Below are 1113771 nucleotides of genomic sequence, written 5' to 3'. Positions count from 1 at the left end.
TATAAAGTTTACTTATGTCAGTGGATGCATTTCAGCTTCTCATGTCGCACTTAAAGTGTAAAGCTCTTACACCATTAGGATAGCAAAAACAATCAGCTTCCCTTCCCTGCCCTCCTGAGAACCTATTATTAAGGCAACATCCCAAGAACATGTAATATGGCAATATTATTATGTGATGACAGTAATATTGTTTTTGTAGTTATATAGGAAATTACATTTGAATGATCTCAAAGCACTTTACACTCATTAAACTTCAGGTGATCCAGTGATGTAAGTAAATGAGATTATCCCCATTTAACAGATATCAATATCACTATATTTAGTACCATTAGTGTGGTGTAATATACTTTCATAAATCAGAGAACATCTGCTTTGCCTTGCCTAAAGCACAGAGTAGGTCACTGCACACTCATGATCCTAATAGCATATTACATTACACTGTTTAAAAAAGAGTTTATTTTTTCCTTTATTTTCTAATTTATACAGTACCCACTACAATGTTTCTTAGTGCTAGTGCCAGCACAGGAACCCTACCTAGCCAAGGGGATGAAGTGATTACTTTTCCTCCCTTTCAAGGAGATTTATTATTTGCCACACACCAAAGGAATTGCACAAGATGTTAGCTTTCACACCCTTATTAAAGAAGTAAGCCTCAACAAAAAGGCTTGGCCCACAGGAAGAATTGTGGATATTGGGGGAAGAGATGGGGCCACAGTCTGCCTAGATACCAGCTGAGATGATCTTGCCTGTAGGACTGGGTGCTGAATAGTATGGCATGGAAGAGACCCAAATGTAAACTGACTGTTTTCTGTAGCTTTATATGGAGTCAGGGATGGTTTGTTTGGAGTTGAAATTAAGAGACTCTTACATGCTGCAATGGTTCTGTGCCTTAATGTCTGAACCCCAGTGAACCCACTGGGCCTACTGCACATGACACCAGAGTGGCATTTAAAAAAAAAATTCTATAGGTGAAGGTGAAAGTATTTGACACTGGCAGCCATAGAGCTGGAATAGCTACTACTATGCTTAGTTGAAAACCAAACTCAGCAGCAATAGAAACTCCTGCAACAACAATTCACTAGCAGTAACTGATAGAGGGTGCCATCCTGCAACAGCAGATAATGGCAGTGCTGGAACTTCCTATCCAGGCACCACCCCTGCCTTCAAGACACGCTGGTGTAGTCGCCAGAGTATCACTGATGACAGCATCGCTGACCAAAATGCTCCTGGAGGACAATCTGGAGTAATTTCTTGTTACCTTTTTAGAAGGTGACATTCAGAGGTACGTGCACTCATATTGGTGGGCTGCAGAGCATTTTTTCATAGAAGCTCATTAAGACTGGAATTCCTTCCTACTCTTCATCGGCTGGAGCTGAAGTGTGGTGGGTTTTTTAGAGGAGAGACTTAACTCTGAAATCTAGGTGGAATATCTGCCTGTGTTGTTGGGGGTCAAGTCTGGGCAGAGAGAACTATATTGGGGTGTGGATGGACATTTGTAGTAGGTCTGCCAGCTAAAACCACCTCTGTGAATACAGCACTATGAGAATGATTGTGACTTTGACTCTTGATGTTGGAAATCCCACTAGATCAGTGGAAGGGCATACAAGAGGGCATCAGAACACTGCAGAAGGAATATGTCCAGAAATGACTGGACACATACTGTCTCTGGAACTAAAGTTCTGACATTGACATTGGTGGTGAACATGTCTATCACTGGGGTTCCCATACACAGGAATACTGGCTCTGTGGTAGACTTCCACAAGGATCACTCATGTATGGCAATTGGCTCTCTGCTAAGGGAATCTGCCAGGTTCTTGCTGACACCTGGGAGGTAGAGAGCCATAGTTATCTTATGTAAATGGCACTGTCAAGATGCTGATGGCTTCCTGGCAGAGAAGAGACAAGCATGGTTTAACTTAGTAAGGAGAAAGCTCATCTTTCTGATGTGCCAACTCAGTGCAGTGGGAGACAGTTTGAAAGTGATGGTGCATTCCAAGTTTAATTTAAAAAGAGATGATTATGCTACTGATGTTGAATAGGGGAATGTGATGGAACTAAAAAAATCACTTTCAGATTTGTGTTTTCAAATGATTTGCTCACTAGAGCAGCAGTAGGATGAATTATTTCACATGTGAAGGAAAAATTTCATCTTAATGATTTGTGAAAATAACATTTCCTTTTAAAGAATAAATAGTGTTAGTGCAACTAGAGAGTTAACTGAATAGCTAGAATATATAAGAACATTCACCTTTGAGGAAAAACTTTCCTTTTTCAAGAAAAATAAAGCTATGCAAATCGTCAGTGTCCATTTTAAAATCTGAAAAACTTGCAGAAAGGTGCACTGTAAATATAGCAATGGGTTTTCAGAACCAGGGGGTAGCTGGATAAAAGAATCTTCAGGTAACCTTACCCTCATTCACCAACTGGAGCGGAGTTTCATGAGGCAGAGGAATTGGCTAGAGAAAGAGCTCTTCTAGTCATCCTACACTGCCATTTTTAGATCTCTGAATCTACCCTCTGGGGTAACCTGCTCATTTTTACTTCTCGTTTAAAATGCCTATCCCAGGGTCTAGGCTTTTTTGTTTGTTATGCAAGCGTTGCTCCTTGTCTTTTAACCAGCTCTCAGATAACGAAAGGCCATTTTGTTAGGTCTGCCTGCGTGCTCAGGAACTCATCTCCAGAGGTGGTTCTAGAGACAGGGTGTGGTGGTTTTGAGAGAGAGAAGTAGTCCCCAAAATTGCAATGGTTTCTCAGGGTGTACAATATATGACATTACACATCCTCAACTCCACAAGGGCATAGACCCACTATGAAGGATGACACAGCAGCAGCTCAATGCACACAAGAACTTTTAGTGTGCATCAGCAGGATCCAGACAGATAGCTGGCATGCAGCAAGCTGGAGTATTATAGATTTACACCCCCGTTTGCTGAGCAGAAAGTGCTTCTGTAGACATGCCTTCAATCCCTAAGCACAGTTGGGTGTTGGGCGGAGAGAAAAAGTGTACAGAAAGAATCTTAGGAGCCTGGAAACAAGTCTTTTGAGAGGTATTTCTAAGACATCCCTTTACTGAGAACCTTGTACATGGTCAGCTAAATTTATAGACAATCAGCATTCTTTCCCCCTCAAAAAAGGGTAGGGTGAGGGTGGGAGGACAAAGGAGTTGGAAGCATTTCTTCTGGAGTACAATAGTTACGCTATGGATTTATATGCCCCTGCCACTTATAACATCAGAGAATCTTCCAAATATTTAAAAATAGAAATTAAGCTGTTTCTGTCTCCCCCTGCCTGGCCTGTAGATTAGCTTAATTAGTTTATAAGGGTTTTGATTTTTTTTTCCCCTACACAAACAAAACAAAGAGGAAAAATCTATGTCAAAGACTTTTGCATTTAGTTCTTACGAGGCTAGTTCCATTGTTCTCTTCACTTGTGGGAGAGCATTGGGGTGGCATATCTAAATATTTAGACTGATATAACCCCCACCATTGAAAAAAATATTGGTTCTGTATGCTGTATAAGGTATAGTAGAACCTCAGAGTTACAAACATGTTGGGAATGGAGGTTATTTGTAATTCTGAAATGTTCATAACAGAACAAAACTTCATGGTTGTTCACTCAAAAGTTTACAACTGAAAATTGACTTAAAAAAAGAAAGGGCAAGTTTCAGAGCTGTATTTAGTAGTTTACCTTTAACACAGTACTGTTCTGTATTTGCTTTTTTTGTCTCTGCTGCTGCCTGATAGTATACTTCCAGTTCCAAATGAGGTGTGTGGCTGACTGGTCAATTCAGAACTCTGGTGTTCTGAACTCCGAGGTTCTATTGTAGACCTAACCATGTCCTGTCTCTGAACCAAGCTGCAGCCTTAGTTTGCCAACGCTGTTGCCTTGCTTGGGAAAAAGTTAGGTCCATATACACTACAAGATAAGTGTGTTTTAACTATGTTGGGGGACAATAATATTGTACAAGTCCCAAGTCCCCCAGTTATTATAGTGTAGATAGTTCCTGAGATGTATTGTACAATTGTTACCCTACACTGCTTGAGTCAATTAATTTTAGAATGAACTCTGCTCATGTAATTTTAAAAGTGAATGGCAATCTAGGGCAATTCCTTATTTGCTTTACATTAAAAATATGGAAGATACACAATGACATATACATTATGTCAAATCAACACATTTATTGTATTTTATAATCCACAAGTGCAAATCTAGCAACAAGTCAGTTTAGCAAATTACAACACAGCAAAGGAAATGTAATGTAAATACTAAGAACACTGACAAAGTAGCTTGAAGAGCAGCAAAAAAGGCTTCTCAAGTAAAAACAAAACCACCCTTTTTCTAACCCTAGCTAAAATGTACACCACCCACATGAGGAATGTTTCTGAACATATAGCCCGCTCTTCTGGAATTAATAGTTCGCATTATTCAGTGTGCAAATGGCTGGTCCATGCTCCTTATCAACTGATGGTATTTTGGTTTCTAAAGCAAATTCTGCCCATTTGCTCAAGGTTTAAGTGTAGTGCCAGTACCACAGTTTTAATGGGGTTGCTGTATTTGTATTACAAATTTAAGAATATATATATTTTAAATAAAGTCCAATTTCAGTGTATACAATTATAATGTACATAATTCTACCTGAATCCAAATAGGGTAGCATTATAGATACTTTAAAATTTTTAATAAAATTCTTGCAACAGATGATAAAAACTTTCAAGTCACCTATGTAATTTTTAAATTAATCTTTAAAGTTCTGCATATATACTTTAGAGTTGTGTATAAAATAGAAAAGCATTCCCACTAAGTAGATAATTACATTGTAGTAAGAATTTTCCCTACCACTTAGTAGCCAAGGGACAATGTATATGCTTAACTTTTGCTTTTAAGAAAAGCAAAATATTGCTTTAATTTGTGATCGGGTGTTAGTTACCAGTTTGAGCCCAAAAGAAAGATGGAAGCAGTTTGTCTGTAGGAGGTTAAATGTGATATTTAGTTGGACTTCTTTTCTGTTAACAGTTCTTGATTTTTCTCTTTCTCTTGGTATGAAACATATTGATAGTCTGTACCAAAGATTCTGTCCCACCATGTGAAGGTTGAAGCATAGTTGCCAATGAAGTTCATGTGATGGAAATCATGAAAACGAGCCCCGGCATAGAAGGGCACTAGATGCAGGGGGTTCAGAGGAATATCGTAACCACTAGAAAGAAAAAACAAACAAACAAAAAAATAAAAAATACTGACCTATAAAGCATTTAGCATTTTGTTTAGAAACAAACAATGCCAGGCACCACTGATTACTTCTTGGTTTTCAGTAGGCTGCTAAAATTAAAATATCAACTACAGTTAAAACTCTGAAGTAGTTGCATGAAGAAATTTATTCCACTGTAATACAGAGAGAAACCCATCTATTAGGGCCATAGCACTAAAACTAGAGATTGTAGAATACCTATGGACCTGGAATGCTTAAGATGCTGTATTGTCGGATGCCATTATCAGTCTACTCCATTTCCAAATCAATGCTTAATTCCAAAAAGGCAGACTGAAAAATGAAAGCCAAAACACCCCAAACATCAATACAATGATGAATATCGAACAAAGTCTTTTGTGTGGCATCTAAGCCAGAATGTACAGTACCAGATTGAGAAACACTTACTAAATGTAGCTAAAAACCTCAACATTTAAGAAGTACTACAGAAAGGGAAATGACATTAAAGGATTTAACATGTTCATATTTTGTTGGTACTAGAAAGCATCTTACACCACCTAGTGGCAAGATGGTGTTTAGATTTCATTTTTCTATAATATTCCTGTCATCCCACCCGTTAGTGTGACCACTTTGGGAAAAATATCCACTGACAGTTGTGGTTTCTATCTGCTGTTCACATTGAAATGCACTACTTCAATTTAGTTTTAGCCATTTTTATTTTATTTACGCTGCTGTAGTATTGCATTCCTCAGTTCATAAGGCTTCAACAACAGCTTCCTCAAATCACAGAAAATGTTAAAATTGATACGAAGAAGCTATTTGACCACCTGAAGAATGAGTCACTATTCTAACCTATAATATTTTATAACATTCTTGATCTTTTAATTTCTTTCCTATAAGTATGTTATAACTACATTGAGATTAGGTTAATTAAAAACAAGTAAACATTGTCCTCCAAGTCCCACAGAAGATGTAGAAAAATGTAGACTGTCATTATTGACCACCACCTACATACAATTTTTCTTGGGAGCCGAACTGGGGCCCCTTAGGTTAAGAAAGCATTGGTTCTCCAAGACAAGCCTCCCTGCGCAGGCAAGCCTATTGACAGAGAAGTTTAAGATATACTACCTTGAGGTCCTCCTCCATTTTAGTAAAATAAAACCTCATTTATTCCATATGTTAGCAAACATTAGGTAATTTGTGTACTAAATATCAGATACTCTCTCTCTCGCGCTCAGGCTCCAAGTTCACCAAAGTGACGTGTAAGAGCTTCACTGGTGTCTGAGATTTACCTTTTTGTGATCTGTTTTTAAGAATGTATAATCCTGCCACCAATCTCACAAGCTGTGTTTCTGGTAGATGCTTTATGAAGTTGTTTTAGTGAGTGCCCTATCCTCCCACCCAAGGAGTTTTGCTATTAACATTGCCAAAACAGAACAAGAATTATTATTTTGGAAAGGATAAATGGCCGACTACAATACTGAAATGAAAGAAGCACCACAATCCTCCTCTGGCTGGCCTACACTATGTGTGTATTTCTATTCATAGTGTGGTAAAGAGCCTCCTAGTATCATATATACTTGCACAAAGATAGATGGACGAGCCAAGTATGGAAAAATCACTAACACGGAATGAGAGGATTTTACCTGTGTACATCAATGGTTTCCATTAAGCGACATATTACCCAGGCCCACAGAAAAATCATATGGTTACAGAACACAATAATGCCAATGAAAAAACCAGCTCCAAGGATAAGCGTTTCCAGTGGATGTGCATACTCTGCTTGCATCCCAAATGGAGTCTGGGAGGAAAACAAAACATATACACACAGTAAGCACTTTTCTGTAGTATGCTAACACACTCAAGAGTCAGACCAGTTTAGAATAGAGGTAACTGTAAATAGGATGGTCTTGTGGACAGGACACTCAAGAGACCGGGGTTCAATCCCTGGTTCATCCACTGGCTAGAAGTGATTTGCCCAAAAAGGCACATGATCAAGTGCTTCAGTTTCCTAGGAGTGTTCCCCTACCTCAGTGGGAAGGACAAAAGCCACTGATGATTTTGAGTCACTCCAGTACTATGTAGTAAATCAAATGCTGTAATTGCCCTAATGAGATCAAGTTTTTGTAAAAGCCTTAACATTTTTAAATACCTTCCACAACACAGGAACACATATGAGAGTTTATAAAAGTTTGTATCTATTAATAGTGCTTCAGCTTGTAATATTAATAACATTATTCATAATGTATTGCTAGATCAAAACAGTACTTTGACTGCCAACCAGAATCAGTAAAGTAAAATCAAAGCAGTTCTCAAAGGAAGAGTGTGGGACCCCTTTTTGTCCCTTAGGGACCAACGAGGTCTAAAGTAAGGAAGTGAAACAGCAATTAGTAATCTTACCACAGGTAAAATGGTAAGGGCCTAAGAATATTTAATGGATCATATACATCACATATTAGATAGTAGCATACAAGCCTGGGGCAGTCAAACCTTTTGGCCTGAGGGCTGCATCGGGTTTCAGAAGTTGTATGGAGGGCCAGTTAGGGGAGGGGAGCGTGGGCCAGCCCCCACACCCATCCTGTTCCCTGCCCCCACCCCCGGACTCCTGGCCCATCCAGCCATCCCGTCTCCCTGTTCCCTGACTCCCCCACATCCAACCCCCCCTCCTGGGACTCCTGCCCCCATTGAACCCCCCTGTTCCCTACCCTCTGACCACCCCAACCCCTATCCACAGCCCCACCCCCTGACCAGCCCCCCCAAATTGCCCTGCCCTCTATCCAAACCCCCCGCTCCCTGCCCCCTTACCGCGCTCTCTGGAGCGCCAGTGGCTAGTGGTGCTACAGCCACGCCGCCTGCCTGGAGCCAGCCACGTCATCGCCACTGCACAGCACAGAGCACCGGGTCAGGCCGGGCTCTGCAGCTATGCTGTCCAGCCGCCCAGAGCACTGCACTGGCGGCGGCGTGAGCTGAGGCTGTCGGGGAGGGGTAACAGCAGGGGGAGAGGCCGGGGGTAGCGTCCCAGGCCAGGAACTCAGGGGCCAGGCAGGAGGGTCCCACGGGCCATAGTTTGCCCACCTCTGATATAAGCAGAAGAATTGTTGGCCTAGTGCAGTTAATAAGACCTTTGAAGAACCTTTTCAGAAATAAGAAGTGCAGAGAGAGCCTTTTTGGCTTGCTAGATATCCTGTTCAGTTTTTGGACTGTCTCGTGTTTGGGTACAGTAGACCTGCCAGATACACCTCTACCCCAATAGAATGTGATCCGATATAACATGAATTCGGATATAACGCGGTAAAGCAGTGGGGAGCCCGGGCCCTTTAAAGCACCACCCGAGCCCCGCTCCTTTACCACATTATATCCGAATTCGTGTGGAGCCCCGGGCCCTTTAAATCACCACCCGAGCCCAGCTACTGGAGCCCCAGGGTTCTGGCTGCCAGAGCCCCAGCGAGGATTTGAAGGGCCTGGTGCTCCAGCTGCTGTGTGGAGCCCCAGGCCCTCTAAATCCCTGCCTGAGCTCCGACGGTGATTTAAAGGGCCCAGAGCTCCACACAGCAGCTGGAGCACCAGGCCCTTTAAATCATCGACTGAGCCTGGCTGCCAGAGCTCTGGCGGGGATTTGAAGGGCCAGAGGCTCCAGCCACTGTGGGGAGCCCCAGACACTCCCCACCTGAACCCCAGCGGTGATTTAAAAGGGCCCGTAGCCCCCCCCCCACCCAGTGGCTGGAGCACTGGGCCCTTTAAATCACCTCAGGGGAAGCCGGTCCAGTCTGGCATGGCATACCAGCTCTTGCCAGTACGCCGTACCGGACCAAAACCAATATAACGCGGTCTCACCTATAAAGCGGTGAGATTTTTTGGTTCCCAAGGACCGCGTTATATCAGGGTAGAGGTGTATAATAAGGATAAAAAAGGAAAGTCCCCAAAGTCCCTCTCAAATAATAAGATTAATAGCTTTGTTATTGCTAATAAGTAGATAAATGTTATAATCTAGTGTGTAATGCAGAATTTCATATTTGGTCATAATTATATAACAAATCAGAATAGCATGTTCATAAAAGTAGGATGCCATTCTGGGTACACAAAAATGCACTGAGACTTAAGCATTTGCCTTGTTTATGTACAGCCTTGTGTTTGTGTACATGCAGCCAATTCATTGGCCTATCATCCCTATCTGATCACTGGGTGTGGCATTCTGTACCAATGCTGAAATAAACCTGTTCCTTGGATTTAAACCTGGAGTTCACAAGTGGCTATTGTCTGCTACACCAAGCAGTGGTTGTCTGTTTGCTAGGTTCATAAGGTAAACTGTGGACCTGGTTGGTAGTCCTGAAACATCCTTACAAAATAAGAATTATATATAAAATAGACTAATTCACCACATCTAAGTTCAGGAAATACAACACTAAAAACAGTTTTAAAAGGAGAACACTGTCAACTTGAATTTTTTAAGACTACTTTTGGACTTTTTTTTTTTTTTAATCCTTAAGAGCATATAGGGTTTTTTGCTGCCCTACTACTGTTTATTATAAGGGTCTTTTTAGGACTGTACAAGGCAAACATTTAAAGTGACTATATTTAGGATGTTAATTGCCCAAACCAACCTTGCAGCTATAAACTTTCAGCTCAGATTTCTATAATAATCTTAGAGTACAATAAAGATTATGGCATAGTAATTATAAAGTTTACTATAATCTTAGTGAAATTTATAGCAGGTTAAAAATCTTCTAACAAATGTGATTGTCAAACTGACAGTGTGCCATTAAATACAACAAATGAATAATCAAGTAGACAGTCACTATCCTGACAGTCAGATGATATAAGGTAGGTATCAGAATGCGGCTGCCATTTGAGTGAAAGGGAGAGAAGAGAGAGTTGTTACATGACACGTTTGGGTTAATTTAACAGTTATGGAAACCACCTTGCAGTGGTTTACCCCAGTACTTATAACTGTGCTTAATTGATATAAGAAAAAACAAGCTAGGTGTAAAAATATTTTATAAGATTGGCTGTTCTCCCAATTTCCAAATGGACATGATCTATTTAAATATGCTTTATTAATACAGTTTTTAATATAACCAGGACGCCTACAATAAACACATAAGGTTGAAATCATTAAAGTAGCACGTACTATGAACTCATGATGAACTTTATGGATGTACTTGTATATTCTCTTGTGATGCAAGAGTCTATGCAGGAAATAGTGCCAGGCATCCTCAATCACTGCACATCCAAAACACCGGGCAAGTAGCACGTACCTTTTAATAAAATATATATAGATATTGTTAGCTATAGCAAGATTAAAAAATATGAGAAAAAAACCCCCAGTATTTCTCTTTGCTAACAGGCCAAATCCTGAAACTTTTATTAAGGAACACACCATTCTTTCACCAGGATGTATGTGCAGGGAGAAGCTCTGCAAACTTGGGATGTACATTTAACTTTAAGTACAATTTTAACAACCAGATAACAGCATATGCATGTGCTCACACTGCACATGAGTAGCTCTTTTATTGATCTACTACTAACAAATACCGCTGAATATAGTACCTAAAATTGTACATATATTTCTTCACTAACAAAACATATGTTAAATTTTAAGGACTATACTCAGTGGTATTTGTCAGCAGATCAATGCAAATTGTTAAATGAGTTAACGTGCAATACAGCAAACTTCTTAATTTGGCTGTTGGCACGCATGTGTGCGCGCACACACACACACACACACACACCTGTATATATAGAAAAAGATAAAGCAGCATTAGCACTAGAAAGGAGATAACTTAGTACCCTGCAAAAAATTGTAAAAATTATATATATAAAAATAAAAGTTACTATATGTAATATTTCTCCTGACACTAAAACTAGGACAAGAGGCATTTAAAAAAACATAAGGGCTGCTATTTAAAAATGTATTGGTTTACAGACAGAAGGATGTGCACATGATACAGTCTCTTTCTTAAGGTACATAATGCAGTATGTGGGTAGCGCATCATCGTGTTATTTCTGGAAATGAGCCAGATGGCTCAAAAAACATTAGATACTTGCATATACAAGGGTGCTCACGAGCCCACAGATGGTGTTTTAACTTCCAGCCACACTGTATCCCTTTTTGGATTTAGTTTTTCAAATCCTATCCCTCCAGGATTTGAACAATGTTGCAGGCATTCGGCACAATATCAAATATAGGACCCCAGCCTGGTCCCATTATTGCAACGGGATAAACTTCAGGGAGAACAGGACTGGGTCTATGAACTACACATTCATTCAGTACAATCACATGAATGTGCAGCACACCAAATTCCCTAGCAGCTGGGAACATTTCACAGAAGAACAGATGACAGTACCTAACAGACAGTTGGAACAGAAGTACAAACAACTTTTCAACAGTTTCCACCTACCATCTTGGCATCCTTTCCCAGTCGTAAGGGATACTGAAGTACTCTATGAAATAGTAGGTACCACATATCAGAGGAAGCTGAACACAGAAGTGATTGAAGAGAAGTGTTTTTAAACACTTCCACTGCTTCTCCCATGTTTCTGGTTTATCCTAGGAAAAAGAAGTTTCCAATCATCAGTCCTACTATGCAATATCATTGCAGAAATAAGTGTTTATTAGCAGTTATTCGCATTGCAGTCATACCAAACTCATGGATGACTTTACCACTTGCAAGCCTCATTCAGATTAAAATCTATATCATGCCAACATATGCACTTCTCCACTTCATTATACACACCACACACTTAGATGAGTGCAAGGGTACAAATAGAAGCTGGGGATTAAAGTCTGTTGCAAGGATGTGTTGGACAGATCATCCCATTTAACAGTGACAGCTATGACATCTATTTTACACTTAATATTTTCCAACCACATTATTTAAGCATTTATATACTTAAGTTTCACAAGAATTTTTCAACACTCACTGTTTTAGAACAAGCTTGATTTTAAATCCAGTACTTAATATGAACGTGCAAGTCAGGCAAGCGGGGAAAAAACAATCACCAGGTTGCATTGGATGGGCAGATTACCTGTTGTTATGGAATGAAATTCACTCATATGTGGACAGCTTGCTCAATGTTTTCTGTATTACAGAAACATTGCATTGTCCCTTCAAGGGGATGTGGGTGGAGATGTCCCACAGGGAAGGCCAGAGGTGTGGCCCCCATCTTGGCACCAAGCCAACATACGGGAGTACTAGGAACAGGGGAGGGGAAGGGTTCACAACAGTGATATTTAGACAGAGCCATGCAAATGGCTCTTTAATATGTCTCCTGCAGTTCTTTGCAGCACATCATATTCAAGTTATTAGCCGATCAGGATGCTTTTACTGTTATTAACCAATTAAATTATCAACTTGCACTAAGTTATTAACTTATTTGCTATGAGACTATATATACATATTTTACATATAAAAACTAAATATTTCCTCTGTCATACTGTTTAAATCTATATACACTACAGTACTAGAGTAAATGAAACAATTCACAGTACTGTAGCTCTTTTGGGTAATGTTGATAGCTATTTTGGCTCCTGAACCACTTAAGTCTGAGTATCACTGGGCTACAGGATCCAGATTTATGCTTAGCCAAGAGCCCAAATCTTCCGCACACACGCATGTAGCCTCCATAACATAGATTGGAATAGAACAGTGATTGAAGAGGATGTGCTGCAAAGTTGCAATGGATCCCTTCCCCTCTCACAAAGCTGAAGGAGTTCCATCACTAAACCCAATAACCCATGGCTTCATATAGGTGGAAATGAGGTGTGTGAGCCTTCTATAAAATAGATGAGCATATCGAGAACAGATATTTCTACATTCTAAGATTCCTGACCACTTGTAAAATATCAAGTTAGAATATCAAAGCAACCAGAAACCTGTGAATTCACAATTCTTTGTCTTACCTGCTGAATTTTATACTTTCGCATATAAGGTATAAACTGAAATATAAATCCAGGTAGACAGAGCAAAAAGTAGGAAAGTTCATGAACTATGAGTGATCCCCATGTTGCAATCTGGAATGTGGTGTAATTGTCCAGCATATAGTTCCAAGCATTTTTAAATGGTTGCTGCAGTGGATTGTCAGGCAAGAAAGAGTCGATGTATTCCACAGCCAGATAAGCTGAATTCAGGATGTCAATACTCTCATTCACTGCCATTGTTCAAATGTAACACTTCACACTTGCAGTTTCTCTGCAGAATTCTAGAAACAGCCTATAAATTTTAAAAGGTAAAATTGAATTTGTTACTGGCAAATTGATGCTATTCAAACAGCCATATACTTAAATTTTACAAAGGTTAAATTCAAGGGTTAACAAGTACACTGTAAAAATACATTGTACTTTAGAAAAAGCACAAAACTATGATGTAAACAGAATCAACGGGTCCAATCCTACAGTTAATCTGAAATCAGCTCAAGTGAGTAGAGGGCTGAAGGATAAACTCGAACAGGGGAGTGCACAAGGGAGGGCAAGCAGAGGCATGGGCTCTCCCCAATAATTGGCAGGGGAGATCTCCTCCACAGATCTCCTCCACCTCCTCCAAAATGGTCAACATAAGAACAGCCATACTGGGTCAAAACAGGAGGTCCATAGCCCATTATTCTGTCTTCCAACAGCGGCCAATGCCAGGTGCCCCAGAGGGAATGAACAGAACAGGTAATCATCAACTGATCCATTCCCTGTTGCCCATTCCCAGCTTCTGGCAAACAGAGGCTAGGGATACTATCCCTGCCCATCCTGGCTAATAGCCATTGATAGACCTAGCCTCCATGAATTATCTAGTTCTTTTTTTAACTCTGTTGTAGTCTTGGCCTTCACAACATCCTCTGGCAAGGAGTTGCACAGGTTGATGGTGCATTGTGTAAAGAAACACTTTTGTTTGTTTGTTTTAAACCTGCTGCCTATTCATTTCTATTAGTGACCCCTAGTTCATGTGTTATGAGTAAATAACACTTCCTTATTTATTTTCTCCACTGATACCAGTCAGCTCTGTGTTTTGGGGGAACCAAGGCGCAGTGTCTGGCCTCTCTGACTCATGAGGGACACGCCCTTCCCTCCCCGCCAGTCTCTGCTTGAACCAAGACCAATCATAGAAAAGGCTTGCAGAGAGCAGTGAAGGGCATTGGGAGACACACCTAGATGTCTCCTGACAAGGGTGACAACATTAAGACATCTCCATTTGCATACAGAATGGAGAGCAGAGACAACTCCCCTAACCTCATCTGCATGAAAGATGGGACAGGGATTAGCATACAGAATGAAGAACAGAGAACCACACTGAACTCTGGGACCAGAAAAGCAGGGAAGTACTGCATCATGGGAATCTCTCTCCAGATGTTAATAAACCTATGCCTGCCCACACCCAGATGAGCAGTTATCAGGCCAGTTCTAGTAATGAATCCTTGATTGATATCCAAAACACTGAAGCAGCCTAGTTGCACTGTGAGTTCCCTGGAAATAAACAACCCATAGCCAAGAGTGCTCAGCTTCTATTGTCATAGCCTAAAGAAAACCCTTGAGTCATCAGTTTACCCATAACCTAATCTAGTGTTCTTCCTTGAACCATTGTTGTTTCTCTACAAAAACCCCTACCTATGTTCAAGTAAGTGTTCTGATGCGTAGATCCAAACTATGCATCAGTTCCACTGGGACTCCATCTTCCCCTGACTGATCATGCTGGGGGCTCTGTCCGTCTCCAGCACTCAGGACCCTGAGCTACCACCATCACCTGGGAACCCTGACCAGTTCAAGCCTCATGGAGAGGGTGAGATCCCCCCCTCTCTCTCTCTCTCGGTTTTCCTTTCTAACTTAGGTATTAATCTTTAATAATGTATGTTATGTTGATTTAGCCCTCCTTGTGTAGTTACCACTATTATTCAATAAATAACTTTTATGGTTAAACTGGTTGCTTCTCTCTCTTGCTGAACTTTACTCTTTTGTGTTTTTAGATTCCCCCATTTACTCTGCAACAATGCTTCTTTTACACAAGCAGTACATTGATAGAATTACAGAACCCTTCCCCACCAGAAGAGTAACCCAAATAAATGATCATACCCCAAAGTAATGGGCAAATCTGGTAACAAATTGGTGGAGCTACACAGGCAGCACATGACCCTAATCACGTGGTAATTGTTGATTAGTTGCTGTGGAGATGGAAAACTGAGGCACAGACCTGAGTAACCTTTCTTTCTTTTCCTTTTTCAGACCAAGCTCCTTTAGCACTCTCTCTCTGACTATTTGGTAACCTTCTGGTAAGAATCATGCTTAAAATACCTGTAGAACTGTGAAATAAGGAGTTAAGAGTAGTGCCTTAAAAATAAAGATTTTAGAATGAGCTGTTGGTGGGGACCATTAGTGAAATAAGGAAATAGAGATTGCTGAAAAAGATCTTTTTGCTGCTCACTTGAGACAGGAGAAAACTAACAGGTTAGAGACATGCGTAATGAAGAAGGGGATATGCCCCAGGGAAAGGGAATGTTTTAAGGGTGAGAATCTCCTGACTAAAGCTAGTCTGAGCTTTGAACGATATTGCATAACCTTTAAGTCATGTGGTAGTGCAAAGGATGCAGCTGCTGCATGGGCATTATTTTATGCATGCCTGGATATGGTTGAAATGGTAAAGCGAAGGCAGGAACTAGAGCTTGAGAAAAAGCAGTAACAACAGCATTTGAATAAATGTGAGACAGACGGGTGTGAACTGAGAGCAGAAAAGCTCAGAATGGTGACTGTACTTAGAGATCTACAAGAGGAGAGAGACAAGGCAAGCAGGAACGCAGAACAGTATAGAAAAGAGTTAACACACAGAGAAGTTCTGTTAGAAGAAGCCTGAGCAGCAACTCACTTCTTGGCAGAAGAGAACAGGGCAGCAAAGGAAGCAGCAGACCAGCAGGCATGTGAAACAAAGATTAGTAAATTGTGTGCCCAACTTAGTGCCCATAAGGGGGTGGTAGCAGCTGTAAGGTTAAGAGAGGCTTGTGATTTGCTCTGTTAATGTGTGTGTGTGTGTGCGCGCACATTCGGTTCTGGGGCTGGACGAACCCAGCCCTAGGGGACTTAGGTCCTGCAGGATAGCTCCACTGGGAGGGGACTTGCATAAGGGAGAAGTAGAGCTCCATATTAAAAGCCATGTAACACAAGCAGTACATTGATAGAATTACAGAAACACCCCCCCCATCCTCAGAAGAATAACCTGAATAAATGAGCATACCCCCAAAGTAATGGGCAAATATGGTACCACCACACTTGTCATGATTTTATAGACCTCTAGCATATCCCTACTTAGTCGTCTCTTTTCCAAGATGAAAAGTCCCAGTCTTATTAATCTCTCCTCATATGGAAGCCGTTCCATACCCCCAGTCATTTTTGTTGCCCTTTTCTGAACCTTTTCCAATTCCAATATATCTTTTTTGAGATGGGGCAACCACATCTGCATGTAGTAGTAGTATTCAAGATAGGGGCATATATGGATTTATACAGAGGCGATATGATATTTTCTATCTTATTATCCATCCCTTTCTTAATGATTCCCAGGATTCTGTTTGCTTTTTTGACTGCCGCTGCACATTGAGTGGATGTTTTCAGAGAACTATCCACAGTGATTCCAAGATCTCTTTCTTGAGTGGTAACAACTAATTTAGACCCCATCATTTTATATGTATAGTTGTATTAAATGCAAAGTAATACACAAAGTATCAACATTTAATTTCATCTGCCATTTCGTTGCCCAGTTTCGAGATATACTTTTTGTAGCTCTTCACAGTTTGACTGGGATTTAACTATTTTGAGTAGTTTTGTATCATCTACAAATTTTGCCACCTTACTGTTCACCCCTTTTTCAAATTTAAATTGCTATGCATGCCCCTGAATCCAAATGTTTCTAATAACTGGTTTGGTGGCAAGCCACTACAGAGAATCTGTACCTAAACTTCTATCATCATTAACTTTTAGTTCTTTTAGAAGTGTAACACTGATATCAATCACCATTATAAAATTCAGTTCATTCACTGAGCAAGGAGGCTTCTTTTCAAATGTTGAGTAAAGCAACTCTGATTATTGTTTCAACCTTAAACAATTCCTCTAAATAAACACACTGGTAAGTAAAATGGCAGTTAGGGAGACTGATATAAAAAATATTCACTACACTAAAAGTAGAACTTTTTGTGGCTAAGTACAGGTGAATTTCTTCAGACTATTCAGAAGTGTTGGTCAACAACTTCCCATTAAATTATTATTTTGGGAAAAAACTGGGGGTTTGATTAAATAAGAATTTTCATGGAAAGTACCTGGCCTCCTCAAGAACTTTTGATTTTGTTGGAAAGCCTTCCCCCGCCCCATTTTGGCCAAACTTTGTCAGTAAAAACTTGATATTTTAAACTAAAACAAAAAAACTAACGAAAAACTCCATGCAGCTTTTGGGTAATGTTTTGGGTAACCATTGCTCAAGTTTAAACATAGCATGTAACCGAAAATTTACTTGCTTAAAACTATTAAATATTTTGATTCCTAAACACAAGGATCTTATGTGTGTTACTGCGAACACAGTGTGTATATCCACAAAGCAGAACAAAATGATTCAAACTGCATGATTAATTACTTATCAGAAGCCAAACAATATATACAATTTAAAATCCAATGGCAAAACAACCCATATGTTAAGTTAGGATATACTCACTAGACCCCAAGGCATAATTTCTTTTCTTTTATAGTCAAGGAATAGAACAGTTTAGGGCAGATACTCAGACCCGAGTGGTTCAAGAGCCAAATTAACCATCAGCATTACCCAAAAGAGCCACAGTAGTGTGAATTCATTGTTTGATTTAGTACTATATATGCCAATGATGGGGGATTTATATACATATGTTATTCTCACAGTAAAAGGACTAACCAAATATTTTATCAACTACAACTGGTTAACAACATGGTAAAAACACCCTGATTGGTTAACAGCTAAAATCACACAGTGTTTTAATATCATGCACTAGAGAGAGCCTTGCAATGGGGTCACAGTAACGCTGGCTTAGGGATTACTTGTAAGGATGCTTTTCCCGCTCTCTTTTTAACTGCAGCATGGCTACAGGTCTGGTTGACTGGCTCGGTAGCTGGCCCTGACACTAGCAATTTTCACAATCAAATCTGCTCTGACTCGTGGACAAAATTAAAAGCTTGCCAGCCGCAGAGCAACGCACCCAGCCTCCGAACAGCGCGCAGCCCCGGGCGAGGGGTGCCGGGCACACTGAGCTGCTCCCGCTGCCAGGAGACCGGAGCAGCGAAGCCCAGCGCCGAGCCCCCAGCCCCGGGAAGCCCGCGCCCAGCCCCCCACTCACCTGCACAGCAACAGCACCTGCACCTCACTCACTCACACACCTCGGCCGCGGCACCAGCAGCACCGTCACCCGCTTCTCACTCATCAGCAGCAGCAGCAGCAGCTCGCGACTCCGGTTCCTGACGTGCGCTCTCCTATTGGCCGCACAACACCCCTGCGCCGCTGTGATTGGCTCTCCGGCGGGAACCGGTCCCCGTCAGGCGTGGGGCGGATGGGGGGGGACAGAACGGCTCACCAGATGATGATTGGCAGAAGGGATGGAGTGAGCATAGTGAGATCTCGGAGCGCAGCCAATGAGGAGCGAGGAAGCCCAGGTGACGACGCCATTAGAAGGAGACGGGCTGAGGGGTTCGCCCCAGGTGGGAAGGAGAGGCGGGGCCGTTACCATGGTTACTTTTTCCTCATAATCACTTTCCTAAGCGCCTCAGGGGATGGACGGGCTTGTGAGACGCTTCGCTTTCAACGTGGGAGACAATGGCGCTAGGAGAAGACAGCGCGTTTGGGGCGCGCGCCTTGTGGCTCGGGCAGGGGCCCGACCAGCCCGTAACGGCAGGGCCGCGAGAAGGCGGTGGGGGCAGAAAGGAACGGGCCCGGGCCCGGGTCCCGCCCCACGCGAGCCGAGCGCAAACCTTCCCGCTGCCCGGGAGCGGGGCCGTGGCGGGAGGACTCGTTCGGGAGCACCCGGCCGAGGTGATTTTCCCTACGCGCTGTGAGCGCCTGGGGTGGCGTGACTGCTTTCTACAGGCCAGCGGCTCCCCGACGTCATTGCATCACGAGCCCCGTATGACCAGCAACATACGGGGGGGACTGAAGTCTGAGCCTGCCCAAGCCTCCTTCCTCAGTACTGGGGGGAACAAAGCCTGAGCCCCATTGAGGGGGAAGGGGGGCAAAGGCCAAGAGCTTCAGCCCCAGATAGGGGGCTTGTAACCGGAGTCTTGCTGCCCAGGGCTGAAGCCCTCAGGCTTTGGCCCCAGGAAGTCTAAGCCAGCCCTGGTGACCCCATTAAAGCAGGGTCCTGACCCACAGTTTGGGAACAGCTGTTATAGGCTGTCCATAGAATATCAGGGTTGGAAGGGACCTCAGGTCAGAGCCATTGTATAAAATACCATTTGGACTGTGGGTTTAATAAAGGAATGTCTGCTTAAAATTAGTATCTGGTCTCCTCTATTAATATTATAGCCATCTACTGGCCCTATTAATATTTCTTTCAAATAATTCCAACAGGTTCAGTCCCCCATGGAGTAGGCACAGTGTGGTTCCACTCACTGCTATCCAGGCAAAACCTGGGTCCACTAGCTGAAGGGGGGAGAGCTATCTCTGCCTTATTGTAGGGCAACTGAGACCACACAGGAGGGGATATAGGCCTGGCCTGTTTCATACTTCTGACAAAGGAGTTAACACTATTCATGGGGTGTTACCACTTAGATTTTCTGCCTTGGTGGTTACTTCTCATGTCTTAAATTATACTCCTTTGAGAGTTAAGATGTACTTACCTGTAAAACAGGTTAGCTACCTCTGCTGATTACATTTCAAATTGTCACCATATAGGAAGTAGTATTACGTGTTATTTACCTTGGCATCTATTTACCAGTTACAAAACTACAAATAAGCACAATATTTAAAATGAGTTTCCCTCTTCCAATGCTAGGGATTGGCAACTAACACCTAAACCAATATGGCTATCTACAGGGTCTAAGATAAATAATTATAGAGAAAATATCAAGACACAGACACTGAATAGCTCTGGCTTACAACTGCAGCTGGTGAGACAGAAGTGAGTGGTGATTGGGCCACTCTGACATGCCCTCAATCTGAGGCATGAGGACACTGAGGGTGCATGCCAGGCCACAAATAACACTGCTACCTAAATGTCTCTGTTCAAGCATATGAGGTGCAGGTGTACCAAGAATGGAATATGAAAAAAGAGAGACACACACAAGCACTTGAAGAACTATGTTCTCTGAGGTGAATAATGCAGTTGAAATTAGAAAGGTCACATCCACTAGTTCTCTAAATCAACAACTTAGAGCACTGAGACACAGTAGTGACCAAAATATTTATTATGAGCTGACGGGTAGGCTGGTCAACAGAAGAGAAGACCTAGAAAAACAAAGGGAGGAGAGGTTTGATGAGAATCAAAGCAGCAACAACTGATGCAAAAGTTGGATGCACTACCTGTTGACTGAAGTCAAGAAGGAACTACCTGGAAGTTTCTAGATACTGAGATAGTGGCAGTTGATAGCACATGCTGAGTGGAAAGGTAGGCCTTACACTGAGGTAGGCAAACTTTTTGGCCTGGAGGCAGGGCCGTCCTTAGGATTTCTGGTGCCCTAGGCGAGATTATTAAACTGGTGCCCCTGTGCCTGATCTGCTCTTAGCAACACAAATATAAGCATACAGTATTGGAAAACTTGCCACATTCACGTTATTAAAACCAGTTTAACTTAATTAAGCACACTGTAATGCTGATGCACTAGCACTAAAGAAGTAGCACTATAGAAAAAATTCTGATTTGACAGAATGATGCAAATAATATAATTTTTTTAATTTGTCAAAATTTTATTGGAAATTTATATGAAGAGGTATTGAAACAAAGATTTGTTTTTAATTAAAAGCAATCTTTCTGGCTTTTTTGGCTGCAAAATCAGTTTAACAAGCTGGGTTTCCAAACAGTGGGAAAATATAACCCTAGTTTTACTGCTAGGTAAAGCACAAAGTGACCAAAATGAAGTCAGCACAGAATCATCTCATCTAGATTAAGGTAGCACAGATATGTTACAGAAGTCCTATTGTGCCTTATTTTTGTTTGGAAAGACATTAGCAATAGCAGCACATTCACATGATAAAATACATGATAAATCACTGCCTCTAAAGTTCCATCAAAAACTGACATTTTCACAGCTCTAGCATGATCTGCTGTACAGATTCTTCACAAGGAAGTGTCCCTGGCCTTTTTAACTCATATTAACTATGTATTTACTTTATGAAAGTTGGAGAAAACATTGTGAAAACGTAAAACATTGGCTGCCCAACTTCTGGGCTGGCAAAAGCTATACTGACTCACAGGAAAAAAAAAATGCAGGAGAATCTTATTACAACATATTGTCAGTCTATATCAGGGGTCGGCAACCTTTCAGAAGTGGTGTGCCAAGTTCACTGTAATTTAAGGTTTCTCTTGCCAGTAATACATTTTAACGTTTGTAGAAGGTATCTCTCTATGTCTATATTATATAAATAAACTATTGTTATTATCTGAGGTTCTGGCCACCGGTCCTGCTCAGGCCACTGCCAGCTGAGTAAATGAAACCCCAGACCGGCAGCGGGCTGAGCGGGACTGGTGACTGGAACCCTAGACAAGGATCCCAGGCCCTGCTCAGCCCGCTGCTGGTCTGGGGTTCTGACCAACAACTCCTGCCAGCCAGGATCCCGGCCGCCAACCCCCCTCAGCCCGCTACCAGCCTGGGATTCTGCTCACCCAGGCTGGCAGGAGGCAGAGTGGGGCCGGTGGCTGGGCTCCTGACTGGCAAGGGGCCGGCAGCCGGAACCCCGAAGTAGCAGTAGGCTGAGTGCTGCCGGCACCCCAGACTGAGCCACTCAACCCCCCACCAGCCCTGCTCAGCCCGCTGCCGGCTGAGTGAATGGAACCCCAGGCTGACAGCAGGTTGAGTGGTTCAGCCGGGGGCTCAGCCCGCTGCCAGCCTGGGGTTCCTTGGGGGTCCCCAGGCCAGCAGCAGGTGCTGAGTGGGGCCGACGGCTGGTATCCCAGCTGGCAATAGGGCAGCAGCCGGAACCCCAGAGCAGTGATGGGCTGAGCCGCTCAGCCTGCCGCTGCGTACCATCAAAAATCAGCTCACCTGCCACCTTTGGCACGTGTGCCGTAGGTTGCCGACCCCTGCTCTATACACTAGTAAGGAGATGAGCATATTACAGTTGTTGGAGGGCTCTTGTCAGGAGTAACAGGCTATAGGAAAGTCAGTCGACATTTTTTGTTTCTCTGATGAAAACTGGCCCACTCCCTGCCTCAAACCAAACCTGTCACTAATAATTGTCAACAACTTAATTTTCTGGTTTTGGCTAAGATATTGATTTTTTTTTTTTTAAATATTGAAATTGGATTCAGGATTGTTAGCAAGAATTTTTGGCAAACAAAGTTGTTAAATGACAATCTAAATGGCAACACAGTACTGCTTTCATGCTTGGCTCACCCCCCAGCCTGCTGGTCCAACAGCTGCAGTAGACCCCAAAATCCACCTCTTGGGGTGCAGAGTGGCAGCAGCAGCAGCAAACCCTCAGGTCCAATCACACGCCAATGGGCACCACCACCAGCCTTATGGACCATAGTGAAGTTAGCACAGCATCTGATCTCAGGGACAGGTCACCCATGGAGCCACAGCAGCTCATCCTGCCCTGTGTAGCTCCCCCCGGATGAGGTGGATCGCTGGCAGCTGCCAGCCCGGGGGAGAGGTGCTCCCCAGCTAGGGTGACCAGATCCAGATGTCCTGATTTTATAGGGCCAGTCCCGATATTTGGGGCTTTGTCTTATATAGGCACCAATTACCCCCACCTAGAGTGACCAGACAGCAAGTGTGAAAAATCAGGACAGGGGGTGGGGGGTAAAAGGAGCCTATATAAGAAAAAGACCCCAAAATTGGGACTGGCCCTATAAAATAGGGATATCTGCTCACCCTACCCCAATCCCCTGTCCTGATTTTTCACACATCTGGCTAACCCCAGCCCAGCCCTGTGTGACATTCCAATCCTGGCTCACTGCCGAGGAAGTGAGTTACTTTCACTTTCATTCCTCAGCAGGCAGCCAGCCTCCCCCCCACCTACCCCCCAGCACCTCACCCAACCCAGCCCTGACGGAGGGGAGGGAGGAGAGAGAGAGGGATGCTCCTGGGGAGGAGGGAGAAAGGAGGGGGTGCTCCATGGGGCATGGGGGAGAAGAATGGATGTTATGGGGGACAAGGATACTGGTTCCAGAGCCGCAGAGCCTGCCTCACCTCACCTCAGCCAGGGGGAAAGAGTCACACTCACAGGTGAGCTCCTTCCCCAACCCCAACCCCCTCCCCTTCCCAGAGACCCCAGCAGCCAATCCCCTCCCTCAGACTGTGCTGCGTTCGGCTCTCTCTAGGACCCAGCAGCCTGCTCTTACATGCTCCACTGCTTCCCCTCTGTCCCGGCTCCCGGCAGAGCGGTGCCCCCAGACCTAGTGGTGCCCTAGGCGGCTGCCTATTCTGCCTATGCCTAAGGACGGCCCTGCCTGGGGGCCACATCAGGGTTGTGCAACTGTATGGAGGACTGGGTAGGGAAGGCTGTGCCTCCCCAAACTGCCTGGCCCCTGCCCCCTATCCACCCCCTCCCCCCTTCAGCTGGGCCAGAGTCCCTCAGCTGGCACCGGGACCGGCACCGCGGGGCCCGACTCGCCGGGCCGGGCCGGAGCCGCTCGGCCGGCACCGCGGGGCCCGAATCGCCGGGCCGGGCCAGAGCCGCTCGGCCAAAGCCGCTCGGCCAGAACCGCGGTGCCGGCCGAGCGGGCCCGGCCCGGGGAGTCGGGCCCCATGGCGCCGGTCCCGGTGCCGGACGAGCGGCTCTGGCCCAGCCCAGCTTGGGGAGTTGGGCCCCGTGGCGCCGGTCGTGGTCCCAGCGGAGTGGACCCGGTCCCGGCCCCAGGCAGTGTGGTAAGGGGGCAGGGCGGGGGTGTTCGGTGGGTTGTGGGGGGGTGGATAGGGGTCAGGGCGGTCAGAGGGCAGGGAACAGGGGGATTGAATGGGGGCAAGGGTCCTGGGGGGCAGTCAGGAAGGAGCAGGGGTTGGATGAGGTGGTGGGGGGCAGTCAGGGACAGAGAGAAGGGGTGGTTGGATGAGGCAGAGGTCCTGGGGGGCCATCAAGAATGAGAGGAGGGGTTGGATGGGGTGGCAAGAGGCAGTCAGGGGACAGGGAAGGGGGGATGGGTCAGGAGTCCCGGGGGGTGTCAAGGAACATGGGGGGCTGGATGGGGCACGACCCCCCTCCAGGGGGGCACGACCCCCTCATGAGGTGAGGAGGAGGGAACCTGTTAATATTTTGGCAGCTCATCACTGGACGGAACCCATATCCCTATCTTGGCACCGGACCACCAGGACAGCCAGTACATAAACCGCAAGGGGTACTTTTCAGTGGTGAGCAAGCACTGGTGGATCACAAGGGACGTTTCACCAACATCAATGTGGGATGGCCGGGAAGGGTTCATGATGCTCGCGTCTTCAGGAACACTAGTCTGTTTAAACAGCTACAGCAAGGGATTTATTTCCCAGACCAGAAAATAACTGTTGGGCACTTTGGTCCACGCTAGTGTGGGGTAGATTCACACACCAGCTTTCTGTGAACTGAAGGTTCATGTAGACAAGCCCTTAGTAAGTGGTCTCTGTCCAGTTCCTAGTGAACAAGTATCCATGTCACAAAACCACCACCAGAGTTGGATCTATGATGTGAGTGGAATAACAGAGACTTGGTGGGATAACTCACATGACTGGAGTACTGTCATGGATGGATATAAACTGTTCAGGAAGGACAGGCAGGGCAGAAAAGGTCGGGGAGTCGCATTGTATGTAAGAGAGCAGTATGACTGCTCAGAGCTCTGGTATGAAACTGCAGAAAAACCTGAGTCTCTGAATTAAGTTTAGAAGTATGAGCAAAAGGGGTGATGATGTGGTGGGAGTCTGCTATAGACCACTAGACCAGGGGGATGAGGTGGCCGAGGCTTTCTTCCGGCAACTAACAGAAGTTACTACATCACAGGCCCTGGTTCTCATGGGAGACTTCAATCACCCTATCTGCTGGGAAAGCAATACAGCAGTGCACAGACAATCCAGGAAGTTTTTGGAAAGTGTAGGGGACAATTTCCTGATGCAAGTGCTGGAGGAACCAACTAGGGGCAGAGCTCTTCTTGACCTGCTGCTTACAAACCATGAAGAATTAGTAGGGGAAGCAAAAGTGGATGGGAACCTGGAAGGCAGTAACCATGAGATGGTTGACTTCAGGATCCTGACACAAGGAAGAAAGGAGAGCTGCAGAATATGGACCCTGGACTTCAGAAAAGCAGACTTTGATTCCCTCAGGGAACTGATGGGCAGGATCCCCTGGGAGAATAACATGAGGGGGGAAGGAGTCCAGGAGAGCTGGCTGTATTTTAAAGAATCCTTATTGAGGTTGCAGGAACAAACCATCCCGATGTGTAGAAAGAATAGTAAATACGGCAGGCGACCAGCGTGGCTTAACAGTGAAATCCTTGCTGATCTTAAAACACAAAAAAGAAGCTTACAAGAAGTGGAAGATTGGAGAAATGACCAGGGAAGAGTATAAAAATATTGCTCAGGTATGCAGGAGTGAAATCAGGAAGGCCAAATCACAATTGGAGTTGCAGCTAGCAAGGGATGTTAAGAGTAACAAGAAGGGTTTCTTCAGGTATATCAGCAACAAGAAGAAAGTGAAGGAAAGTGTGGGCCCTTTACTGAATGAGGGAGGCAACCTAGTGACAGAGGATGTGGAAAAAGCTAATGTACTCAGTGCTTTTTTTGCCTCTGTCTTCACGAACAAGGTCAGCTCCCAGACTCCTGCACTGGGCAGCACAGTATGGGGAGGAGGTGACCAGCCCTCTGTGGAGAAAGAAGTGGTTCAAGACTATTTAGAAAAGCTAGATGAACAGAATTCCATGGGTCCGGATGTGCTGCATCCGAGGGTGCTTAAGGAGTTGGTGGATGTGATTGCAGGGCCATTGGCCATTATCTTTGAAAACTCATGGCGATCCGGGGAGGTCCCAGATGACAGGAAAAAGGCTAATGTAGTGCCCATCTTTAAAAAAGGGAAGGAGGATCTGGGAAACTACGGGTAAGTCAGCCTCACCTCAGTCCCTGCAAAAATCATGGAGCAGGTCCTCAAGGAATCAATTCTGAAGCACTTAGAGGAGAGGAAAGTGATCAGGAACAGTCAGCATGGATTCACCAAGGGCAAGTCATGCCTGACTAACCTAATTGCCTTCTATGACGAGATAACTGGCTTTGTAGATGAAAGGAAAGCAGTGGATATGTTATTCCTTGACTTTAGCAAAGCTTTTGATACGGTCTCCTACAGTATTCTTCCCAGCAAGTTAAAGAAGTATGGGCTGGATGAATGGACTATAAGGTGGATAGAAAGCTGGCTGATCGCCAGGCTCAACGGGTAGTGAACAATGGCTCCACGTCTAGTTGGCAGCTGGTGTCAAGCGGAGTGCCCCAGCGGTCGGTCCTGGGGCCGGTTTTGTTCAATATTTTCATTGATGATTTGGAGGATGGCGTGGACTGCACCCTCAGCAAGTTTGCAGATGACACTAAACTGGGAGGAGTGTTAGATATGCTGCAGTGTTAGATAGCATACAGAGGGACCTAGACAAATTAGAGGACTGGGCAAAAAGAAATCTGATGAGGTTCAACAAGGACAAGCGCAGAGTCCTGCCCTTAGGACAGAGGAATCCTATTCACTGTTACAGACTAGGGACCGAATGGCTAGGCAGCAGTTCTGCAGAAAAGGACCTACGGGTTACAGTGGCTGAGAAGCTGGATATGAGTCAACAGTGTGCCCTTATATCAGAGGGGTAGCCGTGTTAGTCTGGATCTGTAAAAGCAGCAAAGAGTCCTGTGGCACCTTATAGACTAACAGACGTTGCCAAGAAGGCTAATGGCATTTTGGGCTGTATAAGTAGGAGCATTGCCAGCAGATCGAGGGATGTGATCATTCCCCTCTATTCGACATTGGTGAGGCCTCATCTGGAGTCTAGTTTTGGGCCCCACACTACAAGAAGGATGTGGAAAAATTGGAAAGAGTCCAGCAGAGGGCAACAAAAATGATTAGGGGGCTGCAGCACATGATTTATGAGGAGAGGCTGAGGGAACTGGGATTGTTTAGTCTGCAGAAGAGAAAAATGAGGGAGGGATTTGATAGCTGCTTTCAACTATCTGAAAGGGGGTTCCAAAGAGGATGGATCTAGACTATTCTCAGTGGTAGCAGATGACAGAACAAGGAGTAATGGTCTTAAGTTGCAGTGGGGGAGGTTTAGGTTGGATATTAGGAAAAACTTTTTCACTAGGAGGGTGGTGAAGCACTGGAATCGGTTACCTAGGGAGGTGGTGGAATCTCCTTCCTTAGAGGTTTTTAAGGTCAGGTTTGACAATGCCCTGGCTGGGATGGTTTAGTTGGGGACTGGTCCTGCTTTAAGCAGGGGGTTGGACTAGATGACCTCCTGAGGTCCCTTCCAACCCTGATATTCTATGATCCTATGAACTAATTAGCCTGATTTTTGGCAGTGTCAGTAGAGATTGTCAGTAGGATTTAATGGACCATGGAGGGAGAATTTCACCCTCTCACTCTTACACATGATTCCTTGTGAACTTAGCCTATAAACTCTGTGGGGGCAGATACATTATTTTGTGTCTGCACAGTGCTTAGTCCTGGTCAATAACTAGGGCTCGTAGGTGCTACAACAATAGAAATAATTAATGTAGTTGAGACACACTGGTGATATCATGGAAGAAAACTTGTACTTCTGGCTGTACTGTACATATTATATGAAGTTGAGGATTGCAGTGTCTACATTCTAGTTTTCACCAACACTAACATTTCCTATATTATTTTAAAAGAGAAGATAGAATAGAACACTGAAATGCCTCACAGTATAATAGAACCAATTTGATAAGGGTCAACCTGATACAATGGGACACTAACAATTGACCTGAAGAATGATTTCTTCTTTAAACTAACATTATAAAATTCTCACTCTTAAACTCTGATAGACTTGAATTCGCCTAGATTTTTTTACTTCAATGAGATGGTAGTGGCAGTGTCTTGATATTTTCTCTATAATTATTTATCTTAGACCCTGTAGATAGCCATATTGGTTTAGGTGTTAGTTGCCAATCCCCAGCATTGGAAGAGAGAAACTCATTTTAAATATTGTGCTTATTTGTAGTTTTGTAACTGGTAAATAGATGCCAAGGTAAATAACACGTAATACTACTTCCTATATGGTTGTTGCCGGCTCAAAGAGCCCGAGGCGGAGCAACAGCAGGTTCGTTGCCCGGTGTGCGTCGCACTAATTATCACACCAGGGTGGAGAAGCAAAACCAGGTTTATTTGAGCCCAAATAAGGTGCCAGGGAGAAAAAGCATTCTCAGATCCTGCACACCCGCGCGCAGGCGGGGTCCCAGCATTTATACCCCACTTGTTTGTGTAAGCCTTTTGTTAGGTTTTCCCCCTCACCCCTCCCTTCCCAACAGCAGTTACTTTAAACATTACATCTCAGCGTGTTAGAAAAGTTCCCATTCGCAAGCTTATCTATGGCCTTCACAGCACAAACGCATACAGATTTTCCTCCCCCCTCTCCCCCTCCTCCCCGCCGCTTCTGCTGTTTCAAACTCCTGCATTTGCAAGCTGAGACAGCTGACAGTTACACATTTTGCTTGCTGTCTGTTAGCATCTTAGGCTGGTTAAAGTTCACAGCATGGAAGACCTCTGGTTCACTCAGGCCTGTAGTCACAACTTTGGTTTACTTAGGCCTAGTGACACCAACATGGTGACAATTTGAAATGTAATCAACAGAGGTACCTATCCTGTTTTACAGGTAAGTACATCTTAACTCTCAAAGGAGTATAATTTAAGACATGAGAAGTAACCACCAAGGCAGAAAATCTAAGTGGTAACACCTCATGAATAGTGTTAACTCCCTTGTCAGAAGTATGAAACAGGCCAGGCCTATATCAAGCTACCAGCTGAGTCAGAATAAGAAAGTAGGCTAAATCCCCTCCTGTGTGGTCTCAGTTGCCCTAGAATAAGGCAGAGATAGCTCTCCCCCCTTCAGCTAGTGGACCCAGGTTTTGCCTGGATAGCAGTGAGTGGAACCACACTGTGCCTACTCCATGGGGGACTGAACCTGTTGGAATTATTTGAAAAAAATATTAATAGGGCCAGTAGATGGGGCCCGACTCTCCGGGACGGCACCGCGGCCAGAGCCGCTCGGCCGTGTCCGAAATAGATTGCGGTTTGATCAGCTTTATATTGGGAGAGGAAAATCAGGCAGGACCAGAATAAGGTGCAAAGCCAAGTGGCTGTGTTTATTTGGGGGAAAGTTACAACTTGGGCCAAGGGAGAGAGGCAATTTTTAGCTGGGATGTTGTTAGGCAATATAAACAACCCAAAAATCATTAACAGTACAATTCTATACTGCTCACTGCACCACACTGGATAGGCAGACACACCAATCACACAAGATGGGAATCGGGTTCATCAGGGCGGTGCCCGGTGCAACACAGGAAAGAGACCCACAGGCCACTGCCTCAACCGCCCTTGCTTTCACACTAAGGGTAAACCCAGAGTGTGGTGCGGCTGCAGTTGGGCAGATTCCACTCACACAGACCGCGGGGACAGGAACCCCTTGGTCAGCTAATCCCCAGGTGGAGACAGCTCCCAGACACAAACACTCCGGACAAAGACAGAGCAGTGACTTACACACTTAAAACAGTTTACAATAAACAATTTATTAAAACCTTAGAACAACTATACACCTAGGCAATTGTGCAATTATGAGCTCAATACTTTAATCCTTAACACTGTGTACACACTTGGTACTGGGTTAGGGAGGGGAAAAATAGGAGGCTAGATAAGCAAACTGCCAGAAATTAGAAAACAAATACCGCACTCTAGGCGCAGCTGACCAGCAGAGCAGACACCAGAAGCATGATGAGGTGCCAGGAACAGGTCCAAGGCGACAACGAAGACGACACGACACGAGCTAGCTATACCGGGAGGAGACCCTGGCCGAAAGGTTGATCAGGTCCTTCAGCTGACACGCGGATACTCCACACAGATTTTGGGGGGAAACCTAGTTTTATAGAAAGGGTCTCACTCACTCGTGTCAACATCTGATTGGTCCTTGGTTCCCCCTCCCTCCAGGCTCCGAGCTGTTGCCCCCCACGCCGGCAGGATTTGCACACGGCACACTGGGGTATCTGGGCAGAATTAGGTCTCTGCATACAGTACTCTGGAGTTGCTGGGCAGAACTAGCCTGACCTCCAGACGACCGGGCCCAAAAAGAGCGGGAAAATGCATACTACGGAGTTGCTGGGCAGAATCAGGTCTTTGCACACTGCACTAGCCTGACCTTTAGACGGACCAACAGAAAAAAAAAGCAGGAAAGTACACACAGCACTTTAGTGTTGCTGGGCAGGATTAGGTCTCTGCCCTTTCCTATGCAACAAGAACCTGGTCCAAGATGGAGACTGCCTTGTCCTTTTAACAGGACAAGATGGCCGTGGACCGACAATTGGCCATACAGAGCCATAACTGCGTATCAGGTTGCGACAGGCCAGAACCGCAGGGCCAGAGCCGCTCGGCTGGCACCGGGGCAGGAGCCGCGGGGCCCGACTCCCCGGGCCGGCACCGGGGCCAGAGCCGCTCGGCCAGCACCAGGGCTGGAGCCACGGGGCCCGACTCCCCGGGCTGGGCCGGAGCCGTTCAGCCAGCACCGGGACTGGTGCCGCGGGTCCCGAGCTGGGCCGGGTCGGAGCCGCTCGGCCGGGACCAGCCCGAGCTGGGGATGCTTGGCCGGGATCGGGCTGGGGCGCTCGGCCGGGGCCAGGGGGAGCCACTCAGGTAGAGCCGGACTGGGCCACACGCGCCATCCCCCCGCCCTCGGCTTACCTGCCTGCTTCTTGTTTCAGGCTTCCCGCAAACATTTGACTCGCGGGAAGCAGGGGAGGGGGAGGAGAAGGAGGGCGGAGCGTTCAGGAGAGAGGGGGAGGTGAGCTGGGGCTGGAGGCCGGGTGGACAGCTGCCCGAGCCTTTGTTAAATTTAAAAGCTTTTTAGAACTGGTTGTCCTGGAACAACCGGTTCTAAAAAGGCTTCTAAATTTAACAACCGGTTCGTGCGAACCAGTGCGAACCGGCTGGAGCTCACCACTGGTTCCGTCTATCGCCCCACCAGAGTTAGGGAATCCCATTGCAGCAAATCCATCTACTATGACCTGCACATTTCCCAGAGTCACTACTTTTGATAGCAGCAGCTCAGTGATTGCTTTGACTATTTGCATCACAGCAGCCCCCACAGTAGATTTGCCCACTCCAAATTGATTACTGACTGGCTGGTAGCTGTCTGGCATTGCAAGCTTCCACAGGGCTATCGCCACTCGCTTCTCAACTGTGAGGGCTGCTCTCATCTTGGTATTCTGGCACTTCAGGGCAGGGGAAAGCAAGTCACAAAGTTCCATGAAAGTGCCCTGATGCATGCGAAAGTTTTGCAGCCACTGGGAATCATCCCACACCTGCAACACTATGTGGTCCCACCAGTCTGTGCTTGTTTCCTGGGCCCAGAATTGGCGTTCCACAGCATGAACCTGCCCCATTAACACCAGGATCTCCAAAGCGCCAGGGCCCGCGCTTTGAGAGAATTCTGTGTCCATGTCCTCATCACTCTCGTCACAGCGCTGCCGTCGCCTCCTTCTCGCCTGGTTTTTCAGGTTCTGCATAAACTGCATGATAATGCGCGAGGTGTTTACAATGTTTATGACTGCTGCATTGGGATGAGCGGGCTCCATGCTTGCTGTGGTATGGCGTCTGCACTGAAAAAAGGCGCGAAATGATTGTCTGCTATTGCTCTGGGGAGGGGAGACTGACAACATGGCTTACAGGGAATTGAAATAAACAAAGGGGGTGGCTTTGCATCAAGGAGAAACACAAACAACTGTCACACAGAATGGCCGCCTCAAGGATTGAACTCAAAACTCTGGGTTTAGCAGGCCGTTGATTTCACAGAGGGAGGGGGGAGCAAATGAATACAAAACAAATCTGGTCTATTTCTTGTTTTGATCCACTCCATCTATCTTTTACATCTTAGGCTGGCAGCAGATGGTGCATTATGACTACTAGCCATCGTCATCTCCTGGATGTTCGCCAGGATACGGTGCAGTACAACCGCTAGCCGTTATCTCCTGGGTGCTCGGCAGAAGATGGGAATGACCTGGCTGAGTCACTCTCTCATGTCTGCCCAGGTGCCCCTGACCGACCTCACTAAGGTCGGCTAAAAGAGCACCCAGGAGTACGATGACAATGGCTACCAATCGTAATGCACCGTCAGCTGCCAAAAGGCAATGAGCTGCTGCCGTGTAGCAATGCAGTCCCAAGTCTGTCAGCACCCAGGAGACATACGGTGACAGTCAGCTGAGTGGGCTCCATGCTTGCTGTGGTATGACGTCTGCACAGGTAACCCAGGAAAAAAGGCACGAAACTATTGTCTGCCATTGCTTTCACGGAGGGAGGGAGGGAGGGAAGGAGAGGAGGGCCTGATGACATATACCCAGAATCACCCGCGACAATGTTTTTTGCCCCATCAGGCATTGGGATCTCAAACCCCAGAATTCCAATGGGCAGGGGAGACTGTGGGAACTATGGGATAGCTACCCACAGTGCAACGCTCCGGAAGTTGACGGTAGCCTCGGCACTGTGGACGTACACCGCTGGTTAATGTGCTTAGTGTGGACGTATGCACTCGACTTTATACAATCTGTTGCCAAAAATCGAATTCTGTAAAATCGGAGTAATTCCATAGTGTAGACATACCCTAATTGTGTAGACAAGCCCTTAGAGCTATCATGGGCCAAAAAAACCAGCCATCAGATGGTGGTAATTTTCAGTTACTTATCTGGGGTGGATTTGAATTGGTAACCTAGAAATGAAAGGTTCTATATTCCAGTACCTATTTCCTGAGCCTGTGTAACATTTTCATATTAAACTATGACCATGTAGATCATTGTTGATACCACTGTTATATAATGTGGCAAAGTACCTGCTTCTCCCCAGCTGGCTCAGTCCCTTTTTGCCTTGGGGACACAGGCTTGGGCAAAGTAAAAACCTTCCCAGTCACGCAGGGTCTGGCTGATCCTCCTCTCAGTCAGCCCCTTGCTGTTTTTCTCCCCTTCTGGGGACAGAGTGCAGTCTTCCTTGCTGGAAGAGGGCAGAGCCTTGCTGCACCTATTTGCTGGCAGCTTCTCTGCTTCTCTCACTCCCCCCGTTTCCCTGCCAGGGAGGGTTTAAAAAGGTCACCAGCAATTGGGGCCAGCTGAACCAAATTAGTTCCCTGGTAACCCTTGTTCCAGCTGAACCTAACGTCTCACAGCTGCCTCTCCTCAATGGATAGGGAGAAGCCTTTTAACCCCCCTGGGACTAATTCCTACCCCCCCCCCCTTTGTAGCCATTTGGCCTGGGTTTGCCACATATCCCCCACCCCTGCTCAACACTACGGGGTTGGGCTACTTGGGTCGGAAAGCAGTGCACCCTTGACAGGCCATCTGCATTGCCATGTTGGGTTCCAGACCTATGTCGTACTTTGAAGTGAAAGGGTTGAAGCGACAGAAACCATCTTGTTACCCTCGCATTTTTGTCCTTGTTTTGGTGCATCCACTGCAAAGGGGCATGGTCCGTCACCAGGGTAAACCGCCACCCAAGTAGATAGTAGCGGAGGCTTTCTATGGCCCACTTTACTGCCAGGCATTCCTTCTCCACTATGGCGTATTTCCGTTCCCTAGGTAGGAGCTTCCTACTGAGGAAGAGGATGGGGTGTTCGTCATCTCCAACCATTTGTGAAAGCACCGCCCCCAGCCCTACTTCTGAGGCATCCGTTTGTAGGATAAACTCCTTCCCCCAGTCCGGAGCTACTAGTACGGGGTCTGTGCAAAGGGCCGTCCTCAGATCGACAAAAGCGGCTTCTGCTGCAGCAGACCATTTTACTATGTCTGGGCCCCGAGCTTTGGTTAGGTCTGTTAATGGGCATGCCCTGGTGGCGAAGTGGGGAATGAACCGCCTATAGTACCCCACTAGTCCCAGGAACGCTCTGACCTGTTTTTTCCGGAGTGGTCGGGGCCACTTCTGTATAGCTTCCAACTTGTTGAGTTGGGGCTTCACCACGCCCCTCCCCACTACATACCCCAGGTACTTGGCCTCAGCTAACCCGAGTGAACATTTGGACGGATTTGCAGTCAGTCCTGCCTTCCTCAGGGTGTCCAGGACTGCCTCCACCTTCTCCATGTGTGTCTCCCAGTCGGGGCTATAGATAATGACGTCATCGAGATAGGCTGCCGCGTACTTTCCGTGGGGTCGTAACAGTTTGTCCATTAGCCGTTGGAAGGTAGCGGGAGCCCCATGCAACCCAAAGGGGAGAACAGTGTACTGATATAGTCCTTCTGGAGTTGCAAAGGCCGTCTTCTCCTTGTCGGCCTTGGCCAGGGGGATCTGCCAATAGCCCTTGGTAAGGTCAAGGGTAGACATAAACCGTGCCTTTCCCAATCGGTCAATCAGCTCGTCTATCCTGGGTATAGGGTATGCGTCGAATCGGGACACCTCATTCAGTTTGCGGAAGTCATTGCAGAACCTCGTACTGCCGTCCGGCTTAGGCACTAAAACCACGGGACTGGACCATTGACTATGAGATTCTTCGATGACTCCTAAGGCCAGCATCTTCCTGACCTCTCTCCTAATCTCTTCTCTCTTGGCCTCCGGGATCCGGTATGGCTTGATGTTCACCTTCACCCCGGGCTCTGTGAAGATGTGATGGTGAACCTCAGTCGTCCTGCCTGGTTTTTCTGAGAACACATCCTGGTTGCGTTCTATCAGGCTGATCACTTCTGACCGTTGTTCCGGAGTGAACTCCGAGGATATTCCCACCAGGTCGGGCTGGTTGCTTGTAGGGGATGGTGCCCCCAGCACCGGAGTTTCTCTATCCTGCCACGGTTTCAACAGATTTATATGGTAGATCTGCTCCAGCTTCCGGCGACCTGGCTGTCGGACCTTATAGTCGACTTCTCCTATAGCCTCTATTACCTCATATGGCCCCTGCCACCTGGCCAGGAGCTTGCTCTCCGCTGTGGGTATGAGCACCATCACCCGGTCCCCTACCTGGAACTTCCGGGTCCTCGCTTGACGATTGTAGTACGTCCGTTGTGCCCCTTGGGCCTTCTCCATGTGTTCGCGCACAAGGGGGGTGACTCGGGCTATTCTGTCTTTCATCTCCAGCACATGGTTCTACAACGTTTCTCCCCAGGTTCGGCTGTTCTTCCCAGTCTTCTTTAGCCAGGTCCAGTATGCCCCTGGGGTGGCGACCATATAACAGCTCGAAGGGGGAGAATCCAGTGGAAGCCTGAGGAACCTCCCGTACAGCAAACAGGACATAAGGCAGGAGGGCATCCCAGTCTTTCCCATCATGACTAATCACTTTCCGTAACATGTTTTTCAATGTCCTATTAAAACGTTCAACAAGGCCGTCGGTCTGGGGATGGTAGACCGACGTTCTAAGGGTCCGTATATGGAGCATGGTACATAGGTCCTTCATCAGTTTAGACACAAAGGGGGTCCCTTGGTCTGTCAGGATCTCCTTAGGTATTCCTACTCTGGAAAAAATTTGGACCAATTCTTTGGCTATGGTCTTGGACATGGTATTCCGTAGGGGTACGGCCTCGGGGTACCGGGTGGCATAATCTAGCACTACCAGAATGTACTGATGGCCCCGGGCTGACTTCTCCAATGGCCCTACAATGTCCATAGCTATTCGCTCAAATGGAACCTCGATAATTGGCAGAGGTACCAAAGGGGCCCTTAAGTATGGTCGGGGCCCATGTATTTGGCATTCCGGACAGGAGGTACAATATCGCCGGACGGCCGCATAAATGCCAGGCCAAAAAAACCTCTGTAGGATCCGATCAAGGGTCTTATCTACCCCTAGATGGGCCCCAAACAGATGACTGTAGGCCAGATCCATTACCGCCCTCTGATGCTTTCGGGGGACCAAGAGTTGTTCTATAACTTGGTCTTGGACCCGGACTACTCTATATAGCAGATCTTCCTTAATCATGTAATATGGCCCTGGGCCCTTAACTCTCCCCTCCACTGGGACCCCATTTACCTCGACTACTTCCTTGTGAATATTGTGGTATATGGGATCATTGGCCTGATCCTGACCAAAATTCCCGCGTGCGGTCCCCATTTGACCAAATTCTGGGGGGTCTACCTCCGTCTCCTCCTCGGGGACAGCCCCTGGGGAACCAGGCCCAACGATAGGGTTTTGGATGGCCGACCCAGTCCCGCTGTCAGCCGAGCCCCTTCTTTCCCCTGCCAGCGTAGACTTCTGGTACCGGGTCAGGATCCTCGTCCCCCTCCTTTTATCCGCCCTCCGTTCCCTCCGAGTCTTCCTGGGCTTCCCCGGCGGGGAGAACAAATCCTGGCTAAACTCATGGAAGGTTGGGGAAGGGTCATCTATCTGGACCACGCCTTGGGTCCCAGGGTCATTATTTTCTTCTACCTCGTCCCCGGGGAGTAGGCCATCAAACCCCGGGAAATCTCGTCCGATAAGGACAGGGTACGGGAGTTTCAGAACTACTCCCACTGTCAACTTAGTGGGGTTTCCGAGAACTTCTATGCTTACGGGGATGGTTGGATAATAGTTGACATCCCCATGCACACAGGATATTCCTGAGCGTTTGGCCCGGGATAGTTGGTCCTGCCTGACCAGCTTCCCCGAGACTAATGTGACTGCACTTCCCGAGTCAATTAATGCCGTGGTCTCTATACCGTTCATCTTAACAGGCCTAGTGTATCTATGCGGGACCATCGCAACCCCAACCAGACTTATTAGATCACATAGTCCCCTTATATCTCCCAGTTCACACTGCATAGGCTCTCCTAGATTTGGGCATTGGGCAGCAATATGCCCCAATTCGCCACAGGCATAGCATCGGTACCCCGCTTGGGGCAGCCCCCTATTTTTCGGGCTGCTGGGATTTATCCCCCGAGTCTTTCTCCCCCAGTCCTCCAGCCTCTCCGGGACTGCCGGCTGCTCTCTCGCCTCCTTCCTCCTCTCCATTGTCCGGCCTGGCGTTAGGGCAAACCGGGGCCTCGGCCCAGAGACTGGTCTCCGATTCTGGCGCCTCCCTTCCTCGGTGGTCCGAGAAAGTTCTTGGGCTGCCAAGTGTCTCTCTACGAGAGCAACTAGTTCATCACAAGAGGAGGGATCATTTTGGCAGACCCACCCTCGTATGTCTAGCGGTAACCCCCTCATGTACCTGTCCAATACCAGGATTTCCACTACCTTCTCTGGCCCATGGGTCTCAGGGCGGAGCCACTTCCGGGCGAGGTGTATCAGGTCAAATAGCTGGGACCTTGGTGCTTTGTCGTCCCGGTATTTCCACTCATGGAAGCGTTGGGCCCTTATGGCCGGCGTCACGCCTGTCCTCGCCAGGATTTCCGCCTTCAGCTGGGGGTAATCCATAGCTGCGTCTGCGGTCAAGTCAAAGTAGGCCTTCTGGGCCTCCCCACACAGGAATGGGGCCAGGAGGCCTGCCCACTGGTCTTGGGGCCAGGCCTCCCGCAGTGCCGTCCTCTCGAATGCGAGGAGATATGCCTCTATATCGTCATCTGTAGTCATCTTCTGTAAATAGTTGCTAGCCCGTAGCAGCCGGGTCCCCTGGGCCCCGTGCGTCAGCGTGGCCAGGGCTTTCAGCTGGTCCACTACTTCATTCAGGGTGGCTCGATCTTGGGCCGCCTGGTTCATCAGCAGCTGGTTGGTCTCCTGTTGGACACGTACTGCCTCTTGCTGGGCCGCCGCCTGTACCCTGGTAGCCTCTTGCTGGGCTGCAGTGGCCTGTAACAGCGCCTTCACAACGTCCTCCATTTTTTTTTTAAATTAATTATTATTATTATTTTTTTTTTTTTGTGATTTACCTTGCCCTGAGGTGGCTTGCCACAGAGCCACACTCACTAACACATCCCACCCCTGACACCACGTGTGGCAAAGTACCTGCTTCTCCCCAGCTGGCTCAGTCCCTTTTTGCCTTGGGGACACAGGCTTGGGCAAAGTAAAAACCTTCCCAGTCACGCAGGGTCTGGCTGATCCTCCTCTCAGTCAGCCCCTTGCTGTTTTTCTCCCCTTCTGGGGACAGAGTGCAGTCTTCCTTGCTGGAAGAGGGCAGAGCCTTGCTGCACCTATTTGCTGGCAGCTTCTCTGCTTCTCTCACTCCCCCCGTTTCCCTGCCAGGGAGGGTTTAAAAAGGTCACCAGCAATTGGGGCCAGCTGAACCAAATTAGTTCCCTGGTAACCCTTGTTCCAGCTGAACCTAATGTCTCACAGCTGCCTCTCCTCAATGGATAGGGAGAAGCCTTTTAACCCCCCTGGGACTAATTCCTACCCCCCCCTTTGTAGCCATTTGGCCTGGGTTTGCCACAATAATTACAACAAATTTTGTATAAATAATGTCAAATAAGGTGTCTATGAAAAGGTTATGATTTGCTGAATATGATTATGCTATTAGTATGCATGTCTCATTTTTGTATTTGACGTTATGAGTATTGGCTCTATACCTGGATTTCAAATGTTTGCTCCTGGGGTAACGCCCACAAGGTATTTAGCCTGCACATCTTGAAGGGACTGTTCAAATTAAGTGGCTCATCAAGGAGCACTTAACTCACAGTGGACCATGGGAAATGCCTATCTACACTTAATGGACTTCCTGCTATGACTAAGCAAAATCATGCATGGACATGTGACATGCCCCTGGGACCCCAAACACCATTTTTTACCTGTAATTTTCCACAGTGAGAACAATGGGATTCCCTTCACTTGAGAGAAGCTATAAAAGGTGCTGGAAACATCTCCATTTTGCCAATTTCCTGCTCAAACCTCTGGATTTTATGCTAATTGGAGCATTCTAACCGAGGGACTGAGGACCTTCCAATCATTTGGAAGCAACCAGAGACTTGACTTAAGCCAGCAGTTTATTCCATCACTGCTACAAGCCTGAACCAAGAATTTTGCATTTATTGTATATATTTGATTCCTTTAACCAATTTTAACTCTCACCTTTCTTTCTTTTTATAAATAAACCTTTAGATTTTAGATACTAAAGGATTGGCAACAGTGTGATTATTTGGTAAGATCCGAGTTGTATATTAACCTGGGTATGTGGCTGGTCCTTTGGGATCAGAAGAACCTTTTGTTTGATAAAACTGGCTTTAAATAACCACTCATCTTTAACTCTTGTGTCTGGGTGTTGAATCCAGGACTGGAATGCTTAAGGAAACTGCTTTTTTGACTTCTTGTTAGCCAGTGTGGTGAAACAGAAGTTTACTTTTGTTGCTGGTTTGGTATATCTGATGGGAGAATAACCACCAGTTCTGGGGGTTTTCTGCCCTATTTCTCAACAGTTTGTCCTGAATTTGGTATTCCCAGTTGTAACCCACAAAGGCACGGTTACAGCCTGGCAGTCCCCTCTTCAAATCACTTACATTTTATTCTTGTATTTAGGTTAATACATGTTTTTCCAAAGAACTTTTGACTGTTTGTTGATCTCAGAAACTTATTTGTTGTGAAGCTTGTGTTTCTCAAAACAAGTTTTAACCAACTCATTAGTATTATGAAACAAAAATACAAACTTTTATTATTTAAAGAAAATAGTTCAAAGATTACAATAGTTTTGGTCATATTTAAAAGGTCATCCATGAATAAAAAGGAGAGTTGCTCTACAAACATGGGCACATACAGTAAGTTTTCATATTTGTTAATAGCAGCTAAGTTACACACAGACAGTTTTTAATACCATGCAAGCTCAGTTGAGTTCCATACATTCATTATAAACTTGCAGTTATGTTCATGCCAAATAATCACCTTTTGATAAAAAGGTAATAAAGGAATTCACCTAAACATGACCAAGATTAAACAAAGAAAAATCATAAATAAATACAGGCAACTAAACTTTTTAATAGAAGATTTTGGCATTATACCATTCAAAAAATGCTGTGTCTTCTCCATTCTCTTTAAGTGGCATTTAGTAGTGTTAAGCATTGTTATAAAAAAAATACAACTCTGTTTTACAGCATAGTACTGGTATAATTCAAAGTACTTTGCCAATTATAAATAATATAATAAAGTTCTGAAGAGTATTACTGGAAAGCAACCTATACTCTCACACACACACAAATGCACACTATATTCATGTAATGAAAACTGTTATAAAAAAACATGTTTACTCCCATGCCAGCTTGTAATACTGAGGTGGGATTCAATACCCATACTGAAGACTTACAATTCATGGATCTACAGTCTCTGGGGAAAAAATAAGACAAAATTTACTTTCACCAGAATACACATCACTTTATCATTCTTCACTGAATAATCCATTTGTCAGTCACAACTGACATGAATTGGTCCTTTTGAAAGTGATTTTTTTGTTTAAAGGCCTTGCAAATAAAAACTGTGGTCCACCAGAATTTATAAAAATTCAGTCAGCTGCTGTTCAATGCAGAATAATCCTACACGTTGCTTCTACCTAGAATAATCTTCATTATCTGTCATACGTAATTGCAGACCGTCACATCTTCCACTGTGACTCAATGTGCAGCTACAAGTAGAGAAGTGCTTTGATTCTCAGTCACTTCAAAAATACTTGTTGAAGCTGGCCCTTAGTATATAATTAAGTTGAAAATCTTTTTGCTGTTCATAATGGTTTGTCAATAACTGTAACACCTATAGAATAAGAGAATCACAAGATTAAAGTGTAAGTTATTTGACCACGTCTTTTCAAAAAAGACAACTTCCAAAAGTATTAGAAGAAATACAAGACTTCATACAATGATTTACAGCTATCAAAAATATATATCTATATGTGCATTAATTTAAGGCAAATGTCCAAAAATGTTCAACCCGTGTTATTCAACACAAAGTTGTTCAAGTTTCCAAGGTCTAATTAACCTTTCACCATCAACTCAGTTTGATTATCAGTAGCATAACACCTCTATCATGCACTTGTTTATATTACACACGTTTTGTCTTCCCCAAAAATGTAAGCCAAGATCCTTAAAGGGGTCTTATTTTCAGTGGGTTGATGCCCAGCACATCTAATGATCAGGCTCATTTAAAGAGTGTCAGAGACTGGCTCCTTTAAAGAGAGTTCTGCTCCCCGCAAAGTCAGACCCTAAAGTAAGCTTCCAGCCGCTTTAATGTAAATTGTACTTCTTAGTGAATACCGAGGAGAAAATAAAGTGTGCTATCCAAAACAACCAGATTTTTCATACAGTTTTAGTACAATATTTTGCTTTTAAATGCATTTAAGAAATAATATTTATTGTTTATATTATGATAGTGCCTAGGAGTCCTAATCCTGGACCAGGATATACTTTAAAGAACAGGACTCTTAGTACAATAGATTTTTACCTGGGACATTTTACTCTTTGGATGTTTTGTCACACACCTCACTTGAGGTACTACTTTCAAATTAATTGTGAGCAGTTAAAAAAATCGTATACCCATTACCTGCATAGCTCCTTCCAGTACTCATACAAGAGGACACAACTGTCCATTTATCAGTTGTTGGGTTATAATATTCCACTGTTGACAAGTTACAGGAACCATCATCTCCTCCAACTACATACAACAGGCCATATACAGCACAAACCCCTATTAAAAAGGAAAATAGCTGCAATAAGATAGAAGTTTACAGAAAGTGCACACCTATTTGCTTGCTTACACAGTGAAATCATGCCTTCCATTTTGAGGCTTTAGTAAAGAAGCAGAAAATATTAAAGAGAGGTAGAAGCAGGTATAGAACAGATACATAGCCACATTAATAGCATTTTAAAGAACAATATTTCTAAACTACAGTATATACCTGCATTCCTTCTGCACATGTTCATATCTGCAACCTGCCTCCATGTATTGGTGGCAGGATCATATACTTCAACACTTTTTCTAACCAAAGGACCATCATGACCACCAACTGCATACAAGAAGTTGTTTAACACACCAACACCTGCAAAAATACAAAACCACTCAAATTCAGATAGAAGAATGGCTATGACCTGGATATCAGGGAGAGCCAGTACACAGTGTATTTACAAATGTAAATCCTATTTCACAGTCAGAGTTAGGAACCTTCTCAAAAGAAATTTGGGTCAGAACATGTTAAACTAAATAAATGATTACAAATTGGTAAAGGCAAGACATTGATTAGAGGCCTTGTGTAACTGGGCATATCACAGCATACAAAGATGAGAGCTGTTCTGCAACAGAAGATTTAGAATAAGCAAAGAATAAAAGTACTGAGTATATATGAAAATACAGAATATTGGAAGTAAGCACCAATTAGAAAGTATACTAAATTATGGGCTATGATCCAGTGGGCATAATGGAAACCAGGCAAGATGATCCCTATAAATGAATCTAAACAGAGCTGGGTACAATCTACACAGCAAAAAGAAAAGAGGTGCAAGAGTAGCACTACATATCCATCAGAAGTATGTTGAAACAAGCTGACAATGAAGTTATGGAATACTTTACTGGGCATGAACATACAATGAGCAAACTACAGTGGGCATCTGCTACAAACCACCAGGACTGGTGGAGAACACTAAAAATTCGTTGAACAAACTCTGAAAGTGCTCAAAAACCCAAAGGATTCCATACTCATGGGGTACAGAACCCAGTTCTGTGTTAAATAAACATTTTAGTGTATATTTAGCTTTACGTTAAGAACAACTTTATCAATCTATAAGGAAGGAATCAAGGAACTGGTGAAGTCAGACTGGATCTACTTCTTACTGATAAGTATAAACCAACTGAAAAGGTGAGAATCCTAGGAAACCCTGGAATCAGTGATAACAGCTGCTTATTCACCACTATAATAAGAAATGGGATAATAGAACATAACAGTATTAGCATAGTATATTTCAGAAAGGCAAGTTTTTGGAGTTAAGACACTAGTAAGTAATGTATGGCAAACAGAAATATTAAAATTCACCAGTACAGAAGTTGGTTGGGGAATCCCAGGAGACAATTATGGCACAGACTGCTAAACAAAGAAGTGTAAGCTATAAGAGTTGGCCAAATGTGGTTTCATAAAGAGCTTCACAAAAAGATTAAGAGTTTAAAATAAAACCTATACTGCAAAAAAGGGGAAGGGAATCAAATAAGAATACACAGGATCAGTTATGGCATTCAGAGAAAAGATATGGTTAGAAAAAGTTAATCATAGGACTGGAAGGGACCTTGAGAGGTCATCTAGTCCAGTCTCCTGCACTCATGGCAGGACTAAGTATTATCTAGACCAACCCTGACAAGTGTTTGTCTAACTGCTCTTAAAAATCTCCAATGATGGAGATTCCACAACCTTCCTAAGCCATTTATACCAGTGCTTAACCACTCTGACAGAAAGTTTTTCCTAATGTTCTATACCTCCCTTGCTGCAATTTAAGCCCATTGCTTCTTTTTCTATCCTCAGAGGTTAAGAACAATTTTTCTCCTTCCTCCTTGTAACATTCTTTTATGTACTTGAAAACTGTTATGTCCCCTTTCAGTCTTCTCTTTTCCACACTAAACAAACCCAATTTTTTCAATCTTCCCCCCTAAATCATGTTTTCTAGACTTTTAATCATTTTTGTTGCTCTTCTTTGGACTTTCTTCAATTTCTCCACATCTTTCCTGAAATGTGGCGCTTAGAACTGGACACAATACTCCAGCTGAGGCCTAATCAGTGCTGAGTAGAGTGGAAGAATTACTTCTGTGTCTTGCTTACAACATTCCTGCTAATATATCCCAGAATGATGTTAGCTTTTTTGCAACAGTGTTACACTGTTGACTCATATTTAGCTTGTGGTCCACGATGACCCCCAGATCCCTTTCCTCAGTACTCCTTCCTAGGCAGTCATTTCCCATTTTCTGTGTGTGCAACTGACTGTTCCTTCCTAAGTGGAATACTTTGCATTTATCCTTATTGAATTTCATCCTATTTACTTCAGACCATTTCTCCAGTTTGTCCAACCAAAGTGTGAGGTGAGTATCAAGGACTTTTAAAAATATACTTTGGGGAAAATATGTATTAATGGCCTTACTATATAATATAAAGAGGGACATGACCTCTGCTGAAATACCTAAATTTTCATGTTTGTCTTCAATAAGAAAACTAAAAAGGAGGGAGACTGGAGTAATTAGGGAGTAATAAAAGTCTAAAAAAAAAGCTACCATAAAACATCACTATACCAACATTATAAAATCACATTATCCATTGCTTTATCAGTGATACTCAATATGGACTATCATTCAGTTCAGCTAATGGGTATTTTGGTTGCTATTGTTTATGGCTGCAACATCGATCATAATGCAATATTGTGTCACTTTTCTTTCTACTGCTCTGTGATCTCACTTTAGTGTAGAGTATCACACAGCATACATGTTATAAAGCTTTCAATATGAGAGGGCTTGAGGAAGGATGAGATTTTTAGCACAAATTTGAGATGCGGTCATATAGCCAAAACAAATATATAAAAAGATTGGGTTTTGTTGCTATCTCTCTGACCTAACTCCACCCAACTGTAGCCGCTGGCCTTATTGTTTAGTATATTTACTTCTCAAAACCCAACCATTTAACATATTACTTTTTAATACCGCCTCCCACTCCCCTTTGGTCTATCCTTTATTACCCCCCACCATCCCCCATTTCCAAGTCATACCTCATTTCTTGCTGCTTCCATCTGTATCTTCTTGTTGTCGTCCTCTTGCATTTTCTGTTCTTTTGTTTTCTTCTCCTGCCCATTTTCCTGGTCCCTGTCTTACCCTTTATCCCTCCCAAAAGACCTGGCAGACATGGGATTTAAGATCCTCATCCCTATGTGATGCAGTGCACTCCTCTCAGCTGTAGCCAGGAGCAGATATGACTTCCGTCCCTATTCTGATCAGCTGAGAGGCAGGTGGCTCTAAAGGGGCCAGGCAGCTGAAAGTCAATCTTTGTGTGAAACCAACACAAGCATGCAGTGAGAATGGGCAGAAGTCCTTTGGGGTGACCATATATCCAGGAGGCTTAACTAAAACAAGATCAAACTACTACTTTAATAAAACCTACTGTGACAATAGGACAAATCCCAAAATGGAAACATTCTGGTAAGTCAGGATATCTGGTCACTATGATCATATTGAAATACAGCACACTAATGCAGGAAAAACTTACTTTTTTCCAAATTACTGATATAATTTTTACATGTATTTAACACTTCTTAATATATATAACCCATTGAATTATGTTAGTAAAAGTTTTACTTGAAGGGGATTAAGTAAAACCCTGAACCACTGCCTATTTCTAGAAGTCCTGGAGAACCGAAAAGGTAACAGAAGACTGGAAAAAAGACAGATGTGGTACAAAACTTGGAAAAAAGTGATCCTGGCAATTACCATCTAGTAAATTGAATTTCAGTCCTTGGTAAAATAATGGAATATAAGAGGGAAAAAAATCTGAAAATTTTTAGAGCTAGATTCACAAAAGGACTCTGGTGCCTAACTACAACTTTAGGTGCCTAAATCCTAGAACCAGGTTCCATTGGGATTCACAAAACCCCAACTCAACTGCTGCTGATCTGTGCAGGTGCCTATACTAGTTCAGCACCTAATTTTTTGCAGTAAAAGTTTCCTAGATGCCTACGTATCTGCCCCTGCTCATGCACACTGCAGTCCACTCTAGATATCTAGATGCCCAAGTCCCAGAGCGATGCTGTAACCTGGGTGAAGAGAGGTGTTCCTCTACCTAACTCACTAGCAAGGCCCAATCTAGTAGCTCCAAGCTTGTCTGCCAGATCGGGCCCCTATAAATGAGCTTCCACAAAACAGCCAGGGAGAGAAGAAGGAACTCCCTCTTAACTTTTAGTCCAGTGGTCAGGATACTCACCGGGAGGTGGCAGACCTCTGGTTCAAGTCCCTCCACCACCTGAGGGGAAGAAGGGATTTGAACAGGGATCTGTCATCTCTCAGATAAGTGCTCTAACCACTGGACATTGAGATATTTTGACATGGGCACCCTCAGTCTCTCCTGTTGAAGTTGTTCCATTGGGAATAAATTTAAAAAAATCATTGGTGTAAGGGACTGGATTCTAGGTCTTCCACATCATAAGAGTGCTCTAACCACCAGGCTACAGCATCAGTCTCATGCTCGTTCACTCTGGCTCCATTCCTTTAAGTGTTTATCCACAGTGGAGACACTCAGGAAACACCCCTCTCCTCAATATCTCCCACAGAAATATCTAGCATAAGAGACTCAACGTGCTGCCTTTTGTAAATCCCATTCTGAGGTGCCTCTCTCTATCCATTCATTGTATATGGTGCCAAACTCAGGCTTTTGGGAATCCCAGTAACTGTCTAAGCACCTAATAAAGTTAGGAGTGACAATGCTCGGTGTCAGCATTCTTATGTTTCTTTGTAATCTAGCCACTGTTGGGTAACTGGGCTATGGGCATTAAGCAACATTAGTTTGTAAAAGCAAATTCTAACTCCCTGTTGTACCATTGGATAAAATAGATATGGGAGCAGATTGAAAAGTGAAATTTTGCTGCAATTCATCAATTACTACTCTTGTTAATGACTCAAATAATTAGCCTGCTTATATGCAAACATTTCCAATCATAAAATTCAATTACAAACTAGTGTTAGCTATCACTAATATTTATTAGTGCCCTTTTTATAATCCTTTGGCCAGTTTTTAATCTACTTCTCATCTCCAAGCTAATATAAAAAACAGTTACCTACCTTTTGTAACTGGTGTTCTTCTAGATGTGTTGCTCATGTCCATTCCAAGTAGGTGTGTGCGTGCTGTGTGCACAGTCATCAGAAGGTTTTTCCCTTAGCAGTACCCGTTGGGTCAACTGTGGAGCTCCCTGGAGTGGCGCCCTCATGGCAGTGTATATAGGTCCCTGCCAACCCACCGCCTCTTCAGTTCCTTCTTGCCAGATACTCTGACAGAGGGGAGGCAGGTGGGTCTTGGAATGGACATGAGCAACACATCTCAAAGAACAACAGTTACGAAAGGTAGGTAACTGTTTTATTTCTTTGAGTGATTGCTTACGTCGATTCCAAGTAGGTGACTCCCAAGCAGTCCCCCAGAGGAGGGGTTGGAGTTCACTGAGTTGCAGACTGTAGCACAGCTCTACCAAATGAGACATTGTCTCTAGCCTGCTGTGTGATGGTGTAGTGTGATGTAAAGGTGTGAACAAATGACCACATTACTGCCCTGCAGATGTCATGAACAGGGACCTGCGCCAGGAAAGCTGCAGATGAAGCTTGCACTCTCATGGAGTGAGCTGTCCACAGTGGGGCCGGCATCTTTGCTAGGTCACAGCATGCCCTGATACAAGCCGTGATCCAAGAAGAGATCCTTTGGGATGACACTGGTAGCCTTCTCATCCTTTCTGCAATTGCTATGAAGAGCGGGCTGACTTCCTAAATGGCTTCGTCCACTCGCTGTAAAAGGCTAACACCCATTTGACATCCAGGGACTGGAGCACGCGTTCTCCGTTAGTGGCATGTAGCTTAGGGAAGAACACTGGTAGAAAAATGTCCTGATTCATATGAAATTGTGAAACCACCTTTGAGAGGAAAGCTGGGTGTTGCTGCAACTGCACCATGTCCTAATAAAACACAGTATAAGGGGGGCTCGTATATCAAGGACTTGAGCTCAGATACCCTCCTAGCCGAAGTCATAGCCACGAGGAATGCCACCTTCCAAGAGAGGTAAAGGAGAGAGCAAGTCGCCAGGGGCTCAAAGGGAGTGCCCATCAGTCTCGAGAGCACCAGATTAAGATCCCATGGGGGAATCGGCTTTCTTACTTGAGGGTACAGTCTGTCTAGCCCCTTGAGGAAGCGTCCAATCACAGGGTTAGCAAATACTGAATGGTCTACTGAGCCGGGATGGAAAGCTGAAATTGTGGCCGGGTGCATTTTCATTGACAATACTGCCAGCGCCTGCTGCTTTAAATGAAGTAAATAGTCCAAGATGAAGGGAATCAAGACCTGCAATGGACCAAATTGAAAATCTCCCACTTAGCTAGATAAGTGGTGTGCGTAGAAGGAGCTCCTGCCTAATGGAATCTGCGCACAGGAGTTCTAACAGGTTCAGCCATGGCACTTTCATGATGTGAGGTGGGGAGACTCTAGGGTGGGGTGCTGGAGGCGGCCGTGGTCCTGTGTGATCAACTCCGGAATAAGGGGCAGAGTTATAGGCGTATCCACCAACAGGTCCAGCAGCATGGTGAACCAGTGCTGACGTGGTCATGCTGGTGCTATCAAGGTTAACAACGCCTTGTCTCATCAGACCTTGATGTGGACCTTGTGGATGAGTGGGAATGGCGGGAATGCATACAACAGGCACCCTTTCCAGGACAGGAGAAAGGTGTCCGCAAGCCAGCCCTGGCTGTGATTCAGGAAGGAGCAGAACTGCTGCCACTTCCTGTTGTGCCATGTCATGAACAGGTCTATCTGGAAAATGTTGATGGTGACGTCTGAGGTTTGGAGGAGGGTATTCCCGCACATATTGTTTGTGGGTCGAGCCACCATCATAGGGACTTGAGAACCTGGGAAGTAAGAGTGACCAATCTGTCTAGGTGGTCTTGGTTCGGCTTGTAAACTCAGGCTAGCCATGCCTGAAAGGGACATAGCTGCAGTCTGGCATGCTGTACCACAGATGTGCAAGCCGCCATATGCCCAAGCAACTTTAAGCAATTCCACGCAGTCATGTTGGGAAATCTGTTGACATATTTTATGATGGCATTCATGGCAAGGAAACAAGCTTCCTGAAGAGAAGCCCTGGCCAGGGTGGAGTCTAGGAGGGCCCCAATGAACTCTATCCTCTGAGTGGGGGTTATGGTTGACTTTGCCATGTTCAGGATGAGGCCGAGTCTGAAGAAAGTCATGTGCACAACGCTCATGTGGTCCTCCACTTGGGCCTGAGAACGACCCTTGATTAGCCAGTTGTCCAGCTACGGGAATACTTGCACCTGTTATTTCCTCAGAAAGGCTGCCATGACTGCCATGCACTTGGTGAACACACAAGGGGCTGCCAATAGGCTGAAGAGGAGGACCGTGAACTGGTAGTCGATTTGTGGTCAACAACATCCAAGGAATCATCTGCCGGATGGGGTTATGGACACGTGAAAGTACGTGTCCTTCAAGTCGAGGGCAACGTACCAGTCCCCCGGATCCAGAGAGGGAATGATGGAAGCCAGGGAGATCATGTGGAACTTCAAGTTCTTCATGAATCTGTTGAAGTTTTGCAGGTCTAAAATGGGCCTGAGCCCACTCTTGGCCTTGGGGATTAGGAAATAATGGGAGTAGAACCCCTGCCCCTGAACTCCAGAGGAACCTCCTCTACCACCCCATGTTTCAAGAGCATTTGCATCTCCTGCACTAGAAGTTGCTTGTGAGAAGGGTCCCTGAAGAGGGACGTGGAGGGTGGGTGGGAAGGCGGGAGGGAACAGAATTGGTAGACTATCCCAATTCTACAGTGCGCAAGACCCATTGGTCTGAGGTTATTTGAGACCAGGCAGAGTATAAATGGGATAGATGATTCACAAAGAGAGGGGAAGGACCCGGGAGTTGGGCTGGTGCTCTATCCTCAGGTGCATCTTCAAAAGTTTGGTTTTGAGGCTGAGGGCTGTTCTGCCACCGCTTGGCTGTGGCCAGAGGAGGACTGACCAGGGCGCCATCCGCTACTCCTTCCCCGCTTCCTATTATAATCTTGTCTGGGAGGAACAGAGTAAAAGCATGGGGGCAAGCTGAGGTTTGAACAGCTTCTGCTGGGGGGTCAGCATGTGTATTCCCTGGGATTTAAGGGTTGCCTGCGAATCCCCGAGCCCAGAAGCCAAGAGTCTCTTTGCTCTGAAAAGAGCCCAGAGCAGTGAAAGGGTAGGTCCTGGATAGTATTCTGACCTCATGAGGGAGCCCTGAGACCTGAAGCCATGAGCTGCGCCTCACGGCTATGGCAGTAGTCATCGTGCGGGTAGTCGAATCTGCCGAGTCCAAGGCGGCCTGTGGCGAGGTCCTTGCGACTACCTTGCCTTCCTCCAAGACTGTGCCAAACTCGGAGCAGGAGTCTACAGGGAGCAATTCCTGGAACTTGGCCGAGGTATTCCAGGAGTTGTAGCAGTAACGGCCGAGGACCACCTGCTCATTTGCTATGCGAAGCTGGAGCCCCTCAGTGGAGTACACTTTCCAACCAAAGAGGTCCAGCTTCTTAGCGTCCTTGGATTTGGGGGTAGACCCCGGCTACCCCTGCCGCTCCTTGTGGTTAGCCGCCTCCACCACCAGCGTACCTGGCTGCGGGTGGGTAAAGAGCCACTCGTACCCTTTGGATGGCATAAAGTATTTGCATTCCACCCCCTTGGCCACATGGGGGGGGACAGAGGCGGGTGTGTGCCACAACACCTTAGTGGTGTTTTGGATAGTCTTGGGCAATCTTACCCTTGAAGGTCCTTTAGGGACCAGAATGTCTACCATCGGATCAGTCTCCTCAGAGACCTCCTCTGCCTGCATATTTAGGTTCTGGGCTACCCTGCTAAGCAGGTCCTGACATGCCCTGGAGCCTATAGCAGGCAGCATAATAGAAGTACCCGCCACCGCCTCATCTGGGGAGGAGGAGGACGACACCCTTGGGGGCACTGGGTCTTCTTGACCCTCTGGCTCACAAGGGTCGCCCTGAGTGGCGACACCTTGAGCGGCACAGGGGATAGCGTTGGTGCCCAGCGCTGACCTGGATGTCTGTGTCCTTCTAATGGGGAGACTCCTGGGTTACCAAGGTGGCTGAAGGAGGGATCCGAACCTCTGAGGCCATTGACAGGGATCTGGAGCCCAGCCCCTGGGATTGATGGTAGGCCCACGGTGTCCAAAAGGGCCACTGGGATGGCCCCTGCCACAGGCACCGCTTGCCCTTCATTCTGCCTCAGATGGTGCTGGGAACGGTACCGGCTAGCCTAGAGACATAGAAGTCTGCCTCCGACTCTGAAGAATAGTCCAATCTCAGTGACCAGGGCAGTGCAGACTGAAACAGTGCTGGGGAATGGTGCTGTGGCGAGGATGATCGGTGCCGCATCAATGCTGGCTTGCCTTGGATGGCACAGTTCTCCTCTGTAAAGCCAGTGCCAGTGCCAGAGCAGGGGACTGTGCATTTATGGCGATCAAGTCCCTGGCCGTTTCATATGTGTCTGGTGTGGACAGAAGGCCTATGTCGTCCTCCAGGTCCTCGTGCACTAGGGAGTCCACCAGGACCAGACTCGGCAGACCTCCCCGCAAAACTGAAGCCAACAGTGCCAGTATAGATGGGGCCGAGGCTGAGTGTCCCGATGTGGGACGCACCCCACTGGTGCCTGCTTGCTCCACTATTTTAGTGGGGGAGCATTCTGTCTGCTCTTTTCTTTTTGTACGGCACTGGCGAATGGGAATGGTGCCTTGTGCTGGCACTGGAGGCGGTCTTCGGTGCTGGGGAATTGTGGTGCCACCGAGATTCCTTAACTGAGTCCTTTCTTGGTGCTGAAGCCTCCCGCACCAAGGCCAGCGTGCTGTGCACCGAAGTACTGAGCACGGGGTCAGATGCTGCCTGGGCTGTCTGGGGACGAAGGGCCAATTCCATCAATAGGAGCTTCAGCCGAAAGTCCCACTCCTTTTTAGTTCTGGGCTTGAAGCCCCTGCAGATCTTGCACCTGTCGGCCTGGTGTGCCCCTCCCTGGCACTTCAGACAGGAGTCATGTGAGTCTCCCTTTAGCATGGGCTTCAGGCAGGATCCACACGGCTTGAAACCCGGAGGCCAAGACATGCCCCAGTCCCCGGCGAGAGCAAAGGGTGGTGTGGGGGGAAACCCGCAGCTAAAACCTAACTACTAACACTAATACTAACTACAACTTTTAAAATTATTTACAGAAAAACAGATAACAGTCCACTAGGAAATCGCTTGCTAAATGCAAGAGAGAGAGAGAAAGTGTTATAAGAACAGGAGTACTTGTGGCACCTCAGAGACTAACAAATTTATTTCCGCATAAGCTTTCGTGGGCTACAGCTCACTTCTTTGGATGCATAGAATGGAACACACAGACAGGAGATATTTATACATACAGAGTGTGTGTTCCATTCTATGCATCCGAAGAAGTGGGCTGTAGCCCACGAAAGCTTATGCGGAAATAAATTTGTTAGTCTCTTCTAAGGTGCCACAAGTACTCCTGTTCTTTTTGCGGATACAGACTAACACGGCTGCTACTCAGAAAGTGTTATGTAAAGCTGCTCAATCCAGTAGAATGTGATTGTAAGATTTGTAACTTTTCAGTCATTGCTAGTATGATCATTAAGTTCTGTAACCTTTTGGCAAACTTTATAACTTTAGTTATTGTTAGCATAGCCTTTTAAGTTTTGTAACTTTTGCAAGCTATGTAACCTTTTCAGTTACCACTTGTATAGACCTCCAAGCTTTGCAATATTCCATCACGCAATCAGAGAGTGTGTGAACAAGGGAGTGTGTGTGAGAGAAGAGTGTGTGTGTGGGACTGGGCAGAGAGGAACTGCAAGGAGAAAAGAGCCTGGAGCCAGGTGTGTCTGATGTAATCTGCCCTGAGAAGGCAATCATGGGGTGCTGTAAAGAAAAGAAAAACTTGGTATGCATAAAAGGAATAAGGCCTGGATATGCTTCTCAGTGATGGACACAGAAGGGAAACTCAGTGTACGTGACAGGAGCCGCTCAGTTCCAAAAAAGGAAGAAGGCATGCACATAAGCCCACTGTTTTCGTGACCTGCTGGCTGTCTCAGATCCGTGACCGCAGGCGGACACACCAGATCTATGCTCTGCTTCCTCTGCTGTCTCCGGTAACACTCCGCCTGTGAGAGTATGTGGGTGCATGAGGGTCTGAATGCAATGAATGTGTGCGTGCGTCAATAAGCTCCATCCTTTTTCTATTTGATCCAATAGCGGCATTTAATAAAACCAATGTAAGTGTAACCCTGGGTTGGTTTCTAGGGAAAGCTGCTCCAACGACCGTCACTAGCAGTAAGAAGAAACTGAAGAGGCAGTGGGTTGGAAAGGACCCATATACACCGCTATGAAGGCACCACTCCAGGGGCTCCACAGCTGTCCTGATGGGTACCGCTAGGGGAAAAACATTCCGAGGACTGCACACGTGGCGCACCCACACTTGGAATTTACATGAACAATCACTTGAAGAAGAAGTTTAGTTAGTAGTATTTTATGAGATACTAAAATGCTTTACTAGTAAGAATCCAGATATTACATATATAGTGATTCCTTGATGCACTAATTTTGTAATTTTAGGTAAAAAAAAAAAATCAAGTTACTTTAAGCAAGTATGATATAAACAAATCAAACTCTTGTTATTTTTTGGCTAGAATTACAAAATAGGTCTCTGAAGGGAACTCTGTAGATGAAGTATTTGGATTTTAGTAAATATTTTAATACAGTGTCATGAATTACTACTCAAAAATAATTAATTTGGATTGGACTTAAGTACTGCTACATAGATTAGAAACTTGATGGAGTTCAATAAATAATGATAGAATAAATGATAGAAGGCAAGGTGTAATATTGGAGAAGTGGTAGAAAATTTATTGGGGTGCACCTAGGAATCCAAGTTCCATTAGGTCTTATTTACAGCAGTATTTCTTCTGATCATCAGGAAAAGGAGAAAGCAGCACATTAATGCAAGTCCTGCTGGATACTAAATTGGGTATGCCTAGAAACACCATGGAAGACATCCAGAGTACAAAGGGACCTGAAGAAGCTAGAAATATAGGCAGAGAAATACCAAAATTAAATTTCATTTGGAAAAGACCACGTGAAAACATCTGGAGAAATAAACTACTATTCAATAAGTTGGAAAAACCTAGAATACCAAAAGACAGAGATGACAATGATCAGCAAACTAGACTTGAGTTCCCAATTTAACAAGGCCTTAGGAAATACTTCTACAGCCCCAAAATGGCATTAGTATCATCTAAATCAGGGGTCTCAAACATGCGGCCCGCGGGCCGCATGCGGCCCGCGGAGCTCTTCCCTGCGGCCCGCGGAGCTCCCCAGGGGAGCTCCGCAGGGCCCCCCAAGAGAAAAGCGGAGGCTCCCGCCTCCGCCCCTCTCCTGGAGCCTCGGCGCATAGAGCGCCGAGTCTCCGTCCGAGCGCCTGAGCCCCGCCCCGATCCGAGCCGCGTGGGGAGGGGGCGGGGCTGGGAGCTCTGGGCTGAGCGCTGCGCTCGGCGTGGAGCTCACAGCCCCGCCCCCTCACCACGCGGCTCTGAGCGGGACCGCCGGAGACGCGCTCGGGTAAGGGGGAAGGGGGAAGGGGGAAGGGGGCCGGGGCCGGAAGCGGGACCCGCCGGGCTGGGGGGGGGGGCAGGGAAGCGCTCAGGGCTGGGGCAGAGGATTAGGGTGCGGGGGGATGAGGGGTTCATGATGTGGGGGCGCTCAGGGCTGGGGCAGAGGATTAGGGTGTGGGGGGATGAGGGCTCTGGCTGGGGCTGAGGATTAGGGTGCAGGGTCCTAGTGCCTGCCCTCCGCCAGTACTGGCAAGGCAGGCTTCCCTTACCCTGAGCCTCTCCAACCCCAAACCCTCAGCCCCAGCCAGAGCCCTCATTCCCCCCGCACCCTAATCCTCAGCCCCAGCCCTGAGCACCCCCACATCATGAACCCCTCATCCCCCCGCACCCTAATCCTCAGCCCCAGCCAGAGCCCTCATCCCCCCACACCCTAATCCTCTGCCCCAGCCCTGAGCGCCCCCACATCATGAACCCCTCATTCCCCCGCACCTTAATCCTCTGCCCCAGCCCTGAGCGCCCCCACATCATGAACCCCTCATCCACAGCCCTCACCGCACATTCCAAACCTCTGCCCTAGCCCTGAGCCCCCTCCTGCATCATGAACCCCTCATCCACAGCCCTCACCCCACAGCCCAACCCTCTTCCCTAGCCCTGAGCCCCCTCGCATCATGAACCCCTCATCCACAGCCCTCACCCCACAGCCCAACCCTCTTCCCTAGCCCTGAGCCCCCTCGCATCATGAACCCCTCATCCACAGCCCTCACCCCACAGCCCAACCCTCTTCCCTAGCCCTGAGCCCCCTCCTGCATCATGTACCCCTCGCCCTCAGCCCCACAACCCTCACCCCTGCACTCCCTCCTATCCCCAAACTCCGTCCCAAAGCCTGCACCCCCACCCCCTGCCGCAGCCTGGAGCCTGCATCGAGCACAGAGCCTGCATCCAGACCCCCTCCCCCACCCAAACTCCCTCCCAGAGCCTTAGGCAGTAAATCTAAGTGCGTGTTTTGTCCTTTGAGTGAGGTGCATTACTGAGTGTATATATTTATTAAAACCGCGCGCTTAGGGGAGGAGGTGGAGAAGAGACAGGGCAGGGGTGGGGCCTCATGGAAGGGGTGGATTGGGGGTGGGGCCAGGGGCAGCAAGGGGGCGTGTCAGTGATGCGGCCCTCGGGCCAATGCACTAGTCCTCATGCGGCCCTCGGGGTCATTTGAGTTTGAGACCCCTGATCTAAATGAACAAGAAGTGGATGTCACTCTGGCATTTTGAGTTATATTTAAAATAAAAAACACACACATAGCTCTTTGCGAGATTACACTTAGATTACTATTTTAGATTCTGGGCACTTCAATACCAGAAAGAAAAACTGAACGGAGTTCAAAGAAGGATACAAGAGATTTACTTATGAAGAAAGATTAAGAGAGATAAAAGTGTATAGCATGACTAAATGGTAGGGGATGGCGGCACATGATAGCCTATACATATTTGAAGGGTGTAAACAACAGATAATCAGGGGGTTATTCAGGATAAAACAAAGGTTGTATAAGTAAAAGTAATGGGATTAAACTAAGGAATGAAATTTAAGGACAAATATAAGGAGAACACTTCCTAACAGCGAGATCAATTAGACTGCAGAACAAATCTTTCAAAGGAGGTGGTGGAAGTCCAATCACTTTGCACAGGTCAAGTTAGACTGAAATCCCTATTAGAGAAAGCAATCCTCCACTGACAAAGGAATGACCTAGATGACATAGGCATCTCTCATCTGATTTCTGTGATTCAATGAGCTGCTTAATGGAGTTTAGTTGGAAATGTAAAAGCACTGGATGTGACGTTCCATGTAGATTACTCCGTATGATGATATCAAGAAGCCTAAGAAGTCCGGTAGGTAAATATGAAAAGGTACAAAAAAAGGGGGAAGAAAATCCCTGCAGTTAACATTTGCCTAACCTTACTGTATGGGACACTTTTGCATTTGTAACCTGCAGTGCTTCTGTCAACCACACCATACAATAAAAGTAAATATTCTGAAGTGTCCTATTAAAGTGAGCCTGTATTTTATATTTTAAGGAATAACGTGTTTCTGTGGTTGCAATATAATAATTTGCTTTCATTTTGTTAATTCTGTTCACTCACCTGCTCCACTCCGTCTAGTGCTCATTTCTGCAACATAGGTCCATTCATTTGTACTAGAATTATAGCATTCCACCGTACTAAGGCACTGACGTGACGCCCCATCGTAGCCACCAACAGCATACAGCATACCTAGAAAGGCAATCGCCAAGCCCCCCGCCCCACAGTATACAGAGATTAATCTAAGTATTTTAATACACAGACACAGGTATATAGACTCTGATGTGCTATATATATGCAAACAGGCAAAACATCGATTCATTTACACTCTCTAAATCAGACTATGAAAAACAACAGTAGAGTGGTTAAGGGGGAGGTCCTACATAAAAACAATTAGCCAAAAGTACTAGTCTCTGGTCCCTGTTATTTTAAATTGATATGAGTTTCCATGATTCAGCAACTGTATGAACAAAAGATGTTGGGTTGCTCAACTGAAGCACCCGGTGCCACTCACTCTGATTTTAATCAAAAATTCAAAAAAGGCGAACCATTTCAGGTGTGTGCAGCACTGAAAACTAGCCAATTCCTTTCTTGGGAAATTACAGGGTGGGGAATTTTTCTATAGCTTAAATTTTCAGAACAGGGACAGCAGGAGGCTCCTGTGACAGTGCACTCCATATGATTTTATGAAAATATGCTAATGAGTGTGAATATAATGTAACTGGAATATGCTTCATGCAAAAGGTCTCTTGTAAGGTATCATTATAAAGTTTATAATCTGCTGAGTGTGGTCATACCATTTGTATAAATGTATCATTCTTGTATATGAAACTAGAAATATGAAATATAACTCTGAGGTCCTATTGTAATCATGCAAAGTGTGGGCCATTAATGGTGGTTTGGAATCTTGATGGCTCCCATTAACCAGGGCAATTGATTGTAGATGGCTCCATTTACTTGCAAGCTTTCCTGTGAATCAGACCAGGAAGAATGAAGGCTTGGGGTCTCACAGGACATGTGACCATGTCACCTGGTATTTGAATCCATCTTAAACCTGGTGCTTTTCCATTAAGAAAGAGGGGTGGGGACCCAGAGACAAAAGATTCCCACCTTGTGACAAAGCTATAACAGGGGGTTGAACAGAACAAAACAAGTGGCAGTCAGGAGAAATGTAGCTACGACCTGAGCTAACAAGAACTGTACTGGGGAAAGGATTGGCCCCAGACTAGGAAGGAGTCCAGCCTGTGAAAGAAGCTTATTGGAACATCTCTGAGGGTGAGATTTTATCTGTATTCAGTTTCCTACTGTATTAGACTTATACTTGTGTGTTTTATTTTATTTTGCTTGGGAACTTACTTTTTATATTTAATAAAATCACTTTTTGCTTATAAATTAACCCAGAGTAAGTAATTAATTCCTGGGGGAGCAAACAGCTGTGCATCTCTCTCTATCAGTGTTATAGAGGGCGAACAATTTATGAGTTTACCCTGTACAAGCTTTATACAGAGTAAAATGGATTTATTTGTGATTTGGATCCCATTGGGAACTGGGTATCTGGATGCTAGAGACAGGAGCACTTTCTAAGCCGTTTTCAGTTAAGTCTGCAGTTTTGGGGGATGTGGTTCAGTCCCTGGCTCTGTGTTGGAGCAGACTGGCCTGTCTGGCTCAACAAGGCAGGGTTCTGAAGTCCCAAGGTGCCAGGGAAAACAGGCTCAGAGGTAGTCTCAGCACATCAGGTGGCAGTCCCAACAGGGTTTCTGTGACCCAACCCGCCACAGCTCCCATACCATTAAAACCACACCTCTAACAGAGTAGCTCAAATTTCTGTGTTACATCAATGAAGAGTTATCAGAGAGATGACTATCTTATTGCATCAAACTTTGCTAGCTTTGTTTGGAAGCATCAAATTATAAATTTATGGAAATTTTTCAGTTTGCTTTAGGTGTACTAGGCCAACTATTTAACAGATTGTTTCCACATTACTTTGTACACACTTCTCGGCAGGCAAGTTTAAGTACTATCACTTGTGTACACAACAATGGTTTGACATGTCCAAATGAGAGTACACAAAGAAGCTCAACCGGAGGCTCAGTTGAAGTCCCTTTGAAAACGTGGCCCACAGTCTACCTTTTTATCAGCTTCAGAGCACAGAGCTTCTGGATAGCCCTCCAAGCCCTCCACTTCTGGGTTGTATCCTTATTAATTCCTCAATAGGCAGGGTACAAATCTGAGTTCATCTCAGGCCCGATCAACACTATTTTAAAAATGTATTCTAATATTTTGTTTTAAATAAAATAAACCATAATAAAAGCAGTTTCTACTAAAAGATGTGCCAGTGATAGTGGGTGAATATAATCATCTACATGTTTCTTAAAGGCCATCTAAGATGGGGTAATAAACTAATCTCCTAGTCTAATGACCAAAATATTTCCTATTCTCAGATGGCTTTTAAAAAGCAATTAAGAACAGTTATGTTCTGTCCACACGAGCTGAATAACGATGTTTACAGAGGAGTTTTGAAAAAATATAAACAAAGTTTAAAGTCTGCTCCCCAATGTGGCAGAAAATAGCATACATGGTTGTGCTAACTTTTTCCCTACTTGCAGACATAAGGTTTTCTCTACTTTGTCACTGACTGAATGTGCCACTAATCTATCGTTTTAGTTGAGAATGTCCCGTTCCCTACCCCACTTTTTGAACACTAGCAGAGAAAAAAGGCAGAAACTTTCAGAACTGTATTTGTCTTATTCTCAGTTAATTACAAGGACATTTGGATATCTGCCATCACTACTAGACTGGTATGCAAAAACCCTTCCATTCTATATATTTATTGTACATGTAGTATTTGATTGAGAAAAAAAATCCTACAAATGTATAGACAGCGACGCAGGCAGATGACTAACATTATCAGATGACACAAAAACTTACCTCCGACAACACCTACACCAACACTACTCCTTCTTGTGTTCATTGGAGCTACATGAAACCATTCATTAGTCTTCATATTATAAGCTTCTACGGATGATAAACCTGTTTAAACAGAACAAATCTGTGATTGACATCTTCACAGTATCCAGTCTTTAGAAATTCTCTGTGCTAAGATTTGCAGTCAAGTTTTTTTCTAAGAAAAATTAATGGCTATACATGTGGCCTGGGAAGTATTATTTGGATAGCCCACAACATACTGTGATGTTTGAAGAAGGAATGGTGAATAAAGTCTTTGTAGGGAGTCAGAAAAATGTCTTCCTTTCTTTTTTTAAATGATGAGCTATATGGTACAGTCTTCTGCTCACCAACACTTACATGTACATACATACATACATGTGCACATCGCTTGTGCGCGTGCACACACACTTCATATGTCACTAAGAGTTAGGAATAAGTGTGCATATTTACATTACAGAAAACATCCAGATAATCTATTCTATGTGCACACAGGAAGGGGGCTCCTAGGCTCAGTTCTATCATGAGGGAGTTGTCAGAGTACTGTAGTAGGACAGTGAGGAGGAAATTTGGCTCTGCAGTGGCTCAGATGCTGTTGAGTCCTTTTGAACCTGCACTCTAGCAAGTGGGGGTCCAGATCATTGCTCCCACTTAGTACATGGTTTGTGAATGTTCAACTACACAAAAGGCTAGTTGGCTTTCCTGGTCTTTTTCATTTGAAATGCCAGGAACAATATCGAGATGCATAAGTAAATCGGACAGGATTATTTCAATAGTAGCTAAAACTGTAATAACCAACACAGTAGTATTTAAAGATAAAATACCTGTACTCCCATCAAATCCTCCTACAGCATATAAGAGCCCATTTAATACAGCAGCTCCCAAGGTGCTTCTCCTATCTTGCATATTAGCAACACTGGTCCATTGGTCCTTCACTGGATCATAGGAATCGACTGTGCGAACTCTTAAGGAGCCATTGAAACCACCGACAGCAAAAACCAGTCCACCCATGTACACCATGCCTTGAAAAAACAAGAGTTTACTTTTCCTTACCACTGACTTTCTTTTGTGCTCAACACATCAGTGTTTAATAAGTAACAATTTATAATATAGATGCATTTTAGACCTCTACCTCGATATAACGCTGTCCTCGGGAGCCAAAAAAATCTTACCGTGTTATAAGTGAAACCGCGTTATATCAAACTTGATTTGATCTGCTGGAGTGTGCCACCCCCCCCCACCCCCCGCCGAGTGCTGCTTTACCGCGTTATATCCAAATTTGTGTTATAATGGGTGGGATTATAACAGGTAGAGGTGTATAACCAGATTTTTAGTGACAATTTATTCAGTTTAAATGTTAAATTTTACATGACATTAACGCAAAAATGCTCTGCAGTCTGGATTTATCTTTGCTTACAGCTCCTCAAGTGTATTACATTCAATGCTATTTTAAACAATATTTTTACATAATGGTTCTCTCCATATTCTTTAAACATAAAATGATGCTCATCACTGTAGTTTCTGAACATCCCATATACATTAATGGATTTATCCTCAGTATTATTGCAAGTTCTATTTTACAGATTGGGAACTGAAGCACAAAAGAGATAAAGACCAAATTTTCAAACCTGGGTGATCTAAAGTTAGGCATCTAAATCCATATTTAAAAAGTAATTTAAGTAAGTGGCCTGAATTTTAGAGGCAATGAGCACTTGCAGCTCCCATTGAAATCTATGCTCAGCACTTCTCAGGGCATGTAGAATAAGTAGTAAAGAAAGAAGAAGCATGGTTTCAAATATTGCTGTAGACAGAGCCCTTAGGTTACACGTCACATACCTGCTCTACATCTTCTGGAAGGCAATTCAGCCACCTGATGCCAGCGCTCTTCTTTAAAGTCATAGCATTCCACACTGCGGATGGCCTTTGGTGCTTGTCCTCCAACCACCATCATCAACTGCAAGGGGATCAACAACATTTACTGCTTATTTGCACATATGGGGATATTTGAAAGGCTTTAAGTGCTAAAGAAAAACATTTCTCTGTACAGCCAATAATCAAAAGATGTTTCATCCAAATATATGCCTAATATCATACAAGTTAGGAAAAAATAAAAAGATTTCTGAAACATGCAATTTGTGATCTTTCCAGTAAAGGCAGCATTTGAGGCAAGACAGAAAGGAATTCAGGCCTTTTTATACATGCTGTATGGGAAAGATTCAAATTGCCCTGGCCACATAGGAATAAAGATAAGATGCAATGGATGTAGTTTAATTAGGCCACAACTTTAGTCACTTAATATATTTGGAAATAAATCATATAGTGCAGGTCATCATTCTTTCCTTAATAATTTTCACCTATTTCGGAGGTCTGCTGTCAGCCATTCCCCTTTCCAAGCTGGTTCCAAACTTATTGCTGGGACCCTGCCATGCTTCTCTCATATGAAGGTTAAGAGATGGTGGGGGGTAGAAAAAGGTGGAGCTGTCTCCCCACTATACCAGGAATTAGGAGCCACTATCTCCCTTTTCCCAGTTTCCTTAGGTGGTGCCTTCCTCTAAATCCACTTCCAACTCCTGATCAGCGAATAAGAACATAAGAACAGCCATACTGGGTCAGACCAAAGGTCCATCTAGCCCAGTATCCTGTCTTCCGACAGTGGCCAATGCCAGGTGCCCCAGAGAGAATGAACAGAACAGGTAATCATCAAGTGATCCATCCCCTGTTGCCCATTCCCAGCTTCTGGCAAACAGAGGCTAGGGACACCATCCCTGCCAATCCTGGCTAATAGCCATTGATGGACCTATCCTCCATGAACTTATCTAGTTCTTTTTTAAACACTGTTCAGAGCCCCTCTGTAACAAATCCTGCACAGGACACCTGCTATATACTAAGTTGCAACATCCTGACCTAACCTTACCTACCCCACCAGACATGCTGCAGGGAAGGTGACAAAAATCCACCCTGCATTGGCCAATCTGGCAGTGAGGGCAAAATTCCTTACCAATCCCAAAAGAAAAAAAGTGTACTAGTGCAATGCCAACAGCAGATCATAAAAATCTGGTTAGACTCTGATCCCATGTGTGGGAGGGTAAATGATGTGGATCGGTGACTGATGGGAGAGTTCCTTCCAGAATGCATGGGGTATAAATATCTCCCCTCTCTCCACTGCACATAGTGGGTCACTGCTCCCACCTGGTCTGGCCACTTCCTATTCCCTTTGAGGCTCCACTTAGGTATGACCCCTTTTTCTCTCCCTCATAAGCCAAATGCAGTCAGGACTCTGGAAAGAGCCCCATCTCCTTTTCTTCCTCCCACCCAACCATCATATTCAGTTGCGGTAAGCACTTTCTGCAGGAAGCTGAAGGTAAAGATACTCTCGGAACTTTTGAGGGGGGATTCTGCCCTCAAGTGTGAGAATCCAGCTTCTAGATGAAGTCAGTGAGGATTGTTAATGTGCACCTGAGAGCAGAATCTAGCCTTTGATTTGGTCCTCTTGAGGGAAGACTAGTTGCAAAGCTTCACTGAATATGCAGAAGTCAGAGGAATGGCATTGACATCTAGCTCCTATTCTGCCACTGCTGAGTTGGAATAATAGTACTGTGATCAAACTTCTTCTGTATTTGGGTGAAAGAGGAGAGGAGCCTAGGTATTTAACACAAGTATTGTTAGTTGAAAACAAACAAGATTATTTAAAATACTCCAGAATTAGACACAACCACATAATTTTATCCAGGCTTACATTCCCCGCCCCCACCCCAGACCCATAACTTCAGTTCCTAAGATGCTACAGCAGCACCATAACTTCTGTGGGCTCAAAATAGTACAGTTCTATAACATATTTTCCTCCAAGAGCCAAAACAGAGACATTTATGAGTTTTATACTCCATAAGAAGTTTCTGTCAGTCAGTTTAGGATCTAAGCTGTTACCATGTTGCACCCTTGTCAATGGTGAACAATTCTAGTAGGAAGACTGTGTAATGGAGAACCCCAGTTACAGCCCGATCCAGTGTTACACTTTCATCCCAGACTTTAGACAAAACTAAATATGAAGAAGGCAGCAAGTTAGAAGTTAGAGAGAGGTCTTACCTTTGGAAGGCTTACAGGTGTTCTCAGTCTGGTTCGAGTACTTTTCATCAATGCTCGTTGCTCAGTTGGCAGCAAGTGATACTTCATAGCTTCAATGAGGTAATCTTTACATGCACTGCTGTTCTTTACCAGCGTCTCCTCTTCAACCCTCTGTGCATTAATGAAAGTTTGACAAGGTCTCAGCATTTTAAAGTAAAACACAAAACACAATTTGAAGTGAAATAAACCTACATTACAGGGGAAAAATAAAGCACTGAATTAGTAGATCATATCCCAGCCAGTTAAAGGCTGGAAACACCATGATGTTGATATGCCAAGTCCCTAGGGGAAAAAATGGGAGAATACAGACCCTTCTAATTATTAAATGGAAGATATAATTTTAGGCAATGGCAAGTGTTTTTTGTCATTTTCCTGATGGTCAAGCAGATTTCTAGTTTTTCCAAATCACAATGTGAGAGGCTCAGATAAAATGAACTATTTGAACAAGGGGATCCCATTAAACAGAAACTCAATACAGAAAAATAGCAAGAAACAGAGTGAACAAAATTTAGACCACCAAAGACTATATTTCCAACATAAATAACTATTAGTTGACCAAGATGCCAATTATCTGTGATAAGCATCCTAACACTAATCAAACCTTATGTTCAAAGTGATAACCTTACAAAATTGGCAAAACTGTGGTATATCTAAACTACATAAAATAGACTTCCTTTGACAATGAATTCTACATATTTAAAAATGATAGAACATTAGCTACCATGTACTAAAATATAAAACATTAACTTTTAACTATTAGTCATGAAAAGAATCACTAACAAAAAATGTGCTATATAAGGGATTACATTACAAAAGGAAGCCTAAATCTAAAGTCAGATTAATAATCACTTATTTACAATATGTATTAAGGAAGCATTCATTTGAAACTATTGGTATAGCATTACATTTAGACTAAAACACAATTAAACTACTCTGATGTAAATCTGGCTGCTGACAGACAGGATCATAGTAAAACCAGTGTGTGTAAATTCTCGCTAGAATTCTTCTTCTTTTTGCTTACCTGAACTAAATATTCTCGGGAAAGCAAAGGCAGCCGAACATGTTCCATCAAGCGTGCCATTAGCTCCTGCCTCACATCTTTGTCATGGTTTACCCATGCTATCACTGCTTCAAAAACCTTGCAGAAAACAAATACATGCAATGAGTCCCCACCTGTTTTACAAATTCATCAGTATGAAAGTACAAGTGTGACCCCAAAGCCAATTTTTACTTGAACTAAAGTTTCTGAAGCATAAAAATAGGAGGCCACATAAACTGGCCACTCCAATCCTTTCAGCATAGTTATCCTATATAACATCCCCCCTGCATATGTGAGCCAATCTCTTTTTGAATACGTACTCTACTGGTTCCTCAGTGAGAACTCCCAGTGGATTAGGACATTGTCAAATTACTCTCACTATTATGAAAGCTGTCAACAAATCTAATCTGAACTTTTTCAATAGGAACTAATTTAGTTAGTGCTGTAAACTCAATAAAAGCCTGCATCTAAGTAAAGATATTTCCCCACCCTACTTTTTCTTAAGGTCCTGAAGTCCATAACTACCATCCATAACTAATTCCCTTGCATCTTTGCTGGTGTCATCACACTTGACTCTCACTAAAGTCTTTAACCAACCAACTAGGGCAAGGCAAGTGTGATTTCTCTCCCACTGCACAATACTTAACTGTTTCTATAAAATCAGAGAATTAAAACTGCGTCTTTCTAGAGACAGACATTTATATATTAAAGTCAAGCACTTCTGTGTGGGAGAGAACTAGACTTTCATGATACCATAGGAATAACAACATGGCATCAGTTCTAAGAGGATGGCTGTACCTCCTATGCTCACAAGGGCTTCAAAATGTTTTTTAGTTTCTATAAAGCATGTGTGACCATTTGGCCATACATCTTGTGTTCAAATATGCTTATATGTGTTAAGTGCGCCTGAACAGGGGGATTTAGCCTTCTCTTGAAAATATTTTATGGGCTGGCCGCAGCTCTCCTTAGAGAGATAAGCACATTATTAATGGGAAAAAAACCATTGTATGTATATGTTCAAAATGAAAATACTTGTAAATCAAATTAGTTTGGTATTTGTTAAGGGCTAATTGTTGGTCCCACTGAAATTAGTGGGAGTTCTGCCTTTGACTCCAATGGAACCAAGACCTGGCTGCATGGGAAAACGTAAAGATACCTTAAAGATGTTTTGGTCATACACAGCTATCTAGCAATCTCTTTTGCAGCCCTTCCCCACTCTTTATTTTTTTTAATTGGGACACTTATCTCCTAAATCTGAAGACCAATCTAGCTTGACAGCTGTCCACTTTGGTACATCTTACATTAAAAGTATTAGGTATATAAAAACACTTCAAAAATACTATTTTGTCCAGCTAAATTAAAGCAAAACCCAATTTATTGTATGTCCCCTTGTTAGCCGATTACTACATACACGTTGCTGCATTAACATATGTATTGATTGGTTTGCCCCAAAGCTGGGAGCTTTAACTTTTTAACTGTGAGTCAACTGGTTAAATGCATTCTTAGAATCCTTAAGAGCTCAAATCTGTCAGGGGATTAATTTAAAGGTTTAACACCTTGACAGCATTTCTGTAAAAACTTCCTTAAGTGCAGAGAACACTATGTGTGTGTAACCAATTAAACCATTTTACTGAGGGATTAACAAAAAAATCCATCCAAAAAATTATGTAAGATCTGGGAAGAATGGATACTTTTTTTGTCTATCCAAAAGGAAGACAGGATAGATGTATCTTACCTTTTCCTCTGATGCAATTGTAAGTTTGTCACTGGATATTAAACTGCACACCTGTTCTACACCAAGGTTGAGGAATTCTTCACTAAGTATGACATCAGAAAAATGCTGTTCTGTTTAGAAAAAAGTTCTCTTTAGCATACACCACTGAGTTTAGTTTATAAACAGCAATAAAACAATAGCATGAAAAGCAAGATTGATTTAGCATACCGTACGTGATTAAGTCTATAAACAATACCTTATTTTACAATATTCTCTAGCACCTCAAGTTTTGATTGTTGCCTTCACACAAGCAGAGCTAGCAACTTGTATATACATTTTCAAAGAGGCAAAGGTTATTTTTAAAGTTAAATGTAAAAGTTTCATAAAAATAACTTTTCACGTTTTACAGTAATGACACTGAAAACTTGCATTAGAAGTAATTTTCATAGTGATTAAACAGATTTTTTTCACTTTAAGATATTCTTTGAAAGTCAAGTTAGCACACCACCTTCCCATAGGGGATGCCTTATTTTAAGATCCCTTGTTCATCTTTTACTAGTTTTATATTGGAAGGTGTACACCAATACTTCAAATACAACATGAATATGCATTTATAGATTATTTGGATACATACTTAGAGCCTGTAGTACAATCCTCAACATTAACAGTAATTTTGCCCAGTCAGCATTCTAGAACTGATCCCAGTGATCTGCATCTGAAGTGCACTTCAGCAAGCATAAATAATTGAATTACTTTACACATCTCTATTTCCTTTCAGAGCATCTCTAGACTCTTAAAAACATTAAATTAAGCATCACAGCCACCCCAGGAGCAACTCTTATAACCATTTTACAGATTGTGAACTGAGGCACAAAGAAGATAAGTGACTTGAGCAAGATCTACAGTGAATCAGTGGCAGAGCCAGATATTTTATTATTTATTATTTGTAATAGACGCCTGCCTCTCACTTTAACAATTAGAGCATGTTACATCTAAAAGCCTTCAGTCCTTCAGTTTAAGGAAGTACTTGACTGATGCTGGTTTATTCAGCCTCACTCTGGTCATAACTGTCACCTCTGGGTCTGAAGTGACATGCATGGACTGCTTAAGCAGATGCAGCTTAAGCTATGTGTCCCTTGACTTGTAAATCCTGGGAGAGAAAGTTTGGCACACAGAGCACTTATCCAGCATGTAGCACTTTCCTAAGCAGAAGAGGCATCAGCTGTGTCCCTCCTTCAGGATTTACACCCTGAGGGTTTAGACTCTGCCATGAGCTGTTGTGGTTGGTACTAAGTGCCTTGTGCCTGTATGGACTGGGGGGCTGATAGATTCTTTTGAAATATCCTTTAGAGCAAAAAAGTGTGAAGATTATATTCTTCACCAAATGGGTTGAAAGAACTGGTTTAGAGTCTTGGAAGTGACATGGTTGCTTATAAATAGGCATAAAAGGTAGCCTTGTGGTTATTAACTGGGTTTTTTTTCTCATCACCTGTCTCATCACAGACAAGAGACAGTTTGATGTTAGGAATTTAAAAATTTGCTTTGAAGTGACAGAAAATAAAAAGACCAGCCAGGAGTAGACAAAACAGATTAAAACCAAAGTTATATTTTTAAAGCCTTTTCCAGTATTATACTATATAGTACTTCATGCATGACATATACTACCACAGATAAAGATGTTTAAGACCAAGAGTTATAAAGAATGCTGAAGATTTCTAGGTTGAGAAGCCTGATTTTTCAGTAAAGCACATACATAAGTCTTCAGTAACTCCCTATGCGAAAACCTTTTGATGAATATTTAAACAGATTTTAACAAAAACAAGTGAGCATAAAACATAGGCAATGCCATACTGGATCAAGACATCTAGTCCATTATCGTGTCCCTGACTGTGGGAGCATCAGATGCTTCACAGAGAGGTTCAAGAAACCTCACAATAAGAAGATGTGAGATAATCTCTGCTCTCCCACTCCCTCCCTCACCCCACCACTCCCCACATTTGATGATCTCACCTAATCTCCAATGGTTAGAGACTGGTTTAAATCCAGCAGTATGCGATTTTACTTCCCTTCTATACTCTTTAGCATTGTATAGTCTTGTTATAGTTAGAGTTATCATCAATAACAGCATCCAATCCCTCTTGGAATCTTCCTAAATTCTTCACCTCAATGACATGCTGGGGCAATGAGTTCTGCAATCTAATTACAAATTGAGTAAAAAGTAGTATCTTTCAACATCTGAATTTGCCATCTCTCCATTTCATTGAATGTCCCCTAGTTCTTGTGATACAAGACAAGGAGAATAGACATTCCTGATCTACCTTCTCTATACCATTCATTATTTTATAAACTTTTTTCATGTCGCCTTTTATTCTTTCCCTAAGGTAATCAATGTCTCATTGTACCAGTGTTTCCATTCCCCTTATCATTCTCACCACCCTTCTCTAAACCTCCTCTAATTCTGCAATAGATTTCTGAGATGGGATAATCAATTATACATTACTCCAGACGGGGCAGTAACAATTTATATAATAACATTGCAATGTTATCTCTATTATTCTCCATCCTTTTCTATATGTAGCCTAACACGGTTTGCTTTCTTGACCACACCTGCACTTTGAGCAGAGGTCTTAGCTGAGGTGCCCAAAATGATGCCCTGGTCCCTATCCTGAGTTGATACAGTTAATTAGAATCCCGTAAGGTGTATGAGTATTGAAATAAGTGTATGTTCTCCACACACACAACCAATAAATAAGATGAACCAAAATAATTGCATGAGTTACCCTATATGAACAATGTGTGTCATTTAAAGCAGTAAGCATGACAAGGTGATTTGAAACAGCTCTTTTGCTTGCAAAATATCTTGTTTGGATTCAAGTAGATATTTCAGTGAAAGTTTCCACTCCCAAGAAAATCTAACCTGCAAATCTAGGAGTAGGCTCGAAAGCTAACTGATAGATTTACCTTCTAAGTAAAATAAGGGAATGGAGGAATTTCCCACCTCTTCTGTTCTCTTTTTAAGCCATGTAGGGATATGTTCAAAGTTTACAGAATCTAAAGACTTCCTAAGAGAATGAAAAGGGTTAGCAGCCAAGGCCAATTGAATGAACTGAGGCATAGGCCAGTTGTGGAGATATACATAAAAGAGGTAGGCAAGAAGCACTGGGATTTCAAGGGAGAGGAAGGAAGCAGAGCAGGATAAGTGACTATCCTTAAATTATAATAATCCAGTGGTTCTCAACTCACGGCCCAATCAGCACACAGCTGTGGCCCATGTGACATTCTCAGGGCCATACAGGTATCATTGGATGCTGACCACATAACACATCGTGGGGTGCATATATGGCCCACAATGATAACTAGGTTGAGAACCACTGATCTAATCCAATCCTCAAAGAAAGTTTAGGTACAGAAGCCCTGGTTTATACTTCCCTAATAAAACCAATCAAGATATTTAAGCATCCATGCAATTCAAGTACCCAATTTATTCTATAATCAATAGTAAACCATCAATTATGTAAACACCTTTTTAACAAGTGATTTGGAGTTATGCCGTACCATAGATTTACTTAGTACTTTACAGAATAGGAAGAGACATGTTCCTTGCTCAGAAGAGATTGCAATCGGAACAAAAGATAAGATACACAAGATGAGAACTCAGAAAATGTTATCTATCAGAAAAATCAATGTAGGAAGGAAGCTCAAGGACAGAAACAGATTTTAGAAAGGAGCTGCACAAAAAGAAAGCAGGGATTTGAAGGAGTGGAAGACTGTTTAAGCCAGGGGTAGGCAACCTATGGCACGCGTGCTGATTTTCAGTGGTACTCACACTGCCTGGGTCCTGGCCACCAGTCCGGGAGGCTCTGCATTTTAATTTAATTTTAAATGAAGCTTCTTAAACATTTTAAGAACCTTATTTATTTTACATACAACAAGAGTTTAGTTATATATTATAGACTTATAGAAAGAGACCTTCTAAAAACATTAAAATGTATGACTGGCACACGAGAACTTAAATTAGAGTGAATAAATGAAGACTCGGCACACCACTTCTGAAAGGTTGCTGACCCCTGATTTAAGCAAAGGGGTTGGCATGCGGTTAGGCACAAAATAAAGCATAAAGCCAAAAATGAGCAGGTGAAAGCCACAGTGAAGAAAGGAAAAATGAGAACAAACAACCCACAAGATAGTCAACAGCTACAAGGATTCAGTTTCTTGAGTGCTACTGGTAGCAGAGAAAACCTATGAACCTGCAGTCTGATGCACTAGGGACAAAGGAGAACTTCAGCACAGCAGGTGGAGTCTGAATAAATTCTAGTTACCCAAAAAGGCTAAGCTGTTATCTGCTGCCTCTTTAGAGTTAGATGGTTACCAAAGAGATCTTGTTAACTGTTTGATACATATCCTGTTAGCAGAAGACAAGTGAAATTGCAGCTAAATGAATTATTGTAATGAGAAACCAAAATAGGGAAGAACACAGTAACTGAACGGGATCACTTTTAATAGCTCATCAACAATAATTTATCTAAAGATGGTACAGTGTTGAAGGTAGAATACATAACTGCCTTCACACAGTATATAATGCTTAAGAAACCTCTTGTGTACTGCTACAACCAATCAGTCTGTATGCTTCACATTAACTAACAGAACCACAAGAGGGACAGCAGAATCTTAATTTGAAATTAAGTGAACAAGTATTTCTAACCCCATCCATTAAAAACTAATGATCCGTATTCCAAAAATGTGATTGGATTAAAGTTTGTGATTTAAACCAAATATTAAAGGTTGGGGTCTTTTGATTTGCCTTCTGGTTTTGAGCCCTTAGGATTCACATTTTCAAGCTTCTCTCCACAACCACAAGGGCTAGAAAAGCACCTTACTTTTTTTTTATGTTTTTATTTTTTTAATATAAAAGCTGAAGTTCTCATGTGAGCACATAACTTCAGGATCTGGGGCTTTTTAAACACCCAATATCACAAAACAGGCAATGCATCTGCAAGAGCTGGCAACACTAGTGGTTCTAATTTTACTTCAAAGTGATATTCTACACCTCTGTACCATTGCTGCATGAAACCACAACTTGATTGTGGTTTGGTTTTACCTGTTTCATGGTAAGGTTTACCTCAGTCTTCTACTCTTCCAGGTTTCCCAGAAATTACTCATTCTAGATAGAGTGGCAGATAGAAATGGCCAGAAATTTTCCAATGGAATGTTGTTCCATCTGAAAATGCTGACTTGTTGACATTGAAATGCTCCATAGAGATGAGCTGGTTTCAATGAATTTCCATTCAAAAACTGCTCTAGTTTCCTGCCAGCTTCCCTAGCTCTCTGACTTGCCTCAGAGCCATCTGGCCCAGGAGCTGGAGGAACCACGGCTCCCAAGTTCCCAGCTCCTCAGCAGCCTGTTTCATGGACTGCTACAGAGCCAGGGCTTCCAGCTGCCTGTCAGCTGTCAGGCAGAATTTTGTTTTGAAATTATTAAAATTAAATGTTTCGAATTTTTAATGAATTTTCTTCACATTTCTGTGTCTGAGAATTTTGAAATTTAGGGTTTTTATTCCAAATCAGAACGAACAAACAAAATCTGAAATCCTCTGCAAAATGGAATTGCTGTTCTCCACCCAGGTCTAGTGGCAGGTACTCTGCCGATATTCAAGAGGATAGCCTCCTCTGAAGTATTCCATTCAACTGGGATTCTTCAAGGAGATGCCTAAGAATCAGGGAAGATTTGAAGCTGATCAGATCCAGAGAGGAACCAAGAGGAAGGGAAAGAACAAGAAACTTCTAACAGAATGCAGAGGAGTAGCAGCTGAACAATTGGAAGTATAAAAGCCGAAGCTGGAGGGAGTGGAGCGGGGAACAAGGATGAGAAAAGAAAAGTCAGAGAGGAACTGAAGCTGCCACTAGGCTCCTGCCTCTTCCTCACATTATCTGCTGCAGATACTGCGATTTGCCCTGCATATTCTACATCCAGAAGCAGCAAACAGCTTTCCTGTTACTGTACCAGCCAGAAGCCACAGGTAGTAATGTCTGACCTGCTGTCCTTAGGAATGTGGACATCAGCAATCTCACTTCCCATGAGAAACTGTGTGTGTGAAATCTACACAAGAAACAGATTATGCATCAAATATTTGTATGCATAAATCAAGTATTAATAATGCATTCATTGTAAACATAAGGTTAGACCTTCTTGATTTTGCGGTACTAGCATTTTTTTTGCTTATGATTTGACTAACTACTTTTCTGTATGAATATTTAATTTAGTAAAGATCTACTGAAGTTCTCTTGGATGACAACTGATTTGCAGAATCTCTGTGGGAAGAGCGGTTTGGAGGCTAGCATAGCCCATCTGCTGCTTAGTTTATGAAAATTACTGTCTGTCCCCTAAATTTGTCTCCATCTGTGATCTGCTGTTCAGGACAGCATAGATACATGTTTTACCATTAATAGATTTCAACCATTTATGGCTATTTTATATGATTCTGTAGTTGCGTCTTAAAAATATATTTCAGAAATTGAAGGCATCAAGCTTATTTAAGATTTTGTAGATCTTCAGGAGACTTCACACAAAGGGTCTTCCCCTCACCCCATCCCTGCCTCACGTCTCGGCAAACTTGTCAGAAGAGGACTCCTCACATGCCAGGACATACTTCAGTTCTTCCAGAAGCATAACTTCTTACTAATAACAGTTTGCTTTATATATATTTGCATTAAGAGTTTAAGAGAATGCTATGTTAATGCTTCTCAAACTATAGGGTGTACTCTGTGCTGGGGATCCAAAGAATTGATCAGGTGGGCAAGGGCCAACCTCAATTATTCCCCAGAGCCTCAACTGTCATTTAAAATGAAGTCTCCAACTGTTATATGTATAAAGAAAACCTTCAAAATGTGAAATGAATATAGCTGATATTGTGGTGTCTCACTGTATTAGCAGAGAACATGAAATAATTGCTCAGAGGGCTGAATTATTAATTTCAATAGGTGCTAACTCAGATGTCAATGATTATATTTAATATCAATGTTTAAAATATGTAACTGCTCAAAGCATGTAGGAAAAAAGATCTACACGAGTGTTGCTGACAGAGTGTGCATGTGTGGGTGAGAGGCGTGCTGCACAGAAAATACAAAAAAAGCATATATTATCCTTTCCTATATCTCATACATCCCTTGGCCTGCACTGCTTCCCCCAGCCCCCATTGGCCTGGAATGGTGAACCACGGCCAGCGGGAGCTGCGACCGGCCAAACCTGCGGACACTGCAGGTAACAAACCGCCCCGGCCCGCCAGCAGATTTCCCTGATGGGCCGCATGCCAAAGGTTGCCAATTCCTTTATAGATCATGAATTAAATCAATTGAACCACATTGCTCTTCAGCAATCATATGGAATATCAATGGACTCCTTGCACCCACCTCTTCTAAAATGAAGATGTTGCCAATATCATGGGTAATACCACAGCTTTGATACCTCTGCCCTTTTTCATTTTGATAGAAGACCCTTTTTTAAAAATCCTAGATTTGAAGATTAAGCAGTATCTTCAGTTCTTAATATCAGTCACAGCAAATGAAGAGTACAAAAACTGGTGAAAGTTTGTCTTTAAAATAATTATCTGAATGTTAGGCTATTACCATAAAGGTATTAATGCCATTACCATAAAGGTACAAAAAGGTTTAGGTGATAAACTAGTGTATGGCCATCAGCTAGGCAAGCAATAATGTAATTTACTTGACTTTTATGTTTAAATAACTGCATTCTGGAACATACTACAAAATCATAGCAACAAGGATAAAAGAAGCATAGCAACAGAAATTACTGCTCAAAATAGAATTAGAAAAATGTTTTTGCTAAAAGGTGTCCTTTTAAGTGAAGTGTACCAGATTTTACACAAGAATACTGTATTGAGAAATACACTTTTTCAATTCCATTCAGTGATCACGAAAAATAGCAGATTGAGAGCACAGGAATCTGAAGTGTTTTGACCTAGAGAATTGGTACAAGACAGTATAGAACATGCTGCAACAATATAAGCTTCTCACATTGCCCTTCCAATCCACTTAATCCCTAACCTGGAATGGCCACTCTCTAGGTGAGAAAATCATTCAGTCTGAATAGGCATTCACTCCTTGATCTCCACTGAAAATGCCAGCTAGCTTCAGGAGACCATCTATTGAAATCTCCCATCAGCTACATTCTTTGATTAGCTAACTGGGCTGTTGAAGTATTTACTTCATAAAAGAGTGATGAGTTGTTTCCACAGAATTTACTCCCTAGCCCAGTGATGGTTATGAGAGTCTGAGTAGGAATATATTCTGGATCTCCAGCATGGCTGTGACCAACTAATGGTCAGATTTCTTTACTGGAGAGAAAATTTTGGTGCAACAGACATTAACTCTAAGTGGTTTATACCTAGGTCAGCTATTTTAAAAAAAATACCTCACCATATATGTCATTGTGTGAATAAAGCAATTTCCTGGGGGTGCCACTCAATTTTAGTCTTATTGTTAATATTGAAAATTTCTAAAACAATTCTACTTTTCAACCTCATCTCTCCTCTGCATTAGATCAGGGGGTGAAAAGAAACAACCTTAGTGTCTATAGTTGTAATATGTTATAAACCATGACAACTGTTAAACAAGAAATATGATAAGGAGCTTGATATTTCCCACTACAGTAAAGCCGCTGTGTGATATTAGTGTCTTTGCACTATTTTATTTTTAATCTGGATAATGGCTCCATTTCCTGTTAGATGGTTTAAAGAAAGGAATGTCAGAAATGCAGAATAATCAAAGGGCATAATACGAAGAACCGCATTAGCCATTTCGCTGCTATCAGTGTAGAGTATTTTCAGGCTCATAAAAATAATAGTATAAAATTTAAGTGAATTTTCATTTGTTGATATCAAACATTTGAATTTTTACCGGTGTATATTCTAATGAGCAATGAAAGTAAGAATTTAACTACTACAACGCACAGTTCTGCTACAAATACTCAATAGCTAACATCTAGGGCATTTCTGTGTATGGTTAAACATTTTTCTGTCAGTTAGCAACTTTTTTTGAAATGGCAAAGGCCTGGACTTCTTGAACTCATTGACACTGACCGGACTGTATATGAAATAGATCATCACTTAAAAGAGTGACTCTTCACTCTGCATCCCTATCTAATGCCATTCCCTGCTCCCTTAGAAAAACAACCACAAAGACTGCAATTTCTGTAAGGGTGGAAGAATAGGCAGTGTCTTTCAGGATGGCAAAATAGGTCTGGTGAGGCCTCAGCTGCATTACTGTGTCAAGCTCTAAGCATCACACTTTAGAATAGGGGTCAGCAACCTTTCTAAAGTGGTGTGCCAAGTCTTCATTTATTCACTCTAATTTAAGGTTTTGCATGCCAGTAATACATTTCAACATTTTTAGAAGGTCTTTTTCTATAAGTCTATAATATATAACTAAACTATTGTTGTATGTAAAGTAAATAAGGTTTTTAAAATATTTAAGAAGCTTCATTTAAAATTAAATTAAAATGCAGAGCCCCCCTCAGACCGGTGGCCAGGACCCGGGCAGTGTCCTGAGTGCCACTGAAAATCAGCTCCTGGGCCGCCCTCGTCAACCTGTGGAACTCCTTGCCTGAGGAGGTTGTGAAGGCTAGGACTATAACAGGGTTTAAAAGAGAACTAGATAAATTCATGGAGGTTAAGTCCATTAATGGCTATTAGCCAGGATGGGTAAGGAATGGTGTCCCTAGCCTCTGTTTGTTAGAGGGTGGGGATGGATGGCAGGAAAGAGGTCACTTGATCATTACTTGTTAGGTTCACTGACTCAGGGGCACCAGGCCCTGGCCACTATCAGCAGACAGGATACTGTGCTGGATGGACCTTTGATCTGACCCAGTAAGGCCATTCTTATGTTCTTATCCTTACATGCCACTGGAGCAGCCAGCAGGGTATAGGAACTACGCAATATGTCCTCAGTGTGCTTATAGCAATTTTAGTGGCAGTTGTAAAAAGAAAGTTCTACTTCACAGCTGATGCTATCATAGCAGTAGCAAGCACATCTGCAATGAGGCAGCTACTCAAGTGAGCAGCATTCGCCTTAATGTTAATTTCAGAGAAGGCCAGCAGAAAGTTTTGTTGTGCCCATCCCTGAACATAATAGATTCTTGTCCCCTTTTTCCCCACACCACTCTTAACCACACCTGGCTAAAAATTCTGGGGAGAGACAGTAAGATTATTATTTGGGAAACACCCCAAACTTATTTTCACTTATGACTAATTTTACATATACAGTGTATGTTTGGTGAAGGGGACCCTTTAAGTCCCTCCAAGCCTCCTCTTGCCAAAAGAGTGCCCATGTGTTTTTTTCCTTTTAGCTTTAGCAATTGACTTACATTGGTTTACACTGATTATGCTGTCAAGATTGTCTCCACAAGGAAGAGAACTAAAAGCTTAGTTTTTAAAAAAAATGGAAGATGATATTCTTCTTCATAGTGCCCCAAAACTGGCTCAGTTAACTAGGGACTTGGATGAGCCCAAAAATGTCCCCTCCAATTTATCAATCCAGTGCACAAGATAACCCTGAACTATAACAATTACAAGCTAAGCGAATCTCTTGCTGGGTCACATGTTTCAAGGTTCTGGTCCTGACAATTACAGAACATGAAGATGCACTTCCCCTTGTGCCCACATAACCAATGTTTTGGCCAGAAGACTTTTTCTTCCTGTGATAGATGTTATAGATCCCACTATACTTTTTCAGAAAAAGTACCTATCTCAAGCATCTTGGGTAAATGTTAGGGAGCAAACTAGAAAAAGCACCTTCCTAAAAAAACAAACCAACCAACCAACCAATTATAGAGCAGGTTATTTTTTGTACCATGTTAGACTTGCCTGCATACGTGTTGGCCTTGTTCAATAGATCTGTGCATGCATGCATGTCAGCAAAAGCACGAATCCCTAAGCAGTTGATAGGATGAAGCTGGGATTCTAAAAACTCACAACAAGTCCTCTTCACATCCTGCAACTGTAAGAGACCAGCTGCTGGGAGAAGTACCTGTAAGAAGCAAAAACTAGTTAATATTCCATCTGATTTTATGCTATAGTATTATGACAACATCTAAGACAAAGCAGAAAAATATAAAAATTTGACAACAATGGAGAAAGGAAAAATATCAGAACTACGAGAGTTACAGCTAGAAAAACCTACTAGGTTTAGTTTTAAGGGTCACAAGCAGTGGGGCTTTTGCCACTTCCCTTTGGAAATCATTCCACATACTAATCATGGTGTACGTAAACTCTTCATAACATTCAGTGTATGGGATTTTTTTCCTCTTACTCATCCTATTGCTCCTAGTTATATTCCTAATCCTTTTCACTAACCTAGACACTACTTTCCCCACAGGGTATTATACCCATTGAAATATTTGTTGACTTATGCCTCTTCTTAGTCATCATTTCACCTCATTACATATATTAACCTCCAATCTTTCTTCATCAGAAAGTTCTCCCCACTCCCAAGTAATTGTTTTTGTTCTCCTTCAGAGGAATTACAGTCAAATGTGCCTTATTTATGGTATTTTAGGCTTGCCAGTCTTCCATCTACAGTGGTGGATATTAATTCTGTCACTGAATGTCACTCATGAATTTCTCCATCTTTGTTTTCCTAAAAATTTAATACCACAGCACATATATGATGTAAAAAAAAAAACCCTTTAATATACTCAAGTCATACAAGACATAGCCATTAGTCCCAAATCTCTCTATTTCTCTCCTCTTATTCTTGATCAGTTGTTCCCCAACAATAAGTAGCTGATCCCAGATGGCTTTTCCGCTGATCTGAGTTTAAGTTTTGGATCACAAAACTGTCTTCTATTTAATTTAGGAATTTCTTTTATGATGCATGTTTTACTACATTTGTTACTCAGCTATCGCAGTAGTACAAATTACCCCACAAATTCTGTACACTGTGGTTCTGAGCATCTTGAAGTATCTTAGTACTTTAGATTTCTCACTCTCCCAAGTCCCAGTGATCGGATGACCACTGTTATTGTTTGTATGTTAATCTAAAGAATTTCAAACCCATTGTTCACTGCTGAATTGCTAGCATTGTAAATAATTATGAATCACTGTCTAGTGCCATATTTGTGTGTCTTTCTTTTCGCCAACACAAGCTGTTACCCTCTAAACTGTTCCAATTACAAGTGGCAACCCACCAGATCATAATTGAAGACTCCAGTAATAAATAAAAGTGCATTGTTAGCTTACATATACCATATTACAACTTTCTAGATCAAACTCTTTCAGTGACAATCTTTCAGCAGAGCTTGTGTAAGTTTGTTGAGTGAAACCATATAGGGCCAGGTAATTCTAAGTTTGGGCCTTGAAAACACTATCCTTTTAAAAAAATATTTAGCAATAAAAAATGAACTACTTGAAGACAAAAGGAGAAATGTTTTATGCTTTTCAGAGGCACAGCAGAGAAGAAATAACTTAATGCCATTACACATACATTGTTCTTCAACCTTAAAACTAAACATGAGACTATTCTGTCCTAGAATTGTGCCTTTGAGTGAAGTTTTCTTCTGCCATCTACCATTTCTTCATGAAGCATTTTTATTTTTATATATATTCTAAAATAGAAATCTCATTAAAACAAGTAAATGTGAAATGATTACTAAACCATGTCTATAGGCGACAACAGCAGCAGCAACAATTGGAAGGTAAGGAAGGTGCTAGTCACACTGCTCATACTGTTCCCTCATTATCTTAACAGATTCTGGAGAATGTATGCAGTGTTGCTGTAGCTGTGTTGGTCCCAGGATATGAGAGAGATAAGGTGGGTGACTTTTATTGGACCAATCTTGGAAAAGGAGGTAGACAGTGAGGTGGCAAATTTGCAAATGATACAAAACTACTCAAGTCAGTTAAGTCCAAAGCAGACTGCGAAGAGCTACAAAGGGATCTCACAAAACTGTGAGACTGGGCAAAAAAAATGGCACATGAAACTCAATGTTGATGCAAAGTAATGTACATTGGAAAACAATCTCAACTATACATATAAAATGATGAGGTCTAAATTAGCTGTTACCACTCAAGAGATAGATCTTGGAGTCATTGTGGATAGTTCTCTAAAAACATCCACTCAATGTGCAGTGGCAGTCAAAAAAGTGAACAGAATGTTGGGAATCATTAAGAAAGTGATAGATAAGAAGACAGAAAATATCATATTGCTGCTATATAAATACATGGTATGCCCACATCTTGAATACTACATGCAGATGTGGTTGACCCATCTCAAAAAAAGATTATGGAATTGGAAAAGGTTCAGAAAAGGGCAACAAAAATGATTAGGGGTATGGAACAGTTTCCTTATGAGGAGAGATTAATAAGATTGGGACTTTTCATCTTGGAAAAGAGATTAAGGGGGGGATATGATTGAGGTCTATAAAATCATGACAGGTGTGCAGAAATTAAATAAGGAAGTATTATTTACTCCTTCTCATAACACAAGAACTAGGGGTCACCAAATGAAATTAATAGGCAGCAGGTTTAAAACAAACAAAAGGAAGTATTTCTTCAAACAACGCACAGTCAACCTGTGGAACTCTTTGCCAGAGAATGTTGTGAAGGCCAAGACTATAACAGGGTTCATAAAAGAACTAGATAAATTCATGGAGGATAGGTCCATCAATGGCTATTAGCCAGGATGGGCAGCAATGGTATCCCTAGCCTCTGTCTGCCAGAAGCTGGGACTGGGCAACAGGGGATGGATCACTTGATGATTACCTGTTCTGTTCATTCCCTCTGGTGCACCGGGCATCGGCCCTGTTGGAAGAAGGGATACTAGACTAGATGGACCTTTAGTCTGACCCAGTATGGCCTTTCTTATGTTATGTTCAAACTATTTTAAAATATGTTGGAAAAGGAATTAAGAAACGTTTACCTTTGCCCAAAGTTCAGTTCTCACTACAGAACAGAAGATGTAGCAGCTGAGCTAAAAAAAAAAAAAGGAATTTCCATCCCACAAGAAATTCCAAATTTCAACAACTGTTTTCATCTCTAATCTAAATGAAAATTTGAAACCTTTAGGGAAATTAAAAGTTCCAAAATATTTCAGAAACGGCAAAATGTTTTGTTTGTTTTTATTGAAACAAAACATTAACATTCGTGAATTAAAGTGTTTCAGTTTGGTTTGTTGCTTTGACTCAAAACATTTCATTTTGAGTCAGTTCAACATCAATGTTGCGTCACGAGAGTTGTCATTTGGATTTCTGATGCCCCTGTTCTTCTTGAGGGTCTGCCTACAACTGGCAAGATGCAAGATGCTCTCCCTTATGGTCACAGATTATGTTGCTTCAAGCTCAATATAGTCCAGCCAGAAAGCCCAGCCCATAAAGAGGAACAGGGGCATCAGGAATCTAAACTACAATACCCATGAGACAATGTACCACGATAGGGAAACAGAGTTTAATGTTCAATTGACTTGAAATGAAACTTTTCAAATAACAACAAACCTAAATATTCTAGTTCGGGTCCTGAAATGAAGTATTTTGTTTTGGTTTGTATTGGCAAATGGAAATTTTCCCACAGAACATTTCAATTGTGTAGAAACTCCATTTTCCATCAAAATATATTGGGATGGAAGATTTCCTACCATCTGTATTAACGGCCACTGCAATTTTGGTACAATTACAGTGCTATGATAAAAATAAAAAAAAGGATGTGCTTGAGCTTGCCCTCTTCCTCTCTCAGGGGAGGAAAAAAAAAGTTTTATCATTGAGACAAGGGGAGGGAAATAACATCTTTTATTGGACCACTTCTGTTACTGAAAGGGACAAGCTGTTGAGCTGCTCAGAGGTCTTCTTCAAGTCTGGAGAAGGTAGGCAGTGTCAAAGCTAAACACAAGGTGGGACAGACTTGAGCATAAATGATTCACACATGTTCGAGGAGATCACTTAAAGTGAAGGGGGCAATTAACCTGTCTGAAGGACAAAGGAGGTTTAGTAGGCAGCAAGGTGTATTACAACTTTTTGTAATGAGCCATAAAATCAGTGTGTCTGTTAAGTTGATGGATTTAGTGCCCAGCAGTGTAATGAATTTAAGTTCCCAGCCTCCTCTTTTGAAGGTGTTATGCGGGTTTCCTTTGAGAATAAAGACTGAGAGGTTACATATGGAGTTATCCTTCTGTGAAAAGTGTTCACCCATGGGCGATAGGGTGTTTTTATCTCATCATTTCTCTGTGTGAGATCATTCGAGAGAATAGGGATTGTCTAGTTTCACCCACACAGTTGTCATTGGGGTGTTTAATGCACTGGGTGACGTAAACCACATTTTGTGACAGGCATGGGTAGGCTCATGTATCTTAAAAGGTTAATTGTTGTGGGGCAGGTATTAATCATTTTAGCAGTGGAGATATGTCCGCAGATTTTACATCTGTTATGGCAGGGTCTGCTCCCATTTGAGTTGTGTGTCCTTGACTGTGGCAGCTTGCTTTTGATGATGAGCAAGGTGAGGCGGGGAAGGGTGTTTGAAGGCCAGGAAGTGGGGGGGGGGGGCGGAAGAGGGTTGAGACTTTCTTTCAGGATGTGGTCCCCCCCGCATTCTTTGATACACTTTATGGATTCTAGTGTGGAGCTTTTTTTCCCCCCTGTAGAAAAACAAGTTCTCTTGGAGCATTTGGATGGGCCATTCCAGGATGTGATCTGCTTCCCTGGTGGAGTGTCCTTGTTTAGTGAAGTTGGTTTTAAGTGTGTATCCAGGACTTTCTCATTAGAGCATATTCTGTGGTATCGGAGAGCTTAACTGTAGATAACAGATTTCTTGGTGTGCCAGGTGTGGTTACTTGATTTGTGGAGGTAAGTGTGATTATACATAGGTCTCTTTTATATAGATGTCTGTAGAGTTCCATTGCTGAACCTGATCATGGTGTTCAGGAAGCTGATGCTGGTGTGGGAGTGTTCTAGAAAGTCTGTGGGATGGGTGGTGGTGGTGGCTGAAGTTATAGTGGAAACCTATGAAAGTTTAGGTCACCTGTCCAGAGGATGAAAATACCATTTATCTATACGAGGTATATCACTTGTTTTCTAGTGTGTTGTTTCCAGGAATTCTTCCTTGAGGTGGCCCATTAAGAGACTGGCATATGGCTTTTCCCGTGGTTTGGGCAAAACTGTTGTTCAGTGTAAAGTTGTTTAAGACCAGCCATACTGGGTCAGACCAATGGTCCATCTGGTCCATTATCCTGTCTTCCAACAGGGGTCAATGCTAGATGCTTCAGAGGTAATGAACAGAACAGGGCAATTATTCAGTAATCCATCCTGTCATCCAATCCCAGCATCTGGCAGTCAGAGGGGACACGCAGAGCATGGGATCATCTTGGCTAATAGCCATTTTGGCTATTCTCCATGATTTACCTAATTCTTTTTTTAATCCAGTTATAGTTTTGGACTTCATAACATCTCCTGGCAATGAGCTCCACAGGTTGACTGTGTGGTCTTTGAAGTACCTCCTTTTGTTTTAAACCTGCTGCCTACTAATTTCATTGAATGACTCCTGGTTCTTGTGTCATGTAAAGGGGTGAATAACACTTCTTTATTCACTTTCTCCACACCAGTCATGATTTTAATAGACCTTTATCCTATCCCCCAGCCCCTTAGTCATCTCTTTTCCAAGCTGAAATGTCTCAATTTTTAGAATCTCTCTTCATATGGAAGCTATTCCATACCTTTAATCATTTTTCTTGCCCTTCTCTGCACCTTTCCCAAGTCTAATATATCTTTTTGAGATGGGGTGATCAGAACTGCATACAGTATTCAAGATATAGGTGCATTATGATATTTACTATCTTGTCTGTCCTAACGATTCCTAACATGGTTAGCTTTTTTGATTGCTAACCATGTCTAATATATCTTTTTGAGATGGGGTGATCAGAACTGCATACAGTATTCAAGATATAGGTGCATTATGATATTTACTATCTTGTCTGTCCTAACAATTCCTAACATGGTTAGCTTTTTTGATTGCTGCTGCACATTGAGCAGATGTTTTCAGAGAACTATCCACAATGATTCCAAGACCTCTTTCTTGAGTGGGAACAGCTAATTTAGACCCCATCATTTTGTATGTATAGTTTTCCAATAAACATTACTTTACATTATCAACACTGAATTTCATCTGCCATTTTGTGGCCCAGTCACCTAGTTGTGAGAGATCCTTTTGTAATTCTTCACAGTCTACTTTGGATTTAATTATCTTGAGTAATTTTGTATCATCTGCAAACTTTGCCATCTCATTGTTTACTCCTTTTTCAAGATCATTTATGAATATTTTGAATAGCACTGGTCCCAGGTCAGATCCTTGGGGGGGAACACCTCTATTTACCTCTCTTCATTCTGAAAACTGACCATTTATTCCTATCCTTTGTTTCCTGTCTTTCAACCAGTTACTGATCCATGAGAGGACCTTACACCTTATCCCATGGATGCTTACTTTGCTTAAGAGTCTTTACTTAGGAACCTTGTCAAAGGCTTTCTGAAAGTCCAAGTATACTATATCTACTGGATCACCCTTGTCCACATGTTTGTTGACCCCATCACAGAATTCTAATAGATTGGGAGGCATGATTTCCTTTTACAACAGCTGCACTGATTCTTCCCCAACAAATCTTGTTAATCTATGTGTCTGATAATTTAGTTCTTTACTATGGCAGAGAATGAAATGGATGAGTTTGGTGATGTGTTTGGGGTGGATTTCTGAGTGTTTTCCATTGTCTTGTAGATATTTGAGGCAGGCAGCAATGCTTCATAATGAGGGATGTTGGTGTATAGAGAGATGATGTCCATGGTGGCAAGGGTATTGTTCTAAAGGTGGTTGTTACAGTTGGAGTTTCTGGAGGAAACTGGCTCTGTGTATGGTGAGTGGTTTGAAGATTGTTTCTATAGCCTGGTCTACACTAGGCGTTTAAATCGGTTTTAGGAGCGTAAAACCGATTTAACGCCACAACCGTCCACACTAGGAGGCACCTTATATCGATTTTAATGGCTCTTTAAACCGGTTTCTGTACTCCTCCCTAACGAGAGGAGTAGCGCTAGTATCGGTATTACCATATCGGATTAGGGTTAGTGTGGCCGCTGATCGACGGTATTGGCCTCCGGGCGGTATCCCACAGTGCACCACTGACCGCTCTGGACAGCAATCTGAACTCGGATGCAGTGGCCAGGTAGACAGGAAAAGCCCCGCGAACTTTTGAATATTTCCTGTTTGCCCAGCATGGAGCTCCGATCAGCACGTGTGGCGATGCAGTTAAAAATCAAAATAAAGAAAGAGCTCCCGCATGGACCATGCGGACGTGATCGCTGTAAGGGCAGGCAAATCTGTTCTATCAGCGCTCCGTTACAGAAGACGAAATTCAAAATCATTTTTTTAAAATCTCCAGACAGAGCTCCAAATGCTTCTAGGGTCAAACACCGTGTCCGCGGTGGGTCAGGGCATAGCTCGGCAATTTTTGCCCCATCAGGCACTGGGATCACAACCCGGTAGTTCCAAGGGGCGGGGGAGGCTGCGGGAACTATGGGATAGCTACGGAATAGCTACCCACAGTGCAACGCTCCAGAAATCGACACTAGCCTCGAACCGTGGACGCACACCACCGATTTAATGTGTTTAGTGTGGCCGCGCGCACTCGATTTTATAAAATCTGTTTTACAAAACCGGTTTATGCAAATTCGGAATAGTCCCGTAGTGTAGACGTACCCTATGAGTCGTGATACTCCTTCAGTAAGAGTGTTGTGGCCAAAGATGATGGTTCTGCCTTAGTTCCCTTGTTTGTGTATCTTGGGAAGCATGTAAAAGGTCCCTGTGGTGGGTTTGTGAGGGATGAAGTTGTAGAGTTTTTCTTGGGTTTGTTTGGGGAAGGATTTGATGATATCCTTAAACTCTTTTGTGAACTGTGGAGTGGGGTCTTTTATTGAGTTCTTTATAGTAGGTGGTATCAGAGATGTCAGTTGACTTTGTTTGTGTAGTCATTACAAATGAGGACTACAATGACACCTCCTGTGTGTGCTGGTTTGATCACTACTTGGTGGTTGGATTTCAGGGACTGCATAGCTTCCCTCTCAGTGGTGGAGATATTGTGGTGGAGGTAATGTTTATTAAGGATTTCACAGTTGATTTTTTTTCCCCTGCAGTGTTTAAATGATCAAATGTGTGGTTTTATCCGCTGAGGGGTGTCCAGTCAGGTGATTTTTTTTTTAATGTCTGTTGGTGGAGACAGGGTGGTTGTGGATGGTGGTGTCTTTGTGAAATAATTCTGTGAGGCAGAGTTGGCAAAATAATTATCCTAGTTCTCCACATGTTAGTATGGTATCAGGTTCTGTAGTAGGGCAGAAGTTCGGTCACTTGGACAGCACAGGTAATGCAGTTCCAGTCAGGAGTAATCTTGATAGGTTGATGTTGAGGTGTTGTGTAAATTCAATGCAGTGGGTCCTGTTTTTTTTTCCAGAGGCAGTGTTCTCTTGGTTGTGGTGGTGGTGTAGCTGATTCCACTTTTTGGTTTTGTGCTGGATGGCTGTCGTCAGGATTTTTTGATAGTTCTGGATTTCCTGCACAATCTCCAAGTTTCCTGATATTTTTTTTTCCAGTGTGTGGGAGCTGGATGTGATTTCTTATTAAAAGTGGTCCCTTCTGGAGTACATGAAGTGCAGGAGATGGGTCTTCAGTTGTCATTCTGAAGAGCTGTTCAGCATAAATGGAGCTCTACGTAGCGTTCAGAGTGTTATAGGTGGTGAGTCCTCTGGGGATGATGTTTTGAATCTTGCATTTGCTCAGGAAGTAGATGTCACTCTTTAGTTTGGCTTCCTTCTTCATGTTGCAGAATTTCCATTTTAAATTGTTTAAACATTATTACAAAGATTAAAATGTCTGTTTCTGGAGACAAATATTAAGACAATCACAAACATTTCCCAACCTGAATTTTACAGAGCTATTGCTAGTGTATTGTCTATTAGTGGGTTTTGGTTTGGATTGGTTTGTTTGAAGGCACAAAATAAGCTTAAGAAGATAAAGACTTCCGGTACTGTGGCCATTTAAGACAATTTTGGAACATCATTCACTTTCATTCCTTTAGAGTTACTGATGCCTTAGACAACTGAAGATTTGTTGTTTAGTCCTGCTTGAATTTCTTATTTCTTCTCTTCCTTGGTCTGTCAAAGACCAGATTATTGTTCCACATAATATTTATTTCTCATCTGAAGTTTTAATAACCCACTGTAGTATCAAAGTAAACACCTCAGCAACCAAGTGTTTAATCTGAGGACTATCATTATGAGTGTGAAATAAACCAAAGGCCAGATCTTGAACAGAAGTCTGGCTTCAAGCAGAATTAACAATTAAGGGGGGGGCAGAGGGAATTACTTACACTTTTGCTAAACATTATTTTTCAAAAATATATGAGAAATCACCATTTCTTTAAAACAAAACAACTGTTGAATCTAAGTAAAAAGACAAGAAGGTGTACACAGTCAGGTATAAAAATAATCTCATTTAAAGTCACACACCTCAGCTTCCTTAGAAAAATTCACTAATCACCAGATTAAGAGACTATAATGAGCTCATTTAAGTGAACATACAACATAAGTACATGAAAATGTGAAAATTATAGTAATTAGAATAAGGTTTGTAACCGTTTCTATTAATAGCAAAACCAAATTATAGTTCTCTATCATTTAGTGGCAAGAGATGGTTTGATGATGAATTTTAGGATAAGAGATGACACTGGACTTCTATGCTATTTAGGATTAAGGCCCTGCTTCTGCAAGCCTTTATACAGATGTTTAATTTCATGTGAGTTAAGCCCTGATACTACAAGCACTTCACATGTTTAATTTTGCAATATTCATAGGAAGTTCTGTGCAAGTTTATCAGTACAGCTGAGAAAATAATTCTGTGACTATTTCTTGGGATTTTAAAATAACTTGCTTTCGATCATGTTTGCTCTCCCTGTGTTTTCTTTCCACTAATACTTGAATGATTGTTAAAAGACAGTGAACATTAAGAGTTCTATACTGAAACAGAATTTTGAATTTGCATGCATAAATATTAATATTGAAATGCTTGCCCATTCATTAAAACAGAGAACAGATATGCTATGAAAGTTAGAAAACCAATCACAATTAAGCAATACCTATCAGATTTTGCATATCTGTAATGAGTTTGTACAGTAAAAGATTCAAAGACATTGTAGTTCTGTAGGAAATAAATGAAAGGAAGTTTCAATGTGCTCATGTATATTCCACTATTGGGGGAAAAGAAGAGGCTACATTCCATCAAATTTATCTAATTAGAATTACATGCTCAGCTCTAGTTACTAGGCAACATGAACAATGATTACATGTAGCTATTTGCAATTTTGCAACTGTAGAATTAATGGTCCTAAAGCAACAAAGTCCTAAATGTTTAAAATGTTCAAGATATAGATACAAATTCATCAGAAGAGAAAAAAATTAAGCTACTGCTCTGGTAAATCCATGAATAAAGGATACGAGTAGGGGGTAAAAAGTTTTATAGCCCTAACTATGATAAACTGGAGCCAGGATAACTTTCAGAGTAGACAGTTCTTGCCCAAACTGCTACTATCTCACTCCTTTGCAGGCTACTGCTCAGGATGCTATTCCAAGGGATTACCAGTAGAGGGCACACTAACTTTCTCTACAGATCACATAGTATACATCTTTTAATAAGCGAACTGCTCTGAAATTTGCTTGAAATTTTTGAGAAGATTATAATAAGGAAACATCTACTTCAGAGATATTTTTAATAACCCTTGTCATCCCAATATCTGAACACTGAGCACCACTGCAGATGGTTAAGTAGAAAATGCATATGCATTGTTTTATCTTGTAGTTCTGAAACTTGAAATTGCTCTAAGGTGTCCAGGGACATATTTGAATGAAAAAACATCTAGTCATAGTGCACTGAAGAAAACTACTTGGTTCCCTCCTTTTAATTCTCCCTCCTAAATGCCTCATTTTGCAGTTACACTCCTTCCAGAGTCCTTCCGACAACTAGAAGTATTTGCAAATAGGACACTGCTTTCCATTTGCAATTAGGGGCAGAGTGCTTCTATCCAGCAGAGTGGGGATTAAGTTAAGAATCTAAATTCTGTATTACACTACCACTAGGTACCCCATGGCATCCTTCACTCGCACTGTAATATCCTGTTTTATACTCTCTCCAAATAATTTATGCATACACAAAACTACATTAAAAGAACAGTATTAAAATTGCAAAAGTCAGACACTCAAAAGCTAGGAAAACACCAAAATAAAGGTTGCCTTTACAACCGTTATTCAGCCCCTTTGTGCATATGTATTGATGCAGCCTTTAATTACATTTTTCCACATACTGTACTATTTTCCCCTGTCTCATTCAGTGCACTGGATGTACCTGCTCTGGGGATGAATCAGGGTTATGCAATGAATGAGGCTGTTGGTCTGTAAGATTCCTTGTCTCATTTTTGCAGAAGCTAGAAGATGTGCCATAAACAAGGCAGGAGATGGATGAGAGAGGCAGGAGAGAAAGAATGGTCTTATGGTTAATGCAGTTGAATACCGCCTTGGAGAATTGGAGCCTGTGCCATGGAGTTGCTGTGTGATACTGGGCAAGTCTCTTAAACCCAACTTTTCACAGGTGGTCACTAATTACATGTTCCTCATTTTCTGGGTACCAAACTTGAGACCCTGAAGTTTGACATGCTGAAGTGCTGAGCACTCACAGCTGCAACTGAAGTCAATGGAAGCTGTGCTTTAAATGTATGAAGTGCTATATAATACTAACTATTCTGAAATATCAGTTTCTAGGCATCTCAAACTGGGCACCTAAAATTAGTTGATACTTTTGACCTTAATGTCTCCATGATTCAGTTCCCCATCTGTAAACTGGGGATAATATTGCCTTCTAATTTCAGAGATGTTGTGAAAATAATTTCGTTAGTGTTTGTGAAGCACTCTAGTGATGAACATCATAAAAATGCCCATGAGGAAATGAATAATTCTGTCTTCAAAGCAGGGTTTCAATAGCATGCAGTAATTAAGACCTGGGACCACACATTGAACAATGAAGACAAAACAAAACACTGAATGAGGCAGGAGTTCTGAAGAAAAAAATTTTATGTGATCATCTCATTAAAGCTATATCATAATACATGATATTATCTCACAAAACTAAGCGATTGGGCAACAAAATGGCAAATGAAATTTAATGTGGATAAATGTAAAGTAATGCACATTGGAAAAAATAACCCAAACTATACATACAATATGATAGGGGCTAATTTAGCTACAACAAATCAGGAAAAAGATCTTGGAGTCATTGTGGATAGTTCTCTGAAGATGTCCACGCAGTGTGCAGAGGCGGTCAAAAAAGCAAACACGATGTTAGGAATCATTAAAAAGGGGATAGAGAATAAAAAGGAGAATATATTATTGCCCTTATATAAATCCATGGTACGCCCACATCTTGAATACTGTGTACAGATGTGGTCTCCTCATCTCAAAAAAGATATACTGGCACTAGAAAAGGTTCAGAGAAGGGCAACTAAAACAATTAGGGGTTTGGAACATATGAGGAGAGATTAAAGAGGCTAGGACATTTCAGTTTGGAAAAAAGGAGACTAAGGGGGGATATGATAGAGGTCTATAAAATCATGAGTGATGTGGAGAAAGTGGATAAGGAAAAGTTATTTACTTATTCCCATAATACAAGAACTAGAGGTCACCAAATGAAATTAATGGGCAGCAGGTTTAAAACAAATAAAAGGAAGTTCTTCTTCACACAGCTTGTGGCACTCCTTACCTGAGGAGGTTGTGAAGACTAGGACTATAACAGGGTTTAAAAGAGAACTGGATAAATTCATGGAGGCTAAGTCCATTAATGGCTATTAGCCAGGATGGGGTAAGGAATGGTGTCCCTAGCCTCTGTTTGTCAGAGGGTGGAGATGGATGGCAGGAGAGAGATCACATATGCACCGGGGGGCTGAATTCAGATTGGACTACCTTAATTTTAGCATTTCCTAACTTTAGAGTGCCTAACTTTGCCACCTTAATATTGTTCTTTTAATGTATCTCATGTGTGCAACTTCCTAATTTAAAACGCTAACTTAGTAAATAGAAAATTCCATCATGTGGCATCACATTGACACCTACCTAAGTCATCAACAGGATTGGAATCTTTAAATCCATGACACAGTCCTATGAGACTTAAGCTAATGGACTAACGGTTAGCAGTAGTAAGTTAGTGCTATTTGGACCAGCACTAGAGGGGGAAAGGACTCTTTCCCAGGGGGTTTCACAGATATTTGCTGAGAGCAGAAAAATGGTGAGACTCAGATCTTGGGTTCCATTCCAGGCTCTGGAGGGGAGTGTATTCAAATGGGCATAGATTCCTCTTTCTGCCATTCTCTGCAAGCTTGACACCTTCTCCCCCATCCCCTCCAACTTGTTCATGTCCCAGCCCTGTCTCTTCCCCACCACTGAATCCTCATCCCAGGCCCATTTTCCTCAACTAGTCAGTCCCACTCTCCACTCCCTGCCCAATAAATCCTAGTCTCCCCCCTCCAGAATCCCAGTCTCCCCCACTTCCAAATCCACTCCCAATCTCTCTCCACCCTGCCAAACCTCCACTAACTCTCCTCCCTGCCCACTTTCCCCAACCTCACTAGTTCTAGCCCCAATCTCCCTTCCTGAGATTCTCATCCAGTCTCAGTGCTCTTGGCTCCCCTGTCTTAGTGCCAGTCTTTGACCAGCCAATCTCTGTTCTCTCCACACGCTACAGCTCCTTATTAGAACTGTGTCCCCTCACCCTCACTTCAGCCTCCCCATTTCCCAACCCACAGGCACCCAGTCCCAATTTCCTTGCCCTGCCTACCTCAGTCTTCCGCTCACCCAGCTCTTTCTACGATTTCAGTTCCCCCCTGCCCAAACCCATGGCTCCCTATCACTACCCTCTCCATTCCCTGGCTCCCAGACAATCCCAGTTTCCTTGTGCCAATACACACCTCCAGCCTTTCCCAACCATATCCTAGGTATGACTTGTTCCCTCTGCATTTGAATCAGATGGCTTCCTCCCACACTACCATGGATACCAGTAGGGAGGTTATTGAAAGCACAGAAGAGAGGTTCCCTGCTCTCAGTTTCAGTGCTGGCCCCAGCCTGGCTCACAGCAGCCATTACAGGGAAAGTCTGGCTTTGCCCCTATAATCCTGGGCTGAAGGGAGCATGCTTAGTCACTTTGCAGGAATGGCACATGTGCAATCCTGTTACATGCAAGAGGTGTGAGGGAGATGGAATATGCTCAGATGCTCTGCAAGGATGGCACATGTACAGTCTGGCCAGCACTAGGAGCTGAGACAGACTTAGCATGCTCAGCAAGGACACAACCTTTGGAGATTTTAGCTGTTACACTCAAGTAAGTCTCTACTGAACATGTGCAAATTGATTTTTTATAAGGTTTAGAACTTTGCCAAGCTTGGCTGGATCTTCACAGGGACAGCAAAAGGCTCAGCCCTGACAGAAGGCCACTGCCTCCCTGCCAAGTTTTAAGTCTTGACTACAAAACATGGGCGAGATAGAGCTTTAAAAGTAATTCTGGTGACTTTTTTTAAAACACTGTTTTTTTCCTAGCCTCATTCTTAGAAGTGGCTGAACAGTTTTGGCTGAAACTTCCCAGAAAAATGCAGCCCGAGTCATATACCTGCCATGGAAAAATTCAGCTGAAATAGTTGAAGTTTGGCAAAGCTTTAAGCAACTGAAAGCAGGGTCTTACAATGGAAAGTGTCTGGCAACCTTAACAATAGGTGCTGCAACCAGCTCCAAAAATAATACTTCAGTATTGACTCTCCATTTGAGTCCCGAAAGACTACCACCAGAGATGTTGCTCTGCCACAACCCGAACACTATTCATGTATGGGAAGGGGGCGAGAGAAGACCTTAAAAATGGATCTGACTGAAAGATTTGGGAAATTTTTGTGCACTACGAGACTTTCTCCTGAACTGCCATATCAGACAGGGCCAAAAAATGTAACTAATGCTTACCAATTAGTTTTCAGGTGTAAAGAAAGGTTTAACTTTAAAAAGAGCACTGTATGATTTGAGTCCTGTCTTATATTGTGATCTCCACCCTCCTGCATACAATACTGGCATCTGAGAATTCAACTAGAGCACTCAGTCACCACTGTATTGTTTGTCTTACTCTAGCACAGGGGTGGGCAAACTACAGCCCACGAGCTGTTTTAAGCTTCCCCGGGAGCTCCCACTGGGGAGTGGGGTCTGGGGCTTTCCACGCTCCGGCACAGGCACCGGGTTGGGGGCTGCACCATGAGGCACGGCCCCGCTCTAGCACTCCAGTCGGGGTGCTGGGTCAGAGGCCGCACCACATGACGCAGCCCCATTCTGGCCAGGGCGCTGGATTTTGGCCACACATCGCGGCTTGGCCCCACTCCAGCCAGGGCACAGGGTCGGGGGCCACTCCCAGAAGCTGCGGCATGGCTCTGCTGCAGCTCCTAAGCACTCCAATGGGAGCTACAGGGGCGGTGCCTGTCAATGGGGCAGTGTGCAGAGCCACTTGGCCGTGCCTCTGGGTAGAAGCCAGAGAAGAGACATGCCACTGCTTCCAGGAGCCACTTGAAGTAAGAGCTGCTCAGAGCCTGCACCCCTGAGCCTCTCCCAATTCTCCAACACCCTGCCCCAGCCCAGATCCCCTTCCCAGTCTCCAAGCCCCTTGATCCCATCCCAGATCACCCTCCTGCACTCCAAACTTCTCATGCCCATCCCCACCCCAGAGCCTGCACCCTGAGCCAGAACCGGCACCCTTTCCCGCACCCCTGATCCCCCTCCTGCTCTCCAAGCCCCTCTGTCCCAGCCCAGAGCACCCCCCTATACTCCAAACTCCTCATTCTCCGACACACCCCTAGAACCCTTGCCCCCTCCCACACCCCAACCACAATTTTGTGAGCATTCATGACCCGTCATACAATTTCTATTCCCCAATGTGGCCCTTAGGCCAAAAAGTTTCCCCATACCTGCTCTAGAGCCTAGCATTTGATTCAGTTTGGAGGGAAGCATTACGGAAAATAATATCATATGGAGTTCCAGATAGCATAACTGCAATTATAAAAGTTAAGTACCAAGACCCCTATAGCGTTGTAAGAATTAGTGGAAAATTAAGCAACTGGTTCAAGTCAAAGTTTGGTGTAGGACAAGGGGGCATGGAATTACTGTTACTTTTCATCATGTTCTTATACTGAAGTTAAGGGTGGTAGATGAGTTTGAGGTCATGATACTGGATGATCTACAGTTAAGCTCTTTAGCTTATGTAGATAATACACAACTGGAGACCTATTTGAATTAATGATACTCTTCACTACCTTGAAAAATTGTGTAGTCAATTTGGACTTAAAATAAATGCCAAGATGACAGCAGTTGAGTCTTGGAAAAGAGATAATAGATAAAATGTTGAAATGCAGCAGTGAAACCACAGAACAAATACAATCTTATGTGTATCTTGATCAGTGCCGATCTTTCCCTCAAGAACGAGGTTAAAAGGCGACGTGGTTTTACAAGCATTTCACAGAAGTTGATGAAATTATAGACTGAAAAACATTATGTTTGGTAATAAAGTGAAAATTTATCAAACCAGTGTACTAATAGTATTACTCTGTGGTCTGAAAGCAGTTGTTTTAAATACAGATATCAGAATGCTGGAGGTAGCAGAAGAGAGAGTTCTCTGGAAGGTGGCAGATAGAACGTGGAGTGATTTTAAGACAAATAAAAAAATCCGGGTATCGGCTGCAGTGTAAAGATTACGATGGTGGGGATACTGTAGAAGACAAACAGATGACAGGATGCTAAAGAAAACAACGCAAATACAACCCAAGTCAGTCAGATCAAGAAGCTGACCACCACCTACATAGCAGGCCATTATATGCCTGGACACAACCAGGCTGGGTTTAATGGAGGAACAAGCCTTGAACAGGAAAGAACGGTGATGTTGTATTTCTCCCGGTCTCTGTAAAGATGCTTTGAGATGAGTACAAGATGAAAAAGAAGATAGCAACTAGAAGTCTCATTAATGACCAGAACCCAGATTGTGCCAGATGCTGTACAAATTCAGAACAAGGAGACAGACCCTTCCCCAGAGAGCAACCATATCCTAATCTACCTCTAAGTACTCTAATTTCCAGGGTTCTTAATTACCCTTTACTTGCTTTAAGATTTTTTTTTCTGTGGATTCTGGTCCCACCCCAGGCTTACTCTGATTCTAAAGTTACTATATTTAATATTTCCACGCTCTAGTTCAAACAGGAATTATTTCAGGGAAGTTCTTAGTCTTAGAATCTATGAAGCCAATCAAAATGAATTTTAACTTTCGTATCATAGGAAAACACTCTCAAATATACTTGGGAAGTGGACACAGAAACTTAAGATCAGTAATGATTTTTTGGGGCCATTTCGTCAGCCTCTCACATGGAAGATGACAAAGTAAAATGCCACAGAGACTGGGAACAAGACTCTATTGTTTTCACAACTTAAATTCCTCCCATTTCTTGGCACATTTTACCTGCCCAGTTCTTTTACTTAAGACACTTTTTAAAAGTGCCTTACATACAAAACAGAGACCTTAAAATAATATAGCCAAAGCTAGGCTTCTTATTTACTTTAAAATGCTGACAAATTAATAGCATGGTAAGTGCCTAAAAAAATACAAACATGACATCCTTCCTTTTATCACCATGTGCAGGAGACAAGTCTGAATCAGCAACACTGGTGAAAGACTAAATAAGATGAGCTTTCTTATGAGTCCAAAACATGAGAGCCCTACATACAGGATCACATGCCTAGCAATCTCAGATGAAGAGATACTCATGATGACAATACTGTGGCTAGTGAGATATCATTCACCCTTAAGAAAGACATGGCTCCAGATAGAATTCAGATTAACTGATTAGTTTTTGTATGAATAGTTGATTGCACCACATCTGAACAATGAATCAATACAGAATTTTCCCACTGACTCCAGTCTTCACCTGAAAAGCTATTTAGGAGGAATTTTGATCTTTTGACCTCATTAGGCTGGTTAAATATTCTCAAGCTTTAGATATGTGTTTAACCTCTTAACCTCCAAAAGCCACATGTGGACTTGCAGTAGCAAAGAACTGGTAGCAAAGAGTTAGAAATGATGGGGTTAATAACATAGTGAGTAACAAAATAGAAGTGACTTTTTTGCCAGATATTTTCTTCCTATGTAAAAATAACTGTTTGGTCTGATCTTGAATTTCAAAGGAAATCCTTCTAAGTTTGAAGTACCACAGCATTCATGTACTGTTAAAATGAGACCCACTACAGAAAACAGTGGAAAAGTAATGTTAATGCCTACAAAATCTAATTCTTAAAATATTCAAACTCTGTACTTTCAATGGTTAAATAGTCACAAGTTCAGAAAACTGCTCTTTTTTTTTTTTTTAAAACCACACTAAACCTGAAATATAGGTTCATACTTCTGACATATGAAGAGAAGAAAAGAGCTGCACTAAGACCAGGAAGCGTTTGTCCAGATTACGAAAAGATGTTAAGGTTAGGCCAGGGTTAGCGAATACATTTAACCTGAGTTTTTAATCCAAATCTGGAGAAACCTGTAGTGAAACTTAACTTTTAGTGAAATGGGTGGTAAATACACATTCACATTTTGATATTGCAGTTAAATTACACTGCTGCCAAGTATATTTATGAAAACATTACAAAGCACTTAAAGTATTTAAGAACTACATCTGTGGGAATAATATAAGTGTTACAAACTTCGCAGTTCATCTCTTTCAGCATTTATGTCTCATAATTTGTTCTGGCATCTTTACTGAACATTTTCAGGGTACAACCCACGTGTTGGATGCACTGGTGTGGTTTTAAAAATACATGTATGAAAATGCAGCATTGGATTTAGAGCTGTGCAAGGAGCTCAAAGGTTAGAATATGTGAGCTAAAGGACACGTTTATAGAGTTGCATGGTGTCTAATTCATACTGCTCTCACTGATTTAATGGCAATTGGACAGTAGCCCTTAACACTACAAATGTATCCTGATGCTTCATGAGCCTTATGCAATTCAAAATGGACAACAGCCATATGAAGAGCAATCCATGAAAGTCTCAGATAACTGAACAAAATACAGTTCTAGGGCTTGTCTATCTGGCGACCTTTAATGCGCACTAGATACCTTTCAGTGCGCGTCAGCAGGATCTACATGGGGCAGTTAGAGCTCAACATGTTCTATCGCTCTACATTTCACACCCCTCTAATTGGCACTACAGTGATGTACAACACCTTATTTCCCAACAGTTTTGCTATACAGCAGCCACAGTATTCACAACATATTATTGTTTCAGATGTAAATAAGCATTCAGCAAAATACCAAAATAAAAGATAATTACAACCATATGAAATGCTGTAATAAACATTAAGATAGCGAGGACTTGGAGATAAATGTTCTCTGACTAAACTGGAAACTAGAAGCCATCATGGTATTAGGGAAAGCAGTGAGTGTAGATACTTGCCTTTTAGTTATTTCCTAAAATACATTTGTGTAACATTAACAGTTCATTGTAGGTCACCCAAAGCAAGAGTTTAGAGTTCTTGTTCATACTGTACTGCAATACTTGAAAGATTACAAAATATTGTAAAGCCCCTGCAATTCCTTAGGAACAACAGGGTGATTTAAGACTAAATTCACAGTTTGAATGGAGCTGGCAGGGTTTCTCCAACCAGAGATTATAACGGTTCCATTAAATCAATCCTATAAATACAGGACCTAAAATGCTGTGGGAAATTCACCTTCCCCTAGGTGCTAAAAATATAGTTCAGACAGAAAGGGTGCTAGCGTAAACCACACTAACAGTATGTATCTCTATCCTTCTCTAGAAGCTGTCCCACATTAGAGGTCTCTGAATCAGTTGAGGCTTCCATCTAATGGATTTAGTCATTTAGAAGCTCATGCTTTCAGTGCTATAGGTCCTAGTTTCAAACCCTTCTAATGGCCCAACTAGGGTTGATTATATTAACACTTATTGCTAACATCATATTTTTATGCATCGCTAATTACAGTATAACCCTTTCTAAGGGCTAGAAAATCTGACAAAGCAGCTAAAATGTTTATCATCTGTTTATGATAGCACCTACATTGTGTTAGGTGCTTCTCAGATGTTCGAGAACAGTAGTCCTTGCTCCAAGGACCTCACAGTCTAAGGACAAACAAAGATTAAGGGATAGTTTCAAATACAAATCAACACATTTCACAACTGATAGAATGATGCAAGTTTGTTTTTTAAGGATTTAAAATCTGAGAGGCCAAGTGATTTGCAACTCATCACAGGAAAAAAATAGCTCTATTTTTTCCATTTGGGCAAAAAGCCAACACAACACTGCAAGTCCACAAGCATGTCTAAAAGCATGTTTCAAACATGGTTATTTTTATAGTGTAGGCAGACTTGGCTGTAATTAACAAAACTTGTTTCACTATTATAATTGAGTATTTGCTATAAGCCTTTAAGTAAAAAAGCATCCACTATAGCCAGAAAACCCTAAAGTCTGGACTGAAAACACAAGGCATGCTTAATTCAGACAGCGGAGTACAACACCAACTCTAGCTGATGTACATTTCTCCCCCACCACACCCACAGGTGGATGAATCAGCTAAATCTCCCATTTTTATAGTAATACAGAGCCCAAATAGCAGGGTAGTAGAAGTGCTTAAAGCTAAAATACTTTGCGTGTATGCTGCTTGTCTTTCAATGCAGAAAGAATGAGTCAAGATCAACATCTGTAATAGTGGGTGGATGACATCTGAGCAGGCTAAAAATACATGTTGATAACCACAGCACACAAAGCTAAGACTAATACTTTACATTTCATCCACGAAAGCTTTTAGCTATCATTCATCTAATCTGCAGTGGATTGTCTAAATTCTTCTAGGAGACATTTCTTTGCAAAATTTCTAGAAAAAGGTTTATTTTTTTAATGACACTTCACTGACAGTAAAGGGTTGTTTAAAAATCAAGGTATTGTTACAACAATCTGATAACCAAGGCAGGGATTTTCAAAGGATTTGTGCCTTTGAAAATTCTCATAAGTACATGAAAATTCAAAATAGCGTAAGTTTATTATAATACATTTTCAAAGGTAGTGACCATTATGGTGAAGGGATTTCCTCTGATTCCTGTGAGCTTCATCCTTGGCACAGATAAGCATTGTTGATTAATACATGTGGTAAGGTGGGTCAGAGAAGAATACATGTTCTCTTATGTAAATGTAAGTTTACCATTCTAACAAAGCACCTTGAATTTCACCTGGAATTAGACAGTCAGTGCAGAATGAGAAACAGAGTTTTAATATGCACTCACTGGTATGGACACAGAAGACAGGAAAACACATTATGTATTTGAAATCTTCTAAGAGTGGCCCTTCAAGACTGGCCCCACGTAGAATTATTGCCAAGAATGAGATTAAAAGGTATAGATGCCCAGGACAAGGTTCACAGATGAGATGAAAGGACAATCTTTCAGCCAGCCACAGGGATGGGGCATTTCTGCCTACAATGCAACTTGGAAATGAGATGACTCTAGTAATATCTTAAGACTGAAGACTACCTGGACAATGGGTGAACTTAGTTGAGGAAGCAAATTACTCAACCAAGATGTCTTCTTCAACAGTATCTGGTTAAACAGCAACTGGGTAACAGGAAGGTGGCATGTCTAGTGGAGAGGGCACTGGACTGGGAGTCAAACTTCTGTTGGTATTCCTGACTCTACTACAGGATTTGCTGTGTGGGCAAGTCACTTGACCTCTGTGTCTCTGTCTCCCCACTCATCTTCTGTCTCGGTGGTCTATTTAGATCAGGAGTGGGCAAACTACAGCCCGTGGGCCGGATCCGGCCCCTCAGGGTTTTGGATCCGTCCCACAGGATTGCCCCCCGTAGCCCCGCAGGCCCCGCACCGCTCTCAGAAGCGGCCGGCACCACTTCCCCGCACCCTCCAGGGTGGGGGGGCAGAGGGCTTCATGCGTTGTCCTTGCCTCCAGGCACTTCCCCCCCCCGCCGCAGCTCCCATTGGCTGGCAACAGGGAACAGCAGCCAATGGGAAATTCAGGGGAGTTACCTGGAGGCACGGCAAGGGCAGCGCACACGGAGCCCTCTGTCCCCCCGCCCCAGGGGCCGCAACGCTTCCTGGAGTGGCACGGGGCCGGGGACCTGCGCCAGTCTGGAGCCCAAACCTCACCTGCACCCTGTCCCCCAACTCCCTGCCCTGAGCCCCCTTGTACACCCCACACCCCTCCTGCATTGCAACCCCTTGCCCTGAGCCCTCTGCTGCACCCTGCACCCCAGCTCCCTGCCCTGAGTCCCCTCGTACATCCCGCACCCCTCCTGCACCCAAACTCCCTTCCTTGAGCCCCCCTACATCCCGCACCTCTCCTCTGTCCCAATCCCTTGCCCTGAGCCACTTCCTGCACACCACACACCCCCATCCCCTCCCACACCCCACACCCAGCCCTTGCATACAATTTCCCCACCCAGATGTGGCCCTTGGCCCAAAAAGTTTGCCCATCCCTGATTTAGATTGATGATTCTTTGGGGCGGGGACTCTCTCTCACTAGTGTTGGTACAGCACATAGCCCAATAGCCTCCCAATCTTCGTTGGGGCCTTTAGGCATTACTGTCATACAAATAACAGTTATAAAAAGATTTTGCAAGCTATTCTATAATTTTAGTTTCAGTAAAAGATTCTCAAAAAATGGCTAAAATTTGCCTTTCATCTGACAATCAAAGCTGGTAAATTGCCTGGTGGAGCATTGTTCTGCTGAGAGGAAAGCTTCTTGTTGATGCGTTTTTGGGGAAAGCACCATTTCATGTGATCTGGAACTTCTTTTTACCCACTATTCCACTTACACCCACCTTTTAAATCACTGTTAGGTGGCTGACATCTGACTGTAGGAATTCAATGCTTCTTAATCAGTCTCAATAAAGCCATTACATCAAGATGTTACTAGACATCATACAAATAACCATACCCAATCAGACCAATGGTCCACTTAATCCAATATCCTGTAAGACATGCTTAAAAGGAAGATGCATGCAACTCCAAAGCCTGCCCATTGGAGAAGTTTTTTCCTAAACCAGCTGCTAGAGCTTGGCCTTGACGCATGAGAGCTCATAATACTTTTAAAAGAGTTTTCATTCTACCTAATGTAACAATAAATGGGGTCATTATCAATATGTTTACTACAGTTTTGAAACCCAAGCAGTTCTTGACCTGAATATCTTGCAGCAATAAGTTTCACAGGTTAATCAGACATTGTTTAAAAAAAAGTCAAGCTTTTAACTGGTTGCCTCTCTCTTTCGTTGAATGAAATGTTCTCATATCATGAGAGGGTAAATAGGAGTCCTCAGTTCACCTTTTCAATACTCGACATATACTAGATATTTTGCATAAATCTAGTCCATTCTTACTCATCTACTCTCTAATTTAAAAAGGTACTCATCTTAAATCTCTCTTTATTTTGAAGTCGTTCCATGCCTCTGATTATTTTAATCACCAATCTATAAACCTGCTATACTTTATTAACCTGCTATACTTTATGTGTGATCAGTTTACCACTACTGAATACAATATTCCAAGTGAGGGCATAACACTGATCTACTCAATAAATGTAAGTGTTTTCTATCCCACATTTTTTTACTTTTTTTTTTTTTTAAACCACCACTGCACATTGAGCAGAGGTTTTCACTAAGGTATCTGCAATGACACCCAGGCTTTATTCCTTAGTGGTGACAAGTTATTGCAATACACCTCCAAATAATTCAAATTATTGCTTTCAACAGTCATCATCTTGCATTTCTCAATATTGAATTTTATCTGCCATCCTGTTGCCCATACACCTTGCTTTAGGAGGTGCTTCTGAGTTTCTCTTTTGACTAACCTGAATAATTTTGTCATCTGCAAATGTTACCACCTCATGCGCACACCCTTTTTCAAATGTAATATATTAAAAAGTAGTCCTGCTTTGAAACCTCCTGGCACCACATCTTTTTGCTATGGTGAAAATGACCATTTATTCCTATGATCTCTTCCGTTTTAGACAATTTTTGATCTATGACAATACTTTACTTCTGACCCCAGGACAACTTATGAGAGACTGTGTCAAAAGCTTCATTGAAATTTTATCCACTATTTCAACAATATGCTCATAGAATTCTAGTAGATTTCAAAGACCATTTTCTGTACAGAAGTTGTCCCAGTTTGCTCCATCATAGCTTTTAGAGGGCTTTCCCTTCTCTCTCTCTCTCTCTCTCTCTCTCTCTCTCTCTCTCTCTCACACACACACGTTCTTGTGACACAGAAGCCCAGAAGTCCAAAGTGCAGACAATGCAATGTTTATTGGGATTAGTTCCAAGCAAATATATCCATAGCTCTACATGCCGGCAAGTCTGTTTTCCAGTATTTCATTTTAAGCTGTGACACTGCAGAGTGTTTACCCCCTATCCCCCTTTCCAGCTCTGATGCCGCAGAGACTTGCCCTGTGTTCCCGTTCTGCATTCCCCTCTCCCCATTCCCATTTCCCACCTCCTCCTCCTTAGCAGGCCCAAATATACCTGCAATACATGCCCACAGTCCACCCTTTTTGTACCCATGGGAGGGCTATGGAGTGAGGTTGCGCTACGGTCAGGGACAGGCGTTTTGTTGGTCTTTTAGTGTTTTATTCCTTCCCCCTAATCCTTCTTTGTCCCTCCCGACTGGTAGCTTGAGCATGCCTTGATATTTGAGGCAATCTTAAAGTGTGCTCATATATTACACTTCCACTGTATCTTGTAACACTGCTCTTATTTGTTTCATTGTACTAACAAACCCATCTAACTAGGAAAAAGCAACACACACAATGTCTTTTGTTCTTTGTTTACACATATTAATATAAAATATTAAAATATTAAAATGTAAAACCCAAAATTATATCCCAGGCTAACAAACAGACCTATATACTAACAGCCTGTTCATCTAGGGGTTTTACAGTTCTATTTTAAATTCTCTTCTCTACTAGTCTTTTCACAGTGAAAGAAGGCTCACTTGTCTAATTCCTAGGATCACCTGCAATGCCTTTCTTAAAGTTAGATACAAAAAAGGTTACTGTTAGTCCTTTATAGCACTATTAACAACAGCTTACATATTTCTGTTAGTATCTCAGACACTTCATTCTTACAAGTTTCTTCAGCAACTCAATGAATTCTCTAGAGATTGTTGCATGAAATATGAGGGGTTCATTGCATAATACAGGTTTTGTGCCACACTGCGCAAAAAGCCTTGATTATTTACTCTAACGGATAAAGCAGACCAACATTTCCATTGTTAGGAGACTTGCCCAAAACAATGTGGAAAAAATTCCAGCAATATGCGAGAGCATGTTAGGTTTCCTCATGTTAAATGCATATTTTTAAGTTTATTTCATCCTGTTACATGTCACTGGCAAAGCAAAAGTAAAAGGGTAATAGTTTTACTCACTCAAGTGAATCCCTTCCCATCAGCCAGCTGGGGTTTATTTTCTGCATTGGCATTCATCACCACACCAAAAAGGAGAGTGACAGTATTAATTATTTGTAGTCTACTTGTGCTGCTGTAATAACTGGGCCTATATATTTACCAAAGTTCTGAACCTGTCAGAAATTAGATAAAAGTTCATAAAGTGTCACAATAACCTGTAACAAATGTTGATGAGAAAAGGTGCACAAGGAAGTCAGAAAGACTGAGTTAGTCCAAACTAAAAGTCCTATTGCTATAACTCAAGAACTATTAAGACCATGCCTGGTAAGCAGGAGAAGTGAGAGACTGGAAATTAATGAACCAAAACTGCTGTGTTGGAAATTAGGCCTAATTGGTGGACAAAATAGTGAGAGAATTGGCTATACCACCATCATTCCCTAACTGAATGAAGGGGAAGGAGTGAGCTTCTCCATCATGGCTGCCAACCCAGCTATTCCATGGAACCCTGTGATCCAGTGCGACACCACTGTGCTTTCCTCTTTGTGACCCTAAGAGATATCCTAACCAGACTAGACCAAGAAGGGGTGGATAGCTCAGTGGTTTGAGCATTGGACTGCTAAACCCAGCATTGTGAGTTTAATCCTTGAGGGAGCCATTTAGGGAACTGGGGTTAAAAAAAAAAAGTCAGCAAATTTGCCCTGCTTTGAGCAGGGGATTGGACTAGATGATCTTCTGAGGTCCCTGATATTCTAAGAGAGGGACCCAGATGGCTCCAGCAGAATCCCAACCATCACCTGGCACATCAGTCTTTGTAAATCCCACTCCCTTATGTCCTTTCTCCCCCCACCTTCTCTTTTTTTTTTCCTCCTTATCTCTCTCCTTTTGCCTTCCGTTTAACAAAATTCTGGTTTAGCCAGCCAAGACTGCACATTTTATGAGATTCTGAAAGCCTAGGAGCAAAGAAGCAACTAAAAGTAAAGCCCTAACCAGCCCAATGCTGGCACAAGTTTACCATGTCTCAGAACAGCTGTTAAGACCACGTGCTGTGCCTATGTTTTTCTACCAGCGAGACTGTAAGTGAGTAAGCACCAGAGACAGAAACTGCATTTTCTCTCTTTTCTGTTTTCTTCTTTCCCCATGTGTGGGTTCGTATTGTTTTGCCTTCTAGGAAGTCGGACTGGTCTTTAATAGCAGCACAATGACAGCTGCAGCCCACCTCAACTAACTTCCCCTCTTTTCCCCATAAAGGATGGTTATTACCATTGTTGATACAGTAACTCCTCACTTAACGTTGTAGTTATGTTCCTGAAAAATGCGACTTTAAGCGAAACAATGTTAAGCAAATCCAATTTCCCCATAAGAATTAATGTAAATGGAAGGGGTTAGGTTCCAGGGAAATTTTTTTCACCAAACAAAAACCTATATTATAATATATATATATATATATATACACACACACACACATATATACACACACACACACACACAGAGTATAAGTTTTAAACAAACAATTTAATACTGTACATAGCAATGATGACTGTGTAGCTTGGTTGAGGTGGTGAAGTTAGAGGATGGGATATATCCCTGGGAATGCCTTACTGCTAAATGATGAACTAGCATTCAGCTTAGCCCTCAAGGGTTAACACATTGTTGTTAATGTAGCCTCACACTCTACAAGGCAGCATGAATGGAGGAAGGGGAGACAGCATGGCAGACAGAGACAGAGACAGAGACAGAGAGAAATGTGCATTGCCCCTTTAAGTATGCTGACCCCACTCTTAAGTACACTGCCTTTAAAAAAATTAGGAACTTGAGTGGCTAAGTGTTATAACTTGGGTTTGTCACATCAGAAACCCATGTTTTATTCCCAGCACTGTCTGGTGTGATCTTGTGCCTGCCTCCCAAGATAGAAATGAGGGCTTGGCCAGTATATAAGCATTTGGAATTGCTCATAAATATTAACAGCCGTCAATGGAATACGGGAGATCAAAATTCATGTCTCCTAGCTCCCAAGCCCTTTACACCTAGGCTAAATATTTTTAATTTTAGTGATGGGGGGGAGGGGTATGAGTCATTATGCAGGATATTTTACCTGATATGTGGGCAGGTATGACAAGGCAGATGTGAGTGTCATGCAACATGCATAACACTAAGCAAGTCTTAACATCTGCCAAACCACTAGCAGATTCTATTTATGCTAGATCATGGTGAAATGCACAGGGAACCTGGTGCAAGATCACTTTCATAGGTGCTATGAAATTGGCCAATTTTGGTAATTCAAATATCTGAAGTTATGTAAACTTAAAATGTAAAGCTGACTGATTCACCAATGTCACCAGTCAAAACTGTCCAGACTGCTAAGCTTAAAGCAGAATGTTATTTGTGTGTTAGAATTCCCTATCAGTGCAGATAAATAAGAGTGTAACAGCTTGAAACATTCTGTATGGTTTAATGAACATTTGGCCAAACAGTTCATTAAAAATATTACATGCTGTACCAGATATTTAGCTGAGAGTTTTTTTGGCAAGTCAAACCTAAAATCACAGGAAGTAAAAATTAACATATTTTAGCACAAAAGATCCTCATATCTTCATCGCTGCTATTTAAATTAAAACATTAAAATTGCTTCATTGTCATTTGCCAACTTTTTTTAAATAGAGCAACTAAGTTCTTGCACTCCAAGCAGTGCTTTCTGAAAAAATGTGAATTGATACGTTCTGCAGTAATCACTTTACTTAATAGCAAGTCATCTTTGAAATCCTTCATGGGTTAGAGAAACTCACCAGGAAAAGTGAACTGCTGCAGTCATATTAAAAATTGTTTGGATTCCAATCTGTGACCAAAAACGCTGTGAGAGTAGTTCTCTGATAGATATCCCATTATACAAAACACCGTGGTAGCATATGCACATGATTCCCCGGGGTGTAAATCAACTTTTCCAAAAGAAAAAATGTAATCACTGATTTAAGGACATATCAGGTGTACAGCATAAGCCCAATTCCAGAGAATGAGAAAGAACATGGTGAATGTGTTACTTTGAAAAGTAACTAGAACTGGCATTGTTGATTTCCATGTTTATTGCTTCTCACTGAGCAACTGTGGTCAGTTTACAAACAAATGGAAGATTTCTTTTTCTTGTTTTTTTTTTTAAATCACCACTTCTGCAAAGTCAACCTGGGACATGAAAGTTAATTGAGGATGTTTCCTTCTGCATCACTACCAGAGATTTTGTCAAAGCCAAATTATACCTTCCCTTATACCTGAATACCCTTTGTCTTCAATGACCTGCATAACTATAATTGATTGGTCCTGTAATGGGGACTTGGTCAGCATCCTCTTGACACTGCACCACCTATTTATAGAAACAGTCTTTACTAGTTATCAATGAAGGAGCAGATGACAAAACATTCAGGCCAAGTGGTATGAGATATACACGCATATGCCTAATCTTTCACTTTCATAGATGCACAAGCTTAGCACTGGGAAAAACCATGCACCAGACTGTAATTTTTTCATTTTATTTTTTATATTATACCAATGAGGACAATTACAAATGACCAGTTAGTATACCAACCAAGCAAACAAAACTAATTACCAAATCAATACCTATTACTACTAAACCAATTACCAATTAGAACACCAATTTCAAAACCAGTTACCAACTAAAATAAAAAATGTAAAATCAAAGTCAAAATCAAAGTGAAACGTTTCAGTTTACCTCAAATTAATTTGAGGGAAAATTCAGTTTCATGGAAAATTGCGAATTTTCACTTCTTGTGGTTCAGAATGAAAAATGTTTTACATGTCAGAATTTCCTGCAGAACAGAAATTCCAAGTTTTGACCAGGTCTCAAGAGAACTACTATTCTCTGAATCCATGAAATGCTATAGAAATGTTAAGCACTGTGACGGTATCTCAAGGTGCATGCCTAAAATTAATGGATACTTGACAATTTCTGTCTTAATCTGGGCCTCTGATCCTAGTGCATAAAATGTGCTTAGCACCTCACAAATGTGTTGTGAAGATACATTTGTTAAAGTTTGTGAAGCACTTCAACACTACTATTCCGAGCGCAAGGAAGTTACCTGTAGTCAGTGCGGGATTTGGATGGTATCTGATAAATAAGGCCTGGGGCTACACAATGAATGATGAGGCTGAAAAGTTATATTGAACTGCTACCCTTTCAGTGAGCTTCATCCATCCTAGGAACTCAGTGAGACAAGGATCCTGTGGGAATTACAGTTTATGATTGTGTATTGAATGCATACACACAAAAGGGCCAAATTAAGGTTACACAGGAAACCATTAATTCAGGCATCTACATTTTTAATGTTTGAACCTTAGTGTTCTTTTAATACAGTTTTTTGCATGTTATTTTGCATGTTTTTAAATAGCAAACTAAAAAACCCCCAGAAATTCTATCATGTGACATCACACTAACTCCCACATGACATGGTTCATCAGGAGGTTTACAACTTTCAGATTCACAACTTAAACCTCTGTCCCTTGAGCTAACAAAGTAACTGACAGCAGCAGTAGTCAGTCATTCTCTATGTCAGGGGTGGGCAAACTTTTTGGCCTGAGGGCCACATCGAGGTTGTGCAACTGTATGGAGGGCTGGGTAGGGAAGGCTGTGCCTCCCCAAACAGCCTGGCCCCTACCCCCTATCTGCCCCCTCCCACTTCCCGCCCCCTGACTGCCCCCTTCAGAATCCCTAACCCATCCAACCGCCCTCTGCTCCTCGCCCCCTGACCACACCCTCCCAGGGTCCCCCACCCCTAACTGCTCCCCGGGATCCCACCCCCTTATCTAACCCCACCTGCTCCCTGTCCCCTGACTGCCCTCCTGACCCCTATCCACATCCCTGCCCCTTGACAGGCCTCCCCAGGACTCCCACTCCCTCCCCGTTCTCCATCCCTGACTGCGCCCCCCAGAACCTCTGCCCCATCCAACCACCCCCTCCTCCCTGATTGCCCTCCAGGACCCTCCGCTCCTCGCCCCCTTGCCAGCAGCAGGAACTCGCAGCCGCGACACCCGGCCAAGCCAGCTGTGCTCCCCAAGCTGCCCAGCAGGAGCGGCAGGCCAGAGTGCAGCCTGAGCGATGGCATGGCTGCCGGGACAGTGGGGGAGGGGACTAGGCTCCCGGGTCAGGGGAAGGGGGTGGGAGAGGGAGGGGCAGGATGGTCCCACGGGCCATAGTTTGCCCATGTCTACTCTATGTGGACAAGCTGCTAGAGGGAGATGAAGCACACATTTTGCCAGTCAGTGTCAGAGCTATCTGCTGATAGTAAAGGAAAGGAATGTTGAGGCTCAGGAATTCTGACTTCTAGGTCAGGTTCTGAATGGAACATGTTACAGTGACTGATTATAGACCCATATGGCTCCTTCCCCCGCAATCCTAACTCCTTTCTGACCTTGCCAACCCTGCTTCTATTCCTCTCTGCTCCTTTTGCCTCCCAGTGTATCCTTGTTCTCCCTTCTATTCCCCCTAAGCCTGCATCCCCCAGCCCTTCTGTTCCTCACCCCCTTAGGCCTGGTCTATACCTAAAACTTAGGCCAACCTAACCCCCACTGTCGACACAGCTAGATTGATGGAAGAATTCTTCCATCAACCTAGCTACTGCCTCAGAGAGGTGGATTACCTACATCAACAGGAAAACCCCTTCCATACATGTAGAAAGCTTCTAAGCTACAGTGGCTCAGCTGCAGCACCAAAGCTGTGCCATTGTAGCACGGACATAGGGCTAGTTTACACTACAAGCACTACATTAGCACAGCTGCATAGATGCGAGAGCGTTCCCGTCAGTATAATTACTCCACTTCCACGAGCGTCTCCTGCCGACATAGCACCAGTGTAGGTCACTGCAACTTGTGTCACTCGGGGGGGTGGCTTTTTCACACCCCTGAACGATGTAAGTTATATCGACATGAGTGGTAGTGTAGACCAGCCGATAGTCTTTGGCAGCTTCTTCTTTCTCATCTATGCTTGCTGGGCATCAGCACTGGGAGCACTGAAAGTACAGGAGAGTCTCCCTCCTTGTTGTGTGAAAAAAGTGTTTGTCCACAGGTGATAGGGTGTTTTTCTCATTTATCATTTTTCCATGCGAGTTCATTCAAAAACATAGTGATTGCCTAGTTTCACCCAAATAGCTGTTGTTGGGGCATCTGATGCACTGGATGAGGCACTCCACCTATTGTAATAGGCACTGACGGGACCCATAGATTTTGAAAGGTATGTGTGCGGGGGGGTATTGATCATCTTAGCAGTGGAGATGTGTCTACAGGTTTTGCATCTGTTGTTATAGCAGGGTGTGGTGTCATTTGGATTGGCGTGTCCTGGTCTGTGGGGAGCTGCTTCTGATGATGAGCTTGGATAGGTTGGTGGGTTGTTTGAAGGCCAAAAGAGGAGGTTTGGGAAAGATTTCCTTCAGGATGTGGTCCCAATCAAATATGGGTTGCAATTGTCTGATGATATCCTGTATGGGTTCCAATATGGTATCTAGTTTTCCTCTACTGAAGCAGATTCTCTCCGGGCATTTGGGTGGCCCATTCCCATGATGAAATCTACTTCTCTGGTGGAATCTCCTTGTTGTGAAGGTTAGTTTTAAGTATATTAAGGTGTTTATCCTGGACTTCCTCCTCAGAGCATATTCTGTGGTACCCTAGTGTGTGGCTGTATATAAGATTTCTTGGTGTGTTTGGGATCTGTGGAGGTAAGTGTGGTGATCCATGGGTTTTTGTACATAGTTGTCTGTAGGGTTGCATTGTTGAAGCTGATTCTGATGTATGGGCATGTTCTCAACAAAGTTTGATGGATGAGTGGTGGTGGTTGACATTCTAGTGGAAATCTATAAGACAGTTTAGGTCCTCCTTCTGCATCACAGAACCAAATTACCTGATATACATTTTTCCAAAAATTCTTCCTCAACATAGCCCGTGAAGAGGCTGAGGTATTGCAGAGCCATTCTAGCATCCCTGGCTGTTCCTATGGCTTGGACAAAGTGTTTGTTGAATGTAAAATTGTTATGGGTGAGGATGAAATGGATGAGTTTGGCAATGTGTTTGGGGTTGATATCCCTGAGTGTTGTCCATTGTCTTGTAGATATTTGAGGCAAGCAGCAATTCTATCATTGTGAGGTATGTTGGTATATAGGGAGGCGATATCCATGATGGCACTGATGGTGTTCTGAAGGAATTTGTTAATGTTGCAGAGTTTCTGAAATAAGTCAGTTGTGTCCTGGAGGAAACTGGCTCTGTGTGCGGTGAGTAGTTTGAATATGCTGTTCTCTCAGCAGTGGAGATATTGTGATGGATTTGATGTTTGTTAAAGATTTCACAATCAAATTTTTTTCCGTAAGCAGTTAGTATAAGATCAAGTAAGTGGTTTCATCTGCTGTGGGGTATCCAGTGACACAATTCTTTTTTCTTATGACTGTCAGTGGGGAAGTGGGTGGTGTTGTTATTTCTATTGTGAAAGAATTATTTGAGGCAGAGGTGGCAAAAGAGTTTTTAGTTCTCCACATTAGTATAGGATCGGGTTCTCTGGTGGCAGAGAAGTTCAGTCCCTTGGAGAGTACAGATAATTCAGCTCCACTTAGAGGTCATCTTGATGAAGTTGATGATGATGGAATGTGACCATGTGGTGGGTTTTGGTGTCATGGTTACACAGCAAACCTGGTACTTGAGGCAATCAAGAGAGGACAGGATCCTACTCTGAGGCGGATGGAAGGATGAGGGGTGAGCGTTACAAAGCAAAAGGCAAAGATATACTTTTTATGTATACATGTGCTTGTTCACATTATTTAAATTATTGTATGACAAAGTTACAAAGTCTCAGTTGTGTGATTTGTGCAGGCTGTACCCTACAGTATCTTCCAATGATCACAAAACAGGAATACATCTTTGTGATCACTCAACTATTTGAGATTCTCTGTTCTAGCATATTCTCTTCTCTCGTTATAGTTAGTATGGCAACACCCATTTTTTTCATGTCGTGTGTGTGTGTATGTATATATCTATATATCTTCCTACTGTATTTTCCACTGCGTGCATCCGATGAAGTGGGTTTTAGCCCACGAAAGCTTATGCTCAAATAAATTTGTTAGTCTCTAAGGTGCCACAAGTACTCCTCGTTCTTTCTTCTAGCATTGTGTATGCTGCTTGCAAATTAATGATAAAGCAGTACAGCATGTTTGCCAATTGGTCCGAGTAGGTGTGTCCATATACCACTTACTCTACAGCCCCTTCCTACAAAGTGGCAGATAAGGCTTTGGGGAAAGAAAACAAACCCTAGGAGTAGTCCCTGGCTGTCTCCAAGACCACCTCCCTGAGCTCCTGTCCCGATTCATCCATGCTCAAGAGTCCATTAGGTACAGGCCTGACTAAATATGTACCTAAATGCATATGCTACAGTGTGGGTGAGTTAGTTACTCATAAGCTTCTTATAGTAACTAACTCTCCCACATCACACACTATGTATTTAGGTACATATTTAATAATCTGGGAATTGAAAAGTTGGATGTGAGAAAGTTAATTTCTTTGAGAACATTTAACTTTTGTATTCCCTGTCTTAAAACATGTAACCTTAATACTTCAATAACAGTTTGATATTTAATTTCCTGGTATTAAAAAAGAACATTCAGAAAGTTGAACATGTGGGGAAAGAAGCTGGTTATGACAGAAGTGCTAGAATAACCTGATACATAGTGACAGCTATTAGGAGATGCACAACAAAAGAGCGACTCATTCTAAGCACCATGAAAGTTGTGTTCTTCATTTCTATGTATCTCCTGCTCACACAATCGTCTTCTTTGCCTTGTCCCATCAATTGGTACTAGTGGCTCTTTCTGTTTTTCTCTAAGCATTCTTGTCAAGCACATATTCTAAGTTGACACCAATTTTCTTCATATCATCCTTCAGCATCTTGAACAGTCTTTTTCCTACGTCTTCCTCACAATCTTTGTCCTATGACTACCAGCTCTTGTACCCTGTGGCCACCATATACTCCAGCTGAGGCCTTATCAGCACGAGTAGAGCAGAAGAATTGCTTCTTGTGTCTTACTTACAACACGCCCGCTAATACATCCCAGAAAGATGTTTGCTTTTTTTTTTTTGTTAGTGTTGACAAAGGCTGTCAAACGATTAAAAAAAATTAATTGTGATTAACTGTGCTGTTAAACAATAATGGAATACCATTTATTTAAATCTTTTTGGATGTTTTCTACATTTTCAAATATATATTCATTTCATTTACAACACAATACAAAGAGTACAGTGCTCACTATTGTTATTACAAAAATTTGCACTGTAAAAAACAAAAAAAATAGTATTTTTCAATTCACCTAATACAAATAATGTAGTGCAATCTCTTTATCACGAGAGTTGAACTTACAAATGTAGAATTATGTACAAAAAATAACAATATTCAATAATAAAACAATGTAAAACTTTAGAGCCTACAAGTTCACTCAGTTCTACTTCAGCCAATCACTCAGACAAATAAGTCTGGTTACAATTTGCAGGAGATAATGCTGCCCGCTTCTTGTTTAGACTGTCACCTGAAAGTGAGAACAGGCGCTCACATCGCACTGTTGTAGCCAGTGTCACAAGATATTTATGTGCCAGCTGAGCTAAAGATTTATATGTCCCTTCATGCTTCAACACCATTCCAGAGGACAATTCTCCTCCAAGGGAGTTCAATAACAAATTTAATTAATGCATTTTTTAATGATCATCATCAGCATAGAATCGTAGGAATAGAAGGGACCTTGAAAGGTTATCTAGTCCAGTATTATGTAGACCATTCCAGACATGGAAACATGTCCTCTGGAATGGTGGCTGAAGCATGAAGGGGCGTATGAATGTTTAACATATCTGGCACATAAATACCTTGCAACACCAGCAAAAGTGCCCTGCGAACGCCTGTTCTCAGGTGACTCTGTAAAGAAGAAGCAGGCAGCAGTATCTCCCGTAAATGTACACAAACTTGTTTGTCTTAGTGACTGGCTGAACAAGAAGTAGGACTGAGTGGACATGTAGACTCTAAAGTTTTACGTTGTTTTGTTTTTGAGTGCAGTTATGTAACAAACAAACAAATCTATGTTTGTAAGTTACACTTTCACAATAAAGAGATTGCACTACAGTACCTGTATGAGGCGAATTGAAAAATACTATTTCTTTTGTTTATCATGTTTACAGTGCAAATATTTGTAATAAAAAAGAATATAAAGTGAGCACTGTACACTTTGTATTCTGTGTTGTAACAGAAATCAATATATTTGAGAATGTAGAAAAACATCCAAAAATATTTAATACATTTCAATTAGTATTCTATTATTTAACAGTGCAATTAATCGTGATTAATTTTTTTTAAGTAATCACATGAGTTGACTGCAATTAATCATTAAACCCTAGTGTTGACACATATTTAGCTTTGTGGTCCACTATGACCCCCATATCCTCTTTCACAGCACTATTTCCCAGGCAGTCATTTCCCAATTTGTGTGTGTGCAATTGATTTTTCCTTTCAAAGTGGAATCCTTCATATTTGTCCTTATTGAATTTCATGCTCTTTACTTCAGACCATTTCTCCAGTTTGTCCAGATCATTTTGAGTTTTAATCCTATCCTCCAGAGCACTTGCAACCCCTCCCAGCTTGGTATCATCCACAAGCTTTATAAGTGTATTCTCTATGCCATTATACAAACTACTGATGAATATATTGAACAGTACTGGAGCCAGGACTGATACCTGTGGGACACAACTCAATATGTTCTTCCAGCTTGACTGTGAACCATTGATAACTACTCTCTGGGAATGGTTTTACAACCAGTTATGCACCCACCTTATAGTAGCTCCATCTAGGTTGCATTTCCCTAATTTGTTTATAAGAGGGTTATGAGAAACAGTATCAAAAGCCTTACTGAAGACAGGATATACCACATTTATCATTCCTACCCTATCCACTAGGCTTGTTACCTGGTTTGACATGATTTGTTCTTGACAGATCCATGCTGACTGTTACTTATCACCTTATCTTCTGGTGCTTGCAAAATGATTGCTCCATTATCTTTCTGGGTACTGAAGTTAAGCTGATTCATCTGTAATTCCCTGGGTTGTCCTTATTCCTCTTTTTATAGATTGCCACTATATTTGCCCTTTTCCAGTCCTCTGGAATCAATCCCGTTTTCCATGACTTTTCAAAGATAATCGCTAATGGCTAGGACTGTCAAGCGATTAAAAAAATTTAAAAAATCGCACTGTTAATAATAGAATACCATTATTTAAATATTTTTGGATGTTTTCTACATTTTCAAATATATTGATTTCAATTACAACACAGAATACAAACTGTACAGTGCTCACTTTATATTTATTTTTTATTACAAGTATTTGCACTGTAAAAAAAAATAGTTTTTTTCAATTCACCTAATACAAGTGCTGCAATCTCTTTATCATGAAAGTTGAACTTACAAATGTAGAATTATGCACAAAAAAACTTCATACAAAAATAAAAAAAAAGTAACATTTTAGAGCCTGCAAGTCCACTCAATCTTACTTCCTGTTCAGCCAATCGCTCAAACAAAAAAGTCTGTTTACATTTGCAGAAAATAAATGCTGCCCACTTCTTGTTTAAAACCTCACCTGAAAGTGAGAACAGGTGTTTGCATGGCATTGTTGTAGCCAGCGTCTCAAGATACTTACGTGCCAGATACGCTAAAGATTCATATGTCCCTTCATGCTTCAACCACCATTCCAGGGGACATGCATCCATGCTGATGACGAGTTCTGCTAGATAACAATTCAAAGCGGTGCAGACCGACACATGTTCATTTTCATCATCTGAGTCAGATGTCACCGGCACAAGGTTGATTTTCTTTTTTGGTGGTTCAGGTTCTGTAGTTTCCACATCAGAGTGTTGCTTTTCTAAGACTTCTGAAAGCATGCTCCATACCCCGTCCCTCTCAGATTTTTAAAGTCACTTCAGATTCTTAAACCTTGGGTCAAGTGTTGTAGCTATCTTTAGAAATCTCACATTGGTACCTTCTACATGTTTTGTCAAAACTGCAGTGAAGGTGTTCTTAAAATGAACAACATTTGTTGGGTCATCATCTGAGACTGCTAATATGGCAGAATGCAGGTAAAACAGAGGAGAGGACATACAATTCTCTCCCAAGGAGTTGAGCCACAAATTTAATTAACGCATTATTTTTTTAAATGAGCATCACCACCATGGAGGCATGTCCTCTGGAATGGTGGCCGAAGCATGAAAGGGCATATGAGTATTTAGCATATCTGGCACGTAAATACCTACAAAAGTGCCATGCAAATGCCTGTTCTCACTTTCTGGTGAGACTGTAAATAAGAGGGTAGCATTATCTCCTATAAATGTAAACAAACTTGTTTGTCTTAGCGATTGGCTGAACAAAAAGTAAGACTGTGTGAATTTGTAAGCTCTAAAGTTTTATATTGTATTGTTTTTGAGTTCAGTTATGTAACAAAAAAAATCTGTATTTGTAAGTTGCACTTTTACGACAAGATTGCACTACAGTACTTGTATGAGGTGAATTGAAAAATACTATTTCTTTTGTTTATCATGTTTACAGTGCAAATATTTGTAATAAAAATAATATATACTCTGATTTCAATTTCAACATAGAATACAATATATATGAAAATGAAGAAAAACATTGAAAATATTTAATAAATTTCAACTGATATTCTATTAACAGTGTGATTAAAACTGCAATTAATTGACAGCCCCACTAATGGCTCAGATAGCTCCTCAGTCAGCTCCTTGAGTATTCTAGAATGTATTTCAAAAGGCCCTGGTGACTTGAAGACATCTAAATTGCACTGCTACAGACTAGGGACCGAATGGCCAGGCAACAGTTCTTCAGAAAAGGACCTAGGGGTTACAGTGGATGAGAAGCTGGATATGAGTCAACAGAGTGCCCTTGTTGCCAAGGCGGCTAATGGCATTTTGGGCTGTATAAGTAGGGGAATTGCCAGCAGATCGAGGGATGTGATCATTCCCCTCTATTTGACATTGGTGAGGCCTCATCTGGAGTACTGTGTCCAGTTTTGGGCCTCACACTACAAGAAGGATGTGGAAAAATTGGAAAGAGTCCAGTGGAGGGCAACAAAAATGATTAGGGGGCTGGAGCACATGACTTATGAGGAGAGGCTGACGGAACTGGGATTGTTTAATCTGCAGAAGAGAAGAATGAGGGGGGATTTGATAGCTGCTTTCAACCATCTGAAAGGGGGTTCCAAAGAGGATGGATCTAGACTGTTCAGTGGTACCAGATGACAGAACAAGGAGTAATGGTCTCAAGTTACAGTGGGGGAGGTTTAGGTTGGATATTAGGAAAAATGTTTTCACAAGGAGGCTGGTGAAACACTGGAATAGGTTACCTAGGGAGGTGGTGGAATCCTCTTCCTTAGAGGTTTTTAAGATCAGGCTTGACAAAGCCCTGGCTGGGATGATTTATTTGGGAATTGGTCCTGCTTTGAGCAGGAGGTTGGACTAGATGACCTCCTGAGGTCCCTTCCAACCCTGATATTCTAGGATTCTATGAACTTGTTTAAGTAATTTTTAACTTGTTCTTTCCATATTTTAGCCTCTGATCCTACCTCCTTTTCACTTCTGTTCACTATATTAGATGTCCGATTTCACCAAAAAGCTTAGTAGCAAATAGAAACAAAAAAGTTGTTCAGCACTTCTGCCTTTTCCACATTTTCTGTTATTGTTTTTCTCCTCTCATTGAGTAATGGGCCTATCATGTTCTTGGTCTTCCTCTTGCCTCTAATGTATTTGTTGAATGTTTTCTTGTTACCCCTTTTGTCTCTAGATAGTTTAATTGCATTTTGTGCCTTGGTCTTTCAAATTTTGTCCCTACATGTTTGCATTGTTTGTTTATATTTATCCTTGGTAAGTTGACCTAGTTTCCATTTTTTGTAGGACTCTTTTTTAGTTTCAGATCATTGAATATCTCCTGGTTAAGCCAGGGTGGTCTCTTGCCACACTTCCCATCTTTCCTGCGCAATGGGATAGTTTGCTCTTGTGTCCTTAATAATGTCTCGTTGAAAACTGCCAACTCTCTTGAACTGTTTTTCCCCTTAAACTTGCTCCCCTTGGGATCTTACCTACCTACTGCCTTCTTGAAATCCATTATCTTCTCTGTGCTGTTTTCCCTCCTACCATTTCTTAGAATCATGAACTATCATTTCATGATTCATTTCTTGTTTCTGTTTCACTCTTGAATTTGTCAAATAACATTTTAACTTTAAATAAGATCTACCACTGATGTTAAAATAAGAGACTAAGAAAAACCTAAGCAAGAGCCATCTTTTACCTTTAACTTACTAACTGAGGATAGGTCTACATTAGCGCAATAAATCGATCTAAGTTATGCAACTTCAGTTACATGAATAACTGAACTGAACTTGACATAGTTAGATCCACTTACTGCGGTGGCTACACTGCACTGTGTCGACGGGAAAGAATCTCCCGTTGACTTCCCTTACGCTTCTCATGGAGGTGGAGTACACAAATTGATGGGAGCATGCTCTCCCATCAATTTAGCATGTCTTCACCAGACCCGCTAAATCAGGGGTGGCCAACCTGTGGCTCCAGAGCCACATGCTGCTCTTCAGAAGTTAATATGCGACTCCTTGTATGGTCACCGACTCCAGGGCTGGAGCTACAGGCGCCAACTTTCCAATGTGCTGGGGGGTGCTCACTGCTCAACCCCAGGCTCTGCCACAGGCCCTGCCCCCACTCCACGCCTTCCCACCCTCTCCCCTCAGCCTGCCGTGCCCTTGCTCCTCCCCTTTCCCCCCAACCCCCTAGAACCTCCTGCATGCCACGAAACAGCTGATCGGGAGGTGCGGGGAGGTGCTGATCGGCAGGGCTGCCAGTGGGTGGGAGGCGCTGGGAGCAGGGTGGAGGAGCTGATGCGGGGCTGCTGATGTATTACTGTGGCTCTTTGACAATGTACATTGGTAAACTCTGGCTCCCTCTCAGGTTCAGGTTTGCCACCCCTGCGCTAAATCAACACTCGCTGCATTTACTGCGGCAGTGCCAATCTACCGGTAAGTGTAGACATGCCCTGAGTTTACCAGAGGAAATTTAGGAAGGCGAATGAAGTCTCACATTTGCATGCAGGAAACAGTCTATGAACAAGTGTACAAAATGTACCTGTTTTACTAGTTTCTTCAATCCACCAGCAATGCAAGCCTACAGGTGTTCGGTTTCCACACATTACAGGAAAATAAACTGATCCTTTTTTGGTTCACTTAATTACCAAGTCTGACCTTTAAAGGAGCATGTTCTCACAAAAAGATTTTTCTAAACCAGGCAAATGCTCTTTAACAAAGCCTAAAACACAAGTAATTCTTATAAAGAATTTTTAATAAAGGGATCTCCTGCTCATCACCATCTCTAAGTCAAAGTAAACAAGGCAGCTTAGCACAATATATATGAATAGCTAGTTAAAACTAACTTAATAGTGACTTAATACCAGCTCACACTGTTTATCCAGGCCCAAAAGACCACTACACTACAATAACTCCATTATAGTATTTTGTACCTATTTGCAAAAACAAGTAAAACTCAGTACGTTTGTTTCAAATGGAAAATACATCATGTTCATGTAACAGCTAACGGCAAATCATGGCTATTTCAACTTTTTTCTACTTGCCAAAGCAAATCAAGGAAGAAGCTCAAACTCATTTTCCTGTTAACAGATGGACTGAGAGGACAGTCAGTTAGCATAACAATAGTATATATAGAATGGTCCTTCTGCTATTAATCTATAATTATTTGCACATGTGCATAGCATAACCACATTAGTGCAGTTGTGTATAGCTATTCTGCATTGAAACTGCAAAACCACCCGCTTTTTGAATATTTGTTCATTTAATAGATTTGCTCATTTAGTAGACTAAGTTTCCTAACATGTGATCTGAATATACTGACCATAGCACTTCCAGTCCTATTAAATGTATTACATGTAAATATCATAAGAAGCTACCTGTAAGTGTGAGCCTCTCAGGTGATCAGTAAATCAGCCTGCAGACACAGTATAACAGGATCTATTATATTATATCTTTGGTATTTTACAACCCCCATGACCATGATACATGAGTATCTCACAATCATCAAGGTGTTTACCCTCACAAGACCTCTGTGCTATTTGCCCCATTTTACAGGCGGGGGAACTGAGACACAGAATGACTAAGACTGCCCCAAGGTCACACAGACGCCTGCAACAGAGCAGGAATTGAATACCGAATCTTCCACTGCCTAAATTAGGGATCTAACCACTGGATTATCCTTCCAAAAGATTCAGGGCAGCCTTTTTTCATCTTAGCTTTTAAATCTTTGGGGCAGGGACTGCACATGGTGTATTTGGACAGCACTTAATGTGAGTATTAGCAGAACACAAATAAAATAGATTTTTAGCTACAACAAACATGAGGGTGACAAAGGAATATATTTCCATTTATAGCCAGTTCCATGACACAAATGCATGTGATGACATTCAAAAGTGCAACTCTTATTTCAGTAGATCTAGTCCGAATCAAAGCTAGACTGTCTTTTCAATATACAAGTAACTACAAACTGTAAGATCACTCACCAGGTCACATTATATAAATTACCAACCCCAACATCATTAGATTCATCTTCAAACAGCCAGGTAATCTGGAGCTGTGAAAATGAAAGCTGCATCAGACTCAGAAGCATTAAACCTGTGGATATCTGGCCTTTAACATCCCTCATACTACTACTAAGATACAGGAATTTTACTTCTCATGCCCATAAACACAAGAGGAAGCCAACACTGTCAACATCAGACTAAAATATGTCATCTCAGACAGAACTAGCATCCAAAACACACAAGGCCGCTTGCAGAGTCAGAAAGAAAAAACTCTAAACAAAAGCCCTTACCAGAAGAACTTCATTTTTAATTGAAGTTTGGCCATCCATCCTAATGTTATGTACTGAAGGTTAGAAAGATATAGACTCATAGAAACACAGGGTTGGAAGGGATCTTGAGAAGTCATCAAGTCCAGTCCCCTGCACAAGTAGTCATCAAGGTATATATGGAGAAGCTTTGCCCTTGAGGAATCAAACTTTTCCTGAATGGGCAAAAAGGAGCTGCCATGAACACGTGAGAAGAGTATTAACAAAACCTCTGTCATTTTTGATAGTGCAAGAGCTCTCCACAATGAGATTAAGAGGTCTGTACCATTGCTAGTTTGGCAGGATACAGCACAGCATCATCAAAGACTTATTATGTGGCTGACAAAGCCCTCAGACAGTAACACCACAAGCCAACAATATCCAAAGAGAACTAGTTAGTAAGATGTGAAGTTACCATTTCAGAATGGGAACATGTGTGGCCTAGATTGCTGCAGGGGCTGGTAATGGAACATTTATTATGATTTGTAAAATGCAGTATGAAGCCTATCACTTCCAGGTCACTGATTCAAACTGGCTAAGACCAGTAGTGACTCCAACTGATGGCTATTCTGTGGCCAAGAAAGAGCTGATAATCTCAGCCCAATGCCCAGCAGTAAACTGTTCATTTCTGGCTGAAAGACTGAAGCGCAAGTATGTGGTGCATATAACACAGTGTTTTTCCCCTCAGGGTTTACTGTGTGTGAATGGCTAGTAATCTAATGCTCAGAGCAAGAAAAAGGGGGAGTGGAGAAACAAAGGCAGAGGGTAACAAGAGTAACCGGAGACCTAAATAATACAGCTTACCAAACAGCACCTCTTATTGAGCAACCAGCATTAACTCTCCAGAATAGCTACTTCAGATCTTAAGGCAGCAGAAGCAAAAGAAGAGGGAAGGGCTGAATCTGTTGATACATAGTAAGAAAATATTATAGTGGGAGAGATAAAATTTTAATCTGTATTTTTCATTGTTGATTAGACTCTTTCATTGTGACATTTCTAATCTCTTTGAAGTGTGTCTGCCATGAATCAGTCATAGGTAAGATCAGCTGATTGAGTGAGTGAGATGGGCAAAGTCCTTGAGCTAAATACTGATTGATATAAATATAGAGCTAACTAGCAAGAGTCCATCCTTGAGCTGAAAAAAAGCCAGACTTAGTAAGCCACTGACAAAGTGAGAACATAGAAGCTCAGACCAAGTGGTAGTAGCTGACAGTGGACTAACATAAAGGAAATGTTCAATAAACTAAATTTTAATATAAAGGGGGAGGTTTATTTTTGTTTGTTTTAAGACAAAACTCAGTGCAAACTAGCACTATCAGAGTGAAAACTCCAAGGTAGCCTTGCAGGTAGAACACTAGCAGCAAACTGAGGAGTGTGGGGGATACCCAGTTTACTGCACTAATGGTATTCTTCAAAGCCCACTGAAGTCTTTCCATTGACTTCAGTGATCTTTGGATTAGGCCCAGAGTACAGGATGTGTGAGTACTAGCCTTAGGAGCATGAACTACCCTTCCATCACAAAGGTGGGGAAACTTTCCACATCAGCATAGAAGCACATTAGTAGTGCAGAGGATCTTCTAGCTGGTGTAGCTATACTGTGAATAGAGGTCTTCACTTCGCAGTAATGGGGCTTTTCTCAAGCAGGGAACAGCCACATTTCAGAACACACACCCACACACACACGACTTTCACTAGAAAAGTTACATGATTTTAGTACAAAATCCCTTTATTTATTTAAGGGCTTGCTGATACTTACTCTACTAGACAGCAAGATTACTGTCAATCTATCATTTGTGAGAAATTACAAACTAGTGACTGGTGTTTTCTTTGCAGCACATGCAGTACTCAAGTTTTGAATGTAGGAAATCAATGTCTTGGGGAGCCTGATTTTGCACTTAAGAAAAAAGGACAATTCTGTGATCACACAATTTCTTTCTAATATTTTTCTCTCTTTAAGGTTAAGATTCTAGCAGTAAATCCTATTATCTTTGCAAGCGTAAGAAAAAAAATCACCTTATTTTGCAAGAGCAAAAGTGTCAGACACCACAGAAACACCACAGTTATTAGGAGAAGGTCTTACTCTCTTACCTGTACATTTTCTTCTGTAACCTGAATTTCAGCAGTGTAAACATAATCAATAAGCATTCTGAGCGTCCAGCCATCCACTTCCTTTATTCGAACTCTCTTTGCTCGACTCTCACTCATTTCACCTGCAATACAATTTTGTAGTCTGATTAATTTAGTCGCCAGAAGCTGCACTACTGACAATGAAGCTACTGTCCCTTGTTGGGGATGATTTTAATTTTGTCACTGGAAGAATTCTCTCCCAGCAATAAAGAGCGGCCACACAGCACACCTTACAACAGCTGTTGTAAGGTGCACAGAGTAGACATAGCCTAAAGGTAGAGTAACCCAGATTATCTGAAGTTACTAAAAGGCTCTCTAAGGTACTTATGTGGCTCCTATCACCATAGAATCTGACAGTCTCTTTATCAGGGCTCCTTGCTTCTGCAACTCATTTAGGTTCTATCTTTGGATGGAGGGGGACAGACCAGGGCTAGGAAGGGTGAAGCTTCTCCATTCCTGCCTCTTCTCTTGAGTTCCTCTGTCAGAACTTAGGTTCTAGAGCAGTGGTTCTCAACCAGGGGTCTGGGGCCCCCTAAGGGGCTGTGAGCTGGTTTCAGGGGGTCCGCCAAGCAGGGCCAGCATTAGACTTGCTGGGGCTCAGGGGAGAAAGCCGAAGCCCTACCGCATGGTGCTGAAGCTCTGGGGGTCCGAGCCCTGCCACCCAGGGCTGAAGCTGAATCCTGAGCAACTTAGCTTTGCAGGGCCCCCTGTGGCAAATCGCCCTGGACAACTGCACTGCTTGCTACCCCCTAACGGCGGCCCTGGCTTTTATATGCAGAAAAATAGTTGTGGCACAGGTGGGCCATGGAGTTTATATAGCATGTTGGGGGAGGAGGTGGCTCAAAGAAAATGGTTGAGAACCCCTGATCTAGAGGAAACACAGGAAATGCCAGACTGAATCAGATCTGTGGTCCATCTAACCCAGTATCGTGTCTCTGATTGTAGCCAGTGCCAGATGTTTGAGAGAATGGTGCATGCAACCTCACGTTATGAAAAGTGGGATAATCTGTCCTCCACATTATATCTCCTCCCAATCCCTAGTAGTTAGAGATTGATGGAAACCCTAAAATGTGAGGTTTAACATCTTTCAAAATGTTAGCAATTACAATTATAACTCTGGATGGAGAAAGAATGGAGAAAATGCCTCCATTCTTCCCTTTGGTTGTAACCAGTTAAGTGAGTGAAATTTGCAGGTCAACAGGTAGAAATGTGGATTATTAGAAGTGTAACATAAATAGGAATTAAAGATTAAATTTAGGACTTTGTCAGTGGAGAATGGCCACATAGCATACGCAGCGTGGTTGATTCTTATTGGAAGGAAACATTTGCACCTGTAGCACACAGTCTGCCAGTCCTTGAAGCAACACTGGGTGTTGGGTTTAAAACTCCCACCACACCGATTCACTGAATAAAAGGTTAGTCTGTTTACATAGAGATATTTTGTATGTGTGACATAATACTCAGCATTTAAAATACAGCTAACTTAAAGGGCTTGCATTTCTGCATTATCAACCAGATGGAAAAAATCATAAAAAAAAGTTGCTTTCACTTAACAGAAAACTAGGATAATTTTTTTTAATCTGATAAAAAATATCAATGCTCTCTGGTAATCAGAGCCAGAAGGGCACCCAGAAGTCACCTACTAAAAGACAGGCCCAACAAAGAAAGTAACAGAACGCCACTAGCCGTCACCTATAGCCCCCCCAACTAAAACCTCTCCAGCGCATCAAGAATCTACAACCTATCCTGAAGGATGATCCCTCACTCTCACAGACCTTGGGAGACAGGCCAGCCCTTGCTTATATACAGCCCCCCAACCTGAAGCAAATACTCATTAGCAACTACATACCACACAACAAAAACACTAACCCAGGAACCAAACCCTGCAACAAACCCCGGTGCCAACTATGTCTGCATATCTATTCAAGGGACACCGTCATAACCACATCAGCCACACCATCAGGGGCTCATTCACCTGCACATCTACCAATGTGATATATGCCATCATGTGCCAGCAATGCCCCTCTGCAATGTACATTGGCCAAACTGGACAGTCTCTACACAAAAGAATAAATGGACACAAATCTGACATCAGGAATTATAACATTCAAAAACCAGTAGGAGAACACTTCAATCTCCCTGGTCACTCAATAACAGATTTAAAAGTGGCAGTTCTTCACCAAAAAAACCTTAAAAAACAGACTTCAATGAGAAACTGCAGAACTGGAATTAATTTGAAAGTTGGACACCATCAAATTAGGCCTGAATAGAGACTGGGAGTAGAGGGTCACTACAGAAACTAAATCAATGTGTTAGTCTCTAAGGTGCCACAAGTACTCCTTGTTGTTTTTACTAAAACTAATTTCCCCTTGCTAAATTCTCACATCTTCTTGTCAACTGTTTGAAATGGGCCACCTTGTTTACACTGGCCTCTAACACTACAAAAGTGATTTCCACTCCTTGTCAACTGTTGAGAATTGCCTACTTCCAACTTAAACTGAATTGGCTCGTTAGCACTGACCTCCCACTTGGTAAGGCAACTCCCATCTTTTCATATGCTGTGTATTTATACCTCCCTACTGTGTGTTCCACTCCATGCATCTGATGAAGTGGGTTTTAGCCCACAAAAGCTTATGCCCAAATAAATGTGTTAGTCTCTAAAGCGCCACAAGGACTCCTCGTTGTTTTCACTGGTAATCTGTGCATCAACCATAAATGAACACTTAAGAATTAATAATTGGAGAATTATTTAAATGTCATTTCTATGTTGCACTACATGGGTATTCACAGTGGTGAGCTGGAGCCGGTTCCCACCGGTTCGCGGGAACCGGTTGTTAAATTTAGAAGCCCGTTTAGAACCGGTTGTCCCGCTAGGGACAACTGGTTCGAAAAGGGCTTTTAAATTTAACAAAAGCTCTAGCAGCTCCCTGCCCTTCCCCCAGCCCCAGCTCACCTCACTCCGCCTCTGCCTCCTCTTCTGAATGCTCCTCCAGCTTCTCCTCCTCCTCCCCAGCTTCCCGCGAATCAGCTGTTCGCGCGGGAAGCCTGGGAGGGCTGAGAAGGAAGCAGCGGCTTCCCCTAGGTGAGCTGGGGCAGAGGGGCGGGCGCGCGAGCAGGAGGAGGGCTCCAGGCGCTGCACGGCTCCGGCCTGACCTCCTGCCCGGCTCCGGCCGCGATCTCGCCTGGGCGGCATGGCTCCTGCCCGGCCCCCGGGTCCGGCCGCGACCTTGGCCGGGCTGCATGGCTCCTGCCCAGCCCCCAGGTCCGGCCACGACATCGGCCGGGCGGTGCGGCTCCTGCCCGGCCCCCGGGTCTGGCCCCGACCTCCAGGCAGCGCGGTAAGGGGGCAGGGAGGGTGTGTTGGATAGAGGGCAGGGGAGTTGGGGGGTGGATTAGTGTGTCGGGGCGGTCAGAGGGCAGGGAACAGGGGGATTGAATGGGGGCAAGGTTCCTGGGGTGGGCAGTCAAGGAAGGAGCAGGGGTTGGATGGGGCGGTGGGGGGCAGTCAGGGGTAGGGATTCCAGAGACAGTCAGGGGACAGAGCGAAGGGGTGGTTGGATGGGGCAGGGGTCCCGGGGTGCCATCAGGAATGAAAGAAGGGGTTGGATGGGGTGACAGGGGGCAGTCAGGGGACAGGGAAGGGGGTTGGATGGGGCAGGGGTCCCGGGGGGGGCTGTCAAGGAATGTGGGGGATTGGATGGGGCAGGAGTCCCGGGGAGGGGCATGACCCCCTCGTGGGGTGAGGAGGAGGGAACCGGTTGTTAATATTTTGGCAGCTCATCACTGGGTATTCAGCAAAAAATGTGGGGTGAAGGAGAGAAGAAAGCACAGAACGGAAGACGAGTCAGTCCTAGCAGAAAGAAAACGTTAACAGATTTCAGTCAATTCCATATCATAAGCAAATCCGGTCTATCCTAAATTTACAGTTTAATCTCAGTGAAGTGATCCCTGTTTCCCAATACACAGTTGTATATACAACTAGAACTTCTGATCCTAATTTGAAACTTAGTTGTCAAAATTTTATTTTTACTCTTTACCTGCATGCCCCATATCAGGAATGTAACTGAAGTTGTAAGATGCATATCACAGTGATTATTTCTGATGTCCCATGTCATCAACAAAAAATAAGGAAACATTAAGGACCAAAGTATATCGCAGGGTGGGAGGAAAGAGCCAAGCAATTTTAAAATAAAATTATAAAATACACATTTAATAATAATTTTTGTTTTGACAGCATCTTCCATGAGAGGGTTTCAAAGTAATTTACAACCTGTGAAGAAGTACATCTTCAACATTCAAAATCCACTGGGAGGCATTAAGGATCTAAACCTACGTTAGACCTACAAACCCTCTAACATGCCTGCTGTAACAATAAAACAGCAACTTATTAGCGTGGAGTGAAAAGAGGTAGAATCCAGCCTGCACAGAAAAGTTATGCCAACAATGAACAGCATCTCTGTCACTCAGTTATCCAAAGAACACCAAAATATGCACTCCAGCTGCCAAAGCCACTGAAAGCATTCATGTTTAACAGCTTACAACACTATGGGACTGAGGAATTTACTTAGGGGAAAGAAGAGATGTTAAAGGGACATCATCTACTTAAAGTCCAGAAAAAAGTGATTTAACCTACTGTTACACAGGATTATTACTATTGAAAAGGTTAGAGAATCTCTTTCTCCTTTACTTTGAACATGTGACAGCAATTTACATAGTCATTTTCTACTGTTTCCCCTGTTTGTGTGCATCTTTCACAAAGAAAAAGGAAGAGAAAAATAAAATAAATAAAACAAGATAGAAATACCAAGCATTGTCAGGAGGACTTAGAGAATCACCCAAACCTACTTTTAACTCCCTTTATACAGAGACACTGGATTTCAAGTTGACAGTTCCCTTTAAAGTTAGAACAAACTAACATAAAATATACAAGGTTCCTATAATTTTAATGTCTTAATATATAAATAAAGCATAGCAAAACAAAACTTTTTTGCCTGTGCACTTCAGCATAGTCTGATAATAGTTAAAGGTAACAAGTGTTAAAAATATTTAGTACCTGTAAACATGGCATGGAAGTAAGGGCTGCAAGCGGCTAGCACGACTCTATGAGCTGCAATTTCCATGTCTTCAGCTACTATTGTCACATCACACAACAAGTTTTGACTGTTTGAAAAAAAAAAAAAAAATCAGAGGAAGAGTAGTTTTACATAAGAAAAACCATAGTAGAAAAGCACATAACGTCTACCTTATAGTAAACATGACTTTTTACCCAACAAAAACAACATTGATAAACCAAAATTTTTAACTCTGTTTCAAAAAACACACAGCTGTATACTTACAGCTGGTGCTTGGGTTCATGCAGCTTCCTAGGCGCAAACTAATTAATTCTGCTTTCTTGCTTGGATAAAAGACTTGTATGCCAAATACAGAACAACTTATATCAGCCTGTCAGAGTTTGAGGCTACATACTCTGGAGGAATCCTCTTTCTATGCCATGTATCAATATGGACAAATACTAAAAGGTTACGATTCACTCCCATGTAGATCAGGGCTATGAGCTTCCTAGTCAGTAATGAGCCCAAACTTCAGAGTGGTTTTCTTTGTTGTATTACTTTGCAAGTTCATGCCTTGTTTACTATTCAAAATCACCATAAAGTCTTCTTTGTTATTACTACTTTTCAAGTAGATTTCATCACCAAAAATCTCTGAACCAAGAAAAATAGCTTAGGTTTTTCTAGGATGAAACATAGCATGCCTGAATTTCCAACTTCTTTAGTTGGTAGTGTTGTTGTTGTTGTTCGGGTTCACGATGAGAAGCAAGCTCCCACAGACCAGGCCACACCAAATCAAATGACAGCAGATCCTGCTATGACAGATGCAAAGTCTGTAGACATATCTCCACTGCTAAGTGGATCAATACCCTCCAATACCCTTCTTCCGAAGAAGTGGGTATTCACCCACGAAAGCTCATGCTGCAAAACGTCTGTTAGTCTATAAGGTGCAACAGGATTCTTTGCTGCTTCTACAGAACCAGACTAACACGGCTACCCCTCTGATACTGTTCCACCTGGTATTTAGCTGTGACACTCTGATTACCTTTCCCACATCTGAAGAGCTCGGTGTAGCTTAAAAAGCTTGTTTCTTTCACCAACAGAAGTTGGTCCAATAAAAGATATTACCTCACCCACCTTGTAACTTTTCTAGATCCATTTGTATTTCTCTCCTGAGTGTTTACAGTACACTGTTTCCTCCCTCTTCTTTCAGAGAGAAATTCTTTATTAACTTTTTCATTTAAAACCTGGCTTCATCCAGATCTTTGTAGCACACTCACTAGATACTTCTGTCCAGTCTGATCCATTGCAATTTACCATTATTCTTCATGGTCAAATCTCTCAAGATACAAGTTAAATATCTGGCTATTCTCAGCATTTCTGATAGGCTGGAGTGATCAGTTCCATACTTTACCTACTGCTGCCATCAATGGCGAGCTCCAGTCTCTCCCTGGCCTAGAGCAATATTTTGGCTCCAAGACAACAGAATGCAGCAGACAGTAGTCAGAAAAAAAGACAGCCATGTTTGTTTTGGGTATGGGAATGTGGAGTTCTAAGGGCCAATGCATACCAGGGCAGAGGGAATTACAAGAAGGTGTGAAGATAGAACCACATTTGCATAGGACAACTTCAGAGAGTTCAGTAGCTATATTCTGTGCTGATAAATTCTCTCAGCTTCAGATTTTAGCCCAGGATATGGCTGTTACTTCATAAATTGGATTTATCAATAAATCATTTAAATTAATCACCATGCCCAGAGGACACTCAGTGCTCAGAAGGAGCTGGAGAATACATGTAAATTTGTTATTAATAAGAGCTGGTACAGCAAGTCACTAACAAAGGGTCCTCCCGCATCGTACCCATTTTTTGGTAAGAGCTGCTAACGCTTATCCTGGGAGTTATAGAACAGTGGGCCTTACACTTTGGTACCAAGAAAAAGAGTCATTGAAGCTTTAAATATAGCCCCCATGTACACAGAGGCAAGCTGAACTTAAGTTCTTCAGCAAGGCCTGTGGGTTTCCATAGCAGTGCAGCAGACTAGAATTCTGCCTGTTCAGGACAATTAAAATGGAAGTTTGTAGTAAATTAAATATGAAAGAAGTAATACAATCAGAACGGTATCCCGTTTCATTACATTTTAAATATTCACTTTTACACTGCCATTACATTTGTTTTCAACATGCTGCAGATTTTGCATTAACACATAATTTAACACCTACATTGTGCTAGCTGCCACAAGGAGTAAGGGATAAGGTAGATTTTTTGGCAGTTTAATAGGAAACAACTGGGGTTTGGGGGACCTGAGAGATGGTTTGGTATGTGGAATAAGTACAGTAGCTGAATGCATCTGCTTCTCAGCAATTAAATAGTCAAAATGTGTCAATATTTAGGTTTCAGAATTAACTACCTACAAGTAGAGAGACCACTGGGGCAATTTACCCTTTGTAGAACTATTATTTCAGAATGTGTACAGACATCAGTGCATTGGTTATTTTCAGCTTATCTTTTGGAAGTTCACATCATGATCACAAAGACTAGAAACTTATATATATATATATATATATATAAATAAATAAATAAAATGAAAGAGTACACTGAAGCAATTCTGTGACAAGCTACTCAGTTGCAGAATCAGACGTCTACAAAGGGGCTCTGGCAGTAACATAGTTTGGTACATATAAGAAACCAGTCTAGATTTTGTAATATTAACCATTTTCCAATTAGAATTCTTTTGAAAGTCCTTGTTTATCAGCTATTAAAGCTGTTTGGGAAGCATGAGTAAGAGAAGTTCCATCACGATAAAAACAGATTATTATGAGGCATAAAGAGAGGGACTAAATGGACAATTTTCAGGGTTTGGGGGGGGGGGGACTTACATCTGCATAGCAGATCCACAAAATCCATAAAAGATCCACACCCCTGAGAGATGTAGCTATGCCATCCTAACCCCCCAGTGTAAATAGTGGTAGGTCAACAGAACAATTCTTCAACCTAGCTACGGCCTCTTAAGGATATGAATTAAGAACCCCTTCCCTTCAGTGTAAGTAGGGTCTACCAGGAAGCACTGCTGCAGCTGTACTGCTGTAGCGTTTTCAGTGAAGACATACCGTTGGTGTGTAAGAATTAGTAGATGGGTGTCCCAGTGATCAACACTAGCGTCAATGTTAAGCATAGTTGACATCTACTTAGAGGAGATTATGATTTATGAAGTGGTAAGATTTACCAAGGACAAAATTATTCAGATTAGTCAAGAACTGTAAGGATTGTGAAAACCTTTGATAAGATATAACAAAACTGGTAAATGGGTAACTTGATAGCAGCCAAGATTCAATGGTAGGCAAGTGAAAGGTTATACACACTGGAAAGAATTTAAGTGTTCGTGCTGAGGGATTCTTAAATAGTTATGACCTTACAGAAAATGTCTACTGAAACGCAAATATCCCAAAAGATATTTGCTTAGATTGCTGCCCAAATGAAAGAAAGTGAGCTGGGAGGCAGTATTAAAAAAATACTCAATAATACACAAAATAGCTATTTAAAGATACTGCCTTATTTTGAACAATATAATCTATTTTAGTCAACTCATTCTCAAAGCTGATACACAAGAACACAGGAGGACACTAACAGAAGTCAGAGGTATAAAGAAGGTTTCCATAGAAAGATTACAATGTTTAGGATAATTTCATTTGGAAAGACAAGCAAGGGAAAGCTAGAGGTATAGTAAACAATAATGAATACTTTCAAAGAGGATCAAATGCCTATTAAATAGTTCCCATAATATGAAAACTGATCTTAAGTTAAAAGGCAACAAATTTAAAACCAAAGGAAATTCATTATGCAACACAATCAAATTAAGATGCATTAATATGGAGGTTTTAATACTTTCTATTAGAGTTTAGAGGAAACAGTCAAATAAATCTAATTAAACCAATTGCTCTGAAGTCAAGCTTAAAATAATTCAGATTATTTCAAATCCAAAAGGAATGCAAATACAAATATCATGTGACTTGACAAGGTCCTAATATTTTGACTAAGTTTTACTCAAACTGAAGCCACCTTTCAGTATCATCAGTAAACATTTGTGGCAGCTACGCTACTAAATGCAACTATAGTTGAGGTTTGCTTGGGACCATTCCCATTTAAGCTTCTCAATTGTTTATAAATACAAAACAAAAAAACTGCTTGTACTCTCTCAACAGCAATCCTAACTTTAATAAATCCCAGAAATTTAAGTATATTTTTAAAATAATAATCCAGGGCCTTCAACAATGAACTCTGCTGGGAAGTAACCTCACTTTGTCTGCAATGCAACAACAAAACTGAAACTGGGTTTGTTACTTCTGGGCATGATACAACCTACGATTCATTCTTAGACATGACCTCTAATTCTACACTCTCTCTCATCTCCAAAAAATCACTCACTTGACCCTGCAGCTCTGCCACATTCCTTGAGATTGTGAATCTGGTTACCATAATCCTTGGAGGAGCAAGAAATGTGGTAGGGTGTAGCGTGACAGCCATTCAGTTTGGTCAGCAGTGTAAGGATGGGCAGGAACACTTAGAACGGCATAGCTTACTCTCAGGCTATGTATAAAGTCTTTAACTATACAGTCAGCGTGATGTAGATTGCAATCTCCATATTTGTCCAGAGTGGCACAAACTGTCAACGTTCAATAAATAAGTATAGCCACAGTGTCAGCAGCAGCAAGAAGACATAGCCACCTGCAACAAGTGAAGATCAAATATAGAGGCAAACTTTACTAAGAGATACAGATTATTGTTTTATGCCAAAAGAGGTTAATATTTTTAGGTAAGGTAGGGGGAAAGGTAGGGTATATGAAGTTTAAAATCTCAGGCTTTGTCTACACTAGGGAAATTCTGCAAAAATTTTGCATCATTGTCAACACCTATTCAGCTGAACCTGTTGTGGTACTCAAAACTGTTTATAGCTGGTCTTACATCACCTAATTCTCTTACTAAATAGTCTAATTGACATGATACTAAGAACAGTATCAACACAGGGCTTCCAGTGTTGTAATGGTGGGAAACTTGACAAAAACCTTTTCCTAGGGCATAAGAGGCCTATGTGAAAAGTGACCTCTTTACTGAACCTATTTGAAATACACTGTGCAACAGACAGTGTCACTGAAACACAAACAAAATCCTTCAAATGTCTTTCATACCCCATAAGCAGGTTTGGAAGAATTAGATTTTTATCAGTAAATGTTGGTAAGCATTCATTTCGCCGTACACACCCAAATTGACAAATGAATATCTCCATCAATAATAACTGAAATTTACAGATAGGCAAAGTAAAAAAAATACTGCTTGATATCTTTAAATCAAATTCAAATAATTACTTTGTATATTTTGATGTGATGTTAACAATTTGTTTTAATTATTATAAACTAACTTTCGAATACCAATATCTACTGTCATTAAATAATTGTCTGACTCCCATAATTTCATGCAACTGTGAAAATGTAAATATAGAAAAATAAAAAATGCTTAAAATCCATAATGTTGTGCAACTTTAAAAATGTATATCCAGAAAAAGAGAAAAATGCTTAGATATCAGTGTTTATTTTTGTTGAAATTATTAAAAAAACAACACTGAATTCTTCCAAGCCAACAAATAAGCAATAGCTCCGGCTAGCTTGTCAAGGGTGATATGAATATACAGTACAGATTCCATCAAATTACTTTTGAAGACCAATAAGTTATCACTTTTTATTTTATAATTCATCTTATTGGTTTACCTGGAAAGCTACGTTCATGGGATTCCACATCCTATTTACGGTAGAAACTTTAAAAAAAAAAAAAACCACTTGTGAACAACTGAAAATGGATGGACCCCATATATGTGCATAAATACAATATATACCTTCTTAATTCATTCATAACTTTGAAAGCTTTCTTCATATGCCAAGGATTCACTGTAACAGGGCAGTGTTTTTCAGTATTATCATCTTTCAGATCCACAGGCTTCTGATGGCAAAGTTTTGTACATCTGTAAACAAACAAGACAATCAAGTTTAGTTAACATTTCTGTCTACTTGAAAATCATGGTCCCAATTCTTTTTGCCAATCTTACTTTGTACTCAGAGTGATTTCAAATTCCACATTACCAACACCCAGTACATGTTTTGGAAAATATACCAGGCACCTAATAATATTAGTCAGAGGAATACATCCAATAGCCAGGTTGATGATAAAGGAGAATGTTAGCCTAGTAAGCTCCATGAGCAAAGGCACTAGTGAGGAGCCCATCCTCCCCCTTACCAATCCTCAGCTGCTGGGAAAGGAATGGGTCCTGGAATTTTTGCCTAGGTGCTGTCCCTGAGTCCTGTTAAGGCAAGGTAGAACATCTTTCATCTAAACCTATGATTAGTTGTTCCCTGATCATAGCTGAGGCCTGGCCTGACATGAGTGATTAACAAATGAGGGAGACCTCATTTCTTGCTTAGAATTAAGGAGGTAAACAGATTAGGCTGAAAACAGAACTTTTGTGCTAAATAAGATAAGTAAATAGGTCAGTAGACTAAAAAGACAACGGGTTTGGCTACACTTGCAGGTGTGCAGCGCTGGGAGTTAAAGCTGTCTTCATACAGCTGTGTAGGGAAAGTGCTGCAGTGTGGCCACACTGACAGCTACCAGTGCTGCAGTGTGGCCACATTTGCAGCGGTGTTGGGAGTTGTGCATTATGGGCAGCTATCCCACAGAGCACCTCTTCCCATTCTGGCGCCGTGGGTTGTGGGAAGGGGACGGAGGGTGCGGGTCATTCTGCTTCCTGTCCCAACGCCCCGTGATGCATCGCTTCACATCCCAGCAATCCCTGTGTTTCCCTCAACGTTTGGCGCCATCTTGCATCTTTCAACGGTTTCTGTGCAGCGCGATTCTGTGTTCCGTTTCAGTCTGTGGGAAATGGAGCCCGAACTGCTGAGGAATATGCTGACGAGTCTCGCCAGCACATCACGTTTGGCAGTTGAGCTATTCCTTAAGATCTAAAGTGACAATGAGGAGTCCGACGATGATAGCGAGTCGCATAATGCATACGACATGAAATTGCTTGTGGCATTCACAGACATGCTCAGCACCGTGGAACACCACTTTTGGGCTCGGGAAACAAGCACTGAGTGGTGGGATCATGTCGTCATGGAAGTCTGGGATGACGAGCAGTGGCTGCAGAACTTTCAGATGAGAAAAGCCACTTTCATGGGACTGTGTGAGGAGCTCACTCCCACCCTGCGGCGCAAGGACACGAGATTGAGAGCTGCCCTGCCGGTGGAGAAGCGGGTGGCTATTGCAATCTGGAAGCTGGCAACTCCAGACAGCTACCGATCGGTCGGGAACCAGTTTGGAGTGGGAAAGTCGACCGTTGGAATCGTGTTGATGCAAGTTTGCAGGGACATTAATCGCATCCTGCTAAGAAGAACCGTGACTCTGGGGAACGTGCAGGACATTGTGGATGGCTTTGCACAAATGGGTTTCCCTAACTGTGGAGGGGCGATAGATGGGACGCATATTCCTATTCTCGCACCACCCCACTTAGCATCCGAGTACGTTAATCGGAAGGGGTATTTCTCTATGGTTCTCCAGGCGCTTGTGGATCACCGTGGGCATTTCACTGACATTAACACAGGCTGGCCCAGAAAGGTGCATGATGCACGCATCTTTCGGAACACTGGACTGTTCAGGAAGATTCAGGCCGGGACTTTTTTCCCAGACCGGCAGATCACAGTAGGGGATGTCGAAATGCCCATTGTGATCCTTGGAGACCCTGCTTACCCGTTAATGCCATGGCTCATGAAACCGTACACAGGGAGCCTTGACAGCAGCAAGGAACGGTTCAACTACAGGCTGAGCCGGTGCCGAATGACTGTGGAGTGTGCTTTTGGCCGTTTAAAGAGACGCTGGCGATCTCTGTATGGGAAGCTGGACTTGGGGGAAAGCAGCATCCCCGCGGTTATATCCGCGTGCTGTACCCTCCATAATATTTGTGAAGGGAAGGGTGAAAGATTCAGTCAGGCATGGATCTCCAAGGTTCAACGCCTGGAGGCTGAATGTGCACAGCCAGAGAGCAGGGCTACTAGAGAGGCCCAGCACAGGGGTGCAAGGATTAGGGATGCCTTGAGGGAGAAATTTGAGGCTGAAAACCAACAGTAATGTTTGGTGCCTTGCACGGGAGTGAAGTGCAGTGGCTACAATGTTAGTAGGAATCTGCGTTTCCTAAGCTGATTTGCAGTGCCTGTTTCTTTTCTGGGCTAAGGTATCTTTGACTTTCTGCAATAATAAAGACTCTTTTCAAAGCCAAGAATTCATTTATTGAAAAGAAAATTACTTTATTGACAGAGACACAACTTTTTGGGAACCTAAAAGGGCAGGGGGGATTGGGTGGGGAACTGTACAGTCACAGGTTTGAATATGTCTTGTCTGGAGTGCTGTGCAACGACTGCTGCACTTCAGGATCGCTATACTGCATGGTGAGGGGGGTTGAGTGCAGAGGGTAAGGGTCGTAGTTCTCAGGGCTGGTTGGTGAAAGTACAGGTGTTGGAGGGAGCTGGTGGTGGTAAGAACCTGGATGCTGGGGAAGGGGGTTTTGAGCTGACATGAGGGGACAAGGGAAAGAGCTTTGGGACAAGAGCGGCAGGGGGGGGCGAGCACGGTAGTGCTCCGCCTGCATGGTTACGAGTGCCTGGATAGAGTCCGCTTGGCGCTCCAGGATCCTTATCAGCTGCTTCATGCTTCTTTTCCTCTGCGCTGCGTTTTTCTGGTGGATTCTGCTTTCCCTTTCCCTCCAGTCCTGCGCTTTTTGATTCTCTGTGAGAGATATGCTGCAAAAAGTTATGTTATGCAGGATGTCTTGTTTGCTTTTTCGCGGCTTCTTCCGGAGCTTTTGTAGTCTCTCAGCCGGTGATAACGCGGACAGCTGAGATCTCAAGGTTGCATCTGTAAAGCCAAAATGCAACACTTAACAGAGGCAGCATTGTTTATGCCAGACAGAGTTATTCCCCCACTGTAATAGTCTTCACAATAGCATAACTTTCCCATACCAAAGAGAGCGCACATAACTCACTGAGCCTCGAAATGGTGAGTAAGGGGGACTGGTTCAGGGCTGTACTGGGGTTTCTGTGCGTTGGGGAAAGCAAACAGCTGCAGGGGGCACCTACACTGAACACTATCCCAACATTTTCCACATAAGGTTATCCTGCAAGATATCTCGCTGCTGCGGGTCACCTGGGAAGCACGAGAGGGTCTTCTACTGCAATGCGGATTCCGCCCTGGCCCCTATGCAGCTTGCCTGTGTCTTGCAATGGTCCCCCCGCCCCTCGTGGCACAATGGCACGGCCGTGTTAGCCTGACTGGGACAAGGACCACAGTGGCTCTTCCAATAAACTTGCGCAAGCGCATTGCACACACTCTGGCTGAAACGTCTGAAGAGATTACCGAGGCCGATTACCGTGACGTGATAGACCACATCAATGCGCTGTTCCGCATCTAGGCATGCATGCATGCAGCCCTAACCCTCCCTCCTCTCCCGAAAAATTTCCATCCTGAAAATAAAAGCCACTTACCGGGAACCCGCTCCTCTGTTTGTCCTCCAAGTACCGGCTGTTGCGACTGGCTACCTTCCTCCTGGCTTGAGAAGAGCTCCTGGCTGCATGTCTCCTGGGTGTCTCCCCCTACCCCAGTACCCTCACTCTCGCTTTCCTCCTCCTCCTCCCCCACCCCGCTCTGAAGTGTCCATGGTGGTCCTCGGAGTGGAGGTGGGGTCACCCCCAAGTATCGCGTCCAGCTCTTTGTAAAAACGGCAGGTCGTTGGGGTAGCGCCGGAGAGGCGGTTTCCCTCGCGGGCTTTGCAGTAAGCACTCCGCAGCTCCTTCACTTTAACCCTGCACTGGAGCGCGTCCCGGTCATGGCCCCTTTCCAGCATGGCCTTTGATACCTGCCCAAAGGTATCATAATTCCTACAGCTGGAGCGCAGCTGGGACTGCACAGCTTCCTCCCCACAAACACTGATGAGGTCCAGCAACTCACCATTGTTCCATGCTGGGGCTCGTTTGCCGCGTGAAGGCATAGTCACCTGGAAAGATTCACTGACTGCACTCCACACCTGGTTGAGCAAACAGGAAGGGGATTTTTTAAATTCCCAGGGCATTTAAAGGGCGGGTCTGACGGTTGGTCACCTGAGGACAGGGCAGTAGAGTTCGAACTGATGAGCAGAGTGGCTGAACAGCCATTCTGGGATACCTCCGAATACCTCTGGAGGCCAATAACAGCGCTTTTGGTGGCCACACTGGCGGAGCAGCGCTGCATCAGCAGCGCTATAGTCGTTATTCCCCAGGTCGAGGTGGAGTACAGCCAGCGCTGTAGCCAGGGAGATACATCACTGTATGCGACTTGCAAGTGTGGACGGTGAGTGAGTTGCAGCGCTGTAAAGCCACCACTAGTGCTGCAACTCTCCAGTGTAGCCAAGCCCAACAAAACGTCTGAGCCAGCTAAGGTAAGAGGAAGAACACCCAGAGCACCATTTACTAACAATGGGTAAAATAAGTTAGAAATGAAGAGATGAGGTTGAGCATAGGCAATGCATGGACAGATCATGCTGCACAGGGATTGGTTCCTGCAAAGTAACCAAGCCAATCCAAAAACATCTGATGCAATGTAATATGTAAATATATATAAAGGAAGAGGCTTTCTGTGTAACTTTGGATGTGTGGTATTTTCTATACCCACCTACACTTGGGCCCGATCAACTCAGGGTAGCTTTGCTTTGTGACAAACAAAAAAAAAAAAAAAGAATCTGAGTGACAAAATCTGGAGTCAAACTGAGAATTAGATGAAGCATTCTCCCAGAACTGGACAAGGTGTTCCAGATAAGATGAGTGGAAAAGATCTCAGACGTAATCCCAGTATTGATAAATTTTCAATCTCCCATTCTTTTCCAACAGACAGATAAGGGTATCAGTTCATTCCCTCTCCCCCAGCCCTAACCTGCTGCATCACAGTATCTCCCACAGCTTCCAGGTCATCCTCCCCCTTTGAAAATTCCAGTATCTGCTCCTGTTCAGTTTTCCACATCAGCAACATGAAACTGACATGATTATGGGCAATTTCACCACTATCCACAAGACTCTTCTGAAGACAAGGTGAAACTGACCAGACTTTTTTTAATGAGTTACTGCTGCTTGAAAAGTCTCAGAGTAGCAGCAGAGACAACAAAGCTGTCTGAAGAACAGCATCACTTCTGTTTAGATTTGGCAAGTGATCTCACAACCATAAAGGTAAAAAAACTTAACTTTTTAAAGGAATGTTTAAATTCTACAAACATTACTTATACCAGCTCCTTTGCCCAGCTGAGCTAGCCAGTAATGAGTAGGCAAGTAGATTTTCAAGCTATGCTATTGCCTATAATGCCTAAATGCTGTGCTGCTATTCCCACAAAGGAGACAAATTACCATTTCACTCTGTTATACAATATTTACTAGCTCTCATATGTTCATCTGCACTACACAACTTTATTCCCTAAGCTTAAAATTTCCCAACAATCAAGCATGAGTATTTGGCATTCAAATCACTTGTCGGAGGCAATTCACTCTGACACAAATACTTTAAAAGTTTACAATATTTTATAGTGAAGATTAAATCACTGCTTATAGTTTGTCATGTTTACTTTTTTTTTTTAACCAAATAAGGAGGGTCAAATTCAACATAAAATTTAGGGACCTAGAACTCTCATCTGTTTTTTCCACTGCATCTACAAAAGCAGTGGTTCCCAAACTGGGGTTCGTGAAATGTTACAGGGGGTTCTTGGGAAAAAATTCCCTAATGGTGGACAGAGCTGTCCCTAGGAACCCTGGACAGCACGGGGCCAGCAGCCTGGAGCCCCTGCACTTCCAAGAGCTATGCAGATCAAAGCAAGCATATCTCTCACACTGAGGAGATTTAAACTTCAAGACTCCCTATAAGAAATGGAAAGGGAGGTGGATATTTTTTGCTGTTTTTAAAATTAAATGGGCAGCTAGTATTCTTTTTAAAATTATTATGAAGAACAAGTTTAAGCTTTGTTGTAACGTGCGTTGTTTGCCTGAACTGCTCAAGACTTAAATGCTCTTTGAGTTGGCTTCTAAAATACCTTCATGCTGTTTCACATTTGATACTCCTTGTTGAAACATAGGAGCCTTGTCTTATAACAGGCTTATTCAAAGTGATACAAGCTACAAGAGTGAGATCTTGGAAGAGTGTTGCCATTTTCATAATGTACTAAAAATACTATAATGATAAATAATTAATAATAGTGTGCAATAAGCACGTCATAAAAACAAATTTTATATTTCCAAGATCACTGCTTTTATAATTTATACTCAGGTAAAGGAGAAAATCCCTGGAAATATTCATTTTTAGGAGGGGGTTCATGAGACTTGCCATTTTAGTGAAAACGGTTCACAGGTTGTTAAAGTTTGGGAACCATTGTGCTAGAGTATTTTTCTGAGCATGTCTGAAGCAGCTGATACATGAAGATACCTATCTATCTATGTGGTCGCGCTAACGGCTACTTGAATTAAAGATTTAAACCTGTAATTCTAGATGCGCTGTATTCCCACAAATAGAAAAGCAAAGCAACCTTTACTATACCATTCAGGATTTTGGGTCTAGTAACATAACATTTTGGACCAAACTGCAAGAAAGACAAAAAGCACTGATCCACAAAGCAGGGTGGATAAAAATCAATGATTTAAAAGGGGGGGAAAAAATCAGATTTTTTTTATTTAAATCAGATTTTTTTGATAAAATGCTTGTTGAGGAAAAAACCTACCTAAAGATAGTTTTAATTAAGATACATTATAGCTCAAAGATATCTCATCACAGAATAGGAATTATAAATTCTAATTCTGTAGTATGAGACAATATATTCATGTAACGTTTAAGAAAAGTTTTGTAAATGAGTTCCAATAGTTCATGGATTAGGGACCCAATCTTATGGGGTTCCAAGGGCTTCTGTATAGATTATTTAAATTAATCTTTCTATCTACCCAATGGGACTCGGTGCTCACTCCAGAAGGTACCATCAGAGATGCTTAGTTTTGCGGTTCTCAAACTGTGGATTTGTGTCTCCAGAAGTAACGTGCTTATTAACAGCAAGGTGAGAAATAACAGACCTCAACTCTATTTTCCCTCTGCAAATTTGTGTACACAGAGTCAATCCCTTACCTCTCTCTAAAAGTGCAAAGTTTCAAAAAGTTCAATGAAAAGAAGATTATTAGGAGCGGAATAGATCTGAACAAGGAGAAGAAGCCTGGAGATAAATGTGAGAAGCGAGGGACATATGCTTGTTTTGTTAAAATGTTATATGTTTACTGTTGAAGAAAAAAAAATCCAGAATACTTAACGTTATTGTTTTAGTTAAATAAAACAATTTAAATGTCTGTCTGGTGATGTTCTCCTCCTAATACAACATGGCAAGAAAAACCTCCAAAAATTAATGATTAACCCATTGAATTGGAGATAGTTCACCTCCCAATGACTTCATAAATATCTGCTTCAATTGCCTTTGGTAAATGAAATAACCAAACAATCAATCATTCATTTTTTTATATAGCTGTAAAACTAATCTGAAAAGTTTTCAAAATAAGTCACTGTTTAAAAATGTATAATGTGTATCTTCTAAAAATGAAATCTACATCTATCTCTGAGTTGTGACTAGTATGTATTAAGGTTATAACCAACAAGAGTGCACTTTTATGTAGAAAACCATGATTAAATCGAGTCTTCCTGACTTTATTTAAATCAAATCCACCCTGCCACAAAGGAAGAAAGAATCATCAATAGAGAGAGGTCAGCAGAAAAATATGGTTGTCTACTTCAAACCCCTAGCAACTTAAACACTTGCTACATTCTAGAATTTAAAAGTTTGTTTTACAGCTAACTTTTGGGAAGTGTCCTAAACGAACAGATACAATTTAAATAAAAAGTGGTTCAGGGGATACTTAGTAGAAAAATTTTGAATCAATGTTTAAAAAAAACACACACATTAGGAAGTATTTCTTCCTTACATCTACCACTATACTACAAAACACCTAAATACAGCACCTGTAGTGCATTTCTTTTAGAGTAAACTTTAATTTTCCAATTTATATGTTGCATATAGCGATCATCATTCAGAAATAAAAGCAAGCAATCAAAATGATATACTGAAACTACAGGTATTAGGCAATATATATTGCACCATAAGATAATTAACGGTGAAGTAAACATTTACCCTTTTACATCTCTGCTTGCTTACAATACACATCCAAGTCAGCAATACCTCTTCTACCATAACTTCTCACACTCCAACGCAATACACCACACTCTAAAAACTTTAAGACTATGCCAAATACTGTCTTTGAGGGTTTCCAGACACACTGGCTAAGGTGGAGGGGTTGATTACATATGAACCATAGATTCGCAAGGAAGTCATGAAACTGTCAGATTCTAGGTTACAAAACAGCATTGTCATAAGTTGGCTATGATGTTATAAAGACCACAATGAATTAAAAAACCCTCCTTAATATGCATCCTATTTTGGGGGCTGCTTTACATACTTTAAATTACTTTGGATTTGTTTAGCGGTATCTCCAGCTGAGCTACAGTTGTTTGTGACAGCAACTCTATTTTAGTTGTTTCTAACGGTCCCATATCAGTGGCATCTGAGACTATACTGTAATGAGGAGAGTATGATGCATGTACATTAGACCACAGTGTAGACAGCCGGGGTGAACCTTAACCTAAGCATGGTGGAGGCACGTGGTTTGAATCTTCAATACATTGATGCTATAAAAGATCTTCCAGTTGTCCTGATTATCATGCTTAACCAAATAGGGTGAAAACAGTGTGGTTGGCTGAATCAGAGGAATGGTCAGACTCATACTAACTTTTCTCTGCCTATCCTATTCATGCAGCCCTCCCCATTTGATGATCCTTGCTCCTCCTGAAATTCTAGGACTACAATAGCTACACTTTGGCGCTCCTGAGAAGTAAGTAAAGTTTAAACATTCAGGGGTAATATATAACCTCACTTGCATGTCAGATTACAACACACATGATGATGTAGGGAGAAAAGATATAATGCAGGATCTCTCACATCATTCAATCCTGGATTGGTATAAAAAATGGGAGTCTAGATTTGTATATAGGCATGCAACACATTTATTGAATACCAGAAAACAACAGATGGGACCCAGTTGTCATTTCTAATTTCATATGTCAAAGTCTTCACCTGCCAGATCTTGGAAGAGCAGAAAGTGTTGCCATGTATACTGAGTAGAGTTTTCATAAGCATATTCACTTCCACTATCCCATACACACCACCCCATCACGGTTAATTCCTTCTGTCCTCAATCTTCTGCTAACTCCTCCAAAATCCAGGCTCCTACAAGCAGCAACGGCTGCAAGATTTGTTGCAGACAGGCTTCTTTTTGGAAGACAGCTTGGGAAAGCACAAATTTACCATAAGAGATAAAGAAAGGAACAGTGGGTGGTATATTTTTCCATTTATGCATAACAATGTGGGGAGAAGGTGCCTGTAGCAATTTTTTGGTCAACTGCCTAGGTAACCGCCAAACCATGGGTATTAGAGAGAAAAATAAGTGAGGTAATACACTCCAAATCCTGGGTACAAAGGAGATAATATGTTGCTTACCTTAATACAAAAAAAAATATGGTTGTTAGTTACAAAAGTAAAATTACTGTACCAAGGAGGAAAAGGGGTTTGCAAGTACCATGGGCAAGGAAGGAGTTACACACTTATACATAATACTATTGCTCAATCACTGGAACACTCATTGTGCTTCAAATCTGAGGAGGTTTGGAACTATGGAATTGGTAATGTGTTGTAAAATATTGAGAAGCAGAAAATATGCATACCTACATAAACCACTGATGTAACTGCTTACTGCTTAGCAACCCTGCTTTTAAAAAAAGCAACTACATCCACATGCCTTGAACACTCTACACATCTCTTAATGTAGTAATACATCTCAGTGCATGCTCTAACAGGTGTACATGCATATGTATGCATACACAAAGCCAGCAAATGAGTGTGGATGATGCAGACAATATGAAACATTTAAAGTAAAACCATTCTTCATAAAACAGATGCTATAAAGATGTCTATAGGTAATGCAAAAATGAGAGAATCTCAGTCAAGATGAGGGAAATCTAACAGGGTGGTTACATATTTCCCTTGAAGGCATCCTTAATGAGGGTGCTATTCCCCTCCTTGGGAAGAGATTTTAAGGGCATTCCTTAGCATCTCCTCTACTGGTCTTATGGGATGGGAGTGCATTTTATCATGTTTTCTGCTGACCATTTTTAATCTTGCTCACTTTCTGGGATCTCCCTCATTCGCCTGCCTCTGCTTGTGACAGCCCTTAAGAGTTATTTATAAAACACTGCCATGCTTGGCGCTGTACAAGGTACAACGAGACAGTCTGCCCCCTGAAGATCTTACAGTACTAGTGCAAAACAAGAAGTATTATTAAAATCCTGCCGACACCTTGCCCACTACCACGTTTTACCTGTTGGGTGCTCCTGTTTTCAGACCAATCCCGCTAACCCAGGCGGGGAATGGGATAGCAGCCTTCACACGATCCAGCAGGGCTGTAACTGTGCCAGGCTTTACCGTGTGCTAACGCCACCAGGGCAGATGGGACCCAGAGCCAGCCGGCAGGTGGGAGACGCGCTTTCTGCCGGGTCCCTGGCAGCGGGTCCGGGGCTCCCCTGCCAGGATCGCGCTGCCACAAGCGAGGGAGCGGGAGGAAGAAGGGGGACGAGCCTGAGCAATGGGCACTCAAGGCACCGCGGTACCTGGGCACCAGGAGGGGGACCCCGAGCCACAGCTGCCGCCTCCCTCCAGGCAGAGGCTACCGGAGACCAGGACGGGGGGGAAGGAGCCGCTCCCCAGCCCGGAGGCCACGGGGAGACACCGCCGGGGATTCCCCACGTCATCAGCAGGGCGCGCCCAGGGCATCCCCGAGGCCCCCCTCGCCCGCCCGCACTCACACCGGCGGCAGCAGCAGCATCTCCATCGCGGCTCCGCGCAGGCTGCCTCCTCAGAACGCAGGCACCGCACGCGGCCGCCAGCACCATGCCAGCCGCGCGCGCCCGGACACCCCGCGCCGGGCCCTACCGCCGCCCGGGAGGAGACGGGCTCCCGTCCATCTGCCCGCCAGAGCCGGGCTACGCTGCCCCTGCCGGGCGCCGCGAGCTCAGCCCACTTCCGGGTTCCAGCCAGAAGGGCGGCGATGGCGCAACGTCAGCACGCAGCCTCGCAGTGAACGTGAGCACTTCAGTCATGGCTCCCCACCCTGTGACGCCCTTCCCTGCCCATCCCGGCTAACAGCCCTTAATGGACCCGACCGCCCTGAACGTATCCGGTTCCCTTTTAAACCCCGTTATAGGCCTGGCCTTCACAGCCGCCTCAGGCGGGGAGTGCCACCGCTCGGCTGCGTGAAGAAGAACGTCCTTTTATTTGTTTTAAACCTGCTGCCCATTAATTTCATTTGGTGACCCCTAGTTCTTGTATTATGGGAATAAGTAAATAACTTTTCCTTATCCACTTTCTCCACATCACTCATGATTTTATAGACCTCTATCATATCCCCCCTTAGTCTCCTCTTTTCCAAGCTGAAAAGTCTCTTTAATCTTTCCTCATATGGGACCTGTTCCAAACCCCTAATTGTTTTAGTTGCCCTTCTCTGAACCTTTTCTAGTGCCAGTATATCCTTTTTGAGATGAGAAGACCACATCTGTACACGGTATTCAAGATGTGGGCGTACCCTCGATTTATATAAGGGCAATAAGATATTCTCCATCTTATTCTCTATCCCTTTTTTAATGATTCCTAACATCATGTTTGCTTTATTGAACGCTGCTGCACACTGCGTGGACGTCTTCAGAGAACTATCTACAATGACTCCAAGGTCTCTTTCCTGATCAGTTGTAGCTAAATTAGCCCCCATCATATTGTATATATAGTTGGGGTTATTTTTTCCATTGTGCATTACTTTAAATTTATCCACATTACATTTCATTTGTCATTTTGTTGCCCACTCACTTAGTTTTGTGAGATCTTTTTGAAGTTCGTCAGTCTGCTTTGGTCTGAACTATCTTGAGCAGTTTTGTATCGTCTGCAAACTTTGCCACCTCACTGTTTACCCCTTTCTCCAGATCATTTATGAATAAACTGAATAGGATTGGTCCTAGGACTGCCCCCTGGGGAACACCACTAGTTACCCCTCTCCATTCTGAAAATCTACCATTTATTCCTACCGTGTCTTTTAACCAGTTCTCCATCCATGAAAGGATCTTCCCTCTTATCCCCTTGTTGCCGGCCCAAAGGGCCTGAGGAGGAGCAACAGCGGGGTTCGTTTCCCGGTGTGCGTCGCACTAATTAACACACCAGGGTGGAGAAGCAAACCAAATTTATTTGAGCTCAAAAAAAAGGTGCAAGGGAGAAATTACAATCTCAAATCCTGCACACCCGCACGCAGGCGGGGTCCCAGCATTTATACCCCCCTTGTTTTTCCCCCTTTCTCCCTCCCCCTTGCAACAGTTACACTTAACACTATAATGTAGCTTGTTAGAACTGTTCTCATTCACATATTTATCTATGGCCTTCACAGCACAGACGCATGCAGACTTTCCTCCCCCTTCTCCCTCGTCTTACTGCCGCTTTTTGCTGTTTTAAGCTGTCCTACAGCTGCAAGCTAAGAAAGCTGACAGTTACACATTTTGCTTGCTGTTTATTAGCATCTTAGGCTGGTTAAAGTTCACAGCATGGAAGAACTTTGGTTCACTCAGGCCCAGAGTCACAACTTTGGTTCGCTTAGGCCTAGGGACACCAACACCCTGACAACTTAATTTACATAAGAGCCTTTGGTGAGGGACCTTGTCAAAGGCTTTCTGGAAATCTAAGTACACTATGTCCACTGGATCCCCCTTGTCCACATGTTTGTTGGCCCCTTCAGAGAACTGTAATAGATTTGTAAGACATGATTTCCCTTTACAGAAACCATGCTGACTTTTGCCCCACAAGTTATGTTTTTCTATGTGTCTGACAATTTTATTCTTCACTATTGTTTCAACTAATTTGCCCGGTACTTTGCCAGGATCACCTGTAGAGCTTTTTTTAAATATTGGCATTACATTAGCTATCTTCCAGTCACTGGCTACAGAAGCTGATTTAAAGGACAGGTTACAAACCTTAGTTAATAGTTCCACAATTTCACATTTGAGTTCTTTCAGAACTCTTGGGAGAATGCCATCTGGTCCCAGTGACTGGTTATTATTAAGTTTATCAATTAATTCCAAAACTTCCTCTAGTCACACTTCAATCTGTGACAATTCTTCAGATTTGTCACCTACAAAGGACGACTCAGGTTTGGGAATCTCCCTAACATCCTCAGCCGTGAAGACTGCAGCAAAGAATTTGTTTAGTTTCTCCGCAATGACTTTATCGTCTTTAAGTGCTCCTTTTGTATCTCAGTTGTCCAGGGGCCCCACTGGTTGTTTAGCAGGCTTCCTGCTTCTGATGTACTTTGGCTAGCTGTTCTTCAAACTCCTTTTTGGCATTTCTTATTACATTTTTACACTTATTTTGGTAGTGTTTATGCTCCTTTCTATTTACCTCACTAGGATTTGACTTCCACTTTTTAAAAGATGCCTTTTTATCTCTCACTACTTCTTTTACATGGTTAAGTGAGCAGGACGCCCACAAACCTCGTGCCCTCCCGTGCCATGTCCCAGCTAGAGCATGGGGCATGAGGCAGGCTGGGATGTGAGGGCCTGGGCTCTGCGGGGCCAGGCACAGTGGTGAGTCAGGAGGGCTTTGCGGGCATGGGCTAGTTGTGCAGGGGAAGGTGGAGCTGCAGGGTGACCCCCACCAAACGCTGCCTGGGCTCAGCCTGGGGTTTGTTGCTTTCCCCCTGGGAGACTCAGGTCTGGAGTCAAAGGAAGAAGGAAAAATGACCCTGCAACTGTGCTAATAGGTCTCCGCTTTCCCTGAGTCCTTCCCTCTGGTGTCACCACTGCTGGAATAGTGCGTCCAGTTCTAGAGCTCTCCATTCAAGAAGGATGTTTCTAAACTGGAAAGGGTTCAGAAAGGAGTCGCAAGAATAATGAAAGGGCTAGAAAACATGCCTCACGGTGATAGACTGGAGGAGCTCAGTCTATTTAGCTTAGCAATAAGAAGAGTAAAAAGTCTATAAGTACCTACCTGGGGAACAAATATTAACTAATGGACTCTTCACTCTAGCAGAGAAAAGTGTAACACAAGCCAACAGCTTGAAGTTGAAATTACAGGGATTCAGATTTGTAATAAGGTGTAATTTTTTAATAGTAATTAACCATTGGAACAGTTTACCAAAGGACATAGTGGACATCACTGGCAATTTTTAAATGAAGATGGGATGCTTTTCTAAAAGATATACTTTAGGAATTATTTAGGGAAGCTCTTTGGCCTGTGTATACCGGAGGTCAGACTAGATGATTACAATGGTCATAGGCAAAGGCTACCTCCGGGCCCAGGGGAGTACTTAACCCCAGGTCCCCATCACTGCCTCTTCCCGCCCCCACCCTGCCTCTTCCCCTCCTCTTACCGCTAGTTCTGCCCCCACTCTCCTGAGCGTGCCCTGTCCCTGCTCCTCCCTCTCCCCCTCCCAGAGCCTCCTGCATGCTGCAAAACAGCTAATTGCGGCAGGCAGGGGGTACTGGGAGAGAGCAGGAGGTGCTGATTGGAGGGGGCTGCTGGCAGGCAGGAGGCTCTGGGAGGGAGGGGGAAGCTGACTGCCAGTGAGTGCTAAGCACCTGCTAATTTTTTTCCGTGGGTGCTCCAAGAGTCAGCACCTATGACAATGGTCCCTTCTGGTCTTGGAAGCTCTGAGTCCTTCTGAGGGGCTCAGAGCACTCTACAAAAGATGGGTATTATCCCCATTTAAAAATAGTCATGATTTTTAAGTTGTATAATAAATAAGCATGTTCCAAGAGAACATAAGTGAACAGCCCAACTAATTTATCTCAACTATTACATATAAAAATCTTAACAACCTAACCAGCAACAATTAAGGCCACTAAGGATTTTGAGGAAGACAAATGTCACAGAAGAGAATTTTAAAATAAGCAAGACTCATTATTAACTACATTTTAAACCTACAAGACTAACTTATGAGTATTATTGGTCAAAAACAGGCCTCCCCTAGTTAAGATTGCAGCTGAGTTCACATTATTCTCTTGATTTTTGCACACCCCATTCCAAAATCTTGATTGCTTTGTGGCAAATGGGCCTCTGTGATACTGGCAATTATAATCTTAGAACGGGTACGTTTTTGACAAGAGCTCTCTTGCACCCAGTGCCATTCAGTATGAGAACGTTCCATAAAGGTCTGGTTTGGATTCCTAGGAAGTTGGGGTCATCAAGGCAGCACTTTCTGTAAACGGGGTTTGGGTCACATCCATCCTCACATGCAGAGCACACCTCTCCTGATGCTGTTGTTGTGGTGGGTCATGGCTGGTTGCCCTCCATTTCACTCTGCCCCCTTAAGTCTGGGGACACATAGAAGGGTTTTATTTTGAGGGATACCATTCCCCCTTCTCAGTAACTCTACCAGATCTTCTTGGTTCCTGAGGGTGTGGATGACCATTATGAAGTGCTAGCTCTTTCATCTGATATGGTCCATGCATCCACTCTTGGGGCTCATCCACCATCATCACTATTGGGGAACTTGGTCCTCATCCACAGTGACAGTTGTTGGCATTTGCTGATTACTCAGTAGGAGCCTTTATCAGGTATAGTCAGACACAAAGCTTGTGTGAGCATGGATGACCACATCCTGAAGAACAGCAGCTTATGTCACTACTACCCATTACTGTGGAGGCGCAACTTTCCATCCACACCAAACACTTGTTATTAGACAGCTCTAGTACTGACTTTAGCCACATGAAACCTCTGTTCTCTAGGCTTACTCTATACTTGACTCCAACATCATTGTGGACACATCTCTTGTTGTGTCTCACGCGCCAGCTGTGGAAAAGGACCCATTCTAGTACCACCTAGTAGAAACATTCCAGTAACACTGCCACATGACACACTGTTAGTGCTTGGCGATTTCAATGCTGCAACCGAGCTAAGTATTAAATCCAGCAACCCATAATAGGCCCCTTTGGTTTGGGTTCTCAAATGACAACACTACCTGGCTTTTCACATATACCACCTTGTCTGTGGGTCTTTGGTGGTTCAGAAGCACCAGCAAACTCAGAACGCAGACTGGTTGTCACTCAGCTCTCACTGCATCTTCCAACTTCTTGCAAACGAGATGTTTGCTACCAATAAAATGTCCAGAATCTTTCTGAGGATCTTGTTGAAGCCATGAAATACACTCAGGCCAGCATGGATCACATATGTAACCTCAGTACCAGTATGGACAATGTGGAGAGCACCTAGAATAGTATATGTAACACTGTATCATATTCCACTGCTGGAACAATCAGCGTCCGATGGTTAACCAAGACACTTCGGCTTTCTGAAGAAGTCTTTGTTATATTATCAAAAAAGGTAGAAGCACATAAGCAGACAGATGTCCAAGAATGTAAACTGCTGAAAGGCATTTTCTGGCCCCTGGCTAAATGTAACCATAAGATCTATGTCAATTTCCTCACTGATGAAGCAGAGGACAGCCTAAAGAACAATCTGCATCCTGCATATCAAGCCATAGCCCACCTGGCTGGCAGCCAAGAACAGCCTTCTAACATCTCTATTATGAAACAAGATGGCTCTCCCTGCTCATTGAGGAGGTGCTAAACCAGGGGTGGCCAACCTGAGCTTCAGAAGGAGCCAGAATTTACTCATGTTCATTGCCAAAGAGCCACAGTAATACGTCAGCAGCCCTCCAACAGCTTCCTCCACCCGCTCCCAGCGTCTCCCACCCACCAGCAGCCCCGCCAATCAGCACCTCCCAATCAGCTGTTTCCCGATCAGCAGGAGGCTTGGTGGGGGGAGGAGTGAGGGCACGGCAGGCTCAGAGGAGGGGGTGGGAAGGGGTGGAGTGTGGACAGGGCCTGTGGCAGAGCCAGGGGTTGAGCAGAGAGCACCCCTGGAACATTGGAAAGTTGGCACCTGTAGCTCCAGCCCCGGAGTCGGTGCCTATACAAGGAGATGCATATTAACTTCTGAAGAGCCGCATGTGGCTCCAGAGTCACAGGTTAGCCACCCCACCCAGATGGAAAACACATTAAAGCATGCTGAAGCACAGACCTGCTGATGACGGTCTAGAGCTACATGACTTGGCAAACCTCACAGCTGTAGATCCAGGAACAAACGTTGATCTTTGGTAACTCAAGGAAGTATGAAAGGCCAACCAACAGTTACACAATGGACATGCTGCTGGATCTGATGGTATGTCATTGCAGCTGCTCAAAGGTGCCTTGGAACCAGTGAGCACCAGCCTGCATCAACTGTTCTTAAAAGTGTGAACATCAGGCAAAGTACCAACAGACTGGAAAGACAGCATCATAGTGTCCCTATATAAGGGCAAGGAATCTTGCACTGATTGTGCCAGCTACAGGCCAATGTCATTTTTATTGGTCCCTGGAAAGATATTTGCACACATTCTCCTTGGTAGGATGCAGTCGTTCCTTAACAGACATTGTCATCCACAGCAGTCAGATTTCACTGCAGGGCAATCAACAGTGCTGGTTTTACCCTCTGGCTTCTGGCTGAGCTGCATCAAGAATTTAACAGTATGCTTCATGTGGCTTTTTGATTCACTTGACATGTCAGCTCTTTAGCTCGCACTGAAAGGAGTTCGTGTTCCAAATATTCTGCTAACTCTGATGCGATATCTTCATACCCGTATTGATCGGAAAGTAGGCACTGGTTCCTGGCCTTCACTGTGTTTCTGCACCACCTCAGGTGTGCAGCAGGGATGCATTCTTGTCCCAGTACTATTCTGTCAAGCTATCAACTGGATAGTAATACTTGCTGCTACATACATTACAATCAGGTTTGGTCAAGAAGAGTTTAGCATCATCAGCGAAGTTTTGGTCGGTGCCTTTTTCATGCAGAAGTCAGAAAATTTCAGCCCCACCCTCCAAAGCTTTCAAGACACGGCCTGCACTATGGCGTTGAACATCTCGTGGCAGAAGACCAAGGTCCAGAACTATGGAGCTGGGTCACCAGAATCCTAGTGCAGGTGGAGTTGCATACTGTGGAGAAAGTTGATGAGTTTATCTAATTAGACCGCAAGCAGAGTTCAAATGGTCACAGCAAAACAGATGGGCTTTGACAAATACGTCTCACCACTTCCTGCATGAAGTCCATATCTTACTTATGAACACAAAAAATATCTTTGCACTGAGATAAAGTTCAGGATCTATCAATCCTGTGTACTACCTGTGTTGTGTGACAAATTTCCTCCTCTGCCTTGGTGGGTCCTGCGCTTATTGGCAGATTTTGCTAGCCTCAGAGATCTTCCTGTGTTGGATCAGGAGTTGGGAGATTTTGGGGGGAACCCAGGCCCGCCCTCTCCTCTGGGTTCCAGCCCAGGGCCCTGTGGATTGCAGCTGTCTATAGACTAGTGCCTCCTGTAACAGCTGCATGACCGCTACAACTCCCTGGCTACTTCCCCATGGCCTCCTCCAAACACCTTCTTTATCCTCACCACAGGACTCCTGGTGTCTGATAATGCTTGTACTCCTCAGTCTTCCAGCAGCACACCTGCTCACTCTCAGCTCCTTGTGCCTCTTGCTCCCAGCTCCTCACACACACACACCACAAACTGAAGTGAGCTCCCTTTTAAACCCAGGTGCCCTGATGAGCCTGCCTTAATTGATTCTAGCAGCTTCTTGATTGGCTGCAGGTGTTCTAATAATCCTGTCTGCCTTAATTGTTTCCAGAAAGTTCCTGATTGTTCTGGAACCTTCCCTGTTACCTTGTCCAGGGAAAGAGGACCTACTTAACCTGGGGCTAATATATCTGCCTTCTGTCACTCTCCTGTAGCCATCTGGCCTGACCCTGTCACAATTGCTATATGGGTCAGAAACGTGAACCCTCTTCAGGCAGACTTACAGCAGCTAGAGGCATTTCATATGCATTGTCAGTGCCAAATCCTCAGCATAAAATGGTTTGACTTTGTGCGAAATGTCAGTCTTGCAAAGATCTGGCATTCCTTCAGTTGCTCACTATATGCAAAAGTGTCATTGCATGTTCTTCATCCATGTCACAAGGATGGACTAAAACACTACAGCACACTGTACCCTCAAACTCTCCATTAACGTGTGAAGGGGTGCCTTCCCTGAACCTACCTGGTGACACTCAGGGCCGTCCCAGAGATTCATGGCTTTGCAGGAGTGAGCTGGATCTGAGAACTTTATTACATGACACCTGGTGCGATACCATCAGCCATGGTCTCTCTCTGGATGGCACAACGGCTCTTAGTAGACTATTGGTGTTTGATCTGTCCCCACAAAGTCAGCTCTGTCTCAAAACTGGTGCATAACATCTGGGGTTAAGAGAGAAGTTTTCTACATTTGAAATGAACTAGATAAGAGGTTCTTGAATTATGACATCCTTAAAAAGTGTTCAAACAGAACTTTAAAAGGCTAATAGCCTGTTTGACTTGTTGCTGAGTGTTAGAGATCATGAGGAGTTCAGGAACTCTGACACTTGGTAACAGATTAGTCCACCAGAGGCTGAGTATCCTAGCCTAGTGAAACAGCTGCCTTTTGAAAATCCCTGAACCTGAGTACTCATCAAGCATCAGATCATGCAGATTCAGACAGCCAGAGAGCCCAGAGCTGAATTTTCAGAACTTCTCAAACACTCACCCTCGACTTTGAAAGCTTTTCTTGCTGTAACAGCATCCAAAACAGAGCACTCTAATTCCCTACTGTGTGCCTAAATGGCCACCTTTGAAACTGACTTACATGAGTCAGTGGTAGATCCAGAAATAAAACCAGAGCTACACACATATACCATTAGATCATGCAATAAGAAACAGCCAATAGCAAATCATTGGTATTATGTATTGTTTTAATGTGCATTTAGATTATGTCAGATGTGTATTGCTTTCACTTGCCTGTAAAGCATCGTGTACTTAAGTGGTGCTGTGTAAGTGAAAGAACGACAATGTTTGGGGAGAAATCCCTCTCAAAAGTTTGGAACAACAAAAGAAAAACACAAACCTTCTTCTCCTTTCTCCAAAGAATCAATCTCAGGATTTACACTGGAATTGGTGTATTCTAGAACAAGACTAAAGAAGATCAAATGGCGAAAGCACTAGCCTGGGACTCTGGAAACCTCAGTTCATTTTTCTGCTCTGCCACAGACATCCTGTGTGACCTTAAGACTTACTCTTTCTCTGCCTCAATTCTCTATCTGTAAAATGGGATAATCGCACCTTCCTACATCCTAGGGATGTTATGAGGATAAATATATTAAAAACCCGGTGGCATTCAGATACTACAGTATTGGGGATCATGTAAATACCATAGATAGTTGTACATGTCACCCCATAAGGCTTGATTTCCAAAGGTGCTGAGCATCATCCACACTTTGAGTTGGAAATCAATGGGAGATGTAAGTGGTCAGCTCCTAAGGAAAATCAGGCAACAGTCAGTTAATTCAGTATTGAGTTAGAGCCTGATTCTCAATTACACTAAGGGCACTTTACACCAATGTGGCAGAGTGGGGTAAAAGAATCTTAGTGTTGCTGAAAATCAGGCTTTTTGTGTTTTAAAAGTGTACTGAAAAGCGAAAATACTGGACTTATGCCCCTTTTTTGCTTTTTTATTATAAAGAAGGTCTGAAAAGATTTTCTCAACAACAAGGAGTTTCCTCTTTAGCTTAGAAAGTCATGTTTTGCCTATTCTAAAGGTCTCTGTGGAATCTGGAGAACTAGTGATCTGATCGCATTACAAGAGTTGAAAATGTAAATCAAGCATTTGAAAGGGTCAGGGACTTTTAGTCAGTCTATTTAAAACTTATTTTTGTTAACATTTATTTCATTTCAATGCCTAATTAACATTTTGGAGAAAGGAGGTCATTTAAAAATATTTAACACACCTGTCCTTCAATTAAGGTTATTTTTATTAATTATTGATATTGCTGTTACATCAATAAACTACATTAAAAGAATGTTATGGTTGCAAAAATCAAGCACTCAAAAGTTAGGAAATGCCATAATTAAGGGTTCCCTGGGCAATCTTCTTTGGCCTTCCTGTGTGTATGCAGTATGATAGTGTTTAATTATGTAATCACATACTATTTTCCCCGTAATGATAGCATTTCCTAATTTTTTGAATGCTTGACTTGCAACCTTAATGCTCTTTTAAAGTATTTTTTGATGTGATATATCATAAAGAAGCAAAAAAAGGCATAAATCTGTTTTAAAAAATCATACATAGGTTACTTTTAATTCAAACAGCTGTCAGAAACCCAAGATACTATGCATAGCTGCTTTCAACCTGGAGGATTCCAGGAGACTTTACCCTGCTTAAACCACTGTCATTTACCTCTAGGTCACACAGAGAAAAGAATGTAATGGAAATAATGCTGCATCTCAGAATGGACAAGATTAGGGAGGTTTTAAGAAGCCTGAGAGGTTTTAAGTGTGTCTGTAAAAACAAAATCCTTTAGAGTGAAAGAGTAATATCTGCTTTAAAATTAATCCAAAATGAATCATTATCCCACCAAATGACCAAGATTTACTAATTCTAAAACATCTTTTCATAAAAAAAGTGAATGGGTGCGTTAGAGGAACACATCCTAGGAAGAAAATGTTAGATGTCACTTGAGTGAAGAATAAATAAAGGGATACAACAATCTTTACCTATGTTTCTAATAACACCTGAGATTATTAAGACTAAAAGCAATTTAAAAATACAATTTACTTTTGACTATGTTTGTTAATCTTAAAAATTCCTCTCCACTTCAACAATGAAAGCCACTGGAATAATTTTTGCTTCCACTCTGTTACCATGCTGGGATAGTTAATTTGCTAACAGTGCAATGGAACATTTGAGGGAAAGGGATTAACAAATTTCCATTGGAGTTTAAAAAAAAATTGAAACATTTGTACTAATCAAGCTCCTTTTTTACTGTCTAAATTTTGAACACCACACAGTTTTGAAGCTACCCCTGCTCAGGAGGTACCCAGAAATGTTTGCATATTAGCAGAAGACAGGCTGCTTGCTACAGCTTTGAAAGAGCTGTTGCAAAATCTGCTTGCTAGGCAATCTGTAGCGAGTGGACTAGGAATAACGCTAGCAATAATGCTTTCTGAAGTGCAGATTTAACAGTGTTCCTTCCATTTTGTTCAGTATAGCATATATATATATATATATATATATATATATATATATATATATATATATATATATATCTGTTACATAAGCCACTCTTGCTTCAGTATATTAGATTAGTACAATTCCCTGTCACATCAGTCCTTCAGGTTTCCACATACAGAAGCGAACTGATATAGAACTCACTCTGCCAGGGAGAGCATTCTTAGTCTCACTGGGTCACATGACCTAATTGCATCCAGTCAATCCATAGTTAAAGGGGCCTCATCAGGCTACCTAATCATTGAATGATGTGTAGGAGCTTAAACTGCTGTCTTCTACATTGTTCTAAGACAGTGGTGACCCCCTCACTTTCATAACTCCTAAATGTACACACTAAAACTTTTCTACTTTGCCACTTTGTTAGAGTGTAGCAGAGTAGTCTGATTCTGCCCCTTATTAACAAGACGGAATTGAAACATTATATGAACCACTTCACATTTCCAGTTCAGCCACGTTTCATTCTTTTGCAGTGTTCATTTCCTTTTCACCCACTTCAGGCTCCATTTTTAATCTTTCATGTTAGTTTAACTTTTAGAAAGCTTGATTCTTTCTATAATGTTTTCTTTGAATATGAGCACATTTTGAAGGGCAGCATGCAGAACCAGGGCCACACAGAGGTTTATGGGGACCCGGGGCAAAATCTGAAATTGAGGCCTCCCCCACCCTTCCAAAAAAAATTACCACTGAAGAGGGGCCAGGGTGGGTCCACACTGCACTCACCCTGCAGTGGCAGATCCTGTCCCACAGGGTTGGGGCTGGCTCCCCGGTTGGCCGATTCACGGCCAACTGGAGTGTGGAGCCGCTGCTCGGGGCAGAGGCAGTGTGCAGAGCCTGTGCCCCCGCCCCACCTAGGAGCTGGATCTGCTGCTGGCCGCTTCCAGGTGCAGCGCGGTGTCAGAACAGGTGGGAACTAGCTTGCCTTAGCCTGACAGCATTGCCAACAGGACTTTTAACGGCCCGGTCAGCAGTGCTGACCAGAGCCACCACGACCCAGTGCCTTACATTCCGCAACCCAGTACTGGGTCACGATCCGCAGTTTGAAAACCACTGGACTAGTGAGACTCATGCAGAGGAGCAGGCAGAGAGAGAGAGAGACAGGACAGATAAGAAAGAGAGATGAAAATAGGGAATGGGAAAAAGTATGACTACATTTCTGCCCCTAAAACACTTATTTTGGTAAAAATACAATTTAAATCAATTGACACACAATTAAAAATATTACATTTCTGTCCTATTATTTTGCCATGTAAGTAATTGCTGTAGCACCATAAGGATGTTGTACTGTAAAGGGGTAGTCTACGTGACTGAAAATAGGAGGAGAGGCAGTCCACAAAACAATGTCTCAATTAAGATATGATTTATTCTCTGAAAAAGTTCAAAGACCCCTGTACTAAAGACATAAGATGAATAGGCATGAGCTGGGTTGCCAGTGAACCCTGGGCAGAGCTAGCCTAATCACCGAAAAAGTTGATATGACACACACTGAGCCTGACAAACAGGTTCTCACTCTGTGATCATGGTGATGGTAAGGCGAGGGTGTTTTAAAAAGCAGATGGAATGAGGCATGTGGGCACCATACAGTGGACTTGCAACAAGCAAGATAAAGGATGCTACAAGAGGTGACACGTAATTATAGTCGAGAACTGTATACTGAGCCAGGCTATTTATATACACTATCATGTTCATTGTTGGTCCCTCCCAAGTTCATTGCCTCTGTGAAAGAAAAAGATATCACAGTTCATTTTGTATGTATAGCTGGGATTATGTTTTCAATGTGCATCACTTCGCATTTATCAACATTGAATTTCATCTGCCATTTTGTTGCCCAGTCACCTAGTTTTGTGAGATCCCTTTGTAACTCTTCACAGTCTGCTTTGGACTTAACTATATTGAGTAAGTTTTTATCATCTGCAAATTTTGCCACCTCACTGTTTACCCCTTTTAGCAGACCATTTATGAATATGTTGAACAGCATTGGTTTCAGTACAGACCCCTGGGGGACATAGCTATTACTTCTCTCCATTCTGAAAAATGACCATTTATTCCAACCCTTTGTTTCCTGTCTTTTAACCAGTTACTGATACATACGAGGGCCTTCCCTCTTATCCTATGATTGCTTACTTTGCTTAAGAACCTGTGGTGAGGGACCTTGTCAAAGGATTTCTGAAAGTCCAAGTCACTATATCCACTGGATCACCTTTGTCCACATGTTTGTTGACCCCCTTGAAGAATTCTAATACACCTCTACCCCGATATAATACCACCCGATATCACAGAAATTCGGATTTAACGTGGTAAAGCAGTGCTCGGGGGGGGGGGGCTGCGCGCTCTGGCGGATCAAATCAAGTTCGATATAACGCGGTTTCACCTATAATGCGGTAAGATTTTTTGGCTTCTGAGGACAGCATTATATCGAGGTAGAAGTGTCGATTGTTGAGGCATGATTTCTCTTTACAAAAGCCATGTTGACTCTTCCCCAACAAAGCATGTTCATCTTTGGGCTTGTCTACACTGGCAATTAACAGCGCTGCAACTTTCTCGCTCAGGGATGTGAAAAAACACCCCCCTGAGCACAGCAAGTTGCAGTGCTGTAAAGTGTCAGTGTAAACAGTGCCCCAGCACTGGGAGCTATGCCACTCATTGAGATAGCAACAAAGAATCCTGTGGCACCTTATAGACTAACAGACGTTTTGCAGCATGAGCTTTCGTGGGTGAATACCCACTTCTTCAGATGCAAGATTCAGATTCTTCAGATTCACTTGCATCTGAAGAAGTGGGTATTCACCCACGAAAGCTCATGCTGCAAAACGTCTGTTAGTCTATAAGGTGCCACAGGATTCTTTGTTGCTTTTACAGATCCAGACTAACACGGCTACCCCTCTGATACTTGACTCATTGAGATGGTTTTTTAGAGCGCTGGGAGAGCTCTCTTTCACCGTTGTGCCGCGACCACACAAGGCACGTTAAAGCGCTGCCGCGGCAGCGCTTTAGCATTGCCAGTGTACGCTAGCCCTAAGTGTCTGGTAATTCTGTTCTTAACTAGTTTCAACCAATTTACCTGGTACTGAAGTTACACTTACTGGCCTGTCATTGCCAGGATCACCTCTGGAGCCTCTTTTATACATTGGTGTCTCATTAGCTATCCTCCAGTCATCTGGTTCAGAAGTTGATTTAAGTGATAGGTTACATACGACAGTTAGAAATTCTGCAATCTCACATTTGAGTTCCCTCAGAACTCCTGGGTGAATGCCATCTGGCCATGGTGACTTATTACTGTTTATCAGTTTGTTCCAAAACCTCCTCTATTGACACCTCAGTCTGGGACAATTCCTCAGATTTGTCACCTAAAAAAAATAGCTCAGGTGTGGGAATCTCCCTCAGATCCTCTGCAGTGAAGACCAGTGCAAAGAATTAATTTAGCTTCTCCACAATGGCCTTGTCTTCCTGGTCTTCCTTGAATGCCCCTTTAGCACCCTGATCATCCAGTGGCATCACTGATTGTTTGGAAGCCTTCCTGCTTCTGATGTACTTAAAAAGGAAATACTGTTAGTTTTTCTGTCCTTTGCTATTTGCTCTTTTTTGGCCTGCCTAATTGTACTTTTACACTTTGACTTGCCAGAGTATATGCTCCTTTCTATGTTCCTCAGTAGGATTTGACTTCCAATTTTTAAAGGATGCCTTTTTGCCTCTAACTGATTCTTTTACTTTGTTGTTTAGCCACGGTGGCACTTTTTTGGTCCTCTTACTATGTTTTTTAATTTGGGTTATACATTGATTTTGAGTCTCTATTATGGTGCTTTTTAAAAGTTTCCATGCAGCTTTCTTGCAATTTCACTCTTGTGACTGTAGCTTTTAATTTCCATTTAACTAACTTCCTTATTTTTGCGTAGTTCCCCTTTCTAAAGATAAATACTATGGTGGTGGGCTTCTTTAGTATTTCCTTTCCTGCCCTCTCCCAATGATGTTAAATATAATTATATTATGTAAAAGCAGCAAAGAGTCCTGTGGCACCTTATAGACTAACAGACGTATTGGAGCATGAGCTTTCGTGGGTGAATACCCACTTTGTCAGATGCTTTTTTTAATTGGCCTTAATTCAGAGAATGTTAGTCATCTGTATCTGGCTCTCACACTCCCTCTCTAAAACTGCCTTGCAAAACAACCCTGTTCGCTAGCTCCTCTGGAGTTTCATTAAGATAGCATTTTGTTAGCACTGTTTTAACCATCTTTGTTAGCAATGCAGAAAATAAATCTAACTTTCTGTACTATACTGAAGGTAAAAGAGTATGTACATATGTGTGTATGATTAAACTCAGTAATAAATAAGCGCAATCAATTAAAATTACTACTTTTCCCAAATCGTTATAGTGCCATCCAGTGGTCAGTGAATAAATGTTTGAAAGGAAATTTTGTTTAATTATAATAGTACTCTTGATAGCAGAATGTGGCATGTGACAATAAAGGGAGTACAAAGTCATCAGCAGAATGGACTCAAATGTGTAGTCAACTCATCTGAAAACAAAAATAATAATAATAAGTGGAAACTGCTAAAAATTATGAAAAGTGATGTGGAATGCTAAAGGATCAGTACTGGAGCTAATTTTGTTCTATTTACATATAATTTGGATTCAGGAAACACCATTTGCAGATGATATGATATTTGGGGATCAGTCAGTAGAGAAGGGAGGCAGCCAAATTTAGAAAGCTTTTGTGGGTCAGGAGCAATTGCTGGCATGCGGCATATACAATTCAGTGTACAAAGAGCAACAACAGGCAATGAACTTAGGGACAAAAATAGGAAAAGATAATATAGACAAATGATCTTGAGGGTGAACATTCAGCTGTGTGCTTAGTGAATATAATTTTGGAGTCTATGAACAGAGGTCTGAACACAAAAGGAACAGTAGATACATTAGAAAGAATTGGGTAAATGTGTGTTTGGAATAACCTGTTAGATTTTTAATCATATAAGAAGGATTTACCGAAGGATTATAGAGAGATCATAGTGAAGGTTAACAAGGTGACTCATGGGATCAGGAAGCTTAATTATGCAGAATGTCAAGAAAAACTAGATTTGTTATTATTAGAAAATGGAAAATAGAGGCAATCAAGGAGAAAATTAATTGAGATACATAAAATTCCAAACAGAATAGTAGCAGTACAACAGTGGTACAGCATATGCTAATAATATGAAAATTCTGTAGCTTTCCTGGAGTAATACTTTCACCAGCACAGAGAAAGTTTCTTGTCAATTCTCCTGTCGCAAAAGAAGAACATTGTGATCAGACTTGATATAGTTGAGAGGAAGTCTGAGATCCTCAGAGTCTAATACCTATAGGAATGCTAATATATATAATCCTATAGGCCAAGTTTTCTTCTGGCATAACTCCATTAAAGTCAATATTAGTATAGTGTGTATTGTAAAATTCCTCAAACTGGTTTATGCAAATTAGTCCATATCATGTTCATTTGATGGCTTTCAGACAAAACATTTAGAAATATGAAACAGGGTCCAATTTACTGCTGGATCCCCATTATCTAATTTCTGCTAGTTTCTGAGGCAAAGTATCCCAAACACTTATTATCTTCTAGTGTGTATATAATATAATCTATATTTAATTATTTCCAAGAGTGCCCATGTGTTTTCATGACATCATATAGTTGCTACCCAACTGTGATTCCCTTTTAAATGCAGTATGCACAGAAAACCAATTACGAAAAATGGCACAATCTGACTCCACACATCAGCTCTCCCTGTGTTAGCAAGTCATATCTGCACACTTTTCAGAGAACATATACCAGCTGAGAATCTCCCCCACTTCTGTGGGCGAGTGAGCTGTAATTTGTACTGGCTCATACAGCATCAGTAGAATTATTAACTGAAGTTCCAGTTGCTAAAGTTTATTTTTGATGATGCCACAGCCAAAAAGAACTTAGCTTGATTATCACATCTCAGGCTGCTTTTATAAAGTATGCAATGAGAAAACTCTTTTTATTTGTAAATTGAGCAAAGCTGATTTAGTAGTCACTGAAAGATATGGGACCTCTCAGCACCCCAATTTTAGTCAGTTATTAATAGAATGTCACTTTAAAATATTTATAAAATGCAGAAAAGATCCCCTCCATGTAGCTTGCTCTTCATCAACTGTTTAGGCATATAAACTTTTCTTCATAGCTAAGGTCCTCCATGTAATTACATGATTACAGTGAGGTAATTCTTTAAGAGGCTACATTCCTTTTCAACCTAAATTGTACACAGTTAAACCTGTGTAAACTTCAGTGCACAAAGTTATAGGAAAGATATAAGGTAACTGAGCAAGTGAAGTTGGTATAATACAAGATATTACCTCAAGCACCTTATCTCTCTTGTGTGCCACTGTCAGTTACACAGGGTATTTAACCTTGCATGTCACAAGGCATAATAATAGTAATAGCTTTGTATCATCAAGTGAATCTGTAAAATTATTTAACTGCTGTGCTATAGGTAGCAATGTGAGTGTGACATACCAGGGTACAATCCAGACTAATGAGTAGCTGTGTCATTCCTGCCCTGTAACCTGTGGTGCCCTTTACAATGCCTTGCTACTGTAGCCACCAACCTGGACTGCTCACAAACAGCCTCCAGCACATAAGTCACTCCCAACTTCGTCTGTGTGTGCTGCAGCCAGCCAGCCACACCTTGGCTCTTGCTAGCCTTAAAGACTATCACAGGATGACCCCAAACACATTCCCAGTTCCAGATTCCCCCCACCATAAATGTATGTGCTGTACTGCCCATCCCTCTCCTGGACAGTACAAATATACCGAATCATTATTCCTTTAAGGGAATAATATGCACACATTATGTTACCCCAAATGGATTTACCCAGTCACTTCAACTTGAGCACACTGGATTAAATAAAACAGTAAAACAAGTTATCTATTTAGACTGTAAGCTCTTTGGGGCAGGGACAGTATGTTGGGCAGGAACTATCAGGGCTCTAATCTCTGTTGGTGCCTCTAAGAGCTACTGTCATACAAATAATAACACCTCAACTGCTATAAACAAATTCTAATAGGAAAATAGGAGCTGCCATACTGGATCCATCTATCCTGTCTCTGGGTATGGCAGTACCAGATGCATCAGAAGAAGGCGACAAACTACAGAGGACTGGAAAAGGGCAAACATAGTACCTATCTTTTAAAACAGGAACAAAGAGAACCAAGGGAATTGTAGACCAGTCAGCCTAACTTTGATACCTGGAAAGATACTGGAATAAATTATTTAACAGTCAGTTTTTTAAGATCTAAGAGCAGTGGTGGGCAAACTACGGCACGGCCCACAGGACCCTCCTGCTCAGCCCCTGAGCTCCTGGCCCCGGAGGCTCGCTCCCGGCCCCTCTCCTGCTGTTTCCCCTCCTCTGCAGCCTCAGTTCTCTGCACGCTGGCACAATGCTCTGGGTGGCGTGGCTCTTGCAGAGCCACAGCCTGACCCGGTGCTCTGTGCTGCACGGTGGCGTGGCTGACTGCAGCCGGGCAACACAGCAGCCTGTCCTGGTGCTCTGGAGGGTGCGGTTGTAGTGCCACCAGCCATTGGTGCTCCAAGCAGCATGGTAAGGGGCAGAGAGCAGGTGGGGTTGGATAGAGGGCAGGAGAGTTCAGGATGGTCGTCAGGGGGTGGGAGTGTAGATGGGGTTGGGTGGGTCAGAGAGCAGGGAACAGGGGGGTTGAATCGGGGCAAGGGTCCCAGAGGTAGGGTGACCGGATGTCCCAATTTTATAGGGACAGTCCCAATTTTTGGGTCTTTTTCTTATATAGGCTCCTATTACCCCAACCCCATCCTGATTTTTCACACTTGCTGTCTGGTCACCCTACCCAGGGGGGCAGTCAGGAAGGAGGGGGGGGGGCTGGATGGGGCGGCAAGGGGCAGTCAGAGGCAGGGTTTGGGGGGGGCAGTCAGGAATGAGAGGAGGGGTTGGATGGAGCGGCAGGGTCAGTCAGGGGTGGGAGGTCCAGGGTCAGTCGGGGGACAGGGAGGGGTGGATGGGGCAGGGGTCCCGGGGGGGCCATCAGGGAACAGGGGGGTTGGATGGGACAGGAGTCCCAGGGGGCAAAAAGCAGGGTGGAGGGTGTCAGATAGGGGGTGGGGGCTGGGCCACACCTGTCTATTTGGGGAGGCATAGCTTCCCCTAACCAGCCCTCCATACAATTTCAGAAACCCGATGTGGCCCTCAAGCCAAAAAGTTTGCCTGCCCCTGTCCTAGAGGATAACAAGGTTATAAGGAATAGCCAGCATGGATTTATCAAAAATAAGCCAATCCAATTTCCAACTTTGACCCCTCCAGCCCTGCATATATAATGGACAATTTTGGAATAATCTACAAAAGGGGAAGTTTCTTCTGAACCCCAGATAGTTAGTGGTTGTCTTATTACCTGAAGCTTGAAGATTTATATCCCTAATTCTTTTTAAACTATCTAAAATAACTGTGAATATAAATATTAGATCTTTGTTTTGAATCACACTAAGCTTTGGCCTCAATATATTGTGGCATTGAGTTCCACAAATTAATTATACATTAGAAAATTATTTCCTTTCTTCAGTTTCAATTATTTTTACTTTGTATTTAATTGAATGGCCTCTTTTTGTACTATGAGAAAAAGTAAATAGGCATGCCTAATTCACAGTATCTTTATCATTCATTATTTATTTAATATACCTCCACTATACTGACTCTTATTTATATCCTCTCCAAATTAAACAGTCCAAATCTTTTCAAATTCTCTTGATATGGAAGTCTTTTCATGTGTAATAATTTTTGTCACCCATCTCTGGACTCTTTTAAACCTGAACAATGCACTTTGCTAATTATTTACACTAGTAAAGTAGCAGAGCAATAAAAATATATAAAACACCATGCTGAATGTCTGAGATTAGAATTTTACCCTGAAAATCTTGAAAGATTGTGGGAAGATTTTTTTAAACAGCATTACATTCTCTTCTTCTAAGTAGGTAACACTGAGTGTTAAGATAATCAATATATACACACACTTTCCTCTTTTCAATATTTTTTGTTTAAACAGATTCAAATTTTGGACAGCAGAATTCTCAGTAAAGTTATGCTATGAAACCAAAGTTTCTAGATATTTTTGTCAATCTTTTGTTTCAACATTAATATGAGTACTCCTGGTTATCAGTCCTGTGCTGCTCACCAGAGAGAAACTGACAAGAAATGAATTTGATTCTATGTAGCCATTAAGAGCTATATTAAAAAATAGGAGTTTTCCTTTATTTTAAATAAATACTTACCAGTAAATTGGTACTTAATTTCTGTAGAAATTTAAAACTATATAGAAGTTTAAACCCCCAAATGATAAACTGTCTCTAATTTGAGGCTAGATTACAGGCATAATTAACTGCACTGTATCTACTCTGACCATTATAACCACATATTTATTATTGTCTTTATTAATACCTTGACCCCCTCACCTCCCATTTGCCTGTTTATCCACATGTTGTGTTTTGTCATAATCCCATATTGTGAACTTGGGGCAGGGAATATCTTTATTATACAGAGCCTAGAACAATTGGGTCCAGACTGCAACTGCAACAGGGCAGGCTCCAAGCACCAGCGAAGGAAGTAGGTGCCTGGGGCGGCCAATAGAAAGGGGCAGCACGTCCGGGTCTTCGGCGGCAATTCGGCGGCAGGTCCTTCACTCCGTCTCTTCCTCTTTGGCGGCACTTCAGTGGCAGCTCAATCAGGTTTTCCTTTTTTTTTTTTCCTTCGCTGCTTGGGGCAGCAAAAAAGCTGGAGCCAACCCTGAACTGCAATCTGAACAATAAATAGTAGTAATAGTAATAACTACACACTTGAAGTCTTTAAATCGTGATTTGAAGACTTCAGTAACTCAGCCAGAGGTTATGGGTCTATGGGTCAGGAATGGTTGGGCAAGGTTCTGTGGCCTGCAATTTACAGGAGGTCAGACTACTAGATGATCATGATGGTCCCTTCTGGCATTAAAGTCTATGAGTCTATTACAGCCTGATAAAAAAGAGCCTGTGGGCCCAGTTCTGCTCCACTGAAGTCAAAGGGAACTTCATTGGGAGTAAGAGCAAGCCCTGTGGTGGTAAGAACGCTTTGTCAAGTGGCAATTATGAAATTTGGTCCCCAAATATTGGAATTATTGGTTATTTAGAAGAGGCCCTGGCCAGGGCAGACCCTGGGGGATTCTCTAACCTTTGTCAGTTGACAGCAGTCCCTAAAGAACTGTCTGCCGAGTGAGGATAGTCATAGTACAACACTCAGGCCACCTCTTTATTCTTCCTTGCCCTCAACAGACTCTTCACTATTACCGCTATTACCCCCGCACTGTAGTAAAGGCTGAAAGGGAGGTGGGTATAGGAGCTGGTTACACTGATTGTACAACTAATAGTTGACTCCCTAACACTGGGGCAATTCCTATTAGGGAAAATAGGCTACTAACATTCAGGTGACATTTGCAGGTGACATTTGTTAGAGTTGTACAACAGGGATGGAGCAGAAGAGAGAATCTGCCTAATTTATATCACTGTAGGCTGTCCCAGTTTAATTACCTAAAAGGCTGGTAAATCAGTAATTATACCTAGATACAATGGTGATGGGTGTGGCATAAGAACCAGAATAGAATAGGATAGATACTACAAAGATTGGTGCTTTAGATAAACTGATTGAAACAAACAAACCAACCCTGAACTGCTCTTAACAACAGTTGTAGTTTTTGGAAACACTAGATAACCTGTAGTATGTACAAGAAATGTTTACTTTTGTATGAAAAGTTTACAATAAACTTTTAATTCTATCTCCAAAAATATATTCTTTAATAACTGATTGAAAGAACTATTTCAGTTTACATTCAGTGGAAACATTACTTATTATATCATGTAATTTTGCATACTCAAGCCAATATTGATAGATGCACATTCACTAGGCTTTAGGACATCTTTTTTTATAACCCATGCAACCTAAGGGTATGTCTACATCAGGGGTTGGCAACCTTTCAGAAGTGGTGTGCCGAGTCTTCATTTATTCACTCTAATTTAAGGTTTTGCGTGCCAGTAATACATTAAAGTTTTTAGAAGGTCTCTTTCTATAAGTCTATAATATATAACTAAACTATTGTTGTATGTAAAGTAAATAAGGTTTTTTAAATGTTTAAGAAGCTTCATTTAAAATTAAATTAAAATGCAGAGCCCCCCGGACTGGTGGCCAGGACCTGGGCAGTGTGAGTGCCACTGAAAATCAGCTTGTGTGCCATCTTTGACACACATGCCATAGGTTGCCTACCCCGATCTACATCATGGCATTGCAGCAATGCCACTGTAATCCATAGTGTATATGTTTTCTGCAACAATGGAAAGGATATTTCTGTCAAAGTAAGTACTCCACTTCCCTGAGTGATGGTAGCTAGGTCAACAGAATAAATTTTCCCTCAATTTAGCCATTTCTACACCAGGGGTTAGGTCACCTTAACTACGGTACTCCAGAGTGTGATTTTTTCATACCTCTGAATGATATAACTAGGTAAATCTAAATTTTAACTGTAGACCAGGTCTCAGATAGGCAATTGCATAATAAGCTACACCATGTAAATTCTCTATTACATATCCCTGTGCAACCTCCTGAGTAGATTATTCAAATTATGCAGCAGTGTGTATTTGTAGATTAGAGAATAGACTCAAATTTTAACTATTTGACCATCTGGGGCTAGTATCACAAAATTTCCACTGAACTGGCATAGGAAAATAGACAGCTACTTAGCTACTGTATTAGCATATTTTAATTTGCTGGTGACATGAATCGCTATAAAAGAATTATAGGTATATTCTCATCTTAAAACATTGTAAAAGATACATGTAAATACTTACATTTTGGAATCAGAATATACCAAGTAAAAAGCAACATTTATTGAAGGAGGCAAGGATGAAAAGAAATGCTTCTATAACTATTATTGTAATTCTAATACAATTGGACTTACAAGGGGAAAAAAATTGTGTCACCTAGTGGTGAATCAGGCCCCAGGATTTCATCTTCTTTGTTCATAGCTTTTAGAACAACTGTGCTAAACCACTTAATCTCTTTGATTATCTTTCATATTTCTTCATTGGCATCAGCTCAAATGACACCTATACTAAATTCAAAATCCAAATCCAAGGCTGTTCAGCTGTGAGCTGTATGCTTTTACAAAACAAGTCCTAAATTTTTTCATAGGCATAGAAAACATAAAATTCACCTAAAGTGGCACCAGTTTCCTGCCCATAGTGGCTCACACTGACTATTAATGCTTCTGTTTAACTTGAACCACTGGTAGCAATGGTGGGGGTTTTTTTTGTTTTTTTTTTGGCAAAAAAGCCTGATACAGGCACCTACAAACGCTGCTTCTACCTGTGAACAAGCGAATCTGAAATGGTGATAGATCACTTGCTTAATGTAATAATAGTTTTTGTATTAATATACTATCTATCTGCACATATAAATCCCCAAAGCACTTTACAAATATTTATTAAGCCAAACTTTGGTTCTCACTTTTTGGCTATGATCAAGTAGAATTAAACCTCACAATGGTTTTAGGAGGTATGTATTATCCTCATTTTATAGATGGATAAACTGAGGCAGAGAGAGTTTAAGTGACAACCAAAGTGGCACAAGAAATTAGGGGCAAATCTAGAAGTAGTATCTCTCTGTTCCCTAGTCTAACTACTAGACACACTCCATCTGCAGACTCTCAGGCTCAGAATCTCAAAGATATTTAGGTGCCTAGTTCCCATTGATTTCAATAGGAGTTAGATGCCTAAATACCGATGAGGATGTCATAAGTAGTTAGTTAAGGGTTAAGGTCTACCTGTAAAGGGTTAACACAGACCTGGTGAAACACCTGACCAAAGGACCAATCAGGGAAGAGAATTTGAAAATCCCAGAGAGCGGGAACTTGGGTCTCACTAATTTCTTCTATTCAAGCTATATCTATTCATAGAGATTGTGTATTTTTTTTCTCTTCTTTCTTTTATTCTTTTGAGGATCTGGACTTACTCTGAATTTATCAATATAAGATTGAAATATTAAAAAGCCAGACTTCATTAATTAAAAAGAACAGTTCCAGCTACCAACGAATGTAAATACATTTCATACCTCCTTCATATGTTTGAATCTGACTCTCATTTTCACTAAGGCCACTGCTCTTACTTTCACTGCAAAAAGAGGCCTTAATGTAGATATAAATTACATTTACATGTACTATTCCCAGAGCAATGTTAGGGGGCTTTGGGTCTTATCTGCAAACAAAAGTTGTACCATTTTAACTAAATTAGTTTAGAAATGTTCGTCATTAAAATGCCCTATATTGATTTGACAAGTCAGTAATTAACTGACTTAAGCTAAACTAAAATAATGCATTCAAACCAATTTAAGAGTACCCACATTCCCAAGAACACCATAATAATTGGCACTAGTTGGAATCCTTATAGGGCTCCTTATTAGCTGCCTCATCTGAATGAATGGGTGTGGAAATGTAATGACATCTCAAACTAGTAGTTCTGGTTGCTCCAGAACAGGCATGTTGGCAGGGAAATGTGCACTACAGTTGCCTGTGTTGTAACTATCAATACCTTTCACATCCATGCCTATCAACCCAGGCAAGCATCATGCAGCGGAATTGTGTCATGGTCAGGAAGGATGGAGAAATCCCACAGTGGGTGACAGATCACCTGTGCAAGAGCTGCATGATTGGGGTTGTCAAGGAGTCTGCTGAGACAACCCCCCCACATTCAGTGAGTGGATTTGCATAGTCGCAGTCCCACTGGCCATGCCACACGTAGCAGATGGCCATCAATGGGATTTGCCCTCTAGCAAGGAGTGAGAAAGCATATCCCTTCTGTGGGTGACTGAGCTGGGCAAGGGTGGATATAGCCTCCTGATTCAATGTGTGCCCCATCCTGTAGTAAAGGGGAAACAGAGAAAACCTACAGAAGTACCCCCTGCACCTTTAATCCCAGCCTGGTATGGAGAGAAAGGGGTCAGGGTTGGACAACAAGCCCTCTACTGCAAGGCAGAGCTGGGCTTGGATCCCGCTACCAGGCTTTGCTACCTGGCACACAGGGTTGGAGCAGATCACCACTTGGGTTTGGCACCCTGGGTTTCATGATTTCCATGGGTGCACATGAACCCATGCTAAAGCCAGTCCTGGAGCTGAGCAATCTTGAGCAGGTTCCCCTAATGGGCTCATAGAACTCTGGGGTTTGCTTTGAATTTGTGGGGGTCAGGGACTGTCTCCCCTGTTTGTACAGCAAGTAGCACCCAGGCTTGAGCTGTGACCCGGTACTTCAATACAAAGCTTAGAGGTTTTTAAGGCCCAGCTTGACAAAGCCTTGGCTGGGATGATTTAGTTGGAACTGGTCCTGCTTTGAGCAGGGGTTGGACTCAATGACCTCCTGAGATCCCTTCCAACCCTAATCTTCTATGATGCTAATGCTATAATAGCTGGGTCAAACCAGCGGCAAAGCTCAAAGCCAGTTGGCTGGGTGTTGCACAGTAGCTTCCCAGCCAGCCGGGACACTGCAGCCCAGGGGTGCGTACCCGGCCGGCACCAGGGCCGAGCCCCGACCTCCCCGTGCGCTACCTATGACAGAGCCGCTGCTGCCTCGGCTAAAGCAGCCGGGAGCCGGCGCAGAAGAGGCAGGCGGGAGCCCGGTTGCCTAGAAATCACCGCCAGGGAGCGCGGGCCGGCCGGCGGGTGGGGCGAGGCTGGCGTGGGGGCGGGCTTAAGGCGGGTAGCGGCAGGCGGGGCAGGCTCAGGCCTGGGCTGCACCGGGGAGGCCGCGCCCGCCCGCCCGCTGCGGGAGGAGGAGTTGCCCGTTAATAGAGCTGGGGACTGCGGTGGGGGCGCTACAGCCGGGGAGCCCAGCCCGGCAGCTGGCGGAGATGGCGGCGGAAGCAGCTGCGGGGCCGCAGCGGGAGCTGGATAACGTGAGCACCGGGGCTCTGCCCGGCCGGCGCAGCACGCGGGGGTCCCCAGGGCTCGCGGGGGGCGTGGCTGTGCGATGTGCTGCGGGGGGTTGGGCCCCCGGGCTCGGGTGGCAGCCCCCTAGAGCGCGCTGTGGAGTTCTCCGTTCCGCAAATGCAGGCTTGGCGGCAATCGGTAGAGTCCCTGGGTCATAAGGAGGGAGGTTCACAGCGCAGATCCAAGTTTTCACTTTTGGCTGCGCCTCCCCTGTCTCTTAGGAGCGGGGGCCCGTGGATCCTGCACGGGAAGTCATGGGGCTGGGTCCTCTCTTGGCCAGCCCTGCACAGACTTCTCATCATGTGACATGTACCTCAGTTTCCCCAACTGCACAGTCAGACTAATGATTCTACTCTTGTAAAAGTGCTCTGGAGGCTTTTTAAAAAAGCAGGCGATAAGTGCCTATAACAACAAACTAGCATCCAGCAGGTAATCTTACTGTTGGTGGTTTACTCTTCCCCTCACTCCCCCTGCCCTGGTTTTTTAACTATTAGTTATTTTTAAATGACTTAGGAAATCTTCCTTACAAGGTAGGTCCAACGGCATACAAGTAACTTACACCTTCAAACTGTCTTTTAAACTGATGTGTTGGAAAACAAAAGGCAGCCTGAATTTGTTTATTAGAAAACCAAACAGATTTATTATATATACAAATTATAACAAAGTTTATTCAACAGAGGAGTCTTCTGTTTGTGGTTTTGTGTAGCTTCTCAGTTTTCAGAACGCTATATGAATGGGCTGAAGAGGCCTGTGGGGATGGATGCTAGTGGGGAACTCCCATAGTGAATTGAAATACATGTGGAGGGGTGAGTCAACAGGATTGAGAGCAGCTAAAAGATAATTGTAGGTGGAATCAAATGGGCTTTTGTAGGAAGGAGTTGTTGTTATGTTAAACTCCAAAACTAAACAATTTAAAACTCTTTCTGAAAAGGCTTTTAGGACAGAGGCTTTTTATTTATGTTCCTACATAATCTCTTCCTGTTTCATTTGGGCTCTAATACGGAACACTATTTGCTTTTTTTGGTAAGCATGTAAAATACTGACTGCTATTTTGATGCATGACTGATTTTTTCAAACAAATCACTTGTAGGATACCACTTCTGTGTGTGTGTATGTATGTGTATGTGTGTTTATATCTATCTATCTATCTATCTATCGTGTGTGTGTGTGTGTGTGTGTCTTTGTATATGAAAGACAAAGATACATCACAGAAACAACTTTGCTGCATAAATTTAAATAACAGCCCCAACCCCCACCCAAATTTTATCTATAGCAGTGGTCCCCAACCTTTTTCGTCTGGCGGGCACCAGACGAAGGACCATGGTGGTGGTCGAGTATCCGCCGAAATGCCGCCGAAATTCGGCAGCATTGCGGCAGCCATGCCTCTGGATGACGTCGCTTGTCGGCAGCAAGCAGCATCATCCAGAGGCGTCGCTGCTGAATTTCGGTGGATGCTTGACCACCGGTCAGGACGTGGGCGCATTTAGATGCCCCCGTGGTGCCCGTTGTCACCGTGTTGGGGACCCCTGATCTCAGTGATGAGCTGCCAAATTTTTAACAACCGGTTCCCTCCTCCCTCCAAAATTTTAACAACGGGTTCCCTCCTTCCCCCCCGCTCCGGGGGGGGGGTCATGCCCCATCCAACCCCTCATGTTCCTTGACACACACACTCCGAGACCCCTGACCCATCCCCCCCTTCCCTGTCCCCTGACTGCCCCTTGCCGCCCCACCCAACCCCTCCTCTCATTCTCAATGGCCCCCCAGAACCCCTACCCCATACAACTACCCCTTCTCTCTGTCCCTGAGTGCCCCCACCACCTCATCCAACCCTGCTCTTTCCTGACTGCTCCCCGGGACCCTTGCCCCCATTCAATCCCCCTGTTCCCTGCCCTCTGACCCCCCCACCCCCCACCCCCTCTCCAACACCCCCTCCCTGCCCCCTTACCGCGCTGCCTGGACGTGGCTGGGCCGGGACAGGAGTCGCGCGGCCGGAGGATTTGGCGGGAGCCCAGCGGCCGGAGCCAGGTGGCTGGCCGGGTGGAGCCAGGGAGGGCTGCGGCCAGAGCTGGAGCCGGGCAGCCGGGGCCGCCGCCACGCCCAGACCCGCGCTGCCGGAGCCCGGCCCCCTGGCAAAACAGCAGGGGCAGCTGGAGCCACAGGGCCAGGGCGGGCTGGAGGTGGGGGGCCGTGTCCAGAGCCGAGCATCCCGGTAGGTGGGGGCACGGCAGGGCCGGCGGGGGGTTGCAGCCGGAGCCGAGCGGCCGGGGAGGGGTTCGGGGGGGGTCGGGGACGCGGGGCCGTGCCGCAGCCGGTGAGGGTCGGGCGGGGACCCGGGGATGGGGGGGGGCCGGGCCAGGTCGCGGCCGGGAACGCGGGGGGCGCGCGGCCAGGGAGGGTTGGGCGGGGACCTGGGGACGGGGGGGGGGGGCCGGTCAGGGTCACGGCCGGGAACGCGGGGCCGGGAACGCGGGGAGGGGGGGGCGCAGCCAGGGAGGGTCGGGCGGGGACCCGGGGAGGGTGCGGCCGGAGCCCGGCGGCCGGGGAGGGGTTCGGGGGGGGGGTTCGGGGACGCAGGGCCGTGCCGCAGCCAGTGAGGGTCGGGCGGGGACCCGGGGCCGGGGGGGGCCGGTCAGGGTCGCGGCCGGGAACGCGGGGCCGGGAACGCGGGGGGGGAGCGCGGCCAGGGAGGGTCGGGCGGGGACCCGGGGACGGGGGGGGGGCGGTCAGGGGGCCGGCCGGGCCCGCGGGGCCGGGAACGCGGGGAGGGGGGGGGCGCGGCCAGGGAGGGTCGGGCGGGGACCCGGGGAGGGTGCGGCTGGAGCCGGGCGGCCGGGGAGGGGTTCGGGGGGAGTCGGGGACACGGGGCCAGGGAGGGTCGCGGCCGGGGACGGGGGGGGGGGGACGCGGGGCTGTGCCGCAGCCGGTGAGGGTCGGGCGGGGACCCAGGGACGGGGGCCGGGGCCGGGCAGGGTCGCGGCCGGGAACGCGGGGACGGGAACGCGGGGGGACCCGGGGCCGGGGGGCCGGGCATGGTCGCGGCCGGGGAGGCGGGGACGGGCCGCGGCCGAGGACCGGCCGGGGCACACGCCCCCCCCGTTTCCTACCTCAGCGTCCTCTTCCTGGGCCGGGGAAGCCTGCTTGCTTCTCAGCCCTCCCAGGCTTCCCGCGCGAACAGCTGATTCGTGGGAAGCCATGGGGGAGGAGAAGCAAGGAGGAGCTTCATGGCAGGAGGTGGAGGCAGAATTCGCAACGGTTCGCGCGAACCGTTTGCTAAAATTAGACGCCGGACAGAGAACTTTAGCATCCGGTTCTCTGTCCGGCGTCTAATTTTAGCAAACGGTTCGCGCGAACCGTTGCGAACCGTCTGCAGCTCACCCCTGCCTGATCTATAGTACCAAACTTGGTAATGCTGCTTCCTTAAGAAGGACGTGGAGGAAGTGGAATGGCCATGAAACTTAAGTTCTCTGTTTAATACACAAAAGACTCTGACCTTAAAATATATAAGCTGTTGATACAGTACAGTGCCCTTCGAGACCAGGACCCCGGTCTTCCACGATGCCTGAGCTCAAAAGGTAGACAAATATGCTCCTTTAGCTGAAACCTGGAGAGCTAAGGGTTACCAGGTCCAGACACCTGCACTGATTGTCAGAGCTTTAGGCTCATGGGACCCCAGTAATGAGCGAGTGCTGAGAGAATGTGGAATCGGTCAACACTCGGTTCAGCTGATGCAGCAACTCATAGTGTCGGACGCAGTCAGGTGGTCAAGGGACATCAATATAGTACACATCACTGGACATCAGCAATACCAGGAGGGATGAGCTGGAGTGCCAATGAGAAGTGCAGTCAGGAAAGTAACCAATACTTTCCTCATGTATTGTATTTTCTAAATAGACGACCAACCTACTCCTCAATTACTGAGGGACAATCTCCATTCATTGATATATTTTGCTTTTCACAACCAAATCTCTGTACAACTTTTCATGAGTGATGTACCCAAATATTCAGTTTCTAATATCTAAACTGTATTGTTAAATCTAGTCAACTAAATTTGGGTGATTGCTGATTATGTACTCTTATGTATCATATGACTTTTAAAAACTAACTTTATATTTGTGGATAATATAAGCACTATACCCAGATGTACAGACACTCTTCCCAACCTATATATTATATAATTTTTTTAACATTAGCTTTAATAAAATTTTAAAATCTGTGCATTTGGCTACCCAGATGCACAATCTCTACAAACAAAATGTAGATAACTTCTGATTCTGGCATGGAAATGTGGCTAGAGGGTTTTGGAAGCTGGGGATCTATGGTGTGAGAGTAACTAGAATTAGTATAAAGAGATGTTTTTGTACTCTTGAAACCATAACTGCAGTAGCAAGCCACAAATGTGATTTCCCTGCATCTTTCTCTTCCTGAGGGTGCCCCCCCTTGCTTTGACCTAGAAAGGTAGCCCAGGCCTCAATAAGTGAACTGCACTGTAATGATACCTGTTCTGACAGATCACTTGTCAATTAATTCTCATGCCATCAGGGTATCTTAGAAGCCATCAGATTTAGCCATTCATGTAAAACCGAAGAGTACTATGCTGACTACAGTAGCAAAGAGTAATGTCTGAAAACAGACTTGTCATGGGTTAGTAGTGCTGGTAAGAGGGGGAAGTGATACATACTTGTAGGTATTTTTTGCTGTTCACATGAAACTTGCAAAATTACACCCACATCTTGTACTCTTCAGTCAGTTGAAGGTGAATATTCACACTTCTGATTTCATTTGTATTATAGTAACATGGGAGCACAGTGTTAGTGCATTTTATTTGATGTAATGAGAGGCTAGGAAACAGGATGGTAGTTGGAAAGATCTTCAGAGTTGAGTATTGGTGTCTTGCAGTATAGTGTGACCAAAGCTCATTTTTCATGGAGTTTGATTGATGTGCTTCTCTGAAGGAGCATTGACTATTTGTTCTTCACTGGTTTTTGCCAGCTGGGAGATGCATAAATCAGTTCAGCAGGTTGAGGCTTTAATACTCTCTTCTTCCCCCCAGCTTCTTTAGCTTCAGCATGTGGGACAAACTCAGTTAGGAATGCTTGTTAGGATGGCATTTTCTATCCCAGTTGGCTCTCTATCTACTTCACTGACCATATCAATGAGGTATGTTACCCAAGCATCAGCCACAGTGAGAGAGGTTATGGGTTGACTTAGCGAGTTGACCAAGCAATATAGCTCTGCTTGTTGTGATTCTGCCATGTTAATTGCAGGGGCTAGTTTTGCCTCCTTTAAGGCAGTGATGCAGTCATGTAAGTGTCTGCACTATTGGCAGAGGAGTTCAGAGTTTTGTGTGGGGGTTTTCTTTCCTTTGCCCCAATGGCTTTCTAAACTACTTACTCTGCACTTCATCTCCCACAGGTCATCTGTGAACCTTGGTGATTTTCTTGGTTGATGTGGAAGGCTTGGGGTGAAGGTATCTGGATTAGCTTATTGTAACTTGGCCTTATATTTAGATGATGGCCTTATATTTAGAGCTGAAAACCTAGCGGGTTCTGGAGTCTTTAGGGCTTTGGTTGCTCACTGTCCTGATAGGATGGATTTTAACACTGCCTGGATGAGATGATCAGATGAACTATTGAACCATTGAAACTGTATGTGATGGGTGAGGTTACTGGGCCCAAGAAATCTGGGGGATTCTGGTACCATGTTGGGCTGCAGCTCCTAGGCCTTCCTGGAAAGTGACATGGTTTCCATTTGAAGGTCTGTTCACCCCTATAAGTGCTAGGTTCCTGTTATCTGTCACATCATAGCATATGTATGCACTCAGATCTCTTCTGTAGCAGAAATGGGGAAGGGGACCAGGACTGCTTCTCTGTATTTTATTTTATATTTAACATGACAGACTTCTAGTGTGGACAAGACATAACATTCTATTAACTTATCATAGGATGAGCATGCTAAAATGCAAATTCTAACCTCATCCAAAGTAGACAAGCTTAGTATATGGCAGCAGGCTACTTTGCTTTTCACTGTTCCCTGAGCTGGAAGCAGTAAAGTTACCTCTTGTGGTGGTGGTCTTTTCCTTGGTTGAGATTTCAGTGTGGTTGAAGAGGTGTTCCGCTGCTTCTTAAATGTGGAGGTGTCGAAGTCTCAATTACACTCAAATATTTGAAAAGTATTTTGAAGACTAAAGGTCCTCAATAGCAGTACAGCCATTCTTGAACTAGCCAAATGGCATGATATCTGCCATGTCAGTTCTTAATGACCTAATGATTAGTTTAAATTACTTAATTCCGTGTTCTCCCAGAAAGTTAAAGCTGTTTGAAATTTTGTGGTACAAGAAGATGGCCTGCCTTGGAAACACCCATTGAAAGATTAATGTGGGAAAATTAATCTGAAACTCATGATTAAATTTCAGGGTTCCTTGGAGATAACGCAGAGCACAGAAGATGATCCTCTACTTGATGCACCACTTCTTCCACCTCATGCATTACATTCCCAATTGAGACCGAGATTCCATGCTATTCCTACAGTCTTGGTTGCCAATTTTCTGTTGCTTATACATGTAAGTTTGGGGAAGAATCATCAGATTTTTTTTTTTAAATTAACTTGGATATGAGGAGATAATGGGAAATTCTGGTTCTCCAGCTGTGATATAAAGCAGGGATTGTGGGGATGGAGAGAAGTAACTTGTGTTGCATACTCCTCTTACCTTGTATTTTAAACATTCCATCCTAACACTACAAGCTTCTCACTCACATGGATATGGCAAGTAATTTCTAATCTAGTCAGATAAGAAGTAATTTAGCTTGAGTGTGTTGGATAATGTCAGTGCTGCAAAATGACATTTAAATTAGGATGTTGCCTCAGGACCAAGAAAACATTGCTGTACTTAAACTTGTGTAAAGTTGATTTAAAAGATTTAGTAATGTTAAACACTAATCCAATCTAAATTTTTGACTTGCTTCTTAGTTAGTTCTAGTAAATTTAGCCTTGTCTGTACTCAACTACTTCTAGTGCCTGATAAAGATTCCTGACTTGTTGTCCTAGCCCACCTTCCATCTGCTCAGGTTAGGAAAAAAAGTCTTAGGCCTCATCTGTAAGGAAACTTGGACTGATGTAACTATATCAGTGTGTTTAACAGAATTTGGGTAGATCTAATGTGGACAATGCATTAATGTCACATCTGCAGCACTCCTTCCCTTTTTTTGTTTGTTTTAAAGGCTCAGTCTACATATCAACTAAATCAGTTTCCTAAAATGGACTTCCCTAGATTTGAGCAACTCCCTTGTGTGGAAACTCTTAAACCAATTTAAGAGTGCATAATGTCAATTTAGAAATCAATGTAGTTGGTGTAACTTCTGTATGTAGACAAGCCCTAAACTCCCTGCATGTTGGTAACTAGAAACATTTAAAATATGGCTTCTCTCTGACAAGCTTTAACTGGTGTTCTCAAGCACAGCTCCATCTGAATTTTTCTCACTATCCCTTTCTCACACCATCCAGATACTCATCACTTGGGACAGAGGGGTCTTCTCAAGCTGGGGGGAGAATGGCAGGAGCCTACCTAGGTTGGCAAGGGTTTGGGGGAAAATGGTGGCAACCAAATGAGTGTCTTACGGATCATATCGTTGAGGCAGGAGGGAATAGGGAACATTCATTACCCAGTAACTTGTACATGTAGCTCTTAAACTGCTAAGTTTGGGGAGCAGAGAAGGCTGGGGAGTGGGAGGGAGGGAAAAGGAAGGAACACTCAATCATCTGGTTGTCTGAGGGAGTCCTGCTACTCCAAACCAGATGTCCAGAATGCTTTACCTCCTGTCAAACTCAAAGTCCTCTTGAAATCAATTTTCACAAATTTGCATGCTTAAAACCTCAGATTAACTCCCTTTGCAACCTTCTTTTTGCTTTCCAGAGACTCCAGCTCCATTCTCACCTATGCATCCATAAGCATTTAACTTTCCTTTACCTCAAAACTGAACCTTTACTGAGTATGTCAAATTGATCGGTTGACCTTCTGGAATATTGATCTATCTATTTCACTCCACTACCATATTATCCAAGTGTGATGGGTTAAATCACAGAAACCCCCTTGGGAGCTGACACCTGATGTGCCAAGACTACCTCTGCTCCTGCCTTCCCTGCCAGCTCGGAACCCCAGCACCCTGTCTTGCCGAGCCAGACACTCCCGTCTGCTCCAACAAAGACCCAGGGTCTGAATTACTTGCCCCAAAGCTGCAGGTTTGTCTGAAAGCAGCTCACAGAAGTGTGCTTGTCTTTAGCACTCAGATACCCAACTCCTAATGGGGTCTAAACCCAAATAAATCCGTTTTACCCTGTATCAAGCTTATGCAGGGTAAACGCATAAATTGTTCACCCTCTATAACACTGATAGATCCGCACAGCTGTTTTTCCCCCCCCCCCAGGTATTAATACATAATCTGAGTTAATTAATAAGTAAAAAGTGATTTTATTAAATACAGAAAGTAGGATTTAAGTGGTTCCAAGTAGTAACAGACAGAACAAAGTAAGTCACCAAGCAAAATAAAATAAAATGTGCAAATCTATGTCTAATCAAACTGAATACAGATCATCTCACCCTCAGAGATGCTTCAGTAAGTTTTTTTTTTTCCCTCAGACTGGACACTTTCCAGGCATGGGCACAATTATTTCCCCTGGTACAGCTCTTGTTCCAGCTCAGGTGGTAGCTAGAGGATTCTTCATGATGGCTCTCCTCTTTGTTCTGTTCCACCCCTTTTTAAATCTTTTGCATAAGGCGGGAATCCTTTGTGTCTCTCTTTGGGTTTCCACCACCCCTCACTGGAAAAGCACCAGGTTAAAGATGGATTCCAGTTCATGTGACATGATCACATGTCACTGTAAGACCCCAAGCCTTCATTCCTCCCAGCCTGACTCACAGGAAGGCTTGCTTGCAAACAGAGCCCTAGTCAATTGTCCTGGTTGATGGGAGCCATTAAGATTCCAAACTACCATTAATGGCCCACACTTTGCATAATTACAATAGGCCCTCAGAGTTCTATTTCATATTTCTAGTCCCAGATACAAGAGCGGTACATTTATACAAATAGGATGATCACACTCAGTAGATTATAAGCTTTGTAATGATACCTTACAAGAGACCTTTTGCATGAAGCATATTCCAGTTACATTACATTCACTCATTACCATATTTTTATAAAACCATATAGACTGCACAACGTCACACCAAGCACTTAACAATTTTTAATGCATTTGTCCTTGCAGCATTCATGGGAGATAGAGAAGTGCTATTATCCCCTTCTTTCTCATAGATGGGGAACTGAGCCCCAGAGAGACTTTGCAAAGCTCACACAGGAAGTTTGTGGCACAGTAGGGAATCAAACCCAGATCTCCCAAGTCTCATTACCATAAACATTAGGCCATCCTTCCCTCTCCAGTCAATTCTGAGGATGTACACACTGCATAATATTTGCTCAGTTTCCATCCTAATCCTGGTAATTTAAAATATACGTACCTATAGTTCCATGTTGGAATACTTGAGAAACAGCAAAGGTATTAAAAATACCACTTAAGTAACTGGACACAATAAAAATGAGTGGCATTCTAAATTACATGACTAGTGGACAAGACACTGGGCTGGAAGATGGAAAATCTGAATTTTATTCATGGCTTTCACACTGACAGGCTGTGACACCTTGGGTAAATCACTTAATCTTTTTCTATGTGCTTTTTAAATCTGTAAAATGGCAATGAAACTTTTTAGTATTCTGAAGTGTAAGGATGAATTTGGAAATGGAAGGATGAAGAGCTATGAGTATCGGTAATTATTATAATGGTAGTTTAGTGCCATAACTAACTTTCTCAAACAGATGCAGGGTGAGAAGTCATATCCACTCTCCAGACATAAAAACAATTTCTGGCTGATCTCCATTACAAGGGGTTCTTTTAATGAGTGGATCCAGTTCAAGTGTTGTATAAAACAAAGTATTGTCCAGAATTAATTACCTGGATTAAGGTAGTAGAGATGTAGTTATTGGACACTTCTTAATTAAATATCCCAGAAAAAAATAGCTAGCTGTTATCTCTCCCTCATGATTTCTAAACTGAAATCACTTGGATTATAAACTTAAATTAACTCTTGGCACCATCTCTTAGAAAAATGGGAATCCTTAACTGAGAGTTTTTTGGTGAGGAGGAAGACTAAACTACATGTTAAATCCACATGCTTTTAAATGTCAAAAATTTGCAGAAGTCTGTCCTGTTAGTTCTCTGTCTAGAATGCATGAGCTTATACTGTGGAGAATTATTGTAACAGGATATGGAAGATATAAATCATAGGAGGAGGGGAAAAATGTAAGGCATTTACTTTCTTCCCTACAAACTTAAGATCACTCTGAAGTGGACCTACTATTAAATGGCAGCTTAGTATTATAAGTACTTGCGGATAAAGGTTTGGAGAGCTTGGAGTCCAATTTTGTGTGTGTTTGGTCTCCTCAGAATTTAAAATGCTCTTGTTCAGGATTTTAGTAGATCAGGGAGGCTTAGAATCAAAACCTCTGTCACTTTTTTTTTTTTGGTTTTTAATTGTGTAGACTAGTTTTGTAGGTACCTGGTATATACTGTATAAACTAAAAACAAACCAACCTTGTTATCTCACAGGTTGATTATATTTGAGCACTCTTACGGGATTGTGGTCCCTACTGCTACAACTAGTTTACTGTTGACTGTGACAATCCCATAAGAGGATAAGGCAGTAAAATAATAATTTAAATGCCTCCTTTTAACTAGTCTGTTGTTTTTTTTAAAGCCCCTATACCTATCCTCTTCAGCTTCGTGAAAAAGCCTGAGTCACCAACTTAGTCTGCAAAAAACATCTTGTAGACAGTACAAGGAAGTATGTTTGACTAAAAAGCTGTGTCCTCTTATCTGATTCTTCAGCCACTCAAGGCCTTGGTCCACTAAGCTGCTTTCTGGTGGCTTTTTGCTTTTTAAAAATGGCACTAACAACAGGACTGGAAGTTGGTGGTTACCTACAGATCAGCCGTCATGACCTGATTACATTCAATATGGGCAACCAGAGGACAGTCCCAAACAGTAATGTATACTTGGTGTTCCAAAAGGGCTAGTTTCCCAAAGCTGAGGACAATTATGAGCAACGCTGATTGGGAGGAAAAAATTAGAAAAATGGGAGAGTCCTTTGAGTTTATTAGGTGGCCAAAAAGCCACAGCTTCACAAAGAGGACAGCTTGGCTAAAAGTATATCCTGGTGCAGTGAAGGCAGCAATTATAAATTACAAAAGCAATATAGCACATGTAAAGAGAAATAGATAGTAGTTGACATAAAGTAGAAATCATGAAATGTATAAAATAAGGGAAGCTAAAGACCTCTGGGAAAAATCCATCGCTGGTAAAGCGGAGGACAATACGTAGTCTTAGTCTTGTATACTAGGAACAACAACAACAACAAAAATCCTAGCAGTGTTATTGGTCCACGGGTAGATGGAGGTGGTAAAATTTAATGATGATGCAAAAAAGGCAGAACAAATATTTCAGTTCTGTATTCAGGAAGAAGCAACATAACGTACTTATTGTACAAGGATGAAGTATCTTCTAGAAAACTGCATTAGGGATTCTAGGGATTTCCCCTCCCCCCCTTTCATTTGAACTAGTCCAGAAAATAAGGCATAGTAGTTAAATTTTGGTAATATTGTTTATATTCTAACTATTAACCTTAAGGTCTTTCTTCTTTCTTTCCCTTCTTTCACAGGTTGCTTTTGTTGTCTTAGTATTTTTAGCAGGTATATATTGTTCTTATGTAAACCCAAATGAGGATGAATGCCCTGGAAACTACACCAACCCACTTAAGGTGCAAAGTGTCATAATCATTGCGAAGGTAATTCTGTGGATTCTGCATGTTGTCTTTGAACGATATGTTCAGCATCATCATAGTAAAGTCAGATGCAGAGGATACCTCCTGATCTACCGATCAACAAGACATCTTAAAAGGCTGCCACTCCTTATACATTCTGCAGGTGAGAAACCGATTTGAATTTTTCTCTTTTATGGATTCTGTATCAACAAATATTGTGAACTGAACTACTTTATCTATGCTTTATGAACTCATAATTTTTAAGGTGTGGCACACTAGTTTGTTTGTGAGTGCTGTGCTTAATAGTTTAATACAAACCTCCCTACTCTTGTTTTTATCACTAGAGCAGCAGGCCAGAATGCACCTGAGTTGAAATAGATTCAGAAATAATAGCCAGTGACTGGATGTCTTGTCCCATCAACTAAATGTGATAGCCATAATGTTCTTAGAGCAAACATGCGCTGCATTTGGTAATTTTAACCTGTTTCTGATGGACTGTTGGCTGTTAAAATGCTGACTTGCATGCATTCATAGGGCCCCAGGAATGCTCTTGGCTGACTTTACTTTCTGAAGCCATTGTAGGCTTCATATAGTAATAAGAGTCTGCACTACTTAGTCAGTGCACAGGCTTCTGATCTTGACTCTGCAGTCAAACTCCAGAACTGAAGAGCAAAGGGTGTTCAGGTTGGAGAAAAGCAGTCATGTACAAAAAGGGCTGGGGTGGGGAACAATTATGAGGTCTACTCTCTATCATTATGAAACAGCACAGACTTTTCCATTTGAATGTATGGAGAGATCATGTGTGGAGAGTGTTTCCAAGGGGTGCATTCCATAACTGCAAAATGGAAGAAAGTCTGAAGCGGTCTCATCCCCCTTTGCCATTTTCCACATACTCCAACTTCTAATATGTCTTAGGTCATATGTACACTGCTGGTGTGCTGCTGTAGCATAGATGCTTCCTATATTAGAGATAATGAAGCAAACCCTTTCCACCGAGGTGGTAACTAGGTCGATGGAAGAGTTCTTCCATCAATCTAGCCATGTATACACTGGGGTTAGGTTGACCTAACTGTGGCAGTCAAGGCATGATGATTTTTCACAGTCCTGAGTGATACAGTTAGATTGACCTGATTTTTTTTTTTTTTTTTTGAGTGTAGGCCAGGCCTAGATTGCATGTTGCTGAAGTTTCAAGCAAAATAAAACTCCTTAATTTGCAGCAGGATTCATGTTATGAATGCTACTTCATCCCTACTTTCCCTGAGGTGAAGACGATTCTTGGCAGCATTTTAACTCTGTACGTTCTTTATTTTTACTTTTTTCTTAGTGGCGGCAAGCATAGAAAGTGTTATAATAATAATAATTAATAACTAATTGGAGATATACCAATCTCCTAGAACTGGAAGAGACCTTGAAAGGTCATTGAGTCCAGCCCCCTGCCTTCACTAGCAGGACCAATTACTGATTTTTGCCCCAGATCCCTAAGTGGCCCCCTCAAGGATTGAGCTCACAATCCTGGGTTTAGCAGGCCAATGCTCAAACCACTGAGCTATCCCTCCCCACCTCAGTTTAACTACCAGCAGCTGTCCAGCTTTTTCCAGAAACTGAACTTAATTCTTGCCTAAAATCATATGGTCATGGCTCTTTTGAATACTGATCCTTTTTATAGGAATGCACTGATTGTGGAGAATAAAACCTAAGCTGAGTACACAGTGTGCTTCAAATAGCTGAAATGGAAACTTCTCTCAGTTATCTTCATAACGTGTGTGGTCTTGCAGTTTGATGTACTAATTTCCTTATGTTTAACTATATTCCTTTTGCAAGCTTAAGGCTTCTAGTATATGCAATGGTTAAAATTCCGAGTGTGTAAACACCCAAGACAAACTTCCTTGTTGGGGGTGAAGGTCAAGTTCCCTCAAACACTACTGAGAAGTGAAGGTGGAAATTAAATGTAATGCCACATGTCATAAAGTGGCAATTTGGCCTTGACAGTTCAGTCATCCAACATAGTATACTGTTCATGCTCTGCTTTAAAGTACACCTGTGACCCGATATAACACAAATTTGGATATAATGGGGTAAAGCAGTGCTCCGGGAGGGCGGGGCTGCGCACTCCGGCGGATCAAAGCAAGTTTGATATAACGCGATTTCACCTATAACACAGTAAGGTTTTATTTTTTGTGTGGGTTTTTTGGTTTTGTTTTTGTTTGGGTTTTTTTGGCTCCCGAGGACAGCGTTCTATTGAGGTAGAGGTGTAGTAAATGAGTTCTACACCTACCTCACAGCTGAAAGATTTCTTATGTTCCCTAGAATGTTGTTAGAACTCTACAGCACAAAAGAAGGACATGGTTCCTACTCTGAATAACTTAGTTTCTATTTTATATCTGACACAAGAAGTGTATGGGGATGGAAATGATGACACATGGGAGGGGAATGGGAATTCAAATGTCTCTTCTGCCTGGTTTTGGAACAGGGAGTGGATCTTGGTATCCCTCATCCTAGGTGAGTAGCCTAACCACTAAGCTACTAGATATTTTGGGGTGGGTCTCACAATTTCTCCTGTTGGAGCTGTTGCACTTTATATAAGTAAGAAGGATTTTAATTAAATGAAGCTAGTGCCTTGGTAGACTAGATTTGGGAAATAACTTCAAGCATCACTCAAGTAAAAATCATATTTAGATAATGGGCTCTAATGTGTACAGTTATACTCACTCAGCTGTAATGTATGTAAAACTTCTGATCTGCGTGTATGTCTTTAAAAATGTGCACATACTTAAGAATTAAATTCTCTTAAATATTTGCAACTGCTCTTAAAGTTAAACTGAAATGATGTGTTTGACCCATAATTGGAGTTCTATATTGGATATGTAGAATGAGATTGATGTACTGAAAGGTCAAATATTAGACAATAGGTCTAACATTCTTGTCCAACAATGACATACAATAAATCAGTAATGTTATCTGAATTTTGTGCATTCGCTTGAAGGCTTCAAGAACTATAGAATGAAGCAGTCTGGTCCAGTAGGACTTCTAACTTAACAGTTTCACAAATAACTGTAATTACGAATAGCTTTCTTTCTTTTATGCAATTTGAATCACACATCAGTTATGTTTTTCCATTCCATAGCTATAATCCATCTAGCCTAACAAACAAGGGTCCACTGGGATGTAGATATTGGAGGAGGGAATTTTTGAGCCATTTTTGGGTATTAGCTAGACTAAAATATGTAAATGTCATGTCTGGGTTTTTGTTTTGTTTTTTTTCCCCCCCCAAGGAAATGCAGCCCTGCTTCTGATACTGTCAGCTCAGCATTCCTTTCCTAACTATAGTAAGAAGTATCTCTACCTTATCCTTGGAGTCTTGTGTCTGGAGCTGATTTGTTCTTTGACGTGCATAGTCATTTACACAGGTAAAAACTGCAATTATTGCCTTGTTGTGTGACTGCCTTACCAGGCACTAAACTCTATTTTCTCTGTTCTCTTAACAGTACAAACTTTTCTCTGTTCTCTTGGCACCAGGAGACTTGTTTGCAGCTATGATTGTAAAACTGGCTTCTCAGTATCTATCCATTGCGGATAATCAGATGTTCTTGTTTAAAACAAACTGGAAAGTCATTGTCATGGCTTGAACTCTAAATGTTGCCAAATAAAAACTAGGCAGATTGTTAGAGTGTAAGGCACTTTCCCATGAAGTTAATGATATAGTGAAACTGCAGTAGTTAAAATAGAAGTAATTGTCTAACACAGATTGCTAGTGTGCTTTCATGACCATTTTGTCAAACAAAAAGATATGGTGTGTGAGTGTGTGGTTTTATACTGTGACTCGAAGAGAAGTAATATTTTTCTTGTCTAGTAAAAACCACTTTCCTTTGGCATGTGGAACTTATGTTTAAGCTGGTATATGGCATGTCTCCATCTTCAAACTTGCAATGTCCTTCCAGTTCCTCCTCTTCTCTACCTCTTCCCCCAATCTTATCTCCTGTAGTATTTGTTGAAGGATAGTAGTTGTAAAGTGACACTCAGACTCTTGGAGTCTCTACTTAATTATATGAAGCAATATGAATCTCTAGCCCACGTTCACTATAACACTAAGAGCTAATACAAAATAATTTTTAATGTAGAATACTATGTAGCATTACTGGCCTGATGGGTTTGGTCTAATCTTCCAGGGCCATGTTTTGTTTGTTTCTGTCTTGGCTCACTCTATTAAACCATCACAATAAAACATCAAATTTAGATGGCCAGATTGCTTGTATGTCAGGCTAAAAGATCATAGGAGTGACCTAGACAACATGAAATAAACTTCTACTCCTGGCTACCACTATTAAGGAAAACAACAGGTGTTTAAACACAACAAATCCAGATAAACTAGTGTTTGATTTTGAAAAGCAGAAATTAGGTCTCGTTCTCAAATAAGATTATGCACTTGGTTTAAACATCTGCTCTTGAGTCGTTGCACGTGGATTCTTTATTGCTACAGTGAAATACACAGACAAATACTACAAAGTGGTATCTATTTTTATATCTTGCTTGTAAACATCATTGTCCTTTAACTCCTGGGAATCTTCATTTTCTTTACACTTTTTTTTTTTTAAATTGGAGGGGTACTGATTGGTTTTATTTAAAAACCTAGTAGGCTTTCATCAGATGTACTTGCTTACTTCCTAATGGGCTGGTGTACACAGCTTAGTGTGAAGCGAGACAGACCAATTGACTTCAGCGGGAATTTAGCTGCCCCACTGTCTCCTACACAACAAAATGAATGCTGCCTGAAGTATCAGGTGGTTGCTAGTAGCTCAGCAAAACTACTGTGGTCGTGGAATTCAAGTTGTGGATCTCCTCCCAGTAGTTTGAAAAGAAACCAATTGCAAAAGTAGAAGTGTGGTGTTGACAAAAGAAGGAAAGGGATGAGAATAGGTTGAGTTGAAATGGGGAACAAAGTAATTTCAGGGAGGGAAGAGGAAACAGCTGCTGTAACATTATGCTGCTGATTCTCATGGGACAATGCTGAAAGCCAAAGCGACTTCTCAATAGCCAGTGTTTGTCAGTAACTGACCCATGAGGTGTCTGAACTTAAAACTCTACTCTAGGAGAAACTTCATGACCTGAGAAGCCTAGTTAGTGACTTGCTATAAAGTTGCAAAGTGTAGTTATTCCCAGTGTGATGGTATACTACCAAATTCTATTAATGCTTTGAATACACTGTTTCAAGATCTGATTTACTATTTTCTTTTTAACTTGTGCTTGTAGTAGTATTGAGACTACAGCCTCAAATGTACCAATCTACCTCTCTTGGCTATAATAGAGGCTCTGACACTAGGTTTGTCTATATGGTGAATTTGACCAACATAGCTGAAGCAAAGTATTCCTCTATAGCTATGCTGGTATAACGTCTTCAGGTGAACACTCTAGTCTGGAGCAAATGTGACTTTGGAAGTAGAGTAATTACTCCAAAATAAAATCACTCTTATAGCAGAATAGTTATTCTGCAGTAGTCAGTATATTTTCCATTCTGGATATCTACTTTTAATAAGTGGATATTGTTGAAATAGTTTTCTCCATTTGAGCACATTAAAGTAAATCAAAGATCCTAATGGAAAATAGTGAGAGTTGAGAGGGGGACACACACACACACACACACACACACACACACACACACACACACACACACACACACACACACACACACACACACACACACACACACACACACACACACACACACACACACACACACACACACACACACACACACGAGTCTGGAACATAGTTACAAAGACTTGCATGACAGAAACAGCCATCATTCACTGCCTCAAAAACTATAGCACAAATGGTGCACTAGCAATAAGATTTCTACCACAAGCCGAATAACCCAGTGGGATGCCATTGCTCCCCTCTCTATTACGCAACTTGCACCTTTCATCCTGGGAATGGGGGAAGGGAAGGTGATGAAAACACCTTACAGGTCCTGTTCTGAGGGTGGTTGCCTCCACTCTTTTGATTTAGGCTTTCCACAATAGCACTTGTTTTTTCTTAAACTGTCTTCTGAACTGTCACGTTCCTCAAACTTCTTCAAACTGCTCGATAGACCTAAGGGTTTCTTACTGCAAACGTTACATTCTAAACAAAGTACTCCATTGCGTCCCTTGCACACACTGCTGCTCAAAGAGCAAAGAATTAGGTATTTCTTTCTCAGCCTTGATCTGTTGTCCTATTCTAACTGGATAAACAACCAAGAAAAAGCTGGTCTCCATACTAGTGTTGGAAGCTGAGCTTCATTCTCTAAACCTTCATGTGCCTTAACACACTCGTTCATTGAAACTGAGCTTCACACCCCTTTAAAAGACAAGGAGTCTCTGTCATCCCATCTAATTGATGTCAGTTCAAGATATACTTCAAAATTGGAACAGCAAGTGAGGGCTTTTTGGGTGGGGGGAGCAGGAGAGACTTAAACTGATACGGAACCACAGATAGTAACTTCATGCACAAATTCTGTTAAAGGCCAAACTCCTGAAGTAAAACTAATTTGGGATGGGTTACAGCAATGAAAAGGCATAAACTAAATGGTGGGATAGGCCCTCAGTTTCTATCTTGGTATTTCTGACAGCAGAGCACTACCTGAGTGCAAGCATTAAGGCTCTCTGGCAAGATGTTTGGTTTCTTATCGCAGAACTTGGAGCATTTTTCTCTCAAATGCTTGAATTTCCCCCTCCAAAACAAACACTTGCCTGGCATTCTTTCTAATACAGAGATGTCTGTTAAAGTATGTGGCTCTAAGATGAAAGCAGTGTTGATGAACATTTTAAGTCAGTTTGAGGAGAGGTCTACATTAGAAACTTTTGCCAGTATAGTAACATAGGCTGGAGGCATAATTTTCTTACAACGGGTGTATACCAGCAAATCCTACTATGGAGATGCAGTTTTTACAAGCATACAAATATTTTTGCCAGTACAGCTTTTCCCTCAAACAAGTATAAGCTAGTATAAACTGTGTCTACACTAGGAGGGTTTGGTGGCAAAATGATACCTGTCACACTAGCTTCAAGTGTAGACCTGGCCTAAGGAACTCTGAAGCCTCTCAGGTTAGGTAATTCTGTTTATGATAAACTACTTTTGGTAAGCTTTTCTTCTCCCCTCCAGAAGTGTTATAGTTTAATCTATTCCTGATGTAGCCTTATTATTTGTTTTTAAACTAAAGCAATCTTTTCACTTACAAATTACATTAACTCAGCTGAAAGATCATAAACAATCTCAAACAGGGTTGTATGATATTTCCTCTTCTGGCACCAGAAAGTAAACTTTCTTATTCTCTAACATGTGTGAGCCAGAATGAGTTGGTAGATTTTTGTGTTGCTAGCAAACCACTTGCACTGTCACTTGAAATAGTCCCACAACATTGGTTAAGGATTATCTTGCAATTGTCCTCAAAACATATTGGGGACTGTACCAATCCCAAACATTCCCTGCCTTGAAGAGTTTACACACGTTTTATTCAGTGCTCAACTTAATTTAGTTCTTAATGGAGCATACAGTAACTATACTGGCTAGGCATAAATGTCTCTATTCTGCATCTTTTTTGTGTTCTGGAGTTCACTTAACTATATGGATCAGGAATGAAAACTGTCTGGAAAAAGGTGGGATGGGAAGAAGTCAATATGTTCATATAGCTTAAAAAAAATACAGCCCTGAAGCCAGAAAACCCCAGTACAGAAACAAACAGCACTGAGTCATAATTGTCCTGTTTCCTTGTATTTGTTAGCTGTAGAGTTCATTAGTATATTTAGTAATCTGTGAAGCATTGATGCATTTGTATGAACACAAACATTAAAATCCAGTTTGTAGAAGTACATGTAAAGTAAGTTTTACATAGGTACTTGAAGTCTGTGATATCCCATTTTTTGCTATTGGTCAAACATGTTGTTAAGGAATGAGTAGCTTTGTATTCCTAGTTGACCCACTGCCACTCTTGCTGCCATGGGAGACAATTGATATGGAATCAGTATTGACTATCATACACTGCATAGTAATCTCCAATATCAGAGAATCTCTTGGATTGAGATGTTCTTGATTTATGGGATACAGTGTAATGTAAAGAACTCTATAAAAACAGGCTAACTTTAATGGACTACTTTGGAGTCAAAATTCAGAAAGCTCATTTCCTTATCGCACCAGTATTAAATCCTTTTTTAAAACACTTCCTAAATGCAAGCATTAAAAGCTTCTGGTTACACCCTGTCCTACATACTTCTTGCTGCACTGTTGAATGTCTGTTCAGAGGCTTGCAGTGTCCTAGACCAACTTATCTTCCTGCAATGAATCTTTAAATTTCCTTGTATACAAAAGAGTAGACTGCCTACAAGCAATTGTCATGTAATTTCATGTCCAAGCAGAACAAACTGGGCTGTAATACTATTTTAATGCCTAATACCATAGGCCAAATCAAATTTGCCTACATGAAGCACTCCTTGTTCCCCTGTGACACTGACAAGATACTGTAAATCCTCTTTCTACAAACCAGGTATATCATGGGCACTGAATGCCAGCTTTCCCTTCTCCCCTGTCAGTCTGCCTCCCTCTTCTGGAGGAATCACCTCTGGAGGGTGTGACCAACTTTGTATCCAGTCCCACTAATTCCTTAGCTGCTGACTGGTGACTCATCTTGAAGGGTGCTAATAAGTACTAGTTGTAATGGGGGAACCTGTCCACCAAGGCCTTGTCTAAACACATAAGCTGTACCACTTCAACTACACTGGCAGAAAAATCACTCCCCCTAACCAAAATAGCTACTTACTTGTCTGCAGTTTTATGCTAATTTCAGTCCTTAATTAGGTCATTGAATGAAATGGTGGCAACTTACTGTCAATATAGAGCTGATGTAAAACGTAGTGACATATGTGAGACTTGATACCTGATCCTCCTGAGTTGGCGGGGGTGAGAGGAAATTTAAAAACTATATTTAACTAAAATGATTGGCTATTTTCTCTGCTCTTGGTAGCAATGGGAGGCACCTTATGACTTGTTTCTATTGTCAGCAGAGATATAATTCTTTAAACTCTATGCTACTGCCAAATAAAAGATTAATATTCTCACGGACAAGTCATGTTGGAAATTCCTGGTATCTCCTTAAGCTGGTTTTGTCTGTATAATACTATGATAGGTGTGATAACTTCCTAGCCTGAAATGGCTAATCTCTTGAGGGTCTTGTAGTATTCTAGCAAAGTGACCTTTTAATAAACCCTACAGCATTCTTGACTGGTAAAGGACAATTTCTTCCACATACTTAAGTGCCAAAGTAGCTTGACTCATTTTCATAGATCCAGATTGTGATAATCTTCCTCACAGTTAGGTAATGCCTTGCTCCAGATAATCCCAGTTACCCTAACATTACTCCACAAGCAGCCCTACTGAAGTATCTGTCTGGCCTGTAAACAATATGTTTTCCTAATGGTCTACCTCTGCTCAGAGAGTAATCACGCTAAGATCTTCACATCCCCAGCTCCCATTGATTTCAAAGAGGATTGAGGGTGCTTGGTACCTTGCAAGATTGGACCATATGTGGGGGATCAGAACAAAGCCTTCTATGTATCCAGTGTATATCTAACAGGCATGACAAATTCTACACTTTCCTCTCAATTCCATATTGTTCTATTCCCCCAATTAAATATAATGAAGATGACCATTTGAAGGACTTATATTTCCTTCCTCAGTGCTTGTGAACTTGCAATAGGTGTAAACTTCATTCCCACACTTGAATGACCCTTCTCAGATAAAGTTTTAGGTGGAAGCAGACCACTGAGTGACAGTCTGGTTTGATGACTTTACAACTTGCAGAGACACTTTAGCCTTAGTTATTCCTATGATCAGTCAGACAACCTGCTTCTATATAGCAGGTGGCCTAGTAAAATTTTGAGGGGTGAGAGAGAAACATCCTTTCCTCGCTAGAGAGGCTGGAATAGAAGAGAATGGACCATTACATAAAGTAGGTCATCCAAACTCATTTTAATGTTCCTCTTCTAACCAGATATACTATGTGATACATCTCTAGCTTAACCAGGGTCTGAGTCCACGCTAACCTGGATAGCCTAGAAAGGATCGGAGACTGGGACTCAGTTCACTTTCAAGGGGTAATATTTTCAGAAAGGTCTGTTACAATTATTAGCTTAGTTTTTAAAGCTGAATGTTTAAAGTCATTTTGATGTCTCTGTACTTGAGACTGTATCTTAGTAGAGATTACACTGCTTCACATGTATTTGCATGATACTGCAGTATTTGAGTTGCAGAACTGCTGGGGAATAATATTAAAAATGTCTTTTAAACTGTCATGGAAAAATTAGTACAATTTTTATACATGCTTATGGGGGACTATTCTTGCACTTGGACCAAATTTGTAAGCTAACTATTTCTGAATATGTTAGGAAGTATAGATTATGGACATGTTTTCAGTTTCCAGCTGGCACCATTAATGGCAGTCTTGTCAGCAAACTGAGTGTGAATTGATTTTAGGCATGAAGATTGAGCTAACGTGTTATCCCAGTAACTGGTCCTCTAAAATCAGATTGGGGCATACTGGCCCCAACTACACTACCCTTTCCTGTGTTTAGAAGTTATTGTTACGGCCAATGTGAAAAGGGTAAAGTGCATCAAGAACTGACTAAAATCTGCTTTTAGTTTAAAGCATATTCAGCATGGACTATGATGATGGAGACTCATTTAAGTGGTGTCCTATAAATGCACACATGGGGCGCACAATCATAACTCTTCAGGAATTGACACAATCTGAGTCCTTAAATAATGTATGTTAACAATACAGAGTTAAACACCACATAAATATCAGGACTTTCATGGGGAGTCTCTGAAATTTAATATAGTTATTAGGACTGGTTGATCATAACTATACAGCACTCCCACACAAGATGCTGTTGTACATGAGATTAGAATACTGCAAATAGAAAAGGAAAATGACCACTAATGATACAGACAATGTGGCTCCTAGCCTGCTCGCTAAAGAGTTGTTTTGTAAACTTGGCAGATTTGTACACAGTTAAGAACAAGACAGTACAGACAGGTGAGAGCAAGCGAGTTTTGTCATCTTCCTGTATCTTTTTTTTTTCCTTCCCTTTCAAAAGTACTCTTTCAAAGAGCCTCTTATCATTTCCTGAAATTATAACATTCCGCAGCTCTTGGGGTAGGGTGCCTGGTAACAGCCTTAGGTACAAGCGAGAGCCCCAAGCAGCACTCTGCAGCTAGTGCAAGCACCACAATTCTCAGGCATGACCTTATGGAATTTTGAGCAGCAGGACCAAAGGAAATGCCAATTCCTAACGTGTAACCTGACCCTCTTGTTGGGCTCCCTGGTTATCTCCCTTACTGCTACCTTTGAGGCAGGTTTTAACCCTGTGTAGGACTCTGAGTTGAGGAGCCAGACCATGCTATTAAAAACTGTCTGCATTAACTACCTCTTTTTTTATTTCAGTGAAAATAAGCAATTTCAACAAGGCAAGGCCAAGGCCTGATATAATTGAAGAAGAAAAGATGTATGCTTACCCTAGTCACATTACCTCAGAGATTGGATTCAGGTAACCTCTTCTGTTATCTTCAGTTAGTTTATCTGGGTAACTGTGTAAACACTTAGCATCAATTTCTGTCCAGAATGGTGTGTGAGACTTTAAAGCTGTAAGCAAAAGTAGAAAGGTGATATTAAAATTCTTAATGGACTTCAGTAGCATTTCAGCTGCTGTATTATAGACACAAAAACCAGAAACTGTAAAGATAGTCCCCCTCAGCAATGGTAACTTGATAAAATACCCTTTTCATGATTAAGTATTTTTGTATGTCATTGCCTTAAAAGGTACATAGGGACCATATGACCATTATTGGTGAAATTTTATATGAATCTCTACTATGATGTGCTAAACATAACTAGCTGTGCTTATTAAACTAACTGCACTTTAACATAGTTGGTTTTAAGCAATTTGTAGAGAAATACTGCTGTCTTGGATGTTATTTCAAATGTGTCTCTGTGTAAACCAAGAACCTCTTGCCCAGAAGGAGTTGGGTTGATACCTGGGGGAGAAGTGAATTGGGTGCTCTTTGCTAGAAGGTAAGATGTTTATTTGCAGCTTGAGGTCAGGGATTTCTCTTTTAGGCTGGGGTCAGGAGTATCTGGCAGCTGGTATAGGGTGGGAAGTATATTTCCACTTTTGGAGAGGAATTCTACAGATTACATATTTTGTGTGTGGTGGCAGAGGGCAGAGAGACCATGAATAAGCCTATTTGGAGAGACCAGTCATTCAGCCTGCTCATGTTAACCTGACAAACACCCTGACCCATGTACCCTTTTGACTACTACATATTTCAGCAAGTGGAAGGAGTTCAAATGTCTGTATTAAAAGATTAGTGTACTGGTTGTGGGGGAACTCCTCCTCCTCCTTGTGTCTAAGCTAGATTGCACATGTAGATCAAATCTGTGACTAAATACCCCATAGATCATGGCATACTAGCATGGAAACAGTCTGTTGGTGGGGTGCTGAGAAACCAGCAGAAAGATCTAACAATTCTGCTAGTCAGTCTCTTCTGAACCTTGATGTTCACAATTTCAAACTTCCATGCACTTTCTGGAGAAACTGATGTGCGGCCCCTCCCCCAAACAAAACTGAGCAGCGCAGAAACCCAGGATGTAGGGAAGGTTTTCAGTGGTGTTACCTTATCACAGTGTCTGCCTATCTGGGTATAAAACACGTGTGTGTGTACAAGAGATCACAACTCTTATTGATTCAACTCCCCTCTTGACTCAGTCTCAAACATTCTGAGAACATTTCTGCACCACTCTGTAGTAAGACCACCTGTGCTGAGCAAGAGACTTATTGACCCCTTGAGTAAATTGTTTAAAGAGCAGGACTACTGTGAAAAGTTCCGTAAAAGGAGGACAGATATTCGAGAATTCCACGCTTTCTTGTTCTCTAGATCAGATGTCTACTTAAGAATAACTTTTCAGGGCTGACAATCCAAGTTGGGATCTGAGAAGAGCTGTTCCCTCCTTCTCATACTTACCCAGTAGTAAAAGTCCTACAGGCCATCTTTTGCCCTCAATAACTTGTGCATCCCTGTTGGCTTAAGTGGATTTGTACTGGTGTAACTGATAGGCCTGGAACTGTAACTATTAAACAACTCTTGATGTATAGGAAGAGACTGCAGCTCCATTCTCAGGGCTGTGCTGGCTCTGTAGGGTTAACAAGAGTACAAACTAGAGAAGCTTCTTAAACGTGGCACCTTTTGTGCCAAGTCATTCTTCAGAGTAGAACTGCACTCTGGTACATGTAGTATTGTACTCGGAAGTCCACAAAAGTATGTATTTGGGTCTATGTGGACAAGACTATATGCATGTTCAGTCACCTGTTTCAAGCTTTTATTACATTTATTAGAGCACAAATTCTAGGATTTAAGTGTGAAGTGCTCCTCCTAATGTGTTCTAAATAAAAACAATCCTTTGGATTTCCAAAGAATTCTTCTCTAGGCCAACAAGAATGAAACTTCAGCCAGCATGTAATCTTGACTGTTACATGTCTGAAGAAAGGCCATTGGGTGGCACTACTAGCACCAATTATATTTAAGGTTGCACAACATTCTCTATTAAAGACCCTGTTTTCTGTTATATAACTACCAGACTTTTGCTGTTTGGGCTGAAATTTTCCAATTCAGATAGCTGCCTCTGAACTTCTGGAACATTTTCAGCAAACGTGGTTCAGCCATCTCAAAGAGAGAATGTGGGAAAGATTCTTCTTATCCATGGCTTATTTGTAGGAATTATTATTTTTTTTAATTTCGTGGCAGACCAGCTGTCATAAACAGATAGTTAAGGGTTAAAGTCTCTTTTACCTGTAAAGGGTTAACAAGCTCAGTAACCTGATGAACACCTGACCAGAGGACCAATCAAGGGACAAGATAATTTCAAATCTCTGTGGAGGGAAGCCTTTGTCTGTGTTCTTTGTTTGAGTTCGTTCTCTCTTTGGCTTTAAGAGAGGCCAGACACATCTTCAAGTTCTCCAAGTTTTCCTGAAGTATTTTCTTCTATTCAGTTTAGTGAGTATTAGAAAGGCGGACTAGTCTTATAATTTAATTTCTGCATTTGCAATTGTGTGTTTGCTGAAGGAATATCTTTATTTCTGTTTGCTGTTACTTTGATTATTCTGAGGAGGGAGGGGAAGTCTCTCCAGTTTTTATAAGTTAGACCCTGTATTTTTGCATCCTGGTAATACAGAGATAGAGAAAAAAAAGTACACTTTCTTTAATAAAATCTTTTCTTTTTAGAACTTGATTGATTTCTTCCCTTGTTGGATTTTCAGGGGAAGGGGAGGGGGGAAAAGTGAATCCCTCTTTGTTTGATTCAAGGAATTTGAATCCAGGTATCTCTCCTAAGGACTAGGAGAGGGGAGGTGGGAATGCTTTATTTCCCTTTGTGTTGAGATTCAAGGAGTTTGAATCTGTGTTCCCCAGGGAAAGTATTGGGGGAACAGGGAGTGTACCAGACACTGGAATCTCTAGTTGGTGGCAGCGAAAACCAGATCTAAACTAGGATTTTAGTTTAGAGGAGTCCATGCAGGTCCCCATCTTGTGGACGCTAAAGTTCAAAGTGGGGAATAAACCTATGACACCAGCTGTAGCATTTCCATACTCTGGAGCAGGGCCGGCTCCAGACCCCAGCGCGCCAAGCGCGCGCGTGGGGCGGCATTTTAACGGGAGGGCGGCAGGCGGCTCCGGCGGACCTTCCGCAGTCATGCCTGCGGCGGGTGCGCTGGTCCCGCGGCTCGTGTGGACCTCCCGCAGGCATGCCTGCGGAAGCTCCACCGTAGGCGCGGGACCAGCGGCACGTCTGCAGGAGGTCCCGCGAAGGCGCGGGACCGGCGCCCGGCAGCACGAGCGGCGCAGCGCGCCACCCTGCTTGGGGCGGCGGAATTCGTAGAGCCGCCCCTGCTCTGGAGGGACTCAAAACTTGGCACTTGACTGTCGGGTTTTGTTCAGGGGGTGGAAGGGAAATAATACTACATAAGCACAAGGAGTTGAATTAAATTTTACTAGGCCACCTGCTATATAGAAGCAGGTTGTCTGATCATAGGAATAACTAAGGCTGAACCAGGTAACCTTAAATCTGGCACTTGCTAATTCTAGAGTGCTTGACTTAGTAACTTTTAATGTTTAAATATAGTTCTTTTGGGTTTAATTATTAGCATAATGGTGTTTGGTGCTGAACTGCAAAGGAAAAACCGATCCAAGTAATCACTTAGTATGGAGGACACTGCTTCTTGAAGTCTCCTGTGAACTATTTTCAACTGCATCATACAAACAAGTGCTGTTCATTATAAGTTTAACTGTAAATTGGAATGCATTTTCCTGGGGGTCTAAGAGAGGCTAATGGGCTCTGGCAATGACCACTAAATTATAAGTCTTCCTATCTATTCTTCTTGACTCTTTTTATGGTAAGTAACTTCTTAATTCAGGGTATAGGAAGAAGCCATTACAGCATCCTTTAGTACAAGAGAACTGACTTAATTCTAGCCAACAGCGAAGCACTTTGCATTTGATACTTTTGTAGGGTGACCAGATGTCCCGATTTTTATAGGGACAGTCCCGATTTTGGGGTCTTTTTCTTATATAGGCTCCTATTTACCCCCTCCCCCCCACTTGCTGTCTGGTCACCCAATACTTTAGCCTTTTTACAGAACCTTTTCTTAACATCAGGCCATGTAGTGTATTTATATGCATGTTCTATTTTAGTTATGATTTGATAGCAAGATATTTGGAGGCATTTCAAAAACTTGCACTGAAATACTCTATTCTGGATATAAGTACACTACATGGCTTGAAGCTTAAAAAGTTCTATGCAAACTAGAGCAAACAATATTAAGCTAGCTACAACAAAATGAAACGAACTTGTTTACATACGCTATTGAGGCACCAAAGAAATCTTTGAATGATGAGTACAACACTAGCATAACTTTAAGTTTTATAACTTTTACCAAAACTCTTCTGAATATTATTGTAACGTTGTCACGTAACCATGTTGAGTTTGGCAGAAGTTAAACTATTTGCCTCTACAAACCAGGCCCTGGAAGAGGGCCTGTGTTTAATGGCTAACTCCCTACCCTTTCCCCTTAGGGTAATTCTGTTAAATTTGAGAGACCAGGTGGATTTTTGACCACTTTATTGGAAAACCACAGTAGAATCCAAATGAATGCTTACTTTACTTGCTGTATGGCGTCCTGGGATCAATTTCACTCCCTGTCTGGGCAGATGAACCTTCCTCTCTGTTCAGAGTCTCTTCTCTCCACTTAGAGAAGCTTTTAACTTGAGAGAGAGTGGGGTTATGCATGTGCCTTGTAATCATCATATGCATAGTCTTTCCAGACAGATCCAACCACAGCTTCCCCTGCTACCAAAGAATATGGAACTCCAACGTATACTACAACATTAAACAAAACACATGGTAAAATGCTGATGGGATGAACTAGAAGGGCAAAAGTGCCTTGCCTCAGGGACCCAGGAAGATCTAAGGGTGCTGCTTCTACCGGGCCTCTCCAATCCCCTAACACCCACATAGTTTTGCTAAAGGCTCAGATATTCCTCTTATGGCCCAAACTATTGTCTCAGAGTAGGAAAGTAATCAAGAGGAATTAAACAAAAGTCATGAGACGGGGTTTGTAGAAGTATCATCAGTTATCTCCAATCTCCTTTATGTGTAGTGATGATAAATTTGTAATATACTCCTTTAACACAAATTGTGAATGACTTTCCTCCTTTTCTTATGTCTTCAAGGGAAAGCTCAAGTTTGGAAGAAATAGTTGAAAAGCAAGGAGATGTGATAGACTATCTCCAGCGACACAATGCGCAGCTCAGCAAGAGACTACTAGCACTAACATCACAGCAAATCAGAGGTTAGAGATATCCAGGAAGCTGCTGCTGCATTTTAAGAGGAATCCAAAGCAATGTAATTTGATTTGGAGGACAGACAACTCCACTTGATTACTGTCTTTAATGGAAGTAGTATAGCTGTCAAGTTGGAAGTATGAATTCTATTAGAAGTGTAAAATCTGCAGCTGGAGATGCTGTCTATTTTGAACAAACACTCTTTATTTGAGGATGTTAACTTTTGCTGGGCTGAAGATGGACCTGAGCTCCCTGACTAAACTTTGTTTTAATGTTGTTCAATTGAGATTTTTTTGCACTGCTGTAACAAACTCCAAACTACCAAAGTCTTCTGTGCTTCTAGAACTCAAACATTTGTTTTCCAGAATGAAACATTACAGGGTATGGCCCCTCCTGACTTTCTGGGTTTCTTATAGTAGAGGTTGAGATGAACTCAAATATTGTAACATGCTATAACAACTGTGCTCATTGAGTTTTTAAAAGCTATTTATTTCAATATTCCCTAAACACGCTTCCACAGTTGGAGTGGAAGAGTCTATAGGGCAAATTGAAGAGACTCAGTTTCTGGATCAGTGTCTTTTGCTGTTGTGTGGGTGTGTGTTTGGGTTTTTTTTTTCTTTGCCCTAAAAAGGGTAACTACACAAATGTGGAAATGAAGCAAAGATGAAGAATCAGATGTTTGGTCTAAAACACATCCAAGTCTCTCCTTTGTATGCAGGAAAAGTAGGATTTCACTTCACTAAGCATAGTATGTAAAAACTAGGCTCACAGACATTTGATCAAATTGATGGCTGATCAAGCATCTAAACAGAATTTCAGTGTAGAATGTCTAAATCTGATTTTTAGAGCTGTCCTAAGTATTTGTGGCATTTTTGCTTAACTTTTGTCCCAAGAACTATAAATAGGAACTATTCTGCATTAAATATTTATATTTGGAGAGAGCTTTTTTGTAAACTACTCTCTAAACTTGTTGTTGACTCTTTAGTTCAATACATGAGAATTTACGGTTTTTGTTTTCCTTAGGATGGTGCACTGTTAAGTTAGATGCTGTAAAAGGTGCTACTATTGCAGTTGCAATGATAGCAGCTTATACAGTTTGACAACCTTTCTCTAAAGTGTCGTCATTTTGGCTCTGAAGCCAATGAGGTCATACCATGAATGGGAATTGAAAATTCTAATCCATTACTCAATGTCTGTAAACTTCCACCTATATGTACTTAGAGTGAATTCTCTAGAGAAGATAGTCCTTAAGCCTGAACGCTTGCCTGCTCAGATAGAAGTGGAGTATACCCAGACCACTCCTTGAAACTTATGTTAAAAGACAGAGAACCATTCTCTTCTGAGTTTCTGCTACCTTGTTTTCCAAACCTTACCCTACCCATTGTGTATCCTACTCAGTATTTCATGGGGAGACAGGCTAGCCTCTGAACAAAGTAGGAAGAATCTCAGTATAATGCTGGGAGTGGTGGTCATCTCAGAACACCAAAGGAAAATTACCCCATCCTGTCTTGGTTCTGGGACACAACTTGGTGTCCAATTCTATTGTAATCATTCAGAGTAATTAATAACATATGAGACTTGTAGTTGAGGGACAACAGGAAAATTGGAGACCTGCTGCTATCCAACATTATTCTTTTCTCCCTAGCTGTATTTTTCAAAATACAGCTGATTTTATACTGAATATTTGAGGGATATATGAATATCTTTGTTTTTAGAACACTCAGGTTTTGATGTAACTGCGTATAACCGTTTGTACATATATCTGTCTGAAAAGCTGAGAATGTGACTGAAGTTCATGCACAATAAATGCAATTAAGGAAAAGTTTAAAGCCTTTCATTACAATGATCATATCTACTCTTCAAATATTTAAAATGGGATCTCTTAAGGATTTTGGACCAGTCTGGAAAAGCAAGAGTTGGATATTGCCATTTAATCTGTAATACCAGACAGCAGCTTTTAGATGGAGAAGGCACTTTCCTAAACTGCTGATCGCAGTAAAACTCTGCAAAGAGGAAGAACAGGATCTACTCATTTTATGAATACTCCAGGTGCCTATGCTCTAAAGGTAACATGAGGGCTAGTAAAAACTTCTTAAGGGCACCTCTCTCCAGCAAGTTCCTACAAAGGTGGTGGCAGCCTTATCTATCATGGATAAGTTCCTCTAAACTCCTGCTGCCCGGAAAACAGTAAGTTTGGGTTAGCTTGATGCAGCTGGTTTCTACTGTAGCAAAGTATTTAGGTAATACCATTGTCACTTACTTGACTGTCCTTTAAAACAAACTTCTCCACTGCATCAGTGGAAGAAACTATTGCACATGGCCCATTAGAGTAATATTTGCTACTAAGCTATGTGGGAAACCTACCTAAGTGAGAGGATAGCCCAAGCAGAGCACCTGATGGCTTCGCTTACAGTGAATCCTCTAGCTCCACACCAATGGAGAAATTTTAAGATCTGAATGAAGTGCTCGCAGACTAGAATCTAGCACTTCTTCACAATCTCACTGGAACTAGGGCTTGGTCTACACTTGGAACCTATGTCGGTATAACTACATTGCTCAGGGGTGTGGAAAATCCACACTCCTGGGCAACGTAGTTACACCAATCTAACCCCCGATGTAAAGTGTGCTATGTCAATGGGAGGGCTGCTACCACCTCCTGGGGAAATTGAGTTCCTACACCAATGGAAGTAGCTCTCCCATTGGCATAGGTAGCATCCTCACTAAGTGCTGCAGTGGTGCAGCTTCACCACTGCAAGTGTAGACAAGCCCTCGATTTTGCTATTGCTGTGTAATAATAGGGGATAGAATCTTAAATTCAGATTTGGTTCAGCTATAGCTGCCTTCTGTGATCTCAGTTTCTTTTCAGTCCCATTCTGAGACTTAATTGCTCAATCTCTTAGAAGCTTCCTTTAGAGGATCCCAGGAAAACAAATCATAAGAGGTCTCTGAGCCTTGTTAGGGGTGAATCTGGTGGCTCAGACAATGGCAGAGGGCAAAAAGGGACAGGAGGGGCTAGCCCCCAAAGGATTTCCAGAGTGGGCTGGAAATCTTGTGAGATTTGGCAGGAGATTTGGAACCATGATAGGAGCTCTGTACTTAGGGCCACTTCCTGTTTTTTCTGGTAGATAGAGTATGCAGATAATCACATGGATTAGAGGCAGCAGTTTGGCAATGACCAAAACCAACTCACTTATGCAGGGCATGTGGCTGGCCAACTGCAGCACTGGGACCAAGAACCTGTGGGGTAGCAGATGGGCTAACAGACCTGGGGCAGCTGCTTGATGCAAGGGGCTGTGTTGCCTATCCCAGGTGGGAAAGCAATGGGGAAAAGTCAGGAAGGTGAGAGGAAACAGCAAAAGGCTAGGAAAGGAACCACATCCTAAGCAGCCAGGGTTAGGGCAACTCGTGGAGATAACGTGCAGCTGGAAAACAATGTGCAGGCACAATGCGACACCTCTGTCCTTGCAGCAAAGTGATTTCACAAACAATTGGGGCCCACTGTGAGGGCTGGGGGAGGCCCCAGGTTCCAGCCTCCTCAGTGGGTGTGTTTTGAGGTTCAGCATATTCCTTCAGTGTGGCCTTATGGTCTCAGGTGAATGCATCTGGTGGAAGTAATGGGAGGAGCTCCAGGTGGCTTCAGGGTCTGGCCTGTAGGGAACCATAAGAGGACTGAACAGCAGGTCACAGAACACACTGGCTGTCTTCAGGTATTGGGGATGGAGGAGGGGGAACCCATGGCCTGGGCTTTCCAGCATCTCAGCCAATGGCCTTACAGATTCCAGCCAACAGGCTCCCTCATTTCCAACCCTACAGCCTTGGGTTCTGTCTGTGTCTCTCTCTCCACTCCCTTCCCTCCCCCCATTGGCTCTCTACAGCAACCCATTGGGTCACAAGAATGGTCATACTGGGTTAGACCTAGTGGTCCATCTAGCTCATTATCCTGTCTTCCAACAGTGGCCAGTGCCATATGTTTCAAAGGGCATGAACAGAACAGGGCAATTATTGGGATGATCCAAGCCCAGCTTTTGGCAATTGGAGGTTTAGGGTCTACTAATATTGGTCTGAATCCAGTGTCTTATACAGCTGCCCCTGATCAGTTGGGGGCCCATCTTCTCCAGTCAATATGTGAAGATATGGCAGGCAGAGTATATGGACAGCAGCTCAAGTCCACTCACAGGGTGGCTGGGGCCACACAGCTGAAAAGAGCAACATATCCAATTAACTTGGGTGGTTTAGCCCCTTTTCAGGAATTACCCCAAGAAGAAGGATTCCATATACACCTCTACCCCCATATAACGTGACCCAATATAACCTGAACTCGGATATAATGCGGTAAAGCAGTACTCCGGAAATAAGGTGTACATTTTTAACAGAATAATTCGCTGTGGGAACAATTTACTAAAGGTCTTGGTGGATTCGGTATTACTGACATTTTAAAAACAAGAGTGGATGCTCTTTAAAAATATATGCTCCAAGAATTACTTTAGGGAAGTTATGGCCTGTATTATATGGGAGGTCAGACTAGATCAGGGGTAGGCAACCTGTGGCACGGGTGCCAAAGGTGGCAAGTGAGCTGATTTTCAGTGGTACTCACACTGCCTGGGTCCTGGCCACCAGTCTGGGGGGCTCTGCATTTTAATTTTTTTTAAATGAAACTTCTTAAACATTTAAAAAACCTGATTTACTTTACATACAACAATAGTTTAGTTATATATTACAGACTTAAAGAAAGAGACCTTCTAAAAAACATTAAAATGTATGACTGGCATGTGAAACCTTAAATTAGAGTGAATAAATGAAGACTCAGCACATCACTTCTGAAAGGCTGCTGACCCCTGGACTAGATGATCAGAATGGTCCCTTCTGGCCTTGGAATCTATGAATTTATAACACTGTTTTACAGATTAAGTAATCTGTTTATACTAACCTTTAACTATAAATGCTCATCACAGCAGCTTGATGTTTGTTTCCAGAATGAAGACTGCTCTGCATATATATTTATGCTAATATGAAGCACATTAGTGGAAGTGATTAGAGTACCCATATAACCTAGTACCAAAGTCTATGGGCTAGCATAGACTTCGCAATTTACACCAGCACTCAATGTCAGATGCATTCAAACACAATGTACACTGAATGAACAGGACCCATCTCTTTCTATAAGTAACATGTAATTGTTAGACTTGTTTTACAACATTTGTTCCAGTAACCATTACTTTTCTCAAATCTGAGTTACTCAAAACATATCTAACAATTGAAACAAGTTGTCCAAATTAATACAAGAGTTAAAGTAGCTGTTTTCCCTTTCAAGCAGTTTATTATGTGACCAGATACACAAATGTTGTGAATGTTACTGAATAAAGCCATATATGTCCAAGTTTTGCAGCGTCTCTTGTATTACTGTCCATTTCTGATTTTGGTGGTAGGCATTGTGCTGCTTTTTCTTCAGCTTCGTACTTCTTACTTTTCACTGAGAAGTCTATTTCTTTAAGAAAGATACGTTTAAAACTGCAGGAAGAGGGAAGCAATCTGTGTGCTACCCTAACTAAAAAAGGGTCCATGTGACAGTAACAAAGAAGAAAAATCCTCTGCAGAACAGAGCAGTCCAACTCAGGACATAAAATGTTCACCCAAAGCTAATCTAGCTCGAGTGCCAGATGAGTCAGTTCTTAGTTTTTTTTCCAGATCCTTTTCCTACTTGAAACAATTGCCATCTTTGGTGACCAACAGATATGTTGTTCAAAATCACCTACCACCACATTCCTATCCAAGTGCTGATCTGCCAGGGAAAAGAATGTTAGTCAGACCCTACCTCTGTGAAAAAGGCCCTGATCCTAGGCAGCATCAGCTCTTAATGAGGTCACGGGTTGGGGGAGAAAAATCTAAAATTCTCTTCCAATCCTCCAACTAGAAATTTAAATTCCTAATTGGATGAAGACCATCCAAGCAGAGACAGAGTACTTCAGGGGGAAGAAAGGCTCTAAAAATCAGACCTTAGTTGTGGCAGTGGGTACTTTGGCACATTTAGACTTTTACTAAACTACCCATTCAGGGAAACACCAATACATTTTTGAAAATCTTTGGGAAAATCTCAACAACCCATAGCCTCTTCTTTGCCATCTGATGAAGTGGTAATAACAGTCAATTTCTCCCCCTCCTGATGATTTCAGAACTCATCAAAACATATTGAGGCTGGCTGCTGCTCTGAATATTCAATCAGAAGAGGTGTAGGAAGAGTCTTTCAGACACATGGACATTTTAGCCTCTGCAGAAGCCTCTTGGGTAGCTTTCCCTGTTAGGGTATCCTGGAATCTGGGTTTTATGGCTGACCTCATCTTCCTTGCCTCCCTCTGCTAAAAGGATGGAGAAAAGAGATCTCTTCATGGGGATTTGAGCACTTCTCTAAGCACCCTTCTCCATGCTCCCTGCTAGTCACTGCTGCTAATGAAAGATAGAGATAGGGACACCAGGCTTCTACTTCCAAAAGGAAAGAAGCTAAAAAGCTAGATCTGGTCAGCAGGTAACTTTTTATTCCCAGGTTTACATTTTAGGATTGGGATTTGCAAACCAAGAGGCTGTGCTGGGTTGATATGATTGCAGCCTGTGGGATAATATCCTGAAGTTCACAGACAAGCTTCTTGATGAGGCAAAACATGAATTCAGTTGCTATGGTGTAAGAGGGCAAATTAGTAGCTAGAACAGTACTGCAAGTAAGCCTGGATAAAGTGGATTCTGCAGCTTGAGCTATGGTTTCTGTCATTGCAATGCAGTGTTCATCTTGGCTGCAGTCATCAAGTCTTCCCCTGATGTGCAACAAACCATTCAAGACCTCCCATCTGAAAGCCCCTTGCTGTTTTCCAAGATGGCTTTATATTAAAGATTCATAGGCGACCCCTAAGTCTCTGGAGATTTATATACTGTCGACAAAAAGAAAACTACAGCAGCCCCAACAGTTTCAGCCCTTCTTGTCACGTACCCAAAAAGAGGAGCAGAATTTACAAGAGGCATCTTCCTTCTTCCCCCTCTTCTGCAGCTGCCAGTTCTCCTAGTCAAACTGGGTCCTCAAGAGCAGTCTACCACTTATCAATGAGTACCATCTTTCCCCACCCCAATTTTTCCAACTGCCTTTCCCACTTCTTAAGTGCTTGGATCTGTTATGCCAAGAGGCAATTCTCCTCTAGATTTTCTGCTTCTCCAGTTCCATCAACCTGAAAGCTGCTTATGTTATGGGAATTCAAAACACTCTGGCAGACTGAGCACAGAGGTGAAGCATAACTCTTGATAGTGGGAGGGGGGCAAGGAGGACTTGTATTTTGAGCCAAGTCCCCACCCAAAAAAAAAAAAAAAAAGTATAAACCATGGCAGAAATCTGGGGGCTGCCCATCCCACATGTCACCTCTGCTTGATTGGGTCACCACTATGGGGTCATGTGCAGGTCACCATTGAGTGATCTCTTGACCTAGATGTATCCAGGGCCATTTTCCAGCAGTGGAGAATTTCCTAAATGGACCTATTTGTAACAAGAGGAAACAAAAGAATGTCTCTTTTGTTCCTGAGCAGGTCACGGCCCAAGTTCACTGATAGATACTTTCCTCATACCCTGGTCAAAAGGCCTGCTGTATGCCTTCCCTCCAGTTCTGCCAAAGTCAAGCAAGGGTCTGCTCACCTTATTCTAAGGGATGCAGGAAGCGCTGCTAAATCGTAGAAAACCTTCAACAAAGTTTACTTAACTTTCTAAATGGAGAAGATTCTTTGTCTCATACAAAAAAGTACCCCCCTCCAGCTCAGGCTCTGATTTGCCAAAACTTGAACTATCTTTTGTTTCTAAAACAGCAAGGATTAGCTCTTAGCTGCCAGATGAACTCTGATGGAACTATCTCAGCTTTCCACCCTCCTGTGGATAACTATCAATTTTTTTCAAAACCTATATCCATCAGATTTCTAAAAGGTTTTCTAAGATTATACTCTCAGGTTCATAGCCTGGTTCCACAGAGTTGTTTAAATTTAGGTTCTAGCAAAGCTGGTGGGTCCCCCTTTTGTGCTGCTAGTGACTTGTTCTCTGCTCTCCCTGTCTATGAAGGTGGCTTTCTTGGTTGCTATAACCTCAGCCAGAAGAGCAAGGGAGCTGGAAGCTTTAGTATGAGAGCCTCCCTATACAATTTTATTCAGGGACAAGATTTTCCTTTGACCCTAAATTCCCATCTGAAGTGGCTTCTGATTTTTCACATTAATCAAGCAATTTATTTACCAACTCTTTCCAAAGCCCCATTCAAGAAAAAGGGATAAAAAACTTCATACTCTAGCTGTTAAAAGAGCTTTGGCTTTTTACCTGGATCAGACTAAACCATTCAGGTCTTCACTGTGGTTTCAGACAGAGTAAGGGGCCACCCTAAACAACCCAGAGGATCTCTTCCTGGATTTCCACCTGTATTCATTTATGCTGATTGGCTGATGTGGCTCACTCAACCAGGTTGCAGGTAGTTTCCGCATCCTTTCTGTACCCATATTGGACATTTGTAGGTTGGCAATCTGGTCATCAGTCCATACGTTTGCCTCCTCTTATGCCATCTCATCAACCTAGACACAATAAAAGATGTTGACGCAGGGTCCTACAATCCCTGTTCAAATAGACTCTGAGCCGACCTCCAGTTCAAACTGCTTGTGAGTCACCTATAGGGGAATGCATATGTAAAATCACTTGAAGAAAAAAATTATCTACCTTTCCTTGTTTTCTTTGAGATGTGTTGCATGTGTCCATTCCATGTCCATGTCTTTCTGGGAGGAAAGAACTGGGGAGGGGGGGAGCATGGCCCTTTATATCCTTTATACTTTAGTGCATATTTAAATTGTGACCTTACTGCTGCTTTGATTTAGGGTTTTTTCCGTTTAGTTTCCTTTGGGGTGGGGGTGGGGGAAATCCATAAATAATGTCATAGCTTTCCTGTAGCTCCAAATCAGACTTAAAGATCCACACCTCATCCAGTAATGGAATGAGGAGGAATGAATCCTGGCAGAAGAGTATTCACATAGCAGTTTATACCAAAGTTACTACTCTGTAATAAGAACAGGAGTACTTGTGGCACCTTAAAGACTAACAAATTTATTGTAGCATGAGCTTTCGTGAGCTACAGCTCACTTCTTCGGATGCATTCCAGAATGGGCATTTTCATAAGCTTCCAACTGTTGACAGGCCCTAGTAGGCTACTTGGATACTCTTGCTTTTTTTTCTTTTTCAGTTTACCCTAAGCACAGAACTTTCTGTAATTTTTTTTGTTTGTTTGTTTTTGGGGGTCTTTTTGGGAGGAGGGAAGAGGAATGGTTGATGCTGTGAATGTCAGTCTGATTATGGTGAAACAGTTTTGTTAAAATTTCACTTGGAGGGACAAATTTTGCCCTCAGTTACATATGTATACAAACCTCCTAAAGATAACTGAACTGGATCTGTAATAGGATTATAATTTAATCTGCAGAATCTTTATTGATTATGCCTAAACAAAAGAGAACCCAGATTGATTGTCAGTGCTCAGATTGAGTCTGCAGGACTGACAAAAAAACAAAACAAAACCCAACCCATTTTATTAACTTCTAAACTGAGCAAATTTGGTCTAGAATTACTAAAACACATGAAAAACCATTATACCATTTGACGATCACCTGAAACTAATACCATGTTTTAGGGTAGAAAAAAGCCATTTTATCCCCAAGCTTCATAAGTTAAAAAACAAGTTGACAGATTTTCCTGAACTTTACACAAAAAAATCTTGAATATTTGAAAACAAGAACTTAAAGTTGTATTTAGGCTTCCACTATAACTGCCGTTTGCATTCCCAGCAAAAGTTAACATATACCATTCCACTAACAAAAAAGCCATAATAGCATCAGCGCATGTAACTTTCTATACATCAGTGTTGTTTATAAAACTTGCAATGTCATCTTGTATCAGTTTGCTCCTTGATAACGTGAATTCTCCCCTCCACTCTGGAGAAGGGGATATCTACCAGCAGTTAACAAGCCAATTCTTCCATTAGTTAAAAGAACACATGCCTTCGGTTTGTAGAAAGAAATTACTGTGAGAAGGTCAACAACTGTTCTAATGGTTTAGAACTCTCTTTTTTTAATTCAATGTGTGGGTAGTGGGTGGAGTTGGTGGCCTAGGATATACAGGAACTCAGCCTGGATGATCTGATGGTCCCTTCTGGCCTTAAGCTCTAGGATTAAACCACCAGGTCTTCAGTCTATTACTAGAAGTGAAGATGACCACTTTAAAATAAAATAAATTTAGGGAAGTAATGTCTTGATTTCATTATTCCCACTCTGTAACTGGTCGGATTATCAGAGGAGTTGTATGGACTCCGGGATAGAAAAAAGGACGGAGTTTCTCTGTAAAAGTTTCAGTGAAAGTGTAGATGTGAGAATGGTCATTCAGATTGTAAAATGAAATCTCTCCTAGTTCATAATCCAGGAAAATCCCTATCCGTTTAGGCTTCACTCTCAACAGTAAGGGTGTGGGACTGGATGTAAGAGCTGTGTAAACATCTTTATTCCACAGCCTGAGTCTCCAATATCCGTCCTCAGGTGATGGTGTAATCTTCCCTTTCCTAGTCACAGAGTCCCTACAAACTCCCAAAGTCCATTGAGTCTTATCTCCCACCTCCACCTCCCAGTAATGTCTTCCTGAGACAAATCCCTCTGAGCCCAGAACAAATGGGTAGTAAGTAAATCTCTCAGGATTGTCAGGCAGATCCTGCTTGGTCTCTCCGAACCTCACACTTTTGCGGTCTTCAGAGAGTATTAGATTAGGATGAGCTGTTTCTGGATCCAGAGTCACATCTGCTTTGAATTTCTTTATCATTTTCTTCAGGGCAAAGTGCTGCAATGGAAAACTGCAACTGTCCTTCTTCAGCTCAATGGAGATGGCCTTGGGGATCCTGATGTTTTCACACCTGTTCAGAGTGCTCCTGATGCCCTTCAGTAGGTCAATGGCTGGTTGCTGGCACCTCTCCTCAATCTCTGTGATGAGTTTAGTAAGGCTGGTGCTGTGGTCGGCAAGCTTGGCAGCGTTTTCACTCAGCTTCTGCAGAATCTCCTTCTCCTCATCCTCTAGCCGCCGAAGCACGGCCTGCTGCTCCTCCTGCAGGAATTGGTGCAGCCTCTCAAACTCGGATGCAATTTTCTGTCGCCGGCTCTCAACTTTCTCCCTCAGCTCAGCTGGCTTCTTCTGCTCACTGGAGAGAAATTTACGAGCATCTTCTACCTGCCTCTTCAGGGGACCCAGGTAGGCACGCAGCTTCTTCTTATGGGCCAGGGCGGCCCTGTCAAGGGGACCCACGGCATGGTCACGGTGGTGGCAGGAGATCCGGCAGGCTAGGCACACGGCCTCCTGGTCCTTCTCGCAGAAGAGACTGAGGACCTGCTGGTGCTTGTTGCAGAGAGCTCTGGCGGCATCGGGGCGAGGGCGCCGGTGGCGCTGGCTGCGCTTGGCACGGAGCTGCCTGGCGATCTCAGCCACATTGCCCAGCTGGCGGTTGGTACGGAAGCAGCGGAGGTGGAAGCGCCGGCGGCAGACTGGGCAGGGGAAGTGGCCTTCCAGCTCCTCCCAGCAGCGGGCAATGCAGCCCCGGCAGAAGTTGTGGCCACAGTCAATGGTGACGGGGTCACTCAGGTAGTCCAGGCAGATGGAGCAGCTGGCCTCCACCTGCAGGCTCTCCAGGGCCTGGGCCGTCGCCATGCTCAGCCCCGCCCAGCGCCCGCGCGCTCACCAACGGCCCTAGACCGACAGTTCCTGAGACAGGCCCTGCCACGTGACGCTGCCAGCGCGGGGCCCAGTCCCGGAGTTTCCCCGGTTTAGCTCGCGCCCGCCGCTCACGTCTCCTTGGGCCCAACACCTCTCCCCTCCCTTCCGGGAGACGCCGCAGCCAATAAGAAGAGGACTTTCCACCCCTGCATCCGCGTCGGCCTCGGGCCCTGTATCCAATCAAAATGGAGAGCGGCCGGGGTTAAGGGTCTTTCTTCCCGCCCCTCGCTTTCCTTTCAGCCAATCAGAGATACCCTCTGCCCTCCTCCGTGGCTTCCCAACGCAGCGGAAGTTGTGAAAGGCGGAGACGAGCCAAGCTGAGCCTTCGCGGCAGCGCCGAAGAACGGCCTCTCCGCTCGGGACTGGGACGGAGCCGCCCGTCACGAGGACTCCCCAGCCGTGCGCCTTTCCGCGGGGAGGAGATTACAACGGTGGCACTTCCGTGCGCCGGAGACTACAGGTCCCGGAATGCAACGGGCACGAGCCCCGGCCGGGCCCGTGGCAGAGCATTGCCTGCCGGGAGCTGCGCACGCTGGGAGTTGTAGTCTCAGCGGGGGCTGCCGGAGGAACGTTACGTTACGCTACGTGCCCGCCGCACGTCGCTGGTTGGCTGTTACTGAGCAGGTTTGGGCGGCGAGTGGAGCGTGCGCAGTAACGTCGGCTGAACGGGCCCCTGGGCGTTGCTGTGCGCGGGGCGGGCAGGGGGCAGAGCGGCCAGGCGGCGGCGTGCGTGCGGCTGCCCAGGAGACGGGCAGGCAGTGGGGACTGTGAACGAGGCACTGGGGCGGCAGAGGGGATGAGTTACCCAGCTGGCGAGGCGAGCTCGCTGCGGTGGTTGCGAACGTAAGAGGATGAGGCCCAGAGGCGTCTTTTCACCCTAGCAGGCTGGTACAGCTCAGCCCCCCTTCCCCAGGCTGTGTGCACCCCCGTGCCTAGACAAGGCAGCTCTTCCCTGTCAGAGGTGCTGCTGGAGCTGTTCAAGGAGACCAGTGAAATAGTTACATGCAGTCTCCCTCCCCGTCCAAACATTTTCACATTTATACACGGTGTTAGTGTTTACAACAATCCTTTATCAGCTCCCATGACTGCACAGACCTCACAGCAATTCCCAAATGCGTTTGAGCTGCTGTTCTGATTGCCTTTTTCTTGTGATGTGCTGTAAATGTGGTTTTGCTCCTTTAACTTGTTTACTTTTTAAAATGCATTTCTTACTCTTAGCACTTCATCATTTACATTTTTTACTCGTGGGTGGATATAATTGTGTATAGGTTTAGTAAGAATCCTTGAAGTTACTGGGAGCTTCAGCAATCATATTTCACAGTAGTTCTGATATAACACTTCCTGTTTATATTACTATATCAGTTTTTAATTCTAAATGCTTGGTGGTTTTCCTCATGTGTGTTGGGTTGTCCCCTCTTCTAGGGTGCCACCTGACATACAGGGGTTCCACTGAGCCTGCCCATTCCACCAGCCTGGGCTCCCGCACCCTGTCCTGCTGCTTACACATAGGTGGGGACACTCTCCATTGTAGCATCGTACAGAGTCTGTGTGGGAAGACAGCTCAGGGATTGCCTTGCACTCAAGTGCCCACACCCTCTGGAGTGTAAACCCCAAATTATATTGTCTTGTGCTTGTAAGCTCATTAAATTTGCTCCCTCCCTCAATTTGGAGTAAGATATGCACAGTTTCCCCCACCCTCATTATGAATTACCCAAACTAGTTATAGAATAAACGAAGTTTGTTAACTACAAAAGGTAGTTTTTAAGTTATTATAAGGGATAGCAAACAGAACAAAGCAGATTACTGAGCCAATAAAACAAAACACACAAACTAAGCTTATTACACTAAATTAAGTGCTTAATAGTAGCAAATTCTTATCCTACATGTTGTTTTATGCAGGTTACAGTGTTTCTCAAAGGTAAACTACACTGCTTGCAGCTTAAATCTCCAGGTTTTCCTTTCACAGGCTAGATCTTTTTTTGCCTGGGCTCAGCCCCTGCCTCCCGTTTAGTTCCTTTGTTTCTTCAGATGTTTTCAGCAGTCTTCCTATTTAAGGCGGGGGACTGAGTTAATCTTGGTTCTTCTCCACTGCCTCCCTACCCAAGAAGGATTTGCATATGGCAGAAATCCTTTGTTTCCCAGTTTGACCTCCCACCCTCTCTTAATGGAAAAACTAGAAGTCCAAGATGGTGTTCAGTACCAGATGACATGATCACCTGACACTGCACTGTTCAAGCAGCATCTCCGGAAACTTCTCAGGAAGGAGGGAGATTAGCATCTTCAAAGTCCTATTGTCCTTCCTAATGGCCCATCCAGGCTGATTGCATACTGTCTGGTAGGCATTCCCCAAGTGTAAACAGTTGTAAATTGTTACATAGTCAATACCTAACTTCAGATACAGAAATGATACCTGCATACAAATAGGATAATTCTATTCAGTAAATCATAGCCTTTCCAATGATACCTTACATGACCCATCTTGCATAAAACATATCTTAGTTATGCCATATTCATATCAGAAGCATATGTCTATGAAGAATATGGGGTATAGGGTCACACCATGCACAGGTTTATTCTTTGGGATGGTGTGAGTTATACCTGAAAGTCACTAAATTAAAAAAAAAATGTTTTTGGTTTCTTTTAATTTGCCTTTTTGTTTCTGAACCTTTAGGGTACATCAACTTCATACTTCTGTTACCTCTAGAACAACTGTATATTCCTACAATAGTTAATATCATTTTGGATATCCAGTAATGTGATTTCCCTGCCACCCCTCCCTTTGTCAGTTGAGCAGGGGAATTAGTTTTAAGTGCAGTATACTACCCCAATGAGCCACATGATAGAATAATGGCTGTAAAAGTATTCTTTTGTCTGGTGTTCTTCAGTGAAAGGGGAAATTCCACCTTTCCCCATCCACCAGCACAAACCCAGATGACTTTCTCAAAGTATAAAACAAGATGTCTGGTCATCTTTAGTTTGGCCACCAAATGAGGGACTAAAAAGAAAACAATCTAAAATACTGTAGTGGAGAAATACTAATTATACTGAATCACTGCTTTATAAACCCCACAGTTCCTGGCTTTGCTGAATCAGCTGGTTCATTTCTTTTTGTTTCTCTTGCATTTTACATTTAGATAGAACTCTTCATTCCAGAATGCTCTGCTCATTTAAACTAAACTCATTTCATCTGCTATTGAAGTGCCGGCAGTTTTGGGTCCAGACATGCCAGCTGTTTAACAGTGCATAATTGAAAACACAGGAAGTATTTGGTTAGGCAAAATGTCATTAGAGTTTATTCAGAACAGCCAGGTGAACACCTGTGCTCTTGTGAAACATGCACTAGAATAATTAATGACTGCAGTGGTCATGCTCTGGGTTTAATATTTTAGCCAAGACAGAAAAACCTCCAACAAAAAAGTGTGGGGGCATAGTTTCCATGCTTAAGGCATGGGCAAGAAGAGTGGCATCTAATGAATTACTCCTTTTGCACTCTACTTGTTACTTAGAAATCTATTTAGCCCAACTCTACTTGGCATGATCCTGCCAGCACTTACACACAAGTAACTTTATGCACACGAGTAGCTACAGAACTCATTGGCACTAGTTTTGTGTATGCAGCTACTCACATGCATAAATGTTTGCAGGTCTGAGGCCTTAAATTGTGTGATCTGTAGGATCACAGCCAGAATAGTATGAACATAAACATTAAGAATTAATCATTAACACTGAAGTGGTGGCTATGAAGTAAATTACAAAGTATGTATTTTGGTTTGCAGTTAATAAAAGCTTTGTGTCTTTCACGATTTTTTATTGTTTTTTAAAATGTCTATTTCTCCAGAAAAAATAGTGCTATAAAAACCATGCTAAAAGTACATACAAAATCTAGTTGCACCAAAATGCACATTTTATTAATATTGTTGGTTGTTATTTTATTTTAGTTTGAGGTGCTGCTCAGATATGTTAAGCACTTTCTAAACATTCAACAAGGGATATTCACTGCCCAAAGGAGCTCTCATGTATGCATGCTAGGTAAAGCAAAACAAATCCCCCCCGTAGACATTAGTGTACAGTTATGTCTTTGTGAAGAGTGCATACATTTTTCTATCTAAACAGTTATTAATGTATCTTGAATGATCTCTTGCAATAAATGATCTATTTTACCAAATCTCTACTATTTCAAGACTCTGTAATCTGTTCAGGACTAACCCAATTTAATGAACAGTAATCAAGGAATAAAGCCATTCAGCTGACAAGTCCATCAACAGCCTAACTCTGAGAGTTAGGCAAAAAAGCACCATCATTACTGGATTTAGCTAAGCACTTAGGCATTGCTCCTGAATAAAAAGGTATGTTACAATTTTTTTTTGTATCAGAATTGTGCCATGGTTGACAAAAAATATATTGATTGCTGTTACTAGAAAGAAATAAGATAAATATTTGCAGGAGATCAGTTACAAAGTACTGGTCTATCAGTTTGTTTCACTTGTGCTATGGAGTTAAAATATTTGAGTTTCGCTTACTACACCTAGCATTTGTGGGTCAAATTCTGCTCTAGGTTACACTGGGGTAAATGTACTGTGACCGAGAGCAGAATTTGTCTGTGTATAGCTTTAGGATGTTTGGGGGAGGGGTGTGTGTGTGTGTGTGTGTGTGTAAAAGAGAAGCATTACCAGACTTATTCTTCTATAATTTCCTTTTTCTATGCTGGAAAGGGAAGAGGTGAATTGTTTATCATTTGTGAACATACCGCTCTGCTGTTTCTCACCACAGCCTATTTCCTGCTAACCTGGTTTTATATCATTTTGTATTTCACTCTAAATAGCTAATGTAATTTAAAGAGTTGATGAAAGGGAGTTGGAGATAAAATTTGTTAAATAGTCCCACATAATCTCAGATTCCTTCTCTATTTTGGGGTTTTTATTTAGGTTTCAAAAACCCACATTTTGACTGCGGCAGCTTGAGAACTAAATACTACTTAATTAAGGATTTTTAAAATTCAAGTTAGGTTAGTTCCTTATGTAACTGAGTTCTGATTTTTTCAGCAGCTTCCATTTGTATGTGTGCAACCCTGCAGGTGTATACACACACAGTGGCTCTAATCCTGTTAACACCCAGGCAAATGAATAATTTGATTCAGTTAAGTCGGATTACTCATGTGGGTTTGTTGTGGCAGGATTGGGGTCCAAATGTCCCCTATTTTTGTGGGTGATATCAGATTCTCACATGTAAAAGCTCATTGGTTTAAATGGGCTTGCATGTGTATATTCTACACTCCAAGTGAAAGTGCACCTTAAACAAAACAAACAAACAAAACCACAAAAAAAAAAACCCTGTACATAAGTCAAGAGCGATTTGAGGTTCAATTGACTATGGGGCCTGTTAGTTCCAATTCTGCTGTCACTAATGTTGATGGCAAAATTCCTGTTGACTTCAATGGCTACTACCACTTTTTTCCATTTTAGAGTCAATTAAGCACCATATTATTTACTTGTAGTATTCATCCTTTCTAGGAATGAGTTAATGCTGATTTTGGCTTTTGATCTCCATTTGGAAATAGGACCACCTCTTTTACTGCTTGAGTTGCTGCTTGCCCTAAAACAGGGCAATGACATTTCATTTTATTTGCAGGAAAATTTCAGTTTTCAAGGTCCAGAGTAGTTTATAGGACAGTTAAAAGACTCACATTTATTTCAGACTTAGAGATGTGGAATTATGTCTGCATCCCAATGCAAATCACATTGTTTTATCATATCAAGGGATATGATGCAGTATAATGCTTTGACTATACTGTCCTATAGGTTAAATGCAAGAATCTCATAATAATTCTAGTAATGTTGATACACATAAACAACTTATTTTAATACTTTCAGAATGCAAAGAAAAAATGGGGGAAAAAATCTGCTGAAAATGTAACATCAAGTGAATAACTGATTTTTATTTAACTATGTCAGAAATTGAGTAGGAAAAGTTTTACATTGATCCCTTATGAAATTTACAAAAGAAATGAGGTAAATTCTTATTTTTTCTTTGGGTGCAGGACCCTTTACACATAAGGAATATAAAATTAAAAACAAAAATTGTACAAAGTTTATTTAAAATGAGACATTAATTGAAGAGCATAATTATTTTTTTACAAAATATACAGCCACATAGGTATTTTATAAACATAAATAACCATCAAAGATCATGACCTATGTGTTTGTCGTATGCAACATGACTTAAAACAGAGCTAAGACATTCAGCATTCTTTTCTAAAGTCTAGATTGAAGATTTTTGCTTCCTAAGAGAGTTTAGCACTTACAACTTTCTGATAGATACATAATGTTTTTCTTGAGAATATAGTAAAGTTAATTGCATAATTATGGCTACATATAAACATCCAGTACTACCATAAACATTAAAACCCATATATTTGTCCATAAAATGTAACTATTAAATATTTATTTTTCACCATTCTTTTTCATGTTCTTTACTAGGTATTATATCTAAATAGAAATACACAGACATATGTGAATGGTAAATAATAACTATATTAGCTCTTTCAGTGGTATAATGTTGGTCTAATTTTTGAAAATGTTCAAAGTTACAGTGCTTTGCTGTTACCCACATGGCTATTTGTTGGTATGTAGAAAAGAATGACTTATCTTTTTATGGCACTCTTGATTTTCCCAAGTTCCTGAAAGGGGTCCTTTGTGATTTCATTGTTTTTCCCAATTTAGAGAAATCTGAAACTCCTGTGAAGTTGTTCCAGAAGGAGTCTGATAAGGTTCTGAATGTGGTGATGGCATTTACATGGACACCTGCACTGATTAGAATGCTGCGGCTATCACATCGCATTTTCTTGACTGGTTTCCTCTTTCATTCTTCTTTCTGTTAGAAAGAATGGTTTGGGAAGGCAAAAATCATACTTGATTTAAAATCATTGCACTGTCAATTCCATTAATCTTTAAAGAGGTTCATGGATGTTCACTGGCTCCCTACATTTTGACACAGAGAAAGTGTATTGACTTTACAAGGCCACCATAGTTTTTGTTTTTGTTTGTAATAGTTACCAGAATTTCATCTCATTATTTTGATTGCATGAATTAGGCACCTCACCTCTGCTGATGTGTGGTTGCAAGGAGCTGTGAAGTGTGTGGATTTAAAAAAAATCAAATGCATTCTTGACCTCTGGCCCAGGAAGGAATGGCTTTCTTTTTATTTAAGTTTCTCTTTCACTATGGTTCCACATTCCCAATAGTGTTTTCCTTTTAATTAGAAGACGTGATTACTACAGAAAATCAAGGTTAATCAAACAATGATTTTCTTTGGTGGGTTGTTTTTTATTTGTACTGGTTGAACAGGGTGTTTGTAGTGGAAGCCAATATCCTTAAATGCAGTGGTCATAGTTTGCTTATTCTGCTTCATTTGAATCGGGTAAACAGTAGATATTCACCCAGTGGGCCTCATTTTGTTTAAATCTGTTAAATAAGTAAATCATTCAACAGCTATCCTGTTTGTGTAGGCTTGGAGGAGCCTGTGAGTCTCATAATTTTGTTTCAAGTGGTCTGCTAGGAAGGGCTAATAGATCCCAACTACTGAATTCCCAGATACATTACAACTGTCTCCTGTGACAGCTCAGATTCCAGAAAACAAATGGTAAGCTTTGCAATAACAGCTCATTAGATAGAAGGAAATATGGTCTTGTGCTTAAGGCACTGGAGTGGGACTTGGAAGATCTTGAGTTCTGCCCCAGATTTTTGTACCACAATGGACAACTCGCTTAGGGCCAGATCTACAGAATGATTCAGGTACCTAACTTCTACTTTTAGGCACCACTGTGAGCCACAAAATCCCCACTTGGCTGCCACCTAACTCTGTAGGGATCTAAACTCACACAGGCCTAACTTTTGCTGTAAAAAAGTCTCCTAGGTGCCTAAGTTTCTGCCTCTGGGCATGCACGTTGCTGCCTCAGGCATCCTGGTGCCTGTCTATCTCCCATCTAAGCCCCAGTGCGATTCTCAAATTAGGGAAGATAGGTTCCCATCCTTCTAGCTCGCCTGCAGGGCCTGATCTGGTGGTTTACTTAGAGCACACCAAAGGGCTGGTCTGCACTGGAAACTTACATTGGCATAGCTATGTATCTCAGGGATATAAAAAAATCCACACCCCTGAGAAATGTAGCTATGCTGTCCTAACCCCCGGTATAGACCGTGCTAGGTCAACAGAAGAATTCTTTTGTCAACTTCATTTCTGCCTCTTGGGGAGGTGGATCACCTATAGCAATGGGAGAACCCCTTCTGTCACAGTAGTGAGTGTACATTGAAGTGCTCCAACGGTGCAGCTGCAGCATTTTAAGTGTAGCTGATAGCGACGGCCCTACCAAATTCACAGCCATGAAAAACATGTCAAACCATGAAATCTGGTGTCCTCTCCCCCGTGAAATCTGGTCTTTTGTGTGCTTTTACCCTATACTATACAGATTTCACTGGGAAGACAAGCATTTCTCAAATTGGGGGTCCTGACCCAAAAGGGAGTTGTAGGGGGGCTAAAGTTATTTTAGGGGGTCACAGTATTACCACCCTTACTTCTGCGCTGCCTTCAGAGCTGGGTGGCTGCAGAGTGGCAGCTTTTGGCTGGGTGCCCAGCTCTGAAGGCAGTGTCCTGCCAGCAGCAGTGCAGGAGTAAGGAGGGCAATCCCATACCATGCCACCCTTACTTCTGCGCTGCTGCCTTCAGAGCTGAGTGACTGGAGAGTGGCAGCTGCTGACTGAGGGCCCAGTTCTGCAGGCAGCAGCACAGAAGTAAGGGTAGCAATACCATACCATGCCATCTTTACCTCTGTGCTGCTGCTGCTGGCGATAGCTCCACCTTCAGAGCTGGGCTCCCAGCCAGCAGCCGCCACTGTCCAGCTGCCCACCTCTGAAGGTAGTGCTGCTGCCAGCAGTGGCACAGAAGTAAGGATAACAGTACCACAACCCCCCTACAATAACCTTGTGACCCCCTCATAACTCCTTTTTGGGCCAGGAGTCCCATAATTACAACACTGAAATTTCAGATTTAAATAGCTGAAATCATGAAATTCATGATTTTTCAAATCCCTTGACTGGGAAATTGACCAAAGTGGATCATGAATTTGGTAGGGCCCTAATGATAGCCTAACTCTGTGCAAAAAGGTGGGGGGAGGAGGCAACAGCAGTGGCTTCCCTTAAAACTGTTAGTCCAGTGGTTAGGGCACTCACCTGGGCTGTGGGAGACCATGGTTTAATTCCCGCTTCTGCTTGATGAGGAAAAAGGATTTGAACAAGGATCTCTCAGGAGAATGCCCTAACCACTAAACTATGGGATATTCTGATGTGGGTCTCTCTTGTTAAAGCCTGTCCATTGAAATTAAATATTAACTGGGCCAGAGAGAGAGAGTGTGAAGCATTCTGCAGGCCAGTGGTTACAGTATTCACCTCCTCATCAAGCATAGATGAGAATTGAAAGTGGGGTCTTCCACATCTTGGTTGAGTCACTGGCTTGTGTAGAGGCAGGCAGGTGCCTAAGCTGGGTGTTGCAAGAACTGGCTGTTTCAAGGCCTAACATGCCTGATTCCAGGAAGGAGGTTTCCAGCTGTGGATCACTAGCTAGATTCCTCCCTGCAGCTGGACTTAGGTGCCTAACATTGTCTGGGGCAGGGCTTAGGATACACCCCTCTTGTCACCACCTCCCATTGGCTAGCTTAGGCAACCACTGCCCAGCATGCTGGCTTTTATGGATCCCATTCTAAAGCAACTCTCTCCCTCTCCCACTTCCTTGTATAGGGAGCCTAGGTGCCTCACTTCAACTTGTATATCCCAATGATTTTCAAGACCCCTAAAGTTAGATTTTGCAACTCACCACATTGTATCACTTCAGTCTCTCTGTGGATCCAGGCCTCAATTCTCTGTCTGTAAAATGGGAAGAATAATACTTGCTTTGTCTCTCATGTCTGTTTAGACCGGGGGCAACCTGTGGCTCTTCAGAAGTTAATATGCGGCTCCTTTTATAGGCACAGACTCCGGTGCTGGAGCTACAGGCACCAACTTTCCAATGTGCCAGGGGGTGTTCACTGCTCAATCCCTGGCTCTGCTACAGGCCCTGCCCCCCCACTCCACCCCTTCTCCTCCCACCCCCTCCCCCAGACAGCTGATCAGGAGGTGGGGGGGAGGGAGAGGTGCTGATCAGTGGGGTTGCCAGTGGGCTGAAGGTGCTGGGAATGGCGGGGTGGGGGAGCTGCTGATGTATTACTGTGGCTCTTTGGCAATGCACATTGGTAAATTCTGGCTCCTTCTCAGGCTCAAGTTGGCCACCCCTGGTTTAGACTGTGAACTCTTTGGGGTTGGAACTGTCTCTTACTATAGGTATATCCAGCTACAATGTGGTCCTGATTGTGGTTGGGGTCTCTAGATGCCACTGTAAATAAATAAAGATGCTAAATTACAATTGTGGTAAATACACAAAAAATAAATTTCCAGTTTAAAACTGGAAAGGAAATGGAACTCAACGGTAAAGCCCACTTAGGATATAAGGCCTGATCTTTTTCAAAAGCACAGAGTACCTACAGCTCCAGCTGAAATCAGTAAGAGCTGCAGATGCTAAATCCCTCCTCCTCCCAAAATCAAGCCCTGTAGACTTCTAAACAGCTTGACAGAACAGGATTATAACAATCTTTAGCTAAACGCCTATAAAATTGGGTATGCATTAATGAATACCTTTTTTGCTATGTCACTGACTTTTTGTTACTAGAAATAAGCTCCCTGAACGAAAGCAGATAACTTTGAAAATATCTTTTAGTCTGGCAAATTGATATACTGTACAGGGAAGAAGGGAAGAAAAAACCAGAGTAAGTGCATATTTATCACCCAGACGGTGCAATCTGAAGCCAAATGTATGATATACTATTTCGGGGGCAAATTAGAGAAAATGTAGATAGTCTGTGCACAGACTCTCTCTAGCCTATAGATTCAGGGTTGGGGGGAAGGGGTGTTGAGTCCACTGTCTTAATCAGAATTGAAGCAAGTCATTCAGGAGTGACTCAACAAACCCCCTGCTCCTCAACTAAATTCCACTATCCCTCTCTACATTGAGCTCACTTAGCGCCTGCCTGCCTGCTGAGTGAGCTGATCTGATTGCTTAGCTGTTTATGTTTATGCTGATACTGATGAGGGATCTTGTCTCAGACTGTGTCCTTTGAAATGAGCAGGCAGGTTGGCCTTGGCGCTCAATACTGAAGCACCAGTTAGGCAGATCTCTCTTTAAACGCTTTAATATGAGCATGTTTTTTAAACCTGCACCCTGAAAATATTCTAGTTACTGCCTCAATGTAGCGTTGGAGTAAATCTGGGGTTATGCTGAAGATATCTCTTAATCATTCCTTAGGCTTGCAGTTTTCCAGCTTCCTGTGCTTTTCCTATGTATGTCATATACACGTACCATTGTGTTTATAGACCAGTGTAGCCAGTTGCTACTTGGTCGTGGTAGCAGCAGGGAAACAAAGATGCCCTTAGATAGGTAGTTTTGGGAGTGGTGTGTGTTTGCTTTATGCAAAATAGAAATTATATTCATGGCATTGTCAGAAGCTCTGCTTTGGTCTTTGTTTTATACAGTCAAATGCTTACTTAGCAAATTGAAACGTCTTGGCTTCTCCTAGTATAGATTCTGTCATTTATTTATTAATTATGCTGACGTGCCTGGGGCTAGCACATTATCTTGACTATAACAAAGAGTTTAAAAGATGCAAAACTATTTACTGCATGTTTTATTCATTCTTAAATTCCATGCTTCCCTGAAAGGGAGTCTTGGTATCCTTTTGATGCCTACCCTACTATATTTACATATGCTACCTGTATGCTTCTGGAGTCACAGGAATGCGTTTGAATAGGCACGTATTTGAATGCATATTCTGTAATCTGCTATAGAGCATTAATGTTTTTCCCATGCATAGTCTTTCATCCAAGGATCTCAAAGCCCCTTGCTGACATTAATTAAGTGTCACAATCCTCTTTGAAGTACGTAAGTGGTATCTCCATTTTTAGTGATGGGGGAACATAGGGCAAAAAGTAAGCGAGATCAAGTGACTTGTGCCACCTCACACAGCAAATCAGTTACAGCTATAACTGAGTACTCCTGGTGCCTAGTCTAAAGTTCTCATCACTGGCCCGCACTTCCTTTTTAAACATTGGGGATTAGCTTTTCATACATAGAGAAATGTACTCAGACCTACAATAGTCTAGCCCAGCAACGTTTCAGATATAACAGATTCAAGAATTTTCAGCCTGTGTAAGGAGGGGAGGGAGTTTGAATTTGCCTAGAGGAGAAGTATAAGGGAATGCTAATGTGGGACAGTACGTTATCCAAACGAGCTAATTTCTTGTGCAGAATCTGCCATACTGAAAACACTGTAATCAAGTCTAATAATCCTAGCACATCTGGGATCCTGCCATGGAGTTTAAATAAAGCATACCCTCCCCCTTCCTTCCCCACTGCTTTTTCAAAGCCCTGTTTTCAGAACAAAGAAATCGCAAGGACTGGAGACCAAATGAAATCATGTCTGTGGTTTGGTTAGTAAAATGCAGCGTAAACTGTTTTGAAATGTAAGCAGAATTTGGAAAAGTGCTTATTCTGGAGAGCATGTTCAGCAGTGTTTCCAAAGAAATGTATTGGGAAGCTTTGATAATTACATCCTCCTTGGCGCCTGGTTTTATTACCAGACTCTCCTGACTTTAGCAAAGTAAGGTTGGATTTCAGATACCTCAGGGAAAGGGCACTCTGGAGTGGAGAGGCATACAGCGCCTGTGGGAGCAGTTGTGTCTGTGCAGCTTTCTGCGCAGGGCCAGGTTAGCTGAAAGGCAGAAGCGGGCATTGAAACCACACGGTTTGAATCGAAAACTTCAGCAATCAGACAACTACACTTGTGTGTCCTCAGCACACAGCATGCAAAAGAACCTGCTATTCAGGCATCACCGCGGGCATTGATGTCCTACACCAACCTGTTTGGTTTTGCATTTTTCCCCTTCTGAATTTCTGGCAAGTGCTATTGGATATTAAGCAGCAAAGCAACGGAAAGAAAGACCAAAAGTCTTTGCACTGAACCATACCGCGTCTTCCATATTCGCCCTAGTTGTCCTCACAGCCTTTCGCTCCCCTCCCCCCACACCTTTTTGGGTTAAAAACATCCCTTAAAATTAGATTTCTTCCTATTTCAGAAATAGCGCCCCCCATGTGCCATAAGCTTGTTGACAGAGCATATTCAAAAATTGCAGCCACCATTCCTGGAGCAGAAGGTATATCACCCTCAAACATTTTGAACAGTTGCGTAAAATAAATGCATTTCTGAATCGGGGCCATAGTGCTCTCTACCTTACAGGATGAATCCCTTCCTTATATACTTTGTATATCAAGCCCCCTTTCTATGCGCCCTAACTTGAAATTAGATACAATCTGGCTCTACAGCGGGCGTAGTAGTCGTGAAGTTTGCGTTGATTTCTGCACCGATGAAGACAGACATAGGGTCACATTTGAGATGCTCCCCCCTCCCCGATAAAACTTGCCCTTAACCAAAAAGAAGAGTCAGAAATGCAACCAGTAGTGGGGCGCGTTGTTACCTTCTCTGCTCCTGCTGACAACTTTATTTTTCCTTAATCACAAAATAGAGTGAAAGTTTATTTTGCTGTAGTTACTACAACTGCCTAACTTAAAGACTATAATTATACTGCTTGGAATTTTGCTTCCATATTTTGTTCATTCAAAAACCTCCTGGTGTTTTCTTAAATAGGTGTGTGAAAGTTTTGAATGGCTGGTTGTTTCAGATCCGTCTAACAATAATTGTACAGAAAACAAGCTGCTGCTTTTTTTACTACCGCTTTTTATGATAGATATGATCAAAGCACTGCTTTAAAGCCATCATAGGAAACACTAAAATTGCAATCAACATAGATACCCGATTTGAATTATAGGTTACCGTCAATGCTAAGTAGTAAACAAAATTGCATCGCAGCAAGTGTAGAACTCTTTTCCCCCCCCCCCAGCCAATATTCGTAAAGATGCTACTTACACCCTTTTAAACATATGTATTGCTCCGTAAGTGTCCGAATTCATCTGTATCACCACAGTGATTATAGCTGTTGACGTCTTAACAGCTTCATTTTGTTTCACCGTGATTTTTATCAGGGCGTAAACTCAACCTAGTCAAGTCAATCATCAAAGCTAAGTGCTGTGGATGCTGCATACCAAGGCACGTTTGATGTAGCTGATATAGCATTTGTCTGAGCGTGTTTTCTCATGAGCAGGCATGGAAATGCAACATCTTTAGATCTAGTTTAAATTAATTTCTTTAGACCTTTTAGTAGTTACACTATATACTTGTATATCTTTATTACTATTCATATGTCTGTAGACCCAGGGCTTTAAAAATTCTGCAAAACAATAGCAATGAAAGTATAACTAAGAATTCATAAGTGGAACAAAGTCATAGCAATAATCTTAAACTGTATAGTCGGTACTCATATAAAATATACATATTAACATGTAATGTGAAGACACAATTCCTACCTGGCCTCTGTCCATTGATAAGGAGTAGACTCATCAAGAAAAAAAATAAGATATAAAGGAGCTGTTGGAATCTCATTTTGCAGTCACACAAAATAGGTGAAATATTTATAATACTTGCAGCAAATCAAAAAATCCTTGAAATGCCTCTGCAGTATCTGTGTCTCTGCTCACATTCTAATGACAAGCTCCAGAGTGAACTGCCAGCTGCATTTTCTAGCAAGGTTAATGATCACATAAGACAAGGTTATTGGGTGGTTCTGCACTGTGGTCAGTGCCTCCCTCTTTTCTCTCTCCCTTTCCCTTCTCTTTTTTGTCACTCCCCCTTATTTTCCATAAGCAAACAATGAAGGAATGAAAAGTCCATGTAAACAGTAGCTTCTGTCAATGTATATGGGGCAGGGAGCCATGTGAACAATGGAGCAACTTCATGTTAAATTCAACCCAGTCGGGGAGAAATATGTAAAACAAGGAACGATGTTCCCTCCTTCCATTTGCAACTGTTTAAACTCCGCATTGCCCATGTTGGTCCCACATGCAGAAAGCAATGGAAATGACAGGAAGTCCCCCCCTCCCCCGGCCTTTTGTCCTTCTGAAAATTCTGAAGCACAAACTTAAGCTCCCCCAAAGCATTGTGGTCCTTGTTGCTGCCCAAATGCTTTCTCTTCTAAACTAGCTGCAAAGTAGTGTCTATTCAAAGTGAAACTGTAACCTGTTAAACCTAACCTGTGGCTTTTGTAACATCGTGTTCCTAGAAGCTCAGAATATCCTGGAGTGAATATATAAGACTTTTGACACTTCTTTTGGTAAAATGAAAAGGTAGAGGTATGGCTTTGTTAAATGATATTATTAACTGTGCTGCAATAATTTGAATATGGGGAAGAGATTAAAAAGGATTTAGTATTTATAAAACCCACCTAGATATTCATTACATCCTTTACTCAAATAAGGTGATAAACTACCTTTAACAAAACTGTGCTGAAACAACCTGATATACAATAAAAACACAGCTATATAGAGCTCAGAGAAAAGAGACAGTCCTAAGGACTAACCCCGCAAAACCCTTATTGAGGCACATAGTGTCTTTGAAATACTGGCATGAGTTAAAATTTTATTAAAGTGATCCTTATTATTTATTCTCAACCTGCTGATTTGCTGGAGGAATACAGACTAGTACCATAGAAAATGGGGAAAATATCCTGTAGAATTTATAGAGAGACTTTTCTACAGAAAAGTTTACCCCATCCTATTACATTTAATAGAGCATTAAATCCCTGTTAAATAATTCTCTAAGAGTCTTTAAAAACTGTATTCTGTTTTCCCCCTATTAAATTCTATAGAACTTTTCTACAAGAGAAAGGACATTGTTATGGGACTAGTGATCTGATATGAATAAGAGATGTGTATGTAAACCACATCAAATAATAAAACTGTAACTTGCAACTTGATCCAAATAATGATTTGAAGGTTGAAACTTATTGAGGAAGGTGCTAGACTCACAGCACTAGAAAATGAAGTCCTTTGTTGATGGATAGAATCATAGAACTGGTGTAGTACAGACATTGTTAACTTCCCCAGATTGCTCTTTAAAAGTTAGGGTATATTTATGCTATGGAAATGATGCCCACTATGGCAGTGTGGTATAGACTCAGCCTACACTGCCAAAAGGAGTTTTTCTATTGGTGTTTGAACACCACCTTCCCCAGTTGATGGAATACTTCTGTTGAAATAGCTACATTGATACTGGAGCTTGTCAGCATTGGTCAGTGGTGTGTTTTTCCCCCCTCCTCCCAACCCTGACCAATATATCTGTCTTTTAGGTATAGACCAGGTCTTAGAGGTTAGTTCATTCTCTCTGTCCATTCAGTCCTTAACCCTTTAGATTAGACTTCCAATTATTATTCTAGTGCCTAGAAATATCAACTGAAATCAGGGCCACTTCTGCTAAATGCTGTATAAATCCCTATTGGCAGATACTCCTTGCCCAAGGGTTTACACTCTCTAAAAAGACAGAGCTGAGTGGGAAACTGATTTGCCCAAGATCACACAGCAAATGAGTGGCAGAACAAGGATTAGAAACCAAATCTTCTAAATCTCAGTTCAGTACTCCATCCACAGGACCACCTTTTTGGTGGTGTGGATATCTGCTCACTAGGAACTAGAACATTGTGTCTGATTCCTTTCATACAGGCTCCTAAAGGATAAAGACTTTTAATCAACACTGACCTGTCTTTGATTCAAACCAATAACTTAGAGGTGAAAAGCGCTTAAATTCCAGGGTGATAGGTACTTTGTAAATACTTAAAAAGATAGACCATTGCCAATTTCCCCAAGCTATGCAGTCCTTTCAGGCTATAGAACCTACAAATATTTTGAGCAGAAGTACTTAAAGATACAACTGAAATATTTGAGGCATAAAGATAATATACTGCATTCTAGGCTCGATATTCTCTACCTTTTCTGACTGCGTTATTTATTCAGTATACTATCAAAGTATACAAAAAATAATTTACATGTCTGGTCCATGCCATTAGATTAGAGAGTTCCTTGACGTGCTCCTGCTGTAGAAATTGCTGACAAACCGATAGTTTCACTTTTGATGTACAATTCTTTTGAAATTTAGATTTATTTCAAATCTACGCTTAATTCTTTTTAAGTGCTTGAACAGACACAAATAAAGAATTAGTGCTTTAACAGACACAAATAAAACAAAAACATGATGGTGTATTTCTTCTCCCCATCTTTTTTTTTTTTAATTGGCCCAAAAGAAATGGGAAAGCAAGCAAAGGTCCATTGGAGATCTGGACAAGAGTAGGGTATGTTGCTGGCAGATGCCCTGTGCTGTAGGGATGGTTCCCTGGATCAATGGATTTCTACCCTCAACCCCCTTAGTTGTTGAGAAACAACAGCAGCAAAAGGAGCAGAGGTTGACTTTGTTGTTCATTACCTGGGTTATTGCTGCTGCTGCTACTCCAGCCCAGGGTTCTCTCATGTGAAAAAATGGGTGGAGTTATCTGCTCACAATCAATCAGGAAGTAAAAGTGCAGATAGTGTTAAAATAGTGGAGACTAGAATAGGTAATTTTTTATTTATTTTAAAGAAAAGAGCAAGGCTTGTCTCTTACTTCCCTTCTCTGATCTTCCTTAATATCAATATCATTATAGACAGTGCAGGTAGCAATGCCTAAAGTTAAGGATGCCTGACTTTTTCCAGTATAAGACCCTGTTTCAGTTGTTTAAAGCTTTCCCAAACTTAAACCATTCTGGAAGAAATTTTTCTATGCTTGGCTGCCAGCCTAAGACTGATTATTTTTTTTCTCCTCCCAAAATGTTTCTAAAATCTAAAATGATTCAGCCATTTCTGAGAGCAAGATTAGAGGAAAATATATTAATTTGCCTATATTTTAAAAAATTACAAGCATTTCATTGAGAAGCTCTGGCAACTCATACTTTGGAGCAAGAACTTAAAATTTGGTGGCGGGGGAGAATCTCCCTACTGTTAGATAATTGCCTCTCTTGTAAGAGCTTTTGAACTCTACTGATGAAAAGTGCTATATAAGAGATAGGTATCATCATTATTTATTATTTTACCATTTGCAAGAACATACGCCCACATTTTGCCAAGTTATCAGCCTCTGAAGAAATCTCAGTTCACCTACGCAGTAGAGACTTAGTTTTTGGTGGCTACATTTTCTGAATATTTTTACTGCACTGTGATGACCAGATTGAACATGAACCATCCCTACTGTGCAAGAGTTTCATCTCAGATCTGCAGGGGCTGAGCAGGACAGTGGAACTGGAGCAAGAAGACTGTTTTCTGTTTTCACTGCTCCCCCTGCTGGCACCCAGAGTATGCTGAAAAGAAGTATGAGGTAGCCTGACATGAATGCAGAGGTATGATGAATGGTGCCATGCATAGGTGGGTGGGTGGGGGACTAGGAGTAGGACATGTAGAGTGAGGGGTGGGAGCAGAAGCCATGGAGAGTGAGATTATAGGAGCTGGGGAGAACAAAGGTGTGGGGTGGGGGAACAGACGAGTTGAGGGAAGAGCAGTAGCGAAGGGATAGAAGTGGAGAGGAAGAGAAGATGGACATGGACTAGGGGAGGATAGGAGTAGGAGGAAGCAGGGATGCAGCGTGGGGGAATGGACTGTAGTTGGGAGGGGATAATAGTGGGAAAGGGAGGGAACAGGAGTAGGAGCTGAAGAAACAGGGATTAGGAGCAGAAGGGAACTGGGAGAAGGTGGGTGGATGGGGCAGACGGGTCTGTAACTGTTAGAGAACACTCCTATGGTGTTGAACCCTATTCCTGAGTTTCAACATTCCTTTACTAGCTAGAAAATAGCTGTGAAACCCACTAGCAAAGGGATTCCTTCCCCTTAAAGGCAGGTCCACATAGAAGATAACAACCTTCTATTGCTACCAGTTATTCTGTTTGTTCAAGTGATAAAGGACTGTTCTGTGGGGATCAATATGATTCTACATGATGTAATTTTTAATTTAATTTACTGTGTTAAAGAATGTTAAGGTTGCAACTTGTGTAAATCAAACTTTTGAACGATAACCATTATGTGTTCCTTATTTTCTGGTGCCTAACTTCTGGGGTTTGCTTTGCAGAATTGCTGTGCACTCACAACAGCAAATAAGATCAATGGGAGCTCAATTCTGGACATCTGAGATGCTATAATGCTTCAGTTCCCTATGTGTAAAATGGGAATAATATCGCCTTGCCTCAGAGGTGTTGTGAAGATACACTCATTAGTGTTTGTAAAGATCCAAGATACTATGTTGAGAATACCATAATTCTGCTCCAAAGAGTCACTGTACAAATGGAGGTCCATATTTATTTTGTCTCATTGTCTTCAGATCAGTTTACATTAAAACTGGTTTTTCTAATTCTCAGCCTAGGAAGTGAAAGACTAAAGTTCTTCTTTGAGTGCTTGCTCATATCGATTCCAATTAGGTGTGCACGCGCCGCGTGCACGTTCGTCGGAAGATTTTTACCCTAGCAACACTCGGTAGGTTGGCTGGGCACCCCCTGGAGTGGCGCCGCTATGGCACCGGATATATACCCCTGCCGACCCATCCGCCCCTCAGTTCCTTCTTACCGCTTGTGTCGGTCGTTGGAACAGTGGAGCGCGGCTTAGCTGACCTCCACTTCCCTAGCTACTCGTAGTTCTTGTTCCTTGTTGTGTATATAGTTAAAAAACTTTTTATATAGTTCAACTTAGTTTATCACTTGGTAATATATTTAGTATAATATAGTTAAGAGGGGTTTGGGGAATAGCCCCTTCCCCGCACCCGGTGCCGGGGCCCATGCCCGGTTCACCGGGTTTCAAACCGTGCTTGGCCTGCCGCAGGCCGATGCTGACAGGAGACCCGCACGACTCCTGTCTGAAGTGCCTCGGAGAATCGCACCTGACAGCTAAGTACCACATTTGCAAGGCTTTTAAGCCAAGAACAAAAAAGGAGTGGGACATTAGGCTAAAGCAGCTCCTCATGGAGGCGGCTCTCACCCCTCCGCCTTCGGCACCGAGCGCTGGTCACTCTTCAAGCAGGAGCACCTCCTCGGCACCGGACCACGCCGGTACGGCCAAGGCTCCTCGGCACCACCCATCACTGGCACTGAGGCCGGCTTGATGCCGCTCCCTCTCCCTGAGGTCGAGAAAGACTAAGACTCCTGCTGCTTCTGTGCCACCTGCACCGCAGCCAGAGAGCTCGTCCAAGTCGAACCGCCTGGCGCCGACACCTGCTGCGGCACCGACGAAGTCAGCACCGTCAATTCCGGTCCCACAAGGGCCATCGAGTCCGGTGCCTGTCAGCTCCCCGGCTGGACCCATGGTAGAGCTTACTATCCCGTCTATTCCGGAGACGTTCTCAATGGCGAGGGATCTGATTTCGATGACAGAGTCAACGCTGCCTCCGCCCCCAGCACCGCCGGTGTGGGCGATACAGTCTATAGGCAAGACAGCCTTGATTCGGCCACCCTCTGTTGACACAGCAGACCGGCACTGTTCAAGATCACGGTCCCGCAGACGTTCCAGGTCCCTACAGTGCTCCCGCTCCCATCACCGCTCGCAGTCCCGGCACCGTTCTCCTCTCCGGTACCGGTCGCACTCGCAGCTCCGGTTGGCATCCCGGTCGCCGGCCCACTATTCTCAGCACTGCTTCAGCTCCCGGCACTGCTCCAGGCACCGTGACTCCCATAGCCGCTCCCGACGCCGAGCCTCGAGATCGCGGTCGACCTCCCGGCACTGTTCCGGTCGCAGGTCCCAATCTCGTTCCCGGTACCGGTATGCCTCCCGGTACCAGTATCTGGTGCCGAGTAGAGCTGGGCCAGCTAGAGACATGGATTCTGCTCAGGGCCTCTCCGCTCCTCCATGGCCATCCAGGCACACTTCAGAGTCGTCCCGCGTGGACAGATATTATGCGCAGGACTGCGAGTCTGATGTGCCCACCAGGGTCTTCCAAGAGGCACAGGCCCAGGACTTAGGCCCACACCAGTGGTCCTTCTGGACGCCTTGGGCGTACCACCAGGACCAAGGGGCACCAGTAGTCCCGTCCTGCTCAGCACCATCAGAGCACCGGGTGCCAGAGGTGACAATCAGCCGTCCCCCTCCGGCTGGTACGGATGAAGCTCCAGTCCACTCACCGGACTCCCCAGTCCCACTGGAGCAGGAGGTTGCTCAGGAGCAAGAGGCCACGCAGGACCCTCTCGTCCCAGGTGTCTCCTCTTCCTCTTCTCCCGACGAGGCGATGGCAGGGTCATCCTCCTCGGGACCTTCTCCAATCGACCTGAGGGCACACCAGGACCTCCTCAGGAGGGTAGCACTCAACATGAACCTCCAGGTGGAGGAGGTCCCAGCGGTGGAGCGACCCACCGAGTGTTGCTAGGGTAAAAATCTTCCGGCGAATGTGCACACGGCGCGCGCACACCTAATTGGAATCGATATGAGCAACACCTCTCGAAGAACAACAGTTACAAAGGTGAGTAACCGTCTTATTTTGCAGTTGGAATTTACTTAAGAATTCTGTTGATGTGGAAGCCAGGCCAGAATTCACCTCATTGACCAACAGACGTATTTGGCTCTACAATGCTAGCAGGTGTGAAAATTGGTGGTTAATAAAATATTCAACCAAATAATTAGATCTGATGCTGAGTATTCTCCAGGAGAAGCTCTGAATAAGGAGGTGCCTGTTTGACATAGCAAGAGGGCATATGAATTGTGCAACAAGGGACCAAAAATGCAGTGAGCCTTTCTGTGGGTTACTGTTTTGGGATGTTTGAGAGAAAATGTCAGCAAAAAATGTCTGAACAGATGAGATTTAAAAATGGTGCTTGGGCATATAAAGTGTGTATGTAGTTTGTGTGTAGTTTTTCTCTTCCCCCAAGCACAAATTTCATGCTTTTACTGGCTATTGTGCCAATTGGAATGATATGATATGAGGGCATAAGGGCTACTTCAGCTAGAAAACAGGGCCAAAATACATATTCCTGCAATAGTCTGTAACACTAAGACCCTTCTACAGTGGAATTTTAACTCTAGGGACCTAGTCTAGGGTATTTCTTAAAGATGTGGTTTTGAAATGGTTTGGGCCTCATCCATACTGTGGGCCCAAACCTCATTAGAAAGCATTTTAGCAAGAACTGTCCTTTAACCGAGTTTAAGCATGGTCCTAAAATATAGTTAAAGCCCAGGGCATATTAGGCCTAAAAGAACCATGTGTTGAAGTCTGTGTACTAACATATGTTGTACTCCTAAGCATTCACTTGACTGATATTCTGGTGTGTGCTTTCTTTTTTGGGGAAGAAGATGCATTTTCAGAATTAGGAGGCAATAAAAATTAAGGGCCAGATTCCATATAAAATCTACACCACAGAAAAGCCGAGGCAAGTCTGAAAAGTTGGCTTTTGGTTTGTACATGGCATGGATGGACTATTTAACTGTGATAGTTCTTTAGGGTAACCAGATGTCCCGATTTTATAGGGACAGTCCCGATTTTTGGATCTTTTTCTTATATAGGCTCCTATTACCCCCAACCCCGTCCTGATTTTTCACACTTGCTGTCTGGTCACCCTATAGTTCTTGCACATATGTAGAAAGTTAAACTGATGGCCACATTTCAGGTTAGGAAGTAATTTTCTTTCCAGGCCTTACCAGCAGGGGCTCCAAGGTGTACTGGAGGGGATCTCAAAAGGCCTTTATTAAAAATTCCACTACCAATTTGAAAGGAAAGTTAGGGATATTTTCTACCCTCTGATGAAGTCTCTCTCTCCATCCAGAAGAGAGCATCATCAAATCATGACTAAATCAACTCTGCCAGAGATGACCTCATAAAAATACTTATAAAATTCAGTGGTGTTCTTTGGAATAGCTCAGGTTGCTCCAAATATCAGGTAATTAAAAATATGTCCCTGAAGGGGGGTGGGTGGGTGGAATTTTGCCCTCCTCTCACACACAGAATTTTACACAACACCAAATTATACAAGCGGAATGCTATTCTATCAATATATGCAATGTATGTTTCAGGAGCAAAGTATAAATGTTGCATCAAAATACAGCAAAGGTTGCCTCCTTTCTTGGTTATAATTCTGGAGGGTCTTTTGTACCTAAAAGGTGATCATCAACTTGAAAATCGCACTTCCATCAGAAATGTTGTACTGTATCTACAAGTGCCAACTAAGACTACTTCTACATTTCGAGCTAGCAGTGTGCTTTCTAGCTCACTTAGACATATTTGTGCTAGTTCTCATCTGAGCTAGCACTCTAAAAATAGTAGTGTAGCCATGTAGCACAGGAAGCAGCAGTGGTGGCATGGGCTAGCCATCACACATACAAACCCACCTGAACCCTGTGAGTATATACTTCTGACAGCTATCCCATGCTACTGCAGGAATGCTACTATTTTAGTGTGCTAGTTCAGATGAGAGCTATCATGAGTATATGTATGTGATCTGGGAATCACACCCCCAGTTTACAGTGTACATATAGCTTAAGGTGACTATAACCAAAGATGATTAGGGGGAAAAAAAATCTCTTTCCTGCTCCCTTTTCTTGTTTTTCTTAGCTTTGTGCATTTGGAAGCATTTTGTATAAAATCAATTTCACTGTCTGGTGGTCAGCTGCACTTCCTATCTCAACATGACCTAGCATCATGACATCATGCTCAGGTGCTACTCTGGGGAAAATTCATTTTCATAGTGTTCCCAAGGCCCTCAACGTAACAGCAGTAACAAAGCTGAAACTGAAGATGCAGTAGCAGAGTAGCAATTGCGGGGATGACTCAAGCATGGGGTGAAACCTCTGGGTTTCCCCTTTCCTTTGGAGCACTGAGAAGATACCAGTGTAAGGTATAGGCAGGTACAAACTACACATAGTACATGTCCTGCAGTTGTGGATTGTAAACTCTTTGGAGCAGGGACTGCTCCCCCCCCCCCCAAAAAAAAAAACCAGGAAGAGACTAAAGAGGAGAGTAGTTATCTGAGACAATTTCAAATGACTCTCTCAGGTTCTTTGCTTGTTTACAATTCTGACTTTGGAGACTAATTTGGTTTGCAGATTTAATTGAAACCTTTAAGTATTGCTACAAATTATCATAGGGAATATTTTTGTCATAAAGCAACATTGTAGTAACATATAGACATTTAGTTTCCCTACTGAGTCAAGCATGGTGTACTCATATTAATATTTTGACCAAGGACTTTAAATCTATAAAAGTCTATGCCAGTCAATTTGAAATATTAACCCTTCCAAAATCCTGCAAACAGTTGCCACCTCTGCACCAAGGTGCTATATGTATTTTACATATGAATCTTCTTCCTGGGTTGTACTAGGAGCATCCTGATGTTTTCCTTTAACCTCTTCTTCCTCCTGACAAAGAGGGGATTGAATCTTTGGCTTTAGTCCTCTTGAATCAACTGCTAAACATCTTTCTTTTCTTTTCCTGTTTGATTCATTTATTTAGCTGCCATGGGCAAGAAGGTTAGTCTTTTTACTGGTGACACAGCAAGAGAGAAGAAAATTGCAAAGGCAGAAGAGAGGTGTATGATATTTTTCACGTTGGTGACCTCTCCGCTCACTGAAAAGCAGACCCTTCTCATTCCTTAGAAAGTATAAAGAAAGGAGGATCCAGGTTTAGATCCAAATAAAATAAATATCTAAGAGCGAGGGCACAGGCAAAAACTGCAGTTCTGTGTCGTAAAGTGTTTCATTCCTTAAGAATTACTGAGTTCCGCTTACCCTTTGTTCTGTGTGTATGCATATGCAGTTAGGCTATGACTACACTACAGCCTATGTTGGCAAAACATATGTCGCTCAGGGGTGTAAATAGTCCACCCCTCGAGCAACATAAGTTACACTGACATAAGCATTTGTGCACACAGCGCTATGTCAGCGGGAGAAGCTCTCCCACTGACATAGCTTCTGCTGCTCGCAGAGGTGGATTTTTTTTATGCCGACAGGAGAGCTTCCTCCTGTTGGCATAGAGCGTCTTCACCAGACATGCTGCAATAGCAGAGCTATATCACTACCGCTGTGCTGCTGCAGCACTGTATGTATAGACATAGCCTTGTTATGGAAAGGGACAGTACCTTAAAGGTAACATATTAAATATCCTTGTTTAGTGAAATGAGTCAGATTGTCCACTCTTAATTTGGTTAGTAGCAAAGGCATGGTAACAGCTCCCAAGTGTGCAGGGGTTTTGTTAGCTGGTGTGGATATTTCCTGTTTCTAAATAATTATGGATACAGCCTTAACTTCTGTGTATCCAGTTCAAATGGATTCCAGGTAAATAGTGACTGAAAGATGTTAACACCAGAGGCCTTGGGTGGGCTAGACTATTCTGCTTCATTTTGGTTTTTCCTTAAAATTGCTTACAGCTGCTAACACTGGGATGATCCACCAGTGGTAGCAGGTGGCTACACTATTGTAGACTGCCCACCAGCAGCTGTCAGTGTTTTAACTTCCGGACTGTCTAGACCTGCTGGGAGCAACAGTGCTGGAGCGGTACTAATAGTAGCAATGGAAGGAAATCTTGAGGAGGGAGGGGAGTCTAGTGCAGACAGAACCTTATAACCTGCTGAGCCCTCCTGTGAGGTGCTGAGCTCCTTTAAAGGTGATAAGAACTGAGCCAATCAGGACTCTGTAATCAAGCTCCAGTGGCTTTTGACACTAATGGGTATCCATGTTAGCTGCTTCCATTGAGAGGCAAAAGATTGAATCAGCATGGGCATTGAGCTAGATACTGCTAAAATGCCATATTGATGGGCACAATACAAGAGCATGAATAGAATTGGCTTTCACATATTTTAGGAGTGGTGCCTCCAGAGTTGAGGCATGGCAGGAAGCATTGGCAGGCAAAAGTTTGTTTCTGGAAGGGTAGGGGCAGCTCTATGTATTTTGCCGCCCCAAGCAGGGCAGGCAGGCGGCTTTTGGAGGCATGCCTGTAGGAGGTCCACTGGTAACATGGATTCAACAGCTTGCCTGTGGGAGGTCCGCCAGTCCTCCGCCTTCGGTGTACCCACCGCCGAATTGCCGCCAAAACCGCGGGACTGGTGGACCTCCCACAGGCAAGCCGCCGAAGGCAGCCTGACTGTCACCCTGACAGCGACTGGCAGGTCTTCCCCCCCCCCCCCGCCCCGTGGCTTGCCACCCCAGGCACGCACTTGCTGTGCTGGTTCCTGGAGCTGCCCTGGTGGAAGGGGAAGGGTGGCATTTCTACTGCTACTGCTCATGCTGTACCTGTTCTATGGATGAAGGGCCCATTCAAAGGCCATTGAAATCAATGGGAGTCTTTCTATTGACTGCAAAGAGGTTTGTGTCTGGCCCCAACAGAGGACTTCAGTCTCCATGCTAGTCAAAGATTTTTTTATGGGCATTACAAAATAAACAACTAAATACAGGGATAAAAATCTGATGCACTGGGGACCATGAGTGTGTGTGGAGGGGAAAAGCGGTGGGAGTTAAATTAGGTTACACTGCAAAATTTGACCTAGCATTAGGAAATGCAGTTCACAAGACATATTGCATCACATTTTTAGAGAGACTGTTGAATTTGGCAGTTACCCAGTGGTGTTCTGTTTGGTTTTTGTGGTTAGTAAATACTCTTAAATTGCAGATTTCTAGTAAATAGTCAGCAAATTGTGTGGCCTGAGGCCCTGATAAATTCTACCTTATAGAGTCCCACTTTTTTTTTTAAGTATATTTTTGCAAAGGAGATGCAGTCCCTTCCCCTTTCAGCTTGTCCACTTTTGTGGCTTCTGCATCTTTTGAGAAATACAAGGATGTTTGCTATTAGTACAAAAGATAACTCTGATGTACACCAGATCTGCAGGCTTTACTATTTTTTTTTAAATGAATTATTCAATTAGGTAGTAAAAGTCTCTGAATAGATGTGTGTCCCATTCATACACCAAGTCCTTACTATACTTTTTGGAGTCTAAGGAGCACCCTCCTGCACTCCAAACCCCTCATCCCCGGCCCCAACAGCTATTGGGAAGGTTTAAATATATGTGAAGAGGCCGTTGAAAATTTTCATTATCCAGCATACTAAGTTGTGGCTCGTTGATTTGTATGATCAACATTTCATTTTAAAACTGTCTTTTGATTTGACTGCAGCATACAATAGCACCAGAAAACCATATTTAATGCTATCCTTGTTATACCCTTGCCTAAAAATTATGCCTTGAGCTGATATGATGCATGCAATGCCAAGAAAGAAATGAGATTTGCCCAATAAACATATTTCTTCTCATGTTAGCTTCTTAATAGAAAAGCACCCCTGCATTTCAGTAATCATGAAGGGATATTTTGCATTCATCCTGCATTGTCTCTGGTAGTTTTGATATAATTTGGATTGACAGCTACTACTGCATTGCAGTGGTTGCTGCCAGGAAAGCAGGAAGATGCTGCCCATAAAAGAAAGGAAATACAATCTTAAATGAGAATTTATAGGAGAAATATCTTCTTCTGGACCACTTAATTGGGGGACAATGGAGGAGAGTTGCTGTCTGGAATATTTTTTGAGGGCAGTCTTGGTACTGAGAGTTTAGGATTTCAAAGCCTTAACACTTTGATGCTGGGACACCAATCACCCATGCATTACACAGGACAACATATTTAATGGAAATGGAAGTTACTTAGACATAGTATGCAGACCCTGCACCCAGTGAATGGTAATAGGCCACCAAGAAATACTGGATTTAGAGAAATGATTGAATCCTCCTTCAGAGATTACCAGCCTATTAGGTATCTCGCTCTCACTTCTTTAGTCAGCTGGAAGAAATGCCTTTGCTGTAGTGGCCCCTAAGGTGTGATCCTCTCTTGACCCTTCGTATCAATCTCATCTTATCTATTCCAACTTCTAGGGCCTGACACAGAAGTTAGCCTTGAAGGAAGCAAGCTGTATCTGTTTAGCATGCATATAGAACATTGGGAACACAAGGGGTGAATTCTTGATTCCACTGAAGTCAATGGCATAACTCCTGTTAACTTCATTGGGGCTGGATATCACCCAAGATATGTTATAAGCGTGCTAGGGGACTATGTTGTGGTTAGTACAGGAAATTTCTCTAGTATAGACAAGCTATTATGTTGTAAGCTCTTCTGGGCAGGGACTTCACCCTCCTAAGGGTCTGAACAGTGGAAAGCACACTAGGCTGTACTATAACAGATTATACTAGTGCAGCATAGATTGAATGTTGAGCACCTAAAACTAGTCACAAAATGGATTTTATTTTCCATTAAAAATTTGTTTTATTCCAAAGTTTTTTGTTTATCAGGAAAAAAGCTGGGTGGTTTTACAATTATAATGTTTTATTTTTATTTATTCTGTCCCCTGTTGCTGTGAAAGACCTATACAAACAGGAGAAATTGACTAAATATGGGTGAGATACTGTAAACACTTAGTCCCATTGATTTCAATGTATATTTTGTTACATAAAGTTAAGCATGTGCATAACTGTTTGAGGTTTAGGGCCTAGATACAAGGGAAACTATAGAGAACAGTCACAAACAAAATGAAAAAAAAATCACTGACTTTTTTTCAGTTCAGTCCTAGGTATTCAATTAGTAATAATGGATGGAGCATTTTCAGACAGAACTGTGATTTTTTTTTTAAGTTATTAGTTTAAGAGCATGGTTTTATTTCTCAGTATTTCTGTGGGTTTTTTTAAACGTTCTATCCTGAGTTCATGTACAGTATCATGTCCATGTGTGACATAGGCTATGGAACTGTTTATATAAATAGGTTTATTATCATCAGGAAAGAAAAAGAAATACATGCAACATATGTGTATTTTTATTTTTACCCTGGGGAAGTTATAATGGGTCCTATTTTTGCAGGACCATATCAGACTGGAAAGCCTTGCAGAGAAAAACATAATTTCAGAATGGTTTCATGTATTATGTATAGATATTTGTGCCATGAATATGGCAACCAAGGTATAGCTCATTTAGGGATCTAAACAGCACAGTGAAGATGTTCATTTGAATTGTACTTAGATAGATTTTGAAGTCATTCTACTCCCTCTCTAAAAGCATTAGCTTCTCTTGATTGTGCAAGATTTCTTAGCCCTTTCCACCCATAAGCCCATTGGGCATATATTCAGATAACCTTGTGGCGTTGCCTCTGTTTTCAATTTACTCTGCAGACATTTCCAGCTAATAACAGAGCAGCCAGTAGTAACCTTTTGAACACTGTGTGTACTCCTTCTGTGTTCATAGATCCAAAACACACTCCAAAGCTGACAGAGCCTGCCTTTGTCCCATTGACATGTATGTTTAATTTATGCAGCCTTATAAATCTTGACTTTATGGGACTATGTGCTTTACAACCTAGAGTAGACAAAGAGTGTCCCCTTTCAGAGCTGATTTTGTAAATGCTGAGAAACAATGAAGTTCTCTCCCCCTAACTTCTACCCCTCCCCAGTAAAATACCCTGCTTTAAAGCTAATGAATTATCACATCAGTGCCAAATATCTTCATTTTACAAGTCAATACAACTTGCCACCTACATTGTTTTTCAGAAAATAGCACGGTACTTCAGTACAAGTGGCTGGGAGGAGCAAGGAAGAAAATTGTGGCATGGTAACCTTTATGGAAAGTCCTGTAGAATTTTTAATAGAAAATAATAGCCTTTGTATAAGTGCTGGGATGTTTTGTTTTAAGCCCTTATGTAGAATTAAACAGATTTATATCCCTAAGAGAGTGTCAATCCCTAGTATATTCAGTAGGTTTCTATATAGGACCAGAAGTTCTCATATGTATTAGTGGTGCTAACATTTATCATTTTTTATGTATACTATGTACTAACACAGTTAGGCCTTGTCTATACTACAGAGTTTTGTTGACAAAAGTCATGTCAACACTCAAAAAGCTCTATAATAAAAATTGCTATTCCATGTTCACACTTGCTCCCACACGTCCACAGTTGGGGCACTATGATAGACAGTGTGAGCAATGCATGGTGGGTGCCTATCCCACAGTATAGCTCGACATCTTCTGCCAGTAGGTCTTGTGGGAAGGCAGAGCGCATCACGGAGCATGTCGGCACTGGGCTCAATGTACCATGAGGCATTGCTCTCTGTCCCAGCATTTCAGGAGCTTCCAGCTTTCTTTTGTGGCATTTTTCAATGGCCCTTGTTTGTTGTGCACCCCAGCATCTTTGTGAGATGGGATGGATCCCACACTGCTCTCCTATGTATTGCGGATGGCAGTACAGTTAATCCCGAAGTTCCTAACTGAAGAAGACTCCCATTTGCCTGTATGGATAGGAGCAACTTTAGATTGCTTTTGGCATTCACAGAACTGCTGCAGATGGTGGACTGTCACTTTTGAGCTCAGGAAATAAGCACTGAACGGTGGGATTGTATCGTCATGCGGGTCTAGGATGATGAGCAGTGGCTACTGTTACCAGCTTTACCCGTTACTTTGGGGTATGTTCATTTATTAGGGTTACTCTTCCGGGGTGTGTGGCTGTACATCTATCAATGTACTGCTTCCGTCACTTGTGTTCCCATATGGAGCGCTACTTCTCCCTTCTGCAACTTTCCTTGCAATGCAGCTATCCTGCAGGACCTAGGTTCCCCAGGGCTGGGTTTCTTCTAGTCCCAGAATCAGACTAATACACACACATATACACACACACACACATTAACAGAGCGTGTCTGAGAGGACCGGGTTAATCTGCACTCCCACGCTGACCCCTTATATGTCCCTGGACTCAATAGGCTGGGTCGAGCGCACCTCCAAGCTGTCACCCTCATATGCCATCAGTACCGCACCAGAATAGAGCACGCCTGAGGAGGCTGGGATGAGCAGCACTTTCAATCTGCCACTCTCCTATGTCCCTGGTTCAGCGTGTCTCTATCCCCACTTTCATGTTACAATTGTTCTGGTAGTAACCCACTTGATGAGCAAACCCCACAGGATTTCTGGGTGCTGCAGGGATCTTTTAGCTTAGATATGAGGAGCATTGCTGCAGAGCGAATGAGGAAACCAAAAAATACTCATGGCGGGGGAGAGGAAGGGAGAGAAGCAACCAGCTTAATCATGAAAGTTATCTATTACCAGGTAATAACCACAGGGGAGCCAAACAAACAAAACAGTTCGAATATTAAATCTAACTTAAAATTGATTATAAAAGTCAGGTTTAGAAAACTATAACTATCAACTGAGGGCTTGGCTACACTTACAAATTTGCAGCGCTGCAGCAGGGTGTGAAAACACACCCTCTCCAGCGCTGCAAATTGCGGCGCTGCAAAGCGCCAGTGTGGTCAAAGCCCCAGCGCTGGGAGCGCGGCTCCCAGCGCTGTCCGTTATTCCCCACAGGGAGGTGGAGTACGGACAGCGCTGGGAGAGCTTTCTCCCAGCGCTGGCGCTTTGACTACACTTAGCGCTTCAAAGCGCTGCCGCGGCAGCGCTTTGAAGTGTAAGTGTAGCCAAAGCCTTAGTTGCATCCGACGAAGTGGGTATTCACCCACGAAAGCTCATGCTGCAAAACGTCTGTTAGTCTATAAGGTGCCACAGGATTCTTTGCTGCTATAACTATCAAACAAGTCAGGGTCAGAAGGCTATACCTGGAAAGAGAGAGAGCAGGGTTCTCATCACTCCATGAAGCTTGAATCGATCAGGGGTCTCCGGTGGTGGTAGCTGAGGGAGACAGGCAGAGACCCCAGCATGATCAGTCAGGAGAAGTCCCAATGGAACTGATGCAGATTTTGGATCCAGGCTTCAGAACACTTACCTGAGCATGGGTAGGAGTTTTTGTAGAGAAACAACACTGGTTCAAGGGAGAACACTAGATTTGCGTATGTGTAAACAAGGGAGAATACTAAAGTTGTTTTGTTCAGGCTAGACCATGGGAACTGATCATTCCTGGCTTTCGGTGGTGTTTCTTGGAGGGAGCTCACAATGCAATTAGGGAGCTTCACAATTTTGGATACCAATAAAAGATTTATTACTAGAATTGGTCTGATAATTACTGAGCTGGGTGTGTGCAACCGTAGGTTCATTAACATCTGGAGCAGAGATTCCCCCATCATGCAGTGCCTCCCTGCTTTTCTGGTCCCAGAGTTCCATGTGGTTCTTGCCTTGGAATTTCTGTTCTCTGTTTTGTATGCTAATGGAGATGCCTCCTTGTCCCATCTTCGATGTAAATGAGGCTAGGGGAGTTTCCTTAATCCTGTCATCCTTATCCTGGGAGGGATGGGGGTGTCCCACTGCCTTTTCATTGCTTTTTTGTAAGTCTTTCTTCAGATGCAGATTTGGTTCAAGCAGGGCTGAGGGGAGGGGGGCCTTTCATGAGTCAGACAGACTGGGTACTGCGCCCCGGTTCCCCAAGAACACAGAGCTGCTAGGTAACACTACAGAACTTTCGGATGCAGAAAGCCACCTTCCTGGAACTGTGTGCGGCACTTGTCCCAGCACTACGATGCAAGGACACCAGAATGAGAGCTGCCCTATTGGTAGAAAAGCATGTGGCAATCGCTGCGTGGAAGCTGGCAACTCCAAACTGCTACCAGTTGGTCATGAATCAATATGGAGCGGGGAAGTTGACTGTTGGTGCTGCATTAATGCAAGTGTGCAGGGCAATTAGTCACATCCTGCTATGGAGGACCATTACTTTGAGAAATATGTGAAATAGTGGACAGCTTTGCAGAAATGGATTTCCCTAACTGTGGAGGGGCAATAGATAGCACACACATTCCAATTTTTGGCACCAGACCACCTTGCGATGGAGTACATCAATAGGAAAGGGTATTTCTCCATGGTGTTGCAGGCGCTTGCGGATTACCATGGGCATTTCACTGACATCAACGTGGGGTGGTTAAGGAAGATGTATGATGCACACACCTTCAGGAACACCAGCCTGTATAGAAAGATACAAGTGGGGACTTTCTTTCCAGACCAGAAGATTACAGTGGGGGATGTTGAAATGCCCATAGTGATATTGGGAGACCCAGCATACTCATTACAGCCATGGCTCATGAAAACTTAAACGGGAAACCTGGAAAGCAGTAAGGAGTGGTCAACAACAGGCTGAGTAGGTGCCGGATGACAGTGGAATGTGCATTTGGCATATTAGAGGCACGCTGGCGATGCCTTTATGGCAGGTTAGACCTCAATGAGGATAATATTCCCATGGTCATAGCCACGTGTTGTGCATTGCATAATCTTTAGGAAGCTAAGCAGGGGTAGTGTGTTGACTGAGGCAGACCACTTGGCTGCTGATTTTGAGCAGCCAGATATCAGGGCTATCAGAGGGACCAGAGAGGGGCAATTCAAATCAGGGAGGCTTTGAGGCAACATTTTTTGAAAATGAGAACCAGTAATGTATAGCTCTGTGATTGATGCTGCACTGTTACATTATGTGTAGTTTTCCTAGGAAGTGATGGAGAAATTTGGGGCCTTACATTCCAGTAAGCAAATGATTAAACTGGCTGTGTATGTCTTTGGTAGTGCCTGCTATCTCAGTCTGTAGGGAACAAATAAAGATGAGTTACTGTTCAAAAACTTTACACACACACACACACACACACACACTCTCTCTCTCTCTCTCTCTCTCCCAACCAATGAACGAAGGGCAGACTTTCAGAGCTGTTTGTAGGTCCAGTTATCATTATGAAAGTTGTCCAATGGTGTGGTGTGAAGGGGAAACCGAGAAGTCCTGGAAAGTGGAAAGGAATGGGTGGGCAGAGTTGGGGGGGGCACAGAAAAGAGTTCTGAATGTGCTGCAGGGGAGAATGGGCATGCATCTGCTCAGTGTGCAGCATTATTAAGGACTTCAGCATCTGTTTGCTCCTCCATGACTTTAATAATCCGCTCAGTAGCATCCTTAACAAACTCTTCATTTTCTTTTCTGTCCTGCCTTTCTACTTCCCTCTATTCCTTGCATTCCCTTTTCTCCGCATTGGAGAAGTGCGGTATCTCCCGGAACATGTCTTGTTTGTTCCATCTTTGGCGTTTTCTTATCTAGCAGAGATGCTTGGCCGGTGTGTGTGGCGTGCTCCTCAAGGCCACAGCTGCTGAAGCACAAGGAACAATGCATAGAAGCATGATTGTTAAGTTCATGCACAGCAATGAAACATTTCAGTAAAATATACTCTGATAACATAGCAATCACTTTCTCACTGACTCTTGGCAAGCACGCATCTTGGCGAACACCCAAAGCATGGTGGATGTTGGCTGGGGGTGGGAGTGGGGCGCTCTATATGGGAAAAAGAGCACTCTGCAAGGGTTGTGGTGCAGCCAACTAGGGAAAAAAATATAAAATTCTCCCACACTTTTCCATGGGCAGGGTCATTGTAGCAGATATCTCATTGCTGAGTGTAAGCAGGGAAACTGACGGTACATCTACTACGTGGTTGTAGCTTCTGCTCTGGTCCCTGTGCTGCTCACCTGTGTACTGCTTTGGTCCCTGCACAAGTGATTGCCGAATGGCACAGGAAAGTTTCCTACCATGGGGGAAGGAACAAAACAGCTCTGGGAAGGAACTTTCAGCAGAGGATTGCCAAGAACCTCCAGGAAACTTTCCTAGAGATCTCTCTGGAGGATTCCCATGAGATCTCAGCTTGCATCAGCACCCTGTTCTGCTGTACCGATTAGTGCACAGGGAAATGTCCAGCTCACAGAAACACAGCCAGCCTTGTACACTTCTATACCCTGAACCCACCTCTGTACTACACAAACCACAGCCACTTACCAGGCATCTCCTCTCCTGCTTTTTGCTCGCCGGAGAGTGACTGTTGAGACTGGCTAGACACCTCTAGAGCGGTGAACAGTTCCTGGCTGCTTGTCCCCCTGAGTGACCCTCCTGGGAGCTCCACACTGTGGTCTAACTCCACCTCTTCATCAAAATGACTTTGTCCTTCAGGTTGGGTCCTCTTTCTGCTGCCTCCAGGCCCACCGAAGTATCCATGGAGCTCTTGGTGGTGGAGGTGAGGTCGCCACCGAGGATAGCATCCAGCTCCTTATAGAACCGGCAGGTCTTAGGTGCAGCACCGGAGCAACATTTTGCTTCCCTTGCCTTATGGTACGCCTGCCTCAGCTCCTTTATCTTCGCTCTGTAGTGCAGTGTGTCTTGATCATAGCCCTTTTGCACAAGCCTCGAGAAATCTGCCCGTAGCCTTTCTATGGCTCAAGCGCAGCTGAGACTGCACAGCCTCCTCTTTCCATATACTGAGCAGATCCAGCAGCTCCTCAGTGGTTCAAGCGGGAGAGTGTTTGCTGCAATAAGCCACCATGGTCACCTGGGAAGATGCAATGAGACCTTTCCACGCCGAGCCAACAGGAAATGGAATTAAAAAAATTCCCAGGGCTTCTAAGGGGGAGGGGTGAATGGTTGTTTGCCTGGTTGCATGGCAGTGGAGTTCAAACTGCTGACTAGAGAGGTCAGGATGGGCATTGTGGGACACCTCCTGTAGGCCAACTAAAGGTATAAAATCAAGTGTGGTGTCTACACTGGTACTTGTTGACAAATCTTTTGCACAAAAAGTCTTACGTCTCTCATTGGGATGGTTTTATTTTGTTGCCAAAACGGCATTTTTGCTGCCAAAAGTCGTATCACAGCGTGTACATGTTCACTGTTTTGTTTACAAAAGCTGCCTTTTTGTCAACAAAACTCTGTAGACAAGGCCTTACTTTATCCTCCTTCCCCCATTTCCCCAGATCGTTTGTTAAACCTACTTTTTTCCTTTTGTCATTAGGTCCTGCCCTTAAAAGAATTACGCACATACATAACTTCATATTCCATGGAACTATTTGCAATGTGTAAAGTTAAACATGTGCATAAATCTTTACAGGACTGGGGCATCAGATTGTAAATATTTTGGGGCTGAGACAATCCTTTAATACATATTTGTGTAGCTTCTAGCACAATGGCAACCCAATCCTGACAATTTAAAAGACATGCTTGTCTCCCCAGCCAATGCAAAACTCAATTTGTCTCCCTTTTCTTTGATGTAAAACGAAGTCCAGAGAGAGAGAGAGAGAGGGAGTATTCTACTTGGTTTCTACTCTAGAAATTCAGATTTTGTCTGTCCTGGAAGGCACTATGGATAGGTAGCACATTTGGAAGGATAACTTCAGATACCAAGAAAGTGAAGCCTGATTAACTGAAAAGGGTATTAAATTTTTCATTGAGAATGTTAAAAACCGATTTTTGTTATCACTTTAACTTTACCTCTTGGCAGAAAATGCCCTTTCACCATCCGCACCCTTTTAACTAAGGTATGACAGAGTGTCCAGTACACTTTTCTAGTCATCCAAGAAGTCTTATAGCCAAAAAGGTGAGGACCAGTTTTACTATTCCTATGTCAATGAAAAATAAGCAAGGGGAAAAAACCTCTAAATTACATGAAGTAAAAACAACAATAACCTCTTAAGCAGTCTTCATAACTCATAAAGAAGCAAAAAAGAGACAAACATAAATTATTTCTTCATTTTTCAGGTCACCTTTTAAAAACAAGTTTGTGGCTGTATGTCTCCTGGTTCCACTCCTTCCTTTACTAATTTACAAAACTCTACAGTGTTACCCATCTTGACAACTGAGCTCAGTCTCTGAAGAGAATAAAGAGTGTTAAGTGGTTGTTTTTTTTTTGCAATAAGCCTGGTCTCTAAACAAGAGTTGTACTGATTTAATTAATTGATTTGGAAACAGATGTAGTTAAATTGGTACCACCCCCTCCCTGGACACCCTTAAATCAATTTTGATGTCAGATTAGAATTTCCAGCCGCGAAGGAAGGTCCCTCCACTGAAATGCCACTGAAGGCACCGGTAGCCAATTGAGCTGCCACCGCCGCCAATTCCAGGACTACTTAGGGGCACGGGGCCTGATTCCGGGGAATTGGCTGAATCGCCCTAAAGCCGGCCCTGGCTGTACTTAGCTCAGAAATCATTCATTATTATCAGAAGACATCTTACTTCACAGCTATCATAGGAGTTACCTAATGAGAACAAATCTGTGGTCTGTCTAGTCTTGTTTTCCACAGAGTCCTAGCCTGGATCCAGAAAAACCATAGAAAATTGAGATAGAAAAGATCTATTACATCATCTAATCTAGTGTCTTGCAAGAATTTCTAGGTCTTTATTCAGTCTGTTTCAGAAAAACACAAAACCAGCCTCACCTGCCAATTGAGCCACTAGGGTGTGGAGTAAAGATTTATTCTTGATCGCAGCTGGTAATCATTTATACTGTGATACATATCCTGTGTTCTTTTTAGTTTCGCTAGTGTAAATGTAGATGTGATTCTTATTCCTGTCAGTGTTTAATCTTACTAGATCTTCATTTCCATAATATTCTAGAACTGTGTATGTATTTCCATGTCTGCATCTTAGCTCCCTAGATTCTTAAAATATCAGTAGAAAATTGTGGAGTGGAGATCCACAAAGGGGATTCATTTCTGAAATCCAGCTCTTGGAATTTGCTAGATAATGGGCATTGTGGCCCCAGGCTTACTGTTCAGCCAATGAAAGTTTATTCAGAATAATATTAATTATTCACACAGCAACTGCAACTTGCTTGGCACATTATAAAACAAACACACACTGACCCAGCCCAAATTGCTTACATTCCATTGGTTTTATCTACATTAGAAAAGTTAGTACCTGTACTACAGCAGTGGACATCAATAGTACAGCTGAACTCATGGTAACAATTGTTTAAGCACTAATGTGGACAGGACTCAGGTATTTTTACCATTGTGACATGAAACTGAGTTCAGAACAGGCATTTATGACATGGTAAAAATGCCTGAGCCCTATTTATTTTATCAGCCTAACACCAGTGCAGCTTCACCTTTACTGGCTGATATTGTAATATGGCTTCTGTTTTTTCTAGTATAGATGCATTCACTCATCTACAAGCAAAGCAAAACAGAGCAGACACATAGCATGCAGGCTGGTATGAGCTGGAGCTAATGGAAAATCTGGCAGTGGTCACTCATGAAAGGTTTGCAGAAGAGTTGTGTTTGAAGGAGAAGAGCGCTGGTTTGGTATTCCAGAGGATAGAGGATGTTTCAACACATGAATGTGGTAGAAGGATACATAAGGGAAGATAGGAAGGGAAGATATTGATACCATTTTATGACTATTTGTGTGGTTCGATCTTGTAGTGCTTTACATGCAGAAAGTACAACAGAAAATTGCCTCTTGTGCTGCAGCTCAAAAGAGCTTAATTAAACAGTATACTGTAATTACTGTACCGTGACTACCTAATCCAGGCGTATTCTGCATTTTTTTGTATATTTGATGTTCTTCGTTTATCAGCTCTGAGCTCGTCAATTCTGGTGCATAAACACCATGAACTCTCTTCTCTTTCGTGTATTCCATTTTTAACCTCTAGTGTTATGGATGCAATGGTGAAATAAATTACACTGAGTAAATAAAGCCAAACTGCAATAAATTAACAACAAGGATAGTCTCGCTGAATGTAAGAATGCAATGGGACATTATTATAATTCCCTAAACAGACCCAGTTCCTTTCTGCCTCTTTAATACATTCTGACATTTACTAGAGCACAATGCCATCTGGTTATTTTAAAAGTAAAATGTTAAATTTTCTGCCAGATGGCTTACTGAATACATCAATGTCATAGATTACATTCACCTTCATCCACTTTTCTGTGTCTCTTGCTTTGGACATGTATTTCATTAATGCTTTCCCCTCCCATTTGTGTTGTTTCACATGTCTTCATTATGCTTCTGTTAAGCTGGAGGATTCTCTGCAGCTTGAGGTCTTCAAACCGCAATTTGGGGACTTCAATAACTCAGACATAGGCTAGGGGTTTGTTATAGAAGTGGATGGGTGAGATTCTGTGGCCTGTGTTGTGCAGGAGGTCAGACTTGATGATCATAATGGTCCCTTCTGACCTTAAAGTCTATGAATCTATGAGAAGCTATGAAATGAGTGTCATTAATAAATGGCTATATAGAAATTTGCTATGAAGTTGACATATAGGTCTTTTGTTAACAAAAGATTTTTATTTTTTTTTAAACAGTAACCTGAAATGAAATGCCAAGACATTTCATTTGTACTGTTGCATTTTAGAATAAATGGAAGCAAAGAAATGTGGTGCTTGTGTAGTGCCAACCATGGGGTCTGGGTCAGGGATCTATGTGTTCATATCTGCTGTAAAGAGGGTAAATTCTAACTGGACAACAAAAAAGGGAAGACAGTGAAGGGAAACAATAAAAGCAATGTGACTAAAGGTTTGGGGGGTGGGGTGGTTAACTTAGAATGCATTTTGTTAGTTCTGTGGATGTTTGACATTTGTGCCTGAGCACATTCATGCTCGTTTTTGCTTCATAAGCTTTGCTAAAGTGTGTTTACAGGATATACTGGAAGGAGAAGGTAGATGTTTGTTGGACCAGGTCAGGGAGTGGATTTCAGGGTCCTGTGTGAATATAAACATGGGAGAAAGTCACAAAGGGAGATGTTAATCCTGCAGCTTCAGCAGGCAAGTGAGAGGCATGTAAAAGTCGGGCTGTAGAGAGTGCTGAAGCCAAGGACAAAGAGCTTAAATTTGAAGTACAAGCCATGGACAAGCCAGTGTAGGGATTTGAAGAGGATCCCTACAGCCTGAACAGACCAGATGGGGACAGCCCAGAATAAAATGCAAAAACTTGGGTCTCATGATCAGTGTATATCATTAACAGGCAAAGCAGGGCACCAATGTGATTGGCAAACTTGCTTGGAATCACAGCAAGCAGGGGCGGCTCCAGGCCCCAGCACGCCAAGCGTGTGCTTGGGGCGGCATGCCGCGGGGGGCGCTCTGCTGGTCGCCGGGAGGGCGGCAGGCAGCTCCGGTAGACCTCCCGCAGGCGTCCCTGTGGCGGGTCCGCTGGTCCCACGGCTGGGGTGGAGCATCCGCAGGCACGCCTGCGGGAGGTCCACCGGAGCCGCGGGACCGGTGACCGCCAGAGCGCCCCCTGCGGCATGACGCTGTGCCTGGGGCGGCGAAATCGCTAGAGCCGACCCTGACAGCAAGCAAGTGTCTTTGAGCATATCAGTCACGAGAACTTCAGATTTAAAGTTGGCAGTTTTTAATATATTGTTGTTGGCCATGCAAGTTATTAGTAGTCATTGTTGCACTTTTTTTTTTTTTTTAAAAGCTATCGGGCTGGATTTTCATCCAGGAAAATCATGTATTGATCAGAGTTTCATTCTTAGTATGATCATTGAAAGGCAACAAACACTGATTTTATGAAATTATGTCATGATTCATTTTGGAACATCTTTAGTGTTATGGTATGTTAACAAAAATATTTAACATAACCAAGTCTTTATATCAATGTGTTGTTTGCCCAGGTAAAGTAAACACAGATTTGAGTGGATGGTTTAATGTAGGCACTGGTGTCAAAGATGTAGTCTCTCTCCTCTCCTTTGGCGTGGCCATTGATTTTTATTATAAGAAAAAAGTGTAAATGGCTATAATGCAGGCATCATATGGTTTATCAACTGTGAACTAGAAGATTTAGATTTAGCTGACAACATAGCTCTTCTAAAGTGACAGCTCAGCCAACATGCAAGCAATGACTGAAAGACTGTCCACCACAGCAAAAAAAAGACTGAGTTAATAATCAATTATTTAAAAAAAAAAATCTCATTAAATTTTTTTTATCCCCCTTGGCAGTTTGGCTTGGAGTCCGAGCAAAAAAAATTTTTTTTTCCTTTGACAGTTCAGCCGGGAGCAGGGGGTGCATGCTCAAATTTTTTTACTGATGGGGTGCACGATTAAAAAAGTTTGGAGACCACTGCATTAGAAGACAAACAAATACAAGAAGTGAGTGAAGTCACATACTTTACAGCAACAAGCAGGCAAATGGGGACATCCAGAAGGAAATTTGTCACAAATTGGCAAGGTGGCAGCTGCATTTGCCAGATTAAACACTGAAAATCTATAACCTAAAGACCAACCTACAAACCTTCAACTCTTATGTTTTATTTCCACTTTAACACTGTGATGCTGGCAGGCCAGGTGCCAGCTCATGCCTAGGCCTAATTGAACACTGACAAATGCATAGCTGGAAACCAGTCTGACTCACCCATGTGTTAGTACTGTTAAAATAGATATTAGAGTTATTAGAATGTTTAGACTTTATGAAATGCTTGTAGGATGCTGCATGTGTTAATCTTACATATAATATCTCTGTCATGTTTTTAGATAATATTTAAGTATTTGCTCTGTAACTATAAACATATTTTCTAAGACTGTAAACCCCACAGTCAGGAGAGAGGCATTACCAATTGTGAAATACTAGTTTACCACAAGAGATGTCATCTCCTGCCCAACAAAAGGTCTACAGACACCAGACAAGCCATTGTGGAACATCAGTGAACAAAAGAAAGACTTTGTTGATTGCACCCCAGATGCCCATGAAGTGGAGACATGCACAGACCCTCGTCCCATCAGCTTGAGCTCTGGGGGGCAGGAGATCAAAATCCTTGTCAAGAAAAGTTATCACTATGCTGCTTGGAATTCTGAGATGGCAATATTTCTAAGCATAAGCAGGGGACCCCCAAGCTGTTTATTTTGGGTTAGCCCTAAAGGACATATAGAACTTGCATATATAGCAGTTACTGTCACCTTTTGGAACCTAAGACTATAACTCTATGTATGTATGTGTACCTGCTTTATGTAAATAACTTTCATTTCTTTTTCATAGTTAATCTTTAGTTAATTATAGGGTTGTCTACAAGCGTCTTTGGTGAGAGATCTAGGATGCAATTTACCTGGCATAAGTGAGTGGCCCTTTGGGACTGGGAGTAACCTGCGTATTATTTTTGGTGCAAGGGATCATCTATCACAAAGGCAGGCTTGCCTGGGTGGCAACATAGACTGAAGTTCCCAAGGGGACTGTCTGTGACTCCATGTTAAGGCTGTTTATAGTGCTCTAAGAGTTCACACCGATTTGGTGAAATCTAATTATAGAACATAGAGCCAGTTTGAGGTTTGTGCCCTGTTCCTTGACAGTCTGCCCTGAGGTTGGCATTCACAGCTGTGAACCACTTCAGACAGTTTGACAAACATATAGCTGGGAAAGGTGGAAATTCACTAAAGGTGTTTAAATGTCTTTGCAAGCAAATGCCTCTGGAAAATACTAGGTATTAAATTGAATGAATTTATAACAAATACTGAAATTCATCAGAATTCAAAAACTTACAGATGTTATCCAGAAAGGAAGATGGAAATATCTGAGATGTGTTAAGAATGAAGCCGAAGTGTCTGCCATGACAGGCATGCTACTGAGAAGCTGAAAGAATGCACAAAAACAGCTAACCACAAGAATAAATGCCCTAATAGCAACTATGTGGGAGAAACCAGACAGTAACTGAACTCTTGAATGTACTTACACAGGAAATTAATAAGACGGAGAACACCCTATCACCTGTAGGTGAGCACTTTTCACAAAGTGATCACTCTATATCTGACCTATCAGTTCTCATCCTCAAAGAAAACCTGCACAACACTTTCTAAAGATGAGCCTGGGAGCTTAAATTCTTTGCAAGACACTAAAAATCATGGACTGAATAGAGACACTGGATTTATGGCTTATTACAACAATCTATATAACCCACTAACATCTCCTCCACCCCAGCTGTTCCCCAGACCTTCCTTTACTTCTTGTGACTTGAGAGGCGACTTCATCTTGAATGGTACCTTGAAATACATGTTGACTACTTATGCTAACAATCAGTTCCACCCTGTACTCAGTGCTCCACAGCTAAATACATTTCCTAGACCTGAAGAAAAGCTCTGTGTAAGCTGGAAAGCTTCTCTCTCTCTCTCTCTCTCATATCAACAGAAGTTGGTCCAATAAAAGACATTACCTCACCTATCTTGTCTCACTAATATCCTGGGACTGACAGGGCTACAACAACACTACATATTTCTATTTCAGCAGAGTGGAAGATAGTTTAGTCCCTCAATGTGTCCATTACTACATTTATAAGTAAAGTGTGTTCCAGATTTGAGTATCATGTTTATATTAAAAATATTGGCATCCTCTTGATTTCAGTATGCTTACAATATGTTACCTGTGTGGCTTTTGGCAATATTTGGGATGACAAGAGGTCACTACTGTCTGCAGTGGAAACTTTACACCCATGATGTTGGTGTTCAGAAGCAGACGGTGGATACAGTGTGCAAAGTATTTTGAGGATATTGTAGAGGGTTACACCCTCAACTGAACAGCACTTGCTAGGAAGGGGACATGTGTTCCAAAGCCTAATGAGTTGAGAGAGGGTGGGGATTTGTACTTGGTTGTGTGGGCCAGCCCTACACACCATTTGACTTTGGGAGACTTCCTCTCTCCATGGTATAATAAAAGAGCTAATTTAGACTCAATTGAGAGTCTTGTTACATGCTGCAGAGCTGAAATCACTCATACCTAGGTCTAATATTGACCTGATTTGGGACAGTGTTTCTATTGCAAGAGACTGCCCAGTCTACACCAGCAGTGATGCTCCCCCACTAACAATCACTGAGAGCTGTGTTAAGTGGTGGGGCCCTGAAGACATCTTGGCGAGTGGCCAGCTGGGTGGAGAGGCACAGCAAGCAGCCGTCAGGGTGATGAGCGAGTGCCCAAAGCAGAGGAGCATGTAAGGTGCCTCCTTACCTTCTCTTCCACCCAGGGTGAGAGGTGAACTCTGTGCATGAACCTCTAAACTCTGGGGCTGCACTGGCCCAGGACAGCAACTGTGAGTGGAGTGCAGAGAAGGGCTGGGCATGTTGAAGGGACTTTTGGGTTGCTGAATTAAGAACCTGCGGGGAAAAGGACACTGCCCAACTTACTTGGAGGTGGGTCTTTTGTTTGTGGTTTATGATTATGAACCCTAGTTGGTGTGTTTTCCCACATTAATGCTGAGTTACTTTTAATAAAAGTTTTTGCTACACTCAGACTCTGTTCTTGCGACAGGGTAAGTATTGCCTCTTGGAGGCGCCCAGGGGGTGGTGTGTAATTGTCCCAGGTCACTGGGTGGGGGCTCAAGCCAGTTTTGTGTTGTGTTGTTGAAAAGGAACCCCCAGATATTGAACCCAGCCCTGGTTGCTGCTGGCTCCACCTGGCAGAAGGGGTACAGACACTTACTGCAGTGATGGAAGGGTTTTTTCCATCGCTGTAATCAGGGCTGCCGAGAGTGGGTTTGGACCCCAGTGAAATTTTTTTTTCGGGCCCCCCAGCAAGGGCGGACTGGCTAAACAAGGCCGGGGAAGCCGGGCCCCGGGCCCCCTTCCAGACCACCGGGTCCTGGTAATTTGTACCAGCTTTCCCCTCCTCCCCCCCGTCGGCCCTGGCTGTAATAAATCCACCTCCTTGATGGGCAGTTGATAGATTGACATGTCTACACTATTACTTATGTCAGCAAAATTTATGTCACTCGGGGTGTGAAAAAACTTCTCCCTCAGTGACATAAGTTTCACCAGCATAAGTGGTAGTGTGCAGAATGCTGTGTTGGTGGGACAGCTTCTCCCACCAACATAGCTACCACCATTTGTTGAGATGGTTTAATTATGTCAATGGGAGAGCTCTCTCCCGTCAGCATAGAGCGGCTATATGAGCAATCTTACAGTGGCATAGCTGCATCGGTACAGCTGTGCCCCTGTAAGCTCACTAGTGTAGACGTGGCCTTTGTGATGTCTAGGGTGGACATCGATCAGCGTTCATGTTGCGCTCCCCATCAGTACCCAGCCTAAGGGTACGTCTACACTACAGGATTATTCCGATTTTACATAAAACGGTTTAGTAAAACAGATTGTATAAAATCGAGTGCACGCGGCCACACTAAGCACATTAATTCGGTGGTGTGCGTCCACGGTCCGAGGCTAGCATCGATTTCCGGAGCGTTGCACTGTGGGTAGCTATTCCGTAGCTATCCCATAGTTCCCGCAGTCTCCCCTGCCCCTTGGAATTCTGGGTTGAGATCCCAGTGCCTGATGGGGCAAAAATCATTGTCGTGGGTGGTTCTGGGTAAATGTCGTCACTCATTCCTTCCTCTGGGAAAGCAACGGCAGACAATCATTTCGCGCCCTTTTTCCCTGGATTGCCCTGGCAGACGCCATAGCATGGCAACCATGGAGCGTGTTTTGCCTCTTGTCACTGTCACCGTATGTGTAATAGATGCCGCTGACAGAGGCGATTCAGCAGCGCTACACAGCAGCATTCATTTGCTTTTGCATGATAGCAGAGATGGTTATCAGCTGTTCTGTACCATCTACCATACCCTTGTAAATTGGCTATGAGATGACGGTTACCAATCCTTTTGTGCTGTATCCTCTGCTGCTGTCATAGGTGCCCCTGGCTGAGATCGGCCGGGGGCGCAAAAGACAAGCAGAGATGGTTACCAGTCATATTGCACAGTCTGCTGCTATCATGGGTGCCCCTGGCTGAGATCGGCCGGGGGCGCAAAAGACAAAAATGGGAATGACTTCCTGAGTCAATCCCTCCTTTATGGTATCTAAAAATAGAATCAATCCTGCCTAGAATATGGGGCAAGTGTACTAGAGAAGCAGTGTATCAGAGAACCAGAGAGCACAGCCCCTCCATGTCAGATCCTGCCGAAATGATGAGCTGCATGCCATTCACAGGGGGTGCCCCTGCAACAACCCCACCTGTTGATTCCCTCCTCCCCCAGCCTTCCTGGGCTACCATTGCAGTGTCCCCCCATTTGTGTGATGAAGTAATAAAGAATGCAGGAATAAGAAACAGTGACTTGTTAGTGAGATAAAATGAGGGGAAGGCAGCCTCCAGCTGCTCTGATAGTCCAGACAGGACATTAAGCAGTGTGGGGGAGAGGAGCCCAGCATCCCGCTGCTATGATAGTCCAGGCAGTACAGAATCTTTTCTTTACACATTAAGGGCGGGGGCTGATGGAGCTCAGCCCCCTATTGCTATGATGAAGTTGGTTACCAGCCGTTCTGTACCATCTACTGGGAATGACCAGGAGTTTTTTACCCAGGCGCCCCCGGCCGACCTCACCTGAGGCCAGCCAGGAGCACTCACGGGCTGATGATGAGGACAGGTACCAGTCCTATTGTGCAGCACCATCTGCCACAAGGCTGATGATGAGGATGGTTACCAGTCATATTGCACCATCTACCACCAGTGGGGGGGAAAGAGGATACTGCAATTGAGTGCCGCAGCATCACGTCTACCAGCAGCATTCAGTAGACATAGGGTGACATTTAGAAGACTCAAGAGACAATTTTTTTCCCTTTTACTTCTGGGGGTGGGTGGGGGCTGTAAATTGACGAGCTGTGCCCTGAACCACCGCGGACAATGTGTTTGACCCTACAGGCATTTGGAGCTCAGCCAAGGATGCAAATGCTTTTCGGAGACTGCAGGAACTGTGGGATAGCTTGAGTCCTCAGTCCCCCCTCCCTCCATGAGCATCCATTTGATTCTTTGGCTTTCCGTTACGCTTGTCACGCAGCAGTGCGCTGAGTCCCTGCTATGGCGTCTGTCTGGAGATTTTTTTAAAATGCTTTGGAATTTCGTCTTCTGTAACGGAGCTCTGATGGAACAGATTTGCCTGCCCATACAGCGATCACATCCGTACGTCCATGCTGGAGCTCTTTTTGGATTTTGATTTCGGACTGCATCGCCACCCGGGCTGATCGGAGCTCCACGCTGGGCAAACAGGAAATTATATTCAAAAGTTCGCGGGGCTTTTCCTGTCTACCTGGCCACTGCATCCGAGTTCAGATTGCTGTCCAGAGCGGTCAGTGGTGCACTGTGGGATACCGCCCGGAGGCCAATACCGTCGATTTGCAGCCACACTAACCCTAAACCGATATGGTAATACCGATATTAGCGCTACTCCTCTCGTTAGGGAGGAGTACAGAAACCGGTTTAAAGAGCCCTTTATATCGATATAAAGGGCCTCTTAGTGTGGACGGGTGTGGCATTAAATCGGTTTAACGCTCCTAAAACCGGTTTAAACGCGTAGTGTAGACCAGGCCTAAGCCAGGGAAGTTAATGATCCAACCAATGGACCAAATTCAGTGACAAATCCTGGTCATGTGCCACCTGAGGCATGTTGCACATATACTAAGTGGTGCCTACACTAGGCCTTAGGTTGGCGTAACTGTCTCCCATGGGTGTGCTTGAATAATTAACTGCAAATAATATTTATTGCTAATTTAGGCCTCTTTTTTGACTATTTTTTCACAATCAAATGTTTCCATGTTTTATTGGGTCAATGCAGGGATTTTGTAGTTTTTTTGTTACACCTGGAATGTATAAAGTTTTTTATTTATAGATTGCTTCTGTCATATTATGGACACAAATTTGTGTACTATGTGTAGTTGTATTCCAGGGTCACTTTTATAATACGACCTTTTATAATAACACCCCTTTCTTAAAATTGGAAAAGAACAGTAGCCTGTTAAATAACTGGCAAATACTGACTGCAAATTATTGGCTAATTTGCTCCCTGGATGTACCCATCCCAGGTAACAATACTTTTGGTGTAAACAGTTCCTGACAACAACAGCCTGTGAAGAATTTGCTTTGTGAATGCCAAATAGTTCTCTTACTCATGTAAAAAGAGCTGGATGGCAGCAGAAAGGCTGATCCATATCTCCCGGTGACAAGGTATCTATAAAAGATTAATCCTTAAGGAAAAGTATGTTCTTTCATCTTAGAAGTGCTTCTTTTTTATCTTAAAAGCTGCCTACTCCTCCAACAGATAGATTCTGATCTTGACCCTCTGTTTGGTCACTTTTATCACCCTGCTTTCAAAACCTGACAGCTTCTAAAGTGTTTTATTTCAGAAGGAGGGACAAATCAACAACCTTTCTGCTGAGTTCATGCAGATAAACAGCAGTTTCCATCAGATCTTGCTCATGTTAAGCCCTTGAGATGCAGAGCCTGCATGAAAAATGAGACTGGTTTTCCAGACCGCTTGTGCATCAAGCTATGCTGTATGTAGCCTCACCTGTGGAATCCTGGATAGGATCTAGATAAAACATTTATCTTGGATAAGCCATTGTTGGATAAATTAATGAACACAGCAGATACAGTCTTTCATTCCTAGTACTTTTCCATGGCATCAATATTGTTATAGCTTATACCAATTGTTAGGGCCAGACTCTGCCACTCTTATCCCTGGTCTACACTGGGTTGGGGGGCACTACAAGATAGCGTAGTTGAAGTCGATGTATCTTAGATTGACTTAGAATCACTTAGTTTGCGTCCTTGTGGCGCGGGATCGACGGCCGCTGCTTCCCCGTCGACTCCGCTTCCGCCTCTAGTCCTAGTGGAGTTCAGGAGTCGACAGGGAGTGTGTTCGGGGATACATCGATCCCCGATAGATCGATCACTACCCACCGATCCGGCAGGTAGTGTAGAAATACCCTCACCCATGAGGTGTAGCATCTTCCTTTATGAGTTATAAGGCACTAGGTACTGTGGAATAAGACTAGCAGAATCTGGCTCTTGTGAATTATGTTTTAAATAGCTTTCACTTTCTTTATTACTTAATCCTTCAGGGTAAATTTCCATTAAAGTCAGTGGGAGTTTTGTCTTCATAGAGACAACAGTGTCAAGACTTCAGATTCTGACTGTTTTTGTGCAGTTCTTAATCTTTAACTATTTTGAATGCACCAGGAAAAAAAGTACACAAAATGCACAGACTATATGCAAATTTTTTGCCTTACAGTGCTTTTCCTAAATTCATATTGTAGGCCAACGGTGTCAAACATACAGTCCTTAGACCTGTTGTGGTCCACATGATGTGTTTATGGGCCTGCATGACCTATTGAGATTTTCTAGAATCTTAACTTTCATTTTTAAATGAGGAAGTTTCTAGCCCTCACGACTGCAGAGATTATTAGTTGTTGTTTTGTTCTGTGATCGCTCCTAGGAACCCCAGTCATGGACCAGGATCCATCACTGTAAAAACACAGAACAGAACATGGTCTCTGCTCCAAAAACCATACAGTCAAATATGAAGTGAATTTAACTGTCTGTCTGAGTCTGCAGACTGCCTGAAACAGTGACTCACAGGCATACACTCCTTTGTTCACTACTAATGTGAGTGGAGTATCAACTTTATAACCCAATGATGGTCTTTCAGTGTCAAAACCAACTGTTTCAATCAATAATCATTATAGTGAATGGAATGAGGAAGGAGGTTGGAGAGGAAAGTCAATGGGTGTGGAATTGCTACATCGAAGGAAGCGCAGATAAAATAAAAGAAGATACTCTTAAAGACAGGGAAGGGGACAGAAGAGAAAGAAGGGTGGGAAAGGGTTAGAAACAAAGGGCAAAAATAGCAGAGAGCCCAAAGGGGAGCATGTTTTCTCATATAAGACACTGAACAAATAATAACAAAGTGTTTAGTTGCTACATCACAGCCATATTCTCCTCTTGATTTTTATGCAGACCTCCTACTGACAGCTGTGGCCATTCCCCTGTTCATTGTGAGGAGTCGATAGTCTAGAATTTATACCCCAGCCCACAGGTCATGACTGTACATACAATTTGGCTCTCTCCTCTGAATGAATTTGACATCCCTGTTTTGTTGTAGGCCCTTTGATGCATGCGCCTAATAGAGATGAGGGGATGGGGTAGAGAGAAACGAGCAACAGTTAACTTACATTTTATTTCTTTAGCAATGAAGAAAATAAATCTTCTGCAGACTGTCAACTCTTCAGCTCTCTAACTCTCATATAAGGGCAATGCCTTGTAAACGGAGAGATTTATAGCACTATGCTGCTTAAAGTTACATCAGCTTTACAAGATAGTGAAAAGAACTATTCAGGAGACAGAGGAAACAACAGTAAGGGGCAGTAATTTATCAGAGGAAGACAAAACCAGTCCAAGGTGGTGTTCTCAGTAGACCTGAACAAACCCATTAAACTGGATATTATAGACAGCACCAGTCTGATGTCTCTAATAGTCATGAAACACGAATGTTCAGCATGGGCAGGAAATCATGTGCTTTTGGAGAGCCCATACTTTCTGTAGGCATTGCAAAACTTGGCTAATTTATTAGGCAAATTTAGTCATTGAAAGAAAGACTAAGCGTTTGTATAACACTTTTTTGCCACAAAATGAATGAAAATGCCCATTAAATTACATTTGAGTCACCATTTATTTTAAACATGTATGAGTTTTTACCACCTCAGGATCTTGAATTTAGAACCCAATGGGAGAAGGTGAAAATGTAAGTGCTGGTTATTTGAGAATTTAACTTAATTCTACTGTCCATCATTCATGATCACACAGTTCAAATCCAAGTTTTAATTGGACTGTATGTATTTTCTTCTTAGTCTATAAGGTGCCACAGGCCTCTTTGCTGCTTTTATGTGACTAAAAGTGTTAATGGCCCAATTAGGGTTGCCAACTCTGACTGAAGCCATTCCAGGATACTTTTTTTCCCCCAACATGACATAATTTCATTTTCTTAAAATATCTTATTAAAATCTCCTGGATGGCTTCAATAGCCACTGGGAGATTGATGCCAATTCTGGGAGACTCCAGTCCACTCCTGGAGAGTTGGTTTAAAAAAAAAACAAAACAAAAAAAAACCCACCACAGCGATTGCTGTAGCTGTACACATACCATAGAGTCCCCTCTTCAGGAAGATACTCATGCAATGGCACTACTTACCTATTTAAAGCTATGCACAGGCTTAAGTACCTTCCTGAGCTAAAGCCAGTTTGCTAGTACTTAGGGGTATGGCAAGCTGTAGATATGTGCAGTATTATTAGTCTATTTGCATGAAGCAGCTTCATCTCCTTGGCATCCTATTTGTTCTCCCCCACCACAGGAGCTCCCAGTCCTCATAACCTCTCATGGTTTCACCCTACTGGCTTCTACAGCACCATGTGATCCCTTCAGCACTACCACAAAATGTGTCACCATTCTCCAGCACTGCCTCTCTAACACCCAGCCCCAATGGCCAGGCAGTTGTGATCTACTTATTAAAATGCTTGGTTTCTTTTGTTGTTTACTTTATCCTCCCTCACTTATTTGTTTTATCCTCTTCTTGAATTGTTACATGTATAGAATGTGAGAACTTTAGGGGAGGGATTTTCTTTATCTGTGTCTCCACAGTATCTAGTACAGTTGGTGTCTCTAAGAACTGTTGCAATAGAAATATGTACTTAGAAGAATGAGAATGTAAATCTTATTGACAACTAGCACGACTCCTGTTTCCTAATTATGGGTCCCATCCTGTAATCTGACCTAAAAAATACTTAGTGAGGGCTCTTTTTCACAGTGCTGACAATATATTCTGGATTTATTAAAATTGGTGGAAAAAATGCTAAACAATTGAAGAGCTCGAAAGCTTGTCATTTCATGAACAACTGTCGTATCCAATCAATTTGTCAAAAATACCCTGCTTGGTATAATCCTCTTTGATGTCATCATAATTCTAATCATCCAGTTGGATAGCTGTCCTATCAATTGCCTGAAAATCAAATGTAAGGGTAAGGTATCTTGGATTCCTCTTATAACTGCAAATCTACATCAACAGTATCTCAGACAACAAGATATTAAATATTAAAATTGTACATGAAGTTCCTTGTTAAATAATTTAGTGCTGTCAGTTGGCTTGGCATTGTGGAAACATAAAGATGCAATCTAGGCCCCACAGAGCTTCACTCTACATTGGATACATAAAATCCAATTCTCACACAGACCATGAAAATGTAAAAACACGTTCTCAAAAAGACTGTTCTGTGATACCATCAGAACTCTGAGCTGCCTATGGCCTTACGGGGGATGGTGATCTGCATTGCTTCCCCATCTCTGGAACTCTCAAGAGGACCATTTTAACTCCCTCCTCTATAACTTCAAAGTCTGATTTCTCCAGACTCCTGCTCATCCCCTTCCCTGCCTCAGGAAATACTTCTGCCCTCCTCCACTGACTTTCAGTGTATTTTAAGTTCCTGTTCTAATTTGACCTCTGTTATAAAAGCTCTCCCATGACTTGTTCATGGCTCTTTGCTCTCTCACATGAACTCTGTCCTCCCAGCTCCACTCACCTTTCCTTTGTGTCTCTGTATAATTTGTCTCCTTTATCCCAAAATGGTTTACAGTGTTAAATATTAAATAAGAGAGGGCAAGCCTTCTCCTCTGTGTCTCCTGTCATCTGGAACAGCCTTCCTGTGTCCATCCTGCCCTTCCCATATCTCTGCTGAAGAAGATACTTTTTCCTTGCCTTTCCCTCTTCTTCTGTTACTTATATCTGTCATTGATTTATTTAATGCTGTAAAGCCATTTTGGATAAAACTCCACTTTTTGTGTAGTCATCTACATTATGCAAAAAAAACAACAACAAAAAACCAAAATTCTTTGAATAATGCTGGTGAAATTAAAAGGTTTGTCATTAGCTCAAATATTTACTGTATTGAAAAGCTATCTTTACAAGTGAAAATGAAGCTCCGTTTCCACACATGAATCACCCCACCCAGTAAGCACTGTTCTGCTCTCTTGCTATAGAGAAGAGACAGAACTCTCTTGTAATGTGTGTAAATGTAACTTTTCACTGTGGCTGCTGGACACACACTTTATAGTTCTCTCTGGCTTTCTTGCTCCAAGGCTATGGTTCTTAGTGTCACTGCATAAGGTGGTCTTAAGTTCTTGCCTGGATGGAGCAGTTCTTATACAGAAACATTAAATAAGACTAGGGCTAGTAGACCTCATAAGCCTGAACCAGGCAAAACTATTAAAACCCCTCTTTTTGGGAACATGGTATTGCCTCCTGGGCTCTATCTAGCCATTTTAGCGACTCTCTCGTTTTCCTGGGTGGGCTACCTGTGGTAGCTGATAGCTGACGACTATTTCTGCTATTCATTGTATTTAAAGAAGATCTGTTTGTCCCTCTCTGTCCCTCACACGCCAAAAAATTATTTTGGTGGGGTTACTGAGAGAAGGCCAGGCTGAAGTCTTGTTTGCAAAGGAGGTCTATGAACCCCCTTGAGTGGTATTGTCTTGCTTCCAAGCTCAATGGTGAGCTGGGAATTTGCAGATACACAATTTTGCTAAGTACCAGATTCTCTTTTCCTCCCCGAGGAGGTATGGGGCTCCATGTGGTGGCCCTAGAGTAGCCAGTGGGCTGCGGGAATCATTTGCTTGACTCATCCCTGGAAGCACTCCTGCCCCATATGGTGCTATTGGAAAACAGGGGATGGGAGGGTGGGTCCCATGTGCTAGGTCTGTGGCGGGGGAAGGGAAATGTGGAGGGCAGGCAATGTCAGAAGACATCTTTCTCCCCCACCAAATCCCTAGTTCACTTGCTCTGGCAGCTCTGAGCTACTCCCAGCATAGTAGCTGCTGATGTTGCTTTGGTGGCTGCAGGGCTGGGCTTGGGCTCCTTAGAATAGCCAGTGATTTTTAGTGAGAGAAAGAAAATGGTGATTTTAATACTGTACAGCTCAGCTAAATCTGAATGGAATTTCACAGCACCAAAAAAGAGGCATTTCTATATAGCCTAAGGGTTCTCCTTGCTGAATATCAAAGGCCTGATGCAAACAATGGAGGAGTTTAAGGCTTTTCTGAGAACAGGTGATAAGAATCCTTTATAATGGAAAGAGTTAGGCAAGCTGCTACCAGCTTCCCCTATCATTTAATAACAAACACTGTGTTTTTGTTGTAAAGTCATTGCTGGTGAGTAAATATATGCTTGAAGATCTTGGCTACCTACTTCCCTTCTTCTGCAAGCTGAACTGTGTGAGCACAAGGGTCTGAATACAGGAATGAGTTTGCAGGATCAGGGCCAAGTTTCTCACCTATGCCATTTTAAGATGTTACTATGCAGATAAGAACAAGTTAGTCACGTTGTCCTCGCTGAGATCAATAAAGACAAATGAAGCAAAACTTTTAAAGAATTTTTTTTCTCCCTGATTTTTAACTTGTTTCACAGGAGACCCTGAGATTCTAAGACTCCTTAGACTCTCATTTATTTATTTTAGTAATAATTTACATTGAGTCTGACACACTTTGCATCTGGGGGTTGATATTTTAAAAATAGTCGAGGTTAGATTTATCAGACTCAGGGCCGGCCCTAGACCAAATTGTGCCCCGGGGAGGAGCGTCTTTGGCGCCCCCTCCTTCCATTTGTTAAACTTTTTAATACCTTATTTTTTATTGCATTTGTAGCCCATTTCATGACTTTGATGCACAATTTGCATGCATAATTTATCCCTGTCATATAAGATGATAAATGTGGGCACCCTAGGATCTGTACAACAAAAACAGCACCCCAAACCAAGCCTTGCACCTCAGGCAGTGGCCTGGGTCACCTTCCCCCTAAATCCGGCCCTGATCAGGCTGAAGCCACTTTGAACTGGATGGTTGTCATTGGAGATACTTAAAAACAACCAACCTTTTATTCTACTCCCAACCACTGCAAGTCAGAACTTAGCTTAAGATAGAACAGATAGTTGAACATGCTGAACGTGCTCAATTACTTAAGCAAAATGATGCAAAAAACCCTTCTTTTCACTGCAGGCAGTTTGAATGGCATTAATTTTTGTGAGCTGTCATTTCACTGCAGCTTTTTATACATTTACATTTTTTCTCTTATGTAACTCAGTGAAGTGTCATTTCTTCAGCCTCAACACAGGCTACTAGTCTGGAACAAAGGACAGTTGCAGATGAAGGATTTTTTTTTAAGGGGTTGGAGGTGCAGAGAGGAAGTCAATAAAGAAAATAAATGGCCCTAATCTGACACTGTAGAACGTTACCCAGATTTCAAGGAGAGAAATGCAATATTATTACTACATCCTTCCTTGCTGCCATTGTCACTGAGGAACTGTGCAGCAAAAGAACAGTTGTGACTGACTGACAATGTTTTGAACAAACTTTGAGTTTAATTAAATCTCACTGAATTAGGGTTAACACCTTTCTGGTACAGTGTAAAAATGCAATTGTGTGTGTATTGTTGTCATTTTATGTACCTTCTTTAGTAGCAAGGGGAATGCTATCTGGGTAGATATGCATATATTAGTTCAAATTGAATTCTCCAGAGACCAACAGATAAAGAAAAGACTTTGGGATAAATGTCTTTAAATGTTTTAAACTGACTCAGGGCCATCTTCCAGATCCAGCAAATGGACCAGATCCCTGGTCCATGGAGGACCCCAATCCTTAAGGGAGGACTGGAAGAACTTGGTCTACTGACACCTTATAAGACTGGGTGCTAGTTCTGAGCTGAAGCTCTGAACTTGTCAACACAAAGAAACCCCTAATGTGGGGTAATGACTGGTAAACTTACTAGCATGTGTGTAGGTTCTTTTATTGTTTGTTTTTAATGTATTTTCTCTATCATACTTACCTTAAGAACAAAGGAGTCTTGCATAGGAAGTGCTGGATGGTAACTTATATCTGTAGCGATCACTCTGTTATCAGTCTCTGGCCTGGTCTACACTACACGTTTATACCGAATTTAGCAGCGTTAAACCGATTTAACCCTGCTCCCGTCCACACAACGAAGCCCTTTATATCGATATAAAGGGCTCTTAAAACTGATTTCTGTACTCCTCCCCGATGAGGGGAGTAGCACTGAAATAGGTATTGCCATGTCGGATTAGGGTTAGTGTGGCTGCAATTCGACGGTATTGGCCTCTGGGCGGTATCCCACAGTGTACCGTTGTGACCGCTCTGGAAAGCAATCTGAACTCGGATGCACTGGCCAGGTAGACAGGAAAAGCCCCGCGAACTTTTGAATTTCATTTCCTGCTTGCCCAGTGTGGAGTGCTGATCAGCACGGGTGGCTATGCAGTCCCAAATCCAAAAAGAGCTCCAGCATGGACCGTACGGGAGATACTGGATCTGATCGCTGTATGGGGAGACAAATCTGTTCTATCACAGCTCCGTTCCAGAAGACGAAATGACAAAGCATTTGAAAAAATCTCCAGGCTATGATAGACAGAGGCCACAGCAGGGACTCAACACAGTGCTGTGTGACAACCGTAACGGAAAGCCAAAGAATCAAATGGATGCTCGTGGAGGGAGGGAGGGGGGACTGAGGACTTGAGCTATCCCACAGTTCCTGCAGTCTCCGAAAAGCATTTGCATTCTTGGCTGAGCTCCCAATGCCTGAAGGGTCAAAAACATTGTTGCCAGTGGTTCAGGGAATATGTCGTCAATTTACTCCCCCTCCTCCCCTCAAAAAAAAGGGAAAAAATCGTTTCTTGCCTCTTTTCAATGTCACCGTATGTCTACTGGATGCTGCTGGTAGATGGGGTGCTGCAGCGCTAAACAGCAGCATCCTCTCCCCTTCCCTCCCTGGTGGCAGACGTTACAGTACAAAATGACTGATAGCCGTCCTCGTCATCATTCTGTGAGTGCTCCTGGCTGGCCTCGGTGAGGTCGGCCGGGAACGCCTGGGCAGAAATGGGAATGACTCCCAGTCAGTCCCTTCTTTACGCTTTGTGTCCTGGAGATTCAGTCCTGGCAGATGGTGCAATAGGGCTGGTAACCATCCTCATCATAGCGGCTGGAGGCTGAGCTCCTCTCCCCCCCTTTCATGTCTAATGGAGATTCTGGACTATCATAGCAGCGGGAGGCTGTGCTCCTTTCCTCCCCTCCCCCCCTTAATGAGTAATGGAGATTCAGTCCTGCCTGGACTATCATAGCAGCGGGAGGCTGCCTCCCCCTCATTTTATCTCACTAACAAGTCAGTGTTTCTTATTCCTGCATTCTTTATTACTTCATCACACAAATGGGCGGACACTGCCACGGTAGCCCAGGAGGAGTGTGGGAGGAGGGAAGCAACGGGTGGGGTTGTTGCAGAGGCACCCCCTAGAATGGCATGCAGCTCATCATTTCTGCGGGGTATCTGGGGCTCTGACACGGAGCTGCTGTGCTCTCTGGTTCTCTAGTACACTTGCCCCATATTCTAGGCAGGACTGACTCTATTTTTAGACAAAACATAAAGAAGAGAATGACCTAGGAAGTCATTCCCATTTTTGTCCATACGCCCCCGGCCGACCTCAGCGAGGCCAGCCAGGAGCACTCATGACAGCAGCAGACGGTACAATATGACTGGTAACCGTCATCACCAATTTCCAAAGCAGCAGACGGTGCAATAGGGCTGGTAACTGTCTCTGCTACCTTGCAAAGGCAAATGAATGCTGCTGTGTAGCACTGCAGTACCGCATCTGTCAGCAGCATCCAGTACACATACGGTGACAGTGAAAAAAGGCTAAACGGGCTCCATGGTTACCATGCTATGACGTCTGCCAGGGCAATCCAGAGAAAAAGGGGGCGAAATGATTGTCGGCCGTTGCTTTCCCGGAGGAAGGATTGAGTGACGACATTTACCCAGAATCACCCGCGACACTGTTTTTGCTCCATCATGCATTGTCATCTCAACCCAGAATTCCAATGGGCAGGGGAGACTGCGGGAACTATGGGATAGCTACAGGATAGCTACCCACAGTGCAACGCTCTGGAAATCGACGCTAGCCACGGTACATGGACGCACACTGCCGAATTAATGTGCTTAGTGTGGCCGCGTGCACTCGACTTTATACAATCTGTTTTACAAAACCAGTTTATGTAAAATTGTAATAATCCCGTAGTGTAGACATACTCTCTGAAGACAAAGCAAACAGATCTGGTTAGGCAGACTGTCTTGGTTGGAAAATACACAGTGAAGGCAGGAAACTGTTCAGTATGAACATACCCTGGAAGGGAGTGAGATGTGGGTCTTCACCAAAGAGAGGCAACAGCAAGGGAGCTGGAAACCAGGGAGTGGGGGACCTTGCTGGGTCATTAAGGGGAAATGCAGGTTGCCCTGAACTGTGGCACCTAGGCCCCAGTTCTGCAGTCCACCCCGATTCAGCAAAGCACTTAAGCACTTGACTTCAATGGAACTTACATTTAGGCTCAAAATGAAGCATGTGCTGAAGTTCTTTGTTGAATAGCAATCAATTTAAACATGCTTAAATACTTTGTTGAATTGGGGCCTTATGGTCTGATCCTGCGAGGCTGATTGAACTTCTCATGAAAGTTGCTGAGCGCTCTTAACTTCCATTGGTGGCAGGTTTGGTCCCTTTTGCTCAGTGAGGCAAAGGGGTGGTACATAACTCCTTGGAATGCACTAACAGGTTCTCAGGGAAGACCTGTTTTGAAGTCCATCTGCCTTCCTGGTGATTGAGTGGCTGGCCAGTAATGTTGTGAGGAGAAGGAGTGGGATTAATGGTAGGCAGCCTAAAATGAAGGCGTGGGTGTATTTTTATTGGCCAGCTCTTCATCTTTTCTTAACTGATTCCTGAGTTTGGGGAGGGTAGTTCCGTATATACAATGTTGTCCAGGCTATCAGAGCAAATGCATACCCACACTCTAGATATCCAGGGCCATCTGTCTTCACAACTTCAAAAACTATCTTAATACAATGATAATGCTACTTATAATCCCTTGGTATCTGGACATACTAATTTAAGATGCCCACAATAGCCTGCACGAACAGGATATCAATACTGTAATACAAGATAAGAAAACAGTGCAGCTGAATAATGCCATAAGCTCATTGGGGTTTTCCCTTCCCCATACACTAAACAAATAGGGGAGAACACAAGAGATGTCATGGAGGTAATAACTAAAGACTTTGCAGTGGTGGTTATATGCGGAAACAATTGGCATTATGATACTCCTATACACATATATACCTGAAGCGTTCGCCCAAACAATTTCCTTTACAAAAGTAGAGCAACTAAGAAGGACCAAAGGTTGAAGGGAGAGTAGTATAATTGGTCCAAGCACTAAGCCCGATGTGGATGAGTGGAAGTGGCACTCTTCTTTCTCTGCTGCATCTATGGATCATACCTTCCCCAGGCATGCAGAATGCCACATGCAATTTGCTCTACTTGGGATGAGTTGAGGGGCTTCATTAGAAATTAAATCCTCCATACCAGTGACATGCCCCCTTCTCTCTGCTCAACTTTTTCTTTCTCCTTTCTGTTTTTTTCTTCTCTAGTTTCTTATTGTCAGTGTTTCTGTTGATTTTAATGATGCTCTGCTTAGGCGCATGACTATGCTAAGCTTGTTTTTATTCACATGAAAAAAGGAAAGCAAGTTTGCTTTCCAGTTGTTTTTCCTCAATGCTGACAGCTCCCGATAATAATGGCACCAACTGTCAGGGAAGTGTTATGCCTGGCTGGAATTAGTGAAAAGCAGAGCATGGAAGCATGACATTTTTTACTGTTGCATTTGTTTAGTGAGCAGAGAAGCCCTTGTTTTAGAAATCCAAGAAACTGAGGAGGAAAGCATAAGAATGGAGACAAATTGGAAAAAAACCTGGAGTAAATTTGGGAGATTAATTAAAATGATACAATGCAGCACTAATTCTTGTTCAAAGTAGTTGAGAAACTCCTCCCTTCCCCCTCCCATCATCAACTCTTTCTGCAGAGACCACAGTTAACTAGTGAAACAGAAAGGGCTGGACAGGTAGGTAGAAAGCAGCCTGGGCCCAAATCTCTCCTCGTCTCTATTTTGCCTTTTTCTTTGCCCATTTTTCCATCTCCATACTCTCCATTCCCTCCGTCCATCATTACCTTTCTATCTTTATTTCCTCTTCCTAGTTTTCTCCTTCCCCTCATTCTCCCACACTTCACCTCTCTTACTATCCTTCCACACTTGCATCCGAAGAAGTGGGTATTCACCCACGAAAGCTCATGCTGCAAAACGTCTGTTAGTCTATAAGGTGCCACAGGATTCTTTGCTGCTTCTACAGAACCAGACTAACACGGCTACCCCTCTGATACTATCCTTCCACATTATTTATATTCCTTCCCTTCATTCCCTATCACCAGGGCTCTGTGTGTTTGGGCCAGGAGCAACAGCAGGAAAGGGAGGCTACTCAGGACCTAGCGCTGGCTCCATTAGCTGCAGCATCAGGATGGTGAAGGAATAACTAGGAAGCCAATCCAGGCCCTATGCCAGTTTTAGCTGTGCCGGCAGCAGCATTTGGTCATGGTATGTACATACTGGACACTAACCCCAGGCTCTGACTCAGGTTTGAGCCCAAGTCCCCCGTCCATTCACGCACACAATCAGTCTGGCTCTTGTCAGCAAGCACTTAGGACCCAGGTCTTAGGACAATGGGTCATTGTAAGGGACCAGTCCAAGTAGAGTAGCCCGTTAACACCTCTGCTCTCATAGGACAAAAAGAAGGGTTAGTGGGTTACAGATGGCTGTAATAAACCATAAATCCAGTGTCTCTGTTCAGTCCATGATTTTTAGTGTCAAGGAGAGTAATGAATTTAAGCTCTCAGACGCATCTTCTGAAACTGTTTGTGCAGATTTCGTTTGAGGATGAGGATTGATAAGTCAGTTGTAAAGAGATCACTTTGTGAAAAGTGTTCATCCATAGGTGATAGGGTTTTTGTCTTTTGTCATTTTCATCTGTGAGCTCCTTTGAGAGTGTAGTGACAATCTGTGATTGTCCCTTACAATGTGTGCTAACTATTTATCCCAAACAATCTGTTCCACTTTGCATTTTGCTGTGACACTGGGAATACCTTTCCCAGACCTGAAGAAGAGCTGGTGTAGCTCGAAAGTTTGTCTCTCACCAATAGAAGTTGGTCCAATAATAGATATTACCTTACCCACCTTGTCTCTCTTTTTACTTTTATGTCTGTAAGCCAGCAAGTGGCATGTTTATTAAATAAACTCTATGGCCCAGACTATAAGAGTTCCCAAATAAGTAACACTCAATGAATACATAACAAACTGAAGCCTCTAAGGGTATGGCTACACTGGCGAGTTGCAGCGCTGGTAGATTGCAGCGCTGGTCGTCCAGCTGTGCAGGGCCAGCGCTGCAGTGTGGCCACACTGACAGCTACCAGCGCTGCAGTGTGGCCACATTTGCAGCATTTGCAGTGCTGTACTGAGAGGTGCATTGTGGGCAGCTATCCCACAGAGCACCTCGTCCCGTTTTGGCACTGAGTATTGTGGGAAGGGGAAGGAAGTGTGTGGGTCATTCCGCTTCCTGTTCCAACGCCCCGTGGTGCATCGCTTCACTTCCCAGCAGTCACAGTTTCGCCGTCCACGTTTCTTGCCATTGTGAGTGCAGCACGCTTTCTGTGTGAAATGGAGCCTGAGCTGCTGAGGACTTTGCTGATGACTGTCGCCAGCACATCACGTTTGGCAGTTGAGCTATTCCTTCAGCTCCAAAGTGACAGTGAGGAGTCCGACGATGATATGGATTTGCCTAATGCGGGTGACATGAAATTGCTTGTGGCGGTAACGGAAATGCTCAGCACCGTGGAACGCCGCTTTTGGGCTCGTGAAACAAGCAGTGAGTGGTGGGATCACATTGTCATGGAAGTCTGGGATGACGAGCAGTGGCTGCAGAACTTTCGTATGAGAAAAGCCACTTTCATGGGACTGTGTGGTGAGCTCGCCCCCACCCTGCGGCGCAAGGACACAAGATTGAGAGCTGCCCTGACGGTGGAAAAGCGGGTGGCTATTGCAATCTGGAAGCTGGCAACTCCAGACAGCTACCAGTTGGTCGGGAACCAGTTTGGAGTGGGAAAATCGACCGTTGGAATCGTGTTGATGCAAGTTTGCAGGGCCATTAATCGCATCCAGCTAAGGAGAACCGTGACTGTGGGGAACGTGCAGGACATTGTGGATGGCTTTGCAGAAATGGGTTTCCCTAACTGTGGAGGGTCAATAGATGGGACGCATATTCCTATTCTGGCACCATCCCACCTAGCCTATGAGTACATTAATCGCAAGGGGTATTTCTCTATGGTTCTCCAGGCGCTTGTGGATCACCGTGGGCGTTTCATTGACATTTACACCGGCTGGCCTGGAAAAGTGCATGATGCACACATCTTTCGGAACAGTGGCCTGTTCAGGAAGATGCAGGAAGGGACATTTTTCCCAGACCGAAAGATCACAGTAGGGGACGTTGAAATGCCCATTGTGATCCTTGGGGACCCCGCTTACCCATTAATGCCTTGGCTCTTGAAACCCTATACAGGGAAGCTGGACAGGAGCCAGGACCGTTTCAACTACAGGCTGAGCCAATGCCGAATGACTGTGGAGTGTGCTTTCGGCCGTTTAAAGGGGTGCTGGCGGGCGCTTTATGGAAAGCTAGACTTGGGGGAAAGCAGCATCCCTGCGGTTATATCCGCGTGCTGTACCCTCCATAATATTTTGTGAAGGGAAGGGTGAAACATTCAGCCAGGCATGGACCAACGAGGTGCAAGTCCTGGAGGCTGAATTTGCACAGCCAGACAGCAGGGCTACTAGAGACGCCCAGCACAGGGGTGCAAGGATTAGGTATGCCTTGAGGGAGGAATTTGAGGCTGAAAGCCAACAGTAATGTTTTTTGCCTTGACCAGGAGTGACGTGCACTGGTTACAGTGCTTTTAAGTGCCTGTGTTTTCCTTGCTGTTTGTTACCTGTGTTTTCCTTGGGGTTTGTTATCTTTCACTTTATGCAATAATAAAAACTGTTTCATAATCAAAGAAATCATTTATTTTAAAAAAAGGAAGTAAACGGGCAGGGGGGTTGGTTGTTGAACTGTACATTCATAGGTTTGCATATGTACTGCCAGGAGTGCTGTGCACCTCAGGATTGTACTGTTGCATGGTGATGGGGGTTGAGTGCAGAGGGTAAGGGTCGTTGTTCTCTGGGCTCATAGGTGACCATACAGGTGTCGGGGGCAGCTGGTGATGGTGTAGGTAAGAACCTGGATGCTGGGGAACGGGACTTGGAGCTGACATTGGTAAATAGGGGAAAGAGGTTTGGGAGGGTGGGGGTTTGGCACGGTAGTGCTCTGCCTGCATTGCTACCAGTGACTGCATACAGTCTGTTTGGCGCGCCATGAGGTTTATAAGCTGCCTCGTGGTTTTCTTCAGCATCAACGCCTTTCTCCTGCTTTCTGTTTCCTTCTAGTGCTGCATCTTTTCTCTCCATTCCTGCGCAGTTTTATTCTCTGTTGCACACTGGTTCATAACTGCCTTCACCAAATCTTCCTTGCTTTTGTTAGGCTTCCTTCTCAGGTTCTGAAGCTTTCTTTCAGTCACTGATAAGACCGGTCCAGGACTAGTCAAGGTCACTATAAAAATACAGCAAATGATACATTTTAAGAGAGCCTGCATTGTGTATAATCTGAAGTTAGTTTCAAGTCTCACACTGTAGCATTCCTCAGACATTTCAGACACAGCTAGAGAATTCACAGCCTCCCAGAAATGGTAAGTGAGGATATCGCATAGTAGAAGTAGAAGTCAATAAAACATGGGAGACATGCTGGGAAACACTCCCTCCATGTCCCTCAGGAATTACACCTGGGGTTCCTGCCGTGGTTTGCCTGGGCAGGCAGGGTGCTTTTTGCTTCATGGGTGCACTGCTTTTTTTGGGCTTTGGTAAAGGCAGGAAGCAAGCAGCAGTTGGGAGACCTGCACTGCCATATCCCTCAGGAATTAACCCTAGGGTTCCTGCCGCGGTTTGCCTGGGCAGGCAGGGTGCTTTTTGCTTCATGGGTGCACTGCTTTTTTTGGGCTTTGGTAAAGGCAGGAAGCAAGCAGCAGTTGGGAGACCTGCACTGAAACACTCCCTCCATTTCCCACAGGAGTTAATACTTGAAGATATCTCCCTGCTGCGGGTTACCTGGGAAGCAAGGGAGGGTCTCCTACAACAATGCGGATTCTGCCCTGGCCCCTATGCAGCTTGCCTGTGTGCAGCCATGGTCCCTCCACCCCTCCTGGAACAGTGGCGCGGACGCGTTAGCCTGACTGGGACAGGGACCACACTGGCTCTCCCTTTAAACTTGGTCATGCGAATTGCCTATGCTCTTGCAGAAACTTTTGAAGAGATTACAGAGGCAGATTACCGCGACGTGATAGACCACATCAATGGGATATTCCATGTCTAGGCATGCAAGCATGCAGCCATACCACCCCCCCTCCTCTCCCAAAACCTTTGCATTGCAATAAAAGCTGCTTACCTGGGACCTGCTCCTGTGATTCTTCTGCACCAAGTCCCAGGGGCTGCAACTGGCTAGCTTCCTCCTGGCTTGAGAAGAGCTCCTGACTGCATGCCTCCTGGGACTCCGGGGTGTCTTCCCCCACCACAGTAGCCTCACTGTCTGCCTCCCCCTCCCCCTCCTCTACCGGCTCTGAACTGTCCATCGTGGTCCTTGGATTTACAGAGGGGTCACCCCCATAAATCGCATCCAGCTCCTTGTAAAACTGGCAGGTTGTGGGGGCAGCGCCGGATCGGCGGTTTCCCTCGCGTGCTTTGCAATAGGCACTCCGCAGCTCCTTTACTTTAACCCTGCACTGCAGCGTGTCCCGCTCATGGCCCCTTTCCAGCATGGCTCTTGATACCTGGGCAAAGGTATCATAATTCTTACAGCTAGAGCGCAGCTGTGCCTGCACAGATTCCTCCCCCCAAACACTGATGAGGTCCATCAGCTCGCCATTGCTCCATGCTGGGGCTCGTTTGCCACGTGGAGGCATGGTCACCTGTAAAGATTCACTGATTACACTCCACACCTGGATGAGCAAACAGGAAGGGGATTTTTAAAATTCCTGGGGCATTTAAAGGGTGGGTCACCTGAGGCCAGGGCAGTAGAGTCTGACCTGATGAGCAGAGTGGCTGAACAGGCATTCTGGGATACATCCTTATACCCTGGAGGCCAATCACAGCGCTGGTGTGTGGCCACACTTGATGACCAGTGCTGCAGCACCAGCGCTGGAAACCTTATTCCCCATGCTGAGTGAGGTGTACGGCCAGCGCTGCAGCCAGGGAGTTGCAGCGCTGGAAGTGCCCTGCAGGTGTGGCCACTTACTAATTGCAGCGCTGGTGGAGGCTTTCCAGCGCTGCAAATCGCCAGTGTAGCCATACCCTAATAAACAATTTATGAAGTATATAAAAACTACACAGCCACAGGATTTGAACTCCTAAGGTGTAAGGCAAATAATGTATATTACATTCTTTTGTTATCAGGTTGTTAGGTGCTAGTGTCCTGCACAGAGATGAAGATCTACTTTGCTGATTCATCTTAGCACCCAGACTACCTAGATAATGTTGGCTCCAATGTAAATGGATTTAAAAGGGTTTGAGTGTTTCACTGAGGCAGAGGGAACTACAAGTAAATTGAGGAAATATTTTCTTTAGTGTATGTGATGATGTTCGTCCATCGTTTTCGAAGAAGACCTTAACATCTATCAGGTTGTGAGCTGTCCACAGTGCGTCCGCAAATGGCTGGTAAGGCCAATACGGGCACGGAATGTTCTGCCACATGTCGGGCAGACATGCGTGGGCACCACTGTTACAACATTTGCAGCTCTGGCTTTACGGAGTGCTCGCTTCTCTTGTGCTAGTGTTATCCTTCTAGCTTCAGATGTCTGGCAGCCTTGGTGGATCAGCGTACGCCATGTCGATCGGTCTTGTGCCAGGGTTTCCCAGGAGGTGATGTCGATATCCAGGGACTTAAGAGAGGCTTTCAGCGTATCTTTGTATCGCTTCTTTTGTCCCCCGTGCGATCGCTTTCCTTGAGACAGCTCACCATAGAAGAGCTGTTTGGGGATGCGGTGGTCTGGCATCCTCACAACATGGCCTGCCCAGCGTGTCTGGGCTTTCATAAGCAGAGTGTAAACTGATGGCAGGCCTGCTCTGGAAAGGACTTCTGTGTCAGGCACCTTATCCTGCCACCGAATCCTCAGAAGTCTGCGGAGGCAAGTCGTGTGGAAGTGGTTCAATTGCCTAGCGTGCCTCCTGTATACAGTCCAGGTCTCACTGGCATACATCAAGGTAGTTAGCACTACTGCTCGGTAGACTTTAAGCTTTGTAGCAAGGCTTATTCCACGGCGGTCCCACACGTTGGTCAGCAGTCCGCCAAATGCAGAGCTTGCCTTGGCGATTCTGCAGTTGACCTCGATGTCAATTGTCACTGCACGGGAGAGGGTGCTGCCAAGGTATGTAAATTGGTCCACTGCTTGCAGCTTTTGCCCCTTCACTGTGATGATGGGCTCTTGGTGTTGGGCTTTCGGAGCTGGCTGGTGCATCACTTCGGTTTTCTTTATGTTGATAAGAAGGCCAAAGTTATCGCATGCTGCTGCGAATTTGTCCATGCTGGCTTGCATTTCCTGCTCTGATCCAGCATTCAGGGCACAATCGTCAGCAAAAAGGAGGTCTCGTAGCACAGTCTCCTTTATCTTGGTGACAGCCTGGAGTCTTCGCAGGTTGAACAGTTTCCCATCAGTCCTGTATCTCAGGCTGACTCCCAAGGAACTGTTCTGAAAGGCGTCTGACAGCATGGCTGAAAACATCATGCTGAACAGGGTCGGTGCCAACACACACCCTTGCTTGACGCCATTTGTGACGGGAAAGGCCTCTGAAGCTTCTCCGTCGTCCTATAGGCAAACTGTGGAATTCATTGCTGCGGAAGGTTAATGAGTCACAGATATTGCCTAGGTTGAAAAGATCTTTAGATTAGTTATGCAAACTAAATCTATAAACGTAATCAGAATTCAGAGTGCAGGTCAATCACCTGCAGGTTCAGAAAGGAATTTCTCCCACATTTGCATGCATAATTGTCTCAGTGCATTATGAGGTTAATTGCCTCCTTCAGGTTATTGTCTCTGTGGGTGTGCCACTTCAGGTATATGCGTGTGCTCATGTGCTGTTAAGTGGAGATTTTTGTTATCAGTGTCCCTGAGTCTGTGCCTCAGCCCTACACCTCCTTGTGCTCAGTCTAGATAGAAAGTGTACATAGGAAGGGGTGGCCCAACCACCACTCCAGTTCCTTTTCAACCACCTGCAGCTAGAGCCAGAACACTATGGTTTCCACTAACTAGGTTTTGTAGCTCACCTGTTTTTATCCTTTTTATTTTATTAGTTTTATCCTTTCTTTTCCAGCACACTTCTCTTAACCCTCAGGAAAAGTCCTTTGGCTTCCATTTCTTCTTGCCCTAAGTAAGGAAAGAAATGTACTCTTTTCCTATCCACCCTTTTAAAGTTCAGACATCTCAGATGATGTACTTCTAGCTAAAGAGTTCATAGTGAAGTACTGTTTCCTAAGTAAAATTCATTTAACAGATATGCAGAGCATGATGCACAACAGGCTGGAAGATTAGGGTCAGATAAGGATCCAAACATCAGAGTCTTCAGTAACGATCCTGGAAGTATCATGTGAACAGCCCCTTGGTACTTCAGCATATCTGCTTCCAGATCTAGTTGAAATCACCTAGTGTAGGGTTGAGGAAGTAGAATGAAATATCCATTAAAAATAGAACAGATTTTTTTTTCCAACCTCAAAAAAGGTTCATGTAGAGTTTGGTTGACTTCCGGGAAAAGTCTTGGGCCACTTCTTATTTCATACCCCTATGGTACATTATGGGATTGTTTCTGAAAATCCTTAATCTTTTGAGCAGTGCCACTGAATTTAGATGAGTGTAAGTAGCATTTTGGTACAACACAAAGTGTCTTCAAAACAAATAAACAAAAAGCTCAATAAAGAAAACAAAGGGAATGAATCATCATTCATCTCCACCTCCAATATCAACTAGTTACACGTAAACGTAGAGCAAACAAGAAGATCGTAGTCATTCGGTTGACTTTTATGCTTTGGGGTTCAATCCTGCAAATTGCTGAGAACTTTGAGCCCAGTTCAACACTGAACTTGAGCATATGCTTAACTTTAAGCATATACATGGTACCGTGGAAGTCAATGTGACTACATACATGCTTAAAATTAAGCGTGTGCACATGCGCTTTGCTGGATTGAGGCCAGAGTGCTCAGCACCTTGCAAGATTATGACCTATACAAGTCTAAGAATGATTGATTGCCAAATGGAATCATACTCATCCATTGTATCCTTTCTCACAAACAAAGCGTCCTACTAAGTGCCCCTTTTCAATAATGCACTAATCTGCAATTCTGGGGTTGACTGGCTTTCCTGGGTCACGAGGGTGTCTTTTTCCTGTCATTGTGGTTCTCAGTAACTCTCTCTCCTTTTTCTTATGCATCCAAGAATACAGCTGTCTACATTCCTTTATGGAAGGTTAACTCTCAGGGAAATTTAGAAAATGACAAAACACATCCTCATAATAGAAGGAGACAAAGTCCAGCAGAGGTGACTTTTTTTTTCTTTATCAAATATAAGTATCCATGTGTTTATATATCCTAAGGGGAGATGTGGGTGGACAGGTAGTGTCCTCAGAATCTAAGGATCTAAGGTGTTTGGAATGTGGATAACCTTTGTAGAAGCAGATCTGGAAAGCTCTTGGTACAGACTGTACTGAATCTATCAAGAGCCAACTGGGAAAGCTCTGGGTAGTGCTTGAAATTTTTAAAGATAGTCTGTTACTGGTTAAGGGCTCAGTTGGTGTAAGATGTCATAGTTCTATTGACTTTAATGGAGCTATGTAATTTCACAAGCTGGGGATCTGCCCCATTGCATTTAAACACCTTCTGGATGCTCCAATTTATCAATATACTCAGCTTGCAAACACACACTATTCATTTGTGCACTCTTTAGCACAAGGCCATATGAGACTAGCTGGAGGAATGAAAACACTCAGGCTTTGTCTGAACACTAACCTGTTAAACTAAAGCTGTATATTTAAACTCATTTATGTAAACCAAGTAACTTTATGTATAGATGCTTATTTTCATTTAAGATTGGTTTATTTTATTTCTTCTTTTTCTTAAGAGGCAGGATGGACCAGGGACTAGGGCACTAGTTTAGGCGTTGGAAGACCTGGGTGTTAATCTCTGCTCTGCTACAGACTTTCTGTAACTTCAGGCAAGTTATTTAGTTTCTCTGGGTCTCTCTTGCCTCATCTATAATATTGGGATAATAACATTTCCCTTCCTCATAGGAGTGTTGTGAAGATAGATATATTATTAATTAATTAAACCAGTTTAAATTTGTGTGTAGACAAGACTTCAGTGTGGGTTTGAGCCTACATTGCTGAAAGCCAGGGGATTTATAATATTGCCTTCTTCAGGAGAAGACCCAGATATTCAAATGTATTGAGCTGTTTGATTTCGATGGGAGTTAGGTGTCTAAGGCCTTGTCTACACTACAAGACTATTTCGAATCAACTTAGTTCGAATTTGTGGATTCGACCTTATGAAGTCGAATTTGTGTATCCATACTAAATACACTAATTCGAATTTCTGAGTCCACATTCACGGGGCCAGCGTCGACTTTGGAAGCGGTGCACTGTGGGAAGCTATCCCACAGTTCCCGCACTCCCCGCTGCCCATTGGAATGCTGGGTAGAGCCCCCAATGCCTGCTGGGGGGAAAAATGTGTCGAGGGTGGTTCTGGGTAACTGTCATTATTGAACCGTCACTCCCGCCCTCTCTCCTTGAAAGCGCCTGCGGGAAATCTGTTTGCGCCCTTCTCTGGTCGGTTACAGCTCGGACGCCACAGCACTGCGAGCATGGAGCCCGCTGCGATCATCGCTGCACTTATGGCCGTTGTCAACTCCTCGCACCTTATCGTCCACCTCTTCCACAGTCAGCTGCTGAGAAATTGGGCGAGGAGGCTCCGGCAGCGCGGTGAGGACAGGAATTCACAGAGTGGCGCAGACCTCTCACAAAGCAGGTTATGCCGCGCCGTGGAGATCATGGTGGCAATGGGTCAAGTTCATGGTGTGGAACGGCGATTCTGGGCCCGGGAAACAAGCACGGACTGGTGGGACCGCATAGTGCTGCAGGTCTGGGATGAATCACAGTGGCTGCGAAACTTCAGGATGCGTAAGGGCACTTTCCTTGAACTCTGTGACTTGCTGGCCCCTGCCCTGAAGCGCCAGGACACCCGGATGCGAGCAGCCCTGAGTGTGCAGAAGCGAGTGGCCATAGCCCTCTGGAAACTTGCAACGCCAGACAGCTACCGGTCAGTAGTGAACCACTTTGGCGTGGGCAAATCTACCGTGGGGGTTGCTGTGATTCAAGTAGCCCACGCAATCGTTGAGCAACTCCTCTCAAAGGTAGTGACTCTGGGAAACGTCCAGGTCGTCATAGATGGCTTCGCCGCGATGGGATTCCCAAACTGCGGTGGGGCTATAGATGGGACTCACATCCCTATCCTGGCACCGGCCCACCAGGCCAGCGAGTACATTAACCGAAAGGGCTACTTTTCAATGGTGCTGCAAGCACTGGTGGACCATAGGGGACGTTTTACCAACATCTTCGTCGGGTGGGCGGGCAAGGTTCATGACGCGCGTGTGTTCAGGAATTCTGGTCTGTTTAGACGCCTCCAGGCAGGAACTTTCTTCCCGGACCACAAAATAACGGTTGGGGATGTGCAGATGCCTACAGTGATCCTCGGGGACACAGCCTACCCGCTAATGCCCTGGCTCATGAAGCCCTATACAGGCGCCTTGGACAGTGAGAAGGAACTCTTTAACTACCGGCTGAGCAAGTGCAGAATGGTGGTGGAGTGTGCTTTCGGACGTCTTAAGGGGAGGTGGCGGAGCTTATTGACTCGCTCGGACATCAGCGAAAAGAATATCCCCGTAGTTATTGCTGCTTGCTGTGTGCTCCACAATCTCTGTGAGAGCAAGGGCGAGACCTTTTTGGCCGGATGGGAGGTTGAGGCAAATCGCCTGGCTGCTGTTTACGCTCAGCCAGACACCCGTGCCGAGAGAATATCCCAGCGGGAAGCGCTGTGTATCCGGGAGGCTTTGAAAGCAAGTTTCCTCGGAGAGCAGGGTTAGCTATGACTCTCCACTTGATTTTAAGAGAAGCTGATCCTGGGCCTGTGTCTCTATGTGTTGAGTGAGATCTGCGGTTACATACCTCGTTCTCCAAGTTTCCCCCACTTCCAAAGCACGTTTTAAAGCAAATTAATTGTAACAGTCATTATTAATAAATCTTTTTTTTACTTTGTATTTCTGTTCAGGTGTTGAAACATGGACGCATACTGTGCTGGGCACGGTGTGCACTGATGTACAGACCGCTTGTTCCATAGAGGAATGACATCCTCCTGCTCCTACATAGGTCTCTGGGGTGGGGGACGGTTGCAAGTGGTTGTGCATGAAGGGGAGGGTTTGCAGGAAGGGGTGGGTTGCAGGAAGGGGCGAGTGGTGCCGTCTTTGGATAGGGATTTGGATGCAGGCTCTGGGCTGCGGGTTTGGGCGTAGGAAGGGGTGAGGGGTGTGGGGGAAGGGTGAGTATCTGTCCGTGGATGAGGGCTCTTGTTGGGGCTCAGGGCAGCGGAGAGGATCGCGCCTACGGTGGAAGTGCATGGTAAGGGCAGCATGCCTTAACATTAGGGGGTGTCAGGCGCTAGGACCGTGGACAAGCGTACACATCACAGAATGACCCGGGGCAGCATACACCACACAGAGTGACCCTGGTGACTACTGACTGCAGTCTGTGTGTGCCCTGCAGTTGATCCTGCCCCCAATAGTCTGTACCCTGCTAATGTAGGCTATCCCGTGCAATTATAAATCCCCTGCCCCCCCTCCCTACATACAGTCTTCTGACACGAAAGACGTGACGGAAAGAGTGAACAACAGCAAACAGCTTTTATTAATCTACTACATAGTGGGGTGATGAAACTTGGATTTGGGACTGGGTGATCCTGTAAGGGAAGCGCTTCTCCACAGTTATAGCGTCAGAGGTGTGTGGTACATTAGCGCTCAGCTGTGGTGCAGTGACAGTTCTCACGGCCCCTACCGCCCCTCCGTCTTGTAATTTTCGGTGAGGGGGGGACAGGACTTCTTGGCGTTGGAGGGTGGTTGCAGATACAGTGCAGGGGGGCTCTCTCCTCCTGCCTGCGGTCCTGCAGAACATCAACAAGGCACCGGAGCGTGTCCGTTTGCTCCCTCATTAGCCCAAGCAGCGTTTGAGTCGCCTGCTGGTCTTCCTGCCGCCACCTGTCCTCCCGTTCGCTCTGTGAGCGCTGCTGCTGAGAGAGGGTCTCCCTCCACTGGCTCTGCTGGGCCGCCTCGGCTCTGGAGCATGCCATCAGTTCCGCGAACATCTCGTCCCGAGTCTTTTTCTTTCGCCGCCTAATCTGAGCCAGCCTCTGCGAGGGGGATGCCGGGGCAGTCCGGGAAAGAGCAGAAGCTGTGTGATGGGAAACAGTAAGTGATTTCCTTGAACAGATACATGTTTGCGAACAGTGAACACAGTCTAGTCAGTTTCTCTGAACAACACCATACAGGGCACCAAGTCTCACGAGATCTCAGGACAAGTTCGAGATTTCGGAATACGCTCTCATTGGCGGCGCCATTGCACAGGAGAGCGGACAAGCGGGGAGAGACAGCTGAATCCGTCTTGCAGACAGTCCTGGTAAGCCTTAAAGTAGATCATGCTTATCAGTTAGTGGATAGCTGTGCTCTCCTGCTATAGGCAATCTGGAAAGCAGAAAGGCTGAGCCTTTTCCAGCCCCTCCCGCCAGTGCACGGGAAAGATCAATGTATGCTTGTTCTCTGTGGCCTCCAGCACGTGGCTGTTAAGCGAGGGTCGTTGTTATGCAACCTAATTTTAAACCATTAACAATAGTAACAATACACTAATTGCCCTACTTAGATGCAGCCTGTCCAGAACGACATCACCCTGAGGCGGGTCACTCGGAGTCAGAGAGAGCGGATGCTAATGGAAGCCCTGCACAGACCAGGACCATATGCAGCAATGCTGGTGGAGGCGATGACTCCTCTCTACATTAGGATGTCCTGGCGCGGAAGAGTGTGCTTCCATGGAGCACCGAATAAGGCACCTCTCCCCAGGAACCTCCTGTGGAGGCTTTTCGAGCAGCTCTCTGAGAGCTTTGTTGAACTGTCACAAGAGGATTATTGTTCAATCCCTATATGTGTGGACCTACTATTTATATAGTTTGACATTTAAAATTTTGTATATAGTATTTCTATTTTTTCTATACCTGTTTTTTAAAAAATAAAAGTTTCCATGTTTATAGCACTTACCGCCTGATCCTTCCCCTGATTCTGAGTCCGGGTTAACGGGCGGGGACGGTTGGTAGGGGATCTCTGTGAGGGTGATGAAGAGATCCTGGCTGTCAGGGCAAGCGGTATTGTGTTCGCTGTCGCCTGCGCCGTCCTCCACAAACCCTTCCTCATCTTCCCCATCGGCGAACATTGCCGAGGAACTGTCCAGGTACACTATGCCATCCTCAGAGTCCACGGTCACTGGTGGGGCAGTGGTGGCAGACCCACCGAGAATAGCATGCAGTGCCTCGTAGAAGCGGCATGTCTGGGGCTGTGCTCCGGAGCGTCCGTTTGCCGCTCTGACTTTTTGGTAACCTTGTCTCAGGTCCTTGACTTTCACGCGGCACTGCATCGCATCCCGGCTGTATCCTTTGTCTATCATGGCTTTGGAGACCTTCTCGAAGGTCTTTGCATTCCGCTTGTTGGAGCGCAGCTCCGAGAGCACAGACTCCTCGCCCCACACAGCGATCAGATCCATGACTTCCCGGTCAGTCCATGCTGGGGACCTCTTTCTATTCTTGGATTGCCCGGACTCCTCTGCTGGAGAGCTCTGCATCGTTGCAGGTGCTGCGGAGCTCGCCCCGATGTCCAACCAGGACGTCAGATTCAAAGTGCCCAGACAGAAAAAGGAATTCAAATTTTCCCGGGTCGTTTCCTGTGTGGCTGGTCAGAGCATCCAAGCTCCGATTGCTGTCCAGAGCGTCAACAGAGTGGTGCACTGTGGGATAGCTCCCGGAGCTACTAAGTTTGATTAGCATCCACACCTAGCCTAATTCGAGCTAGCCATGTCGAATTTAGCGTTACTCCACCTGTCGGGGTGGAGTACCAAATTCGAACTAAAGAGCCCTCTAGTTCGAATTAAATTGCTTCCTGGTGTGGACGGTTGAGCGGTTAGTTCGAATTAACGCTGCTAAATTCGACTTAAAGTCCTAGTGTAGACCAGGCCTAAATGCCTTAGAGGGTGTGGACCTAAATCCTTTCCTTATGGAGACAGTGTGGACTTTTTAAATAGCACCTTTCTTTGGCTAGTTGAAATAGATATTCTCATAAATTTACCTGAGTCAATTACATCATAATAAATACAAGATTTACATATGTTATAATATAGAGCAAAAGTTACATTACAGACCAGACAAAAATATAATTGAATGGTTTAAATGAACACATTATATATAAAAGAGTCTTAAGGACATAGACTAAAAACTTCCTGTCATGGAACTATTTCAAGAAATATTATAAATAAAAGAAACAAGTAGCATATTCAGGACTATCACAGGGAGTCAAAGCTGTCTCTACATTTCATTTGTCACCTCTTTCTGGTAAGCATGAACTCAGCTCAGGCTCTGTGTTACATTGTAAAATTACCATTGAAGATGCTATTGATGGAATTAATCAATTCTCTATATACCAGTGTTCTGACATCCTGAATTTGTTACATCAAAGGGTCTCGCTTGAGAAGACAAATAATTAAATGACCTGTAATACACATAAATGGTACTTGTGGGGTCAAAGGAATTCCCTATGAATACTTTGAGTGTTCTGTGTACCGGACATAAAGATGGTCTGTTATCTGCCATAGGTATAGTATAGCAATTGTCAGTTCCGAGTCTGAGACAATATAAATCTATTACTAACTATACAGGGAAAGTATGAAGATAGGTACAGTACTCTGTCATATCCATTCATGTTGCTTGGTCACATTGGCAGTTTCATGCTAGGGCTATGAACCATTTTGGAATTAAGTGGGAACCAACCACCAGTAGACTATTTTCAGTACTGGCAGAAGTGGATTTTGGAGAGGTGCTACCATAACCATGTTTGTAAGCAATGGATGTGTCTGTCATTTCATAATATCAGACTTCAGCTGTATTCATTCCACTTTAATTCATTGTCACTTTCCTTTTGGAAAGTATGGGGTACTTAATTCAGTTGTACACAATAATACCTTAAATACCAAAAGCAAATGAACTTTGTTTGATGCATTTTATTGATGCATCAAATTAGTTGGGATCTAGGAATCCAAGAGAAAAAGAGCAAACTAGGAACTGTATCAATGTTATGAAGTAGTTCTGCCTAGTGATTATTGGCTTCATTGAGACTGACAGCTATGAGAGTCACTCTCCTAATTTGAAATCGTTCAGAGGCACCAAAAGAGGATCAAAAGGACAGCTCCCTCACCAATTGATCTGGTTCAGAGAAATATTACTACCCCTTTTGAAATTTGGGGGCTAGTAGGTTGTTCCAGTTAGGAAAAGAAATTGGTGATAGTCAGGTATTTCTTTGATGCAGTTTTATTTTATTTACACAGAATGTACAAGTCCTGTGTTTCGAATACAGAGGGAATCCAATACAAGGACAGAGCTTCTTTTTCTCACATTACCAAGAACACTCTTTTCTGTTTGCACTCCTGACCCAAAAACCTCTCCCCAGGATTCTGTGCTTTGGCTGCTCCTTCAGGCTGTAACTCTGTCTCACAGTCTTTCCCATTTCTTTGTCTGTTCAGCCTTCTCTCTCTCTCTATCTCTCATGAGTCATACATACACCCTGCCCAAAACAATACTCACCCAAAGCTCCTGAGTGGGTTCACATACTCCTTTTGCTGTAGATAGGGGATTAGCTTTAGAGTTATGTTAATTCAAGAGTGAGTTCACACCTATTTATCTCAGTAAGGTTTTAACTCAACTCATAACAAGGTTTCATTTAACTCATGACAACATAAAGGGTTATCAGGGATGAGCAAACTCTCTTGCTGCAGGATCATAAATGCCTGATGTAGAAAAAGACAAGTAGGAAGAATGAAAGAAAATCAGTATCAATGTAAAAAGAAAGGAAAGGAGCAAAAAGGGGAAAGATAAGAAAGAAACTCTAAAGTATAATAGTGTAAAATAAATGATAAGAACGTTACTTAGAAATTCAGGGCTAAATCCCCAGTGGCGCAAATTGATGTACTGCTATTGAAAATCATGGTACGATATCAATTTTACATTAGCTAAGAAATGAATCCTGAATATATATATATATTATATGTTGTTATCACACATGAAAAAATCCAGAATTTGGAGGAAATTTTGGACAATTTATTAAATACCTTTTATAATATTCAAACACATATTCAGTTATACAAATGGATAATACTACATAGTCTGCTATATACACATTCCATATTGCTGTAAAATAAACCTGTTATGTTTTGTTCTTAGGTAATTTATATTTATTGTGCATATACATTATTTAATTTCTTGTTAGTTTGTTTAATATTGTTATCACAGTTGGTGGTTTAATTCCATATTTTCTTTGTCAGACTACAATTTGTTATATTCTCAGTTAATTAATAATATTCATTCTTTCCTCTCATTTTCAATTAATAAACTATTTAAACTTAAGAAAGGGATCAGCAAGAGCAGCGCAATTAATATATGCAGAAATTGTGTATTTTATTAGTTTACTGGGTAGTACAGAAAAGCAACAGCCACTGAATCTTGGAAAAACAGTATTTATTTTACCTGGACAGCATTTGTGTTTTGAATGCATTAATCCTTCTCTGTAGCCACTTTTATGGGAAATTTAATTTAAAACAGGTGTAATTCACCCCAGAGTAGAAGGCCCATACAAAGACCTTACAATAGGGTGACTAGATTTACTGATTTTATAGGGATTTGCTTGGGCCCTCTGCATCTGGAAGAACTTGGCCATGTGTGATATAAAATAACCACAGAGTTAATGGCAAGGAGAAAATCAATATGGAGCAACAATATAAGATAGATTCAGAACTCTTCAGGGTTAAAGATAATTATATTGTCTCATTATGGAACACTGGCATCATAATTTAGACCTGTGGTTAATAATAGAACAGAGCATAGAATTTTAATCATGTAAGGTAATATTCCATGTCATTAATAAAATATACATCCTCTATGCTATAATATATGGTTGGTTGCTTCCTGTGTCTCCTAATGGTTAGGTGATTCATTATTTGATGATTGCATGGCACTTTTAATCTTCAATGTACTTTATAACTGCAAAGCACTAAAATGCATATATGTGGGAGCAGACTAATAATCTGGGTCACAGTTGTGCCCCTCTGCAGTAATACCTGGCAGTATTTGCCTGAAACACTCAGGCCTTGACTGCACAGGATAGTCAGACCGATTTAACTTAAGTCAGGTTTTAAACCAATGCAAAGCCCTGTGTGGACACTCTTATTTGAGTATAAGAGTGGATGTTTCCATTTTAGCTTACCTCTGTTCTCAATCAATTTAGGGTAGAACAAAAAAGCCACTCTTATACCAAAATAAGAGTGTACACAACAGGGGTTTTGCACTGGTTTAGCTCTAGTGGTTTAAATTCATACCTTAGAACAGGGGTTCCCAAACTTGGTTCACGGCTTGCTCAGGGTAAGCCCCTGGTGGGCTGAGAGATGCTTTGTTTACCTGAGCATCCGCAGGTAAGGCCGCTCGCAGCTCCCAGTGGCTGCGGCTCGCCGTTCCCAGCCAATGGGAGCTGCGGGAAACGGTGGCCAGGGATGGGATGGGATGGGATAACTTATTTTGCTTAAATTTAGAATTCATGCAGAAACTTTGGGCTGCAAATTTAGAATAAAATGTGAAGCTTTTGAGATACAGTTTCCATTTGAATCTGGCTAAATGAGCATTCTGGGTTGCTGCATGTTCTCTTGTCTTTATGCCATTGCTGCATGCTTTTCTCTTGGTTATCCCTAGCTAGAAGCATTGCAAGAATTGATTTCAAACAATAATCTTTGTGGTTTCATAACACTGTTTTCCCTTTTGTTTAAAATAAGTGCTTTGTAGATTGAATTTTCTCAAAGCATCATTTAAATTTTTTTAAAATAAAAGATCATGCCCTAATAACATTTTTTTAAAGTGCTAGAGGTTTTGTGAATCCCCAAGTCCCATCAGGTTTACCCGCTCCAGGGCTCCTTGGCCTCTGAAAACACAAACATTTAGTAGAACACTTTTCTCAAGAATACCTCTACTATTCTGGAGACTTCAAATGTTCCTGGAGGAACTGTGGGAGGTGCTAGCTACACTCTGGGTATGGCTACACTTACAAATCTGCAGCGCTGGTAGTTGCAGCGCTGGTCGTCCAGCTGTGCAGGGCCAGTGCTGGTGTGTGGCTACACTCACAGCTACCAGCGCTGGTGTGTGGCCACATTTGCAGTATTTGCAGCACTGTTGGGAGTGATGCATTATGGGCAGCTATCCCAGCATTCAAGTGGCAGCAACGGTGCTTTTCAAAAGAGGGGGGTGGGGTGGGGCGTAGTGTGACAGGGAGCGGGGGGAGAGAGAGAGTGGATTTTTGGAGCCAACACTGTGTGTTAGCTTCCTGACTTGAAAAATCAGAACATGTTCCCGATCCCTTACCCTTAACTCTTAACTGCAAACAGCCTGCAGCCAACACGACTCCCTTTCTCCCCTCTGCCCCCGCTGTTTCTGTCAAGCAAACACTCACTCCCTGCCTGCCTCATTATCTCATTTGATTATTCACAGATTGATCACAGCAAACAGGAGCTGTGTTTGTAGATAAACAGCTCCGGGATCAACAGAGCTACGGAGCTCGGAGTTCACAACAAAACAAAGAGAGGCTGCATAACAAAACAAAGAGAGTAATTTATAAAAGCATTCTGGGATATCTGCTAATACCCTGGAGGCCAATCACAGCGCTGGTGTGTGGCCACACTTGATGACCAGCGCTGGAATCCTTATTCCCCATGCTGAGTGAGGTGTACGGCCAGCGCTGCAGCCAGGGAGTTGCAGCGCTGGAAGTGCCCTGCAGGTGTGGCCACTTACTAATTGCAGTGCTGGTGGAGGCTTTCCAGCGCTGCAACTCGCCAGTGTAGCCATACCCTCTGTCTCCAATTTAAATCTCTGCAGAGTGATTTTAAGTGCAACCAATTATTTCTTCTGGCAAATATTTTTGGGTGACGTCTGAAATTCTTTTTTCATAGATTGTTTTCTTTTCTAATGCACTATTGTCATTTTAAAAGCAGTTTTAAAAATAATGAATCTCTAAAATGTGACTGTCCTGACTCTGGATGATTTATTCACACTGAGATGAGCTGCGAATCCTACCTACTCTTACATGTTGCAGACTCCTCTAAATCCTGTTTTTTAAACAGTTTTGGTGTAAGTAAGTAGAAGAGATTTCCAGATGTTGTTACATATTTTTAAATGTATTTTCTTAAACCTCCCATTTGTCTTTTCCTTGACATACTGACTTCACCTGATTGATTTTTGCTTGGAGATCACTAAGCTGCCTTGTTTGCTCTAGAAAATTAAAACCCATGGTATGGCAATAGTGCAGCTGCACTAGTGGTAACAATGGGCTAAGTGCTTGTGGAGATGGGGCTTGGGTATTTTTAATACTAAGTCATTTAAATGTAGTCTGAATCTTTCATGTCCAACAGGTAGGAAGTAAAATGAAGTGCTTTGCTCTTTAATGTGCTAATCAATATTTGGAGAAATGACAAATAGCATTCCTTTAGGCCTCAGCCTATTGAATAGTGAATCAAAATGCGTACACAACTAGAATACAATGCTTTTGTTTCCCTTGCTCTTCTCCTATAATCTTTTCTCAATTTCCTTGAGGGAATCCTTTTCCTATCTGAGATTTTTTAATAGTGATGCTGTCCTCTTTAGCATAACATGAAAGTAGTCCATTACATGCATTGTAAGGAAATAGACCCTAAGACTATAAAGTGGGTGGACACTTGTATTTCTGTGCAGCTCACATGTACTGAGAGAATATTTTTTTAATGGGATTTCTATATTTCTTTTGGCCCAAACTAGTTAGTATAGCAGCATCTTTCACTTTATATGAATTGTAAACATCCTTGAACTGAGATTTGAGTTGGCTTTAAATTTAGTCACACTGGTTTGCCCATACCTAAAGTGTATAGGACAGTACTGTCTCTTGTTTAGTGAAAAGTAACTTCACTGTAAGAGAGGAAATAAACTCAGAGGATGGTATGTTAACTGAGATGGACCATGAAGGGTCCTGTTTCAATTTGGTATATGGAAAGGTCAGGGCTAAATTCATGTATTCGTGATGAGTGCTTTGCCTCACCTGGTGGGACACTGGGCCAGGTCTACACTAGCCAATGTTTGCTGGTGTATCCTGTATATGCTTTCCCCCCTAAAAATAAAAAATCACACATTGAACCAACATTGTCATACCAGCAAATATTTCTAGTGTAGACCTGGCCTTGGTTAATGTATCATCTTGGTCTTTCACTCTCCCGGCTGGGAGTGCTGCCAGTTGATTAACCCTTAGCATACTGGTTAATCCCCGGGGGGTTAGCAGTTTAGGGAACGGCCAATTTTTGAGGGGTTCAGTGAAGCTATTGGGCTGGGAGGAGAGAGGGGATTTGGCTTCTCATAGACGGAATTTTTTGGGGGGGGGTGGCTTGCTTGAGTGGATAGAGAGGGAAGACAGCATATTCTTGGTGGTCTTTGGCAGGGAGACTAATAGATGCTGTGGAGGAAAGTGGAAGAAAGGATGGGTGTGGTGGAGAGGGGCGAAAGTCAAATTCATCTGTCTCCATTCCTTATTAAAGATGAGGATGCTTATGCTCCAATAGTTAAGGAATAATTCTAACAGACTTTGAATGGATGTCTGCTCAGTCCCCTTTAGCTAGAAAAAAAATGGTGAAGAGAGGGTACGGATATAAAATAGGGAATTTGGGACAGCCTCAGCTGCTTCATGGCACTCATAGACTTTAAGGTCAGAAGGGACCATTGTGATCATCTGACCTGCACATTGCAGGCCACAGAATCTCACCCACCCACTCCTGTAATAGACCCTAATCTTTGGCTGAGTTACTGAAGTCCTCAAATCGTGGATTAAAGACTTCAAGTTACAGAGAATTCACCATTTACACTAGTTTAAACCTGCAAGTGACCTGCACCCCATACTGCAGATGAAGGCAAAGAAACCCCAGGGTCTCTGACAATCTGACCCGGGGGAAGATTCCTTCCCAACCCTGATCAGTTAGACCCTGAGCATGTGGGCATTCCCCCCATTCTCCTGAAATACATTGACAGTTTCAGGGCTTGGATGCTGTTTAGGCCAATTTATGATTTTATACTCTGGGGTGCAACCAGGCCAGTTAATTTGTCTCTGTGTTGGACACCATATTAATGCTATGGTATCTTGCAAGATGGTCCATGGGGAGAAATGTTCTGATTTCAGCTCGGTATATCGAAGTATAGATTATATTAGAACCTTCTTTAGTTGAATGCATATTCAGTGTAAAATATAAACTTTAGTGCTGTGTGGTTCAGGGAACCGGTAATGAAATACAGAACCTTTCACTATAAATGCTGATCTAATCCAGGTTGGTACCAGGGGCGGCTCTAGACATTTTGCCGCCCCAAGCAGGGCGGCATGCCGCTGGGGGCGCTCTGCCGGTCGCCGGGAGGGCGGCAGGCAACTCCGGTGGACCTCCCGCAGGCATGCCTGTGAAGGGTCTGCTGGTCCCGCGGTCCGCTGGTCCCGCAGCTTTGGTGGACCTCCCGCAGGCACTGGACCAGCAGACCCGCCACAGGCACACCTGCGGGAGGTCCACCGGAGCCGCCTGCCGCCTTCCCGGCGACTGGCAGAGCGCCCCCCACAGCATGCCGCCCCAAGCACGCGCTTGGGGTGCTGAGGCCTGGAGCCGCCCCTGGTTGGTACTAAGAAAAAGTTATTAACATCTAAAAACTCTTTAGTGGCCTGTATGCATGTTGCTATCATCAGTCCAATTTCCACCATCACAGTTGACATTATCTGGGAACCAAATTGGCATTCTCAGCAAAAGGACTCAATACTGAATGGATATGGAGACTGAATTGCCCTTCCAGAACTGTTCCTTCCAGGTCAGGGTTGAGGTACACAGTTGTGGGTCACGCCCAGTTTGGGGAAGGTTTTATTCTTGCATTAGCTATACCTATTATAAACAGAAGACCTCATTCTCCAGGCTTGTTAGTCAGGCATCTTTCACAAGCAACAAATCAGCGTCATATTTTTTTCAATGTAAGATGTAAACTTACAAGTTATCTGAAATCAAAAGCAGTACCTTGTGTTAAGACCAGACATCTCACCGAAGAGAAGGTTTTTTTAAAGGATTTGCTTATTACTCTTCAATCAGCTTCAGCTGCTACTTAAAATAAATATAAATTAAATATTTAATTTCTGTAATAATGCAAAATCCATTAGAGAGATGGAATTCTGGTCTTTTCTGTGCATATTATAGATATAAAAGTAAACAGATTATAATGAAATATACTCTAAACATAATAGGCATAAAGAGTGAAAAATTGGGAAGGAATCAAATGTACCTTCTGCAGTTAAAGTTTTATCCCTTCAGAAGCCAGAGGAGATGTGGTCTGTAAAAAGCCCTGATGGTTTTATTATTATTAAGGCCATGAAGTGGGGTTATAAAGAAGGTGCTGAAGTGGCTTCATAGGTCACGGTTCATTAACTATTATTATTGTCATGTCTGGATTCCATTTGATCAATGAACAGCTCCTTCCTCTCTCAATCACATCCTTTATTTCACTGTCTCCAGGTGCCCAGCTTCCACATCTACCTTTATCAGAAGTATTTCCAGCAATGGGTCCGAGAAGTACTTATCCTAAATCACTTCGACCACACTTGCACATGTTGTCTTTTTCTTGTTGGACTTTCTCCTTTTCCTTTTTTCTTCCTGTTGGTGGCATTCCATGTCTGGAAAGCATGGGAACAACATTAATAGGAAAAGCATTCATCTGTATATTTTTAGGGGTTAGATTACATCAAAGGTTTTCCTGTAAAGAAGCTTGCTTATTTATTTTGGCTAATAAAATTGTCACACGAGGGGAAAAAAGTGTAAAAGTCTGACCAAGTACTTGGTACATTGTGGGTTCAGGCTTGACATGAGAGAGTGAAGAATTACTGTGTTAAAGGCCACCCTCATAATTTATAATACATTGGCCATCTCTGAATTTTCCAAATTCTGGCTTACTTAGTTAATGGTGTGTCAGAAGCAGAGTGTTTTCTTATACAGAGGTAGACAAAAAATGGTAGAGGACTAGATGGGGAAATGAGATAAAGAGCTTGCTGGACTTTAATACAGGTTGTCTGGGACTGAAAGTTATCTCGTGGCAGTTTGGTGTCCTATGAAAATGAGTTAGTGCTCTCAAACCACTGTCTAGGGAGACCATTGCTTGAGTGATAATCAACTGAATTGGCATAAATACTGAATTACTCTCCGATTAGTGATCCCTCCCACTCAAATTCTAAAGATTTTCAGTCACCCCTTAACCTTCTCTTTGTTAAGTTTAATAGATTGAGCTCTTTATATAATTATATAATTATAATTAGTGATATAATCACTATTAGATCTTTTCTAATCTTTTTCTAATCTAATCTTTTCTTATCCTTTAATCATTCTTGTGGCTCTTCTATGAAACCTGTCCAATTTATCAGCATCCTTGAATTGAGGGGACCAGAGCTGGATAAACTATTCCAGCAGCAGTCATGCCAGTGCTAAATATACAAGTAATATTATCTCTCTACTCCGACTCAAGATTCCCCTGTTTCTGCTTTCCAGGATCGCATTAGCTCTTTTGGCCAGTGGCTCACTGGATGCTCATGTTCACCTGATTATCCACCATGCCTCCCAAATCCTTTCCAGAGTCACTGCTTCCTAAGATAGTCTCCCATCCTGTAAGTATGGCCTAGGTTCTTTGTTCCTAGATGTCTACATTTACATGCAGCCATATAAAAACATATTTTTTGCTTGTGCCCAGTTTACCAAAAGATCCAGATCATTCTGAATCAGTGACCTGTCCTCTTCATTATTTACCACTCCCACAATTTTTGTGTCATCTGCAAACTTTATTTTGCAAAACCCAGAATTCTTTTGGAGTCTCTTATCCATAATTTTAACCAATAAACTGTATCAACATAATTTAAGGAATAATCATTCATTACCTGCCATTATGTATGCATGTTTTCTGGTGTGAATAAAGTGTCATGACATCTGAAGGATAGTTGGTTTGCTAGTTGGGTGGCAAAAAATCTACTACAAAGCTAAGTGGGTCTACATTTCAAGTCTTCCATATTATATGATGAACCATATTTCCTGCTGACAAGAATTTCTATTCTCCTCCTCTTCCCCACAAATTTTACTAAAAAATTCTCTCTTTTTGAAATAATAATAAAAATACGATGTTAAAACATTAATCTGATTAGCTCAATGAGTGGCTGGAAGATGGAATGAAGTGCTGAAGTCAGCAATAGCAGTAAGAAGCATAAATCACTGCAAGAAGAAGCTGGACACATTTAGGGAATTAGGATAATGAAATACAGGTTTAATGGTATTTGAGTTTATAAGGGCAAGCCTTTATGTACCATATGGTCACCTTCCACTGGCTCTTAATGTTGTTATGAGAGTTGTCAAAAATCTTTCATTTTAACTCTCAGATTAAATTATACCATAGTAAAAAAAAGTAAATTAATAACAAATTGAAAAGTAAAACAGTCAAAATAGCCTATCATTACAAGTTTTAAAACCTACTCAATTTTATTTTTAGATCCAAAAGTTTTGTATTAAACCCTTCCTTTATTTTTTTAATTTATTTTGTCACTATTAAAATACATGAAGTTTCCATCAAGTATTAATCTTATTCATAACGTGCATTTGCTAACTTTAAAAGACCCATTTGTGTTTGGCAATGCCATATCATTGTCAGTGTATTTATTTTGTTCAGATTCCAAATATGGTAACCTTCCAGGCCTTAATCACAGACCATGAGCACTCCAGGTCTCCTTCACTACCACTGTGTATTGTATTCTTCCAGCAGACCACAACCTGTAATGTTATTTACATATAGGTACAGTCAGGCCCTCTCAGAGGTCCAGAAAGGCCCAGGCCATTTCTAGCTTTTGAGGCCCCTAGTCATAATAAAAATAAAAAATGATGACACATGGAAACAAAATAAGGCACCAAAAAAAGAGTGAGGCATAATTTGAATATTTTTTTATTTAACAAATGCGTTTCTAGCCTTTTTCTGTGCAAATGCACTAATTATTGAGGAAAAAATTAGCTTTCGTGCAATGTCACAGTTGATATTAAGCATAGCGAGCTCATTCAAATGCTCTTGTCCCATAGTTGAATGGTGATAGTTCTTTACCTGCTTCAACATGTTGAAGGTGCATTCACCTGAAGCCACTGATGCAGGCAAACTGACGAAAATACGCAATGCAATTGTGATATTAGGAAACACCCCAGAGAGTCCAAGTTCGAGTATTTCTTGAAGCAATTCCTTTGGCTTGCAATCCAATTTAAAGTTCATGGAATATATTCATTTGAGGAAGATGACCTAGTCACTGAGATCCTTTGAGATTTCTTTGTTTTACTGTTGTTGAAATTGTTCAGTTGCAGAAAGTAGATCTTTATTACTCAGTCTGTTGAACTGCCAAAGAAACCCCAAAAGGATACAAATTAGTCACAGTGACTCAAATCAATGTGTAAGACCTGATTGAATAGAGTCAATGATGACAAGGAAGACATTGACCCTATAATGCTGCTCGGCATCGGATTCAGTAGATAAGTTGCGATTGGTGGAGAACTCAGATGAAATGCCAATATTCTGTGCTACTAATTTGGACTCAGTCAGGATTGCATCCCATTGTTCACGAATCTGTTGAATGTCATTGATAAGACTTTCAATGTTATCCCTCTCAACATCAAGTGCAGCATTGCATGCTTCAATTATCAGATTAGTTTGGTGGATCATTGTAAGTAGCTTCATCCACAAAGATGACATCAGAATGAATTCAAATTTGGACATGTGCTTCTGAATAGACTGAAGTTCAGTTCAAGCCTGTGCAGTGAGATTGAGTGATTCAAGCTCATTTATCACTGAATTCAAATGCTGCGCAACTGGTTGAATACCATCAATCTGTGCAGACCATCTAGTTTTGGACATCCCATGTAGTGAAAGAGGAAGATATTGCTTCAGAATTTCCCACCTTTGTGGACTGGTACTGAAGAGATTGTGCATTTGCTAAACAGTTCCAAAGTCAGTAATTGCCTCCTTGCATGATTCAGCACAGTCAACACTTCCAAGGTTTAGTGTGCGGTTTCCACAGCTGGAGAAAATACACTTTGAACTATGTTCAAGCAGAATTATGCTCAAGCAGTACTTCCCAGTCATATTAGATCCATTGTCATAGGCTTGACTAATGCAGACTTGAAAATCTAACTTAAAACCTTCTAGAATTGCTGGTACTCGAGCAGCCATTTCTTTTCCAGTTTTTCTCATGAATTATCAAACAAAATAAACCTTTCTTTAATTGAAAATTTTGAGCTGTCTACAATCTTAATGTATCGAATAACCATAGTAGTCTATTCCTTGTGAGAACAATCTGGAGTGGCATCAACAATGATTGAAAAATACTTGGCATTTCAAATCTCATCAAGAATTGTTGTTTGTATGAATGATTCACATAGCTCAATATGCTCGTTTCGTATGCGTGTGGAGAGATAATGGACTTGCATGCGCTTTTGACTCTCTCTTGTGATTCTCTAACATGTTTAACATACTCTGATAAAAGTGGGTCATATTTGCTGAGGAGCTCAACTATGCCTAGAAAGTTTCCATTTGCACGATGACCAGTATGTTGACTGGAACCAAAGAAAGCCAATCCTTGCTCAGAAAGAAAAAGGATGACATTCAGGATGGCTCAAGGAGTTTTTTCCAGTTATTAGTTTCTGTAGAGAGTTCAGTCAGGAGTAAATTCTCAGTGAAGGAATATTAATTAAGAACACAAAATGAAATAGTCAGACAGGTTATTATCCTTATCACTGAATCAAAACTCAAGCACGCAAGGTATAATATAACAGCCTGAGCTGAAGACAAAGGGATGATATATATATTGTAAAGACAGACACAGATACAGACAGAGGAATAATGTCCAGAAATTTCAAACATGTGTCCTCATGAAACTCACTATACAAGACTGTCCTCACAAATGTTCACCTTGAATCTGGGCCTATAGACTATGAAGGCCTATGATGATAGCCAAGCTACCAAGCTAGGGCTCAACCAACCAACAAGTCACCTCTTTTAGATACCATATGAAGATAATAATGAGGAATTCGCACACACAAATAATTCCTTAGTCAACTAGATGTAAAACTATAAAGACACTAAAAAGTAACAATTCTCTACCTTTCAACACGCACTTGATCCAGCACCAGCTACTAGTAGTGGTTTGGTTATATAATCAGCTGATCTGAGAAGACACATTAATCACTGTCTAATCTTGTGCCATCAGAACCGATATATTTTTATTAATATTTACGAACATTTTAAACTCTTTAATATGACAATCTATATCTGTTAAAAAAAATTGTCTTTTCCAAATCATATCTCTTATTTGCTTACATTTGCAGCTCTAAACTGAGAGTGTGTGTCACATTTTGGTCCGATAGGAATACACATAAAAACAAGTTGCAAAACTTGTCAAATGCCAAAAAATTAACAGGTGTCTAAATTTGAGGCCTCCTTTGAGCTTGGGACCCAGGCCAAATGGCCATCCTGCCCCCCACCCCCTCTGATTAGCCCTGGGTACAGTTCACAGCCAGCTTCCCACTTGCTTCTAAGGCAGGGAACAGTACTAGCAGCATCTAGTCCTGCCAACTTCAGCCGTCTTTCAGGCTCCTAACTCTTCTCCACCACTCCCTTCCTGTCTTTTTATATAATCCCAGTTGCTGGGGTTACCTGCGCCTCAATTAGCCCTTCCGTTGTAGTTCTACTCAGTTAGTGGACATCCTCTGTCGACTACCTGTCTTCCAATCATTTCCCAATTAATATATAATGGTGGGTAGTAGAGTGAAAGGTTCTAAGTTAGCTCCAGACTCAGCACACCTTGTTCCACATACATTATAAAATCTACTTGATCTTGAGATATATAATATAGAAACCCCTTTATTTACAGTTTAAACTGATTTTTACCAAAAAATTCCTGGGTTTTACAAAATATTCATTTTTTTTCTGATTTTTCACTCCACTTTTGTATCATTCAAATAAATAGATTAAAAATAACTTGTTTTATGAGGAAAATACAATACATTTCATGAGATATATGTATTATGATAATACTTTAGTCTGTGTATATATGCAAAGCTATATACATAAGGCTATGTATTAGTCTAGAAAATACACACAAGAAACAAACAGGGTATGCATGCAAGCTCTGAAGTGCATGAGCATCTGAACGTACTGATAAATCTCACACCCACCACGTACCCATTTCAAGCTGTTAGCAGATAATGGTCTAAAGATTTGACACAGTACAATGAGAAGAAAATGAAAATCTGTATCTGAATACGTTTCAGAACACAAGGAAGTATTTGAAAGTTTTAAAAAAAGAAAAACAGGAGAAAAGGATGAAGTTGAGTGTATGTGCTGCAACTGGTGTGGTCCAATTATTAAATGTAAATATTTATAAGCTAATAGTTCTAGGTCTACAACAGTAAACTGCTTATTCAAATGAAAGTTTTATTTGGGGATTTGAGATGTATTGTTTTCTTAAACTCCAAAACCCTCCTCCAGTAGCAGTGTTTTTATGAAGGGCCACTTTGCTTTAGCAAAGACCTTCTCAGAGTCTAAAGATAGTGGTAGATCTCTGACTATTATTCTGAATATTCTGAATTACTACTATGATTCATCCAATGTTATCACTCAGTTATCTGTTATGTAGGAAACTTGTTAGATCAAATGTATATTAACTGAAGAAGAACTGTTTCTGGTCTTCTGGAAAGAGTCTCTGAAAGTATTTTCATGTCTACATTAAGAAGTGAGAATGCCCACGTGAGCCAGATAGCACCTTGTCTTTTTGTAACTTTCTGTTATTTCTACTGTATCTACTTCTTTAATTGTATTGGGAATCTCATTGCTCTTTTAAAAAAACAAACAAACAATTCAGTAGAGTGGCTAGTTTACCAGCAATTATATCTGATGTCCTCTTATAAAACTCTGAGAACCCATCTGGTCCTGGAGATTTTTGTGTCGGTGCAGATTTATTCACCTTTATGAACTCCCCTTCCTCTCTTGGTCTTTCTAAGTATTCCTGTTCATGGGTTAACAGGCATGAATATATTCTATAATTTTCTCCATTGGGTCTTTCGAGGCATACAGATTTGTATGAAGCCTCCTGAATTCTTCAACAATCTCCCTGGTCTTTTACTTATTTTACTTCTGATTTTGAATTTGCATTGCCGGAATTGACTCTTTTCATTCCTTTTTTTTCTTAATCTGCAGGCAAGGAGTTTATTAGCCTTATTGCCCCCTCCTAAAATCTCTGTGTCAGCTAGTTGAGGGCTTTTTTAGTGTTCTTTAGAAATATGGCATTTAGTTGCTTTCTGAGGAAGGAGAGGCATTTAAATATACTTCTAGACCTCATTATTTTATGCAAAGCTTGCAGTTTTTTAATCTCCATTAGTAATTTGCTTCTGTTTCCCCTTCTTTTTTCCTTTGGGATGTGAGGCTAATTTCTCTGCTATTACTGCTTTCATATGCATTCTAGGCAATGTTTATAGAGGTTTGACCTTTATCATTAGTATAAAAAACCCTTGGTTTCTGTCTTGATAACATCAAGCAACCAACCAATCAAAAACCAAAACCAACAAAACAAAAATAAATAAAAAAATCCAAATGCTTTATTAGGGAACCATTCAATTTCTAAGCCTTTTATATAGGATCACCACTATTAATGTTAAATTGGGTCACATCTATTGTGGCCATACTTGGGATATGATTTCTGAGGTATGATATTTCAATCTATATTATCTGCTACCAACTGATGATGACTGGATGTAGCTGGGTGTATAAATTTGTAGGGTTAGAAAAAAAAAAAGCTATATTCTTTCTGTGAAGGTGTCGGTGCCTCTATGTGTCACGAAGCCCAGTTTGATTTATATTTTTCCTTCACTTCTGGCTTTCTGTTCCCATTCCCACTTCTTTCTTCCTTCCCCTATTATTGGCTGGTCCCCACTGTCCATGGGAACCTGAGCTCTCTTCTCTTCCTATAGGTGTGTGCTGGATCCCTGCTGAAGGGATCTATATACTTAACAAAAACCATGCTTTATCAAATGTTCTTTTAATGCACAGCATTATAAGATTGTGGTATAATCTTGAGCTCATGTATTCTTAAAATTTTCACTGTAAAATGACCTCTTTTCAATGACTATCACAAACATTCTCATATTTTGATAACTCTAACATCAAATATACTTCATTAGGGGAAGGAGAACTAGGTCCCCAGCTAAATCACTGTTCTCTTTGTCTATTAAATTCTATGAACCACAGCATTAATTTAGCGATAAATGTGTATCTATTAAGTACACTGCTTCCTGGGTGCTAGACAGCCCATTATCCATATTGCTATAAAAATATAATATCTATTACTTAGAATAATGACTTAACCCATATTCTAATCTTGTTCTTCTATGTCTAGTCTACTACCATTCTCAGGTCTGTCCTGTTGTCTTGTTGCATCTTCTTATATTGTTTTCTTTCTCTTTGGTCTCATGATTCCCAGTTGTTTCTTGGTGACATGTAGGTCCAATTGCTTTTTTCCTATTCAGTTTGTTGTTCCCTAGTTGAGTTGCCTCTTCCCACTTCCATTAGTATCTCTTTCCCTTACTTTGGCTCTGAAAAGAGACACACACTTCTCCATTTAAAGGACAGTCTAATGCAGTCATGGGCAACCTGCGGCCTGCGGGCTGAGAGACATTTTGCTGACATTAACCAGCAGCAGGCTCGGCCCCCCTCAGATCCCAGTCGCCACGATTTGCCGTTCACGGCCAATGGGAGCTGTGGGGAGGAGCATAGCGGTCATGCCTGCTGACGGTCAATGTCAGGAAAATGTTTCGCGGCCCGCAATCAGATTACCCTGATGGGCTGCCCGCGGGCCACAGGTTACCCACCACTAGTCTAATGGGAACCCCTATTTTCTGAGAATTGTGGTTACCTGGTGCAGTTCCTTTTATTTTCTAAGGGCTGAGGTTACCAGATCTTGAAAGATTTTTATGAGTTGGTGAAAGTATGATCCGTGTTTCAGATCTCTCCCTCATAGCTCTTAGTATGTTTTTCCTACCTTAGTAGTAATGTAGACAGATAATCATGTCTGTCTTGATCCTAATAGAGACTAGAGAAAAAGGGACCTTTGTACCCCTTCACTAATGCATACCTGGCTGTCCAATTTTAATATACCTTGAAAAATCTCATTTGGCATTTCCAGATGATTTCTTCCTCCAGAATACCTTTAATCCTTACTTGGTTTCCGTGGTCCCTATTCTACATGTCCTGTAATTTTAATTCTCTCTTTACAAATATATTATTTGCAGTCTTTGACCTAGATTGGTAATAATTTTCAGTTGCTGTTTTATCCTATTTCAACCTCTCTTTTTTTTTTAATTAACCTCACTGATTTCACTTTTGATGTCCATAATATTGGCCTGTAGTTCTTTCATCTCCTTATTCAGCTTCTTATTTTCTGCTCCAGGTCCTTCAGGATAGCCTTAGTGATTGGTGCTTCTCTCTCTACCTCTAAGATTAAACCTTTAAGCAACCACCTTGTTTGCTGGCTTAGCCACCAAATCCTTTATTTTAACTCCCAGATGAATTATTTAAACTATACCACATGACTGACTGTGCTAATTGTGTTAAACTGTGTGGTGCTGACTGAGCTAAGAATGCATGGAAGGTGACAACTCTGCTAAGGGTATTTAGGCTGGGGGCTTGATCCCTAATAGGTGGAGTAATATTTGCAGATTAATAGCATTAGAAAGCACTGCACTCAGATGCAGGAGACCTGGGTTCTTTTTCTGGCTCTCCCACTGACCTGCTGGCCAAGTCACTTCACCTTTCTAAGGAAAATATCTTACAGTGAAAGGCTGTTTGAGAGGTTTGAGAAAAGTTTGAGAGGTGACTTGATAACAGTGTAGAAATGTCTTCATGGGGAGAAAATACTAAAAGACTATTTAATCTGTTTTAGAAAGGCATAACAAGAATCAATGTCTGGAAGCTGAAGCCAGGCAATTTCAAACCAGAAGTGAGGCACATGTTTTTAACTGTAGGGCTAATTACACATTGGAACAAATTACCAAGGGAAGAGGTGGATTCTCTATCTCTTGATGCCTTCATATTAAGACTGGATCCCTTTCTTGAAGATATGTTTTCATCAAAAACAATTTATTGGGCTCAATACAGGATAAATGTAATAGCCTTGATATACAGGAAGTCAGATCTAATATTCCCTTCTGGCTTTAAAATCTACTACTCTAAGATTTCCAGCTGAGTAAAGCTTAGCATAGTTCCAACTGGTTTTGGCTGCTGAAGTCTTCCTTTGTTTAGCTCATCTAGTAAACTTCCTGTTATAGCTGATGGTCTTGGTTTGAGTCTCACCTGCATCGGTAAATATGTGGTGTATTCCATACACAGGCAGATATCCATGGGCTTTACCAATTGGCTTCAAATTCTCCAGTGTGCCTATGGACATAACACTTATTTCTCCCATATCCTTTACCATCCCATTTCACGTGTGTCTGCTCTCTTGCATATGAAGTATTTATTTCTGCATTTGAGTATTTGTGTGAGCAACTGCCTCTCTCAATCTGCTCTAAAACCAGGGTTCACATGCTGTGCAGAGTTCAATACTCTCTCCTGCCCTCATTTCCCTTCCCCAAGTATGGTATTTAAAGAGAAACTCTATAGGGTTGGCCGCTTCCTTCCTCAGAACGGCTCAGCCATCACCCTAAGTTCTTTCTCTGTAGACAGTGTCTGCCATCTCTTTATATCTAGGTGGGGGGTAATGAACCATCTGCCTCAGTGGGTCAGTAGAAACCATTTAACTCTTTCCAAGCCGGCTCACCACCTGTGGACAGTGACATGTTAAGACGAATCTTGCCAGTCCATTATAGTTTGTAATACTAATTTTTATACCTAGATTCTCAGAAGACTGAGAGATCCCTTAATCTTGGAATGTGAAAATGGTCTAAAAATAAAGATATAACTGGTGACATGTTGAACAGAAAAGTCTTTTTAAGTCTGGGCTAACGTTGCTAGCTCCTTTCATGAAAAAAATAGTTTCTGAACAGGATAAATAATAAAACTATGAAATTCAAGACTTAATCTCCAAAGGAATCCTAGTGTTTTTAAAATTATGCTCAAAGTGTACTTGATGGTCACAAAAATGTTTCTTTACAGATTATTATTCAGACAGAATTGCAATTTCCTTGTCATTATTTGTTTCCCATTCCAAGCTCTCATAAGCATGTAGGACATTACCAGTGTCTCTTGGAGAAGACAAAACCATTTATACACCTTTTATGTTGATCCTATTTGAAATATTCTTTGTATGTACTGACCTGATAATGGTGTTTTAAGGCCTGCTTAATTAATGTTTCAAAGCACACTGAGAAGCTCTGATGAAGGGAGCTGTGTAAGTGCAACAAATTATTATTTTATTTCCTGAGAGACTTAAGTAAACTAGGTCACTGTAAAGAAATAAGAATAACAGGCAAAGCTGTAAACTTGCTTTGAGCACAGGGTCGCCTGGGGGTGGGGGGAGCAAGTGGGGCTATTTGCCCCAGGCCTCCACGAGAATATAGTATTTTATAGTATTGCAACCTTTTTTTATGGAAGGGGCCCCCAAAATTGCTTTGCCCAGGCCCCCTGAATCCTCTGGGCGGCCCTGGGTAATCAGTCGTCTATATGCAGAACACAGAATAAGAGCCAGGCTTGCTTTGTACTCAGCATATCCTGAAAGGAGAGTTAAGAGCTCTTTATTTTTTTTTTTATAAACCAAGAGTTTTCCAAATCTCACCGTTGCAGATCAGGTACTAATGTTGTTGGTACAGAAATCTGGGGCATAATTTGTAATGCCCTTACAGCTCCCTGTTCAACCAACCAAAACTAAACCATAGTATACAGCGAACTAAAAAGAAACACTTTCATTCTGAGCCATATTTCTGCAGTTCCAACCAGGTCAAAAAAGGAATGTTGCTGATGAAGTCACCAGCCAAGCACTTCAAGGCAGAGGCAGACAGTTGGAGCAATGGCGGTAGTGATATTACTGGAAGTCTAATTAAGTGTTCTTTAAAAACCCCAAACAAACCTTGTATTAGCATATGTTGTGTGCTAGTTTCATTGCAATTTTTCGAAGTGCGCTACCACAGAATGTATCCAAGAAGAGCAAGCATATAGCTCCGTTACAGTTCAAACTCACTTATTTAAAAGATAAACTACTTAATAACCAGCATAGTTCCACAATGGAAATAGGCTGCAAAAGCTAATACAAGGGATGACTCACAACAGAGTTGCTGCCTTTCATAGCAGGCTATACGTGCCTATAATATAGCTGTGGAATATTTTATTAAACATGATCACATATAGTAGCTGCAATACCAGATCAGAACTGATCTCATGCTAGGCACATGTGATTTCTAACAAATGATTCTAGATAGCATTGTCAAAGAGAAAACAGTATATAGAATCTTAAAAAGTATAAAGTGATCTAACCTCATCCATCAATTGCAGCTGGAACAAAACCACAGAGCTGATTTTATTCTTATAAACACAGAGGAACTCAGCTACAGGGTAGTAAAATAGTCATGCTGTTCTCTAAAATGCATGCCACTATTTGAAAGGATTTTTAGCAGCAGAGGAAACTGACATAGCATACACAGCATCTAACAAACTGGTATATCCAGGCAAAGGGGAAAAAGCTGGCTTTCATTAATGTTAATTCACCCTTATTGATTTGCAAATATCTACTCTAAAATCTGTTGTTTTTGTGTCATAATGATTACCAGTCAAATTGTCTCAGATTATACATTTACTGTTTTCAGTTTCTAGTGGTTCACCTTATCTAAACATGCAAAATTTCTGTGCTAGGATAGTTATTTATACTCATTGTCATTATAGTCAGTGACAGTAGAAATGTAGGAACTGTTTTGTAATAAGGATATGACACTTCATTTCTAGGCTGTAGATTAATGTAAAGCTTATGCTACTATTAACATTTATTAATGTTAATTTTTGATTTATTAACACTGTATTGAGGGTACTAATGATGTTGAATTGAAAGTGAGCATGAGAGAAGACATTAGATGCTAGTGGGCTAATGCTTGGAGCTTGATGGGTGTTGCCTGAATGTATTTCATTAATTTTGAGTGTTGGTGTAATTCCTAAAAAAAATCAAATTTGCTTTAATTCTAAATTAACCTCAGTGAGGGATCTTGTTTCTTTCTACAGTAATATATTCTAGCTCAGTACAGACCATAAAAGCTAAATACTGCTCTCTTTCTTCAGTTCTAATTCTACTCTGGCCTCTTTTGTATTCACAGTTGCACCAGGTTAACTTTGTTGGTTAACAAACTGATTTAGTTAAATGGGTGCGGAACCATGTCTGAATACTCTTAATTTGATTTAAAACCGGTTTATATTAATTTCACTTCACAAGAAATAAGGTTAGACTGCACAGATATAAGGCATGTTTAAATCAAATTAAAACCTGCCTTGTATCAAGGGTTTTCCACCAGTTTAATTAAATCAGTTTAAAATCACAGTGTTAGTTAAACTAATGCCATTTTGATTATAAATAAGGCATCAGATGCTGATTAAAGAGTTTTGTCTAATTCTGAATCTAAATATATTCTTCCTTTACATAAATACAATTATTTAGTAACATTTATACTCAATGTTAATTTCATTTTGTAAAACATAATGCCTTTTAACAGTCTGTGTATATTTATAATATATGTTCACATGGCATAGAGAGGCAGTCACCAGAATTTTGAGCTGACCTATATATTTTGGGATACAAGATCATCATAAAAACTTTCATTTTTCCCCTTTCAAAAATGCAATTTCCTATTGTACAGAAATCGTGCATAATTGAATTCCAGCTGAATTTGGGTTTAACCTAACTGTTATTCCCTCACCATTAGTAAAAATGAAAACTATTTCTCAGTCATACTGTATTGTTTTCTAAGACTTTTGATTTATTGTTCACATGTACACTTTCCATTAATATGGGATCTGTTCCACATGGGAGAATAAATGATGAGGTGTCATTTCAATATTCAGCAATTAGGCTCCAAAACATTTAAAAAAACCCAAAAACCCAAACCTTAAGACCAAATGCAAGACTACAGAATTAATGCAGTTTTATAATCTAACCCATGATAATAGAACTAGGGTTACCAATTTTCTACTCGCACAAAACCAAACACCCTTGCCCCACCCCTTCTCTGAGACCCTGTCCTTCTCTGAGGCCCCACCCCTGGTCACTCCATCCCCCCCCCCCACTCTGTCACTCACTCTCTCCATCCTCACTCGCTCATTTTCACCAGGCTGGCTCAGGGAGGTGGGGTGCAGAAGAGGGTGTGGGCTCCAGCTGGGGGTGCAGGCTCCGAGATGGAGCCAGAAATGAGGAATTCAGGGTGCCAGAGGGGGATCCAGGCTGAGGTATTGGGTTGGGATGTGGGAGGGGGTGCGGGCTCCGGCTGCAGGTGCAGGAGGGGGCTCAGGGCTGGGGTAGCGGGTTGGGCTGTGAGGACTTCAGCTGCAGGATGCAGGCTCAGGGGTGGGGCTGGGGCTGAGGGATTTGGGGTGTAGGAATATGCTCCAGGCTGTGATCGAGGGATTTGGAGTGCGGGAGGGGGCTCCGGGCTGGCTCAAGGGGTTGGAGTTGGGGGGGCGCTGGGGGCTCCAGCCAGGGGTGCAGACTCTGGGGTGGGGCTGGGGACGAGGGGTTTGGGGTGTAGGAGGGTGCTCTGGGCTGGGATCGAGGGGTTTGGAGGGCAGGAGGGGGACCAGGGCTGGGGCGGGCAGGGCATGGGAGAGGATCAGGGCTGCAGGCTCCGGGTGGCTCTTACCTCAGGCAGCTCCCGGAAGCAGCAGCATGTTCCCACTCCAGCTTCTAGGCGGAGGCGTGGCCAGGTGGCTCTGCACCCTGCTCCATGCACAGGCCCACCCTGAAGCTCCCATTGGCTGTGGTTCCTGGCCAATGGGAGCTGCAGACCTGGTGCTTGGGGTGGGGGCAATGCGCATAGCCCCCTGGCTGCCCCTACTCCTAGGATCTGGAGGGGGGACATGCTGCTGCTTCTGGGAGCCGTGTGGAGCCATGGCGGACAGGGAGCCTGCCTTAGCCCTTTGGCACCGCCAACCAGACTTTTAATGGCCCAGTCAGAGGTGCTGTCCGGTGCCACCAGGATCCCTTTTTGACCGGGAGTTCTGGTCAAAACCAGACACTTGGCAACCCTAAATGGAACTTTCTACCATAAGGGGTAAAAAGGACAGAGCTTTCTCAGAGGCCAGTTTGAGATGGTGGAACAAATTCCCACAGGAACTAAGGACCATAACAAACCTCACCACCTTCTCCTCCAAAAATGGAGGTGCCAGGTGCCTTTCTTCAACCTTGCCTTCTCTAATATAAATACATAGCAGCATGTACCTTTAAAAAAACAAACACTTCACTGTACACACAATTGTGTAGATGAAAGAATGAACCATATATGACAGATGTTAGTCATGTCACTTAATGCACTACTGGAAGGTGCTCACATACTTTTTGGTGATCAGGGTGGAATGAGATTCTATATAGATTCATAGACTTTAAGGTCAGAAGGGACCATCATGATAATCTAGTCTGACCTCCTGCACATTGCAGGCCACAGAACTTTATCCATCCACTCCTGTAATAGACTCCCATAATAGTTATTGAGGTCCTCAAATCATGGCTTAGAGACTTCAAATTATAGAGAAGCCACCATTTGCACTAGTCTAGCTTATCATACCATACTCTCCATAAATTTATCAAGCTCAGTCTTGAAGCCAGTCAGGCTTTTTTTGTCCCCGCTATTCGCCTTGGAAGGCTGTTCCAGAACTTTGAATAGAATAGAATGATATGACAAAGTGAATGCAGTGGACTGGTTCTGGGCACCTAACTTTCAAAGGTTCCAAATGGTCCCCTCAAGGAGGATTAGTGTGAATCTAAGCACACACTCATACAGGTGGGCATAAAAAGTTTTAATCTTGCTGCTAGAATTAGGATGAAAGATATAGAATTAGGACAGAGAAGGAGAAGGAGCTAACTTATCATTGTCCTTATTTGCTGCCTCCTCCCAAGCCTAAGAAGTTAGCTTTTTAATTCATTCCTGAATTTCTCTGTCACCTATTCTACTATGTATTTAACTTACAGCAGTTACCTCCCAGAGAGAGCAAAGCAGCGGAATACTTCTGAGTTCGATGAGGGAGTCATCCACTCTAGGGTTATTGTCCTATAATTCAGAAGCACTCCTATGAGTCCAATATGGAATGACTTTAGTCCTATAATCATATTTTACACCTCTCTGGGGAAAGACTTCCTGGGAAAGACTTGATATTCAGCTCCAGCTCCCACGTTGTTAGTCTGACAACCGATGGCTGTTTCTCTCTCTCTCCCCTGCTCTTGTAGTCATTTTCAAAGGCCACTTATCTTCCCTGTTTCTGACACAAAAGGGAAGTAGCAGACTTTAAAAATCACCTGTTGGGGAGGAGAAGGAGAGGTATGAGAACTCCTTAGTGACTTTCAGTTCTCTTCTCTTAGGGAAAAAGCTCTGACTGATCAGGTCTCCCCAGGTTTCTCAGAAAAGTGACAAGATTTATCTTGCTAGTAGTGACTAAGGCCTGGATCCATAAAAGACGTTAGGCACCTAAGGTCCTGTTTCAGGCCCCTAAGTCCCAGTTTTGGGACCACTGCAATGCACAAAACTCCCGCTGAACCCTGTGGGCACCTAAACTCACTTGGTGCCTAAAGGTTTTGGAGTAAAAGTTCCCTAAGGACAATGTTTCTGCCTCTTGGCATACGCACTGCTGCTGCAGTCTAGGATTCCAGACACCTGTCTCCTGCCTAAGCTTCAAAGTGGTTCATAAACCAGGGGAAAATAGGTGTTTGGCTGCCTCAGTTGCATGCAAGTCCCGATCCTGTAGATGGCCTCTGAGCATGGCTACTGGATTGGGCCCCTCTGGAGAGTTCACACAAAACATCTAGGAGGGGGAGAAGGGGCTCTCTCATAACTTTAGGGTGGCTATGGGTACTCACTTGGAATGTGGGAGACACCCCAGATCAAATCCCCCTCTCCACGTAAGGGGACAAAAGGATTTGAAGAGGGATTTGTTTTCTGTTAGAAAAGTGCTTTAGCCACTGAGCTATGGGATGTTTGGATATGGGGCTCCCTCAGTCTCTCCTGTTGAAGCTGTTCCACCATGGATAAATAATGAAAGAATGGTTGGAGCAGGGAAACTGGATCCTGGGTTTTACAACATCCTGGGTGAGCACTCTATCCACCAGGCAATAGAGTCTTTCTCACGCTTGTGCTCTTGCCCAATGGGCTTCATATGTTTTTCCAGTGTGAAACAGCATCAACAGCAGAGACTGAGAGCCCACATCAGAATATCCCATAGACCAGTGATTAGGACCCTCACCTAAGAAGTGGCAGAGCCCTGTTCAAATTCCATTTTCCCCTCAAGCAGAGGGGGGACTTGAACTGGGTGTCTCTTGCTCCCAGGTGACACTCTAACCACTGGGTTGAAAGTTCTAGGAACCTGCTGCTCCTGCTCTGCACACCCACCCCAGCATTTTGTTAAAATGGCATAGGGGCCTAACTCCAGGAGAAGATTCACAGCTGAGAGTTGCTACCAGAGATAGGCACCTCCTTGCAGCCTGGACTTAGATGCCTATCTCTGTGAGAGGGGTGGGGTTTACCAAGCACCCCTCTGGTCAGCATCTCCCATTGCCTAATTTAGGCAGCTCCCTAGAATGTGGCTTTTGTGAATTGCTGTCTATGGCATCTATCTCTCCCTATTCATTATGCACGAGCCAAGGCACCTCACTCAGGCTTTGTGAATCATAGTGATTTTTCTAAGCACCGTGACAGTCAGTGTCACAAAGTCTAACTGCTTTTGTGCATCCAGGCCTAAGCTTTTTATAAAGTTTTCAATTTGACATTATGACTTTATTTTAATAAAATCATTTGCAGTGCATTCCTTTTAATGGTCCAATGATTATGCAACATTACAGCTGAAATCCACCTTCAGTGATGTAGTTATTCTTGGCAGAACAGTGTTGGCAGCATGTTTGACAATAGAACCATGCTGCTGGTGCAGGGAAGCACAGCTCAGAGTGAGTTGGAGGGTGGGGCACAAAGCACTGATGAATGCTGTTTGGTGCTGTGCCAAGGTAAAATAGCACACTGGCTGGGTTCCACGTGGCCTGCCAGATGTGTACTAGCCAGCTTGAGCCTTGGCCACACCTCCAGCAATGATCTAATAAAGCCCAGGGGTGCAATAGAAAGGCCTCCATCCTGTCTTGATGCTTCATTAATGTATTAGTGTGTGTGTATGCGTCTCTATCCCTGCCATCCCACCCCAAAGCCCTCTAGCACTTCTGTGCAACAGAGGACAGAATTTGGCTCTATGTAAATAGATTACATTATATCCATTCTGTATTTCTGCCTGGAAGAGTTGATGGATAATCCAAATCTAGATGCTAATTTTGGCAATAGGGAAATATGAAGACTCAAATGATTTATAACCTTCCTTCCTTATCCTCTGTCATCTTCTCACTCTTGCTCGCTCTTCCTGATTCCTTCCATTTCCTTCACTAATTCAGACAGCTCCAGTATCAAAGTCTGTAAAGTCAAGACTAAATTTTGTATTATATTAGAACCAAGCAGTGGCATTATTGAAACTGTTTCAGGTAGAATAAATTGCCTTAGGTCATTTAGCTGTTCAACTGTTTCTTGCAACTACTGTGTGTATTTGCATCTGTGTCACTGTCCCCATTATGCAGCCTGATTTTTCAGGGATTTCTATTTCACCTGTGAAATCCACTGCAAACTGTAATATCCCAAATAAGATGACCATGAAGAAGGAATTTCTTACAAACAAATTTGAAAGGCCATTCTGTTTGGTCATTTATATAAGTAATACAAATTCTCCCAGCTTGGAAGTGTTAGCATTTTAATAATTGTACATGACTTTGTTTTTTAATATAAATTTAGGGATGTGATTGGATTATAATATGGACTAGTTCCTTTAGATACTGGTTAACATGCAAATGCCTGAGATATAATATATGGAGATATACCTATTACATAGAACTGGAAGGGACCCTGAAATGTCATTGAGTCTAGGACCCTGCCTTTGCTAGCAGGACCAAGTACTGATTTTTGCCCCAGATCCCTAAGTGGCCCCCTCAAGGATTGAACTCACAACCCTGGATTTAGCAGGCCAATGCTCAAACCACTGTGCTATCCCTCCCACCTGCATTTTAATTATAGCCACTGTGAATGTTGGAGATGGACTTTCAGTTTTACTATGTGTAAAGTTAATCTTAAATATGTATTTGCCCAAGCTAGTCATAATGGCCTTTGCATTAAAAGTGGTCCTTCTAAACAAGTATCACACAACCCTTGATATTTATACTGGAGTCAATGCAATTTTGATGCTTGTATACAATGGTGATGGTTGCCATAGCAATGCCTAAAAATAAATATATTACATTTACTGTTGCCATTCACTTTACTAGAGCTAGGGTTTAATCCATAAGCAGAAAGAGAAAATCATGAAATGATTCTGTGGAATATTGCAGTCTGACACAGTGACTTATGCCCTCCAAAAAGGCAAAAAAGTTCTATTTTAACCTGACTAAAACTGGTTGTAATGCTGCTTTAAAATTGGAAATGCAGGTGTTTTCTAAACCTATATAGAACATTGCATTATTCATAGAAATTCTGATATTGTGCCTCCTGAGGGAGATAGAGATATTAAACTTTCAGATGAAACTAGGTCACTCTAAATGTTATTACAAAGGCAGTGAAAGGGAGTCTCTTGTCGGTTAAGGAAGGTTAAGCATTCATTCCCTAGGGTTTCCTTTTGCAGATCTATCCTAGCTACCTGCTTTGATTTTCTACAGTATGTGTATTGCCAAGTCTTTGTCCCTGAAAACGTACTGAGGTTGTTTGCAGGTAACACAGGATTTAGCATAAAACAGTGTGGCTGTAGGTATGTTTTCAGCTGGGAAGGCTCATATTAGGATACTTAATTCTTTCTTTCCTTTTCCTCGGTGTGATTGGATTTAATCAGTGGTGGAAAGCAGATCAAATCCCTCCAAATGCTGTTTCATTTTTCTTTCATGCTAGGTTCAGGACCTTGTCCTTATCACATTCTTCCTATAAAGCATTCATCTGATGAAGTGGGTATTCACCCACAAAAGCTCATGCTCCAACACGCCGGTTAGTCTATAAGGTACCACAGGACTCTTCATTGCTTTTTACAGATCCAGACTAACATGGCTACCCCTCTGATACTTGACTTCCTATAAAGCAGTAATTGCTATGCTGCCTTTCTTGTCTCTTTTGGGTTGGATTTTGGAGGAGTTGCTTTATACCACTTTTCTAGTTATAATGCATGCTCTGTAAGCCTAGGGCCATTTAACTAGTGTGAACATTTCCTTATAATAAACATAAACTGGTCAGGGACTTGCCTGCCTGCCAGGATATCTAATACCCAGACATTCTGTGACCTCACAAGGTTTTGTAGAAGCTCTAATTGATGGTCTGTATGACCCTAGCAATAATTTTGCAACTCTTCAGACACTGTCTGTGTTAGCTTTCAGATGTTACACTTTGGATTCATTTAAGTGCAAATGATTCTCAGCTTTGTGCATCCCTTTCATCAAGGTTAAACCACAACATCTATAGTTTCAGTTTGCCCTTTGCAGCAAACCCTGCTGCTAACATGTCTTTTTTTTTTATTGTGTAGAGATTATGGGACTGATTTACCACTGCATTATTCTAGCTGTATTCCAGTGTAACTCCATTGATTTAAAGCAGCTACAAATCATTGATCAGAGCTTCTACGAAACCTTGCAAGGTCACAGAATATTTGAATATTGGGCATCCCAAAGGGCAAACGAGACTCTGATCCATTTCTCTTTAGTGCATAAAATGCTCATTCTGACACTTATTCTGTGGCTAAAAATTGGGCTCCCGGGGCTGTTCATTTAGCCCCTTTAGCTCTCAATTGAGAGGAAAAAAAGGAGGGGCCAGTATTTCTTCAGGGATTTTTATGGCATCACATTGTGACACAGAGGCCTGTTGGTATTTCACTTTTCTGTGTCAGCAACTCTTGTCAGCCCTGACATGCACACTACAGCTAATACACTGTTGCTATGCTATATACTCAAAAGATGGCATGTAATATATCATTGGAAAACTTTAATAACTCGCTCATCATTACTATTCTTGCTGGTAATTACATTCTGATCTAGACAAAGGAATGTGGATTTGCTTGTCTGACTAGCCTGGTTATCAGGAGATGACAATGAAGGTACATTTACCTATAAGGTAAATAAAGCAATCAAGCTAACAAGCAGTTGAGAAGACAGCATGGCATCTATACTCCAGAAGGAGAGAGAAACACTTTAGAAGAACACGTTTCAAAGGTTTACAGGGCTATAAAGATAGGGAGTCTGGACCTCAAATGATGAGCAATTGAATCAACTAATTGTATACAATATTACTGTATTAAAAAGTGTATTGATAAAGGTCCCTTATGAAAGCCTGTGACTCAGTGGTGATTAATATCACTGTGAAATGGTTGCACTAACACTATATAAGGAATTATGGATACTGATATTATGCTTTAAAGGCTATGACCAAACACAGGGAGACAAAGGTTTTATCCCAGAGAGGAGGAAAGGCAACTATTTATCTGTCTCCAATGTAAATTACCCATTATGGAATCAAAACAATGGAAGCTCCATTTACATACAAATCAGCCGGGGGATGGGAAGTCAACAGGATGGGAAGAGCAATGGGAAGCCACCCTGACTCTTGTAACAGGATCAAAGAACTTTGGGAGATGTAAACAGAAACAGAAAACCATTTTGGTATCCATCACTTTGGGAATTAAAGAGGCTAGAGCTCTTGAAATCACAGAACTTCGGATCCTTCAGCCAAGCAGGTGAAAGTCTCTGGGAACTGAATATAGGTAAGAAACCTGTTTAAGCAAAGATTGTAACTTGCTGAAGTTAAGTTTTAGGCTATATTTACACTATAGATCTTACAGCAGCACAGCTGTACCACTACTGTATGTGTAGCCTTTTTTTGCCGGTGAGAGAGAGATTTCCTGCTGGCATAATTGAACCACACCCAACAGGTGGTGTTAGCTATGTCAGCGGGAGAGCATCTCCCGCTGACACAGCACTGTCCACACCAACACTTTTGTTGGTGAAACTTATGTTGGTCAGGGGGGTGTTAGCCTGCCGGTACTGCCCTGCAGCTTCCATTGGCCGCGGTTCCTGGCCAATGGGAGCTGCAGAGCCAGAGCTCAGGGTGGGGTGGGGTGGGGTGGGGTGGGGGCAGCAAGCAGAGCTGCCTGCCACGCCTCTGCCTAGGAACAGTTAGGACAGGTCACTGCTTGCTGGGAGCTGCCCAAGATGAGCAGCCCCCAGATCTGGCACCCTGACCCCCTCCCGCACCCAAATTCCCTCCTAGTGCCCGCACCCTCTCCTGCATCCAAATTCCCTCTCTCTTAGTTAACGGGCGTTTTTCACTTACTGGCACCCCCCATTTCCACAACATGCCGGATAAAACAGCTTTTACTATACCTGATATCAGTTAAACCTATGCCCTTTTGTTTAATAAGCTCAGGACCCTGCCACAAATGCACAGTGCCCTGCACAACACCACCCCGCCCAGCGCACCCCTACCCATAGCCCCACCATAACTGCCCAACACCGAACATCCACTCCCTAGTGCCCCAAAATACACACAACTTCCCCGCCCCCTCACAGCCAGCAATCCGCCCCTCCCATGTTCCCCAGAGACCCACTCACCCATGTCCTGCCTCCTGGCCGCACTCACCAGCCCTGCTGGTAGGTGACTGTATCTGCCAGGCCGAGCCGCCAGTGCAGCCAGGGCTGGTACTGGGGCGGGGAATCGCTCCAGCCCCTTGGGAGTGGCGCTATCAGCCAGGCCAGGGCCTGTTCTGGCTGGGCTCCCTCAGGAGCTGCTTGCCTGGAGAGGCCCAGCCAAGCCCTCCCCCCCACTGTCCCACCCCTCCCACCAACTGGCTGAGACTGGCCAGGCTTCTGCACCAGTCCCAGGTGGCTCAGCTCCAGAGAGACAGGTGGGACCCCACATGTGGTGGGAAGGAGAGACTGCCCGGAGCCAGAGGTGCACTGGGGTCTGGCCAGGGGGCAGAGAAGAGCCAGTGGGTGAGGCCAGTGGTTGGAGAGGAACTGTTGGCCGGCCGGCTGGCAGGCTGAGAGGAGCAAGTGGTGGGTGAGGTGGGGAGGAGATCCAGTGGGCTGGCGAGGTCTCAGGGCACAATGCAAACTGAGCAGGCCGGGGCCCCCTTCTGAGCATGAGCCCAGCTCCATGGCGCCACTGGCACCATTGTAAACCCGGCACTGGTTGCCCCGCTGATGTCTTCTAGATGGTCTGGAGGGACTATCTCTACTGTGAGAAGATGGTACAGTCTACATTCCCATTCAATGCTTGGCTTCTTTGTCAACCAGGATGCCAATTAGTGCCCATGATGGCAATGTTTTTTGTGATGCAGAAAACTGTCCATTTTCCATGTATGAAAAAGAAGAAAAATATACTTTGAAAACCTCTGTAGGGTTCCGTAATCAGCAAATATTTCTCCTCTGTAGCTTCGTTGAGGAGGCATTAGGTAAGGTAGGAGGTGTGATGTTGCCAACCACAAGGAGCCCAGGATCATGGAGGGAACGCTAACAATATGGATCATAGAACATCTACTGGTAGCAGTTGTTGCTGAAATCATCCTCCAGTCTCTAGCGGTGTGTCGGATTTAAGTGCCATGCTAATATTGACTCCCCAGCTGCTGCTGTGCGCTGCCTTTCCCACCAGCAGGAACTGAAACATGGAAAGGGAGTTAATGCTGAACGACAGAACATTTCCTAATGTGGCAATTTGCCACATCAGGTATGTTAATTTGGAAAGGGTGCATGGCGCACTGGCTACTCCCTAATTATCTTCTAGTCTGTCATAGTCCACCAAAGTCATATATTCCTAATCATGAGGAGAGGCTTTGGGTAGCTGGCGTCTGGGGAAGTTTTCCTTTTTTTAAAGTCTATAATGTCTGAATTTCATACAATCAATACATGTTTGTTCCCCTCCAGGCTTTCAGCAGAAGGAGACTTCTGGCCCCAGAAGAACACAACGCCCTAAAAAACTGAACAGGGGAAACAATAAATTAATTTTATGCAAAACATTGCACATTCCAAGCAGCCTCTTTAAAAGGGAGCCTGGCTTTGTCTGAAAGGAGGTTTTCCAGAGTCCTTCCAGTTTGGCAATTTATTAGTGTTTTATCTGTGACCCAGAATTATACAGTCATAGGAAAGTGCAATTAGGTTTGGCTCACTTTTTAATAACAATAATTAATTTATATTTTATTATTTAACATGTACAAGAATACTAGCCACTTGAACCTCTTAAACTGGCTTGAGAATAGTGATAAATTTAGAGACCTGAACAGGTGTGTGTATCTTGGAATTAGCAGAATGTTAAGCTCTTCTATTGCTTTTGATTAAAACAAAAGAATAGAAGATTGTGTGACATCTATATGGACTTTAAAGACAACTTGATGAAAAGCTTAAGTCAAGATGCCAAATGAATCAGTCTACAATCTAGTCTTTAAACACTTTGGCCTTAATGCTCCCTTTTGTTCAAGCATAGTCCAGGTGGAGTAGGGAAGAGGGCGAGGGTGGAATGCCACAAGGAGCTGGTTGTAGTTCCCTGTTTCAGAGCTACTGGGTCCCGCATCAGCTTGTGGGTGCTCTTTCCATTAATGTCTGAAGCTTTCAAATATATGGTCCAGGGTCCATAAGAGAATGACCCTGAGAGGATTAAATTTAAAATGCGAGTGCCCTTACAAACTTGTATTTACCTCATTTAATGGTTTAAATACTTACTGGGATATTTGCTACAATTCCCCATTCTAAATATAGAGAATTTCTCAAATACTGTAAGTATCCTAAACAATGCAGCAAATAGTAAGTTTGTAAGGGAGCTAGTGTATATACTTAGCTCACTTGTATCACATTCTGTCAGTGTTTGGGATATATAGAGGCATTTTTTTAAAGCGGCAGATAAGACAATCTGAATTTTTAATGCCACTTTTAGTTTTTGTTAAATATCAAGTATCGAATATGTGTTAGAAGTAAATGGCATATTCTCTTGTTTTCTAAAAATGGCTTATGTAAGCAGTTCTTTCTTTCCTTGCCCCAGTGTGAGTTGTTTTTTCTCTCTGAAGATAAAGAACACACTTTTGTAGATGGAGGGGAACTGAGGTCACAGAGCAAACTGAGTTTCATGCTGCTTGTTTCTTTACTATCTTGCCACTTGGATTTTTGTGTGGAAGAGGAGCAAGAATTCCACTGAAATTCAACCCATGCATGAGAAATCAAGTTTCCTTGAGGCAAAAATCTACAACTGAATAAAAGTACACCTTTGCCATTGTCTGAATTCAGTGTGGCTTGTCACACATACGGAGATGTGGATTGCAAGAAATGCATTTTAATTTTCAAACTTATCATTTCAATTCAGAGTGAGACTGCTGGAAACAAGGCTGCCAGTGAAATCACGGATTGCTTCTGGAGTCTGCAAAAGAATTTTTCTATAAATAGAGCAGATAACGGGTCATGATGACTAGAGAACTCCCTCCAGTGGGAGATTTATTGCATGAACTCTATTTGAAACTATGCTCTTCTCACAAGTGTGTTCCTTGGCAGCAAATGCAGTCATAATCTATGAATGTGTTCTGCTCCCTAGCAGACACCTTTTGCCCTTTTACAATAAATTCACAAGCGTTTTTCACTTAAAATAAAACTCTCTAAAGCACCCTGTGTTTTGCCTCTAGGAGCTGACCTCTGTAAAAGGAGGTAGAAGGGACATTAACTAGGAACAAAGGGCTGGATTCAGGAAAGGGATAAAGGTTAAACATTTAGAACTGGGAGGTGTCTGGCCCTATCTAGTGTGTATGAGAGAGGAGGGATAAAAAGAGGACAGGACGCCTTCCTCTCACAGGACAGCTGTGATGTGGCTAGCAAGCGGAGACACTGTTCCATGTTAGTTCTGACAGTGGTACTACTAGCATCCCCCAAAAGAGTGTCTGGGTGGCTAGGGAAGGGAGAGCGTGCTGCACCCTCATCCAGAGTGGCAGAGATACCATAGCAGTACATACTCCCTGGAAGCAGTCTGTATTTTTGGCAGCTCTTGCTATAATGTGCCCCTCCCCCGCCACGCCCCTCCTGCAGTGTACCTAGTGCTGTTTGCTAGCATGCTAGATTTGTGATCCAACATGATCAGAGTGTCAGGACATACATAGAACAGTGTATTTCACAGTAAAGAAGGGAGTATCCTGTAAAACATGTCAGGTATATTCTAGCTTTTATAGCTCTTCTTTCATCTGCAACACTCAAGTAGCTACCATACAGCATGGTTCCAGTGACAATTTCCTTTTTATTTTAAATGTATTTTCTTCGTTCAATGTTGTGCCCATTAAGAGTGATGGCTTGACAGCTCTGAGGACTGAAATTCTCTCTTTAGGTGCAGAACAGGTATATTAAAGGTAGTGGCAGTAGCAGTTTACCCACAATGCTCTAACTGTGGGTTGGACTGACACCATCAACTCATTCTACTTAGGCTGTGCTACACAGTTTTCTCTGGGTCAGTTTGCATCACAAGTGATGAGGTCTGGATTTTGAATAGTGGCATAGAGGTGAAAAGCTCCATATCTCATTCCTCTATGCCATCTGTGGTGTATTTCTGTATATCACTGAAAGGAAATTTAATTCTGTTTTCTGTTCATCGCACCTTTAAATACAGATGATCCTTGCTTCGTGTTGCAAGGCAGCAGCCATTTTGTTTCAGTTCAGAGGTAATTATTTAAAAGGGGTTGTTGTGTTTGCGCTCTCATGGAGAATTATACTTCAATTTGTTGTCTTTTCTTTAATCTGAAATAAATCACCTAAACTGAAAAATATATGTTTTGTTCTATGTGTATGGGAAAAACATAGCAACATCCAGACCATCTTGTCCAGTGTCCTTTGTGCAAAAACCAAACTCTGTCCCCCTAAAGACTACCTGCTGAGCTGGAAAATACATGATGATTTCTTCCATATCTGTTTTTTCCCCCCTATTTTTAAAATTATATATACATATAATTTAACCTGGAGATGAAGGGAGATTCTGATGCTGTTTAGTGGAGGATGCCTGCCCTCAATATAAGATAGAAGAGAGACTAAAATGCCCCAAGGGGAGTGTAGGGTTCTTGAACCCACATTTTATGTATGTGTCAGCAAGCTAGCTCTGAAGCAAAACATTTATTTCTCTTCTTCTTCCTTGCATTAATCCCATTAAATGGAGTTCATGCTACGAGTCCTCTCCCTCCAGATTACTTTGTTCAATGCCCTATACTTTATCTATTTATTTATTTCCAATGTAATAATAATAAAATTAGTAGTGGGAAGGCACAAGGCTCACATTCTTTGATTGAATGTCACTGTCGCTTAGATAGCTGGCCTTTCTTTTAAGTCCCTGGCGTCTGAAGGGTTGTGTGTGCATGTGTTTCTGTATAGACTGAGCACGTTATAAATTACTCAACACTCAACTAATGGAAAGATAATTGCCTGGCTCTGTTGGCCGTTGCTGGCCTTCCTTTGAATTTAGAGTTATGCAGGGAAACAAGAGTTAGTGGCTGAATGAGGCAGGAGACATTCAGTGAATATTACATTGGCATAGTATTACATTATATTACATTGGATTTACTTCCGTGGGGGTTCAGTCAAGATAGATGGAGTAAAATGTCTTGAGTACAGCCTTTGCCTGAGATATGAGCACTAGCCCTGTGGTGTATGCCAGGAGTAACAGTATTTTTGGCACCTGGGAAACCCCATGGAAGTGAGATTGTTCTAATTCAGAATTTTATTAACAAAGAAGTCAGTTTCTCATTCCAAGCTGATGATATTATTTTGAGGTTGATGAAATCCTGGCAAACAATTTTCATGCAGTTTCTACACTGACAAGACAGTGGCAGCAAATCAGCACTGATAAATACTACATCATAATAAACAGATTCTTTGGGAAGCAGTGGGGCTCATCTTTTCATCTCACCACTTTAGAGCCCACATACTCACTGTCAGAGTCTACTCTCACTTGAAACTGGGGGGTTTCAAAGTGAGGACCCGCATGTCTTCCCCCACCCCAAAATCCTAGGGTAGGTCCCCTTTGCACCACCTCGGTCAATTACGTGGGCCGGGACACCCCTGTTTTCCCCCTGTCTCCCTTCAAAGACACTCCCTGGGAACACAGATCAACTCACAGAGGAGGAACCTTCCCCCTCCCCTCTCTCCAGCCTGCTCCGGAGAGAGAGATACCTTGATTCAAACTCCTTGAATCTTACACACACAGGGAAGCAGCCCACTTCCCCCCATCCCTCTCTCCTAGCCACTCTGGAGAGATATACACCGATTCAACTCTGTGAATCACCGAGAGAGAATGTCTTAGCCCCTTCCCCTATATCCACAGTAGAAGGGATTTAATCAAATCTTTATAGAAAGAATTTATTAAAAGAAAAACAAGAAAATACAGAATCTCTATGAGTCCAAGCTGGATACTCATAGGGTATAACCTTGCTAAGTTCTGGAGAGAATCCTCTCTCTTCTCAGTACAACCAGTACAAGCAGAATTAAGAATAATCAATAACAAACACACAGAATTGCAAGCATAGGATTATTAGGTGAGGACACCAAGTATCTTCTAATACTCACTATATTGACTAGAAGAAATTAGTTCAGAAAGGTAGAAACTTGTAGACTTGATTAAAACATCTGGACTCTTGTAACTCCAGACGGCTAAAGACAAAACACACAGGATCAGAGGGAAAAAGTTCCCTCCTAGAAATTTCAAATTCTCTTCCCTGATTGGTCCTCAGGTCAGGTGCCTACCAGGTACTATTTTTAACCCTTTACTAACTATTCATGACACTCACCACCTCAGAATCCGAAAGGTTCAACAAACTTCCCTTTTTAACCTTTTAAGGCACACACAAGACTTAAAAGCATTAGCACATATCCATGCATGCACTTCTGCACATACAGCAGAGATGCTAAATTTCCTATACCTGTAGCCCTCTCAAATTTTCCTCTTGTTCCTTCATCTGTGGGGAGGGACAATGTTTTTGTGCATGCAGTGTTGCTGTACTCTTAGGCCTGGTCTACACTAGGCGTTTAAACCGGTTTTAGGAGCGTAAAACCGATTTAACACCACACCCGTCCACACTGAGAGACCCTTTATATCGATATAAAGGGCTCTTTAAACCAGTTTCTGTACTCCTCCCTAACGAGAGGAGTAGCGCTAGTATCGGAATTACCATATCGGATTAGGGTTACTGTGGCCGCAGATCGACGGTATTGGCCTCCGGGTGGTATCCCACAGTGCACCACTGACCGCTCTGGACAGCAATCTGAACTCGGATGCAGTGGCCAGGTAGACAGGAAAAGCCCCGCGAACTTTTGAATATTTCCTGTTTGCCCAGCGTGGAGCTCCGATCACACGTGTGGCGATGCAGTTAAAAATCAAAATAAAGAAAGAGCTCCAGCATGGACCATGTGGATGTGCTCGCTGTAAGGGCAGGCAAATCTGTTCTATCAGCGCTCCGTTACAGAAGACGAAATTCAAAATCATTTTTAAAAAATCTCCAGACAGACGCCATAGCAGGGATTCAGCGCACTGCTGTGTGACAAGCGTAACGGAAAGCCAAAGAATCAAATGGACGCTCATGGACTGGAGGACTCAAGCTATCCCACAGTTCCTGCAGTCTCTGAAAAGCATTTGCATTCTTGACTGAGCTCCAAATGCTTCTAGGGTCAAACACAGTGTCTGCGGTGGGTCAGGGCATAGCTCGGCAATTTACGCACCCCCCCACCCACCCCCAGAAGTGAAAGGGAAAACAATCCTCTCTTGACTCTTTTACATGTCACCCTATCTTTACTGAATGCTGCAGATAGACGCGATGCTGCAGCACTCAACACCAACATCCTTGCTCCCCCCCCCCCGCCATGGGTGGCTGATGGTGCAATATGGCTGATATCCATCCTCATCATCAGCCTATTGGCACATGGGGCAGTGCAAAAGGACTGGTAACCATGCCGACTAGCATCCGTGAGGTCGATCAAGGGCGCCTGGCCCTAATTTTTCCTGGTAGATGGTGCAGTATGGCTGGTAACCGTCCTCATCATAGCAACAGGGGGCTGAGCTCCATCAGCCCCCACCCTTCATGTGTAAAGAAAAGATTCAATTGCCCCTGGAGTAGCAGCGGGATGCTGGGCTCCTCTCCTCCACACTGCTTAATGTCCTGTCTGGACTATCATAGCAGCTGGAGGCTGCCTTCCACTCATTTCTCACTAACAAGTCACTGTGTCTTATTCCTGCATTCTTTATTACTTCATCACACAAGTGGGGGGACAATGCTACGGTAGCCCAGGAAGGCTGGGGGAAGAACGGAATCAACAGGTGGGGTTGTTGCAGGAGCACCCCCTGTGAATAGCATACAGCTCATAATTTCTGCGGGATCTGACACAGAGCAGCTGTGCTCTCTGGTTCTATGATACAGTGGTTCTCTAGTACACTTGCCCATATTCTAGGCAGGACTGATTCTATTTTTAAATACCAAAAAGGAGGAATTGACTCAGGGAGTCATTCCCAATTTTGGCTTTTGCGCCCCTGGCTGATCTCAGCCAGGGGCACTTATGACAGCAGCAAATGGTACAGTGCAAAAGGACTGGTAACCATGATCATCTTATTACCAATTTATGGTATGGTAGATGGTACAGTATGGCTGGTAACCATCTCTGCTGTCATGCAAAAGCAAAAGCATGCTGCTGTGTAGCGCTGCTGAATCGCCTCTGTGAGCGGCATCTAGTACACATACGGTGACAGTCACAAAAGGCAAAACAGGCTCCATGATTGCCATGCTATGGCATCTGCCAGGGCAATCCAGGGAAAAAAGGCGCGAAATGCTTGTCTGCCGTTGCTTTCCCAGAGGAAGGAGTGACTGACGACATTTACCCAGAACCACCCGCGACAATGATTTTTGCCCCATCAGGCACTGGGATCTCAACCCCGAAATTCCAAGGGGCAGGGGAGGCTGCGGGAACTATGGGATAGCTACGGAATAGCTACCCACAGTGCAACGCTCCAGAAATTGATGCTAGCCTCGGACCGTGGACGCACACCACCGATTTAATGTGTTTAGTGTGGCCGCGCGCACTCGATTTTATACAATCTGTTTTGCTAAACCGGTTTATGTAAATTCGGAATAATCCCGTAGTGTAGACGTACCCTTAGATCATTACATGCTCATCCCAGGAAAAGTTGTTTATGTCCATGCTCTCTAATTGAGGTGAGTTCTCATGGCAACCACATTTTCCCTACAGAAATGTCTATCGTTTTTCCACACTTTCCACAATTATATAAAACCCAGTGGAGCAGAATGGATTTAAAAAAAAACCCAACAGTTGGAATGCAAATAGCAAACCCTTGCACATTTATTTACTTTTCATGCTGATTAATATTGTTACACAAATACAGTGAGACCTATGCAAGGATCACTCTTATTAAGCTGCTTGCTACTATACGAGACCACACCACAGGTTTTCCCAAATCCTTGTTGCCAAACAACATATTAAAATGATAAAAGATTATTTTTTAAACAATACAAAGTTAACCTGTAGAACTCATTGCCATAATATATTGTAGAGACCAAGGGTTAGATCACCTGGTGCAGCAGAGCACAATGGGTAACTTTCTAATACCTTTGAAATCATCTCTCGTTCCCAAGAGGCTGTCAAGGGTCAAACTGGCTCCTTGCACAATTTAAAGTATTTAAAGGAGCTGCTTTGGTGATCAGGATTGCTGGAACTCTTCATGCTCCGACTCTGCTCTCAGGCCAACCCACAATATTTCTTATAGTAGCGAGTGGGGAAAAGAATGGCAGATGTCTAACTACGCCCACCCTGCACTATAAAAAGGGTGTCCTTTCACCCATTCATAGAGCTGGTAGAAATCTTTTAATTTAAAAATTTTCAACCAAAAAAAAGGACAACATTTTCATTAACGTTTGCACAACATTTGCACACCATCCTACAATTTTCAATCAGATCCACCTCTTTGGGCTGCTACAGCAGTACAAACGAGATCTGGCTTGAAGAGCTTGGCAGGTTCAAAAGGGGAATTATACACTTATATGTGTAATAACATCATTTCTGTCAGGCTAAACATTTATAAGTGATATAAAGCCTCCTACTTGAGCATGAGCCAGCTGCCTATGGCTCCACTATCCATTATGGGATTACTTGCATTTTACTCTGAACTTTCGGTATTGCTTGTTCTTTGAGTCAGGAGATCGGACTAGAAGGGCTTTTGATCTGATCCAGTATGACAGTTTCTATGCTCCTGACTTTTGTTTGTCCCTTGACTGGTTGCTGTTCTATTTTGTACGAAATTTAACAATGTTGCAGGCCCATTTGCTACAATGGTCTAATGACGAGATCCAGAAAATAACGTATAGCAAGAACATCAGGCACTAGATTTCTAAGAATTGTAGAACACTATCTCTACATTGGATTATTTTATTTACCTGCCTTATTTTCATCAGGTTCGCTGTAGATGGAAGCCAGGATAAACAAGGAGAAAATGACAAAAGCCAATAAGATGAAAACTGTTTCAAGGTTTGTGAATGGTAGCTCCATGAACTGTTAATGCCGCTTCACCTACAATGAAATGGAAACATTTACTTGACATACTGTAGAAAAGGCATGATCTGATCAGTATAGTAACCTAGTTTTCAGTCAAGAGGATATATATCCTGGTCAAACTGGCTGAGTGACTTTAGCTGACAAGGAAATAATACTGTTTACTCTCAAGAAGAAGGCAAATCCCATCCCACTCCACGTAATATGCAGTAAATGGTGTCATTCTTCCTCTCACTATGGCACATCTGAAGCCTGGCTCATGTTATTTTGAGAGCAGCACTTATAACTCCCCATAACTGATAATAAATATAATGTATAAGGTAATTCAGGGTCCCATACACTAATTAGTAAAACCCAGCTAGGACAGAAAAATATCTTGGTAGAGATCTACAGGAAAGCATTTCCTAAGAGTAGGGCAGAAAGTTTAATATGTAAGAGGAAAAACCTCAGCCCCATGAACAGTGGAATCAAATCCAAACCAATGGCCTGCTCCTGAAGTCAATGGGAATTTAAGATGCTCAGTACCTCACTGGATTTAGTCTCAAAAGGCAATCCCATGCCATCAAAAGCCAAAGACTTCAATTAATTTGTATTATACATGCTCAAAAACTCTGAGACATATTTTTAAGAAAGCCAAGGGAGAATCAGAATAAAGAAAAGGAAAGTCTCCACTTACACACCAAATCCCCAGAGTCAGTATATTCCAGTGGGATCTCTTTTTCTGTGGTTTCAAAATCACCACATTTTTATAAATGACTCTGGCTCAAGACAATGCTACTATCACTCACAGTTGGGAGTGTATAGTGTAATGTGGTTTCCTGGTGCCTTTCAGTTGCTGCCTTCCTCATGCAACGTACAATATACACATCCTAATAAAGGCTCCTGGAATCAAGCAGTGAAAATGCTAGAAAGTTTTCACATCTCAACAAGTGCTTTTTGTATACCTACTTACAGAATGTCAGTAATGTTAATGGAAATAGCAGCAACAGAAGGTGCAAAAATGCAGTCTGGGCAGTCAAGACTGAGTACTGTACATTGTAAAACATTTTGAATGGTAAACATTAGTGAAATATTAACATGGTAAGAAAACAGGACTCAGTTTTATTGCTAAGCAATAAAAGGATGAGATAGAACACTTAAACTGTGCTCTAAATACAAAATAGTGTGTTAAAACACAGACCTATGCTGATACAAATAACAATGATACTTTGTATTTATATAGTTCTTTGAAGGTCTTCAACATTAATGGAATTTAATAAATCTGGGGGTTGGGCCAGCCCTGGGGTCAGGCCGGCGGTGGCTCGGGGGCAGCTGGAGCAGGTGGGCTGGGGCTCCTGTGGGTGGGGGGGGAAGGGCTCAGGGCTCTGGTGGGTGGGTGGGTGGGGCCTGAGGTGGAAGGGGCAGGGCTGGAGGCTAGCCTCCCCGAAGGGGGGGAGGGTTCATGTGTTGCCCATGGGCAAATATTTATTTCCCTTTGTAGTTCATCTTAATAAGACTGATCATATTTTATTTAATTATGTTTCCCTCTTAATTCTTCATTAATCAAATCCTATTGATTTATACCAGCTGAGGCTTTGGACCAATATTTTTAGGTTAAAACTGATAAAATAATTCAAATGCTGAATTTGAACATTTTACCTAAATAAGATGTATCATGTTTTTTATGAGATTACAAGTTTGGTTGATAAAAGTAATAGTGTTGGTGTAATATACTCATACTTCTGTAAGGTGTTTGTACAGGTGTTTGATTAAGAAACTAGAACAATACATAATCAGTATGATATATATTAAATGGATTAAAAACTGACAGGTCTCAAAATGTAATTGTAAATATGGAATCCTCATCAAACTGGTGTGTTTCTAGTGGGATACTACAGGAATTTGCTCCTGGCCCTACACTACTTAACATTTTCATTAAGGACCTTGGAGAAAACATGAAATCATGACTAATAAAATTTGCAGATGACACAAAGATTGGGGTGGGGATGGCAAATAATAAAGAGGAGAGGTACCTGATATGAAGTGATCTGGTGAAGTGATATGCTTGGTAATCTGGGCTCCAGCAAACACTGCACATTAAGGCAACCAAGTTCATTATGAACATGTTCATTGGCGTTCTTAGGGTAATAGTCTACCTACAGTATATTCATCCATGATTATGTAATCAGAGCTGAGAATATGCCATAATTAATGTGTGGTTATTGAGAAAGATGTTTGTTCTGTGATGCTATCAAGCTCTGAACTTTGATTGGATTGTGATATTTTAGCCTATAGGAATACAGGTAATTGCTTATCATACAGTTATTGAGGGGGTGGGGAATAGTCACTATGCAGTTCAGTCCCTCTTTACTAAGCAGGGGCCAAGGAATTACATAATTGAGAAATATGTATTATTAACTGTGCAGCATGTCTATGCTGCTGATTGTTTGAGACAACTCTACTTCATTGCAAAAGGAACAATATAGGGATAACAGATATCATGTGTCAAGTAACAGAGGGGTAGCCGTGTTAGTCTGGATCTGTAAAAGCAGCAAAGAATCCTGTGGCACCTTATAGACTAACAGACGTTTTGCAGCATACCCTTGCATCCGACGAAGTGGGTATTCACCCATGAAAGCTCATGCTGCAAAATGTCTGTTAGTCTATAAGGTGCCACAGGATTCTTTGCTGCTTTTAGGTATCATGTGATTGAGAATATGGGTCATTTTCTCCTGTATAGGTTCCCAATGTTTGAGATCCCCAACATGAGGCAACCCCAAAACATATATTTATAATCTTGATTTGCATAAGAGCATAGGTAACATAGTTTAGAATCAAACGCCAAGCATGTAAATTTTAGGTGGAGTATAGAATAGTCTACATAATATCTGCTTTGTTGAAAATAGACATATATTGTCCATACAGATGAAGGAAAAGCATGGAGGAGTCATCCTCTCATGCAGACTTCTTAGCCTTCAATGGATGTCCTGAAATTTGTGGGTGTGACAGGGTGTACCAGACCTTCTGAGGCCTCCTGTTGGACCTCCTGGCCCTACCACAACCCACCCCAAAAAAGGGCAGTGAAGGAAACTGTACTTCGAGACTTTCTCTTTGCCGATGATTGTGCTCTGAATGCTAGTACAGAGCCAGAAATGCAAGCCAGTATGGACAAGTTTTCATCTGCATGCAACAGCTTCGGCCTCACCATTAATATCAAGAAGACTGAGGTCATGCACCAGCCAGCTCCCCACACTCTGTACTCAGAACCGTCCATCACTGTAAATGGACAGAGACTTCAGGCAGTGGACCACTTCACATACCTGGGCAGTACCCTTTCTCGAGCAGTGTCAATCGATGAAGAAGTAAAGTGCAGAATTACTAAAGCCAGCTCTGCATTTGGCCGATTGCGCTCCAACGTCTGGGAACGTCGAGGGATCAGCCTACCAACGAGGCTGAAGGTCTACCGAGCAGTGGTGCTTCCAACTCTGCTGTACGCCTGCGAGACGTGGACTGTCTATCGGAGTCATGCACGAAGGCTCAATCACTTCCACACTTCCTGTCTGCGAAAGCTTCTAAAAATCAGATGGCAGGACAAAGTGCCCAATACTGAAGTCCTTATCAGAGCCAGTCTGCCGTCAGTTCACACACTGCTGATGAGAGCCCAGACCAGATGGGCTGGACATGTCGTGAGAATGTCAGATGAGCGCATTCCTAAACAGCTCCTCTACGGAGAACTCGCCCAGGGAAAGCGCTCCCATGGAGGACAAAAGAAGCAGTTCAAGGACACGCTGAAGACCTCTCTGAAGTCCTTTGAGATTAACACTGCCACATGGGAAACCCTCGCACTGAACCATCCAGCATGGCGCAGCCTCATTCACACAGGCAGTAATACCTCTGAGGCGAGGCATACTGCTGAGGCTGAAAGAAAGCGTGAGCTGCGCAAGTCCAGAGCTGCCCGCACATCATTGACAGTGCCATCACATGTCTGCCCAACGTGTGACAGGACGTTCCATGCCCGAATCGGACTGATCAGTCATCTTCGGACGCACAGAGTCCGGTCATCAAAAGAATGAGTTGTTGAGGTCTTCATCGACAACGATGGACGAACATCATCATCATAGAATTGGTTTAAATCAAGTGTAATTTAATTAAAGATAAGGAATTATACTAGTGAAACCAATGTGAGTGAAGTCTGAATCAGGCCCTTACTTTTTTCAAAGCAGTGTGCGCACAGGTAGAATCAGGAGTCTGACATTGGGTCCTAGATTGTGGGTCATTTTTGCAATGTGCAAAAATATTAATTGCCCATGGAGACTCTCTTGAATCAGGTTAATAAAGAAAAAGAATATTGTTTTGCCTGTGTCTGAATTTATATTGTAAGGTGACAAGTACAATAGGAGTTATGTCAGCTTAAGTGGATTTGACTTCTCATCACAGATGTCAAATTGGTTATCCTTAACATATCCAACCTGCCAAAACAACTGATTGCTGCTCATAGATGCTCTGTACAAAGGGAAAGTTGAATGTTAATTAGTCCAAAACCTGAAGAGAGCAAGAAAGAGAGAATGGAAGGTTAGAATATTAGTGGCAGACTTTAAGGCCTTGGCTACACTTGCAAATTTGCAGCGCTGCAGCAGGGTGTGAAAACACACCCTCTCCAGCGTTGCAAATTGCGGCACTGCAAAGCGCCAGTGCGGTCAAAGCCCCAGCGCTGGGAGCGCGGCTCCCAGCGCTGTATGTTATTCCCCACAGGGAGGTGGAGTATGGACAGCGCTGGGAGAGCTCTCTCCCAGTGCTGGCGCTTTGACTACACTTAGCGCTTCAAAGTGTAGCCATAGCCTAAGTGTTTGTCAGATGTTGGCAGTAGATGCCAATCTATTTCCTAGAGCCTGGAAAGCTAAAAAGTTTAATATCAGTGTCACATTCACAGAACATAAGCTGCAAGACCACAGTCTGATGCAGTATGATAAATCATGCTGGCACTAATATCATGGGATTGTTGGTTTTTAAATATCACTCTGTCATTAATATCTTGAGCTGACTGGCATATAAAATCACCATGGCACTCATAGCCTGAATTTAGCACATTTTTCAAATATATGTGAACTCTGATACACATAGAAAAATCTGTGAATCTGACTCTACTGTCCAAATGACTTTGTATATTTACATCTCATATCACTTTTGCAACTTGTTCTATGTTGTTGCCTTTGCGGAAGAATTCAACAACCCTTGCCTGCCTGTTACCTATCTTTCTAACCTGTCTTCCTACCTGTCTTTCTAATCACAAATTCAAGACTTCTGCTCTGCCAGATCCCTTCCTTAGTAGTAAGGCCAAATCAATATTTTATGAATGATGATAGCTCTTAATTTGCATGGTTTATACAAAAAACCAAAACCCAAACAAACCTGGGAAAACTAAATTTTGTTTTTCTAAGATGATAAAAAGATCATTGGATGAAATTAAACAAAGGAAAATTTAGGCTGTGTTGGAGTCCTGTTAGATGGTGGAATAGCTCCGAAGAGTAGTAGTGAAACTCCTATTGCTCAAGTCATTTAAAAAAAGTCATTAGACAAAGCATTGGAAATCAGCAGCGTCGGTATCAATCCTTTTTTTGGGTACAGGGATGGAAAATGAAATCTAATAAGTGGAAGGAATATTAAACTATTTTCTTCTTGGAAGTAGCTAACCACCCATCTGGGGAGTCAGGACATATTTTTTTCACTTTTTCACTGATCTTGCCTTTTCCCACATGCCTGAGTATTGTTTACATTGTTAAGACTGTGTTTGGCCTCCCATAGCACAAGAGTTATAAAAAAGTTACCCTACTGCTACCACTGAAGTCTATGGTAAAACTCCCATTGACATCAGTGGGAACAGAATTAAACCAGCATTGAGCATTTCTGAAAAATCTGTCCTAATAGGGTAAAGATGGCAAATTGTTCTCAAAGAACTCTAGGCATAAAGTCCCTATGATTTGCTTCTGTTTTTAAACACCAGTATTGTTTAAGCCTCATGTCCAACCTTTCCCTTTCTTTCTTTTCCCTCTCTTCTCATTTTGTGCCATTTTTGGTGCCATGGAATAGCATGTGTGATCGTATGTGTGCAATGACCATCCCTTTCTATTCAAATTCCTCCTCAAAACACACTTCTTCTGCCTGGCCTGTCTGCTCTAGTCCTCTGTTATAAAACTCAGTGCCGCACAAATTGGATGTTTTGTTTTGATTTTGTTTTAAAGAGCAACTGATGTTACATTGCAGCCAACTTCTTTCTGTTGGTTGCTGCAGGTAATTACAGCCTGAATGCACAAAAGGAGCTAGGTGTTATGAATATTTGTTCATACTCTATCGAGGCCTTTTAGATGACAATAGGCACAGAGTTTGGTCTGATGCCTACATTGTTGTCAAAGCAGATAAGTGGCATCAGATACATCTGTATATTAGCTTAAAAATTCTATGAAAACCATCTGCCTCTAACACCCCACAAAGAAACATGAATGGAGAGTAGGGACTTCTTTTTTGTATATTCTGTGGATTTTAAGTGTATTTCTTATCTTGTAAAAGATCCAACTAAGTCATTACAAATGGCTTCTACATTATTTTCTCATGCTTTCATATTTCCTGCTTGAAAAAAAATTGCTTCTCAACATCAGCTTTATAACTGTTACTCAGAGCCAGGAAGCAGATTCATCAGGATCTCTTAACCACATTGATCACCTCCTCTTATCACAGAGACCAGAAAAGTCAAAGTCAGGAGGAAAAAAAGATTAAGAATGAACTCTAAGGCAGAGACCTTATATAGAATGGTCATGAATAAGACATCTCCAATTCTTATTAATAAATCAGAATGAGGGCTGCTAGCACCAGGGGAAAAAAGAAAAGCTGTTTTCCTTCTCAACAATGGGGTGAAGATGCCCATAGGTAGCTTGACGAAGATAGATTATCTTCATAACTGGCATTTTTCCCATAAAAGAAATGTATTAACCTTGTTACTTCCCTCCTTTTTCTCCCATGTTCATTACCAACAAATATTCCAACATTTGCTACCGTGAATGCAATTGTAACAGTATCAGAGGGGTAGCCGTGTTAGTCTGGATCTGTAAAAGCAGCAAAGAATCGTGTGGCACCTTATAGACTAACAGACGTTTTGCAGCATGAGCTTTCGTGGGTGAATACCCACTTCTTCGGATGCAAGTGGTGGAAATTTCCAGGGGCAGGTTTATATATGCAAGCAAGAAGCAAGCTAGAGATAATGAGGTTAGTTCAATCAGGGAGGATGAGGCCCTGTTCTGGCAGTTGAGTGAAAACCAAGAGAGGAGAAACTGGTTCTGTAGTTGGCAAGCCATTCCCAGTCTTTGTTTAATCCTGAGCTGATGGTGTCAAATTTGCAGATGAACTGGAGCTCAGCAGTTTCTCTTTGAAGTCTGGTCCTGAAGTTTTTTTGCTGCAGGACGGCCACCTTAAGATCTGCTATTGTGTGGCCAGGGACGTTGAAGTGTTCTCCTACAGGTTTTTGTATATTGCCATTCCTAATATCTGATTTGTGTCCATTAATCCTTTTCCTTAGAGACTGTCCAGTGACATAGTGAAATAGAAACCTGTCACATAGAAACCTGTCACAACAGTGACATAGAAACCTGAATTTTCATTTGCTCACAGCTTTCTGAAGAACCCCTCTTAGATGCTAACAGTTTCCAGGCCATTTCTCAGCACACAGATAAATATTTATTTGGAGAATTTTTTAAAGTTACTAATAGATCAAAAATGGCTGAACACAAACCCCTCCATACTTGTCATGTGGATAGTCTTCCTTTGAGTGCCTCGTGCTTAATTGCACTAATGTGAGCAGATTTTAGTAGAACTGGACAGGAAAGTGTGGAAGCATATGCAGGGGTTCCCAGACATGGTGTCCTTCCCACTCCTCTGATCCCGTAAAAGCCCCTCCCAGGGCTGGGGAGCCATGAGTCAGGAAGTGGTATGCACTGGCAAGTAGGGACCATGGCTAGGGGAACAGATACTCTGCATTGCCTCCTCCCTTCTGAGCCTATCTTATATCTACACAGGAAATAATGAGCTTCCAAGCAACATGAACTCCCGGTCCATCCATGTTGGAGCGTGGTGAGGGGGTTAGTGTACAGCAGAGATGCTAATAGCAGCACAATAGAGAGGGAATGATGCTATCATAACAAGAATTGGACCAGCCATCACCATGGACATGACATACTACAGCCAGGGTAGTCAATTATTTTTTGTCATGGTCCAAACTTCTTGGTCAAGGTATAGTCAAGGTCCAGACTTCAGAGAAAATAAAAAAAACAAAACAATAATGATAACAATAAATAAATAAAAAGATTTCAGGGTCCATTCAAAAGCCTCTGGAAGTCCAGATTTGACCCATAGCCTGCCTATTGACTACCCTTGTACTACAGGGCTTCAGCTTCCATTCCTTGGAATTTCCAGTGTTTGGAGGCCAGGCAGCCCTGGCTCCTCTTTATTGTCCAAATCCCCTCCCCATTCCAAGGAAACTGTGAACTGCACCTCCAGGAATTTCCTAGGCTCTGCCCCTTTGCCCCCATTAGGATGTGTATATAGAATCATAGAACTGGAAGGGACCTCGAGAGGTCATCTAATCCAGTGCCCTGTACTCAAGGCAGGACTAAGTATTATCTAGACCATCCCTGACAGGTGTTTGTCCAACCTGCTCTTAAAAATCCCCAATGATGGAGATTCCACAACCTCCCCAGGCAATTTATTTTCCTAATGTCCAACCTAAACCGCTTTTGCTGCAATTTAAGCCCATTGCTTCTTGTCCTATCCTCAGAGGTTAAGAAGAACATTTTTTCTCCCTCCCCCTTGTAACAACCTTTTATGTACTTGAAAACTGTTATCATGTCCCCTCTCAGTCTTCTCTTCTCAGACTAAACAAATCCAATGTTTTCAATCTTCCCTCAGAGGTCATGTTTTCTAGACCTTTAATCATTTTTGTTGCTCTTCTCTGGACTTTCTCCAATTTGTTCACATCCTTCCTGAAATGTGGTGCCCAGAACTGGACACAATACTCCAGTTGAGGCCTAGTCAGCACAGAGTAGAGCGGAAGAATTACTTCTCATGTCTTGCTTACAATACTCTTGCTAATCCCAGAATGATATTTGCATTTTTTTGCAACAGTGTTACACTGTTGACTCATATTTAGCTTGTGATCCACTATGACCCCCAGATCCCTTTCCGCAGTACTCCTTCCTAGGCAGTCATTTCCCATTTTGTATGTGTGCAACTGATTGTTCCTTCCTAAGTGAAGTACTTTGCATTTGTCCTTATCCAATTTCATCCTATTTACTTCAGACCAAATGATCTGAACCAGGTTGTCCAGATCATTTTGAATTTTAATCCTATCCTCCAAAGCACTTGTAACCCCTCCCAGCTTGGTATTGTCTGCAAACTTTATAAGTGTACTCTCTATGTCATTATCTAAATAATTGATGAAGCTATTAGTGGGAGGGATAGCTCAGTGGTTTGAGCATTGGCCTACTAAACTCAGGGCTGTGAGCTCAATCCTTGAGGGGGCCATTTAGGGATCTGAGGCAAAAATCTGTCTGGGGATTGTTCCTGCTTTGAGTAAGGGGTTGGACTAGATGACCTCCTGGGGTCCCTTCCAACCCTCAGATTCTATGATATTGAACAGAACCAATCCGTGCAGGATCCCACTCATTATGCCCTTCCAGCATGACTGTGAACCACTGATAACTACTCTCTGGGTAGTCTCTCAAGGATAACTACTCTCCCATATGACACTATGGTTGGGGAAGAAATGTAAATCAAGTATAACCTATTGAAAAATCACTTCTGAGCAAGCTCAGTGTTTGTCTGCTAACATTTTATCAGATCCTACTGGAGCCCCACTCGTTCTTATAACAGAATACAGGTAGCATCTCTCTGACAGGCACAGGGAAGTGCAGAGGTAATTTTCAGAAGGTTAATTTATACCTATCTTATTGAAGCACACTCTGCAACATCCTCCAAAAAACAGCCTAAACATTAAGGACAGGAAGAAATCATAGCTGAGAACAAATTGTGGATCTCATTATTCCAGGGTCTCAGTGGTCTTTTCTTCTGTATTCATCATATTTGCAAATTCTAAGCTTTTTTCTTTTACTTTTTCCCTCTCTGCTGTAAATATGTAGTCATAACAGTGATTGACTTTAGTATGGCGTAGATTTCACCCTCAGAATATGATTACTCCACCATTCCCACTGACTTACATGGGACTACTCACAAAGTCAAGTATTATTTAACATGAGTAGAGGTGTTGGAATCTGTCCAGGAGGAAGGAAGGAAGAGAGAAAAGAGGAGAGAAAGAGAAGAAAAAGAATGAAATATGTATTTCTCCAAGTTGGACATACAACTCAAAAAGTTAGAAAAATCTGAACTTGATTTAGAAAGTGAACTCCTTAGTAGGGGTTAGACAGGACTAAAAATCTATTATTTCATGGCTATGATTTTTTTTTTCAGTTTGATATACTTGTTCTCCAAAAGTCTAGCTCATTACTTGGCTTAAAAAAAAAAGAGTTCAGTGTTTTTTTAATATTTCTATCAGCATGACATGGGAATGATAACAATACAGAGTTAGAAATTAAAAAACTAAACACTAATATGGAACAGACAGAAAAAAAGCACAAAATACTAAAATGTATATTTCTACATACCAACATACAGTATTCCTGTCATTGGAAAGAAATGCTGGTATGAGTGGAAATCTCATCCATGATAGCATCTTCTGTACTTGATGTGCAATTCTGAAGTAAATTAGCATACAAACATTTCCCAACACACTAAATCCTGTGTCATTGGTCTTTTCCTGAACTGAAACTGTATCATGTAGATGATGCCCCTAGTTCAACAGAAAAACTAGAACAATAATGGTACCAATGAAACCAAAACTTCTTTTATATCCTGCTTAAATTGTGCACCTCACGATAAATTCCAGTGACCGGTAGATATCATGCAGCCCATTCTGACCAAATTGAGTAAAGTACAAGGTTCAATAGGTAACATATGAAAGCATGACGTATGCAGCTTCAACCCAATTATTGCTAGTTAAAACTGATAACATACATTAACTACTCTACACGGGCCAGGCTGAATAAATATGATCTTTGTAAGCAATTAACTTGTTAAGCTGCTGTTTATCTTAAATACCATGGGAATATAGAGCATTTGGTTTAATTATACTTTGCATTGTTATCTAGTCTTTTAACCTATCACATTGTCAGAGGGTGACTGGTCCCTGGAAGGAGGGAAGCAGGGTCTAGTGCACCTGAACTTATTACCTATGGTCCAATTGGGTTTAAAGGAAGGCACCTGGGTCTTATAAAGCAGTTCTCAGTCAGTAGGGAAGGTACCAGTGGGGAAGGCTTGTGGAGAAGGCCGAACTCCAGGTAAGAGGTGCTAGAGAGCAGGAAGGGATGTGCCTAGCTTGGGTTTAGGGCAAAAGAAAAGAACATCCTTCCAGGGTAGACCCTCAGGAAGGAGAGATTTGGCCCAGCTGAAACTGGGAAGAAGACTTGTCGGTTTGAGTTCTAGTTTGAAAGACTAGGATTTTATAAATTGGACCCCAGAAGGAAAATGGGTTGCATATTTGGACTGTCTGGACTTTTTAAAGGGCCCATGAGTGAAGGGGGAACTGAGGCAGGCCTCAGCAGAGCCATGCTTGGCTAGCAGGGGTGCTGCACGGTGGGTCAGGGTGTACCCTTTCACATTCTCACAAACACACCCATACACAAAGAGAGAGAAAATAAGGGAGAAAATAACAATGAGATTCATCTTGGAAAAAGTAGCTCACATTTTTCCCTTCCATCCATGCATTTCCACTGTACCCATCTTTTAGTACCTGATTCCCATATATATAATTGAAAATAACATAATTGCTATGTGAAATACTATACCATCTTCATCTTGATTTACATCCCTTTCCTAAATAGGTTTACTCTTACGATTTGTCTCCTGGAGAAATGCTAATGGACCAGCCTCTCTTTCTCTCTCTCGCTCGCTCTCTTTCTCTCTCAATAAAATATGGAAAGCTGCAGATTGTATTGGGGCTAAAAAGAAAGTGAAAGGGGAAAAGAAGAAGGGGCCAATCTCTAAGGAATGCCAAGAAAGGAGAAGACGGGAAGAGAAGGAGTCTCTGAAGGATTAGTGGGACAGGCAGCAGTAGAGAATAGCGTGCAGGAGGAGCTAGTAAGTGACAGTATCAAAAGCAGCAAATAGCTCAAGGAGGATAAGAATAGAGGAGTGGCCTTTAGATTTGGTTATAAGGGGATGCTTGGATGACTTGGTACATGCTAAATTCTTTGAACCTCCTTACAGAACATATTTGCCAATCCTCTGCTCGTTTTTGTTTCCTCTCTCTGGAAATGTCCTTTTTATAACGAGGTTGATCCATTATGAAAATGTATTGTGGTACAAGTGGCAAAGCATAACACAACTCTTGGGAGTGGATCATCTTTGTCAAAAATAGATAGGTGGACATGTTTTAGCATCTGTTATATAATTAGTAGGGCTGTCAAGCGATGAAAAAATTGCAATTAACTGCACAATTAATCGCACTGTTAAACAATAATAGAATACCATTTATTTAAATATTTTTGGATGTTTTCTACATTTTCAAATATATTGATTAAAATTACAACACAGAATACAAAGTGTTCAGTGCTCACTTTATATTTATTTTTGATTACAAGTATTTGCACTGTAAATAAAAAGAAATAGTATTTTTCAATTCACCTAAAACAAGTACTGTAGTGCAATCTCTTTATCATGAACGTTGAACTTACAAATGTAGAATTATGTTAAAAAAACTTGCATTCAAAAATAAAACAATGTAAAATTTTAGAGCTTGAAAGTCCACTGAACCCTACTTCTTGTTCAGCCAATCACTGAGACAAACAAGTTTGTTTACATTTGCAGGAGATAATGCTGCCCACTTCTTGTTTACAATGTCCCGTGAAAGTGACAACAGGTGTTCGCATGACACTGTTGTAGCTGGTGTTGCAAGATATTTACCTGCCAGATGTGCTAAAGATTCGTATGTCCCTTCATGCTTCAACCACCATTCCAGGGACATGCGTCCATGCTAATGATGGGTTCTGCTTGATAACAATCCAAAGCGGTGCACACTGACTCATTTTCATCATCTGAGTCAGATGCCACCAGTGGAAGGTTGGTTTTCTCTTTTGGTGGTTCAGCTTCTGTAGATTCTGCATTGGAATGTTGCTCTTTTAAGACTTCTGAAAACATGCTCCACACCTTGTCCTTCTCAGATTTTGGAAGGCACTTCAGATTCTTAAACCTTAGGTTGAGTACTGTAGCTATTTTTAAAAATCTCACATTAGTACCTTCTTTGCATTTTGTCAAATCTGTAGTGAAAGTGTTCTTAAAATGAACATGTGTTGGGTCATCATCCGAGAGTGATGCTATAACATGAAATATATGGCAGAATGTGGGTAAAACAGAGCAGGAGACATACAGTTCTCCCCCAAGGAGTTCAGTCACAAATTTAATTAACACACTTTTTTAACAAGTGCCATCAACACAGAAGCATGGCCTATGAAATGGTGGACCTAGCATGAAGGGGCATATGAATGTTTAGCATATCTGGCACGTAAATATCTTGCAATGCCAGCAACAAAAGTGCCATGCAAATGCCGGTTATCACTTTCAGGTGACATTGTAAATAAGAAGCAGGCAGCAGTATCTCCTGTAAATGTAAACAAACTTGTTTGTCTTAGCAACTGGCTGAATAAGAAGTAGGACTGAGTGGACGTGTAGGCTCTAAAGTTTTATATTGTTTTGGTTTTGAGTGCAGTTATGTAACAAAAACATGTACATTTGTAAGTTGCACTTTGCCAACAGAGAGATTGCCCTATAGTACTTGTATGAGGCAGATTTAAAAATACTATTTCTTTTGTTTATCATGTTTACAGTGCAAATATTTGTAATAAAAAATAATGTACACTTTGATTTCAATTACGACACAGAATACAATATATATGAAAATGTAGAAAAACATCCAAAATAATGAATACATTTCAATTGGTATTCTATTGTTTAACAGTGTGATTGAAACTGCCATTAATGGCGATTAATGCTTTCAATCGCAATTAATTTTTTTGAGTTAATCGCGAGTTAACTGCGATTAATCAACAGGCCTAAAAATTAGGTCTTAAAACCCTTTTTGAAGAGTATATAAAGTACACCTTTGTAATCAGATGCCTTTCCCAGAGTGCTGTAAAAACAGTCAATACTATATGTAATAAAAAATTCTCCAACTTCCTAGGGGCTTGGCTTTATTAACAAATAAATCAACATGAAGGTATCTCAAAAATCGACTCAAGCCTTCTTCCCAGGGTTTGGCTGCTCCAAGAGTTCCTGATTGAAGACTTCTCAGACTTCATCCTATGTTCTCCTTTGTTATCTCAGTAGAGAAATGAGACACCTGCTATAGTGAATCAGCAGCATGCATACAACATTTTCTGCAGGATCATCACCTGATTTTAGTCACACTGCTGGCCTGTTAGAGCACTCTTATGGGGCTTTTCTATGCTAGCAGTTGCTGAACATGACATCCTTACTTACATTTGCAGCGAAACCTAATTAAGCTGTACCTTTTTTTGACAGTAGTTGTCGGTGACAAGTAGGTTTTCTAGCCTATTGTGTCTAGCTGAACCTGCTTCTTTGCATTCTAGATGTTACTATATTTTTGATTGCATGCCAGGTATATAGCTTATATCAAGCATCTTTAGCTTTGCTATCCAGTTTTTGTTTTTTGTGTTTTCTTACCTGCTGTTGTGTATGGTTTCTTAAGTTAAACAAATGAGCAATGTGGATGTACTTTATTTCTATGAGTTATTGATGACCTTATAACTCATCAGCGGTGGAGCAGAAAGTTGTCAATTATGAAAGGTCATGAGTAACGGCAAAAATAAATATTGTATTCACAGTCACTGAATATTCTCTCTCTCGCAGGCCAGCAGCTTCTGCTCTTAAATCAGTGCTTATTATATTTGAATGGCATAGGTCTGGAATGCTGATACATGTGTAATGGGATGCTGGATGAGGACTGACTGAGCAGAAAGCAAATGCAGAAATGTTGCAAGTGTCTGAATAACACAGTGATGAAGTATGTGGTATCTTGATAGATAAATGTATCCAAATTTGTTGTCATGATGTTATACCAATATAATAAAAACCAGCAGGATCTTATTAAGAGGGATAAGGCAAAGATGCCACATTTATTGTAAATACCATAACAAAACAAAAAACAATGTTTTTCTACTTGTTTCTATTACTACTTATTCCTTATACATACATACCCACACACACACACACACACATTCATTCACACAATCATTCATTCAGGTTCTGTATAGATGTTATAGTTACCAGCCTAGATGTTGCTCATGCCAAGTTACTGGCCAGGTATCTTGGTCATGAGGATGGAGCCGAGTCTGTGTCAGATGCATCTGATGCTCCTGGAGGCTGGCAGCAGAACCATAGACTCAAAGTCCTCAGTCTTTAGAGTCCAGTTTTATAGGAATTTATTCCTATGTCAGTTCATGAGAGTTGCTTCATTTTGCTGTTGCTAAATCAATCAGCAGGTGGCTGGCTCCATGTTATTAGATGTTTTGTTTTTCCTTCCTTTGAGGTGTGGTGGGTGGATTCCAGTTTGCTCTCCGGGGGTCATCTGGTTGATCCCACTTGACACCTTCTTCAGCCGACACTGAATTCTTCAGGCTGGTGACTCCCTAACCATTCATTCACATACATTCTTTATTTTAATCACATCTGTTTCACTGTCTCTTTACTTTTTGGGGTGTTCCCAATTTATGTGAGACTCCCTGTCTTTTAACAAGCAAAGGATAAAGTGAGATGAAAACTTACAGAGGGTGAGGGTCTCTATCTATACACTATAACAGCTACTGTTTTGGCTTACTTAGAGTTAATTAATGTTTAGCAAGTTTTATAGAAAGTATTTCTTTGAGCTTAACAAGTTTTATACCAAGTATCTCTTTGAGCAGGCTTTACACAGACACAGCTGGTGGCTTGCAGGTTAGAGGCTAAATGTTGGGAATCACAAATTTACTTTTAACATAAATCTTAAGTTATAAAGTATTAATTAACAATAAATTAATAAATCATTTCTCATATAAACCATGTTTAATATAAACCTTCTTTAATATTTCTACAATGATAGCATTTTATTGGTGAGTGATGGAAGATGGTAAAAATAAGGGAATACTATCAAGACACCTATCTGCACTCAGTGTTTCATGTGTGTGATTTTATTAAATATAGAGAAAAGGGGTTGGTATATAGGTTTCATCAGCATGAGTTTGGGATGGAAGCAACAACTCGTGAAGCCACAAATGAATTTAGTGACTCATCCCTAAATGAGTGACAAATCCCTTTTACCACACGAAAGCCATCATTTGTTCTGTGTATGGGAGCACATGTTAGAGGAAAAACTATTTTTATAAAAGGTTTAAAGAGTTCAACATTTATTTTATTAAGACTAATTTTTGTATCCCTTGGCCTGTGAAGGCATGAGTTTTAGTGGTCATAGGCCCAATTTTCCTATAAATTATACCAGTGTAAGTGAGAAGAGAATCTGGATCATGAATTTAGCTGTACTGAGAGGACAATAAAAAAGTCTAAATAATATCCAAAGATGTTGGTGTTCTATAATCTTTGGACCCTTGAGGACTAGAATTCAATCCTAAATCCCATTGTAATAACACTCCTGTTTCTCGTCCCGCATGATGTGAGGTATGGATTTTAAAGCTGTGACATGTTTATATAGAGAAAAGCTATCACTGATTCCAAAACTAAATATTATCTATGCTGGGCTTCAGACAGGTGTAATTTTAGGTTGAAGGAGGAAGAGGAAACACTTTTATGGCAGGTTGACTTTTAAAAAAACAATGGCACTCTTTTAAGCTGCTCTGGGGTTTGGAATGTTAGAATGGAACCTAAGGAGATTGTTGTGGGGAGTGTGGGGAGTGTGTGGTGGGGAGTATGTCATGATTAATGTAACTGGAGTCAGAAGGCCAATATTCCCTGGAGGAACTGTTATTGAGGGGACACCAGGGAAACAGGGAATGTGAGAGATTGGGTTGGAAGCAACACAGCCACATGGACAGAGAAGTGCACAGGGTTTAATAAAGTTCAACTTAACCTGCATTCAGCTTCACTCAGTGCTAATGCAACAGGGAGGGGAGACAGTCAAAGCTGCATGATAAATTCATTTAACATGGAGTCCTGCATTTTATCACACTAACTCTGAACCTATACGTTAAGCCATGCAGGCAGCTCCCTGTGTCCATGCAGAACCCCAGTGAGACCACCTCTACATATGCAGGATATTTCGTATATTATTGTGATGGGTTGGATCACAGAAACCCCCTTGGGAACTGCCAACTGATGTGCCAAGACTATTCCTGCCCCTGCTTTCCCTGCAAGCTTGGGAGTCCAGCACCCTGTCTTGTTGAGCCAGACACACCAGTCTTCTCCAACATCGACTCAGGGTCTGAACCACATGCCCCAAAGCTGCAGACTTAACTGAAAGCAACTTAAGAAGTGTTCCTGTCTTTAACACTCAGATGCTCAACTCCCAATGGGGTCCAAACCCCAAATAAATCCATTTTACCCTGTATAAAGCTTATACAAGGTAAACTTATAAATAGTTTGCCCTCTATAACACTGATAGAGAGATACACACAGCTGTCCCCCCCCCCCGGTATTAATACACACTCTGGGTTAATTAATAAGTAAAAAGTGATTTTATTAAATGCAGAAAATAAGATTTAAGTGGTTCCAAGTAGTAGCAGACAGAACAAAATGAATTACCAAGTAAAATAAAGTAAAACACACAAGTCTGAGTCTGATACAGTAAGAAAACTGAGTACAGATAAAAATCTCACCCTTAGGGCTTGGCTACACTTACAAATTTGCAGCGCTGCAGCAGGGTGTGAAAACACACCCTCTGCAGCGCTGCAAATTGCGGCGCTACAAAGCGCCAGTGTAGTCAAAGCCCCAGCGCTGGGAGCCGCGCTCCCAGCGCTGTCCGTTATTCCCCACAGGGAGGTGGAGTACGGACAGCGCTGGGAGAGCTTTCTCCCAGCGCTGGTGCTTTGACTACACTTAGCGCTTCAAAGCGCTGCCGCGGCAGCGCTTTGAAATGCAAGTGTAGCCAAAGCCTTAGAGGAATTCCAGTAAGCTTCCTTTTACAGACTGTTCTCCTTCTAGTCTGGGACCAGCAATCACTCACACCCTCTGTAGTTACTGCCCTTTGTTCCAGTTTCTTTCAGGTACCCTTGGGGTGGAGAGGCTATCTCTTTAGCCAGCTGAAGACAAATTGGAGGGGTCTCCCAGGGATTTAAATAGACTTTCTCTTGTGGGTGGAGACCCCCTCCTCTCTCTTATGCAAAGTCTAGCTCCAAGATGGAGTTTTGGAGTCACCTGGGCAAGTCATATGTCCATGTATGACTCAGTTTTTACAGGCAGCAGCCATTGCTCACATGTTACTTTGAACATCCTCATGTAGACTTCTTATGTGGATTGGAGCCTTCCAAGATCCATTGTCCCTTAAGTATTTCTTGATTGGGCACTTAATTTGCACATTCCTTTCTTAAGAAGCTGACCAAATGCCTTACTAAGGCTACTTAAAAATCAAGCTAGTACACAGCCAATATTCATAACTTTGAATACAAAAATGATACATGCATACAAATAGGATTAATAGATTCAGTAGATCATAACTTTTACAGAGATATGTTACATGGCATATGTAGCATAAAACATATTCTAGTTATGTCATATGTACATTCATAAGCATATTTCCATAAAGCCTTATGGGGGGCACCGTCACAATTATATACGACTATTGAAAGTAAAAGAGTTGATTGAAAGGCTGACCACATTAATGAGAACAATCTGCCTGGGGTTATCATAGGCTGAATACATATGATTACATAAACAAAGCCAGGAACAATGAGTGTTTGAGAATGTGTGTATATAGTGTATTGACAATAAGAGAGCAAGAACCTTACACCTGTTTTAAGGCCAGAGAAGTATAAAATGGCCTTAGTGTAAATGAGAATCCTGCCCTACTTTCAGCAAGCGTTCCTGAGGAAATAACGTGGGATATTTTTGTGAATGTAAAGTGCAAGCATATATTATGTGCTAATAAGACTTCAGATCGTCTAATTTCTACTTGTTTAATTGTACCCAACTGAAAATACTATTTTAATAAGTATATAGTTGTCATTGTGAATAAGAGGGTTTGAATAAAATATAAAGAAAATTGCTCTATGTAATGCTGGGATAAATTCTGTGTATAAAGTCTCCACAGCCCCCTTTCACTCATCTTGTCCATTGTATTGTAAATCTGCTTTTAAAGGAACTATTCTTTATTTGTGACTCAGCCACTCTACTGTACTGGTGGGTCTGTGATTGATTTCTTTCAATGAGTTAGAGCAGGGGTGATCCTCTGAGCCGCATACGACAATCTTCAGAAGTTTGAGAGCCAGGCAGGCCTGCCAGGGCTCAGGGCTTCAGCGCTGTGGGGCGGCCTGCTGGGGCTTGGGGCTTCAGCCCCACTCCTTGTGAAGGAAAAATCCCAAGCTCCCACCCCACCCAAGTCTGGTAGGCAGAGAATGGGGAAATGGGTGGGGGGGGCTCCACAAGCTACACTTTAAGCGTAAAAGAGCCGCTTGCAGTTTGGCCACCCCTGAGTTAGAGGATGTTGGCTTGTTATTTGCTCCTCTGGGAGAGGAGAAAGGTGCCGTTCCCACATTTCTAGGCATGGCTGCATGTCACCTTGTTTTTCCTTTTCATCTGTACCTGGTAAAAGGTCATGCCCCTTTGTCTTTTCATTTATTCTGTGAGAATCCTGGCTAGCTGGCCCATTAAGGCAAGCTGGGCTCAGTCTGGCTCATGATCTAGCACAGGGGTTGGCAACCTTTCTGAAGTGGTGTGCTGAGTCTTCATTTATTCACTCTAATTTAAGGTTTTGCGTGCATTTTAATGTTTTTAGAAGGTCTCTTTCTATAAGTCTATAATACATAACTAAACTATTGTTGTATCTAAAGTAAATAAGGTTTTTAAAATGTTTAAGAAACTTCATTTAAAATTAAATTAAAATGCAGAGCCCCTGGACCAGTGACCAGGACCCAGGCAGTGTGAGTGCCTCTGAAAATCAGCTCACGTGCCGCCTTTGGCGCACGTGCCATAGGTTGCCTACCCCTGATCTAGCAGCTTCCTTGTCCTTGTCCTTGCCCTGCCCTTGATCTAGCCACCCAGGGGCAGTGAGTGATCACAGCTGTATATAATGGAGCTAGAGTGACTGACCCCAGCTGCAGAGGACTACTTAAGTAGAGCTGGGAACTTAGTTTAGGGGGGAAGACTGTAGAGAAGACAGGACTCTGAGGGAGGAAGCAGCAGGGTAGACTCTTAGGTGAGGAGCCCTGAGACAGGGCCTACAAAGATCAAGGAGACCCCCTAAGGGAAGCTGCCAGAGTCCCCCAGGAAGGAAGACAATAAGGGAATCCTGCTGGGGAAGAAGCAAGATAAGAGAAGCTCTGCAGGGGTCAGGAGAAGGGGCCAAGAAGCAGAGGACTTTAGCGGAGCCCAAGAAGAGCAGAACTATTAGTTTAGGTGTTTGATTTGGACTTTCAGTTGGACCTTTTGTTACCCCAGAAAGGCACTGAACTTTGTGTCTTGGCTGGAGGGCTGAGCCACAGAAGACCTGGTGAGAGGCAGATGGCCAATACGAGGCACTGGAGATGAGGGCCCCTTGCAGCATCACACCCTGATACATGGGGACACTATAAATGGTGAGTTCCCTACCTTCTGCCATCACTGTGTAAATTTTCTTTAATGTTTTAAAAACTCAAGTCAAACTCTTGACTAAACAGAGGTTTCCCCACAGGCCATGGAATTATTTTAGTCTGCCAAGCCTAGAGCCAAATAAAACAGGAAATTGGAAAGACAAATAAAAGAAGCCCTATTTATGACAAATAAACTCTCCACTGAACAGTGCCCCCCCCCCAACTCTTCCACCTGCAACCACAAAGTGGCTGATCACAATGAGAATTTTTTAAAAATAAAGTCTATAAAGATGATTTAGTTGGGGATGGGATGGGATGATTTAGTTGGGGGTTGGTCCTGCTTTGATCAGGGGGTTGGACTTGAGGACCTCCTGAGGTCCCTTCCAACTCTGATATTCTATGATTCTATGAAAAGGAACACAAAATAGTGCCAAAAAACAGCTTGCTCATCTACAATGCCTATTTACAAGTAGAAATACATTATATTATACTATATAGCATCTCAAATTGCCCTTACCAAAATAGTATCTGAATGCTTCCAGTAGTGCATTAGGCCATGTGGCTAACAACTGTCATGTGTGGTTCATTCTCAATCTCTTTGTCTTCCTTGGGAAAAATTGTGGGTGCAGTGGAGTGATTTGTTTTTAAAATATGCATGTTGTTATGTGTTTATATTAGAGAAGTGTAGCGAGGGGGTGTGGCCTTCCTCAATGACAGACTGGGAGAGACCCATGACTGCTGTCTGGTGGGCAGAGCCAGGTCACCTGCAACTTCCCCACCAGAAGCAGAGGGGCGGACAGGAACTGGAAATAGAAAAGGCAGTCCTTCCATTTCAGTTGGAGGAGAGCTGCCGGAGGAGCAGGATGGCTCCCATCCGCTGCTGGAGACCTTAGGAGGTCGTCTAGTCCAACCCCCTGCTCAAAGCAGGACCAACCCTAACTAAATCATCCCAGCCAGGCAGTAGCGTAGCTAGGGGTTGCAGGGGAAGCAGCCGCTTCCCCTCAGCACATTTTTCAAAAGCAGCGCCTTAGTTAGGGGTTACCATGGCGCCAGCAGGCACCCTTATAATAAAGAATCCCTAGGCGAGGCCGGCTGTGGGCGTGAGCGATTCCAGTGAGGTCAGTGGCAGGCGAGCCAATGAGCGGGGTGTCTGGGAGGCAGCTGCTGGAGCTCTGGGTCCCAGCACAGCTTGGCTCGGTGGCGAGAGGGGGGAAGCTGCTGTGGCGGCAGCTCAAGACATTCTGGCACTAGGCAGAGCACCGGCAGCTTCGTGGCATGGAGGGGCTGCAGCGGGGCGCCCAGTTCAGAGCGCGGGAGAAGAAAGTGAGGGACGGGAGGAGGCACTGCCGCTGCCCAGGCACAGGTGCTGCTGCTGCTCCAGCTCTCTGGGCAGTGGGGTGCAGTGCCCCCTGAGCAGCACCGCCCGCAGGGGGCCTGGCCCCAGTACTGGAGCAGGGCTCCCAGCACTGGAGAGCGGGGATCTGCTCCTTTCCCTAGGGGGCCGCTCTAAGGTCTCCTCCCTCCCAACCTTCCTACCAGCTCTGGGAGAGCCCTTCGGAGAGGGGGGAATAATGGCAGGGACTGGGAGACGTGCCTGTTGTTAGCTCACGGCGTGCTCTGCCGGGGGACCTGTCCCGCGTTCCCACCGCCAGGCTACGTCTGCCGTGACCCATTCACTCTTCACCTGCCTGCACTATGCAATGGCTACTGGACGAGAGGTTTATGCAGGGTCCTCACCAAGGCGTCCTGCCCCAGAGAGCCCCCAGCCTGAACGAGGGAAACACAGGGGCTAACCCAGCCAGCAGGGAGGAGAATTACAGTGAATAATATACGCTAGCCAGCCATGGTAGCGCTGCTGGAGCTGCGAGTTGAGTGCAGCATAGCATGCGGTGAGGAGTAGATAGCCGGCCGGGCGGTAATGCTCAAGAGCAAGGCCTGGGGTAGGCTTGAAACAGATTGGCCTAGCTACCTCCTGGACCGAGCCCCTCCGAGGGGGGGGGTGCAGCAGGGCTGCAGTGTGGCCGGAGGAGCCAAGGGGGAGGGATGCGGCGCGGCCAGAGGAGCCAGTGGGGGGGGGGTGGAGTGGCCAGAGGAGGAGCCAAGGGAGAGCACCTTTTTTATGTTTGCTCCCCCTGCACTTAAAACCTGGCTACACCACTGCAAGCCTGACCTTAAAAACCCTCTAAGGATGGAGATTCCACCACCTCCCTAGGTAACCCATTCCAGTGCTTCACTACTCTCCTAGTGAAATAGTTTTTCCTAATATCCAACCTAGACCTCCCACACTGCAACTTGAGACCATTGCTTCTTGTTCTGTCATCTGCCACTACTGAGAACAGCCTAGTTCCATCCTCTTTGGAACCCCCCTTCAGGTAGTTGAAGGCTGCTGTCAAATCCCCCCTCACTCTTCTCTTCTGCAGACTAAACAATCCCAGTTCCCTCAGCCTCTCCTCATAAGTTATGTGCCCCAGCCCTCTAATCATTTTTGTTGCCCTCTGCTGGACTCTCTCCAATTTGTCCACATCCTTTCTGTAGTGGGGGGCCCAAACTGGACACAGTACTCCAGATGTGGCCTCACCAGTGCCAAATAGAAGGGAATAATCACTTCGCTCGATCTGCTGGCAATGCTCTTACTAATGCAGCCCAATATGCCATTAGCCTTCTTGGCAACAAGGGCACACTGTCACATTCCTGTCAATCAATGACAAATGGCCTTGACTTAAATATGAACAGGCCAGAGCCCAAGGTTATGGCTGAATCCAACAGTGTACTAAGCACCCTCCACTTTAATTACTTCAATGGAAGATGAAAGCACTTAGCACCTCAGAGAAGGTTTTCATCACTTTGCTGGATTGAGCGTAAAGTATCTGTGCAATGCTTGGAACAGAAAAGGGGCCATATAAATGCAAAGCTGAAATTCTGATCAGCCTGGCTATTTATTGAAGAGCTTTTAAAAAAAAAAAGGCATTTCCAGAGCAGTTCAATCAAATGTTCATAGATCTGTAGATGTTAGAATGGATTCTAACTTTTCCAGTTCAGCTTACTAATTATTAACTGGCATGGCTGGCAGGTCATTTGTATTTCTTCATGGTAAAACAACATGTTTACTTTGAGGAACTTGCCTGAGCAAAAGTTTCCTCTGCAAAGCTACAGCTGGGATGACAACTGGGATTTAGCAAATGAAGTTTTCTGTTGGGTCCCTTGTTCAGTTTCCTTGTTTTCTGTACAGATGTTTGGAATTTGATTTTCTCATAAAGGCTGTGAACTGAGAACAACACTTTTCATGTAGGAAAAATTCACAAATACTCTACTAGTCTGAACACTGAGGTGATGTGCAGAGAAAACACAAATGGCAAATGATGCATCCTTAGAAAGTAGGCAAATATAATTATAAGTAAATACATAGAATATTAAAGTTAGGAATATGCATATATAAAACATTTACTATGTTTATTGTATTACACCAATGCTTTGGCAGTATAAAGGGAGCTGAAGGACAAATTTTTTTTGAACTAGTGGTTAATAGAAAACAGACTTTTTACTTCAGATCTTGTTAAGGGATGGATACTCTGGCCTGCTAAGCAGGGCAGGACGAGGGGACGAGGCAAAACAGAATTCCTCAGATGGACCTTTTCTCAATGGTGTGAGCTAGAGCTCCTCCTCCACAGCTCTATCTTTATGCTGGGACTTGGCAGTATGTCATCCACTGTCTGCCTATCTGTCCCCTCCACTGTGTCCAGTCTTGCCTGTCAGATAGCCTCACACACTCTTATTGATGCTGATGCATGAAGGAATAGAATTCAGTTCTCAGTCTGTTAATTGAATTATAATTCAACAGCAAATGAAGTTCAGTATATGTAATTTGACAGTGACAGTATCTGCTGTAGACATTATCTGACCTGAATTTTTGCTGGAGAGTTTGGAATCTGATAACAGCAACAAATGGAAGTTGCTGAACAATATGCAAAATATATCCTTCAATACCACACTTATTTCCTCAGCTAAACACCTCTCTTTATAAACACTGTCCTATCTATTAACACTCACGTATCTTATTTACAACCAACCTAAGTCCTGTCAAGGCTTAAGGAGATACTTTAGGAGCTCACTTTGCATCGAGCACCATCAGTACTGTGTAGATGCAATTCTTTTGGACATTTTAATGGGAAATAAAACTGATAAAGAACAGAAACCCCCTTCTTAGCTTCATTTATCTAAGCAAAGTGAAGTTTCTCTGATGCTCTGTGGCCCTAAAGGCACTTAAGAAATAAATGTACTTGGTATCATTTGAGAAGCAGGATTATCCACCATCCTGCATTTCATCCAATTATCCTAAGAGTATCATGTGGAATAGCAGTCCTGTCATAAACACATACTTTACAATTCTCCTCAGAACTCCAGAAATCTGTAATTTACCAGTATGACTCAATCCCATGCTTTGTTAGGCTGATATCCCAAGTAAAAGTAGCTCTCTTTCCCAGCTCCCTTAATTAGGGGTTTTAAAAGTATCTTCCTGCATGTAAAATGCTATATATTGATTTTTATATTCATAACATCTAGCCTGAGTTGTTTGTAGTAGCCCCTATTAACTTTGGCTTGCTCCCCACTTAAATTACTGAAAATAAGGTGTACCTCAGAAAGCAACCAAACAAAAAAACCCATATAAAAGTCTTGGAAGCAATGTGATGTGTGTTCAACTTCACCATCCAATTGCTTTGCTTTTTAGTTGTTTCCTTTTTTTACCCTCCCTTGTTTTGTGGGTTGTCTATTTTTGGCACTGGTCTGAGGATCACATGGGTAGAACCCTGTACCCATATAGAGCTCCACTGGAATCCTTAACGCTCTGGGTGGGCTGAGGGTTTCACCAACATAGTTGTCAGTACAGGATTAGGGCCTTAGATGGTAAGCAATTTGGGGCAGAATGCATGCCTTCGTATCTCTGCCAAGTGCCTAAGACATCATATATAAATAATAGTAAAATATTTCAAATTTATCTTGTATATAAAAATAAAGTGGTCTACTAATTTTTTTTATTATTATTTTTTAGAAAACACTGCATCCAGTCAGCTCCACTGCTTTAATGTACAAAAAGTTTTGAGTAGTGGGTCTCTGGCATTCTGGAGCAACTTCAGTATAAAGCAGCAATAGACAATGGGAATAAAAACCAGTGGTGGGATATGTAAATATGTATGTAGCCTGGAGGAATGAACACTGTCCTGAGTTCTAATCCTGGAAATCGAATCCAAGAAATAAACCGTGGAACCTATGGAAAAATAGTTGAGGTAGTTTTGTTCAGTGGACATGGCAATGGAGAGAGAACAGAGAGAGCCTTCTTCTGTCCTTGTGCAGCGACTCTCCCACATCCAAGGACTCCATGAGACTGCTGCCAATAGAGATGCTAGACTCCCCAAAGTGGGTGGGAAGGAGCCATGACCCCCTCCTTCCACTGGCATTTGCTCTGTCCAAGGTATGGGGAAACAAATACTGCATCTTTACAAAGCCCGGCAGGGTGGCCATGCCTCTGGAGCTGCAGCAGATATGCACAATAGCTTGGGATGACCTCAGGGCACAGTGTGCCTCTGTGCTGCCCCCCTCACAGGGTACACCCTTAAAGGCCCAACATGCTCCTCAACAAATAACCTCACAGTTTCTTACCTGAAAGTTTTATATATGGAATGCTGATTATTTCTTGGGGCTCTCTTAGCCAGGTGAGCCATCACCTGGTCTTTTAGGTGAACTAGCTGCATGCTGCTTTTTTATAATAGCTTTTGTTTTTCTAAGGTTCCCCGCTGTAGTTTTAGAGGCCAGCACCATATACTTCCTCATCCAGAATCTCCATCTTCAGAGTCAGATTCAGGTTCAAGAAGGTATTTGGGGCTGAATTGTCACCAAAATAGTTGTTGTTGTACTGGTAACCCCAGTGCTCCAGGACCTACAGCACAACATCAGAGATTTCTTGGCCTTTTTAAAGAGTCATGCCATTTTAAGTCCTGCATAAAAATTAAAATCCAGTTAAAGAACCTGCTGATTTAATAGGGCCAACTCTGGGTCTCCTCTAACTTATAGCGTGCTTTGGGATATCTGCCTAAGGTACTCTAATGTTACACAAATGATTACTTCATTCAAGGTCAATCAGTTTAAATTTCACATAACTGACATCATTAGCTTGGAAGTTTGGATGAGACCTTTAACTGGAATGAGACCTTTTGGGGAGAGAGGATAAGGAACACAGGAAAATGTTTAGACTGTTGTATAGATCTGGTGCGCAGGTTGCTGAGATAAGCAAGCGATGCCCACTGCCTGCACCCTTTGTTGCACTTATTTTCCCAGACCACACATATGGGATATGAAAATGAAAGTATTGATGCAACCATTGATCTTTACATGGACAAAAGTGTTTTCTTCTGCCTTACTGACACAGATAGTTTATTGGTTTTCATCTATCTCTCCCCTGCTCCCCCTACACTTAAATATGCTCTCAAGTAATTTTTTTTTAATCAAAGAATCACTAGCTGTCTTTCTGTTTGGACCTTAAATAACCTACTGGGCTGGAGCAGCAGTGATGGATGAAGTGGTGTGTGTGTACATAGGTGTATGTATGAGTATGTGTTTTAAAATTTAAGTGCTTTGGAATTCTTCTACACAAAAGTCATTATTGTGAGTAAATCCTAATTTTTTTTCTGAAGCTTTAGTCTCCATGTTTTCCAAACCCATATCTCACCTGATATTTTTATATTAGATTCTTTCAGTTTTATGACTCTTTGATTTTTGTGACTGTCCCTGGTGTCCCTAGAACATTTGTAAAAATTGAGGTAAACATGGAATTTCCATCCCAGTTTTGCAGGCCAAAAAGTTTTGAATAGTTAAGACAAACATATAGATTTTAAAGTTACCTGAACAGAACCAAGACACTAATGCCTGATAGATGGCCAGTCGCTGAAGTAAGTATAAAGACAACTGATATAGTTTCTAGTCTCCAAACCAATGTGATTTCAATATAGTGTCCCAAGGGGGCGCCATTGTCAATGCTATCACCCTGAGCTCATTAAATGTAATTCTGTTTACAGAGCTAAGCTATTCCCTTTGTGAGAGGAGTACAAGCTCTTATCTACTTGTGCTGATAGAGATTGGGGACAGGTTTTTCTAGAAAATTTTACAAGACTAGCTAGTGCAGGAGTCAGGACTTAGCCTCTGTAGAGTGAAATAAAAGAAAATCCAGCAAAGGTTGGAGAATGTGCCCAGTAGCACCATAATTTGTATCTAAAGCAGAGAAAAAAGATTCAGTGATGGAAGACTTTAACCCTTAAATTCCTCTAACTCATTTTCCCCACGTTGCTTAATGCTGATGAAGAGCCTTACCTAACTCCCCTTTGACACAGAATGTAGCTGTGGAAGTGAGGTTTTTGGTTGTCAAATCTAGACAGGGAATTGCATTGCCAATTAGTATGCCTGGCTGGTCCTCTACAGTTCCACCAAATTCCTTCATTCTCAGGATTCAACTAGTGACAGACTTTTGAAGCTATAGTCAATCTTCATAGGAAATTATCTACTCTTTGTAATGTGTCTAAGGGTACGTCTACACTACGGGATTATTCCGATTTTACATAAACTGGTTTAGCAAAACAGATTGTATAAAATCGAGTGCGCGTGGCCACACTAAACACATTAAATCGGTGGTGTGCGTCCACGGTCCGAGGCTAGCGTCGACTTCTGGAGAGTTGCACTGTGGGTAGCTATTCCGTAGCTATCCCATAGTTCCTGCAGCCTCCCCCGCCCCTTGGAATTTCCGGGTTGAGATCCCAGTGCCTGATGGGGCAAAAATCATTGTCGTGGGTGGTTCTGGGTAAATGTCGTCAGTCACTCCTTCCTCTGGGAAAGCAACGGGTGGCGATGCAGTCCGAAATCAAAATAAAAAAAGAACTCCAGCAATGGCGTCTGTGTGGAGATTTTTTAAAAATGATTTTGAATTTTGTCTTCTGTAACGGAGCGCTGATAGAACAGATTTGCCTGCCCTTACTGCGATCACATCCGCATGGTCCATGCTGGAGCTCTTTTTTTATTTTGATTTCGGACTGCATCGCCACCCGTTCTGATCGGAGCGCCACGCTGGGCAAACAGGAAATATTCAAAAGTTCGCGGGGCTTTTCCTGTCTACCTAGCCACTGCATCCGAGTTCAGATTGCTGTCCAGAGTGGTCAGCGATGCACTGTGGGATACCGCCCGGAGGCCAATACCGTCGATTTGCGGCCACACTAACCCTAATCCGATATGGTAATACCGATATTAGCGCTACTCCTCTCGTTAGGGAGGAGTACAGAAACCGGTTTAAAGAGCCCTTTATATCGATATAAAGGGCCTCTTAGTGTGGACGGGTGTGGCGTTAAATCGGTTTTGCACTCCTTAAACCGGTTTAAACGCGTAGTGTAGACCAGGCCTAAATGTATGCAGAGGGGTCACAAACACATGTGAACACACAGACAGAGGCAAACTCTCCCCTGTTTAAATCTATTGCCTTCAGCAGTATTGCATCAGCATTCAATTTGGCCCAGTGTCTCTATTTTGACTGAATTTCATGAACATTTATTATAACTGATCAGGCATGAATGATACATAGTATACTACTTCATCCTTCTCTATAAGGCTGTTTAATCTGTATCCTCAGGCAATATGTCTTCCTCTTTTTCAGTAAGAATGATAAAATGAGAACAAATATCCCATCATATGGGCACCATCTCTCCCTCAGTCAGAGAAAAGAGTTCCTACTTCCTTGCCTAGTGCAAACATCCTGATTCTTTTAACATCCAGGATCCAGAATGATGTGGCTAGAGTTAGACCAATGTCACTTCAAGGAAGTAAAATCATCCTTTATAATCTGCACTGGCTTTCAGTCTCATTCAGAACTGGCTTTACTATTTTCAAAACTTTCTATTAGCTTCTTTTGCCCAGCTTCTGTCTCTCTCAGGCCTGGTCTACACTACGCGTTTAAACCGATTTTAGCAGCGTTAAACCGATTTAACGCTGCACCCGTTCACACAACGAGGCCCTTTATATCGATATAAAGGGCTCGTTAAACCGGTTTCTGTACTCCTCCCCGACGAGAGGAGTAGTGCTGAAATCGGTATTACCATATCGGATTAGGGTCAGTGTGGCCGCAAATCGACGGTATTGGCCTCCGGGCGGTATCCCACAGTGCACCATTGTGACTGCTCTGGACAGCAAACTGAACTCGGATGCACTGGCCAGGTAGACAGGAAAAGACCCGCGAACTTTTGAATTTCATTTCCTGTTTGCCCAGCGTGGAGCTCTGATCAGCACAGGTGGCGATGCAGTCCCAAATCCAAAAAGAGCTCCAGCATGGACCGTACGGGAGATACTGCATCTGATCGCTGAATGGGGAGGCAAATCTGTTCTATCACAGCTCCGTTACAGAAGACGAAATGCCAAAGCATTTGAAAAAAAATCTCCAGACAGAGGCCACAGCAGAGACTCAGCACAGTGCTGCGTGACAAGCGTAACGGAAAGCCAAAGAATCAAACGGCTCTCATGGAGGGAGGGAGAGGGTCCTGAGGACTCCAGCTATCCCACAGTCCCCGCAGTCTCCGAAAAGCATTTGCATTCTTGGCTGGGCTCCAAGTGCCTGAAGGGTCAAAAACATTTTCCCGGGTGTTTCAGGGTTTATGTCATCAATTTACACCCTTCACCCCCAGCCCCTGAAAGAAAAGGGGAAAAAATCATTTCTCGCCTTTTTTCAATGTCACCCTATGTCTACTGCATGCTGCAGGTAGACGGGGTGCTGGAGAGCTAAACAGCAGCATCCTCTCCCCTCTCCTCCCCGGTGGCAGATGGTACAGTACAGAAGGACTGGTATCCGTTCTCGTCATCAGCCCGTGAGTGCTCCTGGCTGGCCTCAGTGAGGTCGGCCGGGGGCGCCTGGGTAAAAATAGGAATGACTCCTGGTCATTCCCAGCAGATGGTACAGAACGGCTGGTAACCGTCCTCCTCATAGCAACTGAGGGCTGAGCTCCATCAGCACCCCCCGCCCCCGTCATGTATAAAGAAAAGATTCTGTACTGCCTGGACTATCATAGCAGCGAAAGGCTGGTCTCCTCTCCCCTTTAATGTCCTGCCTGGATTATCATAGCAGCTGGAGGCTTCCTCCCCCTCATTTTATCTCACTAAAAAGTCTGTGTTTCTTATTCCTGCATTCTTTATTACTTCATCACACAAATGGGGGGACACTGCCACGGTAGCCCAGGAGGGTTGGGGGAGGAGGGAAGCAATGGGTGGGGTTGTTGCAGGGGCGCCCCCTAGAATGGCATGCAGCTCATCATTTCTGCGGGATCTCTGGGGCTCTGACACGGAGCGGCTGTGCTCTCTGGTTCTCTAGTACACTTGCCCCATATTCTAGGCAGGACTGACTCTATTTTTAGACAAAACATAGGAAGGGAATGACCCAGGGATCATTCCCATTTTTGCCTATGCGCCCCCGGCTGACCTCAGCAAGTCCAACCAGGAGCACCCATGATAACAGCAGACGGTACAGAACGACTGATAACCGTCATCTCAGTGACAAAAGGCAAAACGGTGCTCCATGATTCCCATGCTATGGCATCTGCCAGGGCAATCCAGGGAAAAAGAGCACGAAATGATTGTCTGCAGTTGCTTTCCTGGAGGAAGGATTGAGTGACGACATTTACCCAGAATCACCCGCGACACTGTTTTTGCATTGGGATCTCAACCCAGAATTCCAATGGGCAGGGGAGACTGCGGGAACTATGGGATAGCTACGGGATAGCTACCCACAGTGCAACGCTCCGGAAATCGACATTAGCCTCGGTACATGGACGCACACCGCCGAATTAATGTGCTTAGTGTGGCTGCGTGCACTCGACTTTATACAATCTGTTTTACAAAACCAGTTTGTGTAAAATCGGAATAATCCCATAGTGTAGATGTACCCTCAGATCCATCTGCTCCCCACCCCATTCACTTTGCTTTTGTGCCACTTCCTCATGACTCCTCAGAGATACAGGTGGCTGGGCTGAGGGTCACACTTTCACTTCTGTTTCTGTATTCTTTGGAACTGTTTCACTTTCTTCTAGCATTCCAGTAAGTCACTTCCTCCTTCTAAAACTCTCTGTAGAAGCCTTTTCTTTCATTTTATTTGGTTTGAGACTAAATCTCATAGTAAAGCACTTTGTATTTTATGAAGGAAATTCAAAATCAATGGCATTGTATCATGCTCTTACAGAGCACATTGTTCAAGTTCTCTGCCTAGCACTTCTGATACTGTAATGATTTAGAGAACAATCTAATTGCTACCTCTCCTCCTGCATATTTTTTTGTTTGACATAATTCTTGGCCATTGTTATGTAACACTTTTCTACCTGCCTCTCTTCCTTCTTACAATGGGGTGGTGTTTTGGATTTGGCCCTGGAAGTGATCCTGAATTAGGAAATGAATCAACAGGCGGGCAGCGATCGCTCCAGCAGGGTGCTATTTATTTCATCTAGTAGATGCGATATATGGACCACTGAATGCTCTCCTGTTGACTCTGGTACTCCACCAGAATGAGACGCGCAAGTGGAGTCGATGGGAGAGCATCAGCTATTGACTTACTGTAGTGAAGACACCACGGTAAGTAGATCTAAGTGCGTCAACTTCAGCTACGCTATTCATGCAGCTGAAGTTGCATATCTTAGATTCACCCCGCGCGGTGGTATAGACAAGCCCGATATGAGCTATTTCAGCATACACCATGTCGTGCTGCTAAGTAAGATGGATGGAGTCCAGTATATGCATGGCCTGTAAAAAGGCCACAATTTAAGGAAAACTCCCCTTGTCAGCCTGTCAGAATATGGCTATGAGCAGGTACCTTTCCCAGCCTGCTCTGAAACAAAGTCAGCGTTAGTCTTTTTTTCTTGAAAAATTCCCATTGTTGGTAGCTGATGGTGGGAACACTTATTAGGAGAACCAGAAGCATCTGAAGCTCTGTGTTGTCCTATCCTGCAAGCCTCGACCACATAGGAATTCAAGTGCTGGAGCTGCTAGCATGTTGTCTACAGTAGCACTTCCCCCATTGGTACCAAAATGGAGCTGCACTAATGGTAGCATCAGAGAAATCGTAAGGGGAAAAGGGTCATGTAGACTAAGCCATCAGGTAAGGTCAAGCCTCATCCCCTTCCTGAGATTTGCCTTTATTAGCAAAGTGGTTGATAACAACAAAATTCAGTTCAAGTCTTCTCCTCAGGCTTTGCTGCTCTTAGAGTTCCTACTTTGGGTCTACCAAGCCCAGACCCTACATCCTTTATCTCTAGAGAACCACTTCCACCTCCATTTGGGTGAGATAATGAATCACCACTTTCACTTAACCCTCTCCCAGCAGGATCAACTGTGGCTAACAAGGGGGTGTATGTTTAGGAAAATGCTGCCAAGCTGTTACAATCTATCTGCTCACATTAAAGGTGTGATGCAAAACTCATCTGTTGACTTTGGGCTTTGTCTACACTGGAAAGTTTTACCAGTAATACAGGTTTAGTTATATTAATATTACCCACAGCTTCTGGTACACACTCTGTGATGACTGTGTGTGCCTTCCTGCTTATTGCTTCCTGTTCCTGGCTTCTGCTGCCTGAACTCAGTGTTGTTCGTGTGTGTGTGTGTGTGTGTGTGTGTGTGTGTGAAGTTACTCAGGGCCTGCCGCTACATATGTGCCATTTGGACTGTTATATTTTGTTCAGACTGTTGCTGACTTAACTGGTTCATGGTTATTAAATGTGTTGATTGACCATCCACTTGTGTGCCCTGCTTCAATTTCCTTGTGTTTTGGGATTGATGTTCTGGGGTGCATCAGAGCATAACACATGCACATTCCAGCACGAGTGTCTTTTTTCTGGTTTAGCTTAAACTTCTTCCCAAGTGAGATAAAATAAACCCAAAAAAGGCACTCTTTTCCTGGAGCTAGGGTGTCCACATGGGGGATTATACCAGTATAGGTATCTCTGTTAAATGGAAAGAACTTTGTTATAGACAGGCTAAAGGATTATGGGAGACAATTTGATTGGGGATAGACAGTGATTTTGAATTCCTCTTTATGTATGCTGGTTTGCTGGTTGCTGTAATACTCTAGTTGTTGTGATTAGGTTGATGAGATTTTAGAAATGCATACAGTAATTAAAACATATTGGTTGGTGACTGAGTGTTGGAACTTGTTACTAATTGTAATTTTTTTTTAAATTAAATGGGCTCAGAGGCTTGTATAATATGCCCATGTCTTCTAAATGAAGATAGAATAATAATACTTGTAAGGTAAGGCCAGATTCTCAGCTGGTGTAAATTAGCATTGCTTCAGTCACAGGTGCTCTACTGATTTACACCCCCTGAGACTCATAATATGCAAACATAATTTTAAACTAACTTCTGGCTTCCATTTGGGAACCCAGGTGAAGACAGAGAATGTTGGAATGGTGTAGGAGTAGCAATGAGACACCATATGGGCCCTCATTAGCATGATGTCATGGATTTTGAATGACTTTCTTACATTTTTGTCATGTGCCACTTGATATAGCTGTTGAGAGGTGTGAGCCCTAGACTCTCTTAAATTACATCAGCAAGCAATTTCCATAATTTCACAACTTTTATTAATCTTTTTCTGCTCTGGAAGGAATTGCATTTGTGTATAATATATTCTGGGTTTAGCACCAAATTGAGATCTCAGATTGTGATTCATCATAATGACATTTTAGCTTTATAAAAGGGCTGTCCACCAGGGTCCATGATACATACGTAGCACTGGAAGCTTACTGGATTTGTAGGAATGATACATCAAAGAAAGGAGGTGAGTGATGTTTTACATATTAAGTCAGTTCCAAGCAGCATGTATTTCACCCAAGTCCCAATCAAAATTCTTTAGAATCAATTGTTGTAGAATGACTGTCAGAAAGTAATAGATCTCTGACATTTGGGAACTGTTCATAAATCAGATGCTCCCCAAGTTGGTAACTTTCAAGTAGATGATTTACCCTTTATGAGATGATAAAACTGAGGGCTTAGAAAACAGTCTTCAGTGATTTTTAATTTTGATTGGTTGGCAATCAAATTAAATGAGGTATAATCTGATACTAAGAAGTAGAATTTATATCTGGCTTAGTATCCCAACCTGACTGAACTCCAAATCAAATGTATGCTGTTCTTGAATTTTGCTAACACAAATTTAGGGAGTTATTATTTCCTTTTTATCCCCTTAAACAACAATAAGTTTAATGAGGGGAAACCTCCCACCCCACACTAATGCAGCATCGAAGCTAAGATTTACATTACACATCAGGGAATTCATTATCACAGTTGCTACAGCAACTGTAACTTGGACACATAGCATATATAGTAAGGCACAGCATGTACAGTAACAAAGTACTGCAATGTGGGCTAGAGATTCGGAGTTAAGAGCTCCTGAAGTTTGTTTAATTTTCTGTGTATGAATTACTATGGACTTGATCGTTCACCATTGAAGGCAATGGGAATTTTGCCATTGGATTGTATGGGAGCAGGATCAGACCTTTTATGGCTTTGAACAAATCACTTATGACTTAATTCTGCAAAGATTTATGCATTTGTTTATCTTTAAGCATATGAGTTGTCCCATTGGCTCCAGTGTTTAAAGCTAAGCACATGCAGAAGTCTTGTAGGTTCAAGGCCATAACCTGTATATAGCTTAGTTTTCTTATCTGTGTAATGGAAACAATTATACCTGCTTACCTTAGGGAAATTGTGAGGCTTAAAGGGTTTAGAGGAGGCAAAGTGCTAAGTATTCTTACTGTTACATATGTGTATGAGAGCTGAACTATGGTTGTATGAGATCCATAACCTTGAATTTCCTCACATTTTGTGCATATCAAATTTTAGCCATAATATGACACTTTCCATGTAAATATATATAAATATTCCTTGAGGCTGAACCTGTCTAACAAAAGGTGTTACAAAGTCCTTTTAAAATAACTAGACCATTAAGTGACAATGTTTTACAGGTAATTCTAGAAAGATCTCTTAGGGATGTAAAAAATCCAGGCTGGTTTTGCTTTAAACAGGAATACCTCAAAACTCAGGTGCTACATTTTATTTCTTATCAATTTAGCCCTTATTTTACTTACTAGTTTGCATTTTGATTTAAATTTAAAAATCACAAGCTGTCCATGCAAACCTAAACTTTATCAGTGTGAGTATTTAAATTGTACTTACTAAGAGGTTTAGTTCTTGAGTGATTAAAGTGGTAAAGCCTAGGAACTGGCATGGAGAGTGGGCAGAAGGTTCACTTAGACCTTAATCTGGTTTCATGTCTCTGACAATGTGAAAGGTTAAACACTCCAGTAATGCAGCTGGGCACCTGTGAAATACTTTACTGTGTTGATTGGGCAATATCCCAGATAGAACAAACAGACAAGTACAGTAGTGGGTCTGCAGATTCACCACTTACTGCATTCCTTAGGGTTAGGCTAACCACTCTATTGAGCGGGGTCTCATCCCTCAGAGTATGAGAGATTCTGGTAGGTTTCAAGTTTTATAGCATTTACAAGGGTCTCTCCTGTGTGTGTGCAGTTATTGCTTCTTCCCTATCTGGTGGTTTTACAGGAGAAGCCCAACTTTTTCTTTGAAAGACAGTATGCTACATCCTGCAATCATAATACCATGGGGAGTGGGGGAGGGATTCTCTCTACCTCTCTCATGCTCTGATCTATGAGAATTATTAGTTTACTCCTAATTTATAGCCATCATCTATCTAGGTCCTCCAGTGACTTGTTGACAGAGCTGACGCCAAAACTGATTTTTTTTTGATTGGGAGAAGATAAAGCTCAATATGAGCCTTTCTTAGATAACCAGGAATGTCATAGTTTGAGGACGTACAAAGGATGCATTTTTTTCTGACTTCACAAGAGATAGCATGAAGGCAGTAGCCACACGTAGCACTTACGTGGAGAATTCTTCATAATGATATTAATAACAAAGATTTTATCACTGATAGGGGATAATAGATAATCTCACATTTTAAGACATGCTCTGTTCCATTGCTTCCATTGCTCTCAGTTACTGTTTAATTTATGGGCTGAAAATCATTTGCCCATCACCAGTAACCTTGGACACTCTCTGCAATGGCTTTGATGGTCCACGCTAAATCACAGAAATGTAAATACCCTGAACTTTATGCTCAAAACACTGTAGACCTATGTGAAATGTTTGCAATGAAATCCTAAACCACAAGAAAATCCCCTGGTTCCAGGTTTGGTTCCAAACTCAAATCTTGGTCCAGGTCTGTCAAAATGTTTGCTAAATTCATGAACTTTTTGAGAAAATCAGAGCCCAGTTTCAAATGAATTATCCCCATTTTACAGATAGGCACAGTGAGGTTAAGTGACTTACTTGAAGTCATGCAGGAAATCTGCAATAAATCAAGGAACTGAATCCAAATCTCCTGAATCCTAGTCCTGTGCCTTAACCTGAAGTTACCACCTAGTGGTTGCAATATACTAGTGTCTGGAGACTTCAAACAAACCTGAGAATCCTTTGAGGGAGGCACTGTAAGGAACCATGGGTCTAAAACCAAACATTCCAGAGTCTCAGGTGTCTGACATCTTCACATTGCCACTGGGGAGCCAGGTGAAGCAGCATCTAACAATTATTGGAGGGTTAGCCACTACAGCAAGTATCACCCAAAGAGCCCAGAGCGACAGAATACTGCAGCCGCCTGATTAGTCCACACCAACTATTTAAACCAGGAAGTTTCTCCAGGGCACTGTCTGCAGTAGCAAGCCAGTGTCTGCATGGGTGCTGGAACAATTTGTATAGTGAGAGTGCTCAGAGCTTTTGAACCAAACTATAAACTCTGTATATGATGGAAACAACTTCAAGCCAGGGGTTGCAGTAGCACCCCTAGTTCCAGCACCTATGGCTGTCTGAGCAATAAGGCAGACACTGGCTTGCTACTGCTACAGATTCTGTCTTGCTCTTAACTCCTGCCTTTGACCATGGCCCAGCTTGACCTTGTCTGCTGACTCAGCCTGGTAACTAGTCCTGACTCCTGCCTTTGACCCTGGACCAACAGGCATTACTGGGCCAGCCACCTACAACCCAGTCATTACAGGCACTGTACAAACACCTAGTAAGAGATGATTCCCTTATCCAAAGAGGTTGCAATATAACTTTAGATAAGATGTAACAAATGGATGTGACAAATGAAGGGAATGGGTGAGGAGGAGAAGAAGTGATAAGAAATATGGCTATATAGGCGTTAGACTCACAGACTTTAAGGCCAGGTCTCATCTCTTGCACATTGCATGCCACAGAACCTCAGCAATGCACTCCTGAAATAGACCCATAAGCTCTGATTGAGGTACTGAAGTCCTCAAATTACAGAGAATCCACCATTTACTCTAGTTCAAACCAGCAAGTGACCTGTGCCCATGCTGCAGAGGAAGGTGGAAAACCCTAAGGTCTCTGCCAAGCTGACCTGGGAGAAAATTACTTTCTAGTCCCAAATATGGCCATCAGTTAAACCTTGAACATGTGGGCAAGACCCACCAGCCAGACATCTGGGAAAGAATTCACTGTAGTATCTCTGAGCCTTTCCCATCTAGTGTCCAATCTCCAGCTGTTGGAGATATTTGCTACTAGCAGTTGCAGATGGGCCACATGCCATTGTAGGCAATCTCATCATACTATTGCCTCCATAAACTTATGAAGCTCAGTAAGCTTATCAAGCTTTTTTTTTTTGCCTCCACTAGTCCCCTTGGAAAGCTGTTCCAGAATTTCACTCCTCTGATGGTTAGAAACCTTAGCCTAATTTCAATGTTGCATTAATAGCAGGCTTTCAGTCCAAATTACTTTTTTAAAAGATATTAATATTTCTTTATTTATGATATAAATAATCACTACTAGCCATCTGCCTAGCCTTTATTATTTGGCGGTTTTCCATAGGTGTCATGGTAGAAGTTAATCTTGAAGGGATTTGAATGTCAGGAGAATGATTATATGGAGAAGGGCATGCCTTGCATAAGGTGTGGCATGAAAAAAAGGCATGTGTAAGGGAAGAGGGGAAACAGGTGACAGAGTTTGGCATTATTGGCAAAGCAGAGGACACTGGGAGGGCAAAGACATAAGATACGAAAGTGAATAGGAAGGGAGCAATGATGAGTGGCCTTAAAGCTGCAACAATTTTCTGTAACATCAGATGTTCCTTGCATATGTTAACACATCAGAGTGTTGCTGAAACTAAGAAAGTTTTGATTAATATCCAAAACAACAAGGGATGTGACAGGCTCCTAGGAAAACATATTAGTATACATGAAAGGCAGAATCTAGAGCCAGTTACTTATACTTGATTAGTCAAAAAGCAGATATTTTTTACATCCTATTGGATTTTTAATTCACCCCCCCACTCCCTGAACAAAGATAAACAAAATTCTGTTCAATTAGAGGGAGGAAAAGAAATAGGGTTGCATAGGAGAACAAATTGAAGAATGAACCATCTTTTTAAAGCACCTTTTTTTTAACCTACTTTTTTTAATGGAAAAATCTTAACATTTCATAACTTTCCCCATAAAATACAAAACTACAACACCTGTATAACTTTCTTCCATACTCCTCCGCACCACCTCAAGAAGTTGGCCAACTGACATGATAAGCAGAGGAAGTAATGATGAAGTGGTAAGATTGCTGAATTTTCCATACTATTTCTTTATAATATGTATGCACAAACATACGTAGACCAAGTCTAGAGCCACTTCCTGTGGTTGTCCGTTGGGCTGACTGTTTTTCTTTCTTTTTTTTTAAATGCATGTCAGGGAAATGAGACTGTAGTTCTGGAAAATAAACCACACACATGGCAAAAAAAAATAGTGGTGAAGTTTACACTCAGCAGCATATACTTTTAGTTGGCTTTCATGACAGTCATGAATGTACGTCTGAGGGCAGAATTTAATATTGTTTGCCAGTGGTTGTTGCCACAATTGATTTAGCCAAAGATGTCACAGAGATATGAAAATTCTACACATTGTGTTTATTTCTGTAGGCCAGATTCTGCCACTCCTACTGATGTTGAGTTGTACGTTATTCCAAGGATGACAGAATCTAGCCGTATGGTTGTTCACCTCTCCATGATAGAGAGGAATGATTTAGGTCAGGCAGCTGCAGAACTTCACCAAGTACTGAAATTGTCTAGCGATTTTGTTTGCCAGAACCCCTTATTATTCTGGGATATTTAACTTGATTAGCACTACAGTATTTAATTCAGCTCTAATTAAAACTGCAACTTGTTCACACAGTCACACAATTTACAAGGCATCCTAGTCGTTTAGACAATGTCTTTCTGTATATCTTGTAATAGTTCTATGTTTATTGCAAAATCCCTATCATGGTGCAACCAATGAAGATTTTTAGGTGGTTTAATATTTCTTCAGGGTAATTTTACCTTTTGGTAAAGGAATCAATTAAGTTACGGACAATCAATAGCATATCTATTTTTTTGAAACTAAAACCAGCATATATCCTTATATAGGAGAATTCAGAAACAAAATAATCCCATGCTAAATGGTGAGAGGGCTTATAAGTATAGAGATAAGATCCTTGTCTAGGATGTCAATGGTTCATAGTTCTAATCCTAACACTGCTGTTCCAGGTGCACTGTCCACACTGCCACTTTACAGCACTGAAACTTGCATCACTCAGGGTGTGTTTTTTCATAAACCTGAGTGAGAAAGTTTTAGCATTGTAAAGTGCCAGTGTAGACAAGGCCTTAGTGTCACAGCTAAATACAGAATGGAACAGAATGTTTAGCAAAAATAGTTAACACATTTCAAGGGGACAATGCACTTTGACTGGTCCCTTGAAATATGTGTTAACTACTTATGCTAAACAAGACCATCCAAGGTGCTGTGTTCATTTGAAATATATGTTAACTACTTATGCTAAATATTCTGTTCCATCTTGTATTTAGCTGTTATACTCTGAGGGCAGGTCTACACTACAGATCTATATTGGTATAACTGTGTTGTTCAGGGGTGTGAAAAATCCACACCCTTGAGTGACATAGTTATACCAACCTAACCCCCATTGTATACAGCACTTATGTGAGGTAAGGGGATTTAGCTAAATGATTTGTATTTCTATTAATGGGAATTGATGTGGGTAACCTCCAGTCAGGAATCATGCTAATTTACTCATGTGCTTTTGCAAAATTTCTCTACTTTTATGTATTAAAGATCTAAGGAGTAAAGCTGGTTGGGAGGGAAATAATCATCCCAAAATATCTTTACTTAGAAAGGAAAATTTTTGCAGATTGTTTTTTTGTTTTTTTTTAATTTCTGATTTTTTTTTAAAATGAGAAACTGAAATGGGATTTTTTTCCCATTTTTCCATAAAAAAGCTAGAAATTTCAGTTAGAATTTTTTGGGAAAAAATTCATTTGTTTTGACAATTTTCACAGAAAATACCATGTTTTTGCCCAGCTCTACTAATGACCATACCACAGAATTTACATCTGATCTATTTTAGGCTAGTGTTCAAGGTTGAATGAGGGCTTAGGGTCACATTCAATAACTTCAAATTTTTTTAAGCTGTTGTACAATTTTGATCCCAATGCAGCTGAAATCCTTGCAAGATCAGTGATGATCTAGGGGACAGTAAGTTATTGCACCTGTTTGTAACATGCATTTTACTTCTCTTCAGACGTGGTCAGCTCTGCTGGCCAGTGTGATGCGGACAGGCGCTAGGCTTTGCCCTCTCCCAACCCAGATGCTAGGCAGACCCTGCTCTGTTTCCCTCTCCTCACAACCAGGCAAGTCCCGGGAAGCTGCACATGAGGGTGGTGACTGCCTTGTGTCCCCTTACTTCCCTGTGCAGCCATGTGAGACTACATGTGAGTTATAGTCTGGTTCACTGGGGTAGGCAATGTTACAAAGGTAAATAATTTCAGTAGTGGAACTCGGTGTTAATACTTTTGTCACATAGCTTCATCCTAATTATACATTGTTACACATTAATTATATATTAATTTGCTATTTGTTAACTGTTGTGATATTGACTTCAAAATTATGATAACTTGGGTAATTATGAAGCTCCAAGGTAGCGTAACTTAAATAAAGATGATGGTTTTATGACAATGTGAGTGGTTTGTAGTAAAATCATGGGAACTTTGTGGGTGGATGTGAATGAGTGAATCTTTCCATTTCCCTTGTAGTCGTGGTCTCCATTGTTTTTCACCCTACAGCTGTGGTTCTCAAACTGGGATTTGCAAAATGTTACAGGGGGTTTTCGGGGGGGAAAAATTCCTTAGTGGCGGACAGAGCTGTACCTAGGGACCCCGGGCAGCACGGGGCCAGCAGCCTGGAGCTCCTGGACTTCCAAGAGCTAAGCAGATCAAAGCAAGTATATCTCTCACACTGAGGAGATTTAAACTTCAAGGCTCCTTATAAGAAATGGAAAGGGAGGTGGATATTTTTTGCTGTTTTTAAAATTAAATAGGCAGCTAGTATTTTTTAAATTATTATGAAGAACAAGTTTAAGCTTTGTTGTAACATGTGTTGTTTGTTTGCCTGGACTTCTCAAGACCTGAATGCTTGTGTAAGAAGAACTCTTTGAGTTGGCTTCTTAAATACCTTCATGCTGTTTCACATCTGATACTCCTTGATGAAACATAGGAGCCTTGTCTTATAACAGGCTTATTCAAAGTAATACATGCTATGAAAGTGAGATCTTGGAAGAGTGTTGCCATTTTCATAATGTAATAAAAATACTGTAATTATAATTATTAATAAATGGTTTGTAATAAGCATGTCATAAAAACAAATTTTATATTTCCAGGATCACTGCTTTTATAATTTATACTCAGGTGAAGGAGAAAATCCCTGGAAATCATTTTTAGGAGGGGGTTCACGAGACTTGACATTTTAGTGAAAGGGGTTCACAGGTTGTTAAAGTTTAGGAACCATTGCCCTGCAGAATGCAGTGACATTCTCATGATCCCATGGAAGGTGTTGTTTGTTATTTGTATTGCAGTAACACCTAGCAGCTACTGTTGCTTCTGATGGACATTGATTTCTGCGCAAGTTTTCAAGCCAGCCTTTCACTGCACACAGAGTTGAACACTGTCTTTTCATCTTCAGGTAATCTAATAATAGCATTATTGGAAGAAAAAAATATGGTTTGCTCTTTCTCCTTTAGCCTTATATACAAGTCAACATTTTTAATCTGTGACCTGATGGGTGGCCCTCAAAAATATTTGTGAACTAATAAAGGATTGGATTTTGATCTCAATTATGCTATTGTAAATGTGGAGTAATTTCTTTAAAATCAATGGAGTTACTCTGCATTTACACCAGTGTATATGAGATCAGAATCCAGCCCCTAAGCATACAAATGTAGGAATCTTATCAGTGTCACATATGTGCATGCATATTTACAGAAATACTTATTGTACCCAGCATGAAATACGGGCCAGGAATTTGGGCAAGAATCTGTCATCTGCATTCACATTGAGGTGGGCATTATTTTAAGGGTATGCCTACATATAAAGCTGGGGGTGTGATTCCCAGCTCAAGGAGACACACTCATGAGCCATTGCCTGTGCTACCATGGTTACCCTACTACTTTTTAGTGCGCCGGCTTGATAAGAGCTTGCACAAGTATTTCTCCTCAAGCTAAGAATCACACACCTAGCTCCAAGTGTAGATATACCTTAAGAATAGTCCCACTGAAGTTAATGCAACTACTTGATATGTGACTCAATAAAAGGCTGGTGTCAGGGTTCCCTCCCCACTCTGAACTCTGGGGTACAGATGTGGGGACCCACATGAAAGACCCCCTAAGCTTATTTCTATCAGCTTAGGTTAAAAACTTCCCCAAGGCACAAATCCTTTGCTTGTCCTTGGACAATATTACTGCCACCACCAAGTGATTTAGACAAAGATTCAGGAAAGGACCACTTGGAGTTCCTATTTCCTTCAGGCCCTTTCCTGGGGAGGCTTGAGAATAATATACTAGTCAATAGGTTAACAAAGTGAGCACAGACCAACCCTTTTGGTTTTTAGGACACTAAAAATCAATCAGGTTCTTAAAAGAAGACTTTAGTATAAAGAAAAAAATAAAAGAATCACACCTGAAAAATCAGGATGGAATGTAACTTTACAGGGTAATAAAAAGATTTAAAATACAGAGGACTCCCCTCTAGGCTCAACTTTAAAGTTACAAAAACAGGAATAAACCTCCCTCTTAGCATAGGGAAAATTCACGAGCTAAAACAAAAGATAATCGAATGCATTTCCTTGTTATTACTTACAATTCTGTAATTTTAGATGCATTATTTCAGGATCCTTTTAGGAGTTGGTTTACCTACTTGTTTTCTCTCTCTCTCTCTCTCTGTCCCGAAAGGGAACCAACAAAGAGACCCCAAACAAAATCTCTTCCCCTGCCCTTCCCAGATTGAAAGTATCTTCTTTCCCCATTGGTCCTTCTGGTCAGGTGCCAACTAGGTTCATTGATCTGATTAAACCTCTGGCCAGGAGGGATTTTATGTTACTGCATACATAAAGGTTGTTACCCTTCCCTTTATATTTCTGACAGCTGGCAAGGCAGGTCTGTAATTAAAGGGGGTTTTAGTTTAGACTGTTGTAAAGTCTTCTTTGTAGATTAATGTAGCCAGTGAAAGAAAATATTTGCTTCACTTTAGTTTGTTGTTTTATTGTGAAAGTCTGTAGAACACAGATCAAGAAGAAGTGTTGGTCCTTAATGGCTTCAATTCACCTAATTTTGGTTTACTCTGACAATTCAGGGTCAGAATCAAGACAGGGAAATCTAGGTGCATCAGCTAAAAGCTAATTTTGTTTCAGGCTTGTGTAGCCTTTGTACGGGATTCTGCAGCTCTCCATTATTTACTGCTCTCTCCATTAACAAAGTACTTTTCACAGTTTATTGGGAAATTGCACCTCAAAATATTACATCATTTAATAGAGGGAAAGGGAAGGCAGGAAGATGCTTTTATCTATAGCACCCACGTAATAAAACACTAGATGTTGCTGAAGTTTAATTTTTCTTTAAAAATGTTAAAATGCGTTTTACAATCAAAATGGTAATGCACAATTATAATGGTAAAGGGCTTACGATTTCTGGCCGTGTTGCAGTAAGTGCTCAGTCTTTCAAAGTGATAAACAATGGAATTGGAGGGCACTCAGAGGTGTTCAAGAGTGTGCACTCTTCTTACAAAAAGAATGTTTCAGGAATGTTAATACTCTCGTATTTCAGCCTAATGTTAAAATTAAAATAGCCACACATCAAAATGTTATGAAAGCTGCTCCTATCAGTTTCTGGAAACAGTAATTTGATTCTGCAATACAGTGTTTTAGCAAGTCAAGATAATTTTAATCCACAAAAGATTAAAGGATGTATTTTCAACTGTGCTTCAGCTTGGTTTCATTTGTGTGGGCACTAATATGCACCTTTAAAATTTCGGGTTTGTTCGAAAGCTGCTGACTGAAGGCCTTTGTGTAGCTGTGGAACAGGTATGATGTGGGCAACAGCTGCACATGCACACCTGTGCCTCTGCCTTGACTCTTCTCAGCTGAGAGGATAGTTCCTTCTCCATGCCAATTCAGTCCCTGGCTTTTTTGTTGAGACTAATGTTGTAGGGTGCCCATTAGTGCAATAATAAACTTGTAAAGGTTTTCTTCTTTTTGGTGTCCATGATGTGACATGAAGGTTGTTGGTGAATGTCAGTGTGATTATTTTCTGTTTTGTTGCAATGCCAGGAATAATAGACTAGAGCTACATTACAGGGGAAAATAAGGCAACATACAGAACAAGTGAGTGGCTGATTTTTCCAGTCGTAGGTGGGGAAGTCAAGATTTTTAATGAAGAAACACATGGTTATATCTATAACCATATTCAGGAAGATTCTTTTGGGTGGTATAACGAAAGAATATAATATAGATGTGTGATGAGTTCCCCGGGGTACAACCTGGAACTGGGGTACCACTGTGCCCCCTTAACTCTCCAGCCTGGGCTGTCTCTCACAATGCTTTGCTAGAGACAAGCAGCAAACTCCTCAAGGCATTGTTATCATGGGGTACAATAGCATGTGGAGCCCTATACCCAGCTAGATTGCATGAATGCTCTGTGAGCCACTCACAAATCACACAAAGAAAGGCACCAGCAAATCTCCAAAGCTCCCAGCCTTGCACCCCAGAACTGTGCCATCTTGCCCTGGTCAGAAGCCTGACCAGTGTAAGTTCATTACCAGTCTGCCCCTCCTTCAATGTAGAGAGGATACTCACTCATCTATGTAAACTGGGCTGAGATTTTCCAAGCACTTCAACCAAAACACACTGTTTTAGGTAAAATACAAAATAGATTTATTAACTACAAAAGATAGATTTGAAGTGATTATAAGTGGTAGGCATAAAAGATCAGAGATGGTTACCTCAGAATAAAAAGTAAGCATTCAGTCTAAATCCTGAACCTTATTGGACTGTGTGCAATATTTGGATCAAGCAGTTTTTCTCACCCCTGTGGATGTACAGGTAGATTACGGTCCTTAATACACAGCCTTTCCCTTTAAGGCTGGGACCAGTCTCCTGAGTTGAAGTCTTTGTCTTCCCAGCATTCTTGTTGCTTCCAGTGCAGGTGTGGGGAGGAGAAAGATGCCCTTATGATGCTACTGTCCCTTTTTTTATACTCTGTCTATGTCCCTGGAAAGAAACTAGCCCAGGCATGCCTGGTGGGCCTTGCTGAGTCACAGGGTTGAGCAATCCCCATTGTGCAGTACTTCTCTTACAGAATTGTAAATCCCTGTTTACATCTCCTCTGCTGATTTATGGTTATTTAATACCTGCCTTGGTGTGAATCAACTCCTTTGTTGTCACTGGAGAACTAGCAATGGATGACTCCCAAACTTATAACATATTTCAATAACAACCATACAGGAAAATCTCATAACTGCATACACACTAACAAGATATGTAATTTGACAGAACAGTGGGTTTCAGCAAATCACGGCCTTTCCTATGATATCTTACATGGCATGCTGCATATGAAATATCAGAATCATATATAAATGATGAATATGGGGGTTACAGGGTGGTACTTTGAGGTCTGGTGTGTCACAGGATGTTAAAGTAGAGGTCCAGAACCAGAGGAATTGGGAACAGAGGAAATGAAAAGCAGACACAAGGTTAGCTGGACACACAATAAAGAGAACAATGAAAGCTGAAGAGCTGAAACTAGCTAACTATTATGAAAATTCATTGCATGTTTAATAGTTAAATTTCCTGTTTTCCAAAAGCAGGGATGAGCCAATCATTCCTTAGCCTCGGCCACATATGATGCAAAGTCTGCTTTGTAATGTTTGCATCCAATTGATCTGTCTTTTTGGCAATCTTAGTTCTTTCTTGGCATCTGCCCACTGTACAAACAAGTGAGTAAGAATATCCTAAGACTAGTGACCAACTGGAAGATATCATCTGTTTAGTTAGTTTCTAATACTCTGTATTCTTTTGCTAGTACATATTTCCCAGTAGTGAAAGAAAATGCAAATCATATTATAACTGATTCTTCTGTGGAGAAACTTAACTTTTGTCCAGTATCTGTAATGAAGAGAGAATTTTGGTTATCAGTCTTGAACCAGGCTATGTCACCGAGTAAATTATTACCATGCACAAACATTTGGCATGAAGAGCATAGAGGTAAAGAGACCATGGCCCAAAACCTTAGTTTGACTTCAGTGGAGCTACATAAATTTACATCAGCTGATGATCTGGCTCAGTCTTTTGAGAACTGACAAAAATAATCCAAATACTGAATTTGAACATTTTAGCCAGGAAACTGACAGGTTTTTTAAATGAGATTATCTTTGTCAACCAGACTTGTAGAGGTGATGAAATGTATTTAGACTTCTGTAAGAGAGACAAAGTGGGTGAGGTAATATCTTTTATTGGACCAACTTCTGTTGGTGAAAGAGACAAGGCTTTGAATGACACAGAGCTGTCTCTCTCACCAACAGGAGTTGGTCCAATAGAAGATATTACTTCATTCACCTTATCTCTCTAATATCCTGGGATTGACATGGCTACAACAAAACTGCATTAGACTTCTGTAAGGCATTTGACTTGGTACCACACAACATTTTTTCTTAAGAAGCTAGAACAATACAAGATCAACATGATACTTGTTAAATAGATTAAAAACTGCATAATAGGTGTGGTAATGTAATTTTAACTGGGAAATTACCATTAAGTAGGTATGTTCTAGTGGTTCAGAGAGAGGTTATTGGCCCTATGCTATTTAACATGTTTATCAATGACTTGGAAGAAAACATAAAATCATTACTGATAATTTGCAGGTGATACAAAGATTGGGTGACTGGTAAATAATGAGGAGGACCGGGAACTGATACAGCGTGATTTAGATCACTCTGAAAGCTGGTCACAGTCAAACAATGTGCATTTCAATACAGAGAATGTAAGGTCATGCACCTAGGAATGAAAAAGGTAGGCCATACTTACAGGATGGGGGGACTGTATCCTGGAAAGTAATGACTCTGAAAAAGATTTGGGAGTCTTGGTAGATAATCAGCTGAACATGAGCTCCGGGTATGATGATGTGGCTAAAAGGGCTAATGTGATCCTCGGATGTATGAACAGGGGAATCTCAAGCAGAAACAATGAGAGCTTATATTACCTCTGTTTTTGGCATCGGTTCGACTGCTACTGGAATACTGTGTCCAGTTCCAGCGCCCACTATTCAATAACAATATTGAAAGAGTGGAGGGAGTAACTAAAGGACTGGAAAACATGCCTTGTGGTGAGAGACTCATGGACCTTCATCTATTTCACTTAACAAAGAGAAGATTAAAGGGTGTCTTGATTACAGTCTGAGTATCTACACGGGGAACAGAAATTTGGTTAAGAGGGATCTTCAGACTAGCAGACAAAAGGATTACATGATCCAGTGGCTGGAAGCTGAAGCTAGACAAATTCAGATTAGAAATAAGCTATAGATTTTTAACTGAGGGTAATTAATCATAACCCAGGCTTACTCTGGTATAACTCCACTGATTTCAGAGTTACACCACTGGAGGGTAAACAGAGGTGAACCAGGCCACAAATCTTTTTTAAAAGGAAACTAAATTTTCTACTTACCATGGTGGTGACCTGTATTTTCACTGTAGATTCCAAACACAGCAAAGAGGACAAATACTAGCACGGAAAAGAGAATGGTTGCCATTTCCAACCCAGCATATGTATAGCCCATAGGATAGGCTTCCCAATGCTCTCTGTCGAAAAAGGAAAGGGGAAAAATGTTCTTTGTAGTATTGTACTTTTAGTATATTGTATTTTTATATATACCAAACTCCCCAGCTAAAAATGAGGTTATCAGGCAATGGTATCCAATCTCCTGTATTTATTTCCTATTCTAAATGGAAGAAATATTGCCATATCTTAGATACCATTCTGCACACCAGCTGAGCAGATGCTATAGCCTGTGTTTTGCAGGAGGTCAGACTAGATGATCATAATAGTTCCTTCTGGCTTTAGACTCTATGACTCTCTAATTTACACTCTCACTCACAAAAAAGATAAGCAGCTAACTGACTAAGAGTATTAATAGACCAGCAGAGTTTGAGGCTAACTTGATGTGATGATGATGATGATGAATTTCACCCCAAAAGAAATCCCAGTCCCTTCCTCTCTCACTCCATTGGTTCTACCACAGCCAGGGTGGTAGCAAACCATATGGAGTAATGGAAGCAGTAGGACAGGTAGCTGACTTTTGCCACATCCCTGGGTCTCTGCTAAGCAGCATTCTTCAGTGTTAGTTGTAAGAACGTGTCAGTGGAAAAAGGGCAAGGAAAAAAAAACCTGGTCTTTAGCTTCAGATGGCAAGTTCATACCAGTTTTAAACTCTAAGTCTTTCATATCTGTCTGTCTTCTGTCTATCCAGGCTCTTGTATGATTCCCACAATATATATAAGCAATGCATTCAGTACTGAATCAAATGTATAAACAGATTACCTTGTTGTCAAGAACCTCTGTCCTGATAAATGGAGCACTACACAGAAGTAAACAGGTTTACTGGCTGACTAGGATTTGTCGTGGAGATTGTGTTGAGAATTATGGCATTTAGAATACGCTATCTCACTTTAATTACCCTATGTGAAGGAGCATCTGTACTGCATCCCCCCCAACTGAACCATGAAAAGTCCAGCCACTGTCTTAAGTATCTAGCCTTGAGAGAGGCTGACATCTGTGGCCCATTAGGCAGTTGAAAGGTGGATCAGACAACTGTGCCTAGTTAACAGGGAAGCCATAGAAAGCTACATTTATCAATGGGCTAATAAAGTGGTTCTAGGAAAGAATAGAAGGACTTAGCTTCCCTCCATCCATACAGACAGGAGAGCATGAAAGTCTGGGAAAGGGACCAACACTCACTACTTTATTCACCATCTACCTGACATAGGGAGGACTGGGACTATATGGTATTCTACTGAAAGGATGTTTCCTATTGTTTTAGTGAAGCTGCCCCAGTAAAAAGGGAACAGTGAGAGAATAAATGTCTCCCAGGAGACAAACAGCCAAAAGGGTGCTTAAATTGTGTTTATTTCCCCTTGATTTCCTTTCCTACCCTGGCATAAAAGTATTGAAAGAGTGATCCTATTAGAACTAGTGTCAAGCAGTGGGATATATCTAACCCTACTGAATGTGAGGTGCCAATTGTTATCACAGAAGTAGACAAAATGGCAGATTGATAGTAGCAGCAGCTACTACTGCAGCAACAGATAACCGGATAACACCTGATTATAGCACAACTGCAGCAATGGTGCCAGAACTTCCTGCAGTAGATGAGAGCTGTGTTCTATCTTTGAACCTGCCGGCCATCCTGGCTTTGGATGACTGTTCCAGAATGAAAATTCTCCTCATTGGGCAGAGCCCTTGTGTAGGCTGGTGGTTCCCTCGCCAGTCCAGGAAGAACTCAGCACCACACCCAAGTCAGTTTCAGGCCCTTCCCTCAGGGCACAGTTTATTAACTCAAACACAAAACTTAGGCAAACTGTCAAAACAGAGGTGTTCCTCTGCCCACCATGGGCTACAGTTCCCAGAGGCTTTCCCCCTTATTCTCTCAGTGCTGACAAAACAATACACCTTTTCCCTTCAATTCTTCTGCTTCTACTGTAAGGAGCCTGTCTCACTTCTGCTCACTGAGCTATCATAGCCATTTATAGGCTATGACCCCCTCCCAACTGGGTCTCATAATCAAACAGGGCTGGCTGGATCCAGATCCCCTAGATCTTAGAGAAAGTTCATCCTATTACACCTGGGCTGTTCAGTAGCAGTCATGTAGCCTCTTTGTGATTGCAATTCCAAAACCTGCAATTCCATCTTCTTCAGTAACCGCAGAGCTGGTGATGGTGTCAAAGGTTGGACTATTTCTGATCCCCATGAATGTGAGGTGCCCACGTTCAGCATGGAAACAGACAGTGGTCCAGAGGTTTGAGAAACCTGTATACATTCTGCTGACCCATTGTGGCAGGTGGAGTCACAAAGGAAGTGCAAGTGGGCCGTTTGCACACAAAGAGAGCTGTAACAGATTGGAAACTCAAGCTTGGGTAGGCTGCGGCTTGTATTGTATTGTGTTTCTGAGCAACCCATAAAAGCAAATCCCTGAAAGGTAGTGCATTTGGACAGTAACTCAGGGCCTGCATGCTCTCGTGAAGATGGTAGAGACTCCTGGTCATGCCTTTCAGCACAGTATTCCACAGCAGATTATGGTTCATTCTCATGCATATCACATTCTATAGGGATGCCTTCATAGATTCAGCTGACAAATATATCTACATCCTCTTGCAATTTGATCAGCAGTCTAGTGGTCAGCTTCTGAAACCTGATGTTCAGAACTCAACCTGAGTGCTTGCGTGTGATTAAGTGGAAAGGAGATTGTTGATTCAGAAGTTTCAATTATTCACAAGAAAATAAGTTTTTTAAAGCCTCTCAAGAAAGAGGTGGTGAGAAAAAGGGAATGAAGCAGAACGAAGGGAGTTCAGGGTGGGGAGGAAAGAACAACATCAGGTCATTGCTCATGTTACCCTTTCCCCTCCCACTCCAGTATCGTTTCCTTGCTTGTAAGAAAAGGGATCAGAACTCCTTCTCAGAGCCCACTCTACATCATGTTTGGTTTTCCTACATGACTTAACCATCACAAGAAAAAGAAGGTAAAAATAGCAGAAACCATGAATCACAGCAGGGGAGGGAGTTTAAGGTGCTCAGCCCTTCAGCGGATTGGGCCTTTACTACATATCAGAGTTCTATTGACAAATATACTTCAAACTACATAAATTGTTAGAAATTCTCTATATCTATGTCTCTATCTCTATGTCAATAGCCGTTCTTAATATAATATGTGATGCAGTTGTTCCAACCTGTTGTATTGTGCTTGGTTTTCTTCATGTTCACTCATCAAAAGGTAGGATTTCCTAAATTTTATCTTTTTACAATATTAACAAAAATACAACCCAGGAACACTGCGGGTTGAGACCTATTTGGTATCACCGGTATTTTAGTATATTTACAACAATTATTCCTCTGCATCCTAGGATCTTGAATTGCTACTTTTCACCATCCCTTCAAATAAAATGATGGTATACTTCAACTCTTTCTCAACAAGGTTTTCTTATGTGCAGCTTTTACCAACTGGCAGCATTTAAAGTAGGGATTTAGTAGAACTATCTTTGTCCCCACCCTCAATTTGAGCACTGTCATGTACCAAATCACTGAGACACTGAAATGTCTTTTCCCTTTCAGACTGTAGCATACATCTGTTAAGACACAGTGATGTAGTACCAATTTATAGATAGAACCATTAATCCCTTAGAAATCAATACCATTGAACTATACAATTTGTACACCTTGATAATTTAACCTGTCACATGTCTATTTCTTTTATAATTTCACATTGTGTATGTGTGTGTGTGTGGAGGGGGGAAGGTCTTCTCTTCAATGATCACATTTAATTCCTATTTAATTACAGTATGTATGCTATACAAGCAGAGCATCAGTGACATCCAGTGGCAGCATGTATTAATCTCAGGCATAGCATGTTCTACAGGGATGCCTTCATAGATTCAGCTCACAAATATATCTACATACTCTTGCAATCTGATCAGCAGTCTAGTGGTCAGCTTCTGAGAGCTGGTGTTCAGAGTGCTTGCATGTGATCAAGTAGAAAGGAGAGTTTCATGTTGCTCTGAAAGCAAACTCTAGTGCAAGCAGCAACAGTCCTTAATCTGGACAGTTTCCATACAGTGAGGCTGTGAGTTCAGGAGGAATAATATCAGTGGATGCACATTGAATCAGCGCTTTTTACGTGCTCATAGTGTTGGTGTACTGTATGTGTTGGGAGACATATGCCTTGTAATATTTCTGTCTGTGACATCTTAAAACACAGAGATTGTAGCTTTTTAGGGCAGGGACCGTGTTTATCTGCGTCATAGATGCTGCTAAGCACATTGTCCATGCCCAATAAATAGCCTTTAATAGTATCTGGGTAACATCAATCTATTGCTCAAAACAATGTACTGTGCCATCAAAACCCCTTGCCAAAAGTTAAAAATACACTCAAATGAAAATTAAAGCTAGGAGCTTTAGATTCAAGGAGATCAATCTGTTCATCTTAAAGAGAAGGTTAAGGAGTGACTTGAACACAGTCTAAAAACATCTACATAGGAAACAAAAACTTGATATTGGGCTCTTCAGTCTAGCAGACAAAGGTATAACAAGATCCAGTGGTTGAAAGTTGAAGCTAAACAAATTCAAACTGGAAATAAGGTTCATATTTTTTACAGTGAGGGCAATTAACCACTGGAACAACAGGTTTATGGTAGATTCTCTATCACTGGCCATTTTAAAATCAAGATTGGATTTTTATTTTATTTTATTATTTTATTTTGAGATATGCTCTAGTGCAAATAGGAATTAATTCAAGGAAGTTTTATAACTGCTTTGTACAGGAGGTCAGGCAAGATGATCACAGTGGTCCCTTCTGGCCTTAAACCAAAATATGACTAATCATAACAAAGTTAAATCCAAACAGTTCCCACTTCCCCACGAATATAAATCCTTTTTACATTCCTCCAGCCCCAAAGCCTTATTAAAGAGGTAAGTCTAGCCATGCACCCTGAAGCTCAACCAGTTCAGGCTATTTTAGAGAATGTGGGGAGCAGGTTCCAAAAATGAGGTCCTCTCATCTTATCTTCCTTCCTTTTTATAAAAAAGGGGCTCCAGCTCAACTGTCTTTTTTTCACCATAGCTGCAGTTGTATGATGTGGGAAAGCTCTGACAGGGTAAGCGTAGAGCTGAAAATTCCATTCCATGAAAGATTTTAAGATTTTGGATCTTTTTTTTTGGTTTTGATTCAAAATGAAACCTGAAAACACTGAGGTTCTCCACGAAAGAAATTTAAAAATAAATATTTCAGATTGATCAAAGCATTTTGTTTTGACTTAGACTTTTTTATTTTGTATTATAAAATAAAAATTGAAATATTATTTAAAGTGTTTTGTTCTGAAAATGTTAAAACAGGATATTTCGACAATGTTGGAATCTTCCTCTTTTTAACTCCAAAACAAAATTTTGGTGAAACTGATATGTTTTCACACAGCATTTTGATTTAGACAGAACTGTGTTTCCCCACAGAATAAGGTTCTGTTGGCTTTTCTGATCTGCTCTATTAAGGAGGACTAAATAAAAAACCCTTCTATATCTGTCCTTATGTTTCTTATTGTGAAAAACTAAAGTTCAGCAAACTATGACAAACTCGATAAGTGAGATATTAAATGAGATGTCTTCAGCCATGCTGAGGTCCATCCTTCCTGCTTGCGATGAAAATCTGAGTGGTTGCACCTCTACATTCCTGATTAACATTTATAATCAAGTAGTTAAACGTGCATCTTCTCAGATTTATACATACAAATAAACTGCAGGCACAAATGCATGTGAAAAGGTTGCAGTTGCAAATGCCACCTTCAAACAGAGGCTAAATATATGCCCCTAATTTAATCATTTGATTTTAAAATTATCCTTTAGTTAGACTTTGGGACCACTTTTATTTTAGACTATAGACATCTAATATGAAAGATACACACACCATTGGTTTGTTGATGCATGAATCTGTTGCACTCAACCTTTTTCTCTTGTATCCCTTGCACTTACTCCTAATGTATTTGCATAGCACAGTAATTATCTGCTAAAGGACTGTCAAAAGACATTCATTCATTTATTAAATAATAACTAAATACAAAAGGCTATAGAAAAACCATGAGAAATATAATAGTAAGCATTTAAGATATGCATATGTACCTCTTCAGAGGTTCAGAACCATCACATCTCCCACATCAGTCAATAGGAGTTGTAGGTTTTCAACCTCTTTTTGGACCAAGACCTGCAAGCAGTGGCTCAAAGTAATTTAAACTGTAATCCTGCATCAGGATCAAGTTCTATGGCCCTTTTGTGGAGCTCCACTGAGTTCCAGGGGCCTCCATAACAGCACCTCTGCTAATAGATCCTAATCCAGCATTGGAGCATCAAACATTACTCAGCCCTCATTGGAAATTTCTTTAGAATTTAACAGAAAAAAATTCTATAGAAAATGTAAACCTGCCTAAAGATTTCAATAGCAGGTATTTTCTATTAAATTCACTTAACTCCTATTACGTTCAATAGGGTGGCCTAAAAAATTTATAGAACTCAATAGAAATTTTATCCTTTCTATCAGCTTTCAGTGTAATTTCTTGAGAATCTTGTTGGTTTCATCTCTATTAGAGAGGCTTGTCAAATATTAAATAGTTTATACTCATGATTTTTGTGAATATATATATTTATTTCTGAGCAGACAAAAATGTGCTAGTTGCTTCTCACAGAAGATTTTAGCTTCTTTACAACTTTGTATTGCTTATTACTTTACTGCTATTGTATTGGCAGAATGTTTCATTAATGTCCCTAACTCCTTTAACATATTTTATTTAAAAGACCGACAACTTTAATCAAAAGAAATGTTAAAATCCTAAACTTCAACCTGCAATCTCTTACATCAAATTCTATAGAAACTATCAGAAAGGAAATTCTTGGTTAATAAAACAAATGGGATTTTAAAGTAGTTCCCAGCGGCAGCGGGTTTTAGCAATATTTTTCAAAGCTATTGAAAGGTGCTGGAATAAATGAAAATTTTAAACGGTATATAACGACTCTGGTGTTCAAACAGAGAAGGTTCCCTCGTGCAGGTGCCTTGGCATATATGCCTATTGAAGCAAATTGCAATATATTTTGTTTCAACAAGGAGAACAAGAAGAAAAAAATTCTGCCATATTTTTGACAGATTTTCACCAACTATTAAAATATTTTTTTCTAGGTGATGCTACAAAAACATGGAAAGATTAAGGTTGGGGATGGGGAATTCCATACCTGGTACTAGCATGAGATTCCCTTTGCTATTAAGAATAGGAAATTTCGCAATTGATTTTAATGCCTGAGTGGCTACAGCAAGTCATATTCACCTTCTTCCCAAATGGAATGTGTATTTCAGATAAACATTTATGTTCGTGTAGTATGTACACACTAACCTTATAAATGAATCTTTCTTGAAACAGCAGAGGTTGGATGAAATGTTCTTAATAGCGTCCACCAAAACAGTGTTTCCAATAAATATCGGTGTGATCTTTTGACTGTTGGTGGCAAAGGCTGGAAAAGACTTAGTTTCTGACGTGATCAGTTATCTCTACTTGCATCTATTTATTTAAAGAACTAGTTACCACATTGTATACTAGAATTCTGAGTCATCGTGTGCTGTTTCAATGTGAAGAATGCATAGGCATAGGAAGAAATGAAACTTTGCCAGAGCTAGTACGTGAGAGTGCAACATAAACTGTATGACTGTTTGCAAAGTAAGCCAAAAATGTCAAGGCTAATGAACCATTTAACTATAACCTGTGAAAGAATGAAATATGTTGCTCAGTCCAAATATGATATTTCCAGAATTTTTGTTCCATTGGAAACTTTGAAATGTTATCTTTTCATTCTAATTCAGAAGGAAAACTGAATTTTAAATGTTAAAATTTCCATCAGAAAGGAAATTCCATTTTCTGACCAACTCTACTGGAAAGGCTTAGTTTCCATAAACTAAGCGGGGAGGGATAGCTCAGTGGCTTGAGCATTGGCCTGCTAAACCCAGGGTTGTGAGTTCAATCCTTGAGGAGGCCACTTAGGGATCTGGGGCAAAAATTGGTCCTGCTAGTGAAGGCAGGGGGCTGGACTCGATGACCTTTCAAGGTCCCTTCCAGTTCTAGGAGATTGGTATATCTCCAATTATTACCTTTACCTAAGTCACAGGTTTGTAACCCAGTTACAAGGGAGATACTACAACTTTTAACTGTGTAACTAGGTTCCCTGACTCCTTGTTAGTCAGTTTTCATGGTCTCTTAAAATAAAGAACACTCCTCTGCACAGTGCCGGGTTTACAATGGTGCCAGTGGCACCATGGAGCCAGGCCCATGCTCAGAAGGGGCCCTAGCCTGCTCTGCTTGCACTGTGCCCTGAGACCCCACCAGCCTGCTGGCTCCTCTCACCCTGCCCACCACTTGCTCCTCTTGGCCTGCCTGCCAAGGACTCCTCTTCACCCCCTGGTACCACCCGCCGGCTTCTCTCTGCCTCCTGGACAGACCCCAGTGCACTTCTGGCTCCGGGCAGTCTCTGCTTCTCACCACCTTTGAGGCCCCACCTGTCTCCCCGAAGCTGAGCCACCTGAGACTGGTGCAGAAGCCTGGCCAGTCTCGGCCAGTTTGGTGGGGCAGTTTGGAGGGCTTGGCTGGGCCCCTCCAGGCAATTGGGTCCTGAGGGACCCTGGCTGGGGCAGGACCTGGCCTGGCTGATCACACCACTTCCAAGGGGCCGGAGCGATTCCCCTCCCCGGGACCAGCCGTGGCTGCATTAGCAGCTCAGCCCGGCAGACAGTCACCTCCCAGCAGGGCCAGTGAATGTGGCTGGAAGGCAGGGTGTGAGGAAGGGGGTGTCTGGAGGGGAGGGGGTGCTGGGCTGTGTCGGGGTTTGGTAGATCTGTGTGTTGGGGCACTAGGGAGTGGGGGTTCTGTGTGGGGTGCTGGGCAGTTGTGGTGGGGCTGTGGGCAGGGGGGGCTCTGGGCAGGGGTGGTGGTGTGCAGGGTGCTGTGCATTTGTGGCAGGGTCTTGGGGGGGCGCTGGGCATAGGGAATTGAAGGGCTGTTCCAGTGTTGGGTGGGGGGGCTCTGTGGCATGGCATAGGCCCATCCCTGAGGGGAAGGGGCACACTGGCAGCACAGGACTGGGCAGGCCACTGTGCATCTGTAGGGTGACCAGATAGCAAGTGTTATAAATCGGGACAGGGGTGGGGGGTAACTGGTACTTATATAAGAAAAAGCCCGAATATTGGGACTGTCCCTATAAAATTGGGACATCTGGTCACCATATGCTTCTGCTGCTGCTTCTTGACCAAAAATAATCAGTAGTTCTTACAATAATCAACTACAAATCTCCTTCTTAGCAAAAGCAAGTTCAGTATTTCCTACAGAGTACAGTAACATTTTCTTATACAATGGGTAAAGAGGTGATCTTGAGTATCTAATTAACTCCCAGTTAATATGGGGTAGAGACATTCTTAGCAACTTTTTATTCCCTACTAGCAAAACACCATCTGGCATATTTTTCTAAGAACTTGAGAGACTGCCTTTAGAATTCACACACACACACCATTTTTGGTAATAGAATTTGAATGTCAATCATCATGAAAAAAGAACTCTGGTGGTTTATCCAAGTTCCCCCAATTGAAAGAACGTCTGTCAATCAGCACTGTTGGATATGGTTAGTATTGTAGCGTGACAGTATTGGCTGATGGGACTAGGCAACCTTTCAGTGGTCTTTTTTTGTAGTCCTTTTCCTTTTCTACAAGGGTTTTAAAAGATACATAAACTGTGTTCTGAGGATAATTTAAAAGTTCATATTTGCATAGAATGTCACTGTTTGTTCAATGTGTAAACACTTAGGCAAATCAGATTCCCAAAGGGTTTGGGAATCCAAACAACCCTTCTGCTAATAACACAAATACTGAGTAATTCATCATACCTCTCGAGGTTTGTTCTAGGCATTTTAGTCCCAGGATGGGTCCAGATCTAGGTCTAGAAAACCTGCAACAACTTTGTGCCATATATGTTGCAAGTAATGCATGACACAAACCTGACATCCCAGAGAATGTCCTACCAGATATAACAAAACAAAAGTTTCCTTGAAATGTCAACATTTGATATGACTCTTTTTCTTTTTCTTCAGTTTCCTGTATTTATTTCTAAGTACATCTTCTCTTACTAGTATTTTATAATAGACATTCCAGTGGCTTCTCACTTGCTTCATTGCCATAACTTGGCTAGGACGGATCTGCAAGCAATTGGCAGTTCCTGTAGAATCACTGAAAAAAATTTGAATGCCTCAATAACCAACATATTTTTTATCTTGAGGTACCCTTTACATTTCATGTTAATGTCTATAACCGAGCCTTAACTTTGATTTTCATCAGCCACTTACTTTCCACAGCAACCATAACTAGATAGTATCAGAGGGGTAGCTGTGTTAGTCTGGTTCTGTAGAAGCAGCAAAGAATCCTGTGGCACCTTATAGACTAACAGACGTTTTGCAGCATGAGCTTTCGTGGGTGAATACCCACTTCTTCGGATGCAAGCAGTGGAAATTTCCAGGGGCAGGTGTGTATATATAAGAGCAAGCAAGAAGCAAGCTTGATAAAATCACTCTCACTGCTGCTTTCTGAATGAAGAATGACTGACTAAAACTGAGAGAAGCCGTGCAACAGGGTTCCTGTGACCACTTTCTTTGAAAGAGTCATCAGCATCTAGATCACTAGAAATTAAAATGTCTGATGAAGACACAGACTACTACTTAGTCCATTTTAATTTTTCTTCAGGAACATTATCATAGCTCTGAGGGGTCATGAGGCATGAAAGTGTCTATCTGTAATAGCCAGAATAGAGCTGGGCATCCATCCACATCCTTCCTTTTTTCAATTATAGCATATGGCTAGAGCTGTGCAGACAGTGGAAATTCCATTCTGTATATAGTTTTAATTTGTTTTTGTACTGATTAGGAATGAAACTGAAAATTTGAAATTCTGTAAAAGAAAATTCAGAAAAAATCATTGAGTCTATTTGATTTTTTTATATTATGATATAAAATATCATTCAAAATTTAAAAGTCATTTCAAAAGGAAAATGAGAATGTTTGTTTTATTACAAAAATGTCAAAATGGTATTTTGACATTGTCAGAACCTTTCCCACCATCCTCCAAAATGAAACTGTGATGAAATTGATATGATTTTGCAAAGCATTTAGATTGGTGGAATTTGAGTGGAAATTGAGTGGAAATTGGTTCCATTGAAGTCTTACTGATCAGCTCTCCATATGGCATTGCTGTAAGCTCTGAAGCGGTGGAGGCTTAGGACAATTCTGAAAGACTGAGGAAGCTCTGGGAAGACTGAGCAGATTGGCTAGGATCTTTGATTTGAAAGTGCAATACCTTCCTTTGTGAACAGAAGCAAGAAAAAGTCCCTTAGCAGCTTCAGATGGAAAGCACTAAAGAAATGCTTATTATATAAAAGGAAAATTATAAGAATAATCCTTTTTATTATATGAATCGCAGAAGCAGCCACATGCCCCTATTGGGGATCCAGACCCCATTGTGCTAGGCCCTGTACACCCACATAACAAAAAGATGGTTGCTGCCGCCAAAGAGTTTATAATTGAAGGCTATGTCTTGTCTGCATACTCTGTTACTGAGGTGTGTACATGCTCACGTGTGCTCCTCATACCCGCACTAAATGTCCACATATGCTGTGCTAGACACTGGTATAACACTGTGTACATGCATATACCTGTGTCCCCACCACCATTGTGATGCAATGTTAGTGCTGCCATTTCAGGGATGGTATCCCAGGTTTCTGTGCGGACAAGAGGAGACTCTAGGAACCAATTTGCTGTGTCAAGTTTGTAGTGTCCCCCGCCTTCACACATTTGCCAGTGGCCTTTCCTGATCACGTTTCCTTTCACTGCGGTTTCCTGCAAAAGTGGGTGGAAAGCAAGGAGCAGTGGGATGATAATGTGGTTCTGCTCCTCTTCCTTATTGTGGGACAAATGTTTATGCAGTAGAGTAGGCAATTGGCAAGATACTGGATGGAATTTGGGCAGAACTTTCTGACACATCAGTACCTGCATTCACCTAACTATACCATGGTATGCTTCTTGGATCAATTGTTGCTTTTGGTGCAGGAGAACCAGCATGGTGTGGTGACCAGTGGTGGCTTCCAAATGAGAAACCAGACATTCATGGAGCTGTGTCAAACAAACCTCCAGTGCCAGAGCACTCGATTCTGGGAAGCTATACCAGTGCAGAAGCAGGTGACTATAGTCCTGTAGAAGCTAGCAACACCTATAGGTCTGTTGCAAACCACTCTGGCGATAGAAAGTCCACTGTCAGGTTGTGGTTGTGCAGGTTTGTGAGGTAATTAACACTGTGATCTCCCCAGGGATGGTTGCCATAAGAAAAGTTCCAGGCCTTGTCTACACTACAAGACTATTTCGAATCAACTTAGTTCGAATTTGTGGATTCGACCTTATGAAGTCGAATTTGTGTATCCATACTAAATACACTAATTCGAATTTCTGAGTCCACATTCACGGGGCCAGCGTCGACTTTGGAAGCGGTGCACTGTGGGAAGCTATCCCACAGTTCCCGCACTCCCCGCTGCCCATTGGAATGCTGGGTAGAGCCCCCAATGCCTGCTGGGGGGAGAAATGTGTCGAGGGTGGTTTTGGGTAAGTGTCGTCATTGAACCGTCAATCACAACCTCCCTCCCTCCGGGAAAGCGCCTGCGGGCAATCTGTTCGTGCACTTTTCTGGTCAGTGACAGCGTGGACGCCACAGCACTGCAAGCACGGAGCCCGCTGCGATCATCGCCGTTTTCTCCTCCTCGCACTTTATCGTCCACGTCTTCCACAGTCAGCTGCTGAGAAATTGGGCTACTTTTCAATGGTGCTGCAAGCACTGGGGGACCATAGGGGACGTTTTACAAACATCAACGTCGGGTGGCCGGGCAAGGTTCATGATGCGTGTGTTTTCAGGAACTGTGGGCTGCTCAGACGCCTGCAGGAAGGTAGTTTCTTCCCGGACCACGAAATAACTGTTGTGGATGTGCAGATGCCTATAGTCATCCTCGGGGACTCAGCCTGCCCGCTAATGCACTTGCTCATGAAGCCCTATACAGGCGCCTGGGACAGCAACAAGGAACTCTTCAAATACCAGCGAGCAGCGTGACCTGTGACTGTTCAGTTTCTTTACAGAAAAGCTGAACCTGCCCCTGTTTCTTTACCCACTGACTGTTGACTCTCCTCTTCGGTTACATACCCCGTTCACCCCGTTACCCCCACTTCCAGCACACGTGTAAAAATAAAATACATGTCCCATTATTACTTAACAAAGGTTTCTTTATTCATGACTTTTCGTGAAAGGATTGAAACTGGGACGCAGGCTGTGCTGGCTAGGGTGTGCGGTGATGTAAAGACCACCTCTAAACTCAAGGAATGACAGGCTCCTGCTCCTAGAGCGGTCCGCAGTGCCGGAAGGCTTCTTTCAACGGAGCCTGCCATCCCTCTTTATGGAATTCTGTGTGCGGGCGGATATGTGACCTTGTGGTGGAGGAGGACGGATACAGATTCCTCAGCTGCGTGACTTAGCGGTCCAGGACAAGGACCGCTGTATAAGATCTGTAACCGCCCTCCCCCGCTGCAAAGTCACATCTCCCCCGCCCACACAGATCCTGGAAACCACCTCCAAAAACTGACCAGGGTGCCTACTGACTGCACCGTGTGTGTGACCCGCTGCTGATCCTGCCCCCGTGTCTGTACCCTGGGAAAGGTGACTGTCCTATGCAATTAACCACCCCCTTCCCCACGCCCCCCATTCGAACACAGTCTTCTTTGAAAAAACATAACGGAAACAGTAATTAACAGCAAATCATTTTTATTAATTAAGTAGACAGTTAGGGGATGGGACTGGGATTGGGACTACTGTGAGTCTGGAAGTGAAGGACTTCGGCAACTGTAGGGTATGATAGCTTTTGGGTACTTGAGCACTGTGCTGTGGTGCAGTGACAGTATTCACGTCCCCGGCCGCCCCTCCTCCTGATTATTTTCGGTGAGGGGGGTATGGGACTTTGTGGAGGGGGAGGGCGGTTGCAGATACACTGCAGGGGGGCTCTGTCCTCCTGCGGTCCTGCAGAACATCCACAAGGCGCCTGAGCGTGTCCGTTTGCTCCCTCACTAGTCCAAGCATTGTTTCAGTCGCCTGGTTGTCTTCCTCACGCCACCTCTCCTCCCGTTCGCTGTGTGAGCGCTGGCCCAGAGAGACGGTCTCCCTCCACTGGCTCTGCTGGTCCGCCTCTGCTAGGTAGCAGCCCATACGTTCCTCGAACATCTTGTCCCTTGTCTTTTTCTTTCGCCGCCTAATCTTCGCCAGCTTCTGCGTGGGGGATGCTGTGGCAGGTCTGGAGACAGTGGAAGCTGTGAGATGGGAAACAGGGAGTGAATTCCTTGCAAAGATACATTTTTGCGAACAATTAACTGAGTCTAGGCTGTCTCTGTGAATTCTGGGTTGAGACCCCTGTGCCTGCTGGGGCAGAAATCATTTTCGCGGTGGATTCTGGGTAAATGTCGCCAGTCATTCCTTCCTCCGGGAAAGCAACGGCAGACAATCATTTCAAGCCCATTTTCCCAGAATTGCCCTGGCATATGCCATAGCGTGGCAACCATGGACACTGTTTTGCCTTTTGTGTATGTCACCGTATGTGTACTAGATGCCGCTGACAGAGGCGGGCCAGCAGCGCTACACAGCAGCATGCTTTTGCTTTTGCATGACAGCAGAGATGGTTACCAGCCATATTGTACCATCTACCATACCATAAATTGGTAATAAGATGGTAATAAGATGGGCATGGTTACCTGTCCTTTTGCACTGCCCCATTTGGGGCTGTCATAAGTGCCCCTGGCCGAGCAGCCAGGGGCGCAAAAGCAAAAATTGGGAATGACTCCCTGAGTCAATCCCTCCTTTTTGGTATCTAAAAATAGAATCAGTCCTGCCTAGATTATGGGCAAGTGTACTAGAGAACCACTGTATCATAGAACCAGAGAGCACAGCTGCTCTGTGTCTGATCCTGCATAAATTATGAGCTGTATGCTATTCACAGGGGGTGCTCCTGCAACAACACCACCTGTTCATTCCGTTCTTACCCCAGTCTTCCTGGGCTACCATACCATTGTCCCCCCACTTGTGTGATGAAGTAATAAAGACTGCAGGAATAAGACACAGTGACTTGTTTGTGAGAAATGACTGGAAGGAAGCCTCCAGCTGCAATGATAGTCCAGGCAGGACATTAAGGCGTGTGGATGAAGGAGCCCATCATCCCTCTGCTAGTCCAGGGGCAATTGAATCTTTTATTTACAATGAAGGGTGGGGGCTGATGGAGCTCAGCCCCCTGTTGCAATGATGAGGACGGTTACCAGCCATATTGTACCATCAGCCATCAAAAATTAGGGACAGGCGCCCTTGATTGACCTTACTGATACTAGTCGGCATGGTTATCAGCCCTTTTGCACTGCCCCATGTGCCAATAGGCTGATGATGAGGATGGATTTCCATCTTATTGTACCATCAGCCATCCATAGCGTGGGGGGAGCAAGGATGTTGGTGTTGAGTGCTGCACCATCGCGTCTATCTGCAGCATTCAGTAAAGATAGGGTGACATGTAAAAGAGTCAACAGAGGATTGTTTTCACTTCTGGTGGTGGGTGGGGTGTGTGCGCAAATTGCCGAACTATGTCCTGACCCACCGCAGACACTGTGTTTGGCCCTAGAAGCATTTGGAGCTCATCCAAGAATGCAAATACTTTTCGGAGACAGCAGGAACTGTGGGATACCTTGCGTCCTCATTCCCCCCTCCCTCCATGAGCGTCCATTATATTCTTTGGCTTTCCGTTACGCTCGTCACGCAGCTGCGTGCTGAGTCTGTGCTATGCCGTCTGTCCGTAGATTTTTTAAAAATACTTTGGACCAGGCGTAAAATTACAGTAATTACCCTAATTAGATGCAGGAGTCTCCGAGCGAGATCACCCTGAGGAGGGTCACTGAAGGAGATAGAGAGCGCATGCTGCGTGAAAGCTAGCACGAACCAGGGCCCGATGCAGCCGTGCTCGGGGAGGCAGTGCTCCCTGAGTTCCTCATGAAAGCCTCGCGCGGAAAACTGTGCTACCACGGAGCACCCAATAAGGCAGCTCTCCCCAAGAACCTCCTGCTGATGCTTTTCGATTAACGCAAGGAGAGCTTCGTGGAGATCTCCAAGGATGATTTCTGTTCTATCCCCATATCTAGAGAGCCCTCCTTTTCACAGAGTTAAGATTCCTGTTATATTAAGAATAAAAGTTAACATGGTTACAGCACTTACCGACTGCTCCTTCCCCTGATTCAGGGTCCGGGTTAATGGCCGGGGAGGGTTGTTGGGGGATCTCCGTGACGGTGATGAATAGATCCTGGCTGTCGGGGAAACCAGCGTTGTAAGCGCTCTCGCCTGCCTCGTCCTCCACAAACCCTTCCTCATCTTCCCCGTCCGCGAACATCACCGAGGAACTGGCCGTCGACACTGTCCCATCGTCAGAGTCCACGGTCACTGGTGGGGCAGTGGTGGCAGGCTCCGTAGCGTCCGTTTGCCGCTTTGATTTTTTGGTAGCCTTGTCTGGGGTCCTTGATTTTCACGCGGCGCTGCGTTGCATCCCGCCTGTATCCTCTGTCTCTCATGGCTTTGGAGACCTTCTCGTAGGTCTTTGCATTCCGTGTTTTGGAGTGCAGCTCCGAAAGCAGAGACTCCTCGCCCCTCACTCCGATCAGATCCAAGCGTTCCCGGTCAGTCTATGCTGGGTCCCTCTTTCTATTCACAGATAACATGAACTCCTCTGCTGGAGAGCTCTGCATCGTTGCAGGTGCTGCGGAGCTCGCCCCGATGTCCAGCCAGGACGTCAGATTCAAAGTGCACAGACAGGAAAATGAATTCAAATTTTCCCGGGTCATTTCCTGTGTGGCTGGTCAGAGAATCCAAGCTCGGACTGCTGTCCAGAGCGTCAACAGAGTGGTGCACTGTGGGATAGCTCCCGGAGCTACTAAGTTCGATTAGCATCCACACCTAGCCTAATTCAAGCTAGCCATGTCGAATTTAGCGCTACTCCACCTGTCGAGGTGGAGTACCAAATTCGAACTAAAGAGCCCTCTAGTTCGAATTAAATGGCTTCCTGGTGTGGACGGTTGAGCGGTTAGTTCGAATTAACGCTGCTAAATTCGAATTAAAGTCCTAGTGTAGACCAGGCCCCAGAAATAATAGCTTGATTTGAGAGAATGGGGTTTTTGAACCATGAAGGAGCCATCAATGGGTATCCTAGCATTTTGTTCACCACCCAGGGCAATTGAGTACATGAACTAAAATGGTTACTATTCACTTGTTCTGCAAGGATTAGTGGGCCACAGAGGCAGATACATAAATACCAATGTGGGAAACACTGGAAAAGTTCATGATGTTAAGGTGCTGAGGAGATCAGGACTGTACTTGAAGGGGCAAGAAGAGACTTCATTCCCCAGGAACTATATTGTTCAGTACAGTGTGCCACTGTTATTTTGGGGGACCCTGTGTACCAGCTCCTAACTTGGTTCATGAAACAATACCCCAACATCAATAACCCTGGAAAAAAGGAATTTAGTTGCAAACTCAGTAACTGCAGAATGGTCACGGAGTGTGCCTTTGGTAGGCTGAAATCTCTTTAGCACCGCCTGTGAAACTGTCTGGATGCCACTATGGCAAATGCTGTTTGTATAATCATCTACTGCACTCTTCATAATGTTTGTGAGGGGCTCAGGACAAGTCTGCCAGATCCCACCCATGTGTACATTGGTCCCAGTTCCCAGCAGGCAAGGGAAGACAGAGGTGCCATATGTGCACACATTTTGACAAAATAGGGAGATAGAGGATGACATCTGCTTATGCTGTGGGACACCTTCACAATCTGTACATCTGCTGGAATTGAGGGAACATTGGCGCATACTTATGGGGCTACATAACTTTGAGGGTTTTGTTTCTCTGTGGCCCAGAGATGATTAGCCATTTGTTCCTGTGACAAGTCACATATTAAAGACAACTGTGGAGGGTGGTGGCCAAGTTATAATGCTGTCACTGTGCAATGCTTTTGTCTTCTCTATTCCCCTCCCCTCGCAGTGTCCTCTGTTTGGGAACTTGAAATATGATAACCCTAATTCCAAAAGGAATTGCAGCAGAAGCTGCCCCATCCTGAAAATACTTTCATGTGAGGGGATCTGTAATTTTGTTTAACTTTCTGTAGATACAACTGGTTAGGATATGAAATGTAGGCTTATTAAATAAATCTCGTTTCAAGTAGGAGAAAGTCCAACACTGCAGTCAGACTTACCTATAGCACAGCATCTGAGACAGACTGAGCATGGGACCTAGGCTTAGAGATGATCACTTTGCTTTGTGAGTTTTTTCCTGCTGATAATAAATGAACAAACACCTGAACTTCAAGCTAGGCTGTTGTGTGATCAGTTTCTCACTTTATGCTCTATCCATTTTTTTTCTCTTGATAGGGGTGAGCTATACTAACATGAACTATAATGCAAGCAAATCCATACAGTATGTCTGCCAAAATAACAATGTGAATAAAAACCTATATTTTTTCATAGCATCAGCCTTCCTTCATGGTGTGCAGTATGTCTTCCAGAGGCATATGATACTGTATTTATTTATTTATTTTTAATTTAGCATGACGGTGGATAGTTTCCCATGTGGGCTAAGGAAAATACTTTCATGTTAGTGAGCAGTGTGCAATATGTATCCTAACAACCTTAAATGGGAAGGAACCAAAAATCATACTTAATCATTTATGTGAGCCCTCAATTACCATTTAGTTCTGGCATGTCTTCTTTCGGTTCTGTAAATGGAGAAAGGGCTTGAAAATTGATTTGCATTTAACTCAGCTCATTTCCATATTTCTCTCCACATGTTTGGTGAAAGTTTGATTCTCTAGATAAGTAAGTGCAACTGATCGGTCATACTACGTCCTGAGTATAAGTTAGGACGCAAAGCCTAATGTTTAATGGATTATACTGTTTCCTACCTTTCCTCTTCTAATATTTGATATTTCACAGGTAAATTTTTTCAGTGGGACATTGCTTCATCAGGTGCAGTCTAGATTATTTAGAGTACATTTATGTTATCTATGGGGTATATCAAATATATATAACTATTTGTTCTTTGTCCTGAAGGGGGAGTGAGAGATTAAAGATTGCAACTAGGTGAGTGGCGTATTTCAAAGGACAGATAAATTGAACAGTAGTTCTCAATTTGCTCTATATAGTGGAGAATGATTCATTGGATTTCAATTTAATTTCTTAACTTTCAGTATTATAAATGGAGATGGTATTGCCACCTCTCAAGTGGCCAGGGCCAGGGCTTGGCGCCCCAAGCGCCAAGTGTGCGCTTGGGGCGGCATTTTGCCAGGAGGGCAGCAGGCGGCTCCGGCGGACCTTCTGCAGTCATGCCTGCGGGAGGTCCACCGGAGCCACGGGACCAGCGGACCCTCCGCAGGGACATCTGCAAGAGGTCCCCTGGAGCCGCGGGACCGGCGACCGGCAGCGCGCCCCCTGCGGCATGCCGCCGTGCTTGGGGCGGCCAAATTCCTAGAGCCGCCCCTGCAAGTGGCCCAACACTTCCCATTATAAAACTGTTTTTTTCAGTTGCTTATAACTATGCTAAACTTTAGCGAGCCTGAAATTTCCCATGCTGGGTTTCTGCCTCAGGCTGAACTTTTTGGAAAGTTTCAGCAAAAATGGTCTAGTCATTTTAAAGAATAAGGTAAAGGAAAATATGTTGCTTTGCCATGTTTTTTTTAAAAATAATCTTGCAATAGTTTAATTGAGAAGCTCTAGCATATGACAGCAAAAAGTTGGAGGTGGAGATCAGGGCAGGCCGGGGCGGCCCACCCCACCCAGAGGTGGGAGTCTCCTAGTCTGTTGGAGCAGGGACTTGAAATTTGGAAGAAGTGTCACGTTAGTGTCAGTCTTTTGCTGTTCCCATAAAAATCTTCCCATGAAAATATGGCCAAGTTACAAACCTTTAAAATTCTCAGTTCACACATGATCACACATGATGAGCTTTGGAGTTTGGCAGCTAAGTTCTCCAAAGAATCTGTCTGCTCTGTGCACACTTTAGCTCAGGATTCCAGGAGCTGAGCAGGATTTCCTTGTATTCTTGCTCCCAACTGCTGCAAATTCCTGTGGGACTGGGCCCTGGAACAGAGGGCAGGGAGCAGGGCCGACTCCAGGGGTTTTGCCGCCCCAAGCAGCCAAAAAAAAAAAAAAAGCCGCCATCGCGATCTGCGGCAATTCAGCGGGAGGTCCTTCGCTCTGAGCGGGAGCAAGGGACCTTCCGCCGAATTGCCGCCGAATACCTGGTCGTGCCGCCCCTTTCTGAAGTGGCCGCCCCAAGCACCTGCTTGCTAAGCTGGTGCCTGGAGCCGGCCCTGGCAGGGAGACTGACATTCCTGTGCTCCAAACAACCTCCCAGACTGCACTGAGGAGAAGGACACAGCCTGACTGTAACGGGGCCCATGCCATGCCCCTCCGGTTTGGCCCTTCTCCCCCTCTTCTTAGAGACACTTAAGGATGGTGCAACACCCATGCTCTTTATTTGTGATCAAGTCCCCAACACCAGTTTCCAACTATATGCAGGCTTTTTACAACAGCTTGGCCTACCACAGGCCTGGCCAGCAACAGACTAGGAGACTCCCGCCTGAGCCTCCACCCTCAGTTGTGATCTCACTTCCTCCCAGCCTTATAGCTCCTGCTAACGAGGCTGACAGGTGTGGTCAGTTACCAGGCAAGCATCAGGCTATCTACCCAGCTCCAATCCAATCCCCCTGATTGGGGCTGGAGTGGCAGGAGCTGATTAAGGCCTCTCTAGCAGCATCCTGCCACACGCCTCCCCCATTAAGCCACTGCCCCAGGGTAGTCTGGTCCGGCCCCTTCTCCCTGTGCCTGGGAGGCTGCTCTGGGGAGGCCTGCTGCTGCCCATTGGGTGGTCCCCAGTGTCGGTCCACCCCCAGCCACAAAAGGCACACTGGGTCGGCAGCAGACCACCCCACAGGTCTACTGCTACCGACAGGTCCTCACACCAGTTGCAGCCTCGCAGTCACCCTCCTGGCTCCTCCCCCTCTTTGGTCAGCAGGGGAGCTGGCTGGGTCTGTACCTCACCCTGGCCACCTGGGGCCACAGGTGCAGTAACCTGGCCTAGGAGGGTCTGTCTCTCCCTACCTGAAGACTCCATCTTCAGGCATTCCTTGGCCCCCCACTCATCCTCGGGCCTCTTCCCCTGGCGTTCTATAATGGGACACTCCTTCAGTCCCTCACTATCTACTTCTCTCCTGTCTTCACTCTGTTTCTGTTGTCTAGGTTCTTTCTCTCCTGTCCTCTGGGGACTTGGGACCTCCCTGTCCCTGGGGCCGCCAGGCATAGTGGTCTCCCCTCCCTTCTTGCCAGGGGTTCTGCTCCCACCACCTCCGTTCGCTTTTGGGACAGGGCCCCAATTTGCCCCCAGTACCACAGGGTACGGCAACCCCTATACCACCGTGACCTGTTGCCAGGCAAACCGGCCCCCAACCTCTAGGGGCACTTGGCCACGGGGCAGGACCTCCAGTCCCCATGGATGCATTTGAGCATCATTCTCACCCTGGGGATAAACCACTCACCAGCCCTCTCTGAATGAGGGTGCTGGCTGAAGCCGTGTCCACTAAGCCCCTCTGGGGCTTCCTCCCCACCTGCACGGGGATGGTGTCCAGCCTTGCCCCTGCTTCCTCCCTCCATCATTCGTCCAACCGCAAAACTCGGCTAGCCCACACTCCATTTCTGGGCAATCTGCATTGGTATCCTGGCCACCCACATCACTAGCAGACCAACTATCCTGGGTGACTAGGGGCTCCCTTGTTCTTCTCCTTCCTTTTCTGGGCTTCTCTGGGGTCTGGGGGAACAGGTTCTTGGGGTTTCTTCCTCCAGTCCATGTCCCGGCCTGTCTGACCCTCCTTTCAAGGAACATCTGCCTCTGCGTATTCCTTGGTCAATTTGACAGCGGCCTCTACTGTATTCAGCTGGTGCTGCCGGACCCAGACTCACATGTTTTCTGGGAGGCCCTGCACAAATTGTTCCAGGATCACCCTGTTCACCATCTGGGTGCCCAGCCTCAGCCACTGAGAGGCCCAGTTCATGAGCTTCTGGGCAAAAGCTCAGGGCCGCATACCCCCTTTCCACCAGGCCGCCCAAAACTTCTGTTTGTACTTCTCCATGGACAGTCCCATCTGGTCTAGGATGGCCACCTTCACTGCCTTGTAATCTTTGGCCTGTTCGTCACTTAAGGCTATGTAGGCAGGCTGCGCCTCGCTAGCCAGATAGGGTGCCAGTCTTAGGGCCCAGGTCGCCTTGTCCCATCCGGCATCCATGGCCACCAACTCAAACATACAAAGGAAGGTGTCGGCAGGGCGCATCTTACAGAGTCCCAGCCCTGGCACGCAGCTGTGATCTCCTGGGGGACTCACCCCTTGATGCAGGAGCTGCTGCGGTACACTGGCCTACTCCCGGATGAAGTCCTAGAGGGTCTTCTGTTGTTCAGCCTGCCAGGCAAGTAACGCCTGCCACTCTGCCTAGTGAGACTGCTGGAAGGCCTGCAGGGTTTTCTGCATCTCTTCTTGCTGTTTAGCTAGCCACTGCATGGTTCCCTCCATCCTCAGGTAGCCATGCCCTGGCAGTGGCTTTGTATCCTGGACAAGCCCCCATGTGTAACGGAGAACATGTCATGCCCCTCCAGACTAGGAGACTTCCACCTTGGTCTGGTCTGGTCTAGTATCCATACCCCCTTTTGCTCTCACTTCCTCCCAGCCTTATAGCTCCTGCTAATGAGGTTGGCAGGTGTGGTCAGTTACCAAGCAAGCATCAGGCTATCTACCCAGCACTAATTGGGGCTGGAGTGGCAGGAGCTGATTAAGGCCTCTCTAGCACCCTGCCATGTTGACTCTAATGCAAAAGGGAAAACAGTTGGACTTGATGTTGGTGGGGAGACTAGGGCAGGTTGGGCAAGGGCACCAGGGTGGAGAGGGAAGACTGAGATTGGATGAGGAGCCAATAGAGAGAAGCAGAGGGTGCTCTAGGCATAGGCAAGCTAGGCAGCTGCCTAGGGCAGCAGATTTGCAGCAAGCTGGGGTGTGATCTACACTAGCCTGCTATGGCATGAGCTAAGTATCTGTGTGCACCATAGGTGTTGGAGACAGGGGGCTATTGCCCCCCGTTTTATAACCTGAAGTTCAGGTCCTGAATATGTTCACATCTGGGAGAGAGCGTTCTGTAGCCCAGCCAGCACCCAGGTCCAGCTCTGTGTTGTGCCACATGTAGCATGTTGGCAGTGTTCTGCTGCGCATCATGCCATGGGCTGGGCCCTTGCTGGCTGCCAAAAGCAGAACAGTGCCTCCTCTTGGTGCTGGGGACTGGCTGGGTCCAGGAAATGGGATGGACCCATCACCGAAGTCCTGGGGCTCACCAGCAGGGAAGGGAAGGTAAAGTGTGCTGTGGGGTAGGTGTGGGGGAGAGACAGGAGCTCCAGTTAGTATTGTGCAGCCACAAAGGGGCACTGTTAGTTGGAATGGGGGCCTTGCCAGAGGCCATGCATACCTACTAACATCTGACAGGAGGTGCTGGCAGAAGTATTTCCCTCACCTTTCGCTAGCAGGTATGAACAGTATGAGTATGTGTAATGACAGTCCCCTGGGTCTTTGCTGGGGATTAAACAAGACTCTCCAGAACTAAATCCTCATATTAAATGAGAATATTGATATAATAGGCATCACAGAAACTTGGTGGAATGAGGATAATCAATGGGACACAGTAATACCAGGGTACAAAATATATCAGAAGGACAGAATAAGTCATACTAGTGGGGGAGTGGCACTGTATGTAAAAGGAAGCATAGAGTCAAATGAAGTAAAAATCTTAAATGAACCAAACTGTACCATAGAATCTCTATGGATAGTAATTACATGCTTGAATAATAAGAATATAGCAGTAGGGATATATTACCTACCACCTGACCAGGATGGTGATAGTGACTGTGAAATGCTCAGGGAGATTAGAGAGGCTATAAAAATAAAAAAATATTAATAATGGGGGATTTCAACTATCTCCATATTGACGGGGTACGTGCCACTTCAGGATGAAGTTTCTTGATACCTTAAATGACTGCTTCTTGGAGCAGCTAGTCCTAGAATCCACCAGAGGAGAGGCAATTCTTGATTTAGTCTTAAGTGGAGCACAGGATCTGGTCCAAGAGGTGAAGATAGTTGAACCACTTAGTAATAGTGATCATAACATAATAAAAATTAACATCCCTGTGGGAGGAAAACACCAGAGCAGGCTACCATGGTAGCATTTAATTTCAGAAAGGGGAACTACACAAAAATGAGGATGTTCATTAAACAGAAATTAAAAGGTACAGTGCCAAAAGTGAAATTGCTGCAACTGCATGGAAACTTCTTAAAGACAACATAATAGAGGCTCAATTTAAATGTATACCCTACATTAAAAAACATAGTAAGAGAACCAAAAAAGTGCCACCCTGGTTAAACAACAATGTAAAAAAAACAATTGGAGGCAAAAAGGCATCCTTTGAAAAGTTAAATCCTATTGAGGAAATAGAAAGGAGCATAAAATCTGGCAAGTGAAGTGTAAAAATGTAATTAGGAAGGCAAAAAGGAATGTGAAGAACAGCTAGCCAAAGACTCAAAAAGTAACTGCGAAATTTTTTAAGTACATCAGAAGCAGGAAGCCTGCTAAACAATCGGTGGGGCCACTGGATGATCGAGATGCTAAAGGAGCACTCAAGATAAAGCGGAGAAACTAAATGAACTATTTGCATCAGTCTTCATGGCTGAGGATGTGAGGGAGATTCCCAAATCTGAGTCAGTCTTTTTAGGTGACAAATCTGAGGAACTGTCCCAGAGGGCTGGACAGTGCAGAATACACATTTTGGGGAAAATTTTGGGATTCGGAGTGTATTAGGGTCACTCTGCAAGCAGTAACCAAGGCTGGTGGAATCCAAAGTGTGACTGGAGTGTGCTGGCAGGCTGCAGCTATGCACAGACACTCAGGATCTGACCTACATGCTTTGTCTGTTTGTGAGGAGCCCTGGTTGGGAGCTACACTGCTCTGGATTGCATCCCAGAATGTCATGGAGGGCATACGTGACCATTTGAAGGTCACATAAGTGCTCTGGGGAAGAACTAGGAACCTAGATTTCTTTACTCCCAGGTCTGTTCTTTAAGCAAATGATTGTCCTTTCTCTAATTTGTCTTATGTTTTAAAGGATAGTCTTACCAAAGACATTAGTTTTGAGAGTTCAGCAATATAGCTCTTCATATGCTGAATTTATGGACATTTGATTAAAATGTGGATTTTTTTGCCACAAGATCTCGGAGTTTGAATTTAAAGCAAATTTTCAGCCTCTGATAGCAGCAATAGATTTTTCCCTTCTCACTATTTACTTGCTATGGGCCTCATTCCAGTCCCATTGAAGTCTGGCAAAATCCCATTGACTTCAGTGAGATCAGAAGCAAGCCCTGCATGTAGTTTAAAAAAATATTAATATCCTGCCTTGTATCACGTCTTCTCTCCCCAAAAGTCCCACAGTGCTTTTTTCAATAAAACTGCACTTTAAAGAAGTACAGACAGAGTAATGTGGTGATACACAACCGGCAGAGCTGAAAAAGATTAAATTGTTACATGGTCATTCCAGTGTAATAGCGTTCACAGCTTGTAATTTTCAATGGATTCTGTTATCACTACCCCTAATAAAAATGATTATCTTCTCTTCTAAGCACACAATAACAGTGTATATCAGGATGTAGTGTTGCAGTCCTTCAGTGAAATGGTAGGAAACCCCCTCATGTTCCCATTGAATTAAATGAGCAGCCGATGGTGTCTTGCTGTTCATTCTGTGGCTAGTGGTATGGTCTCTCAGACATTATTATGTATCTCTGTGAGTCTGACTTCCATAAGCTGCTTAGAAACTGTGGTGTATTTGAAAGCTTATGTTTATAGGAGATGAATGCATTCTTCTAATGCATTGCAAACCCTGAAGGTAGATTTAGTTGGTGCAATGACTTTTATTGAGGAATCAGTGTAAAAATCTAAGGAAGAGTAAAAGAGACATGAAAGTTAATGAAAGAAAAATCTTTAAAGCTTTGGCTTAAAGAATAAGCTCACTAAGGGTACGTCTACACTACGGGACTATTCCGAATTTGCATAAACCGGTTTTGTAAAACAGATTTTATAAAATCGAGTGCGTGCGGCCACACTAAACACATTAAATCGGTGGTGTGCGTCCACGGTTCGAGGCTAGTGTCGATTTCTGGAGCGTTGCACTGTGGGTAGCTATTCCGTAGCTATCCCATAGTTCCCGCAGCCTCCCCCGCCCCTTGGAACTTCCGGGTTGAGATCCCAGTGCCTGATGGGGCAAAAATCATTGTCGCGGGTGGTTCTGGGTAAATGTCGTCAGTCACTCCTTCCTCTGGGAAAGCAATGGCAGACAAGCATTTCGCGGCTTTTTTCCCTGGATTGCCCTGGCAGATGCCATAGCATGGCAATCATTGAGCCTGTTTTGCCTTTTGTGACTGTCACTGTATGTGTAATAGATGCCGCTCACAGAGGCAATTCAGCAGCGCTACACAGAAGCATGCTTTTGCTTTTGCATGATAGCAGAGATGGTTACTAGCCATACTGCACCATCTACCATACCATAAATTGGTAATAAGATGGTCATGGTTACCAGTCCTTTTGCACTGTGCCATTTGCTGCTGTCATAAGTGCCCCTGGCCGATCAGCCAGGGGCGCAAAAGCAAAAATTGGGAATGACTCCCTGAGTCAATCCCTCCTTTTTGGTATCTAAAAATAGAATCAGTCCTGCCTAGAATATGGGCAAGTGTACTAGAGAACCACTGTATCATAGAGCCAGAGAGCACAGCTGCTCTGTGTCAGATCCCACAGAAATTATGAGCTGTATGCTATTCACAGGGGGTGCTCCTGCAACAACCCCACCTGTTGATTCCGTTCTTCCCCCAGCCTTCCTGGGCTACCATAGCATTGCACCCCCGCTTGTGTGATGAATTAATAAAGAATGCAGGAATAAGACATAGTGACTTGTTAGTGAGAAATGAGTGGAAGGCAGCTTCCAGCTGCTATGATAGTCCAGACAGGACAGTAAGGAGTGTGGAGAAGAGGAGCCCAGCATCCCTCTGCTAGTCCAGGGGCAATTGAATCTTTTCTTTACACATGAAGGGTGGGGGCTGATGGAGCTCAGCCCCCTGTTGCTATTATGAGGATGGTTACCAGCCATACTGCACCATCTACAAGGAAAAATTAGGGCCAGGCGCCCTTGATTGACCTCACTGATGCTAGTCGGCATGGTTACCAGCCCTTTTGCACTGCCCCATGTGCCAATAGACTGATGACGAGGACGGGTATCAGTCGTATTGCACCATCAGCCACCCATGGCGGGGGGGGGAGTGAGGATGTTAGTGTTGACGGCTGCAGCATCGCGTCTATCTGCAGCATTCAGTAAAGATAGGGTGACATGTAAAAGAGTCAAGAGAGGATTATTTTCCCTTTCACTTCTGGGGGTGGGTGGGGGTGTGTGTAAATTGCCGAGCTATGCCCTGACCCACCGCGGACACGGTGTTTGACCCTAGAAGCATTTGGAGCTCAGCCAAGAATGCAAATGCTTTTCGGAGACTGCAGGAACTGTGGGATAGCTTGAGTCCTCCAGTCCATGAGCGTCCATTTGATTCTTTGGCTTTCCGTTACGCTTGTCACGCAGCAGTGCGCTGAGCCCCTGCTATGGCGTCTGTCTGGAGATTTTAAAAAAATGATTTTGAATTTCGTCTTCTGTAACGGAGTGCTGATAGAACAGATTTGCCTGCCCTTACAGCGATCACGTCCGCATGGTCCATGCGGGAGCTCTTTCTTTATTTTGATTTTTAACTGCATCGCCACACGTGCTGATCGGAGCTCCATGCTGGGCAAACAGGAAATATTCAAAAGTTCGCGGGGCTTTTCCTGTCTACCTGGCCACTGCATCCGAGTTCAGATCGCTGTCCAGAGCGGTCAGTGGTGCACTGTGGGATACCGCCCGGAGGCCAATACCGTCGATCAGCGGCCACACTAACCCTAATCCGATATGGTAATACCGATACTAGCGCTACTCCTCTCGTTAGGGAGGAGTACAGAAACCAGTTTAAAGAGCCATTAAAATCGATATAAGGTGCCTCCTAGTGTGGACGGTTGTGGCGTTAAATCGGTTTTACGCTCCTAAAACCGATTTAAACGCCTAGTGTAGACCAGGCTTAAGTTTTAGTCATTTATCTAAAAAATCTGAACTTCTTGGGTTGGCAGAACTGAGCCGTGAATCTTGTGAGTCTTTCTCATGGCATTTTTGGCATTTCCAATTCTGGTTCTCTACAAAACCAGAAAATGCAGAGGTGGAATGCAATATGGAAAAATGGTCACATTTTATTTTCAGGGTACATTTTGAATCCTTAGAAAGGATTAATAAATAATGAATAGATTTCTTAATAAATGGTAAAAAATAGAAATTATAGAAATATAGGACGGGAAGGGGCCTTGATAGGTCATCTAGTCCAGTTCCCTGGACTGAGGCAGGTCTAGTATTATCTATAATCATGATTCAACGGGTCACTAGGTTGTTTACAATGGCTTATAACATCTATAGCCTCTTCCACTGATATGCTTATAATCATCTCTAACACATATTCCTCATGCCCGTAACATAACACTGATTAGTCATATATTAACATTTTATAAACTATTTATCAGTGTACCCTTAGAATATAGTGTGACTGGAAGCATAATTATCATGTAAGCCTTTTTGACCCTTCAAAATATGTCTGATTTGAGTTTTCAGCACAGGCTTCAATCATTTGTCAAATCAATTTGCTTGTCCCCAGAAATAATATGCACTGAAAATACTCAGCTAATAAGGATTAGAGCCAGTAAAAAAAAATGGGATTTTTTTTTTGAGGAAAACATTTGTGAAAAAACAATTTCCCTGTTTTTGTCAAAGAATTTCAAAATATTTTTTTTAACCTGGTCTAGCAAGGCCAGGTAAAACAAACTGTCTTTTGTGCAAAGCATCAAAGGGTCGAATTTAACCTTGACTTAAATGGACATACAGTAGAGATGAATTTGGCCCAACGTTTTTAGAAATCATGACAATTATTCCATGAGAATAGTTACAGGGAAGCGATCACACTCATAGCCAAATGCCCCATTTGGTTAAGTGCTATGTGGTGAGACTATCTCACACTGCAAAGCACTTCACAATATTTTCCATTTTAAGTAACAGCAGAAATTGAATGAATCATTTGCAGTGGATCTCCTCCCAGAATTGTGGCTCATCTCCTTACATTGTCCTTATTCAATCTTGAATATTTCCGTGCAACCTTCAGTGTAAGTGTGATTTCCACCTGACCACACTCCAAGATTGACTGTACTCACCAAGACAAATGTTTTTCCACTGTGACAGTTATTGGACAACATAATATCAGAGTACAACCTTCTGTTACTCTTGAACATTGGAAGCTGGCAATCATAGCCATTATCCTATTCTAGGCTACCTGTTGTGAGGAATATAGATGACTACCAGTACATTGGAAACATTAAGTGTGAACTACTTTCCAAGCATGTAATCAATTTTAAAGGAGGATTTAGCAGGGATGGAATTTTCATTTTTTTTCATATTGAAAAAGTTGAACTATACGTAGGTCTGTCACTCCCAGGAAGGGACATCCTAGTGTTACTGTACTTGTGGATACGTTGGAGTCTTCTAATATCAGCCATTCTGTTTTCTGTTGCAGCTATCCCATCTAATTATAGCCAGCATTTTATGTCTTGCTTCATTTAGTGCTCCCTTTCCTGTAGTAAGCTGGTGAGAATGCATTTCTGTGTCTGCAAAAGAAAGACGGATTTATCAGCCCTAAACTAAATAATATTCTAGACATACAGTGCAATGACATTTATTCCTTCTCATATTTTACTATGTTAAAATCTGAATGATGGAATAATAAAAAAAAATTACTGCACATAGATTATTTACTTTCTAATGGCAGCCTCAGGGCAAAATGATTGTTTCCCCTCTTGTTCCTTCCCAGATAACTTGCACAGTGCAGAAGCGCACACTAACATTGCTGCAATGAAGTGTCTGTCAAAGTCTTCCTTTCAAACAGCTTTCAGAGGTTTATAACTTGGCAATTAAATATTGTCCCTATCTCAAACCTTGCATAGAGGTGCTCACTTCAAAATCATGATTTTTAAATATACAGTCGAACCCATTTATCTCGACCTCGGTTAACTTGCCAACCCTATTAAGTCGAGGTTTTACAAGTGGAACCGCCAAACTCCCTCTTTGTCTTATGGGTTTCTCATCCCTTATGTCGATTCCCCGAACCCTAATAGCTCGAGCCCGCGTCCCCGACCCACCGTGTCCCCAGCCGCCCGCTCCCTGGCTCTCCAGCCGCGCGGTTCCCCAGCCGCCCGCTCCCCACGTCCCCAGCCGCCCGGCTCCCCGCGTCCCCGACCCACCGTGTCCCCAGCCGCCCGGCCCCGCATACCCGGTCCCTGCCCGTCCCCGCCCAGCCCCGCATACCTGGTCCCCGCTTCGCCTGCCGCCCGCCCGCCCGGCTCCGCTTCGCTGGTCCCCGCTTCGCCGCCCGCCCGTCCGCCCGGCTCCGCTTCGCCGCCCGCCCGGCCCCGCAGACCCGGTCCCTGCCTGTCCCCGCCCGCCCGCCCGGCCCCGCATACCTGGTCCCCGCTTCGCCTGCCGCCCCCCCGCCCGGCTCCGCTTCACCGGTCCCCGCTTCGCCGTCCGCCCAGCTCCGCTTCGCCGCCCGCCCGGCCCCGCATACCCGGTCCCTGCCTGTCCCCGCCCGCCCGGCCCCGCATACCCGGTCCCTGCCCGTCCACGCCCGCATACCCGGTCCCTGCCCGTCCCCGCCCGCCCGGCCCCGCATACCCGGTCCCTGCCCGTCCCCGCCCGCATACCCGGTCCCTGCCCGTCCCCGCCGCCCGGCCCCGCATACCCGGTCCCTGGCCGGCCCCGCCCGGCCCCGCATACCTGGTCCCCGCTTCGCCGGCCGCCCGCCTGCCCGGCTCCGCTTCGCCGGTCCCCGCTTCGCCGCCCGCCCGTCCGCCCGGCTCCGCTTCGCCGCCCGCCCGCCCCGGCATACCCGGTCCCTGCCCGTCCCCGCTGCCCGGCCCCGCATACCCGGTCCCTGCCCGTCCCCGCCCGCCCGGCCCCGCATACCCGGTCCCTGCCCGTCCCCGCATACCCGGTCCCTGCCCGTCCCCGCCGCCCGGCCCCGCATACCCGGTCCCTGGCCGTCCCCGCCCGGCCCCGCATACCTGGTCCCCGCTTCGCCTGCCGCCCGCCCGGCTCCGCTTCGCCGGTCCCCGCTTCGCCTGCCGCCCGCCCGCCCGGCCCCGCTTACCCGGTCCCCGCTTCGCCTGCCGCCCGCCCGCCCCGCTTACCCGGTCCCCGCTTCGCCTGCCGCCCGTCCGCCCGGCCCCGCTTACCCGGTCCCCGCTTCGCCTGCCGCCCGCCCGCCCGGCCCCGCTTACCCGGTCCCCGCTTCGCCTGCCGCCCGCCCGCCCCGCTTACCCGGTCCCCGCTTCGCCTGCCGCCCGGCCCCGCTTACCCGGTCCCGCTTCGCCTGCCGCCCAGCCCCGCTTACCTGGTCCCGCTTCTTTGGCTGCCCGGCTCCGGGTCCACGGCTGCCCGCCCGGCTTCCCTGTCCCGCTTCGCCGGATCCAGCCACATGCAGGCACCGCGGTAAGGGGGCAGGGAGGGGGTGTTGGAGAGAGGGCAGGGGAGTTCAGGGGTGGGGGGGTGGATAGGGGTTTATCTCGATCATCGGTTATCTGGACTATTTTTGGCAAACCCCTAGGCCGGCGACATAACAGGGTTCAACTGTAATTCTAAACACTGATTTCACTTATACCCACCCTCATTCCCTGAGTTTTGTGACTGAATATATTGATGATCTTCCCAGCATGATGAAGTTGAATTCTAAGAGGGCATTTTTAGTTGCATATAACTTTTCAGTCTTTTAGCTTTCTTGATAGAATTTGGCAAGTTTTGTCCTCAGTCTGAATTTTCTTTTAAGTTTGAGCCAAAACAGTTCAATCATTTTTCAGAATGAAAACAGTGGGGAAAAATAACACAAATAAAACACTTTTCCAATTGTATAAAAATATTGAACAGCTTTGGCACATCAGTGATAAACGATAGGAGCTTGGTATTTGGTAGAGGTATTATCCATAAGTTGAGGAGATATGCTTCAGAGGTATCTATAGGTTAAAATGTTCATTGTTCCTCTTTTCACTCTCTTTGAACTATTTAAAACTTGAACCCAAAATAGGATTCAGCAGAACAACTCTAAGAGGCCAGGCTAAGTTTCCAGGGCTACCAGTTAGGAAAAAAAATGTTTTATTTAAATACACCTCTACCCCAATACAACGCGACCCGATATAACACAAATTCGGATATAATGTGGCAAAGCAGCGCTCGCGGGGGGGAGGCGGCTGCAAGATCAAAGCAAGTTAAATATAACGCAGTTTCACCTATAACGCGGTAAGATTTTTTGGCTCCCGAGGACAGCATTATATCGGGGTAGAGGTGTAATAGGCAAATAAAGATGATAAACAGAGAAATGCATGTTTCAAGTCACTTTTCAGACTAAGGTCACATTCACTGACCCAAGTCAAATTTTGTATGTCTATGGTAACCATGGTATGATTAAGCATGTTGCCTCATGTGGTGCAGATAAGAGGAAAGGAAAGGAAAGCTTTTTCCTCTTTACCACAAATTTCACACATTTCACACATCTCATTTACTATACAAATTCTCTCTCATATCTTTTCTGTTTTGAGAGAGAACATCTTTGTTCTAAGGACATGTTCATCAGGAGGAAAACAAAACTGCACACCATTTACCTAGGATTTCTCACAGTTCTCAGATTTGCATTTATGACACCCCGAGATGGGAAAATGTGAGGAAGTATGATCTAAAGGCCAGTGAATGGGGAACAGAAATTGCAAACTCCTGGGTTCTAATAACCTCAGCTCTTTCACTGACTCAGTGTAACCAAGGGCATATTCTTCAGGTCTCCCTGCCTCACTTTACCAAATTGAAAGTGAATATAGTAGCATTTACCTGCCATATTGTACAGGTTTGTCATAAGACTTAAATAAGTTCCTTCCTGTTTGCTTCTATCCATTGTGCTGATCAAAGCAAAGAAAAACCTCAGAAAACACTTCAGCAGTGCAATGCAAAGTGGAAAAGAAAGTACATGAAAGGCTTCCTCACAAATTATTATTTATAATTTCATTTATTGGTAGCTGAATGGATATGGTAATTGGGCCAAATCTCTGTGCAGTCTCCCTCAATGAAATTGTTGTATGCAAATAAGCTGTGGAGTCAGGATGGTGACTGGTTGAGTTAGCTCTGATATTACAATGGTTTAGGACTCTTGGCATGGCATACATATCTTACCATAGCTGAAAGCTCATGCTGTCATATGGGTGTAATTCATGATGTCAAAATGTCTGAGAACTCAAAAAAATGGGATAGTAACAGATCATGAATGCCAGTTATGATTGAAACTGGTGATATTCAAAACACAATAAGCTTCCAGCCATCCTTGTAGCTGTTTCCACTTTTTTACATCAACCCAACAGACATTGTAGGCTTCAGAGTGACACACAGAAAATAGGTTTCAACGTGATATATGCCATCATGTGCCAGCAATGCCCCTCTGCCATGTACATTGGCCAAACCGGACAGTCTCTACGCAAAAGAATAAATGGACACAAATCTGACATCAGGAATCATAACATTCAAAAACCAGTGGGAGAACACTTCAACCTCTCTAACCACTCAGTGACAGACATGAAGGTGGCAATTTTGCAACAAAAAACTTCAAAAACAGACTCCAAAGAGAAACTGCTGAACTCGAATTAATATGCAAATTAGATACAATTAACACTGGCCTAAACAGAGACTGGGAATGGTTGGGTCATTACACTAATTGAATCTATTTCCCTATGTTAAGTTCTCCTCACACCTTCTATGGGCCATCTTAATTATCACTTCAAAAAGTTTTTTTCCCCCTGCTGATGATAGCTCATCTCAATTGATTAGACTTTTCCTGTTGTTATGCATACTTCCACCTTTTCATGTTCTCTGTATGTATAAATATCTCCTGTCTGTATGTTCCATTCTATGCATCCGAAGAAGTGAGCTGTAGCTCGCGAAAGCTCATGCTAAAATAAATTTGTTAGTCTTTAAGGTGCCACAAGTACTCCTGTTCTCTTTACACAGAAAATAACAACCCTGGAATCTTATTATACAGATTACTTATTTGTAAAAACAGTGCATCAAAATTGGGATGATTCAGGGAGGCTGAGTGGCTGATTGGGAAGCAACATTTGTATAATATAGTTAATCAAAGTATAACATAGGGGACTTCCTTGTTTTTTAAGCTTCAGCACTGAAAAACCTTTCTTTTCAAGTATTTTCCATCTGTATTCAGAAACTATTTCCGTGGAATTGGCTTTAACATTATGCCAAACAAGTTGTCGTGAATTTTGCATTATTGTGATGATTCTTGAGCATTTTCACATATCTTTTTGCTATGGAGACAGAATTATTTACATATTTATGCAATCTATCATAACAAAATAAACAAACACATTGCTGTGCCACAGCTCATTTATGGTAGTCTTCATAGGAAAACAGAATGCAGTATATGAGATGTAGTCTGCATATTGATGCACATATGCTTTGAACATGGAAAGAGCTATATAATACTAAATATTTTGAAAAACCCTATATATTATTAAGTACTCTGAAAACTCTGGTCCCAGGTGTCTCAAATTAGGCACCCTAAATTAGTGGATTCTTCTGACATTAATTTCTCTGTGCCTCAATTCCCTGTCTATAAAATGTGGATAACAACATCCCCATACCCAATAAAGATGTTGCAAAAATAAATTCAGTATTTGGTAAGCACGCAGCACCTCACCTCAGTGATGAATGCCATAGGAAATCCCATACGGAAACTAATAATTCTGCCTTGAGAACAGGGTTTGAATAACATGCGGTAAATAAGACCTGGGATGAACTTTGAATGGCAAACTGAAAACAAAATATTGAATAGCTGCTCACTTAACTGAGCACTGTCTATCCTGTGTACTGAATGAGGCAGAGGTCCTTTGGAAGAATAGTATGTGATCATGGAAATAAAGACTGTATCATTATTCATGCACACAAGAGGGGCCGAATTAAGGTTGCACAGGTGATCTTAGTTCTGGTAGTTCCTAACTTTTGAGGGCTTGACTTTGCAACCTTAACATTGTGTAATAAATATACGAACTAAAGCAGCTGAAGTGTGACTCTCCGGTGTTTTTATTGCAGTCCACAAAAGTATGCAGTAGTACAATCAAAATAGCCATGTGCACATCCTTCAGCATATTAATAACTATAAGAAAGTGTACAAGCTCTGAAATCCATTAGTACTGAGCCATTACACACATTGAATCTATTTCCCCCATGTTAAGTATCTTGTCAAACTGTCTGAAATAGGCTATTTTGATTATCACTACAAAAGTTTTTTTTTCTCCTGCTGACAACAGTTCACCTTAATTAATTAGCCTCTTAGAGTTGGTTGGGCAACTCCCACCTTTTCATGTTCTCTGTATGTATATATATCTCCTCACTATATGTTCCATTCTATGCGTCCGATGAAGTGTGCTGTAGTCCACGAAAGCTTATGCTGAAATAAATTTGTTAGTCTCTAAGGTGCCACAAGTGCTCCTGTTCTTTTTGTGGATACAGACTAACACGGCTGCTACTCTGAAATTAGTACTTTTGTGTTTCTTACAAATTACCTGCTTTATTGTGATATGTGAAACAACACACATGCAACCTTTCATGTACTTGGTGTGCCTCATATGATAATGCCATGAGAGTATAAAAATGTGCACTTCAAATAGGAGACAAGTTCTCATTCAGCAAAATACTTTGCTTTAAGTACATGTTTAAATCCTTCTCTATATAGCAAAGCTGTTTAGTATGTGCTTAAGGCTCATTGAAGCCAATGGGACATAAGTACATACTTAAAATTAAGCACATGCATCAGTACTTTGCAAGTCAGAAACAATCGAGTGTTTCACCCAGTAAAGAGAATTGCAAAAGAACTAAATGTAAATTTACTGACAATAGGGCAAGTAAAGTGTCAGTGTCTTAGGCTAAGCAATGTGTTGGCAAGAGACAGGAATATTCAAAGGGCAGCTGATCTCCTGGTTTCCTGAACTGGCCTGGTTCCTGATATTTGACTCTCAGTTCCTGATCTCTGGCTCATCTCCTAATACCAACCTCCTGGTCTGTTGAGCTGGCCTGATTCCTGGTATCTGATTCTTGTCTCCTAATTTTCTGGTTCTGAACCCTTGCTGGCATGGGGACCTTGATCTCCACCCTGTACTAACCACTAGGCCGGCTGCTTGTGTCCTGGCCCTGACATTTGTTTTACTTTTTGTTCTGTGTTGGGATTTATAATCAAGAAGACAGCCGCCTTCTTAGAATTTGTGTAAAGATTGGTTATTTTTGGTATTAATTTGATGATTTAACTCCAATGTGATTGGATCTCAGTCTGATTTTTTTGATTGTTGTAATGCTTTATTGTTCACTTTAATATTATTAATAGTAGCTTAGCTTTGATGATATACTGATTTTTGTTTAATCACTTGGATAGTATTTATAAAATGTTCTGAGTCACATTTCTTTAAATCAGCAACATGGAAATCTTTCCCAGCACTGTGCACTTCTTTAATCTCCCTTGCTCTATTATGATTCTCTACACCCTTCTCCATATAGCTTGTCTCTCCATTCTGCAGCAGAAAATGTCATGAAATATGGGCAGTTTTAATCAGCATGCTGATGTTGCAGACTTGATATAGCCATTTGAATAGTCATTTCTATTTCAGTGTTTGCAGATTTTTGGCTACTAATTCCTTTGAAGTGTGAAATCCATTGTTCTGCTAGAATACCTAGAACAATGCAGGGGGAAAAATATAAGTTGAATTTTAGCTTGCTGATTCATAATTGTAGCACTGGACAGATATGTAAATAATGGAGCTATTTATACCATCTGTCACTCTACCTTATCCAGGAAATAATTCAGTAGTTCTTGCACACAGTAGTGCCTGGTACCTTTTTTGATGGGTGATAACTGTAAAACATTGCCAGTGTCAAGAACTGTAGATATTGATGTCATTTCTTATTTTAATGTATTGGAAAGTGCTGAGAACAATGGCTCATACGTGATGCAAATCTTGGACTTGATTAGCATCCATTCTGGAAGTATGTAGCACAAGCGAGGAACTGCACAGCTTTGTTTCTAAGAGTCCATAATCATATGCACAAGCAATTTGTAACTGAAGATGAAAAGAAAAAAATATCTTTAATGTTTTGGAACTGATCAGGCCTGCATCCAACTGGTTGCAGGCATTCTTTGTGAGCATTAAAATTGAACATTCAGAGAATTTTAAATAAGTATATAGCAGGTTTGCTAAGTATCTGTTTTAACAACATTTTATTTTTCCTCACATTTAAAAATAAATTGTCTTTTGTAAACAATGTGATTCATTCCAAAAGGTGTTGTTTTTTAAGTAAAATGTTTCCAGAGGGTTAAAGGTTGCTGTATTTTTGGAACACGTGCTCCCACTGCTTTATCATCTGCTTCTTGTTTTGTTTTCCTAAGGCCATTTACAAGAGTCTGTTTTTATATCCTTTCTTCTGTTAAACCGGGGAGAGCCTGCGTAGGCCAGACACTATGGAAAATTAGTTTTTGAACTGTGATCACTGTCATATACATACCTTGGACTAAATCCTTAACTCTGTCTGTCCCAAGGGTCAGGAGTACTCCCATATACAGCAGCTCTATTGATCCTGAGAACAGTTTGCTGGTGGGATGTGGGATTGTATGGACTCCATATGCACTCCTCTGGAGTAAAGGGCAGAGACTGGAGATGAGTGAGAATGAGAATTTCATGTGAATTAAATCTTAGTCATCCCAAGCAGCTCTTTCACAGATACAAACAGCCTGTGGTCATTATTGTCTGTCTGATCTCCATAGAAAATTTGGCAAAATTGACATGTTCCTGATGGAAACTCACTGGACAATTTTTGTCCAGTTCTACCTTTAAGCTCTATTTAACCATACTCACATTTTATAATCCAGATCATGTCTAGACCACCAAATGCCTGTCAATTTACTTTTGGTATACCAGTCCTCCCTATGGCTTTCAGTACCTTGGAGAGTTCACATTTATTCAGATTTCCTTTGCAATGTCTTGTTTCTTAGGCCAAAGTCCAACAAAGTACTTAAGCATGGGCAAAACTTTTACCACGTGAATAGTCCCATAGATTAGGTTTGTAACTGAATCCTTGACTGGGTTTATATAGATGGAGGAGTTATATGAAAACAGGTCTGAACTGGCTCTTTCCATCTTAGAATGTTTGCCAGCACTCCTGCTCATGTGATAGAAATGAATTATCATAAAAAACCTGTTAACTTTATTTTCCTTGTTTTCTCAGTTGCCATGTTTTGGTCTGGATTGGAGATTTCTGTCTCCTTACCCCTATGGAGAACCCTACTACAAAGACCCAAATCTTCAGGCTTTTATTGAGGCTTTGCATTAGGCATGAGGATTTAAGCTTATAACGAAAGTTTTGTTCTCGGTTCACTCAAAAACTGTTTCCACTGTAAGTCTGTGTGTGTGTGTGTGTGTGTGTGTGTGTATTCTGTAATTGTCAATCAACTTAAAATAGATTTTTTGTTAATGTGAAGAAAGGCAAAATTGATTCTGTTAATATATTATATCTACGTTATTCACACACACTGAACAATATGATGCACAATTTCTTGTTTTCTGTGCATTTTACACAGATCATCTGGTTGCGAGATTTTCTTTAGAGTCCTAAAAAGTAAGGTTATGATTTCAATTTGTTCCTTTTTTCATTAAAGCCTCAGTACCTCTTGGGCCTGATTTCACCTTTCCGCCCTTTTCTAAAATACTTACCCTTTGGTATTTTTAAAGTGCCCCCTCCTGTGTCAGATAATATAGACATTTAAAGGTGATCGTTGTGGACGTAATGATTTCCTCCTACCCATTAGCTTTAAGCGGGGAAGGACTACCAGTACTGTTTTCAATTTTTACTTTTGATGTATTGTCTGCTGAACATTTCAGGAGAGTCCTGGTTATCTGTAAAAATGTCAGTATCATCCTCTCAATGAATTTATCAAGTTCCATACCCTAGCTATCCTGAGAACATTATTCTAGATTGCTCGTTTGTTTAATTTTAGTGGGGAGGAGGGGTGGGTTGTTTTAAGATATCATTATAGGAAGATTTCAGTGTGTGCATGATACAATTGTTGAAAGCCAAGGAGACTTCAGTTAGGTTTTTTCATACATACAGAATGAACTCTCTGTACTGCTTTCCATAATGAATCATTACATTGCTATGCAGGTTTCTCCATATCCTCATAAAGATCCTACATATAGCTTTCCGTTAATACATCTTTGACAAAGTCACTGGGAGGGAAAAATGTATTTAAATAATGGGCCTCTGGTTCTCTGTCCTACTGCTCTATCTATTATGAGTCCCAGCAAGGCATTTTGCCTTCTATTCTTTATGCTAAATAACTTCTAAACAACAGAAGCCAAATCCTGGAAAGACTGAGCACCAGCATCTCCCAGAAGGAAATGAGCTGCAGGTGCCCAGCCTTTCCCGGATTTGGAAGAACTAGCATTTTGGAACCTCCCAATAAGCTTTTCTTAAACTTACTAGGCAGCAGGTCATAAAATAAGGAATGTGTAGTTTTTCAGTTATCACCCTATTTGTATGTCTTGCTGAATAACTCTATCCATTATGTCTGATTGTTAACTGGCAAGATTTATTAAAGTGAGGAGCACTGCATCTTTATTAAAAGAGAAGCAGAGCATGCTTGCTTTGTATAAGGTCTATCTTTTAGCAGTTTATGTTTGTGCAGGAGGTGTATATAATAGGAGGGGTTTTTTTCTGACTTGAGTGATAATTTTTTTTAAAATCCTCAGGAATAATGGACTGAAAAATACAAACCATGGTAGGAGTCGTGTGCTAGAGACAGCCCATTTGGGAACTGCTGGAAGCAGGCTGGAAGCAGACTTTGATAATACCCTGGAAGTGGAGAGAACTTTAATGTGACTTGGCAAGAGGGCGAAGCCATGAAGAGGAAAGTGCTGCAGCTCTGGCAGTGTGAGAAGCCATGGAGTGAGCGAGTGAGATGATGTAACTGCAGGTCTGAGTAACTGCAGGATGGGGCATCAGACCAGGTGGTGAGCTAATTCCCCAGATGAGCCAGGAGGAGGCACTGCTGAATGGTAGGTAGAACAGACCCCATGACACCCCTAAGTACACAACTCTTGCAGATTTAGAGAATTTCTGGTACCTTGTCTATCTGACTGAGTGCTAATGGGAAGGGGACCCATGGTTAAGCTGTTCCAAACTGAGAGACAAAAGTCCCATCTGGTTTTCTGAGCTCTCAAGGCTGAATTGTGATGTTTTGTTGCAAGGCCTGACTAGGGAGGAGAGCAGAGTTGCACTGTTGCAGGAAAGGCACTGGGGAGATGGTGCATCAGGCAGCCACAATCTCCATGGTGCTATTCTCCACAAATAAGGGTAAGCGTTTAGGTAGGCATAAATTATTCTTTCTGGTGCACTGGCTGTACTGGGATGGTGCAGAATGAATGTGGTGCCAGAGTCTTACCCTTCCCTGCCCCTTTCAATATTGCTATTTTGTCCTGTTTTTGAGTCATGCCATGTAAATGCAGGGGGGAGGGACAGCTGGGGTTTCCCTCGGAGTTGCTCAAAGCGTACAAGAATCTATACCTTACACTAGTGTTAATACCTGGAATGGCTGGGAAATCATGACAAATCATGAATGTTTTCATTTTTTATTTCTGCTTTCAGTTAGCACTTCAGAGAGTTTTTGAAAATTTCACATTAGCAGGAAAGCTGGTTAGTAACCAGAAAAAGGAATGAGTGAAACATTTTGTGGAATACTTTTTGGCCACTTTTATCCAAATTTGGTTTCACATATTTAGAAGTGGGCTCCCCCTTGTTTAGAGCTTATTTACCATAAACTAAAGAAAACAAAATGCACATAAAAATCTTGTTTGGGGCATTTAACAAAAAATGATTAGCTGTAACTAATGCAGTATTTTGAGCTACTAACATAGAATACAGGAGTGTTTATTTCATGAAGGAAATTTTCTGTTCTCTGAATCCATAAACATCACTCACTTGTTGTGAAGTGTTTCCATTTCTGTGCCTACTTCAGTGCTGCTTGCTCTCATGATTATAGTACATACTATGTCATATCAAGCACAATTGTACTGAAAACTGTCCAACAAGGAAAAACCAAAAGGTCTTCAAGGAGAGATTTCTTTGCTTCAAGACAAGCTTACTTTCTGTATTTTGCCCTTATATCTCAGTTATGAATAATAAGAATGTTAAAGCAGCAGCCACAAAAAAGGCCGTATGGGATAGCTGTCTCCAGAATGTTGTTTCAATAGTTTTGCACCAGTGAAGTATTGCTATAATATATCATCAAAATGCAGTTTTTCTGATGTAGCTGCTCACCAAATACTCTTATCCGAGGACATGATCTCTGGTTGTTTTCATCTGAGTGTGTATTTGGGAGTGAATGTTAGCAACTGGAGTCGTGTGCTAGAGACAGCCCATTTGGGGACTGCTGGAAGCAGGCTGGAAGCAGACTTTGATAATACCCTGGAAGTGGAGAGAACTTTAATGTGACTTGGCAAGAGGGCGAAGCCATGAAGAGGAAAGTGCTGCAGCTCTGGCAGTGTGAGAAGCCATGGAGTGAGCGAGTGAGATGATGTAACTGCAGGTCTGAGTAACTGCAGGATGGGGCATCAGACCAGGTGGTGAGCTAATTCCCCAGATGAGCCAGGAGGAGGCACTGCTGAATGGTAGGTAGAACAGACCCCGTGACACCCCTAAGTACACAACTCTTGCAGGTTTAGAGAATTATTGGACCATAAGGCTCTCTGAAAGTTTTAACTCTATAATAGAGCTGAGTGAATAATATATAATAATCAAAAACAAACAATCCATTCAGTTTTTCTCATTTTCTTGAATTGTTCAAAGTGCAGTTTTCTTGAATTTAATTGTTGTTTGAAATGACTTACCAACTGTGAAATTGACCTCTGTGCAGGGGGCCAGCTCAGTGCCTGTGTACTACTTAAAGCTCATTTAAGTATGGGGTCAGTATTTGGTGTGGCTGCTTTGCTTTGAAACCTAGGTCACATTATGCATCTGTTTCTCTAACTGGGTGAGTGCAACTCTTAGAATCAGATTTCCATTATGAATTTGCAAATAAGAAATTGCAGAAATTTTGAATATTCATCTAAAACTCACTATTCTGGTGAACTTTTCTGCTTTTAAAATTATTTAGTAACATTTTTTGTAGAAGGGGAACACAAAAGGGGTCACTAGCACAATCCAAGTCAATGCACATAGAAATTTGAATGAGCATCTGTGAACACTGTATTTTAGTCTTCAACCAGCTTCCTTCTATGCACATTTCCCCAGCATATGCTGTGGTGAAAGCAAAATCAAAGGAAGACCTCTCCAATTCCTGCTTATGGGCTGCTCTGGTGCAAGGACTCCTGCGGGAAATAATCAGATGTGGTCATTTTAATATGATATCCTTTTAAATTTAAGACATGTCTTGTTTTCTCATGCTGCATCTGTGTATAATTCAGGCTGGGTTTCAAACCCAGGGTTGCAAGTGCTTTGGAGGACAGGATTAAAATTCAAAATGATCTGGACAAACTGGAGAAATGGTCTGAAGTAAATAGGATGAAATTCAATAAGGACAAATGCAAAGTATTCCATTTAGAAAGGGACAATCAGTTGCACACATTAGGGTTCATGTCATCATTTTCTGTGATACGTTGAATTTGGGTCAATATTATGTCAGCTGGGGGGAGGGATAGCTCAGTGGTTTGAGCATTGGCCTACTAAACCCAGGGTTGTGAGTTCAATCCTTGAGGAGGCCACTTAGGGATCTGGGGCAAAAATTGGTCCTGCTAGTGAAAGCAGGGGGCTGGACTCAATGACCTTTCAAGGTCCCTTCCAGCTCTAGGAGATTGGTATATCTCCAATCATTACCTTTTATTACCAGCTTCTGTTGTAGAGGTCTGGTAAGAGACCTCCAGGTGTAGAGGTCTGGTAAGAGAAAATCTTCTGGTGTGTTGTCTCAAACTTTCTCTGTCAGAAGTCAATGAATCACCCAAAATGAGTATTGCTGACTAGGGAGTGGGCATGGCCAAGGCAGTCAGAGGATGCACTGACTTCTATAGGCTCTTATTCAACATTATGTCCCACTGATGAAGAGCTCTGCCTAAGCTCAAAAGCTTGTGTCTCTCACCAACAGAAGTTGGTCAGTAAAAGACATTACCTCACCCACCTTGTCCCAATGACTACTCACTTGCTTAGGCATGTGCTGAAATACCCTATGAAATTGGGCAGAGAGGTCAGGCCATAATTTAATGCTCCCTCTCTTTGGCAGACGCCCCAACGGAGGAGGCCAGACTTCCCTTTCCTCAGGCTCAATCCCTGCTGGGGTATGGGGAGAAAGGTCCCCAGCCAGTGTAAGTAAGGGTAATTTAACCCATTCCCTTTTCCTCCCTGGCACCATCTTAGCTGAATTCAGCCTTTTATATCATTACAATATGTTACCAAACAGTCTGTCTGTTCTCTCATATACTGTATATCCGTTAATTTGAACAGTTAAACATTATGTTGCTAAAAGTAAAATAGGACCTATCCTGCTTTAGCTCAAGTTAATGCCAAAATTTCCACTGACTACTATGGGATCAGGATATTCAGTCCATTCTAATAATATTAATACAACCTGCGGCTGTATTAAGTCTCCTGTGTTCCGCAGCTGCACATGAATCATACTTCACACTGGCTGAAGTTTCTGGTGTCAGCACAGAACAGCAAGGAATTAATCTCCTTGTACTGATGGAGAAAATGGGAGAGGCACTGGGTTTTGTATAGTTTTCATAGACAGTAACAACTTGAAAAAAAACACCCTCTACTCAAGAACCTCCATTTCTCAGGTGCAAAACTAGTTCACCATAATAAGAAAAGACCACGTTTTAAAAAAACAGATTTCCTACAGATGGGTTAAATCAAATAATTATTACCAAACTTCTTATGGAAAAGATAGACTGATGGCATTGGATAGAGCAGAAAAAGTTCAGGCTTCTTTGATAATCCCGCAAGTCTATGAAATCCATTGTATTCAACAGGCACATGCACTGGACAACAATAATATTCTTCCATATATGCACTCCATCAGATGGTATATGCATGCTTGGGGGTATTTTATTACATTTAGAACATGATCACTTAGGCTGGGATTTTGAAAGGAGCCTGAGGGAATTAGGCACCAACCTTCCATTGAAATTCAAGGTGCACCTTAGGCACCTTTGAAAATCCCAGTCTTAATTTTTGCACTGAAATATTAGGAAAAAAGCTTGTTGTGAAATGTTATATCCTGTTACTAAAAGTTGACCCTTTTTAAGACCCCATTTGGAAAAGTGTATATCCAGAATTGCTTATGAACCAGGATCCTATTTTCTGTGATAAAAAAAAATTCTCTGATAAAAAAACATTAAAATCTGCATTTTTTTTCCATGATGAGAATGAAACGCTGAACTTTAGTTTCCCTAGCCACAATATATTTAGGTATCAGTTGAATACAATATTTTATTGATATATTTACGGTTGTAAAATGTCACAGTATATTGTTTTTGTTGTTGATGGCCCCACTGTTTCAGCCTCTTGTTTTTGTTACTTTTCATTCAGTTTATGTTTAGTGCTTTCCATGTGTTCTACAATTGTCTGCCTACAGCCTTGCTCTGTATATAGTACAGAACAGCACACTACCATCAACATGAAATTTGTCCTTGCCAAACTCAGTGACACGGTTTTTAGGGGTGATTTTTAAAGTTTTCAGCATCTTTTCATAATTCTAATTACCGTACTCACATCTGGAGGCTGAAGTGAAAATTGAGATGCATTAAAACACAAACCCCTATATGCCACTGAGTAACCTCTGTATGCTGGAAGCAGTTTATTGGAGTATGTTTAGCTATGTACATTTAAAGCACGTTCAAAAATCAACCACAAAAGGGAGAGGTTGTGCACATTGAATAATTTTGGTACTGTCAGTAAAATGTTGTAAATAGTTAATATATTTTTATTTTTTCCACAAAAACTAAAGATTCTCTGTAAAAATGAAAATTCTGCATTTTGTTCTGTGGCAAATGGATTTCTAGGATCCCTGCTAATGAAGCTGGCAGAACGCAGGACTGAGTCCTAAACAATACAGGAGTTTTGCCATTCATTTCAGTGGGATCAGGATTTCACTCTACATTTTTGAAGTAAAAATGCTGCTTTCTCAGCATAAGCAGGAGATAAAATAAGATAAGTGGGAGTTTGAGAAGGGAAGCTCTGGAGTGGAAACAGCAGAACAGCAGAGGGGTATTAGGGGATTAAAGCAGGCCCCTGATTCTAATTAACTGGATTTGTCAAACCATTGTGATGGGTTAACAATGGCAGCAGCACTGGGACCTGTGAAAAGAAAAGCAGCTGTGAGTCAGACATTTTACACTTGATGAAACTATTACAGTTTTAATAGAAGTTTTTCACACCTTTTTTAGTTTACTTATATTATTTTCTCCAAGGGTGGTAAGTGGGGCAATGAGCTGGCTGCTCAGATGTTTCACAGCACTGGTGTTTGCATTAGCTGGGAGATAATTAAACCGGTAATTTTTGGGACTGTCTTCATCCTGTCAGAATTCATCATCTATTCAAACAATTTAAAAAGCAGATCATACCATCTGACATCCATGAATCGAGGGGTCCTCTCAGCCCCTCTCAATGGAAGGGGAACTCATGCGCCTTTATGAGAGTGTTCACCCTCCTTCACTACCCAGACCCTGTGGAGGTCTGGGATCCATGTGGGAAGAGGAGTAGGCTGACCAAGGGCAGGACTGGGGTGGGAGCACAGTGTTTTCTCCTGTAACCTGGCAGAAGTTATTCAAAATTTAGTACAGCCCCAGAGTCCATGGGAGCCTTCTCTCCCTTGGAATAGGAGGAATTGGGATGGGAGGGAAGTAATTGCCACTTCTGGGGTGTGTGTGATGGTAGTGTGAGTACAGGACCTCTCACACACAAATGTCTCTGGCCTCTCACAAATCCATTGGGATCTGATGGGTTTGGGGGTGGCTTTTCTGGAGGTGGGGGCAAAACTCACTCCTGTGATGGGAAAGGGAGAGGGAATCTCTGAAGGGAAGTCCTGAAGGAGATTTCCCACTCAAATGTTGCCTCCCTGCGTCCCCATGTCCCTCCCCATGCCCAGCTCACCTGCAATGGATTTTGCTGTGGGAAGGGATGATCTGACCCAAGGACTATTTTGATGAATGCCAATGACGCCTAACTGGGAGATGCTCATATAATGTAGACTAATGTCTGCTATACAGCTTGAGACCAAGACATTCATTTCACTTGTGACTTAAGTCAAATCTGTATCCAGGGGTGAAATCCTGGCTCCACTGAAATCACTATGAGTTCTGAAGTGGACTCCACAATTTCATCCCAGGTCTCTTGAACTGAAAAGCTACTGCATAAGCCACCTTGCTTCCCCTACTCTTTCTTTTATTCACAATTGCATTATTTATAACTTTAGTATTTAAATCACCTACAGAGTTCATTTAGCCTGTATGTATTTTTAAAAGCCCTCAGCTGGGCCTTCTTCGGTAACATCATACCCACTGAAAGCACCCATCTATCATTGCCCCATTTACACCACTTGTCATTATTGCTCATTGAAACCATTTCTTTAAACCACAAAACCAGATGTTCTCTTTTATACATGTATTTTAATTGGGTGAAAGAATGAGGTGTAGGTTCCCCTGGAGAGTAATGATTAATACAGCTAATTTGTTATGTGCCCAAAGCAACAAAAATGTCAAAGCACTAGGGAATAGTATGTGTGCTTTTCAGTCTTAGAAAAATAAGCTGAGCTTTTAAATATTCTACCTGCAAATTACATTTTTAATTTTTATACTTACTTTCTGCACCAATACAGGCTCGGAGCTTTGTCACAGTATATATTAATTATTTACTTCCATTGCTCATTAAATGATCAGTGGTTTTATACTTGAACACTATCACCCTGTCCATCCTTTAATTTTTTGCTTTTTATAGTCTGTTTGAAAAAAGAGGAATCTATTACCTAAACTTCCACTTACAAACAAAACATGAGTTCATAACCAGAACATCTTGATATTAATATTTCACTCTATTGTCTATTGTAGTCAAGGTCCGAATGCCTTAGTATCTATGTCAGAATTATGCTGAGGCTGAGCCTCAATATTACAGGGAGGGCCCCTGGTAATTCTCATATTTAGAGTATCAGAATAAATGAAATCAAGCAATTGCTCACACTAGTTGTGACAGTTGCTTTTCAAGGACCCAAACCTGTGAGAGTCTTGGCATCCTCGACTCCCATTCATGTTGATGGGAATTGAGGGTGCTCACCATCTTGCATGATCAACTCTCACCCTGGTTTATATTCATATCTCTGCACATCTGTATATGACAGTGTTTTGTTATGCAAGCTCAATTGTCAAGGAGACGTTAAAGCTGGTGTGTCTATCATTTGTGGTTTGCTCCCTTCAAAATGCTAGATCCTGTTGAAAAACCATCCAAGGGAAGCCAGACAACCTGATGCCATTTATCAGTGAAGCAGGAACTAGAGGATAGAAGGAACAAAAAAGTCGCCAAACTTATTTCTCATTTGCAATTCCCCTGGCAAGGTTTTTTATTATTATTATTTTTAGATACTGAACATGTGAACCAAAATTTGTGAACATAAGACTCTCTTTGTTTAATGGCTGGGGACGTGAAGAACCCTATATATTGCAAATAAGTAAAAAATGCTGTGAAACTCCTCAGGATTGAGGTGATCTGCCCTGCCACGTTGCATTAGCTTCATTTGTCATCTGCTGTCATGTCACAATGAGCCATAACATGATGTGACTAAAGCAATCCAATGTGGCACCTCAACTTCACCTCTCAGTGTGACACATTAGGTGAAAAGTGTGAAATCTGACTGGTTTTCTGAAAAGTGAGAGGCCTTTATTTAAAAAAAATACATGTATTCCAAAGCCTTTTAAGATGTATTTATTGCTAACACAAAGAAAGCGACCACCTTTGTGTTTTCAACTGACCTAATGTTGCAAAAATAACAAGCTAACAGGTTTTCTCTCCAGGTTCAGATACTGGGGATCTTCTGTCATCAAAATTTCTGCTAAGCTGTTAAGAAGGTTTTTTGTTTGAACAGTTTGTTCTGGCAGGAAGAATGAAATGCTTTGCACAGAATAAGATTTTCTTAACTCCTTGAGCAAAGTGTTGAATAGGTTTTAACATTTGGACTGCTGTAGAGCAAAGTACAATCAGTTTAATTGGTTTCACAGAAGTATAGATTGCACTTAGTGCTGCTTCTGCTAAGTCAGCATTGCTCCACTGTCAGCACAGTTTCTGAAAATGAACCATAAAAGTACAGTATAGAATCATGTTTTATACACTTAATGGAAATGCCAAGGAAGCCAGAGTTAAGGATCCCTCAGCAACCTTAAATCTGCCCTTTTTCTGGAAGGTATTCTGGGCGAAATCCTGAGCAACACAAAAGCCTGTGTAGAATTGTTTAGCTTTTGGTGAACAGGTTGTGGGGCAGAAGGATGGAATCCTGATGTCCAGCTGGCTCAGGTATTTCTTATAAGAAAGATAGGGTGTGACCGGGATCGCTACACTGAGAATGCTCAATCATGGCAAACTGAAAAGAACAGGGCAGACAATTCCAAAAACTGTTGGTTTATTTTATAATTAGATTTCACCGAGCCAGTAATAAACAGCTTTCCCTGACAAAGTTTAAGCAGATCTGAGATAGCAGGGTCAGTCCTTTGTGGCAGATGTTCATTGGATAAGCTTCCTGTCAGCAAATGATCACAGCAGGCATTCCTTGGATGAAGAATAGGTAATGTACATTGTTGCTTTGAAGTTAATCTCTGTTTCCTAGGCATACACCAGTAACTAGTTGCATTTATTAGCATAAGGCTATTAACCATTCAACAGTTCACAGGTAATTTTACAATGTGGAGTCACAAATTTCAAAGAGAAATGAAAACGATATTATTATTATACCACCAGTTCCATCTAAATATTAATATCCCCTTTTGATCTCTGAATCAATAGAATATGTAATGAAACATTACAGACAGGAACAGAAGTTTAACAATGTGATCTAATTAGCTTGTAGATGCTAAACTTTTAACAAGATATAGGTAAACACAGGCAAATACAGTTAGTAACTACTCCTTGATTCTCTGATAATACAGGCCTACATTTCAAGGACTGTAGTCTATTTAACATGGCTTTGCTAAGTATCTATAAGGAATAGCACTATTTACCATTTCAATACTCTTCTAACATGTCCTTAAGAGTTGTTTTCAGGTCACACAGCCTGCTGGTTACTTAACCTTCACCGGCTCAGTGTCACATAGGGTATAAAACAAACCTTTGTTAAGCAACTGCTTAATTGATTACCTAAACCACCTTTCTTAGTGTTCTTTTAATTTTATTGTTTAACTAAAGAAAAAAGACTTAAGAGTTGAAATTAGTTTTATAGAGTTTCAAACAGACTATGAAAAACAAAAAATTAAAGGATGGGACAGGGTGATGGGTGCATCAGGGTTATGACTAGCAACTAATAGTATCGGATATAACAAGGCAAAAATGATATTGGACTATGATTTGGCAACAAATTAGAAAATTGGCAGATATAATTATTTAGGTTTTCAGAATCAAATTACACAACCATAATAGAAAATAACACTTATACTCAAGTAAAAGCAGCAAAGATCCAGACTAACATGGCTACCCCTCTGATACTTATACTCAAGTACTGTCTTGTTTAGACTTTGTTTAGATTTTTGACTGAGACCTTCACAATAGGGCCTCACTTGTGCAAATTAGTTATCAACTCCAGTGTTGCTAACACAACAGAAGAAAAACAATCCAAAGCTCGGTCACAAAACAATTTGGTTAATTATTTACATGCCAATTCACCAAGATCTCCTTCCCAATAGACCTATAGTTGCCAACTCTTTTAATCTATTTCCCAATGAATGAATCTGTTTCCCCAGGATCTGACTAACACTCCTAAATACCTAAAATAAATTCCTGCATTTATGATAGATTGAGTGCAGTACAAGAAACATGCACACTTGGTCTCAATTTGTCTGTATACATCTAGAACTTGAAAGACAGCATGATACCATTAACTATGGTAAATATATGTACAGTTCCACAGTTGTAGTTAACAGTAACTTGTTCAGTTTTAAAGATGCTTTACAAAAATCTTGATTGTTACAGAGTTGCTATGTATCTTCATTTTGGTACAGGTTCCAATCTTTAGAGCACATCCACAAGTGTGTACATTTCCTTACTAATTAGGTACTCAGTTTCAGGAAAGGGGACCCAATATATCCTATGTGACACTGAGTCTGTGTTCCTTATCACCAGATCTTTGCTCTGCCATCACCTTTTATCTCAGTTATTGTTCACAGCAGGCGTTGACCCTGCAAACACAGGTGGAGTGAAGGATGGACACAACAATAGTCTTTCCCCAGTGTGCTAGTGGTGTCATGTACAATTTGTACATGGTAGGCTGCAAAGGTGCTACTGCTAGGTCAGGCTTCAGTACCAGGTATGGACTGGCCCCATAGCTTCCTTCCCAGAGAAATGCACAAGAGCTGTGATCACCTTAAGACACTTTAAGGTACTGCCAAGAATGGCTGGTGTGAGCCTAAGTTAAGGCATGGTGCACTTGATACCACCTAGTAGCTAAATAACATAATACAGTTGAGAATCCTGTGGCACCTTATAGACTAACAGATGTTTTGCAGCATGAGCTTTCGTGGGTGAATACCCACTTCTTCGGATGCAAGTAGTGGAAATTTCCAGGGGCAGGTTTATATATGCAAGCAAGAAGCAAGCTAGAGATAATGAGGTTAGTTCAATCAGGGAGGATGAGGCCCTGTTCTAGCAGTTGAGTGAAAACCAAGGGAGGAGAAACTTTTATCCATTTATCCTTTTCCTTAGAGACTGTCCAGTTTGGCCGATGTACATAACAGAGGGGCATTGCTGGCATATGATGGCGTATATTACATTGGTGGACGTGCAGGTGAATGAACCGGTGATGGTGTGGCTGATCTGGTTAGGTCCTGTGATGGTGTCGCTGGTGTAGATATGTGGGCAGAGTTGGCATCGAGGTTTGTTGCATGGATTGGTTCCTGAGCTAGAGTTACTATGGTGCGGTGTGCAGTTACTGGTGAGAATATGCTTCAGGTTGGCAGGTTGTCTGTGGGTGAGGACTGGCCTGCCACCCAAGGCCTGTGAAAGTGTGGGATCATTGTCCAGGATGGGTTGTAGATCCCTGATGATGCACTGGAGGGGTTTTAGCTGGGGACTGTATGTGATGGCCAGTGGAGTCCTGTTGGTTTCTTTCTTGGGTTTGTCTTGCAGTAGGAGGCTTCTGGACAGTCTCTAAGGAAAAGGATAAATGGACACAAATCAGACATTAGGAATGTCAATATACAAAAACCTGTAGGAGAACACTTCAACCTCCCTGGCCACACAATAGCAGATCTTAAGGTGGCCATCCTGCAGCAAAAAAACTTCAGGACCAGGCTTCAAAGAGAAACTGCTGAGCTCCAGAAGCAGCAAAGAATCCTGTGGCACCTTATAGACTAACAGATGTTTTTGCAGCATGAGGTTTCGTGGGTGAATCCGAAGAAGTGGGTATTCACCCACGAAAGCTCATGCTGCAAAAACATCTGTTAGTCTATAAGGTGCCACAGGATTCTTTGCTGCTTCTACAGAACCAGACTAACACGGCTACCCCTCTGATACTTGCTGAGCTCCAGTTCATCTGCAAATTTGACACCATCAGCTCAGGATTAAACAAAGACTGTGAATGGCTTGCCAACTACAGAACCAGTTTCTCCTCCCTTGGTTTTCACTCAACTGCTAGAACAGGGCCTCATCCTCCCTGATTGAACTAACCTCATTATCTCTAGCTTGCTTCTTGCTTGCATATATAAACCTGCCCCTGGAAATTTCCACTACTTGCATCCGAAGAAGTGGGTATTCACCCACGAAAGCTCATGCTGCAAAACGTCTGTTAGTCTATAAGGTGCCACAGGATTCTTTGCTGCTTCTACAGAACCAGACTAACACGGCTACCCCTCTGATACATAATACAGTTGAGCATTCTATTACATCACCTTTTAAGTTTTATATTCCTACCACTTAAAAAAAATACAGTATTATGCTATCTTTAAAGTTCAGTAAGGATCAGTCTGTTAAGTTTCTTTGAATCATAGTGGTTTTCTAATTACATGACCCGAACATGTAACAATTTGGTCATCTGGCTATCTATTAGTTGCAGCCACTGTCTCTGGTTGCTGTGGAATCTGAGTCATCTTCTTCTTCTGCATCCACCATCTGCAGAGTTTGCTCTGTTGATTGTTCTTTCTGAGGAACAAACTGTAGATGTTGATGGTTTCTGTTGAACTCTCCACTGTTGGTCTTGACCATGTATGATCTGGGCAATTAATTTTTTTTCCTTACAACAGTTGCAGGTCTCCACTCCTTTTCTCCATCTATTTTGACATGAACATGGTCATTACGTCCTAGACCCGGCAGTTCTCTGAGTGCCATTTGTTATAAAAGTGTTCATAAGTTCTTTTTTGCCTTTTTATCTGATTTGGCTACTCTCCGTGTCTGGCCACTTTGGACATAGTTTTTTTCCCAAAGTCAGAACAGTAGTTTTGAATTGTCTTCCTATGAGAAGTAGTGCTGGACTATATACAGGAGCTGCTATTGGTATTGATCTGTAACTCAGAAGAGCAATTAATGGAACTTCCTGCTGTAGGATTTACTTGGCTGGCTGTCTAGCTCTCTCAGCCTTTCCATTTGCTTGTGGGTAATGCAAGCTACTTGTAATATGATAAAAATCAGATTTTGTTTGGAATGACTGAAATTCTGCTGTGTTGAATTGTGGTCCATTGTCCATCACTAGTTGTTCTGGAATACCAAAATGAGCAAAAGTGTGCCTCTGTTTGTCAGTAGCACTGCAACGTCATGCCTTTTAAATAGATCATTTCTATATACCTGGAAAAAAGTCCACTATGACCACGTAATGATGTCTTCTGGATTAGCACAGATTTGTAGCTAGTCTCTTCCAAGGTCTGTCTGGTAAAGATCTTGCTATTTGTGTTGTTCTGCAATGTTCACATACTTTATTCTTGATATCTTTGTTGATTTCCAGCCACCACACTGACTGGTTGGACTGTACATGGCATTTAGTTAGTGCTTGATGCACTTCATGGATGAGGTTTAGGATTTCTCCTCTCATTTTTTTTTTGAATTATAATGAAAGCTCTTTAATCATGAGTCCATTGGGATCACTTAATTGTCCATGTACCACACAGTAGTCTCTTGTCACTTCCTTAATGTCTTTTGGATCCTTGGGCCAGCTGACCCTAATGTAACTTAGAACTTCTTGAAGTTGCATATCTCTCAAGGTTGCTTGTTGTAGTTGGTGTAGTCTCTTTTCCAACACTGATTTGTATGTGTCCACAGCATCCATATATGGCTTTATGTCACATTTAAGGTCACAGGTACTTTAGTGCAATGCAGGGCTCCATGATAGCGTGTCTGCTACTACCAGACTCTTTCCAGGAACATATTTGGCAACTGGGTTAAATAGCATTAACCTTATCAATAGGCAGCATTTCAGTAGTGCTTTTGATCCAGGTCTTTTCTGCTGATGAGGATAATAAGTGGTTCATGGTACGTTATCAGTGTAAAACAAATCTAATTCACACACATATCTGTAAAAGTTCTCACATGCCCATATGCTTGCGAGGTACTCCTTTTCAATCTGCGCATATTGTTTTTCTGCTTCTGAGTATGCAAGAGCAAAATGCAATTGGCTTCCACTCAGATCCATGTTGTTGTAACAATATACCACCTAGGCTATAGCTGCATGCATCTACCATTGTGGGTTTGTTCACATTACAGTGCTTGAGTACTAGAGCTGTTGAGATAATTTTTTGAAGGCAATTTTTTGATATGCCCCCCATAGCCCAAATGTTTTGGACTTAAATAGTTCATTCAGTGGCCTTTTCACTGTAGAAAGGTCTTTTAGGTATCAATCACAAGTAATTTACCATTCCCAGCACATGTCTTAGTTCCTATATATTCACAGGTGCATTTAACTCTTGAATTGCTTTTACTTTCTCAGAGCTAGGACTGATTCCATTTTTGTTTGTTGTCTATCCCAAAAAATAATTTGTGTTTTCTGCCTACCCGTTGCCCTTGTTTAACTTCAGTCCAGACTGACTAGGCCTAGAACTTCACTGAGAGTTTTGTTGTGTTCTTCCATCAAAGATCCATATATCAAAATATCGTTGATGAACACAAATGGAATTCTAGTTTTCATTAATAGTTCTGACATCTTTCTTTGGAAAATTGCAGGAGCACTCGTAATCCCAAAAGGTAATCTTTGAAAGCAAAATCTCCCAAAAAGTGTGATAAATGTAGTGAGTTTATAAATCTCTTTGGCTAAAGGTATTTGCCAGAATCTGACTGAGGTATCCAGCTTAGAGAATACTATAGCTCCTTTCACTGGGTGGAGAAAGTCACCTGGGAAGCTATATCTTACTCTCACAACTGCTTCATTAAGTCTTTGAACATCCACACGGATTCATATTTTTCCATTTTTCTGTATGACTGGTACCACTGGGTCACACGATGCTGTTGGCCCAGATTTTCTTAGCTATACCAATCTGCTCCATTCTCTTTAATTCCATTTCTACTTCATGAAGTAATGGGATAAGAATCCTGCAAGGTGTATATACGTTCAGCATTGTCTCTTAAGGTTATTTGTACTGGACGTCCTTTCAGAAGTCCAATAGCATCAAATAGTTCACTGAGTTTTTTTAACCTTTCTCACTAGGCCAGTGGTCCCTAAACTATGGGGCGCACCCTCTAGGGGGGCACAGAGGAACATCCAGGGGTGCCCTAAGCCAACCTCCCAGGGGGCCAAGAAGGGAACACCACCCAGCCCTGCTCTGCCGCCAGTTCTGCTCCAGCCCCAGCTCCAGTTCCAGCTGCCTGCACACTACAAGCCCATTTACTCACAGTAACTGGGGGGCAGGAACAGCATCAGCTGCTGCTGGAGCCCGGAGGAGCACTCAGGGATAGCTTTGGTGAGAGAGGTACCGTGGCTTCCCCGTCCTCCCTGAGTGCAGCTCCCCCTCCTCCATCCTGCCCTGTCACCCCTCCCAACCCCAGCTCCTGGGGGCCACAGTCTGGGTAATGGGGGGGGGTGATTGAAAAAGTTGGGAACCACTGCACTAGGCCCATCATGACTGCAATGGGCTGGGAAGCCTGTTGGTCTTTGTTTGTTTGATCACATGCACTTTGAATGCAAAGCTTTTGTCTTTATGACTTGTTTTCAGTGGTGAAATGGCCCATGCAGTTCAGAATTCCTCCAAGGCTAGTCAAGATTGTGTCAGGTGATTTCAGCTCTGGGAGGGGTTGAAGGGGATTGTAAGTCCCTTTTGAGATGATGGTCAGTTTTAAAGTCAAAAGTCTTTCCCTGACTATTCAGTTTCCTTCTCCAGGCAGGCTCTGTCATCACATGTGATAGATCCCATCAAAAATACCTCTTGATTGTCTAATATTAGTCAACTCCCTGACTGCTTAGGTACAGCAAACAGCTGGAAAATGTCCATATTTTGTGCATTTATTACTCCTTGGGCCTTGGCTATTAGGCTCTGATTTTTCTACATATTAAACATATAGTCTGAATGACTTTGGTGTTTGCCCGGGATTCCCTCATAGCCTTGGGGCTTTAATGATAACGACTGTTAGCACTCATGCTGTGTCTGTATACAGCTTTGAAGCTAGTTTCAAGTTGTTCCTGCCTTTTGGTCTACTGTTAGACTAGTTCACACTGCTTTACTATCTCTATAGCTGTGGGTAGATTTAAGTGTAACTTTAATTGTAGTTGATGTGAGAAGAGAATCTGTTAACCCAAGATTCAATCTGTTTCTGATATTTTCATGTTTTACAGCCCCAAAATCAGTTTTTCAGCCAGTGCATGCAAAGCTCTTATAAAAAACCTCACATTTTCTCTTGATTTCTGAATCCTCTGCTGAAGACATGCCCTTTCATAAACCACATTTCTCTCAGATATGAAGAATGCATCAAGCATAGATGACTATGAAAGGGTTCTGGCTTAGTGACTGTCTTCAGTAAAGGTAAAAGATTTATTACAGACTAGTGCAGAGAGCAATCAATACATTAGACTCAGAGTTCCTGAATGGACCCATCAAGTTTGCCTTTAGAGGAAGATTCAAGCTTTGAGAATAGCTTCAAAATATAGAAGCAATACGACTGAAATCAAGGCAACTTATTACATCAGTTTTCCTTTCAATTGTGGATGTAGTAGCTGAACCAGAAATACTGCTTAGTGCTACAGAGGTTGTTTTATGGTCTCAGGTAAATTATATTCTTAAGGGTTTTAGATGATATTTAAGAAATGGCAGTTGAGAACTGAATCTTTGTTCCTTCCAACATTTTGGTCACTAAGTGTAAGGCCCCATGCGTCTAGGCCTGCAGAGCTCCTAAGCAGCTGGCATCTCCAGGCTGCTGCCCAGCAGTAGTTGTAATCAGCTTGCGCTCCATCACCTGGTGTGGACACAGACCATTGGAAGTTCCGCCTCAAGGGTTTGACAGGCAGGCACTTCGTGGCTCCTGCTTCATTCCCTGCCTCATATAAACCCAAGGGGAATTCTAGGAAGTGTGCAGACAACAGTGTTGGTCTCCTGTAATTGTCTATGTCCCTGAATTCCTGGCTTTGACCTCAGCTTGATTTGCACTTCACCACCTGATCTGGACCTTTGTATCATTCCTGGCCTGGAACCGATCTATGAACTCCTCTGCTGTGACCCTTGGCCCTGACTGCCCTTGTTGGGATTCTGACACTAAGGAACAGATTTTTTTTTTAAAAAGCACACAGCACACAATCGAGGTCAGATTTTCATAAGAGCTCACCATCTTGGGCTCTGACACTTCTGAAAATCTGGCTGTTAGTGTCCTTATCAAGTGTGGGGGACAATATGCCATGCATTGTGTGGGCACTGCAGGTGTGGAGATAATATCTATTTGTCATATTTATTAAATTTCCACCACTAGAACTCAATTTTGTGACAATCTCAGAACACCCACTTGCCTTCTGACAAAATAGTAGTGATACAAAACAAGATTAGTAATTTGTTATTTGGTGTTTCTAGCAGAAACACCAAAGACTAGGCTTTTTTCTAGAAGACTCTAATATACTGAGCTTGAAGTGGAGTGGGGTCTGGCCATTATTAACATGCCTTGACTTATTAAGCTGTGTGAAGCATTAATAAAATAAGGTTACTAATGTTTATATGTTTCTTATTCTCTAGCACATCCATTCATTTTCAAAATAAGAGTAATTATTGATTTTTAAGAGCATTTATCCTTAACACCCCCCTTTTATTTTTCATATCCATATGTGTGAAGTGACAGGTTCACTTTATACTATTAAGAGATATAGAGCCTCAGGTATTTGTTTTACATAGAATTCAATTCACAAGTCAGTTACAGAACTACTTAAATCTTTTGCCTAGTCCCTACAGTGACTTAAAATAGTTAGGAACAGATGGTTCTCCTAGGCAGGTGATTCCAACAGAGGCAGGAGTTTTGATTTGCATTTTTTCCCTGGAATTCTGCTGAGGGCTGAGTTGGCTCCTGACCCCATGGAACTGACCTGTATCCCTCTCCTAAGGATCTTCTGAGCTCCATGTTGACCTCATGGGTGAGCTGCAAAAACACCTCATTCACATGGAAAGAAGTCCTGTGCCTGTTCACTGGGGTCATGCCCCTTTCAGCTCATTCTGTCCACTGTCAATATGACTCCTGCAGTATTTTTGTTGTCTGGAAATTAGAGGCCACTGCTTCCAGATTTCTCTCTAAATGAGGTTCCGAACTCTGGAAGAAACAGGGAATTAAGATAATCCTGAATGAACAAACATGAACTCGACTGCTGAAATACCAAGGATTTTGGAAGATATAAAGTGCTGCCTCTGCAGCTATCCTGGGCCTACCCCTCCCCAAACAGATCTGAAACCTCATATAGGGACTTGTAGTGGCTAAAGGGGGAAGGAAAAATAATGCAGTGGTGGCACTTCCCCACTGCATTCTAGTCCCTTTTTTCCACCAATGCAGAAGGGACAATATGGCTCTTGATGAGTCAAGGAAAGAGCACCTGTCTGGCTCTCTGGATTTAGACTAGTATCAGAGAGGTAGCCGTTTTAGTCTGGTTCTGTAAAAGCAGCAAAGAATCCTGTGGCACCTTATAGACTAACAGACGTTTAGCAGCATGAGCTTTCGTGGGTGAATGCCCACTTCGTCGGATGCAAGAGTGGACACCCACGAAAGCTCATGCTGCAAAACGTCTGTAAGGTGCCACAGGATTCTTTGCTGGATTTAGACTGTGTCCTGACATTTCATTCATAAGGGAAAGTGTGAGGTGGGGCAGTAGGAATTTCCCTAATGAGAAGTCTCACATCTACTGGAAAAAAATAAATATTTTCCATTTCCATTTCATGATCCCAGAAGCCCACAGATTTTCTAGGGACCAGTAGTCATAGCAATTCCTTTTTACTGGTCTGAGACCTCTTAATATATTGTGAAAGCTGAATGCATTTATGTGAGTCTTGTGTGGATATGTTGGCTGAGGTGTGGTGATTGTGTATGTAGGACAGGATGAAAGCTTCAGTTTAGGTTTCATTGTGAACTCACTACTGTTGTGCGCATAAGCGCATAATAAAATGTACAACAGTTTATTAACAAGGTCACGTAGCTCTTGAAAACTTTTTGATATATGCTTAGTCAAATCCCATCACTTATTGTAGCCACTCAAAGCTTCTCAACAAGGTCAATAAAATTATGCATCCAAGATATACATCCCTGTGGCGGGGCAACGACTCACTGGTGTGGCGCCTCCTGCTGGTCGTCTTGGGAATTAGCTCTTTCCAGCCCAGAGGGCCTTCTGCAGGCCAGTGTCTCGCCTGCCGCGGGCTCCGTGTCCCTCCCAGACCCTTTGCCCCTTTGCCCAGGGGTTCTGCACACCACAGTACCCCCTTGGTCTGGGTCTCCCCTCCCAGGGGAACCCCCAACCCTCTAAACCCACCTTGCCTCACTGGCTACTGCCAGTCATCATCTAGTCCCCGCTCCCTGGGGCAGACTCCAGTCTGTGAACCACTCATCATCGGCAAGGGGGTTAGGACCTGTTGGCTTTGCCTGTCTCTGGGTTGCCCCTCTGCAGCCCCAGTACCTTTATTGGCCTTTTAACAAGGCCTGCAGCCTGGAGTTTTACTAGGCTGGAGCTCCCCAGCTCCATCTGCCCTTCCCCAGCACTGGTCCACCTCAGATACCCTTCTCAACTCCCAGGCAGCCAGGTCCTTCTGTCTCAAGAAGCTAGAGAGAGAGTGTCTTCCAGTCTCTGGCCCTCAGCCCTCTTATAGGGCCAGCCATGGCCTGATTGGGGGCATGGCTGCAGCTGTGGCTGCTTCCCTCAATCAGCCTAGCTTTTCCCTGCCACAGCCCTTTGCAGGGCTGCTTTTAACCCCTTCAGGGCCGGAGTGGGATGACCACTCCGCTACAGTCCCCTTGCCATGTATACCTTGTATATAATAGGTTTCAGGACTGCTACTACCAGGTCATACCTCTGTACAAGACATAGATGGGTATAAATATGGTAAAAGGACTCGACCCTGTATGGGCATATATGATTTAGGGTTTGTTCAGAGTGAATGCACTGTCATTGTCCTATGGGGGAGTAGAGGGGGATGGTGGAGGAACATAGGCAGACAGGAGGGAGCCTGAGACAGATGGAGATGGAGTGTGAGCAAATGGTGAGAAACACGATGGGTGGGGAGGGGAGCCAGAAACCAAGAATAAGTGGAGAGGCTGAGGTTGAGCAGAAGACAGATGGACAAGAAAGGGTCTCTTTGGTTTAAAGCTGGCTGGTCAGATCAGTCCAAGTGTGATGGTATGTTTCTATTTGTTCCTGACCATCAGATCTGGTTGTCCCCTGTCATTGATTCATGTTGTCCTGGAAACCCCGAACCTGAGAACAAAATGTCTTTCCGATCCAGCATGTCTGGTCTAATGTGCATCCCTGCAAGCATCACTGGAGCTGAGTTGATCTCTTTAGGATGTCACAATAGGCTCAAACTGACTTGGGCATTAGATAGCACCCAGTGAGATATTTGAGGAAAGGGAAATCTTGAACTAAAAATATAACCTATAATAGCCTGTACATACAGAGATTTTTTTTTTATTTAGAGAGTGCTATTTTTTACACTTAGTACACTTAGTAATCAGTTACTGTGCGTGTATTCAAATTGAAGAATATATACAATAATGTTGTAGATGGAATCCAGTTCCTTTGTTCCTTTGTTAAATCCCATTTGTTGACAACCAGTTGTATTATTTTGTGTACCATTAAATAACCTTTTATCACAGTGTAACACAGCCATGCCCCTGTCCCTTCCCTGGGATCTCATCGCTAACTAAATTATATCACCTCTGTTAATGACCATTAGAAAAGTTTGGTCAGCGGTTTAGGGACAGGGTGACCCTCAGATGTATTTCAAATTATAACACAATAGACCTACTCTGAGGGGTCAGTTTACATTGGCTCCACAGCTTGCTTCCCATAGAGATACCCCAGACATGTGTTCACCTTAAAATACTTTATTGTACTGCCAGGAATGGCTGGTGTGAACTTAAGGTCAGTTACACACCGGTTACCTAGTGGTTGAACAGTATAATACAATTTAACATTCTATTACATTTCCTCTTTTAAGCTTCCATTCCTACCGTTTAAAAATCACATTATCTTCCACAAAAATCATATTATGTACAAAGTTCAGTATGGATCAGCCAATGAAGTGTCTCTGAATCATATAGGGTTTCTAATTCCATGACTTGAATGTTTAACAACTTGGTCATATGGCTGTCCATTAGTTGCAACAACTGGCTGTGATCGGTCCAGAATCCTTGGGTTGTCGTCTTGTTCTGCATCCGCCATCTGTAGTGTTTCCTCTGTTTGTTTTTTCTGAGGAACAAACTGTAGATGTGGATGGTTTCCGTTGAACTCTCCACTGTTGGTCTCAATCATCAGGCAGTTCTTTGAGTGATGCCTGCTATAAAAATGATCGTAAGTTCTTTTTGCCTTTTTATCTGATTTGGCTACTCTCTTCATGTCTGGCCACTTTGAAGATAGGTTCTTTTCCAAAGTTGGAACAGTAATTCTGAATCGTCTTCCCATCAGGAGTTGTGTTGCACTATATCCAGTAGCTGCTATTGGTGTTGCTATGTGAGTCAGAAAAGCAAGGAATAATCTGTACTCATCTCTCAGACTCTCCATGAACTTGTGAGTAATGTGTTTTTTGTTTGGAAAAACAATTTTGTTTAGAATTACTTAAATTCTGCTTGATGAATTGTGGTCCATTGTCTATCACTAGTTGTTCTGGAATACCAAAATGAGCAATAATGCACTTTAGTTTCTCAACACTTTGACATACTGTCTTTCAAGTACATTACTATATATCTGGAAAAATTATCCACTATGACCAGGTAATGATGTCCTTTGAATTCGCTTAAATCAGAAGCTAGTCTCTTTGAAGATCCATCTGGGTATTGGTCTACTTTTATTGGCACAGCTTCCACCCAAAAGTTCATAATTATTTTTGTCTCAGTCTCTGAGTAATAGTTATAAAAATGCCCAAAAGCACCCTGAGTCCTTTTCTATCGATAGGAACTCTCTTTGACTGGACAGAGATTGATAAATCTCATGGATAGGAGTTTTTCAGGGCACCAGTACATTCTTGTGATCACAGATTGTGCTACACAATATTTGAAGGCAATATTTCTGCATTCCCCAGAGGCAGAAATGGTTGACTCTTGACTCATGAAACTTTTTGCCCAGATAGGGAACATTTTCAGACCAAGGGACCAATTTTTTCATATGTGGTTAATGAAAGAATTATGCACCCTCCTGAAAATTAAGTCCTTAAAGATGTCCATGTACCACACACAAACACCATGACTGAGAGAGTCAACCAAACACTTAAGGGAGTGTTGAAATGTCATGGGCAAGTTCCCTTTGGGGCATAGGAAGAGGCGTTACAGCTCTGTGGCGGAGTCTATCTGATCTCCCTTAGCCTCAGGATGGCGTGGCCTCATGGCCAGAGTCAATACAGCTGTCCTCTCTTGCAGGGTGGCCTAACAGCTAGAGTCAATATGGCTGCCCTCTCCCACAGGGCTGCATCGCCTAATGGCCAGTGGGGGATGGGCCATCCCCAAAGGGGGGTGTGACCATGTAGGGGACCCGGACCCTCCCTACTCCACCAGGTCCCAACCCAGGGCCCAGTCAGAGGTGGGTATACTCACCATTGTGTCAGCAGTGATCCGACTGAAACATGCTGACTTAATTCCTGGTCCTACAACCGGATGAATGGCTAGTCTCCCAGGGTTACTTTCTACCCTGTCTTCCAATGAAGTGGTCCACGAGTCTCTGGGGTTTCTGGCCCGAGGAGCTTCCAACAGTTATGACACCTCTTGGGTGACTGTGGGTAGTTGGATATCTGCCCGGTGTCTTGGCAGGCTTCACCTCTGTGGTATGGGGCTCTGGCAGCTCCCGTGTGGGACCCTGCAACATGTATCCTCTGCCCTCAGTGCTCTGGGCATGATTTTGAGAGCTACTGAGCACATTCAAATCACTGGCACTTGTGGCTGCTTAGGAGGTGTTCAGTACTTTTCAGAATCAGTGCAGTGAATGGAAATCATCAAACTTAGCAGTTAAACAGCACCAGTTTTTTCATAGTGGCAAAAATGTACCTCTTCTGCTGGTTTGTGTAGAAAAAATGGCAGTGTTATGCTTGCAATCCTGTTCTGTTTACTAAAAAGACTATTGTATCTTAATGTGAAGGCTTGACTGAATAGATTTTTAGGCCTCCAAATCCAGGCCTGAAGAAAAATGAAAAACAACCAAAGAAAGGTAGGTAGGTAGGTAGGTAGGTGTGTGTGTGTGTGTGTTCTTGTGACATCTTATTTCCCTCTAATAATGGATGGTACCATTCTGCTACACTTAAGTCCCATGTTTGGATTCTGGGGGCCCTGAATCCTTGAATTACCTTGCAGAATCTCCCAGACTATCATAACTCCCAATGTAATTCATGGCATAAAGGACAGTGACAATTCAAAGAAGAACATTATGTGATCATTCAGAAGTCCAGCTATGTCACACTGGTAATGTGATGGGTATATATCCCACACTGGCACTAAAAGGGTTAACTAGAGCTAGAGAACAGGCACCTTAAAGACTAACAAATTTATTTTAGCATGAGCTTTCGTGAGCTACAGCTCACTTCTTCGGATGCATAGAATGGAACACACAGACAGGAGATATTTATACATACAGAGAACATGAAAAGGTGGAAGTATGCATAACAACAGGAAAAGTCTAATCAATTGAGATGAGCTATCATCAGCAGGAGGAAAAAAAACTTTTTGAAGTGATAGTTAAGATGGCCCATAGAAGGTGTGAGGAGAACTTAACATAGGGAAATAGATTCAATTAGTGTAATGACCCAACCATTCCCAGTCTCTGTTTAGGCCAGTGTTAATTTTATCTAATTTGCATATTAATTCGAGTTCAGCAGGTTTCAGAGTAGCAGCCGTGTTAGTCTGTATCCGCAAAAAAAACAGGAGTACTTGTGGCACCTTAAAGACTAACAAATTTATTTTAGCATGAGCTTTCGTGAGCTAAAGCTCACTTCTTCGGATGCATAGAATGGAACACACAGACAGGAGATATTTATACATACAGAGAACATGAAAAGGTGGAAGTATGCATACCAACAGGCAGAGTCTAATCAATTGAGATGAGCTATCGTTAGCAGGAGGAAAAAAACTTTTTGAAGTGATAATTAAGATGGCCCATAGAAGGTGTGAGGAGAACTTAACATAGGGAAATAGATTTAATTGGTGTAATGACCCAACCATTCCCAGTCTTTGTTTAGACCACAGTTAATAGTATCTAGTTTGCATATTAATTCAAGTTCAGCAGTCTCTCTTTGGAGTCTGTTTTTGAAGTTTTTTTGTTGCAAAATTGCCACCTTCAAGTCTGTGACTGAGTGGTTAGAAAGGTTGAAGTGTTCTCCCACTGGTTTTTGAATGTTATGATTCCTGATGTCAGATTTGTGTCCATTTATTCTTTTGCGTAGAGACTGTCCGGTTTGGCCAATGTACATGGCAGAGGGGCATTGCTGGCACATGATGGCATATATCACGTTGGTAGATGTGCAGGTGTACTAGCCCCTGATGGTTGATGTGATTAGGTCCTGTGATGGTGTCACTTGAATGGATATGTGGACAGAGCTGGCATCGGGCTTTATTGCAAGGATAGGTTCCTGGGTTAGTGTTTATGTTGTATGGTGTGCGGTTGCTGGTGAGTATTTGCTTCAGGTTGGGAGGCTGTCTATAAGCGAGGACTGGCCTGTCTCCCAAGATCTGTGAGAGTGAGGGATCATCTTTAAGGATAGGTTGTAAATCTTTGATGATGCGCTGGAGAGGTTTTAGTTGGGGGCTGTAGGTGATGGCTAGTGGTGTTCTGTTATTTTCTTTTTTAGGCCTGTCCTGTAGTAGGTGGCTTCTGGGTACTCTTCTGGCTCTGTCAATCTGTTTTTTCACTTCAGCAGGTGGGTATTGTAGGTTTAAGAATGCTTGATAGAGATCTTGTAGGTGTTTATCTCTGTCCGAGGGATTGGAGCAAATACGGTTGTATCTTAGAGCTTGGCTGTAGACAATGGATCATGTGGTGTGTCCGGGATGGAAGCTGGAGGCATGTAAGTAAGTATAGCGGTCAGTGGGTTTCCGGTATAGGGTGGTATTTATGTGACCATCGTTTATTAGCACAGTAGTGTCTAGGAAATGGACCGCTTGTGTGGATTGGTCTAGGCTGAGGTTGATGGTGGGATGGAAATTGTTAAAATCTCGGTGGAATTCCTCGAGGGCTTCTTTTCCATGAGTCCAGATGATGAAGATGTCATCAATGTAGCACAAGTAGAGTAGGGGTGTTAGGGAACGAGAGTTAAGGAAGCGTTTCTCTTTGGAGTCTGTTTTTGAAGTTTTTTGTTGCAAAATTGCCACCTTCATGTCTGTCACTGAGTGGTTAGAGAGGTTGAAGTGTTCTCCCACTGGTTTTTGAATGTTATGATTCCTGATGTCAGATTTGTGTCCATTTATTCTTTTGCGTAGAGACTGTCTGGTTTGGCCAATGTACATGGCAGAGGGGCATTGCTGGCACATGATGGCATATATCACGTTGGTAGATGTGCAGGTGTACGAGCCCCTGATGGCGTGTCTGATGTGATTAGGTCCTAATGCTAAAATAAATTTGTTAGTCTTTAAGGTGCCACAAGTACTCCTGTTCTTTTTGCGGATACAGACTAACACGGCTGCTATTCTGAAACTAGAGCTAGAGAGTTCAGGCACTTGGTTTCACTGGGGCGGGAGCGGGGGCAGACTCAGCTAAAATTAAGCCCATCTGGGGAAGGAGCTGGATGGTGACAATAAATGGTGGAAGCCTTGATGCAGAAGGGTTGTGGGAGAGAGAACTCTGTAGTCCCTTTCTGGTTGCTAGAGAGTGTGAAGAAAGGGCTGAGAGAGAGGTAGATATACAGTAACCCCAGGGAGGAGCTGTGGAAAAGGACCTGCAGGAAGGCCAAAGCAGGAAGAAGTCTAGAGATGCAGCAAGAAGTCTGAGCGAGCAGACTCTAACTGCTTTCTATGGGTTCATTTGACTGGAACCCAGTGGAAACAGAGGGCCTGGATTCCCCTATCAGCCACCAGTAAAGGTAGTGCAGAAATGCTGTGACACAAGGGGGAGAAGGACTGTTGAATTTGGAGCCAAGCCTCCAAGGAGAAAAACCCTGTGAGGTATCACATTGAATGTGAGAGGGAGGACAACTCTGCAGAGCCTGGCAAGTGATGAAGAGTCTGAGGAGAAGTGGATCTGGTGAAGAGTTATGTATGTTTGAGTTTAGTTTATTGGACTCTTCGTTTACTCCAGAAGGGGTGGGACTAAACAGGACATGGCTGGAGGTTAAGTTACAAGAAGAGGCAGACAACCTCTGAGCCAGAGCAGCTGTCAGCGGGGGTACTAAGTGAGGTGGGCCTCCTATATCACACCCAGCCACAAAGAGGTGATCTAGCAGTGAGTCTATTCTTCTCTAGGTAACATCAAAAAAGTTGTTTTATTTTTCTCATGATGAGTTTTGTGGACACCTTCTGCTTCTGTTTGATTTCAAAGGGGATTAAATTGGGCCTTTAAAGATAAAGGTTCTTGTCTTTTTGATGGTGTATGATAGATATTCTTAATGAGTGATACTCAGACCTCAGTGGTTCAGAAGCTAAATCCGTGATCAACATTACACAGAAGACCCTCAGCAGTGTGAATTCATTGTTTGATTTACTAATATATAGTAAATCTTGTTGTTCTGACTAAGCATTATTATTTTATCAACTACAACTGGTTAATAACATAGAATATGCATCCTGATTGGTTAATAACTTAGATTGGTTAATAATTAAATCACACAACGTTTTAAAGAGCCACAGGAGACACATTAAAAAGCCACTTGTGGCTCCCGAGCCTCAGGCCTTGTCTACACTGCCACTTTACAGCGCTGCAACTTTCTCACTCAGGGGTGTGAAAAAACACATCCCTGAGTGTTGCAAGTTTCAGCGCTGTAATGTGGCAGTGTAGACAGTGCACCAACGCTGGGAGCCGCACTTCCAGCACTGGTAGCTACACCCCTTGTGGGGGTAGTTTTTTTACAGCACTGGGAGAGAGCGCCGCGACTACACAGCCACGGCAAAGCACTACCACTTTAATGTTGCTACTGAAGACATGCCCCCACTCTGAGTATCACTGATCCTACATTGTAATGGAGAAATTGCTTTATGGGCCCTTTCCTCTCATGATTGTGAAGATCATCTCATTACATTTTTGATTGTGTAACAATCCTGTGGCAATGACAATAACTGCTAACATGGATAAATAACTTTAGGAAAAAAATTAGTGTTTCGCCTTGAATATTTTGAGAGTAAATTGTGCTGCTTCAGTAAATAACAGGTTCTTTTATTTAGACAGCTACCTAAGAAATTTTACTGATTTTTGAGATTGGTGAAGCACGTGCAGATTGAGCTTTAGTTAGTTCAGATACATATAACTGAAATAATAGGAAAAGAAGAGTATGAAAAACATAGCAAAATGATCACCTAGTTCAGGGGTAGGCAACCTATGGCACGTGTGCCAAAGGCGGCATGCGAGCTGATTTTCAGTGGCACTCACACTGCCCGGGTCCTGGCCACTGGTCCGGGGGTTTCTGCATTTTAATTTAATTTTAAATGAAGCTTCTTAAACATTTTAAAAACCTTATTTACTTTATATACAACAATAGTTTAGTTATATATTATAGACTTATAGAAAGAGACCTTCTAAAAATGTTAAAATGTATTACTGGCACGCGAAACCTTAAATTAGAGTGAATAAATGAAGCCTCGGCTCACCACTTCTGAAAGGCTGCCGACCCCTGACCTAGATTGTGCATACTTACAGCCTTATGCTAGTACAAAACAAAGCAATTCCCCAATGTTGACATTCTCAGAACCTTGTGAATACTTGCAACCTTATGGAGGCCCTTAGAAACAAAGATAGAAGCAAACTGTCAGTGGAGCACACCACAAGGAAATGACTTTTTGGGCTGACACCCACTTGTGATCATTCATGAGTTGGGTTTTATATTCCCTCTTTCATACATTTATTTATCATGACTATATTTAGTTAGGTCTCAGCTTATCCATATGTGGCTTTCCACATATCCATAATTGGAGTTCCAATTGCTGATACAAGCTTTTTGTGTCAATACTGCATTAATACATTTCCCACTGTTTCATTAGCCAAAAGGGTACATTTTATTCAATAACTCCCCTCCCTTCCCAGTGTCGTTAGGATTTCATTACTTTGTTCTCTTGTGGTTAACTTGTTATAAGACCCCTTATTGCTAAATCTTATAACCCTAGGTCACTTAGTTATGCTAAGACCTGTTGTTTATTATGTTAACAAACCTATAACTACTATGCCTCATGTAGGCTTCTCCCTATTGCCAAGCCTACCTTAATGTTAATACTCAGTTGTATGTCTCAGTTAAATGTGCTTCACTCTTAAATATTAAAAAGCAATCACGTGTACACTATATGTATTAAACTCAAGCAATCAAATTAAACTTAAGCAATCCAGAATCAAGTCATGGATCAACAAGTAGAACTTTCAAAAGTGCGTAAGTGACTTAGGAGCACAAGTCCCATTGAAAGTCAAAGACTCTTATGCTCCTAAGTAGCGTAGGCGCTTTTGAATATACCACCCATAATATATTTTTTGCTGTTTTAAAATGAGATTTTGGCAACTGGAAACAAACCAACCAGCTCTATGTAGACACCAGAAGTGCACCAGGGATCACAGTTTGAGAGTCTATAATGTAGGAGTTTTCTTTTATGATGTCATTGCTCATAATTTTATTTATGAAGAAATCTAACATTGAAACATAGGCAAATTTGTGCTTCATCTTTTTTCACTTTAATATTAAAGATGAAAAGCACAGAAACTAAATTTGATTTTTCATGAAACGGTGAACTTATGAACTAGGGATGAGAAATTATTTGAACTCAGTACATCTAATATTCAGTTTCTTTTATTAATGTTTTCTTTGTAATTCCCAGTATGTTTTTGTTGTATGCAGGGAGCAAGAGGGGAGCCCTTCTGTAGTTAATTTAATACACGTCAGTTCCCATAGATGGTAATAAAAGATTGCAGTCTACTGAACAGTGTCCACTTTTCACTGCAAAGATAGTAAGTTAGATCCTTGCAGGAGGACTGAATTTTTATGAGACATTCTTCATATCATTTACTCTCTTAAGGTCAAAATATCATTAAATCTTTAACACTTAATTATCTTTATCATCCAAAAGTAATCTCCATTAACAAAAACATTTAATCAGTTCATTTCTTGCAGAAGCAAACAGAATATACAGTAATATACCTACTCTTCATGAAATTGTGTATGCAGTTAGGTTCTCTTATGAACTAGAGTACAGGGACTATTTGAACTCTAGAGCTCTCTTTTATTAATATTTTCTTTGTAATTTCAATATATTCTGTTCAGGGAACAATAGAGACAAATTCAACATCTGAAAGTTCTGATAAGTTATAGCTAAAATATAAACCTGTCAAAGGGCTGCCACCTCAAGTCTAATATGAATGCATTGCAAGATTTTTGGCTCAGATCTCCACCCAGCTATGCCTTCCATCCTGCAGCATGGGGCATGGGTCACTTGCTGAAGGATTCTCTGCAGCTTGAGGTCTTCAAACCACAATTTGAGGACTTCAATAACTCAGACATAGGTTAGGGGTTTGTTACAGGAGTGGGTGGGTGAGATTCTGTGGCCTGCATTGTGCAGGTCAGACTAGATGATCATAATGGTCCCTTCTGACCTTAAAGTCTATGAGTCTGAGTCTATAACAGAAGTTTTGCCTAAGTAAAGACTGGATACTCAAGCCTTTAAATAGGAGCTGTGTGGAGTAGCTGCTATTGTTATGTAAGGATGCGAGTGTGGTTCCAGAGAACAAAGGTTTGGAAGGTGGATCGTCAGGACAGCAGTGAGCTCAGCCAATACTAAGCTCTGTCGCTGCTGTTAGTCATGTAATGTTTAAATAAAAATAAATAGTTGTTAAATACAGGCTCTCCATACCTGAATACCACCGTGGCATACTCTCAGCAGCGGTGCCAATTCAAATGTTTCTTTGGAGGGAAGTTGCAAACCCCGTTCTCCTCCTTCTCTACCTCACAGCCAGTCTTGCTGCCCCATCCCCCATGGGAGGGAGTTGCCATCGCAACTCAGAATGGGCAGGAGGTGCATGAGGATAAGGCATCCCTGCCTCAGCAGCGCTAGCAGCACAGGTTCCCCCTCTACCCTTGCCTCAGCTCCCTGCTGGGCTGCTAGGGGCTCATTTCAGCACCACCAGCTCTTGGGTGCTGCTGCTGGGGGCAGCGATGAAGCTTGCTAGGATGGGACAATTAACAGTTTCCGTGTGTCCTAGTAAATGCCTCCCCCTTCCCGCTCCTTACCCTGCTGGTTCAAGGCTTCCCATGGCACTGAGAGGAGCTGCCATGGAGCAGGAGAGCCCAGCAGAGTGTGACTCAACTGCTGACTGTGCTCTCTCCTAGGAGCCCCTGACTCCCACACCTTGCTCCCTACCCCTCCTCCCTGAGGGCTCGAGGCTTCTTGTCAGGCCCCTGGTGCCCAGAGGAGCTGCAGTGTGTTCCAACAGATTGAGGGCCTAGGTGCCAGCCGTGTGAGATGTACAGTCAATATCCTGCTTATCAAATGCAAAAACCTGGGGGGAGGGGGATGTCCCTAGCCCTCCTCTAATAGACACCTGTGTATATGCTGTCTGTGCGTAATCACATTGATGTTAAAAATCCAGCCAGCCTCTGTTGGAGGGAATATGTACAGAGGCATGCAAGAGCGTCTCCTGATTATACCTCCTCATAGCTAGCATTTGTTAAAAATATCCCAACCAACCAAAAACCAAACTAGAAAGTCTATCCAAAATTATAATGGGGGGAGTTCCATTTGACAGTTCCATTGGTTAATACACACTGATCCTGCAGAACTATGGTTTGAAAGGGGTAAAAGTCTCCTTAGCCTTTCAGCTGAAGAAAGTCGGACATGGTGGGAATTGACAAATAATGTATAACTGATATTTATAGTATAGTAGCACCCAGAGGCCCTAATCATAGAGCCTCATTGTGCTAGTGTATTCAAACACATGTGAAGACATACCCCTATCCCAAATATTTTACAACTTAAGTCCCTAATTATGCAATTGGATCCATTCTGTCAGACCCTTAGAGCTCTGTGTAAGGGCAAGGGTCTGCCTACACAGATCCAGTTGTGGGGACTGGAGTTTAAGAATGTACTCTAAAATGTGCTAAGAGACAAATCCACTCTTCCTGTGTGAAGCATAAGTGTGCATGGCACAACCTGAGGATGACACAAGGGTTTTACTCTGGGGCTGAAAGGGGAAAGGAATACACCACTCAGACTGAGAGGTACCTCTCCGGTCTTACCACAATTCTGAGACTGCAATACTGCCACATGATCTTCTAGTGAGTTGTAATTATGGGTTGATATCATGATCATTTTAATCGGTAACCCTATTCTAAATTAGCCTGCGTTCATACAAATCACATCTTCATAAAGTCACATCAAATCACATCTTCATATTCTTTTTTTAAACAAGGCTTTGTTTTTTATTCTATTTTATTTATTTATTTTTATTTTATTTTTATTTTATTTTATTTATTTTTGCTTGTGAAATTCTTTGGATCAGGTATTAAACACTGCAACACACTGAGACTACAGTGTATGTAACCTTTTACATCAAGTTAAATCCCTGTAGGTTTAGAGCTTTTGTCACTCCAGTTAGATAAAAGCTAACTACATACATCTTCCTTGATCTTTCTATCATAGTGAAGAACTTGGATCCAAAATTTGCCAGCTGGACCCCTCTCCACCTTCACTCAGACTGTCAAGGACTTTATTTACCACTGTGATTGAAAGCACCTTCTTTTCTGCCATAGGGCTTCTATGCATAATCTTGACAAGTTGCTCTTCATCACAGAAATTGTGTCAATCTTTAAAACTGCAATCTTCCGTATTTGGTTACAGCATCTGAATACCCAACTGCAGAAGGGGCAAGAAAAGCCACATGGAAGCAAAATCTAAACAGAATGTAAAAACGAAAGAAGGGAGGAGGTATGTGCTTTGACATAGGTGTGCTCTATGTTGCTGCTTTGCCTTTCAATTATAGCTTCCATTGGGCACCACTTCTGTACTGTTCTCACAGCTCTTCTTATGCTCTAGTTTCCTTGCTGCCATCAAAGCAAATGAGTAATTTTTGTAGTGTACAAGGACTACACCTTAATTCTATTCAATGAACAGCCTACTTATTGAGGAGCCTACAAATGAGAGAGGCGGGGTGGAGTGTGACAGGCAGTGTGTGTGTGTGTATGTGGGAGGGGAGAGTGGGTTTTTGGGGGGCTGAGAGCATGTCAGCGTACTGTCTTGTAAGTTCAGACAGCAACAGACCCACGTCTTCCCCCACCACCTCTCCCTCTCTATCTCTCTCTCTCTCTCACACACACACACACACAGCATTCCACAGTAATGGTTGCTTTGTCTTGGAGCAGATAAGCATGCCGGCTCATATCGGCATGCCTGCTGCGATTCAAAACAATGACAAGAGTGGCCACTTGACTTAAGGGGATTATGGGATGTTTCTGGAGGCTGATCAGAGTGCAGTATTGCAACACATCGTTCACACTGATACCCGGGTGTTTCAGCCAATGCGTACCAAGTGCTAATCTTCGCACCGAGCTGGAGTACCAGGAGTGCTCTAGCCCTGGAGTCAGAGTGCTCTACGTGCCTTGCCAGTGTGGATGGGTACTGAGCTAGTGCGCCCAGGGCTGCTTTAATGTGCTCAAACTTGCAAGTGTAGCCAAGCCCTGGGAGTACCTTTCCCAGAACTGAAGAACAACTCAGGCTATGTCTACACAGAAACTTCAAAGTGCTGCTGCGAGAGCGCTCCCACAGCAGCACTTTGAAGTGTGAGTATGGTCACGCACCTCACAGCTCCCAGCGCTCAGAGCCTGTCCACACTAGCACTTTAAAGAGCTCAAACTTGCTGCACTCAAGGGGGCGATTTTTCACACCCCTCAGCCAGCAAGTTAGAGCACTATGAAATGTAAGTATAGACAAGCCCTCAATGTGGCTCGAAAGCTTATCTTTTATTGGACCAACTTCTGTTGGTGAGAGAGGCATCACCTTATCTGCCTTGTCTCTCTATTATCCTGGGACTGACACAACTACATTGCATATTGCCTTCTGGTGGAGTTTAAGGTGGTGTTTTTGGCTTATAAATCCCTATGTGGCCTGAGACCTGTTCTGCCTGTTTCCACATATGTTTTACAGCCACAGGTGAGTTCAGTGGAGATACTCAGAGTGAAGCCCTTAATATAGAAGGGAAGGAGCTGATGGCAGGATATTCTGTGACTCCATTTTCAAGAACACATATAAGTACTAAAGGAGATGCTATTCAGGAAAGCACTTGAACCCTTAGCATGGGCTGAATTTCCATTGATTTAAGCATCTACGCTAGTGTTCTCTGAATGAGGGATGCTTTCCTGAATCAGGGCCTCTGAGGAGTGTTCTGCTTTGCCCTGAAATATCCTGAGTCTGACCTCTGCAAAGCTTGTTTAATGCAGTGGGCGTTTGGAGAAGGCTGAGGAGTAGTATTGTTTCAAATTAGTGTCAACTATGAAAAAAAACCCAAAACCTTCTAATGATAAAGCAAAGTCCACAAGAATACATATCCAGGAAGTATGAGGCCACAACCAAGATCGTAGATAAGCTAGGTCAGGATCATACTGAATTTGCTGACACGTAGTACAGCACTTCGCCTTCCTCTTAGTGTCTGTCAATTCCTGGCCACCAGATGTGGCTCTGGGTTATGGCCTTAATCTGTACAGTGCCAAAATGACCTTTGTGATTAGCTTCCAAAACATAAGATTGAAGTGATTTCGGAATGATCACTTCCATTCCCCCATGAGATGCAACCTTGCTTCACAGATAATTCATGTTGATATGACATAAGTTGTGTAAACTGGGGATTCTTATGATTCAACATTATACTGTGTAGTACCAGTCCCTGCTCAAGAGAAAGCACATATCAAAGAAACTGTTAAGGATTATGTTATTTGTGCTAGTAATGGGTAACCTATCAAATTAAGATAAAACACTTTGTCTGAAGTTTCTGTGGGTTGATGGAGGATTGGGCATGGGAGGTTTAGCAGCCCATAAGCATTGCCATGCTGAGTACCTTTATGGTCTTGAATGGTATAGGAATGAGCTGAAAGTAACAATGCCCTTTGTAATATATGAGCAGCAGCTGATGACAGAATTCTATGTTTCAATCGAAACATACCATATATATTTAGATATGGAACTTCTGAATGCCAAAGATAATGCGCAGAGCTCTATCTGTGAATATTACCTCTCAGGAGTGGTGAGTGTATGTGAAGAAGGCAATTGTTTTCTCTATGCCATCAGGGAAAATTGTGTGAAAGAACTGCACCCACTTCATATGGTGAAGAATCACAAGCCAATTGCAGTGGCAGCGAGCAAGAAAGTGCGTAAGAACTTGGGCTCATGTCAGTAGTTTCTTTGCTTCTTTAAATGAACACACACATTTAGTCCATTTCCATTTTTTCCCCCTGAAGCAGGTCCCGGAGCTGTTGCCAGATTAACCTTAAATTTACCATAGTAGTTAAGCAGTCCTAAGAATTAACATAGGTGTTGCATATTCTCTGGTGGTGACATTTCTCTGGTGATTTCCTTAAGCCTGTGGCATCAATTACACATCCAAGGTATTCAGCTGAAGGTTTGAAAAACTCAAATTTCTCTCCATGTACTTTCAGTCCACAGTCTTCCAAACATTGTAAGACAGCGTCCAAATTTTGAACATGATCCTCTTGCTCCTTTACTGTAACAATGTCATCCAGCTAGCGTTGAACTCAGTTCAGTTCCTTCAGGATTCTATCCTTGTGGCCAATGTTATATTTGGACCTAGCAATGAAAGAGACACTGGGGAGCTGATTTAAACACAGAAATCTGCTGTGGTGACTTCAGTGTTATAGCAAGAAACAAGAACACATGGAAGTTAAGCTCTGCTCTGAGTACAGAGTACCCAACCATTTAAAAGGGTAGGAGACATCGCACTTTTGAATCCTTATTCAGGTGTTTTCCCAAATTAATGCTGTCAAGCCTGATTCCCCACTCTGGCACTTCAAATGCAGAAGGTGGCATCCCGCAAGGATTCGGAAAATTAATACTGGCCACTCCAGGCTTGTATTAAACTTCAAGGTTACAGCTTCTCTCTGACCTTGGATGGGTAGATGCTGCCACCACCCAAGTGCAGAACCCCTTTGAGAACCCAGGAAGGCACACTTGTGAATTCCTTCCTAGGGGTACCCTCAAGCCCTTTCAGCCCCCCTTCAGGGAAAAGCTGAGAAAGAAAACAAAGGAAATCAGCTGTTGCCATCAGCTAATTAAACATGTGCATAAACCTCTTAAGACACAAAACTTCAATCCTGTCCTTAAAAAAGGTAAACTTTGTTAAAAAAAAAAAGAAAGAAAAAATACATCTTAAAAACTCAGGTATTGCTAGATTTAAAAAGAGCAAATACAAAAATTAAGAAGCAAGAATAGCTTTCTTGATATCCAGCTTAAAGGTTACAAGCAAAACAAAATCACCTGTGGTTAGCACAGAGGACTCCACAAGCCATAAAAAAATAAAAGTGATAAACCTAATTGTGTCTTCCTAAACATTTCCTGATCTACTTACGTATCTGGGGTTCCAAATGAATAGTTTCTAGGTATGATCTGATGATTTCTTACACCTGGCCCAAGCTCTTACAGCATAGTTCCAGCCCTGTGTCTGCTGTCTGGGAGAACAACACAGACAACAAGGGGGAAGGTTTTTTTCCTAATTTTAAAAAGTTCTAGCCTTCCCATTCACTCTTCTGGTCAAGTGCCCACTCCCTTCCTTTTACCTATGGACTTTTTAACCCTTTACAGGTAAAGCAATTAGAGAACAACTACTAAGAGGGAGTTTATAGCTACCTGGCTGGCTGGGTGTCCATAAAAGGAAGCTGCTCCCCACTTAATTTATCACAAATGCTGTGTGCCCTCTCCTTTTATTATTATTATATTATTTTTTGGTTGTACATAGACTCAGAGCTTGCGAGTGGGGAAGCATTGCCTCTTAAAAGTACCCGGCGTGGTGGTTAGTTAACTCAGATTTCTGGGTGGGTGCTTAAGTCAATTCTGTTTTGTAATGTTAAAGGGAACCCTTACATATTGAACTTGGCTCTTGTTGCTGCTGCTAACACCTAGCAGAAGGGTTACACATACTTGACAGTAGTATTTAATCATCTGTTAAAACATTAAATAGGAAGTGTAGGTATTTTCACTATTTACTCCACTTTATTAAACCCAAAATTTTAGGAGTGCATTTAGTACTGTAGATTAATAATTGGCAGCAAAAGTCATTGCCCTTTTCTAACTTCCTGGCCTTGTTATGGTATATAGTATAGTTGCTCTTTCTGTCTTTTCTCCAATCAGCATTGTTCAACTGAGCAAGAATTCTGCTCTGAGAAATAATTCATTAGGGAAAATTTTCAGGTACAAAAATAAGGCTCTGGATGATCTAAAGTGTATACTAAAATGAAGTGAAGGAAACATAAAAGTCACCACTGGAAAACTGCTGAAAAAATAAAGCTACTGAACCAGTGTTAATGTGGTATTCAGAAGCAGTTTTGTTGAAATCTTTCTTCAGTGATTACTTTCCCATGGGTCAATGACCCAGTGTCTTCATGATATACCACACTAGAATTTTTCCCACTGCTGCTTGCTAAAGATATGTATTTCACAACAGGGGAATAAGCAAAGACACAATTATGGTCAGGTTAATTTGATTGTTACTTAAGACAATTGAGGTTCTATAGTAATTTCTGAATTGCTTTATCTAATTGCACAGGATTGAGTTAGTGAAAGCAGTGAAATTGATAAACAAAGATACTGAAATCTGCCTAACTTGCATGTACAAAATTTACTATTAATACAGGTGTATGTGTAGTGTGCCTATTCCACATGCTGTGTATGTGTCCAACAATTTGGAGAAAATTCCATAGGGGAGTCTTGGAATTTTCTTCTCCTAAGATCTCATGGTAGTGTGAGGCAGGCCAAAGATGACAATTTTTACTTGGATCCTGAAATGAATGGGAAACAGACAGGTTTTCAGGAGTGGGATGACTAAAAATCTAACTCTTAGATATTTTATAACTAGTAAAAATAAATAAATAAAAATATAACATGACCCTGACCAAAGCTGGGCTCTAGAGCTCTTTATTTTCAAGTGTAAAAGATAGGAATAGAATAGGAACATGGCTATAAAGATTCTTAAAAGAGCTGTCATGTTAAACTATTAATTGCCATTAATCATGTGATTAATCATGCTGTTAATAGAATATGGTTTATTTTTGGCTGTTTTGTACATTTTCAAATGTATTGATTTCAATTACAACACAGAATACAAGATGTACAGTACTCACCTTATATTTATTTTTTATTACAAATATTTGCACTGCAAAAAACAAGAAATAGTATTTTTCAATTAACCTAATAAAGAGATTGTACTACATTACTTGTATCATGAAAGTTGACCTTACAAATGTAGAATTATGTACAAAAAACCCACCTGCATTCAAAAAGAATGCAATGTAAAACTTTAGAGCCTGCAAGTCCACTCAGTCCCACTTCAGCCAATCACTCAGATAAACAAGTTTGGTTACAATTTGCAGGAGATAATGTTGCCTGCTTCTTGTTTTGAAAGTGAGAACAGGCATTCGCATAGCACTCTTATAGCCAGTGTGCCAAGATATTTATGTGCCAGATGCGCTAAAGAGTCATATGTCCCTTAATGCTTCAACCACCATTCCAGAGGACATGTGTCCATGCTGGTGATGGGTTCTGTTCAATAATGATCCAAGCAGAGCAGACCAACGCATGTTCATTTTCATCATCTGATTGAGATGCCACCAGCAAAAGGTTGATTTTCTTTTTGGTGGTTCCGGTTCTGTGGTTTCTGCATCTGAGTGTTGCTCTTTTTAGACTTCTGAAAACATGCTCCACACCTTGTCTCTTTCAGATTTTGGACAGCACTTCAGATTCTTAAGCCTTGTGTCTAGTGCTGTAGCTATTTTTTAGAAATTTCACAATGGTACTTCCTTCGCATTTTGTCAAATCTGCTGTGAAAGTGTTCTTAAAACGAACATGTGCTGGGTCATGATCTGAGACTGCTATAAGATGAAATATATGCAGAATAAGTGTAAAACAGAACAGGAGACATATAATTCTCCCCCAAGGAGTTCAGACAAAAATTATTAATCCATTTTTTTTTAAATGAGCATCATCAGCATGGATGCATGTCCTCTGGAATGGTGGCTGAAGCAGGAAGGGGTATACGAATGTTTAGCATAACTGGCAAGTAAATACCTTGCAATGCTGGCTACAAAAGTGCCATGCAAACACCTGTTCTCACTTTCAGGTGACACTGTTTCTTTAAGTAGGAAGCAGTATCTCTCGTAAATATAAACAAACTTGTTTGTCTTAGTGATTGGCTGAACAAGAAGTAGAACTGAGTGGACTTGTAGGCTCTAAAGTTTTATATTCTGTTTTTGAGTGCAGTCATGTAACAAAAAAAAATCTACATTTGTAAGTTATACTTTCACAGTAAAGAGATTGCACTACAATACTTGTATGACATGAATTGAAAAATACTATTTCTTTATCATTTTTACAGTGCAAATATTTGTAATAAAATATAAAGTGAGCACTGTACACTTTGTATTCTGTGTTGTAATAGAAATCAATATATTTGAAAATGTTGAAAAACATCCAAAATATTTAATAAATTTCAATTGGTATTCTATTATTTAACAGTGTGATTAATCATAATTTAATTTTTTTAATCCTGATTAATTTGAGGTAATCGCATGAGTTAACGGTGATTAATCGACAGCTCTAATTCCTATAAAACAAAAGCTAAATAGGTGCCAAGCATACAGATGAGGATGTAACCTTGTGTATTCATGAATGATTTTTTACAAGAAGGTCAAAATCAGGAACCACAGTTTTCATACCTTTGCAGATAACTAACTTCTCCATTTGGATTAAGTATAAATAATGTAACATTGTTCCTAAAAAAATTATTATTCCTTATTGATATGTCAGCATTTGGTTCCAAAAAGAAAATAGTTTCCTGCACTGAAATGATATTGTAAAAACACTATGAGAGATAACATGACAGATTCCAGGTTCTGATAACATGCACATCAAATGATCATGTGCTATGTGTTTATATGGACAATCAGATTTCAATATGTTAGTGCAATAGGTTAACTACAACTTAATCTGTTCCGAAGGGATCACAGCAGAATCAAGAGAACACCCATAAAAGCACAAATAAGCCAATACAGATGGCAAGACAGAATGTGTAATATAGTCACCGTTTCACCCCAAGAGTACCAAACTATGGAACTTTATTCTGTTTACTTGCACAGAGATCTAATCGTTCTCAGTCAGATTGTTCCAGGGGATTAATAGACGGAAGACTGGTTTAGCCACACTGTTTTCAGGTCACACAGAAGAGCTTCTTTATTGTCAGGAGTCCATTAGAGCTACATTTCCAGGGAGCCCAAGGGGCGGAGAAAATGACCGGTGTTCAGAAAAGAGTTTTGTACTAATGGCCTGGCCTTCCAAGACAGGTGGAAATCCTTGTTCTGGAAATAGCACCTCCTTGCTCTATAGGGGCAAAACCTTCCCTGAATGACTACAAATCTAGCAGTTCCACCTCCCATAGGTTTTTCCTATGGAATGTGATCTGGCCCTAGAGTGACTATACAAAAAATAATAAATACATACCATATTTTTAGGAGGGGAACAGAAAATGAGAAACCTGCAGTAAGTGGAGAATGAAAGAATAAAAAAAGAATTGGGGAAAGACTATAGAACAGTGAGAAGTCAATAATGTTTGAAGTACACATTTGGTTAGAAACAGCACTTTGAGACATACTGTGTTGAAAATTGAATAGAACCATAATATGCAATTGATATTGTTCACATTAGAGAGAAAAAAGAGCTAAAAAAGTACCTAATGTGCAAGTGCTGGGCCACTTCTTAAAGTGAAAGATCTTTGTCTTTGTAAAAAGCATCAATTGATATCCACGTGGTATGTGGGTGTCACAGAGTGGTTGACACCTTTAAATGAAGTAGGTCCAGCTTCCCTGTGCCCGGACAAGTGCTCCTATTGGGCCAGCAAAGAGGACAGAGCAGCACTGGGAGCTATAAAGGATCAAGGTGAGACTTAGTGAGAGGGAGCCCCAGTGAGTCAGAGTAGACTGGTTTAGTCAGGAAGAACCGATAAGAGCTTCCAGAGACCAGAGAACTGGATGGGTTCCAGAAGGAAGCAGAAAGCAGTTCCTGGGAGAAGGCTGAAGGCAGGAAAGAAAGCAGCAAGAAGGGTTTGCTGCTTGGTGTCCCCAAACCAGAGAACCTGGGTTGGAGGGCTGAAGAGGGCAGAGAGTGTTGCATGAGGCCTCTAAACTGGACAGCTGGAGCCAAGAGCTGGTGAGGATTGAAGGCAGGTGAGCAGCAGAGGAGCTTACTCACTGGTATCTCCAGGGCCAAACACCTGGACCCAGAGGAACCTTGGTCCTCTCATGGAGATTGAGGGATAATCCTAGCAGAGAGGCTGTGGGGGTTCCTGCTGGGAAGAGTGGGGTTGCACTCCAGTTGGAAGGGCTGGGGTGGCTGAGGACTGAGAGATTCTTGGTATGTGGGAGGGCATCAGTGTGTGGTACATGGGGCATCAAGGGATGAGATGTCTTGAGTTTTAATGACTGCTTGTGCTGGGGTGATAAATGGACTATTTAGCTGAGACTTTTGTTATGGACTATTTGGACTAGCAGGTTGTACACCAGCCCTAAGGAGGGATAGTATTGAGACAAGAAATCCTGAAGTGAAATTATTGGGCTGCATGAGGGGGAAACTGAGGCAGACATGCCTGTCAAGCTGCAGTCTGTTGCAAGAGGGCACCCCAGAGGGGCTGCCCAGAGACAGTGAATTAGAATAGCTCTCCCCCCACCCTGCATCTGAAAATACCAAAGGCAGTTTTGTAGTTGGTCTGTTAAAGAAAACCCTTTTAAAATGCATTTCAGATGTTTTGTCTTTGTTTATATCCACAAACCAGTACCATAATCTGGTTTATGACATCACAATCATTTTCACAGAATCCAGCTGTAATATTGCAATACTGTCTACTGAGTTCATCATAAGTAATGTCGAGAAAGAATGCAATACACTTACATACATGCGCAACTTTAAGCGCATTAGCAGTCCCACTGAAGTCACTTACGGACTCTTGGAACATTCCATTGATGTCACTGGGACTACTGGTGTGGTTATTAAGCACATGTGTAAGTGTATGCAGGAGTAGGGTCATTATGGTAATATTTCCAGGGTAGACAGCCAAGCCACAGAAAGGACTCAAAGCTGAAAACCAAAGCAAAATGTTGTATGATAATATAATAATCCAGCAAGCATAGTTCAGTAGTTTAAGCATCAGCCTTAGCATACAAAAGTTTCATTGAAACCCATGATAAAATTTCAACAGGTCAACTCAATCTTTTAGCCTGCAAAAAGGTAAGTTTCGTCAGCAAGAGGGTCTTTCAAAGGAGATTTTCAAAATCGTGGTCTTACCTTTTCAAATGGACACTGCACATCCTAGGCTTTTATATTGTGCACAGATTTGCATAGGTGGTTACATTTCAGTGGGGGCAGTGTATGCATAGAATTTGTGAGGTGCTCTAAAAGAGTATTTCATCAGGAAACAAAGTATGTAGCAGTCTAATAAATTTTCATTGGCTCGTGTAGTATCATCTCTTGGAACAACCACTGTTAGAAGATCATTGGCATCTTTGTTAGAGAAACCCATGCAGCACAGATTAACAATTTCCAGTTGTTGATCCAGTAATGATTTTTTATGGACTAACTAGTGCCACATTGCCCTTAATTAGCATTTGGCAGACAAGGATGGTGGATTCAGCTTTCAAACTTCCCACTGTCCCTTCTGGCAATAACAAAACTCCTTGGTGCTTTGATAGCAGTGATTCCTGTAGTTTAGCAATTACTGGATGGCAGCTGTCCTACAGGATGTTCCAGGAGCCCACAAATGAGAATAAATCCAAGTGCTCACTGTCTTGGCCCAGAGTATGGAGGAGGATGCTTATAATGTTGGAACTGGCAGATGTGTACTAGATGGCAGCACAAAGCTTGGCAAACAGTTCAGAGCTCTCTGAAATGTAGAGAAGTAGTGTTTTCATTTTTCGTCACTGAGATCAGAAGCTCGGCAATTCACGGCCACCATTGCCAGTAATGTATGTGATACAATTTTTTTATTCGAGTTGGCCTCTGTTCTTGCCCCCTGGACAGCTGTATTGCATTTGGAACTTTTTTACATTAGTGTGCACAGTCAACCACCAATTACATTCCTTCTATAAAAGTACTGTAGCAATCAAATAGTCAGAATTTTTCTGTGCAGCAAAAGTTGAAGATGGACTTACTATAAATGTTTAAGATAAAGAGGAATTTTCTACCTCAAATGTGGTAAAGAATTCAAGGTCTGTAAGAAAATATAAAACATTAGTTTCCATGTTATCCATTATTGCAGAAATTGTCTAGACACCTCAGCAAATCCATGATAAATCCAGGTCACTGGTATGCTGGGGCTTGGTACTGTCAGCTGCTGAGCACTTCAACCTAATCCAGAAAAGCATTTACAGGCATCTTAAAGTTAAGCACATGCTTAAAGTCCTTTGCTGGAAGCGGGGAAGAGTGCTCAGCATCTTGCAGGGTCAAGCCCCTGCTGAAGAGGGAGAAAAATCTAGAGAGCCTCTTCCCTTTGTGCAAATAGGCTCTGCAGAATTCTCAGAGAGATGTGGCTAATGAGAACCACAGCCCCAAAGTCATGTTCTCTGTGTTATGGTGCCCACCTAGCCTCCCACATTGGCTGGCACCCATGCCACTATCAAATGGAGGGTAGTTGTGCACACTACTCCTGATTAGAAGATCAGCAAAATGCACCCCATGGTGCTGTGTCTTGACCACTGGGCAGAGTCTCTGCTCCCACTTACTGGAATGAACAAGGTAGTACTTAGCCCTTGCAGGGGTGGTGAGTTATATGGCCCCAGGGGGCCCGTGCTCCAGCAATATACAGGGCACGGGGGTCCAGTTCCACCAATGTTCAGGGCCGGGTCTCTTCCCCCCGCCTCACCTGCTGCCCTGCATGCCTCTCCTGGAACGTCCCCCGGCCCTGCGCCTCCCCCGAAGTGTCCCTGTCTGTGCCCTAGGCAACAGGCAGCTGCCCTGCTGCTCTGCGCTACAATCCCTCACCGGCCGCTGGTGGCTACAAAAGGGAGCAGCTGAAGCATTTGGGTGGAGGTTCAGAGGAGTGAGGGAGTGATCGCAGCAGCTCAGGGAGCCCCAGGTGGCTGCTCAGCCTGCTTTGGGCTTTTTCTTTCCCTTCCTCTCCTCTGCTTTTCTTTTGCTAGTTTCCCTTTTTTGTGGCTGTAGCCAGGACACTCCGCCCTCCTCCCCCAGTGCTTCCTCCTCCCCATCTCCACTTTAGGGGGAGAAACTTGGGCTCTTTTCCTGTCTCCTTGCTGCAAACAACTTCACTGCTTCTCCTCCTCCCTCCTCTCACTCAGCCAGCTTCTTTTCCCTCTGTCTCCATTGGAGCAATGTAGCCTCCAGCTGCCCCACAGCCAGCAGAACTTTCAGGGCTTCTCCCGGGGTGCAGCGTGAAGTCTCTCTCCCATCCTTCCCCATAATCTCTCTCCAGAGTTGAGGGTGGGGAAAAGTTTGTTGATAGTTGGTTTTCCCTCTGAACTCTTGTCGCTCTTGTTTTTGAATGAGGATTTCTTGCTCTGGGGAAGTGTAACCCCCAGAACCTGAGAGGGGCCCTAGGAGCATATACAGTGACAGTGGTGCGGTATGAGTGTGCTGCCGGGGGGAGAGGGCTGGGGGGAATCCTCCTCTCTGGCTGCAGCCCCAGGGCAGCCTGCCTGCACCCCAAACTCCTCAGCCCCAGCCCCACTCCAGAGCCCACACCCCCAGCCAGAGTCCTCACCCCCAGCCTGCATCCCAACCCTCTGTCCCAGCCCTGACCCCCTCCTGATCCCCTCATCCCTGGTCTAATCCCTGGTCACAGCCCTCACCCCTGAATCCCAACTCTCTGGCCTAGCTCTGAGCCCCCTCCCATACCCCAAACCCCCAATCCCCAATGGCCATAACCCCAGCCAGAGCCCTCACCCCCCCCACACACCCCTACGCTCTGCCCCAGCCCTGAACCCTCTCCTGCACCATGAACCCTTCATCCCCAACCACACCCCAGAGCCCTCACCCCCCACCAGAGCCCTTATCCCCCCATACCCCAACCCTCTGACCCAGCCCAGAGCCCCATCCTGAACCCCTCATCCCCACCCCACAGCCAGAGCCCTCATCCCTCCCCCCCACATTGTGCAATATAGGGAAACTATTAAATGCTTACTGTTTCTAGTGCATTTTTACATTTTTTTTAAATCCACTTACAAGTCAGGTGGGTGGGTGGGAGGGACTTGGACCCGTTCTGGGCACCACCAAAAATTAGAAACCTGCTGCCCTTGGCCTTTGGTCCTGGATAGGTGATAAGAGATATTTTATAGCTTGGTTAGAGTAAGTACGTGATCCAAATGATATGCAGTGTTGAAAATCCTTACGAGGCACTGGCTCAGAGGCTTAGCAGCAGTATATCATGCTGTCATATGGGGTTCCAAATTCAAGTGCTTAGCTCCATCCTATTCCTTGTGCCAAAGAGGTCTGGAAAGGTCCTGAGTTGCTCTGTATGCTCATCTCCAGCAGATACTGACTGAGGGGACTTCATCCAGCTTTTCTTGGCCTGCATGCAGCTGGCAATAACAAAGACTTTGAAGGCAGAGGAAGCAGAGATGGAGAAATATGAGAATCCTACAGCCACAGTAGCACCTCTGAGCATTTTTTCAAGGGGGGGGATTCTTTGCATATGCAGTAAACATTTCTTTAGCCACAGATGAGTAAAAGCTATGAAATTCATTTCCAAATCCAAATTTGAGCTCCCACAAGGTTCAGGAGTGCTTGGGTCTGAAATTTTTGGCTTAGGAATCTTTCTTTATAACTTGAATATATTCCCAGGTTTGAATTTCCTTTTATTTTTCAAAAAACCAGAACCTGTGGCCCATTTACATGTGTTAATAAATTGCCAACTGTCATTTCTATAAACTGAAATTTGCCCTTTGTATATTTTTTGTGTGGCTTGCAGCTAAATCAACATTGTCAGGGATGATTAGGCAGTGAACAGAGATGAGCTGAACACCATCTTCAGTCTGCTTTTAATTTGGATACAGAATTTTAACAAAATGTGTTCTATAGCCCCTACCACTACATTACTTAAGTTGGTCTCAATGTTTCCAACAAGAAGTAAATGCTTTTGAGTTCTACACAGGTTCATGCAAAGGAAGCCTATCATACTAATTTATTTTCTAGCACATTTTTGAAAGTGAGTCTGACAGGCACATTCTGCTAACACTGTCTGGCTCATGGACATTTCTGTATTGCTGGCAGAGTAAAAACAAAACAACTCCCTGTCACGGGGCTGATACACCCCATCACCCCATGGGGGTGGGGGAGAGGTATATCAGACCCCTGTGATCAAGATTGAAAGGTGACCCAGGTCTCGGGGCAGTGTGGCTCAGGGGCCTCAGCCCTTACTGCAGTCCCACTGTCAGGGCAGTGCAGCCCAATGGCCAGAGTCAATACTATAGCCCCTGCTGTCAGGGCAGCACAGCCCAATGGCCAGCGTCAATACTTCTGGCAAGCTAGACCATCACCCCAGGGTGCATGATGGCCAGTATAGGGGGACCAGGGCCCTGTCGGTGGCAGGTTTGCCTGCCACCAGCTCAGTGAGGGTCCAACCAAAAGACACTGAGCCTTGGTCAGGTTCTGTCACTGTTTCCCTGCAAAACCTCCCTAGGTCACTTCCTACCCGAGTCTCTGGAGTCCTCCATCTCTGGGATTCTCCAGTCTCTCCCCTCTCTGTGATGTCCCATGCTGGTGTCCATCTCCAACTGGTTGGCCTCCACATCTTGGGGTGAAGGCAGTCCTCCCTCAGGAGCTGGCAACACACCTCCTTCCCCACCAGTAGTCAGCCCAGACTGAGCTGCTCTGCTGGCTTTTATATCCTGCTTCCAGCTGGAGCATGCCCAGCAGAATCCAGGGGGCGTGGCCTCCTCACCTGAGAGAGAAGCGTTAACCCCTGCTGTACCAGTACAGGGCTGATATACCCTGTCACACTCTCCCAAAACCTCTGAGATTTTCTGTAACAAATGGCCTGCAGAAACAAACCGGAGTAAGTGGTGTCAGCATGCTAATGTGAGTACTTAAACATAGATAAAACTCAGGCTGATGTCTTAAAATTAGCCCCTGAATTAACTTATCATGATTAAATTTACTGTTAAATTCAGAGACACACAGATTCAATTATCCCCAGCCTGAAGCAAAAGCATGCCAATAAAAATCAACAATCTTTTCAAGATCAAATACAAAAGCCACCTCACAAAGATTGAAGTTGCTTTTGAGCAGAAAATTGGCTGGTTTTCAGAACTTGAAGATAGTTTTTAAAGTTCTTGGAAATCAGTCATCACTGAGCTAGCTGCCAGCAGATTTATGTCAAAGCAGTGTATTTCTATTTGAAGATATTTTGCCAGGTTTGGGGATTAAGCTAAAGAGCTGCATTTACTGTCTAGCCCAAAGTGGGTTACAAGGCAGACAATAAAGCACATGGGGCAAATCCTCTTCTCTGTACACATACTGAGTAAACTGATTATGTGCTGGGGAGGTCTGCAGGTGTTAAAGGAGGTAATCTTCCTCCTCACACCGCAGAGTCATAGTGCTGTTGCCTCTCCCAAAAATGGATAATTTTGGATCCCACCCAATGTTGTGCCAAGGGTGTTCAAGACTTGGTTCAAAGACTCAAATCCAGCCCTCTTGGCTGCATAAAACCCTGCTTCACCACTAAGTATTTTTAAAAAGGGACTTTCCTAGGCTTCATTAATTAGAACATCCTAGTCTATCAGCATTGCTTCTGAGTTCTCTATAGAAATAACTGCCAGATAACTTAACCCTTCCTGTTCCCTGGATGTTCTAAGGTAGGTCTTTGATTAATTTTAGCTTGCTGAAACGTCTTTTGATAGCAGTCACAATTACTGGAAAACATCAAAAATACACTGACATTTCTGTGTTAGAGAAACTCTCATCTAAAAACCTTGTGTGAATGTAGCTAAGGAGATCAATGGGTGCCTTTGTTTCCAAATCATCCTTAAAGACTTGTTTGTAAAAATTGGTGACGAGCTCAGTCTCGTACTCAAAACTCTCAGAGTTTAAAACCTCAGAGTAGCTGGATGCTCAGTTTTGAGCATACCTCTAGGTTTTTGCTGCTTTTCAGTTTCTTGCCTGTCAAAACCCCCAAACATTTCTATAAGTTCATTGTACTTGTGCATCCTATTGTCCAGTTATCTTAGTGTTGTCTAAAATGGGCCTGGAAATCTCACATTAAAAAACTTTTTAGGGGATCTGATGACCTTTGTCCTTCGCATGTTCACCGGCATTGCTTCTCTCCTGTGAGATGGGCATATCTATGAAGTTCAAAGGGACACTAATGTTTCAGCCTGTGAAACAGCAGCTTTCTTACATGGAATAAATCCAGAAGATTGTAATTCCAATAAAGTGTCTCAAAGGCCAAGTAAACCGTGAGCTGTTTGAATGTCAAGATCTGCACTCTGCAAACTTTTGCTCATGACATTAATTTTTTATAAGATACTATGCCACATCTGGGTTAAAGCAAGAAATGAAAATTCTCAAATGTTATTTTGAAGCTACCAGCTTCTGACTTACGTTTTGGTGTAAGATTGTGCAAAGCTTTGATCTCATCTTAAAACATCTAAAAACACCTTCAACCTTATTTCATAGTAAATGGATGGCCTCTACCCTTGCTGACCATCTTGTTGTGCTTTTTCAACACACCCAACAACTAGTAGAAGTGGAAAACAGGGAATACAATCTATGAACAATTCCAAAAAATGGGAACAACTTGGGGGACAGCCATTGCAGCAGCTTTTCCAACAAGATTCAGTGAATGGCAGCAGCTGGGATGAAAGTAACATACTCATTTACTTGCTGAATTCAATTTTGAATATGTTTGCCATGTTAGCTCCATAGTCATAGCTTTGTCCTCTGAAGTCAGCTACATCTAAACCATCTTTTTTCAGTTTCTCTAAAATAACTGCCATAATATCTTTCTCTGGTTTGGTGTAGGGATCAGTGAAATGTATAAAGCTGACAACTACCTTCACTCTATCTTTCAAAACTTCAGCATACTTTAATACCCGAGATAATTGTCCCATTCAAGAGAGGCCTGGAGTGCAATCAAACATAATACAGTAGTTAGCTTTCCTAACCTTGTCGAAAATAGACTACCATACTTTTCTTGCGATCCTACTGATAAATTCGTTTTGTATTTGGTTTGATAAGTATGTCACCTTTGCAGTACTGGCCTTAAGAGCTTCCACATGCTCTCCCAACATACTATACCTTGCCAGAGACTTAAGTAAACCCAAAAACTTATCATGATGAAAACTGTCTAATTTCTAGTTTGAACCTCTCAAATCTGCAGGGGGAACAGACCCTCCCCTGCTGGCTGCCCAGCACCTTGTAAAGATAGGCTCTGAGTCAGGCCAGTGTGGGTGACAGGAGAACAGAGGCAACAGCCCTGGTAAAGGTCTCAGACCCTCCACCCCCACTCTCACTGCACCTCCCCAGCCACAGAGAGACTCCAAGCCCACTGAATCTCACTGGATCCCCAGGCCTGTATCCCCAGAGAAATCTCCAATCCCAGTGAATCCCAGTGCACCCCCTAGCAGTCCCAGGGAGACCCCACAGTCCACTGAATCTCACTGCATCCTAAACCCCTTATCCAGAGAACCCCAAATTTGAAAGCCCCCCCAATCCCAGTGACATTCACTGCACCCTGTTCCCAGAAAGGGCCTACCCTGTTTTAGTGTTGATATCAATGGCATTTACAAAGCACTAAGTGGGGACTCCCGAACACACTATTCAAGACCCTAAATGGAGGAAGCTAGTCCCCATGATGGAAGAAAAGAGCGAGATGTAAAAGAGTAAAACCACCAAAAAACAAAGAATGGGGCCTTTTATGGTTCCACTGGAACCATTTGAACCCCTTTGCATGGCCCTGATCCAATTCGCTTCACACTAAATAAGCTCCGGTGTGCAGCAGCTACAGGACCGCGTGGAGTACAGCTCTCTGATGCACAGGAGGTAGACAACCTCTGTCTTACACAAGCAGTCATGGGTAGCAGAATCCGGCTTTATTGCACAACAGTTTGCTGCAACTGAATCTATGAAATGGAAAGGGAGTGATTTGGTCTATTCACACGTAGTTAGTGCTTGTGCCATCACAGTTCAGTTAGTTGCTGCTTTTTCTGTTTGACTTTGTAATGGAATCCTAGCTTCCAACAACTGTGTGTTCTACTAACAGTAGCTCTGTGTGGCTTCATCATGTGGAGGGGGCAGTTGTTTTCTCTTCCTGCAGATGAGCTGTCCAGCATCATCAGATAGCATCAAATCACAACTTTGTGTGCCTTGTAACACTTGGTGTGATAAAATGGCAATAGAATGATATGCACTTAGAGAAAAAGTATACCTCTCCAAACCCCCACCCATCCCAGATATTTGCTGGGAGTTGCTGATGTTAACTTATCTGAGGATCCACGAAGGGACAAATGTGTTGTGACTGCAATCCACAAAGCTGAGTTAGGCACCTGGCTTCCCTAAACCAATGAATGGGGAAAGATAGGTGCCTAAGAATGCAGTCCACAAAAGTCAGTATGCTAGGTGGGGAGCCACCCAAGTAAGCCAAAGGGAGATGCAGAGGAGAGGTATGTGTGTTAAGTCCCATCCTCTCTTGGAGATTGGCACCTATCTCTGCTTAGCAAATAATAGTGCTCCATTAAAGGGATGCCTGCAGTCAGACAGCTTAGGCATCTAAAACATTTTTTGTAGAACTGAGTTGGGTGTTGCACACAACAGCTGGAGGAGGTGGTGCTGCCCACCTTAGAACTTTTAACATGGTAGCTAGAGCACACACATGGGATGTGGGAGATGCAGCTTCAGTTCCTGCCTCCTCTCTGCCAAAGGGGAAGAAAGAATATGAAATGGGTCTCCCACCTCTCAGGAGAGAGCTCTAACTACTGTCATGGGATATTCTGATGTGGAGCTCCCTCAGTCTCTCCTGATGAAGTTGTTGCACACTGGATAAATAATGAAAGAGTGGTTGGAGCAGGGGGACTGGACCCAGGGTCTTTCACCTCCCAGGTGGTGTCCTAACCACTGGACTTTAGTCATTCTCTCTCTCTCTCGCTTCTCCCCCTCCTTCCTTCCTCCCTGTCCAGTCACTGTGGATAAATGCTTACAGAGTTGTTCTAAATGGGACATGATCCACTAGGAGCTTAGGAGCAGTCTACCACTGTGGGCACAAATGTGACATAGGCGTTTGAACACTTGTCTTTCTCTCCATCATGAATCATTCTGAGGCTTAAGTGAGAAATAGGCAACCAAATACTTAGAAGGAGACAGCAGTGTGCATGCCCAAAGGCAGGAACATAGGCACCTAGGAAACTTTTACTTTGAAAATGTAGGTGCTAAGTGAGTTTAGGTGCCAACTGGCTTTGGTGAGTTTTGTGGATCGCAGTGGAGCCAAAACTAGGACATATGCAACTAAACCTAAGACTTAGGTGCCTAAGTCTGGGATTTAGGTGCCTAACTACCTTTGTGGATCCCACCATAAATATTTCCAATAAACATTGTCTTACACTTATTACAGAGGAGTCTAATGTAAGTGGTACAAAGGTTACAAAACAAATCTAACATATTTAGCAATCCCAGAGGCCCTGGTTTGCTCTATAGCAGCAAATGTTTCTTATTTATTTATTTATTTTGGAAAATAAAGGTAGTGGAAGCTTGCTGCATAGTGATATATATGGTGTGTCAAGGGTTAGGGCTGGCATGGAAGATGGCACAGACATATGAGTTGGAAAGAAGGGGCTGGAAGGGGCAATCATGACGTGTTGGCAGACCGGAGCACTTCAATTTCAATCCACAGGTAAATAATGAATGAGTTGAATTGGAATTTCTTAGCCACCATGACAACCATAGGCATATCCCTGGTGGTTATTGGCTCAACTCATACACTTAGCCATGCTTTGGACCTGCTTTTTGCATTCAGCTTGAAGGTTAAGCAACTGGACCTTAAACTTGTGTTATGGACTGACCATTTTCTCCTGTATTTACAGATTGAGGCTCATCTCTCCTTCTGTGGCGAGGAACCCATTTTGAAAGGTTCCAAAGAGATCTAAAAGAGTCTTATTCCCCTAACAGAACATTAACTGGCTTGATTGTTTGGTAAGACTTTGTAATTCCCATAGAACAACCCTGGTTTACAGATGATGAGAGAGAAAATGTGGGTAGAGCACTGGAGGCAGAAGTCTCATGCCAAGGCTGATCGGTTGCAGCATATTTTTTTAAAACTCTCATATTGTGGCTGAGCAAGAGGCAAATAAATGTCCCTCCTGCTGTAAGGAAATTTCTTGTTATTTTTGCAGATGCAATTGATTAGATTAGAAACGAGCTGTCTGCTCCCATGATGGCACTGTGTTCTTGAGGGGAAAAAAGGCATTGTCTTCGCTGCAGGAGTTGCAGCCAGTGATACTCACGGAGGTATTGACATAATTTTGTCGAAGAACCCTTTCTTTGGATCTGTGTGCTTCTCGGCTGCTGAAGACCAGTGGGGAAGTACCGTATTGGGTCTTTTGCTTGTGGACACTATCAGCACCTCTTTCAGGGTATGTTTACACTGCAGCTTGGAATGTGACTCCTAGCCCAGGTAGAAAGATACATGCTAACTCCACTCAAACTAGAATGCTAAAAATAGTAGTGGGCCATGATAGCATGGGTTAATCACCCAAGTACAAGTCCACCTGACCACCTATGCCTGTGATGCAATGTTCACACTGCTATTTTAGTGTGCTAATTCAACAGAACTAGCAAGTGTCTGTCTATCTGGGCTTGGAGTCACACTCCCAGCTGCATAGTAGACATATCCTTAAGAGGATGGTGGTCTATTGCTTTAGTGTGGCCTTTGTTCAAGAAGCCATGGCTTGACACTTCGACAATGTAGCTAATTCTCAACCAGTACCACATCTTTCCTTTCTGGGTAAGATTGTGGAGAAGGTTGTGGTGAGACAACTTTCAGTGTCTTGATGCTTCTGATCTCCCTGATGTTTGTCAGTCTGGGTCTATAGGCCTGTCTTTGGCACTGAGATTGCATTTATCAGGTTGGTCAATGATCTCCTCCTGGTGATAAAGATCAAGTCTCCAAGCTGATGTTCATAGATTAATCAGCTGCCTTCAATACAGTCGATCATGAAGTGGTGTTGGCCTACCTGTGAGCAGTGGTATAGGACAAGCCTGGTCTTAAGTGGCTTTGTTCTTTTCTGTTGGAGAAATCTTAACAGGTAGTTGTGGGCAATCACACCTCTTCCCAAAGAGCTCTCAAGTGTGGGGTGCCTCTGGGAGCCATTGTGTCACCCCTCCTGTTCAAAGTGTATATGGAGCCATTGGGAGGGTCAGTAAGGAGGCACGGGTGTGGCGCTTCCTGTGGATGACAGCCAACTATATGTCTCTATCTTGTCTGACTCGGACAATACAGTTCTGTACCTCAGCCAGCATCTAGCTGAAACTAGAAAATAGTTAGGAACAAACTGGCTGAAACTCAACACAGACAAGACTGATAGGTGACTGGTGATGGAAGGTTGTGGGGGAAGCAGCTGGAGGTGATGGTAAAGATGATATCAGTTTCTTTGACTGGGGGAATGCACCCACCGTTAATTAGTAGGGTTCAAAATTTAGGAGTGATTTTAGACAAGGAGCTGCTGTGAGACCATCATGTTACAGCAGTGACCCCATCAGCTTTTTCCCATCTGGGTTTTGGTATGACGTTATGATCTTTCCCTTCAGATGTGGACTTTGCCACTGTTATCCATGCTTTTGTCACCTCAAGATTAAACGAACAAACATGAGGAAGTACTTCTTCACACAACACACAGTCCACCTGTGGAACTTATTTCCATGGAATATTGTGAAGGCCAAGACTATAACAGGGTTCAAAAAATAACTAGATAAATTCACGGAGGAAGATAGGTCCATCAATGGATATTAGCCAAGATGGTCAGGGATGCTATACCATACTTTAGGTGTCCCTAAGCCTCTCACTGCCAGATGCTGGGACTGGACGACAGGGGATGGATCACTGGATAATTGCCCTGTTCTGATCATTCCTTCTGAAGCATCTGGCACTGGCCATTGTTAGAAGACAGGATATTGGGCAAGGTAGACCATAGGTCTGACCCAGAATGACCATTCTGATTTCTTATTCTTATGTAAAAGACTGCAGTGTGTTCTACTTGGGGCTACACTTAAAAACCATTCAGAGACTGAAGGTGATGCAGAATGTAGTGGCTCATTTACTGAGTGAGTCATCTTGCTCGGAACATGTGACATCAGCACTCCAGGGTCTCCATTGGCTGCCGATTAGTCTCTGGATGGAGTTTAACGTGTTGGTCATTACCCATAAAGTCCTAACTGGCCTGGGAACAGCCTACCTGAGGAATTGCCTCTCTCCCACTGCTGTCATTATAAAAGAGGGGACAGATGGTCGGGCATGAGGCTCAGGGTTTCTGGAACTTACTCCTCCACTGGTATGGAATAGCATTAATTTGGTGACTTTCCAGGCATGCTGCCAAATATATCTGTTTCACAGGGTTTTTGGAGAAGGCTGAGTGTATTCTCCTGGAATGATGGAGTGGGAAAGAGCTATTTTGTAGGTGGCTGACTAGCCAAATTTCTGTCTAATTGATTGTTTAAAACTGCTGGTGGTATGTTGTAATATTAATCGAGTGCTAGGTTGCTCAGAGCCTTTTACAGGCTTGTTAAAAACTATTTAAATCATAATAAATGAATAAAGGCAGGAGTAAGAAGAAACGCGATCATAAATGCACTTTGAGGTCAAATTGTTCAGAACTTAGAATGTGATGTCAAGGAGATTAAATTTTATACAGAGGGTGAGAGAACACCAGTGAAAGGATTTAAGAGGTGAGTGACGTGATCAGTGTGTTGGGCAGGTGTGATTATTTTTGTAGTGGCATTTAGGACAGATAATTGATAACAACAGGAGCAGCTCTGGGGAAATCATTGTTACTGTCTGCTGATAGCACTTTTTTTTTTTTTGCGGGTACCACATATGCAGTTGGTGTCTTTAAAAAAATCTCAGGATAATTTAAAGTAATATTGAGATTCTTGAAGAACATCTCATTCAGGTAATAATAATTTAAAATAAATAAAAACTAGTCCTATGTTATTTGAAGTGTCGTTTTTAATTTAAGCAGCAAAGAATCCTGTGGCACCTTATAGACTAACAGACGTTTTGCGGCATGAACTTTCGTGGGTGAATACCCACTTCTTCGGATGCAAGTTTTTTCTTCGGGTTTTTAATTTAATCATCCTTTGGCGAGCTGAGGTCTCATGCTGTGGTTTTTTGTTTTTTTGTTTTTTAATTTTGGTCAGGATATCTATCTATCTCAGATTCCCTGTTCTCTTGTAGTAAAAGAGAAGGATTTACTCTTTAACTAAGCACTGTTTAACTGAAAAATAAAACATAAGAACACAAAAGAACATTAGAACGGCAATAGTAGGTCAGATGAAAGGTCCGTCTAGCCCAGTATCCTGTCTTCTGACAGTGGCCATGCTACAATAAATTTGTTAGTCTTTAAGGTGCCACAAGTACTCCTGTTTTTTTTGGTAATCATCAAGTGATCCATCCCCTGTCACCCATTCCCAGCTTCTGGCAAACAGGCTAGCGATGCCATCCCTGCTCATCCTGGCTAATAGGCATTGATGGACCTATCCTCCATGAAAATATCTAGTTCTTTTTTGAACCCTGTTATAGTCTTGGCCTTCACAACATCCTCTGGCAAGGAGTTCCACAGGTTGACTGTGAGTTGTGTAAAGAAATACTTCCTTTGGTTTGTTTTAAATCTGCTGCCTATTCATTTAATTTGGTAACTCCTAGTTCTTGTGTTATGAGAAAAAGTAAATAACATTTCCTTATTTACTTTCTCCACAGCAGTCATGATTTTATAAACCTCTATCATATCCCCTTTAATAGTCTATTTTCCAAGCTGAAAAGTCCCAGTCTTATTAATCTCTCCTCATATGGCAGTCATTCCATATGCCTACTTATTTTTGTTGCCCTTTTCTGAACCTTTTCCAATTCCAATTTTTTTTTTGAGATGGGGCAACCACATCTGCATGCAGTATTCAAGATGTGGGCATACCATGGGTTTATATAGAGGCAATATGATATTTTCTGTCTTATTATCTATCACTTTCTTAATGATTCCCAACATTCTGTTCATTTTTTGACTGCTGCTGCACAATGATTGGATGTTTTCAGAGAATAATCCATGACTCCAAGATTTCTTTCGTGAGTGGTAACAGCTAATTTAGACCCCATCATTTTATATGTATAGTTGGGATTATGTTTTCCAATGCGCATTACTTTGCATTTATTAACACTGAATTTCATCTGCCATTTTGTTGTCCATTCACCCAGGCACATGATGGTATACTCTAATATGCAGCTCTAAAAAATCCAACACAGTATAGTACATGTGTTCTTGGCATCTTGAAATTGTTTTAAAATACTGTCTGCTATTGCTTTGTGTGAACACCTTGGATAAAACCTGCCAGAGAGATACATTTTCCATATACTTCACCAGGTTACATATTTTTGTTAGTAGGGTTGTCCTGAGGAAATAAACTTTAAGGAGAGACCCACATGAAAAAAATGCAGGCTTTTACGTAGGCTTTTTTTCGTGTCCTTGGCCCTGAATGTTCTAGGAGACATACGGAAAAAAGAGTACTGTGTTAGAGAAGAATTGAAATGGAGAAGTTGAATCTAGACTTCAACCCTTTCAAAGTTTGAGGAGTATGGATCTCTCTTTATCAATATAAACACATAGGTTTAATCAACACAGTATCTAGGTGCCACTGGGGTTCTAGATCAGCCTATTATAAAATTAAGGAGCAGTCACAAATTGTGGATCAAGATATTGCTTCTGATTATAACCGTACGAAGTTTGAGGATGTTTTGATCCAAAGTATGGGTTTAGGGTTATATATAATTATAATTAAGCATAAGTACAGTGATTTGGGTAAAAACTTCTGAATGATTCAGAACCATCAAGTTGTGCACTCTGATAGTTAAGACCAAAGCAGACTGTGAAGAACTTCAAAAAGATCTCACAAAACTAAGTGATTGGGCAACAAAATGGCAAATGAAATTTAATGTGGATAAATGTAAAGTAATGCACATTGGAAAAAATAACCCCAACTATACATACAACATGATGGAGGCTAATTTAGCTACAACAAGTCAGGAAAAAGATCTTGGAGTCATTGTGGATAGTTCTCTGAAGATGTCCACGCAGTGTGCAGAAGCGGTCAAAAGCAAACAGGATGTTAAGAATCATTAAAAAGGGGATAGAGAATAAGACTGAATATCTTATTGCCCTTATATAAAATCAATGGTACGCCCACATCTCAAATACTGCTTACAGATGTGGTCTCCTCATCTCAAAAAAGATATACTGGCATTAGAAAAGGTTCAGAGAAGGGCAACTAAATTGATTAGGGATTTGGAATGGGTCCCATATGAGGAGAGATTAAGGAGGCTAGGACTTTTCAGCTTGGAAAAGAGGAGACTAAGGGGGGATATGATAGAGGTGATGTAGAGTGATGTACATGAGTGATGTAGAGAAAGTAAATAAGGAAAAATTATGTACTTGTTCCCATAATACAAGAACTAGGGGTCACCAAATGAAATTAATGGGCAGCAGGTTTAAAACAAATAAAAGGAAGTTCTTCACACAGCGCACAGTCAACTTGTGGAACTCCTTGCTTGAGGAGGTTGTGAAAACTAGGACTATAACAGTGTTTAAAAAAGAACTGGATAAATTCCTGGAGGTTAAGTCCGTTAATGGCTACTAGCCAGGAAAGGTAAGGAAGGGTGTCCCTAGCCTCTGTTTGTCAGAGAGTGGAGATGGATGGCAGGAGAGAGATCACTTGATCATTGCCTGTTGGGTTCACTCCCTCTGGGGCACCTGGCATTGGCCACTATCGGTAGACAGGATACCGGGCTAGATCGACCTTTGGTCTGACCCAGTACGGCCATTCTTATGGAAATCTGACATGAAAGATTTTTTTTTATTGCATGTCCAGGCAATAATAATTCAAATAAATAAGTAAAATACTCTGGAGCATGTATGGACTATTGTACGTATTATGTGATTTATTTTAGGACAGAGAGATCTTGAGACTTGCTAACAATCCATCACGATTTGTTTGTCACTCTCCAAATGTCCTACTTCTTCCTGGAGAAGTACTAAGTAGTATCATAATTAGAATTACAACAAGAGGGCATTCAAAAAATATAGGCTTAGTTGTAAAATTTGCACAGAGGCCTGCAGAGCGTCTAGTGAGTGGGGAGGTGGGGGAAGAGCCAAGAGCTCCTTGACTTTCTAAAGCAATGTAAGTTAGGTCTATGCTTTTCCTGTAACTCGAGAGAAGCCCATCTAGCTTCTCTGTAAGTGAAGTGAAGGATTAGATGAGACCAAATTTGCATGTAGACTGTTGTTTTGAAGTCTTTTTCTCTAATGCTTTGTACTGTTTGATAATAAACCTATGTGTTTTAAGAAGGCCATTTGTCAGTATATGACTTGTAAAGGGAAGAAATGCAGCTGTCCAGTTGGACTTGAGAAGTAATAAGTGGTTGGCATAGATGGTGTGGTGGTGTACTAGATTCCAGTCTCAGAGTCAAGAGTTGCAAAATTCCACCCTCAGCCATCTAAGGATGTAAAGTCTAATATCTGAAAGGGTGCACTCAGGGAGACCAGAAAGGGGACAGAGGTGCCATCAGCCCTGTTGTTATGACATTACATCAGAAGAGGTGTTTATATGAATAATGATATTTTGTAAATAAAGAGGAGGAGAATAAGTGTAATTTAGCTATAATAGTTAAATAAAAAGCACAATTCCCTCCCTGACACTTGTGAGTATGTGAGGAAAGCAACAAGGGGTAGGTATAGAAAGGAAGTGTGCGAATGGTAGAGGTTATAGTATTTCCCCAGATATATGCCAAATATGTAGAACGAGGCCTGATACTTTCAAAGCATGAAGCTGAAATTTGAGTGGTATGTATTTCTTTATTAAACATGGTAAATCAACCATGCCTGATTAAACAAAACACTGCTCACATAATTAGTCACTTCAATATAGGAAAATTGGTTTAATCATATGAGTTTCAGCAGCCAAAAATCTGGCCTTGGTAACTATTGTAAATGCATAGTTCCAAATTTCATGGCAATTGATAAACTATTCTGTATATGAACAGCAGGGATCTGATTCATTTGGGTCTCTGCAATGTAGACTTTATGAATATGAGAAACCCTACAACCACATTCCATGTCTAGAAAACTTTTTTAAATGGCTAACATATTTTTATTAGATTAAGCAGCTTAACTAAGAATGTGGTAATTACCAAACGCATGCTGTGTAAAAAAAGATAAAGTGACTTTTTGCGTAGAAAGATAACAGTAGTTGTAGTTTCAGCTAAGCACCTGCAGAGTACTTAGTGAATTTAGCAGCTGGAGATCTAGCACACATTTCTCTTCTTTGAGTCTTTAAACCTTTCTTCCTGATCACCAACTATGGCATAATGTAGTATGGTCTTGCTCCAACAACTTATTCTCAGGCCTTCAGATTCAATTTAAACTTTAGGGTCAACATTTATAAAAAGAAACAAGGTAACCACTCAGTTCAACATGTCTGAGCCGGGACAATTGATCTTCTTTTTCCCCTTCTCCCTTCTACAAAAGCTGTAAGTATAATACCAGTTCCTTTAATATCTCAAGTAACTCCATCTTTTTGCAGCATATCACTACAGACCATTAACAATGAGATATTCTCAAGTAATTAGCTAATATGAAATAATTCCATGTCCTTGAAGATTAACTCCTATGAAATCATCCTAGACAATTAAATTATCGCCTATACAAGATCCGAGATATTCCATGGTATGCCAGACCTACATTCTGGCCAAAGTTCCTTAAAACCTTAGCAGTCACTTCAACGGTGTAAAGGTAGAATATCTTCCCAAATCCATGGAATGTGTAAAAGTCATATATGTTGATCTGTTGATATAATTGATATAAAAGTACATAATGTTACTATTATAGTTTTGCAAATATATATAATTAACAATGTTAGACACACTATGTTTAAGTAATAAAACATGAAAATATTAGCCAATATAATAAATCTACAGAACACTTTTAACTAAAATATTAAATTACAGTTAGTGTGCTGAGTGCAATTCAAGAGAAAATATATAATTGAAAACATCATTTAAAAATAAAACAAAACACCCCCTAGAAAAATTTCAAGCTGTGGAAAATAAGACAAGGTCACATAAACAGTTTTGACACCAACATTACCACTCAGCTTATACATATGCTCATGCATGTGAGTAGTTTTAATCATTAGTAAGTGAAAACTATGTATCCTAGAGTTAGGAATTAAAAAAAAAAAAAAAACCTTCTAACTTACTTTACTGACATTTCCAAACAAATTTCAGTATGCACTGGGCTCCATCAGAGTGAAAAAACAACATGGTGTTATACATTAAACACGTAGAAGAACACAAATCATATACTGCTAGCCCAATTTTTCACCTCTGTTCAGAAAGTGACTTGTCAGATTGACAGGCAACATGGTAACAGCAGATGGCTGAATACTTCCTAGAAAGAAGCCAAGGATAAGTCCTGAAAGATAATCCTAAAAAACAAACAAACAAAAAAAAACCCCAAAAAAACTCTACAACAACAAAAAACCTCATGGTGCATCTCTCTATAGTTGCCCAAGAACAGATATCTGTATTTAGCAAAAAATTACTATACCTCACAGCCCAACATCCTGATCTGCAATGAATGAGGGTTATTTCACGTACAATGTCAATATACAAGAAAGATGGATGTGTCACTTAAAAATTCTATCAAATAAACCACCAAGAACAACATTATCTGACCCTGAAGGTGCTGTTGATTCTGCTACAGAGAACAGCAAGTATGATCGCAACTCCAAATCAATCAGTGAGATTTATGATAGTCATAAGAGGCAGTCATCAAAAAGATGCACTAAGCACCCTTGGCATCAGCAATGAAGACCTTATATAAAAAGAACCCCAGAAATGAGAGAGATTTATTTTAGTTCAGTGCTTTAATAGAGGAAAGTATCTGAAAATGAGTAATGCTAAAGCTTTCTGCCAATCTAGAATAGCAATGAAAACTGGCAAGAATGTATCATCATGCTGTTCCCACCCATTATGTTCTCCATAATGATCATGAACAGCTCTTTTAACATTCCTTAGTCCAGAAGAAGGCCTGAGTAGGCTGGATTTCTACATTATCATTTTACGGATGACCAGATTTTTATGTGCTGTAACAGCCAATGGAGAAGCACTGGGAACTCTTCCAGGAACTATACCCATGCTTCATTAGTTTTAATTCTACCTTCAGCTACATAGGCAGACAACGCTTGCTTGTGAAAAATTCTTATTCTCTATGCTCAAATGAAGAAACTCTTAGATCTTTGAGCATTTGTAGTCAGTTCCAACAATATATCCTGTTTCTCAGTTGAAACACAGACATTTGTGATGGCCTCTGGAGTCCATCAGGCTGGTTGTGGCATTCAAACTTTTAATATAAGTCATTTATATAATTGCAAAGTAGCAATGAAACTACCAGCTGTAAATACAAATTTACAGCCAGGAAATCAGTGATTAAATAGCATTATCGTTGTCACTTTTGTTGGAAGCACAGTTATGATAACGAAATTAGTCAGACTTTCATGAAGAAAAATCCAAGTTTGGGTTACGATTGTCTAGTGGCAGTATATGCACATCAGGAGGATAACCAATGAAGCCTCAACAACAACAAAATACCCACCTAGGATTTTTGCATTTTAGTAGAGCTCTGTTAATTAATAAAAATGGTCTTGAAACTTAAGATAAGAACATAAGAACATAAGATGGACAACAAAACGTAAAAGCCATCTGTAGTGGCTGATCATCAAATTTCCCACATGACCTGTTGGGACCAATTTAAGGCAGAGAATGCAATTCAATCCAATATGCATTCAAACACTGGCCTCTCTGCTAAGCTTGTCAACAAAGATGTCAGTTACTTTATGTTGTCATGATATTTTTGTGCTGTGGACATTGATCTGCTAGCAACTAGACTGAGACCACAAATTCATTTCACATAGACCATCAGAAGGTCATCAGTATTCCTAGACTGTATCTGAATCTGTTATCTGGCAGCGAAGAACTCTATAATCTCAATACCAGTCCTTTGGAGTCTTCCAGTCTCCCCTAAACAATTTTTGGAGGAATTTTATTTTTTAAGTAACTTATGACATGTTGCTTTACTGACACCAAAAGACACAGCTCTTATTTTACCACAATCTGTTTTATTTATTTTGGTTTTCACTACTATATAATAAGAGCCTACCCACCTACACAATATTCACAGTGAAAAGCTGAGTTCTGAAAGCCTTTTATCCTAATGAAAATGCATGATATCCCTTTTTACCTTAGTTACCACTGTGTTGGTGATGATTTGTTTAACCGCTATGGTTGCTATTTTAGTCTTGCGGAACTGTAGGGGGAACTGATAGCAAAATCTATATTTAGGTTATAGAAGTTTCTTTCCACCTTTTCTTTGAGAAGATCATGCCCTTCTGCTCTTTGTAGCAGGCCTTTGATATATGGCAACGGGAATCCTCTTAGGTGACAGAATTGCCTTTTCTTTTTCCAGTGATTTGTCCAAGCTATAAAGTGTTAAAAATTGCCACTTGCCTTCTTTTGTATGGGTTAGTTGGGGAGATGTTGGCAGAATGCCAAAATCACTGAATGTTCTCAGGTTTGTGCTGCCACCAGAGCAACAGCAGAAGTAGCCTACACTGCGCTGGGAACACCAGCAAGTGGCTAGAGCATAGGTGGGGGGGGGGGCAGGGAGGGGTCAAAGAGTCAGAGCAGGCTGCCCACCACTGTAAACCTTTGGACCCTACATGTGGCCTAGGGGTCCATTTGTCACCCACTTCCACAGGGTTCCCACAAGAAGCAGGAGCTCCCAACTCCTATGGGGGAGGGTCAGAGAGAGACAGATGGGGCTGGGTTTCCCCAGCCACATCCTGGACTCATCAATCCATCCCCTCTCTGGGAAAACAAGACTTTTCCTGCAACCGTCCAATGTTGTTATTTCTTACAGGGAGCTATTATATTAGCATATGATAAAAAAATAAAAACAATCTTCAAGGGAATTGTGGAAGGAAAACAATGTCCTCACTCTGAGTTTGAAGCAACAAGCCAGAGGCAGCTTTATTTCAAGCAATTGCAATATGCACCGGAGAGTACACATGGGCAGGGGTTCCCCTCCCTGGGGATGTCTCCTTTAGATAAACAATTAGGGCAAGCATTTATACCTTTTGTTACAGACAATAATGATCAACAATCGCATCTTGTTTGTACATATTCCTTCTGATATCTTACTTTTCTCAGCAGTTCCTGCTACAGTCTGCATTCCATTCTTATCTAACACAAGGTCGAAAACCAGTATATCTTACAGTTTTTTTGTTTCACTCGCTTTCCACTTGCCCAGGCCTTGCCTGAAATCTCACATTATTAGAGCTAGTGTTAGCCTGACTCTTACTTTATTCCTAAAAGTTAAGATACCTGCATTCAAATTCCCTTCATCCTTTTCCCTGCTTCCACAGAGTTACACAGAGAGAGAGCAAGTTAGGTTAAAAGAATGATATTCAGGTTCCCATGAGTATTTGTCATGGGTTGCCATAATGTGGCATTTCCTAACTTTCAAGGTCTTGACTTTGCAAATTAAATAACATTCTTTCAACTGTGTGTGTTAGGATTGCCAACGTTGTGATATTTAAAACCAGACACTCCAGCAGGAATGCTGGAACCTTCCCTGCCCCGCCTCCTCCCCACGAGGCACCGCATGTTCTCCCCAAGGCTCCATCCCCCATTCACTCCCCTTCTCCCTCTTCCCCTGTCACTGCTTTTCCTCCCTCCTCCACCCCATGCCTGGGTCAGGAGGGATTTGCCTCCAGAACTGGGGCTGGGATCTGTAGCTGCCAGATGCAGGTAGAAGGCATCCCTGGCTGAGTGGGGGCTGCTGCGGCTCCTCCCCCACCCACAGTAACCGGATGTTGGGGGTCCGGAAGTAGCACTGTCAAGTCCCCTTTTGACCGGACTCTCCAGTTGAAAACTGGACCCCTAGTGTGTGCGTGTGTGTGCGCGTGCTTGGGGCGGCAAAAAACCTAGAGCCGGCCCTGAGTTTAAGGGCTAGATTCTTTTATTTTTTTATGGGGGTTTTAACACTATTTCTTTAGGAAGTTTTAACAGGTTTACAAACCCTTGCCATGTAAATACCAGAAATAAAACAGTAACAAAAACAATAGGTTTTGAGCTTTTGTTTAAAAAGACATTATATAGTAGCCTGGTCTTCCAGATGTTTGTTTTAAGCACATCTCCTAAAAAGGGCATCACCCAGGAGTAGCCTTAGGAGGCATTGGGCCTCAGAGACTTATCTCTGAATCACATTTTCCTCTCTTGTTTCCTCTTTGCTCCCAGGGGTTAGTAATTTATTGCTAGCATATGCCACCTATAATATGTCAGTGTATATATAATATAGCCAATAATGTCTAATTCCCGCACTGACTCAGCTCCTTTAGGGCAGGTCTACACTACAATCTTACACTGACCTATCTTAAGTTGACTTACAGGTACTGCAGTAATTACTGTGGTGGCTGATGCCCACACTACCCTCCTTTTGTTGGTGGTGTGCATCCTCATTAGCAGCGCTTTCACTGACTGAAGAGGGGCGGTGGGAGGTGGGAGGGGGAAAGAGTGAAAGCCCTGGCTCTCAGCTCTGTGTAGCTTGTCACTGGGAGCCCAGCTGCCCCTGGAGCTTTTTGCCTCCCCATTATCAGGCGGGAGCAGGGAGGAAGCTGACCAGGGCTTCTCACCTCCAGTGGGAAGATCCGTGCCTTGAGTCCATTCAGCTGCTGTGCTCCTGGCAGGAAGTGGGGAGCCAGGATGCTGGGGGCAGCCTAGCTTGAAGAGGAGACTCAGCAGCAGTCCAGCTGGGGAGCTGGAGCTGGCTTTCGTGTCAATTTTGCAGCTTCACTAGAGCCATGAAATTGACAACACAGTCAACAGCTGATGTAAGGAACGCAGTGTCTACACAAACACTGCATCACCCCAACTACACCAATATAAATCCTATGCCTCGTGTGCAGCTGCCTTATGTTGACCTAACTTTGCAGTGTAGACCAAGCCTTAGTCAACAAGTGGAGGAATACAGCAATAGCTTGGCCCATTCCTGGCCTCTTACCATGCATTCCTTGCCCAGCCATTCCTTAGAGAAAATGGGTGAGTAGCCGCACTTACCTCTATGCAAAGAGATATCCTTGCTTCCATTTCCCCCCTGTGCATGTGTGTAGACTGATTCATAATCTGGCATTAAGTTAGCAATGTTACTATTTTCTTCATCATTATTCAGTGGGAAAATTTAGGACCAGTGCTAATTTTTCCCCTTTTCAATGTGGCCATTTTTGTGTACACATTCCATTGTAATTGTACAAATTGGGTGTATAATTAAGCACCTAGACTGTTTGAACTTCTTCCTTCTGAAGTCCCATCATTAGGCTTAAGAGTAATAGCCCCTTAAGAATAGGACAGCATGAACTTCTCAAAGCTGTGCTTTCAGGCTGCCTGCAGACTCAGGAAGACAGCTACCTCAGTTTGGCATTCCTACACTTGATTCATATCTGGTAGGTTTCTTCAGAACCAAAAGGACTAAAACCTTTTTAAAATTATGATGATGTTGATACCTAGCTCTGCATCTGTAGCACTCTGGAAGATAGAATGCATTCTGAAGGATCTAAATCTGTCATGGGGTTGAATAAGTACCACTGATTTACAGCCTGCAAGGCAAGAGTTTTACACCACTCTGTTAAAATCTATTAACAACAAGCATGAGAGTATGAAAATGATAATCTTTAAGGCTCTTTCCTCACTCTTTTGTGTACCCAGTGCAAGCAAGAAGTAGCAGAATGTGGCATACCATTTCACTTGATCCTAGAGAAAGTTTAAAAAACCCAGACAGCATGTTTCATGAATATGAAGGCACTTACAGTCGAGTGCTCCATTATAATTCTGGGTGTCACAGTATAAAGAGAAAAGTATAGCAATTATGCCAGCTGCATGTCTAGCATTCTTTTGACTCTAAGGTTTAGTCTTCTTATTTTGCATGTTTAATTGTTTTAAGTGGTTCTACATCTATGAAAAAGCCTCCGTTTATATTTTTGCTTTCTGATGCTCTCTAGAGTTAAAATGACATGATATGCTAAAATATTTCAACCAGGGGAATAAATGCTTTGACACCTGCCTCACTGCACATTCTGCCAAATCGTAAACCATAATCACAATGATTAGACTGAGTTTTTCCTGTCTGGGATGTACAGATTTCCTTTTGCTAATTGTGTCAGAAGTATTATCTGATGACACCAAGCATGACTGCAACTGCTATTTCCATTTTGTTTAATGTATCAGGCTATAAAACAAGATTTAGCAATCCCAATATACTGTAGTCCAGAAATCTAATTACTTTTACACATAGGATCCCTTATGGATAGCAAGAGGTTTTAAATCACCAGTTACTATAATTTGATCTTTGCATCCACACACTACTAATGAACTTTGACAGATCCGAGTGAGAATGACTTCGTTCCGATATGTTTTGGTCCCCAAAGTCCCTGGCAGTACATCTTTGGCTGCACTGAATTTGTTCCCTTGACTGAAACGGAGTGTGGTTCTGATAGCAAAAAAGGATCAAGTATGAAATGCTAGTGACCATGTCAACACAATGGATATCTGCTGCTTTTGATTCAACTTTGGCCTTTTTCTGCCAGTATGATTTAACCAGCCTCGTCATCACTGGGTTTTTTAGCCATTCCAGTATGGATTTCTTCCCCCACCCCAATACTATTTTACTGATCAGATGAGGCCCCATTCGTTTCCTATTGATGCTGGTGACAAAAATCCCATTGGCTCCACTGATGCAGTATCAAGTTCCTACTGGTCTCTACATTCATATCGGTGTATAGCAGGGGTGGCCAAACTTACTGAACCTCCAGGCCACATATGACAACCTACAGAAGTTTGAGAGCCGGGGTGTGCCTGCCGGGACTCAGGGCTTCAGCCCCACAAGAGGTGCCTCTGGGGCTTTGGGCATCAGCCCCGCTACTACTGAAGCCCTGAGCTCTGCCTGGCATGCCCTGCAGGGCTGAAGCCCCGAGACACCCTCCCTCTAGGCAGAAGTCAGAGGCGACACATGGTGGAGAGCACTGGGGGGGGGGTCACGTGCCCCCTCAATTTTTGCCAGGGTTTGCTAGCCCTGCTCAGTCACATAGTGCCACCAAGCCCCCTCCGTACATGGTAGATGCTGGAGTCAGCAAGCTAGGAGCTGCCGTCCTGAGGAGAGGCAGCAGCAAACAGCAGGGTGAGACACTGCTTTTACTGCTGTCTCTCCCTGTGATATAAAGCAGCCGTCCCTCCCTGCAATTCCCAGCAGTTTCTTGCTGCCTCTCCACACAAAGCTAACACCTGGGGGCTTCAGGGAGGGGCTGCTGAGGATAAGAGGTAGGGCATGACTCAAATTGTGCTCCCCATTCTCAGCAGGCACCAGTCATCTCTGGCAAAAGGCCCTACCCCCACCACCCTGCCACGGGGCAGAAGCACCGAACTTCCCCCTCCCAGTTCGTGAGCTGCACTTTAACTGGCCACCTCTGGTGCATAGTCTGATTCTCCACTTGCTTGCACTGTGTAGTCATTCCCACCTGTGCAAAGTGAGTGTACTACTGTTCTGATCAGTCTCACACTGGACCACAAGCTAAATATGAGTCAACAGTGTAACACTGTTGCAAAAAAAGCGAACATCATTCTGGGATGTATTAGCAGGAGTGTTGTATGCAAGACACGAGAAGTAATTCTTCCACCTACTCTGCGCTATTAGGCCTCAGCAGGAGTATTGGGTCCAGTTTTGGGCCCCACATTTCAGGAAAGATGTGGGCAATATGGAGAAAGTCCAGAGAAAAGCAACAAAAATGATTAAAGGTCTAGAAAACATGACCTATGAGAGAAGATTGAAAAATTTGGTTTTGTTAGTCTGGGAAAGAGAAGAGGGAGAGGGGACGTGAGAACCATTTTCAAGTACATAAAATGTTGTTACAAGGGGAAGGGAGAAAAACTGTTCTTCTTAACCTCTAGGGACAGGACAAGAAGCAATGGGCTTAAATTGCCGCAAGGGCAGTTTAGGTTGAACATTAGGAAAAACTTCCTAACTGTCAGAGTGGTTAAGCACTGGTATAAATTGCCTAGAGAGGTTGTGGAATCTCCATCATTGGAGATTTTTAAGAGCAGGTTAGACAAACACCTGTCAGGAATGGTCTAGATAATACTTAGTCCTGCCATGAGTGCAGGGGACTGGACTAGATGACCTCTCGAGGTCCTTTCCAGTTCTATGATTCTACTTTGAGCAATTAAACATCCACATAATGTTCACAGCAGTTGATAATGCCTTCAGACAGTAGTAGTCCTGAAGGAGATCATGGATTTCCAAGTTAGGATTTGGGTTCATGTCCAGTGATGGCATTGCAGTGTTCCAGAAAGCTATTGCATCATGACAAGTGTCAGCCTTCAAATGAGTCCTTAAACTGAGGCCCTCTCTGCCCATCTGTTGTGGCTCTTGCTGTGGAAGATAAACATTCCATGGCATTGTTTGAAAGAGTAGATGTTCTGGTCAATATTCCCTTTCTCAATAAAACAGCTTCTATTTTTCCTATGGCTGTGTGCTCCATTGAGTGTATTATGATATGAATGCTCCTGCCTACATAATCTCTACATTGCCAACAGCTAAGTATTTTATAAAGTGCTTTAAGAAGCCTTCATAATTATGAAATGTGCTATATAAAACAAGATCTGTTTTGATGTATACTACACTCCTAGATTCAGCCACATACTGTTTAAAAGTCCCCATTAACATCATGCAAAATGGCTTTATAGTAAACCAAAAACCAACTAAATTGGGGACTAATCACACAACTTAGCTTCTTTCCTGATCCAGCACATGCCTTCTTCCATTCCTCAGTCTCCAGGATTCCGTCCTTATCATTAGACTTCTTAAATGGGGCCCCAGGCTGCCTTTGGTCTTTCTAGCAATTGCACACTAGAAACTATGGGGCTGTAATGGAGTCATACATGGTCTGGTTTCAGACCCAACTGCTGCCTCAGTTTCCCATGTCAGCAAGGAGCCATCAGCTCCCATGCTGGTTAGGTCACTCTCCAGCTATATCACAAAAGTGAACTCCTTCCCAAGTTAATCAAAGCCCCAAAAGTAAACACAACCCAATCTTCCACCTCAGGTTCTTGCCAGGAACAAGAGGGTCTGTCTGAGGGTCTGTCCTCTTCCACCACAGCCTTTAGCTCTTCTCTTCATGTCACAGCCTTTCTGGGCTCCAGTCAGTCCCTTCATCTTCTCCCTTATTAGCAGGGTTAGCTCGACCACCTCACAAGGTGGCAGCATAGAGGGAACCTATCCCCACCGCTGGTTACCATCTCTTGGACCCTAAATTATTGGGTTAGCTGCTCTATAACTCAAACTGACCTGCTTTTCCTTCCCAAGGCTTCTTCTCTTCTCTTTTACGAAGCACAGGCTGCCCTGATATTCCCAACAGCCTGGCACATGCTCCCCCTTGTCACAAGACCCCTACGCTCCTTCCCCATGTAAGGAGGATGCTAAACCTGGCACAGATGGAGCTGAGTGTCTAACATCCTTCACTGGCCAATTCACTTTTTGACAGGGCTCCTTCTCCAAAAATGTTCTTCACACACCACCTGGCCATATTTAAATGAGACAGTGTCAATATTTTAACAAAATGCGCAGCTTTTCCCCCTACTTTGGCCATCCAGAAACCACACTTAGTCCAATTCATTTTAGTGTCAATACAAGGCATGTCTCTATTTGTTTCCATAAATGCTCCACTTTATGGGTTTTCAATGAAGATGGTTATGCTTTTTATATTTAAATAAAGAAATTAGTGCGGTAAATTGCAGCTCATGCCTTGTGTAGAGTAGCACAGAGGTACGGTGGAGTGACACAGGCTAATTTCACACTCTTCATGAAATCTTGTATAATTTGTCGCTAGTTCTCATGCAGCAAGTCATCATTTGCATTGGGAATAAAGGGTTGAAGCCACAGTAACCAACGGTAACTCACAATATAAGCAGTGCAAAATCTCATGGCGGGAGTGAAATTAATAAGCTCCTGTCACTACTGTGTACTGCAGTATCAAGACATAGCAGACAGCATCGGCTTTACAGGGGGGAAAAACCTTTCACAGCAATACCATCACGTCCATTTAATCAAACAAAAATGCAATAACAAGGGGCATGGGAATGAAGATGATGCTTTTTACATCCAGAGTATTTCATTTAGATCTTTAGGATGTTAAGAGTTGATTTTTAATTAAATATGGGACAGTTTAAATCCCTTCTTAGAAAACAGACATGCTACAGTGATTATTTAGATGAGCCAGAAGGAGGTCTGTTTCTTCTATAATGGAATAAATATAACTTTTATTAATTATCGTACTTCTTATCTATCCTCTTTTAAAAAGTTTTCAAGTAATTAAAAACCAAGGGGCAGATTTTCAAAACATTACCTCTATTTATGCACATTCTAATTTGCATGTTCTCTCACTTTAAGTAAGCCATTTTATGCACTGTCAGTTGTCTGTGCAAAAGATGGTTTACATATACATACAAAGCAATATGAGATTTGCACATACACATTCTATCATATGTGCTCACTAGATAATTTGCAAAAAAAAAGTATGTGCAAACAATTACAGGAAGAAAGATACACACACCCCTACACCCTTCAGGCCTCTTTGAAAAGTTGCCCGTAAGAAGGTGAACTGATCAATTGTTATTATGCAGTCAGTGTTCAGCACTAGTAGATTTTCAGATCATATAACTGATGGTACTGGTGATGTTTACGAAGTATAGAAATGTGGCTGGTACAAAGATATGATTTTATTTCTGAGGTTTCTCAAATGTTCTCATTTAGAAAGTTTTTCACAAGGAGAGAAATATATTTCTACATATATTGAATTTATATTGAAGACAAATTAACTTGTTTAGCATCGTACCTTTTTAATATGCATATATGTATTATGTTTTTCTCATTGCAGAAAATTCATTACTATATTTGTTAAATAATATACAGCTTCCCTGAATATCTGTTACAGCATAAGGCACTACTATTTGGAATCTCAGTTCATTAGTCTCTAGACTCACTCCCAGCTCCCCTGGGGAGGAAGACCGAGCTTCATGTCCCTAGCCAGTGACACCTCTAGCTGATCCAGAGGTAGTGTTGATGGAACCCAGAGAATGTTTTCTTCCAGTCCTCCTTGATGAGGAGTCTCCACCATGTAGGACCTTAAAGGGGGGGGGGTTCTTGGGATTTTTTAAAAGGGTCCCTTCCTGTAAACGAATCAAACTGGTCCATAAACATTGGATAGACCTCGAAACAGTTCAGAAGTTCAATCTGGTTAAAGTTCAGATGACTAGCTCAGCAATCTGAGCCTCATCAGCCTTAGCATGACCAGATATTTCGATATCATTGGGACCGTCTCAATATTAGGGGCTTCTTCTTATATAGGCAACTATACCCTCTGCTCTCTGGGAAAAAAAAGTGTCCCAAATTTTCACACTAGCTATCTGGTTTCCCTAATCAGCCTTCAAAATAGGGCTGGAAATATTATAAGGTAAGGTTTTCTCATGAGATATCTGGCACTTCCTGATTTTGCTAGAAATACCATGAGAAAAACTTTTGTTATGGTCCCTTGGCAGCGTTCTGGTTTTGGCAGGAACTAGGCATTGCAGACATACATGAAAATGAACAATAATTATAATAGTAGTATCACCAACAATAGCATTAACCATTCTTGTTTAAGTGTAAATGATGTGCAGGTAAGGTTCGGTATTAGTTTTGGGTGAAGACTGGAGTACTTATGTTTTCTGTACAACTTTTCCCATCCCCTCTATTTCCCCTCTCTGTCCCCTCTTCATGGGCCACTACAACCCCCACCCCCACCCCTTACCATTAATGGAGTTTGAACACATTAAGGAGAGAATGCTCCAGTAAAAATCATCCACTCATTTTCAAACCAGCATTCAGAATGATGCTAGAAATGGATAGTAATAAACAGAGAGTGTCTCATCTTATCCATTGAAGTATTACCATATATACGCGTTCATTAGCCCATTCATTTATAAGCTGACCCCCCAAGATGGATAGGTAAAAATAGCAAAAACTGTATGACCCTTTCATAAGCCGACCCTATATTTCAGGGGTTGGCAAACTTTGGCTCCTGGCCCATTAGGGTAAGCCGCTAGTGGGCCTGGATATTTTGTTTACCTGGAGCGTTCACAGGCAAGGAGCTCCTCAGCTCCCAGTGGCTGCAGTTTGCTGTTCTCAGCCAATGGGAGCTGTGGGAAGTGGCGCCACTTTCCACAGCTCCCATTGGCTGGGAACGGCAAACCGTGGCCACTGGGAGCTGAGGCGCTCTGTGTCCGCAGATGCTCCAAGTAAACAAAACGTCCCTACCCACCAGTGGCTTACTCTGACGGGCCGGGAGACAAAGTTTGCCAACCCCTGCTATATTTTAAAAGCTGGCGTCAAAAGAAACACTTAAAAGTTTTGCTAGAATTATTTTAATGTAATCTAATGAAAAACCTGTTGTTGTTATAATAATAACTGAACAAATATATATTCACCTTCAAAATTACAGTCAATATTTAAAATCAGTAAATGGATATTTAAAACAAGTAACTTAGAACAATATGAGACTTTAAAAAGTCTTAAAATCCTTCGAAGTCTGAATCAGTCTCTGATTCACCAAACCGTTCATTAAACTCAGCTTCAGTCACAGCTGCACCTGCATTGTCATCATAGATGTCAGCAGTGTCGTCTTCAGACTTAGATTCCTTTTCATCATCAGCCTCTGTTGTGTCATCATCAAATATGGCATCATCTTCTGACCCATTGAGTGCATTGCTGATACACCATTTCCTAAATGATTTTTCTATCATTTCCGAGGGAATGGACACCCATGCGTCCTTGATCCACTGGGTGACCAGATTGATTTCGGGCTTCCTAAGATTCCCGCCTTTTGTCATCTTCGCCATGCCTGAGCACATCCATTCAGACCACTTTTTGCGTAGCCTGTCTTTAAAGGGTTTGTTCAGGCAGACATCAAGCGGCTGTAGAACTGAAGTTAAGCCTCCAGGTATTACAGCCAGGTATTACAAGTTTCATATTTTTGGCCACATTTTTCACCTCATCCGTCTTGTGTGCCCTGAACATGTCCCAAATGAGCATAGCAAGTTTCTTGAAAAGTGCTCCTGGTCTCTTATTCCACCTTTTTCCCAGCCATTCAATAGTCCCACTTTCACCCATCCATCCCTTTTCGTGTGCATGTATGATGACACCAGCAGGAAATTTAATGTTTTTAGGCAAGGTTTTTCTATTAAAAATAACAATAGGAGGGAGCTTTGATCCATTTGCCAAACATGATAAAACCACCGTAAAATGGATTTTTTCATGGCCAGTGGTTTTAAAACTGTTTTCTCATCAGCACCGGTTACCGTTCTGTTGCTTGGGAGATCGAATGTCATCGATATTTTCTTCCAGATCTCTTGGCAGCTTTTGTGCTATCTTTGTTCGCTGATGAAGACATGACGGTTCATGAAGCGACTGCCCCAACCCGCTGATGCGACAAACATTGATAGCTTTACTTACTTGTATTTGTCGTCTTTCGACATTAGCAGAGCACACAGACAAATTCCAGTTCTACTGACAATGTACCCATTTTGTCGACATTCAAGAATCCAGTTATTGAGATCTTTCTCCAGCTCAGGAAATGAAGTACACCTCATTGGACATTTTTTCTTGCTTCTTGGCATGTCTTTTGGTGTTTTTTTATTTTTTTTTGCCATTCTCTTACTTGCTTCTGATTGTTACAGAATTCATGAGCAGCGGCGCAATTATTGTTTGCTTCTGCATATTCAACAACTTTAAGTTTGAACACTGTGTGATAAGCAGACATTTTTCTTTTGATTTCACTATTGTTCATTTTAAATACTAGTATGAAAATAGATTATTATTATTGTAGTTATAGATTTTGTAGGACTTTATATAGGAATGTCACCTGCTTTATCACTGTCAAATTATTATTGTTCTTTGTTTATTTCAAAGCATGCCTGTAGATTGGCATGTCTGTGGGGATAATAGGCTATTTCAGTTTTATTAGAGATTCCATCGATTCTGCACATTATATTTTCATATTGGCTCGAGACTTATGAGGTCCATTGTATAAAGAAATGCACAAAGAGAACAAATTACACAGTAGCGGACTGACACCAGTGCTATAGTGCTATCATTCATTGTATTTTTCTGATTGGCTTGTAAAGTGTAGCATTTTTTGAAATGCATGGGTCAAATGTCATGCAGATCTGCAGCACTGCTCTTTCAGTATTCCTTTCAAGCCAATCTAGTCCACTAAACAAAGCCTTTGCAACTTTAAAAGGCTGCAGTATTGACATCAATAAATGGGTCAGCAAACTTTGGTTCTCAGCCTGTCAAGGTAAGCCGCTGGTGGGTTGGGATGTTTTGTTTACCTGGAGCATCTGCAAGCATGGAGCTCCTCATCTCCCTGTGGCTGCGGTTCGCCATTCCCAGCCAATGGGAATGGTGAACCGGGGCCTCAGGGAGATGAGTGGGTCCATGCCTGCAGACACTCCAGGTAAACAAAATGAAAAGGTATTAGATATTCAATTCAATGATTTCATAGAGTTTAAAATCATCACATTTTGGTGTAGACCTGTTTATAAGATGACCTCTGCTCTTTGATGCATCACTTTTTTACCAAAAATATTCGGCTTATGAATGAGTATATACGGAATTCATCTCAGCAGTTAGGCATATCAAGGGCAGCGGTAGCTTGTATATTTAAAACAAATTTAATTAAATATAAAAATACTTTTATCTTCCTCTAACTAATTTATTTTATCTGATTTTCCTCCCTCCCCACCAGTTATCTCCTTCACTCATCTTTCAGTAAGTACAGTGAATATAGGCATAGCTTTATTTACTTTGTTGAGTGGAGTTGGGAGATGGTATATGGATGTGACTCCAAAATGTCCAACTACCCAGGTGCAATATCCAAAGCCATACTCAATTTCAGGATAAAAAGAGACACAAAGCATTCACAATCTCTGAGAAACCAATAGAATGTTCACAGGATTTACATCAGCTGAGGATCTGGCACTAGATGTGTTGCTCAGAATTTTTTTGGAGAGATCTTATCAGCAAGATTATGATTAAAACTCAGATCCATAATCAACTTGTGGAACTCCCAGCCACTAGATATCATTGAGACCCAGGGCTAGAGCCACAAAGGGAATTAGGTACCTACCTGCCACTTTAAGAGCCTAAGTCCAAAATTTAGATCCAAAAGCCCCCCTGCTCAGCTGACACCTAAACTAGAAGGACCATTGGTTTGATTCAATAAGGCAGTTGCTATGTTCTGAAATTTAGTTAAAAGCCAGTGCCCACAAACACTTCTTAAAGATTAGACTAAATAAATGCAATGTCAATAGGAAATATATTCCACAAACAAGAGGACAAGAGAAAAATGCTCAGATGTGTTCTGGTGCTCAGTACTCAAGGAGACTTTGAAGGGGGAGCTAATATAAAGGACTATATGATGCTACTCTGAAAAGTCAAGTTCTAAACTTCTCAGATTGAGCACCCAAAATTAGAAGGATACCTTTGACAGTTTGACTCTAATCTCTGTGCCTCAGTTTCCCATGTGTAAAATGGGGATAATAACACCCCCTCATCTCAGAACAATGTATTGAATATTAATTCATTATTGTTTGTAAAGAACTAAGGTACTGTGATGAGGGCACCACAGCAAAGCCCATGAGGAAATTAATAATTCTATATTCAGTGCAGGGTCTGGATGGTATGCGGTAAATAATGCATTGAACCACACTGATTGAGGATGGAAAGAAATATTTAATAGGTACCCATTCAGTGGGCACCATCCATTCAGTGATCTGAATGAAGCAGGGGGCTTTTGGCAAAAGTTAATATATAATCATGTAACTGAAGATTGTATCAAAATGCATACACACAGGAGGGGAAAACTAAGGATTCCTGATGAAACTTAATTTTGGCATTTCTTAATGTTGAGTACTTGACCTTTAATAGTCTTCTAACATAGCTTTTTAAGATGTAATATACATTAAACTAAACTTGTGGTGACTGAAGAAAAGGAGAGGGTGAACAGCTGCAGTGCAGTGGGCTAAAGACACTACAGGTGTGTTGGCTTAATTGGCAAATAAGTGTGTATAACTAAAGCACAGAGGGTGCAGAGCAGGAACTCATAAAGGAACAAAAGATTCAGGCACAGAACTTAAGGTGAATATAGAGGTAAATAAAATAATTTACCCTTATTATAGCTAGAATTGCAGTTGGTGGGAGTGGATGGTTGTGGCTTATACTACCTGAAGAAATCTGAGGGAAAATCCAGTAAATTGTAAGACTATTGTTTAGCAGTTAATTTAACAGCAAATGTTTTTTCTTGTAGTGCTGTATTACTAAATAGAACTGCAACTGGTTGTCTTTAGTGTGGAGAAAAATCTGAGGAGAATGTGGGGTAGTTGCTATGCCAAGTTTGGGGGGGCTTTTGGAGTCAAGTAAAGGAGAGTGGATAAGGATGCAAGTTAGTGCTGGTTTAGAGGAACTGTGAATGACTAGCCAACTACAAAAGCAGTTTTTCCTCCCTTGGTGTTAGGGCCACCCAGAGGATTCAGGGGGCCTGGGGCAGGACTGAGTCTTCGGCAGCAATTCGGCAGCGGGTCCCTCTTGGAGGGAAGGACCTGCCGCCGAATTGCCACTGAAGAATGAAGCCGCGGTGGTAGAGCAGCCTAAGTGCCGCTGATCGTGGCTTTTTTTTTTTTTCTGCCGCTTGCGGCGCTTGTACTCACCGGGCGGCGCTTCGAGGCTTCGGCAGCACTTCTGCGGCGGGTCCTTCCCTCGCTCCGAGTCTTCTGCTGTACTGAAGGACCCGCCGCCAAAGACCCAGAGCGAGGGAAGGGCCTGCCATGGAAGTGCAGCCGAAAACCCGGAGCAGCTCGCGGGGCCTCTGTGGGGCCTGGGGCAAATTGCCCCACTTGCCCCCACCACGCTGGGCAGCCCTGCTTGGTGTTCACACCTCAACTGCTAGAAGAGGGCCTCATCCTCCCTGATTGAACTAACCTCATTATCTCCAGACTGATTCTGGCCTGCATATTTATACCTGCCTCTGGAAATTTCCATTACATGCGTCTGACGAAGTGGGTGTTCACCCACAAAAGCTTATGCTCCAATACATCTGTTAGTCTATACGGTGCCACAGGACTCTGTTGCTTTGTGCTACAATGTTAGCAGTGGAAAACAAGGGCTTCTGTAAGGAGCTTTTCTGTGGCACCACTCTGCACAGAAAATAACAATGGTATTTCAACCACTATTCTCAGTTTGTGCTAGAATAAGGGCTTTTAAACATTGAACTGCTGTTCAATGAGGCTGTGTATCTGTTATTGTGGTAAGCAGAAGCTGTTTGAAGAAGTGGGATATTTCTTGGCTGTATTTTGTCCTATGAGGAAGCTGTGATTGAAGTCCCTTGCTCTGCTCTGCCATTTCTGGGAAGAGAGACTGTGTTTTAGCTAATAAGGATGACACTTAAGGCTTTTTATCTACACTAGCAAGAGGAACATACTGTGAGAAACTAGTGGCAAAAAATACAGAAAACTTCGTATGTTACAAAGCAAGGCAGAGCCTTTCTAGATGAAAGAACAGCCCATTCAGGCATTTCTGCCTAATATTTTTAATCAGGGATTGATTTTTGGGTGGGTGGCATCACATCAGTGATTTAGCACTTTTATTTTTTAATCTAAACTCTCTAACCCTTTGGGTTAAAGTATCTGCAGGGAGCCTGAAATAAGAGCTGTGGAAAGTGTGAACTGCCCCATTCACATCAGTGGAATGTCAGTTCAGATACCCAAAATAGGAATTAAAATGTCAATGTTAACTTTTTCACTATTCAAAAAGTGTGCAGATCTGATTTCCCACCCCCCCTCCCTCCAATCTACTGTGGGTGTGATCTAAATGTGGTGACATGACTGGATGGTGTTTGGCAGACACCTCTTCCAACCCCCACTCCCCCAATCTGACTTGTGAAACTAAAAGGGACAATCCCACAAATTTAATAGTTCACTTACTCCCCACTGAGGGGAGTTAAATCTATGGAGCCTCAGTGACCACTTCACCCCATACTTGTGAGGCCATTAGCCCAACAGAGCAGATTTAAACCCCAATCAGTTTTCTCCCTGAATCTAATGGCAGCTACTGCTCCTCCCTCTGTTAGAGGCTATTTGCAGATTGACAGATGTGACCTGGGTGTAACCAAACTGTTTTTCTTTGTAACCATGATAGCTAGAAATGTGTATAGCTATATAACTCTCTTTAAATAAAAACTTTGATTCTGGGACCACCTATGTTTTGGACATCTGGACAATGTTGTGAGTAGTCTTATTTAGCATCACAACTGGGAGCTTGGCTTTGTGGGAGGAACTGGGAGAGAATGCCACTCTATTGCGTGGCCTACCTACATGCTAGTTTGAGACGTGCTTTCCATTGTACTGATCACACTTTTGACTCCTGAATCTGATACTTCAATAGATGACTGAGAAGCTTTGTTTGGTGTTACAAATACAAACCAACTTGGTTTTGGTGACTTCACTGTTTCCACCATGAAGTGAACTAAATCAGTAAATGTATCTAAAGAAGGAAAACTTGCTGATGGCACTTTTTAAGAGTCACAGAAATAGTGACTGGACAGTAAAACAGTGGCTTCTTTCTGTTAAAGCTGAGCACTTTGAAAAACCTGGCACTACTAGCAGGGACTACTGTCTCAGACTGCATTCTCACCTTGGTTAGTTCTCAGTAATAATTACTCTGCTTCAGTCTACACGGTGCAAAAGAAAAAACACAAGTCCCATGGCAGCAAGTGTCAGTGTCTGGGTCAACTGACTCAGGCTCACACTATGTGGCTGAAAATAGCAGTGTAGAATGTTCCTGGCATGGGCTCCAAAACCCAAAACAGGCAAAAGTAAGTGTCTGAGCAAAGCTGTCCAATTGTGCAGCAATGAACTCGGGTGAATTTTTGAGGTGTGAGTTATTCAATGTCGCAAATGCTGCAGTAGGATGCCAAAATTCTCCTTGAGCAAGTAGAAAAGTTAGGATCTTTTTAAATAAAACACTATTAATACATGTGCAGTAGCTGTTCTATGAAATATTATGTGGGTACTCTACCCCAGCATAAGCACCTTAGTTAAATATACACTTTTCTACTGACCTGTCTGTGGGTTGCATCACAGTGCCCCATATTAGTTTCTGTGTGTGTGCGCGCACAGAATGATTTAAACACTTTACATAAACTTTCTATTTAGCTTAAAAAATCTGATCTGGTTACTCTCTTTCTCAAATAATATTTGTGCAAAGATGGTGGTCACAGTGGTGAGTTCCACTACAGTAGGGTAAAGGGATGGAGAAAATCTATTAGTTCCTCTCCCTGATTTTTTTTTTTTAAAGTCACTTTACATTTCCTAGTGTTTTCTCTTTCAAAAGAGACAATGGAAGGAGTGCTTTTCATTTCTCTTGGGAGACTCCTTCCCCCTCACCCCTCGACTAAGTCACTTTTTTAATATAATAACAAAACTGGTATTTTTTGGGGATACTATGCAACTACCTACAGTTCTGGTGGGATGCTAAACTCCTACTTTGAGTTTATTTTGGTCTTTGTTTTTTAATATCCTTTTGGTAATGCCAACAGCTGGAAACCCAATGCCAGGTCCTGCTGTGTTGCTATTCTAGATTTGTCTATTGCTAACCTCTGAGTTGGCTGGAGCAGTCATGCATCAGTCTTGGATAAGTAAATGTAGATTATTTCACCGATATCCACTTTATTTCTAAGTCTCTCTGTTCCTCTAATCATAGAAAAAAATAGTACTGGAAATGTGACTTTAAAAAAAAACAAAAAAAAACAACAGCTGTCCAGAACCTAAAGTTCAGCTATAAACTAATGAAACTCCATTGTTGGGCATGATAGTCACAGGATTTCCTTCAGCAGGGCTTGTGTAAATGGCCAAAGTCCTCACTCTACAATAATCTGTATTGCTGGGTAGCAGTAGCCAGTGTAGCTCTGTCTCTGCTGTTCTGTTCAGTTCAGAAACCACAGTCATACTCTCCAAATGGTATGTGTTTAAAATAAAGATCAAGGGCCAAATTTATCCTGGTGTCAATCATGTCACTAATGGAGTTATTTTGGAGACTAATTTGCTTCCATGTCTGTATCTTAGACCTTGTGAGAGGATATATTTATGTTGAAGTTTCCCAGTTGGCTCCTCTAGACAGTTCCATCTGTCTCAGACTGCATTCTCACCTTGGTTAGTTCTGAGTAATAATTACTCTGCTTCAGTCTACACGGTGCAAAAGAAAAAACACAAGTCCCATGGCAGCAAGTGTCAGTGTCTGGGTTAACTGACTCAGGCTCACACTATGTGGCTGAAAATAGCAGTGTAGAATGTTCCTGGCATGGGCTCCAAAACCCCATCAGGGTCTTGTAGACCAGGTGCCAGTCTGTTTATGCTGGTATTTTTAGCTCTGTAGCCCAAGTAAGTTGGCCTGGGCTTTGAGACTTGCCAGTGCAAGTGTAGACAGTGAGCAACAATAAGTTCATCTTGCACTGTGCTAATATGAACACCATCTTGGAACAGGGAAGAATGCAAAGTGCCTAATTGCTAGCTTGAATAGAATGTTGATTATTAAAATAACTGTGGTAATATCTCATTTCTAGTGATAACAGTAGATTGTCTCACACTCACGTTAGCCTGGAGTCCTTGATAGTGGATATTTTCTGTGGTTATTCCAGCCACCTTTTCTTGCTTGGGGCGGCAAAAAACCTAGAGCCTACCCTGATTGTAAAGCTTAACTTTTTTCTTCAGGACTTTTCCATTACAGGCAAAAGGAAAAGTCTGCACTGTGGGCCAAACTGGCTTGCTTATTCCCTACTGTGGGTTCCTCCCTCAGACAATATCAAATGTATTGCATTTATGATTGTCATAAATATAAAGGGAAGGGTAACCACCTTTATATTATAAAATCCCTCCTGGCAAGAGGCACACAATCCTTTTTACCTGTAAAGGGTTAAGAAGCTCGGGTAACCTAGCTGGCACCTGACCAAAAGGACCAATAAGGGAACAAGAGATTTTTCAAATCTGGGGAGGGGGGAAGAGCTTTGTTTTGTTTGTTCTTTGTCTGTCAGTTCGGTGTGCTTGCCAGAGACAGATCAAGAAGGCAAGCAATCCAACTCAATTAGAATTAGAAAGTAATAATAAGGGAATTCATTAGCTTACTTTTATTTTTGGCTTGTGATTTTCCTTGTCTAGAGGGAGGTTTATCTCTGGATTTGTAACTTTAAGGTTTTGCCTGGAGGGGAGATCTTCTATATTCTTGAGTCTTTTGTTATTCTGTAAAGTACTTACCACCCCAATTTTACCTTTTCTTTAATTAAAATTTGTCTTTTAAGAACCTGTTTGTTTTTTCGTTTTTAAAATCCAAGGGTTTGGGTCTTTGTTAACCTGTACCAATTTGTGAGGATACTATTCTCAAGCCTGCCCAGGAAAGAGTGTAGGGGCTGGGGGGGGGGGCGATATTTGGGGAAGGTAGGGCTCCAAGTGTCCCTCCCTAAATGTTTCTTTAAATCGCTTGGTGGTGGCAGCGTTACTTAATCCAAGGAATAGGGGAGTTTTTAACGTAAGCTGGTAGAAATAAGCTTAGGGGGTTTTCATGCGGGTCCCCATGTCTGCACTCTAAAACTCAGAGTGAGGAGGGAACCCTGACAATGACTGAGGATTTCTTTTATTAATGATTCATAACCTTGCTATTCTTGTGATATACTTCAAAAATGTGTTTGTGTTTTTTTAATTTTAGACATCTTGAAGTGACTCCGCAACAGCCTTCTGAAAATCAGTCCCTTTTATGTCATCTCAAGACTTGGGCGCACACAAACTGGTACTCAAAATCACTTGTCACTTCTGAAATACAGGATAGTAAGATTGTGCATCCCAGATTAGGTGCTAAACCCTCTAAAAATTGCAGAAAATCAAGGCTAAGAGTTTGAGTATCTTAAGTTCAAGATTTCTAAATATGGAATTAAAAGCTTAACTTTAGGTGTCAATTTTTGAAAATATTGCTGTGTGTGCAATGTGTGCTATTTAGGTGTTGCTGCACCATGCGGGGTGTGGTGTTGGGAAGTTTCTAAGGGCTTGGGTTGACCCATGATTTTTTTTTTTTTTTTTTTTAGCATAATGCTCACTCCATGGTGACCAACCCTTACCACTGGAAGACTCTGATCTCTCACTGGGTTTTAGTTAACAATCAAGGGTCTTGTTCTCCCTTGTCTTGCATCTTGTGCAGTCATTTACCCGTGCAAAGAAGATGAAACAGCACTAACATTCTGATTTTTCCCTCCCTGCACTCCGCACTGAAGTCAGTTCTTCAGTTTAACAAAATGTTAGAATGTTTTTAGGTCTCAGGTGGTCTATTTGGAGGAAAGTCTGTTTATGTAACATTTTATTTTTACATTTTTAAGGACTTTTTTTGAAAACAATGTCTTTATTTCTAAGTCAGTAGCAGAAACAGATGAACTCCTCAGAGAAAAGGCTCCTGTTTTTATGCAAATATTTTCCGTATTTCTCTTGTACATTTTTAAAAATATTGTGAGGATATCTATTATAAAGAGCATTGTTTTTCAGTAGACTTTGTTTCAAAGTTTCCCATGAGGTGTCAGTGGGTCTTTTAAGTTTTAGCTTCTTCATCTTTAGAACTGGTGTTTTAAATGTGACATCAAGCCTGTCTTTCAAAAACCTCTGCCTCCCCCCCCCCCCCCACACAAAAAAAAGTGTGTGGAATTTTACCATGCTCCCACGACTCTTTTGGGTGGGTGCTTATTTTGACTGAAAGCTCATTAAAATAGTACTTGTGAATTGGATGCATCTGTCCTGGTCCTTGTTTTTTAAAGGAAATCTTAAGACTGAACTAGTGATCACTGAAATAGTTGGTGGTGAGTTTTTCACAGATGAAAACACCCAAGAAGATAAGTATAGTTCAAGTAATTGCTTATATCCAGCTACGCAACTGAAAACCTTGCCCTTGTTGATGCAGCAGAAAGTCTTCACCAATGAGATTTCACAAGTGAGAATGCTCAGTGTGCCAGGAAAATCCAATAGTGCCCCACTCCCAAGTCTCAAACCTATTTTGGTAAAGTGGTGTGGTATGGTATAGGCAAACATAGCAAGTACATCATGACCCTGGGACTAACATTTTACATAGTTCTGAAGATGATTTGCCTCTGAGATTGAATCAGTTATACTCGTTGCTCTAATTGTATGTTATGTATGGCTGATAAGCTATTATCCCCTTCTGACTAGCCAAAAATTTGGTGGTTCCAGTTAGGAGGAGAAATTGGTGACAGTTGGGTATTTCTTTGGTGTAATCTTTATTTTCAAGAGATGCATGAAGTCCTGTGTTTCAACAAGAAGGTTTCAGAGTAGCAGCCATGTTAGTCTGTATCCGCAAAAAGAACAGGAGTACTTGTGGCACCTTAGAGACTAACAAATTTATTTGAGCATAAGCTTTCGTGGGCTACAGCCCACTTCATTGGATGCATGCAATGGAAAATACAAGTAGGAAGATGTATGGTAACACCCATTGTTCCATGTTCTGTGTATATACACATCTTCCTACTTGTATTTTCCATTGGATGCATCCAATGAAGTGGGCTGTAGCCCACGAAAGCTTATGCTCAAATAAATTTGTTAGTCTCTAAGGTGCCACAAGTACGCCTGTTCTTTCAACATAGAAGGAATCAAATAGCAGGAAATCACTTTTTCTGCTCATAGCACCAAGAAGGTGTGAGGTGTGGGTTTTGTTTGTTTTAAAGCCTGACCCAAAAACCTCTCACCAGGTTTCTTCCAAGGTTATGCACCATGCTTTCAGCTGCTCTTGATGGCTGTCTTTGTTGTCTCTGGTCCTCTAGTTCTGCCTTTCCTCATACATTTCCTCCCCCCCCCCCCAAAAAAAACCAATGCTCAGCAAAGTTGGTAAGTGGGGTCACATATTTCTGTTATCTTAGGTGGGCGCTTATGCTTAAATTTGTTAGGTGAAAACACACCCTTCAATTATCGGCCTCGATGAGGGTCAACTCCTTTTGATAACAAGGTTCCATCCACCTCCATAACACTATCGGTGGAGCTATACTTCTTACCAGCTTTTATGAGACACATAGGGCCAAGTGACTTTCAGCGGATCATAACGGTTCCTCTGATACATATAAAGCATGCCTTTTAAGGTGAGATCACGATTATATGAAAATGAAGAATACAGGGGCTACAGTACACTCCCCCAAGATATAGCATATCACACATAGTCTGTCACCAAAATGGTGCATCAGCCCCATGAATTCTAAGTGCAAGCTGTTTCCTCTAAACACAGTGGTTTTCAGTCATTCTAGAACACGTTTACTTCTCTAGAGGTAAAAATTGTAGCTGAACTATGTAGTTCAATCACTATCCAATACTCCCTGTGGTTTGTTAGAATAATAAGGGTTGTCTTAGGAACAAACTGAAAGGAAAACAAGGTTTATACACTGTGTGAAACTTGACGCAACTGAATCAGTTGCCTTTTTTAGGTAAAATCTGTAAATACATAAAATGAAAGCTTTTACAACATGCTATGGGCCTTCCTTTGTAACACACTTACTCCTATTGAATATGCAATAGGACTTCCCCCAAAAGGACTGTTGTGGCATAAAGTATTACTTGAAGAGTATGGGTGGCATAAACAAGCCTTTAATTACTTCTATCTGTTCTTTCCCTGCTATATCCTAGAAGTCTTTGCACAAGTTACTACAGTGTTTCAAATGATGTAGAAATCCCCCACTGTTTCCAAATATTTGTTGCAGTAGTTATGGGGAACGTGTGCTAGTGATCTTCTGCCCCTTCCTCCCTGGAAACTACTGGGAATCTCTTTAGGATACAGAGGCCATAATGACCAGTAACTGAGAACTGATGTAGATAAACTTGGCTTATATTGTGAGAGAGCGCAATAAGACCAATGAAGAGGGATTTGTTTGCTTGCCTTTTTTAAGTAGATGGTAAAGCTCACTTTTTGGAGGCATATATACCCAATAATATCTATGATTCAGAAGGAACAAAGCCTTCATGTTGCAATAGAAACTAGAGATGGCCATCAAATCAGTTATTGAAAGTGTTGCATTATTTTTTTAGCAACTAATGAGCAAACTGCTTTTAAGGAATGTGACAATTTCCAGAGCCAGTGTCTATGCACATCAGGTACTATCTGAAGTAGTAAAACACTACTTGCAAAAACTGATATGTTAGCTTTCTATCATATGTATGAAAACTGCCACTAAGCCAGACTGTACCTAATGATAGTTTCCCTCCGATTTGGAGGGGGGAGGGAGAGTTGTACTGAATGATTATGGAAATAAATATCAAGCGAACTCCCTGTGTATGATGACAGCAGCAGTGTCACTCTCTCAGTAGATCTGAGGAAAGAGGTGATATTTGACATTGTTTCCTTTAGCTGAACTGTTTAAATCTAGCAAAATGGGTTTAATATTTAAAATAAATATTGTTGCACACGGCTCACAGAAGCTTTGATTTCCACGCTGCTATGGTATAAGCCAGAGGAATGGTAACAGCTCTGTGACAGAGTGCAGGGAGTGAGCATTGGAGTTTGCACTCTGATCACTTAGACTAATTAGTGCCCCAGCAGAAGCTGATGGGAGGGGGAGCAATGATCTAATCAGACTGGTGGGCTGAGTGAGGTAAGAACTCAATTGGCCCCAATAGCCCAATGCTGATAAGAGGCATCAGAAGGAAGTGCAAGGAGGAGGGAGAGGGAGGAATGAGCTAGCATGACAGGGCTCAGAGTAGGGAGACTTCTGTTCCCCCTCTGATTCTGGTGAGAGGGCTAAAAGCTTGGCTAATATTGTAAATAGGCTGTTGCATGGAAATTGTAGTGATGTTGGTAGAAGGAACTAGAAATAAAAGGTCAGTGAGTGTATGTCTGGTGGAGCTTTTGTAGTTTCTGCAGGGAAGAAGATGGAGGTGTTGCTCCAAGGTAGTGACTTAAAGACCCTGAAAATTTAACCAGATTCAAAAACCTGACCTTATTTATGGCTCTTTCACCCATTCCTTTATTTGGAGCTATTGTTGCCCCTTCTGAAGTGATCGCAAACTTGGGGCCTTGCAAGTCAGTTTCCTATTTGGAGAAGAAATTAGTGATGTTGAGTAGCCTTGTGTAATTTATTTAAATATAACATACAAATCCTTTTTCCTAGAAAACATAACTCTTTCCAGGGGCGGCTCTACCTTTTTGGCCGCCCCAAGCAGTCATGCGCGGGAGGCGCCCCGGAGCCGCAGACCTCCCGTGGGCATGACTGCGGAGGGTCCGCTGGTCACGCGGCTCGGCTGGACCTCCCGCAGCTGCGGACGGTTCGCAGGTCCGGCGGCTCCGCTTGAGCTGCCGCAGTCATGCCTGCGGGAGGTCCAGCCGAGCCGCGGGACGAGCGCCCCCTCCGCAGTCATGCCTGCGGCAGGTCCGGTCGTCCCGGGGCTCCGGTGGACCTCCCGCAGGCATGACTGCGGCAGGTCCGCCGGCCCAGCCTGCCGTCCCCCCGGGAAAGGGCCGCCCTACGTGCGTGCTTGCCGCACTGGGGTCTGGAGCCGGCCCTGACTCTTTCAAAAAATATCTCTGGCACTGCTGCATTATCCTATGAAGCAGCTGCTTTGGGGGTGGGTGAGGTTTGTCTCTAGTACTTGCAAAAAAAAACAAACTCAAAACAAATCCAGCTGTTTAAACTGTCTTATACCCTCTTTGTCCTTAACTTTACACCTGTGAAACACCAAGTCCAGGGCTATCCTCAGACAGCAAAAGACCTGGAAAAAGGTGACCTACCCATTAACCCTCCTTTTTGCAGATACTCTGTGACACAAAGGAAGCTCACAAGTCTAATGGCTCAGACAAAGAGTTGTGCTGTAACCCACACAATACCCGTAACAATAGTGATTACTAGGAGTCTGACAAAACACTTGTCAGAAAATGTGTATTAATCAAAACCATAACTTCTGAGGGAAACCCAATTATATAATTTTAGGACACTTCAGGAGATATGAAACCCCCAGATTCAAGTCCCAGCTTTGCTGATTTATAGCACTGACTTCAACCTGACTCTCCCACATCCCAGCCACTGCCACTTATGTCAGTGAAGCTTATCTCACACAAGGTGTGAATAAGCCACTGCCCTGAGCGACATAAGTTACACCAACCTAAAAGCTGTTGTGGACAGCGGTATGTCAGTGGGAGAGCATCTCTTGCTGACATAGCTACCGCCAGTTATTGGGGGTGGATTAATTAAGTCGACAGAAGCATTCTCTCCCTTTGGCGTAGAGTCAGGTGTGATGGAAGCTTTCAAAGTGGGGAAGGGCCCACTGGCACTCTAACCATGACCACTTCCCCCTGAGCCCCCTGCCCTCACACCACCTCTTCTCCCCAAGACCCCACCCCTGACTCACTCCCCTTTGCCCCTCCCCCTGTCGCTTGCCCTTATGGTTGGTAAAAAGTGATGGGGCCATGTCTCCCCCCCCCCCCATTCCAGTGCTCCTGATTAAAAGTGGCCACACTAGAGAGCTTACAGCAGTGCAGCTGCATCAGTACAGCAGCACCGCTGCAAGCTTTCTAGTGTAGCCATAGCCATATACAAAGTGGAGCAACCTCAACACTGAAGAGACCTACCTCAGAGTACCCCATAGCATAGCAGTCAGGTTTCTGAAAATGTGGGAGACCCAGGTTCAAGTTGTTGCTCCAAACAAGAGTGAAACTAATACTTCCAAGTCATTTTCATAGTATTGCCACCCCCAAATATTCAAAAATCATTAATCAGGCTCACCAAAAATCATGAGATGGGTTTTGAAAATGATCATGCACAAAATAATAGATTTGGTGTTCTTTTTATTTACATTCTGCTTTTTTGAGCCTTTAGGGTGCACTGGGTTCACATTTTAAGGCTTTCTCCACAGCCACAAGGGCTAGAAACTTCATTTTTCTTTAAGAATTAAGGCTGAAATAATCATCACTTGACTGAAGGAGCTGGGGCTTCAAAGAAAATAATAATGATCATGAGACTCATGACAAAATCATCAGTTGGCAACACTACTTTCACTTCTGTTTAAAGGCTAGTTACTTTCCAGAAGGGTCTTAAACATACTACAGTGATTGAGTTGCAGTTTTCACAAGAGAATATTTTAAATCAAACACCAACAAAATTCCAAATTTTCAAGTTGAGAAAAAAGTTCAGACTTCTGAGCTATATCAGGGCCACTGCAGGCAGGGGAGAAAGAAGGGGGGGGGGGAAAACAGGCACAGGAGCTCTGTGCAGCTCTTCCTCGTGAAAGAAAGTTGGAGGATCAAATCTTCTAGCCCTGGTCTACACACAGCCCCTGGTTCGAGCTAGGGTACGCGAATTCAGCTACGTGAATAACGTAGCTGAATTCGAACTACCCTAGTTCGAATGACTTACCGTCCAGACGCTGCGGAAGCGAACTCCGCGGCTCCAAGGTCGACTCCGGCAACTCCTCCTGCCGCGGTGGAGTACCGGAGTCGACCGCGGCGCTTCCGGAGTTCGAACTATCGCGTCTAGATCAGACGCGATAGTTCGAACTCCGAGAAGTCAAACTCGCCGCGTCGACCTGGCGGGTAAGTATAGACGTGGCCCTAGTCCTTAATCAAGTAAAACTTCTATTGCCACAGTGCCTCCACTAATAGATATTCACTTCACAGTGAACATGTGATAACATATGTGGTCAATAAATATCTGAGCCATCTTCTCCAGAGTTACACATCTTGTGCAGTGGCTCAGGGACTGCATTTTCTGTCATATTTTGAACAGTGCTGAGCACACAGATACTGCCCAGTGAATACAAATCATAACAATAATTGTTGACTTTGTGGACTGAGTGGATGCAATTTGTATTTTGTTCTTGAGTTGGCCTGAATACAGCTGAAATCCTAAGAATTTGTGGCATAATCACATCTGATACTTGTACGACACTTCCTCATTCCTCCTTTTCTCAAACTCAAAACAAAAGACAAAATAAAATGATTTTCAGTTAAAAACTAAAATGGCACAGTAGACATTGCTGTACAACCCAGCCTGGGGCAGAACCTGTGACCCATTGGCGGTTTAAGTGATCTCCTCTTATCTGACTTTCTTATTTTCCCTTCTCCCGCATCCCCCGCTGAAGTGGCTTTGGTTTTGCTCCCATCGGAGTCATCTTGAGAGAGAGAGAGATACAGTAGATAGGAAGCTAGCCCTGAGAGACCTGGGTCTACTCTCTCCACCCCCCCATGGACTTTAACACTTTCCTGTATGACCCCCCCACCCCCTGCATTTGGCCCCTTCTTTTCACCCCTATCCCAATAGGTGCTGGCTTCCTCCGGGCCCAGGGGATTTCTCAACCCCCTGGTTCTGTCCCTGCCCCGCCTTTTCCTGCCCAGTTCTGCCCCTGAGTGTGCCGTCTCCTCCTCCTTCCTCCCTGAGCCTCCTGCATGCTGCAAAACAGCTGATTGTGGCAGGGCAGGAGGGAGGGGGAGGAGTGAAGTACTGGGAGGTAAGGGGAGGGGACCTGGCTGCCAGTGGATGCTAAGCACCCACAGAGTTGGTGCCTAGGCCTACCCCAACCTCACATCTCCTCTTTTTCTGAATGTAACCTTGGCTCAGAGGGCTTAGCTGTATTTCTTCTGAGTCCCCTGCATTGTCTCTTCAGCACTCCCCCTCAGAGAGATTCCTGTTTTACAGGTTAATCTAAGGCTTTCCAGATCCTTAATTTAATTACTAGTCTTGTCTTGTCTTAATTACCCTGCCTCTGTTGGTAAACAAAGCACTGATTTCCCTGCCCCAGGGGCACAAGCTGAGAGAAGAACCTCTCTGCAGAACTTGCATTCCACACTAATTCTGTGCAGTTAAGATCTCCACCTGGGAGCAAACTTCCTGTATGAAACTTGGGTGGGGGGTGGCAGCCCCCTGCCCTCCCTAATTAGTGCTCTTGGTCATCCCACAATGCCCTGCAGTGACAGAGTTGGTACAAGCACTCCTGGTGAGGATGCGCACCACTGACACAAGGAGTGTAGTGTGAACACGCACAAGTGATTTAATTACTGCAGTGGCTATATGCTGACTTAACTCTAGGTCAACATAATTTTGTAGTGTAGACATGCCCTCAAGAGAGTGAGTTACTGAAAGTCTGTTTGCAAATAATAATCTTAGGGGAAAAAGATTGGAGACACTAGAGACTTGAAATGTTTTAAGTGCTCTAACTTCTGCAAAGGACTTATCTGGATCAGTAAAAGGCTTAACTCAAAAGCTTTTACAATTAACATCTACAAAATCCATTTTACATCGAAGTCGGGTATAGGGCGTTGTTTGCAGGATCAGGGCAATTAACTGTAAACTCTCTTGTACAGTGGCTAGCACACTGGGGCCCCAATCTTGAATGGATCCTTCAGGTGCTGTCACAATACAGTAATAAAATACTTACAGCCACGCTTAGTTGTGGTGACTCTTCTAGATGAGAGAGCTGAATGCTGCTGCTGATTTTTAATTTTTGAGTTTGTCCTTTATCAAAGAGACCCAATTTAAAAAAAAACCACACAAAACCTCATGAAGCCCTTCATTGTTTCCCCCACTTCATGGAATACCATATGGCATTAGCAATGTTCCTAGTCACCACTAGCTTTGGGGCTTGACTTTGATCCCTCCCAGTCCCCTGGCTTATACTCCATGAACAAAATCCTGTTCAGGTATCATTAAATCAAGTCTGGGTATTGCTTTCAATATTTACAATGTAAACCTTTAGAAGGCATTAACAATGTAACAAATCTTCTGGGCTAGGCTCCAAGTTCTAGAAAACATAAGGGGCTAGGAGGACTATTTTGTGTGAACTTGCATGATGTGAAATAGATTGATTTGCACAGACTTGCTGTTAAATCACCCATTCGACCACCTACTGTGCATCATATCTTGCCACATCATTAATCTCAACTACTGTATGGGAACTGGAGTCTGTAAAAAGACTGCCTACCAAAGGAGCTGTCCCTAGGCAAATGCATAGAAGAAAAGCTCTCAGATATTCAATCAGCCTATTTACTAGGGAGTTTTTTTTCCTCCAAAGTAGCAAAAATATATATGGGGGGGGGGGTCCAGTGGCCATGGGTATATAAATTGATAGTCTATACCCAGTAGTACTGGGTTTTTCCAAGTCTTGACAGATAACTGCATACACAAAGTGCAGGCTAGATGCTTGGTATTACAGAAAACACTACTGCCTGTGTTTAAACCACTTCACCTTGAATGGTACCTTAGAATATGTTCTAACTACTTTTGCTACTATCTGTTCTTGTATTTAGCTGTGACTAGAGTACTTTTCCCAGACCTAGAAAGAGCTCTGTGCACCTTGAAAGCTTGTCTCCCTCACAATAGAAGTTAGTCTGATAAAAGATGTTACCTCACCTACTTCATCTCTCGACTTAAACCAGGCATTCAGTACCACTGCAATAGTTTGAGTTAGAACAGTTTTGTATCTGCAAATTAAGAGCAATGAGAAGTTCAAAACATGCCTTATTCAGGGCTAGTGCAATCTTTCTTGCAGTCTGTTACAGCTGAATCTTTTCTAAGTGAGACACTTGATATGTGGCAAATTCTGCAGATAGATAAGCTCTGGTGCACATGCAGTGTCCTGATCAGAGAGATTTCCAGATGGTATTTCTTAGCTGGTGAGTAGAGGTGTGGTTTTTTTGTTTTGTTTTGGAATACAATATCTTGTCTAATCTATTTTAGTTTTTATACACTCACTATTGCTGTCTTATCTCTAGTGCTAGCTCAGAGTCAGCTATTATGCCTAATAGAAAGAATGGTGCACAAGTACTAATCATGCTGGTCAGCAAACATGTGCCCAGAAGGTGTCATAACTTGATAGTTTTTTCATTGCAACACTTCATGTTGTGATACCAGCCTTTAAGTTCTGTGTTTGCGAAGCCCATTTTCCCAGCTCAGATTTAATAGAGGACTATATAAGGGAGAGAATACCCACCCCTGCCATTGTGCTGTGGGGTTGAACTCTACAAGCAAAAATCTTAGGATTTTACTAGAATCTTGAGCTTGGCTTTCAGACTTCTGGTGGATCAATTTGGATAGTTCCAGAGCTGTTTTTTCTTAGAGTTAATCTACTACAATTTCACAGGCAATTTAATTATAACAATCATCTATCACAGGTTCAGTACTCTAGCCAAGCTTGTAACTTAAGCACTTGAATACCATGCTGATGAGTTGTATAAAATGCTTAGATAGCTAGAATGACTATTTGCTCTCCTACCTTTGCCCTGTTGCTATAAGATTTTCCACCTTACTCCATAGCTTGGTAATAGGAATATTTTGGAGGAACCGCAGTCTGGGAAAGTACATCTTTAAGATGATGTGCTGGGGGAAAAAGGCAGCTGAGTAAAGGAGAGGAAGAAGGGTCATAAAGCAGTTGGTGATTGGGTCATGGAGGTACTGGAAAGGACAGCTGGGAGAAGCAAGAAAGTGCGGCCCGGTTGGGAGCCAGTTGTTGAGAAGATGCTTGTGAGGATATGAGAGACAGGATAGAGTAGGATTCTTCCTTGAGCACTGTTGTTGAGAAGTGTTTAGAGGAGGGGGGTTTAAGGATCAGGATATGGCTTGGATAGGTGCATATACAAACCTTCCTGAGCTATCTCCAGTTTAGGCATAGATTAGAACTTCTAAAGGAGGGTGTATGTGTGGTGTTAAAATGAAAGCGGTATCTGAATATGGGGAGCTGTAAATGATGTATGTACAGGGAATGAACCCCTGTCCAGCTGATGCACGTTCACTCTAGTGCAGAGAGCCTTTATAAGGTGGCCTGAAGCATCAATGAAACCCTTAATATGGGACTTAAAAGGGGTAAAGTGGTATGTATGCCCTCATGCAGATTCTCTGCACTGGAGTAAATTTTGTGTGTAGCAAGTACAGCATTTTATTTCAATAAAGTACAAAGCTGACATGTTCCTACTACATGATAAACAATGTGGTCTGTGGCTGTCATATTGCCATAAGTTAAGAGGGAAGGAAGCTTCAATTAGACTGAGAGACTCAGGACATGGCTACACTTGCGAGTTAGAGTGCATTAAAGCAGCCCCGGGCGCCCTAACTCACAATGCATCCACACTGGCATTCCTCCCCCCCCCCCCCCGAACTGTCTTGAACATCTTTCATCAAAATGATTATTAGCAGAGAGGGATATAATAATATAATATGGCTCATACATACACAACTACAGTGGCATTAATTTTAGTGTTGTCTATGTGAAAACTGATTATCAAGAATTCCAACAACAGCGGATTAGAGAGGACAGAGATGTTAGGCACTTCATAGCCTAAAAGGTATACTAGTGGAGATGGAATTGATTGAGTAGACTCTAATTAAAATGTCTGTCAGGGATAGCTGAAATGTTTGGTCTTAACTGGAACATATATTTCTGAGAGATTTTGATTGCAGTGAAACTGCATCTTTCAAAGAGCCTGTCATTGGGAAGCCTTCTCAGAGAAGAGACAACCTCCATCCCAGAATAATCAATAGCCTACATCTGCCTGATGAGAAGCAGGGATTTGCACCAGGGTCTCCCACATCCAGATGGGTGCCCAGACCACTTTCGCTATTTTTCATTTTTGAAGGAAAAGTTTTTGTTCCAATGCAGAACAGAATAAATAAAATCAAACTGCGTTCTCCCCACTGCAAAATGGAATTCTTATTTTTTAGGCTAGCCCTATCTGCCAGCTTTAATTGACTTCACTACAATGGTAGCCATACATGCGAGAGCAATTCTTTATTCCTTGTGAATGCTTATTCTCTCTTCATAATGTATAAAAGTTAATAATCTTCTGTAACAGACTACCTGAAGCAAGAGGAAGAATGTGTATTTTTTAGCTATTGTATATTATTATCTTGTGTATCTCAGAGGTCTGTTAGATTTGAACTTTACCAGTGTTTGATGTTTACGGAAACAGCTATTCAAGATTTGTGCTGATGCTTTCTGCTTCATATTGAATTTAGCAGCTTTCAAAATTTCTCTGAGGTAAAATGATATATTGATTGAACATTTTGGGCTTCAGCATAACATTTGCTACTCTTTTAATGTACAAAAGGTATCTTCCCTGCAGGCTGTGTGATTTGAACATTTTAAAATTTCTTGATTATGCTTGGTCACAATAGTAATCACTTATTTTAACTTTAAGCAATAACTGTGTTAGTATGAGAACTTAATCGTGTTACTTGATTGAGGATAAGATTTCATATGTCAGGTGGCTTTGTAATAGTTTTAAGACAGTGATAACCTGGATTTGGTAGTGGGGAGATGTCAGAAGTACAGCCCTGATAAATTGTCTTGCTGTAAATATTCTAAGTATGTGTGTGGTATATGTGGGTGTTTTGTTGTTTGTTTTTTTTAATTGATTTAATCAGCTCAAGATTTCTGGGAGAAATCTTTGTTCTAGTTGAAACTGCATCTATCTAGGTAACACTTAGTTAGCGCTCATCACTGTGGTAGCTGATCTCCTGAAGCCAACTCCAACCATTGAGCTTTGGAGTGACTCCATTGCTGTTTCATACTTTGGGCGAAGAGGAAAGATTCATTTCCTCCCTTCCCATTAGAGATATCCAGCACCCAACTGAGTTACTCAGGATTTGTGCCTTAATTTAGGGCAGGACCCTTCCAGCACACAGAGTGGTAAGTAGTTCCTCTCACAAGTAATTTCACTGAAGTCAACGGGGTGAATCGGAGTCACAATCTGGCCCCAAACAAAAAAATTGCTCAACATTTGGCTCAGTTTGTCTTAGTGTTATTTTGAAAGTGAGCATTGTCTTTTTCATCTATATTTGAGATGATGAGACTAGCTGTGCCTCAGAATAGAAACTTCATCTAGGAGCAGGCTGTTATAGAACCTACAACAAAAGGAATTACATGAGTATACACATTGAATATACTTAATTGACTTACGAAGGAAGGAAGTTAGTATCTTGCATACAGTGACTAATATATCCCTTCTGTTCTGTGTATGACTGCATTGTCTGCTTTGACTATTACACCTTTATCTGTAAACATAAGTCTTCATAACTTGAACGATGCCATGTACTTAACTTAGCATTGACTTGCAGAAGGGGAGACCTTTTGTCCCAGGCCGGAAGGTGCATTGAGAGAAAACCAGCATGGGAGCTGTGCACCTCTTCAAATAGCCCTTCCACTTCTCTGCATTGGTGTAGTACCAAAATTAAGCTAAATATGCAATACGGGAGTTTAAAATTTGAAGACAGAACAAAACACTTAGTACAGCAGTCTGTAGGTGGATTACACTGAGTGCAGACAGCGTATCAAGAGCAAAATGAGAGATACATAGGTAATATATGCAGAGTATAATCAGTTCAGTGAGCAGGTGTATTCCATGAATTGCCTCTAATGTGAATAATAACTTAAAACACTTGTTACTGGAAGCCAGTGTCATGTCCTCAGAACAGGAAGCCACGTAAGTCTGAGTTTAAATCCTAGCAGACGTATAATAAGTACCTTAAACTGAATTAAGGCTCCCTGTTGTAAAACTTTGAGAGAGTCAGTCATTCTATGGCATTGTGGGTTTTTAATAGTGCATTCATCCCCAAGCTATTTTTTGTGCATTTATTTCTGATTTAGAAACTCTTCAAAGCACCATTAGGGACACTTCTACTGGAGGATATCTTCACCTAAGCAACTAAATATGAAAAAGAGAGGCTCTGTTTTAATGTGACAAAGGTGACTTGCTCTTCTTCAAAACAAAACTTACAGCAAATATGTCCTTAAAGCCAGATACTTGCAGTCCCTTAGTCTTTTGCAGCTTTATTTCATATCAGATCAAATGTCCAATGTTTTGGTCCTGGGTCTTTAACTGAGTAGTTTACAGAAACAGAAAAACAAAAGCCCTACTTATACAAAGCTAACAAAAATAGATGCTATAAACAACAAAATGTGTCCCTATTCCATGCTTCAGTAGAGCCATTTTTGTTTTGTTGTTGTTTTTTATTTTTAACATGGGGGAATTTGTAGACTAGATAAGCACTAAATTGAAAGTAAGGTATATTTATATAAATTGGCTCTTTGAAAATAGTCCCTTACAAAGCTATCCTTTTTTCCAGTTTGTGTTTTTGTTTAATCACGACATTGATCATTCTTTATAGAAAGGTCCCCTTTCCCCCACATATGCTCTTTTAAGCATGATGTGTAGGTAATTTGGTATTAGATATGCAAACTCCTACCCAATGATCATGAATAGAAAGGATGGTCTAGTGGGCATCTGTAGATTTAGTTCCCAGCTCAGGCACAAACTTCCCCTGTGACCTTAAACAAGACACTTTAATATACCTTGTTTCTCAAGCCATAAAATGGGGTTAATAGTGATCTACTTCACAGGTGTATTGTGAGGCTAAAGTCCATTAATGATGCTTGCTCAGCTAGTATGATAGCCCTATAAGTGGACTGAGAGTTGAACAGCCTTAGAGTACATTCCCAATTGCGGGGGGTGGAAAGGAGTCCTTGTGGCACCTTAGAGATTAACATTTATTTGGGCATAAGCTTTCGTGGGCTAGAACCCATTTCTCATTTCAGTTTTTAATCAAAGTGGGACTGTCTCATCAGTGACAAGTGATTTTTTTTTTGGGGTGTGTGTGGGTGGCAAGGAGGAGAATGTGAAAAGCAGGAGTTATGCTGTGCACATGTATTGTAATGCCGACAGCTCCCGGTCATCGGTGGGCAGGATCAAACCTGGGATCTCTGGAGCTTAGTGTATGAGCTGCTACCACATGAGCTAAAAACCAACTGGCTGTTAGATAAGGCTGTAGAGCAGACTCATTTTTTCTCTCTCTAAGTGATCTTGGTGCTATTAGATGGGACAGAACACCACACCCAGGAGGTGTGTGGGTTACACATGCATGCGCATATGTGTTTTATGTTTGTTTGTTTTTGTTTTTCTGTGTTTAAGGCAATTACACACACACACACACACACACACACAATTTTTCCTGTTACTTCCTGATGTCTGAACTGCTGTTTCAGATGAAAATACTACTTGTGTGTGTGATTGGAAGAGGGTGGGGGGTTTTCTTCTGGAGAGAGGGAGGTGGCACTGGCAGACTAGATGCCAGCTTATGCCTAGGCCTCAACTGAACACTGACCAGTGCATAGCTGGAGACCAGTCTAACTCACCTGTGTGTTAGTATTGGTAAAATAGATTATTAGATTTATAAAAATGCTTAGTGTTTAGACTTGATGACATGCTTGTGAGTTGCTGCATGCATTAATCTTGCCTTATAACCTGGGATACAGATATAAGTATAAGTGTTTTCTCTGAAACTGTGACCCTTCCCCAGTCAGGAGGGAAGCATTACCAAGTATGAAATACTAGTTTACCACATGAGGTGTTATCTCCTGCCCAACAGAAGGTCCATAAACACCATTGACTATAACAAGGTTGCATGAGGTTTAAGTCCTTGGCAGCATTCTGGCTTTGTACTTTTGAATTATTGCTCTTCTGTGGGGTTTTTTTTTAATTACCCCCTTCCTTAGTCTTAAAACCATTTTAATAATCTTCATTATTATGGGATTTAATTGTAGGGATATTAAAGAAGGTTTACATTACACATGGTTTATATGAGAAATGATTTATTGATTTATGGTTTATTATTAACTAATACTTTATAACTTAAGGTTTATGTTAGAAGTAGATTTGTAAGGATTTATTCTTGTAAGGATTTATTGTTAGAAATAGCTGTGTCTGTACGAAGCCTGCTCAAGGAGATACTTTGTACAAAACTTTTTAAACGTTAATTAACTCCAAGCACCTGTGTTCTAAAGTGAAACTTTGAAGTCGCTACTTTGCTTTGTAGCAGCGGCTGTAAGCTGCTAACTGGTTAATTGACGTCAATTGACTCTAAGTGCCTGTTTGCTAAAGTGAAACTTTGTAAGCGATACTTTATTTTGTAAATGGCAGCTGTAAGCTGCTGATTGGTTAATTGACTCAGCACCTTGTTAACTCATTGCGCGAGCTGTCAATTACCCCTGTGCCTCAGGCAAAACTATGTAACATACAAATAGAGACCCCCACCTCTGTTAAATTCATTTTTACCTCACTTTATGTTTTTAATTGTTAAAAGACAAGGAGTCTCACACCCCAAAAGGATAAAGAAACAGTAAAATAAATGTAGTTAAGATAAAAAGTATATGTGAATGAGTGTCTAGTTTAAATGCTAAATGAATGGTTAGGGAGTTACCAGCTTAGAGAATTCAGTGTCGGCCGAAGAAGATGTCAAGTGGAATCAACCAGATGACCCCGGAGGGCAAACTGGAATCCACCCCGGCACCTCAAAGGAAACAAAGGACAGAATGGAACCAGCTATCTGCTGATTGATCTAAGCAACAGCAGAATAAAGAACTAATATAGGGAAAAATCCCTATAAGGGCTTGGCTACACTTACAAATTTGCAGCGCTGCAGCAGGGTGTGAAAACACACCCTCTCCAGCGCTGCAAATTGCGGCGCTGCAAAGCGCCAGTGTAGTCAAAGCCCCAGCGCTGGGAGCGCGGCTCCCAGCGCTGTCCGTTATTCCCCACAGGGAGGTGGAGTACGGACAGCGCTGGGAGAGCTCTCTCCCAGCGCTGGCGCTTTGACTACACTTAGCGCTTCAAAGCGCTGCCGCGGCAGCGCTTTGAAGTGTAAGTGTAGCCAAAGCCTAGGACTCTGGAGAATAAGGACTTTGAGTCAATGGTTCTGCTGCCAGCCTCCAGGAGCATCAGGTGCACCTGACCCGGACTCGGCTCCACTCTTGTGTACAGGATACCTGGCCAGTATTCTGTCACAAGCAACTTTAGGCTGGTAACTATAATATCTACACAGAACTTGTATGAATGATTGTGTGAATGTGTATATGTGTGTATGTGTATATATGTATGTATGTGTATATATATGTAATCATAGGACTAAGTAGACAAACAACGTTGTTTGCTGTTATATTCTATTTTATTATGATATTTACAATAAATGTGACAAATGTCTTTTCCCCTTTAATAAGATCCTGCTAGTTTTTATTGGTACAACATAATCTCTATTTAGATAGAATTAGAGTAATGGTTAATAATCTGATCTGGTCTTAACAATGGTAAGAACTTTGTAATAAATCACAGGTGTAGACAAAAGCCTGACCCTTTAGGCTGTTGAGCACCATCTGAGAGATGTTAAGAGCCCTCGATCCCCTAGTAACTGGGACTTGGGAGCACTTAGTACCTACCAGGTTCAGGCATTTAACCTTTCGTTTTTAAAGAAACCTCTTCATAGTTGTATTCTGTAGTCACAACTGTCTGAAATGATGAAATTCAATGGATCTCTGAGTGACATCAGCTGACAACTTTTTGTTTGAAATAGTCAGGGTTTTTTTTTTTGTTTTTTTTTAAGGTATTAGGCTTGATGGCTTAGCCAAAGTTCATAATAAGACTGAGGCATTCAGCATAAGACACTAAAATGAACAGCTTTTTATACAGCCTCTTTTTTATCGGAATTAATAGTTTCATATTATTTTTTTCTTTATTTCATTATATCACTCCAGGTGTTATCTTGTTGTCTCTTGTTTTATGTCTGTAACTATCAGAGAATGGGTCTTTGTCTCATTATTCACTTGATAGCAGCTGTCAGCTGTTTCTTGTATTTGCTGCCCTAAGGAACTTCGGAATGTTGTCACTAAGTGTACCTATTGAAATGAAATAGTACTGAATTAATGAGTCTAGTAACACTTCACTAATTGGGGATTGGTCCTGCTTTAAGCCGGGGGTTGGACTAGATGACCTCCTAAGGTCCCTTCCAACCCTGATGTTCTGTGAAACCTCAATGATGGTGAGGAGGACAATAACTAAAGTGAGCAAACACATCATGATGATGCAACTGTATACCCAAGGTTCAGGATTGCAATCCCATGTGTATATGATAAAATATGATATCAGTGTTTCATGACTTGGTATCTTAAAAGTTTTTAAGCAGACAATAGTTAGTGACTTAAAACTTCAGCTTTGTAACTCCAGAATATAGAGAAAAATATTGTGCCCCAATAAGATGAAGAAAATGTACAATTTGCTTCTTTTTAGAATTATAAAAGAAATCTATTTTGCTATGTATATGTAGTGTGACCAGATGTGTCGATAAAATTGGGACTGTCCCAATATTTAACCCTTTTGTCCTGCATCCCAATCCATGTACGATTGGGATGCCATTTGTCCCAATATTCAGGTAAGGAGGTGAGTGGGAGAGAGGCACCGACTCTGTGGGTGCTCCAGGGTTGGAGCACCCATGGGGAAAAATTGCAGCCAAGCTCCCATCTCCTCGCTTCCTGCTGCCTAACAGCTGTTTGGTGGCGCTTAGTGCTTTCCAGGAGGGAGTGGGGACGTGGCACACTTAAGGGAGAAGGTGGAGAAGAGGTGCAGGACAGGGGCATGGACTTTGGGAGAAGGGGATGGAATGAGGGTGGATGCTTGGGCGGGAAGAGGTGAGGGGTAGGTGAGCACCCACCCGGCAGAGGGGAAGTTGATGCCATAGGGGTGAGTGGTGGGTAGGGGGGTGATGGGGAACTGAGGATGGATGCAGCAAGCAAGCTAGGGATTGAGGAAGGGCATGGGGAGAGGGGGGTGAGTGGGGAGGGGGCAGAACCTGGGGCAGAGTATGGGCAGAGCCTGGGAGGAGTGGGGGTGGACTGTGGGTAGCGCTGACAGCACTCCAATGTGTCCCGATATTTTAGTGTTATGATCTGGTCACCCTAGGTATATGCAGCAATATTTAAAACAAAAAACAAAAAAAAAACCCCAAACTAACCTAGTGTAGCACAGCAGCAGTAATTGAGGCTGATCTTGTATTTCCATTCTAAATTATTATTTGGGGGGCATAAAATATGACCATTTATCCAGAATATAATTTGTGACATTGAATGAAAATGTATTTGCAAACAACTTTTTAAAAATTGACTTTAAAAGCCTTAGAAGCATAGGACTGGAAAGGACATTGAGAGGTCTTCTAGACCAGTCCCCTACACTCAGGGCTGGACTAAGTATTATCTAGACCATCCCTGACAGGTTTGTCTAACCTGCACTTAAACCTCCAATGACATAGATTCCACAATCTCCCTAAGCAATTTATTTTAGTGTTTAGGAAAAACTTCCTAATTCCAGTAGTTCATGTCCAACCTAAATATCCCTTGTTGCAATTTAAGCCCATTGCTTCTTGTCCTATCCTCAGAGCTTAATGAAAACAATTTCCCCCCTTCCTCCTTGTAACAACCTTTTATGTTCATGAAACACTTTCAGTTTTTCAATAAAAATGAAACTGAAACCTTCCAAAAAGTGTCTTTTCCAAAACAATTTTCAGTTAAAGTATTTTTGGATTTTGAGAATCCATATAGTTATTACCTAAAAGAGAACTGAAAACTTAGTTGAAAAAAAAAGTTTGTAAAAGGAAAATTTTAACCAAAAAATTCTCTCCTTTTGGCCAAGAGGCCATTTTTAATTCAAAAATTGTTTTGAAGAAAACTTTTTTTTTGAGCAACTTAATTAATGCCATCTTTCATGTCAATGAAAGTGATGCCTCGGGTGAAACTGCCTTTTTAACTTTGCTTGTTGAGCCAAGTGATGTGATACACATGCCAACCTTAGAATTAAACTTGGGATCAAAGGTTAGTGGATGGAAAATACTTCAGAAATGAAAGGTGATAGGATAGTGACCAGTGGTTCAAAATGTTAACAAGAGTCTGTTAACCCCTTTGGGAAGAGGTTCCCTATGCTTGATTTCCTGTTGACATGTCTAATCAGGGCATCCAAGATTCTCATCTTTTCCCCTCACTCTGTGCTGCACATATTAGACTGTTGTTCAGAATCTCCTTGCAATAACGTGAGCCTAAAGTAGAGCACTTACAACAAGCAAACAAAACTTGTACAAATGGAATTTTGGATTCCTTATGAAATATGTCTAATCAGGTCAAAAATTAGAGGGGTAGCCCTGTTAGTCTGGATCTGTAAAAGCAGCAAAGAATCCTGTGGCACCTTATAGACTAACTGACGTTTTGCAGCATGAGCTTTCGTGGGTGAATACCCACTTCTTCAGATGCAAGTAGTGGAAATTTCCAGGGGCAAGCAAGAAGCAAGCTAGAGATAATGAGGTTAGTTCAATCAGGGAGGATGAGGCCCTGTTCTAGCAGTTGAGTGAAAACCAAGGGAGGAGAAACTGGTTCTGTAGTTGGCAAGCCATTCACAGTCTTTGTTTAATCCTGAGCTGATGGTGTCAAATTTGCAGATGAACTGGAGCTCAGCAGTTTCTCTTTGAAGTCTCCGACTCAAAGAATACTTTCAGGACAACACTGAACAGCGCACTGATACGCAGTTACCCTCCCACCAACAATACAAAAAGAAGAACTCCACATGGACTCCTCCTGAGGGTCAAAATGACAGTCTGGACCTATACATTGAATGCTTCCGCCAACATGCACAGGCAGAAATTGTGGAAAAACAACATCGCTTGCCTCATAACCTAAGTCGTGCAGAACGCAATGCCATCCACAGCCTCAGAAACCATCCTGACATTATAATCAAAGAGGCTGATAAAGGAGGTGCTGTTGTCGTCATGAACAGGTCTGACTACCAAAAGGAGACCGCCAGACAACTCTCCAACACCAAATTCTACAGGCCACTTCCCTCAGATCCCACTGAGGAATACACTAAGAAACTGCACCATCTACTCAGGACACTCCCTACACTAACACCGGAATAAATCAACATACCCTTAGAGCCCCGACCAGGGCTATTCTATCTACTGCCCAAAATCCACAAACCTGGAAATCCTGGATGCCCCATCATCTCGGGCATTGGAACTCTCACTAAAGGACTGTCTGGATATGTGGACTCTCTACTCAGACCCTATGCCACCAGCACTCCCAGCTATCTCCGTGACACCACTGATTTCCTGAGGAAACTACAATGCATTGGTGACCTTCCAGAAAACACCATCCTGGCCACCATGGATGTAGAGGCTCTCTACACAAACATCCCACACACTGATGGGAACAGCTGTCAGGAACAGTATCCCTGATGATGCCACAGCACAACTGGTTGCTGAGCTCTGTGCCTTTATCCTCACACACAACTATTTCAAATTTGATGACAATATATATCTCCAGATCAGTGGCACCGCTATGGGCACCCGCATGGCCCCACAATATGCCAATGTTTTTATGGCTGACCTGGAACAACGCTTCCTCAGCTCCTGTCCACTCACGCCCCTTCTCTACCTACGCTACATTGATGACATCATCATCATCTGGATCCATGGGAAGGAGACTCTGGAAAAATTCCACCATGATTTCAACAGCTTTCACCCCACCATCAACCTCAGCCTGGACCAATCTACATGGGAGGTCCACTTCCTAGACACTACGTTGCAAATAACTGATGGTCACATTACCACCACCCTATACCGAAAACCTACCGACCGCTATGCCTACCTTCATGCCTCCAGCTTCCATCCCGGGCACACCACAAGATCCATTGTCTACAGCCAAGCACTGAGGTACAACCGCATCTGCTCTAACCCCACAGACAGAGACCAACACCTACAAAATCTCCACCAAGCATTCTCAAAACTACAGTACCCGCACGAGGAAATAAGGAGACAGATCAACAGAGCCAGACGTGTACCCAGAAGCCTCCTACTACAAGACAAACCCAAGAAAGAAACCAACAGGACTCCACTGGCCATCACATACAGTCCCCAGCTAAAACCCCTCCAGCGCATCATCAGGGATCTACAACCCGTCCTGGACAATGATCCCACACTTTCACAGGCCTTGGGTGACAGGCCAGTCTTCGCCCACAGCCAACCTGAAGCATATTCTCACCAGTAACTGCACACGGCACCATAGTAACTCTAGCTCAGGAACCAATCCATGCAACAAACCTCGATGCCAACTCTGCCCACATATCTACACCAGCGACACCATCACAGGACCTCATATATTGATACCTGCTCCTGTATTATTCACTTCATGCATCTGATGAAGTGGGTTCTAGCCCATGAAAGCTTATGCCCAAATAAATGTGTTTAATCTCAAAGGGCCACAAGGACTCCTCATTGTGTTTACACTTTTGAATAGTTTTCCAACCATTTATGCACCCATTTTTATAGTAGCTCCATCTAGATTGTATGTCCTTAGTTTTGTGTATGAGAAGGTCATGCGAGACAGTATCATATCAAAAGCCTTAAAGTCAAGATACACCACATCTACTGCTTCTCTCCCCCATCCACAAGGCTTGTTTAAAAAAAAAAGGCTATTAGGTTAGTTTGACACTATTCTTGACAAATCTCTGTTGACTGTTAATTATCACCTTATTGTCTTCTAGGTGTTTTGCAAATTGATTGCTTAATTATTTGCTCCATTATCTTTTCTTTCCATTACTGAAGTTAAGCTGACTGATCTATATAGTTCACTGGGTTCTCCATATTTCCCTTTTTATAGATTGGCACTGTATTTGCCCTTTTCTAGTCCTCAGGAATCTCTCTGTTTTCTATGACTTTTTGAAGATAATCACTAAAGGCTCAAATATCTCCTCAGTCAGCTCCTTGAGTATTCTAGAATGCATTTCATCAGGCCCTGGTTACTAGAAGACCTGTAACTTTTCTAAGTAATGTTAACTCGTTCTTTCCCTGTTTTAGCTTCTGATGCTACCTCCATTTTCACTGGCATGTTAGATATCTGATCGTTACTAAGCTTTTGGTGAAAACTAAGTCATTTAGCAGTTCTGCCATTTCCACATTTTCTGTTGTCGGTCTCTTCCCCCCCGCTCTCCATTGAATAATGGGCCTACTCTGTCCTTGGTCATCCTTTTGCTTCTAAAGTATTTGTAGAATGTTTTTTTGTTACAGTTTTATGTCTCTAGCTAGTTTAATCTCATTTTGTGCCTTAGCCTTTCTAATTTTATCCCAACATAATTCTGAGTGAGCTTAACTACATGGCTTTATAATGTTATTATTTAAACTCCTTCTGTCACCTATGCATTGTGAGAGAGCTGTATTATAAGTTGGTCTAGGTTGAATTATTTCAAAGATTAGTCTTTTAAAAAAGACTGTACTGATAGCAGTGTAGTATCTCTCTCTCTCTAGTAGCTTTTTGGTTTTTCCTGATGTTTCTTTTCATGAATTATAAAGGCATTTTACATGTTTAGTAGCTGCATAAATTAAGATGACGCCTTTTATTTTAACAAAGCTTTGCTTTGGTGCGAATTTTTTTGTACATGTCTTAATCAGTTGTAAAATTAAATTTAGGTTAGGTTGAACCACCATACAGAATAGTTCAGTTATCTCTTATGTTAGAAAACTGAACAGTTTTATAATTCTGCTACCTGTGTTTTTATCGAATATATTGGCGAAAGTGAACCTGGATATCATTTATTTGGATGTTGTCATACTTTTACTCTGAGAGCTCAACTGTAAATTATGTGCAAGTTCATAAAATGTCACTAACATATAAAGTTGATTTGGAAGAGGTATAAAAAGACAGAAAAACTGAATTAGTCTAAACACAAGGACCTACTGATATAACGAGGAATGTGTTAAACTCATGCTTGGTGAACAAGAAAATAGGTGCAAAAATTAGTAAACCAAAACTGGTGTTTTTTTTTTTAAAAATAAGCCTAGCTGGTGAACAAAATAAGCAGATGGGCTATTCCTCCATTATTCCCTCTTTTTTTTTTTTTTTTAGGTCCTTTTAAAAAAACAAAAAACCCCCCGAAGATTTCTGGGGAAAAGTATGGACGAACAGATGGAGGCTACTGGAGCAAGGTTCCCTGTCATGGGTGGCCCCCTCCCCGCCCCCCTCTGTCTTTGATACGATCTAAGACAGTGGTCCCAAAACTCGGGGGCGTGCCCCCTAAGGGAGACATGGAGGAACATTTGTGGGGGTGCATGGCGGGGCTCAGGCCAGTCTCCATGGGAAGTGGGGAGGGAGTGTCACCTAGCCCCTCTGCTGAACCAGCTGTGCTGTAATGGACCAGGGGGAGCACAGACGCATGCTCCCCCCACTTACCAGTAATGGAATCTCAAGAAAAGTTTTGGCACCACTGATGTCAGAGACTGTCAAGCAAGGGGACTTTTCCTTCTTAAATTCTTCAGCTAAAGGGAACAAGGGATGCCTTTTAAAATAAAGGCCTTATCTAATAATTTACATTTCAAATGCTTCAACTTTTTTTCCTTTTCTTTATCTTTTAGTAAAAGATTTTTAGTGGCATGTTTTTCACCATTTATTCTTTTTCCCTGACATGGAAAAACAAGGATGTTTGCGCTATGTCCAAAGGGCCATTTATCTGGTAACCTATGCAGATATAGTTAAAAGGCATAGGATGCCAAACTGATTAAATAACTAAAACCTATAGCATACAAGTGCACAGACACATAATTGTACAGTCCATACTTATTGGCAGGATCTTAATGTATGTGCATGTGTCTGCAAATATGTAATCAGATATGAGAAAGCAGATTCATTTTTTTCTGCCATGAAATCATGTCGCAGTGTTCATGCCAGAATTTGTCTGTCCTTCCAGGAATAGAAATACATGTTCCTAGTCCTGTAGCACAGAGATAGGTGTTGAAGAATAGAACGGTCTCATCTGAGATGCTCTCCAATTTGTCCATTGGTACCCTGTACTTTCCAATTCCCACAAGTGTAATTCTGCAACATGCTTATCAATTTTATAATATTTATAATATCCCCAGGGATATTCAGAGTTGGAAGGCTCCTCACCACCACTTCCCATTAGCATGAGGAGGTCTCATCTGTGCCTGCTGTAGGTCAGCTTCCCTGAAACCAACAGCCTCCGTTAGCACAAGCAATTCCTTCCAGGTCTCATTCTGTCTGTACAGGTAGTAATAGGCACACTCTAAACCCCAAACACTCAGCCTTCCCTGCAGTGTCCAGCCCCTTATACTCTAAACACTCACAGAATACCAGGCCCACTATCCCCAAAGGAACAGTACACACCAACTTGTAAGATGCAACTCAGGGCCAGCACTTTGCTTAACACCACAGCACTTAGATATATTTATAGTGAAAACAAGTCCCCATTGTTTAATAAGCTTATTCTTAAGTGTTTCCCATATTCTTACATGCTTTCTAGAGACTAAACTTAACAAATTACTCTCTTGTCTAAAGAAGCTTATTTCATCCAAATTTCTCTCCAGTGTTTTCAACCAAGGCTGGTTGAGACTCCTTTTTACTTCCTCAGTAAATGGTGCATGGGTTTGCCCTTTGTCATCTCCCCACTCCCCCCAAATATACTCAGACCTTTGATATGTACCTCAGTGTAAGGTTCTGTTCCACCACTGTTCTCTTCTCTTCTCTTCTTGTTAGCTTCTTTCTGAAGTTTTTTACAATCTTTCATTTGTCTCCAGTTCAGATGGATGATAGGGGATCCATTGTGACCAAGACAATACTCAATTTACATGTAGAAGAACAGACATCTCCTGTTTGACAGAGAACCTGATTTTTAACCTATGCTGGTGACTAATACCTTGGTATAGAGTTTAAGAACATAATTTCAGTATCTATGCACAACTCCTTACATAATATCTGTACTTATATTTCACCATGTTATTCATGACCAGTGTGACACTGGCTTTTGAGCCCTCTGATGACATTAGCTGGTGAACTAAAATGTACATATTGGACTCAGATTACTGTAACCCCTTTGCACTATCTCCTATCTTGCTAGCTTACCTGTTGGCATTAAGGGGTCCTTGGGTCACAATACATTTACCTTTTCACTATTTATCCCTATTTTTCTCATATCCCACTATTGACTTGGCCGTGCAGTTCTGTGCATTTGTGGCAGTGCACTCTGCTTCTTAGCTCAAACATCAAAACGTTCTGTTCTCTGAATAAAAAGACTATCACTGCAGCAAAAGGTTGGTTGGTTTGTTTTGCCTTGTCCTTTTTCTTTCGACCCAATTATTTGGCTCAGGTTTATTTTTAAATTCAAATGCGGTGCTGTCAGATAATTTCTGTGACTAGTTTAGCTGCTGTCATACCATGGCTATTTCTTGGCTCACCTTCTGCAATACCCACAATCATCAACTTGTGCTTGATTTCCTCTCCTCCTTCTCCCCCCCCCGCCCCCAAAAAAAAAGAATGGAAAAGGTTTGAGTTAGATTGTAATTTTTGTACCTGACAGAATTCCCACATGGTGTCCAGGACCAGCTCTAGGCACCAGCAAACCAAGCACATGCTTGGGGTGGCACAATTATTTTTTTGTGTGTGGCTTGAGCAGTTGAGCTCTTGGAGCTTGGGGTGGCAAAAAACCTAGAGCCAGCCCTGATGGTATCATACAGATTTAAAAAATGTGGTGTCCACTAATCCGTATGCTCAGCTTTTACTTTCATCTACTTCAGGCTCTCAGTTGTTTTTGTTTCTCACTCTAATATTATAGTGAATATTGATAGAAGGTCTATGGGGAATTAGCTCAAGTGGTAGAGCACTCGCTTAGCATGTGAGAGATAGCGGGATCGATGCCTGCATTCTCCAAGCTGCTGCACGTGCGTGCTTTTTTTTTTTTTTTTTTCATTAATGATCTGGAGGATGGCGTGGACTGCACTCTCAGCAAGTTTGCAGATGACACTAAACTGGGAGGAGTGGTAGATACGCTGGAGGGTAGGGATAGAATACAGAGGGACCTAGATAAATTAGAGGTCTGGGCCAAAAGAAACCTGATGAGGTTCAACAAGGACAAGTGCAGAGTCCTGCACTTAGGACGGAAGAATCCCATGCACTGTTACAGACTAGGGACCGAATGGCTAGGAAGCAGTTCTGCAGAAAAGGACCTAGAAGCTGGATATGGACAAGAAGCTGGATATGAGTCAACAGTGTGCCCTTGTTGCCAAGAAAGCTAACGGCGTTTTGGGCTGTATAAGTAGGGGCATTGCCAGCAGATCGAGGGATGTGATCATTCCCCTCTATTTGACATTGGTGAGGCCTCATCTGGAGTACTGTGTCCAGTTTTGGGCCCCACACTACAAGAAGGATGTGGATAAATTGGAAAGAGTCCAGCTGAGGGCAACAAAAATGATTAGGGGTCTGGAGCACATGACTTATGAGGAGAGGCCGAGGGAACTGAGATTGTTTAGTCTGCAGAAGAGAAGAATGAGGGGGGATTTGATAGCTGCTTTCAACTACCTGAAAGGGGGTTCCACAGAGGATGGATCTAGCCTGTTCTCAGTGGTACCAGATGATAGAACAAGAAGTAATGGTCTCAAGTTGTAGTGGGGGAGGTTTAGGTTGGATATTAGGAAAAACTTTTTCACTAGGAGGGTAGTGAAGCACTGGAATGGGTTACCTAGGGAGGTGGTGGAATCTCCTTCCTTAGAGGTTTTTAAGGTCAGACTTGACAAAGCCCTGACTGGGATGATTTAGTTGGGAATTGGTCCTGCTTTGAGCAGGGGGTTGGACTAGATGACCTCCTGAGGTCCCTTCCAACCCTGAGATTCTATTATTATGATTCTAAGGGGGGACTCAAGATGGAATTTATAGCAGACAGCCTACTTCTCTTATAACAGACACTGGGACTCCTGAGTCCTGGCTCTGCAACTAACTTTTGTGTGGTATTTAGATAAGTCTCTGCCATAATCTCTCTCTGGTTTGGATATATTTTATCCATCTTTAAAATAGATGTTTTAAAGACGGATATTCTTATATCTGTCAAACATAAGCATAATTTAATTATCTCTGAGGTGCCCAGATGAAAAGTGCCAATAGAGACAAGTTGACAAAACCTTAATGTGCTACTCAAAATAATATAGCTATTAAATGTTTCCAACAGCAGAACGGAGGTTCAAAATTGCCTGGTCAGAGTGCAGAGAATCCCAGGATAAATCCTAAATTCTGGCTTTTCACAAGACCATTCATTTCTCAATATTTGGTTACTTTTAATGGCGGGCGGGAGGGAGGCAGGGAAATCAAGCCCCTTTAAAGCATTTCTGGTTGGCATCAAAAATCACTAGTCACTTTTGAAACTGTGTTGGATTAAGCACCCAGTCACTTATTGTTTCTGTTTCAGACAGCAACTATGTAAATAATCAGTGAATTGTTGCCTTTTACAAGCTCTAGGTAAAAATACTGAAATTCACATGCAGAAGTGAATTAGGTATGATCTTTCTAAAAAGGCACTGGTTATATTAAAGGTGACATACTGTATATGCCTCCTGATTGCAGCGTTGTAAATACTGAGAATTAGCGCACAGCCCACCTAGCGGGCCATAGGTTAGTGATCTCTGTTAAGGTTATGGGAGTAGGAAGAAGTGGGAAGTGGTCACAGAGTTGCTCCAAAGTTGCTTTTGGAGTTTTAAGGCTGCAGTAACTTTGATATCTACAGCCCTGGTTGGCTGGAAGATTGAATTAACCTTGTCATGCCCTAAAGCAATGGATCTCAAAATTATTTGACTGCACCTCCTTCTTTGTCTGTTCACACCGCAATTACCTCCACACAAGCACATGTACTAATTAAAAACAAACATCAACATGCAACTCTCACTAAATATTAAAAACAGTAAGGCATTGATTCAAACAGAGGCAATGATCCAGTCTAACAAGCAAAAACAAAACTGCAATGGTGGTCGGTGCTTAAAATTAAATGTGACCTAGTGTTGTAGCAAACTAACTAAGGTACAGATGGCAACTTTGTAAATCCGTCAAAATTGACAGCGCCATCTGAGAAGCTGGTATGTCTGTCTGGAGGAATTAGCCTTTCTAGTTATTCATTGCTGTGGGTAAAATGTGCACAATGTCTTCCTCTTCCCCCCCCCCCCCCCCCCGCAGCTTCTCATGCTCCTCCAGGGAGCTCTCCCTCTCCTTCCCCCATTTGAAAACCTCTGATCCAAAGTTCACTTGGTCATGGCCAGGCGGGTGTGTCTGAAGAGTTGAGATTGATTTGTGTAGTGGGGTATCTGGACCATGAAATCGGGCCACATCGGTTGCTTACTGGGATTGCTGTAGTACTAAGGAGGGAGTCAGATTTGCCCTTTGTTGATTTAATACATTTGGATGAGTGTGCTGACAAGATGTGTAATGGGCCTGGCACTTGATTTTTGCCTACCATGTTATACTGCATATGTTATATTTACTATCCTACCATGTGCCGTGGTCTCTTTTGGTGGGCCCTCAAACCCAGATGTGCATTTATTTATATAATTAATAATTTTTAAAAATTTCTTGTTGTAGTGACGATTGCTTATAAACCCGTTTTTTGTAAATTCTGTCTGCTGACATCTGGTATGAGTCCTCTGATCTGACCCCTATCAAAATAAAATAAGCCAAACAATCTTTGACAAGGTCCTTCTAGTCGATGCATTTAAACGGTTGCATTTTGTGTGTCATAGCTTGCTGGTTTTTGCCTCGACTTGCTTTATGCTAGTATGTGTATACTAATTAAAATGTTGATGCAGTAGGTACTCTTTAGTATTAAGTGAAATTAATATGTATCATTTATGCAATCACACTTATTATAATGAACCAACATTTTGGCCTTGTGGCAGATTTGAATTCTATACCAACTTAGAATTTTTCCTACACTATAAATATTTTTTTCATCATTACCTATCAATCCTGGTAAGTGGTAGTAATGTGGGTTTGAGAGCAATGTCTTTCCTCTTACCAGATCTCCAACTTTTAAAAACGGAATTTAAAATGAGAATAATTGACTATAGCTTGAGACATTTTTATACAGAGACTCTAGTATGGTATCTTCTAATGTATATCCTATTATTATTGTGTTCTCAGTATGCTTCCTAATGTGGAATTCTCTTTGAACTACTAAATATATAATATTTCCATGTCTCTTCTTTGCCTTCAGGTACTCATTGTAACTTATATCAAGGCACCTAGGGTGGGATTTTCCAAAGCACCAAATTACTTAAAAGCATGCATTCCTTTGAAAGTCTCCTGGGATTTATCTTCCTAAATTAGTCGTATTGACTCTCCATTTGACTTAGGTACCTAAGTCACTTAAGTATTTTTGAAAATACCACACTGAAACTCAGTAGGTATGTAACTATATAGTATAAGCTATTAAAAAAAAATCACGTGTGAACTGTATCAATGTCTGTAGAGTATCCGTTAAACTCAGTCCTGTCCCACTATAGAGTAGGCTAAATTTTAAAGCCTAGGAAGGATTTCCTGGAGATTTTCCATTGATTGTTTCAAAATCATGGTAAGAAATCTGCTGGGGATGTTCCTAAAACATTAGTTACCATTACTGATGCACTTGAAATAAGAATCTGAATGTGTTTTTCACCACCCCCTCCAATTGTAATATCAATGTGCTGAAAGACCAATAGGAAGATTTCAATTTTGGACATGGTAATACCATACACTGTTTGCTTTCTCAGATAATAGAGTGGTATCTAACCTTGTTTTTCCCCAAATTGGTTTTATTTCATTACAAATGGCTTCTGCTCCTAAACAGTGTCTAGTCCTAAAGATGGAGCACCCAAGCCAGTGGCTGTGGCATTCTCATGGTGAGAGGAAGAGCAGATGCCAAATCTTAGCCTCTCTCCAGTGACATCTGCTGGTTTGAAAGCTGATGGGAGACTGTGGTGTGATGGAAGGAGCATTCACTTAGAATGTCAACTGGGGACTGGGCTGGAAAACAATGGTGGTAGTAGTTTCTTGTAGGATGATTTTAAATAGTTGGTCCCACTCCAGTTGAAGTGATGTCAATATGGGGGACCAGACTGGATGCAAGCAAGCTACATTTGTAATTCACTCTCTGTTATCACATTATGGAATGATGGTGAGGGTCAGGAAACTTTTTTTTTTTCTTTTCGCACACAAGTATCTTCTCACTGGTCCATCTACCTGCTGAGAGAGTGCTGAATTTGTGTGTCTGGATTAGTAATTCAGTTAGCTGAAACCCAGTTAGCAGATAAAGATATAGTATCATTTTTGTGTTCATCAATCTACTTGACTTAAGTTGCCAGTATTTTGCATCTTTCTAAAATTTCTAGCTGTCTTTTCTTAACGTATTGATTTCTAGAAACCTGTCACATGCATTTTAATGAGCAGTTTCCCTGCATGTGTCTTTGTATACCAGCATCCGAAAAAATAGATATTTTGTCAAGTCCACTTTGACAGTTTTTTGTGTTGATTTCCTTTCTACCTCTCCTGTTTTTGTTTTACATTCTAGGCTTTTAATAGTTTTCACTATCACACTTCCTTTTTTTCCCTCCGCCCGGTACTTTCTCTTCTCAGCAGTCTGCACAGTGACATGGTACAAGCTCCATCTTTATTTCCCCACCCTCTCTTCTCTGCATAATGACACAACCTAAGCCTGTTTTCCCAGATTGCTAAAGTCCTTTCCCTATTGTTTTTTATATGGCTGTTACTAATATTATTGGACAGATTTCTACTTTCTTTTGTTTTCATTCCTCAGAATTAGTTCCTCGAGTGGTTATTTTTGAGATGTTAAAGCTAGTTAGCTTCTGAAATAGAGTCTAAACATGTTTGCTTTATAGAGTTGTTGGGGTGTGCGTGTGTGGGTTTTTTTAGTGTTTAACAAAAGTTTTTCTCTGTGGAGATGCGTATTAATAATCTGATTTCTTTGCTAAACAATTGTTCCCTGTTTGTTTTCCCCATGTCTTTTGTGCAGCAATGTAGCTATTCCTACTGTACCTTTAGCTTTCCAGACCCTTGGGCAAAAACCTACAGTCCCTTATTGCAAGTACTGCAATTTGGCTGTGCAGGGTTGTCGAACATATGGCACATGGATTTAATCTTTCTTTGTGACATTTTCTGTTCTGTTCCTCCACCCACGTAGCCCTCCTTTTTTTTTTTTTAGACACTTTTAAGCCTTCTATAATGCAGTTCACTTAAGTTACAACTTTGTTTCTGGACCAGTTTGAATTTGTCAATTATATAATTCATATAACTATTCTCTAATTTTCTGATTATGGATAGGCAGGGTATTACAGCTGTACTAGCTAACTTAATTGTATTAAATCCCAAGATTCTATGAAATTGTATCTGGTAATCCACAGAGATGGGCTTTAATTCTGTGTGTTTTCAAATGGCTTCAAAATCAGTCACAGGAACAATGGTATAAATTATAGCTGCTCACAGAGTATCTGCTATAATGGTATCAGTGGAAAGAGGTTGTATAGGGAGTGGTTTGTCTCTTGAGATGCCAAATGTAAGGAGATATGCAAGTCCAAAGTTCAGATAAAGGATGTAATGTATTTTCAAATGAAAATTTGTGGTTTGTTCTGTTCTTAGTCTGCTGGAAAATGCATATTAATAGAATACCAGAAGAAATCATACATGTTCTACTGGCCTTCTGATCTAATAGCAAATGGCAGAAATTTCTCTTGTTGGCTTTTGGTCACTTCTTAATTCAGTACCCATCAGCCCTTTATACGATTAATCCTTTATCATCATTCCATTTGTATCTGTAGGAACTCTTCCTCCAGCTGGAAGCCACTTCCTTGGAGAACTTAAAAGGTTCAGCTTCTTGGATTATCTGCAGGACACGACATTCTATCAACAGGGGAATCGGGTCCTTTTAGTGTAATTCCCACTAAAATGACACCTAGGACAATTTATGCCTTTTGGTGCATGTGTGTTTCCTCTTGAGCTCAATGGGAGTCGTATACATCCAAGGTCAAAATTTAGCTCCTACTTGTTTCCAGGCACAAGAATCCTGAATAGGGCTCACAACCCAGTTCTCATATGCTCATTTTTTAGGCAACTAGTTTAGTTTACTGTGCTTTCCTATCCCTGCTTTGGTGTGCTTTATTATTTCATAATCATGAGAAATTAAACCCAATTCACTTTGTGGCTTATGATCCTAGACGTGGTGAGATTTATTTGAAAGATTTTAATATCTTAAGGACAGATTATTTTAAAGAAGCAATTTATTATTCATTAAAATAAAATGCTGACAGAACTGTAGGCAATGATGCCTCCATCCTCCCCACAATTGTCTGCTGGAATTCAATCACTTGTTTACAAATGCAATAAATCATCCACAGCATCAACAGTAATCATAACCTAGAGTGATACTTTTTGACATTTAAGGTTAAATTTGAAGGACAAAGGAGGCTTCTTCACTTAGAATGCTCTTCAAAGATGTACACACTATATACCATTTCAGAATTATTTTTTCAACCTTCTAGTGTTACATGAGCAGCTTCTCCACTGAACAGATTCTGTAGCATTATCATTTTAACCAGTGTTAAAAATGCTAAGTACTCCCTTCCTTGCAATTTTCATTATAAATAATGTTGTGATTAGTTGATGTGACTTGGGTATTAGAATCTATCTGGCAGTCAATTAGCGTATCATTTAGGGCAAAATGGTAACTTGTCCTGTGTGCCTGCATGGGGAAGAAAGGGGGTTCTGTACAATACCACCTACTGCCTGTCTGTGGGCTATCTAGACTTCCTGTGTATGGATAATAGGTTCCATGGGGCTGCTATTTCATTATAACCGTGTAGAGGTAAGAAGTGGGAGGAGTCTTAGTTTTGTGCACACACCCTCCAAGTGTTCTGGCCAATGCAGCTGAGCTGGCACTGGGAGAAATATTCTGTGTTTGATAAAAGGATGGCATAGATGACTTCTCCCTTGGAAGAAGGGGGTGGGGATGTAGAACCAGGGAAAACTTGTTGTGAGCTACGGGTCTCCAACCCGCCAGATCCACAGGTTCCTGGATCATCCATTGTCCATCCTTCACCCAATGGCTTATGGATCAGCTAGAACTGGGACAACTTGAAGTCCAGTTCAGATGGAAAACTCCATCCCTGGGCTCCAATTGGTGGAACACCAAAGGTCCTGACTGGCCTGATCCTCCTACTTAAGCCAGAAGAGAAACAGGAAGTCATCCATTCAACTGGGCTCCATACTGTTTCAGACTACTCATCCAGTGCTACTTGCTCCTTTCTCCTGATCCTGACCTCCTAGTTCCCTGACTCAGCCTGATTTCTGGTATCTGATTCTTGATTGCTGACCTCCTGGTTTTGAACCCTAGCTGATGTGGGGACCCAGACCACAGCCCTATGCTAACTACTAGGCCTGGCCTCCTATGTCCCAACACTGACAGAACTGAGATTCTCCTATAGACTTTAAGGCTGGAAGGGACAGTCACGTGTGACAGGGTCAGGCCAGATGGCTACAAGAGTGGTCGAAGGTAGATCCAGGTTAAGCAGGTCCCTTTCCCCTGGGTAAGATAACCAGAGCAGTCAGGAACTTTCTAGAACTAATTGAGGCAGGCAGGCTAATTAGGACACCTGTAGCCAATTGGGAAGCTGCTAGAATTAAAGCTAATCAGGACACCTGGTTTAAAAAAGCTCTCACTCCAGTTAGTGAAGTATGTGCAAGGAGCTGGGAGTGAGAGAATGTGCTGCTAGAGGACTGAGGAGTAAAAGCGTTAACAGACATCAGGAGGAAGGTCCTGTGGTGAGGAAATTGTTGGGAGGAGGCCATGGGGAAGTAGCCCAGGGAATTGTAGCTGATGCACAGCTGTTCCAGGAGGCACTCTAGACAGCTGCAGTTCACAGGGCCCTGAGCTGGAACCCGGGGTTATACTTTGGAGGTTTACCAATGGTAGAGAGTCCTGTTGGCATCTCATCTTTGAAAGCTGCCACCCTTGTGTGCTGCAGAGGAATTGAGTAGCTCTCATATTCAAAAACTCAATTTGAATTTTGGCATTTTACCAAGCTACCTGATAGCCTTTTCCCATTTTTGTAGACTGTTCCCTAAGATAGGATGTTGTCTGATCTCCTGTGGGAGCAAAGTGTCTTCGCTATAAATCAGGTTGGAATGGAGAAAAAGAGCAATATGATGCTTCAGTGCTCTGCCATGTGGGGGTGTTTGGAGTTTCTGTAAAATGTAACCAGTTCAAAAAATGTCAAATTACAGCTGTTAATTTATAAAACTTCCAGGAAGAGAGGTGAATGCCTCAATAAGCTGATTATCGGTTTCTTTCCATGCCATGTAAAACTCAAGCATTTTCTATCTAGGGCCCTTGCCCTCCTCCTTTAATGCTAAATAGCTATAAATAGTAGAATTTGAAGAAAGTACAGCATTTGGGGAAGGATTATTAATGTTTTTCAAGTAAACTCAGTTATGTGTAGATAATGGTAAGTTATCGTCTCTTGAAAGACACAATCTAAAGTGTGCAGATGAGGTTGCATATTTAGGGTTGGTTTAGCTCAATTGAGTGAGAATTGTACCCCTATATTCTCAAATCTCCTGGGCCATTGGTATTGAAAATTGAAATAAGAATGGTTCCAGTGAGAATTTCTAAGAGCATTACCTCTGACCAGGGGCATTTTTAGCTTTTTTGCTGCCCCAAGTACGGCAGTCAGGCAGCCTTCAGCGGCTTGCCTGCGGGAGGTCCGCTGGTCCCGCGGCTTTGGTGTACCCCCTGCTGAATTGCCACCGAATCCATGGGGCTGGTGGACCTACTGCAGGCACGCCGCCGAAGGATGCCTGACTGCCACCCTCGCAGGGACAGGCAGGGCGCCCCCAGTGGCTTGCCGCCCCAGGCACGCGCTTGGAGCACTGATGCCTGGAGCCGCCGCTGCCTCTGACTTTGTTTCTGTGTAAATATGACCAGATGTAGTGCTTTAAGGCCTGAGATTTCTTTAAGATATCAAAAGAAGGCTTCTATTTCACTGAGATCAAGCAGGTGTCATTTGCAAAAAGAGCAGTTTTGTTTTTTATCATAGACTGTGATTCTCCAGTCTTTGCAGCATCTCTGATAGCTGTTGCGAGCAGTTCAATGGGTAGAGCAAATAGAAAAGGTGATAAATACTTTTACCCTGTGCCTCCATTTAGGAAGAAAGTCTCTGATCACAAACCATTTTAAAGGAAGTAATGGATACGTGGAATTGTGGAGTAGTTGGATGAGTTTGTGGCTGAAGGTCTGAAATTTTAATTTCCTCAATACTACTGAAAGAACTGTAGAGAGCACCCTGTCTGCAACTAATGCTAGAAGAAAGCCACTTGTATTAATCAATTTCACATTAAATAAACTATGATGATATTCAGTGAACATTTTTGGCTTTCCCTTGAATAAAACCAGACTTGTCAGTGTTGGAACAAACGTATCAGCTGAAGAGGAACCACTTTGCCAAGCTTTTTGGGCAGTATTTTATTGGGCAGACTGATGATACTGGTCAGCAGATCTACATTCTCTAGGACTTTTATCTTTTTGTTGGAGTATGGCTATGCTGGTATCGAAACAGGAATTCAGCAGTTATCCCCATTCAAAGGGGTGACAAAATTATAGCAAGTATTTGATGGGCTAGAAACTGCTGAAAAAATGACTTGCAGAACTTGATGCCAAAGCCACACCACCCTGAAGATTTGCCATTTGGAAGGTCCCTTGTAGCATTTTGTATTTTCAGTTCATTTCTGTTCCAAATTACTCTTTCTTCAGTAAGATGTGGGGGTTTTAGGCTTCAGAAAACTACTATAGTTATAGGAGCTCCTGAGGCCAGGTCTACACCACACATTTATATCAGTATAATTATATCCCTCAAGGGTGTGAAAAATCCACACCCTTGAGCGATGTGGTTCTACCAACCTAACCACCAGTGTAGACAGCGCTATGTCATAGGGGGAAGCTTTTCCCATCGACACACCTACTGCCTCTCGCAGAGCTGGGTTAAGTGTGCCAACAGGAGAGGCTGCACTGGTAGAGCATTTTAAGTGTAGACCTGCCCCGAGTCTGCAAGTTTTGGCTTTGGCTGATCTTTTGTCAGAGCTTAAAACAAAAGTGTTGGCTTGTTTTATTTTCTATGGTTTCTTTAACGATTTTTTTTTAAAACAATTTGGTTGCGGCATTGGTTTGAAAGCATTCAGCTGCCTTTATTTCCCAATTAACGGGGGGAAAAGTGTGTGTAGTGCATATGAGAGAGCTGTTTGTGGCATAGAGGCAATGCTGGAAAATTGCCCCATAATTTCTTGTATATCAGCTTTTGTTTCTCAGGCAGCACCAATACACAGTTGCTTGAAGACATTTTAGGGGTTCCTGCCCTCAAAAACAATTTGCTCTTGGTTTGTATCCTATATTTAGATAATGGTCTCCATTTTATGTATACCTAAGAGGCCTGACGAGTACTTAATGAAGTTGAAATTTAATGAGTGCTGGCTCGGGCAAAGCCTGTGCAAATACTGCTCTGTTGCCATTTATTTCAGGTACGCTACGTTCACTGATCGAACAAAATATGTTTTTAGTGTATTATAGGAGACTCTTCATCTACGTTTCTGGTCTCTGATTCTAACCAGATATAAACTGATGTGTGATTTGGAAATAGATATCACCTGATACATGTCAAAGAAGTGAAGACACTGCAACTAAGATCTTTAGTCAAAATCAAATTAATCTAATGGAGGGATAATGAAGTTTGGAATGGGAAGTGAGGAGTGATGATTTTTAAAATAAATCTTTCATCAAAAGCACTTCTAGGGGTATGTCTACACTACCAGATTAGTTCGATTTAACTTAATTCGAATTTGTGGAATCGACCTTACAAAGTCGAATTTGTGTGTCCACACTAAGGACACTAATTCGACTTTGTTAGTCCACAGTAACGGGGCAAGCGTCGACATTGGAAGCAGTGCACTGTGGGAAGCTATCCCACAGTTCCTGCAGTCCCCACTGCCCATTTGAATTCTGGGATTTCCCCACAATGCATGCTGGGGAGAAAAATGTGTCGAGGGTGGTCTTGGGTAACTGTCATCATTCAACGTGCTTTCGGACGTCTCAAGGGGAGATGGAGGAGCTTACTGACTCGCTCGGATCTCAGCGAAACCAATATCCCCATTGTTGTTGCAGCTTGCTGTGTGCTCCACAATCTCTGTGAGAGCAAGGGGGAGACCTTTATGGTGGGATGGGAGGTTGAGGCAAATCGCCTGGCTGCTGATTTACGCTCAGCCAGACAGACGTGCAATTAGAAGAGCCCAGCGGGAAGTGCTGTGCATCCAGGAGGCTTTGAAAGCTAGGTTCCTCAGGGAGCAGGGTAACCTGTGAATGTTCAGTTTCTTTACAGAGAAGCTGAACCTGCCCCTGCTTCAGTTACTGTTGACTTTCTTCTGTGGTTACATACCCCGTTCACCACGTTTCCCCCCTTGCAACACACGTTTAAAAATAAAGTTAATGGAACATTGTTAATTAACAACGTTTTCTTTATTAATGAATTTGCGTTAAAGGGTTGAAACAGGGATGCAGACTGTGGTGGGTAGGGTGTGCAGTGATGTTAACACCGCTTCTACTCTCGAGGAATGATAGGCTCCTGCTCCTAGAGCGGTCTGCAGTGCCGGACTGGTTGTTTCAACGGAGCCTGCCATTCCTCCTTTTCGGGACTCTGTGTGCGGGGGCTACGTGACCTTGTGGCAGGGGAGGACGGTTACAGATTCCCCTGCTGCGTGGCTCTGTGGTCCGGGACAAGGACCGCTGCATAAGTTCTGTAACCGCCCTTCCATGCCACAAAGTCATGTACCCCCCCCACCCACACAGAACATGGAAAACACCTCCCAGACCAACCAGGGTGCCTACTGACTGCACTGTGTGTGTGACCTGCTGTTGATCCTGCCCCCGTGTCTGTACCCTGGTAAAGGTGACTGTCCTATGCAATTAACAACCCCCTTCACAGACAGTCTTCTGTAGAAAAACTTGACGGAAATAGTAATTAACAGCAAACTACTTTTAATAATCAACTACACAGTTAGGGGATGAAACTGGGATTGGGGCTTCGGTGAGCCAGGAAGGGAAGGACTTCTCAACATTTAGGGAATGAGAGCCTTCTTGTATTTGTGCACTCTGCAGGGGTGCAGTGACAGTTTTCACGGCCCCTGTCGCCCCTCCTTCTTGTTACTTTGGGTGAGGGGGGTTTGTGACTTTGTGGTGGGGCAGGGCGGTTGCAGATACAGTGCAGGGGTGCTCTGACCTCCTGCCTGCGGTCCTGCAGAACATCCACAAGACGCCGGAGCGTGTCAAATTTTCCCTGGGCATTTCCTGTGTGGCTGGTCAGAACATCCAAGCTCGGACTGCTGTCCAGAGCGTCAACAGAGTGGTGCACTGTGGGATAGCTCCCGGAGCTACTAAGGTCGATTTCCATCCACACACAGCCTAATTCGACATAGCCATGTCGAATTTAGCGCTACTCCCCTCGTCGAGGAGGAGTACAGAATTCGAACTAAAGAGCCCTCTAGGTTGAACTAATTAGCTTCCTGGTGTGGACGGGTGCACGGTTAAGTCGAATTAACGCTGCTAAATTCGACATAAACTCCTAGTGTAGACCAGGCCTAGGTGGTGGTGATTTTTTTGCCAGAGGTACTTCGATTGAAAGTTTTAAGTACACCTGAATAAAAAAAGAAAAACGAAGAAGCTTTAAGTTAGATATGCTTACCTACAGAGATCTTTCAGCACTAAGAGCCAAATTCTGACTTTTTTGTGTGCCAAAAGTCTGCTTCTCAAATAATAGTGGAATTCAGTGCACATTTTTTTCCCTTCCTCTGAGTTGTAGGTATTAGAAACTATAGCACATGTGGAACCCACTGAATATGAGACCTAACAATGTAGTTTCTTCCTCCAGGAATGATTGTTATAGTCCTCTGAATCTTTGAGATCTGTTGGTTAGCAGCTTCTTTTCAAGTTCATGACCTCTTTCCCAAGACTCCTGCCTTTCACCTCTGCCATGATTTATTCACTTATGCCAGCTTGAGTTTGAAAAAATATCCTCATAATGCCAAATTTTCTGGGTCAAGTAATGCCAAAACAAGTTCTGGACACTGAACTTGGGACAGGTTTTCTTTGTGGGGAGGAGTAGGTTGTGGGGTATGTTAGCTACCATAGTGATGAATGTGGTGTAAGTGTCAAGACAGAAAAGTAGGTAGAATTTTCTCAGGGGGAGGCCTTTAAACTCCCTGAAGTCCATTGTCTTGTCACCAACAGTCCCATATAGAGGTGAAGAACAGGAGCATGACCAATGAAACTGCAAATACATGGATCAACAAAACAAACCTGTTCTCTGAGTGGGAGCAGCGCTGGCTGCAACAAGACTGCTGTTGTCGTGGGCTGTCTGGCAGAGAGTACTTTGTCCCATTGAACCTACAGAATATCTTTTTACATCTATTTGGATTTTGTGCAGGAAGGAAGGATTGGCCTATAGTGAGTTTGTACATATTTTGATGCCACCCAATATGGCTAGGGGTATTGCGTCCTTTTTATCCTGCCTTGTCAGATGTAAAAGGAGTTGACATTTTTCGTGTTTTACTGCTTAACCAGGATTCAGGAATAACTGCATGTCAAGGAGTGTATCCAAGTGTAATCATAATAGGTCACAGTGTGGGTTTCAGTCTTTTGCTTTGTCATAAGGTAACTTGGAATTTGGCCCTATATATTCAGTTGAATTCAAAATGAAAATTGATTTAATACAAACAGAGGACCTATGGTACCCAAACACAAAGAAATGGCTTTCAAATGCTAGGTATCAATATATGAGTGCACAAATATCACCTTTCCCTTTTTATGCTGTGATTCTATATACAAAACATGACTTAGTCCCATAGCAAAGGACTCAAAATGTACTGTCAGGCTGAGACACTGAGCACTAAGCTTTGCTATGTTAATTTATACCACTAATTAATAATGTTCATGTATAACTAATATATACCAATTGCATGTCTCTTTTGATTATTTATTCTTCAAGTTATTTGATTCCTAGCCAGGGATCAGATCCCATGGGTACCATTAAGTATATGTTAAAACAAAATACTATCATGGTGGGGGTGGGGGGTGAGAAAATTAAAAAAAAAAAAATTAATTTCATGCACAAAGCCTGAATTTGCTTGTTGGCATAGATTAATTCTGCATGAATGTTCATTTGAGGTGAACATTGCATCCGCCGAAGTGGGTATTCACCCACGAAAGCTCATGCTCCAAAATGTCTGTTAGTCTATAAGGTGCCACAGGATTCTTTGCTGCATTTGAGGTGAAGGTCTACTCTTAAAATGTGCACATTTTTGATGCCATTTCCACAAAAGAGGGAAGATGAGAACAGTGTATCTGAGAGTGATTTTTAACTGCATTTCCATGTATTCAGAGATTAGGGTTTCTTATAAGTTTAACCGTAATTGTGAATTTCCTGGGTTGCCAACTTTGTTTGTTTGTTTTTTATTTTTTTAATACTTCCACTCTTTTTTTGAACAAGTCTCATGGCACAAAACCTTAACTTCACCTTCAGGGAGTTTTTTTGTCTGAAAATTAGATTAGAGCTGGCCAAAAATTTTTGTCTAGAAAATGTTTTTCACTGGAAAACTTTAATTCAGGTCAACCAAAACATTTCATGAATTTGCGTCAATTGTGGAAAATTGTTTTGATGTGAAACAAAATGAATCAGAAATTACTGACTCATTTTGGCACTGAGAAAAAAATATTTTTGATTTTTGTTCAGGCTATATTCACAACGGGATTTAGGTGACAGTAATTCACAGCTGTATCTGAGTGGTATCCACAAGAAGTGAAACGGCCATGCGGTCGGCCTTCAACGAGATGGGATGATTTCCTAACAAGGAGATATGGACAAGCATGACGAAGGATGGCTAGAGTGAGAGAAGATTGGAAGATGTGTTGTGATCAGCTCAGTCTTAACTGATGAAGGACCGACAGCCTTCACAGACATGGAGGTAGTGCCAGAAACACTGAATTGGGTGCTTCAGTTTGCTATATGTTTTCCTGTTCAGGAACAGAATGAGCATTTTGCACCCTAAGGTGCAAATATTTTGCAATATTCTCCAGCTGCCTACACTGCAGTTGGAGAATAACAGCGAAGACTTGGCAGCACAGACTATGGTATGGGTTGAGTACAAAAGTTCATGCCCTGAGTTTCAGGCAGCCTTATAGAGCCTGTGCTGAAGCTCATGCTGCACGTGTCTTCACAGCTATTTTTAGCCATGCTAGTTAGATTAAAACGCACCAGTGTGCAATTACATCTCATTACTTTGTAGTCATATCCAAAGTTGATGATTGGTTGCCTATTCCTAATTATTTAGAATAGTAAAAATGCTGAATGGAAGGATTCCTGTCTCCATACTGCCTTACACTGTCCTAATCATACACTTCAGCATGTGTAGTATTGGCTAGATAGTTGATGACTCTACATTTCTTGTTATGGTAAATGTAACTGTACAGAAGTTGCTGGGAGGAAGCTTTTTTTTGTGTGTGACTAGTTATGTGAATTTAAATGCTCAGTAACTGTATGTAACAGCTGTGGGTGTTTGAAGGTGTGTGTGTGTGTGTGTGTGTGTGTGTGCACACCTGTTGAGAAGAATAAAAAAAGGCATCAAAAGTCATCTTCACGTGTTTGTAGAGGAGCAACTAAATATGTGTGAGCCCAGCTGTTTGTGGAGATAAAACTTCATTTAACAGCTTGTCAACTGACAATGGAACACCTTCAAATGCCCTGCAGCTCTAAATTGATCAAAGAGTCTTCTAATAAAGAGGGATGATCTTTTATTTTAATTCATATATATATTCCCCTATTATTAACTCTAGTTGTTTACCTAAAAAAGTTAGCATTTCTAGCCATGTCATTTTATGTAAAGCTCTGTTCCAAAAGTAATAACTTTTCAAGGCAGTATATGCTCTCCAGCAAATTGCTTGAAAGTGTATATTTAAAATCTAAATGTGTTTTTAAGCCACCATATAACAGTGACTGTTGAGGAAAAACTGACTCTTTTCTGTTTACAACTCTCCATGAATGATGATATTCATTTTTACAAAGTAAAAATGGATCAGCTTTTGTTATTTCCCATTTCTCTGATATTTAATAACTCTTGTAGTTATGTAAGGCTGAAGCTCTGGCTTGTCTATATACAAACCACTGAATCTTTGGAAGCTCTTTGATAGAAGCTCTGCCAGGATAAAGTCATTACATTTTAATTGCTAGGAGTACTGAAACATTACCTTGATTCTTACTGAGAAGTGTGGGGTGGTGTGGGGTTGGTTTTTTTTTTTACTATTTGACAAGAAACAGTGGATCAGTTTTCCAGATCAATGGGGTACTGCACTTGGTTGGAGTTATTCAGTTCTCTGCAGGTCCACATTTCATTTAAATCTTTGGATTTATATTCATGGAGGTTAAGTCCATTAATGGCTATTAGCCAGGATGGGTAAGGAATGGTGTTCCTAGCCTCTGTTTGTCAGAGGGTAGAGATGGATGACAGGAGAGAAATCACTTGATCATTACCTGTTGGGTGTCCCAGAGGGAGTGAACCTGGGATTGGTCACTGTCGGTAGACAGGACACTGGGCTGGATGGACCTTTGGTCTGACCCAGTATGGCCATTCTTATGTCCTTACGTTCTAACCTAAATGAACCCAAAGTTATGGAGACAGATATGAGTCAAGGAAGCCAGCAGAGTATCAGAAACCTGGAAAAATCTCGGACTGGATGGGCTCAGGTATTTGGTCACAAGCTGAAGTGGTTCAAAAGTTTTTTGGATTTTTTTTTTAAGCAGAATTTTTGTATTGTTTCTTTTAAACAATCAAACACAGCAAGCGGCAAATATTTGGCCACACGCTTCTGAAACCCTAACCCATGTTCAGATTTTGGCAGATTAATTTCAGCTTTTCAATTAAAAAAAAAACCACAACAAATTTTGAAGGAAAGCAGACATTGTCCATGATTTTTTTTTCTGCTTTTAAAAAAACCCTAGTTTTCGATCCCAAAAAAAGTTTTGACGGAAAATATTTGTCCAACCTTTTTAATGAGCTTTTAGCACTTGCTGTTGCTGAGAACCAGTGATAACTTCTTTTCAAGTCATCTTTACAAGGTTTCTCAAAACTGGGTTTGTACAGAGATGCGGAAGGTTATAAAATATTTATTTTTCCCAGGTCCGCCCTGGGGCTGCAGGGGTCCCCATGAGAATATAGTTTTCTATAGTATTGCAACTTTTTTTTTATGGAAGGGGCCCCCAAAATTGCTTTGCCACAGACCCCCTGAATCCTCTGGGCGGCCCTGTGCATAATCTACTTACAGGTGCAACGGCAAAACAAACTGCTAAAACGTTTTCATTAAGAGAATGATTTACCATTACTTTTACACTCTTTCTTTCCTATGAAAGACATTAATAAAAATGTTTTGTCTGTTATCAAACTGAAAATCCAATGATTTTAAAAGAAATGGCCAAATTAAAAAATCATAGTTCTGTTTGTGTCCTGCTGGTTCTACTGCCAGTGCACAGAGAAGGCAGAGCCATGTTTCCTTTTCTTTCTTGCTTCTCTGTTCATCAGAATAACAAAAATGTATGAAACTTGATCTTGGAGGGGAAAACCTGCTGTGGTGATTTTATGCGGCCACCTATGTAGCCTAAAGGGGCCTTATTGTCCTCTAACCTTACCAGTGGCTTGAAAATGCCCAATTAAAAAAATGAATAAAAGATTGTATCTGCAAGCATGCTTGTACCATAAAGGTTCAATACTAACTAAGCTATCTTAAACAGTGAATCTTACATGAGGGGAAAGCAAGTAAACTATGCTCTTATCCTTTGAATAAGCATCTTTTTTTTTTTTTTTTGGATAAATGAAACTGCACTTGCTTCATTTTCTAGTTGTAAGCATCGATACTGTATTTTTTTCTATGTTTGAGTAGTGTAAATTTTAAAAAGGTAGATGAAAAGCTTTTTTTCTTTTTCAAGAGGCCCTATGAGGTCTGTGTGTAATTATTCACTTTTTACTTTTGCCATCTATAAAATAGGCCTGAGAGTCTCTATTACTTGTTCACAAGCCATAAGTAGTCAATAATAATACTGACCTTAGAGTTTGAAAGTTCTGGCTCCTATTTGGTGGCGTTGTGATAAGGCTATTGGATCATAGCCCGTGTTTCCTGTGGAAACAAAGGGCTACCTTGAATGCAATATTGAAAATGGAAAATGCCATTAGTAAAGTGATGTTTTTTCGATATGACGTCTTGAGAAAGTATAGTCGGCTGTAAGTAATAGTTTATGCGGCTTAGAAGGGTTACTTAAATATTGCGAGGTACAGTCTTGCCACTTTTTGGTTACGTTTAATTAAGCAAACCTTAAGTTTCCTAAATATATTGTATCGGAATGTCATTCTATTTGGCTTGGCAAAAGGCAGTTATGCCATGTTGGTCCTCTTGCTCCTAACATTTACAGAGAGAATACTAGGGTGACTGATCCAAAGCCCATTATAGAGTCTTTCCTCAGACTTGAATGAACTTTGAATAGGTCCCAAATGAAACTGTGAAAATAAAACAAATACCTACTGCAAAATCTTTTCAGCATATGTCTAAGACATGCATGAATTGTCCTATTCGAAATAATCCAAACAAATTTTTAAGTTTAAAATCTAATTGGCATTTGTGATTTGAAATAAACCTAGATCCAAATCAAACATTTTAGGAGTGAGAAATTCAGTAAAGTACTTATTGTACACACCCATACTTCTAGAAAGTCTCTCTCAACGTTAAATCATACACATCTTACACTAGTAGTAGTAATTTACCCATTGTACAGGGCTGTGTACATCTGTCATTATGTACATAGTTAAATACCCCCAAGTAAATAAGAATCTTTGACCTAAAAAGGCACAATAGAACAAGCACATAGCACTAAGTTTTATTATTAGCAAGAACCCATCATGAAAGAGGAGATGGAAGGAAATTAGTGAACAGTCTGTTTTTTTTTTTTCAAATGTAAGTGGTAGAATGAGAGAGAGCATGAAGTTAGGAGTGGTGAAGGAGATACATGAAGGAACTGAGAGAAGCTTGGAAAGCCCAAAGAGAACAGGAGATGATGTGGAGGGAGATGACTTAGGACAGTGCTTCTAAAGCTATCTGATGTGGGGACCGGCAATTTTTTTCCCCAATGTGCCAGGGACCAGTGCCATATTATTATCCTATTTGATGCTCTTATGAGGAAACTCGCCGTGGACTGGCAGCCGATGGCTTGCGGACTGGACCACCACTTTGAGAAGCACTGACTTAAAATACTCATACAGAGGCTTGACAGAAAGGAAGAGCAGCTTGAATTTGATATGGAAAGTTAATGTAAAACAGGGAAAGAACATGTAAAGATGTGAGAGATGGAGACACCAGTGGTGAGTGAAGGGAGAAAATCTTTGAGGCAGTGTTTTGGATAGACCGGAGGAAGGAGAGCAGAAAGATGGTGGTGGCTATGACAGCAGGTGCCAAAAGGATGGATGGACCAGAACTGTAGCAGCGGGAATGGAGTGAGAGGATGAGGAAAGAAGTGACAGGAGCGGGGACTTAAGGGAAGCATGCATCTAGAGATAAAAGGAAAGGCATAATCAAAGATGACCCACAGGTTGTGAGTTTGGGTGACACTGACAGGAAGGATGGTGAAGTTGTCCACAATGATAGAGGAGCTTGGATGGAAATATTTAAGATCCCAAATGAATATTTCATGGTTACAGAGTGAAGATGATAATTCTCTGGATTTTATTTTTGGCATCATTGCCTGTAGGGAAAACTGTGCTGAAAAAAGTTCATACTACTCAGTTGTCTATCTTTCTGCACCCTGATTGGTCTAGACCAGTAACCATTATGAAGGGTTGTGATTCACTATAGTATAATTGAGTGGATTTGCTCTTTTAAACTTATTTTCAGGCCACTCTGTGACAGGGCACCCCTGACTCCAGGGTGCCACCTGATGTACTGAGGTACCACTGGGCCAGGCACTCATGCCGCCTCCAGCACTCTCACAGGTAGGGGCACACCCAGCTGCAGAAAGACACTGAAATCAGCACTGCATGGGAAGGCTAAGGGTACGTCCATACTACCCGCCCGGGTCGGCGGGTAGCGATCGACTTCTCGGAGTTCGATATATCGCGTCTCATCTAGACGCAATATATCGAACTCCGAACGCGCTCCCATCGACTCTGGAACTCCTCCACCGCGAATGGCGGTGGCGGAGTCGACGGGGGAGCCGCGGACTTCGATCCCGCGCCATCAGCTCGGGTAAGTAGTTCGAACTAAGGTAGTTCGTAGCGTAGCTGAACTTGCGTACCTTAGTTCGAACCCCCCCCCAGTGTAGACCAGGCCTAAGAGTTGGCACTAAAGTGCACACCCCCTCTGGAGTGTAAACCCCAAATTGTATCGTCTTGTGCTGGACAGAGAACTATGCAGTGTAAGCTCATGAAATCCGCCCCCTCCCTCAATGTAGGAAGATATGCACAGTTTAACACACTAGATAAGCAGGATATAAATTATCACTCCTCAGGGTGAGAATTCGCTGAACAGGCTGGCGGACTCATAAGGCTCAAGTAACCTGGGAAACCCAAGGCATTCATACACAGTCCTTCTAGCCTGGGACGATCAATTCCCACAGTTCAGTCCTTGCCCCTCAGGTGTTTCCAGGTGTGTTGTCGCACGGAGAGTGAAGTCCTTTCATAATGTCATTGTCCCGCTTTTATACCTTCTTCCCAATGGCTGGAAAGCTCTTTTGCTGTGACCTAGGTCAAACAGTTCCCATTGTGTAGTGCTAATTCGGAGAGGTTTCTATTGTACACAGTTCCTGGGTTAATCCTTGTGCTTTGTGTGCATTTCCTTAATAAGCCATTAACATTGTTTGTTTGACCTTTTTACTGTTGTATCTGAAAGGCTGCTTGTGCATGTTTTCAACCTCACAACAGATTTCAGTAACACATACGTAGCCTTATTTCACATATGACAATAATACATACAATCCAATGAGATATTAATGTCTAGCAGATCAAGACTTTTAGAATGATACCCCATAAGACCTACTTTGTACAAAACACATCCTAATTACATGTTAGTGGTCAATATTGGCGTGCCAGGGTATCACACACTCAGTCACTTGGCATCCTGGGTTCTGCTACCAATTTGTTTTATTTCTCTTGAAATAACTATATTGGCCAATTATTAGTAAATGTATGTGTCTATGTAATAATGAGCTCAGATCTAAATCTGAGAGTATAGTGGTTCATGTACAATACAGTGAGAACTATGGTGTCTTGAACAAGCAAAGCAGGCCCGTTAGTGCTCTGTAGATCACTTTTCCATGCAGCTGGAAACTATTTCCATTCTATCAATGACTCTTCTCTGTACCAGGTTTCATTTGGCCCTATGCACTAGCCCTCAAGCTGTATGCAAATGTATATAGAAATCATTGTAAGTTCACATTGTGGAAGTGCGTCTTTCATATTTGTTTTAGTTACATCACTGTCAACACTGGCATATCAATCACACATATATACATATACAGCAAACTATTGTTAATGTAAGGGACAAGGTTATCAATCAGAATGCAGTCTTGGATCAAAACTTTTTAAACACAGCTCCTTCCAGTGAATGAAGCTTGAACACTTTGAAGAGAGCCAGGTCATGGCCAGAAAGAGTATGAGAAGAATAATTGTTTTTAATTAAGTAAAAAATGTCCTGTAAAGTTGGCTGTATTATATTTTTCCACATTAATCACTTAAAACATGAGGACACTGTATCTTGTATTTTGAAGCCAACGAGTGCAATGTTATGTCTTACTCCAAGGTTGGGATTGTTACTTTATGTAAACAATGTGCTTCATTTGTTTTAGGCCCAATTAAGAAATGGCAACCCTGCTAGTGTTAAAGTAAAATATCTAGATTACAGATTTTTAAAACATATGAAGATAAGCTTGATGCCCTCTATGAAATGAATGCTGGAAGCTGCAGGCCTTTAAATTTCTCCCAGAATAGGCTGGAAACTGTAATATAAGACGAGAACCTTAACAAAGAAAATGCAAAACATCTGAGAAGCTTTAGAGAAAAGCTCAGCTTTAAGAGAAAGCTGTACATGTTAGAAAATAACATTAGAGCTAAGAACTTGGGGGTACTGAGTTTGCAGTCATCATCTTAGTCTGCTGGTTAGATCATTTGCTTCCCTGGGCTGGGTCGGTTACTGATGGGAAGTTCAATGCGAATGTTGATCCGTCCCCCCTGGGTTTGCAGTGATTAAATGCATCTGAGGTGTCCATTTCATGTTAAATTCTGTAACCCTTACTCATGCTTAACAACACACACTCAGATGCTAGTGGACTTCGGGGAGAGGGGAAGGACAGTATTGTGGTATCAGTTTTCTAATGTTCTGCTCGGCTAAAAAGTTCTCATAGCCTAAAGCAATATAAATGGCATAATAGGGATAGTCCTATATTTTCCTTTCAGAAGTCCCTAGTAATAGCTTATATATATTTGTAAGATGGACAGTTTATAATAAGTAGAAGCACCAATTTAAACTGAAAACAAAGGAAGGAGACAAATGTTAATAGGCTTCAAGCCAGAGTTAGTTGATATTACCTCACCCACTTTGTCTCTCTTAGTTATCATGCCCAAGGAATAAAGAACAAAAGGAAGCATAAGCAAAGTCATACAATCACGCAATTCCAAAGCTAAAGGAGTGTTTGTGAAACCCCCCTACTCTACTACTGGCTAGTGAAATGTAGTGTATGCATAGCAACAGGAAACTGTATTTATTGGGATTAAGCAACTGAAGTGACAACTGGAATAAGGCAAAAGTGTATTATGTCCCCACTATTGTATGTACTGGTCATTAAAGGCCAAGATTATAACCGGTTTCAAAAAAGAACTAAAGTTCATGGAGGATAGGTCCATCAATGGCTATTAGCCAGGATGGGCAGGATGCAAAACCATGCTCTCAAGTGTCCCTAGCCTCTCTTTGCCAGAAGCTAGGAATGGTCTGCAGGGGATGGATTACTTGATCTCTTGATGAGGGGGGAGGGATAGCTCAGTGTTTTGAGCATTGGCCTGCTAAACCCAGGGTTGTGAGTTCAATCCCTGAGGGGGCCACTTAGGGATGTGCAGCAAAATCAGTACTTGGTCCTGCTAGTGAAGGCAGGGGGCTGGACTCAATGACATTTCAGGGTCCCTTCTAGTTCTATGAGATAGGTATATCTCTCTATATTTATATTTATTTTTACCTGTTCTGTTCATTCCTTCTGAAGCACCTGGCATTGATCACTGCCAGAAGACCGGATACTGGGCTAGATGGACCATTGGTCTCACCCAGTATGGCTGTTCTTACTCATAACATGGTCATAAAGTACTCTCAGCAGGCAACCTAGGTATTGTATGGACAAATGATAAAGCACAATTGGATGACCTTGTTTTTGCTTCTGAGCTGTTCCTTCTTAGTTCAACACATCACTTAATGGAAGAAAAGCTTTTGGCAAACACAGCAAAACAAATTCTTGTTCATCAACAAGAGGAAGACAAAATATGGCTATCAGTGCCCCAAAGGCAACCATTAGAATAGAGAAAGAAACGCTACAGGAAATGAGTTTTTTTTCCCCCCGTCTAGGGAGTGAGATATGCAATGACAGTGAAGCCATGTTAGATGTCAAGCAAACAACTTTCATAAGCTTGAAAAGATTTGGAAAAGTAACATGATTGGTTCTGACACCATTTTGATTTTTTTTAACATTGGTATCATATCTGTCCTCTTTTTTTTTTATTGAACAGAGCTATGGAAATCTGGAATAGAAATTGATAGCCAACTCATTCCAAAGCAAATGCCTATGAAGGATATTCAGAGTAGAAAGTTTTCTTGCAATATCAGAAATTCAAAGTAGAGCAAACCAACCTAAAGTATCAAATGTGGTAAGGCTTTTTAAGGATGCCATCCACACGACTTCCACATCAAGTAATAATAAGGATACTAGTTGGGTGACCTAGAGAAGCATTATACAGAATAATAGATGCAGCCAGATTCATTGTGACACTCAAAAATGTGAACAGACTGAAACAAATGGCAGAAACTGGTGGATGCTTTACTCACCTGTGGGTACACGAGGATAAAGGAAGAATACATAACTAGAACCAAGGTATCTGATCAATAAAAGTGAGTTTATGATGGAGTACCTCTCAGCAAATTATGAATTAATCCTCCTTGTATAACCTAGACCAACTAATAAGTTTTCAAGCAACTCCTAATTCAAAATGTCATATTATTGTAATGGATGTCGTGTTAGGTATTAATTAGGAAATGTTTGAAGTGAGAAACTAGAAGTGTGGGTTTTTAATTTTTTTTATCCACCGTATGCAGTTAAAGACATTGAAGATGATATATCATTTCTAGAAAGCAAGTTTACAGATTGAGTCAAACAAAGCAGCATTTATTGTAAAGTCACCTTAGATGTGACTGCAGTATACTTTTTTTCCCCAAATGATGCCATCAATATGGTTAGATTTTAATTACATTTTTTTTGTTGTTCTTCAAGGCCAACATTGTTTCTGAAAATACGGTAAGAAAAGACTTTTTTGGTTTCTCCAAATGCAACTCTTGAGTGAAAATATTGAATGAACTGGAGTACCACTTGGATAGTTACTTGCCATTTACAATACAATATTTTCTTTGGCAAAAATGGTTTGATCAGTGTTGGTGTTTGAAATAAAGGTCTTGTTTTAGCAACAAATAATACTAAAATCAGAAAACCTAAGCAAATTTTAAGAGCCAAAAGCGCTAGTCTTACTGTAAATCTCATGCCATGGGCCTCTATTTTTCCTGTGTGGGGGGGCAATTCAATACAAAATGAAAGTAAGTACCTCTTTGGTAATCACACAAATACTTGTTGTGCAACTGATGAATTTGTATATTGTGTTATAGAAATGATTTGTAAAAATCTAAGCAAGCTCTACCCAATCAAAAAAAAAATTCCATCCAAAACACCTACATTATTCTTCTAGCCTCCCAGTAAAAGAGTACAACACATAAAAATGGCCACACTGGGTCAGACAAAAGGTTCATCAAGCCCAGTATCCTGTCTTCCGACAGTGACCAATGCCAGGTGCCCCAGAGGGAATGAACAGGTAATCAAGTGATCCATCAGCTGTCGCCCATTCCCAGCTTCTGGGAAACAGAGGCTAGGGACACTATCCCTGCCAATCCTGGCTAATGGCCATTGATGGACTTACCCTTCATTAGCTTATCTAGTTCTCTTTTTTGAATGCTGTAATAGGCTTGGCCTTCACAACATCCTCTGGCAAGGAGTTCCACAGGTTGACTGTGCATTGTGTGAGGAAATACAGTGGAGTCGCATCATGCGCACAATGAGCATATGCCCCGGAGTGAGCGTGAGATGGGAGATGTGAATCTGCTGTTCTCACAGTCGGTCTCAGTTCCTGCGTGCCTCTCATATTGTGAGCATCTCGCCGCACTGAGTGTGATTCTAGTGTTTAAAGATGTGTATTTTTCGTACAGCATGGCCCCTAAATACAAGCTACCTACTTCATCTGGTGCTCAACTGAAGAGACAGCGATCTGTTCAAATGCTGGTGGAGGAAAAACTGACTGCATTGGACTTATTGAGATACAGCACGTCAGTCTCCAACGTGGCATGTAAATATGGCAACAACAAATCTAGCATCCGTGCCATCAAGATTCGAGAGAGAAATTGATCAAGCTGTGGCATCAAGTGCTCCAATAACTACTAAGGTGATGAGCGAGGTGCATGTTAAGACTTTAGTGAAGACTGAAAAGGCATTAAACTTATGGCTGGAAGATATGAACCATAAATGTGTGCCTATCGATGGCAAGGTGTTGCGAGAAAAGGCTTTTAGCCTCTACGCGCTGTTCAAACCTCCCGCCGAAGAGGGACAGCCTTCTGATGAGAAGGCATTCAAAGCCAGCCAAGGTTGGCTTAACAATTTTAGGAACCGCTTCAACATCAAAAATGTGCAGACTGCTGGTGAAGCTGCATCTGCCAATGAAGAGGAAGCAAAAGCCTATCCCAAACAATTAAAGAAAATCATAGAAGAAAAGGGCTGTCTTCTGGAACAAGTTTTTAATGCTGACGTGACTGGGCTCTTCTGGAAAAAAAAATGCCCAACTGGTCTTACATTTCGAAATCAGAAAGACAAGCCCCTGGCTTCAAAGCAGCTAAAGACCGGGTGACTGTGTTGTTTTGTGGCAATGCAGCTGGGCATTTAATAAAGCTGGGCTTGCTCTACTGGGCTGCAAATCCCCGTGCCCTAAAAGTCAAGAACAAAAATCTCTTGCCTGTGTTCTGGCAATCAAATAAAAAGGCTTGGGTGATGGCAGTATTATTTCTAGATTGGTTCTACAAGTGTTTCATTCCAGAGGTCAAGCGGTACCTTGAAGAGAAAGGACTTTGACTTTAAAGTGTTGCTGATCGTAGACAATGCTTCTGGCCACCCTGAGGGACTCCAGTTTGCGCATAACAACTTTGAAGTCTTCTTTCTCCTCCCCCCCCACCTCCAATTTCTTGACTAAGGCATGATTCACTGTTTCAAGGCCATGTACATGAGGCTTACATTCTCACAGATATGTGGCGCTATGGATGCTGATCCCAATCTTAATGTGATGTTTGGAAGTCCTTCAATATTGCCAATTGCATTACATATATTAAACAGGCACTGGATGCAATCAAGCCTGAAACAGTCAATGCATGTTGGCAAAACCTACAGAAAGAATGTGTGAATGATTTTAAGAGTTTCCCAACCAGCGACAAAGAAGTGAAACGCATTGCTCAGATGGGCAGGCAACTGGGTGGTGATGACTTTGTCGACATCCTTGAGGAAGAAATTGAAGAATTAATTGAGAGCCATGGAGAAACATTGACTAACGAAGAGTTAGAGGAACTGATACAATCCTCTACAGAAGACAAAGATGATGAACAGGAAGAGCCAGCAAGTTGGAATCTTCATCAATTTGCTGAAGTGTTCCAAGCAGTGAAACACTTGAATGATTTTAATTTCTGAATATGATCCCTCTATGGAACGAAGCCTCAAAATCACACATGGTACTACGGACGATTTGAGACCGTATCAAGAAATGTTTTTGAGCAGTTCAAGAGACAACAGCGACAGTTGCCGATTACCATGGTTTTTCAAGAAAAAACAACCAGCAGCAGATGAGCCTGGCCCATGGTCTCCTGGATGGACATCAAGCTCTGACGACCCCCCCAATAGTGTCGTTGTACACTAGCAAGAATATCCAGGATGAATGGTGAGTGGTTAGGTTTACTGTTTTCTTTTTTTATTCTTTCATTCTTCCATCTCTCTCTTTTGTTTAAAAATACAGTACTGTAAAATTATATTTTGCATATATACTATATACATTACTGTACAGGGTTGTATACTGTACACAACCATGTATACTGTACTCTATGGGCGATTTAAGGGATTTTCAAGGGTAATTTTGACTATACGCGATTTTCACCTTACGCGCTGACTTTAGAACCTAACCTCTGCATAAGATGCGACTCCACTGTACTTCCTTTTGTTTGTTTTAAACCTGCTGCCTATTAATTTCATTTGGTGACCCCTAGTTCTTGTGTTATGAGAAGGAGTAAACACTTCCTTATTTATTTTCTCCACACCAGTCATGATTTTATAGACCTCTATCATATCCCCCCCCTTAGTTGTGTTTTTTCCAAGCGGAAGAGTCCCAGTCTTATTAATCTCTTTTCATACGGAAGCTGTTCCATACCCCTAATAATTTTTTGTTGCCCTTTTCTGAACCTTTTCCAATTCCAATAGATCTTTTTTTGAGATGGGGTGACCACCTCTGCACGCAGTGTTCAAGATGTGGATGTACCATGGATTTGTATAGAGACAATGTGATATTTTTGTCTTATTATCTATCCCTTTCTTAATGATTCCCAACATTCTGTTCACTTTTTTTTTTACTTCCACTGCACATTGAGTGGATGTTTTTCAGAGAACTATCCACAATCACTCCAAGATCTCTCTTGAGTGGTAACTGCCAATTTAGACCTCATCATTTTATATGGATAGTTGGGACTGTCTTCCAATGTGCATTACTTTACATTTATCAATATTGAATTTCATCTGCCATTTTGTTGCCCAGTCACCCAGTTTTGAGATATCCTTTTGTTGCTCTTTGCAGTCTGCTTGGGACTTAACTATCCTGAGTAGTTTTGTATCATCTGCAGATTTTGCCACCTCACTGTTTACCCCTTTTTGCAGACCATATTAACACTAATTGAGTTTTCCTTCATAATTCATATTGTACACTTGTGTAGTCTCACATCCTGATATCTGTTTATTACCATCATGTGGTGGGGCAGCTGCCCCACCTCCATGTGAGAGAGGGCTAGAGTAGGCCAGAGAGGCTGCGCAGGCTGGCAGGCAATCAGGAAAGGGCTTACTGAGAGCCAATCAGGGCTCAGCTTGGCCATATATAAAGGCTGCCCAGAAGAGCAGCAGGGAGTCTCTCTCAGACCTTCAGAACGGAAGGTCTGTCTCCTGAGTGAGGAGACCAGCACCTGGGACAGCGCTGTGCTGGGCAGGCTCGGGGGAGCAGAAGGGAACTCCAGTCCGCTACCTGCCAGGCTGCAGGCCCTGAGGGAAGGGCCTAGCCGGTGCAAAGAAGCCAAAGGGGAAGCAGCCCGGGGAGAGAGGCACACAAGGGGAGAGAAGGAGGGCAAGAAGGCTGCCACCAAAGGGTTCCTGGGTCAGGACCCAGAGTAGTGGGCGGACTTGGGTCCCCCCCTTCTCCCTTGTACTGCAGCTGGCCATGCACTAGGGTGGCTGAAACAAACTGCAACTGGCCCTTGAGACAAGGGGCTAGACTTTGGAGGTTGTGGTTGGCCACTGAGGCCAGTGCCTGGACTGTTGCTACCCCCCTGCCCCCAGAAGAGGGTGAGGATGGACTAGGGGGCATTGCCGGAGTGCAGTGGCCTGAAGGGGATGCCGCCAAGTGAGAAGCAACGCGGGTCCAGACGCCAATAGAGGACAAGAGACGGATGGGAAACCACCAGCAGAGGGTGCTCCCCATGGACTGAGCTAATGCCTGGAGTGACCAGCAGGAGATTGCGCGGTGGTGAGTCCCAACCCCGTCACACATCACTTTTAGGCTTATACTTCAGTTCTACCTTTTGAGTAAAGCTCATGTAGGTAATCTGTCCTTACTGACTAAAGTGGCTCTTCAGAACTCACCAAGTTGATAGTTAAATGGAAGATTTGATTTAGTTTAATGCTGGTACAGTAGATATTTTCATCCCTGAAAGCAGAGTATGTCCTTGTGTTAAGTAAGTTTTAGGGTATAAAATGTTGCTCTAAGGATTTCTCTTTTTCTGCTTATGTAGTCTAGCCTGCACTTGTTTGAACATCTTAAATGTAATACAACAAAGAATTTTTTGACTGAACCTCTATTTCAAATCTGCATTAAATACTGGTCACCTGGTCCTTCCTTCTCCATTCAAATTGGTTTTACCCTGTGTGACATGGTGCAAGTTGCTTAATCTCTCTGCATCAGTTTTTCACTTGTAAAATGGTCCCACCCAAGGGTGGCATGAGGATACATTAATATTTGTGATGTCCTCTGACACTGCAGTGATAGGGTCCATGTAATGATTTGGATGACAGTTCAAACTAAACAACACAGGGAAAAATATTGGGGAAAAATAATTTCACTGCTTCTACCAGTCTGGATACATATCATTAGCTACCTTTTATTTTTATTTATCTGTTTATTAAAGGATATTTATTGGTTGTCTAGTGGTAGAGAAGGATATGGGTAGTGGACTAGGAAGCCTCCTTTTGAAAGAAGGAGACCTTGAGTATGAGTGTGTGTTTTTTTGTTTGTTTTTTTTGTTGTTTTTTTAGTTCGGTGTTAACTTCTACAGTCAATCTCACAGATGTTTCTCTGAGCACATGGACAGATGGCGATATAATTTCCAAGCAAAAATTCCAGATATAGACTGTAAACTCTCTAGAATCTATGAAACAGGCATACCACCACGCTAACAGTTTGACTGCTCAGGATCATACATTGCTCTTAAATAAAGAATAAATATAAGTGACGATAAATGGCCATCCGTGGAACAAGGTCCTTCCCCCTCTCCTGCTCCCCCTGCAATAATACTCAATACTGAAAAGGTTTATTTTTAACATGCCTGAAAATGTATGAAATAAATTCTACTAGCTTTCTTGAATAATATTACATAATTTGAGTATGGCCTGTTGAGAGACTTTCATGAAAGTCTTTTGAATGATGGAAATATATTTTTACTGATAGGGATATTATAAATATTGCTCTTGAAAGGATCAAGTCTGGTCCTTCTGAAATTAATGGGAATCTTGACATTGGTGTCTGTAGGTTAATGATTTCACTCTAGGTAGACACATTCATCATTCTCTATTCGTGTTACTGCTTTTTTATTTTGTTTTGTTTTGAACATGCTTGTTTTCTTTCTCTTTAAGTAACTGCTACTTGCAACTGACTTAAAACAATAAACATTCAAAGCACCTGTAGAGCCCAGGTCAGCTGTCATTTACACAGGTGTTTGAAGCTGATAAAGTTGGTCTGGATTTACACCAGTGTAACTGAAAGCACATAAGATTTAAAAAAATTACTATAAGAAGAAGCTATATAGAATTTAGAGGGGTTTTTTTTGTTTGTTTTAAACTTGACTAATTGCATAATGTTTCTAAAAATTGCTCCAAAATTGTTTTCACATTCTGAGCCAGATCTTCAGCTGAGTAATCTGGCATTTTTCCATTCAAGTAAATGGACCTTTGCTAATTGACACTAGTTGAGGATCTGACCCTATATCTTAAGTATTTCATATTATAGGTAATATAGGGTTACTAGAATTTCACCTTGGATTTTGAGGCAACATTTTAATAGTACTATTATAATGTAGTGATAAATTTTTAAACAGTTTCTGAAGGAAAAGCTCTATTCTATGAAAAGAAACACTTTGTGCTCTGATGTTTTCATGAGGAGGACAATTTTATCCTTTTTAGGAATTATTTCGGAACAAGTTGGTTCCATTGTATGCATAACTTTCTTCACTCAAAGTCCCTCGTTTGTGGGGCTATTAATGGCTAGGTGAGTTTTAAGTAAGCCTCAGATTCTGACTATATTCTGTAAGGGTAGCATAACCACTATGTGCACAGCCTCTGCAGCACTTGAGTTGTCAACTACCCTCAATTAAATTGTGAACTAGCCTCAAAACAGGACCTTATGCTGGCCTTTTGCACAGGGGTGAGTGTCACCCAGTGGGAATAGTGGAAAGATCTCAAATGGTATCTTACACCATTTTGTCCAAATAGAAACTGCTTCTCTTCTACAAAATAACCAAGTTTGGTTAGCATAGTGAGAGTTTAGAAGAATAAGTACCTACTTCCTCTGTAATAGTAACATTTTCTCCTTTCTGGTGCTTCTACAATATTTGTTGCTAAGGTCAAAAGACTCTGAAGAGCATCCTATCCTGAGAAATGAGAGCTTAACATTCTAATAAGGGCCTGATCCAAAGCCCATTAAAGCCAACAGGAGGCAGGCCCTAGGTTAGCCAAGTTCTTGGAAGACAAATCCTAAAACATCAATAGAACATAAGAGGGCCTGTATTGTGACATTTCCTTATGGTAGCTGGGGTGCCATAAGCGAGTCACTGAGGAACTCAAACACAAGTAGGGAGTGAAATATTGTTTTTCATGAATATACTACGTTTGGGAAACTAAGGAAAAACATGGCATATTTCCTGATGTTAGAGGAATAAGTGCACTGTAAGACATTCTATGAAGTACATAAGATGATGGCTAGGGACAGGAACACTAAATGCATACCACTATAAGAATCTTAATTTTTCCACTGTTTTGTGTCTTACAAGTAGAACATGTATTTCAGTGTGGTTGAACCGTATATTGGATGAGTTTTCTGTTATGCCGTAAATCTGTATAAACATATTGGCTAATATCAGTTTTACGTAACTTACACTGGAAAGGTGTTGCATTGTTTGCAAACCAATGAATGAACTATTTTTTACTCAGATCTTGAAAACATGAGGTGATAGCTCTGAAAGTGATATTCCACAACCCTGATACTTTAGGATCACCTCTCATTTCAAGGGACATGTCTCAGTTTAGTTCCAAATTTAGTCATGATACCACATCTATTATAAATTATTTTACCTCAGAAGTATTGAACTAGGAAAGAGCGATTTGTAGGAAGCATTTAAGAAAGATTTGAATCCCATATAACTTGACATTTTTTTACTTTCTTTTATTCTTGTGCTTCTAATTCTGTCTTACTCCCACATAGCAGTCCACATTTGTTCCCAGATATATTGAGCATTGCCATGCAATTAGGAACACTAATACCTTAACAAAATATTGTATCCACGTCAGCAAATTGATCTGTATTTTGAACATCATGGCTGTTAAAAGCTTGATAAAATTCATAGTCACTACTTTCAAATAGCACCCTAATGCCATTTGTCTGCACAGAATCATGTTAGTGCCAGAAAAATGAACCCTCTTTATTATTGGAAAACTATATTAAGTGGCTTTTGAGATAAATTGGAACAGATTAAAAAAAAGATATGCTATATTGAAAGGGCATCTAAATATAAAGTGTTGATCAAATTAAGATTTCTATCACTACTTTAGAACATTTTGCTAATGCATCAACATTTTGCAAATGCCGCTAAGACACACTTTTTTAAAAAAATCTCTTTAGCTCTCTCAAGTTCTGACACCCCAGTTAGTAGATAAATTAAAAAGGAGACAAAGAACAGAGAGCTAATTATTCACAATGTAGTAATATATTTTTAAATGCCAAGTGTTTTATCTAGTTGTCAAAAAGACTGTCATCAGTGTAAAGTCAATATTAAGTCATGACAAATTGTTAGAGGTTGGAGAATTGGAAAGAAGACAGAGCATGAATCACAAACATTTTATACAGTTAAGTTCAAGAGACTGTGTCTATCTTAGCATCAGCGATGGCCTACTTAAGATGTCACTGACTCATTTCCCCCCCCTCAAATCTTGGTGTGTATGAAATCAGTGGGTTTAAGTCAATGGCCTATATATATAATATATAGGTATGTATACATCTCCTGTACTTTGAAACTTTTATCAAAACACTTATTTTAAGGCAAGACTGGGAAGGAGCATAGTATGATCAAAGCGTGCATAGCATATTGCTGCCTAACAAAGAATTGTTACTCATGAATAGAAAGATGCAGAAATGTCAGGAAGTGCACTACTATGGTAACACACTTCTCCATTCTTATTAAGATCTTTAGTGCCATATGTTTGGGTTTTTTTTCCTGACCTGTATACAGTTACTGAATTTAGCTCTAAATATATTCAGTCTCCTAATAACTACTGGTGTTGAACATAGCCAAGTAAGCGCTTGCCTCATTTACCTAATGGATATAGACATTTTTGTTACAGAAACACTTCCTTACAACACACAGAATGTTTTCCCCTTCACAGGATAGTGTTGCAAAGAGGAAGGCTAAGATTTAAAGTGACTGACAAATTTGAAAATAAAGCCCCTTTCAAGGTATTTCAAATTTGGAATACAAAGGTTGAGTGCTCAGCCTGTTGTGAAAATCAAGTGCAAGAAAAAGGCATGTCATGTTAGACATCCAATATCAGTAGTCTTTGTAGGCATATTTATGAATATTAAATACTCCATTGAAAGCAGGAGGGTGGTGGGGCAGAATCTAACCACAGGATTAGGAAACAAATTCCTGAGTTCTTGTTTTGCTCTGAGTCTTGGACAGCTAACTTGGGGCTTGATTGGCGGTCACAGCAGTCCGACATCAGATTAACAGTTGCATTCAGTTTTACTCTTTGTGAATGAAGGTTAAGTTGAGCAAATGAGTGTACCCCTGTTCAGTGTTACAGGGCACTGCTGGTATAAGCGACCAGCTGCTCCTGCAAAAGTGCTACACCCCATCCTTTTTCCCCAGTGCATTACACTGGAGTGTCAGTGGCTCTCCTGTCTTGTAGTACTTCAGGACGGGGGCATCCATTATCATTTGTTTTATCATGTCAGATGTTTGCTGTTGGGAACCTGCCCAGTCCCACTCTTCCTTGTGATCTGATGTATGGGTTTTGCTACTCCAGCCAGCTACGGACAAATTTTCTGTTGAAGTTTTCTCATTCTTATGAAGTGCTGTACCCCTTTCACAGACATGTCTGTGTCTGCCTTGATCTTGTTATTTTCAGTCCCTCTGCTGGGAGCTGTTATCCAATGTATGTCACCTCATGCTGTCTGAGTTGCATTTTTTTCTGGGCTGAGTTATTCTTGTCCCTGCATTGCTGTAGAAAAGCTTGGAGCTTTCTTTCATGGTCTCCTTCAGATTTTACATCATTGCTCCTTTCACCTACAGTGAGGATGATACTTGCAATTATTTTCACCCCAGGCAGTCCTTCTAGCACTTTGAGTCTCCTCTGGAACTCCTCTGATGCTGGGCTTATACCCCTCAGCCTACACATCTATCTGTAGTGACCAAATGGAGTTGCAACGATTGTCAGCATGCCGGACTCTTTATCCAGGTTTATGTTTCAAAACCCATTCCTTACCTAGCAGACTGTAAAGATTCTAGCTTGGTAAAGCTCTGGCAAGAGGTCCTCAATTGTGAGCAGCTGATAAAAGCGTCTTTTCAATGCTTGCTTCAGAAGCTTTGAGTCTATGCAGGTACATAACACGGCTAATTGCTTTTTTACCATCACCATGCTGCTTACTCAAGCTGTACTGGTCTCTGTAGGTGTTATGACCTCTGTAGGTCTCTACTCTGCAGACTTTTGAGCTTCTTGTATTCTCAGTCTCCTTATGACCACTAGCCCTGACTTCCTTTCTTATCCTGCAGTTCCAGTTCTCTCCCTAGGCTTCTTGCCCCAATCTAGTTCTCTTGCTCTTCCCTGAGGTCCCGCTCTTGTCCATTCTGCATCTGAATCAGGCAGTTTCTTCCTCTGTGCTGTCCAGGCCAAGCAAAAAAACTGATTTGAGAGCACAAGAGAGACAGGCTCTTTGGTCATGCATTGGCATGAAACTGGTCTCAGCCTAGACCTTAGTAGCCTATAGCAGCAATTTCAAGGGAAATTCTCATCAACCCACAGCTGGAGAATGCCACTGTGGATGGAATCTTCATAGAATTTAACTCTGATGCTGTAGCAAGTCTTGACTGAGTATGAGTCATATGTGATGTTTAAAAAAACGAATTGGATAAATGTCACTGGATTTTCACAGGCATGGCAAAAGGCACATCACTGAGAAATGCCAATGCCTTGCCAAATTACATGTCTCTGCTCCAAAGCATTGGGGTGCTAGTGCTTATCAAAGAAAAGGTTACTGGAATGTTTTCACATGGGCAAAACAATGTGTTTTCTCGTAATCTTTTTGTCTGAGTCCACAGAACCATTTTGGCTGAAATAAATAAAAAAATCAATTCTGAGTCCGACATCCATCACACACAATTTCAGCCCAATCAGTTTAATTTGGCAAAGTTTTATAAGCAACTGGAAACAGGGTCTTATGGGAAGTGTCAGGCAACCTTAATAATAGCAGTGCCAACCCACCTAGAATATCTTGTTACTGTCTCCCTCCTCCTTTGACAGGGAACCAGCATTGAAGTTGGACCATAGGGATACATTTTAATACTAATGAAACACACATGCATCTAAATTCTCACATATCACTGAAAATGTGATGTGAAGTATAGCATATTAACCGGACCAAACTCTGGATAAGTCAGGACACAATTTGGCTGCTAGCGGTGAGTTAAATGTTTATGTATAATACTATATTGAAAACATTACAAAGTATACATTTTGTGAGATTTCAAAACATCTTTTATTACATAGTCTTATTAGGAGTTGTATTTTGACTAATGAGAAGCTTTTTAATTTGATCAGTACTGACAACAGTGACGTATATAATCCAATTGAGAAATAATGATCATATTTATAATCTATTTTGCATTCAGTTAATGTTTAATGTCTTATTGGCAAAATTAGATAGTTTTCCAGAATGGAACACACAATGACATGGATTCCTTTATTAAGTGTAAATACTTAATTGTGCAACATTTGTAAGAAAGGAAGGCAATGTTAAACTTATGTGGTACATAAGTAAATACTTGCCTGTAGTGGTGGTCCACTCAATATCCATAGAGACCCAAGCCTGGATCCACAAAGGGGGACATAAGTGTTTGTTTGACATTCTGGGGTGCAATTTAGACTAGTGAAGGGTTGTCACCCTTGTCCTGCAACCTGGGGTGCTTCGTGATCCTTTGCTGTTGTAGCTCCCAACCTGGGACCTTCACAAACAGCTAAACAGTATGCACGTTACATACTCAGTGTCTGTGCATAGCTGCAATCTGCCGGCACACTCGAGTCTCACTCTGGCTTACAACAGTCTTGGTTACCATTTGCAGGGTGAGCCCAACATACTCCCAGTCCCAAATTTCCCCCCAAATGTGTATTCTGCACTGTCCAGCCCTCTCCTGGACACTTCAGATATTTTAGGTCCATTGGCCCTGTGAGGTAACGATATCCAATGGTTTGTGACTTTAAATGTTGTTAACCAAATAATTTGTAATACTGGATTAGTTTTGATTAAAGAATAAAACAAGTTTATTTAACTGTAAAGAGAGGTTTTGAGTACAAGTATAAGGCATTAAAGTCAGAAATGGTTACAAGAGAAATAAAGATAAAACACTGCCTAGTACTAGAACAGTGGTTTTCAAACTTCTGTACAGGTGACCCTTTCACATACCAAACATCAAAGTGCGAGCCCCCCCATAAATACTTTTTTATATATTTAACACAATTATAAATGCTGGAGGCAAAGTGGGGTTTGGAGTGGAGGCTGACGGCTCGTGACCCCCCAGGTAATAACCTGGTGACCCCCTGAGGGGTCCCCACCCCCAGTTTGAGAACCCCTGTACTAGAACTTGGTTCAAAGTGAAATTCCTTACCATCTATTCCCAGTAACATTGCCGACCAAATTTTCAGGCCAGGATTGGCTCCCAGCGTCCAAAGCTATTTCTTTGTTATCTGAGCTGAAAGAGAGCTTGATAGGGAGAGATACTTTTGGGGTGTTTTTTGCCCCTCACTTTATAGATCAGTCCCCTTTTAAATGAATTTTTCTGAGGCTTATCCCTAGATAAAGTTAATTCCTGCTGTGCAGATGGAGACAAGGAGTCTCGTGGTGAAAAAGGTTCCATGCTGTTTGCTAAAATGTAGATACTTTTTGTTCCTGCCCCCCCCCCTTTTTTTTTTTTTGCCAAAGAATGGTCACTTGACAGGTAATTTCCTGTCAACTTTGATACCTGGTTAGAGGTAGAAAATCATTGGGCTCTACAATCCAAGTAAGTTTCCGGATACTTACACAATGCATGGGGAGAGATAGGCACCCGAGAATGTAATCCACAAAAGTCAGCATGCTAGGCAGGGAGCTGCTCAAGTTTCCCAATGGGAGATGTTGATAGAGGCACCTGTCTCTGCTTGTGATAAATAACTGGAAGCCCCTCTCCTGGCGTGAGGTGGCTTAGGCATATATGGTGTTTAATTGGGAGAATGAGTCAGGTGCTGGCTTAACTCCATACAAATGGGGAGGGGGAGGTGGTGGTGCTTGTGCTTCTATTACCCACCTTCAACTTTTAGCCCACTGGTTAGAGCACTTATCTGGGATGTGGGAGACTGGGGTTCTCCCTGCTTAAAGAGGAGGAGGGATTTGAAACTGAGTGTCCTAACCACCAGTCTATAGGATATTTTGATGGGAGGGCTCCATCAGTCATTCCTCCACAGTTGTTCCACTGTTATAAATATCTATGCAGTCATTGGGCCAGAGGGGGTGAGTGAGAATGACACTCTAATCCAGTGAGTAGGGTACTTCCCTGGAAGGTGGGAGACCCAGAGTCCAGTTCCCATACCCTAGTGATTATTTCATTTATCCAAAGTGGGACAACTTCAACATGAGAGATTGAGGGAGCCCAACAACAAAATATTGCATTGCTCAGTAGTAGAGCACTTTTCTGAGACTCCTGTTCAAATACTTTCTCCCCATCAGTCAGAGTGGGGAATTGAACTTGGGTTTACCACATCCAGGGTGAGCACTCTAACCACTGGCTAAAAGTTATAAGGGAGGCACGCCAACCTCCCGATTTTGAAGAGGGCCTGATCTGAGCACCCTACTGGATGTGGCCCCACAGGTAAGGTAGGCTCTCATCTACTTATTTCCCCCCAGGATGTGGATTGTGCCAGGGCTTATATGAGAGATAAGCATCCGGATGCCTAGAGTGAGGCAGCAGTGCATATGCTCAGAGGCAGAAACTGAAGTACATAGGGAAGATTTACCCTGAAAATGTAGGTGTTGTTGAGTGAATTTTGCTGCCTACAGGTTTAGCAGCAGCCAAGCAGGGGTTCTGTGAATGGTAATGGAGTCTAAAATTGAGATTTTTAGGTACCTACATCTGGGTTTTAAGAACCTAAATACTTCTGTGGATCTGAGCCTCAGTTATTAGCAGAGTGACCAGACAGCAAGTGTGAAAAATCGGGACAGGGGAGGGGGGTAATAGGAGCCTATATAAGAAAAAGATCCAAAAATCGGGACTGTCCCTATAAAATCAGGACATCTGGTCACCCTAGTTATTAGCAATTAGTGGTCACTTATTGACAGATAACAGAACATTATCACTTGTTGATAATCATGTGAGAGTTGATTAATATGCAGTGTAGTCATAGGTGTGTTGGTCCCAGGATATTAGAGAGACAAGGTGGGTGAGGTAATACCAACTGAAAGCGGCACTGGACCCTGCAAGAACGGATGCAAAACCTGTTATAATGATCCACTGTTATAATCACCCCCCCACACACAAAAAGCCCACCTCTTAAGATCCATGGGTCTTACACATGCCTATCACATGTGGTGTACCTCATCCATGAACTAAATGCCCCAATAACAAGTAAGTGAGCGAAACCAATCACTATGCCCCCGAAACTCTGAGGAAAATGATAAAAGATGAAAAACACCACATCACCTGTGGGTGAACACCTTTCACAAAGCCATCGTTCTGTATCTCACCTATCCTCATCCTCAAAGGAAACCTGCACAATACTTTTGAAGGATGAGTCTGGGAGGTTAAATTCATAACGCTGCTAGAAAATAAAAATCTTGACTGAACAGAGACACTGGATTTATGGCTTATTACAACACTGTCATCCACTAACTCTCTCCTTTTGTTCTCTGACTACAGGAGTATTAATAGGCCACATTACCTGGAATGGTCGCTTACTGTATGTGCTATTTATGCAAAACAATTCTTCCATCTTGCATTTAGCTGTGAAGCTCGGAGTACCTTTCCTAGACCTGAAGAAGAGCTCTGTGTAGCACCAAAAAGCTCCTCTTTTACCAAAAGATGTTGGTCCAGTAAAAGATATTATCTCACCCACCTTGTCTTTCTAGTTTACTGATGAGCAATTTAAAATCTGCCAGGTATTTTTGTTTTCAAGTGAAAAGTGGTAACTGATTTTTAGGAGAGACCATCTGAATGGTGCCACTGAGCATTGTAATATGATTTGTGTGTTCATATAACACCTTTCTTCCCAAAGAAGTCCAGTGCACTTCATAGGTGCTGGAACTAGGAGTGCTGGGGTTGCTGCAGCACCCCCTGGATTGAAATGGTTTCCATTATATACCATCTTTACAGTTTGGTTCAACAGTGCTCAGCACCCCTACTATAAAAATTGTTCCAGCATCCCTAGTGCACTTTATGAACTAATAATTACATACATAAACAGAAATCCTCTTCTAACCAGAGACATTACTTCCTTGGGGTTTGTACAGCATGTAGTATATTGTAGGCACTATTGGTAACCTTTCATCCCTGAAATGCAACAGCCTTTGGAGTGTAGATTAGCTGTGCAGCCAGGTAACAGATACATGATCAGGGAGAGAAGGATTGTGTAGCTTCGTATATATTACTTCTGAAATTTTACATCAAACCCTGTGCCTACTCTATCCAACTATGGCAGCTACCAAACTCTGCCCTCCTTACCCATAAGACAGACTCTGTGACTCCATTTTCTGGGTCTTCAGGGATGAAATTAATGGACAATTCCTCGCTAACTCTTCATGAGTAGGATTCCGGAAGCTATGCTTTATGGCTCATGGCCAGTAAAGCATTAACTGCATCCTCACTAACCTTCATTCTTGGTTGACCATTCTGAAGTTGACCTGGCAGCTGAGCAAGGGATGGGGGGCCATTGAGTCAGAATTCCTGCTTCCAGGAGAAATGCCTTATTGGGGTGGGTGGGTGTGTGTGTGTGTGTGTGTGTGTGTGTGTGGAGAACTGATTTGATCTCACTCCAATCCAGCAGCTGCCTGAGCCTAGATCTTTTTCTGCTGAGAGAAGAAGCATTGCTACAGCCTCTTTTTTTTCCTATCTCTTTTTCTCCCCTCTCCCATCCTCTGAACATAGAATCATAGAACTGGAAGGGACCTCCACGTCATCTAGTCCTTTCCCTTGCACTCAGGGCAGGACTAAGTATTATCTAAACCATTTCTGACAAGTGTTTGTCTAACCTGCTCTTAAAAATCTCCAATGATGGCGATTCCAGAACCTCCCTAGCAATTTATTCCAGTGCTTAACCATCCTGACAGGAAGCTTTTCCTCATGTCCAGCCTAAACCTCCCTTGCTGCAATTTAAGCCCATTGCTTCTGGTCCTATCCTCCATGATTAAGAACAGTTTCTCTCCCTCCTCCTTGTAACAACCTTTTATGTTCTTGAAAACTGTTATCATGTCCCCTCTCCATCTTCTCTTTTTTCCAGACTAAACAAACCCAAGTTTTTCAGTCTTCCTTTATAGGTCATTTGCCTGAAATGTGGCACCCAGAACCGGACATGATACTTCAGATGAGGCCTAATCAGCACGGAGTAGAACTGAAGAATTACTTCTCATGTCTTGCTTACAACACTCCAATACATCCGAGAATGATGTTCGCTTTTTTTTGGAACAGTGTTACCCTGTTGACCTCTATTTAAGCTTGTGGTCAACTATAACCCCCAGATCCCTTTCCGCAGTTGTCCTTCCTAGGCAGTCATTTCCCATTTTGGATGTACTGTATCAACATACTTTGTTGTGCTGGAGATGGTTTTCCTTGTACTGTTGCTGATGAAACTGTGGGCTCCCTTTTCTGTGCTACCAGCAGGGGATGGAACTGTCGTCTTGTAATCAGGAAGTAGAAGGTCCCAAAATACATTGGGGATTTTCAGAGGTAATTAAAGAAAAGGAAATCCAAACATATCTAATACTTCCCTTGACCTTCATTAATATCAACCATATTGCATTCAAGTACAGTCACGCTTTTAAACATTTTAAAATAAATGTTCAGTTAATTGGTGATGTAGATAGACAGTATGAATGTTAAGATGGGTGATACAGTATATATTTTATACCTGTTTAGGCATGGGGAGACTTGGACTGAAATGTTTTTACCAATAAAAGAAATATACTAAAAGATCAAGAAATTATTCAGATTGCACTTCAGAGCATCCAAAGCCCTGAATTTGTGGAGGTCTAGGTAGTGCTAATGCTTCTAATGCTTTCTGTGGCAGCTAATTATTTTGCATTATATTTTCAGGAAGGTGGCAACCCTACCTAGCAGCACATTCTCATCTGTTTTCTTCACAAGAATAGAGAACATGATTAATGTAGCTTGATTCAGATGCACAAGCTGTTTATTATGTTTCAAACATGCAAATTATTTGTGGGTGGCATACTTTCTCTTATTGTGCTTCTGTATCTGGAATCATTTGCCATCTGATTTGAACTTCAATTTAGTCAGCGCAGCATTTCAATTTAGAGGAAAATTGGATGCTCTTATAAAGTAACTTTGTAGCAGGATTAGAGGTATATGGAAATTTATATAATTTATATTCTTGTTATGTAACAAATTGTAGAGTAACATTTTAACTTTGTCCCTCAGAATTGTTCGGGAACACTTGAAAAGAAAAAAAAAAAGACCTTCCCCCCCGCCCCGAATACTAAGGAAGGTATTCAGTGGCTAATGTGTGCCTTACAGAGATAGCATTCTGAAAGAGGCTTTTGTATATTTGCCCTCATGAGAGAAATGGACAAGTGACATGAAATTCAAAGTAAAGACAGAGCTTTCCCCTAAGTAGTGGATGGAAAGTGACCTCAGGTGAGTTAAAAATGAAGCTTCAACCGTAGTTTTGAATTTCTTGGCTTTGAATTTTATCATGAGGCCTTTCCTGAGTTCAGGTATAAGATATGGAGGCAGCTGCAACAGGTGCTACATGCAAGTGGCACCAAAACCACCTTGGGACTGCTGCCATTCCTCTCCGGAGCCTTTTTATCTCCTTCTGTGGATAATTTATCTGCCAGGCTAATTGACTCCAGAAAAGCATTTATTTGTCCCTGTGTGTAACAGTTAATTTCTTCTCAAACATGCTCCACATGAATCTTCTATGTAGTGCCTTTTACATGGAAAGAGGGGTTGAGATGAGTGCAGTGGTTTGCCCGCTAAGCGGAGGGTGCAAAAATGTGCAAGGGGGAGGGAGGCATAATGATGGTGATTTATAATCTTTTTCAGATGCTACCACAAATATTCAAATAAAAGCAGAAAGGAAAAATCACTCGCCTGAAACAATACTTACGTAAGATGTGATTCTACAGCAGCTTTTGTACTAGAGGGGCTTCTATGTAAACCTTGAATCAAAATTTACCTAACTGTGCTGGGGGGAGGGTGGTTTGGAATCCAAACCCACTTTTGGATCTAGAATTCACCTTTGGGGCCCCTACATCTGCAAAGGGCCAAACCATCCCATCCTCTAAGAACACTCTGCACTTTTTAATTGGTGGGGAAGGGTCCAGGTGCTCATTCGAAGGGCATGTCTGCACTTCAAACTTAAATCAACATCCAGCCGCCACAGTAATCAAGTCGATAGTGTGTGTCAACACCACACTCCCTGTGTCAGTGGAGCGTGTTCTCACTAGCAGCGCATGCATCGATGCTGACAGCAGTGCACCATGAGTAACTATCCTACAGTGCCACTCATAGCAGGGGTTTTGGGAAGGGCTTGCAATATCTCCTGGGACCAAAACATTTTCTCAAGGGAGGCTGGGAATGTGGCTTCAACATCCCATGATGCAGTTTTCACCCCCATCTGCCCCTCGAATCTCAACTGGAAACCATAATTCCAACCTTTTTTAAAAAAGACTGGCATACCTGCGCATATACCATCTCCTGAGAAGCATGGATCCCATTCTTGTTGTGAGCATTGCAAACACCATGTGTCTTATCCTGCGGTATTTCCAAAGGCAGGAGAGGAGCCACCACATGGCAATGTCCTTCAAGCAGCCCTGCTGGAATTAATAGAATGAAACAATTCCTGGTTGCTGCTGGCAGTTGTGCAGCAACTGACCACAGTGGAGCTTCATTTCTGGTCCCCAGAAACAAGCACTGACTGGTGAGATCGCAGTTCTGCAGTTATGGGATGACTATTGGTGGTTGTAGAACTTTTGCATGCACAAGGCCATGTTCCAGGAACTCTATGCAGAGTTTTCCCCAGCCCTGCAGTGCAGTGACCATAAAATGAGACCTGCTCTTGACAGTGGAGAAGCAAGTGGCGATTGCTGGGTGGAGGCTTGCAATGCTGGACTGTTACCAGGCAGTAGGCAATCAATTTGGAGTTGGTAAATCCACTGTGGAGCTGTTGCAATTCAAGTATGGAGGGCCATTCATCGAATCATAAAATATCAGGGTTAGAAGGGACCTCAGGAGGTCATCTAGTCCAACCCCCTGCTCAAAGCAGGACCAATCCCCAGACAGATTTTTTTGCCCCAGATCCCTAAATGGCCCCCTCAAGGATTGAACTCACAACCCTGGGTTTAGTGGGCCAATGCTCAAACCACTGAGCTATCCCTCCCCCCATTAATCACTTTTTGGTAAGAAGGATAGTGACTCTTGGCAATGTGCAGGATATACTGGATGGTTTTGCTGCACTGGGGTTCTCTAACTGCTGTGGGGTGATAGATGGCACTCATATCCCTATCTTGGCACCAGACAACCTTGCCAAAGAGTACATAAACAGAAAGGGATACTTTTTTTCACTGGTGGATTACCGGGGGGCATTTTACTGACACGAATGTGGGTTGGTCAGGGAAGGTGCATGATGCCTGCATCTTTAAGAGCACAGGTCTGTTCAGAAAGCTGTAAGTGGGGACTTTTTTCTGGAACACACACACAAATAATTGGTGATGTTGAAATGCCAGTAGTAATCCTGGGAGACCCAGTATACCTCTTGCTCCCAGGGCTCATGAAACTGGAAACCTGGGGAGTAGCAAAGAACAGGGGAGGGATAGCTCAGTGGTTTGAGCATTGGCCTGCTAACCCCAGAGTTGTGATTTCAATCTTTGAGGGGACCAGTTAGGGATTGGGGGCAAAAATCTGTCTGGGCTTGGTCCTCTTGTAAGCAGGGGGTTGGACTAGATGACCTTCTGAGGTCCCTTCCAACCCTGATATTCTATGATTCAACAATAGGCTGAGCAGTGCAGAGAATGGTGACTGAATGCTCCTTTAGCTGTTTAAAGGGTTGCAGGTGCAGTGTGCATACTAGGTTAGACCTCAGTGAAAGCAATATCCCATGTCTGCTGTGTGCTCCATAATATCTGAGAGACAAAGGGTGAGAAACTTCCACAGGGGTGGGGTATAGAGGCAGATAAGCTGTCTGCTAAATTAGAGCAGTCAGATATCTGGACAATAAGAAGAGCACAGCATGGAGCATTGTATCTGCACCTTTTTATTGCTAGTACCCTCCCCTGATGTGGAGTGGAGGGGATATAGCTCCCCCCTGCCGGAGTGTTAGGGGTAGGGGAAATACAATGATGCAGAAATGCTGTTCTGCAGGAACTGCAGAGAAAGTCTAGCCTCAAAGTGTTTCTACTGAATGTCTACCAGTCGCCTCAACATGTCTATCTGTTCTTTTAGAATCCCCAGCATCTCCTGCTGCCTGCCATGCTCATGCCTCTGGTCTTCTCTCCTGTTTGCGATGTCCATGTCCAATTCTTCAGAGAGAGAAATCCTCCATGCCCTCTGCTTGGTGTCCAATGTCCCAGAGGCATTCATAAACATGTTATCAAATGTGGGTTTTTTTTGTTTTTTTGGTTTTTTTTGCATTCTTCTAATTTGGGACAGCCTTTTCCCTGGTTTGGAGGATGAGTTGAAGGCCACACTTTCAGCTGTGAGACATGGAAAATACAAAACAATAATTGTCCGTGCATAACCAGGGTTTAGTGCACAGCTGCTGTATATAAATCACTCCCCTTATTCCACTGAAGTACAATAGAAATGAAAATGGCCACTGTATCCCCTGGGTTGACCCTCTGTGATATCAGCCTCCTGAGGGTAAGAGAGATGGGAAGAGAACTGATGCTGCTAACAGCCGGGTAAGGACTGGGTCCTTCTGCTGTGTGGTGCGACGATGCCAACAGAACTAATATTGGAGTGGCGAGGGTAAGTGTCCTGCTGTGGAAGAAATGAGTTAGTCATCCCCAGAAACCTTCTACACTGGATTGTAGAGTACCTCCATGAAATTCTTCTGGAGATATCTCTGGAGAATTCTGGGGCCATCCCAGTGCACATAGCCCATTTTTTTCCATGGGGTCCCATCTGCCTGGCTGGTGTGGCTACTGGGAAGCAGATAGCCACTGTACATCCTTTTTCTTTATTATTTTATTTTTTTTAAAGAACTAAACCTAAAGAATAAGAACATGTGACAGCCGCCCCCCGCAATATTAATTGGAAATGCATATTTACCAGAGGAGCCTTCCCTGGCACCATGCTCGTCCATATGCTGTTCTGCGGCTGGCTGGACTTGGACTGCTCCGGGGCTTCAAACAGCTCTTGGCTCTCTGGGAGAATGGATCCCCTGCATACCTGTGTCCCATTCTCCTCTTCCTCATCCTCATCCAAGACCACCGCCTCAGTGTTGCCTGCAGTGGCTTGGGACTCCGTCTCCTCAGAGGTATCAATGCTGCTCTTGAGGGTCATTGTGGTGTCTCCACTGAGAATCGCATGCAGCTCATTGTAGAAGCGGCATATCAGTGGTGCAGAACCAGAGTGACTGTTCGTTTTCCTTGTCTTCTAGTACACCTGCCGAAGCTCTTTGATTTTCACGTGACACTGCTGTGTGTCCCTGGTGTAGCCCTTGTCACCGGTGCCCTGTGCAATCTTTTAGTAGATGTCTACATTTCTATGGTTGTATTGGAGCTGTGCCTGTACAGACTCTTCTTCCCACAGACCAATAAGATCTAGCACTTCCTGTGTATTCTAGGCTGGAGCGTGTTTGGGATGTTGGTTGCCATGATCAGTTGTGCTGGTGAGCTCTCCATGCTGGTGACACAGAAAATGGGAATTCCAAAGTTCCTGGTACTTTAACAGGGGAGGGGCTGTTTCCTGTGTACCTGGCCACTGAACAGTGGAGATGTAAACATTCACCGGAGTGGAAACAATGGAGTATTGTGGGATACCTCCTGGAGGCCAGTAAAGTTGACATAAGCAATGCACTGTCTTCACTGCTTCGTCGCTGACCTAATAACATGGATTTAAGTGCTATGCCTCTCATGGAGGTGGAGTAATTTAATCCAAAGTGGCAGGAAAGTTACATTGGTAGAATGGTCCTGGTAATGGAGAGAGAGACATTTATAAGGGAGCTTACGTCAACCTAACTCTGCAGTGTAGACCAGGCTTAAGTGACTCAAGCCCATTTTGAACTTGCATGTTGGTACACATGGATTATAGCATTCCATGACTTGAGCTTCGTAAATATTGCTGGTTTGTGAAACATCTGGATGAAGACAGTGATTAGAACCAAAGTTGTTTGAACTGAAATGCTAATGATGCTGAATGATTAAAATTAGGTTATATTAAAATTTGGTTTGACTTTTTGCTCTTTCTGAATTAATCAAGTTTGTCATGCTGCTGGTTGTGTACTTTTTCATTAGCAGGAAGTCTGTATAAATTCGATAGGAATGAATATATTTTCCAGAGTTTACTACTGGTCATCTTTTAAATCCATAATCTCAGTATAATAACTAAGATTATTGGTGCAGTACATAAAAGAGGAAGTGAATGATAAAAAATATATTTGTCACTTTCTTTATGCCATGCAAAACTTGTATTTAATTTATATATATATGAAAAATAATTACAATTAGCAAATTAAAGTAATATAGGTTTGCTTCATAATTAGCCAAAAGGATTGTGAAACATATTCTGCCACATCGCAGGCTTCTAAGTTGCTAAGTATATTGCAGGAATCTGTGGAAGGCAGCAAGATATACTGGACTGATGACTAATAGACTCCAGGTTGTTATATGTCCTTAAAGAATATTTTAAATCATTTCCCCACATCCCTTCAACAAGGAGGGATGACAGCCTCTCTGTAAACCTGGGCTCATGAGCTCCCTGCACACGAGAGGCTAAAAGAACAGTGTAGTAAATGAGCTGCATCAACACAGTGTGTGATTCTGAAGTGTTTAAGGGACACAAGTGTTCAGTTAGAACAAAGATCTGGCTGTGGTTTCACTACCTAGATAATTTGTGTCTGTGCAAAACAAATCCTTTCACTAATGGTGTTTTAGTTGTACAGATGTGGCTTCTATGATCCTTTTTAGGTTAGCTTTAAATAAATCAACAGGATCACTTAGAAGGCCTGAAAAGAGAAATTCAAGGCTTCTAAATAAGTGTCTTAGGAGAACTTCTTACTAGTCTGTAGCAGGGCATTTATTTATGCATAGTTAATATAGTAAGACTTGTGTAATACATTAGAGCTTGCTTCAACTCTTGGGAGTGGAATGCTCAGAAGTCTGGATCCAGATGAAGAGTTGAATGTTCTTAATGTTTGGATGATTGGATTAAAGATTTTCATTTAGGGCCATGAAATAGTATAAGTAGTAACTAGCACTCCTATTTTATGGCTGCAAAAACTGACCTGCAGGGCCAAATTCTGCTCTGTTGCTCTGGAATTATACAGGTGTAATTGTGCAAAATCTGTCCTACATAACTACAGATGCAAGGCTACGCAGCAAGTCAGTGCCAGATCCAAAAGTGAAATTTTAGGAGTACCTGAATTCTAATCCCATGCTATTTCTCTAGCACAATATATTGAGTCCTAATCTTGCAAATACATAAGCACTATGTTCAGCTGCAAATAACTCACACACCACCTAGGTGTGGTGTTCTGTCCCATCTAGTGGCATCGAGACCACGTAGAGAGAGCTAAAATGAGTGCTCTACAGCCTTAGCTCAGACAGTTGGCTTTTAGCTCATGCACTAAGGGTACGTCTATACTACCCGCCAGATCAGCGGGTAGTAATCGATCTATCAGGGATTGATTTATCATGTCTCGTCTAGATGTGATAAATCGATCCGCGAATCGACGCCTGTACTCCACCTCGTCAGGAGGAGTAAGCAGCATTGAGGGGGGAGCCACGGCAGTCGACTCGCTGCTGTGAGGATGGCCAGGTAAGTCGAACTGAGATACTTTGACTTCAGCTACACTATTCACGTAGCTGAAGTTGCATATCTTGCATCGTTCCCCCCCCAACGTGTAGACCAGCCCTTAAGCTCCAGAGGTCCCCGGTTCGATTCCGCATGTTGACGACCAGGGTCTGTCGGCGTTACTTACTGCTGAGAGTAATCTCACTAAAATGAAATCCCAGCTGTGGTTGTAAGGTAAAGCGCTTGACACAAGGGGTGGAATCTGGAGTTTAGTGTGTGGAAGGAAGAGGGACTAGGCTGGGTCAATTTTAATATGAAGAGGAATGATTGTAAATTAGAAAAAAGGTGTAGATACATTTTCTTGGGTTTACGTTAGTTACTACTATCCAACATGTGTGATACCTGTTTATTGCTCTTCCTATCCAATTAGTAGATTCAGAGCAAATGAAGACCCTTACAGCTGGAAAAAGTAGCATTGTATTCCTGTACATTGCAGGTCTTTTCCCTTGTATACAGTATCCTTTTTCAAAATGTATTCTAAATAGTAACACATGATATGAATCACACTTGCTTTTCATTCCCCTCTTCTCCCTCATCCAATATGCAGAGGTGTAACCACCCTGCTGAAAGTTTTATTTCCTCCCCAAAGGCATATGATTGATTTAAAAATAAAAGGGGGGGGGAAACTTTGTGTGGTAGTTTATCCTCAATGCCTAAGAAAAATGGAAACATCCTAGTTAGAACTGTTAGGTGGCTACATTTCCATCACAGTGAGATAAAGCACTGTACTGGGACTCAGGAGAACTATTTTGTATTCTCAGCTGCGCCAGTGGCCTGCTAGTGAACTTGAGCAAGTCACTTCAACTTGCTGTGTCTCCTTGATCCCCATTTTACAGATGGGAGAAGAGATATGGACCTCCTTTTATAAAGCACATGTTTTTGTAATAATTATTATTACATTATATGATGATGGCTTCATAGAAGGTGAATTGAGGTTTTTGTTGCACCTAGGATTTTTTTTTCTTCAAATCCAAGGGTCAGGGGAACCCTCTTCTAGTAACTGAGGGCAGAATTTGGCTGTAAAAGCTAAAAGGATCTTCCATATGCAAATACCCAACTATCTCCAATTGCAGATTTCTTGTAGTGAGTTGAGGTTTTTAATATGCAGATCTTGTATAAGGATTAAAGGGTCAGGTGGTTTTTGTACCACAGGTAACCATATTTCATTACAGTAACTGTGAATATGCATCTGCTTGAAGTTGCACACTGCTTTAGGGTTTTACTAGATCAGGACTCTAAACATGTTTACATGTTGGACTGACTAGTTTACATACATAAACACCTGCCTGAATGGGTGTGCAAGTGCAATGAATGGCTGATCTTATGAGATCTTTGTCCCCTCCCGGTGAAGGGCAGTTAATGCTTTTTAGGAAGCATTCTGCACTTTTGCAGTAATGGAAACTACCGGTAATTGCACACATGATGCACAGGTGCTATGATTGTAGGGGCCACATACATACATGCACATATATATGCTGAGCTTCCTACCTAATTATGTATAATTATTTCATTCACTCTCCTACCCTTATGGAATTTGTCTGTTTTGTCCCCTTGTGTACTTTGATGCCTAGATTGTAAACTCTTGGGACAGGGACGGTCTCTATTGTTTTGTATGGTGTCTAGCACAATAGGGCTGTGATTCTGGATTGGGATTCAGAGGTCCTATCATAGTAACAATACTGACACTGAAGTTGCACATGTAAATTAAGATGCCAGGTGGAGGCCCTTTAGAAGTTTTCCACACTATGTTCTATTACAAGTTTTTATTTTAAATAGGATAATTTTATTGTGGGAGATAAGAAGGTAATTTAAGGTTATGTGCCACTTAAAAATCACAAAAAATCTTTAATATTGTGATCTCTTAAAACGTTTGTCTCTGCCCTATGTAAAATCAGGGGGAGGGGAGGACAGACCTTTATAATGGACAACAAATAGCAGGTAAAGGGAATTTAGAACATTTAAAAAAAAGTTTATCACTAATTTCACCCTTTTAAACACCTCAGTCCACATGAGGCATTGCCATTGATATTTGTGGAGTTTTGCACAGTGGTCAAAGGCAGTACATGACCTTTTAATGAATAAATTATAACAAATGCAGGTTTCTTTAATCCATATACAACAAAATACATGCTGGTGACAAAGTATCAATTTGTTTGAGATGAAGCATAATTTCAATCTTACAAAATAGTGCTAGCAAAACTCTTACAGACAAGTCTGGTTTGTCAGAAAAGCGACCCCTGGCATGTCAGTTTTCTTGTGAAGGATGGGGAGCTCAGACAGCAGGTTATTTACTTGAGGGAATTGTATCTTGATGGCAACATTGCAGATTGGGACTGTAGCGTCCAAAGAGAATTGGTTGTCAAGGCATTTTGTATGTTGACGTATTGCGTAACACTTGACAGCGAAAAGAGAAGGCTTTTGCTAAATGGATTCTTAGAAAGGCTTTTATTTTCTTCATCGGGAAGATTAAACTTTGGATTCAGGCTTAATCTATTGCCTGACTCTTCTTATAGCTTATATTTCAGAAGGCAATTCCTCTATAATGCTTGTATTTTGGACGTGAGATACAGATTTTAAAGATTTTCCCCTGCCCCCATACTTATGACCCTCAAATGCTCCTATTTACATTGCAACTTAGCTTTCAGTTAATCATGCCAATCCCATCCTGATTTAAGAATATTATCCTCTGTAATGCTTCACATTAAATGATGTTCTCATATAAAATGCTGCTTCCGCCTGGCTGTAAAATAAATGGACATCAGGACTAAGATGCTTGGCCAGATAGCTACAGTTAATTTTCTAATGGCAGAAGAGAACCACAGAATGCATGTTTATGTACAATCATGAAACATTTGGGTAATGAAAGTTAAAGCCATTTCTTGATCAGTAAATTAACCTAATCCCAGACTCTGTTTCCTCAAATGAAAAACTGAAAGAGAATTTCAGTCTTTTATTTGGTTTAGCTTTCCAATCAACTAAATTTATAGTTTGTTTTGTTCAGATCCTTTTTTTTTGTAATGCAAATAATTGTCCCCTCACTGCTTTGCATATTTCTTTTTTTATTTTTTTTCTTCAGTAGATACTCTTTTCACTCCAAATCAGAGGATCTAACCAGAGCACTAATAGCATTTTTACATTTAATGGATTTTTAAAAAAAATAGTATTCTGCGGAAATAGGTATAAGCAAGGTTATAATTCTATGTGTTATTTTTCTTTGCTTATCTAATGTCTATTCTGCAGAAGAAGCTGTCAAGTCAGTCTTTTGTGTCTCTGCAGCTGTATCGTGACTGTTTTGATACTTTGAACCTATTTCTTAATACAAACTCTATACTAGGCACAAATGCCAAATGACTTACTGAAAATTTGGCTCAATCTAAATAAATGACCATCTTCTCTGATTCAGGATGTTCTGTATATATCATTGACATCCACCTCCTCTCCACCTGAGCTTATTGCTTACCATATTCTTGGTGTGGTTTCACCAGGTCTGACAGTCTGTTCTGCAGTGTCTGTGATCATGCATGATGCACAGGTCTTCCAAAGCTAGAAGCACGTAATACAGTTTGTGCCACTAACATGGAGAAGTGAAGCCAGAAGCTGGGGGGAAAGGTGCCAGCCTAAAAGAGGACTCTCGAATGTGGTAACTAAGGTAGGCCATAAGCAAGAATTCCATTTTGTGAAATATTTTTGAGGTTTTGAAATTTTATTTTCCTTCAGCTTTAGAACAAAAGAAGTCCTCTTTTTAATACTTTCACAAAAAAAGATGGTTCCACCACAGAATAGTCAATGACCTGATGGTTAGGACACTCACCCTGGTATCTTGATTTAGAACAGGAGCTTGAACCTGGGTCTCCTGCATACCTGGTGAGTGCTTGAACCACTCGGCTATTGGCTATTCTGGCACGGGTGTCTTTCACTCAGACCAGAAATTCCCAACAGAATTTAAATGAAACCAATATATTTCCAGTAAAAGTTTCAGCGTTGACAAATCAGCATTTTTCAATAAATGTTTTGTCAAAAAATTCCACTCGGCTCAACTGGTGACTCTAGAATGGTTTCTGCATATCTGCAAAAGGGAGGAAATCTAGGAGTAGAATTAGATATAGGGAACAGGCTGAGGGGAAAGAGAATCATGGGGAGCTGAGAAGTGGAGTCGCTCAGAGCTGATCTTACTCAATAGTGGAATGAAGAGAATGAGGCTGGAGAAAGGGATAGAAAGGAAGGGCAGAAATGGAAGGAAAGAGGGAGAAGATTAAAATACCCCTCAGTTATATTTTCTGGTCAGTTCTGCCCTCTGTATGTGGGTAACTCAGATGGAAAAGAAAAGGAGTTGTGAGCACATAAGAGCAGAACTTGGCATCCAACCTAAGGGAGGCTTATCCAGTCTGAGACTTGAAACATTTTGAGGCTTGCTGATCACTAATTATTTTAAAGGGTTTTTTAAATAAATTGAGACACCAACAAATGATGGTTCACTTGCCTTCTTAATTTTGTGAAGTCCAGTCAATTAATGGTGAACAGCCAAATTCTACTGTTTACCCTGCACTAAATCTAAATAACTCCCAGTGGAGCCAAGATTTCATCCAATGAATTAAATGGCAAAACAACTGAATACAATGCAATCGGGATTTCACCTACTGACTCTGTTACACCAATGTAAATCTGGAGTGGTTTAATTGAAGCCAATGAACTTAATCCAATTTTACACCAATGTAATGGAGAGAATTTATCACTGAAGTTTGTGATGGTGTATCCAAATGCTTCACGGATTTCCTTGTGTCAGTTACCTTAATTATACCAATGTTTCATCATTTCTAGCCAAAGTTGCGAATTCCAGACCTCTCGTCCTTGCTGTTTTCAACCATCTGACAATAAATTTAATCATTTGGAATAGTGTGCTATTATGGGGTCAAATAAGTACTTAGATAGGACCAAATTGTGCTAAAACTGTTTATGTAATGTTGTGGATAGAATTCAATTTACTCTGGGGGGAATTTGGCACAAAAAATTAAATTCTGCATACAAACACACATTCTGTGCACAATATTTTAAAATTTTGCAAAAAGTCTGCAAATTTTATTTGTCAAAAATAACACTACATAATTACGCCAGTTTCTGTTATTTTGGTAATTATTTCAAAATACCTGTTAGCAAGTATGTGTGTGCGCGCATGCTTGCCCGCGCGCTCGCGCGCGCTCTCTCTCTCTCTCTCTCTCTCTCTCTCTCTCTCTCTCTCTCTCTCTCTCTCTCAGGACTAGAGTTAAAGAAACCCTTATGACAACCCAGTTCCTGTTTTTTTCTGTCCCCCTCCCCTCCAGAGCCCAGTTGGTGGGCCAGACCACCCACACTCCTCCCCTCCAGACCCCAGATACAGGGCTGACCCAGCCAATACACCCAAATCTCTTACCCCTGAGAGCTTAGCTGCAGGGGTCCCCAGCCCAGATACCAGCTCCTCTTCCCCTCCCCCCCAGCCCTGCTGTGGTATTCTCTCCCCATGTTTATTTCCACCCCCACACACACTGTTCCTCACACCTTCTTGTCAACTGCTGCAAATGGACCATTTTGATTACCACTACAATTTTTTTCTCTCCTGCTAGTAATAGCTCATCTTAACTGATCACTCTCATTAGAGTGTGTATGGTAACACCCATTGTTTCATGTTCTCTGTCTGTGTCTGTCTATCTCTTCCTACTGCATTTTCCACTACATGCATCTGATGAAGTGGCTGTAGCCCATGAAAGCTTATGCTCAAATAAATTTGTTAGCCTCTAAGGTGCCACAAGTACTCCTGTTCTTTTTGTTCAACAACAGGCATCTTAAAATTGGAAGAGAAACATTTTGTGCTCCTGCTTTCATTTGCTTTTTAAAGCACAACGCCTCCGTCGTCCCCCTCCCCCGCCAAGCCAGAAGCTGCCACAACAGAATAAACAGAAAAATTGATTTGTGAAGTGAACTACACAGTTACACAACCTTACCCAAAAATCTGTTTGATCAGCATTTTTCAAGGTACACCCTCCCCACCACATCTCACATCAAAATTATATTTTCTGATCTATCTCATGAGAAGCATCAATAGCAAAGCATTGAGGACCTGATGTAAGTTGCCTTGAACTGAAATTTAAAAAATGGTGGTTTCAAGTTTGCTTTATATTAAATAAATAAATAAATCGTAGGGTTTTTTTTTTCAACTTCATAGGTATTGATGTTGAATGAATTGATGCTACCTCCTGTGGTTGAAGGGGAGAGGTACTCACATCCAAGTGCATCCTAGGTATTGTAGCACATATTTCAGAAATGTGGCAACTTTAATCAGTCTCCCAATATCTGTTTAACTATAAAACCATGCTTACCTTTCCTGAAGTTCCCATCTTCATTCATTACACACCTTCCAACTTCTGCCACAAATGAGGATGGGATCCTACTGACAACTTCCTTTGATTCATTCCTAGAGCACAGACCGTCCTGGGCACTGAATGAGGCAGGAGTCATGTGGAAAAAATAGCATGTGATCATTTAATTGAAGACTTTTTATCATGACATAGGCAACTTTAATTGAGGCATTTTCTAATTTGAATTCTTGACTATGCATCCTTTGTTCTTTAACATAGTTTTTAATGTAATATAATGCAAATTCCATCATGTGGAACTGCATCAACTTCCTACACAGTTTAGCAGCAGAGTTTGGATCTTTAGATCTAGAAAACAGTCTTCTACCACTTGAGCTAAGGGAGTAATAGGTAGCAACAGAAGGCTATTCTCTTCTATTTGGATATGCTGTTAGATGAGGATGAAGGCACGTGCTTTGGTGGATTTCACAGCTATTTGCTAGACAGCAAAAGAATGTTAAAACTCAAGAATAATGGGTTCAATTTCAGGTTCTTGAGGGGGAGTGTGTTCTGGTGGGTACAGATCTTTCTGCCCTGTTCTCTTTCCCCCTCTCCGCCTCCTATTTTGCTCCCATGGTCGCACCAGGCAGGTTTCAAATAAGGCATCTCTAGATTAGGGGAATTGAGTGGAAGGAAATGGTCAGAGCAGTTGATAAAGGAGAATATTCCCATTGTAAAAAGCCTATTCAAATTTTGAAGGCTTTTCTTTTTGATAGAAGTGCAGCAAAATGTTAAGTCTGCAAATCGTGACTCCCACCACAAACCCTGAAACACGTGTAGTATTTAAATATAATGAATACTAGTCTGTGGGTGTATATATGTGTGTGTATATATAATATATTTTGGTATTTGAATTAAGAATGTTCAGCTAGAATGATACCATGTGAAACTGGAACCTTATCTACCGTTCATAAACACAGCAGTTAGAGGCGGTAGTGTTAGATTTCAATTATGTGAATCAGACTAGTGCCTTGTAGTAGAGATGATTCCAAGATGTGGAATTAGAATCCAGATTCATTTCTAAATCTGGACTTTCCAAAGCTAGGATGAGTTTCAGTATGATTTCATTCTCATCTTTATATAGCCTGAACATAATCTTTGACTAGTTAGTAGTAATGGTATAGAACAGGGGTCGGCAACCTTTCAGAAGTGGTGTGCCGAGTTTCCATTTATTCACTGTAATTTAAGGTTTCGTGTGCCGGTAATACATTTTAATGTTTTTAGAAGATCTCTTTCTATAAGTCTATAATATATAACTAAACTATTGTTGTATGTAAAGTAAATAAGGTTTTAAAAATGTTTAAGAAGCTTCATTTAAAATTAAATTAAAATGCAGAGCCCCCCGGACCAGTGATCAGGACCCAGGCAGTGTGAGTGCCACTGAAAATCAGCTCGTGTGCCGTCTACGGAACACGTGCCATAGGTTGTCTTCCCCGGTATAGAATCTGACTTGTTAATGTCTTACTTATCACACTTCAGGTTTTCAACTTTTACTTCTGAGATCTTTACTTTTTCAGTAAAACAATGCAATTACTGCTTTTCCTGGATTTTTAAAAAAGTATTTTAGAGGAAAAGTAACATTAAAGTTCCTCCGTTCAGGTGTGCCTTGCTCAGCCCCAGTGCTGGGAGGATACCTGAGGCAAGGGGGGCTGTCATGGGGTATACAGCTGCTATGCTGTCCCAGCTGCTAGCAGCTGTATACCCCAGCTGCACAGAGAGATGAGTTGTCTCCTCAACTGGGGCTGATTGGTGGTCCAGCAACAGCTGGGAAGTTTAAAAAGGTTGCAGGTCAGAAAAGATGGGTGGCTGCCAGAGAGGCTAAGGAACCAATGGGAGTGGCAGCTTTTAAAAACAGACTGATGGGAAGCTTCCCAGGAAGCATGGAGCCCCAGAGCAGAGCATGAGTCTGGGAAATAGTGTACAAGACAAGTAGAGTAGGAAGCAGTCATTGAAAGCAGTGAAGGGATTGGGAGAAACTGATCCTAACTGCTTGATACACGGTCCCTGGATGGAAAGCAGTGGGCAGGCCTGGGTTTCTCTACCAACCCCAGAAGAAGGCTGGAAACTGACCCTTCACTGAGGTTACTGGCCCTCTGACTCATAAGACTCTGAACCACCCTGAGAAAAGAGAGACTACTAACAACTTCACCAGCAGGCTAGAATCATAGTAAGAAACTACCAAACAGGAGACTGAACAGTGATTGATTGGCCAAAACAAAGGGAAAATGAAGGCAAATTTTCCCTAACTGTGCCTACGCAACTGTGGGGTGGCACCATTAGCTGAAAGCTGCTCCAGACAGAGGCCTACTTGAACTTGCAAGGAACAGCTAATCTTTAGTTAAGACAATGTGCATAGACCTCCTTGGTTTTTTTTAACCCTTTTCCTCTGTTACATTCCTATGGATAAATACATAATACATTGTTTTTAAACAAGCTGTTCTTTGTTACTGTACTTCAGTCTTACTCACCAGTCCCAGTAGAAGTCTATAGTCTGGGCCAAAACCCAGCTGGATCTGCGGAGAAGACAGTTTGTGAACGGAAGTGCTGAGATGTGGGGACCCAGGGGCGGCTCCAGGCCCCAGCAAGCCAAGCGTGTGCTTGGGGCGGCATGCGGCGGGGGGCGCTCTGCCGGTCGCCGGGAGGGCGGCAGACAGCTCCGGTGGACCTCCCGCAGGCGTGCTGCCATGCTTGGGGCGGCGAAATGGCTAGAGCCGCCCCTGTGGGGACCCACTGTAAAAGTGAATTGTGGGATTCCATCCTGAGGGAAATACAAGTTCCATTTGGAAAGGGCACCCAGAGGGGAGAGTCTGAGGGAGTCAAAGGTACACCTCACCCTGAACCATAGCAGCAAACTTTTTATCATTTTCTTTCTCCACTTCTGAGCCTTAACACAATGAGCAATAGGGTCAGTACATGCCAAATTTGTTTTTGAGCTTCATTTCCTGGAGTTCCACAGGGAACTACCACTCTCTGTTTTGCTAAGTGAAAAGCAGTACTTCTGTGGCAAAAAAGGCTGACTGCTTATAGCCTCCCGCCTCCCAAAGAGATGAAAATAGAGACCTTTTTTTTAAAGTGGGAGCATAAGGATTGATAGTCCCTTAAGTTAGCGATTCGTGGTGGTTTCATATGGTGGAGGCACTTCAGTTTGCTAGTTTGTTCCCAAATTATAACCCACATCTCTTAGGGAATGTAGAATCCCGTACTTACCTTTAAGTACTCCAAAGTCTGTTACCTTCTACAAACTGTGGGGAGGGATGTATTTACCTAAAATGATTGCAAAATTCAGATATAGCCCAATAAACTTGATCAGTGACATTCAGGGCTGGATTAACTCTCCTGTGGGCCCAGGGCTATTAGATTTTGTGGGGCCCCAGTATACAAGTCTTTTTCCTGGGAGGAAGTTTGGGGGGGACTGGGGCAGGGGATTGGGGTGCAGGACGGGGTGTGAGGTGCAGGCTCAAGCTGGGAGGTGCTTACCATAGGTGGCTCCCGGCTGGCTGTGCAGCAGGGCTCAGGCAGGTTGCCTGACATAGTCCCACTTTGCTCCCAGAAGTGTCCAGCTCCTAGCATGTTTCTGCGGCCCCTCAGGGGAGGGGGGACTGTCTCCGTGCACTGCCCGCAAGCGCCACTCCCATAGCTCCCATTGGCTATGGAGACAGTGCTGGGAGTGGGGGTAGCACGGAGCCACCTTCCCTTCCCCCCCCGTCCCCGCAGCCAGGGGCCGCAGAGACACTGCTAGCTTCTGGGAGCGGCGTGGGGCTATGGCAGGCAGCCAGCCTGAGCGCCCTACTGTGCCACATGACTTTTAGTGGCCCTAAGTTGGAAATCGCTGCCTGTGTTTTATTTTTGCAAGGCCCCCCTTGAGCTGGGGCCCTGGGCTGCAGCTCCTAAAGCCTCTGCCTTAATCCAGCCCTGGTGACATTTTGGACTGAGGGGAACCCAGTAACTAAAAGGAAGCATCAAACGATGCTGTGCTGTTTAAATGACAAAAGAACATAACAATTAATAAGCAGACAATAAGAACAGGAGTACTTGTGGCACCTTAGAGACTAAAATTTATTTGAGCATAAGCTTTCGTGGGCATTGGCTGCATGCAGTGGAAAATACAGTAGGAAAACACCACACACCATGAAACAATGGGTGTTACCATACACACACTAACGAGAGTGAGCAGTTAAGGTGAGCTATTACCAGCAAGAGAGAGAGAACTGTTTTGTAGTCAGGGCCGGTGCAAGGATGTTTCGTGCCCTAGGCGAAACTTCCACCTTGCGTTCTCCCCAGCCCTGTGGCGCCCCCCCACTGCGGCAGCTCCCCCGCTCCGCCCTGAGACACCCCCCTTGCGGCAGCTCCTCACCCCCACCCTCCGCCCTGAGGCACCCCCTCCCCCGCCCCCAGCTCACCCCTGCTCCACGCACAAGCACACCAAGCACGCCGTCGCTGCTTCACTTCTCCCGCCTCCCAGGCTTGCGGCGCCTAAGCTGATGGGCGCCGCAAGCCTGGGAGGAGGGAGAAGTGACGCAGCTCACCCCTGCCCCGCCTACTCCCCGAGCACGTCGTGGCTGCTTCACTTTTCTCGCCTCCCAGGCTTGTGACGCCAATCAGCTTAGGCGCCGCAAGCCTGGGAGGCGGGAGAAGTGAAGCAGCCACGGCGTGCTCGGGGAGGAGGCAGGGCAGTGGTGAGCTGGGGCGGGGAGTTCCCCTGCGTGCCGCCCCCGCCCCCTTACTTGCTGCAGGCGGCCCTCCCCGCGCTCCCCTGCCCTAGCTCCCTCCGCCTAAATGCCGGCGGCAACTGGAGCGGCCGAAAATCCGGCCGCCGCAGTCACTGCCGAAGGAAATGCCGCCCCCCAAATCCTAGCACCCTAAGTGACTGCCTAGGTCGCCTAAATGGTTGCACCGGCCCTGTTTGTAGTGGTAATGAAAATGGCCCATTTCCCGCAATTGACAAGAAGATGTGAGGAACTGTGTGTGTGTGTGTGTGTGTGTGTGAGAGAGAATAAGCATGGGGAAATAGTTTTACAAAGTAAAACTCATCAATTGCTGGAAATGGGCCATTTTCATTACCACTACAAACAGTTCTTTTTCTCTCCTGCTGATTAATAGCTCACCTTAACTGACCACTCTCCTTATAGTGTATATGGTAACACCCATTGTTTCATGTTATGTGTGTGTGTGTCTAATCTATCTTCCTACTGTATTTTCCACTGCATGCATCCGATGAAGTGGGCTGTAGCCCACGAAAGCTTATGCTCAAATAAAGTTGTTAGTCTCTAAGGTGCCACAAGTCCTCCTGGTTTTTTTGCGGATACAGACTAACATGGCTGCTACTCTGAAACCTAAGCAGACAATGTACACCTGTCCCTGTGATCTCAGTCCTTTAGTCCCAGATTAGGACTGCCTTCTCATGGACTGTTCCATCTACCAGTGCTAGATCCCACAACTTTTATGGAATTTAATATTGCAGCTAAGGGTGCAGTCCTTTTGCCTCTAATTTTGAACCTAAATTGTAGGTAGCAAGTGGACAATTAACTAATTAGCTGTGAGAACGTAGTTATTTTTCATCCCCATTTAATCCTTGGTCATGATTTTTTATGTGGATTTTTCTCTTATAAGATCTGGCCAAGACAACCAAATAGTTCATAGTTGTATCTGAACCAAAAATTTAGAAACGAAAAGCTCCGTTACAAGTACTCTGAGCCATCCAGTTCTAAAGGTCGGGGAAAAGGTTTTTACTTACCAGATAAGTAGAAGTGCAAGCCCTCACTGGTTGCAATAACACTAAATGAACAATCCTGCAGCTTTGATTTAACTGAGTTGTTGAGCAAGATGTCTTTACTTAAACCAAAAACATACAACCAAAGAACTCCTTATAGGATCCTTGAGAACATTTCCTCTTGCGGCAGACAGAGATTGTAGTGTAAACTACTTTGCAGAAATGTGAGGTAGTTTAATCATTTTATTATCCCTCAGGAATTTGAAATCACATAATTCATTTTCTGTTTTCTTTGGACTTATTAACTGGTCAGAAGTTATTTAAGAACCATTTACATTTTATCTCCCATTATAATGTATTGAAAATGTCATATGGAACACATGAATTATTTGATAGGCTGGTGATTCAATTGCTTTCTAGTAGAGTTTATTTTAGGGTGACAGCAGATAATTAAAAGGTGAAGTCTATGCGTGTGTGCTGTTAATTAGCTGAAATATAGTTTGTCAGACATGACATATTAAAATGAATCTTTTTGCATTTTAATTATGTTTTATTTAATTGTCTTTGCTATCAGCTAATAAAGAGCTTCTTGGCATATAGGAATCTTAGTTCCTGAATTCTATTCAGAGATGTACATCAAAACTCACTATGTACTTCCACCTGTGGTGCCCTTAATATGTTTCTAAAGTGATCTCAGAGATTAGGATGCTACTGCTGTATTAAAATATAATAAGTCTTTGCATGAGTCAGTGTAGACAACAAAGAGGAAAAAAGAAGCCCAGATTACAGATACAGTTATCATACTACTCTATTCTTGTTGCTTCTTGTGTGGGTTAGGAATGTGCATGGTTTATAAAATAGTGAAATATAGCTATTGCAGCTCTGGCTTCTTTATCTGTCTTCAGGTAGGTCCACCTCTCTGGACTGAAGGGTAATATTTATCTCCAGTGCCTTTATTTGGATGGATAGCAGTAACAGCAAGGGGAAGAAAAACAGAGCACCTGTCTCCCTTACTCTTTTATTTTTCCTTTCCCCTACTACATGCCCATTGTAACTGGCTGCTGTGCTTGAAGCTTTTTTGTTGCATCAATTACATATTTTCCTCTATATTCTCAAAGTGCAGAAATACTTAATTAAAAAGAAAAATGAACGTCCTGTTTGGGACTCTTAACTGCTCTCTCTGGAGCCCTGCAAAAGTATGAGCATCTGACTTCCAGTGCTGAAGGAATTGATGGATAGGAAGGCTAATAAATGTGGTTGTCTTTCTTAAAGAGATTGTTGCAAGGTGAGTAACACAGAGAAATGATTTTATCTGAAGACATTATAAAGGTGATTAGAGAGCCTTCTTCAGAGGTCCTCCCCCGCCCCACACTGTCTGATTCACTTCTGTGTAGAAGTTGCCATTGGTGATGGCTTGCAAAATTGGCTACATGAGAATAGTAAAGCCATAAGGGATGGAGGGGAAGGATATAATAAGAAGTAGGTGGGTACAGGGGTCTGTTAAAGATCAATAGGATGAATGGGTGGCATGCTGAGATGAGAAATAGTTTTTTATTAATACTATCACTATGTTTAATGAAGCAGGTGGCAGTCAAGTCAATTGATGGACTCTGGAATCCTGCCATTGCTAGAGGGAGACTGGGCTGGAGCAGGGGGCTTTTGAGACCACCTTGCAGGTCAGATGGTATTTTTTGTGGTGAGGAAGAGATGGACAGTTGACTAAATGTCTTGGGAATGCTGGTATATGGGAGGCTTGAGATGTGAGCCACTGTTTAGGGGTAGGGGGAAAGGAAAGGCATCTCAGCTCTCTGAGCAGTGCTTGAAAAATGGATCTGGAAACTTGTAGCCTTTTCACTGGGCTTGTGCATAACTGAGGGTGATGAGAAGGGGAGAAAAACTAGAAGAAGAGGCTACCCTGAAGGCTCTGAAAGTACGTTTCCCTTTTCCTGGCAGGGCTGATGCCACTGGAAGGTATTCTCCAGGGAAATGGACTTCACAAAAAACTGCTGTTGGAAAAGCCAGCTCTTTTGGTGCTGGAGGGTCCCCATGTGGAGTTTGTAGGGGGAACGGTTCTCCTAAACCTTGTATTCCTGGATGGCTCCTCTGATAGATAACAGGAAAAAATTAGCACACTCCTGACTTTTCCTGGTGTCCCGATTAGTGGCTCCACATACCTAGTACTCTTCATAACAGAGAAAAGGGTTTCTGATGGGACTCAAAGCAAGCTCAGTGCTCATCTTTGTTTTGCTGTCTGAATTGTGAAGTTGTTCAGAGTTACAACTATCCTCTATCTATCCTGGCACAAAAGCAACATAGCACTGAGATATTGTGATCTGTGATTTAGGAATGCATAGCTTCAACCTAGAGTATTGCTCCATCTTTCTCCAGTATAGATGAATTACTAGAAAAAAATTAACGGCTTCTGTATGTCCAGCATAGACTTATCTGATCATGTGCTCAGAAATCCATGGCACCTTATTGCCATTGAAAACTATAGGGTTTGCAGAAAACAACAAAACACAGACTACAAAGGGTAGTGTACTTCAAAGAAAATCTACGAATAGGGGAATGAAAGTGATTAGCACCCAGACACAAAATTCTTCAACACAGAAAGTTGCAATTACTCTGAGCAATGAGGGGATTCATTTCTCTTATGTATGTTTGTGGTGTAGCAAACTCTGTGGCCCAAAAGACTGTGTGTGTTTGGAGAGGTGGGGTATACTGGCTAAGGGGAAAATGTGATGCTACTGTTTGCTTGCTTGCTCTGAGGTTTCTAACAGTGATCCCTCTGCAAGTAGTAGGGTGATTAGACAGCAAATGTGAAAAATCGGGATGGGGTGGGGGGTAATATATAAGAAAAAGACCCTAAAATCGGTACTGTCCCTATAAAATTGGGACGTTTGGTCACCCTAGCAAGTGGGTAGAAGAAACTCTGACGTACAGAATATAACTTTAAAAAGCAATCCAACCAAACAAAAACAGGGCCTTACAAGGAAGTGTTCCACTATTTATTTTTACAATACATACTTTTCTAGCTTCTTTTGCCAACTTAGTAGTAACAGGTCAACTGTGATCTGAATAGAGATGCATACAGTCTTACAGTCTCCATTCTCAGCACCTTTTATAGCTATTAAAATCTAATAGGCTAAATTCTGCCATGACTTCATATTATACTATTGACATTTATGGGGTCAAGGTAAGTTTGATGGAGCTACGTGGAATGTAAGGTAATGGCAAAACAGTTTAGTGACACAGCAACTTGGGTGAGAAAATGTGGTCACATGGCTACAGAGATAGAAATACAACTACAGTTAACTACTTCTCCAAAACCATGTTTTAATCTCCAAACAGAGGGATCGAACAATTTAATGTAGGGAGGCTTTTGCTTATAATATTCAGGACCTGAAATTCCGTATGCTATATCGGGCTGTAATGTACCGACTTCGTGTGATTGTGACATTACCTTAAAAGTTAGTCCACAGAGAGTTATGAGAACTACTCTTAGGTAATGGCTTTCTTCTTAAACTTAAGAAGTAGAAGACTGTATGGCTGGAGTGAAAGGATGATGGTTCTAATCCCAGATCTCTTTGTATGTTTATGAGAGAGATTTATTTAGTAATTCAGCTTGTTGACCTAGATTTGATACAGGAACACTATATTCTTATTGAAATATATCACCTACTATTAGTAACAGAAACCATGATTACAATGTAGCTGCTAAAAGTGAAGAGATTGTTGCTCATGAGACCGCCTGTACATCTTCCAATTGTGATTCAGAGAATGTTAGCACAGACGAACATTGGCATTTGGGAACTGTGAAAATGAAGATTTCAATATATGGCTTTTAGAGGAGGACACACAACCCAACACCTGGGCATATTTAGTTACTAGAATACTTTTTTTTCCCTCCTTATCCTAAAAGTACAGTTAAGAAAAACATAGTCAACAATAAAATACTTGCATCTCGTCTGTAGGGGCCGTGGTAAGTTCTGCCAGAAAATAACTGTTTTGCTTGTGGATGGATGGGATACTAACTTAATTTTTGCTTCCATATCTTATCGTATTGCATTTTTTATGCACCTGACTTCTGTTTTTACAATGATGCAGTCCTAGAGATCAGAGCTGCTGTCACCTATCTGCTTTCCAGAATTTACCTACTTGAAACTACCTGCCTAGAACAATATTTGATACATACATTCAGGGGCGGCTCAAGGCACCAGCACACCAAGCACGTGCCTGGGGCGGCAAGACATGGGGGGCGCTCTGCCAGCTGCCATGAGGGCGGCAGGCAGGTTGCCTTCAACGGCATGCCTGTGGAGGGTCCGCTGGTCCCGTGGCTTCGGTGGACCTCCCACAGGCATGCTGCCGAATCCGTGGGACTGGGGACCTCCTGCAGGCAAGCCGCCGAAGGAAGCCTGCCTACTGTGCTTGGGGCGGGAAAATACCTAAAGCCGCCCCTGCATACATTTATCTTTTTAACATACAAGCTTTGTAAGGCTATGCAGTTTCAATAAGGGTATCGGTGATGGGAGTGCTAGCTTAGTTCAGTCTAACTACAGTGTAATTGCATCCTGCTTTGAGCAGGAAAACGGTGAGATGACAAGCTACAATGCTGGCAACCACTGGTGGCCTATCTACATTAGCATTCCCACTAGCACTTGTGGAGGTGCAACTGTGGGAAATTTAAAGGAAAATGCTGGTGCAGGCAATATTACATCAACTCTTTCCTTAAAACAGTCTTATTTTTGCACAGCAAATTTCTCACTTTAATATCTAAAAAATACTCTTAAAACCCAGCCATGCTTTTTCATTAAATGTTAGAGCCCAGATCTTTGCCAGCCATTCTTTCCTCAGTTGAGTTCTATTTCTCATCTCAGCCAAACAAGGACAGTCTGAATGTTAAAGTTTTGGCTGACAAATGTTGTTTTTCAAGCCTAAAAGTCCCCAAAGACAAAAACATACTTTTAAAAATAGAGCACATATTAGTAACAGCTCGAATCTGTTTCATGCTAACACTTCAAAATATGGATGAAGCAAAAATGCCTTAAAGAGCTCTGCATGTTTATTTTGTCTAAAGGACATTTACAATACGTATAACTGACATAGCACCTCATGTGGTTGGCAGTCAAGGTGTGGCTCAGAAAGTTGGGTGAAGAACCAGTATTTTGGATTGCTGGAAGTGCTGAAAGCCCAAAATAAAATTGGGGTGGGTTGAACCAAACCCCAAAAGTTGTGTTTTTTTTTTTTTTGCTTTAGCACATTTTTTTGGAGATTGACAAAAAAATTGTTTCAGATCAAACAGCACATTTCACTTCCAGCCATTTTTATAAAAAGCAAAGGAAATTATTCACAAAATGGGAGGTGGTGTCTTTCCAATTTTGAGCCTAGTGGGGAGGACACTCATTTGGGATGTGGGGGTCCTGGATTCAGTTGCCCCTCTCTGCCTGCTGTGGAGCAAGGATTTGAACTTGTATCTCCCACTTCCTGGGTGAGTGCTATAACCTGGTCTATATGGTAGTCTAAGACGGGGATGGGGTCTGTCTGTCTGTCTGCCTTGCTGAAGCTGTTCTACTTCGTATAAAGTACTTGACTAGTCACTGGGGGATTCTCTGTCTGTCTGTCTGTGTCTCTCTCTCTCTCTCTCTGTGCCCACCCCCCCCGATGGTTTGGGTGCTCAGCTGAGTGAGGAGAGATCCAAGTCCAATTCCTGCTCCATGGACTATTTAATTTATATGCAGTGAGACAGCTTCAATGGGGAGACTGCAATATACTCCAGAATATTCTAGAGCCCCCTTAGTAGGGCCCTCACCTTCAATGTAGTAGATCCATGTTCAAATCCCTCCTCCACATAGGAACTGAAATCAGGTCTCCCACATCCCAAGTGGGCTAAAGGTTATAAGTAAAGTGCTGTGGTTTTGTGAATTCAGCTTGAAATATGTTGTGGGTTTTTTTTTTAAGATTAAACTATTCAATGAATTTGTGTCAAATTCACATTAGTTTTGGATCAACCAAAACTGCATTTTTCAATGAATAAAGTTTTGGTCTGAAAAAATTCACCCAGCTCTTCTGAAGGCTATATACTGAGAAGTTAGTCATCAGCAGAATGGGTTAAACTATATCTTTCGACCTCATTGTTATCTTCCTTGCCATAAAAATAGGTCAGTGCTGTGTAATTCTGTTCTGCTACAGATCAGCCTAACTACACAGAGCCTTTTATTGTTTCTGTAATGCTGTCCATACCCTGCGACTTGTAGATTTAGCATGTTTATTTCTGTTATCCCATTGTTTCAAAATGTTGGTTTTGAAAAAGATCAATAGATTTCAAGGACAGTAATGTTTAACACAAAGCTGAAATGCGTAATACAACAAAAGTCCACCAGTAGCGGAACTGAAGAGGAAGCAACTTGCTGCTGATTTCCCAATCTGTGTGGTCTTGCTCTGACTTGGAGCCGCCCAAATGGCAAGGCTTCCTCAGACCAGTTGTTTCTGTAGCCCTGGTGGTGGTGGTGGTTGTTTTATTTTATTAATGACATTCAACATTGTTTTGTAGCAAAATCATAACTGGTCAGATCTATGTCTAATTTGCACAACTCTGTGGTATTCTAAGTGCAACCAAAAGCATAAAAATACACAAATTCTGCAACAATTGTGTTCTCTGTCTTGCCTTGTGTCTAGAAATTGTGTGTTTAGTTTTTATCATCTGTGAGAAGTTATTGTGAAGTTTAGCATTAGGTCTCAAAACTGGATCTCATATTGGACAGGGAACCAGTTCAGAGTATAGAGCAGTAGGGAGTGATTTATTCAACATTCCGTATTGGATGTATATGGTTGCTGCACGTTGTACAATCTGAAGATTCATCAGGCAGTCACTTCAACTCTTAGGTGTACAGCATGTTATATTAGTTGAGGTGACAAGTTCATGATTACTTTGGCTGGGTCACTCTCTGTCAAAGGGCATAGATTCCTGTCTAGCCAAAGGTGGTGGGGGTGTTTCTGGCTGTTGAGTCCATTTGGAGGTGCAGGATCACGAAGGAATCCAGAAGAACTCCTTAGACTGATGATCAGAGAGAAGTAGTTCACAATTTGATAGTGAAGTATATATTTGGTAGTCTTTCGAAGCACCACATCCTACCCACCAGCATTAGACCTATGCTTCCTGAATTAAGTTTCAGTAAGCTACTTTTCTTCCACAGAAAGAAAAGTAGGTGCAGGTGCTAGTATCTGTCACCTTGAAAGTTCAATCCCTAACCTCTTTTTCATCTATTTACCTTTTTCTCATAAGATTTATTTCAGTTTATTGTCTACAGAGGAGGATTTTTTTTCACTAAGCTGTAAACGAGAGAGGTTCTTTCAGGATTACATTTTCCTAAAATTGTAATACATCACAGTAATCAGATATATTCACTATGCATTATTCTCCACTCCTTTAACAATCATGGTCATGCCATTTAAAAGTACTTACACTTTTGGGCTAGAATGATAGATAGAACGTAACGATACGCAAGATGTAAGTACATTACAGCAGTGATAAAGATAATATCAATCACGCAATCTTCTTGAAATAGCTTGTTAGCTTCCACTTTCAAATTAATTCATATGTTCATAGCAAGTATCCTATGAATGTGTCCATTCAAGGCATTAAAGTATATCTAGTAATAACTGATTGACATTTTGGTGCTAAGCCCCATTGTTAATTTCTTGGGTCCTGTTTCTTATCTGAGAGTATATAATGAGGTGATATTTGTCTAGGTTTACCATAGAATTTACCAAATTACATAGTATACTGGACAACTTAAAATTTATATTGGCGTTTTCTAACTAAGAAATATAAAGTTGTTCCTCTGGTGTTGGCTATTTACTTTCACTGTGCACTTGATTTTGCTGTGAAGTAACCAACTACATTCTTTTAGCCAGTGTTTCTCAAACTGGGGTCACTGCTTGTGTAGTTGCTTTACCTGCCCCGTCCGCAGGTCCAGCCGGTAAACAAACCGGCCCGGCCTGCCAGGGGCTTTCCCTACAGAAGCAGTGACCCCAGTTTGAGAAACACCTGTTTAGAGCTTTGAGGATGCATGTTGAAACTGTGATGCCTACAGAAAATGGTATATTTTCTTGAAAGCCCCACAATTTTGATTAAAGCAGTTTTTGGATGATTGGATTATAGAACTGAAAAATAAAGCTTTTAGCTGAGCTTTACGCTTGATTTGGGCTTTGGCAAAAATTTTATTAGACTGAGAGAGCTCCCTCAACATGGGAATACATTGTTATAATTTTCTGTATGAAATAAAGATACCAGTAGAAAAAGCATGAAAAACAAACAAAAAAAACACTTCAAAGGGTAGACCTATGACTGTTATGACAGAGGTCTATGTGTTTAGTGATTTTTTTAAAAATTATGTACACTGTAGACTTTCTTCTAAAATTGATGATTTTATATGTGAGGGTAATTAACAATTGAAACAATTTATTAAAGGTTGCAGTAATTCTTAAATCAAGATTGGATGTTTTCCTAAAAGATGTGCTCTGGGAATATATTTTGGAGGAGTGCTATAGCTTGTGTTATAAAGGAGATTGGACTAGGCACTAGAGAATCGCAATGGTCCCTCCTGGTCTTGAACTCTGTGATTTACTCAACAGTGACCTACTCAACTAAGCTATGTTTCTTAGTAGAATTCAGAGTGCTTAATACTATGCAAAACAGATGCTGTATGATCCAGCAAATATATTCTGTTTAAAGTGTTCATGCTTGGAAATTCTATGTTAGGGGAAATAGAATTATTTTATGCCATTCAGTATGATTCTGATAAGTTGAGCATGGTTCCATATAGACACTAACTATCATGAATGTATATTTCATGCTGGTTAGGCACTTGGAGCCTGATTCAGAGTCCATTGAAGTCAATTAAGACTCCTATTATCTTCAGTGGGCTTTGTATCTGGCCCACATTAGCTTGGAGAGAGCATGGGCAAGATGTGCAAGATTTTTAAAATGAGGTTTTTTTGTTTTTGTTTTGTTTTTGTTTTTTGGTTGCTTTTTCTTTGGGTGCTCAACTCTTTCTGAAAATCAGGCCCCTTTCAATGTATCTCAAAAATTGGGACCCAAAAATTGCAGTACCCAAAGTCACTATTCTTTTCTGAAAATCTTGTCCAGGGACTATTGACCAAAACAAAACTGTCAATCATTTAGAGGATCCTGAGGAAATGAAATGACCTGAAGATGTCTGACCTAACCATTAAGGTCAGGCTTGCTATGAAAAACAGCCTAAACCTGTTTAATATATACCCAACCAAAATAAAATATCTTCTTAATAACTGCATCTCTCTTGGCCCCTTGTAGAAGTTGGTTCCTCTGTGTATTGACTACCAAGCATAGCTTAGCATTTGAGGTTTGCATGTAGTTTCGTCAATTATTTTTTGCAGTTTTGGTTTACAAGCCTCCTTGAATTTTGCTTTATATTTTTAAGAAACCCCAAAATAAAACAGAAACGTTTTCTTCACCATAAGAATCCATAAAGGATATTAAAACAGAAGAAATATTGCAACAAAAATACCAAATAATTATTCCATTGCAAATGGCAGAGATGTTAAATTTCAAAGAGCTGGTTATAGGCAACCTGCTGAGGTAACAGCTATACCATGTACAAAAAGGGTTGCATATCATCACCACCTATGAAGGTCAAACCTATAGGCAAAAGAGAAGACATCCGAATGAAACCAAGGATGATACTGAATCTGTTTCCTGAGAACATGCATGATGTTCCTGGTAATGTGCTCCTGTGTTGAAGGAGTCATATGCCCACCCATTCATGAGGAGAAGTAAACTCACCCTCCAGATAGTGGGTCCACCTCAACAGCTGAACAGAACACTGCAGAAGAAACTGTTTTGAAAATAGGAAGAGATGATGATCAGAAAACCATTGAAATTTTGAGAGTGGTTAATGACAAATGATCAAGAAAAGAGAGAATAATCCCCTTATATTTGAAGTGGGGTCAGGTCATCTTACGCTGACTAGCCAGTGCAGTTGGTATATGTATATATACAAACTTCTTCGATGTGGTGGGAGTATTAAGCTTTTGTAAACTTGACCCATGTTATGTGCTCAGGCCAGAAAATAAAGATCAGTCACTTATTGACACTCTTATGTGTGACACCTTCATTTCATGTACCTCTGCATAAAACACACTGGCATTGCAGGAAGCAAAAAAATGGTACAAGAGCTTTTTACTTTGCTTAATGCCGACTAGCATTAGTTCTCTGATTTATGCTTGGCTTCCTGCTCTGGCCTTGGTTTTTCAGGCAATGGAAAGAGCTGATGTGAGACAGAAGAACATGCATGCTGCTGACTCAGTTGAGATGAGACAAAAACACAGGATGAAATAATGGGGTAGTGTGACAGAGTGCTGGAAGCTAACAGGTGAGCTAGCACTCTCATCACTTAGGAACAATGAGTTACCCTAGAGAAGGCTGACTGGCAAGATGCAGCTAATTAGCTTATTAGACTGGGGTAGGGAGAGCTGATGAACCAATTAACCATCAGCTGAGGGGTATAAAAGACACAGGAAAGAGGTGAGGCAGGAGGAACGGGGCTAGCTGAGCATAGTATGTGCTAAGATCTCAAGGAAGGGAGAGCTCTGTTCCTCCCTGTTCCTGTAGGAAAGGGTAAGAAACACTGTAAAAACTCGGCTGCATGAGACTGTAATGAGGACACTGAGGTGCCACTTGCTGGAGAGTCTGAGAGTATGTCTACACTACGGGATTATTCCGATTTTACATAAACCAGTTTTGTAAAACTGATTGTATAAAGTCGAGTGCACGCAGCCACACTAAGCACATTAATTCGGCGGTGTGCATCCATGTACCGAGGCTAGCGTCGATTTCCGGAGCGTTGCACTGTGGGTAGCTATCCCGTAGCTATCCCATAGTTCCCGCAGTCTCCCCTGCCCATTGGAATTCTGGGTTGAGATCCCAATGCAAAAACAGTGTTGCGGGTGATTCTGGGTAAATGTCGTCACTCAATCCTTCCTCGGGGAAAGCAACGGTAGACAATCATTTTGCGCCCTTTTTCCCTAGCTTGCCCTGGCAGATGCCATAGCATGGCAATCATGAAGCCTGTTTTGCCTTTTGTCACTGTCACCATATATGTACTGGATGCTGCTGACAGACGCGGTACTGCACTGCTACACAGCAGCATTCGTTTGCCTTTGCAAGATAGCAGAGACGGTTACCAGTCATATTGCACTGTCTGCCATTGCAAATTGGCGATGAGATGATGGTTATCAGTCGTTCTGTACCGTCTGCTGTTATCATGGGTGCTTCTGGCTGGCCTCGCTGAGGTCGGCCGGGGGCGCATAGGCAAAAATGGGAATGACTCCCTGGGTCATTCCCTTCCTATGTTTTGTCTAAAAATAGTCAGTCCAGCCTAGAATATGGGGCAAGTGTACTAGAGAACCAGAGAGCACAGCCGCTCCGTGTCAGGCCCCAGAGATCCCGCAGAAATGATGAGCTGCATGCCATTCTAGGGGGCGCCCCTGCAACAACCCCACCCATTGCTTCCCTCCTCCCCCAACCCTCCTGGGCTACCATGGCAGTGTCCCCCCATTTGTGTGATGAAGTAATAAAGAATGCAGGAATAAGAAACACAGACTTTTTAGTGAGATAAAATGAGGGGGAGGAAGCCTCCAGCTGCTATGATAGTCCAGGCAATACAGAATCTTTTCTTTGGACATGACGGGGGGAGGGGGCTGATGGAGCTCAGCCCCCAGTGGCTGTGAGGAGGACGGTTACCAGCCGTTCTGCACCATCTGCTGGGAATGACCAGGAGTCATTCCTATTTTTACCCAGGTGCCCCTGGCCGACCTCACCGAGGCCAGCCAGGAGTACTCACAGGATGATGACGAGGATGGATACCAGTCCTTTTGTACCGTACCGTCTGCCACCAGGGAGGAGAGGGGAGAGGATGCTGCTGTTTAGTGCTGCAGCACCCCGTCTACCAGCAGCATGCAGTAGACATAGGGTGACATTGAAAAAAGGTGAGAAACGATTTTTTCCCCTTTTCTTTTTGGGGGGGGGGGAAAGGGTGTAAATTGACGACATATACCCTGAAACACCCGGGAAAATGTTTTTGACCCTTCAGGCATTTGGAGCCCAGCCAAGAATGCAAATACTTTTCGGAGACTGCGGAGACTGTGGGATAGCTGGAGTCCTCAGTACCCCTTCCCTCCCTCCATGAGCATCCATTTGATTCTTTGGCTTTCCGTTACGCTTCTCACGCAGCACTGTGCTGAGTCCCTGCTGTGGCCTCTGTCTATCATAGCCTGGAGATTTTTTCAAATGCTTTGTCATTTCATTTTCTGTAACGGAGCTCTGATACAACCGATTTGTCTCCCCATACAGCGATCAGATGCAGTATCTCCCGTACGGTCCATGCTGGAGCTCTTTTTGGATTTGGGACTGCATGGCCACCCGTGCTGATCAGAGCTCCACGCTGGGCAAACAGGAAATGAAATTCAAAAGTTCGCAGGGCTTTTCCTGTCTACCTGGCCAGTGCATCTGAGTTCAGATCGCTTTCCAGAGCGGTCAGAATGGTGCACTGTGGGATACCGCCCGGAGGCCAATACCGTCGATTTGCGGCCACACTAACCCTAATCTGACATGGCAATACCGATTTCAGCGCTACTCCTCTCATCGAGGAGGAGTACAAAAACTGGTTTAAAGAGCCCTTTATATCGATATAAAGGGCCTCATTGTGTGCACGGGTGCAGGCTTAAATTGGTTTAACGCTGCTAAATTCGGTTTAAACGCGTAGTGTAGACCAGGCCTGACAGATTTCTGGGGCCTCAAAGGATAGGGATGGAGCCTGCCCTCTTACAGGGAGAAATAGGGATAAAGGAAGTGGAAAATTATAATCTCCATCTTGCCTTTGGATTCAGCTTTGCAGCGAGAACTGGTTGGAATGTGGGATTGTTGTTCCTTGGGGAAATTTTCCTGTTCTGAACTGGGACCAAAAATAGAAATTTCTCAGGGAATGAAATACCAGAATTGCATTTTGAATAACTTGATGACATTTTCTTTATGATAAGGTCAAAATTGTTTCACTTTGAAGTTATAGCCTTGTCTTAAATTTATTATAATAAGTTGAAATGTTTTGGCTATTGTATTGTCATGCCACTTACCAATTAGAATACCAGTTGAGCAAACAGTGTACCAATTGCCAATTACCTCCCAGTATTATGATGCTTTGGGGTTCAACTCAGACAAGTAACAGGTTTTGTCACTCTCTGCCTGTTACCTCTGGGTGCCTCTGTGCTGTACAGCTTGAGTTCAGAGTTCTGACACCAACAGCATTATCGGAGCAAACTAGCCTCATCCTGGCTTTCACCAGCCTGGTTACTTCTTGCAGGATGACACCAACAGCCCCTTGAGTCCTGAGGTCTCTCCAAAAAGTCTTTCTTTGCAGTGCTCAGCCCCTCTGACTGTAGCACCCACAAAACCTTATCAAGTTTGCTGCTCCTTTAAAGATACTGTATACAGCACCAGCCAGTTAGGCTGAGGATTTTGCTCTTCAGTTTGAAATACTGCACTGAGACGTGTAATAAAACAATAGAAGTTTATTAACAAAGAACAGATATTTAAGGGATACCAAGTAGAAAGGATAGGGCTAGAAATGATTACAATCAATCAAAAGTGAACATGTTTCTAAGACTAAAGTCTAACTTAACCAAGTAGAGTCTTTTGTTCAAGTAGGTTTCTCACCTATATTCAGTTTCCAAAGATGTTCAACCCCCTTGGTTGAAAGGTTCCACTTTTCTCAGATATTCAAGAACTCTGGCCTCTTGTTTCTGCCCAGTAATGGGTGCCAAAATGGCTTTCTGTCCTTGCTTAAGTCTTCCAACGTTCAGTGACCTCACTGCACGAGGCGGGAAGATTTCCTGGAGCTGCAGCTTCCATCCCTTGCTTAGAGTGTGAATAGCCGTCCTCCATTCTCATTTGGCTGATGGATTTGTCTACCTGGCATGTAAATGTAATTTCATTGTCTCTCTCCTTGATTGATTTACATTGGAGACACATTCAAGCACGCAGAACCACATTCCTTTGTCAAGATGGGGGTGACTTTAGCCCTGTCTGCCAAACATCTTTTAGGAATATATTTCTGGCACCTATTTAAAATTCTTCATTGAACACCCATATGTATGCTGCACAATAATATTGACTAGTGTTACCAGTCTGCATATGATATCTTACATAATACCTTTTATGATACAGATTATGACAACAGTTGAGTTGGGGTACAACTGAGCTGGTCAGTCCAGCTGAGACTCATTGTTAAATACAAGGGAGCCTCTTCCCCTCTGGCACTGGGGTGCTCTTATGGGTACACATGCCTGCTGAATTTCCAACAACACTTACTGCAGCACCTAGTTTTTCCTAGTCTAATCTAAAGAATGAATTGGCTTGATTCTGCTAGACTACTGAGATCTGATGGGATCAAGCACGAGGTGATGTGTCTGCAGGTCTCAAATTGACCAAGCCAGGGAAATCAAATACAAACCTCCAAAACTGACCCCTCTCTGATATGATACAAACAGCACAGAACACAATGATATGAATTAAGTATGAAACATTCTCCTTTGTTTTATTATGCTCTGACACTTCAGAAGGTCTCTGTTCGTTCTTGCCAAAATAAGCCCATTTTTCTAAATTGGTCAAGCTTTGGTTTGTGAAAGGAAAGCCATTTGAAATAAGCTGGGGTTTTTGTTTTGGATGGTTTGGGGTTTTTTTCAGTTTACAACGTTATTGAGATGCTAAGTGGACTGTAGAGTTCTGTGAAATGTTTTGTATCTGAATGTGAAGCTGTTGATGAAGGGTTGCATTGAACCCCAGCTTCCACTGATGTGTAAGCCAAAGCTCTGGTTCCTCTGAAGTGGAAAGCCCTGATAGCATGATGAGTTGAAGTGTCAAAGATTTCTGTAACCCCTGATACATTCAGTGAATGGAAGAGCACAGCCCAAAAGCAAGCATCATGGGTTTTGGAGGGGGTGTGACCCATGTCCCAGGAAGATGTGCTAATTCAGCATTGTCCTGAATTTAAAGCTATCCTTTCCAAAGTGGGGATCCTTTGGGAGAGTCAACCCCTGTTGGAACCTACGGGCAGCTTACACCCATCTGTGCACAGCAGGAAGGCCAAATTCATCTGGCATTCTATTGCAGTTTTCAAAACTGAAATAAATGGAGTGACAACAGGGATCAACTTGGTCCTGAATCATTGTGCTGAATCAGCTGCCTGCAGTGGTTTGGATTATTAACACAATATCATATATTAAAGAGTTAGAATTAAAGGTGACAGGTTTTCTTTACCTTATGTGGAACATCGTTTTTCATTACTTCAAAAATAAGCTAAGGACTTTCTGTATTGGATATGCTCCTTGTCACATGTTTTCTGCAAAGGTTTAGAGGTTCGGGAGAGGGCGAGCGAGCAAAAAGAAACATGTATTTCCAAATTGCTGAAACAAGAAACTTAACATGGCATCTTTTTGTGGCATTGCTTTCTGTGCCTATTTTGGAACCAATAGTAGGATGGAATCAAGGTACTGTGTTACTCTACATCAGTGGTTCTCAACCTGTGGCCCAATTAGCACACAGCTTCAGCCCAGCTGTGTACTTAAAACATTTCAAAATTTGCTGCTATGGTCTGGCAGGGGCCAGGGCTGGCTGACTGGGAGAGAGAGAGAGAGAGAGTAAGGCAGCTGCAGGAGCGCTCCTGCCAGCAGGGTACTAATGAGCGCTGCAGGGGGACAGGACATAGGAGAGTGGGTCTCTGGGTTGGTTTGGGGAAAAGGGGGGCTCTGGCCAATGACAGAGTGGGGTGCTGGGAACTAGGGGTTTGTGGGGGTGCTGCAACACCCCCAGGTTTTAGGTAGGGCTCTGCTCCTAGCCCAGCGCCGGGGCCTTAGCTGCGCAGCGGATCCTGGCTGCTTGGCCCCGCACCTAGGGCTACCTCCTGGCCTCACTCTGTGGAGGGATCTTTGGACAGGAGGGCATAGGGAACTGTGGGTCTTTTTGGGAGCTCTGTGGTTCTCTACCTGTGGCCCACATAATGCATTGGGGCAGTGGTTTCCCCAGGAATTGAAATTAGGGGGGGTGTTCGAATTTACAGGGGGGGTGTCAGGACCAATGAGATATATAAAAAAGATATGAATAAAGTAAATGTTTTGTTAGGATTATGCAAATTTAACATAAGAATAATGCAAGTTACACCAAAACACATAGGTCTAGATTTCTAAAAAACCATATATTTTAAAAAAAAGTATTTAATTTAAATTGACTTTTGAAAAGTAAGCCATCATAGGGTAAGAGGAAAGTCCTCTCATGGATCAGTAACTGGTTAAAAGATGGGAAACAAAGGATAGGAATAAATTATCAGTTTTCAGAATGGAGAGAGATAAGTAGTGGTATCCCTGAGGGGTCGGTACTGGGACCAGTGCTGTTCAACATATTCATAAATGATCTGGAAAAATGGGTAAACAGTGAGGTGGCAAAATTTGCAGATGATACAAAACTATTCAAGATAGGTAAGTCCCAGGCAGACTGCGAAGAATTACAAAGGGATCTCATGAAACTGGGTGACTGGGCAACAAAAATGGCAGATGAAATTTAATGTTGATAAATGCAAAGTAATGTACATTGGAAAACAATCTCAACTATACATACAAAATGAAGGAGTCTGAATTAGCTGTTAACACTCAAGGAAGATCTTGCAGTCATTGTGGATAGTTCTCTGAAAACATCCACTCAGCGTGCAGCGGCAGTCAGTAATTCCCAACATTCTGTTTGCTTTTTTAAAAAGAACAGGAGCACTTGTGGCACCTCAGAGACTAACAAATTTATTTGAGCATAAGCTTTCGTGGGCTACAGTCCACTTCATCGGATGTAGCCCACGAAAGCTTATGTTCTTTTTGCAGTACAGACTAACATGGCTGCTACTCTGAAACCTTTGCTTTTTAAAGAAAGTGATAGATAATAAGACAGAAAATATCATATTGCCTCTATATAAATCCATGGCACATGTACACCTTGAATACTGTGTGCAGATCTGGTTACCTCATCTCAAAAAAGACATACTGGAAATGCACAAAGTACAGAGATGGGCAACTAAAATGATTAGGGGTATGAAACAGGAGAAGAAATTAAAATGACTGGGAATATTCAGCTTAGAAAAGAGATGACTAAGGGGGGATATGCTAAAGGTCTATAAAATCTTGACTGATGTGAAGAAAGTGAACAAAGTAAATGTTTTGTTAGGATAATGCAAATTTAACATAAGGAAAATGCAAGTTACACCAAAACACAACAGATCTAGATTTCTAAAAAAATATATAATTTAAAAAAAATGTATTTAATTTAAATTGACTTTTGAAAAGTAAGCCATCATGGGGTAAGAGGGAAGATCCTCTCATGGATCAGTAACTGGTTAAAAGATGGGAAACAAAGGGTAGGAATAAATTATCAGTTTTCAGAATGGAGAGAGATAAATAGTGGTATCCTTGAGGGGTCAGTACTGGGACCAGTCCTATTCAACATATTCATCTGGAAAAATGGGTAAACAGTGAGGTGGCAAAATTTGCAGATGATACAAAACTATTCAAGATAATTAAGTCCCAGGCAGACTGCGAAGAGCTACAAAGGGATCTCACACAACTGGGTGACTGGGCAACAAAATGGCAAATTAAATTCAGTGTTGATAAATGCAAAGTAATGCACATTGGAAAGCAATCTCAACTATACATACAAAATGATGGCATCTGAATTAGCTGTTAACACTCAAGGAAGAGATCTTGGAGTCATTGTGGATAGTTCTCTGAAAACATCCACTCCATGTGCAGCAACAGTCACAAAAGCAAACAATGTTGGGAATCATTAAGAAAGGGATAGATAATAAGACAGAAAATATCATATTGCCTCTATATAAATCCATGGTATGTGCACACCTTGAATAGTGTGTGTAGATCTGGTCACTCATCCTAAAAAATATATATTGGAATTGGAAAAGGTACAGAGATGGGCAACTAAAATGATGAGGGGTATGAAACAGGAGGAGAGATTAAAGTGACTGGGAATTTTCAGCTTAGAAAAGAGATGACTAATGGGGATATGATAGAGGTCTACAAAATCTTGACGGGTGCGAAGAAAGTGAATAAGGAAATTTTATTTAATTCTTCACATAACACAAGAACTAGCAGTCACCCAATGAAATTAATAGGCAGCAGATTTTAAAAAAAACAAAAGAAAGTATTTCTTCACACAATATAAAGTCAACCCAGGGAACTCTTTGCCAGGGGATGCTGTGAAGACCAAAACTATAACAGGATTTTAAAAAGAACTAGATAAATTCCTGGAGAACAGGTCCATCTGTGGCTATTAGCCAGGATGAGAGGGATGCAACACCATGCTCTGAGTGTCCCTAGCCTGTTTGCCAGAGGCTGGGAATGGGCAACAGGGGATGGATCACTTGATGATTCCCTGTTCTATTCATTCCCTCTGAAGCACCTGGCCTTGACCACTGTTGTAAGACAGGGTACTGGGCTAGATGGACCATGGGTCTGACCCAGTATGACCATTCTTATGTAAAAATTAATTATAATAAAAATGTTTAGTACAGAAACTCCCCAACATAATGACCTCCCAAGATAGCAACAATGTGAGATGAGATAACCTTGGAAAATACTGCATTTTAAAAATCTTGGCCTACTGGGAAACATATTTATATAAGTTTCCATTCCCAGTCACAAATCCAGCATTCTGGAGCAAAGTGACTAAAATATAGTCCAACAAACAAATGTTTATTTAACATGCCCCTCACTTTTCCCTCCACCACTCCACTCCTGGGTGTTGTCCTTGGTCAGTGGAGACTCAGAGTTCAGAGGTGCTTTCACGTGAGTACACCTTCCAGGTGGGGGACAAAAAGGCACAGTTTGCTCTGGCCACGGCTGTTCGTTGTGCCACCGTTCACTCCACCGCTCTGTTGCCAATGGCCCTGCACAGTCACCTTCTGCTGTCACCTACCACTGTGACCGCTGCGAGTTGGTCTCTTGAGGTTCCACCAGCTCTCAGTGATTTCAGCTGAGCTCTCAGTGCGGGAACCTCGCTGCTAGTGCAGTCTGGGCTGTCTCTTACACAAAAACACTGTACCCACAGGAACACTGTCCCCACAACAGGACTAAGCACTTAGACCTGATTGTCAGTGATTTCAACTGCAGTGGTCACTTAACAGAACAAAAGACTATCTATTGGAGCCTAATCAGCTCTGTCTTTAAACAGTGGAGAGGGACAGGTCCCCACCCTCTCTCTCTTGATGCCTTCAAATCATCACAGGCTAAGCACAGTTCTTCTGCCCTTTACTCATACAATAAGAACAACATTTCATCCCTTTTCCCCCCACATTCAAGTGGTTTGTAATCCAACCCCAGCCAAAATCTATCACTTGGACAACACAGCTCTGATTGCTGGATACCTAGGTAGATTAGGTGTGAATGTAAATATAATCTGGCCCTGAAGCCTTAGCCCCCAGCTCATCACTAGCTGTCAGGGAGAGCTCATTTAGGCCATGGCTACACTTGCAAATTTGCAGCGCTGCAGCAGGGTGTGAAAACACACCCTCTCCAGCGCTGCAAATTTGCAAGGGGGAAAAAATCGCCGTACGTTATTCCCCACAGCGCTTTGAAGTGCAAGTGTAGCCATAGCCTTAGACTTTGCTTACAAATCAGCATTTGAAATTATTAGGTTGGCCAACATCACCGAAATGAATGCACTGACATCATAAAAAACAGCTGTATAAGGAAGCAAGGAAGCTAGTCTATGTTCATACTTTTCAAATCTATTATACTTTTTCAGATACACATATTTTATCATACACTATATAAGCTTTTAAAGTGTGTATTAACGTTTCAGTTTAAATTCAGATTTCCAAACAGTCACTAAATTGGTATGTAACTAGCTCACAAAACTAGGGGGGGTGTAGGGAAATCACTGCATTGGGGGCTGCATATGTGACCCACAATAATAAATGGGTAGAGAACCACTGCTCTACATAATACTATGAAAATTCTGTGAACAATTTCAGCTTAAAAATAGACATTGGGTCACCTTGGGCCAGCTCCTAGCAAGGAAGCAGAATTTTTCTGTACATTAGGCCTTCAACTGTTTTATTTTAAATCCTTTTAGTGATGATCCTCCAATGGCCAGCCTAAGCAGATCATTCCATTATCTAATTGTCTTTTCTGTTAAGTTTTCCCTATCTCTAACTTCATTTTTTTTTAAACTTCAAGTCAGAACCCGTGTTACCAAATTTTAAGAACTTTTCACTGTGTAGACCCCCAAAATTTTATTTTTATAGCTACTAAATGAGATTTTCCTTTGACATTTTAAAGCATCAATTGAGTGTGTGTGTGTGTGTGTGTGTGTGTTTCTGGGTTGTTTTGGGGTCTTTGTGTTTGCTGTGCTGAAAAATTAAGGAATTAGTATAATTTTAATGCCAAATAAAACTTAGATTTTTCTATTTAAATACTGTACAAAAGAAAGGCATAATTCTTTTCATAAAACCACATAAGATTTCAGATTATTCTGAGTATTATTGATTCTAAGGTTCATAAGAAGGTTTTGTAATCAGCATAGTAATTTGACTTTTTAATGAGACTAGTCCTGTGAGAATTTGGCTCATATATAGTACATTTATGAATCTAATCAACCAGATGTTATGAAAAACAATTAGATACTATCTTTTTTTAAACCCACATGAGAGCAAGAACTGAAATAGTGGCGTTTTGCTTATCTGATCATTAAAATATGGATTTGACTGAACTAAAATCAAGATGTAAAATGACAAAATTTAAAACCCACAAAATGAGCTTCTTAAACAAATCTGTAAGCAAAAATCATTGGTATGGCAAAAGCTCTGGAGCTGTGCTTAAACCAAGTGACAGTCATACTCCATATGTGGTTTTTTTAATAGGGATTTATTAAAAGGGATTTATTTATTAAGCCACAACAGGATTTTCATTAATTGTTTCAGTTGCATTATGAGAGATGACAGTGAAGGTGGAGTGCCTTCAAAACCCAAGAAGTACATCAATACTCTACAAATGTTCTCCATTTCATGGCTTATTACCATTGTGGTATGGCTCACTAACTTTAATTTTTCATAAAATCATTATTTTTCCAATTTGAATAATAGTTTCTGGTGAAAATGTATGAGGAAATTGGTAGAGAAAAAGTTTTTTTTTAAAAATTACCCTGTTTTTGAATCTAAGAAAATATTAAACAATAAACGTTTGAAAAAGGAATTCTTGGACCATATAGAGCCATCCTTACTCCTAGTCTTCAATAGCCCAGTTGCTCCTTTTTAGCAGGAGTTTGTGGCCTGGAGGCCATTAACAGCTCACTTTATACTATTAAAAACCAAAGCCTCAGTCTTGCAATAGTTCTATTCTCCTTGCCATAGTATCTGAGTGCTTTCCAGGAGTGTATTAGATGTTGGCCACATTGCTTGTGTCATCATTCGTTCTTCCTCTCATTCTCTCCGCAGGGGGAGAATTGTATGTACAGCGGAGTGATTGCTTTGATAGGATGTCTTTTGTTTGCTTGTATTTTAAATGCTGCTATATGTTTGTTTTAGAGAAGGCAGGTCAAAGAAGTGTCTTATACTAGGGGTGGAAACTGGTGAGGTTTGTGATGGTCTTTAAATCCTGAGAGTTCATTCCATGGTTTTGGACTGGCCTATGAGAAAGCTCTGCCTCCTTCACAGATGAGCTGCATGTGCCCTTGTGGTAGAAAATTCCATTGTGCCTGTGGAATAGGGTTGCTGACTCCCTCCCTTATCCTGGAGTTTTAGGCAGTCTTTTAGACATGCTGGGCCCAGATTTTGTGCCTTGATGATATGGGCTGAAACCTTGAACTTGACTTGATGTTCTGTGGGAGACCAGTGTGGGTAGTGAAGAACAGGTTTGATGTTTGCAGTAGTCAGTGACTTCAGTGGAGCTATCATGGCCGATTCCCTACTCTAGCACTTAGAGTGCAGAAGCTGGGGGCTGCAAGGATTCCAAAAATTAATACTGGCCACTCCAGGCTTATATTAAACTCCCAAGGTTACAGCTTCTCGCTGACCTTGGATGGGTTGATGCTGCCACCACCCAAGTGCAAAAAAACCCTTTTGGACCCAGGAAAGCACACATGGGTATTCCTCCCTGTGGGGTACCCTCCAGCCCTTTCACCCTCTCTCCAGGGAAGAGCTGAGGAAGAAAACAAAGGAAATCAGCTGTTGCCACCAGCTAATTAAACAACATATGCACAAATCTCTTAAGACACAAAAATCCAATCCTGTTCTTGAAAAAAGGTAAATTTTATTAAAAAACAAAAAAGGAAAATACATTTGGAACGTAGGCTTTTTGCTAGACTTTTTAAAAAAACATTACAAGAATTAAGCATTAAGAAATAAGAGATAAACCTAATCACGTCGTCTTAGACATTTCCTGATCTACTTACATATCTGAGGTTTCAAATAAGTAGCTTTTAGATATGGTCTGGTGATTTTCATACCTGGCTTAAAGCTTTTTACAGCATAGTTCCAGCCCTGTCTCTGCTCTTTTGCCCCCTTTCCGGAGAAGGATAGACAAACAAAGGGAAAGTTCCCCCCCGCCCCAAATTAAAAAAGTTCTAGCCCTCCCATTGGCTCTTCTGGTCAGGTGCCCAGGCCCTTCCTTTTACCTATGGACTTTTTTAACCCTTTACAGGTAAAGCAAGTAGAGAACAGCTACTAACAGGGAATTTTGTAACTAGCTGACCGGCTGGATGTCCATAAAAGGGAGCTACTCCCCCTCCCCATTCATTTATCACAGGAGCTATGGCAACTTACACCAGCTGAGAATCTGCCTGTGAACAGTTCCCAACTTAGATTTTACACTGGAGTTGGTTAGAGTGGCTAGAGCTCCACATGCTCTACTGCCAAAAGGGCAGCATGGTACACTGAAAGGAGAGAAGACTTTAAAACTGTCACTCTTTCCTTCCAGCCTCTCCCTAAAATTTCCTCTCTAACCTTTTATGCCCTCAGGCTGTCTCTCTTATCTTTGTCCCCCCACCCCCTTAACTCCTCCTTCCTATTTAGTATAATGTATATGGCTGGGACCTCACAAAATACATATGCTCAACTGTGCCCCATCAAAAAAACAAACAAACAAAAAATCATCCAACTCGCCAATCATATCATCTTTTTTGGATAAGGTGTGTCCTCTGCTGTGTCTAACCAGTTTCATTGCACAGTGTACCATTTATGCCATTAAATCAGCCATGAGAGTCATGAAAGTTACGAACATTTGCCAGCCAAAGCAAAAACTCCAAAACTGTTGTCCTGCCCTTTACTATAATGATACTGATGGTGTTGAAAAAACTAATGATATTTGATAAGCGGGGGTGAAGGAATGAAGTTACTTGCATTGGGCGTATAGATGGATAAAATTTTGCATGTCTGCATTGAACAACAAACTCTGCTTCATGTAGAGAGAATACTTTTTAAAAGCTCCACAGTCCTTTTATTTAAAACAGACATTTGCTGCTCATAACAAGTACCAGGCTGACAGCCCTAGAGACTGAAATCTTCTGTTAATATTATAGAACTGAAGGAATGGACTGATTTAGAGGGAGGAGATGAGAGGATGTTCAGTCCTTATGCCCATTTAGCCCTTGGCCTCTCTACTAAGAGAGCTGATAGGTTTGCTTGTCTGGCAATTACAGTGGTGGTTTTTGTGATGTTTCAAGTAGGAACTGGAATGAAACAATCAGCTCCCTTTTTAAATAATTCAGATTTAATTCATGTGAGCCAAAATAGGAACACAATTTGCAGCCTGTATAGATGGCATGTGAGAGTTTGTTCAAACATCTCTATGCCACATGATTGAAGTGCTGCACAGTGTTTGAGCTGTTACGTGTAGGGATTGATGCTGAAGTAATTACTAATGTAGTAATCTCAGACCTGTCAAGAGACTACATTGCATTCTTAAGAACGTAGCTAGATAGCATGCAGTGCTGCAATTCTGAAAAGAGAATACTAGAACTTATTTGGAGGATATGAGCAGGGAGTGGAGAGCAGGCCCTATTAGAGGGTTATGAGTCAGGTGCTAGGATGGAGGCTCAAAACATTTATATAATGTTCTCGCAACCTCTCTGTACTGATGACATCCTCCTTGTGTTAGTGTGCAATAATGCATTTATACAGGTGGCAAATAACTATTTTAGTTCAACTGATGAGCTCATTTGCATTTATCTTAGTTGACAGAGTAAAGTTACTTCAGCTGTAATCCTTGATTGCTTTAACAAATCAGTCCCAGAAAACTTTGAAAAAAGAAACCAGATGATAGCATCATATGTCTTCTGCGGTTGAACAATAACTTTAGTTTAGAAACTTCTGTATATATATATATATATAGCACTGACTTGTAATGATAGTTTGAGGTGTCTGCTTTACTAGCAAAATCTGTGTCCTTTGAAAGGATGAACACTATCTCTAGATGAGTAATGTACATCTGTGCTGCACTATATCAATATGCCCTTTTCATAAGTACAGTGTTGAGAGAACGTGTGTGAAATAGAAGCAGGTGCTAAATACTGTCTTTTGGATGGTGCTTTTCTTCAATTTTTTTTCAGAATTCTCTGTGGATGACATTTCAGTTTAAGATAGGCACATTAGCTGGCTAATTTACTACAGAAACTGATACATTAAATCTCTGCTATATTGATTATATTACTTAGAGTTGAGTTTGTAAGAGGCTGGCAGTCTTTACCTGAAACACCCTGTGCTGATAACAAGTATTAATCCTGATGGGAAAGGGTTTAGTTGGTTCTACTGACTGAGGGAGGCAGGTGCTTTAGGATCTCACTTAAGTTCTTGGGAAGTGTGAGTGGCTTTATGGAGGAGAGGATTGAGGATGGGCTAAGCGGTTCAGAGAGCAAACCCTAGGTGCAGCCATGCCTGGAGAGAAGGTTTGAGTGGATCCTTATATTCTTACTGTTGCTTTAAAAATAAACCCACACCCCAAGAAAGAGCTGAATTTGGACTTTTTCAACTGTGTGGACTAGGTGTGTAGAACAGATTGGGAAAGACATCTGGTGAACCAAACCTTCATCTTACCATCTATGGCAATTCAGATTCTGATCTAATTTCTGCAGCTTCGGCCTCTCTACTATCATTGCAGACCTGCTCCTTTATCATTGAAACAATACACTGAGTGACTGAGCTGGGCTACCAGTCAGTGGTTTGTGTACATATGATTTTAAAAAATTGCCTCAAGTTTCTGCTATTACTGTGGTGTGGGTCAGTTGTGATAAGTTCATTTCAGCACTGAAATACATTACAGTAAGTAATGGTGGAAACATATGTTGAGTAAAACGTGATTATCAGAATATGCAGTAAAAAGATGGTTAACAGTTAACACAACACATGTTTGTAAAATATATAAGCTTTGTTCCTATTTTTGTATATGTTTTTAAAGGAGAAGATGGTCATCAAAGACCTGAACTCTAATGAAAACCTACTCCGTATTTGATGTAAATGTGAGCATAGGAGGTGTTCTCTTACACTAATATTTAATTTAATAATAAAATAAAACCTTACAGCTATGAACAAGAAAGCTGAGCTGCTATTCAATAAATCCTCATTTTAAAATACAGGTAAGTGTAGCTTAAATACAAACTGAAATGGTGAAATCCTACCCCCATTGAAATTCATAATAAAGTCCCCTTGACTTCCTTTGGAGACAGGACTACATCCGAAGCTTGTAAATATCCAGAGATGACTTTGGGGAGAGAAATTGACTGATTTGAGTTTAAAGATGTAGTTCTTCCTCATTGTTTTCTGGAAAGATTTCTGAGTCAGGAGAGCACAGTTCAGTTCCATTCTTGAAGGTCACTGACTTGCTGTGTGACCTTGAAAATCAGTTACTTAGCTTTGCAGATGGGTACAGAGATGTTATGTTGCTTTCACAGTAACAGATTTCATGGATCACAATTGACCATTTGTGATAAAACAAACCGTAAAATTTAAGGGCTAGATTCTGAATTAGGCATGCTCTGAGCGAGGCTTTGTAAAAACCACAGCTCCAAATCATAATTCCTTACCCATGTCATCCTTGCTCCTGTCAGTGGTGGTAATTTACTGCTTGTTTACACGAGCCTTTGGTTACTACTCAGCAAACACTGGCTCAGATAGTCTAGCCACTCAGTGAGGGAAGAGGCTGTGGAACTAAGACTTTGCCCCTCTTCATCCACAGCCTGCCCACCTGCTCTGAGGGGAGAGTAACTGGATTAACCCCACTCACTTTAGATAGCTCATTTACCCTGTGCTGGTACAGAGTCCAAACCACACTCCAGATCTAAGGGGAGGTGGGGGGAAGGAGGTGAAACTTAAACATTGTGCTAGTATTCTTATTTGCTTAGTCTAGGTAGAAGGATACAAGACATGGATGTTGCAAGTGAACAACCTCACTGATGGTAGGGTTGAATGCTTGAGGTGGTAAGGCAGGCTCTGGAACCAGCTGGCTTGGTCATGAAAATTAAGGAGTTTAAAATAAAGGGAACCCAGATGTTTCTCAAGAAATCATCACTGTGCTCACGCTGCATGAGGGAGGATAGAGTAACTGAGAGGGAAACTCATCTTTTTGTTTCATGATTTTATGCTGTTTAATTTTGTTCAATGCTGAGATACTGCATTCATAGGGGCCCTATACAAAAAGCTAAGGTAAGAGAAAGGGAGCTCAGCCCTGTCTAAATTCTTGTGGGTCTTTTTCTTTCCCCTCCTCCCTCTGATGATCTCACTGACCATGACTTCAGGAGAGATTAAATCATTGGGAAGTGGGAGAGAGGAACAAATTTTGAGAGTTTAAGAGAACAGTGACCCTCCTCTCTCAATCAACTTGAGAAAATGTTTTTGTTACTTCTTAGTTGCTTTTTTCAGTTATATACCAGAACACTCATAGCACACTTGCAAAGTATTGATAGGTTGATGCTGACTACTGAGCTATGGGGTTTAATATTGCCAAGAGAGAGCCACTGGTTTGCTCTTTTGGGAAAAACACACACTTTTTTTTCCCTTGGTGGAAGTGAATTACAGCCCAGCATAACTATACAATAGAGAGACTACTTAGTCACCTTTGCAAAGCTTTTTGAAATCTATGGATGTCAAGCACTTTTTGTTTAGTTCAGGGCCACCCAGAGGATTCAGGAGGCCTGGGGCAAAGCAATTTTGGGGGGCCCTTCCATAAGAAAAAGTTGCAATACAATAGAATACTATATTCTCGTGGGGGGCCCCTGCGGAGCCCGAGGCCTGAGGCAAATTGCCCCACTTCCCCCCCCCCTCCCCCCAGGTGGCCCTGGTTTTGTTCTTGTTTTTGTCTTCTATGTTAATGGTACTCTTCCAACTAATGGAGGTATTTCAAATAGATGTGTGAAGTAAAAATTCCTATCCTCGATTAATAAAAAGAGCACTTTATTACGATTCCTGTTAAAGCAGAATAAGATCTGATTCCTTCCGTAACCAATGTTATTGAACATCCACTATAACAGTACTTATTTCTGCACACTTAGTTACATAGTAATCTTTACACAGTTGAGTAGTTGCTACATTTGTGAAAAAGGATTGCAGGCCTGGGTCTTTAGTCAATTATATCTTATAAAAATGGACATAGGGATTAATTATGATATTTTATAAAAAGGCTCTTCATTTTCAGCATTCTTTCCACTATCTCAGTATCCAAATGCTGATGGTTACTGTTAGTGATAATATTATAGATATGTTTAGGTTAACACATTTATTTGCTTCTCTTTAGTTTGTAAACAAATTAAGCCTAACTTAATAAAATGTGCCCAACTACTCTCTTAGAAAGGACTTTATTATATTATATTCAGTTATAAATGCTTCAGCACAATTTTTTTTTAAAAGTGGAAATTCTAGCATACATCTCAACCTGCTCAATCACGCTAAAGGCATGGCAGTGCATCCATACTCGGAGAGACGGTGTAGTTAGGTAGAGGTTAGTTAATGTACTTAGACCTGTTACATTAGCGCAGACAAGCCTAGAGTAAAGGATGTGCCATGTTGATTTGTGGGATGAATATGAAAGTGAGAATCACAATTTCTAGTTAGAGAGCTGGAGCTGAGAGAAAAGACTGGTTAGGATTTCTGCTTCCTCTCCTTTTCCAGGACTGAATGAACTGAGTCACAATTTAGGTTTTGGCTGCAGGAAACTGCACTGTACCTTGGATTTTGGCTTGAAGAAACCCTGTTATATCATTTTGCTCCTTAAAGGAGCAGGACATTAATTACATTTACTGCTTTTTTCAAGAAAGCACACTACTGAGGTGTTTACATTTTATCTAAATGTGCAGAATCTTCTCCTGAAAACCCTGTCACCGGTGTGTGTGTGTGTGTATATATATATATATATTGTGTTTGTTTATGCATATATATAAAAGAAACTGAAGCATAGAGATTTAGGACCATATTCTGATACCCTTACATTTTGCCTTGAGTTGTACCTTATGCTCAAATAGACCCACTGTGTTCAATGTGGGCAATGGTATCAGAATCTGGGTCTATGTGACTAGCCCAAGATCACACAGCCCATCCGTTAAAGAGATAGAAATAGAACCCACATCTCAGCCTACTCCTATATCTTAGCCACTGAACCATGGGTTGGTTATGTTAAATAATACTTTGTAGCATTTTCTTACAATGTAACATGTTTAAGTTAGTAGGAGATGGCCTGCTGCACCTCTTTTGACCTCTAGATATTTCTTGTTGTGTCTCAAATTCAAGAACTGTACAGCTCTGACTTTCTTTCAGTTGATTATTAATTTAAATGCTAGTCAAATGTATTCAGAGTTCATGGAAATAAAACATTAAAGGATGTTGATGAGTAAATTATCACCTAAATTGCAAAATAACCTTAATGTAAGTATGAAATACAAAAACAGGAGGTACAGCTTGCTTAACAGAGAATTGCAAATACTGACAAAGCTGTTTAGAGGAGTAAAACGCTAGGTTTTTAGTTTAGTTTGGAGTGTCAAGTGTGACTGGAATTTAGTGATTTCTTTTGTCCAATTACATTTTGCTAGATAATGATGGGCAAATACTGTTGCTTTCACCAAGACTGAATAAACAGATAAAACTGGTCTGTAAGCATTGCAACAGTCTGCCCATTGAAACCTGAGTAAATTTGAAATCACTTTACTGAGGATCTAAATGAAGGAGAAACAAAGCACAAAAACAGTCTGACACTTCCGATGAGTAAAGCACAGCATGATTAGCCGCAAGGGGCCTAAGTTGTCCTTCATATATATGCCAACCTGATGGACTTTATTGGCTATTGCAAATGTAGCATGTATTGGAGGCCAATACTTAACCTGAAGAAGTGGTTGAAGGCCAATAGTATCAATCCCATGAGAATCCAAGAAGATGAAACCGACGTCAACCATCACACAATAAGTGATATAACATGAACAAAAATGTTGGGCCTTTAGCATATTCCTTTCACCAATGTGCAACTTCAAACCAAATAACAGCAAAACACCTGGCATTTTATTTTGCTATGTATGAGAGAAGCCCCATACATTTTATTTTGTTTTCATTTTGAAGGCACTAAATATAACTCATCATAGTGAAACAAAGATGGGTTCCCCTGGAATAGGCTGATAATGGCCCCTACACACAGACCAACAGTGATGGAAGCATGTATCAGATGGGTAGCCGTGTTAGTCTGGATCTGTAAAAGCAGCAAAGAGTCTTGTGGCACCTTATAGACTAACAGACGTTTGGGAGCATGAGCTTTCGTGGGTGAATACCCACTTTGTCGGATGAAGCATGTATCTCTGGCAGAATAAAGCTTTCTGGTGATTAGTAAGACAGTGGAAAGATAGGACAAGGCATGTGTCCAGGAGGGAGCAAACTTCATACTATGGGAAATACAAGAGCAAAAGCTCTTACCCATCATTTTAAAATGAGTTCTGCCAAGAAGGTATGTGGGGTTAGGGTGCAGACACCCACCTCAATAAGACACATAAAGAAAGTTTCTAATATTGCCATCCTAAAATCATCCTCTACATTACAGGCAGAGTGTGCAATGATTGCAAGGTGAGCATAATATTGTCACTGCTGCTCAAGCCAGTAAATGTGCAGGCTGCTATATTCTCTACAAGTTACAAGCAGCAGAGGAACCCTGCTTAGGCCATGCTAAGATGAAATTACAGTAGTCAAACTTGTGGTTATAAGTGTGTTGTGAGATAAGTGCACAACATGTGCAAACTGCTCAGCTGGAAGAAACCTTTCCATAATATTTCTGACATAAGACTGGCATTGGAATTGCATGGTCAAAAAACCCACAAAGCTTAACTAATGAGTAAAAAACAGGTTCCCACTGCTTATGGAATTCCTTTTCCTACCATCTGCAAATTCAATTTGGTTAATACAAACCTGATCCTGCAAACCTTAAGCCCTGAAGCATTCTCATTGATTTCAATAGGCGTAATTGCTTGAGTAATGGCTGTAGGGTGACCAGATGTCCCGATTTTATAGGGACAGTCCCGATTTTAGGGTCTTTTTCCTATATAGGCTCCTATTACCTCCCACCTCCTGTCCTGATTTTTCACACTTGCTGTCTGGATCTCCCTAAATGGCTGCCAGTGTGAATAATGGTTTCAGCAGTGAACCCTGAATTTGTAATGCCCTTAGTAGCCTAGAAAGTAGCAATAATACTCCATATGGCCAGACTGAGGCAGAATTGCTGAACCCATATACAATAATATTTGTACATGCAAGTCCGAGTTTACATCAGTCTCCTGCAGTGATGCACATTCTCCATCCTCATTTGTGCGTTCTTAAAATACAGTACAGTGAAAAGTTGTTTTGGGTTTTTTTTAGTTCAGAACAGTATAATGTTTTCATCTGCCTCTGGGTACCTACTGGTCTTCTACCGATACTCTCTTGTTTCTGTTTCCGCTTGAAATACAGACCAGTTTTTCTCGTGTAACAAATACTGTTTTTCTAGAGTATTTTATTTGATTAATTTTTTTCATGTGATGATCAGACACCACTGAGAGGAGTATCAGTACAAAACTCTGACAGAGAGAGCTTTTAGCTTCTATTCCAGAGTTTAGGAGCCTTTTTATATTAATTAAAAATATAGCCACGTAAGAGAAAATTGGAAGCTTTTCTGTACAAAACCAGAAAATAGTCAACCAAGAATGAAATCATACTCAAATGATATCTCAACTAGCCCATAAGTATCAGCCCGTAGTGTGCCCTCCCTTCAGAGGATTTCAACTCAAGACTTGTGCTGACCACATCTGTCTCAGTAGCACATAAGGAGAAGGTTGCTATCTATACAAAGTCATTCCCAATGCAAAGCACAAAGAACTGGTGTCATGTGCTGCCTGCGAGATGTGCCATTTCATGAATGGGCTGCCCCATACTACTCCAGACTGTTTCCAGGTTGATTAAAAGTGTAGCTTTATGCACAGTGCACTGTAGTAATCCAGTCTTGAAGTGACTAAGCAATGGATTATGGAAACAAGATCTGAACAGGAAAGAAATTGTCACAATCCGCTGTTCAGACAAAGGTGAAAATGCCTTCCTAAACTCTGTTCTGTGATCATGCAGTTGGAGGTCCAGCAATACCCTCAGGGTGTGAAGTTGAGTTGAAAATGGTATGCACAAACCAGCCCACAACATATGGGCTAGATATAATCCACTCACTAACTTCTAGTTGCTTCCTCTAACCTGCCAGTATCACCTCAGTCTTCTCTAGATTGATTTTCTGCCTCCTAGATCTCATCTATGTCTGAGTCTCCAATTCCCTTTCCTAATCTATTGTGTACAGACTGGGTGGTGTAAAATAGAGATATACAGAGCTGGCTCGGTGTCCCAGGCTTAGTTTGTTCTCAGTCCAACACACTAGTTAGTTTCTCAGCTTGCAGATATTTTCCAGTTTAAGATTCTACAGGAATTTATTGGAAGATTTCTCTCTGAAGGATTCACTGTTAGTTTGCCTATTGTCTCTGACCATCAGATGCCTTGAGAGTAGGGCAGTTTCTATAACCAGAAGCATATGTTCATTTGGCAGAGAATGTGTATGGGGGAAAAAAGTGTTCCTCTGCATATCTGAATGAGCCTGTCTTGGTCCTGAGGAATCCCTGCTTCATGCTAAGAAAACAGTTTGATTTCAGTAGAAACTCTGTTCCTTGGGAAAAGATGTTGGTCCTTAATTGCATACCAGTGACTGGAAATAAATCTTTTATTTTACAAACTAAGCATGATTAATAAATATTGGCCATAACAATGGTTGATAGACTAAGTGGTGATAGAAAGAGTAGGGAATAGAGAATGCAGAACTCCTGCTACAAGTCTGCTGCTTTACAAGTAGCAACATGAAATAAATTAGCCGAGATATAGGCCTCACCTTCAGACTGGTGAATGACCTCAACTTCCATTGACTTTGAGAGTTGAGGGTACTCGACACTTTGCAAGATTGGGCCCTAGTCTGGCAGTAGATGACATAAGTGTTGTAGTTTAAATCTGTCATAGTTATGCTTTCTATTTATTACTAAATGGCACACTTTTTGTGCTTTTCATTACTCTTGTTCCTGTGTGTCTGCAGGCTCAGGAGAACAACACTGCGTGTGGTTCATCATCTAGTCCTATTCAGAGGCTTCCTTTCTAAGGGTCTAGGGATATTTTTTTAAGAATATTTACTGTTTCAATTTAAGAATAAATTGATAGGACTGTGGTATAGTTGGGAAGAGGAGTGTGGTATTTCATAAAAAGTCTTACCGAGCAACCAGAAATTCTGAGCCTTTTTACATAGGCATTACTGAGGAACCCTTTTGTTTTCTTATATATTTGTTTGAAAGGTGAAAAAAGACATGATTACAAATGCACCATCCTTATGTAATCTATGATTAAAGGTCACTTGACCAAAACTAATGATCAGTGACTGGTTATTAATCATAACTTTGAATGTGTTTTCAGTGTTACTGAGTTCACCTGTATTTGCTGTGGCCAAAATACAATATGCATTGTTACAGAGACGAGTACATTTTCCAAGTGTTCCTGGATTTGACACTTACTTTGACTTTAATGAAGTAGTGTGGCTATGTTCTTGCACAACTCTTAAAATATTTTGGGAAGACGGGAACCTTTTGGGATTGATTGACTGACACTAGGCCGTGACTATGAGCTGATACTCATGACTGACTATGACTCTGTAAGGCAGTAGTAAGAAAACGTGGGAAACTGGTGTTGCAAAAAATCTAATTTTAATTGGAGCCTATTGGAAATGTGGATTTCAAGAATAGATGGATTTCAGTGAAGTGCAAATGAGACCTATCCAGTAATTCCCATTAACGTCTCTGCATCTCACTCTGTCTCATGCTGGTTGAGATCAAGGTTCCATTGTATATTCTCTATTCCCTCAACTGGTGAGTACAGAGAATCAGCATTTTTTTTTTTTTAAAGGAAAAAATGAACCAGATAGAGAAATCCTTATGTTAGATACCAGCTGGGGATAATGGAGGGGCCTCATTCAGGTTCGAACTGACTCCATATAATAGGTACCAAAAGACCGAGGGGAAACTCATTCACCAGCTCAACCACAATGATTCACTGAGGTCTTGGGTAAATGTTCCTTCCATGGATAACGGCTGAGTTTCAGTCATGACAGTCAACGTGTCTGTTGTTGTTTTCATAAATAAACTAGGAAGAACATGATTAGCCTTACCCCAGAGCGAAAATCAACTTCTGTTCTGGGTGAAACAAAGTTTCCTATTGCTGATTTGCACTGCCCATCGAGGGGGAGGTGAACACCAAGATTTACATGGTAAAGTTGGGTTAGACAAAGTGGAACCTGCTCCTAGAAATACCCTTACTCAGAAGTCAATTTGGTGGGCTAGTGATTGACCTCTTTGCACCTGTAAACAGCAAAAAGTGCTCCATGGGCTCTTCTTGAGTTAGGACCCAAGATGGGAGATAGTGAAAGACACTTTGCTCATCTAGGCAATGTTCTCCTGTATACTGGCTGCATTTTCTACTGCTTCCCAGAGCCATACAAAAGATATGAAGAAGAGAGCAGCAGTGATCCTGTTTGCATTTCTGGACGAAGAGTCTCTCAGGCTTCATTAACCTAGCATTGGAACTTCAGATGTTTCTACTTCATAGAGGACCCTGCTGTTGCTTTTTAACTCTTCTAGTTTGTTTTAAAATGAAATAACACAGCTCTCTCTCCCTTTTTATCCTCTGAAAAGCTGTTCTTGAAAGTCAAGGATTTTGTTTTTTAAAAAGGACTTCAGTAGAGTAAGGAGCCAGAATGAAGTAGTTGGATATCAGGATTTCACAATCTCGTATTTTACAAAAAATCTATCTTGGTGGCTGTGGAGCTATTATATTGAACATCTTTTATGAATCACCTTTCATGTTTTTCCCCTAGAATGACAGCTTTCCCTAAGTTTAAAAAAATGACATACAAATGTCTCAAAACAATGTGTACATTTTGATACCTGAAAATATTTGTTTATATTAATTTTTCACATTTTCTTTCATATTAAACATATATTGAATTTATTTAGTTGCTTTGTAGGGGCACTGAATGTGGATTTAGTCACATATGACTTAACATTGTCATGCTGCCTGAGGGTTATAAGCCTTTTGTTGCTGTTTGATGTTCTAGAATCATGCCCTCAATGGAACAAATTTAATGGAAGATATAATTGCAAAAAATGCAATCTTATGATGATGGATCACTTTTTTCCCCCCCTTGTCTAAAATCATGATTTAGATTACTTGAACAGGGAACAAATTGAAGTGTTAAATCAAATTAACAAGAGCCAGGATAATGTGAAAATGACTTTGACTGCTAGGAAGTCAGTGAAAGGTTTCCCCTCCCCCCCCACTGAGGAATATGGCATTAGACCAAAGGAGCTTAAATATGTCTGTATTTTTGTGTTGATGGTAGCTAACAATCCTATTCCTGGATTATAGACTCATCTGGAAATCACTGGGTTTCAGAGTTGGAAATAACAGTCAACCCAAATGACCTATTACCTATATCAAGATGCAGAGTCCAATCTTGCATTAAAGTCAATGAGAGTTGAAGGTGCTCTGCAAACCGAGGAGGCACTTAGTACCTCCTAGTATTATGTCCTGGATTCTTTCAAGGACAAGTCTTCCACAATGAATTTCAACTTTGTGGACACTGTGGGAAAGAGACAGGCCGATATAGTTGTCCTGTGTTAAATGTCCTAAGCAGTCTCTCTGGAATATATATATATTTTCACCTATGAGCAATATAATCTTATAATGCCAAAATAAAGGTCACTGTAGTCTGCATCTGCAGGAATGTACAGAAGAGGCTATATGGCCCAAAGAGTTTCCCTCTGCCTTTGTTACCCCTGTACAGAGGCTGGTCAAAATCCCACAGTCTCTCCTCCTTTCTCTCTACTCACATCTTTACTAGCTGTTTGAAAGGGAATAGGATCTGATGGGGTCAGGGTCTAGGTATGGTCCCACTCCCATCCATAGCAGCTAGTGGACCTGGCCTGGCAGGGCCGCCCAGAGGATTCAGGGAGCCTGGGGCAAAGTGGGAGAGCTGCAGCGCTTGTACTCCCCAGGCGGCGGTCCGGGTCTTTGGCAGCATTTCGGCGGTGGGGGGCCCTTCAGAGTTGCTCTGCGTCTTCCGCAGCACTGAAGGGCCCCCCGCTGCCAAAATGCCACCGAAGACCCGGACCGCCGCCAGGCCAGGGCTCACGGGGCCCGGGGTCTGGGGCAAATTGCCCCACTTGCACACACACCATCACAGGGCCTAACCAGATCAGCCACACCATCACCGGTTCATTCACCTGCACATCCACCAATGTAATATACGCCATCATATGCCAGCAATGCCCCTCTGCTATGTACATCGGCCAAACTGGACAGTCTCTAAGGAAAAGGATAAATGGACACAAATCAGATATTAGGAATGGCAATATACAAAAACCTGTAGGAGAACACTTCAACCTCCCTGGCCACACAATAGCAGATCTTAAGGTGGCCATCCTGCAGCAAAAAAACTTCAGGACCAGACTTCAAAGAGAAACTGCTGAGCTCCAGTTCATCTGCAAATTTGACACCATCAGCTCAGGATTAAACAAAGACTGTGAATGGCTTGCCAACTACAGAACCAGTTTCTCCTCCCTTGGTTTTCACTCAACTGCTAGAACAGGGCCTCATCCTCCCTGATTGAACTAACCTCGTTATCTCTAGCTTGCTTCTTGCTTGCCTATATAAACCTGCCCCTGGAAATTTCCACTACTTGCATCCGAAGAAGTGGGTATTCACCCACGAAAGCTCATGCTGCAAAACGTCTGTTAGTCTATAAGGTGCCACAGGATTCTTTGCTGCTTCTACAGAACCAGACTGACACGGCTACCCCTCTGATACTATAATGTACTAAAGATTTCTGCAATTTAAATTATTTTTTCATTGTACGGGTTACATTTTCAAAAATTTGTACCTACAGTGTTTTAGTTCCCATTTTTGCATTGATAGAATGCAGAATCTGGGTGAGCAGATGGCATTTGTGCATGTAAATGTGGTAGTTAGATGCTCTGATTCTGTCTAATGTAACTGTAAATGATTTAAGAGGGAGTTTGAACCTTCTTTTAGTTTGGCCTGATATGTGCAGTTGGTATGGCAAATAAATATCTTGTGATGAATAGGTAACACTAAATCTCTCTATGGGAACTGAGAGAATGATATCCTTTTTCTAAAACAAGATTGTAAGCAGTGTGGAGTTTCAACCCTGCTCTGAACACCACAAATACACATGCTTAGTATATAAAGTCCAAACTTATTCCTGGCCAGGGGTCTGGTTTTATTGGCAATTGAAATAACACAATATAAACTTCAGTCTAAACTAGGGGTAGGCAACCTATGGCATGTGCGCCGAAGGCAGCACGCGAGCTGATTTTCAGTGGCACTCACACTACCCGGGTCCTGGCCACCAGTCCGGGGGGGCTCTGCATTTTAATTTAATTTTAAATTAAGCTTCTTAAACATTTTAAAAACCTTATTTACTTTACATACAACAATAGTTTAGTTATATATTATAGATTTATAGGAAGAGACCTTCTAAAAACATTAAAATGTATTACTGGCACGTGAAATCTTAAATTAGAGTGAATAAATGAAGACTCAGCACACCACTTCTGAAAGGTTGCTGACCCCTGGTCTAAACTTTCTCTCCAAGCTGGGCAATTGCAGAGGCCATCTCCATCTCAGACGCAGTTACCTGTTCTCCAGACAGATGTTCAACTTCTCCGTAACCTTATTGGAGAAGTATACGTCTGCCAGTTAGTATAAGTCAGAAATAATTGTGGCACGCATTCATGTAGGGCTCATGTGCTTTGACAACACAAACACTCAACTAAGTCCCTTGCGTAAGGATGCAGAATACTAGTGCCTGCCTTCCTGCTTTCTTCTAATAGGACTCAATCCAGCAGTCCTTCCATATGTAGAATTCCTGTAAATTAAAGTCAGAGTTACACATTGATCAGGGTTGAGCTTCGATATGTACCATATTCAAATACAGATTAACTTTATGAAAAGTGCTGCCCACCGGTTTGTATTACCTTGATGTGTAGTATAGACCAGTTTTTCAAAACTTCTGTTCTGCCTTGCCTAGTGAAAACCAGGTTTTTAAATTTAGTCTTGATTTCCCTTTTGGTGCCCTTCTGGTTGCTGTTGCTTACAAAAGAAGCAGTAAGAAGATAGATAAAGAAATGTTTTTCTCAAGGAATCTTTACCATTTAAAAATTTTTTTTTAAATCTGTGGCTTTGATTTTTATGGTAGTATTGAAACCAGCTAATGGATTTCAGAGCGAAAAGACTGAGTTACTATGGCTACACAGCAGCCTGAAAGCTTAAAAGGACAAAAGGATAAATGAATACAGTACTGGTTGCTTAGCCATTCCCTGAATGGCTTATAACAACTTGAGAATTTTAGTCTTTGACTGAGACAAAGTAAGAAAAAAACATTTTAGTTCTTTAAGAACTTATTTTCCATTTTCAGTTCAAACCATTGCTTTTGGAATTTTATTCAGTTAATATTTTGATTTGAATATATTTTGGTATTAAAGTGAAGTCCCTTGTTACTGTTAAAATAAGCACAGTGCTAAAATTAATACTTGACGATATCTAGAAAATAGGTAATACTGTAATACATTTTCAATTGCAAATTAAATACCCCTCAAATTATTTAGGGAGTAGTTACAGATTGTTAGAGATACTTAATTACAGGTTTCAATGCATTTTCATAACCCTTTGTATATTTTTTTGGTTGAAACATTTGACTAAAATATGCATGTAAATATGTGGTTATGAAACTATTTTACAAATTAAGTGCTAAAAGTTATAGTACCTATTATAAAGGTAACAGACAAATATCCTTATCAGCTCAAGAGCATATTTTGAAAGTATGTATACAGAAACTAGCTCAATTCTAAAATATTAAGGATATGGAGTAGTATGAATATAAACCTTTATTGTGTATCTGTTTTTATACCTTATTTACTCTGAGTTACAGGATCAGATTTCTTACTTTGATCCAGCACACTCTTGCCACTCTGGAAGCCTGCAGATCTCTTCCACTGGTGATTGCCAGAGACTGGGTGGGGGGAAGGGAGGAGGTAATAAATACATGGAACATGGTGGGGGGTGGGAGGAGATCTGGGTAGAGTACTACTGTGCTCCAGCTATTCTCAGCTCATGTATCAGCCCTGAAAAACAGCTGGGGTATTTTAAAGTAGCCCTCAGGCTGCTCCAAACTATTTTTTGGGGCTGGTATAGAACTGGACTCAGAGTAGAGGAACTTACATCTGTCTAGCTCCTTCTCAATCACTCACCTCATCTGTTCCCAACAGATATTGGGTGTATCTGAGAATCTGGCCCATATTCTCATTATTCATTATTTTGAGTTTACCAGGGCAATTCTTCTCTGACTCATAATGTGTGCAACACCTTGAAGGTCCTCCGATATCATGTAGGAGAATGTCCCATTAAACACTTAGGTCAATCTATTCAAAACTAAGCAGTGATGTTCAGGTGTTTCAATTTTGGGTGCTCACCTTGAGACACCTTTTGAATGATTTTTTTTTTCTGGAAGTACTCAGCACTTCCCATTGACTTAAGATGGCAATGAATATGCCCAATGCTTCTGAAAGTCAGGCCAAGGTTTCTAAAGTTTAGGCTCCCAGAAATTCGGGGCACTCAGAATTACTGGTTGGTGCTGGAAATTTTGGCTGACATAAACAGAACAAAGTCTGTGGGGTTGCATGGATTATACACCCATGCACAACTTTGGCTCACTATTTTCAAAAATAAAATCTCACCAATATATTGTGTATATTGTGAATTTCCCTCTAGAACAATAATGGGAAGGAATGTGAATATTAAAGCAGAGTACTGGGACGGTCTGTACTCAGTTTAAATAGTGCTGTATTAGGAAATAATTACAGGTTTTAATTCTGGACCTTGCCATTTACAGCTTAACTGACTTTTTATTCTATATAACTCTTTGTTTTGCCAAATGTATGTTACTACATATATAGTTAATATTTTGAGTGTTTTAATGAAGTGAAATCTACCAATAGAACTGCAGTTTATAAAATAACCCAGCTAATCCTGCTTTATAGGATTTACATATGATTCTCTCATAATGCTCTTCTAAAATGAAACAATTTAATTAAAAAACAAACAAACAGCTAAACCTTAACAACTAGGACTTCCATTTTCCATACTGTTGTTGAGGCTTTATGGAATGCAATGTTGCATACTAGACTTTGTTTAAAACAACAACAAAAAACTACTATAGAAACGAGACTACTTGAAATTCTGAAGTGGATCAGTCAGGAGGAAAGTGCTTCAACGGAAGACAGGGAACTGCATGATATTTAGTGTTGCCATGGGAGACCGCTTTACAAGAACATTTGCAGAGCAGATGGACTGAGGCTAAGTAAAACAGATAGATACAGGTATTGAACAAGAGTTATGTAATTTTCTGTGAAAGAACAGGAAAACATGATCACTAAGCAATGCAACAAAATTCAATGAATAGTACTGTGCACATTTTGGATGGAGATGTCAGTAGATTAATTTTGAATGGTGACACTTTGCTATAAAGTTCTTTGTCTGCTTTTAACTTCAGTAATTTTAATAATTTTAATTTAATAATTTGAGGTAAATCTACTGTATTTTGATGGCAGGAAGAGGAAATAGCCAACTAATTCTTTGAAGATCACTGACTTTTTGAGAATCCGAGTTCATCCTATTTTTTTCTTCAATTTACTTAGAGTAATCAGGGACACATTTTCCCATCTGTAAACTATCTTTCCGGTAGCTCTTAAGGCTGCAGATTTATACATCTATTGAAAGGAATGGAAAATCCTTTTAGTTAAACTCATTCTCTGTTGCTAAAAGCTCTTCTGTGGCATTACAAATACATTTTATTGAGCAAAAAAACCCCAATCATTTTGAAAATTAGTTATCCCCTAAGACTACTTCCGTAGAAACTTAACCAACTCTTTTTCTGCATAATGTCTAGCAATATGAAAGTGAAGATAATACATATGCAACCCACACTTCAGTAGTGAGTATCTATAGGCAAAATACACACAGAATGTCTATCTAATGGTATATCTATAATGAGAGATAAGTGTGTGTGTGTGTGTGTGTGTGTGTGTGTGTGTTTGTATTTGTATTTGTATGTTGAATATACTACGTTCAGTGGTTGAGATCTCTGGAGGTTATGGCTGCAGAAGGTTTTAATGTTCTACTTTCTCCTTTGGGAAATAAATATTTGGAACATTAACATTGTGTTTTTGTAGTTGTGTTTGTGAAAAATTTGAATACTTAAGTGAAAACTTGTCAGTTCCTTTCAGAAATTCTGATCCCTTTTTGAAAATGTGTGAATTCTACTGGCAAAAGAATAGTTTTTAATCTAAAAGGTTTCTTTATATTTTATCTTTGGTTGGGTCTATCTCCATGCCTCTCTTCTCATTAAGATATTCAAAAATTACTATATAAACATTTTCCATGGGCCTATTCCAAGGAATGTCTTCTGTGTGGTAGCCAGATCTTCAGTTAATTTAAACTGACGTAACTCCACTGATATCCATGGAGCTATGCCAATTTACACCAGCTGGGGATCTGGCCTGATTCCTTCTAATAACAGCATACTGAAGATGATTGATTTAATATATGAGCCCATGAGCAACAAGTTTATTTCCAGAGTGAAGGATAGTTTTCAAGGAAATTTAACATATTTAAGCAAACAAACATTTGAAATCTTTTATAAATTTTCACAATGAAGGAATATGTATTTATAGAAACATTACTTATGGGTCTAACAAAAGTGCCAAAAATTTATACACCAATTTTCTACCTTTTTAATGTAAATACCAAGAATAGGATCATCTAAAGGTAAGCTTGATGTAAGAATTACTGGGTGATAGTCAGGTTAGATGGTCAAAATGGTCTCTTCTGGCCTTTAAACTTATAAGTGAAGCTGTGGCCTCATTGAAGTTCTTGGCAACACCTATTTGACATGATTGGGATTTTATCCTGTGAATCTAAAAATTTGTCTTTCATACCTGAACTCCTGTATGTCTTATATACCGCTTAGACTATCCAAGTTACAATGAGATGGATTAATACAATTTTCTAAACACACAAAGAAAGGGGATTTGAGGTTAATTTAATCTCCTTTCACTTTTATCTTTTCTTGAGCATGGACCAATTTCACAGAACACTTAAAAGAAAATTCACAGCTTTTCCTCAGTTTAAAAATTGACTTTTCTACAGTCTTGATTACTACTCTAATTATATATATACAAACCACTATATATATATAGTGTGTGTGTGTGTGTGTGTACACACGTGTATATATAATATGCTGCTTTTCATGTGAAAATAGGTTTTCTGAGATGCCAAATACTACTTCTGTATATAGCTACATATATTTAGACTTGTTTTAACATTCCTTTGTTTCAAGTCTCTATTTTTGTCCCTGTGTAGGCATGCGGTTTTAACTGATGCAATATACAATGAGACAACAGGATGTACAAAGCATAATAAAAATATAGCACATGGTTTGTTGTCTAACGCATTCAATATATAGTTGCTTTGTTGTAGTTAGATCAATGATCAGGCATTTGATATTTCAGAATATTTGAGTTCCAGCTTTTGAAACACCGTAAGTGGAGTTCGTGTGATTCTGAGTATCTTTTTCATATGTGGTACTCTGATAATAAAGTGAAACATTTCCATGGTTGTTGCATACAGCGCAAAGGTTGATGAATGTTAGCTCAAATATCCAGTGTATTAAGGCAACTGTTAAGTAACTTGCTCTTCTACACTAGTGATGCTATTACTATTGTCATTAGCCTTTTTTTTTTATTGCTTTCAACTTCCTCAGACTGCAGCCAGCCTCTTAATGAGTGTGTGGGTGGAGTGGTGGTTACAAAGAGCCTTTCCCCATCAATATCATCAACATAGGAACAATAATGGTTCAGTTCTCATGCTCCATGAGTTCAAGGATGGTTCTTTGGATAGTGCTCCAAACCACTCCAAAAAGATCAACCAGAGATATGTTTCTATCCCTTCAAGCTGTAGAATGTTCAGTGCTTATTTATGCATGCTCCATGGCTCCCAGACCCTCATGGGCATTGATGATCTGCACCATCCCCAACATAGGCCAATACTCTAAAGGCATCATCAACCTTAACATGCTTTGAAGGACAATTCACAGAAACTGTGTGAGTTGCAGGTGTGCATGTTTTTTGTTATCATACAGTTGGTTAGTAAGTAATTGATTTCTGTTGTTTTCAGGAAATGTACCCAGGAAAGATCTTGAAGGGACACACACAGCTCTGCCTAACAACAATTTGCTAAGAGATTGCTTTATTCGTAAGTTCCTCTTTGTCATCATTTAATGGGAAAATGTATTATCACAAGTAGAGAGTTTATTTACTTTAGGAACATCTGCATTTTTACTGTATGTAAAGGAAACACCAATAAGTCATTTTCTCCACACTTTTGCTATTCTTATATTGCTGAGTTGTAGTGGGTGGTGACCAGTTTTGTTCTTCTCTATTAAGGTTCTATGCTGACAGCGCATTTTGTCCACCAGTTTTGTATGTCTCATGATGTGCTAAACTGTAGTTACTTATTATACAGTGAAATAATCTTATTTTTAAAAAATGAATTTAGTGCTTGCAAAAGGTGATAAACACCAGACTTTTTTTTCAAACTTATTAATGCACCAAAAGGTTTTGTAATAGAGATTAGCAATGCCGCTTCCAGTGTGCCTTAGTTCTCTTTTGGAGTGACTGCCTCTCTCCTGTGGCAGCCAATAAAAATATTGTCAGTGGAACAACTGGCTGAATCTGGCCTGCAAAATGATTCCATCTGGCCCTTGAATCCTCCGCTCCTCCAGCAGCAGTTGCCTGGAACAGAGCATTGCAGTGAGTGAAATGCTGCCCAGTCCACATGTGGAGAAAAAAGTCTTCCACCTAACATGACCTTCTACGTATGGTGTGTTTGTGAGGACACCATTTGTAGCGTCCTCAATGCATGCACCATGGAAGAGGCCATGTTGTAGAGATGGTCTTCCTCCGGCATATGCAGCACAACATTTTGCTACAGCAGCAGAGTGTGGAGGTAGCTGGTGACCATTGTCAATCTGCAGAGCCATCTCTCAGCTATCAGGGTAGGGTAATCCTTATTAACAGGAAACAGCCCTAACTAGCCCTGCACTCCGTTCTTCCTTCAATCCCCACACGTAGATCCCAGTTTCCTGTAGCACTCAGTCTGAGGGAGAGGATGGAGTGGTTTCTCTCAAGTGCAAGGGAGAAGTAACTTAATGGCTTCTGGTAAGAAGCGAAGTTGATGCAGAGAAGAATAGAGCATTTCAAAGTAAGTTGGAAGATGGTGACTTGTTCATTGAAAGTAGTGGACAAACATAATGCCTTATTTGCTTTTAATGTGTTTTTTTAATGTGGCTGAATCCTAACTTTAATAAAAATCTGATCCTAGAATTTGGAAGTGTACTTTTGTATGTGACCCTCAGGTGCTCCAAAACTAGCAGCCAGCCCACAGCATTGAAGAGGTTGGACTACCAGTAATGATATTTGTGCTGACTTTATTTGAACTGGAGTGAAACCAACTGATTTCATATAGACCACAAAACAAACATTGGTAGGAAACACTTCACCAATATGAATTTTGTCTTGATAACACTTCCGTGAAGGAAGGTTGAGTAGCCCTATTTTACAGATAGATTGGTTTGCCCATGGTCACATGGTCTGTGGCACAGCTGGCAACTGAACACAGATTGTCTTAGTCTCAGTTCAGTGCTTTAACTACAAAACAAACCTAAAATGTAGAGATGAAAGGCTCCATATCTTGTTACCAATCTCCTGATTTGCCTAGATCTTATATAATCAAATATGCATAAAATCATATCAAAAGCTAGCTGTCCAGTAGACATTATCTACTTACTAGCCTACAACAATCATGTAAATATCTTGAGACTTTAATGGTGTCTCCATTTATATCATACTTCCCCTTCAATATAGCATTAAGTTTTAAATTGCTGACTTACTAGCTAGACAAATTGATTTCTTAACATATGGTGGTTTCCATGATGATGTTAACATTTAACATTTTAAAATAATTAGGTGACTGCAGGATCTGAGGTATTCCCGGTACTAAATACTTTCAAATATCAAGTACCACTGTACCTGGTGTCTGTAATTTATTGGACAAACTGATGACTTAGATAACAATAAAACCTTTATCCTGAACTTGCAAAGGCTGGTCAATCCCCCAAATCAAACCTTTATGGAGGTTCAAAGAAATTTGTTCGCTTTGTTGGGTTTTTTTATATTTTTTCTGGTAGCACTTCCTGGTTTTATCTAGGCAGTGCTGAAATGATCCCAGAGACAGTTTTCATGGTATTTCCAAACTCCTGGCACAGAAACACAAACTGATAGAAATTTCATTATCAACTTTTTTTATATTTTGAAACCTCAGTTCTGTATGCATTGTTGTCCCAAGGCAGTGAAACTTCACAGTAAGCCACACAAATTGTTTGTCATGTCTGTACTGTATTAATATTCACATAGCACTGACTAAATGACCAAAGATTTGTTCCTTGTCACCCAAGATTAAGTGTAAAACTTTGCCTCCATCTAATGCCATCTCCTTTGTGGTTGTGCCAAAATTGTGGTTAGGAACTTACAGGTTGTCCCAGGACACTTCATGCAGGCTTTCACATCTAGTTGAGAAAAGGAGAAGGGGAGGGTATTTGCTTTATGAACACTTTTTGATATTCAAATATGTTAAGTTTTTAATATTGCTTGGTGAATTTACTCACTTAATACAAATGGGATAGGTAGAGCTCGAACAACATACAACTAGGCTAAAAAAAGAAATAGGGTTGAAGTTAGAATCATCTTGCCTATTCCAACTCACCTACCATCTGTTATATTATAATTGCACTTCTCTGAGGGCAACAAATTAAGGAAAAAATATTGTTGGAAATAATAAAAATACAATTGACTAGAATAAACAAAGGGATGCCATCAGAAAAATCTATATGACATGAGGCAAAACACATGGAACCCATATTGTGTAAAATGGCATATTTATGGCATATTAGACAACAAATACCTGGCAGTTGCAATGTTTGGAGTACTGGAAGTTAGTCTCTATCTCATTTTTAAATAGTGTGACCATGTTTGAGGGTGAGCAGAAAGCCAGATAGTGGGACCCCATATTGTCAAGTCCTTTATTGCTAGGCAGGGTTTTAGTTAGGGCTGTCAAGCAATTAAAAAAATTAATAGAGATTAATTTTGTGATTAATTGTAGTTAATAGAATACTATTTATTTAAATATTTGTGGATTTTTTTTTTACATTTTCAAATACATTGTTTTGGTTCTGAGTGCAGTTATATAACAAATCTACATTTGTAAGTTGCACTTTAATGACAAAGAGGTTTCACTACAGTACCTTTATGAGATGAATTGAAAAATACTATTTCTCATTTTTAATTTTTACAGTGCAAATATTTGTAATAAAAATAATATACACTTTGATTTCAATTACAAGCCAAATACAATATATATACGAAAATATAGAAAAACATCCAAATCTTTAATAAATTTAAATTGGTATTCTATTGTTTAACAGTGTAATAAAAATTGTGATTAAAAGCAATTCATTTTTTAATTGCAATTTATTTTTTTGAGTTAATTGCATAAATAAACTGCTATTTAAAAACAAGCAACTAAAACTAGGGCTGTCGATTAAGGGTTTGTCTTTTATCCTTAGGCCATGTCTACACTGTCTACCGATGCAGCTGTGCTGCTGTAAGATCGCTCGTGTAGCCATTCTTTGCTGACAGGAGAGAACTCTCCCATCAACATAATAAAACTACTACCATGAATGACAGTAGTTATGTCAGTGGACAAGCTCTCCCACCACCATAGGGCTGTCCATACAAGCACGGCAGGCAGGCTGCCTTCGGCGGCTTGCCCGCAGAGGGTTCGCTGGTCCTGCTGCTTCGGCGGACCTCCTGCGTGCCTGCGGGAAGTCCACCGAAGCCGTGGGACCAGCGGACCCTCTGCAGGCAAGCCGCCGAAGGCAGCCTGCCTGCCGCCCTCGTGGCGACCGGCAGAGCGGCCCCCGTGGCTTGCTGCCTCAAGCACACGCTTGGCGTGCTGGGGCCTGGAGCCGCCCCTGCATACCAGCACTTCAGTCAGTGTACCTTATGTTGCTCAGGGGTGTTTTTTCCACACCCCTGAGTGATGTAAGTTATACTGATAAAAGTGGAAATGTACACAAGCCCTTAGAATTATCGGGTATATCACCTTGTGGTCTTCATTGATTTGGAGCATGCATACTGTGAGATTTTTTTCCCTTGTTTGAAGACTCAGAAGATGCTTAAATGCCATAATGGAGAAAAAATATAGTTAAATAGATGTTAACAGATGAAAAGGAAAATCAGAGTTGTGAATAGTTTGATTAAAAGCTCTTCCCTTGTTAGTTACTCAGCTTTTGTTCTCTTGATTGGATGTCATAGTTTCACTAATTCTCCAATCACCATTGTCTTATAGCCTATGCAAGTCCTGAATTGGTAATAGAAGACCACTGGCTGGCTTGATATCCACAGAAAACTAGAAACCTTCAAAATAGCAAAGTGTCTCGTGTTGCTGTGAACAATTTCCTGTGGATTTTAATTTTTTTGACAGCTTGTTGATTACAGGATACATTGAAGTCAGTGGTGTGTTACAGTCGTGTGTGTGTGTGTGTGTGTGTGTTTGAGAGAGTTGCTGAAGTGTTGAGCCTTGAGAACTTGACATATGACAGGTCATGGTGAAGAGTAGCAAGTGCCCACTGACTTTCTCAGAAAAACTTGGATCCAGAGAAGTGCTGCTCTGTTTATTCCAGCTACATTTTATATTCATGTCATCAGCAGGTAAACATAGATGGTGCTGAAGGATGACTATGGAGCTAATAGTGTGGAGGATGTTTTCTTTCTAAGGCCAAAAGGAGAACATCCACCCCAATGCAGGCAGGGCTGTGCTGTGACCGGATATGAAGCCTGATTGTAAATGGTCTAAAATATTGGCAAAGGACAGGTGTTTGTCAATGAATTACAAAGCTGTGTACCTTAATCCTAAATGTTGTTGCCCGTTACTAATCCTTTCAGAGCACACATTTAAAAAATTGATATCTGATTCTGCAATCCACTGTTGTGAAAGAAGCAGTCCAGTCCCATTTAAAATCAAAAGTCTCCAGCAAAAGTGTAATCCCCATGCAATCAATTCTTGTACTCATGTGGATTGCTAATGTGAGTAAAGAAGCATTTTAGTATCAAACCCTTGGTGAGAACTCTAACTGTTGAGTCCAGTACCAATGACATAGGCACCAAATATTTCCATGCCATTAGCATACTAGGTAACGTCAGGGTTGCTTTGCCTCTCTGTTCCTGATTCCACAATAATTCAGGAGCATTCAACTGCCAGATCCTCATCTGTATGGATGGCGCCACCTGGAGTGATTGCAGACGTGTTCCAGTTGTTAGCACTGTCTTTGTCACTGCCTAAATCAGAGTGGACATTTGAGGTCTGCCTTCTGATTGGTACCATCAGCAGAGTTCCTATCTTCAGTACTGACATGGACTGCAGTACAGACCACATCTTCAGGATCAGTACTGACGGTGGCGCTGGTGCTATCTTTGGTATTGCTACTGTTCCTATAATAGCGAGAGGACCTCTTGGCCTAGTGCCAATTGGCCACCAATCCTGTATCTCAATGGCCTCCATGGAACCTATGGGTGAGGTTGCCTGACCAACCTTTGATCTCAGCTGCCTATGTTACAGACTAACACAGAGGCTTTTTCCTCAGAGCAGGTTCAGACAGAGCCTCTTATAAAGGAACTTGTATTGCAGCAGGTGATTCCAGTGGTTCCACTTCTGTCGTCGTCCGCCTCACTGGATGACTCCATGATACTGGAGTCTTCCTCCCCAGTGCCTCAAGATTTTAAGGAGCATCAGAAGCTTCTAAGATAAATGACTTCAGCCTTGGGTCTTCATGTTGAACAAGAAAATATGCACAAACTGGTAGATATTCTTCAGTCTTTGGCTCTGGGGAGGCTAGCTCTCCCTATCAATGAAGCACTGTTAGAACCTGCTAAGACTTTGCAGAGTACCTCAGTTTCATTGATGCCTACAGCAAAACATACAGACAAGCATTATTGCATTCCTATTCAGGGGTTTGAGTGCCTTTACTCACATCCTGCCCCAACTCTGTTGTAAAAGCAGCTAATGAGAGGTCATGACAAGGGAGATACAAATCTATGCACCAGGACAAAGAGTCTGGATCTCATGGGAAGAAAAGTCAACCTCCTCCTTGCAAATATCCATTGCAACTCAGCAGGCGCTGCTGTTCAAATATGATTTTGAGAATTGGGAGTCGATAGCCAAATTCACAGACAAGCTATCTGGATCCTCTAGGGAGGTGTTCAAGGCATTCATTGCAGAAGGTTGCTTGCCAAGACAGTTTTGCAATCTGCATTAGACCTAGTGGATGCAGCTACTAGAATTTAATGTACAATGAGAGGCTTTGTGGTGGCAGAACTCCAGCATAGCTCTAGAGATCCAGTGTAAGAAGACTTACCCATTGATGATCAGTGTTTGTTCTCTTATAAAGAGATGACTTCATCTTTAAGGCAGGGGTTCTCAAACTGGGGATTGTGACCCCTCAGGGGTTCGTGAGGTTATTATATAGGGGGGGTCACAAGCTGTCAGCCCCCATCCCCAAACCCTGCTTCGCCTCCAGCATTTATAATAGTGTTAAATATTTTTAAAGTTTGTGTTTATTTATAAAGGGGGGGGGGGTCACACTCAGAGGCTTGCTGTGTGAAAGTGGTCACCAATACAAAAGTTTGAGAACTACTGGTTTAAGGACTCATGAACAACTCTGTGTTCTTTTGGGATTTATAACCCTGCCACAAAGAGGGGTTGTTTTGCAGGTCAGCAGCAGCAACAGTGCCCTCAGAGGTATTTCACAAGGCACCAAGGCTACTCTGGAAAGGGGAAAGGAGTTGAACAGAAGACCATATCAATCTATCTTTACCCAACCAGCTTGTAGTCCTCCACCTTTGGGCTAGCAGTCTATTTGACTTCTGTATTGAGAGCAACATACCAATTGTGAATGTTTCAACCCTGTTTCCTGAATTCAGGGACAGGTTGTCTCGTTCTTACAATGCTTGTGAAGCCATATCATTGGGCTAATGGGACTTAAGCACTATGGGATTGGGTTATGCCTTTAAATTTCTCTGTTTTCCCCCCTCTGCCTCCTCTATTCCATCCCTTTTCAGGTATCCCTCTCACAAGTCACTGCTTCTTCAGCAGGTCCAGGATATATTTGCTCTGGGAGCTACAGAGGAGGTTCCTCATCATCATTGCAGAAAGGGATTCTACTCCCAATACTTCCTGATCCCTGAGCCCAAGGGAGAGAGAAGACTTATCTTCTATCTCCGCAGTCTCATCAAGTATATAAAATTCTGCATAATTACCATGGCTTACTATTCTTCCTGCATTGAATCACTGACTGGTTTGTGGTTCTCAGTCTCCAGGATGCCTGTTATCCAGGTGGTGGCCTTCACAGGCTCAGAAGTTCCTGAGATTCTTCATAGCTGGCCAACTTTATAAGTACACAGTTCTCCCTTTTGGCTGTCATCAGCTTCACACTTCTATACCAAGTGCATGACGGTGGAGAGGGGGAATTCATGTCTTCCCATACATCGACGATTGGCTAGTGAGAGGCAGATGTGATGAACAAGTCCTCAGTCATGTTCATTTTCACACTGGACCGCTTTGATTGATGAGTTGATTTTAAATAAAGCAAAGTTGAAACTGAATTCAACAACAACAACAAAATTAGAGTTCCTGGGGCCCCAGCTAGACTCTACAAATTCAGGGGCCTTTCTCCTGCACAAATTATTCTAGATGATTAGTCAAATTTTTCTGAACCCCCAATATCATGGCCCATGTATGCCTGAAGTTACTGGGCCATATGGCTGTATGCCCGTATGTGGTTTAGCATACAGTTGCACCTTAGACCAACTTCATACATGAATGACAAGTTGCTTGTCTGAGTGCTTTCTGAAATACTGGATTCACTACAGTGGTGAGCAGAACAGAACACTGTTTGCCGGGGTGTTCTCTTGGCCCATCCTCCACTGATCAGAATGGTAGTTATTGATATCTCCAGAATAGATTGGGGAGCACATCTAGCAACATTAAAGGTTCGGGTCTTGGAGCAGGAAGCATCCTATCATATCAACATCCAGTGTTGCTCATCCAGCGTTGAGCAGTCTACACCTCATGGTGCGAATTGTACTTGGCTAGATGAGAACTCCTAGGTCTATTTATTTGGCTAAGTTTAAGTGTTTTTAGATTTGGTCAACATAGAAGGGAATGCAACCCATGTCTGCTTGTGTTTCAATACATTTTGGGTTACCTGCTACATTTCAAGTCTTCAGGTCTAGCTTTTCTCTCATTGGAGAGTTCATTTAACTGCAATTTTGGCATTCCATCTTCCCATCCAAGGAAAGTCGGTTTCTTAAACTCCATGGTAATGAGATTTTTGAAGGGTATCGTTTGCCTGTTTCCTTCTGTAAAGAAGTGGTTCTACTGTGAGACTTTAATAATATGCTAACCACACTCATCATGTGCCCTCTGTTTGAGCTGAAAGCAACCTGGTGGTCTTTCCTTTCCCAGAAGATAGCCTTACTTGTGGCTATAACTTGCAGAGGAAGAGTCAGCAAATTACAAGCCTTAATGACTTGTAGCAAATTACAAGCCTTCATATATCCAGATCTTCAAAGACAAAGTGTCCTTAAAGATCACATCCAAATTTTTTGCCTATATTCTTCCCTAAGACACATCCAAATGTGCCTGAGTAGCAGCTCCATACTTTAGACATCAGGTGGTACTTAGCATTTTATTTAGAAAGGACTAAACCATTTCATTCATATCTTCAACTTTTTGTCTCCTATTTGGATTGGATGAAAGGTCAGCCAATCTCTGCATAGATGATTTCCAGGTGGATAATTTCTTGTATTACCATGCTTATGGAGTAACTCACACTACACCCCCCACCAACATTATGGGCTCATTCGACAAGACCAGATGAGATGGTTCATGGTTCTCAGCCTTGGCATCTAGATCAGAAGCAAACTTTGGGAGGGCTATTCTGCCGTCATTATTTAAGTTAACTCGAAACCCCACCACCTACCAGAACTGCTTGTGCATCACCTGAATGGAATACATATCTACAACCTCTTAGATAAATAACTACCTTTTCTTCTTCATTCTAAAAAAATTGTTGTTCTTCAAGATGTGGGTGCTGAAGTGTTTTCCATGAGGCACCCGCCATTCCCACTGCACCAGTCTCCAGCCTTGCATTTTGATGTCAGGGAGGTGCTGCCTTAATATTGCCATAGGAGGGCCTATGAGGGCCAGAGGGCATGAGCGCCACACTGTTGGCTACTGCTAAGCCAAGTTCTCCAGTTTCGGTGCACTGGGCATGTGAACACCTGAATGGAATACACGCAGCACTCACATCTCAAAGAACAATAGTTATTATACGGGGAAGTAACCCTCTTATACACACAATGACAACTCTCTGGATTTTCATGAGACTAGTGATCAATATTGTGAAGCTGTGACATTACTCAGAGTACAACCTGGACTGCTGACGGGCTGTATCTCCTCATCTCTTCAACCTGAGGTGCCCTTTACGGCTGTTTCTTTCTTCAGATGTTAATTTTGTGAGCAGAGTGAAGGGAGGAAGAGTGATATGTGTCCCCTGTTCACTTCTTATAGCTGTTTTCCTCTTTGAAGATCATCTTCAGCTGAGGTTTAGAAAACAGGAGGTCTGGGGAACGGGAACCCCCAACTGTTTCTTTGCCAATATGTACATTTCTTGCTCACTTCCTCCTTCCTGCCAAAGGATGGATGCTTAACCAGGTGATCGTCCATTTGATTCTGTTGACACCTGGCTGAGGTGTCAGTTTGCCTTTTGTTTCTGAGGAACTGGTTTGTGTCTGCTTTTCTAATCTTATTAATGCCATCCAGTATAATCTTATAACTTCACATACGATGTTGCCACACACATTTTACAAGGACAATAATGTTCATCAGATTGAGTTTTCAAATGATACTTTACAAGGCATACCTTTTTATATAAAATTTATCATAGTCTTGTAAAATGGTACAGACTATCACAGAAGCCCAGTCACCAAATCCTTATTCTGTATTGATTTCATAGAATAAAGCCAAAAGGTTCTTACAAATTATAGGAGTGACATTTGGTTCTTCTTCTCTTGTCATAATTCCTGTCATTTTGTCCACAAGTTTAAAACTATCCCTAGGCATGTGAATTAGTGATTTTGTAAACCTCCTACATTTAAGCTTTTTACTTGATAAAGTACATTTAATTCATATGTACTCTAAATCTAACTCTAAATTTAAATGTGGAATTCCAATAATGTAGGAGATGTTTTTGAATGTACTCCTTTTTCTGATGCAAAGTAACCTGGAGTTTTTGAAAAACTCCAAGTACAAAAACTTTTTAAATTTGCTATCTCAGCAGTAACGTTCATTTCCTGTATGTTTGTTTTAAGACTGTCAGATTCTGCTAATGTTGCACTGCGTAGCAGCTTACTTCAGTCTCTCTGAATTCAGTGGGACTGTGGACTACAGTATGAGCCAAGGTGGCAGAATTTGGGCCATAATCCTTTACTATATGTACAGTGAGATGGAAATGTGGGATTGAATTGAGCCAGGAGCAGTGCTGGTAAGGAATAGTTTCTCCTTACCCCAATTCTTCAAAGAGGTAATAATCTGTCACTGTATTATACCAATAGCAAATTACTAGTCTCTTCTCATCCATGCGCACACTACACCTACTCAATTGTACTATCTCATGTATTGGTGGGGTTGAGCCTTCTTCTCTGAGAAGGATATGAGTTCATTGATTTGATTTTTGAGACATTTGGGATTTTGGATATATTTTTGAATTTGCTCAACTGCTTGTCTATTGGAATTACATCCAACTGCTGCAATAATATATGTTCTGTGTACAGTCACTAACTTTTTTCTATGAATTTTTTTGGTCACAGTTTGCACAGTTACACTTCTCAGATTTACAACAAATCTTGGTGGTGGTTTTGTTTTTGTTTTTTCTTTTCTTTTTTTTGGTAAGCCTTAAGAAGCTAACAAATTTGCCAATATCTTCAAATATGCTGTACATACATGGCAATTTAGCACTCCTCTGACTCTTGACATTCTATAAACGTGCATGTTTTATTTTTGAGACTTCCTTTCTATGTGCCATATATTCCCTTAGTCCATTGCTAACATGACTGAAAGTGAATAAAACTGATAGGAAATTCTGAGAGGGCAGTGAAGTCAGTCTCTGTAGCACTGCCTCCCCTAACAACTGCAGTCCCCCATTCTCCCAATAGATTGCTTATCCTAATATTCTTATGCTCTGTAGACCAACCAGCAACCTGAGCCCCATTCCTGAGAGAAAGTGGATATCTATGCTACTGCCACTGTCCTTTTCAAGTATCCTGAGATTTGTAGGATTTCCCCTTGTATCTCAGGCTATGGAAGTTTGATATGCCGTTCTGTTAGCAGAAAACAGCTGGAAGCCCGGTAGATTCAGCCCAATGGGGAATCCTCTCAGGAAAGTCCCAGTATTGACTCCTATATCATCCTCCTGGCCTGTAGATTGGGAATGAGGACATGGCAAGGAAGTCACACCAACCAACCTCACCAGGTAGAGGAGTGGCACAAGCTATAAGAAAGATAAGCCTTGAGGCTTCTTTCTTTTACATCAGGAAATGGCCTCACAAACACCTGGCTAGAAGATAGGGTGGAGAATGCAAAGGGGTTTCTTAAATCCAACTTTGCCTCTTTCCCCACACACACTTCACAGAGCATAGGTCTAAAATCTGGACCATTAATTTTATTTTTTTTATGACTGTCCCTCCCCCCATATTTAATCATCACACCTGAACAGTAAAGTTGAGAGAAAAATGGTAAGATTCTATAGATGCATCCCTGACCCATCAAGCGTCCAACACACAGAGAAGAAACAGTGCAGCCTCCTTTAGGACTAAATTCTGGTTAGGACACTGTGCCTGCATAAGGAAGTAAGAACCCTTCTCAGTATTATGGTCCTGTGTGAGCCACCTCGTCCTTGCGTCGAGGCACTTAAGTGAGTAATTTTGCTTATATGCAATTTGATCCCTCCCTGGAGTAGATGGGCAATGAATGAACAGGGGTTTGTCTCCACCCCATGTTCTTATGGACTAGAGTAGCTGAGCCCCATCAGGATGGTAGTAATTTACTGCTGGACTATATTCCCGTAGATCCTCCCAGCATTTCCTTCACTCTTGCGGTCTAGTAACTATACTAGCAGTAACGTACTATCTGCTCAGGAGAAGGAGGGAAGCAGAGGAGGTATTGTGACTTAGAGGTACTTTTTTGCCCCTTGGTGCTCCTGGAAGGCAGATTCAGTGTATGCACCATCTCTTGCTCAGGACTGTGCCTAACTTCACAATCTAGAGCTTTGAAAGATAGCTACATATTTTGTCAGTTGAAATGGGGGAAGTAAACTCCTCTGTGTCCAGAAAGTTGCATGGAGATAATTCGTTTAATCTTAGTTTAAGATGAGGTTAGATTTCTACTTTGTTTGTGGACTTTAGACTGGAATAGTTTGGTTATAGTGCTGATGAAGTAGTGCATATATTTTCTGAGGTTCAGCACTTAGTTGTGTTGTTACAGCACGCATCATATTTGATAGTGTCCTAAATGGTCTAATCAATATTGACCAAACTGCTTGTCATTGGCTTTATTATCCAAACTGAATAATTTGACCAAGTAGTTGTGCATTTTAGAGCAAGCTGATGACTGGTTCATTATGCTATTTTGGGGTTTATTATACTTTTCATGCATGGGAGATTTATGCACATAACTTCCATTAGCGTTAATGAGAGAATTAACAAGAGAACAGAATTCTTTGCTGGATTTTTCGCACAGTTGGATTGGCCCATTCTTAGCTAATTGTTGTCTTCCATTTCTGTCATGTGCCTTTTACAAGTTACCTTTTAACAGCTTCGCTAAAGGACTATTAACATATAATATGCAGTATGTTGGGAATATGCATACAAAACTATTTTGTCATGCAACAAATATTTGACAGCAAATGGACTCTCTTCTATTAAAATAAAGGAAAAGTCTGATTCATTTAAAGGTCTTTCAGAGGTAAAGTTTAACCTATTATGACACCAGTCCAGGTGTCAAGTTAGATTTTCCAGGGTCCCTTTGATGTTTTTGGTACAGATATTTTAGAATTTAACAAAATAATTGTGGTTCAAGGGTGTTTGCTTTGTGTAGACCACAGATGTATTGCCAAGTACCATATTCAGGGTATGGAATTCTTAGAAGACACATCGAGCCATTGTTTCAGATTGGAATGGCAGTACTGCCTATTATTAAGATCACAGGTAAATCACAGAGCAGGAGACATACAATTCTCCCACGAGAAGTTCAGTCACAAATTTAATTAACATATTTTTTTTTTTTAACAAGCATAATCAGCATGGAATTCCTCTGGAATGGTGGCCAAAGAGTGAAGGGTTATATGAATTTTTAGCATATCTGGCACATAAATATCTTGTAATAGCAGCTACAAAAGTGCCATGTGAATGTCATTTATGTCACCTGAAAGTGAGAACAAAGAAGCGAGCAGCATTATCTCCCATAAATGTAAACTTTTTTCTCTTAGCATTTGGCAGCACAAGAAGTAGGACTGAGTGGTTGTTAAGGTCAGGCTTGACAAAGCCCTGGCTGGGATGATTTAGTTGGGGATTAGTCCTGCTTTGAGCATGGGGTTGGACTAGATGACCTCCTGAGGTCCCTTCCAACCGTGATATTCTATGATTCTATGACTTGTAGGCTCTAAAGTTTTACATTATTTTGTTTTTGAGTGCAGTTATGTAACCAAAAAAAATCTACATTTGTAAGTTGCGCTCTCATGATAAAGAGATTGCACTATGGTAGTTGTATTAGGTGAACTGAAAAATACTATTTCTTTTATAATTTTTACAGTGCAAATATTTGTAATAAACATAATATAAAATGAGCACTGTACGCTTTGTATTCTGTGTTGTAATTGAAATCAATATATTTGAAAATGTAGAAGAATATGTAATAAATTTAAATTGGTATTCTATTGTTTAACAGTGCGATTAAAACTGTGATTAATCATGATAAATGTTTTTAATCGGGATTGTTGTCAGAGTGCTACTGGTGTGGTACTCTGCTTTCTCCAATGTTGATATCACTCGGCTGCGTGCGTGTGTTCCCTCTGTGTGCTGCCCCAGCTCTGCGCAGATAGCTGACCCAGCAGACCCGAAGAGAACCCCCAATAACCACAGAGTCTAGTAAGGTACGAAGGCACGTCGGCCAGGTTTATTGTCGAAGAAAAGCACAGTCTCCAGCTCCCTGGCAAACGTAGTCCAAGGTGCTGCTAAGATACAGCTAGCCAGTACATATGTACTCCTTGACAATGGACTCAGCTCAGTCAGTGGCGGGACTTTCCACTGCCCCCTCGGCTGGACAAAGACATCGCCCCAGGGATGCATTCTTATACACAGGTACAAACAAGTTACACATCACACCTGATGTATTGAGGTGCAACCCCTCTATACAGCAAGGTACAACCCCTTGACATAGTAAGGTGCCGCCTCTCACCTTGTACATGTTGGTTCGATCAAAACAACTCTATCCATCATATTACCCTTTTGCCCCTGTCATTGGGATGGGCCAGCTTGTTCTTTGTTATCTGTGTGGAATGTGCAAGTATGTGAATGTTCTGATATCTAGTGTTCAGTACCTTTTAGGTACATATCTTCTTGCAGCATCAGCCCTTTCCTTGCCAGCTTCTGTGAGCAGGGCCTGCCTCTGGCTCACAGCTTAACTTTGCTTTATGTTAGCAAAGTCTTGACCATTACTTTAGTTTAGGCCTCAGGCCTCATATTGGGCCTCTGATACCAAGGTTTATATCTTAGGGCCTCCTCTTACTACAGCAATTAAGTTTTTTTAGTTAGTCGTGAGTTAACTGCGATTAATCGACAGCCCTACTGTCCAAAAGTGGCCAAGTTTTAAGCCTTTGAAAAACTGCAGTTTGTGCAAAGTCAGTTGAGACTTCCTGGTGTTCAGCAAGTAAAATCTGAAGATTCCATCTTCACTAAGCATGCTCCAGCCCCTCATGTGTGACCAAATTGCATAGGTGCAATCCCTACAGAGCCCCTGGTAACAGGAATGAACCAGGACTTTCCATTCAGTTGCATCTCCTGGCTGCCTTCAGTTGGGGTGGAGGTGAGCACCAGAACTGTGAGCAGAAATTTTGTCTTTCCTGTGCTTTCATTAATCTCCTGCTGGTGCCCAGACTTGAATGCAGAGTGGATAAGAGCCAGATTGAAGAGAGAGGGAGAGGAGAATAAAGGAGTAGATTGGACTAGGAGCATGGTGAGGTTGGGAGCTGAGTGAGCGGGGAGAGGCTGACTCCTTTATAAAGGAGACTGGGACTGGGACTCGGGAGGGAGTGAGGAGAGACAGAGAGCTGGTGGAAATGGTTGAATAAGGAAACTAGCAGTTGTAGAGAAGGAAGTGAGAGAGTGGAAGGAGATCTAGGGCTGGCTGGATAAAGGGACTAGGACAAGGAGCTAGGGATAGGGTGAAGACAGAGATTGAGGTTGGATGAGGAACCCAAAGGGTGAGACTGAGTTTGGAAGACTTGTGAGGGGGGAGGGGAAGGAAACAGGAATGAGAAAGGGCAGAAGGAGTTAATGGGAGCAGGGGAACGAACATAGGATCTGTGATTACTAGGCACATTCCCCTCCAGGTCATGAAAATGGAACCCAAGTTTCCTGAACCTCACTCTTCCTCTTCTGTCAGTAAATATCTGTAAAACCCACTGGGGAAGCATGTTTCATACTTCTCTGTTGGCTGGGCCAATGAAAGAAATATAAGAATGGGAACATACACTTCTACCCCGATATAATGCAACTCGATATAACACAAATTTGGATATAATGCAGTAAAGCAGTGCTCGGGCAGCAGGGGCGGGGAGGAGGGGGTTGCGTGCTCCGGCAGATCAAAGCAAGTTCGATATAATGTGCTTTCACCTATAACATGGTAAGATTTTTTTTGGCTCCTGAGGACAGCGTTATATCGGGGTAGAGGTGTACTATTGCTCTCAGTTACTCCATTATCTCAAAAGAGAGAGATCTGTGCATTGGATCCAACCCTGCTGATGTCCTGTGTCTGTGTCAATATGATGTAAAGGTGATGAATTTGTTTTTGTTTGCTTTTTTAAAAAAATTAGGAAATTATGGAGACACAAAACTACATTAAAATAACATTATTAAAGTTGCAATTTCAAGCACTCAAAACTTAAAATATGACTGACCTGAGGTTCCCTGTACATTCTTCCCCCTTGTATGAGCTCATAGTGTTTTTTTTTGTCAGCTCCGTCTCTTTCAGTGGAAAGAATGGATTTGTTCCAGGGACGGAGCAGGGTTGTGTCACAAAGGAGGCTGTTGTTGTCTGTAGGACCGGACCCCTGCTTCATTTGTTGCAGAAACTAGAAGGTGTGTAGTGAATGAGGCACTAGGCTATGGGATAATCTGGTGAGGGTCATGCTCAATCTGAAGCTGTTTCACTTTTAATCGATCAGTAAATAAATAGTAATTGGAGAAGGGATTTGAGCTTAGGTCTCTCACCTACTGGGTGAAAGCCCAAACACCCAGGTTATAGAGTCATTCTTTCTCTTTCCCTGGGCCAGTGATTATTCATTGTCATTCAGAGTTGGTCATAAACCACTCACCGAAAATTTGAACTCCGCATGGGATGAAAACTAATCAACCCAGCCAAAAATTCACAAATGTACTCTAAGAAACAGAACTGAAATTTTAACTGATATTGAGAGATTGGGGAAAAATGAGTGTGTTTGCATTTTATACAGATCAAAAAGAAGATTTATTCTGTTTAAAATGACAAATATTTTGCACAGCTCTAGATGGAAGGTTTTGTTGGTTCAGTAGAGATGAGGTTGGCATTTTGCATCCAATTTCTATGTCTTCATGTCTTGTTAAAATTGGATATAGAATTAAACTTTAAGATGACACAATAGGTTGGATTTTGTAAATGTATTCAAGCAGCAACTAGTTTGAATTTTGCCCTTTTTTGCATATAGTAAAGATCTTCCTGATCATAAGCTAGTACAAAGCTGTCTTGTAGACCAAGGGGGGGAAAAAGAATGCTTGCAAAGGTCTTTCATCTATTGCTTCATTATTTATTATGTAGATTTTTTTTAATAAAGGATATAATGGGGAATATAAATTGATATATCTAAACTGATGACACTAAGAAATGCAACATCTGTCGCTGGTGTTCCTGAGGATAATTTACTTCTCAGGCATAATTTCATGCCTTGTTAAAATGAGAGGGGAACACTATGACTTGCTGAAGGTGAAATAAGGGGACAAGCTCCACTAAAGAAAGATGAACTTCTGTGGTGTTTAGAAGATTTGATTTATAACAAAATGTCTCCGTAAGTGGGGGGAGAGCAAATATCTCTTGCATGTTAAAGTTTGTTTAGTTATTTTTTTGGACGGGGAGCGGGGGAGTATTGACATTGCATTCCCTTGTCGATACGTTGACACACTTTGCTGTTAACTCAATGCAAATGAACTTATGTGCACTGATAGGCCACCCTCTGTGTCTCCATTAGCCTTATACATATAGGAATTTTAGAGACTGCCCCAGGAATTAGAGGTGAGGCACCCTCAGTTTCATGCACATTTTCAGCTGCAGAAAATGTGAAGAGGTACCAGTGGAAAGGTAGCAGCAATAGGTGGGAAAGGATGGTTACAAAGAACTGTACAGCAAGTGGTGAGTGGGCAGTTGTTTTGATGAATCAACTAATGTTTTGAGCTCCTCTAAGGAGAGAGGAAGGATATGGTATAAGTGATGAGTATTAATGGTGTTTACTCCTAATTTTTAGATTTTTATAGTTTCTTAGCCTCAGTAAAATGGAAGAGGATTTCTTTATTTGTATTTTCAATATTTTATCATTCCTTTTTAAAAGGTCAGTAGTAGATTGTTGGATGCCCTCTCTGCATATGTCCTTGCTGTGCTTGGTGAGTAACACCTAGCTGTTGATCTGGATGGCAGGGACGGCCAGTTAGGAATAAGAGCCAGCAACAAGATGTGCTTCACTCTTTGTGGAAGTGAAATGCTTGGCTGATGTTGCAGACAATTAATTATAGTCTGGCCTGCAAAGCTTTGGGAGCTGGGCACACTTTAGCTCCATTATGGCTAATGTTGTTAGGGAATATTGCAGAGGGAATTTGTTTAGCCTAGACCATATAACGTTAAGAATTCCAGGTGCAATGCTTTTGTTCAGTACTTAGTTCTAAATTTGTGCATCCTCTGAAGATTTGAGAGATAAGAGAACATAGAAATGGGGATGATGCTGTATAATAATGTAACAGATACACAACTATCATTTAAATCTTTGTAGAGAGAGGACTCAAATATTCCACACAGGAGAAAGAGAAAGGAAAGTTCCTTTAAACCAAATTTATCTTTTCTGCAGAGAATGCAGCTAAAATCTTCCAGACAAGGAGATAAATGGGCTGAGCCCAGAGACAAGTGAAGCAGCAGAGATCAATTAAAAACACTTGGCTCATTAAAATGAGCAAGGAGAAAATGTTTCCACAGATGTCCTTTTAAGAAGTCAGTTACACTCTGCTTTACCTCGAAGAAACAAAAGCCTGAACTGCCCTGAAAAGATTAATGTAGGTCATCTTTGGATCAACTTCTGCCTGCATCAGCATAAAAAGAAGTTGTATAGAGTAAATCTCTGAAAGTTGTTAGGAGATGAAATAATGCAATTTGTTATGGAGATGATATTAACTTACACCATGTAAATATTAGATGGGATGATGTAATACAGTCCATCAATGGAAAGTTCTTGCAACTTTGGCCTAGATCTTGGCCCGTACTTCATCTCCTTTTAAGCTGCTTCAGAGGAGCAGTTGGGACAGAACGATGATAGCAGGGAGGTCAAAGAGTAAAAGCTGGCCTTTTCTATGCCAGGTGCAATGAATGTAACTCAGGCACTCTGGAAAATCTGGCCTTTTGGGTTGAAATCTGGCTACCTGTGCCACATTAATATGCACCTATTTTGGGACTATTTCTGTTTCAGGATTTGGTTCTTAGTTTGATTATACCACTTTTGTTTGTGTTTCTAAACATCAAGTTATCTTTTATTGATAGGGCCAGAAATGAAATGACTGTCTATCTGTAAGAGAACTTTGAAGTCCTCACTCAGTTTTAGTCAAGCAAAACTCCTACAGAATCGTCAGTAATGACCTCTGGATGTGGCCCTATTATTTTACATCAAAAATTTTGCTGGGATTTAGTTCTTTGCTTTTGTAAAGTGCTTCTCCTTTTTAACTTAAGATAACCTAGAGTATTTTACACTATATTTCAGTTACTTTACTACAGACAAGTTCAGACTCATGTCTCAACTCCCATTGGAGTTGCAGATTCCATGAATTTTATGGTTTTACAAAAATATATTTGACTTGACAAAAATATATTTGTCTTGTACTATTCTGTGTGGGTAGATGTGATAGGAAACAATTGATGAAAACTTGGAAAATAGTAAAGTTAATTCCTGGCTGCCTGTTTAACCCCCCCCCCCCTTTTTTTAACTAGCTTTTCCATCAACCTAGCTACTGCCTCTCAGGGAGGTGGATTATCTAAACCGATGGGGGAACCCCTCTAATCAGCATAAGTAGTGACTACACTGAAGTGCTGTAGTGGCACCGCTGTAGCATTTTAAGTATAGACATACCCTAAATCCCATTGACTCTCAGTGAAACTTAAGCTCTTAAATGAATCCCTCTTTTGAAAATGGCACTTTGGCTCCAGTCCTAAATCACTTAGGTCTGGTCTACACTGAGGGGGGATCGATCTAAGTTATGCAACTAGCTGAAGTCGATGTACTTAGATCTACTCAGTGCGGTGTCTTCACTGCAGTGAGTCGACTGCTGACACTCTCCTGCTCGCTCGGAGTACCGGAGTCGATGGGAAAGCGCTCAGCGGTCAATTTATCGCATCTAGACTAAGCACGATAGATCAACCCCCGCTGGATTGATCGCTGCCTATCGATCCAGCGGGTAATGTAGACAAGCCCTAAGTCACTTTTGAAAATTTTACTCTAAGTACCCAGCAAATGGATTCTCAAGCAGAGTTTTAAATCCCCAAGGATTAAAGAGAATTTTTCCTTCCTTCAAACATTTTGGGATGAAACTTTGGAGTGCTTGGTTGGGTTGCAAAATTTGACTCCAGTATGGCAACTCCTTTATTACTTGTTCTCACAACATATGTACTATTTTTGTTTGCATTAAAAACAAATATATATAGTAGATTAAGAAATGTTGTTAGAGTGTTAGTGGCGTGTTGTGTGATGTACTAAAGTAACTTTTTTTTATTTCAGTAAACATCAGAGTAAATGGCTTTATATAACTCCTACATAGAACAATTTTTCTGACACATTGTTTCTCTTTCTGTATGTGAATTGTCTACAAACAGACTGTAATCTTCTTGAATGTTTTTATTATTTAGAATTATTCACTAAAATGTTTTCTGCTATGAATTCTTGGACTGAAGTTTGTCCACTAGTAATTTGCTGCAAATTTTTGATATTCAAAATTCAAAAAATGAGCTGTTTTGATTGGCACACAGGTTTTTGACTCCTGATTGGATGAAAATACTCCTAAAATCATGTATATGATGCAAAAACTCATAATTATGAATTTGAAATGTGTTCATCCTAGAATATTCTATGATATTCTATGATATTCACTTAAAGTTGCTGTTCAAATTAAAATCTCCACTGGTAAAATCACTCATTGTAAAATTCACACAAATACTATGTGTTTACTAAGTGTATACATTTGCAAATACTAAGTGTACACACACAAATACTAAGTGTATACATTTGCAACAAATTATTTTTTAAAGTGAACAAATATTTGTGGCTTAAAAAAATGCCAAACAAACCCCCCAGTATTCACCCAGCTTTATCTTTGCTGAGGTCAAGTTGGCTTCCTTGTGCCAGTGGTTCACATTTCCCTGCAAAAGGTGTAGTTAGTGTGCATATTGGAGGAGTTTCATGATCTTTGTTTCCTGATCCTGTCCTGTTTTCTGCCTGCAGATCAAATATGCAACAGAGAATGTGACACTCGCTTCCTAGACAAAAATAAATAAATTAGTTACAATAGCTTATATTGTGTTACATGCCCATTACACTGTAAACTATATTTTTTAAACAACAACAATGATGTCTTGAACTAAACATAACTGACATTTGCTGCTGGAATAGTTTTGGCTTATTTCTCCTGTTATATTACAGTCTCTGACTTTTTTTTTTCTTTATGTAAGATCATTTCATGTTGACTGTTTTCTCTTTAAGTAGGATTTTCATGTTGAAGAATAGCTGAACTCTTAAAATAGAGAAAGGAAAGATGTGTAAAGTAGTACCAGTTGAGGGGTAGAAGATGGGGTAAGGGGGGGAGGAGAGAGGGATAGGTGCATAAAAGATCTAAATGATTACTTTTCCACTATAACTTTGCTAATAATTCACATAAAACAAACAGCAGCCTCTCCCCACATTTCACCAAAGTTTTTGATAGCTGAGTGCTGTAGTGTAAGGTCTTGTGTTAATAGGACCTTGCATTTTATTTTCCAAATATATCTCATATGGAGACGTACCTATCTCATAGAACTGGAAGGGACCCTGAAAGGTCACTGAGTCCAGCCCCCTGCCTTCACTAGCAGGACCAAGTACTGATTTTTTGCCCCAGATCCCTCCATGGCCCCCTCAAGGATTGAACTCACAACCCTGGGTATTATGGACTGTTATCATAAACTCAGAGTACGCTACAGTTATAAATTCGCAAGGCATACTTTGTGATATGATAGCCTTGTTTTGTTTATATTTGTCCAGTTAAATCTATATGCGCTGCTCCCATCCACTGGAGGAGAAACATGTTTTCAGAGAAAAAAGCCACAGTGGGCCCACCTGGAGGGCAAATTGGCAACATGGGATATTTCCCATTCTGTGTTTCTCCTCCACAAATCATCCCCGTGGCAAAGGTGGGCAGTGGCAGCAGTCAGGTGTGCAAATGCAGGAGTGGGAAGGAGCAGAATTAAGTAGTGTGGCTCTCCCATGCTAGGCTGAGAACGAGCTGCAGGAAAAATTGTAAAGAGAGGTTCTGCATGGGGGGCAGCATTAACTTCCTTTGATGTTCTGTGGTTCTTCTCTGCACAGCTTGGAGTGCTGCCAGTGACAGCCTGGCTACTTGCCATGCACAGTTGCCTTGGCTGATTGTGGGTATTCATAGGAGTACCAGTGGAGACTTCTGCCAAACCACATGGAAGGATGTTTGGTTAGGACATGGATTGGAGATCTGCCACCCTTTCTGGTGCTATCCCTGCCTATTCTGTACACCTAGGGGTTCCACAGATTTGAGGGGAAAATGATCAGATTTCTCAGCTCCACTGTAGCCTAGGGAGTAAATACTAATTTTTTCTTCTCTGCATGAGTTTTTGTGCAGACAAGAAACATGTGGGCCTTACTCAATAATTCACAATGGGCCCTCCAATCAGGAGATGAATTATTAGGATTGTCTGTAAGTCATGTTTTGGTCTAAGCTTTAGATCACCTGTTAAGGTGTATGGGGGAAGGAAGGAGCGGGCACTATGTGCTGAGGAGCCAGTGAAGGTGCAACGTTGTTTTAAAGTAGTTGATGGGCTACTTTAACCTGTGCATTCTTGCACGCTACTATTAGCTGCATTTCTTGCTAGACATCTCTCTTCTGGCTCCTTTTACATACAAATTATGTTAACTTAGACTGCTTTAGACTAAATGAATCAAATACAGAATTGCTCTTAAGGGGGGTGATGGTCGTTTCACATTAGCAAGTGGGTGTAGCTTAATGTCGTCTAAGACTGTGGCTCTACAGAGTCGCATGCAGTGAGGCACGGGTTCTGATTTGCTACCACAATAGAAATTTTTTAACACCAATTTAGATTCACCTGTGAAATTTACCTACTCAACAAGAATGGATCTTAATACCAGCTATAATTTTGACAACTAAGGGTACTTCCAGACTACCCGCCGTATCGACGCTCGATATATTGCGTCTTGTTGAGACGCGATATCTTGATCCCTGAACGCGCTTCCCTTTGACTCTGGAACTCCACTGGAGCAAGCGGCAGTAGTGGAGTTGACAGGGGAGCCGCGGCTGTAGATCCCACGCAGTGAGGACCGAGGTAAGTCGGAATAAGATATGTCGACTTCAGCTACGGTATTCCCATAGCTGAAGTTGCGTATCTTACATCGACCTTCCCCCCACCCCCAGTGTAGACCAGGCCATAGTAATTTAAGAATTGCCATACTGGATCTGACCCATGGTCCATCTAATCCAGTATCCTGTTTCTGACAGTGACCAGCACCAAATGCTTCAGAGGAAAATACCTTGAAAGATGTGGGATAACCTAAGGAAGTCTCTTAGATTGTGGCTACACTACAGACACTGCACAGTCTGCTTACATGGGTATGACTAGCAATGTAGATGGGGAGACTTCGCTTAGGCAAGTAGAGTGTCTGACATGCCTAGGATGACCAGACAGCAAGTGTGAAAAATCAGGACAGGGGGTGGGGGGGGGGTAATAGGAATCTATATAAGAAAAAGACCCAAAAATCAGGACAGTCCCTATAAAACTGGGACATCTGGTCACCCTAGACATGCCTGAACAGATCCGTCCCATCCATAACTTTGGGATGTGGGGTCCAGGGTGGCCTGGCGGGCTAGCAAGGGGCCTGGTGCCGGCAGCAGCAAGAGACCTGGCCCCAGCCTGCTCTGTTCTGCCCCTCTGGCTCCTGGTGTTGCTCAGAGGAGGGGGTGGAAGCTGGGCAGGGGCAGAGCAGAGGCAGGAAGAGGCAGGGTGGGGGCTTGGGGGAAGGGGTGGAATGGGGATTGTCCCGGGCCCTGAACCCCTCTAAGGACAGCTCTGTGCCTGAATCCCCAGGTTATGTACCTTGCATGTCTCTGTACATCCCAAGCAGTGCTTCCCACAACAACACTGCTATTTTTAGTAGTGTAGTGTCACGCTGCCTCCTGCTGCAAGGAAAGGCTCTGGCAGCAGGGAGGCAATGAGAAAAGCTCCAGCAGTTTGCTGGAGGTGAGCCTTTCCTGCTGCCTTCCCACTGCCAGAGCCTTTCCTCACTGCAGTGAAAGGTTCCAGCAGCAGGGAACTACCAGAGTCTTTCCCCACTGCCTTGCTACTTATAACCAAGAACCCCTCTATGCCATCTGGCAAGGGTGTTACAGGAAGTTCCTGATTCTGGCATGTACATGGTGATTCACCACCATGGTCATCAATGAAAGTTGGGGTCACACTGCTCATTAATATCATTGTGAAATGTATGTACAGATACTATGTAAGGAGTTTATAATATATATATATATATATATGTGTATATATGTGTATATATATATATATATATATATATATATATGTGTATATATGTGTATATATATACACGTTCTTAGAGGCTGTAGGAAGGTACGAATCACCAGCAGAAGTGGAAAAAACAGGTTTTCTGTAATACGAGATGTCTGTTGGATGTAAATTAAGCAGTGCAAGCTAACGGAATAGATTAGCCATTCTACTGTGAAGTTTATTGAAGAGATGTAAAGTCAACAGGGCAGCAGCACACAGGGAAAACAAGCCACAGGTGGTTACACTGTCTGAGAGTACAGACAATGAACTTTGGGGAATAAAAGTAGAAGGCAAAAAAGATATCCCCTTATCCTGCACTAAGCAAGTAAACAGAACATTCATGAAAACAGGATCTCAGCCAACCTTGGCTGAAACACTGCATAGGACTTTTGGGGTGAGAAACTTCTTTAGACAGGAGATTGACCAGTTACTTAAGTTTGGTCTGTAGAAAAATCATCATCATGCTTTTTATATATGTAACCATTTGTTCCCAGTAATCTTGCACACTAATGCTATCATTTGAATCTTGAGTCTTTGCTATATCTCAGTGCTGTGATATTAAGCAAGATGCTGATCCTGAGTTCAGTCATACAAGTTGGTGTGTACACTCCTTCTTTGGGGACAACAGACCTGGTATTTCTGTGAGAGCTCAGTGGATAAGAGGCTGGAATGCTTCAAAGGGACTCGGGTTCACCTACTGTTAACCTGCAAGGCAAAAGAACAGCTGGCATAGCCCAGAGGAGTGTGCTTGGGTGACTAATAGGCTGGTGGTATCAGGATGCTGACACCCAGTTTAGGCATAAGCAAGACTCCCCCTGCTTCCAGCATGGGGGTAATAAGGTGACACTGTCCTGGGTACCCTGGGACCGTCACACTGCTGCCAGAGCCTTTCACTGCAGCATGTAGCTACGCACCACAGTGATAAGTGTGGATACAGCCTTCCTTTCACTGTGGCGTATATCTACACATGTAGGGCCTGTACTCTACACGGCACTATAAGTGTAGACATAGCCTTCCTAGCTACTAATAGGTAGACTTAAATTTAAGCCCTGAAGAACTCCATCAAACGTGCACCCAAAAACTCTAGTTTAAGACTTTGCATCTATAACCCAGATATGGTTGTTATCAATATAAAAGTCTAATTCCTCTCTGAATCTTGCTAAATTCTTGGTCTCAGGGATATCCTGTGGCAATGGGTCACACAATCTACTTGTATATTACTGGGGGAAAGGATTTCCTTTTATCAATTTTGAATTTGCCACCTTTGAGTTATACGGGACGTCCTTTTGTTCTTCTGTTCTCCCTCAATTTAAGTCCCCTGTCTACCTTCTGTATACCATCAATTATTATATATCCTTTTATTCTTATTAATCTCCTCTCTAAGGTATATCTAAAGATTTCAAACTGGTCAATGAGACAAAAAAGGTTGGAGTGTTCACCATGAGACTCACAATCCCTTGTCAACCATCTGTACTATAATTCATTGTGCCAGATTAAAAAAAGAAAGAGAAATTATGACTTTTCCCCAAAAAATTGTTTAATTTTTGTTATCAAAATGTTGGGCTTTCCGGGACTTTCTAATGAGCTCATCAGATTTAGCCTATTAGATTAATGGGAATAGTCTGATAGGGTATATTTATTATAACAATCCTAAGACTTGCCTGTTCAATGTAGTTTCATACTTAGGTGTGTTATCATTGGAAAAAAGAACATCACTATCCTTTCAGATCATGTTTTCAACATTATTCTTATGCAGAAGGTGCGAAGTAGGAATGGCATGAGGCATCGATTTTCTAGTTGTATCCTTTTGAAATCAGTGTATTCACTTTCCTACTTCGTAATACTTAGTGTGGTTTTATTTGTATTATTGTACTACCTAATGGTTCCAATGGGATCCCATTGTGCTACTTGTAGCACATATGCCTTAAAAGAGCCATCCCTGCCTAGAAGTGCATACAGTCTGTAAGACACACACAAGGTAGGAACAAACAAAATTCTATTTGAATAGGCCACTTTCAAACTGATTTTTTTTTCTCCTTTGTGCTCAGGCCAGGTTAAATTGGTGTAAGTAAGAGTCAGGGTCTGGTATAATCTGGTATAATCTTTATAATATCTGCAGACTCCAGCTTGTTTTGGGAAAGCAGCTATGTTGTATCTTGATGTCTTTTCCTGCAGGCACCTATTACAGCAAAATAAGTAACCTAATACAATAGTAAGTACAGCTCATTTTGCAAAAGCATGATAAGTCTGGCAACTTGATACAAGAGAAAGGAAGCAGCAGGGAAACAGGAGACCAGGGAAACAGATGTTGCCAAGTGTTTGTGCTACATGCATCTAGATAACTTGCCAGATGTGCCTCATCACCACGGTAACCCACCTATTAGGCCTTTGATAATTTGTTCCTTGCCTCCTATGGACCTTTGGGTAGGCTCTCATCTGCTTAAATAGCTATAATTGTCTTCCATTAAATACCCAAATACACAGAAGTTGCTCGTGTACATCTTGAGGATGATTAGAGTTTGGACAAACCTTCATTTTTAGGTTTTGTTTGTACATAAATACAGTGCCTTACAAGATAGTAGATATGGTCAGTGTCCTCCAAATTGCTCTCAATGCGAGGTGGTTTGGATAATGGGTCAGGACAAGCACAAGTTTTTTAACTGGACAGCCAACACCCAAAGCAGTCGGTCATGAATGTGCACTGTGTATAACCTAATAAACAAACTTGGTTATTTAATCTGTAGGACACCATTTTTCATCACTTCAGTACTGATTTAGCACCTGCAGTGCCAGCAATGGAAATTGAGGAAGCTCAACATTCTCTCCTAAAGCAAAGGGCTCCAGCAGTGCATCATTGGAACTAGGGGCCACTCATGTCGTAGCTGCAAGTTCTACAATTGGAATATGGACTCAAACCCAACTATTAATGGGACCCAAATATGATCTCCACATTGAAGAGCTCAGAGGGGAAAATCTTACTTTGTAATCATGAATATAATGAATCTTTCTGACCTGAAGTCAATAATAGCTGTGCCTGGTCACTGTGACCTTTTGGCATTGATTTCTAAGCTAGTAAACCAGTGATTGTCTTATGGATTTAGAAAGTAACTGCTTTATTTCAGTCTTAGATGAGATATAGCATGAAGCAAACCACCTTCATTCCTTTCTTTGGGTCTTGTAGATATGAGATTTCTAATCTCCCTCATAAACATGTGTTAGTGTGTTATCATCATTGGACTTATTCTCAGGTGTATGTATCACTTCAGTTCTTTTTGACACTGATAAAAAATGTTGCTAGGAGTTATTTTTTAGCTGAGAGATTTTCTGTTTCAGATCAGAGAGTTGCAGTTGGACAGAAAAGGTGTGAATTTTCATGGCTATAGTAGTGTGTTCATACAGCATGCTAGAAAAAGCCAGCGGGATAAGAACTTTAAAAAGCAGAGTGTAACATTAGGCCTATCAAAGATGCAATAAAGACAACTAGAAAAAAGGTATAAAAGAAGGAAAAACTATTGCTGAGTGGTGAGGGAAATATATTTTAGGCAAAATCATCTTTAAGAATTATAGCTTACCAAAATATTTAAGAATATTATTATTGCAAAATGTGATAATCAATGAAAATTAAATGAAACTACAGCCTGTCTTTTAATCCTTTCATTAAATATTTACTATTTTAATTTTAGTCCCCTCCTGAAAACCATTTATGACATGGCTAGTCTGGGGATATTGGAGAGTATAGTTAATAGTAATCAGATATTTCTTTCCATTTATATTTCAGTGACTAAATATGTTTGCCAAATATGTGTGATAGGAAAGCAAAGACCAATGTTTACATGCACTCCTGTAAACTCCTATCATACAGAACTTCAGGGAGTATGTCAGTTGAAAACTAGCTGCAGAGGGGAAAGAGTATGCTTTTTTCATTAGTATTATGTATTTCATCAGTTTTTAAAAGCTTTCTCAAAAGACATGTCGTGTTGAGCCAGACTTGGGAAGTTCCAGAATTTAGTTCATGTAAGCATCCAGGAGTTATCCAGACTTCAAAGTCCAAAAAAGTGGACTTGAAATGTCATGGGAACAGGCTTTTTGTTTGTGATATTTTGGTACTTCCTGCTTCTGGTCAGGATGGAAATGTATCTATCCTTTCTCTGCATTTCCACTTTCAGTTCTTTCAAGAACCAGAAATTGAAGAGGTATGCATGAATATGAAAGTGAGTGGGGGTGAGGGGCGGAGCTAACTAAGCTTTTGCAAATCTCAGAAAAGGTTCGATTTGAGTTTTGAAAAAGATTTTGGTCACTTATTTTATTTGAACTGGTTCTTTCCATCACTAACATGAAAGAATTTTTCAAACCAAGTAAGCTGCATCTAGTCCAGGGGTCTCAAACTCAAATGACCATGAGGGCCACATGAGGACTAGTACATTGGCCTGAGAGCCGCATTACTGACACCTCCCCCCGCCGCCCTTGGCCCTGCCCCCCACTCCAGCCCTTCCATGAGGCCCTGCCCCTGCCCTGCCTCTTCCCACCCCTTCCCTGTCACCATTCCAACCCCTTCCCTGAAATCCCCACCCCAACTCCGCCCCCTCCCTGCCCCCAGGGGGTGCAGGAGGGGTGTGGATGTGGCAGGGGCTCAGGGCAGGGGCTCGGGGTTCAGGGTGGGCAGGGGGCTCGGGGTTCAGGGTGGGCAGGGGGCTCAGGGCAGGGGGTCGGGATTCAGGGTGCAGCAGGAGGCTCAGGGCGCAGGAGGAGTGCAGGGTAAGGCAGGGGGTTCAGGGCAGGGGGTTGGGGTGCAAGACGGGTGTGGGGTTCAGGGCAGGGGGTCAGGGTGCAGGAAGGTTGGGGTGTAGGAAGGGGATCAGGGTGCAGGAGTGGTGCGGGGTACGGTAGGGGGTCAGGATGCAGGAGGGGTGCGGGGTGCAGCGGGGGTTCAGGGCAGGGGGTCAGGGTGCGGGGTGCAGCAGGTGGTTCAGGGAAGGGGATGGGGTGCAGGAGGGGTGCGGGGTGCGGCAGGGGGTCGGGGTGTGGCAGGGGGCTCAGGGCAGTGGGTTGGGGTGCAGGAGGGGTTCGGGGGACAAGCTCTGATGTATATTTATAGTGCAGACATTCACTATCTCTTAAATCTGAGCCTTTGATTGTATGAATAAGGATAACAACAGAAATGGTTACATATAAAATAAAAAGTATAACACACTTGGAATCTAAACTCAACTTAAACAGGCTAAAAACCTTTGTCTAACGGAGCTTATCTCACCTAAAGCAATCTCTCAGCGATTCCAACCCTCGTATCTGTGATACCCCTTTCATGAATGCAAAAAGCACTATTTTTGCTTCCTCGGTGAAGCATAAAATGGTGTGATTTTTTGCCATTCTCTTATACCGCCAAAATTCATTGATTTGCCCCAGATGATACCCCCACCTCAGGTTTATTCTCCAGTATCTTATCTACTTTTGACTTCCCATCCCCCTGTTGACTCGCATGTAAATTGGGCTTCTATTGTGTTGGCCTACAATGTTTAATGTATATGGCCAATGAAGAGACAGGTGAATCAACAGCCTTTGTCCGACCCAAAACGGTTTGTCAGTTCTGCCTTGGGTGCAGATTTTATATGTACTGAAAAAGTTTTACACACAACTTAAATGTCATCCGTGCATGTCTCCCTCAACCGTTATGGGAATCAGTATGACATATGCTTTTATTAGATACCTCATTTGACCCTCTCTGGATAATTACTGTGAAAGCGATGCGTTTGGTGCAGTGAGTTTGTCAGGCCTGTCAGGAGTTACTGTTATGGAACAGTGAAACCTTTACCAATTAGCTTTAAGGGGTTCCGAGGGTCACAGTACCCAATTCCCACTACTATTTAGTGAGACATGGGCATCTAACTCCCTTAGTTCCATTTGAAAATCCTATATCTAATTCCAGACTCAGGCACTTAATAAGTGACCTGATTTTCAGAGGTATTGAGCAACCCCAACTACTGAATTGAAAGGGACTACTCACATGAATAAGGGCTACAGAATCAGAGATTGATAAGTTAGACCCACATGGACATTTTTTGATATTGCAATGTGCTCCTTATTTGGCAGTTTCTGTTTAGTTACTAAACTTATTTTTTCCACTTTTACATAATATGTTAGCATTGGTGGTGGTGTCTTAAGGCATTATTTTTCCTTTGAACCATTTTCATTTCAGTTGGTGTTCAACTGTCTTGTGATTTCCTTGCCTGGAAAAATAGATCTCATTTTGTGTAGTAAGTTGGTTTGCCCTTTTATTTTAAAGCAGATTATGCCATAGATAGGTTTTTAGAAGTCTGCACATCAAAGTGCCTGCTAGTTTCTCCAGGCAGTTTGAAATGATTTTCAGTTGGTATATTTGATGGCCTTAAAGCAGCACCTGTGTACATGTCTAATTGCTTAAGTATGTTGAGAAAAATATAAACAATCCTCCTCTTCCACAGATGAGCTCTGTCAGTACAGAGTTCTTGAACTTTGGTCCCTTAGCTGATCTATTTAAGGTAAATGTCACTGGTATTATGTTTCATGCTGTACATCTTGGTGATCACTAAGGGCCCCTGGATGCAATGTTTATTACTGTTAATAGGAATTCTCTGTAAATTGAAGGCAGGATATGGTCCTGAAGTGTCTAGCTAGTTGCATGTCCAAATTAGGTAATTGCATACACAAATTGCAGTTTTCACTTGACCCACATTAACCATGTAGCTTGTACAAAACCAACGGCACATTTTTGCCCTGAATGAAGGAAACTCACTATCTGCTGCGGTGACATGATTTTGAAATGACTTTTTTTTTCTTTAGTTGTAACTTTTTAAAAATAACTGAGAACTAAATAGATTATAATTACTTGGAATCTGAGAAAGGACTCTCACTTTCTAACTTCCCAAGCGAGGAATTATTTTGGCATAGCTCATGTAGACAAAGGAAGACATTAAAACTACAATCTCAATGCCTTTCGCTCAGAATGTAAAATCAGTCTTCCTTTGCAAACAAACAAAAATGCTCTTATTGGTGGGTGAAGGTACAAAAAGCATTAACGTTGTCCAGTTACTAGTTACTAGCTGGTTAGCCCAGATACTACGGTAATACATACAGTCTAAATGACTGGATGGAAAAAAAGTCATATTTTATCCTTGTTTTGGTAAAGCTGAGTTGAAAGCTTCATGTCAAAGACAGAATGTGGACTGTGTGTGTGTGTGTGTGTGTGTGTGTGTCTGTGTGTGTGTGTGTAAAAATAGTCATTCTGATACAGTATATCTAAACCAGTCTTGAAATTCACCCCTGTGGGAAAAGGCCAGCACAAGGCATACTCACCGCATAAGTCCCACTCAAGCTCTGTATTGAGGAATCAGTGGTTCATAGGCTTTGTGCAGACCTTTGCACAGAGGTAAATTTATCTCTCTTCATTTTAGCATGAATAGTATGAAGTAAATAACCCCAAGAACTACAAGTAAGTCTAGGACCTAATTCTCTTCTGGTGACCTCCTCTAGTCATTTATTGTTGATAATTTTTAATGTTATTGAGTGATATCCCATATATGCTGGCCATAAATACACTGTAGCAAAACATTTCATGATAGCTAAACACTTGGTGAGATATTCAGCAGCAAAAAGGAACCTTAACTAGTACACATCTTGTAGCAAAAGGATGGTTTTGTGGCATAGTACGAGTTAACAGTCTTAACATATTCAATTCCTACTAGTGATCCTGGTTTATCACTTCTAACTATCTAAAAGAGGTTTGTTTTCATTTTGTGTGTTGTGCTGATTTTGTCCATGAATACTTTCAGGAAAAATGGAATGAGACATATTAATGATGGAATGTCCTTTAAAGGTAACCCTTGATCTTTTCTAGATCATTTTGGATCGACTTGAACAATAGCTTGAAAGTTCTACTCAACAAAGGTGAAGCTTCTGTTCTGAGAGTCAGTGCAAGCTTCTCAGAACAGATGGGTTTTAAGTGAGACTTAAGGGATACTTAGATCCTGGTGTGGATGCCCCGCTTAAGGATATGGAGTAAAATCCACCCTAAGTTTTTATGTTGGCCATATGCAAAGATGTTTTATATTGTCTTTAAGCAAAAAAAACAACAACAAACAAACATACATTCCAATAGACAAAATTTGTTTTGAGTAGCATTTGAAATCCTAAGAGATCAAATTAATGTTATGGGACATTGAGATTACTCTCATCTTGTCTCTCTCTCTCTGTCAACTTTTCAGGGGATACAAGAGGAAACACCCTCTGGCCCTTACACTTACTCTAGTAACGTTTTGGAACCTGGCAATGGATGACATACAGAAAACTGAGTCTTAAAGAACTTTGGGCCAAATTGTACTTTGTAGAGATTGTATAGAAATATATAAGGTATACACTCCACATATAGATCTACAAAGATTTGTCAGATTTGTACACATTTAATTAATTCAGCCAAATAAAGCAGTGTTCTTGTACATCATTTCTAAAAAGGTATTGCTCCAGTTTCTTATGTAAAAGCAGCAAAGCAGTTTCTTATGTGTAGATAGGTTCCAATATTCCAAGCACTTTTTATTTTTTTGAGCACAAAGAATAGCTACTGGGAGCCATAATTTTATGCAAAATCAGATTTGTGAGTCACTTACTTGTCAGCCCGGTGTCTGTTGTAAGATTGGGTTTATCCTGGTCTTAAATACACACATTTTTGAAAGTATCTTGGGGCATTATTACAGGAGATATGCTAGGAATGATATTTCCAGCATATGTAACTGAACTGGAGTCCTTTATGCTTGATGTACATATTTGAACTATACAGGTCTAGATTTCAGAATCAGAGGTCCCTTTTGGATAACTTTGAGGTTTATATTCTAACATAGCTCAAAAAATCCCATGTGACATGCTCCCAAACAAATCTCAGTTCAAAATTTAGGAAGAGACAGAGGAGTATTCTGTAAACAACCTTTTTATATATGCTGGAAACTGACTGACTATTAACATGTATCATTGTCCTTGACAAATACATAATACACTAGATTCTAATTGGTTAGGGATGTTTAGGTAAATATGTCATTAAATTGGGAATGTAAAATCCTATGAGTAACTGTTGAGTAAATTCAGATTCTTACACTTTGCTCTCAAACAAATATTGTAGATATGAAACTGGTTTTCAAACTTTTCAGAATAAGACTTTGAAAGGTTTGTTTCCTAATCTTAACTGTTTCCATTACATTTTTAGATTATGAGATTCTGTGCTAGAACTACTGAAATGTAACTTGGCAACATCCCTGTAGAGGCAGTGTTTGCATAAGAATGTGGAGCTGTGGAGCATTAACAATAGGAAGTGTGGTGATGATGGGAAGAAACTCAACAAATCCAACAGTGTTGGGGCTAGTACCAGGGATCTGGGGAAAAATGGAGGGAAATAGGGAAGAAATCTGAGATAGCGGGATGAGATAATTGAATTAGGGAAATAAGAAGATAGAGATCATGTGGGGAAGAGAGAGACCAGAAGCAGATTAGATTAATTGCCTCCTTCCTTTCCTCCATCTGACTGTTTTGTAAATATTTGTCACCTGGAAATTCTGGTATACAGGCTTTTGTTCAGGTGATATCAGAAGTCTAACATGAGTTTAAACCCATTTCTTACTGCTCAGTTTAGCCTGAACGCAGCAAAGCAATCAATCATGTGCTTAACTTTAAGCATATGAGTAGTCTCTTAATGTCAATAGGGCTATTCACATGCTTAAAGTTAAGTATGTGCTTTCAAGCTTGCTTGATCGGGGCCTTTGATAGTCCTATAAAACAAGACAGCATAATACTGTAGTGAAGAGTTATAAAATGCAACAAGAATCATAGCTATGAGATAGTAAGCTAGATGAGAATATTTTTCCTAGTGGCTATGTAGGCTTCAATGATTGCTGAGTTACTTCCCATCACATTCGAATGGTGTTACCGTTATTGGATAAAATATCAAACCAAAAATGATTTGCTAGTTCTTCTAGTCATGGAGAAGTATGTAGCCAAAAGTAGGAACATTCCCCCCCCACCACACACACACACACTGTTTTTTCTTTTCAGTTTGGTTATCAGACAAACAAAAGATGCAGCGCAAATATTAATTTGGAGTATAGTATAACCAGGGATTGCATCTTGTTTATCCTCTAATTCTTGCACAGAATTTTAAAATGGGGGGGGGCTTGTTTTTGTTTTTATCAGCATGCTTCTATCAAATTCATGTTTTTTTGATGAGCTTCTAGTGATGGCTTATTTAAAAACCTATTAACTTTTATTGGAGAGACAAGGTGGATGAGGTTATACCTTTTACTGGACCAACTTCTGTTGGTGAAAGAGACAAGCTTTTGAGACAGAGCTCATCTTCAGGTTTGGGAAAGGTACTCCCTGCATCCCAGCAAAAGGTAAGGTGGAATAGCTAGTTTAGCATAAATAGTTAGCACATATCCTAAGGGACCATTCAAGGTAGAGGTGGTCTGTTATCAACTCTACAGTCATAGGACAAAAAAGAGTTGGGGGGTTACAGATGGTTGTACTAAGCCAGACATCCAGTGTCTCTGTTCCGTCCATTATTTTTGGTGTCTAGCAGAGTTATGAATTTAAGCTCTCAGGATTGTCTTTTGAAAGTGTTGTCCAGGTTTCCTTTGAGGATGAGGCTTGATTGATCAGATATAGAGTGATCGCTTTGTGAAGTGTTCACCCACAGGTGATAGGGTGTTTTTGTCTTATCACTTCCCTGTGTGAGTTCATTCGAGAGCATTCTGATTTCACCCACATAAAATTGTTGTTGAGGCATTTAGTGCCCTGGATGGGGTACACCACATGTGTGGGATCCATGGCTCTCGAGGGAGGTGTTGATCATTGTAGCAGTGGAGATAAGTCTGCAGGTTTTGCATCGATTGTTCTGGCAGGGCCTGGCGCTGTTTTAATTAGTGTGTCCTGGTCTTTGGGGAGCTTGCTTCTGATCAGGAGTTTGGGAAGGTGGGGGGTTGTTTGAAGGCCAGAAGTGGGGGTATCATGGGAACAACATGGCTACAACTATGCTGCATTGAAACTTCTATAGCTGTTAGGCAAAACTATATAAATTTCAATAATATTTAGACATTTAGTAATTCAGAATCTTTTAGGATCTACGTTTATTTAAAAAAAAGTGTCATGTTTTTCTGTGTGGTATGGATCACAAACTTCCCAAGGTAATTATCGCCCCCAAAATATGTTTCATTTGACTAAACCATTTTTCAACAGTTCCTTTGATCAAAGAAACAAAACATAATCAATTGAATCTATATGTAGATTTATGGGCTAGGGAATGTGCTTTGTTTGAATTCAGACAGTAGCCCTTATAAAAAATGTTGAATCAACTTTTTGCTAGTGTCAGTGTTTCTACTACACTCTTATGGCTATATGAGCTCCCTCTAGTGGCTCATTTACATTAAAGTTCTTAGTTTTCCTTTATTCAAGTATCTGCGTAACAGTGTGAACAAGGTTGCTGACCCTCATGTAGAAGACCAAACTCAATTTCTTGTGAACTTGTGTTTTTCATTGAAAAACACCATTAGTTCTCTTGAATATGATATGGAAATGCATTTAAATTCTCAGCTCCTTTATTTTCTTAGAGAAAAAAAATTAGAAATGATAAGGGAATTAACAAAAATCTGACCAACTTCTTATTTTGTACAAACAGACCCTGATCTGTTGCAATCACTGGAGAGTATTCATTTCCTCTGTCGGAATTTGGCCTGGCACAATGGTATCCTAGTCAGTAATGCACAATAATAGTATGTGGGGAGTTTGATTAACATAACTGCATATTTGCTTGCGGCTTGAGTTAGTATGACATGTCTACCAACCTTCACTCAAAGCTTTGGGTTTTTTTTGTGAGGATATATGTGTATATACCATTACAGATCCTCTGGGTCACAAACTGCAATGCCTCTTATAAAATATTATGAGTAGAAAAATACTATTTAATTTTAAAAACACTTAGTACAGTTTCTACCTAATATTTCTCATTTATGAATAAAATTAGAACTCTTGGCCTTCATTTGCTAACCCGTTTTGGGGGACTATGGTACAGAAGATGACAAACACATGCTTTTTGTTTAGCTGGTATTTACATCAACAACCTATAAAATATGAGAGTTACGACTGAATTTCAAATGAGAGCAAATTTGGTGCTGTTACTGGATTGTATGTGACCATCATCACTTTTGTAGGTGATGATGATGATGTAAATGAACACCCAACAGTGGATTTGAAAGGTACTGTTAACATAAGCAATTTTTACTAAATGTTTTGATCTTGCTGTTTTTAAACTCTGTTGGGCAGACTACAGATTTAATCCCGACTGTTTACATTTTATACAATTTAGCACTGTTTTATCAACTATCATATCAAGTCCGAGATGCAGCTAGGTAAACGCTTGATAAATATTTATTATTTTATTTCATTGTTTTACAGAAAGTTAAACTTGTAATGCATACAATTGCTGGGCACAAATGTCTTTCAAGGAGTCTAATTTTACATTTTTAATTACATGATATATTTTAATTATCGGTGTTAACTGTGAATATTTCTGGCTTGGTTCCTTTGGAAAGTTAACACTGATTTCCCAGGAAGCCACTGGATTTACAGGTGTTCCAAGATCCATCCAATCTATTGCAGGTTAAACACAGATTGATTTGTGGATCTCCTTCCTGGTGGATGGGGGCTCAGTGGAACTTAGATCCATCTGCAGTGAGGCCCCCGCTGTGACATTATACCCCCTAGTCTTCATAGAAATATAGTTATGATATAAATATGGCCTAAGTAAGATATATTTTATGCAAGATGGGTCTTGTAAGGTATTGTTGGAAAGGTTATGATTTACTGAAAGTGATTATCTAATTTGTATGTATGTATCATTTCTGTATCTAAAGTTAGGGATATTGACTATGTAACAATTACAACTGTGTGTTTATTTGGAGGACACCCACCAGACAACGGGCCATCACAGCCTTGATGGGCCACTAGGAAGAAACGATAAGACTTTGATGATACTAATCACTCTCCCTCCTGAGAGGGGTCCTGGGACATAGCTGTGACCACCAGATCAGGTGGTCCTGTCACCTGATACAAAATACCACCCTGGACATTGCTGGTACTTTTCTTCTGTAGGGGGATGGGGATCAAACTAAGGTTTTCTCGTCTTAGGTAAATCCGTTTTAAGGCTGGGGGAGAGGATTAATCTTCACTCTCCTCCATTGCCTACCCAAGAAGAAAGACTGCTGAAAGTACCTGGAGGGACAAAGGACCTAACCTGTGGGGAAAGGCAGGGGTGAGTCTAGACTAAGATGGGGGGGTCCAGTGTGCGCGAAGAAATAACTGGAACTCTGAGCTACAGAAACTCTGCAACTTGCCTAAAATAACATTTAGGGTGAGAAATTACTTCTTGAAACCAGTCTCTTTAAGATCTTAAATTTAGTATGCGTGTTTTGTTTTATTTGCTCAGTAATCTGCTTTGTTATACTTGCTATCCCTTATTATCACTTAAAATATGTCTTTTGTAGTTAATAAACTTTTCTTGTTTATAAAATAACCCAGTTTGTGCAATCCATACCGGGGGGGAGGTGCAGGGGGGCTGGTAGGGAAGAAGCTGTGCATATCTCTTCACATTGAGGGAGAGGGAAAATTTTTATAAGCTTGTGCTGTGCAGATCTTTCTGTACAGCACAAGACAATATACCTTTGGGTCTGCACTCTAAGGGAGGTGAGCTCCTGAATGCTGGGGCAAGTCCCTTAAGCTGAATCTTCCCAGAGCTGATCTCAGTGTCTGTCTCTCTTTGCAGCTGGGTGTGGCCCTGCCTGTGTGTGCTAGAGGAGGCTTAAGAGCCTGGCTCAGCAAGACAGGGTAAAGGGACCCAGGCTGGCAGAACAGGTGGGCTCAGTGGTATCCCAGTACATCAGGTAGCACATTAAAGCAAGGCAACCCATCACACCCACTGCTAGAAAAGGCACAGGAGTTGAGGCAATCTCAGGATGTCCTCTGTTGGCTCTGATGTTTGAATTTAGAATCCTGCGATACTCATTATGATCTGAGAAAGAGCATTTGGCAGGAGAGCAGTGCCAAGCATTGAGGCAGTTGAGTCTGCCAGAAAAAAGACAAGTTTAAATGCAGCAGCGCCATTTCCACCCTTGCTGGAGCATGCAAAGAAGATCCCCATCCACCCAGGCCACAGCAATGACGGTGGAGAAACACAGCCACTACTGCCTGGCTTGGAGGCCTTTCTTTGCTCCTTTCTCTACAGTTCTTTGCCACTCCAGTCTGCCATTGTGTAGAGTAAACAATGGCTGCCAGTTTCACTTATCTTTGTATATAAAGCACCAGACGAGCCTATAACTTGTTAAAAATACTTCTTTTCACAATGGCTGAAATACAGAAAAAGGGAGTCAGCCTAGACATTGTGAGGTACAGGTTAAACCATCATCCTGCACTTGCATAGCTGCATTAAACGATATGTAGTATCGGGAAGTTCTAATGTAAGTTGTGCAAGTGACTTCGTAGTGTGATGCCCAAGCTGACTGAAGGACATGATGTGTCATGGAAGTTTTATTGTTTCATTGCTGAAAATTACACTAGGGAGCTTTTTGTCCTGCATCAATCCACTCTTTTGCTTGCTGTAACAATTCCTGTTGAGATACAGTTTTGCACTGTATGGTACTTAACGTTGGTAATGTAATGGGCCATCATATCATGCAACATGTCTTTGGGTTTTACTTGCACAACTTGCTTCCATATTTCAAACTTGCTTTTTTGACTTACCACTTCCATGTCACAGTGGAGATGGAGAGTTAGACGTTGCAGGTATGAAATATATAGGCACAGACCTCACAAGTGGCAAGTGCATTATTCTTCTCTGTAACTGCATTGATTTCCTTTTTAGTCTGTTGAAGAGGGAAAGAATTGTAAATAAACTAGTAATGCTGATGCTGAATTGACGTGTAGTAATGTACAATACATTATGCACAACAGAGGAAAAAATTTTCCAGAGACATTCATCTCAGTTGATGGCCGGCCCACAACATTTTGGCACCTGAGGCAGGGAGCTCAAATGATGCCCCCATGGCCCCTCGCTTGGGCCAAAACTTTGAAAGATCTCAATTCTGCCTTCTTCCTCTCACGGTACTGCTCTGCTACCTACCCCAGTAAAGGACAACTAACAACTTAAAATGCCTTGTTCAAAAATTTTAAGTAATACTTAACTTTCAAACGCCTGAACAGCAAATGTAACTTTTCTTGTCTGCATAGTAAACACTGGCATTTTTATCTGTTTGAATAATCAAAGTGGTGCTTTCTGTGCCTTTTTGGTTGCAAAGATTTGAACTGCTTCCTGCTGAAGGTCCACAGTCTGGGCCAGCTCATGCTCTATTGAGATGGCTGCAAGGCCAACCAGTCTCTCCTGTGTCATTGTAGAGTGTAGATGTGTTTTTATTAACTTCAGCTTGGAGAAGCTGTGTTCTCCACTGGCAACTGTTACAGGAAGTGTTAGAAGTATGCGCAGAGCAACAAAAGCATTTGGAAAGAGGGTGGCCATCTTATTTGTGCACATATATTCCAGAACAGACTTTGAAGTTGATCCTGCTGAAAAGTATCTTGAAAGGGCTTTCAGTTCATCACCTAAATCACTCACATCAGTAACACGCATGTCATCATGTGTCAACACTGTCTCTAGAGCCCTGTACTGCTGGTGTAGGTCTTCTTCAGGTATAGTGAGGAGTTTTGGAATATCGTACAACATCCCAAATATACTGCTGTGTTCCTTGAGCTGCAGTTCCTTCAACTGACTGTATTGCACAATTTAGCACCTCGTAGAGCTTAAGGTCAGAAGGGACCATTATGATCATCTAGTCTGACCTCTTGCACAACGCAGGCCACAGAATCTTACCCACCCACTCCTGTAACAAACCCCGACCTATGTCTGAGCTATTGAAGTCCTCAAATCATGGTTTAAAGATTTCAAGGTGCAGAGAATCCTCCAGCAAGTGTCTTGTGCCCCACACTGCAGAGGAAGTCAAAAAAAACCCCCAGAACCTCTGCCAATCTGCCCCAGAGGAAAATTCCTTCCCGAGCCCAAATATGGCCATCAGCTAAACCCTGAGCATGTGGGCAGGACTCACCAGCCAGACACCCAGGAAAGAATTCTCTGCAGTAACTCAGATCCCACCCCATCTAGTGTCCCATCACAGGCCATTGGGCATATTTACTGCTAATAGTCAAAGATCAATTAATTGCCAAAATTAGGCTATCCCATCATGCCATCCCTTCCATAAACTTATCAAGCTTAGTCTTGAAGCCAGATATGTCTTTTGCCTCCACTGCTCCCCTGGTTAAATAATTCAACTTTGAATTGTTGTTTGGGGTTTCTTATGGGATTATCCCATGCCTCATAATCAAAATGTCGTCTTCTTCGGTGACTCTTGTATTCTTGAATGGGTGGGGAAAATAGCTTCAGTGTGAAGTTCCTCTGCCAACTTTTGTGCACTCTTCAGAACATTTTGAAATCCTTCATCTGAAAGGAAAGACTGTATGTATGACTTTGCTTTGTCCAGTTGTTCCATTGCTCCAGATATATCAAGGCCAACACCCTGGAGTCTTGCTTACAACATTTATTTCAAAGAGTAGGTCATGCCACAATACTAAGCCACACAGAAATGTGAAGTTGTGTATGTTTCTGGTGATTCCATTTCCCTCTGCCACTGTTCTGCCACGAACAGTTCATGTCATAGCATTATCCTCCATAATGGCAACTATGGCATCATCTATCTTCCCAATTTGGTGTTTGATAGGCTTTATCGCCTCCACTCGACTTTCCCATCATGTGGCACTCAGTGCTTTCAGTGTCAGAGAGGATGTTTCCAGATGTTGCTTCAAAATTTTCCATCAAATGAGTTGATGCAGAGAAAAATATATAGATGCTTTGAATTACATTAAAAAATTCAGCAGCCTCACTAGAAGCTGATGCTGCATCACTGACCACCAAATTCAATGAATGAGAGCTGCATGGGACAAAAAAAGCTTAAGGGTTTAACTCTCGGATCCGTGTCTGCATGCCTCTGTTCTTTCCTCTCATGTTGGCACCATTATCGTAGCCCTGACCTCTCATGTCAGCTATCGCAATTCTTGTATTTTCAAGCTTTTTAAGAAGCACATTTGTCATGCCAGCTCCTGTAGTATCAATGTCAATAAATTCTAGAAAATGCTCTCTGACAGTCACCATTGCAGGGACATTTTCACTAGGTTCTGTTGTTGTTACAAAACGCACCACTAAAGTCATTTGTTCCATATGACTGATGTCAGGGGTGCAGTCCAGAATAACAGAGTAATATCTTGCTGACTTCAGATTGGCCACAATCTTCTGTTTGACTTTTGTTGCCAGTAACTGTGATATCTCATTTTGAATTGTTTTTCCAAGGTAGTGGTATGTGTACATTTCTTGGGTGGTGACTCTCTTCTTAGATGCTCCGGGAGTACAGCATCAAATTCAGCCATCAGCTCTACAATTTTAAGGAAGTTTCCATTGTTTGGCACATACAGCTGATCTGAAGTGCCACGCAGTGCTAGGTTTTGGTAGCAAGCATTCTCACAATGGCAATGAGCCTTTTCAGAACATTTTGCCATCAATCTTCTCTTGATGCTCATCATCTGTGGTGGCCTTTAACCTTTAGTCTCATCTCAAGCTCTTGACACCTATGGAATGTTCTGTGGTGATTTGCTGCCTTCTCATGGTGTGCCAGACTTCTAGCCAGATTTTTCCAGTCCTTTGTTCCAGTAGAACCCAATGTGGCTGGAATATTAGACCAGAAGAGTTTGCAATAAAAACAGTATGCAACATTCTGGGTTTTTGAGTACATAAGCCATGGCCTCTCCACTTTTGTCACCATTGGGGATTTCACGCCAGTAATGTGTTGGATGGAAACTTCTCTTTTCATTGTCTTTGAGGAACATGACGTTTTTCACTTGCTGTGGCCCATGCAGTACAAAGAAATCCCTCAGGCTACTGCTCAAGTGGGTCCACAGTCCTGAATCATCTAGACTTAAGGAACTAAACTCAGCAGCAGCTCTTTCTTGCACCTCCACCACACTCTTCTCTGATTTACACTTTTCTTCAGGAATGTGCATGGTTACATCCATTTGAGATGGAGATATGGATGCTGCAGTAGCTGCCAGGTCACCTGTAATCTGACAACTGGAAGATCAGGCATCTCCTCACCACTCGCATCCTCACTGGGGCTGGAAGGCTCACTGTGAACATTTGTGACTATGTATCTCAGGAGAGCTGCTTCCTGCTTAGATAGAAAAGCTTCCTTTGCTTTCTTTCTTTTTCTGAATGCTGCCCCAGAGGGGCATCTTCTTTTTTCACATGTTCTGTGCCAGCTATAGTGGCTCTCAACACTCAATTGAAGGGGACAAATAAGCAGGCTGGTAGCAGGGCCTGAGTAAGGGAAGATATCAGTGTCTTAAGGGCCTAACTGGCTCCTACTACTTCAGTTGACTGCCTGTTCTCCTCAAGTGGGTTCATGGAAGCAGCAGGAAACAGGAAGCTCCCTGAGAAGCTGGTGTTAATCAGTCCAGGCTCCTGGAGGTGCTAGAGAGGTACATAAGAGGCTCAATCTCCTCTCTCTCTCCCTGCAGCTCCTGCTGCTTTCTGTTATTCTCTCTCTTACCTTTTCTCCTGCCTGCCTATTATGTCTCTTGTGCCCTCCTTCCTCCAACATCTCTGTGCACCTAGAGCAGAGAGAATACATATGGACCAGCAGCAGACACAATTTTCTACACTCTGGGTCCTAGTGCCCCCCCCCCCAACACACACACTGGCACCTGAGGCAGCCACCTCAGTTCCCCTTATGGTAAGGCCAGCCCTGTCAGTTGATTTCCTCATTTGTGTCCACGCTTTCAGTGAAAGACAAGGCAGCAAATCCACATACCTTCCAAGAGCTGAGTCAGCTGAAGTGCCACCTGTGGCACAGAGACTTACTCAGCACTTCACCACCTTTTGGAGTTTAAGGCAGCAGGTTTAAAACAAACAAAAGGAAGTATTTCTTCACACAATGCAGAGTCATTGCCAGGGATGTTGTGAAGGCCAGAAGTATAACTGGGTCAAAAAAGAATTAGATCAGTTCATAGAGGATAGGTCCATCAATGACTCTTATCCAAGATGGTCAGGGATACAACCCCATGTTCTGGTGTCCCTAAGCCTCTGATTGAAACTGGGACTGAATATCAGGGGATGGGTCACTCAATAATTGCCCTGTTCTGTTTGTTCCCTTTGAAGCATTTGGCACTGGCCACTGTCAGAAGACTGGGCTAGATGGACTATTGGTCTGATACAATATGGCCATTCTTGCGTTCTTAAGGTGTGTGGAGGGGGAAAGCTGGAAAAAAAAAAAAAAGCAGGAGCTGGTGATGTGATTGAATTCCATCCTTCCCATAATATGAACAATATATAGTAACACAACATTTTTACTGCAATATATAGTAAAACTGCACTCGACCCAGTGAGATCAGCCTGCCCAGGGCCTAAGATATGGCATGTACGTGTCAACTTAAAGCCCTTTGATGTCATAAAGCTGATGAACAATAATGTTGTAAAGTGATATTGCTCATTTCTCTGCTGGAGAAAGATCTTTCCTTCATTAATGGCTAGTACAAGAAGGCAGATGATGAGATGGCACTGTCAACTGCATGCAGCAAGCACTGGACATTGAAGAGAAACCTGTGCATCAGTGACATAGGGCAGGAACATCACTATATCCTGTCCCTGTTCCCAGATTTACAATTTTTAAACCCCCAACACTGTTCTCATGCTTAGTGGAAGTGAATAATCAACACAAGTAAAATTTAGTTGACCTGATGTTGGGAACATTCATGATATGCTTGGACCACACCAATCTCTGATGTCATTTGGTGGCAGCAGTGACAGCGTGCAAGAGAATTATGTGGCTACTAGCTGTAAAGATGTTTTAAAAACCCAAACTGAACACAATGTACACTGGACAAACAATTCTCCCCATAAGGAGAATAAGAGAGGGAATAAACCACCTATGACAGATGTTAGTCATGATGGTTAATGCCTTACTGGAAGACACTAAAATACCATGTTGATGAGAATGGTACAAGAACCTGTATAGCACAATCTCTTTAGGCCAGTTTAGAAGAGTGAGACTTGTGTATATTGTCAGGGGCTTGAGAATTCTGCAAGGGTAAGGGCCACAAAGACTGTGGACTAGACCCTTCTGTTGTCTGCCAATAAATAACTGCTAACGGTATATTCAGCTTGAGGGATTTGAAGCTTCAGCTGCTTTAAGTAGCAATGTTTTATGAAGTTGCCCATAATCTAGTACGAATGTTTAGTTCAACAGCTCCTGCAGTGACCAACACGCAGACTTGCTTCTCCACACATGCTGTGCCAATGTGAGAGAAGCAGATAACTTGTGCTCTGGTGTATACACCCGCTAAGATACCGGGCCCCCTGTATGTTTCTCTGTTGTTCTCCCCCTTTCTCCTTTTTGTTTTATGTAGCTGAATAAGAGTTGTGTTCTCTTTTTCCCTTTAGATACAAAAATCATATGTTGGTGGCAATAATTCTATTTTGCTTTGATTCTCATTACTTTAACTTATATCTGATATAATCAGTTGTGGTCTCAGTCGGGCAAGTTTTATTATTTAGAACCAAGCAATATTAACTGTGGATAGGATTAATTTTTTGAGAACCTGGCTGTGAATTCTTTCTAAATCTGCTGCCACTCCTATTGACAGAGCTTATTTTCTTATACAGTATTATTGGTTTATATGTGATCCTGTGGGCAATGTCCTAGTCTGTCTTACCAGTGGTTTAGTGCACACATTTTTTTATTAAAATGGATGTGTGACAAGCTGGGAAACCTCTGTAACTCTTCTGCTGTAGCTGGCGTTATTTCTAGTTGTACTATGATTTAGTCCTTTTGTAATTTTGTAACTGCTGTTCGTGCAGATCACAGGCAAAGATCAGTATTGCCTTGATACACTCACTAATAACAGGGGAGAGGTACAGTGACTACCTTTATACAAATTGCTGTTTGGCATACTGTCACTGTGCCTCAGGGGGTCACAGCTGAGAATACCAGGACAAACTGCTAGAAATGGGACAGACTCACCCCAAACTGGTGGTGGTTCTTTCATAAGAAATACCAACCCATTAACAAAAGTAAACACACTGGTTAATAAGTCAGAACTGCAGTCTCCTTGTTTCACCACGCAGACACTAGACTTTATGATGAGTGGTTATTTAAAACCAATTTCCTCAAGCAAAGGGTTCTTCTAATCCTAAAATATCATCCACCTAGCCAGGTCACCATATAACTCAGATCTTTCCCCATAATCATGCTATTGCCAATCCTTTAGTATCTAATATCTAAAAGTTTGTTTATAGGAGAAAAGGAGGAGGAGAAAGTTAAAATGAACAAGGAAAACAAATACACTAATCTCAAAGTTTTTGCATCAGGTTTGAAGCAGTGATGGAATAAACTGCTGGCTTGTAAAGTCTCTGGTAACTTCCAAAAAAATTGGAAAGTCCTCAGTCCATTGGTTGGAATGCTCCTTTTAGTGTAAGTCCATAGTCCAGAGATTAGAGCAGGAAAGAGGCAAAATGGAGATGCTTCCAGGGGTTTTTATACCTTTTACCATATGGAGGGACTGCTGTCGGTCTTAGTTTGCAGAAAATTACAGGCACAAGATGGAGTCCAGGATCACATGAGCAAAGCACATGGCCTTGCATGCTTTGAGTCATAGGAGCAGCCATTACCCATTTTCTGACCTAAACATCCCCCAGAGAGGCTTACTGGTGGGGGAGACAAGCTTCTTCTATATCCATTGTGGGAGCTAAGTGTCGTTTTAATGGGCCATCAACTTGAATAGTCCATTCATGATGTGCTGGCTATACTGGATGCGACTACCTTGAGGGTGTTACCCAAGGAGCAAACATATTTGAAATACAGGTATATAGTCAATGTTCATACCTTCAGATACAAAATGATACTTGCATATAAACAGGATAATCATACTTAGCAAATCATAACTTTTCCAATGACACCTTACATGAGCTACTTTGTACAAGATTTGTTGCAATTCTTTAACAGTGGTAGCAACAATGATATACATGGTAATATTTTAATCATACAACATCACACATACATACTTATTACCTTAAACATAGTTGTTCTTTAAAAAATTTAAATTGCCTTTGATAACCAAATATTACTTGGGGATTTGTATCACCACCTATATATTCCTTATGCTATTGGGGAAGCCTTCTTAGAGGTCTGCAGAAATAGACTGCTGCTGTTTGGTAGATGTGACAGTTTGTGCAAGACACCCAAAACTATGAGCCACTGTGTTGCCACTTCACCTCAACAGGAGTGAACTTTGCTACTGCTTGTCTAGCTTGCTAGCAAACTCTTCAGGACTTCGCCAGTCCAAATCTTTCCTTGCAGAGAGCAATTAGATAACTTCATGGAGCATAGTCATCAGTGGCTTTAGCCAAGATGATCAGGGAATCCCAAATCCCAAGTTCCCCAGACAGTTTTCCTTGCAGTTTATAGTCCCTCTCAGTGCACACTCATAGAAGTTAACTTTGCTACTTTCAAAGAGAGAGTGTACACACCAACCTGTTGGGTTACCTGAGGACTCACTCTCCACTGTTAATACATAGTACTGAGATGGCTGTGTAATAAAAAAGAATGACTTGATAAAGAGCAGATATGTAAGTGATAGGAAGCAAGAATCAATTAGACATATGTTTACAAACAAAACAAATCAAAACATGCTTTCTAGTGACTAAAACTTAATTTCAGCAAGTTTTGTCTTAACAGATTTTTCATTTACATCATGTTTCCAGAGACTCTTGCTCTTCTGGTCAAGAGGTCCAACTTTCATAGGCTCAAAGGATGTTGTCCATTTATGTCCCCCTAAGTGATGGGTAACTAAAATGTCTTTTTTTTTTTTTGCTAACCCCATTTTACTCAAAGTCCATTGTCTCTGCCTCAAGAGCCAGGAAAGCTTCCTGTGGAGCAGATTCTGTCCCCCAGCATGATTGTTAAATGGTCTCTCCCACTCATTTAGCTTGATGGCTTTGTTTACCCTATACATAAATTTATTTTCACTGTCCTCTGCTTGTTACCAAGCCAGTGAGACAGGTAAATACACATTCCTTTGTCTAGGGCAGACCTCCCAAACAAATTAACAGCACACATCTATAACTTGTGCACAACCACTATATACATCACACAATGATTTTTAAGACCAGAGTGTCATCAGTTTAGATATGATAGCTTACATGATGCCTTTGGATATATATCTTATGACAACCGTGTGCTGGGGAAGTGAATGTGTCAGGCCTGATGTGAGTTACAGTAGGCGGGGGGGGCCTCTCCCAGTTGGCATTGAGAGTATCCCAGGGTCACAGCAGAATTTACTAATTTCCTGTACTATAATTTACTTGTATGGAATCCTGTCAGTTTATATGTGAAGTGTTCAAAGTTGCATCAGGGGAAAAAATGGCAAAATAAAACTCTTATTTTTGGAATGTCTACTGTTGAAAAGAAGTTTTAATAATAAGATCACTGGTAAATTAAATAACTCAAGATTTCACAGGTCTTATAGTTAAGCAAGCAAACAAAAACCCTTTAGAGATGGACTCTACAAAATTCTTGGGGGGGAAAATTCCATGCATTTGCCTTCCCTTCTTCCCCACCAAAGAGAGGTGAAAATTATATTGTATTGTATTTTTATATTAAAGGAAAAATTAGTCAGTCCCTTCACCTTCTAAAACTTTGGCTTTGAAATTTAACAAGTGTTCCCTCACCCTTCAAAGAGAATGTTCTGATTTGGAAAATAAAATACTCCACCTACAAAATTCTGCTTTTCTTCTGCTGTCCAGTCACAGTAATACCCTATTTTGTCTGCTTGGGGCTGCACTCTGCCTCTGTTGATAGGCTAGGTTAGCCCTCTGGCTAAACTAAATCCTCTCCTTCAGGTTAAATGAAAACCCAAATATGGGGGTGGGGGAAGGAAATCTTTCTCATGGTAGGATTCTGCAAGAGCCTTTACCCTGCTTGGGCCACAATCCTTTCCTTGGAGTTGGTATGTCCTAGTCCTTGCAGGGAAGCAGTCATTTCTTCCAGCCTCTGTATTCCATTTCACTCTTTCCCTGGGCTGTTTCCAACCCTGGTTTACCTGCCTTCCTCTTAGGTCACTCTCTGCCACATTTACTGTACATTAGACACTCTCCTAGGCTGCTCTCCCGAGATCCCTTACAGACTGGAACCATGCTGATCTGTAGCCCAGACCTTGTCTTGGGAAAGCCCCACTAAGCAAGCTGCTGCTCTTTCCAGGTTCCTTTACTTTACTGAGGAATAGTGTCTACCTTTGATTTTTCTGTTTTCCTCATCCCAGCAGGCCTTGTTGTAGCCCATAATCTCCTGATTTAGGGTAAAAACCAGACAGAGGTGAGCTTTTCTTGAAGGCCCAGCTCATTCTTAGACAAAACCTTATTTTTCTTATTGATATTATTCAATAAAGTTATGAAGACAAATGTTAGTCATGAGAGATCTTGAGTTATGCTGTTTTTTATACATTTCTTGTTAAATACATGTTAGTTTGTTTTGTTTTTTACATCAGTGTTTAAGGCTAGGTGGAAGACGTGTCTCTTGAGAAAACTTCAGGGTGAAGATTAAGTCAAGAAGGATAGAGAGGGAATAGCATAATAAAAGCTCTGGAGTCACTTATGAGATGACAAAATTGGGGGTAACCAATTCACAGTAAACTGGCAGAATGAAGAGTAAAAGCAGCAAAGAAGGAATTATTGAGATTTAGGGAAATGCATAGCCTTGAAGATGAGGATAAAGAGTTTGAATCTGATGCTTATAGAAATAGGAAACCAGTTCAGGAAATCAAATATGTAGAGAAGGGGGAATTAAGGGGAGCTAGACAAAGCAGTGAGAAAAGAAGATTACTTCAGTGTGCTGCAGCTAAATAGATTTGAAGGAAACGGGTGTCTGAATCCAGGAGGCCAGCAATGGAGATGCTGAAGTAGCTGAAGGAAGAGGTGACTAGGTTATGGATCCAGAGTTAATGGCAGAGAAGAAGAGGAAGGAATGGATTTGGACATCTTATAAAAGAAGTACTGCTGTGATTTAATCAATACCTTAGTTGCAGGGAGTAGGGAAAAAGGAAGAGAGAGCAATGTTTTTAATAGAAGTTCAAAGTCTCTCTCTACTTAACTAACTAACCTCCCTCCCCCTCTCCATGCACAAAAGGCCCAAACTAGTTGGTATAGCACTTTCATGTGAAATTTTGGACTTTACTACTTTTTTCCATGTGAAAAAAGGCTGTTGCCAAAGTCACATAGAAAAACAGCATTTAAGGGAGATAAAATAGTAGAGAGCAAAATGAGCATAGCTTGTGCATAGCTCTTCTATTTTGCAAGTAGACCCTGGGTATTTATGGAGCAACCACAGATTCCTTGGAACAAAATGCATATGGTGTTTGCTATAAAATTTTGGCAGCAGATTTTCCAGTCAAACCCTGGAAACATCATCTGAACTACATTTATCCAACTCTTAGTAAACACATCTCTACAAGTTTATTACAGAAGTTTTAGGTAGTTAATAAAGTGAAGTGCTGACACAGCGTCTAAACTGACTTCTTTGGCATCTGTGAAGTTTGTCTTTAAAAAATAATGCCAGAATTTATGCTGCCCTGCTGTGCAGTTTTTGAGGAGATGAAACTCATTCCTCCCAACTCAGGAATACAGGCCTCCCCCACATGCAGTAACTGGACTTTAGGTGTGAGTAGATCTGACCAGACACCCTCAAGTCCCCTTTCGACCAGACTTTCTGGTAGAAAACCAGACATCTGGCTGTCCTAAGTCTCAATGATTTCAGTGGGCCTGTTCATGGCATAAGGGTCTATTTAGGTTGGGGAAGGGTTTCCAAATCTGGCACACAGTTTACATACCAGCTACCTAATATTTCCCTTGTAGTTGCACTTCCTATCCTGCACTCCTCTTGTGTAGTGTCTAACCCCAGATGAAACTGCATTTCAGTGAGATGTGAAGTGATTCTTGGGTGTATCTGTAAGACTGTAAATCACTTCAGAAGGCCAAGAGTCACTCTGGCTAAAATATGCTATAAATACAAATCAATATTATCTTTTCAAGAAGTGGTTTAGATAGGATGTTCCTGTTCAGAGATCATGGGGTGTTCTTTGAAATAAATATTTAATATATTTTAAAATATTACATTTTCAAATTTGTGAACAAATACTGTACATAATGAGAAAGCAAAGGTGGACCAAAGGATTGTGATTTGGGGTAGAACATCAGCTCTAGACCCCACAACAGTACACGTGGCAAAGAAGTCGCAATAGGCTTCCTCTTATTAATGGGACAGCCACTGAAAGGGTAAAATATTCCATCCTAAAATCTGTCATTGACATTTCAGGAAAAAGAAGAGGATGGGGTGTATTTTAGTTGCAGTACAGCAACTAACCTGTGCCTATAAAAGACACCTGCCTTGATTTAGATCTGACTTTCTGTTTTAGAATAAACTGGGGGTTAATAAACTAAATAGGTTGCGGTGAGGTGGGGGGAGAAGTCAAGCTTACCAAGAACTGCTTGTCATATCCTGTAAGCTCTTTTTCTGGTTAACTGAGAGAGATCTGGATGGGCTTAAATGGATTACTGGTTAACCTAGAAATCTCTGATTTGAATCTCAGTACAGATTCTTTAAAATGAAGAATTAGAGTGGTATTGCATCAAAAGCGAAGTTAGCTTTTTTTTTTTAATTAAAGAAGCAGATGTGGACTCTGCTCTTTACTGGAAAATTCACTTTCAGGTCTCTCACACAAATAATAAAGTTCTGCCATTGCATTAAGAAAGAGGTGGATGACTATCATGACAAAGCAGACCTAGATTCAGGGCTTCCTAATCCTATAGATTTTAAGAGCAGGAAGATAGTTTGTCTAGAGACTTAAAACTTTTGGCAAGCTGATAAGGATTCATTAGCCTTAGACAACAATATTACTTAATATGAATAAACTAAGATCAACAATATGGTATACAGTATTACTTGTCTTGGAATGCCATTAAAGTACTTAATCCATGTATAGAACTGTTTTCGTAAACTGTTTCTAGTTGTGCTTTGCTTAAATCCCAGTATTTTTCTAGTTTATATTCCAAGTTCAGAAAAGATCCCCCTTTGTTGTATGTGTTTTGAGGTCTAAGTTTTTCAAACTAATTTTAAAATGTAAAATATGTGAATTGGATGTAAATAGGTGGAAAATCCAATAAAGGAATCAAAAGTTTAAAGGAAATATGGGAATGCAAATAGATTTCATTTGTATTTAGTGTAAATATGTCTCCCCTGCATATCAGTATATTTTGTGCAGCTTCCACAGAAAGGGTGTAACACATATGCATGCCTTCCAATAGGACTGCTAAGAGATTCATTCACCTTCACGTTATTCCAGTTTTATGCAAGTGTAACTCCATTGAAATCACTGGTGCACAACTGGAGTAATGCAATGGTGAACCAGGCCTTAACTTTTATTTTTGGGCACTTTCCAGTAGGCTAATTTAATCCAATAAAGTGAGAGAGAGTAGTTGACACAGTAAAGAAAAAGGTGTTAAGAGAATCTCTTCACAAAATTATAAATAATGAGATCCAATATATATACATAAGCTGCCTTATTGATATAAGTAAAAACTCAACTACCTGTTTCAGGATATATTTAAACATATGTGGTACAGCCTGTTCACATATTACCTAATGTGTAAGTTGCCCGTAAAAGACTTTGGTACTTGCTTGGTCTATATTTTTCTCTATTGCACCCATAACTGTTATCGAAGCACTGCTTAGAATATGTTTTGCTGTGTTCTAGGCTAAGTTGTTTCTTATACCTTAAGAAGTTTAAAAAAATGTTTTTAGAAATAGATATATCAAAGTACTCTGAAGAGGGAGAAATTTCTAAAACAGCTTTGCTTTTCATACCCTTTTGTGTAATATGACACTTGAGGACTGCTTCTATTGTTCTGTAATTTAAGACGGGGAGAAGAAACAGTTTCCTTGGTTTTGTTTCTGGAACCTGAGAGGAGCAGCAGCTATTGGGTGTAAAAAATTCATGCAAATTATCTTTCAGAATGCATGTGTAAGTGTAAAACTGCCATGTGTGCTCTGTTCTGTGTCTGTGACTTATCCTGCTGAGCTTGCTTCTGGTGCTGTCTCAGAGAAAGAAAGGTGTGGGAAAGGGTTAAATTCTTACTACCAACCACTGAAAGGCACATTTGCAATTGCTCCCAGTCTTGTCTTCCTTTTTACACCTCATTCGCTCTCTGCTGCTCTTCATTTCAAGGCACATCCTTTGACCTAAGCAGATTATTGTGGACGCATGAAGGACACAGCAAGATATCCGTGCTTTTCAAGGAGGAGATTTGGCTCCAGAATAGGACACTAAGCCTTTCGACTTATGCTTATTTACCTAGTCAGCTCGATACAGTGTCTCTGGGTGCTTAGTGGACTCCTGTGGAATCAGCCAGGAAACAAAAGCAGAAGTGGCAGCCGCTGCAAATGTGGGAGTCTGTGCCATTAAAGGGAAGCAGTTGCTAATAAGGGCCTGTGAGACCTAGGTTTCCTTGGTTTCCATGACAGTTATTAGGTAGCATAGAAATTGAATTGTCTCCCACAATGCTCTGGGGGGGGGGAAAGGGGTGCTCCAGTGACAAGGCAGAGTAGTTATTACTTGCAGTAACTCGTCTGTCTGAGAATGCAAAACTCTCTGGATTATTAGGTTGTGCAGTTTTTTTTCTTTCCGAAATGTGGTTTGCTTTACTTTTTTGATGGAAGACTCTGGCTTGTGCTACAGTGTCTCAAATAATATTTTCCCCTTTTTATTTAGAAACTGAGCTTGGCAAAGCCAGGATATGAACAATTATACAGGTGGGCTACTCTGGGGGAGTGAAGATATAAGGCATCCAATCAGGTATTGGCAACCTGCAGAACTGTCAAAATGCCCCTCCAACAGATTTCTGTAGTCCCAGCGCGGGAGACTGCCAGCAATGGGAGAAGTTCAATGGGCAGAAACAAAGAGAAGAGCAAGGAAGTCGAGGTAAGAGGAAGGTTTTGATTTGATACAATAGGAAAAGCCAATCCACAGTAGCTAGCATTTCTGTCTGCTCAACAGGATGTACTGTGCTGTAGCTTTGGACCAGCACGAACATGATCACAGCATGCTTTAGCAGACTGAAATTGAATTCCTATAAAACTAATAATAATAGACTAAAATGCATCTCTGAATTATGGGGGTGGGGGTTTATAAATATTTAGAGTTATTGCTGAAAGAGGAGGTTGCAAATTGCAGTGCCAGTGGCATGTTTTTTGTTACGTTTTATTTAAATATTTCAATGCTTAACTCTTTTATGAGCTTTATAGCCCACTAGCATTGAAAGACAATGGATATTATTCCGTATACATGTGCAGATTTTCAGATGTCAAGGCAGTTTGAACATTATAGTTTCTTGTTCCTAGTTTTTTTTGGGGGGGGACAAGGAATAGCTTAGAAAGATTCCTCTTTAAGGGAAAACATATTTATTGTGTTAATGCTAAAGTCTGTTTCACTAATATGCATGTACTCCTTGTATTAAACATAGGCACAAGTTCTATAGCCTACAAATTAGTCTACATTTTCATTTAAAATGCATCAGTTTTTGTTTTTCATCCATTGTCCCCTGCCTTTCATGAAAAAGATGATTAAAAAGCAACAAATATTATTCCACCAGTATTAATAATCAGGTTTTGCCTATTTAAGAGAACAGTCTTGGATCAAAATATAATGAAAAAGATGCACATAAAATGTGTAAATCTACACAATTGTTTCTAAGTTTTGAAAAGTGTTTTGTTGGTGAGTGGCAGAGATTCTAGTTTAAAATACCTATCAGCAGTAGGTGACACCATACAAAACAAAGCAAGGCTGAGAGGATATCAGAAATAAATACTGTAGCAGCTAAAGCTGCCCAGCCCCCTTAAACACTTTTTGCTTGGTATATAGTCCCAATTAATCATTAAACATTTTTTTTCTGTTCTGGATGTTAATCTTTCTATCTGGAAAACAAGTGTGGCTGTGGAGAAAACATATGAGAATATTTTAATGATGAACTGGGAGAAAAGTAATAAAGTTCACTGAATTTCCAAAGAGAAGTGGTGTTTACAAGCCCCCCCCCTCCTTTTTAATCATTTGTATGACTTTGTTTTCAAGAAATAATTTTAGAGACTAACAGATGCTGATGTTTCTAGGATTGTTGTGCAATGGTGGAAAATACTGGTTGATTTGTTGACTGATTTTAGACTAAGAAACTTTCGGTCTGGTAATTGGCTTAAGACAAACGTAGCAGTCATTGTTTTCTAATTTTAAATTTTAGCGAAGAATATCCTTGACAATGTCCTTCCCTAGAAGTGGGGAAAAAAAAGTATCTTTTTCCAAATGCACTGTGCTAATCAGTGTTTATCAAACTTGATAATGCCTAGAGTTTTGTGCACTTGGAACAAACTAATTTTTTCCATAATAGTGATAAAGAGTGAAGTGGAAAGTGTTCAAATTAAGATTGCATATATGGAAATCTAAAATGTAAAATGATACCTAGAATAAAGTAGCTTTTCTAATTTTTGATTTAAATTATTTTTGACAGAGTAACACATTTGTTTAACATCCACACAGAGTTCATTAGAATCAGTAGAATTGTCTTGTGCTCCACCGTGGGTCATTTTTGTCCTGTGAAGGGCTGAACCAAATCATTTTGGAAAGAATCAGATACCTCTGAGTACAAACATTTGCAGGTTTTTCATACAGATGTATAGTTGGGAAGAGCAAACTAGTTTGCAGAATTTATTAGATTCATGAACGTTTAATTAGTTTTAATTTTTTAAAAAAAACTGTGCCTGTTGCAGAGTATTGGTTAAAATGCATATTCAGAACTGTCCTCTGCTGGACAGCATGTCTGATCTGCTCAACTATATGGTCCTCCCTCTGTCCGTAGCCACAATTTACGCAGGATAAAAGACCTAATACTACTAACAGCTAATGGAGATTCTCCTTTAGATCAAGTGGTAGGGATGTTTTTCCAGAGCTGAAGGCCTTTGAACAGGGCAATTGAAACTATTCAGCTAAAACCCTAAGCATATCTTAAATGTATGCTTGGTTTGGATTCTTCTGTGTTTGTGGGTATCTGAGGTTCATCAGCATTGTGCTGAAGTGGGCTAATGTTTGGGTTCACAGAAACAGTCCTTTGTCCTTCTAGCTGTTCTCGCTCTCTCTCCTCTGTTCTCTCCCACTCTCACCTAGAAACCTTCCTGCATCCCATCCCATTCCACATCTTATTTTTGTCTCCAGTAGGCTCATGAGGTATATTAATACCCTCTATCCTTCCCCTGGGTCTTTAGGGGCCTCTGAGTAGTTGCTTCCCCTCCTTTTCCACCAGCAGGTTGTGTTTTATTTTTTTTTATTTGACAGGAAAGAGTCTTTGAAAGCCACTGTCCTCTAGCCATTAGAAAGATCTTCTTGGGTGGTAGAACCAGAAAGCTAGTTTAGTAAAACAGGGAAATGCACCTTCTTATTTCCTGAGTAGGGTCCGAAAGATGCTCCATAATCCCTGGCTACTATGTGGGCGTAGAAGGTGTATGTCCTCTAACAAGTGGTGGGTAGGGAACTCTCTTGGGTTCCCCAATTGCTGCATTAGAGATTATGGAGGAACCTTTCCATCCCTGTCTATTCATGTGGCTGGCTGCAGTGAGAGAACGAGTGTTACTAGCTCACAGTGTGCAGTAGCGTGAAGGGCAAGTGTATACTGGTTGAGCCAACAGAAGGACCTCAGAACTATGCGAAGTTCAAGACCCACCACTGCTGGCACCACTACATGTTTCTAATCTCTCCTGGGAGCACTTCCCCTGAACGTTTTACTTCAGTAAAGGATTTTCCACTTTTAAGACCAGGTGGTTGACTGATACGGAAACATTATCCATAATATCAGTAAGTGCAGGGTTACTTAGAGCCCTCAACCACATGAATATTCTAGCAGTATTGGGAGCACCAACACAGTATAACATATGAGGGTATGTTTGCAAAGTGGCCTGCCTCTTGAGAGCGTGATGTGCAATTTCTTTGTAGGAGTAAAAGTGTGGGTGCTATTCAAATATGCTCAACTCTTTTTTTAGCCACATAACACATTTTCTGGTCAGCTTATCTCACTGTGTATTGTTGAAGTCATGGTTAACAGTAGGGTTCTACATAAAATTTAATAATAAAGAGCCAGGTCCATTCTTTGTGCGCATTGCGCAGTTCAGGAGAAAAGTGGAGGAAAAACGTGGTTTGGGGCCAGTTTTGCACTGCCGTCCAAATCCTGAGGCCACGGGGCACTGGTATTGTTCCAAGAAGCAATTTATAGTAGCCTGAAGCCTTTAGGGCAGCTTTTCATTAAAAAATGCAGGACAGGCTCTGGCCCAAAAAGTTTAGTTGATCAAGTTTTACGTGTCCTTCTTCTCAATCTCTTCCTCCACCAACGCTGTCTAAAAAAGAGTACTGGCAAATAATGAGGAATGAATTGGTGGTTGTAGGCAGCCATTCTAAAACTTGTAAGTGATTTTTTTAAATATATTTCATGGTTAAATTGATTTTTCTCAATGTACATTTTTTCTGAAAAGCTACAGTGCAAATAAATATTTTGCCTTATGCCTGTGTGTGAGAATAAGCCAAATTCTTTCTGGATGTAATTCCATTGACTTTAGGGAAATTGCAAGACAGATGAATTTGCTACTATATATTTTAGGCCCTGAGAGACCTATAGTTATGTTAGAATTCTGGTTTATAGACATAATGTAAAATTTCTGTGTACTCATTTCTAAAAAAACCCCAAAACTCTAGGTAAACCAAAACTCCTAACTTGTATGTGCAGCATCCCACATGCAAATGGAAAAACACGGAAGCCTACATTTTCAAAGGAGTCCACTTATGTTTTAGGCCTCTGTGTGTGTGTGTCCAAACTGAACTGTTAAAATCAATTGAAGCTGTGACTCCTCAACAGTCCTAAAAATCAGGGCCCCACTGTCTGAAATTGAGCACCATAAACTTGCCTAGATTTTCAAAAGTTTTGACATCAATGAGTTGAGATCGGCAGAATAGACCTCATAATGATAGTACTATGTGCAGCTGTGCCTGGGAGCTGTTGGATTTCCTTTCCTGTGATGACAGGCAAAAGAAGTGCTATGGATGTGTCTTCAAAAACCCAGGGTAGATGAGCAAGAGATGCTTACATTCCCTTATGATAAATTCTTTTGACTAACCAAGGTCCTACACTTATGGGTGCCTAAAGGAGTCTCCATCTATGGCTGACTTTGCATAGGCATGGTTTGCCCCCAGGCAGGAAAAATGAGCTTGAAAATGTAATTTGTATGTGTTAGAGTAATTTAGCCAAAGCAACTAAATGAAGCTTATCTGACACAATATATAACACCAATCTAGAGCTTACAGAGAAGAATAAGCTACTGCTGCCACTGTGGGAAACAAACTATCACCCTTTTTGTTTATTGAGTGAATGTATGAATTGTAATTATAGAGGATAATGATAAGTAGCATGAATGACTAGAGAAAATGGTAACCACAACCAAACCAAATTCTTTCCCTGGCATGGATGCTTACAACCGCGTTAGTAACATACAATGTTGATTTGCCTTCCCATGGGACCCCCTGAGGGAAGGAGCTCTTGGGCCTGTGACAATACCACATCATTAGAGTTTCCATGGTTATTTTCCTTTCTTTGCAAAGGAGAAATACCATTGGTAACTTTCTGGTAAATAGTTAACTTTATACTTAAGATTACTACAAATTAATATTCCTGTAAAGTATGCTACCCAGGCAGAGCTACAGGACAAAAACTAGTCCCCCGTGTGACGGGTTGGATCACAGGAATCCCCTTGGGAGCTGCCAACCGATGTGCCAAGACTACTTCTATCCCTGTTTTCCCTGCCAGCTTAGGACTTCAGCACCCTGTCTTGCTGAGCCAGACACTCTTGTCTACCTCAACAAAGACCCAGAGTCTGAATTACCTGCCCCAAAGCTGCAGGTTTACCTGAAAACAGCTCACAGAAGTATGCTTGTCTTTAGCACCCAGATGCCCAACTCCCAATGGGGTCTAAACCCAAATAAATCCATTTTACCCTGTATAAAGCTTTATGCAGGGTAAACTCATAAATTGTTCGCCCTCTGTAACACTGATAGAAAGATATGCACATCTGTTTGCTCCCCCAGGTATTAATACATACTCTGAGTTAACTAATAAGTAAAAAGTGATTTTATTAAATACAGAAAGTAGGATTTAAGTGGTTCCAAGTAGTAACAGACAGAAAAAAGTAAGTTACCAAGCAAAATAAAATAAAATGCGCAAATCTATGTCTATTCAAACTAGATACAGATAGGATCCTCACCAGTTCCAGAATGCTCCCTTTTACAGCCTAATCTCTTTTTAGCCTGGGTACAGCAATCACTCACACCCCCTGTAGTTACTGTCCTTTGTTCCAGTTTCCTTTAAGTATCCTGGGGGGGGGGGGGGGGAATGGAGAGGCTCCTTCTTTAGCCAGCTGAATACCACATGGAAGGGTCTCCCAGGGATTTAAATAGACTCTCTCTTGTGGGTGGAGACCCCCCTCCTCACCCTGTGTAGAATCCAGTCACAAAATGGAGATTTGGAATCACATGGGCAAGTCACCTGCCCATGCATGACTCAGGACTTGCAAGGAGCAGCCATTACTCACATGCTACCTTGAATGTCCTCAGGTAGACTTCTTATGTGGATTGGAGTCTTCCAAGCTCTTTTGTCTATTAAATGCTTCCTAATTGAGCACATTCCTTTCCCAAGGAATGACAAAATGTTTTAACTAAGGCTACTTAGAAATCAAGCAATTATACAGCCAATGTTCATAACTTTGAGCACATAAATGGTGCCTACATACAACTAGGATAAACATAACCTTTACATAGATATGTTACATGGCATATGCAGCAAAACCCTATTCCAGTTATATCATACATACATTTATGAGCACCCCCACCTCATAAAGCCTTATGGAGTACACTGTCACACCCCGGACAAAGCTTTGCACAGAATTCCTGTAGAGAGGTTAGTGGTGGGGAGAAGACGAAACTTCCCTTCCTCCCCACCAATTTGACAACAGGGTATGGAACACCAGTATAGCTGTTTTGCATCTGTGATTACAACCCATGGACTGTAGGAACATGTGCATCAATCTGTATAAGTGCAATCTCTCTTCCATGGTTTATCATGGAATATACTAGCACATTATTCTGTGGTGCACAAAGGATGCTAAGTCTCTATTTGTGTCCCATCAATGCGTCTCTCACATATCATATAATCTCATATACGTCAGAATGGTGACAGATCTGCAGCTTTTTAGCCCTGGCATGTTAGTAGAGGCAGAATTTGGCCAACAGGGAGCCTGAGACAGTTTGATATTTGAATTTGAACATGTTATGCTTTTTATTAAGTCTATATCTGATGAGGTTCAACAAGGACAAGTGCAGAGTCCTGCACTTAGGACGGAAGCATCCCATGTACTCCTACAGACTAGGAACTGAGTGACTAGGCAGCAGTTCTGCAGAAAAGGACCTACGGTTTACAGTGGATGAGAAGCTGGATATGAGTCAACAGCGTGCCCTTGTTGCCAAGAAGGCTAATGGTATTTTGGGCTGTATAAGTAGGAGCATTGCCAGCAGATGGAGGGACATGATCATTCCGCTCTATTAGGCATTGGTGAGGCCTCATCTGGAATACCGTGTCTAGTTTTGGGCCCCACACTATAGGAAGGATGTGGAAAAATTGAAAAGAGTCCAGCGAAGGGCAACAAAAATGATTAGGGGACTTGAGCACATGACTTGTGAGGAGAGGCTGAGGGAACTAGGATTAGTCTACAGAAGAAAAGAATGAGGGAGGATTTGATAGCTGCTTTCAACTACCTGAAAGGGGGTTCCAAAAAGGATGGGTCTAGACTGTTCTCATTGGTAGAAGATGACAGAACAAGGAGTAATGGTCTCAAGTTGCAGAGGGGGAGGTTTAGGTTAGATATTAGGAAAAACTTTTTCACTAGGAGGGTGGTGAAGAACTGGAATGGGTTACCTAGGGAGGTGGTGGAATCTCCTTCTTTAGACTTTTTAAGGTCAGGCTTGACAAAGCCCTGGCTGGGATAATTTAGTTGGGGATTGGTCCTGCTTTGAGCAGGGGGTGGATTAGATGAGCCCCTGAAGTCCCTTCCAACCCTGATATTCTATGATCTGTATTTTAAAAGAAAATTGCATTCTAATAAGTCTGTTACTGAAATGTTTTGCATCAGTTTTGTGTAGAGAGCATATACTATTTTTCTAAACAGATCTCTTCTGTTCAAGTGAGAAATCAAGCTGACATCTAATGGTGATTGCAAATGCCAACCTAGAGTAACTGCTAACATTTACCTTAAAGCTCACAAATAGCTTAGAAGTTATTGACATGCTTTGTGAAGAGGATGCTAGTAACTGAATGTTCTTGCTGAACATAAACTGGATTCCCTTTACATAAGCTACAATTACTCAAATAAAAAGGAAGATTCCTTTAAAAATATACAATGATAATATTTGGTAAGTAGCATATATTTAGCTGCATACTAAAGAAAATGATGTGGTCATGTGCATCTGTACAGTATTCTCACTGTTAATTACATAAGTAAAACCATGTATCTCTTCATCTTAAAAATTACATTTAAATATAATTTATTCTAATTTTGCAGCTGAGAATATATATCTATATCTGTGATTTTTACCTTTGGTTTCAAGTACCAAATAGTTCTGTATGTAGTTCCCAATTAAGTGTAACAGCTATTTTAATGATTACTTAAGGGGAAAAATCAAAGCAGCTGCTGATATGCCTAAGTTAGGTTATTGAAAATTGTGGATGCAATTAATCAGGTACTAATAAAAATGAGGTAATATCAGAGTACCATGGTTGTCCGCTCTGCTGGATGGAATCAGGCCTGCTAAATTGTTGATGATTGTCACCTTCTAGCATGTGGGCAAGGATACAAAAGCCCTAATAGTACTGACAATTAATGAAATTATTCTTCAGCTTAGATGGCAGATACTTGTGTTGTTGAAGTTCTTAAATTCTGTTCCCAGTGTTGGCATCTGTGTAATTTAACAGGCAGCCTTGTTGCCGTCCCTCATTTATTGCCTGCTAACTCATACAAATTAGTTACCAGAAGTATTGGGCCGGGGGTTATTATCTTTGTAGATCAGCTAGTCGAGGGTTACAAAATCACAAACACTCGAAGATGATTATTTTTATTTGAGAGGATAGAGCAAAAGTACTCAAACGTGCTAGCTAGGGTTGCAGAAAATGGCATTGGCAACTCTAGGCAACATGATTTCTTTTTAATCTGTGGTGAGCAAATGCTCCAGCCTGGTATAGAACATACTGTACTGCTGGAGGTGCCATCTTATGGATAAATCATAAAACCAAATCTCTGACGTCTATTGTTGTCTCACAAGAGTTGGGGAGTTAGCCCAATTTTCTTGGAAACGTTCTAATTTCAACAATTACATTGTTACATTGAATTCCATCTGTAAATGCAATTATAAGCTATTCTTCATTTCCTGACCAAATTTTTATGTAGTTTTATGTAGCTAAGTTAGTCATTTCTTGTAATTAAAGTAAGTATAGTATGTAAATTGGTTTGTGAAGTACTTAGGATTCTTCTAGATTTAAGGTGCTTTGTAAAGGTAAATCCTTATTTAACCCTTCTGATTCTTGTCCTGCAGTCTTGGTATTAGTATTGTGTTGGTCAGTTATGGTGGACCTGGATGTCAGCAAATTTTATGAAACTGAAAAAAGAAAACTTAGTTCTTCTGTTCTAACCATTTTTGACTCCTTGTTGCTGCTTGATATTCCTTTGAATGGCAAATAGTTCTTCAGTTAGCAGTAAGGAAATAGGAGATTGCTTGCTGTGCTTTTATTAGCTTCCTGTAGAACTATAACAATTCCTCACTGGCTGCTTTGCCTGATAAGACTACATAAATGCCAGTGGCTACCGAGTATGACAGTCAGGCTCCTTATGAAAAGGAGGTGATAGTAGCACATTTCACCAATTTGAGTTACCATGCATTGGGGGTTTGCCAAATAGGAAAAAATTGTGTTTCTCACTGATAAACAATTTGAAGCTTTAGATCCCATATCTCACTAGCCTCCTTCTTTCTCTACATTCATAGTCTGTGCTTAAAATCTGATGAGGCAGATTTCTTGCTACTTCTGAAGTTTGCCTGCAAGCCTTGTGGAGAAAGTCTGTAGTTATAATTCCTGATAGCTCTGGAACTCCCAGTAGCAATCATTTGAAGTGGGTTTGTTCAGTCTAAGTTTAAAAATGTATGAAGAACATCTTACTTTGGATTTACTTTCATTTAGATTTCACTTTAACATTTGTCTGAGATTTTAAATAGTTTTAAGAATAATTGGCATTTTCCTGCTTAGTTTGAGATTAGTTTGCTGGAATAACAGTATAAATTGGTCACTGGTAAGAACAACAATAAAAGGAAAAGTTTGCTTGTCCACATATGCACAACAAATATTTGCTTTACTGATAAATGGTGGAAGCTTTTCCCTCTCATTAGATAATAAATATGTTTTTGTTTATATTGGATCATGGTCTTTCATTAACTTGCACTTCAGAGAGGTGCCTGATTATGGCCTGAAAGTCTAGGCAAGGGCATAGTTGAGGTCTACCCCAAACACTGTTCTAGTGCATAAATCTGGCTCTTCAATGGAGCTGTTTTGATTGGGTTCCGTTCTGGAAATTGGAAGGCTGGTGATGTGCTCTCCAGGCTACCCACAATTCTTCTCCATTATAAACAGCTTTGTTATGGAAACAATAACTCCAGCTTTGGGAACAAACTGGGAAGTTTGTGCTTTGTACCTTTGCTACAGAAATGGTGACGTGTTTTTCAAGATTACTACTTTTAAGGCTTTTCTATTATTTAATTGTATACATTGAAACTTCCACGTCGGCACTAAAAAAAAATTATAATGCAATAAAGGAAGTAGGGCTATCAAGCACTTTAAAAAAATGTGATTAAACAATCAGAGAATACCGTTTAAATATTTTTGGATGTTTTCAACATTTTTCAAATACATTTGTAAGTTTCACTTTCACTATAGAGATTGCACTACAGTACTTGCAGAGGTGAATTGAAAAAAACCTATTTTTTGTTTATCATTTTTATAGTGCAAATATTTGTAATAAAAAATAATTGAGCACTGTACACTTTGTATTCTGTGTTGTAATAGTAAAATATAGAAAAAAATCCAAAAATATTTAATACATTTCAATTGGTATTCTACTGTTTAACAGTGCGATTAAAACTGTGATTAATTGTGATTCATTTTTTTAATCATGATTAATATTTTTGAGTTAATTGCATGAGTTAACTGCGATTAATTGACCGTCCTAAAAAGAAACATTGTAAGAATTACAAAAAAAATATGTAACAAAAAAATTTGAAAGGTAAACTATTAATTGATTGTATTTTATTACTCACCTTATTGTATATAAATGGAAGGAAAAGTCACACTCTTTTGTTTTGTTGTCTTGGGTTTTACCCTCTCCACTGTAGAAATCAGGTCTGATTCTTTTCTGCCTTGCACCCTGTGTTATTTACACCTATACAAGTGTGTGTAAAACTCATCATTTGATTTGATAGGATTTAACACCACCTTGCCCAGATGTTGATGATGACACAAGGTGTAAGGCAGTGTTGAATCGGGCTCTAAGCCTTTTGCCTAAGGGAACAGACTCTTCCAGTTTAGTGTTTCTTACAGTTAATTTACAATTCCTCCTTGGATGGAGTTCATCTGGGATACTTATTCTTAGAGCAGAAGACATCTCTGGAGTAAACTTTCACTTTTGTATAGTACATTTTAGAACTGCAATATCTATTAGTAATAATCGGATGTGTGAGAATAATCCACTGAGCCTGGCACTGAAAAATTTGTGTCTATATCTAATGCATTATCTTTTTCAGATGCAATGGTTTAAACACAGAAGTTTGGTATATTCACCTTTTTCTCAGTGGAAGCTACCAATATGACTTGCAGCTTCCTATCACTTAGAGGTAGTTACGGGTTTTTTTCCTGCTCTTTTATGAGGCTCCATTTATTGTAAGCCTGCCAAATGCTACACACAAACATTTACTACTGTATGAATAATTTCAGCACGTTGGACGGCAATCAAGGTTTATCAGTCAGCCGCTGCTTCCCCTATCCCTAGTCTATTCCCTATCTGTAAAATTTGAAAAATGATATTTGAAAAATATCTGTTGGCACATTTCATACTTGCTATTTAACATTTCAAATATTTTTGCTATTTTTATGAAAAGCTAAATATTTTGTGCTTTCATCTCATATATATTGTAGTTTCTTTGTTTCCCATGGAAGATAGTGTAAGGAGCTAGAGAGGCAGTGGGGGATGAGGTGGGGAGGAAAAGGAAAGAAAGTGAATGAGAGAGAAACTGCCATTTTTCAGTGATAATAGTAATGTTTTGCCTGAAACTACTGCATGAAAACCTGACTTCATGCCAGAACAGAATTTTGTCCCTTTTGCTATGAATACAGTGAGCCAGGGCCGGCTCCAGACCCCAGCGCGGCAAGCACGCGCATGGGGCGGCCCTTTCCTGGGGGGGCGGCAGGCTGGACCGGTGGACCTGCCACAGTCATGACTGCGGAGGGGGTGCTCGTACCGCGGCTCCAGTGGACCTCCCGCAGGCATGACTGCGGACGGTTCGCTGGTCCCGCGGCTCGGCTGGACCTCCCGCAGGCATGACTGCGGCAGCTCAACCGCAGATGCCGGACCAGCGAACCGCCTGCAGCTGTGGGAGGTCCAGCCGAGCCGCGCGACTAGCGGACCCTCACCAGTCAAGCCCCCGGGAGGTCCACTGCTCCCGGGGCTCCCGGGCGCCTCCCACGCCTGACTGCTTGGGGCGGCCAAAAAGGTAGAGCCGCCCCTGCAGTGAGCGCTAGAGGAAATGGTGACATATCACCTTGGACCAAATTAGTGAATTCTCACAAACTGGCAGAATTTTTCATTTTTACGTTAACAAAGTGGAAAATTGATAGTTTTGCACAGTATTCTCTGACATTTTTCCTTTTAAAAATAATCTCTTTTCCCACTGTAATAGTGGGAATGTTCTTTGAACTGATAGGGCCATTTGTTCTGATGAGAGGGCCAAATTTGTGCTAAATTTGTGTACATATTCATTTTTCACACAAACGTGCTTGTGTTCACAATAATAAGCAGTTGTGGGCTTCAGTTTCTATTTTCTTACAGAAAAGTAGTATTTGTGTATACAATACAGTGGTCACACTTAAAAAAATTCTGTTTTGAAAGACAGTACTGGGTTCCAATGTTACTTCTCATTTAAAGAATAGGGAATCTCTCTTAAACCATTAGAAATTTTTAAAATGGAAGAAACGTTTGAGGGAGATCACTGTACCTGGGCATTCAAAATCTGTTGTAACAGAGTAAGTGCCCACATTTGAAAACGTGGCCTAAAATGTTTAGACTTCAATATTTATTGTAGATGCTCATAGAACAGTAATGCAAACTGGTGAAGTCATTAGAATAGTAGCAAGTAAATGCCTACTCTACTTATTAAGGTGGTGCTTTTGACCTGAGCTGGCAGGATAATGGACACCTCCTTGAAGCTTTGAAGGGGTGAGGAGTCCTTCCTCCTCTTTTTTTGGTGTTAGGTGCTCCACATGGAGTTGGGTTAGAGGATGGGATGAACATTTGACCATCACACCCATTTTGAGTCATGGTTGGCCATTTGCAAGAGCAAGGGAGTTGATTTTTTTTCGACTACCCAGAGGCATTTTTTTAATCCTTCTCCTGGATGGGTCCAGTCATTGTTTGGTGCCTCTTGATCTATCCTGCTCACTGTGATTGGTTGATAGTTGCCTGTCAATTATGTTTGTTTTGTCAATTTGTTTAGTGTGCTTTGTGCTCAGTTAATTGCTGTTTGAGATCAGGCAGGATTCCCACCACCATCCCAAAGTGAATTTCACATTGTGCTTTGGTTGGTTTTTGCCCTCCAATCAGCTACCAAGGGGACTGGCTTGTTGTTATGCTTTAATTGTTGTTGCTTTTGCATTGTCCACTAGAGACTGTCATGTTAACAAAGCCAATTTTGGAATTCGTAAACCTGTGCAAAGATTGCAAAGTATTTGGCCTGGGCAGACTGGGAGTCTAGAATCCATTTTATCCCAAGATACTGAATTCCTCCACACCTTTTCATTCTTATCATTCACAAGAATTCTGGGGGATTTTAGCAGTTGGGGCCGTGTCTCTACATTTTGAATGCAGGAACCAGAGTTTGCCTCTCCTTACATATTTAAGTTCTGTCCTATTAGCTAGTTTGAGAACTGAACTGGGCTAATGTTTGACAACTATGTTAGGAAGGTACCATTTAAACTCCTCTTTGGTTTATTTAGTTAAAAGTAGGGCTGTCGATTAATCGCAGTTAACTCATACAATTAATTTTAAAAAATTAATCACAATTAATAAAATCATGATTAATCACACTGTTAAACAATAGAATACCAATTGAAATGTATTAAATATTTTTGGATGTTTTTCTACATTTTAAAATATATCTATTTCAATTACAACACATAATACACTTTATATTATTTTTTATTACAAATGTTTGTACTGTAAAAATGATAAACAAAAGAAATAGTATTTTTCAATTCACCTCATACAAGTACTGTCCATAGTGCAATCTCTTTATCATGAAAGTGCAACTTACAAATGTAGTTTTTTTGTTACATAACTGAATTAAAAAACAAAACAATGTTAAACTTTAGAGCCTACAAGTCCACTCAGTCCTACTTCTTGTTCAGCCAGTCACTAAGAGAAACAAGTTTGTTTACATTTATGGGAGATAATGTTGCCCACTTCTTAATTACAATATCATCTGAAAGTGGGAACAGGCATTCGCATAGCAGTATTTTAACTGGCCTGGCAAGATATTTATGTGCCAGATGCACTAAAGATTCATATGCCTCTTCGTGCTTCGGCCATCATTCCAGAGGACATGCTTCCATACTGATGATGCTTGTTAAAAAATAATGCGTTAATTAAATTTGTGATTGAACTCCTTGGGGGAGAATTGTACGTCCCCTGCCCTGTTTTACCTGCATTCTGCCGGACAGGATTAGAATTCAAAACTGCCTTGACAAGTTTGAGAATTGGTCTGAATTCAACAAGATGAAATTTAATGAAGACAAATGCAAAGAACTACACGTAGGAAGGAAAAATCTTAAAATGGGGAATAAACTGGCTAGGTGTTAATACTGTTGGGAAAAAATCTATAGTGGTTAACAGTTTGAATGACCCAAAAATCTGATGCATTTGCAAAAAAAGGCTAATATCCTGGGGTGTATTAAGAAAAGTTTTGTATGTGAGACATGGTTGGTAATTGTCCCACTCTACTCTGCACTGGTGAGACCTCAGCTGGAGTACTATATCCAATTTTGGGTGCCATCCTTCAGGAAAAACTGCAGAGAGTCCAGAGGAGAGCAACAAAAATGATAAAAAGTTTAGAAAACCTGACTTTTAAAAAAAAAACAAACAAAAAAAAACCAAAAAAAACCTGGGCATGTTTTGTCTTGAGAAATGAAGACTGAGGGGGGACCTGATAAGTCATCTGATTTATTAAGGGCTGTTATAATGAGAACTCTGATCAGTTATTCTCCATGTCTACTGAAGGTGGGACAAGAAGTAGAGGGCTTAATTTGCAGCATAGGAGATTTAGGTTAGACATTAAGAAAAACTTTCAACTATTAGAATAGTTAAGCTCTGGAATAGGCTTCCAAGGGAGGCTCTGGAATCCATCACTGGTGGTTTTTAAAAACAGGTGGGACAAACACCTTTCAGGGATGGTCTAGGTTTACTTGGTCTTGCCTCAGCACCAGGGGCTGGTCTTGTTGACTTGTTGAGGTCCCTTCCAGCCCTACATTTCTATGATTCTGTGATTTGCAAGGCTTTTGACCACAGCCTGGACTGGGAAAATAAGTGGATAGAAAGTGGCCCAAGGAGGCAATTCCAAAGCACCCAGGGTGTTGGATATCACTGCTTCTTATAGGGCCCCAGATTGGAGTCCAGTGGAGAAGTAGGGCCCTGGGCAGGCCTACCAACCATCCTCTTGGGAAGGAGACACAAATGGCTTGTCCCCGCCCCTCACCTTAGAGATAAGGAGAACAGAGACATTGTAAGCCATTGTATCTCAAGGTAAGGGTGTGCAACCCACAGCGGCCTGGAGGTGGCCTGAAGAATCTTCTTTTGTGGAGATGTTGGACTGCATACATATTGTTGGACTTTGTTACTCCAGAAGGGGGCAGATTCAATTGGTGACCTGGCTGGCAAGCCAAGTCACTACATACCAAAAGGGAGACTTCCACAGTAACTAAGTAATTGCTAGCAATGGATGCTGGAGATGAGGGAGAATTGGGACCCAGTGACCTGTCCAGCAGGTGGCACCACCAATAAAGCCAGCCTTGTTGGAGAGCAGAAGTAAGAAAATTATATATCAAAACAAGAATAGACAGGTCAATGGACCATGATGGAGTCATTTAGAGCCACTGACTGTTAGGAACTGAATGTAGTTGGTCTGGTCTAAGGGTTGGAGCAGTGACTGTCAGGTCTAATGATCAGGGCAGCATTGAAGGCTAGAGTCAGAGTCAGGAGTTGAGCCACAGGTGAGAGCTGGAGCCAAGAGTCAGAGCCAAAATTGGAACTGATGTTTAGGATCAAGGTGTAGAGCATGAACCAGAGTTAAGGCAAGGCTCAGACACAGAGCCAAGAGCAAGGCAGGAACTGGATGGGAGCAGAGCAGGAACAAGGTTGGATGTAATCACAGCAGAATGGGCTCTGATGCAGCAGCAACAGGGAGTCCGCACAGTTGCTTGAACCACCCATCTGAGTCACTTACTGGCTCAAATAGTAGGTGTGAGACAAACCAGCAACCCCAAACCAAGAGGACTTCCTGTGGGGCCTGACCTTGCAGGAGTAGTGAGGTGCTGCTTCATCTGTCTCCCTTCCTGGCGGTGAGGGAGTGTCAGAGACCAGCATCTTCCAGAGCCCTGGGTTCTGGACCTGCACCCTCGGATCCTTACATTGACACATGGATTTAAGGGATGACCAAGTTGCCTCTTTGATTACAGCTATGTCTGTATTGGACAAAGGAACTACATTTGACACTCCAACAAAGGCAGGATGTCTTTAGGATGTCTGTGACATCAGTGTAATTTAGAGGTTTCATTGCTTAGTATGTCATGTGAAGAGAGATTGTGCCTCTAGCATAGCCCCCAACCAACGGGTAATGCATAATCTGCACTCCCCCTGCCCCAGCAGTACCTCCAGGAAGCATTCTGGCTTAGATACACCTCTCAGAGACCCAATTCCCCTTGCTCTGGGGGTAATAATTTGCAGCTGGCCCATACTATATCTATTGTGCAAGCTCAGCTGTGTTGGCCAGCGCATTGTGTGTCCGTGTAGAACAAGAATGGAGTCAAAGCTCCACCCGTTCCCCACTGCTCCTCATTCACCTGCTCCAGGGATTGAGGCATTTTCAAAACTTTTTTTTCCTGGTTACTTCAGTTTACTGAATCAGTGGTGCAGAGAGTGGATTTTGTAAGACTGATTGCCATATACAGGATCAGAGTAGCAGAGTTGCCAGAAAAAAAACACCATGCAGAGTAGAATTGCATAATAATGTGTTCTGAAAAATAATTCTACTAAATGCTTCAGTTTCTCCAAGTATAGCTAATCAGATGTATAATATTTAAACTACAATTTGTAATATTTCTACAAAGGCAATCATGTATCTTAATATTGTAGGAGGGATTTTTTTTTTTTTGGATAAAATGTACTGAAAATTGGTGATATAATCTTCTGGGAGAACAAAAGGCATTGTGCAGGCATTACAGGCAGCTTAAATCCTGCAGTTAAACACTTTCTAGTCCTCAGAGCTGAGTTGACCTGGAAGCAAAGTTCTAGTTCTACAGTGACAGAGAGGTGAATTACTGACCTCTAGCGCTTTTACTCATTTAAAAAAAAAAAAAAAGACTGCCTTACAGTGAAAGACTGTTGGACTATACAGCATCACTTTTGAGGATTACAACTGCAGTGATGCCATATTTCACATTTTATATAGATTTGATATATTTGTTGCTTTTCTTAAAGCTTCAGCTCCTGGAGTCAGTTGATCACATAAGAATTGCAGATTTCATTTAAATAAGTAGCTTTCCTGTCCTAGCGCTTGTGGAGAAAAAATTAGACAACATGAACCCTATTAGCTCAAAAAACAGCAAATAAAAAGAATCCAAAATGGCTTAATTTTTTTTTAAATACAATCTCATGAATTTTGGAATATGACTCATGATTTTTTAACACTTTGGGTTCAACACTGCAGTTAAGGAAGAATTTGGCACTTTGGAAAAAAATAGGAAAAGAAAAATATGACAATCAATTTTTTACTTAAAAAAAAACCAGACAGGTAAATATTTGTGGCATAAACTAGAGAACCGATTTGCTGAATTCTGGAGGATGCAGAAATCTCCCACTGATTAATTGAGGTTTTCCAAGGATAACAGGCAGCACACTCACTGTGCCCCGCTCACTAAGGCCTCGATCCTGCAGTGGTATCTCCACAAGTGACCCACAGCATGGAGCGCACCCACAGATGTGTTGCAGAAATTTGTGAACAGTGACATTTGGTCACTGTGGCCAGCTGTGAACTCTCAGTGAAGCTGAAGAGGGTTAGTCTCAAGGATTCAGACCAGTAGCATTAAAAGATTGGGCCAAGAAACCAAAAGTGAGGTGCAAAGCACCCTCAATTCCCACTGAATTCACCAGGAATTTAGGGGACCAAGTAAGTTGTTAATGTAAATGTTGGTTTATCTTTCATTTGGTAAGGCCCCTCATTAGTCCACCTTCCTTCCAGTTGAGGGCCGCTCAATTTGGATTCCCTTTTGAGGTTATCAGTGCAACTGTTTAACAATCAGGTTTTTAAAAGCAGTTTTGTGCCCATGTAAATGGTGTGTGTGTGTGTGTGTGTGTGTGTGTATGTACCCTGTTATATACATGCACACATCAGATGCTGTGTGGGCATAAATATGTTCATTTGAAATCTGGCTCCAAGATTTTGAGACTGTAAGCACTTTGAGCAGGGGCTGCCATTTACTATTTTTTTGTACAACGCCTAATATAATGGGACCCTGACTAGTTGGTCTTTCGTCGGCTATACAAGTATGATGTCTGCTAGGGGAAAAGTCATTGATGAGACTTAAGATGGCTGAGGAATTCGTGCTTTACAGGTTTTTCCACATATGTGACAGGTGGTTGCTTGGAGAAAGCACAACTGCTGGCTGGGATGCTGTACCTTTTCTTTCCTCCTCCTGCCATTTCTCAGCCTCTTGAGCAAGGCGAGTGTCTTCAAAATGGACTGAGTCTTGGTGTATGATGCAACACCATTGCAGTCTATTGCCAGCCAGCTCTTCCCAATTCATAGGGTCAATGCCTCCCTTCTTAAGGTTGACTTTCAGGTGGTCCTTGTAGTGTTCCCTCTGTCACCTATGGGGTCCATTACTATGACTAAGTTGAGAAAAGAGGACTTGCTATGGAAGATGAGTATCAGCCATCTACACCCAATGACCAGCCCAGCAAAGTTGATGTTTCATAATCTTTGCCTCAACACTGGCCATGTTAGCTGCAGAGAGAACACTGGCATTGGTGTGACAGTCTTCCTATCTGATACAGACAATCTTCCTATGGCAGCGCTGTTAGTACCACTCCAGATGCTTAAAGTGGTTTCAGAATATCACACGTCTCGCACCCATAAAGAAGAGTGGGGATGACTACTGTATAGTTGACTTGGATCTTAGTTTCCATCTGCAGATCTCTATCGATAAAGACACAATGGAGCAACTTTCTGAAGGATATGCTGTCACAACAGATCCTATGTTCAATCTCTGTATCAAGATTGGCTGTCTGGAAGGGATGGATACCAAGGTAAGGGAAATGCTCAATGTTTTTTCAGGGATTCACCACCAATGACAGTTTGTGGGAGAATGGGGGCAACTTGTGCTGGGACAGGCTGATGGTGCACCTTAGTCTTCCCAATGTTGAGAGAAAGTCCCAGGCTATGATAGGCACCTGAGAAGAGATCTAGGGTGGATTACAAGTCAGCCTCAGTGTGTGCAACGATAGCACAGGTGTCAGCATACTGAAGGTCAGTAATAACAGTCCTGGTGACTTTTGTTTTAAAATGAAGATGTTGCAGGTTGAAGAGCTGGTTGTCTGTGCAATACTCAATCCCAGTTCCAGAAGAAAGGCAGTCATGAATAAGAATCAAGATTATGGCAAGACAGGAAAAAAGGGTTGCAGCAATAACATAGCCCATCTTAACACCAGTACGAATGGTGAATGGTTCAATCTCCAACCCATTATGGAGGATGGTGGCGGTCATCCCATCATGAAATAACCTGAGAGCATGAATGGACAACTGAACTTAGATAGCACCTTCCATAATGTTTCATGATTGATGGAATCAAAGGCCTTGTTAGGTCAATAAATGCCATAAACAATGGCTGGTTGAACTGTGAATCTGAAGTCTCAGCTGCCACCATTGAGTCCATTCCTCAGCATCCAGTAATAGAGCCTCTTGCTGACCCCCCATCGTCTGAGGAAGTTTGGTGAGCCATCACTCAGATTAGAAACAACAAGGCGCCAGGCCCAGATGACATCCCCATGGAGGTCTTCAAAACTGGTGGAATAGCACTCGTGCAAATACATCGTCAACTTCTTGTTAGAATTTGGGTTAATTAAGAAATTCTACCTGACCTAAAGAATGTCACAATATTGGCAATTTTTAAGAAAAGGGACAAGTCAATGTGTGGGAATTACTGAGGTGTTGCCCTCCTCTCCATTGCCAGGAAGATCCTTGTTTGTATCCTTTTAAACAGTCTCCTCCCTCTTGCTGAAGATGTCCTTCCAGAATCCCAATGTGGTTTCAGACCATCTTGTGGCACCAACGTGATTTTTGTTGCATGACAGATCCAAGAGAAATGTAGTTGGTCTTTAACCAGTACAGCAATATAAATGTTAAATAATAAGCATCTAGAAGTGCTTCTGCTCCTTAAATATCCAAAGGAGTAGCCCACATTGCCTTAACCTCTATTAAGTCATGGGATGGGGGCAAAAGACTGTGAGTTAAAATCAAATTAGGCATTTCCAGCACGAAGCGACTATTGGGCCAAGAGGTAAACACATTAAGTACCATTTTGTGTACAGTGCATTAGGACAACTTTACCAGTGGGCCACTTAGTGCACTATTAAGAACACAAAGGGCACATAGATTAAGCACAGGCTCTCTCTCTTTTGCACCTCAAAATCAGATATATAGAAACTTAAAATTCAATCACATCTATAAATTACAAACAGATGCAAAATTGTGAGTGCAAAAACATAAGTCTGATTAAAGTCAGGCTGAAATTCCAAAATCTTTATTGAGCCCTTTAGTTAAGCAGTTAATGCCGCCAAGCATGAAAATTATTATATAAAGCTGTGCAGAAACTGGAATTTCCATTCCATGGAAAATGTTGCATTTCTGAAATTTGTTACATTCTGAATTAGAATGAAAGTTCAGAAATGCAACTTTTTCCATGGAATGGAAAACTTTGAAAAATTCCATTTCAGGAGAACTGGGGAGCCAGGCAGAAAATAATTCTCTTCGGAGCCATTGCTCCTTGACATCAGTGAACGTTCTGGCAATGCTTGGAGTCATAGTATTACTGTCAATCTGGGTAATTTTCCTTATATGATCATTGGAGGGTGGAAGTAGGTGTGACTTCAAGATGCATGGTGAGCATGAAGAGGAGTGAATGCAACTAAACCCTGGTGTCTGGGTGCTACTCAGCCAGCATGTTGGACATGCAAGTTTCAGAATTAATATTAGCTTCTATAAGTGCCAAAGGAATGATGTCTATAGCGTTGTTTTGACTGGCACTTTAAGGGGACCATTTTTTTGGAGAATGGTTTCTTTCCGTTATCTATTGTTATGAAAAGTCTGAGCATGTGAAGCTAATCTCTGAAACTGGATTCAGTTGTTCAGATTTTCATCTTTGAATGTGTAGCTTGTAAGCATGGACTCAAACTCTGAAAACAATTAAAAATAGAACAATGTGAAATAAATAAAGCTGATAAAATTCTATGGAACAGGAAAGAATGAAGCTCATCAAGTATTTAAAAGGTTCACCTAAATACATGGAATAGATAAATGGGAAAATTGTTTGTTTATAAGCATTTCTAAATGTTACCTCATTAGATTTCACTCATTCTGATTATGTATTTTTAATGATTGCATAGAATCTGTACCCTACTTCCCATTAGTCCTTTTAGAAGTGGAACTTCAAAATACTGACTAAACTCTAGATATAGGTTGCAGATTTCGAATCAAGTGATTCAGGAAAAATAAGTAATGTATATTTATTTCACATTACTAGTATCATAATACCTGCTATTGTATCACAATATGGTAATTGTAAATATGTCCGTCATATTAATTAGCTGCTGGCCTTAAGTTTTGGATGCTGTGGTAATTTATGTATTTCACTGTACCACTTACAGTGAAAAATCTTTAGAGGATGTAAAGTATAGAGGGACAAATAAGGTTAAAGAACAAGATTGGAGTTGAGATCTGGGTTCTATTCTCAAGTTTGCCATGGAATTTCAATGTAGCTTTAGGCAAGTGTCTTAACATCCCTGCCTCAGTTTTATCATCTATAGAATGGGAACAGGAACCTCTTTCTATCCCAGAGGACCTTTAAAAACTAAATTCACCGGTGTTTGTGAAATATACTGATGTTCTCAGATGAAAGGGCAAAGTTTTATTAGTACGTATAAAATATTATTGCTGTTATATTAAGGTCAGAATGTGTCTTCATATAAGTGAATAGTGACTCTAAAAGAGAAATTACTATTTTTTAAAGAAGCCAGGAAATACACACACAGGTTAACAATGTCTATTGTTAAGGCTACTAACATGTTCCATTAATAAAGATCTTGTTTTTAGTTGCTAATAACGTTGCCAACTTTGTTTGGTCTGAAATTTTCCATGCTAGGTGTCTGCCGCTGGCTGATCTTTTTTTGGGAATGGGGGGCGAAGAGGGTGGGAGAGGAGTCAGCTAAAATGGCTTAGCTGTTTCTCAAATTAAGGCTAAGCAGAAATATGTTTTGTCCATGTATAAAAAACAAAATAAAACAAAAACGTACAATAGTTTTTTTGAGAAGCTCTATGATTTTGAGTAGGGACTTGAAATTTGGCAGCAGGTTGCCTTTATGTCTGGGACTTTTGCCATCCGCATAAAAATATACCCAAATTTGGGCAACTTGGAAGCCTCTGGAAAAATAGCAATTTACACATGCTCATTAGAGACTTGTTAGTTTGGCAGCTAAATTCTCTAACTATCCTGTCTGCACTGGACATGCTCTCAACTCATATGTGTTGACTGGACTGCATGTAAACCATTCCCCTGGAGCAACCGAGATGCTCTAACTGAGAGGAGCAGGGACTGAGCAGGCTTTTCCATGCAAGTGTTGCTCCTGTTGCTACGGCACTAAACTCTGGAACTGAGAGCAGGGAGACTGTCTTCCTTGTGCTCTCACTTCCCCATCTGCTGGTGCTCAGGTAAAATGGATTAGATGGAGGAAGCAAATTTACCTGAATGCAGAAGGGTGAGGAATGGGATGGAATGAAGTGCAGGGTGACAGGGACAGAAGCTTGATGGGAGGGGAAGTGGGAATCTGGAGTTGATGGGAGTTAGGAACTGGAGCTGGGAGAGAAGGCAGAAGATGAGGGACTAGGAAGAGAGGAGGGAAAATGACAGAAGCTGTGGATGGGGAAGTGTGAGGGGGTGGAAGGGGCAGAGCTGTTAGGGGGAAGGGCAGAGGTAGGTGGGTGGGGAGACATGGGCTGGGGCAGATGTGGAGGGAGGAACAGGAGTTGAGCAGAATGCTGGACAGTCAGAATCTTGGAAAGGGGACAGTGGTGGGATTGTCTCATTTTAAAAAAATCTTAGAAAATTACACAAAAAAATACTTGAAGGACATTAAGGTTGCTAGTGTCCAGCATTCAAATGCTTGAATAGGGATTATCTGTGCAACCTTAATTTGGTCCCTTTCCGAGTGTGCCTTATGATAGTCTTAATTACATGACCACATGCTATTTTTTCCACAGGACCCCTGACTCATTCAGTGCAAAGGATGGACTGGCCTCTGGGGTGATTCAGATTAGTGTAGTGAAGGAGGCTGTTTTCTATAGGACTCCATCTCATCAGTTGCAGGGGTTGGAAGGTGTGTAGTGAATGAATCTGGGAACTACAGGACAAGAAAAGATGGTCTCATGGTTAAGGCAGTTGAATGCTGCCCTGGAGAATTGGATTCTATCCAAGCCTCTGCCACAGAGTTCCTGTGTGACTCTGGGCAAGTCACTTAAGCAAATATTTTCACAGGTGACCATGATATGTTCCTCCTTTTCTGGGCACCCTGTTTGTGACACCTGGGGTCTGATTTGCAGAAGTGTTGAGCCCTCACAATGCACCTGAGATCAATGGGAGCTCAGGTCAGATAAAATGCTAAGTATTCAGAAAAATGAGGCCCTAGGTGTCTCAAAGTGGGCACCAAAAATTAGTTGATACTTTTGACAATTTTGGCGTTAATCTAAGCCTGAGTTTCCCATGTGTAAAAAGGGGGTAACACCACTTTGCCTCAAAAGGATGTTGCGAAGTTAAATTAGTTGTTTGTAAAGAACTCAGATACGAATATCATAGAAAAGTTAATGCGGAAATTAATAATTCTGTATGCAGTGCAGTGCTTGGATGGTATGCAGTAAATAATGCATTAGGCCATACATTGATTGAGGATAGAAAGGTATATTGAGTAGATACCCATTCAATGAGCGCTGTCCATCTTGTGCACTGTATGAGGCTGAGATCCTATGGAAAAATGGTTATTATGTAATTAGACCATCTCATAATGCATATGCACAAAGGAGCCAAATTAAGGTTGCATGGGCAACATTAATTCTGGCATTTCATGACTTTTGGGTGCTACACTTTGCAATTATAATGATGGTGTGTGTGTGTAGCTGAGTTGACAAAGACTGTGAATCTTTTTTATCCTAGCCTTTTCTGAGTTTGTGAATGTATCATATATAAGTTAAGCATGGCTGTTCAGCATTCCATTGTAATATTAGTTGGATAACACAGCAGCTGAACAGCAGGAGTCAAACGCCCTGAAAGATTTGTTAGGATCCATTTCCATATATAAGAAGCTTTCCTAAAAATTCATATAGAAGAAAATCTGGTGGACTGCTACATCCCTTGGGCAAAATTTGGCTTTGTTCATAACTTTTTTAATACTCTCCCAAAACAAAATGCTCATTCTTCAGCAGATTTGAACTGTCTTTTCACATGTTGATATTTTTAAAGTGATTTTTTTTTACCTTAAGAACAACAAAAAATCATAGATCTATTGTGTAGTTCTAAAGTCAATTGATAACAAAAGCAAGCTATAGCCAAACAAATGACTGAGCTGTTGAACTAGGATTTCAAAAACTGCTCTATTCAAATCTGATATACTGGTGGAAGCCCGCTTAAATGTGGTTTTCTTTGTTTCTTTTTTTGTTTGTTGTTGTTTCATTTTTTAAAAGGCTAATTAATATTGCATCTTTCTATGAGGTACTAGTCTGGGGGAAGCAGCTGTGTTGATAAGTGACCACTCCATGTATTTGCCATTTTTGGTGCATATTTTGGCCTTAGTTTGTTGATTTTACAGATGTTGTTGGAGTGGGCTGGGGGATGGGAGTTGCATGCTGATTGTAGACTGTTTTGAATCATTTAAACAAAGTATTGCTTCCACCATTTTCAATGATGGGAGTATTCAGGAGTATAATCTTTACCAGATATGGTTTAAACCACATGAAACAAAATGCATTTAATTATGGATTGTAAACCTTCAGTAACTTGTAATGTTTTATGTGGTTCTCAGGGGAAAAAATACCAAAACACATCCTAACAGTTAATCTGTTGTTAAGTGTGGAGTTATTTGTCTAATGTTAATCATATGGACACTTCTAGAACATATGAGCTGGTACCAAACAAGCTCTGGACTGCTTGAACGGGCTTCAGCTGTCCTAGAGATGTATACTGCTGTCTCATCCTCAGTGCTAAAAATAAGTATTAACTGGGCTTTAACTTATTCCTGCAGCCAAACTCTCATTCTGTATCTTTTGTAATGTGATTTCTGCAGCTTGAGCTGATGCTTCTCCAGTATCATGAATAATCACTAAGTCTGAAGCCTAAGGGCATTTATTTGGTTGAGGGAAAACAAGAATTATCTGATGGGACCAGTCTTAATGGACTTGGAATTCTGTGCTTTGTGTGAACCTAAAAGATAAACACAGGATCCGTTGCTGTGCAATGTTTTTCCTCCTAGATTATCAGGCATGTTGCTGATGTATGTTTGTTTGTTTGTTTACTTTAGCATTAAAACAGACACACTGTGCTGCCTCAAAACTAGGAATGGGCATAATGGACACTGAAGGTATAAACTGAAGGGAAAAATTAATCAGGCTCAGCTCCATCAGCCAGATGCATAACAATAACTTCTTATACATCCAGCTGTGAACCTCATTTTGAGATGGACTCTTGGGTGAGGATATTGTTATATTACAACCTTTAGGCCCTAGGGAAAGGATCCTTTGCATAGAAGAACATGTGTAATTCATATATTATTTTACTTCATTCTTCAAGTTTAAGGAAGTACACTGAGACTTTTCACCATTGCAGCATAAAAGAGTATTTTGTGTTGTCAGTATTTTTAATTCAACCTGTAGGTAATATAAAAAAAAAATGGAGATATACCTCTCTCAGAACTGGAAGAGACCCCAAAAAGCTCATGGAGTTCAGGCCCCTGCCTTCACTAGCAGGACCAAGTACTGATTTTGCCCCAGATTCCTAAGTGGCTATCTCAAGGTTTGAACTCACAACCCTGGGTTCAGCAGGCTAATGCTCAAACCACTGAGCTATCCCTTGCTTTTGAATAACCTTCTGATTCCTTTTGGATCATCATGCTTTGAAGTCATATGGTCAGAAGGGGAGCTGAGGATGGTGTTGACTGGTAACCTGCTCTTCAACCCAGGATAGGCCCAAGAGGCCGGGGAAGGTGGGACAGATTTTATGTACCCTCAGATGTAGCTGAGGTGTGGCCTGACATGAGTGATTAACACAAAGATGGAGGCCCCATTTCCTGAAAGATAGAATTTGAGAGGTAAACAGATCTGTTTAAAAAGACAGAATGTCTGGACCAGCTAAGATAAGAGGGAGGATACCTTGGGAACCATTTCTACAAACAAGATAACAATGAACATGATAAGATAAGAATGTAGAGAGGTGGTAAAGAGGAGGTCAAGCATGGAAGCATGTTGGTTTTTGCAAAGTAACTAAACCATCCAAAAATGTCTTGTGCAATTTATAGTAAATGCAATGAGATATGTAATGTATATAACAGGATAGGGTTTTTTTGTAACTTTGGAGCTGTGATGTACTCTGCATCCACCTCCCGGGTGTTTGAGCCTGATGAACTCAGCGCAGCGTTACTATATGCCAAATAAAAATAGCTGAGTGACAAAGTCTGGAATCAAACTGAGTTCTTGGGAAGCAGAGTGGAAAAAGGTCCCAGAGGGAATCCTGACATGAGGAAATCCATGGGAACTGGAACATGGTAGCATGAGCTGGGAATACAGAGGTTGGAGACAGGTTTCAGAGTGGTAGCCGTGTTAGTCTGTATCAGCAAAAACAACAAGGAGTCCTTGTGGCATCTTAGAGATTAACAAATTTATTTGGGCATAAGCTTTTTGTGGGCTAAAACCCACTTCATCAGATGCATGAAGTGGAAAACACAGTAGGCAGCTATAAATACACAGCACATGAAAAGATGGGGGGTCAGTGCTAACGAGCCAGTTCAATTAAGATGGAAGTGGCCTATTCTCAACAGTTGACAAGAAGTAGTGCTAATGAGGCCAGTGCAATCAAGGTGGTCCATTTCAAACAGTTGACAAGAAGGTGTGAGTATCAGCAAAGGGAAATTAGTTTTTGTAGTGACCCATCCACTCCCAGTCTTTATTTAAGCCTAATTTGATGGTGTCCAGTTTGCAGTTTCTCATTGGAGTCTGTTTTTTTAAATTTTTTTGTTGAAGGATTGCCCTGTTTAAGTCTGTTATTGAGTGTCCAGGGAGATTGAAGTGTTCTGCTGGTTATTGAATGTTATAATTCTTGATGTCTGATTTGTGTCCATTTATTCCTTTGTGTAAAGACTGTCCAGTTTGGCCAATGTACATGGCAGAGGGGCATTGCTGTCACATGATGGCATATATCACATTGGTAGATGTGCAGGTGAATGAGCCCCTGATGGTGTGGCTGTTGTAGTTAGGTCCTATGATGGCGTCCCTTGAATGATAGATATGTGGATAGAGTTGGCATTGGGGTTTGTTGCAGGGTTTGGTTCCTGGGTTAGTGTTTTTGTTGTGTGGTGTGTAGTTGCTGGTGAGTATTTGCTTCAGGTTGGGGGGCTGTCTGTAAGCGAGGACTGGCCTGTCTCCCAAGGTCTGAGAGTGAGGGATTGTCCTTCAGGATAGGTTGTAGATCCTTGATGATGCACTGGAGAGGTTTTAGTTGGGGGCTGTAGGTGATGGCTAGTGGTGTTCTGTAACTTTCTTTATTGGACCTGTCCTGTAGTAGGTGACTTCTGGGTACCCTTCTGACTCTGTCAATCTGCTTCTTCACCTCACCAGGTGGGTAAAACTACAATTTATACCCGCCTACTATATTTTCCACTCCATGCATCTGATGAAGTGGGTTTTAGCCCAGGAAAGCTTATGCCCAAATAAATTTGTTAGTCTGTAAGGTGCAACAAGGACTCCTTACTGTGTTTTTTTTAGAAGTTGGAGAGAGATTGGTTGCATGGGTTTGGGATCATTGATCACTTGTAATGGTAGGAGGAAACAGGTCTGGAACACATTATTTATGGGGTGGAGACCAGTTTGTGGCATTTTCAACTGGTCCCATCATTTCTGGTTCTTAGGGTGTGGACCAGTAGAGACTCACCCCTTCTATGCTTATTATGTTAAGCAATATTACTTGACTTGATCATGGATAATGCCTTAGGTTTCGGTTATATAAACACAATCATTCTGAATGATGCTACAGAACTGTAACAGGCTGTCACTTTTTGCTTGAAATATCTAGCCCATTACCAGGTATTGATACATTAAAATATTCAGCCAAACAAGATGTTTGGTAATTATAGTTATAGAATTACAGTATATAACATTTACCTACAGTCTAGAGCATATATCTAAAAGAAGTGTACAGTTTCACAACTCATCTTTTTATAATAGTTGGAAGGAGAATAATTTCTAAATTAATACATTTGTGACCTTCTCCATCCACACAAAATAATTTAGTTTATTTTCAGTTTCAGATAAAACTTTTAAATAACCTATGCAACATTAATAACTTTTCAGTATAGTGCTGTTTTTACTTAACTATTTTTTTGTTATATAGATTCTATGGAGGTATTTATTTTCCCTAAACATCCTTGAAGTCCCAGTGTTCACTTACTGTTTACCCTTGGGATTCACCAATGCATCCTACTATATAAAAAAACAACAACGTTGTTTAGTCTTAGCTGTTAATTGCTTTTCATTCTTGTAGTATGTATATAAACAAACATTGCAATGGATAATGTACACCGAGTAGAGCTTAATGGTCCTTTGGCTTCACTGTATAGTAGCAAATGTTAATTCTATAATGGATTATACTCTCGTGATTTCCTCCAGTGGGTTTTAGTTTGCTAAATGCCTAAGTCCTCAAGGAGATTAATTTTGATAGTGAACATAGTTCGAGAAAAGTAGAGAGAATACCAAGGGAGTCATCTCCACTACTACTGAGAATAGTTGGTTTTCTGTTTCTCCTAATAAACATTTAAACTTTTTTGTCCCTCCATAACTAAAAACTAATTTAACACTGAAATAATCTTAAATCATGTTTGATGCCTCCATGACTGACTGCTGTTGAGACTGCACGGTTCTTTTTAAAAAAAACAGTATTTTTTTATGATTCTCATCAATTAAAAGATTTAAAAAAAAATCCAGAGACAATGTAGTGTTCATTCAAATCCAGATAGTCTCTTGACTTTTTGGCTTTATTCAGCAAAATTTCACAGTGTGAAATGTACTTTCTTTGCTGATGGCAGTGTTGGTATTTTTATATTCAACTGAATGCTAGTTATAGTTTGCATATTTTTCTAGTGACTAGTAGCAATTAGTTTAATTTTGTTCTCACTCCTAAATTTGAAATGCCATTTTCTAAGTATAAGCAAATTTCCATAATCTTCCAGTCTTGGTTACTTCCAATTGGTATCTCGCATCATATGTGTCGAATGCTATCTTTTAAAGATAAATTATTGAATGGTGACAAGAGTTAGGGATTATCCTGAATGAGGATACAAACTAAACCCCCTTGGACTTTGGGAGATCCAGATCTGGATCTGAACTTTGTCTTAGACCTATTTGTAATGTAGATGCATTTAAAATGACTAAAACTGTAGGGCTTCCATTCTTGAGAAACTATTGCAATTCAAAGAATTCAAGTTTAAGTTCAATAGCTACTTAATGTTCATAGAATTTCACATTTCCATTATGAACAGCTTTCTTGAAGGACAGCCTGATATTCTAACAGCAGTTGGCCGCCTTGAACTATGGACTGTGGGATGAAAAAACTTGGAAGCAGTTTCCAGCTGATGTTCTGCTGCTGTTGTCTCTCTTGGCTGTTGATTTGGTGCAGCAGGAGTTTCCAGATGGTGAACTGTTTTCTGTGAGTGACTGTGCCAGTTTAAGTTGGCATTGCCTTTAGGAAATAGAAGCAGTTCTTAGCAGCCAGTGAGCTCCTTATGACTGCCGCTGGTGATAGAAGGATCATAGCCATCTAAAATCTAGGTTCTTTTTTCTTTTTAAAAAGCTGCTATTCCTGACAGAGGAGCTAGTTGGACAAGTATATTGTATTTGGCTGTAGGTGTTGGAGAGAGTCTGTCTTCACATTTCCACATGTGGAACTTAACTGACCATTGTCTGGTTATGCCGAAAGAAGTCAGGAGACATTTGACATGGGTTTAATCAGGCTGCAACTTTATTAGATGTCTGGGACTACTCGGCAGATAAGTGTACAGTGCAGCAAACCCATGTTTATTCCATAATTACCCAGGGAGCTTTTCCTAGCTCCCCCTCTTTTTCTATCCATGTTCCTCTGGCAAATCCATTGCTGGGACCTTACCATACCCGGGGTGTGGAGCTTCCACCAACTCCCCCTCTTTTTTCCCACAAATCCATTGCTGGGACCTTACCATCCACCCCCACCCTCGTAAGAGGGTTAAGGTGGGCTAAAAAAATGTGGGGTTGGCTCCTTGCCGTACCAATCATAGGAGTCCTAACCACCCCCCCGTTCGTTCCTTTAATGCACACCTCTTTTAAAGTCCTTTTCCAAGCCATTTATCCGATCAGTGTATGCCTTTCCTATGGCGTACCTGTACTGGACATCTGTCACAAGGAAGTGCCAGAAATTAGCTTGGCTGCCTCCTCCCCACATGGACTCAGGTTCCCAGACATTTCCTAATGCTGTCCTTTAAATTAGTTAAAAACATGGCAGCACCTAAGTTGAACAGGTGAACCCCATCCTCCAGAAACAACGCTGCTGTCCCATATACTATGCCAAGACGTGAAATTACCACCCCTCCTATGATCCCAAGGAATTTGGCCACCTCCCTGTTCACATACCTCCTTGCCTTTTCCACCCTGGTGTGGGAGAGGTCCCTCATGGCTCCTTGCCAGACTCTGCGCAACTCCTGGAAAAAGTTCAAGGATCAGCCCCAAGTCCCTCCTTGCTCTGAGCATTAGTTCCATCCTGTTAAGCATTCCCAAAGCATTTTTTCCAAGGTGCACCATAATTGTATCTGGGGACCACTGACAGCCTGCACAGCATACAGCATCGGTATTAGTTGATGAACCCAAGCCAATATGGTGGTAAGAGAAAAATTCCTTCCCAGCCCCCGTAAAAAGGGGGCAGCTAGTGTAATGTCCACAGCAGGTATTGACCAAACCTGGTAATTTACCACCTAAAAGGGGAGGATCTGGACCTGGAGCAGTGGGTGGGCCCAGGTCTCCTCCTCCCACCCGGGCTTAGTCAATAGGTTAATTAAGTGCCACACTGGTAAATAGTACAATGGGTCAATGATATGATATTCTTAACCTTTTTCCAGAGGGTATGGCTGGAGAGTCTTGCCCGCATGCTCGGGGTTCAGCTGACCGCCATATTTGGGGTCGGGAAGGAATTTTCCTCCAGGGTAGATTGGCTGTGGCCCTGGAGGTTTTTCGCCTTCCTCCGAAGCATGGGGCAGGGGTCGCTTGCTAAAGGAGTGGGGGGATCAGCTTATGTGGCCTGCATCTTGCAGGAGGTCAGACTAGATGATCATAATGGTCCCTTCTGATCTTGAATTCTATGATTCTATGATTCACCCCCACTCGCCACTGGGAAAGTGGCTGGACAATTGACTGCAGTACTGTCCCTTGGAAGCAGGGAGCACAGATGGTGAGACAGCTGGAGAGCTGTGTCATGAAGAGGACACTGCAGTCATGGGAGTGACATGGGGTCGAGAGCAAACATGACAGTGGATGAGTCACCATGAAGAGGGGGTGTACCAACCTGCAGCACTAATCCCCAACATGACCAGCAGGAGGCACCACAGTGGTGAATGGACCCTGCAGATGCATGAATGGGATGTGAAAACTCCTATCAGCAAACTTAACTTCTTCTGCCATTATTTTTTAAAGATTGATATTCTCTCTGGTTTGTTTAAAATTTAAATGCTGTCAAGCATCAAAACCCAACTCATGAATACAGTTTCTATTGTCATATTATTTCAAGATATCTAAAACATGAAATCTCACTGGCGGTTGAGACTGGCACTATTTAAGCTGAGAAAACTAATAGTGTCATGTTCAAGAATGCCAGCTTACTTCACAAAAGATTGAAGCATAGCCAAAAAATCTGCTTTAAAAAGTTGAACCATATTTCATTTATTCTGAAGAAAATTAACACTAATTATTGCTTCCTTGGATATTATTCAAATACTTCCTTTCCTTTCCACCACCATTTAAACGTGTACAGAGGTGCCAATCAACATTTCCAGGATAAAGTAATAGCAGAATAACTTTCTCACACCACTTATGAACATCAATATGAATTTACTGAGGATGTCTTCCTCTAAGTGAGAGAAGCCACTGAAGCAAAAGAGCAGGGTATATACAGAATTTGGAATAGATAATTTAACAAAAAGTCATATTCATGTTGTGGCAGAACTGAAACGCTGGAAATCGTTCCCTTTATTTTGTATTAGCAATTGTACTCTGCAATATTTTCCCTTCCAAATCACCCTCTGGCTTCTCTAAAATATAACTTACGTTATTTGTTCCTATTGTCATTGTCTTTGGCAAATACTATAGACTACAAGTCGTGGTTACGTTTGCTTTACTATTAACAGCTTATATACTGTGCCATGGGCTTGCATGGCACGAACAAAAAAATACATTCTTAGGCAATATCCATGCTTTGTGGTAAGGTACCCCTGACTTCCCTGCAAGGGTTAGTTATATCAGAGTGTACCATAAGGAGAAGCAGCCACTATTCCACATTACCTGAAGATGGGGCAGGAAGGGTTGGAGAGTGTCTGTCTGAAGCCTTGACTCTGCACATGTGCATATAGATGTAGGCACTAGCCACTGAAGTTGAACTGGCATGGAAGAGAGAGAGGGGATATAAGGCAGACACAGATTACTATCCCTCACCTTCTCTTGGGGCAGGGGTAGTACCAATGTCCAGATTGTGAAGCAGATGCTTGGAGTCTACGGTCTGGGCCTTGGGCTCTCCCTGAGGCAGCACAACTATACACTGCCCCTTACTCCATGTGGGTGTGGTGAAGCTGCAATCTATCCCTAAATTGGATGGGTAAAATACAAACCAGTTAAAGGAAGAGATGTCAGGGTGAGAGTGTGCAGAGTCTTAATCAACAAGTAAGAAAGGTGGGTTTTCATGATTGGGGTTCCATTGTGTTAGGCAGCGTACAGAACAAGAAACAATTCCTGACAGAGTTTACAGGGTAAATTTTTTAAATGTTCTTAAATCCCATTAACTGTCAGTGAGATTTAGGCTCCTAAGGGCCATATCTTTAAAAATTAAAGATGCAGATGGGTGCCTAAGTGCTTTTGAAAATCCCAGTAGGCAGCTGTCTCCATCTTTAGGTGCGTAGATACTCTTAGGCATTTAAGGCCACATTTTAAAATATGTATCTGGAAAGTGTGATTCCCAGTGGTGGGAGATAGATTCATACTAGCTCTGCTCAAGCTAGCACACTAAAAATAGCAGTGTGGATGTTGCTGCTTGGGTGGTGGCTCAGGCTAGCCACCCAAGCTTGAACCCCAGAAGGTCATGGGAGCTTGGACTTGGGTGGCTAGCCTGAACCATTGCTAATGTAAAAGCATCCACACTGCAATTTTTAGAGCACTGGCTTGAGCAGAGCTAGCATGAGTCCGTCTACCTGGACTGGGAATCACACCTCCCAGCTTCAGTGTAGATATATCCCAAGTCACTTTCACATCGTAGTTGTGTGGTAGAGCCATAAGGATTTGGGGAGAGTCAATACTCTGAAGTAGTGAATGTTTAGATTTCAGTTCTGCTTTGATAGTAACAGGGAAACAAAGTATTTTAATAAAGAACAGTCCTACTGAATGAATTTAGTCATGAACAGTACACTAGATATTATTTTTGTTCCTATTTTCAAGAGTTTTTAAACAAATAAAAATATATATTACAGTAATCACTGTAAAGGAGGTGCTAACTATGGGCAAGACTTTTGTGTCTTATCATTTCAAGGGAGCAAGCTATGTTGAAATGCATTCTGCAGGATCTCAAGATATTTAAGTCTCAGGAGGACTGCAAAGAGCTACAAAAGGATCTCTCAAAACTGGGTGACTGGGCAACAAAATGGCAGATGAAATTCACTGTTGATAAATGCAAAGTAATACACATTGAAAAACATAATCCTAACTATACGTATAAAATGATGGGGGTCTAAATTAGCTGTTATCACTCACAAAAGAGATTGAGGAGTCATTATAGATAGTTCTCTGAAAACAGTCACTCAATGTGCAGCAGCAGTGTGTTTCTAATAATAACAATAATTAAAAAAAAGAGTTGGGAATCATTAAGAAAGGGATAGATAATAAGACAGAAAATATCATATTGCCTCTATACAAATCCATGGTATGCACACACCTTGAATAATGCCTGCAGATGTGGTTGCCCCATCTCAAAAAGATGTATTGGAATTGGAAAAGGTTCAGAAAAGGGCAACAAAATGAGTAAGGGTATGGAATGGCTTCCATATGATGAGAGATTAATAAGACTGGGACTTTTCAGCTTGGAAAAGAGACTACTAAGGAGAGATATGATAGAGGTCTATAAAACCATGACTGGTGTGGAGAAAGTAAATAGGGAAGTGTTGTTTACTCCTTTTGTTATGAGAAGAACTAGGGGTCACCAAATGAAATTAATAGGCAGCAGGTATAAAACAAACAAAAGGAAGTATTTCTTCATACAATACACAATCAACCTGTGCAACTCCTTGCCGGAGGATGTTGTGAAGGCAAGACTATAACAGCGTTCAAAAAAGAACTAGATAAATTCATGGAGGATAGGTCCATCAATGGCTGTTAGCCAGGATGGGCAGGAATGGTGTCCCTAGCCTCTGTTTGCCAGAAGCTGGGAAAGGGAGAAGGGGATGGATCACTTGATGATTACCTGTTCTGTTCATTCCCTCTGAGGCACCTGGCATTGTCCACTGTCAAAAGACTCTATGATCTAAAAAAACAAAATGAAACAAACAACAAAAAGACACCCAACCAAATTAGATTCTATTCTCATTGGTCTACAGTAATACATTTCCAAGAAATTAGATTAGGTGTAATTATCCTGAGAGGTTAAGCAACTCTATATCCCCATTACTATACTTATATAACACATTTTAATACCATCTCACAGTAGGACTAACTTTAAGCCCTTTGAGATATGCAGACACCAGACATCACCTTTGGCTACGTAATACCCTGAGGAGATATTACTTGCTGCTACAGCAAGTAATAGTTATCCTTCCATTTCCCTCTTTTTTTCCTTCATAGCTTTTTATGAGCAGTCATAATTTCCCATTGGTTTTGTTTGTTATTCTGCATCTGATCAACAGATGAGTGGTTGGTCTAAACCAATCCTGAAGGAAGGAGAGGGACAGGCTCTTATTTTTGGGGAGGAGGGGAGTGGGATGAGGAGGAAGGTGCCATTTGATTGTAGCTAGAAAATGTTCTAATGTATCCTGTGCAGTGAAGGAAGGCTGCTGGAGATTTCACTGGGCTAAAGGCTGTATGAACAAGTGATTATTGAGAGTGCATTCCCTTGCTGGTTTTCAAGAATCTTTGTATGATGTCATCATGTAAATATTATTAGTGAAATGCATACACTGGAATTCAAGCTGATGTTAAACAACCTCCAGTAATTCAACAGCTCAGCTATCAGACATTCGCTGAAGTATAGATTTTAATAGCTGCGTATGTAAAGAATGAAAGAAGGCTGATTAGCATTCTCTCAGCACAGTACTCAGTGGCATGTTGTCAAAAACATGTGAGCTATGTGAAACACACCTTACAAAGGCTCAGTGGAAATATTTTCCTTTTCTTTCAACTGAATAAAAATCCCAAGATTTAGTTCAGGCAGTTTGCTCTAATCTGACACACCCAGGATGTTTCAGGCATCTTATTTTTCATAGCACATTGTGAGTCACAGACTCGAGCTGTCTGAGTTGTGGGGTATTTTTCTTTCCATTTGTTTCTCATATTAATGATATAAAGGGATAGGTGATCCCTTTTGGATAAAATAGGAATTGACCACAACCACTGTCCAAAACTCAGATGTTTTGTTGAGATTTGGAAAGGTTTGGTTACCTTTTTGTCACCGTTATTTTCCATTGCTATGCTGCCTGGTGCTTCCTGGTTATGGCTGAGGGCCAAAATACCCAAAAGAAGGCTGTTCATATGGTATTTGCAGGCTGACCAGGAAGTACTGAAAATTTTGAAGAAATGCCTGTTTTCATGAGATTTCCAGCTCCATCTTACTGACTCTCAAATAGGCTCAGATAGGTGGATAACTTACAGAAAACTTCTAAAAATCTTTGGCGGCTTGTCCAAACCTAGGACACAAAAGCAGCTATTCAATATGTGGACCTCCAAGATAAAATTTGAGTTCACCGGGAAAAATCTGAGAACAGTCTCATGTCCTGCTCCATTTCTTAGGGTCCTATTGTATGACAGAAGGTTAATAGTTAAGTGTCCAAGCAGTTTCTGTTCCAACTTTCACCATTCTAAGATTCCAGAACACCTTCAGCTTCACAGATACTCCATAAGGAGGTACTATGATCATGCATAGATAACACAGTGAGTGGGTGATTAATAAATACCTAGAATGATAGACTATGACCCTTGCAACCACCTCTGAAACATTATGCGTATTTAGGGTCCAGTCCAGCTCCCATTAACATCACTGGTCCCTTAGAACCCGGCTTTTTCTCAACACCTTTGAAGTATTGCATATAGTATAGAGACTCTCTCTTAATATCTCAGCTGCTTGCTACTGGAGAATTATTTCATGGTTCCTACTTTGCTAATACATCCATCAAGTTGTTTTGGACAGATAAATACAAGTCTACATCATTTAATGTGGAGATAATATGATTTTCATCACAAATACATTAGTTTGAATGACACTAGTAGAGATTGCTTGTCTTTTCAATCTGCCTCTCTGTCTAATTTTGTCATCAAGTGCCTGGGACTATCTATATAACAAAACATCATATTTTATATTGAATTGTAACTAGTAGGGCATGAGGGAAAATAATATTCTGTTTGCCATTGGGGAGGATATTAGTTGGTCTTTGGGTACACCCACTCTTGGAGCTATAAAGCTTCACAGAGGAATACTTTTGCCATCATTAATTTTAGTGTACACTCTTCCACTGAAGAATGAGTGTAACTCTCATTAAAATTTGAGAGTTAGGCATCATGCACTCCCAGTTACTCTAAGTGTTATCTTACTCGAGTGTATGAATCTATAGTTCTGATGTATCATGCCCCACATCCTGCAACTTTTTTCAGCTGTTTTGGTAAATTTATATTTGCTGTCCCAAAAAGTAAGTGGCACATACTTCTGGTATATTTTATCTGCTCAATTTCTTGTTTTGAATTCAGCAGATTCCCACAGTGCTGCTGATAATGAACAACAGAGCTTTGGTACAGAAGCTCATGCAGATAAACACCTTGCAATGCTCATATAGCAATTTTATATGAAACATTATGTTGCTGCATTTTTCTCCTTTGATAAATTGGGTTTGCACATATTATGCAAGTTTCTGAGGGGGGGAAAAACCCGTAATGCTCTAAACCAAAATATATGTTGTTTTAGTGAATAATCATGCTGCTTCTTAAAGGGAGAAAATGTTCATTGTGATTATACTTATGGGGAGAAAATAGTTTTCTCAAAATCATGTCTTGCTAAGATATTTACTGCTTTTTTTCTTTGAAAAGATGAAAAATAGTTGCTTTGAGAAATCAACAATTTAAGTTATGTTTGAGGTGCCTTTAACAGTCATTTTAAAATAAATACTTTGTTTTAAGATCAATGTTTTTTTAATGGAGAAATATCCAAAAAGCTGCCACAGCAGGTCTAACTTACCAGAGACCTTTAGGATAATGACTCCAGGGAGGAAAAAAATAATTTATTTCTAGCATTACATTTTTACAAATAAGAGTGTGGCAACATCACTATGGTGACATTTTACTGTTATCCTTTTTTAATAGCCTGTCATTATTAGTCATGGCTATCTCAAAATGACATATAATTCTCACAACTATGAATATAAAAGTATGTTAGATGAGGCACAGAAATATTTGAGGATGACATCTTGTGTTAAATGTTTACCATAGGAATCCCTGTTTAGCATTTCATTTGATCAGTTACCCATCACCATGATATCTGGGTGCTGTCTGATACTACCTTCTGTGTACTTATGCAGATGTGTGCATATACACAGTAGAAATACAAACTCAATGATTACCTAAAGTTGTTCATTATGCATATATAAAGATGCAATAATGTACAGTTCATACTGAAAACTCTTATGAAAATGTTAATGTTACACAAGGAAGCACTGAAGAACAATGAAATGCCAAAATCAAGTTTACAAATTCAACCTTAACTCTTAACCTTAACCTACCTCCTTGAAGATATAAAGTTTAGAAATTTATTAACATAGTGCATTAGCCATAGGCCATTGTGTATAATACAATAATTATTTTAAATTGACACAACTGCAAAACAAATCCAAATTTTAAGGACACAAGTTAAAAACAAGATTAACACTTTCCTAAAATAAGTTATACTGGTAAAACCACCATGTCTACACCAGTATGTGAAAATAAGATTTAAAAAAATATTAGGAGTACACTATTCCATTTAGGTCAAAAGTAGCCTCTCTTTTATGGCAAACCAGTAAATAAGGTGACAGCCTGTATATCTGAAATATTTTTCAGTGTGTAGCAAATATTCTGATTTCTGAGGTGATATGGTTAAAGGCATCTGGGCCAGAAAGGGAGATAACCATTTATTTCTTGGGTGACAGTACAGGTTACAAGGAAATAAATAGTGTGGTAAGTCTTCAAACTGACCAGACACAGAGGGGCAAAGGCAATTACATTTCTTCGTACCAGTACACCTCCTTTCCAAATAGGCCATCTACAGAGTTTGGAAGTGGAGCTCTGTAAAGGCCCTCCTTAACATACTGCTATTCAAAATATCCTAATATTTCTCATAACTGTGACTTTCTTTAAGTGAGAAAGCCAAAGAGACATTTGTTATATGAACAATTGTCATATCCAGTTTTTTGCACATATCTTCTGCAATGAGCTTAATTCAGGTTTTCATACTTTTGCCTACAGTCTTAAGTCAAATTCCAAAAAACACGAAGAATGGAGGGAATACTGAACTTGCAAAAGCCAAGGGAACTTTAGGGTATGGATATCGTTAAGCTGTTCTTCCAGACATAACTTTGGAATGTACTGTTGATTCATATTTGGAATATGGAGCCAATAATTAATATAAAGGCATTGGGCTTTGGTCAAAATAGCACATTCCCCTACCTCTGCCATGAGCTGGGACGTAATTTGGGAGGCTGAGTATTCTCTTTAAAAATTTTGTGCACAATCTCTACTTACTAAGATTCTTGCAGCCCCAAATTTCCACACCATAAAGTATTTGGATACAGACATTAGGTTTGAAAACTCTAGGAGCTGGAGTGATTAAATTGCGCTCATCAACCGAAATAAAATGCAGAACTGCTTGCATAGAATGTAAAGCTTTTTTCTTTACTACCTCAATATATTTATCCCATTGGCCATTATATGTAAAACAAATACCTGAATAGGGGAAAATCTAACCTGTTCTATATAATGGCCATCAATCATCCATTTAGGAAGCCTGGGTCTGCGACCAAGGACAATTACTTTAGTTTTCTGATAGTTTATTGTCAGGCGCTCCTTCTGGCAATAAGACCTAAAGTCCTTTAACATTTGCTTCAAGCCTAGAGGAATTTGGGACAGCAAAGCCATGTCGTCTGAAAAAAAGTAGGACTGATACAAATTGGTTCAGAATTTTGGGAGGGAATTATTGCATCCCTTCCGAAGCCCTTACCTCATTAATATAAAAATTGAAAAGGAAAGGGGCCAATAGCCAATACTGATGGATATCTTTTTGCAATGGTTATAGGGTTAGCTAACATTGCTGTCCTGTCTCTGGCCACTATTTGGCTATGAAGAGCACTCAGGAGATAAAGTAGCCTAGAGTTGCTAGCCCCCCCTGATTTCAGATCGACAAAGGTTGCATAAAATTTTTACCATGGGAGTGGGGGGGACAACATTTAATTTAATCAAGTGAGTGGACAAAGCAGTTATCAATGTAAGGCAGCCATTTTGGAAACTGGCTTGTTCCTTGGAAAATAAATTATAATCTTCAGCCCAATCTACATGTAATGTAGGCTCCTTTGTATGACACAGACTTCTGTCATATGATCATTTAATACCATTACCTCACTTAGGTCCTGATTCTTCAAAGTGCATAACTTTAAGAACGTGTAGTACTGTTGCTGGCACAGAGGGCCCGAGGGGGGCAACAGCGAGGTTCGTTGCTCGGTGTGCGTCGCGCCAATGAATACACCAGGGTGGAGAAGCAGATAGAGTTTATTCGAGATCTCCGAAAAGGCGCTAGGAGACCAGCATGTCTCAAATCAAGCGCGCCGATACAAGCAGTTTTCCCTTTTTATCTTAGTTTCCCCCTTCCCCCCCTTCCTCCCTCCCTTCAGGCATGCAGGAGTGAAATTAGGAAGGCCAAATCACACTTGGAGTTGCAGCTAGCCGGAGATGTTAGGAGTAACAAGAAGGGTTTCTTCAGGTATGTTAGCAACAAGAAGAAAGTCAAGGAAAGTGTGGGCCCCTTGCTGAATGAGGGAGGGAACCTAGTGACAGAGGATGTGGAGAAAGCTAGTGTACTCAATGCTTTTTTTGCCTCTGTCTTCACAGACAAGGTCAGCTACCAGACAGCTGCACTCTGCAGCACGGTATGGGGAGGAGGTGACCAGCTCACTGTGGAGAAAGAAGTAGTTCGGGACTATTTAGAAAAGCTGGATGAGCACAAGTCCATGGGGCTGGATGCACTGCATCCGAGGGTGCTAAAGGAGTTGGCCAATGAGATTGCAGAGCCATTGGCCATTATCTTTGAAAAATCATGGCGATCAGGGGAGGTCCCGGATGACTGGAAAAAGGCTAATGTAATGCCCATCTTTAAAAAAGGGAAGAAGGAAGATCCAGGGAACTACAGGCCAGTCAGTCTCACCTCAGTCCCTGGAAAAATCATGGAACAGGTCCTCAGGGAATCAATTCTGAACCACTTAAAGGAGGGGAAAGTGATCAGGAACAGTCATCATGGATTCACCAAGAGCAAGTTATGCCTGACTAATCTAATTGCCTTCTATGATGAGATAACAGGCTCTGTGGATGAGGGGAAAGCAGTGGATGTGCTATTTCTGGACTTTAGCAAAGCTTTTGATACAGTCTCCCACAGTATTCTTGCCAGCAAGTTAAAGTAGTATGGGCTGGATGAATGGACGGTAAGGTGGATAGAAAACTGGCTAGATGGTCGGGCTCAACGGGTAGTGATCAATGGTTCCATGTCTAGTTGGCAGCCGGTATCAAGTGGAGTGCCCCAAGGGTCGGTGCTGGGGCTGGTTTTATTCAATATCTTCATTAACGATCTGGAGGATGGTGTGGACTGCACCCTTAGCAAGTTTGCAGATGACACTAAACTGGGAGGAGTGGTTGATACGCTGGAGGGTAGGGCTAGGATACAGAGGGACCTAGACAAATTAGAGGATTGGGCCAAAAGAAATATGATGAGGTTCAACAAGGACAAGTGCAGAGTCCTGCACTTAGGACGGAAGAATCCCATGCACTGCTACAGACTAGGGACCGAATGGCTGGGCAGCAGTTCTGCAGAAAAGGACCTAGGGGTTACGGTGGACGAAAAGCTGAATATGAGTCAACAGTGTGCCCTTGTTGCCAAGAAGGCTAATGGCATTTTGGGTTGTATAAGTAGGAGCATTTCCAGCAGATCGAGGGATGTGATCATTCCCCTCTACTCAGCACTGGTGAGGCCTCATTTGGAGTACTGTGTCCAGTTTTGGGCCCCACACTACAGGAAGGATGTGGATAAATTGGAGAGAGTCCAGCGGAGGGCAACAAAAATGATTAGGGGGCTGGAACACATGACTTATGAGGAGAGGCTGAGGGAACTGGGATTGTTTAGCCTGCAGAAGAGAAAAATGAGGGGGAAATTTGATAGCTGCTTTCAACTACCTGAAAGGGGGTTCCAAAGAGGATGGATCTAGACTGTTCTCAGTGGTAGAAGATGACAGAACAAGGAGTAATGGTCTCAAGTTGCAGAGGGGGAGGTTTAGGTTGGAGATTAGGAAAAACTTTTTCACTAGTAGGGTGGTGAAGAACTGGAATGGGTTACCTAGGGAGGTGGTGGAATCTCCTTCCTTAGAGGTTTTTAAGGTCAGGCTTGACAAAGCCCTGGCTGGGATGACTTAGTTGGGTTTGGTCCTGCTTTGAGCAGGGGGTTGGACTAGATGACCTCCTGAGGTCCCTTCCAACCCTGAGATTCTATGATTCTTTCCCCTGTAGCAATTACATGAAACAACATTGACTGCTGTAATGGTAGCTTGTTAGTAATATTTTCTTCTGCAGTGATCTCGTTCTTCAGCTAGAAGCAGGTAGGCCCCCCCTTATCACTACCGCTTTAGACGGGCTTGAGCTGTGCTGCAACTGATAGCTGGCTGTTACATATTTTGTTTTTCAGCTGCTGGCATTTTAGGTCGTTTAAAGTTCAACATGGAGGAGCTTTCGTTCACTTAGGCCTAGAGCAGGAGGGCTTCATTGACACTCGTGGTCTTCCACCCCCCCCCACCTCCCCCCGAGTTACCTAGGGTGATGCCTACTGACACCAACAACTCCCTCCTTTGAGAACACTCAAAAGGCACCAGCTTGAGTTTTCTCATAATCTTTGGAGAGAAATGTGTTCAGTTTCAGAGGTAGGGCTGCCTCAGCAGTTACATGCATAGGGACTGTCGGAAGAGGCAAGGCACAAAACCTATTAATGCTGGCTTTACAGCAAACAAAAAGTAAGAAAATAAAAAAACATAATATTGCCCCTGTGAGTAGGAGGCGCACAACTTGGCCTTCGATATTGGGCAACCAGCTAAAAAGGGAATCAAAAATGGTGGGGGCCTGTTCTTGGGCCTTCCATTGGTTGAAGGCCTGCTCAGCAGATAAAATGTGCTTATTAATGTCCTTCGCATTTTCTGGGACATATGTACAGCATTCATTTCCAATAAGGGCACACACCCCGCCCTGTGAAGCCAGAAGATAATCTAGGGCCTGGCGGTTTTGCAGGGCCAGCAGTCGGAGCTGATAAAGCTCAGAGCTTATGCTTTTTTCTATGGCTAGGGTGTCATTGGCAAACTGGGTGAGGAATACAGAGAGCCTCCGGTAGAGTTGGGCCAGGCGTCCCACCCCATAGGATGGGAGGAGGATCATACCAAGTCTGTCTCCCTCGCCAATGGGCTCTGGGGTGGCGTACAGGGACCAGTGCGGTCTGGGGCGGCCATAAGGGGCTTGGGCCAGGACCCGCAAGGGAGGGGCAAGAAATCCCTTGTAACAGCTTCCATACCACCCATGAGGGAGCCACTTATAGGCGTTTTGGCCACATATGTAATAGAGCAGGCCATTGCCCACTAAGCCATTATACCCCTGACCCATCTGTGCAGCCTTTGCGGGGGTCCAATATGCAAGCCCTTCTCCGGAGTCCTGTCCGGAGCCATCATAAACCGGAATGGACACATTAGCGGTCAGGGTCAAAGAATATTGACAAGTGCTGTTACCAGCGAACCATGTGTGCTTGGCCGTCCTACCTTGTGCATGACAGAGGAGGCCAGGGGGAACATCACTAAGCCTGATGGGCTGAGGGATAATGGCGCTATTCCAGAGGGGCTTCCAAGGATAATTGGTGAGGCTAAACTGGGCTTCCTTGGAACAGTTTGCAGCTAGAGTAGGCCATCCAGGGGCAATTCTTGGGATGGGTGGGGGGTACTGGGAGCCATTTATGGTTTGCCATACCTGGCACATATCAGACCAATTTTGGGGAACCGCTCTCCATGGCAACCCTGCCAAATGGTGAGGGATCTGGGAACATATCCAACAGTTGGAGAGATTAAACTCGCGGGCAAAGGCAACCTTCAGGGCCTCATACGTGTTTGTTTCCAAGTTGACAGGGATTCCTTTCCATCCCGCATGTGCTTGGGGGGAAATGGGAGTTAACAAGAGGAATGCTCCCATGGCAAAAAGTAACATGGTGGCAGACCCTGGACCTGAACCCATGCTGTAATTACAAGTCCCCAAACTCCCACAAAATAATAATCACCAACAGCAGACAGATTAGAAACAAAAGGGACCAGGCCAACAGGTTAGGCCGGCCTCCTGAAAACAAACACAACCAATGCTCAGAGTTCTCGCGGGGAGTGCGCTGTGGCTGTCCAAAGAGAGCACAGGGCATTCCCAGCAAACCTTATTGTCGCTTAAACAACAGTTTAAGCCCCAGATCGTCGCTGGAAGTTTTCTCAGCAGGCTGGACGGTCCATTGTTCAGGAGCGGGCACTGCTTTTAGACGAGAGTGATTCATCCAGTTTTTGTGCCCTTCAACTTTTGCTGCCGTGTGGGAAACAAGCAGGACGGTGTGGGGTCCCTTCCACTTCTCTTGGAGAGGCTCGTCCTTCCAGGTCCGAACGAGTACGGAATCGCTTGGCTGCAGGGAGTGGACCGGGGCATCCAGCGGAAGAGGCTGTAAATCTTTGGTGTACCTGTGGAGAGAAGAAAGAACGGTAGACAGAGAGCACATGTACTGAGATAAGAAACCGCACCCCATCTCCCATTCCCCTGCCAGAACCGGTGTACCGTTCAGAGGCCATGCCCTTCCAAATATAATCTCGAAGGGACTGAGCCCTAATCTGCCTTTAGGGAGAGCGTGGACGCGAAGCAAGACGAGGGACAAAGCATCAGGCCACCGAAGAGAAGCCTCCTGGCAGACCTTTGAGAGATGTCGCTTGAGTGTCTGATTTGTGCGTTCCACTACTCCACTAGCCTGCAGTTGCCATGGCGTGTGGAGCTTCCAGGGGATCTGTAGGGCATCTGATAACTTTTGAACGACTTGTGACGTGAAGTGTGTTCCATTGTCAGATTCCATCCACTGGGGGAGCCCGAAGCGGGGAATGATCTCCTTGACAAATTTGAGGGCCACTGTTTTGGCAGTGTTGTTACGGCATGGGAAGGCTTTGGGCCATCCGCTGAATCGATCCACCACGACGAGGAGGTATCTGATCCCTTGGGTCCGGGGGAACTCATTAAAATCTATTTGCCACACCAGTCCCGGGCCTCGGGTAGGTTCCAAAGTGGCTGGTGGCACTGACAGTCCCAGTCGAGGGTTATTCTTTTGGCAGACCAAACATTCAGCCTGTACCTGGGATGCTAAGAGTCTAAGTCCAGAGGTTAGAAAATATTTACTCATAAGCTGGGTAAGAGCCTCCCTGCTGGCGTGGGTGGTTTGATGTAGTTTCTGCAGCACCGGCCGGATTAGGCCCTTAGGTAGGAGGATTTTTCCTTCCGTGGAGTGGAGCCATCCCTCCTTTTCCTGGAGACCGAGCTTTTCGGCCAGTTTTCTTTCATCAGGGGAGTACTGAGGGGCTGCAAGCTCACCTACTGATGGGATGAGGGCATGCATAGGGGCCTCTTCAGTTTCCGGTGGTTTCAGGGTGGCAGCGCGCTTGGCCTCCCTGTCCGCTCTGGCATTGCCCTTGGCCACATCTTGATCTTCCTTTTGATGGGCTTTACAATGCACCACCGCCACCGCCGAGGGGAGTTGTACCGCTTCTAGGAGCGGGAGAATTTGAGGCCCATGCTTGACTGGGGAGCCTTGGGCTGTCAGCATTCCTCTTTGCTTCCACAGGCCAGCATGAGCATGCAACATCCCAAAAGCATATTTTGTGTCGGTAAAGATATTGACCCTTTTTTCTTTTGCCAGCTTGAGCGCACGGGTTAGGGCCACTAGTTCAGCAAGCTGGGCAGATGTCCCAGCAGGCAAACCCTCGGCTTCCACAGTCTCGTGGAGGGTCACGACAGCATAATCCGCCCTCCTTTGCCCGTCTATAACAGTACTACTGCCGTCGGTATACCACTCACAATCTGCATTCGGGAGTGGTTGATCTTTCAAGTCCGGGCGGCTGGAGTATTGGGCATCTATGACATCCAAACAGTCGTGTTCCTGCTCCTCTGTCTCTGGCAACAGGGTAGCTGGGTTAAGGGAGGGACAGGTTTGCAGGGTAACTTCGGGGTTCTCTAAAAGTTTCGCCTGGTACCGAGCAACCCAAGCCTGGGTGAGCCAGAGACCACCCTTAGTGTCCAGCAGGGCTTGGACCATATGGAGAGTATACACTTGCACAATTCCCCCCAGTGTTAGTTTTTCGGCTTCCCTAAGTACTAGGGCAGTTGCTGCGACCGCCCGTAAACATGCCGGCCACCCCGTGGCAACTTGAACAATCTGTTTGGAGAAATAGGCCACGGGACGCTTCCAGGTGCCTAATAATTGAGTAAGCACTCCCAGGGCCACCCCTTTTCTTTCATGTACGTACAGTTGGAACGGCTTAGTGAGGTCCGGCAGACCCAGGGCTGGGGCTTCCATCAGTTTCCTTTTCAAAACTGTAAATGCCTTGTTGGCTTCTGAGGACCAGTGAAAGGGGTCGTGATCCGCTCCCTTAACGCATTCATACAAAGCCCACAGTCCAAATTCTGGGATCCATATTCTGCAGAAGCCTGCCATACCCAGAAACGCCCTGAGCCGTTTACGATTGCTTGGGATAGGAACTTGGCAGATAGCTTCCTTCCTTTCATTTGAAAGCTGACGCTCCCCCTGCCTGTGCCTTAAAGGCTGCTAGGTCCACTGAGTTAAAAGGCACATGAGTGTACACTTGCATAGTAGTGGCCGGGCGATTGTCTGCTCCAAGACGGGCTATCCGAGTCTCAGTTATCAACGGATAGAATCCCACCGAGGGAGCAGTCTCTGGAACCCGAGGCACCCTGTCTTTATATGGTGGGGGTGTTATAGCCGAAGGGGACACCAGATCTGCCATCACAATTGTGGGGGGGTTCTGGGGATTAACAGTAGTTACTATCAAACCTGTCAGAGTCAAATTACACTTTTGCAAAATATCTGTTCTATTTCGTAAAGCCATAAACAATTGCGCATACAGATGTTCATTCCATTTACCCGTTCGCTGACAAAACAGGAGTAGTTGAAGGATCATGTTATAATTAAGTGATCCTTCAGGTGGCCATCTTTCCTGGCTCTCTAGCTGATATTGAGGCCAGTCTACTGTACAGAACCTCTTTAACTTACTCTTAGTCATCAGGTCCGACCCAAACACTTTCCAATTTGCTAGAATGCATTCTAAGGGCGTACACCGTGCCCTGCCTGTCATACTCTGTCTCTGCCCCATATCCTAGGGTGACACTGGGCGTTCCCAGGTCCTAACAGGCAAAAGTCCAGACCACTGGACTGTTCCTACCTTATCCAAGGGATCGGTTCCTCACCATTGCCCGCAACTGCTTCTCCAGTATCCGAGCGCGTTGCACCGTTGTGCCCTCCGGTGTCGATCGAACCGCGTCTCCGCCGAGGCCCCCGATGAAGTCACCGGTGCGTGCTGGGCGTCGGTCGTCGCCGCAATCCGTCGGACGCCGGTAGGGGTCCGGGCAAGGCGAAATTTCAGCCTCGTGCCCACCCAGGGATGCCAAGAACTGTTGCCGGCACAGAGGGCCTGAGGGGGGCAACAGCGGGGTTCATTGCTCGGTGTGCATCGCGCCAATGAACACACCAGGGTGGAGAAGCAGATAGAGTTTATTCGAGATCTCCGAAAAGGCGCTAGGAGACCAGCATGTCTCAAATCAAGCGCGCCAATACAAGCAGTTTTCCCTTTTTATCTTAGTTTCCCCATTCCCCCCCGTTCTTCCCTTCTCCCCCGCCTTCCTCCCTCCCTTCTTTCCCCTGTAGCAATTACATGAAACAACCTTGGCTGCTGTAATGGTAGTTTGTTAGTAATATTTTCTTCTGCAGTGATCTCGTTCGTCAGCTAGAAGCAGGTAGGCCCCCCCCTTATCACTACCGCTTTAGACCGGCTTGAGCTGTGCTGCAACTGATAGCTGGCTGTTACACATTTTGTTTTTCAGCTGCTGGCATTTTAGGTCGTTTAAAGTTCAACATGGAGGAGCTTTGGTTCACTTAGGCCTAGAGCAGGAGGGCTTCATTGACACTCGTGGCCTTCCACCCCCCCGAGTTACCTAGGATGATGCCTAGTGACACCAACAGTACTATTGACTTCAATAGGGTTACTTTAAATTTACATTTATGTAATTACACAGAACATTTTGCGGAATCATCAGGACCCCTTGTCTGTTGCCTTACATACTTTCAAATCTGCTAATTGAATGATGCATGTTTCTTTCACTATAATAGTATGTGATCATGTAATTAAAAATTGTATCATAATTGGCATGTACGAGAGAAGAGTGATTCTACTCGTAAAAGTGAGTTAAAATGGGATCTTTTCACTCCACAGATGTGCTTTCTGCATGCATTCATAATTGCATCCATTGTCTTTAGTGACAAAAACTAAATTTTATTCCTATTTAAAATCAGCAGGAGTTAAAAACACAAGAGGGAGGGAACTGGATTCTATTCCTTATTGTACACTAACTTTTTTTTTAAACTAAGCTCTAAATAGTAACACCTGTCCAAAACCATCAAAGACCATAGAGTTGCAAGGATGTAACAGAGAGCATAATTTGGCTTGCAATCTTTATTGTTGGTGTTGATGCATGAAAAAATAACTTCTCTTAAGAGCTGAGGTTGAATTTGCAGGGTTGGCAGTTAAAAAAGCCATCTTTTCACATGCAAACTGAACACGTTTCATGGCAAGTCGTTCTGAAACAATCAACTTAGAATCCCACAATGGAACTTCAGAGTCACAGTTCAGAAGAAAATCACAGGCTAACTTTAGCATTTTTAACTTTTGGTCACTTAATCTTGCAGCTTTCATGGTCATTTAATATATTTTCAGTATGGAATATCATAGTTTTTTTCTTTTAAGGAAAAAGTCAGAAAACCAAAAAGATGACAGATTGGGCTGTTTGCCTACATATTTTTACTTGACACACCACCATGCCAGAAATGAAACCAGGATGGCATGCCACAGTGACAGATGCATGCCTCGCACCATTTTCTGTAGTGCTAGGCACTCATGTTGAAATAGCTCAGTGAAAGCCTGACCCTGCACCATTGCAATCAATGGACCATTGACTTCACTGCGTTCAAGATTAGCCCCTGAATGAAAGAGTGTATGCTAAACTGTGTATTAAATTAGACTACTTTTCTGTCTCTTTCAAAAAAGGCCATATAACTGTACCTTGAATGAGACAGAACTTACCACAGTTCTTACTATGAATTAAAATTAGCTGTGCTTGAATGCAGTGAAATCTTTTCTATTTATAATGTTTAGTGGTCATTGAACAAGTGTACTATTGTTAGAAGTGGCTGGAAAACAAACAAATCTAGTGAAATTACCTTTTAATTCTGCTCAAAAATTAATTTTTGTCAACACCCCCCCCCCCGCTCTAGCTGTCATAGTAAAAATTAACAAAGCAAACTCTCCTGTACAATCACCGTGTAACCATAAATCAGCCATTTCAATCCTCAACAAAGGAGCATTCTCCTGACAAACTCCAGCATTCTATCTCAATTTATTTTGATGCTGTTCAAAAATACAGTATATCACAAGCAAGTATCTTTCTGTGTGTGTTCTAAAAAATGCCATTTTCCCCAGATTAAAAAAAAATCTGTCAAACTCTGAATATCACCTCAGAAGGTGAGTATTTCAGATAGTTATATGCAACTGAAAACAGGTGGTTATAATTACTTAGGGAATCACAATGATAGCGTTAGCTAAAAAATCAGCTAAAATAATATGAATGTAAAGAGCAGGTGTGTGTGTGTGTGTGTGTGTGTGTGTGAGAGAGAGAGAGAGAATATGTAAATGCCTGTTTAAATCAGGAGGACTGTGGAGTGTGTTGAGCATTAACCTCTGAGCTTTTATGCTTCTCAGAGGCTATCACAAAGGCAAAGTTTTTAAACTTACGTTACCATCAACATATCTTCTCTTAGTGTATATTTTATTTTATTTTCTAAGGACTGGGAGTGTGAAAGTAATTTTATAATTAGACTCTTATCATGCTCTATGTAAAAATAGAGCCTGGCTTTATCCTGTAGCAGAGAGATTCCAGAAGATGATGCCCAGAAATATATTCATGCCAGCGGTTTAATCTTGTTCCACTGTGGCACAAGCTCCTTTTGAAGTGATTTAATATGAATTACACAAACACAATTTTATACTTTGTTAGAAGTCCTTAATTTTTCAAATGCTGTTCAATGAGTTAATGATCTAATTAATTACATTACAGGAGAGAGGCCACCATAACTCTTTTTATCTGTGGAATCTGATTTCAATATCTGATGAAATATATAAACATGGAAAAGCTGAGATTGGGAAGGTGTGTAAATTAGACTCGGGCCCAATTCACTTCTAATTAATACAAGAAAAAATGCTGATTTATATTAGAACTAAATGTAACTGTTTTCCCCTTAGAAAACATTTTATTGTTTGAAGATATGCTTTCCTAGTCACGTACAAAGTGCAGTAGCAAAGGAGATGTCATTTGTATTGATCACACTCGTAACAAAATACTTATTGTCCACATGAAATATATATTAAAGTTAAATCTCTAAACGTGATTGTGTGGAGATAAAGCTTTTATTATTTCCTCAAGTTTAAATACTTACATTATTCTTAGGACCACAGTGTCTTTAAATGTAGCGATTACCAGAAAAGTATACAATACAGTGCAGTTATTTAACTTAAATTAAATAAATCCATGTTGTTTTTATAAAGGGGTTATGTGATCAATTAGGGTTTTTCCCCTTGCATTACAGAACTTGAAGCTCTATTGGAAATTATCTGTGATGCTCAACAACTTTCTGTTTAGGATTAGAAGTTAGAGATAAAATAATGAAATGGCTTATAGACTTTATTTCCCCCCTGCTATACTGAGAAGGTTCTTGATAAACTCCGCTGAACCATTTCTTAATTCTAGAAATTGATGTTCTTGTCTTCTTTGGGGGAGTTTGACATAATTTATAGGATGTGCTGGAAGTGGTGAAGTCTATATTTTGTTAGAGCTTGTAAAAATTGTCATAAAATCACCAGCTGTATTCCCATATACAAGTAAAATGTCCTGCTGTGTGTGTGTGTGTGCAAATTCCTGGGATGACAGATTTTATCAAGTAATTTCTCAGATTGGATAACATAGATTCTTATAATTAGGCCTAACGTGATAGTGAAATATGACATTAAATAACTTTTTGCTGTTCAAACTCTTAGAAACTTTTACTTAAGTAGGCCCATATGTTCTGTCTCCTTCTGTGCAAAAATGCAGGGAGGGAAACAAATTAATTAAAAATCCAGAGACTGGATGGAGCCACAGAACTATTTCTTCCTTCCCCAGTGTCTCAGTGAGTGGTAGGGTGACCAGATGTCCCGATTTTATAGGGACAGTCCCGATTTTGGGGTCTTTTTCTTATATAGGCTCCTATTACCCCCCACCTCCTGTTCCGATTTTTCACACTTGCTGTCTGGTCACCCTAGTGAGTGGTGAGGATTCAGAATAGTCAGAGGCAGGACTAAGGACTACAGTACAGGGCCAAGGATCCATGGGTATTCAAGCCTACAAATTTGACAATACAGCCATAAAAAAGGATACACACATAACACATTACTGAACATGACAGCACCGGCAGAAGAGTAGTCATTCTTAATGAGAGCTGCTGGTCCATAATCTATCATGGTTTCTAAGCATTGCTAGAAGTCTAGCTGGAGTCTAGACATATTTACATTTGAAAATACCTTTTAATACCATACAGGGATTCTCTCCATCTGGCATTACACTGCTGCAGCAACAAAAAGGGACCAGGAAAGCCATTTTGATGGCCAGGGGGATAATTCCCCAGACCAGGCACTGGCAGCCTTACAAAGGTAATCTCATAGTGTATGTCTACACTGGAGCTGGAAATTCCAGTTCGAGAGGTGTATCTGTGCTAGTTTTGATGGAGCTAATGTACTAAAAATAGAACTGTAGAACTCTTTAGAGCATCACAGCTAACAGCTCTGAAGATTCCATCCATACTGAGCATGCTCCAGCTCAGGGTTGAAATAGACTTTCCCTGCAATTGCAGTTCCCTGCTGTTGTGTGCTGGGCTGTGGAACTGAGATCAGGGAGCCTGTCTCTCCTGTGCTCCCTTCTGGGTCCAGGCAGTGTAAAGGAGGAAGCTGCCTGATTTGAATGCAGAGGGGTGGGGGAAAAGGGGATGACTGGAACTAGAGGCTAGTGGCAAGGGAAGAATAGGGGAACTGGGAGTTGGAGTGAGAGGGGAGATTTGGGCAATGTGACTGGGACTGGAAACCAGTAAAGTAGGCAGAAAGAGGTTGAGGGGAGACATCTGACAAAGAGCAAAGGTGCACAGGGAGAACAGAAATAGCTGGGAATAGAGATTGTGTGGTGGGGGGAACAGTGAGGTTGAATGAGGAACCTGGCAAGGGAGCACATTGGAACTGGGAACCAGTGGGGAGGGGAATGTGGGCCAGCGGCAGGGCCGGTGCAAGGAAGTTTCGCACCCTAGACGAAACTTCCACCTGGCACCCCTCCCTCCCTCCCCCGCAGCCATGCGGCAGCTCCCCACCCCCACCTCTGCAGCTCATCCCCCTGCCCTGAGGTACCACCCCCCCTGCAGCATTCCTCCTCCCCGAGGAGCCGTGCAGCACCTCCCCACCCCAGCTCACCTCTGCTCCGCGTCCTCCCTGAGCACGCTGCCCAAACTCTAATTCTCCTCCCCTCCCAGGCTTGTGGCGCCAAACAGCTGATTGGCGCTGCAAGCCTGGGAGGCAGGAGAAGTGGAGCAGCAACCACGCGCTCAGGGAGGAACCGCTGTAAAAAAAAATTGGGGGCACCGCTTTTTGGCACCCCCAAATCTTGGCGCCCTAGGCAACCGCCTAGTTTGCCTTAATGGTAGCACCGGCCCTGGCCAGCGGGTGACTGGAGGATGGGTGTCTGTGTAGAGTCAGCTCACATGAGGAGCCAGAGGGAGGAAAGGAGGAGGAAAGGGGTAATGAGATTGGAGACAAGGAGCTGGAGGTGGAAAATGAGTATCAGGGTAAGAAAAGTGAGATTGTAAAGTCAAGTTAGGAACTGATAGAATTAGGATTACTTGTGTGTATGCATTATGATGATCACATTTTTTTCAATGGCATCCCTGCTTCTTTCAGTGAACATAATGGACCTGCTCAGGGGATAAATCAGGATTGTGTAGTAAGGGAGACTGATCTGTAGGACTCTACTTCATTTGTTGCCAAAATTGGAAGGTGTATAATGAAAGAGACGGGTTGAATGAAGAAAAAGGATGATTTTATGGCTAAGGCAGTTGGATGCTTCATTAAGGAACTGGATTGTATCCCTGCTTCTGCCACAGAGCTCCTGTATGATGCTGGGCAAGTCACTTAAATCTAACTTTTCACAAGTGGTAACTAATTCTGTTTTTCTTATTTTCTGAGTGACTGACTTGAGACCCTGGGATCTGATTTACAGAAATACTGTGTAATGCTACGTGCTCTGAAAAAGCAGATCCTAGGCATCTCAAATTGGGCACACAAAATTAGTGGACACTTGTGGCCTTCATCTCTCTGTGCCTCAGATTCCCCTCTGTAATATGGGGGTAATATCTCTCTTCTTTCACAGGAATCTTGTGAAAATAAATGAATCAGTGTGTGTGAAACATTCAGTTACTTTATGATGAATGCCATGGAAAAGCCTATGAGAAAATTAATAATTCTGTCTTCAGAGCAGGGTTTCTCTTCAGAGCGGCAAATAAGGTGTGGGGCCACACATCAAACAACATGGAGAAAACAAAATATTGAGTATCTGCTCATTCAGTGGGTCTTGTGGAAAAATATGTGTTGATCATGTAATTAAAGATTGTATTATAATACAATGCACACAAAGAAGTTGAATTAAGATTGCATGTTAATGTTCTGTTAACATAGCTTTCCCCCGTGTAACATACTGAATAACAAATATACAAATAAAGGTGTCCTAGTATAAATTCTTTATGTACCCATGAGTTAATCCTCTTTCATACTGAAAATTGACCATCTATTCCTACTTACAGTTGCCTGTCTCTTAAACATTTCCTATCCATTACAGAACTACTTCTGTCACCCATTTCTAGTTGCTTCAATAGTCTCTTGAGAAGGATTTTATCAAAGGCTTTATGAAAGCACAAATATCTCCCCTACTTTATCCATTAATTTTTTTTTATTTCCTCAAAGAATGCTAATAGGTTGGAGAAAAAAGTTTTGCCTTTATAGAACTGTGCTAGTTTGTCCCTATTGTATCTTGGTCTTTTGTATAGCTTTCTTTAATTATTTTTTTCAGATAATTTATCTCCTACTGAAGTAAAGTTCACTGATTTGTAATTCCAAGGATCACCATTAGCGCCTTTTCTTAAGGATAGGTACAAAAATAGCTGTCCTCTAGAATATAGTAGATTGTTTTAATGATAGATTACTGTTTCTGTGTGATGACATTCCTACTTGCATGAAAATTTTCAAACACTGAAGTGAAAGTTAACCCTGGGCTTAAATTCTTTGCTGGACTGAGGCCTAAGGCACCTAAATAAGTGGCATGATTTTCAGGGGTGCTGGCCAACTACACTACTCACTGGCAACATTTAGGTGCTTGGCACTTCTGAAAAATGGGCCATTAGCTCTCTAACTTTCACCTTCTGAGTGTTGGACACAGTACCTGTATCCCCAGCTGCCTCTTATGAAGCAGGCTGATTTTGTTTTAGTTTAACTAAAATACTGTTCTTGAAATCAGAATGTAAAATCTTTCTCATCATGCGGTGTAATAGAAATAACCAGCATCTGCTTTTGTGGCAACAACACTTTATTTAATCTCTATTTAACCAACAATACAAAGGAAAATATCACATACAATTAGACATGGGGAGAAAATATGCCCCACAAGACCTACCCAATGCACCCAGACAGGCATCCAAAGGTGGAGGAATAAGCAACAGCCTGTATAAAATCTACACTTAAAAAAATTATAAAAAAGGAGGCAAGACAACTTAGGATATAAAAATCAACCCTAAACACCATGTTCATTTTTATCCACAGTGAGCAGAAAAGTGGATAAAAGAATGAAGAATATGTTTTGCTCACTTAGCTTGCTCTGTAGCAGAGAAATTATTCTGTTGTCCCTATATCTGTTGAGTCTACAGCATCTTGGTTTGAGAAGAAAAATGTATGGCAAAATCTATAGTATTAACTGCATATGATATTTCTGTAGCAGGCACATACATGTAATTAATTCTGAACCCATTCTTACTTAAGAGTTATGCCTGGGAGGCATTTGGCCAGTTACCTCAGCAAAACTGAAAAATGGAATGGCTTGTACCATATTTTCTTTTTAAATCTTTAAAGGAATTTAGTACTTATTAAAGAGGCTAGATTGGCAGTCTTTGGAGAATAAAGTTCTCTCTCAATCCACAGAACAGATACAGCAGAGGCACAGGTACAGCAAGCTTCCTCACACAGCTGGAGTGCCTCAGCCCTACCTGCAAAGACAGCTCCTAGCAGTGAGAGTAGATCATTCTCCAGTAACTGAGCTTTTTACTGGGACTAGTTCCCTTTGAGGGGCTGATTTTTGTTAGTTGCTCCTGACAAGAGGCACCATAACTGTTCCTTGGTGCTTGGATACCAGGATGATGGACATAGTAAAGGAAACCAGGTAGATGGAGATTATTATGTATCACCTAAGTCACTGAAAGCCTTTAAATAGTAATGACTTTTAGTTACTATAATCCTGGGACAGATTTTAACTTAGAAGTAAAAAGCTCTGTATACCATTACCAGTTTTTTGACCTATTCCATTTCCCTCTTAAGAGGCATTACGCTGTATACTTCAGTTAATTTGCAATCAGTTATTAAATCAAATATAGATTATTCAAATTAGCTTTGTACTGAGGAGAATTGGAATTTGTCTCTACCCCCCCTGTGTCTAGGATCTCTTGCACAGAATGATGAGGAAAGAGTAGACTAGCAGTGATGCCTTGTGATCAATTAGAATGGCTGTTGTGGAATCAACCTACCTGAAGCTATCAGATCCCATGTTATTTTTATCTGGATAGTTAAGACAACCAGAAACTAGACAAAGTGCTTCATTTTCAGAAATCTATTTCCGAAGCACAACCTGGTGGTTCACAGATGACTGAGGAAACAAGGTAATTAATCCTTACAAATAAAAAGACTCAGTAGTCAGTCTGAACCATCAGCAGGGGGTTTAAAGCCAGCTGCAAATTGTGAGAATGGCACTGTGGGTTTGTTACCTGGTAGTTGTTTATCTCGTAAAAGAGAGATTAGTCATTCAAGAGGTGCTTTTACAAATGTATGCAAATTGCTTTATGATGGAAATTGTGTTTGAGATTTTCTTATTAAGGAGGGCCAAAAATTAGTAAGTATAAATCACTTTAAGTCCTAGCTGATAAATTTACCACTGCTAATGCCATGTACAGTATTTTGAGAGCCCATGATATCATTGATAGCTTGTTAAATGCACTTCCTCAATAATGGTTGTCAATAAAGTGGCTATAAGCTACTGTCTTAATATTTAATTTGATTTATATAATTATCATCATCTGGCTTTAATGTAGACACTGTATAGCTGTGGAGCCTAAGTGTTGGACCTCCACAGTGACTGAAGTTGTGCTTGACATTAATCTCACCTACATTTTTTGATGTTTGTTTCTCTAATCTCTGAACATTTCAAACACAAATGGTAATACATCTGAGAAATGTCTCCATTCATTTTAATGAACTCAATTGTCTCCCCCCCCTTTTATTTTAAGCTGGCAGTTGTTGTTGTCAATAGCAATGTGAATTGCATGTTATTTTATCACTTTTGATACCATGCCTCCCTGTGCTTTCATTCACTTTATAGAACAAGTTTCCGCTCTGCTTAAGTGAAGCAGAACATATTCCGTTATATAGCATGGCTAGTACTTTAGCACTTATTTTTAATCATTTTAAAGTCTTTTTTTTTTAATACTATAAAGAACATCTGCTGCCTCATGGAAAATTCTGAAAAACCATCCTTCTTTTACCAGAGCCGTAGCTTCATTGTAGATAAGGTTGAGGTGGCATGTCATTCTAAGGCACTTCCATTCTAAGCCCCTTTTTTTCTCGGTCTTATAACTTAGTGAGCAAAATTTCCTCTGCTGAAGTTTGGCATATGTGACCTAAATTTAGAGGTAGTTCTCTCACAAATTTAGGGGGATGAAAAGGTTGGGTGTTGAGTTATAAGAAGTATGAATTATGATGAAACAATCTGATAGGGAGCATCTGTGTAAGCTTAACTATATTCTGATAACTTACTCAAAGCTTATTAATCACTATAAAATATCAATAAAAGAAATGTTCTATAACCTTTTATTTTAGTTAACCCATATATTTAAGGTTACATATTTTCCCATTAATCTGACTTATTGCGTAATGTAGTCATGTAATTACATCCCCAATCATAATATTCATGTGCAAAGAAGGTAGAAGAAAGAGTGCAAAGATATGTTTGATTTGACATGAGAGGTGGAAAAGGACATAAAATGAGGGATGTAAACATGTTGCTCGCATGTTAGTGAATCGCTGTTTGGATAAAGAAGAAACTAAGAAAAAAGGCTATTCCAGAAGGCAGTGTTGTTTATTTTCTACAATTTATAATCCAAAGCATAAAATTTAGAGCCACTGCTATTACAGGTCCCAGTCAAATTCCCCTCAAGACAGTATTTCCATTGATTAAATTTGGAAATGGATCTACCTATTTCCATATGACTATCAGGATCCTGATCTAGATTTGTTGTCCTTTTAGGCAATGAGACTCACAGAAAAGGGCATGGGGACTAAAATCTTTTTTTCCTATCTCTAAGCATTTTTAAAACTAAAAACTTTCTCAGGCAAGAACTACCGTATATACTAGTTCATTAGCCCGTTCGTTTATAAGCCGACCCCCCAAAATGGATAGGTAAAAATTGTATGACCCTTTCATAAGCCGACCCTCAATTTCAGGGGTTGGAAAACTTTGGCTCCTGGCCCATCTGGGTAAGCCGTTGGTGGGTCGGGACGTTTTGTTTACTTGGAGCGTCTGCAGGCATGGAGCCCTTCAGGCATGGCACGCCATTTCCCACAGCTCCCATTGGCTAGGAACGGCGAACTGCGGCCACAGGGAGCTGAGGGGCTCCATGCCTGCAGATGCTCCAGGTAAACAAAACAACAATGTATTGGATATTCAATTCAGTGATTCCATAGAGTTTAAAATCATCAAATTTTGGTGTAGACCCATTTATAAGCCGACCCCTGCTTTTTGATGCGTCATTTTTTTACCAAAAATATTCGGCTTATGAATGAGTATATACGGTATATACATTATTTTAACCCATGCATCCCTTCTCCCCCTCGGTCCTCCTGAAATATTGTTTCCTGTAGGTGGCTGGACTGCAGTTAAATTGAGCTTTTACTTTAAGTCTCTCAATTTAGTTTTTAAAATATATGCTAAAACTGAATACCGTCCAGCCACCTACAGATATGATGTTTCTAAATCCAGGATTTTGCTTCAGGCTCATTTTGCAGTCGTTCATGTTCCCAAATGTAAATTTGATTTCAGTGGGACTACTTACTAAGTAAGGGCCATTTTCTGCAATTTATAACTTGTCTTTTTTTTGTTTTTGTTTTTTTACCTTTCGGACAAATATTTAACAAATTTGTTTTGAGCTCATTGGTTCAGTCATTTAAAAAAAAATAAAAGCAGTGAGGAAAAATATTTTGATTTTCTCATTGTCTGTGTGTGTGTGTGTGTGGTTTTTTTTCCGTTGAATAGCTCCAGTGCCTCACTGGTATGTGATAGAGACTTGAAATGTGGCAGATATTCCTGGGTAGCATGTGCCTTTTGGTGGTCTGGTGAAAATTGATTGAGATTTTTCCAAGTTATAAGGGTTTAAAAATGTGCTTTGTGTTTGCTTACTTGGATATTGCTATGTGATCACAACAGTCTAACAGTATGTTCACATGTATCTGTCTTAGGAAAGTATTGTGTATTTCTCTGCATGCACTGAAAGAAGCAGGGTTTGAAAGGAGATGTCCCTTCTTACCCTAGATGAGAGAAGTTATCAGACAAAATACTACGTTAAGATGGAGTCAGTGTATTGTTCACCTTAATGGTAAATGACTGATTTAAAAAAAATAGAAAAATCAAAGCACTGCAAACCTAGAGAATTCAGGGTTAAGATTAAACATTAAAGAAATTGAAAATGATCATTATATAAATTAAAACACAATCTTAACTAGCTACATGTAGATGGCCCAATAGATATGGGTTTTCAGGAAGGTTTTGTATGTAGAAAGGATAATGGTCCTGTGGACCATCTCAGAGAGAGTATCTGATATAGCAGTGACAGTGAAGAAAGTCTGATCTATTTGTCAGAGCAGCACTAGAGGGAATTGAAGGGACAAAATAAAAAGAGCCAGAGTGGTAAGTAGAATGATGGAATTATGCAGGGTCTTGAAGGCAATGGCAAAATACTTGAACTTGCTTCAGTGGAGAAGGTGCGGCTAATTAGGCCTTGATTCAGCAAGATACCTAAGCACAGGGCTAATTTCAAGCATGTGAGTAGTCCTACTTCAGTCTCTTTGCTGAATTGTAGCTTTAAACAGAGAGGTGACTTGTTCAGAATGACAGGCCAGAAAGCTGAGCTTAATACGGACCAATGAATGGCATGGAGGCCAGAAAACAGAAGATTGTAATGGTAATGCAACATCCCTGGATGGATTGTCAGCAGTGAGGTTGGAAACCAGGGCCTCTGAATCTGAAAGCATGAGCTTCCACTGCCTGATGTATTCGATCAAGGCTGTAGGATACTCATAAACCTTTCTGTTTAGCCAGCCACTAATGGAAATAGAGTTCCACATTGTTTAAGTGTGGCTTACACAATAGTCAAGCATTAAAGTTGTTCCTTCGGTGTTAAACCATAGTCTAAACTTTATGGTTTCTGTTATTGATGGTAGAACATATTGTCACTTTCACTGAAATGGTTGTTGTGATCTGTTGCGGGTTTAGAATTAGTAGTTGTAATTTAAAACTTCATGTTCAAATGTGCAGATATCAGATATATTGGAAATGCGTAGGAGTTCATCTTACTAGTGCATAATTTAGATTTTAGTTAGACTGTCAAATATTAATGGATCAAAGACCATTATTTTGGGGCTTCTGTTGGCAATAGCAAGTTGTCCTCTTACTGTGTGTGTTTTTTTTCCCAAAGAGTAAAAATATTTTACAAAAATATTGCTTTTTTTGGTTGATATTGTAAAATGGTTTATGCTAGGAATGGCACATGCTAGGGCATTCTGGTAAATGTGAGCCCCATCCACGTGCCTCAATGGTTTATGACTAAGGAGTATGCTGCTCTTACAACAACCGTGTGCCCTGGCTTGTTGTTTTTAATCTATCAAAACAAAAATGTAAAATTGACATTTAAAGTGGAAAATATTTAATAAAGCATAATAGGCTGGAGCTATGCTGTTTTTGTTGCTTAATTGCATGGGTTGGAATATTAGATATTCAGATTGCTCACTCATCCCTTCAGTCTATTTTATAAACGATTACAATGGCAATAAACTCTGGCTGTTTAGCAATTATTTTATCCATAATAAATAGTACCTGCAATGAACTTGCCCCTAATAGTGTTCAGTACTGCCATATGTTGTGCCTGAGGTGAAGTCCTAGGCATTTGGTGGGGCGTGTATGCTAGTGAAATACTTTATTTGAATGTTCATAGACAAAAAATTCAAAGAGATGGGAGTAGGACTCCGCAGATAGACACCTTTTTTTTTAATTAACAACAAAACCTTTGAAGTCAGTGAGAAGAAAGCAATGCAGTTTGCAATCCTACTGAGCCCTGAGGTCTGGTATTATCACATTTATCATCTTTACACAACATATTAAATATCCAGAGACAGCTGCTAAAGAATTTTGGAAAAAAGGTCTTGTCTTATGGTATCATCAAGGATTAACTGGATATATCAATCAACTGCTAATAAATAAACTGAGTGTTGAACCAAGTTCTCGGCAATGGATCTGCGTCAACTTACACCAGCAGTCAGAGACTTTGGCTTTACATGTCTAAATGTATGTATTAATTCAGACCAAATAACAGAGGTGTTCAATAATGTTACCATTTACAGTAACATGACAAAATGATTTCCAGATAATATTACAAATGATACATTTACCCACATCTTAAGTTTGCACTTCAAGTATATGCCATGCCACATGCAGAGTAGAGGTCACTGCTCAAAACCCATTCAGCCCTAGGAGGAAATCATGCCAGATGGTTGATTCTAAGTTTCATGATAAATGGATTCCAGTTATTTAAGTTGTTACAGGGTAATTACTCTGTTAGGCCAGTAGGCCAGTAAGTACCTGTAACAGCTTAAATAACTGGGTTTCCTTACATAAGTAAACTATGTTTATTTACATAACTTGTTATTTTTAGGTTAACTTCTGAGTAATGTGATCATGATTATTTTCAACCACAGTATGCAGAAAACCAAATGTAAGAATTTTACAAATACCAGACAGGAAAAAAGAGATATTAGGGAGCAAATAGGCCAGTTAATAGGTGAGAAGAGAAGAGACAAAGGTTAAATGTGATTTGAATGTCTGAGGTGTTTACATAAATATTTTTAAATTAGTCTTTAATTAGGGAAAACTAAAAGGGATGTGGACAATTTGAAAGCAATAAGGTCTTGTCACTTAGCTGTTGTTAAAAAGCAGGTCAGGGAATACTCTGTAACATTAGTGTGAACAGTAAGGTAGATTTGGATGATTATCCAGCATCTCTGGGGGCTGGTCTTCACTACGGGGAGATCAATACTGCTGCAATCAATGCAGCAGGGGTTGATTTAGCAGGTCTCGTGAAAACCTGCTAAATCGATGGCAGAGCACTCTCTGGTCAACCCCACTATTCCACTTCTCCGAGAAGAGTAAGAGAAGTAGACAGGAGAGTGTCTCTCGTCGATGCAGCACAGTGAAAGACACCGGGGTAAGTCGACCTGAGCTACATCAACTCCAGCTATGGTATTCATGTAGCTAGAGTAGTGCAACTTAGGTCGACTTATCCCAGTAGTGAAGACAAGCCCTGGGTCTCACAAACTTACTGAACCACTGGCAGTTATTTCTGAATAGTGTTGGAGAACAAAGGAGTTACCGGAGGATTAGGAAAATGCAAATATGAAACTAAGCCTTAGTCTCATCCAAAATCCACTGAGACAATAGGAGTCTTTTGAATGACTTCAGAGGACTATGGATCAGTCCTTAAAGCTTTCATTATGATACTGATCTTCTAAAAACAAGCAAAACATTCAAAAACAACCCCCCAGCCAGCCAGCCAACCAATCAACCAAAAAAAATGTAAAAGAATTGGCCTGAGGGGTATATAGATACCTGTATATTGTAAACAGTTTCAAGTGAAATAATGGAACAAATATTGAGAACCTATAAGCACTTAACGGAAAGTAGAACTATCAATAGTAAACAGCATATTCATTAAAGAATCCATTAAATTAAATTAAAGTATGCCAGCAATGCCCCTCTGCTATGTACATCGGCCAAACTGGACAGTCTCTACGGAAAAAGGATAAATGAACACAAATCAGATATTAGGAATGGCAATATACAAAAACCTGTAGGAGAACACTTCAACCTCCCTGGCCACACAATAGCAGATCTTAAGGTGGCCATCCTGCAGCAAAAAAACTTCAGGACCAGACTTCAAAGAGAAACTGCTGAGCTTCAGTTCATCTGCAAATTTGACATCAGCAGCTCAGGATTAAACAAAGACTGTGAATGGCTTGCCAACTACAAAACCAGTTTCTCCTCCCTTGGTTTTCACACCTCAACTGCTAGAACAGGGCCTCATCCTCCCTGATTGAACTAACCTCGTTATCTCTAGCTTGCTTCTTGCTTGCATATATATTCCTGCCCCTGGAAATTTCCACTACTTGCATCCGACGAAGTGGGTATTCACTGACGAAAGCTCATGCTCCAAAACGTCTGTTAGTCTATAAGGTGCCACAGGATTCTTTGCTGCTTTTACAGATCCAGACTAACATGGCTACCTCTCTGATACTTGACAGCATATTCATTTTTCTTTTAGAACAAATGGCTAGAGAAATACATAGAGGGAATATAGTAGATTTAAAGTAATCTGCAATGTCCTGGTTAAAGGAAAAAGTGTCACTTAAAGACAGTCAATCCAGAATCCTTGGCCTTTGAAAATACATTCCAGTTCTAAGCGAAGAGCAAAACTGGCAGGTTCCCAGATCTGCCATTTTTTAGATTTCAGAAAGAAATAGACAGAAAAAAAGTGAATACAGGAATGATGGCCTTCCATCTCCTTGAGTGTTGGCATCTCAGGTTCATAACTTACTCCAGCTACCAGCTGAAATTAGCCAATGTAGCAGCAGAGCCAGTGTGACAGCCTCCAACCTTTGCACATCTTGGCTTGCCAGGACAGGAAATGGCATGTGAAGAGATCCTTCACCAGATTTAACCAGAGAGCTAGAGAATGGCCCTTAAAGGAGGAGAATAATGAGGTTGAGAAATGGTACATTCTGATGCACAATGGTGGGTTTATAGACTGTGCATGTTCTTCATCCACAGCTTCACCAAATCCTAATATCTCTTGTCATTGATCCATAATATGGACTCTTTTGCCTGCTCTTTGTTCTGGAGAATTCCATCTCTACTAAATCTAATTTTACAAGCACCTTGAAATGTGGCCCATACTATTAATGGATTTCACGCTGTGCTTCACAAAATCTTAATTCCAGTTATTGACACTGTCTAATGAATTGAAACTGGCTGAAGGACACTAAAGAAAGGGTAGTGATAAATGACAATGTACCAAATTGTAGCAGGTGTCTCGTACCACATCTTTATTAATGATCTGCAAAAATGATAATCACTCTTAATCTGTGGAAAAAAAGAATTTGAGTAAATCCCTTTCTACTTTCTTCTCCAAAATGCAATCAAAATTGCATTTAACAACATACAATTTTTGATACTTCAGGGTTATTTGCAACTGTGTATATCGGGGGGGGGGGGAGGGAGGAACAAAAGAGAGAGGCAATTACTAAGCAATTCTTTACTGTGAGATGTTTGATTTAGTACATGCAGTTCCCAAACAGATAATCTGGTCTAAACTAAAAAGTTCATATTCTCAACAGTTTAGTATCTTCAACTTTCAAAATTCACACTATACAATTCAAAATAACCCCTTCATTACAGATTAAGTGTCATCTAGAAACAACCTGAGGAGGGGACAGTGGTTTACTCCCTGTCCTTTTTTCAGATAGGATATGGCAAAACATGACTGGCTGTTGACATGATTGTGTTGGTGTTAACAGGTAATTCTCCTCTGGTGTGAAATTATTTGACAGTAGCCAAGCCTCTCCAAAGGATCTTAGTGCTTCTGCTGCTTGGCCTCAAACTCAAAATAAACACCTCTTGAGTGAGGGGGAGCACAAAGGTCAATGACAAGTCTTGCTTCTGAATCATAACAAGGGCTATACCACTAATGAGGTTAGGTATATAGTATGATGAGATCTAGTGGGAAAACAATCAAACACCTCCATGCAAAGGAAATACTTAGAAAACAATTGTGAAAAAAAGACACAGAGTTGGCAGTGGACATCAAAGCAGGTATGAACTTGCAAGGCACTATGACAACTGGGAATGGCAATACTGTTTTTGGCTGCATACACAAACATATCATGTCACAGGCCACATTAGTGTCCTCCTTGGTACAACACCAGTGAGACCAAACCTAGACTATTGCATGTAGTTCTATGTACTTCAATGTACCAGAAAAATGTTGGTAAACTAGAAACAATCTAGAGGAGAGGGAAAAAATGAATATAGGGCTTGGATGATTGATTTATACAGTGAGAGTAAAAGAAATAAGTATTTACATCAGTAATTATTTGTTTAATTCTTTGACATTGTACCAAAAAAAATAGACTAACCCTCTGTGTTCAGACATTCGGCTACATTTATTCCCTTGTCTCTTGCTATGGAGAAGTTAGGGTTTTGCAAGCACAATGTTGATTCCCACTGACTCCTGTGGGCATCTGTTACGGATCTTAGTTGCCTGGTGTTAAGTAGATCAGTAAGTGCATGGGGTGTATGGAGCACGTGAGAGTGTATGATTCGCAAGCTTTCACAGCCCACGTAGCACAATCTAGAGCTGCTACGCACTCCGGTAATCCCTGGGATACAGGTGGTCTTATGGTAGATAGGGATGCTACCAGATGCTGTCTGTCTCCGTGAAGTTGGGTTAAAACAGCTGAATACTGGGTCTTGCTGTGGCTGCAATAAAGGTGGAACGGCTTTCCCATATCGGGTAAGCCCAGGCTGGGGGTGGAGGCTAAACCCTGTTTTATCTTTATAAATGCCTCCTCTTGTTCTTGCCCCATATTACTAACTCATTTGCAGGCTTCCCCCCTCTAGTGAAGTTTTGAATTGGTTCCACCATCTCTGAGTACTCCGGTATATATGTTCTACAGAAATTAAGGAGTCCCAGGACCTTCCGGACTTCCTTAACTGTCCATGGTTTTTTTTAACTCTCGAATTGCCTGCTTTCTGTCTACTGTGAGTGCTTTTTCTCCTTTGGAGATGTTGTGCCCTAGGTATAAAACCTGCTGCTGTTGCAATTGAGCTTTCTTCGGGCTTAATTTAAATCCTGCCTTGTGAAGATACATGAACAGTCTGTTTAGGGTTTTTAAATGGTCCTTTTCATTTGAACTGGCAATTAGCAAATCATTTACATACTGTAATATCACAGTATCCCCTTCCAAAGGAACCTGTGCTATTACTTCTGCCATTGCCCTGTGGAAGATGGAGGGAGAATTATGGAACCCCTGAGGTATTCGGGTCCAAGTGTACAGCTGGTCTCCTACTGTAAATGCAAATTTCTCCTGACTCTCTTTTGCAAGGGGAATACTCCAAAATCCATTAGCTACATCCAAGACTGAAAATTCTGAGTGTCCTGGTTTTAGCAAATTAAGAATAGTGGCAGGGCTTGCCACAATAGGATGTGCCTTTGGAGTCACCCGGTTAAGGTGGGTGTAGTCTGTAGTTAACCTCCAGGTCCCGACTGGCTTCCTGATGGGCCAAATGGGGAGTTAGTTGTGGAGGTGGTTTTTCTAATCACCCCTCTAGATTCCAAATCAGTGGCTATATCTTTAACTGCCTCTAAGGCTTCCGGTTTAATTGGGTACTGTCTGTGAGCTTTGTGAGTCGGTCCTTCTACAGATATAGGCTTCATGTTTACTAGCTCACAATCTTGTTTATCTGTTGCCCACACTTCAGGGTGAAGGGAACATGGGGTTCCTGCTGGACTTCCCCCCCCACTCTGGTATTATTACCCTATTTCTGGCAATCACGGCTATATTCCTGTTTGGACCCTCCGGCCCATTCAATGCATCTAGCTCGGGGATTGATTACTCCTCCGAGCTCCTTAAGGAGATCTATGCCGCAAATTGTGTCTCCCTGCTCGGGGCAAACCCAGATTTGACTATGACCATATCTTCAAATTCTATTGGCTAGTAATAGGAGATATACCAATCTCCTAGAGCTGGAAAGGACCTCGAAAGGTCATCGAGTCCAGCCCCCTGCCTTCACTAGCAGGACCAATTTTTGCCCCAGATCCCTAAGTGGCCTCCTCAAGGATTGAACTCACAACCCTGGGTTTAGCAGGCCAATGCGCAAACCACTGAGCTATCCCTCCCTCCTAAACTGGCTTAGGGCTGCTATTAATCTTCCCCCTCCCACCCCTTCAATCCATATGGCTCTACGTGTGAGGGGGAGATCTTGGCTGGTTATTGATACCGAGGCTCCTGTGTCTATTAACATGTTGGTCCCCCACTTGTGCTTTAAGAAACATCCTGGGTTCCCCTTCGGTTCCAGCCACAGAGGCCGCTGATACCTATTTGCTAGCCAGGAGTTTGAGCAACTCCTGGATTTGTTTATTCTTTTCTTGTTCTTGGGCACTAGTTGTATCAGTTTTATTTTGCTTGTTTGGCCACTGCCCTTCTTTACCCCCTCCGGGGTGGAAGCAGTCTGTCTTTGTGTGGCCACTCCTCTTACAATTACTGCACGTTTTGATTTTATTTTTGTTTTTACAGTCACGTGCCAGATGTCCAGGCTTATTGCATGTAAAGCAGGTAGTAGTTCTAACTGCATGCACAGTTATCACTTCTTCAGAGGGGGTGGTTGCTGCTACCTTCCTCTTTTTTTTTTTCTGTTTTCTACTTCTGTGGCCCATTTCATTACTGCTGAGTATGTCTCTCCTACTGAGATGCCTAATGCCAGGACTGCTTGGTGATCTCCAGGCAGTCCTTCCTTTAGGATTTGAAGGAATACATCATGGTCTCGGGACGTTATATTCTCCAGACCTGAATAAGCTCGGAATGCATTCCATTTCTTTTCAGCATAGGACATGGCAGACTCCTCCCTTTTGCTGAACCACAGATTGCAGAGCCCCCCAGTTAGTGATCTGGGCTCCTAGAATTCTGTTACAGTGCCTGCGTCTGGGTTTGGGATTCCTGCTCATTCTTGAGCCTCCCGCTGGGTTGGGGTTATAATCTTCAGCCCAGCACCCCATCTTCCATCTATTATCTAGGTTCTCCCCCACATCCCTGGGGCACTTGACCAGGATGTGAACGTCCTTCCTATGGAGGCCATGTATTTCAGTCAGGCCATCCAGCTTGTCCCAGAACTCTGTATTTTTGTTATCATGCTTGAGTTCGGGTAAATCAGACAGTAGTGCCTGTTTTTCCTGGGGGGTAAAGGGACGGTAAATTTAAGTTGTTTCTGTCCTGAGTCCCCTTACTGGTTCACCCTCCGCATTAACATTTCTGAACCTCCTTAACTGTGTTTTGATTGGAGCCATACGCTGTACTTGCTCCCCTGGGGCAATTAATCCTTGCGGTGCTCCTTTATTATCTCTGTGGGTGCTCAAGTTTGGCCTGTCATGTGAAGAAATGTATGGAGGGGGTTCTGATTCCTCCCCTTTGCTTTGTGCTGCTGAATTTTCCCACAGATAGTTAATTGGTGGAGCAGTTGGCTGACAAATGCCAGGAGTGTGCTCTCCTCCTCCCAATCTGGAGGTGTGTCCCAGGCATGGGGATTCTTTTGCTCTGGGATCTTTTCCAATTTCCAGACAGTTACATATTTTAGAGCACAAGCTCTTATCTTTCAGAGCCTGGGTTTCAAATCTTAAAGTTGCAACCTCTTTCTCCTTTATGTTAAGAATATCCAATATAACTATTACTGCTTTGTCTGTTTTGTCACTTTTCTGATTATTCCACCAAGTAACCAGATCTGCCTCTGGTCCGGCTGCAGAGTAGTTTGCTTTTTTAGCTGCTGCCTGCCGAGTTTTGACATGTTTATATTCCAAGCACTCGCGAAGACTGATTATTGCCTCTCCTTTTGATGCCATGGGTTTTTAGTCACCCTGGCTGCTGACCTTGTTGGAAACTTACGTTCCCCCTTCCCCAAATGCTGTAGTTTCAATCTCCGCAGCCTGTCAGCCTTGGTGAGGAGTTACTTTTCCCCCTTTTTTGTGCTGTGGTCTCAAATCTCCACAGCCTTGACAGTTTTATGAGAACGTCTCCCCACTTTTAGAATATCGTGCAGCTTAAGTTACACAGAGTTGCAGGCCTTATTGGTTGGAGACTTTGTGCTATTCAAAAGCATGTACATCACATGCCAGGGGGGGCATTCCCTTGGACTTGTAATGTTACGTACAATGAGGAAATGGACCACCACTTTGCACTGCCTACCGCTTGCGTACCCAGCCAGTCCTGGGCTTAACTCACATCCAATCACTTTCTGGTGGCTTATCCAAGTCCTCCATAACACACCCCTTAGTTTAAACAGTACATAACCCTCTTGCACAAGTCTTCCCTCCCATGTGGTACCCCTATTTAACCCCTCTGCTTGGACTACATGTGTCTAGGTTCCTTCACACAAATTAAAAAGGAAACAAGATGTGTCTGAAAGGGAATGAAAGGCTTCTATCCCTGGCCTAATGAGGTGGTAAAGTAAACACACTCACCTCTTTTGGATTTCAGTCTCAGATCCTCAACTAGTTCACAAACTTGAATCCCGGATGAGCCCCCAAACTGAAGGACATAAATCCACACCGTGTAGAGGTCAAGCATAGGAGTTTATTATACACAGTGCTGGCGGAGTGTCACCTTGCTTATTAGGCTCAGAGACACTGTCAATCAATTGATTACAATGGAATATATGGATTTTCCATGGGCGGGGGAAAGTGACGAGGTAGGCAGTTCCACACCCCGGGATAGGTTTTGCAGCAAGACCAGATAGCCAATGGTTAACAGGTTACATAATGTCTCCACCCATGGTCTCAAGTTAGCAAGTTAACATTTAATTAATACTTTGATAAAATGTTATTAATATAAAATATATATGTTGGATTCTGATTTGGGGTCCATAGGAATGGGTAGCTCCTCTGATTGTTCAGCAGATACATTCCTAGGGGTTGAAACAAAGAAACAGTGAAAGTATATGACAATAAAGATTCTCCTTTGTGTTTTAAGACAGGCATTGGTCCCTTGGAAGGGGAGGTGGGAGGATGCCATATCTTATACTGACATGTGCCAACTTTTCATAAACTCAAGGTTGGATCTGTGGGAAGAACGTCTCCCTACAGAAGAAACTAACACAATAGGAACAGAGATCCTTTGTTCAATCTGCAACTCTGAATAAGACACAATTATTTAGTTTTTAGCTCCAACACCTGGCAATTTGCTGACTAGTCTTATTTTAGCAAAACAAGGTTATCTGTTTACCCCAGCTTTCTCTTAGCTGATCACTATTTGCTAGGCCTCTGGTCTCTTGACCAAACTCTGGACTTTGGGTCTGGAAAAGAGCAGGCACAATCCATTTACCAGATTGTTATATAAAATGCACATGGATTTTAACCCTTCAAACCCTGTCTATAATCCCATCTAGTTAACTTGCCTGAATGTATTTTAAGGAGGGTGGGATAAGTCTGTAAATACAGTAACTCCTTGCTTAACATTGTAGTTACATTCCTGAAAAATGTGACTTTAAGCGAAACGATATTACATGAATCCAGTTTTCCCATAAGAATTAATGTGTCGGGGGGAGGGGGTTAGGTTCCAGAGAAATTTTTTTCACCAGAGAAAAGACATATATACATGTCATATATACATGTGTATTATATATATATATATACACACACACAGTATCAGTTTTAAACAAATATTTTAATACAGGTACACAGTGATGATGATTGTGAAGCTTGGTTGAGGTGGTAAAGTCAGAGGGTGGGATATTTCCTGGGGAACTCCTTACTGCTAAATGATGAACTAGCAATTGGCTGAGCCCTCAAGAGTTAACCCATTGTTGTTAATGTACCCTCAGACTCTACAAGGCAGCATGAATGGAGGGAGGGGAGACAGCATGGCAGACAGAGACACACACTGTGTGTGTGAGAGAAAGATGCTCATTGCCCCTTTAAGTACACTGACGCCACTCTAAGTACACTGCCTTTTTAAGTAGATCAGCAACTTGAGACAGCAGCTGCTGCCAGCAAGCTCCCTCTGTCCTGAGCCCTGTCATGTCCCCCCCTCCACCCCTGCTCTATGAAGATGGGGTAAGTGGGGTGCAGAAGCAGGGGGGAGGTGGAAACACTGACACTAGCCCCCCACTTCTCCCCCCCCACCCCCGCACAGCAAGCAGGAGGCTCCCGGTAGCAGCTCCAAGGCAGAGGGCAGGAGCAGCACATGGCAGTGTGGGAAGGGACAGCTGAACTGCCTGGCAATTGATAGCCTGCTGGGCAGCTGCTGCACAGGGAACTTAGGGGGGCAGGGAGCCGATGGGGGGCTGCTGGGCCACCCTGGTTCCAAGCCCCCACCAGCTAGCTGCAACGGGCTGCTCTTTCTGCAAACAGTGGACAAAGCAGGCAGCTGCCAAACAACGTTATAAGGGGCATTGCACAACTTTAAACGAGCACGTTGTGTAATTGATCAGCAATGAAACAACGTTAACTGGGACGACTTTAAGTGAGGAGTTACTGTATTTATAATTTCCATGGTCTTTCAGAATTCAGTAGTTTACAGTGATTGACCAAGATTCATGTCCTCAGAAAATCCACATATGGACTTTGTCCAGTCAGTGAGTTTCTTTATAGGCTGAGCCCTGCACATGTATTGTGCCCCATTGATTTCAAGGAGTCCATCCACGCAGAGCTATTTGCAGAAGCAGGGCCTAAGTATTGATTTTTGAACAATGAACTGTTTCCCCACCTCTTCTGTGGGAAAAATACTAGAATATTTAACAGCAAGATCTCATCCATTATAACCAAGTTTTGATCGTATCTGAAATGTCTGAAAATGAAATGCTCTAAGCAGGAAAATTAAGTTCAGTCTATATGGGTTTTTCAGTATGACAAATACATTTTCTTAACACCTATTCATTGGACCTACATCTTCCTATTAGCTTCAGGGGAATGGGCTCAGCGTCTACTGGGTCAGGCACATTATGAATAAACACAATGTTGCTTCCAAAGAATGGGCATTAAGGAGAAAGGTTCTCTCTGAGGCTTATTCTGGAATAGTTATTCCTGATTAATTCCACATCTGGAAATTTGTATTCTGAAATAAGTGTGTCCTCAGATGGAGTTAATTAGGAATAGTTATCAATTTTAAATGCACATCTACCTTATACTGGATTAATTTTCATGTGTAGACAAGCCCTGAGAAATTTAATCTTCTCTAATTTAGTTTGAGTTTCAGTTAGGTAAACAGAAAAGAACAATTTGATCTGTTAATGTTAGATAACTTCAGGTAAGTAGGAACAGTGGCTGTGAGAATGTTTTGTAACATTCTCTTAAATTTATTTTACTTTAAGTCATTTGCTAATAGTGTTTCACCCACATCCATTCCCAAGTTCATCCATATTTGGGTTACAACTATCACATTTGTCTGTACTAATTGGATAAATGTGCAGCCATATAGCTAATAGGAACCCAACTAACAATTGTATGACAATTGTAATAATTTTATGTATAATTACAGGTGAATTTTGCATACATATTTGTACATGCAATCATTGTGCCTTAAAAAGAAAATTTGGACTTAGAATGATCATTTCTCAGCCTCCTCAGTCTCACTGCTGCAATAATTGTGTTTGTAAGTTACTCATCAGAAAACAAGGGGATCATGAGCTACAAACTTACCATTCAGAAAAGGAACTGCTGATTTGGGTACAGTACAGAGGTTGATAAGTGAAACAGGGGAAATGAGTAGTTGGTAGTATTAGTTCCTTTTTCATCAGGTGATTATTTGAAAAATAAGCACTGAAGATTAATAGAAAAACATTATAGAAGTAGGTAAATAACCCACCACTACTGTCCACTATATTGGTTTTTATTTAGCCAATTAAGAAGGCACATCAGTTAAAGAAGTTTTAGTACTTTATTGCATATAGCATAATGAGCTAAAATCAGCTCTGCCACAATCAGATACATCTCTCATTGATATCAGAGGGTGCAGTATCCACATATATTAGGGAAGAATTTGGTCTGAAATCTATAGCCATTAGGTTGTTAATATTGATATTATCTCCCTTTAGCTAGGCGTTGTTTCCTTCTGGGGATTGCACTAAAGTTAAGAATGAAATAATGATGCTAGAGGTTTTACTGGGAAAGGGAAAAGACCTGAATAGTTTCTATGAAGTGTCACATTTTAAAATGGACACTGCATTCTAATTTACAATTTATTTGTTATACAAAGAAATATGTGGTCAAGAAATGTGAAGACAGATCTGCTCACATTTTAATGTTCTCATGCCTTCATTGTAACTGGGTTGCATAAACTCTGAGTTAAAGGCTATTCTCTGAGTAAGATTGTAAGAAAACTTGTAGGAATCTCTTTTTTTCTGATATAGTGGCTTTAACGTATTTAGAATGTAGGTAGGTAAAGAAAAAAATGAGAATTAGCTCTATATGTTAAAAAAAAATTCTACCTTACACTAGACCCTCTGTATTTTTCACTGCTGTTTCTGCTATGTGTGCTTTTGCATGCAGTATTCCTCCTATAAAGACCACTTTTAACTATCTACTTTAGTATGTGTTTAAATGTGTGTACACACCTTTTGGCATGTTTGATTTGAACCAGAGTGCCACTTGATTGTGTCCTTAGCATGAGGGAACCACTCATCGTCACTTCAAGGTGACACTTGTGATCGGAGAGAAAGACACTGAAACAGAGCAGATAGAGTCAAAGAAAATCAGAAGAATCCTGAGATCGTTTTTAACCACAAGAAATAAAATAATTTTCCCCAAACTTATTTTGATTTTTAATTTCACCAATTGAACTGTCAAGTAATTAGTAGTTTTGATCCAGTCCTTAGCCAGATCTCCCAACATTTTTTTCTTTCTTCCAACCTTCTTTTGAAGAAGCTTCTTTGAAATTAATCTTATTTTTCAAAGTATGATTTTGTTGTTCTGTTTGTTTAAATTGTTTAATGGCAAGTTCCAGTATCAAAAGTTCTACTAATGATCAAAAATTACTCATGAATCCCAATTATTTTGGACTCCTACAAATGAGAGAATTGGGTGTTTTATCAGCTATCCAAAATAAAAGCTGAACTGGTATTTAATTCTATACCACTCATTTCTTAATTCTCTGAACTCATAAGTTAATGAATATAGATGTGTTATATAATATTAGTTGAACAGCTACAGACAGCAGGGACCAAAAGAGTGACTTTCACTGAAAGTAAATACAGGAATTAAAGAGAAAATCTAGAAACAGCAGCATTGGGGGTGTCAGCTTAGAATATCTTGAAATAAAGTTTGATTTCTATACTAATTACATGATTGCTGCTGGCACACTTTGGATAATATTCCATTGCTTTTTGTTCCCCTCAGGTTATCACATATTTTCCACGAGTAAGGTTTGCCATTTTGTTCTATTGTGTAAATTAAAGGGGGTGGAAATGTTAGGCTGCTATTTAAGAAAGTGGCAGCAGCAATTAGAAATAAAAAAGCAATATATAACAAATGTGGGGGGAAAAGGAAATATATAGTAGTCAGTATAAATTAGATGTTTTTAAATGCAGGACATTGATAAGGAAAGCTAAAGATATCAGGGGAAATAATCATGGTTGGCAGGGCTAAGGACAATCAGAGGGAGGTTTTTTAAAGTATATTAGGAGCAAAAGAAATCCTAGCAATGGTGTAGGCCCATTGCTCACTGGAGATGGTCAGAATCATAAGGGTGATGCTGAAAATACAGTTTTCACTAAATATTTCTGTTCTGTATTTGGAAAGAAGCAGGATGTAGTGTGTTTATCACATGAGGATGATGAACTACTTTAGCAACTAAGGAGGATGTTAAACAAGATCTACAAGGGATACATAGTTCTAAATCATCTGGCCCAGGTAACTCGCACTGAAGAATCATACAAGAATTGGCTGAAAAGATGTCTGGCTTGCTGATAATTTTTAATAAATCTTGGAATACCAAGGAAATTCCAGAAGAATGGAAGAGTGATGGTTTGACTACACTGCAATGTAAGACCAGGGTTAATAGAACTTGAGTTAGCAGACTCTGGATTTGTTAATTAAGGCCTGAGCATCTACATTCATTTGGAATCCCAGGTTAGGAATTGTTGAACCCTGGGTTCCGACCTGGGGCTCCAGCAAATACACCTGGATTATGCAGGTCTGAGTCTAACCACCCATATCCCAGACTTCCTAGTGCCCCTCCCCCAAAATGTCGCCACTCTAGCCCTTTGTTTGTGGAGTAGTGTGAGAGAACTTGACTGGTCCACTGAACTTGACTGTCCAGAAGACAAAGAAAGTTGGCCTGTGGGATTGTGGGATACTTTTGGTGGACTCCCAGAGCACAAGTCCAGTGGGACTGCTTCTACACTTCAGAGCACTAGGGCTTGAATCTTGGGTCCCAGCTTGACTCAGGCTCGGACCTTCCATGCCCGTGGGATTCTGAATCCCAAGTCCTGGGTTAGCATAATTTGTGTGTAGAGAGAGGGCCGGGGGTAGGCTTAAACTTGAGTTTGAATTGTAGGCTTACATTGCAGTGTAGAGATATTCTTAGCATCGTGCCAATATTTAAAAAAAATGCTGTGGAATTTGTCAGGTAACTGTAGACCCAGTAGATTGGGCAAAATAATGGAAATACTGATATGGGATTCAACTGAAAAAGAATTAAAGGATAGGGATATAATTAATGTCCATCAACCTGGTTTATGGAAAATAGGTCTTGTCAAACAAACCTCATTTCATTCTGTGATGAGATTACAAATTTGGTTGATGCAATTGCCTTTATCAATGTAATATACTTTGACTTAGTGCAACTTGACATTCTGATTAAAAACCTAATACACAATATCAGTAGAACACATGCTAAATGACTTAAGAACTGAATAACTGACAGATCTCACAAATTAGTCATTAATGGGGATTAATCATTGAATGGGGTTGTTTCTAATGTAGTTCTACAGGGGAGAGTACTAAGCCAACATGTCAACATTTTCATCAGTGATCTGGAAGTAAATATAAAATCACTGCTGACTTTTAAAAAATTGTGGATGACACAAAAATTGGGAGAGTGGTAAATAATTGTAGGGATAGGGCAGTCATACAGAGCCACCTGGATTGCTTGGTTCGAGAGGTCAATTCAGGTAAAATGTGTTTTAATAAAAAGTAAAATTATATAGTGAGAAATAAGGAATGCAGGCCATACCTACAGCGTGTGTGTGTATGCGGGTGACCTAGCCTGAAAAGCAGTGACTCTGAGAAGGGTTTGGGGATTATAGTGGATAAATTCAACATGAGTTCCCAGTACAATGTTGTGGTAAAAGGGGCTAATGCAATCCTTGGATGTATAAAACAAGGAAGTACTGAGTAGGAGCAGGGAGGTGATTTTTTCCTCAGTATTTGGTGTAGGTGAGTCTATACTGGAATACTGTATATAGTTCTGGTGTCCACATTTTAAAATAGATGTTGTAAAAGTGGAGAGGGTGCAGAAAAGAGCCACAAAAATTATTCCAGGACTAAAGAAAATGCCTTGCAGTAAGAGAAACAAAGAGATTGTTCCATTTAGCTTATCAAAAAGAAGATTGAGGGTCGACTTGATTACAGTGTATAAGTACCTTAATGGGATAAAATACCAGGTACTAGAGGGCTCTTTAGTCTATCAGAAAAAGGCATATCAAGAATCTATGGTTGGAAGATGAAGCCAAAGAAAATCAAATTGGGAATAAAGCACACATTTTTAACAGGGAGGGTGATTAACCACTGAAACAAAGTAGTAGGGGAAGTGGTAGATTCTCTATCACTTTATCTTTAAATCAAGACTGGATGCGTTTCTGGAAGACAGGGCCGCCCAGAGGGGGGGGCAAGAGGGGCAATTTGCCCCAGGCCCTGAGACCCACGGGGGCCCCCACCAGAGTTTTTCGGGGCCCCTGGAGCAGGGTCCCTCACTCGCTCCGGGGTGCCCGGCAAACTCTTGTGCGGGGCCGGGCGCAGGAGCTTCTGCCGCTCTGGGTCTTCGCCGGCGGGGGGTCCTTCCGCTCCGGGGCGGAAGGACCCCCCGCTGGCGAATTACCGCCGAAGACGGAGCGGGACCCGCTGCCGAAGTTCAGCTCGGTCTTCGGCGGTAATTCGGCGGCGGGGGGCCCTTCCGTTCCGGGACCCGCCGCCGAAGTGCCCCGAAGACCTGCGGCGGGGCCCCCCCCCGCCGAATTACCGCCGAAGACCGGGCTGCTTTTCGGCGGTGGGACCCGCTTCGGTGGTAATTCGGCGGCGGGGAGTCCCCGCCGCGGGTCTTCGGGGCACTTCGGTGGCGGGTCCGGGAATGGAAGGGCCCCCTGCCGCCGAAGACCTCGGGCCCCCGGAATCCTCTGGGCGGCCCTGCTGGAAGATATGCTTTAGCCAAACATATATGTTATTGGGCTTAATACAGAGGTCACTGGGTAAAACTTAATGGCCTGTGACTCACAGGAGGTCAAACTAGAAGATCTAATGGTCCCGTCAGGTCTTAAACTCTGTGAGTCTATTAAATATTCAAGCACGCATCTTTTGGAGGCATTTTTTATTACAAAAGGAGGTGGCTTACCTTATGTTTTCAATGGGACTGATGACATGCTTAAAGCTAGACACATGCTAAAGTAGCTTGCAGAATTGGGGTCTAAGATGGTATCACTACAGACTGTGAGTAAAGGGATTGGAATCTGGTCTAAGTAGGGGGTTTTCTTTTTTAAATTTTGGATACAATTCCTATTAAGATGCAACATAATGGAAAAGGAGATATCTAGAAATCTGTTGAATCAAATTTAAATCCAGGTTAGTTCCAAGAATGTCTCATCAATATGTACTACCTGCTTCATATTTAAAGTGATGTTATGGAGCAAATGAGGAAGAAGAGGGTATACATAGTTTCCAAGCTTATTACATTAAGTAAGTCTGCTCTTTATGCAATTGAAAATGTCTCCAAAGACGCATGCTACTGTATTTTTTTTAAATAACATACTATTTCCATCCATTATAAATCACATGACAGAGCCAATGAGTTAAGTAGATGTTTGAAGTTAGGCATGTGCTTAAGTACCTTGCTGAATCAGGGCCTTACCCCTTAAACAGCCCCAATAGTATTCTCCCAGAGCCAGATACTAATGATTGTGATTGAATGTATCAGAATCTGATCCTTAGCTCTTAAAGAAATCAGTTCATACTTAACAATGCAAAGCAGTTTGACATACAGTATTCTGTGGAAGGAAAACTAGTTTGGCTTGACCAAACTATTTTGATAGATCAGATCTCTGTGAGTGTTTGATGTTGTATAGCTGTTCTGACCACTGCTAGTGTGGTATATTTATGTTGCTGGCAACCTATGGCAATTTATTTGCTTATTCTTTATCTAAACACAGAAAGCAGCCATGAAGAAGGTAACCAAGGGTAATTCAAATTTACCAGGGCAGTCAGCCATTGAGGCCACTAAAAACCATATTAAGGAAGAAATGCCAGTCTTATCTACATCTCTAAAAATGTATCCTTCATTTGGAGGATCAGTTGATGTACTGGGGCTGCCATTCAGAGGTTAATGTTTATCAACAGTTACCACTGAGGTTATCTGGGTTTACTACAACTAATTCTTCCAATTATAAGAAAATGCAGTACAAGACTGTACTATGGGATTTAAGGTATTACAAAACTGTTGCTGCATTCTGACTTCACAATAGCAATTATTGTCACTGACATACTGCTATTAGTGAGGTTAAAAATAGAAGTGATCTTCAAACCTGAAAAATATAATTTCTTTTCAGAAATACAAGGCTGGGATTCACTGGCTGCTTTGCACTACTCCAGCAATGCAAGGCAGCCTAAACCAAGATTAACTAGCTAGTTAACTAAAATGTATGGCTGCTTTATGTCACCAGAGAGGCACAATGCAGCTGGAGCATTTTTGTGAATCTAGTGAATTTTATTTGAGTCGATTAGAATAATGTGTGCATGAAAGTAAGAGAATGATAAGGTGCAGACTATAGACAGCTGTAACCAACAGGGACTGTATTGTTTGCATATGGTAGCACAGCCAGTGCATCTCAGTATAGATTTAAGACACATCTAGTGTTGCAGCCCTGGGTCTCTCTGTCAATCTTATTTAAGTGTGCCAAGGCATGGAGTATATTTGTGTGCTGGGCAAATGCTTTCATGCTGATTGCCAGTGAGAATGTTACAATGCAAAGAAGGGAGCCTTTAGATTATGCATGGAATAACACTGTGTGTGTTCCATTTCCTAATGTTTTAAGCCATTCAGAGCATCTCACCAAGGATTGAAATAGCAGTAGCCTCTGATATATTTTGTCTTAATTCAGCCTTTGTTAAGATACTTAAATCTAATTGTAATCCTGAAAGAGGTGTGTAGTTTTTTTCCAGATTAGACAAACATTAATTTTGGCATGTTAGACTTTGTTTCATATACGATAATTAGTTTTAAATACTACTTTCCCCTTAAGATATTTAAATCACCACTCATAATAAAATACCACCAGTCCATAGGATCTATTTAATATTATTGTTACATTCTATATTATTTTATTAGGTTTGAGCTAAAATTATTTCCATAGTAGAAGCAAAAGCAACAGAAAATACACAATACTTCCATGGAAATGAAATAATTGGGACTGAAACTTTTCAGATTAAGAGTCGGTTGCAGCTAGCCTTATGTAGGTGCTTTAAATTGGGTGAGAAGATAGAAGACTTTCCCTCCATTGTGAACCCACGCTGTAACAGGGTGCTGGCTTAAGAGGCACTGAACCAGCCCCTGTTAGCTCAGAACCTGCTATCATGGCTCCCATCAAGTGGAACTGGCTGGAGCTGGCAGGGTGTGGCTCATTAAAAGAGCCTGAGAGCAATCACCTGGGAGCCTGCTGAGAGGAAGGCCTATAAAGCTAGCAGGAAGGAAGTAGGAGAGGGGGAACAGAAAAGTGAGGAGTGAGGGCCTGTTGCTCCCAGCTGCTGTAAGAGCAAGCTGTTCCCTAAGGGGCTACCTGACTGGTATTGAATTGTATATAGCTGTATATACGTGGTGGTGGGAAAGTACTGGGAAATAAAAGGGCACTGGTGTGTGAAAGAGGGGTCTCCAGCGAATTTGTACTGCGAGCAATGAAGTGCACATCTATACACGCAGATACAGCCATGATCCTGGTCCTTGCAGGCAGAGTGCAAGAAGGAAAAAATACAGCCCTGCCGGGATGTTCAGCCACTCCAAAGTGAGCAGGGCAGGGTCATGGTCTTTCCTCCCACAAGTGCAGCCAGCTAAAGAGGGATTGCATGTTCCACCTACAAAAAGGAGGTGTAAGCACCAGTCTTTGGCATGTTCCCCTTAGAGTTGTTTGGAGAGACATTTGTCCTGTGCCCTGGTGGTGGAGGATGTCCACTTTTCATCAGAGCTGTAGCTCAGAAAGTCACTTTGGAGGCCTCAATTAATTTATATTTTTTTCACTTGGCTATCAAACAGATGTGAACTTCGATTTCCTGACTGCTGGAATTGAAGGAGATCAGGTACAGTCATTCTGAACAAATAAAAAATGCAGTATACCAGTTTCAGATGTGCGGAAGCTCATAGTATACTCCTAGGAAAATTCTGAGCCAAACAATTACAAATTCTGTCCAAAAAAAAAAAATTCTATGCACAATATTTTAAAATTCTTCATATTTTATTTGTCAAAATAACAATATAATCATGCCAGTTTCAATTATTTTGGTAACTTATTTCAAAATACCTGCCAGCAAGTATGTCTGTAAGAATACAGACAAAAATATGCAAGAAATGTGTGGTTTTTGAAACATAGATTCCTTACTAGGCATATATAGAACTGTGAGTAATAATTAATTTAAACTACAGTAGAGAAATTTATTTCCCTTTAGCAGCAGTGCAAAGACTTGTGGGAGTCAGGGGTAACAGAGGAGCTGAGTGAGAGGAAAGTGATTGCTGGGAAGAAGCCTGGGAGTGAGCCTGGAGGATTGTTGGGTGTTGCTGGGAGAAGTATGGAACAGGGTTTTGGGAGCAGGATTGTTAGGGAGTTGGGGAGCCTCCCCTATATAGACCATTAGCCTCTCCCATTCAGTCAGGCACATCTGCCTCTGTCCCCGTGTGGCCATGCAGTCCCCCTCTGGCCTTCCCATGTGGCCCTGCAGCCCCCTCTCATTCAGCTCCTGGCTCAATTCTGTCAACCTACTAGCTCCTGAGCCCATGCCCCAGTCTGTGACCCCGTCCCCAAGCAGTCCCATGTTGCTCCGCACTGTCCCATCCCATGCCTCACCTGACCTCACTGTGAGGAACGCAGCCTCTCTGCCAGCTGGCTGCACAGAAGCTCCTGGTGGGTGTAAGGTGTAAATGCAGTCCCTCTCCAGCAGAATCTATATTCCTCCAAGAAAAAAAATCTATGGGGGATATGAATTCTGCACATATGCAGTGGTGCAGAATTCCCTTAGGAGTCATAGTATAGTGATTTTAAGAGATACACGTTGTACACTAAATCACATCTGTGGCCTATGCTTTATGGTCTTCTTTCAGTTCTGTCAAGGTCCAAATTCCAAGAGTATATAGTTGTGCACTATCACTTTGTTTCATTATTTCCCAGACTATATTATCTTTGAAGTTTATCTGTGATCAAACCCAAACTGTGTATTGTGATAGATAGCTTGTGTGTGTGCCTGAGATGTGTAGATTTGTTTTATCAGGATGAATTGGTATCCCAAACATGATGAGTACGTGGCTCCTTAGAGCTGCTGGATTTTTCATTAATCCCGTACACTAAGGAATCCCTGGAAAACTTCACGCTGGTAGCACCTCCACTAGGTATACTGACAGAGTTGGCAGAGGCCATCAGAACAAAATGACCCTATGAAGTGTAGTGTGGGCAGGGAATTAATGCCAAGGTAACTATCTTAAAACCAAGCAATATAAAAGCTTGATGAGATATTATTGTAACTTTAGCCAAAGTCACACTAAAATAAGCATTTATTAATAAAAATAACTGAATTTTAGCCAGTAACGTTTCACAGAATAGAGAAGTTTATTAACCAAGTGCTGCTTGATTTGAAATGAGCTTTCTTACCTAAATAAATGACCCTCCTTGATGTTGTTTTCAACATAAGATGTTTAAAAAGGCTTTGATCTCGTACATAATTGTCATCCTTTTTGAGTATGCAGAGACAGATAAACTAGCATAATTTTTGTTTTTTAATAAATATTTTATTTTTCATTTTTGTCTGAATTTGGCACTGACCAAAGTGATTGACTCCTTCAGTCAAATTCCTCTTCAAGGCCCATGTTTCCACAGAACTCACTAGATTTGTCTACTAACCACCAGGGCTGCCCAGAAGGGGGGGGGGGGCAAGTGGGGTAATTTGCCATCCCACGAGAGTTTTTCGAGGCCCCTGGAGCGGGGTCCTTCACTCGCTCCAGGGGCCCCAGAAAACTCTCGCAGGGCCCGGGCCACTGGAGCTTCTTCCGCTCCGGGTCTTCGGCGGCAATTCGGCGACAGGGGGTCCTTCCGCTCCAGGACCCACCGCCGAAGTGCCCCGAAGACCCACGGTGGGGGGAGGGGGTCCTTCCACCCCGGGACCTGCCACCAAAGACCCCAGGCCCCCTGAATCCTCTGGGCGGCCCTGCTAACCACTGATGTCTTTGTATATCACATGTGAATTTTGCTCTCGTATTATTGTAAAATCTATTGGGTAAGGGCCATATCTTAGTCTTGTAAAACTGTGTGTACATTTATAAATAAAGATATGGTATAGTGTGGGCTCTTATATTTGTAGCAAAACCACTATGTCCAAGGCCAAGTCCTCTCAAGAAAATTTGAGAGGACAATTGAACAAATTTGACAGTTAATTGAAACAAATAATTGTTCGCTATTAAGTAAAGTCCATCAAAAACACTTACTGTGACATAAGTATTCATGGTGAAATCCTGGCCCAACTGAACTTAATGGGAGTTCATTCCAGATCTCCAGGGGTGAAAAGACTGCATTAAACCACTGAGCCAGGGGACACATGCAATTTTCTTATGAGTGATCTGCATTTTGTATTTGATAAAACCATATGTAAAGTGTATTTGTTTGCCAAAGCACTAACATTAGACTGTTAGGACGATGGATTAAAACTATTTTGACTGGGACATATTTTCCCCAGTATGGCACTGTATAGTGTGTATATGCTTTGTAAGAAAAGACAAATGTAGGGTAAGATTATGTCTCATTTGCACCTATTTTGATGCTACAGTAATTCAGTAGACTTCAGTGTAATGTAACTGGAATCAAAATGTACCTAATAATTTGATTAATCAAACACAATCTTTATTATTTTAAGATGAGATAATGCTGACATACAGCATTTGAGTGAATTTGAGCCTTTAGATAATGAAACTTCCAACCTAGTTCTTATGATATGATCCTAAGAGAACCCCAGATGATTTTCATCTTCTCTTAGTGATAAAGAAATGTATTATATAAATCTGTACTTTTGCTCTCTTTGGTTTTAAAAATGGTAACAGACTGACGTCCTGAAACAGGCCAGGATAAGTTTAACATTAAGTTTCTTAGTGTAGTAAGTAGGGTAATAAGTAGTATAATTAAATAAATAAATAAATAGCATAATAAGCTTAGTGTAACTTATTAAAAATAAGTCCTGTTAAAGCGTAGTTTCTGTGATCAATAGTGATTTGTCTCAGTGCTGCTTTCTTAACACACATTTATTGACATTATGGCTAGACTGTAATTAACGTCAATGTTTAGATACTAGCCTTGTAGTCTACCTTTGAGATGGTGACAAATGTATTAAAAACTGCCTGCTTTCCTGGCTCTTGTAAATTTCTGCAACCACAGCTGCAACCATGTGATGTATCAAGCACATAAGGTAAGACTGAATGCTGTCAAGCATCTACTCATATGGGTAGTTCCATTAGTTTCGGTAGGACTACTCATATGAGTCACTGTTCTCCACTGGGAATAAGGGGTTCACGATCTGGCCTAGAGTGAGGGAAGGCTAGTGCCTCAGGGACCCAGCGACCAGTCATTTTATTGCTCTTAAGTTTTTTCAACTTATTCAAGCTGATCAGATAAGACCTATGTGCTTAGCTCTCTCACCACCATATAAATATGTTCATGCTCAAGGGCTCGTTTTTTTGTTTCAGCTTTTTATGATATCACATGCACTCAAGACTTCTTCAGAGGTGTTGCTCTTGCACGCACAGCTCAGTACGCATGGCCATTTATTCAGTGTTTAATTTGCAATGAAAGAAGTGCTGGGGCTCAAGCAATTTTTTTAACTTTAATAACTGACATAGCAAGCCCAGAGGGGCTGGGTCTATGAACTGCCAAGCCTAGAGGTGCTGGGGCTCAGGCCTGGTAAGCCTGGCACAAGTTAAGTACTGCACGATAACTTTAAAATAAGATCTTGATGGAATGGCTGTGGGGAATGAACAGCTTTGCAATTTACTTTTCTCCTAATCAGATCATTGAATTGCTCAAGTTGTATATGAATAGCCAGTGGAGTAAAGATTTTCTTCTTTTTAAGTGACCATTTAAACTTCAGCAAAGGGTCAAATGTTATTTAGACTCTTGGTAAATAGGGCTTTATGGATACAAATCTTGCTTCATGTTTACAATGACACACAATAAAATGGAACATTTTGGAACTGTTGAAAAGATTTTAAAAATTTGGCTAGCTGGGACTTTAAAATATCTGTGTACAAGTATTTAGGAGACCATAGATCTTGAGTGATTGCTAATGGACAAGTAAGATTTTTGCCTCCACATCACTCTCTCAAATCCAATACAAGTCTGCGGTGACTAGTTCTGATTAAAGAGGAATATCAGCTGAATCAAAAAATTCTGAATTTTGAAATTTTTGTCATGAAATGAAATGTTTAAATTTAACAACTTATATAAAAGGAAAAATTTCAACGATTTCAGATTGAAAACTGTCAAAAGGAAAAATATCAAACAATGAAGCAATTTGATGAGCGATTCAGACATTTCAGCCCAGACGATAAATTGTAAGATAGGCCATTTGTGTTTATTTATTCAGTGCATCTGCAGGTAGGGGATGGAGAAAAGCTGGGTTGTTCCTAGGCTCCAAGGATGCATGTGTGCATGTGGACACAGACACAAAATTGGTTAATCAGCCAAAGAAACAAAATATATATTCATGGTGGGAGGAGCATGGCTGAGGAATCCTAGATGGGAACCCCACTAGCAAATGATTCAACCCACATTGTGTAAGGGTTGCCCAGAATCCCAGAGAGACTAGCCAAAGGACAACTGATTTTAATGATCAGAGGAATTAAAAGCAGCCCTGAATCCATTCCCTCTCTCCAGAGATTGGCATAGAAGGGCATTACAGCTCCGCATCCTTATCGGAAACTGCACAAGCAAATGATCAGTCATGCAGTGCACCCCAATCCAGCCTCAAGTACCATCAAAAGGAGAGCAACAGTTCATCCTCTGGCACTTGCAGGTCAATGGAGCTAGTCACATTGTCACCCAGTAGTTATAGGTACCCACGTCCAGTCACAAATAACACAGGCACCATGTGACAAAACTCAGTCATTAATCACAGGGAATGGTGTTGCAAAACATTTTTAATGATGTTTTTTAAAACCAATCTTAAAAATTATAGTGAAAATACAAGAAATTTCAAAGAAATCAAGATGTTTTCACAAAACAATTTTACTTTCCTCAAAACAGCATTTTTTGACTAAATTATTGTTTGTTAGTCTCAAAAATTTTGACCAGCTCTAGTAGGGATCAAGATTTGCTGCCATTCCAAAATTGCTTGGTGGGCTGTGTGATCAGTATCTAGAACACCAGAAAATGCCATTACGCTTAACAAAAATTATTAGCCTTACTGCATTGTCAATGAAGGCTTTAGAATGAACATGAACACAATGGATGGTTTTTTCATACCTAGAGGTAGTTTTCCCAGAGTAGAGTTTGGGGAATGTTGACAGGTTAGTATGGGGATGTTTGCATTATTGCTGCTCATCCTGAATCTATTGTGTGTATGAATCCTTCAATCTGGTGTTTGGATAGGCACTAAAAATCATTTTTGGAAACTTGGAACTCAAATTGTCATTTTTAATTTATCTAATATTTTAAGAACAGCAGCTGTTCATGCACCTGTAGACTGTTTTGATTGTTACATATTTTACCCTTTGGATTTAATAATAGTTTGTGCACAGGGCTATATGGTTGCATGTTACTTTAAAGACACAAAACTGTGCCAATTTCATAGGTTACTTTTGACAATATTCAAGAAACATAATTTAAAACTGATACTTTGTTATAAGACTTAATCCTGCAAGATGCTGAGCACTCTGATCCAACACCGCTCTTAAATGCTTATAGATGCGTATTATTTAAGATTAACCAGTGCTTAAATGTAAGCAAATGAGTAAATCCTTTGCTGGATTAGACTGCTGATGCTTTGAAGGACTGATCCCTAAAGGAATCTACAAGAAAGATTTTTCTCTCACTAAGGTGAAAATGGGTTTGACTAAATGTATGTTACATTGATTAGATGACTATTTTATATTAATACTTTGCATTTCATGTGATGATCTCAAGACACTTAACAAAGATGGGTAAGTATTATCATGCTCAAAGAGACTGTGATTTACCCCATCATAAGTAGGACAGAATTACAGCTAATACCCAAGTGTCTTGACTTAATTCCATGCTCTAACCAATAGAAAAATGCTGCCTCGTCCATTTAATTCCTTTAATTAAGCATTAAATATGGCAGAAGGTTTGGGAATGGTAATACCAGGATATGTGAATGCCTATCAAAATATTAGAGGGGTAGCTGTGTTAGTCTGGATCTGTAAAAGCAGCAAAGAGTCCTGTGGCACCTTATAGACTAACAGACATTTTGGAGCATGAGCTTTCATGGGTGAATACCCACTTTGTCGGATGCATGTAGTGGAAATTTCCAGGGGCAGGTATATATATGCAAGCAAGAAGCAGGCTAGAGATGACAAGGTTAGCTCAATCAGGGAGGATGAGGCCCTCTTCTAGCAGCTGAGGTGTGAAAACCAAGGGAGGAGAAACTGGTTTTGTAGATGGCAAGCCATTCACAGTCTTTGTTTTAATCCTGAGCTGATGGTGTCAAATTTACAGATGAACTGAAGCTCAGCAGTTTCTCTTTGAAGTCTGATCCTAAAGTTTTTTTGCTGGAGGATGGCCACCTTAAGATCTGCTATTGTGTGGCCAGGGAGGTTGAAGTGTTCTCCTACAGGTTTTTGTATATTGCCATTCCTAATATCTGATTTGTGTCCATTTATCCTTTTTCCGTAGAGACTGTCCAGTTTGGCCGATGTACATAGCAGAAGGGCATTGCTGGCATATGATGGCATATATTACATTGGTGGATGTGCAGGTGAATGAACCGGTGATGGTGTGGCTGATCTGGTTAGGTCCTGTGATGGTGTCGCTGGTGTAGATATGTGGGCAGAGTTGGCATCGAGGTTTGTTGCATGGATTGGTTCCTGAGTTAGAGTTACTATGGTGCAGTGTGCAGTTACTGGTGAGAATATGCTTCAGGTTGGCAGGTTGTCTGTGGGCAAGGACTGGCCTGCCACCCAAGGCCTGTGAAAGTGTGGGATCATTGTCCAGGATGGGTTGTGGACAGGTTGTAGATCCCTGATGATGCGTTGGAGGGGTTTTAGCTGGGGACTGTATGTGATGGCCAGTGGAGTCCTGTTGGTTTCTTTCTTGGGTTTGTCTTGCAGTAGGAGGCTTCTGGGTACACGTCTTGCTCTGTTGATCTGTTTCCTTATTTCCTCGTGCGGGTATTGTAGTTTTGAGAATGCTTGGTGGAGCTTGGGGGAGGGATAGCTCAGTGGTTTGAGCATTGGCCTGCTAAACTCAGGGTTGTGAGCTCAATCCTTGAGGGGGCCACTTAGGAATCTGGGGCAAAAATTGGTCCTGCTAGTGAAGGCAGGGGGCTGGACTCGATGACCTTTCAAGGTCCCTTCCAGTTCTAGGAGATTGGTATATCTCCAATTATTAAATTATTAGATTTTGTAGGTGTTGGTCTCTGTCTGAGGGGTTAGAGCAGATGCGATTGTACCACAGTGCTTGGCTGTAGACAATGGATCGTGTGGTTTGCCCGGGATGGAAGCTGGAGGCATGAAGGTAGGCATAGCAGTCAGTAGGTTTTCGGTATAGGGTGGTGTTAATGTGACCATCACTTATTTGCACCGTGGTGTCTAGGAAGAGGAAATAAGGAAACAGAGCAAGACGTGTACCCAGAAGCCTCCTACTGCAAGACTCCTACTGTAGGAGAACACTTCAACCTCCCTGGCCACACAATAGCAGATCTTATGGTGGCCATCCTGCAGCAAAAAAACTTCAGGACCAGACTTCAAAGAGAAACTGCTGAGCTTCAGTTCATCTGTAAATTTGACACCATCAGCTCAGGATTAAAACAAAGACTGTGAATGGCTTGCCATCTACAAAACCAGTTTCTCCTCCCTTGGTTTTCACACCTCAGCTGCTAGAAGAGGGCCTCATCCTCCCTGATTGAGCTAACTTTGTTATCTCTAGCCTGCTTCTTGCTTGCATATATATACCTGCTCCTGGAAATTTCCTCTATATGCATCCGACGAAGTGGGTATTCACCCATGAAAGCTCATGCTCCAAAACGTCTGTTAGTCTATAAGGTGCCACAGGACTCTTTGCTGCTTATCAAAATATTATGTTTTGATATCCCAGGAAGGGTGAAGATGTAATATCAGCAGGTAAATCTGATTTACCTATTCATCACTTAGATACTACAGTGATGAACATTATAGGAAAATCTAAAATGGATAGAATTATACCCACACAGTATTTTCTTTGTTGTTAAAGTGCAGTTCTTTTAAACAGTTTGGTCTTGATTTTCATGAAAGGTCTTTATCATTTCCCCATTTACATTGTTCAGATCCATTTAATTCAAATCTTTTCTCATTAAGAGTAGTAATAACTCATCAATCTGTTAGCAAAACCTTTTTGTTACTTTTCATAATGCTATAGAATGGCCTATTTTAAATCCTGAAATGTTATAAACCACCAGATTGTTAATTGCTTCAGATGCTGTGAAAAATAATTTCTCCAAATTATTTTTGATATTTAATTGGCAGTGTAATGCATTTAACTAAAGACCTAACTTTACTATTTCAAATTGGGTAGTGTGGTGGAAAAGTAGATTGTAAAATTTTGCAAGTGAAAATATTACGTTTCCTGTAGACTTTTCACATTTAATAGAAAACTACCACTATCTTGGAGTTATCTGGAGTCATCCAGATAACTCCAAGATAAAAATATAATGTTCAATCAAACAGCTCCAAGATAGCTAAAACAAATGTGCGGTCACAATTTCTGTTCCATACAGGGTATGTATTATATATAGCTAATGTATCTAAAGGAGCATGTGTGTTGATTTTTTTGCTATTTGCAATGAAAATTCCCCTTCCTGTCTGACACCAGTTGTTCAGTGTGTGTGTGTGTGTGTGTGTGTGTGCATTCACCCAGCTGATTTTTACTTACTTTGCTCCACACCTTTAGGGCTCCTGGATGAAATTTGATATCTATTGATTGTTTCAGGCAATGTGGGAGCTTTAGGGGTAATACCATTCTCGCAGCTAGGCTATAATATAGTTCCCCTAGAAGGTGGCATGTTTCAGCAAGAGATATTTTTAATTTTAGATAAGGGAATTTTCTGGTACTGAAATAGTATTAGTGCATGTAATACATATTATAAGTATACAGTTCTCTTTCTGTCTGCATGGTTTATTTCAACTATACTTTTTTCTGTAAAAATTTTTTATTACCTTGTTTATACACAGTCTAAAGTGCTGTTAAAAGGCATGCACGCAATGAACTTAGTGTCAATGTTTCAGGGAATCTAAATTATTTTCAGGATTTCAGACATTGAGAAGGGATAAGTGGAAGGAGAAAATGTTGGGCTGGTGTCAAGCGATAGCTCGTAACCCTCACAGACTCCCAAACATCACAAGAACACCCGAGGTCTCAGGTGATGCTTCACATACCTCTACCTTGGTGAGTGAAAAGTTACGTTTCATGATGGTATGCAGATGAACCTCAAAACTGCTAGAATAAATTTTAAGAAAAGTAGTGTTTGCCCTTCATCTTTCTATATTTGAATCACTTTGACATCATTTGCTATTTTTGGTTTTTCACTTGCCAGTTTTCCCTCTTTTCTGTCATGCATTGTCCATTCCATTTTTCATGCCACAATCTTCATCTTGTCTTAGTAATAAGAAAATGTCTTAGATAAATCTGTACTTTTACTCCCTTTGGTTTGAAAAATGGTATCAGACAGTCAAATCTGCCCCACTGTGACTTGATTAAGGTCTGCGCCTGCTGCTGTTACTCATTCAAGTAGACCCATTTAGGTCAGTGTACTATTCATACAGCCAAATGGCTCTAGCACCAATAAAAATCATTTGTGTATTCAGTTCTTCTAAAACTGCACGGAGCACTACCTGTTTAGAAGTGTATTGAGTTGAATATTTGACACAATGTGGATGAAATTTTAGAAATGCTTACCATTTCTCTTTGCTAAGATGGAAAAAGGACACTAACTGGAAACCCAGCTCCTGATGTAAAACAAGACCTGGTTCCTGCTGGATATGAATAGTGTTCTTTGCTGGCCATTACTCCTCTTAAATCAACTTATTTTTTCTCCTTTTTATTTCATGCACTGTGGTTGTTGGTTTATTATTCAAAAACTTTGTAACAGTTAATTAACTTACAACTTACAGACTTACAATTGTGTGTGTGTGTCTCTCTCTCTCTCTCTCTCTCCAAGATGTTACAGTATAGTATATGTATTAGTTACATGAAACTGAGTGTTAAATTGGCCTCCTTTGAAGTTTCATTCAGTCTTTGTCATTTGTTTTGACTTGGGCATTTATTCTATGAAGACACTTTTCTTTTTATTGAAATTCCTATTGTAACTTTTGCGTTAAGGTGATGGAGAATTGCTCCTCAAGCGAAAACAAATGATCTGTCAGTTTCCCCACTTATCTCTTTCCCCCCACCCCTTTCAGGAATATTTAACATTTTCAGTGTTTTACATGAGGCAGGCATCTCATGTCAAGCGTTACTAAAGAGCTGTCAAGAAGAAACATTAGAACAGGGAACCAGAAAGAAGAGAACATTTGTTGAAACACGGACCTGACATCAAAACAGAAAAGCAAATAATTGTTTAAAACCAGGTTTCTTTACAGAGGAATGTGGTAGTATGGAGAGCTGCTGGAGGAAGAAAGGGGACATACAGAACTGCAGCAAGCTACATAGCAGAAGTTCAAACTCTGGTGAAAAAACCCCTTTAGTGTTACTTAACATGGCAAAGTTCACTAGTTTCTTGGCATTCATGTACTGTATGCTGTTGGGATGAAAAGCAAGTCAGCTAATTCCAGATTGTTATACTTAATTTTATATAATTCCAAAGAATTTAAGATAGTTGTATTTGGAGATGAAATATACTTTATCTGAAAGTAAAAGGAGGGAGGAAGAGAGAGTGAGAGAGAAACAAAACTTGTGAGCCCTGAATCCTATTTAAGTGTGTTTCCCCTTCACTTTGATGGTAGCAATGTTTGGTGAACTCCAGGTCCTAAAGAGAATTTACCCCACCACATAATTTAAATGCATGAAAATCTGTATTTAGAGCCCAATTGTGTCCTTAATTCCTATTATAATTGTCATTAATTTGAATGTCTCAAAGCAAAGCATTGCGGCCAAGCAGGCAGGGGTTGGAACTTGTAATTGGGAGGTCTGGATTATATTTCTAGCTCAGCTGATTAATGATAGCTTGAGGGGACAATGAAATTAGCTGGCACTTATTCTGTATATCTATTTATAATTATTAAAAAATTAGTGGTATATATCTATATGAAAAATATATATGTCTGTATATCTAATTGTATCGTAACCTCCCCCAATACTTTTGTGGCCCTAAGCACCCTGTATTCACACCTACTGCAATGATTTTTGTACAAAAGATGCCTTGTGCAGTGTCATTTGAAAACCAATAACACACTTGTCAATAATATCATTGTAAAGTATGTGTAGTAATACTCTGTGTGAAATTATGAATGACTCACTAATAGGTGACTAAAGGTGTTTAGACCAGGCATGTCAGGGGGAATTGGTAAACAGGTTTCTCTTTTGGAAAAAAAAAAGAGAGAGAGAGGCAGACACCTGAAGTCAAGCGGGGCCCAAATTCAGTGGGCTATTCACTTATATGGAGGATTGCTGCAGGCAGAGATAATTTGCATAGTAGTAACTACCAGCGAGGAAAGAACCAGCATGGAGACTTCTCTTCCAGATCTCATGGCTCCTCTATTCACCATGAACTAATCAACTTTATCTGTGACTACCTTTCAGAAAGACACATTTCAAAGATTCACTGAACTAAAAAGAGAGGGGGAGTAAACCCTTAAGTTATCCTTCCTTCACTTTAAAGAGATAAAGAAACCCAACAATTTGATCTCTGTAATGGATCCTGGCCAGGCCAGCCAGTAAAAAGCTGGAGGGAAGACTGAGGGTGAAAGAAAACATCTTGAACAAAGACTGTATCTTGCTAGATTAATTGTTGGACTTGTATTCACCCACGAAAGCTCATGCTGCAAAACGTCTGTTAGTCTATAAGGTGCCACAGGATTCTTTGCTGCTTCTTAGATGCATGTGTTCACTTTTATTTGCTTGTAACTATTCCTACCTTTATTTCTTTTTACTGATATAGAGTCATAGATTTTTTTTAAGGCCAGAGGGGACCATCATAATCATCTATTCTGACCTGCACATTGCAGGCCACAGAACCTCACTTAACCGCCCCTGTAACAGACCCCTAACCTCTGGCTTAGTTACTGAAGTCCTCAAATCATGCTTTAAAGACTTCAAGTTACAGAGAATCTGTCATTTAAACCTGCAAATGACAAATGCCCCATGCTTCAGAGGAGCGTGAAAAAGTTCAGGGTCTCTGCCAATCTGACCCAAAGGAAAATTCCTTCCCCACACTACATATGGTGGTCAGTTAGACCCTGAACATTAGGACAAGACCCACCAGCTAAACACCAAGAAAAGAATTCCCTGTAGCAACTCAGAGCCCTCCCTGTGTAGTTTCCTATCACGGGCTGTTGGAGATATTTGCTGCTACTAGTCGCAAATCAGCTATATGCCATTGTAGGCAGTCTCACCAGCCCCTCCATAAACTTATCAAGCTCAGTCTTGAAGCCAATGAGGCTTTTTACCACCATTGCTCCACTTGGAAGGCTATTCTAGAACTCACTCTTCCTAATGGTTAGAAAACTTTGCCTAGTCACTTAAGCCATGCTCTTTTGTCAATAAACTTGTTTTGCTTTCGTTATAAATAATCAATGTTAGATCAGTTCTGTAAAGCCTGTTCTTCTAGTAAGCTGACAGGTTGGAATGTTCTACCGTCTCTGTAGAGGCAACAAATCTAATACTTTTCCTGTGAGGGTCCAGTGAGAGAGACTGGATGCTGCAGGAGGCACAATTTTGGAGCAGATTTGGGGCTGGAAGGGTACTGAGGTCAGCCTGCCAGGAGTATCCAAGTTGAGCTAACCCAGAGTGAAGCCTGTAGGCTGCAATCAGGCTGTTGGAGTCAGAGCTCTGAACTGCAGTTGCGCAGTCACAAGACACCCAAGTTACAAGGCAGACATTGACTAAACCCCTTGCAGGCCTGAGTGAACCCTAGAATGTCACAGTTATGTAGTCAGCAGGATTTACACACAGTTTATTGGTTAATTGGTTGGCTAATTGAGGTTTACACTGATAAGCTGGTTTTAGGTGATTCACAAGTCAAAAGGTTGAAAACAGGTTATGGTTTTATTATTTTCTGTTTGTTTGTTTTCGGTCAGAGAATTAGAACAAAAGTAAAACATAAGCATGAGCGTCAGCAAAGCAACCACAAAGTGAGACCTGACTAAGGTGGAGAATGACAGAATAAAAGAGGAGCATGAACACCAAAATTGGTTAGCTGAGCAAGAAGACAAAAAGCGTGAACACCAAAGATGGGAAGCTGCCTGGAGATCTAAAGAATGAGAAGCAGCACTCTGGTGAGCCCTGGAAGCTGAGAGTCAGGGAAGGGAGAAGGAAGCAGCTGCACATCACCAAGCTCTGGAGCAGAAAGGAAACCCAAGAAAAAGAGATGGAAATGGTGTATGCCCAGAGCATAATGGATAAATAGGGTCAGATTCCACAATCTCCAGGTACTCCCACCATCCAAGGAATGCTCAGATGGGAAAAGCTGTGCCCAGCATGCAAAGAAGCAGACTGTATTGAAGATTACTTTGCCACTTTTAATGTGAAGTTCATAAAGTTTCAGAGGACAAGAAAGTTCCAACATTGATTAGTAAGCTTTTGGGTAAAGCCTTACATGTGTTTAATGAAATGCCAGGTGATAAGGCTTTGCAATAAGATGACTTTTATAAGGCTGCATTGCAAAGGTCTCAAATTACTCCTGAAGTGTATAGATTGAAATTTAGAGCCCTCAAAATGCAAGACAAGAAGAGTCAGAGCAAATATGCATGTAAATTGTGCAATTTGGATAAAAAATGGGCCAAGGGGAAGGAAGAAGGGAATTATGAACAGTTGCTTGATTGTTTTTCAGAGGAGCAGTTCCTGAGCATATGTTCTGAAGAAGTCAGATACACTGTTTGGGATAAATACCTGGTATTCTGTCCAAATGCAGCACATCTGGTTGATTCCAAGCCAAAACAAGCCAAAATGTCACACCTTTGTAAATTACTTGTTTTTTAGACTGTAGAATCACCAGGTTAGAGATTGTGTGTTTGCTTGTATATAGCAGTTAGCATGCTGGGGTTTCACTCTGGATTGGGGCCTTTGAGTGTTGTTGTAAAATAACTATTAAATAATTATAATCTGGCTTGGATTTCCCTTAACCTCTCTGCACCTCTATTTCCCTATCTGTAAAATGAGACTATGGATCTTAAACACCTTTTAGAGCATATACAGTGATGACAAATGCTAGTTATTGTTATTACTTATTTAATTCTACTAGTAAGGTACAATTTGAGTCATGGGTGACAGCCTACCTCCCCTGAAGTCAATGTAAATTTTGCTATCAACTTCAATGGTGCCATAATTTTATCCTTGTTTGGTTTAAGTATACTCATGGTATAACTGTTCCTTTGTGAGCTCTTTCTCTATCTTTTGTCAGAGAACGTTTAATTTTTCTACTTTTCTGGCAAAACTGTATAATGTAGAGGAGGTATTGGGCTCTAGGTAAGGGATGGGTTCCTCCCTGGCATATTGACAGCTATAGAGATTGTCTGGGCCATATTGCCCAGATACAACAGCAAAATGGATCTGGAATCTGGGAAAGGATAATCCATCAGGAAAAAGATAATTCTCAGCAGCCGGGGGAGTGGGGAGATGGGACCCACCAGCTCCCACTAACCCTTTGGGAGCCAGGTCCAGTTACACTCCTCACCTGCCTTTCCCAGGTATTCTGCAGGTGTTCATGGAACTCTAAGGGTGCAATAGCCTTGGGATCCTAGTGGAATAGATAGAACAAGGACTACTGGACAGTTCTTGGTGAGTCATGAGCCTCGTATCTGAATGAGCTCTGCCTACTCCTCAGCAGTGTAAAATCACCTGTCTGGGCTCAATCCCTGCTGTATGTGGTAGAATTCGCTATTTTTAGGGTGTTTTTTTGTGGGGGTGTGTGTGACGGAGCTGGTGTGAGGGCAGATGTTGTGGCAGTAAGAGCCATTGTTCCCCTGCATATACTGCAGGGAATGACTTTGTTTTTGAAGAGGGATTGGATTGGATTGGATGATCCAGTAGGTGTTTTCCATCTTTATATGATGTTGTGATTCTGATATGCATATATGGTCCTCTCTATTTAAATCCAATGCACCTAAAACCTTCTAGCATTTTCTTTTTTAGAATTTCATAGCAAATCTTTTCAGGATTGTGACCATGCTGAGAACCAGCACTCTGGTCACTGTAAATCCAATTAGCTCCCCCTGAGAGGGCCTGATTGAGGGAAGGAGTGGCTAATTACTAGATCAGCCTGGGCTGGGGAGTGCTATGGAGATAATTAGTCAATTAACTGCAAAAGTAGAAAAGGAGCACAGAAAGGAAGCACACGGGAGAAAGAGAAAAAGAAAGGCTAGCAGCAATCAGGTAAGGGAGATCTCTGCATGTAAAGATCTCGTCCTTATCCTGTATCGGGCAAAAAAGGGATGGTGAATGTATGTCACTGTAAATAGAATTGCTGCACAGAAATGTAAAGGGGTAGTAGTTGGTATAACACAAATAAACTACATGGCAGCGGTTACAAACCAGAGGTGTTAGAGCCATTTGTGCAGAAACATAGGAGCAGAGGACACACACCCTGTCACAATGATCATGATAAACACTCATTCCTATGCCTTGTTTGAGGAATTATTACAGAGTGGGAAGGTTTGATTAAGAGTGTTATATCTTTACAAAAATGAATTGCTCCAGCCTAGCTTTTCTTCTCCATGGCTTCACTTCCAACATTACCCAGCTAAGTGCTTCTTCAATCAGGAACTGGACTGCTGGTGTTTTACTGAATTTCCATCCAATCCAAATCCTGTAAATCCATTCATCTCTCTGTACTCACTGCTATGAGTGTTATGGATTTTCTTGCATCCTGCAGAAGATCGAGTATGCTTTAAATTGCTGATAGCAACAGTAAGTACTCTCCCCAGAGACAACTATGATACCATGGTGTGTGTGTGCGCGTGCGCATGTGTGTGTTACAGAGTGGCAGTGGTAGTTTCAGACAAACTGAATTTAGCTTCCATTTTTAGCCCTATTTTAAATTCCCAAAAGATTAATGTTCCTACTAAAATTCTGCAGGCTGCATTTCATCAGAGGAACTTGCTTAAATTCACAAAATTACTGTATTTTGAAATAATATACTAGTCTTTCCCTTTTAAAAAAATATTGAATTTGTTTGCATATTTCCCCAAAAAGGATTGTCTTAGACATTTCCACACATGTTCAGTTGGCTTTTCTAAGTAGAAATACCTTTTAGTGCTCTGAAAGGAAGAGAAGCAGGTTCATGTGGAAATTACAAATATATAATAAACATAAAAAGCACACATGATATTTCTGTGACAGTCCAGTCAGGTTTAAGGTGCAACCTATATCCGTGAAGAGTTGTACCATCACTTGTCCTGCAACCCCAGGCACCTCACAGTGCCTTGCTACGGTAGCTCCCAACCTGGGACTTTCACAAGCAGGTCACACCCTGAGTATCTGTGTGCTTACACAGCTCTGGTTCAGCAGCCTGTTTTCAGCCCCATTCTGGCTTCCATCAGCCTTATTACAACAAGCAAGATGACCCCAATGCACCCCCCAGGCCTCAATTTTCATTGTCCCTGATTCCACCATCTTTATTTACAAAGAAGACAGATAAATAGTCCCGTCTTTCAATGTACTTTGGAAGTAACTGTCCTGTGGCAAAACTGCATTCCTTTGTGGTGGGGTAGCTCCTGTGTGAGTGGCATACGTTTTAAGAATTATAATTTATGTCCATAACTTTGCATCAGTTGCACCTACATCACACAATGATACAAGTAACTGGTGAGTTATGAGCTTTCCAGTGACATATTACAGCATACCTTTTAGATGTAAATTATAACAGTAGTGAGTTGGGGTACAGTGAGCTGGTCAGGTCAGCTGTGAAACACTGCTGGACATCAGAGTGCCCCTTGCCTTCTACCCTTGGGCTGTTCTTAATGTCACAGTTTTACACAAAGTTAGGCAGGAAAGAGAATTACTAGCTTATTCAAACATGTCTAGGAAAGGAGGAGTGGAATACTGTGGAAGGAGCTTAGAGGAGAAAAAGGCAGAAGAAGAACTTACCCAGCCTTATGGGTCAGGAAGCATAGGGGAAGTATGAAACTCAAGGACTGCATACTGCTTATGAAGTAAGGTTAAGCTACGTTTTGGTTGCTTGGTTTGTTTGGATCAGGCTGAAGAAAGCTCTGATTCTATGTAGATTAAACCAAAGTAGACAAGTGCTACTTAAGAGACTTCACTCAACTTGGACCCCAGAGACGATTGTTCTTATTTAAAGGAAGACTGTGTAGCTATATAGCAGCATCTCTTAAATAAAACTAAATATCGTAAAAGAATCCAGCAACATTTTGTCTTTGCAAGGGATCCTGGGTTCTCCTTCCTGCTCCTGTAAATGATCTTACCAGGCAGGATTAACAGAAGAGTTAGGAAAGAACAGTGTGATTCATACACAATGAAGCATGCCATGATTATCATGTGTTGTGAGAATTACACTAGAATAGGGAAGAAGTTGAGATAGAAGCAGAGTGGGGATGTGTTAGTATGAGGAAGAAAACCTTTTGGATTAAATATTTGCACAACAGTTCAATTGGCTTTTTGCCAAACCTGTAAATAGGGTTATCTGTGAGGAGAATATTAATGTAAAGATAACTGTTCAGCAGATGTGCCATGCAGGTTGTGCACTGCATTGTGACGTGGGAGACTGATGAAGGACAGGTGCAATGTTAATCTACTCCAAAACCCCCACAAAGACAAGGGACGAAGGATATAAAGCAGTGCTTTGACATGGAATAAGATGGTGAGTTATTCCAAATGCACTGAGGAGCTTTGTTCAAAGTAAGTGAATGATATAAAATCTTATGGTTGGTATAAGCTATGTCTAAGCAGCATAGCGAGAAATAGAGACTATTAAGTATAAGTCACTGGAGTTAGTAGTAGCTGCCCAAAGTAATCCATCAGCTGTCCGTTTGGCAGTTCCTAGTTAGTCACAGAAAGTATCACCATAGTTGTAACTCTTAGGAGAGTACACTTGGCAGAGATCGCAAGAGCTCAGTGACTCTGGACCCCAATGTGGACCCTTTATGCTGGGATAGAGGCAGCCTGAGGGGGCCGTTTGTGCAAAAAATTAGAAAGTAGCTGCCTACCCTGGAATTATTATGAAAGTATGGAGAGGAGCTTAGAGAGAGTTAATATTTCAAGTAATGAAAAAAGTAGTATTAAGGTAGTGACAAAAAAGATCTGATAGGAAATTCAAATGAAGGTTGAAATTTATTTTAACTAATACTCTTATAAAAATACTAGATAGACTAGTGCAAGTTAAAAATAATGCCGCAGTCCTATCATCAAATTCACTAAATTGTTTTATAATTGTAATGTTATTTTAAAAACCACTTTGAGAACATTGTTTACATGGCCAAGCACTCAAATGCCAGGAAATCTTTATGCACATAATTATGATGCATTTTATAATTACAGTATTTCATACAGTTTCTCAAAATATACATTTATAATAGCCTACAATTAATGTTTATAAACTTCAGAAGCATGCAGTCTTAAAGTGGGGAAGAGGATGGTGAAAATGGTTTCAGATCCAGTAAAAAAAAAAAAGTGTGTGTGTCTGAAGGTCAGAATTTAAGCACTTTTTTGCCAACCAGCTGCTGTCAGACGATGAGAAATTGTAGTTTTCCACACCACTTTAAGCACTGGTATATCTTTTACTTACATTAATTTCAGTGTTAGAATGATCCATTAACTGTGTTGATGTAGCATAAAATTTTTGAAGTGCCCAAATGACCTAGAACCTTAAGCCCATTTCAAAAGGATTTAGGCCATAGTTGATAGAACAAAGGGTATTGGGTGTGCTGCTGCACCCCCTGTGTTGAAGTGGTTCCTATCATATACAGGGTTTACAGTTTGGTTCAATGGCTCTCAGCACCCCCACTATAAAAATGGTTCCAGCACCCATGAATTAGGCCTTTGGGACCTAAGCTCCTAAGTCACTTAGGGTAAAATATTCAAAAGCACCTTACACAGCAAGTACTGCGGAGGGGCAAAGGAAGCCATGAGGCTTTCAGATTCTTTCAGTAACATCAGTAGAGACAGTATTTGATTAGCCACTTCACTACCCTCTCTTCACCTCCCCCACCCCTTCACTCGCTGAGCCTGAGTCTATTTCTGTGGGAAAGGTAGAAGAAAGGCAGAATGTGTCAGCACTGATGGAGCGTGTTGGCTGAGACACTTGAACAGAAGCATAGAGTGTGTAGTAGAACTGGTCAGAAAAAAAATGACCCAAAAAATGTTGCTGTAATTTGCCAGTTCATCAAAATCAAAATGTTCTATGGGACTGTGTCAGTTTTAACAAAACTCCTTCAAAAATGATCCCACCTGCCCAGCTCCATGGCAACCTCCCTGGAAGGCTGATGGGAAGGAGGGCGCCTGGGAGTCCTGGTTCCCAGGCTTGTATCTCATTTGCAGCTCAGCTCCCAGGGATTTAGGGCTCCCAAGAGTTCCAGCATTCCTGGTTCCAGTGCTTCTTCCAGGAGCAGGGTCTCCCAGCAAAGCTATGTGTGATTCCGTTCTGTGGAGTATTTTTAAATTTTGTGGTTTTGTTCCAAACCAGAATGAAACCAAATTTTGAAATCTGAAAATCCTCCTTGAAATGAATGCTCTCTGCTCATCTCTTGTCTGGAGGATGGTTTGGGAATAAACTTTAAAAATGTAACTGACCAGATGTAAGCAAAATTTCAACGATTTATGTGTGTCTGTCATCTGTCTTGTCTATTTAGGACCTGATTCTGCAAACACTTGTGTGTGTGTGTGAGTGGTCCAGTTGATTTAAATAGGAATATTCAGATCTGTAAAGTTACTTGTGTGAGTTTGCAGTAAGTGCTTGGGGTCAAAAGAGGTGGCACCATGTCTTCATGTGAATTTGCAAAGCACATAGCACAATTGGGTTCCTGATCCTGATTCAGGCCTTTGAGCATTTTCACAATAGAAACACTAAATAATAATTTATGATAAGTTCTCTTCTTTCTAAGGCATGTGTTCTAATAGTTTGGGCCTTGATTCATTAAAGCAATTTTACATGTGCTTCCAACCCATCGACTTCAATGGGACATAAGCCTTAATTGCTTTGATGAGCTGAGGCCTTGGATCCATGTCCTATACATTTTTTTTTCCAACCAGCATCACAGTCTTTCACATGCATAATTCAGGGTATGAGCCAGTTGATATCTAACTTATCTGAGCAGGCTAGCCCGCCTTTGATGCAATTGAGGATATAGTGTACTATCCACCTCTATCCTGCTGCTTAGCGTACAAGCAACAACAAAAAGATGCATATGTGTGAACTGAAAGGTCAGAGGGAGGGTAGTTTAATGCAGAAATGCAGGTCACAGATTACCATGGAAGCTGCAGAGCTTTTTCAATGTATTAGGTATGATATAATAAATAGTAATGCGCAAAAAAAAAAACCCGGAGGGAAACAACATTGAACAGTTTCTTTCAGAAGGATTAGAATAGCAAGCATGCTGTAAATTGTTTTATTTTAATATGTTAATTTGCTCAGCCTAGTTACTTGAAAGTACTGAATACTGTAACAGTGATTTAGTTTTAGATAAAGTATAAAATTTAATTTCAAAATAAAAAGAAAATCTCTTGATCTGAACATGAAATAATTGCCTTACTGATTTCCATCAGGGATATTGTAATTACTTACTGACTTTCCTGTAGAACAGGCTCATGTTAAGAGACTATAGAAGTCCAACTGTTTTAACTTTTTAATTTTTTTTTACTCTTTTTAGCATAACACCATCAATACTGAGTATGCTTTGCCATAAGGAAATTCTGTAGGTTAAAGCCAAAAGCTAGTGCTTAGATGCTACTGTGATGAAGGCCATATAATTACCTGGACAGATAGGGGTTGTGTTAATTATTTTCTCATTTACATGATTAATTTGTGAATGTAATTAGGTTAACAAGGCTGCAAAACAAGCTTATGATTTCGCTGTATTAGGAGGTCCACAAAAATTCCACTTAGATGCTGCTGCTTGAAATCCAGTGCAGGTAGTGCACTGATGGTGGGTAGGAACTTTCCTGAATATACAATACATGTTGACTTTATCCTAGGGAAATAAAATCAAATTTAACAATTCAGTAATTCTCTCAGGATAAGAAAACACATACCTTTCATACCCCATACTTCCCAGCTTGTCAATTTCCACACACAACTTGCCATTCACTCTGAATTACATTTTCCCTATTGCAGTGTACAAAAAAATAAAAGGCATTTTATTTCCAAGGTCAGAATGATTCCACCTATGGAAATCCAACAAAACAGCTTTATTCAACAGACATAATAAATTGGACACTGTTTATCATGTCTCACCATCTGTATGTCTGAAAAATGCAAAATTGAGTTGCATATGTCATGCTGTAAAATTTATAACTGTGAATTTTGGAAACCTAGGAGCCACCCTATATAATAGTTACTGCATGTTCCTATGGTTCAGCACTATAACTGCTGGCTTATGTTGGGTAGCTTTTAGAACAGGGGTAGGCAACCTCTGGAGCGCGTGCCAAAGGCGGCATGTGAGCTGATTTTCCCTGGCACTCACACTGCCTGAGTCTTGGCCACCGGTCCCGGGGGGGGGGGCACTCTGCATTTTAATTTAATTTTAATTGAAGCTTCTTAAACATTTTAAAAACCTTATTTACTTTGCGTACAACAATAGTTTAGTTATATATTATAGACTTATAGAAAGAGACCTTCTAAAATGTTAAAATGTATTACTGGCATGCAAAACCTTAAATCAGAGTGAATAAATGAAGACTCGGCACACCACTTCTGTAAGATTGCCAGCACCTGTTTTAGAATAATATGTGGAGCATACGTAAATTCATAGGAATAAGAGAGGAGATAGTTTAACTTATTCTGAATCCCTCATGATTCTTGGAAGTAGAGGTTCACACCCCAGTAGGGTTGATTCACCCTTCATTTTTCTGAGGCTGGTAAACTGAGTTTCATGCAGTTTATGGTATATGAGTTTTTCAGAGAGGACCTTAAAATTGAGGTTCTCTCTGCTTACAGGGACATTAAAAACTGTTGCCTGATCTATCAGTTAGGTATCAGTTAAAGTTTCCAAGTAACATGGTGTGGTTTGGCAGGGTTCAGCCGCCTTGAGATCAGTATTACTATTAGGTTGGAAGTGAGGACCCTGGCGTATTCAGGAGAGACACTCCCACTTAAAGAAGACCTTCTGAATTTGTAATAGTTTTAAACACAACCAGTGATATCACAAACACTACAATGTAGCAAAGTAGACAGAGAGACTAGAGGAATCAGAACTTGCATACTCATGCCATCCTTTGCATGGAGTCCCATACTAGATAAGATGACCTAGGAGTGGTCCTTGGCCTGACAGTTTCCGGGAAATCTCTTGGGAATGCATGGATGAAATGTGACCTTTCTAGCAGAGGTTATGCTAATACTTATGCCTATTAGCAGATTCAGTAGCAGTTTCAGCCCCTTTCCTTATGTGTATTTTCTCACTCTGTTAATGCTGGTGTGTTCTGCTCCGATAGGTGACAAGGACTTCAAGCTTATTAGCATGTATGTCAATTGTTACCATGGGATTCTTGCGGTCAAACATCTGCTGATATTCTTAACTTTAAATATCTAAAGATGGTGTAAACTGACATCTTGTAGTTTATCTGTCAGCAGTTTAGCAACAGTTGCTTATAACAGCACTCTGTCTTGTTACACCTTGTCATATAAGGTCTCTTACTGGGTAGCTTCTTATGTCAAGTCTTTAAACTGTAGGTTATGGTTGATTTGGCTAAGCTATTATCTTACAGGCTTGAGACTCTAGGCTTTTGCATTATTACCTTAATCAAGACCTGTACCCCATTTAGCATAACAACTGAGTACAAAATCCACACCATGTCTCAGTAAAAGTAAGAGTTTGTCCTGGTGTCCTTGCCCAAAAATTTCCCTTCTTCATCGTTATACACTTTGATTCCTGTTGCTGCCATATCCATCCCTAGGTGATTTTTGTCAGTATATAGGACCCAGTCTTGCTTGGGATATTTTGAGATGAAAAGCTATGTAAATTAAGGTAATTATTTACTAATTTACAACTGTTTATAAAAGTTTCAGTTGCTCACATCTTTATTTGTAAGTCCTTTACCGCATCTCAGTGATACATGATAGAAATGTAGGATTTGGGGAATGTGGGTAGAATTGAATAAGAATCCAGTCCTAAGGTGCAGTGTTGCTTTCTTCAGAAGATGCATTTTTATGTGATCATGTACAGGAGCTGACTGCCAGATAAATTTGTTATATTAAGCAATATCTAAATCTATAAACAATCAAATACATGATCTGGCTAAAGCCTTTACTTCACTCATGAAAAGGAACACATCTCTGCTATCTGAAAACAATTGTGTGGCGCAGAAAATAATCCTATTACTTTCTTAATGCATGTAACAGTAACCAAAAGGATTACAAGTGTCAACTTTGCTAGAATGTTGAAGGAGTAAGACAAGGCATTCCCAAGTGGTTATTCCATGTTGCACTGATGGTGTTACTATAGTAAATTGTGCTTTTGCTAATCCATTCGTATTACTGCAGTGAGCTCACATTAAACAAAGGTATCTCTTCCACGTTAGATACTATGTTTTACTCAAGAGGCAATGAAGTTTTGTTCAGCTCTACAGTCTTACAAGGTACTTGTGTGCATTTGACCTAATTAATTATATATTTCTTTAAAAAGGCTTTTACAAACTGCAGAATTCTTAAGGAAATATATTTAATACAGCTGGCTGAACACAGTTAGTTACAGTTACAGGAAAAGTGTCGACAAATGGGTTTTTTTAATTTCCATAGGGCTGTCTAGTTAGACCATGTTTGACCTCTTTTCATTTCCTGTTTACAAATGTTCACATGAATATTTTGCACAGAATGTTTGGGTAGTGGCTATTTCTCACATGAGTGCTTGTATTCACATTCAAACAAGGTTATTTGAGTGAAAACAAAAATATTTGTTGTTTATTATTTTCTATTTATCTCCTAGTCATTTGTTTTCCTTATTCTCTTGTATAGCAGGGACTATTCCACTTAAAAAGAGACAACTGGCATATTTGTTTGTAAATTGTTTTAAATGTGTTATACTTTTTGCCAAAGAGAGAGAGGCTGGGACATCTCAACAGAGTTTAAACATTCACACATTTGAACCTTCAGGGCTTAAATTAATTTTTAACATATCCATAAAAATCCTGGATTCATTTGAAAGCTGAGTAATTGAAAGCACACATAGCTCTAGGCTATACATTATAGGTTTATAGATGATAAAACAAAGAGGGGGTTACCAGATCACAATCTACCTGCTATCTGTGAAAATGAGTTCTAGAAAATTAGTAAGTCAGGCAGGGGCAAGCAATTAACCTGCCTGTTTGAAAAGGTGAACAAGGTTATTCTAATTTTAGCTCCGTGAAGTCTTTTGTCCCGTTGTACACAATTAATTTGAATACATGCATTGTCCTCCAAGCTCCCCCCTTACAAAGAGCAATAAAGAAGCAATTTGCATTCACATTTTACATTTACACTGCCAGAAATAATACTAGCAAGAAAATCTGCTAAGGTACAGCATTCAAGCAAAGAGTGCAGGGTGCTAAATCTATGAAATCTTGTAAAAAAATCTCAGGTCATCCTGCATGCTACCATTTAAGTCAGAAACTTCTCAGGTCACCTGTTCTTAACTCATTCTATTGTGCCTAGGTGTTGTATTATATTTTGCGATTCAGCACTATTTCTGTCGCAGTAGCATCTGTGGTAGAAAAACACATAAGATACAGTCCTCATCACAATCCGTGACCCCACTCCTGCAAGCATGTATGCATGTTTTTACATTGATTTGCTTAACTTTAAACACGATGAGTCCAGTGAAGAGAGTTTGCAGGATGAGGGCTCAAGATATGGCAGAGCATGTAAAAGGTTACACAGTATTTGAAGGGAAGGGTTTGAGTCTGATTTCACCTATAGCACTTTTACACCAGTTTGTTCCGCAAGCTTCAGTTAAGTTACTTCAAACTTGCACCAGAAGAGTAACATGAATACTTATTTTGTTATATAACAGGATTCAATCTCTGTTGTTCACATTTTACCAAATAATTATTACTGTTTCCAAAAAGTATTCTTATGTAATTAACAGAAGGGAATTTAGCTGGTGGTCAAAGCAGAGAAGCCATTTTATGCACTAAAATAAGTATGTATGTAAAAGCTTGTCCATGCTTCGGTGTAAATCTACTTTGTACTAGCCTGCTGTGTGCTAAAAGTTCCTTAGTGTGCTATAATCTACTCCAGTTTCAAAGCGGTGTAGATCAAAGTGCACTATGGAATTTTTAGCGCATAGAAACAGAGTCCACATGGACAGTTAGTACATGGTAAGCTACAGCAAGGTAGATATACATCCCAGCTTGCCTCAGACTAAGTGTTTGTCTATGTCCTCCATTTGGCTATTGATGGTAATGGAAGAATAAGGAAGAAGAAAATCTCGTAGGCCTGGTCTACACTAGGAGTTTGTCGAATTTAGCAGCGTTAATTTGACTTAACCGTGCACCCGTCCACACCAGGAAGCTAATTAGTTCGACCTAGCAGGCTCTTTAGTTCGAATTCTGTACTCCTCCCCGACGAGGGGAGTAGTGCTAAATTCGACATGGCTATGTCGAATTAGGCTATGTGTGGACGGAAATCGACCTTAGTAGCTCCGGGAGCTATCCCACAGTCCACCACTCTGTTGACGCTCTGGACAGCAGTCCGAGCTTGGATGTTCTGACCAGCCACACAGGAAATGCCCAGGGAAAATTTGACACGCTCTGGCACCTTGTGGATGTTCTGCAGGACCGCAGGCAGGAGGACAGAGCCCCCCTGCACTGTATCTGCAACCGCCCTCCCCCGCCACAAAGTCCCAAACCCCCCTCACCCAAAGTAACAAGAAGGAGGGGCGACAGGGGCCGTGAAAACTGTTACTGCACCCCTGCAGAGTGCACAAATACAAGAAGGTTCTCATTCCCTAAATGTTGAGAAGTCCTTCCCTTCCTGGCTCACCGAAGCCCCAATCCCAGTTTCATCCCCAACTGTGTAGTTGATTATTAAAAGTAGTTTGCTGTTAATTACTATTTCCGTCAAGTTTTTCTACAGAAAACTGTCTGTGAAGGGGGGGGAAAGGAGGTTGTTAATTGCATAGGACAGTCACCTTTACCAGGGTACAGACACGGGGGCAGGATCAACAGCAGGTCACACACACAGTGCAGTCAGTAGGCACCCTGGTCGGTCTGGGAGGTGTTTTCCATGTTCTGTGTGGGTGGGGGGTACGTGACTTTGTGGCATGGGAGGGCGGTTACAGAACTTATGCAGCGGTCCTTGTCCTGGACCACAGAGCCACGCAGCAGGGGAATCTGTAACCGTCCTCCCCCGCCACAAGGTCACGTAGCCCCCGCACACAGAGTCCCGAAAAGGAGGGATGGCAGGCTCCGTTGAAACAACCAGTCCGGCACTGCAGACCGCTCTAGGAGCAGGAGCCTATCATTCCTCGAGTGTAGATGCGGTGTTAACATCACTGTACACCCTACCCACCACAGTCTGCGTCCCTGTTTCAACCCTTTAACGCAAATTCATTAATAAAGAAAACGTTGTTAATTAACAATGTTCCATTAACTTTATTTTTAAACGTGTGTTGGAAGGGGGGAAACGTGGTGAACAGGGTATGTAACCGCAGAAGAAAGTCAACAGTAACTGAAGCAGGGGCAGGTTCAGCTTCTCTGTAAAAAAACTGAACATTCACAGGTTACCCTGCTCCCTGAGGAACCTAGCTTTCAAAGCCTCCCGGATGCACAGCGCTTCCCGCTGGGCTCTTCTAATTGCATGGCTGTCAGGCTGAGCGTAATCAGCAGCCAGGCGATTTGCCTCAACCTCCCATCCCGCCATAAAGGTCTCCCCCTTGCTCTCACAGAGATTGTGGAGCACACAGCAAGCTGCAATAACAATGGGGATATTGGTTTCGCTGAGATCCAAGCGAGTCACTAAGCTCCTCCATCTCCCCTTGAGACGTCCGAAAGCACGTTGAATGATGACAGTTACCCAAGACCACCCTCGACACATTTTCCCCTCCCAGCATGCATTGTGGGGAAATCCCAGAATTCAAATGGGCAGCGGGGACTGCGGGAACTGTGGGATAGCTTCCCACAGTGCACCGCTTCCAATGTCGACGCTTGCCCCGTTACCGTGGACTCACAAAGTCGACTTTGTAAGGTCGATTCCACAAATTCGAATTAAGTTAAATCGAACTAATCGGGTAGTGTAGACATACCCTTAGAGAACTATATTACAAAGTACAGCGTGCCATTCTATTGATAGTGCTTAAATTACAACAGTTTAGAATATACTTCCTCCCATGCTCCCCACAAAAATAGTCGGGGTCCATATTCTCCCCAATGCTGCATCTCTTTTGAATAGCTCCAGCAGCACAAAGAGTCTATAAATGGGTTGGATATCCACAGCTGGGAATTCCTCTGATGTGATGGAGTCCCCATCTGACATAGAGCCAGCGGAGCCAGTTCATACACAATCCCCTTTTGCACCCTAGTTATCCTTAGCTGGTGGACTGCACTTTGGGGAGCATAGCCAGCCTGCATAAATAAGAACAGTGACAAGGATGCTTTAAACTAGGCCACAGTTATTGTAGAAACAGCCTCTGGATCATGGAACTGCAATCAGTTTCTTTGTAGCCCCTCCCTGGGAGAAGCAGAGAATAAAGCCTAATGTTTGCAGATGTCAGCAGTTTGGTTGGGCCCCATTCTATGGAAGATTCTGGTGGAATCCACAGCAAAAACGGTGGGAGTTTAGTGGCAATAGAAGGTTTTGGAGCAAAGGGGAGAGAACAGGCCACCACGGTCCTTCCTCTTTCAGAACTACTGCCACAACAAACCTTGAAAGGCAGTCAAAAGCTAATAGCGGCTGACTCTTCTGAAATCACTGGTTGTTATCAGTAGGGGATTCTACAACCTGGCTAGTAATCCTGTTTTCACATCTACAGAATCACCCAGTCCTATAATCACCTATAGTTGGGCCCTGGTCCTGACTGAGTTTTTACCATAATAGAAATAATTTTTAAAATTAGACATGAGTTTACAATGTAAAGTTGCTGCAAAAAAACCAACAACCCAGTATAACTTTGGAATGCATATGCAAAATCACTCTGCCCCAGTGAGGAAGGTGTTAGCCTTAGATGTATGTAGCTGTGGTACAAATGCAGTTCTCTCATTCCCAGAAAGACCGAGTAAAAACTGCAGGCAGTTGAGAGAAAAGCAACAGAAGGTATAAAGCGTAAGAGAGATTAACCTGAGAGGAAGAAAGATGATTGGTATTTAAGGCCCTGGACTGGGCTTTGGTAGAACTCTGTCTAATTCCCAGCTCTGTCATAGACTTCAGTCCTGTGCAACCTTGGACAGTTGCTTGATCTACCTTGTGCCTCAGTTTTCCATGTGTAACAGAGAGAGCACACAGTTGTGAGCATAAAATCCATTCATGACTGTGAGGTGCTCAGATTCTATACAGGTGAGGACCATAAAATTACCTGGATAGATGATGGACAGGTTAAAAGACCTAATGTATAGCTTGAGTAAGTGACTAAGGAGATAAGAGAAGAAACAGATAAAAGTCTAATGCTTCAAAGGTATAGACAGTAGACATGGAATAAAATTCTGTAGTGTTTTGCATGAAATGAGGAAGAGGTAATGGAGTGAAACTAAGAAAAGAAAAATCAGGCTGACTATCAAGAAAATGTATTTGGCTGTGGAAAATGTACAGTAAAAACATATTACGTTGTGGAAATGATGGAAGCTCCATGACTTGGGAGCCTGAAAACTAAATTGTCCAAAATATCAGAAAAGTAGTGAAAGGAATGGTGGTGCAATAGGTTTCCTAACATGTCTCTAATTTGTATGTTTCTGTTTTTCCTCATTTGTTCTTCCCTTAGAAAGGCCAGTCTTTTAAAAAGGAATAAAATGGGTATTTGTCATTGTATAATATTTCAATAGACTTATAAGTGCTTAATTATTGTTTGATAGGGTGAAAGTTGACCAGATAGCAAGTGTGAAAAATTGGGATAGAGGGTGGGTACGGGGTGGTGGTAATAGGTTCCTATAAAAGACACAGCCCGGATTATCAGGACTACCCTATAAAATCGGGACATCTGGTCACCCTAGTAGGCTGTGATTCCTTCTTTAAATCTAACTCCATTGTTCTTCTGTGAAGGTGTGTGTGTGTGCATCTTCCATCCTTGCTCCATTTTTGAAATTCCTCCCCCTGGGTCACCCAAACTCTCCTCAGCAATACACAATTCAATGTGGTTTTGGATGTGGGCTAGAATCTGAAGGATGTAATGCAAATTTTTCACAGGATACTTTAAACAAGAGTTGCGTTTTGAGCTCCATTACTTCAAGTAGAGCTAAACCCAACCATAATCATGATTTCACATTTGTACATCTAAAAATTAACTGTGGAAGCTCTCCCATTATGCTGTCTGAGAGAATAGTAGGGATGTATGTTTACCAAGGCTCTGCTGAATTATGAACAGTTGTTTTTTAAAATGTAATTTGGATTTAATAAACAATAACTAATATGAATTTTTGGAAATTAAGAAAAGATTTTACCTATTAATTTGTTCTTTCCTTTAGCTGGGGTCATGAATATAGAGTAAGAGTGTATTTGTAATCACAGTAAGACATCCTAAGATGTATGCGGTGTGCATATTGCTAGCACAGTAGATTGCCACTTGTCAGGCAGTTGTGCCTTGCCCTAACAATACATAAGGGTATTGTAAGATCCCAGACTGACACAATGTCTATTAAGGATTATTGCTAAATTAGAATATCTAGCATGTTTTTTTCTTTATCTCATTGTTGCCTTTTATTAGGAAGCCATAGAAGGTCCCCTGCACAAACATTGTGCAACTTTGTTCTACTCTCACTATTTACTGTTTGTCTAGCAGTAGTGTGTCATGTCCCTATTGTGCTGGATGCTGTACAAACAAGCAAGACCGTCTCTACCCCTAAGAGCTCATCGTCAGGTCTGATAACAAGACACAGCCTGGGAACGTACAAATGGGAAAGAATGGTGAGAGAAGAGGTAACAGTGGAATAAGCACATTTTATATATTAGGTGTTAATCTCAGTTTGCCACGTACATGCCAATAAGAACTTAAGTGGTCGCAGATTCCATGCACCCAGTAGGTAGTAAAGCTGGGCTGTGCATCAGCTCTGCATACATCTCTGTAGCAGAGGTTTGCATATAAGCTGGGGAGAAGAGCAGAGTAGAGACGCAGTGATGTGACCTGTGAGTCTGTGGTCACGCAGACCCAATGGCTCTCAAAACCACTGTGCATACAGGCAACAGAGCGGTCTAGGGATGCCTTTTTCATAAGATGAGGCTGCATTCCCTCAAACCCAACGTAGTTCTAACAGACCAAGAGCATATACAAAAATTGTGTGTTGGGTGGGAGGCAAGATTCAATCCACTAACATTTAAGAGTATACTCATCTTGGCAAACTTTTCTAATGTAGAGCACAATATTTCCTTAAACTGAAATAATAGGATTTATTTTTTATTATGAAAACCTGAGTTTACTTAATCATGTTTGACATTTGTTTTCTCTGGATAATATTTCAAAATGTGTTAATTGCTCCTAGTAATCTCTATAATCTATAAATATTAATATTTATGCAATGTTAATAGCAGCTGATAAAACAAAATGCAGAAGAACAAGCAATTCAATTAATCAATTTAAATTGATTTCATGACTGCATAGATAATTACTAAATTGTCAAAACACCAATAATGGTTCCTGTTGAAATATAGAGTAGAGTAGATTGAGTATTTTGTGTAATATAAATAAGATCTTCATGTGGTTTCTTTGATGAAATAGTTTAAGGCCATTTTATTTGAATTCTCTGAGATAATAAAAGTAAAGAGACATTTCAATTAAAGGCAACATTAAAGGGCCAAGGTGAATGGTAGACCCCAAATATTTTTACTGAACTTTCTTTATAAATCACATGCAATTATTCATGTAATCTTGTTTTTTTTCTTAAAACAAATGCTTATTTGTTTATATGATAAACATTAAAAATCAGTGCCTGCATCCAAGTACTTTTGAGCAGTCCTATAATCATAGAAATGTAGGACTAGTAGGGACCTTAAGAAGTTATCTAGTCCAGCCCCAGATAAACCTAGACCATCCCTGACAGATGTTTGTCTGATTTGGTGTTAAAAACCTTCAGTGATAGGGATTCCACAACTTCCCTTGGAAGTCTATTACAGAATTTAACTACCATTATAGTTAGAAAGGTTTTCTTAATATCTAACCTATATCTCCCTGGCTGAAAATTAAGCCCATTACTACTTGTCCTGTCTCCATGGCATGGAGAACAATTGATCACAGTCCTCTTGATAACAGCCCGTAATATATCTGAAGACTGTTATCAGGTCCCCCACTCAGTCTTTCTTTTTCATCAAGATTAAACATGCCCAGTGTTTTCAGCCTTTCTTTATAGCTCAGATTTCATTTTTGTTGCTCTCCCTGGACTCTCTCCAATTTGTCCACATCTCTCCTAAAGCATGGAACCCAGAACTGGACATAGTACTCTAGCTGAGGCCTCACCAGTAACAAGTAGAGTGGATAAATTTCCTCCTGTGTCTTGCAAACAACCTTCCTGATAGTACACCCCAGAATGATATTAGCCTTTTTTGCAACTGCGTCACATTGTGGACTCATTCAATTTGTGATCCTCTATAATCCTCAGATCCTTTTGAGCAGTACTATCACCCAGCCAGTTATTTCCTATTTTGTAGTTAAGCATTTAATTTTTTTCTTTCCTAAGTGTAATATTTTCTATTTATCTATATTAAATTTCATCCTCTTGATTTCAGAGCAATTCTCTAATTTGTCCAGCTTCTGACACCTGTAAATTTGATGTCACTCCATTATCCAAGTAATTAATGAGAATATGGAATAATAGCAGATGCAAGACTTACCACCTCCCAGTTTGAAAGCAAACCATTGAGTATTATCTTTAAATCAGTTTTGCACCCACTTTATAGTAATTTAATCTAGACTACATGAAAATGTCATGTGGGACTGTTAAAAGCCTAACTAAAATGAAGATAGATCACATCAATTGCATTCCTTCCCTCCACTGGGCCAGTAACCTTGGCAAAGACGGAAATTAGGTTTGTTTTGCATGATTTATTCTTGAGAAATCCATACTGACTATTCTTTATAACCCTATTATCCTTTGGGTGCTTACAAATTGATTGTTAAATAATCTGTTCCAGTATCTTTCCAGGTATTAAAGTTAGGCAGACTGGTCTATAATTCCCCGGGTTCTGTTTGTTCCCCTTTTTTAAAGCTAGGTACTATATTTTCCCTTCTCTAGTCCTCTGGAATCTCACCTGAACTCCATGAGTTCTCAAAGATAATTGCTATCAGTTTTGAGACTGCTTCAGCTAGTCCCTTAAGTACTCTAGGATTTATTTTATCAGGTCCTCCAACCTGATCTAATTTTACCTATAAATATTCTTTAACCTGGTCTTTCCCTGTTTTGGCTTGTGTTCCTCCCCCCTTTTTAATATTAAGTGTGATGATTATCTGGTCACAATTAATCTTTTTAGTGAAGACTGAAGCAAAGGAACATTAAACACCTCAGCTTTTGTGATGTCATCCGTTATCAGCTCTCCTTCCTCACTAAGTAGTACTACACTTTTCTTCATCTTTCTCTTGCTTCTCATGTATTAAAAGAACCTCTTCTTGTTGCCTTTTATGTCCCTCTCTAGGTGTAACTCATACTGTGCTTTATCCTTTCTCAGTTTGTCCCTATGTGCTTGTGCTTGCAATATAACCATGTGTATACACACTAAAAATGAGTCAATTTCATTTTCAAGCTTCTAAGAGGTTACATTATAATCTAAAGGATATCTGAAAATTATTGAAAATACCTCAGCAAAGTCTTTTTAAGAACAAAGAACATTAGCAGCTGGGCATTGGATAGTATTGCAAGTCCTCCTTTTTGCAGATCAATATAATTTATAGTTATGATCCCACAGAACTTCACTGCTGTCCACAGGGGAGTAATCTTGCGCCTGGTTGATCACCTTCAGATTTTATTCTCTCCTGTAAGGTGATTTTTTTTTTAGTGCCTTTCTAACAGTTAAGATGTAACAAGGAACATCTGGTCCCACTGATTTTTAAATCTCTTTTCCTTGTTTTTACTGTGGTATCATTGATGTTCCAGGCATTCTGTTTAAAACTTGACTTTTATTGCTCACTTAGCAGAAATGAGACAAACCTGAATGCAATTTGGCTACCTGAGAACAAAAGGAATCTGCCAGCTGCCTAAAGATAGAATGGGCATGGTAATGATACCCACACAATTTTGTACTTGTAATGGGGGTCAGGTGGGGAACATCTTGCAGATAGACTTTTGGGGTGCAGAGGGAGTGGAAGGAAGCTTTCAGGTTTACAGGGTTATTGCTAAGTATAGATGTTCTCTTTTAAATATTCTGGTGTCTAAATTTTGTCCCTGGATTAATTATTAAGTAACAGAATTCCGAGTGCTTTTCTGTGAGCCATGTCCTCTCACAGTTGAGTTAATGAAGTTGTAATGTGCAGGTGCTTTTCTAGTATACCACATGCATATATCCCCATTGTGATTCCAGTTAATAGTATGTGTTACAGATCATAGAGAAAAGAACTCTATGCACAAACTAGCACAACTAACCCTTTCCATATCGCCTTAGAGATGCCCCAAATGCTGTGAATTAGCAGACAGCTGGAAGAGCATTCTGGGTATTTAAATGTAAATTGGCATGCAGAGCATCCAACTACTTCTTCAGAGTAGTTCCTAAGTTTCAGTAGCATGATGCATTCTGAAAAACAGTTAGACCTGTTAAAATAGTGCCTTCAGATCTCAAATACACCTCTACCCCAATATAACGCTGTCCTTGGGAGCCAAAAAATCTTACCGCATTATAGGTAAAACCGCGTTATGTCGAACTTGCTTTGATCCTCCGGAGTGCACAGCCCCTCCCCCCACCCCGGAGCGCTGCTTTACCGCATTATATCCGAATTCATGTTATATCGGGCCGTGTGTATATCGGGAAAGCAGTGTACTTCACAAAACATGAATGAATTGAGCCTTTCAATACTCTTTCAATGAGATAGCTGAGTTTATGCGCCCCATGTTACAGATGAACAGTGTCATAGAAAGGTTAAGGCCCACATTCTCCAATATGACCTTCTACTTTGGGTTCTCAGTTTTACATACCTTTACAGATTTGATTATCCCAATGACTTCAAATGACTGTTGATGCTCAGTATCTGAAAATCAGGCTCTGGGGCCTACATTTTCAAACTTGGATGACTAAAGATAGGCACCTAAATTCATATTTAGTCCCTTTTTATGTAATTGCTGGATTTTCTGAGGAATCTGGAAACAAAATGCTTAGCATCTCCTAAAGTCATGGTCTTTGATGTAGGTGCTCAAGTATCAATTTAGGTGCCCACATCTGGTTCAGAAAAGGACACCAAGCCTATAGCTGCTGGAAACCTGCAGGTCATTAGCATTCAACCCCACCAGGGACAGGCTGAAATAACAGTGGGATATTTGATCATTCATGATCTACTGTTGCCCAGTCTGGGTTAAAAACTGCTTTGTGCTCACTGAGGTTGCTGTGGAGTGAACCCCTGGGGAAAAAGAATACACACAAGCTTTGGCAAATTCTTTATGGAATTAAAACCTTCCACCTACAGCACATTTAAAAATTTTCATCAACATTTTTCACAAAAGAATTATCATTAGAAATTTTTGACTTTTTTTCATTATGGTGAAAATTTTCTTACAATTCAAATGAAAAAAAATGTTATAGTTCAATTTGGTTCAAATTGAAAAAAAAATTTGTTTGTTCCCCCGCCCCCACCTCAAGGAGAAAAAGGAAGGCAGGAGAGGAAGGGAAGGAGGGGGGAAAATGAAATTAATTTTAATGTAATCAAAACACATGTTTTTATGAAAATTCAAAAAATTGTTTAATTTTATTCAAGTTTTTCCACATAAAGTAATAGCCTTCCCTCCCCCCCCACTTCCACCATCTAGCTTGGCATAATTGTGTAAGGAATGCTGTGTGGGAGAAAACAATACAGTGAATCTCTTAGGCCATGTGAATGGGGGTGCTCACCTGGCTGGATTTCTTGAAATGGCCCTTGTGGGAGCATAACTCTAGGCATGCACATTTTAGAACTTTGGTCTGTGTGGCTAAAGCTGGACGTCCAAAATTAGTGGCCCGTTTTGAAAATATGTGCTGAAGGTTCCACAGGAAGTCTGTAGCAGAGCCATAATTAGCACTGAGGTGTTCTGATTCCTGGCCTCTGTGTTTTAATGAAAATCATCCCTTTTCTCAGCTTGACCTGCACTCTGATCTACTTTATTTCTAAACATGAATATATATATATTTATTGGAAATCTGTCTTTCTCATGGATTGTAATATATTATGTAAACCCAATGGATTCTACAAAGTGCGGTAACAAAGCTTTCCTTCAGTAATGAATGTTGTCAACATGAACTTTTGTGCACACCTACAAAAAGCCATCATATAACACTTGACTCTGGGCAGGAATAGACCAGGAGGTGCAAATTAAAACAACCCAACCTCTATTTTTAAATAATGATCTGTTATATCACAAGTAGTCTGGTTATCAGGGGATGTGACCTAATGCAGTGTTTGAAAGAGTCCCTGGCAAAATTGTAAAAAGTAAAGGAAGATTACTTTAACATTCATGTCTTCCACTGTCCCTCTGCATTCCTCTGACAACTTTCCCCTCCCCTCATATACACCATGCTCCAACGAGTTAGAACACATATTAGATAAATTCTTCCCTCAGATACACACATTTCACTGTCCTAGCTTTCAGTGGAATATGGGAGATTGCATCCCTCATCCAGGACAGAGTTAGGACCAAAACTCCTATTTTCAAATAATTGTATAAAATATGGTTACTTATCAGTATTTCCTGTAAAAATACTCATCTCTAGGCAAAACCCCAACTTCTCCTTGCAAGGACCAAAAAGTAGCATTTTGAGGGGGTGACAGAAACCCACATAGTGAGATATTACACTTGTCCTTCATACTCCAGAGCCCAACTCTGTGTTGACTCTGTGTAGGAATTCTGAATGGATGTGGTAGGGTTGGACTGTGGCCATTCTGTCACTGAATAGTACAGAGGTCATAGTCTGAAACTGGATATTGGAGTAAGGGGAAAGAGAGATATTGGGCTGCTACTATTCTCTGTGAGCTGTAATTGCAGCCACTGTACAATATCCTGAGTGCCTGGTGCCCCAGTTTTGGATTGGTGGGAAAGACTCTGATCACCTCAACACCTGCCCCTCTGCCCATCCTCCCACCCCATAGTTCCTATGGGTATTGCTCATAAGATGAGGATTTTGCTTCTTTGAATGCAGTGATATTTAAATAGTGTAATTCTATAAATGCTTGATACTGAGCCCAAGTGAATCTTTTGCAAAGAGATACTTTTTTAAATAATGTAGCATGCAGTGTTATATGAGCTTAGAGCTGTGTTCAGCCTCTGGCTGTCTCTGGAAATACGTTACATATTGGCTCCTATGATGTAGGAGGTTTGCAATTAGTTTAGTCATTTTGTGTGTTTATTTTCAATTCAAACTGTGCAGTAGATAAAAAAAAAATTATGTGACTGGAAACAACTTATATTTTTGTACATGAGAAAATTCAAGACAATTTGGTTTTCTGTTATCTCAGTTTATTTTGGGAATGTAATTGACTGCATAGGGGCCAGTAAGAGTTGTATACATATTGGTTTATCAGCATTCAGAGGTGATTAATAAGTGTGGCTATATTTAACTGTAAAATTTGGCGTCTAGAATATATTGTGAATTTTTAAAAAAGCACGTTGATATTCAAAAACTCTACACTCTTTTCTAACTTCCCTTAGGTTTTTGTTTGTTTCTAGGGTTCAACTGTCCAACACTTTTTTATGAAGTATGGTATGTTACTATTCCACAAATTCAGATGAACTGCTCCCAGAGCAAAATCAGTGTAATGATGGAAGAACAAAGTTCCAACTTCAGCTCTACATTGGTGTAAGAGAGAGTAGATTAATACCACTAACTTCAGTTCAGTTACTTTGTATTCGCAGCAGTGTAATGGGAAGAAGAATATGGCCCCAAGAATATGTGCAGGTTTTTTGTATTCTGCAGGGAAGAATCATGAACTTACCACTTGCATTTTCTTAGCAATTTACTTGTATTTTATTAGAATACAGATTCCCCCCGCACAGTAAGAGCACTCAAACCAACTTGCAGAAGTTCTATCCCTATCAGCTCTCAGCACAGCTTTCTCTTTGTGTAAATTAGAAATCATTTCCAGCTTGAACTCTACTTTAGAGCTGCTTGAAAAAAGGAGAAAACAGGTGAAAAATATCACTAACTTGTCCCCTTTTGATTAAAATTTCATTTTTTTGAAAATTTTCAGTCTGCTCTAATTTTTGTAAGAATGTTGTAATTGGTATTACTAATTGATTAGAACATCAGACATATGAAACAAACTCAATTAATTAGTTCTATTGTTGGTTTAAAATAATATATGAAGAATATAATTTTATTGCTCTTCTTTCCACATAATGGCTTTTATTTTTCTATATCTATATCAGATAGATTATATCTATCTATCTATCTATCTATCTATCTGTGTGTGTGTGAGAAGACTGTCAAACCTAAAAGCTACTTGTATTTTCGTTTTTTTTCCTAAAACAATTCTGTGCTAAGTTTGAGTGTATAGTATTTCATTTTCTTCTAAATACCTACAACAACTCACTTGCAAAATAACAATTGAGTTATACATAATAGCATTGAGACCACGTACAACTAAGGTCATTGAGACCCCTCTCCGTTCCTCCAAATGTCTTTGCTACTCTTTCGGTGTTACAGCTCCAGAAGTCAATATCTTGGAAAGGCTGCACACCATCATAGTATATACTTGAGTGCTTTAAATTTCTTCTCCTTTAAAACTGTCTACATTAGAACTGTGCCAAACTTTTGTAACAAGAGCTGAAAATTGGTGAAACTCCCCATGTTATTCTGCAGTATGAGTTTGGCAGACACTTCACTAATAATCAGCTCCATGGGTCACTTGGAACTGCTCCAGAGACCACAGTTTGCTTGACATGAACACAAGGGATTACACAGTTCCCATTTTTATCTGCTTGTTTATAGAAGTAATCTAAAAAAGAGCAATATCTGTATGTCGCATATAAAAGTTCAGCTGTTTTTTAGGTGCCCCTGTTGCAATAAAAATATGGCGTGTCGAGAGGAGAGAAGATAGCAGAGAGGATTGTTTGTTTGTTTGTTTTACCAGTAGGAAAATATATATTATTTTGCAGCTTCCCATAACTGAAAAATAGAATAGATTTCTCTTCACAAGCTGTACTCCCCTCCCATCACCAAAATTAAGGCCATGACTGGAACATTTCAGATCCCAAAGGAATTAAGAATGTTGTGTGTGTGGAAACATGGAGGTATACTTGAAACTTCTTTGCAGCCTTTCATTAAAACTTTTGTTGCCCAGAGATTGCTATAATTAGAGCATCAGACTCATGAAGCTACATTTAAAGTTGATATAACTTTTCTATTGGAAACTGTTGGTTTCTCTCACAGGATCACTTTTGTGGATGAAATCTCTCATGCACTGTTTTGTAAGAGATTTTATTATTTTTAATAGAAAATCAATAATATTGTTTGTGTTCTTCAAGCTTGGAAAATATATTTTTACATACTCCTGAGAATGTTTCAGGTGGTCTTTTAGCACATAGATACACAAACTGGCTTTATTTTAAGAAAAGAACTGACATATTTGAATACATTTGTTACTTGAAAACCATGCACATCACAGTATCTTTACTGGGTTTTTTCCCATGTACCAAAGTGCAATTATCCACATGTTCATAGATATAGATATCCCCAGTCATCGCTAATTCTAAAAGGCTTTTCACTGGGGTCAGATGTAGTACGGATCTTTCTCAAATCTAGAGGTCTTAGTTGGTAACATTTAGCAAAATATCTCTGTGCTTGTACCACTTATTCAGTGTGAGCACTGCTCAACATCATTTTCTGCTACATTCTGAACGTGTCACCTACACGTTAACTTGCAATGTAACTGTAGCACCAACTCAAATAATGATATTGTGAGTATACAGTTGTTGCATGGAATGATTAAATTCTTGGAATCAGGATCAATTGCAAATTGAAAGCACAGCAGCTACAAATTTGAAAAAAAAAGTGCTTTCTGGTCTGAATATGCCTAATCTTGTCTAATTCCTGAAGCACAGTAGATTTGGGTGTAATGAATACTCATGTTAATCAACTCTGTGCCTAGTGTTCTAGATTTGTGGTGAATCTTAATTATGGACCAGATTCTACCACCCTCCTTCACCTTCCCTAATCTTATTCCTTTCAGGAGTATTTAATATATGTAAGATGTGCATACATTAAAGTATAGGAAAGGTTTAATATCTTTTTATGTCTTGTTGTTATTTATGATTTGTTGATGGTTTTTCCCTTTCTCTCATTCCCTGAAGTGTCAATGAACACAGCAGCAACAAAATCTGTTCTCTACAGCAATACTGCCATGAGCTGTGATCTTGTCAGATCTCATGAGCTAAGCAAGGCTGGACCTGGTCAGTACATGAAGATTGCCAAGGGAAAAAATAAGTCTGCAGAACAGAGAGAGATTTTGTGCTAAAACTGCATTTATTTTATCTGAAGAAGCTATTCCTGGAGTTTTGGCTTCACTTTATCTACCATCTTTTCATTTATTTTTTTCAGATATGTTTCTTTAAAAATACAAATCAAAGGAAGTTGTGTTCATCTTCTATGGGTCTGCATCTTTAGGACTCATCTTTAGGGCTCAGAAAAATCAAGGAATTCTGAGACTATGCCAACAGGTTTCAGAGTAGCAGCCATGTTAGTCTGTATCCGCAAAAAGAACAGGAGTACTTGTGGCACCTTAGAGACTAACACATTTATTTGAGCATAAGCTTTCGTGGGCTACATCCACTGCATGCATCCGATGAAGCGGCTGTAGCCCACAAAAGCTTATGCTCAAATAAATTTGCTAGTCTCTAAGGTGCCACAAGTACTCCTGTTCTTTATGCCAACAGACTAACTTCAACATTAGCTCATTTCCCTAGGTCTTGTGCTTTACCATAGCCTTGCTTTACAGAACCATGAAAAGCAATGTGGTTCATGGTACTATCTGACATACAGAAATGGCCAAGCAATACAAAGGAATTGTTTACTTTTTCCTGTAATTATGACAGGCACCAGTACTATGTAGTGTACAGGGGCGGCTCCAGACACCAGCACACCAAGCATGTGCCTGGGGCGGCAAGCCCCGGGGGGCGCTGTGCCGGCGCCGCGAGGACGGCAGGCAGGTTGTCTTCGGCAGCATGCCTGCGGAGGGTCCGCTGGTCCCGTGGCTTCGGCGGACCTCCCACAGGCATGCCGCTGAATCCACGGGACCGGGGACCTCCCGCAGGCAAGCCGCCGAAGGCAGCCTGCCTGCCGTGCTTGGGGTGGCAAAATACCTAGAGCCGCCCCGGTAGTGTAGACCACAAACTGATTTTATTTTTGTTCTTGCAGATAAAGGATGCCAGAATGTGAAGAGTGATAGTACTAATCCCGGTTAATTAGGTGTGGGAGGAACACCCAATTGTTACACTTCTCTATCCCAGGTCACTGAGAAGTCCTTAAATCAAGAAAAAGAGAATGGATATGGAGGCACATAATTGAGCTTTACATGTCTGCATGCTCTGTGTATTAAGCCAGAACAGACTAACTCCCCAAAGTACTGTTTGAACGTGCACTGAAGGCACTTTCATGGGTACTGTAGATACCAACAACTGTATCAAAGAGTAGGAGGCAGAATTAACTCTTTCATTTTGGCAGGTACTACAGTTTTCTAGAACAGTGCCTAGAAACTACTGTGGTAGGCAAATGTACAGTGCCTAGAAACTACTGTGGTAGGCAAATGTACAGTGCCTAGAAACTACTGTGGTAGGCAAATGAGATATGCTGATAAAACTTTAACTGCAGAATGTTGATCTACTCTGCTAGAATTTAGCCATTCAAGAGTATAATAGAAGCATACAACATTATAGAAATACATAGCGTGCCAGTAGTGACAGATTGCCATTAATTCTAGGGATCTGGCAACAGATAGTCATAGAGACTGTAAGATAGTACAGCTTCTTTAGCTATAGACTGTGGGAAGTTTAGAATATGTTGACAGCAAAATATGTTATATCTGCTGAGGACATCAGGATGCTATGTTGTGAAGGAATGGAAGTTTGTTTTTAACTGTCAGAGTGCTTGCTGAATGTAACACAGTGTCTCAAGGCTGAAGACTAAAGTTGCATCTATAAATTTACTCCTGAGGGCATTCTGCACCAAAATATTAAAAATTCTGCACACAGTATTTTAAAATTCTGCAAATGTTATTTGTCAAATAAATATGGTGGCTCCAGCATGGCATTGGAGGGCACAGGTCACTGGCTGCACGGAGGTGGGAGATCACTGTGCAGCTCCCCCCTGGGACACGGACTCAGCGGTGAGGCTGCACCCAACCCTGACACAGCACAAGGACTAGGCCTGCCCCATAAACCCCCAGGACCCTGCCCGTCTGAGCGAGATGCACCAGGTGTGGGCAGGCAGGCTCAGCAAGACAGGATCCCAGTGTAGAGGGGCTTAGTATGGGGGATCTAGGTATGGGTTGAGAGGGTTCTGTGTTGGTTAATCTGGGTGCGGACAGCTCAGTAGGGGATCTGGGTGCAGGGGGCATCTGGATGCACAGGACTTGTTGGCGGGGTCTGGAGGCAACGGTAATGGGACCTCACAGGGGGGTGCAGGTGAAGGTGGTTGTGGCTCAGCAGGGAGGGGTCAGGATGTGGATGGCTCGTTGGGGTGGTCCAGGTGCAGGGGGAGCAGGGCTCATCAGAAGGGGTTCTGGGTGTGGTGGTGGGTGAGGCTTGGTGGCAGAGTCTGGGTACGAGGTGGAGTAGCTCCCCATACAATGATCCCTCCCCCTGCAGCTTAGGAGTGACGGGCGCAGGAAGAAGATGGGGTGGGGGGCAGTTTGCAGAGCTTCCTACAGCCAGGGGAGAAATCTGGCAGTGAGTTTGACACAGCCCCAGATGCTGTGCAGCGGAAGAGGAAGTCCTGTCATCCCCAGCCCAGCTGGGACTAGCAGCTGAGCCTGGTACAGAGTAGGAGTCACCATCCAGGTCTTACCCAGTCCTGCCCTATTCCCCACGGTGATTTACCATCCGAAACTGCCAGGGAGAGTTGCATGACCGCTCTTGTGGCTTCCGTTTGCTTCCCCATCAGAAAGTCATTTTTCTACAGGGAAGCAAAGAAATCTGCCAGGGATACAAATTCTGTGTATGCGCAGTGGTGCAGAATTCTCCCCAGGAGTAATGAATGCATTAATCTGTGTCTAATATCTCTCATATGCACAGTTGCTAAAATATTAAGTGTAAAAGCAACTCAAAGTCCATGCTAAGACTAATCTCTTGTATTAAAGTGTTAGTGTTCATAGTACTGTAAAATTACCTAGAATGAAATTCAGCTTTCATTTACAGTAGTGAAATCTCTGACTCAGCAGGACTGCATGGGTGTAACTGAGATTTTGGCCCATAATGCATGCAGACCTCTTTGCAATATCTAAAGACCTTATGCTAAGGCCTGATTTGGGGAGGGAAGACACTTATACCAGGGTCTCAAGCTCACTTCCACCCCCCCCACTCCAAAAATTCCATGACTAAGGCAAAATGGGGGGTGAAATGGGTGGTAGTGGGGCCCCAGGGAATATGATGTACTGGGCCCCCAAGTTTCTCTAACTATTGCTAACTAAGGACTAATTTTAAGTTTTAGCTTTGAATTTCTTTGTTGGTTGATTAAATCGGACCCTCGGTATTACTTCAAAGTAGTTATTTGTCTGTGTAGTATATTTACAGGGGAAGCAGACATTCATCTGCCTTCATGAATTATTCAGACACTTGCTGAGTTACCATACAAAGATGGAAAAGGCTTTATGTTCAAAGGCTTAACTAGAGTCACTTAACATCGTTAGAAGCAGTCTCATTGGAAAATAATAATTAAAATTTCCGATGTGATTTTAATGTGATGAAAGGCCAAGAGGGAAAAGAGCGAGGCATGCAGCTGTAAAGGAGTATAGGACTGGATGCAGGCTAAAAGTGAAGGCAGCAGAGAAGTACTGTCAGGTGGAAATGAAAACCTGGAGTTAGGTCTGCAGGTGACCTATTTATTTTTATACTTTAGTTTCTTTATCAATCAACTTGCAGGCATGGTATTCCTTATTTCTTGACTAAAAGTATGTGAGCACCGTGATTGCCTTCACTTGGCATATTACTTTGTAATTAATAGTTTGACCACTTCTTAATTTTGGTTCTATGCTCTTTTAACTATACATTACACTATACTAGTTCCTGCATTATGTTTTCATTAGGATAGTTGAGATAATGGTTTTGAACAGTGATGTAAATATTTCACTGTTTCTTTTTATCTTTTTGTGCTATTGACCTTGGAGTACTTTCAAAGACAGATTTCTCTAGAGGATTTTTGTACGTCAAAAGATGTACATATATGTGTGTTTCTTCCAAGCAACATGTATTGAGAGGAGAGTATTAATTCTGCTTTTGTTGGTTAGTGCTTTGTTGTCCTACCAGTAAAAAAGCACGTGGATATACAAATGCAGCACATAACTGGTTAATTATAATTACATGTCGTTATTTGTCTGGATTGTTCTGCTATACATTTTAATGTTTATTAGACAAATAGGCAGTATAAATCAGGATAAATTAGGATCTGTCCGAATTTTCTTTTCTTATAACCATAATTTGATTAGGTGCTACAACTCAACAAAATATGGAATTGCATTTTTTTAAAGAGGTTGACAGGTGAAGCATAATTGAATTAATTATAATGATCATTTCCAATTAAGAGCAATGATGGACATCAGGTGGGAAATTAGTTACTGAATATCATAAGTTGATTAGTGGTTTCTTGATAAGAGTTAAATGTGATTATTCGCATGAATAAAGCTAGTTGTGTGTTTACAGGATCAAACAGCTAATTTTTAAGGTCAAGAAAAACTAAAACCCTTATCAATAATTAACCACCCCTAAAAAAAACAATAAAAAAACAAACCACTTTTTAAGGTTGCAAAGCAACAACTGTGTACTACCTATTACATGATTTATAAAACTCCAGAATTTGAAAATCAAGAAATGAATAGTTAGGGCAATCATGCATTTTACATTGCCCACATAATAAATAAAAACACAATGTCTCTCTCAAATAAAGTGGCATATGTAAAAGGAATGGTTAACAACTCTTAGTAATAAACCACACAAGTCCATAGGCAGGACAGTATATTAGTCTCACAGTTCCAGGTCCACAATTGAGCTTACATTTTTTCTACAAGCCAACAAAGAGCATCATGCTTGCAGAAATATATTGGCACCTCATCTTGCTCTCATGATAATCCCTGAATAATGCTCCTATTGACATCAGTGAAAGCCTGTCAGGGTTCCCTCCCCACTCTGAACTCTGTGGTACAGATGTGGGACCCGCATGAAAGACCCCCTACGCTTATTTCTACTAGCTTAGGTTAAACACTTCCCCAAGGCACGCATTCTTCCGTGTCCTTGGATGGTATCACTGCCACCACCAGATGAGTTAGACAAAAATTCAGGAAAAGGACCACTTGGAGTTCCTGTTTCCCCAAAATATCCCCCCAACCCTCTTCACCCCCTTTCCTGGGGAGACTTGAGACTAATATACCAACCGAATAGGTAAACAATGTGAGCACAGACCAGACCCTTGGGTTTTTAGGACATTAAAAACCAATCAGGTTCTTAAAAACAGAACTGTATTATAAAGAAAAAAGTAAAAGAAGCACTTCTGTAAAATCAGGATGGAAGGTAATTTCACAGGGTAATAAGATTTAAAACACAGAGGATTCCCCTTTAGGCAAAACTTCAAAGTTACAAAAAACAGGAATAAACCTCCCTCTTAACATAGGGAAAATTCACAAGCTAAAACAAAAGATAAGCTAACTCATTTCCTTGCTATTACTTACAATTTTTGTAATCTTGGATGCTTCTTTCAGGTAGGGTTTTAGGAGATTGTTTTTCCTGCGCTGGTCCCTCTCTGTCCGAGAGAGAACAACAAAGAGAGCACAAACAACCCCACCCCCAGATTTGAAAGTATCTTCTTCCCTTATTGGTCCTTTTGGTCAGGTGCCAACCAGATTATTTGAGCTTCTTGACCCCTTACAGGTAAAAGAGGGATTTTATGCTACCCTTAGCTGTATGTTTATGACAGAGCCATAATGCAATCCACAACAAAAGCCATAACTTTGCATGATTGAATGCAGATTTTTCGGATAGCTAATGCAGGAGTTTGCAAAGAGATTCAAGGATATGAAAAGTTTGAAGGGGTAGTAACAAGCCATTTTTTAACAAGTATGAGACAAATTTTAACCAAAGGTTAAAAATTTAAATAGAGATCCTTTTGTAATGACTTGTTTATTTCAAATTGTGCCTACACAGTAAAACTGGCAGTTTTCAGCTCGAATTGGTTTTCCAAACCTAAGTTACTGTGGGGTTGAAATTGGACTTGTAATAAAAACTGGTTGCAACTTTGACAGTCTCTCCATAATGAGAGTGTATTGTCTTGATGAAAAGAGGCACTTGCTGTTAACTCATAGGTTTCCGCTAGTACTATGCTATAGTTTCAAATGCTTACATCAAGTCTAGATTGTTGCTCTTTATTTACAAATGGATGAAATGGAACACAAATAATAGACCATTCAGATGGTTCAAGCTGAGCCTTTGCATTCCAAGCATAGACTTATCAACATGCAAACTGTTCTTTACAGCTTTTCTTTGTGTTGCTACAAAATGGGCTGAGATTTCTGACTTTATTTTCTAACCCGCACATCAGAAGTGAATGATGTGGCCAACACCACCACACTACTGATGCTAACGACAAGTAAATAATGCAGCTTTACGAGGGGGGCAAGATACAAAAAATAATGTAGTCCTGTAATCTAGCAGGATAAGTCAGTAATAAAACATGAAAGTGGGTACATTTATAATGGTGCATGTATGTGAACAAGTCTTGCAGAAAAGAAGGAATTACCCACTAACTAAACTTCTTTCCCGCTTCCGTCCTCCAAAAGAAAATTATTACTATCTGTGTATGGATGACCTAAAGAAGAAACATGGTCAAAGTACTATAGGACACTGTTTGTTTAAGGTACTAGCCGGCCTTTAATCTAACAACTTTCCTGCTCTGACCAGTTTATAGAAGCATCAATCATTGTTGTCTTCAGCTCAGTTCTTCAGAGTCTACTGCAAAACCCTAGAAAGTTCACTTCAGCTGTGGGAAGTCAAATAAAGAAAAAATAACTCTCAGTTTAGCACCACTCTGCCTTACATATTGCCTTCTGAAATAGGTGTTGAAGACTAAATTGAAGAGTCACAGAAACTGCAAATAGCAGAGGATAACATTTGAATTAATATGTATCTTTTCTTTCATACATACAAAGTATTCTATATTCTCAATTATCATGTTAGACATTTCTGATGTCAGTAATAAATAGGGAATACATAAACATGCATCTTGCTGGGCCATTCCCAGCCAATGTTCTTCCAAGATCCGTATTCTGCTTCTAATGTTTTCCTGATTCTTCAGAGGAAAGAAAGCAGCTCTTCTTCGAGGGCTTGCTCATGTCAATTCCATTGTAGATGTGCAGCGTGCATGATCATCGGAGATTTTTGCCTTAGCGGTATTTGTAGTGCCGACTGTGTTGCCCCCTTGAGTGACATGCTCATGTATCAGGTGCTGTTGGCCCTACGCCCTCTTAGTTCCTTCTTACCACCATGGTGGTCAGTTGGCGCACCTTTCCTTGCTCTCCAAGGACTTGCATTTTTTTCTTACCTTGGTCTTTGTGCCTTTAGACTTTGTACATAGTTATCTCTGGAGTTAAATACTTGTTTATTGTAGTAGTTAGTGTTAGTAGTTAGGTTCCAGTGGGGACTTTGCCCCCAAGTGTAACTGAAGACAAAATGTAATTGAAAGGTAACTAACAATTCTGTTGATAATACAGGAAAAGAAATAAAATCCAGTTCTTTCCCTGTTAGTTTTGTGTTGACCACACGTGGACTTACTGGAGCAAACTCCCCACCTCCCAAAAAACCCCGAATTGTTGAAATTAATGGATCTGATTCTGAATACAAACAGGAAGCAGACATCTTCCATAAATAATAAACCTCAGTTTAAAGTATCAGGAGAGTTGGTCAAAGAATGTTATTTCTCTCTTCTCGTTTGGAAGGTCATTAGCAGATGTTCACTGTAATTAATTTTACAACATTCTTTTTATGCATCTTACTAATTGTACAGTGTTGTAACTCAGAGCAAGGGGGGGTTATTTCCTGACTCAAGTGATAATCCCATAATGCCCAGACATATGATATTTCATTCACATGTATAACTGAAGAAGTTATTATTGATCATAAATGTATTTATCCAAAAAAAAAAAGCCCTGCCAAGATTAACCTGCCCCTGAATAAAATCAACTTGGATTTAAAATTAACAAAATACTTTTTAATAAAGGCCAGATTCATAGATGGATAACATCTAATACCAGAAAGGACCATTGTGATCATGTAGTCTGACCACCTGTATAACAGAGGCCACAAATCTTCCCCAAAATAATTTAATGACCCTAACTTTTAGAAAACATCCAGTTTTGATTTAAAAATTGACAGTGAGGGAGAATCCACCACAACTCTTAGCAAATTGTTCCAATGATTAATTACCCTCACTGTTGAAAATGTATGCCTCATTTCTAGTCTGAATTTATATAGCTTTAACTTCCAACCAGGGCCGGCTCCAGGCACCAGCGAAGGAAGCAGGTGCTTGGGGCAGCCAATAGAAAGGGGTGGCGCTCCATCCGGTATTGGGGCGCTTCGGCGGCAATTCGGCAGAAGCTCAATTGGGTTGTTGTGGGGATTTTTTGCTGCTTGGGGCGGCAAAAAAACTGGAGCCAGCTCTGCTTCCAACTATTTGACTGTGCTATAATCTTTCTGTGCTAGATTGAAAAACCCATTGTAGGTACTTATGTACTGTATTCAAGTCACCTCTTAACCTACTCTTTAAGACAGTAGATTGCACTCCATGAGTCTATGAGGCATGCTTTCTAATCCTTGGGTCATTCTCTTAACCCTCTTCAATTTATCAACATTCTTCTTGAATTGTGGACCCCAGAACTGGATACAATATCCCAGCAACCCAATAGGGGTAACATAACCTCTGCTTCTACTCAAGATTCCCCTGCTAAACATCCTAGGATATTAGCCCTTTTCCCTACAGTGTCATAATGGCAGCTTGAGTTCAGCTGATTATTCGTCTTGACTCCCAAATCTTTTTTCAGAGTCACTGCTTCCCAGAATAGAGTTCCCCATCCTGCAAGTATGACCTATATTCTTTGTTCCTAGATGTATACATTTACATTTAGCCCTGTTAAAACACACATTGTTTGCTCGTGCCCAGCTAACCAAGCAATCCAGATAACTCTGAATCAGTGAGCTGTCCTCTGTTATTTACCACTCTCTCAATTTTTTGTCTTCTGGAAACTTTCAGTGATGATTCTGTTTTCTTCTAGATCATTGATAAAAATGTTAAATATCTTAGGGCCAAGAACCAATCCCCGCAGGACCCCACTAGAAACACACCTGTTTGATGATACCCTGTTTATAATTATGTTTAGAGACATATCAGTTAGCCAGCTTTTAATCCATTTAATATATGCCTTAATTTTTTATTGTTTGTTTTTTAATCAAAATGTCACATTTTACCAATTCAGATGCCGTACAGAAGTCTACGTATATTATGTCAATACTATAACTTTTATCAACCAAACCTTAAATCTCATTAAAAACATATCAAGCTAGTTTAACAGTATCTATTTTCCATAAACCTATATTGAGTGGTATTGATTGTATTGCCATCCTTTTAATTCTTTATTAGTAAAAGTCCAATGTCAGCCACGCCATTATTTTGCCCAGGATTGATTTCAGACTTAAAAGCCTATAATTAATTGGATCATCCTGTTTACCTTTTACAATATTGGCACAACATTAGCTTTCTTCCAGCCTTCTGGAACTTCTCCAGTGTTCCAAGACTTTGAAAATAAAACATTAATGGTCCTGTGAACTCCTCGACCAGTTTTTCGAAAACTCTTATGGGAGCTATCCAGACTTGTTAATTTAAAAATGTCTGTGTTTAATAGCTGCCATTTAACATCTTCCTGAGATGATAGTGGAATGAAAAGTGTGTTATCGTTATACAATGAGACTGAATCTGTTTTTCTCCATATGAAGAACAGAAATGCTTATTGAACACGTTCAATGATGCCTTTTCTGCATTATTATTGCCAATTCTACCATTTCCGCATAGCAATGGACCAATATCATTGATGAGACTCTTTTGTTCTTAATATACTTTATTATCCTTAACTTTACTGGCATAGATTTATTCTTGTGTCCCCTTGCTTCCCTAGTCAATTTTCTACAATTCTTAGTTTCTGATTTATATTCATTCCTAGATGAGATGTATGGTGTCACAGGAGCAAAGCAAAAGAGTAATTGATGGTACTTTTGTGTCTGTGTTGCATCACCTTTAAGTATTTGAATATAAACTTCTCTTGGACTATTAGAAGGTGGAGATTGTGCAGTATATTTTCGGAAGCTTGTCTTTTCAGTAGTTCCACAGCAATTTAATTGCCGTCTGGTTGTTGAATCCTCCGTGCACTTTAAAAAAAGGGGTGGAGGGCGGGAGGGTTGTATGTGTGGAAGGTCAAAATAAATCCTCTGGTTTCTTATGAAGTAAACCCATCATTTTCCATATCGGATGGATAGTCCCCACTCAAATCCACTTTCAAAACCTTATTACTAATTTGTCCCTTACAAGGCATTGATGAAACAAGGCACAACAGTGCTCCTTTAAGAGTTTTTCAGTGTTATTTTTTCCCTTTAGTTATCCAATAAGAGTCCAGAATATTAACTTTGTACAATACAATTTGGATGTCAAAATAAGATGAGGAAGAGACACATGTTATTGTTGTTTCTGTTTTGAAGTACTTACAAGACAGCTAGGTATTACAATGATGGGGGCCATAGATATAACCAGATAAGTGTTAGAAGAAATCTTGCTGTACATTCATTGATGGTATGCCATAATTAGGAATAACACACTTTCCTGACACTGAATATATTTTGCATGGATATGATGATGCTTTCTTGTATGAAAACAGTTACATTGACCGATTATCCAGAAAGAAAACATGAATATGCAAATTAATCAAGAATTAGAAGAACAAATAAAAATCCATTTATAAAGAAATAATTAATCTCATTTATTATTTTGAATGACAGATATGCCCAAAATAAAATATAAACAGATTACATTTTAGAATATTAGTAATAAGCTACCTACACTAGACTCCAGTGACATCATTTTACCAAAACCAGTAGAAGCAACATATAAGCTGTAAAGAGTAATACAAATAATAAGTAAAAGCATGTTAAAAATATAAATCTGGTAGGATGGAGTGTTAGCAAAGAGAGAGATTTAAGTATAAGTAAGTAAAATGATAATTAGATGAGCAAAGAAATACTCAGTATGAAATAGCACAAATATTTCAACTAACAGTAATTGGGTCTTCAATTAGGTTTTAATAAATTGGTTACTAAAAACATTATAATGGAAACACTAGAGATGGGGGTTATTCAAAGAGTATGTTTAATTGTTTTGCTCCCCTCTGAATAGAGGAGGGAAGGAAAACTTCCCAAAACAATGACTTTTCCAGATAGCATGTGATTTGTGTATAGAAAAGAAATTGGTTATGGAAAGTCTTGATCCTAGTCTGAAGTTGAGACATAGTACCAATGCCAGACTCGGAAAGTCCATTTTTATGAGTTACAAAACAATCTGTATAGTGTCTTTCATGAAAATTACAGCTGATTGGGAGGGAATGGTGGAGGAGAATGCAGAGGAGGGGAAGGTGAGAAATTCCTCATAGGGAAAAAAGTTGATTTTTTTTTGGTGAAAAATTGAAAACTGAAAATTATTTCCCCAAAATTGAACAATTTTGGCCAAAAGCTTTCAGTTGAAAAAAGAACATTTAGATTTGGAAATGCCATCATGGTACCTAATAAGAATTGTAGTTCAGGTGTCTCATGGCCTGATTCTTCTGTATGGGCTGGACACAGAGTAAAATTCAATGGTCAGGTGTTTTCATCATGGCAAAAGTTTACCAAGGATCAGTTTTTTAAATATTCATTGATGATCTACAAAAGGAGAGAAACAGTAGGCTAGTGAAATTTTCAGATGATACTAACGTTTTAAATTAGTAAAGATTATGCTAAAAGTATTGAGGGAACATCCAAGTGATTTAACAAATAAAGATAAATGGGCAACACAAAGGCAATTGAAATTAATTGTTGACGAATGCGAGGTAATGCAAATTGAAAACAATTATATAAACAACTCATATTCTTTGCTGCATTCTAAATTAACTGTTAGCACTTAGGAAAATGACCAAAGTGTAATTGCAGACAGCTCAATGGAAACCTTTGATCATTGCATAATTGTGGCCAATAAGGCTAAGAAAATGTGAGTAAGTATAATGAATGGGATTGAAAGTAATACTGGAAGTATTATGATGATACTATATATATCAATTGTAATTGTCGTCATATAGAATATTATGTTCATTTTGGGCATATTATCTAAAAAATGTTATATACTAGAATGTGTATGTGTGTATGGAAGAGGTAAATCGGGAATTCATATTTACCCTTTTTCCTTATGCAAGAATAAGATGAACTGCAACAAATTAAAAAACTGATAAAAAGTAAATAGTTTCTTCACACAATGCAAAAATTATAGTATTCACTGCTATAAAATATCATTGAGGCCAAGAGGTTAGGAAGACTGTATAATGGAATTGACATTTGTATGCATATGAGATAATCTACATCCTTTACATAGGATTAAAAATAAAATACATGTATGCATATAAACGATGATGCTTCGGGCATATGACAATTTATGAAGAATGGTTTATGAAAGAACTTCCTCAATTGGCAGGTAATCCCATAATTGCCCATTACTGATTAACTGCACTTTATCCTGAAACATCTGTTAGTAGCCTTGATGGAACAGTATGACAATTCTTCTGTTGCTATTTTCCTAAAGAAGACAAATTTTCAAGTGAGATAGGAAATGAGATGGAGTGTCCATTACACAGAGAAATATAGTAGGTTGACCTAGACCAAAAAACCAACAGAGGAGCCTCTTGTTACTGTAGTGTCGTGTGCAAGAACAGAGAGGAAACCAATAGGGCTGGTCAAAAAACTTCTTTTGAAACTTTTTTTTTCAATAGAAAATGACTTTAGATAAAAACATTTTAAAAAAAAACAAACCTGTTTTCTCTAAAACAAAGCAAAACACACACATACAGTGAATTAAAAATAGAAAAATTTCTCGGTAACCAAGACACCAAATTATTTAGGTTTTTTATTTTTTTTCAATTAAAATAAAAAGTTACTGCAGAGAAAATAATCATTTCCTGACCATCTATAGAAACCAGTGGTGGATAAGCAAAAAGAGTGGACAGAGAAGTTTTGTGAGAGCAGTATTCTGGAGTAAGCTCATGGAGGATTTTAATATCAAGGAGAGCAACTTTCAACTGGATCTGACAAAACCATTTTTCTTGTACCCACTGAGTTGATTTACAGGTTTTCATCTACATTATCTCTATCCTGTCTCTTGTCATACATTTACTCCCCAGCTTACTTAGCCCACTTTGAAGACTTTGTGATATCTCATCAGCTGTCCACATATTGAAGTCTATCTTCCACTTGTTCTGCCTATATATGTGCACATTTTCCCTTCTTTCCTCCACCGTCTCCCAAAGCAATTGTCTTTCCCATTGTGTCTCTTTAAATGTTTCCTAAAAACCTTCTTTTAGCTTATAATTGGCTCTGAGTCTTGTGGCATTTCAAGTTAAGAATGCTATACAGTTAATACAAAAATGTACTGTTTTCTATTTCACCTATTTCCATTTCCTTGCCTGTTCATTTCGTTCTGTTTTCAAAGCACCATTCCCTCATCATGTATGGTGTCTGGTGACCTTTTATACAATTAACCAGCATGTAAAATTGTATTCCCACACTACCATGCAGCAGCTGGTATCTCAACGGGTATTTAGACATCTCCCATTCTTTACAAGGCTTCTGTTCAGCTACATGATAACCCTTCATCAAAGGTCTGTATTAAGTTGAAGTGTTGAATAAACTTTTTCATGAAACTTGTGATGGATGAGACCAACAGGACTGGAAAAGGGCCTTATAAAGAATAAGGGATTGTTAACATAATATACACCTCTACCCCGATATAACGCTGTTCTTGGGAGCCAAAAAATCTTACTGTGTTATATCAAACTTCCTTTGATCCGCCAGAATGCGCAGCCCTCCCCTTCCCCCCCCCCCAGAGCACTGCTTTACTGCCTTATATCTGAATTCGTGTTATATCGGGTCATGTTATATCGGGGTAGAGATGTACTAATTTGTGGGTATGCATGCTATGACTCTTAAGTAGAATCAGAAGTGTTCGGGTGTTTTTGATTTTCTTGTCTGCTAGCAACTAGCTTATAAAGAAGATATAAATCTTAAGGGTAATTCTCTTTTAGCTCAAATGGTAGACCTCAGTGTTTACCATACTAGAAGTTTTGAGTTCTACTTGTGATTCTGGGTGTTTGCTGTTGAGCTGATAATCATGATTTATATGTACCTAGTTTGTGCTTCTAATAAACATTCAATGCACATGGATAAGCCCTGAACTGGGGAAAGTATGGAAATTTCTGGCTGATTTTTATGTGTACCATTGGCTTCCAATAGCTGTGATCTCAAACCTGCTTAAATGTTTGGGTTTTCCTTGTTTTCTACTGACTGGTCCAAGAAGGCTGTGTTATTGTAATGATCTCAGGCGACGTGCCATCGCTGCATGAATAGGATGATGTCTGAGGACTTAGTCACTGGCCTATGCTGTGATACCACATTAGAGCTCCAAAGTAAATTAGAACATTATGTCCTACTATTTTTTTTTGTAATATCTACCTGATTATTCTCATACTGCAATGTGACAATCCAGAATATGTCCATTTGCTTTATCAACTGAGATTCTACAGTGGTATTTACACCAGATGTTGCAGAGGCCTTGTAGCTTTTACAGTATCAACAGTTAGAGCACTTATTACTTTAATAAAATTAGCGGGTGGTTCTAAACCCCGGATTCCCTATGATTCTGTCAAACCATTCCTGCATTATGTATTCACTGATAACTACCTGTTCTTTGTTAAATTCCTTATATTTGCAGGTTTGGCATTAAAATATTCACAATCTTTTAAAATTAATAGAAAAAAGGATTCCTGTGCCAAAATTTAAAATGAAATCACCAAGCTGTGTCCTTCCAAACCCTCTCCTCTTCTTCATATTCTTCTTATTTTCCAAGTGCTGAATAGATACAAAATATCCTTGCTATCTAAAAGTCTTAATTAGAACCTTCTAAATATGAAGCATCTGTTCACAAACAAGACTGGTTTCTTCGTAGTTTATTAAATTTTGTATGGTTTACTGTGAATTTTGCTCTGCCGGTCCAATAATTGAAACAGAACTTATCAGGCACTTAGTAATGGATCACATTGTCAGAGATGAAGATCTCCCATGCAAATCCATGTAATGTATGTTTGATGGCAGAGAAAGAAAGATAATCGTCTACGTGAGAGCTATATTCCTTAGGTTTGAATAAATAGAAGACTGTAATCTAAATGACAGTTGATCAACTAGCCTGGCATTAAATCTGATCTCGTTTTCATTTTTTATTTAACAAAATGCTCTACTTCATGTTTAAAGTATAATATAACAGCAATGACAATTTATTAATCATTCTGTGATATCCACCTACGTAGGGTTTTTCTGTTTGTTTTTTGCACAACAATTTTAATCAGAGGGTTAACTTTCAGTAGAAATTGTAATATGGGTTGTAACACTATATTCAGCATAAAGTAACATCGAGCTGTCATTAACTATGCATTTTTTTCATTGAGAGTAAAATGTGACTTGCAAAAGCCATGTTTCTGAGGAGATTGTTTCTGATTGCTTCTTATTTAGAGAGTAAACTGGATTAAGGACCAAATCCTGAAGTCCTTACTCACTTTTTATTCAGGCAAAACTACTATTTACTCAATGGGAACTTTGTCTCAATAATAACTGAGTTAAGACTTCAGGATTTGGCCCTGAATTTAGAGCACATTGGTGGAAATCAATCTGAATATTTTTCCTCAGGGAAATCAAACTTCCAGTCACCTAAATCCCTGACAGACTCAAATTCTGCGGCATTCTAGCTTTCACGTTGTTGTTTTTTTGAAAATAGGGTTTTATACTTTTCAGAAGTGATGAGTTTCTAAAATTCCCCTTGAAGACAGTGGGAGGTGTGAGGGCTGAGTTTTTTCTAAAAATCAGGCTCTGAAGATAATCTTCCAAAAGTGAACTAATGTGATGCTGTTTTAAATAGCCCTGAAACCATAGTGTTAAGGTAGACGTGAACTGTCTCCATTCACCCTAATGTGGGGCTAACTCAACTCTGAAACCCAGTGATACTTTAAAAAGATAATTTTTCAGAATGCAGTTGTTTTCCTACTTTGCATGTATGATTGTGCATACGAAGTGGAAAGTTACAGATGCAAGTAAAAGGACAGAAATTCTCAAGTCTCTTGCATCATTTTTTCCCCACTGAGTGATTCTGAATGAAACAAAAATATTATCTAAAAAATTGGCCCAAGATTATGAAATATGGGAGCCTAAAGTCAGGTTCCTAAGGCCAAATTTGTGTGTCTTCAGGCCAGAAGGGACTGTTATGATAATCTAGTTTGACTCCTGCATACCAAGCTACAGAACTTCACCCAGTAGTTATGCATATTAAACCTTGGGAACTAAGGGGAGCAAAGTAGCAGAGAAACTTAGTGATGGCTCTTTGCACAGGAGTGAATTTTACTGTTCACGTATAAGGCTTTGAATATGCAAAGCACTAGATATATCCAGAGAATGTCAATGCCAGGGTCGGTGCAGTGATATTTTTTACTTGACCAACTTCTATTGGGGAGAGAGACAAACTTTTGAGCTTATCCTCTTCAGGTCTATCCAAGGGCCAGAAAGAGCCTGGAAAGGCATAGAGGCATCACACTGATCACTAGCCAGGAGAGGGTGCTTTGTGTTGCTCAGTAAACACCCCTGCAGCAAAATAAAATGTGTATCTCCACTGCAATCAAAGGTGTAATTTGCAGCCCAGATAGCCATACCTGCAGCTAGCTTCACTCTAGCTAGTGAAGCTAAAAACAACAATAAAGACACAGAAATGCAGGCTGTTATAGGCCTGCCTGAAACCCAGGCAAATACTCATGATGCTAGCTTGTGCCAGGGTCTATGCCATTGTGTCTTTGCAGTTTTATTTTTAGCTGTGCTACTTAGACTGAAACTAACATGGATATGCCTACTCAAGCTGCAATCACACCTTTGATGATGGTGTAGGTATATCCACTGGAAGATGGTGGTCATAGTGTGATGTATCTCAAAAGAGTCTGGGTGGTAAAGTGGGGAGAAAGATGACAGTTGTGCAGTGGTCATTAGGGAAACAAGTTTCTGGGGAAACATAAATGAATGTGCTAAGGCATGTCATGATCCTCTAGTCTACAGAGACAAGTGTTCCCGCTTTCAGTGGGCAACCATAGCTGCCTGGTGGGAATGATTTACTCTTCACTGGATGGCATTGCTGTATCATAGAGTAGGTTTTCTATATCATCCTAACAAGGATGGTTAACGCTAAATTACAGAAGGATTCCAGTGGCACCCCTGCTTATGCTCATATGAATAGCAATAATTCCTTACTAATTAATGTAATTGCAATGACTATATCATAGGAATAAATAATAAGCATCTTAATACTATTTTTGTTGATGTTGGTTTGTATCCATCTCATGATTAAAGCTGATCATAAAATAAATAGTCCGTTAGTTTTTTCAGTCCCTTTTTATATTGTTCCAGATACCTGAACAGGAGAGAGAAAAGAAGGAATAACCTTGACTTACCAGTTTTTATTTGAACAGAGAAGAACCACGTTGCCATGGAGATCAGCATTTAACTTGCAGACATGACTCATTCCTGCCAAAGCTTCTGTAAAGGCAGCACCTTAATGGAGAGTCAGGCAGATGTTTGATTATAAAAAATAGCTTAATAAACTATGGGGAAAAAAATCTTTATTTGCATTTACCATTCAAATATTAACTTTGAGAGTAGGGGAGAGAAAATGGAGAAGTTAAATATATCCTGTCTTAAATTCTAGGTTAAAGCTTACAAAGAGTTGCACCTTTTCAAAGACACTCTTTGCTTCCGTTTTACCACAGGTTTTTTAGAGGATTTTTTTAAGAGAAGAAATTTAATGCAAGTTGCCTGATCTTAATTAGGCTGAGGAGCATAAAATAATTTTACCCATAGGAGAAGTGTTTTAGAAGTCTGATCAGAAAAAAAAATATCTAATGTGCTATAGACTTAAAGAACAGGAATTTAGTTCTGAGTAACCCTGAGTAACCCTTAATTCTGAGTCACTGACTATCCTGGATTTGGAGTGATGGAATTTAAATGCTCGTGCTTATATTTACCTGCCTAAAGAAGAGGGATAGATTTTCTGTTGCCCCTAGTATCTGCTGGGCACGTGGGGTGGAACAGGAGGAACTAGTTGAAGCTTTCTGATCTGTTGGCAGGTCTTACGCCAGCCCTGGAGTAGTTTAGCACAACATTGCAGCCCCGGTGCTGAGCTTTCCTGGTGCAGAAGTGAGGGTTTGACTCTAAAGTCTTGCTTTTGTTTTGAGTTTTTCAAGAGCAATTTTCCATGACCACCTAAGCTACTTACAAGGGGCTCATCTGGCTTTTATGCATGTGTACACACACACTCTTTCTCCTAACGCTGGAGTCCAGCTAACCAACAACCACTCTGCAAACCTGAGCAGGGGAAGAAGGTTCCAGCTGCTCCACTTCTTTTTTCCAATTAGCTGGAGGTGCCAAACATTTGAACTTTGTAGGAAAATTAAGGCAATGGAGCTTGGCCTCTAGATATAGAGTTCTAATGTACAGCTGCTATTATTCACAAGCACAGCTGCTATTATTCAGGTTATATTTAGCCTTCTGGATAATATATGGACTAGAATGCTGACTATATTTTTACTGGCTAATATCCCAACTCCTTGTCTTTATCTAGTGTCTCTAGGCATAATTTAACCTGAGTTCACTGGTGTGTATGTGGTGGAGAGGCAAGGATGTGCACTCTGTGCCACCCATGGAGGGTGCAGATTGGGTCAGCTCCAGAGTGGAGTTCACCTCCTCCCAGCCCATTGGGGTAGTTTGCTCATTGAGGAAGGAAGGGGCAAGCAGTTCATAGGGACTGTAATTGTTGTATAGGCCACACAAGGGAATAAATTCCTTGCACTGTTCCAAACCTTCTGTCCCCAAAAGACGCACGCAAGTGCAGGGCTCAATCTGGTACTTAAGTGGCCTTGTTGCACACCAACAAAACCAGCACTAGAATGTTGGAAAATATTATCGTATTCCTGCTTGTAGCAAGGACAGCAGTATCTCATATCAGTAAGCATGTGTACATTTCAAAAGAGAAAATATGTCAGTCCTGCAATTATTGGGGATTATTTTATTTCTTCTTTCATTGTGTATGAATAGAGTGTATTCATCAAGCCACAGGGCAAGAGTACCTTTCTCATTTGATTAATTTGTCATAAGCATAAGATTTATGGAAGTTTCTATCCTCACGTCTCCTCCCCACCTAACCCTGACAGTCTCTCTTCCATGGGTGAGCAAGCTGATGGGAATTATATACAGCACTGCGTGGCTGCATTACAGTTCCACAGCTCCATTTCATTGTCATCTTTGATTGTAAAAGGTTCATTTCACTGTCGATTAAATCAGGACAGCAACCTTTCCAACTAGACCTAGCAGATGGAACCACACTTCAGTTAACTTCCCAACCAGTGTACAAATATTTTACCTTGGATGTTACCAAGAAACTATTTGTTGTAAATATAAGAAGGAACCATAGTTGCAGATTCTAACACAAGGAGATTTATTGGATATCATATACCAATTGTCATATATTGGGATAGCATAAGATTAGATTAAAAGGAAAGTGAATGTTGAAATGACTGAGCATAAAATTACACTTTTTAAGAACTGATAAACTTCATGGAGTATTGAAATTAAGTTTTCATACATCTTCTTCATTGTAAAATTAGAACAGCAAAGAAAGGGCACACTGGAGTCACCAGCCTCTCTTGTGAGATATAACTCTTTCCCCTGTGCCTTCTGTGTTCCTGACATTTTCTGTAATGGGTCTAGCATGGCCCTTCTTAATAAATAATAAATTCCAATTGTTTTGCTGGTATGTCTGCAAATTGTAAAAGAAATTAAATGAGGGAAGCAAGTGTCTGTGATGTCTGCATTACAAAGAAGTGATGGATATAATCCACTGCCAGATGTCTTTGTCTGATTAACTCACACAGTAGTCAGTGAGACGCCTCATGTTAAATGCCTTAAGACTGGACCCATAATTCCATATCTTTGTAGCCCACTTCTAAATTATGTTTCTCTGTATTACCTCACTATTCCTCTGAAAGTCGGATGAAGTTTTCTCTATGTAACAAACATAGTAAAATAGTGAGTTTAGGGACATGGCTGTTCTTGTGTAAGGGAGATAAAACCCTCCTGTGTACAAATTTATAGACAAAAGTAAAAGGTAGAGATGTGCAGAGGACAGAAGTTCTCTTTAGTGAAGCATTTTGATGCTTTGAAATGTGACTTCATTCCAAATCAGAAAAAAACCTTTCATTTCAATTTTAACTTTTTTATTTTGTTGTTATTATTATTATAATTTTATTATAATACAGTACAAAATAAAAGTATCAGAGGGGTAGCCGTGTTAGTCTGGATCTGTAAAAAGCAACAAAAGAGTCCTGTGGCACCTTATAGACTAACAGACGTTTTGGAGCATGAGCTTTCGTGGGTGAATACCCACTTCGTCGGATGCATCTTTGCTGCTTTTACAAAATAAAATAAATTGAAGTAACATGTTTTAAAAAAAAATGAAATTGTTCCATTCCAAAAATGTCAAAACAGGATGTTTTGGCCCAGTTTTACATTGTCAAAACTATTTTTCTGGTTTTCTTCTCAAACAAAAATCTGGCAAAATCAACTTGGTTTTGCAAAGGATTTTGGCGAATAGCATATTCTGACAGAATATGGTTCTATCAAAGTTTCTCCATCAAGCTATAGATATTTTTTTTTAAAGATTGGATTGATTTTTCCATGTAACATAGAACTGGCCATGCAGGCTAGTAATTGTGATAGTCTACATTTGGTCAATAATGTATATCAATAAAAATAACATGGAGAAAAAAACAGTTGGCGGAGCTAATGATGACAGTGTCATGGTCTTACCCACACTTGAAACTGGGGGGTTTCAAGTTGAGGACCAGCATGTATTCCCCCACCCTAAAATCCAGGTCCCCTTCTGGCTGCCACCACTCAGTCGATTCACGTGGGCCGAGACACCCCTGTATTCCCCCCTTCCTCTTTCCAAAGATGTTCCCTGGGGAAACACAGATCAAGTCACAGAGAGAGAAACCTCCCCCCTCCCCTCTCTGCCCGGAGATAAGCTTGTCTCACCACCGAGAGAGTTTCTTAGCCCCTCCCCCTGTATCCACAGTAGAGGGATTTAATCAAATCTTTATAGAAAGAATTTATTAAAAGAAAAACAAGAAAATACAGAATCTCTATGAGTCCAAGCTGGACACTCATAGGGTATAACCTTGCTAAATTCTGGAGAGAATCCTCTCTCCTTCTCAGTACAGACAATACAGGCAGAATTAAGAATAATCAATAACAAACACACAGAATTGCAAACATAGGATTATTAGATGAAGACACAAAGTATCTTTCTAATACTTACTATCTTGACTAGAAGAAATTAGTTCAGAAAGGTGGAAACTTGTAGAGACTTGATTAAAACATCTGGACCCTTGTAATTCCAAACGGCTAAAAACACACACACACACACACACAGAGAGAGAAAGTTCCCTCCTAGGAATTTCAAATTCTCTTCCCTGATTGGTCCTCAGGTCAGGTGCCCACCAGGTACTATGTTTTAACCCTTTACTAACTATTTATGACAGACAGGAAGTAGGGTTTTATGCTAAGGTTTAGGAAATCCTCTTATGGTTGCATACAAAAAATGGGAACCCCTATCTCAGGATGTAGGCACCCTTAAGAATATTTTTAAAATATCGTTTTTATGACTTTCAAGTTTATCAATTAATCTAACCAGCAAAAAAACAAAAATCCCAAATCCTCTCACCACTCTCATACCTTCATTCCCCAAGAGCCAGGAAAAATGATATGGGCTTAGCAGCATGCTCTGACGGTCAGCATTTTGGAGCTGTTTCAGACCCAGGGGAGAGGAGTGAGTTCCAAGTCTGAGGGGAACTGACAGAAAGCTGTGCAGGCAGCTGCCTTTTCTAGAGGGCTCCAGCATAAGCACCTCTGCTGACCTGAACGGTGAGGGCATGGTAGCTTGCAGGCAGGCCCTTGGGCATTTAAGGCTGTATAGATTAAGACAAGCATTTAAAACTCAACCTGGGAAACCGGTAGGCAAACAGTGCTGTTCATAGACCACTAGTGTAATATGCTCATGGAGAGATGCCCTGTTTAACAAATGAGCTAATGTGTTCTTCACTAGTTCTGTTAACACCATCAGTTTATTCTGTAGCTTCATGTAGGGTGCATTGCTTTTACCTACTCTCAAGGTGACAAAGGCATGGATGACATCATACACAGTAAAGAACCAGGAAGTTTTGATTGTAAGTAAATTGAAAAAAATCTGTCTTGGAAATTGCTGCAAACTGGTTACCTAACAGTAGCAGGGAAACCAGCCTTAGATTATGAACTCAAAAAATATTAAAATACAGACACACCTTTAATCAAAGATGGGTATTATCTTCACCCCATCTTCGAGTTGTTTCCCCTAGTCAAACAATATCACTTCCGTTTTATCCTGACTGAGCCTCAGCTAGCTGTCTTTCATGCTCCAGTCTTGGACAGACACTAGGTAAGACAAGGTGAATGATGTAATATCATCTATTGAACCAACTTCTGTAGGTGAGAGACACAACATTTTGAGCCTTCATTATACTGCCCTACCATATGGAGGCAGAGAGTTCTTCCCAACTAGGCACAATTTTATCTACAAAGTAAGAAGAAATTTCCATACAACGGTAAGCATTTAATTTGATAACCCAGTGTAGATGGCTCAGATTAGTCAAGTGGTGTCCACCATCTCCTGTGTATTTGTGCTGTGTTATTAAGCTAAGGGTAATACATTGGTTTACTGATATGTTATATACCATGAATCATTACTTTGAGCATCCTCTCTATTTTGATTACAACTTGAGTCATATTTTTGTGCAGTTTATATAGGCATTGGGGCCAGGTTTCCACAAATCTATCTCACGGAAGATATGCTCCAAGCCACATATTGCAAAGTGTAAATTATCTCAACCATGTGACTGAGGCAGATCCCTCTGCTGATGTAAACTGCTGCATTGCTATCAGCTGAGGATCTGGCTCAGGCACTGCTGGTGGAGCATTGCCCGATGTCTTATATTCTTTCTGGAAGCTACAAAGCATACATGAAGAAAGCTGCACATTATAAATCTGGAGAAACTATCCCCTTAAGGATACACTCTAATAAAAAAAATGTGATATCTATTCAGAATGGGAATGGTAATTAGAATATACTTTTATTGCTGTTTTGAGGGATGCAGGTTTCCTAAGTGAGACAGCAGAGAAAGAGATAAAATGGAGCCAGCCAGACTACATGGTTTTCTACAGCAGTGGAAAGAGGAAAAACAACATATTAACCACAGTTTAAACCACTAATTAAAATGGTCCATGAATAAGTAAATAAATCATTTTGATGGTAATTTTTAACAACTAGTGCCCATAAAGACAAACAAAAACAAATACTTTGTTCATCTATAACAGTGGTCCCCAAACTGTGGGGTGCGCCCTCCTAGGGGCATGCAGAGGAATGAGGGGTGCAGCACAAGAGGGCAGGGAGAGAGTGCCACTTAACCCCCACTCCGCCCCCACCTCCACTCCAGCCTGGCCCCAGACCTTGGCCGCAGCTGTGGTCCCTGCTCTCAGTCCCTGGTCTCTGCTTCTGGCCGTGGCTCCGCTCCCGGCCACAGCTCCACTCCCAACCGGGGGTGGGGGCACAGCCACATTCGATTACTGCTAGGGGGGCCACGAGAGGAAAAGTTTGGTGACCACTGAGCTAGGAAGTGTGACAGTTCTCTGATTTAAATTCATAGCATACAGTGGGCAAACATTCAAGTGAATCTCGGTGTCAGGGTGTAATCCCATGACATTACTCAATATTCTGTGTAGTAATTGAGAGATGAATAAAATAAATACATTCTGTGCTAAAGATCACATCATCTGGTAAGTAACTATTTGTAACAACTCAGAGAAAGAGTGGATGCTGTTCTGTCCTCATCATGCAAAGGACAATTTTCTCAAGCATGAAGGTTTGGTTAGATGGACTTAAGAATTGCCTGCAAGGTCTTTACATTATAGTCAACCAGCTACCCTGTCAGTGTCACTCTTTTACATGCACTTTGGTTTCATGTTTCTATTAAAATTATTAGGTCCTGACTAAGGAATTGTATGCTGTACAAATAACTCTTCCCTTTGTTGAGGGTGGGGTATCTTCTAGTACTCTCAAAGATTCCATGTTTTCTTTGGTCAGAGAGAGCCCCTAGAATGAGCTGGGTAGGGGAGGTCACTAAGGGCAATTTGTGGCTTTCAACTAGCTGTCCTTGTCTAACCCGTTCTGAGGACCAAATATGCAGCACACCCATCCAAACCTTTAAACTTTATGAAAAGAGGATTAAGATTTAGCTTTTAAATGAAATGTTCAATCTATTGGGTAGCACAATGCGTAGTAAAAGGGAAACAAGTGAGCTTTAGCAATAAAATAGTGTTATGTCTCTTCAGACATCCCGTGCTATACTGGATATCTCAGTGCTTACAAAAACAAACAAGAAAACGAAACAGTTGTGGTATAAATCTATAGTAATTTCAGTGAAGATACTTCAGGTTCACACTGGTGAAACTGAGATCTGGATCTGGTCCTGGCTGGTAATACATGTGTTTGTATCTGCAGTTATTAAAAGTGCAGGGTTTAACAAGTCATTTGTGGTACTGGTACATTTGTTTCCTCATGTTGTGGTGTCATCCTTATCTATTGATAAATCTGACTTCATCATAATAGTCACAAATGCTTTTAGAGATATATGCAGTGTTATAGCTGCAATGGTCCCAGGATACTAGAGAGATGAGGTGGGTGAAATGTATCTTTTATTGGACCAACTTCTGTTAGTGATAGAGAGAGGCTTTTGAGCTACACAGAGCTCTTCTTCAGATTTGGGAAAGGTACTCAGTGTGTCACAGCTAAATACAAGGTGGACCAGACTGTTTAGCATAAGTAATTAACACATGAGGGGGAGGGATAGCTCAGTGGTTTGAGCATTGGCCTGCTAAACCCAGGATTGTGAGTTTAATTCTTGAGGGGGCCATTTAGGGATCTGGGGCAAAATACTGGATGATTTAGTTGGGGATTGGTCCTGCTTTGAGCAGGGGGTTGGACTAGATGGCCTTCTGAGGTCCCTTCCAATCCTGATATTCTATGATTCTATTCTACATTTCAAGGGACCGTTCAAGGTGAAGTGGCCAGTTACCACCCTTCCAGTCAAGAGGGGGAAGGCAGCTGGGGTAGAGGGTTGTTGTGGGTATAAATCCAGTGTCTCTTATTCAGTCCATGATTTTCAGTGTCTTACAGCATTATGAATTTAAGCTCCCAGGCTCATCTTTTGAAAATGTGTGGTTTCCTTTGAGGATGAGGACTGAGAGGTCAGATACAGAGTGATCACTTTGTGAGAAGCGTTCATCCACAGGTGATGTGGTGTTTGTCTTTTATCATTTTCCTGTGTGAGTTCATTCGGGTACCTAGTGATTGTCTGATTTCACCCACATGGTGGTTGTTGGGGCATTTAATGCACTGGATAAGGTACACCACATATTGTGATAGACGTGTAGGGCCCATGGATCTTGAAAGATGTGGTGGGGCGGGGGTTGATCATTGTAGCAGTGGAGATATATCTGCAGGTTTTGCATCTGTTGTTCTAGCAGAGTCTGGTGCCGCTTTGAGTTGGTGTCCCCTGGTCTGTGGGGAGCTTGCTTCTGATTATGAGTTGGAGAGGCTGGGGTTGTTTGAAGGCGAGAAGAGGAGGTTCAAGGAAGATTTCTTTCAAGATGGGGTCCCCATCGAGTATTGGCTTCAGTATGGGCTAGCAGTATGAGTAATTATGCAGCATTCTGGACAGGCTGCTGAAGTACATGCTGACATGCCGTCATTGTTCTGGTACCCAAACTAGCTAGATTAAAGAAAGCTCAGTTATGTCTGCATGAGCTGCAGTCACACCCTCTGCAGCGCAGACCCACCCCCTTCTCTACTCCACATCAGCATCGGTACTGTACCCACCTGCTTGACTGTATCAGGCTTCCTCATAAACCCAAACACTTTGCTTACAAACACAGTTAATACATTTCTTTCAAGTAAGCAGTTTTTCTGGAAAAAATTAAATGAGTGCTGCATGCATGACATTTTGCCTAGGTCTTGGGTCAGACAATTAAGAGCATGGTTCTGTCCCCATTACACAATGCGTAGTACCTAACTCCATGAATAGTCCCAGTGTAACCAATGGAATACACAAGGTACTGAAAGTTTCTCATAACTGGGAACTTCAGTCCTGCTAAGTATTTGCTCACCCTGAGAACAGCTCAGGTATGTTTCAGGGCTGAAGCTCCACTCCTGCAACTTAAGTGGATGTAACTAAACTTCAGTTACTTGGTTTTTGCTACATTAGGGTTTACCTGTGCTCCAAATTCACCTTGCTGTGAGCAAAATTTGGCCCATCAGCAATAGCAATTTACACTTGTATAACACTCTTCCCAAAGAAGCCACAGAGTGCAGTACACATTATGAAATTTCCAGCAATTAAGAACAGTTAAAAGCAACAACAACCCCATTTTGAATTGCCGCACAGATTGAGCATTACAAATGGCATGAGGAAGTATATTTCATAGTCAAAGGGCAAGATTGCTAAAAAGCTTTGGTTTCTATTGTCATAGGAATTTAAATAGGACAGATTTAAGAGACTAACTGATTCAATAATTAATGAACAGTGAGGGGTATAATGAATCAATTAGATCAATAAGGGTCACACCATACAGTATGAGGGAGGAAAAAAACACCTTGCTGAAAATAAAGAAATTTAAATACAAGTTATGGTTTGGATTACAGTCAAGGGTATTTTATTTTATTTTTATCATGGAGACAGGCTAGTGAATGTGACTAAATTTGCAGGGTATGCGGGGAACGCTGTACTAGGTCCTCTGATTTACACCACCTGAGAGCCATTACACTACAGTCTGTGAAGCCTGTATAAGAATATACTTTTCTCTGGAACCATAATCTTACTACACTCTTCTACCTTTTGTGTGTGAGAGTGTTTGTTCCCTCTCCCATTTTTCCTCCCTCTCTTCTGGGGCAAAAAGGGAAGGATTTCAGTCTTATAAAAGAATGAGAAACCTCCCACTAAACTCCACTAATGTTGGAAGAGTAAAAGGTGGTATGGGATAATTCCCAGGATAAGTCATTTAGCCCAGATCAGCTATTTTTAAAGTTCTCTGAGGTCGTTAGTTTGGAAATGGTCTCAAAACCTCATAAGAATTGTCAGATTAATTTTTCATTCTTGCATGGGTTTTTTTATGCATGAACCGGATTTCTAAAAGTGGTGAGCTCCAGTATGATGATGATGATGATGGGGAAATCTTTTATCTTGCTCGTCAGCATCACCTTCCATGCTACAAAAGGTGATGGTCTGAGGGAGGCCTTGATTGAAGAAGAGAACACACTTAGCAATTATTACTTATGGGAAGCAATGCACCCAGTAGATAAAGTACAGGATTATGTAATAGGAGACTTGGTTTCTGTAACTATCTGCCACAGAACTGCTGTGTAATCTTATGCAAGTCACTTAATCACTCTTGCATTCCTATGAGTAAAACAGTGGTAATGATACTTACCAATTTTAATAAAGTGCTTTGAGATATACAGATGAAAAGTACTCGCATAGGTTATCAGTGATATTATTATTTTAATTGTTATTACAGTAATTTAATCAAGACAAAGGCTTCACTAAGAATTGTTTGAATCCTGTTTTGGGTGTATTGTGCATTGTGTTTGGGGTGGGGTGCTTAATTAAAATCCTTATAATTATAGTAATATGTTTTACAGGTGCACATTTCTTCAGTTTAATTTAATAGTGTTAAAGATAGAAAAGATTAAGGAAAAATAAGACAGGCATCAAGTTTCTTCAGTAAAAGTTTCACCCTAATAAGTAATCCCTTGGAAACAGCATGTGCCACATTAGACAATTCAAGGCAGGAAGGAGGTGCAGCCCTCCATCAGGTCTCTTCCCTTAAAAAAGGTAGTTTTATGTAATAAAGCCATGTTTCTCTCACTTCCCGTTTACATACGAGAAACTTGATTTCATCATTTGGTTCATTTCTTCATTGTCCCTTTAAAGAAAACTCTAATCAGTAAATATGGTGTGAAGAATGGCTGGATGCTACAGTACATAAAATAATCAAGTAAGTGTTTTATAGCTCTATTGTAATTGAGCCACCTAGACCTGGTGTATTTAATTAATTTTCTTTTCTTTGAAATGTATTTTGGCTGTTAGACATAATATGGCCACCTAGAGTCTTTCATCTCTGATGTTAATTGACTATTGTCTGCCAATTACTATGACGTGCTGGAATCCAAAGTGAATTATTCTGGCTTCCAAAACAAATTAATTTGTCTTCCAAATTAAAGAATGCAAATATACTGATAATTCATAGAGAAAAGATGAATGTGTATCACACTCAGAATTCAAAGTTGGAAGGAGGAGCATATGGAAAGACAATGACAAAGATAACCTCTTTTCCTATGATTTCCTCTACTGTTGATCATGGCAATTTGCTGCCATTTATGTGTGGACCATCAGGAACATTCATATGGGGAAGTACAATACAAGGAGGTAATTATGAGGATAGAATATTCAGGGAAAAAAAATCCATCAACTGCTGGGGTTTTACTGTGACCCTTAAAATACAATAACCAGTAGAAGGGCACACCTCAAATAAGAGAAAACTAAGGAGAAAATACACTCCAGTGTGCAAAATAAGTTAATTTCATAGCTGCATCCCAGAATATCCAGAAAACAAAGAATTTATCAGGACCTAAAGACACTTAGCTTAAAATTCCACACGGTGGTTCAAATTTATTTTGATCAGAGTTCAGGATGCTAATGAAAAGGAGACTGACAACCAAGACTGAGTATTGCAGAACGCTTCTGTCATAAACAGATAGATAAGGGTTAAAGTCTCTTTTACCTGTAAAGGGTTAACAAGCTCAGTAACCTGATGAACACCTGACCAGAGGACCAATCAAGGGACAGGATACTTTCAATTCTCTGTGGAGGGAAGGCTTTGTCCGTGTCCTTTGTTTGAATTGCCGTGCTCTCTTTGGATCTAAGAGAGGCCAGACATGTCTCCAAGTTCTCCTGGAGTATTTCCTACTATCCAGTATAGTGAGTATTAGAAAGGCGAATTAATCTTCTAAATAATTTCTGCATTTGCAATTGTGTGGTTGCTGGAGAAATATCTTTATTTCTGTTTGCTGTTACTTTGATTCTTCTGAGGAAGGAGGAGGGGGGGAAAGCCTCTCCAGGCTTCTAAGTTAGACCCTGTATTTTTGCATCCTGGTAATACAGAGAATAGTGTACTTTTTTCTCTCTCTTTAATAAAATCTTTTCCTTTTAGAACTTGATTGATTTCTTCCCTTGTTTGGATTTTCAGGGGAAGGGGAGGGGGGGAAAGTGAATCCCTCTTTGGTTTGATTCAAGGAATTTGAATCCAAGTATCTCTCCTAAGCACTAGGAGAGGGGAGGGGGGAAATGGTTTGTTCTTCTTCGAGTGATTGCTCCTATGCATTCCAGTTAGGTGTGCGCGCCGTGCGTGCACGGCTCTTCAGAAGATTTTTACCCTAGCAACTCCGGCGGGCCGGCTGGGCGCCCCCTGGGGTGGCGCCGCTATAGCGCAGGATATATACCCCAGCCGGCCCGTCCGCTCCTCAGTTCCTTCTTTCCACCCATGACGGCCGTTGGAACAGTGGAGCACAGATCAGCTGACCTCCACTTCCCTAGCTACTCGTAGTTTTCTCTCGTTCTGTTTATAGTTGTAGTTACCTCTGTTTGTTTGTAGAATAGTATAGTGTATTTATTTTACAGGGGTTGGGGTTTATCCCCTTCCCCTCACCCGGGGCCGGGTCCGATGCCCGGTCCACAGGGTTTTCTAATGCTCGGCCGGCCACAAGCCGCTGCCGACAAGAGATCTTCTCCTAAGTGCCTCGAGGGATCTTACCTCACAGATAAGTGCCGCATTTGTGAGGTCCTTAATCAGTGAACAAAGGGGAGCGGGGCTTTCGTTTTAAACAGCTCCTGAGGGAGGCAGCTCTTGCTCCTCCGCTCTCGGCGCCGAGCGCTAGTTAGTTTACACGGCGTGCTCCCTCGGCACCGGACCGCCGGTGCCGCCAAGGCCTCCTGGCACCACCGTCGCTGACTCCGACGTACCCTCGGCATGGACCTCTCTCCTGGAGGATGAAGAGTTACTCCGGCCAGGCAAGAGCCGTCGAGTCCGGTGCTGGAAAGCTCCCCGGTACGGACCGTGGTCGAGCTCGCCCGGAAGCTGCGTCCGAGCCGCCTGCTCCGCAGCCGAGCGCTATGCTCAGTCGGATCGCCCGGCACCGATGTCTGCCGCGGCACCGACAATATCCGCACCTTTCACTCCGGGCAGGCAAGAGCCGTCGAGTCCGGTGCTGGAAAGCTCCCCGGTACGGACCGTGGTTGAGCTCGCTCTGAAGCTGCGTCCGAGCCGCCTGCTCCGCAGCCGAGTGCTATGCTCCGTCGGATCGCCCGGCACCGATGTCTGCCGTGGCACCGACAATATCCGCACCTTTCACTCTGGCCAGGCAAGAGCCGTCGAGTCCGGTGCTGGAAAGCTCCCCGGTATGGACCGTGGTCGAGCTCGCTATGAAGCTGCGTCCGAGCCGCCTGCTCCGCAGCCGAGCGCTATGCTCCGTCGGATCGCCCGGAACCAATGTCGGCCGCGGCACCGACAATATCTGCACCGTTAACTCCGGCCAGGCAAGAGCCGTCGAGTCCGGTGCTGGAAAGCTCCCCGGTACGCACCGTGGTCGAGCTCGCCCGGAAGCTGCGTCCGAGCCGCCTGCTCCGCAGCCGAGCGCTATGCTCAGTCGGATCGCCCGGCACCGATGTCTGCCGCGGCACCGACAATATCCGCACCTTTCACTCCGGCCAGGCAAGAGCCGTCGAGTCCGGTGCTGGAAAGCTCCCCGGTACGCACCGTGGTCGAGCTCGCCCGGAAGCTGCGTCCGAGCCGCCTGCTCCGCAGTCGAGCGCGATGTTCAGTCGGATCGCCCGGCACCGATGTCTGCCACGGCACCGACAGTATCCACACCGTTAGCTCCGGCCAGGCAAGAGCCGTTGAGTCCGGTGCTGGTAAGCTCCCCGGTACGGACCGTGGTCGAGCTCGCTAGGAAGCTGCGTCCGAGCCGCCTGCTCCGCAGCCGAGCGCTATGTTCAGTGGGACCGCCCGGCACCGATGTCTGCCGCAGCACCATCAATGTCCACACCATTAACTCCGGCCAGGCAAGAGCCGTCGAGTCCGGTGCCGGAAAGCTCCCTGGTACGGACCGTGGTCGAGCTCGCCCTGAAGCTGCATCCGAGCCGCCTGCTCCGCAGCCGAGCGCTATGCTCCGTCGGATTGCCCGGCACCGATGTCTACCGCAGCACCAACAATGCCCGCACCATTAACTCCGGCCAGGCAAAAGCCGTTGAGTCCGGTGCTGGAACACTCCCCGGTATGGACCGTGGTCGAGCTCACTATGAAGCTGCATCCGGGGTGCCAGCTATGGTCGAGCTCACTATTCCCTCCACGCCGGAGACAGTGTCCACGGCGAGGGGGCTGATTGCAACGACAGCATCTACGCTGCCTCAACCCCCGGCACCGCCGGTGGGGGTTACATAGTCGATGGGCAAGCCTGCCTTGATCAGACCACCCTACCTCGGCACCGCACAGCGGCACCGTTCAGGGTCGCGGTTCCGCAGATGTTCTCGGTCCCGTCACCGATCTAGGTCTCGGCGCCGTTCTCCCTGTTGGTACCAGTAGTGCTCGCGGCACCGGTCAGCATCCCGTTCACCGGTCCGGGACACTCAGCTCCGATCAAGCCTCAGGCACCGCCCTCGGTCGACCGCCCGGCACAGCTTCGGTGGCAGGTCCCGTTCTCGGTACCGGTCTGTCTACCGGTACCAATCCCCGGTGCCGCATCGAGCGACGTCAGTTACAGTTACAGACGGAGACTCTACCAAGAGCTTTCAGCTCCTCCAGGGCCATCCAGCCACGCATCAGTGTCGTCCCGTGCGGACACTTCATATGTGCCCTCCAGAGTCTTCGAGGAGACCTATCAGTGGTCATTCTGGACGCCGTGGGTGTACTACCACGCCAGAGGCGTACCGGTGATCCCATCTCGCTCCATTCCCTCCGAGCTCTGGGTGCCAGAGGTGACAATTAGTCGTCCCCGTCCGACCGGTACAGAGCAACCCCCGGTTTGGCACCGGGCTCCCAGATCCCACCGGATCAGGAGGTCGTCCAGGAGCTCGAGCCCACACAGGACCCGCTTGTCCCGGGCCTTTCTTCTTCCTCCTCCCCAGATGAGGCGGGGGCAGGAACATACCCCTCCGGCCCTCCTCTAATCGAAATGCGACCAGCCCCTAAATCCAAAGAGGCTGGGCGTGTGGTCTTACTGGGCCATAAGATGTACCCGGAGGGGGCCCTGCAACTTCGTGTAGCGAACCAGCAAGCCCTGCTTATCCGCTACTGTGGGTGGCGGTGGGCAAATTTACAGAGTCGGTTCTTCGGAACTCCCGTCAAGAGTTCGATGCCCTCCTGCAGCAAAGGACGGAGCTGGAGAGAGCTTCCCTCCAGGCCTCGTTGGACGCAGCTGACTCCGCTGCCATGACTCTGGCCTCGGGTGTTGCCACGCGGCGCGTTTCAGGACTCCAGTTATCGAGCCTTCCCTCGCAGCTGCGGCACGCTATACAGATCTTGCCCTTCAGTGGCACAGGCCTGTTCTCTGACAACACTGGCCCTAGGCTGCAGAACCTAAAGGGCAGCAGGGTCACTTTGCTCTCTCTCTCTCTCGGCATGCACACGCCGGTAATTCAGCGCCGACGCTTCCGTCCCCAACCTCCGCTCTTACCCTGCGCCTTGACAAGGTCAGGACATGGCCAGCGGGCGTGGCTTACACGGTGGTGGCCATCAATCCGCACCCCAAAGGAGCCAGAATTAGGGTCCTTCTGACCACCAATGGGGCAAAAGCCTACCCATCCTCGCCCCTCCTAAGGACCCCTCTCACGAGCGATTCCTCTGGCAAGAGGTGCGGACGCTCCTCCTCATCGGAGCTACACAGGAGGTACCTAAGGGCGAAACCTATTCCCCTAAGCGAAGGGAGGTCTCAGACCTATCCTAGGCCTGCAGGAACTCAACAAGTCACGATGCAGATGAGTTCCGCATGGTACCCAGGGCGACCGTCATCCCATCCTGGGATCCCGGAGACTGGTACGCCGCCCTCGATATGAAGGGCGCGTGTTTTTCACGTTGCCATTTCTCTTCCACACAGAAGGTACCCTCGGTTTGGGGCCTACCATCGTTATTCCCAGTATACGGCCCTCCCGGTTGGCCTCTATACAGCCCAGGGGTATTCAAGGTGCATGGCTGTAGTCGCCGCCTTTCTTCGCCACCGTCTGATACACGTTCTCCGTGTCTAGATGAGTGGCTCATTCGAAGAACCCCCGGGCCCAAAGTACCAGTCATGTGGGCATCGACACGAACCTATTCCTGTGTCTAGGCCTGATGATCAATAGTAAAATCCACTCTGATTCCCATATAGGGAAGGGAATTCATTGGGGCCGTCCTGGACTCCAGACTCGCCAGAGCCTGCTTTCCTCAGCCTTGGTTTCAGGCGAGGGTAACAATTGTACAAGGTCTACGGACCTTCCCGCCAACTTGGGCTCGCTCTTGCCGCGGTTTCCTGAGTCACATGGCTGTCTACACGTTTGCAACTAAACATACCAGGCTTTGCCTCTGTTCACTTCAATCGTGGCTCACCTGGGGGTGCCACCCGGGCAGAGATGGCATACTCGTGGTCGTCTCGTTTCCACCGAGCAGCCTAGGCTCCCTCGACCGGGAGTCGGCGTCCTCCCCGGTGTATCTGGGGATGCTGTTTCACTCACCCCTCGGGGTCCCTCGTGACAGACAGCCCATCTCTCGGCTGGGTGCGCACCTGGTGTAGTTTCGCACTCACGGCCTTCGGTCAGCGCAAGAGCTGGCCTTACACATCAATGTCCGAGAGCTGAGAGCAGTCTGCCTTGTGTACCAGGTGATTCAGCTGGCGGATCGTCTCAGCAGATCCTTCCTGTCTCACAAGTGGTGGTTTCCTCCCGTCTTTATCTATTCCGTTTTCCAGAAGTGGGTCTTCCCCCGCATAGCCCTCCTCGCTTTCGCGAGAACGGAAAGAGGGAGAGAAATTCTCCTCGTTCCAAGGCCTCTCCCCAGGCTCGGTCTTGGAGGATTTTCCTGAGGCCATGGATCAGCCATCTGCCGTACGCTGTCCACTGTCCCCGCTGGTTCACAAGGTCCTGCTCAAACTCCGCAGGGACAGAGTGCCCCTGATCGGGTTTGCTCCAGTGTAACCTGGGCAGCACTGGCACACCATGTTGCTACACCTGTCGGTAGCAACCCTCTTGTCACAGATCCCATGACGCGGAATCACGACAACCTTCACCACCCGGTCTTGTAACCCCTGCACCTCACAGCAGGACTCTTGCGTGGCTAAGCCGATCCGAGTTACGTTGTTCGGCCTCGGTTCTATGGGATTCTCCGGGGTGGTAGAAAATTCGTCCATTCGATTAAAGTATCTGGCTGAGTGGAAGCGTTTCTCATGCTGCTCCGAAATGCGCAATGTTTCTCCCGCCGAGATCCCGCTCCGTTCCATCTGGTTCCTCAGGGCTTGGAGCATTTATGCACCCCCCCCCCAAGTGGGGCCCCGCCATAAACCTGGCTCTTCAATCTGGTTCTACCCAGTTTTATGACTGCCCTATTCGAGCCAATGTCAACATGCTCATTGATATAACTGTCCTGCAAGGCAGTTTCCTGTAGTCTTTCCTGCGGCCACACGAGTCTCCGAGCTTCAGACTCTCACAATAGGCCCAAGGGATACTGTGTTCCTCAAGGACAAGGGCAGTTATTACCACGTCCGACCTGCCTCCCCAAGGAGGTGTCGGCCTTTTATATTCACCAGGATATCTTCCTTCCGGTCTTATTTCCGAAGCCACTCTCTGTGCAAGGAGAGCAACGGTTGCCCTCCTTCGACATCTGCAGGGCGTCCGCAATCTATATCTAGCGGACAGAGCCCTCTCGTAACGCCCCCACAACCTTCATCGTACCGGCATACCGGACGAAGGGCATACCTGTCTCCTCCTAGAGGATTTCATCTTCAATGATGTTGTGCATCTGCAGCTCTTCTGTTTCGGCCCATGTGCCATAGAGCCACCTTGCTGCACATTCCGCCAGGGCTCATGCTTCTCAGCTGCCTTCCTGGCTCGCATTCCCTTTCGGGGGTTGTGTTGTACACCTACCTGGTCCTCGGTCCACACCTTTGCCTCATTGGTCTGGGAGTCCAGAGCTGTTGCAGCCTCTGGCTTAGCGGTTGCGTTCTGCAACATCTAACTCCGACCCCACCGCCTAGGTAAGGCTTGGGAATCACCTAACTGGAATGCATAGGAGCAATCATTCGAAGAAGAAAAGACGGTTACTCACCGTAGTAACTGTTGTTCTTCGAGATGTGTTGCTCCTATCCATTCCAGACCCGCCCTCCTTCCCCACTGTCGGAGTAGCCGGCAAGAAGGAACTGAGGAGCAGATGGGCCGGCTGGGGTATATATCCTGCGCTATAGCGGCGCCACCCCAGGGGGCGCCCAGCCGGCCCGCCGGAGTTGCTAGGGTAAAAATCTTCCGAAGAGCCGTGCACGCGCGGCGCGCACACCTATCTGGAATGGATAGGAGCAACACATCTCGAAGAACAACAGTTACTACGGTGAGTAACCGTCTTTTTCCCTTTGTGTTGAGATTCAAGTTTGAATCTGTGTTCCCAGGGAAAGTTTTGGGGGAACAGGGAGTGGGTCAGACACTTAAAAACTGACTGGTGGCAGTAAGAACCAGATCTAAACTAGGATTTTAGTTTAGAGGAGTCCATGCAGGTCCTCATCTTGTGAACTCTAAAGTTCAAAGTGGGGGAATAAAACCTATGACAGCTTCAGTGTGAGAATTCTATGGAAAGGCAGAGCAGCTGTCCAGCATGACACCCTGAGACTGCCTGGAAAGAAATGAGCACAGCCATTTTATTGAGGTTCCATCAGTTCATGACAGGATGAATAGGTCTCTATTCAACAGGGACAAAAGCAGCTGATAAATCAGGTGTGGCAGAATTAGCATAGTGGTTTCATCTCTGTGAATTGCTGTGAGGTCATCCTTCACCTCCAGCAACATTTATAGTACTCTGACCTTGCCTGAAGCCATAATGTGAGGGGGCAGGTTATTAGGTGGAGGTGAGATGTTGCTAGAACTGATTTGCTCAATAATCTTGCCTGGGAATGAGGGCTCTAGGCTGTGTATTCTTCGCAATGCAATAGTCCTTGTATTTTTCCCACTGAAGACTGTTTCACAACCTCTAGAATATTTGACTTTGCAAAGTTACTACCGAAATCTTTGAATAGTTGTTCTTGATAACTAAAGAGCCTTCTTCGATCTGCCATCAAAATTTATTTTTGAGATATTAGGTCTATTGGAATCTGTTAGTTTACATAATGTTTTGTTATCATGTCATGGTTTTGTTTGCATGTGTGGTATATCCTGTAAGCAGCAGCTGCACATAATAAAAATAATAATTCAGACAGAAACTAAAGTCCACTTAAGTAAATGGAAAGATTAATTGATTGATTCCTCATCAGGCCCTAAGGCAACAGACAGAATTTACTGATGGTGAGCATAGCTACTGAATACAGAATTATAGCACACTAACAATAAGCATTTCTTCAAGATTTAGCTGTACAGCCAGTAAAAGACCTCTGTAATACTATCTGTACTAGCTCCATTTGGTGATTCTTGACAGTGTAAGAGTGCAGTGTGCTGTATTACATTTCTGTTCAGCAGAGCAAGGAGGAAAATTGAACCTGAAATTTAATATCAATTTGTCATGCCACATCTCTAGGGTTGCCAACTTTCTAATCACACAAAACTGAACACCCCAGCCCTGCCCCTTCCCCAAGGCCCCGCCCACTACATTCCCCCTCCCTCAGTGGTTCACTCTCCCCCACCCTCACTCACTTCCCCTGGGCTGGGGCAGGGGGTTGAGGTGCGGGCTACATCTGGGGGTGCAGGCTCTGGGGTGGGGCTGGGGATGAGGGGTTTGGAGTGCAGGAGGGGGCTCCAGGCGGGTGGGTGGAGCTGAGGGATTTGGTGTATGGGAGGGGGCTGCAGGTTGAGGCAAGGGGTTGGGGTGCAGGAGAGGGTGAGGGCTCTGGGGTTGGGTCAGGGATGAGGGGTTCAGGGTATGGGAGGGGGCTCTGGGCTGAGGCAGGGGGTTGGAGTTCAGGGGGAGTTAGGGCTCTAACTGGAGGTGCAGGCTCTGGGGTGGGGCTGGGGATGAGGGGTTTGGTGTGCAGGCTGGGGGGTGGGGCCAACGGATTTGGAGTGCGGGAGGGGGCTGAGGGTTGGGATGCAGAAGGGGGTGAGGGCTCTGGGGTGGGGCTGGGGATGAGGGATTCAAGGTGTGGGAAGGGCTTTGGGCTAGGATAGGGGATTGGAGTGCAGGGGGTGAGGGCTCTGCGGTGAGGCCAGGGATGAGGGGTTTGGAGTGTAGGAGGGGGTCTCTGGGTTGTGTGTGGGGGCGGGGGGTGTCAGGGTTGGTGTGCGGGCTTACTGGACTCTTAATGGCCCGGTTGGCAGTGCTGATCGGAGCCGCCATGGTCCCTTTTCGACCGGATGTTCTGGTTGAAAACCGGACACCTAGCAACCCTACATATATCAGGCCTAATTAGAAGGGCAGGTACTGTAGGCACAGTGAACTCTTTCATACATAAAAATAAGCAGGGCCACCCAGAAGATTCAGGGGGCCTGGGGTCTTCGGCGTCAGGGGTCTTTCCACTCCGGGTCTTCGGGGCACTTGGGCGGCGGGTCCCGGAGCAAGTGAAGGACCTGCCGCCGAAGACCTGGATTGGAAGAAGCTCCAGGTTTTCAGCAGCAGGTCTTTCACTCGCTCCGGGAGTGTTCGGCAGCACTGAAGGATCTGCCACCGAAGACCCACGGAAAACTCTTGTGGGGGCCCCTGAAAACTCTCGTGGGGGCCCCTGTGGGGCCTGGGGCAAATTGCCCCACTTCTCCCCCCCCCTTTGGGCGGCCCTGAAAATAAGAGGTAACTAGTTGCTTTACCTTACTGGATCAGGGCTGTGTGATGACACAAAGGCATGCCTTTTATGCTGCAGGGGACAAAATGAGGTTGAAACTATGCTAATAAATTAGGAAAATAGATTTAAACTCACAAGCTATTTGTTACATTTGCTACATTTTACTGAGCAATTTGAATGTTTTTGTCCCTATCAAGGTGTTTGTCTTGATTTTCTGTAGCTGAACAATGCTAAGAAAGAAAGATACAAAACCAACAGTTGCAGTTTTACAACATAAGCTATCTTTATCAAGGCCACCAAGTATCGAAGCTCCCCTAGCAGGTCTCCAATAATAAATGAATGTAAATCAAGTATTCGTGCAATCATGCAGGTCATTTATAATTGCCAGGTAATTTAGACATTAGCAAGCAAGTAACAGAAGGTGGTTTTGACATGCAGAAATCTATCACAAATGCCATTGCTACCTTTTATAACTACAGTGTTATGATTAATGTTGTGAGAATGCCATAGAGAAATAAAACAGATTGTATTTAGATGGATGAATAATGAAGAAAGCTTATTCTTGCTGCAGAGAAATACATTGGCAAATAGAGCTATATAGAAAACCAGAACATTGCTGCAGTATTATGAAAACATGTATATGCCAAAATTAGATGTTATATGTGATATAAACATTAATAAATAAGAAAAGGATGATCCATGTGTGCAGTTTGCTCCTGTTATCCACCTTGAAAGCTAATATTGATGCATTGATATAACTACCCTTACTTCCCTGAAGTTCACTCCTTGTCTTAAAGAACTGTGTATAGGACAGACTTTGAAAAATAGGTTTATGCTCAAGAATGATCTGTGACTTCACGTATGGTTCTGCCTTTGACACAGTATGTTTTGAAGGTAGTAGGGACAATTGTGATATTTAATAAGTTTGCTTTCACTTTCTCTCCTCTCTTCATTTCCTCCTTTCATTTTTCTTTGTCTGTCTAATCAAGTCTATTAATCTAATCTTCTGTACTGTATTTCTCCATCTAATCAGCATTTGTGAAGTACCTGACATTTATCTTCATAATTTTTTGTGTATGTCACTTGCATTCAATCGATACATTTTTTGTTCACTCTTATCTATAGTCTTCCTCTTTTTTTTTTTCTCCTTTTGAAATTTGTATAGGAAAATAATGGCAGAGCACGCGCTCTCTCTCCTCGCCACTTACAATTGACAACCACTCATAATGCACATATCCGATTCCTCAACATCACACTCCAATGCACAACCTTAACTCTGACTTATAATATGCTGCAAAGAATCCTGTGGCACCTTATAGACTAACAGACGTTTTGGAGCATGAGCTTTCGTGGGTGAATACCCACTTCATCGGATGACTTGCATCCGACGAAGTGGGTATTCACCCACGAAAGCTCATGCTCCAAAACGTCTGTTAGTCTATAAGGTGCCACAGGATTCTTTGCTGCTTTTACAGAACCAGACTAACACGGCTACCTCTCTGATACTTATAATATGCTATTACTTTCTTTTAAAATGCTAAGGTTAGAGTAGAAACTGAATTGTGATGTGACTGTGAGGAATTAGCTATATGGTGGAAGTGACAGGAAGTTTCCTCTGGTGGTGGTGTGTCTCTGAATGTGTTTGGGTGTTATAATGTGTAGGTGATAATAGTGCCCTAATTAGTGATTTCCTTGATTTTTCAGTCATAGTGCTGGTAGGAAATGCACTTGAGAAACTACCTCTAAGTTAACTAAGTTTTGTATCCAACATGTTTACTAACAGTATTGAGATATTGCAGTCCATTTGTTTCGTGCAATGCCGTGATGGCAACTGGCATCTAAGGATAAATGTATCATTAAACAATAACATGCATTCCATCATATCTTAGCCTTTAAGTCGGGGCATAGGAGAGCTAGATAAATGTGGCTAGGAATCCTTTCTGCTGTCAATGAACACACACTGGACCTGTGACTCAACATTTATCTGTGCCACCACTGTCAAAGCTATCTAAAGCTTAGAATGTAGATAACATTCCATATAGTGTGGAACAAAGATAGGCATCCCTAGGTGAAAAAATGTTCTGTTATATTAATTTAATCCTGAGATTGAAGAGTGTGTTGATTTTCACAGGCTGTGATAGATGGTGACATTTGGGAAAGAGATGGAAGAAAGGAGGCTGCTTTACTTTTGGAAAAGGACAACAGCACTAGTTAATCCCCATCTGTAGCTGCAATTCACAGTGCTGGTCTATATCAAAGAAAGCAGAAGATATACAGCCATGCAGCAGTGTGTTGATTATTGTTTAGATCTATCCTGAAATCTTTACATCCAAGGGACAAAAGTGGGGAAATGTGTTAAAGATGCAGCAAATTGCATTTGAGTAATACTGAATATGGGTAATGTTGTAATGTTTACTTTCTGTGCATATTACATGTCCCTTAATTCCCTTCTCTGGTGTTAACAATCTCAATCATTTGGGGGTGAGACTAGACTGTGGCACTTTCACTGCTGTCCTGAGTAGAGGAGGCTGCAGAACTGCACTGGCCCAGGAGAAGGACCAGAGAGATCATTCTTCAGGTTTTTTCCTTGTGCACAGGTGTGTGTGTGGGGGAGAGGGGGGGGAGACAAGGGTGTGATTTGCCTCCTCTCCACAGGCTGGTGAAGAGTGGGATCATGGCCATATTTCTAAGCCTCCCCCACTCCTTCTTGGTATCCTGACTGTGGCAGGGAGCAGGAGCAAACAGTCCCTGCTCTCTCCAAAATGCAAGAGAATTTTTTTGAGAGAGGCTGTGCAAGATGTATGTGTAGAGAGATTGTTGCTCGCTTTTCTACCCCCATACATGGGTCTCTTGCAATCCTAGCCTTTGGTATCTTCCCTTCGTTTTATTCCTATAGTGTCATACCCATAAGCATTGTGTAGTGCTAGTAATTATTTTTCCAATAAAGCTTCTGACAGGCTTTTTATCTTGGGATCAGTCAAAAATACTTGCTCACATGACATGTAATTAATATCATGTCTGTGTATCACACTGTATTGGACTTGGTCAGTAATTCTCCTTGAAACTTTATATTTATTTTGCTTGGAGCTTTGATAAGGACTGTTACAAAATTTCCACAAGGATAAAATACAACAAAGCAAAAAAAATGACTCTTGGTGTGAATCTGTTCAGAGGTAGCACATCTGATTTTGATTTTTTGGGGGGGGGACAATCATGTCTATTTCACTTTAAAGCATACCTGAAACCTCCCCATTATGTGCTCTATGTGATTATTTTTTACCTGATTATATTGTGGAAAAGCATCCACTAACGGATATTTTTTTTTGTTTTTAAGTCAATGATATATTTATTCTGTTTTGAATGCAGTTTCTGACCTTGTGCATCAGAGTAATGCAGGGATAGTAGCCGAATATGGTAGCATGAAAATTGTACTTGTAATTGCAGGCAAAAGCATTACTGTGAAACCCTCACACTGTAACAGTACGTATACTATTGACTCAGTTTGGCCTGTGAGGTAAATTGCTCCAAGTCTCATTACATTGCAATTAGTAGTTTCAAATCAGAAAGATATTGGGTCACATTCTGATCATCTTTGTTGATTGGCACCCTATTTTACAAAGGTGTCCATTGACTTCAATAGAACTGTTTGTGAAGTAAGGTACTTTTCAGTGGAAGATTATCAGGATCTGGCCCACTATTTAAGTTGGTGTAATGATAAATAGCATCAAGAAGTGCTCTATTAATTTGGCATGATTTCCCTGAAATGGCTATCTGCAGAATACAATACTGGTAGGTGTGGAGTGAGATCTGTCTGTTTATCTGCTGCAGATATTGCCATAAAATTGTCTTCCTTGCACTGTGACAAATTTTGTGGCTCCAGGGGCCTCGAGAGGAATGGCCAGGGACTGGGCAATCTCTTCATGTGTCGCACAACCCTAAACAAGCCCATATTTTCTGAATTTGTTGGAAATGTTTATGCTTTGTTTCATAACTACGTATCAAGCATATTGATACTATGCAGTAGTGTTCAACTTGTGTAACGGGGAAGATCTTGCAGGGAGTCCAAAGAATCCTGCTCTGGAATTTTTTGAAAAATATCTGCCATTTGGTGCAGCTTGGTTCATACCAAACAGAAAAATATTTACTCTTCAATCTCTTGATGCGTACCAAGTGATAATACTAGATGTGAGGAGAGCAAGGAAACCACCCCATTTGCTCTTTCGGTTTTATTAAACTTTTAACACATCGGGTTCCTGAGATTCCTCTTTCAGCTCATCCCTGAAAGATTCACAGGAATGCACTACTCGCACACTGAAAGAGTGCACCAGAAAAGTGTTGTAGGTGTATTCTTTTCACACACAAATGGAGCTGGCAGGGTAAAGTGGAGGGTCTAAATTGTACCACATAAGAGCCTGTGACCTAAAGTAAAGCAATCCGGATGTTTAATTTTTTGTGTTGTTGAGGCAGACAGGTTCCGAGCTGTAGTTTTATCTGTATTAGAGCTTTCATTTTGGATGGCTAATATTTCTTATATGTAAATGGGACCGTAAAAAGTTATTTTAGGCAGTCACTATCATTATTTATTATTTTTGATATTGACAATTTGCTGAGTGCTGCACAGAGGGGAAAAAAAGAAGCAAATAGCCTTATACAGAATGACAGCATTTTAGAGTTATAGCCCAATGCACTTTAATATTACTCTTGTAAGCTGTAGTATTTTGAGATACTATTTTAAAATATTGTACTTTTTTTATAAGACACTTCAGATAAAATGACTAACCCAATCTTAACCCACTAATTAAACCAACCTATGAGGTTTGAAAAAAGCTTAGTTTTAAGCTTTAGTTTCACTGTTGTTTTTATTGGGTTTGAAGGTGAAAATACCAAAACCTTTCACAAAAGATTGATCTTTAGACAAATCCTGTTGTTGTAAATCTCCCATGAAGGCCTGATCTTTTGAGATTTCCAACATCAGTTCTAGATCAGTTTCAGATAAGTTCAGGTTTCATATAAACATCAAATAGTTAGATGTTTATATCCAAACTGAACTTCTAAAATTGCAGGTAATAATTAGTGGTGAATGAACCTCTAAAATTTTGAAGTCAGAAAATTGTGTGTTTGTGTCATTTATGAAAAAGTAAGAGAACTTTTTCTGCTTCTACTTTTAAGATTCATTGAGGTGTAAATGATTTTGAAATGATGCATGGTGATTTTAGGGTCATGGTGCATGTGAACAATAAATAATTATAGGACTTGTATTGCTTAGTATGGTGCAACTCTCTTAATAGAGAGTTGTAAGCAAAATAGTGAATAGTCACAGAAAACACTTCCTTTAAGAACTAACAGACTAAACATACAACATTTTTGAGGGTCATGATTCTTTCCACTCTTTACCTTCTTGGTCTCTCAGCACTCTGGTGCACTCCTGGGCCAAAGCTGCCCACTTCAGAGTCTTTTAGAAATCTCTGTTCACTCTGACATCCTTCTATCCTACAACTGCTGGACCATTTTTCACCCCAGTGGATGGAAAAGTTCCCTAGTTTTCTTTCACATTTTGGACTTGTGAGACAGTCTATGATGCTCCTGCTGGCAGGTCATGTTCTCAGTTTCTTCTTTAGCACAGATGCATTTGACCCTCACTTCTTTTCCTACACCAATAGCTAGAAAGGAGCTAAGGTCTTAACAGATATAGGCCAACTAGTTCACCCTTAGATGAGGCCTTGAAATGGCTTATGGACCTAGAACTGCATCTCTAGAATGTTGTTGTGCAGGTGCCATGCGTGCGCGTGCAGGAGAGCCTTGTTCAGACTGCAGACCCAGTGCTGTCTGTAACTACACTTTTTATCTTTGTCTCTAAGCAGAACTTTCATTACAAGTCATTTAAAAAGTACATTTAACATAATTCTAGGGCATGTGTATCAATTTCCTCCATCTTAACAAGTACAAATGCTGAGAATTTGTTCTCACTCTACCGGTACTTCACGCAGCTTTGAAAATGCACTCTACTTTACTATTTTTATCTACTGAGGTGAAGTCCTCAAACATCTAGAGAGTTCTTTCTTGCTATTATCCTTCTCTTTACAAGAAAATGAGCCTAACTGGAGTCCTCAACTTTTTCCCCACAATTTAAAATTTTCCTCATTTATCCTCATCTGATGTATCATGGTGGGGAATGCAACTCTCCCACTGGGAATTTATATCTATCTGTGGTGATAACAAAATCCTGGACACTGCCACTATCAAGAGAAGATGAATGAGCCCATTCAGTGTTTTCATGAATATTACTGCATGAATTTCCTAGCAGAAATACTGAACTATTGTCCCAACTTGATCAGCCCAGAAAGTAATCATTTTAGAGTATTTTTCAATGAAGTTCTCTGCAGCTCTCAGCCTGTTACTACTAGAATGATCTCACTAAGGGTTCCTTAAGCTAATATTTGCTTTAATAACTCAGGTTTGTACATGTTAGAAATTAAAACAGTTCTTTGAGTTATTGTATTTTAAAGTCTCAATTTTTATTTTTAATTGGAGCAAATGTTGCCAAATACTCACAAAGTATATGCTATCTTACCTGGTGGTCAAAGATCTGTTCACTCTTTTGGACTCAAGATATTGAAAGAAAGGATATTCAGAAGATATGCTCAGCCTTATGTTATTAATTGTACTTTGGTAGGTTATTTCAAATGTAAGAATAATTCAAAAGAGCTTAAAGAATACTCATTAATTCTTGTTCCTTGTGTTAAGACCTTTGTGTTTCTCAGGTCTAAGTAATTTCCACTGTGAATAAATTTCAGTATGTTCAAATTTATGCAACTGAAATGTTAGAAAATAAAATTAACTCTCCAAAGCCTTGGAACTTACTATACTTTTCTCTACTGCAAAATCTTATCCTTCCCTTTGTGAGATGGTATCAACCTTCCTTTCTGTCCTCTTCTTTGGAGAAGGATAGTAAGTTAAAACAAAAAACAGTCACGCTAAAAAGCATTTTTCAGTCGTGTGTGTGTGTGGTTTCCCCATAATATAATAACTATATTTAACATAAAATAATTTAAACAATGCTTAATGAGAAATGGTGTCCCTGAGAGACACCAAAAGCATATATTCAGAGTAGTTTTTACACCTTCATCTTCATCAGCATCATCTTCATCAGCATCAAATATGAATAGTCTACTAAGGATTGTTGCACTAGCCAGAATAACTACAGTTGATGTCATTGCACCAGGTACCATGTAGTGAAATTCCTGGATCTGGTCCAATCCTGGTCAGATCTCTGAGGTGGCCCCAGTTAGGGTCAGGGTATGCACCCATTCACATGTTGATGGACAATTTGAGGGCACGTTGTGCTAGGGTGCTTTAGTTCATCCTGGCAACATGGCTGAAGAGCATGCAATGTCCTAATTGAAGGAAAGCCAGATCTTTGTGAGATTGTGATACATTGCACAAGTAAAACCACTTTATGCCCAGGATTTGTCTCTGACAGCGAATATGGAATGTGTCTAGCAACTCCCAAATCTGCCTATAAGAGGGTCTGGGTCTCTGACTCATATAGCAATACAGGTAGTACAAGGGGCGCCGGAATGGCCCCATCACTTTTTACTGGCCATAAGAGTGAGTGATGGGGGGAGGGACTGGAGAGGAGGGTGGGCCTTGGGGAAAGATATGATACAGGAGTGGGGCCTTAGGGGAAGGAGTGGGGCAAGGGTGGAGACTCGGGGGGAAGGGCCATGGTTCAAGTGCCAGTAGTCCCCCCACATTTAGGGAGCTTCCACCACTCCTGAGTAGTACACAGGTTTAATAGCTCCCAAACTTTTATCTCAGTGCAAAAATGTGTTTGCATCCATAAGCGGACCTGGACTTCATGGAGGGGGCAGCAAAACTTATTCATTAAAGAACATACTGGTTGCTGCAACTGTTTGACCTGTTTGCAACCTAGGTAGATATACAGTGGAGAGCACTGACAAGTTCTTTACCCTACCTGCACTAGAGATTCTGGTGGCCCAGCTCAGAGGTTCTGGACCTTGGTCTTCTGTCATGAAATGTTCAGTCCCATAGTGCGAATCTTGTCTGAGAGACCTTGGAGAGCAGGGCGAAAATTCTCTGACTTCTCCATAAGCAAGGCAACACTGTCTGTCAGTATAGTCTTGGTCAGTAGACACTTATTGCCCAAACTGGATTCCAGCATGTGGAATTACAAGTCCTAATATTCAGTTGATGGCTCGATAGAGTAGTGCCAAGGTGTGAATGCATCTCTGCCACACACCTGAGGTTGTGTACAAATGTGGCAAATACTGTGAACTAACGTGCACTCTTGCACCAGTTCCAGTGAAGATCACTCACCAGATTTAGCAGAACATCAGGAACACCAATTCTTTTCAGTGCTAGCCAAAGTGCTGACCTGTTGACCAAATCAAAAGCCAGTTTGATGCTGATATATGCCACAGGAGGCAATGAGTTAAATTCTTGGTGCAATTCCACCAGGAGCCAGAGGGTAAGGATGGCATCCATTGTTGACTGCCCAACAGTGATATCCCATGAGAAGTTATAATTGGATATAATCCAGTACAAGTAACCAGATACGTGGCTTTAAAATTGAATTTATTATTTAGAAGTTACTAAGACTAATGCTAGGGACTGCAGAGAGATGTAGTTCAGCTAAATCATGGGTTGGTCTCTGGCTGTTAAAGGATGCTATGGATACCCTCGTACCATACCAGAGCATGAAAGGGCCTCTGGGCAGCAAGGTAAGAGCAACAGAGCAAAAGCATTGTAGAAAGTTGCATTCAGTTTTATATTCTTCAGACATGGGCCTCACATAATGTTAGCTAGCTGAGATGGAAAGCCTATGTGGGGTAGACAGGCATGTAAAGTTGAATATTTTCTGGCCAAATTTCACACTGAACCAAATCTTTTAAAATTTCATTAAAATCTCTCATTTTTGCAGAAAAAAAGCCCAAAGTGAGTTTTTGGATTCGTTGCATCACTTCCTGAACAGCACTAGATTTGTTCTTTTGTGTATCTTCCAGTGGCACCTGGACATAATGAAATTCCTCATGTTCATCTCATCACATGGTATCGTCATGGATGTTGTCTCCAGAATTACTTACAAGCCTTGATAAGTAACAAGTGGCACCTGTATACGTGAATATCATACTATTACTTAGCTTTTATGAGTTGGACTTTACATATTCAGAGTGATTTCACCAAGACTAATTAATTGTCGCAATGCCCCTGTGAAATAACAATAATAAGTAAGCATGTGTTTGAATCACCTTAAAATGGGGATGATACTAATTAATAATTAATAATTACTAATTAATAATACTAATTAATAAGTTAAATGACTGAGACTATGATGCAAATAAATGCATGACTGGGATTAGAACTCAGAAATTCATGGAACTCAGAAATTCATGGCTCTTAGCCTCACAGTCAGCCCACTAGACCATGATGTAAGATGCAAAAGGTTGAAAACAGTGATATCCCAATGTACAGAAGAGAGGAGATATTGCAGTCTGTATGGTCCTTTGGATTGTGCTGTATAGTATTGCATGACTAGAGCTGGTTGAAAATTTTCCAGTATAGTATTGTTCCATCAGAAAATGCCATTTCCTTACTGAAACATGGGAATGTATCAATTTAGACCTATTTCGGACCTATGGGAGAAAGCATGAAGGTGTTTGTTTGAAAATATAACAGGTGGGTGATGGAGGCTGGCATCATGGATGATTGGAGGTAAGCAGTGGGCATTCGATAGTGAATGAGAAATGATAGCTAGGGCAGGGATAGACTTCGAAGGGCCTTGAAAAGTGAAGACAAGTAGCTTAAGTTTGGTATGATAGAGAAGGGGAAGCCAGTAGAGGGATGCAAACAAAGGGGTCACATGGTCAAATCAATGGGCTAGGAAAATGATTTTTGCAGCACCATTCTGAATAGATATGAGTGGCGCAATATTGCATTTGTTTAAGGACAGAGAGAAAGATGTTGCATTAATCAAGCTGTAAAATGATGAGAGCCTGGGCAAGAGTGTTAGCCTTGTGGATGGATAAGAAAGACTGCACCTTAGAGATTATGCAAAAAGAAAATGCATGATTTAAGTATAACCTGGATGTGAGGATCCAGAGAGAGTTGAAAGTCAAGGTTTAGGCCTGAGTGACAGGTAGAATGGTGGTGTTGTCCCAAGTAGTAGAGAAAAGAGAGAGGTTTGTGGGGAAAGATTAAGAGATCTTGATTAGCTATGCTGAATTTGAGCTGATGGCTAGACATCTATGAGAAGATGTCAGAGAGACAGGGTGAGATTTCAGTTTGGACAGAAGGAGACAGGTCTAGAGTAGAGAGGTAGATCTGTGATTTGTGTGCATAGAAATGGTAGTTGAATTTGTCTTTATGGATGAGATTACCCAGTGATAATATGTACAGAAAGAAGAGAGAGACCAAGGACAGAGCCCTAGGGAGCCCCAAGAGAAAGCTGGAAGGGGCATAAGGAGAACCCTCTGAAGGAGGAAGAAGCAATTAGAGAATCCGGAGAGGACTGAAGCCAAGGGAGGACAAGAATTTCAAGACGAGGAGCATGGTCAGTGATGTCAAAGGTGGTTAACAGCTCAAGGAGGATGAGGATGGTGTACTGGTTCTCAGCTATAGCTAGGAAGAAGTCGTTAGAGACTTTGGTGAGAGCTGGAGTGCAAAGTGGAAGAAGCTGGATTGGAGAGGGTCAAGTATGGAATTGGAGGAGTGGAACTCCAGGCAGAAACATAGGGTCACAGTTTCCTTAAAACCTGTTAATTGGCTTACTGTATAAAATCACTGTAAATGCTTACTATTAAATTACCACTACAAGGAATTCAGTATAATTTACCATTGGTGTTATGGAATAATAAAATATTTTAAATGCTGCTGTATGAAACTTTTTATTGTAGGTCTCTTCAGTGTTGTGGTTTTGTAATTGATATAATATGCTTTAAAAGCCTTTTGTTTTGAATTTTTTAAAAAGAGAGCGAACAAGTTTACACCTTTTAAAGCACTTTACAGACATTAACTAATTCATGCTATGAGGTCTTATAAAATTGTCAAGTATTAATGCTGGTTTTTATTGCAAGAGACATATTAGGAAGAACATGATGATAAACTTTCCTGATGTATGAAAATAGGAATAAAAATTGATGCTTGAACATATGGTTGTTTCTTTTACAATAGCTTTTAAATGTAAAATGATATTAGGTGTGCAGAAAAACACAGGCTGTTTTTCAGCAAAAGTTACTCTTTCATGAAAGGGAATAAGTTCATCAACAAGAAAACGTATTTCAAGAAACTAAAACATTGATTTTGAAATTCAGCTTCAAAATTATATATGGTGTTACACTAGGAGTCATTTAAGGGCAAATTTCTATAGTCATAACTTCATTGCAGCTCTGTTATGCTCTCCCTATAAGCACGTACCACCTAGTTTAATGTGGACTTGAGTTAGGAACTGTACTTTTAATCTACATAATCTCAACCATCTTAACTTTTATTCTATTTAATTTTATTTTGGTGTTCTTCTGGATAACTGGATGTTTCTTTGAAATAATTGATTTGCTCATGTTACCACAAAGTCTCTCTTCTCTTTTTTTCTCTTCACGCATGCAGCAGTAAGGTAGACCTGGAGTTTTCAAGGATGGATGATTTAGTGGTTGAGTTGGTGTTTTTCAAGGAGTGGATGACAGGAGATTTCAGGCATAGGAATCCTCATCTCTTTAGGGGAAATGAAGGAGTGGTACTCACTTTTGTAAGATTTGCAAGAGGGAGCCTTGCTGTGATGCACCTTAGAAGCGACTCACATGAAAGAAGTACAAAGTTCTACTGCCAGATCTTTAAACAGAGTCCGTAATTTGCTCCTCCTTTTTTTATAGGTCATTGTTGGTGCATAAGCTTTTGCACAACCCCAGAATGCTAGTTGTGCTAGCAGACCTGGTAGTTCAAAATATAAATACTCAGCTTGAATGTGGATTTGCTGTGTGAGTGCATAAATCTGAATTTTAGGGCTTACAGAACTTATGAACGTAACCCATTATTTCAGTGTATCTTGCGTCCCCATCTTATGGCTGGTCCACAGGAAAGAAACAGAGCCTACTACTGCTACCAGATAATACAATGGTCACCAAACGATGGGTCCTGATGAACCAGTGGACTGCAGAAAGATTCTAGATGGGTCGCCATATTTCAGGATTTATTTAAATGGGTGCTGGGAGGTGACAGCAATTCTCAATATAACACAGAATAGTTTTCCTTAAACAGCACAGTGATTTGCTTCCTGGTTCTAAATTTACATATTTTCATTTTAATTGGGTTTTTAAGAATACGTAAGCATACCAAAGTGTTCAAGGTCAGCTGTTATTCAATCATCAGAGTAGAGCTCAACACTTTTTGCATGTACTGTGTCAGTTTCCAATTTTCACTTCAGAGTAATTTCATAACTTTGGCATCAGAAATTAAATTATGAGCATTAATAATATGGCTGGTTATCTGCGGCTATCTCCTATGAAACTTTTCAAAGCTGTTGAAAAATCAAAGTAACTCTCATATAATATCATTAACAACTGTCTCATCAGCATAACACTTGTGACATTGTAGAATATGCCTGATATTTACATTAGAAACAGCAGTGTGGCCATAGTTATAGACAAGCATCAATGTATAGTATAGTAAAAGCTTACATTTTGTGAAAAAAGGAAAAATATAAAATTTAATGCAAATGAGTGTCGAGGTGAAGTGTTTATGCTGAATATAAACATGGGTGTTCAAAAGCAGAAAAGTCTGGGGCTGCTAGGCCTTTTAGGATTGTCTTCACTACTGCGCTTGCTCATTACCGTATCTCAGCACTGTTTAGCTACTGTGCTAGTCATGCCTCAGGACTGTATGACAGCTCCTAGCAAGCAGTGTATCTGCTTTAAAGGTTCTCTCCCAATGTAAAGAATCAACAGTGATAAATACAGTTAAAAACAGATCCCTTTCTTAAGATGTATACATGCTTCAAGTAAAGAATCCAGTGGAACAAAGAGTGAACAAAGAATGAAAGTGCCAAAATCTGTGATCAAGAGGTATGATGAGAATTCTTGAAAATTTGATTTTGGATCTGTAGGTCCCAGAGAAAATCAAAAACCCCAGTGCCTGGCTTGTTCTGAGGTATTAACAAATGAATCCATGTAGCCATCAAAATTGCAGCAGCATCTGAACACCAGATATCCTTATTTAGTTGATAAACTGGTAAATTGCTTTTTACGGATAAACAGCAAGAAAAAAATGCAACAACAAAGTTGCTTATGTAAAGGTGCAACAGTGTCAGAAGCACCATTGGGGGCATCCTGTCTCAGATCATCGAGGATAATGAAAAATAAAACACCTCGCATGATTGGAGAACAACTTCTGCTTCCAGCAGCTATTGACCTGTGAAGTCATGATTGGTACTGAAGCTGCCCGAAAACTGGAAACTATCCCGCTGCCTGACAACACTGTACACAGAAGAATTTAAGATATGGCTTCTGATATCAAAACACAGGTCTTTGAGAAATTAAGGCTAGAGATACCTGCACACTACAATTGGATGAGTCAACTAACATGGCTCAAAAAGCCAAGAAGTAGCATTTGTGTGAGAGGGGGACTTTAATGGAAAAAACATCCAGAAAAATTCCTCATGCAATAAGGGAGGAAAATTTTTGACTGCTAAATGAATTTATAATCACCAACAATATAAATAGGAAAAACTGTGTGGGCATTTGTACAGACGGAGCTGCCACTATGAAACACACTAAAGAAGTTGTACTGAATGCTAACGCAGTGTACTGCATTATCTACCGTGAAGCACTGGAAACAAAACAAATGGATGCAGAATAGCATGACGTTCTTAATAGTGCCATTACAATAGTAAACTTTGTCAAAGCAAGACACTTGAATTCTTGTTTACTTGCTATTTGTGTTCTGAGATGGGCACAACTGATGAAACTGACCTGCTTCATTCAGAAATGCGTTGGTAGTCTCATGGAAAAGTTTTGGAATGTGTTCTAAAACTTAGAAACAAACTGCTGTCGTTTCTGTCAGGAGTTAACTCTGATTTGGCAGATTGCTTCAGAAATGGTACTTGGATGGCCAGATCTTGAGGATATCTTTAATGCATTGTATGCTCTTAATTTATCTTTGCTGGGTAGTAATACCAATATTCTATTTTTGCAAGACAAATTGAAAGTTTTCCAGAGGAAACTTCACATTCGTTAAATTCTAATTGAGAATGAAGTAACCAACATCTCCACTTCTTTCAGAATACCTCAATGGCACTGACAACATGTTTGACAGCATCAGATAAAACACACTTATCGGTACTTCACCAAATATATTCATGTTACTTCCCCAAATTGGAATCTGACTGGATTGGGGGCCCAATTTACAGTAAACTCAGAAAATCAGCATTCTCTGGAGAGCAAAAAAAAAGAATGAGTTCATTTAATTCTCATGCATTAGTTTTCTGAAGATGAGATTTCCTTCCCAGTCATTGGAAACTTTGTTTAGGGATTAAATGTGAGTACCTTGCATTGTCAGAAAAAGCTTTTACCATTTTGCACCACCTACCTGTGTGAAAAACAGCTTTTCCATACTGACAGCAATTAAGAGCAAACAATGCAACAAGTTTCTTGTTGAAAATTATTTCAGACTTTGCCTCTCCAAAATTGCCTCAAGAATTGAAAGGTTTTGCAAAGCCACTCGAGGTCATCATCATCTTAATTATGTACAGTGCTAGCAGTTTGGAAGCACATAATTTAGCGGGAGAGTCTTTTCTTTTGTGTTTTTAATTAGTGGCTGACTTTGGTTTCACTGCACCTACTATTTCACTGTTGTATGTTGGAGACAGTAATGTTTTTGTGAAGTTGATACAAAATCAATATTGCTGTTGCAGTTACAGTTCGTGCGTCCAAATACAGTTGGTGCGTCAACTTAATAAAAAGTTTGGGAATCGCTGAGATAACAGATGATCCTTTAGCTCAAGTGATTTAGTTTTGTGTGTTTAGCACTTAAGGTCCCGGATTCAATCCCCCTGCACTGACAATTCCCCACTGTTGGGGAGGAAGGTCTCTGTACAGGCCCGTAATTTCCTGCATGCCATTTAGAGGTTTAAGTGGGGTACCTTGAATGTAGGCCCAGAGATTCTATAATACATGTAGCATGGATATAAAACTGATGTTTGAGACTGTATATTTTAAAAATAGGGTAGAAAATATAACCTGAAAAATATAATGTGGAAAAAAAACCCATATTTTATGGAAGTCATAATCTTATGCTTTTCTTATCACCCCAAATGGTGGATTCAAATGCTGGTGTGATACTGCTAATAAACAGGATTGATTCTGGTCACTATTACTTCCCAGAAGATCTGAATTTGGACCAGGCACTATTCATGTAGGTTTTCAGTGTTTACTCTAGGGAAAAAAATATTTAAAAAATATACAGTCTCAAACATCAGTTTTATATCCATGCCAAATGTATTATGGACTCTCTGGGCCTACGTTCAAGGTACCCCACTTAAACCTCTAAATGGCATGCAGGAAATTATGGGCCTGTACAGAGACCTTCCTCCCCAACAGTGGGGAATGTTCAGTGCAGTGGGGATTGAATCCAGGACCTTAAGTGCTAAAAACACAAGACTAAATCACTTGAGCTAAAAGAGCATCTGTTATCTCAGTGGTTCCCAAACTTTTTATTAAGGTGATGCACAAACTGTAACTGCAACAGCAATATTGATTTTGTATTAACTTCATAAAAACATTACTGTCTCCAACATACAACAGTAAAATAGTAGGTGCAGTGAATGGATGAGCTCTATGCTTCAAAATAAAATTCTTAGAAAAGGGAGATCCAGATTTGAGAAGGCATCTTTTCTCAGACTAAGTTAAGCTGATACAAGAGTGGCAGAAGTATTATTGCTGAACAGTTAATTGAACCAGTGTAGCCCTTTTTCTGTGAATTGTCTGCAAATACAATTTGATTTATTAGTAATCATTCAACAAACACTTTATGCTAGTATATTTAAGCATATATAGTATTTGTGAGCTATTTACTGTGACTGTCTCTGACGAGTCATAATTTGTTGTTCACAGTGTGTGATTGGTCACTTACGCTACATGTTGTTGCCACTTCTTCTCCGTAAATGGATGATTGAAATGTCATAAACAGAGATCAGTGGGACTATTGAATGCCTATATTTGTGCACAATGTATCTTTGTTTACATGTGGATAGGGGTGTTCACACCAAGCACTTCCCAGCATTAATGCATATTCAAACCTCTTCGCTCAAATGTTCATGGAAAAACAAACAAAGAGGCCACATTGAACAGCAATTCAGAATTCAAATTAACTCTATTTTTTATAGCATGCTCAGTTTTTATTAGCATGCACAGTATGACCAATTTTGGCAGCCAGTTGCTGAGCTGCTGGAGAATATACGTGTGGACTAACACACAAGTGTATGCACAGAACTCAGTATGTTCACAGTCAAAATTAAAGAGTTCAGTTTCTTCTCAGTCTGAGCTCGTAGAATCTGGGTTACATCTAATTCAGTAATTCGTCCAATTTTGTTTTCCAGAATGACAAATCCCCAGGGCGCTCTACAAGTCGATCAAGTAACATTTCAAAGGTAAGTGGAATATGTTAACTTATTTACTTTTATATAGAATTCCAAGTCACAGCAATTTATTAAGTGTAATGCAGTACTTTATTCCACTACCCAGATATCCATATTCTGAGATTCTCTTCGTATTCCCCAGTTTGTAATTTTAGGCTGCCATGCTTTCATTGCAATGTAAAACATGTTAAAATACATAACAATCTTTTTTCCACCACTCAGTATAATACCTTTGGGAAATATGCTGTCATCTTTGGTCTAAGGCAGAATTATTTCTTACTCAGTTCTAGAATGATGGGACCATAGTGTTCAATGTATTGCAGTTATGATTGTATCAGCCTTTGCTATAGGAGTCCCATCTACAGGGATTTACAGCTAGTAAATTTACACCAGAAATGGGCCAGTGGTAGAATCTCAGATCCCTTTCAGTTTCTTGGGAGCAATAAGAGTGTGTCTATTTCAGACTTGGATCCATGGATTTAAGCAACTCTTATGGTTTTGGTTCAAATGTGGATGAAATGTCAAGTCCAAAATGGCAGAAAACAGAGTTAAAAACTGAAATCTCATGAGAGCAGTTCCAAAGGTTTTGGCACTATAGAAGCCAAATCCAAGTACTAGCCATAATCTAATTTCAAACCCCATCCTATACCTGTTCCAGATCTGAACACTGTCTTCAATCCTTCTCTAACAAAAATGTACGGTGCGCTGGACCCTGCAATAAAAGGTTTTATCCCCATAGCAACATTTGATTTGAAAATGCTCACTCTAGTAATTTTTAAGTTACATGACAGCAGTTCAAAGGCTAAAAAGGTTTTCTGCTCTTGTTTAACAAAACCTACGGCTTTGATAAAACCACTGTAGTGTATAGTATGATATAGTCTCTTGTTTCTTTCAGGATTTTTTGTAATGATTCTATGATGTCAAATTCCTCTTTTAGTGAGTTTAATTAAAGATTTATAGGAAAGAATAAAGTAATTAGTATGTTACATTACAATGTATAATTATCAATATCTGTACTTACAGTGTATTGGGTACACATTATACAATATCAGAATTAGTATAGTGCCAGTAGCAAAATGCATATTTACCTGACTGTGTGTCCATCAGAAGAAACTAGAATTGTCTATTAAATATTGGATTTACATTTGATATCATTTATTCTGATGTAAAGCTGAGAGAACTCAACTGATATAATCAAATTTCTTCTTGATTTACATTGATGTAACAGAGATCAAAATCTGGATCTACCCCTTAAAGTATTAATAAATACACCATCAGTCTGTCCAAATTATATATGTAGGTATCAGCTCAAAGGACAGCATAATGTTTTGTATCTCTTCTCATCTGCTTCCATGGCACCTTTTTGTTATGTTTTAAGGTCTCATATAACACAAAAAATTACAGATGAAAACCATTGGTGTAATAACTTGAATGTTGTGAGATACCAACCAACAAAAGCCAGGAAATTCAAAATTGAGCCTCAAACTCTAAGTATTAACTTAGTCTGTCATGCCTTTATCTCATACCATTGGCTAAAAGAAAAGGACCGGTGTTGAATTGTAGAAAGGGTTCTGAGAGGCTTAATTAATGCTTGTAAAATGCTTTGAGATCCTCAAATGAAAGGGGCTATAGAAGTGCAAAGTATTAATAATAATTAATAAGAAGAATGAGCTCAGGTACCTCTCATGATAGAAGGCTGAACTAAATAACAGATACCCTTAGTTCTGGCAGTGAAATTACAATTAGGCATGTTTGGTCCTAACTCCGAATTCCTCACTTTTTAATTTTTGACAAATTCTTAATATTATGTAAACATAGTGTTGTGTGTGAATATTAATAGTGTCATTATATATGGGCCCAAACTGATACCCCAGATGCAAAGACTCTCTTGAACTTTTGGGAAAGTTTTGATTCAAACTTCACTCTACTACATGCTGAACTAAACTCAAAACCCTAATACTCCCAGACTTTGGGAGGATCCAGAGATTGTGGCTCAGTGCCTCCTTAATTTTGAACCTGGTTAGTTATAATACCTAAATCTATGATGACTTACAATACATAGTTGTCTGTTTTTCTAAATTATCCAGACTTGCCCTTTCTTAGGCTGTCTCCTGCTTATCTGTAGCATGATATTCCATTTGACCAGCTACATTATATATTCCACTAATAGGGAATATGCTGGAGTATACTTGACAGGGGAGCCAATGTTTCCAATTAATTTTCTGCTTCAGAAAATGTTTTTTAAGAAGAAAATACATGGCTTTAGATTAATATAATGTGGTACAAAACCTGATCTAATTTAAATGATTCCCAAAACAGCTTAGTTGTACAGCATATTTTTTTCCTAGAGCAAAATTAAAAAAACAAGACTATTCTCATTAAAAATGTTCCTGCACCCATCAAAGTCAATTGCAAAGTTCCCACTGACTTCATTGGTGCAGGACCAGACGTTAAGTCTTTATCTAGTGATATGAAATACAATATCAAAGTATGTTGCTTTTATTCTACAGGTTTCTGTCTGTAGTATTTCTGTAGAAATGGGGGGAAGGAAGAGGAGGGGGTACCTATATCTTATCGGTCTGACCTAACGCCCAATGGAAAGATTCTCGTTGACATCAATAGATTTTCGATCAGACCCTATTTGAGATTCAGTGTATCAAAGATTTAGCAAATACAGATTCATATTTCATTTTCTGTGGACTGATCAAATAACTTCTTCAAACCTGCATCTACCTAGAAGTTGCCATGAATTGTTTTTTTTACATTGAAAGTATCTACTGAAAAATAAAGTAAAATAAATAAATAAATTGTGATCGTGCTGGGAATGCTGAGTTGAGGCTCTGACTATCCATCATAGGGGTAGTGTATTCAGTTGAATTAAAGACAACATCTTGGTAGTAAAATAGTTTCATTGTATTGATTATGCATTTGGCAAAATATGTACATGTTCTGCTCATTTTGGATTATATGCTCTAAAAATAGCTGTGTGACACATTGCAGCTTGGGCTGTGCTCAGGCTCTGAAGCACAGGTTTGGGTGGTGGGATTTGGGCTTCAGTGCCTGAGCTACAGTCCAAGCGATAAATCTAAGCACCATCTTACACAGCTGTTTTTAGAGTGCTAGCATGAGCCTGCTAACATGTAGACCGAGGCTGGGAGGGTTGCTCACAGATGCAGTATAGTCATACACCCTGAGGCCTGTAGCTATGTAGAATGTGTAATTAGCTTAGTTAATCATCATAACAATTCACCAAATTCTAATTGAAAAGAATATGGGATAGAAGCAGAGAGAGTTATGGGACTTTGAAATATATCTATATTTCCTGTTGGATTATGAGCAGAAAATATTCTAAAATGAGATATTCTATATTCTAATATACATATTTTGCTTATTTATATATGAATCCCCAATAAGAATTTGCTCACTGAAGTATTTTAACCAAGCTATAGGAAAAAGTTTTATTCATTAGAAGTTGATTTTTGTACTTGTGGTAATTCCTGGTTTATACATAAATTAAAACAACAAAGTGTCAATTTATGAGTGGTTGATGATAAAATAGTTATTGGGAACAGAGTCAATAAATGTAATATGCACTTGACTCTAAAGGTCACCTTAGAAAATGATGTAGATTTATTGCTGGTGAAAGGTGCCAATTTATGGACCTAGTGAATGAAGTAATTTGATTAACTAGAGGGCAGCAGCAGGGCAAACTTCACCCAAATGCTTGCCCAACAACATGCTCAGTGCTGTACTAGGTGGGACTTTTGCTATGGCCAGAAATAGTAGTGGACCCTGAGGGATGTTGGGTGCAAGAGGGGACTGAGGTAGTCTCACCCACTTTTTCCACTTTCCATTCGAACCTGCCACCTTTTAAGACTCTACATCCTTCCACTCAGTCCTCCATTCCAGCTCCACCTTGGTCCAGTGGCCTTCCCCTCCGTACTAGCAGATGCTGCTGCTGCATCACCTCCACCATTTCCCCATCCTGAAGCTCTATGCTAATCTGGCATTCACAGAAGGAGAGTTAATGAGGATGCCTGAAATGCAGGCACCACAGTAGTCTGTGGCAGCCAAAAAAGGAGTTACTACAGCTCCTGCATCAGCCCAGCCAGATGTGTGAGGTTCCAGCTGGCTGTGGGGATGCATAAAGGGCTGCCAAATGCCTGAGTGTCCTGCACAATGAGTGACATTTAGCAATCCTGAAACGGTTCAATTTAATAAGTGTTGCATAGGGAGTAAAGAGATTTATTTTGTTTAATAAAAGGATACCAAATAGCAAAATGCTGTTCAGTTTCCTCCTTTGCTCATATTAGTAAGTTTTCCATGTCATGAATATCCCACAATCAGAAATGGGGAATAGAAGCCCACTGTGGGCATGAAATGAAGGGCCAGATACTCAGCCAGTGTAAATTGGGATAGCTCCACTGAGTTGAATAAAGCTACACTGATGTATACTGTAGATCTGGCCCGAGCTGTTTAACTTTCTGCTTCTTTTATAACTTCAGCGAGAGGTCTGGTGAAAGTTACAAGCTCTGTTCTACTTATTATGAACATTCATTTTGAAACAAGAAAGTCTCTAGTCTTTCAGTGTAGAGCATAACCCTCAAAATTTAAACCAGTCACTACAGGCCATGTCCAGCAGTCCTTACTCAGGTGAAACTACCTTAATAATAGAATGTGGGATCTTTAACCTTGTGGCTCTCTGTTCAAATCTAGCTCATGTTGCTGACAGCTTTTGGTTTCTCCCATCTATTCATTGTTCCCCATACTATATGAAGGTCCAATTCCAAGCACAAAACTACTTACCACAATAGGCACCGTTGTGGCAGACTTACTAGAGAATCCAAGAAGGTTTTTTTTTCCTATTGTCTCCCCAAAGTAAACCACAGCCACTGAGATGTAAACAAAGAAACTGTTGGGGAGAGGGGGGGGACGGAAAGATGTAGAAGACCTTTTTGTGTTCAGTTGAGGAATGATGATGTGTGCAATGCTGGCTAGGCTTCAAGAGAGAAACACTGGTGGAACTCTATCTGAGGTCATTGAGAAGAGCAGCTGGTCTTTTATCCATTAAGGATCCAAGTCCCAGCATTTTATTTTGGCACTTCCCAGCCCACGCTAGTAAGTACTATCATTAGATCGAGAGATAGGTATGTAATCTTTTTATTACAATATTTTAATCAAACCTCTGGAAATACCTCATTGTATTTCAAAGATGAAAATTGTATTTTGGGTTTTGGGGGTGGGAATTGGAGAGGAAAAAGCCATTCTTATTTTCTCCTAACCATTTTGCTCATCCATCTGTTTTCTTTCCATGCTGACTTTTATAAATCTGCCAAGGAGTGCTCTAGAGTGCCATGGAGCTTGTTTTAAACTTGTGAAGTAATCTTCACATCACTTGGTGCACTCAGTCCAGAGAGGAAGAAATACTATCCTAGGCTTAGAAGGCAGCTCATCGTTAATATTTCCATTTCATATGGTCACCCACATTTCATACTCTTCATGATTGTTGTTTGTTAACCTTTCGGACAGAAATGGATCATGAATGTGTAACAGTTGGCACTAACATTTTGAAAGATACTTCTATGTCCTCAAACAGTTAAGCATTAGGGCAAACAATGGGGGAGGGTCTGATTTTTGCAAAAGATTTCTTAAAAATCAAGTAGAGGATAATCTATGCATGGAACTAATGTTATCTGCCTGCCATAATCCTCTAGTTTCAGTCTGTAGGTTTGCACAGTACTGATGCCTGTTTTCAATTGTGGTTGGTTTCAGGGAAAATCCATTGGGCATGTTAGGCCAAATCTATTACAGTTGCAGCAAGTGAACTATCTTCTAGTGCCCTTCTCCTTTCGGACCAAGTTTTATCCTGCCATGCTTCTCAAGGAATCCTAGGAAACTATCTTCAGCTGGGGTAGTTCCTGTAATTGAGTCATCTTATAATAAACACACTCTCACTCATTGATGTCTCTTATTGCAAAGTCTGTGTAAGAATAGTCGTCTCTTCCTCACACACCATAACCAGGTTTCCTGGCTCTTTCCTTAGAGCCTTAGCCCTCAAGGGCTCCCTTCTTGTCTGCCTTGTCTGTTTGGGTTTCTGGAGAAGTTCCTTTCAGCAGTAGCTCCAGTGGCAGTCCATTCCTAGGCACTTCCTCTATCAAATGTAATGTCCATTCTGGTCAATTTCTTGGCCATAGGATTTGAAAAGTAGTCAAGTTCACATTTTCAGATGTTTACATCCAAAATTTCAGGGTGTTGGAACCATGGACGGTCTTGTCTAGGGATGTAAATATCCGTTAAAAAAGTTAACCGTTTAAACAATTAAAATTGTGTTGTTTAATTGGTTAACCAATTAAAGGGAGAGGGGCTGGGGCTGCTTCGGCTAGTCCACGTGGCCTGGGGCTGTTCTGGCCGGCTGGCCCGCGTGGCTGGGGGTTAACAATCAGAGTCGATTAATCTGTAAGACTAATGTTAACCAGTTAACCATTTTTAGTATTTTATATCCCTTGTCCTGACCCAAAAGGGGGTTGTGGAGAGGTCATAAAGCTGTTGTTGGGAGGTCGCTGGATTGCCACACTCACTTATGTGCTGCCTTCACAGGTGGGCTCTGAAAGCAGCACCTCTGGAGCTTTCTGCAGCTGCAGGAGGTTTCTGGAGATGGTGGTGGGTCTGACCTCCCGTGTGCTGCTGAGAGTGCTCCAGCCCAGAGGCTCCTAACTGCTAGTCCCTGCCGGGCTGGGGAGGAACAGGAGTTGCTCTTCCCCTGCACAGCCGCTCTCAGGGGAGAATTAGACCCACTTCTGGGTACTTTCCTCATGCTGCTGGCAGCAAGCACCCTGCTTTCCCTGCCACCTCCTCCCTCCCCCCGCCAGAGTCTTTAACTGTCATATGTAGCTACAAACCGCAGTGTGGTTGCAGCCTGCTTTTCACTGTGGTGTACATGTACCCTACATGCTGCCACAAATGTAGACGAGGACTATTCCAATTGGTTGATGGTCTTTTTAACCATGACCAAGTAGTGAAATGATTGTGTTTAATTTCTGTAGCACTTCTGGAGGCGGCTTAGTAGTACTCTGGATTTTTCTGTGCACTGCTAGAGTTGCCAGATATTCACTACCACTGGTCATCTGCATGGATAAAGAAAGAAAGAGGCTAAAATTAAAGTTGTTTTTTTATTTTTCCATTATCTGTCATCCCAGGGAAGGGAACTCCTTGAAAATCAGTCATGCATAAAGATGCTCAACCCCTTTTTCTCACTGAAATGAGTTTCAGTGCACTACTTGTATTTCTGTCTGACTCTCATTACAGCTTGCGGACATTTAATGACTGAATAGAGAAGAATTATTAGGTCATTCACAGCAGGCACCAACTGTAGCTATCTGACTTCCTTTGCAAGTAATGTCCAAGTTCAAGCAAAGGATTGCACATAATCCAATATATATACTTATAGGAATATTGCCTGTTTTTCATTTTAAGCACATCCATTGCTATCACAGGATCTATAGCATGTGAGTCCAACTAGATTACTCAGGTTAAAATCAAGTCTACAGGTAAATGAAATATTTGAGAGGAGGGAAAAAGGGAAAATATTCTTAAGTGAGTTTATGAACATTTTATTTTGAATATGAAACTTTTCATAATTTCACTGAGTATTTGCCCAGTTATGTGACTTGTTTAACCTGGTACCATTATGAATGAAAATGGACTCATTTTCAGGATTAAAGGATATTTTTCAAAGAAAAATGGCCAACTTTGAGAGTCGGGCATTTTGCCTTGAAGACATTTCAGAATTCATATTTTTATGTGTTTTTATGTTAAAACGGTGATTTCACCAGATTTCATAGGAAAGTAGAATTTCAGGGATGTAAAATAACGAGAAATATGTTGAAAATTTTAGTGTGACAATGTGCAAAGGAATTTTCACCACTTTAACAAAGCATTAGTCAAGAATTTTTAGGCTCTAGTCAAATTTCATTGTTACCCTTTGCTCTGTAGTGTCTTTCACTGCAACATATTTGATAAGATCTTTTCTGAGTAGCTTTTCTGTCCATGTTACTTACACTAAAGGTCAACTTTATTTTTTTTAATATGGCAGCAGCTAGTTTCATTTTAAATAATTATATATTTTTACCCTTCTTTATCTCACTCTCATCTCTATCTCTCACAGAATCACATATATTTATATCTTTGCTTACTGTATTAGTTCATTTTGCAGACTCTTGATGAAAGACTGTGCTGCATTGTCAAATGCTGTAGATATGCTCCATCACAGAGGTAATTAATCAGGTATTTATGTGATGTAAGGACCCAGAAAATTAGAGGGGAGAAGATTAGCATTGTTTGTAGTAATAGTCGTTAGGACTCTGGAGGTGAGTTTAAAAACATAACTCAGTTTATGCAGAGATAGAAATTCATTTCCTGAGTTTAACTGAAAATGTAGAAACAAACTGGTGAGGAAGAATTTCACATTAGTCTAGTTCCATAGAACTTAGGACACCAAGCACTTGAGCAGGATATCAAGATATTGAAGCAAAGAAACAAACTCAGGAGCTAATTATACCCAGAAGGCACAACAGTTTCTAACTGCTACTGGAAATATAGCCTTATAGGGCCTCACAGTTGAGGGCAACTACATCTGCATTTCCCCTCAGAGGTCCAGCCTTTCTCAGGCTTCTAGCAATCTTCTAATGCCTCTCTTGGATGGAGACATGTCTCTCTCCTGCCTGTAGTTCCAGGCTGAACAGTTCCCCGCTTTCATTGTGGTGTTCCCAGTAAAATACAGATTGTCTAAACAGGCTTATTTTGCCTTTTCTTCAGAGACTAAAAACAGTGTAATTGCCCACAGATGTAAGTTACCATACATCTCTGTCTAAGCAAGTCTATTTTATTCTTAAGGTAAAAACACTACAGAGAATATATTTTCAAACAATTAAAGAACCTATACATGTGATAGCTTACCAGAGATCACCCCCCAACTCCAGCAGGAGTAGTTGTTCAGCCCACAACCAGGGGTTTTCCTGTGGTTTAAAGTTCATCACACCCCTTTGCGCTGAACAAGAACCCAATCCTATGGGGCTGCAGTTGACCAAAGTCCTTCCAATCCTTCCTTAAGCATTGGGGCCCTCTGTCGACTGGAGGTCCTGTCTGTTTCCTGGATCTAGGGAAGAGGCGAAGAGTCAGTTTAAACTCAGGTTGTTTGGCCCAATGTCCTTTCTTTCTCTGCTGGTCTTTAGATAATCCTGCTTGGATCTTTGAAGAGACCACGAATAGGTAATCAGCCAGACAATGGGCCCCCTCCCCAGAATGAAGTTTGAAAGAGTTGATAACCAAAGGAATTACATTAGCACACACCCCCTTCAATAAAATTTACATTCAGTAATACATAAACAATTACATATTTAATACAATAGACCCCAAAGGGATTAAACTTAATTCAATAAGGTTTGTCAAGGATTTTGCAGAAAATTGCCATCTTTCACATAGGGTAAGTTTTCACTAGTACAAATAGTGTGTCCTTTTCTATGAGAGAGCTAACATGAGAAAACTGTCTCGCTGTGAAATCCAAGTGCACACAAGGCAAAGCAGTAGCTTTACTTCAGTGTAGATGATTGAGTAAACCCTAGTATTTTGCAGCCTGATCTCTGTTAGCTTTCTCTTTGTAAAAAGGACATGGAGAGAAATCATGGCCCCATGAAAGACAATGGGAGTTTTTGCTATTGACTTCAATGGGCCCAGGAGTTCATCAGTCTTTTGTTAATTAATGAAGACACAGCACTCATAATAAGCCTTTTGCTGATGCCACAGTTAGGAAGCATGGGCAACTACTGTAACTCTGCCTCCCTTACACTGATTTAATTGTCCGTCAAGATATGTTCCTTGGTTTCTGTAGTAAGAGGACACTTTAAAGGGCGGGAAGGGGGACATGAAATCTGTTTTACTGTGTTGTCTTTTGAATCCTCTTTGTAAGGCAAGACCAAAAGCGTGCTTGTTTTTACAACATGAGGATGTGTGGTGCTTGTTGGGTTAGGAGTGAGGAGGAAGGAAGGGTAAGTAAAACCTGCTTTGCTGGCAATGAGTGGCAATGAGTGTGCTTTTCCCACAGCTTTGCAATAATAGACTGTAAACTGTTAGGGGCAGGGACTGTTTTTTTTCTGTCATGTGTACAGTTCCAAGCACAGTGGAGTCCCGATTATGGCCTCCAGGCACTACCATATTACCAATACATAAGAATAAGAAAATAGAAAATAATTGGAACTGTGAGGGGCGGAGATATCCAGATTTGATTTGTATTTTTTTTCTGCCTGGTGCTTGTATGTATGTAGGCAAATGTGCTACTCTTTTAATTATGGGGGGTGTGTGGGAATTGGGACAGTATTTTTAACTCTTGGGAAGGTCGAATAGTTCCTGGGATAGACAGTCTTTTAAGTGCCTTTATTTAAATCTAAATAAATAACATATCTAGTCTTTTACCACAGGAGAGTATATTTCCCTTCACTGCCTGTGTCGTTTCTCTGCGACTGTTCTTTGTCTTCCTAAATGTCTGAATTATTTAAGGGATATGATGGTATGAGAAAGATCTGGTGGATTCATTTCTTTCCATTGTGGTTATCTGGAACAAATCTTGTCTTTGAAATATAACCCTCTGAGGATATGTTTATGTATGTGTTTGTGAGACTGACTGGTTGTACTAAAATGCTTCTTGGGAGAAATGCTTCTAACGCATTGTAATTATCTTTCTGCATGTTCACTATGATTCAAGTGCTCCTTAGTTAGTGATGGAAGCTATATGCAAAAAGTCTTAAAAATTCCCTGATGGGAGGTTGTGCTTATTTTCCAATTAAAAGAAATTCAGACTCAAAGTAAATTGTCTGATTTTGCTTGGCTCCGTTACTTTTCAAAAGCCCAGAACAGGCAGTAGAATACTCTTTCTTTGGGAGTCTGGCACAGGGTCTGTCATATAAAACTCAGTTGAGTTATAGTTGGAGGGAGGGAGAAAGATGAAGTGTGGTAATACTCATTGCCTGGTTTAGAAAGTGGAGAACAGTAACACTCAATGGACAGAGACTGAAAGATGGAACTGATTTTTGGTGTACCTTTAATCTCACCTTATCTAATATTTTTGTCACCAAATATTTATCAGTTTTGTCTCTTCTCATGATATTATAAACAACAATGAAAGGGGCACTGGCATGTCAAAGACATACCTGCTAAATGTTTGAATTAATGATTACCTTAAAAATGCCAAATTACTGACCTCACATGATTTGGTATTTTGAAGCATCTGTCCTAGATACTGTTTTAGAGGAATATTTATAAAGATTCACTATATTCCCATTTACATACTGCTTTCTGTCTAAGGGTTTAAAAAAATGGTACAAGCAGACTTCACTGATGGAAGATTTTTTTTCATAGTTTACAGTCTATTCTACCCATCCTAAGTTAGACATATGGAAAGCTATTTCATTCCTTCAATCAAAGCTGAAGATTCTTCCACCTGGGTTTTCAAATTCTTAGTTTACCCTCTATATAGCACTCTGAGGTGCAAATATTAAGCATGCCTTATCACAATATAAGTGGCTGATTTACACAATAGAAGCAAAACTCAAGATGCCATGCATAATGTAGCTTTTCTATAGCTGCAAACAGCACATTTCCTTAACAGTGTAGCTATCCGAGAATGCACAGTACACGCTATCAGAATGTATAATTGTAATAAAGTGGTTGTGATAGTATTAACTGGGTTACCTAATGTATTATGGGATGGAGCTATGCTCTGCCCCTCCTTTACTTCGCATTTTAGTCAGGGGGAGTTTTCCCACCACTGTGGTGTGATAAAGTTAAGTAAAGCAGCAAGTTTCCATTTATTTTTGTTTCTCTGAGCAGTCTCTTTATGCAAATAACCACTGCTGACTTAGGTTTTAAAAAAGAACATGTATTTTTCACAGAACTGGGAGTGTGGTTTAAAAAAAAAAAGTATCTATAGTCACATCCTGCAGTTGATAGGCTGGCCTGCTACGTTTGCTCACTATCAGTTGTAGGATTGGGTTTTAAGATTATAAATATTTAATCCCAAATACCCTGGTACAGTGGCAGCATGTAGCTGGTAACTGGCCCGTCTCTCTGATTCTTAATATGCCTTTCCAAATTTTGCCCTAATCCTTTGAATGGGTATTCTCTTCTGAATTACTGTGACTTTTCAAAGGGCTGTGTTCTATCTTTTTTTTAAACATAACTCTCAGTCGAGTCTGATGGGAATAATGCATACATCTGAGGTATAATAAGGCTCTTATTTATTCAGATGTGTAAGAGAGTGAGCATATCCTATCCCTATGTAATAACTGTTTATGGCTTCTTAAAAATAACAAAACCAAAAATGTATAAATCTTAAAATGTAATTATGCTTCAAAAGGTGTCTTCAGTTAATATTATGTTTACAAAAACAGCATTAAAATATATTAGAATAAATATTATCTTAGTCACCTAAATGATAACTCCTGCTGATAAACAGAACAGGTAATATAAAAAAGTATGGCGCAGACCTGTAGCATAGCTCATATTAAACCATTACAACTCTAAAACTCCAATGCTGACAAACACATTCTTAGAAAAATAGACTGTTCTTGCAAACATTAATAAAGCATATGTAGTTAAAATTTGATGCAGCAGCATTCAAAATTATTGCTGTTTGTTTTCCTATCTGGTGTAAATATTTGAATTTGTTCAGAAAACACACAGTGGCTGTTTGTAGAATATACTATTTACAATAAGCTCACAATGTGTATGACAACAGCATTTGTTTTCCTAAGTCTCTGCCTGACTTTTGAACTTCTGAATAAAATTGCATTGAATATGCTTCAACTTCAAGGGGCTACCAGTATAGAGTAATGCATTTTTCAATTTATTCTTGGTTAGACTTGACCTGTTTTAAACTGCTGTTCTTGTGTGTGTGTGTGTGTGTGTGTGTGTGTGTTTGAAAAAATACTATACATCCTGCTGTACAGATTGTATGTAATCAAAATGCCTACCAACAGTTTATAAACAATACTTTATCACTCAATTGAAGTCATGCAAGTTGGCAACATGTATTCACACATCTAAGTCAAATTGTGTGTGTGTGTGTGTGTGTGTGTGTGTGTGTGTGTGTGTGTGAGAGAGAGAGAGATTTTATACACACACACATCTTAAAATAATATGCTTCTTGTCTAGATACGTTTAGAGAAAAAGATGATATCCTGAGCTATAAGACTATATACATACATGTGTATCAAGCAGTCCTGATAGCATCAGGATAACCATGATGCTTAAGTTGTTTGAGTTATGTAAAATGTCCCGTTTTCAAGCAGGCTTTTAAATAATAATCCATTGAATTGAGGGATTGATATGCCTATCCTTAACATACTTTATTTTATGCACTTTTATCAGATTTAATGTGCCTATTTCATTGTTGAGCAAGATGGCAAATTTAAGGCCCCAGTCCTGCTAAGTGGTGGTTCTCCCTGTACAGAGTCCCACTGACCCTGTGATGATCCCAAAAGTGACTCAAGAGCATGAGTACAAACCTCAGGACATACTGTTAAAAAACAAGGTACAAACCCCAAATTGGCTGAGTTCTAAATTTAGATTTCATTTTTATAGTCCCAGTTATGGGAACTTCCTCAATCTGCATCCTCAGAAATACAAAAGATCAAAAAAGCAGCAGATGAAATACAGCTTTCTGTTGTGGGGGACAATGTTCCTGCAAGAAGCTCAGCTTATAAAAGTATTATGAGACTTTAAGAAAAGGCTTGCAAACAAAACTGTTTGTCAGAATAGTATTTGCCCTCCATGGAAGGGAAAATCCTCTTGATGACTTTTGAAGACTGGCTACTCTCTACATTAAACTAAAATGCACACAGAATTGAAAAGACAGAATACTGCTCACTTAATATGCATTATGAACAACTTGATGGTATACATTCAGTAGTTATGTAGTTACAATTTAACACAACTAAGACAAATTACACGCAACCAACGCAGGTTAGAAAATAGAAAATATTTTCGTGGCCAAGCCTGATTTTGCCTTTGTTAGTCTTTAAGGTGCCACAAGTACTCCTGTTCTTTTCACTGTTTCCTTTGGTATTTATAGACTCATAGACTTTAAGGTCAGAAGGGACCATTATGATCATCTAGTCTGACCTCCTGCACAACGCAGGCTTCAGAATCTCACCCACCCACTCCTGTAACAAACTCTGATTTACATCAATGTACCTATCAGCAGGTATCCTATGGGCACCCTTATTAGTCACACTGGTCCCACAGGGCACCTGCTTAGAGAAATTACACTGAAGACAATGGCAGTGCTGTGGAAGGAGAGTTTGCAGGACAGGGCCTTCATTTCTATATGTACAATTATGATATTGTTATGGCTTTCAGAGAAGCAAATGTTGTCGTTAAGGTACAAAATGGTCTTCATAATAACCCCCTATTTCCCCCCCACACACACACACATTTCCCAGAAATGTTTCTGTTGGGCTGAGCCTTCCCATGTGTGGTCTCTGTCCTAAGGTGAATGTGTTTTCAAAAGTGTAAGTGAAATCCTTGTAGCAGTTTCTGAGGAAGCGAGAGTCAGAGGGATGTGTCTGAGGCACATTGCTAATCAAAGACCAGGGGTGTTGCAGCTTAGGCCTGACCCCTTGTCTCTGGGCAGTGCCCAAAGGCACAGTCTAGCCCAGTGGGAGTATCTGGAGAACGAGGCACATTCCAACTCTTGTAAGGATATCAAAATCTCCTTCCACTCTCAACCTCAGGAGGAGCCACGGGAGTTGTTGTGCCTCAGATCCTTCCCTCAGAGGCACAAGTCTTTCCTGCTCTCCTCTTTCTCTGAGGGCAAATAAATTACTGCAGTCCTTGAAAGACTGCAGTTTACTTCCCATCTCTCTCATAAACAGCCAGCAAGTAGGATGGGAGTAGCCAAGGTTTTGCCCCCTCCCTGCCCCTTTGCTCACAGAAGAGTATCCGGAGAGCAGATTTGCACTCCTCACCAGACCCAGATCCAAGATCTGTATGGGACTTATTAGGCCAAGTAAGAGACTATAAGACTATAACAGGGTTCAAAAAAGAGCTAAATAAATTCATGGAGGATAGGTCCATCAATGGCTAGTCAGTTTGGGCAGGGATGGTGGCCCTAGCCTGTTTGCCAGAAGCTGGGAATGAACGACACGGGATGGATCACTTGGTGATTACCAGTTCTGTTCATTCCCTCTGGGGCTCCTGGCACTGGCCACTATCAGAAGACAGGATACTGGGCTAGATGGACCTTTGATCTGATCCAGCATGGTCGTTCTTATGTTCTTATGAGATGGGGAAAGGGCCTTAGTCCCCCTTACTGCCTTACATGGTTTAGTAAAACAAGGGTATAATCTAGCCCACAAAGAGTGGAATCACAGCCCAGTTGCATTTGCAGCTTTCAAGGAGAACACTCAAAATCTCGCAACATCAAATATGGCTATGAGCTTGAGCTGAGTCTATTAAGTAACAAGGCAGTGAGGCTGTTCTTTTCATTTCTGTTTCAGCACCTAAGACAAGCTAAAGTAATTCAAACCATTGTATCTTGTGATAGTGTTTGTTAGCACTTTGGCCTTTTCTTGCTATCCTATTTTGGCAAGCACATTGGAGCTATGACCTAGATGTGTTAATAATCATTGATACAGATGAGCCATCTAGCACTTGCATTTCTTCCCACCTGGACTATCCTATCTCTTGTATTAGCATACAAGTGGGAAGAAACAGTGTTCTTGATTTTAGATCAGAAAACATTACATGGTTTTCAAATATTTTTTGCAGGATTAATTTACATATGTTGCTGCTGAGCCAGGCCTCAATTCTGCAAGCTGTTCTACGTGGGCCCACGGGTCCACTCTCATGGATCAACCTGCAGGATTGGGGTCCAGGTTTGTAGCCAGCACAAGGAGCACTAGTGGAGCTTTGCTAGGTCCCAGTATAAGTTCTGCCTAAGGATGCGTTTTTTCTATTTTTTTTTCCTACCAGCAAGGAGATGTTCTCCAAATGCCTTTTATTTGCTTTATATCAATTGAGAGGTAGAAGTCTCAGGAATGGAGAAGTAAGAACTCAGTGTTGTATTACTTAACTATTTGGTTAAATAAAAGTTGTTTACAGAAGTCTGTGAAGAGCCCTACATCTTAGCTTGAGCCCAGTGGTTGTATGCTTTAGCCCATTCTGTCTCAGTTCTAAGAGGCCAGTTGATTGGATACTCATCCCTCTAAATCCCATTGCAGCACAAAGAGCAAATAAACCTAGTCCATAAATTCTTGAGATATACATTTTTACAGTATGTGTTTGTTTAGTACCCAGCACGATGGCTCCCCGATCTGACTGAGGCTTCTGGGGTTCTGCTGTGATACAAATATTCATCATAATGTTGACTTACCCCATTCCCAAAAGAATTCTTTGTGAGAATTCTGCTTGGAACAAAATGACTTGACTTGGTTCATTAGTTATGCAGCTGAAAGGAGAGAAAGGAGATGGTTAAACAAAACGGTTGCTTGAGATGGAAGTTCAGGAATTAACTTCATATAACCTTTGGTATAGTTGGAAACCTAAATTTGTGCTCACTTTTGCTTTTACTCAATTCCAGTTGCTTAGGCTGCTGATTCAGGAAATAGCATTACTTTTTCAGGGAGTTAGGCAACATTTTTACTAACAAAATGATAATGCTGAGAAATATGTCCTAAAGAGTTAAGAAGGAATCACAATTCAGAATAATTGCATTGCTATAATACAAACGCATAATGGAAACTATAGTCCTGGTAATTCCAAGTTTAGCTAGCAATTTTCTTGATTTTCTACAATGAACAGAATTTTGACTTGAACCCCTGAGGAAATAGACTTACCCTGGTAAGAGAGAAGTTGATAAGAAATCCATTAAATACCAATGCCAAAATTGGACATACTGTTTGCTTCATTTTAATTTTTTTTTAACAGATGGATAATGATACCACTTAGAATTTGTGTTTGAATGCTGATTTGTTGGAAATAAACTTGGTGTACTCATTTGAGTGAAAAATTACACAATAAGGCTTTGATTTGCACAGGTGCTAAGCACCTGCAACTGCTATTGACTTCAGCTGGAGCTCTTGGTACTCAGTGCCTTTGAAAATCAAATTCTTGTTCTTCAATCTTGCCTTCAAGTTCCTGTCTATATTTCTGCTCTCATTCCTTCAAACTCTCTCTCCCAAAACTGAGGCTCTTCCCAAGCACCCCCCCTCAAGCACCTCATTTTTATTATTTGCCCACTCTTGACTTTTAGCCTTCTTCCATATTGCCCCTTATGCTTGAAAAGCCTTCCTTCTCCTCATTAACCAAGCAATCTCCCCAGATACACTCAAAATCCTCTTTAAAGTGCATTTATTCAACCAGAGAGATGAGGCAGGTGAGACAATATCTTTTATTGGACAAGAAGCTGGTAAGAGACAAGCTTTCAAGCTCATACAGACCTTTTCTTCAGGTCCTTTGATGACAACATGTTCAAGTCCTGCATACATGTAGTACCGGGATTGTCTTCTTGTTTGTATAGCACCTAGCACAGTGCATCCCTCATCCTTGATGTTGGTCCTCTATTATAGTACAAACAATATGGTGGTGTTTTATGTTTAATAATTAATGCATTGAGCTATGTCTGTGTAAACGAAGAAAATTCTCTGTTCGAAGGCATTCACGAGCTAGGTGGATAAAACACACAGATCGGACAGTGGCAAGACAAAGTAACAGTGTCACCATTAGGATTGTTAGAAAAATTTCTAGCAACATCTCTTTTGGTCAGAAAATGCAGTTTTGGCAACAATTTTTTTTCACAGGAAAATTTTGTTTTCAATATTTTTTTCTACTTTTTGATAAACATTCAGAACAAATCTCATTTTGGTTTTGGTTAAAATTTTGTTTTATTAGTTTGAAACCTGAAAAACTTTGGTTTTCAATTTTCAGTTTAGGGTTTTGGGGGGGATTTATTCCCCTCTTTCTCTCCCTTTGATCCACTGGAAAATATTAAAAAGGAAAAGGAAGAGGGAAAACCTTTTCCACTGGGGAAAAAATAAAAACGGGAGAGAAGAAGTAGGGGGAGAATTAAAAAGCAGTGGTTTTCTCCTTATTCCTACTTTTTCTTTTTCTTTTTTTAGTGGAAAAGAGGGAATAAAAGTGAAAGGACTAGGGATTTTCCCCACTTTCTCACACTTATATTAAAACATCTTTCCACTTGAAAAGTGTGAAAAAAGTGAAATAAATAAAATAAAAAGTGATAGAATGTATTACTTTTCTAACTTGCTAATCTCTTAACAAACTTTTTTCACACTTTTTCAGTCGAATAAAAGGGGGGGAGAGATTGAGGTCTTCTTTTTACCTTTTTCCATCAGTGAAAAAAGGAAGAAAAATGAAACTGTTACTCCCCAGTTTCTCTGGTTTTCTACTCTTTTTCCTCTTTCATTGAAAAGAAGGGGAAAGTATAAAGGGAAAGATAGTGAAGGAAAACATTTAAAATGTAACAGAAATTAAAAGAAAATGTTGTTTGAAAAATGTCCATTGAAAAATCAGATTTTTTCATCAGAAAATATTTATTTTTAAATGGGGAAATATATATATATATTGTATAATTATGCAAAATAAAATATAATCAGCACATACATGAAGTTCTACTGTTCAGGCTTTGAGCCATGCATGTTTACTGTATGCATAATAATATGGACTTTTGCTGTCCATATCCAATTTAGATTGTAAATTCCCTTTACACCTATGCAGCACCAAGCATGCTCCAAGTCTCAAACAATGATAATGGATTGTGTAGTATAATACATGTCCACCAGGATTTTGACAGAGACCACAAACTCATTTCAGGGTCTTTGAACAGTCATCAGACTTTATGTGACTACTGACCTTAACAGCATTCAAATCAAAATGTGTAAAGCTCCATAAACCATTGCTGATCCTCTAAGGCATCCATTCCCCAGAGCATCATTATTTTAATAGGACTTGAAGTTTCAGTTATTTGAATATGTCAGGTGTTGGGAATCTGGAGGATTTGATGATGAATCGCTGCTATAAAGTGTACTTTGTATCTGAATTAGAATAAGTGTCACTTTAGGGACCGGACAAGGCCATCTAGGACAACACTTTTCCCACTGGTTCGGTCTTAGCACCTTCCTTTTCAACATAGCCCCAAGTACCATCCTGAACCAAGCATCCCATGCAAATACTTTTGGTATTACTTAAGAGGGAGGTTTAGGATAATCTATTCACCTATCCTGCCATATCTTTACCCGCTATGTGAAATTATTCTGCATGGGTTATCCATTTATAACTAGCTAAACTCAAAGCTTAAACCTAGAGCTGGATGAATGATTTTTTGGTTTGGCCAGGAGACCAAAGAATCAGGGAGAATACTGCAGTTGGTTCTGAAAATATTTAACATTTGTCAGCAAATTTGACCAAGATTTGTCAGGTTGTCAGACTCTGAGTCAGTCAGAGAGAAGATTTGAATCCACAGCTCCTACCTCCTAGGTAGTGCCTTAATCACCAGGCTATAGAGCCATATAGTAAAAGTGAAACAGCTTCAACAGGAGAGATTGAGAGCAACTCACTGCAGTCAGTGCCAATGGTGCCAGTGGTGCTATGAGACCCTGCCAGCCTGCTGGCTTCCCCCCGCCCACCACTTGCTCCTCTCAGCCTGCCCACCGGCTGACCAAGGGCTCCTCTCCACCCCCTTGCCCCATCTGCCGGCTTCCCTCTGCCTCCTGGCTGGACCCCAGTGCACCTCTGGATCCAGGCAGTCTCTGCTTCCCACCCCCTGTGGGGCCCCACTTGTCTCCCTGGAGCTGAGCTGCCTGGGACTGGTGCAGAAGCCTGGCCAATCACGGCCAGTTGGGGGGCTTGGCTTGACCCCTCCAGACAAGTGGGTCCTAAAGGAACCCGGCTGGGGCAAGCCCTGGCCTGGCTGATTGTGCCACTTCCGACAGGCCGGAGCAATTCCCCGCCCTGACACCAGCCCTGGCTGCACTGGTGGCTCAGCCTGGCAGACACAGTCGCCTCCCAGCAGGGCCGGGAGGCAGGGCATGGGGGAGAGGGTCTCTGGAGGGCCTGGGGGGGTGCTGGGTTGTGAGGGGGCAGGGAAGATCTCTGTGTGTTGGGGCACTAGAGAGTGGGGTTTCTGTGTGGGGTGTTGGGCAGTTGTGGTGGGGCTATGGGCAGAGGGGCGCTGGGCAGGGGTGGTGGTGTGCAGGGCACTATGCATTTGTGGCAGGGTCTGGGGGGGGCACTGGGCATAGGGAACGGAGGTGTGTGTGTGGCATGGGCCCACCTCCGAGGGGAAGGGGCATGCAGGCAGCATAGGGACGGGCAGGCCATTCTGTGTCTGGCAACTGCCAGTTTGTAAATAGTGCCCTTGCACTGGGCTGGGTGGAGCGGGGCCACCCCTGTCATGCCATGCCCCTGGCCATCCCCCTCGCTCTGGGGACCAATCTCCCCAGGCCATGCTGAACTGCCCCCATGGTGGCCCACAAATATGTTTGGCGCCAGGCCCACAAAAGGTTAATCTGGCCCTGACTGCAGTATAGTTTATAGCTTCCTGGTTAGTCACTTACCTGGCACTAGGAAATCTGAGTTTAACACTGTGGTCTAGAATGGGAATTCAAACTACACATACACAAATCTTTTCCCAGCTGAAACTATTGGGTCAAATTCACAAAGAGTTTTGAGTCAATTGAAACTGCATTTTTTTTGGCAAATGAACTATTTATCTGAAACATGTTGCCCATTCAATTCTGAATGCTTTGCAAGTGTGAAATCATGTATCTTTACTGAACATGTCCATAAGGTCACTTCAAAGTTCCTTTTTTTCCAATTCAGAAGGAAGCTTGCTTCATGCTTGTGACTTAAATTCTTGGGAACTTAAATGTGCAATATTTCAGAAATAATTTGTCAAGAGTACAGCTGAGTTACAGAAGACACACGTTTTCTGGGAAGATTTACAAGTCTGTGGTGTACAAACCAAAGAGCTAGAAATAATTTGAGGAGGTTCTTAGGGTTCCAGCAATAATGATACATTAATTCCACTACTATCTGTGCTACCATGAAGATGATAGTTTACTGGCTGCCTTTTAGAGCAGAGAGAGATGCATGATATTAGAGGGTTATCTGCAGTCAGATGATGATCCAGCCTGCTTTTTTGTTGTCCTGAATGTGTACTATTTACAATTATTCTGTTTGTAAAGTGCATCATCAGCGCTGTTGAAAATAATTATGACTAAAACATCCTGTCATCTCTGTTAATTGAATTGCATCCTTTTGAAGAAGAATTAATCTAAACTGGTTAAGACATGAGAAGGTGCTGACTAGAGAATGATTTCTAACAGCAATTTTTGAAATGCCAAACCTAATCAACTGGAGTTGGCACTGTCCCTTCAGCACATTCATAGCCTTCATGTCCTAGAGAAATGAGTTGCCTTGCTTATAAATGGGTTGTCAGACAACTTAATTTTGAATTATTGCCTTTAATTATGCTACTCGATATAATTTGCTATGATAAAATTAGTGCAGCTGGCCTCCGGTTTAGTTTCCACATTTGAATGCACCGTACAATGAAGCTGTCTGAAATAAACATCTATTAAAGGAATACACTCTTTACAAGAATTCATTATTCTACACGCCAAATGAAATAGAGACCTTAGTATCAATCTTGTCCCCATTCAATCAATACAGTAACTTCAACATAATCATAGTGTGCCAAGTGGCAAATTATAGCAATGAGATTTGGTATGCTGAGTTTATGTATTTGCAAAATATCTGTTGTGTACATTTTCCCTTAAGGATTCATTATCTTGATTGAGATTGTATTAGAAAAATGCACACAAGTTATCGTGCTTTCAGTTTTGAGGGGGTCCATAAACAATTAACTGCATGATTCTGTTACTGTAACTGTATGAATTTCGTCATAAACATTTAGCTTCTTGTTACAAAGCTTAAAATCTAATTCTACCATCCTGACGAGAAGTAGCACTTTACTCTGTATGATCTCAGTGGGATTACTTGCAAGCTAAGGCTTTTATTCTGCAAGCAGCTTTGCACAGATAGACTCCTGCACGTACGCAGAACCCCATTGACTTAAGTAAGGTACAGCTTGCAGGCTCCAGGGCCCAAGGTACACCTCAACCTGAGTGAGGGCTGCAAGATCTGACCTTTAATTAATAATGTTATGGGCTGGGTGAAACCTTTCTATGGTTGAGTTAAAACCTCATTAAGTTTGGTAGCTGTGAACTCACAGTTCAATTAACATAGTTAAAGCATAAGCCAAACCTAACATAAAATGTGTGTGAACCTGTCCAGAAACATTTGGCTGAGTATTGTTTGGGGTAGGGATGGGAAAAGAGATCACACAGAAATTGAGGTCGAACAGAAGAACAGATAGAGCCAGAGAGAGGCTGAAAGAGCAGCTGATTCTGGAAGAACTCTACAGAGAGGGAGGGCAGAGGGATGCAGGCTGAAAAGAGTGCTCTCGGTGCTATGAGCAAAAGAAGCTGTTTTCTGCCATTTGATTCCTTCTGAATTCAGAGTCACCAGGAGCGGCGCCACGTTTTTGCTGCCCTAGGCAGCAGTGCTCCTCCTCTGAGCATTCGGCAGCGGGGGTCCTTCCGCTCCGTGTCTTTGAGGCACTTCGGCAGCGGTTCCCGGAGCGAGTGAAGGACCCGCCGCTGAATTTCTGCGGAAGGACCCCCTGCTGCCGAATTGCCGCCGAGGGTGGCAAAATGCCGCCCCCCAAATCCTGCCACCCTAGGCGACTGCCTAGGGTCGCCTAGTAGAAGCGCCGGTCCTGAGAGTCACAGAATTTTGTACATTATTTGTAAACAAACAAAACTGCATCAAAGATATACCTGACTAGCCTCAGTTTCTACTCCGAACTGGAACATCTACAGGACCCCAGACTTTGACTTGTCATTTGGGTTGAAAAGGGGTAATAACAAATAAATCAAAACAAATGTTAAGAACACTGTCTCTCAGTTTTAGAGCCTCACACACCACTTAAGTTTAAGATTTGGATATTAAAGAAACACTGTTTAGTTTAAACCTGAAATTTGGGTTTCTGTTAAAAATTGTGGGGAACTTACTGAATGAAATTTACCACTGACAAGACGATCTGTATAAGGCTTGTGCACCACTTAAATCCTACTTAAGCTCTGTTTTGAGGGCTTAGGTGATTCATAGCCCTTACATCTGCATACGAGTCATGTTTCACTGTAATGGGCATGAAAATGTTTTCAGGTTTTGTTTTGGGTTTTTTTTGTTTTTTAATTCAATGGAGACAGTTTTGGCAAGGTTTGAACATTCCCCTCTAGTGTTGGAAACCAACAAACACCATTTTGCTAATGTATGAGATATAGAAAGTGAACCTCACTATGAACCAGACTAAAAATCTTCTTTAACCATCTGAGTGAATGGGAAACATAATGTTTTCCCTTTTTTACCTGAATGGCTAGTCAAAATTCAGAGTCTGGGGATGTTCCAGTTGGGAGTAGAAATTGATTATGGAATCTAGGATGTTCTTTGATGCAATTTTGTTTATTTACAAAGAATTTACAAAGTCCTGATTCTGCAAACTCAGGAGTAACCAAAGGCAAAAGGAACAGTTTCTTACCTGACAGCCCCAAGCCTCTTTAGCCAGCACCAGACCCTAAAGCTGTCTCTTTAGCTTCTCCCACGGTCACACTCATGCTATGCTTACAGGCTTCTGCTTGGATTTCTTCAGGTTGTCTGGGCTGGTTCTCTCCTCTCCTTCTCCCAACCCCTTACCCAAAACAATACTCAGGAAAAAACAAAACAAAAAACATTCAACCCACACAGTCCAGAACTCCTGGGTGAGTTCACAAATATCTTTTGCCTTAGGGGTGAGAGTGTGATTAATTTATCTTTACGGTTATGTTAATTGAAAGGTGTGTTCCTATTTCTCAATCTCAGTGAAGTTTTAACTCAACCCATAAAAAGGTTTCACCCAGTTTTCCCAGACCTGAAGAAGAGCTCCATGTGGCTCAAAAGCTTGTCTCTCATCCACAGAAGTTGGTCCAATAAAAAGTATCTCGCCCACCTTGTCTCTCTGATAACACTGAAGCCAATTAAGGGCTTCCACAGAGACAAGATTCTAAGGGTATATGTACACTGAATTATAAACCTGACTCTTTGAGACCCGGGCTTGTGGAGTCCGTGTTTCCAAGCCTGTGCTTCAGCTTCCATGCTGCGTTGTAAACGTGGGCTTACAGATGCCGGACCAGGATGTGTCAGCCATGCAAATGTGTCCCCACTGTACTATGCAGACCTTCGGACTGAGTTCTGCAGCTTGACTTCCATCCACAGTGCAAAATGACAGAGCTTGGACCTAAGTCACAGTGGGCCAGTCCACTAGCCAGAGCCATCCCTAGGGTATGGCGAATTGGGGCGACTGACCTGGGCCCTGTGCTTCACGAGGAGCTGGGCGGGGTGGTGAGAGGGACGGGGGCAAGGAGGAGCATCCCTACTAACCTCTTCCTCCCCCGAGTGCCTCCTGCCTGCCAGCAGGCCCCACTGATCAGCGCCTCCCCTCGCTCCCAGCACCTACCGCTGATCAGCTGTTTCACGCATCTGGAGGTGCTGGGGGAAAGGAGAGAGGAGCGAGGGTACAGTGTGCTCGGGGGAGGAGCGGAACTGGGTGGAGAAGAGGTGGGGTGGGGGTGGAGCCTTGGGGAAAAGGGTGGAGTGAGGGCAGGGCCTGGGCAGAGCTGGGAAGGGAGCATCCCCCAGCAAATAGAAACTCAGCACCTATGTCCTGGGTCCTGCACCCCACTAGGGACGGCTCTGCCACTAGCAAGGTCCTGTGACCCAAGTCCTGAGTTCTCACTGACCCAAGTCAGACTGATTTGTATGTGGACAGAAGAGGGGCTTGGGCTCAAACCTGAGTCAGAGCCCAGGTTCAGTGGGCTGTGTAGAGAGACCCATCTCGAACTGGGAGTCCCAGGGCTTCCTGGCTCTCCTCCTCACAGCAGGAAGCGTGGAAGCCCTAGTGTCCCTGATCCCAAGGCAGTCAGCATGGCAGGGCTGCCCCAGAGCCCTGGAAGCACGAGCTTTCCAGCAGCCCACCAGGAAACTAGGCCAGGTTCTCATAGCAGCCATTCTGTCAGCCAGGGTGCCCTTGCAAACTGGACTGTTTCTCCCTGATGTTTTGTTTGAAAACATTTAGGTTTAGATGAATGAGCATTTTCTGATGACAATGCCATTTTCTCAGAAATCTCATAACCAGCTCTAATAGGGAAGTAATTATCTCCATTTTATGGATAGGAACCTGAGGCACAAAGTGACTTGTCTGTTGAAAAGGAAGCCTGTGGTAGAGAAGGGAATTTAACTAGTGTCTCACAGGTACCAGGCTAGTGCTCTAAACATGTGGGCTATCCTTCCTCTCAATACACCTTGGACTAATCCAGAATTAGGCCAATTCTTGACAAACAATTTGCTCATTTCTAAATATAATTTTGCTTCAACCCACTGAGAGTCACCCATTTTTATTCACGTTTTACAAACATTTCTGTGAATAAAGTTCCCCTTACAAATGTTCACAGAAAGCAATTAGATGCTGGGATTTGTTCAATCACAACATACAATTGGCTTTGTTTTTAAATGAAATGTATTTTGGATAAAAGCAGAATTAATTTATCAAGGTTAGGTCAATCAAACAGGTAACAAACAGCGGCACATGGTGCTAGGTCATCAGTCACACCATCCAACAAGTGAATCACGAAGAATTTGTTGCACAGAACAGTTTGTGACTGATCCACCAGTTGAAATTTGCTAGGAAAAAAAAATCCAAGCAGTTGCCAATATGGAACAAAGTAATATAATTCACAGTCTTGATGTGAATTTCAACTGATGTACAGAGAAAGAGCTAAAGTAACTCAAAGCCAAATTCTCCCTTGTGTAGAAGGACTGCACAAGGTCTGTGCATTATTTAAGTCCCACTTAAACCTTCTGCATATGGGTGAATTTCACTCTAAAGTTAACTTAGGGTGTTGTGCTAGTTGACCAGTGATCTGATTCTGTCTGGTACAACTTGTGTTCATACTTGCAGTGTTTCACTAAAGGACACAGTTCTTTATGGCTAAACATGTATGGAAAGGTAATTGTTCAAGTGTAAAAACTGTCCTTAATTTTTTCTGACAATACTTCACCACTTTCCACCACCCATCCACCCACCCCAAAAAGGACAAGGCCAGAGGAACAGGCAAGGTGTGTCCATGCCATAGAGTTTAGCGGATATAGAGCATGGGTGGGTCCAGTAGTACCAAGGGTAGAGGATCCACTGCTATGTGGAATCTCTTTTCTGGCCTACCTGCAGGGAGCCTGTGTAAGGCGCCATGGGCTGGGCTGGAGCAATCGCCAGATAGCAACTCCTTGGCTGCTCTGTGGCCTGGATGGATTGTTCTCATGCCCTTATCCACTACGCATCTGCTGGTGCACAGTCCAGCTGCTTGGTCAGACACTGACCCCTGCATTTTGTTCCTCAGTGACAATGCATGAGTTATCTATCACTTAACAAGGCTTATCACAGATGTTGAGATGAGGAAGAATATATTCCACAGCACACACCCGCCAGCTGTTGCTAACATCCTCTTTCCCCAGATGTAATTGACTCTGCCTTTTCGCCTTCAAAATTGTTGAATTGAGATGTTTGTTTATATAGAGAGATGAGGAACATAAAATGTTTTCTCCATTGATGACTGATTTTTTTCATTCAGTGGCAGACACTTTAATGTGCCACATCTGCCTAATGACACATCACACCTGAGTTTTGTAACAGGTGGAAAGGACTTAATCCATACAAAAGCAGTTTTAACATACATGCTTTCTCACATCACACTATTATCAAGTTCACTTGTATTCCTAAGGGTTTATTTATTTTTTAATGACTGAATCCCTCACCCATGCAGACTTCGCTTCAAGTCCTACCTTTGGCTCCCAAGTCTCAGTTGAGTCCATATTAAAAATCATCATAACCACAGTGGTGGTCCTGCTCGAGACAGACTCAGACCTTAAACGTTATGGATGTTATGGGTCAGGATTAAGCTGCTGTTGCAGGAAGCTCTTGATGCCTCTATCAACAATGTTTAGCTTGGGCTATTAATTCCTTATTTTCATTAGTACAAAATTCACACCTGATCAAAATAAAAATTAACATCCTTTCCTGTGCAACGTAAAGCAGGAGTCAGTTTGATAGAGTGGTCTATATAATATTTGCCTTATCTAGGGCCCATAATTTATCAGCATTAAGTTTTGGTGTCTGATCCTTTGCATTCTCAGCTCCTATTTAATATTCATTCTTCTCCTGTATATGGTCTGATTGTCTTGGAAATGTTTCCTTCATGATACTCAGGCTCCGACTGAATTGAAGGTTGTCAGCACCTCAAAGGGATGCATCCGATATCATAGTGCCCATATCAGCCGGGGGGGGGAGGGTTCAGCTACTTCAGCTACTTTGTTGCTCCCTCTCCCTATAGAAGCAAGCATGCTGCCTCCACAATCTAGTCCCTGGTAAACCAGAAATCTCTCAGGACCTAAATTTGGATCCCCCCACAGCTGCCCTACCAATAAACTATCAGGCAGACCAAAATTGTTTCTTGTCAGCACCATCAAAACATGTTTCTCACTGGATGCGCTTTGCAAATTGTAGTGACAACCTTAGGAATGGAATTGTGTACAGTAGATGTGTATTGAATTTCTCTCTCCTGCTGTTTGGAGAATGTGATAGGCTCTGTAGAGTTGCAGCCTGAACTTTGGACTTTCTCAGGCTCATCAATTTCACATTCATTCAACTCCGGTAGATGATTTGATTGCCTTGGAAACCTTTTTAAAAAATGCTTTAATATTCATGATGCTTGGTCACTTCATGACACGCAGCTTTGCCAGCTGAGCCTCTGTGCTCATCCTGACTCAGAATAATGTCAATGTGTTTTATTTCATTCTGACAAGGATCGTCATACTTCTTTGCCTGCTTGAAATAGAAAACAACATTCTTTCCCATCAAACACGTACAGTAGATCAGAACTAAAATGAAATCTCAGCTGATGAAAGCCTCTTCCTGAAACAAAAAAATATCCAAGGGCAAATGAGAGCTGGAGCCCTTCAGTCATATTTAGTTCCTCAAAAAGGTTTTACTTCTGTTCACTCTTCCTGTATTTTGTGAACTTGTGTGCTTGCAACAGAAGACGATGCACAACTGCAACAGTTGTTTAAACTTTTTAATCATGTGGCAAAGCAGTAAAATATCTGCAATGTATTTCATGAGCAAAGATTCCAAATTGTCTAACTTTTTTCAACAGGCAAGCAGTCCTACAACAGGAACAGCTCCTAGGAGTCAATCACGATTGTCTGTATGCCCTTCTACTCAGGACATCTGTAGGTAGGTGCTGAATCAGTCATTTAAATCTGTCTGTCAAACATTAGTTGTTTTCTTTAGCTAATAAGCTATAAGCTCTTGCTTCTGCCTGGCATTATTCATGAATTACATACATCTGGGATTTCTTTTGAGCTCTTGTTTTTGTCATGTTTCCTTTTCAATCTCATATTTCCTATTAAATCAACTCGTTTCTGTTTTCATTTCTTTTTTTTTTTTTGCTCTCTCCTTACCATTTTCCATCCCTCTCCTTTGCTGCTGCTTTATTTAGATCTACCACCTTGCATGATGTGTCAGAAGATGAGTTTGAACATGCAACACCTGTCATGGTGCTGACCCATGCTAGTAGGGAGTCTGGTAAGAAACAAGTGAAACGAAGGTGTAGGCGGAGGAAGGAGACTGGTGACAATATTGAGAATACAGAAAAGCAAAGAAAAGAGGACTGCAAATTGTACCCGATGGTTGCAAGCTCCAGATGCAATGCATTGCACAAAGAAACATCTGATTCATCATCCTCAGATGAGAATCAGTGGGCTCAGGCTAGAAGGAGAGCCAGAGAAAAGGTTAAAATGCCCAGGAGAGGGAGAAGCAGCAATAGATCTTGCAGTAACACAGATGGATCTCCAAATAACAATGCCATTGAACTTGTCACTCTGGGGACAAAAGGGGAAAAGAAAAAAGAGATTTCTGATTCTGATAACCACATTTTAAATCACCGGAGAAGGGTTTCAAGATGTAAAGAATCTTGCCTTTCGCTGTCTTCAGTGTCCTCTCTGGAGGCGAGGAATTACTCAAGAAAATGTGGAAAAAACAGGGGCAGAAGCTACCCCCGAGAGCTGCACTCTTCATCTCATCTTAGACAAAATAAAGTGGTCGGGGAAAGCTTTACAGAGAGAGGCTCTGGCAGTGATACTGTGACCGTTCCAGAAAATGGAGAACCTGTTGGGCCAGCGCCCAATGTGACTGATGCAGTTCAGAAACTTCCTGTTTTATATGATGACTGGTCTGATGATTTAGAAGTATGCAGGTTAGTCTTTAATAAGAAAGATTGGATATTACCAAAAGGAATTGGTTATTGCCATGAATTATACACGTGCTTTTTACCTGATTCTTGCTGACATTTGGATCTTTTTTTATAACTAGTGCTCAGTAGCTATCGGTTAGGGACTGTGATACATAGCACAAAATAGTTGATATAGGAAGATTTCTAAAGATAGAACACCTAACTCATTTAACAACACTAGTAGCACAGAATTAGATTCCCACCTCCTGCATGGTGACTTGTCCTACCAAGTTTGAGACACTGTGCACTCTGGCATGAGAACCAGAGATTGAATGGGAAGATCAGATAGCTCAATGCTAATGGGATACGGAGGCTTTCATTCTTATATGACCAGTTCAAATCCACCTCTGGTCTGTAGTGTTTGAAATGTGTTACTCTCGGGACTGTTCATTGACCTACATGAAATGAGTTCTTGGTCTCAAGTCAGTGCATATTACACATAACATCCTTATAGCTGGCATTATTTTGGCAGTCTTGGCACATACTTTAAGGGCTGTATCAGCATGAATAGTGAACTACCTTCCAGGTTATGATGGAGGTATGCTGGCAGGTAGTGTGGGGGAGTTTGTGCAGCTGCTATCCATGATGTGTTTAGAGGTCTTTGGTTTCCGAGGCTGTCAGTCTGGCGCCATTCACAGTGGAAGTGCATGGAATAATAACAAATTCAATATTTGAAGGAAAAAATATATTAAAAGGAATTAGGATAAAGTAACATCAACAAGTTGTCCAGCTAAGCAGAGAAGTTGTGCCTGAGGGAACTATTAAAAGGAAGGATTTAAGACCAACATCAAATCAGTACATGGCAGCGTGTCAGTGGATCTGAAAGCTCACAGGATTGTGCTCTGAGTAAAAACACTCTTCAACTTACTGACACCTTTAAAACTGAGTGAACTTGAGTAAATCAATTCATCAGTAAATTGAAAAGGAAGTTATAGGGGAAAATCAGGCATTAAAGTTAATATTTCTTTAAAAAAAATATGCTGGACCTGTTTCTCATTTACAGTGAGTCCCCGGCAGTGGGCCTTACTGTAAATGAGAATCAGAACTAATATATTGGCACAGTAACTGAAAACTTTGCAATCTTCTTTTTGGGAAGAATTTGTATGAAAATGTAAACGGAAGCAGAATGAGGAAATGAATGTGTGGTGAAACTGCATGGCGTGATAGTGTTCTTTGTGTCTGGCAGTAAGCTCCAATGGTCCTGGTTAAGAAAATTGTCAGTATAGACAGTGTGCTCCTTCAGATTACTATATGTAAGATATAATTATTAGTGGATCATGTGCTGCACATCCTTCAATAAGTTAGGCAAGCCACAACATAGCTCCCTTTTTCATTATTTGTTTGTTGTATCTGCCTGTTGTCTTATCCTGTACGTACATTGTGAGATCTTGGGAGCAGGGCCCATCATTTTGTTTTGTGTTTTGGCCCTGATCCATGCTTGGGGCTCTACCTACTACTGCAATAAATAATAATAATTATCATTATTTATATTACAATAGCACTTTGAGACCTGAACATATATTGAGGCTCCATGTGCTAGGTACTGTACAAATATATAGTAAGAAAATTCAGCTAGGAACTGAATATAATCCCCTCTTTACCCAAAATAAGTATGTCCACACAAGGGCTTGCCCAGATTTAACTAAATCAATTTTAAAAAACGATTTAAATGAAACAAGTGTAACTTTTTCAGGTAGACAGGGCCTAGTTGCTGCCCCAACCCATGAACTCAAACTGTGTTTTCAGATGCAAGCATGGACTCCATTTTCCTCCTTAGTGCTTTTTTGTCCACTCACCCAGCTTTACTATGTCTGTCCTGGGAATCCTCTATCTGTAGGGCTATGGCTGCTACCTAATCCACATTTTGCTCACCCTGTGGCTTGCAGGAAAGGAGGAGAAAGAAGGTCATGTAGGGGGAGAAGGAGGCCTAGGAACTGTTAGCTTAAATGTCCTTTATCATCTTACGTGTTTCTCAAGTGTACTTTCACTACAGTGTTTATGCACCAAAATAAATGTGTGGTACATTAGGTAGGGTCAGAAACTAGGAGATAGGAGGCAATTACAGAGAGGGAAATTGGAGGACCCTTTAAGGTTCAATCATCATAGTTGCTTTTACAGCAGTGTAAAATGTCCTGGCTTGAGGCTGGAAGTGAAACTTTTGAAGGTTCACATGAAACTCTGGCCCAGGCTCAAGTGTAGTGAGAAAGGGCTGCCCAGCTTAGAGAGGGCTGTGCCCTACTTGATCTCACGGTAAACATGAACATGGAGGAGGTATATGAAAGGATCAGGCACCCTTACGAGAAGTTGGCAAATCTCTCTACCTGGGTCTTTGCCCCATCTTGTTGACTCTTTATTGTAGTGGCACTGTAGCTGTGCTAGTATTAGATATGGATGGGATAGAAACTGGTAGCTTCCTGTGTCATTCTGATTCCATTAGATATGGCCAAGGTTGGAATGTGTAACTGCCTTAGTTGAATCCAAGTGTTTTGTCCTGGTTTGATTATAAAAATAAGAGAAGCACGTTTTCTTCTTGTACGACATATTAGTAAGAAGTCTCCACTACTGTAATTTTGCTGCGTACACAATTCCTTTCTAGTTTATTAAAAAAACTCCTTGTTAATATTCAGCAACACTGAATACCTGCCTGATTCATGTACCTGTCTTCAGTCTTCACTCTGAAAATACACACAGACACATGCAACCCAAAATAAGACTCAGAGTGATTAAAATCACAAAAGAAAGCATCACAGGCATGTTTAAAATTAGATAAATGCTTGAACAGAGTCTCAGCCCTGACTTTGCCAGCTTGGAATTGCTGAGGGAGCACACAAATGCAGGTGGAAAGCTACCCTAAAGGAGTAGCCGAAGATTCCCCTGACATCAGGAGGAACAAGGAAGGGGTGGGGCAGAGTACATGGCATTCCACCTAAGACCTGGGCAGCTCCGCAGTGTCTGTGTGTGACTGCTACAGCCTGCATAATTTAAAGGATCAGTGGAGCCTCCTTTCCCTGCCACTCTGCTCAGCTCTATGGAGTGTAAATGTGGCACAGCTGAGAATCTGCCCTTTTCTTTTAAAATGCTGCCATGTTAACAGAGCCATAAGGCCACTCTTCCCTCACTCTCAGGGAAAGTGCTGTATTTCTTGCAGTCATTCTAGATGTATCACCTCTGGAAGATTGCACATCTAGGAAGGATGCTACAAAATCAAAAGCATGCTAATTTTTCATGGCTACTAAGTTATTTTACTTGTTAAATTTGCCTACAGCTTCACAGAAGGGAGAAGATTTATTATGCGATAATACTGATTCAGCTGAAAAAATCTTACTAGGTATTGTGGTACAAGCTACTTAGCTATTTAGTCAATAGCTGATCTGTAGTTTCCTTCCATAGATTCAAATGTTTCTTTCAGGAATTAAAAAAGGAATGAAATATTCACTTTGAGGTAGGTATATGTGCTCAGATAGTCACACTCTTCTGCACTGCATATCCTGGCATATAGGGCATACACTCTGCCTATGTATATGTGGTATTCAGAGTGAGTAACGTGCTGCCAATATATTAATAAGGAGCTTCCTCCAGATTTTCCACGTAAGTCAGTGATGCATATTTACTGCAGTGTAAGAGTGGCTGGTCGGGGAATGGACACTTTAGCATCTTGAGGTCGAACAAGCTTCCCCTCATGAGAGGTGGTCTCCTTTAGCTGGGACTAGGGGTTAGGTTGGGGAAGTGGATCTCTGCATTGTTTGGGGGTGTCACTGTGCCTTAGTAGGTGACAGCTGAGGATACAAAATTCAGGACAAACTGCTGAGGCTCACCCCAAACTGGTGGTTATTCTATTGTTAGATATACCAAGCCAGAAACAAAAGTAAACATCTGTCTCACCACACTGGTTAGCAAGAAGTCCAAACTGCAGTCTCCTTAGGCACCAGCCCTTGTTTCACCACCCAGATGCTAGATTTATGATGTGGGGTTTTTAAAACCAATGTATCCAACAAAGGGTCTTTCTAATCTCAAAAGAGCAGCCACTTAGCCAGGTCCATATATAACTCAGATCTTACCCATAATCACACTGTTGCCAATCCTTTATTATCTAATATCTAAAAGTTTATTTATAAGAGAAAAGAAGGAGGAGAGAGTTAAAATAGATCAAAGAAACGATATACATACAGACATACTCATTGCAAAGTTCTTGGATCAGGTTTGTAGCAATGTTGGAATAAACTACTGGCTTGTAAAGTCTCAACTTCCAAGAGATTGGAAGGTCCTCAGTCCATCGGTTGGAGTGCTCCTTTTAGTGTAAGTTCATAGTCCAGAGATCAGAGCAGGAAAGAGGCAAAATGGAGGTGTTTCCAGGGTCTTTTATACCATCACTCATGTAGGGAGGATGCTGTTATTCTTAGTTTGTGGAAAATTACAGGCACAAGATGGAGTCCAGGGTCACATGCTTTGATGACTCATAGGAGTATCCATTACTCATATTCTGGCTAACGGAGTGGGGACAAGCTGCTTCTATATCCATTGTGAGAGCAAAGTATCCTTTAATGGACCATCAAGTTGAATGGTCCATTCACAATGTGCTGCCTAGACTGGATATAAACTAACTAGTGGGGGTTACCCGAGGTGCAAATGCATTTGAAATACAGGTATATAGTCAATATTTTCAACTTCAGATACAAAAATGATACATGCTATAAACAGGATAATCGTACTCAGCAAATCATAACTTTTCCATTGACACTTTACATGATATACTTTGTACAAGATGTGTTGCAATTGTCCAAAAAAGGCAATATTAATGAGAAATGGTCATGTTTAAATCATACAGCATCACAGGGGGGCTCCCTCCCTGTTCAAATTCCAAGATGGCTGAGCAGGCAGATAGTGGCAAGGAGAAATGCAGGACTTGCTCATTGCAGCAGCTTACCTCTCTTCCTCATGCAGTATTTGAGCTGCTGGTGGAAGGATGTATGTATGTACAGTAGTAGGCCTACAAGTTTTGTCTCCAACATGCTCCTAGCAGAATGGGTGGGGATATGAGAAGGGCCATCCCTTTGCAATATCTGAAGTGGCTGTGGTAGTGGTTGATGTACCTGTGATGTGGTGGCTACCTGAGCAAGTACTGTAAAGTTCCAAGCCTTAGAATTCTCAGTGACTTCAGTGGGCTTTGTCTTGGGTTCTATATTATTCCTAAAGAGGAGGATGAAATCATGGGCGGGATAGTTTAAAACTCAGTTTAAGTCACTGTCGAGGGTAGCTCCATGGCTTGGATAGGTCCCCAGTTTTACTCAAACAACCCTGGGGCGGGCCTTATGGGCCACAGCACTGTCTGGAATCTCCCCCCAACACACCTTTATGCTAGGGTTTACCATGCAAGATCATTGGAGGGCAGCCCTATAGCTCAGTGTCTGTGCCAAGGGACTCTTCCGCCTAGCAGAAATGGGGCTGGTAAGGCTCCTTTACATCACTACAGCCCGTGTGCCTGGTGTAAAGGGGCTGGAACTGGGGTGCATATCTCATCCCTGGAATTTCAACATTGGAATTATGAAGCAGTGCTAATTAGAAATGGTATTAATTCAGAATCAATAGATGAGACACTCCTAGACGACTGTTGGTTGTTACATTAGTAATGAAAGGAGCACTGAGGAGTTTTTGATTTACACTGTGGTTCTGTTTTTTATCCCAAAGGTTTTTGCAGTTGAAAGGACTGGATCACTTTTACAGTTTCTGTAATACTAAACTGTAATTGGTTGAAAATAAGCATTTCTTTTAAAAACATATTTAAATAAGACAGGATGCATCACCATCACAAAAATTATTTACATGCACAGTAGAATCCTGATTTTTCTAAACTTCTTGAGTGGAAACAAATATGTTCAGATAATTGGGAGTTAATAGTCAGGGAGCGAATGGAACAGAGAGAGATGCTTAGCGATCATTAGAAAGGGAGGTTTAGATGAGGGGATTGGTAATGAAATCTGCATAATCCACTTCAAACATCACTTTAATAAAATCAGCTTTTTAGTAGAAAAGTTTTGGTGAATGTATTAAGTTGATTTGATTTCTTTTTTTTTTAATCACTCTTTCTGGACTATATTATAAATACTTCAAAAGAAATGAGATGAGGCATTATTGTATTCAACCACTGACAAAAGTAATGTAAACATCATGGAAATTATATTACATAGGGTACATGAAAACGTAATTATGAAATCATAAAATTCCTGAAATCATGATTTCACTACATGAAATCAAGTGTTATAATCATGTATCAGTTGTGTATAAAATTAACGTGTCTTGTTGGTACTGAACTTTAATCACTTAATACTCATCAGGTTGGGAACCAAAGGGAAAAAGTCTAAAAGTTGAGAAGCAGTTTGGGAAGACAGATTAAGAGTAGTCTTGAGATGAACTGTAGAGCTAGAGATATATTTATTTCTGCAGCTGTTAACCTTCACATCAGGATATTAATATTAAAACCTAGATGCTTAGTGTAAATCAACGCAGAGCCCTTTATTTCAATGGACCTAGGCTAATTTATACTATCTGAGACTTTGGCCCTAACTTCTGAAACTTGAACATCAGTGATGTACCTGCATTGATTAAGAAAATATAGTTTGCTTAGATCTCAGGAGTATTCAAAATATAGGTATCTTAAGTGTATTTTGTCAAGTCTGCTAGCAAACCTTGCAAGTTTGTCAGTTGCTAACAAAATGATGATCCCAGTATAAAGGAGAGATAATCTAAGGGCTGTTTCCACCCACATTAAGACTGCTTTATGCTTCCTGATCTGTCCTTACTGTAACAGAGAATCACTTTGAAAAAGGAAGCCCTTACTTCCTTTTTAATAAAAGCTTAGGTCAGCAATCCTTTGACACACTATACTAAGTTCACTGAAGCGAGCATGCATAACATTCCAAAGTAAAAAAGTTAATAACTTTTAAAATTAGACTTTAAGCAACTCCGTTTTAGTAATGGGCACAAATCTCATCTGGGAGAGTCCAGTAAACTAGGTAGTCCTCTTCTTCTTTCCAGTTTTACTGGGAAATAGCAAAAAGTTAGAAGGCTGTTGGAACTATGTTTGACAGAGTTTTTTGGGGGAGGTGGTGGTTATAATAAATTAATTGCTTATCCAAATTACTTCAAATTTTCTAGAAAAAAGCTACCTAAACTTGAGGGGGATAGGACTTCTTTTGATGGATTTTATGGCAGCAGGGGGCAACATCAGATTTAAAATGGAAACTTGGTAGCAATCTTAACTGTGAATAGACTTCTGTTGCTCCATATCTTTTTCCCTTTCATTTAGAGCTTCTTGCAGGGCTCACCTGTTTGTAACAGCTCTCTAAAAGAAATATGGTCTTTACTGGAAGAGTGATTACAGCTCAGGCTAGTACCCAGAGTAGCAAAAGTGTGGTGCAATGAAGAAGCAGTGTTTTTTTATAAGACATGTTGCAGCTTGTTAGATAAATGTCCCTGCATGGTGGAATTATGGTTGTTGGAGGCCTGGTCTATGCTAGAAATTTACATATGTGTAGCTATGAAAATATGCAACCCTGAAAGTTGTAGCTAAACCTACCTAACCCCAGTGTAGACAGCTCTAGGTTGACGGAAGGAGTTGGCTCCAGCTCAGGGAGGTGGATTACCTACACCAATGGGGGAAGCTCTCCCATCTGTGCAGGTAGTGTCTATACTAAAGCACTACAGTTGCAGTGGTGCAGCTGTGCCACTGTAGCATTTTAAGGGCTTGGCTACACTTGCGAGTTACAGTGCAATAAAGGAGCCCCGGGCGCACTAGCTCGCTGCCCGTCCACACTGGCAAGGCACATAGAGCGCTCTGACTCCGCGGCTACTGTGAGTGGAATAACGTTTGCTGCGCCCCCGCTGGAGCGCCGTGGTGCCAGTGTGAACAAGGTGTTGCATTACTGCACTCTGATTGGCCTCCGGAAACATCCCATAATCCCCTTAAGTCAAGTGGCCACTCTTGTCTTTGTTTTGAATCACAGCAGGAATGCGGATAAGCCCTTTGAAAGCTGTTTCTGACAGCTGGCTGCTTATCTGCCCCGAGACAAAGCAACCATTACTGTGGAATGCTGTGAGTGAGGGAGAGAGAGGCGGGGGGGAGGTCTGCTGCTGTCCGGACTTACAAGACAGCATGCTGACATGCTCTCAGCCCCCCAAAAACCCACTCCCCCCCCCCACACACACATACAACACACTCCCTGTCACAGTCCCCCCACCCCCATTTGAAAAGCATGTTGCAGTCACTTGCATGCTGGAATAGCTGCCCATAATGCACCGCTCCCAATGCTGCTGCAAGTGCCGCAAATGTGGCCATGCCAGTGCGCTTGAAGCTGTCAGTGTGGACAGACTGCAGCGCTTTCCCTACTGCGCTCTATGAAGGCTGGTTTAACTCAAAGTGCTTTACATCTGCAAGTGTAGCCGTGCCCTAAGTGTAGACAAGCTCTGAGCCTCCTTTCCCAAAATTTTGGCACAGGTTTTGCCAGGGGCACGGACAGTGTGAGAATATAGTAAGGAAAGCCTTATTACGCACTGGCACGGGGAACTCCACCAGTGACCCTGATATAAAACTATAATTGAGGAATCAAGGGTTGCATCTCTTGAATAGGTCAAGTTGTTGCTTTGAGGGGAGGGATAGCTCAGTGGTTTGAGCATTGGTCTGCTAAACCCAGGGTTGTGAGTTCAATCCTTGAGGGGGCCACTTAGGGATCTGGGGCAAAAATCAGTACTTGGTTCTGCTAGTGAAAGCAGGGGGCTGGACTCACTGACCTTGCACAATCCCTTCCAGTTCTAAGAGATAGGTATATCTCCAATTTTGTTGTTGTTTTTTTTTTGCTTTCAGCATTTATATCTGATTAACAGAGATGTAGAGGCTATTGGCTGATGTGTATATTGAAATTTATATTATTAAAATTGTGGGTTTGGTTCCTTAATCCTAAATTTTGGGGTGTTATGAGGTCTTGTTTTGCACCAATTTTGAGTGGCACTGGCAGTGCATTGGGATAGGAATGAGTCGTAACTATTTACATGATTAAACTCCCTGTTCATCAGTTATAATGAAAGAAGATTAAATACAAGTATTGTAGACAAAATAAATTGCTCATAGCCAGCATTTCCTAGTACGTTTTGCTCTTGACGCTCTTCTTTATTCTGATCACGTTTTGAGAAATCAAGAGAGCATCTTACCAGAACCATTATGAAATTATGTTAGTGTGCTACAACATTTTCAAAAGGTGTTTTTCTGTATTCAGATAGAGACAGCTGACTATATAGCATAATGGAAGGGCAGGAATGACAGAGCAGAGGTATACAAATTGATTACATTCAGTATGCAGAATTAATGTGCTTAATTCACACTAGGTTTAGAGGGAGAGGAAGACCAATTTGTCATTTAGATTATTTTATACTGAAATAGAAAGAAAAAGAGAGTGCGTGATCAGAAGGCAAGTTTGCCAAATGAAGGAGAGAGAAACTCAACATGCTGTTTTCTACTGTTGGATGAACTATCCAGAGAGAATAATTCCAGCAGCAGAAGGGATGGTACAGGAGCCTCTGTTCCACTGGAGGTTCATCCTTGCACTGGGTTAATCCCTGCTGAGGTGGGATACACCTTGCACTTTAGGGCCAGATTGTGCCTGCCTATTTAAGTCTCTCCATAAAAAAAAGAAATCTGGGACAAATGTAATCTTCTTGTCAGTAGGTGCATGGCTTTACGTCCACTAAGCGTGGGTACACGGATAGGTTCTTTTCTTCTGGTCTGTGAAAAGTTTGGTAAAGGAATTTAGGGCACAATTCTCTTGGGTTACTTTTAGAGCAGGAGTGGGCAAACTACGGCCCAGGGGCTGCATCTGGCCCTCCAGACATTTTAATCTGGCCCTTGAGCTCCCTGCCAGGGAGCAGGGTCCAGGGCTTGCCCTTCTCTGGCACTCCAGCCAGGGAGCAGGGTCAGGAGCTTGCCCTACTCCGCGTGGCTCCCGGAAGCAGCAGCATGTCCCCTCTCCAGCTTCTATGCGTAGGGACAGACAGGGGGCTCTGCACACTGCCCCTGCCCCCACAGCTCCCATTGGCCAGGAACCACAGCCAATGGGAGTTGCGAGGCAGGCAGCACCTGTAGACAGGGCAGCGTGCAGAGCTGCCTGGTCGCGCCTCCACATAGGAGGTAAGTGCCACCCAGAGCCTGCACCCTTGATTCCCTCCCACACCCCAACCCTGATCCCCCTTGCATCCTCCAAAGCCCTCAGTCCTAGCCCAGAGCACCCTCCTGCACCCCAGCCCCTCATCCCAAGCCACACCCCCAGCAGGAGCCTTCAACCCCCCCGTACCCATCCCTCTGTCCCAGTCCAGAGCCCCCTCCCACACCTTGAACTCCTCACATCCCCAGCCAGAACTCTCACCCCTTCCCACACCCCAACTCCCAATTTTTTGAGCATTCATGGCCTGTCATACAATTTCCATGCCCACCCCTGTTCTAGAGGAAGTACCTGAAAGTTTGGATAGTGTGTATCCCTCTTCAGGACTCTGTTGAGAGTCCCCAGGTGCAGAAGCATCCCTCTATCAGATGTCTTTGTGCCTGTTTCAGAACAAAGGCAAGTACAGCCTGGTACAACTACAGTGCGGGTGGCCAGCAAGACAGGGAAAGGAGCTGCTTTCTGTGGCATGCTGACAAGGTAATGGGTCCTAATGTATTCAGTGAATTCCTTACATATCTAAGAAATAACAGGGATTTCAAGTGACAACATAATGCCCATATTTAGCCTCGTTTACAGCCATCCAGCCCCATGAAGGCAGCTCCATATACCTCTTTAGCTGCTCCTTATAGTTGGCAGCATGGCTGGTTTATGTACCGTGCTGTCACAGAATGTATCTGCCCTCTCTTCTGTCTTTGAAGGTATGTCTACACTGCAGCCAGAGGTGTGATTTGCAACTCGTATAGACATACCCATGTAGGGTGACCAGATATCCCGATTTTATAGGGATAGTCCCGATATTAGGGGCTTTTTCTTATATAGGTGCCTATTATCCCCCACCCCTATCCTGATTTTTCACACTCACTATGGTCACCCTATACCCATGCTAGTTTTAATCTAGGTAGCTCACTAAAATTGAAATGAGGACATATGGGCACATGCTTCAGCATGGGCTACAAATGTAAGTTTTGTGCCCACCGGGGTCCAGCAGGCTTGTGCAGTCCATGCTGAAGCCCACAGTTGCCACATCCTCACTTCTGTTTTTAGCAAGCTGGCTAAATTAAAGCTAGGATGGGTACATCTACATGAGCTGCAATTCACATCCCTGGCTGTGGTGAGATGTACCCTGAGAAATTCAGAAAGGCTTTAATGCCCCATGGGCTTGCAGAGATGTAAATGAGGGAAGAATTTGGCCCTACATAGTTAAATGAAATACAGTGAAGCAAAATATCCTCTGAAATACCTTGATTTATTATTTTCCAGACTGAGATATAGGAATGAATGTGTGGAAGATCAAATAAATACAAATGTAAGGGCCACATTCTTGCAAAGATGCATTTAATTGGTGCATCCACACTCTCACATGAGTGCAGAAAATGGGTTACTGCATGGCGTTTTGCTCTTGTTTCTTTTATAAACTGCATCCACAGTTAGATATTTCACATGCAGAGCTGAGCTGCCACTTTTTTTAAAATATAGCCATGAGTGATGTAATTTATAGGAAAATATGGGTGTGGATATCTTGTGGATAAGGGATATTTTTAAGACAAACCTATTTTAAATCTACGGTATATTATCTTTGGATTCTGGTGTCACCAATGTTAGAGTTTACATTGTCACCAGAAATCCCTGATGAGAAAATTATGCATGTGGATATGGCTTTATACATAAATGTACCAAATTTATCCAGAATCTTTTGTGATGTAACGTCCATTTCTGGGGTTCTGGTGATGCAAAGTGCCTGCAGTCTCCTCTCTGTGGGGGTCGTTCATGTGGCCAATGCCACCCTGCAAATGCTGGGTTTAAGATAATGTAGGTAGAGATGTAGTGATTCAGTCATAATCCTAATCTGTCTCAGATGAGAAAGCTCCTTCAGAACACTTTGCACAGATCAGTTGATGGACAACATGAGAGTGGACTGTTCACCAATGGTAGTACAATCCCTTGGATAAAGCAGGCAAGACTGATGCAGGATGGTAGAATATGTTGTTTGCTGCACAAGCAGGAATGAAATTGGCCTGTTTTCCTAACTACTGAAGTGTAAAGATAATTAGTGAAAGACAGGTTAGGATAACCGCTGTTCTCCCTAATGAGGGCAGAAATTAGCAGCTATTCTTCCTAATGAGGGTAAAATTGTTACCCTGCGTGTGAAGGGAAAAATACAAACCTATTGCAACATATCTATAGCTCTAAATTATAGGCAGAGCAGGTGGTGACACTTATTATTAAGGTTGCCTGACAGTTTCTATTAAAAGACCCTATTTTCAGTTGCTAATAATTTTGCCACATTTTAACCATAGGGGCTGAAATGTTCCATGCCAGCTGTTTGCCCAGTGCTGAACTGGGCAAACAGCTGGCATGGAACAAATATATATATTTGTTTAGCTGTTTCTGAAAACAAGATTATGGAAAATTACGTTGTTTTGTCCATGTTTTTTAAAAAAAGACTTACAACCCTTTAGTTGAGAACCAATGAATGTTAGCAAACATTTAGTTGAGAAACTCCAGTGTCTCCATGCTCTGGAGCAGGGACTTGAAATTTGGTAGTGGGGTCAGCCTGATGTGAAGGGTATGTGCTTTGCTGTCCCTGTGACAATCCACTCAAAGGTGGCCAATTTATGAGCCCCTGAAAAAACACAGTTCTCACATTTCATCCTTTCCCTTCCTACAGTTCCTTTTCTCATTCACTACATATCTTTCCAACTTTGACAACAAATGAGTCAGGAAAAATGAGGGAGGAAGAGTCATGGAAAAAAGTAGTGTCTGATCAAGTAATTGGAGATTGTATCATAATGCCTTAGCACAAGGGGGATGAATTAAGATTGCATGGGAAATCTTAATTTAGGCATTTCCTAACTTTTGAGTGCTTGACTGTGCAACCGTAATAATATACTTTTAACAATAATTTTGGATGTAATATATATAAGATAAAACTAAGGTAGCACAGTTATGTACTCAAAAGTCAGAAGATGATACAATTAAGGTTGCAGGTACAACTTTACCTCTGTCCTCTTCTGTGTATTCATTTAATAACATCATGCATTCAATTTGTTACATGATGCAATATATTAACATTCAGTTTTCGCGCAATCTTTTCATATACATTTTAGAGCTGGTGAAAATTTTTCACAAAAAAAAAGTTGTAAAAAATTGCTTTTTAATAAAATACAAAACTATAAAAAATTGTCAATATTACTGAAACTGTCAATTCTTCTCTAAATTTTTATTTAAATTATTTTAAAATTTTTCTTTTTTCTTTTGTTTACTGAAAGATATTTTCTTACTGAAAACCCAGTTTTCAGTAAATGAAAAGCTTTGAAAACAGTTTTTGCAAAAAGTTTTATATAAAATATTGCAGAACATTTCACAAAATATGGAAAATAAGAAATGGAAACAATACTGAAATTGTTCATAAAATTGTTTTCCTGGTGCATAACAAATAAATCTGGGATCTGCAGGAGCACATTTTGTAAATAAATAATTTTCATGGGTTCTGTCTTGCATACACACAGAGTAGCATATAATTCTACCAGATACTATGCGTGTCTCTCTCTAAAGGTAGAAACAATTCTATGCTTGAGAAATATTTTATGATTATGTAATTATCAGGCAGTAATTTGATGTAATGTACTTAAACATATATACAGCATTTGACTTGGTTCTGCATAACATTTTGAGTAAGAAACTAGAACAACGCAAAATCAACCCTGCACACGTTAAATGGACTAAAAACTGCCTCATAGGACTCAAAATGTAATTGTAAATGGGAATCCAATTTGAGTGGGTGTGTTTCCTGGTGATGTCCCATTGAGATCTACTCTTGGCCCTACTCTATTGAGCATTTTTATCAATGATCTGGAGGAAAACATGAAATAATCACTGGTGAAGTTTGCAGATGAGACGAAGATTGAAGGAGTGGTACATAATGAATAGGACAGGCCGCTGGTACAGAGCAATCTGTCTCTCTTGGTAAGCTGGATGAAAGCAAACAGTGTGCATTTCAATATAGCTAAATGTAAGGTCAGATAACTAGGAACAAAGAATATAGGCCATATTTGTGATGGGGGTACCAACCCCACAGTGAGCCATCAAAGGTTAACGAGCTGGTGTGGGCCCACTCAGCCCCACTCTGCTACATGTGCACCCGCTGTCAGGTAATGAAGGGGCAGGTAAAAAAGGAAGAGGAGAGCTCAGTAGCGAGCTGATGAGGGAGAAGAACAGACGACCTACCCTTTGCTCCCTGAGGAAAAGGCCAGCCTAGAACCACTGCGGAAGCCTTCCAGAAGGAGTGAGGGATGCAAGCAGGCCAGCACAAAACTATTGAGTTTGGTTTTGGGACATTTTCTTTGCATTTGTACATGTTGAGGCAAGTTCACATTCTAGAAAAAAATCCATCCGTGTTCAAACCCATGTGGAGAGGGATAGCTCAGTGGTTTGAGCATTGGTCTGCTAAACCCAGGGTTGAGAGTTCAATCCTTGAGGGGGCCACTTAGGGGCAAAATCAGTACTTGGTCCTGCTAGTGAAGGCAGGGGGCTGGACTCTATAACCTTTCAGGATCCCTTCCAGCTCTATGAGATAGGTATATGGTCTGTGTTGTGCATAAAGCCATACTAGATTATCACAATGGTCTCTTCTGGTCTTAAAATTTATGAATATGTGACTCATATAATGCACAGGCACAAGGAGTAATGTTAACTATGCAACTGTAAATACTCTTAACAGTATTTTATATGGAATTTCGTGTGTGTGTATTTTCTAATTTTGTTTTTCTAAGAAAAAAGGATAAATTCTGTAATTTAGAAATACATAATTAAAAGTTGCTGTCCTGTGGATCTTACAAGATATTTATAAAACCACTTGCTATCAGAGTGCAACTAAATCATTGAGGCATATCTCCTGAGGAGCCCTGCCTCGGTCACTGTGTATATTTTTTACACTGTAGCCAAATTAGTTCTCTGTCCATGAGCAGGTATTTTTAAAACATTGAACTGTCATTAACTGATTTTCTCAAGTATAGTCAAAATAATTTCTCCAAAATCAAGATTATTTGTCTGCCAAATTTAAAGCTTGGGAAGTCAGTGGGAGCTGAGACTCGTCCTTTAGGACCCTTCTAAGAGCTCAGCCTGCTCTTTTTGGCACAGTCAGTTCAGTATCAGAATTGTTAAAAAATTAGCAAAACTTTTTTTTTGGGGGGGGGGGGGGCACAGAATATTTTTTCCTATTTAATTCATCTCAAAAGTGCTCAAACAATTTGTATTCAAACTTTCCAAGGGTGGGGATGGGGTATTTATATTTATAGAATCAAATGATATATTTATATATTAAATTATATAATTGTGGCTATAACATATTACAGCTGTATTTATATATATAAAAATAAAACCCTCAGGCAGAGACCAGGCCTGCAAAATGTCAACCTGATATTTCAGCAATTTATGAGCATCAGAAGATGGGAGGCTTGAATGGAAAAACTTTGGCAGCTTTAAATATAGCTATTGCTAGCCCTCCAGCTATAATTATTTTATGCAATATTTTTTTCAACATCCTTGAAGAAAATCTTTTATGAGGTGAAATTTATGACCAGGGTAGGTGGGCAATGGTAGGCCTGGTCAATTGCTGTGCTGGTTCAAATCCTCCTAAGCCAAACATTTACACTTACTCACTCTGTCTTTAGGCAAGACATGCTGTGCATCATTCTAAGCCAATCTTTTATGGGTAAATAAATTACAAACAGAACAAAAATACACAGAAGAGAAGAGCACTTAATATACTGAAAATTGTTTCTAGAATCATTTTCTCTGGATATCATTTCTATTGCTAGAATGTTTGTTTTCTCATTGCATGTTTTTAATTTATATTTCAGGTAGTGTTTTGTATTAAGTGTTTCTACTGAAGAATAGTTTTGTTCCTTTCAAAGTAGTCATTTTATTTGCAGATCCCAATGGAATTTTAGCTTGATATTTTAGCTTTTATAATATTGTAAAACGATTTCAACAATGGTTGAAAAAGACTCTTGGGTACCCAATTTAGTTGTCTAATTTCTAAATGGCTTAAATGCTGTAAAATAAATTATATGTAACTGGAATTAAAATGAGCAAAACCTTGTATTTTCCCTTTGGGAAATGGTTTTAATTTAAAAAGAAAGTGATGTTGCATTTTTATGTAATGTTTTAGACAGAGATAAAACTTTTATTTAAACTGGCAAAGAGTAAGACTTACAAATTGCCATTAGCAAAGAGGTAAGTTCATAACCGCATTCACAAAACTTTAATCAACTCTTGGGAATGTGTGTGCTGTATCAAAATAGCTATTTATTCATTATGTACAGTGAGGACACATAATAGCTGAGGCTTCAATTTGTCAAGTTTGGCTGGGCTAGAATCATAGAACATCAGGGTTGGAAGGGACCTCAGGAGGTCATCTAGTCCAGTGGCTCTCAAACTTTTTTTTACTGGTGACCCCTTTCACATAGCAAGTCTCTGAGTGTGACACACACACCCCCCCTCCTTATAAATTAAAAACACTTTATACATATTTAACACCATTATAAATGCTGGAGGAAAAGTGGCCTTGAGGTGAGGTTGACAGCTTGCAACCCCCTATGTAATAACCTTGTGACCCCTGCAGGGTCCTGATCCCCAGTTTGAGAACCCTCTAGTCCAAATGCCTGCTCAAAGCAGGACCAATCCCCAGATCAATTTTTGCCCCAGATCCCTAAATGGCCCCCTCAAGGATTGAACTCATAGCCCTGGTTTTAGCAGGCCAGTGCTCAAACCACTGAGCTATCCCTCCCAACACAGGTTTGAACATGGATGGGGTTTTTTTTGTAGAATGTGAACTTGCCTGAACATGTACAAAAACCTAAAGTGGTGCACATCAGTGAAGATTTGTATCTTTGAGTAGTGCCTAGGCACCATTATCAGATCACTAACTGAACCAACTGCGTGGACAGTTCTCAATTTCATTTACTGTTTTCTTTTTAAGTTGTGTTTTCATTTCTGGCTGTACATCTGGAAGACTGATTCTGTTCTGCTTTTTCATTTTTGTAGACTAATTTTCTCATGGCTGTGGGCAAGGCCTTTGAAAGATACGGAATGGAGTTGAGTTTTTTCAATGGCGCTTTTGGCATAAATCAACTCTTGCTTGAATTTCAAATTTCCTCTTTCTTCTGGCAATAGACTAGGTAGCATATTTGCTACTCTTGTAGTCAATAGTTATAGCAACATATTTGCAAGACTTTGCTAGCCCTTCTCACGATTCATGTCAAGTGCTCATGTATCCTGATGGATATGACGCTCCTTCCCTTTGTAAAACAAATCCAGCGTGACAGCCCCCATAGGGAACAGACTGAACATAGTTGTCTGTATATTGTGGAAAAAGGTTTTCTTCAGGTTTTCTCATACAAGTGACAGAATTTGCAGAAGAGTTACAAAGTGTTCCTTTTCTACATTTTAATTGCCTGTTGCAAGCTTCACGTGCCTCTGAAGGACTAAGTGCCCTGGTTACCACTTCTCTATTTTGAGGTTGATGTGGTTTAGGTTTTGATGCATTGCTTGTGGCTTTTTATTTTTTTCAGTTTGCCATTTAGGACGTCCATTTAGCTTTTGTGAGTCTTTGTTGAAATTAAACTTCTTTTTAATGAACAGTCCTACAGCAAAGTCCTCTGTTCACCTGCAGAACAATTCTTAGCCTTTCTAGAGACACTGTCAACAAAGGTGTCAGTAAGTACCAGTTCTGATTATTGTGGTTTTTGGTTTGGTTTTTAATGTGGACAGATGTTTACTAAGAACTCACTGAGATCACCAAGTCATTTGACGTAGGCCACAGAAAAGACATCAAGTAATAGTACCTTTAGGACACTACTGACTCCAAATACATTTGAAACAGAGATCCAAATGTAAAAAAAGCTCTGTATCCCATTACCAGCTAGTACTCAGTCTGTGGCTAGTCCCCACAAAGTGCACACACAACACCCTCAAGGGGTACATCTACAATGCAGCTGGGAAGGAGCCTCCCAGCATGGGTAGACAGACTCAAGCTAGTGGGGCTTGAGGTAGTGTGCTAAAAATAGCAGCTTGGATTTTCAAGCTCACTCGATGCTCTGAGTGTGAGCTGAGGTAGCTATCCAAGTCTCTGCTGGAGCTGCAGTTTTTATCCTGCTATTTTTAGCATGCTAGCTTAAGTCCCACTAACATGAATTTGTCTGTCTTAGCTAGGAAGCTCGCTCCCAGCTGCAGTGTAGACATAGCCAGGCTGGCTGCTGTTGTAGTCTTTGTGCTTCCAGATAGTGCAGCTACTACCTCAAAAGGGGCAGAGACGAATGGAGAACAGACAGGGCTGTGACTCTTCCAATCCCCTCTCACGCTCTCCCAAGGGGTCTGTATGAATGCTAAAGATATCCACCAGTCTGTCTCCGTTACCCCTTGGACCATTTTCAGGGTAGGCTTTCTATACCTTTCATACGTTGCCTGTTTTACTTGGGGTCTGATTCTGTCACCCTAGCTGAGTATATCACTGGGGCTACTCACAGAGTGAGGTACTACTCAGCATGAGTAAGGTGACAGAACTAGGCCCTAAAGGTTTTGTCATACAAAAGCTGGGGGGGAGGCGGAGAGGGAAATGAGTATAATTTCTACTGATTCATCTCTAGATCACACAGCAAATTCAAAGTGTCAGAAGGGAATGAGGAATGCATTTCTGGGCTCTAATCTAAAAGGTCACATACCTTGAATCTTATGAATGTCAAATCTGAGAATGAAAAGCAGTGTAAATAAACCAGTGTTTTTGCTTTGCTCCTTGGAAAGCTCCCTTACTATCTGTTGCTGTCCTCCCTGTCAGGATCTGTCACTGTGAGGGAGATGATGAAAGCCCCCTCATCACACCATGTCGCTGTACAGGGACCCTACGCTTTGTTCATCAGGCCTGCCTGCACCAGTGGATTAAAAGCTCAGATACACGCTGTTGTGAACTCTGCAAGTATGACTTTATAATGGAGACCAAGCTCAAACCTCTCCGGAAGGTACGATATTAGTCATTTAATTATATTCAAGTGTTGAAAGGATGAGATGGCTGTACTACCTGCTGACATATTTAAGATACATTTACATTTCCCAAATGTCATTTGATTTACTGTTGCAATAAACACAATAGGGATGATGTTCTACTCCACAGAAGCTCATCAGTTTACAGCAGTTGTGGTTCTGGACCAATGCGTTTCATGCCCTTAGAACATTGCTTCATATGATATATTTTGCTGTTTAGATTTTTCTTCCTTACCTTTGGTGTTATATTGGTATGTACATAGATTACAAAACCAGAAGGGACTCAACAATAATCTAATCCGATCTCTCACATAATATAGGTCACAGAATATCACCCAGCAATTCCTCTATCAAGCCCATAATTTTTGGTTGAGATTTATGCAGATGATTGTGCAGAGATGGAAACTGGAGATAACCCAAATAATGCTTCTAGATGCATAAATGTTAATGGTTACATTTGTGTGAAAATTTATAATACCCATCCATGTGCATTAAGTTCCCTCTGTATATTAGGTTACATTAACTGATTTGGTATCTAGGAAGTCAAGTATATGCAGTTTGAAGGTAAATATGCTTCCAGATGAATCTTTTAAAAGTCAGTTTAATTGACAATGAAGTGTCAGTGTATAGAAGGTGAAGAGATGTTAAATTTTTTGCAAAAGGGAAATAACCTTTCTTTTTCTTGTGATTCTCTTCCCCACTTCCCCCAATACATCATTGTGTCCTGATGGGGTTTTATTATCTTTAGGGTTGGAGTCTCACTAGAGCCAGCATCTAATTTAAAGCTAAACTTTAATTTTGATGTGAGGTTTTCTGAAAAGTGATTATGTAAAAATAACATCTTACTCAACAGACCTGTTACTTATGTGTATTCAAAGCCACTTTGGTGAAAAAATGATAGGTTTTACTGCTTTTTACTCTTGTTAACACAGCCTAGAGAGAGTGAGCCGGATGCTATGCCTTCCTGTGTCTCATTCACAGAAATTATTTAGCAAGTTCCAATCAATTATACCAGCTAATAAAAAGCACTAGGGCTGTGCAGGTGTCATGGAAGTCTTAATTTGATCTGCAAATGCTTTATCACAGACGGTCATGTTACAGAGAAGGAATACTTTATTTTAAACTGCCAGTCCTGCAAACTCAACCTGGGATCTGAGAATTTAGCACATCAAAAAAAGTTATTAATTATTATTTATAATTTTTAATATACACAGGCAAATTGTATCTGGAGCATACTTAAATATCTTTAGTCACACACTCTGGCATGATCTAACAAATTGCTCACTCTCACCAACGTAACTGCCAAACTTACAAGTAAAAATTGCCATGTTTCCCAAGTGAATACACTGAGCGCATGTTATTTAAACAAAGAAGCTGCCTAATTCCACTATACATTAAATTTAAACGAAAAGCCCAAGAAATACAAGTTACAGCTTCCATGATGAAAAGAAATGAAAAACTAACATTACTATTGACATCTGAGCAGGTAACTCTCACTCAGAATTCTTCTTTCATTCTGAAAATCATATGGAATACTGGCAAATTTAGAGTGGTTACACAAAACTGCATTCATGTAAGTCTGTAACTTTCTTCATTGAATGGCAAACACTTTAGTCATGGCCCCCTGACTCTCAGTCATCACCAGTTCTTGGTAATATCTCTAATTTTTTACATGCCAGGGATTGTCTCTGCTTTTCAGAAAGTAGTTATTTTCCACTAGAAGAAGCATTCCAAGCCCAGTTTATTTCAGAAATATTAAAAGATGCCATCCAGCCTTTTTTCCCAAAATTCATAACTTACCAATATAGTATGTACAGTATGGGCCCAGTGTATAACTGCATGGACCCAGTCCTCCCACTGAAATCAGTGACAAAAGTTTGAATTTTATATTGTAATTTGGTCTCGGAAATATACTTTTTCTCCTCTTTCTTGCTGGTCTTCTCTGATTAATTCTTCTCTCTGCTCATTACTTCAACATACCAAAATCACCGGGAATTTCTTTGAAACAATTCTGAGAAGTTCTTAAAATTATTTATATTACTTGCATTAATGGAGTCCTCAGTCTTACATCCTTTTGACATAATATCACGGATATACCATGCCTAACAGTTTACATTTATCTCTTCTTATCATGTCACCATGTTAAGATACACCATACAGTCATGAAGAAGCTGTTTTGTATGTTGTTTCAAAAGCAAAATTAGAATGGGAAGAGAGATCACACAGAGATCAGCCGTATGAATGTTCATGTGCGTTAGTAGTTGTGGCAGTAACACAATTTATATGAACTTGGTGGATTCAGATGTCCTAACCTGTCCCAATAATGGTCTATAATCCCACTCAGCCCTTCAAAGGCATCAGATGGAGGCTCCCCTTTCTATGCCAGAGCATTGCCTACCCACACACTGCTATCCTGATCCCATTCCCTTTCAAATGGATGGGAGTTCTGCAACTGATCTCAGTGATGGCAGGATTAGTCACTTCATTGGGAATCCTCAAAACAATTATTTCCTCTCTACAACTGGTCAGTTTGGAACACTGAGAGTGACTTTTATGGCAAGGGTAGCCAAGGCAAGGCATTTTCAGGTTAAGTGTGATCTGTAGAATTCTAGAATACAGCTACCTTCATATTTAATGGAGGAGAGGTCCACAGAGACTGCCTATCTTTATCCATGCAGTCTAGCTGGGCCTGCTCTTATGGCTAAATCTTATTGAAAAAGGTAATCTTTCTCTATGCTTTTTCAACCATCTTATAGAATTTAATAGAAAATTATAGCACTGCTAAACAATTTATAAGATGGTTCAGAAAAAACTATCATTCTCTATTAATTAAATTCTGTAAGCTTTTACATTTACAGTTCTATACCATTGATGTTATCTCTGTTAAATTCAATAGGGCTATCCCATAACTCTGGATCTGTCCATGTGTAGAAAGGTATATATTTAAAAAATGGGTGAAGGGGGAGAGAAAGCAAGTATGTGTTCCAGGGTAGTTCAGAATAAGGCTGCGGCTGGCTACACTGGAGAGCTTACAACGGTGCAGCTGTGCCGCTGTAACACTGGTAGTTCAGATGCTCTAAGCCGATGGGAGAGAGATCTCCCATTGACTTAAGTACGCCAGCCCCTGTGAGTGGCGGTAGCTATGTTGGTGTGAGAACCCTCTGACATAGAGCTGCCCATACCAGTGCTTAGGCCAGTGTAACTTACGTCTCTCAGGGGGTGGTTTATTCACACCTCTGAGCAACATAACTTATACCGACTTAAGCTGTAGTGTGTACATAGCCTAAAAGTGTGTTACCATGAAGTACATTATCCCGTGGCTCTATTGTGCATTTGTAGTTTCATTTTGGAGTAAAATAGCAAACTAAACAAATTTTAAAAAAATGAGAATACTCATTACTAGTGAATGAGGGTAGAAAAAACCATTTTAGGAAATAGTTACTTCCAGCTAAGTAGGTTAGTTATGTAGATTGAGAAATGTTGCTGTATAACAGGCAGTTTCTGGAAACTTTGATTACCTCAAGAGTGCCTGAATCGACTGTCAATGCATCAAGACATAAAGGAATCAGTTAAAAATACAATGATAATGAAAAATGTATAGAAAAGCAATTTACATATTCCTGTCTAATTCATCACAGAAGTTTTATTAATATTAAAAAGCCATGGTATTCGCAGATAACCTGTTAAAGCTTCCCTTTTAAAGAGGAAAACAATATGGCTTTGATTGTAAAACCACTTTAAATATGAAAGATTTCCCACCCCCAACCCCTCACTGGTCTCCAGAGCTTCCCTTGATGACCATCCCTTTCAAAGCCATCTATAGACCCATCTTTTCCAGACTATCCTCCATGTAGACTACTGCCCTCTGCCTAGTGGATCTTGGCTCTCAGGTACCTTCTATTGCAAACCTTCATGTGCTTTTAACAGATTCCACAGCCTATTAGGCTACTGTCAGCTCCCCCAGATCTCCACACAGCCTCTTGCTCTACAGAGCTGTTGAACTTCATTAAGGAAGGCAAACTATGAAGCACAGAAGTGCCAGCAAAATGGTAGATTTCTGAGGTTCACCCAAGGAAATTTTCAGCAACTGAGAAGAGAAGGCTATTATTTGACAGATTTTGTGGTGACCTAGGACACTGAGCCAAGATTGTAACCTGATCTTGGGAGATATTGAGCTCCCTTTGGAAGTTAAGGTGCTTAGCAACTTTCCAGATCAGATCCTTAGGATTCAGTCTTGCAGCCATGCAAATGAGGGTTTGAGCATCTCTTGCAAAGTGTTGCTGAGTGCCATCAGCTCCCAGTAGATCACACTTACACCCAATACCTACTGTATGTTATGTCCACTGGGGACTTAGTCATTGATTTCATGGGACCTGAGACTACTTGAAAGACAGAACAGTGGTAGGCACAGATGAGAGAAGTGCTCAAAGCCAGGCAAGATCAAGTCCACTGGTAGGATAGGGGTAAGATATACACAGTCCAATAAGGTGAAATAACACTGAGCTCTACAGATGAATGGACCAGTAAGAACACAATAGATGGCATATGAGGCACTGAACAGTTAGCTGAGAGAAATGCTGTTTCCTGGATACAGTTAGCTGACTCCCAGGACTAACTGTGGTATGTAACCTATCTCTTAAATCAGCCACCGTACCAGATGACTGGAGGGTAGGTAGTGTAATGTCCATTTTAAATAAGGCTCCAGAGGCAATTACAAGCTGGTAAACCTAACTTCAGTACCAAGCAAATTGACTGAAACTATAGTAAAGAACAGAATTATCAGACACATAGCTAAACACAATATGTTGGGGTAGAGTCGACATAGCTTTTGTAAAGGGAAATGATGCCTCATCAATCTATTAGAATACTTTCAGGGTATCAACAAGCATGTGAACAAGGACAATCCAGTGGGTATGATGTACTTGGACTTTCAGAAAGCCTTTGATGAGGTCTAAATGGCCACAGAAGACCCAGAGAAAGACAGGCCCTCATAGGGCTGAGAAAGTGGCCACTGAGGGCACTAGAAGCAAAATCCCCTGCAATGCCATCAGGGCCGGCTCCAGAGCCCAGCGGGGCAAGCACCCGCCTGGGGCGGCCCTTTCCCGGGGGGGCGGCAGGCTGGGCCGGCGGACCTGCCGCAGTCATGCCTGCGGGAGGTCCACCGGAGCCCCGGGAGCAGCGGACCTGCCGCAGGCATGACTGCGGAGGGGACGCTCGGCCGGCGGCTCCAGTGGACCTCCCGCAGGCATGACTGCGGACGGTTCGCTGGTCCCGCGGCTCGGCTGGACCTCCCGCAGGCATGCCTGCGGCAGCTCAACCAGAGCCGCCGGACCAGCGAACCGCCCACAGCTGCGGGAGGTCCAGCCGAGCTGCGCGACCAGCGGACCCTCCGCAGTCATGCCCGCGGGAGGTCCGCTGCTCCCGCGGCTCGGGGGCGCCTCCCGGGCATGACTGCTTGGGGCGGCCAAATTTGTAGAGCCACCCCTGAATGCCATATCCAGGCACGAGGGAGTGCCATAGAGGTGAAGGCGTGCTATAACACCCTCCTTCCTTCTTTCTGAAAAGCATTTTGTTCTGGTCATCCCTATAAGGGCTCTGCAAACCATGGGCACTCCATGGACTACAATCTGAGAACTAATGATTAGAGATCGACTGTTCTGTATCTATAACATTCTTAAGAATTTAGCCTTTTTTTGACTAGCAAGCAATTCATGAATCCATCTTCATTTTTCTTTGAATGTATTTGTTCTTTGTAAGTATTTGCTGAATAGTTTTGATGAATAATGTTCAGCATATGGATTATTTGACAGCTGTTCTCTTTGGCTCTTTACTATTCACATTGTGTGGTCAGTCACCTAAATATTGTTTCTGCTCCCTGTTGGATGACTAAAGCTTGTTGAATAGGGGAGTAGTGAATAATGAAGAACCAGCGTCTGGTATGAATAAACATTATGTGCTAAAATGCATGAAACTGGATTCACAAACAATGAATAATGTGAGTCTATGAATCATAGTAAACTGAACTACACAAGTGTAATAAAACATTATTAATGAATCAGCTTTTTTAAAGCATTCCACCAGCTCTATTAAACCCACCAAACAGCTGTCAGCTTAAAACAATTATTTTCACTACTACCATCAGGGCTAGATTTGAAGCAGCAATCTGAAGGTGAAGGGCTCAATATCCTTGTGATGGGTTGGATCACAGAAACCCCCTTGGGAATGCCACCTGATGTGCCTAGACTACCTCTGAGCCTGTTTTCCCTGCCAGCTTGGGACTTCAGAACCTTGCCTTGTTTGAGCCAGACACGCTTGCCTGCTGTAAACACAGATCCAAGTCTGAACCACGTCCCCCACAAGCTGCAGGCTTAACTGAAAACAGCTTAAGAAGTGCTCCTGTCTCCAACAGTCAGATACCCAGCTCCCAATGGGGTTCAACCCCCAAATAAAATCGTTTTACACTGTATAAAGCTTATACAGGGGAAACTCATATATTGTTCGCCCTCTATAACACTGATAGGAGAGATATGCCCAGCTGTTTGCCCCCCCCCCCCCAGGAATTAATACATACTCTGGGTTAATTAATAAGTAAAAAGTGATTTTATTAAATACAGAAAGTAGGATTTAAGTGGTTCAAAGTAATAGCAGACAAAACAAAGTGAATTACCAAGCAAAATAAAATAAAACACGTAACTCTAAACCTAATACAGTAAGAAAACTGAATACAGATAAAATCTCACCCTCAGAAATGTTTCAATAGGCTTCTATTACAGACTGGATGCCTTCCTAGTCTGGGCACAATCCTTTCCCCTGATACAGTCCTTGTTTCATCTCAGGTGGTAGCTAGGGGATTGCTCATGATTGCAGCCTCCTTTGTTCTGTTCCACCCATTTATATATCTTTTGCATAAGGCGGGAATCCTTTGTTCCTCTCTGGATTCCCACCCCTCCTTCTAAATGGAAAAACACCGGGTTAAAGATGGATTCCAGTTCAGGTGACATGATCACATGTCACTGTAAGACTTCATTGCCCACTTGCCAGCACACACGTATACAGGAAGACTTACAGGTAAAACAGAGCCATCTACAGTCAATTGTCCTAGTTGATGGGCACCATTAAGATTCTAATTCACCATTAATGGCCCACACTTTGCATAATTACAATAGGACCTCAGAGTTAGATTTCATATTTCTAGTTTCAGATTCAAGAATGATACATTTATACAAATAGGATGACCACAGTCAGTAGATTATAAGCTTTGTAATGATACCTTACAAGAGACCATTTGCATGAAGCATATTCCAGTTACATTATATTCACTCATTAGCATATATTCATAACATCATATGGAGTGCACCGTCACTATCCTATTACCAGTCTTGCCACTAATTCTCACAAACCCCTGTTTGATACCAGACTATGGAGGTTTGGCTCTTGATTGCAGTATGTTTCATTATAATTGTTTTCATAATAGCATCTTTGGAACATTTCAAATGCCAGACTTGTAAGGATCAAAACTGAACCTATTTACAGATTATCTACATTTCTATTTCTACGATACTATGAAACAGGATTGGCATTAAAAGAACATTGTTTTAACTTGACTGGTGAAGTACCATATTTATTCAGAGGTTTTATGCCTCAGACTTCCATGTGCCCTTAATTTTGTATTAGTGTTGTTTACAATACAGTCTAAGATTGTGTGATAAACCCACGTTTATGTACTTGAACTTCAGTAAAGCATTTGAAATGGTACCACGTGGGAAATTATTAGTTAAATTAGGAAAGAAGAGAATCAGTACAAGCATTATAAGGTGGATAAGGAACTGGCAAAAGGGGAGGAAGCAACAGGTTGTGCTAAAAAGTGAATTATTGGACTAGATAGAGATTGCTAGTGGAACTCCTCAATAATCAGTCTTGGGACCAATCTTATTCAATATTATTGTTCACTACCTTGCCACAAATAGGAGTGTGCTAATACAATTTGCTGATGATACAAAGTTGGGAAGCATTGTCAGTATAGAGGGAGATCAGAACATTATACAGGAAGAGCTGGGTGACCTTGAAGACTCCCATGGCAGAAATGGGATGAAATTCAATAGTACAAAGTGCAAGGTCAAACACTTAGGGTCTAATAATAAGAATTTCTACTACAAGCTAGGTCTTGTCAGTTGGAAGCAACAGAGGAGGAGAGAGACCTGGTTGTGTGGGTTGATCCCAGAATGACTATGACCCACCAATGTGAAGCATCTGTGAAAAAGGCAAATGCGATCCTAGGATGTATCAAGTGAGTCATTTCCAGTAGAGAGCAGTATCAATGCCATTGAACAAGGCACTGGTAAGACTGATTTGGAATACTGTTTACAGTTTCATCACCTGTGTTCAAGAAAGGCAAATTCAAAAAGAAATCAGTACAGAGAACAGCTTATTGGGTGATAATGGGAATGAAGGGTCTGTCTTATGAGAGGAGATTGGAAGAGCTTGGCTTGTTTAGTCTAGCAAAAAGGCATCTGAGAGGGGATATGATTGCTCTCTATAAGTACATCAGTTGGATAAATAGCAGGGAGGGTGAAGAGCTATTAAAGTTCAAGGAGAATTCTGGCACAAGCAAAACTAGGTATAAACTAGCCACGAACAAATTCAGGCTGACAATCAGAAGAAGGTTTCTAACCATCAGAAGGATGAGATTCTGGAACAGCCTCCCAATGGGAGTTGTGAGGGGAAAAAATATGTCGTTTTAAGAGAGAGCTGGACAAATTTATGAGTGTGATTGTATGACGGGATTGCTTGTGGTGGTAAGGGGGGGACAAGGCTCAACAGTGCTGGAGTTCACTTTTGGTTTATGTCATATGTCCTAAAAGCTCATACTTTGGGGTTTCATCTAGTCATCTCCAGGGGTCAGGAATGGATTTTATCTCCCACTCCCCTCCCCCAATGTATTCTGTTGGGTTTCTTTTAATCTCCTTCCTCAGAAGAATGAGGGATGGTCACGGCTAGAGATGGTACATAGGATGGGGAGGGCCAGGGCTCTGAAGTGGCATGGAAAATTCTCTCTCTCTCAGGTGCTTGGCTGGCTGGTTCTTGCTCATGTGCTCAGAGGTTAATTGATCATTATATGTGGGGTCAGGAATTAATTTCCCCCTACGTCAGATTGGCACTTACCTTGGGGGATTTTCAGTAGAGTTATGTCTGAGTCAGACGGGGCCATGGGCCAGATTCTCAGTTGATGCAAACTTGATAGCCCTGTTGAAATCAAAGGCCATATGCCAATTTATACCCGTTTGCCTATCTCAGTCTCCCTCAGGCCTCATACGCTATAAAATAAACTTAGATATAGTTGGTAAAGTTACAGCTACAGTTCAGAGATACTCAATCCAATATTTGAAGCGTGAAGCATAGTAAAAAACATAAACTGAATCAACATATTACAATAATCCATATGGAATGGATGAAAGCATCAAATTAAAATGTGCATAACACAGAGATACATCTTCAAATGGAGATTTTCCCCAAAGCCTCTCACTATGATTATATTTCAAATTACTTTTCATATTTAAATCTTGCTGTCTAGTTAAAGATTTTTGGTCTCTGATGAGCTATTTTCCCTTAATGTATTATCCCAACTGATTATCTGTAGGGTCAAATATGACTTTCTTTCTCTCCTAGTTTTGATTTAACTTTGGGAAATTTTTAAATAACCATTTACAGTAAAATCTGTGTAACCTGGCACTTTACCAACCAGAAAACTCTATAAACCGGCATTTCTGATCTTCATTGAAAGCCTGGTTTATGGTCCAGTTGGCGTGGGGCCAGCAGGCTCCCTACCTGGCTCTGCATGGCACCCCAGAAATGGTGACATGTCCCTGCTGCTCTTAGGCAGAGGAAAGGCCACGAGGGGTTCAGAGTGTGGGGAGGAAGGATGGGACGTGGGCTCTGGGAGGGAGTTTGGGTGTGGGAGGGGGCTCAAGGCAGGGGGCTGGGGTGCAGGAGGGGGTGCAGGGTGCTGGATCAAGGTGGTGCTCATCTGGGGTGGCTCCCTGCTAGCGGCAGTGCCCCTGCATGTCCTATTGGCCGCAGTTCTTAGCCAATGGGAGCTGCAGAGCCAGTGCTCAGGGTGGGGGCAGCACACAGAGCTGCCTGCTGTGCCTCCACCTAGGAGCAGCAGGGACAGGTTGCCACTTGTGGGGAACCACCCCAGGTGATCGCCACCTAGATCCGGCACCCTGCCCTGAGCCCCCTCCCACACCCAATCTCCCTCCCTCTTAGTTAATTGGAATTTTTTACTCACCAGCAGCCCCCATTCCCTGAACATGCCAGATAACAAAGCTTTTACTGTATTTAGGAAGTAAGAGTAATTTCACAAATCATTATCATGTAATTACCATTAACCATTAAAAATGAATTTATCAACTTTGTTTATGCAACAATTCAGGCACCATTTTATTTCTATTTGGAAGGATAATAGAAGTTACAGGATGATCCTCCTTACAAAACATAAGGCATGTTTCTGGGTTTTCTTAGATTGAATGACAATTCTGTCATTGCTTATATTAACAAATTAAATAGAACTGTTAATATTCAGACAAATGTTATCTTTTTTGTTTATCCATTAGAGATTGTCGATGTAGCTCTTCCAAGCATTCACTAGTCTTGCAGCCTCTGTTTGTTTATACATTGATATTGTATACCAAATCAAGCATTACTACTAGACAGTTCTCAACTGGGCTACTGATTTTCATATATCAGAGGACTCCATGGGATTACCTTAGGTAGCCCACTGATACCCATAATGGTGCAGATGGAAGATAAGGTCTCTCCCCACATGATAACATCAGCCCATAATAAAAATAATAAAATATATACAAGAAATAAACTTATTTAAATGGGTTAGCTCATATTCAAGACTCTCCAAAGGAAAAATGTAAAGTCACTGCTGTACTCCCAGTGCACCAATGGGGTAGATTAGTGACTCAGTGGTTGAGGTGGGTTAGTGAAGAATTAAGTTATTCAACACAGAGATTCACTATTGGTTAAAAGCAGATATTCAGTTTTAATGTAATAAGTAACAAATTATTACCCTTTGTCTGCAGCAGGGCTTGCTGGGACCTAGGGAAGGGCCTGGCGACTGATTAAGATCTACTTAGTATTGCTCTCTTTAGAGGCAAGAATAAAAAGCCATAATACCGGTCACAAGTGAGCTCTGTCAAGATATCTTAAGGCAAAACTCTGTTACAGATTTTCTATACAGTATGTTGTGTTCGCTAATAATAATAATAATCCAGTCTCTCTCACCGAGTCTATTCCACGAACACTTAGGGAAAGATTCTCGCACTACTCCTTGTATTGTACTGTTTCACCTTCATGGGTTAGAACAATTTTGCTTGGCAAAATTTTCAGTCTCAGCTTACCCATAGACTCTATAGAGGCAGGAAACAGTGCAGAATCTAGCATCTCAAAGTGACTTTATAACTATCCTCCAGATCTTTGTATTCTATATAATACATTCTTCTCATATGGTTTCAAGTCAGCCCTTTACATGGGACATAGAGTTAGAAGAGAATGACTTAGGTTTCATTAGCAAAAATGTTTTCTTTGTGATGGAGCCTTGAAATTGTGTGGTCAGTACAAAGTCAGAAAAGGAGTAACCTTTAGGAAGTGCATCTGTCTGATAATAGAAATAGTATTTTACTGTTTGGATTAGTTCAAGGCTTGATGATTTGAGGATAAATCTTTATCGGGTGATATAATAATTGAAATGAAGGCAAAATATGCTGAAAGATGTTGATTTTTTTGTTTAAAAGATAGCTTCACTTTGATCATTCCTATTTACGCTCATTATTTAAGAACATGCCATGTGATATTCACTGCTGAAACTGATATTCCCTGCAGAGAGCTGTGTGAGCTCCTGCTGTGAAATCAAGCTAGTCCATTACAAACCACTCCTCCCAACAGAAGAGATTCTATCAGAACCTGAATTGACCTGCAGTATCTCCTAGGAAAAAAGGAAACTTTTGAGCAGTCACTACTGTATCCCTTGCTTTTTTCTTCTATTACTCTGAGCTGTGATGTAGAAACCACACGGCCTTTATTATCTTTATAACAAGGTCCATGATAAGAAGTGATAGCTAATGTGTGGGTCCGGTAACATTGACTTGCTGTGGGATTCGCTTTCTTTTAACCTAATTTGGTGGATACGTTTCAATCCTTGACATAGCAGAAGGTCCTGCATTTTCCTTTGATTTCTGCTACACAGTGTTGTCAAGGCAACCAGCATCAGTGTTTTCTTTCCTACAGTAAACTAAGACTCAAACATTGCAAGCCTTAAATCACACTCATTTCTTGTAATATGTGAGGTCAAATACTTCACCAGTATGCACAAAGGCACAAAGCTATTACTTTTTTATTGGCTATCATGTCATTATAGTGTACAACTTTGTGCACAAGGGAAAATATGTATATTAAAGCTTTTAAAATTAAAATAATTCTATAGCATTTATGTCCGGTTGTGATGCCTCAAGGATACAAGTGACTGTTTTGTACAGACAGTTGTTATACTTCTAATGTTTTAGCAATTACAGTTGAGCTCTACTGCTAATTTGTATGTAAACAGATCACTTGTTCTTGTGGTGCAACCTTCTCATGACTTGTGCCACAACAAGAACAATAGGTCATAAATGTTTCACAGTGGATAGTCTGGGCTAGCCACCACTCCCAATATTTCTTTTTGTTCTGTTCAGTGGAGGTTCTGCTGCTCCTGTCCCAATTTACAGTGCTTTATACCAGCTGAGAATCTGACCCTCCCAACCTTTCATGACCCAAAAATATCCCCAAGGTATCATCATGCTAGCAAAATGTCATCACATCAGAACATTGTACTGTGACATCCCAGTCCAACAGCCTTCCTGAAGAGAATACAAGATGGCTTTTATTGTTTCTAATGTCGCTTTACTGTTCATGGTGATTTGGGGTCTTATTTTAAAATAAAAAAACAGAGCTTTGGTTATCAGAATATAACGCTTCTTAAAAATCAACTACTAAAAGCTATTTCCTCTTTTACTCATCTGCCATTCCCAAGTTCTGTATTTCCCTCACTACACTGGTTGATCTCAATAACGCTCATGGAAGTGTAAGGAATTCAGGACATTGCTCAGTTTTAGATGTTTGTGATGTCATCCACGGCTGCACAGAAACCTGAACCTGAATCTGGCTAGGTAAAATGCCTTTTGTACATTCCAAACTCTCATTGTATGACACAGTTATCAAAGGGGCTGTGGGTAAGCCCAGAGTCCCAGCTGTGCTCCTCACAGAAATGTAGCATTTCAGCAGGTGCTGAGATTATTGCAATTCTGCTCTACTCAGTAGTGTGGCCTGTGGAACTCAGAATGAGTCTAGACCTTTTATCCCCATCTTTTTTGGTGAAGAGTCCAGCCAATCATATCCTAATAGTGATATATGAAACATGAGTCTTTGGAATTTACTGAGCCATACTGGAAAATTTAAAAACATAAGAAGCTGAACACATCAATTTTTCAATTCTCAGCCCCAATCTTGACTTGAAACAAATCTGAAGCTGTTAGTTATTTGTTGACTTTTAGAAAGAGTTCCAAAAATACTTGAAACATTCAGTTTTTAGGGCTTGATTTTGAAGCTGATGGGAATTTTGCCGTTGGCTTTAATGGAAGAGGGCTGTTTGCCAGCCTAATACTGATTAATAATGTAATGAATGACTAAATTAATCAAATTAAAATATCCATACTTTACTGAGATTATTTAAACTAAACTTTCAAATCATATGAGTAGTTCTGAATGGAGGCCTTCCTTAGCTAAGAAGCAGGTTATATATAGCCTCTGCCTGGATCTGCTTTGCTTCTTATTGGTGGAATAAATGTAATTATTTCATTTACAATATATATCATGGCTCTTCTCTTGTAATTAACTGCTATATTCGCAGTACCTGGTCTAAATTATGTTAAATTAGGGAAAATAATATATTTAATTTCCTATATTTTACAGCTTTCAGTACTGAACTCATTTTTCTTTTAAGTTTAAAAATATAGTCTTTCACTACAAGGACGTAAAATTTTCTACATGTACCTCACTCCCCTGCCACATGATGTTCAGAAGTTGGCTATGTGAAAAGTAAAAGCACAATATTAGATCTTTGCCAGAGGACTTTGAGAACATAAAGCTTGCCTCAACTCCTCATCTGTGTGTTATGGCTGTACTTTTGTGAAGGACTTTCCTGGATTATTCAGCACAGATTGGTTTTTGTTTCATTGGATCAGAGGATCATCTCCATGGAGAAAAGTATAAGAAACAATGAGATAGGAGTAGCTATTTGTTGACAAATTGGCACATTTTTTGCAAAGGTCAAATTTAAAGAAAATAAAGCACCTCCCTTCTTTCAATCACTGGGATGTGGCAAGTCATGCATTTGAACCTGACATATATATTACACTTGCACTTGAACAGTCAAGCTGATCAAGCTGAATTGCATGAGAAAATGTCAGACTGGCAGACCTTTGGCCTATAGAGTCACCCAAACCAAACAACACCTTTCTTATGAATCAGATTGATTTGAATAAGTGAATATCAAATACTGGGTTCTGGTTCTCCACCCAAGTAAGGTTAGTTTATTCTTCAGGAAGAAAATAATGACCACATGAAAACTGGCTATTTTCAGGATCACTTGCACTATTTACTGGGTGAGTAGGAAGGAGCAGTATTCGCTGGGGGCAATTTTGTTTGCATTTAACAGAACAGAAAATGAAAATAAAAACAGGGATGCAGGTGGGGATTTGGGTAGCAACTTTTAGAGGTTCATCCAACTCTTATCAAATTATGCCTGAACTAAAGGTTCCCTAGTGCACGTTAATGTAGTCCCACTTCAAGCAGAACTACGCTAATGTTCACTAGGGAACTTTTAGTGCATTCCAGCAGGATCCACATGGGCCATTTAGTGTGCAACAGGCTGATGCACATTAGAATTTACATCCATGCTGGTGCACTCTAAGGCACCATGTAGACATTCCCAGAAAAATATTTGTATGTGGTTTCCTAATATGCAGTCATGAAATTATGGACAGTGACACTTCAGGGTATTTAGAAAGAGGTCTGAAGAATGTATTTCAACAAAATGTAAGGCTGATACTGAGGGGAAGAATGATTGGCTACAGTTAAATATATTTTTCAGAATATTTGAGGGTTTTAACTCTGTCTTCCTCCTGAATGAGTACTAAAGTTTCTAATGAAGTTACTTCCCTTTTGTGTCAGGATTCTCTAGGAGCTTTCTTTGGGATATAGCCTTCTGTTGTTGTGTGGGTATTTATCTGTGTATTGTTGCTTCCAACATACAAAGCTATACTTCTCTCAATCCACATTATGGAACATACGTTGATGTGAAGGGCAGTTACGCACATGGTCTTATTATAATCAGGATTACACTGATGATAGAAAATATAATACCTTCAGGTCAAATTACACCATAAGATCTCTGGCAAATCTGAAATAAGTGGTTTATAGTTTTGTTTGTAACAAACAAGCGAGCATAGGGGATTTTCACTGTCTCTCTCTCTCTCTCTCTCAAAAGTGGTATTACTCTGATGCTAAGGCAAATGGAACAAAACGGGGGGGAGTGCATGATTTGGAGAGAATAGGACATTTTTAGCATAATACAGTACTAAGTGCAATTCTTTCCCCTTATGTTTGCTTAACACAAAGCAAATTCAGGTGCAAATATTTTCCAGACTTTAGGAGGAATAACTAATATTATACAGTAGCCACAGGAGATCGGTAGTCACCAGGATGATGGCTGGATGCATGAATTTTGACTGGGACTTAGTAAATAATAGGAAAATATAATTTTTTTTAGTATTGTATTTAAAATGTCAGCAATTTTGAATAAATTATCTAATGAATATTATTTGATCAGTTCTAATTTTGACACGTTACTCAAGGTGGTTCCAGGTCTCATAATTAAATATTTGGGGAACCAAGTTGTGTCATGAATAGAGAGGGGAAGGTGATCCATGAGAGGTCTTTTGCTAACCAAAGTACTCTAAGCAACTTATAGAACATAATAAAGACATAGCCTTTGCCTCAGGGAGCTTTCAGTCTAATTAGACAAGGAAGAGAGAGAGACACACAGATTAGTTGAGGTGATGTTTGTGATGCTTCCCAAGGGTACTCAGAGTTGTGAGGCACCTTGCTACCATCTGCCCTTAGTGTGAGGAAGCCTTGTCTGTGCTCACCAGGGGTCAGCTCCCTGACTTCCCCCTTCACAAGCACTCCACTCTCAGCCTATCCAGGCTGTCCATTTACAGATTAGCAAAACCCAACCCTCAAGCCATCCAAGCATTCCCCTAGAGTCCTCAGCCCCTGATCCACCAGACCGTCCCAGAATTCCCAGATCCTCTGCTCTCAAAAGAACAGTATGTGGAGTTACTGTGGCTTTAGGAGAATGAATAGAGTCTCCAGGGTGTGGGAGCTGACGGTAGAAGGAGGCAGCTGATTTTAGGTTAGACAGATAGATTTACCTGAATTAAGATTCTCTGTATATATGTTAACTATATGTCTAATAAAGACTGCTGTTAAGTTACTAGCAATGAATTATTAGAAAGACTAGTGTTTTCTATTCAAGTACTCTAACACATAGAACAAGGAGTGGGGTATGTGATAAAAAGAACTGGAAGAAGTTATTTTAAAAAAATCCTGAGGTAAAAGTTATTCAGGAGTGAAAAACAAGTTTAAATGAAAGAAGATGGATCCATTAAGAGTTCTCACATTTCTAAAAATGTCAAGAAATGTTGAAGAAAAAAATTGGAAACGGTTTAAACAAGAATTTGATTTGTGAGGGCATCAGTATCTACTCATAAAGAAGATAAACAAAATGTTGCCAATCTTTTTTAATATTGCAGCAATTTAATTATATAATTTGTTTGAGCTTAATATTAGACAACAATCTTTAAAAATGTGAGGAATACTGTTTACCAAAAAGAAATGAAACATTTTAAAGGTTTTGAGTTTCACTCAAGAAATCAAATGGAGGAGGAGACTTTCAAATAATTTTCAACAGATCTAAAGAGAAGTCAGATGGGTAATTTCCAAAATCAAAGTCAATTAGAAGAAATAAAATTGTGATGGTTATAAAAGATATCAATGTAAGTAAAAGACTGTTAAAAGAGCCTGATAAATCTGGGAAAAAAATGCATATATGCCAAACTGCTGAACTTAATCAACAATGTTTGCATATTTCAGAAAGAAAACAAGCTGATGTGAATACAGACTTAAGAAAAAGTAAAGAACAAGTCTAGGAAGGAAAACAGAGTGAAAGTATTATAGTTAAAATGTATGAGCATATGAAAGAATGTTCTAGTTATGGAAGGAGGCACAAACCTAGACAATGTCCAACATATGGTCAAACCTGCCATATCTGCAAGAAATAGAATCATGTCGCAAAAGTTTGCAAACAGAGAAGTCTGGAAACACTTAGAAATAGACATTTAGTTCAAAATTCAAAAGTCTCAAAGAGGATACCAAATAAGTAATACAGAGCTTCAATTGTATTTATATGATTTAAAATTAGAATATCAACTTTCTAGAGTTTATGAAGTAACCAGTGTAATTGAAGATGATGATATATTTTAAATACATTTCCTGTAACAGAAAGCTTAGCAACAGATTACCTAGGTTTTTTCAAGATTATAAGGAAAGGATTAACTATAAATATCAGTCAGATTTGTATCAAATGAATTTTTATGATAGAGGATCGCATCAACTACCTTGTTTGAAATACTAATGTAGAAATTGGGCTCAGAAATCGTAATCTTACGATGCCATGACTAATAATGGTCAAGTGTGTAGATTAAATTGGAGATATTTTCAGTAGTTACCTGCAAGACCAGACTCAGCTGAAAGAAGAAATTATATAGTACAGCAATCCGTCTTGAGGCACATCACTTGCCTTTATCTTCAAGGCTTTAAAAGCATATAATTTTCTATAGACACACACACACATCTCCTTATGTATTATTTGCACATACACTTCACAAAGACTACGATGACCAGTGTGACTCAGGCTTTCAGTAGAGATTTTACATAACACTCTTTGGGGGAACTAGTATGTAAATACCAGACTCAGGGGATCCCTGTAACCCTAATGCACCCCTCTGCCAGCTGGCATCAGGAGGTCCTTGGGTCACAATATTAAACATTCATCTTGTTAGTTCCATCCCCCCTTTTCCCCTCATTCCTCTTGTCAGTGCAAGTGGTTCATCCTCCCTCTTTCTCATTGCCCCTCCATGTTAAATATGGCTTTGTTCCATGCTCTCTGCACCAATATAGATTTAAGACTAATACCAACATAAAAATAATCAGCCATGCAGATGGTGCCCATATTGTTGGTGTTGAGAGGCAGATAGATGTCTTGCCATGGAGTGGAAAGGAATGCTCTGGCATGGTTCTGGGGGGTGAAGGAAGGGGCCCTCATGGCTGGTCCTGGCTCTAGAGTGGCTTTCACAACATGTTCAGCCTTAATGGTGTATCACAGCTAAAAAACTGGATATGTTCTATAATAAGACATAATACATGCCATTAGATAGACCACTAACATTCTACTAACATACAGTACGTGCCATAAAATGCAGCAGTCCCTATTGCTTTGATTGCAAAGCTAAAAATTTGGATTAATTGTTGTGAGCCTGGCTTTCCAACACTAATGTAACTGTGACTTGTGTCGTTTTAGCCCTTGTTAGGATGACCTACTATACAAATGTAGGTTATTCCTTTTGATAGCTGGAGCAAGACATCTTACCTAAAGATATATGCTTAGAGACATCTTATATGGGATCTCGCCACAAAGATGTGCAGTAATTTCTTTATGGCAGAGTGGACAGGGAAAGGAATTGGCTGGCTGTGGAAGAGCCAGGGATGTGAGCAACAAATCCATGGAATATACAGAAGGATTGCCCAAGAGTCTGGTTTAGCAAGAGTGGGTGATAGCAGCAGCTCTTGAATGAAGGTTCTTGGCAGAGGGTCAGGGCTAGATTTCATCCCCCTTCACTCCTGTATGGGTTATTCACATTTAGCCTGTCCTCTCTGACTGCATGAATGATGGATTTCTCTGCAGCCAGAGTGCATCCTTTCTGGATATTGTAATGAGATAGGCGTGGTCATCTTCTAGTTGTTTGTCAGAAAAGATCACTCCCCACTGATCTGGAGGAAAGCCTTATCCATCTTGGATTTCATCCAAGCTATTCTCTGTGGTGGCACTGAGCTCCACTTGATAGTGGTAGCTTCAGTACTGGCCTGTCGTGCAGCACAGCCCCTATTATGACTGTCTTTTGGATTGCACTAGCACTAAGCAGCCACAACGCATTGTGCTAGGCATGTACAAACACATAGTGAGAGACTGTATTCCCCAGATTTCTTGTAGTCTTAGTGGACAAGACAAATAAAGAGTCAGAAGGGAAACTGATTCACAGAAAGGTGAAGTGACTTGCACAAGGTCACATGGGGCTAGATTCACAAAGGAACTTGAGCATGGCAATGCTGTCATCCTGCTTAACTTCAACATGCCTAAAAAAAACACCTGGGTTAGGCACCTAGCTTCTTATACAGTGCATGGGAGACATAGGCCCCTTACAGTGGGATTCACAAAAGCCAGCATGCTAGGCAGCTCTTCCCCTCAGGTAGTCAATGGGAGACATTAAGCCAAGTGGTGTGTGCTCAAAACTGCCCCTCTGTTGGAGATAGATGCCTATAACATTATTTGGAGCAGAGGGACTGGAGGCCTTTGACTTCCTAAGCAAGTGCTGCAACCATCAGCTAGTCTTTTGCTCTCTTTTGTTCTTTTTCCTTCCACACCTTCCCAGTGATTCACTCATGATTTATCCAAAGTGGAACAGCTTCAACGGGAGATTCTGAGGGAGCCCCACATCAGGTCTCCAGTGCCCAGTCCACTAGATCGTGCAATGTCACACTGAACAAAGACTGTATTAACTGCTGTTTCAACATGTGAAGAGGATCCTTAAAGGCTTTTTAGAGAGGAGGATTTATACATTGTAGAAAGCTGCTTTTTAAATAAACAACCATAATGTGACATGAGCATATCCCTAATAGATGGGGAGGTGATGATGATGTTGGTTAGGAAGAAGGTCCTGCTATGGGCAGAGGATGCTATAATTATCCATGGGGTTTCTGGCACATTCCTCTGAAGCATTTGCTGCTGGCCACTCTGAAACAGGATACTGGGCTGGATGGACCAGTGGTCTGACCTAGTATGGCCATTCTTATATTAATGTTCCACATTCCTGCATTCTGTGCTGGAATGATTAGGATGTAGGTACTGGGGTGAGAATAGTTAGTGAATTATGATTATTCGTGATGATACAGATTGCAAAAACAGCTACTTCATTTTGCATTTTTAGAGATAATCTGCTCCAATTACTTAATATCCCTACTTTGCACTTTTTAAGGGCCTGTTAATTGATGACAAAGAAAGTTACAAATTCATAAAGTTACCAAGTAGCGTGCACTGATTGTACCAACCAAGGACAACTCTTTCAATTCACTGTCATTTTTAAAGAGAAATGTATTGCTCTTTATTTTGAAAAAGCTGTATTATGAATTCTGTGCAGAAAAAAATCTCATTACTAAGATGTTTAGCAAAGTCAGGTATTTTAATAACATAGTTCTTCAATAAGTATGCGACCATTACTGCAGAAGCTGTAGAATCGTAGGGCTTTTCTACAAGCAGAGTTGCACCAATTTAAAATGTGCGATTTTAAAATTTCTTTAAACAGGCGCAAGTCTGTGTAAACACTGATTTCAGTTTAAACCAGTATATTTTAGGTTATGTTGATGAGGAACAGTGAAATAAGTTACTCTTTAAATGAAATGAGTGCCTACAAAGGTGTTTGTATCAGCTTAACTAAGGGTATGTCTACACTGCCCACATTACAGCACAGCCGTGGCGGCGCTGTGATGTGGGCAGTGTAGATGAGCTTTATCACCGCATAAGAGCTCTCCTGGTGATTAAAAAAAAAACCCACCCTGAACGAGTGGTGGTAGTTGCTCCCAGCAATAAAGTGCTGTTGATATTGGCACATTTCAGCACTAAAGCTTTTGTCGGTCCGGGGTGTGTTTTTTCACGCCCCTGAACGACTAAAGTTTTAGTGCTGAAAGTGGCAGTGTAGACACAGCCTAACTGTTGCAAATTTGTGTGTAGACCAGATCTTAGATTATACATTGTGTGGACCATGTCTTTCTGTATGTGCCTAACACACACCTTCGTACAGCAACCAGGCACAAATATACTCCCTATGCTTTACTGAGCACAGGAACTGCTCTCTTCTGGTGCTTCTGGGGTGCTGCTTATTTCAAAGGGAAGGTCATGGTCCTGTTCCTTATTCTGCCCACCCAGTAGATATGGCAAATGCTGCACTATCCTAAGGGGAGGTGCCAAAGACCCACTCACCATGCTGTGATGTACAGCAGGGTATTTTGTGCTGCATTAGGGTATAAGGTGGTTCCTTGCTACAGATCTAACCCCTAGTGCCTCTTTTGCTTTGCTTCTTATACTACAAAGGCTAAACTCTCCTCTCTGATCCACACCTCTGATCTCTTCAAAGCTCTTCTGCTCTCCCTGTGTGGAACCCCTATTGTCTTTTATTAGTATTCATTTGTCTTTCTCCTTCCTCTCAACACAGATTGCCTAGTGAACCCATTCCATTTCTGAAAACAATCTCAGATTCTTTCCTCCAGCTGGTAGTTCGATAGTAGTGAGTGGTTTACTGCGGAGTCAGAGACAATTAGCACTTTGACAACTGACCAAAAACATAGAAAATAAATGCCCCCAAGTTATATACTCAGATCACACTGAAATATCTTGAGTGCTCAGTTCACTGCATCATATACTTGCTAAAGTCCTTATGGTCGTTTGTCCTATCTGTTCCAAAAGATCCTCCGAGATCTGCTAATCATATTAGGCTTCTTTTGGGGAAGGAGCCATACTTCTCTCTGTTTGTAGAGCACTTGAATTAGCACATTTTACGTGCCGTCATAAAATCATCATTTCAGATTCCCTTTTGCAGAGATTATTGGGTGGGAGTAGGGAGGGCACACTCTCTCCCCCCTCCCCACTTATTTACCTTCTTGAAAAAAGAACAGAAACTATGTAATAAAATAGCCTTGTCTCTAGATGTGAATAGAAGAAGCTCCATTCAGGTGTGGGCACTGCTTCTTGTATTCTGTTACCTATCATGTTTATTTGCAGAATTATATATAGCAAGAAGGATCGATGCAACAGGAAAACACACTGAACACAAAAGATTTAATGCTCCATCACTATAGAATTTCCCTTTCCAGAGCTGCTCTAACCAATCCTAGAAAACAAAGATCCAGAAAAAGATACAATAGTTACAATTAATGAATTCTACAGAAGCCCTTTCTCAGCAAGATCAGACATCTTTCTCTACTTCAGACAGTCTCTGAGCTGCCTCTTTGAAGTGGCACAGCCCTCTGAGTGGCTGCTATGACATACTCAGGACACTGACTGACCTGGACTTTGAGCCACTAGCACTTCTTTGCTGGCGATATCTGAATTTCTTGTGTTCTGAGATCTTTTTTATCTTCTTTTCTTTTGAAGGTTGTTACACAGTACAAGGTTAGTTTCCTCCTGCTTCAAGCATTCAGAGGAGAGACACCTTTCCCCAAAGCAGCCTAACTTGTAACTTCAATTTTGTATGTACCGTCATTTGCCCCTTGCAAAAGAGAGACCTTTGTGTATGTAAATAGCATATTAATTTACAAATATGGGTAGCTAAATACAAAATTGTGGGAATAAATTATTGTGGGCCAAGTCTTTTGGCCCAAGTGAAGGTTATGGGAAACCCTGATGGCAGGGACGGGGTGGAAGGATGCAGAGAACTGCACCTTTAGCATGCTGCAGAAATATGCCCTTTCAGGGCTCTATCTGCCATACTATGGCTAATGCCTGAGGTACAGGATAGGCCAGATCAGGGATGTGTGACTCTCTGAACAGTGTCTGTGATTCTGTTGCAGGGGAATGGGGACATGTGAGCCAATGGCAACTATAATCCTAAGGATGCAGCCTGTTTGGAGAGACTTCTGTTTCCATCCTGGAACTGGTCTGCATAAATGCTGTTTACCTAAGTGTTGTGTGCGGGAATTTGAATTGCAGGCATACTTTTACAGACTGAGTTAAGGCCCCTTGAAAATTTGACCGAAAATGTCTTAAGTAAGCAATCTCTAGAAAATGGGACTGCCTCCCTGGATACTTCAGAACACCTGTCTTTGAGTAATTGCTTTAATAAAACCAGCATAGTGATTTTCGCTAACCAGTGTCTCCTCAAAAAGACATAAAAAGAGGCAGTTTTGATCCTGCTTCCTTTTGACCTATAGCCAGCCCCCTCAAGTACTATGGATTTCCTTAGATTACCCAGCAGGGGTAAGGAACTGGTTAACTACACTGGCTATCATAGTCTTATTTAGTTTTTGGAGGAAGATCATGTCTTTATAACACCGAGGAAGCAAAAAGCTTGAATGAGGAGCAATGTGTACTGTTAACTAAGATTATTACAAACTTTCTATGGCATGAGTTAGTAACAAAATGTTCAATTTCTTTTTTCAAAGGTTTTGGGATGTGTGCATAAAATCTACAGTGCACATTGTTTCTACTTCTGTATTTAGTCCAATACACTTTTTAATGGCTGATTTTATTTTTGTGCGAAGTTACAAAATCTTGCTTTCATTTCTTTGTGCCTTTGAATTCTCTTCACAAGACATTGTGTTATGAACTTTATGAACTCAGTACACAGTCTTATAGCACCCTCTAGTGGTTAGCAACCTGCACAACACTTTCAAAATACAAGTGTTGGAGCTTGAATTCATAACTTAGCTAGTCACTAAAAATCATGGTCTTAATCAGTGCTTAATTTGTAATGAAGGAGGTGCAAGGGCTCAAACAATTTTTTAACTTTCATAACTGACGTGGCAAGCCCGGAGTTGCTGGGGCTCAGCCCTGACACAAATTAAACATTGTCTTAATAAAGACACTGGATTTATGGCTCATTACAACACTGTGTAACCCACTAAACACCCCCTCCCCGCCCCCCATTTTGTCCTATGACTACAGGCCACTTTACCTTGAATGGTCCCTTAGAGTGTGTGCTAACTACTTACGCTAAACTATCGGTTTGACCTTGTATTTAGCTGTGACATTCTGAATACCTTTCCCAGACCTGAAGAAGAGCTCTGTGTAGCTCAAAAGCTTGTGTGTCACCATCAGAAGCTGATCCATTAAAAATTATTACCACACCCATCTTGTCTTTCACAGTACAAATGTAATATTCTAGTAGATTTGTTAAAATGACCTCTTTTGGCTAGCCTTCCGTCACTCACCTCCGCTTGACCTTTGCCCAAAATGAAAAGGAGAGAATTGAGAGATGCCTGTGAAGCTTATAACACAAAATTCCACAAGACACAAAGCATCCTTGGTAACAAGTACATCCCCAGTGACTTTATTGGACTTGTGGCAGGACTGAATTAGAACCACAGTATTTATTTGCTGTACCCCTCATTCTTTCCCCACATTCTTCCATTATCTCTTCACTCACTCTGCTTACTATCTTCTTAGGGCATGGCTACGCTTGGAGATGTAGAGCGCTGGGAGTTAAACCAGCCTTCAGAGACCGCAGCAGCGAAAATGCTGCCATGTGTTTACACTGTCAGCTGCAAGCGCACTGGCATGGCCACATTAGCAGCTCTTGCAATGCCACAAAGAGCAAGGCATTGTGGTAGCTATCCCAGTGTGCAAATGGCTGCTACGAGCTTTTCAAAGGGGGGGGCGCTGAGTGTGACAGGGAGTGTTTTGAGTGTATGTGCGGGGAGACACAGTGTGTTTTGGGGGGCAGAGAGTGTGTCAGCATGCTGTCTTGTAACTTCAGACAACAGCAGACCCCCCACCCACCCACACACACACAACAGCAGCATTCCAAACTAATGGTTTGCTTTGTCCCGGAGCAGATAAGCATGCTGGCTGTCAGAAACGGAGGTTTGACAGGGGATATCTGCATGCCTGCAGCCGATTTCAAAACAATGAGAAAAGTGGCCATTTGACTTCAGGGGATTATGGGACATTTCTGGAGGCCTATCACAGCGCAGTAATGCAGCACCTTGTCTACACTGATGCCCGGGCATTTCAGTTGGGATGCAGCAAGCTTTATGTTTCTCTTGGAGGTGGATTACCAGGAGTGCTCCAGCTGCAGAGTCCAGGCACTCTACGTGCCTTGCCAGTGTGGACACCTCAGGACTTGGGGTGCCCGGGACTGCTTTAATGCGCTCTAATTTCCAAGCTCTTATACAGCACCATGAAATCACAGTATAAACATCTCACCATGAGTGAAACTGGTGCACCTACCATTACCACCCATATTGGCACTCATGGGTGCAAATTTTTTGTTTTGTTTTATATAACATGCCTTCCCCAATCCGTCCCCCCACTCCCATTTAGACTTCTCTTGCTGTTTCTCTGGCCTGTCCTCCTTCCTGCTGCTGTCTCTTTTACTCCACCAGCCTCATTACAGCACCCCCTCTCAGGCCAAATTCTGCTCCTAGTTGTAGATTGATTTTAAAGGGAGCCCCTCACTTTTATCCCTTTTAGTCTCTTTGGCTGACTGCTTCCTCATTCCCTTCCCCAAGGTCTCACTGCTTGCCCCCTTCCTGTCCCCTTATGCCTCCCTAGTTAGATTAAAGTCTTTTGTGCTTCAGGCATCAACGACATTACATACCCAGTTTAACTTTGAGAAAAGACTAATTGGAGTGTTTGTTTTTCCTAAGCGTTATAAATGAAAGCCCAGTGTTAAAGGAAGTTCTATTTGTTGGTAAGTGTTATATTGTAAGCTCTTTGGGACAGGGATGATGATTTATTCTATTTTTACACAGTGCCAAGCACAATGGGGCCCTGACCTGGTTGAGGCTACTAGATGCTATTAATAAATTAAACAAAATCTGTGGCGTTTTCTTCACTATTAAAAGTTCTATTCCCTACAGGTTTTTAATACCTTGCTCATCACAGTAGTATCTGAGTGCCTGCCAGTAGTGAATGAAGCAATGTGACTATACATTTGTCACTTGTTTGTTCTCTCACCCTCTCCCCACAGAGAGAGAAGCACGTGCAGTGGTGTGTCTTGTTTTGGTAGGGTGGTGGGTTTCTGCTATTGTTAAATGTAGCTGTTGCTGTGTGTTTATATGAGAACAGGCAAGGTCAAAGCAATGTGCCTTGTACTTGGAGTGGAAAATAATGAGGTATGTGATAGTCAACTCCTGGTGGAGTTCATTCTACAGTCTCAGATCCCTGGAAAAGGTTCTGTTTTACACACAAACTTTATTGTTATTGTTCAGAGTTTTCCATCATGTCAGAGGAGCATAGTTGTTGACTGTGATCTTTGTTCTGAAGATTTTAATCATGCTTTAGGTATCCTGGGCCCAGCCCATGATGATGTGTTTTGAAGATAGGGACCGAGACTTTGAACCCAATTTGAAATTCATGCTGTTGGAGAAGGCTTTCCAAACGTATGTGATCTTTTCAGGGAAGTAGAATGATAGTTCTTTGCAGCACTTGATACTCAGCTCTAATGCAGGTGGTAGGCACCCAGGATTGATAAAGCCATGTACCACTCTGGATAGTTTTTTGGGGTGGGATTTGGCAGCCTGAATGGTAGCTGACAAGAAGGTTCTCTTGGCCTGTAATATAGACTCAGCAGAGGCGTTCAGGAATTTGTCATGTTTCATCCTGTCTGAATCATCCTTTTTTTTCCACCATTGGTGCTTGAGTTTCCATCCCTCTCTTCATCCAGTGCAGGGTGCCAGAAAACCAAAGAGATCTGTGTGGGTAATGGGTAGGATAGGGCCACTGGTGGGCTAGGGTATCAGTGGTGCTCAGTGGTTTGAGCATTGGCTTGCTAAACCCAGGGTTGTGAGTTCAATCCTTGAGGGGACCATTTGGGGATTGACCCTGCTTTGAGCAGGGGGTTGGACTAGATGACCTCCTGAGGTCCCTTCCAACCTTATGATTCTATTCATTGTAGAATGGTAATGATTCACCAAGTCCAAGGCTACACATCCTGTGGGTTGGGTGTTGTTATCTTTAGTAGGCTCTGGAATTTGTTGGGAGTCTGAGTGTTTGTGGTTTAATCAGGATCTTTCCGGGTTACCTAAGTGCTGGAAGCCAAAAAGGAGTTTGAAGAATAGCTAGCCAAAAACTCAAAAGGTAATAAAAATGTTTTTTAAGTACATCAGAAGCAGGAAGCCTGCTAAACAACCAGTGGGGCCCCTGGACAATCAAGATACAAAAGAAGCACTTAAAGACAATAAAGTCATTGCGGAGAAACTAAATGAATTCTTTGCTTCAGTCTTCATGGCTGAGGATGTTAGGGAGATTCCCAAACCTGAGTCGTCCTTTGTAGGTGACAAATCTGAGGAATTGTCACAGATTGAAGTGTCATTAGAGGAGGTTTTGGAATTAATTGATAAATTTAACAGTAACAAGTCACTGGGACCAGATGGCATTCACCCAAGAGTTCTGAAAAAACTCAAATGTGAAATTGCGGAACTATGAACTATGGTTTGTAACCTGTCCTTTAAATCAGCTTCTGTACCCAGTGACTGGAAGATAGCTAATGTAACACCAATATTTTAAAAGGGCTCTAGAGGTGATCCTGGCAATTACAGACCGGTAAGTCTAACGTCATTACTGGGCAAATTTGTTGAAACAATAGTAAAGAATAAAATTGTCAGACACATAGAAGAACATAAATTGTTGGGTAAAAGTCAACATAGTTTCTGTAAAGAGAAATCATGTCTTACTAATCAGAGTTATTTGAAGGGGTCAACAAACATGTGGACAAGGGGGATCCAGTGGATGTAGTGTACTTAGATTTCCAAAAAGCCTTTGACAAGGTCCCTCACCAAAGGCTCTTACGTAAATTAAGTTGTCATGGGATAAGAGGACTGGATTGAGAACTGGTTAAAAGATAGGGAACAAAGGGTAGGAATACATGGTAAATTCTCAGAGTGGAGAGGGGTAACAAGTGGTGTTCCCCAAGGGTCAGTCCTAGGATCAATCCTATTCAACTTACTCATAAATGATCTGGAGAAAGGGGTAAACAGTGAGGTGGCAAAGTTTACAGATGATACTAAACTGCTCAAGATAGTTCAGACCAAAGCAGACTGTGAATAACTTCAAAAAGATCTCACAAAACTAAGTGATTGGGCAACAAAATGACAAATGAAATTTAATGTGGATAAATGTAAAGTAATGCACATTGGAAAAAATAACCCCAACTGTACATACAATATGATGGGGGCTAATTTAGCTAAAGGAAGCAGCACATGGCTGCTATTTGTAGGGTCCCTGCATTGGGTCCCAGAGTAGTGGGTAGGTGGGCCCAGATCCTGCCACTGAGGAAGTGATCTAAGCCCCAAGAAGGTGATAAGATTCAGTACTAAAAGCCCAAGAAAGGGGCTAGGATTTAAACAGGCTTAGAGATGGGGCTGAAGACCCTGGACAGGGCCAACCATGGTTGGACCTTTTAGCCTGGAAAAGGTTCCTTCATGTATTTATACTGTGTGTGACTCGGCCAGAGGGCTGCCTGAAGAGATTAACAGACAACAGGAGGTGCTGGGAGCAAAGAGAGACAGAGAGAGAGAATGCGGGTTCGCACCTAACCTACAGGAGGTAGTCATGAGAGGTGAGTGCACACTATCACACTACTCATTGCTCCTGTTTCCAGATCATTAATGAAGATGTTAAATGAGATGGGCTATAATCCTTCCCACAAGTCAATATATTACTGTTTATCATTATTATTTGTTTATAGGCCTTCAGGAAGTTTTAAATCCATATTATTGTGTTTCCAAACCAATTTGTATTAATACTGGGAGTAAAATGTTTGGGACATTGAATCAAATGCCTTACTAAATTCGTAATATATTAAGCCAAGTCTTCTCCTGCCTCAGGGCAACTTTACACAGCACGGTGAGCACAAAGCAGCCCTGATACTGGCTTATCTGGCCACAGGTAGATCATCCCACTATCTGCAGGTGGTGGACAGCCACCATAGTAACACCATCCTTTCTGCAGCCAAGATAAAGTGTATCTCAGCTATCATAATGGTCCATTGGTGCTGTTGGCAGCTGGTGCAAGGGAGAGCATCCTTCAGATTAGACAAGGCTAAGGCAGAACCTCCTCAGAACTAGGGTGGGGGCACAGAAGTGACTTAGTGCTCCTCATTCTCAGCTGATGCTTTAGCCTATTATCTCTGCCATTTCCCCCTTCGCCTACTAATATTTTAATTCTGTCAACAATCAAAAAGCAGCTAAATTTGCCTGGTAAGATGTGTTCTTTATTAACCCATCATGCCTTTTTTTTTTTTTGGTCCTTTAGATGTTTTGTGATGTCCCCTTCTCTCCCCCAATACTTTTGTTATTTTACTAGTGACAATGATTAGATTTTAAGGGGCCAAGAGTCTTTGGATGTCTGAGCTGATCATCAAATCCTGTCCAAAACTAGCTGGATTATTAGACCTCTGGCTAAAAGAGCACTAGAGAGCTGGGCCAAAAAGGTAAGTATTTTCCAGTGGGTGAAAAAGGAGGAAGGCTTCCCCATTCCCCACCCCCGACCTTTTCTACTGGAGGGAAAGGAAAAAGGGAGAGAAAGTGAGGAAAAAATGTGAAGCTGAAACATTTTCAGAGACCAAAATATGTTCAGTTTTCAGCTTTTCAAAAATTTGACAAACTGAAGCTTTCACAAACATTTCTGTTTCACCATAAAGGCATTTTCTACTGGAAAAAACACTGACAAAGTTTTCAAGCAGCTTTTGTCCTCTATCTCAGTTTTATTGAGACTGTTGATGGATCAGCCCTCTCAGAGTTTAGAAGGCCTTAGTAGAGAACAAGATAGCTACACTACTGAAATGAGACTAGTGAATACTAATTGCAAAGGAAATATACCATGAAATACTGCTACCAGTAGGGCAAAATGTGCTCCACGAGAGAAAATTAGATGACAGAACAAACTTCTCTATAGGCAACCCAACTGAATCCTCTTACATTCAGCACTTATCACAGGTAAAGCATTCAAAGTCAACATCCATGATTTAAACTGAGGTGGAATCCTTTTGCCCCTTTCCCTTTTCTGAAATCCAAACAATTGAAGACTGCATTTTCCTCAGAAATGCAAGCCTTAGTGGAAAGGCTTGAATGGAATTTTCATGATGAAAAGTCTCCAGGTCTAGTACTGTGAGTTGTGATGATAATGCTACATTCTATATATCCTGAAAACTGAATACTGTTGTATACTATCTAAATTATCTGCAAGACACAAAAACTGAGCACATTTTTTCTTCTTGTTATTGCCTCTGACTGGCTGTGAACAAATAATCTCATAGAAGCTTCTATCCTCAATATCACTGAATGCAGATGATAGTCTCTGGGAAAATTGAAAAGACTAAATGCTTGATATGTACCTGGCAAGCAGACTGATAGCTTTGTTTCATTTCACATCACTTGTGAGATCTTTCAGCAATTCCAAAGTATTATGTAAGACTGCAAGATTTAATACGAACAACTGTAATGAAACCAGCCATCCCAAGGCCTTGAATAGTGAATGCTCCAGAGACCTCAGAGAGGAGTCTATGGCAGCAGCAGTGAAACAAGCATACATGCCTGGAAAATTCATCTAGACCACCTACTTTAACTGTTAACTTGAAAATAATCCCTGAATATCTTGCACATTGACTATTTTATCTGCACGTCAAGAAGTGCACCCAACTCAAAGTGAATTGTGGTAGTCTGATTGTAGGTAGATTGCTATGAAAGACTGAAAACTGTTTGGTTCAGCACACCATTTATAGGATTACCAACTGTGTGTAAAAGTAGTCACCTGAAACTGTGCTAAAGCATTGAGGCAGTGACATTTTCCAACCTTAACCAATCAGGTACTATCACTGCAGAACCCACTACAGGCACCAATCAACATTTCACTGTAAAGCCGTATATTTAGACAGTCTAAAACAGCATTCTGGATTAAAGTTGCAATAAGGTTTCAGAACAAACCGAATCAAAGAATAATAAACTCTGGGTTGGTGGATTCATCTGTTCATAAGTGTAAATTTGTATATTACTATTAGATTGAACATGAAGTTGCATGAGAACGTGCATAAAATGAGGAATGTAGGATAGTCATGGGGGGTGGTTTTACCTCTGTATATGGCCCTGGTGAGATTGTTACTGGAATAGTGTCCAATTCTAATGTTCACACTTTAAATACATGTTGGGAAAAATTGGAGAGGGTACAGAGAAGAGCCACAAGAATTATTCAAGGACTAGAGAATATGAACCTGAGTGAGTCACATATTAAGTTAGTATGTTACACACCTTCTGTAACATTCTAGTGTTTCATAACCAGTTCGTTGCCAACATGCAAGTCAGGGAGAAACAATTTCAAAATGTGGCCTTTCTGCCTTAGCAATAAAATGTTCCATATACAGATTATCATTGCAAAGAGTGAATGAGCTGAGGTTAGTGCAGGAAAGATTATAAAGATATTAATCCAACAACTTGGTGGCTATTAGAATTAGTCAAACATCTTAACATTGAGATTTTCATGAAAATTTTGAATTTTGACTAAAAATAAAGTGGTATATTGGCAAAACTCTTCACCTGTTTTCTTCAACCATTTCTAGTTGAACTAGATATCTGATATGGGATTACGTAGTAGTGATTAACAGCATGGACCCAGGTTAACTGGGGAGGAGACCCAATGACTTTAGACTAATCGTGTCTGTTGTTAACAGCCATCAAGTTCAGATTAATTGTTAGTTTTAAATAACTCTAGAACAAAATTTAGGAGACATAATGCAGACAGAAAATAGGGAAAGAAACTATTTTCTATGTTAAATCAATTCTTGTCTCCAGAGTATTCTGTTTTTAATGGTTATAACTGTTGTTTTGTTACATCAACCCCCTGGGATCACTGACTTGTAAAACTGTGGTATGAAGCCTTAAGAGTGAGGAACGCTTTTGTAACATCCTTTCACCTACCCACTAACACCCTAGCCTTCAGCCCCAAAGGCCTAGACTTACACTGTACCTATATATAGCACCTTCCCCAGAATCATAACTGTTCCCACATTCAGAATTGCTTCACTTGGAAAGTGATACTTTTGACACTTTTACTGAAGTTGTAGCATCATATAGGAATCAATATGCTGCAAAGGACACCAACATGACCATAAAAATTGTGTGCCAGTCCTGACATGGGGTTAAATAGGAACTATTACTGGTATATCAATTGTCGTCTTGCATGAGCTGGAGAGCGAGAGAGAGCATGTATGTCTGTCAGAGAAAAATTGAGTCTTTAAATTTCCTTTCCTGCTCATTTATTTTGCAAGTCTGCTCTACCCCATGCCTCCCAAGTTGTGCACATATTGGCAGCTGAATTTACCCTCTGCTGTGTGTCATTGCTTAGATACTTTGTGAAAGAGCTACAACTAGAAAAGTCTCATCTCTACAGTTCAGTCATGTAGTAATATGGCCATCAGAAAGGTGGCGCTGTTGTATTATGTTTTCCACCTACTTTACTACTAATCATGAAGGTGACAGGTTTCAGAGTGGTAGTGATGTTAGTCTGTATAGCAAAAATAACGAGGAGTCCTAGTGGCAACTTCGAAACTAACAAATTTATTTGGGCATAAGCTTTCATGGGCTAAAACCCACTTTATCTTTTCATGTGATATATATAAATTCACACACACTGCTACTGTATTTTTCACTCCATGCATCTGATGAAGTGGGTTTTAGCCCATGAAAGCTTATGCCCAAATACATTTGTTGGAACCACAAGGACTCCTCGTTGTTTTCATTTGTGAAAGTGGTGTCTGTGGATTTCAAAAGTATTCATCAAAGTTAGAGGTAATTTGTTTTTAAATACCCCATCCTTTTGTTTAAAAAGCATGGGTTTTTTTAGTAGAATTTGTTTCGATTAACAGGAACTGTGGTAAAAACAAAAAAAAATCTACACCGTATTAATACAAGAAAAAGACAGAGTTTGAAGTTAGCTGAATTGCATGGGTACAACTGAGAAGAGACTTTGGCCTATTGTATGAAATCTATCCAGAGTCTAACCCAGGATTAAGTGACAGGTTTTTAAGCAGCCAAGAACATTTGGAGTTCTGGAAGATGTGAATTTTTCTTCATAGCTCCAGGTTTGGGATGCTTGTTGCAGTTAAAACTAATATTCACTTTTTGACTTCCCTATCACTGTTAATCTGCTATTGCTGCAGAAAGACAAGATTAGGCATAACTCATAGGCAGGTGGTAATATATCAGAGGTGAGATTCCTTCCTCAGGATCTTACATTCTTATGAATTGATATAGATTTGTATGTACTACATCAGGTAAGTTTGTGATGCTTACAATGCTATTTTAGGGAGATACGTTATAAGAAAAATATTTCGGAATTAACCCTTCTTTCTTCTTGTTTCAGACAGGAACAACCAGAATAACAAGGAGGCTTTCTTTACAAGCCCACTTAATTTCTAATTCTTTTCTGATTACAGTGGGAGAAACTACAGATGACAACAAGTGAAAGAAGGAAGATAGTCTGTTCAGTTACATTCCATATTATTGCTATTACCTGCGTTGTTTGGTCATTATATGTTTTGATAGATCGGACTGCTGAGGAAATTAAGCAAGGCAATGACAATGGTAAGTGACTTTATCTCCTTCATTGCTAACATAGTGAGGGAAACATTAGAAATGCAGATAGACAGCGAGGCACTTTTTATTTGTAAATATATAACAGGATTATAGGGAATTGATTTGATGACAAAGCAAAGGACACAATTCAGTTTACAAACCTGGTTTTTGCTGAATATATTTTCTTTCCTGCAGTTGAGATCACAGTTCAATGCACGCATCACAACTACTAAACCATTCAATTCATTCTTTTCATTTTACTTCAATAGCTGGACATTTTTTTTAAGCTACAATTAAAAATTGATGAGTGAAACTTAAAGTTCACTGCAAGTTCAGTTCAGAGCATCAAAAAGATTTAAGCTGCCCATCTGACCTATTGAAACCTCTCTCTCCTACAAAACTGGGGTAGAAATCTTGCAACAGGCTTTCTTAGAAGATTTCAAGCAAGTTACCTTCTAGTCCCAGCAGGAAACACTGCATGAAATTCACCCGAGTGTTGAAAGTCCTGTGCAGCCCTTAATGTGGGAATTAAGTATCACCGAGGTCCTTTCCTTTATTCTCTGCACACAGCTGGATTTCATCCTTTGACTGCAGCCTTTATTGTGATATTTCAGCACTTCCAGTTCTAGTGAGAATGCAGACATGCAAACATTGAGAAAAATGAGGGAGAGGGAGGAGTTACTGGAACAGTTTAGAACAGGGGTAGTCTATTTTTGTCAAGGTCTACATTTCTTCATCAAGGTATAGGCAAGGTCCAGGATCCAGAGAAAATAATAAGTAAATAAAAATATTTTGGGGTCTGTTCAAAAGCATCTGGCAGTCCAGATTTGGCCCGTGGTCCATCTATTGACTATCCCTGATTTAGAACCTTAAAAAAAAGTTTTGGTTATTATTTCAGTAGTAGAATAGTACAATCCCTTCCTGGATGCCACAGGACTGTGGCCTCAGTGTGCTAGAGGGCATTTGAATGCAAGATGGGATTTACATAGCTGATTTGTTTTATAGACTACAGTGGATTAATGAACTAAGCAGATATTGCCAACATGCATATAGTATACTACTTTAGTAGAGTTGAAAATGCTATGCTGCTTTTAGTTACAAGAATCCATTTAGGTAAAAATTAACACATGGGAACAAATCCTGGCTATGGATACACCCCTTGGCACTCAGTGAAATCAGTGAGGAAATAGATTAGCACATTCAAAACTGCAGACAACTGCAAAGCTCCCATCGCCTACAGTGATGCAACAGCAGGCCCACTCTTCTTCATATTGAAATTCAGAACTCTGATTTACTACCCAAAAAGCTCCACGCTAGCCAGGTAGCCAGGAAGATGGGGGGTGGGGTGGGAATCCTTAAAAGTATGTTTCCCTATTTCCGCTTGGTGTACTTACTCCAGGGCCTGGTGAGATGACAGAAGTATCTAATCAAAGGAGCTTGTGTGAATCAGCATAGCTCCACTGCCTTCAGCAGAGCTACAGTGATTTACTGCAGCTGAGGCTATTACCTGGTGTGTAACTTTTCAAAACTAACAGCACATCTCAACAGCCATCACTAGTAGGTACAATTTTCAGAAGCTTCTAAGTCAGTGTGTGGAGTAGCTGTCATTGTCTTAATAAGGTGACTATCCCTGTCACTTAAGTAGGAGTCCAACTGACTTTCACTGGAACATGTGCTAAATTCACTTTGACTTTCAAAAGTGCCACCCTGAAAAAGTTAGCATTTACCAGCAATTTCCATGATAAGGAAATCTTTGGTAATCATTCTGTGATTATTTCAATGATTTCTCACTTACAAAGATTTTTCTAAGGCAAGCCAGTTGCATAAGCAGCAAAAACAGATGATTCAACTAGGGCTGTTGATTAATTGCAGTTAACTCACACAATTAACTCAAAAATTAATTGTGATTAATCACACTGTTAAATACATTTTAATTGGTATTGTATTGTTTAATATTTTGGATGTTTTTCTACATTTTCAAATATTTCATAGAATCATAGAATATCAGGGTTGGAAGGGACCTCAGGAGGTCATCTAGTCCAACCCCCTGCTCAAAGCAAGACCAATTCCCAACTAAATCATCCCAGCCAGGGCTTTGTCAAGCTTGACCTTAAAAACCTCTAAGGAAGGAGATTCCACCGCCTCCCTAGGTAACCCATTCTAGTGCTTCACCATCCTCCTAGTGAAAAAGTTTTTCCTAATATCCAACCTAAACCTCCCCCACTGCAACTTGAGACCATTACTCCTTGTTCTGTCATCAGGTACCACTGAGAACAGTCTAGATCCATCCTCTTTAGAACCTCCTTTCAGGTAGTTGAAAGCAACTATCAAATCCCCCCCTCATTCTTCTCTTCTGCAGACTAAACAATCCCAGTTCCCTCAGCCTCTCCTCATAAGTCATGTGCTCCAGCCTCCTAATCATTTTTGTTGCCCTCCGCTGGACTCTTTCCAGTTTTCCCACATCCTTCTTGTAGTGTGGGGCCCAAAACTGGACACAGTACTCCAGATGAGGCCTCACCAATGTCAAATAGAGGGGAATGATCACGTCCCTCGATCTGCTGGCAATGCCCCTACTTATACAGCCCAAAATGCCGTTAGTCTTCTTGGCAACAAGGACACACTGTTGACTCATACCCAGTTTATCGTCCACTGTAACCCCTAGGTCCTTTTCTGCAGAACTGCTTCCTAGCCATTCGGTCCCTAGTCTGTAACAGTGAATGGGATTCTTCTGTCCTAAGTGCAGGACTCTGCACTTGGCCTTGTTGAACCTCATCAGGTTTCTTTTGGCCCAATCCTCCAATTTGTCTAGGTCCCTCTGTATCCTATCCCTATCCTCCAGCATATCTGCCACTCCTCCCAGTTTAGCGTCATCTGCAAACTTGCTGAGAGTGCAGTCTACGCCATCCTCCAGATCATTAATGACTTAATTTCTATTACAACACAGAATACAAAATGTACAGTGCTCACTTTATATTATTTTTATTACAAATATTTGCACTATATAGATGATACAAGAAATAGTATTTTTCGATTCAGCTCATACAAGTACTTTAGTGCAATCTCCTTATCATGAAAGTTGAACCTACAAATGTAGACTTATGTACAAAAACCAACTGCATTCAAAAATAAAACAATGTAAAACTTTAGTGCCTACAAGTCCACTCAGTCCTACTTCTTGTTCAGCCAATCACTAAGACAAACAAGTTTGTTTACATTTATAGGAGATACTGTTGACTGCTTCTTATTTACGTCACCTGAAAGTGAGAACAGGCGTTCACTTGGTGCTTTGGCATTGCAATTTTGCAAAGAAGGTACCAATGTTAGATATCTAAAAATAGCTACAGCACTCGACCCAAGGTTTAAGAATCTGAAATGCCATCCAAAATCTCAGAGGGACAAGATGGGAGCATGTTTTCAGAAGTCTTAAATGAGCAACACTCAGATGCAGAAACTACAGAATCCAAACCACCAAAAAAGAAAATCAACCTTCTTCTGGTGACATTTGACTTAAATGATGAAAATGAACATGTTGGTCTGCACTGCTTTGGATCATTATTGAGCAGAACATGTCATCAGCATGGACGCATGTCCTCTGGAATACTGGTTGAAGCATGAAAGGCCATATGAATTTTTAGCGCATCTGGCACATAAATATCTTGGGACACTCGCTACAACAGTGCTATGCAAATGCCTGTTCTCACTTTCAGGTGACATTGTAAACAAGAAGCAGGCAGCATTATCTCCTGCAAATTGTAACCAAACTTGTTTGTCTGAGTGATTAGCTGAAGTAGGAGTGAGTGGACTTGTAGACTGTAAAGTTTTACATTGTTTTATTTTTGAATGCAGTTGTTTTTTTAACATGATCCTACATTTGTAAGTTCAACTTTCGTGATAAAGAGACTGCACTGCAGTACTTGTATTAGGTGAATTGAAAAATACTATTTCTTTTGGTTTTTTTCAGTGCAAATATTTGTAATAAAAATAGAAAGGAAGAACTGTACACTTTGTATTCTGTGTTGTAACTGAAATCAATATGTTTGAAAATGTAGAACACATCCAAATATATTTAAATAAATGGTATTCTATTATTGTTTAACAATGTGATTAATCTCGATTGTTTTAATTACTTGACAGCCCTAGATTAAACTCTAATTACTGCTCTAGTGGTTACAACTAAACCTGGCAGTTGACCACCAGTAGATTCTAATCATAGGGCTGACATCATATCTGTCTTGGAGTGCCTCTCGCTTGTGACTTCTTTGTCACATTAGAAAGTTGTTCAATTTCTCTTTGCCTCAATTTTCCCATATGTAAAAGCTGGATAACTGAATACCTATCACCATTGCTGTGAAGCTTAAATTATCTTGTTTCACCTTGATCATGATTTGCACTCTATATGTAATAAGGATTTTTAAAGATCTTCCATATGTGACTAATAAATTTATTTAAATATCTAGAAAGCAGCATTGATTCAGAGGCTTATGACATGCAGTCTCAAAACCACACACTTGCATATTATGTATTAACGCCAACACTGTCATCATTAGATCTGATGCAGTAATGCACAACTGAGGTCCCCCCTGCCAATTTAGTCATACTGCTCAACATACAAAGCAGCTGCAGTGATGTTAATTATCATGTGATGATAAAGCTGTTCCTAGTAATTGATTTTGTAAAGTTCTGAGACTAGTTCTAAGCTAAAGTGAATCATTTTAGCGTTACTGAGTTCAAATTCTCTGATCTGTAGCTTTAGTGTCATCACCAATGGAGCCTTTTCTACAATTACAATAAGACCTTTCAAGAGTTTTTCCTGTTTTTGAACTAAGAGCAAAGGGTGCAATGAGCAAAAACAATACCAGGAACTGTAAAGTTCTTATTTAACTAAGCAGGAAAATAGCAATGTATTGATTTAGAGAAGGAAAAAAAAAACTACAAAGAGAAAGAGGCATAAAGAACAAAAAAGCTGTGGTGCTGTTTTATTCACTACATGGATTTCTTCCCACTAATTTGCTATTGAACCAGTGCTACAGCATCATACCAGGGGAACATAATGGTACTGTAGGTGCCACTGTTCAATGAGGTATAAAATAGGGTGTGCCAGGTATATTTACAGACCCTTAGCGTGCAGCAAACTAGGGTCTAAAACTACAGTGCACCAAATAACCATGTGGCCCTTGCTACCACTCATTATGAAACTTTGTGCATGGTAGCAGGGTCCACGCAGCAACTTAGTGTGTAGCAGACCAGTACACTGTACATACCCTGGCTTGTGGCACACTTGAGTCTCCTTATAGACCAGCCATCAAACTTCAAATGTGTTAAATACATTAAAAAACCCACAAAACAAAAGCTTATTTATTTCAGTAGTAGGGCCCAAAGCCCAGTGACCTGGCCATTCCAGTGTAGAAAATTACATTCTGCCTACTTAAAATAGATACTATGGGCATGGGTACAATCATAAACATGTCTGCTGTTTCTTTTAAGGACACTTATCTTTCTGTCCTAGGACCTGATACTGTTAAATCAAAACTGCCCTGATGTGCTAGATGTTTAGGGATCTGATCTTGTTTCTATGATCAAGGGAACAGCTGCTGTCTTCTACTATAACAACAGCTGCACTTCATGTGTGTGACTGTATACGTATGGTACAAAGAGCCTTAGGGATCCTTTGAAAAGAATAATGTTATGCAATACTGGAATGTATAGGCTACAGCAAAGACAAGGAATCAGCAAGACATTATAAAATGATGATGATACTAATTATAACTTGTTTGTTTGAAAGGTGTCCTTGAATGGCCATTTTGGACAAAACTGGTTGTGGTAGCAATTGGGTTCACTGGAGGCCTAGTCTTCATGTACGTACAGTGTAAAGTCTACATTCAGTTGTGGCGCAGATTGAAGGCTTACAATCGAGTGATCTTTGTTCAAAACTGCCCGGACACTGCCAAAAAACTGGAGAAGAACTCTTCATGCATTCAGAACTCTGAAACCAAGGATGCTGTGGTAGTACCAGTATCACAGACAGGTACAAACTCACAGCAATCAGCTGAAGAAATGACCTCTGAGGTCATGCCAGTTTGACAGAGGTGGCATTATTTCTTCATTGAAGGTGTGCGTGTTTTTTACACCACGGCCACTACAGAAAGTAGAAAATCATGCATTTTAAATAAAAGAACAAAAAACCCTGACCAGGGAAATGGATACAGTGAAGCAACATGCATTACTTATGGAATGTGACCGTTTGTGAAATAGTGTCTCAGTCAGCCAGGTGTAGTGGAAGTGTAGAAAGCACAACAGACAGTGTCAAACAGACATGACAAAATGACCTTTTTAAACTGGATGACCAGGAGGAATTGGAAACAGACCTGCTATAACTGTTCTGTTACAGAAAACATCAACAACTTTTCATCTATTTGTTACCACTAGGCATCCTATTTGCTAATCATCATCATCTTAAAAATACACTTTAATGCAAATGACTTTTTAGTAGTGTCACCTTGAACTTGTATCAACAAAGTAAACAGACCTGCACCATGTCACTCACTTTCTAAATCTCAAAGTAATTGTTCAACAGGTGAATGGCTACATTGGAGCCTGAATGTTTTGGCAGCCATGTGAGGTGAGGATATGTGAAGCACACATTCAGTGCTTTTGGATAGGTGTGTTTTTTGTTGGGTTTTTTTTTTTTTTTGCAAAATAAGCAATTTCAACAAGTAGTCTTCAAGTTCTCTAATTGCCTCAAACAATTCCTTGGTCCCATAAAATACAAGTATTATTTAGCCACAAGGCTAAAATTATTAGCTCTACATCTGGAACAACACTTTTAGTGCTGCTTATCTTAAAGTAAAATAAATGACACTTGTTAAGTGGTGAATTAATGTGAACTCTGCCAATATATGTAGAAAGGATATATAGAAAGTTTTTCTCCAAAATGGAAAAAGACAAAGTATAATCGGAGGCATTACAGGTTGAAGCATGCAGGCCATTACAAAAGAATATGAAATGAATTTATACCCTCACACCCCTAGGAATGACAGTTAAAGACGGAGCGGGGGCAGAATTTTTTAAGAGTTCATGCTTCAGCAATTAAGGTAATCACAAAAGAGCATACCTGGACCTATTAAAAGATGCCAGTATCGCCCTGTTCTGACTTGACTGGATAGTTCTCCTCTGTTCAGGATTGAGCGATTACGGATTCAACAGTCAGTTGTTAATTTTGTGTGTTGAGCATTTTCATGTAAAACTGAAGTGTGAATAACATTAAAGAGTGCAATAGATAAATGAATGTAGATAAAATGATATCCAACAAAGGTGAGTTACATAAAGAATTTTGTGATTCACTTCCAATTGCTGTGGTGTTTATTATTGGGACCGGCGAGCAAAAGTGGCCAGAAGTAGCTGTGCGTTGGTTTGGGTAAGTCTGGGGACTATAGTAAACTAGGGCCCTCTTTGATCACGTGTTTAGGAAACTGGTGTGTGCATGTGGGGGGAGGCCAGAAAATCAAACAAATCATTTTGTGGATGTAATGTACCAAGCAGAATCTACCCTGCAGAATGTAATCATCCTGAGTTTTCTAACCTTAAAGCACCATTAAATGTCAGTTGTCTTGCAAGTACTGTGCAATTGAGTCTTAATTTCAGTTCAAAAGAAGATATACTTAAACTGAAATTGTCCCCTGAAGAGAATTTAGAGAAAGTGAAGTATTTAGTGTCTACTCCAAAGCCCACTGAACACCACTGTAATTCTCCGATTGACTACAGGGGCTTGGACTAGGCCTTTAATCCCTTACAGCATCATTGAGGCCCTTTCCTTTCCGTTTTTATTTAGTTTAACATTTTCTGGGAATTTATCAGTTTGTTACAAAAATTTAAAAAGGATGAAAATCTGCAGAAAAAAATTAACTTTGCACTTTTCTGAGTAAATATGGGGTAAATATCACTGCTTCTGTTTTTTGCTTTTCTTTTGTTAACTTTCAGAAAACTCCTAATGGTCTGAAAGGTAGTCAGAGACAGTTTTTTATTTTCAACCCATTTTAGTATTAAAACTAATTCCCTAACTTTTATCCATGTTCTCTGTAAAGCTGGAAATGGGCATGAGATTGACAATCGTACATAAGCCAGTATTCAAGTAATTCCCTGCTCTGGAAGCAGAGATGGTGGCTTGAGCAACACTTCCTTTAACTTCAGTGGCAGTTTTGCTTGGATAAGGATTGCAGAATTACTACATACTAGTGAGGAATTGTGGAACATAAACAAAATGCTTCTGTCCCCTATAATGGGCATGGACTTCTTCTTTCCTGGTTTCTTAAAATTTGTTTCCATTTCCAGAACTAATGCTTTCAATTACTCATTTTAAAACAGTTAGTGACAATGCACCACTTACCTTTGTGTTAGTACCATTGGACTGGGTAGAAATCCTCCTATTATTTCATATAGTGCTATAGCTTGAAAGCAAATGTTTATTTTCCGGGTTTGTCCACAACAATACATTCCCCATCATCGGATCAAGCCCTTTTTTATATATCTGTACACTGCAGACATACTTCATCTATTAAGAAAATATTTTACACTGTATAATACTTGGAAGTAAGAGTTGTTACTTGCTTAACCCCATTTTCTTTTCCAAAAAAGGTGTTTTTTTTGTGAGTGAATATGTACTGAAAGAAGGGGCGGGTGCTTAAGGGAAACAAAATTAATATAACTGCTAATTGTTGTAGAACAAATTTGTATTTGTATTAAACAAATGACCCAAACCACTGCAGTTTTCCATATTCTGTATGTATTTTAAGTGGTAGAAATGATCTTACCACCATATAGTATATTTAAGTTTCCAAAAGAAAAACTATGCAAAATGTATGTTTGCTTTAAGTGTGACATTCCTTCAACAGGACAAAACATTTTCACATCCCATTTTTCTCCACAGGCAGAACTCCGAGCATAATTATAACTGAATTTGTTGGGAGGATTCCATCTTTCTGATTCCTCCCTATTGTCTGTCTTAACCAAAATCTTTTCCTGGGTGCATAACTTAAGTTTTAAAAGCCCCTTTGTACAGAATTCCAGCAAGCATGGGCTCCATCATTTTCATAGGATAGTCTGCTACAACTATGCTCTGGATAATCAAGATGTCATTAGATAATGTCAGACTGCTTTGTGTCAAATAAAGTATTAGAGCAGGGGTGTTCACATTAAATGGTATCCATTGCCTCCAAGACCAATGGATTACAGTGCTCCTTGAGAGAACATCTAAGCCAGTCTTGCCAAAGTGTAAAGAAAACTTCCTAGTTTAAACAGAGCTACATGCCCAACTTTGCCAGTAAAAAAAACAACAAAAAAAACATTTTATTAAAATAAAAATGACTGATCTGCTTTTATTAGACATGTTCATTTCTATCTATTGTATACAAATACAGAGCTAAATTTATTTTAAAAGTAGGAAATTGTGGGTAACCTGAAGTAATGTTTGACTAGTGTCTGTCAAGGGTAACCTTTTAGCTCAAACACATTGGCCAATTTTTTTCCTATCTTTTCAGGGGGGGGAAAAAAAAAGTCCTTTGCTAAAGTTTGGGCAGCTAAACTAAGGCTTATGTTGGAACTTGGCTGCTACCTTAGAGATGACCAGAAAGCCACTCTACCTTCCACAGCACTAGGTATCTCCTGATACACTTTCAATTTGATCTTAGGATTTAGCAGTTGATCACTTTGCCTGAGAATTCACATACCTTTTGGTAAGATGTGTGCAGTACAGCCTGGAGCATCCTCTGCTACAGTTACACTGAGAAAATGGGAATTAAAACAGCACTTTTTTGTTTATTCCAATTGGTGCTTTGCATTCAATTCCAAGTTTTTGCTTTCTCCTTCAAACTTGCCATATAGTTAAAATTCCTTAACTAGTACATAGTCTATAATTTGAAGAAATTAGGTTGTTCTTCAACAATTCCTGTGTACATTTGCTTTAGCAAAGTCTTTCTTTAAAGAAAGAGCCCCCGTAGTAACAAAATTAAGGTGGGTTTCACTTGAACCAGTTCAGCAACCAATAAAAGCTCAGTGCTTCTCAGAGGCAAAACAGCTAGGTACAGGAAACCCTGCAGCGAGCAGCCCTGGGAATAAATTAGTCTGAGGGGAAGCTCAGGCAAGGTTTTATTGAGAACTGTTAGCAATCTCACCTTGACGTTTGCTGCTTATCTTTCTAAAGCTGCAAAAGAAATGAGAATTACATGTGTAGTAGGATAGGGAATAGCATGGTGACCCAGTCACTCTCAATGAGCACGTTGCCCTTCTTGATTGGAGTTTCTTTTACCTCAACTGGAACAAGCCTATGTTTTTAGAGCAGTGAATGAGAGACCAGTATTTTAGTCCAGGCTCTCTATGTAAATGTTGGTTTAGTAATTCTATTTGTTCATTTCTAACAATGAACTAGTTACAGAATGACACAGCTGTTCCATTTATGTAGAAAATTGGTCAGAGTATTTGAATTACAGGTAATTAAGAGTTACTCTGATTAACTATGGATTTGCTACTGAGTAGTTTTGTAAAGTTGTAAGCAGAGTTTTATTATATGCCTTATGACACTTTGCACAGGGTATTTTCATGCCACTATACACGCATTTTTAAAGGTAACAGTTTAAGTGTAAGCGCTTAAAGTACAGTTCTACTCTGTAGAATAGCTTACTAAAATGGTATTGTGAGGCTCCATATTAGGAACCTTTTTTAAAAAAAAACCTACCTGAACACCACCTTTACAGTGAGAGTCTGCAGCTCCATTATAATGGGTCTTACTCATAGTTGCAGCTCCTTGGAGGCAGACACCAGGTCAGTCAAAGCAGGCTGGGAGAGGCCACATTCTTGAAGACCCAGTTAGCAAGCCAGTTCAAGTTACTTCTAGAGCTGCTTTGTAGAGCTAATTCCTTTAAACCTTAATTCAGAGGTTATTAGGTAGAACAAATTATATAAACTCTTCCTAGTGGAGAGTAACTTCAAATTTCACCCCAATTAGTGGTGGATATATATGTACATATGTGCCCGACAAAGAAAACAGAGGAGAGGGCAACAGTTGAAATCTCCCTCAGAACTATAACCTTGTGGTGGGTGGGTTGGATCTGCTGACTTCCATGCTAGAAGAAAGGTGATTCTCAGCTAAGGCAAATTTTCCTGTTCTTCACAGTGAAAGCCTTTCCAAAAGCAGTGTGTCACCAGCATGGGAAACAAAGGACAAATGATGAGATACTGTCTTTTTTTTTTAAATACATCAGTTACAGGGTGAATACTAGCATACAGGTCTCTTCCTCCAATGGCAGAGGAGGCCTTCACATTTAATTTGTAAAACTCAGTGAAGATGTGAAAAAACATGACCAAGTGGCCCCTCCTCCATCTCCTTTTTGGATATTAGTTATGATCCTTCTGGACGCTTCCAGGCTTCTGAATGAATGAGCAGGAATGGGGGCAGGGAGGAAGAAAGGCCCCTATCTTCTGAAATATACCAATTTAGTCATCTACTAACTGATGCCATAGCAGCAGTTTTTTCCCCCTGATTAGCCCCATGGGTGGATGCTCTTATTCCAGAATTAGCTTAATCCTCTTTGATTAAATTAATTCTGAATAAGGCACTCTTATTCAGGAATAAAAAAGTGTCCACATATGGAATTAATGAGGCATTGCTTTAAGTTCACAGCCTATTTATTCGAGCTATATTCATTTAAAGACCAGCCCTTACGCTAGTTTGAAGTTTTGTACACAACTTGTTTTGAGTCCCTCTAGCTAAAACAAAGACTCATTGTAACACTTAAAACTTTGCAGTTAAACACCATTAAAATCAATTACCTAAAGCTAAAGAAAAAAAAATCTCAGACATTACGGTGGGGGGAGGGGAAATCAGCTCACAGCATTCTGAAAGAGAGAACAATTTCTGAATTTTCTAATTAAAAGAGCATGATAAAGTTTAGTTATAAACACAGAGCACCTCCCATCTACAGTGGTTAACCTTTCTGCAAGTAACGTTTCCATGGTATTTCCTATACTAAGCAATCTATGTCTAAACACAGAAAAACACTGGAGTAATTAGACCCCATTATTTTCATGTTAATGGCAGTCACTGTATATATTTTCGTTTAAAAGAGAACGTAAGTGAAACAGAACACCAAAGCATCCTTATAGCATTCAGAGAAGAAATAGGCTCTTCAGTCCAGTAAACACACCAGCTGGCTGTAAAGCACAGTAATTGTCAGAAAGATGACTATAAAAATGACATCATGGGATTCCATATTCATTTTCTCTCTCAATAACATTCTCAACCTAGAAATTTAAAGTCAACATGAATTTCTCTCTTCCATCATTACCATATAAAGATTCTGCAGTCAAAACTTACTCGACAAATTGATGATGTGCAAGACAGAATAAAATCCAGCTCATTTTTCTGTACTGACACTGGATAACAATTTGCGTTTGCCAGCATGAGTCAGATAGTCATCCTATCTGTTCCCTATGTAAGATCTTGCCATTTTTATAGTAATTTTTCTGGCTACAATCAATATAAAAAATATTTTTCTCTTCATTAGCTGGAGAAGTTTCTGTGTCCCTATGTAACCTACATAATAGTATAAAAAGCTGAAGTCGACATGATAGCAAAAAGGAACACAGGGTACATGAGATTACAATTAAAAAATTGATTTCTATATCTCATTTTGCTGTTATTTTAAAATGCATAACGTGAGCAGTGAGTATTACTAATTATTTCAAGACTGCTCGTTTTTTGTCAAGTTAACTTTACAGATTATACATTTGCTTTATATATTGCCTTTTGTTTTAATGGAATTGTTCATGGAAAAACTCAGACAGCTAATCTAATATTCTCTATGACTCCAAATAGCATACATTTTTAAAAAAATGTTTACACGAATATCAGTTTAACACAGTGCTATTAAGGACACCACATTTTTTACAATGACAAACTAGCCTTTCAAGTCATTCCAGGAAGAATAAGGCTTACGCCCCTTTTATTCATCCCATTAAAAGAAAATGCGGAAGAAAAAGGACTTTTGGCAGTGATTCTATCACCAAAGTGAAACACAGAGCTTGTCTACATATGGAAGTTAAACAATTCAACTAAAATTGGTTAAAAAAAACCAAACAACCCAGATCTATTCTGTGGACACAGGTGATTCAGATCATTGAGATCAGTTCAGGTTTTGTTTGGACCTTTACCAAGGGAAGCTAAGCAGATAAGACAGATTTAAATAGAGTTAAGAGCAATTATACATCACATTGCACCAGTTTAACTAAATCAGTTATTATCACATCTCTAGTTAATTCAATGCAGGGTGTGTAGAGCAGGCAATAAAAATCTTTAGCACAGATGAATGAGAATGCTCAGCCTTAGGGAATGATGGGTTAACCTGAGCAAAGATGTGAAAGGCAGCCCTTGAGGGGACAACCCCTCCCCCCAGATTGTTCCTTCCCAGGTGCGCCTTGCTTCCCCTTATCCCTCCCTGCTAGCTCAAGGCTTCACTGGGGAAAGGATTTTAGGGTCTTCCACGCTCTGCCTCAAAGCCAGCCCTACTCCCAACCCCTACCCCAAGTCGCCATGAGAGCCCGGAGTGGGGAGGAGTGCACAGACCGGGCACCCATGTCCTGGCAGCATAGGCTCTCCCCCCCCGCCCCCCCACCGCTCTCTACTGGATGGGATCCTGGGGGCTCATTTTCGCACTGCCAGCTTTGGATGCTGCTGCCAGCCTCAGGATCTAGCCTCTCCACAGCTGGTTCCACATGCCCTGGGATGGCACCATGAACAGCTCCCCCTCTCAGCTGGCTCACAGCTTCCTGTGGCACTGAGAGGAGCCACCATGGGTTCCGCCAGGAGAGCCTGGCAGGCAGAGTGGGACATGGGTGCCATCCCTGCTCCCTCCAGAGCCCCTGCCTCCCTCATCTCACTACTCACCCCTCCTCCTTGCTGGCTGTAAGGTTCTTCCTGGTCCCCAGCATTGAGAGGAGCTGCCACAGATTCTGGCAGATTGAGAGCCCAGGTGCCAGCTGTGCTCCCAGCCACATGAGATTTGACTAGCTACCAGACTGCTGGATGGCCATGTATGCAGATCACAGGGTGAAAGGTCACTCAAACATCTTCCAGGCCTCTCTAATTGCTCCAGGTCACTTCCTTGTAGCATTGTTTCATTTGAGTTTAAGAAACAGATTGATTAATTTTTTATTACTGACTAATCCAGTTTAGTTCAAACCATAACAGTGCATGTTCCTTTCATCTGGCAAGAAGGGAGTTTTTTGGTTTTGGTTGTTTTAGTTAATAATAGAAACTTACTGTTATGCAATGTAGTTCACTGTCCAGGGCAGGAAATCCCCTACCCAGACTACATACAAAAAGAAGCTGATAAGTAACTGAACAAAATTTGGTAAGAATAGGCTAGGAGGGGCCTAACAAAACTGACACAGAATTGCATGATGTATCAATCATCGGAAAAGAGAGGCGCAACAGTTTAAAACTATGCCAAATGTACCCTACACGTACTAACTTCTAGTGTGGTACCTAACATTGCCTCCCATTTCAGTCATAAGGAAAGGAGTGATACCTGTCATTAGGGAATCCTGACAGCAAGAGGTTTCGTTTTGGATTACATCTCCTAACAGCAGTAACAGAGGAGTCTGGTGAAGGCTGGTCCTCCTGCTGAGTCTCACACAGAGGACAAAGCAAACCCCACATCCATGCTTAACACTACAGATCCTTAAAACTTAGCCTTGCGCGCAACAAGGAGGTTTTGGTCATACCGTTGAGCCCAAGAAAGCCTTTTTTATATATTACATGAAGAACCCATGCAGCCCCAAATCGCACATATCATCCACTAAACCCAAGAAAAAAAATGAATTCTGGATTCTATAAAGTAATCTTACCTTGAGTTTCTGCACCAGTAAATCTATGCCCCTGAAAACATTCCACACAACTGTGACAGCATGGCACATGTTTTTCTGCAGATATCAGAATTGGCAATTTGGCTCGATATAACACAAAGTATTTACCATCACTACACTTAATATGTGTCAGGTCCATGTAGTTTATCCACTGTCTCGGCTTACTGGCTACAAAACAGAGACACTTGGGCCTTACAGCATGTTCTATGAAAGGATCCAAATAGTCCCCAGTTCCTTCCACAGGGATGGGCACATAAAGCAAAATGAGATTTTCGGGTCTTTTCCAATAGCCTTGAGCTCAATTTTTATGCATTTCCCTATGAGTGAGGGATGGGCTGGATACCTGATCCATATAAATTCCCTTAACCTGAAGACGTTAAACTGCCCACCTGCAAACTATTGTTTGTTTGACAAGTCTCTGCCAGATCCAGCAGCATGCCTTAAGAATAAACCCTGGGAAAGCCTACCCATTTTATGAATCAAGAGGCATTTTACAATGCCACAAGAGCATCCCTATGTAAATGTGCTAGCAATGCTACAAATACTATCCCTTACCTCTTACATATCACTTTTCATCTGTCAATCTCAAAGTGCTTTACAAAGGAAATAAGCGTCATCATCCTCATTTTACAGATAGGCAAACTGAGACACAGGTAAGTGACTTACCAGGGTCACCCAGTAGGCCAGTGGTAAAGCTGGGAAGAGAACCCAGGTGTCCTGAATCTCAGTCCAGTATTCTATCCACTAAGCCACACCAAATAAGCAACAGTGTCTCAGCTTAGTCTTTATGTAAGAGATTTTATTGCCTTCCTTACAAAGGGGTTAACTGGCTACCCCTAGCATCAGAAAATGGTCAATTTATGCACATAGCTTTTAGTGGCAGATATACATTCTCCCTCTACAGCCCTAGAGTTAAAGACTTTTCTTGAGTTCATGCAGTTGTAGATCTAGGAACCCTTCTGATGATCAAGTTATGAATATTCCTGGTCACTAAATGGGACACTATGCTTCTAGGTTGACATACATTTCTTAGTTACAGGCCAGGACCTGTGCTCTCAAAGGAAGGGGGTAGAGAAGGAGATTCTTCCTACTGTTCTCTCCTTTGCTTCTTCTCAAGTCTGACAAGGGCTTTCCTGAAAGATGGGTCCAAATTAGGCACAAAGGGAGGTGGAGGGATGCTTTACAGGAAGCCTTCCTCCAATTTTTGACGTTTTTTTCAAGTGTGTTAACATGAGGCTGTATGAAAGCCTGCTTCTCTAAGCCATTACCTGAGCATCAGCCACCATCTGCCAATGCACAATTTGCTCAGGGCCTAGTTGCTGGCTCAGTAAAGAAAATCTGGAGATGGTGCCTCTGGGGATAGATTTAAGTCACATATAGATTTAAGTCACATATTTAGAACCATTTTAGCTTAATTTAGAGGCCACAGGTAAGCACCACACTGAATCTAACATGCTGCTTGCTGAAATTTCACTCCATAACTTAAGGCCAGGATGAAGCACAACCAACTAATCAAATATTCAACCAGCCAAGTCTTCTCAAATATAATTGAAAATACCCGCTTTATTCTTGCTTCCAGTGATAGTTCAAATAGGTTCCTGGCAGTCCCTTTCAGCTGCTTCACCTTTTGTATCGGCTGGTGCTCATTAGTCTGTGTCTTTTGCTGCATCTAATTCCTCTTCAGCTTCCCCATTTGCCACCTCTGTCCTACTGCAAACAGCATCTTTAGTAGAGACTTTTCTCATTTTAATGTTTGGCAGTTTCTTCAGATCGCCATCCCATTCTCTTAAAGAAAAAAAAAAGATATAATAGAAAATAATTAATGTTTAAAATTCAGAACCCAGAAAAATTAACTACTGTTGGTTACTGAAAAGGGTTTTTAAGCAGGTCAGGGAGAGGCATAAGTCTGGAACCAGAAAGGATTTGCTGCATTAGCCTTAGCCTGACATCAGTCCCAATGTGCTCTGTCCTCTGCAAACCTTTACTGGTTCATGTGTGCACAAGCAGGTGCGTACCACAAATAATACATCTTCCTCCCACTTGTTCTTCACTCATGCTGAAATCTGTAAGGGAGGCACTTGTCATCTGGGACAGCGTATCAGCAGGGGAATCTAAAAAAGAACCCCAAGCCAGCAACTATCTAACTGTGAGATAAGAAAGCAACGGTCTGGGAGAAGGTGTATATGATTAGCAGGAGTGGGGTGCTGGGCTAAAAATAAGCAGATGGGGATGCTCAGGAGAAGTCAGTGCTTAAAGGGTTAACAGACCTAGTACTGACTGTATAAGGGAAGATTAAAGTTTGCTAAAATGCATGCTGCTGTATACCACACTAATTGCAGTGTGTTTACACATCTATACAGCATTGGGCTGCAACATGGTAAGATCTCAGCCAAGAAAGGTCTGGTCTGTATTTTGATAGGTTATCACTAAGGGTTCTGCGGGAAGTGATGTTGGCCATTTATAGCAGTGACATTCTTCCCTGACAGTCAGTACTTGCCCAGTGCCCCAGCATGGCATATGGGGGGACGCTGATGCTGTCTTTTTGATGAGGCATAAATCAAGAAACTTTTTTTTTTTTTTTTTTTTTTTTTTAAAAAGAACAGCAGTGTTAATCCAGCTCCCCTGTGAAAATGTTAAGTCAAGCAAGTCAGCCTTACTAACTTAGGGTAGGTCTATACTCACCGTCCGGGTCGACGCGGTGAGTTCGACTTCTCGGAGTTCAAACTATCGCGTCTAATCTAGACGCGATAGTTCGAACTCCCCGCGCGCTCCGGTCGACTCCGGAACTCCACCACCGCGAACGGCGGTGGCGGAGTCGACCTTGGAGCCGCAGAGTTCGACCCCGCCTCGTCTGGACGGGTAAGTCAGTCGAACTAGGGTACTTCGAGTTCAGCTACGCTATTCGCGTAGCTGAACTTGCGTACCCTAGTTTGACACCCCCCCTTAGTGTAGACCAGGCCTTACACTATCAATTTAAATCCCCCCCTGCAGTTTCAATTGGATACAATGTTCTTCATTTCCTGTCCTGAACTTGTATACTGCTGCCGAGCACAATTAAAACCGTTACGACTTTTCAACACACATCTGGTTGCTTTCAGTGATGAATTAAGTGATTCACGTATCTATCTAGTTTGTAAAGTGCTTTAGGATTCTGTGGGATAAGAGACCCTGACAAAATGTAAGTTACATATATTACTCATTCTACTCCCACTGTCAATTTCTATTCTGTACCTTTCTGACTATGAACCAGTTGGTTTTAGATTTGACAGACTTAACTCCTTTTGTGCAACATAATGAGTGCAGTTGGATCAACTTCCCCATTTGGGTGCTCAGTGTGCAGAGCTAATATTCCACCTACTGGAAAACAGTAGTTCATTATGATCTATGAGAAATGTTAAAATGTTGTATGAGTGATTCCAAGGAGATACAAGGCACGTGTAATTTAAATTCACGAACTGAATCTATTACTTTCAAAAGGCTTGAGGCTGCATAAAGGAGGAAGGACTCGTTTAATAATCACGTCAGGCCCAGGTTCAAAATTATAGCTGTTTGAGTATACTAAAGGCAGTTGGTGGATGATTTTTCTCAAGGGCAATAGCCATATTTTTTTTCATTTTTTTTACATGGACAAATCTGCTGTGGTTCTAACAAGGTAATAAAACAGAAACCTTCTGTCAGAATTTTCATGGTACAGTAAGTCACTCTATGCATTCCTGATCTCATGGCAATTGGAGGTTTAGTGCCTTTAAATCTAACTCCTACCACACAGATGAAATCCTCCAAAGCCTTCTGCCTAATGGACAGAAAAGATTGAGCTGTGGTAATTAATCCACTGCACTGCCCAATTCTTAAGATTCCTTATCGTTATTCCTAAATAAATGTAGCTCTTGACTGTATAGTTTGCCTTAAGTCTGACTGGATTATTATTGCGGTTTTGTATTGCCATGGGAAAATGCTAGTTTACTATGCTGAATTTTTAAACAAACATTTAAAATGCTGAGCACCTGTAACTTTCTCTGAGTAAAAAGGACTTGAAGGTGCTCAGAAGCTCTGAAAATCCATCCTTAAGGATTTCATTTTACAAATGGGCACAGGAATTACCATATCAGATTTGACCACTGGTCCATCTAGTCCACCATCCTGTATTCTGTATCAAAAGAAGGTCCAAGAAACTCTGATTATAGAATAGCCTGTTGTGGAGAAAGAGGGATTTATGTGTGGTATTTTTTATAAATATCATATGCCCTTCAGGCTGTCCATAATATTCTCCTGCCTCAATGCACAGAGTTAAATCAATAAGATTGTTAAAGGAATCAAGCAGGAAGGCAAAACAATGACACAGATAAGAGTCCTCGAGGAAATAACAGGGAAATTGTTTATTGGCTCCATCTAGGCTAAGAAGAGTTTACTCTCCCCCAGACTAGGCCTAGTATGAAAGGGGATCCAAAACATCTTTAAAATGACGGCGTTGGGAGGAAGGGGAGGCTGCCCGGGTAGTGGCAGTGAGAGCTAAGAGACACACTGAAAGAGAACATGCTACGAGCAGGACAGTCTGGTTCTCCCCAGAGACAGGAGTTAACTAGACTGAATGGAACTTACAAATACTTGCAAAGAAAGATTAAGGTGTAGGTAAAGAAAAATAGGTATTAGGACTCTGTTTCTCTAACATTTTCCTCTGCAAGCTCTGGATGAAAGGATAAATAATGTTTTGTTTTGAAGATGCTGTTTCTGTCACTGCACACTTATATCGTCACAAGCTCCAGAACGGAAACTTTTACAGGTGCCAAACCCAATAGAGCCTGTCACATTAACACAGTTAGGAAACAGGGTAGGGGGCTGCAGCACAGAGATCCAGTCCCAGAATGGTTGAACTGTATGCTTCCACCCAGAGTATGATGCGGAAGCCAGGCCTGTCATCTAAGGGGTGCTCTCAAGAGGGACAAAAACCACAGTTTCACCTGTAACCATGACGCCTGTCCATACAGAAAGTTTCTTTCCAGTCTCCATGACTTAGTGGCTGGCTCATGCTTTGAAATGTTATATCCCTCAACAACAACAACAAAAAAGTTGTATCTCCTTTAATGTAACTGTCTGAGCCAGTTCTCATCCATATAAATGGCTAATCATTTTACAATGTCTTCTAAGTTGTTGGCAGGAATGATATTTTATGGCTGTGCATTCCAGGCTACACAAATCTTGGAAATCACATTGAAATCTTAAAGGGAGGAATCAACAACTGCATCTGGTGTACATATGCAACACTACTGATTTTACTATATCTAGTTTGTATGAAGTATCAGAGGGGTAGCCGTATTGGTCTGGATCTGTAAAAAGCGACAAAGAGTCCTGTGGCACTTCATAGACTTACAGACATATTGGAGCATAAGCTTTCGTGGGTGAATACCCACTTCATCAGACGCATGTTTGTATGATGCACCCATCGGAAAATAAAACTGTGCCCCAACTCATATTGGTTACTTAAGGGTATATCTAAACAATGCAATACTCAAACTATTGCATGATAGGGTAAATGAGATGCAGATAACTATTTAGACTTTTTCTGGGGAAGGGAGGAGAGTGTATGTGGCAGGTAGGGGTGGTGCTCGGATATCTTCCCATTTACCATTAAACGTTGTGCCTTGAGCCTATATATTGGCCTATCCTCCCGGTTAAGAACTGTATGTTGGTCTCTCTGGGGCCAGAAGAGTCTCCCAAAATGACATTCAAAGTATGTTTTCTTCTCCAGGATAGGAACATGCTAACTCTATAGGGCACCCTACTGAGCCTTTGCTGATGCATGGAGAAAAGAATCAAGCCCAGCACCATAACTCTGATCCTCTGAATCTCTCAGAGCATGGTCCACGGTTATTTTCTACAAGAATTGCTAAAATATAGACAGAGAATTTCCCACCTTAAAAGTTTGTTTGAAAATATCCAAAAAAAAGAAGCCATTGAAGTTATACGAACTCAATTCTAACAGTCTCAGCACTTTAAACCTTATAATATTTCAACAATTGATTGTTACTAGCTAGTAAGTTACAATTTTTAGGCTGCAGTAGCTAAGAAAAAAACTAGAACAACAAAATATTGAGTAGACTAATATGTCATCAGTTTCCTTTCAAACAAGAGAACACTGTCCTCCACCAACTGCTTTTCGTAGAATGCTGGGTTGGTTGGGTTTTTAATTAAAAAAAAAATTGGTGGGACATGCCATGTCATTTCAAGAGATGTCCAGTTGGGCACATTCAGACCACAAATAATTAAATACAACAAAAAGAAACTCACCTGAAAATTTTAAGATGTTTGCCATTCACAATGTCAGGAATGTCTAAAGGGAACAAAATTAAATACAGTTGGATTACTAGCTATAAATTATCCACAGCAATTCTCATTTCAGAGCAAACATTAAAGTAGGACTTCAAAAATGTATCAGGTATATGCTAGCTGAAGGACTGAACCAACAAGGTCAGAGGTGGATACAGATCATACAGAGAATGGCGAGGTCCAAGGGTAATAATCTAGCAGGAAGTCTATCTTTTCTCCCACAACTGCCAGGAAGGGAGAAGATGCTGGGATTTCTAACAAGGTGCTGTTTCTGAGCCTATTTTAGCAGGGCAGTGGGGAGACTCTCCCAAGGTACTTTATCAACTTTTTAGTTGCCTCTAGTCACTGAAAGGAAGCTGCATTTCGTCTAAATGTTTGTGTCAAAACCGGCAAAAGATTTAGGCCCTTAAAAGGAAGCTGCAAATGCCTACAGTGAGATTAGCAGCATAATTAAGTTACTTGTATTACAATTGTACCCTAGAGTCCCCATTGTGCTATACATACATACACGCACACTCCCGAGAACTTACAGTTTAAACAGACAAACCAGTTAAACTATGGGAGAAAAGTCCCATTTCAAAACTGATTTAGGCACTTTGGCTCCTAAATTGCTAAATTTATTTTGAATATAGGACTTGGACACTTTTGAAATTTTACTTGAAGTGACTTTGAATCACAGAAGTGTAGAACTGGAAGGGACCTCAAGAGGTCATCTAGTTGAGCCCCTGCACTCGTGGCAGGACTAACTAGACCATCCCTGCTCTTAAAAATCCACAATGATGGCGATTCCACAATTTCCCTAGGCAATTTATTCCAGTGATCAACCACCCTGACAGTTACCAAGTTTTTCTTAATGTCCAACCTACAACACCCTTGCTGCAATTTAAACCCACTGCTTCTTAACCTTTGATAAGACAAGAACAGTTTTTCTCCCTCCTCCTTGTACCTTTTATGTACTTGAAAAATCTTATCATGCCCCCTCCCAGTCGTCTCTTCTCCAGACTAAACATACCCACTTTTTTTCAATCTTCCCTTATTGGACCTTATTGCTTTCTAGGCCTTTAATCATTTTTGTTGCTCTTCCCTGGACTTTCTCCAATTTGTCCACATCTTTCCTAACATGTGGTGCCCAGAACTGGACACAGTACTCCAGTTGAGGCCTAATCAGCGCAGAGTAGAGCAGAAGAATTACTTCTCATGTTTTGTTTACAACAGTCCTGCTAATACAACCCAGAATGATGTTTGCTTTTCTTGCAACAGTGTTACACTCTTCACTCTTATTTAGCTTGTGATCCATTATGACTCTCAGATCCCTTTCCGCAGTACTCCTTCCTAGAGAGTCATTTCCCATTTTGTATGTGTACAAACTGATTGTTCCTTCCTAATTGGAGTATTTTGCATTTGTCCTTATTGAATTTCATCCTATTTACTTCAGACCATTTCTCCAGTTTGTCCAGATCATTCTGAATTTTAATCCTACCCCTCTCAGCTAGGTATCGTCCACAAATTTAAGTGTACACTCTATGCCATTATGTAAATCACTGATGAAGATATTGAATGGAACCGGACCTAAAACTGATCCCTGTAGGACCCCACTTGATATGCCATTCCAGCTTGACTGTGAAAAACTAACAACAACTTTCTGGGAATGGTTTTCCAAACAGTTATGCATCCACCTTGTAGTAGCTCCATCTAAATTGTATTTCCTTAGTTTGTTTATGAGAAGGTCATGCGTGACAGTATCAAAATCTTTACTAATGTCAAGATATACCACATCTACCACTTCCCCCCATCCACACGGCTTGGTTCTCTGTCAAAGAAAGCTATTAGGTTGGTTTGATATGATTTATTCTTTAAATCCATGTTGCCTGTTACTTAGCTCCTTATTATCTTCTAGGAGTCAGCAAACTGATTTCTTAATTATTTGCTTCATTATCCTTCTTAGTACTGAAGTTAAGCTGACCGATTTGTAATTCCCCAGGTTGTCCTTATTCCCCTTTCTATAGATGGGCAAACATAGTGCCTTTTTTCAGTCCTCTGGAATCTCTCCCATCTTCCATGACTTTTTGAAGATAATTGCTAATGGCTCAGAGATCTCCTCAGTCAGTTACTTGAGTATTCTATGATGTATTTCATCAGACCCTGATGTCTTGAAGACATCTAACTTGTCTAAGTAATTTTTAACTTGTTCTTTCCCTATTTTAGCCTCTGATCCTACCTCATTTTTACTGGCATTAAGTAAGTTGGATGTCCAGTTGTTACCAAGCTTTTTGGTGAAAACAAACAAAAAGTGATTTAGCACTTCTGCCATTTCCTGTTATTGTTCCCCCTCACCCCCAAATGAGTAACAGGCCTACCTTGTCTTTGGTCTTCCTCTTGCTTATGTATATGTTCTTGTTACCCTTTATGTCTCTAGCTAGTTTAAATCTTGTTCTGTGCCTTGGCTTTTCTAATTTTGTCTCTATATACTTGTGTTATTTGTTTACATTCATCATAGAATCATAGAATCTCAGGGTTGGAAGGGACCTCAGGAGGTCATCTAGTCCAACCCCCTGCTCAAAGCAGGACCAAATCCAACTAAATCATCCCAGCCAGGGCTTTGACAAGCCTGACCTTAAAAACCTCTAAGGAAGGAGATTCCACCGCCTCCCTAGGTAACCCATTCCAGTGCTTCACCACCCTACTAGTGAAAAAGTTTTTCCTAATGTCCAACCTAAACCTCCCGCTCTGCAACTTGAGACCATTACTCCTTGTTCTGTCATCTTCTACCACTGAGAACAGTCTAGATCCATCCTCTTTGGAACCCCCTTTCAGGTAGATGAAAGCAGCTATCAAATCCCCCCTCATTCTTCTCTTCTGCAGGCTAAACAATCCCAGTTCCCTCAGCCTCTCCTCATAAGTCATGTGCGCCAGCCCCCTAATCATTTTTGTTGCCCTCCGCTGGACTCTCTCCAATTTACCCACATCCTTCTTGTAGTGTGGGGCCCAAAAACTTAAATCCTACTTTTTATATTTAATCAAATTACAAAAGTGATTTTACCTAGTTTCCACTTTTTGTGGACTTATTGAAGATTTCCTGGTTAACCCAGGGTGGTCTCTTGCCATACTTCCTATCGCAGTGGGCTAGATACTCGTGCAAGGTCAAATAGATCATTGCCTGAACTGGGACTCAAACCCAGGTTTCCAGTTCAAATAATTAATTTTAAAGATCAATAAAATATTTAGAAAAAATGAGCATGTATAACATTGTATCTTCATGGAGGGGTATAATCAGATCTTGCTGTTTAAACCCCTGGATATCCAAATGACAATCTCTCTTTGGCTGTGGAACACACCATTTCCCCCACGCAAGTCATTCAACTGTCTTGGCCCCTATCACCATCTGAATTGCCTGGAAAACTTGAGGTGATGCCTGCTTGAGTGACAGGGCACCTCCACTTCACTATCAATGTATCTGTTTACATAGTAGTTGAAGTTTAAACTGTTAATTATATATCATTATTATAAACAGAACTCTTGGTACTAAGAAACTGTCATTTTGCAATTACTGACATTTCTATTTTAAAGAAATACAGTTGTATAATTTGTAATTACAATGTTTTGTTTACATGGTATGTTGAGATTTGTCTTCTTTTTCCTTAAGTGATTTTATCTCTTGCTTAATCATAATAAATAGCAATAGCTTTTAATAAGAGCCTTTTATATTGATTAGTGACCTGCCTGAACCTAACTAAATAGGAAATAAATGGGATCGAGTAATACACTGATTTAACAGTATGCAGAATATAGAATACAAGCTTTTTGTATATAGATGTACAGGACAGATGATTTTTCTAATTTCCAGTTGAAATTACATGGCCTGAACTTACTTATATCCCTGTGCGTTCCTATTGGCATCAAGGTGGTTGTACAGGGTGCAAATCAATGCACAATTTGGCCAAGAACCTTTAGGCTGTTTTACATGACACATAGCCATTCCCTGTTTCTTGGCCATTTCTAAAATCTTACAGGTGACCTATTTCTCATGCCATCAGTAATAGTGAACACTTTAGAGAGATTCTAATGCTCAGAAGCTTTGAAGTTTTAGCACAGCTTGAAATGCCTTATTACTATCTAGAAACAACTATATAGATTTAAGGAGCAGCAAAGTATCTCAACAAGGAATGATGCTACCTCTGTAGCATTAAATCTAAATTACTGCCTCATGTCATATAAATGTCACATTTTAGATGACTCCTATGCTGTCTTTGATTGACCCTGAACACACAGTGAAAGTTAGAAGTTATTCTTTGTCCATCAATTTTCTTCACTCTCAAGGTAATAAGCCAAATAATTCTATCAATACTGGATTATGTATCACATTTCTTCATGATAAAATATAGCATGTTACTTATCATTCATCTTAGTTGTTGTAGTTAGACTGCTGATGCTTTTTTAAAAAATATTTTCCTTACACTGAATTATAAGGTCATATACTGAAGTGCAACCATACATCAGATAGGCCTTGAGAAGTACTGGGCATTATCTCAGCTGTTCTACCTATCTTGATTACTGCAACAGGGATATCTACACTACTCTACACAATCCCCAAACCCTTGATTTTGGGTCCTGTATTTTAGTGAATAGTTTCAATGAGAGAGGAGTCCCTAAAGGAATACTGACCCAAGCCTTGAAAATCTGACACACATCCTTCTTGGCTTGTGAAAGAGGCATGAACAACTGGTGCTACTCTCGACCGAAAAAACAACGCCTCATTCAGAGCAGGACTCTTCCTTTCCTTCTTCAAATATACAAATAGGTTGAGCAACACTGAAGAAACCCACCCTGGACAAATCAGTTCTACCCAACTACTGCTCAATGTCAAACTTCCCATTCCTGAACAAACTCAAAGAGAAGCTAGCCAAAGGCAACTACAAGCTCATCTAATTGAAGCTAAAATTCTAGACCCATTATAATCTGGATTCAGGACAGACTATGGAACCAAAACCACTTTAGTGGCACTGAGGGATGATTGCCTCCTGTCAATGGATAAAGGACAGATCCATTCTGATCCTGCTGGAGCTCGCTACAGCCTTCAACACTGCTGACCATGAGCTAGTGCTGTCTCACCAGGGAGAGGGAGCAGAGGTCCAGGGTAATGCACTAAAATGGCCTTAATCTTTCCTGGAGGGACACAACCAAGGAGTAGCGGTAGAGAAGCAATTTCCCATCACTAGACCCCTCACTTGTGGAATCCCACAAGGTTCAATTTTCTTCCCAGTCCTTTTCAACATTTACATATTGCTACCAGGCAAACTGGTCAGACCACACTCTGCTCCAAGTTCAAGGTACATTTCTTCCACCCTGCCATCTCTAACATAATACACAGAAACACGTATACTTAAAAAAATAATAATAAAAATAAAAAACCTTACCAAAACAAAGGCACTGCACCTTCTCCTGAGGAGAAGATGAGAGAACAAACACTATATGACAGATGAGTAGCCACTTCATGTAATGTATTACTGGAAGGTGCTCAGATGAGCACAGTATAAGAATGTTTGTAGAATGAATGATTGCCTCTGCTGCTGCTCCTAGCTTAACTGGACAGTAGCAAAGTGAATCTTTCCCAACTCTTGTCAGTTTTTCTGCTGCTCACAGGCTTCTGAATAGCACCAGGGAAGACTCAAGATTCTGGTTAGTTTTCACTCTGTAGCTACTTGGCAGAACTCTGAGCAGCAGCAGAGGCACAACTGTCTGAAGACTTAAGGTGACATCTCTGCATCCGTTTATATTTGGTTCATATTTAGATATTTTCTTCACGTAAGTGCTAAATTGGTTTTGGAGGGGGTTTTTGGTTTTGTTTTTTAAATGAGTTTAGCTTCTTTAGAAGTAGACTGCACTGACATGGGAAAGCTTCCAAATTGTCACAGAAGAGTATATAATCCACGCTTTTCAGGCTTACACAACATCAGTTGAAAATAAATTTTGCCTTTTCCTTTATTTTCATGGCTAACTCAAGTGCTTTACTCCCATGTTGTGCAGCAACTGTTGTAATAATTGACCCTGCAGATTTATCCTAATTGTGAACTCAACTGTAAAAAGTGAGAGAAAGTTTATATAGTGTCATAACCTATAATAAAAAATATTGATGGGAAAAGGTGCAAAAGGGAGAAAAAAAAGATTAAACTAGTGCAAACAAAAACTCCTGCTGATATCACTCAAGGACTGTAATTAAGATCATGCCCACTAAAGAAAAAAAGTGAGTCCCAAAATCAATAGACCAAAAGTGGTGTGTCAGAAATTAGGCTCAATAATTAGAGGATTGGCTATTCTGCTCATCACTCCCTAACAAAGAATAGAGATGGAGAAGGGGGGGAGTTTCACCATCATGGCTGCCACCCCTACCAACTTCTGGGACCTCAGGAGCCACTGTGGCATTGTTGGGCTTTTGTCAGCCTAGTCCTGAGAGATGTCCTGACCAGTCAGGGCCAAGAGAGGGACCCAGATGACATCAACACCTTCACTGTCTCCAGCTAAATCCCAAACACCATCTAGGATGTGAGACTTTGTCACACACACCCTGTGTATTCTTTTCCTGCTCCACCTTATTCCTTCTCTTTCCTATCCTGCTCCTTTTTCCTTCTGTTTAATAAAGGTCAGGCTTAGCCAGCCAAGACTATATATTTTGCAACACTGCTGTCAGCCTGTGACCAGAGAGAATGATGAAAGCAATTCCTTAAACTGCCTGAAGGTGGTACACGTTTACCAGGTCTCAGAGTGGCTAATAAGACCATGTGCCATGCTGCTGTTTCTCTAGCAGTGAAGATACTAGTGGGGACAACACAGAGACAGGAATCATTTTCTATCTTTTCTATTCTTTTTCATCCCCTCTTGTGTGCATTTGTCTTGTTTGTCTTCTAAGAAACGGGATTAGTCTTTAACAGCTTCAGTTCATTTTTTTTTCCTGTGCAATATATACACACAAGCTAATCCCATGTTTATTTGTGTTAAATAAAATAATTTCCTGAAAGATTGTGATAAAAGTATGATTCATCTTGAATTGGAGAGAGGAGATTTGGTCAAAGAGATTTAAAAAATAAAATGTCGATCAGGCCATACTCCCAATTAAAATGCTATTAAATGTTGTTGGTATCTACCACAGCAACAACAGACATTTTACTTTTGTAGAATATAGGAAGCAAAAATCATTTAGATCTAGATTAACCTTATTCTAATACTGCAATATAATCAAAAGATTTATGGGCACCTGTACACCTAGAAAGTGAGTTAAGGTTTCCCAGGTTTAAAAAATGAACATTGACAGATCATCTACTGGAAGTGAAAGCACTAGGATTTATTGTTCAAAAAGCAAAGTTTTATTCATTAATAGCTATGCATCTTTAATAAGCCCATCAACACAGTGCCCAGGCATGATACCAACACTACAGTAGTACCGTATTTCCTCACAAAAAGGATATACACTTGAGACAGGCATGACAAATGTGAGACCCAGGAAGCATGAGGAAGTGTGCCAGACAGACATGGATTTTTGTGACAGTAAGTTTTAAACGTGTTTTCGTGTTCATGGCTTACTGAGATGTTTTCTTGGGGAATCCCTGAAGGGTGGTTAATGCAAGTTCTTCAACACAAGTTATGCAAAAACTCAGTTTCTGAAGCTTCGCTTCTTGAGGAGAGGGCCACTGACCAGTGTCACCTATTAAAGGAGGCCCTAACTTCATAAAGAAACACTTGAACTGTCCCAAGGTTGTTCTTAATCTGAAACCTGATATGAACTTTTAACCAAGGGAACAAACCAGGTTGAGGGATTTGAAAGGCTGCCACCTTCCAGAGCCCTATTTGGAGTTGAGGGAGACCTCTATTAAGCTTTTAGCATGCAGGTAGTACCTTTTATTGTGTTTGAAATGTTTTCACTATGATATTTTGCCCTAAGAATAAATGTACTTTGCTTTGTGAACGCTGACTGGTAACTTGTGTACCCTGCATGCTGAAGAAAGAGCAACATAGAGATGCTGGATCCCAGTCAGACCTGATCCTTCCACAGTCTCTCTCTCCAGTCTGGAGGGAGAAACATGGGTCTCCGTCCAAAAGAGGTGATGGCTAAGCCTGAAACCTTAAGAGAGTTACAACTGAAACTGTGACAACAGGCCTTATGGTGTACCTTGAGGTCTTCAGAGTAGTGCACCAGAGAAGCGTGGTGTGTATAGTCAAGAGCCCTCCATCAGAAATGCCATGTGTTTAGCTCTCAGATGTTGAAATATAGGGTGTGTTAGCAAAAACACAGAACACTATATGTACTCTTGATGGTAATATTAACCAAGATGTCTAATATTCTGTCTTACTAATGGATATTAACACCAAGATTTTTGAAAGTGGATGCCTTAAGTTTGTCTCCTAAATTCATATTTAGGCAACTTAATAAATGGCCTATTTAAAAAAAAAATGCTGAGCATCTAGTAGCTCCAACTGAATTCAATGGTTGCTTAGCATTTTTGAAAAATCAGTTATTTTGATGTTTAAATATGGATCTAAGAAAATAATTTTAGGCACCTTATTTTGAAAATCCTGATATTAAGCTTCTGTTATAAATAAAGAGAAAATATTTGGGGTTACGTTCAACCTAGCATCTTCTCAAACAGAATTTTTGATCCCATTGGAATCACAGATTATAATTTATATTATTTCCATCTAAGTACCAACAAGATACTCAGTCCTGTACAGGACTTTTAATACAGTTCCTGCCCAGAGAATTTATATATTGGAAGACAAAGTGCACTGTGATATCTAGAAAAAGGAGCTACCTCAGGAATAAAAAACTGAAAACATCTAGGGAAGGTAAAAATACAACAGCTTAGGCGCCGCAAGCCTGGGAGGCAGGAGAAGTGAAGCAACCACGGTGTGCTCGGGGAGGCGGGGCAGGGGTGAACTGGGGCGGGGAGTTCCCCTGCATGCTGCCCCCCACCCTTACTTGCTGCAGGCGGCCCTCCCTGCGCTCCTCTGCCCCAGCTCCTTCCGCCTAAATGCCGGCGGCGACTGGGGCAGCCAAAGATCCGGCCGCTGCGGTTGCTGCCGAAGAAAATGACGCCCCCCCAAATTCTAGCGCCCTAGGCGACCGCTTGGGTTGCCTAAATGGTTGCACCGGCACTGACTAAAAAAAAACAACTTCCTTAACAACCTCATTGATTATAAGACTGAAGCTTCCTTTATTGTTATTGTTCCTAGAAGAATCAGTACAGCATTTACTAATTTCTCTGAATACTCAGCTGCCGGTGTAGCTGTTTAAGAACTTGTGCATGAAATTCAGCCTGTTAATGATCAACTAGTGAAGAAATGTATAATCTTGAGTATCTATTCACTTGAACATGATTGTTTATACAAAAATGTCAAACCTTGGACTTTTAGAACTCCACTTTTATATTCTAAGGCTGCTTCAAGGCAAAACATACAACACAGAAGGGAAAATTCTGACATCAATAACAGAGAGAGACACTCAAATATAAAGTCAGTTTGAAGATATTCCCTTTTATTAGAGAAGCCTCTAGTGATGACGATGAGATAGAGCCATTAAAGCACAGTCTCCAGCTGACTTCCCATTTTTTCCCTCCCATTTCCAATTATAGTATTTAGCAGCAACAATTTTCTCTGAATGAAGACTGAGTTCTAGACAGACTGAACCTTCAACAGCTGCGATAACAAATGATGAATGATTTGAGGCTGCATTTAACATGTAAAGGGGCACCAGCAAATTAAAAATGTCACATTTTTGTGATTTTTAAACTTACAGCAATAGTAAGAAAAAATTCAGACTTCTATAAATGAAAACATCTTGTTTCTTTATTTTTTCCAGTTTGTTTACCTTGTGCATTTGATAGAGTTGTTTGCTAGCCTATTTCATTGACTTTTTTTTGTTTGCCTGGAACTTTCACACAGCATCAGGAGAGAAAAAACATTTTTAAAAATAAGGAAACAATTTTTAAAACCACAGAAATTGGAAGGAGGACTTTGTATTGGTGAACAACAATTTGAAAACAAGAATAGATTTTTAAAAAGTCATTTAGATTGCTTCCCTATTTCTGCCCGAGAAGAAATGCAAAAGAGGAAACAAGAAGAAAGAACACTGGATTCCCATTGTGCACAAAGTCACATAGCTTAACACCATGAACCCCTGAATTGTTTGCTATCTCATGAAGAACAGGATATGAGAAACTCTGGAGAATTAAGTATGGCTGGCGAATATTTTGAAAACCTTTCATTACTCCCCACTATCCCCCCGCCCCATGAACATTGGAAACTTGTTTCAAAGAAGCTAATTGGCCAAGATTTTACCTTCCAAGCAGGAAACAAATGTTGATTTTTCCATTTTGTTAATGAACTTCATATCACTATGAAAGTATCACTGACTTTGAACACTACTCCTTCTAGACATTAAAGTTAAACTGGTTATTTGGCTCCAAAAAGGGTTTATTTTTAAAAAGTAATGTGTCAGGTCATTAAATTTGATATTACTTTCTACCACATCCTCCTCAACACAGCCTGGATATCAGTCTCCACAATTCCTTTCCCCATCCCAATTAGCCTTGTTACACTTGATTCCTGCTCTTGCCCATCAGTCTAGTTCCACGTACATAATTTTCAGTCATTTCAGGCTCTCTCTCAAGCATAGCTGGTATTTGCATACCACCTTTAAAGAGAATATATATTTTTAAAGGGATGCTATCAGTTCACTTAGGCTCAAAAATTTCCATTCTTTAATGTTAATCCCATGCAGCATCCCAGACTGATACCTTTCATTGGTAATACTCATGCTGCGGTTCTCAAGACGCACACGGCTCTCTTCTCAGCTATTTTTAAGGCATGATGAGACAACTGTGATGGGCAACTGCTATTTTTTCCCTGGGGCAATTTAAAAATAAAGACCAACAATCATGTCTGGCAGTCTGACTTTATATGTATTTGTGATAGCAGCCAGTGAAAATGCTGAAATGTCAAATTAGAAGTTAAGAATATTATTCTGAGCTGTCTAATGGGCTATTATAACTTTTGTTATAAATTACAGCATTATTGTATTCTAAATGTTTCAGGGTTTTGTTTCAGGGGCCTTTGGTTGTTAAAGGTTAAATGTTAGGGCATTTTTATAAATGTACACTCTCAACCCTACTCCAAACATCCACGGGGCCAAAGATTCATCACCAGCTACACATTTGAAGAGGTCCTTCTGTATATGTATCTCCTCAGCCTGATCAGAGTATCTGTCTGTTGGGTCTACACAAAGTTTTAGGTGGGGTCAGGGTGGAGCAAGAGACCTGTCAAAATGAAGCACCATTCCTTGATGAGCCTCTACATTTTAATGAAGAAATCCAAGAAACCCAAGAAATTTAATTAAGTCTGCAGCTATATTAATACCCTTTGGCTCTGCTGCATCTATTGCAGGAGCCGTGCTCCACTGCAAATAAGGAGAAAGTGTAAGTCCTGGTGGAGGCAGGTCCAATTGATACAGGACTATTCCTACCTCCTTGGATCAAGGGTTCTTTTTCTCTTTAAAGATCCCTGTGATTCATGGAGTGGGAAGCCTTGGGCCCTCTAAGTTTAGCAGGCTCCGAAGTCCTCCCTCTTAAGTGGACAACACACTGTAAGCTATGCAACATGAATCTCAGTGATGTTAAGTTTCTATTACTGAGACAATGCTATGATGTTTCATGGTACAAATGTTTCATGGCATGAGTTTGGGATGGTTACCAGTCATGAGTAATGAAGCCATGAGCAAGTAATGCTGTCATTTGAAATGAGAGCTAATAAAACTTTATACCAACAAACAACCTCATATGTATGTCTCCAAACACATAATTATGTACCCTTTTAAAGAGGGGGCAACCTTTTTGTTCAAGCTAAAAAAACCCCACCTTTTTTAAAAGAAACGTTTTTAAAAGGGATGCAATTCATGGTCTTTTGAGGTGGCTATATTAATATGCTTTAAAAACAGAAGTCAGGATTCCTGTGAAGTCTATCAACTTTAGTAATCAAAATCTACATCCACATATGTCTTAAAGCAACATAAAGCAGAGTCATTGCTCACAGGTGATCACTGCATTCAAGGAAGTAAAATGAATTTCTAACTAGGATCTTTTTGTTTGTTTTTACATCCACCTTAAAAGAACCTGGAAATCAAGAGAAGTAAAGGAAGATTTATTTCTCTAAAACAAGAAACCAAAGTATCACCTAAAGCCTTCACTAGAACAGGGGGGAACAGCTACTGCAGTTTGCACAACAAAGAAATAATAAGGCAGCCATACCTATCCCATATCCTTCATAGAGTTGTCTTTCATGCTCTATGGTCTGTTTGATGATCATCTCCCTGGAACTGTGCTGCCTTCCCTGTCTGCCTTTAATGCTGTTATGTAACTCAATCTGTTCCAGTTCATCACTGAATCGATGCAAATATCTGAAAGACAACAAGTTTAAGCTATGAGATGTCTCATAACATTTTAATAAAACGATACTGGTTTGGTCATTTGCCAGGGAAATATTTACCAGTTGTTTCTTTGCCATCTGCACCACATCTAAATATGCCATAGATCCAGTTTTTCACACTAAATTCAAGATTTGCACTATTTTTCCAAAAGAGAAATTCTGTTTAGGCTGTGACCTTTAGACTCTTACCCCTAAGACTTAGCAGAGTATAGCTATGTCACCTATTGTAGCCAAGAATCTCTGGCAAAAGGAAGACTAGCACTGTACTGGGAAAACTTCCAAACTACTACAGGATAAATAATAATAGGAGATATACCTATCTCCTAGAACTGGAAGGGACCTTGAAAGGTCATTGAGTCCAGCCCCCTACCTTCACTAGCAGGACCAAGTACTGATTTTTGCCCCAGAGCCTTAAGTAGCCCTCTCAAGTTTTGAACTCCTAACCCTGGGTTTAATAGGCCAATACTCAAACCACTGAGCTATCCCTTCATTTTTCTCATGGCTCTTTACTGAACCCTCTCCAATTTATCAACATCTTTCTTGAACTGTGGACACCAGAACTGGACACAGTATTGCAGCAGTAATTACACCAGTGACAAATACAGTGATAAAATAACCTCTACTTGTGACTCCCCTGTTTATGCATCCCAGAATTGTGTTAGCACTTTTAGCCATCGGCTCACATAAAAACATAAGAATGGCCCTACTGGGTCAGACCAAAGTCCATCTAGCCTAGTATCCTGTCTTTCGACAGTGGCCAGTGCCAGGTGCCCCAGAGGGAATGAACAGAACAGGTAATCATCAAGTGATCCATCCCCTGACAAACACAGGCTAGGGACACCATTCCTGCCCATCCTGGCTAATAGCCATTGATGGACCTATCCTCCATGAATGTATCTAGTTCTTTTTTGAACCCGGTTATGATCCTGGCCTTCACAACATCCTTTGGCAAGGAGTTCCACGAGTTAACTGTGCGTTGTGTGAACAAATACTTCCTTTTATTTCTTTTAAACCTGCTGCCTATTAATTTCATTTGGTGACCCCTAGTTCTTGTGTTATGAGAAGCAGTAAACACCACTTCCTTACTGACTTTTTCTACACCAGTCATGATTTTATAGACCTCAATCATATCTCTCCTTAGTTGTCTCTTTTCCAAGCTGAAAAGTCCCAGGCTTATTAATTTCTCCTCATACAGGAGCTATTCCATACCCCTAATAATTTCTGTTGCCCTTTTCTGAATCTTTTCCAATTCCAATATATCTTTTTTTGTTTTTTTAGATGGGACAACCACATCTGCACATGGTATTCAAGATGTGGGCGTACCATGGATTTATATAGAGGCAACATGATTTTTTTGTCCTATTATTTATCCGTTTCTTAATTATTCCCAGCATTCTGTTTGCTTTTTTGAATGCCGCTGCACATTGAGTGGATATTTTCAGAGAACTATCCACACTGACTCCATGATCTCTTTCTTGAGTGCTAACAGCTAATTTAGACCCCATCATTTTATATGTATAGTTGGGATTATGCTTTCCAAGGTGCATTACTTTGCATTTATCTACATTAAATTTCATCTGCCATTTTGTTGCCTAGTCACCCAGTTTTGAGAGATCCTTTTGTAGTTCTTCCCAGTCTGCCTGGGTCTTAACTATCTTTAGTAATTTTGTATCATCTTCAAATTTTGTCATCTGTTTACCCCTTTTTCCAGATAATTCCACACTCATGTTCAGCCGATTGTCCTGGGAAGCAGTGACTTTGAAAAAGATTTGTGGACTGTAGTGGATAGAGTCTCCATTCATTAAGTGTGACCTACATTCTTTGTTCCTAGATGTATACGTTTACATTTAGCCGTACAACAACACATTGTTTGCTTGTGCCCAGATGACCATGCAAACGAGATAATTCTGAGTCAGTGACTGTCCTCTTCATTATTTATCACACCTCCAATTTTTATCAGTTATTTTATGTTTTCTTCCAGGTCACTGATTAAATAGCATAGGGCCAAGAATTGATCCCTGCAGGATCCCACTAGAAACACACTGGCTTGATGATGATTGCCCATTTACAGTTACATTTTGAAACCCCTCAGTTAGCCAGTTTTAAATCCATTTAATTGGGACCATGTTCATTTTATATTATTCTCATTTTTTTAATCAAAATGGCATGTGGTACCAGATCAAACGACTTAAAGGAGTCTAAGTATGTTATGTCAATACTATTACTTTCATCAACCAAACTTGTATCCTCACCAAAAAAAAAAAAAAAAAAAAAATCAAGTTAGTTTGAAAGGATCCATTTTCCATAAATCATGTTGATTTCCATTAATTACATTACACTCCTTTAATTCTTTATTAGTTGAGTCCTGTATCAGCCGCTCCATTGTCTTGCCAAGGATCAACGTCAGGCTGACAGGCCAATAGTTAGCCGGGTCATGTTGTTTACCCTTTCTAAAAATTGGCACAACATTAGCTGTCTTCTAGTCTTCTGGAACTTCCTCATTGCTCTAGGACTTATTTAAAAGCAACATTAATGGCCCAGCAATCTTCTCAGACACCTCTTTTAAAACTTTTGGAAGCAAGTTATTTGGACATGCTGATTTAAAAATGTCTGACTTTAGGAGCTTCTGTTTAACATCTTCCAGAGAAATTATCACCAGCATTTGATCAGAGTATATCAGCTTCCCCCCCCCCCACCCATTACAGAACAGAAATATTTATTGAACACTTCTGCCTTTTCTGCATTATTCGTCATAATTCTACAATTTCCATCTAGTAATGGACCAATACCATTGTCAGAACTGTTTTGTTCCTAATATATTTTAAAAACTGCATAGCAGATTTCTCCTTGTGTCCCTTATCAATTTTCTATAATTCCTAACTTCTGGTTTATATTAATTACTACCAACTTTCCCTTTCTTCCATTTGTTATATTTTATTTTTTATAGCTGCCTTCACGTCCCCTCTAAACCAGGTCGGAAGAAGTACAGCCTTCTTCCTTGATTGCCCAACACTTCCCATTATAAGACCTTGCTTTCAGCTGCTTATAACTTTGCCAAACTTTAATCACTTGAGCAGAAATTTCTCAGGCCAGGTGTCTCCCTCAGGCAGAACTTATTTGAATGTTTCCACTAAAATGGTTTAGCCATTTCAGAGAATGAGACTAGAGAAAAGTGTTATTTTGCCTATGATAAACATATGTACTGTCTTTTCTCTGAGAAGCTCTAGTGCTTCCATGCTTTGGAGCAAGAACTTGAAATTTAGTGGGGGTAGTGGGGTTGCCCTATTTTTGCCATTCCTGTGAAACAAACAGCCAAATCTGTCTAAGATATGAACCTATGAAAAAAATCACTGTTTATAGATGTTCAGTAAAGACCTGGTAAGAGTTTGGAATCTAAATTCTCCAAAGACTCTGTCAGTACTCTAGCACGCTCCAGCCAGGGCTGTACTTGAGGACTATCATAATGGTTATACACAAGGGAGCCAAATTAAGGTTGCACAAGCAATTGTAATTCTAGCATTTCCTAATTTTTGAGTGCTTGACTTCACGACCATAATAATGCTGTTTTAATGTAGTGTTTTGAATGTGAATGTTTTTTTTACTTAGTGTAACCTATCTTAAGTAAGCGCTCTGCAACCCAGAAAAAAAAAAAAGTCATATGTTGCCTGCTATAAGTGGTCTTTCACTAAAAAGTCAAACTAAAGTACTCTGGATACATTGAGGATATTTTAAAGTCTCATGCCATCATTTATACTGCGAAGACTTTAAAACATAAGATGGGAGTAGATCCTATAACATACACCAATGGTGGATCTGCCCCAGAGCAGCACCGGAGATGCTCCTCAATAACGCAGGTTTCATTGAACTGCATACAAAATATGCCATAAATACTGGGAGTAAAAGGAATTTACCATCATGATATAGGCATAACCTATCAAGAGTCGTAGCTGACAAATTGGCAACGGTGGCAGCCTTTGGTACATGTAGTCCTATGTATAGTAATGATATAGTGCCCATACAGGTCCCCACTTTTGCAATAGCTCTGGCGCTGTTCAGCTGGCCTTCCTAAAACAGCATGTGGCAAAGCTAAGAAGCGGGTCTAAGTGAAGTAGAACCTGTAGATTGCACTTTCATCAAGAAATGCGACTAACACTTCATGCACCGGGGACATAAACATTTAGATTACTGATCATGTAGTTACTGGAAGAGATATAGGTGTATCCATTTTAATTTGAGTTTGCCTTCACTACACATTCAGAGATATAATATAAAAGTCTCTCTGGTTATACTCTGATCTCATCCAGTAGTTCCAGAATAGTTATGATCTACTTATGCTAGCATAATATCTTCACTAATAAATCAATGAGATTTCTTAAGAATAAATAAATTCATCTTAATTTACCAGTCAGTAAGTCAATCTTATTTCCAACAAAAAAGAGCCTTTTATATTATTGTATACCCCATTCTTACTTTTCAATTAGTTCACAGGCTTCTTTCTTTGTGTAGTCTGCTTTGCTGGGATCAAGGTGACTTTGAAACCATTGCAATTTTTCTCCTACAGGAACAAAGTGTGTTTTAATTATTACAGTAGCACTAGCATAGAATAAACCCTGTCAATGTTCCTGCAATAAATCCCATTTTTCAGGGGTTTAAAATTCAGTCATAAAAAATTGCCTCACTATGGCACAAGTACAAGGTCTCAGTCTAGATATGAAATTAATACAAAGAATAGGTTTCATCCAGTTGTCATTTTTAATTTGGGAGAGAAGATAGAAGTTGTTTACAGATGTTTTCCATCTTCTTTTACTATATAAATAAATAAATAGTTTTAAAGTACTGGAAATCTGGAAGAAAATATTACTTTTTTTTTTTTTTAACACAACCCAATTCTTCAGCAATCAATACACACAGTATATTTTTTTCAGATAGTAAAGTGCAGAGGAATTAGATGAACATCTTAAAATTATTTAAAAAACATTCTGTAAGTACTGCTTGAGAAATGTTTAAAAGTACCTAAAATCACTTTCAGATCATGTTATATTACAACATGATTGGGGGAGGGGGGAAGGGAGGGAGAGAGGCGGAATCACGATATTGGATCAATATCAAGACAATCAAATATGCAATGGAGAAACTGTCAAAATTAGCAACTTAGAGTTGCAGTATGAGAAACTGTCCTGAGGCCTTTTCATTCCCTGATCAACATATCTGCATAATTTAAGAGTAAAGTAAATTAACAAGGTAAACCATCAAACTCTTTAAAACACTATCAAATTGTGGTCTGAAATTTACCAGCCTTCCAAGTTGTTGCCTGATATCTCTGTCAATTCACAAACATCTACATGAGATGATGCAAGTATAAATTTCAGAGTAGGCTACATCTAATAATATGGATTGACAAGGCTTGGTGGTATTAATGAAACAGAGGTTTGTTCTGTAGTATGCCAAGTTGCCTACTGCTACAGTCAGCCACTTGATGAAGTCCATGTGTGTTGCAAAGAAGTGAAGTCAAGAGATACCATATACCTCTTAGCTCTGATTTCACTTGCAGTTGCCAGGTTGAAGTGAGAACATCCCTGATATTCCAACAATTATACAGTTTATTAATAGATTATAAAGACAGTCCTTGCCCCAAACAAAGAACAATTGGATAGAATTCCTTTTCCCAGAAAGTCTGTAAGACCTAAATTATAGGACAAACTTAATTTTGATTTCACAGAATATCAGGGTTGGAAGGGACCTCAGGAGGTCATCTAGTCCAACCCCCTACTCAAAGCAGGACCAATCCCCAGACAGATTTTTGCCCCAGATCCCAAAATGGCCCCCTCAAGGATTGAACTCACAACCCTCGGTTTAGCAGGCCAATGCTCAAACCACTGAGCTATCCCTCTTCAACCAAGCAGCTTATGATACTCACCTACAATGCTCAGACGCAAGGCTTTTTCATTCTTCAACCTAAAAGACAGAAAGCGCACACACTAGTCAATCATTTCCCCAAGAGAAAAATCAATGGAAAAGTTGGATGAAAATATGTTGTAGCACAATTCCACCTCTAAAACTTGCCAACGTCACAACTTCTGATTTCCTTTTTTATGTGAGAGATCCAGGGCAAACAGTTAATTCAGATTTTAGTAAACTATTTCCAACATTTCGCTATTGCGTTGTTTAAAGTAATGGTGGAAGGGAGGTTAAGGCAGAGTAAAAAGACCCCTTGATATTTATTGGACACTACAATATAAACATTTTATTGTGACAAGTAGATATAAATAAGTGTTTTGATGTCTTCACAAAGCCAGCCCATGGCTCAGATTTTCTTGATCTGTTCCCAAAGTTTTTTTCTTTTTCTCACTCTATCTGAATTATGGGTTATATACTGAAACCTCATCAATTCTGAAGGATGCATATGTAACCTGTTGTTCAGTATGTGTTAAATGCCCCACTCTAGTGGCTGGTTTACAAAAGATACAAGTCTTCTAGAGCTACTACCTAAAGGAGCTGCCCAAGTAGTAGACATTCATGATTTTACCACTGGAGAGTTCAGTTCAATCTCCAGCAATGACCCACATTTGTCCTAATTTTGTTTCCAGCAAGCCAGGGTAAAATATACAGAAATGTACTAATTATTTTTTACTTGGGCACTGAAAAAAACATAATAATGGCAGATTAACACTGTCATGTTAAAGCTTTATTAACCTTTTAAAAACAGTATTACTCCGTGTGATGGAGACTCTCCAAAAGTTATATATGGGAGAAAGTCTGATTAAAATATACAAAATAAAGGAGCAGATCCTCAGCTGGTATAAACTTATAGTGACACTGACTTCAGTGGTGCTAATGACAATTAACACCAGCTGAGGATCTGCCCAAAATGTCTAGGGCCAGGGTCTCAAACTCAGTTTTCCTTAGGGCCAGTGACAATCCTCAAATCCTCCCAGCAGGCCAATAATGTCACTGAAGATGGTGTTCAGAAAATAAAGTGTTTATATTTTATTTTTTACTTCAAATTTCTTAGAAATAATAAATCTGTCATACAACTTTATACAATTCTTCACCTGCCAGAGTTTTTAGTGTTTGCCAGACACCTGGCAACGCTTCAGTTCTGTCAGTTTGTTGATGTTTGGCCTCAGTGACTGAGCAGTTGAAACCTTCAGGATTGCAGCAAGGTGTGCACCAGATAGTTGAGTTCGGCATTTTGACTTGTTTATATTCATTGTGGAAAAACATGATGCTGACTCTGCCCGGCTACTAGTTATGGTATCTCTGTCCCTCTCCCCCAGCCAATGGGAGCTGCAGGGGGTGGCACCTGCAGCAGACATTGCTGGCAGCATGGCTGCATGCATCTCTCCTCCCCGGGCCACAGTGGGGAGTTCTCGGCCCCAGATAGCCCGCAGGCCGGGACTTTGAGACCCCTGGTCTAGGACACCCTCTACCTGGGATGGACACACTTTTTTGTGCAGTAGAGTCTAAATCTAAATAAATTAGTTTAGCAGGGGATAGGGGGAGTGGAAGTTATTTTTATTTCTTCAAACATTTCACAAGTAAGAGCAAGGTTATAAATGCTAGCTAAAAGATTAAAATGCTTAAACAAAAATGAAGTTAATGGAATTCATCTAAATGAGGGTTTGCAGGATGAGCAGACTTCAAATCTGGAATGTGATGAGCACAGACAATACAAAGGATTTAATATTAAAACAAAATTAAAATGTGAGTTGTACCTAATGTTTGAAATAGAGACTAGTGTAGGAAAAGAGGGAAGGAGTGCAGTGCACAGAATTGGAAGCACATGGGGAGAAGCAAAGCAAAGGGAGAGATTTTGAAGGAGGAGAGCACAGAAAAAGCAATCTCATTCCATAAATAGGTAACAGCATGAAAAAAAGAGACACCAATGAAAGATGATGATAAAGGAAATAGCATAGGCAGATGATACCGTTTTTACAAAACAAAATAGTGTATTAAAAATATCTGAAACACAAGTCAGCCCATTATTTTTACATATTAGTTATATCAGAAGCTTTGCATTTTATTTAGTCATCTTCAGTGTTTGCCATACCTTACATGACAACACACACAGACAATAGTGCATGTCTACAGAGTGTTGCCATGGAGAAAACTGGGACGTCAGACAGACAAGCAGCCTAACTAAGTGTAAGCTATATAGTTTCACCCTGGCTGTAAATGCTGCATATGAGGTACGTGTTACTATCCAAAAACCACTACAATTTTTTGTTGTTTCTTTTTTCAAGGAGTGGGGGGGGTGAGTGCTTGAATGCACACAGGCAATATTTATGTGTGCGCATTTACGGAAACACTTAGCAGATTTTCATGAAAAAAGTTAACATAGAACACATGTTATTTACATGATTGGTACTGTACTCTGCAAGAAGAGATTAGAGTGGGTGGCGGTTAAAGCCATGTAGATCCCAAATGAGAAAATATTAGACTTCTGAAAGGATCACTGTCATGTTGTGGAATCACTAATAAGGAGAGGGATGAGGGGACTCCTAGAAATTAAAGTAGTATGTTCTAGTCAAGAGCTTAACACAAGGAATTCTTCCAGTGAATATTAGGGCTTGTGGAAGTTGTTGCAGTGACAGCAAAGGAGTTTTTATCCACAAAACTAGCAGCTTTCTCAAACTGGCCCACCATTTTGGATGCAGGATTGAGCCATGTGGAACTTCACAAGTGAGTGCTTGTGGGAATGAGAAACAGTTGTCCATCACAACAGGCTGCAGTCTGATAAAAATGCACAAGTCAGCCACTCCACCTCCTCGTGTCTTAAGGTATGTCTACACTGCAGTTAAACACCTGCAGCTGGCATGCGTCAGCTAACTTGGGTTCACGGGGCTTGGACTATCTGGGGCTATTTAACTGCAGTGTAGACATTCGGTTTCGGGTTGCAGCCTGGGCGTTGGGACCCTGCAAGGGGGGAGATTGAAAAGCGGCGGTAAAGGTGGTAGCTTTTGTTTGTTTGCAGTATGGGTATCTACCCAATATTATTATTAATTTGTACTACTGTAGTACCTACGAGCCCTAGACATGGACCAGGACCCCTCTGTGCTAAGTGCTGTACAAACTCAGAACAAAAAGATAGCCATCCACCATATGCAGTCTAAGAGATGAAACGGAGGTTCTACTCTGAAAATTAAGACTAAACTTTGGTTCTACTCTGCAAGTTCTATGTTTGTGTCTCAGAGTCCATGTCAAATTTCCTCAGTATCTAAATTAAGAGGGTTTTTTCCTCTCCTATAAATTCCATCCCTGGCTCAAAAGGTCAAGCAGGGTTCTTTGATCCCATTTTAAAAATTACAGTTGAATGGATAAATTTTCCTTCGCTTCCTATTTCAGGCTGTTAAACAGTTGCTGTTCCATCCTCTACCCACGCCCATTTTTCATTAGTTGATCCAGCAACTACATTTGCAAAGCACTTCAAGATCCTTCCATATGAAAAGCTCTCTATAAAAATTAAAATCCTCTTTTTTTTTTTCACATTTGGCTTTCGACGTCTTCACTTCTGCTTATATAAACTGAAAACAGTTAATATTCTATCGTTCCAGAGATCGAATTTGTAAGCAAGAGTAAACATTAAAGCAGTCCTGCTGCTACCACCACCTTCATGAGCTCAAGATAGATTAAGATGCAAAACATGAGACATGCTAGGGAAAAAACAAAATCACTTCTAAAAGGCAAGGGTTTAAGGCTGCTTCTAAAGGGTCATTTCATGTCAAGTCAAGTAGTACTGTAAAAGTCTTTCAGCGTGAGATATATTAGACTGGCATATCTGCAATGGAAGCATGAACATACCACAAACCCCTTAAATACTTTACCATATATGCGCTACAAACACTGTATCCTTACTTAGAGCAAGAAAAGAGTAGCACTTAGTTAACTTTAACTCCCAGAAGCACTATAGGCCAGTGGTTCTCAACTTGTGGCCCAAGTGACATCGTCAGGGCTGTAACTGGGGACAGGCGGGGGGGCACATGTTCCAGATGACCCAGTGTCATACCCTACAGAGTACAACTTTAGGAGCAAAGTTTACCAAATTCTTCATATACCCTGAGGGTATTTCAGAGGTCTTCCAGGGGGACTCATCTAGATATTAACTCATCTAGATATTTGCCTGAATTTATACCAGGATAATTTTCCTCTGTAGGCAAGCCATAGACTGGGCAAAGTAGGTCGAAGATCATAATGCAGTCTCAATCTGATACTGATGGCAGTGGCAGTCTTGTGCATTACTTACTGTCATTCTACAGCATTTTTACTTTTCTAATATTTGTCACTTTCTCCACTGCATACTTAATTGAGGTTTGCAAAGCACAGTGAAATCCTTGGTTGGAATGATAAGAGACAAGTATGACTTTAATTGCATCTGCATACACTGCACCAGCACCTCTATTTGAAAATTTCCATTTCCAAATTATTATTATTAACTGGGCCTTTGGTTTTACATAAACACTAATTAAGCCCTAGAATGAAGATACTTGACAAATTTTCAAAAGTGTAGAACATATATTTTATCTATTTAAAAATGCTAAGACAGCTATGAAGATCCATGTGCTCCAGTCTCTACGATTTCAGCCACTTCTCATTTCATATCTGTTCTCTCTACATGGAGCTTGTACACACTACCACTTATAGCAGCATAACTTCTGTCACTCAGAAGGGTGTGATTAAGCCACCCTGTCCCCCGAGCAATGCAAGTTACACTGACGTAAGTGCCAGTGTGGATAGTGCGATGTGCCTCTCGTGCAGGTGCAGTGGTTACACTGACAGGAGAGCTCTCGCCCAACAGCATAGCGTGTCCTCACCAGACGCACTGCAGCTGTTCTGAGGTAGTGCTTCTAGTGTAGACTAGCCCATACTGTATGCAGGGTTATGGCACTCACTGCTACGGGGGTGGAAAAACGAGAAGTACTAGGCTGAGGAGAGTTGACTGCCATGAACAAGTGAGGAAGAAGCAGACAACGGAAGCACAGGTAGAAGACAGCAGCACAAATTCAGGAGACTCCATTAAATAAACCGCAAAAAGCTATTTTTAAAAAGTGGTATTTTACTGAAGTGGGAGTTTCATTTAAACCTGTGCAACAGAATACTAGTTTTCAAATATTTTACAATTATGTATTTCAAATGTCTTGTTCCTAATTAGTTTAAAAAAAAAAAAACTTAACCTACACATATACCCATTAATTCAAATCATGGTTAGAACACTAATTCTTAAACACAAATATTGGAAAGTGAGGAAATTCATAGACAGAATTCCACAAATATCCTTAACTCAGCCATAAAACCCTACCTCTGCACGTGGTTCCACAAGAAGTGTGGTTTCATGAACACTTCAGGCACATACTCTGGAAACAAAACCAAACTAAACCCAAGTGTGGTGTGTAGTCTTACTCTGGTTATTGTTACTCTAGTTATTACCATCACTTACAGCATGTGATGGGTCAGACACTTGCAAGGAAGGGATTGGTAAGGGTCTGTAGTCCCAATTGGCCCTGCACCACTATACCTGTAGCAGATGTCAGGAGAAGAGAGGGGAATTAAAAGGAGGTGGCCCAGCTCAGTTTGGGGTTGACAAGGAAAGAGAGCGGAACTCTACTCCTCTTGATAAGGGAAGCTTGGTTTCAAGCAAGAGTCTAAGGCCTTGTCTACACTACCAGACCGAACAGTGAACCCCGTCTAGTCAATTTCTATGAACAAGACCGTACCGGGCAACAAGTCTCACATGGTCTCAAGACAAGCACGACATTTTGGGCTACGCTCTGATTGGCTGCGGCATTGCACAGGAGAGCGGACAAGTCGGGAGAGATAGCTGAATCCGTCTAGCAGACAGTCCTGGTAAGCCTTACAGTAGATTATGCTTATCAGTTAACGGATAGCTGTGCCCTCCTGCTAAAGGCAATCTGGAAATCAGATACTATGACCCTTTTCCAGCCACTCCCGACACTGCAGGGGAAAGATCAATGTATGCTTTTCCTCTGTGGCCTACAGCACATGGCTGCTAAGCGAGGGGCTTTGTTATGCAAAGTATAAGTAAACCATTAAGAACAGTAACTATTCGCTAATTGCCCTAATTAGATGCAGCACTTCATGAACGAGATTACCCTGAGGCGGGTCTCTCAACTACAGAAAGACAGGATGTTAAGGGAAGCACTTCACCGAACGGGACCCTACGCGGCCAGGCTGGTTGAGGCGATGGTTCCCCTGTACCTACGGATGTCGTGGCGTGGAAGAGTGTGCTTCACCGGAGGACCAAATAAGGCACCTCTTCCTAGAAACCTCCTGCGGAGGGTATTTGAGGAACTTTCTGACGCATTTGTGGAATTGTCCCTGGAGGACTATTGTTCCATCCCAATCTGTGTGGACCTACTGTTCGTATAGTTTCCCGAAACTTTTAGATATAGTATTTAGATATAGAATTTCTATTTTTTGTATACATGTTTTCGTACAAATAAATGTTTTCTTGTTTATACGACTTACCGCCTGATCCTTCTGACTCAGAGTCCGGGTTAACGGCCGGGGAGGGTTGGTAGTTGATCTCTGTGAGGGTGAGGAAGAGATCCTGGCTGTCAGGGAAAGCGGCATTGTGTTCGCTGTTGCCTGCGCCTTCCTCCACGGACCCTTCGTCGTCTTCCCCATCGGCGAACATCGAGTAGGAACTGTCCTGGTTCACTATGCCATCCACTGAGTCCACGGTCACTGGTGGGACAGTGGTGGCAGACCCACCGAGAATGGCATGCAGTGCCTCGTAGAAGCGGCATGTCTGGGGCTGTGCTCCGGAGCGTCCGTTTGCCGCTCTGACTTTTTGATAGCCTTGCCTCAGGTCCTTGACTTTCACGCGGCACTGCATTGCATCCCGGCTGTATCCTTTCTGTGTCATGGCTTGGGAGACCTTCTCGAAGGTCTTTGCATTACGCTTCTTGGAGCGCAGCTCCGACAGCACAGACTCCTCGCCCCACACAGCGATCAGATCCTGGACTTCCCGGTCTGTCCATGCTGGGGATCTCTTTCTATTCTTCCATTGGGCTGACTCCTCTGCTGGAGAGCTCTGCATCGTTGCAGGTGCTAAGGAGCTCGCCCCGATGTCCAACCAGGACGTCAGATTCAAAGTGCCCAGACAGGAAAATGAATTCAAATTTTCGCAGGTCATTTCCTGTGTGGCTGGCCAGAGAATCCAAGCTCGGACTGCTGTCCAGAGCGTCAACAGAGTGGTGCAGTGTGGGATAGCTCCCGGAGCTACTAAGTTCGATTTGCATCCACACCTAGCCTAATTCGAGCTAGCAAGTGCGAATTTAGCGTTACTCCACCTGTCGGGGTGGAGTACCAAATTCGAACTAAGGAGCCCCCTAGTTCGAATTAAATGGCTTCCTGGTGTGGACGGTTGAGCGATTAGTTCGAATTAACGCTGCTAAATTCGATTTAAGGTCCTAGTGTAGACCAGGCCTAAGAGAGATGAACCTCCAAGCAGATGGGACAACCAGCCCAGAAAGACTAATTAAAAGGACTGGTTGCATCAAGACAAATCCTGGGCAGGGTGGGGTGTGGTCCTGTCAAAGACTTCTCAGATTACCCTGGTTTTGAGTTTGTAATATTCCTTTGTCTTTTGAACTCTAATACCCTGGAAGAGGTGGGGTTAAATTGTGACCTGCCTGGAGGGCGGAGTCATGGGAAGAGGTGGACCACTGCAGGACCAGTGTGGCTGTTGGGGTGCCAGATTGGGAGAGAGCTGCCAGGAGGCACCTCAGCGGTGAGTCCACTCTTTTTTACATTGAAGTTTAATTTTTCTGGTTGATTACTATTGTCTCATAACCCTAACAACATTTAAATATAGTAGTTCGTGAAAAGCGAGATTAACTGTCCTCAGGGTAGATTTGATTTAAATCATGATGTAAATCACTAGTCAGGAAGACTCGATTTAATCATAGATTTCTACATAAAAGTGCATTCTTGTTGGTTGTTATAACCTTAATACATATTTTTCACAACTCAGTGATGAGACCCACATTGGATCTCTTTTATGGCCTGTTGCCATTATATGTTTTCCCTTCTAGTGAGAGAATGGTATGGTAGATCTCAAATCAATGAAGGCTACACTCAGAAAGACCTCAAGACTTCTGGAATATGCTGCTCAAACAGTTTCACTTTTGTTTCTACTGCCTGTCCCTCTCTTCTCACATTTATCTCCAGACTTCTTCTCCTTGTCCAGATCTATTCCACCCCTACCCATCTTCTATTCAATGAACTTTTTGAAACTTTGCACTTTTATAGAGAGGTAAGGGATTGACTCTGTGTACACAAATTTGCAGAGGGAAAATAGGGTTGAGGTCTTATTTCTCACCTCTATATATTATTTATTTATTTAAAACATTTTTGCTGTTAACAAGCATGTTATCTCTGGAGACACAAATCAACAGTCTGAGAACTGCAAAACATGCATCCGACGAAGTGGGTATTCACCCACGAAAGATCATGCTCCAAAACGTCTGTTAGTCTATAAGGTGCCACAGGACTCTTTGCTGCTTTTGCAAAACTAAGCTTCTCTGCTGTGTTTTCTAGATTTAGTTAGCACTGAGTCCCATTGGGTAGATAGAAAGATTAACCTAAATAATCTATACAGAAGCCCCTGGAACCCCATAAAATTGGGTCCCTAATCCATGAACTATTGGAACTCATTTACAAAATTTTTCTTAAACATTACATGAATATATTGTCTCATACTACAGAATTAGAATTTATAATCCCTATTCCATTATGAGATATCTTTGAGCTATAATGTATCTTAATTAAAACTATCTTTAGATAGATTTTTTCCTCAAAAAGCATTTTATCAAAAAATCTGATTTAAATAAATCAAATCCGATTTTTTTTGTATTTTTTTTAAATCATTGATTTTTATCCACCCTGACTGTCCTGGTCATCTCTAATCATGCATTTAATAGATAAAATGTGCAATAGCAGAGAATCTCCCAAAGCTGTTCTAATTTATATATATTGACATTTAAAATGCCAACAAGCAGACCTTTAAACCACTAAGCAGCCCTAAACAAGAGTTCCCAGTTTGAGAAGATTTGTTCCCAGAAGAGAGAGGCTGTCCTGCCAGTAGATCAGATCACCATGGCATAAAGGAGCTCCATCAGTAGAGACAATGAGAACTCTTCACCAAATGTTCTACCCTGCCTGCACTAGGCAAACTCTATCCCTCTCAAGACAGTGTCCTTCGCTAGCCCCACAGAAGGTGGGGGGGAAAAGAGGAGAAGGGAAGCAGATCCCATTACAAAGCAGGAAAAAAAGATGCAGGGACCGCCTCTAGAGATGAGTTATTCAGACTCTATTCTCATTCAGTCTTTCCCGCCTTTGGTAAGGCTGCAAAATATGCCAGCTAACTTGGTGTTTTCTGTCATCTGGACACTTGTACCAAGAAACTGAATTCGAACCAAACTTATTGTCAATGTCAACTTGCAGTAGATTCAAACAAGGTGAAAAGCTTCATGTCAATTACCAGTCATGTGTTAATCAGAATCATTTTAAAAAGTACTTCGGTAAATAGACTGATAGTGTAAGTAAAAGTTCTGAAAATCATCTGGTAGAATTTGGCATTAGGTTCAAGTTTTATGCAATGATTTTACATTTTACTTAATCCTGTCTCTGTGAAAGGGCGTTGACTAGATGACCTCTTCAGGTCCCCTCCAATCCTACATTCCTATAATTCAGTACCTTGACTTTCTAATAAATCAGGTTGTCTAATTTAATTTTACATTATTCCTGTGCTGACGCTTCTATCAGTTTCCAAGAAATGTTATTCTATAAACAGTCTCACTATTAGGAAATAATACCTGATATTCAGCCTGATTATCTTTGTTTTAAATTCATATTAATAACTCCTAGTTTTACCCACTTAACAAAAAAGGTTCCAAATTTCATGTTCCCCACTTTCCTGAAATTCAGATGCAAAATAATACTTTTAAAAACACAGAATTATTCTCCTTTCTCCCCCTCCCCCCATTGGATAACAGTACAAATTAACTCACTTTTCCTTTTTTTCCTGTTTGTGTGCTTCTCTCGTAAGCTGAGCAGCCTTTCTGCTGTAAGGATGGATGACTTTTTTCTCTTGCCGCCCTCCTCCTCTGCCCTTTGGTACTTTTGGCTGAAATGAAACATAACAAGGAATAAAATGAGACACTTCAGTTCCCTTCACAAAGTGTCTCATAAGCTACTGCAACCAGAGTAAAAGACTGCTCAAAGGGAAGCCAGCAGCACCTTATCAAAGAGATTCACTCAAGAAAGAGCACGCATTAACACCTCAGAAGGTCCAAAATTCATACAGTGGGTGGGCTAGTATAAGTTATATTCATGTCACTCCTTGTGTTACTAAGAATAATAAAAACGCAGACTCCTGAGTTCAGATTCCAACACAGCACATGCAATATGAAAATCAGGCATACAAACTCTGAAGGCGGAAGCAAAGCACGCAGTTATAACACACACCAACTCCAAACTAAAAAAAGATATAAAGGCTGCTACTCTTCTAACAGAAAATACCTTCCTTCTTAAAGAGCTCAATGGTGAGGAAACTTTAAATTACCTCTCCTAACAAGGATGCAATTTTCAGTATACCCTTATTTAAACTTTTCCCAACTGACGGCTCCATTTAAACCCTTGTCAGGAACCCAACTAATTTGCACAGAAAGAACCAGATTGCAGCTGCCACCCACAGAGACTACATGTCCCAAAATACAATGCTCCATATTAGTGGAGCAACAGAAATCCAATGGTCACTTCTGCACTAAAGGACTTCTACAAATAGAGATAAAGTTATAGCTTTCTGCAACGTCAGTGACTCAAGTGCATTTGTATATGTTCTAAAGAAAAACATCTTAAGCAAATGTTCAGGTTACAGGAAGGGGCTCTTTTTAAAAAGGAATGCATTGCAAGCCTCATCCCCACACCACTCCATTTCCCAGTTCTGAATCTGAAACAAGAAACTTCTCAAGAAGATACAGCTAGGAATACAGCTGTAAAAAACTACCTAATACAAACCAGACTCATGTTGCAGTTGTGGCTAGTTCTTTTCCCAGTAGTTCCCATTATGTTTATTTACTTATTTATTTAGTGTTATGAAGTTTGAAGGTTGCCCCAAAATTAATGGAAAGACTACAAAGCAGTGCGACATTGAGGAATACATAGGGAAGAAAGAAAACAAGAGTAAGCTTGGTCATAAAGTAGTGATCCTGCACTAGTGTTCACAAGTTTATTACTGTGATGATTTAAATTTGCATAGACTGCTTCCTCTAGCACTTCTTGAGAAGACACCCTGAAGCTCCACTAATTTAAAGAAGGTATTAATAGCCAACTATTGTTGCTCATGTGACTTCAGCCCAATTACATGACAAACTGGAAGCAGCAACAACATGAACAAGGAAGGTATATAAAAAAGAAAAAATCATGCCATAAGCAGCAAGGAATTTTCCTCTTGAATCTTATGGACACCACTGTGCCAAAATAACTTACTCCTTCTGGCCAAAGACCAAGTTATATTGTATTCTATAGTTACGTATATACAGGACTCTTAAAAACACACCATAACATGAACATTGTTTTGTAACATTACAGAAAAACAAACATAAATAGGAAGCTCTCTAGTTTCCATTGTCGGGGGCATCACAATGTGGACCAGGCAGAATCTGTACTAATGAACTGCTGTATATGCATTCCAAAGGAAACAAATCTAATTTGAGGGCTTCAACACCCTCTACCACCAGTGTCATAAGCATCACACTTGCATGCTTCTGTCCTAAGTCACTATGCTGGATAAGGGCCAAGAGGATAAAACATAGGAGAAATTAAATGTTTAAAACAAAGAGTTGACCAGAACCCATGGTGCTGAACTCATTTTTAATATCTATTATTAAAATCTGGTTGAACACAGAAAGGTTTTCTGGCTTTGAAATGGAATTGCAGTTTGATGGCCTTATTCTAGTCCATCACAAAAATGTGATATACGGTAATTTGACACAGCCTCCTACCCACAAGACTGGAACAGAAGTTTTTCAGTTTAAGATTGGAGTTTCTAGACACAATAGTGGTGGGAAGTCTAGAAAAACATATATAATTGCTCTAGTCAAGTCATTGCTAAAAATCATAGACTCATTTGCCCATCTTGTTCAGAAACACACTGAAATACAATTGTGGAACAGCAACACACATACGAGCCAACTACTTGCTCAAAACTTGAGCCAAAAGTGTCCAAAAAGACAGATACGTTTCAGTTGCTGTACACTGATCAACACTGCAGAGAGTACAAATTTAAAACTTTAATCAAACACTTTTATATATGGTTATCTTGACAACTAGTTTATCCAGACAACTCCCTGTAGACAGTGCTTGAAATGATTGATTCAGAACCAGTTAACATTCTATTTACTACCACCTGTGTCATAGGTCTCAACCCCACTTAGAGCTGTTGGGTTCCAAAATGGGGACCTGCACTGGTTTCCCTCTAAAGTAAAAATCCTAGTTTAGATCTGGTAAAAGCTGCCACCACCCAATAATGTACGTGTATTGGGACACAGTCCTTCCCCAAAATCCTTGGGGATCCCAAGAGCCCCAAATCTATGGAGTTCTTACACCCAGGAGAAATAAACCATTCCCCCCTGCTTCCCCCCCCTCCCTTTTCCTAGGAGAGATACCGGGATCTAACTACAGAGGGATGCCTCCCCCTCCCCTTTCCCTGAGAATCCACCCAAAGAAAGATTAACCAAGTCCTTTACAGAAAAGATTTATTAAAAAAAATAAAAGAAAGTCACTGTCTCTGTAACCAAGATGGAACAATACACAGGGTCTAAACTTATCAATCTCTGGAGAGAATTCCCCCTCCTTTCTTTCTCAGTAAAAGCAATAACAGTACAGACTTAAAGAAATTCTATAGCAAAACACAGAATTGCAAATACAGAAATAAAAGTATAAGAATACTAGTTCCTTGCTAATACTCACTAGCTTGAATAGAAGAATTTATTGCAGAAACCTGGGAGGACTTGATTAAGATGTCTGGACTCTCTTAATTCCCAAGAGAGACTCCCCAAAACAAAGAACAGGAAAAAAAACTTCCCTCCACAGGGATTTAAAAATATCTTGTCCCTCATTGGTCCTCTGGTCAGGTGTCCACAGGTACTGCTTGTTAACCCTTTACAGGTAGACAAAAACCTTAACCCTTAACTAACTGTTTATGACAACCTGTTAGTTTTTCATTCACTCGGTTTGGTGGTATGTGTCTAGGGAAGACCTTTGGCAGCAATCAAGTTTGTCATGTTCATTTACTTCTGTTTGTTTATAGTTTCTAGAACAGAATGATTTTCTGTCCTGTTGACTTGACATAGAAAAGGAAAGAACCGATTAACTACCTGAGCATTTAACAGAACACTGATCCTATTCCAACTTCTGCAACAAGTTTCAAATTGCCTTTTCTGATGATAGAACAGCTTAAAAAATGGCCTGGTTAAAGAACCTGCAATGAATGTCTGGAAGAGTTTTTAAAGTGCATTCTGTGGTACAACAACAGATTTTATTCATGGCTAGAATTAAAAAGTACTAATTTTTTTTAAGTGGAGAAAGCCCAGTTTGCAAATTGGAATGTGTGTCAGTGGACACCATTAAATATGACTAATAATTCTACGTTCACTAGTTTTCCTACTCCCTAAACTTACAGTAGGAAAATCAAATACACCTGCTGAATTTGCACATGCCAAACTGCAGGTAAAATTTTGGTGGCAAGTGTTGAGGCTATTTTGAATATTTGGCCTTGAAAGCTAGAACACCTATTTTAGAGGAATTTCCCATAAGCATATAAACAAAGTAGATTATTATCTTGACTTTAGTAAAGCTTTTAATACTGTCTCGCATGACCTCATAAACAAACTAGGGAAATACAACCTAGATGGAGCTACTATAAGGTGGGTGCAAAACTGGTTAGAAACCCATTTCCAGAGCGTAGTTATCGGTGGTTCACAGTTATGCTGTAAGGGTGTAATGAGTGGGATCCCACAGGGATCATGATGTTCATGGTCCAGTTCTGTTCAATATCTTCATCAATTATTTCGATAATGGCATAGAGAATACACTTACAAGCTGAGAGGGCAAGTGCTTTGGAGGACAGGATTAAAATTCAAAATGATCTGGACAAACTGGAGAAATGGTCTGAAGTCAATAGGATGAAATTCAATAAGGACAAATGCAAAGAACTCCATTTAAGGAACAATCAGTTGCACACACACAAAATTGGAAATGACTGTCTAGGAAGGAGTACTATGAAAAGGGATCTGGGGGTCACAGCGGACCACAAGCTAAATGAGTCAACAGTGTAACACTGTTGCAAAAAAAGCAATCATTCTGGAATGTATTAACAGGAGTGTTGTAAGCAAGACAAGAAGTAATTCTTCCGCTCTACTCCCCACTGATTAGGACTCAGCTGGAGTATTGTGTCCAGTTCGGGACACCACATTTTAAGGAAAGATGTGGAAAAATTGGAGCGTGTCCAGAGAAGAATGACAAAAATGATTAAAGGTCTAGAAAACATGGCCTATGAGGGAAGATTGAAAAAATTGGGTTTGTTTAGATGTTTGAAAACAGACGATTGAGAGGGAAGATGATAACAGTTTTCAAGTATGTAAAAGACTGTTACAAGGAGAAGGAAGACAACTTGTTTTCTTAACCTCTGAGGCTAGGACAAGTAGCAATGGGCTTAAATTGCAGCAAGGGAGGTTTAGTTTGGACATTAGGAAAAACTTCCCATCAGAGTGGTTAAGCACGGGAATAAATTGCCTAAGGAAGCTTTGGAATCTCCATCATTGGAGATTTTTAAGAGCAGGTGTTTGATCTAGACAATTCCTGACTGATTAGACAGTGGTTCCCAAACTTGTTCAGCTGCTTGTGCGGGGAAAGCCTCCGGCGACCCAGGCCGGTTTGTGTACCTGCCATGTCCACAGATTCGGCTGATCGCAGCTCCCAGTGGCCGTGGTTCGCTGCTCCAGGCTGAACCTGTGGATGCAGCAGGTACACAAACCGGCCCGGCCCACCAGGGGCTTTCCCTGCACAAGCAGCGGAACAAGTTTGGGAACCACTGATCTGCTAATACTTAGTCCTGCCATGAGTGCAGAGGACTGGACTAGATGGCCTCTCGAGGTCCCTTCCAGTCCTATGATTTGATGACTTAAAGTTTAAACCATTTGGACTGCTTACATTAGGCATGTATTAAAAATCAGCAGAATAGAAAGTAAGACTTACACCTAAACTTTACTCCTTTTTCTGTACGAGAAATACTGTTGCATATATATTTTAAATTATTATTAAAGGAGTAAAGATTTTGAAAAGAATATACTCCCAGGGTATACCAAGTTATGCTACAAATTTATTAGTTCTCTTATACTGTGGTATGTTGAGGTAAAAGAATATTTTTCTGAATACAGCTGGAATAAATTATTTGTTATGAAATGTGTGGATTGCACAGCTTCGTATATTAAACAGACTTTGCAAATTTGTACTTTTAATTATATTGTGTAGCAACAGACTCCCAAATCTATCTAAGCAACTTGGATATTTAATTTCTATTAGAAACCAATAGGGATTATATGTCTAACTCCTGCATCTGACTTTGAAAATCTCATCTATAGTCTTCATATTGAGCAACACAATTCTATATTTTGGTATTTTAATACACGGGAAGTGACTCAATTGAAAAAAATATGAATGTTATGATCTCCTGGTTACTTGTTATTTTTGGTCTTTGTATATATATTTGCACATTTCAGTAGGCAAGGTTAAGAGTGGGTGTGCCGGGTAGGGCAGGTGGAGCGAACAGGGAGTAACGAAGGACGGTCTGGCCGCAGGGGAGCGGCGGGATCCCTTAGTTAATTCTGTGCAGAGTTCTCATGCTGGAATGATTTAAAAGCACAGAATAACTGTACGGAAAAGTAGATTGTCGCGGGGCACTAGGTGGAGGGCCCTGAAACACAGAGACAACGAACGACACCCCAACGCCCCCGTTCCCCTGTAACCTGCCTGCAGCCCCACAGCGCCTCCTAGAAACAGGCCCCGGGTGGGTTCCCCGCTCGCTCCCGGGCACGGGCGAGGCACCGGGGTTCCTGCGGCGGGCGCGGACGTGTTGGGCTCCGCTGTCTGCGCACGTGGCTCCGCACACCCTGGTTGCCCGCAGGGAGCAGCCCCCTGGCCCGGCCGCCCCCTCGCTCCGTGTCTGGCGGCGACGACGAGCGCCACGGCCTGTGTGCTGGTGTCTCGAACAGACCCCGCTGAGCTGGGGCCCGGCAGCGCCACAGGCGACACCCTCCCCCGCACTCACCATGGCGAGTCCCACGCGGCCGGCGGGCGGGCGAGCGGCACGTGCCGGGGGGGGAGGGGCACCGCGGCAAAAACCGGAACCGGGTGTCCGGTCCGCGGGGAAAAGAGCCCGGCTCAGTGCCCCGCTCCCGAGCGTCCCGTTCCGCCTGCGCTCGGCGATTCCGTCTCTGGCCCGGCGCCGTGTCCCTCGCGGGGGCTGCGGCTTGGGCTCCTGGCCGTTCCGGGTGCGCGTCTCCCCAGCGGGTGGTGGGCCGGGCCCGCCTGCTGACCGCCAGCCGCGGGCCACCCCAAAAAGCCAACTACAGCCACGTGCGCGGGTGTGGGCCAGCTCCCGCCCCCAGAGCAGCAGTTGCCCTAGAAACATCTCAACGCGAAACCAAGTCTTACGAAGGACGGTGTAGGAAACTAGTTGCACGTGACTGATCCCCCAACCGGAGCAGCAGTTGACACTATAGTCATAATGATAGAAAGCGGGTGTGTCCTTAACACTAGCAAACAGGCCTAGGAAGTCAGCAGTTCTCGGTGCTTTACTCCTGAGGTCAGTCTGCCCCCAAAAAATAAACATTCCGTGCACAATATTTTAAAATGCTGAAAAATTTTATTTGTCAAATAAATGTGGAGGCTCCAGCATGGCACTGGCTGCACAGAGGTGGGAGATCACTGTGCAGCTCCCCCCCCCCCCCCGACACAGCCTCAGCGATGAGGCTGCACCCAACCCTGACACAGCGCAAGGACCGGGCCTACCCCAGAAACACCCCAGGGCCCTGCCCTTCCGTGTCAGGTGCACCAGGTGTGGGCAGGCAGGCTCAGCAAAGCAGGATACAAATGTGGAGGGGATCCAGGTGTGGGTTGAGAGGGAGGGGAGTTTGTAGAGCTTGACAGATGGGGAAGAAATCAGGGGGGTGGGTCTGACCCAGTCCCAGATGCCGTGCAGGAGAAGAGTAAGTACAGTCCTCCCCAGCCCAGCAGGGATGAGCAGCTGAGCCCAGCACAGGGTAGGCAGTCACCAACCAGCTTTTCCCCAGTCCTGCCCTCTGCCCCACAATGATTTACCTCTCTGCTGTCTGCCCTAGGCACAGAAAACGTACTGCTGGGGAGGGACACATGACTGCTAAGTACTACCAGGGGTGCTGGAACAATTTTTATAGTTGAGGTGCTTAGAGCCATTGAATCATAAACTACTATGGGTGATGGAAACTACTTCAAGCCAGGGGTGCAGAACCACCCCCAACACCCTTTGTTCCAGCATCTATGAGTACTACTATAAAATTCCTTAGATATGTCAGAAGAGCGTCCTGATAGGTTAGCTTGGCAACTGCATCCTGGTAGATTACTTTGGCAACATTATGTCAGGACACCATTTATTTTATTCTGTCACAGCGGTAACTTTTATCTCATGAAGATACTATAGCTTCAATATTTGTATGACATCTGCTTACACAGCTTCTTTTAAGGAAATTATAGTAAAATATCTTGAGCTAGTTCAGAGTCTGATATAGTGTGAAAATATACAGAGCATTTTCCATAGAATATATGTCCTAAAGAAGCTATTCTTTCGATTACTAAAAGTCTTTAAAAAAAGATTCTTGGGCCAGCTGGGGTAAACTAGGAAGCTACCATTTAAGTCAATGGAGCTATGCTGGTTTATTACATTAGCTGGGGATTTGGCCCCCTTGTCTCCTGTGGTGAACATCTATCATCTACCTATATGCTCTACTCTGCCATTCTTTTCCTATTTTGTGCTGTTGTTTTTTTCCCCTTTACTCCCATAAACTGCTACCTTCCAAGACCAACTCAGGACATCTGAATACCTGGTCCTGCAACCCTTATGAGAAAAGTCCTTAATCACATGAGTAGCCCAACTGAAATCAGTGGAACTACTTGGGCATGAGGACTACTCCTACTTTTTTGCATCAGAGCTGAAAGGTAGGGCCCATCGCACCTACAACAGTATGTGGATTTAAAATAATACAGAATATGAGGTAGTATGTGACTTCAATATGTAATGACTATACTGAGGAATGTAGTCTCTTTATTTGCACTTATTTACCATTTATGATACATGAGAAAGAATGAGGTTGTATTGGAAAGATGATTCCACGATTTTTTTATATATATCCTAAATTATTAGGATTTGACTGGATATAAGAATTTTTACTGGAAATTCTTGTTTTCACCTGTGTGGCAATGAGGATCAAACACCAAACAAGGCTAATAATATAATTTAGCCAATATGACAATTATATTAGAAATAAAATAGAAAAAGTATCTGGTTACAAGTAACTTCTCCCAAGTCTGCAAAGTCTGTTTTTTCTGTCTGAAACAAAAGAAATGTATGAAGATGTAGGAGAAAGATAAAAGCGTATTATCATAATATTTTGTGTTAGGTTTTTTTTAAAAGAAAACAGAATAAGTGTGGAAAGGACTAATTTTCCTCATTATACACATTGTTTCCAGAAAATGCAGAAAAGCATTGCGTCACCTTTGGACTTCAGCTTGACAAGATGCATTTATTTCAATGACAACTACATGTGGTTATTCTGAAGAAAGGCAGAAATGAATGTATTAATAACTTGTTTCTTGTGAAACAAATTTTGCATTCATATTAATACAAATAATATTCTGAACATTTAGTTCTTACTATGTTAATTTTTCAAATTATTATTTTTAACGTATTGAGGAATTAAGTCTTCTCTCAATGAACATTTAATGCCCAGCTACATGGGGCCATTTACAATATGGATAAGCAGTTTAGGAAATCCAGATACCACAGAATTGTCTCCCAACATAGTTAAACACAATACCATTTTGTAGCGTACACTGTTCCTAACCAGGCCTGATTCTCAACTCTGCCACATTACCTTATGCTAGCATATCTCCTTTGACTTAAATGGATTTTTATTAGTATTACACCAATGTAGCTGAGTTGAAAATCAGGCCCAGCTGCATTTTAACTCTGTTCCAAATTGTGCTACAACCTTGGACAGAACTGGCTACAGCAACAGTTTTCAAACAGTGGGTCGGGACCCCAAAGTGGTGTGAACCCATTTTAACGGGGTCACCAGGGCTGGCTTAGATTTGCTGGGCCCAAAGCCAAAGCCTGAATCCCACCACCTGGGGCCAAAGCCGAAGCCTGAGCCCCAGTGTCTAGGGTCGAAGCTGAATCCCGAGGGCTTCAGCCCTAGGTGTTGGGGCTTAGGCTATAGGCCCCCTGCCTGGGGCTGAAGCCTTTGGGCTTTGGCCCCCCAGCTCAGGGCAGTGTGGCTCAGCTTTGGCCTCCCCCTCCTCCCCCCAGGCGATGGGGTTCGGGCGGGCTCAGGCTTTCGTCCCTCTTCCTAGGGTCGCGTAGTAATTTTTGTTGTCAGAAGGGGGTTGCAGTGCAATGAAGTTTGAGAACCTCTGGGCTGTAGCATTTCAAGGACAATTGTGACCTAGGGATCCTTGGTGCCAGTTGGCAGAGGGGGTAATAGGGTTTTACAGGGATCCCCTGGGTTGGATATCTGCATGGTAGTTCACCTAAGGATGGGATGTGAGGTCTCTACCAAGAGCCAGTAGTCTACTGGTCATCATAATCATTGTAAAATGTATGTAAGGGTAATATTTAAGGAATTAGGTATCTATACTAAAAATAATGTGCTTAAGGTCTTGGAGTTAAGGTAGGTCACCAGAAAGGTACATACTTTTGAAGAAGTTTCTCTCAGGTAGGAAGTAACTGACACCTGGCCAGGGCCGGCTCCAGACCCCAGCGCCAAGCACGCACTTGGGGGGGCGTCCCGCGGGAGGGCAGCAGGCAGCTCCGGTAGACCTCCCGCAGGCATGCCTGCGGAGGGTCCGCTGGTCCCGCGGCTCTGGTGGACCTCCCGCAGACATGCCTGAGGAGGGTGCTCTGGTCCCCTGGCTTCGGTGGACCTCCCGCAGACGTGCCTGCAGGAGGCCTACCGGAGCCACGGGACCAGCAGACCCTCTGCAGGCACGTCTGCAGGAGGTCCACCGGAGCCGCGGGACCGGCGACCGCCAGAGCGCCCCCCCGTGGCGTGCCGCCCTGCTTGGGTGGCGCAAATCCTAGAGCCGCCCCTGCACCTGGCTGACCACCTCTATATGATATGCTTCCCACTTTATGCCTATTTGCACTGAGCCAGGTGTGAATTGACAGATTATGAAATCTACAAAAGAGGAAATCTGTAGGAAGAAACAAATGGCAGTGGGGAAGGCTCCTGTTTAAGAATCAGGACAAAGGATTTGTCTGATATATCTTGGAATGCAAAGAGACACACTGAATCCTACACCTAGGAGTCAAATTGACAGCATGCATATCTCATGAAAGAAGAATCTTAGAATATCAGGGTTGGAAGGGACCTCAAGAGGTCTGCTAGTCTAACCCCCTGCTCAAAGCAGAACCAAACCCCAACTAAATCATCCCAGCCAGGGCTTTGTCAAGCCTGACCTTAAAAACCTCTAAGGAAGGAGATTTCACCACCTCCCTAGGTAACCCATTCCAGTGCTTCACCACCCTACTAGTGAAAAAGTTTTTCCTAATATCCAACCTAAACCTCCCCCACTGCAACTTGAGACCATTACTCCTTGTTCTGTCATCTGGTACCACTGAGAACAGTCTAGATCCATCCTCTTTAGAACTTCCTTTCAGGTAGTTGAAAGCAGCTATCAAATCCCCCCTCATTCTTCTCTTCTGCAGACTAAATAATCCCAGTTTGTGCTCCAGCCCCCTAATCATTTTTGTTGCCCTCCGCGGGACTTTTTCCAATTTTTCCACATCCTTCTTGTAGTGTGGGGCCCAAAACTGGACACAGTACTCCAGATGAGGCCTCACCAATGTTGAATAGAGGGGAATGATCACGTCCTCGATCTGCTGGCAATGCCCCTACTTATACAGCCCAAAATGCCGTTAGCCTTCTTGGCAACAAGGGCACACTGTTGACTCATATCCAGCTTCTCGTCCACTGTAACCCCTAGGTCCTTTTCTGCAGAACTGCTGTCTAGCCATTCGGTCCCTAGTCTGTAGCAGTGCATGGGATTCTTCCGTCCTAAGTACAGGACTCTGCACTTGTCCTTGTTGAACCTCATCAGATTTCTTTTGGCCCAATCCTCTAATTTGTCTAGGTCCCTCTCCTCCACTCTCCTACCACTCCTCCCAGTTTAGTGTAATCTGCAAACTTGCTGAAGGTGCAGTCCACACCATCCTCCAGATCATTAATTAAGATATTGAACAAAACTGGAAGGGTCACAGCTCACCTGGCTGTAAAGCACTACAAGGATTTCAGGTGAGGATTAGATATGAGAGTATCCTGTTAATTAAGTCTAGGCTCTAGAATGGAGTGTTTATTATTTTATTTTATATGTAACCATTTGTTTCCAATACTTCTACTTGTTACTAGTTGAATCTCTATACTTTGTTTAAAAAACTTGATTTCCCTATAAGCAAATCTAAGTGCTGTGAGTTAAGTGTAGCAGTGATCTGAGGTGGAACTGGTAAGTGGGGGTATACTGTTTCTTTGGAAGCAGTGAATTGGTGGATTCAGTGAGTATCCTGTGGACCAGAAGCTGGTCCAGAGAGATGCTCTGAGGACTGGACTGTGCCTGTTGTTAACCAACAGAGTGACAGCAGGATCTGTGAAGTACAGCGGGAGGTGCTTGTGCTGCTGGTGGGGTTGGGGAGCTGACTCACAGTTGGCCACAGACAAGGACTCACATTAAGGGAAGGTGGTAGTGAGGTGTTTCACAACCCTGGATACCCCAAGGAAGCATCACAACAGTTATACAGCTGGATGCCACCCATGCTGTAAAATAGTACTATGCTTTAACCATTTGAAGAGACAATTGTAACCCAATATATCATTTGTACAGTGTGGATGGACCCATAGGGAACATAAGCCTCTCTGTCAGGATGGGAAGAAAAAAAAGAGACTGGATAACTATGAAGAAAGAAGGCAAATTTCTATCCACATCCACTATGCAAGAGAAACTCACACTCCTTCCTTCCTATTTTCCGTGTTCTTCCACCAACCGTACTTTGCATAATAAAGGCAGACCAGTGAACCCCTCAGCCACTGAATCATTTAGCAGGCTTTTGGAATTTCCTTAGTCATAAGAGACCTCTCTTGCCTTTCAGCACTTTACCCATCCCACATATTGCTTGTAGAAAAGCTCCTTTTCACAAGAAATGTACATCATTGTCATGCATCAGAGATTAAAACCTAACACAACATCATTTCTGCTCTTTCGGGAGAAGACTGCTACAGTGATGGGATGTGTAGCCTCTTAGGCTGTTCTAAAACTAACTAAACAGAGATTTTTGCAGTAAATACTGGAGGAAGTATGGTCTTGTGATTAAGGCTGAGGAAAATTTGAACAGAATGGAAATAGAACTAAAATGAGTCAGGGTACCATTATGTTATCACTTTTTCTCCATCTATATTTTTAGGATAATTTAAACAGAGTTGCTTATTCCCTTGTTTTAATAACATGCAACTTAGGTCACACTGATGTTAGACGAAGATAGTTAATGATCCACCTAGGTCCCAATGCCTTGTATGCCCAAAACTGTCATTGATCATTCTCAGTTGGAGTTTAGATCTGCAAGGAATGCCAAAGGGCTCCCTGAGGTGAAATTGCAGAGATTCCCTTCTTGAACTCAGAACACTTGTAAAAGTTGCAGTACAGCGTAATAGGGAAGGGATTTTTTTTAACTAAATCACCAAAAGCTTTGTCACTGAAGTAGCAGAATAATCTCCTAGTAGTTTGAAATGTTCCCTAAAGGCTATTCAAGTGCTATCATGTACTGAGGATCAAAAAAGTGAGTTAATTATCTCGTCAGCTACTGAACTAAAATAGAAAATTGTGACCAGCACATATCTTACAGGTGCTAAGAGAAAGATACTAGTTTCACAGATGGATTAAAAAGTATATTGTAACTGAGGTGTTAGGGCAGTGGTTCTCAGCCTGCACTCAGCACAAAGCTGCAGCCCATGTGACATTCTCCGGGCCACACAGGTAGTATTGGACGTGGCCTACAATGGTAAATATGCTGAGAACTATTGTGAGGGTAATATCAAATACAATAACTTTGTGATAGTTTCTTCGTTTGTAGTGCAAATAATCTTGGTAAATACGAAAACTTCCATCTTGAACAGTTGTTCATGCTGGTTGTAGGGTGTGTTTTGTTTGTTTTCAAACTCCACTATCTAACTGATATTCAGTTCTGAGCCATACACAAAATTTGTAGAGAATTCTAGCATAGTTGCTTGCTCCTTTGTGGTCTAGAGGCCTGGGCCCAGCCAACCTTGATTACTGAAGAGGCACAACTAAAGAGAGCAGCTGGTCCCCTACAAAGGAAGAGCAAGTTGCATTCAGGGAACTTAGCAGATGAGACAGGGAAGACTCTAAAACCAGGGGGAGTTGTTAGGAAGGGCTGGGAGTAGCCTAAGCGAAGGCAGGAAGGGACTTAAGGCACCACGGGAGCTTGGGCCTGTGCCCAGCCTAAGGCTGAGGGGAAGGTCTTTGTGTCAAGTTTTAGTTTAAGTGACCCAGACCCAAAGGAGGGCTGTTGTTGCACTTGTAAAATCCTCATTTGGAGCTAATTTGAGGAAAGGGGAAAGTCAGGTGAAGGACTGTTCACAGGGCTGCCTGAGGCCACAAAAGGGTGCCTGAGACAAGGCCACATGTTGACAGAAGCAAATTTTATTTTTATGATGTCCTGCTTTTATTCAAGGTTCAAATGTCACCTGAGACCCTTATCAAGTTAAGTTTTACTTGCAATTTTTATAGCTATTGGAATATTTGTGTAACACACTTTAAATTTAACATACTATGTAATCATTCCGAAGTGCACTGGCAGAAATGAAATAAACACTCCAAGTAGCGTCAGTCACATCTGGTACGTGTCAAAATTTGTCCAGTGTGGGTTGATAGACTAGCCCAGCATTAGAGAGCTAAGACATCATGTACTATATAAGCAATAATTACAAATTATAATGGGTAAGATCATTTGGATTTAATAGTAATGCAATGTAAAAACAATGTCATTAATTATATGACTGCATGCCAGCTGAACTGAATCTAAAATTGCTATTATTTTGTGATTCAGAAAAAAGTACATCTGTTCTACTCGATGTGAGAGAAAGATAGACTTGGGAGATAAATATGAGTTTAGGTTGTTTCTTTTACTGTTTGAGCTGAATTTAATTTAAAAAAAAATCTTGCTAGAGCCCTGATTTTTTCCCCATTGCCTACCGCTTTATTCAGTTATTTACACCTGTGCGATGTGGGTGTAAAATACTACCAGAGCAAAATTGTTGCATTTCATATGCACTGCGCACTTGCTGTACTTAGGTATTAATGACTGCAAATACATCTAGATAGAAGTAGGCCCACAGATTTATGTTCATATCTGTCACTATCATTAACATGAAATACTAAGCACTTATACACTATGGTGATGAGTGACATATAAATGTCTAGTTAGAAAGAATGTGGAAGAGCTACTAGTTATTGAGGAGAGGGAAACTATATTTTACTGCTGAAACTAGCTGATCAAACCATTCTACATATCTGCTGAACGGAGTGAAGAGACCTTTTTTTCCAAGTGTAACCTTGTCAAGTTCTATATCCTGTATCATTTTGTAATTGTTTCACATCTTGTTTTCATATCTAAGGACCATTTATTGACTGAAAATGTATGAGTCACTTTAGAATATTTCCTGTTCCTTTAGAAGATCAAGTATGGGATAAAAATCCACTTTGCAGCATGTAGCTTTCAAAACCTGACATTTCTTACTAAGATATCACCTTCAATAGACATAAATTCATAATTTCCTTATCTCAAGGGCACTTGCCAAAGACATTCAGGATAGGAGCATTGATAGTACATTACAATATTTTCTCTCTTTGAATAGATTAGTGGGCTCTCAAACCTAGCAATGGTTCAATATGTTGCCTGATTACCATACTTTCTAATCCACATAAGATCATGGCCCTGAGTATTACTGGATAAGATGTCACAGCTGGACATTTGCCATTCTTAAGGTTACTGAGAGCAAGTGGAAGCGTCTTAATTTGTAATATGATTATGTGTAACCTCACAACATCTCCATGTATCAGAAATCTATAAGGCTGAAAGGTCAGGTTTCTTTTAACTGTATCAATTCAGTTATTTATTCATTTGCGTTGTAGTAGTTGCTAAAAGCTCCAATCCAAGTCCCTACTCAAGGGTTTTTAAATGAACATGGGTTTTAATTTCCCTCTCTGTACAGTTGGCAATGACATCCCTTTCCTCACAAAATTGCATGGGAGAAGGAAGTTATTCAAAAATCTCCATTCATTAAAGTGTTTTGAGCTGGGTACAATTTTTGAACAAATATTTTATTCTTAAAAAAACTGCAGTTTAGTGTCAAATTCAGAGAGTAATTTCAGCCCCCCAAAATTAAAAAAAAAAGTTAAAATGTTTTGTGTTGACTCTTTAGAAATAAAATATTTAAATTTTTCCTTTCAAAATGATGTTTGGTTTTGAAATTTGCCTAAATTAATTTTTTAAGTTAAAATATGTAAAAGCAAAATATTTCATTTTGGATTAAACAGAACATCTCTGTCAATGTAAAACAACTTTCTTTTTTGTTTTTTTATTTTCCTGAGAAAACTGAAAAGTTTTCATTTTGGATTGACTCAGGGAACTGAAACATCTGTTATGTGAACAGCTGAACAAGGGTTTCCAAGGCATTGCTTTCCCAAGGAGGAAGATTTGAGATGCCAAACAGACAGAGGGCATTTATCCAAATGGATTTTTTTTTTTACAGGAAAATCCTCTGGTTTTCAGGAAACAATGTCACGTAGTATGGCTGATCCCCAGTTATTCCATCCTCCAAAACACAGTGGCAGCCAACATTTGACTTGGCTAGACTGAGAGGCCATCTCAGTTTGTTGGAGTGGTGGGGGAAGGGTGATGTTTAGGCTTTTCTCTGCCCACACTCTCTTCTGTGCTTGTTGTCATTTGGTTACTTTCTTTTGGTTTCCTGTGCACCATACATTGGAAGGGATCAGTAGCTGTTAAAATGGCTTTTCCCCTTCCTTTCTGCACAAATCCAAGGATGATTCTTCTCTCACATCACTTTTATAGCACCGTAACACTAATAACTTAATGCAGTTACTCGCGATTTACCCAAGTGTGGGAGGTGAATCAGGCCCAGGATATATACAGTATAGGCGCTGATCCTGCAAAGATGAAGTTAATGGGACTGTATGCAGTGTGTAAAGTTAAGTATGTGAGTTGGGCTACCTTTCTCTTCATTGCTTGAACTACCATTTAACTGACAGTGGAAGAAAAGGATGTGGCAGGAATATACGATTTTTCTCCAATACTGTTGGAACAGATAGGTTGTGAAGCACTTTATGGAATCTATCAAGAACCCTTAGAACTTCTGGGAAGCTACCTGAACCCTGAGGATGTTTCAAACCAAGTCAGACTATCACCTAAGAGAATCACTGAGTATACAGCAGGCATATTTGAGAAAGAAAGATGAAATGCCCCAGGAATTGATCATCATGAAACTGATGAGGTTGAGTCGCCTGGACCATGAGCAAAGTTAAGATGCTGAGGACGACAATCCATGGAGAAGAAAACCTGCAGGCAACAATGGGAACAACTGCTGGAATTGTGTTAGGCCTAGTTCTTTAAAACACATACAGCCATTCTGCTGTTTTTATTAATGTTTCAAAAAGGAATACCAATAAGAACCTAATTGAACAGGAGGGAAATGATTGGGTTATTGTGTGAGAGTGATAACTCTGATGTAAATACTGTAGAACTGATGACCACTTCCCATTTATGTTGTCTTTAAAAAATGATAAATGCACTACACAGCCATCTCTATACTTCAACCACTCTCTTTACCTCTACCAAATTCCCCTCTCCCAGTTACTCCACTACTCTTAGCCCATATTCATTCATTCATTTAGTCTTCTCAAGTTAGGACTCAGGATTCAATCTCTATTGCTTTGCAATTTAGACACAGTACCACTTGACTCATGCTTTGGAAGTCTGCCAAAAGTATCCCACAGGCCACCTTTTAGTCCTCTGAACAGTCAAGTTTTCCTGTACTGCACCATGAACAAGGGCTAGAGCACCCACATTGTGAGAGGGCACAGGAAGTCTGGGATATGAGTGCTTGGACTTGGGCCTGCATAATGAAGTATAGATGCTGGAGCCCCAGGTTGGGACCCTGGGTTCAACAATTCATAATCTGGGGTAGATGATCAAGCCTAAAGTTAACAAATCCAGGCTCTAGGATTTGTGCCACCCCAAGCACGGCGGCACGCTGCGGGGGGTGCTCTGGCGGTCGCCGGTCCCACGGCTCTAATGGACCTCCCACAGGCACGCCTGCGGATGCTCCACCGGAGCCGTGGGACCAGCGGACCCTCCGCAGGCACGTCTGTGGGAGGTCCACCGGAGCCGCCTGCCGCCCTCCCGCGGGACGCCGCCCCAAGCGCGCGCTTGGCGCGCTGGAGTCTGGAGCCGGCCCTGAGTTCTACTAACCCTGAACTTACACTGCAGTGTAGATGTGTCCTATGTGATCTAAGACAAGTCATCAGAATGTCTCTCCTTTCCCCAAGCTTGGGATGGTCCACTTGCAGGGATTCTGGGCCTGATTTTTTCCCCACTGCCTTACACTTTATATACTCATGTTGCACTCATTTTACACAGAGATACATTTTAGGTCCCGATCCTGCAAATATTCTCTCAAGTAATTAAATGGAACAATTCATGGGCATAATGTCAATAGAGCTTCTCACAGTTCTAAAGTTAAGCATGTACATGATTATTTGCATGATTAAGGCTCTAATTTGTAAACTAGCACACGAAGCAAAATTAATGGAGAATCAGACTATACTATATCAGACTACAGTGACTATAGTCAAACTGATAGCCTAATAAAATCTAAAATGTGGAATCCTACTTCGAAATAATTACACCTTTGTAGCATCCTAGTTTCCCTTCATTTCTAAACAAATAACCTAATGTACTACTTGAACTCTTTACTTTACACTACCGATCTCTTTCTTACTCTAGCTTTTTGGACCTCCATATCTTTCTTTCCTTTCCAGTTACACTACAGCCCTGATCAATTCTCTCTCACTAACAAAAGAAGTAGAAGACCATTTATTCTTCCGGTCAGAGGTTTTTGAGGCTATTGCAATTAGCCAGCATATCCAGTCACTCTAACAATACCATTAACTGTATACAATTAGGAAACTATCCCTTTACTTATTTAGATTATATTTTAAATGGCTATCATGTTCTAGCTGCTGATAAATATGTTTTAAAATATTTAAACATGATTTTAAAATATTAAAAAAATAGAATAGCAAAAAATCAATACCAGTGCATGCAAACTTACCCATTCAGCTCAAAACCATCTGCTTTCTTTCCCAAACCTGCTAAGCTATCCCCTCACAATAACGTAGTAACCTCCCACAGCAAACTGTCCAAATCCTTCTATTCGTCCCATCTGTTTGAGAAAACAGATGAGCCTTTCAGCATCTCTAAAGATTCCCCAATATTAGGCTGTTGGACTGAGGGGACCGAGAACCTTCTCACTAAAAAGGCCCTGTAACCAGACTATGGGATACTGATGTAACATTGTTGTCATGCTGCTTAATAAACTCAGGGAATCTCTAGCAGAAGAAACCTAGGAACTGATTCTCCTCTCACATACACTAGTTTTCCTTCCTTGTAACACCATTTCCTTTAATTGCACTATTCCTGGTTCACATCCATGCAAGTCAGAGGAGAATCAGGTCTATAGTTACTTGTATTGTGTCATTGTGCTAGACTTTGTACAAACACATAACAAAATGATGGGCCTTGCCCCAAAGAGCTTAAAGGTAATAATTTGTCTAAATGTATAATATAACATTTGTGTATGTTCATTATTTGTTTCACTCCTCAAGGGCTCTCTGTAAGGCAGAATGAAGGCAGCGGGTTGTGTAGGAGCAAAGGCAGGTCCAAGGATCTGCTCCCACTCTCTCCTCCCAAACCACTACCTTTGAGTTGCTTTGGGCTGTGCAGGGTCAACTGGGAAGCCACAGACAGTCTCCAGGGCGAGTATCTGTTTTCTCATTCTGCCTGTACATCTACCCAGCCCAGGCTGCAGATTTTTTTTCTAAGGCTGTTTGTAGTGGAGTGGCTGCCCCACTCTGATAGACAGGGGTTAAAAGCAGCCAAGCTAGGCTGATTGGGGAAGCAGCCACAACTGTGGCCAGCTCAGTTAGGGCTGCAGGCCTTAGTGAAGGCCTACAAAGGCGCTGGGGCTACAGAGGTGTAGCCTGGGAATAGGCAGAGGCAGCTGGTCCTAGCCCCTTGCCAGTGATGAGTGGCCATTACAGACTGCAGTATGCTCCAGAGAAAGGGGGCTGGATGATGACTGGAAGTAGCCACTGAGGCAAGGTGGGCATAGAGGGCTGAAGGTTCCCCTGGGAGGGGAGACCCAGAGTGTGGGGGTACTGCTGGGGCAGAAACCTGAGATAAAGGGTCCGGGAGGGACATGGGGCCAGCGGCAGGAGAGACACTGGCCAGGAAGCGCTCCATGTGCTGGAGAGCTAATTCCCAAGATGACCAGCAGGAGGCACTGTGCTGGTGAGGCAAGCTTCACTACACTATTTCTACATTTAAAATTCTACCTGTGCTGCTGTAGCACTTCTGTGCAGAGACACATTACAGCAATGGGATGGGTTCTCCTGGCCCTATAGCTAATCCACCCCCCCCAAGAGGCAGGAGCTAGGTCAATGGAAGAATTCTTCTGTCGTCCTAGCACTGTCTGTATTGGGGGTCAGGTCAGCATAGCTACATCTTTTTCACACCCATGTATACACTGGGGTTGCGTTCTTGAAAAGAGAAATGGATATCAAAACAATGTATACTGGGGAATTTTTCCCCAGAAGAAATAATGGAATGGGGGGAGAGGGGGAATGCATTCACAACTTCACCACACTCACCTATGACAATGCTCTTTTTGCCTAAACAGTGTACCTTTTTACAATGACAGGCTATACCATACACATTTTAAATATAAAACATTGAATAAAATAATATTGAACCTTACTAACACCATTCAAACACACAGAACATTTTAATACAATAAAAACAGTATAGTAATACAGTATAAAACAGTGTCAATTACGCTAAACTTAGGTAGGGGTGGCGGCTGGGTTTTCTTGGGCTGGCTTTTCCGTGGCTGGCTTCTTGGTTGCAGAGGTCTTTAAAAAGGATTTTACCAATGTCTTCTCTCCTGCATGAATCTTTGAACAATAGATTTCCCTATAGCAAACCACTGCATCATTGAAAGCCCTGGAGACTTTGGCAGACCATTCACTAAAAGGATCACTGCTCTGTATGATTTCTGTCATCTCATCCAGTAATCCAAAGAAACAGGAGAGATTCTTTGTCATCAGACTCTTGGTTTCCTGCCCTATGTCATTGTCATCATCGTCTTTGCTTTCCTCGAATATCTGTTGTTGGTCCAGCTCAATCAGTTTCTCATTTGTCAGTTACTCAGTGTGAGACTCCAACAACTCCTGTACATCATTCTCTTCCACCTCCTCAAAGCCAACATGCTTCACCAACTTAACAATTTCTTGCTTGAGAGCAGGAATGGCATCAAATCCCACGAAGCTGTGGACAGCATCTAGCCATGCATGGTGCCAAATGCCATTCATACATTGCAAAGTGACCTCTTCCCACAACCCGTCAATGTTTTCCATGCCGTTCAAGATATTATAGGACTTCCAAAACTCCTTTACACTGGGCTTTCCTTCACCTGCCATCTCCTTAATCAGCATGGAGAACATCCTCCATAGGTAATAAGCCTTGAATGTGGCCAGTGGATATAAGTACAGTACTGTACAATAGGGGAATGTGTTCCAATTCACGTCAGTCCTGATCCATGCAAACAACGGATATGTGGATCAGCACCAGCGTAAATCAGAACACGTTCCCCTATTGATGAGCAACAGATATCTGAAACAATGGCTAAGGGGAAGATATATACCAGGGACTCCCTGTAGATCAGCCCTAAATCACAATAAAGACTTCCCTCTCTTATGAGAATGTATGCTTTAATGGCACACTACACTTTGGGAATGAAGGACCTGACAGTGTCCCTTTAATTTAGTGTTAAGAGTAAAGTGCAGCACAGTTTTCTTCATTTTAGAGTAAATTGAATCATGTGCCTGATAAATAATTAATTGACATATTCTTAGATACACTAAGATGTTTTCACCAGTAAACAGTAATAAGAATGCAAGATGAAGGAACATTTTCCTGACAAAAAACTGCCTCATTTAAGAGACAGTTTTTATACTTAGACAATTTCAGGTTTCTCCATAGAACATGGAAAGAATCTGCAATGGGTCAGCTTTGCATCACAACACATTTTCTTTAATTTAAATGTGATTCATACAGTAGATAATTCTTTAGTCCTTTCTGTTCTTGGTGTCTGTTTTGGATGTTCTCTTGGTGGTTTTTTTCCCCCCCATCCATTCACATCTCTATGGACCAGATAATCAATTTTCAGCAGTTGCACCTCTGTTGTATGAATGTACTACATAACATGCAATACACTTTCTCATTTTAATTAATCAGTTTGGGAACTATATTTGCTAGAGATTCCTGGATACAAGCTTCCTCGTCTGATCTCAGAATGGCTTCATCAGTTGCTCCCATGTGATCGTTCTGAAGCCAGCTAAAAGTAATGCCACTGATGACTTTTGTTTTTGATGATTCTCAGTCAGGATAGACAGGCAGATTGAGACATTCTTGACTGCAGCAATAACTGTGTACAGGATCACAAGAAATGACAACCTAAAAAGTTTAAGGATCAGCTTTTCAGGTGGCTTAAATCAGTGTAGTGCTCTAACTTCAACATAGCAACATCAAGATATACCAGCTGAGTGTCTGGCCCATAATACTTTTCAATATTAATCATTAGAGCTTAGGTCACTTTAATTACTCGGTCTATTGTCTGAATTTGACCCACAGACTCAAAATTAGATTTTTAAAAGAACTGGAGATGTTTGACTTCTAATGCTTGTAATTATGTATGCTAAGATAAGGGCAATCAAACTTCATGACTCAGGCCTTAAGCTGCTTGCTGTAGGGGTCAGGAAGGAATGTATTGCCTATTGTATAACCTGTTAGTAGCAATATTTTCTTAAGCCGTTTTCTTTTTCTTTTTTTTTTTAAAGCATCAAGTCATGCTGAAGGCAGGATAGTGGACATGAACACGCCCGTGGTCCAATCTTGTATGGCAAATCCTATATCCTATTCGTACATTCCATTTATTTCTTGATTTTTCTCAGACTTTCCTCCTCACGACCTCTATTGTGTCAGATGTTACTTGCTTTAAAGAGCTGACAACATATAAAAAAATAGGTCAGTATTTATATTTTTTGAAAAAGCAGCACTGTTAGTGCATACCTGATAGTTGTCTTGGCCCCAGTCCTGACCAAATATTGTATAGCATGACACAGGGCACATGAAACCCCAGAATGTGATGTAAACAAGTTACATTCCAGCCCCAACAATCGTGGAGCAGTTTACAACCAGTGTATAAAGGGAGAAGAAGGGAACTACACTTGCTGTGAGAGAAGCTAGAGTTGACTGCTTTGTGACTGAGATGCTCATGCACACACACACACTCTGCAGTGCATTCTTGACTTCAGTTGAATTTGACAGATTTACACCATCTGCTGGCACTATCTATATGAGATGACCTTTCCTCAAGTCAAACCCTCAGCCATCTAACAATTATTGTGATTCTCTCTACTACTTTTAATCTCTCTTTTTTTTTTCCTGGTAGTGAGGTGACCCGACCGGAAAACAGTATTGCATTGGTACTTTTTTTTTTTTTTTAAGGAATTGCCTTTTGAAAAGAAGATAAATAGGATGAAAACAGCTGAGCTTTTCAGTTTCCAGAAACTGTAACTTCCGGTGTCTGAACTGTTTCACTCTCCCAAGTGTGTCACAAACCAAAGCCTTCTGAGTTTAGCCAAAGGGAGGGGAGGATCAGAGGCCTTTACATCCCCATATAGAAGGCAGAAATGAAGAGTAGTGGAGCTGTGGCAGAAAGACAGGTCTCAAAAAACAAAACAAAACCCATTAGGAAGTCTCAGGCCTTGGCTACACTTGCGAGTTACAGAACAATAAAGCAGCCCCAGATGCCCTAGCTCACTGCCCGTCCACACTGGCAAGGCACGTAGAGCGCTCTGACCCTGCAGCTACAGCACTGTTGATACTCCACCTTGGCGAGTGAAATAACGTTTGCTGTGCCCCTGCTGGAGCACCGCAGCACCAGTGTGAATGAGATGTTGTGTTACTGAGCTGTGATCAGCCTCCGGAAACATCCCATAATCCCCTTAAGTCAAGTGGCCACCCTTGTCATTGTTGTGAAATCGGCTGCAGGAATGCAGAAATGCCCTTTCAAAGCTCTGTTTCGCAGAAGCTGGCTGCTTATCAGCTCCGAGAAAAAGCAAACATTTGCTGTTTGCTTTGAGTGAGTGAGAGAGAGGCAGGGGGGAGGAGGAGGAGGGTCTGAACTTACAAGAGAGCATTCTGACACACTCTCGGCACCCCAAAAACCCACTCTCTCTCCCTCCATGCACACACAACACACTCCCTGTCACACTCCACCCCACCTTACCCCACCCCATTTGAAAAGCATGTTGCAGTCACTTGCATGCTGCCCATAATGCACCGCTCCCAATGCCTCTGCAAGTGCCACAGATCAGGGCTGCCCAGAGGGGGGGGGCAAAGGGGGCAATTTGCCCCGGGCCCCGGGCTCCGCAGGGGCCCCCAAGAGAACAGCGGAGGCTCCCGCCTCCGCCCCTCTCCTGGAGCCTTAACGCATCAAGCGCCGAGTCTCTGCCGGGGCCCCTGAGCCCCGCCCCGCTCAGAGCCGCGTGGTGAGGGGGCAGGGCTGGGAGCTCCGGGCTGAGCTCTGCTCCCTCCGCTCGGTGTGGCGCTCCCAGCCCCGCCCCCTCACCGCGCGGCTCTGAGCGGGGCGGAGCTCAGGCTCCGCCGGCCGCACGCTGCGGCTGTTCTGGCGAGGCCCTGAGACTCCGGGCGAGGAGGGAGCCGGGGGTAAGAGGTTGGGGCCGGGGCGGGGGGGAAGCGGGACCCGCTGCCGAAGTGCAGCCCGGTCTTCGGCGGCGGGGGGCCCCTTCCGTTCCGGGACCCGCCGCCGAAGTGCCCCAAAGACCCACGGCGGGGACCCCCCCCGCCGCCGAATTACCGCCGAAGATCGGGCTGCACTTCGGCGGCGGGTCCCGCTTCGGTGGTAATTCGGCGGCGGGGGGCCCCCGCCGCGGGTCTTCGGGCCACTTCGGCGGCGGGTCCAGGAACAGAAGGGCCCCCCGCCGCCGAAGACCCCGGGCCCCCGGAATCCTCTGGGCGGCCCTGCCACAGATGTGGCCATGCCAGTGCGTTTGAAGCTGTCAATGTGGACAGACTGCAGCACTTTCCCTACTGCGCTCTATGAAAGAGGGTTTAACTCACAGCACTCTACATCTGCAAGTATAGCCATGCCCTCAGACTTTGCAAACCCATGACAAAACCAAAGAACAACATTAGTAATATGACTATTAACATTTGCCTGCACTTGCACATCTCACTTCAGGTGGCTCTTTTCTTCCTAAAGGATGCCAAAGAACTTTACTAATTTTAAATCATAAATATCTAAAAGATTGATTTGAGGAGGGAGATCCTACTTAATATGTAATTACTCTACAGGCAGACAGTCTCCTGGGTGCACAGTATAATCTTGTTTCCATTTATATACATTGCAGCTAGATCCTCCTGGCTGCATTACCCATGTTTAAAATGTAATGGAGAAAAATAGCATAGTTGTTTTCTCTTGGCTAGGTTTGGAGACCACTTGCATTTGACAACTATTTTAAAGGCTTTAATATTTTTTTTATACCAGCCTGTGGTAGATTAAAGCCAAATGCTTAAAACAACTGGCTACAGAAAACAGTAACAGAGGCCTGAGGAGATCTTCACAATGCAAAATGTAAATTTGAATCGTAGACTATGAGATTGAGCAGACCTAATAGATCACGCAAACCAGGGCAAGACCTGGTCCAACAGTGTTTTGACAGCTTTGTCAATTCTTATTTAAATTGCTCAGCTGACAGTCTTCCACCACTTTTCTCTGGCAACCTTCCACAGTCTAAAATGTCACTGATTTTATAGCCTCCAACTCAATGTGAAAGAGAGGGTGAGCAGACTGTGACATGATTTAGTAAACATAATTTTAGTGTCCTTGTCATTTGTGTTTAGCGTTGACAGCATGTTCGGGTATAAACAAAACAGAGGAAGAACTGGTACCTACCTCATAGAGTTTACAGTGTAAATGGACATGCCAGCCACAAACAGCTTTGGATGATGCAAGAAAGGTAGTTATGATTTTTTTTTTTAATCTATGCATAATAGCACTTCTAACGTAGTTGCATTAAATTAGGAGCTTTAATGGAAGATGTGTATTTTCAGGCTGAATTTCAAGGAAAAGAGTGGTTGCCTTGTTAACTGAAGGTGGGAGGGAGTGCGATGTCTGAGGGGAGAATGGAAGAAAGCTTGAGATAGCTCTTTGAAAGAAGTTAGTAGCATTGCTTTCTACTTTAGGCTGTACATTTTCTTATTACAGAGTCTGCAAACCCTGATTTACCCAAACTCCTTAAAGCTGCAACATGCTTTTTGTAATGCCACAAAAAGGCAATAGTCTTTTTTTATAGCTATAAAGACACTTTCTGAATTACACAATGGTGGAAATGAATTAGATTTTGCAGAATTAGAGCACTACTCGTTCAAAGAGAATTATGGTAACTACAAGGGTTGTCATGAAAATCTTGCTAATTTTGCCTTAGATAAATTGATAAGCTTACATCAGCATCTGTAGTATTAAATAAACCTTCATATATCTACTGTAGGGAATACCTTAAACACTGAAGATACTGTGCTAAAGTTACTAAGGCCAGGTCTACAGTACACACTTACATCGGTCACTCGGGTGTGAAAAATCCACACCCCTATGTGATATAGTTATACTGACCTAATCCCCGGTGTAGACAGTGCTACATCAGTGGGAGAGCTTCTCCCATTGACATAGCTCCCCCCTCTCATGGATGTGGACTAACTACACCAACGGTAGAAGCTCTCATCACCATAGGAGCATCTTCACTTAAGTGCTATGCAGCTACAGTGACGCAGCTGCACTGATGCAGCATTTTAAAGACTAGATCTGCCCTAAGATCTAAAAGCTTACAGAAGCAGCAATCAGAGTTGTAGTTGCTAGTGCGTCAGAGTAGAAAGAATGAAAAGTGGTGTTTTTAAAGAGCAAAAACACTGCCCAAATGTTACACAATAATTGTAATGGCTCATACACAGCATGCCTGATGCCCATATCACATGGTCCATCGTGAGATTCATCATCATAACCACTCTACCTACCATGGCATCTACAAAATCCTAGCATTGGACTGCTTCAGTTATTGGCCTGATATTTTCAGCCTTGTGAATAGGAAAACACCCAGCATAAACACAAACTGATTCTTCTTTGTGCTCCAGTCTGTTTTCATGTGACTAAGCACAAAAAAGAGGAATTGAATAGGGTATCAGCCTCTCTTTATAAGAACAAGGATATGTTTTGTGTGTAGTGGCTAGAACGTTCCCTGAAGTTGCAGTTTAAGGCCAAACCCTTCAGCGCTTCATTTATTCCTGTAATATTCCCACTGAAATCTGCAGGATTCTGCCCCAACTTGATCTTTTATTTTCTTAGTGCTAGAGTGGCAACATAGAAAGAAAGCATAGAGCCAAATCTTCAGCTGGTGTAAATGGCATAGCTCTACTGAAGTTGTAGTACAGTATCGTCTTTAGGAAAATGCTGTCCATGAAATCAATGGGGTTATTCTGGCCATTTTTTTTCTTGTACTACAACATCCATTGGCGATATAATTCTATTTTCAGCTTCAGCTAAAGCCCTACTATCTTGTTAATTAAATACGTCCACATAGAACTGTATGTAAATAACTGTTTTGCATTTTTCCAGTAGTACAAATTGTCTTGTTTGCTACAAAAAGTAGACAAGTAATGACAAAACTTCCTAAGGGAAAGTAACTACAGTACAATACTACTGTCTCTTCTACCTCCTCTCTTATTCCCAATATAGAGAGAGGAAAAAAATTGAAAAAACTAAGGAGGAGAAACAAGTAAAACTACAGAAATGATAGCACAAAAAGCATTTGCATGTCTAGTAGAGTATTTAATTGAGGAATCATACTGCACTTTATTTTCTGCTGTATAAGTGCATTGCATTAAATACAGACTAACACGGCTGCTACTCTGAAACCTGCATTAAATGGTATCATCTGGGATTTCTAAAACACATTCACTTACCAGGTAGAATGTTACTGCTAATTGCCCCATTTTTAGTATTCTGTACGTGAAATATTTACCACATACAGTCCATTGTAAAGCAACACAACTCATTCCATCATTCTTTTGTCATTCTAGAGAAACTTTATATTTCTTCATTTACTAGCATCATTAGAAGCCTGTTCAAGGACAGCTCTTTCTTAGTGAACGCATTGCAGGGGGATGTGAACTTCTTTTTAAAATGGCGGTTGAGACTGACTAGCCACAGCACCTTGTTTAAAAAAAAAAGTTGCATAAGGACAAGAAATAAAAGGCCAAGTTCATTCTTGGATGTAAACTGTCATAATGCCCCTTATGTCAATGCACATGTTTACAGCAGGCTTGAAGTTGCCCCTGTCTTTCAGGCCATATTTATCCCAAACTACCTCATTCCCAGACTCCGTTCCATGACCCACACAGCTTCCTTCCACCTGAAAACTGAGAGGTGGCACCATTTGCTATGCTACCAGTAAGCGTTTACATGGGGTTTCAAAGATTTAGCCATAGATGATGGTGGCCAAAAACAGAGATACAAATTACTTCTATACTAGAGCTGTATGAAATGTTTGCAATGAAACCTGTTGTGTATGAAAATAGTATAGTATCTCTCAGTAGGTTGTGAACCCCATAGTGTGTAGCCTATAGGATGGTTTGGGGCTTAAGAAATAAATGGAAATTAGGTTTGGGGCTTAAGTTAGCCAAACCATAGAAGAGTATGGGAAACTGAAGTTGTTAGTGTGAGAAAGTTAGAGATAGGTTGGAGAGAGTGTGTAATGAGAAAGTAAGAGTTAGCAAGGACATGACTCAGAGTTATGTTACCATTTATGTATAAATAGTTTAAGCAAGGTTTTTAATTCGTGTTTTTGAGAATTGTGAATTTTATTTAAATGCTGTCTATTGATAGTATGAGAAAAACATTGGTGCAGACATTAATTTAAATAATGGTCAATGTCAAGAAAGTAGAAATAAGAAAGTGGAAGAAACAGAATTATGGTAAAGGACAGTTTTATGTTAATTTAGTATTAAAGGAGTAGTTTTACTAAATTGTGGGGAAGCTCCAGTTAACATCAAACATTAGGTTCCAGGATTTTAAGGCTGTACTTCACTTTATAAGTGGATGATCACCCATTGATAGGCTATTTCATCTTTGAATGTAAGCATGACTGTAGTTTTTGTTTGCTTAATTGTGGTTTTTAAATAAAGTTTCAAAGTGTTTCCTATTGAACCTCTGCTAAATAAATGTTCTGTAACGGACCGAGAGGCTCAAACCTGAAAACTAAGTTGGGTTTTATTGCACCCTTATCTTTAAAAACATAATATTAATTGGAAACATTTCAACATAAGGTGATCCTTTCCATATTGTGTGTTTGGGAAGCTGCCAGAATGCAACCAGAGTAGCAGGGTATGTTTAGCTAAATCTTGCAGTTGTATATATTCAGTAAATATAACAATCAAAATCCCATTGTAGATCCTTCATATTATCTTTGCGTAAAGAGGAAAAGACACAATCAAACCAAAGAAAACTTGCTTTTTCCCTTCTTTATGCCAATCCTAATGTTCAATTAGGCCCATGTTTGAAAGGCTTGCTAAATTTTGTAATCCTGGACCCAGTTTTGGGCAAGCCTCGTTGAAGTGTCTTACATCAAAAACACGTGAAATTCATTATATTACATGTGTTTCACTTGAAACTTGGCTATAACGTTCAGATCCCAAACTTGGAGTGCTAGAAGGTGTGAACTCTCATGCACTGGTATAAAAACAACATTCAGACATCTGTGAAGCAAAGAGGGATTAGCTGTATAATAATCATTCATCCTCCAGAAAACACAAAGTACTTCACAAAGATGAGTATATTAACTCCGCTGCCTCAGTTTCTCCAAGGAAGAAAGTGAAGTACCCAAGGCCACAAAGCAATCCATGCCATAGCTGGAAATAGAGCCCCTAGCTTTTGAGGGTCAATCTCATGCTCTAGCCACTGGACCACACCGCTTCCCTGGACACTGCACAACATGCACAGCTGTAAGCTATGGCTATTCTGAGCCCCATTCTCTTGTTCCCAGGGCCAGGAGTTTGGAGAAGAGGGGTAAATAAATCAGACTTATATGACCAAAGTTCTGTTATTCCTGAGAAGCCCAATATCTGTTCACATCCACTTTTTTCAATTTGTTTTATTAAATATTGAATTTGGTATCTGCTGGTGTGGTTGCATGTACATGAGTTTGAATCTTTCCTATTTAGCTTTGATAGCTGAGGTCAGGTGCTTTGACTCATTTAGCCCTACAGTAGACTGTCATATAGCTGTTTGTGCCTAACAGGCATCTGGAAATGAGACTTACACAATATTGTACTTGTGTAAGTGGATAAACAAGAACAGATCAATTCATCACTTTCTAAAATAAGTAGGAATGAGAAGAAACAGTTCACCCCTTCCTGATTTTAATTTTTTCCTTAATTTCCCAAAGGAAACTGGAAGGAGCTCAAAAAAGCCTGTGACATACTGTACTCTCAATTAGTTTCTATTGAATCAGTACCAGACCAAAAAGAAACATCCTTCTAATAGGATGTAGCAAAATAATCTGCAACCAAAATTAATTTGACATACTTTAGCCTAACATCTTTCTTTACTAATGCTTGAATGTTATCTCATTATGTTCTGCTTAATAATTTTCAGCTTTAAGCACCTTTTCTTTTTCTTCCTTAGTTTTTAGTTGCTAATGTAGTAGATATACTACCTACTATATAGTAAATGGAAACAAGCAGACAGTTATCGTATTTATTGTCTAATAAATTGGTATGCATGCTTACCATGTTTCCCTTAGAGTCAGAAGTGTTGAACTGAATTACCATATAAACACAACTGCTATCAACTAATGGGGATTTTCTTTAAGTGTGTGGTTGGGGTGTACAAATCCTGTACCAAGCAAGGAGGAATTAGAGTAACTGTGTGCTCAGGCAGCCCCACCACCCATGTGAGGCATGCTAATCTTGGAGAAGGAGTCTTAAAAGGGAGAAGCTCTGTTCAGAAGTGCCGAGCTTGGGGAAGTGGACAGACTTTATATTCTGTCCCTGAAAGGAACACAGAAATGAGCCAAGCTACTTTAGGTGGTCTGTGAGCACAGAACTAGGACAGATAGCTGGAGGATCCTGCTATGACAGAGGGCTGGTGCCACTCCTTATTTCTGTTAAGTTAGTTTCCTTTCCTTTGTTACCTTGAGAATTGAGACTAGTGGCTTGATCCTAGGGCAGACCCTCACTGAGAAGGAGCCTCCTGAGGAAAAGGTTACCAAACATAGGAAGTCATCCTGGGAAGAAGCAAGAGGTCTTACAAGATAGTTCTTAACCACTTACTACAAGGATCCCTGGGCCGGAACCCACAGTAAAGGCAGGTATAGGCTTCTCCTGCAGCATCAATGGAAAGAAGGGCTATCGGGCCTGGACCAGGGATTTCGATCTGCTGTGAGGTCCTGGGAATATTGGGTGAAAACCCCTAGCTTATCCTGAAAGTGGTGAAACCAAAGGTGACTTGGCTGGAGGGCTGAATCACAAGGCAAAGGGGGACCACCAACAGACCTGGTTGGCAAGACTACGGAGGAAAAAATGCTGCACGTAGCCACAAGGAAGTGTGCTGGCTGGTGAGTCACATTGCCAAAATAAAGGTATATCTACATTTCGATCATGATTCTCAGCTGAAGGGGACATACCTATGCCAGCTCCAACTGAGCTAACACACAAGGTAGTGTAGCCATGGCAACCTGAGTGGTAGGATGGGCTGGTCACCCTGATATGTGCTAGGGCAGGGGTGGGCAAACTTTTTGGCCCAAAGGCCACATCTGGGTATGGAAATTGTATGGCGGGCCATGAATACTCATGGTTCCTGGCCAATGGGAACAGTGGAGGCAGTGCTTGGGGCAGGTGCAGCGTGTGGAGCCCTCTGGCTGTCCTTCTGCATACGAGCCGAAGGGGGGACATGGAGTCCCAGCACATGCGGAGCAGGGCAAGCCCCAGACCCCGCTCCCCGTCAGGAGCTTGAAGGCCAGATTAAAATGTCTGAAGGGCTGGATGTGGCCCCTGGGCTGTAGTTTGCCCACCCCTGGCCCAGGGTCTTGGATAGGTCTGTATTTGGAGCAGCTAATCCTTCCCACCACTTGTGCTGCCATGGCTACACTGTATCTGGAGTGTGCTAGCTCTATTAGATCTAGGGTGCGGGTGTCCCCTCAAGCTGGGAATCACACCCCCAGCTCACAATGTTGACATAACCTAAGTAGTAGGTATCTATGATTTGTCTTGGAAAAGGGATTTGAGTCCTATCCACTGCTGCCATGAATTTCCAAAAGCCCATGAAGTGTAGCATAATAAAAACCATTAAACCCCAGGTGGCTGCAGATTGTCTCCATTTTCAATCAGCCAACCTTATTCTAAAATCAGTCACATGGAACTATTACAAATGTTCCCTTGTGTACCATTAGTCTGTAGTCAGGTATTCCAAAAATGCTGCCTACTAAATAAAAATAATGATGACCACTGTGGGTTTGCAGTAATTGAGATTTATAACATAATTAAACAATGAGCAGTATACATGGAAATGCAATTGGGTAGCTAATTATTTATGTATGAAATCCATAGATTATCTAGTCTCTACTGATCTAGGTTCAAATTTCAATTAATATTCTAGTAATCATTGTCAATTTTGAATATAGGGAAATATTATTTAATGTTGTGTGATATTGTCTACTAGTACTCTTTATTTAAGAACTTGATTTGTATTTTAAAAGGAATCTGTAAATAGATCTAAAGAAACTGCTAATTCACAGAGGCAAATATTACATACCAGGAAAAGTTATAAATTATATAGCATTATTATAGTACAGCATTTATATACATTAGTATACTCAAGCAGAAAGATGTTTGTTTTAGTGATCTCTCTATTATAATATCCACAAATTGCTACACAAACAGGTATAACAATTATGTATCCAGGCATATGACAGGTCAAGAGATTCATTCGAAGTATGAAGAATCAGAAATTTATTTTTAGATTATTTAAAAAGTAGTCACTGGATAAATAACAAAGATAAATGCCATTTATTGTATTCTATTTACAAAAGGAAAACTACCTAACAATACTTCTCAGTTGTATCCAACCAAAAGTCATGAGCCAGAGGGGTACTTTATAATCAACTTCTCTGTGTGGTAAGTTGTTGCAGTTTTTGTATTTTCTCCCTATTTAGAATAAAACATGATCAAACTATAAGGCTGACTTCTGCATGTTTTCTTTACTGAATAAACTTTATTGAAGAGGGTTTCATACTTGAAATTTGCTCCATATTTGTTTCTTTGAACTTTACCCCATAAAACCTGCAAAAATATATGCAATGACAAGGATATTTTTGACAAACAACTATTGAGACACCTTTTTCTTCCCCCTCAAAAGAAAAAAAAATTCTACCCATGCATAAGTGGTGACATTATGGGGAACTGGTTCCTTTGTGTTTTTTCTTGATAAGGTGAATGAATTGAAAATTAGTTTTACAATGGGAAGCTAAAGCTTCCCCATAGATAATTAATATTATTACTATTCAATCACTTTAAATAATCTATCTCATTAGCAACTAATACCACCAGCTCTTCAAACACATGAGTTAAGTAGTAATCCCCTAAGGGAGAAACTTAATAAGCAGTGTAAAAAAGATTAATTGATTCTACTAACACTACCTTACCATAAAAGGATTAGATAATCATTCTGAATTAAAGGCTGAAATTAACTGCAAAATTAGCAAATACCTTTCCCTTTCCCTCTGCAGTGTTGTGAGGACCCAAGGCTTTACAAAAGACAGAGGGTATGATTCTGACCAGAGACCACTTGTGACAATCTGCAGCCACAGTGGCTGGCCCTCCTCCTACACTGATGGCTCCAGCCCTGAAGCTTAGCCCCTGCCATTTCCCTGGCTACTGCAGATTAACTAATTTTAATGCAACACTGTCATGGAAAAGAGAGGTGTGCGGTGGAATCCCCTCTCTCAGCAGCCTGCTGAAATCCAGAGTAGTTTGTTACCAATCCAGCCTGCATGTCCCCAGCTCGGAAGGGCCTAGCTTCTCTCTGAGTCATTCCTCTCTCATGCTCTGGAGTGTACAGCCTAACCAATCAGCACAAGTGTACTTCATTGCAAGATGAAATGTTTATATATCTTATCAGTAGGGATGTGTGCTGTAGGCTGCTCTCTGTTAGAAGATTTGCTTCTGTGCAGGAGCCAGGCTGACCCATTAATGGCCTGCCCCCAGGAACAGTTCACCTGCAAGGGATCACACTCAAGCCCTCTAGCAGCCCATGCTCTGACTGCAGTGGGGGTAGAATTTGCACAGTTTCACAGACCCTCCACTCAACATCATACCACTTTCCCTTTCTCATACCCCACTATTTGACTGGTAGCCCTTGGTCTTTCCCTCCCAATCCTGCGAGAGGCTGCTGAGTCTATGGAAGTCTTGCTCTGCCCTTCATTGATGGCTGCTGTAAATGCTCCTGTACTGTACCTACCCCAGTGAGCTCAGCTGGGCACCAACTCAGCATAAGTCTCAGGGCACGGGGCGGGGCAAACTGGTGCGTGGTATGATGGTGGCCACTACCCATGCTCGTAGAATATGGTGACCTTCAGCCTTAAATTTCAGTTTGCTCTACAGTGGGCCCTCTGGCAGGGTATATGCTGGGAACATTTGCCTGCCTGGCTTGTAGCATGTTCATTGCCAGTGTGTGTGATGTGCTGGGGTGCACCTGGCCTGAATGGGAGAGTGAGGAGTGGCTGCAGGGTGGGAGGGGAGTGCAGGTGACAGGGGAAATGGACCAGCTGAAGAGGGAGCCAGGGTGGATGATAGAGGAGCCATGGTCTGGGCTTTTCCCTCTCAGAAAGCATTTATCTGTGGCAGCATGGAGTGGACAAGCATGAGCCTTAGTTCAGGCAGAGTCCACCTGGTGGGGCCAGAGCCCACCAGGACATTTGTCTTTGGATGAATGTGGTGCTATTGTTGACTTTTACTCACAAATTTTCCGTGTACTCCCACATACAATTCACTCCCATTAGGATCTACTGGCATGACAAGTTAGATTAGTTTGTGGCAGCTCATAAAGGTCTTCCTTCCTTACCTGTGCCCCATATGCATACAACATGTATGCACTAGAGCATGCAGGGAGGCCTAATTTTAAACACATACACAACCCCTGTACCCCCAACAAGTATATATATGCATGACTCCCACGTACATTCATACACCTCACCCAGGCACACACTTATACGTGCCTCTCAAATGTACATAACCCTTCTCCATGTGCACATACTTACAAGTTCTGACACACTCCCTCTCTGCACCCCTTCTCATAAAGACAACTACCTCTCCCTCATGCACCCTCACACACAACTGCACACAGATTCATACACCCCCTTTCTCACACATACGCCTTCATGCAGTGAATCTCTTCTGAGAAATAGGTGTCTCATGAAGTCTCTTGCAGGCTGCAGTTGCTGGTGGGAGCCCTGCCCCACACCCGCTCGGACCCAATGTTCCTTATGCCCGGTGAACTTTGGAGCTTGGCACTTTGAACCTAAACTGAGCTGAGCAGGGTTAAGCAGTGACTCTCTATCCCTCAAAGGGATCCTCAGAGGTCCCTTTGGGGACCTAAGCCAGATTGCCACAGGACTCCCTTCCCTTTTCCACTGAGAGTTACCCTAGGTTGCTTTGTCATCTGAGCGCACCATATAAAGGCCCAGTCTCAGCCCTCTCTCCCCCATTCAGCTAGAGCAAGCCAGAGCCTGCCTGCTTTCCCAACTGGATATTAATTTACAGCTTCAGAGAGCTGCCTGCCTTGCTCAGATCAATACTTGGGCTTGAGCCAGGGGTGAAACACAATCAGTGGGTGACTATGCTACCTACAGTTTTAAGGATATGACAGATATTCATGATTTGGTCATAAGTGCCTTGTCCCTCTCTGAAACCAGCTTGTTGTAGTTCTGCTTCTATTATTTGGTCATGCAATTCCTGAATTACGGAGAGCAGTACTTTACTCATGTGCAATATCTGGAAGATGATACAATAGTTGCTGCTTATATAGCCACTTTCTTTGGTACAGGGGGAAAGATTCCCTTTGTCCAGTCATCAAGCCAATCTCTAGACCTCCATACATGGTTTCACATTCTCCACATGAGATCAGCGAGGGCCTCTTTCTCAGTGGTGGAGTAGTTCCTTTCTCCTGGGAACAGCTACTGACCGAAATAGCTGATGAGGTGCTCCTCGCCTCCTACCTCCTGAGAAAGGACCTTCCCGAGTCTCGCTCCTGAAGCATCGGTCTGGACAATGAATTCTTGTTTGAAGTTGGGACTGAACAACACTGACTCGCTACACAGACTCTCCTTGAGGGTCCAGAAGGCTTCCTCTCGCTCGTCTGATGGGCGGACTTGGTGGGGGCTGTCTTTAGTTAGGAGCCCCATTAGTGGGGTGGCAATGGACACAAAGTGAGGTACAAACCACCGGTAATATCTGGCCAAGACCAAGAACTGACACACCTGCCGCTTTGTGGTTGGGGTTGGGTAGTCCTGGAGTGCTTGGACTTTTCCAGCGAGGGGCCGTGCCTGCCCTTGGCCCAGCGTGTACCCCAAGTATGTGGTTTCTTGCCACCCAATCTGGCATTTCTTGGGATTTGTGGTAAGTCTGGCGGCCCATACGGAGCTCAGATGACAGCCACCACCTGGTTTAGGTGATCTTCCCAATGGCGGCCATAGATCACAACATCATCCAAGTAGGCCACGGCATACATGGTGTGTGATTGTAGGATGTGGTCCATCAAGCACTGAAAGGTCGCCGGGACCCGGTGGACACCAAACGGCATCTGGGTGAAGTGATATAGTCTGGCCGGGGTAGCAAAAACTGTTTTCTTTCTCAAGCTTGGGTCCAAAGGGATTTGCCAGTATCCCTTTGTGAGATCCAGGGTTGTAATGTAGTGGGCTCATTGACGCAGGGCATCGGGTACGCATCAAACTTCAAAATGGCATTCACCTTCCTGAAGTCAATTCAAAACTGGCAGGTCCCATTGGGCTTCGGGACAAGGACGATGGGGCTCCATCACTCACTCTGAGAACTTTCTATGACGCCAAGCTCCAACATCATCTGGACCCCCTCCTTTACGATTTCCCACATTTGCCGGAGAAGGGGCTGGGAAGTCTCCCTGGCCATCTCGCCACATTTGGTCAGAATGACATGGTGGGCAAGGGTGGTCTGGCCGGGTATCGTGATGAAGGTCTTGGGGAAAGCTCTTAACAGGCAGAAGGCCTGCTTGTTGCTCAGCGGTGAAGATATCACCTAACTGTGTTCACCATTGTTGCGGGTCTCCTTTCTTGAGGACCCAGTGCCGGTTCAGGGGTGTACAGGGCAATGAGTAGCCCCTCATGCTCCTGCCATAGTTTTAGGAGATTTACATGGTATATTTGTTTTTTTCTTCTGGTGATCCAGTTGTTCAATTTCATAAGTGACTGGGCCCATCTGGCAAATGACCTTGTAGGGGCCCTGCCAATGAGCCAAAAACTTTGATTCCTCAGAGGGAAGCAGAAGGAGCACTTGGTCACCAGGCGCAAAGGACCGGGCCATCAACCCGGGCCAACTGTTCGTTGGCATGGCGGAGAGTAGGACCTTCCCTCTGGTCCCGACTAAAGTATACAAAGCCAGGTTGGGTGGCTGCACCTTCCAGGTGGTTCTGATCAGGTGCTGGGGCCGGTGGGTCATTGGAGTTGGGCCCCTTTTCCTGGGTCACACCGTTCTCGGGTGAGTTCCCCTTGAGGGCCTCCTGTTTAGGCATCGCTTCGAACAGTAGGGCCCAGAGCACTCCAACAGGTGTGGGTGCCAGTCCCACCGTCATTACCTGGGTAACCTCGTTTATGGTAAGGGGGACCCAGGCCCTGAGGTACGGCCTTATGTCCCAGTGGATGCATTGGATCCGTATCTCCCCAAGAGTCTGCTCGGAGTCCAGGGCAAGTTCCTGGTGGACAAAGGTTTGTCCACACCCTGAATCAATGAGGGTGGTGATGGGGTCTCCCCAACTTCCACATGGGAGTCATAAGTTTAGTGGCAGATTGTTGACATGCCTGCGACTTGCCTGTGTAGACCCAACCAAAGCTTCAGTTCATCTTGGTGCATTCCTGTTGCAGGTGTCCGAACTTGCCACATGAGAAGCATGGCCCCACTTCAGGGCATCCTAGCCACGTAGGGGTTTTGGCCATGTCCCAGGGTGGACTTGGGATTGGCGCCTGGGCCTTCTGATCTGGACACCCTGGCACTCCCCAGGGTGTAGAGTCAGGTTGTCGTAGGGTGTCATCCGCCCAGCTATCCTGCCTTCGGGGTTTGGGCTGCCCATTGGCCAACTTAATGAGCTTGTCCATCTCCATCATCGTGTCAGGGATGCTTTGCGGTGTGACTCACTCTAAACCGCTTATCGCAGGGGTGGGGTCACTGCCCACATTCTCCACTAAGTGTAGTGGTGTCACAGTCATCACTCCCCCTTTGGGTCAAAGGGAGGCCATACCGTCTCACTACGTCACTGGGATCATGGTCTAGTGGCAGGGGAATTAGCATACTAGGCATTATTGCCCCGGCTTTGTAACAGGGTGGAACCCCAAACAGTCAGTAGGCCCTAGGCCCTCAGGCAGGGCTGGGCTAACAAGTCTTCTATAGGCTCAGGCCCATAATCAGGAAGCACAATGAAACAGTCTATGGGCTCTCACCCTTAGGCAGGGGAGGGCTAGCAAGCAGTCTATGAACACTAACCCCCAGGCAGGGGAGAGCTAGCTAGCAGTCTAGGGTGGGGTGGCACAGCCCCACCTGACTCCACTGTGTCCTCGCCCAGGGCCCTAACAGTGGCAGGGTGTCCTGAAGTCTGGTTTCCCTGGACTACTTCCTACCAGAGTTCCAGATCAGACTCCATGGTCTCAGGATCCTCTGCTTCATACGGGTACTCAGCTGCTGGCAGTCCCACCAGCTCCTCCCCAGCCTCAGTCCTTTCCGGGTCTAGGGTGCTGCCTGGCTCAGCCGCAGGGTCAGTGGGCTGCAGCCAGCAAGGCACATCTGTCTCCTTCCCTGGCTTGGCTCCAACTGAGCTAGGGGCTTCACCTTTTGTACTTCCTGCCCTGCCTCTCAACTTCCAGTGGGAGGGTTGAGCCTGGCCTGACTCTGCCCACAGGGCAGAGAGAGTGGTTCCTCCCTCTCTAGTTCAGAGGGAGGCCACACCACCTCTCTACAAGGCTATTTGCTGTGAAATTCAGTTACCCAGTTAACAAGACTGCAACATGGCTAACTATACAATAGCAGGTGCAATGATGTCTCATCTGTGGAGGAGTAGAAAGGCATATTACAATTTCATTGGGATGCCAGAATTGAAAGAGCCAATTACAAACATCTATTGACTCACAACTGGAAATCTTAATATGGATAAGAAATGATGTAATGAAGAACATTCCTTTTTTATATATATATAAACAATGATCAATCCTTTGGGAAAGTGAGATCTTGTTTGAGTTTCTTTTTCTTTTTTTTTTAATATAGACTTTTTGTTGGGAAATTGAGCTGTCTTTTCTCATTCACACTTGTCCCTGAAAGAATTGTGTGAATTTTCACAAACACTCTACCTAGGTCTTTGATTAAGAAATGTGTCTTAGAACATTGTTTTAGGAAATCTCAGATTTCTAGTAATATAGAGAGATATAGGTTGGAATTTTCAAAGGCACCCATCTCTTGTTGAAAGTCAATGGGATTTGAATACTTAACTTCCTTACAGGCCTTTGAAAATTCCAGTCACAGTTAAGCTCCTAAATCTATGTTTAGGCACCAACATAAACAGCCTGATTTTCACAGGTGCTGAGCACACAACATTTCCCATGGACTTTAAGGAGAGCCTGGTGGGACACTAAGCATCTTCAAAAAATCAGGCTACTTATGTAGGACTGAGATTTTCAAAGATTCACAAGGGATTTGGGTGCCAATTCCAGTGGAATTAAGTATCCAAATCCTTTAAACAGTTTGAAAATGTCACCATAGGTGCCTAAATATAGACTTAGGAGCTTTCTATTAGGCTCCTACTTCTGAAAACTTCACCCAATTATCTTGTAACTCCAACATCAAGACCTGAATAACAGCGTTACTGCTATTTCTTTTCTTTTTTTAATATTGTAAGTATACTTGTAGCTGGTGAAAGAAATAACATTCCAACATGAGAAGCAGTTCTAAGAAATGGTATAATGTACAATATAGCTAGCAGTAGAGCTGTTATGCTATTGCACAGTAAAACCAATGAATTTTCAATGCCTGATATTAGTAGGGCAATACCCAAACCTAAGTTCAGTCCTACCTAGACAGTAAGTGTCATACTTTTCTTTACATGAGAATGGCCATTCTGGGTCAGACCAGTGGTCCATCTAGCCCAATATCCTGTCTCTGACAGTGGCCAGTGCCAGATGCTTCAGAGAGAATGAACAGAACAGGGTAATTTCGAGTGATCCTTCCCGCATTGTTCAGTCCCAGCTTCTGGCAGTCAGAGGGATACCCAGAGCATGGGATTGTGTCCCTGACCATCTTGGCTAACAGCATTGATGGACTTATCCTCCATGAACTTATCTAATTCATTTTTTAAATCGGTTATACTTTTGGCTGTCACAATATACCATGGTATTGAGTTCCACAGGATGACTGTACACTGTGTGAAGAAATACTTCTTTTTGTTTGTTTTTAACCTGTTGCTCATTAATTTCATTGGGAGTCCCCTAGAAACATTCAATATGTTGACAAAGTGTACTAATTATATAAATTGAAGGGACATGTTAATATTGTGCCTTTGTAAACACACGACATTCTCCGTGAAATGTAGTGCACTTATTATGGAAGGCTTTAGTCTAAAAAATATTACTTAAGACTTAGTGTATTAAAATTGTTTTTTGGATACTATGCCAGCTCTTGCTTAGTGGGTATTGCAACTCAGAACAGCTGTTTTTTTTCCTGACAGCATCTATATTATTCACTGTAAACTAAATCAGTTCATAAAACAGTATCTGCCTAGCAGCACCAGGGGAAATGATTTTATACTAATTGAACTGTTTGCTATTATTTTTATTATGGTTTCATGTGAGCAGCCCTGCAGTTAAAATTTAAAAGGCTTCGCTCACTCTTTCCTTTGTGGCTATAGGAGTCTGTGGCCGTCCCTCCCCATTAGTCTTGGAGTGAGGCCATGGCCGCTTGCAACCGCGTATCTATAATGGCAAGGCTCAAAGGGGAATTAGCAGACTCAGGAGCTCAGGCCCTCTGGACAGAGCAGAGCAAAAAGCCATCAAAGGGGCTCTAGCCCTCTGGGCAGGGCCAAGCAGGAGGCAGTTTAAGGAGCTCTGGCTCTCTGGCAGGACAGAGCGATAAGCAGTCTACAGGGCTCTGGCCTTCTGTGCAGGGCAGAGTAATAAGTAGTCTTTCACCTGGCCTCCTGGCTCAAGCAAATAGTGGACAAATGCAGGCCTCTTTGCCAAAGGTGCATAGGTGGCCACCCCAGGGGCCCAAGCCCACCCTACTCCACTGGGTCCCAGCCCAGAGCCCTAACTGTGGCAGATGGTTCCACCACTATGTCAGCGGGAATCCCACCGAAACACACCGAAACACACTGACCAGAATGCTGGCAACAGAATCGGGCTATTGTCTGGTGTCCCTGACTAACTGTGGCATATACCTCTATCTCCTGGGATTTTTCTGTCTCCTTGGCATACATAGCCAGCAGGAGTCTCAGGAACTCCTCTGTGACCTCACTGGTCAGCAGACCTGGCAACTCTTCCAAGTCATTGGGACTGCAAAGCTCAGTCTCAGGTGAAGGGTTCAGCAGTGGGTAAGAGGCATCTATCTCCTTTGGCTCTCACACAACTGAGCTGTGGGACCTGCCCTTTGAAATTCCTGTCCCACCTCTCTGCTTCCAGCAGAGTGAGTGTAGCTTGCCTGGCCCCGCCCACCAAGGGTGGGAAGTGGTTCCTCCCTGTCAGTTTCGGAGGGAGACCACACCCTCTCACTACAATGGCTTATAGTTTTTTTTCCCAAAAAGACATTACTTATGGGAGTGAAGTTTCCTAGAAACATAAGAATTACTGACTGGATCAAACTAGTGACATGTGTAATCCAAATTCCTGCCTGTGACACTGGCCAGAACCAAAAGCTTCGGAGGAAGATGGAAGAAACCTTGTAATTGATAATTAAGGAATAACCTGCCCATAGGGGAAATTTCTTCCTAATGCTAATGGTTGGCTTATGTCCTGATGCATGAGGCCTTGTGTATAGTTCCCTCCACCACCCACATCTTCTACTGTAATTGATCATCCATATAGATATGCTGAATCTTATTGATCTAGACATTAGTGATATTTTGGCAAGGAGTTCCACAGATGAATTATGCATGGGAGGGAAGAGGGAGAAACAATCCTTTTTCATGTATAAACTTCTTGCCTTCTAGTTGAATTGAAAATCCGTTTGTCCTTCCATTATGAGAAAGGATAGTTAGGAGCTCCCATTTTACCTTCTCTATACATTCATTGTTTTGTATTTTTCTACCATGTCCCCCTCTTACTCATTTCCTCTCTAAACTCACTGGTCCCATCTTTTCAACCTCTCTTCATACCGAATTCTTTCTGTGTTTTTGATCATTTTGGTGCCCATCATTTTTTAGGTCGGATGATCAAGATGGAATACAATATTTTAGGTAAGGGCACACCATTAATTTAAATAAGGGTATATCATATTTTCAGTGTTTCTACCTAATTCTGTATACAGCCTTACATTTTGGGTCAAATAAACAGCGGATGTAAACTGGTGTAGCTCTAAAGTCAGTGGCGCTATTCTGATTTACAGCAGCTGAGGATCTGACTGTTTGCTTTTTTGACCACTTCAGATTAATCAGACACTTTCCTTGAATTGTCCAATGACAGCAAGTCTGCTTCCAGAGCACCTACAGATAATACAAGGCTAGATATTTACTAGCCTTAATATGACTATAGAGTGGAATCGTGAAGAGCATTTTCCTCTTGCACAGCCCTATGTGGCTAGGGTGGAGTAAAGCAGAGCAGGTGCTATGCACCCAATACTACCTTTCCTTGGGGTGGGGGGGCTCAGATTATATGCAGCAGCCAGTAACTTTCTCCCCACCACCCAAGCAGACCAAGAGAGGAGCAGGGAAAGAATTACAACTCTGACCACTGATGTAGCCTCTCTCTCACTGCCCTTTTTGCCATTGAATACAATGGGATCTGCTGAACGTTCACTGCTTCTGAAAAATCAAGCCACTTACTTAACTGCCTAAATATGGACTAAGAGCCTAATTTTAGGCACCCATTTTATCTCAGCCCTGTATGTACTCCCCAGCAGCACCACATTGAAAGACTGTATGGAATGGTGACTTAAAGGGTGATAAGACAAAGCATAGATTTTTGTGTGTGAACATGGGACAGAACATGGATTTGTGTATATGTGGAAGGGACAATGGCATTTTAGTTAATACCACCTACAGTAAAACAAGCTACCACATATAGATAACATAACCAGGGCAAGTAATGTTTTCGTATTTCCAGTCTCAGCCATTATGCTGCATTAACATGGTCTGTGCAATTAATATGGTGAAGTTATGACCAAGAAGAGCTGCAGTTAACTGTTTGCCAGAGAATCAAACACTGGCAGACTAACTGAGCCCCTGTAGATTTCTATTAAAGCTACATATTTACCACCCCCATTTGCTTGATAGGCTGTGCCCAGCTTTGCACCTCAATGGTGAGTGTATCTGTTTAATTCATGAGTGATATTCCCACTAATGGCTCTTATTTTATCCTGAGCTAAGGCAGAGACAGTTGAAAATCAGTGAGAAGGAGCAGCAATATGTTTGGAAGAAACCCTGGGAGAAAGTGAATACTTTTTATTAAATATTTTGGCATAAATGAGGTGCCTACATATCTGTATTGGGAGAGGGAAGGGGAGGGCTGAAGAGAGAGACAATTTGTATTGTAACCAATATATTAAGTATAATGGAAATCTGGCATTACTGATAGCATTCAGCAGCTGAGAGAGGGTGGATGAAGGGAAACAATACTATAGTATATTGAGTTCTTTACTGCAGTGTGAACATATTTATAGAGTATGGCGATAGATATAGGAAATATGGGACAAAACATGATTTTTCTACTTGTCTGTCCAACACGTCTTCTGTTGTTTCCCTCTGCAACCAGCAACATACTCCTGCTGAGAGTCTTTTACTGCAGTTCAATTCTAGGGCTCGCCCATGGTATCATCTAGAACAGGGATGGGCAAACTACGGCCCGTGGGCCAGATCCAGCCCCTCAGGGCTTTGGCTCCAGCTCACAGGATTGCCCCCCTGTGGCGCCGTGGGCCCCACGCCACTCTCAGAAGCAGCCAGCACCACTTCCCTGCGGCCCCCCCGGGTGGGGGGCAGAGGGCTCCGTGTGTTGCCCTTGCCTCCAGGCACCGACCCCTGCAGCTCCCAATGGAAGCTTCGGGGGAGGTACCTGGAGGTGTGGCAAGGGCAGTGCACGTGGAGCCCTCTGCCACCCTCCCCCAGGGCCGCAGCACCTCCTGGAGTGGCACGGGGATAAGGACAGGGCAGGCATGCAGGGAGCCTGCCCTGGCCCCGGTGCGCACTGCTGCCACCCCGGAGCCTCTTTAGATAAGTGGCACCGGGCCAGATCATGAACCCCACCTGCACCCTTCCCCCCAACTCCCTGCTCTAAGCCCCCTGCCTGCACCTCACACCCCTCCTGCACCCCAACTCCCTTCCCTGAGCTCCCTCGTACACCCTGAACCCATCTTGCACCTCAACCCCCTGCCCTGAGCCCCCTGTTGCACTCTGCACCCCTCCTTTGCCCCAATCCCTTGCCCTGAGCCCCTTCCTGCACATCACACTCCCTCCCACACCCCAACCCCCTGCCCTGGCCCTGCATACAATTTCCCCACCCAGATGTGGCCCTCGGCACAAAAAGTTTGTCCACTCCTGATCTATAATGTGATAGGATTTTCAAGCTGTGCTCACTCATTCAGTTTCTGCCTGATAAATTTCAGTGTGTACATGCTCTTTGTCAAAACACTTTTATAAATGAATAATTCATCAGAGGGGCTCCATTTTGCAATAGCGTGCAACATTCTGTAAGGGTATCAGGTCAATCTCTGTAAAGTGTATGAGTCCTGCTACTGGGTATTGAGAGATTCAGAAACTCATGCTACTTGTACTCTTTGCCATTTCTTGCTCAGGTATTTATTGTTTGATAGATGAGTACTCTTCGTGACTTAACTATTCATTTTGTAAGGTGATCTTGGAGACATGAATCCCCATTCTACTTAAGGGTAACCTGAACTTGTTTCTTTTCCTTATGTGGATGAGTAACTCATCCAGTATTTTTGAGCATTTGCAGCAGAAAATCAATTTTTAAAACTTCCTTTCATAAATATTTAAGCAAGTGAGCTTAAATATCACTTCCTATGAGCATGTGGTGCTACTAAAACTCACCGAGTATTATGGGGGTTGCTGACCCCTACTGCCCTTACAGGGGAAAGAACATCCCTGTTATTGGGGTCAAATAGAGTTGAAGTGAATTCACTTAAGAAGTCAAAGTAATATTCTTAGGAAGCATGTCGTAATATTTTGCCAGGTCTACTTGGGACCAAAACATTTATGGCCTGATTTTCCAGAATGGCTGAACACCTACTCTCTCTGATATCAGTAGGTACCTGTGAGTGAAACCAGTCACTTAGTGACTCCTTGAATTCTGCAGCGCAAGTGCAAAGTCAGTGTTTTGAAGAAACAATAATCCCAAATCAAGAAAAAAAGAGAAGTGGCTGAGTATGCCAAGTTTTTGGCAAAGGAGACCAAGGGAAGACTCTAAGGACAGATTTTCAAGGTACACATGATGTTCTTACTGATTAGGTTGCTTTTTATTTCACAAGAATGTTAAGAAATAACAAATTTCTAATTACACTATGGGAAGTAATAAAAATACTAACTTCACAGGCTTTAAACACCACCCATTTTCTAATATAGAGCAGGACTTTGTAACAAAGTTTCTAGTCAGTAGGCAATAGCTGAAGATGGAGGTATTGAATCCACCAGCAGAGGGTGCCTAAATTCTTCTACTAATTCTGTAGAAATATGGAGTCTGAAGACTAAAATCTCCCCATCATTACTCGGCCCAAGCCAGGGAAGCTAATGATCCAACCAGCAGATCAAATCTGGCAATGAATCCTGATCTCGTGCTACCTGAGGCAGATTGTGCATACGCTAAGGAGAAGACCAAAATTAATGTAAAAAATTGAAAAGAACTGCAAAGTTCAAACAGTGTTTCCAATTTCATGCCAAGATCTCCATAAATGTAAAATTTGAGACTGATTTACTTTCAGTGCTTCAACAAAAGTGTGAGAAGAATAAGAATGTTCCTATTAATTTCTCCACATATAAGACTTTTGACTTTGTGATGTTAGAACAATCAGCTCTGTGCAAAACCCCACCACACAAAGAATAACGCTCCAGTGCTTTGTATTGCCAGGAGAATACCCCATATTCATCAAGATCTTTTTTATAGATGTAGTTGCACTAGTCCTCTTTTCTTCATTTGGCTTTCAATCACTTATTCTCTAAGGAAAACTCTAAAGAGGATCATGAACTTTATGCATGTTCTAAACATCATTATAGAATTGATTCCCAATATCTGAAAGAATGAGATAATCCATTATGATATGAACAAATGTATTCTCAGAATACAAATACAGAGGGCCTATCCATTCCATAAGCACCCTGCCTGCTAACTTTCCCGCAAAACCTCCTAATGGTACATGCAATAAAATCTTTGCCTAATTACTGAAGAAAACAGTTTGCTGGTTTTGCAGTTAGATTTAAATAACAGTAAATCAAATTCACACAGTAAAATGTATGCTTCTATGTTTGGGATGGAATTTTATATCTCTGCTTGTTAGTTCTTCCTTAGTGCAGTAATACTGCAGATGAAATTCTGTTGTAGGGAATAAGCTATTAAGTTTTTGCATGGGGAAAAAAAAGGCAGCAACTTACTGACTTCTTTTGCTGTAGTAATAGTGATATGGGCAAGGAAGAGAGATTTTTAATGTATAAGTATTCCTTAGACTTAAGCCTTTGTCTAGTTTTTTCTTCTATTTCACTATTGTGGAATTTGAAGTATAGCTGTGTTCTCTGTATACACCTATCTAAAGGGACAATAAAAATAACATTTCACCTAAATAGACTTATTGAACTACTGCTAAAAAGTTCCGTTGTTTTCATTTAATAGGACAAGTGGTATTTAATTATCATAGCATTCTCATCACTATTCTTTGGGTAGATTCATTTATTTAAACATTCACTTTCTTTTCTTGTGTAACAGTGGTATAAATGATTAATAATAGTAACGTCTAAAGGCTCTATCAGAATCAACGGGCATAGTGTCACGTACTATACGTACACCAAAGAGACTGACTTTGTTTCTGTCCTGTGAACTTTATGTAGCAGTTGTTTTCTTCTCTGTACATTAATGTCATGACTTTCATAAGTGAGGGTTAAAGCCTTGCATTGCCTCCTATATTCTTAGATTATCTATTTATTATTTCAATTTAAAATAATGAACAAAGGCGCCTCGCCAAGGCTCTAGAGGCTCTAAAACATCAATTCAATAACATCCCAACATTAAAGTAATCATTCCAACTGGCACTCAGCCAGACAGACACACACTCCTTTTTACCCCTTCATTGTTGTGGGAGGCAGACACCCAGCCTTCTCAACAATCCCTCTCAAATGGACATCTTCTGCCATGTGTGGAGAAGGACACCATTCAGGCTATTTCAGACCAAGGGGTGGGGAAGGGGGAGAGCAAGCTCCACAGTCTTGGAGTCCTCACAGAGAACACCCTGCCGGGTACTTCCTCTCTTTTATAGTGAGGAGCATCCAGCTCCAGTGTCCCTGATGACTGCAACTGTGGCATTATGGCACAGGGAGAGAGGCAATTCCTCAGCCATGTAGGCTACTTCCAGCATAGATAGGGTTTTATAGGTCATGACCAACACCCTAACTCCACCCAGAGACCAAACGTGCTGTCAAAGTTAGACTCAGGACTCACAGTTTGTCAGACCACTCTGTTTTATTAGCACAGCGCTTCTGCTAATAACACCCAGATAATGTGAGCCCCATGCAAGACACAAACTATCTTATTTATACAGATAAAAGGATGAGAAACTTAACAAGAAAACAAAGGAAGCAGAATCAGATAAGTTTACCTGGGTTAGGCATGCATATTTTATTCCCTTACTAACTACTACCCATCTTCTGTTAATGTTTTGCCATTAGCACCATTGTTTATGCCTAATGTTTCTTTTCCTGGCACCTGTATTTCAACATTTCTTATTTCTGCTTAAAGGTACATACAACATTTCTTTAATCCATTCTTATTTTTACAATATAATTTATTCTACTTTCACAATCCCTCCTTTTGGTCAAGCTTACGCCATGACCAAAATTTTACTGGGTTTTACATATTAACCGTTTTTTTTTTTATCTCTTTGTTCATTAGCAATATTTAAAATTATTGTATTAGCACTCTGTTCTGGGGCAGTTACCTGAGTAGCATGCCTTACACAATTTTGGGTACAACAGGAGACTAACTGAAAACATACAAAAATTATTAGGATTTCAAACAGGATAGTTAGGGCTTCCTGAAACAACCAGTTTCCTATACCACAGAATACTTAGCCACTTCCATAAAGAACTTGGCTTTTTATGGGGAATATATGCGATTTGTTCTAAGAGGCTAGCGTGATCTATTACCTTATTGGTATCGTCAGGTATAAACACACAACATTGTTGTTTTTTTTTAATGAGAGCACAGGTCCCTCCTTTGGCCGCCAGCACTATGTACAATGCCTGACGTTTTTGGAGGGCCACCTGTCAGACCGCCCCTGTTTCTTTGGCCAGGGCTCTTAAAACTTTCTCCAGTTTTATTTGCCATTATTTTAACTACTTCTTTTAACCTCAGGAGCCTTTTTGCCCGGTGTATTACTCCCCCAAGTGGGTTAAAGGAACTGCCAATAGTCTCTTCCCAGGTGTCATTACTGTTCCATATTGTATTAAACGGACGAGGTCCTCCAGTGAAGTCTGGGGAATTGAGTGGGATAGCCAGGACAGGAACATCAGTTTGACAGTGGGCTGGGATGTGGCTGCAGACCCAGCATTTAGAAATATTAAGGGTCTGAGCTATCCACACTTGCTGCTGGATAAAAGAATTGTCATTGTGGACTCCCCCGACCTTCAGACACCAACAGCCGAGGAACAGGCACCACATGTTGGAGGCAGGGCCCTTCTGGTTCTGACAACCTCAACTGAGGGAACTGTAGTCAGTTTTATGTCCACCAGGCAGCAGGCGCTAGGCTCACTACTGCTTTTTCTCGGGCCTTGCTTTAGGTAGTCGTCTGCTTCTGGCAACCCTTACGAGAACGTAGATTGTAAGGTATTGCAGGCTGTTCCTCTACGTCATCTTCTGGAGTCAAAATTGACTCTGCGTGGTCCTGAGGTGATGATTGGTTCGCTGGGGTGGTGCATTCTTACACGGCAAAGCATGTATTCATGCTGCGGATGCCAGACAGTTTAACAGCAGTTTGGGTAGTAAGCAGTGCCTGATGATTCTTTGATACTCTTTAAGTCTTTTTGCTTCTTTTCTTGACTCTGGCTATAACAATGGCCTTCACACCTTATCTTTTCCTGATGCATTCATTCCTCATTCACACAAACAGATTGAGAATACAAACAGTAGTATTTTATATTGAGCAAAAAGGCATTGCAAATTAAACCTTGCTAAGTTTTACAATTAACCAAGACAATTTACATTGAGACCCAGGCCTTCAATGTTTCTCTAATTTACTTAACATAGACATAATAGAGAATCCTGTCTCTTACTACCTAAATCTTAAAACAAAGAGTTAGAGAGGGCCCAATTTGTAATGCATATGGGAAAACAGAATCTTATAGTCCCAGAGGGTCATTTCTTTCTGCTATTCAAAAAGGGTGGCTGGTAGGATGAAATCAAATTATACATTATAAAGTCCAGCTCCTACATATCCCCCTTTTGACACTAAGATTATCAATCGCCAGTGTCACTTCTTATGTAGTAAAATACTGGGAGGTGATTTGGGCCTGTGGCTTTAGCTTTGCATACATTTGTTTTATTTACCAGCATATTTTAAACATTTTAATTAAACACATACAATTTAAAACCAAAAACAATTAGGGGTAGTAACATTAGTATGCCAGTAGTTGTGGGAGACCATCCAGATAATATGAATGGTTCTGTTTCCCACATTGTTTTGTTTGTTTGTTTTTAGGAACTATGTTACCTTTTTAAACAGATAATGGGTAACTGTTTGCCATTTAATGCCAAGACTGATAGAGAACTCAGCTAAATCAGTGCTTACAGTAAGCTGAGACTTTTTGGTTGTGGCAAATAGTAAATGTGATTATTGGTAAACACAGTACTTACATTACATGTACATTTGTCTACTGGTGGGTTGCTAACACTTTTATTCTTTTAAAACACTTCTTTCCAAGAATTAACACACACATTGCCCGTTATACAATACTTTGGCCTAATTATTAATTGTATCCCACATACAGGATCCTAGTGAGATGCCTTTACTACAGGGCTTTGGAGCAACAGGCATGGATAAGCATACCCACTTTTGAGGAGTTCACTTGGTACAACCTCTAGTGTCCAATAGTTTCCCTTCCTCCCCAGCCCACTGGCTTGAGGTTTGAGGTAGCCAGAAGGATCCCAGGTGCAATCTGTGGAGTGGGCTAACTTTTCATTTTTTTTGCTTCCAGAGCCTGTTGGTGTGCAATTTTAACAACAATTTCTTCACTTAACAAATTTTGTCTTACCGTACTGGAGACATACTGCATCCAGTTATATTGATAGGTATTAAACAATAATCTTTTCCTTTGATTTAACAGATGCATCAAAACCTTAATATTTTCTGATATTACCCAAAACATCTTATGTTCTAAATATCTGCATTTTAGTACATTTCATAGCTATTGCAGTATGTTTTGTTTTTTTTTTTAACTTATTTGTTTTTGTAATAGGTTGTTCTGTAGCTGGTATTAGCTTTTTTCTGATTTTCTGAAAGACAAAAATAACATTTTTCTACCCCTTTCAGGGTGGCATTGATTGTTGCTTAAAATATTCCTTTCTTTTACAAATACCCTTGCTGATTGCAGGCAAAACAGAGGAATTACCCCCATATTTTCCTGTGGTTTTTTTTTGTTCTATAGGCAGGCCAGGTTTTAATGGGTTCTACTTTTTAAGAGTTATGGGGAAATTATTCCACTGTTGAGGTATACCACCTCATGAATTTAATAACTAAAGTTTTTCTTCTTATATAGCAGACCAAGTTTGTAATGTTTTTCCTGCTGTGTTAAGCTTTAAGTTTATTCACAGGTAATAGCTGAGAAGCATTATTACCATATTACCTTCAAGGTTTTTTTCAAAAATCATACACACTATACGTTGTTACAGGGGTACTTACTAACATTAAATTTATTTCAGTGTTTAATATTAACAATAACATTTAGCATCAAATCTCTTAAAGGGATCTTGTTATACCATGTCTTTTATTTAGGCAATTTCTTCTGTGCTGGCAGTTTTTACCTTCCTTTATCAGTTAGGTAATTTGCATTAACACAGGCTTGGCTTGTGGATTCAAAGCCATTAGCAGAGCTCAGAGACTTTGTCTTAAAAGGGACACAATTAACTTCCACCAGAGTTTTAATTTCTTTCCACTTTCAACTCCTGCTTACAAAACACACAGAGATCTGAAAAAGAAAACAGTCTATTGCGGCTCTTTTTGGAGCCCTAATAGGATTTTAATTCAGTAGCATATTTCATTTGTATTTCTTTTACCCCTTTTTACAATATACACTGCACATGTCCTAGGGAAAAAGCACATTCCTTCTATATTACAACTTTTTTTTTTTAAACATTAGCCATATCAATTTTTACATACGATGTAACTGTTTTTTTTTTTCTTACAGAGTTTTCATGTACCCTTATCAAAAGTGACAGTCTGATTACACAGAGCCATTTTAAGGCTCAGTGTTTTTAACATTGCTTCTTTTTGTTTTGTGCACCTCACCTCTGCAGTTGCTTCAGAGGGGCACTGTTAAAATATTTTTTTTTTAATTCTTTCACTACAGCTCTTATCTGCTATTGTTACCAAAAAAAAAACAAAAACAACCAACCAAACAAAAAGACTCCAGAATCTCTCCCTATTCTCCTGATTTTGACTGCCCTATTGCAGCCATGACTTGGTTTTTATTTAAAAAACATTTTAAATTTTATAAAGAATCAAGTTACCCCTTAAGGGTTAAATGCTAAATCCCAAAGCCAAACAACACTAATTACCTGTGTCTTGCAAAAAGGTCTGTCGGTTTTGCAACTTTGAATTAAGAGTCAAATGAATTTTTAGTGGCATTAAAAACAAAAACAAAACTAATTTATCTTACACCTACAAAACAGGAGTTTTACAAACCAGATGTGCTGGTTTAGATTCTTAGAACTTTACATATTTTCACAGACAACTAGATACATACACATTTTCTTTTCCTTAACATTCCTTTGCACTGCTTTGTTTTTACATAGCTCTATATATATTTGGATTATTTACAGGCATTCTTTTGGAAAAGGGCCCATTTTCCTTTCAGAATGGCTGCAAAGAAACCAAGAATTCTCTCTCTTTAACGTGGTCCTTTTTAACATTTTCACAAAGTTTAACTGCTTAATTCTCTCCAGCCCTTGTAGAGTTAACTTTTCACTCTCTTTCCTTAAATCACTCGTTTATCTCCCAAAATAACACCTTTATCACCTCAGATTTCACCATTTTAAGTATTGTTCCAGGGGTTCATGCCTGCACTTACTGCTTTTCTTACTCCTTACACTATGCCCTTAGGGCTTCCAACCTGTTTTTCAGTTTTTTTTTTTATCTGTTGCTTGCCTGCTTTTCTGGGCCCGATCCTGCTTTTTGTCCTTTTTACAATGAGATGGGAGTATTAAGGGGGTTGGATCGATCCGGGGTGGGTTTTTTTGAGAACGGGGTAAAGGGGAGCGCTCGGTCTGGTGGTGGGAGAGGAGGCTTTTAATAAAGCTTTCAACTTATTATTTGAATATTTGAGAGAGGCAAGTTTTTGATTTTGTCCAGCTACGATTTGCCTCTTCCCACCACTGAATGAAACAATTAACCTCTTCTTTAGCCAATTTAGTTTTAGGTTGGCCGAGTTTGTCCTTTAAGACGTCCACCTCGGTCTTTGTTCCAAGATTTTAACAGTGGCCACTGAGTTTTGGGATCCCCCTGAGTTAGCCTAGACCATTTTTCCAGAAATTTACAGGAGTCCGGACCCTTCTTACAGGAGTCTGGACCCATCCTAAATACATAAAATGAGCCGGCGTTCGTTTAGGGAACTGTCCCTACTTAGACGTCTGGTTACCCATACAGGAGGACTTCACACATCAATCGCACAAGAAGGAAATTTGGGTTTGTCAGAGCAATGCCCAGTGCAACACACAAAAGGAGCCCACAGGCTACTGCCTCAATTGCCCTTGCTTTCACACCCAGGGATTTACCCAAAGTGTGGTGCGGCTGCAATTGTGCAGATTCCACTCACTCAGACCGCAGGGACAGGAACCCCTTGGTTGGCCGATCCCCGGACGGAGATGGCACCCAGACTCAAACACTCCACAGGAAGACGGATAGACACAGAGACAGAACAGTCCTCAGTCCGGACAAAACACAGAAATAATTACCTGACCAGATTCCTGATGTCAGATCCCGGGATCCCTACCAGAACAGAGTGGGAACCAACAGGTTCAATGGCGTAGACTTCACTGTGGTCGTGCACCTTTCCATTCTGGTGGAGGACCGCTCGGGCCAAATGCCCAGGTGCCGGCTTCCACGGTCGTCCTACAAAAACAGTCAGGAATCACACAGCCCCAGTGAAGACGGTTGCCATCTCGGTGGAACCTCCAAATTGTCAAAGTTAGACTCAGGACTCACAGTTTGTCAGACCACTCTGTTTTATTAGCACAGCGCTTCTGCTAATAACACCCAGATAATGTGAGCCCCATGCAAGACACAAACTATCTTATTTATACAGATAAAAGGATGAGAAACTTAACAAGAAAACAAAGGAAGCAGAATCAGATAAGTTTACCTGGGTTAGGCATGCATATTTTATTCCCTTACTAACTACTACCCATCTTCTGTTAATGTTTTGCCATTAGCACCATTGTTTATGCCTAATGTTTCTTTTCCTGGCACCTGTATTTCAACATTTCTTATTTCTGCTTAAAGGTACATACAACATTTCTTTAATCCATTCTTATTTTTACAATATAATTTATTCTACTTTCACAGTGCCTAGCGCAGATCCTGGAACACTGGCTTCATGTGTTCCCAGCAAGACAATCCCAGCTCAGTGAACAATCCATTGCATTCTGCACCAATGTCAGTCTCTGGTCTTATGGGGTAGCCCCATGTAGAGCACATTGCAATACAGAGATGTATATTGGTGATGATCACATATTCAGGTGCATAAGTGTTCTGCCTGTATTAAGTAATGAGTCCCAGTGGTTACATAAAATAATCAAGGTGAGTTTCACTGGAACAACTTGCACTTCTTCAGATTTATTGAAGACAAGTTGTATTTACAGGATATTATATCACAACAAAAATGTGGCTATCAGTATAAATTCACACAAGAAAAGTCAGAGTTCAGATTGAGCTTATATCCTGACTTCCACACTCTGCTCTCAGAGGCCAGATTCCCAAACCCTTATTGATGCTGAATAGTAACCTACTCCACCAGTAGTCCACTTGGAGCCAATGGAACTGCCTATGGAGTTAGGAGATACTAACTAGAGTAAAGTATCAGAGAGGTAGCCATGTTAGTCTGGATCTGTAAAAGCAGCAAAGAGTCCTGCAGCACCTTATAAACTAACAGACGTATTGGAGCATGAGCTTTCGTGGGTGAATACTCCAAAACGTCTGTTAGTCTATAAGGTGCCACAGGACTCTTTGCTGCTTTAACTAAAGTAAGGTTATCAGAATCTTGTCCCCCCTGTATTGGTATACATGGCACATAATCACTCAGGTTGCTTACTACCAGTCTGTTTTATTAAGTGCAGATTTTATCTCCTGTTTTAAAACAGATGTTGACTTATAATTGAAACCAAGAATTGTAATTAACTGTTGGATGTTTGTGTGCGTTTTCTAGTCAGAATGAGACTTGCTATTGCCCTCTCTTCAGAAGTCTCTAGTTCTTGCCGATTCTGCAGAAAGGGAGAAGCGATAAAATGCTGTATTTGCCAATCTTTTGAACCAGGTCATTTCACTGGTAAAGCTGAAGTAAACTGGATTAGGAACAGCTGCCATAGGTTCTGCTGCTCATGAAAATAGAAGTAAACCTAAGACTGATTTTTCACACTGAAAAATGTGTCTGAACTAATATGTCCCTGATCCTACTCCCATTGAAATCAATGACAAAACTCCCATTAAATCCAGTGGATTCAGAATTGGGCTCTATATGAGTCCTGAATGCCAAAGTGCTATATTAGAGAGACCAGGTGGATAAGATAATATATTTTATTGGACCAACTTCTGTTGGCAAGAGATACAAGCTTTCAAACAAGACAGAGCTCTTCCTCAGGTCTGGAAAAGGTACCCTGCGTGTCACAGTTAAATACAAGATTGAACAGATATTTTAGCATAAGTTGGTAACACATATTCTAAGGTACCATTCAAGTGAATTACTGGTATCCACCTCAAGGAGGATTTCTAATCCAAGTCACCAACAGAGACCTTTCATGAATGTGAATGAAAATGGATGTGAGGTAAGTTATTCATTTTTTATCCATCTTTGCTCAGAACATATTAACTGAATTTAGTTTCAGTATACATATCACAATATTTTCTCTTTAAGAGCAAGCATTAACAAATCAAATTGGTCTAGTCTATATATATACACTGTCTTCATAACCATAATATGATATTTTAGTGTTAGACCCTTAAAAAGGTCAATCCAATTTTCTAATAAGAGCTCTGGCCAATTACTGCTTTCTGTGCCAGTATTCCCTGTTTGCCAAGATGAACAGTGTGACAAAAGATGCCTATATAATAGCCTTGCTGAACCCTTAGAAGACATTCTGTGCAAGGCTATTTTAATGTGACCAGTGAGAGAATTCTGAGGACGGAAGGTGGCTAAATCTCAATTTAGATTTTAAATGAAAACAAACTCTGAACCTTTAGGAAAGATTTAATAGCAGCTGCTGTGATCAGATTATTTTTACAAAACATACTTTAATGTATTAGTAAATTTAATGTATTGTAAATAGCTTGAAAACAAACTAGTAGTAAAATAAATGGTCATAAAACATTGTTATATACAGTAGCCTGAACTTTTTTATTGTGCTCCTTTACTTCAGCCTACACAGGCACCTCAAGGAAAATTAATCCAAATTATCTAGGTCCTTGGTCTACACCTACAATTTGAGATACAAAGTATATGAGGCAATATCTTTTATTGGACCACCTTCGGTTGGTGGAAGGTACAAACTTTTGAAGCGCTCTGTAGCTTGAAAGCTTATATCTTCCACCTGCCTCATTTACCTTGTCTCTCTTATAACCTGAAACCAACACAGGCTACAACAACATGGCAAACATCTAAAACTGAGGCTGACCTAGCTACATCACTCGGAGATGTAAAAAAAATTCACACCCTATGTGATGTAGTTAGATCAATGTAGCCCTCAATATAGATGAAGCGAGGCTGATAGAAGAATTTCCCTATCAACCTAGCTACCACTTCTTGAGGGGGTACACCCCTTCCGTCACTGTAGTATCTACACTACAGCGGCAAAGCTGCAGCTGTGCCGCTGTAGTGATCATAGTACCTTAACCATGTGAATTTACTTAAACTGTGATAACTTTTTGTGTGGACACCCTCACTCAGAACTAGTGGCCTTAATTTGTTTATTAATTAGTTTAATTCACTTTGGCCAAATTAAGGCCACTTTAATTCTGAATTAGTATGTCCACACAGGAATTTAATGAAGGTTAACTAATCCACTTCAAATTCATACTTCCTGTCAATTTGGATTAAATGTCCTGGATGTTCCATTTAGACAAGTCCTTAGCTGTTATTTTCTAACACATAGTAGTTTGTAATAGACTGTCCAGTCAGTGTGATGAACAAGGTTCCACTTTATAGTGAAGTTATTTGGCAATGATGGTACACTGCCAAAGTATATTTCAAAAAGAGTCCATAGTCACTAGTATAGTAGATCTGGAAACCCTATGTTAAGTGTAAAGAAAAGTACATTATCAATAAACTATTTTCCTCAGTGTTAAAAGTAATGTATTTTTAGTATAACAGCATAATCAAAAACATCTCTATTGATTCTGTCAGACCTCCTAGTTTAGCTTTGAGAAAACATCTTTATATGAATTCAAGGTGGCAACATTCACCCAAATTAGATGGTTCCCTTTCAGGAAAGGAAGAGAGTAGTACATGTGTTTGAGACACTAGGGAAAAGTTATAGAAGACTTGTGGTTACCAGGCAAGATGAACATCAGGAGGCAGGATTTAAGGAGGTAACTAAGAGCTGTGCAAATGTAAGAATATTGAAATTTAAGGAAAGTGATAACACAGAAGCTTACATTTTAAGATGCTGATAATTTAAGAGCCTGATCCTGCAGCCATTTCATTCATACAACTCCCACTGACTTCAGTAGGAGTTCCACAAACTAAGTGGTTGCAGGATCAGCTCCTAAAAAGGTATAATGTAACTATCTGAATTGGAAATTAACCAAAATACCGGAGTGAATATCTCTAGATTTGTTCTTAAAGATGCCATGACAATTTTAACAAGTGAGCAGAACTTTTATTATATGTCCTCTTCAGAGAGAGAATTAAGATTTAGGAATCTACTTTCCTACTGATTCTCACTCATACTAGTGTGGATTTACTTGCTTAATAATCTGGGAGACGTTTAACCCTGTGCTGAAGAGCCAACACAAAACCTGTATCTCACTGAAGCTCTATTTTGAAGGAATAAGTGGCACGTAAGCCTTTTTCTGGACCTCTGCGCACTTGTTAATTTCACCCATAATGCACTGGGGAGACAATAAGCCCCTTCTGATCAAACTTCATGCACAAACAAGGTTCAATATATATTGATTTAGTAGACTCAGTCATCTCTAAAGTTACTATTCATATAGGGACTAAATTTGCAACATGCAGAGGTCCATTTGTGGGGTGCTGAGCCCCAGTAAATTCCATTAAAACTAATGAGTCTTGAGGACATTTAACACCTTGCAAGAGAGTGAACTGAGCCCATAGTTCAATAGATGACTCACCCACTAACATTTGAGGCCCTGGAAAGAGCCAGTGCCATAGATGGTTCTGCTGCATAGAGGAGATGCCTTGTAGAGAATAATGCAGGAGAATTAAACATTCCTTACATGCCACAGAGCTGAGCATCCTGTGAGCTCCACATAGACAGGTATGCTGTAGAGAGAAAGTAGCATGGCTATCAGCTCCAGGGTTACACTAATCCATTGGCTGCAAATGCTAACAATGGCATACAAGGATCTGTGCTGCTATTTCAGCCTTCTGCATAGTTCCTCACTCAAAGCTTATCTCTTGAATGAGGGGAGTCTCTGCATAACTGAACAATTCAAATGCTTTGAATTGGGTTTTTGAAAGCACTTTTGTATGTTTTCAAACGAAGATGATCTATGCGTATGAAGATGTTCCTAGACTCAGCACCTTTCTATATCAAATTTTGTGTTTTCATGCTTAAATAGTGCACAGAGAAATAATATTTGCTCCTGCTGAATATCAACAGACCTTGACAGCTCTAGCTAACCTCAGTGCTAAGCCAGCTTCAAGCCAATTAAAAATATTCATGCTAAAGATATTGCACTGTTGGATCACAGTGGTTAACATTTTAAACTGTCTTAAGAGTTTTCAAATGATTGCACAGTGCACGCTTTGACATGCCCTGCTTTTTAGATTCTGAAATAGATAGGAAGTGTGGAATGGCAAAGAATTCATATGGACAAAGACTGATTTTCATATAACATTCATGTACAATGTGCTTTACAAACATTATCTAAATTCTTACAATACCCCTGTGAGGTAATGGAGTATGAGTTCTTGCTTTATAGATGTGGGAAAATGAGTCAAAGGGTAAGAGGCTTGTCCAAGTCTACAGAGGGAATCAGCATCTAAAGTAGGATTAGAATTTGAGAATTCTTAACTTCCAGCATAAACTCAAACCACCAGAACATTTTGTACATTATGGGTGGGATTTTTAAGAGTGCTTAGTGTTGGTTTAACTGTGCTCTCACTGAAGTCAACTCATAACATATTGGTCCCATCAGAGTCAACTGAAAGACTCCCATTGACTTAAATCAATATGGGGCCATATTCTATATGCTGTGCCTATATATTCATATGTGTATTCATAATGTAATGGAAAAATAGTGGGTGGGATTTTTAGAAGTGCATAGGCTTAACCCAGCTCCCATTCAAGTCAATGGACCATGAGGTTGCTGGCGGACTTAGATGTCCCCTCCAGGGGGTGCTAGAGAACTGAACACATTGTCACATGCACCTGGAGGAGAGCTGAGGGAGGGCTCATCCTGCTGACCCCTCTACATTGCTGAAGGGGTAGTTTGGTGCTGTTTATCTCTAGTTGGTAATATAGCGTGCCCCACTCTTCTATTGCTGTTATGATGAGGTTGCTGCTTCTCCTTTCCTACCGCTGGCCCCACCAGTTGCTATGTGAACCAAAAAGCATCTTCTGTCTGATGGGCTCTATTTCCTCTCCCTTGGCTGTTACAGAGCTGGCAGCCAAGCTTTATCAGAACTTCTCATATGTGGGAATAAAGCCACATGCCCTAAAAAAGAAAGATCAAACTGTTTTTTTTTTAAATCAACAGCCCATCTGCTTAGCAACACAAGTTTTCCACAGTATTGTGTCCCTGATGAATACAGAATCCAGTTTTAGGTCTCTGTTCTAACATTCAGAGCCTTCCATAGGACTGACCCTAGCTACACTGGCTGTCCCTCCAGGACCACAGCCTCTTGTGACAACTATGCTCTGCGAAAAGGCTTACGCTTCATCCACGTTCCCAACCAGGCTGAAGACAAGTGGTGTGCAACACTTACATTTGACAGCTGCAAGCAAGCAACCTCTAGCCAGTCTGTCAGAAAATGTTATTCAGCTGAGCTGAGAAAGCCACTGGCTAACCTTTCCAGCCACAAACCATCTTCCTGAAGCCAAATGAAGCCACAAGAGTCATGACAACCACCTGAATAAGTAATATTATTTTCAGTTTTGTTTTTCCAATTTTTATTAGTAGACGGATGCCTCTACCTCAGCATTCTTACGCTTGCTTTTATTTTAACTCTAGCAGATGGCTGGTGGTGAGTGTGTGAGTGTAGGAGTTTGTGGATAGAACCCACAGAATTTATTTGAGAACACTGCTTGTTGAATAGTTCCTCAAATATCCAAAACTATCCTAGAATAAACAACCTCACTGTCCAAAAGATCACAGATGAATATATCTTGTGTTAAGTGTGTTTAATCATGAGAAACTGTTTTCATCTAAAATTTTCATTTGAAATTTAAATGCAACAAACTGTTATCTTGACTTGGACTGGAATTGTAGAATCATACGTCTGGAAGGGACCTCAAGAGGTCTTCTAGTCCAATCCCCTGCACTCAAGGCAGGACTAAGGGAAGGGGAAGAGATTGGCTATCATCTAACCACCTACACTGGAGTGGTACATGGGTACAGCTGTACTAATGCAGCTGCACCACTGTAGTGCATGTGGTGAAGATATTCTGTGCAGATGGGATAGCAGTCGCTCATCCGCTGAATTACTCCATCTCTGTAAGAGGCGGAAACTATGTCAGTGGGAGAGTGTCTCCCCCAGACATAGCGCTGGTATGAACAGCTCCCTTGAAAGAGATCCCCTTTAGCTTCAGGGGTCTGAACAAGCCTCCCTCTTGGGGCTGGGGTTGTTTTAGTCAAGGCCTTCCCAGCCCATAGACTCTCCCATCAGGTTCAGACATCTTCCCCACCCTCCTTATTGGGTTTGAGGGGATTTTAGTCAAGCTTCTCCTCCCTTGTGGGGCTGTGCTAGTTACCTCAAGCCAGCTGTGGGTTTCAGCTAGCTTCTCCCTCAGATGGTTTTCTCTAGTTGCTCTCAGGCTCAGCAGACATCTTTCTCTTGAAGGTGTCCCTCTCTGAGGGATGAGACAGAATATATACAGCTCTCTTCTCCCAGATCATTCCCAGTTGGTTGGCTGAAAAGGGAATTGTGCCTCACCCACTCTATAAGGTTCCTGGTCCTGGGCTCTTAAAAAACAGTAACTGATGTTCTCTCAAATACTGTTTATTCCTGCTTCCTCTCCACCAATACCTCTTATTTCTGAAGTCTTGTGCATACATCAAAACCTCCCCAAATCATAAAGGAGCATGCCACATGACTAGAGTATTGTGACTGCTAGGTACTACTACCTTCAAGGGGGCAGACTGCCTGTGGCAGGACTGGGGTATAAACCCCTTGGATGCCCTGCCAAAGGGGTAGCTTCTTCCCGGTAGAACAGGCAAGTGCAGGGGCCCAGAGTAAGGAGCTCAGCTGCAGGCTCTAATGAGGGCAGGCCCAGAGGAATCAGCTGAGTTGAGTGGAGCCAGCTGTGCTGGGGGCTGGGAGGAGATATAAGCCCAGGGGAAGGCTCACTGAGGAGGTGAAAGGTGAGCCAGGGGGAAGAGAGAGAAAGCCTCAGGGGCCAATAGACCCAGAGAAGGGTCAGAGTGGGGATTGGTGTTATGTGAATTGGGACTCTGTATTAAGCACTGTAAATAAAAAGACACAGGTGAACCACCTGAAGGAGGTGTTGGGGCCCTTTCTTTGACCAGCCCAAGCACAGAGCTCAGGGATGAGAGGGCAGTAACTGCAGACCCTGTGACAGTGCTCTATCAAATCCTCACACAGAACATTCAGAGAAGCTGGACCTAGACTATGGAGCTCACTTCTACATGAAATAAGCCTGACCACAGATCTCACCACTTTCAGAGCTAAATGCAAAACTCATTTGTTTGACTTAACTTTTCCTCAGTAAGTTCTCTACACATGCTGATGCACAACACACCCAGTCTCTCTCTCTCTCTCTCTCTCTCTAATCTCACACACACACATACACACAAACTAATTCTAAATAACCCCTATAAATGAATCAAGTCTTTTAAGAAGACTGGGAAGAAAGAAAGGGAATGATTAAAATATTTTTATAACCTATATAGGTTAAATATTTTAACCTATATGGCACCTATGTAATGGGTGCCATATAGGTACCATAGATAGATAGAAAAAAGAACAATTTCCCTACTATGCTAGATGATCCAGCACTGACTACATTGAGTGAATCCCCTGATTTCATCATTACAATATACAACAGTCAAAATGGGGTGTAGGATGGGGAACAGATTAATTGACTCCATCCATGGAAAGATGCAGGGGACTGGATAGACACGTAAAGCCAAAATCAGCTTTATGCAGCTGAATCTGAAGGGAATCATCTCACCTCAGAATAGGGATGAAGCTCTTTACATTTAGAATCTGGAAGGCTTCCAGTGCTTGTGTATGTCTTATACACAGGGGCGGCTCCAGGCCCCAGCACGCCAAGCACGTGCTTGGGGCGGCAACCCGCGGGGGGCGCTCTGCCGGTCACCGGGAGGGCGGCAGGCAGCCAGCCTTCGGCGGCTTGCCTGCGGAGGGTCCTCTGGTCCCACGGCTCCAGTGAACCTCCCGCAGGCGTGCCTGCGGAGGGTCCGCTGGTCCTGTGGATTCGGTGGAGCCGCGGGACCAGCGGACCCTCCGCAGGCACGCTTGCGGGAGGTCCACCGGAGCCGTGGGATCAGCGACCGGCAGAGCGCCCCCCGCGGCATGCCGCCGTGCTTGGGGTGGTGAAATGTCTAGAGCCGCCCCTGCTTATACGGTAGCTGTGCTTCCCCTAAGAGCAGGAGTTGGAAATGGTTTTAATTATTAAAATTGCTGTTTTCCTCAAAAAGCAACACAAACCAAACCAACATACTACCAGAAAGAGTGAAAGGAAATACTCAGCATGGAGAAAGGGATAGGAAATGCTCCAAGTTCCAACCATGTATCTGCTTTTTTGTTCTAAAATTCAGCCTGTTAGCTAGCTCTAGATTCAGAGATACAATTAATAAGATAAGTATTACATTTTTAATTAGATTAAAAAATAGCCCAGATCCTCAGCTGGTATAAACTGATATACTTCCCATAACTTCAATACCAGTTTGTACTGGCTGGGGATTTATCTCTGTGGCTTTCTAAGTTTTTCTCACATGAAAGTTGGTTGATATATTTTTAAACACATTGATCCAGCATCACCAACAGAGACGCCTATACAATATACAATGATGGCACAATAAAGGGCTTTTTAGAAAAAAAGAAAATCTACAAAATGTAATAATCAGCTGCCACAAATAAACTAATAAATGATATCACCATCAGACATGAAAAATTATGAGCTATTGTGTAACTCAACTTTGGGAAAATTGTTGAATATTGAAGGAAAGACACTACTAACTGCTATGCTAATAGACTTCTTATCAAAAGATAGTCTGGAGAGAGAAGATGTCAGAAATATTGCAATAACAGTAGGCTGACAATTGTTTGAAGTATTATAAAGAAGGACTGCTTTTGCCTGGAAATACCTCCAGCCAAGAAACACAATAAAAAGAAAGATTTTGCCTCTTAGTTTGAAAAATTTATGAGCGAGACTACTGGAAAAATACAAAGATAATGGAAGGAGTGCTGTATATGGGAAATAGTTTCCTGAAATATGTTAAAGTTAACAAGAGGACCCTTTACAAATAGGAAATTGAAACCAGGATAAAGTATAAAGCTCTCTGGTTTTATAGGGGTTGTTTAGACACAGGTTTACTGAAGAGCTTAAGGGTTTTTGACAAAGATTTGCCAGGACAAAGTTTTTTTTCTTGTGCATTTAATATTATATAAATTGTAATCTATTATGAAAATGAAATGCACACTCTGAGGAAGGATGATATTCTGTTCTGTTCCTGGAAAGACAGACACTTGAGTTCTATTCCTAGATCTGCACAGATGCTCCATATGACCTTGATTGAGTCACTTATGCCAGCTTTTCAAAGGCGGGTGCCTCAAGAGCTTTTCAAAGGAGTTGAGCACTGCCAGCTCCCACTCAACTATAAGTTGCTCAACGCATCTGAAAAGCAGGCCGCTTATTTAGGTGAATAAATAAGGATTTAAGTGCTTCAGTTTCAGCATCCAAATTTGAAATTTTGGCCTCAGTCTCTTGGAGACAAACCAGTCCTTCCTCCACAGCTGTGGAGCTCTCCTGACAGTGGAACCAATGTGGTTTTCTTGTTTAGGGGAGACTGTGGGAGTGGGATTTGTGAGGATCAGAGAGGGGGATTCATCCCCCATAGACTGTGTCCCCACCCACCTGCATATCAGTACACAGGAAATGTGGGGGTGCAAAGGACTGGAGAAGTTGCTGCTACACAGATACTCCAATCGTCCTCTTTTTTCCCACAATGTGCACATGCTAAGGCTGCAGGGCTCTCTGTAGTCTCAAAGTTGCAGTAGTGACAGCAGAAAAACTGTACAACTGCTCCATGTTCTGTGAAGGAGGAGTCCTGTCCTCTGGTTGTCCCACAGCGATACTCAATGTATTGCCTGCTATTTGAGCTATGAATTGTACAGAATGGACTTTGGCCTTGATGCATACAAGCTGATGGCTTTCCTACACAAAAGACAATATATAGGTTCAAAACTCACCCCCTTTCTTAGGGTTTTGCTCGATGACTCATCTATAAAATGAGAATAGTACTTAATCTCAATACCCCTGTGAAGCACTTAATTCATCAATGTTCAATGCTTAGCGATCCTGTGATGGAAGGTTCTAAAGAAATTTGAGTATTATTACATATTATTATTTATTATTTATTTTGTTATTAGAGAGGTCAATTGTTACTTTTGAGTAGGGCTGACAAATGATTAAAAGTTAATCGGGATTAATTGCGAGATTAAAAAAAATAGTTGTGATTAATTGCTGAGGACGGGTTCTGCTAGATAACAATCCAAAGCAGTGCAGACCACCACATGTTCATTTTCATCATCTGAGTCAGATGCCATTAACAGAAAGTTGATTTTCTTTTTTGGTGGGGGTTCTGTAGTTTCTGCATCAGACAGTTACTTTCTTAAAACTTTTGACAGCATATTCCACATCTTGTCGCTCTCAGATTTTGGAAGGCACTTCAGGTTCTTAAACCTGGGGTCAAGTGCTGTAGCTATTTCTAGAAATCTCATGTTGGTACCTGCAGTGAAAGCATTCTTAAATCAAACAACATATACTGTCATCTAAAACAAAATATGTGGCAGAATGCGGGTAAAATCATGGAGCACGAGATATATAATTCTCTGCCAAGTAGTTCAGTCACAAATTTAATTAACACATTTTTTAATGAGCATCATCAGCATGAAAACATATCCTCTGGAATGGTGGTGGAAGTATAAAGGGGCATACAAACATTTAGCATATCTGGCAGGTAAATATCTTGCAACTCCAGCTACAACAGTGCCATGCAAACACCTGTTCTTGCTTTCAGGTGATGTAAATAAGAAATGGGCAGCATTATCTCCTGTAAATGTAAACTAACTTGTTTGTCTTAGCAATTGGTTGAACAAGAAGTAGGACTGAGTGGATCTGTAGGCTCTAAAGTTTTATTCTGTTTTGGTTTTGAGTGCAGCTATATAAAAAAAAATCTACATTTGTAAGATCCACTTTTACAATAAAGAGATTGCACTACAGTATTTGTAACAAATTAACTGAAAAATAGTAATTCTTTTGTTTATCTTTTTAGTGCAAATATTTGAAGTACTGTACACTTCGTATTCAGTGTTTTAATTGAAATCAATATATTTGAAAATGGAGAAAAACATCCAAAAACATATATAATAAATTTAAATTGGTATTCTGTAGCTTAACAGTGCGATTAAAACTGCGATTAAACACAACTAATTTTTTTAATCTAGTTAATTTGTTTTGCATTAATTGCTTGAGTTAACTGTGATTAATTGACAGCCCTACTTTTGAGTATTAAACGTATACTCAGGACTGTATCAGAATTGCAAGCTAGCACTTTAACAATGTGTGTGTGTGTGTGTGCACAAGTGCGCAAAGGGGGTTTCATGTCCTGCATGTGGACGAGGGGCTCTGTAGCAAAGCATGTAAGCAGAGTCAGTTCTGGAAAGAGCCAGCTTAAAGCAAGGTAGGGTGTGTTCTGTGTCTCTGCTTTAAGGTCTGTCTACACTGAAATGGGGAGGTGTGATTGTAGCATGTGTAGACATTCCCAAGATAGCTTTGATCAAAGCGAGCTTGACTAATGATAGCACTGAAGCCATGGCAACATGAGTAGCAGCTGCTTGATCTGGATAAGTGTAGTTAGCTTGTGCAGCTGTCCATGCTGCTGCAGCTTCACTGGTAGTGTTACTCAAGCTAGCTTTGATATAGCCAAAGCAAAGCTAGTTTGAGTATCTCTACACATGCTGTAATCTCATCTCCTAGCTGCAGTGGAGACACACCCTTAGGGAACAGCCTGATTTTTCTCTCTCTGATTTTGGGTTCTTGTGCATTATCATTCGGAATTCTAAGAAATAAAGTAGTGTTATGTTGCAATCTTCCAGCAAGATTATTTATGTTATCCGACTTCTCTGTATGCTGCAAACTTAACAAAACACATCAATGATGATACAGTGCCAAAGTATACTTCTAATAGTATACCTACCATTACATGTAAAATTATCTGTGTTTAGTTTTGCTTTTGTTTTCCCTGTTCACCAAAGAATGCCCTTTAAATGCCACCAGATTGAAAATGTGAACTGGAGGAGAAAATGGGCTAAAGAGAAAGGAATTAATGGGCAGCTCCTAGGGTGAAGCTGACCTGCATGGAACTCAGGTTAAAGTTGTGTGTACAAAAGTTCCTTAAAGCTCGCCTTTGTACCCTCATCTGTTGCTGCAGCCTCTCTGCAAAGCCAGTTCCCCTGTGTTGAGTTAAACTAGCCAGAAGCAAGGAATGATATATATTTAGTTTATTTATATTATAAAAATATAGCATGGGAGGGGTCAGATTTCTTTGGGGAAGACACTTTCAGTTTAAATTGGGAAGATAAAGCAACTATTGGAATATAAGAGAGACTTATGGACAATTGACTTTTGGACTTTTTCAGACACCAGAAGATTTGGCACATACCTCAATAAGGAAGGACAGACATTTGCCATGTATTTTCTTTGAGCCTCTGACAGTTATTAATGCCGTAGTTTTATACTACCTTGGCCGAGCCCTTTTGCAGGCACAGAATGACTCACCTGATATTGTAGTTCACACTATTTATGCAGTCGTTCAATTGTGAGCAATGGCTGAGAAGAAAACAGATGAGTTCAGCAAAATGGCAATTGTGGGCAGCCTATGAGATCAAAGTGACCTTTTAGTTCTTAGGACAAAGAGTCTAGAGTGAGGAAGGTTGAATGGTTTATTTTTGTGTCTGTGATTTGTCCCGTCTGTGACTGTAATTTTTGGTTTTGTTTTGAAGTTTTTATTTAATAAACATGAAGAGAGAGGGAAGTGGGTAAAGGGAGAGGGAAAATGGTGGGGTGAGGAGTAAAAAGCAATACAGTAGAAAGGGGAGTGGGGAGCATAGTGCACTTTTTAGTAAAAAAGACATTGAGCCAGATTCTGCCACCCTTGCTCACTTTGAGTCAGACCTTACTCCACATGTAGTTTAATTCATTCCAACAGAGTTAATTGTGGAGTAGTGTATTTCTCAGTGTAAGGGGTGGCAGAACCTGGCCATTTGTACTTAAAACAGATGCAGGTATTGACTTGTTCACAGAGATACTGGGGATAGCAAAGAGCCACAGTGGGCTCTTAAAATCTAGCTCTAGAGTCAGTAAGATATTTAAGTACATTCTTCACTTTAAGCACATGAGTAGTTCCACTGACTCTACCATCTGACTGAACCAGAGCCCTAGTGTCTACTGCTTGGATGCAGACTCAACCAATATTTGTATCTGAAAGGTACCACAGTTCTCCAAAACAACAGACTATCTGTAAAGAAAAACAGATAATCGTTTGCTTTCATGAGGAAAAAATGTTTATCTTTCTATTTCTTCTTATTTCTGTTATCACTTGCTCTCCTGAGGATCAGTAGATAGAGTTCATTCTGACTCAAAACATGCCATTCTTGGAGGAAAGTCATGAAAATAAGGACAGAGGCATGCTATCTATGTTCAGGTCAAGTTGAAAATCATATGAAATGATAGGACACAGTAAAATTACCAGAAAAAAGGGTAGATGATGCTAATTAAATCCAGAAGTATGAGAACAATCTGGAATATAGTGATTATCCATGTAGTTATCCAAGTGAAGAAGATAGTCTTTAAAGAAGCAGCAAAAGATCTGTTGATGTCTGGCAAATGTGATAGAGAGACATTGGCTGGACTGGATGTATCAAGATAAAAAAAATATATAAATGTGTTCTAATCACATCAAGCAACAGAAATTTTTATTTTAAGAAGTGGTCAAAATAGTCTGATTCAATTAAACATTATTTAGCAATAATAATAATTTGCTGATTATAGCCTCATGATATTGATACTGAGATGAATGGACTCATTTTGTACATGAATTGTGAATTTAGAGTTCAGATATTTGTAAGGTACAGTTGAAACATTTGATTGAACTATTAAAATGATAATATGGTTTTGTACACTACACATGATTTCCTCCATACAATAGATAAACAAAAGACTAATATTACAATGTATCTGTATATTTCTGCTGTACATAAGAGGCATGTACAAACCATTCAGACCTAGAACTAACCATTCACACCTAAAGCTGCTAATCATTGCTAACAACTGATTCACACCTAAAACTGAATAAAAGATATTTTATACTTCAGTATGCTTATAGGCATAACATTGTTTGTTTTATATTTTATTGTAGAGCTTTTAAAATCATGATATTTGGTAGCATGGAATAAGAGACATCAAATCAGCTTTTATGCCATGGTTAAGGAACCCATATAAGATGGGATTCAGGCAGCAGGACATCATACCCAGTAAGTGACATATGCAGTATACTAATTTAAAATGCCTATTAGAAATAAGATTGGCATTAAAATCAGTGACAACATGGAAAAGGTGAAGAGGCATCCAACTGACAGCAAAAACTAAGATCAGTACTGTCAGTCTGCAGAAAACCCTCCGTGATCTTGTCTTAATTCGAGTGATGGATCGGGATACTGTAATCATGTCTTTCATCTCTGAATTTTCTTCTGGTTTCATCTCAAAGCAGATTGGTACCCCTGGTATGAACTTACTGGATGAAGAGAGCTGGCTTCTTTCTGTACCAGAGGTTTCTGGGAGTTCTCCAGAATTATTATCCTGATGACTCCGTAAAATAGCTGGCATCACACTGGCACTCTTTTTGCTATACTTTTTTCTGTGTTGTCCGACAAACGTACAGCTCCATCTAGAACTGCTGGAGAGTTGCACCTGAGATCTGCAACTCTTGGGTGGATGAAGTGTTAGGTTTATCATCTCATTTTCTTCAAATTTGTTTTCCTTGTTTGACAATCTGGAATTTACACTCCTGCAGACGCTGGTATGACTTACGGTTAAACAAACCAAGGGCAATATATACTGCATGAGTAATAAAGAAATAGTAAAGGCAATTCTATATGAATCAGATGGCCATGATTCAATACACAAATGCCTGCTGTTCAGTGTCTCTAAATTAACGGTTTCATGGAGATCTACAATTTTGTGGAAAACTGGCAGAGGGGAGCAAATTGTACAACTAAGAGCCCAGATAGTTGCTATTAAGAAATAGCCATGTTTTGCTGTTAAATTACTAGAAAGGGGATTTTTTATCATGTGGTATCTGACAACAGCAATAGAGATTAACATTAAAGTTGAAACCAGAACTGACACACATTGGAGGAAAGCCATAACATGGCACATGATTGCTCCAAACATCCACTGATCGAGCAGGACAGATGTTAATGTAAAAGGCGAACAAAACAGCACAACTAAAATGTCAGAAAAGGCTAGGTTTCCAATGAGAATGTTTATTATTGTGTTCAGCTTGCGTTTTATTAGAGCCATCAGTATAAGTAGATTTCCCATGAAGCCAGCAAGACTTATGAGTGTGTACAAGCCAATCAGAAAGTACCGTAAGTCATCTACGCTGCTCTTATAGTCTTCCCAGGCAGAAAAATCAGAACTCTTGATAGTAGCAGAGCTGTTCTCCTTAGTAAGCGTTGTGTTATAGTCTTTCAGTTCTAAATCCATATTACACAGTCCTGCTTAGAATCAGAAAGATGTTAATTAGCAACTGCAGAATAGATGACATTGGTGTTAATCAGAATTTAGAGAAACAACCATTTTCTTTATTGCTTCATTACATTTAAAAGTGCAGTAATATCATTATACTTTGCCCTAAATCCTGCATAATTATAAACCCTCACCAATTAATTGCCACAGTTCTTAGCATGTGTTTTATGCAGCCTACCTAGGCCCCAACCTTTGGATTCTCATATTTTGCACTTACAATTTAAAGCGTGGTGCAAATGAAGTAAACAATTAACAATGGTTTGCTGTTGGCCAGATTGTGGACCCTTTACTCATGAGTGATCAGCTATTTATCAAAGTAGTCCCTTTAGAGTCAAAGGGACTAGTCATTTGAATAACTGCTCACCATTGTGAATAAGGAGTTCATAATCTGGCTCTGTGCAATAATTGTACCCACCCATATACTATATTATTAGGGTATCTATTTCTGTTACATGACGATAAACTGCACTGGAGTGCTTAAAAATGCGTAATGTTTTGTTCCAGCTATATTCGCTATTTTCATAATAGGGAATTTCACCAGAAAAAGAATCTTTCAGAAAGTGTCAAACTATGGCCCTCACTGTTCCACAGAATTCAGTTCCCAGTGTGGCAATTTTTTAATTGTATAGCTGCTATACTCAAATTAATCTCCTTAATCCGGAAAATAGTATTTAATATATGTTAACAATAGATAGAGCCAAGTCCTGCAGATTCCACTGATTCAAAACTTCCATTGAAGTTACACAGAGTTTTGTCAGTAGAGGTGAAATAGAGAATTCTGGGTTAATACTAGCAGTCAGACAAATCCTAGCAAATCTCCCTTTTACTATAATGGGATCAGTGAAATTTCAGCACCATTGCAACAACATAGTTTGTTCTGTTATAGATTATTCTACACAGTTTTCAGGTATGTCCTCAAGGCACTGACAGGGACATCATCATCACCAGAAACCTCCTCTGGATCCTTCCTTGCCTGCTCTAGCAAATGAGAGATTGAAGTCTAGTGTATATGAGCCACTCAGTGATGCTTGCTGTCATTAAGATCAAGCATGCCATGTTTGAAGGATTCTTTTACTATGACTAGTGACTTCCACAAGAATCACTTATGGTGGCCTAGTGCTCCCCCTTGTGTCCTGCCCCATGGACATGAGGTGTACAGCCTGCTTCTGTCCAATCAGCGTAATGTGCACAATATGCCATTCTAGTGTATGCTCACAGCCTGTATCAAGACGTTGGAGTAAATGTTCAAGATCTACCTAAGTACCCATAGATGGTTGGTTGTTGCACAGAGCAGAAGGAATGTCCACTGATGCTTTGTGCTGTGGCTACAGTAATGGGCCATCAAAGACAGCTAGGTGTGCACTGAAATTGTACTGGTTCAGGTATAAACCTGCCTTAGAAGTCTGGAATCTCCCCTTCAGACCCTTTGATGAATACAAGGCAGTACTCTTATAGAAAAGGTGGACCACAAGGAAATCTCATGTATTGGGGGTGGGGGAGACCTAGCGATCTCCAAAATCAATAGACTATTGAACCAAAACCAGTATATCCTTCATTTCAGCTAAGTGTCAGTGGAAATATATTTAGTTTTGCCCCCAAAGGTCTGCATATTTGGATTAGTTATAAACACTAATGTTGCTGCTCTGACTTATGGGTTGATGTTGCCTTTTTTCTTTCTGAGAGAGGTCATGAACAGAACTGAAGTGATGTGGTGTGACATTACACCACATATTCTTCATAGAAATATGGTTATGATATGACTATGGCATAACTAAGGTATAAGCAAGATGGCTCATGTAAGATATCATTGGAAAGGTTATGATTTACTGAATATGATGATCTAATTGGTATGCATGTATCATTTCTGTATCTAAAGTTAGGGATATTGACTATGTAATAATTACAACTGTGTTTGTACTTGGGGGGAATGCCCACCAGACAGTAGGCAATCCTCCTGAATGACCCATTTAAGAAGAACAATAGAACTTTGAAGATGCTGCATTAACACTACAAGGTCAGGTGATAGAATCACCTGATGAAAAATACCCCATTGGATACTACTGGTACTTTTCCTTTGTAGGGGGATGGGGATCAAACAAAGGATTCCCGCCTTAGGTAAATCCTTTTTAAGGGTTGGGAAGAGGGTTGATCTAAACTCTCCTCTATTTCCTACCCAAGAAGAAGGACTGCTGAAAGAACCTGAAAGGACAAAGGAACTAACCTGAAGGGAAAGCAAGGATGAGTCCAGACTGAGACAGGAGTCCAGTCTGTAAGAAGAAATATCCGGAACTCTGAGCTACAGAAACTCTGCACCCTGCCTAATTCAACATTTAGGGTGAGAAATTACATTTTGTAACCTGTTTCTTTAGTGAATCAAACTTACTTTGTGTGTTTTGTTTTATTTGCTTAGTAATCTGCTTTGTTCTGTTTGCTATCCCTTATAATCACTTAAAATCTGTTTTTTGTAGTCAATAAATTTATTTCTTGTTTATAACATAACCCAGTTTGTGCAATTCGTATCTGGCGTGGGCAAGAAATTGTGCATCTCTCTTTTCACATTGAGGGACAGGGTGAATTTTTATGAGCTTGCGCGGTGCAGATTTTTCTGTACAGTACAAGACAGTATAACTTTGGGTCTGCACTCCAAGGGAGGTGGACAGCTGAGTGCTGGGGCAAGTCCCTTAAGCTGATCTTAGTGTCTGTGTCTTTCTGCAGCTGGGTGTGGCCCTGCCTGTGTGTGCTAGAGGAGGCTTAAGAGCCTGGCTCAGCAAGACAGGGTAAAGGGGGCCCAGGCTGGCAGAAAAGGAAGGCTCAGTGGTATCCCAGTACACCAGGTGGCACCTTAACGGAGGGCAACCCATCACAGTGGTACTCCTACTTAAGGATGAAGACAGAAAAGTATCACTGCCAGCTGTGGGAGAGTAGAATAACAGAGTGGAAAGAGGGAGACATTTGGGTTGGTCTATACCTTAAAATTAGATCAACCTAGCTATATCACTCAGGACTGTGAAAAATTTCACAACCTGTGTGATGTAGTTAGGTCAACCTAACACCCACTGTAAATGCAGCTAGGTCAACAGAAGAATTCTTCCATCGACCTATCATCTCTTGAGGGGGTGGTTTTAGACAGGGCAGAAAAAACCCTTCTGCCACTGTATTAAGTTTCTATGCTTCAGCTTTGACACTGTAGTGCTTGTAGTGAATATGTATGTACCCAGAGTCAATTTGCATGCACGAGCACTGCTTGCCTCTCCCAGAAATAATGATTCAGTACATATATTGGAACTGGTGGGTATTTTACTAAGCTTGGGCTGCAAAAGCTGTTTGTTTTGCTGCATGCTGGTCACGCAAGAAATGGGTGGGGGATTGTTATAGAGATGATTCAGTAAAGAGGCAGTTGCCAGTTTCTGTGGGTTTCTACCCTGACTCACAACACTTACACAGAGTGTCTTGATCTTGAGTGCTATTAGCTGAATGAAGCTGAAAATGCTTCTCCACCATACTGCTGGTTTTCAGCCCACAATCACACAATAACATGCCACTGATGTTATTTGGACTTTTGCTCTTACTGAGGCTTCTCTCTTGCTGCTTGGTATTAGCAGAAACTTCTACTGCTGGGATTTGTTATCCCTCTCTGGCCCTATTCTTGTCAATGACATCCAGTGAGACTTTCAATAAGACTTAGGTGCCAGTCACTTTCAAAAATGGAACTTAGGCTCCTAAATCACTAAGGTGATTTTGAAAATGTTTCCCTTCATCATATTTAAAGTGAGGTTCCAACCTGAACAGTGACTGTAAAAACAGTATCTTGGGGTTCCATACTCCTTGTGTCTCATTGGTTTCCTATCAACTTTGCTTTATAGTCACCATTCATCGTGAAAAAAATGTACTTTAAAGTAAGAAAATACATTATGAACCAAGAAGATCCTCATGACATCTTCCTGAACCATGTTCACCTATGTCCAGCTGTGTATCTTAATTTTCATCTTCCTCTGATGAGCACTTTAGTCAAATTGTTTCTCCCCCAAGTTATGTTTTTAGGAAGAGTTTTGTGGGGGGAGGAGGGAGAAGGTTTTTTTTTAAACAATTTAAACTAATCTAAAGCCTTAAAATGGCACAAGGAGCTTAAACCACTGTCCTGTCTGAGCTCAGTTTAAGATATAAAGTGATCTAACTTTATATTGGTTTAACATGTCTGAAGTGGATTATGTTCATTATTCCACTTTAAGGCCTGTTATTGGTTTAAAATGCAAAAAGCAAAAAATCCATAAATCATAATTTTGGAGGATGGAAGAACTCTGTGTAAGCTTGCAAGCTTGTCTCTTTCACCAACAGAGGTTGGTCTAGTAAAAGATATTACCCACCTTGTCTCTTTAATATCCTGGGAACAACACTGCAAACACAATGTTAACCCTGTATAGTTAAGCATCCAGAAGCTAAGAAATACAAATGTTGAACATATAACTTTAATGCTGCCCTGTTGCATATAGGTATTATAATAATCCACAATTACTTAATCATTGCCTATCTAAGCTCCTAGAAACACTGAAATATATTATATTGGATAAAAAAATGTCATGTAATTACAGACTGTGTCATAATGCCTATATGCAACAAAGGAGAGTTAAGGCTGTGCATTTACAAAACGCAGATTAAAGAGGTAGAGCTGCCACTGCAACTGTTCCAATTCTTTTATAATTAGTACATTCAACAGTACACTTCAGTTTAAGAACCTTTGAGCTCTGAAAAAAAGAGTAAGAGCACTTCAGAACGCCAGACAAGTGTTTCATCATATGTTAATGATGAAAAGATTACTTGTCTCTCTTAAAGTGGCCATTATTGATAAAAGATAATACATATTACAGAATTCTTCTGGAAAAACAACAATATGGCTTCCCACAGTAGGCAAATAATCTATTCATTAAAAATAGGATTATACCTCCAAATTCGGAGAAGTGTGATATACCATAAATTAGTACCTCACTGATCAGTAAAGCAAGCCTAACATATTATTAAAGTATATGCTACTGAGCACAAAGTGTAACAAACGTCTAGATAAACAACTAAACAAACACTGAAGACCTTACAATTTAAGATTTGTAACATGCTTTTCTTTATTTTTCTAGAGGGAGGCATTTTGGATTGTGCCAGCTAATACAATATATTATATTTATCCTCCAGCAATCAACTAAAGTATATTATTAGTTACTTAGACAAAATGCTAATTTCATTAAGCATAGATTTTCAATGATCCTCAGTGGAGTATTGCCAAAGTATAATTGGTTAAAAACAAAAGAATTAATTTCAAAGAATCACAGAGTTAGAGATGGCAAACACGTGCTCATTCCAGTTGGTCATTTCTCATGTTCTGTAAGCATGTCAGAGGTAAATTATTCCTCAAAATGTAAAACATGAATGCCAGAATATTTATGTTTAAAGGGCATTGCATTAAGTATAATTCAGCAACGTGGGAGGTGTTCGATAATATTTATTTCCATTTCAAGGGATATTGAATCACTACCTAGCCACACTTGGGAAAAGTCCTTAACTGGATACTATCTGCTCTAAAAGGTATGTGCACTACATTCCATTAAAGCGATTATAAATAAGGAACAGAGATTTCCCTCTAGCAGCCTGGCTCCTAAACTGCACCTGGGTTCGTTCAGCGTGGAGCTAGCCCCGCCTGGGTGCCTTTGCAGCAGCCCAGGTCGGGCAGTGCCCGGCAGCAGACGGGCTCTGAGCGGCCATCGGGGCGCTGACACCGGCTGGTTCTTGCAGACGTGGGGCTGAAAAGCGAGCGCTCCCCTTGCGGGCCCTTCCCGGGGTACTTCTCAGCTGCAGATGCTGGGCCAGATCCGCCTCCCATCGCACCAATGGGACTGCCAGGGGGGCCGCCGCGGTGGCTTCTCCTCCCGCCCCCTGACCGCGCCCCGCTCAGCAGCTGCGGGGCGAGGGCTTCGTACTGTACCTGCCGCCTGAGCCTCTGCCTGCAGCGCCCGCGGGGAGGGCGAGGCCCGGCTCCTCTCTCTCCCGGCGCCTGGCAGCAGGGGGCGGTCGCTGCGCTGCGCGGTGGAGGGACCCTGCTCCGGGGCGCTAGTGGCCCGCGCTGCGGAGAGAGCCTGGCCCAGGAGAAGGGGCGAGCTGCGGACAGGCGGACCCGGCACCCGAGCCCCTGTAGCGACCGTGGCCCAGGTCCTCTCCTCCGCGCTGCTGGCGGGCGGCGACCCAGAGCCGGGGCCGGTGGGGACAGAGCGCTGCCGCCTCCCCTGCCCGCTGCCCAGTGCCAGCCACACGCGGCGCGAAGTGCTGCCGCGCGGCTAACTTCAGCCCCCCTCGCGCCCCCGCCTTCCCCGGCCCCCTCCCCAGTGATTTCCTCTTAAGGTGGCCGGGGGGCTGGCTGCTCAGCCTGCCTCGCCGCTTACAGAAGCCAAACCCAGCAGCGAGACCAGCAGTATCTTGTCTGAACCCGGAGTCACTCCATCGAGCTCGGGGGAGTCACTCCGCATCACTTACACCTGTATAACTGAGATCACAACCTACCGGAGGTCGAGTCATTCGGGGACCATTCGGTATCCCTTTAATCCCGACAAACGGTACTAAATACGATGCAGCGTATGCATCCTCCCCGAGCCAGTTCACTCCTAGCCATTCAGATGCTCCTAAGCCCAGCTAGTTAATTTAACTCCCCCCCCCCCGCACCTGCTATCCAATAATGTTCATGTAGCCTCACATTTCTGATCGGCGAGTCTTATAGAAGCCAATGATTTATCGATTTTTTAATGGAGAATAATTAATATCCATGAACCATACTATCCCAAAGTCCTCAGAGCGGCTTTCCTAGCAGACAGTTTATCGCTGCTGGAATCCTGGAGAAAGAGCAAAGAGCAATGAACCGTTTTACATGTGCGAAACACCGCCTCGGGGATGGTTTCTGAGCTGAAGGCTGTGTCTTTGTCTGACAGAAGCGTGGGCGTTGGGGGTAAGAATGGGTGATGGGAGGATTAAGATAGAGAGAAAAGAAGCAGTGCTACTAGACTCCCTGAATCCATCTCCAGGTGAACCACCGGGGACTGGGAGGAGTAGGGGGGAGCATTCTTGAAACATTGGCTATCCTGCCCGTTTTTACGTTCATAAGTGTGTGAAAGTGTGGGAAGCGGCAGCCAGGGCCCGCATTGCAGAGGGTTTAAAAAGTGATACAATATTTTTAAAGATAACAAGTGATTTAATTTCGGTCGGATTTAGTAGGTATTAGGAAACATACAAAGTCCCTTTTAATTCGGACGAGCAAAAATCAAAATGACAAATCAATCCACGAGGTTAAACTGGACATCTACCTTTTCAATGTTTCAGATAACTCAGGTTTTGTATGCAATTGTGCACGTACTAACTAGCTCCAGCGCTGCTCCTTATGGAAAGTGCTTGAACTTTGTCTCCTTACTTGGATGTTGCTTCCCATGGAGTGATCAGGTCTGTTTGCCTTCTTTCTATAATCTCCAGAGTGATATTTGTAAGGTCTTCCTATTTTACTGATAGATCTTTATGTAATCTGCAATTTGGTATTCCAGTTTACACACAGATCACAACTACTGGAGGTGTATTTCAGCAGGAGCTCTATAATCATGAGAGAGACTAAGCGAATTTGAAATAGGTCAGACGCCAACAAAACATTTTGAGCCTCCCTCTTAGGTTTTATCGTCATATTTGCATGCATAGCAGAGAGAGGGAATGCAGCTATTTAAAAACATGATATAATAGAAGGTATAAAAATGGCAGATCTGTGCTGTACACTAGTTAGTAAATAGGTCTGAAGTTGAAATATTGTAACTTGGAGAATACCACAATAAAAGGGAGAGTTTTGCATAAATATCTTCCAAACAAGAACATCCTTGCCTAGAAATAATATAAAGGCTGGATCTAGTCCCTGTTGATGTTGATAGGAGTTTTTGCCATTCCCCCTTGTTGGAACAGGATCAGGCCTAATTTAGTTTATTGGGGAATCTTGACAAACTATTTCATGCAATATTTGTTTCCTGTAAGTTTCAAGATTACTCCTTGTCAAAACTTCATACAGTGGTTTTGATCTGAAGCTATTGAAACTGTAAACAAATCCTACACCATAGACTCAGTAGGTCATTCTCAGCTAGGACCATAGTTCACTTATTTTGCTAAAACAGAATGTATTGTATATTGTAGGAGATAAGTAATCTGGAAACTCACCAGTAACAAGGTAATCACAGCAGGATGATTGGTACAGTTTTAGCCTGCATTTTCTTGGTTTGGACAGTTCAGAATTTTAATACTAATTTGAAGATACTTTTAATGATTTGATTTTCACTGTTTTCAGTACTTCTAGAAGAGTATGGGAGTTGGTGGACTCTGCATAACAACATTGGCTTACTATAGAAATAAATAATGCAGTCCTTACAGAGGAAAAACTGTATTCCCCTCAAAGGGAGAGTTCTGGCTGACCAAGGATCTAGCCCAAGACAGGACATGTTTAAGTGACTATTATTTTTAAAATTGTAACATTTCCTTTTGAAGTGTAGGGTCTGTCATGGGATGAGACATTAAGAGGCCAAATTCTGCTAGTCATATGGAGTATTTCAAGCACTCTGCAAGAAGTCTCACTGATCACAATGGAACAATAATGGGAGGAGTAAGTTAGGTGCAACACAGTTTCAGTAAGAGTGATAGAATCTGGCCCTACAGTGAAGCCCCTTTTAGTGGCAGTCCAGGTGAAAATTAAAGATCCAAAAGCACTTTTTGGAAAGAACAGGGAATATCCCCACTGTCCTAACCAGCATTCCTTCCTTTTCTCAATAGATCAGCTTTTCATGTTGAAGTCTGTATGTCAGCTATTTCTACAAATATATTAGCTTTTCCATTCTCTTACAGTCACTACACTATCAATATTTAATACTGTGCTGAACACAAACCTTTGGTATAACTACAGTTTGAAAAGCTTTACCATATAAAAGCAAATGGTCATACCTCCCAGACCATAATGAAACTGAAAATGCCAATACAGGGGCAAATCCTGCTCAATTGACGCATATGAGTAGTCTCTTCAGTGTAATACACAAGTGAGCACAATTTGTTCCATATTATTCTGTTTTCCTCCAGATTATTCATACAGAGCAAAATCCATTCTACATGCAGAAAGCCTGAGTAATCAGTCTCTGTGCAGGTGGAGTGCAGCGGGGTCCCAGAAGTGAAATCCAATCCCACAACCAATGGTTTGTGAGTGGGGTTGCCCCAAACCACCTCCTATCACTTCACACATTGCTCTGAGTCTGTTATTTTAGTACAAGTTTCTCATCAGACTCTGAAATGTCTCCTTCACTCTGGGAGTATATTAAGATTTTAGGGCCTAACTTTTAGAGGTGCTGAATACTCAAAGCTCCAGCTCAAGTCAATAAGATCTGCAAGTGCTCAGTGTCTGTGACAATCCGGCCTTAAATTAGTAATTGTCAGAATTCTCTGGCATACAATCACCCTGAGTCAGATCCTAATGTCATTACGAAGTCTGCTTCTAGTGTAGCAGTAATCCATCAGCAAGACATTTTGACAGCAAGACATTTTGAAAATTTGGAATGAATTAAAAAACAATTACAACTTTATGATTTGATATGATATATAAGGAAGTTATATACAGTATCTCTGTTGTTTGAAAATACTGCTTTCCACAGGATAACTTGATTGTCCATGCCATCTCTTCCCTTCTTCTCTCTCCTCTTCTTCCCTCCAAAATGCATGTATTTAAAAAAATCCTACAGGTTATTTGTGCCTCCATTTGTGCCTCTTCCCTTTCCAAAAAGACAGTGTAAGCCAAATTCCTTCCTTATATAAAACAATCAGTGATGAGCCTGGACAGCAGCAAGAAAGGTGGCTTTGTGAAATACAATTGTGACATCCGTGCATGTCAGGATGTGTCACAGTGAACTGGCATAACATATGGCAGAGACCATTTTAGTACCTTCTGTTTACCATCCTCCAAAGATACTAGTGGAATGGAAACATGAGATTATATGATGAAACTGCGTCATTTGTTTCCCCCTCAAATACAGAACATAAATATGTCTGAACACTTCTGCATTGTCTGCATTATTATTGACCATTCTACCATATCCATCTAGCAATGGACCAACACCACTTTTAGGATTTGTTTTGTTACCATTAATTTAAAAAAAACCTCCTTATTGTACTTAACTCTTCTGACCACAGAGTTCACCTTGTATTCCTTGGCTTCCCTTATCAATTTGCTATAATGTCTAACTTCTGCTTTATACCCATGACTATCAATTTTCCCTTTCTTCCATTTGTTATATATTTTTATTATTTTGTTTTTGACAGCTGCCTTCACTTCCCCTTTAAACCAGATTATTTATTTATTTATTTATTTATTTAGCAGTACAGTCTTCTTCCTCAAATGTGGGATCTTGTAAGGATGAGTCTAAATGAGTCTGCTTCACCATAAAGCATAAGAGGTTGTTTCTGCTCAATGCTTATTCCTGCAGCTCTGATCACTCTTGTGACTCCAGCCTTGTTCCTGTCTGGTTCCAGCTTGCTAGAACCCTGCTCTGACCCTTGGCTTGTCTCCTGGCTCCAGCTCTGACCCTTGGCACTGACTCCTGTTTCCTATTTCTGGCTCTACTCACTAGGCTGGGCAACAGTTCTAACCACTAGATCCTGGTCCGTCGTTTGTGGGGGTAGACTAGGGCTCCAGCACAGCAGAGGGTAGTATTTAGTCCTATAACAGAGTGCATATAATTTAGTCATTCGAACACTGCTGCTGACAAAGCCCCGATTCACTCTAATGGTAACAGGAGCAGGTTCAGTAATACATGTGAACAATACACAGTTGTGCAACAAAAGCCTTGCAGACATATGAAAGTAGAAGCATATGCTCATTATTGCAAAATGAAAACAATAAACATAAAGTTTAAAAAATCTTTGCAAAAAAGAGTGACATTTCTATTCAGAGCACTTTCAACCTCAAAGACAGGTTTTTTGCACATAGAAAAGGATCACACAAAACTCTCCAGGTATCCCTTAACTCGCTCTATTGTATTTGAGTATTGCAGAGCATTGCACTAAAAGGTGATTTGTGTAACATTTGTGCTGCAGTATCTGGGCAAAACAAAATAAATGACAGAGGATGTCATCACCTTAATTTTGATATTTTCTTTTTCTTTAATACATCCTTTACAATATTTTGGGATATACAAATAGATTATGATGTCTGGATTGGTCAACAGGCAAGCTAGTAATATTGCTTTCCTAATGGCTCTATAACAACTGTTACTCCTCCTTCAATGTTAAATTATTATTTTATGAAAGGTTGTTATATTTTATCTGTTCAGTACTGTTTTTCTAGGTAGGGTGTTTGCATACTATATGTTTTGTTGCAGAAAGTCAATTACTAGAAAATAAACAATAATATTTGCAGCTCATGATTTCTTTGGTGTACTGAGATAATGTACTCCCTAGAGAAGTCTGAATATATTATTTTACTGAACTACTGCTTGGCTATTTTGTTGTTTCAGTATTCTTGTGTCCTTCCCATGGCTAGCAATAAGAAAGAATTATTGGGGAATTGTTTGACCTCTTTGTGAACCAGGGAGTTTGAGCTGGAAAGTGCTATTAGTGCTGGCACTAGAGAAATATAGTTAGAATGGATAAGAGGACTTCTAAAGTCTGAGTTCATTTCATAAGGCAAGTATACTATGTCTATATATTATGGAACATTTACTTTACAACACATATTACGAGTCTGAAAAGAAAACATCTCTGCTTTATAAGGTGAGTCCTGATTATTCCTGTTTTGGGGTTTTTTTAGTGCCCCACATGTGTTTTAGGTGTTTCAGCGAGGAAAGCTATAATCCCTGTCCAGTAGAGTTTACAGTCTAAATTTAATGCATAAAACAGCATGTGGGGGTGACAAAAGAGTAAGCTTGGGGGAGGGGCGTGTAACATGAGGTAGGACAAGGGTTATAGCAATATAAGATGCCTTTGAAAGATATTGCAGGGTACAAAAGTTAAGAACTACAGCCCTAACTCAATGGTTCTTAACACATGGGAAGCAGTAACACTAGTTTTGGTACTATAAGCCTTTGGGATTGTACTCCAATGAATTATATTTTGGGACTTCCAAAGTACTGCACAAATCTTACTTAATTAAACCTGGACACTCCACTGTATGGTAGATATGGGAATGGGATGAAGGATGGCCTTGTACTTAAAACTCAGGACTGGGACTCAAGGATTCCTAGTTCTGTTGCCAACTCTGTAGTAGACTTGCTGTGTGATACTGGGCAATCCTTCAAGGTCCTTGTAAACTTGCCCCCACTTGCATAGTGCTGAGCATCAGGAACTGCCATTGCATTGACTTCATTGTGAGTTCACAGCACTCAGTCATTGCAGGAGCCAATCTTTAATCTCTATTGACTTCAGTTTTCTCATGTGTAAAATGAAGATACTAATAGTCACCAATTACAAAAGGGATGGTGCGAGGATTGGTTCATCCATGTTTATAAAGTGCACTGAGATCGTTGGATGGAAGGTTCAATAGAAACAAAGTATTACGGATTACTTCCTGTACTACAGAAGTGTAGCTACCTCAGAGGTGAAACATTGCAGCTGACAGTAACAATATGCAGTATAAGATTGGAAAACAAGAAGCAAAGAGTCTCTCATACAATTGAAACTGCAGGGATTTTTTTTTAGATAAGACAAATGTAATTTCTCTAACACCACTACTCAGAACTAGGAATGTGTAAGTAGGCTCATCCCTTGCCTCTGGCACCTGTTGGTAGTCAAAGTGCTGGGGTTGTGCATGAGACACTAAAGCTTACATTTTTTTTTAAATAATGTAAGGTGGGGGAGGATGGGCATGAGCCTCACAGAGAAGCAATTAAGTGGTGGGAGCCTCCTGGTGCAGGAGGAACAGGGGGAAGATAGAAGAAAGTGGTCCCTTCCATTTTAGACTGGCAACTCTCTCACTCCTTTTAAAAAATCTGTAAAATTGGCACTGACCCTACCCACGAATAGTATCACAGGCTCTTCAATGACCAGTGGTCAGACCCTCAGTTTACAGATCCTGAAGGGGCCATTGTCTCAGAAAGAAAAGCATTATCTAGGGAATGCCAGTACTAATGTCCCCTTCAACAGCTGGGCTTCCCTGTCTGAGTACTGGCCAGCCCTACTCTGCTCAGCTGAGAAACATGGGGGCTCCTGGCAGTTATAGCTGTAGGTTTAGCTTAGCCACAAGCCTCAGTACCGGTCCCTGATTTCTTCTTATACTAAGCCAGGCCTCCCATTTACTGGTAATATTGTATTAATTAATGTAATGAAATTACTACTGTAATGATGATAGCATAATAATAATCATCACCCGACATTTTTCGACAAGGCAAGTCACACAAAAATTGCAGAGTGCCATCCTAATGAATTTAAGTCACTGGAAAACCCAGGATCTCAGCTTTCTAGTCATTCCAGACTTAAGTGAAATTCACCAGTGTTTGCAAGCTACATGGTAGTTGTGGTGATTTTTAAAAATTAAATACAAGTTTAATTGTATGACTTTTCTGAGACTCTCCACTAGGTCCTAAAATCTTCCAGGTTCTGAGGCTTGAATGCTACTACTACAACCCTTAAGCAGCAGTGCTTTGTTGTTGAGTTCATGGGGTGAGAAGTGGGAAAGGTGAGCAGAACTAGCCAGGTGCATCCTGTATTCAAATATCTGATCAAACTTGGAGTTTTTACAATACATGCAGGAGCTGCCTAGGGCAATGGTTCTCCAATTTTTCCTTCTACGTATCATATTATGAGGATAGTTCTACCCTTTCATGGCCTATTTCTCTTCCCTATCCCCCAGCCATCCCACTGATGAATTGTCATGATGTTCCGGCATTCAGGAAGATCCAACAGACCAAAATCTGAGAAATGCTGAGTTAGGGCAAAGCAGGACTACATAAAGCTGTGAAACGTACTTGCAGAAAGTCATACATTCACTGAATCTAAGGAGTACTAGTTATACTTCCTTGAGGTTTGGTGGTTGGTTAGTTGACTTATTTTTACTTTAAAGAAAATATTTAGCGTTCTTAGTATTTCGAAATGTACAGAAACTGGGCGTTTTTACATTTGGGACTCCTTATCAGTTCAATCACTTTTCAAGAGAAAACAAAGTGGAGACCAGTTGTGCTGCTTTAAAGCAACAACAGAACACTTTATAACTGACATATCCGAGACACAATCCATGTTACCAGTCACATCTCTAGCTAGTTCTTATATAATATCGTTTTAACTTTGGCCACAAGGCGGCACTGGCTTGCAAACAAAATGTTGCAATATTCAATCCGTAAAAGCAATTTCAATCTGCTTCCCCTCCCAAGTTCTTCTCAGTGCAATCCCCCTCCCCTTTTGTTTCAATACTTAATTGCATTTATTTCAGAATTACTAGGCAACCCACCCCCAGATGTATAATTTAAAGGTGATGTGCTTACACTGGGATCTTCAGGATCTGCTCAATAGAGCACCATCATGTGATACTGGGATAAGGTGGAGTTCAGCTTTAAGGGGGTGTCTCCAGCTCGCTTCACAAATCTTTAGGGTCAGAGCTGGAGAAATACCAGTGGATGTTTTCCCCATTGCCTGGCTCCTTGTTCTCCATCCACCCTTCTGCTCAAACCCTCCCCAAATCAAGGAACGGGGAAAAATAAGATCAGTTACAAGGTGGGTTCCTTTTGTGGTTTCCTCGTTTTTTATTTTATTTTCAATTGTGGTGCGCGCGCGTGCTGTTTAGAGGATGTTTCTGTGGCTCATCAGGGTGACAGAACAGGTGTAGCTGAGAAAGGTGTATTCCTGACCCTCCGGAGTCTCTCTTGGGTATGTTACCTGTCGGTCCGGGCTAACAGTATGGTATGCTTCCCGGTGAGCGGCTGGAATAGTTTTTACAGGGTATTTCCCGTCACCTTGCTTTGCATTCTGGTCGCTTTTTATCCCTTAGCATCAAACTTCGGATCAAATCTTTGGAGAGAGCAGGAGAGGTCTGTGTGATCCCGACGAGGGGGAGGGCTGGGTTGGTTTGGGTTGGGTTTCCGGGCTGTGTGCTTTTTCTGCCTGTCTTTAATGTCTCCTTCCCCACCCCTAGAAGCATAGGTTAGCCCCTCTGGGATCCTTTTTTTTTAAGGCGTGGGGAGCCTGAGCACAGAGAGGGCAAACCGGCGTCTTCTCCGGCCGATGAGGTGTCAAGGAAAGACAAGCGCGGTCGCTGTCAACTTCATCTGCTCCCCCTCCCAGCTTATCTTAATGCTATCCCTGCTGGAGAGATGGGGAGGGAGGGAGTCACAATCGCACAGCAAACACAGCTTCCTTTAATCCGATCACAGGGGGGCGATTTGGGGGCTGGAGGCTCCGGTGGCTTCTCTGTCGAGAATAAGGAGCACAGGCATTTCCCCTTTAGAGCCGTCTACTAAATAAGAAATAATTTAAGAAGGAGCTCGGCAAAATCAGCGACACTCAGGCGTGACACCGAACAAGGTCCTGCGGCGAGGGCTAAGTCTGTGACTGAGTTTATTATCCAGTCCCTCTCCTGATTGGAGAACTGGGAGGAGAGAACACATCCCCCCTTCCTGTACCTGGACCTGCGGAAACCTACTGAAGTCCCAACCTGCTTGGAGTTGTATGACCTCTGCTGCTGAAATCAAAATGTGGTTAATGTTTACAGCAAAACTAGTCCTGGTTTGTCTTTCAGCAGGTTCCGGCAAAGTCATACTGTCGGGAGTAGATAATTCATGAAGTCCTCATTGCAGGCACTAAATACTTCTAAATACAGCTTCTGGTTCTTGGGAGCGCTACTGTTTTTCAACACAGACAGTTGTCTGTTAAAATACAAAATACCACAAACGCAGTTTGGCTAGAGGCCTTACATACCATGATGACAGGCTGCATATAAAATCCTAGAATAGAACGGGGAGAATAGACAGACTGCATGAAGCTATGTGGTAAAGATATTATAAGCGATAACACTGAGGTGGATGGATGTCTGCTATTAAGCTAGCTGGAACAATCAGAGTAGTCAAACTTTGGCCAGTGGATGTAGATCGCCAAAGCCTGGCTATATTAATTAGCGATTTTAAATGTGCATGTATTGCTAATAATGGTTGTAAAGAATCCCTTGCAGAAATGGAATGCAAAACCAGCTGAGCGTGCGATTTAATTTATGCGTGAGCCTCGTTTACTTTTGTAATCTTCCTGTTGAATACCTAGGGCCCGATCTTGCAGTCCTCACTCTGGCAACGTGTTCAGGTCTGTCTGAGTGAGAGTACGGGCTCTGAACCCTAGCATATATCAAACAGAAGTAAGGCCAGTTTCCTGATGGGAGGAAAACATATTTCCTCTGAAGACTTACCTCTGTGTTTGTGTTTGCAGTTTATACGGACTGTCATTTAAGGTAACTTCACTCCCTGGAGGTATCTTAAAATAAAGTGGATTTCAGCAATATATGCTCCGGCGGCTTTCATAGTCATTGAAAATCACATTTGTGACAACGACATTATGGAGCTGTGATTCAGGAACCATTAACATGGCGTAAACTGGCAATACTCCCTCTTACAGCTCTGACCTGAGGTTAAGCATACAACATTGTAAATAGCGTGTCTGAGATTTGGCAAAGGGAAAATTCCAGATTCAACCAGACTGTTGCTAACTGCAGGTTGTAGCAGAGGTGTGTCCGTTTATTGTTGACTTCTTTCAACACCCCCACCTCCCCACACACATACATGCCTGAGTTTCTGTGATGTAATAGCCTGCAGCTTTTGCGAAGGAGGGGCTTATCTGAGCATTTCTATTTGTGTTGCATAGGTAAATATCGATCGCTCCCCCCCTCTCTCTTTTTTTGCAAACTGTTTAATTTTTGCTTTTTTCTTTTCTGTTCTTCCCCCGCCCTTTGTTCTTCTCTGCTAGACAACAATTCTGTCTGACATTAAAGTGATCAGAGTTGCTGATTTGCCTTTGACCCAATGTCAGTGGCACATTAGTGACCAGCCGGTCAACAGTAGAAAATCAATTAGGTAAGGAAATATGTTTTGCAGTAACTTTTTCATCACTGTTTACTCATGTCAGATTGGGCTTGTCCTTTGATATTTTATAGCTAAATAGCTTTAAAATAAGAGATGCATTAAACACATGACAATTTGAGAAAACAGAACATAACAGGTCAGAAGAAACCTTAAAAAGAATGTAATGTTTAAAGGTTCAATCGGTCGTAAGCTGAGCTCACTTTTTAAACTACATTATTGTCGTGTGTTAAATGTAATTTGTTTAGATAGTGAACTGTCGGCAACTGTTCTCTTCTCACTTGTAAATATTTTGTAACATAATGGAGCTTTCTTTCTTTCTTTCTTTCTTTCTTTCTTTCTTTCTTTCTTTCTTTCTTTCTTTCTTTCTTTCTTTCTTTCTTTCTTTCTTTCTTTCTACTGTATCCCGCACTTCCTACAGAAGCAAAACTTATCGTTTGAGTAAGGGGCGCGGGATCTAGGCTATCTAGCCCTTAATTTTGGTAATTCGCCTTCCAGTCTCTATTTTACATTCTAGGATTCGCGGACTTCCAGAATCTGGAGAGCGATTATTAAATTATTAAAATTGTGCTCACACGTCACCCCTAGCATAGATTAGGACCCATTAACCCCCTTTCTTCCTCCCTCAGTTTTAGTGATACAGCTTCTTTTTGCATGTGAAGAAGTGTAGGATTAAGATCTCAGTAATGGCAGAGTACACAGGGTAAGGGGCGAGGGATTTCGCAGAAGTGCTTGCGCCGCTATTTAGCAGTGAATAATTCTCCTCCCAACCCCCAGTCATATGGCGAAGATAGTTAACCATGGAAACCGTGTCACTACAAACATTCTATTTAAAAAAAGCTTTGGGGGAATAATTCGAATGAAAATGATTGATGCTTGAGAAGGGTGAGAGATGGGTATAGTTGAGGGCTGTAGGTTTGGGAGTGATTCCTTTTTCTTTTTTGAAGCCCCAGAATGGAGAAGACATAGAATCCATTAAAATTGTCTTCTCCGTCTAGCCTCGTTTTATAGCCAGAGTCGCTTATACAAACAGAAATTCCGCCTTGCCTCCATTACCACCCTGACACTATACCTACGTCCTCACTTTCTAGTTTGTCAGCAGCACTCGCTCATTCTAATCTGTACAGTTCTTCAGCTCCGCACAAAGCAATCTCACGGTGGCACACTCAGAGAAAGAACTCCTGTCACCACGTCTGGAGAGGCAATTACATTCAAGGGAAAGATTGTGACACTCCTGATATGCGTTGGCCCACCCACATTGTTCCAATCCCCCTTTCCATAGTTCTTCATCGTGGTTGGCAAACGCGTGACATGAAACTAGAAGGACAATACGTCTGCTTCTGTTCTGCCTCTGAAACGATGGTCCCTGTTATACTTTCGGTTATATTTAGCATAATTTAAGACGATACGTGTCCTTCCCCCGTGATCAAGCGCCCTCCTCCGAATAAATTCTCATGCGTATGTCTAAAGGACTCGTCTGCTTCCTAGCGTTGGGTGCAACCACCAGCTGGGAAACTCTTCCAGCTTCGTTCGCTGTCAACTCGTATAAGAGCGAAATCAGCCTATATTCCTGACTGAGAATTTAAGGCTCGGGGTGCAGGGCGCTGGAAGTGACTTCCCCGTTGGAGTCTATTCGCAGCAGGACAGCTCTACTAGGGATTATATACTCATCGTCCTGCTCTTCCGCGTGCTGAATCTCTCCTTGCTTTTTGGTCTGTCCGTGGTGCTGATGAAAATTCTTCTCGTGTCGTCCGTTCTGCTTATGGGCAAGTCTTTTCACATTCCTTGGTGCTTTCTGCTCCAGAGTGAGCGGCACTGCTGGCTATATTTCTGAGTCAGTTGGGTGGATGCTGCCCCGAGGTGGATAAGCATTTGAAATGGTAAAGAATATTCCATTAGCATTGCTTGGACGGGATCCTCATGGCAGGTGTTTGATGTAGGGTAGTCTGTAAAACCTCTTTTGCTGTGGGGATCTTGCTTACTGTCTGAGACCACTTGGTCTGTTTTGAGGGTTATGAACAAAGAATCGGAGAAGCAACTCACATACTCTGTATTGCAGAACGAAGGGCCAATCTCTCTCCACGGTCATATCTGCATCCTTAATACCATAAAATTATGGCACAATTAAAATGATGAGAAATAAACACATGTGCTCTTTTCCCTTTGCAGATTGTTATCAAGGTTATCAAGGAAATGAAGTGACAGCTTTTGGTGAGATCCTGCTGTTTGAGTGATGAGAACATTTTGAGCTTCTGAAACCATTCGGAAGAAACTCAGTGCAGTCGAGACCAATGCAGGGCGTGGACGCAAGTTCCAACAACATGAACACATCATTTCTCTCCTCTGCTGGGAATCAGTCCATCCACCTGAACTTTTCAGAGAAGAATTCCAGAATCATACACTTTCAAGATGAAGATTGCCACATGCCATTGGCCATGGTCTTCACCTTGGCTCTGGTTTATGGGGCTGTGATCATTCTTGGTGTCTCTGGAAATTTAGCCTTGATTATTATCATCTTAAAACAGAAGGAGATGCGCAATGTTACCAACATCCTTATTGTCAACCTTTCCTTCTCAGACCTTCTAATGACCATCATGTGTCTCCCCTTCACCTTTGTATATACTTTAATGGACCACTGGATTTTCGGGGAGGCCATGTGCAAGCTGAATCCTTTTGTGCAGTGTGTCTCAATCACAGTCTCAGTTTTCTCTTTGGTCCTCATCGCGATTGAACGCCACCAGCTGATCATCAACCCTCGAGGGTGGAGGCCGAATAACAGACATGCCTACCTAGGAGTTGCTGCCATCTGGATTCTAGCCGTGGCTTCCTCCTTGCCTTTCCTGGTTTATCATGTATTAACTGATGAACCCTTCAAAAATATAACAATCGATGAATATAAGGACAAATATGTGTGCTTGGACTTGTTCCCTTTGGACACTATCAGGCTTTCTTATACCACAGCTCTGTTGGTGATACAGTACTTTGGACCACTTTGTTTTATATTTATTTGCTACTTAAAGGTAAGAGAGAATGTATTTTATGATCTCTCCTTATTTCTGTCTGATTTCTTTTTGTCCTTATAAAGAATTGCTTCTGGGCTAAATGATTATATATTTTTCTTTGTTGTTGAATTTTGTTTTTTGCAGATATACATACGCTTAAAACGAAGGAACAACATGATGGACAAGATGCGAGACAATAAATACAGATCCACTGAAACCAAAAGGATCAACATCATGCTGATCTCTATTGTGGTTGCATTTGCAGTCTGCTGGCTACCTCTTACCATCTTTAATATTGTGTTTGACTGGAATCATGAAATTCTACCTGTTGCCACCTGCAGCCACAATTTATTGTTCTTGATTTGCCACCTCACAGCCATGATATCTACCTGTGTGAACCCTATCTTTTATGGATTCCTCAACAAGAACTTCCAGAGGGACTTGCAGTTTTTCTTTCATTTTTGTGATTTTCGCTCCAGGGATGATGATTATGAGACTATAGCCATGTCCACCATGCATACAGATATTTCGAAGACCTCTTTGAAGCAAGCAAGCCCAGTAGCATTTAAAAAAATAAATAATGATTACGATGAAAAAATATAACCCCCCCTCTCCAATCCAAAATGTTGGCAGTATGGTCACAGGTGATATGGGCCCAAGGAAAAGCACAAACTTGTAACAAAATGGGTAATGATTTTTCTTTTTTTAAGGAACTCTTGTTACTTTGAAATTATATGCTGTGCATTTTTCCCTATTGCTGCTTTAATATTCACATCAGTTATATTTGAATCACACTATACGACATTGTTGGACCTGCTTCTATTTAGGGTTTTCATCAGCTGTCTTTTATTGGAAAGTTATGCACGTCTGCACTAAGATTTACCTATTGTATTTATCAAAAAGGAATATTTTTTTCAGCAGTGTGAATATATACAAATCCATTGGAAACAATAGTGGTCCAAATGAGAGTATCACTAAAGAAGACATCTAGTCTGGCATAAAATTAGATCATTCTGATTTGAAGAGCTTTATTTTTTTTAATCCAGTTTTAGAGAAGTATTAAATAAAACCCTGTTTGCTGGAATAACCAGACAATAATGACTCCCTCAGAAACCCTCAGATTAAATTAAATGGTGACATGCATATGCATTGTTTATAGAGATAATTTGTTTTTTAATCAATTAGGATCAAAGAAAGAATTAAGGGCCATTTTCTGTTCTTATTTATGCTACTGAAAATCCAGAGTAATTCCACTGAGTGCAATGGAGTTATTCCAGCTTTTCACCAGTGTAACTTTTAGCAGAATTTGGCTCTTAATCCTGTCTTTGAATTTGATCCTAACATCTTACAGGTAGATTTAATAATGCAAACATTTTTTTCATTTAAAAACCACAATTTAACATTTTCATTTGCTAACATCTGAGGGAATCAGACTGTTAGCATGAAGTTCGCCCCTAACTCAAGACATACACACCATTTAAATCCTACTTAGACCCTTTTTTGAGGACCTAAGTGGTGTTTAAGAGCCAGCCCTCTGCACAGGGTGGAATTTCACCCTCAAAGAATACTTTGAAAATCAGGTCCACTAGTAAAAATATGTGGTGGTCCTGGCTATTTGAAATTTTAATAGTAATTACTTTGCTAGTCTACATTAATAATGTAGAGCTGTATTCTTCCATCAGATACAATGATGTATTTCTGGACTTTCTCCAGCACAATGAAGGAGTTGATCCAGATTTCCATCATTGTAAAGGAAGGCAGAATTTGGCTTGAAATTTTTGTTGGCACATTTGGTTGCCATACACCCATTCCATCTATTGATCAAAGGTGTTTTCACCTGGGGAGGCCACTCATTATTTGCCCAAATGTTCACAATACAGTTCTCTGAATTATAACATTTGTTAAAAGGCTTCTCAACTATAAATCTCCAGAATATAGGCCTACAGGGCTAGATCCTCTGCTAATGTAAATCTACATAGCTCCACTGAAGTAAATGTAACTACAACAATATTCATTAGCTGAGAATCTATGCCATAAAGTGTACTTTTCTGTCTAAGTCAGTGCCTATACAAGTAATCAGCTTGTTTAATACAAAGAATAGAGCTGATTCTTGTTTACACTAAGGTCCCTTGAAACTATTTTGGCAGTATAAAAAGGCCTAAAAGTAGGTGTAATGTAAGTATAACATACATGGAAATTAGGCCTGGCATCTCTAAACATAAAGGATCTCTAAGTATGATGTTGAATTTAATATACTCAAAATATGATAGGAATAGATGATTAAGAAATGAAAATATTTTGTTTTGCCAGTGTTCAAATGTCAAAAAATAATTTGTGCCTTGTGCAGTCTTATAAATAATGTATTATATAGAATGTTAAGGTATCAGTGTGTCCTTGTGCTATTATAGTTTCATGTATCTCATTTTGGGAATGTTATTATGAGGGCGATGAGACAACTACTGTACATATAATGTATCCAGAAGAGAACATTTTGTTTTAGGAGTTTGGCCACTTTTGTGTTTTGTAAGTTTTTCCTTTTCTCTGTGGTCATCTCTGGTGATACATTGCCAATAGTTTAACAATGGGCATCTACTAATATTTCCCCTTCACTCTGTGATAAATGCCATGAATCAGGGGTAAACATTCTCGCAGGGAGAAATAGAGCAGGACTGGCAAATCCATCCTTGTTTTTCCCATTTAAAGAAAAACACTTTATTGTAACCATACAGAAGGCAGGAGACAAAAGTATTTGGCAAACTAACATATTAATGTACCTGCAGGAGACGTTGATACAGTTTCCCCTGTGTTTGGCTCCACTAGCGCAAAGGGACTCTAACGCTAGTATTGCCTGTGATGTGAATAGGAGAGTGGGGTAACCAGGGGTGCTGGAACAATTTGTATAGTGGGGGTGCTGAGAGCCACTGAACCAAACTGTAAACCCTGTACATGCTGGAAACCAGTTCAAGACAGGGGGTGTGGCAACACCCCAGCACCCCTACTTCTAGCACCTAGGGAGGAAACAGCTCCTATGCCAACCCCAGGGGCGGCTCTAGACATTTCGCTGCCCCAAGCACAGCGGCATGCCACAGGGGGCGCTCTGCCGGTCGCCGGTCCCGCGGCTCCGGTGGATCTCCCGCAGGCATGCCTGCGGAGGGTCCGCTGGTCCCGTGGCTTCGGTGGAGCCTTGCCTGCCACCGGAGCCCTGCCTGCCACCCTCCCGGCGACCGGCAGAGCGCCCTCCGCGGCATGCCACCCCAAGCACGCGCTTGGTGTGCTGGGGCCTGGAGCCGCCCCTGGCCAACCCTTCCTTGTGGTTGGTGTAGGACATATGAACAAAGCAAAGCAATCCCTGATGACTGTAACAGCCTCTTGAGACTGCTGTCTGTGTGGTTAAGTTACAGCTGTCCTATAACTGTTCTAGCAATCTACTAGAATTCTTTGAGGGAGTCAATAAGCATGTTGACAAGGGGGATCCAGTGGATATAGTGTATTTAAATTTTCAGAAAGCCTTTGACAGGATACCTCACCAAAGGCTCTTACGCAAAGAAAGCTGTCATGGGATAAGTAGGAAGGTCCTCTCATTGGTCAGTAACTGGCTAAAAGATAGGAAACAAAGGGTAGGAATAAATAGTAAGTTTTCAGAATGGTGCAAGGTAAATAGTGGTGTTCCCCAGGGATCTGAACTGGGACTAGTACTGTCCAGCATATTCATAAATGATCTAAAAAAAAGGGTAAACAGTGAGGTGGTAAAATTTGCAGATGATACAAAACTACTCAAGATAGTTAAGTCCCAGGCAGACTGCGAAGACCTACAAAAGGATCTTTCAAAACTGGGTATCTGAGCAACAAAACAGCAGATGAAATTCAGTGTTGATAAATGCAAAGTAATGCACATTGGAAAACATAATCCCAGCTATACATATAAAATGATGAGAGGTATATATTAGCTGTTACCACTAAAGAAAGAGATCTTGAAGTCATTGTGGATAGTTCTCTGAAAACATCCACTCAGTGTGCAGCAGCAATCAAAAAATCTAACAGAATGTTTGGAATCATTAGGAAAGGGATAGATAATAAGAAAGAAAATATCATATTGCCTCTATATAAATCCATGGTACATCCACATCTTGAATATTGCATGCAGATCTGGTTGCCCCATAAAAAAAAAGATATATCTTAATTGAAAAAGTTATAGAAAAGGGCAACAAAATGATTGGGGGATGGAATAATTGCCATATGAGAAGAGAATAATACAACTGAGACTTTTCAGCTTGCAAAAGAGATGACTAAGGGGGGATATGATAGAGGTCTATAAAATCATGACTGGTGTGGAGAAAGTAAATAAGGAAATGTTATTTACTCCTCATAACACAAGAAGTAGGGGGGTCACCAAATGAAATGAATAGGCAGCAGGTTTAAAACAAACAAAAGAAACAAAAGGAAGTATTTCTTCACACAACACACAGTCAATCTGTGGAACTCTTTGCCAGAGAACGTTGTGAAGGCCAAGATTTTAACAGGTTCAGAAAGAATTAGATAAGTTCATGGAGGATAGGTGCATCAATGGCTATTAGCGAGGATGGGCAGGAATGCAAAACCATGCACTGAAGTATCCCTAGCCTCTGTTTGCCAGAAGCTGGGAATGGATGACAGGGGATGGATCACTTGATGATTACCTGTTCTGTTCATTCCTTCTGAAGCACTTGGCATTGGCCAATGTCAGAAGCTAGGACACTGGACTAGATTGACCATTGGTCTGAGCCACTATGGCTGGTTATGTCTTATACCTGGGAACCAGCCTGGTGGACAGCCAGCCCAGCATCAGGTGACCTCTTCCCCCTTTGCACTCTTCCCCCTTTCCTCCCCAAGAAGCGCTGTGTACTCTTCAGCTGAGGATATAGCCCAGTATATTTTGCAGGAACAAAATATATTAACAGTGCAGTTTAATTTATTTGGAATGGTGGTGCGAAGTGAAGACATTGCAGAGAGGATTTTGGGCATGAGAAGGTTCCTCCTTTAGGACAATGTGTTTGCAAATGCCTGACACCCACTAGGGCATTTCAAAGGCAAAATCTTTACTCTTCAGAGTATTTTTATGTAGGGCTGGAAGTGATCTGAGGAGATCATCTAGTACGTCCTTCTCATGCTGAGTCAGACCAAGAAGACATAGAACATCCTTGGCAAGTGTTTATTTAAGCTGTTCTTGAAAACCTCCAATCACGGGGATTCCACAACCTTCCTTGGAAGCTTGTTACAGAGCTTAAATACCCTTATAGTTAAAATGTTTTTTCCTAATATATAACCTAAATCTCTCTTGCAGCAGATTAAGCCAATCACTTATTGTCTTGCCTTCCGTGGACATGGAGAACAATTGACTAATTCCATGTTATAACAGCCCTTAACATATTTGGAGACTATTTGCCCCCACCCCTCAGTCTTCTTTTCTGAAGACTAACCGTACCCAGTTTTTTAAACATTTCCTCATAGATTATGCTAACATTCAACTTCACTTTAGTGTCAATATTTTGACAACAGGTCCCCAAATGCCAGAAAGAGACCCCTCCCGCTCACCTGCCACATCACTGATCCTGTTCTTCATTTTCAGATTTCCTTCCCTGTACTGCTACTTCCCTCATCCTGTGCCAGCCAAGTTCCCTTGTATGAGAGCCATTCATCCAAGGTCATGTTGTCCACATGAATTCCACAGTTTCACATTTATTTTCACATTTACCAAAGCAACAATCACACAATTTTGAAATTGGTTCTTTTATTGTGTTGTACTGTCCACTTGTAACCCACAACCTATGCTGACTTCTAGACAAAACTCTGTGCAAATTGCTTTTGTTCTGACTTTCAGCCAGGTAGAATGTTTTAGAGAGAGAGAGAAAGGAATCAATATGGCATTCTTATTACTTATTCATTTATGTACAGTCCATATAAATCCAAACTACAGCCTTAAATAATACATTGAATTTAATAAAAATCTGATAGCCTCCCTTTGTTTGGTCATTTACATTATCTTAGACTCTCCTCCCCCAGCAACAAACATTTTGCTTTTGTTTTTTAATAGTCAGTATTTTTATGATTGACAGCAGATAAAATGTTACCATATGTGGGTACCATGTTAATAATTATCTGTGTTCAGACTAGTAGTCCCATATTCCTTATTTTCAAAATACTTGTTATTGTGTATTCTAATCTACATCCTTTGTGTCTTCATAAAGAAGGGTTACATGAAGATAAAAAAGGAAACATCAATTTATTTGTTTCTAGGCTGACACCTACTGTTGGTGTGATGGAAAATAATCTTGTATGAAGCCTTTAACTAAGGACTGTATTTTATGGTTACAATTAGAAAAACTAAAACAATTCCCCTGATTTTTAATCCCTTTGAGTCCATCTCTGAAAATTATGTTTAAACCTGGGGAAAAAATTTTCCTACATGACTGGCCCCCATCTGACCTGGGAATTTTGCTAATTATGCTTCAGGACTGGCCATTCAGAAGGCCAGTGGATTGAGTGTCCTGTGCTGATCCTGCCATCTTACAATAATGGCCCAATTCAGTGAGACACTTGCACATGTCATTGAAGTCAGTGGAACTCCTGAGCATAAGGTTCAACATGTGTTTAAGAGCTCTGCTGAATGATGATCAAAAGCTTTTCAGCTGGCCATTAGGATTGATCACCAATACAAAGAAGCTGCTTGAGATCCTATTACTACTACTGTTAGTGAGGAGGAACCAAAGCCCTTCCACCTTGATCCTGTATATAAATATTTTTATTTAAAAATTATTACAGAATTTCCATGAAGTGACATGGTGGGACATACGCTGAAGATGCCATGGATGATCAGTGTCAGCTAATTCCAGTTCAGGGTGTGTATCAGCTTCTACTAAAAATGATCAACTTCTATGTAAAATGTCAACATTTTAATTACAATAAATTACTCACCCACAACTAACTTGTCATTGCACCTCTTGTTCTAACATCAGTTGTTTTTTTTTAAAAGAAGAAAATTCTTGATAAATATTGTCCCTGTTTATAACCAGGGTTTATAATAGGAATGCATCCTATCAGCAAAGTCTGGATCTTGATCTGTATCCAGGTCCCAGTTCAGCAAAATGTTTGGGCACATGCTTTAATCCAGCCCTATTTGGTAAGACCCTGATTCAGCAAATCACTCTAACTGAGGTCAATGGGACTTAAGCACATGCTTAAAGTTAAAGATTTTCTTAATTGCTTTGCTGAATAGGAATGGACTACTGAATCAAGGCCCCAGACCTGTCCCAAAGATCATAAAGATTTGCTTCTTGGGTTTAGTTTCAGCTTTTTATACAGGTAAGTTCAAGCCATAAAGTTTGGATCTAGAGTTGGATCTGGAGTTCAAAGCCTGAGGATGTTTTGATCTAGGACTTTTGTTCAAGTCCTCTTCTAGTTCTTAGCAGCAGAGACTCTAACCAGCTGATTTGCAGTGAATGAAAGAAATAAAAAATATGGATTTTACCTTTCTCATTTTTACAGCATATATAACAGTACAGAACATGCTCTCAATAACATCTCTGATTTATGCAGTTGAAAGGAATTTGGCTGGATGGAGGGGGTGGAGAGGGAGGAGATGCTAAATTATACTCAAATGATAAGTTGTATTGACAATCTTTTTCTCAGCTAAAGGATGTAGATCAAAATCATGACTGATCTACCATGTTCTTTTCATTTCTAAATTATTTGATATTCAGTATTTGCCTCTCTAAGGTGAAAAGACAAATACCTGAGTCATTACCAGTGTGTGTTTGAAAGGAAGATATGGGGGTTTTTTTTGTATAAGTTTTACTGAAGTCCAGATGTTTTGGGATGTCATGTAATTTAAGAAAGGAAAAAACTATAACCGACTCACATCTTTTATGTTCTAATTTGTCTGTTGCTAACACTGATATATATTAAATGACATTTTTGTTTAAAAATAGCACTAGTGGTCTAATGTAAGCTAAAAAATTAAAGAAGGTGCAGGATTAAGGCTGTCAATATGTTGCACTTAAGTTCTGTTCAGGGTAGGGATGCTTTCCTGAATGGGCCTTGTACTGTGTCATATGATTGTAAACCTAGGCATGGCAGTATCAGTTCAGCACAGAGAATTCCTGTTTATCACAACAAATTGTACTCCTCAGTTCATCCTTTACTTTCCATGTGCATATCAGTCTATGGGCAGATTTCCCAGATCCACACTGCCCTCAGAAATGTATACCAGATAGGTCTGTTTCAGATTGTTGCATGGGTGTAACTTACATTGAAATCTCCAATGTCCAGTCAGTCTACTAATTTTGAGGGGATATACCTGTTCAAACAAGAACAAGTATATCTGACATAACATACATTTTGAAAGATAGAAGCAAAACAGCAGAACAACAGTTAATCATTAATTATTGCATTTTTTGAGATATGTATATGAAGATTTGAGGGCAGAATCAAGAACTAATTGAGGCCAACAAGCTGTCATATAAATGGTTTGTGGGGCATTGGAAAGTATGCCTAAGCAATGACCTCTAACAATTAAATTTCACTGTTCCACCATTTTAAAAAAAGAGAGAGCCTCACAATTGCCAGGCAAGATAACTGATAAACCTGTTAGGAATTTCCATCTCAGATTTACCTGGTCTCATTACCAAAGCCAAGGAAATTAGCATTTTGGCATTAGCAGAAAGGTATATTCTACAGTGCAGCCCTTGATACTGGCAAAACATTGAATTCCATTTCTTTCATATCTACAGGGTGAGGGCAAACTATTTTATGGCAGGAGCAGAGCCTTGGTCACCTTAAATCTCCCTTGTGTTTATTCTCACTGATGCGGTGTAGATCTTCTTTACCCTCAGACCCTTCCATCCCCCTAAGTTGTTTAATTTTTATGCTCTTTGTATTGTTTCTTAATAAAAGATGTCTGTGAAAAGGTGTTTCTTGGAAGAGCCTCAGGTTTTTGTGTTGAGTATTCCTCATGTCACAAGTGTTTCAATATATTAACCATGAGGTTGGTGGTTTCTGTGGAAATGCTATTGCGAGTTTGACGGTTGAATCTCATTTTGGAGACAAAATGTATCTATTAACATGTTCCATTCTCTTCCTCATTTTATTTTAAGATTCTTTACATGTGGTCCTTTTGCTTTATAAATCTTTCACCTAATGGATAAGTTTGTATACTTACGTGGGGCGGAAAGGGGTCATTTTAAATTGTTGCAAGTCAAGTAGTTTTACTTTAAAAAATACTAAAACTATTTAGTCCAGAGAAACAAGAAATGGTAGGCCAGCTCTTAGTACGTGTTTCTCTTACTGCCAAACCAGGAAAACCAAAATCAAAAGATGAAATTATGAATACAGGTTATTTGTAAGACACTCTCAGGGATGTGAGTCCTACTATTTTAGTCACAGAAGTTCTTTTGCATACCTTAGGGGACACCATGATATGCAACATAACCATACTTATTAACCATGCTATTTATTATTAAAGAAAGGAAAAGAAAACATTAAACAATACAACACAAATTACAGAACACAACTGATAAACTAGTTACTTCTGTTGCAATCTCTTCTATATGCCTCTTTGTAGAGAACTTTTAGAAGAGATTTCACATTTAAATGTGAAATCAGGATGTACTTCATTTGGTAAATTAAGACCAAAGTATATTGTTTCCCAAAGTTATTATCAATTTAGTCTTAGTTTCTTATTAGATACTTAAAATTGTTTATGTATGGACAAAATAATTTGTTTAAGGGCAGGCGATGCCTGTCTAGTTGTTATTAATAACCAGCCAGTTTATAATTGGGCAAAAATAAGCAATCTTATAAAATCTAAGAAAATATTTAAATCAGTTACTTAGAGAAAGCCATTTAAGGATCTTCAAGACAAGCCAATTATGAATAGTAAGAATCTTAAATCCACTATTTCTTGGTTTGCCAATGGTTAGCCTCTGTCTCCTCTCCAGGAATACGTAGTCTAACCATCTGGTGATTAACAGGTGAAACTGTTAGTATTTTAAATTACAACAGAATTTCCATACCTAAACAAAATTATTACAAGAGTTTTAAAATCTAATCAAGTGTTTTAGTTCATTTTCTTTCACGAATCCATGTTAAAGTTTTGGGGAGCTTTTCCTAGAATTAGTTTCTTCTTTAGACCTCTCTGTTCTTGTTAGCTCTCTCTAATAGCTTGCTTGTAGAGATGGACAGGATGACTTGTGGCATGCTTGCTGTTTAAGCGGGGTAGTGTGTGAGTGTGTGTGTGGGGTCTCACTTCAGAGTTTTGTACCATTCTACTTCCTATTATTTTAATGGTGATTTAATTATTGGCAGTGCTCAAGCACTTCCTTACCCATATTAGGAAAACAAGAAGAATAATCTCTCCAAAAATTGTTTTGATTATTCTTTTTGTTTTCCTAATATGGGTAAGGGAGTGCTTGAGCACTGCCAATAATTAAATCCCCATTAAAATAAATATTCTATACTTTAATGGCCTCTTACATTAGTAATTGGTTTAGCAAGATCATTAGATTACATGCTGGTACTATGATACTGAGGCCCATTGGTGGTTCACTACTCCATGTCAGCAACTTCTATCAGGCCTGACAAACTCACGAGACCTAATATGCTGCTGTCATAGTATTTATCTATAAAGACTGTCTTGTAAAGTAATGAAAGCTGGTAATATCCTGGTCACTAATATCATTGTGAAATGTGTGTATTAACACTACTTGAGGAATTAAGGATACTCACTGATATTATGCTTTAAAATCTGTAACCAAACAAAGAGAGAATAGGTTTTCTTCCAGACAGGAGGGAGGATCGTTATCTCTCTGCCGCTAATATAAACTAAGCATTGTAAAATCAACACAAAAAGAAGCCCCATTTGCAAGTAAGTCAACAGGAAAAGCCAGGTTGACTGGGGGATGTGAAATCATCATGTGAGAACAAGGCCACATGGGGGTGTCTTGTCTCTGGGGTCAAAACAATGAGTTTTGTGGAACTATAAACACAAAAGATATTTTGTTATCCATCATTGAAGGAACAAAGAGATCAGCGCTCTTTGCATCCATGAAAACTGGATCCTGGCCCAAGGGGACCTTGGGATTCTGAGTGGAGTCTTTTGGTGAGAAAACCATCCTAGACAAGGATTGTAGCATGTTAAGTTGTAGCCACTAGAAATCATATTATACTTTTATTTTATTTATGACAATTTTTTGTTTTTTTTAACTTTGCTTAGTATCACTTGAAACTCTATTCTTTATTAATACATTTAGTCCTGGTTTTACTGTAAGTTCATCTCAGTGCAATACTAACAGTAAAGTGTGCTGAGCTAACAGGCTGGTGTGTAAACTATGTCTTTGGAGACAACAGTCTTTGTAATTTCTGTGAGTGTCCAGTGACAGGGCCTGGATACTGCAGTGGAACGCTCTTCCAGGGAGTCTGGGAACTGAAAAGCAACAAGTGAGGATTTTCAGAGCAAAGTGAGGGCTGGCAGAATTGTAAGTAGTTTTTTTGGCTGACTAACTAATTGGGATGGCAAGGAGCTGACACTTAGTTTAGCACCAGCAAACCTCTCTTTTGCTGAGGCAGATAGGTAACAATATGACTTATAGTTCTGGACACGCCAGGAAAGCATCACTGGTACATGATATTTACATAGGAATGATGTTAGGAAATTACGTTAGGTGCTTTGTCTTTAGGTAAAATACTTGCAAGTATGCCATTCAAAATGATTTTCCATTTCAACATTAGAAATAAACAAAGGTTTAAAACATTTCCAACTACATATGTTTTTCCTAGAGCCTTTTCTGAATGATGTTTTTAGAATTATTATAAAATTCATTTTCAGTAAGATATTTCTAGAATTCTTTGTGAATATTTACTTAGAAGTTGTTCTCGGAAGGGTGAAAAAGCCAACTTTACATGAAGATTTACTGCTTTGATAACCAACCTTGCATTCCTTTTCACGTCAGATCTTTTCTTAAAGTATGAATCGTTTACATGGTTTGTATTCTTGAGATAAGGATTACATTTGTACCAAACTGGTATTTATACAAGAGTGAGGTATCCTAGTCTAGATAAGACACTCTAGGGGTAATAAACATGGTTTTATCGCTAATGAGGGATATCTTCCTGACATTTGGCTTGTCTTTGGGTGATAGAAGCAGAAAGCTCCTGGAATTTCTTTGATTAGCTGGAACATTTTGTAATAGAACTAGCTAAACATAACATGCATTGGTTCTAATGTACTTGTAGCTATATCTTAATATTCGGTGAAGACACAGACAAGTTTTTGATGAGCTAACATCAAAAACAAAAGTAAGTTAATAGTTTTATTAATGTCATTTTCCCATCAGTATTGAGGTCTTTCCCTCATACTCACCTATAGTTGTATGTATGTATTATATTTTGTTGTTTGTAGTATCCTCAGATATGACAATAAAAGTTCTTTCCTATATTTTTTCTAGATCTAGAAAATACTATATTTCAATAATGCCATTGCTGGAAAAGTCCAGGCTGCCTTTTGTTTACCCCGCTGCGTATGTCTACACTGCAATGTAAGCCCAGAGCTAGTGGGACTCAAGTGAACTGACCCATGTTAGGGAACTTTGAGCTTAAGTGTCTACGTTGTATTTTAACCCTAGATTAAGAATTTTCTGACCCATGATTGAACCTAGGGCTCTGGCCTCCACACTGCAGAGCACAAAACTGACTCAAAGTAACAATATCACAGAGTTTCTAGCACACACACACACCCTCCACCCAAAATGTGGTCGCTCTAGCTCTAGGAACATGGTGCAATGTGGGAAAGCTTTACTGCCTACCCTGCATGTTACCAGGAAGCAACACACTTTGCAAAAGGCTTGATCAGTTCACTCTCCATTGCAAACCCAGGAGGCGCTCTAATACTTTGATTGCAGATTGGTGATCAGAATGCTGACCTGATCTGCTTCCTTTTGCCCAGGGGGCGTGTAGGGGGGGACTTCTGTTTTCAACAGAGTGGATGGCAGATTGTCAGGATAAAGAGGACTAAGGAAGTTGTCCCATGGAATTGTGGAATACTCCTGGATGACACTTGGGATCTGAGTCAAGTGGGGTTGTAGCTATACTGCAAAGCAATAAGACTTTGATGCTGGGTCCCAGTTTGACTTAAGCTCAGACCCTCCAACCCTCCAGGGCCCTGGTACAGTAAAGGGTTAGTGCATGGGCTCAAGCATGGGCTTACATTGCAGTGAAGACAGTGTAGTCTCTTCACTAGCATTGTCATTGCAGTCTGCGGGAATGCGTATTTAGACCCTGATCCAGCAAGATACTTAGGTATCTACCTAACTTTCAGCATGAGTGGTCCCATTGACTTCAGTTAACACTGTTCATGTGCTTACAGGTAGTAGAAGCAAAAGTACCTTGCTGAACCGGGGCCTTAGTGCCTGATCAAAAGCCCATTAGGTCAATGGAAAGACTCCTATTGACTTAAATGGGCTTTAGATCAGGACCTTATTTCAAGCTTTCTCTTTCCTCACTCTCACCCCAAATTAGATATGTCTATTACTGCTGTCCTTTGCTTATAGAAGCAGAAAATATAATGGATTCCCCAGTGTCTCTTAGTACTATGCATTTTTCTTAATGCAACTTTAAGCCAAATGCATCTGCCAAAACTGTCTGGCTTGCTGATTTTAACTAGGTTACTGCAGTGAAAAATTGGAAGAAATGCACTGGCAATGCTGAATGTATTTTTGATTCCTGACAGGTGTACACATTTACAATTTTTTCATTACCAAGAGTGTGTGTTTATTAATTATTATTATTACTATTATTGCTTCTATTTTGTTATAATTATTATTATTATTATCTTCAAGAGCTGAATGATTTGCATTACAAATTCACCCTGCACTGTAAGAAATGTCAGTTTGTGGCAGGAATTGTAGATTTCACTAATAACAATGCTTCCTATAAAGCAATCTTCAACAGTCAAAGAATAGCAACAATGTGATGACAAATGTTGGCCTCCAAAGTAATATCTTTAAAATTAAGTATGGACAATATTAGATTAAACATATGAAAATTCAGTTTGAATGGTGACATATTTTTATTTGGAAAATTACAGTTTCAAATAACTCCTTGACTGTGTGAAATCTGGCCTCACCCATATTGGTTTTACAAAAGGACTTATATGGAGTTATTCCTGATTTATATCAGGAACATAAATGACATCAGATTGTAAATGACATCAGAATCAGGCCTGCACTATTTATTTTACACGTATAGGGCTGAAGTCTGGGACTGTAGAGTGTTTTGTCTGTACAGTGTCTAGCATAATGTGACTCGGATCTGGTTAAGGTCAGTAAGTGCTACTGCAACATAAATCAATGAAAATAATACTAATTAATAATAATGATAATAAGGATTCACCACAGGCATGAATGTCTGCATCCTCTTCCTTTTATTTGTCTTTTTTTATCATTTCTACTATGAAAGCTGGTCTTATGCTTCCTACTCTTTCACAGATCTTTAATCTACACTTTTTTGACAGTGTGACTCTTACTCCTTATTTTTGTCCAGAAACAAATTTCAAGCCTATCACTGCAGCACCCCTGGAATCCATTTGACTGGGGCTAATTCCACATTAAATTTTTACTTTTACTGTAATATACACTATGTATCATGGATTCTAGATTCGTTCAGAAGGTTCCAAAAAGACATTCTAAAGGCCAGATTTTAATTTCATTTAAATTGATGAAAATCCAGAATAACTTTACTGAAGTCCATAGTGCTACTCCAGAGTTACACTGGCTTAACTAGGAAAAGAGTCTGGTCTCTAATGTCATTAGACCATTTCCTCTGCCCCTGCCCTCCATCCCTATGAAAATGATATCTATCTATTCTTTAACCAATGTGCTTTTATTCATTGCTGACTATGCCAGAGTCTTACATTTCTTATAGCAATTCAGTCCCAATAAAATATAATCTTAATACATAGATAATGCAGTTCATGTTCAGGAGTCATGCACATTTTGTTGATGATCAGCATCATATGATAATTTTTAGATTAACTTGCATTTGTTCCAAGGGGCAAAAAATGCATTTGATAGTGGTATTTGCTACCTGTTAAATCTCAGCTTTATCTACCTCCTGGATTGCAACTTTCCCTCAATCTCATTTCTACACAGCCCATTATCTCTGTATGCCCACCCCTGAGCTAGCCTGCTATGATGCCATCCTTTTGTCTTTTAAATCCCATTTTAAAACTTCTTGCAACCGGGCCTATTAACTTTTACATCAAAAAGAAAAAAAAGACTATGACCTGGATCATCCTCTCTGGCAACAAACAAACTTACAATGGGGGAGAACGTGTCTGGGAGGATTTACTTGCAGAGTGTCTCCTGTATTATTGTGTTAGAGAGCCTGATTTTCTACACAGTAATAGGCCTTAGAGACTATGGCCAGCTCTGCTGTATCGTTCTGGATCTGGGGGAGGCCAATGCCATTCTTGCAGAAGTCCTATGCCTCCACACTAGCTCTCACCTCCATGGCTCCATCAAAGATGTACTACTGTGGTGGCCCCCAAGGCACCTGATGGGGATAATATGGTAGTTGTAGTTTTTATTATCTTTTCCAGAGAATTTCTATGAGATCAAAAGAAGGACAGTGTGTTTTCCCCAATCCACCTACTTCTCCCTCTGGCTCACTCAGTACTCTTCCCCTACCCTAGGCTGACCAGACAGAGCACTCTTCGGAGTGGGAGTGTGTTGGCAGAAAGGAAGTGTTGTGAGGGTGGCTGATCTCTTGCATCTGCTTTGGTGGGAGATATCTATCTGCAGAGTTTCCCATATGTTAATGGATGGGAATGTTGGGCACAGCAATCTGACTCTATAATAGTTAAAAATGTGGAACCAAGGTACACACCACACATCACTGCTTATTTCAGTTATTTGCTTTATCATGTCCCATTCCTCTCCTACTTACTGACTACTTAGTCTGAAAGTTTCTAGGGGAAGGGATCTTGCCTCTGTATATGGTTGTGTACTTATCCAGTTGTGTATTAACAGTAACATATTATAGTGCCTGAAAGTGGGCTTGAAGCACATGCCTTTCAACGAGTGATGTACAATGGACACGTTACACTTGGTCTTTGGGTGTGAAAAACTATAGGTATATAGCAACCTGAAGAACATTATAAAAAGATGGCTTTTTTGATAAGGGCTCATAAATACTCTCTGCTTACTTTTTAAAGACTGTTTTTTCACCAGTAAGCAAGCTGATCGACAGTTTTCACTTGGTATAATGAAGCCCCTCTTCTTCAAGTGTTTTTTTCATTTATAGCTTAGTTTTAGGAGACTTATGGTGCTTCTTAACTTCGAGATGGATTATTATTATAAATTTCTTATTGGCTAAGGCATGCAAAAAGGTTACAGATACCCCCTCCCCAGTTTTTATGATGAATAAATGTAGTATTACTGGCTGTATAGTAAAGTCACAAATCTAATTCATAAATTCTTACTGGAAATTGGTGCTAGCCATGTCCACGAGACATTTTGTTTATGTTGACTGTCCGCAGGCATGGCCCCCCGCAGCTCCCAGTGGCCACAGTTTGCCATTCCTGGCCAATGGGAGCTGCAGGAAGTGGCAGCTAGCATGTCCCAGCGGATTATCCTGATGGGCCGCATGCTGAAGGTTGCCGACCCCTGCTCTAGATGTTTTACCCAGAAATGGGACAAGCCTGCATGGAATGTGACTATGCTTCAAAGGAAAGCTGTGACTAGAAGTAGACTCCAGAGTGGAACCTGCTTACCACAAAGAAAAATTCCTGTAGCACTATATCATTCATTTTTGAAGGAGCTTGAACATCTGCAGAGCAGGGGCATGACAGTGTCTGCAGAGACCATTACACAGCATGAGTAAACAGCATGGCGATGATAAACAAGCCATCAGGCAAATTATGCATCTTCAAAGACCCACAATCACTGAATTGAGCATAGAAAAGATGCCACGATCACTGCCCACAATTTATAACAAACTGCCAAAACTCTCCAAAGGCAGAATCTCTGTGGTCTGTGAAGCGAGGAATGGGTGTGACACTGGCAGACCCCAGGCCGCACTGAACACTGACAAAAGCATAGCTGGAAACCTGTCTGGCCTATCCATGTGTTAGCATTGTTAAAATAGATATTAAATTGATAAGAATGTGTTTAGTCTTGATGAAATGTTTATAGGATGCTGTATGTATTGATTTCACTTATAATATCTGTAGCCCATGGTATAAAGTTATTTTGGATGTTTGCATTGTAAACCTCTGTAATTGTGTAACTCACCAAACAGAAAAGAAGCAATAATTAATGTGAAGTACTGGTCCTGCACACAAGAAGGCCCACTGAAACCAAATGAGTCATTGTGAAACATCAAAGAGCAAAGATTTTGTTGATTGTCTCCCCTCCCCCGCTCAAGGAGACAGGCACCAACAGTCGTTCCATCAGTTTGAATTCTGGCGGACGGAAATAAAAATGTCTGACCAGAAAGAACTGTATCACTGAGGTATGTTACACATGGCACCACCTACTGGCTAACCCTTACAGCAAGTATTTAACAGTTTCCAAAATGGTGGCACGGATCTCAAGTAACACATAGACTCTGTGAAGAAATGTTGGCTCAGTTCAGAGTTAGCTGTAATACAACTTTAGCATTCCATCACATCTTCCCCTTTAAGTTTTACATTCCTACCATTTAAAATATTTACATTATCATGCTATCTATAAAGCTCAGTACGTATCAGTCTAAGTGTCTCTGAATCATATTGGTTTTCTAATTACATGACCCAAACACATAACAGCTTGGTCATCTGGCTGTCCTTTAGTTTCAATGGCTGTCTCTAATCAGTCTGGAATCTGAATAATCTTCTTGTTCTGTATCCACCATCTGTAGAGTTTGCTTTGTTGGAAAAATTGGAAGGAATACAGTGGAAGGCAACAAAAATGATTAGGGGGCTGGAGCACATGACTTATGAGGAGAGGCTGAGGGAACTGGGATTGTTTAGTCTGCAGAAGAGAAGAATGAGGGGAGATTTGATAGCTGCTTTCAATTACTTGAAAGAGGGTTCCAAAGAGGATGGATCTAGACTGTTCTCAGTGGTACCAGATGACAGAATAAGGAGCAATGGTCTTAAGTTGCAGTGGGGGAGGTTTAGGTTGGATATTAGGAAAAACTTTTTCAGTAGGAGGGTGGTGAAGCACTGGAATGGGTTACTTAGGGAGGTGGTGGAATCTCCTTCCTTAGAGGTTTTTAAGGTCAGGCTTGAGAAAGCCCTGGCTGGGATAATTTAGTTGGGAATTGGTCCTGCTTTGAGTTGGACTAGATGACCTCCTGAGGTCCCTTCCAACCCTGATATTCTATGATTCTATGATTGTTCCTTCTGAGGAACAAACTGAATATGTCTACAATTTCTGTTGAATTCTCCACTGTCAGTCTCAATCATGTATGATCTGGGTGATGAATTCTTTTTATTTATGACAGCTGGAGGTCTCCAACCATTTTTCTTCATCCAATTTTACACAACACAGTCATTATGTTGAAGACCCAGCAGTTCTTTTATAAAGTGAGATCTGTTATAAATTGTTTGTAAGCTCTTTTTGCCTTTTTATCTGATTTGGCTACTCTCTGTCCGACCACCTTGCAGATAGATTCTTTTCCAAAGTCAGAATAGTAGTTGTCTTCCCATCAGGAATTGTGCCAAGCTATATCCAGGAACTGCTATCAATGTTGATCTGGAGCTCAGAAGAACAAGGAATGAATCATCCTGCTGTAGGATATTCTTGGCTGTCCGTAGTAGTTAGTTCCATGACTGCTTTAATGTACTAAACAGCTGAAAAATGTCCATATTTTGTGCATGTATTACATCTTGCACCTTTGTTTGTACACACATCTTTTGGGCTATGAATTTTTCCATATCTTGTGCTTTTAATCCGATAGGTTTTGTAGTTAGCCTGGGACTTGTTTCTCATAGTCTCAGGGGTGTTATGATAACTGCATTTAGCAGTTATGCTGTGTTTCTTTACTACTTTTAAGCTGGTATTTCAGGTTTTTCAAGTTGCTCCTAACTTTTGTTTTGCTGCTTCATTAGCTCATTGTGATCTGCACTAGCTGTTTTGTTATCTAGATAGGTGTGTGTTAAGTCTGTCTTTAATTGTAGTTGCTATGAGACGCTTTTGTCTATAAGCTCAATAACCAATCCATCTCTGATATTTTCATATTTTACAGTCCAAAAATTACAGTTTTCTGCCTGGTTCTTGAGTTATCTGATGAAAACATGCTCTTTCATAAGCTACATTTCTCTGAAAAGTTAGATAAAACCATAAAATACTGTTGCTGGAAGTTGAAAGTATCACTACTTTATTTCTTAGTTATGGAAGTAAACATGGAGGTTGGGCCACCTCATTTATTTAAATTAACACACTGGCATTTTCCTGAATATGTTATACCCCCAATATACCTGGGTTTATTTGACTGGAATGTGTAAATTGATAGATATCCTTGTGTATATTTAATCTGAATGCATAGTGCTCTTACTACATGTACTTGCAGTTTTTTAAATGAATGTGCTGTCATTCAAAGAGTTGCAGGTGCACATATTTGGAGTATCACACATTCCTTCTGATATAGTCTCTTGCATATTTTGATACATCAAATATATGCACCTCTGTATATGTGAACTATCAATTCTAACAAATACATACAGTGTTGATTGAAGGAATTATTCAGTGTGGAAAGAAGAAAGCATTTTTACTAAAATTTTTATGATTTTTCTTTCCTCTTTTTCATTTTCCTATTGGCTGGAATGGAGGAGCAAAGTTTACTTCTCACTGAGGAGAGAGGACATAGGAATTCAATTCATTTTTTAGAGGGGAATCTTTTGTGTCTTTTACGTCACAGTGATAAACAATTTATCTGCCAGCACTGGGGCCAACAACGCTATCCATATAGGTATTTATACCATGTCTATTACTATGTTAGCCAAACAAAACCCTGTTTTCTCACTGCCACAAAATGGTATATCACATCACTGTTATTGGAGCATTGTGTTTTGGGGAAGTCTTCCTGTTTCTTAATGATTAGGAAACGCTTTATTGTCTCTATCATCTCCCCAGTCCTTAGATATCTTTACTCTTTCTTGCAAGAAGTTAGAACCCTCTAATTTGAATGTTTTCACTTCCTTCAGCATATATTTCAGAACTATTGGGATGCAGACATCCCAATAGTTTTAATTCCCTGATTTATTTTTCATTTATTCTGAAGTTGTTTATTAATTTTTTCATTTAATACTTTTTATTCATAGGAAAATATGTTCAGTTTCCCAGCCATATACATCTCATTTGTCAACAAATTAATCTCATTATCTGTTAAAGCTCTTGCAGTCTCTCAGTCTTCTCACTTCTTATATATTTTTAGTTTTGTGGTGTTTGATTTTCAAGTCTTTTGCATTTCATTTTCAAATTACATCCTTGGGTGTCTTGATTATTTTCTGACATTTCTTTACTGTACACATTTCTTTACTTGACTCCATGGGTGCTCCAGGGCTGAAACACTCACGGGAAAACAATGATGGGTGCTGAGCACCCACCGGCAGACCCCATCAGCTTCTCACCCACTCTCCCAAGTGCCTCCTGCCTGCTCATGGGCCCCGCGGATCAGTGCCTCCCCCTCCCTCCCAGTGCCTCCCGCCCGCCGCGAACAGCTGAGAGGAAGGGGAGAGGAAGGAGGACATGGTGTGCTCAGGGGAGGGGGAGGAATTGGGTGGGAAGAGGTGAGGTGAGGTGGGGTGGGGGTGGAGTGGGGATGGGAAGAGGCAGGGTGGGGGTGAGGCCTGGGGCAGAGCCATGGGTTGAGCACCCCCTGGCACTTTGGAAAGTCAGCCTCTGTGATACACACTATTTTTATAGCAATGATCCTATTGACTTATAAGTCTCATGCACTCTCATTTTCTTTCACTGATCCCTGCATATCTCAGGTGTGCTACATTTTGCTTTCAAAGATATTTATTTTTTCACAGTATAACTCTGTTGGGATGCCTACCATTTGCTTTAAAGTACTTTCCAGTATTCCTTCTGTGTCTTTCTCCTGCAAATATCAGATTCCCCAGTGTGTGTGTTAAGCAATATATTTTTCTATAATTGCTTTCAAGACATGTTGTAATGAGCTGAATTGCATAGAAGAGGAAAGGGAAGTATTGGCTTTTCCCATTTAAAGGGAAGTAGAACAAAACTGCTTGTGATGGGGCAGAGAGGCTGACCACCACCAGAGAAAGTGTTAAGTACAACCTATGGGCCCAGCTAGCTCCACTCCCTCCCTACATTTGCAGCTTATGGAGGGGGAATTAGGGACGGGTTAGAGGAGAGAGCCTGAGTCAATTCAGGATTGACTGGCCAGGAAGGATGGAGTTCTGCCTCAAGGGAGCTTTGCTTGCAGAGTTGCAGAGAAATGAGCAGCCGCTGGGGAGGAGCATTTAGACCCCTAGGACAGGCAACACATAAGTAAAAGACTTTTGGGAACTGCACCTGAAGGAAAAGGCAGGGATGCTACACAAGAAGATGGTGGATGGCCCAGTATTGAGTTGGGTTTGTTTGAAATGATTTGGGGCTAAGCTGTTCCAAATTCCACAGAAAGGGATAGGACTGAAGAGATAATTAGCTGGTGGGCTGGAGCCCTATTCAAAGGACATCAGAGACAGAGACTTCTTCCCCCCAGGGAGACCCAGGGTCATGTAAGGGCACCAGGAAGGTCCACAAGCAGGCACTGTTCCATCCAAGCCAGTTCACTGCTGTTGCTTTTCTAAGAGATGAGAAAGTAGAAAAGTATGGGGCAGTGGGGAACTGCAGACAAACAGAACCAAATTCTGGCCATTGCTCTGGTTGCTTTTCACCACTCTAATTTAACTGGATTTCTGGGAATTCCCTCATCACCTACCAACTGGCTCTGGTGCAGGGGATTTTTCTGGAGTGCCTTTGTGTTCGGGCTATTCATAGTTCTTACAATGGCTTCTTGGGACTGTGGCAGCCAGGGGTAAATTAGGGAATCCCCCAGGCTGCTTTAATTTATTTAAAATCCAGGGGCTACAAAGGCAGCATGGGACCACTTTTGCTTCTATACCCTCTTCCTGAGCTACACTGAGCAGTGCTATGAACTGGGTCCTCAGTCTCTAGGAGCAGACCTGTACTGTAGCTGGTTGAGGAAAGAGTAGGTGCTGTGGAGAAAGTTGTGTCAACATGGAAGGCGAGCTTTGCTATGTGTCTGAGCAACAGAGCTGCTGAAGGAAATTCTGGCGGTGACATAGACATCTTGAATATTAACTGCAGTTTTCAGTGATACATTCCAGGTGATGTCAAAAAGAACTGTGACATGTATCCAACCCAAAGAGCCCTGAGCAAACCAGATGCAAGCCATGTGGGGGGTACTAAGGATGTGTGAGGCATTCTGAGAGTGGAGGTTCCTTCTCCTCTTTCACATTCCATCGCAGGTGCCTAAATATTATTGTTGCTGTACACCTGGTATAGTGACTTACACCAGTGTAAAGTGTGTGCAAAATATCACCAACTCAGAATGGTAACATTTCATATCCACACTGCATGTTGTAAATGGCTACACAAGGTGCAGAGAAACAGTGAATCAACCCATGTGAAGGCAGGTACATTAGAAATGACAAGGTTGCTGCTGAGATGAGAAAGATAAAAGTGGGGCATGTTTCATATATGACTGATGAAGAGGGTGTGAGAGGTAAATTTAGTGGATGGAGTACTAGGATGTGCAACCTAGATTCTCTAATGAAGACTTAATGGTTGTAAGGACAAGGGGGAGACAAGGATGAAGCAGCCATTGTGAGAGGTCACTCAAGTGGGACCATAAGTATTACTACCTACAATTACTTTGTAAATAGATGAAAGATAGAGATTTGGCGTGGAAGCTAAGGGTGAAACAACTGAGACAGTACAGTACCGATCTTTAATTTTGTGTACCTAACATACATATTTGGCTATACTTCTTTACTTACCATTCATTGTCTTCAAAACAAAAGAGGCTACAACTGTAATCCTGCATTCAGTTTTACTATGGCATGTGATAAATATTTAAAGGCATTAGCATCTATAAATATTTTTAAGATGTGGTGTATGAAAGATTTAGGAAAAGCTTTTGGAAAAGCCTTAAAGTAAGTTGTCTGACTAGAAATAACCACCGTTAAAGCCAGCACAGTTTATATTTGCAAGGATATTGTCTGATGAATGAATTTACAGAGGGACTTTTGCCATTAAATGTGGGAGTTCTTAATGCTAACAACTTAAGAAATAAAGGGGCATCAACAATAGAGGGATAGAACACTTGAGAATTTGCAGAAATCAGAGTTTATGGGGAGTTACTAACTCCAGTGACTTAAGCACTACAACCATGTTTACTGAGAATAAACAGAGTTGGTTTAAAAACAGCCAAGTGCTAGGGGCAATATATTCTTGAATGTAATTCTTAGTCATGGGAATATCTCCAAATGATTTTCTGTGTATCTGGAGAAGGAACGTAGTGTGTTTAGCTTGAGGAAAAACAAAGAGCAAGGCTGACTCCACCTTGTTTCTGACTGCTTCTCCTTCTTTCCAGTGAAGAGTATCTAGACACTTAGAGAAGCAATGGTAAACAAGGAGAGGCCAGCATTGACCATCTAGCTGTCCATGGAACACCAGTCCACAGACAGCAGATTGGATTTATGGTATCTCATATTAATGCCTATCCTTCCAGTTATTTTCAGTCATAATGGGGCAAATTTACAGTGGAATACTATTAAAATCAATGGACTTAAAGAAAGGAAGAATTTGGCTCAGTTAGGTCTCTCCCAATTTCTGGAATGTTGATCTTTTTTACTTCTAATCTTCCTTTGACATATTCATGGAATCATAGAATCATAGAATATTAGGGTTGGAAGAGACCTCAGGAGGTCATCTAGTTCAATCCCCTGCTCAAAGCAGGACCAACACCCACTAAATCATCCCAGCCAGGGCTTTGTAAAGCTGCCATCTAAGGATGGAGATTCCACCACTTCCCTAGGTAACCCATTCCAGTGGTTCATCACCCTCCTAGTGAAATAGTGTTTCCTAATATCCAACCTAAACCTCTTCCACTGCAACTTGAGGCCATTGCTTCTTGTTCTGTCATCTGCCACCACTGAAAACAGCCTAGCTCCATCCTCTTTGGAACCCCCCTTCAGGTAGTTGAAGGCTGCTATCAAATCCCTCCTCACTCTTCTCTTCTGCAGACTAAATAACCCCAGTTCCCTCAGACTCTCCTCGTAAGTCATGTGCCCCAGCCCCCTAATCATTTTCGTTGCCCTCTGCTGGACTCTCTCAATTTATCCACATCCCTTCTGTAGTGGGGGAACCAAAACTGGATGAAATACTCCAAGTGTGGCCTCACCAGTGCCAAATAGAGGGGAATAATCACTCCCCTCGATCTGCTGGCAATGCTCCTACTAATACAGCCCAATATGTCGTTGGCCTTCTTGGCAACAAGAGCACACTGCTGACTCATATCCAACTTCTCATCCACTGTAATCCCCAGGTCCTTTTCTGCAGAACTGCTGCTAAGCCACTCGGCCCCCAGCCTGTAGCGGAGCATGGGATCCTTCCATCCTAAGTGCAGGACTCTGCACTTAACCTTGTTGAACCTCATCAGATTTCTTTTGGCCCAATCCTCCAATTTGTCTAGGTCACTCTGGACTCTATCCTTACCCTCCAGCGTATCTACCTCTCCCCCCAGCTTAGTGAGATCTGCAAACTTGCTGAGGGTGCAATTCATCCCATCATCCAGATAATTAATAAAGATGTTGAACAAAACCGGCCCCAGGACCGACTCTTGGGGCACTCCGTTTGATACCAGCTGCCAACTAGACATCGAGCCATTGATCACTACCCACTGAACCCGACAATCTAGCCAGCTTTCTATCCACCTTATAGTCCATTCATCCAATCCATACTTTTTTAACTTGGTGGCAAGAATACTGTGGGAGACCGTATCAAAACTTTGCTAAAGTTAAGATATTGGCTTCTACTACAGTCTCCTTTGATTTCTTTGTTTTTAAATTGTCTGCATTCTCCAACGTTTACCTCTCTGTCATTAGCTACCCTTGAAATTAATATTTATCACATATATGTTGCTTTTCAATTTCAAAATGCTGTACAAACATGAACTAATGAAGACTGGAACAACAACGACTTTGAAGCAAGAGTGAGTATATAATCCAATTATATCATCTTGGGAAACATAGAAATGGAGAGATAAATGATATTTTTTTTAACTCTCCACTAATTCTAGACACCTCCTTTTAAGTGGCCAAATTGGGACAAATAGTGTCTGACTTTTAATGATGCTGAACACCTATAACTCATATGGAAGATAACTAGAATTGTAAGTACTCAGCACCTCTAAGAATCTAAGGCCTTGTCTACACTACAGGACTATTTCGAATCTACTTAATTCGAATTTGTGGATTCGACCTTATGAAGTCGAATTTGTGTATCCATACTAAATACACTAATTCGAACTTCTGAGTCCACATTCACGGGGCCGGCGTCGACTTTCGAAGCGGTGCACTGTGGGAAGCTATCCCACAGTTCCCGCAGTCTCCGCTGCCCATTTGAATTCTGGGATTTCCCCCCAATGCATGCTGGGGGAAAAAATGTGTCGAGGGTGGTTTTGGGTAACTGTCGTCATTGAACCGTCAATCACGCCCTCATTCCCTCCCTCCCTGAAAGCGCCTGCGGGCAATCTGTTCGTGCACTTTTCTGGTCAGTGACAGCGTGGACGCCACAGCACTGCAAGCATGGAGCCCGCTGCGATCCTCACCGTTTTCTCCTCCTCGCACTTTATCGTCCACCTCTTCCACATTCAGCTGCTGAGAAATTGGGCTACTTTTCAATGGTTCTGCAAGCACTGGGGGACCATAGGGGCCTTTTTACCAACATGAACGTCGTATGGCCGGGCAAGGTTCCTGATGCGTGTGTTCTCAGGAACTGTGGGCTGCTCAGACGCCTGCTGGAAGGTAGTTTCTTCCCGTACCACGAAATAACTGTTGTGGATGTGCATTTGCCTATAGTGATCCTCGGTGACCCAGCCTGCCCGCTAATGCACTTGCTCATGAAGCCCTATACAGGCGCCTGGGACAGCGACAAGGAACTCTTTAAATACCAGCGAGCAGCGTGACCTGTGACTGTTCAGTTTCTTTACAGAGAAGCTGAACCTGCCCCTGTTTCTTTACCCAGTTACTGTTGACTCTCCTCTTCGGTTAAATACCCCGTTCTCCCCGTTTCCTCCACTTCCAAGACACGTGTAAAAATAAAATACATGTCACACTGTTACTGAGGAGAGGTTTCTTTATTCATGACTTTTTGTTAAAGGGTCGAAACTTGAACGCAGACTGCGGTGGGTAGGGTGTGCGCTGATGTAAAGACCGCCTCTAAACTCAAGGAATGACAGGCTCCTGCTCCTACAGCGGTCCGCATTGCCGGACTGCTTGTTTCAACGGAGCCTGCCATCCCTCCTTTTTGGGATTCTGTGTGCAGGGGGCTATGTGGCCTTGTGGCGGAGGAGGACGGATACAGATTCCTCTGCTGCGTGACTCAGCGGTCCACAACAAGGACCGCTGTATAAGATCTGTACCTGCCCTCCCCCGCTAAAAAGTCACATCCCCACCGCCCACACAGAACCTGGAAACCACCTCCCATACCGACCACGGTGCCTGCTGACTGCACTGTGTGTGTTACCCGCTGCTGATCCGGCCCCCGTGTCTGTACCCTGCGAAAGGTGCCTGTCCTATGCAATTAGCAACGCACTTCCCCACGCACCACATTAAAACACAGTCTTCAGTGAGGAAACATGACGGAAACAGTACTTAACAGCAAAGTATTTTTATTACTTAAGTACACAGTTATGGGATGGGACTGGGATTGGGACTTGTTTGAGTCCGGAAGGGAAGGACTTATGCAAACGTAGGGTATGAGAGCTTTTGGTTACTTGAGCACTCTGCTGGGGTGCAGTGACAGTATTCACGGCCCAGGGCGGGCATCCTCCTGGTTATTTAGGGTGAGGGGGGTATGTGACTTTGTGGCGGGGGAGGGCGGTTGCAGAGATACTGCCGGGGGCTCTGTCCTGCAGCGGTCCTGCAGAACATACACAAGTCGCCGGAGCATGTCCGTTTGCTCCCTCAGTAGTACAAGCATTGCTTGACTCGCCTGCTTGTGTTCCTCACGCCACCTCTCCTCCCATTCGCTGTGTGAGCGCTGGTACAGAGAGACTTTCTCCCTCCACTGCCTCTGCTGGTCCGCCTCGGCTAGGTAGCAGCCCACACATTCATCGAAAATCGTGTCCCTTGTCTTTTTCTTTCGCCGCCTAATCTTCGCCAGCCTCTGCGAGGGGGATGCTGTGGAAGGTCTGGAGACAGTGGAAGCTGTGAGATGGGAAACAGTTAGTTAATTCCTTGCAATGATACTTTTTTGCGAACAATTAACTGAGTCTAGGCTGTCTCTGTGAATTTTTTGTTGAGACCCCTGTGCCTGCTGTTGCACAAATCATTTGCGCGGTGGATTCTGGGTAAATGTCGCCAGTCATTCCTTCCTCCGGGAAAGCAAGGGCAGACAATCATTTCGATCACGTTTTCCATGAAATGCCCTGGCACACGCCATAGCGTGGCAACAATGGACCCTATTTTGCCTTTTGTGTATGTCACCGTATGTGTACTGTATGCCGCTGACAGAGGCGGATCAGCAGCGCTACACAGCAGCATGCTTATGCTTTTGCATGACAGCAGCGATGGTTACCAGGCATACTGCACCGTCTACCATACCATGAACTGGTAAGAAGACGGTAATAAGATGGTCATGGTTACCTGTCCTTTTGCACTGCGCCATTTGGTGCTGTCATAAGTGCCCCTGGTCGATCAGCCAGGGGCGCAAAAGCAAAATTTGGGAATGACTCCCCGAGTCAATCCCTCCTTTTTGGGTATCTAAAAATAGAATCAGTCCTGCCTAGATTATGTGCAAGTGTACTAGAGAACCACTGTATCATACAACCAGAGACCACAGCTGCTCTCTGTCCAATCCTGCATAAATTTTGAGCAGAACGCTATTCACAGGGTGTGCTCCTGAAACAACCCCAGCTGTTCATTCCGTTCTTCCCCCAGCCTTCCTGGGTTCCAATACCATTGTCCCCCCACTTGTGTGATGAAGTAATATAGAATGCATGAATAAGACACAGGTAGTCGTTTGTGAGAAATGAGTGGAAGGAAGCCTCCAGCTGCAATGATAGTCCAGAGATGACATTAAGGGGTGTGGAGGAGGGAGCCACTCATCCCTCTGCTAGTCCAGGGGCAATTGAATCTTTTCTTTACAATGAAGGGTGGGGGCTGATGGATCTCAGCCCCCTGTTGCAATGATGAGGACGGTTACCAGCCATACTGCACCATCTACCATGAAAAATTAGCAACAGGCGGCCTTGACCGACCGGTCCCAAGCAAGTTGGTACGGTTGTCATGGTTACCAGCCCTTTTGCACTGCCCCATGTGCCAATAGGCTGATGATGAGGATGGATTTCCATCGTTTTGTACCATCAGCCATCCATAGCGTGGGGGGAGCAAGGATGTTGGTGTTGAGTGCTGCACCATCGCGTCTATCTGCAGCATTCAGTACAGATACGGTGACATGTAAAAGAGTCAACAGAGGATTGTTTTCCCTTTAACTTCTGGGGGTCGGGGGGGGTGCGTAAATTGCCGAGCTATGCCCCGACCCACCGCGGACACTGTGTTTGACCCTAGAAGCATTTGGAGAGGGGGAGGGATAGCTCAGTGGTTTGAGCATTGGCCTGCTAAACCCAGGGTTGTGAGTTCAATCCTTGAGGAGGCCACTTAGGGATCTGGGGCAAAAATTGGTCCTGCTAGTGAAGGCAGGGGGCTGGACTCGATGACCTTTCAAGGTCCCTTCCAGTTCTAGGAGATTGGTATATCTCCAATTAAAAAAAAAAAAAAAAAAAAAAAAAAAAAAGAGATCAGCCAAGAATGCAAATGATTTTCGGAGACAGCAGGAACTGTGGGATACCTTGCGTCCTCGTTCCCCCCTCCCTCCATGAGCGTCCATTTGATTCTTTGGCTTTCCGTTACGCTCGTCACGCAGCTGCATGCTGAGTCTGTGCTATGCCGTCTGTCCGTTTATTTATTAAAAATACTTTGGACCAGGCGTAACGTAACATTTCTTCCCCTACTTAGATGCAGGAGTCTCCGAGCGAGATCACCGTGAGGACAGGCACTGAAGGAGATAGAGAGCGCATGCTGCGTGAAATCTAGCACGAACCACGGACCTATGCAGCCGTGCTCTGGGAGGCAGTGCTCCCTGAATACCGCATGAAAGCCTCGCGCGGAAAAGTGTGCTATCACGGAGCACCCAATAAGGCAGCTCTCCCCAGGAACCTCCTGCTGATGCTTATCGATTAACGGCAGGAGAGCTTCGTGGCGTTCTCTCAGGAGGATTTCTGTTCTATCACCATATATACAGAGACCTCCTTTTCACACACTTCAGATTCCTGTTATATTAAGAATAAAAGTTAACATGGTTAAAGCACTTACCGACTGCTCCTACCCCTGATTCAGGATCCGGGTTCCTGGCCAGGGAGGGTTGTTGGGGGATCTCCGTGACGGTGATGAAGAGATCCTGGCTGTCAGGGAAACCAGCGTTGTAAGCGCTATCGCCTGCCTCGTCCTCCACAAACCCTTCCTCATCTTCCCCGTCCATGAACATCGTCGAGGAACTGTCCGTCGACACTGTCCCATCATCAGAGTCCATGGTCACTGGTGGGGCAGTGGTGGCAGGCTCCGTAGCGTCCGTTGGCCGCTTTGATTTTTTGGTAGCCTTGTCTGGGGTCCTTGATTTTCACGCGGCGCTGCGTTGCATGACGGCTATATCCTCTGTCTGTATCATGGCTTTGGAGACCTTCTCGTAGGTCTTTGCATTCCGTTCGTTGGAGCGCAGCTCCGAAAGCACAGACTCCTCGCCCCACACACCGATCAGATCGAAGAGTTCCCGGTCAGTCTATGCCGGGTCCCTCTTTCTATTCAGAGATTACATGAACTCCTCTGCTGGAGAGCTGTGCATTGCTGCCGGTGCTGCGGAGCTCGCCCCGATGTGCAACCAGAACGTCAGATTCAAACCGCCCAGACAGGAAAATGAATTCAAATTTTCGCGGGTCATTTCCTGTGTGGCTGGGCAGAGAATCCAAGCTCGGGCTGCTGTCCAGAGCGTCAACAGAGTGGTGCAGTGTGGGATAGCTCCCGGAGCTACTAAGTTCGATTTCCATCCACACCTAGCCTAATTCGAACTAGCCATGTCGAATTTAGCGTTACTCCACCTGCCAGGGTGGAGTACCAAATTCGAACTAAAGAGCCCTCTAGTTCGAATTAAATGGCTTCCTGGTGTGGACGGTTGAGCGGTTAGTTCGAATTAACGCTGCTAAATTCGAATTAAAGTCCTAGTGTAGACCAGGCCTAAGGCACCCAGTATTAGTGGAAGGTTTTGATGACATATACCTAGATTACTTGTCTAGAATACTTGAATAAGTGATAGATCTAGAATAGTATTCAGGAGTTCCTGGTTTCCTGTCCTATGTTTAATCCACGCACTGTTACTTTAATCATTTACTAGTAGACCATCAAAATATGACAACAGAGAGGCAGTGGGGTGAAGAGGGCACTCTTCCCTTACATGACATGTGCTAACTTGATCTTATTGAAAGAATGGTTTCCTTAAGATCACATTATTTAAATAGGCAACATACACTTGGAACATTATTTAAGTTATTTTGAAGATAAGTCTTCTTCATGGAGCTACAGTGCCATAGTCAATGGATGTAATTTTATATCCAACTGAAGTAAACATGATTACCAAGGCCTTGTCAACCAGAAGCACTGGATTAGTGTCTCCAAGCAGATCTGTTTCAGTTATAGTTGCTAGTTAACTTATCACAGTATTTATAAAAGAGTTTTGTTTTTATTTGTTTCTACACCAGAGTATATATTTAAAATACATTTTATTTACAAGGTAGCACCCTAGTAACACTGGCACGCTACAATTGTGTGTTATCTAAAGCAAACAAGTAGACTAGCCATAAACCATAGAGGCCAAACAACAGAACATGATTGATGCTGTTAGCTTGTGATACCATGTACCTGAAATGTCTTATGAGATCAAAACCACAATCTTATTTTGTATTTTATAGTGGGAAGATATGAAACTCCCTCCCACTGGTAACACCTAGCACATCTAAGGATCCAATTTCCTAGAATCAAAGGTTAAACACTTTTGGAAAAGCAAAACAGAAGCATACATGAATTTTTAAAAAGTTGTTGCTGCTACGACTGCAGCATGACATTAGATTTATGTAACTGTTGTACTTCTGCGTGCCGCACCTTCCCACAAGGGTGAAATCCTAGCTCTGTTGAATTCAATGGGGCACAGCATTTCCTGGTGGAGAATCCAGAGCAATACAATCCTGGGACAGATTTCTCACTCTCTAGAGCCTTCTAACTTCATTTGTTGAGCTTAAATTCCTTTTCCAAATCAGCGTCCGCTTGTAAGCTCAGAATGACTCACTCACTTCAGGGCATACCTGCACAATTCCTATGCCCTTTCATGAGTACAGTCACAGTACCAATCATTTATACAATCAAAACAGAGACATTCCAATTAAAGGAACAAAACACAGTATGTGGAGATATGGATAAGCAACATTATAATTTGTGTGACTGAGGCTGACCAAAGCTGGCTTTTCCATTATAGAAGCAGCCGAGAGTTCCATTCCTCTTAGCTTGTTAGGACTGAGACTCACAGAGCAGGTGTCCATGGACACAAAACAGACTGATCAGGCCTTATATCTTACATGTCCACCACATTGATATTAATTCACTTGTGTGATCTAATGAAGTCCAGGAACAGTGGTCACTATTTTTAAAAAAATCAATATTACCTATAGCTATCATCTTTTAGTATTTACTTAAAACAAGGAGACACCAGATGCCACTGTGTGGTCCATCTTGGGTAAATGTTGACTTTTTAGGACCTGATATAAAGCCAACCAAAGTTAAAGGGATTTTTCCCATTGACTTCTATGGACTTTGGTTCAGGCCCTTTGGGCTTGATCCTGCTGCCACATATATCTCAGGTTGCTATTGAGCATGAGGAGCCCTGTCGGAGTGTACTGAGCAATAACATCTTGGTTTAGTGGCAGTATCCTGTAAAACTTTCAGGGATTTTGAGACTGTTCCTGGCCCTCCCATGACTTGTCAACTTGATCTGATAAATAGGGTTAATGTGTTGAAGATAGGAGAAAATGACTAATTTCAAGGGACATTGTAATACTTACCACCTTATATAATATCACAGTTGTTGCCCTAATTTCTCTCACACAAAAACACCCCTTCTACTGACCTTTGAATGGTGACCATGGTATCTGTAATTTTTCACATACTACTCCATGAGGCAAAAGCTGTCTGCATCTGATTTTGAGGGAGATTGATCAGAATGATAACTTTTGTTACAGATATATGGCTGCTGAAGACTGGTTAGAGATATCATTTTTCAAGTCTACAAACCCTGAGTAGCCAAGTATCCTATTTTCATTTGAATTGTCCAAATAGCTTAGAGCCATAAGCTCCCCTTCACTGTGTGAACCATGGAAATTGGAGCAGGAGGGCCATGAGGAGTATAGTGACTACACAGAATGTTCCCTTCCACATTGTAGCTATTACAATCTCCTCCCTTCAGGGGGAAGACCAGATAAAAATGGCAGAACCAGAAGAAAGACAGAGCTAGGAGTTAGGGAACATGCCTTTCAACATAGCAGTGTCCCTTTTCAACCCAGGCAGCTAGTCAAAGTTTGGGGCCCTGTAAGTATTCCAGTTGGGAATAAAAATTTGTGATAGGTATTTCTCTGATGCAGTTTCATTTGCAAAGAATGTACGAGGTCCTGGGTCTCTCAAATCAGAAAGAATCAAATAGCAGGAAATAGCCTTTTTTGCACATGGTACCAAGAACACTCTTTTCACCCTGCACTCCTGACCCAAACACGTCAAGCACGTGTTTTCAACTGCTCCTTCACCCTGTCTCTCCCACTCACACTGTTCTCAGTTTGTGTGTGTTCTTCCCCTCCTTCCCAAAACCTACCTGCTCACAATGCCAAGTTGAACCCTCTGCTCACCTGGTGCTAATTTTTGGGAGGACTCTATTAGGCCTTGTTTTAGGTATTACCCCTGACTGGCTCTTCACAACTGACTTAATTGGGGGATTCATTCACTCATCAGTTTAAAAAGGTTTTAACTCAATTCAGAACAAGGTTTGACCCAGCTTAACACATCCCTCTACTGTGACCCACCTCAGCTCTGTCCATCATCCTGAGGAGGCCTGAAATGGTAACACCCAATAACCCATCTCAAACAGAAAGAAAGAAATAATTTAACAAGTTATTTAACACTTACATATGTCTGTCTGTCAGGATAGTTTCATAATATCAACATAAGAATTTTATTGCCATCCAAATCTTTGGGGCTTTTCTCTTCCTTGATTTCTTTTCACTGTGCTCCTGAGGCATGGCTATGGTATCTGTGGGAATTGCTGTCTGTGACAGTTTCTAACCATTCTGTTTAAGTAGGGGACTTATAACTGTCACATTTTTCTCAGCCTCAGTGTCTGTAGTAACATTCTCAGATTCAGGAGGAGTCCTGCTGAAAGCCTGTCCCCTGATACTGCCTTAGATAAATCCTTATGGATAACTTTTGGTTTTACCCCTGGGACCCAATTTATCCTGTACACCACTTTGATTATTTAACTCATTAGTGTATAGGGTCCCTCCCAAAGCTTATCCAGCTTAGGGCTCCTACCCTTCTTTGTCCTAGGATTGTGGAACCAGGCCAACTCCCCTCTTAAAAGTTTCCCTATATGACTTTACATCATGTAGCCTTTTCATTTTATCAGCGGCTGTCCTCAAATTTTCCTTAGTAAAGATATGAATTTTTTGAGTTGTGGATTTTAGGGTTTCTATGTAATCCAAATGGTTTATATCCCTTTATTCTTCTTCAGGAACACCATACCATGTTTATTGGGGTCCTAGCTCATGCCCAAACATGAGACGAGTTGGGGTATACTTTGTACTCTCAATGACTGCTGTTC

The 1113771-nt window shown here is 41.7% G+C and overlaps 10 protein-coding genes and 3 long non-coding RNA genes across 27 annotated transcripts; 6 read left to right on the top strand and 7 right to left on the bottom strand.

Moving 5' to 3' along the window:
* Nucleotides 1–4167: 4167 nt before the first annotated feature.
* MSMO1 (methylsterol monooxygenase 1) lies at nucleotides 4168–19273 on the bottom strand. 3 transcript variants are annotated; one of them, XM_045020024.1, is made up of 7 exons: nucleotides 18524–19273; nucleotides 15373–15481; nucleotides 13104–13413; nucleotides 11602–11750; nucleotides 10332–10458; nucleotides 6850–7004; nucleotides 4168–5194 (listed from the first exon to the last, which is right to left on the bottom strand). In XM_045020024.1, the coding sequence occupies exons 3-7, from the start codon at nucleotides 13356–13358 to the stop codon at nucleotides 4987–4989; spliced, it is 894 nt and encodes a 297-aa protein (XP_044875959.1). In that variant the 5' UTR covers nucleotides 13359–13413; nucleotides 15373–15481; nucleotides 18524–19273; the 3' UTR covers nucleotides 4168–4986. The 3 variants fall into 3 exon arrangements, with proteins under 3 accessions (XP_044875959.1, XP_044875958.1, XP_044875960.1); XM_045020023.1 differs by lacking the exon at nucleotides 15373–15481; XM_045020025.1 differs by lacking the exon at nucleotides 15373–15481 and having other exon boundaries at nucleotides 18564–19273.
* Nucleotides 19274–39978: 20705 nt separating this feature from the next.
* On the bottom strand, nucleotides 39979–144520 carry KLHL2 (kelch like family member 2). Of its 2 annotated transcripts, XM_045019779.1 has the most exons (15): nucleotides 144293–144520; nucleotides 133134–133259; nucleotides 127255–127361; nucleotides 122163–122284; nucleotides 77438–77600; nucleotides 66582–66691; nucleotides 64829–64945; nucleotides 63769–63918; nucleotides 61522–61639; nucleotides 60510–60707; nucleotides 59671–59772; nucleotides 56806–56934; nucleotides 42231–42371; nucleotides 41876–42019; nucleotides 39979–41089 (listed from the first exon to the last, which is right to left on the bottom strand). In XM_045019779.1, the coding sequence occupies exons 1-15, from the start codon at nucleotides 144316–144318 to the stop codon at nucleotides 41061–41063; spliced, it is 1782 nt and encodes a 593-aa protein (XP_044875714.1). In that variant the 5' UTR covers nucleotides 144319–144520; the 3' UTR covers nucleotides 39979–41060. The 2 variants fall into 2 exon arrangements, with proteins under 2 accessions (XP_044875714.1, XP_044875715.1); XM_045019780.1 differs by lacking the exons at nucleotides 77438–77600; nucleotides 122163–122284; nucleotides 127255–127361; nucleotides 133134–133259; nucleotides 144293–144520 and adding an exon at nucleotides 68571–68691.
* A 25914-nt stretch (nucleotides 144521–170434) lies between these two features.
* TMEM192 (transmembrane protein 192) lies at nucleotides 170435–200668 on the top strand. 2 transcript variants are annotated; one of them, XM_045018511.1, is made up of 6 exons: nucleotides 170437–170601; nucleotides 177048–177194; nucleotides 182397–182661; nucleotides 185771–185905; nucleotides 193969–194071; nucleotides 199305–200668. In XM_045018511.1, the coding sequence occupies exons 1-6, from the start codon at nucleotides 170557–170559 to the stop codon at nucleotides 199426–199428; spliced, it is 819 nt and encodes a 272-aa protein (XP_044874446.1). In that variant the 5' UTR covers nucleotides 170437–170556; the 3' UTR covers nucleotides 199429–200668. The 2 variants fall into 2 exon arrangements, with proteins under 2 accessions (XP_044874447.1, XP_044874446.1); XM_045018512.1 differs by lacking the exon at nucleotides 185771–185905 and having other exon boundaries at nucleotides 170435–170601.
* Nucleotides 200669–208867: 8199 nt separating this feature from the next.
* TRIM60 (tripartite motif containing 60) lies at nucleotides 208868–211714 on the bottom strand. Its single transcript, XM_045018509.1, has one exon. The coding sequence runs from the start codon at nucleotides 211141–211143 to the stop codon at nucleotides 209719–209721; it is 1425 nt and encodes a 474-aa protein (XP_044874444.1). The 5' UTR covers nucleotides 211144–211714; the 3' UTR covers nucleotides 208868–209718.
* Nucleotides 211715–217124: 5410 nt separating this feature from the next.
* APELA (apelin receptor early endogenous ligand) lies at nucleotides 217125–225992 on the bottom strand. 2 transcript variants are annotated; one of them, XM_045019344.1, is made up of 5 exons: nucleotides 225763–225992; nucleotides 223964–224053; nucleotides 221569–221625; nucleotides 221071–221120; nucleotides 217125–218079 (listed from the first exon to the last, which is right to left on the bottom strand). In XM_045019344.1, exons 1-2 carry the CDS (start codon nucleotides 225836–225838, stop codon nucleotides 223965–223967), a joined length of 165 nt encoding a protein of 54 aa, XP_044875279.1. In that variant the 5' UTR covers nucleotides 225839–225992; the 3' UTR covers nucleotides 217125–218079; nucleotides 221071–221120; nucleotides 221569–221625; nucleotide 223964. The 2 variants fall into 2 exon arrangements, with proteins under 2 accessions (XP_044875279.1, XP_044875278.1); XM_045019343.1 differs by lacking the exon at nucleotides 221569–221625 and having other exon boundaries at nucleotides 225763–225987.
* A 265283-nt stretch (nucleotides 225993–491275) lies between these two features.
* LOC123371015 lies at nucleotides 491276–497954 on the top strand. Its single transcript, XR_006579686.1, has 3 exons — nucleotides 491276–491401; nucleotides 497003–497083; nucleotides 497376–497954. It is a non-coding gene; the product is annotated as an uncharacterized LOC123371015 (long non-coding RNA).
* Nucleotides 497955–537371: 39417 nt separating this feature from the next.
* MARCHF1 (membrane associated ring-CH-type finger 1) lies at nucleotides 537372–948216 on the top strand. 6 transcript variants are annotated; one of them, XM_045018073.1, is made up of 9 exons: nucleotides 537372–537457; nucleotides 538743–538974; nucleotides 627697–627774; nucleotides 856746–856796; nucleotides 885155–885234; nucleotides 885500–886255; nucleotides 905333–905513; nucleotides 939174–939321; nucleotides 945095–948216. In XM_045018073.1, exons 6-9 carry the CDS (start codon nucleotides 885555–885557, stop codon nucleotides 945391–945393), a joined length of 1329 nt encoding a protein of 442 aa, XP_044874008.1. In that variant the 5' UTR covers nucleotides 537372–537457; nucleotides 538743–538974; nucleotides 627697–627774; nucleotides 856746–856796; nucleotides 885155–885234; nucleotides 885500–885554; the 3' UTR covers nucleotides 945394–948216. The 6 variants fall into 6 exon arrangements, with proteins under 6 accessions (XP_044874008.1, XP_044874002.1, XP_044874010.1 ...); XM_045018071.1 differs by lacking the exons at nucleotides 537372–537457; nucleotides 538743–538974; nucleotides 627697–627774 and adding exons at nucleotides 681169–681279; nucleotides 761595–761638; nucleotides 771044–771183; XM_045018074.1 differs by lacking the exons at nucleotides 537372–537457; nucleotides 538743–538974; nucleotides 627697–627774 and adding exons at nucleotides 681175–681279; nucleotides 761595–761638; nucleotides 771052–771183.
* LOC123371012 lies at nucleotides 723679–750745 on the bottom strand. 2 transcript variants are annotated; one of them, XM_045018076.1, is made up of 3 exons: nucleotides 750611–750745; nucleotides 728793–729041; nucleotides 723679–726035 (listed from the first exon to the last, which is right to left on the bottom strand). In XM_045018076.1, the coding sequence occupies exon 3, from the start codon at nucleotides 725554–725556 to the stop codon at nucleotides 724150–724152; it is 1407 nt and encodes a 468-aa protein (XP_044874011.1). In that variant the 5' UTR covers nucleotides 725557–726035; nucleotides 728793–729041; nucleotides 750611–750745; the 3' UTR covers nucleotides 723679–724149. The 2 variants fall into 2 exon arrangements, with proteins under 2 accessions (XP_044874011.1, XP_044874012.1); XM_045018077.1 differs by lacking the exons at nucleotides 728793–729041; nucleotides 750611–750745 and adding an exon at nucleotides 726263–726325.
* A 6782-nt stretch (nucleotides 948217–954998) lies between the features above and the next one.
* On the bottom strand, nucleotides 954999–995728 carry TMA16 (translation machinery associated 16 homolog). The gene is made up of 7 exons (XM_045018078.1): nucleotides 995369–995728; nucleotides 989049–989164; nucleotides 978935–978972; nucleotides 977488–977572; nucleotides 972840–972988; nucleotides 960511–960553; nucleotides 954999–956010 (listed from the first exon to the last, which is right to left on the bottom strand). Exons 1-7 carry the CDS (start codon nucleotides 995369–995371, stop codon nucleotides 955872–955874), a joined length of 573 nt encoding a protein of 190 aa, XP_044874013.1. The 5' UTR covers nucleotides 995372–995728; the 3' UTR covers nucleotides 954999–955871.
* A 522-nt stretch (nucleotides 995729–996250) lies between these two features.
* LOC123371016 lies at nucleotides 996251–997921 on the top strand. Its single transcript, XR_006579687.1, has 3 exons — nucleotides 996251–996308; nucleotides 997156–997293; nucleotides 997825–997921. It is a non-coding gene; the product is annotated as an uncharacterized LOC123371016 (long non-coding RNA).
* Nucleotides 997922–1030694: 32773 nt separating this feature from the next.
* On the top strand, nucleotides 1030695–1046570 carry LOC123370650. The gene is made up of 4 exons (XR_006579494.1): nucleotides 1030695–1030724; nucleotides 1031553–1031585; nucleotides 1034605–1034781; nucleotides 1046468–1046570. It is a non-coding gene; the product is annotated as an uncharacterized LOC123370650 (long non-coding RNA).
* Nucleotides 1046571–1057613: 11043 nt separating this feature from the next.
* On the bottom strand, nucleotides 1057614–1113176 carry NPY5R (neuropeptide Y receptor Y5). 4 transcript variants are annotated; one of them, XM_045017399.1, is made up of 2 exons: nucleotides 1113081–1113176; nucleotides 1057614–1059428 (listed from the first exon to the last, which is right to left on the bottom strand). In XM_045017399.1, the coding sequence occupies exon 2, from the start codon at nucleotides 1059415–1059417 to the stop codon at nucleotides 1058080–1058082; it is 1338 nt and encodes a 445-aa protein (XP_044873334.1). In that variant the 5' UTR covers nucleotides 1059418–1059428; nucleotides 1113081–1113176; the 3' UTR covers nucleotides 1057614–1058079. The 4 variants fall into 4 exon arrangements, with proteins under 4 accessions (XP_044873334.1, XP_044873336.1, XP_044873333.1 ...); XM_045017401.1 differs by lacking the exon at nucleotides 1113081–1113176 and adding an exon at nucleotides 1066000–1066098 and having other exon boundaries at nucleotides 1057614–1059431; XM_045017398.1 differs by lacking the exon at nucleotides 1113081–1113176 and adding an exon at nucleotides 1066000–1066098.
* Nucleotides 1074070–1080142, top strand: NPY1R (neuropeptide Y receptor Y1). Its single transcript, XM_045017403.1, has 3 exons — nucleotides 1074070–1074192; nucleotides 1078707–1079557; nucleotides 1079684–1080142. Exons 2-3 carry the CDS (start codon nucleotides 1078829–1078831, stop codon nucleotides 1080140–1080142), a joined length of 1188 nt encoding a protein of 395 aa, XP_044873338.1. The 5' UTR covers nucleotides 1074070–1074192; nucleotides 1078707–1078828.
* Nucleotides 1113177–1113771: the final 595 nt, after the last annotated feature.

This window comes from Mauremys mutica, chromosome 5 (assembly GCF_020497125.1).
Source record: "Mauremys mutica isolate MM-2020 ecotype Southern chromosome 5, ASM2049712v1, whole genome shotgun sequence".
Classification (NCBI taxonomy): Eukaryota; Metazoa; Chordata; order Testudines; family Geoemydidae; genus Mauremys; species Mauremys mutica.
This window is presented reverse-complemented; position numbering and strand designations above follow the sequence as displayed.

Bases quoted from the DNA above. Each gene is read 5' to 3' on its own strand.
- LOC123371012 (XM_045018076.1), bottom strand. From the start codon at position 725,556: ATGGGTTCAGGTCCAGGGTCTGCCACCATGTTACTTTTTGCCATGGGA.
- APELA (XM_045019344.1), bottom strand. From the start codon at position 225,838: ATGAGATTCCAACAGCTCCTTTATATCTTATTTTTTTTCTTGATGAGT. The intron at 224,054-225,762 runs GTAGGAATTGTG...TCTGCCTTTCAG, and splicing joins TATCAATGGACAGAGGCCAG to CTAACCTGGCCCTGCGCAGA.
- MSMO1 (XM_045020024.1), bottom strand. From the start codon at position 13,358: ATGGCAGTGAATGAGAGTATTGACATCCTGAATTCAGCTTATCTGGCT. The intron at 11,751-13,103 runs GTAAGACAAAGA...TCTTTTTCCTAG, and splicing joins GAAAGTATAAAATTCAGCAG to GATAAACCAGAAACATGGGA. The intron at 10,459-11,601 runs GTAGGTGGAAAC...TTTTATTAAAAG, and splicing joins TGGGAAAGGATGCCAAGATG to GTACGTGCTACTTGCCCGGT.
- TRIM60 (XM_045018509.1), bottom strand. From the start codon at position 211,143: ATGGCGACGGCCCAGGCCCTGGAGAGCCTGCAGGTGGAGGCCAGCTGC.
- NPY1R (XM_045017403.1), top strand. From the start codon at position 1,078,829: ATGCAGGGCGTGGACGCAAGTTCCAACAACATGAACACATCATTTCTC. The intron at 1,079,558-1,079,683 runs GTAAGAGAGAAT...TGTTTTTTGCAG, and splicing joins TATTTATTTGCTACTTAAAG to ATATACATACGCTTAAAACG.
- TMEM192 (XM_045018511.1), top strand. From the start codon at position 170,557: ATGGCGGCGGAAGCAGCTGCGGGGCCGCAGCGGGAGCTGGATAAC. The intron at 177,195-182,396 runs GTAAGTTTGGGG...CTTCTTTCACAG, and splicing joins ATTTTCTGTTGCTTATACAT to GTTGCTTTTGTTGTCTTAGT. The intron at 182,662-185,770 runs GTGAGAAACCGA...TCCCCCCCCAAG, and splicing joins ACTCCTTATACATTCTGCAG to GAAATGCAGCCCTGCTTCTG.
- KLHL2 (XM_045019779.1), bottom strand. From the start codon at position 144,318: ATGGAGATGCTGCTGCTGCCGCCGGT. The intron at 60,708-61,521 runs GTATGTGACGTG...TGTTTTTTCAAG, and splicing joins TTCCAGAAGATGTAGAGCAG to GCATGGTGTACATGGGTGGA. The intron at 41,090-41,875 runs GTAATGGGTATA...CTTATTCTATAG, and splicing joins TACTGGAAGGAGCTATGCAG to GTGTTACAGTTATTGACAAA.
- TMA16 (XM_045018078.1), bottom strand. The intron at 978,973-989,048 runs GTGAGTTAATTT...TCTGTCTTTTAG, and splicing joins AAACAGGAAAAAAAGGAAAA to GTTGAAGAATGAAAAAGCCT. The intron at 956,011-960,510 runs GTGAGTTTCTTT...TTTTTCTTTAAG, and splicing joins AAACATCTTAAAATTTTCAG to AGAATGGGATGGCGATCTGA.
- NPY5R (XM_045017399.1), bottom strand. From the start codon at position 1,059,417: ATGGATTTAGAACTGAAAGACTATAACACAACGCTTACTAAGGAGAAC.
- MARCHF1 (XM_045018067.1), top strand. From the start codon at position 771,082: ATGTTGGGCTGGTGTCAAGCGATAGCTCGTAACCCTCACAGACTCCCA. The intron at 905,514-939,173 runs GTACGATATTAG...TTCTGATTACAG, and splicing joins AGCTCAAACCTCTCCGGAAG to TGGGAGAAACTACAGATGAC. The intron at 939,322-945,094 runs GTAAGTGACTTT...TTTGTTTGAAAG, and splicing joins TAAGCAAGGCAATGACAATG to GTGTCCTTGAATGGCCATTT.